Below are 1,153,433 nucleotides of genomic sequence, written 5' to 3'. Positions count from 1 at the left end.
TATGAAACTAAGTGGATTCATTGGCATGAAAAATACTATAGAATATAAACAACTTTTCTTAACACTGGAAGTCCTTTTGAAAAATCAAATGATTGCTGGATGTGGTGGCTCATACCTCTAACCCTAGTAACTTGGGAGGCTGAGGGAGGAAGATTGCTTAAGCTCAGAAATTTGAGACCAGCCTGGGCAACATAGCAAGACTCTATCAAACACACCCCAAAAATATCAAATTATTTCTTTCTGTGGCTCTGAGTTCATATGCATATCTAATGAAATGATTGAAAACCATACTCTGGCAACACAAAGGTTGGGCTGGGGAATGAAAGGTAGGGAAAAAGTGGGAGTATTTAGGATGTGAGAGAGGAAATGATACAAATATGATAGACTGTTAATTCCTGGGAAAAATACCAGAAACAACTGATCTGATTTCCAGAAGTAATCATAAAGATAGATAACGTTTATTGAATGTTGCAAGGCCTTTGCTAAGTATTTTATTTTTGTTATCTCATTTTACCCTGTATATTATCAGAGATATTAATGGGCTGGCTAATTTATATACCCAAAGAATGTGTAATGAACACTCATTAGCATTATAGATATGTTAATTTTAAAGTGTATCTGTGTCCTTTTAAAAATATTTCCTTTTAACTTTTTTATTCTTAATTGTATTTTAGGTTTTGGGGTACATGTGAAGAACATGCAAAATTGTTGCATAGGTACACACATGGCAGTGTGATTTGCTGCCTTCCTCCCCTTCACCTATATCTGGCATTTCTCCCCATGCTGTCTTTCCCCACCCCCTGCTGTCCCTCCCCTATTTCCCCCCAACAGACCCCAGTGTGTAGTGCTCCCCTCCCTGTGTCCGTGTGTTCTTATTGTTCAACACTCACCTATGAGTGAGAACATGCGGTGTTTGATTTTCTGTTCTTGTGTCAGTTTGCTGAGAATGTTGGTTTCCAGGTTCATCCATGTCCCCATAAAGGATGCAAACTCATTGTTTTTGATGGCTGCATAATATTCCATGGTGTATATGTGCCACATTTTCCCTGTCCAGTCTATCATCGATGGGCATTTGGGTTGGTTCCAGGTCTTTGCTATTGTAAACTGTGCTGCAAAGAACATTCGTGTGCATGTGTCCTTATAGTAGAACGATTTATAATCCTTTGGATATATACTGAGTAATGGGATTGCTGGGTCAAATGGAATTTCTATTTCTAGGTCCTTGAGGAATCGCCACACCGTCTTCCACAATGGTTGAACTAATTTACACTCCCACCAACAGTGTAAAAGTGTTCCTATTTCTCCACATCCTCTCCAGCATCTGTTGTCTCTAGATTTTTTAATGATCGCCATTGTAACTGGCGTGAGATGGTATCTCAATGTAGTTTTGATTTGCATTTTTCTAATGACCAGTGATGATGAGCATTTTTTCATGTTTGTTGGCCTCATGTATGTCTTCTTTTGTAAAGTGTCTGTTCATATCCTTCGCCCACTTTTGAATGGGCTTGTTGGTTTTTTTTCTTGTAAATCTGTTTTAGTTCTTTGTAAATTCTGGATATCAGCTCTTTGTCAGGTGGGTAAACTGCAAAAATTTTTTCCCATTCTTTTGGTTGCCAATTCACTCTAATGACTGTTTCTTTTGCCGTGCAGACGCTGTGGAGTTTGATTAGGTTCCATTTGTCTATTTTGGCTTTTGTTGCCAATGCTTTTGGTGTTTTGGTCATGAAGTCCTTGCCTATGCCTATGTCCTGAATGGTTTTGCCTAGATTTTCTTCTAGGGTTTTGCTGGTGATAGGTCTTATGTTTAAGTCTTTAATCCATCTGGAGTTAATTTTACTGTAAGGTGTCAGGAAGGGGTCCAGTTTCTGCTTTCTGCACATGGCTAGCCAGTTTTCCCAACACCATTTATTAAACAGGGAATCCTTTCCCCATTGCTTGTTTTTGTCAGGTTTGTCAAAGATCAGATGGTTATGGATATGTTGTGTTGCCTCCGAGGCCTCTGTTCTGTTCCATTGGTCTATATCTCTGTTTTGGTACCAGTACCATGCTGTTTTGATTACTGTAGCCTTGTAGTATAGTTTGATGTCTGGTAGTGATGCCTCCCACTTTGTTCTTTTTGCTTAGAATTGACTTGGCTATGCGGGCTCTCTTTTGGTTCCATATGAATTTTAAGGTGGTTTTTTCAGGTTCTGTGAAGAAGATCATTGTAGCTTGATGGGGATAGCGTTGAATCTGTAAATTACTTTGGGCAGTATGGCCATATTCATGATATTGATTCTTCCTAACCATGAACATGGAATGTTTCTCCATCTGTTTGTGTCCTCTTATTTCGTTGAGCAGTGGTTTGTAGTTCTCCTTGAAGAGGTCCTTTACGTTCCTTGTTAGTTGTATTCCTAGGTATTTTATTTTCTTTGTAACAATTGTGAATGGCAGTTCGTTCTCGATTTGGCTCTCTTTAAGTCTGTTATTGGTGTATAGGAATGCTTGTGATTTTTGCACATCGATTTTGTATCCTGAGACTTTGCTGAAGTTGCTTATCAGTTTCAGGAGATTTTGGGCTGAGATGATGGGGTCTTCTAGATATACAATCATGTCGTCTGCAAATAGAGACAATTTGACTTCCTCCTTTCCTATTTGAATACACTTTATTTCTTTTTCTTGCCTAATTGCTCTGGCTAGAACTTCCAGTACTGTATCAAATAGAAGTGGTGAGAGAGGGCATCCATGTCTAGCACCAGATTTCAAAGGGAATGCTTCCAGTTTTTGCCCATTCAGTATGATATTGACTGTTGGTTTGTCGTAAATAGCTTTTATTATTTTGAGATACGTTCTGTCAATACCTAGTTTATTGAGGGTTTTTAGTATAAAGGGCTGTTGAATTTTGTCAAAGGCCTTCTCTGCCTCAATTGAGATAATCATGTGGTTTTTGTCTTTGGTTCTGTTTATGTGGTGAATTACATTTATAGACTTGCGTATGTTGAACCAACCTTGCATCCCTGGGATGAATCCTGCTTGATCATGGTGGATAAGCTTTTTGATGTGCTGTTTCAATTGGCTTGCCAGTATTTTATTGAAGATATTTGCATCTATGTTCATCATGGATATTGGCCTGTAGTTTTCTTTTCTTGTTGAGTCTCTGCCAGGTTTTGGTATCAGGATGATATTGGTCTCATAAAATGATTTGAGAAGGATTCCCTCTTTTTGGATTATTTGGAATAGTTTCAGAAGGAATGGTACCAGCTCCTCTTTGTATGTCTGGTAGAATTAGGCTGTGAACCCATCTGGACCTGGGCTTTTTTTGAGTGGTAGGCTCTCAATTGCTGCCTCGACTTCAGACCTTGTTATTGGTCTATTCAGGGTTTCGACTTCTTCCTGGTTTAGGCTTGGGAGGAGGCAAGTGTCCAGGAATTTATCCATTTCTTCCAGGTTTCCTAGTTTATGTGCATAGAGTTGTTTGTAATAATTTCTGATGATGGTTTGAATTTCTGTGGAATCTGTGGTGATATCCCCTTTATCATTTTTTATTGCATCTATTTGGTTATTCTCTCTTTTCTTTTTTATTAATCTGGCTAGTGGTCTATTTTGTTGATCTTTTCGAAAAACCAGCTCCTGGATTTATTGATTTTTTTTGAAGGGTTTTTTGTGTCTCTGTCTCCTTCAGTTCTGCTCTGATCTTAGTTATTTCTTGTCTTCTGCTAGGTTTTGAGTTTTTTTTATCTTGCTCCTCTAGCTCTTTCAATTTTGACGATAGGGTGTCAATTTTAGATCTCTCCTTTCTTCTCATGTGGGCACTTATTGCTATATATTTTCCTCTAGAAACTGCTTTAAATGTGTCTCAGAGATTCTGGTATGTTGTGTCTTCATTCTCGTTGGTTTCGAAGAACATCTTTATTTCTGCCTTCATTTCATTGTTTATCCAGTCAACATTCAAGAGCCAGTTGTTCAGTTTCCATGAAGCTGTGCGGTTCTGAGTTGGTTTCTGAATTCTGAGTTCTAACTTGATTGCACTGTGGTCTGAGAGACTGTTTGTTATGGTTTCCATTCTTTTGCATTTGCTGAGGAGTGATTTCCAATTATGTGGTCAATTTTAGAGTAGGTGTGATGTGGTGCTGAGAAGAATATATATTCTGTGGATTTGGGGTAGAGAGTTCTGTAAATGGCTATTAGGTTTGCTTGTTCCAGGTCTGAGTTCAAGTCCTGGATATCCTTGTTAATTTTCTGTCTGATTGATCCATCTAATATTGACAATGGGGTGTTAAAGTCTCCCACTATTATTGTGTGGGAGTCTAAGTCTCTTTGTAAAAGTCATTAAGAACTTGCCTTATGTATCTGGGTGCTCCTGTATTGGTGCGTATATATTTAGGATTGTTAGCTCTTCTTGTTGCATTGATCCTTTTACCATTATGTAATGCCCTTCTTTGTCTCTTTCGATCTTTGTTGCCTTAAAGTCTATTTTGTCAGAGATGAGAATTGCAACTCCTACTTTTTTTTTTTTTTTGCTTTCCATTTGATTGGTAAATCTTCCTCCATCCCTTTATTTTGAGCCTTTGTGTATCCTTGCATGTGAGATGGGTTTCCTGGTTACAGCACACTGATGGGTTTTGGCTTTTTATCCAATTTGCCAGTCTGTGTCTTTTGATTGGGGCATTTAGTCCATTTATGTTTAGGGTTAATATTGTTATGTGTGAGTTTGATCCTGCCATTTTGATGCTAGCTGGCTGTTTTGCCCATTAGTTGATGCAGATTCTTCATTGTGTTGATGCTCTTTACCATTTGGTATGTTTTTGGAGTGGCTGGTACTGGTTGTTCCTTTCTATGTGTAGTGCCTCTTTCAGGAGCTCTTGTAAAGCGGGCCTGGTGGTGATGAAATCTCTGAGTACTTGTTTGTTCGCAAAGGATTTTATTTTTTCTTCACTTATGAAGCTTAGTTTGGCTGGATATGAAATCCTGGGTTGAAAGTTCTTTTCTTTAAGGATGTTGAATATTGGCCCCGACTCACTTCTGGCTTGTAGGGTTTCTGCTGAGAGATCTGCTGTGAGTCTGATGGGCTTCCCTTTGTGGGTAACCCGACCTTTCTCTCTGGCTGCCCTTAGCATTTTCTCCTTCATTTCAACTCTGGTGAATCTGAGGATTATGTGCCTTGGGGTTGCTCTTTTTGAGGAATATCTTTGTGGTGGTCTCTGTATTTCCTGGACTTGAACATTGGCCTGCCTTGTTAGGTTGGGGAAGTTTTCCTTGATAATATCCTGAAGAGTATTTTCCAGCTTGGATTCGTTCTCTTTGTCACATTCAGGTACACCTATCAAACATAGATTAGGTCTTTTCACATGGTCCTATATTTCTTGGAGACTTTGTTCATTCCTTTTTAGCCTTTTTTCTCTAATCTTGCCTTCTTGTTTTATTTCATTGAGTTGATCTTCGACCTCTGATATCCTTTCTTCTGCTTGGTCAATTTGACTGTTGAAACTTGTGCATGCTTCTCGAAGTTCTTGTGTTGTATTTTTCAGCTCCGTCAATTCACTTATATTCTCTAAGTTGTCCATTCTCATTAGCATTTCATCAAATCTTTTCTCAAGGTTCTTAGTTTCTTTGCATTAGGTTAGAACATGTTCTTTTAGCTCACGGAAGCTTTTTATTACCTACCTTCTGAAGCCTGATTCTGTCATTTCATCACATTCATTCTCCATCCAGCCTTGTCCCCTTGCTGGTGAGGAGTTGTGGTCCCTTGTAGGAGGAGGGGCGTTCTGGTTTCGGGTGTTTTCATCCTTTTTGCGCTGGTTTCTTCCCATCTTTGTGTATTTATCCACCTGTCATCTTTGTAGTTGCTGACTTTCAGATTGGGTCTCTGAGTGGACGTCCAGTTTGTTGATGATGAAGTTATTTCTGTTTCTTAGTTTTCCTTCTAACAGTCTGGCCCCTCTGCTGTAGGACTGCCGAGGTCTACTCCAGACCCTGCTTGCCTGGGCATCACCTGCAGCACCTGCAGAACAGTAAGGGTTGCTACCAGTTTCTTCTTCTGCTACCTTTGTCCCAGAAGGATACCTGCCAGCTGTCAGTCTGATCTCTCCTTTATGAGGTGACTCTTTGGATATACGGGGGTCAGAGAGCTGCTTGAGGAGACAGTATGTCCTTTATAGGAGCTTGAGTGCTGAGCTGTGAGCTCTGTTGTTCATTCAGAGCTGCTGGGCAGGTACATTTAAGTCTGCTACAGCAGAAGTCATAAACCCCTTTTTTTTCCCAGGTGTTCTGTTGTGGGGAGTTAGGGCTTTATTTATGAGTTTCTGTTGTGCTGCTGCCTTTTTTTCAGGGCTGCCCTGCCCAGTAAGGAGGCAGCCTAGTCACTGTCTGCCTGAAGAGGCTTTGCTGAGCTGCTGTGGGCTCCGCCCAGCTGCTGTGTGAACTTCCCTGCAGTCCTGTTTATATGGGTGTAGTTAGAACTGCCTTGGTAATGGTGGCCCACCTCTGTAATGGTGGACTCTCTCTGTAATGGCGGCTTGCCTTGGCAATGGCAGGCTGCCTCAGAAATGGCAGACTACCTCCGTAGTGGTGGAGTGCCTCGGTAATGGTGGACGCCTCTCCGTCACAGAGCTGGACCGTCCCGGGTTCAGCTGTGCTTGCTGTGAAACTCTCAACCCAGAGTGCTTTCAATTGCTGTTTTTTTTTTTTTTTGTTTTTTTTTTTTGGTGGGGGTGGGACCAGCCAAGTCTCATCACCTGGCTCCATGCCTCAGAGCCTTTTTTTTTTTTTTTTTTTTAGTTGAATGGTTGACTCTCTCCCAGGTGTTCCAGTCGCCTGTTGAAAAGTCACCGGGATCTGTGTGATTTCCCGTGCGCTGGGTGAAACAGCAATGCTGAGATTCGTGGTGCTTTTTTTGCCAGGGAATCTCCTGGTCTGGCTCCCTGTTTCAGTCCCCTTTTTTAATCAGCTGAATGGGTGACTGTGCCTTCCTGGAGCTCCTCTGGCCAGCTAAAACGGCACTCAGACCAGAGTATTTTGTATGGAGAACTGCAGCACTGGGGTGCTGGCACAACAGCCGCGCTGGCCAAAACAGCCATGCTGGCGACCTGTGGGGCTCTTCCACCTGGGAATCTCCTGGTCTGTGGGCAATAAAAATCCGTCTGGAAATGCGGCGTCCACTCACCCTCTGCGCTTTCACTGGGAGCTGCGGTCCTGAGCTGCTCCTAATCAGCCATCTTGGATCTTCTCTGGTTTCTATTTTTCTCCTTTTAACTTTTAAATGGAAAAGTCTAGGGAATAGTCCTAATCAATAAGGAGTTGCAGGAAACTATTGTGGATCCAGGTTGTAAAGAGAAAATAAGTTGGTTGATAAGAACTGTCACCTTTTCCATAAGATAATTTAAACACAAATGATTCCAACAATTTACATTTTTTTATTGTGGCCAATATAGTTGACTTGGTTTAGACAGGAGAGAAGAGAAAAATTTTTATTGATTAACTAGGTCTGAATTTCCTTTCTTAGGAAGAGGAAATTATGTAGTTAATTTATGTAATTCCTATCAAAAGAACAATGAACTTTTAAGCAGATTGACTGAGCAGAGAGAATACAGAGCAGGGTTAATGGCATCTTCATTAAAAAGAGTTTCTGGGCCGCGCGCGGTGGCTCACGCCTGTAATCCCAGCACTTTGGGAGGCCGAGGCGGGTGGATCACGAGGTCAAGAAATCGAGACCATCCTGGTCAACATGGTGAAACCCCGTCTCTACTAAAAATACAAAAAATTAGCTGGGCATGGTGGCGCGTGCCTGTAATCCCAGCTACTCGGGAGGCTGAGGCAGGAGAATTGCCTGAACCCAGGAGGCGAAGGTTGCGGTGAGCCGAGATCGCGCCATTGCACTCCAGCCTGGGTAACAAGAGCAAAACTCCGTCTCAAAAAAAAAAAAAAAAAAAAGAGTTTCTTCAGGTAAGCAGGTTTCTATGCTTTTATAAGACAGATTTTTTTTGTGGGGGCAGTGAGAATATAAAAACAAATTCAGGTATGAGAGGTTAATCAATAAAGAACCTGAATTGTGTTTCAGTCATCGAAACAGTGGCCTTTTATACGTTTTCATTTTTGTTTTCTGTAAAAAACCAGAGACCAGAAGATCAGACAAACACCATTTCAATTTCTCTGTTATAAAAATTATAATTCAATCCTGTAAAACTTTTCTAATGTTATGTCCTCTGTAAAACAGTTAGTAAAAATAAGTCAAACCATTTGGTACTTCCTCTGAATGTTCTGAACATTAAACAAATGGCTTTTGGCAAATATATACTAATTTAATTTTTTTTTCTTTTGAGATGAGTCTCTCTCTCTCGCTCAGGCTGGAGTGCAGTGGTGCAATCTCGGCTCACTGCAACCTTTGCCTCCTAGGTTCAAGCATCCTTCTGCCTCAGCCTCCTGAGTACCTAGGACTACAGGTGCATGCCACCATGCCCTGCTAATTTTTGTACTTTTAGTAGAGATGGAATTTCACCATGTTGCCCAGGCTGGTCTCGAACTCCTGACCACAGGTGATCTGCACACTTCAGCCTGCCAACGTTCTGGGATTACAGGCATGAGCCACCACTCCCAGACCATACTAATTTAATTTTAGGAATGTTGTTTTATAGCACATTCTGAACAAAATTATAAGAAGATTATTTTATGCCCATATGTGTGATAATCAAATTAGCTCAATGTAGATATTTGGTATCTTTTTAGAATACATTTGTTTAGATAAATCTTTTCTTTGGAAACATATTCCTAAACATTTAAGCCTAGTTATACCACACTCGAATATAAGGGGTTTATGAACTATGTGGGCTGATTTAGGAAATCTTTTTCACACTGATGTAAACGAGACTTTAATATTGTTATAGGAAGAAAAATGAGAAATTTGAAAATTTGTCTCTTTTATGAATCTTGATGCACCAATTTGTTTTCTGCTGATAGTCTGGTGTATGCATAATTGAGTTTTGTTTTCTAAGAATTTCTCTTTAAAAATAAAATAGCGGCTGGACACAGTGTTCATACCTGTAATCCCAGCACTTTGGGAAGCTGAGATAGGAGGATTGCTTCAGGCCAGGAGTTCAAGACCAGCCTGGGCAATGTAAGGAGACCCCATTTTTACAAAAAGTTAAAAATTAACCAGGCGTGGTTGTATGCACCTGTAGTCCTAGCTACTTGGGAGACTGAGGTGGGAGGATCCCTTGAGCCCAGGAGGTTGAGGCTGCAGTGAGCTATGATAGCACTGCTGTACTCTGGCCTTGGTGACAGAGCGAGACCATGTCTCAAAAAAAAAAAAAAAAAAATACTTTTCATCCTTGGAAAAATAAAACCTAAAATATTTAAGAAGAGCAACACAATGTTTTTCTTTTTTTGAAGTAATAGGGCTGACCAAAGCCATTTCTAGCCAAATAAATTATTTATTAATCAATGTTGTTACTACATTCTCTATGTACAAAAAGTATTCAAATCTTGAGGCCTGTGTTTTTTCAAACTTGAGAGTCATAAAATTGTCAGCTTTTTTGTAAGTAGTAGACAAATTGTAAGATATGCAAAACTAAAAATTACCTTCTGTTTTTCTTCCCCATAAGCTGCTGTTGAACAGTGAAGTGAATTCAGGGAGACAGGCCTGTTGTTATGGCACTGATTTACACTTTTACAGAAGGGAAATTTATGGTCCTTATCTCTTGAGGACTTTTATGAATGACTGGTATAAATCAAGAATTGAATGAATATTTTTCCCTTTGAGCATAAATCTTTGGTAACCCATTTAAATTGTCATCTACCAATTTTCTGTATTTTGGCATAAACTGAATAACTGAAATATAACTTTATACCAGCATGATAGATTTGTTTTTCATCTGTTAGATAGTCCAGAATTCATCTAGACTTCTCGTAGACCTTGATAAATAACTCAGTTATCAGTCAGAATGGAAGACAAATTTACATAGTGTAAATATCATTAATGGGAATGAACAATACAACTACATCCAAGTTTTAGGCAGGAGAAGGAAAATGATAGTATTTATGTTTATGTTTAATTTAAAAAATCTTACAAAATTTGATCATTAATTAGGGAAGATAAGTAGAAAAAGCCAGTCATTTCTGGAACATTTGAAGACTAAAAACCTTTTATTGAAAGTCCTAGAAAAGTATGTGAAAAATGGTAGCCATGATGATCTTTTACCTACACTTCTTAAGAGGCTTTCCCTCAGCAAGATGTGTCTTTCTAAAAACAAAAGATAAGAGACAATAGGAGCTCACACAGGATGGAAAACTAGAAATCAGGTGGGTTAAAAATAGTTTCATCTACACTATCGTCCCCTTCTCAAAAGATTTTTAATCTGTAAATGGCAACTTATATATGGAAGGGTGATAAAATATACAAAATTACTTTTTTATTTTCTTCTCAGATATATGGCCCATTCTTTATCTTCCCCTTGTTCCAAGCAACTGTATTACTTAAATCAGTAAACAACATGGAAGACCAGTTGGTCAGGAGATAAGCAGTTGATCCTGTGATTTTTGAAGAGAACTTTTATGATAGTAGGAAGAGAAGGACAGTGCTGGTCCTGCAGTGCAGTTGTGTAGTGGTGTTTACTGTGGGACAGAAGGAAGAAAAGCACACTGGCTGGAAGGGACTCCAGCACAGAAGGGCGTTAAGTGTATCACTGAGTGATGAGGGTGCTAAGTGCAGGATGGCCCACTGGACGGGTAGGGTGAGAGTGTGTTCTGGTTAGAGCTGTGGAACTGAACAGGCTGGCCTTGTTCTCACAGCATCATTTACTAGCTTTGCCACCCTAGGCAAGTCACCTTCTCTGCTCCTCATTTCCCTTCTCTCTAAATAGAATTAAAATAAGAGAAGCTATTGCCTGAGGTTGTTAGGATTAACTGAGCTGACACTTAGATGTAAAGCCCATAGGACAGTACCTATCACGTTGAATCCAACAAGTGTCAGCAAAATATTACCTTCGCCAGTCACCTGTATCCAGTCTCCAGTTAGTATCTGTCTCCAGTTAGTCACCACCTTTGGTCAATTCTACATTTAAATATTTCTTTAAGATGATTTATCTTCTCTGCCCTCATGGCCATAGCTTTAAAGACTTTTAAACTCTTATATAAATTAATTCAGTTTCTTCTTTTAGTCAAATTTTGTTAAAATCTATCGTGCATAATATGATCTGTTAATTTTCTAAAATGTAGATCTTGCCCTACCACTCTGCTTAAATCCCTGTCGTGGTTTTCTGTCATCCTTAAGGAATTTATAATTAATTTTCAGCATTAAAGGCATGCAGAGTTCTTCAGAAGTTAGCCCTTGATTGCCTTCCAACCTTATCTCTCAACAGATACTTTATGAACATCATATATTCTAATTCTTACTATACCTTTCCAAAAGGCAGTCCTCATTTTGCATAGTAGTGCAGAACCATAACAGTGATGGTGCAAGCTGAACTACTTAATAATAGTGGGAAAAACTCCAGTGTTTCCAGCATCTTTGTTTTTGTTAAAACATTAAAATCCCCTCTCAGTTATAAATGTGTAGGGAAATGAAAAAGTAGTAAAACTAGTAATGATTTAGTATATTGTAATGTAAAATATTAGAAGAACTGAGAAATAAAAACTTAAGAGTAGTTTGAACAGTGCCTGTCTTCATCTTGTCATACAATATAAGATGGGGCCTAGCATTTTTTCTATGCCTTGGTGAATTTTCAAATTCTTTTCCAAGTTTGGATCAGCTTCCCACATTTCATCCTTTGTGCTTTCAGTGAGTTCCATTAATGTGAAGATTTTTTGCTGGCATCACTTCTTTTGGGACATCATTCTTTTGCTAATTTATGTGAAGCTGCCTTTACCAAGTTCCTGTGGCTGCACATCCAGTGTCTCATAGATGATAGTGGTCTCTTAAATGTCATTAGTGTCTCTTAGATGTCATTCCCACAGTCAGCTATTTCTTCTCTAAACTTCATTTATGTTTGATTCAGATTTCACTTTGAGTTTACCAGTGTTTCATTGCCACACTTTAATCTTTGCTCCCCAGTTTCCTCTTTGGGTTATCCATTTTTGTAAAATGTCAAGTGGTTTTATCACTGTAAGACATGGAAGAAGCACAACTGTATGCTTTGCTGTGTGTATGAACTCAGATGCACAGTAACCAATCACTGATAGGCTTTGAAAGAAGTGACATGATTAGTCACGGATCATGATACACATCTGTTACTTACTCAGTGATTGGTGTGCTGAAGAACTAGTGAAGTTTCTTTTATGTAATTACTATTGATTAATTTACCATGGTAACTCACATTTGAGTCTTATTATTGGCAGAATGATGTTAATTCAACTGTGGTAACTGAAGTTTATGCATCTCAGAACTGTGCAAAGCAAGGACTGCAAGTATGTTATAACCAGTTTACAAAGTCTTAAAGGTTAAATGACCACATACATCACATAGTTAAAAAGTGGCAGAATTACATTAACATAACTTTTAAATATCTTTGATATTTATATTATAAGGAGGCACAATCTGTCTCTTGATGCTTCTGTCAAGTTAAATACTTATGGAGTTCAAATACAGATTGATTGTCTTCAGAAAAAAATATCAGCATATGTAATTAGGTCCATAGCCCTATATTCTGTCTATGCTTAGCTTGGCTGAGCATGTAAGATTGCCAAGATTTTCATAAAAATCCAGTTATTGTACAGACCTCTGGAAGCTGGCAACACACCTGACCTTATATGAGATTATTTTTTGGAGTGAATCAAGAGTCCACAGCTCTGAAGTGAAGAAGGGACCAGCCAGAACAAATAAAAAATCCCTGAAAAGGAAAGGAACATCCTGTAGTCAAGTGGAGAAAACTGGTCTAAATAGTTAGCAGTGGAAATAATCTGGTTAGGATAAGAGATCAGCAGCAGTGGGTAGGGATGTTAATGACTGGACCTTAAACTTCAGGGATTCAAGAATAAGTTCAGCATAGTCTCTGCTCAATTCATGTGGCCAGCTGGTAGTCAGAGTCCACATTAAGTAGTCAAATTTGAGTGAGTCTGTTGTAAGATACAATCCACCTTCCACAATAATGAGAGGGCTCAGTTTGGAGCATCTACAATTGTTCAGGGTACAAGAGGACTGTGATACAGAGATGGACTAAAATAATACTCAGTTGTGGATGGATGAAGGCTGAGAAAAAATATGATTAAAGAAAAAAAAAGGGGCATTTTAAAAAGTGCCTCTAAAATACCAGGTCTTATAGATTGCTTTTACTTACTACTGTTGTAATTCTTATAAAAATCTTGTTAGTAGGTGTTACAGTTGTTATTTAGAGAGAAATTTTCTGAGGTTATAGAGCTAGTAAGTAATACAGTTGGGGTTTTGTTGTTGTTTTTAATTGAGGCCCTTTTAAATACATCACTCTTAAGTGAAAGATACCAGACTCAAACGTTATGAAAAGAAAGATATTTGGGGAGTGCATCTCTCATTTTTGATCTTGCATATCATGTTGTGTGGACCTTGGAATATATTTTTCTGTAGAAATGTTTGACAATGTAATTTGATACCCAGCCCACACTGCAGAAGCCTATTGTTACTATTTTTGATGGGGCCTTGCTCTGTCACCCAGGCTGTAGGGCAGTGGCACAATCTCAGTTTACTGCAGCCTGGGCTCAAGCAATCCTCCCACCTCAGCCTCCTGAGTAGCTGGGATTACAGGCATGAGATACCATGTCTGGCTAATTATTATTATTTTTTTTTTTTGTAGAGACAGGTCTCACTATGTTGCCCAGGCTGGTCTCAAGCTCTGGGCTCAAGCAGTTCTCCTGCTTTGGCTTTCCAATAAGCTGGGATTACAGGCATGAGCAACCATGCCCGGCCCAAAAGCCTATTTCATATGTGTATCTGTCTGTGTCTCTTTATCTGTCTTTGCATCTTTTTCTGTACTATTTTAAATACATACAATCATTGTCTAACGTGTTACATTTCAAGTGCCAACTTGGGAATGGTGGAACTCTGCTTCTTACTTTGAGGACAGCTCTTCTTTGCAGCACAGTTGATGACTAGGGGTCAGTGGGCCTGTGTTTACATCTGTGTAGGAATGACATCTGCCTTTATCTCCGCATGCTCATAGAGAAGGAGCCATTTCAGAGAATCACTTCTCAGATATTCTACATTTGGTAATAAAAGGACTTGATGCACTCTAGGTGCAGTTTCTCTGATCTTATCAGTTGCTAATTTTTTTTGAGTTGGGGAACTGGGTCCTAATCAGTAATTAAGCCTATTTTGATAGCAAATATTAGAAAAATGCTAATTCTAAGGCTAAAAGGGTATTTCACATTCCAAATTTCAGGTCTCCCAAGGACCTGGTCTCCCAAGGGACCAGACACTGGAACTCCCCTAGATACTCAAGAGCTTCATCTGCCTCATCTCTGTCTCTACTTTTACCTCTATGACCTAGAGGTCTCTTGAAACAAGCTTCCTCCTGCTTATCAGCTTCGTTCACCTCTTTCTGATGACTGTCTTTCTCCAGCCATCTGAGCCTACTGTCCTACGTGACAATCTCTCAGCTCCTGATTTTATATCCCCTCAGTTTCAAGAGGGTGTCTGAGACCTGACTGTAGAATTTGAACAGGCAGAGTGATGTTGGCTGACCCACCTGGAACTAGGTATCCAGCACTAGTTAGGAATCCATGGCTTGTTAGGAAGCTATCACTAGTACAACTGTCTGCTGTCCTGAAGGCCGAATCCTGCCTGTGCACGACCTGCTAGGTCCCACTTCTCTGTTGGATGGAATGGAGTGAGGATGGGGGCTGCCTGCTGAGCTGTGTCACTCACTTGTATTCATTCAGCTTTCCTGCTTCTGGCTCTCTTTTACTACTTTTTGTTTGTTTGTGTTTTGAGACAGAATCTTGCTCTGTCGCTCAGGCTGGAGTGCAGTGGCACAATCTTGGCTTACTGTAACCTATGCCTCCTGGTTTCAAGTGATTCTCCTGCCTCAGCCTCCTGAGTAGCTGAGACTACAGGTGCGTGCCACCATGCCCGGCTAATTTTTGTATTTTTTGTAGAGATGGTGTTTCTTCATGTTGGCCAGGCTGGTCTTGAACTCCTGACCTCAAGTGATCCGCTTACCTGAGCATCCCAAAGTGTTGGAATTACAGGCATGAGGCACCACAACCTGGCCCTTTACTACTTTTAAACTAAGAAAACAATGATCACCACACATGCTCCGCTTCCAAACTATACTTTCACATTCAAAGTACCCCCAGAGGAAAGAGAAAGAGCTGTGATATGAAGAAAGACCAGGGGTAGACTTACTCTGTAAATGTGAAATTTTTTTTTTTTTTTGTACAAAAGCAAATTCATCTGTTTTACTTAATTAGAATCCTAATAGCCTGCTGATCTTTTTAGATTATTACTCTGAAAAGATATGCATTGGTGTGGTCTATGAGTAAGGCTCTGCCTTTTAGTCACATTCTCTGCTGCTTCATTGCAATGAAAAATACCAAAGGTGAATACCAAATCAATTTTTTTAAGTATTTTACTTGTAAAGGCAGTCCATGAAGTGGTAAATGGGAGAATCAAGCTCTTATGGTAATCTTTCATTGTAATCTATTTTCAGTTCAGAGAAGCAGCATAGCCTGGTGAACTAAGGGAGGATGGGGAATTTGGAGCTCTGAGATATGATCTGTTTTGCAACTGACTAGTTTTGTGACCTTGAGAAAGGACGTTAACATCTGTCTATGTCTTCATGTGTAAAATGGGGTCTTCCTGATAGAAATATAGGTGCATTCAGATTTGAGCAAACTGAATAAGATCTGACATAAATCAGTGATTTTTTTTTTAAATAGCAGAAGCCTGCAGTTGATAAAAAGATTCTTCCTAGAATTCCTTTAAGACCTAACTTTTCTCAAGTATTTAAACTGTGATTAACAAAAGTTAAATTTATACATCCCAATTTACAAAATATACCCGTTGGATGGAGACAAACACAACTCTTTGTCTCATAGAATTATGATAAGAACTCAGTGAGTCTTTATGAAATATTTCATAAACAGAGCTTTGGAGGCTACAGTAAAAAAGAAATCCACACATAACTGAAGATTTTGGGGTGAACTTTTTCCAGGATAAGAATGACATTAGTGCCAGTTGTGCTGTATTTTGGCTATCGTGATGACATCAGTATCATCAAATTGGTCGTGGCATTGTGTCACTGACACCATGTCATCCTGCTCCAGTCAGGAATGACTGTAGGCAGTTTCAGTTTATCTGTTGCTACTAGAAATTTTGATGTAGCAGTGTCAAAAGGTTGATTTATACTATGGCAATCTGATACCAAGATGTGAATTCTCCAGAGGGCAAAATATCCTAAAAACTAACATGTAAACAAGCTCAAAGAATTAAAGAAGTAGGAAGAAACAGTAGTTTGTTACATATTTATGTTGAATTTAGGTAACTATTTTAGTTATTTAAAATATTACTACCAAAGGGAAGAAATGTATTTTGTTAGATTTCACATATAAAAACCTGTGTCTGGTTAGAGACAGTACTTGAATTTTAATAAGAACCCAGGTTTGCTGTCTTTCCAGTGTAGACTATACCCTGCACTGTCCTAGGAGAGTGTTGGTTGATCTGGTTGTGAAATAGATGGATACCCACATTTAAGCTGCTTTTGAAAGAGTCAGTTGCCTTCCACAAATATGGCAACAATTTTTTTTAATAATCCACAAATAAAATTTTTTTCTATCTAGAAGAGATTTCTCCTAAGCCAGCCTGAAAAATTGCTAAGAGGAATACTGCCATGCCACCTTTTCTAGGAAGAATTTCATGGCTGAGCCTCATTCTTGTACAGATTCATAGCATGTTATTACTAACTTGTAAATATTCATTTACAGAAGAGAGTGACTAGAATCTTTGAATTCTTTTATATTGGTGTTGAGGTTTCTATCCAAGTTATGCAGTTTTTCATTCATTTTAGAGGAAGATTTTTCTCAAATAAGGATTCTTCATGATTGCAAAACCTATCCCCAGAGATTCCAGTCAACATAATTCAAACTGACCAGTGGATTCCAAGTGTGACAGCACAGTGTTCAGCAAGTCCAAGTGAAACCAGATGGAGGCCAGAGGCTATGCCTGGCTTCACCCATATTATCTGGTTAACTGCCACAACCCTCAGTTTCAACCAACCTCAAGTGAATGTTAAACTAGACTGTTGTAATCTACACTGCTTTCACACTTCAAAAGGTGTGTGCTAGTTGATGTTTGGTTTAGTAATTTCATCTCTTGAGAGGAGGGGTTGGTTGAAGTAGATTTCTGTTTTTATTTCTTTTCTCTAGAAGAGGTAAGGAAGGTTCTCGGATTATTGTATTTGATTGGTAAACTCTCCTCTCTCTATTTCTGTCTCTTTCTCTGTCTCCATCTCCGTCTTTTTCTATTTCCTGATTTCTTCTTCCTCTTCCTTAGGTTATATGAAATAGAAACAATTTTCCAGCACAATGACTAAGTGAATTGCAACATTAAAGACTGGCTGGCCAAGAAATAATTAATCTTTGTATAGCTGGCTTTAGGGACCAGCTATCAAATACACACATGTTAGAAATCTTTTTTGTCATGCCAGCTCAATAGATTCAGAAAAGTTTTAAGAGCAATAGTTAATACTTAGAAGAAAAAAGAATACTATTGTAAATTTGAGAAGCTCTCATCTTTAACATGGCTCTTGTATATCAGAAGCTGGACAGCCTTACAGAGTACATGCATGCTGTGGTTGACTTCAGAAATGTCTGTTTTAGACAAAATTTTACATTAAAGTCATTATATTGTAAATATAATGATTTATTAATAAGTTTAACTTTTGTTAGGTTACTTTGTGTATAACTACCACAATGCATTAAGAAGGAAGTGTTAAGAATTCTCATCCCACGTATCTGATGATTTAAAGTAGTGTTCCATTTGGGCAATCAATAGAAGGAAGTGCAATAATGGAACAGAAACAAGGCAAAAACTATCAATATGGGTCCATCTTATAACCTGTTCTTGCTGGTAATTTTGGCATATTTGCTGATGATTTTGTTTTTCCTTTCTGTTACAAGACTTAGTAGCCGTGCTACTCACTCCACCAGGTTAAAGAGCCAGCATGATGCAGAGATTAAGAAACCATGTTTTAAAATCCTTTTAATGCAGATGAACATGTCAACATGATTTTTCTTTCATCCATAACCTGTAAGAGGATTTCTGCCTCTTTATGTTGAATTTAGGTAACTATTTTAGATATTTAAAAGATTATTACCAAAGGGAAGAAATATATTTTGTTAGGTTTGCCTTGGTTTTGGCATATGGGGTGGAATTTTTACTTAAGTGCCCTCCTTGTTCATGTTTTGAGGATATTTGCCCTGGCTATGCCATTGTGGTTTACCTTGAGGAAGTTTGCATAGTTCAAGTGCCAACCACTTCTCTTGGAGAATACAGAGTGTCATAACTATAGCTAACATTTATTGAGGATCCTGCATGTTTTTCATTTTAATCCTCACAGCTCCTTATGTATTATCTCCATTTTGTAGATAGGGACATCTCTGGCTCTGGCTCAAAGATGTTAAGTAGCTCACCTAAGGTTATTTTGCCAGTTGAGGCACCAAGCTGAGTTTCCAGCCCAAGCTAACTTCATCCAGTGTGGATGATCTTAACCATTCTTTTGATTGCATACCTGTGAGATGTGAGTTGTTGCCACCATAACCCAGGCCCATCTGCTTTTGGGGTTCAGAGTTGGAACTATATGCAGGGAAGGGTAGATAGAATCATTGCGGGTGGTGGGGGGAAGGACAGAGCACACCCTAGTGGAGCTTCCCAAGACTCCTCACTGAGCCCGGAAAACTGAGATACAGGTTAGAATTGGCTAGTTTCATTGCAATGTTTATTTCATGTTTTCTCATCTCACAGGTGATATTTCTGGAGGAAAGATGATGAGCTAACATTTTACAACAATTTTTGAATACTTTTCCTAGTTGTCAAATCTCTGTCTTGAACCCATTAATAAGATACAAAGTTATATCCCAAAAGCATCAAATTATGTAATTCTTATTCTGATCAGTTCATTGCAACTTGTTCAGCTTCAAATAAATTAAAGATTTCTTAATTATCTTATGATTCTTAATAATTTTATAAAAGTCTCTTTATATTATTTTTGAAATAAATCTTTTCATTTTCTCATTTTTTATGGAAGACAGTCATTGGAAGAAAGCAAAATATTATTAGGCATTAAAACAGATTATACTGGAGATCTATTCCATTGTGATTACCAAATCCACCTATTTTGATACTTATGAAAGGGACTGCCTTTTAAAGTGGAAGTGAAGGGTAGCTCATCTCTGTCCTACTTTACATGCCCCATCGAAGTCCAACTCCCACTGCCTGTCTTCTAAGGGGTATCTTGTGGCTTGTTCTCTGCTTTCCTCATATTCAGTCTCTGCAGCCCTCATGCTTTCTCATGGATTTACGATTACTCTCAAACTTGTATTTCCAGCGCTAACCTCCTCTGTAATCATTTATTAAAAACAAGGTTGTGTTAAAGGAACCAACAAAGGTTTTTCTCTCTATTAGATGTAATTGAAAAAGCAGAACTGTTGCTCTTGCTTAAACACTAGCTTTGGAGAGGTCTAAATTATGTTTGGAATTTATAAATGAGCTTAATATCATGTAACTTGCATGATAACTTATTTTAAAGAGTTTAAATCCATAATTGTTCAAAATAAATGTCATTTTATTTTCAATCTAATATGGTTCTTAATTGTATGTAACACTAAGGAACGCTAAAGACATTTTTAAGATTCATTCATGTAAAGTGATTTGATGAAGTAAGGACATTTGATGGACTTAGTGGAAGTTTAGACCCAATTTACATTTCAGTGTTATTTTATGGCTGATTTTAGAAAACTTTTTAGATAGGATTTCTCGGTAAATTAAAGGATTTAGAGGGATGATTATGAAATAATTGATTAAAAAGTGTGCAATATTGGTTTTCATTGAACTTAAGCTTGTATGGGTTCAATTTAAAACCTAATTCAATACATTTTAGATTTTATATTTCCCTGAACCTCTTTTGCTATATTAATTTTGTCATGCTTGTCATTCTGATCTAATGATGATTTAATGTTCGCAAACCTGAATAAATTTGTATGCAAGGAGTTTTGTGTGTTTTTAATCAATGAAGATTGAAATTTGGCAACTGAGATGATAAAAAATGAAAAATTTTAAATAGAAAATCAAAATAATGATTATACTTTAGAAAGTACTCTTATTAATGTTTTTGGCTCTGAACCATGTAATATTTTTCTCTTCTTTTTATCGTGTAACATTTTGAAGGTGACTGAACCTTAGAAAAAGTAATTACCACTAAATCTTGAAGAATATTTAAATTAGAACAGATTCTTTGTCCTCATTCTCTTCCCGTTTCCCTGAAATCTGTAGCCTAGAGTTGTAAATAAGAACCAGAAGAATGTTAAACTGCTTTTTAAAAACTCATCTGCCCTCCCCAAGAAACTATATAGACAATAGAATGTTCTGTAATGAAAGTGTATCTTTACCTCATTATTTATTTATTTAATTGAACAAAAATGTAGAACATAGAATGTCTAATGGATTAGTCACAATAAAAAAAAAATTTCCTGGGTTATATATCTAAGGGGCAGCAGCCCCTCCTCCATCAGTCCAGGAGAGCCTGGTCTGATTTCACATTGCTTTTCTTTCCACATGATCTCATGACACTAAAAGACAATTAATACATCCTTTAAAAATCAATACAGGACATTTTATTATAGTCCTTCACCTTTATTGTTCAGTATGCTTCAGGGGTGAAAGGAGATATTCCAATGAAAAAAATATGTCTGGAAACCTGAGTGATAAGTAATAAAAGATCTTTTTCTTTTTTAAAAAGTATTATAACATTGTCATTTCCTAGATTTGAGGGGTTATTGTTACTCCACTTTAGGGCGGAATAAAAAATTAGTGTAACATTTGTAAGGACAATTATTTGTAAGGATGAAGTATGCTTTTTATAAAGAATGTTTTAGCATAATACCACAAATGTTTTGTAGTATATAGAAAGCAAACTTTAAAATGATGTGCAAATATCCTGTATTTCATGTGCCAGTAGTCAAAATTACATATGATTGGCTGGGTGTGGAGGCTCATATTTGTAATCTTAGAGCTTTGGGAAGCTGAGGTGGGAGGATTGCTTGAGGTCAAGAGTTTGAGATCAGCCAGGGTAACAGCAAGACCCCTTCTCTACAAAAAATAAAATTAGGTGGATGTGATGTTGTGTGCTGGTAGTCCCACCAATTTTATGGGGAAGGGGTAGGAATTTCAGGCTGCAATTAGCTGTGATCATGCCACTGCACTCCAGCCTGGGTGACAGAGCCGGGTCCTGTCTTTACCAAAATAGTAATAATAATAAATTACATATGATTAAGTATACCAAAAAATTATTCAGATAGCTTAGTAGAAGCTTTGGCTGAATAGAAGTTCCATCTTTTGTAGTACTGGAACCAAATGAAGGGAATACATAGTTGACATCTCTGTAAGAGAAAATGCAGTGATGATGAGAATACTCTCCCTACATTTGTGTATGAGCCTTGAGAGTTTCTTTTACATCCTCTAAGACCTGAGGCATTGCTGGGGCAAATGGAATTATTCTTCATTTTATAGAGGAAGAAATGGACTTGGAATAATTAAGTTATTTACAGCTAACCTGCACCCCAGATCTCTTGACCTAGTCCCCTGCACCCTGCCTTTGCCCCTGAGTGCTTTTAATGTGCTGCGTTGCATGGTCTTTTTATTCATTTTATTTTATGCATCATAGTTAACACTAAACTGAAAGTTTGCTGCTAAGACCTACATTATTTTATATTCCCAATGAATATGACTTCTGCATAAAAACATTTAACTAGGGTTATTTTATAGTATGTGTCTATCTTCCTGCTAAATGTATCATCTTTATGTAATGACAGAGGAAACAGAATATGCTGTGTATTCAAAATAATTTCTCCTTTACCATGATGTATTCTAGATTCTAACATTTATATATGAGTCTCCATAAACATTTATGTTTTCTGTTGCTGCTATTTCCCTCTCATCTGTGCTGTCTGCACATTGTGGACAGCTGCAGAGACACTGCCAGTCTCATGAAGTGTCGATTGTGAAGGCCCATGTGTCAGTGCTGCTGATATCATGAAAAGGTTGGTCAGTAGGATGGTTAAGAATATGGGCTCTGGAGTGGACAGTGTCTGACTTCCAATCCGGACCTGTCACTTAGTTGGTGTGGGACCTCTCATCTCTATCGCCAACTCAAGTTTTTGATTCTTTCCCAATTAAAACTCTTAATCTTTCTGTTCTTGGAATCTTTTCCTCTCACTTCAAACAACTCGTATGTCTTTATCCTGAAAAGTTTATCCTTTACTAAGTTCTCTCATTGGCAGCAACCCTGTTTTACCTTTTCTGTTGTTATTATTATTATTATTATTATTATTGAGACAGAGTTTCACTCTTGTCATCCAGGCTGGAGTGCAATGGCATGATCTCTGCAACCTCTGCCTCCTGGGGTTCATGTGATTCTCCTGCCTCAGCCTCCTGAGTAGCTGGGATTATAGTCACCTGCCATCACACCCTGCTCACTTTGGTATTTTTAGTAGAGATGGGGTTTTACCATGTTGGCCAGGCTGGTCTCGAACTCCTTACCTCTGGTGACTGTCCCACCTCAGCCTCCAAAAGTGCTGGGATTACAGGTGTGAGCCACCATACCCAGCCCCCCTTTAAATTATCCAGCATCTCAAATGTGTGGTGCATCACATTTTTGGGATGGTGGTTAGACGCAATATAGTTAACCTATTTAAATAAATAAACACTTTGTATTTCCCCTGAGTGAACATTTCATCCAAAACGTGTGCGGCTTTCTTGCTTAAAAACCTATAAAGCTAATGTTTCTCAAGTCATCATATATGAGTAGCATGCAAGCTCTGGACATAGCTGTTCTTCTAGAGACTACTGTTGCACTCCTTACAAGCCTGTAGAGCACTAGTGAAGAGTAATGTTAGATTGTTTTGGGGTTTGGTCAGCCTTTCCTAAGACTTTAACTCAATGGACAGCAATCAGTTAACGTGCCAAAAAGCATAAGCTAAATTCAGAATGCAACATAATACTCATTCAGAATCTGTATGGGAGTGCTGCTCTGAGTCAGTGTTGTGGGAATGTCCTGATGGCTTAGTTAATATTTTCCAGTGGGATTAAAAAAGTCAGTATATTTTTCCTTTTGAATTTGTTTCTTAATGATCTGATGCACTTTTGGATAAGATACAGCTTGTTTTATAGAACAGAAAAAGCATTGTCATTCATACATGATTTAGTTTTATTATCATGATTTAAAGCCACCAGCTTTGTGGGAGGAAGATCGTGAGAATGGCCATGACAGTTTTAACTACATCCATAAAGACCTCCTTAGGACACTTTTGCTGTCCTCAGATGCGTCTGAGGTGGGTCAGAATGGAATAATAATTGCATCAACTCCCAAACTACCCTGTGCCGGACTTTTTTTTTTTTTTTAAGTTACAGCTCTATGAAGCTATAATTGAAATACAATAAATGGGAAATATTTAAGATACATAATTTGATATGCTTTGACATATTCACAGTAGTCCCCTCTTATCTGCATACTCTTTTTTTGTAGTTTTGGTTACCTGCGGTCTGAAAACATTAAATGGAAATCCGGAAGTAAATAATTCCTAAGTTTTAAATTGTGCACCATTCTGAGTAGTGTGATGAAGTCTTGCACCATCCCTCTTGTCCCAACTTGCCCACGATGTGACTCACCCCTTCGTTCAGCGTATCCATGCTGTCTATGCTGCCTGCTAGTCAGTAGCCATCTTGGTAATATGAACAAAAGTTATTTGAAAAGGAATTTGGAGGAAACAGCCTTTATTTCAGTGAACAGTTTGCAAATTGGGGAGATGCAGCCATTGGTATAAAATGAAGGTGTGTTCTAGAGAACAAAAGAAGGATGGAGGTTTTAGAGAGAATCTTTCTGCCCAGGTTCCCATTCAGGTCCTTTTTTTTCAAATGAAGGAGTCAAACTTGCTTAGTTCAGGTTGTTCAGTGCAAGTGATTTCTGATTGGTTGATGCAGGCTATGGTCTGTTGGTTGGTTCAGGTGGCCTGAACAGAAAGAGTCAGCTGTGAAGGCTTGGAGTTAAGCAAATGTGTGGGTTTTCTGTGAACTCAGGGTACATGTGTGACCTCTAGTTAGCAAATGGCTACTTGGCTCTGTTGTAAACTTAGATCCAGTTAGCCACTCAGGATTCATCTTGAGGGATTTGCTCTTTCAAGTTCACAGGGATCAGATCAACTGTTGTGGTATCTTAGTGCTTGTGTTCAAGTAACCCTTGTTTTACTTAATAATGACCCCAAAGTATAAGAGTAGTGTTGCTGGCAATTTGGATGTGTTAACAGAACCTGGAAACTGCTTCCTTTACATGGAAAGGTGTAAGTTCTTGACTTAATAAGGAAAGAGAAAAATATGCTGAGGTTGCTAAGATTAAGAACAAGTCTATCCATGATATTGTGTAACAGTACAAATAAGTTTGTGCTGGTCTTGCTGTTGCACCTCAAACTGCAAAAGTTATGCATAATGCATATTAAGTGTTTCATTAGGTGGAAAGGTAAATTTGTGGGTGGAAGACATGAACCAAAAAGATGTTCCAATTGACAGCAACATGTTGTGCCAGAAATCATTGAGCCTATATGATAGCTTTAGCAAGGGATCCCTTGAAATAAGTCACACTAAGCCATTTACTGCAAGTAAGGGATAGTTACACAGATTCAAGAATACAGATAGTCAGTAGTGGCTTAACGCTGTGTCACAATGCATACGTCATTCACCCTACTCCATCTCATTTACATAGGCATTGTACCATGTCACATCATTACAAGGAGAAAGATGAGTATAGTACAGTAAAATATTTTGAGACACCCCACATTCACATAACTTTTATTACAGTATGTTATAATTCTATTATTGTTAATATTTTACTGTTTCTGATTTATACATTAAGCTGTATCATAGGTAAATATCAATAGGAAAAAACAGTATATATAGGATCCAGTACTATCTGTGGTTTCAGGCATTGACTGGGGCCTTTGAATGTATCTCTTGCAGATAAGGGGGACTTTTGTACATCATGAAATGTGTGGATCCAAAACATTTTTTTGTTTGTGTACATGGACATTGAATTGTTCCAGCACCATTTGCTGAAAAGGCTTCCCTTTCTTCACTGAATTGCCTATTCACTTTCTTGGAAATTACTTGTCCATGTATGTGTGGATCTATTTTTGAACTGTCTGTTTTGTTCCATTGATGTTGGTGTCTCTTTGCAACAGTACCATGCTATTTTGATTACTGTCACTTCATCATAATTCCTGAAGTTAGGTATCATTAGCCTTCCAACTTTGTTTTTCTTTGTAGAAACAGATTGTTAATTTCTACCAAAAGGTATCCTGAGATTTTGGTGGGATTGCATTGGATCTATAAATCAATTTGGGTAGAATAGGCATCTTAACAATGTTGAGTCATTTCTGAGTCTCTGACATGTAAAATCATTATCTGGGTTTAAAATGTAAGCCACTCAATGTCACTGATCAGAAAAGAAAGCAAAAGTAATACTTAGCGTACCTTGCAATTAGATTAAGCAGGACACTGGGAACTGGTCTTTTTGCTTGATTTGCCTGATTGATTCTTCACAAAATCTTCATTTAATATGATAGGTCTAAATAAGGGATGTCTTATCCAAAGCAGGAAACTGAAACTCTCCACAAGCATCCTCACCCCACAGATGCCAGTTGACCATTATGTGTACTCACCTAGGCTGTTGGTACCTGCTAGATGGTGGGCATTTTGGGTGAGATTATGGTGGATTTAAGCCAGAGGTTGAGGAATATTCAAATTCTCCAAAAAAGAAGATTAAGTCATTATTATTGGGAGCAGCCTAATTCTAGTTATGAAGGAAAGAGATCAGGGTGCCATATGTACTTAGATAGCCATGTTTTTTGTAGTGTATAGCCTTTCATGTTAAGGCTCTACATTTTTCTAAAGGAGTCTTGACTACCTACTGAGGAAGCCAAGGTTCAACTCAAGTATATGTCAGGTAGCTGGATCATTCATTACCACCACAGCTGACACCCATGGTTCTGTTTGATCCGTTACATAAAGACCACAAATGGAATGGTAACTGAGTCATTGCACATTAACCATTTTTGAAAGACATTTCAGGATATATTTATCCTTGAGAATGGGTCTGCACTATTTTAAGAGGAGAATATACATTTTGGAAACAAGGTTGTGTTGTGTTTAAGGGCATGAAGTCAACCTGCCTGAGTTCAAATCACCACTCTGCCATTTGCTAACTTGGCAAATTTAGGGATTCACTTAGTTTCTCTAAGCCTATTTTCTTTGAGAATATGGAAAATTGTTATAGTAACATGGAGAGATTAAAAGTAATTGTACAAGTTTAGTGCACTTAATACATTTTAACATATTTTCTCCATTTTTAATTTTTGCTTTTGTGTGTTCTTGCTGCCACTGACTACCTGTGAAATGTGAACTGTTCAGTGAACTGCTTTTGCTTGACTTTCTGTGAATTACCTGTTCTACTCACTATGTTCCATCTCTCCCTTTCCCTCCAAAGATTTTTGATCTTTTCTTTTTGCCCCAGTCTTCTCTCATTGAAAAGCTAATTTCTCCCAAGAAGCCTGCTCTATAAGTGATGTGTAGAGTTAATGAGGAATGAGAAGCATGTTTACTTATAAAGCAACACAAACACCCTATCCATATTCAGCCTGTAAAAATAAAAAGCCAAGTGTTTTTTTTTTTTAACTCCAAAGTAAAGAGAAAAGTTTCAGGGTTATATCCTTACCATGTAATTAAGAGAGTTCAAGGTATTTTATGTTCTATATAGCAATGCTGAGAATATTTAACAAGCATTAACACAAAAACTTAACCTTACGGTAGATAGCATTGTACCAATTAACAATTTATTTTATTTAGCTACAGAATGAACTATTCCAGAATGAGAGCTAACACTACTTATGTCTGACAATTTTAGAATAGGAATAAGCTAAAAATACTCAACAGAGATAATGGTAGCTTGCAAACCGTTTATGTCAAATATATTAAAATTTGAAATAGTTGAAGGCTGGAATCCAAATTCAGGAGTAATTAACCAAAATAGTTGACAGATGTCAGCCATGCTAATAAAATTTGTATACCCTGAATATTTTCCAGCTTGTAATTAACTGCACAGATGATGTGATCTGATTTTGTCACTAACTGCTTATTAATGAAGGAGATGATGACTAGTTACAAAATCCATAGTGCTAGCTGAATACCAAGTTTAAATGTTTCTCATACAGCTGGCATTAATAGAAGCCACACTAGCCTCAATGCTGGTTTGATTTGTGCTTACTTTCTTCATTTGTAATTGCCAAAGGGAAACTGAATTAGTTAAATTCAGCTCTGAGTGACCTTGAAGATAGTAAATCTATTTTTATTTGGTGGTCAGCAAGCATAATGGCTTTTATTTTTAGATTCTTTCTTATAAAATTATTGTCATCAGGCTAGTGATACCACCATTGGGAGTTGTATAATAAAGTGCAAACTGATTATTTCAAGTTCAACTAAGCCAAAGCAGAACATGATGTCAACATGACTGAAGACATGAACACAGAATGCTATTAACAAATGGTTTAATAACAAAAGAGCATTATTTATTTCTATTATATAATGTGGCACTTATGTTAATAGAGAAATACTTTTCAGATGGGTGATGAACTGCTAAGCATAAATAAGGTTGTTTCAGGTGTTTCTGACATCAGAACTTGTACTCACTAGTGATAATGAGTCCTTGTTCATGGTTCTATTAGTTTATTCTATCATTCTATCAACCACTACTTAGCAAGAGCTTACTAAAGGCTAGGCACTAAGCTAGGTACTGGAGATACAGTGATAAGCCAAATCATTTAGCTTCTCTAAACAAGTTATACTCTATAGTGAGGTATAGTCACACCAACACTTTTAATCGTGGTGGATGTTTCTGAGGGTAGAAACATTTTATTGTAACTGTTGCTGGAGGTCAAAAAAGGGTTCCTTGAGGATGTGGTGCTTAAATTGAGATCTGAAGCTGACTAGCTGAGCAGGGTTGCAAGAGTGTAAAGGCAAAGGGAATGGCAAGGGCCAAGTCCCTGTGTTGGGAGGGAACACAGTGGGTTTGGGCACTTAGAGAAGGCCAGTGAGGCTGGAGCAGGTGGATGGTGGTCAGGTGATTTGTTCTAGAGATTTAGGTAAGAGCCAGAACATACAGGGCCCTGGAAGCCAGTTTCAGGTGAGGTGTCTTTATGTTAAGAGTGCAGAGAAACCACTGGAGGGGTTAAAGAAAGGAGATAATATTATACAATTTTAGTTTTGAAAAACATCTCTTAGGCTGCCATTGGAAAATGTACCAAAGTGAGCCAAAGTAGATGTGGGCTTGAGCAGTTAGGAAGCAGCTGCAGTTGTCTTGGCCGTAAGCATGGAAACCTGACAAGAAGCAAAAGGATTCAAGAGATGTGGTTGTGCGGCTGTCCTGTCTGTGCCACCTCTCTCCCATACAGACTACCAAACTGCTCTTCTGTCTTCACAAAACCTTTACCCTATATTGCTGTTTCCCTTTTCACTACTTTCCCTGGAAAGGGCAGGTTTAGTTCTGTCTTTATATGTAAGACAGAGATAGTGGCTGCTTCCTGAGCCCGTCTCCCAGCTGTTTGCCTTCTTCCTTGGGTGGTCTCCCTGGCAGTGTGGTCTTAGAGTATTTACATCTGCCTGCTAGCTGGTTTTGCCTGTTTGACATCTCTTCTTGGATGTCTCACAGACATCCCCAACTTCCATATTCTTAGTGTCACTTTAGTTTTCTTTTCCCCAAACTAATTACTCTACCTTCTTTTCTTTTCTTTTCTCTATCTATCTATCTAATCTTGTATTTCTGTATTTAGGAGTGCTTAATAAATATTTGTTGAGTCAATGGGTGATTTAATGATACAATTACGGTAGTAGGTAGTACTAAACAGGAAATATTTTCTCCTTATTTAAGGACGTTTTATAAGAGAACTCTAGTTTTTCAAAATTCTGTTTAAAATGAGCCACCCAGAACTGGACACACTTTTCTATTGTTCACTAGTGTTCTCCTTAGATGGCCCCACCTCTCTGACCCCTCTTTCCAGCTATGTATATTTCTGTTCCACAGGCAGTTGTTAGATTGCTGCCCTTGATTGGTTTTCTGTTTTCAGCAGGCCAGTGCCCAGCTAAATTGGATGACCAACTTTGCTAGTGTCCAGTTTTATCTAAAGTGATGTTTCCTGTTTTTACAGATGACTTTTAAAACCTCCTGCAAATGTGATCATCGTTATAGCCCATACTTGCATGGTTTGAATATCCTCAGTAGCCAGTTTCACAAACAAAAAATGTAAGGTTTATATAATGTAGAGTAATAAGATAATGAAACTGTATTTTCCTACTTACTACTTTGAAAAATTTCAAAAGATGAGTTAAAAAATTTTAAAACATTGGCAATAGCAGCAGAGTAAGTATGCATATTTGTAGGATACTTAGTATAAATTTTGATATATTTTCTTAAAATGAATCACAGTAAAATCACATTATTATATCTTATAAAAATACCTTACTCTGTTGAAAAGAGAGATTTATATTAAAAACCTACTAGCTGCATTTATATTAAAATTGTTCACCTTATTAACAGGTCAAACAATATATTTTAATAATTCACATTCTAACACTTGGGTTTCAAATGATATAACTTGTATGCATTTGGGTATAATCTTAGATACCCATAAAGGAGCACTAAAACAAAAATGAGCTCAATAATAATGGAAGAGTGAGTATTTCAAAAAAACATAATTTACTGACTTTTAGTATGATTAGGTTAAGTTAGGTTAAACTGTAGAAGGAAATTGTGCTCTCTCTGCCCTGAAAAGTTTAAGAACAAATTATAGTCTTGAATGGTTTATTCACATGACTGAAGTTAGGAACCATTCCTTTTAACTTTTTCTTTTGAAATAATTATAGATGTATAAGGAGTTGCAAAGATAGTACAGAGAGCTCTCTGTGCTCCTTATCCAGTTGCTCCTAATGGATATTGCCTATATAATTTAGTACATATCAAAATCAGAAAACTGACATTGGTGCAATGTATGTGTGCAGTTATATGTCGTTTTATGAACATTCTTTGAAGTCTTCTTACCACACACTGTTTATAATTCTTAAATATTTCTTCTACACACATTAAGAATCACATTAGACAATGTTATTTTTAACCATCAAACATAATTTAGAAAAGAGAAGAAAGTCTGTTGTGTTTACTCGTAGTTTTGCATATGTTCTTTCTTCCTTCCTTTCCTTCCTGATGTTCTAATATTCTTTTATCAGTTTATTTTTGTTCTAATATTCTTTTATCAGTTTATTTTTGTTTTTTGAAATTTCTTTACATATTCTTTGTGGTAGGTCTACTTGAGATAAATTCTCTTTATTATTTCAGCTGAGAATGTCTTGATTTTTATTTTTATTTGCCAAGAATAATTTTGCTGGATATAGAATTTCCAGTTGACAGCTATTTTCTTTCTGCACTTGAAAAATGTTCTGTTATTCCCTTCTGGTTCTCTTTAGTTGCTGATGAGAAGTTCTGTCATTTGATTTGGTTTCCCTGTTAAGTAAGGTCTCATTTCTTTCTCAAGGCATGCCAATAAGCATAATATTAGTTATTGTAATTCATCATGCACCTACTATGTGCTTGGCATGGTATATGCTATCTCTAACCTTCTTGAAATCTCTGTTATCTGTATTTTGTGGATAAAGAATCTGAGACTCATGCAAGTACATTAACTTAGCTAAGGTCACAGAATTTAGAAATGTTTGAGTTAGGGTATGAACCAAGACTTGTGTAAATCTAAAATATTTGCACTTTGACTTTTTCATACAGTTGCAGAAAGTTGAAGACAATCATAGTTGGTAAGTTTTCTACCAGCTCCTTACAACAAAAATTACAATTTTTCTATTAGTCCTTTCTTTGACTTAAAGTAGAATCTTAAAAAGACACTGTGTAAGAGCTGCCAATTTTCCTTTCAGAATATCATGCTAAATGTTTTGGATCAGTTCAATTCAATTTAATAAGTCTCTGCTTTTAATTTCGTTTTCTGTATTCCTCGCAGTGTATTATAAAATAGCATTTTAGAAGAAATTAATAATAATTTTAAGCAATACCTATTTTCAAACAAGGCTAAACTATTAATATATTTGAATTCAATCCCTAACAAATAACTAGTATCAAATCAGTGGTACCACAAATAATGTAGTTAATATCCCAAGGTATTGTTTTAGTGGCAAATGTGTATGGATTACTGCATAGTCAAGAGGGTTTGCTTATGAGATTATTGCTTTCCCATGTATTCTCTTCAAAATTTTTTTTCAGCTGTGGCAGTTGCCTGGTTCATCTTTTTAGACACCATGCAATTCGCAGAACAACAGTCAAGAAAAAGGTTGAAAAAAATACAGATGAGTTCTATGGAGATTTAATGAAGCAGTCTGATATATCAGTGAATCATGATGTACAATATGTTTTAGGTTTCTGTTTTTGTGCAAGGGACTGATTATAGAGCTCTAAACTTGAAATCTTATTAAAATCTCTGAAGATGCAGATAGAATATATCTCATTTAAAAAGTATTCTCTACTTAAGAAATTTATAATTCAGCATTGTTTATATATGTCTTAGTATATTAGATATTATTCATCAACCCACATTAGAGGAAACAGCATTTTAATATTTTCTTTAGTTAAAAAAGTAAAATAACTTAATTATAACAATTGAAATGATTAATTAACATATTATGAGACAAAACTTAATCACCTTCACCGTAGTTGATTCTGTACCATCTCTTCTCAAATAATGTGACATTAATCCCCAACTAATGTTAACATTGTAGGGTGTATCTTTTCATACTCTTCCCCATGCTCAAGTACACACACACACAGACACACACATACACACACACACACTCTCTCTCTCTCGTGCTCTCTCTCTCTCTCCCCCTCAACATGTGTTGGACTTCAATAGTAACAAATGTATGCTTCCTAAATTGGACTGTTCTCTAATTTGCCTCCACCGCATTCTGCTAGGACAGTAGATATAGATCAGAATTATTTAAAATTAGCTATAGTATATTCTATACTATGAATGTATGAATGTATTCAGTTATTGCATATTGATGTACATTTGGATGGTTTCTTGTGAGATATTCTTTTTTGTTTCTCTTATAAACAATGAGATGATAAAATATCTTTGCTTATATATCTTTATTCTTATACAACAATGCTTTGATTTACAAAGGGTAGATTTCTGGTAATGGGACTGACAGTTCAAAGGATATATATACTTAACATTGTATAGATACTGCTATATTTTTTTCCTAAATGTTTACTGAAATTCATATTCCTGAAAGTATTATATAACGTGGTTCATTTTATCAATCTTTAACAGTACTCGGTGTTATCACTATTTATGCAAATGTGATTGGTGAAAACTGATATTTCATTGTTACTGTAAGTTGCATTTTCTGAATATTGGTGAAGTTGAATGGCTTTTTCTGTTTATTGGCCATTTTGGTTTTCTCTTGTGTGAATTTCTGTTCATAATATTTTGCCATTTTTCTATTGAGTTGCCTTTTACTTATCAATTTATGGGAGTACTTTCTATATTAGGGGTATTAACACTATGGTTATTTATTTTGGAAGTTTTCCCAGTCTGTGTGTTTTTGAAGTGGTTTAGAGTATGTTTTGCTATAGGATAAATTAAAATATATGTAATCACATTGATCTATCTTTTTTGTTTAAGTTTTCCATCTTAGTTCTACAAATACTCTCCAATTCTCTTATGAATGTTACTGTCTTATTTTTTATGTGAGTATCTTTAATTCATCTGGAATTTACTGTTATATGTGGTGAGATATGGGAGTTAAGCTTTGCCTTTTTGTAGATATCTAGCTATTTATTATGCTGATGCCATTTAGTAAATATAAAAATCACTCTTTCTCTCTGAATTTAAGTGCCATCAGTATTTTTAAAAAAATATTTAAATGATTACATTTCTTCCCCAGATTAACCCATTTTCAGTAAGGTAATGACTTTTTAAAAGCAGGATTTAGTAAATTGAAAAGGTTATTTCTCTTTGCTCAAATGTCAAATGCTACCTGATACACTTTACTGTTTCTGGCTAAAATTTACAAGCCCAGAAGGGATTATTGCTGTGAACAAATCCACTAATCCGGATGCAACTTAAAAATTTGAAGACCCTGGGAAAAAAAGGGAAAATTTAGGATATTTATTCAGTTCTTCTGTAAAAGCAATAATATGTAAACACTTTGAAAAAAGGCATTTATGGAATTAAGGAAAATTCTTTGCCTTTCAGATACAGAGAAATTAGTTAAGCCCAGGATTATGAAGACAAGTAGAATGGTAGCATAATAATTTGGATGAGAAATGTTTGGGGCACATAATAAAGTGGGATATAGGAGAAAGATTTTAAGAAGTAGCAGTGCTAAGATTTGGGGTATAAAGGAAGGGAAGGGGTCTAGGATGATACCTAGATTTCTAGTTTGGAACAAGTATACATGCAGGGATGTGGTTTATGAAAATGAGGTGAGGAATGAGTTTGGGAATGGGAAGCTAATGACTTCTGTTTTAGACTTAAACATTTGGAGGCTTTTAGGGATTTGTGGGGACAAATGAAGATCTTTATTGGGTGGCTGAATAGATCTGACTGTAGCTCATGAAAAGAGTTGGGGATTTGACATGATCAGTGTATATAGGTGGTATTTCAATTGTGGGAGCATATGAAATTGCATAGATGGAATAATTGCTTGAAGAGAGAAGAGGGATGAAGATGGAGGCATCTAAGATGTAGGCAAAGGATTGCAAGAAGACACGGAGAAGGAATGGCAGGAGACTCAGGAATAAAATAGGAAGAGAGGAGTTTTGTGGAAGCCAAAGGAGGAGAAAGTTTCCTAAAGGAAGCAGTAGTCATTGTAGTCAGATGGCACAGAGATTTCACATCGGCTAACCCTCAAACATGTTTCCTGGGTTTGGCAATAAAGAGGTTATCAGTGGTTCAGGGAAGAGAATAGGAGGTGAAGTGGGGATAAGTTTACTGTTGTTCTGTTTCAATAGATTGGCTGCTAAGTGGACAATACAGTAGCTGAGAGATGATGTAGGGCTGAGTGAGGGTGTGTATGTGTGTATAAGATGAACAGGATATGAGCAATGTGCTAAATCTAGGGATGGGGGAGAGGGTGAAAATATATGAGAAAGGGGTAATTGATATGAAGTTTCTAAAGAGACGAGCCTGGAGTTTCAGGAAAAATGGGGATACCTTTCCCACGGAGTCTGGAGAGAGGAAGGAAAGTTTTAAGATATAAGGCACAGGCAAGTTTGAGGCAGGGCAGAGTAGTCCAGGGAAGAATGAGAATCTCTGTGTTTTTGTTGGTGAATTAAAGGAAACATTCTGAGGAAAGGGAGGGAAGACAAAGGGTCAGGAGACTTGAGGGACATGGGGAAGGCAGCTGCCTTGCAGTAAGGCCTCTCCAAATGATCACAGCGCATCACTGTGATCAAAATGACGTTAGTGTTATCAGCAGTGGAATCATAAACAAATCGATTTCATCTAATTTCCATTATCTTTCAGTATGTGAGATGTTTTTATCCTGAGGATTTATGTGTAACATAGGACTGAGAGATTTACTAAAATTTAAGCTACAGTAAATATTTGATTAACAATACAGGTATGAAATTAAACAGCACTGTCAGCCACCAGGGGTTCTGTTCTGCCTGATCACTTTCCATTTTGCTCTGCTTCAAATGTTCACATTTTTTCCTCTTAGCCATAAACATTTAAAAACCAATGGTATTTGGCCAATCAAACCAGTGTACTAAGTAGAGATTTAGAGAAGTGCATGCAGGTGGTGTTGGGCAATTGCCAAAATGAGAGTGTTAGCATAGCATGCAGGCTTCTCTTCTTATGAGCTCTGACTCCAGTATTGACTCTTTTTTGTATATAGAAAATATAATTTGTTGAGAACTCATTACAGTGAAGGAACTTACATTTTAAAAACAGAGACAGAGAACTAAACTTTTATTGAGTTAAATTATATAAATTTTTAAAGGATTTCAAGGATAAGTTGACTTCACATGATTAAAATAACTAAGTTATGAACATTTTTGTTAGTTATCTGCTCAGTGTGTTTGGGGCCTTTGTCATGTCAGCTTTCTTTAAGACAGGCAGAATTTTATGTAACCTCTTCAGAGCAAGTGACTATTTTCTGAAGGACTCTAGGATGATGCTAGATACCCCAAATTCTCAGGTGCTGGCTATGTGTGTTGCCTTTGCTAAGCACTTGGTTGCTTTCTGCCATTCTTTGCAAGCAGGTGATTGATGCTAGAAACTGACAGGATGCTAGGTTGTGAGTGATGTACCCTTCCATTAAAAACAGAGATTTACTAATTTGCTTTTCAATTGTAGAGCGCTTCTTACTATAACATCCCTGTAATAACAGTAACCTTATAATTGTAATGTCAAAAAAGCAAGAAAGCTATGGTGAAAAAGCATTAATAACAAACCAAAACCTTTACTAATAAAATGTCACTTTGAGAGGACTTAATTTTGTGTACACTTTAATACTAATATATCATAAGGCACTCTTGATAATAGTGAAAAATGAAAATATTTACCAACTAGCTATGTTATAGAATAAATTCCTATAATATTGTTCTATATATGGTGATATTTAGAATTCAAGGAAATATACATAGTCACTGACTTTGTGTGGAATTTCCCTTCCCTTCTCCACTACCCTGTTAGAAATCCCTACTGTTGACTATTTCCAGAAGTCTTGCAGGGTGTTGTGATAAAAGTCCAATTCCTCTTCCTGTTCTTGCTTAGGTCATCTCTTTCTTTCCTCCGTCCTTTTGTTCTCCGATTCTTTCTGTTTTATTTCCCATCACAGAACATGGTTGATTATGCTGTCCCTGTTAAAGTCAGTTACCCTATTCCACCTGATTCATCCTTGAGAAAACTACATGTGGCCATCGTGGGTTTTAATGCCACTGGCATTTCTGTCCTGGCACTGCCTCCTCTTCTGTCCTGCCACCATGATAGAATGGACCCTGTGTCACAGCACCATTGGTACACATCCTGCCACTGGTGTCTAGAACTTTGAGCAGTTTAAACCCCCCAGCTTCTCTAACTCTTTCTCTTGCCAACTTGTGAAGCCCCCAAACTGGTATCTGAGTAGAGCCAGTGCCTCGCACTGTGGGAGTTTCCTGTCCTAATGCTTAAATGATGGCTCTAGAACTTGTCTGGTCATGAGGAACATTACTGGCTTATAATGAATGCAGAGCCCTGGTCCCCTGATTAAGTTGCTGTGATGGGCCAAATAATATTGTTCCTCACCTTTTCCCCTGCAGTAGGTATCCACATCAAATCCCTGGAACCTGTGAACATGGCCATTTGGACAAAGGGTCTTTGCAGATAGGATTAAATTCCGGATCTTGAGATGAATGGATTATTCTGGATTATCTGGGTGGACCCTAAATGCCAACACAAGTATCCCTATGAGAGAAACACACAGAGGGAGGAGAAGAAAGGAGAGGAGGCACTGTGACTGCAGGCAGAGATTGGAGTGGCAGCTACACAGGAAGGAATGCCAACAGCTGCCCACTGGAAGAGACAAAGAGCAGATTCCCCCTTAGAACCTCCAGAGGGAGAGCAGCCTGAAACTCCTGGGCTCAAAGCATCCTCTTGCTGCAGTCTCTCCACTCACTGGCACTACAGGCATGCCACCATTTCTGGCTAATTTTTTTACTTTTTGTAGAAACAGGGTCTTGCTATATTGCTCAGGCTGGTCTCAAGTGATCCTTCTGGTCTCAAGTGATCTCCTGGACTCAAGTGATCCTCCTGCCTTGGCAGTATTTTTTTAATGGCACTGAGAGTATTATTTCCTCCCAGTACATTTGGATTAACTGTTAAGTAATCACAGTCATTTCCTGATTTTGATACAATGTATGACTGATTTTTAGAAGAAAAAGAATTGGGAAGTTTTAGAAATTATAAGTTATGTGGGGTTTTTAAACACTGAGAACCTTGTCATTTTCATTCAAAGGCTTTTTCATTATAACTTATTTCCCATTTATAGTACATCACCAACAGCTTTTCTACTTACATAAACTTGGACCCAAGATTGATTGGTTGCCTATTTACTCATTCTATAAAAATGTGGAGGCACCATGCAATAAGAATACATAAGTATAATTTATGTAAAGGAAAATTAGGCCCACAAATAAAATCGATACAGCTAGATCATGAAAGTCAACTCACTTTCTAGAGTTTCGTCTTTATCATTCACTTTAATGTTATGTTTTTTCAATTTTTCTCTTTTAAAAATGAACTTCTATTTGTTAATGCATTTAGATTTTTTTTTGTGTGTTCCCAAAGATTTGTGTGTGTGTTGTGTGCATTTAAGTCTATGCAGTTTTATCACAGGTGTGGGTTTGTATTTCCACAGTCAAGGTACAAAATAGTTCCATTACTACAAGAGTCCCTTGGGTTGTCCTTTCATAACCATCCCTTCCCCAATCTGTAATCAGCTGCAGTGACAAATCTGTTTTCTGTTTCTATAATACAGTATGTAACCTTTTGGAATTTACTTCTTTACTCAGCATAATTCCCTTGGAATATCTGAGTTGTTGTGTTTATCAACAGTTAATTCATTTTTATTGCTCAGGAGTGTTTCATGATTTGGAATATACCATATTTTGACTGTTAGCCCACTGGAGGACATGTAGGTTACTTTCAGTTTTTGGCCATTACCAGAAAAGCTGCTGTGAACATTTACGTGCAGGTTTTTGTACAGACATAACTTTCCATCTTTCTAGAATCTATGCCCATGTGTGTAATTGCTGGGTTGTATAGTACCTGTGTGTTCAGTATTATAAGAAAATGCCAAACTATTTTCCAGAGTGACTGTACCATTTCACTATTTCACTAGCAGTGCTTGAATGATACAGTTTCTCTGCGTCCTTGCCTGTATTTTGTGTTATCCTTATTTTTTATTTTAGATATTCTGATAGGTATGCAGTGATATCTTGTGGTTTTAATTCACATTTTTCTAATGGCTATTGGTGTTGGATATCATATGATATCTGTTCATGTCATTTGTCCATTTTATAATTGGATTTTTGATTTTTTTACTGTTGAGTTTTTAAAAAATATATTCTAGATACTTGTTCTTTGTTGGATATGTGGGTTGCAGATATTTTATCTCAGTCTGTAGCTTGTCTCTTCATCCTCTTACAAGGGTCTTCACAGAGCAAAATTTTAAATTTTTATGGGTCCAATGTATCAATTTTTTCTATGTGGATTCACTTTTAGAGTCAAGTCTAAGAAGTCTTTACCTATCGTTAGCTCCTGAAGATTTCCTTTTTTTTCTAAAAGTTCTGTAGTTTTAAGCATTACATATAAGTGACTGATTTCAAGTTCATTTTCTATAAATGTGAGACCTGGGTTGAGATTATTTTTTCCTTTTGATTGGTCAATGGATATCCTATTATGCCAGCACAATATGTTGAAAAGACTATTCTTGCACTGAATTGCTTTTTCACCCATGTAAAAAATTAGCTGGGTATCTTAGTGTGCGTATATTTCTGGGTTCTCTACTCTGTTCCATTGATCTGTCTTTCTATTCCTCCACCAATACCACACAGTTTTGATTATTATAGTTATATGGTAGGCCTTAGTATGGGGTAGAGTCATTCTTCTCACTTTATTCTCTGTCAGGATTGTTTTAGCTAGTCTAGGTTCTTTGCCTTTTCATATAAATTTTTAAATAGTCTTGTCTATGTCTATAAAAAAAAACTTTGCAGAGATTTTGATAGGAATTGTGTTAAGCCAATAGATCAATTTGGCGAAGAGTTGACATTCTATAAGGAAAGGGTTTTCTAGTCACAAATTGTTTTAGTTTGTTTAGTTAGTTATTTTAGAATGTTTTTATTTCTTGTTCATTCCTTAAGGGTAATTTCATCGATGTAGAACTCATGGTTGACAGTCCTTTTCTTTCAGCACTTGAAAAATGTGTTGAAAACCTTCTGGCCTCCATGGTTTCTGTTGAGAAATCTGCTATTATTTGAATTGTTATTCCTCTATAAGTACAGTGTTGTTTATCTTTCACTGATTTCAAGATCTTTTTCTTTAGTTTTTATTAATTTGTCTTGCTATGTTTTTTCTTGGGTTTATTCTGTTTGAGCTTCATTCAGCTTCTTGAATCTGTAGTTTTATGCCTTTTGCTAAATTTGGGAAATACGTAGCCATTATTTCTTCAAATATTCTTTCAGCCTCAGCAACTTTCTCTTCTGCTTTTGAAGCTCTAGTGATATAAATGTTGGATCTTTTGCTTTTTATTACAGGCTCTGAGGTTCAGTCATTTGTCCCCCAGTCTCTTTCTCTCTCTTGTTGCTTGCTGGTCAATGCTGTTGTTCTATCTTCAGGTTCACTGATTTTATGCTTTGTTATCTGCATTCTCTTATTTAACTCATCCAGTGAGTTTATTTATTTTATTTTATTTTTTGAGTCAGAGTCTTGCTCTGTTGCCAGGCGCCAGGCTGGAGTGCAGTGGCACGATCTCGGCTCACTGCAACCTCTGCCTCCCAGGTTCAAGCAATTCTCCTGCCTCAGCCTCCTGAGTGGCTAGGACTACAGGTATGCACTACCACACCCAGCTAATTTTTGTATTTTTTAGTAGAGACAGGGTTTCACCATGTTGACCAGGATGATCTTGATCTCTTGACCTTGTGGTCCGCCTGCTGTAGCCTCCCAAAGTGCTGGGATTACAGACATGAGCCACTGCGCCCAGCCAGTGAGTTTATTTTTTTAGTTTGTTACTGTATTTTTCATTTATTTAACTTTCATTTGTTTTTTAAAAAATAACTTCTAGTTCTTTGCTGAGATTTTTTTTTCAAGAGAAAACTTAATTGCTTGCTGATGCATTTTTGTGATGGCTGTTTTAAAATCCCTGTCAGATAATTCCAACATATGTGTCATCTTGGTGCTGGCATCAGCTGCTAGCTTTTTCTCACACAAGTTGTGATTCCCATAGGTTTTGATATGATGTGTGATTTTTAAGGGTCTCTTTTACATTTTGGCTGTCATGTTAGGAGACTCTTGGTCCTATTTAAACCTGTTATTTTAGCTAACAGCCCCCAGATTTAGCACTCAGGTGCTGGTCTACTTTTGTGGGTGATTCCAATGAGATCTCAATTTTAGAGCATTTGTCTTGCTGTTTGGGTCTGTTTTGTTTTTCTGCTGCCCATAGGCCTCCCCCTGATCCCTGCAGGTACCTCTGGAAGGTGCAGAACTTGATTCCTTAGTCCTGGCTGCCTGGGAACTCTAATGGGGGAAGGGAGTCTGGAAAGGAAAGTGCTTCTCCTGGCCACTGTTATCAGTGTGGTTCTTTGTTGTCTGCCTTTGTGGTGGCACTGTGCTTATCTGGGCGCCATCTCTGGGATTCCTGTTTGATCTGGGCAAGGAATGAGCCTGCCTTAGCTACCTGCCTTGGTCGTTTGGAGATCAGGAAACAAAGGGCCTGGTTTGCTTTCCTCCCTTAGGTGGAGTTCATAAGATGCCTTGGCATTGTGTTGTCCCTTCAGTCTTGGCTTTCCTAACCAGTTTGTTTGCCTCTTTCCACCTTTCTTCTTGCAGGAAGAAAATTGAACTTTCTTCTCTGATTCTTGTGCCTTTCCCCAGCGGATCCCCACAGATACTATCCATAATGTCTTCTTACTTCCCTTTACCCTTCCAATCTTACAACTTATGATTAAATCAGAACTTGGTGCATACATCCTTTTATGACCTTTAATTATTGGTCATAGCTGGCCCATACAGCGTACGATGAGGATAGTTCCTTCTCAGGTTTCTGTTTGCCTGGTTGGATTCTATATATGTATGATTAGCTCATCTTTAAACAATATGAAATTTAGTTTAATATGGCCAAACTTGTTGGCTGGCTTATTATTTCCTTTTCCTTTTCTTCCTGGAGATCTTTTTCTAAGAGCCACACGTCAGTATGAGTTGGTTGTTCTCTGGGCCTTCCACACAGCTTTCATCTTGGCACCTTACACCACCACCTTCTACCTGTCTCCTCCTGTCTCCTTTGTTGTTACCCTAATTCCTTGGATTCCACGTCTCTCTCTCTGGTTTTGCTGCTTGTTTATTGGAGCATACCCTTGGGGAGTTTCCTGAGAATGGATGTGTAAGAAGTAAATGTTTAGACACTTTTGATCTTTGGAAATGTTTATATTTTACTCTTACACTTGTGTAGGTATACAGTTCTTGGTTAAAAACCATTTTCCTTGAGAATTTTATATTGCCCTTTGCCTTACAGCCTCCAGTGATTCTCTTGAGAATAGAAATGACACTCGGATTTTGACATGTGTTTTTCCTTGTCAGAATACTTTTAGATACTTTTCTTTTTCTTTGATGGTTTGAAATTTTGCATTGATATTCGTTGATGTGGCATGGTGGCATTGGTCTAGGTCTTGGTGGGTTATTTAATCTGAAAACTAATGTTTTTCCTTTGTGAGAAAATAATATATTTCCCCACAAAGAAACAATTATTTTTCTCCCCTGTTGTCTCTCTTTTCTCTTGTTGATATTCTGTTAGGATATAAGCTCTAAAAGTATAGGGATTTTTGTCTATCCTAAGTGCCTAGAGCAGGTACTCCATATAATAAGTATGTTGAATGAATAAATAAATGAACTCCTTCTCTTTGGCTGTTAAGTCTCCTGAATTTATCTTCAAATTTATTTTTCTTTTATTGATCAGTTCTTTTTCAGGCCCTCTGCCCCCTTTTTGTTTTCAGAATTTTTTTTTTGGTAGTTTTTTTTGAGACGGAGTCTTGCTCTGACTCCAGGCTGGAGTGCAGAGGTGCAGTCTCAGCTCACTGAAACCTCCACCTCCCCGTTCAAGTGATTCTTCCGCCTCAGCCTCCCGAGTAGCTGGGACTACAAGCGCGCACTGCCACACCTGGCTAATGTTTGTATTTTTTACTAGAGACAGGGTTTCACCATGTTGGTCAGGATGGTCTCAATCTCTTGACCCAGTGATCTGCTCGCCTTAGCCTCCCGAAGTGCTGGGATTACAGGTGTGAGCCACCGTGCCCAGCCCTTTTTGGCACATTTTTAAGATAAGAGTTGTGGCAAGAAGCAGAACCATCTACAAGTGTACAACCTATCTGGAATTGATTTTTACATAGGGTAGAAGGTGGAGATCAAGATTTATGTTTTCCCTATAAATGTCTATTTGACACAGCATCATTATAATTAACATGATCATCCTTTCTCCAGTGCAGTGTCACATTTGTCCTAAATTGAGTGACTTTGTATGTGTAGTACTCTTTCTACTTGTTCCAGCAAATACTGATTATGTTTCATTGGTCTGTTTTTGTCTACCTATGCACCATTATCACACTGTCTTAATTACCATAGTTTTATGAATAGTCTGTTTGGTAATGAAAGTCCTCTAAATTAGTTCTTCTTCAAGATTGTCTTGATCATTATTGACCTATTGTGTTTCCATGTAAACTTGTAGAATTAGTTGTCAAATTACATACACATAAACACAGACCAGAAAACTCTGCTCGGATTTCAAATGAGATTGCATTAAATGTGTAGATTGACTTGGAACAATTGACATCTTTAGAGTATTATATCTTCTAACCTATGATTTTTGTGTATTCTTTTTGTTGCAACTTTTGCATTTTATCTGAAAAAATTGCATGAGAGGTTATGTCTATTCCTTGAAGTAACTTCTTCATTTCATAGGAATTTGATATTATATTTGTAGTACATTTTTACACTCCTCTTTACATAAGGTATGCTTTTAGTTGTCATACTTTTTGAACGACTCATCACTTTTAAATGTTTTTGGTTTCAAATGACTTGAAACACACAAATCATTTGCTGTGTATGTATTAGTTTTTAACATTATCTGATTTGACAGATAGTCGATATAGTGCTGGATATAACCACTTCCCAGTGCCATCAAGAACCCAGTTTCTGTGTGTCTTTCTGCTTCTCCTTTCTAAATGCGTTAATTTTTGTTCTATGCTTTTGCCTTACAGTTGAGGCATCACTTTTCAGTTTCGAGAAGGACAATGGGATGAAGGAGATGCCTTTAGAGTGTATTTGCTCTCTTTTTTAAAGTCGGGGAAGAAAATGCTTTTCTAGGTCCCCACCCCATAAATTTCTTCAAGATGGGAAGACCTTGGTCACATAAACCTCTGGGTTAATCACGAATCGGGGTAGTGAGATGGCTCCAGTTGGTTTAGCCCAGTTGTGATCCATATCCTTGGCCTCAGGTACGGGCCTTCTTTTCCTCTCCGCTACTATTTGAACTGATTGGCATTCTTTGAACAGAAGAGGAGAGAGAAATGATATGTAGGTTAAAGAAGGCATCTGTCACATTTACTAAGGCTTTTCAATATATAATTTGCCTTTACTTTTTAGAAACTTGCCTGCCTCTTAGATAGCAAAGAAAGTAATTTTTATTTGTATTGGTTTTCCTTTGTTCAACATTTTTAAATTAAATAATTTGGGGATAAATGTTTATTTTGAAGTCTATTTTATTGTTTATTAAGATATGATATTTCAAGATGGTGTAATAAATGGCATTACTAGTTCCATAAACTGTTGCTTCCTGAAGTGTTTCAAGCAAAATAAACATTTATCTTTTTGATGGTAAAATGCTTTCTAAATTTCCCTCAGCCAAGTCATAGAATGGGGCCAACTGCAGTATGTGGGTCTCAACCTACTTGCCATAGTTGTATTTTGGGATGATTGATTAATTTATGCCTTTCATAAGAATGCTCTAAGATGGAAATGAGTATCTGAAAAGGTTTAATTAGTGAATTATTAATTTTTAGGAGCTCTACTTTGGAATATGAGTCAATAAATACTACAGACTATATGTGTTTATGCTATTGGAAATCTTAAGGATTGCCTTTGGTTATTTGACAACTCAAAAGATTTTATAACTTTTTGTGCAGTTCAAAAAGGAATTTAGAAATGTGCTTTTAGAAGAAGAGAAGGAATTCTGATAATTTATGTCAGTATGTCATAACAATTGATTTACACCAAAATCTTAATCACAGTTTTCAGATTTAATGACCTGAATCTTGCCATTTCTTTTCTTTAGGCATAGCCTTATTTTATAGGTTCAATTATCTGCCTAATGTCATAATTTGTAAGGAATTAGAAATAGTTTTGTGTGTGGTGTCAAGTGGGTTTGTTTAGTCATTGTGAATGAATCAATTAAAAACTTATTCTGGGACTAATGGTGGAGCTTTGCTGTAAATGCTGCCTCGGCCTACACCTTTTTCATGTGGTTTCTGCTTCTGTCATTCTATCAGAATTGTCCTGCAGAGGGTGATGAGTGACTTCAGCAAAACCAGGCCTAAAAGATGTTCTTCAGTTCACATCTCACTTCTCAGTAGCATTCTTTACCACTTGCTGCTCTATCTGTTTGAAATACTGTAACAAGCATGCTGCCTTGGTTTCCCTCCTAAATGACCTCTGATCTCCCTCCTCTCAATATCTCTGTCTTCCCCTCCTCCAGGTTGAGTATCATTGTAATAAACGTTGGCATATCCCAAAGCTAGACCTAGTTCTGTTCCATTCTCAACCTACGCTCTTTTCCTAAGCTATTTCATTCATGTGCATAGTTTGAATTGTCCTCTTATGTAATATTATAGATGATTCAAAAATGTATCTGAGCTCCCGTCACATCTACCTGTTAACTTGATATTTCTATTTGTATATTTCCAAGCCACCTCAAACTCAAGTCAAACTAGACCAAACTTACCTATCTACCTAGTCCAGCTGTGCCATAAACTTCGATGCCTTATCCTTAATGCCTCATCCACATTAACCCCACATATTACGTTATTTTCACCTCAAACGCCTCTGTAATCTCCTTCTCTCTCTATTGCTACCATCCTAATGCGAGCTGTCATCATCTCTTTCTTGGACAACTGTAGTAGATTTAGTCTCATCCATTGTGGTTCTTTTCTAGTCTGTTTGTCACTCACTGCCATCGTGCTTTTGAGAAACAGAAATGATAGCATGTTCCCCCCACCAGGTTATCCTTGTGTGCCTTCTCATTGCTGTTAGGATAAAGACCACAGTCTCTCCCTGGGCTACCCCATTTAGCAACTCCCCAGTGTGCTCTCCCTTCCTTTCCTCTAAGAGGTGAATTGTGCTTTGTTCCCTCCTGCTATGGGGCTTTGCACTTGTTTCTTACCCTTCCTTCACCAACTTGTTACCTAACTCCATCCTGTGCTTTAGATATTAATACAAGTGTCATTTTCTGGGGAAGGTTTCCCTGACTCCATGAAGATAGGGTCGAGATTTTTAGGCTTTGCTTATTCTTCACAGTCTTTTAGATGTGTAGGTTTATATTTAATTTTGCAGGGATTTGATTAATGTCTCAGTACCCGTGACAGCAAGGACAATATCCTTTTGTTTTCATTTGTTTTTTCACCATTTTAACTTGGGTGCTGCAAAACACTTGTCATATAGTTAGGACTCATATATTTGTGAACGAATGAATGAATGAAGGTAGGTTGGGTTTTGAATTCTGGACTTACATGTTCTTTTTGTGTGATCTTGGACAAGCTTTTATAGAGGTCAATTTTGCTAAAAGCCTTTCTTCATCGTCTGTTAAATACGGATAATAATTGTACACAATAGTATAATTGAATGAAAACTGCATAATTTAGTGCCAGCCCATGGGAAGTGCTACCAAATTATCATGGTATCATGGTTATCACTACTGGAGTATTTTTAACTTCTGTTTTTCTAAAGTAGGTGAGTTTTCTGTGCCTATTTAAACTACTTTATATCCCTCAGGAAAAATGGATTGAGCCAGGGCTTAGGTCTTGTGAGGAGCTTCATTCATTTCCCCCTCTCTGCCTATCTCACTCCTCAAATGCTCGTCTCTCCATACATATCTCTGCCTTAGTATCTGATGGCTTTTAACATGTTCCCTCCAGGACAGGCCATATGAGGAGGGTCTAATGTAATGGTGACTTTAGAACCCGAATTGGCTTCTTGGACACATTCCAGGCATATGGGTCCCAAAGTTCTTTTGTTTGGCCCTAGGCATTTGTAACCTCAGGGCTATTTTTCCCAGCTCTGGGGCTTCATTACCAAAGGACCAGGCAGATGTCAAATGTTCCTCTTACAGTTCATTTATCTTTCTCTGATAGCTTTAATCTAAAAATAATCAAAATTGTTGTAGTGTATTTTAACTGTGGCTTAACCAATTGTAAAAATTATTCTAAAATATGTTATGCATTTATTTCTGAGAATGATTACACTGGAACATCTTTCCTTGAGTGAAACTTATACATGCATATTTCAAGTATATGAAGCACTTTTTTGGGACAGAGTAACTTTTTTTCCTTCTGTTGACATAAGGTATTGGGCCAGGCGTGGTGGCTCATGCCTTTAATCCTAACACTTTGGGAGGCCAAGGTGGGAGCATTGTTTGAGGCCAGGAGTTTTAGATCAGCCTGAGCAACATAGCAAGACCCCATCTTTACAAAAATTTAAAAATTGGCCTAGTGTAGTGGCATGCTTGTAGCCCCAGCTACTCAGGAGACTGACGTGGAAGGACCACTTGAGTCCAAGAGCTCAAAGTTGTAGTTAGCTGTGATGTTGCACTCCAGTCTAGGTGATAGAGTGAGATCCTGTCTCTAAAAATACAAAGGTATTAAAGTTAACACTTGGAATGCCTTTCATTCTGTCAGTGGCCTTTTTTTTTTTTTTTTTTTTTTCAGAAAAGCTGTTTTTTGAAGCCAACATTTAAAACAAGGATAATAAATGAAGCATGAAGCAAATATGTATATATTGTTAACATTCATTGTATGTGTAGGTGTATATTTATACATACATATAAAGTACTTTGGCAGAAATATATTTCAATTTTTGACTTATTTTTCTGTTCAGTTTTTTAGGACAAATTTTTAAACAGTAAGTTGTGACTTAACAATATTATATATTAGTCTTTGGGAAACATATATGTTTATGTGATTTTCTTTTTCCTTTTTAGTATTTAACATCAAGCTATAGCTTCCATTGAGTATTTTTAAAATAATATACTTAGTGCTGCTAAGGCTAACATTGTTGTTAACTAGAGGAACCACAGAGGAAGAAGTCTAAAAGAGAAGGCACAAACTCTTACAGACATCAAGAGTCAGAATTGACATGTGGTAGGGCTAATCTGTAAGTGAGGCTACCGTTAGGAAGCTCCCCGATGCAAATCGGCACTGTGCCTGCACTTCAGTGTGACAAGTGGGATTCTCAGGGGGAGCCCTAGAGTGTGCTTTTTGATTTGTAGTATCCCTGGATTCTGGGCTCAAGCAGAGGGCCTCATGCCCAGTTGGTCAACTGTGACAATGAATGGTGTTGTCTAGAGATCGTCATAATTCTCCTCAGCATTTGCATAACACACAATACTTAAACCAAAAATAAAAATGAAAAGAAATAGGCATATTAAACATAATGAGTAACATCAGCATAATTTGAAATTTTGGCAATCAGAGACTGAAGTTGAGAAGCATTTCTGGTAGGGGTAGTCTGGTGTCCCTGACATGTTTGTCCGGTTATTTAATACCCACAGAAGCTTCCCTTTCTTCTTTGAATGGCTTTGCACTGCTCTCATTGCTAGGTTCATACACTGTTGGGTGGTGGGTGGGATCAAGCCCCCTGTGTGCTGTAAACACATGCATCCTGATTCACCACTTTACTGAGGATGGGAAATGATAAAGGATGGTCCTATGTTCTCTTGTCACCTCCGTATCTGATCATTCAGGCACATGGCTTGGAAGGTGTGAAGGAGTGTCACCTCAGCCAGTTTAGAGCACTGTGTTGGTGTTCTCTGAAGGCCTTTGCAGCTTAGGTTGGAGCACTTCAGGGAGTGAACTTTCGGGCTGGCCATCAGTCTAATACTTCTAGCAACCATAGGGACGTGCAGAGGATAGGTTCATATCAACCACACCCAAGGCATTTACATGTGGCCCAAGTCCTCTCTAAATAAAAAGTGTTGCTGTAATCTTCCACCATTCTTTTTTTTCTTTCTGGAGTGATAAAGATGGACACGGAACCCTTTGAATGGTGCTTCAGGAGGGGGTGGTTTTTCTCTTCTCAGATGGACAACTCAGCTAGGAGAGGTGAGGTTTTGTTACAGGATATGCCTTGACTTCTACTGCATAGAATGGGACTGCTGGACACATTACCAGCCATGACCAAGCACTTGAAAACCCCATGGGAAACTACCTATCTTTCATTCAGTTCTTGGAAGAAGCAGAGCCTTAGAGTCCTAAGGCAGATTTTCAGCTTTATATGCTAGTTCTGGAAGCCATGTTCTGCAGGCTCTGCCAGCAGACTTTTACCTCCCAAGTGAGATGTTCCATCCTGAAGTCCTGGATGCTGCTTCTCAAAACATTAATAGGAAGCACAGCATCAAGCCACGCTTGCTCTCTGAGATTGGAGAAATGATGCATGTTCACTTGGCTAACAAGGGGAACGTTATTCTGTCACCATGTTTTTATCTGGTTTGCATCCTAACCTCAGGAATTCAGCTAAGTTGTGTGTTGTCAGTTGGAGACATTAGCTTGGGCGGTAAGCTGAGCCTTGCACTGCTTCTGGCAGGTTTACTCGTCTTCATCCACTCTTATCTCGATATGAGGATATCTGTTTTTTAAGCATGTTCCATATCCATGTTTCATGTGAAATTGCTTGTCATTCTTGCTTATCACTTAAAATAATAACTGGCTCCCTTCTTTTGTAGCATTTGCTAATAGTGGCAGAACTATTCATACAATTATGATAATCTGTCAGAGGATTATGCAAAGTATGTCCCCCCATCCCTTCTCGAAAGCAGAGTTAAATTGAACATCATAAAGGACATTTTCATAACCAAGGAATTTTACTAATTATTTACGCTAGATTTAGATTGATGCTGAATGACTAAAGGCATTGAGTTCTTAAAATTGGGAATATTTACAAACCATCCATTTCTTTTTTGTTAGTATTTTCTCTCTAGTTACTTTGAAATCTCTCTTTTCTCTCCCTCTCTCTACACACAGACACACAGACACACACACACAGACACACACACACACACACACACACACACACAGAGTGATGTAAAAAATATACATAGACTTTAAGGAAAGACATCAAAAGGGTAAAAGTGGTTATACCTGGTTGGTTGAATTGAAGATATTTTATACTTCTTTATACTTGCTTTCTTCATAGGGAACATATAGTATTTTTATGATCAATAAAAATATTTCTCTGTAATATGTATGTACTACTTTTACAATATTAAAGTGCTTTCAAAATTTGCCAGTAATTAAGAACACAGTAAAATTTGCATATTGAGAAACATTTGGAGACATTTAAATGCCACTTATATTTCTCTACAAAAAGTAAAATACTTTTATTCATGTAATTAAGAGCCCCACTCGCGAGCATTTAAGAATTGTTGCCCACTGTACTTTTGGCATATGTAAAAATATAAAATATACCAAACATATATAATATAAAAATAAAAAACAAAAAGTAAAAATGTACCAATAACCCAGTAAAATAGGATTTTAGTTGGTATTTGGAGAAATGAGCTAGATGTTTCTTTATCTGAATAGATTTGTTTGCTTTTAGGTATTTAATAATTATCATAGTAAATTATTTTAAAGTTGGTATCTGTATCATCTGTACGATAGAAATTGGAATTTATCTTTTAGCTATTTTCTTAAGAACAGAATTTGTTTAGGCCGGGTGCGGTGGCTCACGCCTGTAATCCCAGCACATTTGGAGGCCAAGGCGGGAGGATCACGAGGTCAAGAGATCGAGACCATCCTGGTCAACATGGTGAAACCCCGTCTCTACTAAAAATACAAAAAATTATCTGGGCATGGTGGTGCATGCCTACTCAGGAGACTGAGGCAGGAGAATTGCCTGAACCCAGGAGGCAGAGGTTGTAGTGAGCCGAGATCGCGCCATTGCACTCCAGCCTGGGTAACAAGAGCGAAACTCCGTCTCAAAAAAAAAAAAAACTTGTTTAAACCTTAAAATCAGATTTCATTTGTGACTTCTTTCTATAGTTTTTTTGTATTACAAATTGAGATAATATTAAAGGTAAACTTAATTTTTTTAGTAAAGTATTTGACATTGGATGGTGTTTAATTAAAATTTGTTCTCTAAATGAAAATTTAGTCTTTTTCTCTTAGCATTAGACTTGATTAGCTTATTTGCTGAAACAATGCTTGGAGAAATCTGAAAATGCATCAGAAGTTTATTAGAGATCTTGCTTTTATATAATTTTAGGCTTTCTGGCTTTCTAATTGTTATATATAGTTGATGTAATCATTGTTGTCATGTTTCTTTAATGAAGATTTTAAGTCATTTTCCACTTCAGACATTTATAATGTCACATAATCTATCCAAGAAATGAATATTTGTCTCAGTATTTTAAAATGGAAAAATTAAAGCAGAAATCATAAAGCAGAGAAATCATTCATTTCAGTTGTGAAAAGTTCAGAGATATGTTTAACATTCCTTTAGTCTTACTGCATCTGTTATTCATGTTTTTCTAAATAAGTATACAATATTTTATTTTACTACTAATGAAATGTGATTTTCTCATGTCCAGTGATGTGTTTTCTGAAATTATATAAACAAAAAGTGGTTAATATGATTTTATTAACTGTGTTGGGACTCAGAATATCCCAAAATGAAGGCCTCAGAAGAAGCCTCAGAAGCAAGGCTTTCTCTGACCTCCTGCCTTCCTGTCTCAGTTTCATTCTCCCCAGAATCTACCCACAGAAACTAGAATCTGTCTTCCCCAAGGCAGGTCATAGAAACCAGAACCCCTTTCCTCATAGCCAGCCATAAAACCTAAAAGTATTACTGTGACTTTTCCTCTGCCTCTTTGTAAAAACTGGCCAGAAGGACATTGTCTAACCTATGGAGTTTGACTGTAGGGTATAACAACACCCTCATTCCAGAGTCCTGCCTTATACCCAGAAGGAAGGAGGAATACATGCCAGGGAGGCCGGGCAGAATCCTGCTGGGGTTCCCAACTTAGCCTATTAGCATTAGATCAGAGCATCTCTGTTCAATCATAGTTCTTCATGGTTGTCCATACTTTTTTAATCTGAAGCATCAAAATGGACAGTGTCCCCTTTATCTTTGGGTCTTCATTATAAAGGCCTCTATATACACATCAATAAATTGGTATGCCAGTTCTCCTGTTCTTCCTGTTGTCAGTGATTTTCAGCAAACCTTCAGAGGGTGAAGGGGGAAGTTTTCCCTTGATCCCTACAACTTTTAACACAATTTAGGCTTTTCCCTAATTGCTGAAGTTACCATATGAATATTCTTATTAATAACATGTTGTTAGGCTAAAGGTTGATTTTTTTTCTAGTCACATCATTATGTACAGGCTGTTTTTTTTTTTATTATTTTATATACTTTTAGAGACAAGATCTCTGTTGTGATTTGAAATTTGGAATTTTGTGTCAATTATGTGATTCCATCAGAAATACCTCAGAGGACACATCTATAATCCCAGCACCTTGGGAGACTGAGGTGGGAGAATTGCTTCAAACTAGAAGTTTGAGACCAGTCTGGGAAACATAGCAAGGCCCTTTCTCTATAAAAAACAAAACAAAACAGTAGTCAAGTGTGGTAGCACGCACCTGTGGTCCGAGATACTTGGGAAGCTGAGGCAGGAAGATTGCTTGAGCCCAGGAGTTCAAGGCTGAAGTGAGCTATGGTCGTGCCACTGTACTGCAGCCTGGGTGACAGCAAGACCTTGTCTCTTAAACATTAAAAAAAAAAAATTAAAAATTTCTGAGAAGAAATTAAGACCTACAGTAAATAGCAGTAGGTATGTACACTTCTTTGGTATTTTTTATTATTTGCAGAGAGCTTGTCTACTTAATTATGATGTAGTTTTCCAGTTAGGGCCTATTCCTAGGTTGTTTTTCCAAAGGAAGTTTTTGTGTATGTATGCCTTGCTTTTCCTTATCCATTGACCTTTGTAAAGACTTTGTATTCATCTAATGCCTAATTACTTAAGGATTCTCTGAGTAGTTTGCTTGAAGTCTGTTTTTCCTTCCTAGCCATTGACAGAAAACACATCTGCCTTAGTGAGGCCCCTTTGATCTTCAGAGAGCTTTATCTAAAGAGAGATTAAAAAGAAATCTGTCAGGCATTTTCCCAAAGAAATTGAAAATGCTTCCTAAGATTTCAGATCAGGTAGGTAAAGTGTTTTCTCTGAATTAAGACATAGGAAAATAAGTATGCCACTCAGTGATTTCATCCTAAGTCATAGATTGCGGAGATTTGCTTCTGATATGAAGGAATATTTTTTATTTCATCTGAGACACAAAATGCATGCAATAATATCAGTGGCCAGAAGCAACTGCTTTTTATTCATTTTTCCATAGTTAACAGTAACAGGGTCTGTGGAGAAGAGACTAGAGAGGGTCCATTTGTTCTCAGGCTTTTTTGGGGCCTAGCATCATAGGAAGAATTTTCAGCTGGTCTAGTTTGAATCTAGATACTAGAAATTTCCAAGATCCATATGCCCACCTCCTTTCTCCCTTCTTCCTTCCCTCCCTTTAAACAAATCTATATATAGAATGCTTATTTTCTGCCAAACTCTGATTTTGTACTATTTACTAGGAGCAAGATAGGTATAGGATCTGATACACTGTGTGCCTCCAAGGTAGTCAAGGTACTACACTCAAAGTGTGTACAACTATTTAAAGATCTCATGAACACCCTCAGTTTTAGAATAGAAATATAAAATCTGCAATTAAACTAAATTTAATTTCTGATATACTCTTTTGACCTTTTGAAGAGTTACAGCTAAGAACAGATAATGAGCTGTTAATTTAGAAAATAAAATGTATACAAAAGAGTGCTTTGAGGTTCTCTGTCAGTCAGTAAGAAAACCTTGGGGATAGAGGTTAAACTGGGTACACTGGAGACTTTTTATGACTTTGGTGGTATGAAAGGAGAGGAAACAAAAGGAGAGCCTTACAAAGGGTTATAGTCTGATTTCTAAAATGAATGTTTCCTTGAAAAGACACAGAAAATAAGGTGCCAAGAGGAGAATCAAGTTTTCCAAAGTCCTTTTCTGAAATCTCAGGCTTTTTATGAAATTTTGAGAGAATGGCTTAGCCTTATGTTCTTCCATTTTGAGCTGCTTAGAAGCAAATATCATAGAAATGCAAATTTCTGTTATTATCATTTATTCACCTTGTATTATGTGCTTCAAGAGTTGGAGAACCCAGAAACTGTTTAATATACAAGGCATTGCCTATAAAATATTTCTTTGTCACATAGTTTGTGTATTTGATAAACAACTAACTTTCTTTCCTCCTCCTTATAAACACCCCAAATTAGTTTCTGAGTTGACCAACAAGATCCTGTCAGCGTCTGGCAGTTATTATATCTGTTTGAGGACTATTGGTATATGCGACGTGAGTTGCTATTATTTGATAGTATTTTGATGTCCTTCATTTTGTTAATTAGTTTAGGAAAACTATTTGGATTTTATGTACAAGTGCCTGCTAATTACTTGAGTCATAAGAAGACTGAGTGAGGTCCAAGTGTCCTATTAATCCCTTTGAGTCTGAAAATTTTCTTATAATTGGTTTGGCAAGAGGAATAAGTGAGATTAGTTGCTAATGAGGAGATAAGTATATAATTTTAGCATGATATAAAGCTGTGACTGTCAGTAAGTGGTACTAGGAATCTAGATTATTTTTATTAGATCGTATTTCTTTCTGAAAAATCATTATCATCTCCTGATATTGTAAATTGGGTTATTTCACGCCATTATTTTTAATATGTGTTAATCCTCAAACTACAGGTATTTAAAACCTGCTAATTAAGGAGTCATTGATAAGTTAGCAATATGAGCAGTCAGTTTAGATTCTTCACATCATTTAGATGCAATTCATTTTTGCATATTTACACTATATTTTCAGTTTGGCTCAGGTGTTTGAAGTCAGTCAAGAATAAGAAATGTCAACTTCAGATCCATAGGGCAGCTTAGCTTGTTTTCAAGATGAAGGACTGATAACATTGTAAGGAAACAGATGAAATAATACTTTTCTCAGCCAAGAACAAAGTAAGCTTTGTTTGGTTTTACTTTTTATAGTCTGCTTGGCTTTTCTGTTCTTAAAACTTGCCTGTTTATGGTAGTTTAAAATACTCTTTGGGACTTGATCCATTGAACTTCAGTTGTAATGTGAACTTTCTCTGAAACAAATATTGCAGTGTTTTGTATTTGATTTTGAGGAAAGATTTATTTTCATCTTGAAAATAATCAAACTTGTTAAGTTATTCATAACCACAGTCACTTTTACTTGAAGCATGCATTATAGTCTTAAGTATTTTTCCACTTTTGTACTCTGTATGACCATCTTGAATTTTTGCTGATGAGACAGCTGTGCTGTGGGATTGTCTGCGTAGTTCCCTCGATTACTTTTTCTTGGCTGTAGGGATTGTAAATACTGTTTTGTATCTCAAGTTTTTCAGATGTCCACAGAATTCCATCTTTAGCCATAGTGCTTTTATTATTTTGTAACCCCTTTGACTAGATGGGGAGGGGTTACAGATAACAGGTTAGTTTCCACATATTACTCATTTTGTGCAATTTTATTGTGTTTCTGATATATGCCCAGTATGCTATTAACTGCTGTGAAGGAAATGGAAAAAAAAACAGTAATTTTTCCTGCCTGAAGAGGTTTACGATCTAATTAGAGAGACAAGGCTAACTAAAAATGTAGAAAACAATATATGATGAAGATAATATGTAAGTATGCTTTAAAAGAACGAATTTATGAGATTATTATGGGTATATCTTAATGGAATAATCATAACTGATAATGGCTGGTTCTACATTTAGGTAAAAATGATTGCTTCCCTATGTCAAGGCCTGAAATAAACAGAATGCTACATTTTGAATTTTAAAGAAAACAAAATCAGTATCTAATTAAACTTTATGGAATACCACGAAACTTTCAAAATTTAGAACTTTAACCTAGATTACAGAATTTGCATTTGAAGACACTGGAGCCGGTGACTTACCTGAGTTTCAAGTCTGGCTAACAGTACCAGCATTAGAACATGGTATAACAGCCAGGTGCTTTTGAGTTGTTGGCCACAGGAGGTAAAGCTAGTAAGCACTGCTAATGTAATAAAAGGCATTGCACACAGACCAGTGGTCTCTGTTATTTGACCCTTTCCTTTCCTCCATTTTACTTTTACTACTCTTCTTCTGCATCAGCATCAGCATCATGACATTTGCATGGCTCCTTATGGTTTTGAAATTGTTTTCACACCTTCACATTTACTGGAGCATCACAACAACCTTGTCAGGAAGGTCAACATTGACTCTGATTGAAGATGAGAAAACACACCTGCAAACCAGTGAACTAATTTACTAGAGTAAGTGGAGCAGGACCTCCAACCCAAATTTCCTACTCCAAGCCTTTCACTTTACACACTCCCTCTTAAAAAGCTGGTTCCACCCCAAATCCTTTCCCAAACAAGGGACTCAATTAGAAGAACATGTAGAAAACAAGGAGCGAAGTTGTGTTCAAATGCTTACAATAATTACTTGGCTTGTACCTTTTAAGATACTTTATAAATTTACTTCCTCAATAATCCTTGTAGATGTGTGTTTAGTGCATTGTTAGAAATTATATAGCGTTAACAAAAGTCAAGGCTGGTTTAAACCAGTAGCTTTGTGGAGCTTTTAAACCCTAAGAAACCAATCTCTAGATAGGACTCTTGCAGTAAGTGGGATGTTGGCTATCTTAAATGACCTCTAAAAAGGCCTTTTAAATTCTGCTCCTTGCTTCCATGTGCTTTATTCATGACTACTTTTTATTTCTGGGTACAGCTACTAATACATCTTGAATTATTGCTTTTTTTTCCCCATTTCATCTTTCTAGTTACCTTCCTTCTACTTCTTGCTGCTGCTTCCTAAACACAGAGCCCTAGCTCCCACAATAGGTTAATATATATGATAATGTTCAGGGAGTGTGATAAAAATGGGATGAAATTTTTAGACCACTGTATTGTCTGCCTGTGTTTTTCTAATTTCTTTTCCTCTCCAAATGTTCCTAGCTACCACAGCAGTCAAGGGTAGTGGAAGGAATGTGGACTTTGGAGCCAGAATAGTTTGGGCTGAAAGACAGCCGTGTGGTCTTAGACAAATGCCTTGATATTTTTGGGCATCCACCTTTAACCTGTAAAATGAGGGTAGCTGCTCGCCATGTGGTATTTTGTGAGTGTCCCTTTACCTGTCAACTTGACATCTCTACCAGGTGTTTTAAAGACACCTCACATCCTTCCTGTCCAGTACCAATCCCGATATCTCACCACTCAGTCTCTCCCTCCAGCCCCTTTGCCTACCCTTGACCTGGTCAGTGTTCTTTAATTCCTTTAACAAAACTGTCTTCTATCACATTGCACATTTGCCTCTCCTTCACACTTTGCGTCTTACCCATTACTGTCTTGCCACCTCTACTTCCTATATTTCTCTGTAACCCATCCATGTCTTTCCACCTCTAATGTCATCATATTAATTCAAACTATTGCCATTTTGCACATCTCGCATCATATTAATTCAAACTGTTGTCATCGTTTTCATTTTTATTTTTTGAGATAGGGTCTCTCTCTGTCACCCAGCCTGCAGTGCAGTGGCATGGTCATAGCTCACTGCAGCCTGGTACTGCTGGGGTCAAGCGATCCTCCCACCTCAACCTCTTCAGTGGTGGGGACTATATAGGTGGGCACCACCATACCTGGCTAATTTTTTAATTTTTGTAGAGACAGGGTTTCCTTATGTTGTCCAAGCTGATACTGGACTCCTGGGCTCAAGTGGGCCTTCCTCCTGGCCTCCTAAAATGCTGGGACTGCAGGTGTGAGCCACCGCACACGGCCCTAGGCCATTGTAGCATCTTAACTGATTTCCCAGCATTCACTTAGTACTCTCCAGACCGTTCTCCACATGGCAACCAGGATGATAATTTTAAAACACATTAAATCATAACATCCTCTTGCTTAAAACTCTTCAATTCCTTCCCATTGTCCCATTCTTTCCCTCTGTAAAAGCTGAGGCATAGTTAGTTCCAGGGTCTGGAACCTGAACTCTCTCTCCCTCCTGCTCTTGAGTGTCAGCTGCTTCCTGTTGTCTTCAAGGAGTGGCTCTTCCTGGGTACTTGTTCTCCCCTCTGTCTGGAAGTGCTGTTCCCTGCTCTCTGGCGCCCTCCCCAGCCCTGCACCTTTACTGCCTCACCTATTCGCCCTGGTTCACAGCGGCTCATTTTCCAGGCTTCTTCCTTTAAGCCCCCTCAGATGTGGGGCTCTTCAGAGCAGCATTTCCTCCCTCAGAGCATGTCTTTGTCACTCGGTGCTGTGATGACCTGATTTGGCAAAATTCAAGCAGGACGCAGGAGATGCTTCACGTACTAATTTTCTTTTCCCTCCAACTTCTTTTCTAATTGTGAAATTTATTTTGATTTATTTATTATTTATGTTTCATTGGAAAGAAATTATTTCTCTTTGATTATTTAAAAATCAAATGACATGATTATGTTAGGCCAGGTTTTCCCCCTCCAGATGAAAGTCCAGGGGAGAATTGTATTAAAAATAAGGACATTTACTTAACTCTCAAGTCAAGATTTATGAATCATTGATTCAAAAGAATGAAGTATATTATATTTGTACAAGATGATCTTCCACTGATGCACGATTTTATAGTGGATCTGCATTAAAAAATCACCTGAGCCGCCTCTGTGGCTCTCTATGGCATCATGCAGTGCTTCTTATTCATTGCTCCATGTGCTTTCTGCCCAAAACCATTAATTAACTCAAACATTTTGACTTTCCCTTTAAAATTCTATTAGCATTTAGTAGCTTTAATTTAGTTTTAAATGCTGTTTATACTTCCTGCTTATTCTGGCAATTAAAACGTTTCCTATTTGTCATCAAAAAGTCTATATTTTTAAAAAGCATATTTAAAAATTCAATTTAAAACTGATTTTCAAACAATTTCTCTCACTTTTAGATTAGGCGACTAATTTTATTTATATTCTGTTTCACTCATCAAAGGTTTTGGAGAGCGTCCTAAAAGGTATGATATGCATATGAAAACTGTTTCTGGGGTCTTATTGTTCTGATCTGCTTTCACCTTTTATCTTTTTTTTTAATGCCAGTGACTTGAACATTACACAGGATTCCATGATCCACAGCTGTTTGCTATTTATATGTAAGCAATATTCTTCAGTTGACATTACCTCTCCTGGTAGCATCCAACGTGATCAGGGCTATGTCTTCAACAAACGGCAAGTGGTAGTTCCAATATTTCTTTTCCTTTAAGCAGACGTTACTTTTTCCTAGATTATTATACTGTTCTCATTGTAATCTATACCAACATTTCTGCCAAATGATACGACTGAGTGAAATGTTCTAATACCTTATTACCAAAAAGTTTGGGGTCATATCGGACTTTACTATTATTTTGTTTCAGAATACATACGAGTTTTCTACCTATGCCGTTGTCCTTTGATTTTAATTATAGATTTATTTTATATGTTGAAATTTAGTATTTTTGTATAGTTAATTTTGTCAGTCATTTTGTAGTGAACTTTCCAACCTCTAATTTTTTTCTCTGTAACTATTGACTGAGGCTGCAGTTTGGTTTGGATGACCTCATCCCCAGGCCCAACGATTGACCCTAGTCATACACCGAGCAAGGTGGCTGGCTGGGGACTCAGGCCTCATCCAACTAGTGGGTGGTATTCGTGACTATTAAGAGATAGGTGTATGACTGGGACTTTCGGCAGTAGGTGGGGAAAGAGGAACTCTTTTCTAACTGGTAAGGCATGCAGGCCTAAGGACGCAGACTCTGTAGACATGATGGAAGCCATATGGCTGAAGAAGATGGCACGTGGCACGTATAAAAAGAGGGCAAATTTGAGAGAACAGCAGAGAAATGGAACAAGACTGATTAGATGAGTCTGATTGTGACCTTCCTCTGTACTTTGGAGTTACATGAGCCATTAAATTAGTTCCTTGTTTGAGCTAGTTGAGATTTTCTATTTGCAACGTGAAATATCCTAAGACTTCATTTTTGCTTTATGGTTTTCTTTTTTTTGAGTCAGAGACGCACTCTGTCGCCTAGGCTGGAGTGCAGTGGCACGATCTTTGCTTACTACAATCTCCGCCTCCTGGGTAAGCAATTCTCCTGCCTCAGCCTCCTGAGTAGCTGGAAGTAAAGGTGTGTGCCACCACACCTGGCTAATTTTTATATTTTTAGTAGATACGGGGTTTTACCGTGTTAGACAGGCTGATCTTGAATTCCTGACCTCAGGCGATCCACCTTGGCCTCCCAAAGTGCTAAAAGCCACTGTGCTCAGCCTACAATTTTCTTTGTTTGTTTCTTTTTTTTTTTTTTTAAGAGATGGGGTCTCACTCTGTCCACCAGGCTAGAGTGCAGTGGTGCAATCATAGCTTACTGCAACCTCAAACTCCTGAGCTTAAAGTGTCCTCCTGCCTCACCCTCCTTAGTAGCTAGGACTTCAGCATACACTACCATACCCAGCTAATTTTAAATTTTTTGTGGAGATGGCAGTCTCACTATGTTGTCCAGGCTGGTCCCAAACCTTTAGCCTCAAGTGATCCTCCTGCCTCAGACTCTCAAACACTGGGATTAGAGGCATGAGCTACCCATACCTGGCCTGCTTTATGGTTTTCATATATAAAGTGTATCATGGGAAGTTGGATGGAAATTTTATCTGTAATTCCTCTTACTCATTTGTTTATTTCACAAATGTTTGAATCCTTATGTATAGTGTTTAGTTGTATGGTGTGTGTTAGAGGTCTACCTTTACTTTTTTTCTTAAACAGTTTCCTATGTGTATTGAATTTTACCTTCCTATTAATTTGAAACATACTCCTCAGGAAACTTTAGGCTGTTTGTGAATTTTCTGTTTTGTTCCACTAATCTGTCTTTAAATCACTGCATCAGTAAAAAATTTTGAAGTATTATTGTTTTGTAATACATTTAAATGTTCTCAGGGAAAATATCCCTTGTTATTTTCCTAAAGTTTCTTGGCCATTACTTCTCATTTATTCTTTGGGATTAATTTGGGAGTTATTTTATGTTTTATGAAATACTTTCTTGGAGTTTTGATTAGAAATGTTTAAATTTTATAAATGATTTTGAGAGTGTTGACATCTTTTTTGAGATAGATTTACTCCATCCCTTTTAATGTGTTTTGGGTATTTTATGTTAATGCTATTATAAATGACATTTTCATTTTCTTATTTTTTAATTCAGGGAAAATTTTAAAAAACACAACTATGGTAATTATTAGAAAAATAACCTATGAGTATCGTATTTATATATTCTCTTTAAATATATTCAGCTTTAAAATAAAGTTTAAAAATAAAGTTGACTATTCAGTTATGAATTTTATGTGTATCTGTAAGTCTATTTGTATTTGTGTGGGCCCTTTTCTTTGTTCTTGATCAGTGTTGCTAGAGGTTTATCAATTTTATTACTTTCCAAAGATTCAAAGGTTTTATTGAATCTTTGTTAATTTATTTATTTTTGCTCTTTTATTATTTCCTTGATTATACATGATTCATGTTTATAATGTTGTTCCTCTCCTAATTGTTAAATTTGATGCTTAGCTTGTTCATTTTCAGCCTATATTTAAACATCTAAGTTTATACATTTTTTTCTAACCACTTGCTGCTTCTTAGTTCTGATATATGGTGTTTTTATTATTTTTCATGTGCGCTTTTCTGGGTTCCCGAGAGGCCAGCACGTCTGCCGGGGACTCTTGGCCAGCAACAGGGTTCCGACCTGAATAGGGGAGTGTGCAGAAAAAGAGAGGACAGAAAGTGGGGTCTGGAGGACTGAGTAAGCAATTGCTCAAACAGGAAATTTATTCTGCACACAGTTAGTATATATATCTTTGTCCTACTTCATTTGCAGGAACAGACACCATTATCTCACAAATCAAAGGGAACAGAAAGTCCTCGGGATACAAGCTTAGGCAGCAAATAACACAATAGTAAAATCAGATACATAATCAGATACAATCAAGTCGTCCAGGTGGGTCTCATTATCAGGTTGGGGAAACCTAAAGTTAAAAGTTAACTATCTATGCAAGGCACCAGAGAGGCAGTAAACCTGTTATCTATGCAAACAGCAGTCACAAGAACAGACACAGGACCTAGCAAATGGGTAAACAAAGTCATAAAATGCAGAAACAGAAAATAAACACAATGTCTTCTCAGACCACATAGGTATCACCTCATCGTCTAGCAAAGTTGTTTTTAGATATCCTTTGATCTCAGTTTAACTTTCCCAGATCTCGACTGCCTCCAACGGGAAACTGTGTCTGGGCTCAAGCTCACCATATGGTGAGGCCCAATTCCAAGGGGCTTCACATGGGAATGATTCCCACATGCTTTATGGTTTCTTCTTTGATCAGTGAGTTATTTAGAAATGTGTTTTTAAGTGAAAAATGTTATAATGTTTTTTGAAATACTGATTTCTAACTTAATTGCATTGTGCTTAAAGGACCTGAAGTGTATTAAACTGATTGTTTAGAACTTGTTGAGACTGACTTTATGGCCCAGTATGTGGTTGCTTTTCATAAATGTTTCACATTTGCATAAGAATATCTGTTGTCCAGTTGTTGGATGCAGGGCTCTAAAAATATCTGTTAATCAGCTTGTTAATTATATTGTCTAAATTGTCAGTATTTTTAATGATTGTTTTTGGTCTGATTAGCAATTACAAGATATGTTAAAATCATTTCACTAAAACTAGTGCGGTGGCTCACGCCTGTAATCCCAGCATTTTGGGAGGCCGAGGTGGGTGGATAACGAGGTCAGGAGTTTGAGACGTGGCCAACATAGTAAAACCTCATCTCTACTAAAAATACAGAATTAGCTGGGCATGTTGGCGCACACCTATTGTCCTAGCTACTCTGGAGGTTGAGACAGGAGAATCACTTGAAATCGGGAGGTGGAGGTTTCGGTGATCTGAGATTGTGCCACTGCACTCCAGCATAAGCAACAGAGTGAGACTGTCTCAAAAAAAAAAAAAAAAAAAAGATTATCTCCCTAAATGATAGACCTTCAATTTTCTCTGAGTTCTTTTAATGTTTTGTTTATATGCTTTGAAGCTATGTTATTAGATACTGTGGTAGGCAGAATAATGCTCCCCTCACCCATCCATGATTAAAATAAAATTGTCTACATCCTAACCCTCAGAACCTGTGAATGTGTACCTTACATGGCAAAGGGGAATTAAGATAGCAGAAGAAATTAAGCTTGCTAATCATTTCATCTCAAAATACGGAGCTAATCTTGGATTATCCAGTTGGGTCCAGTAAAATCATGAGTCCTTAATGTGAAAGAAGTGGGCAAAAGAAGAGGAATGATGTGACATGAGAAGGATTCAATCAGTCATTACTGGCTGTGAAGATGGAGGGGGGCTTGAAAGTTAGCCGTACCAAAATAGAATGACTTGTGAAAACCTAAGAATATGGAGCCTCCAGGCCATGAAGAAGGAGTCCTCGTGCACATACGCTCATGTAAGAACTGTTGCAAGAACTTTAGTATTTCGAGAAGTTGCTTGCCCAAGGACGCTTGCCTAATTCTAGCTCCTGCAGCAAGCCCCTGTAACCAGTGAACTTCGTTTCAAGACAGTTCATGTGGACTCCTCCTTTTTTCCTTTTAAAAGCTTCTCTTGTCTCAACCTGTTTGGTTGCAACCAATGTCTGCCGTAGCATGCATATGGATTGCAGTCCCCTGCTATTCCTGAATACACTGTTTTGGAAAGCCAGTCTCTCATTTATTTTACGTTGACAGGGGCTATGAGTCAAAGAATGCAGACAGCCTCTAGAAGCTTGAAAAGGCAAGGAAATGGATTCATTTCTAGAGCTTCTGGAAAGGAATGCAGCTTTGCTGATTGTAGATCAGTGGCACTGGCATCGAACTTCCAGTTAGTGTTTCTCTGGTACATCTTTCTTCCTTCTTTTAATCTTCTTTCTTTCTGTATCCTTGTATTTTAAATGTGTCTCTGGTAAGCATTATGTATGTGTGTTATGTATATAGATTTTGAATTTTTTTACCTATTCGACAATATTTGTTTTAAATTAGAAAATTTCAAACAATTATACTTACTATGATTACTAATTCATTTGGAATCATTTGAATTATTTTTACCATTTTATTTTGTTCTTTCACTTTTTAAAACTATTTTACTTAAAATTTAAAGAGGCAAATTTAAAAGTTGTTTTTGGGCAGTAATCCTTTACAATAGGTATTTTTATTCCACTTTGCAGTTGAGAAAACTAAGACACAGAGAGTTAAGTAACTTGTTCAGGATCACACAATTAGTGTGTGGCAGAAGCTGGGCTTGAACTCAGTACATCTGACTGTAGTAACCACCTATCATCCTGGTACAGTTTCATGTGTATATAGAGTTTGATAGATTAAAAAAAAAAAGTAGAATTGTGAATTGAGGATGTGCCAGATGTCTTCCATGTACCACTCTAGATATCCCTCTGTACTCTGTTCTGCGCTCACAGAACCTCTTTGGACTGTTGGCGAGCCTCCTGCCTTGTGGCTACTAACTGGGTCCAGCCAGTGAGACATGAGGGCAAAAAAATAGGTCAAGGTATTTATTCTGACCCTTGAACCACCCTTCCTCCCCACATGCAACCCCTCCTTTTATATAGGGTTACTGCAGGGCTCACTGTATCCCTTGGGAAAGGTCACAGCTCCTGTCAGGGGCCCTGTCAGTCCTCTCAGTATCTAGTTTCTGCTTCCCTGCTCTTATGCCTTAAGGCCTAGGGGTGGAAACAGCAGTTGTCATTTGCTCCAGGGCATGGCCTTATTCCTCTTGGTTTTACTCAACTGTCCTACCTTTTGTGAAATTCCTTTTATTAAATGCTTCCCAATTTATTCCTGTTTGATTGCACAGTCTGTTTTCTGCCAGGACTCTGACTGATACAGTGAGAAAGGAATGCTTAATCAAATCAGTCATCCTTTGTGGAAATAAATTATTAAAGTCCTCCCTCACATCAAAAAGCAAAGCTTGAAAAAATATAATAAAGGAGTAATAATCAAAATATATAAAAATGTCAAAACATCTATTAAAAAAAAGACAAGCCATGCAATAGTAAAGTGCAGGGACATATCCTACCAGACATCATAAAGCTATAGAAATAAAATAGGGTAATACTGGTGTGTAAAAAAGACATAGTTTTATGGTATATTGATCTATCAGGCACCTTAAACTACCTACCTACTAACAATTAAAAGTATTAGAGGAGAGATTTAAAAAACTAAAATGTATTTCTGACCAGGCAAGAGAATAAGGAATTGGCAGGATCAAAAAGGGAAAGCCGGACTCTAGGGAGGGCATTGAGCTCTTAGACTGCCTTCACCATCTTTCTGAACTCGGGCTTGGAGCATCTGGTTTGATGGCTGCATGGAACTCCAGAGATAGGCAGTAAAGCCTATGGTTTCTACAAAGTGGGAATCTCTAAAGAGGTTGCTGAATAAAGCTGGAACCGTAAAGTCCATAGTGTAAAAGGTGAATGAGAAAGAAATCTCTGTAGAAGAGAGAAGGAAACAATCCTAAACTCATTGGAGTAGTGAGGAAAGATCTTCTCTGAGGATTTATGACCACGAGAGGGCCTCCCACAGGTCTTCCCTCCACATTCCTGCTATCCTACTGGGGAGGTCCAAAACTACCTCCCGCAAAGAAGTTAATGTGGTCTTCAAGTGGTTGCATCGCCAGGCAACTGGAGAAACAAATACAGCTCCTCTTTGGAGGAAAGCAGCTTCACCCAGTATTCAAAGCATTACTGAAGGCAACCAAACAGGAAAACAGGTAAAGGATTATCAGGCAACTCACACGAGATAAAATGTGTTTCTTGGTTATGAACTCATCTATGTAATAAGCTTAGAAAATTGCCTGACACGTAATAAGTGCTAAGTAAGTGTTAGCTATGATGATGCTGATGACAATGATGATGATTTCAAGGCTTTTTAATTCTCTCCTATTAATTGATTTCTCTTGCTGTGGTAATATTACACTATTTTAATTCACATAAACTATGTTGTTCTCATATTGTAAACATTTAAAACTATTCAGATTCTTTCATTGTTCTTTTTAGAAGTTTTCTTACATATTTTATGTGAGTTTTAGGATTAGCTTGTTGAGTTCCTAAAAATTCATGTTTGAATTTTGATTGGGATCGGGGTAACCTTTATAGATTACTTTGTTAAAAACTGACATCTTTACAATATTAAGTCCTAGCATTTCTGAACAGAGTATATCTTTTCATTTATTCAGGCTTTTATGTCCTTTAGTAAAGTTTTATAGTTGTCTTCATGAAGATCTTGCCACTTTTTTTTTTTAGTTTTATACCCACTTTTCCGTTTATATTGCTTTTTCCTATTAAATTCTTAAATTGGCTATTTTGAAGGTGTAAGAAAGCTATTGATTTTTGTGTTCACCTTGTATGTTGTCCCCTTGCCAAAAATTCCTTATTTTTTTTGATTGCCTCTGATTTTCTAAGTGAATAATCATATTGTTTGTAAATTGTGATAATCATTTCCCTTTGAATATATCTATCTCTAAATTTTTGTTTATCTTATTGCAATGCCTGAACCACTACAATGTGGGATTTTGAAATAGAACAGATACCCTTTTTTTTCTTCATTTTAATGGATACTTCTAATATTTTACCATTACGTTTAATATTTTCTCTAAATTTTTGATATATACCTTTTATCAGAATTTGCTAACCGTTTTTGTTAGGAATGGGTGTTGAGTATTATTAGATGATTTATTTCAGTCTCTAATAGTCAAATGATGTTTATCCTTTAATACATTCCTATAGTAAATTCATTAGAACATTTCTTTTTTCTCCTCTTTATCATTAAAATGTTTATATACACCTTAAATTAACTCTACATGGCCACAATACTTGGGTAACATTTTAAAATTTATTTTTAATTTTTAACTGATACATAATAGTTGGACATATTTATGGGATACATGTGGTACTTTGATATATGCATATAATGTATAATAAATCAGGGTTATTGGGATATCTGTCACCTCAAACATTTATCATTTCTTTGTGTTGGAAAAACTCCAAATATTCTCTGACAGCTGTTTAAAAAATACAGTCTTACTTCAGTATATGTGAGGGGTTGTTTCCAGGGCCTCCTGTATACCAAAACTGAAGAATGCTCCAATATGCCGTTGGCTCTGCTGAACCTACAGATATAAAATTTGATCCTCTGTATCCATGAATTCACATCCCTCAAATACTGTACAGTTGTCTCAAACATCAGTTTGAACTGTGTGGGTCCATTTATACACACATTTTTTTTTTCAACCAGTCATGTATTGAAAATACGTATTCACTGGATGTGAAACCTACATACATATGGGGGCTAACTTGTTGAATATGAGGTTCTATGGGGCCGACTTCAGGACTTGAGTATGCAAGGGTTTCGTAAATATGAGGGTCCTGGAACCAGTTCCCCATGTATACCAAGGAATTCGGTATATTTTCAGTTTGGTTGGAAAAATATCTACATATAAGTGGACCCTGGTAGTTCAAACCAGTGTCATTAAGGGTTAACTGTACAATAGTTAACTATAGTCTCCTGCCAGTGCTATTGAACACTAGAACTGACTCCTTTTCTCTACTGTAATTTTGTACCCACTAACCAACCTCTCCTCACACTCCTCCTCCTCCCTGCCCTTTCTAGCCTCTGGGAAACACTGTTCCACTCACTGCCTCCACAAGATCAGTTTTTTAAGCTCCCACATATGCATGAGAACATGTGATATTTGTCTTTCTGTACCTGACTTACCTCACTTAATATAATGTCTTCCAGTTCTAAACATTGCTGCAAATGACAGGATTTCATTTTTTCAATGGCTGAATAGTATTCCTTTGTGGATATATGACATATTTTGTTTGTTCATCTGTTAATGAGCATTTAGTTTGACTCCATATCTTGGCTATTGTGAATGGAACTGTAGTAAACATGGGACTGTGCGTAATCTATTCAATAGACTAATTTCCTTTCTTTTGGGTATATATTCAGCAGTGGAATTGCTAGATCATCTGGCAGTTCTGTTTTCCATTTTTGGAGGAACCTTCATACTATTTTCGATGATGGTTCTACCAATTTACATTCTCACCAAGAGCGTATGAGCATTCTTTTTCTCTGCATCCTAGCTAGCATTTGTTATTTTGTCTTTTTGATAACAGCTATCCTATTTGGGGTGAGATGAAATTTTACTGTGGTTTTGATTTGCATTTCTTTTTTTAAGATTTTTTTTATTTTTTTGATTTGCATTTCTTAATGACTAATGATATTGAGCTTTTTTTCCCTAGACATGGTGGCCATTTGCAGATCTTCTTTTGAGAAATATCTCTTCAGATATTTTGCCCGTTTAAAAATCAGATTATTTGCTTATTTGCTATTGAGTTGTTTGAGTTCAGTGCTGGGTTCCACTGTGGCAGGGCTAGCACCGAGTTCCATTGTAGAGTCCCACACTCACTTTCTTCTCCCCTACCCAAGCATAGGGATTTTTCTCTCTAGGCTATGCTGTTGGGGGATGAGGTACCAGAGATATAGGTAATGTGAGACTGTCCTTCTTACCCCCTTAAATGCATCTTTTCTCATTATGCTAAAACCAGGTCCTGTGATCTCCCATTTGATTTTTAGCTGTTAGGAAAATGCTTGCTTGCGTGGATAATTGTTCATTTTGATGTTCGTGCTGTGGGGATGATCTTTAGAGGGTTTTTTTTTTTTTTAGCCATCTTGCTTCACCTTTCTCTCTGGTAATTTTTAAACTTTAAAATACTTTATTTAAAAATGTTCCATCTATATTCGTAAGTGCTATTCCCACCTAAGTGTCTTTTCTTCTTATATTTATAAATCCAACTATGGTGGCCTTCTGAAATGTGTTAGGTAGGTTTTTAGAAATCTTTTTCTTTGTCCTATTAGGACAGTTTATATAATACTGTTTTTATCTATTTCTTCAAGATTTGAAAAACTCCATTAAAACCATCTATGCTTAGTGCTTATTTTTTTCTGAGTTAAATTATTACCTGTAATTTTGGTTTCTCCTGTGGTTATTTGGTCTGTTTATGTTTTCTTTTTTCTTATGCAAATTTTAGAGCATTCTAGTATTTCATCTGTTTTTTTCTAGCTTTTAATATTAAAATTATATGGAGTTAAATTTTAAATCTCTTGTATCTGAAGTTATGTTTTCTTTTCCATTTCTATTGTACTTTATTTGGATCTTCTTTCTTTTTTCTTAGTCAGACTTGGCAAAACTTAGGCAGTTTTATAGGTCATTTCTAAGAACCTGGGTTTTAAATGTCCTAGTATTTTTGTTTTGTTTTCTAATTCATTTCTTCTTTTATCTCCAATAATTTATTCTACTTTTCTCTTTGGCATTGTTTTTCCCCCTTAATTTCCTAAGTTATAAACTAATTTTACTTATTTTCAATCTCTTGTGTTTTCTGATAAATGCATTTTATGCTATGATTTTTTTCTGACCCTGCTGTGGCTGTTTCTCAGTCTTCATTTTGTAAGCTTTAATTGTTATGTATGTGTTTTTCTATCATTTTTTTCCTCCCCAAAGCACAAGTAAGGTGTCAATAGATAGATAAATGTAGAGATAGTAGTTTTTTAGCCATGTTTTAATTTTATCCTATTACATTTATTTAAAAAGATTTGGAAGACTTGTATTTTTTGAGTTCGTAACTATATCCTTTTGTCCTAATACTTGGTCATTTTTATGAACATTCCACATGTTTGATAAGAGGGTGCATTGCTCTTGGCCTCTCAACTCTTATTCTCTACCAGTTTCTCTTTATCTCATATAAATATTAAAACTATTATTAAGTGCGTAAAGGTTATATTCACTTTGCTAAGATTATATTAGCTATATTTTTATGGTCTGGAACAGAGGTTGGCAATTTTTTCTTGTAAAGGGCCAGATAATATTTTAGGCTTTGTGAGCCAGATGGCTTTTGTCAAAACCACTCAACTCTGCCATTGTGTTGTGAAAGTAGGCCTTAGACAATATATAAATGCAAGTGCGGCTCTGTTCCAATAAAATTTTATTTATAAAAACATGTAGCAGGCCAGAATAGGCCCACTGGTCTTAGTCTGCCAGCTCCTGGTCAGCATAAGCCTTATGCTACTCTGAAATTCAGATACTAAGTTTATGTAATATCGTGTGTGTCTGTTAACCTTTTGGGTAGTAATTTGTTGAAAATCATACAGCTTTACCCATTGTTTTTGGTATTTCTGGGATTCTCCCTTTTTAATCATTATGAAAATCCTTATTTTTCTAAAAGATCATACTTAATATTAATGCTTGCATTCTCAACATGGACAATACTGTGAAAATCTGGATGGGGGGAGGCAAAAAAAATAATCTTAGAAATTACAATGACCGGGCATGGTGGCTCATTCTAGTAATCCCAGCACTTTAATAGGCCAAGGCGGGCAGATCACTTGAGTCCGGGAGTTTGAGACCAGCTTGGGCAACATGGCAAAGCCCTGTCACTACAAAAGAAAAAAACAAAAAAAAAAAAACAAAAAATTAGCTGGGCAAGGTGGCACACATCTGTAGTCCCAGCTGTTTGGAAGACTGTGAGGTGGGAGGATCAGTTGAGTCCAGGAGGTTGAGGCTGCAGTGAGCTGTTCTCATGCTGCATTGCAGCCCGGGCAGTAGAGCAAGACCGTCTCCAAAAAAAAAAAAAATTACAATGTCTTGGAGCTCTCCAAAGCTCAGCCCAACAAAATCATTCCTTAGCATTTATTTCCAAGCTCAGGGTATTGAGCAAGGCAGGTTCCTTTGGGGGTTGATAATGAAAAATAGGTAAGGTATTCAAGTTTATTAATGTAATGTTCTTTTAAGTGTTTGTAGCATCTGTGTCTGTGGTACTGTTGCTACACATTTTGCTTACTCCTACTTTTGCATGTTGTATTTTCTCTAATTTATTCTTATTAGACTAGCTGGAGGCTTGTCTCCCCCCACACCTTTCAAAGAACTCTCTTGGACTAATTTTTCAATTCAACACTTTTCCAGATTCATCTGCTTATCTTTTATCTTTACTTTGCTATTGCTGTGTGCTTTCTGATGCCTTTAATGGAATGACTAATTTGTTTTCTGCCTCCCATTCCCCCTGCCACCCCCGCAATTTTATGCTGTGTCTTTTCCTCTAATTGTAAATCTGGGTATATTTGCTTTTTTCTTTTCTTTTTCTGTGTTTTCTCTTTCTTTAACTTCTTTTCTTGATATGCTGTGTCCTTACTGTCATTATTTTCTAAAGATTTTGTAATTGTTTGGTTGGCCTCTTTGAGGCCATTAATGGAGGATTTTTAAAAATATTTCCCTTCTTTAGCTATTTTTCATTTATATTTTTGTCCTGAATTTCAGTTTTTATTGCATTATCTTCAGGGGCTGTGATCCTTATAATTTATCTTCTTTTGAATTGAGGCTTAGTTTGTGGCATGATATGTCATCAAGTTTTCTAAACGTTCCATGATCACAAAATGATTGTTTAAGTCCCTTACAATGCTCGTCAGTTAGGATGCTTTCAGCTTCAGGTAATGAAAAAATCAACTGAAAATGGCTTGAAGAGAAAGAACATTTATTATCTACGTAATAAGAAGTCCTGAAGTAGGGTAATTTTAGAGATTGTTGATTGGGGGCCTCAGTAGTATCATCAAAGACCTACATTTCTTCAGTTCTTCCCTTCTTAGTCTGACAGCTTGGACTTGTCCTTATAGACTGGCTGTCCTCAGGGTCTCAGGATGACACTCACATGAGAGGTTGCATGTCCCCTTTCTAGCACTTCTCTCTTTCCCTTCATTCCTTTGTGTGTGTATGTGTGTGTGTGTGTGTGTGTGTGTGTTTGTGGCCTTCACAGACATTTCTTTTAGATCCATAGCTCTTTGAGTGAGTGGCATAGTGTTATATGTCCATTTCTAAACCAGTTGTTGGGAGTGATATCACCATGGGTGGTAGAGTGTAATGTTGATTCATGGCTTGAGGGCCAGTCCAGGCTAGTGGTACAGAGTGGGTAATATTCTCTCCCTGCAGACTTAGCCCCTGGACCCAAGTGAACAGAATCAGAGTTCTCACTTAATTTAAGGCAAAGGGTGGGGCAGGCAGGTACAGGGAAGGCAGTTAGCCAGGCATTAGTGATATTATCTGCACAGTTGAATACTTTATCAGCCATAACAATGTGCAAACAATCCACGCGCTTCATTTGGGATGTGTATTCCTTCAGGTGTAACTTAACAAGCATCTTTTTTGACTCTAAACAATTGAGCTTATCATGGAAAGTTTCCAGTGATTTTTGTCTTTAATAAGTAATTGCCACAGTGCTGAGAAATGATTACTGTAAGGTTCTATTCCTGTTAGTATATCAGATATATATTTTACTGTTTTATTTATAATTCAGAATCTTAGGATTTTGAGCAGACATTGTGTCTTCATTATTGTTCATCCAGCACTGACTGAGCACTGAATTTCCACAAACGAATTATTGGTAATAATAAAAGTTGCATATCTGGAGATAGATTGAAGTGTAACTCAAGATGTGATTAGCTACCCAGTTTGTTTTTATTAAAATGTTATTTTTTCCTGCATATTTGTAATCCAGGGAAAGCTTCTAATATGAAAAATAAAGTAGCTTTTTTAAGACAATGTATAAAAAATAATTGGTGTAACAGCATTGTTTGAATACAGATGAGATGGTCCTATTAAAATTTGATCACAAAGTATATATGGTAAATGCAGTAAGATTTGTGCCAACTAATTACTAGCTCAAGTTTGGAGTAAAATGCTGAATTATGGGATGCTATAATGTTACTAAATGAGTCCTGTCATGAAGAAATGATATTGCCAATTACACATAAAATAGTCAAAGGCTAATACATTTGGAGAATTGTCAGGATGTTTTTTTTCCCCTCTCTCATACTTACTGGTTATTTGTTTGCATTCTTGTTGAGAGAATACACAGAAATGATCTACTGTTGCTTTCAAGCTGGAATTATTCTCTTCATGTTTTAGGCATAGGTACCAATTAAGTGAGAAGAAATCTGTCTTAAGTGAAATTATTACTACTAGTACAGTATGTCTTGTAACTGTTTAATCTTGTAACTGCTAGATCCTTTACTTTGTATCCAGGTAATATAATGTGAATGATGGATTATTAAGTTTTTTTCGTAGGAAATAGGCATATTTTAAGTTAATAGTCCTTATCACTGATACCAATTAGCAGAAGAGAAATGAATTCCCTGGATTTACATTTCTTAATAGTTCTTTCAGGATTGCTTTGTTACTCTTGGGGAAGGTGTATGCAGTTTGGCCTAGGCACTGTATCTGGTGTGAAATAAAAGTATTCATTCAGTAAGTATTTACTGAGTGCCCGTGATATGCCAGTCATTCCTGTGTTCTATATATCATTTTAAAGATTGCCATTCATTTTCTTCTGGTATTTCTTTAAATACCTTATTTTTTTGTGTTAAGAACTTACCATATAGAGTTTTGTGACTTCCCACCACTTCCATTTAGCTTTATATCAAGGATAGAATTCAGTGTGAACACATGAAGACCTGCATGCTTAAACAGACTAATTGAAATGGTTGAATGGGTAGGAAAATGCTCCCTTAAATCCACATCCTTAAATGAGGCCAGGCAGACTTGGAGGGGTCTGTGAGCCCCCGTGATCCCATCTTACAGTCTCAGTTTATTGCAGTGAGCCCCACTTCCCACATTTGGGTAGTTTCCCAGATTCTCCTTTTAGTATATACTCTCCCCTTTCTTGGATGTTCTTGGAACTCTGGTAGAAGACAGGAAGAGTGGTAGATTCTAGCTGCCCTCCACCCCCCTAGGCAAACTAGTTTCTGTTAGTCATTCACTCTGTGTAGCATTCACCCTGGGACCCCCAATTGCAGTGGTGATATAGCTACCATCAACAGACTGATCACTTTGCCTATGCCATGTGCCCTGTGCACATTTACTCCAGTCCTCACAGTAACTCCAGAGAGGCATTATCATCCCATTTTATAGATTACAGCAGAAAAAGGATAAGGATCTTGTCGTTGAACTTCCCAGTAGAAGTTGGAACATACGGTTTTGGAACCTGATTTTACAGAAGTATGTACCCTTTAGGGATCTATAGTTACATCCCCTCTAGGGTGTCTGGAATTGCTGAGGAGCCCATCTTTGGTTAAGCGTCTGTGCTGGGTGTTGTGTTGGAATCACCTGGGGGTACTTTAAAGACTACGAATAATACTCAGACTTTCTTCTCCAGCCACTTATTTCAGAACATCTGGGGGTGGAACCCAGGCATAAGTATTTTGCAAAGTTCCCAAACTATTTCAGCATGCAGCCAAATATGAGACCCACTGATTTAGAGCTGTAAACAGTGCAGTTGCTACTATTTTATGGTAGATGTTACAGAAATATGTTGTTGAATTGCCTATAAAATGAATTAAAGATTAGAGCATTTCTTTTTCCCCTATTCATAAACAATCGTGATAGCAGTCTTCTATAGAAATCACCTATTTTGCCTGATGAGATTTACTTGGAAACGGAAATAAACACATAGCTATATCTCTCCTGAAGTCTTTTTGCAGTTACTAATTAAGGCAGTACACACATTCTTAGTTGAGCTAGAACTTTAGCTATTGTCTCTTCGTTCCATTGAAAGTAACCTGACTGTTATGCTTTTTAAATGAGCCAGAACAATAAATTCAAGTGTTGTTGGCAAGACAAATACTTTTTTTCATATTCCAATGATTGTGTAATCAAAGTATAAAGTAGCCATTTAAAGATTCCTTGCTTTTGAAAATAATTTAAATTTAAAAATTAACAATAGTAATTCACATTGGTAACAGTATCTTGATGACCACTGTTTAGCTGATACAGTGAATACAGGTGTTCATATAAAACATCATTTAAAATCCTCTATCCATGTGGAACACATTAAGTTTTGTTTCAGTTTACATTGACTTCCTGCTGGTTTCTGACTACAACTCAAGGTGTTAATTTCATTTTCAAAGCCAGATGTTAGTAGTCAGGATAAAAATTAAATTTTCTCTAATAGATATTTTTAGGGACTTAAGATGCTAGGGAACTTAGTGCTTTTTAAAATCTACAGCATTTTCAAAAGTCCTTTCTGTTCAGTCTTTCTTCTCTGCTAAAATTGTTATGTGCTAGGGGAGATTTGTGAGTTTTAGAGTAATGTTTTTAATTAAGAAGCCTGACAGGTGTCAGTGAAGTTGGGGGACACTAAATAAAGCGTGGACAGCAGTGGCGGGGCAACAAGTAGTTCTTCATTTACGTTCCTGTTCCTCAGCACAGCCGACTTGGTCCTGTATCTCCACAGTTCACAGGTAACAAGTGCCCAGTTGCTTCCTGGGTGACTGATGCTCTGTTTGTTACATAATATCCTGACATCCTATTAAGGTTGTAATTATTGAACAAAGTCCCAACTCATTGGCAATAATGGCAAACAGAACAATGCACCTGTTTAGCTTGCTCTTCTTTTTTGAACACAGGACATAGTTTGGCTGTTAGTTGACTAATGACTAAAATTTTCATAAAGATAAGAAAACACTAAGCATTTGAGATTCATGTTATAAGTAGCTTATGCATGAACTGTATTCAAAGAGAAGATTTAAATATATGTCTGTCCATCTATCTCCTTATGTATCATTGGACTGTTCATTCAGGACATTTCTTCACGGCTAAACTCTGCCTCAGTTTTGAATCTTTAAATCCAGAATTCTGTCCATTGAGTTACTGTATTCATCAGATTTTAATGGATGCTTATAGTTTTGTTCTCAAAGAAAATTAAAAATATTCCTTCTAGTGTGGTGTGCTGTTCTCATTGCCGAGTATTGTTTCTTTTGTTTTTAATTTATGTATATTTGCTAGGTAATGGCCACACTGATAAAAGTCAGTATTAATCAAGAAATTTGACTTTCTTGGACTATTATTCAACTAAAGAAAAGCAGAATTATAGAAAAGAATGTTAGTAATGTTATCTTCATGAGTCAAGGCTTTTGCAGTGCTAGGACTTTTCAGTTTCAATTTCTCTCTTGCAAGGTTAAAAGAATTATTCTTGTGTTCGCTCACAAATACTGCATTTGATCATCCTTTCTCACTTATGACATAGCTTCTATGACTTATGGAACATTGCATTTGCTATAGTAGATCAGTCTGAATCTGTCTCTACATGGAATGACCAGATTGAATTGGCACCAAAGTTCCATTACAAATCCTTCATCCAGTCTTCCAGTTTGAATTGGAAATATCAATTCAAGCAGCTCACAAGTCATCAAATGTTTCAGTGGTTTCATATAGCCAGAACAAGCAGAAGAATACGTCCTGGTATAGACGGTTCACTGAAACAGTTCATTTTGTTTTATACCTAGGTGAGTTTTGAAAAGTCAGATTTTTTTTTTTAAATAAACTCTGATCTTATTTATTTAGAAGTGAGACATGTTGTTCCAAGAACCTAGGGGAAAGCAAAGTGAAACCTCCCTCCTCCCTCCTCCCCCAACATAGCTATTATAAAGCCATTTTTTAAAAATTGCATTGGGAAGACTTTTAGGAGCTTTTATTTTGAATTAGTGTTTCTATTTTACATTACAATTTTAATAACCTTTGTTTTATGTTGTTTTAATCCATATTAAAGATAGCAGTTTAGAGATGGGTAGATCAGGCCATTAGAAACGATAGGGACATCTACCTGGAACAGAGCGAAGAGATTGTAATTAGTCTTGGGACATTTAGAGTGGTGGCAAATAACTCTGCAGTGTCACAGTGCTTGAATATAATAATGACTTGTAAGGGTATCAACATTATGGGAAGACAGTGTTAGAAATTACAAATTTGTGAAAGAATATTTTTTTGTTTCTGTTTTTGAGAAATAATATACAATTATGGGTGCACAGTGATGTTATGTATAAAGTGTGGAATGACTGAATTAGCTCATTAACATATTCATCACCTTAAGTACTTACCATTTATTCTTCCTGTCTAACTGCAACTACCAACCTCTCCCCATCCCTCAATAATTATATTTTATATACTCTGTTAAAGAAGGCAGAGAATATATTGGGAAAAAGACTGAAGTCATTACAATTTTAACATTGTGTTTGAGAGCAAATGTTTGTAAGTTTCGGCTAATTAGGTCACCTCATTGGTTGATTATGCTGTGTAACTAAGGGATTTCTACACATGGTTTATTTATTAAAAACTTATCATGTGTAAGAAGTGATGGGAGGATGTCTTCACACTCCCGCTCACATGGTTTCAAATGTGTCTCCTTCTGTCTGTCTGCAACCATGACCTCCCTCGTGAGTTCCAAGTTTCTTATGGGTTAACAGTTAGTGCAGCTGTTATCTCCTGTAAGAACCATAAACCTGGTGTTGATTCCGTCATCTCATTTCTTCGATTCGTTTCTCTAAAGTGCTGTTACTCTGGGGGTATTCCCTGTTTTAGTTAATGACAGATGCCGCCATCGGTCAGTCTCTGAAGCTTGAAACTGCATCATAACAGCGCTTTTCTTAGTTTCACATCCTCCCGATCGTACATTTGTCGTGACTCCCTCAGAACTGTCATTTCAGTGAGCCCCTCTCCTGTTCTGAGCTGGAAAACATAATGGTTCTTTTTTTGTTGTTGTTAATGGAGTCTTACTTTGCCACCTAGGCTGGAGTGCAGTTGTGCGATCTTGGCTCCCTGCAGTCTCTGCTTCTTGGGCTCAGGTGATTCTCCTGCCGCAGCCTCCTGTGTAGCTGGGATTACAGGCATGTGCCACTACACTAGAGTAATTTTTGCATTTTTAGAAGAGATGGGGTTTTTCCATGTTGCCCAGGCAAGTCTTGAACACCCAGCCTCGAGAGATCCTCCTGCCTCAGCCTCCCAAAGTGCTGGGATTACAGGTGCAAGCCACTGCGCTGGACTGGAAAACATAATGGCTCTGATGGTTCTCCCTGTGTTTAGGCTCTCTGCCGCATTGCTGAAATTAGTCTTTTTAAAAACACAATAATGATGTCATGGTTCCCATAAAGACCATCAGCAACTACTCCGTGTGGTTCCTGCATCACTCTTCAGTGTTAGCTCTCTCCACTGCCTTCTCCACATGCCAGGAGGGGCAAGACAGCAAGCCCTCCTTTGTCCTTGTGGGCCAGGTTCTACCACAGCTCTGCCTTTGCACGAGCTGGTCCCGTGGCCTGGGTGCTCTTGCAAAATACTAGCACCAGGAAGAGAGGATGCCAGCTGTCCCCTGAATTAATATCGTGTTCTAACCTAGATCAGTTTTACACTTCTCAACTTCAAATTCCAGAAGAATTTTGCATTCAACTAGAACATATTTATCATATTTTCTCAGTGACCTGTCACTATAAAATTAAATATTAATTGTAAAATACACTTATGTGATAAACGTTTTCCCAGGAGACAGCTGATAACATTGTTTAAGAGCTTAGACCTTGAAAATGCATAGCATGGTCTTGAATTCCTGCTCTGGGGCTGAGCATCTGTATGCCTTTAACTTCTCTGTCACTGCTGCCTCCTCCTCACTGAAATGGGGCTAACAGTGGGAACTGTCTCATGGGATTGCTGGAGGGTCAGATAAGTTAGCGTATCTGAGGCTCTCAGGATAGTGTCTGGTGTGGAAGCATATGTTTGTTTTTGCTGTTGTTATTATCAACAATTTTGATTCCATGACAATAGCACTGTTTGGAATCTCACTGTATACTGTTTAACGGATTCTGAATAAAACCATTTTATCTTCTTTTTATTCTTTATAGGTGATAAATAAATACATGTTCTTACAATTCGAGGTACCATGCTGTGTTTTTAACTTTTTTTTAAAGCATTACTGAAAAAGTTGTATATGTATTTTATCTTATTTTGCTTTCTAATTATAAAATATAGGGAAAATCATGTTTTGCATGAACAAATGAGCTATTGGGAACAGATTGCTTGGTGAAAGTGAAAATTTGAAACAGGATTCAGTTCAAGTATAATATACTGGTTTACGTTTAACGAGTTCATAATGAATTTTCACATCTAATTTTTTTATGAAGAATATCTGTATCAGAATACTTTACTTCTCAGTTTGGTTTCGTTTGTTATATTCTGAAAGCATAAAACATGAGCCATTGGTTAATCAATTTAGTCTAGTGGAGGTACATAAATTCAAGCTAAATTTGGCTAACTTCTCCTGTAGGCCAGAAGATAAAATCCTTTTACCCCCTATAGTTAGGTTAGTAATGCTTGAGGTGATCAGACTCCTTTTCAGAGGTAATCTGGTTTAATTGTGGTTGTGAAGCAGCTAATCTGAATCCCCATATTTTAATTTCTGTCCCTCTACATTCTTGGCACAGAATAATTAAATGATTATAGTTTTTGCTCATGTCATTTTTCCAGTGAAAAATGTTTCCAATAAATATGTGACAGTTAAAATCGTTCTAGAGAGGAATGTTTATTAACACACAAGACAGTGCTCATTGCCACAGCATCATTTTAATCTAAGACTTAACTGGAAAGAGAAACCAGACCCAGAAGAACGCTCAACAAGGACTTTACCTCTATGAAGGCAGTAGTTACTCTTTATTTTTAAATCAGTTTGCCCTGAAGGTAGGCATCCCCAGGGCTAAAACTGTGAAATAAAATGTACGCAAGGGGACCGGTGCTTGTAGATTTGTGTGTATAAATGTAGTATTTGTGGGGAATGTCAAGTTACCTACTCTTTTTTACATTTTATTTTTTATTTTCTCATGGATGATGTTTACCACTCTTTTGCAGCTCCCTGCTGCAGACATCATTGCACCTTTATTATGAAAGTGCTATATGTAGCTTTTCAGTCATTGCTATTCTAGAGTGAGTTTCCGAAGCAGCAGGAGAGAGATGATTTTGTAAATTGCAGTATAATACCATATATGATCTTGTCTCAACCTGTAACACACATATCTTCACAGAAATAACATTTAATTATGATAATATCTTCCCTGATATCAGACACAGTATGGCACCTGTTAAGATTATATTGTTTGTAGTAAGATGAATAAAAGTGGTTTAAAAATGAAGGAATAAAATCATATACCTTGAAAAACCCCTTAGATGCTATTTAGGCCATAGAGAGCTTTTGATTTTTTTTCCTTTATTTCTTCCCAAAATAAAAACGTAAACAGTAATTTGACAAACACTGTCACACATTGTAACCCCATCTAATCCCCTCACTGCACAGCTTAATCCCTGATGGACTTTTCTCAGCTATATGGGCTATGAGGTTAGGGAGTTTCTGGATGTGATACTTCTTCCAAAGTCTCCCAGTGACAGATGCAGTGACCTTATCATGCAGACAGCTTTATGCAGTTTGACAGTCTGGCCATCTGGCTTGTATCGATCATAATTGATTTAAAGAAACTAGCACTCCAAAAGTTGGTCATTTAAAACCCTAAGGCTACATTTAATTTGAAGTTTCTAAACTTTATTCTTAAAACTAATTTGGGCATATTTGTAAAATTCAGCTAGCTTCTTGTCTGTGTGGGGTTTTGGAGTGAAAGCATTCAGAACCTGCCTTGAAAAAAGTAAACTTTTATGAGAACTAAAGACTATATATATACATGTGTATTCATAGACATAGATTTTATCTCTTCTTAGATTTTGCTAGAGTTTAAAACTTAGGTAGACTTGGGCTCTAGGACTTGGGAAAGTTTAGAAACTTTTAGGCTAGTTTATTTACCAGCTTTCTAGATGTGAGCTCATTACCTGACTTCTTTGAGTCTTGGTTTTCTCGTATATAAAATGAGTGATTGATAGTAACTTTCTCATTGCATTTTTTGGGAGTATTAAATGAAATACATGTTAAGTGCTTAACACACTGCTTACTATATTGTGGGTGATAAAGATTTATTTTACTAATGATTACCGTTACAAATTAGTAGCTACCATTGATAACTATTACTTCTTCCTTTCTTGAACTTTTCCATCTGTTGGCTTCCTCTTGCCTTGTTTTCCTCCAATATCAGAGACACAGTTGCTCAGTCTCGTATGTGTTTCTTCAGCTCTCTGCATATTTGTTATTGGAATATCTCAGAATTTTGCCTGTAGGCCTCATCTTTTCCTTTTCCTTTACTCTCTCCATAGATATTCTTATCCACAATCAAGACTGTATGCTGATGACTTCCACATGGTTATTTCCAACTGAAGTCTCTGTTTTTGGTTCCTCTGATAGGCACTTCTTATCCTGCTACATGACAGTTTAGGAGACCCAGTGGGCATAAGGGCAAGTAAACATCAATTTGGGAATGAATACCATTGATCTGGCACTAACTTTTATAGATTAATTGATAAGAATTTACGGAAATCTAAAGTTTAATTAAAATTTTGTTTTATACTTTGTGTTTTAAAATCTGATCTTGCATATCACACTGTAATACAAATGCATTTAGTAAAGTGTTCCCTTTCTACAACTCTTGATTTTGATGTAGCCTGTGGAATTATTTGTTTGGAAAAATCTGGCTTTCTGAATAGCTGAAATTTTACCTGTTTCAGCAATAATGGTGTCTTTAGGATGGACATCTTTCCAGATTTATTTTATTCAACAATTATTCATTTATGCAACAGTAACTTGCATACAATGCCTTCTCAGGCACTAACTTGCTATATTAAAATAGAATTTATGAACTGACCATTCCTTAATTACTTAGCCATTTTGTTTTTTGCTGTTTTTTTAATTGTTAGATGTCTGCTACATAAAGAATAGTATTAAGAATGTGTATTATGGTGTAAAGAATGCAAAATTGAACTCGAAACTACCCAACTTCCAGGTTAACAACATTACCAGTGTCTTAGAAGCCCCCATGTATCCCTCCATCGTTTTTTCCCTCTCACCAGAAGAGGTAAACACATCAGGTTTGCTTGCTCTTTGTAGACTAATGACACCATTGTTGCTTTGCATAAAGCAGTTTATTGTTTTTGAAAATGGAGTAACTTGTATACCCATTGCTGTGTAAGGGAAGGGCAGTGTTGCCACTGCAGGCTACTATAAGAAGAGAAACTGAGCTGAGTCTGGGTCATAGCCAGGCTTCTTTTTTCCTGGAGTTTACCAAAGTCCTGGTGAAGTTAGTGGCTGAGGGCAAGAACGAGTCCTGGGAAACACAGGGCTTAGCATAGCCAGAACAACTGGCAGGGCTGTTTTAAGGGTCATGTGTCAGATATCTGACAGAAATATGTTAAAAGGGGATGAGCACCTCCTTGTTTCCTGTTTCTAAGTTCACTATGAGTAGTTTAGAATGGACTATTGTAGGGTGAAAGGAATGTCCTCAGCTGATAATGACATCAAGGTGGGGCTGGAAGTTAATGGAGGATAGAGTAGGAACTACATTAACATGTGATTAGGGCAAATAGCCATAGGAATCCTGGTCATGCTGATTTGGGCATCTTGTCTTCAGGTTAAAAAGGTAGTTGGGTGAGTGAGTGGGGTTTAGGGTGGTTCTGGTGGCAGCCTTCAACTTGTCTATCTCTCGAGTCACATTGCTGAAATGTGTATCTGTTCTCATTGTTTAGCTCTGATCATATGATCCCCTTTCTCTGTGTTTTGAGGATTTCATTTGCTTCTTATTTGTAATGAGTCTCCTTTTCTATATCCCTTATTTTCTCCTTTTTAGATTACTCTTGTATTGGTGGAACATGTCATCTAGAACCTTTTAGATAAAACTTCATGAGAAATGTATTATTGAGATCTTATTAACTCAAAAATGTAGATATTTTCTACCCTCTTTCTTAGATTTACTGGACGGAGAATTCTTGGTTGGAAATCACTTTCCTCAGTTATTTGAAAGAATTGTTCAATTGACTGACTTCTTACTTCCAGTGTTACTTTTGAGAAGTTGAGTCATTCTGCTTTCTCTTTATTCTTATGTAATCTTGCTGTTTTTCTCTGATTATTTGTAAGAATTTTTGTTTTCTCTAATGTTTTGAAATTTCACAAAGATATGGCTAGTTGTAGATCTCATTTTCCCTTGTGCTAGGTGCTCAATGGATTCTTTAAACTTGGAAACAAATTTCTTTCATTTCTGAGAAGGCTTCTAGAGTCATTTCATTAATGATTTTCTTTAAATTTTTTCTTTCCTTTCTTTCTGAGATTCCTATTATTTGGAAGTTTTGCCTCCTATACTAGCCCTCTATTTTTTACCTTTTTTTTCTTTCATTTTTTGACATCTTACTTTCTGGGACATTTCTTTTACTTCATTTTCCAACTCATTATTTTCTTCTATCATGTTAATTATTAAGAATTATTTTTCTTTTTGCAGCATCCTGTTTATATCTGAGAATTTTAATGATAGATTTTTTGAAGTTTTCTTTTCTCTACATACTTTTTCTTTATTATTGTTTTGATTTCTGACTTCTCTGTTGAAGTATTTTCTTAGATGCAGTGCAAAGTGGCAGACTAAAACATTGAAAGTCTGAGCATTCAGATTAAAGATCTGGGCAATTGCTTCACTGCAGTGTGATCTGCTTGAGCTCTTTTCTTGGGGTAACTTTTGTTGGTATCTTTTGTTAGTGTCTTTAGAGAATTCCTCTTGGACTGAATAGATTCTCTAGGGAAGACTCCTTCCATTTTCTGCTTGGTTATTAACTGTTTTTACTATTTCTTCCTCTGTTTTCTCTAACTTACTATTTCCAACTTGCTGTGGGCTAGGGAATCAGGAAAAAGAAAAAAAAACTTATTAGGACAGTTTCAAAGTAGAACAATTAGGTTCTGAGTGACAGCCTAAGGGATTGGCCTGTGCATAAAATGCTTTAACATGTGGAACTTATGGCATTTATTTTGGTGACCCAGGAGCACGTTTTTTGTTGATTTTGTGCTCCTGACTGTGTTGTGGAAACGTGATTTATTCATACAACAGAATTCGAAGTAAAAGTATTAATGCAAATTGTTCTAGAGTATTTGTTTTTCCTAATCCATTTCAGTTGATCCACTGTGTGTACTTTTCCAGTTGATTATAAATTGATTTGTTGACTAATTTGTTCTAGTTACTGGTTCATAATTATAATAATCTTCTTTTCTTTTTTGAAGTATGTGCAGTATTTTGGACTTTTTCCAATTATGATGGACTACTAGTATGTACTTGCAAGTAATGGGAGACTATATTTTACAAATATTTCTTACTCTTGATGTTCTCTAAGATTCATATTATGAGCCCTTATTGACTTACAGACATTTGGAAATTTAATTATTTGATTCTTATCCTTATTCTTGCTTAATGTTTTACCTCCTAAACCAAAGGTGTTTATTCTTTAGACCTTCATATATTTAACAGTTGGATTTCCAATGACAGGCAAACTTTTAACAAAAATTGCAATTACATATAAGCTCACTGCCATTTGATTTCTATGATTAAAAATGCTAATGTTATAAGTAGAGTTTAGTCAATCACTATATTAGACAAACCTATGTGTTAGAAATTCAGGTGTACACAAGACTTATTAATTGGGGCTTCTTCAAAGAATTTTGACATTATTAGTAAAATACTTTTTCAAAATGTTTCCAAGGATGATTTTTAATAGCACCCCTAATGTTTTTAAAGCATGATTGCATGTACAAAATTGGAATTTATATACATTGTCAGAACCATATATTTTGCATAAGTATATAGTTATATTTTTAAATTTTAAAAATATTTAAAATTTTATTTTGACAATTTTATATGTTAATGGGTGCAGTGTGATATTTTGCTATGTGTTTACAATGTGGAATGATTATATCAGGCTAATTAACACATTTCTTACATGTGAGAGGGCTGTTTTTTAGAAATCGGTTCAGCTTTTGATTTTCTGAATGACCTTGACCAAATTGTTTACTTGTTCTGTAACATACTTTTCTTGGCCGTAAAGGTGAGATGAAAATGTTACTGCTGATCTAATCAAATGACTTTGATATTATAGGGATTAATTAACTGTTTGTCAAATATTTTGTTGTTCTTAGAGTTGGAATTACCTACATCCGTGATGTTATCATTAATATTATGTATTATGTTTTATGTTCACAGTGGACTAGACTAATGGTGGTATTGTATTAGTTGATGTTTTTGGTTTCTTTTAATTAAAATTGTATGGAGACATTGGTATACTTACTGCAATCTTGTCCTCCTCTGCAAATGGCAAGTGAGTATTATCACAAAATATTTAAATTATACATAATTTCAAGGTTCTTTTTTTTTTTCTTTTTTTTTTTTATTGCATTTTAGGTTTTGGGGTACATGTGAAAATCATGCAAGGTTGTTGCTTAGGTGCATACGTGGCAGTGTGATTTGCTGCCTTCCTCCCCTTCACCTATATCTGGCATTTCTCCCCATGCTATCCCTCTCCAACTCCCCACCCCACCATCCCCCAACTCCCCCCCAACAGACCCCAGTATATAGTGCTCCCCTCCCTGTGTCCATGTGTTCTCATTGTTCAACACCCACCTATGAGTGAGAACATGTGGTGTTTGATTTTGTGTTCTTGTGTCAGTTTGCTGAGAATGATGGTTTCCAGGTTCATCCATGTCCCTACAAAGGACGCGAACTCATCGTTTTTGATGGCTGCATAATATTCCATGGTGTATATGTGCCACATTTTTCCTGTCCAGTCTATCATCGGTGGGCATTTGGGTTGGTTCCAGGTCTTTGCTATTGTAAACTGTGCTGCAATGAACATTCGTGTGCATGTGTCCTTATAGTATAACGATTTGTAATCCTTTGGATATATACCGAGTAATGGGATTGCTGGGTCAAATGGAATTTCTATTTCTAGGTCCTTGAGGAATCGCCACACTGTTTTCCACAATGGTTGAACTAATTTACACTCCCACCAACAGTGTAAAAGTGTTCCTATTTCTCCACATCCTCTCCAGCATCTGTTGTCTCCAGATTTTTTAATGATTGCCATTCTAACTGGCGTGAGATGGTATCTCAATGTAGTTTTGATTTGCATTTCCCTAATGACCAGTGATGATGAGCATTTTTTCATATGCTTGTTGACCTCATGTATGTCTTCTTTTGTAAAATACCTGTTCATATCCTTCGCCCATTTTTTAATGGGCTTGTTTGTTTTTTTCTTGTAAATCTGTTTTAGCTCGTTGTAAATTCTGGATATCAGCCCTTTGTCAGACGGGTAGGCTGCAAAAATTTTTTCCTATTCTGTTGGTTGCCGATTCACTCTATTGACTGTTTCTTTCGCCGTGCAGAAGCTGTGGAGTTTGATCAGGTCCCATTTGTCTATTTTGGCTTTTGTAGCCAATGCTTTTGGTGTTTTGGTCATAAAGTGCTTGCCTACGCCTATGTCCTGAATGGTTTTGCCTAGGTTTTCTTCTAGGGTTTTTATGGTGTTAGGTCTTATGTTTAAGTCTTTAATCCATCTGGAGTCAATTTTAGTGTAAGGTGTCAGGAAAGGGTCGAGTTTCTGCTTTCTGCATATGGCTAGCCAGTTTTCCCAACACCACTTATTGAACAGGGATTCCTTTCCCCATTGCTTGTTTTTGTCGGGTTTGTCAAAGATCGGGTGGTTGTAGATATGTTGTGTCGCCTGCGACGCCTCTGTTCTGTTCCATTGGTCTATATCTCTGTTTTGGTACCAGTACCATGCTGTTTTGATTACTGTAGCCTTGTAGTATAGTTTGATATCCGGTAGTGTGATGCCTCCTGCTTTGTTCTTTTTGCTTAGAATTGACTTGGCTATGCGGGCTCTCTTTTGGTTCCATATGAAGTTTAAGGTGGTTTTTTCCAGTTCTGTGAAGAAGGTCATTGGTAGCTTGATGGGGATAGCGTTGAATCTGTAAATTACTTTGGGCAGTATGGCCATTTTCATGATATTGATTCTTCCTATCCATGAACATGGAATGTTTCTCCATCTGTTTGTGTCCTCTCTTATTTCGTTGAGCAGTGGTTTGTGGTTCTCCTTGAAGAGGTCCTTTATGTTCCTTGTTAGTTGTATTCCTAGATATTTTATTCTCTTTGTAGCAATTGTGAATGGCAGTTCGTTCTTGATTTGGCTCTCTTTAAGTCTGTTATTGGTGTATAGAAATGCTTGTGATTTTTGCACATTGATTTTGTATCCTGAGACTTTGCTGAAGTTGCTTACCAGTTTCAGGAGATTTTGGGCTGAGATGATGGGGTCTTCTAGATATACAATCATGTCGTCTGCAAATAGAGACAATTTGACTTCCTCCTTTCCTAATTGAATACCCTTTATTTCCTTTTCTTGCCTGATTGCTCTGGCTAGAACTTCCAGTACTATATTGAATAGGAGTGGTGACAGAGGGCATCCTTGTCTAGTGCCAGATTTCAAAGGGAATGCTTCCAGTTTTTGCCCATTCAGTATGATATTGGCTGTTGGTTTGTCATAAATAGCTTTTATTATTTTGAGATACATTCCATCGATACCTAGTTTATTGAGAGTTTTTAGCATAAAGGGCTGTTGGATTTTGTCGAAGGCCTTCTCTGCATCAATTGAGATAATCATGTGGTTTTTGTCTTTGGTTCTGTTTATGTGGTGAATTACATTTATAGACTTGTGTATATTGAACCATCCTTGCATCCCCGGGATGAATCCTACTTGATCATGGTGGATAAGCTTTTTGATGTGCTGTTGCAATCGGCTTGCCAGTATTTTATTGAAGATTTTTGCATCTATGTTCATCATGGATATTGGCCCGTAGTTTTCTTTTCTTGTTGAGCCTCTGCCGGGTTTTGGTATTAGGATGATGTTGGTCTCATAAAATGATTTGGGAAGGATTCCCTCTTTTTGGATTATTTGGAATAGTTTCAGTAGGAATGGTACCAGTTCCTCTTTGTATGTCTGGTAGAATTCTGCTGTGAACCCATCTGGACCTGGGCTTTTTTTGGGTGGTAGGCTCTTAATTGCTGCCTCCACTTCAGCCTTTGTTATTGGTCTATTCAGGGTTTCGACTTCTTCCTGGTTTAGGCTTGGGAGGAGGCAACTGTCCAGGAATTTATCCATTTCTTCCCGATTTTCTAGTTTATGTGCATAGAGTTGCTTGTAATAATCTCTGATGATGGTTTGAATTTCTGTGGAATCTGTGGTGATATCCCCTTTATCATTTTTTATTGCATCTATTCATGCTAATCTTCTCTGTATCGTTCCAATTTTAGTATATGTGCTGCCGAAGCGAGCACCATAATTTCAAGGTTCTTTAGAACTTGTCAACTCCATGGAAACAGAAGAAGTAAAAAATCAGTGATTAAAACTCAGGAATCTCTCAGCATTCCTATTTGGAAGAACTGGATTATTTGCTTATGGTATTTGTAATATTTCAAAAAGATTCCTTTTTAATCGGTGATAATTGAATCTTGTCAGGCACCATGCACAGTTGTGAACATTCCACAAGTTAAGAAAACAACTTCAGGTGGGGTGTGGTGGCTCATGCCTATAATGTCAACAGGTTGAGAGGCCAAGGCAGGAGGATCGCTTGAGCCCATGAGTTTGAGGCCAGTCTGGGCAACATAGTGAGACCCTTCCTCTACAAAAAATTTAAAAATTAGCCAGTCGTGATGGTGTTACTTATAGTCCTAGCTACTCAGTAGGCCAAGGTGAGAGGATCACTGGAGACCAGGGGTTTGAGGCTTTGGTGTGTTATGACCATGCCACCTGGGTTACAGAGTGAGACTTCATATCTTAAAAAAACAAAACAAAATGTATTTATAGTATCATTAATAAGAATTATATACTTAATAAATTTTTAAAATTTCAAGACTAGTACACTGAACATTTTAAAATATTGTTAAAAGAAATAGAAGAGCTAAGTAAATGGAAAGGTATGACATATGTATGGATTGGAAGACTTAATAATGTTAAAATATGTAGATCAAACACAATTCATATCGAAATCCCAGCTCGATTCTGTTGTTGTTGTTGCTGCAGAATTTGACCAGCTGATCCTAAAACCACATAATATTAATACAGGGGACCCAGAATGACCCAACAATATTGAAAAAGACGATCAAAGTTGGAGGACTCACACTTTCCAATTTCAAACTTATTTTAAAGCCACCGTAATCAAGATGCTGTGGTACTGGCATAAAGAAAGACATATACATTGGAATAGAATTGAGAGTCCAGAAATCTTTGCATTTATAGTCAATTGATTTTCAAGAATAATACTATTGAGACAGTTAAACTGGGTAAGAATAGTCTTGTCAGCAAATTGTGCTAGGACAACTGGTTATCTACAAGAAAAGCATGTTTAGATCCCTACCTCATACTATATGCAGAAATTAACTCAGAGTGCGTTATAGCTAAAACTATGAAACTCTCAGAGGAAAACATCTGAGTAAATTTTCATTACCTTGAATTTCTTAGCAGTGGTTTCTTAGACATTATACTAAAAGCACAAACAACAAAAGGAGAAAAAAAAATCTCATACTTGGCTGGGGGAATGTAAAATGGTACAGCCATTTTGGAAAACAGTTTGGCAGCTCCTCAAAATATTAAAATACAATTAACATATTACCTAGCAATTCTACTCCTAGTTATGTGCCCAAGAAAAATGAAAACATACATACCTGCAAAAACTAGTATACAAATGTAATGCAGATATGCAGTCAATAAATCAAATATATAAAATGTCCATTGCTGATACAACTCCTGATGTTTCATTTGGTTCTTTTTCTATATGGTAAGCCCCCTAGAGTATTGGAAAAAAAATCCTTAAAAAATATAGGTTGTATGTGCTTTGTCAGAATAAAGTAGGAATGTTTTATAATCTCTTTTGGGTCAGTGTACTGTTTTAAAGTATAACCTATGATATTTGTTTTTTCTTGATCTTTAATTTCTTTTTGATCTGGGGTTTACAATACACATCTATAATTTATTGTTCAACTGACTGAGACTGGATTTCACTCTGTCACCCAGTTTAGAGTGCAGTTGCATGATCAGAGGTAACTGCAGCCTCAAACCCTTTGGCTCAAGCAATCCAATCCTCCTGCCTCTGCCTCCCAAGTAGATAAGACTACAGGTGCATGTCACATCTGGTCAGTTTTTAAAATCTTTTTGCAGGGATGGGGTCTCACTCTGTTGCTTCAACTGGTTACAAACTCCTGGGCTCAATCAGACCTCTCGCCTAGGCCTTCCAAAGTGCTAATGAAGATAGGTGTGAGCCACTGCACTTGGCCTAAATAATATATCTCTTCACATAAAATAAAATATTATTAAAATAGGATATAGTTGGCCCTTGAAAACATGGGTTTGAACTGCATAGGTCCACTTATATGGTGATTTTTTTCAATAAATAAACTCAGCCCTCTTTGTGGGTTCTGCATCCACAACCAAAAGTGGCTCAAAAATACAGTATTTCTGAGATGCAAAACCTGCAGATGTGGAGGACTGACCTTTTGAGTATGCACATTCTGCAGGGCCAACTGCAAGGCTTGAGTATGCCTGGATTTAGTAGCCATGGAAGGTCCTGGAACCAATCCCCTGTGGATGCCAAGGGAAGACTGTTACTTTTATTTCTTTCTCCCTGCCCCTTGTGCAATTAGTCTTATGCATTTTATATTTATTTTTTGTTTGTTATAAGCTCTATAATACATTTTTATTTTTGCTTTTAACTGTCAGTTTTCTCTTAAGTTTAAAAATAAAAAATTTCATGTGTGTATACCCACATTTACCATTCATGGTGTTCTTTATTTCTTTTTGTAGTTGCAGGTTTTCATCTGACAACACTTTCTCTTTGCCAAAAGAATTTCTTGTAGTTTTTCTTGCAGTTCATATCTTCTGACAGCTAGTTCTCTCAGCTTTTGTTTGCTTGAAAAAAGTTTGGTTCTATTTTTGAATGATATTTTCATTGTATGTAGGCAGGGTGATAGTTTTATCTTTTCCTGAACTTTGAAGATGTTCTTCTATTGTATTCTGGCTTACATTGTATCTGATGAAAAATCAGTAATAACTCTTACCTTTTCCCCATGTAATTTGTACTTTTCTCCCTCTGACTGCTTCTATTTATCACTAGTTTTTAGGAATTTCATTATCATGTGTGTTGTTATATTTTCTTTGTTTTTATTCTCTTTTGGGTTTGATCTTTTAAATATATGGTTTTATGTTTTTGTAAAATATAGTTTGCCAAATTTTAAACATTCTATTTTCAAATGCTTTACTCTCTTGACTCTGATGACTGATGTACTCTGGTAACATGCATATTATATTGTTTGCTGTTTTCCCTGTTTACTGAGAGTGTTTATTTCTTACAGTCTTCCTCCCCCTGCTCCCTATGCTTCAGTTTTTGTAGTTGCTCTTGCAACTTGTCTTCAGATTTACTGATCTTTTCTTCCCCTATGTTCATATACATTTAAGTGTATCCAGGGACTATTCTAGTTTAGGTGTTGTGTTTTTCAACTCCAGGTGTTTGCCTTTTTCCTGTACTTTATTTAAATACATTGTATGTCTTGTTTTTGTTTAAATAAACATACAAATGTTTGTTCATTTGAATTCCTTCCTTATTAATTCCATCATCTCTATCATTGCTGTATTTTTTTTATATAGCCTGCTTTTTCTCTTGGTTAAGGGCTGCGTTTTCCTTTAGAAGGTATTTGTTTTTATTTTTGTGGAAGCTACCTTACAAGTCTATCAACTTGATCTCTTCAAGCCTGGGTTTTGAGTTTTGTTTGGTGGGTGAATTGTGTATTTTCATAGGGATTGTTTAGCCCTAATCCTGACACCTGGTCTTCTAGAGTTTCTATTGAATGCCATAGGTGTTTACTGAAGTTCCAGTGGGACTCTGATGTCTTCCAACACTGTGTGTACTTCAGCGGTTATCCAGCTTTGTTCTCTCTGGCAGTTGTTTGTGTTGTCTTTTGAAATCTCACCCTACACATGTGCCGCTTAGTATTCCGATAAAAAAACAAGGGGACCTGTATGTGGTTTTCTGGACCTCTTTCTCTGTAGAGCTCCTTCTGTTTTTGTATTCTCCCTTCAAATTGCTCTGATCTCTATGTACTCATCTAACAAGACCAGTGTGCTTTTTTGGGGTACCTATCCCCTACAGCATGGTCCAGTAAATGCTCAGGAATAACAGTCTAGTGTTTATCAACACTTGTTTCCCATATTCTTCTTTCCAGTTGTTGACTGCAGGAAGGCTGTTCTAGTGCTAGTTACTCCACAATGGCTGACAGTCCCCTTTATATTATTATTCAACCTATTATTTTTTAGTCCATTAATGCAGAAACGTTTCCATCCTGTATTCACATTCCAGAACAAAGCCTGACACATTGTAAGTGCTTAGTAACTATTTGCTGAGTGCTGTATGCAGTAGATTATCTCTCCCTTTCTCCTGCGTGGTCAATTTCTCCTTCAGTTCGGACTCCTTCCAATTAGCATTTAAATATGTATTAGTATCCACCTTGTATAAAACAGTCATATCTGGACTTGCCTTTATCTAATTCCCAACCTGCTTCAGTCTTGCTTTCATCTAGCAGTTCCATTGCAATGGCATTTTCAAGTGTTATTCATGACTCCCCTATGGCTTAGACCTATCTCAGTCTTAATCTCCCTTGATTCCTGCTGACATTTGACACTGCTGACTGTCCTGGAATTCTCTTTTCCCTGACTTTCCTGACACCATATCTTCTACTTATTTTCCTTCTGGCTGTCCCTTTGTCTGGCTTCTGTTTCTGTGACCAGGCATTAACGGCTGGTGATAATTAGGGTGTTGTCCATCGTCCGTGTCTGTTCTACCTACTGTTGCCTTGAAATCTCGTGCACTTTCAACCTTAGATTACCATCCAGAAGCTGGTGTTTTCCAAAAATATGTATTTTTTCTGGTTTGAGATTCATGTGGACAACTGGCCGTTGACTTCTCCATCCCTGAAGCTCTCAAAAGTATGCCCCAAATTAAGTTAATCATTACTCTCTGACATCATCATTCTTCTTCTTTTTTTTTTTAAGAGACAGACTCTTGCTCTGTTGCCCAGGCTGGAGTGTAGTGGTGTGATCTTGGCTCACTGCAATCTCAGCCTCCTGGGTTCAAGTGATTCTCCTGCCTCAGCCTCTTGAGTAGCTGGGATTATTGGCGCCCACCACCATGCCCAGATAATTTTTGTATTTTCGTAGAGACAGTGTTTCACCATGTTGGCCAGGCTGGTCTCAAACTCCTGACCTCAAGAGATTCATTTGCCTCGGCCTCCCAAAGTGCTGGGATTACAGGTGTGAGCCACCATGCCCGGCCCTACATGATCATTCTTGAGATTGCAATTTAGATAGCTCTAATTTCAAGAGACCTTTCCTGATTCTCCAAAGTGTTCTGTACATTTTCCATCTAAACACTTTTAGCCCTAGTATTGAAAGTGCCTTGTAGTGCATTGGTGTTGCCCTACACCTGCTTATTTCCCTCATTGGGCATGAAATTCTTTGAAGGCAGGAATGGCTGCTATTAGTAGGTGCTCAATAAGTATTTGTGGATGGATACATGAAGGAATGAATGAGGTTATAGGAAGTGACTATTTTATTCAATGTAGGATTTAGTTTGTTCTTCTACTCTTAAAGGATAAACGTATCTGCACTGTTTTATTAGAACGTTCTAGTAATATCTGTGGCAGTGATGGTGGATCACAGCAGGTAGGCAGCAGTTATGAACTCAGCATATCAGGGCAGCCTAAGGAAGGTATGGGGTGTGTGTGTCTGTTTGTGTATGTGTGTTACATGTCTGTAAGATACATACTTAGACACATAGATATCCATCCATCTTAAATAAGACATCAGCTTATTAAGTAAGATTAAGTCGTGTTAGACAATGGAATCTTGCCTAGTGACTTGACTCCCAGGATATCACCTCTGTTACAGATGCTTGAGGAGGGGTCCTCTGGTTTTCCTCTTTGTGCTGGATTTCTAATCATGATATGAGCTTCTCAACCTGATTGTGGAGCCAGAGCTGCTTGGGTTTGAATCCCAGCTCTGCCAACATGTGACTTCCAGCAAATATTGTTATCTTTCTGTGTATGTTTCCTCAGTTGTAAGACAGGGTAATGATAATACACACCTTCTCAAAGGGAATATCTGTAAAACACTTAAATCGTGCCTGGCACATGATAATTGCTATTTAAGAGTTTATTAAATACAACCACAATGTTTGGGGCTGTTCTGTTACCTCCATTTACAGATTGAAACGTTAGACCTGTTAAAAATGCACGCTTTGAATGAAGAGACCCCCCACCCCCAAACAGGCTTTGTGTGAACAACATGGCTGTTTATTCACTTGGGTGCAGGTGGGCTAAGGCTGAAAAGGGTGTTGATGAAGGGCAGTGGGATAGGAGTTAGTTTCATAGGTTTGGGGTGGGCAGTGGAAAGTTACAGAGTAAGATCAGTTACAGTGGTGGGGGTAGGGGCAAGGAGTATACATTACCATAAGTTCAGTTACAATGGCGGGATAAAAGTAGTTAAGATGGTAGGGTGGGGTGAGGAGTATCTACATTATCATTATAACAGTTAAGATGGCAGGGTGAGGTGAGGGGAAGCTTGTGTCCCAGGGGAGCTCCACTGGGCGATCAGAGATAATGGCAAATGCAGGCGGGGGTTGGGAGGTGATCAGCCACGGCAGGCAGGACTTTAGACTTTATGGGTCAGGGCTTGCTCATGGAGGCCTGACAAGACCCAAACTGCTGAGTATTACTAAGTGTCCTTCTAGTAGCAGAGCTGTTCTGTCTCTAGGCCCCTCTTCCTCAGCTGTGCTTACCTGCATCTTAACACTTAAACTCTGTTTAATGTCACAGGGCAGGCTCAGAGAACAGCTGCCAGACATGGGTGTTTTCTGCCTTCAGCCCTGCAGAGAATTTCTGTAAGAAAAGCAACATGACAGAGAAAGCCCCTGTCAGAGAAAGACACATAGAAAATGAGTGCTTGGAGTCTAAATTATAGAGAATAGAATGATTAAATCAGTGGTTCTCAGTTCAGACTGCACATTAGAATAACCTAATGGACTTTTAAAAAATACGGATGCCAGGGCTTCACCCCAGACTAATTAAATCAGGATCTCTAAGTTATGAATAGCACCAATGGGTGGGGGCCAAGGACTTTTCAGAGCTCCCCAAGTAGTTCAAATATGCAGCTATGGTGGACAACCATTGACTTAGAGCTGGGAGGGGGCTCACTTATTATCTTGTTCCTCCAGGTTTTCCTAAGCGTTGACCTTCTTAAAAGTAGATCTGACAGTGTGAACCCAGTGCCTGGACCTGGATATTTTTTTACTTAAGCTTTAATTCAAACCATTATGTGTTGCTAGTCACTGTGGTGTGGGAGGGGCAGTGCACAAGGTAATGAGGAAGCCAGCCTGCCTCAAGGAGTTTAACATTTCCTAGAAAAGCAGTATCTGAATACTTAGATTACTCTGTAATTGACTTGCACAGATGTTCTGCTGCTGCAGTAGGTATTACTGAATAATGTGGCTGCTCCAAGTTTTTGTTTTAGTTATGTTCCCTATAGTTGTGGGTTGGTGCCAAGGCACTCAATTTTCTAAAGGTTCTCTGAAAAATCATTGATGTGAGGCAGATTAATAGGCAAAAAGGCATATGATTTATCTAATGTATGTACATGTGAGCTCTCAGAATGAAGACCCAAACCCCAAATGAGGAATAGAAACATTTATCTCCTTCTCAGGTTACAGAAAGAATACAGGCTCAGAGCGTGGCCCAAAACAGGTTTTAGTGACAAGACAAGTAATGGGAGGGAAGGAGGAGCCTTGGCTAGCAAAGGTGGTCTTGTTATACAGATGAAGCCTCAGGAGTAGCTGCCCTCAGAAAGAATAGATGATAGATGTTTCTTTTCAGACCTTCAAAGGCTGCAGACTATCAGTCTCTCCTATATCCAAGAAACGCCTGGATACATTTATAGAGATTCTCTGTAGATGTAAATTACCCCAACAAAAGATGGCTTTCCAGAGGTACTTCTGTCTGCTGGCCCTGCAGCAGCCATTTCAAAATATGTCAAATTAAAATATTTTTATTTCCTTTCTTGGGAAGCCATCAGAACAAGAAGTGACAGGATCAAACAGCAAAGAATTGCTCTGGCTGCTGTCTGAAAGAATTTAGGGGAACAAGGGTGAAAATGGAGGCTGTCGCAGCAATCTAGATGAAAGGTGACAGTGGCTTGGGCCAGGGTGGCAGGGGCATCTTTGAGAGTAGAGCCAGCAGGATTAGGTTTCCATGGTCTGAGAAAGGAACCAAGGATGACTCCATGTTACTCTTGTTTCTGCTGAAGTTTACCTTAGTCTGTGTTAGTTAATAAGGTGATTTATAATTTTATATTTTCCTTCTTGGGCACTTACAACATAATTTAGTATATTCTGAAAACTTTTCTATAGTTAGATTATTTTTGCTTTCTTTTTAGATGCAGAATTATGTCTTTACCTATTTACATGTATTGAGATTTTGCATTTGATTTCAGTGCTAAAGATTTTAGATAAAACTCTAATTCAAAAATAACCTGAATTCTTTGAAGCTTAAATTATTTAAAGTTCAATAAGCAGATTATTTAGGTCATTTTACTTACTTTAGTGCTTTACATTAAAATTTTCCTGTTTAATGAACATTAACTAATTAGTAAAATTTACTAATCAAATTGTCAGACTATGTTAAATGGCTTGTCAAAATGTTTGTTTAGCAGTTATTCCTGTCTTCTTAATATCGTGGATCTCTCTAACCCTCTACTTCGGTTTTTTCCGGGTAATTGTGTTAATAAGTGGTACTATTTAGCAATTATTTTAAAAATTCTTTATTATGAAAATAAGTCAGTGTGGAAAGTCAGTAAAGCATAATAAGTTTAAAGAAGCAAAAAATAAGTATAAAAAAATCAACCATAATTTGACCATTCTTAGGTAGCCACTCTTTTTTAAAACTTTTTAGAGAAGTTTTCGGTTCACAGCAAAATTGAGTAGCAGGTACAGTGATTTCTCGTACACCTCCTGTCCCTGCACATGCACAGCCTTCCCATGTTCACCGTCCCCCACCAGAGTGGTACATTGCAACCATTGATGAGCCTATATTGACACAGCAGTATCACCTGAAGTCCACACTTTACATTAGAATTCACTCTTGATATTGTACATTCGCTGGGTTTGGGTAAATTTATGACATCTGTTCACCATTATAGTATCCTACAGAATTGTTTTACTGCCCTTAAAATCTTCTGTCCTCTGCCTAGTTATCTCTTTCTTCCCTCTAACCCCTGGCAACCACGAATCTTTTAACTGCCTCTGTAGTTTTGCCTTTTCCAGAATGTCATATCATTGGGATCATACAGAGTATAAAGACTGATATCTTTCGCTTAGTAATATTTATTGTTTCCTCTGTGTGTTTTCATAGCTCATTTGTTTGATAACTCATTTGTTTTCAGTGCTAATATTCCATCGTGTGGCTGTACCAGTTTGTGTATTCACCTAATGAAGAATATCTTGGTTGCTTCCAAGTTTTGGCAATTATGAATAAAGCTGCCATAAACATCTGTTTGCAGGTTTTTGTATGTGGAAATAAGTTTTCAGTTTCTTTGGGTAAATATCAAGGAGTGTGGCTCATATGGTTATGGGCATGTTTCGTGTTGTAAGAAACCACCAGGCTGTCCTGAGAAGTGACCGTAACATTTTACATCCCCACCAGCAACGAGTGAGAGTTTCCATTGCTCCACATCCTCCTTTGCATTTGGTGTTGTCTGTGTTCTGGATTTTGGCCATTCTAGTGGTATGTAGTGGTATGATGTTGTTCATGAAGTGCCTGTTAAGGTCTTCAGCCCATTTCTTAATTTGGTTGTTGGGAGCAACCATCTTTAATGGTATTATTTCCTTCCTATCTTTTTATTTTTATGCTTTTTTATGTGAGTGGTTGAGATTTGAGTAAATATTTCATCTTTTTTTTCTGTTTAACATCACAATGAAATCTTTTTCTGTTTCATTAAAAGGCATTATGTCATTGTAACAGCTATGTGATTATAGTGAGATTTGACATTCACCTATTCTTAGAAATTTTGGTTCTTTCTACCTTTGCAAAATTATAAGTATTATTGCCATTAAAATGATTGTACCTGAAAACCTCCCCTGTGTTTTGTGTTATTTTTTTTGAGCATATCCTAGAAGCTAAGTGTAAGGTTTGGAGAGCAGACATTTTTGAGGGTCTTTAAACATATTGTGATATTACTTTCTAATGGTTATATTAATAAAAATACTAGGCTGGCTGTGGTGTCTCATGCCTGTAATGTATGCACTTTGGGAGGCCGAGGCAGGCGGATCACCTGAGGTTGGGAGTTTGAGACCAGCCTGACCAACATGGAGGAAATCCTGTCTCTACTAAAAACACAAAATTAGCCGGCATCATTGCAGGCTTCTGTAATCCCAGCTACTTGGGAGGCTGAGGCAGGAGAATCGCTTGAATCTGGGAGGTGGAGGTTTCAGTGAGCTGAGATCGCGCCATTGCACTCTAGCCTGGGCAACAAGAGCGAAACTCTGTCTCAAAAACAATATATATATACTAGCAGCTAACAGTTATTGAGCTCTTTGTCTGTGCCATGCACTAGACTTAGTTTTTCAGATGTTTTACATTTCTCCCAGCCCTGCTGTGTGTGGACTTAGGACGTTTCTTGTTTTATGAGTGGAGAAACTGAAGCCTAGAAATAAAGTAAAAGTGGCCATTAAGAGACACTAATAATGACAAAGATTTGAATAAAGAGATATACTACCTATAGGAAGACTTTTTAAAATTTCACTTATTCCCAAATTGATTTACAGTGTTAACACAGTTTTAAACAAAATCCCTTAATTAAGGTAAAATATAGATGTTCATATTTATCAACTTTTTGGATGATGTTTCTAAATTTCAGTGCAATAGAATAAATCATATAAGATACAAAGAAGAACTAAGACTTATGTGGCCAACAGATGAAGGACTGGCAAACAATATAAAGAAAATATTCGGCCGGGCGTGGTGGCTCAAGCCTGTAATCCCAGCACTTTGGGAGGCTGAGGCGGGTGGATCACGAGGCCAAGAGATCGAGACCATCCTGGTTAACATGGTGAAACCCCATCTCTACTAATACAAAAAAATTAGGTGGGCATGGTGGCGCTTGCCTGTAATCCCAGCTACTCAGGAGGCTGAGGCAGGAGAATTGCCTGAACCCAGGAGGCGGAGGTTGCTGTGAGCTGAGATCGCACCATTGCACTCCAGCCTGGGTAACAAGAGCGAAACTCTGTCTCAAAAAAAAAAAAAAGAAAATATTCATATTTAAATTGTTTTAAAAACTGTACATTTTTATTCTATATGGTTTGTAATATTTTAAAAATAATTTCAGTTTTTATTTTATATTAAAGGTATACCGGTGCAAGTTTATTATGTGGGTATATTGTGTGATGCTGAAGTTTGGGTACAGATGATCCCATCACCCAGGTAGTGAGCAGGTGTTTTAATTTTTCAGCCTACTCCCACTGACCCTTAGTAGTCCCCAGTGTCTGTTCTTCCCATCTTTATATCCATGCATACTCAGTATTTAGCTCTCATTTATAAGTAAGGATATGCAGTGTTTGTTTTTCTGTTCCTGTGTTAATTTGCCTACAATAGTGGCCTCTAGTTGCAACCATGTTGCTGCAGAAGACAAGATTTCATTCTCATTTATGGCTGTGTAGTATTCCATGGTGTGTACCTACCACATTTTCTTTATTCAGTCTACCATTGATAGGCACCTAGGCTGATTCCATGTCTTTATTGTTGTGATGGAAAATAATCATATTTCAGAAGTGAGGAAAGAACAGAGCGACAAGACAGGTTATGAGTGTTTCAGAACAAATGTCTTTAGACTTACTGTCTCATGGAGTTTGTATGTTTTTAGTCTAAATCTCCAGTCTGATTTTTGTGTATAGGAAATTTGCAAGTGACATTTCTGCATTTTAGAAGTAGAATATGTTATACAGTCTCCTGTTATTTCTTGGGTGTGTCTTTATGTGTGAATTTGTGTTTTCTATTGATGAAACAAGGAAAAATATATACCTAAAACACCCAAATATATTGGTAGTTAATTTATGTATCAGTTAGATTAACTATTATTGCTTCTGATAGAAAATCCATGTGGCTTAAGCAAGGGAAAGGTTTGTTTCTCTCTTAAATTTAAAGAGGTAGATAGTCCAGTGTTGGTGAGGCAGTTCCACAGCCATTGGGACTTAAGCTTATTTGTCAGTCACTGCTCTGCCATTCATGTAGTGTGTCTCCTCACCGTCCTGGGTGGATGCTCTAGTCTGACTACAGTGCCTTTCAGCCTGTAAGAAGGAGGGGAGTAGTAGATGAAAATGAGTAGAGGTGAGAGCATATGCTTAGCATCTTTGAAGGAGGTTTCTGGATGTTGCCAAGTAGTAAGTACTTAGACCCCGTCTCCTTAGCCAGAACCGTAGGTCCGTGGAACAAGGCACATTCTTTTATGGACAGCTAAAAATCAGGATTTGTATTACTAAAGAAAAACAAAAGAATGGATATTGGGCTAGTAGAGTAGCAATCTTGGCCCCATCATACACACACACACACACACACACACACACACACACACACACACCTCTCTCTCTCTCTCTCTCTCTCTCTCTCTCGTTTATTTTAAATGTGATAAGAGCAAAGAAAACATTTCTAACACAAATCAGAACAATAATTCCTTAGGCCCTTTTCTCCACTGAATGTAAAGTTTTCATAATGAGGCATTATCAGGCTTGGAAGGTACCTTTGACACTATAGTTCCCTTGATATCATCCAGGGTGTTTTGTGGGTGGAAGGAGCAGGTGAGAGAAGCAGGGAGGCTGGTCTTGGTGAAGTGGAGACCAAACCTGCAGGTGCAGTGAACTCTCATTCTGCTGTTTTGAGCAACCTTCTGAAGATGAGCAGGGCTGTGCAACTGAGTACTGACTGAGTTGTGACCATCCTGAGAGAACATCTCTAGGAGGAAACAGTCCTGTATTTTAGAAAAAGAGGAAAATTCATTCTTCTTTTGTTGTGTCTGTATTAAATTCAGAAAGAGAAGTAAGTCTGGCCAGCAAGACTTGGGAGGGCGCAGATTACATCCTTCTGAATTGCTGAGCACAGGTCCATGTGATAGGTGCTTAGTAATTACTTTAATTACAGTGATATGATGGAGATAAAACTGTCAAAATTTCAATCTCTGTAATTTCATGAATGATTTTATTTAAAAACACATACTGTGCTCTTTAATTTATGCTTACATTATATTTGTGATCAAATCAAGTGCCCTCTATAATCTAGAATGTACTCTCAAAATAGTAGACTTTCCGTATTCCAAAATTTAAAACTGAAAGAACAAGTAACTTTCTTGTTTTAGTATTTGGAAGTCATTTCAGAATCATATAAGGAGGTTAGCCAAAGAGAAATGCTGATGTAAATTTTGCTTTGTACATTGTGTTCTGTTTTTCAACTCACTTGATTTTATTGCTGAAATTACACATGCATTATTTAAAAATCCTCCCAGTGGTACAGTCTCAGAGACATAAATCACCTTATTTTGGTTAGTTTTTGAAGATTGAAACAAAACTAATGAAAAATATTCTTCACTATGTAGAGGAGACTTAGCTGAAAGTTTTCTTTTTTGACCTCTGAAATGTTCATGTAGTATAATTAGGGCTTTCTGCACATGTCATTTCATTACTACTTGTTGTTCTGTACTTATAATTAATCAGATGAGAGCTAAAGTGTTAAATCTTCAATGCATGAAGTTGAAAATGTAAGAAAATTGTAGAACTCACCTTTGTTCCTATTCTTTAATTCAGAAGATATTTTCTTGTTTTTTGGTATACTCAAAAATATACATTTGCATGTATCTATATAAACGTGATGTATATATACATATACATGTACACACATATATGAATTATATATTATATATTACTAATACATAGTATGTATACTATACATTTATAATATACTTATATGTTATGTTTACTTATACAAGCACCTATAAATCATAGGATACACAGACAGACCCCAGGAATAGCAGCTACCTATGTCATACCATCCTGCTGGGTGATGCTTTTCATATTCTTTTAACCAAAAACTAACTTTTATAATATGAATTTATTTGTCACAGGCTAATTATTGAAAGTATAGGTGATTTTTAAGTCTTTTACTTAAAGAGCTTTTTTTAAAACTGAGAATATATTTTTAAAAATAATTGTCAAATCTTTTATGAAAGTATTCTCCTGATTACTAAAAGAAGTATTTTTAGAGTTTCCATGACTTCTTAAGCAATTTATTTTCTAGTGTGCTAACAATATTTTCACAAAGTGTTTTAAGCATACATTAATTAGGTTGTAATAATCTTTTGGATGAATTATGTGTTTGTATAAATTATATTTTGGAAGAGTTCATGGAAGTCTGGTGTGAAGAACTCTATTGTTTGACAACAGTTTGAAAGATACTGAGTATTAGACATTTTTACTTTAAAAGAAATGGAGACAAAATTATTCAAAGGAAAGCACTCAAGAATTCATTAACTATAATAGACTTTATCATGAGGTGATGAGTGTGTGTGCCTTTTATTGCATTATCTCAGAGGATTTGGGTTATAAGCAAACATTACTGATTTTTCTCTGTACCCTGTTGTTTTAAGACAGAGCCTCACTCTGTTGCCAAGCTGGAGTGCAGTGGCGTGATCCGGGCTCACTGCAACTTCCGTTTTCCAGTTTTAAGCAATTCTCCTGCCTCAGGCTCTCGAGTAGTTGGGACTACAGGCACGCACCACCACGCCCAGCTAATTTTTTTTTTTTTTTTTTGTATTTTTAGTAGAGACAGGGTTTCCCCATGTTGGCCAGGATGGTCTCGATCTCGACCTCGTGATCTGCCCACCTTGGCCTCCCGAAGTGCTGGGATTACAGGCGTGAGCCACCATGCCCAGCCACCCTGTGTTTTATACATCATTCATAAATGTATGAAAATCATTACTGAATCTAGTTACATTTTTAGTCTGAGGGATTTCTTAAGCTTTCTGAAAAAAAATAGCAGTGTGTGCTGTGATAGGAAATTGTATTAGGTTTATAAGAGTGCCCAGTAATTCACCCATGTTCATCATCATGTAACAATTTCAGTTACTCCCAATTTAGGCTTGAGTTTTGTAGAGCAGTAATGTTTAATCTATCTTCATGTGGAATTCATATCCTCTTCAGTATTTTAGCTGATTTTTGTCTAGTGTACTTCGTTTCCTCTTGGGTTGTATCTTTGTAAATTCTGTGGAGTATTAGAGATAGAGATGCATTGTGGTTCTACAGAAGAGGAAATCAAGTAGTGTTTTGTGTTTCTACTCTTCTTCTTGGTGATACTCAACACTTTTGCTTGCTTTCTCCAGGAACATATTGGCCTGTTTCATTAAGAAATAGCCCACAACAACTTAGGGAGCCAGGCACATGTCACTTTTCATGACTCACAGCTCAGAGCCTGTCACCCCTAGAGTAGGTGGAGGCATTATTTTGGATGTATTACCTGCAAGTTGTGCAGGTTTATGCCCACCATTGTTCTGATAAGGCTTTCAGCTGTTGTGTGTTGTGTAATCTATTTGCTTTGAATTCTATTGCCACCAGTGCTTCCTTGTCCCGACACATCTAAAGAGTTTCCTGTGCATTTTTCTCCTAGGTCATCATTACATAAGACCATTTTAATACTTGACACTACAGTTAAAATTGGTCTTTCTGGAAAACAAATTCCTTTTTATTATGGTATCTTTAGCCCATTCTCAGTGACTAAGTATTTTTTCTCAGTCTAATGGTAATGCATTTGGTATTTTTTGTGTTTGTTTTTGTGACTTCTCTTTCTGGTGGAGAAGCTTACCAGAAGTTAGAGTTTTAGGCCCTTATTTTGTCAAATTATTTATTTTTCAAAGTGTTTTAGTAAAATATTTATAGTTTTTTTTGTTTTGTTTTGTTTTTTTTTTTGCCTAGAAGATAGAATGAGCTTACATAGCATACCCAGTTTGAGTATGAGGCAGGAAAATACATTCTTTAGGGCTGAATAATTTATTTTGTACTATTCTTTCTGGAGATAAAATTAGTAATACATATTAAAAATTTTAAGTGTGAGCCTCTTCGCTTCAGGACATTGATCTGGGAAATGATTTTATGAATAAGATCTCAAAAACACAGGCAACAAAAATAAAAATAAACAAATGAGATTATTTCAAACTTGAAAGCTTCTGCACAGCAAAGGAAATAATCAACAGAATGAAAAGACAACCTACAGAATGGGAGAAAATATTTGCTAACTGTTCATCTCAAAGGGAACTCATATCCAGAATATACTAGGAACTTAAACATTTCAACAGTGAAAAAAAAAGATTCAATTAAAAAATGGGCAAATGATCTGCTGAACACACGTTTCTTAAAAGAATACATATACATGACCAACAAATATATGAAAAGTATGCCCAACATCACTAATCAGCAAGGAAATGCGAATCAAAAACCACAATAAGATATCATCTCATTCCCAATAGGATGGTTATTATTAAAAAGACAAAAATTTACATGCTGGCAATTATATGGAGAAAAGAGAACTCTAACACACTATGTGGAAATGTAAGGTAGTATGGTCACTGTGGAGAGCAGAATGGAAGTTCCACCAGCAATCCCACTACTGGGCATTTATCCAGAGGAAAGGAAATCAGTTTATCAAAGAGATATCTGCACTCCTGTGTTTTTTGTAGTACTATTCACAATATATAAGACATGGAATTAACCTATGTGTAACAACAGATGAATGGATAAAGAAAATGTACTATATATACACAATGGAATACGTTATTCAGTCTTAAAAAAAGAATGAAGTCCTGTCATTTGAGACAACAAGAATGGGAAATGGAGGACATTATGTTTCTTGAAATAAGCCAGGAACAGAAAATTAAACACCACATATGTTCTCATATCCAGAAGCTAAAAAAAGTTGATTTCATAGAAGTCAAATGTAGAACAGAGAATAGGAGGGTTGAAGGAAGAGTGGAGGATAGGGAGAGATTTGTTAAAGGATGCAGAACTCCATCCAGATAGGAAGAATAAGTAAGTTCAGGTGTTCCATAGCATTGTAGGATGGCTATCATTAACCATGATTGTAGTTTAAATATCTAGAAGGATATTGACTCTTCCCAACACAAAGAAGTGATAAATGTTTGAGATGATGAGTTATGCTAATTACCCATTACTATACATTGTAATGTATCAAAACATTACTATGTATCCCATAAGTATGTATGATTATTATATTTCAAATAAAAATAAAAGTGTGAGCCTTGCTACCCAATAATTATACTTTTGGGGATTTGTTGTATGAATTAAGAGTAACAACAACAATAGATAACATTTTTATATGGCTCGCTATGTTTTGGGCACTATTTAAAGCATTTGACGTGTATTAACTTACCTAACTCATTGAAATCCTGTTAAGTAGGTACTGTTATACCAATTTTATAGATAAATAAATTGAGGCACAGAAGATTAAGTAATTTGTCCAGTTTTATTCTGCTTCTGTTACATCCAGAGATATACATAAAAATATAGGTAGAGGATTAGAAATTTTAAATCCATTTATATTTCCACAAAGAGGTCATCATTAAATAAGAGGAGACTCATATAATAGAATTCTATGAGAAGATAAAAAAAAGGCAAATCTAGCCTTCTGTAATGCTAAACTTGTAAAAAGTATGATTCTATTTTAGTAAAATGGATGTCAATATATATATATTGAATGCAAGTATTGTATATATAAAATAGAAACCCATGCAACAGAATATTAATAGTAGTGATTAACTCTGGATATTGGGATTAGGGATGATTTTGTTTGTGCACGTGTTTTTCTATTTTCCAGTGCTTTCTCAGTGAGCACATTCTGCATTTGAGAAAGAAAGTTTATTTAAAATTGTTTATATTCAAGTTATTGCATTTAATTCTGTTTTTGTCAATTATGTCAGGCAAGTAAAAATGCTAGATATCAAGTTACCAGAATCTTCTCTGGAGCCCTTTCTCTGGGGGTTACATGTATATCCTGACTGTCTTTTGACCCAGTGATTTGTAAGTGGCATGGTGTAAGGATTTGGACCAACAAGTTAATAGTTTCACCCTGTGTTCTTCTAGAGCTCCTCGATAAACTCCATCTGGTTTCATTGATTTATCTATATTCAGTTTGTCAACTTAGGTAAGAACATCATGTGCAGTTCTCTGTTTGCTCTATTGAGTCCTTGCATGGTTATCTTGTTAGTATAGGGCTAATAATAACAGGCTGTGTGTAAAATCTCTCTGTACACAGCTGTCGAACTTTACTGTGTTTGGTGGTGTAGACTAAGAATTCTGTTAAAGAAAATCTATGAGATCATAAAAGGATGTGTGGAAGTTTTAATATAAATCTTATATCAAAAGCAATTGAAGCAAATAGACTTAAAATATACTAGAGTTCTAATATATCTGACCTGCATCCTTTACAATTCAGTTTTGCTATGGCTATCTCTCCAATCTTCTCCTTAGTAAAAACTGAAACATTAAGTCTGCTCTTTTACTTTAATCCCTGTTCAAGAGGGTATGTCGATACTTTAACCCGTTTACCAGCATTTAAAGAACCAGCTGTTGTTTGCATTGCGTGTCTGAAATTGCATTTTGTCCTGCCTACCTTTTTGTTAGACCTTGCAGAGCCATATTTGTGAGTGGATTAGTTACCTGTTGTTGCCAGAATAAATTACAACAAATAGATCAGTTTAAAACAACATTCATTTATCATTTCCTACTTTTGTAGGTCGGAAGTTTAGGTAAGGCATGGCTCTACTAAGCTTCTGCTTAGGCTAACAAGGCCAAAATCAAGGTGCTGGCAGGGCTGTCTATGTTGCTTTCCGGAAGCTCTGAGGGTGAATCTCCTTCCAAACTTACTTGAATTGTCTGAGTTCAGTTCCTTTGATTGTCAGATGGAAGCCTTTATTTTCTCCTGGCTCTTGGCCAGAGGCTGGTCTTTGCCCCTGGAGGCTGCTCACATCCTCAAATCCCTTCTCGTTTTCCATGTGACCCTCTCCAGCAACAGCAGCTCGAGTGCCATTCAAGAGACTCTCTTACTTCCCTTCTGCTACATCTTTCTGCTTTAAGAGATTATGTGATTAGACTGGGGCCGTCCAAGTAAACCAAAGTAAGTTCCCTATTACATTTGCGAAGTCCCTTTTGCTTTGTAAAGTAACAAATTCATGGGTTCCAGGGATCCAGAACATGGACATATTTTGGGGGCCACTCTGCCTACCACAGTGAGCCTGTTTGTTCTCATATATACAAACATACTCTGTCTATGTGTTTAGCATTACAGTGGATACCCAGACCATAAGCATCATAGTCCTGACACATGCTTATGGTCTGGGTATCCACTGTAAAAAACTAACTGGGAACTTGTGATAAGCACATGTGTTGGTATTTTAGGAGTTTAAAGGAAAGCAAAATTAGTGAAGATGGAAAATAGAGAAGGCCTCATAGAGGAGGAAGCACATGAGTTTTGCCCTTGAAAACTACTATGGATTGTATAGTCTAAGGATTGAGGAGCTAAAGAAATGGGGGAAGAACTTGATCAACTTGAACAAATATGATGTAGGATTGGGCCTGATGTGTTTAATGTGACAGCAGAGTGACTATATGGATTAGGAAGTAGTAAAAAATAATATATATATAGTTGTACAAGGTTTGGAGAAGCATGCAGTGGAATTTCAATCTGATTTCCTAAAAAGGGATTTTATTTCACTAAGTTTTGAGCAAGATAGTAATTAGGAAATAAGTGTTTCATAAAGATGAGTCTGGGAGTGATCTGCAGGATGGAGAGAAGGTGGAGTTAACCAGGCCAGCATGGGATACAGGGTTTGGGCCACCACCATCAAGCACCTTCTTGTTTAGATAATCTTAAATTTTGACTTCATAGGATTGTTACCATTTCAAAGCATAGGCTTTAAGTGGCTACTTCCTTAACTCCTTCATTAACAGTACTATCTTTTGGTTTTATTGTTTACAATAACTTTTTTTTGAGGCCCTGATGTTAATAAGAACAATACATCTTTCTCCGTTAGACTTTCAGTGCTTCACATATTTTTCAGATAGTAGTCTTCAGAACTCTTTCAGGATAGAAAGAACTGCTTTTTCTATATGAATACGAAGAGCTAAAATTCAGAAATCTGAAGTGATTGTATTAGGATCAACCAGCACTTCAGTGTCTCTAGTAGAAGCAAAATTCCCGTCTGTAATTTGGAGCCAATTCCCAACCCTTGTAGCTACTCTTAGAGACAATTTGAGATAATCTTCAGACACACCGCTTAAAATAACTTTGTAGGTGGCATAAAATAAATACTTGGAAGCTCCTTGGATGTGGGGTGTTTGTCTTGATTATCTTGGGTGTCTTGATTATCTTAGTATTTAGTAATTAGCTTATTATGGGTCCTGGCTCGAAGAAGGAACTCTGAGATGTTTATTAAATCAGTGATTGTTGATTGGGACCATCTGGGCTGACCTCTGAACGGCTTCTTGCTGCTTATACTCTTCAAAACTGCCAGAGGCTGGGAGGACAGTTGACAAACCTGGGGAGGTGCTATCCTAATCTGCAGAAATGCTATCCTAAATCACTGACAGATTCCAGCTTTAAGGTTCACAGAATCTTTTGAAAAACATGATCTTGTTTTAAAATTGTTTCCATGTTGATCCATTTTGCTGGGGGGTGAGATTTTCAAGAACTCACTTCAATGAGTATGGACACCCTTTGTCTACGGAGATCTGATTAGTTTGTTAAATTCAAAGTAGCATTTTAGACATGATTTCAGTAAAGGTTAGGGGCACTCTTTGGCTCTTAAATTGTATTTCAAAGTGAGAGTTCCCTACGGGTTACTTTGACTTATTTAATTAAAGTGTACAGGACTTGGATAATAGTTTTATAAAAACCCTCTTCAAGGCAAATTTGTAATTTAATACAAAATGGTAAATTGGTAAACTTTTAACATTTGTATCATGAAACAGGTGATGTAGCTCAAGATTAAATAAATGGAAAAAATTAGGTATCACCTTTGAATTGGAAATGGCAATATTTGTATATTTCTGACAAAGCTCGAAGGAGCAAAATCTCTTGCAAAACACTATATGCAATTGACCTGAATGATGTCGTGTTAAAGAGCCACTGCAAAAGCTTTGCAAATCATAAATTAAAGAGCTTATTTTATTCTCAGTTAACAGTTACAAATGTTTTCTATGTGCAGGGAAGTGTGCTAGGGACTGCATCCTAGAGCTGCAGTCTGTGCTGGCATAGGGCTTCTAACCTAGTGGAGGTGACACACACAGACACAGGATGTAGTTTCCAAAGTAGTCCACCACGGGACCAGCGAGAGCTTGCAGGCATCCTTAACACAGGGTAGGTTACCACTCAATGCTAGATTAGTGGATGAAAGTGACCCTTCTAACCCTCTCTGCCTGGTGAATGGCTTCAACGGTAACTAAAGCACCTAAGACTCCTGTGGAGAGTCTTTTTCGACCCCTTACAGCATTTATCCTCTAAGGCACTCAGTATGCACTGCTTTTCCAGCATTTATGACACCTCAGTGGGCATAGTATACCAGAATGAGTGCAGGATGGGGAAGTCTGGGACTCCTAGTCCCCAGGAGCAGGAGAAAAACTTGTAACTGTAGGAAATCAGAATTATTGATTAATAATAGCAAATATTAAGGTTAATTATTTTAATATTCTAGCCAGTTTAGTCTATTTGTTCTAATTTTATCTTCACCAAGCAGTCTTATGGTTGTACATTTGGTTTTCTACCATTTTATATGGCAAAAATATTACTGTGTTTGTGGATATATTCCCTGCTGTCAGCTCGAGACTTGATGTCTGTACAGTCTCCTTTGAGTCTGGGTCCTTGATTCTGGCCTGTGATTCCATGTCAGGAATTAGAAGCCTGCGGTGCCTGGCCTGAGTCAGCACATTAGCTTCATTGACAACGTTGGTTCATTCAACAAATAATTGCCTGAGAAGATGGCAATTTAAGCAAAGACGTGCAGGAAGGGAGGGAGTTAATTAAGTGGATATGTGGCGCAAGAATGTCCCAGAATGAAGAAACAGCAAAATGAATTGCTTGAGATATGAGAGGGGAGGTCAGGGGCACCAGTTTGTACAGGGCTTTCTAAAGCGTTATTTGGAGTGAGATGACAAGTCATAGAGGATGTTGAGTCAAGGTAGAAATAACAAAATCCTACTTAGGTTTTTAATAAAATTACTGTGATTGCAGTGTTGAGAGCAGTGTGAAGGTGGTAAGGATGGAAGCCGGGAGATCAATTAGGAGGCTATTTAAATGATCCAAACAAAAGATAACAAGATAATTGGATCAGGTGGTAGCAGTAGAGATGGCAGGAAGTATAGGATTTGGGAATATATTTTAAAGGCTGTGCCAATAGACTTTACTGACAGATGGGATTTGGAGTGTGTGTACATGTGCACATACATGTGTGTACATGTGCCTATAAAGGAGAGAAAGAACAGAGAAAGGATAACTCCAATGTTTTTAGCTGAGTTGTGTTTTCATACATTGAGGTGGGGAAACTGAGAGTAGCATGTTTGATGGACAACATGAGGAGCTTAGCTTTAGACATGTTCACTTTGAGAGATCTGTTAGCCAGAAGGAGCTGGTGCACAGGAATTTAGATGTACAAATCGGAGTTATACTCTGTAGAGGTCCAGATTAGAAATAAAATGGGAAGGTCATCACTCTAGCAAAAGGTTTAAAAACCATGGAAATGTGCTGGCTGTGGTGACTTACACCTGTAATCCCAGCATTTTGGAAGGGATCAGAGTGGAAGAGGAAGGATCACTTGAGGATAGGAGTTCGAGACCAGCATGGACAACGCACCAAAACCTCATCTCTACCCCCACCTTCCACCTGGACAAAAAAGCCCAGCATGGTTGCAGACACCAGGAGGCTGAGGTGGGAGAATCACTTGTGCCCATGAGTTTGAGGCTGCAGTGAGCTCTGATTGCATCACTGCACTCCAGCCTGGGTGACAGAATCCCTGTCTTAAACAAAAAACACCCAGTGGAATGGATGCAATCACTAAAGGAACATAGATAGAAAAGAGAAGAGGTCTTTTGACTGAAAACTGGCCCTCTCCAACATGTAGAGGTCTGGGTGATAAAGAGGAACAAGCAAAAAGCCTGCACTGGGTGGAACAGCCAGAGCTGTGGGGAAACCAGAAGAATATGGTGTCCTGGAAGCTGTGAGAAGAAAGATCTCTTGTGCTGATCATGGCTTCCCCCTCAGCCAGAGGATGCCTGAGACCCACATGCTAAATTTAACCATGTGGGTGTTATTGGTGCCACTAAAGAACAGCTTTGATGAAATGGTATTGATGAAAACCAGAGTAGATTCAGGAGGCAATGGAAAGAACGAAAAGGGGAGATTGCAAAGATAGACAATTCTTGTGTGGGGTTTTTTCTTTTGTTTTTTTGGTAAAGGAGGTAGAGAGAAAGTGACAGCTGGTGGAGGGAGAGAGGAGCTTTCAAGGGGCTTTAAAAAATGTAATAGAGTATTTGTGGACAGAGGGGGAAAATCAGCGGAGACAAAAGTTAGCAATAAGAAGAGGGAGGGTAGAATTGCCGGAATTATGTTCTTGACCTAGTGTTTAATGCATGCTTTGGCCTTCGATAGGAGCATGGCCAATTTATCTATAGCACAAGGAGAGAAGGCAGAACATCCAGTATGGAGGCAGGTAGGTGGGAAGATGAAGAGGTGAGTGCTTGAACAGGGACTCTTCTGATTGTATTTATTTTCCCAGGAGCAAGGTCATCAGCAGAAAGTGAGGAAGAGGGAGGAGACATGGGAGGCTTGCAAAAAGCAGTATGCAGTGCTAGGGCAGTGGGAATGTAAATGGACCATGCCAGGCAGCAAGAAGTGTCTGCTTGAGGCTGTGATTATGAATTCAGAGGAAGACCAGTCAGTATAATTTTGTATTTTTCTCCAGACACAGTCAGTTGCCTGGGAGCCAAAATAAAGATCACACCATAAGAGAGTCAGATTATAGTTGGCCCTCCATGTCTCAGGTTCCGCAAGCACAGATTCAACCAATTGTGGATCAAAATATTTGAAAGAAAATAACAATATAACAATAGAAATAATACAAATAAGAAAACATATGACAACTATTACATAGCATTTACGTTGTATTAGGTATTATAACTAATCTAGAGATGATTGAAAGTATACAGGAGGATGCGCATCGGTTATTTGTAAATACTACACTGTTTTCTGTCAGGGACTTGAGCATCTCAGGATATGGGTATTCTTGATGGGCCCTGGAACCAATGCCCATGGATCTTGAGGGATGACTGTATGTCTGGACATGATGATGGGCATCTCTCCATAGATTTAAGCCACCAGGAGTGGGTTTGGGGAGCATCAGCTCATTTTCTGTCCGTTTTTCTGGCAGATAGCGATTGGGTAGTTTTCTCACTGGCACCTAGGGAGAACCCTCTTTACTCCTGAGGTTGTTTTGACTCAGTGTCTCTCTTTTCTTGTGTCTGGGAGGTTGATGGCATAGTACGCTTACTCTCCAAGTAGTCTGTGAGTGTGGCACACAGTTTCAGTGTGCTATAATTATGTAAGTTCTATTATTAATGACACATTTCTGGTTTGGTCTGCTCTTGACAGTGTTAGTGGTCACTAGCCCTGCTATTTTGGCATTTATAGTGAGCACATATCTTATAATTATATTTCTGTTTTATAAAATGTTTTATATACACATTTCTTTTAATGTGTCAGTGTAGCAAATATTTTCCAAATGTCCACAACATCTGAGGCACTGTTGTAAGCAATGGAAATGCTATGGTAAATAAGATGCCATATACAAATTACATTCTGGTGTGGGAGAGAGACAGTCAGCAAGTGATAAAGACACTTGATAGAGCTGCAGATAGTGTTGAGTACCGTGAGGAACACGAAGCAGATTGTGAACATGGAGATAAAGGCATGTGCTGTGGTCATGGAAGGCCTTTCAAGGGAAGTGAATTTCAAGCAGAGACCTGATTGATATGATGCCATAAAGGGCAGTTTAGGGAAGGGAGCAACAAGTCAAGAGGCCCTGAGGCTGGAGTATCTCAGGGCTGGCAAGAAGGTCAGAGTGGCTTGATGATAGTTGGCTGGGGGGTGAGTGGTGCGAGGTGAGGTGGGATGATAGTCCGCTGCGGGGTGAGTGGTGGGAGGTGAGGTGGGATGATAGTCAGCTGTGGGGTGAGTGGTAGGAGGTGAGATGGGAGATAGTTGACTGGGGAGTGAGTGGTGGGAGGTGAGGTGAGTTGATAGTCGGCTGGGGGTTGAGTGGTGGGAGGTGAGGTGAGATGATAGTCGGCTGGGGGGTGAGTGGTGGGAGGTGAGGTGAGTTGGCTTGGGGTTGAGTGGTGGGAAGTGAGGTGAGATGATAGTCTGCGGGGGGGTGACTGGTGGGAGGTGAGGTGAGATAGTCGGCTAGGGGTGAGTTGTGGGAGGTGAGGTGAGATGATAGTCGGCTGGGAGTGAGGGGTGGGAGGTGATTTGGGATGACAGTCGGCTGCAGGGTGAGTGGTGGGAGGTGAGGTTGGATGATAGTCGGCTGTGGGGTGAGTGGTAGTGAGACTGGGTGTCTAGGATGAGTGAGGAAGGTGAGGCTGGAAAGGTAGCAGGGGTGATCCAGGAGCCTAGGGCATGGGAAAGTATTTAGATTTTATTGGTTTTAGGTGTAAGAGAAGGCCATGGAGGATTTATTTAAAAAAAAGATTACTCTGATTGCTGTCTGGAGAAATAGACCATAGGATTGCAAGGGAGGTAATGTAGGAGATTCTTTAACAATCTTTGTAAGTGATGAAGGCAGCTTGGACTATAGGATCACCCTGAAGATGGTGAGAAGTGACAGGACTTGGGTTTTATTTTGAAGGCAGAGTGCACAAGACTTGATAATGGGTTAGATCTGCAGAATGAGGGAAAGAGGTGAACCCTACATTTTGCCCTGAACAATGGGGTGAATTATGGTATTTATCAAAAAGTGCAAGACACAGAGAGAGGTAGGTTTGGGGCTGGAAATGAGGAATTCCATTTGGGCTTTTTATGGGCTTTTCCTGATCTCCTTTTCTCCACTTGCTTTTGAGGTATTACCAGCTACAGGGGCTGAAGAAGGAGCAATCAGGCTAGGGTTTAAAAGGGCACTGGGACTGAGCTAGGGAGGTAGCTAGCATGAGTGCTAAACTGGTTACATGCAGGGGATTGAGCAAATAAGTAAATATAATTGAGGGTAATGGGAATTAAGTTTATCATCAACAGATAATGGATTTATAAATGTGGAAAGGGGGAAGATTAAATAGAACCTTGAGGTGTTAGACTAGAATTGGAAGAATTAATGTAAACTCATGGTTTTGGAAACAGGTACATGTAGATGATAATGTAGATACTCACATACACACCCAGAAAGCCTAGGAGCAGTTGATCACCTATCAGCAGTGAGTTTGCCACGTGCCTCGATTCTGGTTTGTAAATTCCATTCTCTACTAAAAGGGAACCAAGGCTCCTTGAGAAATTGTTAATTCCAGGATAAGTACAAAATGACCTTGGAAAACATATTTGTGCTAGAAAGTAAGGAAACACTCAGCATGATGGGAGCATTTCCAGTTATAGGACCCAGCTTGAAGGGACTCTCACTGGCCAAATTTTGGACAATTTGAGCAAGAGACTAAATGATGGTGATGGCTATACATTAAATAAATGAGAGAGAGGGAAAGTTTTGTTGTTGTTGTTTACAGTAGGATGCCTGATAAATGAAGGAATGATGCAGTTAAAATTTCACCATTTGGCAACCACTGTGGTGGTGGTTGATTCAAGTGGGAGTTATTAATAGATGCTAATGTTGGTGTGGGGCTGTTTGATGAGAAACAGAGTATCGATGTAGTCTTGAGCTATCTCCCCCAAAATATATATTAATTACAGAGGGAAAGCTGATGACCAGGTGATTGAGTGGTGGGCTATGGTCACATCAAGTGCCTCTCAGGGAGAAATTCTGAGAAGAGCACCACATCCTTGCAGACAAAATTGTATTCCTAAGGACATCCCAGCCTGAGGCTGGATAAGAGGAGACACTGACAGATGCTGGTTGGGGGATGTGGTAGGGAGGGTCAGGTCTGGACTCTTATTATTATGTGATAAATAACTTTGTGGATGAAGTTCTGTATTTAAGAGTATTCCTTAGACTAGAGTTCTAAGAATGGAGTAACTTGATCAAATAAGTTTAAAGACTCTCAAAAAGTATAGTCAAATTATATTCCCAAAACCCAGCACCAATTTACATTCACGCTAGTTGTATATAAAAAGGACCCATTATATTAGCTCGAAATAGCAATCAGTTTGTTTGCATACATTTAAAAATAAAGATACAATAAACCAGAGAGTCTTAGAAATGACCCATTTCAACTTGCCTAAGAGCAGGAATTAGATATCTCTGATGCAAGAATATCTTCTGTGGCATCCTTCACAGCTGTTCATCACACCCCCGCATAAACATTTTCAATGAAAGTTTATGGATTTTATGTTTTTTTCACAATGGCTAAATGATTATTAAAATTTTAGGGCTTTCCAGATTACTAAAGGAAAATTTGTCTTTTATAATGTTATTAACCTATGCGATAACCTACAGAAAACATCTACTGATAATGGGTTCTCAAAGTATAAGGAATGAATAGAACTTAAAAGTTCACTAATGCTTTATAAAAGAAAAATATATTGATAGAATGAACAGAAGGAGTAAATAATAGTCCTGTTGTTTATTTGTGATAATATTAAGAATACTTTTCAAATAGATAGGCATGTGAAATATATTATGTGTTAATATTTCAAAATTACTTTGAATATGAAGTTAGCTTATGTACATAAATAAGGAAAATATAGACCAAGGTAGCTAAATGCGAACACAGAATATCAGCATTCATTTACCTCATGAGGAGTTACTCAGTGAGTCTTTGAATTCCCTCTGTGAAACAATTTGTGTGATAACATATTTTCTGAAAGAATTAATCACTTGTCTTATTATTTCCCTATGTACAAAAACATTGTCCACAGCTATCCATAGGTCAAGACTAAATATCATTAAAATTGGTTTTGCAATGAGAAGTCTTTATTGTATAGTTGGTAACGTCTGTTGAATTTTCATTGATTTGGAAATGATGTGGCTTGTGTTTGGAATTAAGCTATTAGAATATTCTACCAAAATAGCTCTGCTTCATATACTAGTGAATAAATCATCATTCAAGAGTCTAACAAGATTTGACTAATATGAACTCTACTTTGAATTTTGGATGTTCCTGATTGTCAGACCAAAATACTAACCCTCAAACTATGTAGGGTGTTCATTTGATATTCAGTATGGAACTTTTGATAAGTTCATGTTTTTACTTGATCACATTGAGCATATTTGGGGTTGATCTTTATCTGTGCCCTATTCTAATGCTTAATGTAAGTCCTTTATTTACCCATTGTTTTGTATTGAAATGTTCATGCTTATTTTGACTTAGGTGACTTAGTATTAAGAAATATGACAGACATTATCTTCATTTGAATAGTAAGCATTTGAAAATTTAATTTTTTTATTTTCTTAAAATTTGAATAACTGAATTTAAGCTAACTGCAATGTCCTTTGGACTTTTTTGCTGAGACCCCAATTTTCCCAGCCATATTCTGAGTCCAGCCAGTAGAGAATGTAATTTGGTTAGAACATTGTGTGTAAGTAATTAAATATGTGCCACTACCTAAGTATGTCTTAGATAGTAAAAAATAAGTGATTTAGTGTGTTCATTATTTGCTATCATCCATACTGTTTTCTCCATTAGTGTAGGTAATTGATTCCATTATCTATTTTTGTTGCCTCACCTAGGTAATGACGAAATGATACGTGGGAGAGTTTATTCTTAGAAAAAGAATGATTTTGGTTTACTATTTATGATGCTTATCTGAACAATGTAAAGTGTTACAGATTCCTATTTTAAATATACGATGAGTTCATAAGAAATACTCTGTGGTTCAGGTAAAAATAAGCTGTCTAAAATTTAAGTAGGCTTTTGTTTTAAACTTGATTCATTTATTTGCACTAAAGTAGCAGATTCAGTAATACCCCATTTATCTGGTTATTTTCCAGAATAAGATGGAATTTTCCAGGTAACTGATCATAAATTAGTTTTCTGGGTAACTGAATCTTAAACCTTCAAGGACTAAATCATATAAATTTAACTATTTTTGATGGAAATTTTTATAGAACATACTTTCTAACCTTTTTACTTTTCTGTATGTTTTAAATCAGAGGATACTCAATGTAATTTGATCTGTTTTCTGGCTTAGGACTCCTGTTTTTTCCACCTCCAGTACCTATTCTTTCTCCCTTGATGATTTTTGCCTTTTATTCCCCGTGGTTTGTGGACCCAAGGTTGTTAGAAATTATTGTTTATGGTAAATCAGAGTGAAGATGTAAGGAAGAAAGTGTGTTTTTTAGTGTGGTTCTTTTTTGTTAGTTGTGTCAGCCATTCACATCTTCCCACATGGCTTCTGGCTTTGGTGCTTTGCTCTGAAAGGTTGCTTAATGGGAGATCACTGACTCATGGCATATTAGGTCTCACCTGGGAGCTTTGCCTTCTTTTCATGGTTGAGTAAATTGAGCCCTAAGAGTATCATGGGAATCACTCAAGCTTACACACGCTAAGTGTTAGAACCTTGGGTTTAAGACTCAAGTCTTCTGTCTCCAAGTCTAGTGTTTTTCTAGTATAACTGTAATGTTAACTCCAAGTAGTTATTAGGAACACAGTAGTCTTGATAAATAATAAAGGCTCTGTTCTTTCTTAGCGGGATTCTTGCTACTCGCTTTCTTACCTGTGCTGAAAACTAGAGTCATCCTGACTCCTCTGCACTCTGCATTTAAAAAGGGTGACTAAAGCCTTGTCTAATTTACTGCAACCTCTAGCACTGTAGTACCTGTGCGTTCTTGTCACATTGCCTTGTTTCAGGCCCTTGTCATCTTTAGCCCTCCTTCTCTCCTTGTTCTGCTCCCTTCCTCTGAACTCATTCTCAAATACACCATGCATTTGGCCAACATCAGCACTCAGAAAAAATAGCAAAAATGTGGTAGTGGAGAGGGAGAGACTGTATAAACATGTACACCTGAAGGGCAGAGAGTAAGTACCAATGGGCAGAAAAATAAAAATAGTTCAATTATTCCATTGAACTATGCATGTATTAGATTGGAAGGAAAATGATTCCAGTATTATAGCCAACCTAAACCATGTGATGAAGGTAGAGTTTGATACAGCGAAAACCCTGAGTGCATGTGGTGTGGAACGTAGACATCTCTCTTACCACTCTCTGAAGATTAATGTCACTGCTGATAAGACTCTGATTAGAATCCTATTTCCAACACGCGGCAATACTAAATAAATAGTACTGACAAGGCTGAAGGATGTGAGCTCTACTAAGTGAACTGAAAAGTTGAATTAAAAGACCCATTGATAAAGATGAGAGGAAACTGATTACTCAGACTTGAAAAGGAACAATCAAGGGAGGACTTCCATTTGACTTCAAAATATATAAATTTTATTATTCCGAGGGTGCCACCAACATAAAGTCTGTGTTCTCTAGGCAGTAGGGGCTTATGTTTATAAGCAGTGTTTTAAATGTAAATATTTTTATTTTTATCAACTGAATATATTTATGATATGAAATCAGTTATCCCTTAAGTCTATAATGAAAAATGGTAGTAGTGAATACTCTATTTATCCTTAAAATGTGGAAATTCATGTTCGGGGAAATATTTTTGGTATTATTTCTTTGATAACTTTCTTCTCTTTTTGTCTTTTATCTTTTTTTCAGAACTCTTGCTAGTTTCCTGTTGAATTTGCTGGATTGATCTTCCTGTTTTCATCTATTTTTCTTTCATCCATCTCTTTGGCTGCTCTCTCCCCACCCCATTCCTTGTTTCACAGTATTTTTTTTCTTAGTTATGTGAAGATACTCAATTTATTTCCTTTTGCTTTCTTTGTTGCATGCTTCTTATAGCTTCCTTTTATTTAAAAAAACTTTTATTTTATTGTGATAAGGATACTTAACTTGAGATCTACCCTCTTAACATATTTTAGGTGTAGAATACAGTGTTGTGATTATAGGCACAATGTCGTACAGCAGATCTCTGAAACTTCCTCATCTTGCGTTATTGGAACTTTATACCTTTTCATTAGCAAATCTTTGCATTTGTCCTCCCTGCCCCACATTGTTCTGTTCTCTGCTTCTATGAGTTTGACTATTTTAGTTAGCTCATCTAAGTGAAATCATGCAGTATTTGTTCTCTTTGACTAGGTTATTTATCTCGCTTAGCATAATGTCTTTTAGCATAAGTCTCAACCATCTTGTCACATGTTGCAGGATTTCCCTCTTTTTTTAGATTAATATTCCATTTTATACACACACACACACACACACACACACACACACACACACACACACCATTTTCTTTATCCATTCATCTGTCATTGGACATTTAGGCTATTGTGGATAATGCTTCAGTGAACATGGGAGTCAAGATGTCTCTTTGACCTCTCAATTTCAGTTCCTTTCGGTGCATATCTGGAAGTGAGATTGCTAGCTCATATAGTGATTCTATTTTTAATTTTTTGAGAAAACTCCATACCATTTTTCATAAAGGTTGTACAGTTTTGCATTCCTTGAAACAATGTATAGAGTTCAAGTTTCTCCACATCCTCACCAGTGCTTGTCTTTCTTTTGGTGGTTCCATCCCAACAGATGTGAGGTGGTATTGCACTGTGGCTTTGCTTTGCATGTTCCTGCTTCCTTTTTTATTTCTCTTGGTCTCTGCCTTTCATACTGGAGGACTTCCTCAGTTGTCTGTGATACAGGAGTTAAGAAGAAATTACTTAGGCAGATAGTGAGGTTATGGAAGTCCTCAGTAAGGTTTTCCTTTTAATGAAAAGCAGCCCCAGTTCATTTTCCTTTCTAACAAAGAACAGCCAGTGAAATCAAGCCGCAGACATAGATGCTGGCAGTTGTGCCAATCATGGTCAAAATGGTAACCTCATCTTCCCTTCTCTTTATCAGCTACCTGTAAGTAAGGAGTAGACAAGATGGCACCAGTCAATGGAAAAGTTCATTTGCATAATAAGAATAGGATGGCATGGCCAGTCTTCCCTGTGGGCTTTTTAAATGTCATACCTGATTGAACCAATCTGTTAGCCCTATGTAAATCAGACACCACAGCCTCAAACCTGACTATAAAATCTGGGGCATCTGCCACCTGCTTGTCCTTTCTGCTTGGCGACCCGTCTCTCTATACAGAGAGCTGTTTCTCTTTCTCTTCTTTTCTGCCTACTAAACCTCTGCTCCTAAACTCCTCGTGTGTGTCCACGTCCTAAATTTTCCTGGCACAGATGAACTCCAAAGTATATACCCCAGACAACGTAGCCATTTCATCTGTTGGTAAGTTGTTGCCCCTTCATAAACTCCTTATACATGGATGTGACTGATAGGCCTTTTTGTAGAGTGATCCATCTTATTTCAGTGGAGTTCTTCAGCTGTAAGTGTATATAGTTATTTCCTGATATATTAGATTCTCCATATTTACCTGGCAAAACTAGGAATCTGTTTAAGAATGAGAAAGTCTTAAATTCTAGGAACATTAGACATTGCATTGAATTCTCATGGAATTGGAACTTCTGAAAGCTTATTAGTTACTTTTGTTTTTAACTATGAATGTTTCCTGTTTGTGATATTTTTGGTGTGGGAGATTTTGTTGGAGGAATTGGGACCAGAGTTCTTGTCCTTTTTGGGATGGGGAAAGTGTTGTTTCAAGGCATTAAATTTCCACTGCTCCCGAGTTCACCATAATTTAGGAGCTAAAGTGGTTTAAACCAACACATTACAGCCTATGCTCTTTTCTTAGAGTAGAATTACTAGCCACTTACGTGGTTGAGAACTACTAAGTGATATACTTCATTACTGTGATCCTTAATTAGGATGAAATAATGGGTCATTTTCTTTATTCTCATAAACTTAGTTGTTGGGAAACCATTTTATATAAAAATAATTTAAATGTCTTAAACTCAAGTAAAAAGTAGGCAGATATTGCAAAGAAAGTTCAATGTATTCATCGAAAGAACAGTGATGCATGTTTTCTCAAAATCATTTTAACAGTAGATGCTAAGGTCTTGTGAAGTGAGAAAAAATGCATTTAGCCTTATGGTTTAAATTCATAAAATGTGCCAGTTTATTTCAGAACTACCAAAGCTAATAAAATTAAAAAGCTTGCACATTACTTTTCATTAGTGTGATTGTATTAAGTGTGGTTAGTTTCTTTTATTACATTAAAACTAAAGAAAACTATTAGGCTACAAAGAGTCCGTTTATCTGTTTGCTTAATTTAAAAATAAAACATATATTATTCTAATTATATGCATTAATGTTGAATGTTACCTTCATAAGTCTATAGCTCATATTCCTAATGCCAACAACATCTGATTACTTTGCACCATATGGCTGCAGTGGGGTGTATGGAAAGAAAGCCATCTGGGGACCTAGCCAGGCTCAACCATACTGATCTTTAGTGGTGTGACCTTATGCAGGATTCTTAACTTCTTTGCTTGAAAATTTTCTCCGCTGTAAAGTGTGGGCCTTCTATACCATGGTTCCTTAGCATCCTTCTATTTGTAATATTCCCTCATTGTATGACAAATTATGTGTATATTGGTCATTCTTTTTCAGTTAGTAAATAATTCAGATGTTTTCTATGTATGTATATGCATATCTACATACATAATGTGGTTAAAAATACATAAACACATGTATTTAAAACACCACTCTCACTCAAAATAAATTTATAGAGCTACATTTGCTAATGGATCCTCGTAAGTTCTTGCAGATATTCTCATGCACGTGTCAATATTTGCAAGTAAATCATTATCCAGGTACTTTTCAGTTTTTTCTCACATCTTAAAAATACTTTTATGTAAACATATTCCTGAACGTATTTATTACTAGTCAATATCTGGTATTATAATTTATAAATTAATAAGAAATTTAAGTTTTTATTTTTTACCTTTTTTCTTAAATCTTAATCTCCCCCACCCCCACCCTGCCCCTCATGTTTGACTTGTGCTAGCAGGATAATTTTTTTAAAAAAAATCTATGCATAGGGCTGGGGTTAGTGTCTCATGCCTGTAATCCTAGCACTTTGAGAGACCAAGGTGGGCAGATCACTTGAGGCCAGGAGTCAAGACCAGCCTGGCCAACTTGGTGAAACTTTGTTTCTATTAAAAAACAGAACAAAAGCAAAAACAAAACAAAAAAATTAGCCTGGTGTGGTAGCTCACACCTGTGGTCCCAGCTACTTGGGAGGCTGAGGCATGAGAATTGCTTGAACCTGGGAGACCGAAATTACAGTGAGCTGAGATTGTGCCACTACACTCCAGCCTGGGCAACAGAATGGGACTCTGTCTCAAAAAAAAAAAAAAAAATCTATATGTAGAAAAATGTCTGGAAGTAGATAAAGCAAATGTTAACAATACTTGTATTGGTTGGTGAATTTGAAGTGCTTTTTCTGAGTATTTCATATTTTTAACAATTGATATTTTATTGGGAAAAATCCATTTTAATAAAAGTACCATGCTATTATAAAGTAATTATGAATCAGTAGTTGTTTAATTGAAATATAAAACCATATTCTATTTAGACTATTAAATCACACATCATTGAAAATATTTTTTTCTTCAATCTATTTTTAATTGAAGTATAATTTACACATAATAAAATACACAGATTTTACCTATACCCTCTGAGTCTTTTACCCACTGTACTTAAAATATAAAACATTCCGGTAATCTCATAAAATTCCCTCAAATCCCTGTTATCCCTCTTAAATCGTCTATTCCCTCTATGCAGACAACCACCGATCTGATACCTATCATCATGGATTAATGTTTTCTGTGTAGAACATTGAATAAATGGAACCCAACCCTATGTACTCTTTGTGTCTGACTCTCCCATTATCCATTTGATCACTGCTTACACATCTTCATCACTGTCTTAAAATAGCCATTACTCTTCTTTTCTTAATGTTTGGGTAACTTGCCCAAAGACACCCAGATGGTAAGTGCTAGAGCCAGGGCTGGGCCTCAGGTCTGTGTGTCCCTGAGCTCTTTCCCCTAATCTTGCATTTGCTGCTTTCCAAGGCCCCAGACAGAAAATCCACTTGCTGGGGAGGAGGAGGTTGGACTGTAAAGTACTTTGACTGTCACTCTAAGGAATTTATTTCGTACTTTTCATGTATGGATTCTCCATTGCAGTACTATGATGCTTGGGGGTTGTAAAGAATAACAAACTGCAAGCTTGTTTAAAAAATAATCCAGTTTTTCTTCAGTGAGTATTCATCAGGCAGCAACTGTGAGTCAGATACTCTTCTAAGCAGGCTGCTGACTGTGTCCTGTATGTGGGATGATCTGTCTGTACTGTGGAGTCCAGGAACTTGACTCTTGACATTGGAATTTTGAGGTATTTCCCCTTGAGCTGGTTAGATTCCCTAGAGAAGATTCTGCCTAGAAGGTGATAGACTGGCTGCCAGCATTCAGGAAGTAAAGTTGGGGTCTCTGTGCGCAAATCCACGTATCTCCCTGTTTTCAGTGAGTCATCCTGGCGCAGCAGATATCCCAGAGTCTCCCTCTGCGAGGAGGGAGTTTACTTTCTGAGAGTAAACCTCCAGTGCTCCTTCAGGATTGAGAGGGCAGTCACCTAGTTACATATGTGGGGAAAGGGATCCTGGTACTGATTTTTTTTTTTTTACCGCCTTTCATGGAATCTTTCTTATTTTGGCTCTACTGGGTGAGCAGACATGACAGACCATGTGGCCTTAGTCAGTTCCCACATTATAAGGAATAAAATACAGATTTCTTAGCATGACATCCAGGATGTCATGGGTGGGTGGGTGGGAAAGATTTTGCATTGGAAATTAGATTGGCCATTTGTTTGCCCCATTGCCAACTGGGGCTTCAGGCCTCTTCAGTTAGCTGTTGCACCCCCCACTATGTGATGTTGTCCAGCTGTCCACATTTTGTCTTCTCTTGTGTTTCTACCTTTAAAAGAAAATACCACTTTTTTTTTTTAATTTTGGAAGGTCTTAAAAAAATCAGTTCAGGTACAAATTTCTTTTCATTAATTTTGCCTTTTAATTAATGTGTTCTTTTAACTCTGAGGCAAGTTAAGAAATTTGAATTTCTTTATTTACTATAAATCAATGTCATTTCGACTCCAACACTTTCTGTTTTCCTGTCAGCAAATTATCCTTATTTATGCTTAAGGTAAGTCTCCCCGCTTACCTAGAAAGGCAGATGCTGTCAGTATCTTGGGTTCCATGGTAAGGAATTTGTATTTTATTCCTTCTAATGGGAGAACTGACCAAACCTACATGGTCCCCTTGTGTCTGCCCATCTGACTGCTTCTGTGCCAGGCTTAGGGCACAGGAATTTATACTCACTATGCAAACTCCAGAACTTCATGAACATGGAGTTGGGGCAGAAAAGTCCATTCAGGCCCAGATCAAGAGGAAAGCACTTTGGTGGCTGGATGACATTTTAAGGAATAGAGGAGGGCCAAAGAAAGCATTCCAAAAAGCACACTTATGCTGTTGGCGTGATGTTATGGTTGTCTGCACAAAGCTTTTTGCTGGATTCCTGTCCCATCCCCCAAATTGGCATGTGTCTTCAATGCAGTCAATAACTGGTGTGGCTTAGCACATAAGAAAAAGTGTCTGGTTGTTGTTTGTTGAATAGTGTCTATGACCCTTATGCAGGTAAGAAGACCAAAATCAGATGTGGTGTATTAGCTCTGTCTTCTTTCCTCATGCCACCTACTTGCCAGATTGGTCTTATTTTCTATCCACAAGTTAAGGCCTGTGACAGAGAGGTAGGCCAGGGGATCTTCTCAGTTGGACCTATCAAGGACTTGGAACATGGCTATAAATACTCTTTCCAGTTGGTGCTTAGTTTTTAGCAATTCCTTCAAAACTAGATAGATAGACAGACAGACAGATAGAGCTTTAAACAATTATTTGCAAGATTCCATGGGATTTTAATGGGAAAATGAGAGAGGAGATATTGAACCCTTGTTTTCATTACCTGGAGTACTCAGAAGAGGGTTTCTTGGGGAAGTTTTAGGCCAGAACAGCTGAGTTTTTGCCAGCCTTGAAAGTCCACTATGAGAGAGATCCCTGCTGTCTGGAGCTCAGCAAAGATGGATGGACTTCCCTGTCTCATTAAGAGCAGGGCCGTATCTCATTTGTCTTTGAAAACCTGGCATCTGGAATAATTCATGATGTGTAATAGGTGCTCAATGAAGGATTGTAGAGTGAATGACTAAATGAGACAGTGATCACCATGGCAATCATCCACATCAGGGTGAGTAGTGGGAATGAATGAGGTTAGGAAGAATTATTGCATTAATTTTTAGGGCTCACCAACTCAGTGCATACAGGATCCAAATGAAAGAATGAACACTGACCATTCTAGGATGATAAATGGCAGCTGAAATTTGGCCTCAAATTTCAGGACAGAGAGTATAGGGGCAGAGAGTGGCAGCCTGGAAGGCACACACCTCATCTGATGGGAGCTGTTGCCAGCTGTGGCCAGTAGGCATAATGACATACCTCCTAATTTTTTTTAGATTTAAGTAAAACTCTGGATGATAGCATAAAATGTCTTTACTTTTCAAAATTATGATATTTTGAGTCACAAATAAAACACACATATGGATCGCATTTGATTGAAGGCCTTCACATTGTCCTCACTGGTAAACCCAAAAGAAGAGGAAGGCTGGGTGCGGTGGCTCACACCTGTAGTCCTAGCACTTTGGGAGGCCGATGTGGGTGGATCACCGGAGGTCAGGAGTTCGAAACTAGCCTGGTCAACATGGCAAAACTCCACATGGCAAAACCCAGTCTCTACTAAAAATAAAAAAATTAGCTGGACATGGTGGCAGGCACCTGTAATTCCAGCTGTTTGGGAGGCTGAGGCAGGAGATTTGCTTGAACCTGGGAGGCAGAAGCTGCAGTGAGCCGAGATTGTACCTCTTCACTGAAGCCTGGGCAAAAGAATGAAGCTTCATCTCAAAAAAACAGGGGGAAAAAAAGGGCTTGGTTGCAGGAAACCTTCATTTAAGGGGCAAGTGGAAGAAAAAGAATCCTTCAACAAGATTGAAAAGGCGCATTGAAAGAGCCAGAGAAGTGACTCTGAATCTAGGAAGAGAACCTTAAGGAAATCTGGCCAAAGCTGATGGACATCTGCTATGATATGTGCTATGGGGAAGTCAGACAGAGAACACAGTGATTTGTTTATGAATGCAGGGAGAATGCATGTTAACATGCAGATATTTTGGGTCTGACATAAACATGGTGCAGTCTGTGACATTGGTATCACTTGGACCAAACTTGCTTTTAAAGTTGTTTCTATAAAGCTCTGTCAAGAAAAGAGTCCAAGTTCATATAAATTTTCATTTTGAAAGTCATCATTCATATATCTATAATTAAATACTTTAAAGGAGTATTTAAAATATTTCAAGGAATTTACATGAAACTATCAAGGAATCACCATTTTTATGTCTTCACCATGATGGGGTGGACCTTCGTTTTGTCTCTCAGGGGAAGTTATGACAGTAGATCCTATTCCAGGAAGTTTTATTTTACTGGAGGGAAGCCCAGTTAAAATCCCAGTGTTAATTTCCTGTCATGTTAACTACCAAAGAACAGATTTCCAAAGTGTCTCAAACATTTGACATAGTCATTTCCGTTTGCTAAACTTGATCTGTGTTTCTTGGGTGATACATGCATTCTGAGTCCAAATCGAACGAAGTATATTCTTAAGAATATACTATAACTATATCCTATAGTTATAACTGTATCATATCTAAGGCCTTGGACTAATGGAATATGTTTTCATTTTTATGTTAATTGTCGAGAGTTTATGAGTAATTGTAAATTAATAAGTGCTTTGTGTGAGTTAGAAATTGTCTAGTAGAGCAAAATCCATTTACTAAGCTCCTCCTGTATGCTTCCACATGCTCAGAGCCACACAGGCAACTTCTTATCATGATTCAGAGAAGGGTGTAATCCAAGCTATATGCTGATCATTGGGTGGACTTCCATGCCTCGATGCCTTTCTCATGTGTTTGCCTGTGCCTGTAATGTTCCACCCATACCCAACCTCTTGCCCTTTTCATCTTTCTTGCAAAGTCCTAATTATGCTTCAGGGATGGTTTAATATGTTAGTCCTTCTGTAGAGATCCCTAACACCTCCTTACCACTGTACCTATGACACTTTGTATGTACTATAGATGTGGCACTTTTCAAATAATGTATTTGGTATTTTTCTCTTCCACATGACTGTGTATATCCTAAAGTCCATGTCATTAATTTCTGCATCTAGGCATGTATCAGACACGGGAGCTTTTCAATAACTGATGGTTGAATTAGGTTGAATCCATCCAATAAGACATCACCCCAGTGGATGACTTAGGCAAATAAGTTATTAACCCAGTGTGATGTTGAAGAACCATTCAGCTTAACAGTGTGAAGGAACTAAATGTCCTCATACGTTTTGTTACATAATTTAAACAAAGAAACAGAAAATAAAATTATTTAAGAGAAGAAGGACTAGATATGTACTTAAGCCTTCGTAAACTAATTAATATAAACTTAATATGATTATATTTTAACATATTTCACATTGATTTAAAATTTAATTGTTGATAAGCCATTGGTGACAAACCCAAACTGTAGAATTTTTATTCCCAATGATAGATTTTTCTAATCTGCAGATTTCTTCTTATGTCGTGGCCTGATACACATAGCTTAGATATGCCTTGAGTAAAATCATGACTCTGAAATCTAGCGACTGTAGATGTTTTGCATATTAGAACTTAGGGCATAATTTTTCTCCCCAACACCAGTGTTGGAAAGGTAATTATGTTTCAAAAGGGTCCTTTCAGCCTGTGCTTTATAGGGATTTGGGGCATGACCCTTTGCTTTACACCTGTGTAGCCGGCATGGCCTTTTCTCCCCGGCTCCTGGGCTGGACCCTTCCTCTTTCAGAGAGAAGGACCCAGGGAAGAGGGGCTGAAATGGGACATCATTGTATGCCAAGCCCATAGGATCATGCCTGGCATTTGGTAAGTTAGCATTTAAAAGTGTTTATGCAACATTGCTTGATTAAAATTGCATTGATATTTTAATCAATAACATTATTAAAATAAAAATGTTTAAAAATGTTAAAGATATTTTAATATCTTTATAATAACTATTGGTTATGTCTTGCAGTACTATTGTCTCTCTTTAAACCTCTCTTAGAAACTGTGTGTTAGGTTTAATTTTATTCTTTGATTACTAGAAGTGCCTTTAAAGAAGGCATAGAGCTCTAAAAAGGGCCTCTTTCAAGTATAAAGGGAGAAATTAGAAAAAACATCAAAGACAAAGACTTCTAAGAAGGAAAATAAAAATTGATTTACCTTTGCTTTAGAAGCTTCCGAAAAGGGGAGACCGGGAAAAATAGAAGACCAGACCATACTGAAGATTTCCTTCCTTCCCACCGTTGCCCTGTCTCTTTCCCTGGTGCCAAGAGCCTCTTTGGGGAGATTAAACTTTATGGCAAGGTTGCATTTGTTGTTGGTTTGTTCTCATCTCCATCTGGGACAAGCTCAGGCAGAATTCCTATTTGTATTTCAAAGTTTCCTGCCAAGAACATGTTGAACTATGTCTCAAAGGAACAGACGTTATGCATCATTTCTACTCTAGTTTTGAAAATCGACAAACTAATGGTTCTACCACTAGCAAGAAAAATTGAGATGTTACCATAGAGAAATTGCTATTGAAATGGCATTAGTGATAGGATTTGACCTTTTGAAAAAATAGATCATTCTTCTTGACTTCCTGTTAAACTCTGTGCTTAATTTCTGTTTCATGGACATGATCATTACCTGTTGCAAGCGTGAGGGTGAAGCTGCAGACAGCTAGACTCTTATCCCATAGGGCAGCCATTCTTCCTAAAGAGATGGCTCTCAAGACCAAATGGAGCATGAGTAGAATGAGTGTCAGGTGGGTGGGAGAGATTGCCTTCCTCATGGTCTGCTCTTGGCTGGTAATATCCTTGCAGGGACCACCTCTAATAGTAGGGAAAAAGGATGGCATGGCTGCATAAAGGCAGGTCTGGAAACTTGAAGATATCCATCTGCCTACTTCTGAGGAAAAAGTTTGGAATGGCACACTCTGTGTTTCTCAGCAGACAGAGCACTGGGTTCGTTGAGTGAGACTGTGGTGCTTGTAGATACAGGCAGGAGTTACATGGACTTCACATTTTTAGTGCGTTTTAAATTCCATTGATGTTCATATGTTGTAAATTCCATTTTTGGTGTATTCTGTACAGAAGGATGATCTTTTCAGAGTATTTAATGAATTATTAGCTTTTATGTTACTTCAAAATATTCATTTATTGGTTACCCTATAGTGAAAACACCAACGGCCATCTGAGTTCTGTAAACTGTTTTTATCATTGAGATGAGCTTTTTTATTTTTGAAAAATGACCATTTCTCTATGCATAGATTATTATTACTAACCATCTATGCCTCTGCTCAACTTAATTCCTTCCTAAACCATAACAATTTTGTAGTTTTTATATTTGAATTATTTTCCTCATATATTGTTATCCTTGACTAAAGGCTTTTCTCTTTAGTAAATTCTTTTGACTATCTGGCCTTTATAGCATCAATTTCATTTTTAAATGCCTGTGGAGACATGCTTGACTGCATATAAATTTTCTAGTAGAGTTCTGTAAGAATTCTTCACTTCCCAAAGACCATATGTATCTGTCTTGGTTCCCAACAGTTTATAACTGCCAGAATAATTTAAAAGACATTTTCCCTTTGCAACTTAATTTAGAATAGAACACATTTTGTCAGAGAAAGTGGTGTGGAAACAGCTTGAATCAAGCAGCCATATATACCCATAGACCTCCAGCAACCTTGAAGGCAGTATGGGGCATGCAGAGAGCACTGCACTGGGAGTCTGATAATGTGGCCTAAGTCCCGGCTGTGCCCAAATGAGGGGCAAGGCCTTTCCCAGTCGTTTCCGGTTTCTTGGCTTAAGTTCCTTCAGATGGAAAATGAGTTGTTGGCCTAATGATGCCCCACAGTAGCATTTAGATTTTAAAAAGTCATTGATTCTAGATTTTAACATCTAGAAGTTCAACATGAACACTGACAACTCATTTAGTCTTAGTATTTCTCTTTGAACCAAAGAAGATTTTTTGATTGCATTCTGAAAACATCAGGAACACTAGGTTATGCTGCAGCACTTACCAACCATAAAATTTCAGTGGCTCAAAGCAAGTTTATTTCCTGCTTAGGGTGCAGAGTTAATGTCGATTGAGTGAGGTGTCACTGCTCATCACAGTTACCCAGGGACTCAGGCTGATGGAGCAGCCACCATCTTAAATGTTGCTGATAGCAGTCAAGGGGGAAAGTATGGTGGATTTATATAACTCACTGGCTCCTGAGCCTTTTACCTGCAACTGAGTCCCTAACTTCTGCTTGCCTTTCTTGGCTACAGCAAGTGACCATCACCAGTGCAGGAGCAGGACAGTCTGGTCCTACCAGGGCTGGTGCTATGTGGTGGGCGGCAGTATTGGCACCACATGTTATAGAGGGCTGCTTCCAACCAAAGCCAACTTTTGGAGAGAGTTTTAATTGACACTTAATGAACCTTTGCTGGGCATATTTCCATATTGTGCCCAAGGAGAATGATAGTAGGTATCAGAACTATGAGGAATGGGCAAAAGGCCTTAGGTAGAAAGCAGAGAAGAGTCATGGGACTGATGCAAGGGTCAGAAAAATGGTGTGGTGCACCAAATAAACATTTCGGCGGGAGGTCAAAAAGCCTAGTGTTAATGGCCAAATTTAGACCAAGATGATATTGTAAATTTTCATCTTTCACATTGAAAGACTAATGTGCAGTCACTTCCAGCATTGTGGGGATTGTGGTTTTCCTCATAGCTGTCCCCTTTAGAAGTCTCAGTTGCTCCTCATCCTTCAAGGCTTAATTCAAATATTATTTATCTACATGTATTTTCTTTTCCTACTGAAATGTGAATTTTTTCAGGACAAGGGGCCATTTCATCCTAGCACATAGTTTGCAGGCACTAAGTGAATACTGAATGATTGAAATAAAACCAGCTGACAATTTTCTCCCATGGTGCCCATGTGCCTGCCATCCTCTGGCTCAGCATTTTACCAGGCCAGAGCTGGGCATAGGATTGGTTTTATAGAAGCACCTAAAGCAAGATGGCATTTTTGAGATTTCCGGCTGCTGTTCTGTTAATTTTGGTGCTGTCAAGTGAAAGGGTAATAAAATAGTACTTTGAAATCTGAAAAGTGAAAAGAGAAAAGTAAATTTGTACCTAAAATATAATTTCTGTTTTGTATATTCTAGTTTCCTTCGAGTTGCTATACTTTAAGTGTAGTGGAATCAAGAATACCTAAATCAGTATAACCTAGTCATTGAAAGAAACACTTTAATAACTTATTGATAGTCCTGTCTTCATTATTTTATTATTATGAACTTGCTGAACATAATTACACAAATGATACAACTTTGAATCCTTGGGGCACAAAGCAGTGGTTCTCAAGCTTCTGAGTACCTCAGAGTTATGCGGAGGGCTTGCTAAGGCCCCATTCCCAGAGTGTGTATTTCAGGTGGTCTGGGGTGGGGCCTGGGAGTTAGCATTTCTGTGGCATTCCCTGAGGATGATGATTCTGCAGATCTGAGACCACACTGTGACAAGCAGTAATGTACAGTAAAGAGCACTGAAAACAGTGAAAAAAGCATGGGTGTGAATCTCCCATGCTACTTAATAACCATTTGACAGTAAGTCACTCAGCCCCTCTAATTGTATTTCCATCTTGTGGAACATGAAGGTCCTAGTTGACCTAACAGATGATCAGATGAGGTTGTACCCTGAAGCCATTTAAAAAAAATAAGTCTCTCCAAAGATATCTTCTTATAATATCCTACAGGTTGAGAATCATAGACACTTATTTTACATTCAAAGTATACACAGCTTTGAACCAGGTAGTAGAAAATAGGACATGGAAAGAAAAAGAGAACAAGAGAAACGTGGCACATGCCAAGCACCAAAATGAGTGACATGGATGTTAAGAATTAAGAGAAAGACAGGCTGTGGTGTGCTGCCCAGGGTGGACCTCTCCCAGCTTGACTGTGTAAAGACTGTCATTTCACAAGGAGACTCTGGCCACTCTTTGTTCCAGTATGGCTTACTGTACAGGCGGCGTCCTGAAATCTAGAAATCTGTCATATTGGTGCATTTTGGGTAGTTTATCCTTTCTTGGACTCAATCTCAGGTTACCTACCCCTTAGAGTTTGCGAAGTTAAGAGTATAAAGTGACTCATTTTGCAAGCATTTAAAAGTCATCATCTCAACAAGGAGACGTTACTGCAAATAAAAGTATCCGAAAGATCTATAAAGTCATCTATTCATACTTTTGATTTAACTAATTGAGGGAAGAGAGGAAAATCTCTGAGAAATCTTAAGGAGTTTTTAATCTTAAGATTAAAAAATATAGCCGATACATAGTTGACCTGCACTAGCATTTTTCTTTTAAGGTGTGTGACCTTTTCTATACCTAGAGTTTTAGATCATTTTTATTATGATTTAACCCTAATGTGTTTTAAAATTATACTTAATAGTAGGTTTAGAAATTAATGTCCTATGTAATATATTAACATTTTTACTCTATTTTAAGTGCTTTGATAGCCACATATTTAAGATAAAAATTGTAATTTACCAGTCATAATTATTATAATTGACTTGAATAAAAATATGAACTAATTATATAGGTCAAAGCAAGTTATGTGGTAAATAAAAATTATTTTTTATTTATTTAGTTTTTGAGACGGGAGTCTTGCTCTGTCACCCAGGCTGGAGTGCAATGCCATGATCTCGGCTCACTGCAATCTCCACCTCCCAGGTTCAAGTGATTCTCCTGCCTCAGCCTCCTGAGTAGCTGAGACTACAGGCATCTGCTACCACGCTGGCTAATTTTTTGTATTTTTAGTAGAGATGGGTTTCACTGTGTTGGCCAGGATGGTCTCCATCTCCTGACCTTGTGATCTGCCCACTTCAGCCTTCCAAAGTGCAGGCATTACAGGCGTGAGCCACTTCGCCTGGCCTAAAAATTATTTTTGACAATAAAATTGAGGTTTTGAAACTTATCCTGGGCAAAGACTGTATCTGGGCAATAGATTGAGCTCTAGATGGTGAAATGTACCTATGGATACTAGCTAGCATTATTATTAATATAACACATTGTTATACTTCAATTGTAATAACATTTTATGTTGTATTATTTTTCACCAATGAATGCTAAAAGGCCAGTTATCACTGTACAGGTTCTGTTTAAACTCTTGGCATTAAAAAAAGGAATCCTCACTCATAGTTGAAAAAGATTGGAAATCTCTGACCTAGTCCATGCTAGCCCATGGCCCTTCATCTTGACTGACTCTGTAGATCACTGTTAGTGTTGGTTTATGTATTTCTTACCTTTTTGGAGAGATACATTTTCTAAAGGAAGCAATGATGGAAAACTGACTGTTAGCTAGTTTGAGATGTGTGCACATTTCATCACCTTCTTAACAGGCAGTTACCTATCAGCCTTAAAGGATGACTTTTTGCCCCCTACTTTCCTGTCTGCCTGGCCATCTCCTTAGAATCTTCCCTGACTGTGTTGTATGTCCTAGTACCTTCTCATTGAAGAATGTATTAGCATTGTCAATGTCTTTTATCATTATTCTTCCTTCTATTCTTTTAGAGACAACTTTTATTGTTTATAAAGTACCAATGGAAAAATAAATCCAAGAATTTGCCCTTCCAATTTTTGAAAAATTGCCGTGTAGTGCGATTGTAAAACACATACTATGTACTATAAGTTTCCAGCCATTAAATCAGCATGAAGAGGTGTTGAAATGAATCAGTTGAATAAAGTAGAGATTCAAGTATATATGAAGATCTGATATGTGATAAACCTGGCAAAGCTCAGTTCAGAAAAGTTGGTTTATTCAATAAATGTTATTGATATACTGATTATACATCTGGAAAAAAATAATTTTAGGCACCCTTCTCACACTATATACAAAAATTAATTCTAGGTGAATTATTGTTCTAAATGTTCTAAAAATACACAAGTAATAGAGATAGGTCTTAAACCTAGGTCTTTCATACTCCAAAGCTACTGAGCCACATTTTAAATCCTAATAGATAATGCCAGATTACGTTTCCCAAAGATGAGAGGAGAGAAACATTTTCTTTTGCTAACATTTAGCTGTTTTAATTTTTTGTCGTAAACAATGCTGAGATGAACATCCTTACGTCTACATTGATAAGTGGATACATGATTATTTTCTTTTGAACGCATTCCTGGAAATGAAATAGCTGTGTTTGAGGGCACCAAGGCTTTTGAAATAAACTTTCAAATTGCTCTGCAGAAAGGCTGTGCTAATTTAGTGACTTTATTCTTTTGTCATGTTTAATGTCTCACTATTTTTCTCTTTAGAATAGACCTTTTTTTGTTATGAAGAAGTATTGTACTCTTATCTTCCTTTTATATTGGCAAGTTTCTAATTAACCTAGGGCTTCCTGTGAAAAAGGGAGAAGCTGATATTTTGTATCCTTTTATCATCTATATTAATAAACTCATAAAGAAAGTGTCACTTTGACCCCAGATACCTCTTTCACTAGCATTAATCAGAGACCTCTGTTAAGATCCAGCCACACAGAACAACAACAGTAGAATTTTACTCTCTCTATTCTCTATATATTAGCTGTGCTGGAGGTGAGGCCCCCCCTTCCTCCTGCAGCCAAGGGAGCTCCCTCCCTAGAAAGAACTTGCTCTGATATGACTTTCACCACTTGCCATTCAGGGTAAGTGCAGCATATTTCCAAACTCCATAAAAAATGTGCTGTACGAGGCTTCCTCCTATCTTTGTTATCTTTCGTGCAAACAGTTCTTTTTGATAGAATCTGGAATTTACTGAATTCATTCTGAAGCCTGTGAAATGTGATCTCTATGAGTTCTAGTCTTCCTGTGAGGATGCATTCTTTTTGTGGAAGGCACCATGGGGTTGACACAGTATTATTTATTTTTCTTCCACATACTTTTTGTACCTTCCTCTGTAACCAATATGAGGCTGTACTGAAGAGAAATAATCTTACCAAGTATTTGATATACATAGAATTCCTTGTGAGTTGCCATCTTTACTTAAAAACTTTAATTTAATTTGCTAAATATTATCCTTGTGCCAAAGGAAAACAAAGGTAAGTTCTTTTCAGAGCAGGGAGTTTTATGTCTTATAGTATTCAGTGTGAAATAGGATAGAGGTATGTCATCAATCATAGTGCACAGTGGACAGAATTTAGAGCATTTGCATCCTGTGATCAGAGTTACCTGGTCTCTCAGTGCAGAGAATATTTTGGTTTTGATTCTACTTTTTAGCATAGACTTAGACTTTTATAAATAAGCTGAAAACTATCATAGAAATTGTTGAAATTGGCTGTCAACAAGAATGTTTGATCTTTCTGTAAACAGCTTTATTAATGCATGTGAAGGGACTATTCTGTACCATTTCCTTCTACTTACAGCAGTGCAACTAATGTGTTAACAGAGATCTGAATCTTGATGTTTTTTTCCTTAGGCATAGGTCAGCTCTTTCCTTGAGCTAAAACTTAGCCAGAAAGGAAAAAAAAGTCTCATTTTGGTGCATGTGGTATGAAAATGAAACAATGCAGCTTCATTTTGGGTCTCCTTTAACCTACATCTTAAAAATATATTTTAAGACTGTAATGTGCCTGTTAAACATTAGCACAGTTATCAGAATAATGATATTTATAAAATCAATGTGAATATGTGAATTTGTAGCTTTATATACAAATAGTATATATAGGCATGCATGCATACATATTTCAATATTGATATATGTATATCTCAAATTTACATATGTATATCTTATATAATTGAGATAGCACAGATTATGAAGGATTTCTTTATTTTTTATTTTTACTTTTTTATTGCATCTTAGGTTTTGGGGTACATGTGAAGAACATGCAAGATTGTTGCATAGGTACACACATGGCAGTGTGATTTGCTGCCTTCCTCCCCATTACCTATATCTGGCATTTCTCTCCATGCTATCTCTCCCCAACTCCCCACCCCCCACTTATGAGTGAGAACATTGGGTATATAGCCAAAGGATTATAAATCCTTCTACTATAAGGACACATGCACACGAATATTCATTGCAGCACTGTTTACAATAGCAAAGACCTGGAACCAACCCAAATTCCCATCGATGATAGACTGGACAGGATTTCTTAAAGAGGATGCAAATTTAGGTATTTGTCATTAAATAATCCCATAATATTTCAGTGCCTGAAATCATTCTAGCCTTTATATTGTGTTTTCTTCCGTTTTCTAAATGTAGTCCTCAGATGAATTAATATACTTAACAATCAACATAAAACTGTGTGTATTACAAAAGTTCAAAGCTGTCCTGACACCCACTTGGCTAAGGCATGTGCCTCATATCCCCTTTGCCTTCAGCCTCTTCTGGGCTACTGCTTGGTGCTCATTGCTGTTCCTTCACTGATTTTCTTGCAGTGTGTGCACTGGAATACTTCTTTTCCTATGTATCATATCTTTGTTCCTCTCTATCCTTAATGCTGAACTTTTAGAGCATGTAGAACAAATCAGAAGTCTCTTGTGCTGATTATATCCTTTTGACAGATGTGTTCAGAAATTTTCTTACAGTCATTAAAATATAAAGTAAAAATTGAAATGCTTTATATGATATTAATATGGTGATTACTATGACATGTGATGGCTTAAAATGAAAAGATTTCTTTTAAGAACTCTTGTCATATTTCCTTCTATTTTCATGTTTTGATATTCCTAGAAAATGTTTTACTCTATTAAAGATAAAAGATATGTAATTTTTAACAATACTGCTCTGGAGCCTAGTTGATTTAGTGTATTACCGTAGTTTAAACTTCTTTCTTACTGTTTTTGATTGTTAAAAGAAAGAATTTCACTGCACAAAATCTTTAACAGTGTTGAGTAAACTCAACTAGCTTTTAACATATATTTTTTAGCAGGTTAGGGGAAAGAATAACCTATTTAAGGATATAACCTACTTTTTAAATCATGAAAACTATTTTTTTAATTTAAAAAATATTTTTCCTCTTCGTTTTTTTGTATTTTTCTATTGTAACAGTAGTTTTTCAGGAGTTATAACCTGGCCAGTGCTGGGGGCAAGGGGCCCGATACCCACATCTGTGTTTATAATGTAATATTTATTAATATATGTCATATAGCCTTAATATATCATCAGTACCTGATGGATATGTGAATTATCTAAAATGAGCATCTGGGTACTATTTTTTGATATTTGAAATAAACTGAATTTTTAATGTTCTTATGTTATACAATATGCCAAGATTATCCTGGTAAAGTTTTTAAATCCAAATGGGTAATCAGCAGCAATGTTTCTACCTCAGTTCGTGGGTCAAGGAAGCCTAAAGTTGGATACAATCTTTAAAATGAGCTAATTATGTGCATATTTGTATATCATTTTGTTAATAACTTGTGAGTCAGTTAAACTGAAAGCTTGCTTTGCTTGAATCATTGGCTTTTTTTTTTCCTGGAAAATGAAACTACTGAAAAATAAATCCAGAAACATCAATTTGGCTGACCTCACTTTCCACCTAAATTTAGTAGTTTTATACAGCGGACAACTTTTAAAGTTATTTATTTATAGACAGCATCTCACTGTGTCACCCAGGACACAGTGGAGTGCAGCAGCACGGTCACAGCTCACCACAGGCTTGAACTCCTGGGCTTGAGCAATCCTCCTACCTTGGCCTCTCAAAGAGTTGAGATTCCAGGCATGAGCCACTGCACCTGGCCTAAAAAGAAAAAATTTTTTTAAGGAACAATTTTCTGGACAGAATTATTAGAATTAGAAATTGTGAATCATGTTATCAAGCTTTTAAAAACTCTTAATTTAATTGAGAAAATTAAGTACTAATACTGTAGCCTAGATCATTCAGGTTGTAGTGTGATACAACTCCTAAACATGAGATCTTACTCTTTTGAACCCTTGGTTCCTAGAAGTTGAAGTCCTGACCTCAGTAGTTGCTTGTTGATTAAATGCTCACTCAGCCACTCTATTTGCTAGAGGCTACTAGTTTTTCACCTACGTCTTCTCCCCGCTCATCTAGGCTGACATACTCTGAAAGGAAGGCAGAGTTTGCTGATCTGTTCATTTATGATCCATATTTTTCCCTTGGAAATAATTATTTTCATTTTGCTGGACCACATTTTAGAGAGCCTCACTTCTGTTGATTTGATTCTGAGCAATGTTTCTGAGCTGGACTGACCACAGAGTTAAGATCTTACCTTTTTCATGGCTGTGAATCATATCGAACCATTTGTCTTAACTGTCATGCAATTTGTTAATTAGGTGATTCGAGGGGTTGAGGGAAATGAAAGACTTTGAAATAATCATTACATTCTCGGAACAAAGCAGCAGCAGTTAAATGCTTTTGCCTAGTCATTTTATTCTGATGTTTCATAAATTCAGAAGTAGAAGGTAAGTTAGGATCTTATTGTTGCATAATTATCCTTTCCTCTTTATCTGAAGATTGTGCAGAAGATATTTAAATCAGTGCTTTACATAGTTATAAGTTGTGTATTTCTATTTTGCTTATTCCATTTTTTTCATAAAACTAAAACCTATTAGTTGAAGAACATTTGAAAAATACAGAGAAATAGTAAATAAAAAATTTAAAAGTACCCCTCATCCTACCATTTAGTATAATTTTTTGATGGATTTCTTTCTAGTCTTTCCTATATATTTTTTTCATGAAATTTAATTACTGCCTTATATTGTACAACAATAGCTGACATTTTCTGAGTGCCTATTTCATAGCAGGCAGTGATCTAAGAGCTTTAAATGCATTATCTACTTAGTGTTCACAGCAATCTTGAGGTTGTTATTTTCCAATGATGAATCTGAAACTTAGATTTTGCTCTATGTCAGCAAATTAGAAATTTAAGACATCTAGCTTGGGCAAGATGGCACAGACCTGTTTCTCCTCTTCCTCCCAACTAAATGCAATGATAGACCCCAGAAATAATGTAAGAAACAGAAGAAGTCTAAAACTTGGTAGGAAGAAGTCAAGATGGTTTGGGGTCTTAGGACTAAAGGACTGAAACAATGGCAGAGCATCTCACATTCCCTCACCCATCAGGAGAGGCAGGCCTGGCCTTTCTTGATCTCTGAACTAGCAACTGAGGTAGCCTAGGGAGGCTGTTTCCTTTTTGGATTCAAATGGAAGCAAGCAAGCAGGCAGGGGAAATACTCCTCTTCCTTGCTGAGATACCTTTTCCCAGTGTAAGATACCTGGGCTTCTGGGAAGTACTTGTTAGAAGGATCCCACTGCAACAAATAGTCCGGCTGAGTAGCTTCTTTATCTTCGTGCACCTAAGACCGCCCTCTTCTGCCAAGAGATGAATAGGTGGTCAGGAAAGCCTCATCCAGTCTGTGGGCCTGAACATGACTATTCCTTCTACTGAGAGACACTGGGAATTAGGCCTGGGGACGTTCCCTTCACCCCCTCAGGCAGCACCAGCAGGGACCAGTGGGAGCCCCTGTCAGAACTAGACAAGTGAAGCAGACCTAAAGAATGCTGCAGAGGCTCTGAAAATTAAGCTGGCTCTGGAGCCATAGCCCACAAAAGTAGACCGGACCTGCATGCTAATCCTAAACAGGGTGACTGCCTAGACAGAAAATCAGCAAGGATGTACTTCTACATCCTATGTCTTAACAACATAATCAAGCAACAGGACTAAATTGGCATTTCTGGAATACTTCACCCAGAAAAAAACAATACATAGCCTTCCAAAGAATTCATGGGACATTCACCAAGATGGCACATATCCTGGGCCATAGAGCACTTTTGAACAACCAAACACATGCAGAGTGCACTCTCTGTTCGTATTGGAGTCTGTTAGGAATCAATAACAGAAAGACAACAGGAAAATCTGCAAACAGGTGAAAATGAAACAGCACACCATTAAATAATGCATGATTTAAAGAGGAAGTTTTAAAGGAAATAAAAATACTTAAAACTGAAAACAAAAACAGAACATATCAAAATATGTGGGATGCAGGTAAAGCAGTTCCGAGAGAGAAATTTGTGGCACTAAATTACTAAATTAAAAATGAGGAAAGGAGAGACAGAGAAAGATATTTCAGTGGAAGCCTCCAGTGATTGTTTCCACCCCTCCATAGGATCACCAAATTGAACAACTACCCACAGAGTAAAGCATCTTCATAGAACCAAAAATCAGGTGAGCAATCACAGTACCTGGTTTTAACATCACACTAAGGAAAGAGGCGCTGAGGAGAGTAGGAGAGATAGTCTTCGCTCACCTAGGCCACCTTTCCCTCATCCAAAACATATTATAACTGATAAACAAATTCATTATAGTTACAGTATACAAAAGTAACATCCAAAAAGTAGTAGCATTTCTCTATGCCAACAACAAACAAACTGAAAAAAAAAATCAAGAAACAAATCCCATTTACAATAGCTACAAATAAATACTAGGAATTAAGTTAACCCAAGAAGTGAAAAATCTCTATAATGAAAACTATAAAAATTTATGCAAGAAATCGAAGAGGACACAAAAAAATGGAAAAATATTGCATGTTTGTAGATTTGAAGAATCAGTATAGTTCAAGTATCCGTACTACCCGGGAAAATCTATAGATTCAGTGCAATCCCTATCAAAATAGCCATGACATTCTTCACAGAAATAGAAAAACAATCCTAAAATTTATATAGAACCACAAAAAGCCCAGAATAGCCAAAGCTATCCTAAGCAAAAAGAAGATAACATGAAGAATCACATTTACATGACTTGAAATTATACTACAGAGCTAGAGTAACCAGAATGGCATGATATGGGCATAAAAATTGACAAGTTGACCAGTGGGACAGAATAGAAAACCTAGAAATAAATCTGTACACCTGCAGTGAAGTCACTTTTGACAAAGGTGCCAAGAACATACATTGGGTAAAGGACACTCTCTTCAATAAATGGTGCTGGGAAAACTGGATATCTATATACAGAAGAATGAAACTAAACCTCTATGTCTCGTCATATACAAAAATCAAATCAAAATGGATTAAAAACTTTAAGATGTGAAGCCTACAAAACTACTAACAGAAAACATTGGGGAAACTCTCCAGGATATTGGATGGGGTAAGGATTTCTTGGGTAGTAATACCCTACAAGTTGGGCAAACAAAGCAAAAATGGACAAATAGATCACATAGAGTTAAAAAAGCTTCTGCACAGCAAAGAAAAGAATCAACAAAGCAAAGAGACAACTCACAGAGTGGGAGAAAATATTTGCAAACCATCCATCTGACAAGGAATTAATGACCAGAATATATAAGGAGTCCAAGCAACTCAAGAGGAAAATATTTAATAATCTGATTTAAAAATGGGCAAAAGATCTGAATAGACATTTCTCAAAAGAAGACATACAAATGGGAAACAGGTATATTAAACATCACTGATGATCAGAGAAATGCAAATCAAAATCAGCTCAAATGAGGTATCATCTTACCCCAGTTAAAATGGCTTTTGTTTTAAAGACAGGCAGTAACAAATGCTGGCAAGAATGTGGAAAGAAGGGAATCCTCATACACTATCGGTGGGGATATAAATTAGTGCAACCACCATGGAGAGCAGTTTGGAGGTTACTCAAAAAAGTAAAAATAAAACTACTGTACAATCCAGCAAACCCACTGCTAGGTATATACCTCAAAGAAACGCATCAGTATACGGAAGAGGTAGCTGTACTTCTAAGTTTTTTGCAGCACTGTTCACAATAGCCAACATTTGGAAACAACCTAAGTGTCTTTCAGCAGATGAATGGATAAAGAAACTGTGGTGTATACGTACAATGGAGTATATTCTGCCATAAAGAAAAATGAGATCCTGTCATTTGCAACAACATGGATGGAACTGGAGGTCATTTTTTTAAGTGGAATAAGTCAGGCACAGAAAGACAAACTTCATGTGTTTTCACTCATTTTTGAGAGCTAAAAAAAGTAAAACAATTGAACTCATGGAGTTAGAGGGTAGAATAGTTCCCTGAGGATGGAAAAGGGTAGGGGGATGGGGCAAGTGGGGATGGCTAATGGGTACAAAATATAGTTAAAATGAATAAGATCTAGTATTTCATAGTACAACAGGGTGACTAAAGTCAATGATTTATTGTATATTGAAAAATAACTAGAAGAGGCCAGGTGTGGTGGCTCACACCTGTAATCCCAGCACTCTGGGAGGCTGAGGCAGGCTGATTATCTGAAGTCAGGAGTTTGAGACCAGCCTGGCCAACATGGTGAAACCTCGTCTCTACTAAAAATACAAAAATTTAGTGAGGTGTGGTGGTGTACACCTGTAATCCCAACTACTCTGGAGGCTGAGGCAGGAGAATTGCTTGAACCTGGGAGGCGGAGGTTGCAGTGAGCCAAGATCACACCATTGCACTCCAGCCTGGGCAACAGAGTGAGACTCTGTCTTAAATAAATAAATAAAAATAAAATAGCTAGAGGAGTATAATTGATTGGATTGTTTGTAACACAAAGAAGACATTAGTGCTTGAGGTGATGGATACTCACACCTGTTTACCCTGATGTGATTATTACACATTGTATGTCTGCATCACAGTATCTCATGTATCCCATGAATATTTACACTTACTGTATACTCAAAAAATATTAAATCATGAGGAAAGGTGTGATCAGTAATCTAAGTTACTATCTCAAGACATTAGGAAAAGAAGAGAAAAATAAATCCAGAACAAGCAGAAAGAAAGATAATAAAAGCAAAAGTCAAAAAATTGAAAATAGGGAAACAGTAGAAAAAAATCAGTGTATAAAAAATCTGGTCCTTTAAAAAAATCTTTAATAAAATTGATAAATCTCTAACAAAACAGAGAGAAAAGGAGGACACAAATCTGTAATATCAAGAATGAAATAGGACAACAGTACAGATTCCAAAACCACTAAAGAACTAATAAAGGACAAGATTACACCCACACATTTTCCAACTAAGAAGAAATGAGGCCAGTTTGTCAAAAAGTGCAAATTATTAATACTCAACCAAGATGAAATAATCTGAAGAGTCCTGTAACCATCAGGGACATTGAGAGAAGGTAGTGACTATGGTCACAAAAGAGCAAGACCAGGGGTCCTTATGGCGATAGAAATGTTTAGTGTATTGGTGTGTTGATGGACACAGGAACCCACACATGTGTTGACATTTTATAGAATTTAAGTACACACACATACAAATAAATATCAGTCAAACTGGGAAATCTGAGCAAGATAATTGGATTATATCAATGTCCAAGAAGTCCTGGTCCCAGTATCGTACTAAGGCTTTCAAAATGTTGCCATTGGGGATAACTCAGCAAAGGGTACGTAGAATTTCTTTGTATTATATTCTATAACTTGTATGTGAACCTGTAATTATCTCAGTTAAATTTTCAATTAAAGAAAGCTAGCAGCTTGTTGCTTTAGGAGTTGAACCCTGACTGTGTGATTCCAGGGCCCTTGTTCTCATTCACACATCTGCACCTCCATGTTATCCTGAGACATTGCATTCCTAGTAGTTTTACATGATCACATGTAGATCATACTGTATGTAAATAGAAAAGTATGTTTGTATATAACTTTGTCTTTAACAGCAATTATCAGTATTAGACATAGAATAGTTTTGTTTTCTGGTCCCCACCCCCTCCCCCCAACGCCTCCACCCTGTTCCTGTCTCATAGTTTGAAGTTTCCCTGAAGTATTCACAGTTATAATCCCCAAAGACTATTTAGATTCCATGTGGCATAAAACCAACATATTCTACTATTGAAATGGCCGGTATAGTTGCCAAATCCGATGTTTTTAGCTTACAGAAATGGCAATTTCATATGCCATTTCTTTTCATATGTTCAAAGAAATTACTTGAGCAAAATGGGGGATTTCTGGTTTAGGTCATAGGATCGAAGGAGTTGCTGGAGGGCACAAGAGAGCTCTAGTATCTTCAGAGTTGGAAACCCAGGACACACACTTTTTATTTTCATTTCAAATTTACTTCTTCCTGAATTTTGGCACATACTGCCTGCAATGGAATCATTGGTGGTTTCCAGTATCATCTACCAGTCCTGCAGTCCAAAGGAAATAACTTCTCTGTTCCAGAATTTGTTTGAAAAGATCATAGGGAAGATTAGAATTTGCCTGTCTTGGATTACATGCTCGACACTTTTCAGTCAGTGGGCCAGGGGCAGTGATTGGCCTGGTACAGGCAATGTGGACAGGGAGGCAGAGGTTATTGCTCTGTGAAGGGAGAAAGAGCTGGGAGAGGACAGAGGGGCAACCCAGACAGAGCTGTTAGAGCAACTGCTGGGGGCAAGGAACTGCTGAATCCTGTGTCTGAGATTATCAAAGCAGAATATCTAAATGACAGTTAAATCATGAATAAAAAAATAATTTTCAAAGTATACTTAATTGTTTAGTTTTTGAATTCAGCAGATTTTTTCTCCTCTGCTGAGAACAAGGCATTCTATATTAGAGACTGTCAAAAATATTTTACAAGAAGCATTTAAACAAGGAATAATTTTTATAGACTTATATGCATTTTATTAGACAAATGTGTATTCTGCTACAAATTTATATAATCATTTTTTCCCCCACTGTACTAAAACTACTTAGATTTTTTGAAAGAAGGTTTTGGGTAATGGGTATTGGAAGGAATGGCTAATTGTTTTAATACGTCCTGTTGCATACAGGATGTATTTTTTTTGAAGAGTTAATAATGAAAATAGAAAGCAAGCATGTTCCCTCTGACTACATTACTTTCCTTGAAGCCATTAGTGTTTAAGTCAGATGTTGAACCTATGATATATAGATACTGTTATATATTATATGTTACTAAGTATTATATAATGTTACATATATACTTGAAAATAAAATTCTAAACAGAATAATGACTGTTGCATGGATTTATAATTGAGTAATTTACTATGATACAGTCTGACTTGATAGCACATCAACACAGTAAGCTTTTGTTTGAACAATGTGAAATGGTAGTTGAAAGTATTGTCCACTGTTACGCAGCATGGTGTTTATGAAGACCTGTGTGGACTCTGCTTGGGTCCATTTCTGGGAAAAATATTGTCTCTGCCAATGAACTTTTGTGTTTCTTTTGCCAGAAAATGAAAAAAAGATGCATGTTTCAAATTTTTGTTTAGTGCCAGGATACTTAGAAGAATCTCAGCTCAGTGCCCAGATGTAGTAATCAGCTTCCTCAGATGCAGTCATTCATTCATCCCCTTTTCTGATTCACTGCGAGTGTCTTACAAGAGCTTTCACTTGGTCCGCCTCCAGCCTTGTTGTAACAGTAGTGCAGACACAGCTCACCTGCGTCCATTTATAATTTCTAAGTAGTTTTTGAATCATAAATACTTGAGCCTCAAAGTAACCCTGTAAAGTATAACTAGAGATGACATTGTGTTTTTCCTTAAAAACAAACAAACAAAATGTAAACAGAAACAAGCCCAGATGAACTTAGTGTCAGTGTAGATTGTAGATTGTAGACTTCACGAGGGCTGGGCTGGGCTATGTTTTGTTAGCTGTATCCCTCGATACTTCTGTAGTGCTTGACAATAAATGTTTCAAGATGATTGATGTTGAATAAACTTGAAAAGTACTGAGCACCTCAGAACTTTGAAAAACATGGAAACACTTGTATTGGCAGAAGACAGAAATGTGCAACCCCAAGAGACTGAAGATAACTCAAAGCAACCTGTCAGGAGCACTTTTCTTTGAAGTCCGGTGTTTTATCTTAATAACCCATACAAATTTGAATTCTTCTTTATATTAGGAATGTTTGTTTTATCATAGAGATTGTTTTAAACGTGACTTATCATAAGATATTATGCTTTTGCCAAATACACTGTTTATCCTGAATGCCCTAGCATATCTTTAGAAGTATGTACTTGTATTGCTTTTGAGAAATACAAATGCTCAATTAATTACATTCTATTGATGTACTGTCTATATGCTGATGATATCCAAATTTATGTCTTTTATCTTTACTTCATCCCTGAATTTATCACATTAGTTAATGGCAACTGTTTTTCCAGTGGATTGAGGGAAAAAAAAGTTCTAAGTCATCCTTGGTTTTTTTTTTTTCTTTTATACTTTATACCAGTTTATTGGAAAATACCATTGCCTTTGACTTGAGACTATATTTGCAATTTGGTCATTTTTAACCATTCCTATGACTTTTACCAGTCTGCCACCATTGTCTCTTACCTGGATTCCTGCACTGGGCTTTTAGCTGGTCTGTGGATTTTCCCTTGACCCCCACAGCCCAGGCTTCACATAGCATTGGCGCGATCCTATAAACACGTCAGAGCATAGTGGCACCCCGCTCAGCACTCTCCAGTGGCCACCCATTTAAACAGAGTCAAGATTCATGTCTCCACTGGGCCTGGCAGAGCCCTGCAGAGCCCTCTCTGTATCCTCCTCTCCTACTGCCCCTCCCCAGCTCTGCTCTTCCAGCCTCTCTGTCCTCGCTGTTCCTCCAGCCTACCCTAGTTGCTGCTGCTTCAGGGCTCTAAATTTGCTCTTCCCACAGGTATCTAGATGGTTGTCTCCTATACTTTGAGTTTTTACTCAAAACATTTCAGTGAGGTCTTCCCCATTCATTCCACCTAAAATTTCACACCAGTTTCTCACATTTTTTTTTTTTTTTTTGGCACTTACCACATCTAACATACTATATGTTTTATGAGGTGAAGATATTTAATGTCTTTCCTTCCCTCCGCCCCCACCCCCACCCCCACCCCCAGTGCATCCCTAGGTTGTAAGCCTGATGAGGATAGGGGAGAAGGGCACCTGTTGTATAAGAGATCTGCCAGGAAATCTTTGCTTAATCCTGATCTGTCTCCAGAGTTCTATTAGAATCCTTCCTTTTAACTCTCCCTGTTTCTCAGCAAGGGCAGGGGGTTGATCCCTAACACCCTCAGAAGTCTGCCTCTTGGCTTTAGGATATTAGACCAACTTTTCATCAAAAACACATCTGAGCTGCTTTCCATGGTCATCAGGGATAGAGCTTTTATTGAAGAAAAGAAAGACACTGTCTCCTCTCTGGTCACTTGTTTATTCCTGGGTTTCATAGGTGCATTTCAGTGAGACTCAGAGATCTCTGAGAACATTAACTAACTTTCCTCCTCTCCTCTCCTCTCCCCCCCCCGTCTCCCCTCCCCCTTACCCCCTTTCCCCTTTCCTTTCCCCTTTCTTTTCCTATCCTTTTTCCTCTTTCCCCTTTCCTTTCCTTTCTTTCCCTCTTCCCCTTCCCCTCCTCCTTCCCCTTCCCCTTTCCCTTTCCTAACGGAATCTCATTCTGTAGCCCAGGCTGGAATGCAGTGACACAATCTTAGCTCACTTCAACCTCCACCTCCCAGGTCCTGGTTCAAGCAATTCTCCTGCTTCAGCCTCCCAAGTAGCTGGGATTATAGGCACATACCACCATGCCTAGCTAATTTTTGTACTTTTAGTAGATATGGGGTTTTACCATGTTGGCCAGGCTGGTCTTGAACTTCTGATCCCGTGATCTGCTTGCCTCGGCCTCCTAAAGTGCTGGGATTACAGGCATGAGCCACTGTGCCCAGCCCAGAACATAAACTTTCTCATAAACACTGTTTTTCCTGTGGATAGACCACCCCTAAGGTGGTGGTGGTAGTGGTTATTTCCCTAAATGGTACTTATGGGTCAGGTATGATTCCTGGCACATGGTAAATGCTCAGTAAGTAATTTCTGAATCAAGACTGGGTCCCCAAATTTTAATCTTATGACTTAGTTTCTCCTTACATGGGTTATACTTGGTCTTCCCATTTTTACATTCTGAAGCTGCAGGAGATATTATTAGAGGCCAAGCTCACGTTCCCTTCCACAATACACTGTTTCTAACAAGCAAGCTAAATAAATTTCTCTGAATCTGGATTTAAGCAAAATTTGTCATAAGGCTAGCCTTGTATCTGGAACGTGTTTTTATAAGGAACCTGTAAGTCATGAATATTTCACTTTCTTTTCTAAGTTTTCAAATGTACATTTGCTTTCATTTTCTTGTTAAAATGGATTGAGAAAGATTAACACAAATGCCAGTGGGGAAAAATACAGAGAAAATATGCCATTATAATAAATATTTTAGGCCTTGTTTTTCAACAACCCACAGCTATGTGTACATAGTTAATCTGGGACAGAATGCAATGCCTTGTCTCTACAATATGGTGCCTCAAAGCTAGTGTTCACCTGGGGAATAGAATTTGGATGTTTGGGAAACTGCATAGCACCCTAGTGAAAAATGCTTCCAAGTGCAAGACAGACTCTTACCTCTAAGGATTTCAGACCATATTCTATAGCTTCCAGAAATAACCAGTTATCATTAGCTTTGATCCCTACCTTTCAGATAACACTTTGTTTTCTATTTGTTCAAGTGAAACATGCTCATAGAAAGTACTTTGACCTATTCTTCTACAGGTTTTAAGTGTAAAAAGTTGTCTAGGCTTTTTTTATTCTCAGCCAAGATGGTCAACTAGCATAGACTACTGAGTTCCTAATACCATGTTAGCTATTGAGAAAGAATAAAAGCTAGAGGGACACATGGGTGCTAAGAACTAACAATGAAAACTCAAGAAGTCCCATGAGAGACTGAAGTAGGCTTCAGCTTCTGTAGAGTGGTGAAGTGAACGGCTGCAGCCTGTGGAGGAGGCAGCCAGAGGTGCCTGAAGAGTCTGGAGGAAACTGGTTTTTAAAACTTATTTTTTAAGTTACGATAAAGTATACATTACATAAAGCTTACCACTTTTAAGTGTACAGCTCAGTGGCACTAAGTACAATCACATTAAGTTCTGCTTTTGCCTCTTCTATTGCCTTCCTTGAATTTTATTTCCAGCCAAACTGTCACTCACAAGCAAAGGTATAATAAGTTTCTTCTGCTATGTAAGACCTCATAAAACTTTCCATATAAAGAGCCACACTGAAACATGCTGGGAGGAAATACTTAAATATGAAGGAAATAAATACATGAAAATAGGGGACATAAGGAGGATCAGATCTCCTGGCAAAATTCACTGATGTCTTGAAAAAGAAGGATAAGACAAAAGAAAACAGAAAATGCATGCAAGTAACCCAGTGGTAAAATTCTAGATGTTATCATCATGATTGGGTGGAGGGGAAACCACAGGGACCTGACAGTAGGGATGAAGAAACATACGATGGATATGCTGGGCAGAAATTGTGAAAATGAAAAACAAGAGGTGCAGTTTGTATGCCAGCATAAGAAAATTTGATCTAGCTAATCAAAAATAAGAAAGGGGAAGTGGGATTGAAATAATAAAACAAAAAGAAAATACAGTAAATAGAAAATATGTAAAAAAGCTGGAAAAGCTCAAGTATTGGAGTAATCACAATGTATGTTATGAATTATCCATTGTAAAGATAAATTCTCAGGTGGGATGGAAAAACGAGATATAAAAATAGGTTATCTATAAGAGACACACTTCAAAAGAAACGCAAAGAAAGGTTGGAAATAAAAGGATGAAAGAGAGAGTACATAAATATGAACCAACAGAAAGCAGTGGTAACTTAAATATATTATCAAAGACAAAGAGGAATGCTATATATTGATAAAGGGAATATGACAAGAAGATGTAACCATAAAAAAATGGTAATCTGAAGTGTAGCTTGAAAATGTATCAAGCAACATTTGACAGAATTGCAGAGAGATAAAAGCAACAGTTGCAGCTGAAATTTTTTAACACATTGCTCTCAGAAACTAGTAAATCCTACAGTCAAAAAGCAAACCGAAGTGGAGAAAACCTGAAAAATATAATTAATAAGCATGAGCTGTTAGGAATACACCTAAAACTATATACTTAAGAGGCAATGTGTAATTTTTGGCTCATTTAGAATGGTTATAAAAATAAACTATGTATTATGTCATATAAGAAGCCTCTATTTCTCAGAAATGAAAGTGATACAAATTAGGTTCACTTAGTATAATGCAATGAAATAAATTGCTAATAAAATGATAGTTCCTAACTCCCAAAAAACCCCTTGTGGTTACAAATTAAATAACGTATTTCTAAATAGCTATTGAATTAAAATGAAATTATGATATATTTAGGACAGAAAGACAGTGAAAATATAAAATTTCAGAATTGTAGGATACAGTTCAAGCAGTACTTAAAATGACTTTATATACATTTATTAGGAAACAAAGATTTAAAAAATGCCAAAAAGTTGGTAAAAAGAACAAAGCAAAATCCAAGGAAACAAGATAGAAAGATAAAGGGAAGTACAGAAAGCAATGAAATACAGAATAATAATAATAACACTTAATATGACATGATAGAGATGATTAAGAAAGTCAAAACTTGATTCTTCGGAAAATAAGATAGACCTCTGACAGACATAAAGAGGAAAAGAGAAGCTAAAAATAAAATACAGGACAGGACAATGACAAAAAGGGAAATAGCTGTAGACCAAATAAATTTTCAAATGAGTGTTTTGGAACAAATGTATTCTTAATAAATTTGGGGGAAAAGCTTAAATGAATAAATTCTCAGAAAAAATATAAAATGTAAAAGTTATTATTTTTTAGAAATATAGAACATGGTTACACCAATACATGGTAAAGAAATAGAGAAAGTAGTCAAAAACTTTCCTTCCAGAAAGCGCCTGGGAGAATTTTGGGTGAGTTCTACTACTGAACTTTTAAGAAAGTCTGTTCTTTTATGAATTAATCCAGAAAACAGTGAAGAGAAAGATGTTCAATAATTTTCTAAAGCTAATGAAACCTTGATTAGAGTACTTGTGAGTGTAATACTGTACATTAAAAGAGTGAAGGCAAAAATATGATTATGTTAAGCCGTCATTGTTTACTTTGGGAGGCAAATCTGGATTTCCAAGCAGAAGGAGATATAATATAGGGGATCAGGTACTTTAAAAGTTGTAAGTGTGGGAGAAGCCGGTTTGGGCTGTGGGGTCCATGGTAAGATCACATGACAATCCAGGAGTCAGGAAGTTGCTACTGCTGTCACTTTCATTACCTTTTTTTTTTTTTAAGCAGACTCCACGAGGGGATAACTAGACACTGGAATGTAGAGTTGGGTCCAGCAAACACATCTCTCCTGTCTTGCTTTCCTCCATCCACTGTAGCAGGAAAATGGCCTCTATTTTTCCTCCCTCTTCCAGATGGTATGAGAAAGCATCTAGTTGAAAGATCCTAAATTACATCCAGAACCTTAGCTACAAAGGAATCTGGGAAATGTGGTTTTTATCTGTCAGACCTATTCAATAGAAAGAGATTGGAATGGAGTTTGAGAGATTCAGTATAAAGTATGTACCACACGTGCTCATTATTCTCTGCTGCTACTTAATATAGCATTTGTATTTTATGTCCTGAGCAATGCTATCTAGGAAGAAAACCAAGAGGCATATGTATCGAAAGGAATAGATAAAATTGTCATTACTTATAGAAAGTATGGTCATCGTAACAGAATTTAATAAATGGATTACTAGAACTAAAGAATACAATGACATTACTGTATATAAACAGTCATATCTTGGTATCTGCAGGGGAGTGGTTCTGGAACCTTCCTCAGATACCGAAATTCACAGATGCTCAAATCCCTGACGTAAAATGCCTTAGTATTTGCATATAACTTGTGCATATCCTCCTGTGTACTTTAAATCACATCTAGATAACTTATACTACTTGATATAATGTAAATGCTGTGTAAGTAGTTATTATATTGTTTAGGGAATAATGACAAGAAAAGTCTGTACATATGCAGTACTAATGCAATTTTTTCTGAATATTTTCCATGCACAGTTGGTCAGATCCATAGATGTGGAACCCTCAGATACAGAGGATCAGCTGTACATATGATCAAACTATAAGAATCAATTTATCTATTCTAGTAATATCCAATTAAAAATAAATAAAAACATAAGATACCACTCATAGTAACAAAAGCTATATAGTATCTATGAGTTAATCAAGAATGCACAAGCTCTCTTCAGAGTAAAATTTAAAATGCTAATAAAAGACAAAGATTATGTGAGTAAATAGACTTTTTATTCTCTTGGAAGTAGTAGTAAAAAAGTGTCAGTTCTTCACAAAATCTTTAAACCCTAACATTTGTATTGTATGTTTTTGAGGAACTTGATAAACTTCTTAAAAACATAATAGGGGGAAATTGATCCGTTTGATTTTATCACAATTACAGATTTCTGTTCAATGAAGGTATCTGTAGACAGATGGACAGATGACAGAATGGAGAATGATGTATGCAATGTTCACAGCTTAGATTAACAGGAAATCTTTGTCTAGAACTGCAAGAAACTCCTGCCAAAAAAAAGAAGTGATTGAAATCCAAGTAGAAAAATAAGAAATATGACCATGCCCTTCATACAAAAGTAAACACAAAAGGCTAACCAGCATAGAAAGAAATCATGAAGCTCTAGCAAGAGTTCTTCGAGAATGGCTGATACTAGTGGGGATGTGTGAACCTAGGAATTGTCATGTACTGGTGGTGGGAATGTAGACTTGGCACCTATACTGGAGAACAGTCCAGAAGTTCTTAAATTAGGCACAGAAATACTGATCCTACATTTATTCCCTTGGGTACATATCCCAGGAACACTTTAGATAATTGCATAAGGGATGTGTATGAGGTATAGTATCATTATGGCAAGATGCCCTTCTTGGTAAGTATTTAAATTGTTAGGTTTTTTAAAAACACTGTAGTGAACATCTTTGCACTTACGATTTGGTCACTTTTCAGATTATCTACATAGGGAGAATATTGCTTTGCTGTTGATTAACTTTGCAACCTCAGGCAAGTATTTATCCTCTCTTTCTCAGCAGCTTCATGGGTTGTTGTGAGAATGAAATGGCTTGATACCTGTTACAGGATTAGAAGTGCTTGCAAGAGTAAATGCTTAGTCAGTAGTTGCTATTATTATCGAATTATTCCTAGAAACTGAAGCACTGGGTTGAATGGTATGGACTTTTCAAAGGCTCATCTTATTTTGAATATTTATTGTGTGCTACTATGTGTCTTGGCATTTAGATAAAGTGTTCAAAAATCCTTGTCCTGAATCCAAAAATCCTGTGTACTAAACTACCACAGTAAGCGGGAAAAAAAAGTAAACTAGGTTCACCGTAGTTAGTGCTACAGATGAAGCTGCAGGTGGAGTTAATGGTAAATGTGCGTAGCTTTTGGGTCATCTGATACCTTTTCATTCTTTGTATCACTCCAGAAGTATCAGGAGGAGATGGTAAACCTCTGAGGGTTTTCTTTGGTTCCTAACTGAGATAGGCAAGAGGGCTGTGCATTTGCTGGCTACATAACATTCTCCATGATTCTTTCTTTTTATTTTCTACATTATTTATCTTTATTTATTTTTTTCTTCAACAGAGACAGAGGCTTGCTCTGTTGCACAGGCTGTAGTGCATTGGTGTGATCATAGCTCACTGCAGCCTCGAACTCATGAGCTCAAGTGGGCTGATCTTCCCGCCTCAGCTTCCTGAGTAGCTGGGACCACAGGCATGTACTACCACACCCAGCTAACTTTTTGATTTGTTTTTTATTTTATTTTTTTTATTTTTTTATTTTTTAGTTTTTGAAAGAAAGAAAAAGAATAAAGAGGAGGAGGAAAAAGGAAGAAAGAGAGAGAGAGAATGGGAGTATTGCTTTCTTGCCCAGGCTAGAATGCAATTTAGTAATGGGTATTGAAAACCTCTTTTATACCAATAATTATACTTGATGTAAACAGGAAGGAATAAGGGAAGAAAATAACAAACGAGCAGCCAACCAATATTTCATTTAAACCTATGAAATGCTATGCAATTACTGAGGAGTGATTTACTTCCAATTATGTAGTCACTTATGGAATAGGTGTGAGGTGGTAATGTATGTTTTATATATTTGAAGTGGAGAGTTCTATAAATGTTTATTAAGTTTACTTGTTCCGGGTCTGAGTTCAAGTCCTGGATGTCCTTGTTAATTTTCTGTCTCGTTGATCTATAAAATCATTAGCTCTTCTTGTTACATTGATCCTTTTGCCATTATGTAATGTCCTTCTTTGCCTCTTTTGCTCTTTGTTACTTTAAAGTCTACTTTATCAGAGGCGAGAATTGCGTCTCCTGCTTTTTATTTGTTTATTTTTACTCTCCGATTGGTTGATAAATCTTCCTCCTTCCCTTTGTTTTGAGTCTTTGTGTATCGTTGCATGTGAGATGGGTCTGGATGCAGCATAGCAATGGGTTTTGGCTTTTTATCCAATTAGAATATATATAACTTTAATACTAGCATTTGATGCTAGCTGGCTGTTTTGCCCATTAGTTAGTGTGAATTTTTCGTTGTGTTAATGTTCTTTTCTTTTTGACATATTTTTGGAAAGACTGATATTGGTTGTTCCTTTATATGTATAGTGCTTCTTTCAGAAGCTCTTGTAAAGCAGGCCTGGTGGTGGTGAAGTCTCTAAGTACTTGTTTGTTCGCAAAGGATTTAATTTTTCCTTCGATTATAAAGCTTAGTTTGGCTGGATAGGAAATTCTGGGTTGAAAGTTCTTTTCTTTAAGGATGTTAAATATTGGTCCCCACTCTTTTCTGGCTTGTAGGGTTTCTGCTGAGAGATCTGCTGTAAGTCTGATAGGTTTCCCTTTATGGGTAACCTGACCTTTCTCTCTGGCTGCCCTTAGTATTTTCTCCTTCATTTCAACCCTAATAAATCTGGCAATTATGTGCCTTGGGGTTGGTCTTCTTGAAGAATATCTTTGTGGTGTTCTCTGTATTACCTGGAGTTGAATATTACCCTGCCTTGCCAGGTTGGGAAAATTTTCCTGAATGATATCCTGAAGAGTATTTTCCAACTTGGATTCATTCTCTTCATCACATTCAGGTACACCTATCAAACGTAAATTAGGTCTTTTCACATAGTCCCATATTTCCTGGAGACTTTGCTCATTCCTTTTCATCCTTTTTTCTGCATTCTTGTCTTCTCGTTTCATTTCACTGAGTTGGTTCTCGACTTCTGATGTCCTTTCTTCTACTTGATCAATTTGACTGTTTAAACTTGTGCATGCTTCGCGAAGTTCTCGTGTTGTGTTTTTCAGCTCCATCAATTCCCTTATATTCCTCTCTAAATTGTCCATTCTCGTTAACATTTCGTCAAACCTTTTTTCAAGGTTCTTAGTTTCTTTGCATTGGGTTAGAACAAGTTCTTTTAATTCACAGAAGTTTCTTATCACCCACGTTTTGAAGCCTGCTTCTGTTATTGGAACACTCTCGTAATCTATTAAGCCTTGTTCCGTTACTGATGAGGAATTGCGATCCCCTGTAGAGGGAGAGGCATTCTGATTTTGAGTATTCTCTGCCTTTTTACGCTGATTTCTTCCCTTCATTCTATATTTATCCGTCTGTTGTCTTTGTAATTACCGACTTTCTAACTAGGTCTCTGAGCAGACGTCCAACTTGTTGATTCCCAGCGCCGAAATCTGAGCAGTCCACTGCGCCAGCCAAAAGAGCGGTGTTAAGATTGATGGTGCTTTTCTGCCCGGGAATCTCCGGAATCTGCACCAAAAACTGGCACGCTAAGGCACCAGCAAAACCGCCACGCCGGCCACAAGAGTCGCCCTGGTGACACGTGGGGCTCCTCTGCTGGGAATCTCCTGGTCCGTGAGCAACAAATATTCGTCTGAAAGTGTGGCATCCTCTCGTTCTCTGCGCTTTCACTGGGAGCTAGGAGCTCGAGCTGCTAGTGATCAGCCATCTTGAATCAGTTCTATTTTTTATTTTTTGCAGAGATGAAGTCTCTTATGTTGCCCAAACGGTCTCAAACTCCTTAGCTCAAGCAATAGGAGCTCAAGCAATCATCCCACCTCATCCTCTCAAAGTGCTTGGATTATAGGCATGAACCACTGTGCCTGACCTCCATGGTTCTTTTAACAATGATCATTAAGAGATTTGTTGTTTGAACCAGTGTCGTTATTGATAATGGATGAATACACATAAGATGTTAATTGTAGTCAGCTACTTTAGATAACCCTGATCTATATCTAATGTCCCAGCCTCCCTCCAGATGAAACTAATATTCTTCTCAGTGTTCCCATAGCTCTTTGTGCCTCTGTTATAGCAATAATCACAGTTCTTCTTTATATTGTGCTATATGTATATATTTTTTCTCACTAGATTTTAGTTTCTTCTGGCCAGAGACCATGGGTGATTCACCTTTGAATCCCTAAAATGGTTAACATTCAAGAAGTTTTTGTCAAATTGTATTCTGTCCTTCCCCCTTGGTATCCTTTTTGCTCTCTTCTGGGGTATATTTAGAATGTCCCCAAAGTTATTGATCCCTAGATTTTAGAGGACCTCAGACATGCTTCTCACTAGCCACGTGTGGTAAAGAGCAGACCTGTGGCACACAGAGCCATTATAATTTATGACTCTTTCTTTGGTGACAGATAGATGTGGCCTTTGGCAGACTACCTGATTCAAAATGGTTTATTCTGAATTGATGTCATCTTTGGGAGTACCTATAATGGATCTGATCACCAGATCCCTTGAGGCACCACACGAATTCCAGCAAGTTTTGCCCCTCCCTGGGAGCATATATTTATTCAACATTGCTAATAAACAGTAAATATTTTCCTAAAGGAATTATAGGCAAATTGATTTAGTATCTTTATTCACTATACAAATAAACATTTATTTTTTAGTTTAAATTTTCTTAATTTATTGCCGAATATTTAGTGTGGTATATATTTTTTTCTGGTAACACATTACCATGAGTGGTTCTTTGAGCCTTAATTTTCTCATGTGAAAAATTAATGAGTGTATTTTTTTAAATATTTACTCATTTAAAATTTTTATCTTGCTTAGTTTTAAATGTTTTAAAATGTGTTTAAAGTTGGTGAAGAGAATAGAGAGAATACAAAAACAAATACTATATACAATAAATTAGAAGTGAGAAAAACAAGGAAAAACAGAAATGGGCCTTCAAAGTAGAAACAGAAGTAAGGCGAATAGAAAAACTCTGAGCGCCTGGTTCATCTTCCAGGACTGTGCATTATTTGAGTGATCTGCTGTCTAGCAACTAACAGAGAAAAGGAATCCCAGTCAGTCACCTGGTTCCCCAGGTTCATGAGATAAACTTTGAGAAGCACAACTAATCATGGTGCTGGGAGGAGAAGGATATTTCTCTTGAGAAGTCTGTGGAGGAGAACACTGTGATTGAATGAGCCCAGAGGGTCTGCCCTTCATGGTCCCTCAGGCCTGGCAGTATTTGGAGATTCTCTGCTGCTGAGGCCAGGGTGTCTGTGCTCACGGTTCATCACTGGTTTCTGCTTTGCACTTCTTCAAGGCAATTTTTACTGTCAGCGTGAACTACAGAAGTGTTTGCAAGAGTAGACCCTCAGGAAGTGGTAGCCATGACTGTAGAATTATTCCTAGAAATCAAAGCTCTGGGTTAATTGGTATGATTTTTTTTTAAGTCTCATCTTTGTTTGAGTATTTATTGAATGCTACTAATGTGTCTTGGCTTTTGTTAACTTTTGGAGAAAAAATTTGACCTCAAACTTGTTAGAGTCTGTCCTTCATGATATGCAGTTGGTACTTTGTTTACTATTATATGGTAAATGTGTCCACTTGGTGCAGCTGTGTGTGATAAACTCCGTCTTCTTTTCCTCTACCTCCCAGAGATTCAGAGTGTTTTTCTCTCACTTTGGCCTTGGGACCATTATTTTTTCTTACCCCTCTGTTTTTTTTTACAATCCTGAATCACACACAACAGCCCCATCATTTGAGAGAGGTGGGGACCCACTTCTCTGTGTTGCCACCAGCATCCAGTTGATTTGGGCTAAGCCCTGGACTGCATGTTTCCTGGCTTTTTAAGTATCCCTTAACTCAGTGGTTCCCTACCTTTTTGGCACCAGGACTGGTTTCATGGAAGATAATTTTTCCACAGCCTGAGGGGTAGGAAGGTGATGATTTTGGGATGAAACTGTTCAGATCATCAGGCATTAGTTAGATTCTCATAAGGAGTGTGCACTCTAGATCCTTGCATAGTTTAACAGTAGGGTTTGGGCTCCTATGAAAATCTAATGCTGCCTCTGACCTGACAGGAGGAGTTGCTCAGACAGTAATGCTTGCTTGTCCACTGCTCCCCTCCTGCTGTGCAGCCAGTTCCTAACAGGCTATGGACTGGTACCTGTCCACAACCTGGGAGTTGGTGACCCCTGCCTTAACAAATGGATCCCTTTCCCCCAACTCTTCTCTGCCTCTTGCCGGATGAGGAGGTTTCCCACTTACTCCATTGCTCTTTCGAGAAAGTCTCTAATTCTGTCTTATCTGGAAATGCTTCTTGTTTTCTAACGATAGGTTAATTTATAACAACATGATCATTAACTTATGTCACAATCACAGATGGCAGTGGCCCGGCCATAATCCCGCAGTCTCGTGTAACGAGGCATGGGAGAGCCGGTGCAATTTACTGCACTGATGGGTCCCTAAAGGCATTTCAAGCTTTGCTCCACAAAGTACTCTCTTTTAGCACAAATTAATGTTCTTTATTTTGTTCAGTGACTTTTGTCAATATATAAATGCTTAGAATTTATTATAATCACAGTTTGCTTGCTTACTTTTCATGCATGCTTCTTTAATCCAGGGTGATTTATGTGTTTACCATCTGTAGCATGAATTTTTCTGTCAGAATATGAACTGAGATGTTTGCATCTACAGTACACACATTTGTTTTACATCTTCTCAGAGACCTAATACTTTGTTTTCCCAAAATATATTTATATAATGAAATTAGGATCTTCACGTTGAGATGTTTATTTTTAAAAATTGACTTATGTTAACTAAGTCTATGTCATTTAATTTAATTTAGAGTTGACTTATTGAAGTTGATAATTTACTTAAATGTAATAGCTGGACTGTGTATATTTAAAAAGCTTATCCTAGATATTTGATATTACCAATCTATAAAATTTTGATTTTGATGTTGTTCTTATTTTCCATTATCTTTGTTGTTAAGAGAACAGGTTTTTAATTTTTACTTTCTTTTTGAGATGGGGTCTTACTCTGTCATACATGTGGGAGTGCAGCGGCACAATCATAGTTCACTGTAACCTCAAACTCCTGGGCTCAAGTGATCCTCCCGCCTCAGCTTCCCGAGTAGCTGGGACTACAGGCTCATACCACCCTGCCTAACTAATTAAATTTTTTTTTTTTTTTTGTACAGACAGGGTCTTGCTGTGTTGCCCAAGCTGGTCTTGAACTCCTGAGGTCAAGTGATCTTCCTGCCTTAACCTCCCAAAGTGTGAGATTACAGGGGTGAGCCACAGCATCTGGCCTGAAAGCAGCTTTTTGTTTTACAGTTTGTTCTAAGGGAATTCAAAACTCCATATCATTTAAAAATTATTACTATTTGATCTAAGACCTTTTTAAAGTAATCAACTTTGAGTAATGGGAGGAGCTCACTGAATACAACATTCTTGGTAATCAGAGAATGGGATTACATTTTTAACTTGGCTGAGCAGGTCTAGCATGAGTTATGAGAAAGTGTAAAGTGACCTGTTTTCTAAATGTTGAATTAAATCTGCTATCTGTATTTTAAAAGCTAATTGATATACTTCTACCTATCCCTTAAAAGACCATCAGTCATTCTCTCTTTCCATCCTATTTCTCTTACCTAAGTTACTCACTTGCTATCTTATTAGGAAATTTTTTAAAATCCATGTATTAAACATGTAAGTACACAGGATTACTTGGCTAACTACCAATGCCTAACCGTCAATGAAAGGACACCCTTTAAAATAAGGCTTTTAGATCGTCAAGAAATGACTAGTATATTTTATTCAACTCCACAAACATCTATTGGGCACTTATGTTCAAAGTACTGTGGGTGATAGAACTAATGAGTCAGTAGTTTCTACCTGGAAGTAACTCACATTCTTTTTAAAAATTTTTTGGTCTATTTCTTTGTCAGACCTTTCATTTGTTCAATGGAATGTCATGAATTTTGGTCAAGTAAGATATTGTTAATTAATGGAAATTCTAGGCAGAAACGCCTCAGTGAAGATGGAGAACCTCTTTGGGATCAGGATCATCTAGCCCCTCAGAGCAAAAGTATGGAAATCATATTCACAATGGGTCCCAAGACCTGGGCTTGGCATAGTCATCATGTCTGACTGGGGGAATTTCCTGTAAACTGCACAGACCAATGACCATAGAGGAGAGAGCTGGCATGTGCAAGAAAGAGCAAACATTAAGTGAGCCAAACATAAAAGTCCCTAGCAAATCACGTCACCATGTGTGAGTTCAATGAATGGTTGCTTCTATTATTATTATTATTTTATTCTGATGAACTTCACTCAGTCAAGATAGACAACTATTCATTCAATCATCTATTCATCAAGTGCCTGTAATGTGACAGGCGTGATACTAGGTATAGAGATTTAACTGTGAGCCAGGCTTTCCATCATTGCTGTCATAGGACTTTAACTTAGTGGGGGCTTCAGACAAGTATGTGAGCTAAATAGTTGAGTAAATGTAACCATGGTGAAGAATAGAGGGTGCTATTGAAATGTATTCCCCTGAAGAAGGGAAGAAGAGATTCACGGAAGAATTTCCAGTGGAAGAGTAAGTAGGAATTGATTAGAATAGGAGGTGGAGGGAAAGGTAAACAGTGTTCCAGGCAGACAGAGCATCTAGGGTGACCACCCAGAAGTGAGGGACAGTTCAAAGCCCCAGGAACTCCTTTATGCAGCTCAGGCCCAGTCAAGTGGGGCCTGGTGTGGGCTGTGCCCCTTAGCTTACTATGCAAAAGTCTGGGCTTTATCCCAGAGCAGCGGGGTGCTATAGTTGAGTTTTAAATAGGGCCCTGATCTCATGAAATACTTAGAAAGATGACCCTGGTCTCAGAGTGGTGACTGTGCTGGGAGGGTGGAGGAAGAGCAACAGAATCAAGGCATTGGTGGGACCATGGCTGGAACCGAGCAAGGGACTGAAACTTTGACCTGCACAGGCAAAAGAACACAAGTGATTCCACAGAGGCGGGTATGGTGGGGCCAGAGAGAGTCTCACGGGGCTGAGCAGAGGACTCTACTCTGCTGGGCCAGTTTTGGGCTGATTTATCAACAGAAAACTGGTTGTATCTGTTTGTTGAAGGGCACAGGGAAGACAGGCTTTGGGGAGCCACCATTGCAGGCTGAGGACAACAGATGCAGCTGTCCACTGGAAAACCACAGCCTCCACGTGCACAGCTTGGGAAGAAGTGAGTCACAGTCTTCTCAGTCACACCCAGCACCTGCTTAATGACCACTTCTTCCAGAGCCAGTCTTTGAATATGAAAAACAATAATCAAATGATCTTCTTCCCAGAAGTTGAGTCGGTAATCCTCATTAGCTCCAGGGCCAAAGCTAAAACTAGAAAGCTGGAAACTTTCTGGGAGCCAGGCTGCCTCCTGGCTGATGTGGCCACCTAACATTGTGATTTCCAGTCTTCCTTTTCTAAGGCATGCTGAGAACCCTTGAAGCCCCCTGCCATTCTTCTGCTTTCCATTCTCTCCTTCCAGTGCTCATAAAAAAGAAAAAAAAGAAACTGAATGTGTAATTAGGCCAAACCTAAGCACTATGTTTTGTGTCTTTTTCTGACAGGTTCATCAATTCTACAAGCATTTAGTGAATACTTACTAAAGGCAGGGCTATATTTTACATATCATTCTTTGTGAAGCTGCTGTTTTCACTTCGGTTCTGCAGAGAGGGTGTGTGTTGAAGAGTTCCTATAGTTTACTTTGATAATGTGGGTAGACTTCGCCTCTGCAGCTATCCTTCCAGAGCAGACTAGACACATACCTGATTTGACTCTGTGCTGTGAAGTGCCTATTTCTACTGTTGTTAACTGATATCAAAACCGGCATTTAAGGTAACCAGTGGGGCCAGTGTGCTTGTTGCTGAAGTATATGAATGTGAGAAAATCTCCTGGCCTCCTCACTATGACCTTGGCTCTGGTCAGTGTTGGGTACACGGTGCCTGCCATTTGCAAAACAACGTGTAATCCTACTCTGCATCACTACCCTCCACACACACCTTCCATGCAGCTAAAGTAGTGTATAAAGTAGCTGATGCAGGCTGGGTGTGGTGGCTCATGCCTATAATCCCAGCACTTTGGGAGGCTGAGGCGGGTGGATCACGAGGTCAGGAGATTGAGACCATCCTGGCCAACATGGTGAAACCCCGTCTCTACTAAAAATCCAAAAAAAATTAGCTGGGTGTGGTGGCACACGCCTGTAGTCTCAGCTACTCAGGAGACTGAGGCAGGAGAATTGCTTGAACCCAGGAGGCGGAGATTGCAGTGAGCCGAGATCATGCCACTGTACTACAGCCTGGGCAACAGTAATAGACTCCGTCTCAAAAAAAAAAAAAAAAAAAAAAAGCCGATGCAATACTGTACTGTTTGGCTTTGTGAAATTCAGAAAGAAAACATTTCATTTAAAGTTGCAAAACAACCACTGAACCAAAGGCAAGAATGAGGAAACACATGATAAAAGGTGACAGAAACTCTACTGAAATGAGCAAGTTAGCATTACAGGATTAAGAAGAGAAGTATCAATTTTACAAATTAATAACATGAAAGGCATTTTCTGTAAGTTGTAGAAAATGAGTGTGAGCTGTTGTGTGGAAGCCTTTTGGTAGCTGTGAAGTGCAGGGTAGCCATGTCCCGAGTTACCCTTTCCACCCTGCTTCGAGTTGCTGGAATCATCACAGCTTACATTCCTGTGAAGCCTAAACAATGCCTCCTTTACCTCTTAAAAGACAGATTCTTATGTTTAAGTTGACATCTGTCACCTGACGGCCATAATCAAATACCCTAGACTGGGTGGTTTAAGGCTGAGAATTCCAAGTGTCAGCTGGCCCACTTTCTAGTGAGGGCTCTCTTCTTGGCTTGTGGCTGCCTTCTTTCTGCATCCTCACATGGCCTTTGCTTGGTGCATGCAGTTGGGGAAAGAGAGAAAGCACGCACAAATTCTCTGATGTCTCTTCTTGTAAGGACATGAATGAATTCCGTCATGAGAGCCCCTCCCTTATGACCTCTTCTAACCCTAATTATAATGCCTCCCAAAGTCCCATCTCCAAAGACCATCACATGAGGGGTTAGGACATCAAACGGATGAATTTTGGGGGGACACAAACATCAGTCCTTAAGAACATTTAATTCGATACTTTCATTTAAGCTAAAAGAATACATTTTAACATTTTTTGGGTGGGGTAAGGGGGGCACCCACATTGGCTGTGGAGAGTGCTTTTGACTGGCTTTTGATTTTTCAGGATCAAGAACAATAGGTCTAGAGCAAAACAATACAGTTTTGTTAAGAACAAAGGGACTGTCTTTGTAAAGGCAGTAAGTCTGTTTAGAGAAAATTTGGGGGATCAGCTTACAAAGAACATTCAAATTCTTCATTTTCTTTGTTCTCCCAGATTTATGGGAATGAAGTAGAGGCAGGCTTCCCGGTCTATCGTGTATCATTGAAACCTAAAACACAATAGTGTTTGTCTTGTTACAAACCAGGAGGCTGTAAATCTATTATTTATTTTTCATTAAAGGTGCAAGTTCCAGAGTGAGGCTCGTGAATAGCCCAGAGAAATAGGAGATGAAGCCTTTCATCTCTGCTCTGTTCTTCCCCATGTGAGCTGGGTCACCAGTGATTCAATGGGCATCCTTCTCTTGTGAATATGTTTGTTTACCTGGACTATGTTCAAAAGGTAAAGAAAGGGAAAGATGAGGAAAATCACAAGCCTGGCTTTACATTTCAGATCCGGTTTCAAATTGTAATTAGAGAAAGCAACATTATTTTCAGCTCTCATCAAAGCTTTCCACTAAACCAGTTGTGCTTTGGATCTCTTACAGGACATTGTAAATAATGTAGAATAATAATGCTGTGCCATTCAGACTTCTGTTTCATGCTCATCTCCCCCAAATAGGCTCCTTGGGGGTCACCATTGTTTATGGAGTTCTGACAGTGGCCACACCCAGGTGAAAGCTTCTGAAGTTACACTAAAATATTCTGTGTGACTCTGAGCTAGGTAGGGCTATCTGCAGGTGAGATAAGCTGTATATTACTGGTTAGAGAAAGCCTGTGCCTTTCTTCGGGGGGACTCATGGGTGCTCAAAACATAGAGCAAAGAAGTCCCTGTTTGCAGCTGATGGCAGTGGTGCCAGTTAGAGATGTCTTGCTCCTTGTTACATTTGTCTTTTAAGAAACTGATTCAGTTCATAGATACCCAGAAAATAACTGATATTTTTGGCTGTACTGTAGTAAATCTGCCAGTATCTTTAATTTCCTAGAAAAATGAAAGTCATAATAGATTCTGTCATTTTTCTCCAGTGTAGGCAAATTACCGATATCCATGTGACTTATGCATGGTGTGTATTTGGCCGTGTTTTGCCTGTGTTGAGCCATGTGTACAAATCAAGAAGTGTTTCTTAGTTTCTAGAAACAGGAGCTTCAACATGTTGTTCCTGATGCTTCCTTGATTCAGGAGGAAGGTACTTACTTGTAAATTATATACAGTGCATAGTCTCTGCAAAGCAGAAGTCAGCTGCTATTTGCTGCAGCTGCTATTTGCTGGGACAGCTTAAAACCTGTCCTTGAGAGTAGCAGTTTAGTTTCCTTGTGGCTGGTCAGCACCTGAAGAAATAGTAGACTTTTGATGTATATCCTTTCCACTTCCCACTGTGGATGGGCTTCCATCATTTTTCATCGGTGCCCTTGCAGCCACATCCTGACATGACCTCTATGACCAATCCATGTTGCAAAAAGATGACAGCACACAAATCCCTCTGGAGCCTGGCCATGCTGGAGGATTTTACCTGTCTCTGGGCCCCATTCTAAATGAAATCCACACTCCTCCATCTGGAATCCCAGACTTAATGCAAGACCACGATAGCCCACCTTTTTATTCCCTTTCCTTACACTACTCTACAAATCATCACATGGTCCCAGTAACAATGAGAATAGCTAATAACAGCACTCTGAGACTGATTCTGTTATTTACACCAGTTTACAGACAAGATTTGAAACAGAGACTTGAAGAGATATGTATTTAGGCTGAGGTTTTATGGCCTGAGAGTCATAGCATCAGAGTGACCCAGGATGTCTGACTGGAGGTCTTCACCAAGACATGTTCCCTTTACTATTGCCTTGGACTTCATGGGCACCTGGAGGATTTCATACCCTACAGGAGGACTCCTTTCATGTTCTTCCCTCTTTCCTCATTGTGTCTGCTCCATCTCAATGGTAACCTTCTGTGCACTAGGTCCATCATGGAACTCATAGACCATCATGGAACCTCCCTCCAGGTAATCCTCATGGAACTCACTTTTGCTTCTGCTCTTTATTGAACCTGGTCTGTGTCAGACACTGTGCTAGGTGCTGTCCACGTCTGTTAGGTTAAATTACAAGGAAATAAACTGAGAACTGAGTCCTGGAAGCCGTGCTGTGAGGAAGGCATTCTCTGTGTTACTAACGAGGGCAGTGGCTTGCATTAAGCTTTTGTATGGTCATATTGTCCCTGAGCCATGTTAAAAGCTTCCTGAGGGCAGAAACTGTAACTTCCTCATCTCCTGCATTGCCTGGCAACTTCTGTAATGTCCATACAACTTAGAGGCATGCGGTGACTGCATTGCTGATTTGGTTTAAAGGAACCTGGAGCTCTTAGAGAAATGATCCAAAGGAGAAAGAGCTGAGAAACTGGTGAAATTTCTTTTTTCCACACAACTTAGAGTGGTGAGAGAGGTGGCAACATTTATTTCTTTTCCTCTTTTCTCCCTTTTTTTTGTATTCTTCTTATGTATTTTTTCTAATTTGCATTACTTTTCCTATAAAAAGGGGGCTTATGAAAGTAATGTCTCCTAATGAAACTATTCCAAAATTAAGGAGGGACTCCTCATGAACTCAGTTTATAAGGCAGCATCATCCTGATGCCCAAACCTGGCAGAGATGCACAAAAATAATCTTTAGGCCAATATCCTTGATGAGCATTGATGGAAATATCTTCAACAAAATACTTGCAAACCAAGTCCAGCAGCATATCAAAAAGAATCCACCATGATTAAGTAGGCTTTATCCCTGGGATGCAAGATTGATTCAACATATGCAAATCAGTAAATGTGATTCATTACATAAACAGAACTAAAGACAAAAATTACATGATTATCTCAATAGATGCAGAAAAGGCATTTGATAAAATTCAACATCTCTTCAAGTTAAAAACTCTCAACAAACTAGATATTAAAGGAACTTACCTCAAAATGATAAGAGCCATCGATGACAGACCCATAGCCAACATCATATTGAATGGGCAAAGCTGGAAGCATTCCCCTTGAAAAGTGGCAGAAGACAAAGATGCCCTCTCTCACCAATCCTATTCAACATAGTATTGGGAGTCCTGGCCAGTCCCAGTGATGGAGAAAAGGGAACACTTATACACTGTTGGTTGGAGTGTAAATTAGTTAAACCATTTGGAAAGCAGTGTGGCAATTTCCCAAAGAGCTAAAAACAGGCAAAAGAAAGGAAGGAAGGGAGGGAGGGAGGGAAGAAACAAAGAGACATCTAAATAGAAAGAGAGGACATCAGACTATCCTGTATTTGCAGATGACACGATTCTATATTTAAAAATGAAAAAAACTGGGTGAAATCTGCCACACCCAGAGGTGCCTTGGGTGAGCCATCATCGGCCCAAAACCTTCTTCAACTGATAAACAATTTCAGCAAAGTTTCAGGATACAAAAATCAGTGTGTAAAAATCATTAGCATTCCTATACACCAACAACAGCCAAGCCAAAAGCCAAATAAGGAATGCAATTCACAATGGCCACAAACATAATAAAAATAGCAAGAAATACAGCTAATGAGGGAGGTGAAAGATCTCTACAAGGAGAGTTACAAAACACTGTTCAGAGAAATCAGAGATGACACAAACAAATAGAAAAATATGGTTAGGAAGAATCAGTATCATTAAAATGGCCATACTACCCAAAGTAATATACAGATTCAATGCTATTCCTATCAAACTACCAAGGACATTCTTCACAAAACTAGAAATCACTATTTTAAAATTCACATGGAAACAAAAAAGAGCCTGAAAATCCAAGGCAATCCTAAACAAAAAGAATGAAGCTGGAGGCATCATGTTACCTGACTTCAAATTATACTACAGGGCTACAGTAACTAGAACAGTATGGTGTTTGTATAAAGACAGATGCTTAGACCAATGGAACAGAATACAGTACCCAGAAATAAGGCCATCACACCTATAACCATCTGGTCTTTGACAAAGCTGACAAAAACAAGAAATGGGGAAAAGATTCCCTATTCAATAAATGGTGCTGGCATAACTGGCTAGCCATATGCAGGAGACTTCCTTACACCATAAAAAAAAATCAACTCGATGGATTAAAGACTTAAATGTAAACCCCAAAACTATAAAAACCCTGGAAGACAATCCATGCAGTACCATTCTGGACTTAGAACTGGCGGTAATTGTATGATGAAGATGCTGAAAACAATTGGAACAAAAGCAAAAATTGACAAATAGCATCTAATTCAACTTAATAGCCTTTGCACAGCAAAAGAAGCTGTCAACAGAGTATGCAGACAACCAGCAGAATGGAAGAAAATATTTGCTAACTACATATCTGACAATGGTATATCAGGTATCTATAAGGAACTTAAATTTACAAGAAAAAAAATCCTATTAAATAGTGGGCAAAGGACATGAATAGAAACTTTTCAAAAGAAGACATATATGCAGCCAACAAGCATATGACAAAAAGCTCAATATCACTGATCATTAGGGAAATGCAAATCAAAACTACAATGAGATACCATCTCACATTAGTCAGAATACTAAAAGTCAAAAAATAACAAATGTGGGCCAGGTTGTGGAGAAAAGGAAACCCTTATACACTGTTGTGGTAAGTGTAAGTTAGTTAAACCATTGTGGAAAGCAATGTGGTGATTCGTCAAAGAGCTAAAAAAAATTACCATTCAACCCAGGAATCCCATTAATGGGTATATACCCAAAGGAATATAAATTGTTCTCCCATAAAGACACATGTACATATATGTTCATTGCAGCACTATTCACAATAGTAAAGGCATGGAATCAATGGTAGACTGGATAAAGAAAATGAGGTGCATATACACCATGGAATACTATGCAGCCATAACAAAGAATGAGATCATGTCCTTTGCAGGAACAGGGATGAGCTGGAGGCTATCATCCTTAGCAAAGTAACACAGGAACAGATAACCAAACACTGCATGTTCTCATAAGTGGGAGCTAAAGGATGAGAACACATGGACACATAGAGGGGAACAACACACACTGGGGCTTACTTGAGGATGGAAACCTCTCTCAGGTAGGCCTCCCTCAGGTAGGTCTCCCTGAAGTAGGCCCCAGTGTCTGTTGTGGAGGGTGGAGGGTGGGAGGAGGGAAATGATCAGAAAAATAACTATTGGGTACTAGGCTGTTCCTGAGTGACGATCTGTACAATGAACCCCGATTATATGAACTTATAATATAACAAACCTGCACATGTAGCCCTGAACCTAAACTGAAAGTAAAAAAAAAAAAAAAGAAAAAAAAAAGAAAGAAAAAAAGTACTATCAGGGCTAGTCTGAGACTCCAGGGACTTAATTCCTCATTCTAATTTTGTAAATAAAGGAAATAGAGTTCCCTTTCACGTTCTCCAGGTAGCCTTTTGCCTTCCCCAGCACTCTCTATCTCCCATATTTTCAACTTAGAATGTGACAACAGCTTTATCAGTAAGACTTTAGAGATGCTGAGTGGAAGAGAACTACGTATAGGAAAAGGGTTGGGGCAGATAACCAAGCAATTGCGTAAGTAGTGATCATGCATCTAGAACTCCGATGTGCTGCAGACTGCGTTCCCAAGGTCCTTCCTTCCTCCATGACCCAGGCCTAGTTCTAAATGCAGAGGGTGGGGGTAGGGATGGGAGTAAAAGCATCTGGACAAAGAAACTCATGTTGGAGACCGGAGGTGTTGGTGTAAACACTCTGCTGGCCTCTGGCTGGTTCCTGTGGGTGGGTGCTGGCTGTAGCTGTGCAGGCCATGTAGTAGCTCGACCTTGTTTACAGCTCTCAGGCTAATGAGGATTATCATTTATGCCTGAGAGTATGTAAATTTGACAGTTCCTGCTCTAAAATAACATTCTCCATCTTTCCGGGAGCAAACTGCTTTCTTAGTAAACAAATTTTCAGTTTATTATGTTATCATTTAGAAACTTTCCTCTTCTGGTGCCAAATATCTCTTAAAGGTGAGTGATTCATAAGGGATGTTTTATTTATCTTGAACTCAGCTTCTGTTTGGAACAGTATTAGAACACAAGGAACATCAGTAAACCATTGCTGGAAATGTGTGAGGAGCGAAGGCATTGGAATCCACTTCTGTATTTAGATCTTTAGAGGTTGCTTCTGTCCAGTTCACAGCACTGATTTCTGTATCATTCACTGAGTAACTATGAAGTACAGAGCCCTCTACTTGGGGAGTTCCTTGAGATACAGAAATGAATAACATATAATCAGTCTCTGGTATCTGTGCTTCTACACTTTGGAGAAGGAAATAAAGCAAGTATGAATGTAAGAGGCAAGAGTCCCAGGTGCCCTCTGAGAGGCATGGCATGGGCAGGAAGACCACGTCCACCTGCTTGCAGGGTCCTATGAATGCCACTGAGAGGACAGTGTCTGCAACATAGAATTTATTTAGCCATAGAAAGGTGGCAGGCATGTCAAGTGGAGGGAACAGTAAGCGCAGAAGAAAGCGTGGGACCCTTGTGGAGCAGAGAGGCTTAGTTTGCTTGGAGTGAAGGTCCTATATCAGCAGACCAGGAAGAAATAAGACTGGAGCCCGGTTTGGGGTCAGACTCCGTCCCCAGTCCATAACATTCCAGGAGGGAACTGAATGCCAATTAAGGTCTAGGGAGAAGTGTTTGAAGTTTGTGCAGCAAGGGAAAGAAATCAATCTGAATAATTTTTCCCAAATAGACAAACTTATTTTGGGGTATTAGGTTAAAAGTTTCTGTGCTTATATAAATTTGGAAATAAACAGGTCCTTGTTGTAAGACTTTATGGCCTTTAATATGCTTTGTGACTTTAGAAGAGGATATGTCATGCCATTTCCAAACATATTTGACCATGAAATCTAGATGAATACAAACCTAATGCACCTTTTAGGATTCCCTTGGCTGCTTCTTTCTTGCCTGGCATTCCCTGCCTAGTTTCACATCAAACCCCATCTGTTTACAGCCTCATATGACCCCTCATTCTGGGCTCTATTCTGATTGACTTTTCCCTTCGTTTCTGGACTTGGATAAAATGCTGCAATCAGGGTGGCTGAGCGGCCACCAGGGGCTCTGTGGCACCACCTGGCAGTCCCCTGTGGTGGCAGCTCCTTGAGAGGTAACCTTTATTGGTGGGAAACAGGAAGGAGCCTGGCCAGGTGGTTTCCCATTCTTTCTTGGTCCACGGATTGCTGCTTTCTTCTGAGAACTTTTCAGAGAAGTCACACATGCTTGGGCATGTCCACGGAGTGAGCTGGTGTGTTTTTGGGTCTGTGCTCTTGCTGAATTGGGGTGACCCATAACTTCACATTTTGAGGGATTCACTACCTCACATTTTTCCTTGCTTCCTTTGCCTGTTTCCCTACATCCTGCTGTCCTAGTTTTATAGTCCCCAAATAAAACGTCAGCATTTAATCCTTGCCTCAGCCTCTGCTTCCCGCAGGACCTGAGCAAAGATAGACTCTGACTGAGTGCTTGAGATGGGTGTTTCACAGACTCACTTTGGAAAATGGCTACGTAGGCTGAACTCAGACATCGAGCATTAAGAGTGGCCAGTTTTGTAATAGACCAGACAAGAAATAAAATAGGGAGAGAAACATCTAGTAGGCAGTTGATGAAGTGAATCAGAACTTGCAGTAAAGCTAGGGTAATGGATTTAAGAGTAGGTCTCATAGAGATAATTGATAAAAGAATGAACATATAGGCTGCATCAGTTGGGGGTATAGGTAGAAAAAATATACCAGATGGCAATATTTAAGCATGGAAAGAGAGAGGAGGAGGAGCTCTTGATAGAGAAAGGACTGATGATAGCTGGAGGCATGGAGTACCAGGGCACAGAACCGCAAGAACCCTGAAGAGGAAGAGTGTCACGAAGAAGAAATTGGTCAGGGCCCTGGATTCCTTAAGTACATGGTCACTGGTAATGGAGAACAGTGGGGCACATATGCTGAGGAGACTCTGAGAAAGTTTGGTAGGGGAGGGATGGGGCTGTGAAGGGCCGGGAGTCCGGTTGGAGAGGGAAGAAGGGTGATAGCTAGACAGTGTATCAGGGTTAAGCACAGTGTAAGAGATGAAACGGGGAAAAGTCTAAAAACAGGTATACCACTTTTGCCTCTAAAGGCGTGGTGTAATTTTTGTCAGTGAGGAAATCTGTTTCTCTCTTCCATTTCCTGAGAAGGGAGGGAAAGGGGTTAGAAGATTGACATCTCAGGGTCTCTACCATTTCTTTGTTGCTAAAGGAAACACAGTATGTGGCTCTTTGTTTTAGCAAAACACTAATGAGCTTTAGGATATGCAAATATGGGCTGCAGAGCTGATTGAGTGGAAGAGAGCTACATTTCTGTGCTAAATAAAGGAAGAGGAATTGCCTTTGCTGGTGATGCTGGCCTGTGAGAGAAGCAGGGAGGTGTGTAGAGTCATTGGGAGAGAGAGAGCTGAGGGCTTCACCATTGCCTCTCAGTGAAGTGTGCCACCCCAGAGGTGCCTTGGGTGGGAGGGAGGAAGAGAGAGGGAGGATTTAAGTCATACAAAAAGGGCTAAGTTACTGGGTCAACACCAACCTGCAAAAGAGCCCCCTCCAGGCCAGGAGTTGTGAGTGGGAGAAGTGCACCCAGTGAATGTGACCATGAGAATGTGTATCTTAGGAATTAACAGCAAATTGAGGAAGGCTTGAGACTCCCCATGATATATAGAAATAGAAGACTGAAGCAATTTTGTTACCATGTCTAAGGTCAGAATAACCTTAACGGTCATCTGGGTGTCATGTGGGATTTCTTCATGTTTTTGGGGCAAGGGGAAAGCAGTCACTGGAGACAGAAGCTGCCACTTCAGCCAAGAGGTGACAGTGCTGGAGCCGTTGTGAGAGCCAAAGTAATGAGTTGTGTAAGAGATTTTTTTGTAAGCATTGAGAGTGCATACGGAGTTAGCAGGCATTGTAGTGAAGCAGCAGCATAGTGCTAACTTTAGGAGGAGGAGGAAGGACCCTGGGCACAGTGCAGACATTTGGAGTTTGGACTGAGGGCCTATCAGGGAGTGATTCTTGGGTATGTGTAAAAAGCTTGTTGAAAGGGTCCAGAAACGGTGGCTAAATCCTAGCAGAGAATTCTGCTGTGGACCTAGGGAAAAGGGAAGAACTAAGAATTCAGCAGTCAAATTGAGGCCTAAGAGGAGAAATTGAGGGAGTGGAGAAAGAAGGTGGCAAGAAAGAGTGGTCAGAGGGGATTTAGAGAGTTTGAGATTTTAAGCATTTGCTGGCTTGTATTAGTCAAGGTTATCCAGAGAAGCAGAGAGTGTGTGTGTCTGTGTGTGTGCATGCACGTGTGCATGCATGTGTAGAGATTTATTAGAAGGTGTTGGCTTATGTGATTATGGAGGCTGAGAAGACCCATGATCTGTCAGCTGCAAAGTGGAGACATAGGCAATCTGGTGGTGTATTCAGGGGCCTGAGAGCCAGAGAGCCAAGGGTATAGATTCTAGTATGAATCTAAAGGCCTAAGAACCAGAAGTGCCAAGTGCAGAAAAAGATTGATGTCCCAGATCAAGCAATCAGGCAGTGAGAAGGCAGTGTGAATCCAACTTCCTCAGCTTTTTCAGTCCTCAATGGTTTGGACAATGCCTGCCAATGTTGAGGATGGCTGTCTGTTTTACTCAGCTCACCAATTCAAATGCTGATCTCTTCCAGAAATATCTTCACAGACACACCCAGAAATGATGTTTAGTTAAGTATCTGGGCACCCATGGCCCAGTCAAGTTGATGAATAAAAATACACTGCCCTTGGAATTTCTTGGGTGTTATCCAGTTTTCCATGTGTAGATATCAGCTCTCCACATCTAAATTGTAAGCTCCTTCAGGGCAGGGGCCAGATCTTCTCCTGTGTGTTATCAGTAGCTGATGCAATTGGCTTCCATGTACTAAATGTTCAGTAAAAATGTGTTGGATGGGTCATTGATCCAATAAACTTATGTCTATGCCAATACAGGCTTGCTCTTGAAAAGCTGTGGGTAAATCAATTCTTTGTAAATTGAATCTTATTTCCAATACAGTAGGGATGTTCAGCATTTCAGGGAACCCTAGATGAATCTTTTGTGAATTTAAGAGTCCTATATTCTGTCATTTTCATTTTACAGATAAGGAAGCTGAGTTACAGGGAAATTAAGTGACTTATTACAATCTGATTTATCAGTCAAATATAAGGTTTCTTCAAGCAAAGTATACCTGTTACTTAGGTTGAGAGGAATTTGGTGAAAAGCCTAGCTATGGAATTTCTAACATTAGATTCCTAACATCATATTTTCAGAAGCATTTATTTTTAATCTGTAGATATTCATTAAGTTTGTTTACAACATTCTTTGGTCATATACTAATGAGTAAATGCTGTGCTGAACTGTGTTGCGGTTTATGTCGGGTTAGAAACAAAAAATGAAAGAACAGACCCAGAAAGTTTCTGGTTAAGAAAATTCACTTCTGAAAGCCCCCTAGCTTGAAGCGTTTAGTTTTTCTTCTGTGAGGTGTCAGAGAGAGTGGTGATTGTGCCGGACAGGTGCCAGGTCCTGGGATCCTGTAGGGTGTGTTCCTAGATTCATTGTTGAGGTGATGAAGGTCTCTTCTGTCAGTAGCTTAATGTTAAGTGTGAGAAAGATGTTGGAAAAGATTTAGGGAGACCTTTTGGACACCTCACTCATGTAATTATTCATTTTAAATTGATCAGCTTTATCAGCATCTGTATTGGGTTGATTTAGTTTATCCTTGCTATGTTATAGAATAAAGTAATTTATTATATGTGAGAGAACTGAGAAAAGAGTGAAGGTATTTTGCATCACTACTTTGGATGATCCAAGTAAAAGAATCAAAGCATGCATTTGATTTGCTCTCCTTTCTCTTTGTAGTCATTTTTATGTGTTTGGGCTTATCAGAAATGAGATTGAAGTTGTTATTTACTACAAAAGAAGCTTCTTTTTCATTTAGGATTTTAGTATCTTGACATGGAGCAGTGAATCAGATGTGGGGACAGGAGATAATTTGTATTGATATTAGATCAAAATTAGCTAATAGCTGTTTTATGGACGTCAACTCAATTCTGCAACTCAGCTGGGAGAAATTATTACCCCAAATTATTACCCCTTTTTTAGAGATTTGGAAACTGATTTGACAGTTAACGTGGGCCTTTTGACATCAGGCACAGACTCTTCCTGCATACCAACACCACCTCCAGGACGCCTCCCCATGCCTTCTTTAGGTTTTACTTATATTACTGTTGGCTGTTCTGAGCACCATTGTGGAAAATGCATTAGTCCATTTCATACTGCATAAAGAAATACCCAAGACTGAGTAATTTATAAAGAAAAGAGGTTTAATGGACTCACAGTTCCACATGGCTGGGGAGACCTCAAAATCATGGTGGAAGGCAAAGGAGAAGCAAAGGCATGTCTTACATGGGGGCAGGCAAGAGAGTGTGTGCAGGGGAACTGCCCTTTATAAAACCATCAGATCTTTGAGGACTCAATATTATGAGAACAGCATGGGGTAAAAACCACCCCCATGATTCGATTAACTCCCACTGGGTCCCTCATGACACATGGGGATTATGGGAGCTAAAATTCAAGATGAGATTTGGGTGGCGACACAGCCAAACCATATCAGAAGTCAATTATATTATTTGCATAATACCCATACTGTTTGAGGAATAAGCAAAATAATAAGCAGTAAATGGAATCTTGAGGTTATGCAGAGTTTGTGCTGTGCATGTAACAGTCTACGCTTGACCGGAGTCATGTGCTTCCTGAACTCCTTACAGGATGCTTGGCCAGGATATACATGAAAGTTACAGTGATTGGAAAATTAGTTTTCCTATTAGCATAAATACAGATGTGTTAGGGGGTAGATGATACACTGTAACAGACTTAGAAAATTGAAAACTAAAATTGGAATGTAAAGCTTGTAGCAGGTAGCCTCAGGCTGTGCTCCTGAGCTGTTTGGGGCACGTGTTCAGTTTCTTTAGGTTTCTTCAGTTTTCTGTTATGGATACTGGACTAAAAGTTGAATTTTAGTGGATTTAAAGCAAAGAAATGGATAGATTTTGACTTTTTATTTCATTTCCTGTCCCCCCCTCCTTTTTTTTTTTGCTTTTCTTTGAAGTGTGAATGAATAATGCTATAGACAAAATATAATAGCAAAGGCAAATTATGGATAAATTGGAAAATCAAACCCTGCAGAACAAATGTATTTTATTTTTACATGATACAACAAATTTAATGACATAAACTGTACCAACAAGTGAATTGACAATTTAAGATATTTTGTTTAGCTTGTAAAAAGTGAATGCTAATAAGTTAGAGATCACTAAATCACAGTAATTCCTTGCTTTATGCAATGGAAATCTGTTAATTAAAAAGAAAAGCCTAAAGATATTTTGGGGAAGATTCCAAATGTTATAACTATGTGTGGTATCCTCCAGTTCCTTTTAATATAGTTCTCACCCTTAGCTGCCTGTTTAATTCACAAGGGAACCCTTAAAAATACTTATAATGGAGCCTCACTCCTGGACCTTCAGATTTAACTGGTCTGGAGTGAAGACTGGGTAGCTTTTTTTTTGAGACAGGGTCTTGCTCTGTCCCCCAGGCTGGAGTGCAGTGCAGTGGCATGATCACAGATCACTGTGGCTTTGACCTCCCAGGCTCAAGTGATCCTCCTGCTTCATCCTTCCAAGTAGCTGAGACTACAGGCATGTGTCACCACGTGTGGCTAATTTTTGTATTTTTTTTATAGCGATGGAGTTTTGCCATGTTGCCCAGGCTGGTACAGCATTTAAAAAAACTCCTCAGGAGATTCTAATGTGCAAAGTTAAGAACAACGGTTTATATTGTAGTCCTTTTTTAATCTTGTTTACTTAATTGTTTAAAGATAGATTCCTGTATTTTAACATTTTAACTTTAATGTTGTAATAGTCTGATGAAGGCAGCTCATATCAACCTGTAGGCAGTTCAAGGTGTTGACCTTTATCTTTAATGTTTTTACGTGTCAGATGGCAGTTACTATAAGGATTATGTTTTTCCTTTGCAGCGTTATAATACTGAGTGCCAGGACCTAAGTTTTTGAAATGTTGCAATAGCCCCTTTTTAAACTGCTCTGAGCCTGCCGGGCACAGCTTGACCTAGCTGTTAATTTAGTACTTTCATCTGATTGACCTGGGAAGGATCACTGGCCACCTAGGGGAGACCTTACAGTTATTAATTCCTGCCTGGATGTCCTTTACGTTTCTTCCCGGAGGTTTTGGCATTGGCCACATTGTGAAAGTCATAAAATTAAAGAAATATTTTGCACTGGCTGTTCACACTGACATTCAGCAAAACAAATTGCAGTAATTGCTGGCACTTCTTCTTTTGAAAGAACATGTGACTGGTGTCTTTCTGGTTTATATGTAGGTAGAATTTGCAGTGAGTCTTCTGTGCATTGATGGGTGGAAAGTGTTAATGGTCACTGTGGGACCATGGCTGCTGGAAGCTATTTATAATCTTTGCACTCATGTGGGGGATGTGTGTATACGTACAGAGGTGTTCATATATTGCTTTTGTTTGCATTTCAAACATGAAGCTCATTTTAAAAGTACTTGCAAAATTTATCCAAAGGGAGGAAAACCTTTAAATTAGTGATTCTCAAACTTTTTTGAGTGCATCAGGATTAGATATAGGAAACCTGGCTTGGTGTCTGATGTTTGAAAGGACTGGACTCAATAAATTTCCACAAAAGTTGACTTTTCTTAGATGCCCTGATACAGATGACAAACAAGGCTATTGCTAGTTCAATACAGAAACAAATGAATATATTTTTACCATTTGTGGAAATTACAGTTTTGAAACTAGGAAGCCCTATGTATCACTATCAGCTCTATTTTTGGAAGTAATGGAGGAAGTATTTCAACCTGATTACTGCCTGTGGAGTGAGGAATTTCTTAGTATTTGACTGACCACCTGCTGATACTTTATTTCTTTAGAGTTCCTCAAGTCATTATAAGAATCACCCAACAGTTTGAAATAAAAATGATGTCTGACTATAAAATATCAGCTATCTATCGTAAAAGATTATGTACCATTTAAAAATATAATTGCCGTTTCTCCCCTCTCCCCAACCTTACATTCAGATGTTTCAGAATAACAGAATCCCTGCAAAATAAGAAGAAATATTCAAGATTCTAGCCTGAGCAAATTTCAGAAACCTCCTTCTACTTTAAGTCTTTTAATAGTCCAGATAATTATCACTCTGCTCACTGCCCTTTTCTTTCTCTCTACCTCCTCATCGTTCTTGCGACATTTTAATGATACTGTTTGTGTATTGCTGCTGATGAATTCTGCCCAGCAAAGGTTATTTATTTATTTTTCCCTGAACTGGATTTTACCCTCTGTTTACTTATGTTGGTGTTCTGTTTCTTGTCCTGACTGCTACCAGACATTCCTTTCCATGCCTTTGTATAATGCACAGCAGGCTGATCAAGTGTGGGGACTTGTGCTGTGGGAACACTGCTTGGGTAAATGTCACCATTTTATATAAAGAACTTTGCTCCATCTTAGCAGCTCCAGAATCTGCTCAGATTGTGACACCTTAAACATATGATCCGATTATTAGGAAGTCTGTGTTGTGTTGTGAAACACTAATCGTTTTTAATGCATTGCTGATTAATATGTGAAAGTGAAAACCAGCCAGTGGATAACCTATAGTCCTTATCCCCCTGCCCTCTGCAGGCTTGCAAGGCACTAGGCAGCTGAGACGTGTACCTAGGACAAGATTACCCATCTGTGGAAACGCATTGTTGATGCATGGACAAAACGAGTGTTGCATGTGGAAATTAATGGAGGTGCAGATGGGAATCCTGCCAATGTACTACTAATGGGGAACATATTTAACTTGGTGCAGTATCTTCAGTAAACGAGGGTGTTAGGTACTATTTTAAGGAGTCTTATTCATTGTAAAGTTAATTTCTTGATATTGAGAACATATTTATGCAGTAACCCTTTTCTCAGCACCTCTGGAATTTTAAAAATTGGCCTTTTGTCTTATTTCTACATAGAAGCACTGTTCCTGTGCTGCTCTTTCTGGTGTAGGGCAGATGGGGCATTGGGGACAAAGTTGGCCATTCCTCAAATCTCTTGCCCCTCAGGTCTGGAAATGATGTGATGCAGTTGAGCTTCACCATGGGTCAGCTGCCCTATTCTCCGAACTTTGCTTTACTCAAAGACCTTGGTGGTTTGGAAGTGCTCAGCTCATCTTTGTAGACTTCTGATTGTTTTGGAACATCATTACTTTGAAGAAAACTTTGAAAACAACTTCCCAAGATGTTTGTCTTTCCTGTTCTCATACTGCATTGACTAGCCTCAGCTAAGGACCTGGTCTAAAAGAGGCACCCATACTTACTGGGGAACTCTCTAGGTTTTAAGAATATATACTCAGGCTTCAATCAACTGACGATTCCCCTCTAGTCTTCCTTCCTTTTCTCCCGTTCATTGGTCACTGGTGACACCTTCAAACAAAAAGCTGTGTATTCTCAAGAAGGCATATGGCACAGTGGGTGAGAGCATAAACTCTTAAGGCAGGTTTCAGGTTCTGGCTTTGCCGCTTTGCAGCTGTGTACTCTTCCTGAACCCCTCTATGCCTCTGTTTTCTCATTTGTAAAAGAATGAAGATAATAGCATTTACCATGCCTAGCATTAGCTGTTATTTCCTAAATATATCCTCTTAACAGCTTTATTGATATATAATTTACAGCCATAGGATTCACCTTTTTTAAGTGTATAATTCAAGGTTTTTAATATGTTTAAGGAGTTGTGCAACCATCACCATCATCTAATTTTAGAACATCTCCAAAAGAAACCATGTACCTACCAGGAGTCACTCCCTATCTTCTCCCTCCCTGCCCTGCTTCCCTATTTCCCAAGCCATCACTTATCTACTTTGTATGTATTTGCCTAGTAGGGACATTTTTATTAATGTTATCATACATAGATGGTTTTCGTCACTGACTTTTCTCACTTAACATAGTGTTTTCAAGGCTCATCCATGTTGTAACATGTATCAACATTTAATTCCTTTTTATTGCAGAATAATAAAGGGTGTGGATATACCACATTTTGCTTATCTATTCATCATTTGATAGATACTTGGATTGTTTCTACTTTTTGGCTATCATGAATAATGCTGCTATGAGCATGGATAATACAAGTTTTTGTGTGGATGGTATGTTTTCATTTCTCTTGAGTGTATATCTAAGGGTGGAATTACTGGGTCATATGGTAACTTGTTGACATTTTGAGCAACTACCAAACCATCTCCATTTTACACTGCCACCAGTCACGTATGAGGGTTTTGATTTCTCCACATCCTTGCCAACACTTGCTATTGTTTGTCTTTTGGATTGTAGGCAATCTACTGGGTGGTTTGGGTGGGTTATCTCATTAATTGTGATTTTGATTTTAATTTTCCCAGTGAATAATGATGTTGAACATTTTTCCTGTGCTTATTAACCTAAATATACTATTGATTATAAGAAAAATTGCTTACTGTTTTAGAGATAATACCGACATAAGAACTATCAGTCCCTGCTTTTACTAGAGTGGCAAGAGTGAGGATAGTTTTAAAATCAAGCATACTTAAAGAATCATACCTGCATCTTATTAAAAGAAAATGTTAGTTCTGGATAAAGCTAAATCATCATTAATATATAGGGTTTAATTGTTTTCCTAGTAGGTTTATGTGTAGAGAGCTCATTTTGTTTGGTTTGATCTCTATTTGCTATTGTGTTTTAATTTAACAAAAATAGGTGATTGGTAATATGGAAAATACCTTTGTTGCTGCCACAGTGAGTTCCAATTTGTTTTCAGCAACTCTTAGAAGATTGAAGTCAGATGCAGCCAATTTTCTCCCAATTGTGGTGTTTTTTTTTTCATCTTGCCTGAATAATGTGAGCTTTTCAGCTAGCTAATTAACAGCTTTTTCTGCTGTATTGGTGACTTTATGATATTTTGCTTTAAGAAGTTTTATATATATATTCTTTTTTATTCCTCTATTTACCTTATTCATTAAATGTTCCCTGTATGGAATATATATTAATAGCTACTGCATGGATTATCTTTGATTGCTTTTCTAATAATAATTATCTGGACTATGCTTGGTCTTGGGTAAGAGGCATATTTGTATGTGTATTTTCTCATTTTTGAAACAGAAACATAAACTGTTCCCTGTGATATATTTAACAATACCAGTACTACTGATAATATTTAATTATACAATAGTAATTCTACTTATTTTAGTTTACATTCTGAATGTTGGGGCAGTGAGACAGAGTGACATGGTTGTAGAAGTATTTAAACGACAGGAGTTTGACCTTGACTCTACTACTTACTGTGTGACTTTGAATGAGTTACCTAACCACTCTGGCTCAGTGTTTTAACCTGTCTAATGAGTATTTTTTTTTAAATGTAATACCATCTACCTGATGTGGTCATTGTGGGAACATTTCAGATAGTATTTATTAAAATATTTCCTCCTTGGTATGAAGTAGATGCTCAGTAATTATTAGATAGCACAGGTTAAGTATCCTTTATCCAAAAATCCAAACTCCAAAATGCTCCAATGAGCATTTTATTTGTTGGTTCTCAAAAAGTTCCACATTTTGGAGCATTTCAGTCTGTAGTGCTAGGAGTAGTAACAGAAGCTGTCATCTTGCTGGCTCTTCTGTCTGGTTGGGATGCATGAGAGTTAAATGGTAATAGGGGAATTGAAATTTCAGTAATAGGCAGTCTCTCTCCTTAGCACAATAATTGGTACAAGAGAATAAGTTTTTCAGTGCCAGTGACCCTTAGAATAGACCAGTCATTGCAATAAAGTTGCTGGAGGCAGTGACTGAGAAAGGTATGTCTCCATTTCTGCAACAATGGGTAGATGTCTGCTCTAAGAATTTTTAATTGAGGTAAAATTTACAGGAAGCTTAAAAAGGATTTCATAGATGTTAAATATATAAGCCAGTGAGTTTTGACAAATGCATAGACTTTGTAACCACCCCCTCATTCCAGATGGTGAACATCTCTATCACCCCTACAGGTTCCCTCATTAATCTCCAGTTAATCTTCCAATTAATCTCCATCCCTGTAAGCCATCCTTTTTCTGATTTCTTTTCAAATAGATAAATATTACCTGTGCTTGAATTTCATATGAAGGAAATCATACTATTAAAGGAAGAACTTCAGACAAAGTAAATTTAACAGAGTTTAATTGAGCAAAGACTAATTCTGGAATGAAAGGCCCACAGGGTAGCCTAGTTCAGAGTGACTAGACTGCCACACCATCAGACTACATTATTAACAGAGAAAGGAAAGTGTCATAGAAGACAGAAGTGAGGTACAGGTACAGAAACAGTGGAATTGGTTACAGCTTGGCATCTGCCTTACTTGAACACAGTTTGAACATTAGCCACCTGTGATGGGCCAAAATGGATTGGTATAGGAGTAGGTTACAGTTTGTTTACATATCTAGTTAGAGTACAGTTCACTATGTACTGGGAAAACTTTTGGCCTAACTTAACAATTCTCCCCTTTTGGTCAGCTTCTCAATATTGACATCACTCTCAGCAACATAAAGAGACTTAATTTGGTCTCAAACCCCACTGGGAAAAAGCAGAGCAGTGGGTTTTGTAAGGTGGAAAGGAAAATACCTATTGGTTACTTCAGGCTGCTTTTTCATAAGCCTTAGAGAGAACTACCTTATTATACTGGAGTCTCCCATTTTTAGGAGGAAAACAACTTGCTCTGTTCTGAGATCTAAATGCTTCCTTACAGTCTTAGTTTGATTAGGTCATATTTAGTTTAGTGACTTCATTTTGGTGTGGTCTGGTCTGTTGGGGCCTAGGGCAGGGGCTCAGTCCGGAGTAATGGCCTTCCATAGTTTTGTTCAACAATACAATATGGACAGTTTTGTTTTTGACTTTTTTCACTCATCAAAATGTCTGTGAGATTCTTCCATGGTGCTGAGGTTATCAGTTTGTTTTTTTCTTATTAATGTACATCTCTGTTGTTTACCATTTAGGGTACTATAAATAATACAACTTTGACTATTTATAAAAAATTACTAGTGTAGATATATGCTTATATGCTTTTTTCCTCTTTGGGGAAAATCCAGGCCTAGAATTTCTGTAGATATTTATTAATTTTATATAACTCTGGAATTGTGTAGATACTTAATTTTATAATAAATTGTCAAGCCTTTTTCTAAAGTTGTTGTACCATTTTTACATATTACCAGTAATGTATGAGTTGTGGTTGCTACACCTATTTGCCTACATTTAGTGTTGTTTGTATTTTTCACTTTAGCCACTTTCAGTTTCTGATGTCAAATGATGTTGAACACCTTCCCATGTGCCTATGGGGTATTTGTAGATCCTCCTTTAGGAAGTGTATGTTCAAGCCTTTTGCTCATTTTATTTATGTATTTCCATTTGTCTTTTCTATCATTAAGTAGGCATTGTTTATAGAATCTGGATATAAATTCTTACAAAAAATGCATTATCAGATCTCTTACTCTGTGGCTTTCTTATTCATCTCAACAGTGTATTTGTTCTAAATTAAGCTTTTTTAAAAAAAATTTTGGGATCATGGTAGACTCAAATGCAATTGTTAGAAGTAATACACAGAGATCCCATATACCCGTGTAGATTCTCCCAGTGGTAACATATTACAAGAGTATAATACAATATCACAGCCAGGACACCAGCATCAGGGCATTCAAGACCAGAACATTTCCATCAGCACAAGTCCCTGTGTTGCCCTTTAATTGTCATACCTACCTCATTTCCCTTGCCCCCATCCCTGGCCCTGGCAAACACTAATCCCTTCTCTATTTCTATACTTTTGTCATTTCAAGAATGTTATATAAAAGGAATCACACTATATGTGACCTTTTGGGATCACATTTTTGTCGCTCAGCAAAATTCACTGCAAATATATGGAGGTTATTGCAGGTATCAATAGTTGATTCCATTTTATTACTGAGTAGTAAACTGTGATGTGGACATATGACAATTTGTATACCATTCACCTTTTGAAGGACATCTGGGTTCTGTATTTAGCTTTTGGCTATCATGACTAAAGCAGTTATCTAGGAAGGTTTCCATGTGAACTTCATATGTCTTCATTTCTTTGGGATAAGTGCCCAAGAGTACAGTTGCTGGGTTGCATGGTAGTTGCATGCTTGCTTTTATCAGAAACTGCCAATCTTGTTTCCAGCCTGTCTGTAGTACTCTACATAGCCACCAGCAATGTGGGACTAATCCACTTTTTTTTTTTTTTTTTTTAACATCCTCACCAGCATCTGGTGTTCTTGCTGCTTTTTACTGTAGGCATTCCAATAGATGTGCAGTGATATCACATGGTGGTTTAATTTGTGATTCTTTAATGATTAATGATATTGAACATCTTTTCATGTGCTGATTTGCCATCTGTAGGTCCTCTTCAGTGAAATGTCTGCTTATATCTTCTGCCCATTTTCTATTTGCATTATTTGTTTTATACTACTGATTTGTGAGGATTCTTTGTATATTCTAGATGCTAGTTCTTTTTCAGATACTGTAGTTTGCCTGTATTTTCTCTTGATCCGTCCTTGTCTTTTCAGTCTCTCCATAGAGTGTTTTGAAGAGCAAAATTTTTTACTATTGATAAGGTTTAATTGGTCATTTTTCTTTTTTGCATCATGTTTTTGATGTCAGGACTAAGAGACTTAGCCTGGTCCTACATTACAAATATTTTCTCCCATTTTTTTTGAAATGTTTTATGGTTCTACATTTAAGTTCATGATCCATTTTGATGTAATTGATATAGAAGGTATGATGATTAGGTAAATGTTTAATTTTTTGCCTTCTAGATATTCAGTTGTGCAGCATCATTTGTTTAAAAGTCTGTCTCTCCTCCACTGAATTTGTTTTTCACTTTTCTCAAAAGTCAGTTGGCTGTCCTTCTGTTGTTTTCCAGCTCTCCATTTTATGTCTTTGATCCCTCTATGAATGCCATACTGTCTTTATTACTGTAGCTAGATAGTAACCTGGAAATCAAGAAGAGCAGTTCCTCATATTTTATTATTTTGTGAAATTGTTTTAGATATTCTAGTTCCTTTTTTCATATTATGTTTAGAATAATCTTATATATATCTATAATGAAATGTGCTGGTATTTGGACAACAATTACATTAAACCTGTGTGTCTGGTGGTATAGATTTTACATTTTTACTATGTTGAGTCTTTGATTCTATGGACATGGTATGTCTCCTCATTTAATTCTGTCTTTTTGATTTCTGTTACCAGCATTTTATAATTTTCAGCATACAGGTTATAATTTTTAAAGTTTATACCTAAGTATTTCATTTTCTTCGGAGTGATTGTGAATGGTATTACATATTTCACTTTGGTTTCCACATGGTTATTATTTATAGAAATATGATTGATTTTGTGTGTTGATCTTGTTTAACTCGTTAGTTCTAGAAGGTGTGTGTGTGTGTGTGTGTGTGTGTGTGTGTGTGTGTGTGCGCGCGCTTAGCTTCTTTGGGATTTCCTACATAGAAAATAACATCATCTGCAAATAATAACAATTTTAATTCTTTTCTTCCAGTATGTACATCTTTTACTTATTTTTATTCAGTGGTGAAGCCTTTTTATACTCTGTTGAATAAGAGTGATGAGAGCTGACATCCTTGATTCATTACCAAGTTTAGGGAAAAATTATTTTGGCTTTAACTGTTAAGTATGATATTATATGTAGTTTTTAAAAAACTTCTTAAATAACACTGAGAAAATTCCCCTCTATTCCTAGTTTGGGTGAGTGTTTTGTTTTGTTTTTTTTTTTTTTTTTTTTTTTTTTTTTGAGACGGAGTTTCGCTCTTGATACCCAGGCTGGAGCGCAATGGCGCGATCTCGGCTCACCGCAATCTCCGCCTCCTGGGTTCAGGCAATTCTCCTGCCTCAGCCTCCTGAGTAGCTGGGATTACAGGCACGCGCCACCGTGCCCAGCTAATTTTTTGTATTAGTAGAGACGGGGTTTCACCATGTTGACCAGGATGGTCTCGATCTCTTGACCTCGTGATCCACCCGCCTCGGCCTCCCAAAGTGCTGGGATTACAGTTGTTTTGTTTTTTAATCATGAATGTTGGATTTTTGTCAAATGTTTTTTCCGCCTCAGTTGATAGATCACCTAACTTTTTTCTTTATCCCATTGATATGGCAGATTACATTTATTTTTTTTCCTGAATGTTGAACCAGCCTTACATACCTAGAAGATATTCCACTTAGTTGTATATAAATTATCGTAATACATTACTGGATTTGATTTGCAAATATTTTGTTGAAGATTTTTGGGTCTAAATTTATGAGAGATATTGGTCTAAAGTTTACTTTTTTGTATTCTTTTTCAGGATTTTCTATCAGGGTAATAATAGCCTCCAAGAAATGAATTGGAAAATATTTCTTTCTTTTCTATTTTCTGGGCAAAATTGTGTACATTGGTGTTAAATCTTCTTTAATGTTTGGTAGAATTCACCAGTGAAATCATCTGGATCTGGAGAATTTTTATTGAGAACTTTTATTTTATAAATTCAGTTTCTTTAATTGGTTATGGGACTGTTCAGACTGTCTATTAATATTTTATTTTGGCTGAACGTTAGTAGTTTATAGTTCTCCAGGAATGGGTTTAGATATTTTAGGTTATTAGATTTGTGAGTTTAAAGTTGTTCACAGTATTATTTTTTTTAATCACTTCAAGATCTGCTATGATATCATTGTTGGTGTTGAAGATTTGCATCTTCTCTCTTTTTGTTTCTTTTAGTCTTGCTAGAGGTTTATCATTTTTTTCTCAAAGAACCAGCTTTCTTATCATTTTATTTTTTGTATTTTCTCTCTCTCTCTTTGATTCTTCTCTTACCTTTATTATTTTATATCTTTACATTTATTTTAATTTTCTTTTCCTTTTTTGAGGTAGGAAGGTGGGTTATTGATTTTACGCTTTTTCTCATTTCTAATGTAAGTATCTTAGTGCTATAAATTTTCCTCTCAACACTTCTTTAGCTGCATCTCGCACATACTTTGATATGTTATATTTTCATTTGTACTGTTTTATATATTTTTTATTTAATTTCAGACTTTTTCTTTGACTTGTGTATTTTTAAAAATTGTGTCGTTCAGTTTCCAGGTCTTTGGAGATTTTCCTGTTGTCTTTTGGTTTTGTTTTCTAGTTTTATTCTATTAGTAGTATGGCCAGAGGATATACTCTGTATAAATTTAAATTTTTTCAGGTTTGTTTACTAGTCCAGGATGTATTCTATCTTGATTAGTGGTCTGTAAGCACTTGAGGAAAAAAAATAAAATAAGACACGCACACACACAGACACACACACACACACACTAGGTGTGATGTCTACTGTATAATGTAATTTTTTTCCCACCTTGTGGTATTGGTATTTGAAAGAACAGTTAAATAATTCAAAGGGATATATTGTGGAATTTTAGACTGTCAGGAAAATTTACTGTAGAATTATGCCTGTAAGGAGAAAGCATACATAGCTCACTGCTTATAAGATTGTTTTATGCTTTGAAGAAATAATGTTACTTAAGGAAAAATATTCTCAAGGAAAAAATGCCCACAATCGTCAGTGAACTGTTCAGTCTCTTTAAGTAATTGCTCAGGCATGCAAGGCCTTCCTGTTTACTAATAATGTTTACTTTTCCTTCTTATTGGGAAGGAAACTAAAGTACAGCTTAATGGTTAAAAATTATGCACTTAGATTATTGATTCCATTATATATTTAGACAGTACATTTTTCTTTCTTGAATAATAGAAATGTCAGCCACTATTTAATTTACCTTTTTCCAGAGTAATTTTCACTGATCTGATTACATAATTAGATTTGACATACCAACTGGGTATACTTGATAAGAAAATGAGAATTAAACTGTTTCAGAGTAAAATTATTTAAGAGCTCTTGCAAATCTTTATTTTAGATAATCAAGATGATTTCTATTTTTGGCCTTGCTTTAAAAATAATCTACTGGGATATTTAAATTTTAACGTCTCATCAAATTAAGTTGTTTTAGTTTACTTAACCTGTACATTTCATGTCTTTGACAAAAGTTTATTTTTTTAATAAAATTTATGATTTGGAATTATCCAATTATCTAATTCCAGATGTTAATTTTGAAAGACATTAATTTCCAAAGTGTTAGTTTTGCACTTTTGTGAAAATTACATATACTGCATGAATCTTAACTGCTAATTTAACAGCTGCTCTATGTGGATGTCTAATGGATATTTCAAACATCGTAAGTTCAACACTGAGCTCTTGTTCTTTTCCTCTGAGCCAGCTCCTTCCATCATGAGTTACCATTTCAGGAAATGACAACTATGTCTTTCTATTTTTTCGGGCCAGAAATCTTGGTTTGGTCATTGATTCTTCTTTTTCTCTTATGCTTCACCTTATATCTATAAATTCTACCATAGACCCCAGGTCTCATCACCTATTGCCACCTTTACTGCAAACAACTTACCAAATGACCATCGTTTCTTATCTGGAATAACAAAATGACCTCCTGAGTGGTCTCCCAGCTTCAGCCCTTCCTTGTAGCCTAATCCCAGTGGAGTTGAGTGTGGAGTGAGCAATGGGCCAGTGAAGTCAGAACATATCACACTTTGCTCAACATTCTCCACTGGCTTTCCTTATAAGTCCAGAGTCCTTTAGACTTCTTCCTCTTACTTTTTACCCTCATCTATCCGCACCCCTCATTCACTGCACTTCATCCACCCTGGTCTCACTACTGGTCTTAGAACACACTGGACTGGCTCCCACATCAGTAACTTTGTACTTGCTTTTCTTGCTGTCAGGATGCCTGAGTGCATGACTCCCTTCCTCAGCTCCTTCCCTTTCTTACTCAGATGTTCCCTTCTCAATGAGGCCTTTTTTTTTCCTTTTTATTGTACTTTAGGTTATGGGGTACATGTGCAGATCATGCAGGATTGTTGCATAGGTACATAAATGGCAATGTGGTTTGTTGCCTCCATCCCCCTGTCACCTATATCTGGCATTTCTTCCCATGTTATCCCTCCTCCCTCCCCTGGCTCCACCGAACAGACCCAGTGTGTGATGCTCTCCTGCCTGTGTTCATGTGTTCTTATTGTTCAACACCCGCCTATGAGTGAGAATATGCAGTGTTTGATTTCTGTTCTTGTGTCAGTTTGCTGAGAATGATGGTTTCCACATTCATCCATGTCCCTACAAAGGACATGAACTTGTCATTTTTTATGGCTACATAATATTCCATGGTGTATCTGTGCCACATTTTCCTTGTCCAGTCTATCATCGATGGCATTTGGATTGGTTCCAGGTCTTTCTTACTGTAAACAGTGCTGCAATGCACATACCTGTGCATGTGTCTTTATAATAGAGTGATTTATAATCCTTTGGGTATATACCCAGTAATGGGATTGATAGGTCAAATGGAATTTCTATTTCTAGGTCCTTGAGGAAGCACCACACTGTCTTCCACAATGATTGAATTAATTTACACTCTCACCAACAGTGTAAAAGTGTTCCTATTTCTCCACATCCTTTCCAGCATCTGTTGTCTCCAGATTTTTTAATGATCGCCATTCTAACTGGCGTGAGGCGGTATCTCAATGTGGTTTTGATTTGCATTTCTCTAATAACCAGGGATGATGAGCATTTTTTCATATGTTTGTTGGCCTCATATACTTCTTCTTTTTTTTTTTTTATTGTATTTGGGCTCTGGCGTACATGTGCACGTCCTGCATCCTTCAGGATTGTTGCATAGATACATATATGCCATGGTAGTTTGCTGTCTTCATCCTCTCACCCCCCGCTGCCTACATCAGACATTTCTCCCAGTGTTATCCCTCCTCATCCTCCCCGCACCCCCCTCCCTGCTGTCCCTCCCCTCCCCTCCCCCCCACAACCTAGCCCTGTGAGTGTTGTTCCCTTCCCTCTGTCCAAGTGTTCTCATTGTTCATTACCCACCTATGAGTGAAAAAATGAGATGTTTGGTTTTCTATTCTTGTGTCAGTTTGCTGAGGATGATGGTTTCTAGGTTCATCCATGTCTCTACAAGGGACACGAACTCATTGTTTTTTATGGCTGCGTAGTATTCCATGGTATATATGTGCCACATTTTTTTTTGTTCAGTCTACCATCAGTGGGCATTTGGGTTGGTTCCAGGTCTTTGCTATTGTAAACAGCTCTTCTTGTTGCATTGATCATTTTACCATTATGTAATGCCCTTCTTTGTCTCTTTTGGTCTTTGTTGGTTTAAAGTCCATTTTATCAGAGACTAGGATTGCTATCCCTGCTTTTTTTTTGCTCTCCATTTACTTGGTAAATCTTCTTCCATCCCTTTATTTTGAGTGTATGTGAGTCTTTGCATGTGAGATGGGTCTCCTGAATACAGCACACTGATGGGTCTTGACTTTTTATCCAGTTTGCCAGTCTGTGTCTTTTAATTGGGGTGTTTAGGCCATTTAGGGCATTAGACAGTTAATATTGTTATGTTTGAATTTGATCCTGCCAATTTGTTACTGGCTGGTTGTTTTGCCCGTTAGTTGATGTGGCTTCTTCAATTCGTCATTGTTCTTTACCGTTTGGTATGTTTTTGCAGTGACTGGTACTGGTTGTTCCTTTCCCTGTTTAGTGTTTCCTTCAGTAGCTCTTGTAAGGCAAGTCTTGTAGTGATGAAATCTCTAAGCAATTGCTTGTCCGTAAAGGATTTTATTTCTCCTTAACTTATGAAGCTTAGTTTGGCCGGATATGAAATTCTGGGTTGAAAGTTATTTTCTTTAAGGATGTTGAATATTGGCCCCCATTCTCTTCTAGCTTGCAGGATTTCTGCGGAGAGATCTGCTGTAAGTCTGATGGTCTTTCCTTTGTAGGTGACTCAACCTTTCTGGCTGCCCTTAGGATTTTTTCCTTCATTTCAACCCTAGTGAATCTGACAACTATGTGCCTTGGGATTGCTCTTCTTGAGAAATATCTTTGTGGTGGTCTCTGTATTTCCTGGATTTGAATGTTGGCCTGCCTTGTTAGGTTGGGAAAGTTCTCTTGGATAATATCTTGAAGTGTGTTTTCCAACTTGGATTCATTCTCCCCGTCACATTCAGGTATACCGATCAAGCATAGATTAGGTCTTTTCACATAATCCCATAGTTCTTGGAGGCTTTGTTCATTTTTTTTTCACATTTTTTTTCTCTAATCTTGCCTTCTCCTTTTATTTCATTGATTTGATATTCTGTCTCTGATGTCCTTTCTTCTGCTTGATCGATTTGGCTGTTTAAACTTTTATATGCCTCGCGAAGTTCTCGTGCTGTGTTTTTCAGCTCCATTAAGTCGTTTATGTTCTTTTCTAAGCTGGTTATTCTAGTTAGCATTTAATCTAACCATTTCTCAAGGTTCTTAGTTTCTTTTCATTGGGTTAGAACATGGTCTTTTAACTCAGAGAAGTTTGTTATTACCCACCTTCTGAAGCCTGCTTCTGTCAATTCATCAGATTCATTCTCTTTTTTTGTTCCCTTGATGGTGAGGAGTTGTGATCCCTGGGAGGAGAAGAGGTGTTCTGTTCTTTGATGGTTTCATCCTTTTTGCACTGGCTTTTTCCCATTTTCATGGATTTATCTCCTTTTAATCTTTGAAGTTGATAATTTCAAGAAGAGTCTCTGAGTGGACTTTTTTTCTGTTGAGGTTCAAGATGCATCTTATTTGGCCTGTAGAGGCTGTTGCTGGGCTCTTTCGGGTTCAGTTAGGTTGTTGGGTGGGTGGTCCTTCCCTGGAGTTTGTTTGCAGCTGAGATTGGCCCCGCCTTCCCAATGGCGTCTCTCCTTCCCTAGCTGGATCTTCCTGGTTGGGGTCAAGTTGGTGTATTTGCTGCCAAGCTCTCTAGCGAGGGCTTCAGTTTGAGTTCCATGGCAGTGAGACCTGCCAGGCCTTATGGTCTGTTTCCCTGCTTTCAATGCTGCCTCCCTCTGTAGGATGGTCCATCATACTGGTGTTAGTCCAACCTCCCGCCCAGATCCCTGTGACAAATTGCCAAGTCCAGTGGTAGCGGCTGCTCAGATTTGCATCAACTACCCATGGCACCCCGCAGTCTGGCAGGGCTCTCATGGACCCTGGGTTGCAGGAGGGATGAGGTAAGCACAGGATCTGAATCAGAGCACCAAGGAGGTTAAGTCCTGCGACCCTCTGAGCCAGCTGCACATTTCAGGTGGGGATGCGCCCCACAACCCCCATGTTACTTTGCCCCCCAGGCGGCTCTCACCCTGCGGCTCCTTCCCCTGGCCTATTTTCAGTGCCCTATCAGTCCCACAGAAACGAACCTGGCACTAGACAGGTTTTTGCCCATTCAGTATGATATTGACTATAGGTTTGTTGTAAATAGCTTTTATTATAGTGAGATACCTAATAGACATCTACAGAAATCTCTACCCCAAATCCACAGAATATACATTCTTCTCAGCACCACATTGCACCTACTCTAAAATTGACCACATAATTGGAAGTAAATCACTCCTTAGCAAATGCAAAAGAACAGAAATCATAACAAACAGTCTCTCAGCCCACAAGGCAATCAAATTAGAGCTCAGGATTAAGAAACTAACTCAGAACCACACAACTTCATGGAAACTGAACAAGTGGCTCCTGAATGTCTACTGGATAAACAATGAAATGAAGGCAGAGATAAAGATGTTCTTTGAAACCAACGAGAATGAAGACACAACATACCAGAATCTCTGGGACACATTTAAAGCAGTGTCTTAAGGGAAGTTTATAGCAATAACTGCCCACATGAGAAACGAGGAAAGATCTAAAATCAACACTCTATCATCAAAATTGAAAGAGCTAGAGGAGCAAGATAAAAAAAAACCTCAAAAGCTAGCAGAAGACAAGAAATAACTAAGATCAGAGCAGAACTGAAGGAGATAGAGACACAAAAATCCCTTCAAAAAATGAGTAAATCCAGGAGCTGGTTTTTTGAAAAGATCAACAAAATACACAGAACACTAGCCAGAGTAATAGAAAAGGCATAAGAATCAAATAGATGCAATAAAAAAATGATAAAGGGGATATCACCAGATTCCACAGAAATACAAACTACCATCAGAGATTACTACAAACAACTCTAGGCACATAAAACAGTAAACCTGGAAGAAATTGATAAATTCCTGGACACTTGCACCCTCCCAAGCCTAAGCCATGAAGAAGTTGAAACCCTGAACAGAACAATAACAGGGGCTGAAGTTGAGGCAGCAATTAATAGCCTACTGACCAAAAAAAGTCCAGGTCCGGACGGATTCACAGCTGAATTCTACCAGACATACAAAGAGGAGCTACCGTTCCTGTTGAAACTATTCCAAACAATAGAAAAAGAAGTAATCTTTCCCAAATCATTTTATGAGACCAACATCCTCCTGATACCAAAACCCAGCAGAGACTCAACAAAAAAAGAAAACTTCAGGCCAATATCGATGATGAGCATAGATGCAAAAATCTTCAATAAAATACTGGCAAACCTATTGCAACAGCACATCAAAAAGCTTATCCATCAGGATCAAGTAGGCTTCATCCCAGGGATGCGAGGCTGGTTCAACATATGCAAATCTGTAAACGTAATCCACCACATAAACAGAACCAAAGACATAAACCACATGATTATCTCAATAGATGCAGAGAAGGCCTTTGACAAAATTCAACAGCCCCTTATGCTAAAAATTCTCAATAAACTAGGTATCGAAGGAAAGTATCTTAACAAGGCCTTTTAAAAAATCTTCCTTGTTGAAAATCGCCAGTTTTTCCCCAAATTTCTTTTTTTCCTCTTCTTTCTCTTATTTTTGTCTATAGTATTATCACTGCATTATATAGAAGTGTTTCTCTTATTATTCCACATGTGTGTTCCTGAAAAATTTTATGTTCCGTGAAATCATACTCCAGAATAACAGAACTTATGAAAAAAGCGTTAGGTACAAACCCTCAAAATCTGTGGAATTTTGCAATCAGGACACTAATAAAGATACAATACTCCTAGTAACTTTCTTCATTGATTTGCTGTTTTGATAAAAAGAGAAAGGGCTTCCAAGATGCACCTTCAGCTTCTCTGAGTAGTTTAATGTAGAAGGTGAAGTGGTTTGTGAAGCCCCTATGCTGGCCACTAGCCACTACTTGCACTACACAAAGGAAGGTCCTTTTGTTTTTTAGTTTTTTTAGTTTTTAAAGTTGTTATTTGTTGTGCTGCTGCTGCTAATAATTTCCTTTTATTTTAAGGCTCACTTTTTAGTTAAATATTAAAGCTTATTCATGATCACTACAACTGCTGTGTTATATAAATATCAGTTCCTATTTATCAACCACATATGAAGTAATTTGAATGAAAGAAATATGTGCATTAGTGAAACCGACTATGTTTTGTTTATTTACTGTTTATTTCTCTGAACTAGAAGATAAACTCCATGAAGGTGTGATTCTATTCTTTATTCCCTTTTTAAAATTCTCATTTATATTCTCATTTCATAGACGTTTAGTAAGTATTTAATATTTGTTGAATGACAGAATAAATAAATCAATATCTAGACTTCTCTAGAATTCTGAAGTAATTGAAAATATGAATATCTTTTCTTTAAATTGAACAACTTCTGTGGCTTAATAGTTATTGACATTTAAGACGGTAGCCTGATTTATGTGTGTTATTTAGAAAGCCAAAAGTAAATGTGTTGTGGATGAAGTTCAAGATTCAGCATTCTGTAGGAAGATGCAATGTCATTCTGTGACAACATGTTTTAATAGGAACTAACACATATATCGTGCTTTTCTAGCAGGTGCTGGCATAAGCATTCTGCACGCATTAAATAATTTAATCCTCAAGACAAGTCTAGAGCAGCAATTCTCAAAGTGTGGTCCAAGAACCTGTGGCGGACCCTGAACCCCTTTGGTGGAGGAGGCCACAAGGTCAAAAATATTTTAGCAGAATAGACCTTTGTACTTTCTCTCCTTGTTGAGCTTTTGGCAATGATTTAAAAGCAGTCATGAGAAAACTCTTGGCACTTTGAGCACGTATCCTGAGGCAATGGTGCCAAACTCTACCAGTTGGCGTATTACTCATGCTTGCCACACACCTATCAGTAAGAAATAAAATCTAGCGCTCTCAAAAATATCCTGAAAGTAGTAAAAATTATTAATTATATTAAGCTTTGACTCAAATAAATAAAATTTAAAAAATATTCTGTGTGGAAATGTGAATTACATCTAAACACTTCTGCTGTGCACCAAAATGTGATGGTTGTCTCAAGGCAAAGGCTTTGGGAGGTTGAGCTGAACTCGCTGCTTTTTTGCGTGGCATCCCATTTTTACTTGAAGGTAGTGACTGACAAAAAAACTATGGTAATTCAGTCTTGAGTATTTGGCAGGATTTTCTTGAAAATGAACAAAATAAGCCTGTTGCATCAAGGAAAACAACCGACAGTATTTGTGTCTAAAGATAAATATTGAGCTCATAAGTAAAAATTAGAATTTTGGAAATCTTGTATGTGCTACCATGAGCTTGATATTTTCCCATTATTTAAGGAGTTGTCTGATAAGATAGGTAGCTGTATTAATATGTGATTTTTTTACATTGTATAATGAAACGTGTCAGCGTTTGGAAGGTCTGCATAACTCAGTGAACCAGAAAAGCCATGTGTATGGAAAAGATCCATTCCAAGTGCAGGAGAGTCCAAAGGATTTTAATGTAACAAAGCACCAAAGTGTCGTTTATGGGGTTTCAGATTTCGCACTGCAACTAACCTTTATGAAAATGATACTTGTTTAGTTTTACTACAGTATTAACAAAAATATTCACAGCTATTTTAGAAAGCAATTAAAATACTCCTCTCATTTCCGACTATGTATCTGGGAGGCTGTATTTTATTAATATCCTTCAACTGAACATATTACAAGAGACTAAATGAAGAAGCCACGTATGAGAATCTAGATGTTCTTTATTAAACCAGACACTGGAACAATTTCAAAAACGTTTAAACAGTGCCACTCTGAAGAAGTTTAAGATTTCTTTTGGATAATATAGTTATTTTTCATAAATGTGTCTTTTGTATTAATAGTGTAATGACTGATTTTTTAAGGAATGAATAACTTTTTAAAGTTCACAGGTTTACTCTCTAACATGATAAATATGGAAAGAAATAAGTCACATAAACTAGAATTTAAGGGTCCTCAGTAATTTTTTTAAGTTTCAAAGGGATCCTGAGATGCAAAACCTTGAGAACTGCTGCTCTTGAAGAACTTGGTGCAATTACTTTGTTAATTGAGAAACCTAGACATGAGAAGTTAAGTAGGTTACCCAAGATCACAGAGCCAGTAAGGGGAGAGCTAGGATTTTTTTTTTTTTTTTTTTTTTTTTTTTTTTTTTTTTTTTTTGAGACTGTGTCTCTCTCTGTCACCCAGACTGGAGTGCAGTGGCAAAATCTCAGCTCACTGCAATCTCCACCTCTCAGGTTCAAGTGATTCTCCTGCCTCAGCCTCCTGAGTAGCTGGGACTACAGGTGCATGCCACCATGCCCGGCTAATTTTTTGTATTTTTAGTAGAGATGGGGTTTCACCATGTTAGCCAGGATGATCTTGGTCTCCTGACCTCGTGATCTGCCTACCTTGCCCTACCAAAGTGCTGGCATCTGTCTTTTTTTTTTGGAGACAGTCTCACTCCCACTCTCAGGCTGGAGTACAGTGGCATGATCTCAGCTCACTGCAACCTTAGCCTCCTGAGTTCAAGTGATTCTCCTGCCTTAGTCTCACAAGTAGCTGGGACCATAGGCATACACCACTGTGCCCAGCCAATTTTTGTGTTTTTAGTAGAGATGTGGGTCTTGTGATGTTGACCAGACTGGTCTCGAACTGCTGACCTCAGGTGATCCGCCCACCTCAGCTTCCCAAAGTGCTGGGATTACAGGCAGGAGCCAGTACCCGGCCTAGAGCTGGGCTTCGAACCAAGGGCTCCAAAGTCCTTGCTCTAAACTTGAATCACATATGAGTACTTCTTGAGAAACCTCTATGGTTTGTAACTTTGCTAAAATCAATAAGCTTTGGCTCAACTTAGATGTCCTTACAGTTTCTTTTCTCATGTAATTTATTGATGTAAAATTAAATCTTCACCGTGTAGATATGTTTTTCATCTCGGTTTTTATGGCAGTACATATTTGTCGTAAACTCACTAGCAAACGGCTAAGCAGGAGAAGGTAAATCATATTTGAGTTTCTTTTCTTGGAACTTTTGGCTTTTTATTTAATCAGAGTAGAATTTTAAAGATTATTTGAAAGAATTTTGAAAGAAATATTATGCCATATTCAAGACTAATGTTGGTTATTTCTGATGCCTTTCTTCTTATTTTGGTTGGTCATACTTTTTCACTACAAACTATAGAAATGAAAATTTAGTATACTTCTACTTTGAAGTAAAATATCGGAGGGCTAAAAGTTTATTTCAGTTTGGAGAAACAGGGGAATTGTATTTATCCCACTGTGTCTTATTATTAATTTATATACTGAAATAGATTAGCACAGCGCAAGATAAAACTAGTACATAAATATAGCCATTTATGTTTCTACCATCAGCTTCAACTATGGATTAATCTCACTGGAAGCTTGAATGGTTTCTTAGGGGAAAATATTGGAGGGGTAGGTTTACCCCAAGAGTTCTCTTAAACATGCTGTTAATTCACATTGATTTCAGAGAAAACAGAAATAATCAGTTTGACTTCCCGACTGACTGACTGCATAAGCAAACTGTTCACAGTGCTGTTCCATAGCAATCTCTGGGACCCTCCTGCTTTCTCTATTTTCATGTGCACTGACTCAAATATGGAGAGGATAGCAGTGAGAAATTACTGGGAGAAAATCCCACACTTGTTAGTCAAACTTTTGAATAAAATATGATGAATTTATGGTGAGATCAAGGAATATGCAACAAAAACTTTGACTTGCATTAATTTTTCTGATTGTTTGAAATAAGATACATATTTGTTCAGTTGTAGCTACCTTTCATCCTAAAATGCCTGATATTTATTTTACAAGGTAGTAGTAGAGAGACATAAGGTGAAATACAGAGAAGCTGGGTAATTTTTTTTTTTTTTAGATCCATAGACTATGATGGTACATCCAACTATATTTGAAAGTCTATCACTAGGAAGTATTTAAAAATATTTATGATAAGCTAAGAAAATGAAGCCTGGGAATTTGCTGTGACAATAGAGGGAGAATTATCTAGTTTGAGAATTAATATGTACCATTCGTTTATGTCCTTTTTCTCCTTTCTCCTCCTGCTCTTCCTCCTACTGCACCGCCTCCTCTGTTTCACATTTAAAGACCAAAGGATTTACATGGGTGGTGACAAGAAGTGCAACCTGAACTGCCTCATCCTAACTCAGATAGAGGACTTTGTCTTAACAGTCATAGGTATCTTTTTCTTCTAATGACTTCTTTTCCTCTGGGCAGATACCCAGTAGTGGGATTGCTGAATCAAATGGTAGTTCTACTTTTAGTTCTTTAGGGAATCTCCACACTGTTTCCTGTAGTGATTGTACTAGTTTACATTCCCAGCAGCAGTGTAAACGTGTTCCCTTTTCACCCTATCCCTGCCAACATCTATTTTTTTTTTTTTAATTATGGCTATTGATTAGAGAAATGCAAATCAAAACCACAATGCAATTCCACCTTACTCCTGCAAGAGTGGTCATAATGAAAAAATAAAAAAAAAACCAGATGTTGGTGGGGATGGAGTGAAAAGGGAACACTTTTACAGCTGGTGAGAATGTAAACTAGTACAACTGTGGAATACTTTTCAGCTATAAGAAGGAATGAAATGGGTCAGGCACAGTGGCTTACACCTGTAATCTCAGCACTTTGGGAGGCCAAGACGGGAGGGCAGATCACGAGGTCAGGAGTTTGAGACCAGTCTGACCAATATGGTGAAACCCTGTCTCTACTAAAAATACAAAAATTAGCTGGGTGTGGTGGTGTGCGCCTGTAATCCTAGCTACTCAGGAGGCTGAGGCAGATGAATTGCTTGAACCCAGGAGTCAGAAGTTGCAGTGAGCCAAGATCACGCCACTGTACTCCAGCCTGGACAACAGAGTGAAACTCTGTCACCAAAAAAAATAATAATAATAATGGCATTCACAGCTACCTGGATGGAGCTGGAGGCCATTATTCTGAGTCAAATAACTCAGGAATGGAAAACCAAGCATCGTATGTTCTCACTCATAACTGGAACCTAAGCTATGAGGATGCAAAGGCATAAGAATGACACAATGGACTTAGGGGACTTGTGGTAATGGGTGGGAGGGGATGAGGGATAAAAGACTACAAATTGGGTACAGTGTATACTGCTTGAGTGATGGTTGCACCAAAATCTCACAAATCACCACTAAATAACTTACTCATGTAACCAAACACCACCTTTCCCCCAAAACCTATGGAAATAAAAAAGTTAAGTCAAATTAAAAACAGTCAGTCATCGGATCCTCTTACAGCATCATACTGTGGGCCTGTCTATATTTGCATATTTAACTATAGTGGAACATATCTAGTTATATATTTAAACCTTACCCCAGAAATACACTTGAAAATAATAATTGTTGTCTTTAAAAAGATTGATATTACTATTATGAAGAAAGCACATTGCACTGTGAGATTAAATTCCTGGCTTCAATAGGTGTACATAATGAAGTGCCAGCAGCTGAAATTTGAATGACTACACTTACCAGAAAAGGATCTTCTACCCATATTTTTCAGAATAGTTGTTCACAAATAATACATTATGCCCTGTGCTTTTGTTTCTCACTGGAATTTGAAAAATAAAACTTTTCACTCATGGTAAATTCATAAGCTTGGGGCATGAAAATGTTTGAATTTGATATAAAAGAAGTTTTGAAAGGAAGATTAGTGGTTTAACCCAAAGATTAGTCACCCTGGGAAATTCAGCTGTGGCAAAAGCAGAGTTCGGTGATAAAGGACCTGCCCCAGCTGATTGCTCCATTCACGCTGGCATTCTGATCCTCTCGGCTGGACTCGCACCTGCTTGACGATGCTGATTACGATGGCTTAATACATGTCATCATCACTTTACCAGAACACGTGGACTTTGTAGGCTTCAGAGACCCACCCCCCACCCTTGTTTGTGGTACAGTTGATTCTTCCGCTATGTGGAGGTTGATTATTTCTTTATTCATCATCACTTTAAAATAGAGGAGAAAAGGGCAAATTATCAAATAGGTGATGATTATCCTAGTTGAAGCTCTCATGGGCAGAGTCAGAAGAACATGGAGTTTAAGTTTCTTGGTACATCATAGTTGATTCCTACCTATTTTGCCATTGAAGGGTTTCAGGTGATAAGACTTAATTTTAGCTGTTGTCGAGCAATGAAAATCCATGGCAAGACCCCCTTATTCATGTTAGGGAAGCAGGGAGATGAGACTCTGCCTCCACACTTCTTAGGCTGCAGCTGCTGCCCTTGGGAATGATTTTTCCTCTCCAGATAGATGGGTCATGGTCCCTTTGTAGATGAGTAGAAGATGATTCTCACGTTGGAAAGGTACCATTCATTAAGTACATTTACATTGAATCTGAAAACCTTAAAAGTTTACTTAGGGAAGTGTCACCTTCCTCATAAAATTATGATGTTGTATAAGCCTTCCTTTTTCTCCACTGCCTCCCCAGAATCTCTTTATTTTCTAATTTTTTAATTATAATCATTCTAACTGGTATCTCATTGTGGTTTTGATTTGCATTTCTCTAATGGCAGAGGGTAAATTAGTTCAGCCATCGTGGAAGACAATGTGATGATTCCTCAAAGACCTAAAGACAGAAATACCATTCGACCCAGCAATCCCATTACTGGGTATCTACCCAGAGGAATAGAGATCATTCTATTATAAAGACACATGTATGCATATGTTCCCAATAGCAATGACATGAAATCAACCCAAATACCCATCAATGATAGACTGGATAAAGCAAATGTGGTACATATACACCATGGAATACTATGCAGCCATAAAACTACTATGCAGATCATGTTCTTTGCTAGGGACATGGATGGAGCCGGAGGCCATGATACTTAGCAAACTAACACAGGAACAGAAAACCAAATACCGCATGTTTTCTCTTATGAGTGGGAGCTAAGTGATGAGAACACATGGACACAGAAAGGGGAAAGACACACACTGGTCCTATTGGAGCATGGAGGGTGAGAGGAAGGAGAGGATCAGGAAGAATAGCTAATGGATGCTCGGCCTAACACCTGGGTGATGAAATACTCTGTACAACAAACCCCCATGACACACGCTTACCTATGTAACAAACCTGCATGTCCTGCATATGTACCCCTGAACTTAAAAATTATGATATTGTCTTGAGAGAATGTTAAGTCCATTCCTGTCCTTTGGGCAGACCTTAAATCTATATTATCCAGACAAATGAGACTCTTTTTTCCATAGATGATTTATGTTCTAGTTTAAAAATAGAACATTTTCTATATGAAAATGGAAATTTCACTTTTAGTAATTTATTCTAGGGGTCTTCTAATGTTCATTGTTAGAATACAGAAGTATTCTTAACATCTGCTTATTTTACTGAGGAAGGAAATGTCTATTAGTTATTATTTGAAATATACACACACCCCTCAAAGATTATTACGTGGGCCATTGGCTTTTCCCCAGGTAAAAGTTCTGTAACTTTACCTTAGAGGCAATGCTATCATTTTCTTTATGAATCATTTCAGAATTTTCTCTGTCCCATTTAAAGTATGTAAAGATCAAATGCTTTTGCAGGGATCTGTGCAGACTTCAATACTGATCCTTCTTTCTCTCTTTCTGTCCCCCAAGTTTTTGTGTTTTGTTACCTTTATGCCCTCTTTTAACTTGATGACCTTCTGTAGGTATTTCAATGGTAAATAGTGCTGGGCACAGAGAAGTGCTTTTCCCTGCATTGGCTAATCTATGTCAGTATGTTTGTGGTTATGATTTTAGTTTGAATGCTTAAAATTCCAGAGCATCGACATATTTTCCCTCCCTTCTCCTTATAATGAATGTTAGTGTCTGTGCTAACCATAATTTTATGGTCATTTGGATCTCAAGATACTTGCTTGCCAACTGTATGAAACCATTCTTTATGAGCATTTTTTTCCCTACTAGAGCACAGTACCCAGCATTATAATTTGTACATAGTATAGGCATGTTTGGTTAACTATAAAGTCTATGAACAATTGAAGTATCATTTAAATTCAAAACCACTGTATACTGTATTAAATTGATGATGGTCTATCAATTGCAAAACTAAATTCAAATTTTCGAGCTTCTGTCTTGAAGCTTTTCCCTTTCAAAAAGATGTATTTTTTATGACTCATTCATGTAGGACACTGGAACCATATGAAGTGGCATTTCTTTTTCTATTGTTAAACAGAGTGCAAATGGCAAGACATTAATAAAGCCTCTAGCTCAGTAAATCCCACAGGATCAAAGCTACCTCCATTGAAGTTCAGCTTTATTAGACTGTTTGGGTCATAAGAGCAGATGATTTTAGCTGAAGAATATAGCAAAAAGGGAAATTGGACACAGGCTGACAATCAAATTTGGGAATGCACTTGAATTATAGCTTAGCACATGTCAGGCGCAGCAGAAGCAGGTGGATCTCTTGGAAAAGGACAAGGCTTGACTACTGACTTTGAGTTACATATGCTATCACAGCATCTAACACTTTATTATTTATATTCCTGCATCAGACCTAGATCGTAAACACTTAAGGGACAGTGACTGTGTCTTACTCTTTGTATTCCCAATGCTGATTTCAGAGGCTAGTACATAGAATCAGTGCATGTTTATTGAACAGGAAGTTGTACAAGACAGAGACCTAAGAATCCTACTTGACATCTCCCTCTCCTTCACATCCATAACCAATCTATCACTGAATCTTTTTTACCAAGTAACTATTGTTTTAAAGCCACTCATTTCTCTTCATCTCCTCCACCGCAGTTCCCACTATCACCTTGGCCCAACCCACTGTCACCTTTTAGGGCATTTTACCTAGATCATTGCAGTGGCCTCCAGACTGGTGTTCTCCCACTACTCTACTCCCTCTTTCATTCCTTCTTGTGTTACAGCCAGAATGTTCTTTTAACAACGCAACCACACCACCCCTTCAAAGGCTTTTTGCTGTCCTTTTTATTTTGAGACAGAGTCTTGCTCTGTCACCCAGGCTGCCAGGCTGGAGTGCAGTGGCACAATCACTACAGCCTTGACTTCGTAGACTCGAGTAATCCCTCCACTTCAGCCTCCTGAGTAGTTGGGACTGCATACCATCACACTGGCTAATTTTTAAAAAACTTTTTATGAAGATGGAATCTCACTGTGTTGCCCAGGATGGTCTTGAACTCTGGAGCTCTAGCAATTCTCCTGCCTCAGCTTCCCAAAGTTCTGGGATTATAGAAATGAGCCACCACAACTGTCTGTCCTTTTGTAATAATAGCTAATCATCATTATCATCATCGTAATCATTATCATATTGACAGTACTTTCTACAACTTTATAAATAGGGTATTCACATAAGTTGTTAATATTCAAACACTTTTGAATGTGAAGTGGGCACCCTGAATAATCATGCAAGGATGATATGGGAACCAGAATGAGTGCTTGCCCTACCTGCAGGGCCCTGCACTACCTGGCCCCTGCTCATCCCCCTTCCATTCACACTCTTTGTACCTGCAACAAGGCTTGTAGTTCAGCCCTTTCTACTTCCCAAGGCTACTCACCATGTTTGCTCCTACCAAAGGGCCTGTTTAAGTATTTTGACTGCTACTGACATATTTGTTCTCAGCCCCTACATCTCATCTCATTGATTAGGTTAAATCTCCTACTGTAAGTTCTTGTCATGCTCATAGATGAAATTTAACATTTATTTATTTGAATGAATAAATAAATAAATACTAGTAAGAGGTTGGTAATATTGTATTACCAATATACTGATTATTATGGATTATAGTGATCAAATGACAAAATAACCTGTATATTTATATTTAAAATATATATATTAGTTTATATGCTATAGTTTAATGTGTAACTACAGTCTCAATGTTAACATTTCTAATATGCTATTTGATGTTTATTAAATATACATTATAAGAACAGCTTAGTGTCACAAATAAATTATCAAAAATTTAAAGTTGAGTGTGAATTCTTGAAAAGAAATTTTCCTTATTGTGAAATACGTGATATTTGGACTCAAAATACATAGAATTGGTGGGTTCTAGAGCTAGATTACCTGGGTTTAAATCATGATTTCCCCACCTACTGGCCAGGTAGTGTTGAACAAGTTATTAAACTTCTTCATGCTTCTGTTTATTCATCCATAAAATGGGTATAGTGATTATGTCTATTTTGTAGGGCTTTTGTGAGAAATAATTTATATAAGACATTTAGAATGGTTTCCAGCACATAGTAAATAACAGATACTAGCTATTGCTGATATTTGTATTATATTTGTTCATTCAATAAATATTTATTAAATGTCTCCTTAGTTCCTGGCATTGTTCTAGGTGCAAGGAATTCAGAAGTGATCAAGGCTGATGTACTTCAGAGTAACCTACAAACACTTGAATTTCAGAATCTGATAAGTATTGTGAATGGAATAAACATAATGACTTGTCAGGGCATATTGTGTGGGAGGAGCTCTAGTTAACCTGAAGGATGAGAAAAGATCAGCATGCACAGAGCATCCTGAGTGGAGGAAAGACCAAGTGTGAAGGCCCCAGTGTAGGGGTATTAGTTCATTTTCTGCTGCTGTAACAGATTGGGTGATTCCTAAATGATGGAAGTGTATTTGACTCATGGTTCTAGAAGCTGGGAAGTTCAACAACATGGCAGTGTTTCTGGGGAAGCTCTTTGTACTATATCATCCTGTCATGGAAGTCAGAAGGGCAAGGGAGTGCATGAGACAGAGAGAGCATGGGGGCCTAACTTATTCTTTTTTTTGGACCCCACTGCCTTGATAACTAACCTCCTCCAACAATATCAGCATTAATCCATTCTTGAAGGTAGAGCCCTCATGACCTAATCATATCTTCAAGGTCCCACCTCTTATTACTGTTATAATGGCTGTCACATTTCAATATGAGTTTTGTATGGGACATTCCGACCATGACACTAGGAAAGAGCTTGGCTTGGGTTTAAATGTGAAATAAGTGAAATGTGCCTAGAGTGCTCTGTGTGAGCAGAGAGGGCAGGAGGTCTGAATGAATGTTAGACAGAAAGCAGATTATGCAGGTGGATCTTGGGGACTTTTGTAGAAAAATGAGGAGTCATATAATTCTGTTTATTTTGCTGATAAAGAAACAAACCTGTATGTCCTGATCAGGATCATGTAGCTAATTAGTGATGCTAGAGCTAGAAGCCATGCGTGCTGCATCCATATTAAAAAGAAAATATTATTGAAGCAGATCTACAAAAAATTAACAAGTCATATCTAGTATTCTGTACATTTTCACAAAGTAAATATACCTTTTAACCATATCAGGAAATAAATTTTGACCTGCTTTCCATAAGCCATTCCATTACCTTCACCCTCGTCGCTATCCCATCCCTCAGTGGTAACCCTTAACCTTAACCTCTAACACCATAGATTAGTTTTATCTTGTTCTGAATTTCTATGAGCTTTTGAATAGTAGCACATGCTATAAGCTTTTTTGAAAATTCTGTCTGGCTTCTTTCACCTGACATGACGTATGTGAGATTTACCCATGTTGCTCTGTGTAGCAATTGATGGTCCATTCTCGCTGCTGTGCGCTGTTCTGTTATGTGAATATACCATCAGTTTCTCATGTTGTATCCCATTGAAGGTCACCAAAAGAGACCATTTTCACGTGTGTATGAAAGGAAAGCTAGATTGTGATTCATGTCATTTATGTTTGTATGTTATTCTTGCTTATCTTTTTTTTTAAACCAATTGAAGGTTATACGAGGAAACTTCTCTTTTATAGCCTAATACGCTTGACTGTTATCTTGCAAATAGATTGCCTAGTTAAAACCAAAGGCTTGTATGTACAGGGATTGCCCCATATGCCCCTTTGATAAGCTATTAATCATAAGTGGAAAGAACTTAGAGGAACCTGTCAGATGCTTTCAAATGCGGGTATCACTGAGCTTTCAGCTTTTTGAAATATTATCTGGGTATTGCTTGTTTCTAAGGGGTAAACGAATATTTGCTTTTTAATTGGGCCAAATAGTCATCACCTTCATTTTAATATTAGATTTGTTTAAATAATCGATTTATTAATTAGATGAGTGCCACTTTCATGTGTACTTCAGTTTTTTTTGTTTTTTAATATTTTAGATGATGTTGCTCCATATTTTAAAACGGAGCCAGGCCTACCACAGATCCACCTGGAAGGGAACCGCCTTGTTCTTACCTGCCTTGCCGAAGGGAGCTGGCCTTTGGAGTTCAAGTGGATGCGCGATGACAGTGAGCTCACCACCTACAGCAGCGAATATAAGTAATTGATTACTTGAAAATAAGATCCCATTTCAGTTGATATGTTTGGAATACTTGCCTTATTGGCCATAATAACACAACGAGTGAAAATACTGGATTGAATTTCTAATGCATTAAAGATTAAAGGAATAGATTTGAATATGTAATTAGAATGTGATTTACTGTTCTCATATAGGTTGTGTTTACACCTAGGAAGTCTATCATTATATTTGTAAAAGTAAGCCCATTAGTGAAATAATCAGGCAACAAAAAGCTATGGTTACAGAGCAGTGTCAATAGTGCCAATAGTAGCTTTAGTATGATGCATTTACTTTTCAAGGGTAACAACCCCACCCACAAGTATTGTTTCTATCTAGGGAGCACAAATGTTTAAACAGATCTGTAGTTTGCTAGCTTCTGGAGCTCTGAGTAGTCATCAAAAATCTTTCCTAACTGTTTTCAAGTGAAGATAGGAATGGATGGAATCATGGAGAATGGGCATAAGTACAGCCTCTATATTCAGCAGCAAAAACCAGTAGATCTTGAAGTCCTGCCATGGGCTGAACCTGGGGCAGAGCCTGAGATCAGGATAAGATTGAGGTGTGGATTCACCTGGAAGCAGCAGCACTGCCTTTGGAGCCTCAGGGTCTTACCACACTTCAGAGCTTTTCAGGGCTGTACTTTGTGAGGACAATAAGGTTATTTGCTGCAGTTCTGAGCAGGACAGACAACTAGCAGTGCCGGAAAAGTCCAGGAGGCTCCAACATCAGCAGAATCAGCGAGGCCGTGTTCTTCCTCAGATGAAATAAGAAAGAATTGTCCATACAGAGGCATTTTAAGTGGAATGATAAGCTTCTCAAAATGGGGAATAGCCGACCCACTCACTCTCTTTACCTCTGAGGTTGTGATATGGTGGTCCGGGGAACCACAGTTAGCCTGCCCAGAATGTATGTGTGTGTCAATTGTGTGTGTGTGTATTTTAAAAATCATTTAAAAATATATTGGGAATGCTTACAGCATATTTTTTTACTGACTGCCAACATTTGACAGTTGTAAGATTTTCTGTAAAAACCTTGCTTCTCAGCCTCTGTAGACCAGTCAGAAGGCCTGGCTGCCTGGTCTGCAGCCCCACACAGGAGCAGGCGGCTGAGCAGAACTGCCCCCAGCAAAGGCATGGACACTCCCTGGTTCTCCTCGGTGCTCTCTGACACCCGCCTCCCTTGTAACACGTCACTTGCTCTGCCCATTCCCATCATCCTCCCACCCTTTAGACAAGAGAGTGTGTGACTGCTTATGTTATTGGGCCTACCCTGTCAGAGGATCTACACTGGGGAGCAGTTTATCATAGCAGATCACAGCACATTGATCTCAAACAGTACTGAATCCCAAGACTGGTGGAATCCAGCTCCACTGCATCTTAACGGTGTTATAACTTTAGGTGGTGGCCTGTACACATTTGCAAAATGGGAATGATCCTTCCTTATTTGGGATATTGTGAGCATTAAAGCTCTAATGAATATGGCACAGCATGTTTTTTGGCAAGTAAGCAATACTTTAAAAATTGTAGGCAGCAGTATACATTATTACCATGTGATACTGTAAGGCCTGGTTTGTTAGAAGGGGTGTAAGAAAGCAAAAACAAAATAGAATTGAGAACCATGCATGAGTGGTGGATGAGGACAGATGACTGGAGCTCAGGTACTTGCTATTCAACTTATCTATGTGACTTTGGACAAGTTATCTAACCATATTGATATTTTTCCATCTGTAAAATGCGTATAATAAAGCCCACCTCCCCCTCATGTTTATGTGGGTTCTCATAAAAATTAAATTACACAGTGCTTTGTGTGCCTCAGAAAGAAAGGAATGGGGTTTTAAAGAACCCAAATTGTTCTTCCCAATAAGAAGTATGTGTGATGTGGATAATATGTAACAGTGGCCTGGCAGCCAGGCTACACGCCTTAGATGGTGGGAAAGGAATTTTTTCCTAGATCTTCAGTTTCCACATAGATGTTTTCTGAAATTGAATTTCCTGAGAACATGCCTTTGTATAGGCACCAACCCATTTCTCTTTTCCGACTACCTGCAATAGTGATTTCTCCTCCATCAGAGAAGAAAGCACACCTCTCCCTTATCTGAGTCTTTCTGTGGAACTCTTGAGGGTGCGAGAGTAAGAAAAAATAATATCAAAGTTCAAACTATTAAAGAATTCTTTTCATTTTTAAATGGATAATATGGATCTAAAAGTATTATTTGCATTTTGCTGAAAAGACAGCTTGTCCCCAACTTAATGATGGTTCAACTCAACAAGTTTTTGACTTGACATAGGTGAGAAACCATTTTGTTTTTCACTTTAAGTATAGGATTTAATAAGTCATATGAGATATTCAATCCTTTATTATAAAGTAGGCTTTGTGTTAGATGATTTTGCCCATTTGTAGGCTAATATACGTGTTTGGAGCATGCTTAATGTAGGCGAGGCTAAGCCATGATGTCTGTGAGAGTAGGTATGTTCAATGCATTTTTGACCTTGGATATTTTTAATGTATGATAGGTTAATTGGGACATAATACTTTCATAAGGTAAGCAGCATCTCTATTTAAAACAACTGTTTAGGCCTGGCATAGTGGCTCACACCTGTAATCCCAGCACTTTGGGAGGCTGAGGCGGATGTATCATTTGAGGTCAGGAGTTCAAGACCAGCCTGGCTATTACGGTGAAATCCCGTCTCTACTAAAAATACAAAAATTTGCTGGGCGTGGTGGTGCATGCCTGCAATCCCAGCTACTCGAGAGGCTGAGGCAGGAGAATCACTTGAGCCTGAAAAGCGGAGGTTGCAGTGAGCCGAGATCATGCCACTGCACTCCAGCCTGGGTGACAGAGTGAGACTCTGTCTCCAAAAATAAAATTTTAAAAATTGTGTAACAGTTTTATTTTAAATGCCAAAATGTACAATATGCTATTATTATATATGCAGTCTTTAAAACTTATGATAAAATAATTTTCAGTCAACTTAAAACTACAGGAAGAGGTGGAACCCTATTTGCATGGCTTCTTCCCCTTGCAAATTTATTTGTTCATTGGAAACACAAGAAGACAAAACACTGTTGGTTGTATTGAAGCAAGATTGAAGGAGTGACTCATTGCATATGGACAGTTAAAATAAGCTAGGTGTTTCACTACTGTGACATGGGAAACATAAGAAATCGGTGATTCTGAAGCAAGAATTGTTTGGAGTGGATGTCATAAATTATACTACATTCAATGAGGGCCTCAGACACTGAGATGGGTTATCAGAAATCCATCATATTTTGCTATTTTTTTTTCAAGATATAAAACCTGCCTAAAAATCTCATGCTGTTTTTTCAAAGTACTCTTTCATCTAATTCCTTCCAGTAAGCACCTTTAGTTATCATGTTAGCCTTCATGAGACCTTTCTAAGTTTCAAATGAAAAAAAAAATGGATACTTTATGAAAATGGTAACTGTTTCCTGCCTTAACAGGGCTTTTATTTTTCTCCACTTTGGTGTCAGTTATGAAAATGCTCACCCTATGAAGAACAAATACTATACATTTATTTTTCCTAGCTGTGACTTAAAATAGCATTTTCTTTGCTGTGTGTGTTACACACTGCACAGTGAATTTCAAATGTTATATTTCTTTCTTTTTTTTAAGGCGGAATCTTGCTCTGTCTCCCAGGCTGGAGTGCAGTGGTGTGATTTCGACTCATTGCAACCTCCATCTCCTGGGCTTAAGCAATTCTTCTGCCTCAGCCTCCCGAGCAGCTGGGATCACAGGCATGCGTCACTACGCCTGGCTAATTTTTGTATTTTTAGTGGAGAGGGGGTTTCACCATGTTGGCCAGGCTGGTCTCGAATTCCTGACCTCAAATGATCTGCCTGTCTTGGCCTCCCAAAGTGCTGGGATTGTAGGCATGAGACACTGTGCCTGGCCTCAAATGTTGTATTTCATATTAATGCTCATGTCTACGTGTCTCATGTTTACATGCCTACATTTAGGCACAGGCGACTATATTGGCAAGTTGATCGTAGTTCAGCAATTACACCAAGTTTGCATTGATGTCTTAGGTGGATTTGTATTCTTTTCAGAAAGCATTTACTCTAAATTATTTTCTACTTTGGGATAAAAAAAAAGTCTGTTGTAATTACATTCATACACATACACATAAGCCAAGTATTTCTTAATGCTAGGCACAATATTTATTATTGTAACAGAAAGAATAATTGTATGCTCTAAACCCCTAAAAATTTTATAGTTTTCTTATGTAACCTGCCTCTGTGGTTCAATTTCAATGACAATATAAAAATAGAAATTTGATGGATGTTTATTCTTGCTTTGATACAGGGAAAATGGAAATGGTTAAGGGAAAAGTTAGTTTTTTCTTTTGTTTTATAAAAAGGCAAACACATTTCACAGTATCAATAAAAATTATGAAATACCTGGGAATAAGTTTTATAAGAAATGAGTAGAACCCACATGGAAATTTTGTAATGAGATATAAAAGAAAGATCCTTATGTAGGAAACCCAAATGCTGTAAAAATTACAGTTCCTCTGAAACCATCATAGAATTTTAGCGTAACATCAGTAGGATTTTTAAGAAACCTAATATCAATAGCTTATTTTACTTTATTGAGACCAGGTCTCACTCAGTTGCCCAGGCTGGAGTACAGTGTCATGATCATGGCTCACTTCAGACTTAGCCTCCTGGGCTCAATCAGGCCTCCTGCCTCAGTGTCTCAAGTAACTGGGACTACAAGAGCCACCACCACACCTGGCTAAGTTTTGTAATTTTTGTACAGGTGGGGTTTCGCTATGTTGCCTCGGCTGATCTCAAACTCCTGGCCTCAAGTGATCCACCAGCCTTGGCCTCTCAAAGTACTGGGATTACAGGTGTAAGCCACTGCACCTGCATATTTTAATAAAAATGCCAATGGGATTTTCTAGGGAAGTAACTTAACTGATGAAGTTTTTCTAAAGCTCATCTGGAAATATAAACAGAAGAATACCAACAAATTTTCAAAACCTTAAATGAATAATGGGGAGACATTTTTTTTCTAGGAGCTTAGACATATTAGAATGCCATAATAATTAAGTAACATGTTAATGGTATAAAATTTAAAAAATATATGCCAGAGGAGCATTTTGAGCCTGACTATTATATTTATAAAAAATATATCATCAAATGAGCTCTCAAACCAATGCTAAAAAAATGATTTTTTGGAAACAACATTCAAAACAAATCCTCATTAAACATCAAAATAATTTCAGATACATTGAAGAATTAAATATATATAAAAAAGGGAATGTTTGAATGATCTCAGACTATACAAGGACAAAGTGTAAAATTATTGAGAAAATTCACCAGAAACAGATCACAAATAAATTTACAAATATTTACAAGTTTTGTGTAAAATATACAACATTTTTATATGTCCATATGCTTAAATAATCCTTACAAGTTAAAAGGCAAGCAATAAACTGGGACAGTATTTGCAATGAATCAGACAGTTCTGTGTCTAATAACCTGGTGGGATCTTCTGGTGATAGTGGTAGAGACAAAGCTTGCCTCTCTTTCTTCCTTTGTGAATGTCATCCCAGGTAGCAAGTGTAAAAGCAGGGGAATGAAGCAGGGAGGAAGGAAGCACCAGTGCAGGGATGCCGTATCATATTGGCAATCACTGTAAGTGGCTGGAGCTCAATCTTTTTTGGAACTTCTATGGAGTCTTATGAAATGCACCTCAGAAGTGCCCACCCTAGAGGGTAAAAGAGGAAAATATTGATCAGCTCCTGTACTTGACTGATAAATGTGGGCCCCATGGTTATTAGCCTTTCATTTCTAATTAGCTCAAGCATTAGTATGCAACTAAACCTCCTAGCTGTGGTGCCAGAAAATCCCCAAGACAGGAATCGAGAAATATGAGGCATGGGTTGAGGCAAAGTGATGACAGCTGCACCACCATAAAGCCACTCAAGGCTGCCTGGAAGTGTTGACTATGGTAGCAGCTCAAGTAAAAGGTGGATCCAACAGGTCCCTCCCTCCTTCCCTCCCTCCCCCCCTCCCTCCCTCCCTGCTTCATTCCCTTCCTTCTCACTCTATCACCCAGGCTGGACTGCAGTGGTGTCATCCTAACTCATTGCAGCCTCTAACTCCTAGGCTCAAGTGATCCTTCTGCACCAGCCTCCCTAGTAGCTGGGATCACAGATGAGTGCCACCACAGCTAGCTGTTTTTCTTTTTAGACACAGGGTCTTGCTATGCTGTGCAGCCTGGTATTGAACTCTTGATCTCAAGCAGTCCTCCCACCTTGGTCTCCTAAAGTGCTGGGACTGCAGGTGTGAGCCACCATTTCCAGACTGAAAGGATTTTTAAAGTGGAGCACAAGAGGACAAAATTGAGTCTGTTCCTTAAATGCTCAGTTTTACTTGTAACTGTTATTCAGTATAATAGTTACAAGTAAAAGTGACTTGTATATGTTATTAAGTATAAATCATGAAAGAGTCCCTTCTAAGAAGATAGTCAGTTATAGTTTCTAACAAGAACTTGATTCAAGAGGGTTAGTGGAACAAGCTGTTTTTCTTACTAGACCAAGTCTCAAGGCTGTAATTGGTATTTATTTTTTCTCCTGCCCATTCTAGGTATATATAACTCTCAGCCTGCTCTTCAGCTAGTCGAATTTGCTTGGTACTAGGTGGCCCAGGTCCTCATCTCAGCTTTTAGTTGCCTTGCTTTTATTGGGCACTGGATGCTCTAATTGCAACTAGGCTTGCAAGCACTAAGAGATACCCCAGTAACTTCTTTCCTCCTCGCCTCTGCTGTATGGTACCAACCCTAGTGTTTTAGGGTAATTAGAGTAATTTACCTCCATCAGTGTAGTAACTCCTTTCTTTTTCACCAGCCCACTGGCACAAAGTGTACAAAGTGACTAGGATGAATTAGAGTCAAACTCTCTGGGTCCCTTTTTCTTCTGTGGGAAATCTTCCCCCTGAGAACTCAGATCTCTAATCCAAAAGAGCCTAACGTTGAGAAAAAACAAATAGATGGCCAGGATAGGGGCCAATCATATCTTGACCTCTTAGTTATGGCCACTGATTCAAAGCACACACACACACATGCACACACACATGCACACACACACGTATGCACACGCACACACACACACGTACGTATATTTTTTTTAAGACAGGATCTTGCTCTTTTGCCTATGCTGGAGTGCAGTGGCACAATCGTAGTTCACTGCAACCTCGACCTCCCAGGCTCAGTTGGTCCTCCCACCTCAACTTCCCAAGTCACTAGGAGTACAGGTGTACACCACCTGTATATGCTTATTCTTTTATTTTTTGTAGAGACAGGGTTTCACCATGTTGCCCAGGCTGATCTCAAACTCCTAGGCTCAAGTGATTCACCCAGCTTGGCTTCCCCAAGTGCCAAGATTAAAGACATGAGCAACCATGTCCAGCCAACACTACTAGGCATTGTTCCCAATCCTGTTAGTGTGGCTACTTCCAGGTGAGGCAATGTGTAACTAGGCCTACTGGATCCCCAGGAGAAAGTGCCTTTTTTCATACCTCCTTTAATAAGTACAATGAGTCCCTGATCTAGGACAATGCTGTGCAGGCTGCCATGCTTAAGTTTAGATATTCTGCAAGTCCCCAGATTGTGGTGCTGGCTGAGTCAATGAGCAGGGAAGGCAAATCCATATCCAGAGAAGATACTGAGTTTGATTAGGAAGAATCACTGCACGTTTGCATGGTAGAAAGGTCAGGTATAAGCAGCCAGTCACAAGTGGCCAGCTTGAAGAATCATGTTTCACTGAGGGTTCAGTGTCCGTCTCTGCTATTGCCAGGTTTGGCGTCTGGCATTGGCAAAAGCCAGATTAGCTTTGGTGAGGAGGAGCTGTTGCTATTGGATTCATTCATAGCCTCAGTCCTTGCCAACCTGATCAATTTATGCCTCATTTTATTCTTTGAAAAGAAATCTAAATGACACCCACAGTTGAGTCATCCTCTTCAATTGATTGATGAGTGCCTTATCTGAAGTGGATGCTCTCTAGTGATGTAAAAAATCCAAATATTGTAGCCTCCCCCATTGGGCTATTAACATATGACTTTCTTGTTTCTGAATTTCCAGTCATGTTTCTCCCAGGCCTCTTTCCCATCAGCCATGCCATTTGTTACTGCCCAAGTGTCTCTTTATATCCATTCTCATGCCATTTCTTTCTCAAATCTCTCCCTTTTCAAAGTTAAGTATCAAAGGTACTACTTACAACTCTGTCTACTTGGAAGGATATTCCTTCACTCTGCTCCCTTTGGCCACGCATGAGTAAGGCTGTGGTGTGGCATCTTCATTTTCCGGATCAAGGTGACCCTTGTATAATCCCAGGCCTGAGTGTTTAACTGTTCTATCAATTGGTGAGGCCTCTGTGTAACTGAGAGAGTAGTCTTACTCTTATAGTTACATAGTTCTGTCAATAATTCTGTCATTATGGTTATCTCCTGTTGCATATTTTATTTTTCTTTCAAGATAGAGTCTTGTTCTGTTGCTTAGGCTGGAGCGTGTATATGTATTTTGTAGAGATGGGATCTCACTATGTTCCCACACTGGCATGTTTTTTTGATATCTAAGGGGTCATAACCTCAGTTTGTACTAAGCACATCAGAAGTGACTCTGCAGTGTATGTAGTTCCCTTCTGCAGAAGGCATAATCTTATTCCAGGACATTACGGATGTGTGCTTGACTCTTCTTTGAGTCTACTAGAGCCTCCCCACAACATTGTTATTCACAACAGATATATCTGGCAGCATCCAGTATGGTGGGATATGTGGCTTAAGTGAAAGGGCAGCTTCTAGAACTGTTACCTCATTCTGTTGCTGAGTCCTCTCTTGCTCTTTGGCCCCCTAAAAATTGGCAACCTGGGCCGAGATAAAGTAACTGGGATCAGATTTACTTCCTCATTTGAAACAACTGTAAAACTGGACAAAAAATATGAACAGATTTCAAGACACTGGATATTAGACAGTGAAAGAATGTGATCCCTGAGAGAGGGAAGACAAACCAGGTGAGCCCCATGATTGCTCTCTGCTTACTACCTTGAGGGGATTTCTAGGCTGTGGCACAGAGAAGGAAAACCCAGGCAGAACCTAGAGGACTTTCTGAGTTCAAGAGAGCTGAGAGTTTGGCAAGATCAAAGCAGCTAGATTTCTAAGGACAGGGTACTGGAAAAGAGAGAGCTACATAGAGAAAGAATGCTGGAGATCTCCAGAGGAGCCCCCTTAAGGATTTGGCAGAATTTGTTCATCAGCACATTCATGTAAAAAAAACTTCCCCAGGTAAGGGAAAGGACTACCCAAGAAGATTTGATGTAATAGTTCCCTCTGCTTACACAGGATTGGATGGAGTGTCTGTTCTCACCAGCCAAACCATAAAACCTCATAAGTTTATCAGGTAGAGTTGTTTTGGGTCAGGAGAATTATTAGACCTAGACCAAATACTACTCTGGTCCTGCCTAACAAGTCTTGAAAAGCAAGACCCCAAAGTATCAAACTGTTGCTAAATATCTTTACAGTATCAGAAAACAAAGTTCATGAATATTTATAAGAAGGCAAAAATTTCCAGTACCCAACAAGGGAAAATTCAGTGTCTGGAATCTAATCAAACATCATCAGGCATATAGAGATGCAGGAAAGCATGACCCATATGAGGAGAAAAATCAGTTGATTGAAACCAAGCCAGAACTGATATGGTTATTAGAATTAGTAGAGAAAGACAATGAATCATTTATAACTGTATTGTATATGATCAAAGTAGAGACATCAAAAACACAAAAAAGGCAGAAATCAAACTTATAAAGATGAAAACTATAATGTGTGAAATAAACACTGGATGGGACTGTCAGGAGACTGGACATCACAGAAGAAGATATTAATAAAGATATAGCAATAGAACTATCTAAAATAAAAGGCAGATAGAAAAAAAAATCAAACACAATGAAAAGGGCATAAGTGAGTTGCAGGAAAGCTTCAGATGGCCTAATAGATGCATAATTAGAATCTCCAAAGGAAGCAGTGGGAGAACAAATATTTGAAGAAATAATTTTTCAAATTTGCAAATCCCAGTTACTGGAGTTACCAGCCAGTGCAATAAGGCAAGAAAAAGAAAAGGCATCCAGATTGTAAAGGAAGAAGTAAAACTGTATTTATTTTCAAATGACATGATCATCTATGTAGAAAATATGTTACATATTTTTAAAAAGCTGCTATGGCTGGGTGCGGTGGCTCACATCTGTAATCCCAGCACTTTGGGAGGTGAAGGTGGATGGATCATGAGATCAGGAGATGGAGACCATCCTGGCCAACATGGTGAAACTGTCTTTACTAAAAATACAAAAATTAGCTGGGCATGGTGGCATGCACTTGTAATCCCAGCTAATCAAGAGGCTGAAGCAGGAGAATTGCTTGAACCAGGGAATCAGAGGTTTCACTGAGCCAAGATCAAGCCACTGCACTCCAGCCTGGTGACACAGCGAGACTCTGTCTCAAAAAGAAATAAAAAAGCTGCTAATAAGTGAGTTTAGCAACATTACAAGATAGAAGAGCAACATATAAGAATCAATTATATCTCTGGTATACTAGCAAAAAATTTTTGAAATTATATATTTAAAATTTAAAGTAGGCTGGGCATGGTGGTGCATGCCTGTAATCCCAATTACTCAGTAGGCTGAAGCAGGAGAATTGCTTGAACTTGAGAGGCAGAGGTTGTAGTGAGCTGAGATTGTGCCATTGCACTCCAGCCTGGACAACAAGAGCAAAACTCTATCTCAAGAAGAAGAAAAAAAACCTTAAGATAGTACAAAAAGATCTTAAGGATAAATCTGACAAAGGGTCTGTAAGATCTTTACACTGAAAACTTCAAAACAATGTTGAGAGAAAGAAAAGGAATACCTAAATCAATGGTCAGATACACTGCATTTATATATCTGAAGACTTAATGTTATTAACAAGTTCATTTTTTTCCCAAACTTATGCCTTGGTGATATACCTTAAGCTTGAGACCCTGAGACAAATTATGTAACTAAAATTCATCACCAAGCTGTGGGGAAGATTTCTTGACATGATTCTTTTTTTTTTTTTTTGAGACAGGGTCTCGCTTTGTTGCCCAGGCTGGGGTGCAGTGGTGAGATTTCACTCCAATTTCTGCCATCCTGGCTCAAGTGATCTCCCTACCTAAGCCTCCCCAGTACCTGGGACTACAGGCCCACGCCACCACACCTGGTTAATTTTTGTATGTTTTGTAGAGAGGGTTTCACCGTGTTGCTCAAGCTGGTCTCAAACCTCCTGAGCTCAAGCGATCTACCCACTTTAGCCTCCCAAAGTGCTTGGGTTACAACAGGTGTGAGCCACCATGCTCAGGTTCTACATGCTTTTTGTTTTTGTTTTATTTTAATCTATTGAGCTCTCTCTCTACTTACCAAGAAGAATCTATTATATTTAATTGAGAACTGTTTTCTCAGTTGGTTTCCTCATCAGCCAACCTAATTGCGTGTGACTCCCATTTACGTCTTCCTGAAAATGGCTTAATTTTTCTAGTTGTCCATCTTGATGTTCAGCTTCCATTTTTCTAACCTTGGTTTATGTCAGCTCCCTTCTTCTAGTTAACTCCTCTTTGGGCCTATCCTCTATGAATTGCCTTGTTTACAACAACAAGAACAATATGTGCTATCTTATTTGATTTAGATCCATAATATTAACGTGGTGTGACGACGTGTTCATATTCTCCCCACAAAGTTGAGTACTATTTTTATTTGTTTCTGGCTTTAGTTTTGACTGCTTTTTTGAACTCTATATGGTCATAACAGATATGAATGTTTACGGAGAATCTCTGACACAGACTTAGCATTAGGCTTTTTTAAGTTCTCATTGGAAATGATTTGTATTTAGATAATTATTGGTTCTTTGTCTAGGGATCATTGTGGAAGCTAAGTGAAGATCTTTAACCAGGATGACCAAACAACTCTGTAACATCATGCATTGTTGACAAATACTCCCAAATAAGACAAGTGGAAGCTTTTAAAAGTTATGTTTTTAATTTGCACGTGCTTATATTATAATGCTTAATAGAGTGGTTTAGGTCCTTTTTCCATTGTGCCTTGGTATGTATTTTTTTTTTTTTTTTGACTATGTAGAAACTAACTTTTACCTTCATTCTTTAATTCTTGATGCAATGGTCCCAACTTTTATGTTCATAGAGAACCTGACATTATAAAGAATTAAGTCAACAGAAGTGCAATAAAAGACTTTTAGCCCTAAAAAAATCGTGTACTCTTTTCCGAAGGTTTTCTGAAATTCCTTTTTTACTGACTTGAGAGAGCATTTCATCCTCACAGGAGATTTGACAGACGGTTCTAGTATCTGTTCCTGCTTCACTAACTATGGATTGCACATTTTCTGCCACTGATTTAATAAGGAAAAGTAGGAATGAATGAAGAATGAATGATCCCCAAAGCGTTGTTTATGTTAGAGAAAATCACATAAACTGGAATCCCAGAGGAGGATTCTTGGGAACATTTCAACATTAATTCTTAAATCTTTGGATTGGCTTTCATAACTGTTAATGAAGATAAAGTTTAAATATAGTCATTCATGGTATGGCATCAATAAAAAGGTTGTGGAAGATTAACATCTAATTGATACCCGGAGAGCTTATATTCACCAGATTTATATTACTGAAACAAGTGCTACAAATTCCATAGAGCCTTCCACACAGGGACCTGTTTATTGCCCTTCTCAATTTAATATGAATTTTGACATAAATAAAATACAGATTAAATAACTTTTGCAAATAGTGTGTTCCCTTTGTATAACTTCCATTGTTACCATACTGTTTAATTTAACTTCTTATCGATTACTTCAATTCTTTTTTTTTTTTTTTTTTTTTTTTGAGACAGAGTTTCGCTCTTGATACCCAGGCTGGAGTGCAATGGCGCGATCTCGGCTCACCGCAACCTCTGCCTCCTGGGTTCAGGCAATTCTCCTGCCTCAGCCTCCTGAGTAACTGGGATTACAGGCACGCACCACCGTGCCCAGCTAATTTTTTTTTTGTATTAGTAGAGACGGGGTTTCACCATGTCGACCAGGATGGTCTCGATCTCTTGACCTCGTGATCCACCCGCCTCGGCCTCCCAAAGTGCTGGGATTACAGGCTTGAGCCACCGCGCCCGGCCAGTTCAATTCTTTTGAAAGAACTAAAAACTAAAGCTTGCCCGATGCCTAGGACCTGTTAGCGTGTTGTATATACCATCAAAGTTGCATATATATGTATCTCGTTCTTAACAAATTTCAGCTTGAATTTTTCTTTTGTTTTTCTTTTTCTAAGATAGCATGTTATGGCACAGTCTGGATTTTTCATTTCATTATTTTGCTTCAGGAGAAAATCTGCTATAGACTTATTCCACTTTGGATTTTTTAAATTTCATCAAAAAATTTGTAAAAATAAAATTGAAAACAATTATTTATCATGTCATTCCAAAGAAAAGAGAATTGATGTGTTTCCAAGAAGGACATAAATGGCCTACAGTTATTTTTACCTTAACCCTCTTTTTTTCACTTTAAGGATAAAAATAGGCTTTGGTCCAAGGTATAAAAGCTTATTATAGAACTTGGTTGCTTATTTTCTTGCAAAATAGATATTTTCATACCAGCATAAAAATTATAGTTGTGGAGAATAGTCTTATCTAAAGTGACATAAAATGGATATTCACAGTCCCCCCACCATTGAAAAAGAAAAATCTTACATCTAATTTTAATGAATATGCAGATATTTTCTTGTGACTCAAATTAGGTTCCCTGACCATATAGGGAAAGTATAAATTTTCCCCTCTGTGATGAAGCTGTGGTTTTGTAGTTGTGACAGGTAGACTCAGCCATAGCATCTGGCAGTGCCTGGAAAAGACTGCTGAACAGTAACTATTCTGAAGTGTAGTATTTTGTGAGAGGTTTTTTAAAATTTTAGTGGCTCATATTCAAGAGGACTTCTTATAACAGGTAAATGTGTCCCACTTTTGGGGGATTCTTTATCTTCTAATGATTTTTTGGTAGTAGCAGGAAGCCATGTTTTTCTTTTTCTCAAAGAAATGATTCTACGAGGTATTATTTAGGTTTTGCTGTGACCGTGGTGAACACCTAGTAACTTCAGAATATATTTCAGCCAAAATTATTTTGGCTGTGTTCTATGGCGTGAAGTTTTAAAGGGTTCTAAAGCCACAGAAACCAACTTTCTCTTGTGTGAGTTGTTGCATGGATATTAGGGTGCCCTTAGAATCAATCACTAGGTAGCCTGGAGATTGGGCAGGAACAGAGTGAGCCACAGTTACTCCAGAACTAGTCCCATGTGGGTTTTGCGGCTGGCCCCACCACACACTGGGCATCACTGCTTGAGCCACTGCCCCAGTTGGCACTGGACACTCCACTGCTCCTCTGGACTAGGGCTCCACTGTGCCCCCACTACTGCTGCTGTCAGTTGAGTTCTCCTTTAGCCTCTTCCTGGGTATGACCAGCCCCAGATTTAGAAATCCAGAGCACATGTGTCTAATTGGCCATGCTATGTCTCAGACCTGGTACCTGTAGAGTCTGCAGTCTGGGAATATCCAGATGTGGTCTTTTCAGCCTTTAATTTGAGTTAAGCTCTATCTCCACAAAAGTTCGTAGGGTGGAGAATTCTCCAGATATAGGGAAGTGGTTCAGATCCTAGGCAGACTGAAAATGTCAGATGTCTAGTGTAAGCATTTGTTCATGGGATGGACCATGAGATGGACCTGATGCTGCTTCCTAAAGAAATTCTAGGGGTTCTAGAGGTGTTCCCGTGGTCCACTCAGACTTGCAGGTCACAGCTGAGGCATTCTCCTGTTCGCAGAAAGGGACATTTAAGCCCTTGGTTTTTGTTTGGATTTTGTGTTTTATTTTCTTTGCCATTCCTGATGATGAACTGGCCCTGGAAAACGTTCTGTTAGTTGAGTAGAATTCTGCCTTGATACAGTGAATGCAAACATTCCCTGCTGTGTGGAGTTGAAATAGGAACAGGCGTTTTCTATATTTTAGTGGCATATGGTGCTAGGATTTTATCATACTTTCTTATAAAGAGCCAGGAAACTTTGCCTGCTTAAAAATGTGTGTTTATAAACAATAGACTTACAATGAATATTCCCATCTGTTAGGTGAACATAATTTGTGTAGGAATTCCCATAATAGGTAGAGGACTTTGCAACTTTTTTTCATATTTTTTCCCTGGTGAGACATTAGACTAAAGAGATGGTACAAAACAGCATATGCTTAATATTCAATTTTGTCTCTGTTTCTTCCTGGTATTTGAAAACAGTTCAATTTTTGTGCATTAGTACATAGAAATACTATAGAAATTCATAAGAATTTAAGACCTATTTAGCTACTGAAAAACAGGAAAAAGTAGAATGAACAGTCATATAAATATGGTTATGTTGCAGTGATAAAACTGTCTTTGTAGTGTTTCAAATATATACTGCAATGACTTGTGCTATTTCTTTCCAAAAACTTTTGTTGACTTTGTTTTAAGCTTATCAAAATTCCCCTCTACTGTAATCACAGCATATAGTAATCAAAACTGCACATAGTCCTGGTCTGGATTTGTAATTTAAATAAATGGCATCGGCTCATTGTGTTCAATTTGACATTATTGTAATCGTATTCACTAATTAATTTTGTTTTAGGTGAACCATTCCACATACAATAATAAAAATTTCAAGATGAAAATTCAGCAATATTTTTTCTTTATAAAAGATTTTATTAATCCTTCCCTAGGTGCTCAAGAAGATTATCGGAGGGGAAAACAGACTTTGATTAATATTTGCTTAATCTTGAATTGTGTTGTCCAAATGTTTTAATCACTTAAAATTATGCCTATCAGTTCCTTTTTCAGGTTGTCTAATTGTACATACTTGAATAAAAACATGAGCAATGAGTTGAATATAAGTGATTCAAGGTGTGCTTGGGAACTGAGCAAATACAGCATAGTGTGCACTTTGTCTTTTACTCGATTTTGGAAAGGTTTCTCTGATTATAGTTTGTAAAAGGAAATGCTTTTAAATTGTAGACAAGTATTACTGGAATATCTTTTTTGGGGGGGTAAAGAATACATCACTCTGTTTTCTCCCCTTTTTGGAAATTAGTCTATTTGAGCTTCTTTTTTTCCTTTTTCTTTTCTTTTCTTTTTTCTTTTTTTTTTTTCTTTTTTTTTGAGATAGGCTCTGGCTCTGTCGCGCAGGCTAGAGTGCAGTGGCACCATTTTGGCTCACTGCAACCTCCACCTCTCAGGTTCAGGCTATCTTCCTACCTCAGCCTTCCAAGTAGCTGGGATTACAGGCTCACGCCACCACACCTGGCTACTTTTTGTACTTTTTGTTGATAAAGGGTTCTGCCATGTTGCCCAGGCTGGTTTCTTTTCTTTCTTATGATAGACACCTTCCCATATGTGAAAAGTATCCAAGCCTCAAGACTTATTCTTTTGTTTTTTGTTCAAATATGATGTAACTTACTCAATTGCAACCTGCATACATTTGTTTTTATTTTTTAATATGATAAACTTAGAAAAAGCTGTACACATCTAATGTGTACAACTTGATGAGTTATGAGATAATTATACACCCATGAAACCTTCACCACCATATATGGCATAAATCTCTCCATCACCTCCAAAAGTTTCCTCCTGCCCTCTTTATTATTGTTTTTGTGTGATATAAACACATAAGACTTACTCTCTTAGCATACTTTAAAATATATAATACAGTATTCTTCCTGTAGACACTATGCTGTGGAGTAGCTCTGTAGGACTTACTCATCTCCTATAGCCGAAACTTCCTGCTCTTGGATTCCTTCCCATTTCCCCTCCCCTGTACCTGCTAGTGGCCACCATTTTACTCTCCACTTCTATGAACTTGACTATTTTAGATTCCTCTCATAAGTGGTATGAGGTAGGAGTTGTCCTTCTGTGTCTGGTTTGCTTCACTTAGATGAACCTGAAGATCTTATGCAATGTAGCAAATGCCAAGATTTCTTTCTTTTTAAGGCTGAATAATATTCCATTGTGTGTGTACACCACATTTTCTTTCTTCATTTCTCATCAGACACCTGAGTTGTTTCTATGTCTTGGCTGTTGTGGATAATGTTGCAGTGTGCATGGAGTGCGGACATCTGAGATCCTTATTTCAGTTCCTTTGAAAATATACCCAGAAGTGGGATTTGCTGGTCATATGGTCGTTGTATGTGTAATTTTTAAAGAAACCTCTATACTGTTTTCTGTAGTGGATACACCAATTTACATTCCCATGTTCCTTTTTCTCCACATTGTCAGCAACATTTATTTTTCATGTTTTTGATAGTAGCCATCCTAACAGGGGTAAGATGACGTCTCACTGTGGTTTGGGTTTGCATTTCCCTGATGACTAGGGACATTGAGCACGTTTTCATACATCTGTTGACCATGTGTATGGCTTTGGAGAAATGTCTATCTAGTGTCTTTGCCCAAATGTCTATCTAGTGTCTTTGCCCGTATTAAAAGTATTTCTTTTTAGCTATTTTTTCCTCATGTAGTGTATGTGTGCATGTGTGTTTTGAAACAGGATCTTGCTCTGTCCCCTGGCTGGAGTGCAGTGGTGTGATCTCAGCTCACTGCAACCTTCACCTCCCGGAGTCAAGTGATTTTCCTGTCTCAGCACCCCCAAGTAGCTGGGATTACAGGCATATACTACCACACTGGCTAATTTTTGTATTTTTAGTACAGACTGGGTTTCACCATGTTGACTAGGCTGGTCTTGAGCTCCTGGCCTCAAGTGATCTGCCTGCCTTGGCCTCCCAAAGTGCTGGGATTATAGGCATGAGCCACCACACCTCACTCCACATGTATTTTGGATATTAACTCTTTCTTAGCTATGTAGTTTGCTCACACGTTACTCTTAATTTGTTTGTGAACCTGGCCAAGAACTCAATTACTGTACCATCTTGGGCAGCTTAGGTGTAGGCTCAGGAGTTGTAAAACTCATTTCAAGTGATTGTTGGTTACATATCTTCACTTGCTCATGGATTTTAAAGCATTCTAAGTAACAAAACTAAGCAGTAAACCTAAAGCAAGGCTTTTATAGAAACTAAATCTTTTATTTATTTTTTCCCTTTGAAAATATACTAAAAAATACAGACAGGCATGGAATTGAAAGATGATTCCTTATAGTCACAGAAGTGGAAAATACAGATGAAATGACTTTTTTATCATCTGAAAAAAGTTTTTAAAGTTAACGTCAGGGCATACGTGGAGAAGTAAGGAAAGGAAGTGAATATGCTATGCTGAGATATGTTCACATTAGTGACTGGGGAGAGGCATCCTGATGGCATTGCTTTCTCTGCCTTGATGAACTCTGTATCTCATCCTGAAAGTGTTGTTTGCCCTTTCATTTAGAGAGATACCAGATATCGTGTTAAGACTATTGCCAGTTTTAGGAATAATCTTTGGAAATTCTGACATTCTATGGAGAGAGAATTATAAATGACTTTTTATTGACGACTAGTTTAAATGCAATGACTTTTAATTATTTAACCTTTCTCATTCCACCAGTTGTAATATCTCCTGTGTGTATGGCACTGTGCTAGACACCACAGTTACAATGATGAATCAGATAGAGTAGATCCTAGCTTTGGGTGATATTTACAGCCTTCTTGGGGAGACAGGTATCAGTGCAATAATCTCAGAAATAAATGGTAATTCTAGTTAGTGTCTTGGTTAGGGAAGGATTGCACAGATATTAGGTTACCAAAAATAAAGTATTTTTTGAGCATATACTAGAAGAGATGCCAGTACTGTTTGATAAAATAGCATCTGATGGTTAGATATGACTGTTAACACTGGATATAAGCACTAACACTTCTTTTGGGTATTCAACAGGTATATTATTCCATCTCTACAGAAGCTCGATGCTGGGTTTTACCGCTGTGTGGTGCGAAACAGAATGGGAGCACTCCTGCAAAGAAAATCAGAAGTTCACGTCGCATGTATGTGTACAGTAGGAAGATGTCCAAATGTTAAAGAACAAGTGTCACTGGGGAGTGAATCAGAATCACTTTTCGCCATTGTAGGAACTGAGATTTTTATCTTTGGTTCTATTTCTAGTAGAATAATTGCTAAATTCAGTGAGAGATAAGTAAGCAGCCAGTGTGGCTGGCCAGGCGAGGGGCCAATGAGGCAAAGGCCACTTTTCTTCATTTGAAAAGATTCAGGACCCTACAAGGCCCTGAGGAGGATTAAAAAGTGAATAGGATGCCTTCTGTTTTATGAATCAGCTGCTCTTAGCTTGTACTATGTTTGGATTCAAAATATTTTTAAAGTAAAAAGTTAAGTCCATTTAGGTCAAAGTTCATCTATTCATTGCCAGTTCTTTCCAACGATGATTCATTTAGAAATCTTTTTGCTGTAGCACAGAAAATACATGGATAGTAAGCATCCCAGATGATATTCATGTTATGGGGATTTATTAACTCTTTATTCAGCAGATTCATTTTGGAGAATGAAACTTTTAAACGTAAATGAAGGAGAAAGAATGCAGGAAGCTTACATTTTCCTGTAGTTTTGAGGAAAAACAGGAGAGTGAACTTGGCCTATGCAAAGTATTTAGTCCTTTTTCTAATTCAAAATCTATGAAGAATAAAAATGGACTGCCTACTTTATGTATTTATGTATGTAAAACAGACAGAATATAATTATATTTTATATATCAAATATATAGGTGATATATGTAATATGTATATAAATAAATATATATTTGAGACAGGATCTTTTTCTGTCTCCCAGGCTATAGTGCAGTGGCACAAACATAGCTCACTGCAAGCTTGAACCGGGCTCAAGTAATCCTCCCTCCTCAGCCTCCTGAGTAGTGGGAGCCATAGGTGTGTGCCACCATGCCTGGCTAATCTGGCTAATTTATTTTGGTTTGGGTAGGGGAGGGATCTCACTGTGTTGTCCAGGTTGGTCTCTAATGCCTGGCCTCAAGGGATCCTCCTGCTCCAGCCTCCCAAAGTGCTGGGATTACAGAGTGAGCCTGGCTTGTTTTATTATATCTTGATTGTACTACCAAAATTTCTCTTTGTTTAAATTACATTTTATATCATTATAAACTTTAGAGAACAAAAGAGCTCCTGAGTTGGGCTGCGTACTATTTGGTGATGACTATTTTCTCATTTGTCATTTTAACCCCAATTACGGCTTGTAGCTTTCCGTGTGACTAGATGAAATAAAATAATATCTAGTTATTCTACTATTCTGCCAGAAGCCTAGTGATTGAGTGAAGTGGTGATGCTATATATGTTTGACTGCTTTTTTAAATCACTAGGAAGGCTTAAGTTTTTCTAAATTGTGATGCCAAGAATTTTGCAGAATAATTGAGAACTTTATTCAATTGCATAATTGAAAATGTAATTAGTAGAGTGAAGATCAATACCTAAATGATATTTGAAGAAGAGCTTCAAAATTATTACGTTAAATTCTATATAATAAAATTGAATTTTGCTTAATTATGTTTTTGTTTCTATTCTATATCTCTAGCTTTTAGTTTTAGTTTTGTTTTGTTTGAGATAGTCTCACTCTGTTGCCCAGGCTGGAGTACAATGGTGCGATCTTGACTCACCAAAACCTCTGCCTTCCGGGTTCAAGCTATTCTCCTGCCTCAGCCTCCTGAGTAGTTGGGATTACAGGCACCCACAACCACGCCCAGCTAATTTTTATATTTTTAGTAGAGATAGGGTTTCACTATGTTGGCCAGGCTGGTCTCAAACTCCTGACCTCAGACTCCTGACCTCAAACTCCTGACCATGGCCAGGCTGGTCTCAAACTCCTGACCTCAAACTCCTCACCAACATGGCCTCCCAAAGTGCTGGGATTACAGATATGAGCCACTGCGCTCTGCCTTTAGATTTTTTTTAATCTTTCTTTTCTCCTTTGCTTTGATAACAAATTTCATTTTCTTTTAAAATAAGTATGAATATTTTTCTAATCTGATTTGTTGATTTGTTTCATCTTTTCCCTCAAATATTAGATACTGTCACATAGGAAATTTCTTTTGAATCAAGAAGACATTGATAGTAGAGCTTTTCTGTGGAATATTTCAAACTTATTTAACTATAAATAAAAATACACTATTTTGCCATATCTATTTGTGTATATATTTGTATCTGACCATAATATGGATTTTTTTCAAAAATTTCAAATGTTAACAATTTTAAAATTAGCCATTTACACCTACATTCTAATAGCTGTGTTTTTTCCTATGACTCCATTTTTGAAATGTTTTTACCAGTAGAACAAATACTGGACAAAAGCTGGTTGCGTCAAATTAAGTCAACTATATGGGAGTGGGAGAATGCTGTATAGACTTGTCAGTGGTTATGAAATAGTGCTCCCAAAAGATCTGTAAGGGAAACAGTGACCTCAAAAATGAAGAAAACAAGCTGAAGAGAGCAAGGGCTGGTGCTGGCTGGAACTAGTTTGAAAGATTTAGGAGCTAGATGTCCGGAACTATTTTGTGACGGTTTCTGAGAAACCTGTTTCATGTGGCTCTAGGATGGCTTCAGCATTTCATTTCAATATCACAGACAGTTGCAGACATTCCCTTGTGTTGTCAGGTAGGGCAAAGACCCATGTGGCTTTGCTGACGCCATGTGCAGCGTGGGCACTTGGGAGGCTCATGACTCGCCCTGTGCTATACTCACAACCAGATCCCTGTTCGTCAGCGCTTCGTTGCAGTCTCACTTGTCCTGTTGTTAGATGACTTTACTGTAACATGTACCCATTTCTATCTGTGACCTCTTCCTTCCCCAAAAAATGTTTTCTAGAACTGGAAAGCACTTATTTTTTCTCTGCAGATATGGGAAGTTTCATGGATACGGACCAGAGGAAAACAGTTTCTCAAGGACATGCAGCAATTCTAAACCTGCTATCCATCACCAGCTACCCCAGACCTCAAGTGACTTGGTTTAGAGAAGGGCACAAGATTATTCCAAGCAACAGAATGTAAGTTGCTCCAAACATTAAAGCTTCACATAAAATTTTCATGTCACTTATTGGCACCATTTACACATTAAGTGTATCAATTAAGGTTACCGATGATTTGAAAAGAGCAAACTAGTCTAGGAGGCCTATCCTAATCTTTAATAAACATCTATTTTAGGACTGGCTTGACTGTTTGTAAGCAGTTTAAGCAAATAGCTTTGTAATGTTACTTTTCAGTATGTTGTGTGCCCTAAAACTAGAGCACCCTTACCTAACTTCACAGTCCATTTTTTCTTTTATGAATGCACTTTTAAGATGTCATTGTCATCCCTGAGTTGTGTTTGCCTCCTAGTACTAATTTAATGAGTGCTGGTATTTACTTATAGAGCTGTGGGGTTTTTCCCCCCTCCTTTTATTAAGCCGTGTTTGATACTACTTTCTCTGACGATAAAACAGTAATTACTGCTTATTTCTCTTTATCCTTTTATCCTACCATGACAGTTTTATTTCTCTTCATCTAATTAGTGGTTCACCCATCTATTGCAGAATAGTTGCTTTGTGATTAGTTAAGCATTATTTCAAGGTGTTCTTGCCTATCTCACATTCAAGATATTTATCTAATGCCATACAGGTTTTCTTCACTTGGAGCTTTAAGTGATTAAAAAGAACGCTTGGTATATATTTCATAACTGGACATTTTATAACCTAATTTAAAGACAGTATTCTAAACATAAAGGTTTCAAGGATGAACATTTCCAGAAGAATCATGAAATGCCGTAAGCTTAGGCCAGAAGTCAGATATTTTATGCTGTTAGGTGGTTGCCCTCAGATAAAAATTCATCGGGAGAAAACACTCTTGTTTTGCTTTTTTCAAAAAGAATATTTGCGAGATAGTTTGCCAAATACATTTTAAATGTAATTATGAAAGTCACTGTGGGAAGCCACTTGCTCTCTCCCTTGCCTGAGCATCTGTGGAATTCCTTTCCTAAGCCTCGTGATTCTGGTCCCCCACCCCTACCTCAGCATCTGTGGAATGACTTCCCTAAGCCCCATGTCTCCAGTGTTCTACGTTTGGATTGGAATCCTGCTGGAATCTAAACTTTTTTTTTTTTTTTTTGAGACAGAGTGGCTGTCGCCTAGGCTGAAGAGCAATGGTATAATCTCAGCTTGGTACAACCTCTGCCTCCCAGGTTCAAGCAATTCTCCTGCCTCAGCGTTCCGAGTAGCTAGGACTACAGGAGCATGCCACCGCGCCTGGCTAATTTTTGTGTTTTTAGTAGAGAGGGAGTTTCACGATGTTGGCCAGGCTGGTCTCGAACTCTTGACCTCAAATGATCCACCAGCCTCAGCTTCCCAAAGTGCTGGGATTACAGGCGTGAGCCACCATGTAAACTTATTTCACAGATGTTTCTATTTTGGTTATTGGAAACAAAATTTATGTATACATATGCATGCCACATATTTTAAAATTCTAGTAAAATTATCAATTACCTTAGAAAATGGGTTTTGATGTATTTTTTTCTTTATTTGATTACAGGTTACTTAGGTATCCACCTTTATATTGATTCCAATCATAAAAGATGCCTCTTGAGTTTCGGTGAAACAAAGATGAAGGATCGATTTTTCATTCTTAGTAGACTGTTAGGCTTAAAAAGGCAGGTAAGGGCCGGGCATGGTGGCTTGTCCTGTAATCCCGGCACTTTAGGAGACGGATTGCTTGAGTTTAAAGTGATCCTGGAGTTTGAAAACAGCTGGGCAACATAGTGAAATCTTATCTCTACTAAAACTTAAAAAAAAAAATTAGCTGGGTGTGGGGTGGCACTCACCTGTAGTTCCAGCTATTTGCTACTCCTGAGGCTGAGGTGGGAAGATCGCTTGAGGTCAGGATTTGGAGGTTGCAGTGAGTTATGATGGTGCCATTGTACTCCAGCCTTGGTGACAGAGCAAGACCTTGTCTCAAAAAAAAAAGTTCAGGCAAGATACATTCTTGTATCTTGAAAAGAGCAAACTAGTCTAGGAGGCCTATCCAGCTCTCTCATAGGGTAGAATTGGTACCAGGGATGAGGAGGTAGATGGAATTAGGCTTTCTTCTCAAACACTGGAGCTTTTAATTAATGTCAGCTGCAGCAAAATTCATAGTGGAAGAATTCTTTTAACTTAGTAGCAAATAAGTCTGTCTTAATGCATCTGTTAACCTGTGTTCTAGCTACATTTATGAGACAACACTTATTCACGAGTGTGACAGTGTATAGAATGAAATAACTCTTAATTTCATAAATTTTTTAAACTTGCAAATGCATGCTAAAGCCGGTTTAATTCCTGGTGAGCTAATAAAGTAAAGATGCTAGTAGGGCTTTAACTTAGTGTAATATCAAACAAATGGTCTGCTTACAAGCATGAAGCTGTTGATAAATCTCTAATCTCAGGGAAATAATGCAGTATACCATTTTTTAAAGAGATGAGATGAGGCTGATTATGGATATTTACACTTTTGCAAGGCCCTTTAGTTTCATATTTTCCACCTCATCATCACCCCACATTTATTAAGTACCTGCTGTGCAAGATTACATAAATCAGTATGGGTGTGTTTTTCTCCACAAGTTTATACATCATTCAAAGAGATACAGCTTTCCTATCCCAAGTACACTTATTTGATCTTTACAAATTATATGAATGTATTAAATGATCACATGTACCCTGAAGCTATGTACATCCATTATGCATCAATAAAAAGTTTAAATTTTTTAAAATTAAAAAATCTAAATATGAAAAAAACCCAGATATATCACTTTCCATGTCTAGAAAACTATAGCTTTTGACTGAAGATGGGAGGGCATTCCTGCATTTCTCTCACCCACATGATTGCTAGCACAAGTCAGATGGTGTCAAATTTGTTATATACCCACAGAGATGCCATTTAAAAATTACAGCATTTGACTCAAGGTGCTTCACACATACTGAAATGCAAGTCAAGCTTCTGCACCTATTTATTTTTTTCTGAAATGGAGTCTGGCTTTGTTGCCCATGCTGGAGTGCAGTGGTGTGACCTCGGTTTACTGCAATCTCTGCCACCCAGGGTCAAGCAGTTCTCCTACCTCGGCCTCCTGAGTAGCTGAGATTACAGGCACACACCACCGTGCCCGGCTACTTTTTGTGTTTTTAGTAGAGATAGGGTTTCACCATGCTGACCAGGATGATCTCGAACTCCTGTCCTCATGATCTGCCTGCCTTGGCCTCCCAAAATGCTGGTATTACAGGCATGAGCCACTGTGCCCGGCCTCTCTGCACCTGTTTTTAACCTCCTTGTGTGAGTTCAGTTCCCTAATACATGTACCTTTGTCATGTGGTAAAGGAGGCTCATTTTCTCTCCCCACCTCCATTTTTAAACATTATCTCATTATCTGCCTTTAAAATGTGAGCTTTAGGCTTATAATTAAATGATTTTTTTTTCATTTTCAAGGGAAACAGTGAGTCTAATGTTTTTCTAACTTAAAAAATTAGTTGAATAGCCTATTAATAATCTTAACAGAAGCTATTATTTATTGAGTACCTACTTTAAATGTATCTTCTCTAATCCTCACAATTGCCTTTGGAGCCAGGTATAATTAGCTCTGTGTATAGTTATCAGAACCAAAGATGATAGATGTTAAACAGCTTACCCCGGGGCACACAGCTGATACACCAGGAGCCAGGGTTCAAACCCCAGTCTGCCTGACTTTCAGTCTCACACTTGCTTCTGTATCAGCCTGATTCTTTCCACTTTATTTGCTGATCATCTTTCAGCAAATTTTTGATTATTTTTTCCATACATTGCTCTAGTCTTTTTTCCTTATCTTTTAAAAGACCAGCTTTCAGCTGGATTAACCTAGGTTTGCATAGAGGGGTTGAAAAGTGTGTGATACTGATATGTTTTGAAAGTAGAATCAGTAGGATTTGCTGTTGAATTGGATGTGGGAAATTAGAGAAAGAATAACAATGGATAACTCTGTGACTTTTCTTGGCCTGAACAACTTGCAGAATGGAGATAGCATTTGCTGAAATAGAGAGATGATTTTGGGAGATGTGAATTTTGTCTATATAAGTGAAAGGTTTGGCAGTGGTGTCTGCATTTTGAGATGCATAGTGGATAGCCAAAAGGAGCCAATAGCTGATTCAAGATCAGCAAAGAGATCTAGGTTAAACTTGGTGTATTGATGGTATTTAAAGCTCTTTACAAACTTATGAAATAAATTAGCCAGTAGGTGTACCCCAAAGACTTCCATTGTATCAGTTAAAATGGTGATGGATGCCTATAATCCCAGCTACTTGGATGGCTGAAGTGGGAGGATCACTTGTGCCCAGAAGGTAGAGACCAGCCTAGGCAACATAGCAAGACTCTGCCTCCAAAACTAAGAAGAAGAAGATGCTCTTGGCTGCAAGTCACAGAGGTTGACTTTGGCTGTCTTATACAAAAAGAAAATGTGTTGAATATATAGAGAAATACAGAATCAAATCAATAGGAGAAAATTTCGTGATAATCAGGACTGCTCCTGAAGCCAGAGGAGCAGAGAACAAATCAACAGTGTAATGGCCTCCCAGGTCCTAATTCCTAGAACTTGTGAATATGTTAGGTTACATGGCAAAGGGGAAGTAAGGCTGCCAAAACAATAAGGAGCTGATATAGTTGAAATGATGGGGCAAAAGAAAAAGGCATCTTAGGACAAGTGAAGTTAAGATTTGTGTCTGTACCCTACAACTTGATACAAGCCCAAATGCTGGCAGAGCTGTCTCCCAACATCTCACCTTAGGGCTTTAATCTGTGACTCACACTTGCCAGAGGGCAGAGGTCTGATTCTCCCAAGCTTGATGAGTTCCACTGTGGGAGGGAGACAGGTTAATACTCCTCGTTTCATACATGGAGTAGTAGTAGCATTCCTTGTTTTATACATGTAGTAGTAGTAGTTTTGTGTTTTTTTAATTTAATTTATTTATTTAACTTTAGGTGCATACTGTATCTGGCATTTCTCCCCATGTTATCCCTTCCTACCCTTCCCTCCCTCCCCACCCCCCGCTGTCTCTTCCCTACCACCCCAACTGCCCCCAGTGTGTGATGCTCCCCTCCCTGAGTCCATGTGTTCTCATTGTTCAGCACCCACCTATGAGAGAACATGCGGTGTTTGGCTTTCTGTTCTTGTGTCAGTTTGCTGAGAATGATGGTTTCCAGATTCATCCAAGTCCCTACGAAGGACACGAACTCATCATTTTTTATGGCTGAGTAGTATTCCATGGTGTATATGTACCACATTTTCTTTGTCTAGTCTATCATTGATGGGCATTAGGGTTGGTTCCAGGTCTTTGCTGTTGTACACAGGGCTGCAGTGAACATACGTGTGCATATGCCTTTAGAGTAGAACGATTTATAGTTCTTTGGGTATGTGCCCAGTAATGGGATTGCTGGGTCAAATGGAATTTCTATTTCTAGATCCTTGAGAAATCGCCACACTGTCTTCCACAGTGGTTGAACTAATTTACACTCCAACCAACTGTGTAAGAGTGTTCCTATTTCTCCACATCCTCTCCAGCGTCTGTCTCCAGATTTTTTAATGATCACCATTGTAACTGGCATGAGATAATATCTCAATGTGGTTTTGATTTGCATTTCTCTAATGACCAGTGATGATGAGCATTTTTTCATGTTTGTTGGCCTCATATATGTCTTCTTTTGAAAAGTGTCTGTTCATATCCTTTGCCCACTTTTGAATGGGGTTGTTTGTTTTTTTCTTGTATATCTGTTTTAGTTATTTGTAGATTCTGGTTATTAGCCCTTTGTCAGATGGGTAGATTGCAAAGATTTTTTTCCATTCTGTTGGTTGCCGATTCACTCTAATGATGGTTTCTTTTGCTGTACAGAAGCTCTGAGTTTTAATTAGATCCCATTTGTCTATCTTAGCTTTTATTGCCATTGCTTTTAGTGTTTTAGTCATGAAATCCTTGCCTATGCCTAGGTGGATGGTTTTGCCTACATTTTCTCCTAGTGTTTTTATGGTGTTAGGTTTTATGTTTAAATCTTTAATCCATCTGGAGTTAATTTTCGTGTGAGTAGTAGTTTTATACATGCAATATACTTGGATTGTTTTGACCACCTCTTATCAAGTACTCTTTAGAATTCTTGGGATCTTAAAAACGCCATTGTCATAAGATGTATGGCTTCAGTCAAAACTCTGAAATGAGAAAAACTTAGTTAGCATCCTGCTATTTATCTTTTGAATTAACTGTTCACATTTGTACGATTCACGTTTGTACCCCAAGGGAGAGTAGAAAACTGTCTAAATAGACAAGACCTACAAATGTGAACAGTTTCAGGTGTTTTTTTGTTTGTTTGTTTTAAGATTTTTTTTTCCCCAGACTGGAGTAAAGTTAAAGTGGCATGATCTCAGCTCACTGCAACCTCGAACTTCAGGGCTCATGTGATTTTCGTGCTTTGGCCTCCAAAGTAGCTGGGATTACAGGTGTGTGCCACCACGTCTGGCTAATTTTTTGTATTTTTAGTAAAGACTTTGTTTCACGATGGTGCCTAGGCTGGTCTTGAACTCCTGACCTCAGGCAATCCACCTGCCTCTACCTCCCAAAGTGCTGAGATTACAGGCCACCATGCCTGGCCAGTTTTAAGTGGTTTTGACAACCTAAAATGTTTTTGTTTTCCACCTATATTTGGCCTCCTGGTATGCACAGGAGATACAGAGTGCTGGAATGGCTGGATGAATGAATGTGAAGAAAAGTCATGTAATGTCCACAGACTTCCTCAGCAGAAGGGGAAAACAAATAAGAACAAACCTCAAGGAAAAATGCTATTGATGAAGCAGAAAAAATATCTTGGAAGGCCAAACAATATTTTGAGAGAATTGAGAATCAGTTATATTCACAATTTTGAATAGGTAATTATAGATTTTATTTATCTGAGAAGTTGAAAACACATGTTTATTTTCCTGATTTACTGAATCCAAAGTTTGCTATCTTTGCAAATCAAAGATGAGCATGGCCTTGTTTTATAAATACAGTCTAATTTGATAATAAAATTGTTCTGTTTTATTTTGGTTTAGATATATTTTCATTGTTTCCATTGGTTTCTCAAAATATGAATGTGAATATTGATGTGCTGAATTTCTCTTACTTCCACGACGTAATTTATGTTGGTAGTTATCAGATTGCAACACAAAAATTTACTCTGTACAGTGCCATTCTTTTGCTTAATTGCAGGTTCTTGCGCTCAAATTGCATTGTGTAGCCTACCTGACAGGAATGTGCAAGCACAAGTATTCTTGAATGTTTTTCCCTGGAAATGCGAAGTTTCTATAAAGATTAAATGTTTCAAACCTTCAGTCAGCTTTGCAATAGATGACTTGCCAGTAATCCTCTGGATTGTGAAGTATGTGTAGTAAACAGTGTCCCAGGTGACTCAGAAACAGTCTGACTCATAATTATCCATGCTTAAATACTTGCACATCCTTTAACTTATTACTATTTGATTTCAGTTTCTTCAAGAAAGATTTGTTTAAATTAGCACTTGCATTGGAAGTCACAACTTAATGCTCAACTGAAGTAGATCTGGTTGTAATAATATTTTTATAGTTTACTAGGCTTTCAAAATAATGAGCTTTTAAAATTTTATATTTTATAGGCATTTCATGAATGTTTATAGAGTATATGTGTGAACTGAGCCATGTTTGGTATAAGTAAAACAGATGAGTAGATATGGGTTCCAGACCTGCTTTCACCATAACTCTGACCTTGGGAAAATTACTTATTCTCTCTTTGTCTCCATTTTCCTATGTCAAAAATGAAAAGGGTTTTCTAACCATGTCTACAGTCCTTTCAGGTGTTAACATTCAGTGCTACTGCTAAGGAAAGGGATGCCATGGCTGTTGTACCTCCCTTCCCTCTCTTCCTTCCTTCATGCATTCATGAACTTTTCCCAAGTACTTAGTGCCAGGCACTGTTCTGCTTGCTCGGGACAGAAAGGGGAATCGAGGCATCCCACGTGTGGCTCTCAGTGAGGTGTGTTCTGATATGGAAGCAGGTAATACACAGGACACTTTGGGGTGAGGGTTGTGCTGCCATGCTCTGAGGACATGGCTGGGTGGGAAGAGAGAGTCCCAAACTGGAGGGAGTTGAATTGAGTGGCTAAGGATAGGCCCTCTGTGGAGGTGACATTTTAAAAAACACTTTATAGAGTTATAATTTACGTATGACAAATGCACAGGTTTTTGTTCTTTGTTTTTTGTTTTTGAGACAGAGCCTCACTGTTTTGCCAGGCTGGAGTACAGTGGTATGATCTTGGCTCACTGCAACCTCCGCCTCCCGGGTTTAAGCGATTCTTCTGCCTCAGCCTCCCAAGTACCTGGGATTACAGGTGCCCAACACCACGCCTGGCTAATTTTTGTATTTTTAGTAGAGACGGGGTTGCACCATGTTGGCCAGGAGGGTCTCGATCTCTTGACTTCGTTATCCGCCCTCCTTGGCCTCCCAAAGTACTGGGATTACAAGCGTGAGCCACCACGCCTGGCCCAAAATGCACATTTTTAAGCACACAGTGTAAGAATTTCAATAAATATGTACACAGAAGAAATTACCATCCAAATCAAGAGAGTTCCTGGGCCCCTCCTGCAGTTAGTATGCATTCCTGCAACCCTGCCCTCCCACTCGTCTGATGTCTATTACCACAGGTTAGATTACCTGCTCAGAATTTCACAAAAAGGACATCGTTGAATATGAAATCCTTTGTCTAGCTTCATTCATGCACATAATTTCTGTGATATTCTCAATGTGATATTTAATAATAATAATTAATGATTTTTGAGTGCCAGCCACTGTTTTAAGGGTTTTATTTATAACTGTTCACGTAATCTTCACAGTAGCCCAGCGGTTTAGTAATGTTATTATTGTGGCTTTCCTGATGAGAACTAAGGCAGGGAGGGGCCAGCAGCTGGCCAGCATGGGAGCCATTTGACTCCCAAGGCCACACTGCTCCCCTCTGTATGAGGCTCTTCTCCTAGGTTCGTGTCTGCAAGATGGGAAGGAACCAGCCATATGCAGCTCCAGAGAGTGAATGTTCTAGGCACAGATGTCAGAAACAGAAAAGAGCTTGATTTATTAGCTAAACTGAAAGAGACTGTGGCCCTGTAGCCTCCGAATCTGGGAAGGAATCTGGATTTTATTCTGTACACAGTGGGAAGTCTTTGGAAGAGGTTGCTTTTTTTTTTTTTTTTTTTTGAAAAAATAAGTGTGGCAAAACATAATTAAAAAAAAAAAAAGAGATAGAGTCTCACTTTATCATCTAGGCTAGAGTGCCATGGCATGTTCATAGCTCACTGCAGCTTCAAGCTCCTGGGCTCAAGCCATCCTCCTGCTTTGGCCTCCCAGAGCGCTAGGATTACAGGTATGAGCCACCATCCCTGGCCTAAGATTTATTATTTTAACCACTTTTGAGTATAGTTAGTGGCACTAAGTGCATTCACATTGTTGTGCAATCATCACCAACATCCATCTTCAAGACATCTTTTCGTCTTGTGAAACTATACCCGTTAAACATAACTCCCCACTCCCTCCTACTCCCAGTCCCTGGCAACCACTGTTCTGCTTTCTGTTTCTATGAATTTGACTACTCTAATTATCTTGTGTAAGTGGAATCATATAGTATTTATCCTTTCCCACCTATTTTTAATTAAATATAGTATTTGAGATAATTGTAGATTTGCATACAGTCAAAAGAAATAATGAAGGGTGATTTTACGTACGGTGTAACCAGGTTCTTGAGTGTTGAGATTTTGTAAAACTGTAGTACAGTATTACAGCCAGGATATTGATATTGATACAGTCAAGAAACAGAACATTTCCATCCATACTAGGATTCTTCATGTTAATCTTTTATGGCCATAACTACTTTCCTCTTGCCCTCATCCCCTTCTTAAGACCTAATAATCACTAATCTGTTTTTCATTTGTATAGTTTTGTTATTTCAAGAACGTTGTGTAGACATTCTTGCAGATATACATGCAGTATGTGACCTTTGGGGATTGGCTTTTTTTACCTAGTACAATTCTCTGATTCATTTAGGTGATTGTCTGCAGCCTTGTTGGTTTCCTGTTGTTATTGTGTAGTGTTTCTTCGTGTGGCCATACTGTGAAGTTGATAATCATTCACCTGTTGAAAGACATCTGGATTGTATCTAGTTTTTGGCCATTATGAATAAAGCTGCTATAAACATTCATGTTCCTTTTTTCTGTGTATGAACATAAGACTTCATTGTGTTCACACACAAAAAATGCTCAGGAATGGAATGACTGGTCTGTATGGTAGTTGCACTTTTAGTTTAGTTTTTTTTTTTTTTAAGAAAATGCCAAACTTTTCCAGAGTGGCTATACCATTTTGTAATCCCACCAGCATTGTATGAATGATCATGTTTCCCTGCTTCCTCATAGCATTTGGTGTTGTCTCGATCTTTTATTTTAGTCATTCTGATCGGTGTGTAATGATATCTCATTGTGTTTTTAAATTTTCATTTCTCTTATAGCTAATGATGTTGAACATCTCTTAATGTACTGATTTTAAAAAGAATGAAATTAGAAAAAAACAAACTTCTTGCTGTGAAAAAGGTATTCATTTATTCGAAAAGTCAATTGAATGGGTGAAAGAGCAGAGAACATGCAGCTAAAGTGAGACTTATTGTTCTGATAGATCTGAAGAAATTACTTAGAATAAAACACAGAGGAAGAAAGATGGAAAATCTAGAAAAAGGCCAAGAGATATAGAGGACAGAGTAATCAATAGACAGCTAATGGAGAAAATGGGGGATAGATACTATGCAGAGAGATCATTGCTATGACATGGTGACTCTTCACAGTTAAGAAGCAGAATGGGCTCCAAGTAAGATAAATTAAATAAATCCAAATCTATACATATTTTAGTGTAACTGCAGAATATCAAAGACAAAGAAGAAACCTTAAGGCAACCATACATGTAATTCAGGTTGCCTCAGAGGAACAGCGATCGGAAGATAGCTGACAGCAGTAATAGAGAACAGAGGGGAATGATATCTTCCTAATGCCAAGGGATGGAACTGCTGTCTTAGAATTCCACATCATCTAAGCTAACAAGCCAAAGTGGAGGAGACATGATGGTACTTTCAGACAAGCCTGAGAATCTCTATTTCCGAGAACGTTGCTCAGAGATTTGTGAATGAGTTTGAGAAAGGATACTGAATCTAGAAGAAAATGCAAGGTTGAAAATGTTGACCTTCATTTTATTTTCTCTAGTTAGAAAATGTTTAGTGATTGGAATGTTTAAGTGTTTAGATATTAGATTAAGAATTGGAGAGACAGCACATTGAGATAACTCTTTTGGCATTTTTATTGTGAGCGAGTGGCTGCAGAGAAACCACGCAGTTTTCATAGTGAGGACATGAAGTCAAGGGAATTTTTTCTTACAGTGGGAAATACTAGCTATAATTCATGTGTTAATGGAAATTATCCAGTAGAGAAGGAGAATGTGAAGAGTCAAGAGAGAGTGAGTATGCCAGGGGAAACAAAGTCCTGGCAAATGTGGCCTGGATACGCACAGACTAGTATGGGAAGGAGGGCCCTGGAGTCATGTCACGGCCTTGATGGTGGCATGTGGTGGCTCCTCATGGCCTCACAGCTTCCACTCGAACAGGATGGAAGCCAGAATATGCATACAGGTGCATGTGGTTTGGTAAATGTGCTTGTGGAAAATTGAGAGATTTCTTGTGGGTTTTTATTTTCTCTATGAATATTGGGATGAACTTAGAACTTGAGAGTGAGGGTTGGTGCGAGAAGAGAAGCTATTAGCTAATCATTCAGACTGTCAGAAGCAAACCAGGAAACATGCCAGGTTTATGGGAACATATGAGAGCAAGTGCACAGTTGCAGTTTGTGGTGATGGATTTCTTCAGTAAAGTTTGGAAGTTCTGATGCAGCTATAGAGAAGGCAGCTAAGTGGGTTCACATAAGGTTGAAGTCTAGCCTAATTACCATGTGGAATTCATAAGCAAGGGGCACGTTGAGGGTGTCTGCAAGGGAGTGATGTGTCTCGGTTGTCTACAAGCTTTATAAGGGAGGAGTGAAGGATGTTCAAATAGGATAGAACCAGAAGATGGCAGGAGTCTATTGACTAGAAGAAAAATTGCAGTGGGCAAAGAAGTGGGTATACTGAGCACCTCAAGTCCTCTCATCTTCACTTTGGCTATTCCATTTGGTGCAAAAGGGCAGACTTCTCCCCCACGTTGAAGGAATCTCGTGATGCAAATGAGAAAAAGAACAGGCTTAAACTTTTGTGGGGTGACCTTGAATCCTTATGGAATCAGAGAATGGTTGTGTGCAGGTGCATCAGCAGATAGTTTACTAACACTGCCCCAGCTGACTCTTAGGTGAGACATAGCTTCATGCAGCATCTCTGAAGTCATCTTTTGGGTCACCTGCCCTTCCTCTGTGCTTTCCTCTTCCCTTCTCACTCCAGGGTCCACGTGTAAGCAGTTGTAGGGGTTCTGTTTCCTTGAAAAACTGGGCTGTCACGTGGGGTATTTGAAATCTAGACTTCAGAATGGAACTTTTGTTGGGATTGACAATGTTTAGGGAGTGACTGTGAGAATGGGGGCTGAGATGGCATGTAGGGGCAGGTCAGTGGTGGTGAGAGGTTTAAGACTTCAAGGCCACAGTGTTGAGTGGATGGCAACATGGATGTAAAACCACCAGGGAGGATGGCAGGAGAAGGTGATGGAGGAAGGTAGGGATTCAGGGGCTACAGTCCTTAGTAAGTGGAAAGGGAAGGAGGAATTAGAACCTCAGTAGGGAAGAGCTCTGAGAATAAACACATCCCAATCACATGGGCTTCAGAGGAACTGAGATTTAGAAGGAAGAAGAGGAGAAATGGGTTGGTAGTGCCATCTCACAGCTGTGATGAGGGTTTGTTCTAGGTAGACTAGACAAAGTGAAGGTCTCCTGGAGCTGCTCCTTTGGGTATTTGGCTGCTAGACTTTGCAGCTTGGAATCCCACCTAGGAGATGTCTGCCCTGATGTGCCTCAGCTTCACTTATGAAACAGAGAGGATGATCTCTTCCTCCTGGAGTAATTGTGAGACTCAACAGAAGAGAATGAGCAAGAAAGTAGTTTGCCAACTAATGTTCAGTTAAGTGATAGAGAGTATATGCTATATGCCACCCCTCAAAAAAGTTATGCAAGGATGCTCACCTTAAAAATGCTCATCTATCTGTGGTGTTCTGTGCACATAACTGTCTCTGTGACTTAGAGGAGACATGGGAGGAAGGACCCTGGTATAGGGAATATGCTGGAGCCATAGGCACAGCCCCTGTGCCCCAGTGTGCTCCTGTAAGTGCCACCCTGCTCCTCCAAGTGCTAGTTTGTAGAACCCTCAAAGTTATTTTTGTTGTTATCACCACATCCAGGAAGACAGGGCACAGTGGGAATCCCATTGTCTGAGCTGCTATTATCCTGGGGCAAATTAGTGTCCCTCAGAGTGGTTAAGAAGGTGGAAAGTGCCACATTGCTTTCATGAACAGCCTGCAGACTGCTGATGAGCTCCCTGTCACCACGCTTTATGCCAGAGCCTCACCATGCATAGTGAGAGGTGGACTCAAATGGTTGTGAGGATTTCCTGTTTTCCTTCAGATTGTCAGGCTGTGTGATGAAGGGTTAACTTATAAACAATATTAGATCAGGTTTATGGGCTCTTTTTGCAGTACATTTGATGTCTACACCATCACGTGATGCAGTTGGACTTAATGAAGGTCACTCAAGTGTCCTATCTTTGGTGATGCTTCTTGGGCACCTGTCTGCAGGTAGGTGACACTGTCCCTGCTGTTTTGGAAGAAAGGACACATCACAGAGAAGCATTTCTGTGGCAACTGAATAGCCCAAGGGCATGGCAGATGGGGATTGTAGAATTACTTGGTTCCATTAGAGTTGGCAATGTAGTATTTAATGACAAGAGTTTAATATTCTATGTACCAATTTTTCATTCGCAATAAAATACCACTTCATTTTACATGAGCAGATCTTGTGACAATAATGCATTTCTTTACAAATATTAGCCTATTATACATCTTAAGTCAGTTGCACATAATTGCATTTCACCAACTCTACATAATACTTTAATTAAAACTAGGATAATTAAAATACAGTTTTAATGAACAATAAATTCTGAAGTTGCCAAGCCTGGAATGTGTTAGTTGAATCATACCTTGCTCTTTTTTAGCTCTTAAATCTGTACCCACATTATGTTTTGAAATAGCAATGATCACGATCAAGAGGCATTTTAAATGCATATAGTAGTATGTACTAAAGGCCGGGTACGGTGGCTCATACCTGTAATCCCAGGACTTTGGGAGGCCGAGGTGGGCAGATCACCTGAGGTTGGGAGTTCAAGACCAGCCTGACCAACATGAAGAAACCCCATCTCTACTAAAAGTACAAAATTACCTGGGTGTGATGGTGCACGCCTATAAGCCCAGCTACTTGGGAGGCTGAGGCAGGAGAATTGCTTGAATCTGGAGGCGGAGGTTGCAGTGAGTTGAGATCGTGCCACTGCACTCCAGTCTGGGCAACAAGAATGAAACTCCATCTAATGATAATAATATACAGTAGTAAATCACATGTTTCCTTATGACTATCTTATATATCTGTCTATCCCTCTTACATGCATTTGGTTATTTGCTGCTAACTGTAATTCCAGAAATGAGGAAAAGGTTTTATCTTTGAAGGTCCAGCAACTTACAACAGTACCTGGTCATACTAAGTAGTGAGTATTTATTGAATGAATAGATAAGTGTTTCTTGAATGATTACGTAAATAAAAGCACATGGTTTATTCTGGGAAGATGGTGTGAGACAAAGTACACTAGACTGAGACTCAGAAAACAGGTTTCCACCTCGGCCCTGCCACGTGGTAGCTGTGTGACCTTAAGCAGGTGAGTTAACTATTCTCAAGGAAGTGGAGATAATGGTATATCTCAAATGGAAGTCATGCTGGCCACCTCGCCAGCATCTGGGGATGATGATTGGGTGCATTTATTTGATGAATTGAATATAGGAGTGGAAACCTTGTCTAACCCGTAACATGCACATAGTGTGGTGGGATTATGACCCCACCTCTGCTCATGGCGCTCTCCTCCTGTCTCCATGAGCACACATTAGGGTTCACAGTCAGCTGTTCCTCAGCTCATTTGGAACTTTGTATTTTTTAGGTAGTTTTTGCATAATAAATTTTCCTAATAAATATTCACATAATAAATTTTGGTTAGTGATACCTTATAAGTAGATATGCCCCCTCTGTCCTTCCCTTCTCCTTTTCTTCCATTCCAGTTATAATGTCCTTGGGAAACTCAAGTGAGTCCCAATGCTGGTGGATCATAGGAGAGACATTGGCATCTGCTAGATAGTTTGTTGCACAGTCAAATATAAGTACTTTTATTAGCTTTTCTTCTGCACTATTAGTGTCAGTGCTACTCTTCCCAAATACAGGCCATTTCTTTATCTAACAAATACCTCCTTGCACTGACATTATCTGTAAAAGTCATTTCCAAAGTGCAAAATTCCCTTGAAAGCAAATGTGCTTTGGACTCTAAGGGGATACTGCCAGAGTCAAAAATCAAGAAAACTTTGTAATACTGTTTAATTTGTAACCCAGACCCAGGGCAGGGTTCTTAAGAGTAGCTTCTGGTGACACTGCAGGATGCATCTCACCTGTACCTCTGTGGAGAGCCAAGGGTCAGTGGGATTCAACCCATACACGCTCCTTGGGAACACTCTCATGGCAAGCCTGGTCTTATCTCAGGGTCTTTAGGTGGAAATCTTGGCTGTCAAAGTTACCTTCTCCCCTACAAAGGAGGAGGGGGAAAGCTGTCCTCTAGAAGGAATTCCAGGGAAAAAGGAATGTGCTTGGAGGTTAAGGAGAGTCACAGGATGTATGTCCCACCCAGGGCATTCATGTACAACCATGATGAGGCTATCAACTGGAAAGATCAAGGCAGTGTGACAGAGAGAGAGCAAAACATGTTAAACAGGTAAGAGGTGGACACCTGAAGCTGGCTGGAGGTGCTGTCACAGTTGGCATCCAGTATCTCCAGGGTGGGTTCCCTCTTTGTGGGAAGGGAGGTAACATTCCTGGGTGGGACACAGCACACCCTGCCAAGTCCTGGAAAGAGGGTGCAGAGTGCCACTGTCTTGAAATTCAGGGTCCTATACAAATGTGTGTAGTGCTTAAAAACAAGATTTAAAGCAGGAAGAGAGACTGTGAGAGCCAGCTGTGCTCTGTTGTCCCTTTCCTACTGTGGGCATGCCTGACTAGTGTTTAGGGGACTCTGGTTTTTTTCCTACCTATGAAATGGGGTCAAGCCATCTGTTTGGACTCTGAGGAGGTGTGAAAGGAGCTGACTGTCCTTAGGAGGGCGACGTTCCTGGAGGCAGGGCCAGGCAGTATGCAGCCCATACAGATGACATGGAGGGGCATACATTTTTCTTATCTTTCTGCAAGACTGCTCTAAATCTTCATGGCATGCTAGTAAAGCAAGCAGAGGAAGTCTTATCACACCAATTTTGTGGATGACTGCATAGGGAAAGAAAGTGGCTAAATGATTTAAGGTCAAGTCATCTGTCAGGGATAGAGCTGAGGATGGAGCTCAGCATTTGAATGATACCTTTCTGATCATTTTCATGAATGTTTATGACAAAGTTGGTCTCAGCCTACCCATGAAGGTGGTGACATGGCCAAAGATCCTGCAGAGGCCTTGGGCCCCGTGATGCTTGGTGTGGCCAGGTGTCTAAAGGCAAGTCCTCAACTTCTGTGGGGCTTCTTTTCCTCATCTGTAAAGTGCAACTGATAATACCCTGGCCTCCCCACTTCTCAGGGCTTTTATTTTTGTGCATGAGAATCACATCCCATCACAGGTGTAAGAGCCCTTTTTGAATCATGAGCTGTCATCGCCGTGATGTGAAATTATTTTCTCATGAGGGCTCATTCTTTGCTGTAATGAGATCTGACCAAAGCCTCATTCTATCTAATTGCTACAGCATTTGCTTCCAAGTGATAGCCCCTAATATCAAGGTCATCCTTCATTTATTCATTCCTTCAGTCAGTCAGCACTGTGCTAGGCTCTGGGGATAAAAAAGATCAATACAACAATTCTGGCATCTGAAGGGATCACATTCTGCTGAGTGGGTTATAGCCATCTTTTAGTTCATCTCATGTAGTCTTTAAAAGAAAAACAAAACTTTATTGAGATGTAATTTGCTTACCGTAATGTTCACCTTTTTACAAAAGCATCTAGTTCAGTGGTTTTTAGTATATTCACAGGGTTGTGTACCTATCACTATTTGTTTTGTTTTGTTTTGTTTTGGGAGACAGAGTCTCACTCTGTTGCCCAGGCTGGAGTGCAGTGGCACAATCTTGGCTCACTGCAACCTCCGCCTCCCACATTCAAGCAATTCTTGTGCCTCAGCCTCCTGAGTAGCTGGGACTACAGATGTACCACCATGCCTGGTTAATTTTTTTGTATTTTTTATTAGAGATGTGGTTTCGCTGTGTTGGCCAGGTTGGTCTCAAACTCTGGACCTCAGGTAATCCGCCCACTTCAGCCTCCCAAAAGTGCTGGAATTACAGGTGTGAGCCACCACACCTGGCCGATCACCACTATCTAACAGAACTTTTCCATCACTCCAGAAGTCACTCCTCATTCTTCCCACTTCTCAGGCCTGGCAACCACTCATGTACTTCTTGTCTGTATGAATTTGCCTATTCTGGACATTTCATGTAAAAGGAACTATATAACGTGACTTTTTGACACCTTACGTAGTCTTTACCCAGTTGTCGTTTTCTTTTTCTTTTCCTCTTGTCCTTTACTAATAATGGTTAAACATTTCACTGCATTCTTTTTTTGGTGCCTTTCCTGGACCTTGTTCTGTGGGGATAAAGAAGGGACATTCCTTTGTTCCTTTAACAGAGGCTTCCTTCATGTCTGCTGCTCTGGTAGGTACTAGTATGATATCATATGGGTTCCTGTTTTCAGAATTTCCAGCCTAGTAAGAGTAAACTGAGTGGTCAGGTGCTGTGGCTCACGCCTGTAATCCCAGCACTTTTGGAAGCCGAGGCGGGTGGATCATGAGGTTAGGAGTTCGAGACCAGCCTGGCCAACATGGTGAAACCCCGTCTCTACTAAAAATATAAAATAGCCAGACATGGTGGCGGGTGCCTGTAATCACAGCTACTCAGGAGGCTGAGGCAGGAGAATCGCTTGAACCCAGGAGGTGGAGTTTGCAGTGAGCCGAGATTGTGTCAGTGCACTCGAGGAGAAAAAAAAAAAAGAGTAAACTGCCCAAAAAAATGGGCAAAACCCAAACACAGAAAGAACTGCTTATGGGCTGGAATCAGGTGATGAAGAAAGCCCTGTCCATGGATATAATATTTATACCAAAATTTGAAGAAAGGGAAGGAGCCAGCGACATGAAGAAATGAGGCTGGACATCTACGTATAGTGTTTGCTACTGAGCTCAGGTGGGAGGGAGCCTGCTGTTTTCTAAGGCTGGCAGGGGGCCTGTGAGGTACAGTGCTCTGAGAAGAATGCCCACAGTGAGGTCAGCAGGGACTAGACTGTGCTGGACTTTGTCTGTGGAAACAGGTTTGAATTTTCTCCGCATGCAGTGGGGGGATTTAAACCACGAGAGAGCCATGATCTGATTGGCTTTAAGAAAACCAGGTTACTTTGTGAAGAGTGGAGAGAAAGGGGCAGAAGGGGAAGCAGAGAGAATGTGTAGGAAGCTTCTGTAAATGCCTGGCAAGTGGGGCTGGCAGCCCGGATGAAGACAGGGCAGAAGATGTGGAGAAAAGTGGATGAATGAGAGTCTAGGTTAAAAGTAGAATCCACAGGGTGGAAAGAGGGATTTGGGATATAGTGGAGTTAGGCTTCTTGTTTCTGATTTGAACCATTGGGGGCATATTTTTACTGAAATGATGACAACTGGATTCAGATCGGGTGTGGGGCTTGTTACGTTTGAGAGGCCTGTGAAATAACTGGTGAAACGATTAACTAGGTGTTTGTATACACATAAGTCTGTAGCTTAAAGGGAAGATCAGACTAGAGATAGAATATTGGGGATCATTTGTATGTAGGTGATATTGAAGACCTTGGAAATGTGTGAGCTGTTGCCTGTAGAGAAATTTCAGACACAGCAAAGAAGAGAAGCAACTGCTGAGGAGCTCCGCCATGCAGAGAAGGGTAGAGAAATAAGACATCCATGAAAATATTGAAAGGGACAGCCAGAAAGGGAGGGGGCAGCCAGGAGGGCCCAGTGCCATGGGGCAACCAAGAAGAGAGCCTTTTTTTTTTTTTGAGATGGAATTTTGCTCTTGCTGCCCAGGCTGGAGTGCAATGGCACAATCTTGGCTCACCTCAACCTCTGCCTCCCGGGTTCAAGCAATTCTCCTGCCTCAGCCTCCCGAGTAGTTGGAACTACAGGCATGCACTGCCACGCCTGACTAATTTTGTATTTTTGGTACAGACAGGGTTTCTCCATTTTGATCAGGCTGATCTTGAACTCCTGACCTCAGGTGATCCACCCACCTTGGCCTCCCAAAGTGCTAGGATTACAGGCGTGAGCCACCGCGCCTGGCCAAGAAGAGAGCTTTTTACCTGATTCCAGCCCATAAGCAGTTCAACAAAAGTTTGAGCCAACAGGACTTGAATTCTAGCAATAAATAAATAAACAAGCAAACACATAAATAAGAGATCAAGAAAGCATAGAAAGAAAATGGGGGAAGAGGAGGGAGACAGAAGTAGAGAGAGAGAGAGAGATGGGGGAGCCTATCTTTCTATATCTTTTGTCACCTTTTGAATAAAACCTGGACATAATGGGCTCAGCTCCACAACCTGGTTAAGGTCCCATTTCACTCCCCAGCATAGCTATAAATTAGAAGGCCCTCTGAAAAAAATGTATTACGTACAGATTAGAAAGTTTAGGATCAAACAACCATAGCAGCACTAGTTCATGCTTCACCCAGGATGATTTTTCTTCGTGTTTTTGTGCCTGGTCTTTGTCATCACTGACGGAATTGCACTGTTTTACCTTGGAAGGTTATAAATGGGGAGGCATCCTTAGAACTTATTTATCTTTGACAGCATGAATCTTTCCTTCTTCAATCTAGACTTGCCCATTCATTATTAGATGAGGCAAATTATTATATCTGAGAGATAAATTCTGTCCTTTGTTGATATGTGTATACTTTATTTTTATAGTCAGGGTGTGTAGTTTAATGAATGAAGCAATTTTGAGAATTACTTCTGCTGAGTAATTTTTGGTATTTAGAAATTACTTATGTGAGGTCTGCCCGTGTTCATGGTCATTTTAACACATATCTCTCACTCTATAAAATCATTGAGAATCCATTATTGTCAACTCCAGTGATCTAGATGACCATTTGCCTGAGCTTTGTTGAGTTTAGTATTCCAGCTAAAAAACTGTATCACACCAAGTATTTTGAACAACTAATTCACTATACATAATTTTGTTAACTTTTTTCTTATATTTTTAAATAATGGTTATATGCAGAGAAACCAAAGTTTGCTTGGAAGCTGGTATATATGGATTAACATTGCTAGATTAAATTTTAGTTAAATTTAAGAATTTTGTCTGTGGAAACGTATGCAAAACGGTACTTGGATTAATTAGAGTTTGAGAGAAAGGGGACATTAGCAACCTGCCATTGGCTTACCTCTGATCCTCCGTTGTGAGTGGAATGTCTAGTTGTTTAGTGCCCGGCCTTCATCTGTCACACTCCATGTGAATTTAAATAAGTTGTAAATGCCCTGGATTTGATTTATTCATTTCTTTGATCTAGTGATGAAATAAGGAATTGTGGCTATCATTGAATTTTTGAAAAGCATCTACTGATTAAAAATTTTAAAAACTGTTTCTAAATTCTTCTTGTGAAATGCCCTTGGTTTAACATTTTCTATTATTTTGCTGTTTTTAACATCTTCAGGAATACATATTATTTGGAAAAATTCAATATAAAATGGTGGCTAAGAATGTAAACTCAGAAATCAGGCTGTCTGTGTTTAGATCCTGGATCTGATACCTAATAGTTGTGTGGCCTTGGGCAAGTCACTCAGTTTCTCTGCACCACACTTTCCTCTTGTGTAAAGCTGATGTAGTAATAATACCTGCCTCATAGCATGGCTGTGGGGGGGGTGGTTACCTGTTTAAGCACATGCAAACCTAGAGGGCTTAGACTGGTACCTGGGTCATACTTAGACCGTCATAACCATCAGTAGTTCTTACAATTCTAATTATTATTACCAGTTACTCAGATGTTCCAAATAGAGGAAGAGGCAATGGTTGTATTATTTTTTGTGTGTGGGGTAGGGGAGGGGATGTTAGTTCCCTTCAAGGAAATCTTGCAAAGCAAATTGCATTCTGTATATCTGATTACTTCCATACCATCTGGAGGCACAAAATTTATTTTCTTAATCCTTTTTGTGACCAAAAGTCCACATTCTCAATAACAACACGTAAAATGGAACTGATGGAACAGGAGTGAAATGGATCCTGTGGGGAAAGTTGTAACCAAGTTATGCAGTTTGAAAGGTATCATCTGAACATTTCACAATCCTCTTCAAAAAGACATCCTGTCTAGTTATAGAAAAGATGCAGCACCAGCATTTTTCACAGTACAGCACTTGGAGCCAGGGGCACACCTTTTCTTTGCCCCCTTTCCTTGCCTGATACATTAGTCCTGAAAGTAACAAACCTATGACTGTAGACAACTCTCCTAGATTCTGCTTGTCCACTGGAAGGCCCTACTTAGCAAGGCAGAGAAGTGTTGAGGACCCAGGCTGTCTTTCTGATGGTTCTGAGAAAAGAAGGTTGCTGATGGGCTGCTACAGAGAGGCTTGGGAGTTCACAGGCTTGGGGGCGGAGAAGTGGTTCCTCAATTAAGAGCACAACAGTTAACAACAAATGTTTAGGGTTCTTTGTCTTCTAAATGTGTCTCACAGATGTATGGTATTTGTGTACATACATAAAAGTTATATACAGGTTGATGATCTAAAATCCAAAAATCTGAAATTTCAAATGCTTCAAAATCTGAAGCTTTTTGAACATCCACATGATGCTTAAAGGAAATGCTCATTAAAGCATTTTGGATTCGGATTTCAGACTTTGGGATCTGGGATGTTTAACTAGTATGCATTCTACAGATATTTGAAATCTGAAAAAATCTGAAATTCAAAGCACTTCTGGTTTCAAGCATTTCGAATAACATATACTCAACCTGTAATATATATTATGTATATGCAAGTATGCATGCATGCGTAGGTGTGTGTGCATATATGTGTGTATATATCAGATAGTACACATATTTGATCTCATTTTGGACTTTGATGGAATGTATAATTATTTTGTTTCCATATTTGAAAACAAAATCTATTTTCAATGGTAAACTAAAAATTGTTGAAATATCTGTTAAAGTAGCAAAAGACTCTGACTCTTGTTCATGTTTGAAGTGAGTAAAACTGTGATACTAACTTTTAGAGTATGATTTGTAATGATAATAGTACAATGTCCTACATTAGAGAAATGAACATCCATGTTTTTGTCTTCAAGTGGGATAATTTTAGGTGGCATGTTAAAGACTGAAGCTCATTTGGTGCACACATAATATCTGTTCCCTTCTGGAGTTTGTAACTAAATGAAGTATTTAGGGAAGTGGGATTCATGCTTGTGACATATCTTCTTGACTTGGGGCTTGTTCTCATGGTTTTGTTTGCATTCTGTGATGTTGTCCTCTCAGAGATTTGTTCCTCAACTGAGGGATTTGAATACCACAATGATAGATAAGATGAGAAAGAGAGATTACTGTTTAGACCATGTGGCCAGAGAGAAAGGCAGTATGTGTGACAGGCAGGGTAATCATCTCATTCTGGTTTGTCCAGGACTGTCCCAGTTTTAGCACGGAGAGTCCCCTTAGTCCCTGGGCAAACCAAGATGGCTGGCCACCCTACTTGTTTATAGCTATGTGGGTATAAAACTTGCCATACTAGAATTATATCTTTACTACTGTCAAAGGCTCTACATCTAAAAGGAAGCATGGAAAGTAGAAAAATAAATTTAAGATTAGCTAACTATCCTGTAAAGGCTAAGCAAGGCAGAAATGTTTCATGCACAGAACTGAATTTATTTTCAGATCATTTTTCTCAGTAATGTATCATTTTCAATGTAAGAAGAACTTGATATGCTTCCATAGTATGCTAGGCTTATAAATTTGAAAAAAATTAACCACAAGATATTTCCAGACCCCTAACATCTCATTTTGGTCACATTGCACCTTCACTCTAGTGTATTTCCCCTTCGTTCTTTTTCTGAACAACATCAGTGCTTGTTGAAACACACTTGTAGGAATCAGCTCAGTTAGCATTTCCCAGTTTGCCACTGGGAGATATTTTTCTTTCTTCTTGGTGGAATGCTTGACAAAAGACACACATGCCTCGAAGAGAGTGTAAAGTGTGGGGCAAATCAGAAGGCTATCAAGGAGCTGTATCACTGGGAGGCTCTTGACGATGGCCATTGTTGTAATGAAAAACCCCTCAGGCTATTAATTGCCCCACAACTCAGGACAACTCCAGCTAAAATGCAGTTGCTCCGTGGAAAAGTATAACAAGAAAACCGAATGTGTGTAATTGGTCCCTGTATGTATATTTTCTTCTGGAATCTTACAGCCTTTTTTGTTGTGCTTATAAATTTGAGAACTAGCATCTGGGCTTGGTGGCTCACACCTGTAATCCCAGTACTTTGGGAGGCCGAGGTGGGTGGATCACTTGAGGTTAAAAGTTCGAGACCAGCCTGGCCAACATGGTGGAACCCTGTCTTTACTAAAAATACAAAAATTAGCCGGTTGTGGTGGTGGGCACCTATAATCCCAGCTAATGGGTACCTGTAATCTCAGCTACTGGGAGGCATGAGGCACGAGAATCACTTGACCCTGGGAGGCAGAGATTGCAGTGAGCCAAGATCGCACCACTGCACTCCAGCCCGGGTGACAGAGCAGGACTCCATCTCAAAAAAAAAAGAAAAAAAAATTGAGAATTAGCAATGGTCTTATAGAGCTTTCGGTCTGCTTTGAAATCTGCATGCATTCTGATAATCTGGCATCTTTATTTTGCCTCTCAGATGAAGAAACATTGCCTCCAAGAAACAGAAACTGTTACTTTCATATCTTCATATTTGAAAAATAGCAATGATTTTAGAGGACAGTCTGTCATTTTCAGGAAGAGCCCATATCCACAGCAGGATGATTCAGACCTTTATAGCTTTGAGTGGGTTCTTTTGACTAACTCAGAGATCCTTAAGTTTACCTGAAAGTAGAGAAATAAATTTATGATATAAGTCTCTAAGAAAGAGTGGACTCTCTGGCTGTTGTTTTCTGAAGCCTATTAAACCTTGTAAATGGGCCCTTCATATTTGAAGTAGGTCCCAGGTATAAATTCCCTCTGTGCTTCCTCAACAGAAGACCTGGGCATGGGGACCCATGCTGTACGCGCAGAGCAGTCCACCATCATCCCCACCATATAATCATGCCTTGAGGCCCTTCTTTCACCATATTTTTTTCTGTGACCTCACCTATGGGAACGGTTTGAGCAGATTCTGCAAGTCCTTAAGGTTAGAGAAAATGTGCATGAATCTACATATCAGTTAAAATAATGAATAATTCTTTCAGTCCTGCTCTGGCCTCTGCTACCTTAAATCAGATTGCAATTCCTTGAGGGCAGGGATTGATTTTTGTTCATCTTTGGATCTCTTTTATACAACATACCATAGCACACTACACATTTCGATGTTCAAGAAATATTTGTTTGTTGAATGCATGAAACTTTGTCTTGTGCCTGACCAGTTAATAAATATTCTTATGTTTGTTTCTTTGTCCCTCTCTTTTTTTTTGGCTTGTGGAGGGAAGGGCAGTGCTACAGCAAGAGGCAGCTAGAAGTAGTATTTCATGGTGACTGCAGGATATGGTGTGCTGTTCACTGAGGAGCGGCTCTTTCTCTCACGCAGATCCTGCAGCAATCTGCAGTCTTCGTTTATACTCCTTTTGCCCTCCAGAGTCGAGAGACAAAAGTGGTTAAGTTCATTCACATTTGGAGTATCCAGGGTTCCTGTGTTGCTTTTCTCTCTTTGTTGACAGATGTAGACTGACTTAGTGATGAAGATGTTTTCTCAGTTGGTTTCATTTATGAGGGGCAGGGAAACTCAGAACACCCATGATTTCTTGGTCAGCTCACCCTTTGTATTCCAGTTAGTCAGGAAGTTCACTCTTTCTCCCTGCCATTGCCTTTGTTGGGCCATTGGCATAATTCTGCTTAGATTCTTGCAAAAACTCTCAGCTGATCTCCAAGTCTCCAGCTTTGTCCTTTCTTCACATCCCAATCCAGTCTCTATGCCAGAAGTTAAGCAGATCTTTCTGACGGTGGCATATAACACCCCTACCCCCACCCACGTTTAAAACCCTTTTAGTGGTTTCCAGGCCTCGGGATGAAGCTGGAGCACTGGTCCTTCTGGCCTGGCGCCACCTGCCTCTGGCCTAGTCTGTCAGGCTTGTTTCTCCCTTTCCCTTAATAAGACAGCCATGCTCAGCCTTGTGTACTCTCCTGGCTCCCCCAGGTGTCTTGTCATGGGACTTTGCACATACTGTTCCCCTCCCTGAAATGCCATCACCATGCTGACTTTTACTTTTAGCTTCAGATTTTATCTCAGATTTCAGATCTAATCACTTTCTCTGAGACCATTTCCCAGACTACTTTTCTCACCCTGCTGCCCACACAGAGCAGGTTCAGGGGGATTTCCCTGGGGTCTGGCAGCACCTCTCCCTGTTGCAGGTCTTGTCTGCTATGTGCTGCCGTAGCTTGGGCGTTGGTTCTCTCTACATCATAAGCTCCTGAGGACAGACAGTGTATCTCAGGTCCTAAAATAGTGCTGGGTGCATAGTAGGCAATTGGTATTTTATTTGAATAAATTGATATTTATGCCTAATATTAATTTTCTGTTTATACTTACCTGTCAAAGTACATTTGTGGAAATAGAAAAAAAGATCAAAGAGAGACACATCCTTTAATGATGTCAGTGGCGAGATCAGGTGGTTCCTTCCTTTCCTATTTCGGGTCTTGCATGGTGGAAATGAGTGATAAATCCCTCACGTTTCCTCATGTCTGCATCTGCTTTTCGTCACAAGAGGTGCTGGCTGGCGCAGTCACATCACACTCTTCTAAACTCAGAATTGAAATGGGTTTTTTATTTACTTTTCTTTTTAAGGACTTGTGTTTTGTGCTTTTGGGTGTTCTTACAGTTTGGGAAATTTTATGGTAAGGACTTGCTCTTTCCACTAAGTGCTCCTAGAAGAATAATAAATGATAAAAGAAATAAAAATCCCAATGAATTGTGAGATATTGTAATATGTCTTGTGTGTATCTGTGTACCTTGGCAGATTATTCTGAATTAACTATAGCTAATTTTCATTTGAGAAATATATGTCCATGAACTTCATATAGTGTGTTCCAATGTAATTTTATTATAATGATATTATTATAAAAAACACTCATTTGTATAGGGAACACTGCAGCTTCTACTTATTCCATTATTAAAATGATAACATCATTTACTTTTTATGAGTCACTTGTAGAATGACATTTTGGCAGTAAGTCAATGACTTTATCATGGAAAAGTTTTCTTCTAACCTCTTACTACCACAAATCTTTTCTATTCAGGGGAAATATCTTTTTCACTCTCATTCTTAAGATTCAATGACAGAATTCACTCTTTTTAATATATAGCTTAATGAATTTTGACAAACATACAGTGGATCAACAGTGTTGATCCACTACCATGTTGATCCACTACCACAGTCAAGATATAAAATAGCCTTCTCTCAACCCCCAAATTCTCCATGCTCTGTTGTGATCACCTCTTCTCCCTACCAGTAGACCCCGGCAGTCACACATATGTTTTCTGTACCTATAGTTTTGCATTTTCTAAAATATAATATGAATGGGATCCTAAAGTAGTTAGTCTTTGACTCTGGCTTCTTTCACTTATCATAATGCATCTGGTACACATCTCCTTGTTGCACATATCAGTACTTTGTTCCTCTTTATTCATAAGTAGTATGTTATTGTGTGCATGTACCACAGCTTGTTATTCTCTTCACCAGGTCAAGGGCATTTGGGATTGTTCCAGTTTGGGCCAAATAAAGATGCTATAAACATTCACAAATATGTTTGCACATTAACATAAGCCTTCATTTTGTCCAGTTAAATGCCTGGAGTAGATTTTCCGGGTCTTATGTTAAGTGTATGTTTAACTTTATAAGAAACTTATACAATACTTCAATGTTCTCAGGGACAATAATCAGAAGCTTAACTTGCTATACCTAGCAAAACTATCAATCGAGGTAGGCGGCAGAGGGATAATGCCAGTTTTAGACATGAAAGATGTTCTCATTATCTTTTACTGCTTAATAAGCTGCCCTGAAACTCATCTTAAAATAAAATAATCATTTATTTTATACACAAATCTGCAATTTGGGCAGGAATGGGAAGGCTTGTCTTTGCTCCACATGATGTTAGCTAGGGTGGCTCCACAGATGGCAGTAGGTTCCTCTTCCAACACGATCCATTCACATGGCAAAAGTTTGTATTGACTGTTAACTGAGAGTTCATCAGACTTAAGGGCCAGAGACCTCAGTTCCTTTCTACATGGACCTCTTCATGTGGCATGGACTTCCTTGCAAGATTATATGCTGGGTTCCAAGGACAAACATCCAGAGAGAAAGTGTCACATAAAAACTATATTGCCTTTTATGATGAGCCTTGGGTGTCACAAAGTGTCATTTTTACCATCGTGTCACTAGCTGAAAGAGTCGCAAAGGTCTGTCCAGGCTCAAGAGAAGGAGACATAGCCCTGTCCCTGTGTGAGGTCATGTGAGATTCTGGAAGAGCATGTCAGGTAAGGGATGTTGTTGTAGCCCATATGGAAATTATAATCTGCCACGTAAAGGCTCATGAAGTTTACCACTTACCAAAGCTCTTTGAGAGAATCTAAAAAGGACATATCTTAAGGAGAAAAATATATCTGAGAAGAAGTAGAATATTAGGAGTGATAATGAACAAATAAGGTGGTAAAATAGTTAGTGTAAATTAATGTTGAATATTTTGAAAAGCAAAGAAATGTGGAACTAAAATCCCAAATTATAAGAGCATGGAGAGCAGTGTAGGAGCAGAGAGGATTAAAAACCTGTTAAAGTTCCATTTTGTCTCATAAACAAACATAGATACATATTAACTCCAGACCTTGTTGCAAAATTTTTGTATTTGGAACACGTTCAGGTTTTACAGCACCTCCTCACCCCCTTTTCACTCAGCTCTTGAAGATCTGCTTCTGCTCCCACCAAAACAGTCATCTTTCAGTTCTTATCCTCCTAGAACTTAGCTGGTATTGACTGTTCGGTTTACTTTCACCTTCTTAAAGCAATCTCTTCTTTTGAATTCAATATACAACACACTCCTGCTTGTTTTTTTCTGGCTCTCTTCTTAGACATCTTTGCCAACTCGTCTTCCTCCACCTGTCTTTAAACCTTGTACTGCCTCAATCCCTGATCCTAGCACTTCATTACCTCCCACCTTACTCTCCCTCCTTAGGTAAGTTCATCCAACTGTATCAGTTAACATACCAACTATAGTACTTGCAGATGACTCACAAATTTACATCTCCAGCCCACACCACTCCTTTGAGCTTCAAACCTATGTATTCAATGGCCTATTCATCATATTTTCCTAGAGTTTTTTCAAAGGCTCTTCATAATCAGTATGTTCAAAACAATTTTTTCCACATTGACCCTATCTTCCCTGGCATACTCCTGGCTCTCCTTTCTTAACATAAATGACACTGCCATCTGACAGTTGCCCAAGCCAGAACCAAGCAGTTATTCTTGATATGTCTTTTTCTCTTCCACCACATCCAGTCAATCACCAGTTCCTCTTATTGTGTCACCTATTATCCCACAAATCTACTCACATCATTCTATGTCCATCTCTGCCACCAGTCTTGACCAAACTCTTGCCTCTCTCACGAGTCTCTACCTTGTTTCCCTTTGTTTACTTTTGTCTTCTCTATCTATTCTCCATGCTGTGGTCAGAATGATTTATTAAAATGAACCTGATCTCGTTTCTTTGTTCCTTCAAATCTATTAGTATATTAGTCTGAATAACCAAATCCTTAATATAAGCAGCAGGGTTTGTGTAATTTGGTTCCTTCCCTGATCTGGCCTAATTATTGTACTTCATCTCTTTCACTCTGATGTCTGGCCACAGCCACTTTGTTATATTGGTTACATTCTTAGTTTCCAGGGTCAGATACTCGAGTTTGAATCTTAACTTTTCACTTACTAGGTACGATCTTGGACAAGTTCTTAAAAAAAAAAACAAACATCAATGGATAAGCTCTGGAACCTATGCATTAGTGTTCTCATCTCCGAAATGGAGTTATTACTGTCAGCTTCTTGGCGGGTTTATGTGAATTAAATGAGATGAAACATGTGCAGTGGTAGCACAGTGCCTGCCAGTTGATAAGCCCAGTAAATGTTAGATTATTTCCTTAACGAACCACCTCCCTTCTCATCTCTGGGAATTCCCGTTGCTCTCCCCCGTTATATGGGCTCTCTTCTCGTCTCTGGGAATTTCCATTGCTGTCCCCGTCATACAAGATGCCCACCCACCTGCTTAGTGCTGACTTATCCTTCTGCAGCAAAGGACCTTACATCCTAGCTGGCTCAAGACAGACACAGTTTATGTCTGTTGTAGATCAGTTCACACTTACTGTTTTGTTTTTTGTTTTTTTTAGTTTCTTATCTTATATTTTAAGATATACAACAAGTTATGGCCTTTCTTTTTTCTTTTTTTTTTTTTAAAGAAAGAAAGAAAAAGAATAAAGAAGAGGAGGAAAAAGGAAGAGAAAGAGAGAGAGAGAATGGGAGTATTGCTTTCTTGCCCAGGCTAGAATGCAATTTAGTAATGGGTATTGAAAGCCTCTTTTATACCAATAATTATACTTGATGTAAACAGGAAGGAAATGGGAAGAAAATAACAAACGAGCAGCCAAACAATATTTCCTTTAAACCTATGAAATGCTATGCAATTACTGAGGAGTGATTTACTTCCAATTATGTAGTCACTTTTGGAATAGGTGTGAGGTGGTAATGTATGTTTTATGTATTTGAAGTGGAGAGTTCTATAAATGTTTATTAAGTTTACTTGTTCCGGATCTGAGTTCAAGTCCTGGATGTCCTTGTTAATTTTCTGTCTCGTCGATCTATAAAATCGTTAGCTCTTCTTGTTACATTGATCCTTTTGCCATTATGTAATGTCCTTCTTTGCCTCTTTTGCTCTTTGTTACTTTAAAGTCTACTTTATCAGAGGCGAGAATTGCGTCTCCTGCTTTTTATTTGTTTATTTTTACTCTCTGATTGGTTGATAAATCTTCCTCCTTCCCTTTGTTTTGAGTCTTTGTGTATCGTTGCATGTGAGATGGGTCTGGATGCAGCATAGCAATGGGTTTTGGCTTTTTATCCAATTAGAATATATATAACTTTAATACTAGCATTTGATGCTAGCTGGCTGTTTTGCCCATTAGTTAGTGTGAATTTTTCGTTGTGTTAATGTTCTTTTCTTTTTGACATATTTTTGGAAAGACTGATATTGGTTGTTCCTTTATATGTATAGTGCTTCTTTCAGAAGCTCTTGTAAAGCAGGCCTGGTGGTGGTGAAGTCTCTAAGTACTTGTTTGTTCGCAAAGGATTTAATTTTTCCTTCGATTATAAAGCTTAGTTTGGCTGGATAGAAAATTCTGGGTTGAAAGTTCTTTTCTTTAAGGATGTTAAATATTGGTCCCCACTCTTTTCTGACTTGTAGGGTTTCTGCTGAGAGATCTGCTGTAAGTCTGATAGGTTTCCCTTTATGGGTAACCTGACCTTTCTCTCTGGCTGCCCTTAGTATTTTCTCCTTCATTTCAACCCTAATAAATCTGGCAATTATGTGCCTTGGGGTTGGTCTTCTTGAAGAATATCTTTGTGGTGTTCTCTGTATTACCTGGAGTTGAATATTACCCTGCCTTGTCAGGTTGGGAAAATTTTCCTGAATGATATCCTGAAGAGTATTTTCCAACTTGGATTCATTCTCTTCATCACATTCAGGTACACCTATCAAACGTAAATTAGGTCTTTTCACATAGTCCCATATTTCCTGGAGACTTTGCTCATTCCTTTTCATCCTTTTTTCACCAATCTTGTCTTCTCATTTCATTTCACTGAGTTGGTTCTCGACTTCCAATGTCCTTTCTTCTACTTGATCAATTTGACTGTTTAAACTTGTGCATGCTTCGCGAAGTTCTCGTGTTGTGTTTTTCAGCTCCATCAATTCCCTTATATTCCTCTCTAAATTGTCCATTCTCGTTAACATTTCGTCAAACCTTTTTTCAAGGTTCTTAGTTTCTTTGCATTGGGTTAGAACAAGTTCTTTTAATTCACAGAAGTTTCTTATCACCCACGTTTTCAAGCCTGCTTCTGTTATTGGAATACACTCGTAATCTATTAAGCCTTGTTCAGTTACTGATGAGGAATTGCGATCCCCTGTAGAGGGAGAGGCATTCTGATTTTGAGTATTCTCTGCCTTTTTACGCTGGTTTCTTCCCTTCATTATATATTTATCCATCTGTTGTCTTTGTAATTACCGACTTTCTAACTAGGTCTCTGAGCAGACGTCCAACTTGTTGATTCCCAGCGCTGAAATCTGAGCAGTCCACTGCGCCAGCCAAAATAGCGGTGTTAAGATTGATGGTGCTTTTCTGCCCGGGAATCTCCAGACTCTGCACCAAAAACTGGCACGCTAAGGCACCAGCAAAACCGCCGCACCAGCCACAAGAGTCACCCTGGCGACACGTGGGGCTCCTCTGCTGGGAATCTTGTGGTCCGTGAGCAACTAATATTTGTCTGAAAGTGTGGCGTCTTCTCGTCTGCGCTTTCACTGGGAGCTAGGAGCCCAAGCTGCTAGTGATCAGCCGCACACTTACTGTTTTTAAGTATCTCTTTTTACTACTGGTTTGTGAAATAAATTGCATGATCACCCTTTTGTGCTCAGTTCAAAAGTAACCTTTCTTAGGAAACCACCTCTGATTCCTACAAGGTCAGGTTGTCTATTATTCGTTCTTATAGCACATCCTGTAACTTTTTTTTTGTGAGAGTTACCACAATCATGGTTAAAAAAGGTCATTGCATTGCTAATTCCTCGAGGTTTGTTTCTTCTATTGGGCTCTAATCCCTTGGAGGACTGGGACCTTGGGGGCATCTTGCCTCACCTCTGAGTTCTTAGCATTGGTCTTATCCAAGCCATTACTGATTAAATACACTTAGAGGAGAGAAGAAGAACTGAACAGGATCCGGTCTGGGCTTCATTTCTGTTTCCGACTAAATGTCAAGTCATTTCCTCTCACTGGCCCTTCATTTCTTCATCTTGTTAATTTAGAAAATTAGGCTTAATATTCTCTAGAATTCCATTCGACTCTACATTGTGTAAGTCTAGCCCATCAGGGAAATTTTTTAAACCAATTTTTAACTATTTGGAGTCATAAATTTAAGAAAGATATGGAATCAATTTAGATCTCCCCAAAGATAGAGTAAAATACTTTGTTGCTCAGTGAATTAAGCTTTGGCCATTACCCTTTTTTCTTACTATGAATTCCTAATTTGTAAACTCTGATGTTATTCCTTCTTTCTCAATATATCTGAGACAAATATATAGTCTGTGTGATCATATAATTACTGTTATACCTATTTACAAGTTTAAGACTGAGTCAACAGAAAAAAATCCAAGTGAAGAATGTTTAAAATTAACTTGTCTTTCTCCAGGAAGTTAACTAATCAAACACTTTTTGTTGTTCATGTTGTCATTCAGAACAAAATAATCCCTGAGACAGTCTCATGAAAAACCTAACAGGTTTTTTGCTGAGTTTTATAATGAGATTAAGCAGAAATTAAGAGTAAGAAATGAAATTCATAACACCAGTGGGAAATCTTGAAACCATTTTATACTTTTTTTCCTTCTAATTTAATATGTCTGTGAGATTGGGCAGGTTTTTATTTGTTTGCTTGCTTATCATTTGTGTTTATAGTGTGGGGGAATCAGCTGAACCTAACTTGTCCCTTTACAACTGATACATGCCTATACAGTAGTTGCTTAGAGCTAAAAGCAGCAAGACCTGGACACTGGGGCATAGCTGCTCTGAAGTCATGGCGGCCTTTGGGAGGGTATATCCATGCTCTGGGATGCAGGATCTCCTGAGGTCTTGGAGGAGTTTTCCTAGTAACTCTGAGGAATGGTGGATCATGGTGCGGAGACCATTGATCTAACCTGAAGGATTATAGGAATGAGGAATTGTAGGGAGGTAGCCGATACTGCTGGTAAGGATGACATCCCCAGAGTGGCTTCTGTACCAGTCCTGAACACCCACCATGCATTATTCTGTCACAGGAAGCAGCTCATCTAACCTACTGTACCCCCAAGTCCTTGAAGTGTCTCTCTGTTTCTTGGCCTTACTGGAGGTAAGCCAACATGAAAAATGAAAGCTACATTTATACTTCTACTGAGAACTCTTGAGGAAAAAACAGAGGCATTGCCAAAAGTGATAGGACATACAGGGAAAGAAGAAAGATGAGCTGGAAACCAGAACCTTAAGTCCAGAAGCAATCTCAATTATAGAGCCCAGAGTGAGATTGCCTTGATAAAGTAGATGATGTGGAGAAACGAGAAAAATATAGAAAGCTCTAAGTATGCACAGATCACACTTTTGCCATAATAGGCACCTACAGTGAGGACCCCACCCCACCATTGAGGGTTTGGAGTGATTTTTGGGTGTAAGCTCTATTCTGACTCTTGAAATGATTAAACTTTTTCTAGCTCCATCTTTCAATATTACTTCCTCTTTTCTATTATTTTTAGAAAATAAACATCTTTCTTTTACTTCATTTAGCTATGAAGCAGCTCTTGCTGATAGTAAATAAATACTTAAATTATGAAGATACTTTCTTGTAACATTTGACCAATTTGTAAGGCAGTGGTTCCTCAATTTCAATGATGCACCAAGCTTTTCAGAAAATGAGTTCCAAAGGGAATTGATTTTTATCTGCAATACTCTCATCCTACAGACAGGATATTGACTGCACTTGATAGAATGGGAGTGTAAAACCAGAATGAAGCATTGCAGTAACAAATCCCATGGGAACAGTTCATGATCAAGAGAATCATTCATTGGATGGAAAGATCGGAGAGCTAGACAGTGTCAATGGAGACAAAAGGGGAGATAAAAGCATTAGTTTCCTGAGTCTTTCCCTGGAAGGTTTTGTTGACTAGCCCTTCCTGTTAGTATGCTGTCTATTCCTAGTTGTTCATCAGCTTATATAAGAACCTTAAAACTCATAATAAATTATAATCAATGTTTAAACATGGCAAAATAGAAGTGCATACCATAGGCCCCACTGGCCTGTTACTACATGAGTTCATTCACATTCACCGTGAGATGCCTTTGGTATAGTCTTACCCCTTTTGTTTCTGTCTCATGTGATTTTGGATATTCTACTTTCCTAATGCATTAGGTAGTTTCATCTTGCTCTGGAAAGACAGAACTCAGTCATTGACAAGGAGAGCCAGAAACTACTCCCCCTGTTGCCTTGTGTAATTGGTGGCTGGCATGGTCACTCCATTATGTGGCAGGCAGTATTTGCATTTCAAGGGCGGAAGACATACACATTGGTTTTGTTTGAGAATTATATCATAAAACTGAATTCTAAGTACTTCTTGAATATTGAGATTATTATTGAAGAACTGATTACAAATTATTCTTAAATATAAAACCAAAGCAAATTTTATTAAAACTAAATAGAAATTTGATTAAGAATACGGGATTATTTCTAATAACTTTTTGGTAGGTGACAGCAAGGAGATTTGTTTGATCATGGAGTTTTTAAAGCCTTTTGAAGTCTTGAAATTCATTAAGGCATAGAAGAGGTAACAGGAGAAAAAATATCTCTGAATGGCATAGACTGATCACATGTTGATTGAAGTCCTACCAATGTGTATATTGAAATTGTGGGTCAAGAGCTATATCACTAAAAAATAAGGGAAAGACAGCATCAGAAATTGACTACAACAACGAAGGTGTAGCGGGAAATAAAATTGGGCGATATGAGATTCAGTGTTCCAGATGGAGGCAATTTGAGAATAGATGAGTAGAGTGTTGTGAGCATGGTAATGAGGAGGAAGGATGGCACCTACCCCATGTCCAAGTCCAAAGGTGTGCAGGGTGGGAGAGAGCTAGAGAGGGCTGCTAGGGCATGAGTTTCAGCAGGGGAGAACCAGCCCTCCATTAGAGCAAGAGGAAGAAACATTCAGAGGAGAGGGTGACAATACAGGGACTTTTGCTGAGGCTGGACTTTGAGTCACAGAAGGCATAATGGAAGTGTTTAAGGAGTTTTGGTTGGTGAGGGATGCGGTGAGGAATAGGACCTCTTCATGGCTGACTGGGGATTCACATGCAGGAGATGAGGGATGAACTGAGGTTCTGAGACTTTGTTCTGTAAATAGGGACAAAGGGCAGTGATGTGTTGTTAAATGTTTGATAACTGGCTCTTGGCAGGGAAGAGCCCTGATTTCTAGCTTTTGCTGATTTTCATGGTGTGAATGCTTCCACCACAGTATATTCCAGGTGACCAACATGACATCATTCTATAAGGAGTTGGACAGAGAATCCCAAGATTGGCTCTGTGTTCAGCACACCTTGAAAAAAGGGCATGGCTGGATTAATGCTGGTAGACTCAAGCAGATAATTGGGCAAGGCTGTGAGTGGTAGGGAGTGGAGGGCATTTGGTATCCCTCTTGACCCCTGTGGCTAGAAGCACAGTGACCTGAGGATCAATAGTCTTCTTGGTGTGTGGACCATATAAAAACAGTCCTGTGTCAAATTTGGCATGTGGGCTATAGTTTGCTAGCCACTACTCTAAACCTTCTCATGCCTGTGAGACATCTCCGCATGTGCATCTAACAGGTATCTTCAATGTTGATCTCCCTCCATGCCCCAAACCTGCTCCACCCATAGTCCATATTGTATCATTTCATGGCAGCTTTATCTTTCAAATGGTTCAGGCCAAAAACTTGCTGTCATTCTTGACAGCTTTATCTATCTTTCACCTGTAGCCATATAAAAACCTGTTAGCTTTCCTTTCAAAAGTTATTAGAAATCTAATATTTAGCTATTTTCACTGCTACCACTTTGGACCAAGTGATGGTCATCTACAACTGGAATTATTATAACAACCTCTGATCTGCAATCTAGTCTTCCCACTTGCTCTCCTTCAACACTTAGGTAGTGATCTTTTTTAGAATATATGTTAGATCATGTCATTCTTCAAAATCAGAAATTTCCAGTTGCCTGTTTCATTCCACTTAAAAGCTGGAGTACTTACAATGGCCTACAAAAGTCTACATAATGTGCTCCCCATTATCTGTCTTCCTTTCTTTTTTTTTTCTTTTTTTTGTTGAAGAGATGAGATCTTGTTCTGTCACCCAGGCTGGAGTGTAGTGGCATGGTCATAGCTCACTGTGGCCTGGAACTCCTGGGCTCAAGCCATCTTCTTACCTCAGCCACTCCAGGCATTATTGTAGAAACTGAGTCTCACTGTATTGTCCAGGATGGTTATGAATTCCTGGCCTTAAGTGATCCTCCCACCTTGGCCACCCAAAGTGCTGGGATTACAGGTATGGCCAGTATGTCTTCTTTTGAGAAGTATCTGTTCATGCCCTTTGCCACTTTTTAATTGGGTTTTTTGCTTATTGATTTATCTAACTTAGTTTTATATATTCTTTTTATGTTCTGAATATTAGACCTTTGTTGGATGCATAGTTCTTGAATATTTTCTCCCATTCTCTAGGTTGTCTGCTTACTCTATTGAGAGTTTCTTTTTTTGTGGCACAATCACAGCTGACTGCAGCCACCAACTCCCAGGCTCAAGTGATTCTTCCACCTCAGCCTCCCAAGTAGCTGTGACTACAGATGCATGCCATCACAACTGGCTAAATTTTGTATTTTTTTGTAGAGACGGAGTCTCACTATGTTGCCCAGACTGGTCTCAAACTTCTAGGCTCAAGTTATCCTCCTGCCTTGGCCTCCCAAGTGCTGGAATTATAGACACCACACCTAGCCTCTTCCAGTATTTTTTAAGTTTGAGGTCTTACATTTAAGCCTTTAACCCATCTTGAGTTCGTTTTTATATATGATGATAGAAAGGAGTTCAATTTCATTCTTCTGAATATGGATATCCCATTATCCCAGCATCATTTATTGAATAGGGAGTCTTTACTTCATTGCTTATTTTTGTTGATGTTGTTGAAGATCAGATGGTTGTAGGTGTGTGACTTTATTTCTAGATTCTGCTCCACTGGTCTGTGTGTCTATTTTTGTATCCATACCATGCTATTTTAGTTTCTGTAGCCTTGTAGTATAGTTTGAAGTTGGGTAGTATGATGCCTTAACTTTGTTCTTTTTGCTTCTCTAACCTCATCTTTTACCTACTTCTGTTTCCTGAACATACCAAAGATTCCTGTATCTCTTGAACTCTGGGATGTTTTTTTCTTATGTCTTCTTCAAGAAATCTGGGTAGCTAATTCTGTACTTTTTTCAAGACTTTGTTCAAATATCCTCTTAGTGAAGACTTTTCTGGCCACACTAGTTAAACCCTTGGAATTTCCAACTCTCTCTTCCACAGAGATTCTGCTCTGTGTGTGTAGGGGGGTGTGTGTGTATGCATGTAGGTATGTATACTAGTTAACATACGATATGTATCTTTAGCCCTGGATTCTTCTTTTCTAGATGTTAATATTGTTGTATTTGTTTGTTCTCACATTGCTAGTAAAGACATACCTGAGACTGAGTAATTTATAAAGCAAAGAGGTTTAATGACGTCACAGTTCCACATGGCTAGGGAAGCCTCATAATTGTGGCTGAAGGCGAATGAAGAGCAAAGTCATGTCTTACGTGCTGGCAGACAAGATAGCTTGTGCAGGGGAACTCCATTTATAAAACCATCAGATCTTTATGAGACTTACTACCACAAGAATGGTATGGGGGAAACCACCCCATGATTCAGTTATCTCCACCTGGCCCTCCCCTTGACACATGGGGATTATTACAATTCAAGGTGAATAGCTCAGTAGATAGAGTAGTGAACCCAGAAATAGATTCACACATGGATAACCAGCTGATTTATTGACAAGGGTACAAAACTCCACAGAATTTAATTAGAGGCTGATGTCCAGAATATGTAAAGAACCCCTACAACTCAACAACAAAGAACAAACAAAATATTTCCCCAAAGAAGATATATAAAAGGTCAGTAGGCTCATGAAGAGATGCTCAGTGTCATTAGTCATTAGGGAAATGCAAGTCAAAGCCACAATGAGATATAACTTCACACTCCTTGGAATAACTAATATAAAAAGTAGGAAACTAACAAGTGTTGGTGAGGATGTGGAAACATTGGGGTCCTTGTGCATTGCTGGTGGAAATATAAAATGGTTCAGCCACTGTGGAAGATTGGTTGCTCAAAAAGTTAAAAATACAATTAACAGCAATTTTGCATCTAGATATATTCCCCAAATAATTGAAAGCAGAGACCTAAACAGATCTTGTACACCAATGTTTATAGCAGCATTATTCATGACAGCAAAAAGTTAGAAATAATCTAAGTGTCCATCAACAGATGAATGGATTAACAAAATGTGGTCTGTAGGTTCCATGGAGTATTATGTGCCCATAAAAGGAATGAGCTTTGAAAAATGCAACATCATATGGATGAACTTTTGAAAACATTATGCCAAATGAAAGAAGCCAAACATAAAAGAACACTCATTGTATGATTTCCCCTATATGAGGTATCTAGAATAGGCAAATTCATAGAGTCAGAAAGTGGAATAGAAGTCATCAGGGCCCCGGGGGGGGAAGGAGAGATGGGGAGTTATTGTGTCACAGGTACAGAGTTTCTATTTGGGATGGAGAAAAAGTTCTGGATAGAAATAGTGGTGATGTTTGCACAACATTGTGAATGTACTTAATTAACACTATGAAATTTTAGACTTAAAATTATCATTAAAATGATAAATTTCATGCATATTTTACCACAATTTTTAAAGAAGCAATTCAGAGGAGGAAAGATAATCTTTTCAACAAATGGTGCTGGAGCAATGACGTATCAGCAGGCAAAATAATGAACCTGACCTAGGTGAACCTCACATTTTATATCTTAAAAAAAAAAACTCAAATGAACAATAAAAAATGACAACTTAAAACATACTATAGATTTCAATGTAAAATGTAAGGTTATAAAACTTTTGGGAAAACATAGAAGGAAATCTTTAGGACCTAAGGATTAATAAAGAATTTTTAGCTATGGCATCAAAAGCATGATCCATACATGAAAAAAAATCAATAAATTGTATTTGATCAAAATTGAAAACTCTTGCTCTGTCAAAGATGCTGTTAAGAGAATGAAAAGACAAGCTACAAACTAGGGGAAAATATTTGCCAGCCACATGTCTTTCAAAGGACTTTTATCTGAAATCTATAAAGACCTCTTAAAATTCCATAGTAAAACAAAAAAAAAAATCCTAATAGAAAATGGGCAAAGGAGATGAATAGACATTTTATGGAAGAAAATATACAGATGTCAAATAGGTATATGAAAATATCTTTGCCATCATTGGCCATTAGGAAAGTACACATTCAAACCACAGTGAGATTTCACTTTGTACCTATCAGAACAGCTAATGTAAAGATAGAATAACAACATCAACTACTGTCAAGATATAAAGAAATGAAATCACTCCTGTATTGCTGGCTGCTGTGTAAACTGGCATAGCCACTCTGAGAAACGGTGTGGCAGTTTGTCTAAAAACATATGCTTACCATATGACCTATCAATCACAGTGAGCATTTATCCCACAGAAATGAAGATTTGTATTGACACACAAATACGCATGCAAATGTTCACAGAGGCTTTATTTGTAGTAGTCAGATTTTAGAAATTTATTTGTAATTAACAAAAAATTAGAAACAACCCAGATGTTCCTCAGTGGGTAAAAGAGTAAACAGACTGTGGTGCCTCCACAGCATGGAATCCTTTGCGGCAATAAAAGGAATGAATGAATGATGCAGGCAGTGACTTGGCTGGATCTCAGGGGCATCATGCTTAGGGAAAAATCCAAACTCAAAAGGCTTTAGAGTGTGTGAGTCCATTTATATTGCATTCTCAAAATGACTCACTTATGAAGATGGAGAAGATATTAATGGTTGCCGGGAGTTAGAAATGGAGGAGGGCTTGGCAGGGAAGGTGAGCGGAGAGAGATGGATGTGAATTTAGGTGGCCAGCACAGGGGATCTTTGTGGTGGTGGAACAGTTCTGTGCGTTTATTGTGGCGATGGTTATACAAATGCACATGTGATAAAACTACATAAAACTAAAAGATTGTCACACACAAATGAGTATATGTAAAAATGTTGAAATGTGAGGTCTGGGTATTGTACCAGTGACTATGCTGGTTTTGATATTGTCCCATAATTATATAAGGTTTTACTTTGGGGGAAATTAGGTAAAGAGTACGTAAGACCTTTCAGTACAATTTTGGCATTTTCCTATGAATTATTATTTAAAATCTATTACTGATTTTAAAATACAGTTTTGCAGCTTAATTATTATCAAGTCACTATTTGCATATGAATGTCAAGAAATGGAACCTTGTGGCATGGATACTTTGCTGTCTCCCAATGCAGCTCCTTTTCCTCTTAAAGGCAACAGCTATCCTGACTTCTGCGTTAGCCACTTTGTATTTCTTTATAGTTTTGCCATCTGAGTATGCCCCCAACTGCTATAGTTTAGTTTTTTGACTATATATAACTGAAATCTTATTGTCTGTGTCTTTTTGTTTCTAATTTCTTTGAACATAGTTTTTGTAACAGTTGTATTTGTTCTGGAAAGCATTCATTTTCATTGCTGTTTAATATTCCATTGTGGGTACACCCTAGTGTGTTAATTCTTTTTTTTTTTTTTTTTGAGACAGTCTCACACTATCGGCAGGCTGGAGTGCAGTGGCACAATCTCAGCTCACTGCAACCTCCGCCTCCCAGGTTCAAGCGATTCTTCCGTCTCAGCCTCCTGAGTAGCCGGGACTACAGGCGTGTGCCACCATGCCCAGCTAATTTTTGTATTGTTAGTAACGGAGTTTCACCATGTTGTCCAGGATGGTCTCAATCTCTTGACCTCGTGATCTGCCTGCCTCGGCCTCCCAAAGTGTTGGGATTACAGGCGTGAGCCACGGCACCTGGCCATGTTGATTCATTTTATTGTTAGACTTCTGAGTTACTTTCTGATTAGCTGATTATAAACTGCTGCTCTGACCCTCCTTGGACACATCCCTGGCATACTTGTGTACATCTTTCTGTTGGGTTCTACCTCAGAACTGAATTGTTGGGTCATAAAAGTAGGCATGTCTTCAAATTTATTTTTAAAAAAGATGACTATTTTTCAAAATGATTTTCTTAACTGCCCATTTCTTTGAATAACACTTAATGCCTTTTGACATATCATACTTATTTATAATGTTTATTTTATGTCTTCCATCACTAAAATATAAGCTCCAAAGATCATGTGATTTTTTTTCCCTATTTTTATCCCAAGTATTTAGAACAGAACATGGGATATAGTAGGCACATAGTAATTATTTGTTGAATAAATTGAATTGATGAATGCTGCAACAAAAAGATAGCTTTCTATTTACCGATTAACTCTCTTTTCACATGAATTACATTAAAACAAACAGAGATCTGACTTTTTTTTTTTCTGAAACTGCTGGGACCAGATATGTTTTAGAACTTTGAGTTTTTTATTTTTTATATTTTGGAAAGATAATACAGTTTCTATACTGTATATAGCCCAATACCACAAGAATGGTTTCTGAGAGTATAACATGATCAAATGTTTTAAAGTTCTGCAGTAAAAACTAAATGGGATAAGAACAGACTCTAAACAGCTTTTATCAGTTAAAGTAGTTGTTTAGTTGGTATAATTTTGAAGTATCTGCCTGTCAGACCACCAGTGAAGATTATGCTGCTAAATATTATACATCAGCATTTACAAAAATGGTTTACCTCTCACTACCACTTTGTGAGATGATAGGGAGCACAGGTATTATTATACCCATTGCACAGATGATATCATCAAGGCACCAGAAAGTGAGACTCTCACCCCATGGCTTCCTAAACAGCAGAGCTGACACACAAACCTTGTCTTTCAGTTCTGTCCACTGCTTTTTAAACCATGCCACAGTTGCTTCTTATTGATAAAAGTAGCAATTTTTGTGATTCGTAAATTAATATTTCCAGAGGGGAAGAAAACTCCTCTATAATGAAGCTGTCATAAATCATGCAGTGTTTTCCCAGGATTTGGAACAAAGCTAATGGCAGCATTCCCACCGAGGCGCTTGGATGCACTAGACTGTCCAGGGTCAGAATGCACGTGTCTGCCACAGAGACAGTGCTGAGCCCCCATGCACGGGAAAGTGGACCTTCAGCACAGCTGGCCTCTCCTTCCTGTATTCTTCATTTCTTGAGAATTCTTTTTCCTACATCAGCCTCATAGAGCTTCCTGTTATACTCCAGCCTGCTCTTCTCTCTCAGAAAGGGATCTCAAATCGACAATTTGTATTTATAAATTTTCTTTTTTTGAGATGGAGTTTTACTCTGTCAGGCTGGAATGCAGTGGTGCAATCTTGGCTCACTGCAACCTCTGCTTCCTGGGTTCAAGAGATTATCCTGCCTCAGCCTCCTGAGTAGCTGGGATTACAGATGGCCGCCACCATGCCTGACTAATCTTTGTATTTTTAGTGGAGACAGGGTTTCACCATGTTGTCCAGGCTGGTCTAGAACTCCTGACCTCAAGTGATCCACCCGCCTTGGCCTCCCAAAGTGCTGGGATTACAGGTGTGAGCCACCACACCCTGTCTGGATTTATAAAATAAATAGCAAATGTTTCTAAGAGTGATTTTCAGGCATGGTATTACCTAGCAAGGCATTTACACTGAGTGGATTGATTAGAAGAGGGAATGTAGTGTGCAGTCTCTTTTCTTATTATATTTACTGCTTTTTTGTCTATCTCCTCCACAGGCAAGTGGCATGAGTATGGCTTTTTATCTGTGTTCTCTGATGCTTCCCCAGTGTCTATAGGACCCAGCACATACTATGCACTTGCCAAATACTTGCTTAATAAATGAATAATTATTTAAGCCTTTTATCTTTAAGAGATAATGCCTTTCAGCTCTGTTAACCAAACCGTTTAGACAATGGGAAGCAGACCGGGAGAATTTTGAGGAGAGTAGGTAGTTTTAAACATGCCCTGTGAGAACACTCATTAGAGATTATTATAATGATTTTTATGTAATCTTCTAAGATTTTGTTCATTTCGTGAAGGCAAGAAACTCACGTATACCTGGCGCATAGTAGGTGTTCAAAAAGTATTTACTGAGCTCACATTCCATCCAGATAGTGTAACCCAGTTCCTCCCATGCCCTCCTTCTCACGGCTGACATTCCCTGTGCATAACACAGCAAGTGTAGAAGACTCTGGAGGGTGAAAGGAGAGGCAGCTGCCTGGGGATCTTGGGACCTGAGATGTGAGGTGCTCAGTTTCCCTGTTCCCTTAGACATGTGCATTAGATAGCACGTGTCCTTGACAAGAAGCTGTAGAAACCTCTAATATGGAACTACAACAGACACAGACACAAAATGCGCCAAGAAAAGTCTTGTTTCCTTTAGGCATAGGGCTGGGCAAAGTGTGACCAAGTAACAAAAAAATGTTTTGGCAACACCTGTCCCATTCCAGCCACACAGGAGTGGGAAAAGCACCTCCTTCATCACCTGGCCCTCTAGCTGGTTCCGGTGGGCAGAGTGAAAGATAATGTTACACCACCACTGCTGCTCCACTCATGTGCTCAGGTACTTCTGTTCCCCTGCCAGGTGGTGGTGGCAGACTTGAGTAGGGGCTATTCCTCCATTCCCTGCCCAGTAGTGACGGAGTGTGCTGATCCCCACAACTCCTGCAGTTTCAGCAGGTCTAGCGTGGAGCTGAGCCTCTACCCCAACTCAGCAGCAGATACTTCAGGAGGTTGAGAAAAGCTGTGCTAGTTGATTTAGCTTCACCCTACACACCCTTTTCCATCAGGTGCAGCAAGGAAGTGAGCTTCAGTCCCAAGCTAGAGCTACCAAGCAATGGGAGTCAGCCTCCCCTCCCACTTCCTGGTGGATATTGGGTGCATACAGAAGCTGATCTTCACCCCCCCACTGAGAGGCAATGAGTGGAGAAGAGTCAGTGCCATGGCAATGTAGGAGGAGCCCAGTACAAAGCTGAACATACATACCCAGGTGGCTCTTACGCTACACATAAACAATGGGTAAGTCCACTAAAAGGAGATTACATAGGATGCAAGGGTCTTATTATATCATACCCAAAATATCTAGGATATAATTGAAGATCATTTGTCATACTTAGAACCAGCAAAATCACGACTTAAATGAGAAAAGCCAATTATCAGGCACTAAATCAGAGGTAAATATGATGTTGGAATGACCTGGAAAAGATTTTAAAACAGCCAGTCATAAAAGTGCTTCAGTAAGTAATTTTGAATTCTCTTTAAATAAATGAAAAAATAGAAAATCTTAACAGAAATAAAAGATAAAAAGGAGCCAATGGCAAGCAGAGAACTGAAAAATACAATAACCAAAATAAAAGCTCACTAGATGGGCTCAATAGTAGAATAGAATTGACACAGAGGACTGAATCCATGAACTTGAGGACAGATCAATAATTTAGCCAATCTGAACTAAGAGAAAACCTATTGGAAACAACCACCACAGACCCATACGGACCTGTGGGATGAGAATGAGAGCTAACATTTGTATTATCAAAATTCATAAGGAGATGAGAAAGAAGGTTGGGCTAAAAAGTTTTTGAAAAAATAATGTTTGACAGCATCCCCGATTTGGTAAAAAACCTAAACCTGTAAATTCAAGAAGCTGAGCGAACCTCAAGCAGGATAAATGCAGAGAAATTTATACCAAGACACACCATAAATAAATTTGTGAACATTAAAAAGTCATAGAGAAATGAGGGATTACTTATAAGGGAATATGAAAATGACAGCAGTCATCTGAAACTGTGGAGACCGGGAGTAAGTGGCACAACACTTTTCAAGCACTGAAAGAAAATAACTGTCTACAGCAAATTTTATATCTGGCAATAACATCCTTCAAAAATGAAAGGAAAATCAAGGCATTCCTAAGCAGCAGAAAGGTAAGAAAAGTTGTTAGCAAACCTATCCTTAGAGAAGAGCTGCATAAAATTTTCTAAACAGAAATGATAGAATAAAATCCTGGAACTTCAAAAAGAAAAGATCATTGGAATGCATAAAAATAGGTGCAAATATAATAGACAGTCAAACTTCTGTTGAGGTTCATATCTGATGTTTGATGCAAAAATTATAACTTTATGTGGTGCTTAGTGAATGTAGAAGAAATATTTTAAAAATTACATTTTAGAAATAGAAAAGGAAAAGAACCTAAATGGAAGTAAGGTTTCTACACTTCCTTCAGAATGGTACATCACATATGTATATTGCAATACCCATATAACCACTAAGGTAATTATCCAAAATGAGACACAGAAAAACATTAGAAATAAATCACCATGGACTTCTAAAAAATATTCAAATAACCTATAGGAATTTAAGAAAAGAGAATAATAAGAATACAGGAAAATATGTAATAAAATGGCAGATTTCACATATCAATAATTATGTTAAATGTAGCAGATCTAAATATACCAATCAAAATATATAGATTTATAGAATGAATTAAAAAATGACCTAATAATATACTGTCTACAAGAAGTTCACTTAAAAGTGCAATGACATAAGAGGATGGAAAGTAAAAGACTAGAAAATGACATGTGAGGCAAACTTCTTTTTTTTTTGGAGATGGAGTCTCACTCTTGTCTCCTAGGCTGGAGTGCAATGGTGCAGTCTCAGCTCATTGCAACCTCTGCCTCTCAGGTTCAAGTGATTCTCTTGCCTCAGCCTCCCGAGTAGCTGGGATTACAGGCACTCACCACCAGGCCCAGCTTATTTTTGTATTTTTAGTAGAGATGGGGTTTCAACATATTGGTCACTGTGGTCTCGAACTCCTGACCTCAGATGATCCACCTGCCTCAGTCTGCTAAAGTGCTGGGATTACAGGCATGAGCCACCATGCCCAGCCAACGCAAACATTTCTTTTTTAAAAAAAGCAGGAGTGTCTATATTAACATCAAACAAAGCACAGTTGTATTAGGTGCCCAGGGCTGCAGTAAGAAAGTATGTAGCCATGAGCTGTATAAGGACACAGACGCCAATCACTCACTCACACATACATTGCCAGTGGAAATGGAAAACAGGACAGTCACTGTGGGAAAGAATTTGGCAGTTTTTCATAAATCTAAATATGCAAATTACTATATGCTGTGTTGTAAAATTGAAAGATTGGTTGGATGACAGGACACAGCATGCTGACCCAGAGTTAGACAGAAACTACCTCTTTGTTTCTTACAGCTCTGAAGGAGAAGGCCAGGCCACCAGCAGGGCCAAGGGGATTGGATAATGGCAGGCAGGAGCTGTAGGGGATCAGGTTATGTATGGAAGGCAGATAGTTAATTTTCTCAGGATCCCTGTGGATTCGAGAGTTTGACTAATTTCAGTAGGTTCCAGGGTTCTGGGGCTGTCCCTTGTTGTCTGGTGTGTGGCCCTGGAGCAGTTAGGATAGGCGGGTAGTGGCCCTGGAGTGTGAGTGCCCAATAAGGGAAGTGGTTGGATGGGAACTTGAACTTAATCCACAGCTCAAGAAAGGGGATTTCACTGGCCTCTAGCCAGGGCCTCCAAACTGAGTTGGGGCAGCATCAGCATACACACACACACACACACACACACACACACACCCCATCCTGTATCACTTGAGCATTGTTTCCAAGGCAAATGAGAAATTATGTTCACACAAAAGTCTGTACACAAATGTTCATAGCATTTTTATTCATAATACCCCATACTGAAAACATCCCAAATACCCTCAACTGGTAACAGATAATCAAACTGCAGTCCACCTGTAATGTGGGACATGGCTTCACCCTGAAAAGGAGCGAACTGTTGATGCACATGGCAACTTGGATGCATCTCCAAGAAATTGCGGTAATGGAAAAATTCAAACCCAAGAGATCGTGTATGGTATGGTTCCATTTATATGGCATTGTGGAAATGACAGAATTATCAGAGTGGAGAACAGACTAGAGATTTCCAGGGGTCAGCAAAGTAGGGGAGAGGATAGAGGTGGATGTGATTATCAGAAAGCATCACAGGAGGTCCTTGCGGTGATGGAAATGCCGTGTGTCTTGACTGTACTAAACTGGTCACGATGTTGTTCTGTAGTTTTACAAGCTGTCATTATTGCAGGAAACTGGGTAAAGGTACCCAGGATCTCTGTATTTTTCTCACAGCTGCATGTGAATCTGCGTTATCGCGAGAGCTTAGAGTAACGGAATGAGAGGAGAAACATGGCACCCTCCAAGATTATTAGAGAAGGTTTTATTTCCAAAGATTAGAGGATTTCCAAAGAGAAAACTACTCTAGAAAGGATTTTTAACTGCATTTAGGGAAGCCAGTGTAGTAAGAGCTGAGACAATCAGTGCTTATTGTGGAAATAATACAGCCACTTCCTAACTCCTTTCTGGGTGCTGTAAAGACAAAGTTAATTGTATCATTACTATTTCAAAACAACTGAGGCTTTTAAAGTGTTTCTTAGGAGTGTTACAAGCCTTTCTGAAGTCCTGGAGAGCAACTAAGTGTAGATACAGGAGGCTGTAATCAATACAGTCTGGTAGGTTGAGAGACCAGGCCCTGAAATCAAACCTGGGTCAAATTTTAGTTCTACCAGTTTCTAGTCTTATGCCCTTTGGCAAGTTAGTTTCTCTTTTTGGGGATTTAATTCTTATATGTAGTATGAAAACCGAGAAGTAATAATTGTATCTATATTGAAGGAGTGTTAGGAAGAATAAATGAGATAATTAACACAAAGCACTTCAAAAATGCTCTGCAAATGCCAGCTTTGCTGCCACTGTTATTATTATAATTAGAAGTAGGAGCAGTAGTGCTGCAAAGGAATCCAGAGACAGATTTTGTCTTTGTTTCTAACAGCATGATTTCTAGAAAGTCACTTAGCTTTGCAGACCTCAGTTGCCTCATAGTATGTTAGAGTAGATAGTATCTAAAGTATCTTCCATTGTTCACCTTCTTGGATGCTAAAGTGAACTTTTTACAGGGAAAATAATACAGCGGCTGAAAGCACAGGCTGAGGAGTCTTTCACTCCTCAGTTTGGATCCTGTGTCCGTTCTGAGGCATATACTACTCATGGCCAATCCATGTCCTGTGTCCTCTGTCTTCCTAACAGTTTGCCATTTTATTTATAACAGCACTGTGAGCTCCTTCCTACCTCTCCAACCCCATGCTGAATCATGATTGCTCTAAGACAGGTCAGCAACCTACTGCCCAACAGGCCAATCCATCCCAGTTCCCACCCTCTGCTATGCTTATGTTCCTGTAAATAAAGTTTTATGGGAACACACTACTGCCCAAGGGGCCAATGCATCCATGTTTCCACCCTCTGCTATGCTTGTGTTCCTATAAATAAAGTTTTATGGGAACACAGCCACCCATTCATTTATGTGTCACCTATGGTGGTTTTTCCAGTTCTACAGGTGGAGTTGAGTAGTTGTGATAGGGACGAACCATATGGCCTGCAAACCCTAACTATTTGCTATCTGGTCCTTTACAGAAAATGTTTGCCAACCTTTCCTAAGACCGTTATGATAACCCTGCCTTCCTTAGTTTTCCAGCTTCCTTTGTGCTGTAGGGACTTGATGACTCACCTCTTCCACAAAGATGTCAACCCAAGCCATTGGAGCCTGCTGCACTCCCTCCTCCCTGTTCCTGTTGGATTGTGTGCAGTTGTTTTTAGGTCTGGTGCTTATAGGTATACTTACCATTCTGCAGTTATGAGGCAGTAAACCTGGCATAAGCCAAGCAAGGTACAGCAAAGAGAAGGAAGAGCCCAGATTTTTTTTTTATTTTGAGATGGAGTCTCACTCTGTTGCCTAGGCTGGAGTGTAGTGGCACAACCTTGGCTCACTGCAACCTCTGCCTCCCGACTTTGAGCAATTCTCCTGCCTCAGACTCCCAAGTAGCTGGGATTATAGGCATGCGTCACGGTGTCTGGCCAATTTTTGTATTTTTTAGTAGAAACAGGGTTTCACCATGTTAGGCAGGCTGGTCTTCAACTTCTGGCCTCAGGTGATCCACCCACCTTGGCCTCCCAAAGTGCTGGGATTACAGGTGTGAGCCACTGCGTCCGGGCCTGGATTCATGACAGACATTATGGAGCTATTGTACTGGCTCTGGATTCCCTACCTGTAGTCTTTTTTATTACATGAGAAAATAAACTGTTTTTTCAAAAGACTTTTAAAATTGTTTATTGTGGCTGCCTGTAACTAAATGCAATCCACCTGTTACAGCCTTTTACTACTGGTGAAATTTTGAATAAATTATTTAATTTTCCTGGGCCTCAAATTTCCTCTCTGTTTCTCTAGTAATGAGGATTAGGTTAGATGAAAAGTACAAGGCTTTTGCTCAATTCCTACTACAGAGGAAGCAAATTGGAAGTTGTTATTTTTATTTTCCAATGAATCCATTCATAATTCTAAATTATTTTGAGTCTTTGTCTACACAGGCACATTTTTGCCCAATTACCTTTTGCAAAAAAAACCATGTTTTATTTAGAAATGCTTTGACAGCCAGAACATGTGTTTCTATTGCAAACAGAAATATTTCCAGTCTAGAAATACTTGTTTTGATCATCCGTGTGGAAATGAATGTTTTGTGTTTGAGTTGTTAAGCTACAAAATATATCCGCTAAATGTTTTTGCAAAAATATTCATCCATTTCTTAGAATATTGCCTTAGAGAAGCACCCAGTGGCAATTATGTTCTTAGGCTTGTTTATGACACGGAACAGATCAAACCTTTTGAAAAAATCTGGAATGGAAGCTGGGACTAACAGCCCAGTGACTACAGATGCAAGGCGTCACCTACCTCATCACATCTCTAACATTTCCAATGACTGCTAGTTGAACTTCCACATGACAATTAGCACAAATCCAGAACTAAATGACAGGTTATGCTTCTATCTCAAGCATCATATAATATTGATTTTTTTTTTTTTTACTGTAACTAGAAATCTTTTTCTTTGAGGGTCATGAGAAAAATTATTTTTTGACAAAAGTATAATTTACTTGAGACTTATTGTTCATGTTCAGTGATAGTGGCAGGGATTTATCCTTTTATAATTTTTATATTGTTTCTCTTTCAAATTTTACATGTAGGGAATATAATAATAAACCCACTGGATAGCTTATTCCCTTTGCTGGCATTTAAGATAAAGAGAAACCCAATAAATCATGCATCTAGTGGCCTCACTGATATTGAATTATAAGATCATACTATAGCTTTTACAGATAAATCACCAAGAGACATCACACAGTCAATGTTGTTTAGAAAGTATGAAAGCAGGTCTTCTTTTTTAAGATCCCATATTAATCTTAACCCCCTGTAACATTATACTAATTTGTTTTCAAGTTGATTATAACTCTCTACTACAAGATCAAAATAAACCTTGTGTTAATAAAAACTGTATGATTTGTCTTTAGAGAGCCAAGAAAATTTAATTTAAAAGTAATATTTTGCATCTATATAAGAACTTTCATAATATGTAGTCTCAAAACACTTCAGAAATAAAATATACCAATATTTTAGCCTGGCTATCTAGGCATTCACTGGGCTAATATTCTCTTCCAGAACTCTGTGACCTTCTAGAATTACTCAAATACAGTGTGTGTGTCCTCATTGGATGATTTTGTCTTTTAAGGAAAATTATTTGGAAGAAAAAAATTTCAACTTATTAGAGAAAAATACCCATTTCTCATTTTCTTATCATTTGACAGGAAGCTTACCAATTTCTTGTAGACAATTACACCAGTGTTTCATACCTTAGAATCACCTTTCAACATGAATTCAAATGTATATGAAAAGCGATAGAGACTTGTGAACTTCAGATTTGGAAGAAACAACAAAGCTCAAATTTTCGTAAGTTTTTATGATTACCACAGAGTAAAAATGCCATAGAATGAAAATGTTATGTTGATAGGAAGAGGTCAGGCTCTTACTCGAAGTACAAGATAAATCACAGGTTTACTTTTGGATCAGAGTGGACCCCTCCCTCCACTTCAGCTGTGGAAATACACAGAAAACAGTTGCATGGAAAAAACAATTGGAATTCAAGTAGCACTTTGCTTCCATTACAGGACTTGGAGCATGTTATAAATGGCCAAAAAGTAGGATACTCTCTTTTCAGGGATCTATGTAAGGAGGCAGTCATATTCAAAATACAAAACAGAAGATAAATGTTTTCTGCTGGCATGGTATTTTAAAAGGAAAAATATGATTATCTACCATGATGCATTGTAAACTGATGTTATTGATTTTCCTACCGTGACCTTGGTTGTACAGAACCAGCACAAATTCGTATCCCTTGCTGGTAGGTCTAGTTTCAGTTGTGAATCTGTAGATGTCAGAGAATTAAAAAATAGCGGGCTCGTAGTATTTGTTTTCGCCTTAATTAACAGTTAATATTTGGTTTGTCTACTTATTCATTCAGACAGCATGGGCTGAAAATGTATTATAAGGCAGGTAATGTGAGGTAATAGGGGTGTCTTTAAGAAGGTAACAGCTTCTCTGAGCCTTTGATCTTGCCAGATTCACCATGACCTTGCTTTTCCACTCCCCTCCTGTTTGGTCCTTTAGTCTGTCTTTATTTTTGCTTACTCATTCATCAATATTCATTAAACTCCTACAATATACCAGGCACTCAGAATATAGCTGTGAGCAAGATGGTTATGCTTCCTACTCTCATTTAGTGTATAATTGAGTTAGGAGACAGACATTAAGTAAATACTTATATTAATAATTTTTATTATAATTATAATTTCTGTTCAGAGATGCAATATAATTTCCAACTTCCATTTTTTCTTCTTAAAAAATTCTTTCTGATTCTAAAACTTCATAGACAACTAAGAATAAATGGGAATAAATCAGGAAGAAATAACCTAAGATATCCTACCAGCTCAAAATAACTTGTTACTGTTTAAAATACATTTTCTTGCACTTTTCTTTTATGTGTGAGTGTGAGTGTGGGTGTGTCTGTGTAGGCATCTGTGCCCATGTGTGTTTCTAGTTTGGGATCATACTGCATAGTCAGTTTATTCTCTTTAAATGATCATTAAATGGAGAAGATTTCTTATATTATTACATATTCTTTAATAACATATTTTAAGGTTGCTGAATGATTTTTATTTTAGTTATGTAGCATAAATTATTTAATTGTTTATTTGGGAACATTTCAGTTATGTCCTTCAATTTTTTTGTTAAACTGATGTGATAAAAATATAAACTTTTGTATACATTTTTTATTTAGTCTACTATAGAATCTAGAATTGGAATTACTTGGTCAAAGGGTATAAGTATTTTTGAGGTGCTTCATATATTTTATGAAACATGGAATATTTATGTTTTTGATCTATTATATGTAATATACAGTATGAAACATTCTCCTATATTCTAGAATTGCATTGATTTACACATGCATTCAAGCGGTATTTGTGTCTAGTTTACATATCTGTGGCACCATCAAGTATTGCACCATCAAATATTTTTATATTTTAATTATATATTGATATGACAGATAAAAGTAGCATCCTGGAATTTTAATTTAATATTTTTTACTTATATATCATCCAGTTGTATTTCACTTGTGCATACATGATATTTACCAGTTTTCTATTAAGATAATAGCCTTTTATGAAATATATGAACATATTTTAGACATAAAATTATAGATGTCATATATATTTATTAATATGACAATATCTTATGTAAGAGTAAAGGCATATTTCTTTTTTCTTCTTTTTTTATTGTACTTTAGGATCTGGGGTACATGTGCAGATCATATAGGATTGTTGCATAGGTACACACATGGCAATGTGGTTTGCTGCCTCCATACCCCCATCACCTACATCTGGCATTTCTCCCCATGTTATCCCTCCCTGACCTCCCCACAACCCCTCTGTCTCTCCCTTGGCCCCTCCCGACAGACCTCAGTGTGTGATCCACCCCTCTCTGTGTCCCTGTGTTCTCATTGTTCAACACCACCTATGAATGAAAACATGTGGTGTTTGATTTTCTGTTCTTGTGTCAGTTTGCTGACAATGATGGTTTCCAGATTGATCCATGTCCCTACAAAGGACATGAACTGATCGTTTTTTATGACTGAATAGTATTCCATGGTGTATATGTGCCATATTTTCCTTGTCCAGTATATCATCGATGGGCATTTGGGTTGGTTTCAGATCTTTGCTATTGTAAACAGTGCCGCTATGAACATAAATGTGCATGTGTCTTTATAATAGAGTGATTTATAATCCTTTGGGTATATACCCAGTAATGGGATTGCTAAGTCAAATGGAATTTCTGTTTCTAGGTCCTTGAGGAATTGCCACACTGTCTTCCACGATGGTTGAGCTAGTTTACACTCCCTCCAACAGTGTAAAAGTGTTCCTATTTCTCCACATCCTCTCCAGCATCTGTTGTCTCCAGATTTTTTAATGATCGCCATTCTAACTGGCGTGAGATGGTATCTCAATGTAGTTTTGATTTGCATTTCTGTAATAGTCAGTGATGATGAGCATTTTTTTCATATGTTTGTTGGCCTCATATATGTCTTCTTTTGAAAAGTATCTGTTCATATCCTTTGCCCACTTTTGGATGGGTTTGTTTGTTTGTTTGTGTCTTGTAAATCTGTTTTAGTTCTTTGTAGATTCTGGATATTAGCCCTTTGCCAGATGGATAGATTGCAAAAATTTTTTCCCATTCTGTTGGTTGCCTGTTCACTCTACTGATGGTTTCTTTGGCTGTGCAGAAGCTCTGGAGTTTAATTAGATCCCGTTTGTCTATTTTGGCTTTTGTTGCCAATGCTTTTGGTTTTAGTCATGAGGTCCTTGTCTATGCCTATGTCCTGAATGGTTTTGCCTAGGTTTTCTTCTAGGGTTTTTATGGTGTTAGGTCTTATGTTTAAGTCTTTGATCCATCTGGAGTTGATTTTAGTGTAAGGTGTCAGGAAGGGGTCCAGTTTCTGCTTTCTGCACACTGCTAGCCAGTTTTCCCAACACCATTTATTAAATAGAATCCTTTCCCCATTGCTTGTTTTTGTGAGGTTTGTCAAAGACCAGATGGTTGTAGATGTGTGATGTTGCCTCCAAGGCCTTTGTTCTGTTCCATTGGTCTATATCTCTGTTTTGGTACCAGTACCATGCGTTTTGATTACTGTAGCCTTGTAGTATGGTTTGAAATCAGGTAGTGTGATGTCTCTGGCTTTGTTCTTTTTGCTTAGCATTGTCATGGCTATGTGGGCTCTCTTTTGGTTCCATATGAAGTTTAAGGTGTTTTTTTTCCAGTTCTGTGAAGGTCATTGGTAGCTTGAAGGGGATAGCGTTGCATCTATAAATTACTTTGGGTAGTATGGCCATTTTCACGATATTGATTCTTTCTAACCATGAGCATGGAATGTTTCTCCATCTGTTTGTGTCCTCTCTTCCTTGAGCAGTGGTTTGTAGTTCAATTGAAGAGGTCCTTTACATCCTTTGTTAGTTGTATTCCTAAGTATTTTATTCTCTTTATAGCAATTGTGAATGGCAGTTCGCTCATGATTTGGCTCTCTGTTAGTCTGTTGTTGATGTATAGGAATGCTTGTGGTTTCTGCACATTGATTTTGTATCCTGAGACTGCTGAATTTGCTTATCAGTTTCAGGAGATTTTGGGCTGAAATGATAGGGTCTTCTAAATATACAAGCATATAATCTGTAAATAGACACAATTTGACTTCCTCCTTTCCTAATTGAATACCCTTTATTTTTTTTTCTTGCCTAATTGCTCTGGCTAGAACTTCCAATACTGTATTCAATAGGAGTGGTAAGAGAGGGCATCCTTGCCTAGCACCAGATTTCAAAGGGATTGCTTCCAGTTTTTGCCTGTTCAATATGATATTGGCTGTGGGTTTGTCATAAATAGCTTTTTATTATTTTGAGATACGTTCCATTGATACCTAGTTTATTAAGAGTTTTTAGCATAAAGGGCTGTTGAATTTTGTCAAAGGCCTTCTCTGCATCTATTTAGATAATCATGTGGTTTTGTCTTTGGTTCTGTTTATGTGGTGGATTATGTTTATAGACTTGCATATGTTGAACCAGCCTTGCATCCCCTGGATGAAGCCTACTTGATCATGATAGATAAACTTTTTGATGTGCCGTTGCAATCGGTTTGCCAATATTTTATTGAAGATTTTTGCATCTATGTTCATCATGGATATTGGCTTGAAGTTTTCTTTTCTTGTTGAATCTCTGCCGGGTTTTGGTATCAGGATGATGTTGGTCTCATAAAATGATTTGAGAAGGATTACCTCTTTTTGTATTGTTTGGAATAGTTTCAGAAGGAATGGTACCAGCTCCTCTTTGTGAGTCTGGTAGAATTTGACTGAACGCGTCTGGACATGGATTTTCTTTGGTTGGTAGGCTATTAATTGCTGCCTGAACTTCAGCCCTTGTTATTGGTCTGTTCAAGGTTTCAACTTCTTCTTGGTTTAGTCTTGGGAGGGGCAGGTGTCTAGGAATTTATCCATTTCTTCCAGGTTTACTGGTTTATGTGCATAGAGTTGTTTGTAGTAATCTTTGATGGTAGTTTGTATTTCTGTGGAATCAGTGGTGATGTCCCCTTTATCATTTTTTATTGCATTTATTTGATTCTTCTCCATTTTCTTTTTTTATTAATCTGGGTAGCGGTCTATTTGTTGATCTTTTCAAAAAACCAGCTCATTTATTTATTGATTTTTTGAAGAGTTTTTTGTGTCTCTATTTCCTTCAGTTCTGCTCTGATCTTAGTTGTTTCTTGTCTTCTGCTAGATTTTGAGTTTTTCTGATCTTGTTCCTCTAGCTCTTTCAATTTTGATGATAGGTTGTCGATTTTAGATCTTTCCTCACTTCTCATATGGGCATTTATTGCCATAAATTTCCCTTAAGACATTGCTTTAAATGTGTCCCAGAGATTCTGGTACATTGTGCCTTTGGTCTCGTTGGTTTCAAAGAACATCTTTATTTCTACCTTCATTTCATTGTTTATCCTGTTGATGTTCAGGAGGCAGTTGTTCAGTTTCCATCTAGTTGCGTGGTTCTTAATTAGTTTCTGAATCCTGAGTTCTAATTTGATTGCCCTGTGGTCTCAAGGACTGTTTGTTATGATTTCTGTTCTTTTGCATTTGCTGAGGAGTGATTTACTTCCAATTATGTGGTCAATTTTAGAGTAGGTGTTATGTGGTGCTGAGAAGAATGTATATTCTGTAGATTTGGGGTGGAGATTTCTGTAGATGTCTATTAGTTCTGCTTGGTCCAGATCTGTGGTCAAGTCCTGGTTATCGTTGTTAATTTTCTGTCTCATTGATCTGTCTGATATTGACAGGGGAGTGTTAATGTCTCCCACTATTATTGTGTGGGAGTCTAAGTCTCTTTGTAGGTCATTAAGAACTTGCTTTATGTATCTGGGTGCTCCTGTATTCGGTGCATAAATATTTAGGATCATTAGCTCTTCTTGTCACATTGATCCTTTACCATTATGTAATGCCCTTCTTTGTCTCTTTTGATCTTTGTTGGTTTAAAGTCCATTTTATCAGAGACTAGTATTGCAAATCCTGCTTTCTTTTGCTCTCCATTTGCTTGGTAAATCTTCCTCCATCCCTTTATTTTTGGCCTATGTGTGTCCTTGCACATGAGGTGGGTTTCCTGAATACAGTACACTGATGGGTCTTGATTTTTAATCTAATTTGCCAGTCTGTGTCTTTTGATTGGAGCATTTAGCCCATTTACATTTAGGGTTAATATTGTTATGTGTGAATTTCATCCTGCCATTTTGGTGCTAGCTAGATGATTTGCCCATTAGTTGATGCATTTTCTTCATTGTGTCAATGGTCTTTACCATTTGGTCCATTTTTGGAGTGGCTGGTACTGGTCGTTTCTTTCCTTGTTTAGTGCTTCTTTCAAGAGCTCTTGTAAGGCAGACCTGGTGGTGATGAAATCTCTCAGCAATTGCTTGTCCATAAAGGATTTTATTTCTCCTTTGCTTATGAAGCTTAGTTTGGCTGGATATGAAATTCTAGGTTGAAAGTTCTTTTCTTTAAGGATGTTGACTATTGGCCCCCACTGTCTTCTGGCTTGTAGAGTTTCTGTGGAGAGATGCACTGGGTGTCTGATGGGCTTCCCTTTGTGGGTAACCCATTCTTTCTCTCTGGCTGCCCTCAGCATATTTTCCTTCATTTCAACCCTGGTGAATCTGGTGATTATGTGCCTTGGGGTTGCTCTTCTTCAGGAATATCTTTGTGGTGTTCTCTGTATTTCCTGGACTTGTATCATGGCCTGTCTTGCTAGGTTGGGGAAGTTCTCCTGGACAATATCCTGAAGAGCGTTTTCCAGCTTGGATTCATTCTCTCCATCACATTCAAGTACACTTGTCAAATGTAGATTAGTTCTTTTCACATTATCCCGTATTTCTTGGAGACTTTGTTTATTTCTTTTCACTCTTTTTTTTTCTGTTGTTGCCTTCTCATTTTATTTCATTGAGTTGATCTTCAATCTCTGATATCCTTTCTTCTGCTTGGTCGATTCGGCTATTGAAACTTGTGTATGCTTCGCAACGTTCTCATGCTGTGTTTTTTGGCTCCATCAAATTATCTATATTCTTCTCTAACCTGTTTATTCTAGTTAGCATCTCATCTAATCTTTTTTTATAGGTTCTTAGTTTCTTTGCATTGGGTAAGCACATGTTCTTTTAGCTCTGAGAATTTTATTACCCACTTTCTGAAGCCTGTTTCTGTCAATTCATCAGATTTATTCTCCAGCCATCTTTGATCCCTAACTGGTGAGGGGTTTTGATCCCTTGGAGGAGGAGAGACGTTTTGGTTTTTGGTGTTTTCATTCTTTTTCCTGGTGTCTTCCCATCTTAGTGGCTTTATATACCTTTGGTCTTTGTAGTTGGTGACTTTCAGATGGGGTCTCTGAGTGGACGTCCTTTTTGTTGATGTTGAAACTATTTGTTTCTTTTTCTTAGTTTTCCTTCTAACAGACCCATCTGCTGCAGCACTGCGTCCAGACCCTGCTTGCCTGGGGATCACCCACAGGGGCTGCAGAACAGTAAGCGTTTCTGCTGGTTTCTTCTTCTATTATCTTTGTCCCAGAAGGGTTCCCACCAGATGTCAGCCTGAGATCTCCTTTATGAGGTGTCTCTTTGGGTATATGGGAGTTGGGGAGCTGTTTGAGGAGACAGTCTGTCCCTTATAGGAGCTCAAGTGCTGTGCTGGGAGCTCCATTGTTCCATGCAGAGCTGCTGGGCTTGTACCTTTAAGTCTGCTGCAGTGGAACTCATAACCGCCTCATTTCCCAGGTGCTCGACCTAGGAAGGTCGGCTTTATTTATAAGTTCCTGATGTGCTGCTGGTTTTTTTCAGAGATACCCTGCCCTGCATGGAAATAGTCTAGTCAGTCTGCCAGCAGAGGCATTGCTGAGCTGCCACAGGCTCTACCCAACTGCTGTGTGAACTGCCTTAATATTGGCATACTGCCTTGGTAGTGACAGACGCCCTTCCCCCCAACTGAGCTGTACCATCCTGGGTCCAGCTGCACTTGCTGCGAAACTCTCAATCCAGAGTGTTTCAGATTGCTTGTTTTGTGGGAGTGGTACCCGCTGAGCTAGATCACCTGGCTCCCTATTTCAGCCCCCTCCCTTTCAATTGAATAAGCGGCTCTGTCTCCCAGGCATTCCAGACACCAGTTGAACTGGCTGCTCAGATTTGTGTGAGTTTCTGTGTGCCAACCCATGGACCAGCCGTTCTGAAAACTCGTGGTGCTTTTCGGTCCAGGAATCTCCTGGTCTGTGAGCAGTGAAAACTTGTTTGGAAATGCAGTGAGCACTCACCCTCTGCACCATTCTTGCTGGGAACTGCACTCCAGAGCTGTTCCTGTTCGGCCATCTCGACCCTCCTAGACATATTTATTCAGAATATTAAAAATTTATCCAAAAAAAAATTTAAAAAAAATTTATTTTATTTTTTTTTACAAATAACAAAATGTTATATACTCATTTATAATCCTACTTTACTTTGATACTGTGTAGTTACATAAATACCAATTTTTTCCTCATTACCTCTGTTCTTTCATAAAGTTGCTTGTTTTTCTTTTACTAATTTCTCTTTTTACATAAACATGTCTTAATATTCATTATTGCAAGTACCTGTAATTTAATTTGCATTTTCATAGTGTTACTTTCCAATTCGTCAGTTTCAGAATTACAATGGACAGTTCAAGAAATATATTAAGGATTTTGATTGGAATTACATTAAAAGTATAAATCAATTTGAAGAGAACTGACATCCTTACAACATTGCCCCTTCTATTCCAGAGATATTATCTGTCCCTCAGCTGATCCATGCTTTTCTTTGTATCTTCCTGTGACCTTTGGTATTTTTTTTTCATAGATGCCATGCTTTTTATGTTGCTAGATCTTTTATATTTTTATTGTTATTATGAATCGTTTATTTTTATTTTTATTTTTTTCTGGCTATAATTGTTACCTTTCTCTCTTGGAGAACATCTTAAACTAAGTGCAAGGAAGTTGCAAGAGGTTTAGTTTCAGATCCATGGAATATCTGGGAATAGGTTATAGCCTCTAGATTCTGGCAATGGCCTATATTTTTTACCAGCCTAATCTCTGTTACCCCCCAGCTATATATATATATTGAAGCTGAAGTTAACACCTGGTCCCCACAGACATCTCATTTTCTCCTTCCTCCACATTTGTCTCCATCCCAACCCCAACCTCTGCCCCAGGACTGTACCCATGCTCTGCTACTCAGCTCCATGCTGCCTCGCTCACTCATTCATCCCACCTGCAGGTGACTGCCTCTTCTTCCAGACCTTCATGCCATTTTGTTTGTATTTTTCTTGGGAGTTTTGTCATAGTTCACCTTTCAGGATATATGAGTACACCTGTCTTACCCAAAAGTGTGCCAGAGTGGAAAGCAAATTGTAAAAGACTAAGCACTGTGATAGTGGGAAAGTAATTTAGATTGCTCTTTGACTCAGTTTCTAAACTTGTATAGGGGTACTAAGTTATGCCTTGCCCACCTCGTGAGACTTTGTGAAAGCTCTTCGAGATGTGAGAAATGAGAATCTAAGAGGTAGTGACTGGGAGGTCACTTCCCCTCCTTGGTTTGATGGTGCATGAAGGCAAGGCCTGGCTTTCACAGTACTTCCACGCAGATTTTGTTTAGTGCAGAGTTGTTCTCTCATAGACACTCACAGTTAGATTGAATCAGAGAGTGGCCACTCTTGGCAAGTCGGGAATAACAGCCAAGTTCTAGTGGACTTTGCAATGTACAGAGAAGGATGGATTCCAGGTAGTAAAATTAGAAATTACACACAAATCTGGGGACCTCTCATTACCTCTGGCACTTACATCAGTCTGGAAAGAGTGTATTTATGTGGAGGAAAAACAAAGCATCTGAAATTGAGAAAGTAGGTGAGATGATCCAATGGATGTTCTAAAACAGTGCTACTATCTTTTCATGTCTGATGTTCTGTGGGACATTTGAAACACACTAGTCTCTGGGCCACATCTCTTGAGTTTCTGATTCTATAGTTTGAGTGCAGGAACCTGCATTTTTCAAAGCATCCCTGGTAATTCCTATCACAAGTTTGTAAATCATTGCACTAGAACAGCAGGATTCTTAATAGTGATATGCAGGCCTTACTGAAAATCATTTGTTCTGTGAAATGAGAAACTAATAAACACAAGTATAAACACACAAGCATATTTCCTAGAATAGACATTTCTGTGCTCCAGAATTTTGCTGAGTGTGTTCTTACTGATCTACCAAACATTACACTACTTCTAGCATACAAATGTTTTCCCAGAAAGTAGATATAAAGGTGTTTCACTGGAAACTGTACATATTAGAAGCTAACAATTGTTATGATGTGAAATTTTTTTGTATTGCCACATGTCATACTTTGTTAATTACTAAAAATATTAGTACATGATCACAGAACTCTTACAAGGCAGCATGATCTACATTAGATGCCTCACACAGCAAATTAAATAGGTATTTCTCTCTAAGAATTTGTGTACTAAACACCTGCAGAAGGATAGGAAATTGATTCTGTCATTACAATAGGATTTAATTATTCCTTTCCACGATTTTAAGCATTATACAAAATACATGCTCATCATAGTATGAAAGTACTGAAGAATATGGGTGAGTAGATAAACTCACTCATAATCCTGTTTTATATAGGCACCCAGAAGCATGTTCTCATGTTTTCTCTTTCTCTTACATATGTTTTTTGTTATTGAGTTCCTACTTGATAAGCTGCTTTAGAAGATTTTAAAATTCAGATTATATCATAGATGTTTTTATTTATGAAAAACTTTGTAAAAAATCCTTTGAATGGATGCATAATAGTTTATTTTATTGGAGGTACCATATTTTGATATGAATATCCTTACAAAGTCAGAACTATAAAACATGCAGAATTACATTGCCAGTGCATTAAGCATTTCAACTAAACACAGTTAATTAAATGAGACATTTATATCATGTGTACATTTTCCTTCTAACATGTACTTATTATTCCGGTGACATAAATCTTTTAAAGTAAACAGAGAAGGGAAACACGAGATTGTTTTTGCAGTAGAGGACAGAGGAAGACCAGCAGTGTAACACTCAGAAATTACCTTATTTTATTCTGGTGTAACACCACCCCAATTACCTTATTTTATTCTGCAGTGATGGAACAATCAAAGCTAATGAGCACTTTCTACTTTTCACTTATTTTGTTTTTTGCAGCATTTGGAATTGCTAATGCTCTTTGGCCTCCTGGCATCTTCTCTTTTGCTTCCTCCACACCATTCTTCCCTGTTTCCTCCTTTGTTCCTCTCAGTCTCTACTACAAGTTCCACTTTTCCCATTTGTGCCTTGTTCTGATGCAATACTTTATCCTCTTTTCACTCTAAACTAGCTCCTGGCTGATTTCTTCTTGCTCCCATGTCTTCAACTCCCTCCTCGAGATGATACCCTGTCAACTTACATTGTATCGCCACTCTCGCTGCCATGAGACTCCTCTCACCTCCTACCACTCACTGTGGTCCTGGTTCAGATCCATGCTCTCCTGTGTGATCTTGGTCATCCTTCACTTGTTGGATCCCCCGGTCACATGATCTCTGCTTGTATACATTGCACCATACATGTTTGCTGTGCCCTGACTCCCAAGAGACATGTTGCACACGTGGAGAGCGGTGGCAATGAGTGATTGATTGATTGACCAGTAACTGACTGGATCACTAACTGTTATACATGAAAAATCCTCCCTTGCTAATTCCTATATAATCCTCATCTTTGCCCAGGATTTCGTGATGGTTCTCTGTAATACATAGTCCAACTTTCTCTTCCTCATAGAGCATACATTTCTTGGTTGTGTGTTATTATCTGTGTTTAAGGTTATTCAAAAAGCAACAATAATGATCTTATCTAATTATTGTCTAAATTTCTAATCCTTTGGTGCTAATTTCTGAAACGTTAACAAAAGTAATCATGAAATAAAATAATATATATTTAATTATTTTTGAGTTTTTTCAATTCTTATATTAAACAGTATATTGAACTTATGGACTAAAATGTAATTATAACAAAGCAATTCACTCTAAGGAAAGGGCATTTAGTTGTTTCTAATACTGTAGGGTGTCTAATAACTAGTAGATAGCAGACCTCTGGTGTTTACCGTAGCAGTTCCTTTAAAAAAGAAACTCATTAAGTAACATGGCTTATGGAATAAATTCAACTAGTTCATGGAATGGTAGGTGCTGAGTGGAACTTACATTTTAGAGATCCTTTGAAGATCTTGAATGAGATATACTCTCAGATTCTTAAACATAAAAATCAGAATATGAAAGACATCTTTTATTTTCTAGATTTACCTTCTTTAACGGTTTGACTAATTCTTATAGTAAAACTAGGGGGAATGAATAACGTTAAAGTCAGACATTCCTTGCTAGGTTTGTTTTTCTTACTTTTGGAAAATAATGATAATACTTCTGTGCAGGGCTGTGGTTTTTAATTTGCTTGTCTGCTAATTATGAGAAAAGCCAAGATACTGAAATTTGTGTAGATCTAATTACTCATCCCCTCCTGTCCCACTGCAATTTACAGTGTGTCTTCAGGGTGTCAATTGTCGATTTGGAGCTTCTGTCTCTGCTTTTTCTCAGTAATTAGGTCTCATCTTCAACTAATGGAATTGAGTGATGTTTAGTTAGTAATATGGGGAATCTCTCTTCAGCTCTGCTTCATTAGAAGTTGTTATGAGACCTTGAGAAAGGTTTCCTGTTTGTTGTTAAGGCAAAGTGATATTAACTTATCCTAATATCCCCTTTTTGAACCATTTTAGTCTCACTGTCTTCTTACCCCTTGCCCCACAAGAAGCTTTGACCATCTCCATCTCCAAGTCTGAATGTTGCCTTAAGCGAGATGCACAAAAAGTACTTGGTTTTACTTCTAAAATTGATGCACAGTTTATAATTTACTCATTTCCTCTCCCCACTTCACTCCTACAGTAGGTTTTACTGCTGTTATTGTTGTCTCCAGTATTTCTATGTGGTAATGATCCTTGAATCTTATTTTGCTGATCATCAATCTGTGGAAGAGAAAGACTATTAAAAGAGGCTTCTTAACTCACACTTTCAGGAAGATGAAGTATATGGACTTTTCCCTTTTTGTCCTGCTGAGTACAGCTAAAACCCTGAACATTATATAAAAAGCATAAGACAATTCTGAACAGTGGAGAAAAGAAGTCAGACTGAGGACCTTGGGACCTGATGAACAGCACAATGCTGGGATCTCTGAGCTTTCTATTTCTTTCACTTATCTTGCACTGGGTGTTGAGAAGCTAACAACCCAGTTGCCAGTGGGCACAAACAAGAAAAGTACCCCCAGACCCTCCCCTTTCTGCAGAAGGACCACAAAAGGGGCAGCTTACGATGACAGAAAACTTTTAGTCAATAACCACTCTGCTATAGCCAAAACTACAGAAGAAAACTGTGGCCATATTCACAAACCCCCAAGCAAAGGCTGAGTAGGGAGCTTAGACTTTCAGTGTGACCCCCATCAGAATGGTAAGAAAGAAGGATGGGTGTAGAGCCAAGGCTTATATTTCCTCAGTGTGGTAATGCCCTGCATTTCATGATACTGGAGGAGAGCATCTGAGGCACCTGGATTTCCACCTTACTTGGTGCTATCAGGGTGTCCCTTGTCCTCCCCACTGCGGTGATGTCAGAGGAGGCCTAGTAGAGAATCAGAATTTTTCCAATCATCTGGTTGGTAACAAGGGCCCTCCATACTCACAATGTCAGTAGAGGCGTATAAGGAGCAGTAACAGAACCCCTTCCACCTCTGTCTTAGCTCAGGCTGCCATAATAAAACACCACAGATGCCAGGGCTTAGACAGCAGATATCTATTTCCTCAAAGTTCTGGAGACTGGAAAGTTCAGGATCACACTGCTGGCCAGATAAATTCTTAGTATGGCTTTCTTCCTGGCTTGTAAACAACTACCTTCTCACTGTATCCTCACATGGCAGAAAGAGAGAACAAACTCTCTGGTGTCTCTTCATAAGGAAATCAGTTTCATCACAAGTGGCCCATGCTCATAACCTCATCCAATCCTAATTAGTTCCCAAATGTCCTATCTCTAAATGCCATCTCATTAGAGTTTAAGGCTTCAAGATATGAATCACTTGGGGTGGACACGAAAGATCAGTGTGTAATAACCTCCTATCCAGGAGAGGCATCAGCAGAGTCCCATGGCACAGCTGGAACTTCCACCCAAACCTGGAGGGTAACAAGGAGTCAGCTTCCCACTCCCAGGTGTCAAGAGAGGCCAAGTGGGACTCCTAGATGTCCACCTGCCACCTGGCAGAAATGAGGGGCAGCACTCCTCTTGGATCCCTACTAGTGCAGTCTCAGAAGAGGCCTGATAAAATAGAACTTCTCATGTTATGAGAAGTCACATACACAATCTCATAAGATGATACCCCTAAGGTCCAGTTTTCCTGCAAAAATCATTAATCTTAACAAGAATCAATAATATCTCAACTTGAATGAGGAAAGACAAGAGACATCAACAAGATGACACAGATGTTAGAGATGTCTGAACAGCATTTTAAAGCAAGTCATAAAAATGCAGTCAATGAGGAATTACAAACATTCTGGAAATAAATGAGAAAGAAAAAAAGACCATTTCGTGAAAGCAATAGAAAGTCTCTGCACAGAAATAGAAGAGATAATGGAATACTGAATGGAAATTTTAGAACTGGAAAATACAGTAACTTCAGCTAAAAATCTTGATGATGTACTCAACAGCAGAACAGAGAGGACAGGAAAAGGAATCCATGAACTTGAAGATAGAAAAATAGAAAATACTTGATCTGAACAACAGAGAAAATAGACTAAACAAACAAACAAAAACCTAAGAGCCTCAGAGACTTCTGGGACTACAATAAAATACTTAACATTTGTGTAGTCAATATCCAAGAATAAGAAGAAGAGGGTAGAGTTGAATTATTCAAAGAAATAATGGTTAAAGATTTTCTTAATATAGCATTTTAAAATACATAATCTTTCAAGAAGATGAGTAAACCCCAAGATCAAAGAAATGCACATCAAGAAACATAGTAAACTTCTAGAACTAAGGACCAAAAAAAAAAAAAAAAAAAAAAATTCTAAAAGCAGCCAAAGAAAACAGTACCTGACATATAGGGGTAAACAATTTGAGTGTCATCCGATTTCGCATCAGAAATCATAGTGACCACAAGAAGATGGCAAACGTTTTTCATGTACTGAAAGACAAGAACTGTGAACAGCTAATTTTACATCTGGTAAACCTATCTTTCAGGAATGAAGGGGAAATTCAGACATTCTCAGATGAAGGGAAACTAAGAGAATGTGTTTATATAGTACCTACCCTTAAGGAACAGCTAAAGGAAGCATTCCATAAACAAATGATTTAAAAAAGTTTTTTTTTTAAGATGAGAGTTATCTTGGGACATTAGGAAGAAAAAAAAAAACAGAAAGAACAGAAATTTGGAAAATAAAACAGACTTTTCTTTTCCTTTTGAGTTTTCTAAATTATGTTGGTTGATGCAAAAAGTATAACATTGTCAAATGTAGTTCACAATGATGTAGAGGAGATGTTTATGGCATTATACTTGGTGTAGGGTAAGGAACTTAAAGAAAGATAAGGTTTATGTACCTAAACTGGTAAATGTTGATACTAATGCACCATAAGTTTTGTGGATATAATGCAATAATTAAAGCAGCCACTAAAAAGCTATACAAAGAGACACAAATATACCATAGATATGTCAAAATAGAATTTCGATAAGATGTTCAAGTAACAGAAAAGCAATAAAAGAAATCAGAGAAACAAACAAAACACAGAGAATACAAGCAACAAACAAAAAGCAAATTGTGGACTTAAAGCCCAGAATATCTATAATTATAATAAGTGTAAATGGTTTAAATAAACCAATGAAAAGACAGAGACAATAGAGAAAAGTCTATTCATCTATGTTTTTGTACTTTTTGTTCTTCCTTCCTTCCTTCCTTCCTTCCAGGTGACCCCAAATACTTCTCACTTTTTTTTTCCCCTTATTTCTATTTTTTGGCGTGCTTCTGTCTGCTGTTCCTTAAAGGTGGGTATTATAGGAATACATTCTCTTAGGTTTTCTTCATTGGTAGGAGATTGGTAGAGTAGATTAAAAAAAAATCGTGACCCTGCTATACGTTCTCTACAAGAAACTAACTTCAGGAAAATCAAATAAGTATATTAAAAGTAGAGGATATAAAATATATGCATGTAAACATGAATCAAAAGAATTAAGGACTGATTATATTAATATCAGATAAAGTAGACTTCAGAGCGAAGAAAATAGAGACAAGGACATAATGAGAAAGGGTCAATCTATGAGGAGGATATACCAGTTTTAAATATATTCAAACAACAAAGCTGCAAAATATGTGAAGTAAAAACAATAGATCTGAAAAGAGAAATATACAAATTCAAAATTACAAAATATAAAAATTCAAAATGAGAGAGATTTAAATACCTCTCTCTCAATATTTGATACAATAACTAGACAGAAAATCAACAAGCATTTGAACAACTGAGCTATATTATCAAACCAAGAGAATCAGATAGACTATCTAACAAAAACTGTCAACTACTAATATTAATGGAAACTTCAACCAAAACAACAGAATATACATTCTCTTCAGCACTCCTTGAACCTATACCAAGATAAACATTATCATAGGCAATGCAAGAAACCTCACCAAATTTAAAAGAAGTGAAACCACACAGAATGTGTTCTCCAACCACAGTGGCATCAAATTAGACATTACTAACAGAAAGATAACAGGAAAATGTCAAAATATTTGAAAACAAACATCACATTTAAAAATAATTCATGGGTCAATGAAGAAATCCCAAAATAAATTTTAAATAATACTTTCAAAATTAAAATATGATATATTTATAGGACACAGCAAAAGCAGGGCTGAGAAGAAAATTTATGGTGTTAGAAAAAAAGTTTCAAATCAATAGGTTCCCACATTAAGATACTAGAAAAACAGGAATAAAAGAAACAAGAAGCAAGCAAAAGTGGGAAAATAACAAAGGTAAGCTGGAAAACAATGAAGTTGAAAACAAAAACAATAGAGAAAATCTGTGATTTAAAAGGTAATTTTTTAAGAACATCAATAAAATGAACAAATCTCTAATAGGACTGACAACAAAAAGGGAGAAGACATGAGTTATCAATATTTACTGCAGATACCTAAAGGAAAATAATATAATACTATGAACAACTCTACACATAAATTTGACTTAGGTGAAAAGACCAATTCTCCAACAAAGCACAAACTACTGCAACTTATTCAATAGGAAATAGATAATTTGAAGAGCTCTTTAAGTATCATAAAAATTGAACTCATAATTTTAAACCTTACTAAAAAAAGGCACAGATAATTTAACTGGAGAATTGTATCAAACTAATAAAATAAAATAAAATAAAATTCTGTCCAGTGTCTTCTAAATAATACAAGTGGAATGCTTTGCAATTTTATGAAGTCAATATTACTTTGATACTAAAACTAAAAAAATGTACAAACAAGCAAACTACAGACTAATATTCCTCATAAATATAAACAAGTAGCCATTAACCAATTATTAGCAAATAGAATTTAGCTATTTAGAATGTAGCAAATAGAATTCAGCTAAATAGAATAGAATATATATTAAAAAGAATTACACACTGCATTCACATGGAATTTGTTCCACTTGTGCAAGTCATGTTCAGTATTCAGAAATTAAGCAATGCAATCAAACATAACTAATGATCTAAAGAAGAAAAATTATGATCATATCAATTAATTCAGAATTATTTGACCGAATTCAATACCCATTCCTGATACTTTCAGAAATATCAGGAACCATCTTAACTTGTTAGGTGGCTTATACAGAAAGCTAACATTATACTTCATGGTAGAATACTGAATGCTTTTCCTTAAGCTTGGAAACAAGGCAAGAATGTGCACTGTCATCACTTTCTTCAACGTAAGTTGAGTTCTAGCCAACCCTAAAATGTAAGAAAAGAAAAGACATGCAGATAAGAAAGGAATAAAATAGCTGTTTCTGTTTGCAATTGATATGATTGCCTACCTAGAAAATTCTAGGGAATCTACCCAAAAAAAAAAAAGAAAGAAAAAAAACCTGATAGAATTAAGTTCAGCAAGGTCAACATACAAAAATCAATTGCATTCCTATACAATAACAGTAAGTGTGGAAATTGATAAAGAATACAATATTGTTTAACATTGCTTTTAAAAACACTTAGGTATACTACAAACCACTGCTCAAGGAAGTAAGAGAGGACACAAACAAATGGAAAAACATTCTATGCTTATGGTTAGGAAGAATCAATATCATGAAAATGGCCATACTGCCCAATGTAATCTATAGACTCAATGCTATCCCCATCAAGCTACCATTTACTTTCTTCACAGAATTGGAAAAAAATACCTTAAATTTCATATGGAACCAAAAAAGAGCCCACATAGCCAAGACAATTCTAAGCAAAACAAAACAAAAAAAACAAAGCTGGAGGCATCGCACTACCTGACTTCAAACTATACTACAAGGCTACAGTAATCAAAACAGTATAGTAGTGGTACAAAAACAGATATATAGACAAATGGAACAGAACAGAGGCCTCAGAAATAATGCCACACACCTACAACCATCTAATCTTTGACAAACCTCACAAAAACAAGCAATGGGGAAAGGATTCTCTATTTAATAAATGGTGTTGGGAAAACTGGCAAGCCATATTCAGGAAGCTGAAACTGAATCCCTTCCTTAAATCTTACACAAAAGTTAACTCAAAATGAATTAAAGATTTAAATGTAAGACCTAAAAACATAAAAACCCTAGAAGGAAACCTAGGCAATACCATTCAGGACATAGGCATGGGCAAAAACTTCGTGCCTAAAACACCAAAAGCAGTGGCAACAAAAGCCAAAATAGACAAATGGGATCTAATCAAACTAAAGAGCTTCTGCACAGCTAAAGAAACTATCAACATTGTGAACAGGCAACCTACAGAATGGGGGAAAATTTTTGCAGTCTACCCATCTGACAAAGGGCTAATATCCAGAATCTACAAAGAACTTAAACAAATTTACAGGGAAACAAACAAAAACATGAGAAAGTGGGTGAAAGATATGAACAGACATTTCTCAAAAGGAGATATTTATGCAGCCAACAAACGTGAAGAAAAGCGCACCATCACTGGTCATCAGAGAAATGCAAATTAAAACCACATTGAGATACCATCTCATGCCAGTTAGAATGGAGATCATTAAAAAGTCAGGAGACAACAGATGCTGGAGAGGATGTGGAAAAATAGGAATACTTTTACACTGTTGGTGGGAGTGTAAATTAGTTCAGCCATTGTGGAAGACAGTGTAGTGATTTCTTAAGGATCTAGAAATACTATTTGATCCAGCAATTCCATTTCTGGGTATATACCCACAGAATTATAAACCATTCTATTATAAAGACACATGCACACATATATTTATTGCAGCACTGTTGATGATAGCAAAGACTCGGAACCAACCCAAATGCCCATCAATGCTAGACTGGATAAAGAAAATGTGGCACATACATACCATGGAATACTATGCAGTCATAAAAAAAAGATGAGTTCATGTCCTTTGCAGGGACATTGATGAAGCTGGAAACCATCATTCTCAGCAAACTGACACAAGAATAGAAAATCAAACGTCGCATGTTCTCACTCATAAGTGGGAGCTGAACAATGAGAACACGTGGACACAGGGAGGGGAACATCACACACTGGGGCCTGTTGTGGGTGAGGGACTAGGGGAGGGATAGCATTAGGAGAAATATCTAATGTTGATGACAGGGTGATGGATACAGCCAACCACCATGGCACATGTATATCTATGTAACAAACCTGTATGTTCTGCACATCTACCCCAGAACTTAAAGTACAATAAAAAAAACTTCCAAAAAAACCCACTTAGGTGTAAATCCAACAAAACATGTACAGCACTTGATGTTGAAAACTACAATATACTGATGAGAGAAATCAAAGTGCTAAATCTATGGACAACATGCAATGTCCATGTAAGTGAGTTTTTCCCAAATGTATGCTTTCATGTAATTCATATCAAAATCCTAGTAAGACTTTGTGTAGGTGCAGAAAAGATTGTTCTAACTGGGAGTGGTAGCACATTCCTATAGTCCCAGCTACTTGGGAGCCTGAGGCAGGTGGATTGCTTGATTCCAGGAGTTGAGGTTGTAGTGAGCTATGATCATGCTACAGCACCCTAGCCTATGTGATAGAGTGAGACCTTGTCTCCAAAAAAACCCAAAATATAAAAGATTATTCTAAAATTTATGTGGTTAAGCATAAGAGCTGGAATTTTGAAAGAAAAGGATAAGGTACAAGGGATCACCCTAATCAATCTGAATTCTTACAATATAGGTAATGTAATAAAAACTGTGATTTGTTGTAGGGATAGACACATGGATCAATGGAACAGGATGGGGAACCCAGAAACAGGCCCATGCAAGTACAGCCAAGTGATTTTTGACAATAGCATAAAAGCAATTCAATGGAAGAAGAATAGTCTTTTCAACAAATGATACTAGAATGGTTGAACATTCATAAGCAAAAAAAAAAAAAAAAAGAAAAAAATATATCTTGACCTAGACCCTACTCTTTATACAAAAATGTATTTAAAATGTGTTGGATTGAGTGTGAAATATAAAACTATTAAACTTTCAGAAGAGTAAACCTCTGGGGTTTAGAACTTAGTGAAGTATTCTTAGACATGATATCAGAACACAGTCCATAAATATAACAATTCAATAAGTTGGAATTCCTTAAAATTTAAAACATCTGCTCTGCAAGGGGATGAAAAGAGAAGCTATAGACGGTAATAAACTATTTGCAAGCTACATATTTGAGAAAGTTCCCATATCTGGAATACATAAAGAATTCTCAAAATTGTACAATTAAAAAAATCGAATTATAAAATGGGCAAAAGATGTGAGACATTTCACTATTTTACATTTTCTTGTGGAAGTAAATTAATTTCTTTTAAAAGAAACTGTCTTTGTCAACTCATTTCTTGGAAATGATGATGGAAGTGTATCTTCATGGCCTCTGCGGAGATTTTAGCTGGACTATCCATACTGGAGGCAAAGAAGCCTCCCAGACCCACATTAGGGCCAGATAGCATTCATCACTCTCACCTGCTTAGTGTTCTGCCCAACACTGCTTCATTCCTACTTGCTTCTGGAACATTTTCTCGTACGCTGAACTCTACCACAGAAGCTGTTCTTTCTATGTTCTCCCTGAATTAGCAGTGATGAGATGCCTCATGACCCGAGAGACCTGGCCTTGGTTGTTCCCTGTGATAAACTAGTATTGGAGATCACATAGTTTATTGTTTCACTTGTCATTGACTAGAAAATAAATTACAAAGAAAGATGGTTCAAGTTCAGCATTTTTACCCATAGTACTCCTCGACTTCTGCCTGTTTTACAAAAGAGGATCTGTAGATGACAAGTAAACACAGTGAAAAAGACATTCAGCACCACTAGCCATTAAGGAAATGCAGATTAAAACCGGATTGAGAGATCACTAGCTATTAAAACAGCTAAAATAAAAAGTAGTGACAGTACCAAATACGAAGATCCAAAGAAACTGGATCTTTCATGCATTGCTGGTGGAGATATAAATTGGTGCAGCTAGAAAATGTTGTAAAATAGTTTAGTAGTTTCTTTAAAGCCTAAATGTATCCTGATGATACGACTTATTATAGCAATTGCATTCCTGAACGTTTATCCCAGATGAATGAAAACCTGTGTCTACACAAAGTATGCTTCTGGATATTCTAGAAGTGTTCACTGTAATGGCCACAAATTGGAAATAACCCATATATTCTTCAGTGAGTGCATAATTTTACAAAGGGTGATACATTCATATCATAGAACACTACTCTGCCTCATAGAGGAGTGAGCCATTCATAATGCTACACTTGGATGAATGAGTCTCAGAGGAATTATATTGAATTAAAAAAGCCTGACTTGAAAGGTCACATGTTGTATGATTACATTTATATAACATTCTCAAAATGACAAAATTATATACTTGAACTGATTAGTGGATGCCAGGTTGGGATGAATGGGAAGGTTGGATGTGTCTATAAGAGTAGCATGGGGGAGGTGTGTATGGTGATGCATAGTTTTGTGGCAGTGCTGTGGTTGTGGTGAAGTCAGCTACACGTGATAAAGTGACAGAGCTATACTCACACATTGCACTAATTTCAGTTTCTTGGTTTTTGATTGCATTGTATTTCCTTAAGCAGTATCCATTAGGAAAATCAGGGTAAAGAGTACCTGGTTTTCTCTGTTCTATTTTTCCAATTTCCTATGAATCTGTGATTATTTCAAAGTAAAGTACGGTTTTTTTTTCTTACAAAAGAGTATTTATCCATTGTCCTCCAAAAATATCTGTCATTGGCTTCCCAAGGTGTTTGATTTTTTTTCTTGTTTTATTGTGTTACTGTTTTGTGTTTGTTTGCATCAACAAACATTTTCCTATTTTTAAGACAGAGTCTCGCTCTATCACCAGGCTGGAGTGCAGTAATGCAATCTCGGCTCACTGCAACAGCCATCTCCTGGGTTCAAGTGATTCCCCTACCTCAGCCTCCTGAGTAGCTTGGACTACAGGCTCACACCACCACACCCAGCTAATTTTTGTATTTTTAGTAAAGACAGAGTTTCACCATGTTTACCAGGATGGTCTCGATCTCTTGACCTTGTGATCTACCCACCTCGGCCTCCCAAAGTGCTGAGATTACAGGCGTGAGCCACTGTGCCCAGCCTTCTATTTTTATATTTATTTTATTTCTCCACATTTTTGTTTATTTTTATTTTTTTTATTTCAATAGTTTTTGGAGTACAAGTGGCTATTGGTTACATGGATGAATTATATAGAGATGAAGTCTAAGATTTTAGTGCACCTGTCACCTGAGTAGAGTACATTGTACCCAGTATGCAGTTTTTTATTCCTCCCCTTTTTGAGTTTCCATAGTCCATTATATTGCTTTGTATGCCTTTGTGTATCCACAGCTTAGCTCCCACTTATAAGTGAGAACTTATGGTATTTGGTTTTCCATTCCTGAGTTATTTCACTTAGAATAATGGCCGCCAGCTCCAACCAAGTTTCTGCAAAAGACATTATTTTGTTCTTTTTTTGTGGATGAGTAGTATTCCATAGTGTATATATATCACATTTTCTTTATACACGCATTGTTCTATGGACACTTAGGTTGAGGATCAATGCCAGTATCGATTTTTCTATTTTACTTTTTAATAATGGCCATTCTTGCAGGAGTGAGGTGGCATCTCATTGTAGTTTTAATTTGCATTTCCATGATGATTAGTGATAGTAAGCATTTTTTCCTATGTCTCTTGGCCACTTATATATCTTTTTTTGAGAAATGTCTATTAATGATTTTTGTCCACTGTTTGAAGATGATATTTGTGTTTTTCTTACTTATTTATTTGAATTTTTTTGTATTTTCGGGACAGTGGTGCTTTGCCAGATGCATAATTTGCAAATATTTTTTCCCATTCTCTGGGTTGTCTGTTTACTCTGATGATTGTTTCTTTTGTGGTACAGAAGCTTTTTGGTTTAATTAGGTCCTATTTATTTATTTTCATTTTTGTTGCATTTGCTTTTGAGATCTCAGTCATGAATTCTTTGCCTAGGCCAGTGTCCAGAAGAGTTTTTCCTAGGATATCTAATAGAGTTTTTATGGTTTCAAGTCTTAGATTTAAGTCTTTCTCCATCTTCAGTTGCTTTTTGTATAAGGTAAGAGACAGGGATTCACTTTCATTCTTCTACATATGGCAAGCTGGTTTCCCCAATACCATTTATTAAATAGGGTGTGCTTTTTCCAATTTATGTTTTTGAGTGCTTTGTCAAAGATCAGTTGGTTCTAAGTATTTGGCTTTATTTCTAGGCTCTCTATTCTGTTCCATTGGTCTCTGTGTCTACTTTTATATTAGTCCCATGCTGTTTCGGTAACTGTAGTTTTGTAGTATAATTTGAAGTCTGGTAACATGATGCTTCCAGAATTGTTCTTTTTGCTTAAGATTGCTTTGGCTATTGGGACTCTGTTTTTGTTCCATGTAAATTTTAGTATTTTTTTTCTAATTTTGTTAAAAATGAGGTTGGTATTTTGGTAGGAATTGCATTGAATTTGTAGATTGCTTTGGGAAGTATGGTTGTTTTCATGATATTGATTTTTCCAATCCATGAGCATGGGATGTGTTTCCATTTGTTTGTCATCTATGATTTCTTGCAGCAGTGGTTCATAGTTTTCCCTGTAGAGATTTTTCACCTGCTTGATTAAGTATATTCGTAGGTATTTTATTTTATTATTTTATTTTTGCAGCTCTTGTAAAAGGGATTGAGTTTGTAATTTGATTCTCAGTTTGGTGGTTGTTGGTAAATAAGAGTGCTAATTGGTATACATTGATTTTTGTGACCTGAAACTTTACTGAATTCATTTATCAAATCAAGGAGTCTTTTAGAGGAGTCTTTAGGGTTTTCTAGTTATGTGACCGTAATATTAGCAAACAGCAGTAGTTTGACTCTCTCTTTTCCAATTTGGGTATCTTTTCTTTTTCTCTTGCCTGGTTGCTCTGACTAGGACTTCCAGTACTGTGTTGAATAGAAGTGGTGAAAGTGGGCTTCCTTGTCTTATTCCATTTCTCAGGGGAAATACTTTCATCTTTGTGCCATTCATGATGTTGGATGTGGGTTTGCCACATGTGGTTGAGGTAAGTCCCTTCGATGCCTAATTTGTTGAGCGTTTTTATAATAAAGGGATGCTAGATTTTATCTAATGTCTTTTCTGCATCTATTGAAATGATCAAATGGTTTTTGTTTTTAATTCTGTTTATGTGATATATCACATTTATTGATTCATGTATGTTAAGCCTCCTTGCATTTCTGGAATGAAACCCACTTGAGCATGGTATATTATTTTTTTGACGTGCCGTTGGATTCAGTTAGGTGATATTTTGTTGAGAATTTTTACATCTATGTTCATCAAGGATATTGGTCTGTAGTTTTTGTTGTTGTTGTTGTTATTTCCTGGCTTTGTATCAGGATGATACTGGCTTCATAGAATGAGTTAGGGAGGATTTTCTCTTTCTCAGTGTTTTGGAATAGTTTCAGTAGGATTGGCACAAATTCTTCTTTGAATGTCTAGCAGAATTCAACTGTGAATCCATCCGGTCCTAAGCTTTTTTGTTGGCATTTTTAAAAAAATTACTGATTCAGTCTCATTGCTTGTTATTGGTCTGTTTAGGGTTTCTATTTCTTCTTGATTTAATCTAGGAGGGTTGTATGTTTCCATGAATTTATTCATTTCCTCTAGATTTTCTAATTTTTGTGCACAGAGGTGTTTATAGTAGTCTCAAATGATCTTCTGTATTTCTATGCTGTCAGTTGTAATGTCTCTACTTTTATTTCTAATTGAGTTTGTTTGAATCTTTTCTTCTGTTGATTAATCTAGCTTATGATCTATAAATTTTGTTTGTCTTTTCAAAGAACAAGTTTTGATTGACATTTTGTGTGTGTGTGTGTGTGTGTTTTTTGTTTCAATTATATTTCATTTCATTCTGCTCTTGATCTTCGTTATTTATTTTCTTCTGCTAACTGAGTTTAGTTTGTTCTTGTTTCTCTGGTTCCCTTAGATGTGACGTTAGGTTGTCAATTTGTCATCTTTCAGACTTTTTTTGTGGAGGCATTTCATGCTATAAACTTTCCTCTTAGCATTACTTTTGCTGTATTCAAGAGGTTTCGGTAACTTGAGTCAATATTATTTATTTCAAAGGTTTTTGGTTTTTTCTGAGACAGGATCTCACTCTGTTGCCCAGACTGGAGTGTAGTGGTATGATCTCAGCTCACTGCAATGTCAGCCTCCTAGGCTCAAGTGATTCTCCTGCCTCAGCCTCCCAAGTAGCTGGGATTAGAGGCACATGCCACCACGCCCAGCTAATTTTTGTATTTTTAGTAAAGACAGGGTTTCACCATGTTGACCAGGCTGGTCTCGAACTGACCTCGTGATCCACCTGCCTCAGCCTCCCAAAGTATTGGGAATACGGGCATGAGCCACTGCACCCAGCCAGAATTTTTAAATTTCTGTCTTGATTTCACTGTTAACCCAAAAATCATTCAGGAGCAGATTGTTTGATCTACATATGTTTGTAGTTTTTAAGGTTCCTTTTGTAGTGGATTTCTCATTTTATTCTATTTTGATTTGAAGAAATACTTGATGTTATTTTGATTTTTAAAACATTTATTAAGACTTGTTTTGTAATCCATCATATGGTCTATCTTGGAGAGTGTTCCATGTGCAGATAAGAAGAATGTGTATCTGCAGTTCTTGGGTAGAATGTTCTGTAAATACCTGTTACGTCCATTTGTTCCAGAGTAGTTTAAGTCCATTGTTTCTTTGTTGACTTTCTGTCTTGATTTTCTGTCTAGTACTGTCAGTAGAGAGTTGAAGTCTCCCACTGTCATCGTGTTTCTGTCTATCTCATCTCTTAGATCTAATAGTAAATGTTTTATGAATCTGTGAGCTTTAGTGTTAAATGCATATAAATTTAGGATTGTAATATCTTCTCGTTGGATCGATCCTCTTATCATTACATAATGTCCCTCTTTGTCTCTCTTTTTTTTTTTTTAACTGTTGTTGCTTTAAAGTCCATTTTATGAGATGTAAGAATAGCTACTTCTGCTTACATTTGGTTTGCATTTGCATGAAATATCTTTTTCCATCCCTTTATCTTGAGTTTATGTGAATCTTCATGTATTAGTCTCTCATTGCTATAAAGAAATACCTGACACTGAGTAATTATTTTTTTAAAAAAAGTCATTTAGTTATCTCATGATACTCTAGGCTGTACAGGAAGCATGATGCTGCTGGGTTTCTGGGGAGACCTCAGGAAACTTACAGTCATGGTGGAAGGCAAAGCAGGAGGAGCAGGCATGTCTTACATGACAGCAACAGGAGCTAGAGAGAGAGGGGAGATGCCACACACTTTAAAATGACCAGGTCTCATGAGAACTCACTCACTATCACAAGGACAGTACCAAGAGGGGTGGTGCTAAACCATTCATGAGAAACCTACCTCCATGATCCAGTTACCTCCCATCAGGCCCTCTCTTCAACATTGAAAATTACAGTTTGACATGAGATTTGGGCAGGGATACATAGCCAAATTATATCACCTTATATGTTAAACGAGTCTCTTGAAGACATCAGTTATTTGATTTATGTTTTCTATCCATTTTGCCAATTTGTATCTTTTAAGTGGAGCATTTAGGCTATTTACATTTAGTGTTAATCTTTAAGTAAAGCAGTTAGGCCATTTACATTCGATATTAATACTATGTTCATGATACTATTCCAGCTGTCATGTTAATTGTTGCCTGGATACTTTGTTTTCTTCATTGTGTTACTGTTTTACAGGCCCTATTGCTTTTATACTTTCAAGAGGTTCTATTATGGTACATCCCAACCTGTTGTTTCAGAATTTAGAACTCCTTTTAGCATTTATTGTAGAGGTGGCCTGGTAGTGACAAATTCTCTCAGCATTTGTTTGTCTGAAAATTACTTTATTTCTCCTTCATTTATGAAACTTTGTTCTGCTGGATACAAAATTTTTGGCTGACAGTTATTCTGTTAAAGGAGCCTCAAGATAGGACTGCAAATCCTTGTGGCGTGTAAAATTTCTCCTGAGAAGTCTGCTGATAGCCTAGTAGGTTTTCCTTTACAGGTTATCTGCTGCTTTTGTTGTGCTGCTCTTGGAATTCTTTCCTTCATGTTGACTTTAGATAGCCTGATGACTGTACGCCTTGGTGAAGTCCTTTTTGTGATGAATCTCCCTGGATTTCTTTGAGCTTCTCGTATTTGGCTATCTGAATCTCTAGCAAGGACAGGGAAGTGTTCTTCAGTTATTTTATTAAATAAGTTTTCTAAGCTTTTTGCTTTCTCTTCTCCCCCAGGATCACTAATAACTCTTAGATTTGGGAATTTTATGTAATCCCATATTTCTTGAAGACCGTTCATTTCTTTTGATTCTTTTTTCTTTTTGTCTCATTGAATTAATTCAAAAGCCTTTTTTTGAGCTCTGAAATTCTTTCATCTATTTGTTTTAGTCTGTTGTTAAAACTTTCTACTGCATTTTGTAATTCCCTAAATATATCTTTCATTTCCAGAAGTTCTAATTTTTTTTTAAGTATCTATCTCTTTGGAAAATGTTTCATTCATATCCTGAATTATTTTTTATTTCTTTATGTTGGCTATCATCTTTCTCTTTTATCTCCTTGAGTGCTTACTAATAAGCCTTTTGAATTCTTTATCTGGTATTTCAAAGATTTCACCTTGGTTTAGATCTGTTTCTGGAGAGCTAGTGTGATCTTTTGGGGGGTGTTATAGAACCTTGTTTTATCATATTACCAGAATTATTTTTCTGGTTTCTTCTCATTTGAGTAGACTATTTCTTCTACTTATTATTATTGTTTTGAAACAGAGTCTCACTCTGCTGCCCTGGCTGGAGTGCAGTGGCGTGATCTCAGCTCACTGAACCTTCTGCCTCCCAAGTTCAAGTGATTCTCCTGCCTCAGCCTCCTGAGTAGCTGGGATTACAGGCACCCACCACCACACCTGGCTAATTTTTGTATTTTAGTAGAGATAGGGTTTCACCATGCTGGTCAGGCTGGTCTTGAACTCCTGACCTGAAGCAAGTTGACTGTCTTGGTCTCCCAAAGTGCTGGGATTACAGTGCCTGGCCTCCAGTTATTCTTGAGCCACTGTGAGCCACTGTGCCTGGCTTCCAGTTATTCTTGAATTTATTTTTTACTTTACTGTATTTTTTTTTACCTTTTCTCCCCCTTAAGGATGTGACTTTATAGTTTATTTTAGCCTAATTTGACTCTTGGTGCTTTCAGGGGTGAAGACTGTATGAATTCCTGGGTTATAGAGAGTCTTTGTCTGATGGTTTTCTCAGATACTGATTGTATTAGCAATGTGGTTGGTGTGTGAGCAAGTTCACTGTTTCCTATAGGGTTGAAATGGCTGCGGTCTCTTGAAACTTACCTCATTCTTCTACGTTGTGAACTTTTAAATTTATTTTCCCCTAAGTATTTTATTTACTGGTTTGAATAATTCAGGCTTCAGGCCAGAAGGGAAGTGTCCCTGGGTAGAAACTAGTTGTGGCTAAAGCAGATGGATAAATGCAATATGCAGTTGTGGGCAGAGGTCCCAGCCTTGACAGAGATGGCTGGGGCAACTTTCAGAGTCGTACTGAGGTCTTACCAGGAGAAGGGTTAGAGCCACCTTAGCTCCCCTGACAGACCAGCAGGAAAGTGGTGTACCTCCCAACCACAGTCCTGACCCAGTATTCCAGCTATTCAGATCAGAAAGACATCTCTTTTCATCTTCAGCAATGTTGATATTCCGAGTAGGGAGGAATTCTGACTCTACCTCTCGTGTAAGCCTGAGCCTAGAGGGTCCTCCTCCTGTGGGGATGTAGTCATCCTGAAGTGTTCCAGAAAGACTCTCTATAGGTGCAGCCACACTGAGCTCCCATGGGAGAAGCATAAGTTGTGTCTGGTCTGTGATGGTGGATGAAGGGGAAAGGAAGTCCAAGACACTTCCTGAGCACCAGGGCTGCCTATCTGTTGGGATAGAGCTACAAACTTTCCCTGCTGAACCCAACACTGCAACAGTGCCTCTGCTGACAAATTCCCACCAGTGGGAATATCTGGGACTCAAGGCCTGTCATTCATATTCTTTTGTCTCATGGTGTGCTCCTGATATGCTGCATTCCCCCATCTCCTAGCAGTAGGAGTCCCTGAGAGCCAGAATACTGTGAATGCTGCTGCTCCCCTGGGTCTGGCCACACATTAGGGCTGCCACTTTCCAGGCTGGATATTGGAGAATGTCTGCAAGGGATCCAGTAATGTGACCAGTCCTCAAGTCTCCCAGAAGTGGGTACCAGCACCTGCCATGATGGGGGTCACAGGGGAGTGACTTAGACTCAGATTCCTTGTTTATAAATAGCTTTAGTATATAGGCTTTCTCCAATGCTGGTTGTAGTAGTAATGAACTGATCATATGGACAGACTCAGGACCTCCTAGTTAGCCAGGGTGGTATAGGCAGTGATGATAGATGTGGTCATGCACAGGAGCACTAGCTGCAGTAGTAGCTAGCAGTGGGATTTGTGCTTGCCTTGTGTTACTCAGGTAAGTTACTCTGGTTTCTCAGGCAATGGGTGGAGCCATAGGGCTCCCAGACATTTCTTTCCTTTGTGTTAAGTTACCAGGACAGGTAGAGGGGCAAAACCATGTGAGGGCTAGGTCATGCAGGTACATTCTCTGACTTTCCACATGCAGGACAAGCAGAAGCCCCTGTGGGAGTTGGGGAGCAGTGTTCTCTTTCCACTGAGCTAATGTTCTAGGAAGGAACATGCTGCATAGAAGAGTTCACACAGGGAATGGGGAGTAGCAGGTAGCGGTAAGCCCCACTCAGCTCTGAGGCATTTGGCAAGGCAGATCTCATACCTGCCGTGTTCCCTAGCAGCAGCCAGCTAAATCCCATGCAATCTATGCTCAGAGTCAAAACTGCCCCAGGCCATAAGCCTTCCCCTTAGAGACAGGAACATTGGCTTTTAGGCCACCCCTCCCAGTCTAAACCAGGCCAGCAAAGCCAGGATGCCCAGCTTCTGCATCCATGGCTGCAGTGCATTTCCCATCCATGCCACACACCCCCTCCCCCCCTGCCCCGCCAAGTTCTGCCCAAGGGAATTTTTTCCCACTTGAGATTATATCACAGATATGAGTTGGGAACTTCTCTCAACCTGTGACCATGGCCTGAGTTAGCTGGCAGACTTCCCCGAGGTCCCCTGTGAGGCAGAATCAGGAATGGCTTCCCTCAGGCCATGCTGGAGAGTTGGCATGTATGCAAGGCCTTTCCTTCCACTGCTCCTACGTAATATTCCCCACCTCTCCCTGTATCAGGTTTGGCACTGGGTAAGATTAAGGCTTTCCTGCGTACTGGATTGCCAGGTTACCTGGAGGCAGTCTCTCCACTCTCACACTCTGGGAATTACAGTTCTTTACCTGGCTCATGGTATAGGCTACAGCCTCCTGCTTCTTTCAAAGGGTCTGTGGTTTCTTTCCATTTTCCTGTTAAGATCCTGCACTGATTCTTGGAAGAAAGTTCATGGTGTGTCTCTGCACACTATTTTGTCTTTCCAAGTGGGAAAGGCATGCTAACACTGCCTCTAATCCACCATATTGAAAAAAAGAAGTTTTCCTATTTTAAAGTAAAATGCTTATCCTGAAATTGGGCTTTTGAAACATTTGTTTAGCTACTTTGCAAGATGAACCAAACTTCTAACTAACATCAAAGGAGAACTTGGACCACCCAAGGGTAGAAACTGTAGGCTCTCTCCTCCTACTTTTTGCCATCAAGGCCCACACGGGGGTCCTGGCCCCGGCTGCAGGCTGGGCTTTGTGTGTATTCACAGGAGCAAAGCATGTGCCAGGTGGCTTGAGACTTAATGTTCTCTCTGCTTTTGTATCTTTTCATCATCTCACAGTATTTTTTAAATTATTTGATATATTATTTGACTCTAAAGGAAAAAAAATCAGAGATTTTATTAAAACTGTAAACATTCCTAAGGAAACTTTTCATGTTGCTCACAGACCTTTTACATTTTAAATTGCTTCATGACAGTTAGAGAATTGATTCTTCTCTCCTTTTTCAGTGACAGACCTGGTGGTACTTAAAGCCAGTAGCATGCAGCAGTGAATTATTCTGCTGCCTCACCTGTGTGCCTTTTTTTTTTTTTTGGCCTGGGTTTCTTATAAAGAGGGTTCATGTTACATTCCTCTGTATCCTTCAGAATGATTAGGTTGGTGTGAGATCCTCATATGATGAACACACACTTAGTAACTTGCTTGTTGACTGGTTATTCTTCTGTTTCATGTGTAATGAGGCTGGGGAAAGAGCCATTGCTCAAATCTGATTATTCTTTTTTTTTTTTTTTTTTTTTTTTTTTTGAGACAAGATCTCACTCTGTTGCCCAGGCTGGAGTACAGTGGCACACAATCTCAGCTCACTGCAACCTCCGCCTCCCAGGTTCAAGCAATTCTCCTGCCTTAGCCTCCCGAGTAGCTGGGATTACAGGCACTTGCCACCATGCCAGCTAATTTTTGTATTTTAAGTAGAGATGGGGGTTTCAACATGTTAGTCAGGCTGGTTTCAAACTTCGGACCTTGTGATCCACCCACCTCAGCCTCCCAAAGTGCTAGGATTACAGGTGGGAGCCACCACGTCCAGTCTGATTATTCTTTATTAAAGTTCTCATGTTGGAATTATTAAGGGCAGATGCCATTAGGGACATTTTTACTTTTGATATGGAAACAAACTGCTTAGGGAAAAATGTCCTGTTTTAGTGCTTGACAGTGTAGTTTCTCTTTGTTAAGAACACTCATAGGCGGGTGTTGAACAATGAGAACACAGGGAGGGGAGCACTATACACTGGGGTCTGTTGGGGGGGAGAAGGGGGGACAGCAGGGGGGTGGGGAGTTGGGGAGGGATAGCATGGGGAGAAATGCCAGATATAGGTGAAGGGGAGGAAGGCAGCAAATCACACTGCCACGTATGCACCTGTGCAACAACCTTGCATGTTTTTCACATGTACCCCAAAACCTAAAATGCAATAAAAATAAATAAATAAAATAAATAAATAAATAAATAAATCATACCCACTGGAAAAAAAAAAGAAGAGTCTTTATGCATTTACTGTTTTATCTCCTGTGCTAAAACAGAACAGTGAAATATAAGGCAAAGATTGCGCACATGCTTTGACACCCTCCTAAATTACCCTTGCCATTAACTTAACCACAGCTGTGTTATCACTTGACCTAAAGTGGCTCCTGGATGATTGAGAAACCAGGAAAGAAGCTCATGGGTCAACAGTCTCGGCAACCAACCTCCATGTACATTTTAGAAAATTCATTCAGAATGTTTGCTTTGGCATTTGATTGTTCCTATCTTCAGATTACCTTATTATGTAGTATTTTGAATGTTGCATCATTGATAAATACCTGGTTTATACCTTTATTACTGTGGCTTCAAGTAGTAATACAAAGATTTTTCTCTAAAATACAAAGTATATGTGAAAGCTTTTCTTTTACATGTATATCAATTTCAAACTTTAAAATTAAATTTTATTCCCAGGAAACTCTCAGGAGGTTCTTTTGTGTATTCATAAGGTATAATTTGTTACCAACTTATATTATTTTTCAGAAAGGAAAATGGTTTCATATCCAAAAGTTTGAATTGTGTCATTTAGGGAAGTTGATATACCTTCTCTTTAATCACAGAAATAAGTATGATTTGACTTTTCTAAACTATATAAAAGTATTTCTAAATATTTTTACAGATTTCTTCATTACATTAAAGTGAGAATGATCTCCTTTAATTTTGGAGACTGTGCTACCCATTATCTTTGCTATTAAGGATTAATTCTGTCACTAAATATGTGTTCAGTTCTGGGCTCACACTTCAGGGATACATCAGAGAGTAGACAAGTAAGGCCTCTGACCTTGTAAAGTTTGCCTGGGAGAGACAGGCAGTTACAAGCAAACAAATGAATAAACAAGATGATGATAGATGGCTGTGAATCATATGAAGGAAACAGTGATTCATGTCATGGAGGTGATAGTTTGCTTTGGTGGGAGATGGGGAAGGCTGCTCTAGGGAGGTGACATGTGCATAGCTTCCTAAGTATAAGAATGAGCCAGCCATGCTGCAGGTACCAGAGCTCAGAGCATTTCAGGCCATGGAATTGACATGCTCAAAGAGCCCAAAGCAGAAAAGCTGTTTGCTCAAGAAGCAGGAAAAAAATGAGTGTGGTTGGAGTATCATATGCCAGGCAAAGGGTCAAGGCAGGGAGGGAGAGTTAGGCAGGGACTAGATCCTGCAGGCCCTGGAGGCCATATAGGTTCTTCTCATTCTGAATACAGTGCATGCCTGGAAACTGGGGGCATTGTGATCTTCGATTTGACTGCTGGGAAACCAGGGAGCTGCCAAAGTGGACCTCCAGGGAAAATGTCTCTGTGGCTATTTTCCTATGTGAGCAAGTTACTTTGTCCAAAGCTCAGTTTCCACATTAGTAAACAAGACTAATGATAGCATCTACACAGTTGGGTTGGTATGACAGTTCTATAAGAACATGCATGTAAAAGGGTTAATCCAGTGCTTGGAGAAAAGCACGTGCTCTACAGCAGAGGTCTTCACCCCCTGGGTAGGAACCAGGCCAGTTTCTGGCCTGTTAGGAACCGGGCTGCACAGCAGGAAGCAAGGGGTGGGCAAGTTACAGCCACTCGCCATCACTTACATTCCTGCCTGAGTCCCGCCTCCTGTCAGATCAGGGACAGTATATGATTCTCACAGGACCTTGAACTCTGTCATAAACTGTGTGTGCAAGGGTCCTAGTTTACATGTTCCTTATGAGAATCTAATGCCTGATGCCCTGTCACTGTCTCCCATCACCCCCAGATGGGACTGTCTAGTTGCAAGAAAACAAGTTCAGAGCTCTCACTGATTCTACATGATGGTGAGTTGTAGAATTATTTCATCATATATTACAATGTAGTAGTAATAGAATTAAAGCACACAATAAATGGAATGCACTTGAATCATCCCGAAACTATCCCCCAACCCTCTGGTCTGTAGATAAATTGTTTTTCATGAAACTGGTCCCTGGTGCCAAAAAGGTGGGGAGTCCTGCTCTACAGTATTATAAAGATATTGTCATACTGTTTTAGAGACAGATAGGACATTTCACTGCCTTCCTGAAGCACATGGCAGTGGACATATGAACATTCACCGGGCAGTAGTTACCTTGTTAGAGAAATAGGTGCAAGAGTATACCTGGTCACCCAGGAAAGAAGTTCATTTTGGAGAAAGGGTCAGAAAAGGCTTCCTAAAGGAGCGGAGTCTAAATGTGGCTAAATAAACAACAAATGGCCCTGTGACTTGGGCTAGGCAGCACCACAATATTGACCCCTTGGACCTTCAGTGGTGCCATTGGATTCTCTCCTTTGGGTTAGCACATTGTTCCCCAAAAGCCTCTGTGAGCTGCAACCCCATGTGCTCAACACCCAGGAATGCTGATTGCTCTTGGCCACAAGCCTGTCTTAAGGGGATGGAAACAACCAAGGTGGTGCCCATGTGGCTGGGGCATGGCAGGGTGCCAGGAGGCAGGCACTGCATCCCTGGAGAAGCAGATCTTGCACAGTGAAGAGCAGCCTGAAGGCACTGGGAACCCTCTGCCAGCACAGCCCTGAGAAAAACACTTCCCTCAAAGCTGAGCCTGGCTGGTCAGCACATTGATGGATGATGAAGACATTGTCTTCCTCTGTTAGGGTAAGAAAGATAATGATCTTTCTCCTTCCAAGTCCTTTGGGAACTCAGGCTCTGTGTTGTGATGAAATACAATTGGGGTTGTTTGTCTTTCTATGCCTACAGAAATCCTATTCCTCAAGAAAAGAAATAAAAAGCCTACAAAGAGCTTAAGACTAAGAAAGGATTTTTAAAAAGAAAGGTGGAGAGAGGGGAAAAGATGACTGCTATGCATTTTCTCTTTGCTTCCCCACAGGAATTGCTTCATTCTTGCCTTCAGTTTCTTAGATATGCCTCTCCCCCACTGGCAACACTGCCTTTCTGTCTTTTACCATTGAATTAGGCCTGGTCTAGACTTCAGTATTTATACCTAAGAGTACAGAAAAGAATCTTTGCAAGAGTATGTCAGTTCTGTTAGAATTAGATCCCATCAGTCATCAGATACCTTTCAACAGCTTTCTGTCATGGTATTCGATCACTGATCATGGAACCAGGACTGGAGCTTGCATCTAGAGAATGTACTCACTTCGAAAGGAAAACCATTCAAGAATTTAATATTTAATTAATTAAATACGTGTAATTTGCTTATGTTAAGGTATTATAGTCACAGCCCCTCCCCTCACTTGTTGACAAGTCCTACATCAAGTAATCATTATGATTAAGAACAAAACCGAGAGCCAGGAATCAGCAAATCAGGCTTTCCATTGCCAAAATAAACATCATATTAATTCATGACTTCATTTAAAAGAGAGAATGCCTCAGACCCTAATTCAAAGACTGTTTCATCTCAGTCCACAAACACATTGAAATATCAGATGAGAAACATTTGAGTGGCAGGTGTGCAGACGGCAGCTAGTAGTGAGCCAGCCACCTGACAGCAAAGGAGGAAACATACAAAGTGCGGAGCCAGGAATTCAAAACAATGGCGCATTGATGCCATGGTGCACATCCATGGCAGCAGAATGAGCTCTGGACTTAGACTCAGAGGGACCAGAGAAACTCACAGACTACAGATAGACCAGGAGATATAGGCCTTGATCACTCCTTCTGTAACCAGACCCGTTGCTCAAAATCTCTGAACTTCAGCTTCCTTATTGTAAAATATGAAGGAAAATAATTATTATTCTTAGAATTAAATAAAATATTTGTGAAAGGGGCTTTGGAATGATAGAAGTACCATAGGGGTATGGTCTTATCTTTTTTACTCTCTTTTCAACCTGTTGATTACCTGTTTAGTTATGAACTAGTCATTTGCCCTTCCTGAGCCTCAGTTTCTTCTTACATTAAGAATAATAATTTTATCAAATTTCCCCATTTTATGCCAGTAAAACAATATTCTTTAATTGCTTTGCATTCTGTTACATCATGTGTAAGTGCTGATGTTATCATTACTAAATTGTAACACAGTATACAACATCTAAAAATGGTCCTGAGGCCTTAAAAGTTTAAATGTCATTTAATACACTTTACTGAACCAGGAACAGAACTGCTGTATAATTAATTTCAAGACATTTATTTTCTCTAAAAAGTGATTCTAAAACAAGGTTCCATGTTTGAAGCATTGAGCATCAAGTATCTGGGAGATTTGCTTTTGTAGGACAGTTTATTTCCCACTTGTGCCAGAATGAGTCATTTTGTGTATAAGTGTCAGGCTTGGAGAGGTTCTAATTAAGTGCAAATTACAATGAAATTAATAAATGGCACCAATTTTTAGATTTTAAAATGTGCTTTGAGAGAATGCAGTGTGGGCTTAGATTGATTGTAATTCTCATATTTTAAGTTGTGATTCAATATTATATAGCATTAGAACTCAATTAAATAAAAAATAAATGAAGACTCAAGTAGAGAGAGCACTCATCTCTCAGATGGCTCAACTTCTCCAATGATGACTTAAAATCTGTTAAATGCTAAGATTGTAATTGTCCTTATTGTTCACTATATTCCAAAATAATTGCACATATAATTAACATCAATTAGTGAGAGATATTAAATTACCCTAGTCACAGATATACTAGATTGTCATAAATTGTCCAAATGTAATTGCAAACTTAAAGTTTTATTTTACTTTTTACAGATGAGCTGCAGACTATAAATGAATTCATGTATGTAACTACTTACCAGAAATTATATTAAATCACAAAATATTTGACCCAGCATTTTCTGATCCATTTACAGTGACAGAGGCTGCATAGGCACTTGCCTCCCCAAGTGGCACTAGTCAAGACTGACAGAGCCACCAGCAACTGATAGCCCAAAGATATTCTCTCAGCCTATAGGACCAGACACCCCTCACCTTCTAACTAGTGACACAGGGAAACCCAGGGAAGTGCCTTCTGTCCCACAGAAGGCAATAGCAGGGATAGAACAGGATCCCCAGACCCTACAGAACAAAGGAGACCAGGACAGCTCTGAAAAATACATTGTCACTGGAACTACAGCCCAAAAAAGTAGGCAAAGTCCTTTACACTAAAACCATCAGGCAACTGCCTTCTAAAATAAAAGGTTTAAATAGGATAAGGAGTCTTAACATAATATTGAAAATATCCACACAGAATGGAAAATTACTCAGCATACAAGAACCAGGAAATATCACAAGTTGAATGAGAAGACACAATCAACTGAGGCCAAAATTGAAGTGAGTCAGCCATTGGAATTATCAGACAAGGACTTTAAAACAGCCATCATAAAAGTGCTTCAGCAGCAAACTGTTCATTCTCCTTAAACAAATGAAGAAATAGAAAAATCTCAGCAAATAAGAAATTTTTTAAAAAGCGAAAATGAGTGAATTGAAACAAACAATAACCAGAATTAAAAACTAGCAGGATTAGCTCAGTAGTAGAGTGGAGAAGACAAAGATAAATCAGTGAATATGAGGATAGATCAATAGAATTTGCTCAGTCTGACCAACAATGAAAAAAAGTAGACAAAAACAAAACAAAAAAAAAACACCAGAGGCTCTGTGAGGCTGTAACCGAAGATCTAACTCTCATATTATTGGAGTTCTAGTAGGAGATGAGAAAGAAAGTTGGGGCTGAAAAAGCATTAAAAGAAATAATAGGTGAAAACTTTCTAAATTGGGGGAAGAAAAGCTGAATGAATCACAATAAACCCTAAGAAATCAGTTTGAAGACACTTAAACTTCTGTGTTGAAAATAATTGATGTCTGAAAGCTAAGAAAAAATTATAACTCTGAAAAAATATCTGTCAATCATAAATTCTGTATTTGGCAAAAATGTTATTCAAGAATGGAGAGGCCATGTGTGACAGCCCAGACCTGTAATCCTACCACTCTGAGGGACATTGATGAGGGAGGATTGCCTGAGGCCAGGAGTTTGAGACCAGCCTGAGTAAGGTAGTGAGACCCCATTGCTACAAACATATTAAAAAATTAGCCGGGTATGGTGCACATCCCTGTAGTCCCAGCTACTGAAGAGGCTGAGGTGGAGAATTGCTTGAGCCCAGGAGGTCAAGGCTGCAGTGAGCTATGGTGCCACTGCACTTCAGCCTGTGTGACAAAGTGAGACCCTGTCTCACCAAAAAAAAAAAAAAAAAAAAAAAAAGAAAGAAAGAAAAATCAAACTAAGGAAAAACCAGATAACATATGTTGCTATAATATCTACTGTTAAACAATAACTAAAGGAGTTTCTCCAAATAGAAAGAAAATAATTAGAGAAGAAAGTTTGAAACTACAGAAAGGGAAGAAGAACAAATACATGGATAACATAGGGGTGAATAAAATACTCTACCTTTCACTTCATGAGTTTCATAAATTAGATTTGAAGTTTGAAGAAAAAAAAATTTTAATGTCACCTCAAGCAGTGTTAAATGTATGTAGCAGACATACTAAGACAATGAGATTTTAAAAGTGGGGAAGGGAAGAGTATTTCAGTCCTTCCCTTGAAGGAGTGGAATGAGAATACATATAGGCTGTGACAAATTATAGATACCTATTATAACACTTAGAGGGACTACAAGAAAACAGTACAAAGCAAGACATTAAAAAATACTATAAATAAATTAAGATGGAATTCCAAAAACTGTTCAACTAACCCATAGGAAGACAAAGAAAGATAACAGAAGAATAAGAAAGAGGGGGAATAAGCGACTCCAAATGTGCTAACTGAAAGATGGGCAGGAGATCCAAGATGGCCGCTTAGGAGGAACTCGGGAATGCAGCTCCGAGAGAAAGCACAGAGGGTGAGTGGACGCCGTATTTCCAGACTGATTTTTACTGCCCACAGAACAGGAGATTCACACGCAGAGAAGCCACACGGGTCGCCAGCGCCGCTGGCGCCGCTGGCTTGAACGGCGCAGCCGCTGGGCCGGCACCCTGAGGCAACGGCTCACTGTATAAAGTGAGAGAGTCTGAGTCCCCTATAAGCCAGCAAGGGGAGCTGAAACGGGGAGCCAGGCCAGCGCCACGAATCTCAGAGCCGCGGCTTTAGCCAACGCAGCGGCTCCGGAGGCAGATCGGATGAGACGGTGTCCCCTCTTACCCAGCAAGAAGACCTGAAACACAACTGAAACCGGGACGGTCCAGCTCTGTGGAGGAGGGGCGTTCTCCATAGGCACCCTGCTGTTCTGTACCAAGGCAATCCGCCACTACAGAGACTCCGTCACTACAGGGGCGGGCCAACATAGCGGAAGCAGTTCTAACTACACCCAGAAGTTCACACGGAAGCTGGGTGGAGCCCACAGCAGCTTAGCGAAGCCTCTGCAACCTGAGTGTGACTAGGCTGCCACCTTGTGGGCAGGGAAAACAGCAACCGCACAGGGGAACATCAGAAAACAGTAACTCCCTGGGACAGAACACCTCGGGGGAAGAGCAGGGGGTTTATGAGTTCTGCCACAGCAGACTTAAAATTACCAAAATCAGAAAGACAACAACTACAAAGTCAGCAGGTGGAAAAATCCACAAAGATGGGAAGAAACCAGCGCAAAAAGGATGAAAACACCCAAAACCAGAACACTTCTCCTCCTACAAGGGATCAAAACTCCCCACCAGCAAGGGAACAAGACTGGACGGAGAATGAGTGTGATGAAATGACAGAATCAGCTTTCAGAAAGTGGATAATAAGAAACTTCCGTGAGCTAAAAGAACATGTTCTAACCCAATGCAAAGAAACTAAGAACCTTGAAAAAAGACTTGACGAAATGCTAACAAGAATGGACAACTTAGAGAGGAATATGAGCGAATTGATGGAGCTGAAAAACACAACACGAGAACTTCGTGAAGCATGCACAAGTTTCAACAGCCGAATTGACCAAGCAGAAGAAAGGATATCAGAGGTCGAAGATCAACTCAATGAAATAAAACGAGAAGGCAAGATTAGAGAAAACAGGGTAAAAAGGAATGAACAAAGTCAACAAGAAATATGGGACTATGTGAAAAGACCTAATCTACGTTTGATAGGTGTACCTGAAAGTGACGAAGAGAATGCATCCAAGCTGGAAAATACTCTTCAGGATATTATCCAGGAAAACTTCCCCAACCTAACAAGGCAGGCCGAGATTCAAGTCCAGGAAATACAGAGAACACCACAAAGATACTCCTCTAGAAGAGCAACCCCAAGACACATAATCATCAGATTCACCAGGGTTGAAATGAAGGAGAAAATACTAAGGGCAGCCAGAGAGAAAGGTCGGGTTACCCACAAAGGGAAGCCCATCAGACTCACTGCAGATCTCTCAGCAGAAACCCTACAGGCCAGAAGAGAGTGGGGGCCGATATTCAACATCCTTAAGGAAAAGAACTTTCAACCCAGAATTTCGTATCCAGCCAAACTAAGCTTCATAAGTGAAGGAAAAATAAAATCCTTTGTGAACAAGCAAGAACTCAGAGAGTTCATCACCACCAGACCAGCTCTACAAGAGCTCCTGAAGGAGGCACTACACATAGAAAAGAACAACCAGTACCAGCCACTCCAAAAACACACGAAAAGGTAAAGAGCATCAACACAATGAAGAATCTGCATCAACCAAAGGGCAAAACAGCCACCTAGCACCAAAATGACAGGATTGAATTCACACATAACAATATTAACCCTAAATGTAAACGGACTAAATGCCCCAATCAAAAGACACAGACTGGCAAATTGGATAAAAAGCCAAAACCCATCAGTGTGCTGTATCCAGGAAACCCATCTCGCATGCAAGGATACACAAAGGCTCAAAATAAAGGGATGGAGGAAGATTTACCAAGCAAATGGAGAGCAAAAAAAAGCAGGAGTTGCAATTCTCATCTCTGATAAAATAGACTTTAAAGCAACAAAGATCAAAAGAGACAAAGAAGGACATTACATAATGGTAAAAGGATCAATGCAGCAAGAAGAGCTAACGATCCTAAATATATATGCACCTAATACAGGAGCACCCAGATACATAAGGCAAGTTCTTAAAGACTTACAAAGAGACTTAGACTCCCACACAATAATAGTGGGAGACTTCAACACACCACTGTCAATATTAGACAGATCAACGAGACAGAAAATTAACAAGGATATCCAGGACTTGAACTCAGACCTGGAACAAGCAAACCTAATAGACATTTACAGAACTCTCCACCCCAAATCCACAGAATATACATTCTTCTCAGCACCACATCACACCTACTCTAAAATTGACCACATAATTGGAAGTAAATCACTCCTCAGCAAATGCAAAAGAACGGAAACCATAACAAACAGTCTCTCAGACCACAGTGCAATCAAGTTAGAACTCAGAATTCAGAAACCAACCCAGAACCGCACAGCCTCATGGAAAATGAACAACTTTCTCCTGAATGTTGACTGGATAAACAATGAAATGAAGGCAGAAATAAAGACGTTCTTCGAAACCAACGAGAATGAAGACACCACATACCAGAATCTCTGGGACACATTTAAAGCAGTCTCTAGAGGAAAATATATAGCAATAAGTGCCCACATGAGAAGAAAGGAGAGATCTAAAATTGACACCCTATCGTCAAAATTGAAAGAGCTAGAGGAGCAAGATCAAAAAAACTCAAAACCTAGCAGAAGACAAGAAATAACTAAGATCAAAGCAGAATTGAAGGAGATAGAGACACGAAAAACCCTTCAAAAAATCAATAAATCCAGGAGCTGGTTTTTTGAAAAGATCAACAAAATAGACAGACCACTAGCCAGACTAATAAAAAAGAAAAGAGAGAATAACCAAATAGATGCAATAAAAAATGACAAAGGCGATATCACCACAGATTCCACAGAAATTCAAACCATCATCAGAGATTATTACAAACAACTCTATGCACATAAATTAGAAAACCTGGAGGAAATGGATAAATTCCTGGACAGCTGCCTCCTGCCAAGCCTAAACCAGGAAGAAGTCGAAACCCTGAATAGACCAATAACAAGGTCTGAAGTCGAGGCAGCAATTAAGAGCCTACCACCCAAAAAAAGCCCAGGCCCAGATGGGTTCACAGCCGAATTCTACCAGACATACAAAGAGGAACTGATACCATTCCTACTGAAACTATTCCAAATAATCCAAAAAGAGGGAATCCTTCCCAAATCATTTTATGAGACCAACATCATCCTAATACCAAAACCTGGCAGAGACTCAACAAGAAAAGAAAACTACAGGCCAATATCCATGATGAACATAGATGCAAAAATCTTCAATAAAATAATGGCAAGCCGATTACAACAGCACATCAAAAAGCTTATCCACCATGATCAAGTAGGATTCATCCCGGGGATGCAAGGCTGGTTCAATATACGCAAGTCTATAAATGTAATTCACCACATAAACAGAACCAAAGACAAAAACCACATGATTATCTCAATTGATGCAGAGAAGGCCTTCGACAAAATTCAACAGCCCTTTATGCTAAAAACCCTCAATAAACTAGGTATCGATGGAACGTATCTCAAAATAATAAAAGCTATTTACGACAAACCGACAGCCAATATCATACTGAACGGGCAAAAACTGGAAGCATTCCCTTTGAAATCTGGCACTAGACAAGGATGCCCTCTCTCACCACTCCTATTCAATATAGTACTGGAAGTTCTAGCCAGAGCAATCAGGCAAGAAAAAGAAATAAAGGGTATTCAATTAGGAAAGGAGGAAGTCAAATTGTCTCTATTTGCAGACGACATGATTGTATATCTAGAAGACCCCCTCATCTCAGCCCAAAAGCTCCTGAAACTGATAAGCAACTTCAGCAAAGTCTCAGGATACAAAATCAATGTGCAAAAATCACAAGCGTTCCTATACACCAATAACAGACTTAAAGAGAGCCAAATCAAGAACGAACTGCCATTCACAATCGCTACAAAGAGAATAAAATACCTAGGAATACAACTAACAAGGAATGTAAAGGACCTCTTCAAGGAGAACTACAAATCACTGCTCAACGAAATAAGAGAGGACACAAACAGATGGAGAAACATTCCATGTTCATGGTTAGGAAGAATTAATATCGTGAAAATGGCCATACTGCCCAAAGTAATATACAGATTCAATGCTATCCCCATCAAGCTACCAATGACCTTCTTCACAGAACTGGAAAAAACCACCTTAAACTTCATATGGAACCAAAAGAGAGCCCGCATAGCCAAGTCAATTCTAAGCAAAAAGAACAAAGCAGGAGGCATCACACTACCAGACATCAAACTCTACTACAAGGCTACAGTAATCAAAACAGCATGGTACTGGTACCAAAACAGAGATATAGACCAATGGAACAGAACAGAGGCATCGGAGGCAACACAACATATCTACAACCACCTGATCTTTGACAAACCTGATAAAAACAAGCAATGGGGAAAGGATTCCCTGTTCAATAAGTGGTGTTGGGAAAACTGGCTAGCCATATGCAGAAAGCAGAAAATGGACCCCTTCCTGACACCTTACACTAAAATTGACTCCAGATGGATTAAAGACTTAAACATAAGACCTAACACCATAAAAACACTAGAAGGAAACCTAGGCAAAACCATTCAGGACATAGGCGTAGGCAAGGACTTCATGACCAAAACACCAAAAGCATTGGCAACAAAAGCCAAAATAGACAAATGGGACCTAATCAAACTCCACAGCTTCTGCACAGCAAAAGAAACAGTCAATAGAGTGAATCGGCAACCAACAGAATGGGAAAAAATTTTTGCAGCCTACCCATCTGACAAAGGGCTGATATCCAGAATTTACAACGAGCTAAAAAAGATTTACAAGAAAAAAACAAACAAGCCCATTCAAAAGTGGGCGAAGGACATGAACAGATACTTTACAAAAGAAGACATACATGAGGCCAACAAGCATATGAAAAAATGCTCATCATCACTGGCCATTAGAGAAATGCAAATCAAAACTACATTGAGATACCATCTCACACCAGTTAGAATGGCAATCATTAAAAAATCTGGAGACAACAGATGCTGGAGAGGATGTGGAGAAATAGGAACACTTTTACACTGTTGGTGGGAGTGTAAATTAGTTCAACCATTGTGGAAAACAGTGTGGCGATTCCTCAAGGACCTAGAAATAGAAATTCCATTTGACCCAGCAATCCCATTACTGGGCATATATCCAAAGGATTATAAATCGTTCTACTATAAGGACACATGCACACGAATGTTCATTGCAGCACAGTTTACAATAGCAAAGACCTGGAACCAACCCAAATGCCCATCGATGATAGACTGGACAGGAAAAATGTGGCACATATACACCATGGAATATTATGCAGCCATTAAAAACGAGGAGTTCGCGTCCTTTGTAGGGACATGGATGAACCTGGAAAACATCATTCTCAGCAAACTGACACAAGAACACAAAATCAAACACCACATGTTCTCACTCATAGGCGGGTGTTGAACAAGGAGAACACATGGACACAGGGAGGGGAGCACTATACATGGGGGTCTGTTGTGGGGGAGTGGGGGGGACAGCGGGGGGGTGGGGAATTGGGGAGGGATAGCATGGGGAGAAATGCCAGATATGGGTGAAGGGGAGGAAGGCAGCAAATCACACTGCCACGTATGCACCTAAGCAACAACCTTGCATGTTTTTCACATGTACCCCAAAACCTAAAATGCAATAAAAAAATAAAAAAAAAAAAAAAAAAAAAAAAAAAGAAAGATGGGCAGAGTGGATTTAACAAAACTATAAAGCTTCCTTCAAATGGAATAGCATATATGGGCTGAAAATAAGAGGATGGAAAATTATACCAAGCATTCATTTTTTTCAAAGGACAGGACTGTCTATATTAATGTGACATAAAATTGACTTCAGAGCTAAGACAATTAATTACAAGAAGAAAAACAGGCATTACATAATGATGAAAGGCATGACTGCACCAAAACATACAAATCCTAAACGTGTATGCTCTGGATAACAGACCTTCCAAATACATGAAGTAGAAACTCATTGACCTGGAAAGAGACATAGAGAAATCACAATCATATTTGGGGACTCTTAGCAATTGATAGAACCAGTCGATAGCAAGAATATGGAAGGACTGAACAGCACATTGACCAATAGGATCTAATTGACATATTTATAGAATTCTACCCGGTAACAGTAAAATACATATTCTTTTAAAGCATCTGTGGAACAGTTTCCAAAATAGACAATATCCTGGTTATTAAAATCTCAATGAATTTTAAATAATAGAAATGCACAATATGTTCTGTAAACATAAAGGAATCAAACTAGAAATTAACAGATAATAGGAAAACTCTAAACACATGGACATTACACAACTTCTAAATAATTCATGTATCAAAGAAAAGATCTTAAAGGGAATAAAAGAAACACATAGAACTGAATGGAAATCAAAATGCAAAACACCAAAATTTGGCAGATGCAACTAAGGGCATGCCGAAAGGAAAATTTATAGCGTTAAATGTTTATGTTAGAAACAGAAAAGTCTCAAATCAATAATTTAAGCTCCCACCTAAGAACCTAGAAAAAACAGATAATAAGAGAAAAGACACAAATCAGTAACACTATAATTGAAATGAACTATCACTACAGTTACTTTAGCTATTAAAAGAATGATAAGGAAATACTACAGCAGGTTTATGCTCATAAAGTTGATGACTTATATTAACTGGACCAAATCCTTAAAAACTACAAAGTACCAAAATTCAACCCATATGGAAGAAATCAAAGACCTAAAATATCAGAGTGACTTTGTGGGTTAGAAAACCAAGCAAGGTTTTTTTTTTATATAGATATTAGACCTAGACAGTCTCATTCTAAAATGTATATGGGACCTATAATAACTAAAGCAACTCTGAAAAAGAAGAAAAAGTAGAAGGAATTAATCTATCCAATGTTAAGGCTTATTATATCCTGACAGTAATCATGACTGTATGGTATTGGCAAAGGAAAAGAGGCATAGGTCAGTAGGACAAGACAGAGAATGCAGAATCAGACCCACACGAATATGCCCAACTAATTTTTGACAAAAGTGCAGAAGTGAATCAGTGTGTAGCTGGAGCACTTGGACATTCAGGACAAAAGTGGGGAAAACCTTGGTCTAAACTTCATATTTCATTAAAAAGAAAACTCAAAAAAAGTATCACATAAAATAAAAACTTTAAAACTGTAGGAAAACTCAGAGTATCTTTGGGATCTAAGATGAAGAGAAGAGTTCTTAAATTCGATGATACCAATAGTATGATCTACAAAAATAAAATCTCATCACAATTAAAAACTTTTATGAATGACCTTATTAAGAGTATAAAAACCAGCTACTCGGGAGGCTGAGGCAGGGGAATTGCTTGAACCAAGGAAGTGGAGGTTGCAGTGAGCTGAGATTGCACCACTGCACTCCAGCCTGGGTGATAGAGTGAGACTCTGTCTCAATAAGTAAGTAAGTAAGTAAGTAAGTAAGTAAGTAAGTAAATAAATAAATAAATAAATAAATAAATGGTATAAAAAAAAACTGCAGACATGGAAAAAACTTTGTTAACCACCTTATCTGATGAAGAACTAAAACATACTAGGATACATTGAATATATAGACTACTCTCAGAACTCAACATTAAAAACCTATTAGAAAATTTGCAAAATACATACATGCACAGACATTTCACCAAAGAGGATATACAAACAGCAAATAACCATATATAAAGATATACAACTTTACTAACCACTAGGAAAATATAAACTGAAACCACAATGAGATATCACTACACACTTACCAGAATGGATAAAATTTAAAAAATATTGATAACACCAAATACTGGTGTGAGAATGCAGAGAAACTGGATCACTCATATGTCATTAGTGGAGATGTAACCTAACACAGCCACTCTGGAAAATAGGAAGTTGAGAATTTTTTCCCAATTTACTTACACTGTGACCCATGGGCACTTATTCTGACCCTTTTCAAGCAACTGCATTCTTGGGCATATCCTGGAGAGTGAAAACTACGTTCACACAAAAACCTGTATGTGAGTGTTCATAGCACCTTTGTAATAGCCCGAACCTAGAAAAGTTCAAATATCTTGCAATAGACAAAAATTTAAAACAAAGTGTACCGCTTCCATTCCATCACACTTTGCTCCTAATAAGAAGTGATGGACTTCTGATACAAACAACTGGGATAGACCTCAAGAGAATTACATTGAGTGAGAAAAGCCAATCTCAAATGGCCACATACTGCATGATTCCATTTAGATTCCATTTATATAAGATTTCTGAAGTTACACAATGATAGTGATGGAGAAGAGACCTTTTGTTACCAGGAGTTAGGCATTGGGATGGAGAGCAAGGGCATGAGCAGGGCTTAGAAAGGTAGCTGGAGGAAGCTTTGAGGTGATGGAACAGTTCCCTGTCTTGGTTGTGGTGGTAGTTACATAAAGCTACACATGGGATAAAATTGCATAGACTGTATTTACATCCATAGATGAGTGCAGGCACCGCTGGTAACATCTGAATACTCTCTATGGATTGTCCCTATGTCAATTTCCTGGTTTGATGTTGTTTAGTAACTGTAGTTACTCTGCAAGATGTCAGCACTGGGGCAGGCTGGGTGAAGGATAAATGGGGTTTCACTGTACATTTCTTTGCAACTCCTTGTAAATCTATTTCAAAATAAAATGAATTAAAGTGCAAACATGAATGTGCAAGCATCAATTAATAAAGCTTTCACAGTACAGAACAGACTTCTAAAGTTTGGGAGGAGGGCCTTAAGATGATTTAGTAACACCTCTATAGGTATGCCTCTCTGATGCAAATGGCCCTCTGCTGTCTGTTCTGCTCTAACCAGGTGACCTGGCCTTGTGGGTGTCTGGTGTTTCCAAAGGAGGGTAGGAGGAGATTATAGAGTGTATTGTGTGCTCCCTGGGGAAGGGGGAGGAATCATGATCTGTACCCAGGGATTAAAAGAGGAAGGGGAGCTATAGGACCCTAAGAAAAGGGAATCTAGAGCTGAGGGCTTGTAGGAGGAATGTCGGCTCCATTCTACTAGGGCTTAGACCAGCTGGCATAGCAACTTTGTGAACTGTCGACCACCCTTAAACTCTCTTTTAGGGCCAATTATCCCCTGATTTCCTCTTAATTATTAGGAATACATCTTTTTTTTTTTTTTTTTTTTTTTTTTTGGAGACAGAGTCTCTTTGTTACCCAGTCTGGAATATAGTGGCAACAAACCTGGCTCACTGCAGCATTTTTTTTTTTTTTTTTTTTGGTAGAGCCAGGGTTTCACCATGTTACCCAGGGTGGTCTCAGACTCCTGAGCTCTAGTGATCTGCCTGCCTTGGCCTCCCCAAAGTGCTGGAATTACAGACATGAGCCACCAGGCCAGCCCAGGTTAGCAGTAAATCTTGCTAAGAAGATTTGCCCATAAAGAACACTCTGGCTTGGTAGAGTTTATGGAAGAATGGGAGACTCGGAGACCATGTCCTATGCCCTAGCCACCGTTAGAGAGATAGGAACCCAGAGAACAGGAAGAGGAGTGGAGTTTAGGAAATAATCAGAACAATCTCCCTCCCCTAGTAAAGCAGCCCTAAGGAAGGGACACCCTGGGGAGTAAGCCCAGGGTAGAGAAGTGCATTTGGAGCCTTTAATCAGAGAAGCTTGCAGGGCTGCGGCACTCACCACAGGGAACAACACCGGGGGAAGGCGGGCAGGAGCCATTTGCCCTCCCACTTCTTCAGTCCCATATCTATGTCCCTGTGCTGCTCAGACCTGGGAGCTCCTCAGGGATGCACTATTTGTATGCTCCATAGCACGCTACACAATTCTGGACATACGGGGGTGTCCAGAATTATAAGCACAGAATACTGTGCTTATAAAGCACAGTAGTGTATTTAGCAGGATCCCACAGCTACCACATGGTGCCCAGATACCTGCAGGCTGAACTCAATTGCTCCACCCCTGGTGCAGAATCCTCAGATACAGGGACTCCGCCCAGCCTAGGTGGCTGTTCTTAGGTCATGCTCAGAGGCTGAAACTGGGTGGGCTTTCTGGCTCACAGGGCCATCCAGCCACACCCCTCTGGGCTATTCCCCTCCTCTCTCAGAACATAAACTTTCCCAAGATGGAGAGGAGAACCAGCCTGAATACTTGGTGTTTGTAAACTCCTTTCACCTTGTAATTGCTTTACAAATTTTAAACTTCATATTACTCTTTGGGATAAGAAAAGAAGTAACACGTAATATTCAATTTCACACTTGGGAAACAAACAGTAAAGTTAAGTAACTTTCATAATGTTGGATAACATATCTGTGTTAGGAGAAAATTTGTGACTACATATAAAATTCTGTCCTCAGACCTTTCTCAAGTGTATTCTAAAATAAAAGGCTTCTGTACTCAAAATTTAGCTTTGTCCCTGTTGAATAGTAAATTAAGAGTTCAAAATGAGACAGTAAATAAGTTAGACGAAATAAGTAAGCTGCCTTTGAGTATGGAAGTAGAGACATAAATTCGTATGATTACCATAGAAATCAGGCAGCACTTTCCTGAAAGAATAGCAATTTTTATATCTTGAAATATAAGCCTTTGAAAAATACAATATTTGTTGATAAAAGGAAACTTTCTAAGGGCTGCTACTCTATCTTGATGACTTAATAAGGGGATATACCTGGGGATGGGTCAGTTAAAAGAGATTATTTCTTCAGTTTTCTTTATTTGCACACTAGTAGCAAAATTAGAAAAATCAGTGAGAAAATCATATGTTTTGTTGATATAATAATCTTATGAACTTTTCATTATAAAATCTGAAATTCATATATATATATATATAGTTTAATGAATAAACAATTGGAAGAAGACAATTTGTAAATTTAGTGAGAGAGAGAGTGTGCGCGTGTGTGCACGTGTGTATGTGAATATATATATATATATATATATATATATATATATATATATATATATATATAGAGAGAGAGAGAGAGAGAGAGAGAGAGAGAGAGAGAGTCTCACTCTGTTGCCCAGGCTGGAGTGCAATGGTGTGATCTTGGCTCACTACAACCTCCACCTGCCAGGTTCAAGCAATTCTCCTGCCTCAGCCTCCTGAGGAGCTGGGATTACAGGCATGTGCCACCATGCCTAGCTAATTTTTTGTATTTTTAGTAGAAATGGGGTTTCACCATGTTGGCCAGGCTTATCTTGAACTCCTGACCTCAGGTGATCCACCTGCCTTGGCCTCTCAAAGTGCTGGGATTACAGGCATGAACCACCACACCCAGTCAAAAGTTGCTATATTGAATAGTTGTCAGTCACTTTGGGAGGCTGAGACAGGAGGATTGCTTGAGCCCAGGAGTTTGAGACCAGCCTGGGCAACATAGTGAGACCCTGTCTTTACAAAACATAAATAAAATAAAATAAATAGTTGTTATTTGATTGCACCATCACCTTAATATATCTGAGCAGTACTTATTTGTTGTAGGCTAAAGGGTGAGAAGAGAGAAAGAGAAAACTGTTCGTAAGCATGATTATGCCTTCCAAGGGGCCTAGTATTGAACTCTACTGGGTAAGTTATTAATAGACTCAAAAATGTATGAAAGTGCAAATACTATAGAAGTGGTTTTCATCCCCAGAAAAGCCCTGGGTAGGTTGCCTGGTCCTAGGGTTACTATCTTCCATGAGGTGATTCAGAGACACAGGCTCCTTAGGTCCTGCAGTTGTACTGTCCACCAGCTCACCTGCAGCCACCTTTCGGAAGGGAAAAGGAATGAGGAGGAAGCCCACCTACCTCTTGCAAGCCTGGACTGGCCTGGCCCAGAAGCAGCCCATGTCATTTCCACCAACCTTCCACTGAAGAGAGCTTGTCACATGGCAATATGGCCATGCCTACCTGGAAAGAGGGTTGGAAATATAATTTCTGGCTGGGGTTTAAATGTGTATTTTAGAAATAGAAAATGGATTTTGGTGGACAGCCAGTTCACCTGCCTCAGAGGCCTTCTTAAGCTGCATTAATTAGTATAGACTTTCTTATTTAACCACATCCTGATTCCCTGTGAATGGGCCTAGATGTTACTTTTTTTATTTTTATTTTTATTTTATTTTATTTTATTTATTTTATTTATTTATTTATTTATTTATTTATTTTTTTGACAGAGTTTTGCTCTTGTTACCCAGGCTGGAGTGCAATGGCGCGATCTTGGCTCACCACAACCTCCACCTCCTGGGTTCAGGCAATTCTCCTGCCTCAGCCTCCTGAGTAGCTGGGATTACAGGCATGCATCACCATGCCTAGCTAATTTTTTGTATTTTTAATAGAGACGGGGTTTCACCATGTTGACCAGGATGATCTCAATCTCTTGACCTCATGATCCACCTGCCTCGGCCTCCCAAAGTGCTGGGATTACAGGCGTGAGCCACCGCGCCCGGCCTACTTTTTTTATTTTTATTTTTATTTCTATTTTTGGGGGATGGAGTTTCACTCTTGTCGCCCAGGCTGGAGTGCAATGGTGTGATTTCAGCTCACTGCAAACCTCTGCTCCCAGGTTCAAGTGATTCTCCTGCCTCAGCCTCCTGAGTAGCTGGGACTACAGGTGCACGCCACCACACCTGGCTAATTTTTTTTTTTTAGAAGAGATGGGGTTTCACCATGTTGGCCAGGATAGTCTTGATCTCCTGACCTCATGATCTGCCTGCCTCGGCCTCCCAGAGTGCTGGGATTCCATGCCTGGCCAGATGTTGCTTGTAAGAGAAAGATCGTTCTAGAGAGCTGAATCCATTTTCAGTTGATACAGGAATTAACTTTCTGAGTACAGTTCAGTTAAGAAAGAAAACTTGCTAGGGATTTTCTTGCTATAAGCAAATCTGCCCTTGTTTGTACTAGAGACGTAAAAGAATGCAGTTTTAAAAAGACAGTCTTTCACATGTCACTGCCAGGAATCTCGTGAGAGCCAAAGCACATGTATCCTTGGACTTTGTGTAAGGAAGGAATTGTCCTCAAAGTGTTGCTACCTGATAAGGGTTGAAAGGGTTGAGGGGCTGGGCAGAGGGCCTGTTAAATGATTCTCTGGCCTGATCGCCTTAAAATCAGAACATTAAATAGGTTTGGTAAATTCCATGTTTTTCAAAAAAAATTCTCTAATCGTAGTTACAGAAGAAACTGTGATGAGATCCCCTTAAGAGAACATTAATACTATCAATACAGTTATTATTATTCCACCACCTTTAGCCCACTCTTGCCACTCTTTGGCACTCTACTTTTTGGGTATTTTTTTTTTTTTTTGAGACAAAATCTTGCTCTGTCACCCAGGCTGGAGTGCAGTGGTTCTGTCTGCCTCCCAGGTTCAAGTGATTCTCCTACCTCAGCCTCCTGAGTAGCTGGGATTACAGGTGCGTGCAACCATGCCCAGCTAATTTTTGTATTTTTAGTAGAGAAGGGGTTTCGCCGTGTCAGCCAGGATAGTCTCGATCTCCTGACCTCATGATCTGCCCACCTTGGCCTCCCAAAGTGTTGGGATTACAGGTGTGAGCTGCACCCAGCCAGCACTCTACTTTTTAATATAAACCATATGTAGAGAGACAGGAGCCCCAAGAACAGAGAGGCTGGCCAAGCTGGAGAAATAATCAAAGCATTCTCTGTCCCTGGAGCTCCAGCCATAAGTGAGCAAACTTCAGTTGCCCAAAACCAAGATCACTGGAGAGAAGAAAATTGCTAGTGCCAGTGCAGGAGTTATACTGTCATCTTCTCTTTTATAAGCATGGTCACAAATGACATGTGATTTGAAACCACAATTTACTACCATAATAAAGTTTCTAAAATTACTGCAGTTGGAATCCAATTGTATTGAACAGTCAATTGATTCTGGGTTAAAACATGCTTACATCACAAAATAATGACTGGTTTGAGAAAAATAAGGTTGTGTTCAGGAGCCAATATTTCAGTGCAAGAGGGACACTATTAAAATTCTTTAGGGGCAAATAAATTGCTGATTTGCTAAGTGTGCTTGAAGTAATATCACCTTACATCTGCCTAATGTTCTTTTCTTATAACCTCCCAGTGAAATAGGGAAAGCAGGAATTTCTACTTTGTAGAAAATGGATCTAGAGATGTGAGAATCCATCATGTAAGAACATTTTAGATGAGTACCGGAACCTGATTCATAAAACTCTTTATGCTACTCCAAGTAAAATATGGCAGCCAGTGGATTGACACACACTGTTTGTAAAGATCAGATTTAGAGGTATGCTCACTAAAATCTGTTAATTGTTAATTCTGATCAGTATGAAGAATAGTTAGTGTTTTTGGATATTAAGATAGTTGATATAGGCAAACAATGAAATTTAAAAGCAGTAACTGGACTGGACTGTAAGTATTTCTCTCTTGTAGGAAACCTTTTTTGCAGTCTTATGGCAAATTTTGAGGCCCAACTGTCAGCCTTTTGCGTGTTTTCCTTTAGGGAGTAAATGAATTCTTTGTTTTGTGTTTTGTTAGAACTTTCTAAAGTATTTGTTTTCATTTGCTTTTATCCATTGCAAGGCAGTTGTTTCTGATTTTATTCTTTGTCATTGAATCATCTCCAAGGTTATAAGTTAAATTAAAAAAAAAAAAAACTTAGCCTTGAATGATTCCAAAACTTTAAAAGGTGGGTAGTGGCCAAACATCAACCTCTTGTGTTCTCTCATATAATCAGGAGCTGGGAGCAATCACAGCAGATTTTGACAGTGTCCTTAGTACCAGCAGACCTTCTTGCAGAAGGGTGTCAAACTTTCTGGGCTTTGTTCTTCTATTGAATGTTCTACCAACTCCCCAACTCTTCTCTTTCCTTATCCCTTGACATGAAACACCTTTCTACTGTGTAGTCTATCAGGGTGTAAATCACACCAAACAATTTTTGCTCAACCACTTTGCTAGATAGATTGGAAAGAAACACCATTTATTACATGCTAATCAAACTATAATTGCCTGTCTCCCTGATAAATTGACCATGAATAAGGTAAGTCTCTTTGACTGACATTCTTGGGAATGTGCATTGCAGTCTTTATAGGCATGACATGCCTGTGTAAGAAAGCAGGCTTGCTGTTAGGAAACAATGTTTCCCTCTTTTGAAGGGACAGATTTTCAAAATTTTCACTTGCATCATGAATAGGTGTTAGCAAAAGTATCACTCACGGATTGTTTACATCGCAGATAGAGAAGCGAGTTACTTTTAGTTTAAAAAACAACCTCGTTGCCATATTGATTTAATCAGAGTTCTGTTTGTTTGTGTCTGCTCATCTAATGTGTAATCAGAATCCCTTAATAGGAAGTGGTTTCATTCCACTGCTCTGTATTCTGGAGAGAAAGTCTGATGTTGGATTTATCATTAACGTTTGCCATCAGCTTGTCACCACCGAAGCCCTCTGCATTATTTTCTGTGCTCTTTGTTAGGCTGGTTCTGCCCTGCCATCCTCTTTTTGCCAGGGAGAGAATTTTTTTTTTTTGAGATGGACCCTCACTCTGTCACTCAGGTTGGAGTGCAGTGGTGCCATCTTGGCTCACTGCAACCTCCATCTCCCGTGTTCAAGCAATTCTCCTGCCTCAGCCTCCCAAGTAACTGGGATTACAGGCTCATGCAACTGTGTCCAGCTAAATTTTGTATTTTTAATAAAGATGGGATTTCACCATGTTGGCTGTGCTGATCTTGAACTCCTGACCTCTGGTGATCTGCCCACCTCAGCCTCCCAAAGTGCTGGGATTACAGGTGTGAGTCACCGCACATGGCCAAGAAATTTTAAAATGAGTTACCAGGAGTAAAACATATTAACCGAGTGAGGTCCACGCTTTATTCAGATTTTCTTAGTTTTTACTTAATGCCTCTTTTCTGTCCAGGATCCCTTCCAGAATACCACATTACATTTAGTCACCATATCTCCTTTGGTTTTTCCAGTCTCTGGCAGTTTCTCAAACTTCCCTTGTTCATGATGACCTTGACAGTTTTAAGGGGCACTGGTCAGGTATGTTGTAATATGTTCTTCAGTTAGATGTTGCTGATGTTTTTCTCATGGTTAGAATGATTATGAGTTTGAGGAGGAAGACCACAGAAGTGAAGTGCCATTCTCATACCGTGTGAAGGGTCCATGCCATCACCATGGCGTGTCACTGTTGATGCTGAACTTGATCACTGCTGAAGTAGTACTTGTCAGCTATCTCCACTGTAAAGTTATTCTATTTCTCTTTGCTTTCATACTACTTCTACCTATTTTAACTCTACTGATCCTGCGAGGACTATCTCAGGGTTTACCTCCTTGGTATCTTAAATCTGACCAACTTAGTGGAATATTTCACCACAGGCATAATTTTAAATAGCCCAGTTATTGAGAACTGCATTAGGAAGGAAGGCAGGATGTGCTCACCACCTCTTAGCTGAGTGACCCCTGCTACGATTCCATCACACATCGAAACTCTAGTCTTTTACATGGGAGTAAAGCCCCAAAACGCCTCCCAGCATGGCTTTGTGGTCAACAGCAGAGAAAGGCCTTGTGACATTGAGAGGAGGAGATGACCCTGTAGTCATGTCATGAGTTAGCAAATTCCAGTGGCTATTTCTAAGAGACTCTCTCTCTAAAAAAAAAAAAAAATCACTAGAAAAACTTGTATTTAAAAATTATGAAGGCAACTTGAGGGAGAATACAAGATGGCAACCATGCCTCCTGACCTTAGCCTTTGAGATTAGGTGCTGATTGTGTGAAATCCCGCTTGATCATGTGGTTTAACTGTACTTGGTGACATTGTCCTTGCCTAGAGGATGTTTATTTTATCATGGCATCAAACTTTTTTGGATATTAATAAAGTTTAGATGTAAGATCTAATCAAATTAAGTGTTCTTTATCTTAGAAAAACATCATTTTGTTTCGCATTTAGAAGCAGAGTTAGGCCGGGCGTGGTGGCTCACGACTGTAATCCCAGCACTTTGGGAGGCCAAGGTGGGCAGATCACCAGGTCAGGATATTGAGACCATCCTGGCCAACATGAAGAAACCCATCTCTACTAAAATACAAAAAGTTAGCCGGGCGTGGTGGTGCACACCCGTAATCCCAGCTACTCGGGAGGCTGAGGCAGGGAAATTGCTTGAACCCGGGAGGCAGTGGTTGCAATGAGCTAAGATCACACCACTGCACTCTAGCCTGGCAAGAAGAGTTAGACTCTGTCTCAAAAAAAAAAAAAAAAGGAAGAAGCATATTTAACATTTAGATATTCAGGTGTGGGACTGTGAAGATCTGTTCTCATACTGGCCAATACATAATTCCATAGCTTAATGGCTGAGTTGTTGAAAGTGCTCACTCTAGTGCTATATTCCAACACAGTAGCCTAGATTATTGATTGAAGGGGAGTATTTATCCCCTTAGGGAACACTTGACAATTTCCGAAGACATTTGTGGCTGTCACAACTGGGTGGGAGCCACATCTGGCATCTTGTGAGTGAAGGCCAAGGATGCGGCTAAACATCCTGTAATTCACAACCCTCCACAGCAAAGAGTTATCTGACCCAAAATGCCAGCAGTGCTAGGTATGAGAAACTTAACTGGTTGACTACATTGCCTTCGCTTCTCTTCTGGGGCAGCCTTCCCTAGACCCTAAGATGTGTTGTGTATTTAGTTTTGTTAGATCACCCTGGAGAACATTTGTGGCCCTGGGCTCGCTTAAGAATGAATCTGACTTCTAGATCAGTGGTTTCCACCCAGCCTATGTGAACATGAGTAGGTGTTAGCAAAAAACCTTTTTTAATGACCAAAATTTTCAGTCTTATAATTTTTGAGCTCTTATTATTCTAGAACTGAGAAAATGCATAATAACACTAACATACATGCTATCTTACACATAATGACTGTGGATTTAGTAACATACCTCAGATAATTTTCATTTTATTGAGCACAACATTTGAAAAACAGTAGCGCATATATATGTGTGAGAAATCCATTATTTCATTATTCATTCTACAGATAGTACTTGAGTACACATGGATTTGATTGCCCCTAGCAAGAAACCTTTGTCCTCATAGGGAAAACGAGCCACAGATTAGGGACCATTGCTCATGAGGATCCCTTTGAGACAGAGATGATGTGGAGAACACTCAGTCTGTAGCTGAAACAAACAGTCTAGGAAATAGAGAAGGGCATCTTGGCCTCACAGTGCCCACTTACTAAGTTTCTGCATATGATGGGAGGGGCTCTGCTGTGGTTTTCATGCATAATCACCTGTTGTTAACGGAACCTGACAGCCGAGGCATCAGGCTGCTTTCTTCAGCTCTGGTGAGAGTAGGAGCTCTGGAGTGAAGCCAGTGGATAGAACTTTGCCAAGACTCTGAATCTTCTGGGACCATCTGTGTCTACTTTTTCAAAAAGCAGATTGTGTGAAATGACAGGCGGGTAAGACATGGAAGGTAATATAATAGAGATGTGAATGAGAAGACTCTAGGAAGAGAGAGAGTGAGGACGGGTGCCAGTGGGAAGAGCCCAGCGGAAGATTGAGTGTCCTGGCAACAAGACTGGGAGGATGAGGTGACAAATGGCTTTTTTCTCTGGGAAGGAAGCCAGTGGTGTGCGAGAGTTGTGGCTTGGGTTCCAGATCTTAGATCAGTTTTCCTTACACACAAGATTAAGGTTCATCTTCCTTCCAGGAAACTACCAAGAGTAAATGGATCAAGAGGCAGCCAACTGGAGGAGCCTCAGGCATAGCAAGAGAGTGGCGTGGAGGGAGGGGACATATGAACCGCTCTTTGGCAACTGTGCCTACCGCATTCTGGCCTTGAAGATTCTGCTTTGGCTCCCAGACTAGAGACTCTTTTGCATCTTTGCCATCAGTCTTTTGAAACACAGCGTCAGGCCTGAGGTCCCTGATGAACCTCAGGACAGCTTTTATTTTTGAAAATTTTGGTTCTAGTTCACATCCTCTCCCTTTCCATTGAGTGGTGTATCAGTTAGCTGTTGCTGTGTGACAAAACCACTCTCAAATTTAGTGATTTATTTAGAATAACTTTGTGTTATTTCTTCCAAGTGTCTGGGTTGGCGAGGTGATTCTGCTGATCTGGACTCACTCATGCATCCATGATCATAGTGGCAGGATAACAGAAGGATAGCTGATCAAGGACGGCCTCTGGTAGGTCTCTCATTTTCTTTCACCTCTTTACATCCTTCCATAAAGTTTACATGGGCATGTTTCCTGGCAGTGGGTCTAGGAGAGAAAGAAAAAACATACAAGTGCTTTTTCAAGCTGCTGCTTGTGTCAAGTTTGCGACTGAACCATTACCCTATCACCATGCCCTGAGTCAGCGTGGGAGGACACTGTGGACAGTGTGGAGCCACTGATCCCATCACCCTGCCATCGCTGGTGAAATACAAGGAAGCCAGCCGACAGCTTGATGATTTGCCAGACAACGTCTCTTCTGCTATTCTTTTATGTTTAGTAGTGTTGCTTTGTAGCAACACATTATATGTCTTAATCTGTTTTGTGCTTGAGATCCACCTGAGCAGGCATCTGGACTAGGTGTTTTAAGTAGATAATTTTTCTATCTCTTAGTCATTTTGTCATCTCACCCATGTGATGATAATAGAACCCCAGGAATACAAACACCATTCCAATACAGCGTGTTCAGAAGAACTGAATAAAAGAAGCATACAGATTTAGGAAGCAAGAGAAAAATAACCTCTCCATAGAGAAGGACCTCCTAGTAGTTTTATTTTTAAGATGGAAGAGTGAATGAAGGAATATTTGTTAGCAGTGACTACACAGAGCTCCAATGTGCTTTCTCTGTGTTCGAAGTAGATGGTCAGGTGTAGGGAACTGGTAACTCCAACTATTTTTTGTTTTGTCAGTAGGTCATGGGAAAATGGCTGATTTTCAAATTGTTGTGATCAGACGAATGCAGGGGTATTTATAAGCATATGTAAATAATAAGAATATATCTTTGTGCTCTGTCAGGAAGTAGCTATGCTATTTGGAGCTTTTTTAGGTAGAATAAAGTAGAACTTTCTAAAAGTCCAAGGAACGATAGAGGAAGATTTTTTAAAAACTTGACACAGTTCATTTCTGCTTTATCCAATTCGTATTTATAGCATTTCCATCAGTCATCTCTTTAATAGTTCAGTTCAGTCTGAGCTATTTGTTTCTTTCACATATTTCCTTTTTGTTCATTGCTAGTAATTATGCTTTTGTTCTCTTACTGGCAAAACATTGCTTTCTCCTCGGGAAGCATTCAAAGAGACTGAGCAACAAACACTAATTAATCCTTGCAGTGTGTCTCCTTCATTCGTTTAACTGAGGCACTGAAATGTCTAGCCACACATTCAATGAAATAAAATTCAGTGACAGAGAGGGTATGAAAACTTTAATTCAAGATGCCATTGCAGCTTCAATAAGCATCATATGGCCATGGTTGTGAGGCAGTTCAAGGCTTTAAATTTCCTTGCGATATAGGTGCAGCAACTAGAGTAGCTTTATGTGTTATTCTACCTTTCTGACTGCAGTCATCCTGACTTGCTGTGGAGAATGAGTTTATCTTGAATGGAAGTTACCCTGGAGTCTAGGGAGGCAACCTAGTTTATAGCAAGTGATCTTGGGAGTTACAGGTTTGTGTTTTGTTTCCATCGTTTGTCTACACATTGACAAGTGACTTCATTCCTGGGGATCGGTATCGTTTATCACCAATTAAACAAAATGGACATTAGGTAGTTCAGTGAGGAGCTTAAAAGACTTGGACAAGTTTCTTGGAAAGAACATGTTAGGTACCTATGAATGGCTCCCTGTGCAATGTCTTAGGTCTTTTTTTAATTTTTTTTGAGATGGTGTTTCACTCTTGTTGCCCAGGCTGGAGCTCAATGGCCTGATCTTGGCTTACTGCAACCTCCACCTCCCGGGTTCAAGCTATTCTCCTAGTTCAGCCTCCCAAGTAGCTGGAATTACAGGTGCATGCCACCAAGCCCAGCTAGTTTTTTACTTTCAGTAGAGACGGGGTTTCTCCATGTTGGTCAGGCTGTTCTTGAACTCCTGACCTCAGGTGATCCACCCGCCTCAGCCTCCCAAAGTGCTGGGATTACAGGTGTGAGCCACTGTGCCTGGCTTTCAATATCTTAAGTCTTTAAAGGATACTTTTTCACCTTATGTCCTTAAATAGGTCCCTTGAACCAAATTTAATATCCAAGAATATGCTTTGTGTGAAGAACTTATGAAAACAGGTACTATATTGGGAAGCCTCCTAAATATGTGTAGTTAGGCAGTGGTTATAAATTATCTGTAGTGTCTTATTCAATAAGTTAGTTTGTTTGATTGTTAGTTAGTTTGCATGATTGATTTGTAGAGACTGCAATTAATAAAAGTTCTGTCTTTGCTTTGGCGGATTCATATAGTCGTCTCTCCAGGCTGGAAGTTCTAAGTTTTCCTGCTCTGGAGGTCCGAGTGCTGAGCAGTGAGTGACTGTGGGTGTGTGGCAGGCATTCTTCCATCTTTGAATCCCCTGTTTACGGTCTGTGTTTACCTCTTGCCTGCAAGTTCCAAAAGCTATGCCTGTCTTGCTTGGCTTTGTTTTCGTAGCCCCTACTATAGTGACTAGTAATGAAGTAAGTGCTCGATACAGATGTACAAAATAAAGGGATGGATCAAAGGGCAAATAGGGTAACTACCAGTTGCTTCTCTCTCTTGTACTTAAGGCCTGTTGCTTTAGGGGCCTTCCCTGCACAAGGTTGTTAACACCCATAACACCTATTATGACTGTTATGAGAACAAATTTCTTCCAGACCTCAATCAGAATTGCACGTAAGAATCACCTAGGAAGCCTGTTCTGGAGTCTGCCCAGAACTACTGACCAGGGTATCCAAAGACTGGGCCCTGAAAGCTTTTTATTTTCAACAGGCTCCCAAGATGATTCAGATGCAACTACTGTGAGGATTCATGTTGGGAACTATTGATCCATACCTGCCATAATCCCTGGCTGTGTCCTGGACCCACAGCTCCTTTCCTTGCCTCCCCATGAGATGAAACATGGTGAAACACATCTCATCTTCTTCATGGCAGATAATTGGAATCAAAGAGCGATAGTTCTCTTACCTATAGTAACATGCTGAAAATTAACTATAGTCGTTCTTACATTTCTTTATATCATTAGGGACCCCATTGCTAGGCCTATTAGCAGAGACCTAATACAGAATATGTGTTCTATAAGCAATGGAAGGATAGATACATGAAATCTGTGTCTTACTTAAGAATGAGATCTACATTGACATACCTAAATCAAGAAGAATATTGAATTTGTCTTTACACAAATTAGCATAAGGAAATACTTCTACCCCAAATTAATAATAGGTCCTGAAATCCATTTTCAGATTTTAATTCACTTATAGATGATGTCAAGAATGATCCTTGAATAGGGATGTATTTTAGGATTTGTCTGTTGTGGAATTGCTCTTTAACTATCAAATCAGTACTTCAGGGTCAAACATTGCAGTTCAAGGTATTATCTAAGATTGGTTACCATCTGCAGCTTAAATAATGTGTCCCTTCCAAAAATCTATCAAATGAAACAACCATTAATTAAACACCCGTTCTTTTCCAGTTGGAGGAAGGCTGCAGGCCAAATTATTTTTGTGATGTATGGGACATTCATAATGAGTGCTGCCGATGTGCATCTGAAGCACTTCATCTCCACTGCATAGGGATGGAGCCATTGAACAGCCTCTGTCTTATAGACAGATTCTCATATTGTTCGGATTATTAACCTTCTTTTTGTTGGCAGTTTTTTTAATCTCATGTAGTCCGTGTTTTCCAAGTTCGGCACATAGCAAGCAAGTCCTGTTCTTGGCTGAATGTTGAAGTAGGCAATCTGCCTTGAGTGCCCTGTGTCGCTTGTTCTCCCCACATACACATCCCCTATGTGTCCCTCATTCTCCTCTTTTGGTCAGTTAAGGCCCCTGTAGTTGCAGGACACTCCCTCAAGCTACTTTGAGCCCAGTGGAGAATGTATCATTGGAATATAGAGGTATCTTCAGAATTATAGGGCAGGAGTCCAGTACCATTAATTGCTTTTACTACAGATCAGCTTGTTTCTTCTCAACTTTGTAAAAATGTTTAATTGTGGTAAAATATTCATAACATAACATTTACCATCATAACCATTTTATGTATAATTCGATAGCATTACATATATTCCCATTGTTGTGCAACCCATCTTTAGAACTTTGTCACCTTACAAAACTGAAAAACTGTACTTGTTAAGTAGTAGCTCTCTGATTCCCCTTCCCCTGCAGCCCCAGGCAGCTATCAATCTACGTTGTCTCTATGAGTTTGACTACTCTAGTTACCTCATATAAGTGAAATCATAGAGTATTTTGACTTTGTGTGACGGACTTACTTCACTTGGCATAATGTCTTCAAGGTTCACACATGTGATAGCATGTGTCAGAACTTTCTTCCTAACATTGAAGAATATTTCACTGGATGGATAGGCCACAGTGTGTTTACCTGTTTATCTGTCCACATACGCTAAGGTTGTTCCCAGCTTTTGGCTGTTGTGAATGATGCCATTATGAACATGGGTATACAAATATCTCTTTGAGACCCTGTCTTCAATTCTTTTAAATATATATTGAGAAGTGGTATTGTTAGATCATATGATAATTCTGTTTTTAGTTTTTTTCTTAAGAATGAAATGATGTATTGATTACACATGATAATGGATGATAGACAAGCTTCATTCTCATCTGTAATTTTATCTGGTACCATTATTCAATTTAGATATATTGCATAGGATGTGCCAACAATCAATTTTATAACCAGTAATTCCATGATTTTGCTTGGGTAATCCCTTTGAATGGTGAACTTCAGGTCACAGCAGTAACTATCAGTTCAACTACACCAAGGTTTCTGAAGACAATGGCTTCTCCACCCAAGCACTTTGTATATAAATTCCAAATAGAACCTGGCATCACCCGGAAGGAATTCTAACTTCACACTGTTGGGGAAATTTACCAAGATGGTTTCAGAGTACACAAACTTTACACAGCACATTAAAAAAAAAAAAAGACATTCATTCAGAGTCACAATTAGACTGTTACATTTAGCAATCAACAGCATGGGTGCAAAAAAAAAAAAAAACTACATTTAAACCTTTTGTTGGAATGCTTTATATTTTCCACAGAACAAAAATTGAAATAGCCTGTTAGACAATTAGTCACAAATACAGTCCTCAAGTTTTTTCCATACACGTGAGTATTTGTCTAAATCATGTCTTCTTTGTAGATGCTAGGCCCTGCCACCACTGTGCTTGGCTGAGTTCACAAATCTGTTGTAACCTGTAGCTTCCCTGTCACTTCTTTGGCTCTTCTTTCCTGGTAAGCTTTTTTTCCTAATTAAAATCTTCTGCCACTGCCATAGCTACTACTATTACTGGAACCACCATAGCCACCTTGATTTCGTGGTTTGGCAAAGTATTGAATGACAACTTTGGTCGTGGAGGAAACTGCAGTGGTCATGGTGGCTTTGGTGGCAGCTGTGGTGGTGGTGGATATGGTGGCAGTGGGAATGGCTACAATGGATTTGGTAATGATGGAAGCAATATTGAAGGTGGTGGAAACTACAATGATTTTGGCAATTACAACAATCAGTGTTCAAATTTTGGACCCATGAAGGAAGGAAACTTTGGAGGCAGAAGCTCTGGCCCTTGTGGTGGTGGTGGCCAATACTGCTTTTAATTTTTTAAGGAATATCCATACTGTTTTCTATAGTGGCTGCTCCATTTTACATTTTACATTCACACTAACAGTGCACAAGGTCTCCAGTTTCCCCATATCCATACCAACATTTGTTATTTTGTTTTGTTTTTTTTTTACAGTGGCCATCCTAATATGTGAAGATGAACCTACTATCTCATTGCGGTTTTAATTTTATTTCCTAATTATTAGTGCAACTGAGGATCTTCTCGTATGCTTTTTGTTCTTTTGTAGACCTTCTGTGGAGTAGTATCCATTCAAGTCCTTTGCCTGTTTTTTTTTTTAAATCAGTTATTGGTTTTTCAGTTTTTGAATTGTAGGAGTTCTTTGTGTATTGTGAGTATTAACCCCTTATAAAATATATAATTTGCCAATTTTTTTTCTTACTCTGTAGGTTTCATTTTGACCCTGTTAGTTTTTCCTTTGATGCACAGAATTTTTAAATTTTGACGTGGTCCAGTGTTTCTACTTTTTTTCTCACACTTAATTTACAATCTAGTTACTTCTTTTATTTTCTGTACTTTAAAAAATTTTATAATTAAACATTAGAGGTTCTTTTTAGCTGCTATCCTCAGTTTAATTTCGCTCTTCCCCACTACTGTGGGAGTTTTTCTAAGCTTTACTGAGGCACAATTATATATATATATATAATTATATGTTTAAGGTATACAGCATGATGCTTTGATATACATATGTATTGTGATATTATTATCACAATTAAGTTAGTTGGCACATTCATCACTTCACATAGTTACCATTCTTATGTGTGTCTGGTGAGAACCACTAAGATCGACTCTTTTAACAAACTTCAAATGTACAATACAGTATTATTAACTAATTATTAGTCACCATGCTTAGATCCTCAGAATTTCTCATCTTATAACTGGAAGTTTGCACCCTGTGACCAACATCTATGCCTCAGCTTTGGCAACCACCATTTTACACTCTGTTTCTATGAGTTGTCATTTTTAGATTTCACATATAGGTGAGATCATACAGTATTTGTCTCTGTCTGATTCCACTTAGGAGAATGCCCTCAGGATACATTCATATTGTCACAAATGGTGGGATGGCTTTCTTTCCTTATGGTGGAATAGTATTCTAGGTGTGCTCTGCAGCTTGGTGGGGCTGCAGGCAGTGCCCTGCAGTTGGGGACGGGATACTGACAGGACCCTCAGCTCGGCATGGCCATAGGCTGGGCTCCACAATTGGACAGGACTGCTGTCTGGGCTCTCTGGTCAGGTGGTCAGCGGGATTCCTGGCTGGTCTCCCTGCTTGGGAGTGGCTGCAGGTTGTCTCTGCCACCAGGCAGTGCTGTCGTCTGAGCTCTGTGCACTGGGTGGTGGTGGCAGGGAGCAGGGGGTCCACTGTGTTCCATAGCTGGTCAGAGTCTCTGGCTGATTTCAGGCTTTTCTGCTCTGCTGGGTGGGGTCTGGCTTTCTGCCTGAGGAGAGCTGTAGGCTGGGCTCCAGGGCTCAGTCAGACTGCTGACTAGGGACTGATGGCAGGCAGAGTTGCTGACTGCCCTCCCTGGCCAAATGGTGACACTGGTAAAGCTATGTGGCCGAAAGGCCACTGGCTCTGCCTTCTGGTCAGGCAACTCCACTGGCAGGGATTTGGTGTTCCCACTGAGATCCACAAGCTAATTGCTTTGAGCTCCATCATTCTCTGTTCCTAGCCAACCCCAGGTGGTCTAGCCCTGCTAATTTTCTCAGTGTTCCCTGTGAGACAAGACAGAAGGAGGCCTCCTGGGAAGTACCCCGGAATGCTATATGTCTACCTTAGGCTGTCTTTTCCCCACTGGAAAATATATAGCTTAGGGGAAACCTCTTTATCTGGTGCGCTGACAGATTGGGGGAGGGGCAGCATGACCAAACCAAAGTTCTCCACTCCTCTTACCCTTCTAATGAAACTTTTCTTGGTTTCTGTGGTCCAAGAGTGTGCTTCTGCCTGATTGCTTTATTCTGGGATTTCCACAAAAGTGTTTTGTCTATAGATAGTTGCGCTAGTTGGTTGTTCTGTGAGGTGACAAAAGCTGGGGACCTCCTCTTCTACTATCTTGCTTTTGTTGCCTGCCCTTTTGTTGTTACATCCAAGAAATCATTGCTAAATTCAACATCATGAATCTTCTTTCTTATGTTTCATTCTAAGTGCTTTCACTTTTAGGTCTTATGTTTAAATCTTTGTTTCATTTTGGGTTAATTTTTTAACTAGTGTAAGATAAGGGTCCACCTTCAATCTTTTGCATGTGGATATGCAATTTTCCCAATGCCATTTATTGAGAGACTGTCCTTTATCCATGGAATGGTCATGGATTTTTGAACCTTTGTTCAAAAATCATTTGATCCTATTTGCAAGGGTTTATTTCTGGGGTTTCTGTTCTATTACATTGTCTGTATGCCTCTCTCTATGCCACTACTACACTGTTTTGATTACTCTAGTTTTATAATACATTTTGACATCAGGAAGTGTGAAACTTCCAATTTTGTTCTTTTCCAAGATTGATTTTGCTTTTGAGGTACCTTTAAATTTCATGTTTTTTTTTTTTTTGCAAAATAAAATGCCATTAGGATTTTTATCAGGATTGCATTAAATCTGTAAATCATTGTGGGAAGTATTGACATTGTAATAATAAGTCATCTGATTTGTGACATGGGATGTCTTTCCATTTGTGTCTTCTTTTATTTCTTTCAGCAATGTTCGGTAGTTTTCATTGTATGAGTCTTTTGCCTCTGTTGTTAAGTTTATTTGTAAGTATTTTACTCTTTTTGATGCTATTGTAAATGAAATTGTTTTCTTAATTTCCTTTTCTTATTTGTTGTTAATGTGTAGAAACACAACTAATTTTCATTGTGTTTTTTGTTTTCTATCATTTTGCTAAATTTGTTTATTCTAACAGGTTTTTTTGTGGAATCTTTAGCGTCCTCTACATAAATGATCATTTATCTTATTTTTGTTTTTTTGTTTTTTAATATTTCCTTAATTTTCTTATATAGGATTATTTATCTAAGAATAGAGATAATTTTACTTCTTTCTTTTGAATGTACACACCTGGGTAGCTAATTCTTCAATGACTGTTTTTATTCCTGAACATTAAATAGATCATCCAATTGCCTTCTGGATTCCATAGTTTCTGATGAGAAGTCATTCATTTATCTTATTTGCTGCCCTTTTCTTGACAAGTAATTTTTTTCTTGCTGCTTTCAAGATTTTCTTCTTTGCCATCTAACAGTTTTACGTGGGTGCAGTTGGCTGTTGGTGTGTTTGCATTTATCCTTCTTAGAGTTTTTGAGCTGCTTACATATACAGACTGTTGTTTTACATTAAACTTGGGAAGTTTACTTCATTATTTCTTTAAATACTTTTCCAATAGTCTTTCTGTTACTTTCTCATCCTTTCTTCTGCTATTTCTATTAGTTGTGTGTTTTTTGGCATCTCATATTTTCTGAGACTATTCCTTTTATTTCTCTTTGTTCTTAGGATTGACTAATTGCTATTAGCCTGTCTTCAACTTCAATGATTCTTTTTCTGCAGGTTAAAATATACTATTGAGTCCCTCCAGTGAATTTATTTGTTATTTTACCCTTTAACCAAAAAACTGATACTTTTAAAATAATTTTCATCTTTTAATAATCTGTTTTTCTCATACTTTAATTTGTTAGAAATTATTTATCTTTAAAAATATAATTAGAGTAGCTAATTTAAAGGTTTTTATCTGTAAAGCCTAACATGCAAGCTTCCTTAGGGACAGTTTCTATTGATTGCTTTTTTTCCCATGTATGCTTCATACCTTCCTATTTCATTGCATATTTCATAAATGTATTTTAACAACTTGACATTTTAATGATACAATATGGCTACTTTGGAAATCAGACTTCCTACCCTATGCAGAATTTACTTTTTATATTGCTTCTATTTGTTGAGTGACCTTCCTAAGAAAATTCTGTAAGATATATATTCTTTGTATGTGTAGCTTCTGAAGTCTCTTGTCACTTAGCTTAGTGGTCATCTACTGACTGGATACAGGTTTCTTTAAATGATTTGAAGGATAAATATTCAAGCCTTTGGAAAGGGACTTGTGTGTTTATTGAAGCTTGCCTGCAATGTGCTGCCACTTGCTTGTGTAGAGCCAGAGGTCAACCAGAGGTGATGTACATTGTATGTCAAATTGTACATCAGTCTGTCATGCCAGAGGTGAGATATTAGGGCCTTTTCAATGCTTTTTCTGGACATGCACTTAGCGCCGTACATGTATGTGACCTTCTGAATTTCCAGGAATGAGTCAGAGTAGTTTGGAATCCCCTATGGCCATGTCATTCTCCAGTTTTTCCATTTAAGTTTTTTGGTCTTGTTGCTTATTAGCCCTAACTCGTTTTGCTGCCGTAGGGAACTGCAATATTGAGTATTTGTCACAGATTGTTTGCCCTAGGGATAGGGCTTTTTGCACAGATACAGGTCAGATTTAGGTCAGGTACAGGCAAGCCTAAGACTGGAGCTTTTCAAGGCAACTTCTTGACAGATACAATAGTAAGAATTCTCTCTTCTATCCCCCTTAGTTGCTTTAAGCCTATTGGTTTTCACAGCTCCTGTAGTTGTAAGACTTGGTTTTCAAGGGTTCTGTGGAACTAGGGGAATAGGGCAAGTTAAAACACTTATAGTTTGCTTGTTCTTAACAAGATTCATCTGTTTTTCTCGAATAAACACTCCTTAGGTGGTTGCAGGCCTTTGTTTAATTTTCAGAGTTTCAAAACTGTTGATTTCACAATTTTTGTCCAAGTTCTCATTGATTATATGGAGGAGCTGATTTTCAGAGACTTTTACTCTGCTGTTCCTGAGGTCCTTCTTTTCTCAGATGACTTTCTATGTTTCATAGAAACCATAGAGCCTTTCTATGGTTCATCAGGTGTGGACACAGGGAAGACTCATTTTGTATAGAAAGGCTATCAGGGACCTATCCTTGTGATTAATGTGCCTGTTGCCTCCCTCTGGAACCTCATGGAATGTGGTGTCTATGGATTATGGAAAACTTGGCTTCCTTGGCCACATCTCCTTGAAGAATCCACCCTTCCACCTCCTGTATACCAAGTGGATGTGCTGATTACTCTCTTAAGTGCTAAGAAATGTGTCAAAGGGCTTGCCATGATGGTCTTTCTCACTAACCATGGGACTGGCCAATGTGTTTTGAGTTTTTCCAGGTAATCTTTGGTGTAACCAAAACTTTAGGAAACCCTCACTGGAGCACTAAGCCAGAATCCCCAGGCCCCAGTTGTCCCAGCTTCCAGGGGATGGTCTTCATCTTTGCTCTGTGATCCTGCAGTGGTCTCCTTGTGTGGGAATCATGCACCCCGCTGGCCATGCCATATGTGTGTGAAGTTTATTTTAGCTGTCCTAATCAGGAAATGATTAAAACAATTGGTTTTTAAAACTGTTCTGTATTTTCTCTGTGTTATTCTTGAATATTAGATTTATTATATTAAATAGTAGTTTGCCCTAATTAACTTTAATATTACAGACTTGTGCTTTCTGAACTCAGCATGCAGATTTATGTAAATTGCATAAAGCTTTGAAGCTAGTAGTGTATCATTTACATTTACAACCCCATTTATCCCATGTCTCCATATCGCTGACCCTTCAAAGAAAGACAGGAACTATTGGGATGGGCGTACTTGATTATTTCACTTTCACTGCTGTGCAAACCAAAGAACAAGTAGTAAATGACTTTTCCATATATATACACACACACACCCCCACATACATTTACACCACACACATATATGGTTGTATGTGTATGCATGTGTTTGGACATATCTTTGGATGCACATACATGCACACTTAGAGAACCAAAACCAGGATCCATATCTCTTGACCATAAGAACAATACCCTGTCTATTTTCTTGAGCTGCAGTTTGTGTATCCATATTGTAGTGTGTATATATATGTATATATGTGTGTGTGTGTGTGTGTGTGTGTATATATGTGTTGTATTTTTTACTGACTTAGAATTAGTGCTCAAAATAGAAAACATAGAACACTAATTTTGGAAAGGGCAGTTTAAATTTTGTTTTTATATATCTGACTACATTAAATTCTCTGTCTCTCCTTTTTTTCCCCCTATTTCTTCTCCCTTCTTTCTTTCCTCCTCAATCTCTTCTATCTCTGTCAAAGTTCATGATATAAAAGGCAGTAAGAGATCAGATTATGTTACCCCAAACACACCGTTCTGGCATACGGATTATATTGAGCTGAAAACAATTAAGAAAAAGACACAGGATAAGCTCTCTGCCTTTTCCTGTCGGCCTGAAAACATCATATATTTTCCTTGGTAAAGATGTTCCTCCCAGCTCTACTTCTGGTAAGGAAAATTTCCCAGAAAAGGAGTGGCAGCCTCATTACTGGAGATGAGGGGACACCATCAAAGAGCCTACACAAACCAGCCCTAGGAGCCAGCCATCATCTGCCATTAGTTTCTCCATAGATTTGCATATTTGCCTTCGTATAATCTGCCACCCCTAGAAGCTCAAAGTCCATTTCCTTTGCCATGTCACTTCTCTTTAACATTTTTGTCTTTTCTCCAAATAGTATAAAAGCTTCCAAGCACAGCTGTTTCTATGAAGTCCTCCCTCTACCCATTTCTGAGTAAAACTTTTAACACCAAATAAAATTATGTGCTTTTAATTCCCTGTGAGTCTGCCTGTTGTCAGTTTATTTCAGACCCAGTCAGAGAATCGAAGAGGGTGGAGAAAAGCTCTTCCTTTCCTACAAGGTCTGTGTCCTTTTGGTTAGAGGACAAAGGGATTGGTTATTGGAAAAAAGACCCACAGAGAAATATGCTAGAAAGAAATTTTTGCAAGCAAAGAACCAAACAAACAAATAGCAGCAAATTGTACGTCATAAATGGAGACTGGTTTTCTACCAGATAAATGACCTTCATCAACGTGAGTAAGCCTGGATGCATATTCAGTACACGTGACACCTACTTATTGATAGGCATAAATTAGATTGTACCGAATTTTCCTGGAGCAGTGCACATGTTGTGTGTCAGGAAAGGCTCTGTTCAGGAATGTCACATGCCTTGGGTGCCTTGAATGGGAGAGTAATACTTATGCAGATGAACTGAGAGGAAAAGGCTCAATATAGAGGTAAGAGAGGGTCGGGGGAATCACGTGAGTGTTAGTTTAAAAGATGCCCTTTGTTAAGTTTCTGCGTGGATGTAATAACTGATGAATTTGAAGTTGGAAGAAGTTTCTTGACTTTCTAGGTGAGGTTTGAGACTCAGCTTCTGTAGCGGAATACTCTTGCTAAGTCACAGATTTTTGAACCCAAAACACTCAGCCCATTCTCCTTGTCACAGTTCCCTTACATCTTTCTCGTGTAGGCTTCTATATACAGAGCTAGAACTAGCAAATTAGAGTGGACCTTTTACTTTAATTATAGAGAGAGGACAAGCAGTCCCTGAGAAGATGAGAGTCTCTAACAAATCACACTTTTACCCTCCAGACCTGTTTACTTTACCAGAATGGATGTGCGGGGTAGCGAATATCCTAGTATCAGAAAATAAATTCAACTGCAAACAATTAAAATAGTAAGCACTTAAGGAACATTTACTGTGTGCCAGAAACTGTGCTTAGTGCTTGATACGTATTAGTCATTGTAAGTAGATGTTGGAGGAAGAGGAGGAAAAGGGTATATATCACCACTGTGTGTGTGAAAAAAGTGATATAAAGAGGTAAACCGAGTGGCATGATGAGAAAAACTTCTGCTTGGATATCATTGTATGAAAGGGCGATGCCTGGACCTTACTGGCCATGAGTTAGCAGCTATCTACCCCATGAATTGATCATAAAAGATGTCTTCCAACATGCTGACATCATTTAGCCGCAGCAGCAATGCCAGAAGAATTTCCTGTGGCCTTATCCTGCGTGATTAATCAAACACTATTAATCAACAGTTTGACTCAAAGATTCTGTGACTTGCATCCAAAGCCCACTACTGGATGTCTCCAATCTTTGCCATCTCTCACTTTATTTCAACAGCCTCCTATTAGTTCCTGCCTCTGGATCCTTCTGCTTGCTGTTCATCTGCCTTGAGTGCTGTTCCTAAGATTTTTCCATGACCTGGTGCATCACTTTATTTCGTTGTGTTCTCAAATGCCATCTCCCAAGAAATGTCCTCCTCATGCAAAATAGCTCCCCTCCCCTCATCTCTCCAATTACTGTTGAACTCCTTACTCTGCTTTGACTTTCTGCATAGCACATATCACTACATTTCTTTACATATGTATATTTAGCTTCTTTGTTTATTGTTTGTAATGTCTATTTCATTACAATCTAAGTCTTATCTTGGGCATAGACTTATCTGCCAAACATATACTAGGTATCCCGTAAATCCAATAAATGAATTAATACAGTATAACCTAGCAAGGAATATCATCAATGAAAAAAAAGACAAAAAACTAAAAGAAATAAGAAAACAATTTAAAAATAAAAAACAAACAAAAATATATAGTATATCCATAATAAAGAACCTGCCTTTTTTTTTATTGTTGTGCAATTCTTTTCACCTCATCATGGCCAAATCTCCTTGTGTGCTTCAATAGAAACCAGTGGCAAGAAAGAAGTAGCAGGTATCAGATTAAATGGGCCTTCATATTGTGATGATCTGTTAGCTTTATTATTGTCTTAAATGTGAACATCTCACAAAATGCTCACAGTTCCATATCATTGCTGAATATAATCTTTGGAATGTTTTCAACCTATGCATGAATTATATCAAATTTGCTTAGGGAAGGCCCTGTGGTATCTCAAAGTCACTTAGCTCAGTTTCTCTAGGTTTCATGGGAATATTACCCTTTAGGTATATAAATAATATACATCTCAAACCAAAATCGTAAGTGAAATCCTAAAGCATTGCTATTAAATGTCTAGGCTAAAATGAAGATACCTGCTTTTGCCACTACTATTTTGATATGTAGACTCACAAGAAGTTGTAAAAATAATACACAGAATCCTATAAAACCTTCACCGAACTTCTGCCAATGGTGAAATGTTGTATAACTGGAGTGTAGCATAAAGACCAAGAAACTGTCATTTATATAATACCGTTAGCTAGAATAGAAACACTACTCAGTTTTCAGTGGTTTTAATATGTCCTCATTTGCCTGTATGTTCTAAATTCATTCTAAATTCCATAAAATTTGATCCTATGCATAGATCCATTTAATCACCTTCACAATCAACATGTGCAACTGATCCATCACAACAGAGGAACTCCCTTAAGCGACCCCTATAAAACTCCCCTGTTGCACCCCCCCACCTCTCTCAGTGCCACTGCTGTTTAACATTGTTTTCGAATGTCTAGCCAATATAATTAGCCATGATAAGTAGTAGTAATACTATTGGCAAGGAAAAGTGAGAATGAAAACATATCATTATTTGCAAATGATATGTTTATCTCTTGAGAAAAATCCAAAATAATGGATTGAAACTATTAATTTGAGATTTTCTGTATAATTATGATTAAGAACATACATTCTAGAGCCTGCTATGTAGGTTTGGATCCCAGCTCCACCACAGACTAGCTGTCAGTCTTCTGGCAAATCACTTAACCTCTCTGTAGAAGTTTTCCTCATCTGTAAAGCAGGGATAATAATAGTACCTACCTTAATGAGTTGAGAGGATGAAAGAATGTAGGCATATCTCGAAGATACTGTGGTTTTGCTCCAGACTACCCCAATAAAGTGAATATTGCAATAAAGTGAGTCACATGAATTTTTTGGTTTCCAGTGCATATAAAAGTTATATTTATACTATAATTTATTAAGTGTACAAAATCATTATGTCTAAAAAAATTACATACCTTAATTTTAAAATACCTTATTGTAAAATACAGTAGCAATCACCTGAGCCTTCAGCAAGTCTTTTTGCTGGTAGACGGTCTTACCTTATTGGTAATGGCTGCTGACTGATCAGTGTGGTGGTTGCTGAAGGGTGGGGTGACTATGGCAATTTCTTAAAATAAGACAACAGTGAGGTTTGCCACATCAGTTGATCTCTTCCTTTCACAAAAGATTTCTCTATAACATGCACTGCTTGCTGCTCTTCTACCCATAGTAGAACATCTTCCACTTTTGGAGCCAATCCTCTCAAATCCTGCTGCTGCTTTATCAACTAAGAGTATGTAATATTCTAAATTGTGTGTTGTCAGTTCAACAAAGTTCAGAGCAGGAGTAGTTTGCATCTTAAGAAATCACTGTCTTTGCTTATCCATAAGAAATACCTCATCATTTGTTACAGTTTATTATGGGATTGTAGCAATTCAGGTACATCTTCAGACCCCACTGCTAATTCTAGTTCTCTTGCTGTTTCCACTACATCTGCAGTTACTTCCTCCAATGAAGTGCTGAACCCTCCAAACTCACCCATAAGGGTTGGAATCAACTTCTTCCAAACTCCTTTTAGTGTTTATATTTTGACCTCCGTTCATGAATCCTGAATGTTCTTGATGGTATCTAGAATGATGAACCCTTTTCAGAAGGTTTTTGATTGACTTTTCCAAGACTATCAGAGGAGTCATCATCTGTGGCAGCCTTAGACTTACAAAATGCATTTCTTAAATAGTAGGACTTGGAAGTCAAATTTAGTCCTTGATTCATATGCTGCAGAATGGATGCTGTGGCATGAGACCAACATTCATCTCCATTAAAACTCTTGGGTAACCAGCTGCATGATGTAATATAAAAATTAGGAATTTTTTTTTTTTTTTGAGATGGAGTCTCACTCTGTTGCCAGGCTGGAGTACACTGGTGGGATCTCAGCTCACTGCAACCTCTGCCTCCTGGGTTCGAGTGATTCTCCTGCCTCAGCCTCCTGAGTAGCTGGGACTACAGGCATGCACCACCATGCCCAATTAATTTTTTGTACTTTTAGTAGAGACAGGGTTTCACCATGTTGGCCAGGATGGTCTCCATCTCTTGACCTTGTGATCTGCCCGCCTTGGCCTCCCAAAGTTCTGGGATTACAGGCATGAGCCACCGTGCCCACCTACAATATTTATTGAAGACATTCAAAGCCTATGTAACTTTTGACAGTTATATTTTAAAAAATTCTGAGAATTGATCAGGTGTACTATGGCTTTTGTTTACTAAGATTTTATTTATAGTCATTCTTTTATTTAGCAAATGCTATTGTGGGCCTTGTCTATGGAAGACATCATGCTAAGTGCTAGGAATAGAGTAGTGATGAAAACAGGAAGACAAATATTAAATCAATAATGGAACAAAGGGAAATAATCACTAGTGTTGAAAATGGAAGTACTGTACTAGGTACATGAGGGTCTGTAACTGGAGGATTTAACTTAGCCTGGGGTGTGTGTTTGTGTATGGTGGGGGATTTTCACTGAAGAATTGAAGAACACTGCAACACAAAGGTGTGGTAAAAGGAAGGGAGGAGGGAAGGGGGGATTGAAGTGTGAGGTAACCAACAGCAGACCCTATTCAGGGAGGTTGGAGGCTGGAGCAGAGAGAGGACCTGAGGGGGCAAATGGTAACTCTGGGGAAGTAGGAAAGGGGCACAGCACCCTTTAGGAAAATCTAAGATTTCAGCCAGGAAACTGATACGAAAAATAATGTTTTCAAGGGAGATTTAATAATGCAATTGTAATGATAGAATATTAGTATATATTTGATTATATTATATATCACAATGACTATATATGTTATAGTATATATCATGATCAGGATTGCATCTATATAATTAAATGATATTACTTTAATGATAGATGATGACAGTAGTTAATGCTGTAATATTAAATGATGAAAGCAGGGTACAAAACAGCATGTTTAGTTTAATCCTAATTTTGAAAAGGAAAAATGATGTCTCTAACATACACTGAATCCTAAATTGTTTTTACGGTGATTTTTCTGTGTAGCAGGATAGAGGCTGCTTTTTATAGTTCCTTTATTTCCCATATTTTCTAAAAATGAATAGGTGCTACTGCTTAGTTAGAAAAATTGTACTGTTTGAGAAAAACAGGTTTAGTTTATCTTGGAACATTTAAATGAATAGCCTGTATATATTTGATACTGAACAATACCTATTAAATGGCAAGTAGTCTGGTCCAGTGCTGGCCTTTGTCCCTTTGAGGTCTCCTTCACTGTGTACATTTCCATTAAGGACCCTTAAGGTTCAAAGTTTTTATTGAAATATCTTTATTCAGTCATATGGATCTGGGAGAAAGACTGAAACCAGCTGGCCTTGGGCATTTGCTTCAGAAATTATAATACATGTTCAGTTTCTTCATTCTTCATGTATTGAACTGTAAAAAATTCTCTTTTGGTCACCATAGGACAATCACAGGGCAAATTAAATCTCATCTCTGTTTCATTTGACTGGAAACAAAAAACAAATCTTAAAATTTAAGAGTACTTGATACAACCGTATAATTACCATGCGTAAATCCAGGGTTTCAGGTACTGAATGCTTTTGTTTTCAGTATTACAGCATCACCATTGTTCAGGTGTATCTGACTCATCCTGTCCTGACAATGTTTTGTTGTTGTTCTCTAGAAATTCATTGACAGTAATCACATTCTGGCTTGTGGTAGGTTTCAGTATACTAGGGAAAAACATAAAACAAAAGATTAGCCCAACCCAAAGTTAGATGGAGACATACCAGTAATGTGAATACTTTCAACAGAGCATATTCTCATTATTCTTTGCTTTCAGAATTTAATCAGATGATTTAATAGATAAATACATGAAAGAAAGTTAAGGAGAACATTACCTCTTTTTTTGTTTGTGAGACGGAGTCTTTCTCTGTTGCCCAGGCTGGAGTGCAGTGGAACAATCTCAGCTCATTGCAACCCCCACCTCCCGGTTTCAAACGATTCTCCTGCCTCAGACTCCTGAGTAGCTGGGACTACAGGCGTTCGCCATGATGCCCAGCTAATCTTTTTTTTTTTTTTTTTTGATACGAAGTCTCCCCCTGTGGTTCAGGCTGGAAAGCAATGGCCTGATCTCAGCTCACTGCAACCTCCACCTCCCGGATTCAAGCAATTCTCCTGCCTCAGCCTCCCGAGTAGCTGGGCATGCCCGGCTAATTTTTTGTATCTTTAATAGAGACAGGATTTCACCATGTTAGCCAGGCTGGTCTCGAACTCCTGACCTCATGATCTGCCCACCTCAGCCTCCCAAAGTGCTGGGATTACAGGCATGAGCCACTGCACCTGGCCAAACATCACCTCTTAATCTTATATAAGAAAAGGAATCAAAGTTCTGATACAAGGATAGATGTGGCTCTGCTGCCTTTAGCCCCTTTCTGCTGCACCAGCTTACTCATAGTTAAACCTTGGTGCAGAGAGAGAGAAAGCACCTCATGGGCTGGCGTTCCAGTATTCTAATGGTAGTAATGGACCCTACAGTTCCCAAGGCAGGAGCTGTCCTGGTGTAAAATAGCAGCAATAAAGATTAATTTAGACTGAGTCAGTACTGTAAAGAATAAACAAAAATGAAAACAAAATCTCACCTTTCCCAGCTGTGTAAATCAATATAAATTGGTTGAACATGAGCTCTTGTTAGAATCCGGGCATTTTTCACATTTTTTAATACAAAGCTCACATAGACTTTATAGACGATGGTTAAAACATATGTATTAGGGACTAATAAGTGATATATTTGCCTAGCACAAAATTTACCTTATTTATTGAACAAAATTGGCAAAAATGTTTTACTCTGAATGTTTGGTTATTTTGACTGCTTCAGTTAAAAATCACTTCTTAGTATTTGTTTACCATTGCAAAGGAGGACTGGAGAGTTAGTAAGAACTCACACACATCTTTAAAAGAAGGTGCTTGATTTAAGTGGAAAAGTGACTAGTTGGAGAACAAGGACTGGGAAAGAGGTGTTAATTGCATTGGTGAAGAATGGCAAGGAAACCAAACCATTTAATTTTGAAGTTTACTATTGTGTACTCAGTTGTCAAACATGAAAAGTATTTAAATATATAATTTATATGCACTGCCTTCTATAAGTAATGTTAAGAAATAAATTATTCAGTGATACTTTTTAAAGACCAATAAGGAAGACTTTATTTCAGACCACTGCGGTAGATATAGGGACAACAGGATTTTGCAGTGGGAAAGAGAGATCGGGTTCAACTCCAGAAACAGTGTAGGCCAGTGGGAATTCATAGCCAAGGAGCAGCAGGTGGGTCAGCGGATGGAACATGACCAAGAGGAAACATCAGCACTCTGGCTAAACTGATATCACAGAGTTCTTTGCTAAAATTGGATTTTCCAAAAAGTATGCAGATAAGTCTAGGAGAAGGTTCAGAAGCCCAACTAAAGTTTGACCATGCAAGGAATCTTTGTCAGTAAATACTAATGAAATAAGTGAGATTTGATAGAGACAAATAGGATGAGATGAATTCTAATCCTGCTGTCTCTTTACACCTTTCTGTTTTGCTCCGATCCTGCTTCAATTGTGAAACTGTACTTGGATTTAGTGCTGGTAGCACAGAGAGGTATATTTCAAGGCTGTCCTCTTTATGTGACCATTTTACCTCCCTGCGGGTGCAGAATCTTTGCCTTTTGAGGATTGTCTTTTTCCTTCTCAAGAGTAGGCCTGTCCCCTACCAGCAATACCTTACAGCTCCCCCCTGCGCCGCTGTCACAGGGGAAGGCTGGGGACCTTCTTGCTGTTGTTGGTCCACACTCTTCCTCCGGTCCCTGTGCAGCTACCATCCCCAGGGCTCACACTCCTGGCATTACAGGACATTCAGGCACTCACTAAAATAAAACTTACATTTACCCTGTGGTTTTCATGAGTATTTCAGTCTTCTGAAGGTCCTTCTCAAGGTGTCAAATAAGAGGGCTAATAAAACTAGGATGATGCCCCTCTTTACTTCCTGTCCTGTAAACCTTGAAGTCAGCGCCTCCCTTCATAAATCTTTGCTGCTGCAGTTGCCCACTCCAAGATGCTGCCTATGGCAAACTAAATGTGAGAGACAAAAACAGAGGACAAGATAAAAGAACTTCGGGGATTGGGGAGGGAAGTGGGAGGAAGAGGGAATAGGAATAGCACTCTTGGAGAGTGGTCCAGTGCCTCCAATGCTTCAAAGCCTGGCCATCCCCTCATTGTCTAGTGAGGATGCTTTTCACAGGCCTGGATCATGGTCAGGGATGATTCTGACAGCCACACTGACTTTCTCTTCAAAGGTCCCTTTTCTCAAAAAGAAGCCATATAGCCTTTCATGGACTGCAGTACTGAGGTCTGTGATCCAGTGCAGCTGACAGGTGTGGGAAGGGGTTCCAGGCAAGGATGCTTCCTGCCAGCGCCCTGAGGTTGCCTTACCTGGTGATTGGCACCCTTGGGCTCCAGATAGCCCTCCTCCTCCTCCATTTACTCTGAGGACCACTCCCTTCTGAAAGCCCTGGGAAACTGGTTTTCTACTTCCTTTCTTTTTCTTGTTCAGTGATGAAATTTGTGTGGTTATATCAAATTTTTTGAAACATTGGAAACAATGGGGAAAAGACTCAAGATACTGTTTCATGGGAGGTGTATTTCAGATGGGCAGAAGACAAAATGAGCTTTCAACCAATGAGAAAAGTATTCCTTTGACCTTCGATGGTTTACATTTCATAACAAGCTTTTGGGAGAAAGTTAACCAATAAACACTTTCTAAGTCACTGCCTATATTATTGAACATATATTGCACTTTTTGTTTTCATCTTGCCCAACCTGATAGTTGAGCCTGAAATTGACTCTGTTAACTGTTCTCCATTAGCTTTTATTCACTGTTATTAGGGACTGCAGTCTATGTAATGAATTTATTAGATCAATTATTTTTATCTTAATGCATGTTTAGGACTTCAAAGACTCCTTTCTTTTGATTTTTTTCCTTGTTTAAATAGTTTTCTGAACATCACAGTTTGGGTGCCTTTGCTTTGATACATAATTACTATTCTGCAAAAGATCCTAATACTTTTAATGCCATCTGACCTTAAGATTTTAATAGAATTAAATGCAAACAAGATGAGGAGACAAGAGTCATGGGGAAACTTGATTTGTTACTGAGCTTTGGGAAAAGTTTTAAACCCTTGGTTAAAGTGATTTTGTGTTAAGAAATCAAAACGTGCCAGGAGGTGCCTTTAAAGACAACATTTATAGAAGTTACTTTTTTGAGAGTTTGATTTTAGTATTATAGCATGGATTTACATCATCTGATACTGGATAGTGTAGTCTTTTTTCTCCCATCTTCTAATCCTCAATTCTTAAAGCTCAATGAATCCATTTCTTTCTTTGCATTTTTATTATTATGAATCATGAGACTCATCTTCCAAGGCAAGAACCTTATTATTGGGAAACAATTGTGTAATAAATGCTTATTTGTTACCTCTTTCTATATAGTAAGTCTATTATCTTAACACAGTCTTGGAAATACCCACAGTATTTTGTAATAAACATATAATACATATATTGAATTTATTTTCTATCTAAATTTTGTTGTTATCTCAGTCTTAAATTCCATCTTTATTGAATCGCTGTTTCTCTACCCTAAAAGATAAAGGATAGCCCAAGTTGATACTACTTGGTGTCTATCTAAATCGCAGGAAGGCACTGAAATCTTGGAATTTACTGCTGTCACATCACTAAGATCTGTGAGGTGGGGATCAAAAATGTAGAGAACTAGGGTGGGGGCAATGTTTTCAGAAATGGTCATTGATAAGCTAGTTATGGATTGTCATATTTAAATTTTATGACTTTTTTATTTATGGAAATAAAAATTAGAAACTCTCCTTTAGTTGTGAACCTTATTTCTGGATTTCCCTGGAATCTATTGATGTTAAAGCCATTAATTCCTTAGATGTAAAATGTAATTCCTTTGACTGTAAAACGTTACCATCAAGAAAAAGCTAAAAACATCTCCATCAGTGTTAGAGATGCAAGCATGCAAGTTTCCTAAACTGAAGAGACAGTGCGACTGAATGAGCCTTTACAAAACAAGAGGAGATAATTTTTTAGCTTAATATTAGAACCAAAAATAGAAATGCAAGGCAGTAGCCCTTTGCAAGAAAGAAAACAGGAATGCACTTGGCCAGGTTGCAATCACCCCCAGATAGGAATATTCTTGCAGTTTATTGCAGTTAGCTCTGATTTCTCCCTCGGACGCTGGGAGCATCAGGGGTGAGCAGCCTACAACCAAGCCATGTTCTCCCAGCCATTCTGCAAACCTGTTTATCACAGGCAAATTTTTAGGTGTCTGACTATAGTGGAATTTTTATTATCAATGAAATGCATGAAGTGACAAGGCTTTGGTTGGTGTCGTGGCTTTTGTAGACTGAATATGACTGTAAGTATGTACCGCCAATAATACATTTTAAAAGGCATGTTTCCATGTAGCTAGAACTGGACACTTTGTATTTACTGTCTTTATTTTCTTCTTTTTACTGTATTTGATAAAATACATCCATGAGAATTCAGCATTATCTATAAAATAAAATTTTGAAGGAAAGTAAAATGAAATATAATTAATGATTTGATGAGGAAAATCTTTCTAAAAGAAATGTGATATTTCTAGGCAGATCCTCTTGGCTTTCCATTCAGGACTTCTGCCCAAACCATGAAAGCAAATGACGAGGCCATATGGAAATTGGTTGTAAAAGATGTTTTAGATTAGCCAGTCACTCCAGGAATCTTTGATGTTATGCAGGCTAATGAAGTTGGCTCTTGAAGAGGTTTTTATTCAACTGAACTGAAATTCTTTTTCTGAGAAATTCATATTACATTTTCATAAAATTGTCTTGGTTCATACCCCAGGGATTTATTAAATTATAATTGAATATTGTATTTTTAAGAAAGTTTCTTAATGTATTACACCCTTCAGCAAATTTTGCTGGGTGTTGTTTTGTCAGAATAATTTAATTTTACATTGGCTAATTTAGCCCATATTAATATTTCCCCTGAAATTCAGATAACTTGGCAAACTGTTACAGGTGGTGAGAAAGAAAAAAAAAACTCTATCATAGGAAGCATTAAAATGTTACATTGTTGTGAGGTGAAATCTTATAAGCCTTTGGAGATATTCTATTACTGACATTGTATCTGTTCAAGAAAAGTTAAGTTTCACTCCAAAAGCTGATTCTCCTTTCCTCGGTGTCTTGTTCCTGGCATTCTCCAGTGTTCCTCCTTCCTCCTATCTCCTCCTGTCCCAGTGAAGTTCTTACAGGATTGCGGACTGAAAAAACAGCTTGACCTGGTTTCTAAGTAACAGGGAGAAAAAAATTATTCCCTTGTCCATGGTAACAATATGCAGTGAATAATTCAGACATGATGAAAGAAAGTCTCATTTGAGGAGATAGTACCCATTTCACCAAACAGCTAGTGTGGAAATAATGATGGTGTTAGGGGAATACAAGAAGTTCAAAAGCGTTTTGGTGATTTTGAAAGGAAATCGCAGTGCAGGGGCCTTCGCCAGCTTCCCTTCTAATGTTCATTTGTTATTCCTTACATTTCTGATTGTGCCACACTTGGGTGATGTTTTATCTAATTTCTGATAAGGCTTTGTCTTATAAAGTGGGCTTGCCTCTGTGGAAATAAACAAAAACCAAAGGAGAACAAACAGAGGCTATTTATTGAGAGCTTGCTATATAGCAAGGGAACCATCCCTTGCTCTTGGCAGAGACTCAAAGACAGGCAGAGAGTTGGGAAAGCTTCCAAGGAAAGGAGGCTTCCAGCTTGCTCTGATTGGAGGCTGTTGGCCTGGGGAAGCCGGAAATGGGCTCACTAGAAAGGGGGCGTGTTGTGCAGTTGATTTGGGAAGCACATTTGGCTTCCTCTGGTTGGTCTTGAGTTGGAAAGGGTTGGGGGGCAAAAATAGGGCAATGACTGAGGTCATTGGCCAAGTGCTGACTGTTCGGTACCCATGGTTGCAGAGGTTGTGTTTGGCTTCCTGGGTTTATCACGCAGGCAGGAGTTGTGTTGTCAACCCCAGTCTGGCCATTGTCTGTCTGTGTAGTCAGCCTCTCACTGGATACTGAGAAATTTACCTAGCAATGTGTGAACTGAATATACTTGAGTAGAAAATCTAAAATTAAGAAGGATATTTGGACAATAGTTTATTTTAAATTCATACCCCATAAAATTTACTCTTTATGAGGAACATACAGTCTGATAACCACCTCCACAGCCAAAATACAGAACGTCACATCAAAAAAGTTATGTGTGTCATTCATTTGTAACCAACTCCTTTCCCCCAATTCCTCACCCCAAGCCACCACCGATGGGTTTGTTTGCCCCTGTAATTTTGCTGTTTCCAAAATGTCATATAAACAGCTACATGCAGTGTGGAATTTTTTGAATCTGACTCCTTTCACATGGCCTAGTGTGTATGACACATGCATATCACTGCATGTGTGTCGGTACCATCAAAAGTTTATTCCTTTTTAAAATAAATGCTCAACTTTATATTACATTTCAGCTGCTCCTAATGTCCTTTTCCATCCCAGGATCCGATCTAGGACCCCATATTGTGTGTAGTTATCCCGTCTTCTTGGTTTCCTCCAATCTGCGACCGTTTTTAGTTTTTCTATACTTTCCACAACTTTGACACTTTTAAAGAACACTGGTCAGGTGTCTTTGGGTAATGTTCCTACATCTGGGTTTATCTGTTGTTTCTTCATGCTTATACTGGGGTTATGGATTTTGGTGAATAATCCCACAGGGGTAAAAGGACTCTTTTGATGATATCTAATCAGGAAGCACTTGACATCACCATGACTTATTCCTGGTGATGTGAACCCTGTCTCCTTGGTGAAGTGGCGGCAGCCAGGATTTTCTACGGTAAAGTTACAGGTTTTTTTTCCTCATAAAAAGGTTTTCTTGTCACACTAACCAAATGTGTGATGTTTTTCATACTGATTCTCCAACTCTCTGACACCAACTGGGTGTCCTGCAATTCAATTTAATTCTAAGACCCCACACGTTGAGGGCTCAAAAGTATCCCCACTTCAGGTCCCGGGTGTCCCCTTATATGTCTGACAGACCTTGAATCAGGGATCCCAAAACCCCCTTCTTGGGCTCAGTAACTCACTAGAACAGCTTAAATAACTACTCAGGAAGTAACTTTACTTACTTAATTTATTTATTTATTTTTGAGACATTGAGACAAGGTCTCATTCTGTCACTCAACTCCTGAGCTCAAGCAATCCTCCCTTGTCAGTCTCCTGAGTAGCTGGGACCAAAGGTGCTACCATGGTTGGCTATTTTTTTTTTTTTGAATTATTTTTAATAGCGATGGGGTCTCACTATGTTGCCTAGGCTGCTCTCAAACTCCTGACCTCAAGCAGTCCTCCCTTTGGTCTCCCAAAGTGCTGAGATTACAGGTGTGAGCCACCAATTCTGGCCAGGAAGTCACTTTACTTTCTATGACCAATTTATTGTAAAGGATACAACCCAGGAAGAGCCAAATTGAAGAGGTGCCTAGGACAGGTGTTAGGCGGGGGGGTGCAATGCTTCCAAGCTCTCTCCAGGTGCCCCGTCCTCCCAGTGCCTCCATGTGTCCATCACCTCAGAGGCTCTTCCAACCCACTGCTGAAGGGTTTTCATGGAGGTTTCATTGTATAACCATGACTGATTAAATCACTGGCCCTAGGTGACTGAACTCGACCTTCAGCCCCTCTACCCTCCTGGGAGATTGGGGAGTGGGGCTGAAAGTTCCAAGTTTCTAATCAAGGCTTGGTCTTTCTGGTGACCAGCACCCATCCTGAAGCTGTCTAGGGGCCTGCCAAGAGTTGCCTTGTTAGAACAAAAGTCTTCTGTAACCCTTATCACTCGTGAAATTCCAAGAGTTTTGGTAGCTCTCTGCCAGGAGCTGGGCACAAAGACCAAATACGTCTTTCTCCTTATACCACAGTTCCTTTGAAGCTAGTCGCTAAGTCCAGGCCACGATCAAGCGGAGGGTGGTTAAGCTCCACTCTGCAGGGTAGAGTAGCAAAGGATTCGTGGGCGTATGTTAAAACCACCACAGTACTTAGTAAATATTCTGAGGCATACACTTTGAGGCAATGCAAATATCTGTTTTTCATAAACTCTCACCAACCCGTTATAGTATTTGGCAGTGGCTCTTGCTTGCAGCAGCCCTATGGTAATGTTCTAATGGTTATTTTCTCATTTCCTTCATTTTTCCTGCATTTGCTTTTTGGAATTTTTCTGTAAAGGAGATCTGTCCCATCTCCCATTTATGTAGTCAATCATTTATTTATATCATTATGGATACATGAGTATTTATGTTATTCTCTGAGTTATAATCTTCTACTTAGGTTGGTGCAAAAGTAATAGTGGTTTTTGTCATTAAAAGTAATGCAAAACCACAATTATTTTCGCACCAACCTAATATATTTAATTTGTAGCTCAAATAGCTCCTACTGTGGCCTTGGGAGCTTTCTCCAGTTGGCTGCTATGTTCGTTTGATGTGCTCTTATCTTTTTCTTTTCTTGGCACTTACTCTGGACTACGAGATCCTCCAGGTTTGTTCTGTATGTCACCTGCACCAGCCCAGGGTCAGCCATTTCTTTAAGAATCCCTGCTGCCTTTTATGGGGAAATAGGATTAAAAACTAAGACTGGGGTGTGGAATATGCCTGTAGCCACTGCACTGTCATGACCTCTAGGCCTCTCAGTGGACCCAGCTAGGAAACAGATGTATGTATTCCAACCTGTGCGTACACACAAGTCTCTGTTTCTTTCTGTATCCATCTGTATATATTTTAGAATAACCATGAGTTTCTATAAGTATTTCTGAGTCTAATACAGTATCATGGGGTTCATTCTGTTTTCCCCCCTTGGTTATTTGTAATTTATTTCTCTGACAGAGGGAAACCTGAGTCCCATTATCCACAATTTATTTAGGTGTTCAATGGTAGCATACGTGTAAACTACCTTTAGGATTGCTGATGCATACCCTGTGAGAAACAAATTTACCATCCAGTATACAGTTTTTACAAATTGCTCATTTTTCCTTTGGCTTGAAATAATCAGTCAAATCACTATTTCCCAAAGGGGTTTGGATCATAATTCCGAAAGACATAGTCAAAAATGCTGTACTTTCTGAAGTCTCAATCCCAAAAGATCAATCTCTAAATAGAAAGTGGAAAAGTTTAATAGAGAATGCTCATGTTGGTGGCCATCAAATCAGAAAAATGTTTAAAAGGGGAGTGCTCCATAGAATATAAATGTGTATGTATTTTCTGAGGAGAGCCATGTCCTATAAGAAGAATAGCAGCTATTCATCCTGATGTGTGACTTTAAAATATTAGTTAATGATGGTGAAAGCCAGCGGTTGTGGACTGTCTCCGTGCAGCTGCCCATAATCTGTCCTTGAAATATGCTTTTTCATATGTTGAATTTTCTTTTTAGTTTTCTCTGTATTTTTTTAAAGTGTTTTCCCCATTATTATTATTATTTTGAGGCAGAGTTTCGCTCTTGTTGCCCAGGCTGGAGTGCAGCCTCAGCTAACTGCAACCTCCGCCTCCTGGGTTCAAGTGATTCTCCTGCCTCAGCCTCCGGAGTAGCTGGAATTATAAGCACCTACCATCATGCTCAGTTAATGTTTTGTATTTTTAGTAGAGATGGGGTTTCACCATGTTGGTCAGGTTGGTCTTGAACTCCTTACCTCAAGTGATCCACCTGCCTTGGCCTCCCAGAGTGCTAGGATTACAGGCATGAGCCACTGCACCCTGCTTTTTCTCCATTATTTTAAGTTGTCTGCATTTTTTTGTTTGTTTTACAATTTGCTATGTGTTTCATTTTCACATCATTTTCGATACTGGAGGTGTAAATTTTTTAGAGACTTTGAGAGGGTTCTGATTTGTCTTATGAATTTTTTTTAATTTTGACTCCACAAAAGACCATTTTCATAACACTGATTGTGTACACATTGTGCATGTATGTAAAAATGTGGAAAATTCCTCTGTAAAGAGTTGTCCTTTTTGCCTATTTGCATTTGTGAAAGATACAATTTCTCAAGGTCTTGGCCATTTGGGTGGCTGCATATGCAGTGATGACCCAGTGCAGTTTTTGATTGATTTCATCAGAAGACTCAGGTTGTCTGTCACGGTGTTTCACATGACCACAGTTACAAAGCTGGGTGTGCGCAGTTACCAACCACAGTGATGTGCATGTGTACGTTCCCCTTGTTGACCTATTACCTGTTTCTTTATGAATATAAGTTGCTCATAGCTGTTACACTTGTGTGACTGTCATTAGTATAGCTGAATGTTTATGCATGCAAAAAATGTATGTTATTATTGTTCATTTTATTGCACAAAGTGGCCTATAAAGTGTTCGGTCACATTTTTATGTTTCTCAAATAAATCCTCTTTTATACGTGTGAATAAATATCTTTTAAGGAATTAAAACATTTTTCTGAAGAATAATAGTTTTGAAATTTTGATCTTTCAGGATTGTGATTTTTGGGATTTTTAGACTTTAGGGGTTTTGATATTTTGGGATTTCTGCATTTGGGATTATGGTGTTTGGGATTGTGTCTTTTGGGATGATAACCAGCTCCTGGCAACCACTGATCTGTTTTTACCTTTTTCAGTAGGACATATAATTAGGATCATACGACATGTAACCATTTGGGTCTTTCACTTAGCGGAAAGCATTTAAGATCTATTTATGCTGTTGTGTGAATCAACAGTTCATTCCTTTTAATGCTGAGTAGTGAAGTATTTCGTTGTCTGAATATATCACAATTTGTTTAACCCTTCATCTGTTGAATATTTTGGCTGTTGGGATGATTATGAATTAAGCTGCTGTGAACATTTGCCTACATGTAATTTTTTGGAAACTTACATTTTTGGTTCACTTGAATAGATACCTAGGAATGAGTCATATAAGTATATGTGTAATTTTTATGTAAACATTTGTAAGAATTTTGTTAATCTGTAACAGAATGAGTAGCATGTTTCCCAGGTGAGCATGTTGATGGCCAAGTTGCATATAGCTTTTTAAGTTGACTGATTTTCATTGAAAAATCTAGTAGTTTTTCTTTTAATCAAGCACTTTTTTTTTTTTTTTTGCCATTACCAATGATCTATTTAGTTATTGGGTGGCAACTCAAGTCAACAAAATGAATTCACATACCATTTCATCTTTTCTTGGCTTAAAAAATAGGCCTAATCATTATACAAGGATGATGATAGAAAAAAAAGAGAGAGGTGGTCACAAAGGCAGAAAAGATCTAGGATACTGGAGTGCAGAGAACTTAGGAATGACAAGTTTGATTAGGGAAAAACATGCAAGTACAGTGACTAAGTAACAGATTAAAGTTATGAAATCGTGCTCGACAAGAATGCTGAAATTAAATACAAACTGATAACAAAAATCATAAGAATAATATGTAAAAGCTAGTATGAAGCTTTTGTATTTGCTTGAGGCTTGTAGTTTGAATAGCAAAATGATCTTTCACTTCAGGCTCAGTGGTTTAAACCCAGCCCTAGGCAAAAATAAGCAAATGTTGTTTCCATATGACAAGCCTTTAGCTGCTAGTGAAATGCTTTCTTTGTAATGAACTATAGTCACAAACTATCAGCAGATGACTGTTTATCTGAGCCTATCTTTAACCACAGTTAGCTACAAATTATTTATAGAGGTTAAATAAATTTTTATATGGAATGATTTAGGAATGAGAGCATAACAGTGGTTTGGGGGAATATATTTCTGCTATTAAAATCTAAATGCTCCTAGTACAATCCTTTCAGCTTAGATCAGTGGTTTCTAGTTGAGGCAACACTGCCTCCTATGGGACATATTGGGTGTTTTGTGGGCATTTTTGGTGGTCCTGATGATGGCAGTAATTGAGAGGACAGAAGCCAGACCACACCTTCTGCAGCACTTGGATAGTCCTGCAGGATGGAGAGCCGCTCTGTGCCCTCATAGATCTCTTGCGTGACCCTTCAGATATTTATGTAGGTAAAAGCAAAACAAAACAACAAAAAACTATTCCTAGCACTTGATTTTTCTTATACACACATAGTATTTTTGTGGTATTTTAATTTTCACTGATATTTTCTACAAATGCAGTTACTAAGTAAATTGAGGGAAAATTGTGTTTTGTTCGGTTGGGTACTTTACCAGTAGCCATTCTGCATTTCAGCAATGCCCTTATGGTATTGGAGCTGCCAGTGCAACACATGTGAATCAGTCTTCATTTGTAGCTGTGGCATGCAAATATTTAACAGAGGGGATTTAAAATTCACTGTAATAGACGTAAAACCAAATATTTTTTAATTAGATGAAGACTGTGAAGTGTGAAGATACCACTGACTTTTACTAATAGTTTTTACAAACATCACTGTCATCTATGTAGTTTTGTTTCTATAGTATGACAATATGAATATGTTAGAAAACCACATATTTAAATAATTGATTTTTGAGGTTGCCTACAGTTCTTTAGTCTTATGCTGATGTGCCCGGAAGTCTACAGCATAACTGTGTTCTAGCCTCTTGCTTCTTTCCCTCTTTAGCATCAGAGACTGGATCTCTTGCTTGGCATGTGATAGGAATTCGAGATAGGAGAGCTTTTTTCTGGGATGCTTCATCAGTACCCTATCCTGTCAACATACGACATTATTTTGACACTTCACTTAAAAATAAGCCTTCTTATTCCTGAGAAGTTCATAGATTTCTTTTTCTTTAATAATGAGTGATTTGTCTTGGATAAACTGTCTTTAATAAAAATTAGTTTTTCCTCTTGTCATTTACATATAATCATAGTCTTAATTTTCTAATCTATTTTTGACTTTAATATTTCAGTTTTTTAAATCATGGCACGACTTATATGTAGCAGAATACACAAATCTTAAGCATACAACTCAATGATTTTTTCAACATTTTATGATGAACGTTTTCAAACATACAGAAAAGCCAAAATAACTGCAAAGTGAATATCCTTATACTCACCACCTAGATTCTACAATGAACATTTTCCTGTATTTACTTCATTGCAGCTATACATCTTCCCAACATTTTCAAATGTACAGAAAAGCTGAAAGAATTGTAAAGTGAACATCCTTATATTCACGACCTAGATTCTACAATGAACATTTTGCTGTATTTATTTCATTGCATCTAGACATCTTTGTTTCCCTCCATTCTTCTACCTGTCCATCTTATTTGATACATTTCAAAGCTGCAGACATCAGTACACATTGTCCCCAAACACTTTATGCATGTCATTGGAGTTTCGTATGTCTTCACCTGTTAAGGTAAAATTTGTGTACAATAAAATATGTAAATATTAAATCAAACATAAAATAATATATTTTATTCTTTCGTGATAAAATTCCTTTCACATGAGATTCATAGATGCCAGAATAACAGTTACCTTTTTAGGGGCAGTGGTAAGAATGCAAATATTTTATGTCTCTATCTAGATGTTGTTTTCACAGGTGTATAGTTTAAAATTCATTCTTGACGTATTTATACGGTGGAATATTATTTACTACTAATAAAGGACAAACATATAAATGCTCCTCACATATTTTTATGAATGCATATATCCGTGTCCTATATGCCCATCAAGGTATGAAATATCACTGTTACCTCAAACAGTTTTTCTCATATCCCTTCCCAGTCAAACCTAACCCTAACCCAAAAGGAAACCACAGTTCTGAAAATTTTTGCCATAGAAAATACAGCACTGGTATGGAGATTTGTGGGTGACCTGGAAACCATTTAGGGGATGATGGAGGTCAAAGCCATGAATGGCATTGTTATAATACTACTCCTGTTTTCATAATGCTACTTTGTTATTTTCCTTTTCTATCTCATTCTCTTTGAAAGGGGGTTTCCAGATGCTGCAGTAATTTCTTGCATTGTAGTACTATTGCTTCTAGGTTCTGTATTTAAGTGAGGATGATGAACTGAGGAAAGAATGAATACTTTGAAACATGATCTAAGGCAGCATTCTCCATCTTAGTGGACAAAATCTCCCCCCCCTTTTTTTTACAACAAATATTTAATCATGGCCCTATTATTCTCCCGCAATAAAATTCATAAATTAAAATAACCATCCTAGGCCAGATGAGGTGGGCGGATCACCCGAGGTCAGGAGTTCGAGACCAGCCTGGCCAACATAGTGAAATCCCACCTGCACTAATAATACAAAAATTAGCCAGGTGTGGTGGTGCTTGTAATCCTAGCTACTTGGGAGGCTGAGACACAGAGTCACTGGAATCCTGGAGGCACAGGTTGCAGTGAGCTGAGATTGCACTACCATACTCTAACCTGGGTGACAGAATGAAACTCTGTCTCAAAAAAATAAAAAAATAAATAAATAAGTAAAATAATCATCCCAAACATGTAATTTTTTAAAAAAATCAGTATAATGTTCTAGCTTTGATAAAAAGGAGAAATAAAAGTAATTCATAATGAATATCTATCTTAATATGTAAATTGAATTCAGAAACAGATATGAAAATCCAGCTGTCTTCTATTAAGCTGAACATTAAAGGCATTTTCAAAAATATGAAAATGCCATTCTTTTAATTCTTTTTGTTTTGGAAAGTATTATTTTTCATAAAACATGTTATATATTCTAATATGTAAGGTTTATTGTCATTTTTAACGAATTATGAATCTCTTAAGTATCTCAGTTTAAAATGTAATATGGTAAATGTAAATAGATATAACATAAAGCAAAACTTTTTGGAGGTTTTTAATAATATAGTTTTTCAACCGTATAAGGATACTGAGAGCAAAAAATTTAAGAATCACTGGCTTAGCTTGTACTAGAACAATATAAATGGATTATACAGAGAGTGTGAGGCTTTAAAAAATAAATCTGATGCTTATTTTACTCAGGATAATGTCTTTCAGATCCATCTATATATTAGCAGTTTGTTCCTTATTATCAATAAACAATATTCCATTGTATGAATATACCACCAATGAATTTTAAAATATATACCCATGAAAATACCATCTAGATAGGGAAGTAAAGTATTTGCATCCTTACCACACTGCCCCCAAAGGTGACTGTTATTCTTCATGTATGAATCTCATGTGCAAGGAAACAGAATATATTCTTTTATGTCTGACTTCCTTGACTCAGTGTTATATTGTAAGATTCACCTGTGCTGTTGTGAATGATTTGTTCTTTCTCCTTCCTTCTAACGCTAGTTCTTGTTCTAATGTCCACCTGTATCTGTGCTCTTTTGTTCCCCTGTATTTTCACATGGAATAGCTTTTTATCTTCTACTATTTCTACATTCAGACATACTCATTATACGAAGGTGGAAGCATCTAACAATTTCATTATGCTTTCAGTATAGTAAGCCTTCAGAATTTACATATTGAAATGCACAGTCATTATAAATTGCCTTCTTAGGTTTCTCCTTTACATCACTGTTAGGACATTATATTGATTTTTTAAAAATTCTATGAATAGGCTGGCTGTTTTATCTGAATTTTATTTCAGGGTATTAAAGGGGGCATTGTTAAATATTAACTGTTAAAAAGCAGGGGAACATTGAGTCCAACAGGATTCAAACTACCTCCTTAGATCATATTTTAAAGTATTTATACCCTTCTGATCTCATCATCCTCAATGAGTTACAGAACCTAGGAGCAATAACATTGTAATACAAAGAATTAATCATTTGCTTCACAAGAACATGCTTTTAATAAGTGTATCATTTATTTTACACATGGCATATTCCCAAGAGATGACATTTCTGGCCAGTTGACCAAAATTTTTAGTGAGGGGTAGAAACTTCGTGTTTGAGAACTGATGTCTTGGATTTTGTGCAAAATTTGAATATTAATTTATAGAGGACATTATTCTTGTATACAATCATATTTATCTCCACATTATCTCATTTGCATTAGTTAATATTAAATAAGCAAAGTAGTTGTCCATTTTTCTTAGTCTTAACACTTTCTAAATTCATACCTCAAGAAGTTCTTTTATTCTAGGAAAATGATCCAAGTGCCATTAATTGCAAGGTGTATCCACTTATTTTTCACTCTGGGGAAAAAGCAGAATGATAGCTAAAAATGAGGTCTCTGAAGTTAGACTGCCTTGATTTTAACCTGGCTCTACCATACCAGTCACTTCCCTGTCTGCCTTAGTTTTCTTATCTTTCAAATGGGGTAATCATACCTACTATTAACTGCGAATTGTAGCTGCTTAATATGGTTTTTGTAATTATTAGATGGAATAATATAATGTGAGATACTTAGAATAGTACTTTTAGTAAGCTTTTAGTAAGTGATCTGTAAAGAACAGCTTTTGGTTATTATTGGCTATTATGACTTCAGAAATAATAAATATAAAGCTAATCTTAATATTAGCTATTACAACTTTAGAAATATAAACAAATGACAAGATTAAGACTTATTCCTCTGAAATTTTTGAAATTCCTTTTCTTAGTAGTCAACAAGTATATATTGACTATCAGGTATGGATACTTTGGAATTAAAGATACAAATCAGTAATTAGTACTCCTTAGAGTGAGCTTGTGTCATTGTCACTTTAACCATATGCCTCAAAGTGGTTATATTTAAATTCCACACAAGAGAAGTAGTGATGTTATATAGAGCATTGGGTCTTTGATGTTATATAGAGCATTGGGTCTTCATAGCTATTTGGATTTAGAAATTAGGAGTGTATTAGTAATCTTAGTGGGACAAGCCAGAGGAAACAAGAGATAGGAAGGACATAGAGGGTGTGTATCCAGCTGAGGGAGTTTGAATGAGCGTGGACTAGAATGGGCATCCAGACAGTTACTTGCGAAGGCTGGGAGAGGAGAAGGTAGTGAACTGCACACACTGGAGGCCTGACTCCTGGAGGTGACTATGGAGGGAGGGGTAGGCACTCGGGTGGAGTCCGAAGACCAGTCGTGGCTACAGAGGGACACTTGGACGCTGGGGCTGCCTTTGGTGAGTTGACCCAGGGACCAAGGGGAGAAAGTTCAAAATTGTTGCTAAGGGGAATGAGAAAAGCAGCCTGGGAATATGTAAAAAACAACACACAAATAAACAAAAAAGTGCCGAGTAGTCCTGAAAGCCCATGGAAATGAGAAACTTTAGATTATGAAAATATGATAAGCCTTTAAAACAGTTTTTTTCCTTTTTCATATTTTTATTGCAATTGCTTATTTTAACACAAAATGAAATTCATGATAGCTAGCACTTACATAGACTTACTGTATGCCAGGCACTGATCTAGTGTGAATACTTTACATATGCCAGCTTGTTCTATTCTCCTACTGATTTTCAGAGGTAGGTAATATCCTTCTTATCACTTTACAGATGAGGAAACAAAAGCTCTGATAAGTTAGGTAATGTAACTGTGAAGGGAAAATAGGGTCTGAACCCAGGCAGTCTGAGTCCCAAGTCTGTGTTCTTAATTATCTAATGATGGTATTTTGCCTCAAATATCAAACAAAAAACCTTAGGAATCGTTTGGAAGGAAAGAAACAAACAAACAAACAAATAACACAACCAAGTATTCTGCAGATCATTGATTATCATAAAATGACTGTCTACCAAAGCAAGGAGAGATGATTATTGAACACTTATTTTGAGCCAGTTTCTATCTTAAGCCATTTACATTATCATCCCCATTTTAATCCTCATAACTCGAATAAGTAGGTGCTGTTACTTTCACCCCTGTTCACATATGTGGAAACCAGCAGTGCATTAATCTTCCTATGGCCACCCAGCAAATAAGAGGCAAAAGCATGGCACAACTCCAGGCTCTTGATTGTCACAGCAATGATCATTAAAGTGCCATTTATTCTTCTGGTTGGTAGTTTAGCAACCTGCTTTCAAATTACATTTACTATTCTCTTTAAAGCAGCTTTGAATATAATAGACAACAAACATACCTCTCCTCTACCACCTAAGTTTCAACAGAAAAAACTGTTGCTTTGAAGGACATGCAAGAGCATAGACATAGCTGGCATAAAGCAGAGAGTGAAGGTCCCCAAAACTCAAGGACAGTATTGTCATGGATAAATACAGCAGATTGAACATGGCAATGGAATGTTGCATTATCATCTTGAACCTTAAACTTGAAAAATAAATAAAAATCAGTTAACCTCGAAGAGCATTTCATTAAATAGACAAGTCTTTATTATTAACCCCTCAGTATTTCACGGCTCAGCAGCAGTTCCTGAGACTGTGTCTAATAATGTGAATGGATGGTGCAGGCATGTGCTTTACATTTTTGGAATGTCTTAGAATTGCCTCTTGGAAGCTCCAGTGCCACCAGCAGACTGTAGTAAATTATATGCATATTCTCACATAATGTCAGAAGTTTTCACACTGTGCATCGGGTACAGCCTAAAGCTTTGGCACACAGCTATACATACACATTTATGCTCAACACTGAGAAATTGCCCAGAAATAGTCACCAATGCTTCATATTTTCTAAAACCTCCGTATCTATTTTTCTGAAGTCCCTTTCTCATTCTACCCACTCCATGACCCAAATTGTCATTTTCCATTCAGTTTTCCCTCCCCACTCCTTTAGTTCCTGTTTGGTAGACTTACTGTAGGAATACAGAACAGTATGAAGCATTTTCTCATGAATTCATAAAGTGCTGATGATCTTGCTATGTTATGACCAAAGTCTATAGGTGTGCTGGGCAACATCTGTAAAACAGTTATAATCATGCTGCATTCTCTTGGTTTCCCTAACTAAAACCTTGATTAATTTTGTACAGTAGAGCTTTTTAAATAAGACTTTTTATTTGGAAATAATTGTTGAATTGCATGCACATTTAAGAAGTAATACGGAGAGATCCCACGTACCCCTTTACCCAGTTTCCCACAATGGTGATTGTCTTTGTCCATTTCCTATTGCTTAGAATACCTGAAACTGGGAAATGTATAAAGAAAAGAAATGTATTTCTTACAGCTGTGGAGGCTGAAAAGCCCAGAATCAAGGGGCTGCATTTGGTGAGAGGACTTTTTGTTGGTGGGGACCCTCTGCAGAGTCCTGAGGTAGTACAGGGCATTATATAGTGAGAGGTGCTGAGCCTGGCACCTCAGGGCTCTCTTCTTCTTACAAAGCCACGAGTCATACTCCTGTGATAATGCATTAATCCATCAACTCATTAATTTATTAATCCAAGAATAGATTAATCCACTCATGAGATCAGAGCCCTTGTGACCCAACTGCCTCTTAAAGGTCCCATTTCTCAATACTGCCACATTGGGTATTAGTTAAATTTCAACATGAGTTTTGGAGGGGACACATATTCAAACCATAGCAGTGACATCTTGCAAAACTGCACTTGAATATCATGACCAGGACATGGACATTGATAAAACCTACCAGACTTATTCAGATTTTTTTCAGTGTTGCTTGTACTTATTGTCTGTGTATATTTACACCTATGTAATTTTGCCACATGTGTAAGTTCACATAGCCCTAGAAAATAGTTTATTGGTTATGAAGGGCTGAGGGAGATGAAATGGGGCCCAAAGTGGTGAATGTATTTATAACAGGGCAACAGAAGGGATCCTTGTGATGATGGAACTATTCTGTATCTGGACTGTATCCATTTTATATGTCATTTCAAGAATATTATCTAAATGGAATCCTACAGTATGTAACCATTTGAGATTATTTTCCCCCATCAGTGTAATTCCCTTAAAGTCCATACAAATGGCTGCATGTCTTAATAACTCATTCAGTTTCATTACTAAGTAATATGTCGTGGTATGGATGTACCACAGTTTGTTTAATCATTCACCCATTGAAGGACATCTGGGATATTCACGGGTTTGGGGCTTCTGTAAACATTCATACACATATTTTTTACATAAACATAAGTTTTTGTTTATCTGAGATAAAAATTACAGAGTGTAGTTGCTGTATTGTGTGGTAGCTATATGTTTAGTTTCATAAGAAATTGTAAAATTGCTTTCCAGAGTGCCTGTACCATTTTACATTCTCACCACCAACGTGTGAGTGGAATAGAGAGGCTTCCCAGTCTGGGTGCTTGTGGAGAGATTCCCCCTTGCTGCAGCTGCCCAGCTGCCTTGTTTTTTGTGGCTGAGGAGGGGAGTCTCGTGCCTAGTGGGGAAGGAACATCCTTCTGTATACTGATTCTCAGTGGGCTCCCAGTTGGTTGATCCCTTGCCTATGCTGCCAGGCTTGCCTTCTGTTGTCGGTGGGACCCCTTTTCAACTCAGATAAGGGATAAGCCTGCCTGGACTACCTTCTGTTGTAGGTTAGGGTTTAGGAGATACCAGGCCTGGGTACTTTCTTCCATTAGTTAGGGAAGGAATGTACCATGCTATGTTGCTATCTTTCTCCAGTCCTGGGGTCCCTAACCGGTCTCCTTGCTTGTTCACAATAGGCATGTATTATTGCTCATGAGCCTTTGAGTTGGCTGGGTGTTTCTTCTCGTCCTGGCTTTGTTTGTCCCCTGCATTCATTGATGCTCAGCTGAAAGTCAGGTAGGTGGCTCTGCTGATCTGGACTGAGCTGCCTTACATGTTTGGGGATCAACTGGCTATGGGCTGATCTAGCATGGCCTCAGCTTGGACAGCCATGCTCGTCTCTGTGTGGTCTCCAATTCTTCAGCAAGCCCACCTGGACTTGTCCATGTGGTTGTTGCAGGGATCCAGGAGAGAGTGGAAGTGCACAAGCCATCTTGGAATTGGAGCTTGAAGTTGGCAAGTCATCACTTCAGCCGTATCATGTGAACCAAAGCAAGTCACAGGATCAGACCAGAGTCCAGAGGAGAGGAAAGGATGTGCTTCCTGATGGCTGGAATTTCACATTCATATTGCAAAGAGCATAGGTACAGAGGAGCATAAAGAATCGAGGCCATTTTTATGATAAACTTACTTCACCCTCGTTGTCACCCATATGTATGACTGAGTTCGTCTCTTGGGGTTCTGATGAATGCCTTTAACCTGTCTGGATGTTGGTTACAGGGACTGACATCTCAGTCATTTCTCTTTGATTCATAGGATGGATTTGATTTTTGAAGCCATCCATCGTGGAAAGAAACATGCTTCGTCTTCTCAGAAATTGGTATTTTGTTCCAGGTTATTTCTTGACATGTTTCTGCATTTTTCAAGTGTCCTTTTAAAAGTATGTAGCTTTGTTTTTGAATATTTTTTTACTGTGGTAAAATATAGATAATCAAAAATTTACTGTCTTAACCATATTTGAATGTATACCTCACTGCCATTGAGTACATTCATACTGTTGTACAACCATCACCCCCATCCATCTCCAGAGCTCTTTTCATCTTGCAAAACTGAAACTCTATATCCATTAAACAATAACTCCTCATTCCCTTCTTCTCTGAGCCCTTGGCTACCTCTTTCACTTAGCGTAATGTCCTCAAAATTCATTTTTACTGAAGCCTATGTCAGACTTTCCTTCCTTTTTAAGGCTGACTCATAAAGAGGGACCTGCTTCTGTCATTTTGCTGTTTTTTTCTTTTTCCTATGTCTTATAGCTTTTTTGGATCTCCATTTCCTGCATTAGTCTTTTTTTGTGTTTAGTTGGTTTTGTGTAGTGAAATGTTTGAATTTTTTTCATTTTTTTTTATATTCTACATCTGTTTTTCTTGTAGTTACTATGTAGATGACATTTACTATCTTAGAGTTATGTATTCTAATTTGGATTTATACCAGCTGAACTTCAATATTATACAAAATGCTGCTCCTTTATATCTTCATTCCACTGTTTTCGGTTGTTGATGTCACAAAATCACATACATGGTATATCTAAAAGCATCAATAATTTAAAAAACTACATTAGCCTTTTAAATGACATAGAAAGCAAAATGTGGGGTTAAAAACCATAGTTATAATGATACTAGCTTTTAGACTAATAATTGCTTTTTTTAAAAAAAGAACGTATTAGCATTTTAAATCACATAGAAAAAAGGTGGAGTTAAAATAATACCAGCTTTTACAATTGCTTACGTATTTACCTTTACTAAAATTTATATTTCTTCATACAGCTTCAAGTTACTATTCAGTGTCTTTTCATTTTAATCAGGACTCCTTTTAGGATTTTTTGCAGAGCAGGTCTATGGTAACAAACTCCCTCAGCTTTTGTCTATTTGGGAAGTCTTAATTCCACTTTGACATTTGAAGGCCCGTTTTCCTAGCTGTAGGATTCTTGATTACAGGGTTTTTTTTGAAAGTTTCTGATAAGAAATTTGCTGACAATTTTATTGAGGACCCATTGCATAAGGATGAGTCACTTCTGTTTCACTGCTTTCAAGATTCTCTGTTTCTATTTGGCTTTGGGAAATTTAATTACAATGTGTTTCAATGCGGATATCTTAAAATTCTTCCTATTTCGAGTTTGTTAAGCTTCTTAGATGTTTGTATTCACATCTTTCCTCAAATTTGGGAAGTTTTTAGCCATTTCTTCCAGTATTCTCTCTGTTCTTCTTTCTCTCTCTCTCCTTTTTCTAGGACTTCCATAATGAGCATATATTTGTTCTCTTTATTGTATCCCATAAGTCCCTTGTGCTCTGTTTACTTTTCTTCAATCTTTTTTCTTTCTATTCCTGAGAATATTTTTTCTGCCCTATCGTCACATTCACTGATTCTTTCTTTTACGTCATTAAAATTGTTTTTTAATCCCTCAAGTAAATTTATCACTTCAGTTTTACTTTTCTGCTACAGAATTTCTTTTTGGTTTCTTTATATGTTTTCTGTCTTTATTGGCATTTCCAATTTGTTCAAACATCATTTTCTTGGCTTTCTCCACATCTGCCTTTATTTCTTTGAGCATCTTCAAGACAGTTGTTTTTAAGTCTTTGTCTAGTATATCTCCCATCAGGTCTTTTTCAGGGACAGTTACTGTTGTTTTATTTTTTTTATGAGTGATACTTTCTTATTTCTTTGTATGCCTTGTGATTTTTTTGTTGTTGTTGAAAAGTGCACATTTGAATCTAATTAGGTAATCTGGAAATCAGATTTCCCCCTTATCCAAAGTTTGCTATTTTTTTTGTTTATTTTGCTAGTTTTTGTAGACTATTACTGTGCCATGGTTCAGCCTAAGGTGTATACTTAAGGTCTTCTCAGGTCTTTTCTGAGCCTCTGCCTTTTGTTGGACATGCACAGTCACTTCCTAATTTTCCTTATATATGCAGTTGCTTTTGAATGTTCTAGTCTTCAATGTCTGGTTCCCAAAAGACGGAAAAGAGAAAAATTAGGGAATACACAAATATTGACTTTTTAAATCTCATGGAAGTCACTTTAGGTAGTTGGTGGAGGCTTGCAACAGTGGGGGAAGGTTTGGCAACAATGGCCACTGGCCTCTTTGTATTTACCTCTGTGATCAGAAGCAGCAATCAGTGATAAGAACAGATGTCTGATTTTTGGAGGGCAGTGTCCTTTTTGCCTACCCTGGTTCCTGCAATCTGTATGCCAAGCTACTCCAGGAACATGTGCCCTGCTGCCTGCCATGGAGTTGGGGTGTGGGATAGGTAGCTCTATTATGACAAGAGCTGAAATTAACTGAAAACAACTTCAGTTTCCTGTCCAAGCCTTCTTCTGGAAATTGCAAGCCTTAAGTAGCCTCCAGAGTTCTAAAATAGTGGTATTGGACAGATTCTGCCAGTGCAATTGTTGTCCAGGTGAGAATACAGACTCCTGGTGCTCTGTACTCTTCCATCTTGCCAGAATCATCCTCCGTATCATTTTTATAATCTAAAAAAAATGGTTGTGGAATTTGGAGTTATTTTGCTAGGTTTTATGGTTTTCATCTGAATGTTACTCTTTGTCCAGCCTTTTAAAATTTGTGGTATTAGTATCCAGACAACTGTGATCCTCGAAGTCTGATGAATCATGATGGGACTACTTGTAAATGGGATTGTTAAATTATCACACTCATGCATTCCTGTGAGGGAAGCCTTTTGCTTCTGTGGTGGGTCCCGTGTGGAGGGTCCATCTGCCAAGGACTTGTGAAGGCTAGGCAGTGCCTCAGCGCTGGTCGGCGGCAGGGTCAGCTTTTTGGGAGCCCTGTCTGTGCTGTTCCACTCCTGTTTCTGGAGAAAATCACCTTCACAAAGTCCCAACTGGTGATTTGGGAATTACCTGGGTCGTTGTTCTGAATGTGCTGTTGGGTTTTAGTAAGTACAGGTCAAATCAGAGGTTTAGAAGTAGTTTAAGGTGTTTGGTTGTTTGAGCTCCGAATAGTCTCTCTTCACTGTTTTGGCCCTCTTGGTTTCTATTAAGTTCAACTGTATGTAATTGTCATGTTGTAAGTCAAAAGCAATGGAATAGTGGCAACTGCCTATGGTTCAACATAACCCTTTACATTTTACCTGAAGCAGATTGTGGCTTTGTTTGGTTCCTTCTCAACTTTCAAAAAAGCCTTTTTTTCTCCCCACTATTTGAAGGATTTTTCCCAGGTCAGACATATTATCTCCAGCTCTGACACATATGTGTTTGTCCTGGCCATTCACACTGATGTTTCTAAGTCAGTCTTCCATAACATTTTAATTTTATTATTACCTCTTTAAATGAAATAATTATTTAATAAAGTCTTGATTCTCTTTCCCACAAGTTGTCTGTGACCAGTATTTGCACTGATTCTCTAAATAAGTGAATCTTTACCAGTCCCTATCTGTTATCTTAATCACGTGTGATGTATTTCCCACTCTGTGTTGTTCACAGGAGTCTTCATTCATCACCTACCATGCATCAGGTAGAGTGCCAGACACTGGAGTCATAAATATGATAGCAACTCACATATGGTGTGTGATCAGTAACTGTCTGTTGAATGAATCCATTAGGGAGTGTGAGTTAATGAATGAACAAGTTGCATTTACTTTGGAGGAGCTGTCTGTCTTCAGGAGAGAGAAACTTATAAAGACAGTTTCAATTCAGTGTGCAAAGGACAATAATAGATGTGTATGCAGAGGGCCTTGGGAATGCTGCAGAGACGTTTGTTTTCATATGCACTGTACCCACATTCTGCTTCCCAATTACACACTGAAAATCTATTCTGTCAGATTTGTGTTTTGATCACTTAAGGCATCTGTTACTATCACCTAAACAAATTATGCAGATTTCTCAATCACGTTTGACATTTCTGGCTCAATATTATGAACCCAATCAGATCCCATTGTTGTGTAACATTTTTTGGATGTATGCCTTCCTCACCTATCTCACAGGTTTGTTGTGAGGCTTAAAGGAAAATAGTATGTGAATGTGTATAAACCACTATGCAGAAAACATACATGTTAAGCAGTCACTATGGGTGATAGTTTTTCATCATTGCCTACAGTGACTGACCTAAGAAACAACCACTAGGAAAAAGAAAAGAAGATATTTTGCTTTTTTGTTTTTTTCTGGAAGAAATACAGCAGATACTCAAATTGTGTGCCAGTAGAGTGGTTTCCTGGACAAGGATGAACCTAGAAAGCACATTTAACAGAAATTGACCTTGGTTTTGTTATAGTGGCCTGAGAATGTCAGGCAGTAGTCTTGCGTAACCACCATATAGTGAAACTTCTGAAAATCTCCATGGTAACATGCAGAGAACTGTGTCAAAGAACACGGTGTATACCTACACGGACTGCGATCCAGGAAGAGAGATCTGTTTCCACCCCCACACATACTTGATCATGTTCACCTCTGTTCTATCCCAGTGCCTTAGAGACCAACTTCCTCACTGCTAATTGTGATGATATTTTTCTCTGAAATCTACTTCATAACTCATTCTTTCTGATTTTACTCTCGACTCCCTTGGCACTTACATTGGATGAGATAAAGGTGTCACTGTAGGGCTGTAAACTTTGTGATGATGAAGACACTTGAGGCATGCAATATATGCTTTAACTGCAGACCTGTGCAGAACACAGGTTTGATCTTCAAGTGACTTTTGTTCCACCCTTTGTATTCAGATGCTGTGTGCTAATTTGCCCTTATTGGCATTCTGGTTAATAGATATTCCTAAGCCTTTTAACAAATAGTCGAATGTTTGAGTAAGACTTTATGGATGTCAAAGTGTTTATTCATATAATCCAGTTTGATCCTCACCTTGTGAGATAGTCAGAGCAGGTAGGATGGTTGTCATTTCACAGATGAGGAAACATTGTCTGATGGGAATTAGCCAACCCATGGCTGAGCTAGAACCAGAACCCAGGCCTGTGTCCTTGTCCTCAGGTTGCCACAGCATTCCTCCTGATATGCCCAGCAGCAGTCTTCTAAAGGGCCTATGCCCCCTCTGCCAACAGTGTCCCCTGTTATCTACTGGTGTGATATGTAGCTGTAAGTCCAGGGTGGGTATTCACATATCTGTGATTGACCACCAGCTTAAAACTTCCCATGCCTCACCTCAATGCACATCTATATATTATTTTGCAATAATTATCATAAGCTTAGGGACTTTACAGAAAATCATCCTTAAAGTGTTGCTAAAAATATATGGCAATTACAAAGGGAGACGTGGTCCTTTTCTTTTATCATCTCCCCTAATTATAAACAGTAAAAGCCACAGCTTCATGCTGAGAAAGGATCAGCAGGGAATGATGGACATTGTGATTTGGTAGCTGACGTTTTCTAACATGATTTTGTTTTATGTAAGTAGTTTGAAGGTTTTGTTGACTATTGTCTTGCCTTCCTTTCTGGCAAAGTAACATTTTTTGCCCATAAAAATCAAGTGGAACAATGCATTTCCCATGCCATTGTGTCTCTCATCTTGTAGCAAGTGTATAAAATGAAAGCCTTCCCACCTTTAAGCAAACTTTTGTTTTCTTTATTAAGAAAGAAGGTTAATCTGAAGCTGGAGTTGTGGAGTTGTTTTTTGTTTTTTGTTTTTTTTGACTAATGTTAGTCCATATTTTAATAGTAGTTTCCTAAAGAAAATATATCAGCATGAAAAAGCAAGGTGATACTATATTTTAGAAAATGCCCTCATGGCTTAGATTTTAAAACTAATACTTTTGTTAAATGTTTTGGCTTTGAACAAAAAGCCTCCTTGAGAAGCACTTTTTCCCATTGCAGTTTCTTAACAGGCTGGGTTAAAGTTCATATTCTTGATCTTTTTACACCTGGAAAATAGACCCAGAGAATGTTTTTGTTTCATATAACAGTTATATCTACAGTTCTGACCAGGCTGCCTGCACACATCTGTATTTTTGCATTGGCAACGTAAGTGTATATTTTGTATTTCATTGTAGTGAAGTACTTCACATATGCTTATAGTAGGCTGAAGTATTTTTAGATCAAACGTGAATCCACCATGATCTAAAAACTAAAATATATTTAATCTTAACAGAGTAGACTTGGCGTAATGGCTGACTTTAAACATAAGCTTAAACAAAAATGATGAGTTCATAATTATTTAATGTAAACTGAATAAGGTTGAAGGGCCCTGTGGGGTCGATTTCAAAGTGCTTCAATGATTACACATTATAGGCCGCCTTTCCAGTAAAACACTATTCAGGTGGGAGACTAGCTGGCAGCACTATAAAGTACCTAAATGGTTTCAGACTGAAGAATCTGTTAGTTTTGTAGGTTTAACATCCTTGACACTTAATAGGATTTGAGATTCCATTGTAGCAGCAGCTTTTATTGCATGACACTTTAATTGAATGCCTTAGAGTAAAATGAAATTAACAAAGACAGTATTAAATTATAGATGTTCCTTTTTTTATCATTTGGCTAAGAATTCTGCAGAGTTTCTTTACTGGTTATATTATTTTAAATTGATTGATATGAAAAAATAAACACCCTATCTTTAGGACTAGATATACCATCTGGTCCAAGAAATTCTGAATAGAATGCATGCAGAGTTGGAGTTGGCCAAGTTGTCTCTCCTAAGCTTCAGAAAGCAATTACATTAGGGCTAGAGTAGTTTAAAAATGGTCTGCAATAAATCCCCATTCTTGAGTGGGTAAGGGCAAGGCAGCTCTGTCTTCTATGTTGTAGCTACAAGAATGACAAAGTATTCTAAGACAAATGGGAGACATCAAACAGTAGTTGATTTTTGTGAAGTCATACTCTTTTTTAAATGTGGCAAAAAATAGTAAACTATATGTTTTAAAATCAAGGACAAAGTTAACCAAATCTGACCTGTTTATATTTAAACATCCATGACTGGAAAATAGTTTTTATATTTGGATATTGATGATCTTTATATTGCTCTCTTTTTCTTCAATACTGTTTAAAATAAAAAGAATCTGCAACTAAATCAAAATTTTGAAAAAAAATCACATAATTAAGATGGATGAGCATGATGTCAGCAAGACAGTAGAATCGGAAGCCTCAGTCTCTACTCCCCCAACCCTACATATGCAAAAAGTTGAACTTGCTGCTGTCCACAGACTAGAATATCTTTTTGAAAATGTCAACACTTGGAAACAAGCCTGAGATGCCTGTGTGGTCTGCATAATTGAATGAAATCCAAATTAGGAGGGTGAGAAGAATGGTCTCACTCTGACCACACTGCCCCTTCCCATCTACCAAGTTGGCACAGTGCCAGACTAAGGGGCTTTCCCTGGACTGACAGTTTCTGCAGCAAGGAAAGAGAACGAGAGGCAGTCATCTAGTGACCATAACATTCCAGGATGTTTCACAAGAAGCCCACTCTAGTCTCACCTCATAGGAAACACTAGGAGAAACAGCATGGCCAGAGTGCCCAGGGTCAGGTAGAAACAAAGAAAGGAGGCAGAGGTCATAGTGACCAGCACATGGATCTTAGAGGTACTTCCATGTTTCTGGCAGCTTTGGCTCCCAATTGCACATACCAGCCAACTTTATAGCCCACATGCAAAGCTGAGCTGGTTGCCATCATAAACATGGTGGGAGTTTCAACCTAGCCCGAGTTCCTGGAATGCTAGTCTCCTTGCCTAGCCCACCTCAGAGCGCACCTCAACAAGCTTGCTCAGGCAGGGAAACATTCACGTCCTCCCATTTAAGAGAAGCAAAGGGGCTAAACCAGCTTGACCCAAGACGTCAAGCTGTGGCTCTACGTAGCTAAAAAGCCCACCCAACAACCCTGTGCAGGCAGACTCCCACCTCGTGGTATTTTGGAGAAATGTAGGGGCTAGTCTTGCTTGATCCAGAAAGTCAAGCAACAGCTCTACTCAGCCAAAAAGTCACCCCAGTGACCCCACCCTAGCAGGGGGACTCCTACCTCCACAGATTTCAGAGAAGTGAAGGGGTTACATTGGCTTTACCTAGGAAGCCAGGCAGCAATTCCACTCAGCCAAAATCTCCACCCAATGATCCCATCTAGGCAGGGAGACTCCCACCTTCATGGATTTTAAAGAAGCGTAGAGGCTAGACCTGCTTCACCAGGAAGTCAAACAGCCACTCAACTCAGTCAGAAGCCCACCTCATAGCTCCACCTTGATGGGGAGAAAATCCTGAATCATGAATTTCCTAAGGAACATAGCCTCTGGTCTGCTTGTCCCAAGCAATGACTTCGCTAACCTCAGAAACCAGCTTATAGCCCTCCCGACTATAGATCTCAATAGTGGCCAAGGAATATATCCTGTAACTGGCTCAACCAGAAGTCATTGCAGTACCAGCCAGCAATCTCATCAAATGGGGAAGCCAGGCCCACACCCCACCTGACAGCAGAGCAAAAGCAGTAGCCCAACTAAGTTGTGAACTCACAACAAGCTCTGCCTGCCCAGCATTATCACCAGATGGCCCTTCCAGAATCGCAGTCTAGGTTAGATAGTGGAAATCTATTCCTGCCAAAGAACACCTGTAAAGGCCAGAAAAGGGGACTGTCTTCTCAAATGTGCAGATAACACAAGGATTACAGAGAATTAGGGAATTATGACACATGCAAAGAAAACAAATAAAACTTGAATAGTAGACCCTAAAGAAATAGAGATCTATAAAATGATTGACAAAGAATTTGGAGTTGTACTCATAAAGAAGTTCAGGGAACTACAAGAATCTATGGATTGAAATTGAATAAAATTTGGAAAGCAGTACCCAAAGCAAGAAACTCAACAAAAAATAGAAACAATAAAAAAGAACCAGATAGAAATCTTAGAGATGAAGAATACAGCTGCTGAATTGAAAAATTCAATAGAAAGCTTCAGCAGAAGACACTGTCAAGTAGAAGAAAGAATTAGTGAACTGGAAGACAGAACATTTGAAATTATCTGGAAGAGCAAAAAGACAAAAGAATGATAAAGAATGAAGAAAGCTTATGAGAGTTATGAACACCGTCAAGAGATTATACCTTCGTATAATACGAGTTAAGGACAACAGAGAGAAAAAGCACCAGAAAGCATATTTAAAGAAATAATAGCTGAAAACTTCTCTAATGTGGGGACAGATGCCAATACCCATGTTTTAGGCTGTTCTTGAATTGCTATAAAGAAATACCCAAGACTGGGTAATTTATGAAGAAAAGATGTTTCATGGGCTCATGGTTCTGCAGAAAGCACAAGAAGCATGCTGCCAGCATTTGCTTCTGGTGAGAGCCTCAGGAAGCTTACAATCATGGCAGAAGGCCAAGGAGAATCACTCGTCTCACATTGCTAGAGTGGGAACAAGAGGTGGTGGGAAAAGGTCTCCAACTCTTTCTAACAACCAGATCTCGCATGAACTCATTACTATGGGGAGGACAGCAAGCCACTTGTGAGGGATCTGTCCCCGTGACCCAAACACCTCCCACCAGACCTCATCTATAACACTGAAGAATCACAGTTTAGGATGGGATTTAGAGAGGACAAATATCAAATCATATCAACCCAAGTACAGGAAGCAGAGTTCTCCAATCAAATTTAGCCCATACAAGAGTTTACCAAGGCACGTAGTAAGAAAACTGTCAAAAATCAAAGACACAGAAAAAATTCTGAGAGCAGCGAGAGATGAGAAACACTTCATATGCAAAGGAGTACCAATACTACTATCAGTGGATTTCTAAGCAGAAGCCATGCAGACACAGAAAGAACAAGATATGTTCAAAGTGCTGAATTTATATTTTACAATAAAGCGTTGGATATCTCATACAAGGGTATCATACTGCATATCATTAGTTGAGGAAAAGATTAAAATTCAAAATTTGAATTTAATATGTATTGCTTTTGCATTATTGTAAAGTTGAAAAATTGTAAGTTGAACTCTTATAAGTCAGTAATTGTGTGTACTTCCAAAAATTTTTGTTTGTTTGTTTTTGTTTTGTTTTTTTGTTTTTGAGACGGAGTTTCGCTCTTGTTACCCAGGCTGGAGTGCAATGGCGCGATCTCGGCTCACTGCAACCTCCGCCTCCTGGGTTCAGGCAATTCTCCTGCCTCAGCCTCCTGAGTAGCTGGGGTTACAGGCACGCACCACCATGCCCAGCTAATTTTTTGTATTAGTAGAGATGGGGTTTCACCATGTTGACCAGGATGGTCTCGATCTGTTGACCTCGTGATCCACCCGCCTCGGCCTCCCAAAGTGCTGGGATTACAGGCTTGAGCCACCACGCCCGGCCCCAAAAATCTTTTTACAAGGCCAACATTACCTTGGCACCAAAGCCAAACAAGAACATTACAGGAAAGAGAGTTAAAGGCCAGTGTTCTTGATGAACATAGATGCAAATTTCTCAACAAAATACTAACAAACTGAATTCAACAACACATTAAACAGATCGTTCATCATGATCAAGTAGGATTTATTCTTCAATACAAGGATGGTTCACCATACACAAATCAATAAATGTGATATATCACATTAACAGGATGAAGGACAAAAGCCATGTGATCATCTTGTTAGATGCAGAAAAAGCATTTGACAAAAATTCAACATCCTTTTATAAAAGCTGCCAGCAAATTAGTTATAGAAGGAGTGGACCTCAACACAATAAAGGGCGTATGTGACAAGCCCACAAATAAAATTATACTCAATGGTGAAAAATGGAAAACCTTTCCTCCAACATCTGGAACAAGACAAACATGCCTATTCTTGCCACTTATATTTAACATAATATTGGAAGTTCTCAACAGAGCAGTTAGGCAAGAAAAAGAAATAAAAGGCATCCTGAAAGGAAAGGAAGAAGTGAAGCTGTCACTGTTTGCTGATAACATGATCTTATATATATAGAAAACACTACAGACCCCACCAAAAAAAAAAAAAGTAACTTTTTAGAACTGATAAATGAATATATTACAGTTGCAGGATACAAAATCAACACACAAAAATCAGTGGCATTTCTATATGTAACAATGAACTATCTTAAAGGAAATCAAGAGAACAATTTCATTTACAACAGCTACAAAAGAATACTTAGGAATAAATTCAAACAAAGAAGTGAAGACCTTTACACTGAAAACTATATAATTTTGATTAAAAAATTGAAGAAGATATAAATAAATGGAAAAATATTTTATGTTGATTGTTTGGAAGTATATTGTTAAATGTCCAAAAAGCAACCTACTAATTCAGTGCAGTTCTTATCAAAAGTACACCATTTTTCATAGGAATAAAAGAAACAATTTTAAAATTCATGTAGAAACACAAATACCCCCAAATAGCCAAGGCAATATGAGCAAAAGAACAAAGCTGAAGGCATCATACTACCTGGTTTCAAACTATACTACAGAGCTATAGTAATTAAAAACAGCATGGGACTGGCCAAAAGACACACCAACACATGAAACAGAATAGAGAGCCCAGAAATGAACCCATGCATATGAGTTAAATTTATTTTCTCTTTCTTCTTCTTTTTTATTGATAGAGAAAGGGTCTCCCTATGTTGCCCAGTCTGGCTCAAACTCCTGGCATCAATGGGCTCCTCCCTGAGCCTCTCAAAGTTCTGGTATTACAGGCATGACCGCATGCCTGGCCTGTTCAACTCATTTTCAACAAAAGTATTATACCAAGAATATGCAATAAGAAAAGGATATCCTCTTCAATAAATTACTTTGGGAAAACTGGATATCCATACACAAAAGAATGAAGTTGGATTCTCATTTCACACCATATAGTAATACAAAAATCAATTCAAAATAGATTAAAGGCTTAAATATAAGATGAGAAACTATAAAATTAACCTACAGAGTGAGAAAAAATATTTACAATCCATACATCTGATAAGGGTTAATATCCAAAATATATAAGGAGCTCAAACAACTCAATAGAAAGAATACAAAAATTGTAATTAAAAAATGGGCAAGGGCCTGGAATAGACAGTTCTCAAAAGAAGACATACAAATGGCTGACAGATATATGAAGAAATGGTCACATCACAAATCACTAAGGAAATGCAAATTGAAACCACAATGAGAAACCACATCTCATACCTGTCAGAATAGCTGTTTTCAAAAAGACAGTACAACAAGTGTTGGCCAGGATGTGAAGAAAAGGGAACCCTGTTGGTGGAAATGTAAATTAGTATAGTCATTGTGGAAAACTATGTGGAGATTCCTCAAAAAATGAAAAACAGAACTACTATATGATCTAGCAATCCCACCTCTGGGTATTTACCGAAAAGATTTAAAATCAGTTTGTTGAAGAGATGTCTGCATGCCCATGTTCGTTGCAGTGTTATTCAAAGTAGCCAAATTATGGAATCAACTGAGGAGTCCATCAGCAGATGACAGAGTAAAGAAAACATGGTATTTACACATAATGTAATACTGTCCACCCTTAAAAATGAAGGAAATGCTTTCATTTGCAGCAGCATGGATGGAATCAGAGAATGTTATCCTGAGTGAAATAAACCAGGCACAGAAAGACAAATACCACAGGATCTCACTCATCTGTGGAATCTAAAACAATAACTCCTAGCAGCAGAGAGTAAAATAATGGTTATCAAGGCTGGAGAGTGGGCGAAGTAGGGAGCTGGTGGTGGAAGAGTTAAAAAATCTCAGGCAAGAGGAATTATTTTAGTTCTGTTGCCGAGCATAGTGAATATAGTTAATAATAGAGAACTGTACACTTCAAAATGTCTGAGAGTAAATTTTAAATATTCTCACCATAAGAATCATTAAATATGTGAGCTGATGGCTATGTTAAGTAGATTCACTTAATTATTGCACATTTTATTCATCAATTGTAATATTACTCTGTACCCCATACGTTTATACAATTATGAATTGTCAATTTACAATTAAAAAGCTTTTCAAATATTTTAAAAATCAGAGGCCACACTGCTTAGGGCATGTGAAAACATAAGAGAAAATGTAGGAAAACATTACAAATTAAATAATTATTTTCTTAACAGACTATTTTGGTCTAAATGCTTTATAAGTAACTGTCAACTGGACGGAAAGGGGGAAGAAATTTGAACATATTTGGGAAATTAGTAAGTTTAGGCATTTAATTTAAAAAATACAGTTGCCCATGATTATAAGACTTCTAAGCTCAGTGTGTGAAGACTGTGAGGAAAGAGAAGACAGTCTCTTAAAAAGGCCCAAGCATGACAGATGCCGATCTTGGTTGAAAGTTGTTTCTTCTACTGTCAGTCACACCACCATCCTGCTGAACGTGAATTTATCTTTTTTCCCCATGCCAAATGGATAAATATTCCTTCAGCAAATGTGGTCTTTATTTCAAATGAACAGTTTTAGTGATTGCTTACTTTTATTAGGTCATAGATCTTGTTTTCTGGATTTGTCAAATAACGCAGTTGTGGTCACTTAGGTAACACACATGTGGTCTCTTTCAACACAGGAGAAGCTGAAATTGCAGTGAAGCAGAGAGAGAAGTGCTCTCCTTCAGGACTCCTGGTTTGTTCTTCTCTTTAGGGTTCTGCGTGTTAATTTCTCTCTTTTACTCTTTCCCTTCTTCCTTCCATCCTTGTAAAAAGCATTTACATACTGGACAGAAGCATGTCCAGGCTGACTTAAAGTCTCTATCAAATCCAGCCCTCTTTTATACCTGTCATCTGCGGGCAAAATCAGTCATCTGTTTTCCACTTGTTGTAGGGTTGAACACAGATTTCTAGGGAATCCTCACTCTAGAATAGAGGAATCTGTGATATTAATTGAAATAGACTTCCTGCCGGGCATTTTGTAGCTTTTCTCCCCTTTCTTACCTAAAAACATACCAGGACCTTAAATCCTGACCTAGCAATGGTTATACATTGTGAAACAAGGAGAGAGAAGGTTATAGCTAATACTCTTATAAGCCTCTCCATATACAAGGATACAGATAAAAATGCAGAGAACACCACTGGATGTCTTCTGATGAATCAAGTTGTTTCTGTGTCTCTGAGGATGGACTGAAATACAGTACAGCCTATTTGCCTTAATACCAATGAATTTTTATACAGTGAATACCTTCTCTGGTCTTTCTCTCTCTGATGAAGTGAATGTGTTAGGGCTAGAGGGAGGAAAGAGGCATGCTTTAACTGTTATCTGTGCCTGTGCTTTACAATTTTCCTTTTTAAAACTAGTTTTGGAGAATACACATAGGTAGTACTAGTCTACAGCTGGCAACCTACAACTCTCTTTGGCTCTTCCAGCTCCCCTACAACCCCACCAACACACTAATCCATATAATAATCATATTACTGGAACTCCACATCATCTTTTTAAGATATCAAAACAAATAGAAGAAATAGAATATAAACATCATTCTCTTCTTTTGCACAAACAGAATCGATAGACATCTTTCCCTATATACTTTAGTGGTGTTTGACATAAACATTGTTTTTGTTTTCAGGTTGCAAGTAGGAAATAAGACATGACAATATATTCTTATTATTAAAATTCTTTATTCTGGAAAAGACTTACTATTGAAATCACACACACACACACACACACACAATCCCATAAGGGAAACTTTCCTGCAGTAGACTGTTGCCCTTAATCTTCTTTCTCTTTTTTCCCACCTAATTACCTGGCATTGTTTGAATGATAATTATAATTGACAGATTTTTTTTTTTTTGAGACCGAGTTTCACTCTTTTTACCCAGGCTGGGGTGCAATGACGTGATCTCAGCTCACCACAACTTCCACCTCCCAGGTCCAAGCGATTTTCCTGCCTCAGCCCCCTGAGTAGCTGGGATTACAGGCATGCACCACTATACCCGGCTAACTTTTTCTATTTTTGGTAGAGCCGGGGTTTCTCCATGTTGGTCAGGCTGGTCTCAAACTCCTGACCTCAGGTGATCCACCTGCCTCGGCCTCCCAAAGTGCTGGGATTACAGGCATCAGCCATTGTGCCTGGCTGACAAAATTCTTTTTTCTGTACGTGAGCATCTAAATTCTGATTAACTCAGGAAAGCACAAAGAAAATACTTATTTCATTTGCAGAAAGGCGAAGGTGACAGAGCGTAGCAACATAATGAAACTTGTCACACTGGAGCTTTGTGCACAACCTGTGTTCCTCCCACTCTAGCTTACCCTAGAGATGAACCTATGTAAAAAGAAGTAAATAATGATAGGAATGGAGTGCAATTCTAGAAAAACTAATGGCATTGGTTAAAAAAAAAAAAAAAAGCCCTTCTCCTCAATTTCTGTATCTAAGTGATTCCTGCAATACCTTTTTATAAATACTAAGTATAATTCCTCTGGATGATCATTCCTTTTGGTTTTTTTCAGCTGGCCTGAGCCCTAGCTGTCCTTTCCTTATAGAATACTGGCCAGGTCACCACAAAACAGTTAACTCAGAGATGCTCTCTGAAAACCTCTCTGAAGTTGACCTGCATGGCAAAAGTGTAGCAGGTCAGCTCTCTCTGCTGTCCCTCACCTGTTCAGTAGCTTTGTGAAGTCCTGCATGAAAACATTTCAACATAAGACGTGGTTTCACTGGGCCCTTCTACTTCAGGATTGCTGGAGTTTGTGTGGCTATCTGTGTCACATGTGGATGGCACAGAAGCTGCTCTCAGAAGTCTGAAGAGAAAGGAACTGAGTAGGAGAGTTTGTTTCTTACAGAGCAAGTGTAGAGGGCAGGCAGGCCCTTGGGAGTGGCTCTGAGGGTAATGCCAAGGAGCCCATGTGCTCCAGGGAGTGGACAGTCTCAAAGTTGCGGCCCCACCTCCCAGCCCAGGACCTCACTCCCTCTGCTTCAATTAGAAGCAGGAAGACAGCTGTGTGCCCACTGGCTCCAGGAGAGAGTGCCCGGGCACCAGCTTCTACAGCAGCGTCCCCGCCTCTCCACACACGTGAAGTGGCCACTGCTGCTGACACCAGACACCCTCATATGTGCTCTTGTCGGAAGAACAACAGAAACCTGGTCTCCTCTTGCGTCTCCCTCCATAGCCCATAACAGCATGTGCGGTCAATGTGTGAAACTCTGAGAAATGCAGTCTTGTGCTTTCTAGATTCTGCCAGGCTGGAAGGTCTGTGAAGAGGGGATGAGGTGGGGAAGAGCAAGTCTGTCTGTGATATCTACCATCCAGTCTGCATTTGAAGTGCAATTATCTCCTGAAGGCAAAGAAATCACATTTTATATTTGAATTCTGCATGCTTTATGATTCTGATGCCATTATTTCTGTACCTTTTGGTCAGGGGTGTTCAATTTTTTTACTTCCCTGGGCCACGTTGGAAGAGGAATTGTCTTGGGCCCCACATAAAATACAGTAACATCCGATAGCTGATGAGGTAGAAAAAAAAATCTCAACAATGTTTTAAGAAAGCTAAGACTGGGCGCGGTGGCTCACACCTGTAATCCCAGCACTTTGGGAGGCCGAGGAGGGCAATTGCCTGAGGTCAGGAGTTCGAGATCAGCCTGACAAACATGGAGAGATCCAGTCTTTACTAAAAATACAAAATTAGCCAGACATGGTGGCACATGCCTGTAATCCTAGCTACTCGGGAGGCTGAGGCAGGAGAATCGCTTGAACCCTGGAGATGGAGGTTGCGGTGAGCTGAGATCATGCCATTGCATTCCAGCCTGGGCAACAAGAGAGAAACTCTGTCTCAGAAAAACAAAGTTTTTGAATTTGTGTTGGGCTGCATTCAACACAAATTCTGCAAATTGGACAAGCTTGATTTAGGTCATTTGTATGGTGTATCAAGCAGCATTACCCAAAGTTTCCTCAAAAAGCATCATTCGCCCTTGCCTCTCCCAGTGCCAAAAGAGGAGATGGAACTCAGGCCTGACCCTGTAGGCTGTGAGTCTCCTGCTTGGTCCCGGGAAGAAGACCTGGGTGTGGGGTGGGATTTAGACATAGAACAGAACTATTTTCAGGGGCTCCCCTCTGTTTCCTGAGCATGGGTTGTCATTGGTTGGCACAAGTGCCATGGCTGACGAACTGTTTTCTGAGGGAGCAGAGCTTGACCATATATAAGATATGGTTGTAGATGCTGATGTGGTTCCTGGTTTTCAAGGATAGAGCCTGAAAGAATGAAATAGATCGATCCTGGGGAAGTTCAGTAACTGGGAAAAGTAATTCCACTTGTAGCTGTGTTTACTACTGTACATATGTGAATTAGTGTTCCTAAGCAATCCTTCTTAAAATTAGTGATTTTAATGGGACTTTTTGTGTTAGGTTATTTTAGAAACATTGGTTGTGTGTATATACTTTGGGAATTAAAAAGGAAAAGTGGTGACAGGTTGAAAAACCTTATCACCTAACTTCTGATCAAACATGGAGCATTAACTGTACACTTGTTTCATCTCTTCCTCCTGAAACCTCATGAAAATGATAGAAAGAGGAGAAGATAAAGTATAAGGTTCGAGGGCAAAGGAACTGGAGAGGAGGCAGCAGTGGGTTGTAGATGAGATGGCTTGTAAGACCTTTGCAGGATAGAAAGCACTTGGAGGCACAGGAGCTGACTAGCAGAATGGAGACAGTTGCAGTCAGAGAGTCTGCAGATCGATTTGCTGGCACACCCTGGACTGGCTCAAGAACAGGCTGTGGAGTGGCAGGGCAAGGGGTAAGGTGAAGTGGCAGGAGTGGAGGGTAATTTACGTCCAGCACGGTCACCAACTAACTGCGCCATTTCCTGCCACCACCTCTCCTGCTTCTCTGGGACCAGTTCTTCATTGGAAAAGTTGAGAAACACCCCATACTCCAAATGCAGGGGTAGCAGAGTGGGAGGTGAGGACCTGAGAGGAGAAGTCTGCAGACTGAATGGTGGGACCACTGTCCTATTTTCTGCCATCCTTCCCCAGATACCAGCAACTGATGTTTATGTCACAGTTTAGAAGCCAGGGGGCTGTCTCTGAAGAAATGGAATAGGTTCAGAGAGAAGACTTTTAGATATTTATATCTGAAAACAGAAACCATACTAGGTATTTCAACAGAGGGATTTAACATACGGTATTGATTTCATAGGTGATGAAAGGCTGGAAGAGCAGAAAGGAGGTAACCAAAGCTACAAACTTCAGGAAGCAGTTACCCTCTCTAGGGCTGGAGGACAGAAGTGAAGAGGCTGAGACTCTTAAGACCACTCACTGGGAAGATGGCCTTCTGAGCTAGGCTCAGGTGTTTGAGCAGGTGGCACCACCTGGTGGCTGACAAAGGCTTTGAGGGGCACAGTTGACCTGTCCTGAGTGCAGAAGCAGTTGAGGGCTACAGGGCTGCTGCTCCTGGAGCCTAGTGTGGGCTGCAACAGTGGCAACAGGAGAAAGCCTCTTCTCCCTTCTTCCACCCTCCTGTCTCCCTGTGGCTGCTCATTGGTAGGTTCTAATGAGTAGCCAGCTGGCAAAGGGACCTGCAAAACCAGTCTGCAGAGAACAGTGTGTAGAAAGGTGGGTTTGGAGCTGAGAAATCAGAAGCGAATGGACCACACAGAGGTGAACACCAGATCACATGGTTAAAAAGTCTGACAGTCAGCCCGGTGTTAGAAAATGGGCAAAGCGGGCTAGGCATGGTGGCTTATGCCTGTAATCCCAGCACTTTGGGAGGCCCAGGCAGGTAGATCACTTGAGGTCAGGAGTTCGAGGCCAGCCTAACCAACATGGTGAAACCCTGTCTCACTAGAATACAAAATTAGCTGGGTATGGTGGCACATGCCTGTGATCCCAGCTACTTGGGAGGCTGAGGCAGCAGAATTGCTTGAACCTGGGAGGCAGAGGTTACAGTGAGGCGAGATCATGCCATTGCACTCCAGTCTGGGCAACAAGAGCAAAACTCCGTCTCAAAAAAAAAGTCTGATAGTACTTACTTTTGCTGTGGAACTTGGGGCTAGGGAGGTTGGGACAGGGGGATGCTAATTTTGTGGGCAGAAGCTAAAGTGTGTAGGAATTAACTTGACAGTGATCAGAGAGGCTTTGCTTCTGTAGCCACCTAGCTTGGTTTGAATCATTGCTCCATCACTTGTGCTGTGTGACTTGTGCTGTGTGACTACTTAATCTCTCTAAGCTTCAGTGTCCTCATTGGTAAATTGGGTCTAATAGCAGTGCCTAGTTCCTAGGGAGTCATGAAGATTATTTAATATTCTTAAAGGTCTTAAAACAGTGATTGGCATATAGTAAATATTATATAAGTGCTAGTTTTTAATTAAAAAAAAAAAAAAAACACCTGTACCATTACAGGCTGAGATGGTAGACAAAACCTGAGTTTAGGTGAACACGAGTGTAACCTAGCAATATTACGGTGGGGTAGATCAATCTGCCTGGTAGAACTACAGCAAGTGAGTAGGAAACAGATTTAATCCTTAGGAACTGTTTTGAATTATTTAGATATCAGGGCTCCATATTTTGCAAGAGGCTGAGGCAAAAGCCATGTCATATGGACCAGGTCATCATGGTATGGGCATAAGGAAAGACTTGACTTCGTGGCAGATGGCCATTCTAAGGCTCCCTCAGGATCATCAGTCATGAGCCCTAAATAGCATGATGCTGCAGAGGCTGCCATCCTGAGGGATGTGGCTGCCAGTGTGGTTCCTGCCTGGCCTTCATCCCCTCAGTATCCAGGCAGAGACTGAGTGGGATGGCCCCAGTTGCTCCCTTGGGTGGGGAGGATGACTGGAGAAGGATGAGTAGGCTCACAACAGGTGCCCACTCAGCTGCAGGAAGCCTCCAGTTTCCTGTCTCTGAAAGGAGAATCAGTTTGTGAAGCTGACCTTAATCAAGGGTGATCTGTCCAGAGAGTGCTCTAGGGATGCGATTCTTTTCTGGGTCTTTTGACCAGATATTGAACAAAGCTCCTCAGTACCTGGCATTTGCATGGAGTTGAGCGTGGTGGCTATGCCTGTAATCTCAGCACTTTGGGAGGGTGAAGTGGGAGGGTCACCTGAGTTCAGAAGTTTGAAACCAGCCTAGGCAACATAGGGAGAGTTTGTCTTTCTAAAAAAATTAAAAAATTAGCCAGATGTAGTGGTTCACACCTGTAGTCCCAGCTACTCAAGAGACTGAGGCAGGAGGATTGCTTGAACCCAGGAGTTCAAGGCTGCAGTGAGCTATGAATGCACCACTGCACTCCAGTCTGGGCAACAGGGCAAGACCCCCTTCCTAAAAAAAAAAATAACAAAAAAAATCCTTGCATTGACCTTAAACTGGGCCTCTGAGAACTTCCTGGCTCTAAACCATCCTGGGCCCCCACTTACAGGCCCTACCTTCAATGTCCAGATACTGACCTGCTACCGCCTGAGGCCACGGGTCCTGCACCCCTTCACTCCTTCACCACAGACTTGACTGCATGTGCCTTCCCTCCTCATTCCTTGCTTTCCTCTTCCCTTTCTTCTGCAATCATTTCTAGTGAGTGCTAGATAATTAATTTTGTCATTTTTCTTACCAAGATCTGTGTTCTTGAGGGCATGCGCTATGACTTACACAACTTTACATTGACTGTTCCCCTGCCCAAGCAGACCCAGCAAAAAACTAACCTGTGTCATTCATGTTAGGTGATGAATGAGTGAATTACACAAATCAGGCTTTTATGCTCTCACTCTCCAATCCACTGCCATCAGGTGCCTGAATATTGCCGCCTTCTCTCCCATCCATCCATCCATCCATCCATCCATTCCTTCATTCATCCATCCATCCATTTAACCACCACCCCCCACCTCCTTCTCTAGTCTCTCATCCACTCATTCATCCATCCCATTTGCTTCTCTGTACCTCTCACTCTTGAGTCTGTTGACTTAACATTAGGACCATTGATGGTTCCTGCCTACAGTTCCCATAACCTTGCTCCAGCACTGGCGTTTTAACATGGAAAGCTTAATGAATGCATTCAATTCTGCTTTGAAACAGTGAAATGTTAACATTGTAATAACTCAAGCCTTTCACGTAAGGGGGAGGAAAAGATTCTTTTCACAATAATACTGAGAATTGTGTGGGAGCTAATGGAAAAAAGGTCAAAGGATTCTTGAATCCTACAAATGGGATGATGACAAAAAATTAGTACTATTAAGAGGGATGTGCTGTTATGAAAAATATCTACTCAGATGTCCCTTTAAAAAGTTATATTTCCATGTAAGGGTTATAATTTTAATATTTTGGCCTGTTTCTGTAGAAGCAGAAATACATTTCTAAATTTGAAGGCAACCTTCCGATATTAAAAGATCCTGTCAATGATTCATTTACACAGCTTTAAATCTTGTCTTCCATTCCTCTTTGAAAAGACCTGATTATTATTAATAGAGTAATCAGTTGTACCTAAGTTGTATTCTTCATGGATAGAAAAGCTATATATTTGAAGATCTTTACGCTGTACAAGAAAAGCCTGCCCAGCGATTGACATGACAAACGCTGAATATTTCGATGCACAATGACGGTCGCTTTCAGCTCATGAAAGGCTTCCTTGTGCCTTAGATAGTCTTCAGGTTTCTTTCTTAGTGCAAACTTTTAAGTAGACCCGCGAGCCTCTGCCCTTTACAGCTTTTGCATCCTTCTTGCGTCGATTCTATAGCTATTGTCAGCAACTAAGCAATCTTGTTTTTTCTTTAGATGTGGGTAGCTGCACACTGTATCTTTCAAAACCTTCCACTCCTCTGCCACTTACTGAGCTATTGGAAGCAAGGTTTAAAGTATAAATGGAGTGTCCACATTCACAGTGTTGGATTCTTTAATGGCCGTGAATGTGGTTATTCTGGGATCACAAAAATGGAGTGGACTTATGTGGGAGTGGGGTGGGGAGCCACATTTTTGCACAATGGCAGTTACCTTGAAAGATGTAGTTGGATCTGCCTAAGCCTGATTAGGACCTCATTGGTGTCTGGGAGCAGGGTGCTCCCTGCCCTGCTCTGGGGAATATGAAAATCCTCTACTACTGAAGGCCTTTTGTTCTGAGGGCACCTCTAATCCCCACATCCTAGTAGTTAGCTGCCCTCAGACTTAGCACATGCCAAATATTTTTAAAGATTTTTATTTTTAAGAAACATGCTATCTTTATATAATTTATCTAATGCACTCTTTGAATTTATTTTACATTTTATGATTTTACCTTTTTTAAAAAATGCATCATTAAGTGTTTCAGGTACACAAAGCAAGTATGAAAGAGAATGGTGTGAATGTGGACATACCCAGCTGACCCCTTGAAGGTGTAAAAGATTATACCAATATGGCTGAATGCCCCTTGCCACTTCTGTGCCTCAAGACACAGACACGTACCTGAACTTGCTGTTTAACATTTCCCTTTTAGCTTCTTTTAAAATTTTTATAACGATTTTAAAAATAGGAAGAAAAAAAAGAAGGCATCAGTAGCAAGGGCATAGCTTTGGGATATGCTATAGTTTGAATGTTTATTCCCTCTGAATCTCATGTGGAAACCTAATCCCCAATGCGGCAGTATTGATATGTGGGGCTCTTAAGAAGTGACTGGGTCATGAAGGCTCATGGATTAATGGTTATCATGGGAGGGAGACTGGTAGCTCTGTAAGAAGGGGAAGAGGGACCTGAGCTCACACCCACAGCCCCATCGCCATGTCATACCCTGTACTGCCTGGATTCTACAGAGTCTCCTCAGCAAGAAGGCCCTCACCAGATGCAGTCTCTCAACCTTGAAATTCTCAGACTCCGTAACTGTAAGATACATGCATTCCTTTTCTTTATAGATCACCCAATTTCCGAAACAGAAAATGGTCCAAGACAGGATGCATCCATGCTCTACATTTCAGAGGTTGGACATCATCCTCTTTCCTCCATTTCATTGGCCCTGAAGACATCTATTCTAGTTCCTCTGTCTGTTGCCCTACATGAATTTTTGGACAGTAAACTTGGCCTTTAAGAAAATATTAATGAGCTTTTTATTAAAAAAAATGATTGCTACTGTTATTGTTGTTACTATTACAGTATTAAGGACAAACTCTGTGCCAGGCACTCTGCTAGAGACTTTGCAAGTGTAGCCTCCTCCACTTCTTGCAGGAGTCCTACAAGGCATCATTCTTCCTTTTCTCAGATAGGGTGACAGAACCTCAGTGAGGGCAGTTAGCTTGTCCAAGGTTAGTGGCACAACTGACTCTAAAATCTTTTAACCACATCAAGTTGCTCTAGCACACTAGATGAAATGTATTAGTGGGGACTCAGACACATCTGTTCTGCATGATACTTAGATGGGACCATGTGCTGTGGCTGTTATTTTTTAACCCCCTTAGAGGTATGTTGGATAGGGTGTCTTGTAAATTAACACCACTTGGCATTCCAGGCCCCAGGAGACTTGGCTCACAGTACACCCTGGCAACTCCTGCAGTGTTGCTGGAAGGGGTCTGACTTGGGCCTTATAGATCATTTTGTGAGTTTATCACAGAGAAATGAGTGCAAGGAGGTCTTGGAAGAAAATATAGAGTGCACAGAACTTCAGAAATGGCCCCTGAGAGGAATCTTGGTGACTTTAAAGAGCAAAGCAAGGAGGATTGGCTGCACTCATGGAAATTTTCCTTTCATCCCTCACCGTATCTGCCTGTTAAATGCCTGTCTTCCAGCCAGCATTCTCTTTCTTATTTATAGAGAAAAGTTAGATTATGTTAGATTGTAAAGTGACACTGATGTATTATAACCCATCACGTTAGATTGAGAACCGATACCTGACTTAAAATGTGCCCTTTCTGAAGCATCAACTCTGAAAGTATTTGGTGTTCTTCCCATATTATACAGTTATACAATAAAGTCACAAGAATGGGTTTGTACCCATTTGTATTCTACTCCGAGTCAAGTAGTAAAATCTGTGAAATTGACTGATTATACTCAGAATAATATCAGTTGGGGCAATAAATCTCAACTTTGGCTCTCATAAAATGTGTTTCTGGGAAGGTAATGATTCATGATCAGATGCACACACAGACATCATGAGAGTACTAAGAAATAGATTCATAACCTTTGGCTTTAAAAATCACAGACTGTTTTCTGAGCTCCACCAGGCTGCTCTGGAGTTCGACAATTCTATGCAGTCTTTCTCTTTCTTTGGCTCTCTTGATTTGCTTAGAGGCATAAGTTCAGCCTCTTGTGATGTGTGGAAGAGGAAGAAGTAATGATTAAATGATAGAAAACAGTTCTGTAAAATGAAAGGGAAAATCGAGTTTGTGTAGGTTAATAAAGGGAAGATTAATGTAATGAGGTCTTTAACTATAAGTGAAAGCCATGCTAAAGCATTCATACTCCTTGTCCACGGATGGTCAGAGAAGATGGAAGGGGCTTAATGGAAATGGAGAGGTTTCTTTGGCCATGAAAGAGAATTTCTTAATCAAGAAGGTAAAGGGCATAGCAGTGGATCTCAGAATGATACTCTGAAGCTGTTTTCTGTTGCTTCCCTTTGCTGGAAGCAGAGCTCCTTGAGGTCAGGGCTGCCCCTGCACACTCCCTGGCTGGAGTGGTACCGGCCCGTTTGTCTTTAACTCCCCTGTCTCCCCCATCGTACACCCAGTCCAGGACCGCACGTCCCAGCCCCACTTTCAATACATACCCAAGTGTAACCACTTCTTACAGTCTCCCCGTCTCCCTCATGACCACCGTGGTTCAAGCCAACATCTCTGGGCACTTGGGTGCCTTTGTACACCCCCAGGTTTGATAACAAAAGTAGCTTTCATTGTTTTTGTTTCTTTTGATTATTAATGAGGCTGAGCATTTTTCAAATTTGTATTACTCATTTTTAATTTTGAAATGAATGTTTTATTTGCTGTACACGTTTTTGCCCATTGGCTTTTCAGTTTTCTTATTTTTCAAAGAGACTCAAGTTATCAATGTTATGCAGTCAAGTTTATTACATAATTGTTATGTTTAGACAGTTCAAATTTAGCAATTAGGTATATACTTACCTAAGTTTTACTTTAGATATACATAAATGTGATGTTTGCCCCCTGCCCTTCCCTCCCCTCCCCTCCCCTCCCCGTTGACTCCCTCCCTCCCTCCCTCCCTCCCTCCCTTCCTTCCTTCCTTCCTTCCTTTTTGAGACAGGGTCTTGCTCTGGCTCCCAGGCTTTGGAGTGCAGTGGTGCAGTCATAATTCACTGCAGCCTCAACCTCCTGGCCTCAAGCGATCCTACTGCCTCAGTCTCCCAAGTACCTGGGACTACACATGTGTACCCTTGTGCCTGGCTGATTTTTAAATTTTGGTAGAGATGGCATCTCTAACCCTTGACCTCAAGTATTCCTCCAGCCTCGGCCTCCTAAAGTGCTGAGATTATAAGTGTGAGCCACCATACCTGTCCCATATACATCTTTTTAAAAGGTTCATTTTTTCCCCTTTCCCTTTTTGCTGCTTTCGCCTTTTCTTTTTTCTCTTTCCCTCCACATATATAAATGTGGAGGGAAATGTATATTTCCTAATGTATATTTTCTTATTTTTCTGTATAGTCATTTAGTTTCATACAGACATGTACATGTGCAAGGGTGAGGTATGTGTGTGTGTGCATGCACACACACCCACACACACGGTTTTTATTGCCACTGTTTTAAAAAATTAGATCGTATTTTATATGCTTTACTGTATCTTTTCATGCTTAATACCTACAAAAGAATCATGGAACCCCATTTATATAGATCTAATTTATACTTTTAAATACGTATCATATTCCATGCTGTGTATGTCATAATTGAAGTTTCTCCACAATTTCTTTTCCTTTGGAAAATCCCTCTGGAATTTTATTTTGCTGTATGGCATAAGTTAAGAGTCTAAACTTTTCTAAATGGCTAGTGAATATTTCCTTGGTGTTTTCTGAACTATCTTTCTTTCCTATTGATTTATAGCTCTTTATTATATATTAATCATTTATATCCACTATGGTCTGTCTTTAGGCTCACTTTTCTGTGAACCTAAAGATGTCAACTTTTTGTTGTTGCTTTTAAAATAATCTGAATCACTTTTTATGTTGAAATAACTAGACTTATAAAAGAGTTGCAAGAGAGTTCTGGTATTCCCTTCACCCAGATTTCCGTAATGTTCATCTTACATGACCCTAGTCCATTTATCAAAACTAAGAAATTTGCATTGGTGCAGTACCGTTTACTAGAGACATTTTCCCCATTTTCCCAATTCTTCTCCTACTGCTCTTTTCCTGTTCTGGGATTCTTTCCACACTCCTGTGTTTCATTGAGTCACTGTGTGTGTCTCTGTAGACTTCTCCAACCTGTGACCATTTCTTGATCTTCCCTTGTCTTTTTTGATCTTGATACTCTTGATGAGTGCTGACCCATTGCTTTTTAAAAGCCCATCGATTTGGGCTTGTCTGGTGGTTTCTCATGGTCAAGCTGACTCATCATCTCAGGGCTCATGGCATTAACATGACTTGTCACTGGCAGTGGCAGTGGCAGTGTGGTCACTTGGTTAAGGCAAAATCAGCCAGCATTGTTCCCTTTCCAGGTTCTGTTTTTAGAAACGAGTCTCTTAGCCTGGCCCACATGCAAGGGGAGAGTAGTTTAGCACCCCCCTGCCTACCAGAGGGAGAAGTATCAATGAGTTTGTAGACACACATTAAAATGGCTACAAAAAATTAATTAATATTTTGCATCAATACTTTGAGGTTATGCACATATTCTGCTTTTCTTTGAAGTTGTGCCCACTAATTTTAGCATTCATCAGTGGATCTTGCCTCTAGTAACTATTTCTGTGGATTTCTAATGGTCATTTTTCTCTTTCCCTCATTCTTCTACATTTATTAATTTGAATTCCCGTGTAAGGAAGATTTGTCTCTTCCCCCTCAATTATTTATTATTCAATCATTGTTTATAATAGTATGGATTTAATGTCATTGGATAACCAGTAGAATAAGTCCCTCATGTTTCTTCTTTTCAAAAAATCTTGGGGCTTTTTATTACTTTTCTGTTTCTTCTTATAAACTTCAAAATATTTATTTTTCATTTTCAAAACATTCATTTGGTACATACTTTAAAATTGTGTTAAATTTGGCAACTCAATCTGGAAAGAAGTAGTATCTTTATGATCCAATAATTCTTCTGTCTGAAATTGTGGCATGTCTCTCCATTTTCCCAGTTATTCACTTGAGACCCCTTCTGGCTTCTCTGTGCTGAAGGCATATGAGTATGTTAGATCCTGTTTATCCTAAAATTGACATACTGGACCCATGGCTTCTCTCTACCCTTGCCTGAGTGTACATGCACCTCCAAATGCTAAATTTGGCACTAGGTGCTTTTGATTTATGTATCTAAATTTACTGACTAAATTATTGTAAAGTGAATACTTAGTTCATGGGGTTTTTCTCTTATTTATTCTATGCTTTTCTTTCTTTGTCGCCTAGGTGAAGTTTGGGGTTCTTGTCTCCATGAGATGGAACAATATTCCTTTCTCAGAACTTTGTTACTGTTTAGATTACTACGCAGGTTTTATGATAACCTTGAAGTATACAAGATTTTAAACAATAGATGTTTTTGGTGAGATTGCAGCAGGGGTGTGGGTTCAGCTCCCAGTCCCCAGCCTTTCTGTTGGGCAGGTTTCACCGGAGCAGGGTTTGCATTTCATATCCTGGCATACTGTATTAGGAGGCTTCCAGCCTGTGTAATTATGAGGGAACACAACAGTTTCATTTCCTTATTTTTAAAAATCTTTTGTTCTCTCGATTCTTAGCCAGCTGGCATTGGAGTAATGGATGTAAGGATCTTAGTTCCCATTATTCATTGGTGAGCATTTCTACCTGGATTGATGTGTGCTCAGCTACACTACTTGCCATTTTTTAAAAATTTAATTTGATTTAATTTAATTTAATTTTATTTTATTTATTTGACTATAGGCATGAACCACCATGCTTGGCCAATTTTTTTTTTTTTTAAGACAGAGTTTCACTCTGTCCCCCAGGCTGGAGTGCAATGGCACAATCTCAGCTCACTGCAACCTCAGCCTCCTGGATTCGAGCGATTCTCCTGCCTCAGCCTCCCGAGTAGCTGGGATTATGGGTGCTTGCCACCATGCCAGGCTAATTTTTGTATTTTTAGTAAGAGACGGAGTCTCACCTTGTTGGCCAAGATGTTCTTGATCTCTTGACCTCATGATCCACCCACGTTGGCCTCCCAAAGTGCTGGGATTACAGGAGTGAGCCACCGCATCCAGTCACCATCTTTTATTTTTTTAAAGCCAAGTACTGTTTTCTCTGCCATCACATACCAAATGACTCAGAGTTTTTCATCCAAATCACTCCTAAATACACAAATACCTAATCCCTGAATCAAAAGAGAAAAGTCCTTCATACCCTTTGAGATATCTTACTGACCTGTAGAAACTGTGATGCATTGGAAGCCTGGGTATCCCAGCAGCCTGGCCCAGTTTTTGTCTTGGCCTAGGAGACTTGTCCTTGTCACAGTTCTTGGCTCTGGTTGAGCACCCTTTAACTTTCTTTTTACACTGACCCCTTTGTCTTTCCCACCCTAATAGAAATATCCTGAACTCAGGTGTCTGCAAAATGGAATGAAATTTTTGGCAAATTTATTTTATTTTCCTAATATATTCCAAAGTGCATTTAAACTAGCCAGACCAACCTGACAATTTTTGAGCAAGGGAAGACATAGATGTGGATGATTAAATAAGGCACATCACTATTTCATTTATAAGACATTATTGTGTAATTAACTATTTCTTATAACTGGATTTTAAAAATAGCTGAATGTAGTATTTCATCAACATAACATTTTCCCCCCTCCTTGTGGTTGGGTAAATGAAAACTTTTCTAATATGTCTTCACTTCTTTTTGGAGCATAGTGCATATAATTTATTCTCTTTTCAATGTCATTGCAAGGTTATAATTAAAAGCATGAATTCCTGTTTCATGACCCTAGAGTCTACTGAATGTTTAATCCTTTTTTAAAAAATTCACTAACTGACCTCAGCTGTGCATTCTGAGTTCCTATGGCTACATTTATATAATTTATTTATGTCCATTGTAGATTGTCAATGTGCTCTCTCTATTGTCCTCTCTCCTCAGCCCTAAGGGTTGAACAACCGAATCATCGGGTGTGATGAAAACAGGCAAGAGGGTCCGGGAGGGGTAAATTGATGATGAGTCCTTCTCATTGATAAGGACCCTGAGCAAGGCCTTGAGAATTCCAGATGCTGTGGCTGCTCCCAGCTCATATCTTCTCTGTCTCTCTGGTTCCTTCTCCTCTTGCCTCCTCGGCCTCCCTTGGCCCTTGAAACACGCCCAGCCTGTCCCATTGCAGGGCCTTGGCACTTTGAGCTCTCTGTCTGGGTTTTCTTACCTCTGTCTTCACGTGCTTCGCCCTGTTTTGTGATTCAGTTCTCAAACTCCAGCATTTGTGTCTCCCTGAAAACTCCAGCCAGAACTCTCTGCTGACCAGCTGGAGGATGAAATAGCTTATTAGTTTTAGTTTAGTCTTTCTGCTCTGATAGAGTAAGTTGGGGTATTCCTTTTTTCTTTTCTTTAGCAGAGTTGTTCTTTTATCTTTTTAACTTTTTACTCTGAAATTTACATAATTATACATTCACAGAAGGTTGCCAAATCTATTCAGAGAGGTCCCATGTACCATTCACCCAATGTTTATATTTTACATCACTATAGTACAATATCAAAACCAGGAGATTGACACTCTTACAACGTGTATGTGTAGTTCTGTATCATTTTACTTCATGTGCAGATGTGTGTAACTACCGCTACAACCATGATACAGAACTGGGCTGGTCTTGTGCCTTCAATCTCAGCACTTTGAGAGGCCAAGGCAGGAGGAACACTTGAGCCTGGAAGTTCAAGACCAGCCTGGACAACATAGCAAGACCTTCTTTCTACAAAAAAAATTAAAAATTAACCAGGCATGGTGGCACACACCTGTAGTCCCAGCTACTCAGCAGGCTGAGCTGGGAGGATCACTTGAGCCCAGGAGGCTCTAGAGGTCAAGACTGAAGTGAACTGTGATCATGCTGCTGCACTCCAACCTGGGGGACAGAAAGAGATCCTGCATGAAAAAAAAAAAAGATACAAAGCTATTCTATCAGCACGGACATCCATCCCCTTTGTGCTGCCCAGTAATGGTCAGACCTTCTTTCCCAGCAGCTTCCCAACCTGGCAACCGCTAATCTGTTTTACATCTCTACAATTTCCTCATCTTGAGAATGTTATGTAAGTGGAACTCTACGTTAGGTGATCTTTTGAAATTGGCTTTTTCCTCCCACTTAACGTAATCTTCTTGAGACCCATCCAAGTTGCATGTATCAATGGCTTTTTCCTTTTTACTGTGATGCAGGATTCTGCACAATGGAGGTAGCAATTTAACTCTTCACATTGAGGAACATTTGTTTTTGTGTATTTTTTTCCAAGGTTTTGGTTATTACAAATAAAGCTGCTATGAACATTTCTATACAGGCTTTGGCATAGATGTACATTTTCATTTCTCTGGGTTGAATGTTCAGGAGTAAAATCACTGGGTCAAATGGTAAGCGCATGTTTAGCTTTTTGGAAAACTACCAAAGTATTTTCTTCTGTGGCTATACCATTTTTCATTCCCTCCAGCAGCATATGAGAGATCCAGTTTCTCTGCATTACTATTTTTTTATGTTAGTCTTTTTAATAGTGTGGAGGGATGTGTCATCATGGTTTTAATTTGCATTTCCCTAATGGCTATGCGCTTATTTGCCATTTATATTTTCTCTTTGGTCAGATGCTTCTTCTTGTCCTTTGCCCATTTTCTTTCTCTTTCTTTCTTTCTTTCTTTTTCTCTTTCTTTCTTTCTCTTTTTTCTTTTTTCTTTTCTTTTTTTTTCTGAGACATAGTCTTACTCTATCACCTAGTCTGGAGTACAATGCTGTGATCTTGGCTCACTGCAACCTCCATCTCCTAGGTTCAAGCAATCCTCCCACCTCAGCCTCCCAAGTAGCTGGGACTACAAGTGCACACCACCACGCCTGACTAATTTTTGTATTTTTGGTAGAGATGGGGTTTCACCATGTGGGCCAGGCTGGTCTCAAACTCCTCATCTCAAGTGATCCGCCTGCCTCAGCCTCCCAAAGTGCTGGGGTTACAGACATGAGCCCCCACACCTGACCCGCTTTGTCCATTTTCTAATTGGATTTTTTAAAAATTGTTGACTTTTAAGAGTTCTTTATATATTCTAATTATGTATCTTTTATCAAATTTGTGTTTTGCAAATATTTTCTTTCAGTTTGCCACTTGTATTTTCCTCTTAATAGAGTCTTTCACAGAACAAAACATTTTAATGTTGATGAAGTCTAATTGACTGAATTTTTAAATTCATGAATTATGCTTTTGGTGTCATATCTAAAAACTCTGCAATTTCTCTGATATATTCCCCTAAAAATTTTACAGTTTTATAAATGTGTACATATGATCTATTATGAGTTTATTTTTGCATCAGTTCTGTGAGAGTTTGGCTGAGGTCAGTTTTCTTTTTTCTTATGAATCTCCAGTTGCTTCATTGTTGAAAAGACTTTCCTTCCTTCACTGACTGGTTTTTGCCCTTTGTAAAAAATCCATTGGCCATACTGTTATGGATCTCTTTCTGCGTTCTGTATTTTGCCTCATTGACCTATTTGTCTTGTCTTTTGCTAATACCACACTGTCTGAATATAGCTGTATATCTGGTAGACTTATTCCCCCCGCTTTTTTCTTTTCAAAATTGTTTTTGCTCTTCTAATTCTTTTACCTTTACATATTAATTTTAGGATAATATTTTCTATATCTATAGAAAAAGTCTTGCTGAACTGTGATAGGAATCACATTAAGCATATAGACCTGTTTGGGGAAAACCATTATCTTTACTTTGTTGTATTTTCTAATCCATGAACTCTTTCTCTCTCTTTCCATTTGTGTAGAACTTTGATTTCTTTCTTTAGTATTTTTGTAGTTTTCAGTGTACAAGTTCTGCACATATTTGCTAGATGTTCACCTATTTCTGTTGAGTGATTGTCAATGATACTATATTTTAGTTTTGGTTTTCACATGTTCATTGCTATTATATAGAAATATATAATATAATTATATAGAAATGAGATATTGGTCAAAGGACACAAAATTTTAGTTAGAAGGAATAAATTCAAGAAACCTGTTTCATGGCATGTTGACTATAGTTAATAATATAGAGTATACTTGAAAATTAATGAGAGAGTAGATTTTAAATGTTCTTACCACAAAAAGAATACATGAAGTAATGTGTGGGTTAATTAGCTTTATTTCACCATTTCACAATGTACTCATATATCATGTTGTACACCATAAGTACATAAAATTTTTATTCATTCATTAAAAAGAAATTTGTGCTATTTTATGCTACTAAAAGATATGATTGTTTTTTGTATGTGTATCTTGATTTCTGTAACCCTTGCTGAACTTACTTATTAGTTCAGTGAGTGTTGTTGTCATTTTTGCTTTGTAGATTCCTTCATATTTCCTGTGTAGATCACATCATTTGCAAATTGAGAGAGTTCATTTTTTCCTCTTTTACTTGAATGCCTTTGTATTGATGCTTAAACTGTCCCCTTCTAGGGTAGCAGGAGCCTCTTCAGGTTGACTCTTATGTTCTTGTGACATGACATAGTGTTTGCTTTCTTGCTATATGTTGTAAGATGTTCTGGGAACCTCTTGTACATTTTCTGCCCTGACCCATAATTAACCATTTCTCTAAAAAGCACTGGTTTCTTTCTGTGGCAAATGGTATTTAGAGATCATAGCAGTTCCCCTGCGGAGACTATAGACTGTAGAATTATAGACCCCTGATATTCTTTTATCTATTAGTAAATCCCCCAGTAAGTGCTCAATAATTGTTTCTTGGAAGAGTGAGTGAGTTAGTGAACACATGAATGAAACATATCTAGTGCTAGTCTTTGCTTGTTGGCAAAGCCAAAACAGGAAAGACATCATCCAAAGAAGAAATACTGTCAAAGCAATTCAGATCATCAGTGGTCTGTCAAAGAATGACCCAACTAATGGGAATGAAAAAACTTCTCTTTAAACCCTTTTTCTCCTTCCAAGTCACCTCCTTGTAGCAGGCCTGCCTTCTTTGCCCCCCTTCTTCTTTTATGGAGCTATTCTAGTTTTTGTGCTTCTCTTTTCAGTGTGAATTTTCAAGGCCCTCCTCCTTCTGTAGATCTCTATTGCTACCACAAACTGCATGCTAAGGCCGTAAGGTCAAAGACAAGGAAAGACTGCAAATGCTTGGCGCTTGGCTTGTAGCCCTCCCTCCATCTTCAAAGCTGGCAGCATAACCCTTCCCTCTGCCTCTGACTCTTCTAATTCCTCTCTCACTCCTAGGACCTTATCTCACATGGACCGACCCAAATACTCCAAGACAATCTTCCCATCTTAAGATCCTTAACTTTACCATATCTGCAAAGTCCATTTGCCATGTGAGTAACATTTCTCTAGGATGTGGATGTCCACATTAGGACATGGATGTCTTTGGGGGCCATTATTCTGCCCACCACGAGAAGGCTTATGTGCCCCAACAGATGGGTAAAGAGCTGGGCCCCAGAGCTCTGTGATGTTCATCTTTCCCTGCCTTCTCCACCCAGCAGAGACCACATTACCTGTGTAGACCCTGGCAAAGAACTTTCTTCAGCCTTGGTCCTGTGCAGAACTTCGCGCCTGTTTGTTTGAATCATTTTGGACCAGGATGCCCCATTACATACTGCTTGTGGCAAACCTAAAACACCTGTGGAAAAATGTGGCCGAGGACTAAGAGCAAACATATCACAACCTAACAAACCACATTGCAGTTCTCCAAGGAGATGAATGGAGCAGTTACGTTTTATGTTATTGTGTTGTGTTTGTCATGGAAATGAACTGCACGATCATTAACCATGGCAAGCAATGGACACAGTTGGGAGGAGTGGCTGCTGCCCTTTTTTTCTATTTTTATCCATTTTTTCCTGTTTCTATTTTTGTGTGGGGTTGTCTGGGAACTAAGAGTGATATTACCTAAATTTGCTTCCTGCCTGTATCTTACATGTGTATTCTTGTGGTTAATAATGTTTTCAATATACTTAGACTTTCTCAAAATGGCCCATTTTGAATTACTTATAGCTTATATTTCACCCAGGCAAATCTGAAGTTGCCATCTTATTTTCTCATTTTAGATACATCCTAATGTTCAAAACAAAGGGCTTTATAAAGCCTTACCTGGGAAAGTCCAAAGTTCATACCTCTTGAGAAGAAATCTACCCTATCCCCAAAAGAAACTGTTTTCCTTAGTCTTCATGGATGGCACTCTGGCCTCAGCTCTGCCTCTTGTTAGCTGGACTGACGGCTGCCTAGTGGAGAAGATAACCTCCAGAACAGTACCAAAGAAGGCTTGCCTAGGAGGGTTCTATCAGGATAGGAAGGGGAAGTGCTTAACGCCCACTTATGTAACTAGGTGGTGTGGGGGCTCCCCTGTTGAGACCCAGCATACTGTGATGTAGTTGCACTCCTGGTAGATGGTAATGCCAGGGGCTTCCTCAAGCTTAAACGTTTGTGGTGTCCACCCCTGCATTTGGTCACCAGTTTAATGATCCTTTCTACCATAGGCCAGGCCTGTCTTAGCCATTGGGGGGATCAGATGTGAGACTTAAGAGAAATGGGGAGACAGAGACAGGCAAAGTGACACAAAGACAGAGGCAGAGAGAGAGAGAGAGAGAGAGAGAGAGAGAGAAACAGAGAGAGGTGACCAAGGCATCACGACAAAGGTTTGCAGAGACTCCTCTCCCAAGCATGTGTCTAACTGGGTCTGTGGCCAGGGAGGTGACAGAGACAGCAGTTAAGGGACTTGATGAGAGAATACATTTGGATGGGCATGGGCTGGGGGGCTGGGTTACAGTCTTGATCCTTCACCTTCTTTAGCAAAATTATTTTAACTCTAGTAGCCTCTGTTTCCTGTCTGTAAAATGGAGATAATAACAGCAGCTAAGGATTTCCGAGTTTTAAGTGTATGCCAGCTGTATGTGCCAATCACCTTTTAATATCTCATTTAATTCTTCTACCAACACTAAGGGATGGATGCAATTATTATCCCCATCTGACCTGAGCATTAGTGCTGTCAGTCAAGCAGCTGGCCCATTGTCACAGTGTTACCTGGCTAGGAAGTGTCAGAGAAGGGACTTCCATGCAGTTGTCTCTGGATGCAAACCTTGGTGTTAACCCCTGGTTGCTGCTAGGGAATTTGAATGCATATGGGATTACTGTGAGGGCTAGGTGAGGTGGTGCGTGCAGAGCACACAGCAATTTCCAGACCCATGAAATGCGCCTTCCTCATTGTGACAGCAAGGAGGGCAGAGCAGAAGCTTTGTAGAGAAGAAGAGTTGACAGGGAGCATGGTGCCCCTTCTGAGTAGTGACAAGCAACTCCAGGTGGTGGCTGAGTGAGGAGCAGATGGAGATTCCGTCCCTAGGGAGGTATGTCCAAAGCCAGCAGGTTCACTCCCTCCGAAGTTCTCTGCAGAAAAATCTCAGAACGCTGAAAAGATGCCAGTGTCTGTACTGTGGCTAATGGTTCAGTGGGATTTGCTTACTGGCACCTTCTGAATAATTCCCAATACGGGTGTAAATAATGCAAGGCCTGGATCACAGCCTGACCTGCACAGTGAGGCAGCCCTTCTCTGGGAAGAGACATGTGGATCACAGTCAACCAAAGGTGAAGTAAACCCTCCTGAAAGCCCAGTTCAAGGGCCCAGGATTTTAAAGAGCTCCCAGCCTTGTTGATAAATCAGTTTCTACCTGATGGCTGTTTGACCATTTCCCTGCACTTGTTTGCCAGAGCAATGTCCATAGTCACAGAGAGTGATGGCACTGGTGGGCTGTCTGATAAAGCAGAGAGCCCAACAGACGTTCTGTTTACACACAAATGCCATACCTATTGTAGTAGCATTCAGAAAGAAGAAAAATCATTAAAGATTGCATTTTCTTGTTGATTTATTTTCATCTTCATTGTTGATGGAGTTTGTGCATGAGCATGAAGATCTATCCCTGTAGTTTGGGAATCAAGACTGGGTTACAATCTTGATCCTTCACCTTCTTTGGCAAAATTATTTTACCTCTAGTAGCCTCTGTTTTCTGTCTGTAAAATGGAGATAATAACAGCAGCTAAGGATTTCTGAGTTTTAAGTGTATGCCAGCTGTTTTGAGTAATGCACTGAGGATCCACCATCACTGAGGTATTAGGCTGTTCTTGCATTGCTATAAGGAAATACCTGAGACCAGGTAATTATAAAGAAAAGGGGTTGAATTGGCACATAGATCTGCAGGCTGTATAGGAAGCATGGTGGCATCTGCATCTAGGAAGGCCTCAGGAAGCTTCTAATCATGGTGGAAAGCAAAGGGGGAGAAGGCGCATCACATGGCAAGAACAGGAGCAAGAGGGACAAAGGGAAGGGGGAGGTGCCACACACTTTTAAACAGCCAGAGATCACAAGAAGTCACTGTCATGAGGACAGCACCAAGGGGATGGTGCTAAACATTCATGAGAAATCCACCCCAAAATTCTAATCCAGTCACCTCCCACCTGGCCCCACCTCCCAAACGGGATTACAGTTCAACATGAGATTTTGGAGGGTACACAAATCTAAACCATAGCCCTGAGATCAGCTGTGCTCGAGGTGCTGTGAGTCTGCTATAGTCATTGCAGGTGCTCCTGTCTCTACCGGGCACAGCTTTGTCACTCGGCAGTTGAAAAGAGTCTAACACGAGAGTGGAACCCCTTGGTAATAATTATGCTCCTTCAAAGAGGAACAAATGCAGTGATAGACTGGAAAGGTGGCTGGAAAGCATTTCAAAAAGCAATTCACTCTGCTTGCAATTTTCTAGTATTCCTCTGCTATTATTTGCTTTTAAAGGAGAGCCCTCTGCTTCCTAGCAGCTGCTGCTGCTGCTTGGTCCAGCCACGTAGACATAATCCTCTGTGGGCAGCATCACATGGAGCGAGGGTCAAGTCTTCTGCCCAGTGCCCCTTTATCTGCACAAGGGAAGAAAGACTCCTGAGTGCCTCGTTCTGAAGAAAGTGAGATACAGAAAGCATTTGACTTGTCAGAAGTGAGAATTACCAGCATCAGGCTTTCCCAGCTCAGTCCACAAAGTAGGAATGGCTGGGTCAGTGCTTCTAGGCAAAGGGTACAGGTGCGGATGCCAACAGCTGTGCACAGTCGTCCCAGGGATGGTCTTGTATCTGCTGTGTCTTGCTTAGCCATGACCAGATTTCTTTAATTTCTGACCGAATTAGTTATTGCATTTTATTCTATCACTATATAAACTGAGCTGACTTCAGAATTGTCTACTGTTTGCAGAGTATCTTGGGGAGAGGAGGGTTCCTCATGGTGTGCCCCTCATCTGGAGCAGCTTTAGTTGTTCTCATCTACTTTTTAGACACCTTTCTGTCATCACTCCTAATGGTTTCTAGTTTGAGTGGATTTTACACTCTTGATACGTTCCACTGTTTAAGAATCTAAAGACCTTAAAACATGTATTCCACACACTTTGCTTACATCGTGTTTCTTTTATTTTTCTAGAATTCTTATTTTAGCAGAAAAAGTCTTGACTGGAAATGTGCCTGCCTAAACCTGGGCTCTGTGTAAACTTTCCTCGTTCATGCCGTTCCTCTCCATATGACCACACCAGAAATTTGGCACGGCCATTTATTTTTGCCTAGCATTGAGACAATTAGTTAAAATAACAAAAAGGCCCCTGAATAAGTACAAATTGACTAAAGTGCTTTTGAAGATTAGCTAGGAAATTTAAGAAACACTGCTATAAATAAGAAATATATTTCTTCTGGGCAAAAGTCCCTGATGAAATAAATCCTTCACCAGTTACATCAATAGTTACCCTGTAATCTCTTCATTTCTTTTCTGTCCCTCCTACTAGACAGCATCTTTCCTAAAGGAAAAGAATCAATTTTATTTATGACACTTAAACACATGTTGAGAAAAGGCCAGGATTTTCCAGCATTAAAGTCTTGTAAAGCGGGTTTTAATGTTTGTGTCATCTGGGTGGAAGCGTCTGAAGATAAGTTATTTCTAGGCCTCTTTGCTAAATCATTATATGTAGGCTCTTGAGCAGATGGGCTTTGTTTTAGGTAGTAGATGGTTCTGGTTGTTTTATGACTCTAATCTGATACTTCAGTGACCTAGCTGTGTTTGTACAGAAGTCTGTTAACTTAAGCTCTAGGAAGTATTTGATATTTAGCCTCTGGAAGAGGACAGTTGATGACATTTACTGTTTTCTTACTTGCCAATCACATTCTACACCCTGATGAACCAGATTTAGACTTAGCAAACAAGGAATTTGTAGCTGCTGAGCCAGCCTCATTCACCTCATTACCCGATTTGCACTTTGTTAGTATCCTTTAACAAAAGAAATTGTTATCCCCATTTTACAGATAAGAAAGCCAAGTGATGAGCCCTCAGGAACAAAATCAGGCCCAGATGCAGTTCCAGTTCTATTGCCCCATCCAGGTCACAGTTGCCTGATTCCATTGAGGGCCTCTCTGTATTAAGACACAATATCATGGTGTTATTGATGGTGTTACATCCTGTCAAGTGGAATCATCTTGTTCTGGTGTAAAAATAAGGTGTCTTCTCTGCAGACCACCTTAGATTTTAACTTTAAGGGAGGTTCTACCCTACTTCTGGTTCCAGGTAGCTCAGGGAGCTGGGTCAGGAGAAGATGCAAGTGCCCTGAGCTCATGTCTTCTTTGGGCTTTAATTCAGAGACCGACAATGTGCACCCAGGCAGGTGTCCCTCTCTGCCTCTTTTCTTTTTTCTTTTCTTTTCTTTTTTGAGACAGAGTCTCAACCTGTCACACAGGCTGGAGTGCAATGCCATGATCTCGGCTCACTGCAACCTCCACCTCCTGGGTTCAAGTGATTCCCCTACCTCAGCCTCCTGAGTAGCTGGGATTACAGGCACGCACCACAACACCCAGCTATTTTTTATATCTTTAATAGAGATGGGGTTTCACCATGTTGGCCAGGTCAGTCTCGAACTCATGACCTCGTGATCCACCCACCTCTTCCTCCCAAAGTGCTGGGATTACAGGTGTGAGCCACTGCACCTGGCCTCTCTGCCTGTTTTCTAACCATCGACCAAAGCTCCTCTCTGCTGCTGCTGTTGGCCATGGTACTGGGAGCAGTCAGGGAAGCCCCAGGCCAGCTTGGCAGTCCAGGAGGGAGTTGGATGTGCCACCCTGCCATGCAGAAGCCCTTGGCTGGAGCTCCAGCGGAAGGAGCCTGGGTAGATGGGTCAGGAGGGATGGCGTTTCCTCCTACGTCACCTGCAGAAGCAGCCGTTCTGTTCCTGAGCTATTAATACCTTATAGGCTAGAGAACTGGGCATGTCTTGCTAATTTGATATCCCATCAGATTTTTACACTTTCAGAAGCTATCACTAGGGAAACAGATGTGATTGGACCTGCTTGTTTTGTAGTGACTTTGCTGCCTGTATGGCATATCTACTTTTCCTCTAAAACCTTGTAAAATGAACAGACTGGCTTCACACATTTGGCACTTCATGCTGCCATCATTTATCTCTTTACACCTTTACAGCTCTTGCCACTAACATATCCCCTTGTGTTCAACAATCATATTCTCCAGTGTGTCTTCCCTGGGCAGTGTTAATACACACAGTAGGCACTGCAAAGATATTTAGGAAATGGTTAAGTTACTCCTGTTTTTGCTTGGGTTCTAGGTACCTAAATGTGCAAGCTCAGAAAGGAATAGCCAGGTAAAAATGCAAATATGAATACTTGGATATTCCCTTCTTTTTCTTTGTTAATTTAACACACATTTATTGACTACACACTGTTCGGCTCTGTGATTGAATGCTGGAGGATCATTGTGTACAGGAAAAACAAAGGTGTATCTGAATGTATTTCAAATATAAAGGATTTTAAAGGAGTTACCATTTTAGAAAATCCACCCTGCAACTTACCACCACCTGGGTCTTTATTTAAGAGTTGACAACCAGTCAATATAGAGGAGTTGGATAGAAGGTGAATTCACATAAGTTCACGTGAATTTTTCCACATACTTACCATTTTGAGATTAAGAAATACTCTCATAGAAAAGGATCCCCGTGTAGACTAACTTGAAATGTTTTGCAAGGCCCAGGCCATTATCGTAAGGGAACTGGTGGAGGCTTGACTGGTCTCTAGTATCTTCCCTCTCTGATCACCTTTTGGTCTTTCTCCTACTGCAGAAGTATATCTTTTACCAAAGAGCCACCATTCTCAAGTTTAATGGCTGTCTTTCTCCTCCGAGCCTGCCTGCCTGTATGCAGTTGTGCTGTGCTGGAGTCCCATTTGCCCAGGACTTCTTGGTCTGTGCTAGGGATTCATGCATTGTGTTAATGAATACAACTCAACTACTGGTTTCTGTGGGTTTGAAATTATGAGAAACAGGTTTCCCAAATTCTTTCTTCTCTTGCTTTTAAAATGTTTTTCTTATACCCAGAGAAAATGGTCAGCAGCAAGTGTTTGCTCTTGATAGAATAAACATTTCACTCTGGCAACTTAACATGTATTGAGCATTCAGGAACTCATTATTGCCAAAGCTACTTGAAAGCAGTTTTAGTTCTTGTCATTATACAGCTAAGGAAAGTTCATCAGTTTCGAAGTTGTCTGCCTTGAACTTGCTTAAACTGTGAGGCATGAGATCCAGATTATACTCAGAACACTAAGCCTTAGAACCAACTCTTTTAAAAATTGTTTAATTAGAAAGGAGAATGTTTTAAGTGTTTTTGTTTTTTTAAGGTTTTACAAACTAGTATTCTGCATCTTCCTGCACACTGACCTTTTGTTAATGTACTTGAATGTCAATTGACACTAGTCAAATGTTACTTTAACGTTTGTAGTGGTAAAACTATAGACTCAAATTATTATTTTATGGGCCAAGTTTTTATTTTACTAAATATTTGACTGAATTTTCATCACAATATATAAATCAATGTGTTTATTACCACCCTAGTTTGTGGTAAGTGTTAAAGAACAAAATACTTACTGTTAACCAAAGACAATTTATATTTTCATGGAAACCAGTGGATGGGTTACATTGCAAGTTTTGGGAACACATCATGAAAATATTTCTGGACACCCCCTGGAACTCCTCCCTTTGGGCCCACGGATACTGTTAAGGGAAAGTTGTTAAAGTGCATCCCATTACTTCTTGCAGCTTCTGTACATCCAATCTGAGCTCATGGGACATGAACAGTGTGTCCTGGTTCAGGTTGCTGTCTCCTCCACTCTGAGCAGGGAGTGGGGCTTCCAGTAGTTCTGATTAAATAGTAAAACAGTTATTTGGTTCTGCTCCAATGGTGATCAGGGTGTATGTGTACTCTTACTCTTCCTTCCTGGTCTTCAGGCACCTATGTGGTGCCCAGTGGGCTGTTTTCACCAACCATAAATCCTGTGCTTCCAGGATTACGACGTCAGTGTCATGTCCCCAAAGGCAACTGATCTGCTGTGACATGGGGAAAACCACACCCCCTGGCCGTGCAAGCATAGCACGGAGCTTCCCAGTCGACACCCAGCAAAGTGACCTTCCCTCCCCCATGCCCAAGAGGTGGGTCTAGGCATTCACCTTAATGCTAGTGGTCAGAGACCCCCAGCTAGTTCCTCTCTGCCATGGGTTTCATCTTTTCTGAAATAGAGAACTGATTGTGCCCAGTTCCTCAGGAGAGTGTTGGAGAATCAAGTGAAGAATGGCCAGAAGCACCTAGCAAGTACCCACTGGAAATGATCTTCCTTTACTGAACCACACAGGTACTTTGCTCATCAGTCTCCTCAATGAAGGACAACAGATTGGTTGGTTTCTTGTGAAAACCCTTCCTGTGCTTATAGTTGGTACCTCAAGACCGGTTCTCTTGTTCTTCATGAATGCACCAGTCTTTTCTCCTGCACGGCAGCTCATCTCACCCATATTGGACTCCGTTATTTTTTCCCTCTTCTCTTTACTACTATCCCATGGAATTAGACCTTAAAATTATAAGGTTTCATTTTTAAATGTAGAAAGATGGGGGAAGACTAAGGAAGTAATTTGATATAAAGCCATATATACATTTGTTTCAATCAAGTTAAAGGAAAACCTCTCGGGTCAAATACAATTTTTCTATGAAGTCAGTGTAAGTTTTAAATGTGTAATCTGGAGTTATATTATAATAAAGTCAAGTAATTCCTATTATGGGCAAAGTATTCAACTTTGTTACCATAATGCCTAGCATGCCCCTGTGTTCTTTTTGTTACCTTCTGATGGCAAAAGTGATATTTATTGTGGACAAATTGGAAAATATTTTATTAAAATGTAGAATCAAAAGAAAATAGCTTGTAATTGTACCATTCAGACTAACCACTGTTAACATTTTATGTGCACGCACATATGTAGAAACAGGTATATAGGACTTATTTGCACTGCAGAGAACACATACTTAAAAAAATCCAAAAACGATGTTACTGCATGTCCTGTTGTGAATCTGTATCGGCATGTTTTGACTTCCAGTGATGGCAGTCCCAACTTATCAAGATGAAACAGGAAGTATCTGACCTCATGAACTAGGAAGTCTGCAGACAGGAGAGGCTGCAGGAGGGTTGGTTCATTGGCTCTGTGAGGTCATTAAAGACCCACATGCTTTCCATTCTGTCTGTTTTGCTATCACCATGATCAGCTTCATGCAAAAGTCTTTCCTCTCATGGTCATAAAATCACCACCATGAACACGTGGGGAAAAATCAAGACCCACACCTGATGCTCTCTCTTGTTGCATGGCTGGATTGCAGGGGGAAGGCATGGTTGCCATGACAAAATCAGGGCCACTAAGAAAGAAGACAGGATGGGCCCATGTCGCCTGCTTTACTGCTTTTAAACATAGTTTTCTTCTTAAGGTTTACAGCAGTTATCAGAATTCAAAATTAAGATGAATGGCTTTAGATGTTTTATATTCATTTGAAAAGTCATTCTCTTATAGAAATGGTCTGTTCAGAAAGATTTGGATAGGAACAAAGACTTGTTTTCTGGGAAATTAATCTTCATGTTCTCCAAAGATTTAGCATTTTGATGGTATCATTTTGGCAGTAGCAGTTTTTCTTCATGAATTTTGACATACACCTGTATAGAAATTAAAAACTAAAAGAAAAAAGCTTAAAGATAGATGGAAACTTTAATATTTTTATCTTTATATACTTTTTTATTTTCAATAATCTTGAAATAATGCCATAAATAATATAGAGAATTCATGGACATTCTATAAGGATAATTCTGAGAAATAATAGGCATATTTGAAATTACTATGATAAAAATCAGATGTTAAAGAAAAAGTTATATATTCAGTTTTTAAATTGTACTATTAAATGTGTAACTTCATGTGTAGTAAATATTCATATTTAATTTTAGCTGCCAGTGTAACATATACTAAAATAAAATGGAATAATTTCCATGGTTCTATAAAAGAATCTATAAAGGAGTCATAAATAATTATAATAAAACTCTTTTGAAATATTTTTATGGGACTAAAAATTGAAAACTTCCTAATAGGGAAATTTTCATAAATGAGACATGAAGTAAGTTAGTCATAGAGACCTCAAACAGTAATAGATCCTATGGGAACCCTGAATAAGCAATAACTGCTTAAGATAATTTTATGTAATGTATAAAAATCAAGAGTTTTTGAAAAAGCTCTGCAAAAGGTAGCAGGAAGAAAAAGGATTATTATAATGCTAAAATTCCTCATGAGAAGTTACTCATTTTGCTTGCTTTTAATGTTACCAGAATAAAGATGTTAGATTATCTGAATCTGAGAGTGCTGTTATGATTCCCTATAGAGTAACACAACTGTGGTGGGTAACAAAACTCACTCTAGAGTCCCAAGATGTTTCTCGTGTTTTTGAAATAAGAGCTTAGACTAAATGATATTTTGGTGCTCAGAATGCATCTTACCTTCTGTGCCAAATTTACTAGCCAAGGAATACTTTACTCACATTCATATTTTTTTAAACAAATTTTACCTCCCTCATTCACCTCTTTAACTGGCAAAAAGAGTACAGAATTATAGCATAAGTGAAGGATACCATAAGACATCCATTTCAAATGAAAGTTCTTTGGATGCATGGAAGTTGGATCTTTAATGTTTTTATTCTTTTAAAAAAATAATATAATGAGAGTCTTTCTATGGTATGATTAGATGAGTATTAATCTGCATGTGAGAAGACCTAGTCCTCCTCTGGTGTTAAGTTGCTGTGTTAGCTGGGACAAGCGACTTAACTTCTGTGAGCCTCAGTGGCTCAGAGAAAGGGCGGGTGCATTAAACAAGTCTCAGAGTGTCCTTTCCCACTAGAATCAGGATGAATTAAAAGGTCTTGGTCACGGTCAAGGAAACCGTTTACTTGTCCTTTGCACTTCTAAGACATGGGGAGATAATATAGGTGAAAATCACATGGCCTGGAGTTGATAATTATGGGAGAATTTAAGTTGAAGGTGGGCAGCACCATGCCCATTGACAACTTACCTTCTATGCACAAGCACAGACATCCGTACACAAAGGTTCTGATGAAGCTCCCCTAAGGTGGAGAAAACCACAATAAATTGACTTGCCCTGGGTCAGGGTTGTGGTGGTCCAGCCTTCTAATTGAAGGGATTTCTTCTAGCTGATCATGTTATGCATACTCAGAGGAACCTCTGAGTTTTAATAAAGTCTGGATGTATGTGTTCCAGAACATTGTCTTCTTCACAGCCAAGTGCTAGAATCAGGATGAATGAGAATCAAGATGAGTGGAGCACCAGTAGACTGAGACAGTGGGTCTGCAATGTGCCAACTGCATCAGAAGCGGCTCTCTCCGCCATTGTTGTGGTCTTAAAGTCAGCCTGTGTATTGTTTTTGCCCTTCCAGCTCTTCTTTTAAACTCCAGTCATTCCTTTAGAGTTGGCCTAATTAATTTTGTCTTACAAGTAAGTTCCCTGGAATAGCTTTGACACTGTCCTCCTCTTTTCTGAAACAGAGCCATCACGTTGGAGAATCAGCTGGTGATCCTTGCCACGACACCTAGTGACACTGGGGCATACTATGTGCAGGCTGTGAATGAGAAGAACGGAGAAAACAAGACAAGCCCATTCATTCATTTGAGCATAGCAAGTGAGTTTTGAAATCACAAATAGTAATTCTGAAAGCAATAAAATCTTGCTTTAATTAATAACCACTGCAATAAATTTTATCTCTCTAGCATAGTAGTTATGATTTAATATTGATCCAATGCCAATAGTTTGGAGAGCTTTAGGGCTGTTGTTTTCTTTGAAATGATATGCAGAAAAATGTGAATCTAACTGATACTTCTGAATGCCAGATCTTATTTGTTGTGGGAATTTAAAAAAAGTATTTGCTTTTTACACACAGTCAACACATATTGTTCCTAACAATAAAAAATCTTTCAATTTAAATGAATTGTATCCATGAACCTAAATTAGGACTAAATTAGGGACAGATTATATTCTTCTAGTCTAACAAGAAAATCCTTGAGAAATTCTACATATTAAGTTGTACCAAAGTTAGCAGTATTTAAGCATAATCGGTTGATCATTTTTTTCCACCTAATTTAACTAAAAGCCTGATTCTTGAAGAGAATACACAAAAATCATGGATATTCTTATATTTTATTTGAGGGGACATTTGTTTAAGCAAAATTAGTGTTACATGTTTGGCCTTTAAATTCTACCAGCAAGAGTTAATTGCTAAAGAAGGGAAGATCATCCAAAGCAAGAAGTCTGAATTAAACTAGATTCAGATATCTGTATCAGAAGGCTTGTCATCAAATGTTTGCAGCATGAAGCTTCGTGGTATGAAATGAAATTGTTATGTGGTTGAGAAAATAGGGTTGAAACTAGTCATGGCGGATGGTAAATTTCAAAATATAATGATCATATCATGTGAATTATATTGATTCGTTTGTATAGTAGTGGATTTCATCTTCTAAAAAACTATCTTAAAGGAATGATTTCCCCCTGCAAGTGGTTTAAAAAGTATGTGGGGCTGGGCATGATAGCTCACGCCTGTAATCCCAGGAATTTGGGAGACTAAGGCAGTTGGATCACCTGAGGTCAGGAGTTCGAGACCAGCCTGGCAAATATGGTGAAACCCCATCTCTACAAAAAATACAAAATAAGCTGGGCATGGTGGCATGTGCCTAAAATCCCAGCTATTCAGGAGACTGAGGCAGGAGAATTGCTTGAACCCAGGAGGCGGAGGTTGCAGTGAGCCAAGATCACGCCAGTGAAACTCCATCTCAAAAAAAAAAAAAGTATGTGGGATGGAGTGATAGTATTTGCTTCACATGGCCTTGGAGGGGTACAATTGCCTTAGGCCCAGTAGAATTTCCTGGGCAAATCTTTATAGCAAACTCTGGGTGTAGGCTTCTGTGGGAATTAACTGAGTGGGCTCTCACATGCCTACCTAATTGGTTCTAAGTGGCCATGATGTGCTGTCATCCTGCTTTTAGCTCCTTAATTTGAGGAATTGAATCTCGCTCTCCAGAACGTAGTCTATGACAGATTTAGGATGAGTGGGGCCTTTGTGATGCCATGGAGAATTATGCACATGGATTAGGTGTGGGGTTCACAAAATCCAGTGCATGCTGTACTGCGAGTAAAAGGACTGTCTGCATCAGGAATTACAGTAGAAATAAGGATGATTTATTAAGATTTTTTCCAATGGTGATGATAAAGAATGGAAATTGTATTATTAAATACATTGTTACTATTTTAATGCTTCCAAACTTTACAAGTAGAGTCATTTATCCTGTTTAGCAAATACGATTTTGTACTCAATTGTAATGTAACTACCAGGATAATAATGGGCCAAAGAGGGTGAAATTCTGCATCAGACACAAGGAAGTTGGCCTTCCTCTGTTAGAAAAGGGAAAAAAATTATTCCACAAAAACTGTGGTTAACATGACAAAGTTATAAAACAGTCCTTACCTAGTACTTGCCTACCTGCCTACTCTGTAAGGGCCAGCAGAAAATAAAGCGAATACAGTAAATTTGCAAACTGCCATACTAATGCAATACCATAGCTTTAGATAATTGGAATATGTAAATTTTTTTCAGTAATTTCAGTTTCTACCCTGACCAAAAAGTATATTGAAAGCTGCTCATAAATATTATAATTAACTGGCTTGCATTTTGTTCCTTTGTGTGTATATTTTTAACTTTTCATTGGCACCAGGTAAAATGTGTAAAAAGTGAGATATATGGACTTATTTTAAATCTTAGGAAAAAAACCTACATTTTGTTACTTTATGAATTATTTGTTTTTTATCAGGGCCAGGTAAAATGGGAGAAGTAAGGAGGTTGCAGAAACTGCCTTATTTTAATTCTTAGGAGAACGTTCCTGTTGACATATTGGATTTAGCTAAATGTTAAATGGCAACCAATTATGCTTTTTTTTTTTCTTTTTTGCTAAAAGTTTTATTTTGAAAACCTCTAAAAGTCAGAAGTCTGATTAATCTGTAGAAGCCCCCAGAATTGTTTAAATCGTGCTTCTTTCTGGAATGCAGTGAGTGGTCTAAGCAATGAACACTGCAGTTCAGGACCTGGCCACCCTACTCCTGGTGAGACTGTGAAGTATTGAAGGATGCAACTCCTCACCAGATTTATTATGAAATTAGATATTCTCAAGACCTATTCATACTGGTAGTAAGATAGAGTGTATTCTGCAGGCTTAGACATCTTTTTCTTCTGATGTAGGCTTTTGTGGAAACACCAAACAAGATTGATGAAAATTTTTAAAAACTTTCCAGCCAGCATTTCTGAAAAATCAGAAGATATTACTGCCAATTATCATTTAACGAAGATAAATTTTTCCTTGCTGTCAAGAGAATAAAGCAGAGAACCTTTATGTAGTGAACCCCATGGGGATGATCGGGTCCTGGTAATTAAATTCCTGGTGGATTGTGCTGTAATTAGTTTAAAATTGGAGTGTCATGCAGCCCCACCTCTTGTTTGCTGTTGTAGTAAGAATCCGTTTCTTCCTCAAGGACAGCACTGTGTTGGAGGGGAGCAGCTTCCAGGTCCAGCCCTGTCTCAAAACATCTAAATAAGTGATGCGCTGTCACCCAGCTAACAGGAGGACATATTACATTTTCATCAACAACCTTGTACTGGAGAGTTCAAAAACATCTTCACCTTTTCAATTACTAAATACTGTGGCTACACTTGAAGCTTATGGGAAGCAAAAGATAAAGAGGTTTTAGATTTAAATAAATATTTTTTGAAAAAAAGCATGACTGTTAGAAGTGAGATGCAGTCCCATAATGATACTGCCTGCTGTTTTGTGCATATTTAGTAGATGGCATTATTATCTCTTAACATATCTCCCCTTTTGCATGGTTAAGAAGATAAATTCCTGCATGTTCTGCACTGATATTCCTGTAGGGAAGGAGAGGACTTCTCTGAACTCTCCACCCCGCTTCCCTGGTGAGAGCTTGCTGCCATCCCAGGGGTGGATCCACTTTGAAGTTTTAATGTGATGTGAAACCAGCAGATGTTAAGGACATAGGTGGGACTGTTGAAGCGTCCTACATGAATTTTTCATAGCCAGCTCCCACAGCTCAGGTGCACACCAGAAAAAGAAGGGGCTGAGCATGGCTCAGAATAGACACGTCTGTTCTAAGGTCAGACCCAGGTAAGCTTTATGAACCTGTCAACCTATTTTTGGCTTTTGCTTTGAATATTTTACATTGCGTTAACCTTTGTGGAATAGAACTTCTGAACCAAATTAATATGTGAATAGGAGTTTCTTCCTTTAAAAAAAAAAGCATAGAGTTAGGAGATGAGATGAATTCTATACAGTGATGAATCAATCATTGTTTAAATGCCATTGTACATACCTTAGACACAGCATCAGTTCTGATCCAATATTCAAAATGTCCAGTGTAATGAGATTTTCTACTAGGGATGAAGCTTGGATTAAAAAAGGAATGATTGCCTCTCTCCTTACTGTTTTTTTCCCCCTCTTTCATCTTAATGTCTCCTCTTCAAACAACATTTGCAGATAGGATATCATTTCAGCTGATCCTCCTTCAGGCTGACAAACCCTTGCTTTTAATTCTGAAGACCACTTAACATTTTTTTGTCCTCTATAATGCTAATTTAACTGCAGACCTCATATAGGTTTAGTAGTTGAAAGTGGATTCCTGGGAATCATGTCTATGAACAGTCATTTGAAAGGACTGCCTTGTAAAACATGGCTTTTGTGTTCCCCGGACAAAACTCTCTCCTATTTTCCTTGTACCTTTAACATTAAAGGCAGAAGTCTTCCAGATGGACTCTAACATGGCTTGGGTTCCTAAAACAATAGAAACTGTTTGAAATATTAGTAAAAATCAGTCTGGGGCCTAGCCTTACATCACAAATGAGCAATTTAGAACCAAGCATAGTTTTATAGGTTGTATGATACTTTACTGCCAGAATTTACGGAAACATAAATAAAGAAGTATGTATTTTATAGTAAAATCATGAGTTTAATTATTTAGCCATGCACTGAACCTGCTGTACAGAGTGAAGCATGAGGCATACTCTGGCCCTGGGCCTCCTGAGCTGTGTTAGACATAACTAAGTCTAGGCCATGGTCCCTAACACTTCCGTAAACACACCATCAAGAAATAAGCCTTCAGCATTTCCCATGTTATATGTACATTTTCAGTGCTGCAAAAGAAGTAGCACTTGAATATAAATTTCCTCAGCAAGGTAAGGATACGTTTCACAGATGGAGCAATGGTGAGCTCAAACCTGGACAAGGGAGGGGAAGGGGTTCTTATTCCTGATGTAAGTAACCCCTACTGCCGTGTCGTTCTCCTGTTGACTAGGGTTAGGCTGCACAGTAAGCTAATTCCAATTGGCTATTTTAAAGAGAGCAGGGGTACCATCCAGAGTGGCAGGGTGGGTAGTTTGGCAGGAAGGATGGTTAGGAACAGGTCAGAGCAGGTGACCAGGGGTGACTCAGGTCAAAGCCGGTGATCAGGGGAAAAGATGTAAACTACTGATTAGAACTGGTGAGAAAGTTGTTTACTGAAACTAGAGGCAAGGGGGCGCAGAGAACCAGGAAGTTAAACCTTAAAATGGAGAATTAAAGAATAAGAGAACTGAACATACTGACGTACTGATTCTTTGAAAAGTAACTTGGAGTTCACTATATCTAACACCCCTTGCATGAACACCTAGTTACTTATCAATTCTAAGCACTAACCATCAGACAGAAGAGACGAAGGGAATCAGCAGTGCTTATCATGAAAGTTTCCTTCCATCTTTACTTGATGTCTGATGGTGCAATATGCACTTCATGAATGGAAATACATATTTTACTTGATTTTCTTGATATAATTTAGTTTTTTGGAAAACTTCTTATGACATCTGGTTACAGAGAATTGTTTTTCCTGGTGACGTGGCTTCTAACTACACAAGTGTACCCGCTGCCGTTTGTTGTCATCTGATTGTGCTGGTGTTGTGAGTGACTCAGATCTGTGGTTTCTTCCTAGGAATGCCTTTGTCTTCAGTTGTCCACTTTGTGAGAGTTAGTTTAGATAAAACTAAACACACAAGTACATAAATCTACCTCTCTAGGCAAAGGTGAACCATAGGGCATGCACAGCCTGTTAACTTCTCTGAAATGAGAATTTTCAGACCTCTCCTTGGGATAGCTTGTGTACAGAGTGTCATAGGGGGCCATCCCACTAACAGACTCAACCTGCATAAAAAATAGCATTTAAACTTGTCTCTTTCTTGTGCTCTTGGTGAGAAAACATAAGTAAAAATACCAGGTCTAATTGTTTCTGAGCCCCAAACGGATGGATTGGGGAATGAGTTTTAGAAGAGGAATGTAGCTGGTGACTGCCAGCAAGACTTCAGTAACCACAGCAAAGACATCATTCTCTCTCTCCTCACCCAACAAGGCAAAACTGGATCGTTTCTGTTACCCACTCATGCCTCCTTCACCATATTCCCATCTCTTCTCATCCCAAGGTGTCTTCTTTTCCCCTGTGAGATTTATTTCTACCTGATTTCACTGTTGCTAAATCTTAGGAAATCAGGTTAAGCTATGATCATTTGCCCTCAGCGTTTGAACAAACTTGGGGTAGCCCAATAGCCCCAGTTTCCCAAAGCAGTAATCACTGGTCTATGAGTATCACCCAGGACACATATAGATTTCCAAGGCATAGGCAGGCAGGTAAAATTTCCAGGGAACCTATTTTCAGTCCTTTCATATTCACATTCTAAAACTGGATCTGAGGATGCCTGAGGTCAAATTTTGCTTTTCACAACTGCTCCTTTCTTTCTGAATAAGATGGAAGGCTCATTTCTTACTCATCCTGAATCTTTAACATGGGCAATTATCTGAGGGTATAAATGCCCAGGTGCCAAACAAAGGGAGAATTCTAAACATCAATGGCAGAATTGAGAAAGTGAAAGACTCTAATATTTGGGAAATAAATCATTTTATAAATCAGGTGTTTTCAATCTTTTGCTGTCTGCAAAATGAGGTAGGTCCTATGTGTGTTGTCAGCTGACACTTCATTGCAAATAACTTAATCATTGCTAACTGTAACACAGTCCACATGTTCTTAGGACAGGAAGAGATTTCTAGCCCCTTTACAGGTGTGGGGCCATGTGAGTGGGATAAAGTATCGCTTTCAGGCCATATGTTTAAGAGCCAGCGTGTTACCTTCATGATCTCCCTTCCCCTTTGGGACAACCATGGCCAGGCCACATATTGAACCACAAGATGGAAGCTATCTGGATATTTTAATCAATATGTGGGAAGAATAGCCTAGGAGGGCCACCCAAGCAGAATTGGACTCATTATGAGTAAGAAACAAACCTTTGTATTGTTGGCACTGAGATTTCAGGGTTTGTTATTAGAATAAAACATGTCTGTCCTAACTTATAAATTACTATATGACAGTGGGGCACATTGGCTCATGCCTGTAATCCCAGAACTTTGGGAGGCCAAGGTGGACAGATCATCTGAGATCAGGAGTTTGAGACCAGCCTAACCAATATGGTGAAACCTCATCTCTACTAGAAATACAAAAATGAGCCAGGTGTGGTAGTGGGCGCCTGTAATCCCAGCTACTTGGGAGGCTGAGGCAGGAGAATCACTTGAACCTGGGAGGTGAAGCTGTAGTGAGCTGAGATTGCACCACTGCACTCCAGCCCAGGCAATGGAGCAAGACTCTGTCTCAAAAAAATAATAATAATAAAATAAATAAATGAATAAATTACTATATGACTTTTGGTATATAACTTAAAAAGAATGTAAAGAATTGAGAGATACTCTAATAAAATTTCTTTCATTTTTGTCTGTTGCTTTATATGAACAATATTTTATCTATGAAAAAGAAAAGATTAGAATTAAACTTTACTCTCTGTGTCATTGAGAGATGCATTTCTAGTTTTTTAAAATATAAAAACCTATTCATCAAAATTTGTAATGGTTAAAAAAATTTTTTTAAGAAATTTTTTGTTTTTTAGACACAGAGTTTCACTCTGTCACATAGACTGGAGTGCAGTGGTGAGATCATGGCTTGCTGCAGCCTCAAACTCCTGGCCTCACGCAGCCCTCCTGCCTCAGCCTCTTGAGTAGCTGAGACTACAGCTATGAACCATCATGCCTTGCTAATTATTTTTTTTTTGAGACAAAATCTCCCTCTGTTGCCCACACTGGAGTGCAGTGGTGCAATCTCAGCTCACTGCAGCCTTCACCTCCCAGGTTCAAGCGATTCTCCTGCCTCAGCCTCCCAAGTAGCTGGGACTATAGGCGCCCACCACCACACCCAGCTAATTTTTGTATTTTTAAAATAGAGACAGGGTTTCACTATATTGGCCAGGCTGGTCTCAAACTCCTGACCTTGTAATCCTCCTGCCTTGGCCTCCCAAAGTGCTGCGAGTACAGGCGTGAGCTACCACCCCCAACCCTAGCTAATTTTTTAATTTCTTTTTTTATAGAAATGGAATTTGACTGTGTTACCCAGGCTGGTCTCAAATTCTGGCCTTAAATAATCCTCCCCCCTTGGCCTTCTAAAGCACTGGGATTACAGGTGTGAGCTACTGAGCCCTATCAAAATTTAAATTTATATACATATATTTTCAGAGGCTATAAGGTAATTAATAAAATACTTTGACTCAATAAATGTAATGAATAAAGGATACAATTCTGTGGGGGTGTAAGATGGAAATACAAAGAAGAAAGAAAAGAAATGTAAAATTTCTTCCTATTAAAAATTAGAGCTTGTTAATGTGTTTTTTAAATGGGTGATGCTGTGTATCAAATCTTTAGATCTGCTTATCAAATATTTAGATTCCTTTGAATACATATAAATGTGTTGCAATAGTTTTATTAAAATATACTGAAATATTAAACATTAGAATATACTAGAAATTATATTCTCTTCAGTCCTTCAAATTTATTATGTAAAATAATAAAATAATGAAAAATTATAAATATATTTTTATAATTTTTCATTTTATAATTTTCATTATTTTCATAATGAAAAATAACTAAAATAATGAAAAATTTTAGATGTCAAGATGTGGGAAAGATACACAGTTTTACAAAATTCTTTTAGGTGATCTAGGAACAACAACTGTTTCAAGCTATATGCAGATCCGATAATAATTTATAAATAAGAGTACTGTTGATGATCCTCCAAGGACAGACATAGACAGAAGAAGGCCCTAACATTTCTTGAGACCTGACAGATGTTGTCACATATATTTTCCTTCTTAAATTCCATGACAGCCTTGTGGGTTAACAATCAACTCTGTTTCACAGCTGAAGACACTGAGGCTTTAAGAGGTGAGGTTATTGACCTCAAGAATAGTCAATGGGAAGTTGAGGATTCAAGCCAAAGTTTATTTGTCCCCTTCCAAAAACCCTTGTTTCTCCTATAAAAGCAGACCAGCATATACCATGGCGGCTGGGTGTGCCTGTGGTATCCAAATGTGTCCAAGAGAGAGAAGCCCAAGAAGGCAAAACTTGGAGGGAGGTGGCTGTCCAGCAGGGAACCTCTCTGCGAAGAGCTCTGTGCATGCAGACCTCAGAGGAGCCTGGTTCTGATTTTAAAAAAGGACGCCTTCTGTTCTGATACCCAAACCACTCCCAGTAAACATTCAATCCAGAGAATAGCAGTATGCTGTGGCCCAACAGTTTTGAGGCTGGCCCCCTCTTGCAACCCCAGTGAGGCACGCTTGGGTGGACAGCACACAGGTTTGGCTTAAGGATGCAGTGAGAGATGCCCTGGTGTCAGTGCTTATGAATGGAGCATCATAACAATAAGTCACAATTTCTCATAACAAAGTGGTTGTTTTGTTATCAGTAATGCATTAGACAGCACATAGGATATAAAGTAAGGCATGATCTGTCCCAGTGGATTTATAAGACTGATGTGCGTGATTACACTCACTAATTCCCAGATACTGATATCAAACTGTGGTGACAGATTTTGCAGTGAGTAAACTTTACCCAGGGAGTAAGGCAAGCACTTGGAGAATTAATTAACCAAGCAGAACTGACCAGTTGGATTCAGTAGAGGGACCATGAGTATTCATTTACTTCTCCCAATTATGCTGTGATTATTGAAAGACAAAAATTATCATTCAGTAGTGATTTGTCTAACCAGATTTTTTACAAACTCCTCTGTATAACTCAGCATTAGCAATTCCTCCAATCTGCCTTCCCTCTGTCCCCTTGTTAAATGTCTCAATTTAAATTATTATATTCAGATATTTAAGCATAAGAGTTCTTTAATTTTGGCAGTTTGGGGGCTAGAACTTAAAGTAAGCCCTTTTTTATTTATTTATTTATTTTGAGACACGGTCTTTTTCTGTTGCCAAGGCTGCAGTTCAGTGACACAGTCATGGCTCACTACAGTCTCAACTTTCTGGGCTAAAGTGATCCTCCCACCTCAGCCTCCCAAGTAGCTGGGACTACAGGTGTGCACCACCACACTTGGCTAATTTTTTTAAATGTTTTGTGGAGACAGGATCTCCCCATGTTGCCCATGCTGTTCTTGAACTCTGGGACTCAAGAGATCCTCCTTTCTCAGCCTCCCAAAGTGCTGGGATTACAGGAGTGAGCAACTGCACCTGGCTTAGTAACTTTTACCTTTGCCTTTGGGACCTAATTTCTTTTTTTTTTTTATCCAAAATGTGTTTATTGAGATGGTTTCCCACTCATCTTGATTCAGAGTGCTTTTAGTGCTGCTTCCTCCTGAAAGAACATCCTTCTGTAAGCCTTGCTTTTCCTCCTGTAGGCTGGCAGAGGACAGTGGAGCAGCCAACACACAAAACTACCATTTGTGCATGGCTGAAGACCGTGGTGATTTTATAGCATCCTGGGCATTTCACATCCATGAAGTAGGAATTGGGGCTCTGCACCAGGCATTTCTTCTTGTGTTTCCTCTTCTCCTCTTCTGGAGAGGGATGAAGGAGATCCTTTGCGAGAGGCATGTTCACGTGGGTAGGTTGTCACCGCCGGAAAGGCGGGACCTAATTTCTTAGACTTAGCCAGCAGCCAGTACCTGAATTCAGTTTATAGGGAATTGAAGATAATTTCCTTGTAGAATCATAGTATGTAAACATAACATTTCCAAGTATGTAATATATTGAGAATGACCCAAGATTATAACTTAGGAGTTTTCTTTCTAGCTCTGATCACTGTAGCTATTACAGTCATTGAAGTCTCCTCTCCTTGTCATTGTAATTAATATGGAAGACAAGGAGTTTTTGGAGGGCATAAACAAGGGAGATGGAAAATTGAATTTTTCCTGCAATCATTGTACAGTCTCTAACATACATCCATTACACAGCTTGTCTGCAGAAATCCTAAGCAAAGTAATCGTTATTGGCTGAGATAAGACCACACAGAACAAGTTGCTAGTTGTAAATGTAGTTTTCTTAGAAAAACTGTGTTTACGCAGTCGTTGAATATAGCGATGATTCTGGTGAATTTCCTAGGGTTCAGCTTTTAGTTACTTTCTAGACTAAATGGTTCTACTCGTACCTTCTCAGTACGATTTTTTCTTTCACAAATGTGCTCAGTATTCTGAAACTGCTAATTAAGAAACACCTGTTTAATTTCCCTTCCTTCAGAATTTTTAAGGTTTTCAAAATCCAGATTGTGTGAGTTGCTAAGCTAAATTGTCTTTTCATATCTCCTCTTTCATAAAAATGAGAATATATTATTTTCTGATTCAGAGGGAACATCTAGAGTGGAACCCATCTCTTCAGTAATAAAATGGTATTTGTGCTGAGGGTAGGCTGAGTAATTCATGGGTTAACTAAAATTTCCAACTTTAAAGACAGAAAGATGTGATTTGGTCCAAAGCATAATGAAGGTTTATTGTAGTAGTAGTAACAACAGCTGTTCATTGGATGTCTACCTATGCCCAGTATGTAAATATTATCTCTCATTTAAAAAAACAATCAGCCAGGCATGTTGGCTCATACCCAGTGCTCTGGGAAGCTGAGGCAGGAGCATTGCTTGAGCCCAGGAGTTCAAGACCAATCTGGGCAACACAGGGAGACTCTGTCTTTACCAAATATATATATATATATCTGCTAGGTGTGGTGGTGCATATCTGTGTTCCCAGCTGCTCAGAAGGATTGAGGTAGGAGGATCACTTGAGCCAGGGAGGTCAAGGCTACAGTGAGATGAGATTGCACCACTGTACTCCAGCCTGAGCAACAGAGCAATACCCTGTCTCTTAAAATACTAATATAATAATCATAATAACCACCATTTAAACACCATTTTTTAACAAACAAGAAGCCATAAGGTCAGTATTATCCCCATTTTGCAGATGAGGCAACAAATTATTTCCATAATCTTACGCAGTTGATTACGTGGGTTTGTTTTGAATCCAGGTTTGTCTTTTCCCCAAGGAGACTTTCACCATTTTACTTATTGAGATTACTTATATTGTAGAATGGTTTTTGATTTGTAAAATCATGTTGTAATTTCTTAATCTGGCTGCCGCTGTTGTGAATACAGCCTAACGATTGGTCACCTTTGATAACAGTTCTGTTCCATCTTTACCACTTAGTCATAATGTTTTATTACTGTTCATTGTAAATGATGTCCTTTTGGCTCTTATAGAAGGCAATTACAGCAGGTAATTAAAATTGTAGATCTTTACAATGTGTTTGAGAATATTAAATCAAGCCTGGAGAAAATCAGGCAGTGTCTGTTAAAGTGAAAGGCCACTTAACAATGCCAAAGGCCATTACCAAATCCAGAGTGCTGTATTCCCCACTTTTCCAAGAACACTTTGTATCTGAGATGTAAAGAAATGGAATTTATATCAGAAATAATAGAAACCAGAAATTTATCTGAAGATGTAGATTCTTTCTGTATGGGTTCTAATTAGTGAGTTCTTAGCAATAGTCTCTCCCTGTGACTCTTTGTTATTTCAGGTAATTATCCTGCCTGCACCCCTTCGCCTTTTATGATCTTGAAGAATATCCTCTTTAGCACAAAATTAGTTCCTTCAAGTCTAGTGTATCTCTATGTTTGTCTGAGAGGGTCTGAGGAAGGTCTAAGAAACCCTGTGACCTCTGCTTGTTAGTGTGAACTGTTATTTTGCCAAGGAATAACCAGCTAGCAAGTGCAGCTTTTTGAGGTGGATACTGAAGATAATATTTTATGTAGTTTTATAGAATCATAAAAATATGAGCTGGGAATTCCCTAGCTCACCTTGGTATTAGGCCTGCATGATCATCTGGGAAGTCGGAAAGCTGTAATGGTTTTGCGATTTTTTTCTAGGGAGCAAGATACAAACATCAAAACTGGAAGTGCAAAACTCTAGAGAAAATCGTGAAAGAATGAAGGCTTTTCCATTTTAGTTCCCAACTTGAATTTAAAGAGTAGGAGTCAGAGTTGACATAAGTCAGTAATGATGAACATTTGGCTAGCCCCATGAGGTTGTTAGCTGTTTCGCTGATGATGTATTTTGTTGAGGTGTGTCTCATCTGCTATTAAAGACCGTGTCTGGTATTAAATGCCCTTCACTTTCCTTGAAAGATTGTTGCACACTCTCTTTCCCCAACAGGATGTCACTCTGTGGTTTTATTAATTCAGACAGGGTTGAATTTCACAAAGGTTTGCTTCCATTTGGGAAAATTTTCAACATAAATGTACTCCAGAATTCAAACTTCTTCCTTTCTTTTTTTTTCTTTTTCTTTTGAGACGAAGTTTCGCTCTTGTTACCCAGTCTGGAGTGCACTCGGCTCACCGCAACCTCCACCTCCTGGGTTCAGGCAATTCTCCTGCCTCAGCCTGCTGAGTAACTGGGATTACAGGCACGCGCCACCATGCCCAGCTAATTTTTTGTATTTTTAGTAAAGATGGGGTTTCACCATGTTGACCAGGATGGTCTCGATCTCTGGACCTCATGATCCACCTGCCTCTGCCTCCCAAAGTGCTGGGATTACAGGTGTGAGCCACCGCTCCCAGCCTTCCTTTCTAATCCTTAAAACGTTGGGAAGCATCCTCATCAGTCAGAATGACGTAGGAGTGGAAACCATATGCATATGTTGCCCTTTGGTTATTGGTTTATTTCAGAAAGCTTAAGTAGTTTCATACTTCTTTAGTCTACTCAAGAAAATGTCACTTCTCTTAAATTGAGAAAATGGCAAGTGCAAAAATTGTACCATCACATTTGAAAATGTATGAAACGGATAGGCAGTATTTTGAGCCTTTGTTTCTTTGTTCATTTTAGTTATAGTATTTGTAAAAACCATGACAAAAAGCATGTTCTTGATGAAAATCTAGGAAGCAGTTCTACTTACCCGAACCCTAGCCTGGCATTAGATTACCTGGATCCTATCCACCTCTGCAGTTTGCACTTGACGGACAGATAAGCCATGTTGCCCCCACAGGCCTCCATGCTGATTGGCTAGTGACCCTGCCATGTTAGTCACTAAATATTTTGAATATCATCTCATCCTGGAAGGATACTCAGGGATCCAGAGGGAAACAGCTGGCATACTGGCATCAGCCTATACCATTTTCAGTGTCTATATAGAAGAATCAAGGGAAGGGTTGAATATGATTTTCTTTGGCTTTTAGAGTCTCTGTCTCACTTCTGTCTCTAAGTATATGATTCCCCCCTACTCCCTGCCTGTTAAACACTCAGACTTCAGTTCTGGTATTTCACTCAGAAAACGCTGAGCATCTGATGCTTATCAGACATTATGCTTAATGCTGAGGAAACTTGGTGAACACAACATGTGGTTCCTGCCTTCTCTGAGCTCACTTTGGCCAGGAGAGACTGGCATACCAACAGACAACAAGAACACAGTGTATTAAATGCCAGACGAGAGGGAGTTACATAGAAGCAGCTCTGGAAGCACAGGCAAGGGAGCAATTAATTCTGCTTCCGAGGCTGGAACAGCTTTGTTAGCAGAACTCTAAAAATCTTTTCTTTCACTTATGGAGAGATGCACCACCAGTGGGATGATTAGGAAAAGGAAGTTTGGAGTAGAACAGTGCTTTCTATGACTGGGAACTGCCATAACCACCGTCCTTTAGTTTACTCCCTTGTTTTAAATATCAGTGCCCCCCAGCAAGACTCTGCATTTAATACAAGCCCATTCCAAGAGAGTCCTTAGTTGTGTTGTCTTCATCTCCCATAAGTTCTGTGAGGATAAGGATTTTTGCTTATTTCCATAAGCAATGGGAAGAGTGCATGATGAATACTAAGGGCTCAGTAAATACTTGTCCAGTGAGTGCGTGAAAGCCTGTGCAGCGAGACCTTTTTACCTGCCGTTTCCTGGTCCCCTCCCCATCCCTGGCATCTGAGGATGCCTGCTCATCAGCTTGTTCTTCCTGTAGCTCCTTTTCTTTTGGTATTTATTGTTCCTTTTGGCTCTTCTCATCCCAAGATGTGAGGATTCTCCATCCTTTAGTCCTTCAGTGCAATGTTTTGCTTTGTCTTTGTGACTTTTCTTTTTCTTCTTGGAGTTTGCATTCACTCTTGTGACTTCACATGTCACAATCAATCAAATGTTATCTCCAGGCCTGAATGCCAGCCTGGGCCTTCAATCTTTGGTAAGGAGAAAGTAGGACAAATGACTTCAAGGTCACCCTGACTCTAAAATTTGATACTTCTGATGTGTGAACTTCTCTGTCTGACTTAGTAAGGTGCCCAAAGATGGAAGGCTTGTCCACATGCATTTCCTCCATTATTGACTCACATTTCTTCTGTTTTATGACTTCATTTGACCTGCTGGTTGTGGGCATCCCTCTTTGTCTCAGTGTTACTCATAAAATTAATTATGCTGCTTCTGGACAGGGTGGCTAAACCTTGCCCTGTTGAACCTACTATCTGGGACACTGTGCCCTGAGATGGGATTTACTATGTTGCTAGACATTTTCACTAGGAAATTAAATTAACTTGCCTCCATATACTTTCTATCCCTCAGCTGTTTTCTCTTCTAAGTTCCCTAGAAAGTTCTCTCACCCCCGCTTCTATGTTTTCAGCTCTTACCTATCCTGAACTCTTAGCTTAAGTCCCACTTCTGGAAGAATATTTATCTCTCTGTCCTTCTGTTCATTTAGAAATGCATTCATTAATTCATTGACTCAAGATGTATTTACTGAGTGTTCACTAAGCATCATGGGCATTGAGGATATTGTGACTGAGGCAGACTGGTTTCTACTATCAGAGCTTTTGTTGGTGGAAGCAAAAGACAAACAAGTACTATCAATACAGTTTGGGATGTTCTAAGTCAGAGAATAGTAATTTTCCTGAACATCCTGAGTTTCTGCCATTTACATTTTCAAACCTTTGCCTGTCATAAAGACAGGGTTGGTAAAGACAAGGTAAGGTCAAGACACACAAGATTGTAGGCTGAAGAAATGCTTCCTTGGAAAGATTCTTCACAATAGTTCTTATTTATATGAGTATTGGTATAGGCTTATATAGAGAAAATATGGGAGATTTCTCAGAGATGGACTGTGTTATAAATAGAACAAATCAGTAAAATTACAGCCTTCAAGCCACAGGCCTCATTAGTCTCATGAGCAAAGCCCTTTGTGAGCAAACTGAGTGAGCCACGCGGAATAACACTACTGTCCATGTTTTGCAAGCTCAACGTGTCAGACTGTAGTGTTAAAAATGAGTTACTTTAAATGAGCTATAAATATTAGTTCTGCATCTCCAAGCCATTCAATATGCAATTGTGAATATTGATATCCTTATAACTTATGTATAAGTCACATATATAACTTATATATATATATAACTTCAATGTATGAGTGAGTAAAAAGTACTGCATTAGTCAGCTTGGGTTGCCATAAAAGATATTCATTAATTCATTGACTCAAGATGTCTTTACTGAGTGTTCACTAAGCATCATGGGCATTGAGGATATCTTGATTGAGGCAAACTGGTTTCTACTATCAGAGCTTTTGTTGGTGGAAGCAAAAGACAAGCACTTTCAATATGGTTTGGGATGTTCTAAGTCAGGGAATATATAGAAGCAAAAGGCTAAGATTCAGAAACATCTCTTTCCAAATGGGACATTGTCTAACACAAACACCCAGCTTAAGAACAAAGAAGCAATCTGTCATCCAAAAACATCTGCCCCTCGTGTTGCTTTCAATATGCAATAACTCAAAATTCCACAAGGAGTATTTTCCCAAAACAAAGAATAGAGCCCTCCACAGGAAAACTCAAGTCTCTTCCTTAGGAGACTGGGTGGCTTAAACAACAGACATTGATTTTCTCACAGTTCTGGAAACTGAAAGTCCAAGATGAAACCAGCTTTGCCAGCCAGGTTGGTTTCTCATTGGGGCCTCCCTTCCTGGCTGTCAGAGAGCCATCTTTCTGCTGGTCCTCACATGGCCCTCTGTGCATTGGGGTTTCAGGAAAGGGAGCATTAGAGAGCTCTGTTGTCTCTTCCATTTCTTATAAGGACCCCTGTCCTATTGGATTAGAGATTTCCATATGATCTCATTTAACCTTAGTCACTTCCTTAAAGGTCCTGTTTCCAAATACAGTTACATTACACGTTAGGGCTTCAACATATTACTTTTTTTACAACTCAATCCATAACAACTACACATTTCTTGTTCCTATTGCATTTTCTTTCCTAAGGTACAATATTTCTCTAGATCAGAAGTCCTGACTAGACACTTGTGGTCTGGATTTGCTGCTTGTGTTTTATTTAGCTCACACAATACCTTGAAAATACATGAGCCAATATTTAACAGCTGGGAGAAAATTTTCCAGCTTCTCTTAAAATATCTGACCATGCTAGGACCCCTTTCCCAGTTTAAACAATCTGTGCCTTCTCCTAATGAAGAAACTTGAGTTTTCCTGTGGAGGACTATATTCTTTGTTTTGGGAAAATACTCATTGTGGAATTTTAAGTTATTGCATATTGAAAGCAACATGAGGGGCAGATGTTTTTGGATGACAGGTTGCCTCTTTGTTGAGGTAAGTTTGTGTTAGAAAACTTCCCATTTGGAGAGAAATGTTTCTGTATCTTAGCCTGTTGCTTCTACATTAGCCGACTCTGGAAGCATTTGAGGTGTGACCCATGATCCAATATTAGTTTCTGTGATGATGGAAATGTTCTCTATTTTTACGTGGAGCTATTGAATACTTGAAATGTTACTATTGTGACTGAGGAAGTGAATTTATAATTTAATTTCAACTATTTTTAATTCTAGTAACCTCATGTGGCTGGATGCTACCATGTTGAGCAGGACAGTTTTATAAAAATGCACAGCACTTTGCATACAAAAGGGATTCCCAGAGAAACTGCCCACATGACCCATCGTTGAGCTTTATTTGCTCCTTGTATGGTCCAGGAGTGATCTAGGAGTAGTAAGGGCTTGTCCTGACCAGCAAGACTTGGACTCCCAGGTCCCCTTGAGAGCTCTTGCTCATATGAGCAGGATACTTACCTCTATTTTATATACTGAAGATCTGTGGCTGGAGAGCCCTGTGTGCTGGGAGACACTCCCTTAACAAGTATAGACAGTCAGTTTGCTGGGCTGTTGCATTGCACACATTTGTGGTCTATAGTAGTCTGTATTAATGGTACCCCAAAGAAATGGTTGGTACATAGCCTGCATGGCTGTATACAGCAATCCTGATTAATTCATTCATTAGTTATTATGAGATATCTCTTGTACAGCAGGCCCAGTGCTACACATGGAAGTTAGGGAAGTCAAGGATGAGATGGTAATCTAAATGGGTGAGTAAAGCCAAAAGTACCTGAGCCATGGTTGAGAGAAGCACAGCTTGCTCTAGAAAACCCAGACATGTAAGTGGGAATTGGAAGATTTCCCCTGAGAGATGATATTTAACTGAGACCTAAAGGTTGAGTAAGAGGCATTCAGCTGAGGCTTTGGGAAGAGGCATCCTGGCAAAGGAGACCACAAGGCTAGAGTCAACAGGTGCCTTTCTGTTCACAGATTTGCAGCTCGTCCACTGCTGTAGATAGGAACAAAGCCCTGCCTAGCAGAGGGCTCAAACAGAACTGTCTACGACAGCCTCTGGAAGCTGGGAATTCCACATACACACTGATGGTCTTGTGTTGCCAGCTCCTGTCCCTGAACACAGCGATCTGCGGGAGCTGATGGGATGCTGCTACCAGGGCATCATCTCATCCTGCTTGGGTCTCAGCAGTTCCAAGCTGTGTCCCTCACCAGGAGACCATGCAGTGGCTGTTGATCAAAATGTTTGCACTCTTGTCTTCCTTGTAGTAGGGAAACCTTTTGCTATAACCAAGTCTCTATCAAAAACAGGGAAATATAAGTTAGACAAAGAAGGAGGAGAGTGTCTCTCACTGCCCCATCAAGTTATTAATGGTACCTATCTGCTTGGGCCCTGCAGGCATTAGTTTGGGCAGAGGCATGTCACGTCTGCTCCCCACTAATAGATGGTGTTAATCTGGAGTAGGAATCTTCACATCAGGGCTGAGTGACTCCAGAGGATAGTCAGTGGTGAATGGTTTTTAGAGAATCCACATCCTCAATTTCCATGCATACTCTTTCCCCACACAGATCTGCCTGAGAATGCACCTGCGGTCTTCCCTCCCAGCTCTCCTTTCATGCTTGCTTTTCTCCCTCCTTCCAAAGGAAAGGCATTCCTCCCAGCAAACCCTCCTCTTCCTTGATGCATTGTTCTGGCCTGTAGAACCCTCTGCTTTCCAGATAAAGGAGAATTTCAAGTATTAGGGTCAGTATTGAGAAAGTGGATGGCTTTAATAAGTGGGTAAGAAATCCCCTTGCAAGCCAGATAGCTTACAATTCTTGATTTTCAATGGAATTGAAGGAGAACAGCCAATAGATCATTAAAAATACTGTTTGATGATAAATCACTATGTGACTGTGGGCATAACAATCAGAGTGCTGTCAAGGAATTGGGTGAAATTGTTATAACAAAACTCCTTCCTTCCCATCTATTTATTTATGAAAATAAGTTTTTTCAAAATATACATTTATAAAAACAAAAAAATAGAAATAAAATTGGTGTTGAACACTTTTTCATTTTACCTAGAAGTAATATCCATCCCTGGATACATGAACTAATTTTAGAAAGAACATTCCCATTTATCTCATTAAAAGGTGTATTTCCAGTAAATTTTACTTTTCTTATTCAATAATTATTTGTCATAATTTATAATGGTGCATGATGGTTTGATTAATTATTAATAACAATTGTGATGGATAATCAATCCAATTTTTTATTATTATACTTTACTTTCTGGGATACATGTGTAGAACATGCAGGTTTGTTACACAGGTATACACATGCCATGGTGTCAACCTACTTTTTTAAACTTTAGAGTTTTAGGGTCACAGGAAATTTTTTTAAATTATTGTACTATCTTTCTGGTATAGAGAAGTGTAGTACAGTGATAAGGTTTTCAAGCTTAATATATATTACATTAAATAAAACTCTGTGTATGAATTGGAGAAAAGGAATGATGTAAAATATACATTTGTTAAAAAGGAGATTTTTCAAATGGTGGTTGGTAGGTACCAAATCACAATGGTATCCGTATACATAGAAAAGAGTAACCTAAAGTTTTATAGTCCACTAGAAATGAAAACACTTAAATGTAAACTTAAAATATGTGACAGGGACATTGTTTTTCAAAATGTTTATGGAGTACGTGACCAAAATATTTGAAGGCCATCCATGTTAAGTGAAAGTGGTAATAAGAGGCATATGTGTAGATTAAAACCGAAAATTTGAAACAGAGGGAAGGAGAGGAAGAGGAGGGGGAGAAGAGAATGTGTTGGGCCAATATATGTAACAAGAAGCATCAAGAAACAGGAAAAGACAAAATAAAACAAAAATCTTTTAAATATATAACACTATTTTTTCTGACTCTAGATGCCCATGAAAATCACCTGGGTTGGGTCAGGACTTTGTTTTGGTCCCCAGGTGATTTTAATACACAGCCAGGGTTATGAATTATTGGGCTCAACTCACAGAGTGGTCCTTTGGCTAGTACAATCAGCATCATCCTGGGAGCTTGTTAGAAATGCAGAATGTGGGGCTCCATCCCAGCCCACCTGAATCAAATCCTGCCTCTTAACAAGAAACTTAGGTGATTCATATGCACATTAAAGTTTTAAAAAACCAAGATTTCTAACAAGCTCCCAGGTGATGCTGATGCTACGGTTCACAGACTGCAGCTGGGTAGCAAAGTTCTCGAGTCATGGTACTCAAAAGGTTTATGGCAGAGCTACTTGCACTACGGTCCAAGAATCGCAAGCATCGCCTCACTTAGATGCATGTTAGACATGAAAAGTCTTAGAACCCATGCCAGACCTAGGGATCAGGATCTCTGGGAGTGGGGTCCAGGAATCTGTGTTTTATCAAGCTCTCCCTCACTAAAGTTTGAGAAGGACCGCCCTAGAGAGAATCCACTTCAACTGCAGATAGCTCTGAGCCTCTAGTTAATTTAGGGAGGTGACTAGGTGTGTGTTAATACCAAGAGGCCCCTCTTAATGAGAGAGCTGCTGTTGAAGCTGTCATCACAGCTTCACTTGTCTCCAAGCCCAGAGACGCCTGTTGGCAGTGGGTCCCGAATGTTTGACCAGTTTTACACCAGAGTGAGCTGATGGTGCCTTGCTTCTTTCCTCCTGCCATGTGCATGCACAGCCCTTGGTCACTGCCCCTACCCATGTATCTGGTGAGCCAGAAGCCTGTTAGTCTTGAGAGGGGCCCAGACTGTCCAGCAGATACAAAGACCACTTCCCAGCTGTTTGCATCATTCAATCCAGCAGAACTGATATGCTGGAGGCATCCTTTGGATAATGATTCTGTGTGAGTTGGTGCAAGCCCCCATTGGAGAGTTGCAGCTTGGGGCCCTGGAGTTCTGGAGCAAAACCATTTGCTCGGCAGCACAGAATTGCTCATTATTTGAGAAGGACCAACATCTTCCTCTAATGAGTAGACACTGAGCACCAACTGGCTAGAACCAGAACTACCCATCTTAGGTCAGGTATTATCAGATTCCTTTTCATTTTCTTTCTCTTTTTTTTTTTTTTTGAGACAAAGTCTGGCTCTGTTGCCCCAGCTAGAATGCGGTGGCATGATCTAGTCTCACTGCAACCTCTGCCATGCGGGTTCAAGCAATTCTCCTGCCTCAGCCTCCTGGGTAGCTGGGATTACAGGTGCCCGCCACCACTCCTGGCTAATTTTTGTATATTTAGTAGAGATGGTGTTTCACCATATTGGTCAGGCTGGTCTTGAACTCCTGGCCACAGATGATCTGCATGCCTCTGCCTCCCAAAGTGCCAGGATTACAGGAGTGTCCCACTGTACCTCATCCCAGGTATTATCAGATTCTCCAAGTCATAGGGCTAGCCAGTTGCAAGAGCAACCCTTGGTTGGTAGAAATAAGAAAGCAGGAACAAATTACATGGCAAGTAGCCTCAAACTCCCATGTCACCCACCTCTTTAGCACTGACACCTCTCCTTCACCTCACAGCTGTAGCCTCAATGATAAGGGATCCTTTCAACCAACTGGCAAAAAAGTAAAAAACTTGGGGCTAACTCACAGATTGGTCAGAATGATATGTTGGTGGCAGCTGAAAATGTAGTTGTTCAATATTCTCCTTTCCAGGGCTGGCCCGAATCACCAGGGGTAAAGGAAGTCCCTTCACTGGACAGAGCTGTGAGCGGTGGTACTTGTACCACCATCCCCACTGACCCAGTTCTGGAGTTATCCTTTCTCTCCCCAAACCTTAGGCTCTGCTGTGTTAGAGTCCTGCATCCTGGGAGATGATATCTCTGCTGGAGAATATCCAAGGGTGCCCTGGACCAATAGTCAAAGAACTCACTGTGGCATGGGTACTGAGTCACTGTACTGGCATGGGTAGTGGATCACTGTACTGATATGGGTACTGGGGCACTGCACTGGCAAAGGTACTGGGTCACTGTACTGGTGTGGGTAATGGATCACTGGCATGGTGAATTGGTGCCAGTGACCACAGGGTGCCTGGGTTGCTGCTATGCAATGGAGCAGGAGAAATCTGTCTGGAACCCAGGTGACTCACCAGGTGTCCTGTGTGCTTCCACACTGGTATACTGTCAGTGGACAGTTGTAACAAACAATGGTGAGTCCACTAAACACTTTAAGAATGGTTTGGGGTATCCCATGAGACCAGCACCCTAGACCAGCTAAAGTGCTGGCTGAAAGTGAGAGGTTGTGCTCCTTTTCTCTCTCACTTCTGCTTCATGGGAACTGTGCTTCCTGGTAACACTGAACCCAGGCTAGGGCAGAGCTGTCTGAATCTATATAGCAAAAAGAAGACAGTGTCCCCCAGAGTCAAGACATTTACCATGATATCTGTGGCTCCAGTGTACACCACAATGGTCTCTTTGGAAAAGGATTCCCAGAAGAACATGTATTGGCCAAGGAGAAGAAGGTGCCCCAGTGCACATTCTCATTTGGTGGAAGTGCACTGAATAACTAACTGCCTAACCCCTGCCAGTCAGCCTGGACTTATGAAAACATAGGTCTAATGAACAGCCTTTGGCCACTTAGCGTTAGAGGAATGTCAGTGGCTCAGTGCAGCATGGCTCTTTCCCAGGGCCTTGATTTACGGAACACTGGGCTTTGCTGAACTGACAGGCATGGGCACCAATCTTAAGTTGTAGCATGGAACCTGGTGGTAACTCAAAAGAGAAAACAAGAACCACTTTCCTCAACGTTTGATAACATATATTAGCTTCAGAATTCTGCATAACATAGACTCACATGGCTTTGTCTATGTGAGTTGAATTTAAAGACAAGTTGAATCTCCTGCCTTCAAATTCTCTATTTTATAACTACAGATGGGATATAATTTATTAACTTTGTCGCCAGCTATTTGAAAAAGGAGCTCTCATTGTGGAGAAGAAATTGTTAAAGTCCTATCACCTGCAAAATAGGACTTGACTCTTTCTTTCTCAAATTAACTAAAATTGACCTGTTTTCAATTGGTGATATTCCTTCATTAGTTTTAATTCATTTTTCAGCACATCTGATTTTTTAATTCATAATACTTTTGATGGAAATTAATTAGTTTCTTTTAGATCTAAAACAGTATTATCATCGGCACTCAGACATTGTTGCACAAAGGGACCTTGTTATGAAGCTGGTCTCAGGGTGAAAGCCTGGGTCTGTTTCATAGGAAACTCACCTGACAATGAAGCTGTCAAGATGCTGATGGTTTTTGGCTGCCTGGGTTTGAGCCTCAGTTTTCCCATCTGTGAAATGAGGAGCTTGAGCTGGATGAACTTTAAACTTTTGTTTTATGAACACAGCAAAATGAAATAAAATCTTAAAAAACAGATAAGTGAAGATGGATATAAAGGTTTAGGGAAGTATTATGTTGATCCCAGATTTTCTTAGCCCAATATAGAATGACGATATCCTACAACTTTGCAGAAATCCAATTTAATAATTTTATTTTCTTATTTATTTATTTATTTTTGAGACAGAGTCTCACTCTGTTGCCCAGGCTGGAGTGTAGTTGTGTGATCTCTGCTCACTGCAACCTCCACCTCCTGGATTTAAGCAATTCTCCTGCCTCAGCTTCCCAAGTAGCTGGGATTACAGGCACTCGCCACCAGACCCCACTAATTTTTGTATATTTAGTAGAGACGGGGTTTTACCACATTTGCCAGGCCACCTCAGGCTCTGAAAATGCTGGGATGACAGGCCATGAGCCACCATGCCTGGCCTAATTTAATAATTTTAGACCATATTCCCAATTAAAGGAGAAGGGTGAGTTTGTGCTTCTCTAGTTAGGGTTAGCTAAGGGCCTAGAGAAAAAGGGAATTGCTCACACAGACTGGTGAGGAGAAGGAGGAGGAGGAATGGACTTCATCAGACCCACCGTACATTGAATTATTAAGATTCAGAGGACCCTCAATAACCTGAAGGGGCCTTGGATGTGTTAGCCTGGCTCCCAGGGAACCATCAAGCTGGGCACCCACATCATGGCTGATCTTCCCCAGATGGACAGCTTCCTGTAATTTAATGTCTTTTGCAACAGGGCATTATGAAACTGAATTTTACTAAGCCGAAGAAAAACCTACTTCCCGAAGTATAATTTCAACAAGGAAGAGTTTAGAGAGAAAAATCACATTTAAAAAGTACCACTTAATGTAATACAGACAGCAGCTCTCCAGCCTGAGTGCCATACAGAGAACCTTGCTGTTTGCCCAAGGCCTTGGAGACAGAAGTCAGGCCTGTGAGCCTCTCATGCTGCTGATTCAGTCTGATTACACAAGAGCCCTCATTTTTATAAAATGTACAGTTTGCTATTCACAGTCCTTTATGAGTAGAACCTCCTGAATTAATCAAATGACCAGTTACCAAATAAATTTTTTTTTTCGAGAAGAGAGCTTCTGACATAATACTTTATGAGTTAGGATGTATGTTTCAGCAGAACATCCGTCATCACACAAGAGACAGGGCTACTTAAATCTAGGCTTAACTACCTGGAGCAGAGAGGCAAAGTGGGTCAGCTGTCCAAAGGTGCAGCTTCAGAGAGGGGAGGTCATGAGAGCCAGGTTGGTGGGGAGGGATGTTGGGTCCTGAGGCAGGGCCACTTCAGCCTTGAGGGTGAGGATAGAGTCAACACCTCATCTGTACATTGTTAACCAAACCCATTGAAAGAGTAGAGAAAAGAGCAAGATGTGGAGTGGCCAGACGGCCTGAAATTTGGGTATGTTAGGCAGGCCGGCGAGACTGGAAACCAGGTGACAAAAGTGCCCTTAAAAAGCCACTCTTGGCTCAGTGTCTCTTCAGCATTCAGAGAGAATTCTCTCCATGCACCATTTTTTTTTTTAAAACAAATGCAGCCTAGTCAATTAAAAAGAAATTCCATTTGCAGTGAGTGTTTATTTAACACTGAACAGGTTGCTTGCTGTATGAAACCAAAAATAATAAAAGTAAAATAACATTTGAGTGAATAAATTACTGGTACATTTAGAAAACGGATGAATTGGCAGCATAAACAGATTGAAATTGTGGTTTCTAGAATAAATTCAGTAGAAATGAAATTTTATTTGAGCTACTCCCCTACCTACAACTTTGCAGAAACCCATTTAATAATTTTAGACAGTATTCCCAATTATTTGAAGCAGAAGAGTGAGTTTGTATTTCTTGATAACACATATGTATTTCTGTTTGAAGTAAATGAGAGGAGTAACTTGCACATAGCAGGAGGAAAGTGCATCCCAGGAATTTTATTAACTATACATTTAGGTTGCTGAGAAATGACATTCTCTCTTAATTCATGAACTGAATAGTAAGAAACCTCACTGGGGGTGTGTACCCAAAACATACATGTACACACACACTCACACACACAGGAGAAGAAAACTGTGCTGGCATGTCCCTTTGGGTATACAGTTCATAGACTGTTTAAAGGGATCTCCATAAAGATTTCCTATAAATTATGTTTATTGCATTAAAATAAGTAGAGTCTAAGGTGTGCATTCTAAATGTGCTTGGGGAATTCCAGCCTTTGATTTTAAAAAGAGAAGGACATTTGTTTAAGTAATTTGATTGTCTACTGATAGGTCATTTCTGAAAAGAATATGGTGCATTCATCTTGGATCATGGTGGAGGCTTTCCTGTGAACTGCTTTCCCCAAGGCCCCGCTCCCTGCACACCTCACTCTCAGCAGGCTCCTGGTTCTTTGAGAAAAGGAAGCCATCCACCACTCTGTAAATTCTCTCTAAATGTATGTATGTAAACCTCCCTCCTATGCCAAAGAGTATGACTGCTTCCTTTGGAGCCTAAAACTTCTCTGACTTCTCTGAACTCATCTTTTCCACTAGCTTGGCTCTGTTCTTGCCTTTATCTGGAACTCTGTGAGGACACTCAGCATATTTTCCTGACAGCCATGTCTTTACCCCTGGTTCCTATCAGGAGACACCTCCAACTCCCTTCTCCTCCCACTACTAAGGGCAGTGGCAGCCCTGTCCCCTCTCCATGGTCCTCTTTAGTCTGGCTGCTGCTTGTCAGGTTTCTACTGGAACTGCCCCCAGCAGGTGAAAGGTAACTTGTCCATCTCCACCTCTAGAGGTCTGTGTTGGTCCTCATCATCTTGGCCCTCGGTGGGGTTGGCTGTCCCCTGGGCCACCCTGGTGTTCTCAGGTTTTCGAATCTCCAACAGCTGCCACTCAATGTAATCGTGCTTCTTTCTTTTCTGCCCTTCCATTAAGTGTTGTTCTCATGGACAGTAGCAGTGCCTCATAGCTCTTCTCTGTTCATGCCTCTCACTTACACCTGAAACCTCCAAACCTGCTTTTGCAATTTCAGCCTTTACTCCTGCAACTCACAGGTGTCCCCTGCTATCTAGATGTCCCAAGGACTCCTCAACTCACCATCTACTTCATCAAATTCATTATTTCTTGCCCAGACCAATTCCGCTGTTACTATCAATTTGGTCATCCTAAACCTAGAAGTCATGGGATGGTCTTAAATTCTTTACTTCTTCCATTAAATTCCCAGATTTTACTGATTCTATTTCTAAAAATAATTGTGGTTTTATTTAGTATTTACAGAGGCCTTTAACAAGCTATGCTGAGGCTGCTGTCTTATAGAGGAGACTGCTTATGACCATGGCCACAAGACTAGTAAGTGACAGAAGCAGGATTTGAAGCGAGCGTGTAGGACTGTAAAGCCCAGCCTTCCCCCTCCTGCATGCCTCTCACACTGGTCCTTGTTGACACTGTCATGCTTTCATTATCTCTCACTGGGATAATACTCTTAGATGTTTTTGCTACTGTTTATCCTAAAGGAATTTTTGAAAGCTCTGTGTCCCCTTGCACATTTTAAAAAGGACATTCTTTTCATACATGCAAATAGTTGGAAGGAATATTTATTGTAAGTATTGACATTTTAAAATAAAACCATTACATCATTCTTCTGAATGGATCAACTAGAATATCCATTAGATGACACCATTATCTATTTCAAAAGTATGTGGAAAACATTTTCTTTGATAGTTGGATGTGGTGCTGATACACTATTGCACTCCACTGCTCCCTCTCCCAAAATTAGATCCTAATATAATATTCTTTTATGCCTGACAAACTGTTATTGATCATACTTTCATATGTTCCTGCAACATGCATATCAAATCCACCCATATACATACATGTGCCTGTGTGCACAAGCACATACACACATACAAATAGCATTTGAAGCATGTTTATTTTCAGTGACCATAAACTCTTAAAAAATGAATTCCATATAGAGCTATTATGATGATAGTCTTTATGACACAGTTGATCAGAATTCCATAATATATTATATATTTCATAAATAATTATTAAACCTATAAAGTTTTAATTGGAAATGCATCTCTCAATGAGATGGATTCAGGGGCATTTATGTTTAGGTGTCCTGATGAAAGGAATTCAAGTTGTTTCTTTGTTTTGGTACCCAGGAGGATGTTATTTTAAAAATCCCTGTCAGAACTCTACAAGCATCTTCAGCACTTTTCCTGACAGTCCTGTCTTATTCAAGGTGCCCTTAAGTCCTTCAGCTACAGGATGGTAGAAGCCTTTCCTTGTTAAAGTAGGAGGAGGGCAATCCTGAAGGGGAAGGTAAGAGGGAGAAGCCAGAGTTGGGGAGGCCTCTTGAGTAGGCAGTAGGACACATGGAAGCTGGATATCTATGAATAGAAGTTGATCTCCTTAAAACTGCTGTGTTTGAAAAGTTCAATAGGTGCACACTTAGCCCCAGGGGAAAGGGGACCATAGTTAGAAGACCACCACCTTGGCCACTTTCCACAATGACAATGGAGTTCTCTTTCCTAAACATGCTGCATCCCTTCTTCTGGACTCCCTCGAGACCCAGCATATCAGATCTTCACTTCCTGGCCTGGTATTTAGGACTTTACATACCTGTCTGGTCTGTGTGTAGAGTTTCCATTTTGCATCCGAATTTTCCATGTCAAAGTTTCCCTTTTCTCTCCAAATTAATGTTCCCTTCCCCTGCTGGGCTGTTCTTGAACAAATCCCCTGGCCTGGAATGCCCTCATCCTAGCAATGCCTCACAGCTCTTCTCTGTTCATGTCTCTCACTTACACCTGAAACCTCCAAACCTGCTTTTGTGATTTCAGCCTTTACTCCTGCAACTCAGTTATCTCCTGCTGTCTAGATGTCCCATGGACTCCTCAACTCACCATCTACTTCATCAGATTTGTTATTTCTTGCCCAGACCAATTCCGCTGTCACTATCAACTTGGTCATCATAAACCTAGAAATCATGGGATGGTCTTAAATTCTTTACATCTTCCATTAAATTCCCAGATTTTACAGATTCTGTTTCTAAAAATAATTGTAGTTTTATTTAGCATTTACCGAGGCCTTTAACAAGCCATGCTGAGGCAGCTGTGTTATAGAGGAGACTGCTGTGGCCACGGCCACAAGACTAGTAAGTGACAGAAGCAGGCTATGAAGCAAGCCTTCCAGCAGGATTCGAAGCAAGCGTGTCTTCAGGATGGCCCCAGCATCACCTCTTCCCTGGAGCTGCATCCACTTCTGGCTCATTCACTCTCTTGATCTTCACCGCTCAGTGTTGGTGCTCCCGCCCGCCCTGCCTGGTGAGGTTTGAGCTCCTTTCCAGGCAACACCCCCTTTTGACCTTGTATCTTGAGTCCCACAAAGCCCAGGACACAGAGTTTAGAATGGAATTTTTATAGTTTCAAATGGCAAGAAATTAGACTTCCTGGACATTTGTGGGAACAGTGATTTACTAGTCTTTAGAAAGGTAATTTTTAAGGAACATTTGTTTAAACAGTTCAGTATATGTTCATTGGTTGGAGGGAAATTTTTGACTTCAGAGAATATTACAAGGAAATACCATGAATTTGGAAGATCCTTTGAATCTTATACTGACTAGTGAATTTTAATTTAGAGCAGGTGGGAGAATTCATTTTGTTGGATGATTCTTAGAGGACGGCATATTTTGATAATAGATTGGAATGTTGCTAATACTTGGTCATTGCCTGTTTTACAACAAATAAGTTTTTTGGGTAGCAGGATCATTTGTTTCTTTTCTTATTATTGTACCTATCTGTGTAACTTTCAAAAAATCATAAATAGATCTTTTTAAAAAAGCTGTTCTAAAGCTTGCATAGAGAGTTTGTGATAGAAAAGTTGACAGACCTTTAATTATGAAGGCAGCACTTGGCATCACAATAAAATATTAGCTTGACTAGAGAGAGAATTTAGAAGTTTGGAATAATAATATGTGTTTTTACAAGTTGAAATGACCAATAATTCACGATTTGAGAAAGGACTTAAGGCTCAGTAGAGTCTCTTGAGTTATGTAACATTAGTCAAAACTTGGAGGATATATCCTTCTATATTTATAAGTTATTTTCTTTCACATATTTATTTTCTAGCTGTCCTGTGACAAAAGCTAGGTAGGAGACATGGCACATTGTAGAGTGAAGAGCACTCACCCTAGGAATAGACTAACCTGCTTTGAGCCTGGCCCTGCCACTCATTGGTGCGCATGGCTTTGGCAAGCTAGGAAGCCTTCTCTGAATCTAATTCCTCATCTGTCAGAGGGGGTAGCAATCCTGTGTATCTCACAAGAACATTTTAACTACTATGTAAATATATGGAAAGCACGTATAATGGTGCTTGGCATGTAGTAAGGTGTTACTTATTTTACTATTTCCTAAAATGAAAATAAGACATCTTTTATTTCTAATCATCCTCTGAGTTCTTGACCAAACCTGATGGAGCAACTAAAAAAATCCCATGTGCGCATGATTAGTAATTCCAAATTATACACTACATGTTGGCATTTTTACTTATTGGAGTGAAAATTATCATTTTATTAAAATTCATTTAAAGCTTGTTAAAACCAGACAAAGATGCTATCTGCCCCGAATAATAAGCTTTTAGAGACAATGTCTTTCTTGAAGACATGATATAGTATTTTTTAATTGAATTATTTGATGTTATTAGCATTTTAATGAAGGAATTATTCTCTTTTCATATTTCTTAGAAACTGATATTTAATTTCTTCTTTATATTAATAATGTTTTAAGTATTTAGCATATTTAAAACCTGTTAAAACTAATTTATACTTATATTTTCATAAAGATAGAAACATAATATGCTTCTTTGTGTTATGTGTTTATGTTCCCCTTTCCGTAGCTATATTTTGAAAATACTAATCCCAAAGGAATAATAATTTAAATCAGTAATATCTTTGATGTAAAAACTTGCCAATCATGCTGGTGTTATGAGGATATGTATTTTTAAAAGGAGGCTTACTAAGTAAGATTTACTGGTGTTGGGTGGATTGGTATATGTGATTTATAGGAACGCCTTTTAGTGATTTTACACAGTTCACCAGAAAACCTTCCTCATAGATAGAAATGAGGTTGAGCCCAGAAGAAACGGCCTTTGGAAAAGAATTGGACATTGAAGCTAAGTGGGTAAAGAGCTTCAGACATCCCTAGAGGATAAAAATAAGATTTAAAGTGTTATTATTAAAGCATATGATCTATAAATAAAATAGCATATTCTCATACCCCTGACAGATTTTGACAAATAAGAGAAAAAGGTGTGTCTAATAAGACAAATGTGTTTGAAGTGTGTTTTACACCATTTAATGCTGCTGGTGCACTGAGAGGTTGCTGATGGACTTGATGTTGAGTTAATCTTGGTGAACAAATAGAGAAGGAATGGTTGCTTGGCACTGGAGGTCTGCTTTGCACAGAGCATCTTTGTTTACAGTCAAATTAGAGGATTGGCCTCAGTGCTAGTTCTCAGCACCTCATGGATAATGAGCTATGGATGAGAGTGTGGGTCTAGGCTTTGTTTTTTAATTTGGGATTCTTTAAATCATTTTGAAGTTTGATTTTAAAGTAGTTATGGCTAATACTCCATAGAAGTATAGAAAACTGGCCAGCTCAGAGTGACTGATGGCACCAAGCCTTTGGAGGGTAGCTTGTGTGTTTGGAAGTTGTGGCTGCATTGCTGTGGGTACTGTGCTGTCATCAGCCATCACCACTGCCAACACATCAGTTTCATGAGTCTTGCAAAAGCTGAGAGAGGTACCATGTATTTAAAAGGATATTTTTCCTGAAATTTCATTTTAAAACATACTATTTCAGGAAAGAAAAATGTGTTTCTTTAAGCTTTCAATTCCAGGTACCTTTGCCATAATAGTCACCCACCCCCAGAGTCTTTCTGAGAAAAACATCTCATATAGGTACAGAATGTTACCTGGGGTTAAACTAATTAGTTCTGTTTTCCTACCTGACCATGTGGATAAGGGAACATTTGTCATTTGGATGATGCCCAGTGTGTATAGTCATCCCTCCATTCCAGGACCCCTGCATGAACCAAATCTCACATGTAGGAAAAGTTAGTCCTCCACATACATGAGTTTCACATCTTGTGATTACTGCATTGTCAATCCACATTTGGTTGAAAAAAAAAAGTGCATAGATATGGACCTGTATTGTTCAAGGGTCGGCTGTACATTCACTTTCCATTGCAATGATGGAAAATAACTTACTGCTGAGCCTTATCTTGGAAATGGTTTGTAGTCCTAAGTGGATTCTGGAGTTTGTTCATTTAGTCAACAATTTTGGAGGGCATCTATTAAGTACCAGCTGCTGGGTATGTAGCCATATACTAACTGTCCTCAAGAATGTCACAGTCTAATCTGGCTATGTTTTAAAATTATTGTGTGTGTGTGTGTATATATGTATGTTTGTGTGTGTGTGTGTTTAATCAAGTGATTTTAATATTAAAAACTCTTAGAACATTTTATAATGAAATTTTATGTATATGCATGTATATGCATTAGTTTTACAGGTTGTATATCCCTTATTCAAAATTCTTGGGAATAGAAGTGTTTCTAGTTTCAGATTTTTTTGGATTTTGGAATATTTTCAGAATATATACCAGATGAGGACCCTTAATCTGAAAATTCAAAATCCCAAATCTGAGCTGTTCTAATGAGTAATTTCCTTTGAGCATCATGTTGGTGCTCAAAAAGTTTTGTATCTTGGCTGGTCGTGGTGACTCATGCCTATAATCCCAGCTCTTTGGGAGGCCAATGTAGGTGGATCACGAGGTCAAGAACTCAAGACCATCCTGGCTAACATGGCGAAACCCTGTCTCTACTAAAAATACAAAAATTAGCTGGGCATGGTGACAGTTGCCTGTAATCCCAGCTACTCAGGAAGCTGAGGCAGGAGAATTGGTTCAACCCGGGAAACAGAGGTTGCAGTGAGCTGAGATCATGCCACTGCACTCTGGCCTGGTGACAGAGAAAGACTCTGTCTAAAACAAAACAAAACAAAACATATTGTAGAGCATTTTGGATTTTAAGATTAGGAATGTTAAAGCTGTAATTTTTTTTTAAATAAAGCTTTACACATTTTTAAATTTGAGAATATGGAATAGGGGTTGTAACTTCTAGAGACAGAATACTTGAGAAGGGTATTGTAGATCTCACTTTCCTAGAAAACTTTTAGGAGCCAAACATTATGTATGATGTGGTTGAGAAACAGAGGTTTTTTTTGAAATCATCTGACTTCAGTTCACATCTCAACTCTATTCCTTCCTAGTTTTGTGACTAAGAGAAGAGTACCTAAGCTCTTCAGACCTTAGATGCCTCATCTGAAAATATAAATAATTAACATAACAGTACATACTTTATAGAGTATGTGTGCCAATGAAATCAGATAATATAACTCCTGGAACATGGTAGATGCTTGCTAAATGTTAAAGATTGCCCCTTCTCATTTCTGTACCTGAAATTTCAGTACTAATTACTGGTGTTCGCTGTTAACTGCTAAAGGTGATCTGATTGTTATAGGGTCGCTTAGCAACTATATTCCATAGTGTCAACAGAAAGATCTTTCAATGAGAATGGAATGCAATTTTTATATTTTTGTTCATGAAATTTTAGAGTCACACAACTACACTTGAATGCCTGTGTTTATGAGAAGACATAAAAGTGACAATTTACTGTTTCTCTGCAATATCTTCTGTAAACACTGGAAGAATATTTGAGGGATTTTAGATCAAATGTCACACTAAAGTACCTTCTATAGCCGTTCCTTCTCACTCTAAATAATAGAAACAACAAAAAAGATAGACAGATACATAGATAACAGAAAAGATGAGAAGGGGTGTATTATAAGGAATCCCTATAGAAAAAGAACAGACAAAGTTGGATTGAAAAGAAACCTGCAAAAGATGGAAGGAACACTAGAGTTAGGAGACACTGGGAGCAAAGTGAACCCAGGTGCACATGCAGAATGGCTCACTGAACTCTAACTGCTTTATCTACAGTATCCTCCAGACACTGTACTTCCTTAATCCACACCTGCTGTGGCCACAGATTTGCCTGCCCACAGCAGCTATCAGTATCAGGACTTAGGCCAAAGAGAGAGGTCAGTTTTCTAGTGAGCTGGGAGGACAGAAGGGCACTTAACTCCCAGAAGATTATCTAGATAAGATCCTCAACAGCACATCCAGCTCCTTCCCTCAATACAGGGGATAGACACAGCAGATATTCTCACCTGGAATCTCAAATAGAATGATGAGCACCACACCAAGAATCACTAGACAGCTGGGGAATGACAACACTGTGAAAGAGAGACACCCACTCAAAGAATGCTTATGAAAGGAAATGCTGAGTAGAACAAGCAGAAGAGAACTACAGAAAAGGTACATTTATTATTTTAGGAAAGATGCGTAACATATTGCATCCATTACAAACTGATGAATCTGTAAATTAAACATTGATAGTTGCAATAAAAATTAAACAGACTGAAGAAAAAAGTGAATTCAACTTGAGAACAAGCTTAGAAATTCTCCTAGGATGTATCAACAGAAGACTAGGAGAAGTAATATATGTGTAAAAAAAAAAAAAAAAGGAAAAAGTTAATGGATATAGAAGATAGAGCCAGCAGTGCCAGTATTCATCAAATGACAGGCATTTCATAATAAGAGAATGTAGGGGAAGTGATGTACAAAGAAGCCCTAGGCAATTTTCCATAGCTGCAGAAAGACAAAGAGGCCATTGGATGCCAATATAAGAGAAACAAAAAACTTCTAATACAATATCCTAAAAGATCCTGGGCTGGATGTGGGGGCTATTTTAGTCAAAGTTCTGAGAGGAAAACAAGAAAGTGGAAATCTGTGCTGCCTTTCAAGGGTCAAAATGAAATGAAGACTAAGACTTTTTTAGACATTCAGAGTCACTAAAACTTGAATTGATGAAGAGCAAAAGAATTAATAAATGGTGTACTCCAGCAGTAAGAAAGTTGCATACAAATGAAGTAATAATAAAGCATTTATTGAAATTTACTCTAAATCTAAATGTTTATTGTTGATAACATTAATACAAAACTAACATTTCAATAGTTATCAGCAACCAGAGCTATTGGAAGAGTGGGGAAAAGAAAGATGTAGAGTAGGGGAGGAATAAAGAAAAAGCATACTAATTTTCTTATTTTGTCAAGAGAAGGATATACCTATTGATTCAGTATAGATACAAGGAAAAAATAAGTTTCTATAAATTTTAAAAATTTAAGGGTAGCTAGTAGAAGAATAGAAACTAAATTCATGACTAACAAACTACTGGAGAAAAAAATAATGTAGTAAATCTGATCAATCCAAGAAAAGATAGGAAAGGAAGGTTCTAAAAAGTGAAATAACCCAGAATTATGGCAAAATAAATACATAAAATAGCAGGTAGTCCAGATAGATTAATAATCTCAGTAAATGTGACTAATTTTGATTAACAAGACTAATTTCAACCCATCTCTAAAAGACAGAGCCTTTCAGGTAGTGTTAAAAAAAACAACTATGTTATATGCTACTTATAGAATATAAATTTTTTAATTACATAGGTTGAAATAGAACACGTAAACACATGTCAAACATTAACCATGGTGATTAGGTTGGGCAATAGTAATCTAATAAAACTTAGAATTCAAAGTAAACAATATTAAAATGGGCAAAGAGGGATATTTCATCCTGGAAAGGAAGAATCTACCAAGAAATTACAAGTTATAATCAATATACCATAACCAAGTAGATTGAATCCCCAGAAATGTAAGGTTGGTTCAGAATTACACTATGAAAAAAATCAAGTCCTGTTCATTGAAAAAAGTTACTCTTAGCCACCTGGATATAGAGGAAAAACGTATCTAAATAGAGGGAATCTAACAAAAATCTACTGGAAACAGCATAATGATAAATTATTAGAAGCATTAAGTTTGGCAAAGATGTCTACTATTAACATTGTACTCAGGACACAGTGCAATAGGATAAAATGGAAAGGGAGGGAGGAGGAGAAAGGGGAAAAAAACTGAAAAGAAAAAGGTATAGATATTAGAAAAAGAACAAAATGTCATTATTTCAAGCAACCTGATTACTGGCATAGAAAACCTAAAATAGGCTGGGTATGATGGATTACACCTGTAATCCCAGCACTTTTCAAAGGCAATGCAGGAGGATTGCTTGTGCCCAGGATTTCAAGACCAGCCTTGGCAATATGGTGAGACCCCATTTCTACAAAAAATAAAAAAATAAAAATTAACCGGGTGTGGTGGTGCATGCCTATAGTACCAGATTCTCGAGAGGTAAAGGTGGGAGGATTGCTTGAGCCCAGAAGGTTGAGGCTGCAATGGCCTATGATGGCACCACTGCACTCCAGCCTGGCCAACATAGTAACACCCTGTCTCAAAAAAGAAAGAAGGGAAGGGAAGGGAAGAGGAGGGGAGGGGAGGGAAGGGGAGGGAAAAAGAAAAGAAAGCCTAAGATAGTAAAGTGAATATTAAGATTAATGAGAGACTTCTGAAGGATGGCTAGATATAAGATGCATATGGAAATTTTTTTTTCCTGTTCATCAGGAATAACGAAGAGAAATTTAATAGAAATACAGTAAAATAGGAACATACCATTCACCATAGCAAGCTAAGCTGTTAAATATTTTTAAATAAACTGAACAAGAAATAGTTAAGGATCTATAGAACTTTAATGAAGATTTTTGAAAGGAATAATGTGATATACCATGTACATGGATAGAAAGACTCAATTATGTAAAGCTATCACCTCTCTCCATATCTATGAATTCAATAAATCATGAAACTTGTCAAGATGATTCTAAAGTTAATATGGAAGCCTTAATAATGAATGGCTTAATAAACCATAGTATCTTCATACTATGGAGTACAATGAATTAGTTAAGGATAATGAGGTAAATTTGTACATATGAGAATGGCTATACCTCTGAAATACATTTTTGTTTGGGGGAAAAAAGAAAATTGCTAAACAGTACATATAATATGATATCATTTTTTAAAACACAAAACATAAGCCAGGCATAGTGGCACATGCCTGTAATCCCATTTCTCAGGAGGCCAAGGTGGGAGGATTACTGAGCCCAGGAGTTTGAAATCCCATCTCAAAACAACAAAACTACAAAACAGTGCTTTACATATTTTACTAGTACCTGTATATACATCTAAGTGAATTGAAAAATATCCAGAAAAAAAAATCACAACAAACTTAACTTTTTTTCTGGGAAGAAGGGATGAGGACTGAATGCAGAAATTTTTTCAAAAGGCTATTTCACCCACCTTTCCAAGTTACCTATGTTTTCTTTGCATATAAGACCCAGGGTTTTTTGTTGTACTTAGCAGGAGAAATAGGGAATGGTTTATCTATACCATCCCTCTAGGAAGCACAAGTCCCAAGACAAGCTTTAAAAGGAAGCAAAAAATAAAGGAAGAATTTCCCTATCAGGTGTCAAAGCATATTGTAAAGGTAAAGTAATAATTGTGTGATGCTAGAATTAAAATGAACAGTCGTGTTGTTTTTGGTTATCTAGTATAACAATTGTCCCAAAATTTAGTTGTTTAAAACAACCTCATATTTTCCTATTGCTCAAGATTTTGTGGGTTGTGAATTGGAAAAGGGTTCAGCAGGTGGTGGTGGGGTTCTCATCTTTGATCCACCTGCTTAGCTGGGAGGCTGGGCTGGCGGTCTCCTTCCAAGGTGGCTTCTCCTGGTGGCCTTGGCTTGTGGCTTGAGGCTGTCATTGCATGATGGCGTCAGGGTAGTTGCAGTTCTTTCATAGTGAAATCCACTTATCAGTTAGGCTCTTTGAACTTCAGTAACAGAAAACCTCAACTCACACTGTTTTTTTTCAGTAAGGTAATTAAAGGCAGGCTGTAGGTGCCCACTGTGGCTCGTTATATTGTAAGGACCTGGATTTTTTTGTCTTTCTGCTCTACCATTCTCAGCATTGGCTTCATCCCAAACCAAGATGGCAGCTGGTGGCAGTCTGAGCATTGTGCTTCCTGTCACATTAATAACCAACAAAGGAAGTCACGCCATAACAATTCCTTCTCTTTTGTCTTCTAAGGACAACTTTAGTTACAGATGCTCATTGGCTGAAAGTGATTTTCCGGGGTGAAGTCAACACTGGGTTATCACACTGCCCACCACACCTCTCTCACTCAGATCACAGTTATCCAGATCAATTCCAAACAGGTTAAACATATACATGCAAAACACAAAACTGTGCATCCTTAGAAAATAATGATTGTGTAGGGAAGACCTTTTTAGGAAACAAAATTTTAAAGCAACAAAAGAACTGATAGAAATATTTTATTGCATCAAAACTTAAGACCTCTATGTAACAAGGGCCCTGTGACAAAATTGAGACAAAAGACAGACTGGAAGAAAATATTTGCAGCATAGTCAATCTACAAAGGCTTTTTAGAGGTGATCAGTACGAAAAAAGACAACTCAATTAAAAAAAAGTGGGCACAGGATTTGACAAGAAGGTTGATAGCCAATGAATACATATTGCCAGTAAACGTATAAAAAGATGGTCAAGTTCACTTTTCATCTAGGAAATCCAAATTAAGGCAAGACATAAATTTTCACTCAAGTTGTCAAACATTTAAGAAGTTTGATAATATCAAGTGTTGAGGAGAGTAAAAAGATAATGGAATTTTCAAAATGCAATTGATGTGTAAATTAATAAAGCCATTTTTGGGAGCAATTTGGTGATATCTATTGAGGAAATAACTTTTATTTGAGGAATGTGAGTCCTTGCAAATTACCAGGCTCAGAGAGACATGAAAGTAACGTAGCAGTCATGTCCTCCTCCCCGCTTAGAGGCCTGTATCCGTCTCTTGAAACTGCTTGCTATTTTTTGCCACAAGTAGCTATATATTAACTTGAAACCAAGACTCATTTCCATACTATGGAGAACTTGAATGTCTTCACTAGAAGGGATGCCTGTTAACTTGGTTCTCATTCAGAACCTTATTTGGGGCTAACACTTCTTTATATGCCATTCCTGACACGGTAACCCACACCCTATAGTTTAACAATATATAACTAATCAATGTGATTCCTATAAACCAATGAGAATTGCTGACCAAAAAAAAAAAAACTTTATCAGCCCACTCCCTGTCCCCCCTTTTTGCCTTTAAAAACCTACTTACAACAAAGGCCTAATGAAGCTCACATTGAAAGTTACTATGGTCTGAGTCTTCCAGGCAGCTGTCCTCATTTTGGCTCAAGTAAACTCTTTAAATTATATTTTGTGCCTCAGCCTCTTCCTTTTAGGCTGACATGATTATAATGATAAATGTCCAAGGCTCTATAACCCTTCAATCTACTGCTGTGAGAAATAGTTGCTTGTGATCACAGGGAGACATGCGTAAGGGTGTTTGTCCTAGTGTCAACTGGAAACAGTCCTAATGTTCCTGAGAAGGATGATTAAAGACCCTATTATGTAGCTAGAATGCGATATTATAAGCAAAGGTCAATGTAGTGCTATGCGAAAGGATCAGCAAAGACAGTGTTCTCATTTTACTCTCCACTAGTTATTTCAGTCATCTACGTACTTGTTTAAGCAAAATTCTCTTGTAGTTCCATTTGCTGTCTTTGTCAAGTTGCAGCATCTTCTTACTTGATTGTCATGGTGCTTGCAAGAGGGTAGTAATCACTGTGCAGGCATTTTCGGGCTTGGAGAGTGCTTGTGTGCTTCAAACTGAACAGTTTGAGGTGACCCCCTGCTGCTTGGGTGCCACCAAAAAGAAATGGAATGAGTAATTTGAACACAAATGGGAGAAAGCAAGACTCATTTCCATACTGTGGAGAACTTGAATGTCTTCACCAGAAGGGATGCCTGTTAACTTGGTTCTCATTCAAAACCTTATTTGGGGCTAACACTTCTTTATAAGCTGCCTTCATGGGCCTGAAGTAATTCACAGAGATTGATTTGTAAAACATTCTGAATCAATTAAGGCTTTAATCAGCAAAGTAGCAAACTTCACATGGCTTGCGGACTAATTTTACCCTATCCCATCAATGTGAACCTAAGCTGAAAAAAAGAAAACAATTAAGAGGATGCAATTATCTGTCCTGATTACTGAATTAGAAGAGTTCGTGTTTATCTGTACCAATGTAAAGGTGGAAAACAATGCCAGCAGCTGTGGCATGCCAGAGCTCCTGCACGCAAACCTGCAGAGCATCCTGGAGACTCCAATGACTGCCTTAAGTGACCTGGCAGCAAACAAAGGCTGCCAAGTATTACTGTGGATAAGTGTTTCCCAGAGCGGAGGTTTGCAAAAGCTCCTTGCCATTGGTGGTGGGAGTTTCCTGCACAAACATCTCATTTGAATTACTACATCTACAGATCCATCTACTTACGCAATTGCTTAGGAAATTGGTTTCCTTTATTTAGACCAGCTCTCAGCAGTGGCTGCATATTTGAACCACTTGGGGGAGCTTTGGAAAGTCCCAGAACACACTCAGACCAATTACATCAGAATGTCTGGGGGAGGAAGCAGGGCGCTAGTACCTGTTAAAGTCCCCCAGGTAATTTCAGTCTGCAGCTGGGACTGACAGCTCCCGGGTTCAGACAGCATTTCCAGGCTGGTGCAGTCTCAGTCTGTGTTGTTGCGGCATGGCGACCAAATCTTTTGGGAATAGAATGATTTTTGACAATGTATTCTTTTTGGTAAAGGGTATGTGTTAATGCATAACATAACTAGGATAACTTTTGTAACTTTGTCAGACTTTTTAATGTTTCCACATCAGAAAGATTCCTTTCTCAGATAACGCTTCCTAATTTCTGAGTTGGAAAAAGTGGTTATCTGAATTATTTGTTAGGCAAAGCTTGAATCACCAGTGACTTTCACTTAGTCTCTTCCTTATTTTCACTTGAAGTGTCAGGCTTTTTAATATGATTGAGACTTTTTCTGAAAAAGATTTGAGTTTGAGTTACTAGTGGTTTATTCGGGACATCACTTAGTTCCATACTCCAGAGCTCCTTAGAGGAGCCATCCCCAACCATTTTGGCACCAGGGAGCAGTTTCATGAAAGATATAAAACATTTTTCCATGGTGGTTGGTGGTGATGGCTTCAGGATGATTAGGCATTAGTTAGATTGTCATAACGAGTGTGCAATCCACCTGAATCCCTGGCACGCACAGTTCACAACAGGGTTTGCGCTCCTCTGAGAATCTAATGCCACTGCTCATCTGAGGAGGAGCTCAGGAGGTCAAGCTTGCTCACCAGCGCCTCACCTGCTATGCAGCCTGGTTCCTAACTGGCCCCAGAACCCTACCAGGCTGCAGCCTGGGGGTTGAGGACCCCTGCCTTGGGGAATGGGCAGAGGACTGCTGGTACAAACCCTGAGCCTGGTTCCTGTCCTCCTAAGCCATTCCCTTCTGTTCCAAGCTGGAATATTCTACTCAGCAAGATGACACAGACTCCTTAAAGGAGCACAGGGAATGGATAGTGTTACCCCTGCTTGCCTCCTGGGCTCCTTACCCCTCCCACCGATTGAATTATCAGAGAACTTTCCTATGAGGGAAATTCTGCCTGAAACTTTTCTCCACTTGTCAGCTTTTCCACTGATGTCTTACTGCCCTTTTGAGATTGGCCCCGCACTGCCTGGCTGGCCCTTTTTATTTTAATTGTGGCAAAGTGTATATATTACATAAATGTTACCATTTTAACTATGTTTGCATGTACAATTCCATGTTATTAAGCACATTCACATTGTTGTACAACCATTACCACCATCCATTTCCAGAACTTTTGCATCATGCCAAACAGAAGCTCTGCACCCATTACACCATAACTCTTCATCATCCTCCCTCTCCCCATAACTTTTATTCTGCTTTCTGTCTCTGTGAATCTACCTACTCTATGAAGCTCATATAAGTGGAATCATACAGTATTAGTCCTTTTATTACTGGCTTATTTCACTCAACGCAATGTCCTCGAGGTTCATCCGTGTTAGCAGTTGTCAGAATTTCTTCCTTGTTCAGGCTGAAGAATATTCCATTGTACAGATGGACCCCATTTGTTTATCCACTTGTTTGTGGATGGACGCTTGGGTTGTTTCTGCCTTTTGGCTGTTGTGAAGCATGCTGCTATGAACATGGGTATGCAGATACTTGTTCGAGTCTGTTTTCAGTTCCTTTGGGTATATACCCTGGAGAGGAATCGCTGGGTCGCATAGTAACTTGGTGTTTAGCTTTTGGGGGACACATCATACTGTTTTCCACACCGACCACACCACGTCACATTCCCATCAACAGTGCACATGGGTTCCAATGGCTTCATATCCTTTCCAGCGCTTAATTTCTGTTTTTTGTTTGTTTGCTTGTTTGTTTTCATAATAAGTATTCTAATGAGTACAAAGAGGTGGGCTAGTCTATTTTTAATACACTGTGCCTGGAACTGGCTCACTTCTAATATTTTTACACATAGAAGAGAGATTGTTTTTATGTAAATTTGGGTAGTGATCAAGTTTACTTCTCCTTACATTTCCTATTCTGTTCACTTTGTTCTTATAGGTCAATCAGTTTTAAATATCTTTTGCTCTCATTTTAGTGGGGCTTTGGGTGGGAAAAAGAAGGTCAACATATATTGATTGTTGTTATGGGTTAAGAGATTCAGTAAACAGTACCTTCTCTTTCCTGCCTGACTTCTCCATCTGTTGAAGAATAAGACAAAAGGGTAAAGCAGATAGGAAGTTAAAATATTGTCTTGATACTAATATGCAGATATCAGAGACATTAATATCTGCAGGAAAGTGGATTTCCAGACAACAAAACCAGAGGTGAACTTGACCTCCCAGAACTGGTGTGCCTCCCAGGGTAGCCTGCTTAGTAACAGGAAAGAGGGAGGAGCCCCAGGGATACACCCTGTTTATTTCTCCCAAATTCACCAGTTAGCTCAGTCACACTTCTTTGCCCAGTGAGGGAAAGAATGAGGAGGCAGAGAAAGAGAGTGAGTGACACTAGTGAATTACTAATACCAGAAGTGATAATAGTATATTTTCTCCTTTTTTTGCAAAGAAGAAAAGAGATGTGAGTAAGAAGCATTTTCCCCCAGCACAAATCCTCCGTGTTTAACAGACTCTGTCCCATTTGAGCTTGCTCTGTGATCACTGGTGTCTCAGGGGTGCTAGCTTTGAGCACACTTCCTATATGTTTGTTCAGTCTCCCACCACTCAGTCTCTTGGCTGTGGCATGAGGTCCCCATGCCCTCCAGCATGTTCTGACAGGAGTGGAAAGGAAGGACATGTCATGCCCCTGTGTTGGGGAGTGCTGAATGTCCACAGAGATGAAATTCATAGGAAGCCCCATCGGAGCCACAGCAGAGTGGGCGGGAGGGCTGGAGGGGGTTGGAGGCTGTAGAAGCACGAAGTGTGGGAGGCCTGGTGATCCTCCTGAAGAAGTGAGAGCGGGTTGGCCTACAGGGTGAGTTGATGGGAGAAAGGAGAGAGTGCAGAAGGGCATTTTATCCTACTCCCTTCAGAGGAATGTGGGAATGTGGAGGAGTAAGACAACAGGCTCAAAATGTTTTGACATATGACATGCCATTTACAAATATGTCTGCCTGTAGGCAGAAATGAAAGAACAGCCACCAGATAGAAGCCAGGTGTCTATTTCACCTCAGTTCTTTTATTTTGTTTTATATTATTTTATTTTGGAGACAAGGTCTTATTCTGTTGCCCAGGCTGGAGTGCAGTGGTGTGATCACAGCTCTCTGCAGCTTCAAACTCCTAGGCTCAAGTGATCCACCCACCTCAGCCCCGCAAGTAGCTGGGACTACAGGTGTGTACCACCATTTCTGGCTAAGTTTTTTTTTTTAAGAAGTGAGGTCTCACTATGTTGCCCAGGTTGGTCTGAAACTCCTGGCCTCAAGCCTCCCAAAACGCTGGGATTACAGGCATGAACCACTGCATCTGGCTTCAACTCCATTCTTAACCCATTAGTTTTATGAATTTTTCTTCTAAATAACCCAAGATCACTAGCATGAACATCTTTTCAGAACTTATTTTGGGATCCACAGGGAAAAGAAGTCCTTGTAGTCATAAGTAAACACACTTTAAGTGTGCATTTGAAAAGCAGAGAGAGCAACAGTGAACCCAGTGGTACACAGATCTGAAAGGAGATTGGAAGGCAAAGGATGAGATGGGATTGAAAAGGAAAGGAGGCACAGTAATAGAAGACAGAATAAAACATTATGAATGTATTTTGTTAGTTGATTTTTTAGCTATTTTAGAATACATGACATAAAATTCTTTCAATTCTTGGGAGGCTGATTTCTCTCATCCACAACCACCAAATTGAGCCTTATTTAGGTCTCAGACCACACTGAAGAGCTGATTCACTCGTGCATTCATTACTTCAACAAATACCAATTGCACATCTCTTACTGGAGAGGCCCCATTCCAGGCTCAGGGAATTCTAGGGTGAGGAGAACAAAGATGACCCTGCTCTTCTGAGCTCCGATTCCAGTGGGGGAGGCAACAAGCAAGTCAACAAGCACATAACTGTGATCATTCTGGAGAGTGATCTGTGCTTTGAACGATGAAAGGGGCCAACTAATTCTCTCAGGAGAGAGAACAACTACAGAGGCCTTAGGAAGGCAGAACTTTGTTGTGTGTAGGGAAAGAAGGCCAGAATAGCTGGGTTACAGCTCCCAAGGAGAGTGCAGGATGAGATAGGAATTTTGAGGACAGGCTCTCCAGAACAGTGCATGCACGCACAATTTTTCATGCAATCCCAGGGAGGTCGTGGACTCCCCTGCCCCTGCCCCTGCCCAGAATCCATGGACCACAGAGTAATTGAAAAGAGAGATTGAGCATTGATTTTGAGGCAGACAGAAACCAGGCTGGTTAGAGTGGGGAAGCATACTGTTCCCAGGGCATAGGAATGGCTTGCTGTGTTTAGGGACAGTGATGGTGGAGGAACCATGTGAGGAGGGCTAAGGACAGACTGTGAGGACTTTGATGTTCAAGCTGAGGAGTTTGGCTTTGATCCCATTAGCCTTGGGAGCTGGGCTGCCGAGAGAATACGTGGCCTCCATCCACAGCCCTCAGCTCAGTCTCCTTGGTAGGCCTCAGGCTGGTGAGATACACCAGTTCCTTCATCCTCTGTCTTTCTGGGAGATTAACAACAAAGTGGCTCTCATGTGGAGATAAACATGGCTGGTGTGAGTGGGCACAGACCTTCATTCCCAGGGCTAATGGAAAAGCCATATTTTTTCCAAGTGATGCTGTAAAATCTAAGAAAAATTAAGCTTCAGTCAAACAGCTTTTGACTGAACTGGCCATATTTTTTTATTTGGCCAGTTTGAACTCATCTCAGATCAAAATTGGCAAAGGTCAATTTTAATTTCTTTTAAATCTAACTTAATAAAATCAATCAAAAAGCTTGATTTTATTAAGTTAGATTTAAAAGAAGTTAAAGTTGACCTTTGTGAATTTTGATCTGAGATGAGTTCAAACTGGCCAAATAAAACAATAGGCCCCTAACACAGGAGAGAAAAGAAGTGGACTCTTCATTAAAAGCATGTTTTTCTCAAGCACATGAAAAACCTAGAATTTGATTATTTTGGTGTGAGGGTGTATAAAAATGTAGCGCTTTTGATTAAGCTATTTTTAAAAACCTAATGTATTCCATTTTCACGCTGCTAATGAAGACATATTCGAGACTGGGAAGAAAAAGAGGCTCAATGGACTCACAGTTATAAATGGCTGGGGAGGCCTCACAATCATGGTGGAAGGCAAGGACCAGCAAGTCACTTACTACATGGATGGCAGCAGGCAAAAAGAGAGAGAGCTTGTGCAGGGGAACTTCTCTTTATAAAAACCATCAGATCCCGTGAGACTTACTATCATGAGAACAGCACGGGAAAAACCTGCCTCCATGATTCAATTACCCCCCACCAGAGCCCTCCTACAACACATGGAATTGAAGATGAGATTTGGTGGAGACAAAGCCAAACCACATCACCTAAAATATGGTTTTTGATCTCTGACTTATTTTCTGGCTTTGAGGTAGCATGTTTATTTCTTAATTCAGAATTTTCTTTAGAAATAACAATATGTTTTATTTCTTGCTATCATTCCTTGACTGCGCATGGTTCTCTGCTGCATGAACATGTTCTTTCTTTTCCTTTCATGGAAGAAATAAATATAATTTCCAGCAGACTGTGACTTAATCCTTTATATCTTTCTCGAGATGATGAGACTCCACAGATTGTGTAAAATTTCTTGGAAAAACCCTATTTCCTAACTTGAGAGTCATTTTGGTTTGAATGTTTAGTGAAATGTTAATCCTGGCATATTTGGCTGCCATCATGAAGGATTGCAGCTGTGTGGATTGGAAAGTTCAGAGGAAATGACCCAAAGGGATGAGTCATAGGTCAGCCTTATAAATTGGGAAGAAATATAATCAGGTAACCTGACATCACACACTAGGAGTGTTATTATTTATTCTTTATTGGTAAAAAATAAACACTGTCATCAATCATTGATTCTGAAAAATGTGCCACTTAGTTTATTCCAGCGATTGGTATATGAGCAGGGAGGATTTGTCTCAGGGAAGCACTGTAGTTATTAAATACCATCAAGCAGGCCCTAGATATAATGAGGTTAAAACTGTCTGTGCAGATAGGAAAAGAAAGCCACCTTATCAAAATTGGCTTTACAGACTAGGTGACATTTGGTTAATAAATTTGCTATTTTTGTTGAAAGCATAATTTACATTTCTGTTAGATAAAATAGATGGAGGTCTTTACAATCAGACAATGTAATCTGCTCTACTATTATGGTCCAGCCCTGTTCTTTCATCTATAATTTTCTTCCACAATAATTTACTACTATTTTAATACTGCATTCTACCCTGATAAACAGTCTAAACTTGCATCCCAATTTTAAACATCAGCATACATGTACATAGACGACCTTTATTGTATGTCTTCATCAACTAAGGGCACTTCCAGGGGCACATCTGTTACCTGTAATTTGCACACATAGGTCCCTATTCATGGGCTGCCGTTTATAAAAAGGGGTTTCACTGGCATCATGTCAGCCTTCAGAGTCAGAAACATCAACCCTGCTTGTTTTTGTTACCTAATATTCTGAGCTGAATAAATGATGTATACAGTATCATTGCTCTGTATAAGAAAATGTAAATTACTACATTACATTGTTGGAAGGCAATAATACAAAAGGGAAATATGAAGTGAGCTGACATTTCTCATTCAGGAAAAACAAAGCTGATTCTGGTGATTCTGTGTGGGAGATTGTACTAGGATGCAGAGCGTTGTCAATTTAAGATTTTTATTTTTTTCAAAAAAAGTGGAAACTAACACATGTTTTTTGGCACAGTTGTATTTTTCATTTCTCTTTTTTTTTTTTTTTTTTTTTTTTGAGAAAGGGTCTCACTCTGTTGCCCAGGCTGGAGAGCAGTGGTAGAATCTCAGCCCACTGCAATCTCTGCTCCTGGGTTCAAGTGATTTTCCTGCCTCAACCTTCCAAGTAGGTGGGATTACAGGCATCCATCTCCAGGCCCAGCTAATTTTTGTATTTTTAATAGAGATAAGGGTTCACCATGTTGGCCAGGCGGATCTCAAACTCCTGACCTCAAGTGATCTGGCTGTGTTGGCCTCCCAAAGTGCTGGGATTTCAGGTGTGAGCCACTACGCCCAGCTTGTGTTTTTCGTTTCTCTAAGATTTCAGTCAGGTGTGCAAGCCCAGAGGGATGCGGGATGGCTGGGCGTTGGGGTCTGCTCCAGGCTTTCTGTGCCCCCAGCCCACTGCCTCCTCTTCCCACCAGCTCCTCCTCTCCCTGCTTGCTCAGCACTCGGCTTCCACGGGCCACGTCTACTTTTCTTGCAAATTAGAAAATGTGGGTACTCTGTTTTTAACTTTTGAAATTGTAGATTTTGAGATCTCACCTGGAGGAGGACATTGGCGCTCTCAGACAGTCCACTGCACATAGAAATGTCTTACTGCTCAGCAAAAAGGAAGAAGGGGCTACAATGTACATTTAAATTAAAAACCAAACTAACACATCGCCTGCAACCTTTAACAAATAATACATTGGTTCCTTTGGTTCCCACAGGGTAGGAAAAGAAAATGCTGTTGAAATTATTTTATTTGAAAGAAATGCCATCTGATATTTATTGTTCCCTGAGTATTGCAACTTAAAAATTTCATGGATTTATTTAGGATCATCCATCTAAGTGTAGTGCAAAAGGTTCTGCATAAGTGGAGTTCTGTCATTGCATCATTAAAAGTAAAAATGATCAAAATAAGAAAGGGCATTTAAAACTGCATCATTCTTTGATACAAAGCCTTGGTCAGCACTCAGGGAAGTTTATGTAAAGCTATATAATATTTTGCTTTTAAGACTCCATAAAGATATTATTAACTAGGGGCCATAGTTTCCATGGATTTTTGATATATTCAACTTAATTCTTTCATTCTATAAATTTATTCTAGTATATAAAGTGATTGCTACCTCTCATTATTTTTACAGCTAGTTGGCCCCTTTTAAGCTGAGGGAACTGACTGTATGTGTCAATTTCCAGGGGAAGATGATGGCCATCAGGAGTAAAAGGAGTGCTCAATAAGGATATAGCTGTTACACTGAACAAGAAGGACTTTGAGGGTGTCATAATTTTAAAGCAAAAATGTTTGTATTTCTGTCTCCCACTGCTTCTTCAAGATGCTTTCCTTATACTAGTCCTTCCCTGACCTCTTGGGGGAAGCCTCTAGTAGGTATCATTTACCTTTTTGTAAATAAGAAAAAAAAAAGGAAAACTTTTAATTTTAAATAATTTTAGACTTACTGAAGAGTTGTGAAGTTAGCACAGAGTTCCCATATACCCTTCATCCAGTTTCCTGTAATATTAACATTTTATGTAACCATAATACATTTATCAAAATGAAGAAATTGACATTGGCACATTAGCATTAGCCAAACTACAGAGTTTGTTTAGATTTGACCCATTTTTCCACTAATGTTCTTTTGTCTGTTGCAGTATCCACTCCAAGGCATCATGTTGCATTTAGTTGTTATATGTTTAGTCTCCTCCAAAATATGTAGTAATAGTTTCTCATTCCTTCCTTGTTTTTTTATGATCTTGATAGTTTGGATGGGTACTGGTCAGTTATTTTGCAGAGATTATTTGATTGATATTGTATTAAACTGTAGATCAAATTGGACGAACTTGACATCTTCACATTGATCTGCCAATCCATGAACATGCTGTACCTCTCTGTTTATTTAGGTCGTCTGATTTTTTCATCAGCATTTTGTAGTGTTTAGCATATAGATCTTGCACATATATTGACAGATTTATACCTAAGTATTTCCTGTCTTTTTTTTTTTTTTTTTTTTGGTGCTAGTGTAAATGGTAGTTTTGGGGTTTTTAAGTTTTTCCCCCAAATTCCCATTGTTCATTGCTGGTATATAAGAATACAATTGATCTTTATATATTGACTTTTAATCTTGCCAGCTTGCCAAACTCCTCATTTATTATTGATAGAAGCTTTTTCACAGATTCTTTGGGAGTTTCTACATAGACAATTATTTTATCTGTGAATAGAGAGTTGTATTTCTTCTTTTGCAATTTGTATTGCCTTGTTGCGCTGGCTAGGACTAGAGTGTAGTATAGGGGGTATGTCTTAGTCCATTTGTGTTGCTATAAAGGAATACGTGAGGCTGGGTAATTTATAAAGGAAAGAGGTTTATTTGGCTCATGGTTCTATAGGCTGTGTAGGAAGCATGGTGCTAGGGTCTGCTCAGCTTTTGGAGAAGACCTCAAGCTGCTTCCATTCATTGTGGAAAGTAAAGGACAGCCTGTTTGCAGAGATCACAAGTCGAGAGCAGAAGCAAGTCGGGGAGGTGCCAGAACTCTTTTTTAACAGTCAGCCCTCCCAGAAACAAAGTAGAGTGAGTAGCCATGCCTTTCATGAGGGATCTGCCCACATAACCCAAACATCACCCACCAGGCTCCACCTCCAACACTGGGGATCAAATTACAACATGAGAGTTGGAGAGGACGAATATCCAAATTTTATCAGAGTGATTAGAAAAAAACACCTCTCCTTATTCCTGATCTTAACAAAAAAGCCATTATTTTTTACCATTAAATCTGATGTTAGCTATATGTATTTTGTGGATGTGCTGTATTTGGTTAAGGAAGTTCCCTTCAATTTCTCATTTTCTGTGAGTTTTTATTATGGACTTCATCAAATCTTTCCTTGCATCTGTTGAGATGATCATTTGTTTTGCTTTTTTCTTATTTAGTCTGTTAATTTGGTGAATTGCATAGATTGGTGAACTTAGCTTACAATCCTTAGATGAATCCCAGTTGGTAATAATATATTATTCTTTTGTATAGTTTTATATATTTCTGGATTCAATTTACTAACATTTTGGTGAGAATGTTTATATTCTACATTCATGAAAGTTATTCATCTGTAGTTATCTTTGCTTGTGATGTGTTTATCTACTTTGGCGTTAACATAAATGCTAGTCTCAAAAAATGAGTTGAGAAGTATTCCCTTCTCTTTTATTTTCTGTAAGACATTGTATAGAGTTGTTATGTTTGGAAGATTTAACCAGTGACACTGAGTCCGGAGTTTTATTTTGTTTTTAAAGATTTCAGCTATAAATACAATTTTGTTAATACATGTAAGACTATTCAGGTTATGTTTTCCTTCTTAAGTGAGTTTTTGTAGCTTTCTTTCCCAAGGAATTAGTTTACGTTATCTAAGTTGTTGAATTTATGGTCACAGGATTGTTTTTGGTATTTCCTTATTATTATTATTTTTTTACATATATGGTATCAGCAGTGATAACATATTTCACTTGAATATTGTTGTTGTGTTTTCTCTCTTTTTTCTTAATTAGCCGGTCTTAAAGTTTATTATTTTTATTGAAATTTTCAAAAAGTAGCTTTTGGTTTTACTACCTTTTTTCTGAAAACTTTCATCACGAATGCTATAGAATTTGCAGTATACATTTAAAAATCTGAATCTACCTTCACATGGTGCCATATTGCTTCACATGTAGTATAAGGACCTAACAGTATATTTCCAATTCCCATCTCCCATTCCTTCTACTATTATTGTCATATTGCTTCACATGTAGTATAAGGAACTTATACTACATTGTATGTATCATTGCAATTGCCATTGTATTATAATACATTGTATTATTGCCATATTGCTTCACATGTAGTATAAGGACCTTATAACAGTATATTTCCAATTCCCATCTCCCATTCCTTCTGCTATTATTGTCATATATTTTACTTTTATATATACTATCAACATGCCAGATATTGTTGCTGTTATAGCTTTAACCAGTCAGTAATCTTTTAGAGAACTTAAAAATAAATAAAACAAATTTAATTTACCTTCATTAATTCCACTTATGATGCTTTTCATTTCTTTTTATTTAGCCCAGTCTCTGACCTATATCATATTCCTTTTGCCTGAAGAATTTTCTTTAATGTTTCATGAAGAATATATCTACTGTCAGTAAATTCCACGCACTTTGTTTTTGTCTGAAAAGTCTTTCTTTCTCCTTCATTTTTAGGGGATATTTTTACTGGGTATAGAATTCTGTATTAAGATGTTTTTCTTTCAACATCTGATGTCATTCCACAGTTTTCTTGCTTGCATGATTTCTGCCAAGAAGTTTGCTATATTTCTTACCTTGCTTCTCTGTAGGCAATATGTTTCATTCCCCTTTGGCTTTCTTAAATATTTTTTTATTTGTCCCTTCTTTCTCAGTAGTTTGAATATGATGACTAGATGTAGAGTTTGTGTTTTGTTTTGTTTTGCTGCTTGATTTTCTCTAAGCTTTGATGGTTTGGTGTCTGTACCTAATTTTGGAAAATTCTAGACCATTATTTTTTCAGTCATTTCTTCTGTCCCTTCTCTTTTCTTTATGCTTTTGGAATTCCAGTTATGTATATGTTAAGCTGTTTGATATTCTTCCACAGTGCTTGCGTGCTCTGTTAATTTTATTTGCCCTTTTTTTCTCTTTGCATTTCAGTTTGGGTAATTTCTGTTGACCCATCTTCAAGTTCAACAGTCTTTTCTTGGTCCTTTCAAGTCTGCTCATGAGCCCATCAAAAGCATTTTTAATCCAAATACTGTTTTTCTGATTTCTATCATTTCTATTTAATTCTTTTTTTCACTTATTTTTATAGTTTCCATTTTTGTGTGAAATTACCCATCTGATCCTATATGTTATTTACTATTAGAGCCTTTAACATATATTAGCCATGGTTGTTTCAAATTCTTTATCTGACAGGTCCAAGATCCGTGTCTGCTTCTGACTATTGTCTTGACTCTTTATGGAGTATTTTTCCTTGCTTTTTTCCATATGCCTCATAATAGTTTTGTTGTTGTTGAAAGCCTAATATGTCATATAGGACAGTAGATACTGAGGTCAGTATTTTGTGTACTTGGAGATGAGCATGCCTTTTTTCCACTGGACCATTAATATGAGGATTTTTGTTCATTTGGTCAGAGATTTGGCTAGGTTTAAAGTTTAGCATTGCTGTGATTACTCTCATTGTCCTTGAGGCTTAAATTTCTCTAATGATACCATGTGTTTATAGCATGAGATAATTTTTCAGACTTGTCTCAGTGTCTGCTCCCCATTTATCTTTGAGTTTCCCTGACTTGACTTTGAGTCTTCTCTTTGCACTGGTCCCCTGAGGGAATCTGCTTCTTGCAGCTCTCCTGCTGTATCCTTCAATTATGTTTGCTTAGTGCTTTTGAGTGTGTGGGTCATGTGTGTGCAGGGATTGAGAGCATTCTTTTCTGTTCTGACTAAGTCTCAGTCTTAGGCAGGTCCCTGTGAACCTGGGGCCTGAGGCTGTAGTCCTTACAAGTGTTCCTGCTCCTTCTCTACCTGTCATGCTGGGCCTAGCATATATTCCCACCTCTCTTCCAGGCGTAGAACTCCTTCTCCACCCCGTTTTCCCTTCCCCTATCTGCAGTAGGATCCTACCACTGCCCTCATGCTACAGTTTTTGTTTTTGTTTTGTTTTGTTTTTGCTCTTTTTCCTGCATAGCAACGCTTTCATTCCATAGGGAAGATAGGGATGATGAGTGTGTGCAGAGTTTGGTGGTAGCTATCATTTCCTTCTCCTGACCACAGTAAGAGTCTACCAGTGCCTTAAAGCTGTAGTTTAGTTTTTTTTTGTTTTTTATTTTTTGTTCTTTACCCTACAGATTAGAGCTTTTGTTCTCCCAGGAACACAGGGGAGATGTGTCTGAAGAGAGTTTTAGCAGAGGTGCCTGTTCTTCCCCCACATCCAGCACCAAGTGGAGGAAGCTTTCTTAAGTTTCTCAATGATCTTCCCTGAGAGCACCCTTTAGGGTCAGGCACTAGTGTGCTGTTTCCCTCCAAATTGCCAGGGACATATCCAGACTCTCCCAGTGTCCTCCTGAAGCCCTGCACACTTGACTCGAAGTAAAATAGGGTTGGGGCTGAACTCCCAGCATTCTGGCAACTTTCTCCAAAGCGTTTCTCCTAATTTCCAGCTTTTTGGGTGTCATTTTCCCCAGTCTTCTTTGGGGTAGAAATGTGTGACCAGCTAAAGGCTGCAAAACAAGTTTTTGACATCCAATGTTGCAGGTCCTGTTTTGAGGCTCTTAGACCATGGGATGTAGAAAAAATCATCACGTAAATTTCTTAGGACCTTAATATAAATTAAGCCAGGAAGAATTCAATGTTTAAATCTTTTTATCAGTCCTCATTCTCCTAAAATAAATAGATGCTTTTAGAAACTGGTTCCAGGAAGTACTTTTTCTCTGGGTATTACTTTTATAATTTAAAAATGTAAAAACAGCTAGATGGCCATTGAGAACTCATAACATCATAAGATACTTAGAGTTTAAGATATTGAAAAGTACATTCCATATTTCAAAACTGAAAATACAGTACTATAGTAGACCTTAAGTGGCCAAATGAAAGATGTTTTTGGAGGGGAATGTATACTTACTATCTTTTCTTTTGACATAGTGACACTTTTAATCAAGATAAGTGACCGTGCTTCCATGTGAAGTCTCTAGAGCTAAGGTAGGAGATACTAGTTGGGCTGGATTCACCAGATCTTAGCATTTTAGCAAAGCTCTACCAGCCTTCCTCCAGTGTCCCCGATGTGAAATTGAATTATGTCAATTTTCATAGGGATTGTTTAAAAAATGAATTCTACTTTGTTCTTTTCTTAAGGCAAAGACTTTCATGCTAAGTTAAATAACTTCTCTCCTGCCCCCTCCCATTTGTCTTTTGTATAAATTTTCATTCTTAGATTCAGAGGTGAGGTGTGCATAGTTGAAAGGTCACAGTTAAAAACTCTAGCTTCAGAACCAGAGAGGCATGGATACAAATTCTGTCCAGGAACAGACCCCGGTCCATCAGAATGAACAAACAACTCATCAGAATGGCCACTTGGTCTATCAATCCCAAAACCCTCCTGGCCTATGGCAGCTGAGTGTAGCCCGTGTTTCATCCATGTGATGGAGAGTCAGCCTCTCTCAGCTGTGTTTCCTCCACGCTTGAGGCCAGTGATCTCCATCTTGCAGAGTTGTTGGGAGGATCAACTGAGGGATTAACTGAGGTTCCTTGCACATGGTAGACCCTCAGCAGAAAGTAGCTACTATGACATTGTTAAATGTTCCACATCTCAAAGAGAGATCAACCATGTTCCTTCTCCACCCCATAGTTCAGTGTGCCCAGCTTAGAACTCACATCTTTTTGGGGATTAGTTAATCGATTGGAGATATGAACTATATACAGCGGAGGTATGTCTTTATTTTCCAGAGAAAAATCTTCAGATGATTTATCCCTTTTAATTTTGGTTATAAAAGTATTAAAAATAAAAGAATACAGAAAAGTTCTGAAAAAGAAATATGAAATCATCTGTAATCCTATCACACAGAGTTGATCACTGTTAACTTTTAAAGCATTCTTTTCAAATTTTTTTTCTGGGAAAATATAGAGATACATATAAGACGAGGGAATCATCCTAAAGACAATGTGTTTAATCCCCTTTCACTCAGTGCTCTAGCACAGACATGTTTTCATGTCAGCAAATCACACCTTCATAGAATGCCATGATATGGATTTTCTAAATGTATTTAGCCATCAATGGAATTTAGATTACTTCCAGTGGACTACCTTTCACATAAATCTTTTAATACATACACAGTTATTTCCTTAGAATACATCCCTAGAAGTAAAGTTGCTGGAACAGAGGGAATGCCTATTTTAAATAATGAGACATATTACCACATTCACTTTGGAAGGCTGCTCTAAGTTCTACATACTCCCATTAAAGCATACGTAGTGTCCCTATCTTTACATTTAAAAGTTCTTGAATAAAACATTTTTATAGTCTTTGAAAAATGAGAGAATTTTCTCCCCAAAATCAAACCGTATCTTTTCAATACTTTTTTCATATTAAAGGAGAAAAACACAGTTGTTTAAAAAATAAAGGCTTTTAACCAGAAAGCAAGTCCATTTGTCATGACAACTATTAACACTGTATCTATGAGAATCAGTGAAATCTTAAATATCATCTTGTATAATCCTCTCTCTTCATAGGTAAGCGAGGTTAGGTCTGCACTCAGAATGGTTGAAGAGAAAGAGTCTCCTCTGTTTCTGTTATCTCTCTTCTTCTCACCCACCTTCTCATATTCAAATAATCACCTTTTATTATTCCTAGAGGAAATACTGTTTTTCTCCTAATATCAAGACAGCCCTGTGACATTTAAAATTCTTTCATTGGAAGTCCAACATTCATACAGGAAAGTATACAAATCTCAACTGAATGAATTATCACAAAGTAAATGCCTGTGTAATCACCACTCAGGTCAAGATTTTAAAAAATTTAATTAACATTTGCTAATACAGATGATCATAATGAAAAATGTAAAATTGTCGTGACAGTCTCTTCGACTACAGCTTCTATATCCAACAGTCAGTAATTTCTCTGGGAGAAGGTACCCAGTTGATCTCCCCTTCTTTATAATTATTATTCTCCGGGGATAATCTGTAATATTCTGTGTGCAGTAAACTAGCATGGTTTTAGAACAATTCACAACACTGAAAATTCTTACTATTTGTGAAGCCAAACCAAGCAGTTGTAAGGACAAAACATGGCAGCTGCAAGAGTGTGTGGTTGGAATGACACCACCGTGGCCTAAAACCAAATGGTTTGGTACAAGTCAAAAACAAGTTGGTATTAACCTTGCAGTTATTAGATGACAGTGGAGGCAAACGACTGCGCGCTCTGCATCTGGGAAGTTTGCAGAGAGTTACAAGTATTTGGTGCAGCCACTGAGCTGAGCCACTTGCCTCTGACCTCAGAACTCACTGGAGGTAGAGACCACAGCACTCCAACTCCTGGATCCCACACCCTTTCCAAGGGGCCAGGCTGTGCTTCAGAACCTTGGCAGAGAAGGTTCCGATTCTGTACCAGCTCCTAGCAGCCAGCTGCGCTCTCAGTACTCAGCCTCACTTAACCATTCGCCACGTGTCCAGGATGGACACCCGGTTTAATCTTGTTGTTCAGTCAATAGCTTTTGCATTATCTTTTCTTTTTGTGGTTAATGTACCATTTTTCTTCTCTTTTCTTCCCCTACACAAACACTGCCATGCCTGAAGTACTTCCCTGCTTGTAGAGAAGTTATAGCCTGGGCTCTAGCGGAACAGTGCTCTGATTAAAGTGATTAAAACTATATACAGCATGCATAATTAACCTTTGTGCAGCTGTCACAGCAGGCTGATGCATAGAGCTGATACCATATCTGTCTGTGGCAGCCGGCGTATGCTACATGACCATTTTTTTTTTCCTGCAGAATTTTAATCACTTGAGATAAAGAGCCAGGAGAGAGAGATCAAGGCTGTATTAATCCTCTCAATGGCTTTATAATTTCCCTTCTATTCTGCTGCTGGTAATCAAGAAAAATAATGCCACCTTAATCCTGGATGCCAAGGTCAATCATCTCTGTGCCCTTTGATAGTAAGGATGTCATTATGAAAGGATTTTTAATGAACATAATGTTCGCTGCACTCCTCAGGGAGACGGATACATTCCGCGATTTCGGGATGGCCAGGAGTGCCTTCATTGCTGACAAAAATGATTTTAAAACGTTAGGTCTATTAGAAATAAATCCCGAACAGCTGATTGAGGTTGCAGACCAGCCGTACCAAGTGGTGGCTGAGAAATTCAGGAATGAGCTGCAGCAGGTCAAGAGGTGAGAAGGGCCCAAGCCCTGATTAGCGGTTGGACAACACCATGAAGACCAGCGTGGGGCGGGGGCCATGGGCAGCCCCAGCAGCAGGAGCCTAGCCCCCTGCACAAACTCCAGTGCCTCTCTGGAGGGCTGCCAAGATCAAAATACAAGTGCAGTGATGCGCAGATGTGTGGTGACATTTTAAAATAATGCCCTGATCTTTTTTTTTTTTTTTTAAGAACATGCAGACAGGTGAAAAACAAAAATCCTTTCAGCTCAAATGCACCTGAACTAAATCCCAGAGGGCTGAGTGCTGCTGCTTCCACTCCTCCCCATCTTGGATTTCCCAAAAACACATTCCCCAGGTCAAGGTGATGCCTCTGACATAGCCTTCACTGACAGACAAACTGCACAGACTGAGATCAGCTGCCAGGGCTCCAGAGGCTGCAGCCCCCACAGCTTTGCTGGCAGTGGTTATGAACTACGATCTGACAGTGGAAGGCAGAGCTTGTTAGGAAATCTTTATGTAGCGTAGGTCACTTACCCTGGTGAAGAAAAGGTTCAGGGAGTCCTCGAGTCCAGACTTCAGATACACATGAGGTTCCTGGGATTAGGGGAAAGAAATGAGTAACTAGCCACTTATTCACCCTTGAGAACAAAAGAAAAGAGACCTTCATCTCTGGTAGACAGGATTTTAATAAGATTTGGTAAAAACACACAAACATTGTTTTTTGTTCATCTTCATTTTTTTTCTTCAACTTTTAAGTTCCGCAGTATATGTGCAGGAGGTTAGGTTTGTTACACAGGTAAACATGTGCCATGGTGGTTTGCTGCACAGATCAACCCATCACCTAGGTATGAAGCCCAGCATCCATCAGCTATTCTTCCTATGCTCTATCTTCCCCCACAACAGGCCCCCCAGTATGTGTTGTCCCCCCTGCTCATGTGTTCTCATCATTCAGCTCCCACTTATAAATGAGAACATACAGTGTCTGGTTTTCTGTTCCTGCATTAGTTTTCTGAATATAACGTCTTCCAGTTCCATCTATGTCCGTGCAAAGGACATGATCTCATTCCTTTTTTTGGCTGCATAGTATTCCATGGTGTATATGTACCACATTTTCTTTATCTAATCTATCATTGATGGACATTTGGGTTGATTCTTCGCTATTGTGACTAGTGCTGCAGTGAACATATGCATGCATATATCTTTATAACAGCATGATTTATATTCATTGGGGTATATAACCAGTAATGGGATTGCTGGGTCAAATGGTATTTCTGCTTCTAGATCTTTCAGGAATTACCACATTGTCGTCCATAATGGTTGAACTAATTTACATTCCCACCAACAGGAAAGCACAGAAACATTCTACAGTGAGCCCTCACACCGGAATGGTTTCTATAAATGGTTCTCATTTGTGTGTCTTTAAAAATGCATTTGATTTGGTTTTTCTGAAGTGGTTCATGTATAGCTTCCCTCCACATTGAGGGATGGGCTATGGAAGCTTGGAGTTCTGCTTCTGGGAGGCTCCTGAATTACCAGCTGTATTAGCCCATTTTCACACTGCTGATAAAAACATATGGGAGACTGGGAATTTATAAAGAAAAAGAGGTTTAATAGACTCATAGTTCTATGCAGCTGGAGAGGCCTCACAATCATGGTGGAAGGTGAAAGGCACTTCTTACATGGTGGTAGATGAGAGAATGAGAGTGAAGTGAAAGGGGAAACTCATATAAAATCATCAGATATCATGAGACTTATCCACTACCACAAGGACAATATGGGGAAAACTGCCCGCATGACTCAATTATCTCCCACCGGGTCCCTCCCATAATATGTGGGAATTATGGGAGCTACAGTTCAGAATGGGGTGGGGACACAGCCCAACTATGTCACCAGGTGGGGGTGGCTGTAGAGGCCCACCTGAGATGCCTTTGACTCCTGAGAACGCTGTAGGCAGGGTGACCTCAGATGGGCGAGTGAAGGTCAATACCACGTGGGACAGGAGACCCTGATACAAGAGGCCCCTCTTTCTCTTCAAGGCCTTTGCTCATTCTTCTCTCTTTTATAATCTGACCCCAAACACTGATTCTTTCCTTCCAGAATTTGTGTTTGGACTCAGTAAATATCTCCATTTGGATTCTACTCATTTAGAATTTATGATGATCTGACCTGGCCTGGGATGAAATTTACTCCTGCACCATCTTTGTGAAAACTGTGTGTGGAGCCAGTGTAGAATGTAAATAGCATTGTCGGAGCATGTTTCACCTCCATGAACAAACTGTTTTTAAGGACTTAGATACTACTGATGTCACTATTTACAAATCAGCCCTCTTTTTTGTTTTTATCAAAGCAGACTTGGCAGGGTCTCTCATGGAAACCACTTTGTTAGCAATTTGTTTAACCAGTTAAAGTGAATGAAACTGAATTATAAAAAATTCTATAATTTAGACATTCTCTGCTTCCTCTGAGTTACTGTATTGATGCAGAAAACAATTTAGTCGTGCATACCTAAGAGAGTGTTCTGGCTTTTTTCCCCTTCAAATGTAATTGAAGTAATGGAACATTTGCCTCGTTTCCATAGATCAGTAGAAGTGTTGGCTGGAAAGGCCACCCAGATGTGATCTTCATAAGAAACTGGAACATAGGAACTGCCACTCTGAGTTACTGGTGCAGTGTATGGAGCTCAGAGGTTTTCTGCTTGTTTCTACAGAGCACAGGGGTTCCAGGGAGGGGGTCTAGAGGTTTTCTAAGGGTAGCAGGAGATTCACGGGGCGGCCAGTGGGCAGAACCCTGTACATACAGCCTTCAAACAGAGCAGCCTGCTTTTCTGTTTTTTACATTGGGGTTCCTCCTAAGATTTATCTCGGGGGAAAAAGAGGCTTCTTAAAAGCAGAAGGCCTTGTATATAGCCCTTTGCTCTGTCTCAAGAGAATTTGTAAAGACAAAATTGATCTCCTTGATAAGTCTTAAGAGAAGAACATGTCTGAAAGGCCAAGTTCTTGTGGCAGCCATCATGAGCCTATCTGCAGCCTGTGAATCCAGATGTGTGTGTGTCTGAGTGTGTGCACATGCAGGTGTGTGTGTGTGTGCAGCTCTTCATTTTTTGAGGCTCCTGAAAAATGAAAATAATGTCATTGCGAAAATGAGTTCTAGAAATTCATCCAGTAACCAGGGTGCATGGGGTCCCATGGAAGACTCTAAGCTTAAACAGTCCTGGACCCAGATTGTGCAGGTCTTTGACCTCTGTTCTAAGAAATGGAAGTTATACCATGAAGACAGAACCAGAAAGCCAGAGTTGTCCTCTGGACCTCCCTCCCATCATCTAATGGAGGAGTCATCATTCTTCCTCCATGGTGGGTTTTGAATCTAGTCCTTCCTCCATTCCTATCACCGTAGTTCTAGTCTCATCATTTTGGCCTAAATGACTTGATATCTTAATTGTTCTATCTCCAACATTTTTTCCTTCATCAAACCTCCACATGGCCTCAATATTCCTACTTTTAAAACATCAATACATTGAAGTCACCACGCTTTAAAATAATCTTTAGTTGTTTCTCATTGCCAAAGGATGAAAGTCTGAAGTCCAATCCTCTTAACAAGACATTTAAAACTTTACACAGGCTCATTCTGAGAGTTGTTTTTTTTTTTCTTTTTTTTGAGACAGGGTCTCACTCTGTCACCCAGGATGGAGGGCAGTGACACAGTCATAGCTTGCTGCAGCCTCAACCTCCTGGACTGAAGCGATCCTTCTACCTCAGCCTCCAAAAGTGCGGGGATTACAGGCATGAGCCACTGCGCCTGGCCACCTCTTTCCTTGTAGCTTTTTGATGACTATGCATTACTTCATGTCCCACAAGACTGAGGCTCAGTGAGTGCCTCTTGCATTTGAAATCCTTGTGCATAGCATATAAAAGGAGTTCCATGGGTTTGAACTCAGTGTGCGGGAAGTTGTACTTTGTTATTTGATGCTGTTGGTTTGTGAGCATCATTGTGCGCCAGGCATCTGATGTTTGCCTCTTTCTAACTTCTCACAACTGCTTGAATCAGTGAGAGCAGTTAGTGCTGTTTCTCAGATGAGGACACTGAGTCTCAGAGAGATTAGGCACCTGGCCTAACTTTATTGTTACTTAGCATCCTTTGCATGCCCCATTTTTGAGCACATATTGTGTTCCAGGCTTGTTCTAGGTGCTAGGAACAGACTCACTAGAGGCTGAGGGCAGGCCCCACCTGGGCAAGTGCACAGGCCAGTGGGGAGACCAGCCCCTCCAGCTCCAACTCAGGGGAATCAGAGCTGTGGACGAACCCCATGAAGCAAGTGTGGTTACATCTCCATAAATTAGATGTGCCTATGGTGTGGCCCCTCCCAACTTGTGAGTCATTACTGAATTACAGATATGCCAGCGGGGGCTTCTTAGCTACAGAGTGGGCCTGGGCTTTAAGGCCTGGGACTAGGGGAGGTGGAAGCTTATCCCTTTCTTGCCTTGAGCGCTGTCACTCCAGAGTGGTGCTGGGCAAATTGGAAAGAAGATAGGAAGGTAATCTCCTTTGACCCTTGACCTCCTGGTGTGCCTCCCCCACATCCCCACCATCTCTGCACCAATAGCCCCTGGGGACTATGGGGAAGGGGTCAGGTGCACCTGAGCCTAAACCCACCCATACCTTAGGCTGTTCTGGTAATTCCAGAATGAGGGATGTACACAATGCGAGGAATGTGGGTCCCTGTCGCCTTCCCTACTGACTGTGGCAGTCTAGGTGGCTGGTTTTAAGTGAGTGCTGTAAGTGCACTGGCAGTTACTTGAGGCCAGCTGCTTTGGGAATAACATATGTAAACTGACCAATGCCCGGTGGCATCAGAGTTCCTTGAGTTTGGTAACTTGGGAGTGAGTTGCATGGGTTGTGGAATCTAAAGCCACCTATGATGCACACTAGTCAGATTCCATAGAGAATGCAGTGTAGCCCTCTCTGATGATGTCCCCGCTCTGTTATCTGTTTATTGTACGTTATTATCCCTGTGCTTTGGGTACACGTGTAACTTACTAAGAACCGACCATGGCTTTGTCCTATCAAGTCGGCCCTGTCTAGCGCCTCAGGCCTGGACCACCTGGCTGCGGCTCCCAGCCCTGCCCTCCTCCCTCTTGATGTTGAGAGAGAATTTTGTGTGCTTCTGTTTTCTCTCCTAAGCTGGTAAACGCTGTGGTATCAATTATCATATCTTTCAATAAATAGGATAGATGTTGCTTAATTATTTAGTTCATTCCTGGCCTACTTTATTTCCCACGACTCCACCATGCCAAGCTGAATTAGTTGTACAATTCCATTGAAGCCTTTCCCGTATCTTGTTTCCTCCCAAAGTTCAAAATAAATAACAATGGTGATGACAAATGCTAACACTTATTAAGCACTTTCTGGAGATGGGGCAGAAAAGCATGCATTCTGCTGTTGTTTTGTTGCGAATTCTCCCACTTACTCCTAAGTTGAGTTCTGAGTTTTGATGGTCTCAGAGGCATCCCCTGAGAAAAGTATTTCAATGTAAGGGGTTTATCTAGGAGGTGATCCTAGGAGGGGGTGCTATGCCACAGGGAAGGGAAGGCAGCAGATCGGAGGTTATTAGGCATGGTAACCCGCAGAGACCTGCAGCTCAGCCCCTTGGGAGTAAAGGGAGCTGGCATGAAACACAGGTGGTACAGTTACCCCACGTCAGGGATAAAGAGGGATCTGGGCCTTCTACACCAACTCCCAGCAGTCATTTGTTTGATGTTGCACATTGGGCATTCTAATTTTCTGGAACATCTGGTCACTGTGGACGAAGGCAGAGCAGGCTCTAGCCACCAGAGAAAGAAAGCTGTCAGGCAAAGAGATAGAGATGCTGGGTGTAGGAAGTCGGCCAGTGTGCACTATATGGTCAGAGAGGACACAGGCAGCAGCAGCATTACTGCACTAGGCCGAAGGGGCATTTTTAGTTTACAGTTAACCAAGCTGAATCTTAGAGGACTAAGTAGCCTGCCTCCGCTTTTGTGTTCTTTACTCTCTGTGAAAAATTCTGACAATACAAAATTTTTTTTTTTTTTTTGAGATGAAGTCTTGCTTTGTTGCCCAGGCTAGAGTGCAATGGCACGATCTCAGCTCACTGCAATCTCTGCCTCCCAGGTTCAAGCAATTCTCCTGCCTCAGCCTCCTAAGTAGCGAGGATTATAGGCACGCTCCACCATGCCTGGCTAATTTTTGTATTTTGGTAGAGAAGGGGTTTCACCATGTTGGTCAGGCTGGTCTCGAACTCCTGACCTTGTAATCTGCCTGCCTTGGCCTCCCAGAGTGGTGGGATTACAGGCATGAGCCCAGCTGAACTTGCAATTAAGTTCACCAGTTGTTTAGTGAGCTTGGTATCTGCCTATATCTGGGCTGTGTATCTTTTCCACCTGACCCTGCCTCAAAAGTTGGCTTTTGGCCAGACATGGTGGTAACACCTGTAGTCCCAGCACTTTAGGAGGCTCGGGGCAGAGGATTACATAAAGCTAAGAGTTTGAGACCAGCCTGGGAAACAAAGCAAGGCCCTGTCTCTACAAAAAAAAAAATGTTAAAAATTAGCTAAGCATGGTGGTATGCTCCTGTAGTTTCAACCACTTGGGAGGCTAAGGCAAAAGGATCACTTGAGCCCAGGAGTTTGAGGTTGCAGTGAGCTGTAATCACACTACTGCACTCCTGCCTGGGCAACAGAATGAGATCTCAGTTCAAAAACTTGGCTTTTGAAGTGCCAAGCCTACTTGTGTCCGTGAAAGAGTATGTTGCAGCCTACTCTGAAGAGAAACCAATGAGGCTAGGTAAATATATTTTGGAATGATATATTTTTAATTCAAACTCGGAGTAATTTATGGGCTAGATTATGTTGCCGTTGTAAACAACTAGGTAATCTCAGTGGTTTAACACAGGCTGGGTTCATTTCTCACCTATACAGAGTCCATGTGGGGTCCATGTGGGGATTCAGGGATCCAGGCTGCTTTTATCTTGTGGCTCTCCTATCTCAAGCTCAGTGGTAGCCCTGGCGAATGACAAGGATGACTGGACACTTGCTTGGATCTTTCACTAATTCACTCTGGAAATGATCATGACATTTCTATTTCCATGTCATTCGCCAAAAAATGGCCCCACCTAATTACAAGAAAGCTAAGAAGTACAATCCTCCTTGTGCCTAGAAAAGGCAGGGGGAACCACAGAATATTAGTGAACATGGGAAGCATCTTCCCCAGTAGAGAAGTAATAATAATTGAGCAATCATGATCAAGGCCCGCCTAGGGCATTTCCTGGGGATTTCTGAAAGGCTAGAAGAATTTTGCCTTGGGCTGTAAATGTCAATTGCTCATTAATTCCTCAGAAATACCCACAGCCAAGGTTGCTATTGCTAATAAAATACATTTTTTGGTTATTTAACAAAACAAAAAAGCCTGTTGTCATTTTCCCCTGGACCTGATGAGAATAACCATCCTGAAGCAGATGATTATTCTCTATTTTCTACATCATATTAGTTTGAAACATCTTTTTCTTTTCTACTTCTCCAAGTGGGTAGGGAATAAGAATCATTGGCCTGAAATATCATCATGGGTAGTAGTCAGCAGTTGTTCTCACAGCTGTGTTGAAATCTAAATAACCAAAAAATGGCATTTTATTGTTAATTTCATCAATTCTTTCCTCCTTAGCAACTGACATAAGATTTGCTGGTCTTGAGTTCTGCAAATTTTTATTTATATGTGGTGTCTTCTATTTCTTTTCTCTGTCTGATCGTTTTACAGAAAAAGTGACAAATATGTAGTTCTTGTCACCTTAACAATAAAGGTGCTTTCCAAGTGGTAGATATTTCTTTTAAATATGTTTCAGCCAAAAGGAGACCAAAAGAGTTAGCAAAGTGTTGGGTCTGCCGTCCTGAAATGAATGGTTGAAGTTTGACTTTCTTCTTTCATCGGTTCATAATAGATACCATGGTTTCTACCTGAGTCACACAGACTCCATTTGATGTAGGAGGACCTTGTACCCCTGTGGCTTTTCCCACATTGTCCTCACTCAGCTGTTTGTTGTGAAAACTGTGGAAATAATTCCATGTTCCATGTGAGAACAAGTCACTTACTTGATGCTGTTTTCATCATGTTGTCCCATCCCACGGTCTGGCCCACAGCGTCAGGAAGGAACTGGAAATGGTTCCTGCGGAGAGCAAAGCAGGACTCGAACCATACCCTGCCTCTGCAGGGCTTGTGCTGTTATTTGTCCTGATGCAGAGTGGATTCACAAAGGCCTTTGAGGACCCAAAGAGAAAATGTGTTCAATAAATCAGTGGTGATGCATTAATAGACTGCTACTGTATTCATTGTTCACAGAATGTAATTCCATGTTAATGACATTTTGTACAGTATATCATCACAAAACAATAGCAATATCACCACAATAGGAATGATTTTGATAAATTATACAAGAATAGGATCTTCAAATTTAGTACTGATTTAATTTAGGGTAAAAGTATTGGTGGAGAAGGAGATTGCATTTTTACATTTGTACAGAGGTACAAAAAAATCCTAAGAGAAAGAATTCACAAATATTGTGAGAAACCAGTACACATATTAAGTTATTGGTGCAGAATTCGCAAGGTTTTCACATCTTTTGACTCATTCTCTTATTCTGTATGTTATGCTATGTTCTTTTAATGTTTCATTTTACTGGACATTAATCCATGTGTATAAAAATTGTAAGAATGTTAAAAAGGAACTATAAATATTTTATTTTTAAAGTAGAGATCTAGGAATAGCATAATTCTCTTGCTATTCAGTTTTTAGCGAGACGTGTTGATATTCCTTGATAATATTTCAAGGATCCTGACATAATCAACCGTTGAGTCTTGCTTCCTCTGGGACCTCAAAGCTCAGCAAACCCACTAGCAGCTCTTAGCACTCCTAAGTCTGATAAAAATTGAGACTGAAGGTGATATCTAATCATTGCCTCTGAGATTCAATCAAATATTAAGATCCTTGAGGCTGGCAGCAAGTCCTGAGGGGAGGTCATTCTCCCTGTTCTGGCCCCTGGCATCTAGGAGTCAGGCCTGCAGTTGGGTTCTCCCAGGACACTGAGTGTAGGGCAGGTGGCAGAAAGACAAAAGCAGGGGCAAGTTTCTTCATAGTAGCTGTAGCTGCATTGGAATCTACCATGGTGGTGTCCAGAGATGGCATGCCCTACAACAGTGCCAGTGGCATCACAGCTAGACGATTTTTACTGGAAGGCAGAGGTTGTGTTTCAGAGGTAACTTGTCTCCTGCTGGTCCGTCTTCCAATGCTGGCCAGCCAGCCTCTTACAGATTTTGTGAACTCTTGAGAACCTTCCAGGAAACTCCCCACTCCAACTCCTCACTTTTGTATAAGTTAACCTGATCGTGTTTTATCATTTGCAACCAAGAACTTCTTACTGGTTCAGTGGTCAATATTGGTTCAACATTTCCTAAATCCTCACAGCAGACAGAGACTTGGGAGATGGTCTATCCCTCATTTTACAGGTGGATTTCAGACATGGCCCTAGCGCAGAGTCTTGCAGACAGTTGATAGCTGAAGAGGGACTAGAACTCTCTTCCTCTGATTGCAGATACAGTACTCTTTTCACTTGTGGCCATTCTAGTCAAGAGAATTACTCCACAGACCCATACTGCATGGTAGGCTGTAGCCACATGGAGTTGTTGAGCATTTAAAATGCAGTGCATCCAAATTCATATGTACCCTGTGTAAAATGCACAGCAGATTGCGAAGACTTTGTGCCAGGAAAAATGCCAATGAGCTCATGTGTATGTTTTTACGTGGATTGCATGTTGAAATTTTAGATATGTTGGGTGAGATAAACATCATTAATCTTGTTTTTTACCTTTTTCTTTGTACTTTATTCGGTATGGCTGTCAGAAAAATTGAAGTAGCATGTGTAACATAGACTATGTGCACACTGAACCAAGCTACTGTATGCAATTATAAGAAAAGATAACACTTGAGTCTTTATGGGTAGCATTGGGCCTGTGGTTATTGTGCTGGGATATTGTATTTGTTTTTGCTGTGGTTAAAAAAAAAAAGGTTGCAGCTGTGGTAGCTCACACCTGTAATCCCAGCACTTTGGGAGGCCAAGGTGGTCAGATCACCTGAGGTCAGGAGTTTGAGACCAGCCTTGGCAACGTGGTGAAACCCCATCTCTACTAAAAATACAAAAATTAGCCAGATGTGGTGGTGGGCGCCTATAATCCCAGCTACTTGGGAGGCTGAGACAGGAGACTCACTTGAACCTGGGAGGGGGAGATTGCAGTGAGCCAAGATTGTGCCACTGCACTCCAGCCTGGGTGACAGAGCAAGACTCCATCTCAAACCACCATTTATTTTTCACTGTGGGTCTACTGGTTGGCTGTGGCTTCACTGCGCTCAACCAGGTCAGGCTAACCTTAGCTGGGCTCCACGTGTTTTACATTTTGGGACCCAGGTTCTGGTGGAGCAGTCACTGTCTAGAGCACATTCTTCAAACACCAGAATAGAACCAGAAACACGGTCGAGATTCAAAGACAGGGTAAGCCCAGTGGTACTTCCACTGGGAAAGAAGATGAGGAGGCCCACAATAGTCCACAGCAGTCCCCTGCTGGGTGAATATTGGGCCTCTGTGGTGCTCCTGGGGAGGACTTCTTAGGCCATTGTTTGCGTGGCTCTAAATCTGCCTTCTGCCAGGTGCACTCTTCCATCATCCTCCGTGGCTACCTCTGAGAAAGGTGCTGGAAGACATGCCCTCCTTCACGGCTGAGCAGATTTCTTAACCCGCTTCCTGCCCATAGGAAGGATGAATCCCAAGGATCATTTTAGATCTCAAATGGCCACAGTCTGTTTTAATCCAGCCGAAAGTGTAGTTATGGATTCATCCCTTTTGAAGCCATCCTGTTTGTTTTTAATCTCTTTGATTTCTGCTCAACCCTATGTGCCTACAGTCACTTTCCATGCAGGTCCTCCTTTCTCTAAACTCAATTCCAAGTATGCTGAGTGAGTTGTGCTTCCAAAAGGCCAGATTCTGGGTCTCTTTCTCTAGACCATTTTGTGCAGTTGAAAGATTTCACTGGGGACCTTGGTAATCCAACTAGAGGTTTCGGGGCAGGGGCCAATGATCACATCTTTGATTTGGTCTTTACCCATAGGCTGTGCTTTCATGGCCAACCTTAATTTGGTGAGAAATTGCTTCACTTTCAAATCCTGAAAATTTTGGATTTTCTCTGTTCCCTTTCAATTGTATTTGCAAAGCAGTGAGTTCTTTGGGAGTGGGGCAAACTACATTTTGTTCCTGTAGCACTGTATCAAAGGCATTCTATGATACAGTTCACATAGGCAAGATTCTGTTTTAGAAAACAAGTTTAGCTAGGCCAATTTTCTACCTTCTAAGTTATCACAGGTGATTTCTTTTATCTTCTTTTTTGCTGATGTTTCAGCACTGCATACCTTGGGTTGCCATTTTTCCAACTCCCTTTAACAGCTTTCCAGCTTGCCATCACCTAAACCCAAAACCAGTGACCCATATTTTAGGTTTTTGTAATGGCAGCCCTACTTCTGTGTACCAATTTCTCTATTAGCTTTTGCTGCAGTAACTAGCAATTCTCAAATCTCCATGGCTTCCAACAACAAACATTTATTTTTCACTTAAGAATCCTGCGAGTCAGCTGCAGCTCTGCCGAGCTTGGCTGTGTTCTCCACATCTCCTCATGCCAGGTTGAGGCTGAATGAGCAGCTGCCATCTGGGCCCTGCTCTTCTCATGCTGGAGGGCAGGAGCTCCAGAGGGCAAGTGGGAACCCCCAGGACCTCATAAAGCCTCTGCTGGGACCTGGCAGCTGTCCCCTCCTCCCACAAGTCATATGGGAAGCCCAAGGTTAACGGGGTGAGCCACATACCCTTCGCTTCCTGGCAAGTCATGATAAAGGCAGGGTGGAGACAAATCATTTTGAACAAGTGATACAGTCTCTCACAGGCATAGATTCCAAAAAGAAACCCAGGAGAGAGTCACCATGCCTCAGATCAAGAACAGCCATGTTGTATTTCTATTGAGGCAGAAGCATAGATGTGACGATGAACCATGAGACCAGAGGCCCTCCAGCCTAGGTGGATGTCCAGCTGTGCAGCCAGCTCAGTGCAGCCAAAAGAATCTTGTGGGCAGGCAGGAAACTACCTGAGTTCCTCTTACCTGTATCTCCACAGCAAGCCACTTTCCCTCTGTGGATCTCAAGTTCCTCTTGAATATTAACCAAGAGTTAAGCATGATCGTGGGTTGCTTTCGAGGATGCTGTTCTGATCTCTGCCAGCGCACTTCACGTGGCAGGGAACAGGCTGCCTTCCCGGGAGGCCGAGCTGCAGCAGAAGGAGGATGAGTTTAGGAATCAGGACAGTTTGAGCCCAGGCTGCCATTTACCAGGTGTGGCTCCATCGTATACCGTCTGAGTCTGTTACCTTGTCTGTGAAACTAACATCATAGCACCTAACTCACAGAGCTGTGATTAGAGTAATTATTTTATACAGTGCCTTTTGCTAGAAAATTCTTTGTTGTGTTGAGTCCAAATCTGATGCCCTTACCAGTGAACTCCAGCCCCAGTTCTACATCTGCCTGGGGCAGCAAAACAGTGATCAGGAATATGGGCACAGGGATCAGCCCACTTGGGTCTGAATCACACTGTCAGCTCCTGGTCAGGATGGCTGGCAGGAGGATACTTCATGTCCCTGTGGTTGGCTTGCCATGCTTATCTGTAAATGAGGCACTGATAATATCAGCTTCACAGTTTTGTTGTAGGGATAAATGAGCCCATGCATGCAAACTCAAGTGGCTGTTATTACTTCAGCTGGCAGCTCTTCAAGCACCTGAGCCTGGTTTCCATACCTTCTGGGTCCTCCTGTATTTCTTCAGGCTAAGCAACCTCACATTTCTCCAGCCTTCTATAGATGTCAGATTTTCTGCAATCCTCCCCCATCTAGCTGTCCTCTTGAGAATCTCTTTCAGGAGCTCTGGTTAAGAGATAAAGAAACAGTGAGTGCATTTGCGTTCATTATCTCGGGCACGTTTGCATTCTAGATGTCTCCAGATATCTACACAGACACTCAGGATCTGTCCAGGGTCCCACGTCTCTCTCCTCTCCTGCAGCTCCCTCTGCTTTGGGTCTTGCCCTGCCTTCTCCAGATGATGGTGATTTCATGATCCCAGCCACCTGCCCCCACCCTCACCTTATCTGAGCCTGGCTCCTGGACCACCCACTTGTCACTTGGAATTTTTTTGTCTAAGTGTGATTTTCCTGAACCAGTATTAAGGATTTTACAGATTAACACTGGAATTGGAAGTTCATTTGAACTTCTAATTCCAGCAATACAACCATTTATTTATTCTTGCTTTAGGGAACATTTCTCATTTGCCAGTATTCTGTTTGAATGGCCTAGAATAGTTAATTTGCTAAGTGGATTCCTGAAAGTTAAGTTACTCAAACAGGGTAAGAAAAATTAACAATTTCCTGGCCTTTACAGGTAGAGGACAAAGGGAAAATATGTTACATTTCTAAAATCTATGAAATGGTCACTTATTTCCTCCTTCTATTTAAAGTAGAGATTGATCCACTTAGCATTTGATCCTGATAAATCAAGTCAAATAAGACTTTTCAAAAAATATCACCATCCTTTAGATATCAAGCAAGCCATATTAGCAATATGAATGAATATTGTTAGTTCCCACAGTTTTTATATTAAAAATCAGTCACCTTAAAGGAAGCATAGCATACTCTAGGTATACACAAGAGTTACACAAGCAGGGGTGTGAGAAGCAAATACTCTAAAGTACCGCCTGTGTCATGCTGCTGAAGAAATGAATTTTTTTTGAGACAGGGTCTCACTCTGTTGCCCAGGATGGAAGGCAGTGGTACAATCATGACTCACTGCACCCTGAAACCCCTGGGCTCAAGTGATCCTCCCATCTCAGTCTCCTGAGTAACTAAGACTACAGGCACGTGTCACCATGCCCAGCTAATTTATAAAAAAAATTATTGTAGAGAAAGGGTCTCACTATGTTGCCCAGGCTGGTCTTGAACTTCTGACCTCAAGTGATCCTCCCACCTCAGCCTTCCGAAGTGCTGGAATTTCAGGTGCGAGCCACTGCTCCTGGACAGACACCTTCTATCATGGCCTGCTTCCTCCCCTCTCAGCCTCCCTTAGCTTGACTGCCAGTCATGTCCCTGCTGGTTTCCCAATGGCCACACACTGCAGAGATATGTAAGATATGAGAAGAACGTCACCTAAAGACATGGGAAGTTTTGTAAGCCATGTCTCCTGAGATTCCCCATTCTAAATATGGTGAGGAGTGTTTTAAGTACTTCATGCTTGAAGCTTTTCATGCATTTCCATCATTACAGTTGGACCAGTTTTAAAATATATATATCATAAATAATCTTCAGAACATTTTAATATACTACCGATGGTATTAAAAGTCAAAGCTTTCACAAAATTTAATTTACTTCTCCCTGTAACTTAAGAACAGTCTTAAAATGTGCATGGCTCCTGCTAAATTTAACAGCTTCCCCTTTTGCTTTCTCGGCTGGGAGCTGGAACAACTTGAGCCAGGAAGCCTGGCGACTGCAGTGTCTGAGTGAAGCTGTGAGTTCTGTGTCTGTATTGAAGGCTCCTGACCGCCTTTGCAGGGCACTGGTGCCAGGCTTCCCAGGGTGGTGGGGAGTGGGGCTTCATTCTTATAAAGCCTCTAGGCTTTCCATGGTCAGGAAGAAGCTCCCCAGCTAGGGAGCTGAAAGCAACACTGAGCCTCTGTTTGCAGCCCAGAGATGCTCCAGGTCTACACCATTGCATCTTCCTGGAGAGCTACAATGTCAGAACATCAGATCCACAGAAAGTACATGTGCTTCCCTATTCACCAAATGTGTGTTGAAACTAAAACAGAATAATACTTTTTTTTTTTTTTTTTTTTTGAGATGGAGTCACACTCTGTCCCCCAGGATGGAGTGCAGTGGCGTGATCTGGGCTCACTGCAACCTCTGCCTCCCAGGTTCAAGCGATTCTTGTACTTCAGCCTTCCGAGTAGCTGAGATTGCAGGTGCTCACCACCAAGCCTGGCTACTCTTTGTGTTTTTTACTAGAGAAGGGTTTCATCATGTTAGCCAGGCTGGTCTTGAAACTCCTAACCTCAGGTGATCCACCCACCTTGGTCTCTTAAATTGCTGGGATTATAGGCATGAGCCACTGAGCCCAGCCAAGACCCTCTTTATTTCTTCTTGATTACAACCATGTTACTAATGTACATTTTGTTCACTCATTTCTCTAAAAGTATTGTTGCTTTTACTCAATATGGTAAAAGTTTCTATTATAGAGTAAGAAGAATAGCAGGCATGGGGGAAATCATTGCAGTTCAAGAAAGAAATCATGATAAGTAGTAATTAAGGGGCTTGGTATCCATAGATTCATCTCATAATCACTGTAAGAAATCATCCATGCATTTATTTATTGGAGACTGATGAAGTTACCTTACTTTTGTATGACTATCATGGCTTATTTGTGCTTCATCTTTATAGCAACACATTATGGTCTGACTGACTCAGGGCCCATTCCTTAGGCACTTCCAGCTAGACATCCATGTATCAAAGTTCTAGCCAATCAAAATGTAGTGGATGTCTGCTAAGTAGGGCTTCCGGAGATGTTTTCTGTTTTGAATAAAAAGGGGGAAATATGGCTAGCCACTATCCCTTCTTCTTCTGGAACATGAATGTAAAGCTGGAGATAGCGTAGCCATCTCGTGACCATGAAACAGTGATCAGGAGGACAGGAGCCAACTCACAGAAAGACCCATGCTCCCTCTCTGTTCCCACTCCACTGTCCTGAGGGTTCTTCTTCTTCTTTTTAAGTTGCATAAAGTGGATACTTAGATCACTGATTTCAGACCTCTCTTCTTTTCTAGTGCAATTGCTTGAGGCTGTCATTATCCCCAAGCACTGCTTTAAGTTCATCTCCCAATTTTTATGTAGGATCTTCATTTTCATTCATGACAAAATATTTTCTAATTCCCTTTGGATTTTCTCCTTTGACCCATGGCTTATTTATAATTGTGTTGTTAAGTTCTAACTCTTTGGTTTCCAGATAACTTTCTGTTATTGATTTCTGATTTAATTCTGTGGTGGCCAGAGAACATACTTTGCATGATTTCAGTCCTTTTAAATTTATTGAGATTTGTTTTATGGACCCAAATATCTTGGCAAATGTTCTGTGTGCACTTAAAAAGAATTTGTATTTTGCTGTTGTTGGGTGGAGTGTTCTGTAAATATCAATTAGGTCAAGCTGGTTGATAGCGCTGTTCAAGTCTTCTCTCTGTTTACTGATTTTCTAAGTTTTAAAGACATTTTTAAAAATGAAAAATGAAATGTTTATATACTTATTCACATATTGACCATTTCTGGTGTTCTTTATGCCCTGTGTACATTCAGCTTTTGGTCTGGCATCATCTTCCTTCTCCCTGAAGGCATGTCCTTAACACTTCCTGCAATGCCAGTCTGACGGTGATAAATTTTCCCCCAGTGCCCTGTGCGTGAGCGTTGGTGGGAGCACACACTCTTCCTGGCCTTGTATGGGCTGTCAGGATTATGTTGCCTCCTCCTGTTATGTCCTAGCCTTGGTAGTTTCCCTAGTAAGCACAGATCAGCACTCAGCAAAAGACCCTGAGGCTCCGTCTGCACAGCTGCCTCTTCTCTGCCATTTTGCTCCACTAGCTTTAGCCTCCTGGGCCTCCCTAGACTCTGAATTCTGGCTTGTCAACTCAACAAGCCCACTGGGATCTGTTTGGCTTCCCTCTCCCTGGGCCAGGAACTATTTCGAGGCAGGGAGCTGGACACCCTTTTGTTTTCCTTCACTCAGGAATCCCTGTCCTGTGCTGCCGGTGGTCCAGTGTCAGGAATCATTCTTCACATATTTCATCTGTTTTTCTAGTTGTTGAAGGTGGGGGAATAAATCTGATTCCTCTTCATCTACTTAAAAAAATTTTAATTGTAGCACAATACACATGTATTAGTCCCCATACTGCTATAAAGAACTACCTGAGACTGGGTAATTTATAAAGAGAAGAGGTTGAATTGACTCACAGTTTTGCGTGGCTGGGAAGGCCTCAGGAAAGTTACAATAATAGCGGAAGGCGAAGGGGAAGAAGGCATGTCTTACATGGCAGGAGGAGAGAGAGAGAGCAGAGGGGAAGAACTGCGCACTTATCAAACAACCAGATCTCGTGATAATTCTATCATGAGAGCAGCAAGAGGGAAGTTCACCACCATAATTCAATCACCTCCCACCAGGCCACTCCCACAACATATGGGGATTACAATTTGAGATAAGATTTGGGAGGGGATCAGAGCCAAACCATATCAATATGTAACATGAAATTTACCATCTTCGCCATTGTAAGTCTACCATTCCGTAAGAAGTATTATGCACATTCACATTGCCATATGCCCATCACCATCATATATTTCCAGAACGTTTCCATTTTGCCAACATAGAAACACTTTTCCCACCAAACAATAATTCTCTCATTTTCCATTCCCCAGCCCCCGGCACCCACCATTGTACTTCCTGTCTCTATGAATCCTGCTACTCTAGAGACCTCATGTAAGTGGACAGTGTTTACCCTTTTGTGTCTGACTTATCTCAGCGTAATGTCTTCAAGGCTATCCATATTGTAGTATGTGTTGGAATTTCTTTCCTTTTTAAGGCTAAATAATATGATCTTCATATGTATAGACCACATTTTGTGTTTCCATTCATGTGACGGACACTTGGGCTGCTCCCCCTTGTGGCTGTTGTGAACACTGCTGCCATTCAACATGTGCTTTTTAATGTTCAACAAATTGGTTAAAATTCTTTAAATGGTTATCTCACCATGTAGTTCTCGACTTGTTTTTACAGGTGTGTGTGTGTGAGTGTGTGTGAGATAATGGGAAGAAGATGAAATAAATGGTTATAGTTAATTAGGGAACTTTGATCAAATCCCTTTTCTTTGCCATATTCCTTTTCTTTTTCTTTCCTTAAATGTCTCATTTCTCGTCTTTTCTCCCTTCTTTTACTCTTCTTTTTTATCTTTCCTTTCCCTCATTCTTTGCTTCTCCTTTCCTTTTCTGCTCTTCTTTTTTTTCGTTCAAAATACTGATTTTATTTCCTTTGACCATATGCCTAGAAGTAGGATTGCCAGATCATATGGAAAATCTAGTTTTAATTTTTGGAGGAAACTCCATACAGTTTTCCATGATAAGCATTATATATATATATTTTATTGCACTTTAGGTTCTGGGGTACATGTGAGGAACTTGCAGGATTGTTGCATAGGTACACACGTGGCAATGTGGTTTGCTACCTCCATCCCCATCACCTATATCTGGCATTACTCCCCATGTTATCACTCCCCAACTTCCTACCCCCCACTGTCCCTCCCCAGTCCCCCACAACAGACTTCAGTGTGTGATGCTCCCCTCCCTGTGTCCATGTGTTCTCATTGTTCAGCACCTGCCTATGAGTGAGAACATGCAGTGTTTGATTTTCTGTTCTTGTGTCAGTTTGCTGAGAATGATGGTTTCCAGACTCATCCACGTCTCTAGAAAGGACACGAACTCATTGTTTTTTATGGCTGCATAGTATTCCATGGTGTATAGGTGCCACATTTTCCCTGTCCAGTCTATCATCAATGGGCATTTGGGTTGGTTCCAAGTCTTTGCTATTGTAAACAGTGCTGCGATGAACATACCTGTGCATGTGTCTTTATAATAGATCAATTCATAATCCTTTGGATATATACCTAGTAATGGGATTGCTGGGTCAAATGGAATTTCTATTTCTAGATCCTTGAAGAATCACCACACTGTCTTCCACAATGGTTGAACTAATTTGCACTCCCACCAACAGTGTAAAACTGTTCCTATTTCTTCACATCCTCTCCAGCATCTGTTGTCTCTAGATTTTTTAATGATCGCCATTCTAACTGGCGTGAGATGGTATCTCAATGTAGTTTTGATTTGTATTTCTCTAATGACCAGTGATGATGAGCATTTTTTCATATGTTTGTTGGCCTCATACATGTCTTTTGAAAAGTGTCTGTTCATATCCTTTGCCCACTTTTTAATGGGCTTGTTTGTTTTTTTCTTGTAAATCTGTTTTAGTTCTTTGTAGATTCTGGATATAAATCCTTTGTCAGATGGGTAGATGGCAAAATTTTTTTCCCATTCTGTTGGTTGCTGGTTTCCAACAGAATGGGGAAAAAATTTTGGTTTTTTTTTGCTGTGCAGAAGCTCTGGAGTTTAATTAGATCCCGTTTGTCTATTTCAGCTTTTGTTGCCAATGCTTTTGGTGTTTTAGTCATGAAGTCCTTGCCTATGCCTATATTTTGAATGGTTTTGCCTAGGTTTTCTTCTAGGGTTTTTATAGTGTTAGGTCTTATGTTTAAGTCTTTAATTCATCTGGAGTTAATTTTAGTGTGAGGTGTCAGGAAGGGGTCCAGTTTCTGCTTTGTTCACACTGCTAACCAGTTTTCCCAATGCCATTTATTAAACAGGGAGTCCTTTCCCCATTGCTTGTTTTTGTCAGCTTTGACAAAGATCAGATGGTTGTAGATGTGTGGCGTGGCCTCTGTTCTGTTCCATTGGTCTATATCTCTGTTTTGGTATCAGTACCATGCTGTTTTGATAACTGTAGCCTTGTAGTATAGTTTGAAGTCAGGTAGCGTGGTGCCTCCAGCTTTGTTCTTTTTGCCTAGAATTGACTTGGCTTTGTGGGCTCTCTTTTAGTTCCATATGAAGTTTAAGGTGGTTTTTTCCAGTTCTGTGAAGGTCATTGGTAGCTTGATGGGGATAGCATTGAATCTATAAATTACTTTGGGCAGTATGGCCACTTTCACGATATTGATTCTTCCTAACCGTGAGCATGGAATGTTTCTCCATCTGTTTGTGTCCTCTCTTATTTCCTTGAGCAGTGGTTTGTAGTTCTCCTTGAAGAGGTCCTTTACATCCTTTGTTAGTTGTATTCCTAGGTATTTTATTCTCAATTGTGAATGGCAGTTCGTTCTTGATCTCTTTAGGTCTGTTATTGGCCTATAGGAATGCTCGTGATTTCTGCACATTGATTTTGTATCCTGAGACTTTGCTGAAGTTGCTTATCAGTTTCAGGAGATTTGGGGCTGAGACAATGGGGTCCTCTAAATATAAAATTATGTTGTCTGCAAATAGAGACAATTTGACACCCTCCTTTCCTAAGTGAATACCCTGTATTTTTTTTTTCTTGCCTGATTGCTCTAGCTAGAGCTTCCAATACTATATTGAATAGGAGTGGTGAAAGAGGGCATCCTTGTCTAGTGCCAGATTCAAAGGGAATGCTTAGAGTTTTTGCCCATTCAGTATGATATTGGCTGTGGGTTTGTTGTAAATAGCTTTTATTATTTTGACATACGTTCTGTCGATAACTAGTTTATTGAGAGTTTTTAGCATAAAGGACTGTTGAATTTTGTCAAAGGCCTTCTCTGCATCTATTGAGATAATCATGTAATTTTTGTCTTTGGTTCTGTTTGTGTGATGAATTACGTTTATAGACTTGTGTATGTTGAGCCAGCCTTGCATCCCTGGGATGAAGCCTACTTGATCGTGATGGATAAGCTTTTTGATGTGCTGTTGCAATCAGTTTGCCAATATTTTATTGAAGATTTTTGCATCTATGTTCATCATGGATATTGGCCTGAAGTTTTCTTTTCTTATTGAGTCTCTGCCGGGTTTTGGTATCAGGATGATGTTGGTCTCATAAAATGATTTGGGAAGGATTCCCTCTTTTTGGATTGTTTGGAATAGTTTCAGAAGGAGTGGTACCAGCTCCTCTTTGTATGTCTGGTAGAATTTGACTGTGAACTCATCTGGACCTGGAATTTTTTTGGTTGGTAGGCTATTAATTGCTGCCTCAACTTCAGTCTTGTTATTGGTCTATTCAGGGTTTCGACTTCTTCCTGGTTTAGGCTTGGGAGGATACAAGTGTCCAGCAATTTATCCATTTCTTCTAGGTTTACTGGTTTGTGTTGATAGAGTTGTTTGTAGTAATCTCCGATGGTAGTTTGTATTTCTGTGGAATGTGTGGTAATATCCCCTTTATCATTTTTTATTGCATCTATTTGATTATTCTCTCTTTTCTTTATTATTAATCTGGCTAGTGGTCTGTCTATTTTGTTGATCTTTTCAAAAAACCAGCTCCTGGATTTATTGATTTTTTGAAGGGTTTTTTGTGTCTCTATCTTCTTTAGTTCTGCTCTTATCTTAGTTATTTCTTGTCTTCTGCTAGCTTTTGAGTTTTTTTGATCTTGCTTCTCTAGCTCTTTCAATTTTGATGATAGTCTTTCCTTCCTTCTCATGTGGGCATTTATTGCTATAAATTTTCCTCTAGACACTGCTTTAAATATATCCCAGAGATTCTGCTACGTTGTGTCTTCATTCTCATTGGTTTTGAAGAACATCTTTATTTCTGCCTTCATTTCATTGTTTATCCAGTCAACATTCAAGAGCCAATTGTTCAGTTTCCATGAAGTTGTGTGGTTCTGAGTTAGTTTCTGAATTCTGAGTTCTAATTTGATTGCACTGTGGTCTGAGAGACTGTTTGTTATGATTTTCATTCTTTTGCATTTGCTGAGGAGTGATTTACTTCCAATTATGTGGTCAATTTTAGAGTAGGTGTGATGTGGTGCTGAGAAGAGTGTATATTCTGTGGATTTGAGGTGGAGGGTTCTGTAGATGTCTATTAGGTTTGCTTGGTCCAGGTCTGAGTTGAAGTCCTGGATATCCTTGTTAATTTTCTCTCGTTGATCTATCTAATATTGACAGTGAAGTGTGAAAGTCTCCCACTATTATTGTGTGGGAGTCTAAGTCTCTTTGTAGGTCATTAAGAACTTGATTTATGTACCTGAGTGCTTCTGTACTGGGTGCGTATGTATTTAGGATCATTAGCTCTTCTTGTCACATTGATCCTTTTACCGTTATGTAATGCCCTTCATTGTCTCTTTTGATCTTTGTTGGTTTAAAGTCTATTTTATCAGAGACTAGGATTGCAACTCCTGGTTTTTTTTGCTCTCCATTTGTTTGGTAAATCTTCCTCCATCCCTTTATTTTGAGCCTGTGTGTATCCTTGCATCTGAGATGGGTTTCCTGAATACAGCACACCAATGGGTTTTGACTTTTTATCCAATTTGCCAGTCTGTGTCTTTTGATTGGGGCATTTAGCCTATCTACATTTAAGGTTAATATTGTTATGTGTGAATTTGATCCTGCCATTTTGATGCTAGCTGGTTGTTTTGCCCATTAGTTGACACGGTTTCTTCATTGTGTCAATGCTCTTTATCATTTGATATGTTTTTGGAGTGGCTGGTACTGGTTGTTCCTTTCTATGTTTAGTGCTTCTTTCAGGAGCTCTTGTAAAGCAAGGCCTGGTGGTGATGTCTCTGAGCAATTGCTTGTTTGTAAAGGTTTTATTTTTCCTTCATTTATGAAGCTTAGTTTGGCTGGATATGAAATTCTAGGTTGAAAGTTCTTTTCTTTAAGGGTGCTGAATATTGGCCCCCACTCTCTTCTAGCTTGTAGGGTTTCTGCTGAGAGATCTGCTCTGAGTCTGATGGGCTTCCCTTTGTGGGTAACATGACCTTTCTCTCTGGCTGCCATTAGCATTTTCTCCTTCATTTCAACCCTGGTGAATCTGACGATTATGTGCCTTGGGGTTGCTCTTCTTGAGGAATATCTTTGTGGTGGTCTCTGTATATCCTGAACTTGAATATTGGCCTGCCTTGCTAAGTTGGGGGAGTTCTCCTGGATAATATCCTGAAGAGTGTTTTCCAGCTTGGATTCTTTCTCTCCGTCACATTCAGGTACACCTATCAAACGTAGATTAGGTCTTTTCACATAGTCCCATATTTCTTGGAGGCTTTGTTCATTTCTTTTTACTTTTTTCTCTAATCTTGCCTTCTTGTTTTATTTCATTGAGTTGATCTTCGACCTCTGATATCCTTTCTTCTGCTTGGTCAATTCAGCTATTGAAACTTGTGTATGCTTCGCGAAGTTCTTGTGTTGTGTTTTTCAGCTCCATCAATTCACTTATATTCCTCTCTAAGTTGTTTATTCTCATTAGCATTTCGTCAAACCTTTTTTCAAGGTTCTTAATTTCTTTGCATTGTGTTAGAACATGTTCTTTTAACTCAGAGAATTTTGTTATTACCCACCTTCTGAAGCCTGTTTCTGTCAATTCATCAGACTCATTCTCCATCCAGCCTTGTTCCCTTGCTGGTGAGGAGTTGTGATCCCTTGGAAGAGGAGAGGCATTCTGATTTTGGGTGTTTTCATCCTCTTTGTGCTGGTTTCTTCCCATCTTTGTGGATTTATCTACCTGTGGTCTTTGTGGTTGGTGACTTTCAGATGGGGTCTGAGTGGACATCCTTTTTGTTGCTGATGAAGTTATTTCTTTCTGTTTCTTTGTTTTCCTTCTAACAGTCAGGCCCCTCTGCTGTAGGACTGCTGGAGGTCCACTCCAGACCCTGCTTGCCTGGGGATCACCAGCAGTGGCTGCAGAACAATAAGGTCTGCTGCCAGTTTCTTCTTCTGTTATCTTTGTCCCAGAAGGATACCCACCAGATGTCAGCCTGAGCTCTCCTTTATGAGGTATCTCTGGATATACAGGGGTCAGGGAGCTGCTTGAGGAGACAGTCTGTGCCTTATAGGAGCTCATGTGCTGAGATGTGAGCTCCATTGTTCCGTTCAGAACTGCCAGGCAGGTACATTTAAGTCTGCTGCAGTGGAACTCATAACTGCCTTTTCTTCCCACATGCTCTGTCCCAGGAAGGTGCGGCTTTATTTATAAGTTCCTGTCATGCTTCTGCCTTTTTTCAGAGATGCCCTGCCCAGTGAGGAGGTAGCCTAGTCATAGTCTAACAGCAGAGGTGTTGCTGAGCTGCCGTGGGCTCTGTCCAGCTGCTGTGTGAACTTCCTTGCGGTTTTGTTTATAGGGGTATAGTTAGAACTACCTCAGTAATGGTGGTCTGCCTCAATAATGGCAGACTGTCTCCGTAATGGCAGACTGCCAAAGTAATGGTGGACTGCCTCGGTAATGGTAGACTGCCTCAGTAATGGCGGACTGCCTCAGTAGTGATGGACTGCCTCGGTAATGGCAGACGCCCTTCCCCCCACAGAGCTGGACCATCCCGGGTCCAGCTGTGCTTGCTGTGAAACTCTCAATCCAGAGCACTTCAGATTGCTGGTCTTTGTGGGAGTCGGACCAGCCAAGCCAGATCACCTGGCTCCCTGTTTCAGCCCCCTTTTATTCAGTTGAACCGGCTACTCTGTCTCGCAGGCGTTCCAGTCGCCAGTTGAAATGGTGCCCTGATTTGTGTGAGTCTTTGTGCGGAGACCTGCTGCACTGGATCAAACAGCCACGCTGGAGACTCGTGGTGTTTTTTTGCCAAGGAATCTCCTGGTCTGTGGTCAGTAAAAATTCGTTTGGAAATGCGGTGATTACTCACCCTCTGCATTTTCGCTGGGACCTGCAATCAAGGCCTGTTCCTATTTGGCCATCTTGGATTGTCCTCCCATGATAAGCCCTTTTCTGCTCTTCTTAGTCCATTTCTTCCCCTCCTTTCCTTCCACTTGTGCACAGTACACTTACCCAGGAAGCTGCTGTATGCACACACACTTCAGTCAACATGACTGAGGTGCTGTGGAGTTGGTGTGAAGCAACTTACATTCTAGGGGTGGAGAGAAAACGTGAACATTCGTGACTGTAACCTGATTTGAAGTGGCCTGAGTAGAAGAACAGAAGTACAGATACAGTGCTTCAATTATTCAGCGACAGAGATTGTTTTTGGTTCGGGAGAATCTGGAAAGTCTTCATTGAGGGGCTGACAGTTGGCCTGAGACCTGAGAATCAGGCACAGTTACGCCTTCCAATGAGGGCAAAGATTTTCTAGGTTATAGAACCATGACAGCAAAGGCACAGACATGGGACAAGCCTGCTATCAAGTACAATGTCATGTCATGATGTCATTCAGACCTCGTTTCCCAAAGATTCTGCCTAACTAGCTTTTTTAAACTTCAAAATAATATACAGAAAACGATAAGTACAAGTGATAGTAAAAATGGAACAATAAAAGTAGTTCACTTTTCATGCACTTTTTTTTTTGATTGGTTTTAGATATTGTACATTGCAAATATTTTTCCAGTTTTATCATTTAACTTTTTGTATTTTAATTCCTATTGTTTTTAAGAAAATAATTGCAACAAAAGACCAGCATCTCAGGAATTCTCTAATGAAAATGAGTCATCTGAATTAGTAAAAAGTTTAAATGACTAATTTATTCATGGAATTTTGATTTTATTATGTTACACCCCTTGTGTCACCCTTAATTGCCAAACTAAGTCCTAGTAATTAGAGCTTTTGGAGAACATGTTTTAATAAATAGATGGTGATTGTTTCATTTTGAAGTGCAAACAAGTTCATTGTTTACTAGGTTAAATTTATCTCTAACATCTTACGTTGTTGATCAGTTTAGGGAAATATTTTATTTTTAAATAAATGTAGTATTTTAGCCTAATTTCTAAACAAATTATCATAAATTCTAAGTTAATGGTTTCCCAATTCTATAGTAATATAAAACAGTCCATATCTATCTCATTTTATTATCATAACAGCATAATTTTAGGCCTCCTTTTGGTTTCCATTTTAGTCATTAGAAATTTACTAAAATATTATATTTCCTGTAATCCTATCAGTTTTACTGGCGACTTTAAGTGAAACATTTTGTGAGAATTGTCTTTGGAAAGTTCACCCTCCTTGGTCTGGTGTTGAGGAACCTCCATGCTATTCTTAATGTTTTATTATATGTAACACAATCACTTTCAGTTTCCCTACAGAAATACTGTGCTTTAAAACTTTCACTTTTTCCGTGACACATCTGTTCTTGCACCTCCTTAGCTTCGAGTCCTTTCATGTCTCCCCATCACCTACAGGGTAAAGTTTGAGAGCAGAACTTTGTAGCCAAAAGCCCACTCAAATCCTACATCTACCACATGTGCTGCAACTTAAAGGAAATCACTCATTTTCTCTCGGCATCAGCTTCCTTGTCTAGGAAGAGGGAGCAGTGTGGTTGCTCTACAGCATTGTTGGGAAGACTAATGAGAAAAGACCTGTAAAGCCCTCAGCTGTCCCTGTGTGCAGAGTGGGCCCTCTGGAGATGGCACCACTGCCTTGATCTCCTGAGCGGTGCACAGTTTCCTCCTTCCTCCCAGGCCTGCTCAGCCAGGTCCGCGCTGCACCAGCTCCACAGGCACGCCTGCCATGCAGCCTCATGGAAGCACCTCCTCCGTTGGCCCTCAGCATGTTGACTATGCTGCTTCTCTCTCCTCAGATGTCCTTATCACCTTCAGACATCTCCCAATTGTCCCTGCAGGCCAACATTCCTCTAGGGGATGTTACCTGGCCCCCGCCACCCTAGGCACACCCAGAAGCGGTTTGTCCTTGCTTCCTGGACCTGGCACACATCTCTGCTGCAGGCATTGTCATGGAAATGGCAGTTCTTCCCTCACACACATTCCCTTGGCCATATGCATTTTAAAACTTATCACCTTCAGACATCTCCAAGTGTCCCTGCAGACCAACATTCCTCTAGGGGATGTTACCTGGCCCCCACCACCCTAGGCACACCCAGAAGTGGTTTGTCCCTGCTTCCTGGACCTGGCACACATCTCTGCTGCAGGCATTGTCATGGAAATGGCAGTTCTTCCCTCACACACATTCCCTTGGCCATATGCATTTTAAAACTTTGGAATTAATTTTTTAAAATTCTAACTGTGAAATGTTTCAGACAAGTGGAAAGCTGTAATTGGATACCAGTGTATGCCACTAAGATTTAACACATATGAACATTTTAAAGAGAAAACAGTTTTACAAAAAACCTAGCCCTCATCCCACTTTCCTCTTTGCTGGAGAAAACATTAACACGAAGTTGGTGCTACTCCTTCTAATCAGTGTCTTTATATTTTATTACATATTTTCATGCCCATAATTCTCTAGAATGTCATTTGTATGTTTTTAAAATTCGCATAAATATTTTCACCTTTAAAGTGGTTACCCTCAAATATTTAACACATGTAATTGACTGAACAGAGTCTAAAATTTACCAACATGTTCTGAATATGAACAGGCCTCACTTCTCTTACCATTGTTCGCTTTTGTGGTCTGCTGTGTGGGTTATACCTGGTTTTAATTTCCAGATTGGTTATAAGAAAAACACAAAGTCATTTTTTCCTGCTTCGTGCTGATTTAGCCTTTCAGTGTGTTTAACTCATCATCGCTTCTCTCGTCCTGCCCCTCCTTCTGGGTTTCATATCCTTATAGAAGTTTCTCCTTCAGAAATCACTTCCCATTGGAAGGCTGGAAATAGCTTTATTTTCCCCTCACTCTCTTTTTCTCCCAATTTTATTTTGGAAAATTTCAACCTACAGAAATGTAAGGTGGATTAACTGAGTACCTTACACCCTTCACCCAGATTCACCAAGCGTGAGCATTTTGCCACTTTGAGTCCCCTCTCTTCTCTCTTTTCCTCCCCTCTTTCCCTCTCTGCACTCTCTATCATACATACTCTTTTTAGATTGAAGTATTTGCAAATTTGTTGCAGACGCGCCTCCTTCATACTCCAGCATTCTCCAATGTAACCATCATAAAATTACCGCTCTTGAAAATTTAGCATTGATTTACGTGTAGTACTATTATCTAATATATCATTCAAATTTAAGTGTGCCTTATTATAGCAAAAAAAAAAAAAAGACCTTTATAGCTTTTTTTTTCAAATTCCAGCATCCAATTAAGGATTATTTACTGTATTTAGTTCTCATATCCCCTTCATCTTCTTACCCATAATCTAATTGTTCCCTGGCCTGTCGTAATATCCTTCAGTCTTAAATTTGGCTGTTTCTTATTTGTTAGACTCAAGTCTTAATGACCCCCACACCCTTCTCAGTGCACCACACCAGAGGCCACCTGATGTCAGTTTGTCCCATTATTGATTATTTTGAGTGTGATTATTAGGCTAAATGAAGACCAACAGATTTGTTCAAATGTAAAGGTACATTTTTCCTTTGTAATTTATTAGTAATCTGTGTAGCAATACTTTGAAACTATGAGACTATTCTATTTCTTAACACTCTTTACTCATTCACGGGTGACTCTTGCCTCAGTCAGATATTACCATGTTGTTTGTAACCTAACTTCTACCATCCTATCTGTTAGAAGACTAACCTTTATTTGGTTAGTCTTCTTCTGTAAAGAACTCCTTTTCCTTCTTCACATTCCCATTCCTTTTTTTTGGAAGGGACTTGTGTTGTTTGTGTTAATTCAGTGTGTTATAGTATTCCATTACTCATGTGGATGTTTACGTGGTTTCACATTTGGCTGCCGGGAGTGGCTTCAGAGTGTCTCCTGTACCTTTTCTGCATGTTCTCATCTGTCTTTGAGTATTTTTCATCTTCTAGCGTAACAAGGTGCTCCAGACTCACCTGTATTTTTCCTGCCCTAGCCCTGGAATCAGCCATTTCTCTGAGAAGCTTATGGTGTCTTTTGAGTGCAATATGGTATTTAGAAACCAAGATCTGGCAGCTGGATGTGCTTATTACTTCCACTGTATGCTTACTTCCAGGCCCTTCAGTGGCTAAGAATGAGTGTGTGTGTGTGTTTTAAATCATAAGTTTACATCGGCACCTCCAATTCCAGTTCAACATCACAGGGTTCTTTCTCTCCTTCGCCCATTCCATGTTTGTGTCTCCTTTCTCCCATAATAAGAACACTGATTCCCAATCACATTCACTTGATCCTGCAATTAACACAAAATTGTTTTAGAATTGCTATACCAATACTACTACTCACTACAAACTCATTAAGAGAAATTTAATATTTCCTTCAGTTCTTCTTGTGCCGAGATGTCTCATAAAGGGTTACAGTCAGATATTGGGTTCTAAACATTCTTCCCTTAATTATTTTTTCCTCTTTGTTATATTATCTATTTGATGTACAGTTAGGTTCATTTGTTTCTTTGTAGAAAAAATTTTCTGTGTCTTAATCAAATAATACATTCGTGGTTATATAAACTATGAGCATAGTTCAAAAGTCAAAACTACATGAAAGATGTGGTCAGAGATGCCTCATGGCCTTCCCTGTCTATACCTTGTACCCCATTCTCAACAAGGCTTTATAAACAGCTATTTTCATGAGTTTCTGGTATATTCTTTATATGTTTTATTGTTTGCTTGTTTTTGTTTGTTTTGCTAAAATAAGCATATAGCACCGAATGACAGAAAAAAATTTGCAAATTATATATCTGATAAGGGTCATTTTCCATAATACATAAAGAATTTTTACTAGTCAACAATAAAAAGGCAAATGGCCTAATTTTAAAATGATCAAAGGATTTTAATAGACAGTTTTCCAAAGAAGATAAACAAATGGCCAATAAACACATGAGAAAATGCTTAACATAATTAGCCATCAGGGAAATGCAAATCAGTATCACAGTGAGGTACCTGTTTATTCTCACTGGTATGACCATTTTTTAAAAAATGGGAAATAGGAAGTGTTGGTCAAAAGTGGAGAAATTTTAACCCTTATATATTGTTTATAGGAATGTAAAATGGTACAGCTACTATGGAAAAGAGTTTGGCACTTCCTCAAAAAGTTAAATATGGAGTTTTACCATATGACCTAGAGATTCCACTCCTAGGTATGTATGCAAGAGAACTGAAAGCATATGTTCACCCAAAAAATGGTACACACATGTTTTTACCAGGCTTATTCAGTAATAGCTAAAAGGCAGAAACAACCCAGATATCCATCAACAGATGAATGGGTAAACAGTGTGTGATATATCCATCCATGTAATAGAATATTGCTCTGCTATCAAAAGGAATGAAATACTACTAAGTGGTATGTGATGGTTTGGATGTTTGTCCCTTCCAAGCCTCATGTTGAAATTTGATCCCCAGGGTTGGAGGTGGGGCTTAATGGGAAGTGTCTATGTCATGGAGATGGGTCACTCATAAATAGATTAGTGCTCTCCCTTGGGAGTGAGTTCTTGCTCTGTTGGTTCCTGAGAGAGCTGGTTGTTAAAAAGAACCTGGCCCCTCCCAGACTCTCTCTTGCTTTCTCTCTGTCCATGTAATCTCTGCATTTGAGGCTCCCCATCCCCTTCCACCGTGAGTGGAAGCAGCCTGAGGCCCTCACCAGAGGCAGACGTCCAATCTTGAACTTCCCAGTCATCAGAATTGTGAGCCAAATACACCTCTTTTCTTTATAAACTATGCAGTCTCAGGTATTCTGTTATAGTAACACAAAACAGACTGAGATGTGGTACAACATAGATGAACCTTGAAAACATTATGCTGAGTGAAAGAAGCTAGACACAAATACCCACATGCTTTATGAATCAGTTTATATGAAAGGTGCAAAATAGACAAATCCATAGAGACAGAAGATAGAGTAGTAGTTGGCAGGGACTGTGGGGAAAGGGACAGTGGAAAGTCACTGCTGAAGAGTATAGGATTTCTTTTGAAGTGGTGAAAATACTCTGGAAGTAGGCAGTGGTACTCAACCTTGTGAATATGACATAATATGAATATTATGCAATAAAACTAGCCTGGTACAGTGGCTCATGCCTGTAATTCACTTTGAGAGGCCAAGGTGGGAGGATTGCTTAAGTCCAGGAACTCAAGAGCAGCCTGAGCAACATAGCAAGACCCTATCTCTACAAGAAATATATAAAAATTAACCAGACATGCTGGTGCACACTTGTAGTCACAGCTACTCAGAAGGCTGAGGTGGGAGGATGGCTTGAGCCCAGAATATCAAGGCTGCGGTGAATTATAGTCACATCACTTCACTCCAGCCTGGGAGACAGAGTGAGACCATGTATCTAAAAAAAAGTTAATAATAATAATAAAACCTACTCAACTGTGTGTTTTACAATGGTAGCTTTTATGATATATGAATTATATCTCAATAAAAATACAAGCATATTTTAAATATAATCATCAGCACCTTGTTTTTTTCCAATTAATATCCTGGAAATCAGCCCACATCAGTTCATAGATATCTTCACCATTCTTTTTTTTAATAGCTGCTACACATTGGTTATATTGTGATTTATTGTATCAGTCTCCTACATGGACATTTAAACTGCTTTCAGTATTTTTCTATTATAAGTAATGCTGCAATGAATATTTGTGCCTTATTTTTATATCATTAGAGGTAATCTTACCCTCATTCTTGAATGATAGTCTGGATGTATATAAAACTCTAGGTTGATATTTTACTTTCTTTCAATCCTTTGACATTATCGTTACATTTTCTTTTAGGCTCTATGTTTTTGATAAGATATTTGCTTTCAGAATAATTATTCTATTGTAGATAATCTTTCTCTACGGTTTTTAGAATTTTTTTTCCTCTTCTTTGTTTATCTACAATTTCACGAGGTATTTTCTCCTGTTTAAGAATCATTATGCTTCTTACTTCTTTAGAATTATGTTCTTTATTAATTCCAGAGTGGTTTTTTTTTTAGAATAAATGTCTTGCTCTGTTTTCCTGACTGGAGTTCAGTGGCACAATCATAGCTCACTGTAACCCCGAACTCCTGGGTTCAAGTAATCTTCTGGACTCAGCCTCCTGAGTAGCAAGGACCACAAACACATGCCACCATCCCTGGCTAATTCAAAATAAAAATGTTAGAGATAAGTGTCTTGCTATGTTGCTTAGGCTGGTCTTGAACTCCTGGCCTCAAGCAATGCTCCCACCTCGGCCTCCCAAAGTGCTGGGATTACAGGTATAAGCCACTGCACCTGGCCTGAGTTTCAATATTCTTAGCCTTATTTTTTCTCAATATTTCTTTTCTTTCATTTGTTTTAGTCTCTTTCTAAAACTTCTATTTAAGCACATTTTGCATCTTCTCATTTTTCCTTATTTTCTCTTAACTTCCCATTCATCATTTCTGTCTCTCTTTGCTACATTCTGGAAAATTTCCTCAATCTCTTTTTCATTCAGTTATTTTCTCGTTAGCTTGTCTTACCTGATGTTTATCCTCACCTTTGAGTTTTTAATTCCAATGACTATATTTTTCGTCTGTAGTTCCATTTGCTACTTTTCAAATCCACCTTTTTATTGTGTTCTAGTATTTTGTTAGAATTTTAATTCTTCTTTTATGTTTAATCATTTTAAACTTATTTATCTTATAATGCCTCCCAAATTATTATATTACCTACAGGGGTGACCATTCTTTTTTCGAAATGTACTAATCTTTACAATGTTGGCTGGGTATGTGTGAGAGAGGGAGGAGAGGGAGAGAGAAGAGAGAGCTCACTTCATTAATTGTTATATTCATGGAACTCTCATGCTCCCTGGATTGTGTCTTACCATGAAATGGTTTTACCTCTGCTTGTGCTATTGTCCTGCTGGTTTCAGTGGTTTAGAGCTGGTTTAAATTAAATTTTCAGATTAAGGAGCCCTCCAAAACACAGGTAGCATTTCTGTGTCTTTTTTTTTTTTTTGAAACAGAATCTTGCTCTGTCGCCCAGGCTGGAGTGCAGTGGCATGATCTTGACTCACTGTAACTTCTGCCTCCTGGGTTCAAGCAGTTCTCCTGCCTCAGACTCCTAAATAGCTGGTACTTTAGGTACAAGCCACTATGCCTGACTAATTTTTTTGTATTTTTTAGTACAGATGGGGTTTCATCCTGTTTCCCAGGCTGGTTGCAAACTCCTGAGTTCAGGCAATCCACCTGTCTCTGCCTCCCAGAGTTCTGAGATTACAGGGCCACCCTCTGTGTCTTTTTTGATCACCTTTCTAGCACATGCTCTCTTCTTTTTTCCATCAAGCTTACCTTTTCATTTAAAATTTCCATTTTAAATTTCACCTAGAATCTTATATGCTTATGGGAGGAATACGGTCTGTGACAGTGTATTCTGACATGTTGCTAAAATCAGATATATTTAAATATATATCTGAGATATTTCACGTATTTTGAATCGTGTATTTGTCCTTTTGTGTCTGGCTTCTTTTACTTAACATGTTTTTAAGGGTTGTCCATATTGTAGCATGTGTCAAAACCTCATTTCCTTTTATGGCTGAACACGATTGCATTATCTGACATACCACACTTTGTTTATCCACTCGCCTGTTGATGCGCATTTAGGTTGTTTCTACCTTTTGGCTATTGTGAATAATTCTGCAGTGAACATTCGTGTACAAGTATCTGTTTGACTCTCTATGTTCACTTCCTTGGGATGTATCTCTGGTAGTGGTATTACTGTGTCTTATAGCAACTTTGTGTTTTTAAAATAGACTCTTAGCAAAATGAAATAACTCACAAAGACACAGCACCCCAACAGCAGAGGTGGTGAGGGTCTTGTATCATCTCTCATCTATTTAGGTTAATATACATGGTATTCAAAGTTAAGAGCAAACTGTTTTGTTCCAGAACTGCCCAGTTCTTGTTTCCTATTGCTCTGCTGTGTACGCCATGTCCACCTAGTGTGAGTTTCAATGGAACTAAAATACTTTGATTGAGCAAGGGCTTGTGTGTGTATTGTTTACTTTTAAAATCATTGTTTCAGGAGGGATTTTTGTTGGCTTGGGGTTTAGAGGTGATACTGAACCACTACTCATTCCTGCTTCAATACATTGTTCCCCGGAGCCTTCTCATCCCTTCTATGCTGCTTAGCTTTCATTATTTAACACACATTTATTGAGTGCCCATAATGTGCTGGCTTCTGTGATACACATAGAGAAAATTGACCCTGGAGCAGCTTTGCCGAGGGCTGCTGTAGGGAAAGCACAGAATATTCAGGGAGTCATGTGCATAACTCAGATGAGCACTGTGTGTCCCATCCACTTTTCACATCGGGCTGCAAACAATAAACACTCACTTAAGTTCCAGAAAGGAATGCAAAATTCATTGCACAAGTGCAAGTGGGAACAGGGAAGGCAGGATTCTTGGGAATGTTGCCAGATCCAGGAGACAATCAGCTTGGTCTTGTTCCCTGCCACGAACCTCGTGTCCCGACAGCATTGACAGATCCCTTCATACACTGCTGGCCAGATGCTCCCTGCAGTCCACTCAACTGTGTCCCAGGATTGCTGGGTCACTTGAAAACTGCATAGAGATTCATAGGCAGCTTCCCCTGAAAGGGTGATATTCTGATGCTTACCCCATCTGGTACACCCACCATTCATCTCTTTCTTCCTTTAAATATTCCGGCAACTATTCATCTCAAACTCTTATCACACCTAAGCCTATGCTGATAATTGTGTTTTCCTCCAAATCCCCTTTAATATATTTTTCGTGTCAAGGGGGAAATCATCTTCTTTTATAAGAGAACACATAATAAATTTATTTTCCCTGTGTCTCCCAGGTGTCTAGAGCGGGAGTCAGGTAAAGGAAGCATTCTTTAGGGGTCTCAGGAGGAAATAACTCATTTTTTTTTGGTGGGGGTGGGTACCATAAAATACAGAGACAATGATCCACGTTTGAAAGGTATGGGTTGAACTCTCCTCCTTCCCTAGGTCTTCTTCCACCAGTGTGGGTGACACTGGATCCTGGGATGGGTCACCAGGAGATGAAGGTGAGGCCACTCCCGGATGGCTGTCCCCTGCTCAGGTGAGCGGGGGTGGGAGGAGATGAGGAGGACAGCCCCTCTGGCTGCGCCTTTTCACCTCTTTCTCTCAGTTGCCCTAAAAGTTATTTATTTCTGGAGTTGACTTTAGAAATAGATAGGAAGTATTTTGGCATAAGTCGGAGAAGGGTCCAGGGCAGACCATCTTCAGACGCAACGAGATACTCCATCAGACCTGTTTTCCACTACTGAGTTCTGCTGTCCTTTAGTTCAGCTCTGCTCTCCAGCAGGCTCTTGGGTAGTGACCAGATGGCCACCAATAACGCCAGGCGTAAATCCTGCGTGGTCTGTGGGGTGGATTCCTCATCTACTCTGCAGGCACTGCTGTTGGCCTTTGTGAGGAGCAGCTGTGGAGCAGGGGTGGATGGAGTGGCCTCTGCCCATCCTCAGGGGGCTCCTCTATCCTCCAGTTGTGGCCGCTGTTCAGGCTTCTGTGGCCACCCAGCAGCACTGTCTACCTTTTATACTTCTGCCAGTCCCTACCTCTCCCAAAGACAATAAGCTTGGGAAATGTAGGGGACAGGGACAGTGTTAATGACCCCACCACGCCCACTACAGCGTTGAGCACTCATCACATGTGTGTCCTTTGAGCTGGCCCATGTGTGCTCTCCAGTATGAGGCTATATTATGTCTGAGGATACACAAATACACAATTTTAAAGTAGGAATTTTTTAAATTTACTACAGAGAAGCTCAGGGATTAAAGAACCGTCCATCTTTTAATTCTCATGGTCAATGGCTTTATCTTTTCACATAGCATGCTTGCCTAAAGCGAGGCACCTCTTCATATATAAATCAGCCTTTTTTGAATAAAAGTTAAATACAACAGGATGGAAATGCAGCCTTGAAAACCTATAATGAGCAGGAGGGATTATTATGAATCTACACCCCAGGGAAGTGAATATTTCATGTTAGAAAAAGTAGAGGCCAAGGGCAAGGTTCATTTAAAATGTATAAAAATAATAAAAGCACTCATGGATGGAAAGGCCATCTGAAAGACTGTTCACTTTTTGGAGAGGCTGATGTGGAATCATTGTGTTTCTTTGCAGGGGGAAAAAAAGTCCTATGTGCGAATGGCCCCCTGCGTGGTGCTGCGTCAGCAGACAGGCGCATTATTTTCCCCTGGAATGTGCAGTGCTTGGTGCCTCTGTTCTCTCTGTAGTGCACAGAGCCAAGCAGAGGAGAAGCTGAGCGTTTCAAAGAGAGACGAAACAAAAACAGATTATTCTGCTGTGCTGCTGCATTGCCACAGCACAATACTCTGTTCAAAATTGTCTCTTGTCAGGCACATTTTTCAAACAGTATTATGTTTACAAAGGCTCTCTGTGTTGGAGAATTTGCATGTGTAGGGAAAATAGCTGCATGTTGCAGAATATTTCCTGAAGAGAACAGATTTTGTGTGTGTGTCCCGGGCATCTGTGTCCTTAGCATTTTGGAAGGTGCCTGAGCTTTTGGAGATCATCAAAAAGTACTGAGTCATTGTGCCATTCGGTTACCTTCAGTGCTGCCATCTTAGTCTGAAGCTTTTTTGTTTGTTTTTTCCTTTGAGACAGAGTCTCGCTCTGTCACCCAGGCTGGAGTGCAGTGCACGATACTGGCTCACTGCAACCTCCGCCTCCCGGGTTCAAGCAATTTTCCTGCCTCAGCCTCCCGAATAGCTGGGATTACAGGCACACACCACCACACCCAGCTAAATTTTTTGTATTTTTAGTAGAGACAGGGTTTCACCATGTTGGCCAGGCTGGTCTCAAACTCCTAGCCTCAAGTGAACTGCACATTGGCCTCCCAAAGTGCTGGGAAGCCAAGGTGCAGATATATAGGTGTGAGCCACCATGCCCAGCCAGTCTGAAGTTTCTACAGGCCTCTAAGGAGGTCTTCCTCAGACCCCAGTCTTGTTTTTTGCATAAGTATGCTGCCCATGCTCATGTGATTGAAAGGTGTAGAATGGGACATCTTTCTTTCCTATTCCCAAGGCATGGTAGTAGTCTTCAGTGTTAATTTCTGGAATTCAGGTCACCTGAAAGGCCAGTTTGGGGGTGTTTCTACCTGAATAGCTGATGATTCTTCTCCTTGCATCTATCATGACCAATTATCCAGAAAAATTGATTATTCAGATCGTTAAATCCCCAATTAGTCTGGATAGTCAGCATCTTGTTGTATTCCATAAACATGGCCCACGCTGTGGAGCAGGGTGGGCTTCTTCCTGGGGCCCTGGGTCTCCTCTCTCCCCAAGCTCAGGTGTGCTGCTCTGTCTCACACTGCCTGCTCTCTGGGCATTCTGTTCTCCTCCAGCGCTGCTGATGCACAGGGACTGTACAAGAGGATGGCCTGGCCTCTGGGCCAGCTGTCCATTTTGGGGGGACTAGGGCAGCCCAGCTGGAGACTTAAGCAGTCGTTCTTTTTAATTGGGACAAAAGTTGAAAGGACACACAAAAAATCACAGATCAATCTGAAGGCACATGTGCTCACATGACTGCTGTGGCTGTGGGATTGTTCCCTCTGCCTGTGGAATGGCTGGATTTCAAACCCATGCTTCTTTGTCCTCTAGCATCTGCACTCCCAATTTACTTAGGGCGGCAATCAGAATTAGGCAGCCTACTGTCTTTGTTGGGCTGCTGTAACAAAATGCCATAGACTGAGTGGCTTGTCAGCAATGGAAACTTACCACTCATCGTTCTGGAGGCTGTGAAGTCCAAGATCAAGGCACCAGCACATTTGGTGTCTGGTAAGGGCTCATTTCTTGGCTTGCTGTGTCCTGACCTGGCAGAAAGGACAGACAGACTCCATCAGGCCTCATGAGGAAGGGCACTAATCCCATTCACAAGGGCTCTGCCCTCATGATCCAATCTCCTCCCCAAAGCCCAACCTCTTAATGCTATCACATTGGGTAGCAGGTTTCAACATACGAATTTTGGGAGGACACATTCAGACCACATCACCTGCCCAAGGTTTTACAGCCAGTGGGTAGCCCAGACCAGCCAGCTCTTTACTGTATCCATTTTGTCTCTAGTTCTGTATTAGATGTTGGAGGAGGGAGGTCATACAGGTGTGAAAATGAGTCGGATGAACAAGGAGCAGGCTCTGCCCTAGAGGACCTTAAGGGGAAATCGTAAATTTCGCTCAGCATGCATTATGCTGTAATCTAGCACAGGGCGCAGATATGTGACCTGAGGGAGCTGGATAAAGCAATCACCTTGCTGTGGAGACATTTGACTTGCACCATGAAGGATGACTCAAAACAGAGATGTGGAGGTGGGGAGGACGTTCTAGAGAAGGGGCCAGCTCAAGCAAGAGCTTGTAGGTTCAGGGGCGTGCAGGCCAAGGAGCCCAGTTCACTTAAAACAAAGGGTCAGCAAAGCAAGTCTGGGAAACAAACCAAGCTACGGAGGAGCTTGAGCAGAGTTGATGTTTATTTTATGCCCTTGGTGAAGGTTTAAAGCCTAGGAGCTCTGTGATGAGCACTATGTTTTAGGAAGATGACCCCATAATAGAGAGAATGAGCCTGAGGATCCATTCTAAATGTGTTTCTTAGGCTATAGGAGGAGAAGCTTTCTTTATTTCTTCTAGAATTTGCTTTCAGATACTAATGCATGTACTGTGAGCTCTGAGAAGAGAGAGAGTTCCAAAGTGTGTTTGACCACAAAACCTCTTTTTCATGGTAACTGGTGCATGGTAGGCCCTCAGTGTTTTTGCGTGAACAAATGAGCAAGTACAATGCCAGCGTGCCACAGAGCGTGGTGCAAGAAACACTGCATTCTGTAAGGGGCTGAAGCAAGAAGAAAGGCCAGTGAGAGGCTCTGATATTTATCTGGGGACAAGGTATGGATTGCTCAAGCAATGAACTGAAGATAGGGAAGCCAGCTACGCATAACTCCTCCAGGCAACCTCCTCTCCCAGGCAGGCATGGTTGGGGCACCCGCTTCTGGGCTCTCCTGCCTCCTGGGCCCACCCCACCAATGGCTTTTCATGCATTCACTCATCATTTGCCTCTGGCAGAGACTGGCACTGTCTGGCCTGTGGAGACTCAAGACAGTTTACAGAAGGAAGAAGGAGATCTAAGAGACTTCGCAGCTGGGTGGAGAAGAAGACCCAACTTCTTTATTTATACATTGACTTACTTGAAAAATATTTCAGTCCTTAACCAAAAAGTGCAGTGACTTCTCCACTATAGCATCTGTTCCTATGAGATGCAAGTGGTGGTTTTCATGTAAGGGCTCAAAGAAATCATGGAGGGCAGAGGGCAAGCAAGACATGGATCATGCTCCTGTTTTTCTCTTCTGTTCCTTTTCCCTTCCCCTTCTAAAGTGAGGACTTGTGATTAAGGAGAGTTTAATGACAGGGAAAACAGTTAAAAAGAGGAAGGGATTGCCTGAAGGAAGCATTTGGGATGAGGATAGAGCGAGGGGCACTGGGGGCCTTGCCATGAAGCCTTCAGGGCATCGTGTGGAAACGCCTCCAGCTCCTGGTCTTCTAGCCTCCTGGGCCTTTCCTCTCCTTTCCTCTGACCTTTCTCTCTTACCTTATCTTTATTCCCCTCATCCATTATTTTCTCTGGAATATATCACTGCTCTAGTGTCATACTTTTCCTCATTAAACTCCCAACTCTCCTAAACCCTCATTGAGTAAGTTCACCGATGGTTTCTGGACTTTCATCCGTTCTTGTTCTCTCCAAGTATAGCAAAAATAAGAAAACTTATTTTGCGGTAGACAGATACTGATCTCTGACAATTTTTCTTCGATTTTCCTCCACATTTTCTCTTTATTTTATTTTTTTGTTGTTGTTAGTTTGTTTTACTAATCTCGAAGCCAGAGTAAATAAAAATGACTGGAGGTGACTGATTGGCCCCAGATTATACATCAGGTTAGTGGTGATACTAGCACCAAGGCCCAGGGTTGATTCTGCTATACCACACTCCCTTCCCTGACAGCACATGCTTTTCTGAAAGCTTCTTGCTTTATTATCAAGAAAGCAGCATCTACTCCAGATGTTGGAAAAAAGGTAAGGAGCAGTTCTGAAGGCCCAGCACTGGTGATAGACTGGGGATAGCTTAGCATTTTGCATTTAGTGCAAACCCATTTGCAGCTTTTCCTCATATTTGTTTGAAAGCATTTGCATTATACAGTTCATTTATGCCCTTATCATAACTAGGTGCAAGTTGCTGCTGCAGTATGCTTGTCTGCATTATTACCGTGCTTGCCTCTTTTCATTCCTGCTCGTCTTACATTATTGCGTCTTACTGGCTTCATGTCAAATCTTTTAAATGTTTATAATATTCTGCTTTCTGAAATCAGGAGGGGGTGAAGATCGTTATGTCAAAAATTCAGAGAAAATGAAGAAATGTGTGCACATGTGTACATATAGAGAGAAACTGCATGGAAATCACAGCAAGGTTGTGGCAGAAATGAGAAAACCTAAGATTAACGGCTTAGAGTGTTTTTATGCTCCTGGAACTCAGAAATGGTATGTTTGCAGTTGCTGCACAAACACAGTCTAATTGCTGATGCTATTTTTAAAAAGCACACTGAAACCATGTAGGCAGGGGAGTTCAAAGCCTTGCTCTTGCACGTGTGCAGTCATCTTTCCCAACTCTTATTGCAAAATGATTTTTTGCTGGAGGACAGAGTGTTGGGTATCTGTGACAGCCACAGTGACATGGGCTGGGAAGTGTCTCCAGAGCAGCTCCAGCACAGCCCTGATGGCCCATTGGGTAATTAAAAGGCAAATGGAATGTTGAAAAAATGTCCGTACAATTTGACCGGTTAATTTGCTTGCTTTTTTGAGAATTTAAAGGAAACCTTCAGAATCATTGGAACTTTTAAAAAGAAATCCTTTCAAAAGTCTTCAAAAGAAAGTATGTTTTATGTGTCGATGTGACTGGCAAGATTGAACTTATGTTAGGTGGGTGTTGATGATATGGATGCAACTGTCAAACTCGAATCATACACCATCCTTCAGCCAACTTTGTAAGACATATTCCTCTCGGAAATCTTACAATTGCTGATTATTCACTTGTATGGCCACAGAACCTAAGAGCTTTAAATTTGCCCCTAAGAGCACAAGAAGTTGAGGGTATTTTCCAAATCACAGGGTCTCCATGCAAATGACCTGGTAGAAGCAGGGGTAGGATGAGCCAGAGGAAGCTGGAGCCTGGCTTCTTTCTCGTTCTCTGGAGCTCACTTGCTGTAAAAAGCCAGTGGCTGGGGCAGTGGGGGAAAGGGCCTCGTTGGAACCAGGGGAGTCTTTGGTAGGTGACCCTGGGAGGGCATGTACCCTGATATTGTTTGGCTGTGTCCCCACCCAAATCTCATCTTGAATTGTAGCTCCCATAATTCCCACATGTTGTGGGAGGGTTCCGGTGAGAGATAATTGAATCCTGAGGGCAGTTTCCCCCATACTGTTCTCATGATAGTGAATAAGTCTTGTGAGATGGTTTTATCAGGGGTTTCCCCTTTTGCTTGGCTCTCATTCTGTCTTGCCTCCCTCCATGTAAGACGTTCCTTTGCTCTTCCTTCATCTTCCACCATGATTGTGAGGCCTCCCTAGTCATGTGGAACTGTGAGTCCATGAAGCTTCTTTTTCTTTATAAATTTTCCAGTCTTGGGTAGGCCTTTATTAGCAGCATGAGAAAGGACTAATACATACCCTAACCAACCACCCTCTGTGGCCAACTCCAAGTTGTCGTGGAAATTGATAAAGTACCCTTGAGAGCTTAGTACCAAGTCATGTACTGAATGACTGGGTTTTACACGCTCTAGCCTCCTTCCACCCAGACCACTCTATCTAAAACCTGGCCTGGCCAGGTCACATTTTGGATAACTATTCATTTCATAGATACTTTACTTTTTTATTTAGCAAACTACCGTTTATTTTATTATTCTTCATCACTTTATTAAGTGAAAGGAGACATTAATCTCTGAAAAGTCTGTCCTTTTACTTCTGTAAACCAAAAAGTGACTGGAACAGATCTCAATGGATTAGAAGTTTATTTTGTCTCAAGGTTGAGGAGACACCTGGGAAGAAGAAACACAAGTTGTAGTAGGATCTTGGCCTGTGCTTTTTCCAAAGAGTGTTTTGGGAACTTCAGAATTTAGAGAAAAGAACAAGCAGGAAGGGGAGAAACAGAGGGAGGGAGAGCAGGCAAGGAGGCCAGTGGTCACATTGCTGCGAGGCCCTGACCATCCCTCAGTGAATCTATGTTTTACATGTGAAGAGAGGGAGTGAGGGAAAGTCATTATGATTCCCTCTCTGCTTAGTAAACCTACACTTTACAGGAGATAAAGTAAACATGTGAGATCATAGCTGTCTCTTTTGGAACAAAAGGAAGGCAGTATTTTGCATGATTCAGTTCCCAGCCTTAACTTCCCCTTTGGCATGGTGAGTTTGGGATCCTGAGATTCTAGTTTCCTTGCATATTTCTTAGTGTTGTGATAGAAAAGAGGATTATTTGAACTCTTGCCACTTTTGTCTTAAAAGATGATGGAAAGTCGACTGCCTGTGCATGTTATAGGCAAATCAGTTGTTTCAAGCAATTCTTAGGTAAGATTTAACATGGCCTCAAATAGTCACTTAAGAGACCAGCTAGGAATTATTCCTGTTTGCCTGTATTACACATATTGCCTCTGTATGTGTGTGTGCATTGCATTCTAGGGAAAACATTGAATAGCAGTTTCTTTTCTGAATAATTATGTACTAGAAAAATTTAGCAATATTCTTCCCAAATTCTATATACTTCAAATTACCCTGCATTTTACCTTCCAGCTGATGGAAAAGGGAAAGTTGTGGATGGATGGATGGATGGATGGATGGATGGATAGATAGATAATAGAGGATTTTAGCTTCTACAGCAATTCCCACCTCAAACTCAATGGAAGATCCAGGGGTAGCATGGGCCACATGTCCTCCCTGTCAACACCGTGGTACCCTGGAGCAGGCCACAGACTGGTACTGGTCCATAGCCTGTTAGGAACCAGGCTGCAAAGCAGCAGGTGAGCAACTGAAGCTTCATCTGCATTTACAGCCACTCCCTATCCCTGGCATTACCACCAGAGCTCCGCCTCCTTTCAGATCACTGGCTACATTAGATTCTCAGAGGAGCACAAACCCTACTGTGGAGTGTGCATGCAAGTCATCTAGTTTACACACTCCTTAAGAGAATCTAATGCCTGATGATCTGTCACTGTCCCCCATCACCCCCAGATAGGACCATAGGAAACAAGCTCAGGGCTCCCACTGATTCTACATGATGGTGAGTTGTAGAATTATTTCATTCTATATTACAGTGTAATTATAATAGAAATAAAGTGCACAATAAAGGTAATACACTTGAATCATCCCAAAACCATCTCCCCAACATTGGTAGAAAAACAGTCTTCCATGAAACCAGTTCCTGGTGCCACAAACATTGGGGACCTGGAGCACTTCCCTGGAGCACTCAGGAGATGTCTGCATGCCACTCAGGTCTCTGCAGGAAATGACACTGGACAGGCAGTTCTTCCAAAAGCCTTCCTGTCTTAGTTGGCCTCATTTATCCTTGAACCGTTTCCCACATACATGGTTTCTCACACTCTATTCTTCTCATGAACATTTTCATTCCATTTGCAGCTCCATATTTCACTTTTCAGATTGATGTGTTACCGTAGAATTATTCTTCTATCTATTATTATTATAACATTCACTGTAATCATCATTAGCCCATTAACTCATAACTATTACTATCATTGCTAATATAATGACTATTAACTAAATATGAATAATTTATGCTATCACTAATATAATTACTACTATTAACTATATTCCATCTCACATAATCTATCTCAGCTGCTTCCTCTCCCTCTGCCTCTTTTTGCCTTCACCCTGCCTCATGTTACAAGTGAAACAACTTAGAGTACCTTGAATATTCCATGAGCCTGGCTTTCCCCCAGGCCATAATGAGGGTGTATCAGTGAGCAATGCACAATTAGTTCCTCTGCCAAGGCAAGACTTGGGGTGCATCGCCAGCTCTGCAGCCCATGTGGGTGCCCCAGTCATGCCTTTGCTGCTGCCATAGGAACTGTCTAATGCCACAGGTCAGGTATCAGAAACAAGTTGTGTGGTCCTGCCCTATGCCCATCAAGTGACCACAGATGACAGTTGGAGGGGAAGGAGAGGAGGTCAGAGGGGCTGGAGTTGTGCTCTTACTCTCCCTGATGAACTGAAAGAGCTCACAAACAAGATTCATCATGTGGAGGGATTGACCAAAATATCACATGTTTTATGCTCTATAGAATCTATTTCAACAGAGCACTGGTTCTTAGAGCGCTTAAAGATTCTGCTTTATTAACTGACTCCATGTTGCTCTACTGGGCCCTGTGGAGTAGTTAACAGCTGTTAGCTTGAAAGAATGTATCGTTTTGTTAGGGACTGTAAGGTGTAATTAATTCATTAGGACCTGCTACATGTCAGAGGCTGCGTGAGACACTGGGGTTGCACATACACCTCATGTCTTAGACACAGACTTGGACATTAGGGAAGTCACAACCCTCTGAGGGAGAGACCAGCAAAGCACCAGTCAGGTGTGATCAGTGGCACTGGCCACTAGAGTAAGCACATGGGCTCTGGGTTCACCGCAGAGGGGGCACCACCAGCTCTGGGAAGGCTTTAGAGAAGGGATGGCAATCAGCAGAACTTTCAGGATGAAAGGCGATGGTCAAGAGGACTGAGTAAGAGGGCAGCACCCAGAGGAAGCCACGTGCAGGGACACTGAGATGGCTCAGGAATGGCAGTGAGTTCACCTTGGGGGCCAGGTCGTGTTTGGGGAAATGATGGAGAGCGGCACTGAGGATCTGTAGGGGAAGATCATGCTATGTGTCCTGAGTGTTCTGGACTTCATGCCATGGGTTGGGGTGATTCATGGAAAGATCTTAAGCCTAGGTGTGTTTTAGGAAGATCGGGCAGCATGCAGCACGTAGACCAATTTGAACTAAGGATTTGCAGTCTTGCAGGTGAGATGTCATTAGGACTTGGACTGAGAGGGGAGTGGCTGTGAGGGTTACAGGAAGGGAACATACTTGGGAGTTTGAGGGGAAGGTAAAGTCAGCCAGATTTATGACATGGTAATCCACGGGGAGAAAGAACCGGGAGTACCGTCTAAGACTGTGTTTCTAGCTTGAGTGGCTAGAGAGGGGTGAGGGTGATCTTCTCAGAGCTCAGGAGTATATAAGGAACATATTTAGGTGGGAGGGCAGTAAAAAAGACAAAACAGTAAGTTCTGCTTGGATCCATTGCATTCTAGCTGCCAGCTGTGCAGCAGCGAGGCGGCACTTAAACCACAAGCTGGGGCTGCCGGTGGAGATCTAGGAGTCACTGTTTTAGGATTAATTTCTAATGACCTCAAATAAGATCACCTAGGGTAAAAGGAGAATATGCAGAGGGCTAAGCAGTGAGAGTGAAGAGGAGGATAAATAACAATCAGTGGCGCTGCAAGGGACATAAAGTGACCGCTCAGAGGTTATTTATGAGAAGACAGAGAGATCCCACAATTGAGTGCTCAAAGAAGGCATTTGGTAACAACTGGAGCCCCTTCTCTGTGCCAGGTGCTGGCACTATGGGGCACAGGTGACTAAATACCACCCCTGCTCTCAAATGAAAGCCATTGTGAAAACAGATAAACTAGATAGCAACTTTCCAATTCCTAGAGTTGAGATATAAACAAGATACTATGGGAGCACAGACCTCATTTATCTTTCTTATTAGAAGAGTAATAAGCGTTAACTGTAGAAAAATTAGAAAATACAGAGAAACAGAAAGAACATATATATAACTCATAATTCTACAACCCACACATGTGGCTCTTAACATTTTCATGCATGTTTCATACAAATAAAAAATACATTTGTTAGCAAAATGAGATCATATAGCACAAGGTTTTGTAAATGTTTTTACTTAATATTTTATCATTTATATAGTATTAACTATTTATGTTATCATTTTGAATAACTGCCTAGTTTTTTTTGTTAGTGAATGTATCATAATTTATTCACCTGGTTCTCCATCATTGGATATTTAGATTGAGTCCCGGCTTTCACCATGATAGATGGAATGGCAAATATTCTGGTATCTCCATCTATGCAAACATCAGCATTATTTCTTTACAATAAATTCCCAGAAATGGAATTGTTGTATTACAGGATATTCTAGTTAAGCTCTTTAGCTACAAGAACTAGACCTCTCTTCTCTATAAACTTCCTAGCTCCAGCATAAAAGTAGAGGGAGGGGATTTATATGAACAAAAGGAAATGAGGGAATCTAAAGGAACCAAGGTGCTGATTCCTGCAGGCTTGTTGAGAAACTAGAAATTAAAATTCCCTGGACCAGGCACAGTGGCTCATGCCTGTAATCCCAGCACTTTGGGAGGCCGAGGCAGGAGGATCACTTGAGCCCAAGAGCTCAAGACCAGCCTGGGCGACATAGACAGACCCCACATCTACAAAAATAAAAAAATTAGCTGGATATGGTGGTGTGCATCTGTGATCCCAGCTACTCGAGAGGCTGAGGTGGGAGGATCGTTTGATCTCAGGAGGTCAAGGCTGTGGTGAACCAAGATCACACCACTGCACTCCAGCCTGGGCAACAGAGTGAGACCCTGTCTCCAAAATAAGTAAGTAAATAAGCAAGCTCCCTGGATTCCAGCCCCTTCCCCTTTTACTCAGGAGCCGCAGGGCCTCTCACCCATACTCCTCTGTGCCTCTCTGCCACCCTCCTCTTCTTTATCAGCTTGGTTTGCTTACTTCTTTTGCCACAAGACTCAGTTTTACATCATGGCCTCTCAGCTTCAGTGGCTGACAGCAGTCTCTGCTTTTTAGTTAAGATGCTGGAGAAGGTGAGTCTGATTGGCAGAGTCCCACCAGTCCTGAGTCCTGGCCAGCTAACCTCAGGCAGCCATGGATTTGGGGGCTGGGAGCAGGAGTCCAATAGGGATGTGCAGGAGCCACTCACCCCAGCTAGTGATAACTGACCCTGGGCACCTCCTCCCAGCTCCAAGTTCAGTGACGCCATATTGGGAGCTTGAAATCTGCTGTGCCAGAAGTACTTACAGCAAGGAAACCAACAAGTGCTGAGTCAGGGCTGGTTGTGAGATGTTCATCCAAATACCACTGGGTGTCACATGGAACAAAACTCTCTCACATCTTGAGAAATGGGTATGGCCAGTGACTGACATCTTTAGAATACTTCTGAAATAATTTAATCTCATTAACATTCTGTAGATGTTACTTCATTCTATTCTTGTGTTTAATGTCCCAGAGAAGAAATCTAGTTTTAGGATTTTCATTACTTTTCTTTAGATTGATATGTTGTTTTATCTGTCTGCACTCTTGTCAGTTTGATTTGCTCACAAAGCAAGCACATTTTACTGGGCTGTGACTGTGGTGGTGCTCCCTTTGCTGGTTCTCAGTAAGCCTATTTTATTTGAAGATGCAAATCTTTTTCCAAGTCAGGGAAGTTTTTCCACGTTGTTAATTTGATTAATGTGTTTCTTTCACTTACTGTGTATTCACCTTCTGGAATTCCTACTATGCTTATATTTGATCTCTTGGATCAATCTTCCATTTTGCTTATCTTTTCCTCATCATAGCTCACTGAATCTATTTTGTCTGAATTCTGGAGAAAACTCTCGATTCTAGCCAGATTCACTGATGTGATTGTATGCACCATCCAGTCTGTTCTTCCGAGCTTCTATTGCATTATTAATTTTGGCAACTGTATTCTCATCTGCAAGTAGTCTTTTCTGATCTCAGATGATTCCATTTTCCTATTCACAGTATGTTACTGACTCCTCTCAATGAGTTCTTATTTGATTCAGATTCTCTGGGTCATCTCAAACAATGTGCTTCAGAAATTTACTAAATGTTCTGTTTCACAAGGGTGATGTTTCTTTATGTTCTTTAAATTGATCTTGTTATTACAGACTTTTTTTTTATTATGAGCTTTATTATCAGGGCTACTTCACTTTTATTTTGCCTCATTAATGAATGTGCAGGCTGTATTGAGAGCCTTCAGTTCACTGTAATTGAATGAAGGGAGGTCTGTTACAGGGCTAAAGGAATCTTTTCTCTGTTTGTGTTAATAATCTAGAAGTTGCCTGGGCTGCCTCTCACCAGCCCTTAGTATGCCCAAGAGGTTTTCACATTGGAGCCTGGGGCTGGCAGTGTAAGCATCCCCTGAGTGCCTGCTAGAAATGCCCACTGCAAGGCCAGGTGTGATAGCTCACACCTGTAATCGCAGTACTTTGGGAGGCTGAGATGGGCAGATCACCTGAGGTCCGGAGTTTGAGGACAGCCTGACCAACATGGATAAACCCCACCTCTACTAAAAATACAAAATTAGCCAAGCGTGGTGGCACATGCCTATAATCCCAGCTACTTGGGAGACTGAGGCAGGAGAATCACTTGAACTAAGGAGGCGGAGGTTGCGGTGAGCCAAGATTGCACCATTGTACCCCAACCTGGGCAACAAAAGTGAAACTCCATCTCAAAAAAAAAAAAAAATGCCTACTCCAGATGCGCCAGCTCAGAAACTCTGGAGTGGGGCCTGGGAATGTATGTCTTCACAAGTCTTCCAGGTGATGTTGGTGCCATCAAAGTTTGGGAAGTGCTTATTTGCTCACCATTTGGCTTCCATCCATAGCAAGTGTTAGCCAGGTCCAAGTTCACATTTAGTCCCCTCACACCAATATCTGTGCACTTTCACAAGTCATTTGCAGATGTGCCTAGCCTGTACCTTGGCCCTTGGGCTGCTCCTGCCCCGAATCCCAACCTTCGTGAAGTTTGTTTGGTTCCCCAGGGGTTCCTTTCACTTCATGTCCAGGTGGGCTTTTCCTTTGCAGGTGGGGAATTTCAGGTTAGGAAGCCCCTCCTTCAGGCAGGGCTTGCTCATACTGTCTTGCAAAAGCTCCCTTGTGGGTGGTCGTGATTTCGATTCTCAGCACAAATACAGACTATTTCCCTACTAATTTTTCTTTAGATATTTCTATAGAGATTTAGGAAGAGGTGTAGCATGGGGGAGTTCAAATCACCTGGAAGCAGAAGTTCCTTTTTTTTTTTGGATGACCCAAGGGAGATTTACAGAGTAGAAGGGAAGCTGTTGTAACCATCCAGGTGGGGGTGAGGAGGGTCTGGCACTGGGGACAGGGAGAAGGTGGTCTCCCAAGTCTTTCTGAGGTCCAGTGGAGCAGCCTGAGGAGCAGTTCTGTGGAAGGAGAGGATGGAGTTAGGGTGGCTCAGTTCATTCAATTACAGTGAATTGTAGGCTCTCACTTTCTAGCCTGGCTGCCCAGATGACTTTTGGAAGACCTCAAATTGTGTTTGGCTTGGGCAGAATGATGGTGCTGGATGAGTGGATGGGGTGGCCATTCCCAACCACACATGAGCACGTTGTGGTGATGGGGTATGATCTCCCCCGCCTCTGCCACACCCAGAGCCATCCTGGTCACGTGCACGTTCACTGTCAGATGACAACCAGGGAGAAGGACCGATGCTGCCGGCGGTTCTGTTCGGGTCTTGTACATTATCATCTGTTACCAGTGGTAGTAGTGTTCAGGACATTTCTCCAGCTTCCCTGAGAGACAGCCAAGGAGAAGCAGCCCTTTTCATCGGACTCTGGCACCTCCAGTCCATCCGTAGCTTTCCCACAACTATCCCTCAAAGAGTTTTGGCATTTTAATTTTCAAGTCTACCAAGTGGCATGAAAGATAATCATGAATTTCTTCACCCATCACCCTCCTCCTCACTATCATGGTTCTTCCCACTTAACATGTTTGTTTTCCTTATTGTATGTATGTGACAGATGTGAGGGGTCTGCTGCCTTCACGGTGGACAGCTCACTTGTCTGGTGCTTCAGGCCTGGGGTCTGCATTCCTAATGATGGCCACTGCCATTTTCCCCCAGCTGGAGACCTGAGGACATCAGCTTAAGCCTCTCAGGGTCTCTAGGACCCTAGGTGCAGCCTCTTAATGTGACTCTTAACAACTGATTTGTCAGCTCATATTCTCTTGTTCTCCATGTCCGGTTGTAGCTCAGAGTCAGTCTGCTTGTCCTGAGCATGTAATAAAGCGACCCTAGACAGCCCACTCCAAGAACCAGAGCCCTGGGGCTGTCCCACAGCCTAGTTTAGGACTGAAGCCTCCAATGGCCTCCTGCCATGGGAAACTATAAGAACACTGAACAGGAAGAAACACAGAGCACATCTTCTGAGAAGAACCTTTGATAAGCTGAGAACTCTTTGCCCTTTATTTAAAAATAAAAAGAAGCCAGGAGAAGAAGCCACATAGAAATGCCTGCCTTCTGAGTTTGCTTAGAGGAAAAAGCACATTCAAGTTTCTGTTTAGGAATTGTGGTCAGTGACACGTGCTTGGGTTCCCTGCTCAAGCTGTTAGGGCAAGAGCAATGGCGTTTCTACCCTCATTAGGAGAAACTGCCTCTATGAATCTCTTGTCACCAAACTAAGCAGTTTTAATCCAGATATAGAGTGGAGACAACTGAACGTGTGCAGGATGCATCTCCAGAGACGGCGTGTTCTTGCTGTTGTCTGCCATCTGGACAGGGTGCTCAGAGAGCAGCCCTGGGGCTGTTTGCAAGTGGGTGGGCAGCATGGGGCACTTGGATTCTTCCCTCTCTTTTCAGCTTAGGAAATGCTAAGGGTAAGTGTTGTAAAATTCAGAGCCATCTTGGAAGGAAAGTGAACTAATGATGTGCTGCAGAAGGGCTAGGCAGGTGCGTGCTCCAGTCTACTGAGAAGACATCCACGCAACCCTCCCACCTGAAAAATACAAGGTCAGCCATTGGCCACTACCCCTTTTCCCATGGATGAAATGGAAATTATCTTTTGGAATTGTGTTGTTAACAATACTCTGTGTCTCCACAAGTAGGATTTTGCAATACACTGAACAAACATGTTATACTTTTTCACATCCTAAAGTAAAAGAGGGGCTCAGGAGGGTGTAAGGGCAGCATATGAGAGTGTGGCCTGTGAGGAGGATGTTGAGTGACTTCAGGGAAATCAGTGCCACCTATGCCGAGTCACAAGCTAGCTTTTCTAGTCTTCCAGCACCCGAATAAATCCATTTTGTGAAACAAGCACTAATGGAGTCTACAGAAGCATGCGTTCTTGTGGGAAGAACATGACTATGGTACCATGCCTCTAGGTGGTGCAGCTGGTCATCAGGGGCCCCTTGGCCACTCATTTAAACCCTCAACCAGAAGGAATGAAATCCTTGGGGCTGTTTTGAGCAATGAAAATGACAATATACACTTTATAGACACTTAGCATAATGTCTGGCAAATAGTAGGTGCCCAACACATGTTCAGTCTATTACATTTTTGTCTATCCGCTGTTAAATTTGTTTCCATTGTCTTTTTCCAATCTTCTCTGAGATTGGTTAGAGTGAAACGTCATGAAATTGTTTTTATTTTATTTTAAAGACAGGGTCTCACTCTGTCACCCAGCCTGGAGTACAGTGATATGATCTCAGATCACTGCAGTCCTGACTTCTTTGGGCTCAGGTGATACTTCTGCCTCAGGCTTCCAAGCTGGTCTCAAACTCCTGGGCTCAAGCAATCTGCCTACCTTGGCCTTCTACGGTGCTGGGATTGCAGGTATGAGTCACTGTGCTGTCCTGTTTTGATTTTAGACTCATCCCTTAAAGCCCAGGCTGTCACATACCAGCCACCATTTTCTACAAGGCTGTAAGGCATGATGGTTCAGAACACAGGCTGTGGCTTCTGCAGACCTGAGTTTCTGTTCGGTCTCAACCACTTGGCAACTGTGTGACCCCAGCCACATTGCTTGACTTCACCATATGTCAGGCTTCCTAGCTGTAAAACAGGAACCACAAGCCTTTCACAGTTAGGGGAGAGGATGGACAGATGCCACATTTCCACCAGAACTCATGGGACTTGAACTTAATAAAAGTCTGCCTTAGTAGCCTGACCATCCTTAGGGCTTAACTTGGGGCCCCTCAATGCCTTCACTGGGCTCTTGGCCACAAAGAATTCCTGAACAGTCCACCAGTGGGTTTCGGTTATTTCTTGTGATGGGCAGGTAGGGCTGACACTCCGTTCCCATTCTCTAGCTTAGATTTCATAGTTTGGATTTGGGAAGCACAGAAATAGCCTGTGAGATCTTACTGAACCAGGTCTGACATCATCACGCTAAATGGAAGAAAAGTTAAGAACATGTTCGTATTCCAGAATTCTTTTAAAAAAAAAATAACGTTCCAAAGGAACCATATTGCTAATGGAAATAGAATTTTTTTTCCAGCAAATATTGGGTTCTTTAATTTCTCTCCTATTTTTAATTAGGTACTTTGGAGCATTTCATTTATTGAGCACCTACCGTGTGCTAGATGCTGTATTATATGCATCATACATGTTTTGTTCTCGCAATAACTCTGGAAAATAGGCATAACCCTTTTTCTCCTGTAAAGGGGAACTTGAGAGGAAAGAGAAGCTTGCCAGAGTCAGGTAGCTCATGGGCAGCCAAGGCATGAATTAGGCTTCACAGTCGGAGGCCTTGAAGCCTGTGCTTCTCCCGTGACACTGACATTTCAGAGGGTGTGTGGTCCACCATGGCTACAGACCAAATTCAGCCGATACCTGCTGCAGTCAAGAGTCAGTCTGTCTCATCTGCCGCTGTTATGTCCAACTCATTTGCCTGAACATACTTTGGCTACCTTATTCTGTTCAGAAGTAAAAATAGTATCGTCTAATTTCATAAATAGATAGGTTTTTGAGGTATATGTCTCTGCAGGAATCTAGCTCATTTACTGCCTTTAGATAATGGAAATTGTGGTCGAGGCTGAGGTTCTTTTCTAAGTTAACAAATGATTGTTCCTCACCACAGAACTATAGGAATGACCCTTACAAATGAACAGATTCTTTGTTTTGTCTTGATTGCTGGCAGCAGCTGCTGTGGGTGCTCAGTAGAGAAGTGTTTAGTGAGAGAAACTGAGCTGGTGTTGAAGCAGAAGAAAAAAATTAGGAAATTGATGAATTATCTTTCCATTTGCACCTTCAGAAATAGGTTAATTGTTTCAGTGACTGGCTCTGTCTTGATTAGGAAGCATTAATAGCAATTAATGATATAACTTCAAAAAAGGTATAGGAAAATTAATAGAATTCTCCGTTAACATAAATTATACTCATTATCTACTGTATCCAGAACCATCAGGCCTGCCAAGCTCGTTGATTAAAGTACAAGTCGAGTTTTTTTGGTCTGAATTCTCTAGATAGTTAAACAAATCTTTATTTTATTTATTTATTTATTTATTGCAGTATCAAATTCCCCACAGTGAGCCAGTAGTATTATTTAGCTTAAAATGGCTCAATTCTACAACTTAAAAACCTCTCATGAATTAATTTTATTAACATTCACACATTTTATCTACATGTACAAATATTATTTGATGGTAATGATGAACCTTTTTTAATTAAAAAAAAGAAACTAATAAAGCATGGTGAAGAAAGTTTCAGGTCAAAAAATATGAAATTGTAGGACTGATTTTATCTAGTTTTAATTCTACTCTGCAGGAGAAACAGAGGCTTTTTTTTGGAAATACCAATAATAAAGAATAGCGATAGTGACAATGATAGCAAGGGCAATAACCAACATCAGTGCACCCTTTGCCCGCCCCAGGACTGGGTTCAATACCTCACATGCATTCTTGCTCATCTTCAAACTTATAGGAATCTTTACCATAAAAGGTGTTACCCCGCTTTTTAAATGAGGAAACTAAACCAGAGGTGGTCAGGAACTGGCGCAAATTCAAACAGCAAAGTGGCAGAGGTGAGATTTATGCCCAGGTGGGGAAATTCCATGCGTGCATTCTGTCACTCAGCTGAACTGCGGCACAGCAGGGACTTATTTTAAGGATATAAAAGTTGTCTCACTGGACCCAACTCTCTGCCCTGTCCTTATTCTTTCTCAGTGTCACCAGAGGGCACATCAGAGACACAGTTATCCTTCCTGATGTCAACTCTAGACAGAGAGGAATGTTCCTCAAAAGAGTCTAGGCTGCCTCAGGATTTTATTATAGGTGGGAAACCAGTGCATTTGTCATTGCCCTTGGTTAAACAGCTATCTGAAGTTGGCTTATATTCGTCCACTTACTGTCCTTAATGGATGGCAAGCTTGCCACCAAATTCCATGACTGATTGTTTGACTTGATGAAATGTTCCTCCTGATCTTCTGACAGATTCCTCAGGGGGTTGTGGACTTGGATTGCTTTGCCAGCTGTAATTTGCCATCTTGAACACGATTGATCTTCATGCACCAGACACTCTCACCTGCCCAGTTGATGGGGTTGTTTATGTCTTTTTCACACCTTTTAGCTTGTTCTTTCTTTTCTGGAGATCCAACAACCAGAAAAGTTTTTATACCTTAACTTAGAAGGAACCTATAAATAGGGCTGCTGTGTTTCATTTCTTTTCCCCTAGAATGTGTTTGAAGGTTAATTTCAGGATTTTGTTGGCATCCTTAGATAAAGCGGTGGAACTGTTCTAAACTCCTTTGAACAAAATGTTGATTAAAGTGTTATCTTTTGTAATATACTCTGTAAGAGTTGTAAGGATTTGGAGGAAAGGTCAGAGTAATAGGACGCGTTTTGGAGGAGGTGAGATTTGATCCAGTCCTTGAAGGATGGTGGGATTTGTGGTGCTAGATGACTGATGAGGTCATTTGCAGATAGGTAAAGAGGTGTATTAGCCGATTTTGCATTGATGAAAAGGAATACCTGAGGCAGGTAGTTTATAAAGAAGTTGGCTCACAGTTATGCAGGCTGTACATGGTGCCAGCATCTGCTCAGCTTCTCTTGCAGTGTCAGGAAGCTTTTGCACATGGAGGGAGGTGAGGGGATCCGGCATGTCACATTCCTGAAAACATGGTGTTTTTATTATTTTATTTTACCTAATTGGTAAACAGGTGAATATAATCCTACTTGGGGACTGAGCTCACCTAGCACAGAACTTCTCACACTGAATGAAAAGTCACCGAGGTGATATATATGTTACCCAGCCAGCTTGTTAACATTTAGGTCCTGATTCGATGGGTCTGTTGAGACCCACCAAGACTTCACCTTTATAACCAGCTCCCAGGAGAGGTCTGTGGTGCTGGTTGATGCTTCACTTTGAGGAGCAAGATGTTGGTTGTCGTGTATTGAGTAACTCACCAGGTTCTGGGACACATGTCGTTTTCTTCGAATAACTCAGAACTCAGAAAGCATGGCCAGAGCCTGAGCTTCACCTGGGTATGGGGTGGAAATGTAGGGTCTTGGTTCCACCCCAGCCTTGCCTATGCAGAATCTGCACCTGAACTGGATCCCCAGGTGAATCATGTACACACACACAAGTTTGAGAAGCACTGGCATGGAAGATACAGGTGTCAAGAACACCAGTAAAGCCAGGTGTGGTTCCCAGTGCTCAGAGATGGAAATTCTGGCATCAGGTTAAGCTAATTAGTAAGTGGGTTGAAATGAATTAATCAGAAAGGTCAAAATACAAAAAAAAATAGCCAGGCGCGGTGGCGGGTGCCTATAATCCCAGCTACTTGGGAGGCTGAGGCAGGAGAATTGCTTGAACCTGGGAGGTGGAGGTTGCAGTGAGCCGAGATGGCACCACTGTACTCCAGACTGGGTGACACAGCAACACTTTGTCTCACCAAAAAAAAAAAAAGAAGAAGAAGAAAGAAAAGTCTTTCTGAGTAAAATAAGAGTTGTACTGGGTTTGGAAGAAGAAAAGGTATTTATAAATGCGTTTAAGATTTGTATTTTCAGCAGCAGTTAGAACATCTTATCTTTAGCCATTTCTTAGAAAAGTCTAGTTGTAAAGAACAATGATTTTTCCACATCCTGCTGAATTTTTATTTATATAAATAATAGCAGATGTGCATGTATAATCATTTCTAAATAAATATGAATAAAAATAAAGACATTGGAGAGTACTTCTAATCTGAGAGACATTATAAGAATTCAGCCAAAGACAGGTTTCTTGGGGCTTTGATTCCTAACCACAGGGGCACCCTACCCCATGGACCAATAGATCACCCCGTCTTAATTTTTTCATGTCTTAAGTAAAACCAGAGCTTCTCAAATGAGAAATTCACAACCAAACACTGAAACATGGTAGTACCCAGAATGCAAGAAATATTCTATCAGTCAGAGGCATTTTCTTTTCTCACATATTCCCACCATAAGTGCAAATGTTCATACAACTATATTGATGGACACTTCCTCTGCCATGGTTTTAGATGATCAATTTCTTATTTATTTCATCTTTGAGAATGACAGACTCTGAGGTTGAAAATCTTATGGGGTTTCTATCCTAACCAACATAAAGGAACTATGAGTATTCAATGTCCCAAAACAATAAACAGTAAGTAAACAACTGCATAGCTAACCAAGTCCCTCCTTTGTTCTTGAAGAATAATTTTGGTGAAAATCCTTGCTTTCTGTTCAGGCGTCTGGTGTATATCCTAAGTTCCTAAAACTCCTCACCATCTTCCTCAGTGAGTTTCACTCAGCATCCATAGATTGATTGGTCTATGCTGGTTACCAAGAGTGCCAAGTTTTGTTCTCTTTCCCCCTCCGCACTGACTTGTGCAGCATTTTACTTCTTATGTATGAGTTTTTCCATAAATTGAACAGAGACCAAGTGAATTTTTTTTTATTTTTTTATTTTTTGAGGCAGAGTTTCGCTCTTGTTACCCAGGCTGGAGTGCAATGGCGCAATCTCGGCTCACCACAACCTCTGCCTCCTGGGTTCAAGCAATTCTCCTGCCTCAGCCTTCCAGGTAGCTGGGACTACAGGTGTGCACCACCATACCCAGCTAATTTTTCTGTTTTCAGTAGAGACGGGGTTTCACCATGTTGACCAGGATGGTCTCGATCTCTTGACCTCATGATCCACCCGCCTCGGCCTCCCAAAGTGCTGGGATTATAGGCGTGAGCCACTGCGCCCAGCCCCAAGTGAAATTTTAAATCAACAAATGACACTCTCCTATTAGAAGCTTTGGAGAGGTTTGGTAGAAGTGCCTATTATAATTGACTCACCATAATTACTTTTTGGATTTTCTATAAATTTGCTATAAATCTGTTATTCATTCTGGCCATCGCCCTGCTTTAAAACAGCATGAACTGCTGGGTGCCTGAGCTGCTCGTACTGTTCATTGGTTTGGATTGATAGTTTACACAGTCCAGATTTGCTGAGTAATCATTGACCTTCCACATTTTTAATAGGCCCACACTGACCAGCTTGGTCCTTAATATATTTGAACAATCACCTAAATGGAATTAGGACTTCATTTTTTATTCACCTGCCTTCCAGTCTATGTGAACAGACTCCTTATGTTTCCAGCAGCAGTGGCTCCCCTCTCAATAATGCTTGTGAGAATGTGTCCATAAGTATCTTAGGAGGGATCTTAGCTGTGCTTTTGTGCACTTAACTCTACACACACAGTCCCTGCCTGGTGCTCTCTCCCTCTCTCTGTCGTCAACCTTAGATTTATTGTCAGTGTTGATTTTCAACCAAAATATAAATGAGATTGTGTTGACACTTAGAAAAAAAACCTTGCTTCATAGCAGATTGAGTAGAGAACCAGTTGGTTTAAATAGATAACCTTGGGTCATATCAGAAAATGCCTTGTTCTGGCAGAGTACTCTATTCTTGCACCGTGAGACTGACTTTATTCATTTAAAGGAAGCTGGGGAAGACAGGAAAGAAATATTTTCTTCTCTTAAGACTTCCTGATTTGTTTGTACCTCTGTTGTGACACCCTGGGTAATTCTGATATAGCGGCTTCCAACAAAACGAAAAGAGATGGGAAAACAGAAGGGAAAATTCCTCTACAGTTGTGAGTTATCGTTTTTCACTATCAAAGCATCCCTGTGCCCTCGCACATTCTGTGGCCTTGTTTCTTCTGCTCCTCATCCAAAACAATGACCCACCAATTCCCAGAGATGGACAGGAGAGAACAAGTATGTACACATGAGAGAGGGACAGAGAGACCCCCAAAAGAAGCCAACACCCTGCTTCTGTCTCACCTGTGAGTTCAGATAGGGTGTGGCACTGCTATATGGCCAATTGTGCTGAGCCTGATTATTTACTCCCCTCAGAATCAGGGCTCTCCAGTCAGGATAGTGAATCCCCAAAGAGGCTAAGCCCAGAACCTGCCCTGGGAAGAACCTGCCCTTCTCTGTGGGCAACTGGTCCTACTGTGCTGGTAGAGGACACAGCCCACCCAGGCCCACATGGAGATGAGGGTAGCACAGATCCTCTTTCCATCCTCCGGAGGGAAATGCTCCTGGATCCTGAATTTTTTTTTTTTTTTGAGACAGGCTGGAGTTCAGTGACATGATCATAGCTCACAGCCTTGATCTCTGGGCTTACATGATCCTCCAGTCTCAGCCTACTGAGTAGCTGGGACTATAGGCTTGCACCACCACTCCCAGCTAATTTTAAAAAATGTTTGCAGATAAAAGGTTTCACCATGTTGCCAAAGCTGGTCTCACACTCCTGGGCTCAAGCAGTCTTCTCGCCTTGGCCTCCCAAAGTGCTGAGATTACAGGTGTGAGCTGCCATGCCCAGCTGATGCTGATGCTGATGCTAGGACCTGGCATGCTGTTCCATTCCTGGAACCATTTTGGAATGAATGCAGTCAGAGGACTTGGTTAGCTTCAGTTGCTTATTGCTTCTTATCATTCTGGAACACTGAGTAGTCACAGTCACTTGATATTGTTTGGGATAGAAACTCTGCAAGAGTTTCTTCCTCAGAGTTCATGTACCTCAAAAATGAAATAAGTAAGATTATCTAAAAGCATGGCAGAGGAAGCGTTCCTTGGTATATTTGTATAAACCTTTGCTTTTAAGATGGGAATACATGAGAAAAGAAAATGCCCTATGACTGATAAAAATATTTCTTCTGGGCTGGGTGCAGTGGCTCACACCTATAATCTCAGCACTTTCAGGAGGCCAAGGCAGGCGGATCACAAGGTCAGGAGTTCAAGACCAGCCTGGCCGATATGGTAAAACCCCATCTGTACAAAAATAAAAAAACCAAACTAGCCGGGCATGGTGGTGAGCACCTGTAGTCTCAGCTACTCAGGAGGCTCAGGCATGAGAATCGCTTGAACCCAGGAGGCGGAAGTTGCAGGGAGCTGAGACTGTGCCACTGCACTCCAGCCTGGGCAACAGAGGGAGACTCCATCTCAAAAAAAGAGAAATATATACACACACACACACACACACACACACACACACACACGCATACACACATATATATTTCTGTATATTTCTTCTGTTCTGGATACTACTACCTTTCAGCATTTTGTTTTTTAATTTCTAACTTGAGAAGGTCTGGTTTTACTTAAGATATGAAAAAATAAAAAGGGAGTGACCTGTTGGTCCATGGGAAGCCCCAGGAAACCTATCAAAATGTTGGCCTTTGGCTCTGTATGGTTTTCCCATGGTGAGGGGAGGGTATGGAAGAGAGAGCTTTCCATCTGATGTTCCCATTAAGAAAGTCTTCACAATATAACAGCCCTGGGGCCATTCACCAGCAGCATGGCATCCAGGCAGGCTTCTTTATAACTAGACTATGAATTTACCTTCAACATCAATAGCCGTAATTTCTAGTCTGCGAGTAGAACAGAGATATCTGTAGCAAGAGAAAATAACTTCAATTTAGTCTGGTTTTCTAAAGATCTTTCTTGTATTTTAAGGAGGGGGCATAATGGTAAATTTCAAGACACATTCTCTGAACAGACTGTGACCCCTTCCCTCTTATTTATCTCCCTTTTTCTTTCTCTCATGTGTTCAAAGCATTTGTTAAGACAATTTTCTGTTTTCTCCAGGGACTTGGGATTGAATGTCTTTGTTCTTGGTTTATCTATTAAAGATACTTTTCTAGTTACAGATACTGTTTGTGAATCACATGCTATGCAAAGAACATCTGATTATTAGCGGACTGGAGCCCAATGGTCACAAACATCCCAGGGGCAGAGCTCTACTGCTTTTCTGAAAATGTGCATGCAAAATTCTTAATGTGAAGAAATTGTAGGAACAGGTGTTGATGTCTATTTGAAAAATGTAAAGTTAGACTCATGCAATGTTAGCAAACATCTATTAGGCACTTACTGTTTGCCAGATGCTCTGAAGCCTACAGGGGTCCACAAGTATCATGTGCCTTCCAGGAGTTTGCAAGGGGTGGGGCAGATAAGCACCTGTACAAATGTGCAAGGCTGAAAGAGCTGCCGCACTGAGCTGATCCTGGTGCTTATCCTACTTTCCCCAGAAGCAGAGACCGTGAGCTCAACAAAGATGTACCTGCAATAGTGCATTGAACTCTGACCCCAGGAAGTGTGAGTAGAGGAGTGTGCAAAAGAGACACAGTAGGGAAAGGTGCTGGTGAGCATTCATCGGTGAGCTCATCACTGTAGTGAGCAGTGAGGCTCAGCTCCGAGGAAACTCCAGGAAGACTGTGCAGAAGCCACTTGCCCCATTGCTTACCTGAGGAGGGGAGAAAGCCTGGGTGTTTATGCATCAAATCCCCTCCTGTACTGGCAAGAACAACTTTCAGAGAGCATTCTATTCTATCTGCCTCACCTTTGTAAGCTGGCCATATCTCTGGCCAGAGAATGGCCTTTGATAGGAAATGATGGGTGCTTGCAGAAGACCCCGGGCCTGTAGCTGAATGGTGAGTGCCAGGGACGATGGGCATGGCAAAGGCAGCACCTGCTACAAAGCCTTATTAACAGAGTATAGCAAGTGCACTGCACACCTGACACCATGTACAAAAATTAATGCAAAATGGGTCAACTACCTAAATGTGAGACCTAGAACTATAAAACTCCTAGAAGAAAACTTGATAACATTAGATTTAGCAATGATATTTATAACACTAAAAGCACAGGCAACAAAAGAAAAAATCTAAATTAGAAACTCTTCTGCAGCCCAGGCACAGTGGCTCACACGTGTAATCCCAGGACTTTGGGAGGCCAAGGCAGGCAGATCACGAGGTCAAGAGATCAAGACCATGCTGACCAACATGATGAAACCCTGTCTCTACTAAAAATATAGAAATTAGCTGGGCCTGGTGGCGGGCACCTGTAATTCCAGCTACTTGGGAGGCTTAGGCAGGAGAATCGCTTGAACCCAGGAGGTGGAGGTTGCAGTGAGCTGAGATGATGCCCCTGAGCTCCAGCCTGGCAACAGAGAGAGATGCTGTCTCAAAAAAATAAAACTCTTCTGCATCAAAGGACACTGTCAACAGAGTGAAAAGGCAACCCATGAAATGGGAGGAAATATTTGCAAATCACATATATAATAAGGAATTAAAATCCAGACTATACAAAGAATTCCTACAACTCAACAACAAAAAAATAAGCTGATTTATAAATGGGCAAAGAACTGGAATAGACATTTCTCCAAATAAGAGATGCAAATGACCGATAAGCACATGAAAAAATACTCAACATCACTAATCATGAGGGAAATGCAAATTAAAACCACAATGAAAGACCACCCCACTTCCTTTAGGATGGCTGTAATTAAAAACAGAAAGCAAAACAAATACAGTATAACAAGTGTTGGCAAGGATGTGGAAAAACCGGATCCCTTATGCACTGCTGGAGGAATGTATAATGAAGCAGACTTTGGAAAACAGCATGGTGGTTCCTCCAAAAATTAAACATCAGATTACCACATCGTCTAGCAATTCCACTTCTGGATATATACCCAAAAGAGCTGAAAGCAGATACCTGAATAGATGTCTGTACACCTGTTTATAGCAGCACTATTCATGCTAATTAAAAGGTGAGAGCAACCCGAGTGTTCATTGACACATCAGGGGATAAACTCAATGGAGTCCCTCCACACAGTGGAATGCTATTCATCCTTGAAAGGGAAGGGAATTCTGACACAGGCTGCAGCGGTGAACCTTGAGGACATTATGGTAAGTGAATTAAGGCAGTCACCAAAAGACAAGTACAGTATGATTCCACTTACATGAGGTATCCAGAATCAAGTTCATAGAGACAGAAAGTAGGATGGTGGGTGCCAGAGGCTGGGGAGGAGGAAGTGGGGAGTGAGTGTTTAATGGGGCGCAGAGTTTCAGTTTGGTAAGATAAAAACGTTTTGGAGATACATGGTGGTGATGGCTGCACCACAGCTTGAGCATGCTTAACACCGGTGAACTGTTCACTTAGAAATGATTAAGGTGGTATTTTATGTTTTGTGTATTTAACCCCAATGAGGAAAAAAAAAGGTATACCAACAGTACAAAGAGGAAAGGCCACTTTAATCAAGGGTCCTGGGAAGCCTGCGTGGAGGAGGCACTGTGTCCTCTGGGCCTTGCTGGATGGGTGGGATTTCAGGAGGTGGCAGTAGGGGTGGGGATGAGGTAGGAATGGCAAGAGCTGTTATAGATGGGGACACTCAGGTCAGAGGAGGGCAGAGGGGATGTTTCAGAGAATGCCGCGTGGTCAGGTGCAGCAGAAGCTCAGGAATGTTGGAGATGCTGTGAAACAGAAGCCCTGGCTGCCTGGCTGTGGTCATCGTGTGCCTGGTCTTCACTGGCATGTCAAGGAAGCTGCCCACATAATGGCTTGTGCCTCAAGAGCAGGGCAGTTCTCAAGAAGATTGCACTGTGATCTGAAGAGGCGCCCTCTCAGGTGTTTGACATTTGGCCATGCAGAGGTCTACCCCGGGAGGAGAGTCTTGTCCCAAGGACTCACTCTGTTCACTCAACAGATACTTATGAGGCCCCTCTTACATGTCAGGCACTGTGCTAGGCCCTGGGAATATGGGCAGAACAGAGCAGATGAAAATACCCGTGCTCGTGGTCCTGCATTCCAGTGGGGAGAGACAGACATGAACAAAACAAGCACAGCAAGTCATCCTTCAGATGGAGCTGAGAACCATGGGGAAGAACAAAAGCCTGCGACAGAATTACCCGGCCTGCAGAGGCAGGATCATCGGGACAGTGAGCTTGTGTCCTCACTGCTCTTCTTAAACATTGGGCTTCAAATGATGGTTTTGTGGATATTAAAAACAAAATTGAAGGTCGGTTTTGATCCCTCCATTCCAAGGTATTAAACACAATGGTGTTCCTTAGACAGATCTAGGAATATTAACCACTCTGCCTAGCAACCTCTCAATGTTTTGTGTCTCTCATTTCAACTTTGAAAAGAGCTTTGTGCCAAGGAGCTCCTGCAGTTTGGGTCAAGGAGGACCAAGGCTTCAAAGGCCCCTGCCTGCGTGTCTTGCAGGTTCCCATTGTCCGTGTTAATAGCCTCATATGGGCATCAGTTGCCCTGATGGGCTTGGGCTTCACGCCCAGGTTTGCATGCTTGGCAGAATTACTCAAGAGCGTATCTTTTTTTTTCTTTGAGACAGAGTCTCGTTCTGTCGCCCAGACTGGCGTGCATTCGCATGATCTCGGCTCACTGCAACCTCCGCCTCCCAGGTTCAAGCGATTCTCCTGCCTCAGCCTCCCGAGTTGCTAGGATTACAGGCAACCCATCACCACGCCCAGCTAATTTTTGTATGTTTAGTTGAGACAGGGTTTCACCATGTTGGCCAGGCTGGTCTTGAACTCCTGACCTCAGGTGATCCACCCACCTCAAACTCCGAAAGTGCTGGGATTACAGGCATAAGCCACTGTACCCGGCCTCCAGGCCATTTCTTATAGCAGCTAAAAGTGATCTATGACATCCCTGCTAACATTCTCAGCAACTTTAGAATTCCATTCAGAAGTGGACCTAATCTTGAGATAAATATCCTCTTACCCCTGGTCCACTGAAAAGGCCTACGGTCCCAGTCTTTCTACTGGGATGGTTCTTCTACTCAGTGGGAGATAATGCATTTATGTTTTTGGATAAAAAGCAGGTCCTCAGCTGTTGTCTCTTGAGTCAGATATTTGCATCACTCTAGTGTCCAATCATGCAGCTCCTAAATCCACACGCCTATTTTACGGTTTATCAATTTGTGCTTATCCTGAAATAAACAAATCTATGAGCCAACTGCAGCATTGTCTTTTATCACCTTCATTTTTCTCTGCCCAGTAAAAAGCTGAAGAAGATACATTCTTTGTTACCTTCCATTCATTTCCAAATGTGTAAGTTTTCAAATATGTTATAAATGAGAAGAAAAGAAACTGCTGGATTGTTCGTCAAAGTGTCATATTATTTTATTTATCATCTCTTGTCAGTAGAAAAGTCCAGAAGCAGTGTATTGAGATAAAAATGAAGGTGCATGTAAAGATAGAATTGGAAATGGGATATACTGCTGTATTTCCTCCCACTTTCCCTTTCCCTCCTCCTGCTGGGCAGGAAATGAGAAGAATCTAGTCAGCCGGGAACACCTGTCTCCAGGAAATTTTTCGGGATTAGAGCTTTTGGAGTTGGGTTTGTGCACACAGGAGCCTCCCCTGTCCCCACACATCTGATTCCTCTCACTGCATGATTGTAATGCCTTTCACATTCGTGATTGCCTTCTGGATGATGAACTATACAGGAGGCAGCTTCCAAAAAAACTAGAAAATGTCCTCCACGCACAACAAAATAACACTCAGGAATGTATAAACCAGCTTTACCAGTCCAGGGACTGGGTGAGTACAGATTAAGAAAGTGAATTTGGGGAAGGAAAGGGTGGGAAGAATTTTCTATTTAGTGAACATACTGTTTCCCATTAGGAGAGAAATCACAGTGTATTTCAGTTTTCACCATAAAGTACATCTCAAAATTGTCCAGGTTCTGCCACAAGAGATTGGCCTGTTGGTGGTCTGGGGAATGACCTGGATCTGCCTACTGGCTGCATGTCTTTCACTTTGAACATTTTAAGAAAAAAAATAATAACTTATCTGGGTTCTTGGAGAGATACATATATTTGTATGTATATCTCTTTATGAGACTTGTGTAAGTGTCTTTAAAAATATGTATCCCGGGGACAGAGTCACAGCCTGAGCTATCAAGACTCCTGCCCCCCTTGGTGGCAAGAGATCCGACACACCTGTTGCTCTGAGATGCTTTTGCGGACAGGCAAGCACTTAATTCCTTCACCAGGCCATTTTAACAGTGCGGAGAAAGGTGACAGTCTTCACATGGTTTCAAAGGCAATTGATAAGCAGAAAAGTCCACCTGATTTTAAGTGAAGTGTCATGAAGCTGTCTTCACCCATCACTTGAAAGACCACGATTATACCTTGCCATGCATGAGGAATGTCAAAAGCCAGGAAATACCAGTTACTATGCTTCTCATTATCAGAAAGCAGGTGGAGGATGGCTGGAGCCAACTGGCTGCAGAAACTGACCTATAGAACTGAACAGAATACTCATTCAAGTTGGTTAATGTTCCAAACGTGCTTTGTGGGGCAGTGAAACCCTGCTCAGTGGGGGTCAGGACTTCTGCTTCTCAATAGGTCTGCATTCCTTAGCCACTGTCCTACAAGGCAAATAAGATTCATCTTAAAACTCGAGCAGACATAGCCTTGGTTTTATACATGGAAGCTCCTGTTTATTTGGAAAAAACGATAGCCTCCTTCCTTTTTGTTTTATAGCTTCTTTCTCTTCCTTCATGGCTCTGGCCATCATTCTCACGTTCCTCAGTGGCCTCCCTGAACCTGCTCTTTAAAGGTCAGTGCTCGCTGGGCGTGGTGGCTCATGCCTATAATCCCAGCACTTTGTGAGGCTGAGGCCGGTAGATCACCTGAGGTCAGGAGTTCAAGACCAGCCTAGGCAACATGGTGAAACCAAAACTTAGCCAGGCGTGATGGCAGGCACCTGTAATCCCAGCTACTCGGGAGGCAGGGGCAGGAGAATCACTTGAACCTGGGAGGCAGAGGTCGCAATGACCTTAGATCATGCCACTGCACTCCATCCTGGGTGACAAAGCCAGACTCTGTCTCTAAGGTCAGTGCTCCCTCACTCCTCTGGAGGCCGTCTGCTGTGCTCACTCCTCACACTCTCATGGAGTGGCCTCTTGGTCTGCTACTTTTAGTCACCGCCCACGAAACCCCTGAACCTGCACACCTGGTACCCCACAGGCACTTCTTAGGAAGCTCAGGCGGCTTCTGCAGAACATATTCCCTTCTCCTCCCTCCTGACATGCCAGCATTGCCACTCCCAGCCCCTGTCTGTCTCCTGAACGTTCCCTCTTATAAGCTGCCCCGCCACCCACCCACCAAGCAGCTCAAGCCAGAGACCTGGAGAGAAGTGAGGGGCCTTGGACACCTGTGTCCTTCTCACCCGTCCCTTTGCCCCCTTCTGTCTGTCATACTCACCCCCATCTTTCTTCATCCTCTTAGCAACACCTTTGACCCACTGGGCTTCGCACCCTGTTCCCGAACCTTATGGTAGCCTTTGGCTGTGGCTCCCTGACAATGCTTCTTCCTGCTGTAGACAGTGTGCAAGTCTGGTTGTGGTTTTCATCCTTGAAGCCCTTCCCTGCCTGCCCATCCCCTGCTGGATCAAGTCAACACTCCTTAGTATGGTGCTCCTGCCTCCTCTGTGGCCTGCTGTGGCCACACCCATGCCCCAGCTACCCCTCAACCACCAAGAACTGCTTCCATTTTCCCAAATGGGCCAAATGGGTTCCCTCCCTTTCTTCTATTCCTGAAATGCCTTTCCTTCCATTGTCTGACTCGGGGATACCTATCCATCTTCCCTACTCAAGCCTCTCCCAATTTCCCCTGGAAGAATTGACCTCAGTGCTGCACCCACCATCCATGTCCTGCCAGATCCCTTCACTTTGGCTCTCATAGCCCTGCAACGATGCGCTTGCTCTGTTCATGTGGCTGTCATCCTCTCCCAAACTTGAACCTCTTTGATGACGTGGACATTAGCCAGTTCAACATTGTATCCCCAGCACCTGCCATAGTGCTCCTGAAATAAGAGGCAATTGTTACTGTTGTGGCCATCCTGTAGTGATCATGATCTGCTGGTGATAACCAGCCGTGGTGTATTTGGACAAGACTTCCTTCTTCTCTCAGCAAGTGCTCATAGTCAGACTGTTGTCATCTAGACACTCTGCTGGGTACAAAGATAACACATGTGTTCCTCCTTATTTCACATGGACCAGCCCACCAACAGGTAATGATTCTGCAGGGAGCAGTGTAAGAGGAGCGGGGGTCCCCGAGGCAGCGGTTTGAGAGGGATCCCTTCATCTTCTCTCCAGTTAAACCGTTGGTAAAATTTTAAGCATTAACTGTTTTCTGAACAACACAATCAATAAATACTGTGATAGGATATTGAACAAATATTTAAAATAAGCGAAAGAATGTATTGCTCAACATGGAGTTTTAAAGATAGAGTCTTTTTCTGTGTGCGTATGTGTTTTAAAAAATATTGTTTTCTTTTTTGTTTCTACAAATTTTAGACCAGTCATTTTTGGAGCAGGAAGATACTGAGTTTTCAAATGGTCCTATAGACCCCCTTACATGCTGGTTTTTTAATAGAATCCTGTTTTTACAAAAACAAAAACCCTATAGATATAGACACACTAAAAAGGAAAACCCTGGAGATTGTTTTTAATCTTAGAATTTGTGGCACTTGTACTACGGTTTTTCTCGTAACAAAGCCACTTCTTGTTGGAAACGTCTATTTATGTTGTTCATTTTGCCCATTTTCACTTGGAAGTTATGTGTGAGTCTCATGTCTCATGGAAAATATGACTCAGCATCTTTTGGTTGAAGGCAGCTTTGACCTCACTGTTTTCTGGCGTGGCTCAGGGAGCAGCCTGGTGGTGTTCGGGGGAACAGCCCGTGACCTGTCCCTGTTCAAGCTAGCTGCTGCGAGGTTTCAAGAGGCATATTGGCTAGGAGCACTCAGCTGTGAATTCAGACTCAGAAGACAGTGGTTTTAATAGAGTAAACCAAAACATGGGATTTTCTGTCTCAGATGTTTAGACTTTTCCTGAAAATAGAAGGCTGTGTTTTTTAATGAGGTGCTAAGATCTTTGTACAAAAGTGTAGGGGAACAACTGTGCTCAGAGCCCCAAGGGCAGGATATGCCCTCTGAGCTGTGGCCGGGCCTCCCACCTTCCCAGGAGGCTCAAGGTTTACCCGCTGCTTCCTCCTCCTCCTCCTCCCCCACTCCTTCTCTCTCTTCCCCTTCCTTCCTCCTTCCCCTCTTCTTTCTCCTCCCTCCCTCCCTTATTTCTCCTCCCTCCCACCTCCCTCCCCCTTCTCTCCCCCTTCACCCTCTTCCCTCTTCCTTTCTTCCCCTTCCCTCCTCCCTTCTTTCCTTCCGTCCTCCCTCTTCCTTCCTTCCATTCCCTCCTCCCCCTCCTCCTCCCTCCCTCATACCTTCCCCATCCTCCCCCTCCCCTTCCCCCTCCTTCCCCCTCCCCGCTCCTTCTCCCTCTCCTTTCTCCTCTTCCCCCTCCTCCCTTCCCCCTCCCCCTCCTCCCCTCCTTTTCTCCTCCTCCTCCCTCCTCTCCCCTCCTCCATGGGATCTTGCATTTTCTGTTCTCTCTGCTTGGAAGGCTGTGTGCCCAGCTGCCCACGGAGCTGCTTTCTTTCCTCACCTCCTTTAGGGCAGGGTCCATTCCCCTACCCCGCCCCTGCCTTCTGGTTGTGTTCCTAGCGCAGAGGCTTCATGACCTGCTGTTCCTCATTTGCCCGCTCTTCCACCTGGAGCACCTTGCGGGGCTGCCATGGAACGGGATGTTTTGCATTCATCCTACTTTATCTGTAGTAATTCCACAGCTTAGCAGTTCGGGTTAACTTTGAACTTTTATTTTTTTTCTATTTCAGAGACTTGATATTCTTTCAGTGTGCTTTTTAATTAAATGCGACCTAGACAGCTTCTCCCTCCTCAGCCTCTTCAGTGAGAAAAGAGGTTCTTGTGGGGGAAATTGACTAGGATTAGGCTCCATTTCCCTCTGCTACATGTACTTTATTCCTGTAACTACAAAGAGGCGTCATCTGAAGTGTTTGCCTTTCTGCCTCTGAAGCTACCTGGCGCCCGTTGGTTGCTGACTTCTGCAGAAATCCTCTTTTGATTCAGTGTCTTCACCTCCAGCCACCTAAAACCAGCCTGGGAAATATTCAGTTGAGAACTCTACTGTAAAGTCTCAATTAAGAAAATGCTTGGGGGAAGGAGTGTTCTAGTTAATTTAATTTTTGCTAAACAGAGCACAACCAGTGTTTTTGTTGGGAGGAGGCAGCATTATGTAAAAGTAAGATTATAAACTTTGGATGAAGACATTCCATGATTTAAAGCCTTTCTCTCACTTGAAACCATGTGACTTAGGGTCTCAATTTTCTCATCTGTAAAAAGGGTATAACAATTGTTATCTTACTGGGCTGTCATTGTATTAAATGGGCAACCTGTGTAAATCATTTAGCAAGATGTTTAGTGGCTACATGGGAGCTTGGCAAAACAGAATTCCTTTCTCTATTATTTTGTTTTTGTTCTCAGAACTGAGGCCTTATTCACTGGTATATGGCATTTTAAAAATGTTTTGTTAATATAGGATGTTGAAACAAAAGGTAATAGTTGTGGTAGCTCTTTATGTTAGACTATTTATAAATTAATCATTGAGTATTTATTGAATGTTTATTATAGCTCAGATATTATGCAAATAACTGAAATAAAGAGGTTTATTTCATTCTTTTAAAAATGCTTAGATATTCTTTGCATCTTCTAAAAATGGAACGTGGAAAAACTTTTGGTAGAAAAGCCATCATGGCAGGTAAAAAATGGCAGATGGAGCCCATCCATTAACCTCCTCTTGCCTACAAAAGGAGCAAAAGCCCACTCAAAAGCAGTAAAACAGGCAGAGACTGAGGTCCACAATGATAAAAAGGGAGAGGAGCCAGTATCAATGAAACATGAGAACAAACACCCAGAGAGCAGGTCTCAGAAGGAGGCATCACAACCACTGGGGCAGAAGGCCTCAGCCTGGGGACACTGGGAGCAGACTTGGTCCTGGAGGAGCTGGCTTTGACAGAGAGCTAAAAACAGGGGAGCCATTGGTAGTTTTTATAAAGAACAGTCTACTTTGCAATCCCAGCTACTCAGGAGGCTGAGGCAGGAGAATCGCTTGAGCATGGGAGGTGGAGGTTGCAGTGAGCCAAGATCGCACCACTGCACTCCAACCTGGGTGACAAAGTGAGACTCTGTCTCAAAAAAAAAAGGACAGTCTACTTGTTACCCCTTGAACTATAAGCAGAATACTTAAGCTAGAATAAAAAGGTATATGGACAGACAAACCTAAGGCTATGGAGAATGAATGGCCCCAGAGAAAAGGCATTCACATTCTGGGATGCAGGGTCCCTTCAGAATAATAGTGATTGTTTCATTTTTTTAAAGTGAAGTTGTCAATTGACATCTCCTGGTTCATTCATATGTATAAAAGGACACAGAGATCATTTGAAGAGAGTCCCTGCTGTGAAAGATATATCAAATTAACAAAAAGGGAGAAAAAAGATCCCAGAGGAACACAAAACAGAACTTCATGAAGTATTTATACCCTCTGAGACATTTAGAAATGTATTTCACCCATGAAACAAGAACAGGATGCTATGAAAAATGAACAATCAGAGGAGGAAAAAAACAGTCTTGGGAGTTACAATATGGTTACTGAAATAAAAATCCAAAAGACCAGTTAGAAGATAAAGTTGAGGCACTCTTTCCAAAATAAGAAAAAGGAAAATATTGGAAAAAAGTAAGAGCATATTGAATCAATCCAGAGTCCAAAAACCTAACTAATAAGAACCCTAGAAAGAAAAAACAGAAAGCAGAAGGGAGAAAATTGTGAAGGAACTGATGCTAATGGGTGTGCATCTCTAGAGTGAAAGGGCCTTTCAATTACCTAGCACAATGTATAACCCCTGCTACACTTAGACACATTTTATTTTATTTATTTTTTTCAGACAGGGTCTCACTCTGTTGCCCAGGCTAGAGTGCAGTGGTATAATCATAGCTCACTGCAGCCTCAGCCTCCTGGGCTCAAGCGATCCTCCCACCTCAGCTTCCCAAGTAGATGGGACCACAGGCACAGACCACCAAACCTGGCTAATAAAAAAATTATTTTTGTAGACATGAGGTTTCAATATGCTGCCCAGGCTGAATTCAAGGGATCCTTCCACCTCAGCCTGAATTCAAGGGATCCTTCCACCTCAGCCTCCTGAGCAGCTGGGATTACATGCATGTGCCACCACACCTGCTGATTGTTTTTTTGTTTTTTTTTTTTCGGTTATAGACAGGGTTTTGCCATGTTGCCTAGGCTGGTCTCAAACTCTTGGGCTCAAGAGAGCAACTCACCTTGGCCCCCTCAGAATGCTGGGATTACAGATGTGAGCCACTAAGCCTGGCCAAAAATCATTCTTTACTTCATTCAAGAACTTTGAAAATTTACCTTTTCTTAAGTTACTTAAGGTTGCTCAAGCAAAGTGAGAACATATGCCAAGAAGAAGAAGATAGTGAGGTCCAGGGAATGATGAGTATTACCCAAGAATTCAGTGGAAGACAGTCTCAGAGTGACGAGTCTGCAGTGAACAGGAAAGGGAATGTCTCTGTGTTCAAAGGGAGCTCGGGAGATTGCCTGCACGTGGGTAAAAGAGAACAGTACAAAAGGCTTTAAAGGAAGTGCAGCCGTTTTCCCCACTCTCATGCCAGAGGCATGCTCTTCTCCACATAGCCCTTTGTTCCAGTATTTAACTCCATCTTCTAATAATATGTGTCTATTGCTATTTCTTGATTTACCAGTTTTGGACATTATCTATTGACCTGCTGTGATGAGCTTTTTTAGCTCATGCCTCTTCACACATCCTTCTCAAAATATAGTCCAAACGGTATGTTTAGGCCTTTTGTTGTTTACCTTTGTAACTCTAAGGTATATACATGAGAATGCACGTGCACACACACACACACACACACACACATATTTCTTGTGCTACTGGAAACAGTAGCTTTTCGCTCCCTATTGTGTAATGGGAAGCCACACTTACCCTCAGTTCTCTTTGGCTCTTCCACTTCACTCTGTCTTCTACAGTTTTATATCACCAAGGTTAAAATATTCACATTCTATTTCCTAGGCACAATTACATCTGGCATTTTAGACTATAGATCAATTCTAAAGTTGAAATAAACATATAGTGTTTATATTATACTTATTATGTAAAGATTACTGCACCACTAGACAGTATAGAGAGATTATATTTCTTTCTTCTGCAGATTTTTTCCCCTTGGGATTTCTAATTACCTTTCCTTTAAAAAAGATATATTTGCATAAGTGCGTGTGTGTGTATATATATATATTTGTAGACATGGGGTTTCACTATGTGTATCTTTAAAAAATATATATCTATATATGTATGTCTATATCTCTATAACTATATATCCATGTATTATTTAAATTCACACACACACACACACACACACACACACATATATGTTACAAAGGTAAATAATTGAAGTAGTAAAAATCCTGTTTGAGAGTATTGTGAAGTGGTGGGAGCTAAAAGCTCATCTGTTGTAGCGGAGAGCCATTAGGTAATGTCTAAAATTGGCTAAAAACAAGACATAGCAATAGATGCATATAATTTAAAGACATAAAGCTAAAAACTAAGATAAGACATTAACAGATTTAGGAGAGATTGCCTTAGGGGGAAGGGGTATGGTTTTGTTTCATTTTAAGCTTCTCTGTACTGTTCTTTTTAATTTATGTGCACATACGAATTTGATTGAATTTAAAACAACTTTTATAAAAGGAAGAAAATACACCAGAATTGTATACTATAATGAGCACTATCCTTGCTATTGGGATATCTGGATTCTAGTCACTTAAGTAAAATTCTACTGAAATGTTTTTGCACAGTTTCAATAGAAAATGCACAGCTCTGCCATCAGAAGACGTACATAACCTTGATCTTGCTGTGACGGTTTCCATAAGTCAAATTTACCTTGGAGGTGACCTTGCATGTATATTACCATTGCTCTTCTAAGGCTCCATGCGAATCAACACAAAGGATGGCTTCCTCCTCCTGTGGTGGAACTGAAACCAGTGATGGAGGGGCGCATGCAGTGTCTGCTGCACTTGGCCCTAAGGGGCTGCAAACTCAGCCTTGGGGTCCACAGCACAGTCCCTTGGGGTCTGCCAGGAGGTGAGACCCACCAGTCTGGGGAGGAGGGGACTCAGTGGCCCGAGGACCATCCTCCTCAGGTGTTCTCCCCAGCCCTGAGCTGGGGCTTCCTCATCTGCCACTGTGGCTGAGCAGTGATTAATGCCAAATTAGCACCTTGATCAGTGACCTTTCAGCGTTAGCTACTGCCTTCCTTCACTTCTCATAACTATTTGCAAATATTAGCTTCTCCGGCCGTTTCTTCCTCATCAGCAACATTCACAGATGACAGGCAGGCCATTAGTCTGACTGGCATTCTGTTTATGTCCTTTGCCTCATCATAAGTGTGTCTGAACTCTGGCATCTTGTCAGAAATCTCCTAACCAGCCCAAGAATCTTGGCAATTTTACAAAGGAAAGGCATCAGCAGGAAGGTATCCGAAGAAGCTTGGAGGGTTGGCTAAGAGGCCGAGAGTCTGGGGAAGGGGCAGGCTGCCTCAGCCCCCCAGGGACCCAGGGGCTGAGTGAGAGTCAACTTCACATCATGCAAGCAACATACTGGTTTTAAAACATTAATTAGTTGGCTCTGTCTGCATCAAGCCTTTGTTTTTCTTTTAGAATTCACATGCACCTTTAATACAAAAATCACATACTGCTTAGGCAGTGCAAGCCAGAGCACAGAGCTGTGGGAAATCAGTGTTGATGAGAAGCTAGTCCTCTCTTTCCCATTGTTCTCTCTCAGTGGTCCTTATTCCACCACCCGCCGGCAGGCTAGAACCTTTCAGTTGCCAGAATCCTTCTCCACTGCTCACAATGGTGGCGGGTCCCTTCAGTGTGAAGCACAGATGAAGCATTTTGCATTTGTAGTTATTTAAATTTATTTTTATTTCCAGCCTCTTACATCTCCACCCTTTATTGAAATTCCTGTTCTAGAAGTGTTTGATTGGTCATTTTCCCTAAATAAACAGTAGTAAAATGTACTGAGGGTAGTTTAATTTTGATGTTAAATGTATTTAGGAGAAAAGAGGCAAAAATGTGTCCTATTTTTTTTCTCCCTTGTCACCAGAAGTATGAGCTAAATTATTTATAGTTTGATAGTCAAAAAACATAGATTCAGGATATTTACTTTACAGAAAGGAAAAAGGGATTGAAACTGCAGTAACAGAACTGAACACTTTGTTAATTGAATATATTGGCTCCAAGGAAGCACATTTGAACACGAGTAAGAAGGCCCACTGCTTTCCAGTGACACCGTGCCTGACATAGTGCCTGATACGTGAAATATTTGTGAAACTGAACACATTCCAAAATAGCAGGTAGACTAGGTAACTCAGTAAGCAAAGTCTTAAATCAATAAAAGAAAAAGCCAGCAAGCAGTTTGGAAAATGGCAAACAGTTTAAATAAAGCCCCTTAGCCACACAACACACAGAGCAGTGGCGTAAGGCACTGTGGATTCTGCCAGAGGACACTGGCTGTGCCTGGACGCCAGCTCCTGTGGTCTGAGAAAGGCCATCGGCAGTGACCCTGCCCTGGGGCTTCTCATGGGGGCTCAGGTAGGGCCATGAGATTTGGGTTTCCTGTTAGCATGGCTTGACAATATTCTCGTTTGTCATGCTCCAGTCATCCTATCTCCTGCCTGCCATTTCACTTTCCATGGTTTCTGTTACCCTCAGTCAACCATGGTCCAAAAATAGGAGAGTACAGTACAGTAAGATGTTTTGAGAGACAGGGAAGGGCCACATTCCTGTAACTCTCATTACCTTATGTTATAATTGTTCTGTTTCATTGTTAGTTGTAGTCAGACTCTTAGTGTGCCTCATTTACGCATGTATGATAGGTATGTACGCAGAGCAAAAACTTTTGAACACATTCTCCTCTACTCAGGATGGGCTTATGTTCCAGTAAACTCATCGGAAGTTGAAAATATCGAAAGTCAAAAATGCATTTTTGTAGCCCTGCTGTAAGTCGAGGAGTGGACTAAATGTGTGTGGCTTTCGCACCATTATAGAGTTGAAAACTCCTGAGTGGAACATCATACATCAGGGACATTGTGTATCTGTAGGGATTGGTACTCTCTTCAGTTTTAGGTATCCACCAGGGGTCCTGGAACATATCCCTTTCAAATAAGAGCAGGGTGCTCCTGTACTTTGAATTTTATGGATATTTCTCTTTCCTCTGCCACAGGAGATATTGGCACATCTGAAACCATGGCCCCCACCATTGTGGTTCCCCCAGGCAACAGAAGTGTGGTGGCTGGATCCAGTGAGACCACCTTGGAATGCATAGCCAGTGCCAGGTACAAGGGGTGTCTTCTATGAGAATCCTAGTAAATATTACACGACCTGTGATGAGCTGACGACAGAAGGAGACACTGGTACATGGGGTTCAGCCTTCTAGAGACAGTGGTCTTGTTTGTCCAGATGGGCCATGAACATGATATATGGGTAGATAAGGAAATGGACATGCTGATGTCTTCCAGACCCCCCACTGCAACAGGGCAGCACTTTCAGTGTAGCTCTGGGTGGTAGTGGGGCTCCTCTGAGACACTCTCTAGGCAAGAGGGAGGAGTGGAGGCAGAGGAAAAAGTTCATTGCTCTTCTCCCTGTCATCCAGGGTGTTCTCTGCCTCCTTAGTGGTCACTTCAGAATCAAGTTTGGACCATCCTGCCTTCCATGTAGCTGTATCCCCTCATAGTATTTATTTTAAACATCCTTTTCCTGAGCAAACAGAATCATTAACACTCATGGTCCATTGCTGCTGCAATTAGCTATCCTTGCTCAATAGCCCTTGAGCAGAATGCATCATTGATGCGTGCTGGGAGGGAGTAGAGTTATTTCTGGATTGATTTTTCAGTGTCCTTTGTTCAACCTGCCATGCTTCCTGGTAGACTTAGCTTTGTCAAGTCTGGTGCTGAGTGCCTGAGCCAATGATCGCTGCCTACATGAGTCCCAATCATCGTCACAAACGCCTTTCATTCCCACAGACCTGTGGAGGAGCTGAGTGTGACCTGGAAGAGGAATGGAGTGAGAATCACCAGTGGCCTCCACAGCTTTGGAAGACGCCTCACCATCAGCAACCCAACGTCTGCGGACACCGGGCTGTACATCTGCGAGGCGGCGCTACGCGGGAGTGCTTTTGAACCAGCCAGGGCGAAGGCCTTTCTTTTCATCATAGGTAATGCCCAGGCCACTAAGTGGTGTTGTCAACATCTCAGATAGCATCCAACACTGGCACTTCTGCAGAAACAAAATAGTGTATTTCAGTGACTCTATTTGTGAGTCGGTAAATGAAGGTGAGGTTGAGTTTATCTTCCAAATCCTTCCTAGTCTTCTTTCCCAAGAGTATAAGTCCATTAAATTCAAAGTGTTGATGTTCTGAATATTTTCAAGAAATGTCCTTCTGAATTCTCCAGTCATGAAGCTTGGAAAATAGATCAGTGAAGCCCCTGTCATATAGATCCCTCTCCTATTTTGGCTTTTAGGCCACTAAGCTGTTCTATAACTCTTACTTGGCTATCATGATCGGTGTTCAGAAATTATTCTCTTATTGCTGGCTGGGTGCAGTGGCCCTCATGCTTGTAATCCCAGCACTTTGGGAGGCCAAGGTGGGTGAATCACTTGAGGTCAAGAGTTTGAGACCAGCCTGGCCAACATGGTGAAACCCCGTTTCTACTTAAAGATACAAAAATTAGCCAGGTGTGGTGGCACGCATCTGTAATCCCAGCTACTTGGGAGGCTGAGGCAGGAGAATAACTTGAATCCAGGAGGTGGAAGTTGTAATGAGCCAAGATCGCAGCATTGCACTCCAGCCTGGGTGACAAGAGCAAAACACCATCTCAAAAAAAAAGAAGAAAGAAATTATTCTATTATTGCTATTTTTTTTTTTACCTAGGAGAAAGTTTAAAACTATTGGATGGTACCTTCTGTTAAACTAGAAAAAAAAAAAAAGGAGAACAGAGATGCTTCCTAAAACTGGGCAACATATTACTCCTGAACCAAAGAGAGGAAGGACATAAAATTCAGTCCATTGGACTTGCCCAGCTCTAAATGCTGGAAAATATTACCGTTTAGGGACTGTGCATTGTACAGTGGCTAAGGAAATACTAAAGTTATTTTCAGTTTATGATAAGATTAAATTGTGAAGCAAGTGCCTTTATTTCTCTCATTTCTCCAGCTACTGTCATGGGTTTATTCTTAAGTGGCTGTGATGACTATCATACTGGCCTGTCTTCTGCAGTAGCAGCCACTGTTGATAAGAGGGAGCTGTACAGGCCCCCTCTAGGAAGGAGAATCTCTACTTCGTCTCTCTTCTTTGAGAATAAGGGGAATTGAGAACAGGAAAAATCAAATAAGAAGAAAACCCACAGAGAGCCCCTTAAATAAAAAAAAATTGCCACTTTGCAAAATAAGAAAAAAAAAAAAGCTTGTATTTTCCTATAAAATTAGCAAGAGTATCAAGGAATACAACATAAAAGGCAGTTTGCCTTGATCACATTCCTCTAATCATTAGGAAATGGCTCTGTGCCCTAACTGAGACTCTTCTAAATACAGTGCTCTCTCTGAAAGAAGAAAAAGGCTGTTAAAAGCATCAGGGGAAGCCGGCTTTGAATCACCAGTCACTGTGGATTGTACATGAGGGGCCTAAGCTGGTACTGCTACCTTTCTCATCTGTGCTTCCACTGTAGATGTAAATATCACATCCTATTCTCTGTAAAGACTTTTTCATCAGGGTTGATCTATAGTTATATGAGCACAGCACATTATAGATTGAACCAAAATTAAAATTTGTGATGTGTAAATCTCTAGTAGACAGACTATGCTATGTTCAAACATTTTAAGGTAATTTAAGCAAGAGAAGAAATTTATCTCCCTGTAAAGTAGAATGTTTGTTTCGATCATAATTCCTTTTTAAAATAGTTAAATCTATCATATGAACTTTGGTTTTGCATTTACATCTGAATTCCAGAGCAGATTGTTTTTGTGTTCTCTGTAGTTAGCACCTCTCCGTGTTCTGACTTTTAAAGGTACAAGAACACACTTCACTTCTTTATGATGTTGATTTAAATCCCCTTTTATTCTTAAGAATTTGCTATGACAAGTAGGATTTTTGTGGTTGGCACATACTGCAAAAGCTCTGAAGAGAGTGTCTCTGTCAATTGCGAGGGATTTGGATGAGATTATAACCCCACGCCCTGCGGCCAGAGCATTACCGGTTTCACAGGGCTGTCACTGTGGACCTGTCAAAAGAGCCATCCGTAGGAGCACACAGAGGAAAGATAAAGAAACAAATTGGCTCCTATTACTTGTATTTTATACTGATGAGACAAGACAGGCTAAAAGTACTGTTTGCCCCACCTGCCCAGTCCCCTGCTGTGTTGCTTAATTTCTGTGGCTTAAATAGGGAGCACAGAGGTGGCTTCCATGCACCACCCTGCCATTGGCTGCCATGTCCTGTGGAGCAGTCCCTCTATGCCCTCCCTTCCCGCCTCCCCTCTACACCCTCTGCTCTCCCCTCCTGCTTCCCCTATATACCCTCCCCTCCTGCTTCCTCTCCATGCCCTCCACCCTGTCCTCCCACTTCCCCTCTATGCCCTCCCCTCCCCTCCCGCCTCCTTTCTAAACCCTCCCCTTCTTCTTCTCCTCTAAGCTCTCCTCTCCCTTCCCTTCCCACCTCCCCTCTACACCCTCCCCTCCTCTCCACTCCAGCTTCCACTTCCCTTCTATGCCCTCCCCTCCCTTTCTACCTCTTCTCTACACCCTCCCCTCCTGCCTCCCCTCTACTCCAACCTCTCCCACTTCCCCTCTACACCCTCTGCCCTCCCCTCTTGCTTCTCCTCTACACCTTCTGCCCTCTCCTTCTGCCTCCCCTCTACACCCTCTGCTATTCCCTCCTATTCCCCCACAGCGTGCATGCGCACGCGCGCGCGCGCACACACACACACACACACACACACACTCCATGCCACAGCTGTTCCCAGAACACAAGGAGGCTGCAGCCCAGCAGAGCCCCCACCTTTCCGGCCTCCATGTGTGACTCCCAACTGCAGGTGCCCCCCTGTCCTCCCTGGCAGCATTCTTGGCCCAGATCCAGCTTTGCCCTCTACAGCAGGTGGAAGTGCTAGGGGCCGACACCCCCAGGCACACCCTCAGGCACACCCTCAACCAGTGTCTGAGGGGAGCTGGTGGGTGGATACTTAGGCTCCTTAGCTACCCCTCCTCTACATTGGCTCCCAATGTCTCTGGGCATGAGGCTGCAGCCGCCCACCTGGGAGCTGCCGGATAACAGGCTCTTTGTAGCCAACCCCATACTCTCCCAGTGGTGTTTCCATCACCGCCCAGGAAACTACCAGCATCAAACCTGTCTCAGGGCCTGCTTCTTGGGGAGGCCAACCCAAGTCTGGGTCTGTTCCTGCAGACCCTGTGCACCTGTTCATGCCTGTGCCTAGGAGGAACGTGCTTCCGGCCCCAGTGCCATCTCCCCTGGCTGGCGAGGGCTGTGTGTCCATGACCCACCTGGTTAGTGGGGGCTGCGCGTCCATGGCTCCCCTGGTTGGTGAGGGCTCAGTGTCTATGACTCCCCTCAAGCAACCCCTCTGCTGTGCAGCCCTGGGATGCTTCACCCTGGGGGAGACTACTGCACTCTCAGCTAGGCCCTTGCAGCCTGGGGGACGTGCTGGGGCATGATGTAAAACTGTGGGCTCTGGGGACACAGTGGGGACAGCACAGCGTGACATAAAACTGTGGGCTCTGGAGACACAGCAGTGGCAGCATAGCATGATGTCAAACAGCACAGGCCCTGGGAACACAGCGGGGCCAGTGTAACACAACATCAAACAGTGCGGGCTCTGGAGAGAGAACCAGGGTCCACTTCTCACTGCACCATTCACTGGCCTGAATGAGTGTTGGCCTCAGTTTCCACATCCATGAAACAAAGGAGATGTAGAGGATGCCAGCTCATATTGTGAAGGTTAAATGCAATCGTGTCTGTCACGGAAGCACTGAATGGTGGCTTTATTTGCAGTTGGCGTAACTCCTCTATTATCACACACGTCCCATTGTACTAGCTATTTACCAGTAATCAGTTACATGACATACATTTTTCATGTTCACTGTCTCTGGAATCAAGATGTGTCTCACCACCTATGACACCATTTTTTTTCGTTGGGGTTAAGTAAGACAAGGATGTATCTGTGAGATACATCTTTCCCTCCAACACATGGCTTCCACATTGTCTCTTTATCACACACGAAGCCGGCAGCTCCCACACGCGCCCCGTTCCTGCAAGCATGAGATGCCAGCATGCCAGCTTGGGAACTCGGAGGGTGAGTTTTAACTGGGATAGACTCTTACCTGGTGGGGCATCTGCTGCCACCCCCTTCAAGTTGTTTATGGAATTCAGTGCGTGTGGCTGGAGGGCTGGCTGCTAGCCAGGAGTCCCGTCAGGTTCCAGAGGCTCCCACATCCCTGGCTCATCTCCAGAGCTGGCAACTGCAGCAGGGTTCTTGTCACACATCGAAGCTCTCTGCTCTCCCCTGTACCTCCAGATGCAGAAAGTCCTCTCCTTTTAGGGGCTCACATCATTACACTGGGCCCACCCAGCCAATTCCAGGCAGTCTCCCTATTTTGAAAGGTTGAATACCTAATCCCACTTGCACAGTCCCTCTTGGCCAAGTAACACAGCATAGTCATAGGTTCCAGGGAGGTGGGTGTGGACAACTCTGGGAGCCATTCTGCCCACCACAGTGGACTAGCATGCAGTGCAGGCCAGCCAAGGGCACACGTGGGACTTGGTGCTCCCAGAGAGGGGTGATCTGGAAGGAATGGGGAGGCAGCGCAGAGAACATCTTTGGTTCTCACAGTGATCCCTACACAGCACAGGAGAAGCCTTGCAACTCAGAGGCCAAAACCCAGCAGCATCGGGGGTAGGAGAGCAGGACAAATGTGTAGTGTTGGGGGGACCATCTCCCCCACAGCTGCCTCTATCACGCCTTAGCCTGCAGTTTGGCACACTGGCATTTTGGAGAGTGGGGTCATCTGATAGAGACCCTTGGTTTGGGGGCAGTCTAGGAGGTATACCCACCTCCCGTCCTAAGACTGGGGAGCTAGAAGCTTTTGCTGACCCTGGAGGCAGCTGCCATGGGCTCTGGGCCATGTGGAAGGCAAAAAGCCTGTGCTGGCCTTTTCCTAACATCCTGACTTCACATAGAGCATGAGAACCTTTCCCTGATGTCTTCATATTGTTTCAAAAGAGGGAGAAATGTTTGTTTCAATCCCCAGTGTTTTTGGCTACAGTCAGGATCAATTTTCTGAAGTCCAGGGTGGGCCCATGTTGGCAGAGTACCCTTTCTAGACAGAGTTGCTGCTGATTAGCTAAGACATGCCCTCACCCTCTTGCCCTTTGAAGAGTAAGTGGTTGAGAGTCTATGCACAGAATGACTAATTCTGTGTCATTCTGTGAAATCTGAAACTACAGATTTTCCCCACTGTTTAACTCACAGCCTTTTCATGGTCAATAGGCTTAGGGATTTCTCCACATTTTTTCCTTAGAGCAGACTATGTGTAAAAATGTAGCTGGAAATGGGGAGAAACCCCAAATAATAGGAAGGGTTGGCAGGGCGAGAAGTCGTAACCTCACACAGTGGGGAAGTACCGAGGGGAGTTCTGAGGCTGTGCAGGGCGTGGGCAGCTCCACGCCTGCTCCCTGTGCACAGCTCCCTGGAAGTCTTTCCAGAACAGGGTAAGAACATCCACAATAAATAGCCAGATGTTTTCCACCCATGCCTAGCACTGAGCTACTAAAACTGCCCAGGACTTTGACCCCTGCAAGCAGTGGCAGGCTGCCCCCCAGACCTCACCCAGGCCACAGTACGATGGAGAGTGTGGAGTGGGGTAAGTTTTCCCACCAGGTGGCATGCTGTGTGCCAAGCATAGGTGGTCACTGGCTGGGGTAGAGACTAGCCTGGTCTGGGCCTAGAGGTCCCCAGAGCAATGCATTTGCTCAGCCAAGCCAGCTTCTGGTCATTGTGTGGAGTGCCCTTCTCCCTGACCCCAGCGAGGTCTCTTCCTGGTGCTCGAGGGAAGCCTCAGGGTACTGTACCAGGGGACATGGGTAATCAGTACCTCAGGGAAGGTACCCTGGGCCCATAGGCCCTGACCATTTGTATATATGGATCTTGTACCACCAAAGCACAGGTCATCTTGGGTTAATCTCAAGGGAACCATGAAGATTGAAAAAAACAGTTCTAAATGTTACACTGGATGACCTCCTTTCTGTAATATTTTTGAAATGACAGCACTACAGAAACAGAGAACGGATTAGTGCTTGCGCAGGCTGGGAGCTTGGGGTGTTTGTGGTCCTGGAAGACAGCATCCTTGTGCTGATGGACATGTGGACCTACACACAGGATAATGTTGCATGGAATGTGCATGTGACTCTTCCACACACACACTTGAGCGCAGGAACCACTGGCAAGAGCTGGATAAACAAGGCTGATTGTATCCATAGCAATATCCTGGTCATGATGTTATACTGTCTTTTTGCAAGATGTTACCATTGGGGAAAGCCAGGTAAAGGGTCTATGAGCTCTTTCAGTGTTACTTCTCACAACCACACAGGACTCTACAGTTTTCTAAAAAGAAAGTGTTCAACTAAGAAGGGGAAAACTGTAATTAATCATAAGCAGATGTTGATACTGAACTTATACTTTTTCCTTTTTCCCTCACATCCTTTTGATCAGATCGTGACGGTCGATAATGACTTAGCTTTCCTGATGAATACGGGTCAGGACCTGCACACAAGGGCCCTGACAGCAGGCTGCTACTGCATAGTTAGAATATAAATAATGCTGCCTTCATTATTATTGATTGAGAAAGGGTGACCAAATGGAAGATGTATGAGTTGTGCAATGAAGACGAGCTTGAAAAAGGTAGACGTTAAATGTTTGCAGTATTTCTTCAGGCTTGGTCTATATACATGAAAACCTAGGTAGAGGAGTCTGCTTCCTTCTAATGAATTTACAGTCATCTCAGCCAGGCTGGTTAATTCAGGCAGATTCTTTCTGCCTGAGTGGTCCAGGTAATCGCAGAAGTGAAACCTCACTTTACCTCCATTCAGAAACCTTCAGCAGTTCCCCTTAATCAATTCTTTGAAATGCTAAGTTTTCGTTTCTCTTCTCCCTCCTTTAGGTCCTACCTTGTTTTAAAGATACAGTCAATCTAGGAGGGCATGCCAAGCTATATTATCCACATTCAACACAATCATAATGAGAATAAACCAACTCCGGAAGGCAGTTCCCAGAAATTAATTATCACACAGAAAGTGAACACAACAGCCTTTTGTTATTGTGATAATGAAATCGCTACCACCTTAATACTTGACAAACTTGGCCATGCCTCTGTTGAATTTCTGCTGAATAAACTGGAAAAATACTGCAGTTGACTCTCCAAGGAAATTCATTGTTTAATTCAACCACTATTTTTTTGCGGAACAGGCGAGTGGAGTATCTAGAGGTGTGAGTGCCCAAGAGTTGCCTTCACTACTAAAGATAGATGAGCGCTCCCCTATTTTTTTCTCTTAGTTATTATTTTGCATTCCATTGAAGTATTAAATCTATATTTTGGAGAAGAACTGCTAAGAATTTTAAAAATAAGTTAATAGACAGCACTGTTCCTCGATGCAGGCTGCATACCTTCCTCAGGCGCTTGACAAGCTTCCTGAGTTCGTGTTTAGATACTGAAGCAAACTAGCCCATAAAATACACTGCTGTAAATATAAACCTTTATGAACCTCTTGGGGTAGTCCTTCTAAAATGTGAATTAAGATATTCTATGATTCAAGCCCATAAACTGAAAAGTAGCCATCACCCTGAGTAGTAATTTGCTTTCTGAAACCCCGGACTATAAATTGCCTTTGGCCTGTGCTGAGTTCTGAGTTTGTATGCACGATGTTAACTAATGATAAAGCTTTAAAGAATAGTTTTTAAGAGGAGCCCAAACTATTTTAGGTTATATAGTCTCGACATATCCTCCTTTGGCTTAGGGGCTTTTTTTTTTTCTTGTTTGAAGAGCCACCATATTTTACTGCTGAGCCTGAGAGTCGGATTTCAGGGGAAGTAGAAGAAACCGTGGACGTCGGATGTCAAGCCATGGGTGAGTGCGGAGTGGCTGCTGAACAAAGAGCCATGAATGGGAGGAAGGAAAACAACCTTTTTCCGTAGCAGAATTGCCATCATTCTAGGGAGACACTGAGTGTGACAGTGAAGAGCAGACTTTAGAGGGTAGAACAGTATTGGGGCGGTGACCGTGAGTAAAGCGTTTGACTTTGCCAGGCTTCTGCTTCCTCTCTTGCAAAACAGAGATAATAATATTTACCAAGCAGAGCAAAAAAGGAAACCCCCAACCACCCCAGATAGAGAGGGGACTCTATCACGTCCCATGGATTCCTCTTCAATTCTTTCTCATCCATGGGCTGATTGGGACTGGTAACCAGATCCTCTCTGTAGAAAGGGAGAGTGGTATACATTTATTTGTGTAGATGTATGGAGTACAAGGTAATTTTGTTACATTGTTGTATTGCACAGTGGTGAAGTCAGAGCTTTGAGTGTGTCTATCACTGGAGTGGCTAATTTCTGATCACTGTTAAGTAATTTCTCATCACCCACCCACACCCTTTTGAGCTTCTATGGTCTGTCCTTCTGCACTCTGCATCCATGTGCATATGTGACTTGGCACTCACTTATTAGTGAAAACATGCAGTATTTGTCTTTCTGTGTCTGAGTTCTGTCACGTAACTTCACGACCTCCAGTTCCTTCCAAGTTGCTGCAGAAGGCACGATTTTATTCTTTTTTTGTGGCTGAATAGTATTTGAATAGGAAATGTTACTGTTTTTTTGCCTTTTCAGCTCTAGGTCAACTTTTCCTTTGCAGTTCAGGTAATTCCAGCCTTCGTCCCCATGCGTCATTTATGATCTACCCACTGTCACCATCTCATGTCGGGCAACACAGGTGATCTTCTAGCAGAGACAGGCTTTTCAAGGCAATTTCGTTAACAAAACCTGTGTCTGTATTCTGGCAACTATCAAGAAATGAAAAGGGTCTTTTCTCTTTTATTTGTACCCATCCGTCCTAAGGATGGTATTTTCTCCTACTCCCTAAGAGCTCGAGGGTAAGGATGACTACCAGTTTTGTGAATCTTCACAACAGCTCCATAAGAGAGAGACAGTTATCTCTCTGTACCATAGAAAAACCAAGCCCTAGAAAGCATGGTTAAGTAATGGGCCCAAGGCACTAAGCCACGGCACTGAAATGGGATGCTTCTTTTGTGAAGTTATTGCCCAGTGTGTGACCTGTAGGAGTTGCTCATTAAATGCTAGGTGAATAACTTACCTAGGGCCACGCGATAATGGAGACAAGACCCAAACAAATCCGTCAGCCACCAAAACAGCCACCAGGCTCTTGCCGGGACACTGGATTCCCCCAGGACCTGAAGCCCTGGACTTAGAACAAATCCTATTTGTCCATACCTGCAACTATGTGGATGCCTTTCATCCCCACGGGCCCCCCTGCCCTGACCCAGAACAGAGTCTTGCTCTGTTGCCCAGACTAGAATGCAGTGGTGCGATCTCGGCTCACTGCAACCTCCGCCCCACGGGTTCAAGCGATCCTCCTGCCTCCCCCTACCAAGTAGCACCACCACACCTGGCTACTTTTTGTATTTTTAGTAGAGAACAGGTTTTACAATGTTGGCCAGGCTGGTCTCAAACTCTTGACATTGTGATCTACCCGCCTTGGCCTCCCAAAGTGCTGGGATTACAGATGTGAGCCACTGCGCCCAGTCCACCATTTTTTATTCCTGAAAATGAGTGGTGTGTCACCCTTCCAGTGCTGGTGGTGGAGGGAGAGATCAGCCTTGGCCCAGAGACCCCCTCCTGACCCTCTGTGCTTTATACCCACTGCTCCCAGCCCGGGGCTTGGTTGAGTAGGAGTTCTGGTTCTCAGCTCCTGACCAGCTCACAGTGGCTGCTGTCCACGGATCTGTACTATTTCTGTTCTTCTCTGTTCTTGCTCTACTGATTCAGCATAGGGGAGGGGGAGAAAAGAGTGAGAGAAGAGTAAGATGAATTTTACATGGAATTATTTTTCTTATGGTGGTTGTATTGTTCTTTCTTGTGTAAGTGCCAGCTTCTTAAGGCCAACAACTGAATGTGAAGCTATAAAATATTTAGAGAGCTTATATTTCAGAAATAAGAGTATACAGTCCTACGGGGGAGAAGATTTCTGTTATGACATTAAATTGCCCCAAAATAGAAATGCTCCTAGTTCCCTCTGTACTAACAATTATTTTTCAATAAATGACAATCTTAAACTCCCTTTGACAAGAGAATGCTCTTTTTTTGCATGACTTCGGCAGGGTAAACTGCTTGTTAAGTGTAGACTTATAAATATAGAGAGAACAGATCTTCCAACACTGCACTACCATCATTTAATTTACTGCTTTCCTTTAATTTTGACAATGAAACTATAGCAGCATGCGAAGTGGTTATTCCTTATGAAAACGACATCATGTAACTGCTATTATGAGATTTTACATGAATTGGTTTTGCTTTTACCTTGAAATGGATTTTTTTAAATTTCCTGACTTAATGAAAAGTGACAGGAAGTATAATTAAGGCAAAGAAGAAAATCTGAGAAGACATTATCTTGAGATATTCCGTGACATTAACTTTATTTATTAAAGTCGACATCTCTCACCTACCTACACAGCACCTTAAATCAAGGGGTTTTTGTGTGCTTTGCACTAAAGCATGTCAAGATGTGTTTTTTATTTAAATCCATTTTCTATTTAGGGAAACTGAGGTACAGAGTCATCTAGAGCTAAGTCTAGATATGCCTCATGGAGCAAAGCATCTTTTCCTGTACCCACAGTGTAATACCTCTCGTGCCTCCTCGACCCTTAACAAGATTACTTAACCTAATAAATCGCTCCTCCGAGACAGAAGAGCTCCATGAAGGCCCATGGTATCCAACCCTTTTGATAGCAGGTGTTTAAAAGATGGCACTCATTTTCATTGTTAGCTGTCAGGATGAATAGTGATACTGCCCACTGAGCACTCACCAGGTGCCAGGCATAAGAGTTTTATATATACTTGTATAAATGTACACACATGCATGTATATGCACAAACTCAGACACACATACACGCACACACATATAAACACATACACACATAAATACAAATGTACATACACGCACACAGATGTACATACACACATATGCATACACACATGCACATGTATACACATGCATATATACATACACATAAACACAGCACATGCACACCCATGCACACATGTAAGCATGCACACATATGCACATATATACACACATACACATGTGCACAAACACACACGTACACACACACACACGTACACACACACAAGCACATCCAATCTTCAAACCTTCTGAAGTTGAAGTCATGATTATCATTCGCTTACCTGCACGTGGGGAAATGGAGACAAAGAAAGGGGCAGGTAACGTTCTCTGCCCAAGGTGACACTGTCCACAAGGTGCGGACTTGGGATGTGGCCTGCATCCTGCCCTCTGCCCCTATGACCCTGTGCCCAAGCCCTCCCACAGTGGCTGAGTAGGGCACTGCAGAGCAGAGAGGGCTTCATCTCATCTGAACCTTATGATCAGTCTCAGCTGGAATCTCCTTCTTTCCAAACAAGAGCATGAACCTGTGTGGGTTCAGAGCAGAGCTGGAAGGAGCCATGGCCGGGACAGCCAGAGTTTGCACCCACTTTTCCTCTCAATGCTCCTCTGTGTGGATTGCTTCATCTGCGATGAGAAAAATAGCTCCTTACAGGGTGGTTGAAAGCATGAATAGACAAGAAAATTCCTATTAAAATATTGCCATTCTAGCCATTGAAACAGATGTGCCTCAGTCCTCACGTCAAGAATTATTTTTTAAATGCTATTTATCCCCATTCCTACGCAGGGGTCCCCCTTCCCACCCTCCAGTGGTACAAGGATGCCGTCTCTATCAGCAAGCTCCAGAATCCTCGATACAAAGTCCTCGCCAGTGGAGGCCTGCGCATCCAGAAGCTGCATCCAGAGGACTCCGGAATCTTCCAGTGCTTTGCCAGTAATGAAGGAGGGGAGATCCAGACCCACACCTACCTGGATGTAACCAGTGAGTACACCCAGGCCTGCAGCTATCTGACCTGGATGAATCTAGTGAGTACACTGAGGCCCACAGCTACCTGGATATATCCAGTGGGTACACCCAGGCCCACAGCTACCTGAACATATCCGGTGGGTACACCCAGGCCCACAGCTACCTGGATATATCCGGTGGGTACACCCAGGCCCACAGCTACCTGGATATATCCAGTGGGTACACCCAGGCCGACAGCTACCTGGATATATCTGGTGGGTACACCTATCAGCACAGCCAGACCTACTAGACCAGGCCTTCAAGGTAGAGCTACCCAAAGATTGCCCTGTATGACACACACAGAAAATGGTAGTATCTGTTCATCCCCCTGAGGTAAATGGAAGGGGTGATATGGCCAGACCAGGAGAGCCACCTCTCAAGCACACCTGAAGTCTTGGTAGGTCCTGTGTAGAAACTGCTGAGGCCCAGGAGCAGCACAGATGCCCAGTCACTCCCCAGCCCTAGTGCCCTCCTGTTCTCAGGTCAGCCTTGCTTCTTCCCGCCCTAAACCATCCTCTTTCTTGAGCAGAAGTAGAAAAAAATTCCCCATATTTTCTGGACAGAAATGAAAGGACTACTGAGTGAATAGCTCAGTCGTAATCTTTTTCTTTTGATCTTTTTTCTATTTTTTACATTCATTCTCTATTTTATTTTTATTGAACAATTATAATTCTTTTGTGAGTTTCTTTTATTATCCCATTAACAGAAATACCCTGGTACCTGTCTTTGAAAAATAAAATCAAGGTAAAGGTTTTCATTGTATCTGTGGGTTTTCTTTTTAATCTCCCATGGTTGTATAATATTGTTCTTCTAAAATGAAGTAGAATCTAGTGATTATAGAATTATACCTTTCATGTTTGCCCTTTTGGGAGCAAAATGCTGATATCCTCAAGAGTGAGAGCTGTTGGAGAAAGCAAATCAATGCCACTGTGTGCATAGCCGAGGGCTCTTCCCACCCAGAGCCTGAGAAGAGACTGACAAGGTGTGTAGAGAGCCATACAGGTGTTTTGGTAAACTAGGGGACCCTTCCTTGAATCTTGCCCACGGGTCAAATTTGTCTTTCATTTTGGAGCTTAGGAAACCAATATTGCTTCAAGCACTAGAAATAATACTGGATGTTCAAGTCAGAAGATGAGTCTTAATCGATTAGAATTATTTGAAGCCTGTCTTGCAATCCTGGGCCAGGATATTCTGGGGCAAGGATCAACAAACTTCTGTGAAGGACCTAATGGTAGATATTTTTGGCCTTTGAAGAATGTGGCATACTCAGCCCTGCTGTAGTAACCTAAAAGCAGCCACAATTCTTAATACATGTGAGTGGCTGTGTTCCAATAAAACTTTATTTACAAACTCAGGGTGCAAGCTGAATTTGGCCCCCAGGTTGTAGTTTGCCCATCTCCATTCCAGTGAGAGACTTAGGAATGAGAATAAGGGAGAACCCAGAGAACACGGCTGGGTTTCTCTCAGCCTCAGTTTTCTCATCTGTTAAAATGGAGCTAACCAACCCCAGATTATAGAATTCTCAAGGGCCACTTAAGCTGTTACCATGGCAATCTGTGAGTCAACAAACAAATAAATGATTCTAATAATGTTATCTGCTTTGTAGTAAGAGGTTTTTTGCAAAATGAATTTTTTAATTAAAATATCCTTAATGAAAGGAAAATGTGTTTTTAAAAAATCAATATTGATTTGCTCATTTAGCAAGCAGCTATTGAGTATCTATGTTGGGCCCTCTGGATAAGGCTTTGGGGACACAGCTATGAGGAAGACAGGTGAGGTTCCCATGCTTCCAGGACAGAGGGTCTGTGGAGAGGAGAAAGGCAGTGAAGGACGAGATGACTAGCCAGGGGTACTGCAGAAAAGGGGAGTGAGTGTGGCGGCAGAGTGAGCCGGGGGCCTTCCCCGGACGGTGTGGTTGGGGGGCTTCTCTAGGAGAAATTTAGAAGGAGCAGGAGTGTGAACTCTTGGGGACATGCGCGTTGCATGAGCTAAAGAGGGTAGCAAGTGCCTTGGAGGAATAAGCTCAGCATGTGAGCAGGTGAAGGGAAGCAGATAGGATGGGGCTCAGTGACACGCGGGGTGGCCGTGACGGGCCAGAGGGCAGAGGAATAGGCAGGGGCAGAGGCCGAGAACAGGAGGAGCCTCTAGAGCTGTGAGCAGGGAAGGAGCATGAAGGCCTTTGTAGCTTTCAAAGGGCAGCCCAAGCTGGCTGCCTCAGGAACCTTGACACAGGCGCAGAAGTGTTGAGACCAGTTAGAGGGCTGCAGCATCTGGCAAGACCCCAGACCCAGGTGGTTGCATGTGAGGTGGAGAGACAAGGTCAGCTTCAGGAAAGGCCTTGGCAGTGAAGCTGCTGGGACTTGCCATGGTCCATGGGGATTTCAGCAGTTGCAGGAAGAGGCAGTAGCTGTGCCCTGGGTTCTGTGAGGTCTGCTCACTTCTTTGCTTGAGGGGTATCAGCCCAGGGACCCCCACAGAAGACTTGAGAGACGCAGATCACTGTTGTATGAGGAGTTCCGGTTAATTGTTATTGGGTAACACAGAGTCAGGTGAGCCCTGCTGAAACCAACAGGAATTCTTGTCGTTCCTGGGTCTGACTCGGGGCTGCTGAAGGCCCTGGCCATCCCCCGTGAACGAGAGGAAAGCCAGCACTGGGGGCTCATGACACCTTCCAAAAATTTATCTTTATGGAGGTCTTTAAAACCTGGTTATTTTAACTCTCAGAACAGATCCTAGGAAGTATCATCTTGTGGATGACATTTTATATTCAATAATTAGCTTTTATTGTTTTTGTTTTTGAGATAAGGTCTCACTCTGTCATCTAGGCTTTGGTACAGTGGCACAATCATAGTTCACTGCAGCCACGACCTCCTGGGCTCAAGCAATCCTCCTGCCTCCACCTCCCAAGTATCTGGGACTACAGGCGTGCACCACCATGCCTGGCTAATTTTTAATTTTTGGTAGAGACAGGGATCTCACTGTGTTTCCCAGGGTGGTCTCAAATTCCTGAGCAATTCTCTTGCCTCTGCCTCCCAAAGTGCTGGGATTAGAGGTGTGGGCTACCTTTCATTTAAAGAACAAAGCAGTCTTTTGGCTGATCTAAATAAACACCTCTCCTCTCTTTAATGTTCATCTAAAACTGTTCTTCCTGGGCCCCTGCACATTCCCACTTGTATATCTGTTACACTCCAGGTTGTAAACGAAGATAGGTAGCTCCTAGGAGACAGATAATGGAGGGCCACAGCCCTCCTGAGTGGCTTTCCTTTTGTATTGCTACAGTTATCTCTGCAATTGGTTTCTATAAAGCCTGTGCAGGATACTCTGCCAGGGGCACAAAGCCCTGATCATTTCATTAACTCCTCTTCTCAGATATCGCTCCAGTGTTCACCCAGAGGCCAGCAGACACCACGGTGACCGACGGGATGACAGCCATTCTAAGGTGTGAGGTGTCTGGGGCTCCCAAACCTGCCATCACCTGGAAAAGAGGTGGGTAGTGTCTGCCACCCGCCACAGCATGGCTCATGTGGAACATAACCTATTGGGCAGTGCTTACTTCTTATCCCCTCTCTGGTTTATTCATTTGTGCGTTCATTCAAGGAAGATTAAATAACCCTTTATGGCAGCAGTCCCCAACCTTTTTGGCACCAGGGACCGGTTTCTTGGAAGACAATTTCTCCATGGACTGGGGAGGGCTGCTGGTTTCAGGATGAAACTGTTCCATCTCAGATCATTAGATTCTTATAAGGAGTATGCAGCGTAGATTCTTGGCATGCACAGTTCACAGTAGGGTTTGCGGTTCTGTGAGACTCTAATTCCTCTGCTGAGCCGACAGGAGGAGGAGCTCAGGCAGGAATGCTTGGTGGTTCACTGCTCACCTCCTGCTGCATGACCCTGTTCCTAACAGGTCTGTGGCCCAGGGGCTGGGGACCCCTGATTTTCAACATCCTACCAGGCCAGGTGCAAGATACCAGGGGCACAAGGATAAATAGGACAGATAAGATGACTGCCCTCTAGAAAGGGAAACAGACATTAAAGAGAAAAGGCCTGGGTGCGGTGGCTCACGCCTATAATCCCAGCACTTTGGGAGGCCGAGGTAGGTGGATCACCTGAGGTCAGGAGTTTGAGACCAGCCTGACCAACATGGAGAAACACCATCTCTACTAAAAATGCAAAATTATCCAGGCATGATGGCAGATGCCTGTAATCCCAGCTATTTGGGAGGTGAGTCAGGAGAATCATTGGAACCCAGGAGGCAGAGGTTGCGATGAGCCATGATCATGCCATTGCACTCCAGCCTGGGAAACAAGAGCGAAACTCTGTCTCAATAAAAAAGAGAGAAGAATTCTGCAAATGTCACTCTCCTCTACCTAAGCCCTTCATAGAGTGTCTTAGGCCTCCTAAGGCCTTAAAATGTTAAGCATTGGATGTGAAGTCACTCTGCTAGCACTCACTTTTCCCATTGTTAAGTGGAGCTCTTCTTTATAACATTCAGAATTAAGGATCCCAGCCTTTGTTTTGTTGAAGAAAGATGCCTCCAGCACTGCATGATTCCATGCCCTCCCCAGTCAACCCAGGACACTTCATCCCACTGTGGCTCAGTTCCTGGGAAGGCTGCCTTTGCAGTTCCCATAGCCCCTTCCACAGGGGCCACTGAAGGAGCAGCACACAGGGTCCATCCTGAACAAATCTGTGCTGAGTCTTGTTGATTCATACGGATGAGCTCCTCACACTTGGTGGGCTGTGTCGGGCTGACATGCCAAAAGCCTTATCTTTCCCTTCCTGCTGGAAAACCACATGGCAGCTTCTCAAGTCTTGGAGGTACAGTCCTTGCACTCAGACATGGCTCGTAAAGATCTGGGGCACTACAGATCAACAAGAGGGCTGGGCTCTTATTTTCTTGTGTTTTCCTTCCTAATTTTGAACATAATGGCTTTATATAAAAATGTTTCCAATACATGCAAATATAAAGAAAACTAAAAACCGATCACCCAAATATAGCAATCACATTCACGGATCATAATTTGTGTAACTGTATCTCTCAATATTGGTCAATTAGGATGTTCTTGGTTTTTGTTATTCTGAACAGTGCTAGCAGATACTGCTTCAGTTATTTCTTTGCATACAATTTTCACTTTATTCTGATTATTTCCATAAATTATTTCCTTGTTGTATTGGTCTGCTCTCACACTGCTATAAAGACATACCTGAGACTGGGCAATTTACAAAGAAAAGAGGTTTAATTGACTCACAGTTCCGAATAGCTGGGGAGGCCTCAGGAAATCATGGTGGAAGGTGAACAGGAAGCACGCACATCTCACGTGGCTGCAGGAGAGAGAAAGTGCAAACAGGGAAGTGCCAAAAACTTTTAAACCATCAGATCTCATGAGAACTGCCTCACTATCAGGAGAACATCATGGGGAAACCACCCTCAGGATCCAATCACCTCCCACCTAGTTTGTCCCCCAACACGTGGGGATTACAATTTGAGATGAGACTTGGGTGGGGATGGCTCTAACCACTATCTTCATTTCTTTCAAGTGTTACGACAGTAACATGCCTCTTTTTCTCTACTGTTCTTTAGAAAACCACATTCTGGCCAGTGGCTCTGTCCGGATTCCTAGGTTCATGCTTCTTGAATCTGGGGGTCTGCAGATCACACCCGTCTTCATCCAGGATGCTGGCAACTACACCTGCTATGCAGCCAACACAGAGGGCTCCCTGAACGCGTCGGCCATGCTCACCGTGTGGAGTAAGGAGCAGCCCACGTCAGCCTTCTATTAGCCATGCTTTAATCATCGTGTCATCATGGGCTTCAGGGATGTCAACATGCCCTTGGACTTCCTAATTTAATCAAAAGAGAATGATTATTTTTACAACTAATTTATAGAAATCTGTTGAGTAATTAAATTTTCAGTTTCTAAAAGCATAATTAGAAAATGAATTCGGAGATTGAATAGGGGCATTGCAGGAGAGATAGAAGATTAACTTCTTAAAGTTAGTGGAGATACTGTACTAAACTAGCTCAAATAACAAAGTTGACATGTTGATTAATTTGATAAGCATTTTGTAAGAAAATTAAGAATTAAAATCCTAAAGAAGGAATATTTTGCTATACAATTATTAGGATCAACTAAAATACTTCTAATCTATTACCTATCAATGTTTCTTGTGCATTAGGAGTGAACTGAAAGGAGAATCTTCATTGTTTCTCCAGTTTTGCCATTCTTTTTTTAATCAATAATACATGTTTTGGAAATGTAGAATAGTTTTCTAGAGCTTAAGGATTGGACCAAATATCCCCCCATTGCCACTTGTTAGCTTGCTAATATACTTTCTCCTCTCTGTTTCATCTCAATCTGTACTACTAAAACCTCATTATTCAAGAAGCAAAAGAATACTCACTCACAGGTTACTATAAAGCTATCTAATAAGGAGAGGAAGTTTTAACTTGCTTGAGGGAGTAATTTGTTAAAATGCCATTCTTAAAGAAAAACTAAATCATTGTGCTTTATTTCATATTTGTCTGACATTTTCTATCATATAGTTGGTGTCCACTTTGACAAATCACTCTTTCTAATTTGTTAGGTGTTCTAAAATGATCATGAGTTTAAAAGAAATTAATCCAAATTCCCACTATACTGTCAAGTAGTAAAAAGAAGCTTTTGTTCCATTTAGTGGATGACTCTGTCAACCACTTCGTTCATTACACATCCCTAAGTAATAACCATACATTTAACCCATTTATGCCTTAGGCTGCAGTTTTTTGAATTTTTGCAATCAGACTTCAGCAATGACCTTGAGCAGTAGGATATTGAAAAGCTATGAAAAAGTGGTATCTGAATCTCTGTAGATCGTTCACCAGAAAATTTTGTGGATCTGCTAAAATTCAATGTTATAACAACAATAGCATGACTGGGATAACACTTTGGTGGCTTACAGAACATGTTCACACACTTTGCCCACTTTAATCTGTACACATATTAGTGATACTAGCATTCTCTTCCATAGCCAGGAAAACAAAGATACAGAGATGTTTTTCTGGACTCACCATTAGCAGGGTCAGTTGGCCTCGAACTTAGCTGTCTAACTCCCAAGTTCTGGGCCCTGTTCCTGGAAGCAGAACAGAGCAGCTCCCCATTAGAGGTAGGGGCACTACAGTGACCCATCACACTGGCAAGCTGCAAGTCCCCACCCCGTACTGGCTTGGGGGAGGTGGGCAAGTCACTGCCTCTCTGAGCATCCATTTTCCTTCCTGAAAACTGGGAGGAGTAATAGTATAGTCCTCATGAGATTGTCTTGAGAAATAAATAAAACAATTTAAGCAAAAGCACTTGGCAGACTCACAAAGTGTCATGCAGACACGAGAAATGACTAGAATGATGGTCATCTTGGAAAAGAATCTAGATTTTATGTAAGAGCCTAGAGCCTCATTCACATCTGCATGTGATTGCACATGTTCATTTACTTCCATGGTGTTTAAGGTTAAAGACGGGTGGGTAGGCTGACTTACTTTGCTGCAACGGTTGACTTATTTGCTTGTTTTTAACTCCCCTAGCATTTCTGAGAGCTTACATTTAACTCATTCTGCCAAGATGAGAGAAAACTTGGGAGGTTGTGATGTCAGATGACTGGTGCATCATCTCCCTGCAGGCAGAAACTCTCAAACTTGTCATTTCATCTGATTTGTGACTTGTGTTTTCTTCAGATCGAACGTCCATCATCCACCCTCCTGAGGACCACGTGGTGATCAAGGGGACCACGGCCACCCTGCGCTGTGGAGCCATGCATGACCCCCGGGTTTCGATCCGGTCAGCACAATCAGTTATAGTGCTTTGGGGCTTGTTGATATTCTGTGTGCTTCTAAAGTGAAGTTGAGATGAGAAGGAAGAATTGGGGGAACTTGGATTTCAGCTGCAGGTCCCTGATTACGGCATCTTCTAGTTGAGGGCACCATCATTAATCACGCAAATCCCATTTTCCACTCCAGCCTTATGTATTATTTACAGTGAGCTATGTTCTACTTCATGACTTCAGTGCCGCTTTTCATGATTTTTCCTGCCAAGGTTAATACGCTATCTGTAAAACGTACTTGTCAGAGGCTGATACTTAATGAGAGAAGAATCCAGAGGGATCAACTAGGATTCAGCAGTGTTTACACAAGGGCCATGCCGCTCTCAGGGGGGAGTTCTTTACTCTCGGGATAGTTTCATTGTGAACTGGGAGAGGGAGGCCTGTGCATGGGAGAAAGGCAGCCACAGCACCCAGTGTACTCACAGGAAGGTACGTGAGGAGGAGACCAGGCATGAGGGTTCTCTAAAGGAATGCTGACATCCCGTCTTTGTTTGAATTCAGGCCAGGAAAGTAACTGTGCAAAATATGAGACTCCAGGTGAAGGTGTGGCAGCAGACAGATGGGCGTCCCTGGGGAGCTGTTCCTTGAAGAGCAGCTACCTTCAGGCAGGATAGTTGTAAATTTTTGGAATCAGCCTTGAAAATAAAAAAGAAAAATCCAGTCATCAGTATTTTCACTCTGGCCTTAGCCCAGAAGGGGCGCAGTGCGTGAGTCAAATGGGCAACTCAAGATGTCCTCCTGCTTTCCGGGGCCTCTGACTCTGAGCAGACGGGACGGCTGGGGGCACACAGTCAGCAGCGGGATGCAGAGACTCGGCTATTCCCTTGTGCTTCTTGAGTGGGTGTTTGGCAAATTGTAAATTTCTATGTTTCCACCTGACTCCCCTGAGTTTCCCAGGGCTCAGAATCCAAGTTTGGTTTAGGTACAAGGGTGCTGAATGCAAAACAAAACAAACAAAAACTAGCAAGTGAAAGATGACCTAGAGCCCCGCTGGTGGCTGCCCTAGTGGTGGGAAAAAATTCCTTCCAAAATGGTTTGGAGTTTGATTTCAAGGAAGTCTGCTTTTCTGCTACTCTGACAGCTCAAAAAGAACCCCCTCCGATCTCTTTGGCTTCCCCGTTGCTTGTTATATGAGATTAAATAGGAGGCCCCCCTCCTAAGATGGAACTGGATTACTCACTCTCAGGGTGCCCCTCATCCCAGGATTGCTCTGCTCTGAGGAGCACCAGGCCCTAAGTGACCATGCCAGACGGATGCAGTGCCCAGGAGCGAGCAACCTGTCCATCTCCCTCTTGTGGAATCAGTCCTGTTCTATCTCAGGGTAATTGCTGAGAATTAGTTTGTAAATGTCTGTGCTTATGAATATGAAGGCTTTAAAGAACTGGGCACATTTTGAAAATCCGATCAAATGATTGTGGAAAAGAAAAGTAGCACTTTCATTCCATATAGCAGTGAGTACTGCCCCTGCCCATGGTCATCTAAAGACTGGGCAGGCTCTCAATTGATTCTGTATTTGAAAAGAAAAATGTGCCAAAATTGCTACAGATAGATTAAATGAGAAAGAAATGCAATTTTAAGGACCATCTGCCAGAATGGTCAAATTTTAAGAAAATATGTTTTCGAAGTGTGATTTTTTTTTCATGAGATGGGCAATTCCAGTCTGTGGATTTTTTTAAACAATTTTTGCTTACTGTCCAGACAATACTCTTGTCCTCTGGGAACATTACTGGGCCAGGAATGTTAGGTGCAGTTTTCACAGGTGACAGATATGCAGATGGTTCTACAGAGTCTCATCTCCAAAACACAAGGTCCGACAGGCAGGGCCAGTCATTTTCATTGTCCTGTTTTTAACCTCAGTATCCATTTTTGTATTATGACCAAGGTATCTGGTTGCTTTTCTTTTCATTTTTATTTTTTGGTTTAATTCATATGCCATAAAATTCTCTCTTTTTAGACCAAGTGCGGTGTCTCAGGCCTGTAATCCCAGCATGTTGGGAGGCTCAGGCGGGTGGATCACTTGAGGCCAGGAGTTCAAGACCAGCCTTGGCCACGTGATAAAACCCCGTCTCTACTAAAAATACAAAAAATTAGCCAGGTGTGGTGGCGCATACCTGTGGTCCCAGCTCCTTGAGAGGTTGAGGCACAATAATCACTTGAACCCAGGAGGTAGAGGCTGCAGTGAGCTGAGCTTGTGTCATTGTACTCCAGCCTGGGCCACAGAGCAAGATTGTGTCTCCAAAACAAAAGAGAGAGAGATAGAGAGACAGAGGACGGAATTCACTCTTTCAACAAGTAGGGTTCAGTGGTTTGTAAAGTCCATTCACAAAGTTGTCAGCTGCTTGCTTTTTAAGAGACAAGGAAGGACCAATGATTCTGTCCTTGTGGGTTTGTAACTCAAGTCCCTTTGCTTGGCCCACAGCTATGTTTGGAAGAAGGACAACGTGGTTCTGACTCCATCGAGCACATCTAGGATCGTGGTGGAGAAGGACGGCTCCCTCCTCATCAGCCAGACGTGGTCGGGTGACATCGGCGACTACACCTGCGATATTGTTTCTGAAGGAGGGAACGATTCCAGGATGGCCCGGCTGGAAGTGATGTGAGTACTGAGACTCTTGGTATTAGCCAGTTCCCAGCTATCTCCGTTCCTGTGCTCCAGTGTGTCACTGCCCCTTCACACGTGTGACACCCACCTTGTGTCCCAAGTCAGCGGTCAGAGGCCAATGCATCATGCTAAATAGCTATGTATCTGGATGAGGCTTTTTGTGGTTTTGTTCAACTTCAAAATTGAAGTTTCCTTTTTGGTGTAGATGGTGTGATCGTTGGTTTTTGTCTCCACTGATCCTTTTTGTCATATTTTTCCCATGGACACCTTATCCTGATAGGCCCTGTTGACCACCCTGTGCTTAAGCAGCAAGTTCAATTTTCTACATCCTTGAGAGCTTCCAATCTGTGAGAAATGCCAGGGTAGGCCCACTGAGGTGAGGTCGTTCCCGTGAAAGCCACCTGCACTTGGGGCTTCATTCAGTCCCAGCAGCCTCTTCATGGGTAAATAGAGACTTTCCACTCAGTCTTTTGAAATCCTGGAAACAGACAGTGGCTGCCCATTACTTCCAATCTGGACCTTCCTGCGGGGTCTGAAGAGCCCAGGTGGGAAACCATCGATCTCTTCCGTCTCCTGTGTCTCTTCTCCTCCACTCCCCTCTCTATTCGTGGACCGGGAAACCAAAATGCCTGCTGACAAATTTTATTTTTCTCACATGTCTTTATTTGCTTTTCAAAAGTTGTGCCCTCTTAATATTTCCTGAGTGCATGAGTACAGAAATAAAACCTGAAAATAAAGAATCCCAACTGGGCACTCATCAGGGCAGCGGCCAGCTCTGGGGGTATCCCCAGCCTGTCCATCCCTGGCCACCGTTTGATGTGCTGGGCCATTTGACAAAGGCAATCTTGAGAGATTTGCCTCCTTGGACCCTGCCCGCTTTGATCCAGGAAAGATTCTGTATACAAAACCATTCCCTAAGAATAGAATTTGAACACTCCAAGTATAGGAGCCGTGTCTCATTGATCCCTGAATCCCGAGACTCTGGCCGAGGGGATTAAAAATGGAAAGAATGCTTGCTAAGTGCTAAGCACATTGCTTCTGTGTCTGCCACATGCATGTGTAAACTAGTGAACTAACAAACAGCTTTCCTCTAGCCCCTGCTTATGGATATAAAAGGTTCATGATGTGTAGCAGCCAGTCTGGAAAGCCCTGTGGTGCCTTCACTATCTGAAAAAAATCCCATCCCACCTCCTGCTCTGTCTCCTTCCAGGATGACCCCTTGTTCTCTTAGACAACAGAGGTCATTCTGGTTAGTCATGAAGTGGCAGGAGTCCCCATGGCCCTATGGAATCAGCCGGCAGGAGTTGGGTTGGGTTCCTGGTGCTGCCATTGCAAGGCCGTCACAAAGAGGGTCCTCCAGAGAATCAACAGGGGTGCTGGTGCTGCAGCTGTAAGGCTGCCACACAGGGGGTCCTCCAGAGAATCACTGGGGGTCCTGGTGATGTGGCTGGAAGGCTGTCACACAGAGTCCTCCAGCTTTTGTGTATGCATGGGGCAGCCAGGTCTCCCACAGCCCCTGCCTTCAGGCATTGGAGCTGACAACCCTGGAATCTGTCTGCCCTTCATGCCCTCGCCCTCCATGCAGTGAACCTCAGCCATCTGCTATCTCTGCAGCTGGGCTCCTGTCATCCGTAGGCTTCCCCTGAGGTTTCCTGCTCATGCAGCCCTTAGCACTCAGCCACAGTAGCACTTGCTGCCATTCAGTTACCAGGATTCCACCTGCAGCTCTTCCCTGCCCACAGCTGATCCTCCTGGAAGCAATGACCATGCTGTAGAGGACAAGCATGTCTTCGTGGCACCCTCTCCTCCTGGCGCATAAGTGCCTTCGTGGCACTGTTTTGAATTTTGAGTACCTGACATAGTGTTTGGTATATAACAGGTGTTCAGTCAATATATGTGGTTGGTTGGTGCCTGCATGCATGCATGAAGGAATGAATGAATGTGTGTATGTCAGCCCATTGGCAGGCCTCCTTCTGTTCCCCATTCATACCTTGATGCTTACGTGCCCTGGTTTCCCCACCATGGGTAAACAAGCAAGCTCAGGTCGCTCCACCAAAACCCAAACAGCCAGTGCCCAAAGCCCTGGCCCAGCCCTGCTCCCACCTCTTTCCTCCTTCCTTTTGGGTCTCAGGCTGAGGATTTGTTTTTCATTCTGATCATATTGGAGGATATGACCAGTGAGTTCCTAGGAGCTGTTGTACTATGCACATTTTTAAAGCTACCTTTGAGAACCTTAAATCATCCATCATTAGTATCAAATAAATAAGTGTTAGCAGTTCATAAAGACTCTGTCAGCAGAAGCCAAATTGCATACTTCCAATATAGCCCATTCTTTTTATTCTGCACAATTTTATGTTCTGCTGATTTACATATCTTCCCTACTATTTGCTTATTTTATTTCCTCTAAGTAAAATACATTTTTCAGCAAATGTTGCTGTATGTATAAAATAATAGGCTTTCTGTAATGGTAAAACACCTCATCTCTAAATATAGAAATCTCTGCAAATTTGTGATGCAAACCAATTTAAGTACAAACTGGTTACAGAACTTATTAGGAAGACAGTTGTTCCTCATGAATTGTTAATGCAGTGAATGCTCCTCTATCCCAAATCTGGACGAATTGGGAAGGGTGTTCCCTCGTGGTGTGTCTTTAGATTCAACAGGGCTTGACTCTACAACAATAATGACAATAGAATGATAATAATAATGACCCACAATGGCAGGACATTTTGTCCTTCTTAGGTAACTTTCAAACTGAGCCCTGTAATGTTTCCATCATTTACTCAGATAACCAAAAGAAAAAGCAAGAAAAAAATCTCTCATTGCAGAAGGGAAGGGACTGAGAGTTACTTATGGCTAAACAGTGTCCTTCAAAGGAGACTGAAAGCCTGTTTTCTCTTTGCCTCTCCACTTCAATTCAAAGCTGCTTTGTTAAATATAGAAATTAGGAGCATTAGAAGTGAGCTTTTCAAAAATAGACCATCCGTTGGCCTCATCTCACGTCTGTTTGCCCCGTGTTTTGCACTTCAGCACTAAGCTTCGCCTCATTAAGCCTGAATGGAGGGGCAGCCCCCACACCCACCTCGCACCCACCACAGTCCTAGTGGGGCTGCTGGCCACAGTGGGCTGATAGGAGTGAGGCCTGCGCGGGAGGCCCTGCCTGCCTCTCTCTAGTCATGTGACTTTGGACAAGTCACCTCACTTCTCAGCCTCAGCCTCTCACCTTTTAGACTGGGCGTGATATCATTCGTCTCAAAGGATGGCTGTGAGGATGGCACCCACCCAGGTTTGTAACATCCTGGTGTGGGAGCCAGCTGAGGAGGGATATGTAAGTCCCAGCTCTTCCTGCTTTCTTACCATCTCATACAAGAATGTTGTTCCCCCTTTCCCAGCAGCACCCTGCCTCCTGGCACTAGGAACTTTCTAGCCCTTTACCTGGCATTATTCTGACCACATTCTGTGACCTTCTGACACTAGACTCCAGATGTGTCTGTTTGCTGTGGAGCCCTCAATGCCTGGACCAGTACCAGATATACAGTAGGAACCTAATAGATGTCTGGGTAAGCCTCACTCCACTTACTGAGCTGAAATGAGACGGTGTCTTTTGCCCTACTGAAGGGGACTCCCTAATTCATCCTCCTTAATTTGGGAGGGCTCTGCCTTCATCCCCTGCCTGAGAGAAGAGGCTTCTAAAACTCCAGATGGTTCCATGAGGCAGCCTGTAAATTACAACACAAGTCATCATTAAATGCTGCTCACCCCTTGTTTTAGTAGCATCTTTGCTCTAGTTTGCTAGTGTCATGGGGACAGGAGCAGTTTCCGGGATGACTTCATATTCCCCAAAGCATCTTCCTGTATTGAGCACACCAGAGGGACCAGGCTCCTAAGGCTTTATGGATTGATTAATTGTTAAATCATTTAAAGATCCAATTAGCATTTCATCTCTTCTCCTGAAATCAGAGACTGATTCTCATGAGCCTGGAGTATAGAGAAAACCCAATTTTCGGAACTGACTTGAAGACCCCGAGGCAGTGGGAGAGGTTTCTCTCTATAAAACCACTTCTGACAAAGCCATCACAAGGAGTGAAGAATTTAATACTGTTTCCCCAGAGTTATCAAGCCCCATCATCTTCATCCTCAGAGTGAAGTCAAAGAAAATGGGTTTGACCAAGCCATCATTTGTGCATTAAAGGGCCAATGCTTTTTATATAGAAAAAGTATTTATCTGATCCTCTTCTGCCAGAGCAATTCCCCCCTACAGCCACAATTTCACCAATTGCTTTCTTTTGAGTCTTTTTTTAAAACTGTTTTTCTCACACACACCTCGCTTAATCTCCCTCCCGTACAGTTGGGTTTCTGTTGTTGTTAATTTCTGATATTCCTGTGGTGTCCTGTGCCAGACAGTGATTTTTCCCCTATTCTCTTTGAATTACAAAGTGACTCAGCACTGGGCTTCGCTTCCATTGTTCTCTGAGACCTCTTCCATTTATCAGCCTGTGTGCTTATCACTGTCTGTGAGTCACTCTGCTGATCATTTATCTCCTTTCAAAGTTGGCAGAGTAATGCCTCAACGCAATCTATCCCCATTAGATAAGATTTTCTGAAATGGATTCAGAATATATTAAAGCCTCATTTATCTGTTATTGATGGGTTAGTCAAGGATCTCACAAGCTTCATTTTCTAAATAACCAAAACTTATAATTTAAAGAAATAGTGGCCACGCACGGTGGCTCACTCCTGTAATCCCAGTACTTTGGGAGGCCGAGGCAGGTGGATCATGAGGTCAGTAATTCAAGACCAACCTGGTCAAGATGGTGAAACACCATCTCTACTGAAAATATAAAAATTAGCCAGATGTGGTGGGTGTGTGCCTGTAATCCATGCTACTCTGGAGGCTGAGGCAGAGAATTGCTTGAATCCAGGAAGCAGAGGTTGCAGTGAACCAAGATCACACCACTGCACTCCAGCCTGAGCGACAGAGGGAGACTCTGTCTCAGAAAAGGAAAGGAAAGAAAAAAAGAAAAGAAAAGAGTTTATATTTCCAGAATAAGGCATGCCTTCTTTTATTGAACATCTCATATATTGCATGTTTTTTACCAATTTTTTTGTTTTGTTTTGTTTTATTTTTCTCCAATTGGAGGTTTGCAGCAACCCTTTGGTAAGCAAATCTATTGGTGCAATTTTTCCAATAGCATATGCTCACTGTGTCACATTTTGGGAATTCTCACAGTGCTTCAAACTTTGTCACTATTATTGTATCTGTGATGGTGATCCCTGATCAGTGATCTTTAATGTTACTACTGTAATTGATTTGGGACACCATGAACCGTGCCCAAGTGAGATGGCAAACTTAATCTATAAATGTCGTGTGTGTTCTGACTACACCACCAACTGGCCATTCCCTGTCTGTCTCCCTCTCCTTGGGCCCCCGTATTCCTGGAGACACACAATGTGAAATTTGGCCAGTTAATAACGCTACAAAGGCCTCTAAGTGTCCAAGACAGCTGCACATCTCTCATTATAAAACAGACTAGAATAGATGAAGCTTAGTGAGGAAGGTATGTTGGAAGCCAAGACAAGACAAAAGTTAGGCCTCTTGCCCCAAACAGCCAAGCTGTGAATGTGAAGGAAAAGTTATTGAAGAAAATTTAAAGTGCACCAGTGAACACACAAATGATGAGAAAGTGAAACAGTCTTAGCTGATGTGGAGAAAGTTGGAGTGGTCTGGAGAGAAAATCAAACCAGCCTCAACATTCCCTTAAGCCAAAGCCTAACCAAGAGCAAAGCCATAGCTCTCTTCAGTCCTATGAAGACCAAGAGAGGTGAGGAAGCTACAGAAGAAAAATTGGAAGCTAGGACGGATTTCTTTGTGAAATTTTAGGAAAAATGCTGTCCCTATAACATAAAAGTACAAGATAAAGCAGCAGGTGCTGATGGAGAAACTCGGTAAGTTATTCAGAAGACCTAGCTAGGAACAGTGACGAGAGTGGCTACACTAACAAGAAATTTACACTGTAGACAAAACAGCCTTCTACTGGAAGAAGATGCCATCTAGGACTTTCTTAGCTACAGAGAAGTCAGTGTCTGGTTTCAAAACTTCAAAGGGCAGGCTGACTCTCTTGTTAGGGGCTAATGCAGCTGGGGACTTTAAGTTGAACTCAGTGTTCATTCACCATGCTAAAAGTCTTAGGACTCTTAAGAATGATGCTAAATCTGCTTTGCCTGTGCTCTGTAAATGGAACAGCAAAGCCTGGATGGCAGCTTATCTGTTTACAGCATGTTTTACTGAATATTTCAAGCCTACTTTTGAGACCTAAAGCTTAGAAAAGAAAAATTCCTTTCCAAATTGCTTTTGGACAATGTACCTTGTCACCCAAGAGCTTTGATGGAGATGTACAAGGAGATGATATTGTTTTCATGCCTGCTAGCACAATGTCCATTCTGCAGCCCATGGATCAAGGTGTAATTTTGACTGTCAAGTCTCATTAATTTAAGGAATATATTTCATAAGATTATAGTTGCCATAGATGATAATTCCTCTGAAAGATCTGGGCAAAGTAAATGGAAAACTTTCTGGAAAGGATTCACCATTCTGGATGCCATTAAGAATGTTTATGTTTCATGGCAAGGGGTCAAAATATCAATATTAATAGGAGTTTGGAAGAAGTTGATTCCAACCCTCATGGATGAGGGTAGAGGGGTTCAAGGCTTCCATGGAAGATGTTGCTTCAGATGTGGTGGAAACAGAAGGAGAACTAGAGTTAGAAGTGGAGCCTGAAGGCCGGGCGCGGTGGCTTACGCCTGTAATCCCAGAACTTTTGGAGGCTGAGGCGGGCAGATCAAGAGATCGAGACCATCCTGGCCAACATAGTGAAACCGCATCTCTACTAAAATACAAAAATTAGCAGGGTGTGGTGGTGCACACCTGTAGTCCTAGCTACTTGGGAGATTGAGGCAGGAGAATTGCTTGAACCCGGGAAGCGGATGTTGTAGTGAGCCAAGATTGTGCCACTGCACTCCAGCCTGGTGCCTGGTGACAGAGCAAGACTCTGTCTCAAAAAAAAAAAAAAAAAAAAGAAGTGGAGCCTGAAGATGTGGCTGAATTGCTGCAATCTCATGATCAAACTTGTACAGATGAGGAGTTGCTTCTTACAGATGAACAAAGCAAGTGGTTTGAGATGGCATCGACTCTTGGTGAAGATGCCGTGAACATTGTTGAAATGACAATAAGGATTTAGAATATTGCATGAATTTAGCTGGTAAAGCAGTGGCAGGGTTCAAGAGGATTGACTCCAATTTTGAAAGAAGTTCTGTAAAATGCTATCAAACAGCATTGCATGCTACACAGAAATCTTTCTTGAGAAGAAGAGTCCATGGATGCAGCAGGCTTCACTGCTATCTCATTTGAAGAAATTGCCACAGTCACCCCAGCCTTTAGCATCCACCACTCCAGTCAGTCCACAGCCGTCGGCATCCAAGCAGGACCCTCCACCAGCAAAAAGATTGCAACCCACTGAAGCCTCAGATGATTCTTCACATTTTTTAGCATAAGGTATTTTGTTTGTTTGTTTGTTTTTGAGACAGAGTTTCGCTCTTGTTACCCAGGCTGGAGTGCAATGGCACGATCTCGGCTCACGGCAACCTCCGCCTCCTGGGTTCAGGCAATTCTCCTGCCTCATCCTCCGGAGTAGCTGGGATTACAGGCACGCGCCACCATGCTCAGCTAATTTTTTGTATGTTTAGTAGAGACGGGGTTTCACCATGTTGACCAGGATGGTCTCGATCTCTTGACCTCGTGATCCACCCGCCTCGGCCTCCCAAAGTGCTCGGATTATAGGCGTGAGCCACCGCACCCGGCCGCATAAGGTATTTTTATATTAAGATGTGTACATGTTTTTTAGACATAATGCTATTGCACACTTAATAGACTGCAATATAGTGTAAACATAACTTTTATATGCACTGAGAAACCAAAATGTGTGTGACTCGCTAAATTGCAATATTCACTTTATCACGATGGTCAGGAACTGACCCTGCTATATATCTGAGACATACCTCTCTATGACAAGGCCCTTTACATTATGAAACAGGTAATACTGAACACAAAAGATATTATAGAGGGATTTTCATAGAGGGTAGAAGCTGGAACTGGGAAACATCTGTATCTCCTTCCAATGCTTGAGTCCTGTGATGTATGGAAAAACCACATTTTGCATTGGGCCATCACACCAAGTGTGACTTTGAGCCAATGGAGCGACTTCGTGGGACAGTAGCAGAGAAGGCTGAGTGCTCCTCTGCACATCATGGGCACTCAGGTCCTCGGCACTGCTGGGCAGGTAGCTCTTGGCACCTACACTAAGCCTCAAGACTAGTTTGCTTTTTCAGTTCTTAAGTATTTGTTTTTAATCTTTTAAAAAATCTTTTTACATCCCTCAATCTCAGGCTCTTGTGACCGTTTTTGCTCTTCGGTGTGCCTGCCTCTAGTAGATCCTTCTCATCCACTGCTCGTGGTCTGCTGGCAGGAGGGAAAGCAGAAACCACTCCGACCAGAATCACCTCCTAGCTGAGAAAGAGCAGCTATGAGAGGCGGCAGAAGGACAGAGGGACACGTGTGAGCATATTCCAGGGACCATGGGAGCTGGCCCCAGGAGGGCAGAAGCTGCCCAGTGAGTGGCCTACATTTAAGTGAGTGTCGCAAAGCACTCCAGCCCCAAGAGAAAGGCAGTCCACCCACCTGGAAGATGGGTCATTTCTGTGTGCACTCTCACCTTGGGCTAAGAGAAGCATGATTTGAAATCAAGCACAAGAACCCCATGTTTTCACCACTATAGGAAAGACACTTTTATAATTTAGAATTCGATAAAATTTAACACCCTTGAGGCCATCAGATAAAGTGTGTAGAGTCAGGGCAGCTTGTCAGGGGCCACAGGTCACTCTTCCTATTGTCTCCTAGGAGCCTGTCCACATCTTAGAGCATGGTCACCTGGGCTGAGAATGTCTGTTCTGCAAGGTTTATCCTGAGCTTGTTTTACACCCCCTCCTGCCCCAGCTTCTCCTCAACTCCTGCTGTGTATCTGCAAAGCTGCCTGGCTCCTTGAGCCTCTAACCCACCCTTAGTCTCATGGTCTGTCTTTCATCCTGACTATTACAGATTATCATCTGACATTTTGTCCAATCTGTCAGAACTGCTTCTGGTGAGCTGCCCTTGGGGTTCAAGAGTCAATGTCAAAAAGGCATCCCAGAAATGGTGAACATAAGCTCGTTCTTGGTCTCTCTGTGCAGACCAGCACATTTTCCCTTGACCCTGTCTGGCCTCTCTGTGACCCAGGGCAAATCCTGCATTCCTACCACCCTCATGGTCCCCAAGTCTCCCAGAGTTGAATCATGAGCTGCATGATTGAACCAGCCTCCTCCACTCCCCAGAGACCTGAAGGCTGGGCTGCCATCACTGGCTCAAATCCCCAACCATCTAATCCTATGGTTGGCCTTCCCAGCATGGCCAGACCTATCCTCGAAGGACCTAGGGGACTATCATGAGTCCCCCCCGAAGCATAAGCTCAGCTGTGTTCTGAGAGGTGCACTGTGGTGACAAAAACCATCCCAGTCACTCAGGAAACTTCAGGGTTTAGAAGCTCCATTCCAGATCAGATACATTCTTTATGATAAACCATTTTATTTAGCTTTATCTATCAGGTTTATTTGTATTTTCTTTTCAAGTGGGACTCTTTCAACAACTTTGGTTTGGTTTCATACCAAACCAATTCAGGATTGGGGATGGGGGAAATAGGAAATGGGGCTTAGGAGAAGTAGAAGTGCTGTTTCTATCATGACATTTCCACCTCTAATGGAGATTTGATTACGGAGAACTCAAATAGAAATGACAGCTCTGCCCAGGTGCAGTGGCTTATGCTTATAATCCCAGCACTTTGAGAGGCCAAGGTGGGAGGATTGCCTGAGGCCAGGAGTTTGAGACCAACCAGCCTGGGCCACATAGTGAGGCCCCATTTATACAAAAAATAAATAAAAGAAATGAAGAATTCCTTTTCTGATTTAAAACATTTCACAATTAAAGAAAAAACAAGACAAGATTCTGGGCTCACATTTATTCTCTATCTCACTAATGTACAATATAGTTGCAGTCTACATTAGAAATATTAGTCTGCTTATAAATGGTGTGCATGGATTGGAGAGAGTTGTGTTTCTTGGGTAGCTGAAAGCACAAAACAGCTTAATAAATTTCAAAATGTAATGAGTAGATTTTTAAAATTAAAAGTATCGAGTATAATTATGGCTTTTTGTTCTGACCTGTGTGGTTCAGCAGTAGTTGACGCCTAAGAGACCAAAAACTAGTTAGCGGGTGAGCCGGGTCACACTCAGCATCCCCTCTGTTTGGCACTACCTGGAGCTTTTATGGAGGGGCAGCCATCCAGAACAGCCCCATAATGGGGTCCTGCTCCAGATTCAGGAGACGTGAAAGTTAAGTACAGGGCCCAGGCAGCTCATGGTTTTAAGGTTATAGAGTCAGCATTGGTAGAAACCACGCAGTAGGGTTTCGCAGCTTTGTCACCAGTAAATGCCAGTAAAAACTTTTTTTTTACTAGTAACTTTTTTAAAGAATTTATTTGCTTTAATTGCATTTCCATTTTATAGCCTTGCTGATGTGTTATTTGCCATTTCCATGGGATTTTAGTTAGTGATTTTCACCACATTTCCTTTTCAGTGCTTCCCCCAAATCCCCGTAACTTCAACAGAAGATATGATGACAATCAAACCTCATGCTGTCAATAAATGCAGCAACTATGTTGTCTAAGGATACATATGGGCACTTTTGCTCATAACTCCAAATGGCTAGGGTTGGAAACTTTCACATTAAATTTACCAGGCCTTTTCCTGTGTATATGGTGTTTCCATTACTGACTGCTAGTTGTAAAAACAAGTCATTGACCAAGTTTTCTCAATTAAATAACATGTGCAAACGTCTGCGTCACCTCTCCCCATTTACATGACAGCATCCATCCTTGTTTTGGTACCTAGTAAAGGGATTCAATCAAATTATAATCAGAAAACAACACTGTGAATGGTGAAGTTGGGTTTTGTTTGTCCTTTTTGCGGGGAAGAGAGTTAACATTTGTGCTTGGGACATGTTTTATGTTCTTCATTTCTAAAACATGACACACCAGGACTGTCTGACATAAGAACTGAGGCTAACCGTGGATTCTGATGTCTGTTTTCTTCTTTTTCCTTTTTATCCCGTTTGATTCAAGTGAACTGCCTCATTCACCTCAGAACCTCCTGGCCAGCCCTAATTCTTCCCACAGCCATGCCGTGGTGCTCTCTTGGGTCCGGCCCTTTGATGGAAACAGTCCTATTCTTTATTACATCGTGGAGCTGTCTGAAAACAGTAAGTAGCAAAATGAAACTGTCACCATGGATGATAATCAGATTTTCATGTGTGCGCCTAATGTCCTTAACCTTTACTTCTGGGTCAGACCCAAAAAACTAGTAAAATGGTGTAATGCTTTACGGGGTTTCAAAGACGGCCTGCCCTTCAGGAAAGAGAAAATGCCATGCAGGGCCTGGGAGAGGGAAGGGAAGAAGTTCTTAGTTAGAGGGGCTCTCCGGGGAGAGTAGATTTGGGGCCCCATGGGATGGCCGTGCACACTGGGCTGCCCTGAGCAAGCTCTGCATAGTGTCACTCCCAGGGTGAGCTGGAAGTGGGTTAACAATGCCTGCCCCTGTGACTTGAGAGTTCACCACTGCCACCACAGCTCACGTCTGTGGAAAGTTTTCTCAGGTGTAGATGTGGTGCCAAGTGTTCAGTACCCTTTTCCCGACTCACCTTCCAGGACCCCTCTGTCCCTTTAGCGCCGTCCTTGGAACTCTTCTGCATGAAACATGTTCCTTCCGTGGGCTGCTCACAGCCCTGGCTTTCCTCCAGCCGACAAGCCCCTCTTCCTTTCTCTTCTTGGCTGGCTAGGTGACGTGTCCCCCACTGTGCTCACCCACTCACACCTCTCTGCTCTGCCTCGAATCTCTTCCTAGGAAATCGCATGCATTCCTGTGATTTTAAATGGCCTATTTCCCTTGATGACTCAAATATTTATATCCTTCACCCAGGCCTCCAGGATCACTTATGGGGCCCAGTGACTTGACATCTGTATTGGGTCGTCTCACAGACCTCTCCAACTTACTTTCTTTCCACTGTATCTTTTTAATGTTTTTTTTTTTTTTTCACCTCACTCTTGCAGCCACCCTAATCTCCGCTCCCAGCACCCTGCATTTCTATATTCCTCTGCCGGAAGCCTAGGAATAGTCTCCAGTTCCTTTCCATGGACCCCAGCACCCCCAACCACACACCCCCTGAACCAGCAGTCCTCTCAGTCTATTAACTAGGATTCTGATTCTTTCCTCTCTGCCTCGGACCACCGGTACCTCTCGCCAGGACAACTGCACCAGCCTTCCAGCTGGCCCCGTTTCCTTTTCCAAACCATTTACCTACCAGCAGCAACACTGATCTTCCTAAGATATACCCAGACCAGGCCAGTTCCCTGTACAAGTCCTGGAGGGCTTCCTGCTGCATGCAATATAGAAGCCAAACACCTCCCTCCCTCTGCAGCCTCGGCTCACCCTGGGCTACTGTGCTCTTTCTCCACACCGGTCAGCCACATGGGTCACATAAAAATCAACATGGGTTTGATGTAGACTCCCTCAATGGGCCAAGCATCTCATCTCCCAGCCTTTTCCTTCCCCTGGAAACCCACAGGGCTAGATTGTTACCCTTCATGGTAGATAACCCATTACCTCCACAAAGATGCTCTCCAGCACACCAGCCCAATTTAACCTTCTAATACCTAAGCTGGAGGCCACCCTCTGTTATCCCATCAGTATTAGTCCCTTTTCACACTGCTGATAAAGACATACCCGAGACTAGACAGTTTACAAAGGAAAGAGGTTTAATTGAGAACTCACAGTTCCACATGGTCAGGGAAGCCTCACAATCATGGTGGAAAGTGAAAGGCACATCTCACATGGTGGCAGACAAGAGAAGAGAGCTTGTGCAGGAAAACTCCCCCTTACAGTAATCTTCAGACCTCATGAGACTTACTATCAGGAGAACAGCACAGGAGAGACCTGCCACCATGATTCAATTACCTCCCACTGGGTCCCTCCCACAACTCATGGGAATTCAAGATGAGATCTGGGTGGGGACACGGCCAACCCACATCACCCATCCTTTATTCCAGATGAGGCTCTCCTTCCCTGGGCCTCCCCCAGGGCAGAGCCAGATGCAGGTATCGTGGCTCTTACCATGATCAACTTTATTTGGCCTGTAGTTGTCTCCTGATGGCACTGGTGTTCTAAACAGGACCCTGTTTTCAGGTCAGCTAGGAGTGGTGCACTTTCAGGTACCGTCCCCTGAAACCCAGCTCCCTGTGGGTCCCTGGTGCTGCTTACTTCTGTGGGCAGGTTTAGTCTGGGTTCTGCTGTGGCTCTTCCCAGCTCACACCAGCCTGGACACACCTCCTGCAATTATGGACAAAACTCACTTTATTTCTCCTAATTACCTTTTATACACCCTTGCCCTCTCCTGGTAGAGGTTCCCTTCTGTTGATACTGCATGCTCACACCACAGTCACACCATTTGATTCACATTTTATAGCGAAGGGAGTGGATATGCAGAGACTGTAAGTCACTGTCACTGCCCAGGGCCACATGGCGATGGGAGGGGAAGATGGGATCTCTGTGCTGCCTGACTCCAGAGCTGGTGCTCATCATGAGTGTCAGGCATCCACAGAGGAGTTTTGGGGAGCCAAGTGTCCCATTCTACACTGCAGTGGGGCTTCGTGGGGAGGCCACACCTGGGCATCAATCTGTGTGGATGTGGAGGAAGCTATGCTGTGAATCTGAAGAACCATTATTTGAGTTGGGCACCACGCAAGCCAGTTCACCAAGGGAGGACCCAGAGGCAGTATGTTATTCCATGTCTTGGGCTTCTAAGGTTACACCCTCCAGTCCTGGGCACCACCTAGAAATGGGGCCAGAGTCCAGGCCCTTCTCCACCTTGCCAGGGCATCTCTGAGGCTGGAGTCTGGGCTCTTCTTTTCCTTGTGGGGGCACCTCTGAGGCTGAAGTCCGGGCCCTCCTTCCCTTGCCAAGGCCTCTCTGAGGCCGGGGTCCAGGCTCTTCTTTCCTTGCAGGGACACCTCTGAGGCTGGAGTCCAGGCCCTCCTTCCCTTGCCAGGGCCTCTCTGAGGCTGCAGTCCAGACCCTTGTTCCCTTGCGGGGGCATCTCTGGGGCTGAAGTCCAGGCCCCTCTTTCCTTGCAGGGGCCTCTCTCAGGCTGGAGTCCAGGCCCTCCTTCTGTTGCGGGGCCTCTCCGACTCCCACTCTGGACTCCTTCCTCCCAGAGATGGGGCAGGACAGAAACCAGCCTGCATGCAGGTGGCTATCTTAGCTTCCACTCAATGGCTCTGACCAAAGGGGGAAGGCCAGGGTGTTACTGATTCAGATAACCTCTGAGAGGAGAGAAGAGTTTCCTGAGGATGTCATGGCTGTGCTGCCTTCACGTAAAACAGGACTCGACAGTGATCTGGATGGAGAGAGCAGGACAGGAGCAGAGCTAGTGTCATCTGAATTCTGGTTCGCATCCACCCTAAAGACAGCCCCTATCGGGCACTGTGGCCTTGGGCTTCAGAACTGTGTCTCCTTTGTCTTGGTGTCCCTCATCCCTTGCACTTAGTAGGTACTCAGCAAACGAAGTGAAATCAATCTCTCCAGTAGAGTCCCCTCGTGGTGGACTGAAAATTATAGTCATGGACCGTCTTCCAAAACAGAGGCATTCTACCTTCCTCAGTTTCTGTGAAAGAAGGCATTGCTTCAGAATGCCCTGGCAGCACTCTTCTCAGCTCGTAGCATGAGTGGCTTCTCCAGCCAGACCTTTTGCCTCAGTGAGAAGCAGGTTTCATGTCTAACTATCCAGCCAACCGTTAAAATGGTGAATCTGGGTTGGGCATCTGCTCTGCACCCTTCTGGGTGCTGGGTGCTGGGTGCAGAGCTGACATGGTCAGTCTCCACTGTGAACAGCAAGGAGATGGTCAGAAGCTCTGATGCAGCCCCCACATAACACATTTCCTGGCGAGGTACGTACATAGTAATGTGACTGGATAGAAAGCAAGTCAGAGAAAGTCTTCAAAGAAGATGTGACGTGAGACCTGGGCCAGGCTGGCAAAGAGGGACAGCATCAGCAAGGGCCCCTCAGAGCCAGGACTCAAGGCTCGGAAGGAAATAACTGCTCATGAGATGGGGCTGGGGCATTGCTGGTGGTGTGTAAGGGTGTTACCTGGGAAAGTTCTTACTCATTCTTGGTGGCTCAGATCGAATATCACTTCTGCATGTCCCATTACACCCAGGCAGATACAGTTTTGCCCTCCTCAGGGCTCCCATACCGTTAGACACACTTCCCTTTCAGCATGTGCATCACAGTTCCTGGCTGGTGTCTGTCTTCTGGCAAGACCATGAACCCCTTCAGCGGGGGCAGGGTCCATGTGTCAGACTCTGTGCCCTGTGCTATGACACCAGCAGAGTGCCTGGCACACACAGGATGGCTCTGTAGGTGTCCAGCTGCTTTATTTCACTCAGAAGGAGACAGAGAACATCAGTCGCCCCTGTTAGCCTCTGGCTTTCCTGACGGGGCCTGTCCTGGAACTGGCTGACATTCCCAGCTCTCTTTCCTTCAGAGCCCGAAATGTGGGTATCGTGGCATGCAGCATCTAGAGTGGGTACCATGGTTGCCTCCTGCCTGTTCTGATTTCCACTGTGTAAAGGAGGCCTGTGACCTTGGTTGAAGCAGCCTGTGCTGCTACCGGCTGGTTGGTCCACGTCTTCCTGCCATGGCAAATAGGAAGAGCAGCACCCTCATCTGGGCCAATGGTCTGGTTTTTATTTTTATTAGCAACAAATGCCCTGAAAAAGCAGCTGAACATGCTGGCTCATTAGAGCCAGAAAGAACAGCTTAGCAGCAAGTGCACTAAAATGGAAATTGCACTTGGCCTACACTCAGCATGTGCAAGTGGTCAGCACTAAATAACGCCATCTACTAGGTCTATCCCTCTGGCTACTCAGGAGACCCTCCACAGCCAGCTCCTCCTGGCAGGCTGACTGGGATGCCATTCTCCTGGAAGCCAGGGATCCTGCAGGGGCCAAACTCACGTAGTTTAGTGGGTGAGGCAGACATTTGATAGCCTCTGCCCTAACCACATTTCTGCCACTGCAGAGGGGGCTCTTCTGAGCTCTATGGAGCAGAGCCTGGGGCTTAAACTGGACCTGCATCCATGCACTGGACTCAGGGTGCATCTCTGGATAGAAGATACACATGGCCCTCTGCAGGCATCCCAGGGATTGCCTCTCTGAGAACTTTGGTTGTTCTTCTGCCCCAGGTGCCTGGGGCTCAAAGAGGGATAGTAGTGTCCTTGGGCCTGCATCAAGGTACCCACCTGGTGGATTGAGGAGGGCAGAGGGTCAGACCAGGTGGCAGATGAGGGAAGCCTGAGGGATCCCTGCATTGAGAGAGAGTACAGGGATTCTTGATAGCTTGACAGTGAGGACCCTGTGACCAGGCTGAGAATTCTGTTGAATAATAAAAGCATTTGGCCCACTGTCTAAAATGCTTACTGAGTGTGATCAAGAATGATCTTTTTTGAGATGATGATCCCATGGAGGGAGACTGTCAGGTAAAAATTGTGAAAGACTTTACACTGGGCCATGAAAAGGATTATTAGGTGTCTCACCTGGCACTCCTCAGGACTATCTGATTCGATAGGGACCCGCACTTTCCATTGTCTTTGGTCTACTTATCTCTGTAAATTGTAGAAATCTTATAGTAAGGCACTTTGAGTAATGCAAATTTCTTTTCCACAGAAATGCAAATAAATGCAAATTTTGCCCTGTAGAATATAACTGGCTATTGCTCTGCAGATACTGACCAGTTTTGCATCTATTTATAAATTCATTTTAGCACTATCACTATGTTGTGTGCTGTTTGCTTTCTCTTTTGATATGGTTGAAACATCTTACTGGTTCCCTCATAAATTAATGAGTTAACTAAAATTCTTTGATACATGTTTATTCTCCATTTGTATTAGAGCCATTATTTTGCCTTCTTAAAAATTTATTCTTTAACATGAGTGAATCGACATTGCATCATGGAATTAGAAATGCAGATACTCTTTAATGCAACAGTTGCCACCAGTTTCCATGGTAACCTTGATATTTGGGAGGGGCCATCCTGGTTCTCAAACTGAACTCCCCGTGTGTTTTCCACAGGGTTGGGCAAAGGCATCCCACTGCTGAAATAGAAGGATGGTGGCCTTTTGCCAGTTATTAAGAAAAATTAAGTATTTTTCTTATGACTTTTTTTCAACCTTAACACCTGCTGTTGTGTGTCTTGTGGTACATGGCTTGTAGGTAACAAACATACTTATATTAAAAATTTAGAATCCTTCATTCTACTCAGTCCTACTGTTAGTTTTTTAATAGGATGAGTATTCATAATTGTGATTTTGTATTATACCTTGTAATATTTAACTTTAATTAAAATGTAAAATACATTTGTACTTTTTATTACTCAAGTTATGCATGCTCATTAGTAAAAATTTAGAAATTCCTTAAAGCACAAAGAATAAAAACAATCACTACAATCCTGCATATGTCAAAAGCCAGCCCTGCACTCAAGCCCTTGGTCCCTCCCCCAGCCCTTCCTCTGGGACTTGGCTCCATATTTATTCCCTCTCTACACTCTGTCTCAAAGCTCTCTCTCTCTCCTGGCTTCTTCTGCCTCAAAGGAGTGAGCTCTGCACCTCCTCGCCTCTCACTTGTTCCATCTCCTCTCCTCTCCTGAGGCCATATTGTCATTGTTCTAAAGGACACAGCCAGTGAGCGCAGCTCAGTCCTCACCCCCTCAGTTTCTCTGCAAGCGATGCTCTTGGTCACTCCCCCATACAGACCTCTTCGTTCCTGGCGCTTGGCTTAAGTCTTTCTCCTCATTCTTCCTTCTTATTCTCTCTTCTCTTGTCCATTTTCTCTGACTCACTGAAGACTCTACTTCCCCTCCTGCCCCTAAAAGGTTGGCATTCCTTGCTTTGTCTCACTCATTTGCTGGTCTTCTTATCACACATACCTTTCCTAGAGATCTTGTGTTCATCCATGGTTTACTTTTGACCCACATGTCGTAAGTCCCTAATGTGTGTTCCAACCTAGACGTCTTCCCTGAGCCTCAGATTCTTGTAACCAAATGTTTTCCAGACATCTGCACCTCCATGTCCCATGGGCTTATCAGACTCCAACTCTCTAAAATAGAACTCATCATCTGCCCCCAAAGTTGTTCCTCTTCCAAGTTAGAAATACTGTCAAGGCTGGGTACAGTGGCTCACACCTGTGTTTTCAACACTTTGGGAGGCCGAGTCAGGAGGATCACTTGAGCCCAGGAGTTTGAGACCAGCCTCAGCAATATAGCAAGGCCCCATATCTACAAAAAAATTCAAAAATTAGCCAGCTATGGTGGCTCAGGCCTATAATCCCAGCTACTCAGGAGGCTAAGGTGGGAGGATTGCTTGAACCCACGAGTTCAAGGCTGCAGTGAGCTACGATTGCACCAAGGCACTCCAGCCTGGGCGACAGAGTGAGACCTTGTCTCAAAAAAAAAAGAGACAAACATAAGGTAATTCTTGACTCCTTCACTGTTAATTCTCCCCCAACAAATCAATCAATCAATTTTCTGGGATTTACCTCATGCATTTTTATCAGATCCACTGCCCTGCCCTTCTTCGTTCCTGCCACAACTGAGCCTAACAGGCTGCTGCCTCATCCATGTGATCCACAGATCTAGGATCCTCAAATCCATCCTCCCTTGAGCCACCAAAGTGAGCTCAGTAATGCAGGAACCTGACCAAGCGATCTCCCCTGCCTAAAGCCTTCCAGAGGATCTTCAGAGGAGCTGCCACTGGAGCTGGGCAGAAAGACTTCCCCACACCAGCTGGTACTGCAGACATGGCCCAAAGCCTCGTCCCCACCCATGTCCTCCCAGGTTGCCAGCCCTACTCCCTCTGTATAGACGTTCTTGTTCCCTGAAGAGGGGATTCTAGGCTTCTTAGCATGGTAGCAGCACTGTTTACTCTCTGACAACCCCCTGCCTCTCCGATTTATTTCTAGCCACTCACCACTCTGCTTTTCTTGCTTCAGCAACAAAGCATTACACCAGATTCCCTGAGGACACCAGATATTTAGTGCTACTGCACCTTCGCTCAGCGAGTCTGGGAATTCTCGCCCTGATCCTGCCGGCTCTGCCTTTGCCTGGTCAGCTCCTACTCAGCATCTCCTTTTGTCCATGGTTTTCCTTTGACCCACCAGACCCCAGCTATTGACTCTGGTCTCAAAGTGCTACCCCATCTTCTTCCCCTTGGGGCACCACACCCCCACCCCCTCTCCTGGGGGTGCTGTCCCCATGTCTTCCTCTGCTTGTGTTGTCCCCATCCGCTCCCCTAGGGGGGCCGTTCCCATTTCCTTCCTTGAGGGTGCTGACCCCAACACCTCCCTCCTGAGTTGCCTCAGCAGTGCTGAATCAACCAATAGGCAGACAGCCTTCAGGGCACCAGCACAGGCAAAACAGCAACACTAATGCAAGTATCTAGAAGGAAATTATTTGAATAATCTTTCTACTCCAACTCTGCGATATTCTCCTGTGTCTTCATTCAGAATGTTGAGGGTTCTGAGTTTCAGGTCTTCTGATAATGGTTGTAGTTTGTGTTTTGATTGCTATATTGTTGAACCCATTCTGCATTGGCTTTGTGCACTTTCTCTGCTATAGTCTGTTCATTTCCTTTGCCCCATTTATCTATCCAAGGCCTTAGGGTTTTTTTTTTTCTGTCATTTGTGACAAGGATTTTTTCAGTTTGCTTTTATCATTAATTTTTGAACATTACTTTTTAGCATACAGAAGTGTTTGATTTTTATGTAGTTAAATCTATCGATAGTTTCCTTTGTCACTTCATTCATTACTTTTGTGTTTGGGTATTTTAACACTCTCAAGCCTTAAATGAGTGTTCTTACAGGTTTTTGCCTTGTTTTTAAAGGTTTAGTTTTTAATGTATTTAACTCTTTAATTTTTCTGGAATCTAGGTGTGTTATATACTCCAGTATTTGACTTTTCCTTTCTTTCAGGTGATCCATTTTCCCAACATGATTTATTGAATAATCCATTTATTTATGGTGTTTCCTTCTTTGTATATTCAGAGGACTCATTTATACAAAAATCTGCTCTGCTTGTGGATTATTTAGTTCCACTGATTCATTATCTCTTTTTCTGCCAGTTATATAGTATTTTCATTGCTTTACTTCCAGAATGTGTTTTAATAACTGATAAAGCAAGTCTCTTCAACTTTTCAGAATTTTGTTATTACTTGTCATAATTTATTCTTCCAGAAAAAAACTGAAATTATTTTGTTTCTAAAGTAGTCCCATTGAAGTTTTAATCATGTTAAACCTATGAATTGTTTTATGAGAAGTGACTTCTTAGTAATTCTGTTTTTCCATCCAGAAAATAATGTGTCCCTATTTATTCAGCTGTTTAGTGAGGTTTGCAAGTTTATAACCAAAGGCTCTATACTTTTTTTTGTCAAGGTTGTACTAAGATTTTGTCTCATTGCTACTATGAATAGGAATTTTTTCCCCATTTCATCTTCTAATTAGTTATTGTCAGAACATAGGAAAACTACTGATGTTTAGGTATTTATTTTCCATTCAGCCACATTCCATATTCTTTTATTATTCTAATGATTTTTCCATTGCTCTTCTTTGCTTTCAAGGTAGACAATCGTATCTTTTCCAAATAATAAAAAAAGTATCGTTTTCTTTTTGTTTTTCCTATCTCACTGAGTTGGTCAGAATAATTTTAAATAATTGGCATAGCAATGTCTCTTGTTTTTTTTTCCTGATCTCAATGGGATGTCTACTAGGATTTTACTGCTATGTGTGATATTGATTGTTTTTTATTGAGACATAATTGAATATAACAAAATGCAGAGATCTTAAGGGGGTTTTGACAAATATATACAACCATACAGCCCACACCTCAAACAAAATTCAAGTCATTTACAACATGCCAGAAGGTTCTGTGTGGCCTTTCCAGTCAGTCTAACCCCTTCGTCTGACCTCTGTCACCGTAGATTAGTTTTGCCTGTTTTTAAACATATAGGGAATTGTTACAGGATCTTTAGGGTGTCTCTTTTCTAGCCAGAAACCTCTGGCTGGTGGCACTTTTGTCTGAGTTCTTGTCCTGCATCCAGGAAGAATGAAGTACACAGACAAATGGAGGGTGAGCAAGATGAAGAGGAGCTTTATTGAGTGTCAGGACAGCCCAGAGGAGACCCTCAGTGGGTAGCTGCTCTGTGTAGGAAGGTCGTCCCATCGCCTCTGCAGCTCTCAGCAGAGAGGAGGCCTGGAGTGGGCGACTCCTCTCTGCCGGCAGGTCATCCCAAGTGTAGCTCTCAGAAGAGAGAAAGCCCTGGAGAGGGTAGTAGCTTCTCTCTGCAGCTTTTTGTCCTAGTGTCTGCAGCTCTCAGTGGAGAGGAAGCCCTGGAGAGGTTGTTTCGACGTCTGCAGCTCCCAGCAGGGAGGGTAGCTCCTCTTTACAGCTGGTCCACCTGTCGTCCGCTCAGCTCTGGTTGAGCCCAGGGTTTTTATGGTCTTAAGAGGGGACAAAGTGTGTGCTGATTGGTCACTGGGTAACCATGAGTGGGCCCGGAAAAGGCACTACAAGTTCCCACTCCATTCAAGGGGACTGTCTGCCCTGCCCCCAGCCTTCAGGCCCTCAGTGGTCTGAAGGTAAGGCCTCATCGGAGACCTGCCTTCTTCTGCCCAGGAATCTGTTTACCTCTTACTGCCATTCATGGCACTCATGCTCGCCCTGACTTTGCTTCCAGATCAGAGCAGTGCCAACAGCAGGGAGAAGCCGGGTAGTGAAAGCCAGCACTTCCGATCCTGCAAGTGTAGAGGGGCCTTCCTGGGCCCCAGAGAGTAAAAGAATGCCTGCATCTGCAGCCACGGGTTTTGGCAGCTGCAGCTGCGCCCAAGAGGGCAGGGATCCTTCCTGCTTCCAGCCCCGCAAGAGTACAAGGAGGCTCAGATCTGCAGCCACAACTTGAGTGGGAGGCCCAGATCTGCAACCACGGTTTGGACGGCTGCAGGGGCACCTAGGGAGCTCCTACCCCACCTCAGAAGAGGCAGAGCTCCCAGGTGTCCTCTGCTCCTGCTGGCTTCTTGGAGCGCACAGCCCCGGGAGCTCCTCACTGCAGCAGCTGGCATGATGGCAACAGCAGGCTGTCTAGAACAGCTGGCTGCTGTCATCAAAATGAACAGGATACTGACCTGAATGAACAGTTTTGTTTATCGTGTAATACATTCCTTCCATTCCTACTTCTTGGATTTTTTTAAAAATTATGTAGGGAAATTTTTTATTTCTGAGCAAATTATTCTTAAAATAACAAAATATGACATTTAGGAATACCCCTACATTTATATGAGAGAATTCAGTTTATGAATAAGCTTCAGGCTCTGGCATGAACTCCCAAGGCCCTGCCCCTAGGACAGGTTTCAGAGCTGGTGCCCTGAGGGACGTGGTCTTCATCTATGACTCGGGGTTCCCAAGACTCAAACCTGAAATAATGTACTTTTCCTTAACTCAGAAAACAACACTGTTTTCTATGAATTAGGAGTTCATCCCATATCTTCATGTTTTCTAGCAATGTGCAGGAGGAACGACGCCTCTGTATCTTCTGCATCACTCACTGTCTTCCACTTGGAGTTCTACGCAGTTGGTGCCTCCCCTGCCTAGGGAATACTTGTTTCTCTGGATGAACATGGGAGCTTCCTTTTGCAAGTCTGCCATCCATGTGCCCCTTTATACCTTGGCTGCCAGGAAGCCCAAAGCTACCCTGAGTGCCTAATTGAAGTACCTAAGTCATTCCATCTGCTTAGAACATCTCTTTGCATTTGTCTCCCTTATGAGTTTGAATTTGTTTTTGTTTTTGTTTATATTTATTTCATGTATCACCCATTTTTATGCAGATTTTTACTTTAGAAGATCCTTAAGCTCTCTTTAAAAACAGGAGATATCAGGCCAGGCATGGTGGCTCACGCATGTAATCCCAGCACTTTGGGAGGCCGAGGCAGGTGTATCACCTGAGGTGGGGAGTTCAAGACAAGCCTGGCCAACGTGGATAAATCCTGTCTCTACTAAAAATACAAACTTAGTTGGGTGTGGTGTCATATACCTATAATCCCAGCTACTTGGGAGTCTGAGGCAGGAGAATCACTTGAACCCCAGGAGGCAAAGATTATGGTGAGCCAAGATCACATCATTGCATTCCAGCCTGGGCAACAAGAGTGAAACTCCATCTCAGAAAACAAGCAAACAAACAAACAGAGATCTCTCCCCAAACAGACATACACACACATACATACACATGCACACATATGTATCATGTGACCCTCCTTTAAGGGCAGGCTCTTGTGAAATGAGCCATCAACCTTCTTTCTCTCCTTTATTTTCTCTCTCACCATTCCCTTGGGTACAGAGCACAATAACTTCAGGCAAGTCTGCAAATCATGCATCCACTCCCACCTGACAGTATTAGACACCAGGAGATGCCTGGAAGAGCATGAGGTCAATTTGCGAGGCAAAGAACACTCGCAAAATTAAATCACACATCGAAGAACACACGAGGGGGCATAGGGTAGTATGTGCTTACTTGCCAGGAAAGTGGAACTGAGAATCAGGACCCTTAGGGAAGGGGGGTTCCCTGTGGGCAGGCGTGGACATGGAAGCCCTTCAAGGTGGGCCTTGAGCAGAATGTTGGAATGGACAGGATTCAGATGCCCTGGTACCTTTGAGGAGACAGTGGCCAAGGACTCCGAGGCTAGGATGCAGGGCGGCAAAATGGGAGTTCAGGAAATCTCCCAGTGAGTGAATTAGTGAGAGCAGAAAGATCTTTGAGCAGGAGAAGCTGGAGGCTGAAATGGACTGCTTTTTAAAAAACCATTTTCTAAATAATAATGTATTTTTAAGTACAAAGTAATACATGCTCATCGAAGCTGGAGAAATAGTACACAGTGTATAAAGGAAGAGTTTTTATCTCCCCCCACCATGAGGGAGCATTGCTAGCAGCCTAGCCTGCATCGTTCCTTGCTGAAAAGGGACTCCTGCGAGGAACAGAGAGGGACCAAATGATGCCAGACCCGAGTCTTGTACAACAAAGAGCTGCATAAAGCTGGGAGCTAGGGAAGAGGGTGTGAAAGCAAGTTTTTAGCAAGATTAACCTGGCAGTGGCCTACAGGGAGCTGTTGTGTGAGGCTCAGGGAGTGGAGGTGAGCAGGAGGCCGAGGGCCTGGAACAGGGAGGTGGTCATTCCCAAATTGCTGATGAGGTTTCCCTGGGAAGGGACCTAGAATCCCAGGCCTGACCTGGAAGCAGGAGGCCCGCTGAGGTACACCGGTCTGGGAAGAGCATCCATGAGCTTGACTGGACCATGCTGATTCTGAGACGATGATTTTGGGTTCAGATTGCAGTATCCTCCAGGCAGCTTGTCCCTTCTCCAGCATGGAACGTTGTGGTGCCCACAGTGGTCTGCGGCTTTTTTTGTGCCTCTCTGCCTCCGCTTCCTGAAGCACAGCTTGTTTTTGTCAGCTGCTGGTCCTAGACTAGCTTTTGGAGCATGTTCTCCGAGGCCCAGTGCCTCTCCCGAGCCTTTGGGGGAGGGGTTCTTCCTCCACAAAGAGAGTCTCTGTGCTGCGTGGCTTGGTTGGTTCTGTCTCTGCCACAGGTGCCTTTTCATGTAGGGAACCCATCGGCTGTCTCCGCCCCACTCTCCATGAAAGCTGTTCCTGGCTGTCACTCCACAATCTGTTAAACATCTCCATCTCCTGTTGCTATTATGGACTTAAAAGCTGATGGGCTTTGTGCTGTTTTGCTTGCCAAAATGGCAAAGAGACTTTGTTCTTCATGCTTCAAATCATTTTAATGCTGTCTTTGAAACACACCTCACACAGGCATTTTCTAATGGCCTCAGACTTGTTGGAGAGAATTTCATATTTTAGCTCATCTTTCTTTGGGCTTTTGCATATAAAGCCTCGCATGCATAGCATTTGTCTCCATTTTAATAAATGCATATCTGGGGAGACAGTATCTGTTATAGGTGTTTATGAAGTGGGGAACCATGGCTATGTTGGGAGCCCACAGGGACTGAGGTCTGCTTCTGAGTTCACTTCCCCTTAGCTTCATGCCCTCAGGCAAGATGAGGTGAGGTCAGAGAGCCCAGGGTAGCTTCCACATCCTTGGTTGTTCCTTACCTTCTGGAAACCTCTGGCCTAGGCTGTCCCACGTGATGGCGTAACTTCCTGCACAAGTGAGCCTATGGTGACCGTGCGGTGCAGAATACAGCAGGGTTCTCATAGCTTGAGCTCCCAGAGGCCAGGCCAGCTTCCATCCAGAGAGGGCCCCCTGCTCCACCCACTGCCCGCTCACCATCTCCAGCCTGTCACACGGGTTTGCTACCATCAGAATGGATCTCCCGCCCAAGGCCGAGTTCCCCAAGCTTCCAGATGTGTCCAGTCACCATTTCCGACTTTCTTCCCCTTCTCTGGAAGCAATGGCTTTTCCAGCACATTGGCCCACACCTCCAGGTGAGCATATCTTTCCCCTTGGGTCCAGGCCAAAGTTTTGCCTCGATGAGCCACCTTTGGTGTCTTGACCTGAGGCTCTGGAGGCAATAGTGCCCTGGATGTGAACAGTCTATGGCCTCAAAGCCTGTTCTGGGATCATTTTGGCTGTGTCCCTTAGCTGGGGGTTTCATGTATTTCTAAATATCTCAGCTCTTTAGTTCTTAACTTTTAAGGCAAAAACTTGGTACATTTTAATCCTGACCTTGCAGATCTTTATGGTTTCTCTAAAGACATACAACAGAGAAAGCCTTCCCAAAGGGAAGGTTATCAAAATGTATTCATACTGTGCGCTCTTTGGTGTCTTGTTTCAGGTAGAAAATATCCATCTACTTCCTACTTTTTCTTCCCCCTGTTCTATGAAGTCTTTGCCTGGCCTAAGCCCCTTTCTTTCTCAGGTATCCTTAGTGGTTTATCCCTGTCACTCCTGTGGCCTTCATCTTATCTTCCAGGGTTGCCATGAACAGGTCTGTTTCACTATCTTCTTTTCAAATTGTGTTTGTCTTAGATATGTTTCATGCCTTGATAGAGTCGCGTTCATCTGGGGGCCCTACCAGTCTCCTTATAGGAGTATAGTCTACTCTACAAATGTATTTACCAGCTTAAGCTTGGAATTCTACAGTGCCACTAAAACTTGTGTTCCTTTTGTCATTGTAATAGTTTTTAACTAGAATCCTGGAGAAAACTTTTTATATAACCTTAGCATAACTAGTTATTGTCTATGCTCCTCTCTTAGTGCCCAGATGAGCTCTGACTAGACCAAGAGAAGCTTTTTCTTAGACCTGGCTATGCCCGTCTCTGAGCCCGGGCTCCAGCCTGGTGGGGTGAGTGGATTCTGAAGCCTCACCGCAAGCAGTTTAACTGCATGGAGGCTGAAGTTCTTTGTTGTCTGGGCTTTCAAACTGTGTTATTTCTGTTCATGTGACGACAGTAATTTAAGAGCACTTTAATATAGAGGAGGAAATGTCATTCCTGCCACCAAACTAATCTCAGTAACTCACTGAGCTGAACACTGAGATACAGGTCAGAGTCTCCAAAAACATGAAAGTAATTACCCAAAGCATTGAGCAACTATGAGAATAGTTTAAAAAACAAGAACCACAATATGGACCTATGCTTGTTTATTTCATTTCCTTCTCATACTGTATTTTCCAAAAATTTTAAGTGAACTTGTATTATGGTTTATGGTATATATAATGTACATACACCATATGTATATATGATGTATATATAATGTACATATACCATATATATATGATATATATATATATAATGTACATATACCATCACACACACACACACACACACACACACACACACACACACACACACATGAATCTGCTTTTCTCTTGCAAAACACATGACCTTCCACTGCAGGTTCCACACAGGGCCTCCTCACTCGCCCCTCCCCTGCCTGGCTCTGGACCAACCATTCATGATAGGTCTTTCTTTTTTCTTACTAAACTTTGTATGTTAGAGCAGTTTGGGGTTTATAGAATTGTTGCAAAGAATGGACCCCCCACCCCAGTTTCTCCTGTGACACTAGTATGGTACATTTGTCACAGTCAGTGAGCCCACAGTGACACCTTATTATTCACTGCAGTCCCTGCTCCCTTCCAAGCTCCACAGTCTCTCCCTGATGACGTCTTTCCCGATCTGCTGCAAGATCTCATACAGGATCTGTTTTGTAGAGCATCACTCAATCAGGATTTGTCTGATGTTCTTCTCTTAGCTAGACCAGGGTTATGGGGCTTTGGGAAGAAGACCAGGGAGGTAAAGTGCCTTTCTCATCATATCACATCATGAGTAGACCCTGTCAACATGACTCATCACTGCTGATGCTCGATAGACCTTCCAGACATGAGGAATTTAACTTGATCTATGCCTAGGGTTAGACTCTCAGCAACACCTGCCTTGAGTGTGCAGTGCCACCCTAAGGAATTCAGCCTGCTTATACTCAGTGCCTAGAGAGACACTCTGGTGTGGTGGAAGGGAGTCTCTGAGTAGCACAAGGCCTCCCCTCTCAGTTCCATGGCAAGGGGCCTTGCAGGTGTTGCTCCAAGATAAGCTCATCTTCTCCTTCATCTCTGTGGCCAAGCCTGTAACTTCCCAGCTTTAAATCCTAGGCACCAGTGAGACGTGGAAAAACCACGGTGAAGTTTGCACAGGGAGGATTAATGGTGAGTGGAGACACTGTGAGCCTTCACTCCATCCATTTCTCATGTGGAAATGAAGATCATCATCTCTCCCTCAAGGCTACTGTGAAGGTTGACCATGTACAACACATACAGGCATTAACAATAGCTCCAACAGAGTGGGTGCTTTTGTTCGATAAATATATATTAAGCTCCTACTGTGTGTCAGGCACTCTTCTAGTTGCTGAGGACCAAACAGGGAATAAAATAGATCCCAAGGGAGCTTAGCCAGTAAATAACTCTTTAAATGGATAATCATTATTATTATATGCTAATACTTCTATTTCAGGAAATTCAATATGCAGACTGTTGTAACCAAAACAGTAGTAGAATTAGAATTAGAAAAATAATAAATTTGCAACTAATTTTTCCACTTAACTCTGTAACCTGGGGGAACAATCCTTGTTTTAATGAAAGCATGTTCATTCTCATTCATATAAAAATGCAAAGTGAAGCATCAACCAAATTACATTTTTCACCCACCAATAAACAATCACAACAGTTATAAAATGCGCCATGCTGGCAATACTGTGACAAAAATAGTCACTTTCTAAAAACTTTTTATTATTAAAAGTACTAAATAAACACAAAAATGTAGCTTCAACAACCAGTAACATTTCAACCATATTTATTTCATCTGTTTCTCACTTTTCTTTTGCTAGAGTGTTTTAAAGGAAATTCCAGAAATTATGTCATTTCATCCCTATGTGATCAGTAAGCAGCTCACAAAGTTGATTACACCTAATAAAATTAATAGCATTCCTTAATATCACCTGCTATTCAGTTTATATTTAATTTTCCCTAAATGTCTTAAAAAAAAAAAAAGTCCTTTGACACTTGAATCAGGATCCATACGAGGTCCATTCATTGTATTGGTTGTGTCTTGTGTCTCTTAATCCAAAAAACTTCCACCTCCCTCCCCGATTCCTGACTGGGCAGAAACCATGACAGTTGTCCTAAAGAAGCTCCCAGGTCCCAGATGAGGATTTTTGGTATTTAATTGGTTCCTGCACCTTCTTTATTGCTTGGAGACTGGATTTGAGCTGCCCTCCGTTTCTGATTGGTTTCGTTTCTTATGTGACAGTGTGTGTGTGTGAATACTTCTTGTATATTGTGGGTACTTCCTGCTGTGGAACCCAAGGAGGCACATGAGACCAGCCGCCCCACTTCTGGTGATGTTGAAATAAAGCCACTCTAGGTAGCCACCACCTGTGAAGGTCAGAAGTTATTTAAACTTCCCTGAGTCTTGATTTCCTAGAGAGAAAATCCTCCCCAAGTGGGTTTCTGTGGCTTCAGACCTGAAAGCACTTCCAGGCTGCAAACTGCCATCAAAATACTATGTATTAATCATATAACGATGCTTTTGGCAATTAAGGAAAATCTTCTGACTGGGCATGGTGGTTCACTCCTGTAATCTCAACACTTTGGGAGGCCAGGGCAGACAGATTGCTTGAGTCCAGGTGTTCAAGATAAGCCTGAGCAACATGGTGAAATCCCATCTCTACAAAAAATACAAAAATTAGCTGGGCATAGTGGCGCACACCTGTGGCCCCAGACTGGGGGTAGAATGCAGGTTGTGAGGGGAGGGGTAGAATGGGACAAGACTGAGGCAGGAGAATCGCTTGAACCCATGAGGTGGAGGTAGCAATAAGCCGAGATCACACCACCGCACTCCAGCCTGGGTGACAAAACGGGACCCTATCCTTCCCCCCACCCTGCCAAAAAAAAAAAAAGAAAAATCTTCTTTTAGAAAACATTTTCCTCCTTCAGATACCTTTAGTTGAGAAAATGGTAATGCTCTTTTTTATTGGAAAAAACTTCCGGAACATTTTCAAAAATTGGAAACCACCTGCTTTTTAACCAATAGCTGAAGTGGGGTAGTGATTAATTCCTCAAGATTCTGGGCCTTACTGCTAAACAAACAAAAGTTTAGTGATGCCCTCGATAGAACGGAGCCTGGCTAGGGAAGTGTACAATCCCTCAGTCTTCTAGGTCAGAGAGTCCCTGAAGGGGAAGAAAAAAACAGGTATTAAACTTTTATGGGATGGTTTCCTTTATCAAAAGAGTCTTCTACCCCTGAGCCTCCAAGACAAGCACCCTGTGGCCTTCCTCTGTAAGGACCGGCTGGGAGAGGACCCTTTTAAAGGGATGTTGCTTACTGATTGTCAGGAACAGACTTGCTATTTAAATTTTAACAGTTCTCAGCAAGCTTGCACTTCCAGAGCTTGTGAATGAGCAAATCTTTCCCAAACCAATTTTTTTCTTTTTCTTGGTACAAATCAGGATGCCCAGAGATGGATCGGGTTCATTTGTATTAGTCTTCAGTTTAATTTCTCTTCCTGCCAGACCTTTTATCTTCTAGTGGGAAAGGAAAAAGAAGAAATAAAGAATCCTATAGTTGCAGCAGGACTGAGCAGAGCCGGGAGGTGCAGAGGAGATTAATAGGCTCTGTTATCAAATCAAACCGGGCAGCAGACTCTGGACATAACCGAGGCTGGGGTTATGGACTTTCAGGAGCTGTTTACACTCTGAGTGAACAAACAGCCAGGATCAGGAAGGGCCAGGCTGGCGGGATGGGGCCGAGGGCGGGAAGGCGGTATCCTCTGCTGCGGTCTGATTAGTCGCCTCAGTCACCTGGTTATGACCATTGTCCTCCTGACTGTCTCTGTCTGAAACTACATTTGTTCACTGCGCATGACCAAGTGGGTGAATGGTTCACTTCTAGACACTGTGACATCTGAAGGAAGAAAGGGGTGGAAGAAGAGCTTTACTGAGTCCAGTATTAGTCAAGGTTCCTGCAGGGAAAAGATGGCATTCCTGAATTAGAGCAATCAAGGAGGAAGTTTTAGAAGGGGAATGTTTGCAGAGGTGTGGGTGGAGGGAAACAACTGTTACCTGGGACTGCAAGCCTCAGAGCTGATTTCACCCTTAAGTTAAAAAGCCCAAGGCAGATGCAGAACCCCAGAAGGAGAGATTGCATAGGGTGCCCACTTGGAAAAGAGGAGTACCCTTTGGATGAAGGACCCAGGTAGCCCCAGGCAGCCTCCCAGTGAGGAAGGAAGAGCCTTAAATTTGCTCCCTTTATCTACGGGAAGCCTCAGGGCAGGAGCCTCCAGGGCAGAGCTGGGTAGGGAGGGTGGAACTTGGATCTAGGGAGAGGGAGCTATCCAGCACCCTGGCAAGCTTACAGCTAGATGCTTTCGATGTATGTTATTTCATACTCAGGGAGTCTTGGGGGTTATATGTTATCCCCCATCTTTTTTTCATCATTTGTTTTAATTTTTAATTGTAGTAAAATACACATAAAAAATTCACCCTGTTCACCATTTATAAGTGCACAGTTCAGTGGCATTAAACATATTCACATTGTGGTAAAATCATCACCACCATCCTTCTCTAGAACTCTTTCATATGGCAAAACTTCTGCACCACCAAAAATAACTCCCCATTTCTCCTTCCCCAACTCCTCCTACTTTCTGCGTCTGTGAATTTGACTATTCTAGATGTCTCATAGAAGTGGAATCATACAGTATGCACCTTTTTGTTACTTATTTTGCTTAGTATAATGTCCTCAAGGTTCATCCATGTGGTGGCATGTGTCCAAATGTCCTTCCTTTAAAAAGCTGAGTAGTAGGCATTTTATGGGCAGACCACATTTCGTTTACCCATTCAACCATCAGCGGCAGGCAGTTGGGTTGCTTCTACCTGTTGACTACTGTGAATAAAGCTGCTGTGAACACAGGTGTACAAATAGCTCTTCAAACCTCTCCTTTTCATTCCTTTGGGTGTATACTCAGAAGCGGAATTGCTGGATCATATGGTAATTCTGTCTTCATTTTTGGAGGAACCCCCATACTGTTTTCTGTAGCAGCTACACCATTTTACATTCGAAACAACAGTGCAATAGGGTGGAATTTCTCCACATCCTCCCCAACACCTGTTATTTTCTGTTTGAGTTTTTTTTTTTAATAGTACCCACCCTAGTGGGTATTAGATGCAGTATCATTGTGGTTCTGAATTGTCCACTGTTTTTACAGAAATTCAAACAAAATCGAACACCCATAAGTGGGAGAGCTTATAGTCAGCGGTGGGCTCCTCGCTTCTTTCTTCTACATACCAGTTATCTTCAGAATGAGAACAATATTTTCATGGAAGCTGGACTTGGCACGAAGGGGCCCTGCTTCCAACCAACCGAGTCCGCTTGCCCTGATGTGGGGAAGGGCCTTTCGTCTTCCACATTGACAGATGGCTGTATTCTCGAAGGGAAACTGCTTAGCAAACCAGATCACCCTGAGCTGAGTGATGCAAGTAGAAGGGTTTCAGGCTCCCAGAGAGACAAGAGAAGTTGCTGTGAGTTCTTCCGTAGGTAACTGGGAATGCACACATTTTGTTTTTAAAGGAGACACACAGAGAGGGGATCCTATTCAGCTGCCCATTATCCATGTCACTGGAAATCAGAAGCCAAGAACACTGAAATGCCCAGCTGGTGGCAAAGACTGCATTCCCAGAAAGCCATTTTTGGAAGCAGCTTTATTTGAAATAATTAGAAAGATTCCATCTTCATAGCCAACTGGCGTCATGCTTCAGAGCAGTTTAACTTTGTGTTAAGGAATCCAGTGAGCAGATTCTGAATTAGTGATAGACATCTCTGTGTGAGGCAACAAAAGTTGCCTTTGAGACTCTCATTTTCATTTTAGAGCAATTTATGGCCACTGCTTAGTGATCTGTAAGGAGCCAGAGTGCATTTCTGATGAACTCATAGCACAGACTTGCGGATTCCCGTGGTTCGGGCTGTAGGTTTTTGGAGAAGCGGCTGGGATTTTATGTGTGGATGTTGACATGCAGCTGGTGCTGTCTGCAGGCTCTGCCCAGCCCGGCACCATGGCAGAAAGCATGTGCCACCTCTTTCTGACCATCTGTAATGTGGGCGAAAGGGACTTAGCACCACTTGAGGTCAGCAAGACAGCTCGATTTCCAGGAGAATTTCCCCCACCCAGGTTTTACTTCACTAATAACCTGAAAATTCAGTTCAAGCATCCTCGAAATTCAGGATGAGAACTGACGGCAGATGCTGGAAGTCACTGCCAGACTTTGTTCATTCCAGGGCATCACTCTACAAGTTGACTGGGCTGAAACGCATGTTTAAACTCTGCAAAAAGCCACACAAGGGTGTAGGATCTCCAGCAGAACCCTCGGAAGCCTTGCTGGAGAAAGCGCATTTGGCTGGCAGAGTTGCTCTTCCACACCTGCTGGAAAGCTGGGTGGGAAGATATTCTAAACTCACTGTGAATTTCATTACGTCTCTCTCCAGCCAAAGCCACTCAGGGGTGTGGTGGTGTAATGGGCCTGCCACGCAGATGGGCTGCGAAATACACAGCCCATCTGTCTTTATCATGCTCATTTCCTCTTTTATTAAAATGTTAATGAATATAGTTTTTATTTATCATTCAGTGACATGTGCAGCATCCTTTTCTGGGAGACAAATCTGCAATCTGCCCAACCATGTGAGCCGACAGAGAACTTTCTCCACTTACATACTGAACACAGGAATTAGGGACATTCTGGTTCCTTTTAAACCGCCATATGCAGGTTGTACACACAAAAAATCCCTTTGCTCGTTGATAGCAGCATGGGGGTAAGTTTCCTTTCTGGCTTGCTAGTTACTAGCCACAGGGCTGGAGCCTCAGCCTCCCATCTGCTAAATGGGATAAACATTCTTTCTCCTAGAGCCGGCCTGCTAAGCAAATGAGATGTTTCCTGAGAAGGCCTTTGCACTCACCTCTTATTATTCAGACACGCACTTCTGTGGGTTTGAATTCATTTTCTTCACTCTTTCAGACTCTCCGTGGAAAGTGCATCTGTCAAACATTGGCCCCGAGATGACAGGCGTCACCGTGAGCGGCCTGACTCCGGCTCGCACCTATCAATTCCGAGTATGCGCAGTGAATGAAGTGGGCAGGGGCCAGTACAGCTCTGAGACAAGCAGGTGTGTGAATCCCACCCCAGGTAGGGGCATGGAACAGTCAGGGCCTGAACGCCAAACAGCAGCATCATATTAGGTGGAGGAATTGAACACAGCAACCCGACGGCCTCCCTCAGGGAGACTGGCCAAAATGTGAGCCCAAAACCCTGCCACAAAGAGGGAAACACAGTCCCATGTAGGCTTAGCTGGGCCTTCCTTCATTGCTGTGAGGCAGGTTTCTCAGATTTTTCCTGTGGTGATCTGGCTGTGCCTACATAAATCACTCCTCACAGCACAGCCCTCTCTATACAGGAAATTGGAACTTACACATTTTCCATGTCCTTTGCCACCCCACTGCCGGGTGGAAGCTGGCGCCACAGTCTTGACAAGTGAACACCTAGTGGGGTGCTGTAAGGGAAAGACTCTGCTGTCTCTGCAGAGGTGTCGTGTTCCTGAGTGGTCTTGCTCTGCCATCCCTGCAAGGGCTGCCTCTGAAAAAGCTCATTCGGAGGTGACGTGGGAAAATGGCTTCATCACATGTCAGCACGCCCTCCACAACCAACCTGAGCTTTCAGTGGGCTTGACTTGTAGAACAGCTGAGCTCTAAATGCCTGTTTTTCAAGATGTGGGAGTTTGAGATGAGAAATGTTGAAAGAGCCAAAGGAAACAATTTAGGAGGAGTCTGAGATGGCAGGCGCACGAGCATACACATTCAGGCTTGCATTCCTTCTAAAGAGCTCAGGCGCTGGGGTTATTCACATGGAACAAAGTCGCCTCCATGCCTTCCCCATTGCTTGGTTAACTGATTTTCTATTATGTTGATTTGTTGTAACTGTTTCTCATGTCCTTTCAGTTTCATCAGCGGTGTGTTTTGCTTTTCTCAAAACCCGAATCTCATGAATAGTCAGGCTCAAGATTCAGCAAGATAGATGAAATGCAAATGGGCCCCCTCTATTTCTGGTACTCATCTCTCTTTTTTCTGTCTTTTATTTTTAGGTTGATGCTACCTGAAGAACCACCCAGTGCTCCCCCCAAAAATATAGTAGCCAGTGGGCGCACCAACCAGTCCATTATGGTCCAGTGGCAGCCGCCCCCAGAAACAGAGCACAACGGGGTGCTGCGTGGATACATCCTCAGGCAAGTAGCCAGTGACTGGCCATCTTTAGGCCACCATTAGAGCCAAGCATCGATTCACTGAGGTTGCAAACTCTAATGTCTATAAAAGCCAAACAGGAACCAAATAATCAGTCCAGGTGTGAGACTTTAGGGAGCTGTAGAGACTGCAATCTGGAGTACACAGGCCAATGTGGGCAGCCTTGCACAGACATTCTGTGCATATCTAACCGTGAAGGACACACACACAAAACTGATGTCTGGGTAGCATTTTGTTAGGAGAATGATGGGGTATTATGGGTTGGAAACCAGGTATATTATTCATTGTGAGGCTTTGTATTTTTTACTTTTTTTGAGATAGAGTTTCACTTTTGCCACCCAGGCTAGAGTGCAGTGGCATGACCTCGGCTCACTGCAACCTCTGCCTCCTGCGTTCAAGTGATTCTCCTGCTTCAGCCTCTGGAGTAGCCGGGATAACAGGCATGTGCCACCACACCTGGCTAATTTTTTGTATTTTTAGTAGAGACAGAGTTTTACTATGTTGGCCAGGCTGGTGTCAAACTTCTAACTTCAGGTGATCCGTCCGCCTCAGCCTCCCAAAGTGCTGAGATTACAGGTGTGAGCCACCACATCCAGCCTCATTGTGAGTCTTTTGATTCCATTTAAGTTTTCAACCAGGGGCATGTGTTGTTCAATACAGTAATTTTAAATTAAGAATAATTAATTTGATATAATTGTTAGCCAGTTGTCACCATGCTGATATGTTGCTCACTATTGCCAGATCTTCTAGTATTTCCAGAAATCCAAAAATCTAGCTTTCTACCTGAAACCTCACAACTTTTAGATGTTGGAAATAAAATCAATATATCTGGAAACAAAGGGCAGGGCTAATGCACACTTCTGCAGGCCAGGTGTGGCTGAAGGGTGGCCAGTGTGCTATCTTTGCTTTATAAAGGACAGTTGGGCTTCTAGGAGTACTGGGGACATTGTATCAGAACTTGTCTGTGTTTGAGAGAAGAAATCTCCTTTGCCAAAACTACTGCTAATTTAAAAATTCCACTGAACGTGATAATTGCAATGGCCTGTTGATACAAGTAAGAAAAAGTAAAGCAGAATTCCATGATGATTGTTAAATCTCTTCTAATAGATTGCAGCACTGTGGATATATTTGTTAATTTTACCACTGTTATTGGGACAAGCATGGTGGGTATCCATTATTCCCATCCTGGGCTTGTTCTAAATGTGTGATCAGTAAATAGTGGCTAACAAAGGTCTTAAGTAGACAAATTTAATTTCTTAGATAAATGTAAGAAATTGTGAAATGTTGCATCTTCAACTCCATTATCCTTGCATATGAAGGGCAACGCCTTCCCTATATATATTTGTATAGTCATCCATTCATCATTTAATATGTGTTTTTCTATATGCCTTGAATATCTGCCTGTCGAAACCAATTTGCCACGGTTTTCAAGTTTTTCCTCCAGTGCAGGGATTCTCTTCTAAATGTAAGCCAGACCGTGACCCACCTGAAGTGGTTTAAATGGGCCATGCCCAGGGGTACACAGAGAGTTCCAATCAATAGCAAGGCCCCTTTTGTCTTGAGGCTCCAACTGTCCTTCCTCATTTCAAAGAAGGGCAAGAGGAGCTTGCAGTTCTGTCCCCCCAGGGTGGGGGCCGCAGGCTCTGGTTCCTGTTGATCCCCTGGGACAGTTCCTAATTGCTTGACCTTCTCCGCTCTGGAAAACAGCCCCATGCTCCCTGCTGCCTGTGGCCAAGGGCTCCTGTGGCACTGCTGCTCTGGCCCCTGCCTTAGCCGTTACCTTCGTTCTGCACCCCTCGACTAATGAGAATAATTAGCCGCCCTCTCTACTCAGCCGCACGGGCCTGTCGCCTCTCTTCAGCCCAGGCAGGAAAAGTTTCCTTAGGCTGAAGCTGCCAAGTAAAGACTTTAAAAGTCATCCCACAGAAGCAGGCTTGGGGCACAGAGTTTAATAATAAAATCTCTCTGATGTTACGAGGCTGCGCTGCGGACTGCACATTTCTCTGTTTTGGGGGATTACTAGTGTTAAAAGGATCTTCTGTGATGGGGTCAGTAGAATTGGGTGCTGGAGATGAGGGCATCTGTATTTGCAGGGGCTTAAATCCTGAAAGCCCGAAAATGAGGGTGCACTACCCTAGGCCTGTGAATATCAAAGTTTTCAGAAATTAAAGAGCCATGCCAAAATGAATTTGCTTGGAAACATTTCCACATGATCCTCTGGTCTGCACATCAGCTCTCTGCGAGTGTGTATCCTCCAGGGCACAGTCTCTGTGTCAGATCTGAGGCACAATGCAAGGAAAGCAAAGAAAAATAAATCACTTTCGTGGCTCCAGCCATAAGAAGTAGTTAGGATGCGTGTGCAGTAATAAAATATTTATAATAATAGGCAGGGTGTTTCTTTGAGAGGAGCATAGGGGTTATGTCCTTTAAAAACATTCTCCTGTTTATTTCTGTATAAAAAATCATCTTGTTCTGGCTGAGATGGTCTCCTGGGCAACATATCCTACCAGTACGAGGAGGCTGCCCTGCACTTCCGTTATTAATTGTGACCTTCTTAGACATCCTGTGACTATTACAAAAGCACCCAGAGCCACTGGTCAGAATGGGCCAGCGTGCCTGTTCCAGAGGGGAGCACAGGCTCTTTTGAAGATGTGAATTCTGCAGTTTGTTTTTCACAGTGGTATAAAGAGTGGGCCCCAGAGAAGATGGGTGGCTTATGCAGGCATAGTTCCTTATAACTCATAATTATCTTTTCCATGCTTCTCAATAGAAGAGTGGTGTTTAAAAAAAATATTTAGGGAGTGCTTTACACCTTCACATCTTTTACATTCATTGTCTCCTTTGACTGTTGCAACAAGCATGGAAATGCTATTATCATTCCCACCTTAAAGAGGCAGCAACCAAGGCTTGGAGAAGTTTGGAATTTTCCCAAGACCACCCAGCTCCTCAGTGGCTATTGAGCAAAGTCTTCTGATGCTGGCTCCTCTGTTCTTCCCTGGAATGTGCGTTGTGTAGCATTGGGTCCACAGGAGGAATCCTTCTTAAGGGCCATGCTCATTCTGTGGTATTGATTACGGATGGTGCTTGGTGCCAGTATGCCCAGGCTACTCAGGTGCATGGTGTAGGCACAGAGCCAGTTTCTACCTTTTCCCAAATGGCTGTCTAACTGTCTCAGTGCCATTTATTTTAAGAGTTTATCTTTTGTAGATGGTGAATGTAAGTGGAAATGTCCATCACACAGGTGAATCCATGCCAAGACTCTCTCTCTGAGGGCCACTGCCTTGAGGACCATCATACTACATAAATAATCTGAACACCCCCTGGGAATTGCACATGTACTTGCTTGGAGTGGGTCGTTCAGTAAAGGAGTCAGAGGTGGACACACTAGGAAGCAACAATGTGGTTTGATAACTTGACTTTCACTTTTTTTTTTTTGAGACAGAGTCTCGCTCTGTCACCCAAGCTGGAGTACAGTGGCTTGATCTCTGGTCACCACAACCTCTGCCACCTGGATTCAAGCGATTCTCCTGCCTCAGGTCCAGAGTAGTTGGGATTATAGGCGTGCACCACCAGATGAGGCTAATTTTTTTTATTTTTAGTAGAGACAGGGTTTCACCATGTTGGCCAGGCTGGTCTCAAACTCCTGACCTCGTGGTCTGCCCGTCTCGGCCTCCCAAAATTCTAGGATTACAGGTGTGAGCCACCATGCCCAGCCTGACTTTCATTTTTGCCCATCACAGAATAGCACTGTCCCTTCCCTGAGTCTCCCACCAGGTGAGCCCAGTGGCCTCTTGCTCCTTTCAGGCAAGAGACAGGAGACCAGGTACATTCTTGCTCTTCAAGGGCCATCTGCTTTTGATCATTTGTTTCCTATCAAACAGGCCCCACCACGCAAATGGTCTGCAGCAAGAGGGGACAAGAGAACGCTCTCAGAAACTCCTGATTTTTATGAAGAACCTTGTATGACCATTTCTCTATTTCTTCACTTCATTTTCAAACCATCCTTCTCTTGGGAAAGTTGTTTTACATTTTAAGGCCTGAATTTCTGGGTTTCTTTTTTGCTCCGACATCGGCAGCCTTACTGATGTTCCTGTCCCTGCGTGTCTGTCTCAGATCCTTCACCTTCGTGCTCAGGTGCCCTGCCCCCCTGGGACTGCCCAGGTAATGGACATGGAATCCACAGAGCCACAGAGCTCAGAGCTCAGTGTCCTGGAGGAGCCAGGACACTGATTTTCACACACCATGAAAAGCCAACAGATTTGCTGCCACTCAAGTGTGGGACTGTGAGGCAGGAGCCACTTCCAGGGTAGAAATTAGAGGCTTTTGGAAGCTGCAGGATGACGAGGCAGTCACTCCTACTGGGGCATGCCCCTGGCTTTACCCAGAGGGGCTGATCCATGAAAGTTCAGTAAATTACCTGAGTTGGTTCAGTGTGTGAACAACAACAACAACTACTACTACTACTACTACTACTACTGCTACTTCTTCTTCCTCTTCTTCCTCTTCTTCTTCTTTTTTTGAGATGGAATCTCACTCTGTTGCCTAGGCTGGAGTGCAATGGTGCCATCATTGCAACCTCCACCTCCCGGTTCAAGCAATTCTCCTGCCTCAGCCTCCTGAGTAGCTGGGACTATAGGCGTGTGCCACCATGTCTGGCTAATTTTTTGTATTTTTAGTAGAGACGGGCTTTCACTGTGTTAGCCAAGACGGTCTTGCTCTCCTGACCGCATGTTCCATCCGCCTCTGCCTTCTAAAGTGCTGGGATTACAGGCATGAGCCATCACCGCACCCAGCCTCAGTGCATTAACTTCTATAGACCGAATCATGGAGAAACATTTGCTCATCAAAAGAATACTGTGAAAATCTTCTCACAGTACACACAGCAATTTCCTAATTTGTACATTCTAAGTCCTGAGTTGTGTACATTATCTTTTTCATAAACACAACTTCAAATTTCCACCTAAAAACGTACTACACAAGCAACCACAGAGGTCTTCTACAAAGCAATTTGTCATCCTTTGCATTGGACTGGTATTTTGGAAGTTTCAACACCTTTTCAAAGACACTCATTCCAATTCTGGGATACACTTGGACACACCTGCAATTTGTAAATGGAGCTCCATCCCTGGAGACCACGAGGCTGTGTGCTGCCTGCTTCTGGAAGTCTCCCCACGTTTCAGACTCACAAGAGGAAAATGTTTTCCAAACTGATTTACAGCAGCTCCCCGATGGAAATCATGTCTGGAATTGTTGGTACTAAGTCACTGTGGTTTCCAGGCGAGTTACACATAAAAAGTTATAACTTTTTCTTAACCATAATGCAGTTGAAATGTCAGTTCCATTTTGCCTTGAGCTTATAATCACTGTGAGATTAGAGCACACTTTTAAAAATCGAGTTAGGAAATGGCATTGTTTAAGGCTGACCTCTCAGCTCTGCTCTTGTTTATTTACTTCCATTTCCCCCTAACCCTGCAGAATAGTGTAAACGCAGTTTCAAGGTCCAGTTATTTCTTTACCATGATGGGCTTCCTTCGTGGCAGGTACCGCCTGGCCGGCCTTCCCGGAGAGTACCAGCAGCGGAACATCACCAGCCCGGAGGTGAACTACTGCCTGGTGACGGACCTGATCATCTGGACACAGTACGAGATACAGGTGGCAGCGTACAACGGGGCCGGCCTGGGCATCTTCAGCAGGGCCGTCACCGAGTACACCTTGCAAGGAGGTAAGCTTGTCTCTAAAACCACGAGCTGGCGGAATCTTCGCCAGGGAGTGGGATTTGCAAAGTTGGACTGGAGTGTGTTAGAGAGAAAAACAGAGAATTCAGTCCCCCAGGGAGCGTTTAGAAGAAAATTCATCACATATTTAATGGGATCTCTCCAGCTATTCCTCAACTAAAGCAGTACAGTAGACGGGAGACAAATAATATTCCAGCTCCTTTTTTCAGTGACTAAGGAAAGGACGTTTCGGTACACACTCGTTAGCGGGTACATCTATTCTTGAAAAGTCTGCAGAGCTGGATTTTTTTAAATGGAATGATTGTAGGTTTTTGCAGGAAAGCTGGCTGTGGAGTTCTGTGTGATACTGTGAGTGTTTTTCAAAGAGCATGATTATTCTTCACAGTATTTTTAAAGATATAACATGATTATTGGTCATAGAATTTGCAACTTGGTACTTTTCTTTGGTTGCCTTTTTCAGTTACACAAGCAGACAATCTACTAGATCAATAAAAACTGCCCCCACCCCTGGAAAAAATTGACCAGACGTAAATGTCATAGAACCAGTGGTTCTAAAATATATGTGGTGAGACCTGGGCATGGCATTGCAGGCTCTCCACCACATCTGGTTCCTCCACTATTTTTGAAGGATGCAGGTGTCAGCCCCAGGAGGTGCGAGGGTTAGAAACCCCCTCCGCATCTGCATCTCACTGTTACTGTTCTTAGCAGGAATAAACAGACCCTCTCCCAAGGCAGCCTCATTTGTCCTACAGCAGCCCAAATCCTTGCCCAGGGATAGCTGGGACTATAGGCGTGTGCCACCATGTCTGGCTAATTTTTTGTATTTTTAGTAGAGACGGGCTTTCACTGTGTTAGCCAAGACGGTCTTGCTCTCCTGACCGCATGTTCCATCCGCCTCTGCCTTCTAAAGTGCTGGGATTACAGGCATGAGCCATCACCGCACCCAGCCTCAGTGCATTAACTTCTATAGACCGAATCATGGAGAAACATTTGCTCATCAAAAGAATACTGTGAAAATCTTCTCACAGTACACACAGCAATTTCCTAATTTGTACATTCTAAGTCCTGAGTTGTGTACATTATCTTTTTCATAAACACAACTTCAAATTTCCACCTAAAAACGTACTACACAAGCAACCACAGAGGTCTTCTACAAAGCAATTTGTCATCCTTTGCATTGGACTGGTATTTTGGAAGTTTCAACACCTTTTCAAAGACACTCATTCCAATTCTGGGATACACTTGGACACACCTGCAATTTGTAAATGGAGCTCCATCCCTGGAGACCACGAGGCTGTGTGCTGCCTGCTTCTGGAAGTCTCCCCACGTTTCAGACTCACAAGAGGAAAATGTTTTCCAAACTGATTTACAGCAGCTCCCCGATGGAAATCATGTCTGGAATTGTTGGTACTAAGTCACTGTGGTTTCCAGGCGAGTTACACATAAAAAGTTATAACTTTTTCTTAACCATAATGCAGTTGAAATGTCAGTTCCATTTTGCCTTGAGCTTATAATCACTGTGAGATTAGAGCACACTTTTAAAAATCGAGTTAGGAAATGGCATTGTTTAAGGCTGACCTCTCAGCTCTGCTCTTGTTTATTTACTTCCATTTCCCCCTAACCCTGCAGAATAGTGTAAACGCAGTTTACACTATTTTTCTACAAAGAAAAAACGCATTTTTCTACAAAGTCTAAAATCCTTTTTCGCTCTGAGATTTATGCTCTCGCCTGATTCACAGGTGTGATTTTATTTGCTTAGGCATTTTTATTGCTAGCAGACCTTGACCTTTTTCAAATGATAAGGTTTCTAACTGCCCACTTCTCTCCCCAAATCATGCCTGAGACCTAATGTTCCTTGATATTACATGCTGTTATTATCATCCCTTATTGATTGGCTGTCTGTTGTCATCTGTAAGTCCATAAATCCTCTTTTATAAATTAAGTGCAGTCAGTTCTGCCTGCACAGTAACTAGCAGAAATATTTAAAACGCAGGACAGCCAGGAAGGACCTGTCCATCTGCAAGTGATTCTTGATTACTCATTTGAAAAGGAAAATGGCTGAAAACCTGGACAGTTAGCATTTGCTTTAATTAGGGTATTTAATAAAGTAACAGTAAACTTAGAAACATTTAAAAGACTCATATTGCTATTAGTAATCCCTTATTACTATTAATCATGACTGTTTCATTTTCTTGACAGTGCATTTGAGTTCTGCATGGGGCAGAGGGAAGTGGATCTCCACCTAATTGAGAAGGGCTTTGAGGCTTTGGACTCTGGCTTTTATTCAGTTGGCATTGGGGAACCATTAAAGGCTTAAGAGCTGTGAGTGACATGAGCAACATGCTGCATTAGGAGGAGTAATCTGTGCATGGGAAGGTGGGAGGCAGGGAGCAGAGAAGGGCAGCAGGGACTCCAGAGACAAAAAAATGAAGTAATGCATGTCCCCCAGCTCCGAAGGCTGGCAACGAGAAGGGATAGGAATGTAAGTCTTGGTGGGATGCCATCGTTTTCAAAACAGCTCACATGGATTCCAGGGTTGTGCCTTCCAGCAACTCTGTAAACAAATGCAGTTTCTGCTCCACAAGCACCTCCCAGTGCCTCCTGTACAATGGGGCTGGGTATAAAAACAGGAACAGGCTCAGCACCTCCTGTGCAATGGGACTGGGTATAAAAACAGGAACAGGGCCTGGACCCTTCATCAAAGTGCGGACAATTTATAAGATAGAGCAGGGCAAGTTTCATATTCAGGCACTTGTTCATAAGGAAGCTGAATATTAGCTAGCTGGAATTTAGTTGGTCTGAAATCACATGGCCACAAAGGCAGAACCAGCACTGATATCCAGGCTTCCGAGACAAGACCGCTGTTCTCTGAGCAATAATGGCTGCCTCTGATGTCACTAGGACTTGAGAGGAGATTTCAGGCTAGTTGGTGAGGGACTGCACTTAGACTAGTGGGCTGGGGCACAGGGTTCCCCCTAAGATGGTGGCTCAATGGGTGGTTTCCCACCTCCATATCCAAGCAGTCTTCTGGATGGGGAAATTATTAAATTATGCTTTGCTCTGGGAACGAACTTTTTCCCACATATGATGAGAACCTGACTTGGATTGTTCCACATCTGGTTCATCATATCTGCTTTAAAAAAAACCCCACTATTCATGAGTGAGTAATGCTGCACATGCAGTTTCCCATCTGCAGCTTGACTCTTTAGCAGCACCATCCTTCCCTTGCTTGGGTGTTTGATATTGGTGGTCAGCACACAGAGTCCCTCATGGGTCTCCGGACACCCAGCAGACACGGTCATAATTCCTGTCTTGTTGTCTTCCACTTTGGCACTCCCTGGAACACCTTTGTATGGACGTGGATGGTCCTCTTTTGTTCCCTACTAAGCCCAGTGTGGAAACACAGGTGGCTCTGTCTTCCCTGTGAGGGACTCAGCCCTCCCTCTCTGCATGTTTCGGACTCCCGTGTGCTTGGTAGAATGGTAATTGCCCCTGGGGAATCTCCCTGGAGCTTGCTGGGATTGGGCAGGTCATGTCATGCTTTTCTTCCAGACCCTGACTCCAACCCTATACCCATTCCTGGGTCACTAGGCAGAACATTTCAGGCTTGTGACAGCTTCAAGATGCCAGGCATCACCCATCTGACCCTTCTTTGTTCAAGGGGCATGCTTGAGTCCCAGAACAAATTGGGGGTGATAATGCTTACTGACCAAAGCATTAGGACACTGTCCTTTGGATGTGGCTGGTGTCAGGCATGTGGCAGGCTGCAGGAGGAGGTGGCCCGTGGCCTGGGGTACATGGCTGGCTACACAGCCTTGATGCCTTGGTATAGTCAACTGCACTTATCCCTCTGAGCTATTCAAGGACCTCCCAGTCAGCCATGCCACCACGGAACAGAATGAAGCGAGCATATGAATTCTGTCCCAAATCCACATTCCCCTCCGTGACAGGACACAGCTAGGAGAGGACATCAGACCACCAGTTTGGAAAGAGCTGGGAAGGGGAAGGGAAGACGGGCGATGCTTGCCTGGCTTTGGAGAGGAAGACGTAATGAACAGGACAGAGAAGGATCTGCCTAGAAGGTGACATATGAGGAAGCAGAGTGACAAGAGGGACCGTGAATGCTTCAGGGGGACCATGATGGCAGCTGGGTGAGCACGACAGGTTTCACACACACATATATTTTACACATCTTTCTGGATGCGTGAATCCCAAAAGAGCCCTTCCTGGGAGTCTATCCAGGCCTCACTCTCCGCATTTACTACTAATGTGCCTTCAAGAAGCACCTGTACCCGTTCCAAGCCTCTGGTTTCCATTTGTAGAACTGTCCTGACTCCAAGGGTGCTGTGAAAAGAAGATGAGATACTACATGTGAAAAGACTTTGAAGACGAGACATCTCACACATGCCAGCAGTGGTGCTTTGTCTGTATTCCTTTTTCCACTGTGACAAGTGTCTGCTACAGTCTTTGAATGCTTCCATAGGGGCCATTGCACAGGAAGAGATCTGGGGGCAATCTTGCTGACAGTAAAATCAAACAGACTCAAGAATTGATGTGAGGGCCTGTGGCATGCACGGAGTTGTTGGACGAGCCCTGATTCCGAGGGTAGGAAAGATACCTGGCATGTCATCATCCTTGGGGACCTGCAGTCTGGCCCCGAAGGTGAGACTGAAATTCATGAAATATGAGCAGGAAGTCGAAGAGATCAGCCTCACTCATGCATGGTCACCCCTCATCTATCCGCAGATCAAGGTGCTGGGCGTGCTTCAAAGAGTCCTCAGTCAGCACCCAGAAAACGTACTGTGCACTTGAGGGCCGTGGCTAAAGAGGCACTCACTGTGATCCACGTTGCGGGGGCACCTGAGAGTTTGCAGCTGTCTGTGTTGCTTAGGAATGGTGTCTCACTGCTAGAAACAAGCCCACAGTGACAGGAGCTTAACAAGATGGAGCAGTGTTTTTAGTTTTCTCACATCAGGGGGTTGGGCAGTGGGCAGTGGGTGGGGCAGAGTCATAGCGGCAGCTCCAGGGTCATCAGAGATTCAGGGTTCTTTGTCTTTTTGCCTGCCACTTCGGCACGTGCCTCAAGTTGCACACCTGCTGCTGCAGTGTCAGCCGTTGCATCCCCACTCAAGAAGGCAAGGAGGAGGAAGGCTCAGGGCTGTGCCTCAGGGACAAGTATGCCCACCTTTAAGGAACTTCCTTAGAAGTCCCATTTGTTGCTGACTCTGCTTACAATTCCTGGAATTCTCTCTATGTGGGAGAGGCTGGCAGTGTGGCCTTTCAGCCGGACACATCTCTGTCCCTTGTTAAGGAAGGAAAGGGGAATGGATATGGGAGGGGAAGCTCAGCTTCTGCCTCACTGTCTAAGTGAGATGAAATTTCCTGACAATGGGCTCACACTGAGTGAAAACTGTAAATGCACAGGTCCTCCAGGCCATGGCGGCTCACCCATACCCTGAGGCTCCCCACCCATCCCCCGAGGGCCCCTCAGCCTCAGGCCCCCCATTCCCCTGAAGGCCTCTCAACTTCAGGCCCCAGCTCCGTGGAGCTGTTTGGGCATGAAGTGCTCAGTGCTTATTTGCGGCCGGGAGCCCCACTTAGGGGCCTGAAGTACACCCCCCAGCTATTAGCACTGATTGTCAAGGCAGCCTAGAGGCCTGAGTAGGTCCTTGAAGCTGAAAAGGGAGTAATTAAAACGCCTTTATACTGAAAGGGAAAGCATAACTCATAAAATTAATTATTTGTCAGCATAATTTGGGAAATTATTGTAATGTCTACAAACAGAATTTGACAGTGTGTCAGAGAGCATGCAGAAGGCAGGAGATGCCCAGCCAGGAGGGGAAGGAAGCCCTAGGCCAGCCAGCCTCATTTTTCCTCCTCCCTTCAGCGAATGGCAGCTTGATGCATCCAGGGAAATGAGAAGTAATTCATCTTGACTTTAACAAGGGCCTTGGACTGAGTGCCTTCTGAGAAAGTATCAGAACACCAGGGAAAGATGGGGCCCCGTGCGCTATCATGAGGCGGATGTGGAACTTGCTAGGCTGTCCATCTCGAAGAGAACTTAGCAGTGATGCAACATTTGCTGGGCTGAGGGAGGGGAGGGCATGCAGGCTGCCCTCATTGGCACCAGCAGCAGGCACGGAACAATAGAAAAGCTGTTTGCTGCGGAGGGGAGGTAGCAGCTCATTCTTTTAGAGCATGATTTTTGGTCTCAAATGTGTTTCCTTCAAGGCAGATCCTTAAGGAAGATCAGCAGCAGGTAGTCAGCACAGTACGATGTTGACCCCTGAAGCCATTTGAACCTAGTACTCACTGGTCACGCCTCATTTTCCTTTTCAATCCCATTTATGGCTGAGATATATTTAAAATGCATGGTTTGTCAACTCCAGTTCTGTACAAGTTCTCAGCATGGGCTAGCACCTTGGACACATGGGGATTACTTAATATAAACCCTCTAACTTTCCTGGCTTTTCTTATACCCCTCCATCTACCATCCACCATTATCTTGTCTGCCAATCGCATTTAATAGATTTTATTAAAAGCGCCTCCATAACCTTTTCAGCTCAAGGCATTTTAAAATGGGACATATTAACTTACAAATTGAGCAGCAAAGCTCTAATACAGTTTCAGCTAAGTGAACTTTCCGAGGGGTGAGAGGAAAGGTTGGTTCTGTCACAGAAGCTGTGACCTGAAACTCCAGCAGACTCAGTTCCACATGTCAGATTTCCATGATGATTACCCACAATGAAATGGAAAATAAATTTACTCCAGAATTTTAAATTCAAATAACTTAAATTTACTCAGAAATCAATACGCTGTTGGTTTCGAGTGGAAAAAATCCGTAGAGTGTAAGTCGTGTATAACTAAGTGCCCAGTATAATTAGAAACATTTTTCTTACTGCCAGTGTTGACTTCAGCAACTTTCTAATAATGTAGCTTGGAAGGGAGAGTGCTGTAGTCATTTGCAGCAATCAGTAGTTCACATTCGATGCGGATTCGCTGTTGGGCTCACAAATTCAGTTTTTTTTAGAAATTGTTCAAATAGGAATGAAAGACACAGAAATAACATGGCTGTGAAGTTTTCAGGTGAACCTGAGTGTGGAAAACTAGACCTGGCCAGGATAGAAAGTGTCATCGATTACAGTTTTGTCCTAAAATAAGTCTGTATGTATATGCAGACTCCTTCTATCCATTTTTTGAAATTCATCCATTAAGATGCAGATGTTGGTTTTTCTATAAGGGGTCCAAAGACAAATTATGCTATAAATAATCGTTCTGAGAACACCAAGATTTTACCTTCTTTTTTCCTGGCTTTATTTCTTTATCATTTTTCTTCTTATAACAGCTATATGTGTGCTATGATGATTTATTCTGGTTTCAGAACATTACCTTATAATGAAAGAGAAATATTTCATATTTTAAAAGAAATGGAAAAAACATTTGGTTATTCACATTTCTAAAACATTCGTAAAGGCTCCTAAATGTTCACTTGGACTGTGAAAGGTTTTCTAAAGCAAGGATTATAAATGGGCACTCTGTTTGCAAGCCCCATTCTTATCTCCTCTTGGGAAATTCTCAATGTGGCATTAAGTGACATTGCACGAAAGATTTGTTTCTCAATCCCTCCAACTTTCTAGACCTCAGGCTGTACCTGCAGAATAGGATAATGTTCCAGATTCTCCCAGCATTACCTAAAACACTAAGTAAAAGCTGAACAAAATAGATATGGGCTGTTCCATTAGGCATGGGCTTTATTTGGTCTTGCAGAACCTGAAGGAAAGGAAAGAGCAGGAAGCTCGCGCTTTAGGGGAAGCCACTGTATGTCAGCCTTCACCATGCTGCGCTGCGCCCTTACACTCACTGTCTTATTCCATGCATCCCTGGTGGTCATGCAAGATAAGCATCAAAGCCCTATTTGACAGAGGCAAAAATGGAATCTCAGAGAGGCAACTCACTTTCCCAAAGTGACATAGCTAGACAATGCTGAGAAATGCCAGAACCAAAACCTGGGTCTGCTGGGCTCCCAAGCCCAGGCTATCATCTGCCGTCACTACAATTTACCTTTATTTTTTTTCATCCTAAATGTATCACGCATGGTGAAGAATTACTTCCAGATTCCCCCTGCCGTGACTATGTGGAGTAGAAAAGGCATAAGTGCTCCTCTCACTCTGCTGCCATGGAGGGCAGGCTTGCAGTGGTCTCTGGATACTTTGGACCACAGTGCACAATGAGAACTCTATTTTGCATTGAAACCCAACACATACAGACACTGATACAGCGTTCATGGAACAATAGCAACTCTCTCAGTGTATGATGTACTTTGGTATTTTCTGTTCTATTCCATTCTGTTTCATTCTTTAAAAAGCTGTGACCACTGAATTGATTTCCCTATCCGTGAGTGTATTTGTGACCTACAGTTTGAAGAATACTGAGTTCCAGCAATACAGGCTGTTTGGTTTGACTGACTCTTACCTCCCTTTCAGAAAAAGCCTCTATCAAACCGAGAATTCTTCAGGTCTGGGCTGTGAAGCCTGTCTTGTTCCTCCAACTGTAAAGACAGACAGGGTCTGAGCGAGGGCGTGAGCAGGGCCGCCAGCCAAAGCACAGAGTGGAGGCCTGGGATGGAGCAGGGAGGGTGGGGTATAGCATTCGTATCCCTGAAGATCACCTCTGTGTACACAGGGAAGGGGTTCCTGGGACTTGCCCTTCACCTGCTACTAGAGGACATGTGGAAAGGTAAACCAGTCTAAGTTACTATGAGCATCGCCTTATTTTGTGATTCGCAGGACTGTCTTTCCTACTAGCCTAGGAACCCCGTGAGGGCAGGGGCTGTTTCGGATTTGTCTTTTCATATCTGTATCCCCATATCCAAGCACAATGCCTGACCCTTAAGTAAACACAGCATAAATAGATGTCTGATTAAAAACACAGGGCTTATCATTCCTGTTTCAATTCCCAAAGCTGCGCCAGTTTAATCTCCATCTTCAGCACCACACCCTGCCTTCTGCCCCAACTCTTGCTGTCTCGAAATCTCGGAAGAAAGCAGCCCCGAGCCCTGTCATATGTGGGTTAGGCCTTCCTGTCTTTCTGCATTGTGACGTCCAACAGCAATCCTTCCTGGGTGCTGCCCATGCTGAGCCTGGCTTTGCTCAGGAGCCTAAATGCAGACTCTTTCCTCCCCCTCCCCTGCTGGAAATGCTGAATCTGGACTGCAGCCTAGAAGGTGCATGGGGAAATGATGTCCATGAACGTGTCCCCAGCCAACGTTGGGGAGGTATGCCGCTCAGCACCCTGGACACACCAGGCCGCAGCACTCACCCTCAGGGCCTCAGTCCCTGTACTGTGTGGAAAGGCTGCTTGACCCATAGCTGGAGAGGAGAGCTGATCGTGGGAAGAACAGAAGAGAAACCACAGACATGCAATGTTCAGATGTGGAAAATGCATGCAGACAGGTGCATGGGAAACGAGGGTCAGGAGAGGAAGAGGAGGAGACACCAAGTGGGCCGGAGCCCAAGCAAGCAGCTAGAGCTTCCACCGACTCGAGGCGGCCTTGGGCCTGTGTTTTGTAAGCTTGATGTTTGGTGCAAGTGAAGATGTATTTTAGGAATGAAAATGGTATTTCATGAATAGAAATATCGTCTTGTTCCCAACTGGCTTCAGAGTCAGAGGACTGGGTTCACAAGGGCTCAGTGTGCAGACAGCCTGCCAGGGCCTGCGGGCTCTCCCCATCTGCTGTGCCCCCGACCCCAGCCTAAACACTGGCCCCAAATGGTTCTCCTCAATGCCAGGCATATAAAGATTTGGAAACAAAATAAGTTCAGAAAGGGACACACAACACGTTTTTAAGTGTTAAAGTATTTTCTTCTCAAGGCCATCAGAAAAGATACTCGAGCCTATTCGTCAAATGTTTGTTAACCTAATAATGCGATAGAAATGTTTAATGCATTGAGAACCTTCAGGTGTATCAGAACTGCAAGAACCATAACAACGCAAGAGCTCAGCCGTGGCCCAGAACAATCTGGAATTAACGATAACACCCAGCACACAAATTGTAATATATACACCCACCCAGTGGTGTTCGGCCAGTAATTCTTCCAGGTAATAAGCTCACTGCTCCCTGGTTTGAAAGGTGTATACGTTTAATTCTATGAGGTAACCTGGAGAAATGGACACCTGCGAACCCCCAGTAAGTTCTGGATAAATGTATCAGTCCCTCATATTTGAAACTGTATACATTTGGGATCATGAAAAACGGGGTGTGCCGTTGTGGCAAGGACATGAAGATTCATGCTTCTTGCATGGAGTAGAAGCAGCTGCCCTGACTGGCCGCTGGGCTCCCAGCCCCTGGCCTGCTAGAGGAGATGGGAGCCAGCAGATGGGCCCTGAATAGTCCAGTGAAGGCTGCCCAGCACCCAGGAGAACTGATATTGCACCTGAGGGTCATGGACGGTGAAATTTCACTGTGTTAAGACACTGAGATTTCATGGCTTATCTGTAACAAGTAAGGTAGTGTTGCTTTAGTAAATTCAACTGGGCATGTTAGAATATCGGACAGTGCACTCTAATTTCCTTCTGTGCTAAATTTAGCTGATTTTACAGCATTCTCAGTGGGCTCCTTAGCATGTTTAGGTGGGGTTTGCACAGTCCCATAAAGATGCTAAGTAGGATGTAGAAATCACTCATTTCTTACCACAGAGGCCTGGATAGTCACTTTCACCTGGCCCAAGAAGGCCCATGAATTGCTATCCCAGCACCTCCTAATATAACTTTATTAATTTTATTTGACATGTTGCAAATCTCCAAAACATCCTGTAGCTCCGTGGTCAGCACAGGTTTCCTCTGATTAACCATATTTTCAACTGTTTCTCCATTTACGTAGATGAAAGGGAAGATGAATAGTAACTATCTTTACTCAGGGGTATTGCAAATAAGCTTTAATTTCATCACATTATTTGACTTAAATATAGAAAATAAAAATGTGTGTCTCTCTTTTCAGTGGCAGGGAAAATTCCTGCTGGACATAGTCACAGACTCTGGGGGCTATAACCAGCAGCACACAGTCCTGGTAGAGGAGAGGAGAAAAGCCTTGTGGGGATGAGAGTAGGGGGTTTCTATCAACCAATTAATTAGGATCTAGATATATTCAAAGCAACAACCAAGGGAAGAATGGAGGAAGGGAGGGAGAGAGAGAGAGGAAAGAAAGAAAGCAGACAGGAAGGTAGAAAATTAGGTAGATTAAAAGGGAAGGAGGATGGGAGGGAGGAGAAAATAATTAGAATAGGAAATTTACAGCAGTGGTTCTCAAAGATGTTCTATGGACCAACAGGATTCACATCTCCTAGTTAAGGAGCTTGTTAGAAATACAAATTCTCGGGCCTCACCCCAGACCCACTGAGTCAGAACTTTCATATGTGTTTCAACATGTCCTCCAGGTGATTCTAATGCACACTCTAATTTGGGAACCTTCTTTAGGCATTGATAGGTAGAAGAATGTAACACCTGGGACTTATAAACATGAGCCCTGCCAGCTGTCCAACAGTGCATTTAAAACAGTAGATCGTATTCAAGTAGGATTTATTCCAAGAATACAGTTTTGACATTTGCCAATATTCAACACCCATCTGGAGTACAAACATATAATAAAATAGAAATGTATTGACATTTATTCAATATGGTAAACTGTGCATGTACCTCCAGCCCCTGGATCTGTGTTCTCCATCTGCTTGATTGGGAAACCCTACAGGCATCCCTGCTGAAGCCAGAAGCATAAGGATGCCCACAGCCTTCTCTGCTCTTAAAATTGAACTGGACATGTTTGCCACAGCTGTAGACAAGAGAAAGCAAGGAGAGGTATAAGGCCCAAAAAGGAAGTGATGAAACTATCTTTACTTGCAGATAATAAGATCTGATATCTGGAAACTGCTATGAACAATAAAGAATTTAGTAAACTAGCAAGCTATAAAATCAGCATGCAAAAACAAACCGACTTCATATGCACAAGCAAAACACAGCTTGAAGTTATAATCAAAGATAAGATCCCATTTACAGTAACAGAATAACATTAGAAAAGAAAAGAAAGCTGGGGATAAACTTAACAAGAAATACCCAACATAGATGAAGAAAACTGCAAATGCTCCTGAAAGTCACTAGAGTAGGTGTAAACAAATGGACCATGTTCTTGAACAGGAAGACTCAACATCACAGTGAAGTTAGTGTTCCCTGTGTGAATTTAGAATTGTCGCATGATCCCCAATAAAATAAGATTTTTTTTCTAGAGCTAGAAAATTTAAAATTTATTCATAAAAACAAATGAGCAAAAATAGCCAGGAAACTCCTGAAATAAAAGTAATGAGGGTGGACTAGTTTCCTTTAGGTATTAAAACATATTATAAAGCTCTATAACTAAAATGGTGTGTCTGTTGGTGGAAGACTAAAAGATACATGGAACAGAACAGAAAACCCAGAAATGGACCCCATTAGATATGCAAATTTAATGTATAATCGAAGGGCTTCCTGAATAACTGAATAAAATAGACTTTTTAATAAGCATTATTGAAATAAGTGAATACCTATATGGAAAAAATACAAAACTGTATCCATTCCCTATTCCCATATACAAGGATACATTACAAGTGGATCAGAGATATCAATATTAAAACCAATATTAAAAATATGAAACTGTACAAGTACTAGAATAAAACAGTTGCTTTAGTCTCTCTAACCTGGAAGTGGAAAAAACTTGTCTAACAATGACTCAAAATCTAGAAGAATAAATGAAAAGATTGATGAATTGACTATTTACAAGTTTTAAAAAGCCAAAATATTCTATATGCAAAAAATACAATAAGCAAGTTTAAGACAAATGGCAAATTGGGGGAAATATTTTCCGTTTATATCTCAGAGAAATGGTTAATATCTCTATATTAAGAGCTTCTAAAACACAGAAGAAAAAGAATTAAAAGAAAAATGGGCAAGCAGTGTGAAACAAGAGTTAACAGAAGTGCAAATGGCCTGTAACCACAAGAAAACATGCTCAACCTTGTCAAAGTAGCACACATAAAAAGTGATGTTACACAGAGTCACTATCTCTCACGGATCAGTGTGATACAAATTCAAAAGTTTGACAATACTCTGATGAGGCTCAGGGGAGGGGGAAGAGGCACCATCATTCATTGCTACTAGAAATGCAATGATAGAACCCCTAATTAATTCAATCCAAACACATCATTGGGTGCTAGAATTAGTGGGAGAAGTTTGATGAGGAATGAGATATACTCCTCACAAAATATGTATATATCACAAAGAAAAAAGAAGAGAATAACTTGATGCTGGAGAAATCTGGCAGTTAACATCACCAATAATGGGACAATTCAGAATTGTGTACCACTGGATAGGATACAATGAAAAGAGCACAGCCTCCACTCTGTGCTATTCCTACATATAATACAAGCCTGAATCTAGTTAAAAAGAAACCTCAGATGGACTCAAACTAGGAACATATTGCACATGACATCGGACTGCAGCCTCCAAAAATGACAAGGTCATGAAAGTCAAGAACTACTCCAGATTGAAGAAGATGAAAGAGACGTGATACCTAAATGCAACATATGATCGAAATTGGATTCTGTTGCTACAGAAGACATGGTGGGGAAAACAGGAGAAATCGTAGATTAGATGGCAGTGATGTGTCAATGCCGATGTCCTAGTTTTGATGGCTGTATTGTGGTTACCTGGTGAGTGTCCATACTCCAGTATTTGGGGGCAATGGGGCTCATGCTAGCAGCTCACCCTCAAACAATTTTTTTATGTTTTTATACAATTCGAAATTATTTGTACATTTGAAATATTTCAAAATGAAAATTATCTTTAGCATTTAAAAATGTTTCTAATTCTTAGGCCAGTCATGGTGACTCACACCTTGGGAGGCAAGGAGGGTGGATCACCTGAGGTCAGGAATTCAAGACCAGACTGGCTAACATCGTGAAACCCCATCTCTACTAAAAATACAAAAAAAAAAAAAAAAAAAAAAAAAAAAAGCCAGGTGTGGTGGTGGGCACCTGTAATCCCAGCTACTCTAGAGGCTGAGGCAGGAGAATCGCTTGAACCCGGGAGGCGCAGGTTGCAGTGAGCCGAGATTGCACCACTGTACTCCAGCCTTAGCAGCAGAGCAACATTCCATTTAAAAAAAAAGAAAACTAGGTTTCTAATTCTTTTTCATTTAAAACACAAACTGATACAGTCCTTAATGGAAGACAATAATAGTAATAACTGGTTAACCTGTATATTCCATTCTCACTCACCAACTGTGGTTTTAGGAGTTTGTTCCAGAAATGAACTTGCAAACAAATGAAAAGACACAGGTACAAGACTATTCACTGCAACACCATTTGTTATAGCAAAAGACTAGACTCTACCAAAATGCCCATCATTAAGAGTCAGACTGAATAGACCATGGTATATCCACACAATGGGGTATTACTACATGTCATAACAAAGAAAGAGGAAGAGTTTGAGAACTAGAGCTGTGGGGAAAAAGAAGGCATGGAAACAGAAATCGGGCTTCTCTGAATACATTTGCTTATAGAATTGGCTTTGAAAGAATGTAAATATATTTTATCTACTCATAGCACTAAATTAACCTTTTTTTTTTTTTTTTTGAGATGAAGTCTCACTCTGTCACCCAGGCTGGAGTATAATGGCACATTCTCAGCCCACTGCAACCTTCACCTTCCAGGTTCGAGCAATTCTCCTGCCTCAGCCTCCAGAGTAGCTGGAATTACAGGCACCTGCCACCACGCCCAGCTAATTTTTTTTTTTTTTTGTATCTTTAGTAGAGACAGGGTTTTACCGTGTTAGTCAGGCTGGTCTTGAACTCCTGACCTCAAGCAATCCAACCGCCTTGGCCTCCCAGAGTTCTGGGATTATAGACATGAGCCACCATGCCTGGCCAGCACTAAATTAATATTTTAAAAACCTTGGAAAAGAAATTCTAAAATGTTGTAAGCAAAGTTAAGCAAAGGGACAGAACTGTGTACTGAGCTGGTGGCATAACAATAAGGAAAGTATTTCAAGTAACTTTGAAAGATGAAAATTTGTACATCCTAGTGGGATGTACTCTAAGGATAAAAAAAAAGGTCTTCATCTGTTTTCAGCTGTCAGAGTGTTGGTGGGAGTGGCATGGCAGATTTCTGTCTTTAAGACCGTTATGTAACTAAGCATGGTGGCTCATGCTATAATAATTCCAGCACTTTGGGAGGCCGAGGTGGGAGGATCGAAAGGTCAGGAGTTTGAGACCTGACTGGACAGTATAATGAAACCTTGTCTCTACTAAAAATGCAAAAATTAGCTGGGCTTGGTGGTGCATGCCTATAGTCCCAGCTACTCGGGAGGCTGAGTCAGAAGAATCACTTGAACCCGGGAGGCAGTGGTTGCAGTGAGCTGAGATTGAACCACTACACTCCAACCTGGGCAACAAAGCAAGACTCAGTCTCAAATATATGTGTGTGTGTGTGTGTGTGTGTATATATACATATATATATGTAATTATATATGTAAATATATATAAATATATATATTAAAATTATAGTCTCAAATATATATATACGTGTATATAAAATCATTGTATGAGTGTTGTGGGGCTAAAGCAACTGAGTGATTATGTTGATGTCTTTGGGAACTGAGATTTTCACCCCAGTCAAAACTTTAAATCTGAATTGGGACTATAGTGATTTTACCTTTTAAAAAAAGAGGATTTCTTCTACAAAAAAGCCTAGAAATAAGACTTAACTAGTGGCATTGAGCTTCCTAGCACTAGAAAAATAAGCAAGCTTCTTAGATAAATACATGATTGCAGGTCAGATGCAGGTAATGTGTAAGATGAGCTTGGAACATCTCATCATTCCAAAAAGCAAAGAGGCTACACTGTCAGCTATCAACGTGGGCTTGTCAAAAAGACTCTTAGGCTGACTTAAAGAGGCTCCTGCTAGACAAAGATGGGAAAATCTACAAATCAATAATAATAATAATAATAACCTTAATGGGCTGAAATGCTTCAAGTATGTTTCAGTCCATACTATTAAATGCTGAATTTGTATGAAACTTCCAAATCAAAAATCTCTTTTAAGGTTTTTAGTGGGAAACTTGAGCTTGATTGGTGAACATAACATTTTCTACACCTGGTTTTATTCTTGTGATGACTTCCTTCAAGACTGTTAATGATAACCTCTTCAAATATTTGAAAGCCACAATTGTTAAGAAAGCCTTTGCCCAAGTAGGAGGTCACAATTGCCAGGAGATTATTTACTGCTTTTTCTTAAGTTTAGAGAAACTTTGTTCTTGCCATTAACTAGAATTCAGATAATTAAGTCTCTTTAAATTATCCTATAAGGGTAGAGTGTTTCTTTAGGTTAACAGCTCTTCCTTTTATTTCTTTGACAAAAGTAATAAATGGTTTTGTGATAATGTGAATAGATTTAGAATCTGATCAAATGTTTTTAATATTAAGTATTTCAAAATAATGGGCATTTCCATAGACCTACATGGATCCCACTCTATCAGTCTTAATTATTTTTCTTTAGGGCTTAAACACTGACTTCTTTATTATATCTCACAGTTTTTAACTCCATAATGTAGTTGAAATTTTGCTTTGAATCCATACATTTTACACATTCATGTTAGTATATGCCATGGTCTGACTATCACTGTACCTTCAGAATTTATGTTAAAATGGTAGCCCCCAAGTGATAGTATTAGGAGATAGGGCCTTTGAGGAGGACGATTAGATTATGAGGGCTGGTTGGGATTAGTGCTCTTATGAAAGAGACCTCTGAGAGCTAGCTAGTCCCTTCTGTCATATGAGATTACAGTTAGAAGGCACCATCTATAAGAACATAGGCCCTCACCAGCCACAAAATCTGCCTCGATCTTGGACATCCCAGCTTGCAGAACTGTGACAAATAAATGTTTGTTGTTTATAAGCTACACAGTCTGTGATATTTTTGTTATAGCAGCCTGAACTAAGATGGTATACTTTCACACAGAGTCTTGCAGCTATCTATTCCATTCACTCACATGCTCAAAAATGTCATTTAAGAGGCCATTTTTGATACTAGTAACCTCTGCTATAACCAATCTTCAAAGTGTGACCCCTTCACCAAAAATATTAACAACAATGATGATGATAATGATGCTTTGTTCACAGATTCTTGCAAAACTCTTTGTTTGGACAGCCAATGCATGTCAATTTGAAATTGCAATAGGAAATTTAAGGTTCCCCTTTTGAATAGTATTGTTTGAAGATGCATGGATGTCATGTCAGATGACCAGAGACAAACCTAATCTAGAAGATCATTAAATTGCACACTGGGAGGACTGATGTTAGTAACAACACTTGATGGGCATCATGAGTCTGACTCTCTCAAAAGGAATTCTTGGGCCAGGCATGGTGGCTCATTACCTGTAATCCCAACACTTTGGGAGGATGAGGTGGGAGGATTGCCTGAAGCCAGGGGCTTGAGACCAGCCTGGGCCACATAGCAAGACCCATCTTCACAAAAAAATACAAAAACTTAGCTGAGTATGATGATTCACCTGTAGTTGCAGCTACTCGGGAGGCTGAGTTGGGAGGATTGCCTGAGCCTGGGAGGTTGAGGCTGCAGTGGACCATGATTGAACCATTGCATCCAAGCCTAGGCAAAGAGCAAGAAAAATGAATGGACGGACGAACGAAAGAAAGAAAGAGAAAGAAAATAAACAACTTTTGTTAAAAGTGGTATTCCGATTCCATATTTTTCACAAAGCAAAAAGCAATTGGGACCATAGCATCTTGGATTTCATTCTGATAACATCACTTAATGAGGAATACAGCTCTATAGGCCTAGAGACCTTCTCTGTGAATACAACAGTGGATTTCTTGATTCCCAGGCTTTTCAGATTGAATTTTGCTATAAAGTGTTTATACCTTTCTATTGGCATTGGTATCCAAAACTTTTAATTTTTTATCTATTATATATTCCAAAGTGTTTATGTAAGCTTTGACCCTTTCATCCCCAGCAGCTTGTCTGGTATGCGGTAGATACTGCACTGCTGCCACCCAGGTCAGTTCTTTAGGGTGACACAGCTATCCTACAGCTGGCACATGGGCTGCCAGGTTTGCAGCTGTGACCTCCTCTGGGAACTGCCTGACCAAGTTGACACCCCTCCCATGGATCATCCTGTGGCTAATGGCTGGCTCCCATGGCCATAGGAAAGCCCAATCCCCTTGTGTCAGTTGAGGACAACTTAAGACACCTCTATTTCAGAGCTTCCCATAGGATCCACTGAGGCCTCAACTACTGCTGGAGTGTGGGGGCAACTTCTTCTTCTGCCCATCCCTGGCCTCCCCACTTCCTCGCAGATATCTGTATTGAGGCCCAGTGAAACTCAAACTCTGAACTCTTCATGGCCAGAGTCTATGACCAGGGCAAACAATCAAAAACAGGTAGTATTTTTTGTACTATAAATAATGTTCAAAGCATTTATTTTGAGGGATTCAGACTCATGGTATACACCAGGTGCCATTACTAACATCAGCACTTATCAATCTGCAGTAGAAGCTTGTTTGATTTAATAATCTTCTACACTGGGTTGTCTCTGGGTCATTTGGCCTGTCACCCACACACCTTCTAATGGTATTATTCGAAAGTGGTACCTCTCTTCTTTCCTGTGCTTCACTGGTCTCAAACATGTTACTGACAGTTTGTAATGCAGCCTGGCAAAATGAGGGATTCTGCAATTGCAGAAGGAATTTTGGCTTTTGGCTGTTAAATGCAGGATATTGTAACTAGCTTCTTGTATTCAGTCTGACACAGTTGTGGCCCACTCATAAATACTCCTGCTTCTTATTGTGTAACTCCAGACAATTTTTCTAGTTCTCATCTTTTTCTGTGTGAGATCAATGCTTAGGGAAGGGTGCCGGCATCATTTGCCTGATGTCATTGCATCTTCTGATTCCTTTTTCATTAACTACAACGTCTGAGACAGAGGAAGACAGGATTATTGGAAAATGCAAATCTGAATTTGAGATCATTTTCATTATATTTCCTGAGTAGAAACTTTTTTTACTACTCTACTTGGCACATTTGATGACTTTTCTTTAATTAAAAAATGTCTTTTATTTATGATGGGAAAATATGTCTCTACACATATATAATAGTATTAAAAAGATCAACAAAAATAATTTTACCAAATATGTATATATTTAAATATAAAAGTATATAAAGTGGCCTGTAGGCCTCAATGGCTTCAAAAATTAACTTTTAAAAAAGTTTTGATTGCATAAATCCTCAAGAATGTTTTGAAATAAATCAAGTAAAAAAAATTAAAAAAACAAAGCCTGCATTAAGCAAAATAGGCAATAATGACATTCCTTTTTTCGATTGGACAATTAAAGTTCTGAAAAACTCATGAATATAAATGTCAATTATGTCATCTCTGATCCAAAATATTTTGAAAAGTCAATTATTTGAAGCTGTAAAACCCCACAGTCCTCTTTACTGAGTTGATTTAATTATGCAACTTACTGTAACATTTTTAAAAAGTTATAAAAACAGTATTTTGAGATTCCATCAAAAATCAGATCTTGCTGAATTTACACATCAGTAGCCAGGAAAGAAGGGGAGGATCTGGGTGAGAAGAAAATTTTATAAATCATTTTTATTTTAATAAGGAACACCTAATGCCAGATAATAATTATAAACATAATCATACATTTTATTTAGTCATATAGGTAAAAATACTAGCCAACTACTTGAATAAAAAATGCCCTCACATGCTGAGCCTGTTACTGAACTAAACTGGGTTCGTCTGCCCCTGCAAGACAGGAAGACACTGAAGTGCTAGGTTTTTGCAGCAAGAAAGTTTTACTGCAAGTCAACTGGTGAGGAGAAGGAGGAAAGACTCAAATCTGTCTCCCCAGGCTGCGGGCTGTGCCGGGCTTTATACGTATAGGGTAATGAGGCATGATCGAATTGGATGTTGCAATGGGGTAATGCCAGAGCTTGATCTGATTGAATCCTGGCTCCAGCTTTGCAGTGTCCATTTCTTAACTCAGTCCCTGCTCCTCTGCCTGAGCTCTTAGGTTCCTCCCGTGGTTACATGCTTGGTTCATCTGGGTGTGCTTAGGGTATGTGGCCTTCAACCTGGGGGTCCGTACAGCTCACAACTTCCTTACACACAAGTCGAGCCACATTGTGACGCAGCATCGTTGTCTAGGGTAATACCCAAGGTTTGTTGTCTCACGCCAAGAAAGTCAAGGACGTGGACACACAAGGAGTGAGGTTTAGAGTGCAGGTTTAATAGGCGAAAGAGAGAAGAGCTCTCTCCTGCAGAGGGGTCGCGAGCGGGTTTTTCCAGTTAGCAGCAAAACGCAAAGGGTTTTACAGATGAGCTGGAGGACGCAATGTCTGATTTACATAGGGCACGAAAGATTGGTCAGAGCAGGTGTGCAATTTGCATAAGGCACGAAAAACTGGTTAGGACTAGATGTGCCATTTGCATAGTGTGGGAAAATGTGGCCACCCTCACCCTAATCTTTTATTGTGCAGATGGGTTCTCTGCCTGGCTGGCACCATGTTGCCTGTGTTTTTACTGTACACATAGTGACAAAGAAAAGGGAAGACAGGGCCTCCGTGTTGAACATGCCTGGCCCTCAGGTAGCCCTTTTCTACTGGCACAGCTGCCAACATTCACCTGTGCAAACTTCTAGCTTGCTTATCTATGTCTGCAGCTCGATTTTTCAGGCTGATCTTTGTTAGAAAAGAAATGATTTGGGAGCTGCTTTTTGTTAAAAGGGAAGCCTTGCCAAGGACTTTTACCCTTACTATCTGCCTAAATAATTCCTTTCTAGCTCCTGTATCAGTTGGTCCTATGCCTGGTACAGACAAATTCGCATATAAGAAACAACCTGCAACTGAAATAAAACAGCTTGATAACGAGGAGTCCGTGGGGGTGTCAGGAAAGTGCCACCTGGCTCAGCCACCTTGTGCCTCTCTGCAGTAGATCCTCCAGAGAGAGTAATTGGTTTTAGAAAGATTACAGGAACCACATGCATAGCTTCTTTTTACTTTTTTTTTTTTTTTTTGTAGTTTCAGATTCACAAAACAATTGAGTAGAAGGTTCAAAGAGTTTTGATATACTCTTTGTCCAACATGTACACAGCCTGTTCCTCTATTGGCATCCCCCACTAGAGCAGTACCTTTCTTACGATCGGTGAACCTACCTTGACACATCATTACCCAAAATCCATGGTTTACGTTAGGGTTCACGCTTGGCCCTGTGCATTCTGTGGGCTTTGAGAAGTGTATAGTGACATGTATCCACCGTTAGAGACTACAGAAGACTTTTCCTTGCCCGAGAAATTCCCGTGCTCTTCCTGTTCATCCCTCCTGACTGCCAGCCCCTGGCAGTCACTGGTCTTTTTGCTGTCTCCATAGTTTGACCTTTTCCAAAATGCCATATATAGTTGGAATCACACAACACGTGCCTTTTCCAGAGTGGCTTCTTTCACTAAGCAATGTGCAATGTGTGTGTGTAGTGAAAACACAGCATTTGTATAGTGAAAACAGCATGAAATGTAATTTCAACAGTTGCAAATTTTTGAATGACTGTAAACCATGGTTTATGGCTCTGAAAACTAACAGACATCAGTGTCTTGGCCCCTTTGTAACCCATCCGAGGTACAGTGAGAGACTACTGCACTGTCCCGCCTCCATCTTCCCCGCCCACTCCCAGAAATCCCCTCTCCAAGTAGGAGAAACTGCTACTATCTGATTCAGGTTGCACATTTCCATGACAAATAAAACCCCTAGTGCCTGAAACTGCTTTTCCGGTTTCTCCTTTCACCTGTGATTATTCCCTGAGTGTTGGGGGCTTCAGGACAGAACACCTTGTCATTGGCTGTGAGCATCAAGACCGTGTTGAATGGGTTTAGGCTGTGAACCTGCTCAGGTGTGTGCCTTCGTAGGGGGAATTATCCAATGAAAAGATATTTTTCTGCTCAATGAAAACCAGAAAGGAGCATAACACCTGTCACGTCACCAGGCTGCCTCCAGGCCTGGCATTGGAGGCACAGCAAGAGCCTAATGCTAATCATCCAGGGAGGAAGTGTCCCTGGAAGCTTAGTCTGAGCAGCAGGAGGCCACCCTGCATGGCTGAAACCCCTTTTGCCTTCACTTTTCTGTGGCATAGTGGGACTAAGCCCTTGTCTTTGGCTTAAGAAGGGGTAGAGTTATGTAACCCTCATAATTAAGACCTTCCCAACCATAACCGCTCTTTTATTTTCAACACTGTCAAGAAGGATTTGCTGGCTGTAACTCTTTCTTGCTTGAGGGCATTTTTAATTCCATTGTCAACAAATTTCTGAGTCACTTCTGATGGCAATAATTAGGACAAAGAGAAGCTGAGGACCTGGGAATAAAAGCAGGCTTGGAGATTTTTTGAATTAAGCTTAGGGTATTGAGAGAGAGGAAACAGGCTTTAGAATGTCCCTTGTCCTGTGACTGGGAAAGGAGAATGTGTGCCCACAGGTCAGGCTCTGAATCTGACACCAGGGGCTCAGGTAGAATGGGTGTCACAGGAACAGGTAGAGTGGGTGTCACAGCCAGGGACTAGGTAGAGTGGGTGTCACAGCCAGGGACTAGGTAGAGTGGGTGTCATGGGGACAAGTAGAGTGGGTGTCACAGTCAGGGGCTCAGGTAGAGAGGGTGTCACAGCCAGGGACTAGGTAGAGTGGGTTTCACAGCCAGGGACTAGGTAGAGTGGGTGTCACAGCCAGGGACTAGGTAGAGTGTGTATCACAGTCAGGGGCTCAGGTAGAGAGGGTGTCACAGCCAGGGACTAGGTAGAGTGGGTGTCATGGGGACAGGTAGAGTGTTTGTCACAGCCAGGGACTAGGTAGAATGGGTGTTATGGGGACAGGTAGGCTGGGTGTCACAGCCAGGGACTAGGTAAAGTGGGTGTCATGGGGACAGGTAGAATGGGTGTCACAGCCAGGAGCCCAGGTAGAGTAAGTGTAAGAGCTGGTGGTTTTAGGTAGCCCACATAATGAGAAGGTAGGGGAAATGCCTTGTTACACGGGCCAGCTCAGTTAGGAATTTGTTTCTGTGTAACCATGGTGTGCCCGAGAGGCACTGCTTCCAGGATGCAGGACCAGAACTTGATGTGAGGATTGTGCTGCAGTCAAGCAAAGATACAGACATCCTCTTGAATCTTCAGAAAACAACTACTTATTTAAATTATGCAAATTTTTTTTCTTGCATATGATCTGTGTAGCCTTATTTTAGAGAATTTAACGATGTTTGATATTTGGTATTCTGGCATTCCAGAGTCAGTAATTGGGCTTCATGAAACCCTGGAGCTAAACCTAATGAGAACGAGATGCCTTCCTCAACCCCAGAGGTTGTGGGTTCTAAGGGAAAACGTCACAACAATTGTTGGTCTTTTCCCAATAGCTCCTGGTGTTTATTCTTTCCTTTCCCTTTTCTTCCTTTTTCTCCTTCCCCTCTTTTGTTTTTTTTCCTTTTAGCAGAGATTGTTCTGGTCATCTATTGCTGCCTAACTGACTACCCCAAAACCTGGAGGTTAAAAGCAACACCTGTGATATGTCATGATTTTGTGAGTCAGGAGTTGGATCAGGGTTTGGATATGTGACTGTTTGTGCCACTCATTCAGTTGGGAAGATGTCTTGTGCACACATTGGCACTGTGGCTAGGAAGGCAGGAAGGCTGGTTCCCTGCACTGTCCACTGGGGCAGCTACCCCTGGCCTCGCCAGCCTGCAGTCTCAGGATCCTCACCCTCCTATGGCTGCTCCAATGAGAAGTTGCTAGCTTATAGGACCTGGGTCATCTTCTATTGGTCAAGCAGTCTCAGAGCCTACATCGAAGGGTTTCAGACATAGACACCACCTCTTCGTGGGAAAAGTATCAAAGAATGTGCAGCATTTTGCTTTGTCTTATTTTTTTTAGAGACAAGGCCCCATTCTGTTACCTGGAGTGCAATGGCAGGATCATAGCTCACTGTAACCTCAAACTCCTGGGCTCAAACCGTCCTGCCACTTCAACCTCCCAAGTGGCTAGGACTACAGGTGCACGCCACCATGCCTGGCTAATTTTTTATGTTTTATAGAGTCAGGGTCTCACTCTGTTGCCCAGGGTGGTCTCAAACTCTCACCTCAAACTATCCTCCCACCTCGGCCTCCCAAATTGTTGGGATTACTGGTGTCAGTCACCATGCCCTGCCTGGAGCATGTTTTAAAAGTGAGATTTATTGTGGTATCAATTTACATACAGTAAAATTCACCCTTTCTGGTGTACAGTTACATATACATTTTGACAAACATCGTTAGCCCACATTCACTATTGTGATGGAGATATGACGATTTCTATTACCTCCTCCAAACACCTTTGTGCTTCTATAATTACCCCTCCACCCTGCCCCAGCTTTTGGCAAGCACTGCTGTTTTCTCTTCTCAATACTTTGCCTGTTTCAGAACATCATATAAGTGGAGCGTGCAGTGTGCAGTCTTTGGAATCTGGCTTCTTTCCCTTAGTGTCATGCATTTGAGATTCGCCTATGTGTTCACGTGTATATGTATTTTGTTCCCTTCTGCTACTGAGTAGCGTCCCATTCCATGGATGCACCACAATTTTGTTTCCCATCCATTTGTTTAAAAACTTAGAGTGTTTGCAATTTGGGATAATTATTAAAGCTGCTATGAATATCGCATATAGATTTTATTTATATGTGTACATATTTATTTATTTAGAGACAGGGTCTCACTCGGTTGCCCAGGTTGGAGTGCAGTGGTGCAATCACAGCTCACTACAGCCTCAACCTCTCAAGCTCTCGTGATCCCCCCACCTCAGCCTCTCAACTAGCTGGGACCACAGGTGTGCACCATCACGCCCAGCTAATTTTTAAATTATTTTTTTGTGGAGACGGGAATCTTGCTGTGTTACCCAGACTGGTCTCAACCTCCTGGGCTCAAGCAATCCTCCCACCTCGGCCTCCCAAAATACTGGGATTATAAGTGTGAGCCACTATGCCCTGCTTCATATAGATTTTTATGTAAACGTTCACATCTCCTGTGCACAGTCACCCAGGGGCAGGATTGCCAGGTCACGTGGCTTGCGCATGTTTAACTTCTTAAGAAAGGACCAAACGGTCCCACCACGTGGCCGTGTCATGGGCATCTCCCTCTCATGCCACGAGGACCTCAGGCCTTCCACATCTTCACCGACACTGGTTGTTATTGCTGTTGGTTTGTGTAGTTTGAGTTCTCCTAATAAGGGTCCAGGGCATCCCATCATGGTAAATTTCCCTAGTGACCAGTGATAGGAAGGTGAGGTTCTCTTCACTTGTGGATTTCCTATCATTCTATTGGCTTTGGTGAAGTAACTATTCATTCTTTTTGCTCACATTTTTGGTTTTCTTATAGTTGAATTTTGAAAATTCTTTATATTTTCTGAAAAATGGGCTTTTATTCTTTTATTTTTTTAAGAGACAGGAGTCTTATTTGGCTGCTCACTGCAGACTCACACTCCTGGGCTCAAGGGGTCCTCCTGCCTCAGCCTCCCAAGTAGCAGGGTCTACAGGCATGCACTACCACACCCTAATTTTCTTTTAGGTAATTCTTTTTTTTTGAGGCAGGTCTTGCTCTGTCACCCAGGCTAGAGTGCAGTTGCATGATCTCGGCTCACTGCAACGTCCACCACCCAGGTTCAAGTGATTCTCCTGCCTCAGCCTCCTGGGTAGCTGGGATTACAAGTACCCACCACCATGCCCAGCTAATTTTTGTATTTTTAGTAGAGATGGGGTTTCACCATGTTATCCAGGCAGGTCTCGAACTCCTGACCTCGGGTGATCCACCCGCCACAGCCTCCCAAAATGCTGAGATTACAGACGTGAGCCACAGCACCCAGCCTTTTGTAATTCTTTGTAGCGATGGGGTTTCACTATGTTGCCCAAGCTTGTCTCAAAACTCCTGGCCTCAGGCAATCCTCCTGCCTCAACCTCCCAAAGTTCTGGCATTATAGCCATAAGCCATGAGCCACAGCACCCGACCTGGGTATAAGTTCTTCACTGGAAATCTGTCTTGCACTTGTTGTCTTCCAGTCTGTGTCCCATACAATTCCTATTTATATCTAATTTTCTTAACAGATGTCTGTCATAAAGTCAGCTTTATTCATTTTTTTTCCTTTTATGGATTATGTCCTTGGTATTGTATCTGAAAAATTTTTGCCTAACGCAATGTCACAACTATTTTTTCCTAGAAGTATTATAATTATAGGTTTACATTTAAGCCTTTGACCCATTTTGAGTTAGATTTTATAAATGGTATGAGGTATAGATCCAGATTTTGTCTTATTTTGTGAATGAATGTCTAATATTTCCAGTACATTTGTTGAAATTACTATCTTTTCTTTTTGTTTTTATTGAAAACCAGTGATATATGTGTGAGTAATTTCTTGCCCATATTCTCTATCACTGATCAATGTGTCCACCCCTTCTCCAGTAACACCCTGTTTTAATTTCTATTGATTTATAGTTAGTCTTGAAATCAGGTAGTAAAGGTTGTCCAATTTTTTTTAAAACTTGCTTTGGCTATTCTAGTTACCTTGCTTTTCCATATCAATTTTAGAATCACCTTTTCAATGTCTAAGAAACATCTAGCTGATTTTTTTTTTTTTTTCTTTTTGATACAGGGTCTTGCTCTGTCACCCAGGCTGCAGTGCAGTGTAGCTGTGATTTTGATTGGGACTGGAGTCACTGTATTGATCAGTTTGGGGAGAACTGACCTCTTTACTGTGTTTTCTTCCAATCCATTAATGTGATATGATTCTGTATTGATTAGGTATTTGGTTTCCTTCATTTGTGTTTTGTAGTTTTCAGTCTACAGATATTGCACATAGTTTGTTAAACTTATATCTATTTTGTGTTTTTATTGCCTAAATAAGATGTTAGCTTTAGGTGTTTTATAGGTGCCCTTTTTAAAGTTTAAAATTTTTTCTAAATTCCTGCTTTGCTGAGAGGTTTTTTCTTTTTTAAAATATCACAATTGGTTATTATATTTTGCCAAATGCTTTTCCTAAATCTATTAAGATGTTCATATGTTTTTCGTCTTTATTCTGTTGATGTGAGGAATTACTTTGATTGTTATTCACATCTTGAGCCAACCTTGCTTATATAAGATACACCTCACTTGAACAGGCTAGATTGTGACTGTTACATATGGTTGAATTTTATTTTCTAATATTTTGTTGAGGATTTTTTGAACTTGTGTTCTTGAGGGATATTTGTCTATAGTTTTCCTTCAGTGGCTGTTTCTGATTTTGCTATCAGGGTAATGCTTTAGAATTGGTTTAATTTATCCCTCAAATGCTTGGTGGAAATCACCCATGAAATACACGTAGTCCTCGTCTTTGTTCCTCCAGATGCTGTGTGTCTGCAGCTCCCAAAGATTCTGTCCTCTCTTATAGCTCACATTCACCCCTTCAGTCATTCACTGAGGATTTGGGGTGAATTTCCATTGTCTCCTCCTCCTGTGCTTTGTGACCAGTGAGTGAGACCCATCCTGACTCCTTGGAGAGGCCCATCTTTCCTTGTATTTCTCAACACTTGGCTGGTGTACAACTGAAGCTGTCTTGTGGGCTCAGGAAAAGTTATTGTTTTGCGCTTCTTTCAGTCTTGTTCTTAGGTGGATGTGATGTTCTTTGCAATACTCAGCATCCCAGGCACAGCAAGCCCTGTGTCCATTTTTAACCCACACATTTTACTGGATGGCAAGTAGGGCAGTTTCCTGGTGACTTAGAGAGGGGAGTGAGGGGCATCACAGTAGTGGATGGGGACAGAGGACCCTCCTGCACACCTGGGAAGAGAAGACTTGAGGAGCTTGGTGAAGTTTATGTTTGTCTCATCTCTGCCTGAGATGGGCTTTTGAGGAAGGGAGCCCAGAAAAATGTAGTGATTTTTACCAGGATCACATGGAATCACGTGTTCTGGGCCAAGAAGACAATTGTTTTTGTTTCTCTACCTGGATCCACTGGATCCCTTGGGCTTCTGTGCCTCACTTTTAGAACAAGCACCTGAAGAGCGAGGACCTTCCTTCTACCCAGTAGAAGCCTTGATGGTGCAGCGGGGGCTTGGCCCCTCTCTGCAGGCCCCTGGGGTTCCCATCCTGAAGAAGGTAGCCCTGCCCACTGCCCTTTCCAGAAGGCCTGCAGTTCCTTATTGCCTTATGTATAAGTGATCAGTCATGCAGCTGAGTGTGATAGGCAATCCCAGCGAGACTCGTGCACCGCCGGCACCCCGCTTCCCCCTACCCCACATCCAGTGGTGCTCTCCATGTGCCCATCTTCGCCAGGCTCCTTGGCAGCACTTTGCCTTTGCCCATGGCTCCCCTAGCTGAGAGTGCCCTTCTCAAGACCCTACCCCTCACAGGCCACCCTTCCTCCCAAACACAGTCCAAATGAGGCCCTCCAGCCCTCCAGCCCTCCCAGGCCAAAGGCAGGCACCTGCCCTTTGTGAGTTTACTGCTCTGCAGAGCATCTCACTCTTACAGTTACATGAGCATGTCCCCCGGAAAGGGCACTCCTTGAAGGCAATCATTTGGCAGGTATATAATTGGGTTCAATAGCTGTTCTATAAAAGAGAGAAAAAAGCCATGGAAAATCCAAAAATGATTGTCCCCATTGACAGACAAAGAGAAATTTAGCCTCCAAATGGATAAATAACAGTGTATATGGGAGGAGGGTAATGATTTTGTTTGCTTGTTTTTTTTTTTCCACGTAATGAACAATTTAGCTGGAAACATAGTGATATATATTTAGGGAGGATCTCTAGATGAAAGCTTGCCTTGATCTCAAATATCAGATCATTGAAAAAGAAATTAGAGCTTTGCTTGCTGTCCATCTTGGAGCTACAGGAAAGGCTCATCTGTGGAATGAGAGGATGCTCTTGTCCACTTTTCTGCCTATACCTTAAAGAATTCTGCAAGAGAAAATGAAAAATAGCCCCATTCTCTTTCTTTGTAATGCCACGGTAAGCTTCCCAAAACATTCATCACACTTCCTTGGTCTCAGTGCAGTTTCGCTTGTGAGCGTGAGTGGCAGCTAAGGGTTTCCTTTCCTTCTCTCCTCTCCATGCTGCTGCCTGCCATTTGTTCTGCTGTCGTCAATGACTGCCATGCCACAGTGCCCACCGCGCCCCCGCAGAACGTGCAGACGGAAGCTGTGAACTCCACCACCATTCAGTTCCTGTGGAACCCTCCACCTCAGCAGTTCATCAACGGCATCAACCAGGGATACAAGGTATGTGGCCTGGGTTCATGGCCTGTGGGCGGCTGTCGTTGTCTGGATCCACTGTGCAACGCAGCTGGAGGCGGCCCCTCCTGCGCTTCAAGAGCTGGCTGCGTCAGGATACGGAGCATCTTGACCTTGGCGAGATCACCATTTATCCAAACTCTTGGCATCAGCTCTACAGGTTCAGAAACTCAAATTCTTAGTTATCAAGAAGATGGTTCATACATAAGTGAGCAATTTCTTATGAGAAAGGCCATTCATTTTTAAATGGCCAGTCAGAGTCCTGTCTCAGTGATTAGAATCAACATTTGCACACATCACTTCTTCCCAGAAGCAGGTCCTCTCAGGAGAACACAGGCCCCCAGCAAAGGGATATTTCCATCGAAAGAAGATATTTTCTTCTCCTCCCTTGCTACTTCAGGGAGAGCTCTGTCTAAAGAACTGAGACCAGTTGTTTCCAGCTACCCACCCAGACTGAATTAGACACATAGACACATTTCCATCATCCGACTTCTTATTGTCTTAATCACCAGAGTGCATTAACTTCATTGATGTGCCAGGATACATCTTCCAAAAGCACAGCTGATCTTCCCTTTCAGATCAACTTCTCCTGATTGGATATGGGAGCCCACCTTGATTTAGCTGCAATACATCCACTAATCTTTAATAGCCAGTAAACCGGGGAAGCTCTTTACGTGAAGGGATTCCATCTCATTTGCTTTCATACCTGGTTATTTCACATTCAGAGGGTGTGCTTCCTCAGGCACATGGTTCATTTTTTTCCCCCAATTTGATTCAACTTGCTGAAATGCTTATTCATCTGACAGAAAGGCAGGAGTAGCTGGAAATTTGCCCTGTCTTTTGTTTCTCCTCAGAAGTATTCAGAGCCAGAAGCTTTTTTGAAAGAAAATTATATTGCTCACCCAGATGCTTTTGCCTTCTTGCCTCTCCTGTCAAGTCTCATCGGTGAGGCTGCGGTGCTCGTGTGATGACTTCGTTGTCAGTTTGATCTGTGTAAATACGCTTGGCATCCCACAGCACGTCAACTTTCAGACCCAATTAATCCTAGAAATGTTTGACGTCAAAGGAATTAAAACACACACACATACGTAATGCTGCCAAAACATTAAAACAGCTTTCCTTAGGATGTGTATATATACTTTATTTCTTTAAAATTGTAACCAATTTTCTAAAATCCTTTTCACAAAACTAGTATGATATAAATTATAAATAATTAAGATTATTCCTGTTGAATTATGGATGCCTTTTTTGAGACAGAGTAGGTGCTTTGTAGAAAAATGTTTGTGTTTGTTTCATTGTTGCATTGTTTCAGCTGAATTAACAGATGGTTTCATTTTTATTATTAACTGTTAAAATGTTATATATAGTATATATGTATATATAACATATAGTATATATGTATGTAATACATATGTATGGCGGGGCGTGGTGGCTCACACCGGTTATTCCAGCACTTTGGGAGGCCAAGGCAGGCAGATCATGAGTTTAGGAGATCGAGACCATCCTGGCTAACATGGTGAAACCCCATCTCTACTAAAAATAGAAAAAATTAGCCAGGCGTGGTGGCACACACCGGTAGTTTCAGCTACTCAGGAGGCTGAGGCAAGAGAATCGCTTGAACCCAGGAGGCGGAGGTTGCGATGAGCCGAGAACGCGCCACTGCACTCCAGACTGGGTGACAGGGTGAGACTCCATCACAAGAAAATATATATATACGTATATATGTATGTATATATAAAATATATATATGTATATATACAAATATGTATATATACAGATATATAGATATATAGACATATATGGTATATATTATATGTGTGTATATATAATATATACATATGTATTATATATGTGTGTGTATATATATAGTATATATTATATATATTTTTAACCTTCTTAAGTGAAGAGAGGGTGAAGATTTGAAGGAGTGTCCATTATTCCAATATGAGTTAAGTAGCTATTTTATTTATATATACAAGTATAAAATACATGTGAATATATATGTTTGTATACAAAAACCTATAAACTATACTTTTATCTCAACTTTTTTGAAGTGTGATTATAAGATGTAGGATTTGTGGCCTTTCTTAATTATGACTTTATGTTTGACAAGACATACTCGTTGCAAAATAAAATTCTGCTACTGAAGTGTATGTGGAGAAATGCCACAGAAAAAGGGATGTCTTTTTCACCCTGTTCCATCTCAGCTTCTAGCATGGCCAGCAGATGCCCCTGAGGCTGTCACTGTCGTCACCATTGCCCCAGATTTCCACGGAGTCCACCACGGGCACATAACAAACCTGAAGAAGTTCACTGCCTATTTCACTTCGGTTCTGTGCTTCACCACCCCTGGGGATGGGCCTCCAAGCACACCTCAGCTCGTCTGGACTCATGAAGACAGTGAGTATTCCTTTCTGCATGTCTCGTAAGTCAGTTGTCAAAGAGGTGTGCACTGCTGTGACTTCCAGAATCAGGCAAGGGCAGGGGTGGGTCACAAGGAAGCCCTGTATTCTTAGAGTGCTTGCAGTCAGCTCAACCAAGGAGATCGGTCATCAGAAAGTACTGGTAATGCCTTGCAGAGGATGGCTGTGGCCTTCCAATCTTTTTACCATTGGATCCTTTCCCTCCATCTACAAATGTGTTCAGGTCTTCCTCACTCAAAATCGGCAGCTCCCTGACGGGATGGCCCCCAACTTCCTTTCAGTCTAACCACTGCTTTGACCTTGAACCCCTTATGTTCTCCTTGACCCTTGGCAGCCTAGCTTTCTCCTCGCCACTCTCCTGGAACGATCTCACCATTGACTCAAGTCTGTGTCAAATGAGTGATGTGGGAGGAATAGAACATGGCTTTTTTGACCTGGGGACAGAGGTGGAGAGTCTAGTTCCAGATGTGCAGCCACACCTTTGGTCTTGCTGAACTTGCTCTTCACCTAAACCTCAATTTCTAATTCCCTCACCTCCTTCCATGATCCTCCTGATGCCTCCCAGCCCATTCTTCCCTGACCCTTGCTCTTAGGATCCTTTTCCCCCATGCCCTTCTAAGCTCCATGAGTTTGCATGATCTCCATCTGGTCAGTTTGAACCCATGCCTTCTCTGCTTGCAGGCCAGCTGACACATCTGGAAAACATTAGCTAATGAAGTTACCCCAAGAAAATAATCACAGATGCACACAAAGATTTATATACAAGGCAGCTTGTTACAGTTATTTGTAGTCAGAAAAAAATGTGAAAAGCATTCAAATGTTCCAGATGGGGAGGATTGGAAAAAAGCATAGAATGGCAATATAAGAAATATTTTGTAGTTGTTGAAAAAACAAAACTTTGAAGATCAAAAATTGTGAGTGAAAATGGCCATGATAGTACACTGTGAAATAATAGTATACAAAACTATGAGATCCAAATTTTATCAAAAGACACCACAGGAAAATGATATGAACGGAGAAAAGTCCATGGAAGAAATATGCCACACACATTTAATACTTGCTATCCCTATGTGGTATGATTATGAGTCGTTTTTACAGATTACTTTGTATTTTTCTGTATTTTCTATTTTCTACCATGAGTCTGTACTCCCTCTATAGTGAAAGTTAAAACGAGGATGATTATTTTTTTAAGTCACCCAGAGCTGCTGCTTGTCTCTCCCCCAGTGCTGGATGGGCTCAGCCTTCTGAACTTGTCTCTACTGGAGTTCGGGGGTCACCAGCTCTATCCTGTGCTGCTCCACCCCATTCTTGGACTCCTAGCCTTACTGTACTCCCAGCAGGTGACATTAGCAGAGTCCAAGGCCACCAGGATGAACTCCTCACCTTCCCACCTCACCCACCGTTTCCATGTCCTTGCCCTTGCCTCTCTCCCCTTTCCTCTCAAACGATGAAGTCTGGCCTCTCCAAGCGTCCTCCATCATCCTGTTCCCTTCTTCCCCTGTCCCTTTTCATGGCTCTATTCTTCGATCGTTTTACTATTGAATCCTTTCCCTCTGCCCACAAATGTGTTCAGGTCTTCCTCACTCAAAATCGGCAGCTCCCGACTGTGCTGCCCCTGGAGCTGCCGGGATAGCCCCCAATCCTTTCAGGGTAACCATTGCTTTGACCCTGAACACCTTATGTTCTCCTTGACCCTTGGCAGCCTAGCTTTCTTCTTGCCACACTCCTGGAACGATCTCACCATTGACTCAAGGTCTGTCACATGAGTGACATGGGAGGAATAAAACATGAATTTCTTGACCTTCTGAGACCAACAACCCCTCCTCACCAAGAAAGATAAAATGAAAAGCAGCCATGCTGCTGCTGTGAATTGATCCCAGAAGTTCCTCCCATATTCTGCCTTTCTGCCTTTTCTCTGCTCTCTGCTTTTGTTTAACTGAGGTTTTTTTGTTGTTTTTGTTTTTTGTTTTTGAGACAGTCTTGCTCTATTCCTCAGGCTGGAGTACAATGGCGGGATCTCGGCTCACTGCAACCTCCACCTCCCGAGTTCAAGCAATTCTCATGCCTCACCCTCCCAAGTAGCTGGGACTACAGGTGCCAGCCACCATGCCTGGCTAATTTTTTGCATTTTTAATAGAGATGGGGTTTTGCCATATTGGCCAGGCTGGTCTCAAACTCAGATGATCCACTCACCTCGGCCTCTCATAGTGCTGGGATTACAGGCATGAGCCACCACGCTCAGCCATGTTTAACTGAAATTTTTATTGAGACCATTACAGATTCACATGCAATTATATGCAATAGTATTTAAACCATGTAATTTTAGCCCAGTTTCTGCCAAGCCGACATTTCCAAAACTATAGTATTGTATCATGTCCAGGATATTGACACTGGTACAATTCACAGATCTGATTTGGGTTTCTCCAGTTTTGTTTGCGCATATGTGTGTGTTTAGTCTTGTACAATTTGTCACATGTGTAGGTTTGTGTATATACCATGATAATCAAGATGTTGAATGTTTCCAAGGTCACAAAAATCATCCGGGTTCCTTTATAGCCACATCCACCTTCCTCCGGCTCTTCTTTTCTAACCTGTATGTGTTTCATTTCCTTTTCTTGCATCATTTGCAGTGTCTAGAATTTCTAGTACTATGCTGAATAAGTGATAAGACCAGACTTGCCTTCTCTTCACCTGAGAGGGAAAACACTCAGTTGTTCACTGTTAAGGATGATTTTTTTTAAATCAAGTTGAAGTTATTCCTCACTATTACTAATTAGTTGAGAGTTTTTGACATGAATAAATGTTAAATTTTTTTCTCGTGCTTTTACTGCATCATTTGATGTGATCATCTGGTTTTTCTTGTTAGCTTGTTGATACGTTAAATTACATTGACTGATTTGCAAATGTCAAACCAGCTTTGTGTACTTACATTCCATTAGGTCACAGTGTATAATTCTATTCATATGCTATTGGTTTCACTTTGCTAGTACTTGATGGAGGGCTTTTGGATGTAAGTTCATGAGAGATATTAATCCGTAGTTTTCTTTTTTTGTGTTATCTTTGTATGGTATTGGAATCAGAGTAATACGGTCTCATAAGATATGTTTGACATTTTGGGAGGCCGAGGTGGGCGGATCATGAGGTCAGGAAATCAAGGCCATCCTGGCCAACATGACGAAACCCCATCTCTACTAAAAATACAAAAATTAGCTGGACGTGGTGGTTCATTTTGCTAGTACTTGGTGGAGGGCTTTTGCATGTAAGTAGTCACAGCTATTCAGGAGGCTGAGACAGGAGAATTGCTTGACAGGAGGCAAGGGTTGCAGTGAGCCAAGATCAGGCCACTGCACTCCGGCCTGGTGACAGAGTGAGACTCCATCTCAAACAATCAAACAAAAAATAGTTTGGAAGTATTCCCACTTCTTCTATGTTCTAGAAGAGACTGTGTAAAATTGGTGTAAATTTCTCTTTAAATGTTTAGTAGAATTTTCCAGTGAAACTCTCTGGAACTGAAGAATTCTTAAGATTTTTAATATAAATTCAATTTATAAATGGTTTTAGGACTATCCAGGTGTCTGTTTCATCTTGACTGAGTTTTGGTAGTTGGTGATTTTCAGATTTGTGAAATGAAAATGTTTGCAGCACTACCTTTTTAATGGCTACAGGATCTGTAGTGATGTCCTGTTTTATTCCTGATATTGATGATTGGTATCTTCTGTCTTTTTAACGTTGTCATTCTTCCTAAAGGTTCACCAACTTTATGCTTGTTTGTTTGTTTGTTTTGTGTTTGCTTTGTTTTGTTTTTTAAGAACCAGCCTCTTGCTCCAGGTCTTCTTCTCTTCTTCATGGTCTCCTTCATTTTCAACCTTATTGATTTCTGCTCTTTATTATTTCTTTCCTCTGCTTGGTTTGAGTGTATTTTGCTCTCACTTTTCTGATTTCTTGAGGTAAGCATGTTGGTTTTCGGTTGGAGGCCTTTCTTCATTTCCACTGTGAACGTTCAGTGCTGTACGTTTCTGCTTCCTTGCTGCTTTAGCTGCATCCCATGTTCTGATACCCTGTGCTTTCATTTTCATCCAGTTCTCTGTATTTTTATTTCCTTTGAGATATTCTCTTTGACCCATGAATTAGTTGGAAGTCTGCTATTCAATTTCCATGTGTTTGGAGATTCTATTGTCTTTTTGCCATTGATATCTAATTTGATTCCATTATGATCAGAGAACACACTTTGTATAATTTTAGTTATTTTATATTTGTTGAAGTTTGTTTAATGGCCCAGGATATGGTTGATCTTGGTGAATGTTCAATGAATGATTTTTTTTGAAAAATGTCTATTTATGCTTTTCAGTTGTAAATTTTATGTCTCATCAGAGAAAACTGGAAATAATATCAATTTTTTTTAGAATTTTCTAACTGAATCATGTTTTGATAGGCAGGGAGCCTGTTTATCCTATTTAGGATAATAGCCCGTCTATTATCAGATATCACATTAAAAGACTGAAAGGTAAAGTTGAAGTCAGCTCTGGGGGTGTAGCTTTTAAAAGGAAAGTTTGGAGCCTAGAAGAAGAGGGGCTTCAGGGGCCAGCTGATCACAGTCACCTGGTACTGGCCTCCTTCATAAAGAAGAACCAAAACAGCAAGTAGGTAACCACACTTCAAATAGATCTAAGAGAGAACCTGGAATTCAATAGAGAAGTGACAGGAAGCACCTATGGCAAGGAGGGAGGTAAGGCGAGGCAGCTCTACCAGGACTGGGATCGGCTGGGAACCCAGAGACGTTCCCCACTGTGGGAAAAGGAAAAGTGAGAGACCCCAGTGGTCCACGTTTCTACCACAGATTCCTGCAATCTGAGCCACAGAAAAGCCCCTCAAAACTCATAGGCCCCAAGACTCACTTAGAGGGAGACTCACACAGGGAAACAGTGTGATGTCCTGCTCCAGAGAGGGAGCCCACACTGAGCCCCACATGCCCAAGCCCTAAGCAGCTACTGCGTCTTGCTGCTATGGGAGCCCAGCCCCACCAGACCATTCTGCCTTGGGTCCCGGCAACCTCTGCATCTCCATATCCTGGAGCCCCACTGACATCCCCTGCCCACAGCTACCACCACTGCTGGCTGCTGCCACCAGAGGCAAAGTGCAAGCCATTGGCAGTGACCCCATCACCCCCAATGGTGGGGTTGCTGGGCATTTTCACTTACCCTGAGTACAGACTCCACTTCCAAGCACCCTGAAGTCAGGCTCTCCCACCCATAGCTGCCACCTGGGTCTGAAGTACACCTCCCTAGCAGCAGGGCCACAGTGCAGCCACTTCCATCCCTACCAAGTGTTCTGCCAGGAGACTCAGGGTCACCCCACCCCTGCTGACCACAACCAGCACCTGCACACACCACCAGGGGTCGTGAGGACAGGCCTGCCCAGCTTGCTCTGCCTCCCTCAGTATGAGCAACATTATCCAGGGCCCTGGGTTCACCCTGCCCTGCCCACCACTATCAGCACCTGAGTACTCCTCCTGGGGACCTGAGATGGGTCCACCCAACCTGCTGCACCATCACAGCAGGCAGCCTGCAGCATGCCTGCTGTCCAGGGCCCTGAAGACCCACCCACCTGGTTGGCCCCCTGCAGCCACTGCCAGCACCTGAACAACCCACCTAGAATGGCAAGAATGAGCCTGTCTGGACCTGCTAACACCAGGGCCTGTGTAGACCACCCTGGGACCCAAGGACAGGCACACTCAGCCCACTGCTGCCACTACTGGGGCCCAAGGATTGGCTCACCTGGTGTCCCTGTCCCCAGTAAAACTTTACCACAGCCTCTACTAACAACCACACCTTAAGCTGCTAAGGAAGTCACAGACTCCACTGATGCTGTTTACAGCCAAATAAATTATATGCAAACTACACTACTGCTTCATGCAGAATCAAAGCCAAAGTGCCCTACCCAATCAACACCATAGATACATCTTCAGGAAAAAGCCCTCCTTTATGAAAGCAAATCCAAAAAATTAGAAGAAGCAACTGTTATACCAGATGTGCAGATATCAACATAAGGACACAAGAAATATGAAAATGCAAGGAAGTATAACAGCTCCAAAGGAACATGGTAATTCTCCAGCAACAGATTCCAGTGAAAAAGAAATTATGAAATCCCAGAAAAAAATCAAAATAATGATATTAGAGAAACTCAGATAAAAGAGAACACAGATAAAAAAATACAAAATAATCCAAAAAAAATTCAATACATGAATGAGAAATTTACCAAAGGGATAAGTATTATAAAAAAAAAAAAAGAACCAAACAGATATCCAGGAACTAATTAATTCATTGACTGAAATTTGAAAATACAGTCATAAGCTTCAGCAATGGACTAGATAAGACAGCAGAAGAAATTTCAGAATCTGAAGATGAACAAAGGCTACATGACATATGAGTCACCATAAAGCAATGAATATTTGAATTTTTGATGTCCCAGAAGGTGAAAAGAAAACCAAAGGGATAGAAACCTGATTTAACAAAATAATGGCTGTAAACTTCCCAAGTATAGCAAGAGATTTAGACATCTAGATACAGGAGGCTCAGAGATCCACAAATAAATAGATAGAATTCAAACAGGTCCTTTCCATGGCACATTATAGTCAAGTTATCAAAAGTTAAAGACAGAATTCCAAAATCACCAAAAGAAAAGCATCTAGCCACTTATAAGAGGACTCCCATCAGACTAACAGTAGATTTAAGTGAGATGATATATTCAAAGTACTGGGAAAAAAATAACTTATCAGCCAAGGGTACTATACTCATCAAAGGTACCCTTTATAAGTGAAAGAGAAGTAAAGTATTTCCTAGATAAGTAAAAGCTGAGGGCATTCATCTCCACTGGACTGGCCCTACAAGAAATGCTTAATGAATTCCCTCACCTGAAGTGAAAGAACAATATCTACCATCATGAAAATGTACAAAAGTATAAAACCCATTGGTAGAGCAAACACACAAATAAGGAAGAGAAAAAACCTAAATGTTACCACTACAGAAAACCACCAAATCTCAAAGATAAACAATACGAAGAGAACAAAGGATATACAAACCAACCAGAAATCATAATAATGACTAGAATAAGCCCTCACATATCAATAATAACCTTGAATTTAAATGGACTAAAGTATCCAAAAAGATAGGCTGGCTTGAATGGATAAAAACAAAAACCAACCATCACCTAACTATATGCTGTGTACAAGAAACTCAACTCACTTGTAAAGACACATGTAGACTGAAAGTAAAGAGATGGAAAAAGATATTTTGTGCAAACAGAAACCAAAAGTGAACAGGAGTAGCTACACTTATATCAGATAAAATACGTTAAGTAGAAAACAGTAAAAAGAGACAAAGCAAGTTATCAGATAATGATAAAGTTATCACTTCAGCAAGAGGATATAACAATTCTAAACATATATGCACCCAACACTGGAGTACTCAGATATATAAAGCAAATATTATTAGATCTACAGGGAGAGACAACAATACAATAATAGTTGGAGACTTTAACATCACTGTCTCATCATTAGACAGGTCATCTTGACAGAAAAATAACAAAGAAACATTGGATTTAAACTGCACTTTAGACTAAATGGGCCTAACAGACATTTACAGAACATTTCATCTAATAGCTACAGAATGCACATTCTTTTCATCAGTACATGGAACATTCTCCAATATAGACCATATGTTAGGACACAAAACAAATCTCAACAACTTTTAAAAGGCTGAAATTATATCAATATATTCTTAGACCACAACGGAATAAAACTGAAAATCAATAATGAGGAACTTTGGAATCTGTACAAATACATGGAAATTAAATAACATGCTCCTGGGTCAAGAAAGAAATTAAGGAGAAAATTAAAAAATTTCTTGAAACAAATGAAAATTGAAATACAACATACAAAAACCTATGGGATACAGCAAAAGCAGTGCTAAGAGGCTACAATAAATGCCTGCATTAGAAAAAAAGTAGAAAGATTTTAAACAGCCTAGTGATACACCTCAAGGAACTAGAAAATCAAGGACAAACCAAACCCAAAATTAGTACAAGGAAAGAAATAATAAAGATCAGAGCAGAACTAAATGAAACAGAGACCTAAAAACAATACAAATGACTAAACAAAACTGAGTTTTAGGGAAGATAAACAAAATCAATAAACTAATAGCTAAACTTAAGAAGAATAAAAGACAGATGGCCTAAGTAAATGAAATCGGAAATGCAAAAAGAGACATTATAACTGATACCACAGAAATAGAAAACACCATCTGAGACTCTTATAAACAACTATACACCAACAAATTGGAAAACCTAGAGGAAATGGATAAATTCCTGAACACATACAACCAAACTTGAATCAGAAAGAAACATAAAATCTGTACAGACTAATAATGGGTAATGAGATTGAATCAGTAATTAAAAAGTCTCCCAACAAAGAAAAACCCAAGGCTGAACGGTTTCACTGACAAATTCTACCAAACTTTCAAGGAAGAACTAATGCCAATTCTCCTCAAACTAGTCCGAAAAAATTGAAGAGGAAGTTCTTTCTAACGCATTCTGTGAGGCCAGTGTTGCCCAGATGCCAAAACCAGACAAAGACACAACAACAAAAAAAGACAGGCCATTATCCCTGATGAACACAGATGCAAAAATCCTCAGCAAAAATACTAGCAAACTGAATCCAACAGCACATCAGAAAGATAATACATCATGCTCATGTGAGATTTATCCCAGGGATGCAAGGATGGCTCAACATACACAAATCCATAAATGTGATACATCACTCCAACAGAATAAAGGACAAAAACCATATGATCATCTCAACAGATGCATAAAAAGCATATAATAAAATTCAACATCCCTTTGTAATAAAAACTCTCAACAAACTAGGCATAGAAGGGACATACATCAACATGATAAAGTCTATATATGAAAAACTCACAGCTAACATCACACTGAATGGGGAAAAGCTAAAATCCTTTCCTCTGAGAACTGGAACAAGACAAAGATGCCCACTTTCATCTCACCTATTCATGGTACTGGAAGTCCTAGCCAGAGCAGTCAGGCAAAACAAAGGAATAAAGGCATCTAAATTGGAAAAGAGGAAGTCAGATTGTTCTCTTTGCAGATTTCATGATCTTGTATCTAGACAAACCTAGACCCCACCAAAAAACGCCTAGATCTGATAAATTCAGTAAAGTTGCAGGATACAAAAGCAGCATACAAAAATCAGTAGCATTTCTATACACCAATCATGAAGTAGCTGAGAAAGAAATCAAGAAGTTGATTCCATTTACAATAGCTATAAAAGAAAAACATATATAGGAATTAATTTAAGCAAGGAGGTGAAAGATCTCTACAAAGAAAACTACAAAACGTTGATGAAAGAAACTGAAGAACACACAAATAAATGGAAAGACATCATTGAAATAACTATACTGCCCAAATGAATCTAATGACTCAATGCAATCTCTATCAAAATACCAATGTCATTTTTCACAGAAATAGCAAGAAAAAAAATACCCTAAAATTCTTGTGGAACCCAAAAAGAGCCCAAATAGCCAAAGCAGTCCATAGCAAAAATTACAAAACTGGAGGCATCACACTACCTGTCTTTGAAATATATGACAAGTCTATAATAACCAAAACAGCATGGTATTGGCATTAAAAACAGACACATAGACCAATGGAACAGAATAGAGCACCTAGAAATATATCCATATATTTACAGCCAACTGATCTTCAATAAAGGTGCCAGGACACCCTCTTCAATAATTGGTGCTGGGAAAATTGTATATCCATATGCAGAAGATTGAAACTAGACTCCTATCTCTCACCATATAAAAAAATTAACTCAAGACGGATTAAAAACTTAAATGTAACACTTGAAACCATAAAACTACTAAAAGAAAACACAGGGGAAATACTTCAGGACATTAGTGTAGGTAAAGATTTTATGGCTAAGTTCTCAAAAGCACAGGCAACAAAGCCAAAAATAGACAAATGAGACTATATCAAACTAAAAAACATCTGTACAGCAAAGGGAAAAGTCAACAGAGTGAAGAGACAGCCTGTTGAATGGGAGAAAATATTTGCAAACTATTCATCTGGTAAGAGATTAATATCTAAAATATACAAAGAACTCAGCTCAACAGTTAAAAAAAAATCCCATTTAAAAAGGGGCAAGGGACATGAATAAACATTTGTCAAAAGCAGACATACAAATGGTCAACATGTCTATGAAAAAATACTCAACATCACTAATCATCAAGGAAATGCTCATCCAAACCACAGTGAGATATCATTTTATCCCAGTTAGAATTAAAAAGACAAAAAAATGCTGGCAATCATGTGGAGAACAGGGAACTCTAATACATTTGGTGATTATGTAAGTTAGTACAGCCACAACAGAACATCACATGGACCATAGAAATGTGTACAGATATTATGTATCAATAAAAAAGAAAGTAAAGGAAGCTTTGGACTCTTGGGTACTGGAGAAATGGCCTCCATTTATCTCTAGCTGATGGTACTATAGTTAGTTCCACACCCAGCCCGCCTTCTTTTCTAAAGTTCCAAGGAAATGAGAAGTTGTTGGGGAAGGGTGGCAGTAAAGAGGAAATGGAATATAAATTTTAAGCCGAGACATTGCCAGCTGGTTCCAGCAGAGCTAGAGGACAGCATCTTTGGGCAGGATCCAGGAAGCAGAAACACTGAGAATATAAAAGGAGCAAAAAGCTTTCTTCCTTTCTCCATCAATTGGAAAAAAAAAAAAAAAAAAGTCAGTTCAAAAATCAGTCAGAATGTCTTTCTGGAAGCTCACAATTGTAGGAGGACGAGATGGTCTTGACAGCCATTCTATTTTACCATCTTCCACACTAGAAAAGTGAAATTTGTCAGAGCGTTTGAGCTTATCCGTGAAAAGTCTTTTCAAAGTTTCATACAGATGAGTGGTTTTTTTTTCCCCTTGAGGCTGTTACCATTTTTTGAACATTACAACTTGTGTTAGAAGGCTTTGTCCAAGTACCAACTGAGTGCTCAGTATGGAATTCACCCTAAAAATCTAATGTTTGTGCAAATGAGGTTAGCAATAGGTTAGCAATAGCCATAACAGGGACTTTGCAGGGGTGAGACTTCTCTGTAGGAATCCCAGAAACTCTATCAGACAACTGACACCCTTGACTTCATGCTCTCCTATTTTAAGCTGAAAGGCTTGCATTTTTTATCACTAAAAAGATCTGAGTGTGGCGCCATCCAGCAGGTTCAGTAGGGGAGTCATGTGGCGTGGAGCTTTCAGTAGGAACCAGTGTTCCCTGCCTGGCATGGAGAGTGTACGTAACTGATAGGTGCAGAAACGGACGGAGTTCTCATCTCTTCTCCATTCTTCTTTTCCTCCCTTGTCTCCAGTTCTGCCTTCAAACCACCCTTTCCTCCTGCCCTTTTATCCTCCCTGACTTTGTCATTTATGTTTCTTCTGAATGGGTATCTGGAGGAATAAGCGTGGGTGCATTGTCAGAGAGGAGGTGGGGCTCTGAACAGCAGGCGGAGAAGCAAAGCCAACCTGGGCAGCTGTGTTTGTGTTTGCTGCTGAGAGCAATGGACGGAGGGGCAGTTTCAGGCACCGCAAAGGTGCCTGGCTTAGGGAATGGGAGTGCACTGTCTGCCTTCCCGTCACCCCTTCCTTCCATTTGGTTGTAAGATGCCAGCCTCCCCAAAAGTGCTTCCTTTCCATCTGCTCCTCATGCCCTGCACAGCAGCTATGGCTATAGAGAGACTACAGCAGGCTGGGGGCACACAGCAGGGCTTGAGAGTAACAGCATCCAGGAGAACACTGCCTTCACCACATCTACCTGTCTCTTCCAGATTGCTAGGCATCCTCTCCTCCGTCCCCATCACCACACAGTGTGGGCTGGCCCTGTGGAACCTGCTATGGGAGCAGTTAAAGGGCTCTAAACCTCGGTGAGCTGGTGCAAGAGATGGGAGTCAGAACCACCGAATGCCCCTGCTGTCCCTGAGTCACAAATGGGGTCCATCTGCCTGTGGGGCAGAGCTCTGCACCTGTGGCCGCACATCCTCAAGCAGTTTGCTTTGCTGACCTGAGCCTGTGTCTTGGATTTTTAACTAACATTTTAGACTCTCAGGTCTTTTCTCTGGGGTGGCCACCATGTAATCCTAGGAATGACTATGTTCTGATGAGAGGTTCATCATGATGACAGCGGCTGATGGTCATGGAGCATTTTCACGGTGCCCAGGACATGTTTTCATGCCTTATACATTTTATTCTCACAATTGCCTCACCGAGTTATCTTTATTTTCCCCATTTCACAGATGAACAGACTAAGGCTTTGAGAGTGTCATTGCATAGCCAGCGAGCAGCTCAGCCAGGTCTGACCCCCAGCTCGGACTCCAGTGTTCAAGCGTAACTCTGCAGCTCTGCCCACCCATGTTAGCAAGGGGGCCACAGGGCACAGAAACTCCCGGGAAAGGAATTTGTTTTTGCTGGGACTTACTCAGGCCACTGCCTTGCCCCTCTGGAATCCTTCAGGGCTGTGAGTGGGGTTTGGAGCCTGGAGTTCTGGACCAGGTTGGCAGGTGAGCCTGCCCCTGGGCCCAGGGTCTTGTTCTGGCCTGCACAAGGTTCCTGATGGTACCCGCACAAGCCAGACACAGGGCTGCATGCACCGTGGAGGAACACTCAGAGGAGGCAGTTGCTCTTGAGGATCCAGCAGTCAGATTGTTCTAATCAGATCAGATCAAGGAGAAAGAAAGAATGATTTGTGTATAAATTCCTTGCCGCCAATAGCTTCAGTGCCCTGCATGGCTAGGATGAGGCTGGAGAAAATAATGTATATGATGATGGCCAGGGTGCCTCGAATGCCCTCCTTCCTTCTGCATTTCACTGATGTCTCCTGCAGGGTTCTGTAGCCCCAGCCCACCACTTTCCTTCCATAGTTAGAACCTTCCCCACACCTCTGATCAAAAGAAAACTGGGGCTGTTGTATTAACAGATGACTTTGCTTTTAATTGGTAGAGCCAGGAGCTGTGGGACATCTGAGTTTCACGGAGATTCTGGACACATCTCTCAAGGTCAGCTGGCAGGAGCCCCTGGAGAAAAATGGCATCATTACAGGTAAGTAGCCCCACCTTCCAAACAAGAAAAAGATAAGTTTGTCCTCACAAAAAGAGGTGGATATAGTGTCAAACCAAACTGCTGACAGCAGGGACTCGTGCCCACGGCCTTCCCGAGAGTGACTGAAATGTCTTCCTGGACACGTGGCAGAGTCCCAGCACTGGGACTGCCCCAGCAAGAGCCCACCTGGTCCAGGGGCCTGTCACTGTGTGGACAGCAGCTATAGTTTGAGATCTATTCTTGCGTGATTTTGCAAGGCCTCCAAAGTCTCTAACCAATGAGAGTCAGTCATGTTATGACATGTGTGTTCACATGTACACGTCTCACTTAATTCTCATAGCAGCATGGTAAGATCAATATTAATATTATGACCATTTTACAGATGAGGAAACTGAGGCCCTGAGAGGTTAGGTGACCTTTCCTTCATTCAGCAGATGGCATTGAGAGCTCCTGTGCGTAGCCAGCCTTCTCAGACACAGCCAGGAGGCTTGACCATGAAGCTCCCATGCCCATGTTTCAGCCCACATTCCACAGCTGTGAGCTGCAAAGCCAAGATGAGATCTGGGTCTTCTGATTCCAGATCCCATGTTGGGTCCCCTCCCCAGCCTGCCCTCCAGTGAGAGCCCTGAGGAGACCATGAAGCAGGTACCTCGGAGGAGGTTCTCAGCTATGCGTGGGGTGGGGACTGAGCCTTAGAGGCCCCTGGGTGGTGAAACCTCCTCTCCTGGTTTAAAGGGTCTCTGTGGGAGACAGATCACCATTTTTTGGGTTTTTAATGATTTTATTTATTTATGTATTTATTTTTTGAGATGGAGTCTCACTCTGTCACCCAGGCTGGAGTGTAGTGGCGCAATCTTGGCTCACTGCAACCTCCGCCTCACCGGTTCAAGCAATTCTCCTGTCTCAGCCTCCTGAGTAGCTGGGATGACAGGTGCCCATCACCACACCTGGCTAACTTTTGTATTTTTAGTAGAGATGGGGTTTCACTATGTTGGCCAGGCTGGTCTTGAACTCCTGACCTCAAGTGATCCACCTGCTTTGGCCTCCCAAATTGCTGGGATTACAGGCCACTGCACCAGGCCAAATTTTTATAGATATCTCTGAAAAACCCTTTTGGTTAAAGCTTAATTTACATCTTAGTTCAGAAAAAATTCTTGGTTTGACAAAAGCAGCATGGGCTTTAGCCTCAGATGAGTTGGGCAGGGCCCCCTGTTCTGCTGTTTTAGTCACCATAAGAGCCTCAGCCGACCTCTGAGATCCTCAGTTTTGACTGGGGCTGTCGGGAGGATGAGTTGAGAGAAGTTATGTCTGTGGCTACCCACTGCCTGGTCCAGAGCCGCTTGGCCTCCAATAGGCATCCTTTTTTTAAAAAAAAAAATAAACATTACTGGAGATTTCTAGGAAGCCACTTAATCTTCTTCTTGGTCAGCCATGTACGGGACGCCTCTACCTCATCCTTCTCTGGGGGCTTCGCCTGTGGCATCTCATGCCTCAACAGGGCCTCCTGCCTGGGTATTTTGCAGCTGCTCCCTGAGGCTGAGTTGCCCGTCTTCATGGCATCACCTCTCTGTGGCGGCCGTGTTCTCAGCTGTCTGTGAGAGCCACGGAATTCCAGTGCCTGATTGTTCTGTGAAGCAAGCTCATGCTCTCTGGGTGTGTCCAAGAAGCCTGTGCTGGGTTTGGGCTGCCCAGAGACCACGAGCCTGCAGGGGGGCTGTCCCTGCTGCCCGGTTGCAGAGTTGGGGGCCGTTTCTTCCTGGCACTGGTGGCCTGGATGACAGCGGCAAGGACCCTGGCCACTTCCCCTGTGCCTGGAACCTTAGTCTTGCAGGATCTTGTTTTGCTTTCTCAGTAACCACACCAGGGGTATCTTATAATCCAGGCCTGGCGATGACAAGGGTGAGGTTTAGGGCGGTGGTGTCCCACGATCACAGCCCACAGGTGTGTGCGCGCTCTCTCCTCTGCAGCATTGTATACTGGGGTGAGGTTTGAACCATGGTCCGAACACCACGGCAGAGGATGCTCACCTTCCCCATCCACAGTCCTCTTAGTATCTCAGAAGTTTCTCAAAGCACTCCAAGGCCAAGAAATGCCTAACGGTTCTGTTTATTAAGTATTTAGGTCCAAACAACTGAAGTGTGTATATGCTAATAACATATTTTAATTGATTATAATTGCCATTTAAAAAGTATTACGTGGTAGTTGAAAGAAATAATACTTGCGTTTCTTTTTCCAGTGGCCACAGTTGGTTCTTAATGGGATGTCTGCACCTATCTGGCACTGCCTAGCTTCTCCACCTTCATTTCCCAGTTCATGTTGGTTTCCGTGTGGTACTTGTTTCCTTATCGCGGCATCCACCAAAAACTTTACTTTGCAAAGATAGGCTATATCCAAGGGCTCATGGCATGCTCTGACCTTGAAACGGAGCCACCTCCAGCTGGAGGCTCACACTGAGTGTCCTGAGGTTTCCTGCAGTGCTCCTGGGAGGTCACTGCAGCATCCCAGATGCCCCGGGGCACAGTGGGCAGTGGGAAACTGTGTTCCTACAGTGACCCATTTCTACACAGAACTCCTGCTATGCAGCAAACCCCATGCCAATCCCACCACTACTAATTGGTAGAATCTCTTGTAATCATCTGTGCCAACCAGATCCCCGATAGAGTGATGTGTCCAGAGCCCATACACGGGGTCACCTTGGAGCCAATACCACATGTCACCTTAACTTTCTTTTTTTTTTAAGACAGAGTCTCACTCTGTCGCCCAGGTTGGAGTGCAGTGGCTCGATCTTGGCTCACTGCAACCTCCGCCTCCCATCAAGCGATTCTCCTGCCTCAGCCTCCCAAGTAGCTGGGACTACAGGTGCATGCCACCACACGCAGCTGATTTTTTGCATTTTTAGTAGAGACAGGGTTTCACCATGTTGGTCAGACTGGTCTTGAACTTCTGACCTAAGTTGATCCCCTCACCTCGGCCTCCCAAAGCACTGTAATTACAGACATGAGCCACTGCACTCGGCCTCACCTTAACTTTAAAAAAAAAGTAAATCTATTAATCTGGCTCTGCCTTTCAGAAGCTTGTCTTTTGAAATGCCCACTTTAAACAGTGTGAAAACTCCAGGAATGGGCAAAGTTACTACCAGAATTGGGTCTGTTGTCTAAGTAAATAGTCACAAGTGCTGAGTATGTACAATTAAAAGGGTCTCCTGTTGCCTGGAGTCAAGGAATTAAGCAAAGGCAGGGTGAAGTGAGCTGGGGAGGCCACTCTAGATGGCAAGAACCTTGTTTAGTTTAATCTTGTTTTAAAGCATTCAAAGGAAGGAAAAATGAACTAGTGGGAGGCAGGATATTTAAAAGCTGAACTGGAGGTTACCATTTGGAAGAAAAAGACTTTCCAGTTCAGACCCTTCAGGGACCAATTCAGAGGCTGGAATTAGAGCTCTGCTCACCACTGACCCCAGAAACGGGGCTACCTGGGTGGGAAAGAAAGAATTCAGCTCTGCTCAGTCACCTTTCAGGTCCACTCTCGGCCATGTTCTGGAAATCTGGCAGAGACTCCTTGGTAGACAGTCTCCACACAGAAGGAATTCCCTTTTTACAGATACACACATCGGCCTCTGCCCTGCCCTTTGTGAACACAGCACACACCTCATTGCTGTTCTAAAGCTGAAAGAAAAAAATCCATGGGCATAATAATTCGCATTGAGCCAACATTTCACGGCTAAGCAGTGGCTGCCAATACTTCCAATTTATGATTGTCTGTTTCACCAGCTAATGGGGCTTCATGAACTCATTTTCGTATTTTATTTAAATAAATACCTGTAGTTGCAAACAGCAGTCTATTGTTTATGGTAGAACTTGACTTTGAAGCTCAAGCTTTCCCGGGCTGGGTATAGGCAGAGGCTGTGTTAGGAGATGCCTGTGCCGTGGTGGGCAGCAAAATTCCAGTGGGAGCACCAGGCAGACTCCCTGCAGTCTCCTCTTGGTGGCCACATTGTCCCCTTCTCCCTTCGTGTGGCTGTGTATTCTCCATTCCTGCTCACACGGTAATGTGCACCTTGTATCACCAGAAGCTGCAGTGGACGCCTGCAGCTCTTTGGAAGAGAAGGTCCTAGAGGAGGTGAGATGAGATGTTATCACCTCACCAACCCAACATCACCCTGTCACCCCCAGTGATGCCCAAATCAGGGAAGCTCACCCCAGCACCCACCAAATAGACACAGACTTCCAGTGGAATGTGCTGGCAGCACCATGAAATTCTATTCTGTGCTAAATGCAGAGTGTTTCATTAAGGACAGCAAAAAAAAAAAAAAAAAACACGTTTGTGGGCAAACCTGGCCAACAAAAGCCAGTTTCTGGAAGGATTGGTGCAGTGCCACCATCCTCTCGAAGGCTTCCTGCAAAGGCTGCACCTGCTATTAAAGGCAGCTGCAGGAGCCCAGGATGGCTGACGGCTTGGGCCTGCGCTCGGCGCTGCTTTACCGGCTAGAGGCGCTGTTGGAAACGGTGGTTTATTAGCGCTGGTTGCTGCTGAGCAACCCCTAGCCTTTATTTTAATTCGAGGCCTGGAATGAGAGGGAAATGTGGAGCAGGGGGCAGCTGCGCCCACCCGAGTAAATTGCCCATTGCACACTCATTGTAAATTTCAGCGTCCTCTACTCTCCGTCTGTAAACTCTGATTTATGAGGGCCAGGATGCAGACAGACAGTTTGTGATTGGATGCACTGCTCTCTTGTAGAGAATTTACTTCAGATCAACAGAAAATTATTTCTGAAGCTCCTCTGGCCATTAGTCTCAGTTAGCAGCCATTGGGAGCAGGTAGGACGCCAAGCAGGAGGTACCCCTGCTCTGGATTCCGGGTGCCTCTTTCCTCTCTCCTCTGGGAGCTGGAAGCAGAGAACGCATCCCCTGGCCAGTGCTGCCCAAGCCCTCCACACACGTCCCCCAAAAGCTGTTGTTCGTAAATTCGAGGATATCTTTCCTACCTCATGCCCACCACTCCGTCCATCTGTGCTCACAGGCATCACATGTCCCAAGCCTGCACCGTCTCTCCTGGTGTTTTTCTGCAGATCGGCCTCTCTAACTGTCCATTTGGTTTTTGTTTGTATCCATAACCATTTGAGCACACCATGTTATCAATATTGATCCTAATAAATCCTAGCAACACTGCCCTTTTTTGCTGGAATTGCCAGGTTTTAGCTCTGGGTTGACGTGATGAACGTGATGCTGTGTTTTAGTAAATTCTGATGAAGAACAGCTTTTAAACCAAGAAAATTTTCTGGCAGACAAGGTTGTAACATTGAGCAAAGGCTCCTCTTCCCATAGGTTCAGAGTAGACCCCGAGGATCAAATTATTTAGTGATTGACCAGGTGTGACCCACCAAGGTTAGGGATGCCTTTTGGTTCCCTCACACACATCAGGAGGAGGTGCTGGAGGAAAAAGCTCTTCAAGAGGCAGGGTCTCATCCACTGTTAGAAACAAACCAGGCTGGGCACAGTGGCTCACACCTGTAATCCCAGCACTTCGGGAGGCCAAAGCGGGCAGATCACCTGAGGTCGGGAGTTCAAGACCAGCCTGACCAACATGGAAAAACCCCATCTCTACTAAAAAAAACAAAATTAGCCAGGTGTAGTGATACACGCTTGTAATCCCAGCTACTCGGGAGGCTGAGACAGGAGAATTGCTTGAACCCGGGAGGCGGAGGTTGCTGTGAGCCGAGATCACACCATTGCACTCCAGCCTGGGCAACAAGAGCGAAACTTCGTCTCAAAAGAAAAAAGAAACAAACTCACCCGTCCAAACCCAAAGAATGGACTTAGAGACCCAGAGAACAGCAAAAGCGAGACTTTTAATGACAATCTTGCAAGATTGGGCGTCTGATGGGCAGGCACACCCAGCATGGTCACAGCAAGCAATTTATCCACTTGTGCTCAGGCCCCTCCCCCATTTCCCCATAGGCTGGGTACTGTGGGGCCACAATCTTCCCAGACGTTGCCTATTGGTTGTTGGGTATGGGCTTTAGGTTTTTTTTTAGGGTTGTCTTGCTGCATTTTGTTGTCACACACAAGGCATTGCAATCCTAGTCCGCTCAGGGGCTCTTCAAGTATTTGCCTTATGACCTAAGTGGCTGGGCAGGCTGATAAGAACAAAGAAAATGAGCTATTCGGCAGGGTAGTAAACTTTCATCTTAGACTAAACTTCTTTGGTTCAGGTGGGGGCGACTAAGGTGGAGGGAGGCTGACAAGCAGGCATTGGTGATTCAAGCAGGTGTGTAGTACATCCTGTTTCTTCTGTAGTTTGCTGACCTAAGCGATTCAAAGTGTTTTGTCTTGGAAATGGACCACTGTATTATTTCCTTGATCCACTGAGGACTGTCTGGGGTTCCAGCAAGTCCATGAAGCTTTCTCTGTTTTGGTTCCTTCCTTTGTGAAATAGGATAACAATGGTTCTAATTTCAAAGGTGTGTTGTGAGGGTTACAGGAATGAATGGGGCAGGCTAGAAGTCTTCAATGTCAGGATGGGCAGATGAGGGAAATGCTAAGATCTAAAGCTACAGCAGGGCCAGGCGGGAGCAGTGGCTGATGCTTGTAATCTCAACATTTTGGGAGGCCACATGGGAGGATCTCTTGATGCTAGGAGTTTGAGATCAGCCTGGGGAGCATAGTGAGACCCCCATCTCTACAAAAAATTTTAAAACTTGGCTGGGCGTGGTGGCAGGTGCCTATAATACCAGTTACTTGAGAGGCTGAGCTGGGAGGATCACTTGAGTTGAGGGGTTTGAGGCTGCAGTGATCCGTGATTGCCCCACTGCACTCTAGCCGGGGCAACGGAGCAAGACTTTCTCTCTCTCTCTCTATATATATATGGACACATATATATATTTTACTAAAGTTAGGAAGGAAGTGGGGAGAAGGTGATGGTGAGTGGTCAGCCTGGATAGCCTTCTCCCCTCTCCCTGTGAGGAGGAAAAGGAGACCAGGGCTTGAGAAGCAGCCAGGCGCCTTGGATGAAGCTACCATGGAGGATGGTTTAGTGACCCGCCTGGGCCCGGGCAGAGACCCTGAAGGCAGGCGGGGAGCACCACTCGGTGATGGCTCATGGGATGGCAGGCGCTCCGAGTGCTCTGGAGACACCCAGCGTCCAGGGTGCCCCTCGGTGGCCCTTGTTCCTTGGAGCTCCCCCTGCATCAGCCCGCATGGGAGTCCCCGCTGCCCGCGCACAGAAGCTGCAGAGCTGTATGGGGTCTGTGAGACGACCACGGGGAGCTGGTTACAATATTAACTTTTTTTTCAAAATAGTAAAGTCTCCAGATGATGTGCAGTAAATCCTTGTTTACCTGCAAGTGCAACTTCTAGCTTTATTTATTGCTTTCATCAGAATGAGGAGGAAGTTGCAGGTGCATCCTAGTACTTCTATATCCCTGAGGTTATTGACTAAAAATAGGGAAGAGCAAGCATTTTCAGCTGTTTTCTTCTGCCTGTGGATCCATGAGCTCTTTCTATCACTGTCTCCCTCTTTAAAAGACACTTTTAAGTGTTCCCTAATCACATAAACTCCTCTCCACAGGGGTTTATTGATTCAGGAGCTAGTTGGGTCTTTTCTCTCTCTCTCTTTTTTTTTCTTTTTTGAGACAGTCTTTCTCTGTTGCTCAGGCTGAGTGCAGTGGCGTAATCTTGGCTCACTGCAACCTCCACCTCCTGGATTCAAGTGATTTTCGTGCCTCAGCCTCCCGAGTAGCTGGGATTACAGACGTCTGCCACTATGCCTAGCTAATTTTTGTATTTTAGTAGAGACGGGGTTTCACCTTGTTGGCCAGGCTGGTCTCAAACTCCTGAAGTCAGGTGATCCACCCACCTCAGCCTCCCAAAGTGCTGGGATTACAGGTGTAATGCACCATGCCCGGTGGGTCTTTTTTATCTAAGCCCCAAGTCATGGTGGAATCCCAGGTTGAATAAATTTTGATCATGAGGCTCCACTGGACTAAAGAGAGTATAGGGGGAAATCAAATTTATTAGAAAACAGATTTAAAAAGGGGAGAGACAGAGCTAGAAGTAAAACTCACACACTCAGGTGAAAAGAAACTTTTCCAGGCAAAGCACTTTGCAAAACGGAAGGGTGGTCTATCGGTCATTTTGTAAAGGAAAATGTAGAAGTGTTTCCATGAATTAATTGCAACCCAAGACCAAGCCATTGATTTAAAATACTGCATAATGAAAATATCAGTTTCCAAAAATGAAATGATTAGCTGGGTGCAGTGGCTGTAATCCCAACACTTAAGGAGGCCGAGGCAGGAGGATCCCTTGAGCCCAGGAGTTCCAGACCAGCCTGGGCAACAGGGGAAGGCCCATCTCCACAAAAAATTAGCCAGCCATGGTGATACACGCCTTTGGTTCCAGCTACTCAGGAAGCTGAGGTGGAAGGATGGCTTGAGCCCAGGAGGTTGAGGCTGCAGTGAGCTATGATTGCACCATTGCGCTTCAGCCTGGGCCACAGAGTCAAAAATAAATAAATAGATATGTACATACACATGTACAAAATTTTTAATGGAATTATTGGTTAAATGCATTCATAATTTGACAAGAGAAGGTCGAATTGGACACAGCAGGCTGGAAGCTATCATATTTTTCAATCCATGCACCTGGTGCTGAGGTTACCAGAGCATCCAGTAGGCCCCGTCCTTGTGAAGCTCGCCCTGGTAGGGAGGGATGGTCCCCCATGGTGGGATCATCACTCCCATAAGCAGACTTATGAGATCTCAATGGATGCACGGAGGAAGGAGCCTTGATCTGTGCTTCATTTCAGTAGCACAGTGGCTCTAAAGCGCCTTTGGCATACCCAACTGAACTCTCCATAGCTCCAAGCCTGTAAAGATGGTGCTGTGGCATCCAGGTCAGCCCAGGCCTTCAGGAGACCAATGCTGGTCTGGTCCTGTTCCTTTCCAGGCTACCAGATCTCCTGGGAGGTGTATGGCAGGAACGACTCTCGTCTCATGCACACCCTGAATAGCACAACACATGAGTACAAGATCCAAGGCCTCTCATCTCTCACCACCTACACCATCGATGTGGCCGCTGTGACTGCCGTGGGCGCTGGCCTGGTGACGTCGTCCACCATTTCTTCTGGAGTGCCCCCAGGTCAGTAAAATCATGTGCGGTCCTCCTGCTGTCGCCTTTCCCTTGAAGATTCCTGAGGCTAAACATTGATTGGCACTTCTGTGTGGAAGCCACTGAGTGCATTGAAAAGTAGTGGCCTCCTGCCAAGATGCTGGAGGATAAATGGATGTTGACTCTATGTCAGCCTCATTCTCCAGAGCTGAAATTCCAACACGCACTCACATCTCTTCTATCTTCTCCTGCTGCTTTGGCCTCCCAAAGCTCTGGGGTTACAGAAGTGAGCCACCACTCCCAGCCACGAAATCAGTATTATTTTAAAATGTATTTACAAAATAATGATAAAATGTAGTATTGTAAAGACAGAAGTCTTTGATTTATAGAAGAATTCAGTTTTTTCATTTATTTTTAAACAAATAGCCAGTACCCAGAACACACGTTGAAAGTGTTTAAAGCCAGTTCCCAATGCATATCTAAAATACGCATACTTTCAAAACAGTAGGGATGATCGTATTAGTCCATTTTCATGCTACTGATAAAGACATACTCTAGACTGGGCCCTTTACAAAAGAAAGGTTTAATGGACTTACAATTCCATATGGGGAGGCCTCACAATCATAGTGGAAGGCAAGGAGGAGCAAGTCATGTCTTACATGATAGCAGCAGGCAAAGAGAGAGCTCGTGCAGGGAAACTCCCATTTTTAAAACCAATAGATCTCGTGAGACTTACTATCACAAGAACAGCACAGGAAAGACCTGCCCTTATGATTTAATTACCTCCCACTGGTTCCTCCCATGACATGTGGGAATTGTGGGAGTTACAGTTCAAGGTGAGATTTGAGTGAGGACACAGCCAAATCATATCAACAAAATGGCATGTGGTTTAATTGGTTAAAAATGGGTACATACATGACTGAGGGTAACCCTGGAAGCACATCTGTGTGCAAGTTGCCAGGATTTTCCTGGGATGTCTTGGATATTGTGCATCCAAGGCAGAAAAATGGGTTAGCTGACCTCTGAAAGGCTGTGCTTCCAGGAACACTATGATCCATACTACATCTGGAGCCACACAGCAGAGTGTTAGAGGGGAAACTGAGGCCTGGCTGCTTTGGCCAAACCCCTGATAACCAATGTGCAGGAGGCGCTGGAGTTGCCCTTCCTTCATTGCCAAGGCTGAATGCTTGTAGCTGGAGAGGGGTCCTAAGCTTTGCCCACTCATCCTGAGTAATGGCTGGAAGCGAATCAGATGGCGAGGACTGCTTTGGGGATGCTGTGTTCTGTTTACTGTTCTTGAAGTTTATCGCCATTAATGATTGAAGAACCATTTAAAAATCTAGAGAGCTAAGAAATAGAAAGGAAAGAGTCCACTTGTCCTTCGATTTAAACATTTTTCTATTTCAAATTCATTAAAAACTAGATGTGGAAAGGACCCTTGAGATCCTACAGACCCTGCCTGTGCCGATAATGAATTGATCACCAAAACAGTTTCATTGTCCCTGTACAAGACCTGGTTTCAAACACCCCAAGCAACGGCAAATGAGGAAAGCATTCCTCAGAGATAGTACAGTCTGAAAACTGCACTGGCCTTGCATTTTTCCCCCATTTTATCCCTTTGTCTTTCTCTAGAGTGTTTTGCATTGCACAGTAATATAAAAGCTCTCACTTTGAACTCACAGTGCTACACTTCTGAGTGGGAGACACTCTTTGGGGAGAGCATACTGAAGGGTATCTCATCTAGGAGTAGGCTTGAGCCACAGGCACCCTCAATGGCAGGCTCATTCAGAACCTACCTTCCACCTTATCCAGTTACCCGAGCAACTGAATACAGGCAGAGTGAGATTTCTGCACTTTCACTGGAATTTGGTCGTCTTGGAAACTAGACCCAAGAAGCCTAAGGCTCAAGACCTGATACTGACCAGGTGTCATGCTGCCTGGCTGCAGTCATAGGCTTGTGCTCTCTTCCCTCCATCCCTCCAAGGCTGCAGTGGTTATGAAAGGAAGCACGGCCATTTGTTCTTTGTATTGTTTCAGTAGCCAGGAAGAATTACATTCATTCATCCCTTCCTCATTCAGGGAGCATCTGTTAATTACCTACAGTGTACAGAGATGCCTAAGACATGGCATGTGCCTTCCAAGTTTCTCATCTACGAGGCCACGTTAGCCACGTGTTGCTAAACTCACTGGGTCATCCTATTAAAGTAAAAATGATGCATGGATCATGTCCCTGGGGAAGCTGTGCTGCTTCTCACTTTCATGCTTTTGAAAACAAATCTTTTTGGTATAGCATCATTTCAAAACTGTTTACTTCTGAAGCTGACGCATTGGATACCTTTCCTAAGCTGTGGTGGAGTGTAAATCTCTCCTCTTCCGCCCTGGTTCCTCTCCAGACCTTCCCGGTGCTCCATCCAACCTGGTCATTTCCAACATCAGCCCTCGCTCTGCCACCCTTCAGTTCCGGCCGGGCTATGATGGGAAAACGTCCATCTCCAGGTGGATTGTCGAGGGCCAGGTACGTGTGTCGCAAACCGGGAGCTGGCATTTCCCAAGAGCAGTCTTGGGGCCTGTGTGTGAGTGGTGCCCCTGCAGATGATGTCGTGGGGTGTGGAGGAGAGGGGCATACTTGGAGGGGGAGCACCAGAGGTTGAAGATAGCCCAAATAGCAGGGCAGAATGTAGGAAGACAAGGAACAAGATGTCAGTCTGGGGTCCTACCAGGTGATACGACAAGGATAAGAAGGGTTAAAATGAAAGTTGTGATGCAAAATAGGTACCCAAAATTGGATAGCATCGTTGATTGAGTTTTTAAAAATTCTATATCACAATTAGCTACTAAATATACTAATAGGATTAATTGCTTGGTACAGCTTGTGTGTCATTAACTATGCATTCATTCAACAATATTTTTAGAGACGATTGTTCTGTCTGCAGGCACTATTCTGGGCATGGGGGCTCTTGCAGTAGACAAAGCTGGCTGAGTTTCTGCTGTCGAGGAGAAAAGTGCTGTCTGGGAAAGAAAGACCTCCAGCTGTGGGAAGGCTGTTATATTTGAGGGGCAGCAGGGAGGCCGGGTGCTGCAGGGAGGAGAGCAAGCCTTGGCATGACAGGGAGTGAGTCTGGGGAGACCCAGGGGACGGGTCCACAGGACCTGAGAGAGTGGGCCCCCCAAGAGACTTCCGGTCCGGCTCCAGGTGTGCTAGCAAGCACAGGAGCATGTAGGGTCCAGGACAGCACCTGGCTTGAATAGGATCACGCTGGCATGAGCGAAGCCATGCAATCCACCAGTTCCATGTTCCAATAAAAGTAGGAGGAAAAAGATAAAGGGCCAAATTATAAGGAGTAGTAAAGTTTCAAAATAGTTATTATCTGTAATAAAATCCTAGTGGTTTTCATGACTGTACTTGTACTATATCGCAAGATGATCCACTCCTGGAAATTGGCCATAAATTAGGGAACAAATCCTATCTACCTCTTCAAAAGTTCCACTAAGCAAACATTTCTGAAAACCTAAGGAGGATCCTGAAGGTGCAAGCCATCTGGATGGGTCTGACCCACAGATGGGGCTGGAACAATTATTTACTTAGGAAAAATAGCAGTAGAGCCCTACCTCACATCAGATGAAGAAAATCAAACCCCAGCAAATGAAGACTAAATTAATGAAAGCAAACTTTAAAATGCGTAAGATTAAATATAGGACAAGAATCACAATGTCTGGTGAAAACCAATTCTAGTATTAAAATCCATCGGCTGGGTGCAGTGGCTCACACCTTTAATCTCAGCACTTTGGGAGGCTGAGGCAGGTGGATCACTTGAGTCCAGGAGTTCAAGGCCAGCCTGGCCAACATGGTGAAAACCCATCTCTACTAAAAATACAAAAATTAGCCAGGCATGGTGGTGTATGCCTGTAGTCCCAGCTACACGGGAGGCTGAGGTAGGAGAATTGCTTGAACCCGGGAGGTAGAGGTGGCGGTTGCAGTGAGCCAAGATTGCGCCACTGCACTCCAGCCTGGGCAACAGAGCGAGACTCTGTCTCAAACAAACAAACAAAAATCCATCAGCAGAAGTAGCCAGGCAATACTTTTAGGCCCACAGAAGCACGTGCTGTGGTCTTTGGTGTCTGACAGTGCCACATAGCTGAGGCCAGGAGGCAATGCTCTCTGCGGGATTTAGCATGTGGTATCACACTAGGCTAGGCAGGCCACAGCGACAGAAATGCCAGCATCATGGGGCTCAATATACGAGAGCTCATTTGTGCATCCAGACAGGCCTGAGAGTGGATGATGCTCCTTTAGCCCACATTCTGTTTCCCAGAACTTGGTTGTGTGGCTGGGTGTCGCCGCAGGAGAGTCTGGGAGTGTTGTTTCAACTCACCTAGGAGTTGAAAGATATGGAGTGATGTGGGGACTCTCCACACAGTTTCTTGGCCACAGCATCCTGGCTTTATGTCCTACAACCTATTTGTTTACATTTTTAATGTAAAAGGAGGGAGAATAATATATTAAAGCCCCTTATATCCATCAGCAGAAGTCAGTGATCCTCAAGATTTCGCCACATCCATCCATCTCCAGTTTTTTATTGGCGTATTTGGAAGCATATTTCAGACCACATGTCACTTCGCCCCCATACACTTCACACGTGTCTAAAATACCTGTTCACATGCCAATATGGATGAATTTCACAGGCATAATGTTTAGCAAAAGAAAAACCAGACCCCTACTTGGAGCATATGCTGTGTGATTCCATTTAAACAGGAAGAAGTAATCTTTGGTGTTGGAATACAGGTTCCCCTGGGAGCCTTGCGGTTACTTACCATGGGGGTGACAGTGACTGAGAGGGGTCCACCTGAGGAGGGGCATCTGAAATAACAGGAGTGCTGTTTCTTGATCTGCATCTGGGTTAGATGCGTGTGCTTATTTTATGTATACACCAGTGATCTGTGAGCTTGCCTGCGTGTCTTACTTGAATGAAAACTGGCCAGGTATGGTGGCTCACACCTGAGCCACCACTTTGGGAGGCCGAGGCAGGCGGATCACTTGAGGTTGGGAGTTTGAGGCCAGCCTGGCCAACATGTGAAACCCCATCTCTACTAAAAATACAAAAATTACCTGGGCGTGGTGGTGGGTGCCTGTAATCCCAGCTACTTGGGAGGCCGAGGCAGGAGAATTGCTTGAACTGGGAGGCAGAAGTTGCACTGAGCCAAGATCATGCCACTGTACTCCAGCCTAGAAGACAGAGCAAGACTTCATCTCAAAAAAAAAAAAATTTTTTTTAAGGAAAACTTTACATGAAAATATGGATATCTTCTCTCATGTTACCATTGTCACACCTGAAAAAATTACTGTTACTATTTTGTTGAGATAGGATCTCACTCTGTCACCCAGGCAGGAATGAAGTGGTACGATCTCAGCTCACTACAATCTCTGCCTCCCGGGCTCAAGCAGTCCTCCCCTTCAACCTCCTGAGTAGCTGGGACCACAGGCATGTGCCACCACGCCGGCTAACTTTTTATATTTTTGGTAGAGACAGGGTTTTGCCATGTTGCCCAGGCTGGTCTTGAACTCTTGAGTTCAGGCAATCTGTCAGCCTCAGCCATCCAAAGTGCTGGGATTACAGGCATGAGCCACCGTGCCTTGCAATTTGAACATTTTAATATCATCTCATAATCAGTTCACACTCATATTTCCCCAAAGTCTCCAAAACACCTCTTTACTGTGGTTTTGATAAAAGTAGGATTCAAACAAGGTTTACTCTATTTTGTTGTCATGTCTCTCAAATTGTTAAAAAAAAAAAAAAAGTAAACAGCTTTATTGAGTTGTAATTGACGTACAGTAAACTGGACAGTTTGACAACTTTTGACTCAGCTACACATATACACACACCTGGGAAGCTGTGACCACAGTCGAGATAATGAACATGTTCCTCACCCTGAAAGGTGTCCTTGCAGCCATCAGTATCCCTCCCTACCAAGCCTCCCCATCCCCACAACCACTCATCTGCTTCCAGTCACTGTAAGTTACATCTCTTAATCTAGAGGAATACCCCACCCTTTCTCCCCAGTGCAGTTACCTCCTTGAGAAAACCCAGCCAGTTGTCCCATGGGACATCTGCATTGGAGATGCACCTGGTAACATCCTTGTGGGGTTACTTGACCTGTTCCTCTACCCCCCATTTTCCCTGCAAACTGGAAGTTCATTGCAAAGGCCTGGTAGATTCCATTTCCACTCCTCCCTCCCTTCCTTCTTTCCTTCCTCCCTCCCTTCCTTCTTTCCTTCCTCCCTTCCTCCCTCCCTCTTGTCTTTCCTTCCTCCCTCCCTCCCTCTCATCTTTCCTTCCTCTCTCCTTCCCTTCTTTCCCTCCATCCCTTCTTTCCTTCTTCCCTCCCTCATTTCCTCCTTCCCTCCCTCCCTTCTTTCCTCCCTCCCTCCCTCCCTTCTTTCTTCCCTCCCTCCCTCTTTCCCTCCCTCCCTAAGACTGCTTCCCAGTTACTGCAGTAGATTGGAGGCACATAGGTCTAGTTGCCCCACTCAAGGATGCTAACTCGGGCAGCACAGTGTAGCAGACTGATCCCTACCTTGTGAATTTCTCCATCAGCTTTATATCTAATGGTCTCATCCATCCATGATCTTTGCCTGAATTAATTATGTTCTTAGGACATTCGAGATGATAGTTTTCTACTTCTATCAATCTTTCTTCATTTAGCTGTTGGAACTCTGAAAAGAAGCATCTCCCCTCATCCCTCAGACTATTTAGTGATCCTCAAATACAAGAAGGCAGAATAAATGCTTAATTCTTTTCCCTTAATTAGCAATTTTAAGGATGAAGAATTGGTACCCTGCTAACTTCCAATGTTAAATGAATTTTTCTTTCTTTTTTTGTCCTGTGATCTCTTTTGCTGAGTATCATTATGAAAGCATAGGTTCTTACATGTTCAGTAGGTTTCAGCCACCTGTAGTCATCATTCTTTTTGAACCTAGAATTGGTCTGGCTTTGGCCTAGGGAGACTTTCATATCCTGGGGCTCTCGCATGAGTCTGCGCTCTTTGATGACTTCTTGCCTCAAGCTGAGATGGAGCCGCCTACGTGGCCTTGGTTTCATGAGTGTCAAATGCTATTTAAAGATGATAACCTGAGCACCAAGGTGGGTGCTCATGGCTCCCAGCTGATTGCTGCTGCTACACCTTCCGAGTAGACAGAACAATCTTTTGAAGCATCATGAGTTCATACTGACATAAATGTATATTTTAAATATGTTTTCCCTTACACTGAAACTGTGCTTTTTAGGACTCCTAAATGATTATTTTCTTTATCCTACTATTGTATTAAGAGTTTCAAAATTGCATAGACGTGTGGTCTGTGAATTTGCCTGTGTATCTTACTTATATGAAACCTTTGTGTTAAAACACAAATACTATTTTAGGAGTTTCAAAATTATAATCTCAGTGGTATGACTAACAGAGACTAGTGAATGAAATTTAAGTATTTGTCCTTAGAATATGTTATACCATGGAAGTATAATAGATTCAGTTTATACTTACAGTTTATATTCCGTCTATAATATATTTAGTTTATACTTACAGTACACAAGTACAGTTGAAATACCGTGTTCTGAGGCCACAGCATTCTTTTCTCTCTGTGGTTTTTAAGTTCATTCATTTCAGGACTTTGTTTTGTTCTTTTTTTTTTTTTTTGAGACGGAGTTTCGCTCTTGTTACCTAGGCTGAAGTACAATGGCACAATCTCGGCTCACCACAACCTCTGCCTCCTGGGTTCAGGCGATTCTCCTGCCTCAGCCTCCTGAGTAGCTGGGATTACAGGCACGCACCACCATGCCCAGCTAATTTTTTGTATTTTTAGTAGAGACGGGGTTTCACCATGTTGACCAGGATGGTCTCGATCTCTTGACCTCATGATCCTCCCGCCTCAGCCTCCCAAAGTGCTGGGATTACAGGCGTGAGCTACCGCGCCTGGCTAATTTTTGTATTTTTAGTAGAGATGGGGTTTCACCATGTTAGTCAGGCCAGTCTCAAATTCCTGACCTCAAGTGATCCACCTGCCTCGGCCTCCCAAAGTGCTGGGATTACAGGCGTGAGCTACTGCGCCTGGCTAATTTTTGTATTTTTAGTAGAGATGGGGTTTCACCATGTTAGTCAGGCCAGTCTCAAATTCCTGACCTCAAGGCCAATTCTTGGCCTCCCAGAGTGCTGGGATTACAGGCGTGAGCCACCATGCTTAACTCATTTTACATTTTAAAAAATTGTTGGAGGATTTTAAATTAATTTTTGAGGATATAACCCATTTACATGATCTCAAAGTCAAAACCATTTAAAAAGAGATATATAGAGAACTTGCTTTTCATTTGTTCCCTTACCCGGTTTCTGCCCTGTAGATACCCATATTTATTAGGCTTTTGGTTTATCCTTTTTTTGGCAACATAAGCAACTCTACGTATTTGTGTACTTCCTCTTCCTTCCACAGAAGGTGACGTATTGCACCTTGCTGTCTTCCTGTGACAGTGCACCCTGAACACACCTGGGCATCGGGCATGCACTTGGCCTTTCTTCTCACGCTTGCTCAGGTCTCCTGGTGTGCATGAACTCAGGTCTCCCGGTGTGCATGTTTCTGTAGCTAGTCCTCTGCTGACGGGCATTGGGATGTGTATCAGTTTTATATCACTGCTATAATAAATGACCAAAAACTTAGTGGCTTATACAATATGAATGTGTTGTCTTCTAGTTCTGTAGGTCAGAAGTCCAACATGGGTCTCACTGGCTACAATCAGGGAGGCTCCAGGGCCGTGTTTCTTCTGGAAGCTCTGGAGATGAGTCAGCTTCCAGGCTCATTCAGGTTGCAGCAGAATCCAGTCCTTGTGGTTGTAGGACTGAGGTCCCCATACTGTGCTGTCACCCATGGTTGTTCCCGGCTCCTGGAGGTCACCATGGTCTGCAGCTCAGGATCCCCTTCCTTCATCTTCAGAGCAGCCAGGGCAGGTTGAGTTTTCTCAGACTCTAGCTTTTTCCTCATCCTTCCTTCTCATCTCACTGGCCCACTCTTCAGCCTCCCACTTCCACTTTTAAGGACTCGTGATTACCTTGTGTTCAACTGGATCACCTCCCTGATTTTAGGCTCTTACCCTTAATCACATCTGCAGAGCCTCTCTTGCCACGTAAGGCAGCATACTCATGGGTTCCAGGAATTAGGGTGTGGCATCTCCAGGGGGCCCCATTCAGCCTCAAGCTTGTTTTCAGCCTTTTACATAGTCACTTTGTATTTTTGCCACTGTATCTTTGGAGTAGATTTCCAGGCATGGGTTGGCTGGATTACAAGGCAAACGCACATGTAAACTTCCCAGACATTGCCATATCCCTCTTCTGCAGGTGGTAACATGTTGCATTCCCATCAGCAACATGTGTATATTTTTTGCCATCCAAAAAAAAAAATGGAAGTCTAATTTATGACACCTTTCTTGCATGCCTCTGGCTTTTGAATCATAAGCAGAAAGGTTTTCCCCACTTTCAGGTTCTAAAGGAACCCAACCAATTTTCTGCTACCAATTTTCTGGTTTCATTTTTACATTTGGAACTCCATCCATTTGGAACTGGTTCTTGTATATGGAGTGAGGTATGAATCTATTTTCATCATTTCACAAATAGCTATGTAATTGCCTCAGTGCCATTTATTATTATGACCATTTTTTTCCTGATTTGTGACATTAAATTCCCATATGCATTTAGGTCTGTTTCTGAACTTTTCATTCTCTTCTATTAGTCTGGTTGTTCATGCACTCATTCCATATTGTTTACTTAGAGAGGGTTTAAACTATGTTTTAACATCTGGTGAGGCCTCCTTCCCCCCAACCAATGCATGCGTGCATGCGCAGGCACGCGCGCGCGCACACACACACACAGACACACGCATTGCTTGACTTCCTTAGGATTTTCCTGGCCACTCTTGTGCACATCTGATGGTGTTGCTAAAAAAGAGGAACAGGTCTGTCTGATCCAAAGCCCGTATTCTTAACATTACAGCTTTTGAGGTGCGTTGATTGCCCTTGTTTTCCTGCCTTTCTGTGAGCAGGTGAAGGCAGGACTAGACAGCCCAGTGCTTTGCCAAAAAGAAATCAGCTGATAAAAGTAGATTTAAACAAGTGAAAAGAGATAGCACGTTCCAGGAAAACATGCTATGTACAACGTTGTCATGAGGATGAACTCACGTGTGCATATTTTAAATATTTTCTACCTGTGTTGTTGGCATAGAGGAACACAATTGATTTTTAAATGTTTTTGTTTCTTTAATGAACTCTTCTATATTCTAAGTGCTTTCACAACTATTAACACATTTAATTCTTGTAATGCCTCTCTGGTTGCCATTATCACCCTGTGTCACAGATGAGATATGAGGAATTGGGTTACCTGCCCAGGTCACACAGCCAAGCCATGAAGCCGGATTTGAACCTGCAAACCTGGGCAGTCTGTGGCTGCTCAGCCTGGTGTATTCATGTTATAACCAGAAACTTTGGGAATTCTCTTGTTAGTTAGTTAGTTTTACTGTAATTTCCTATAGAGAATTCATATCATCTGTTAATAGCGACAGTTTTTATTTCTTCCTTTGAATTTTTTATATTCTTTCTTTCTGTTTTTTGTTTCTTTTTTTTTTTTTTTTTTTTTTTTTTGAGAGGGAGTTTCACTCTTGTTGCCCAGGCTGGAGTGCAATGGCACAGCCTTGGCTTACTTTTACCACAACCTCTGCATCCCGAGTTCAAGCGATTCTCCTGCCTCATCCTCCCAAGTAGCTGGGATTACAGGCATGCACTGCCATGAGTGGCTAATTTTGTATTTTTAGTAGAGATGGGGTTTCTCCATGTTGGTCAGGCTGGTCTGGAACTCCTGACCTCAGGTGATCCGCCTGCCTCAGCCTCCCAAAGTGCTAGGATTATAGGCATGAGCCATTGCACCCAGCCTATTTCTTCTTATTTGAGTATTTTGTAATCTTACTGGGAGGTATAGGACCTCTTCTATCATATTGAATTGGGATAGTGATAAAAGGCAATCTTTGTTTTATTACTCACCTTAAATAATTATTTTTAGATTTTATCATCAGATATGACATTTACACCACTGAAGTAGGCTATATATTTTTTAATATCCAGCCTGTATTGGGTTAAGATGATTCTTTTCTAATCCTGGTTTGTTAGGAGTTGGGGTTTTTAATTTTTTTTTAAGTATAAATAAATGTAATTGCCTCAGAGTATTTTTTCATCTATTGAGCTGCTTGTATGGTTTTTCTGATTTCGTCTGTTGATAAGGTGATTCATGTTGCCCTTCTATTTCACCATTCCAGAGCTCCTGAGACAGAAGCAATTTGGTCACAATGTTTGTTTTGTTTGGGGTTAAGATTGTTGTATCCATTTTCAAAGTGAACTTGGCCTTTTCTGACTGTTGGTTTGGCTTGGGTTGTTTGTTTATTTGTTTGTTTGAGACAGAGTCTCGCTCTGTCACCAGGCTAGAGTGCAGTGGCACGAACTCAGCTCACTGCAACCTCCCGCCTCCCGAGTTCAAGCAATTCTCCTGCCTCAGCCTCCCAAGTAGCTGGGATTACAGGCACGTACCACCACACCCAGCTAAGTTTTGTATTTTTAGTAGAGACAGGGTTTCACCACGTGGGCCAGGTTGGTCTCAATCTCTTGACCTCATGATCTGCCTGCCTCCGCCTCCCAAAGTACTAGGATTACAGGTGTGAGCCACCACATCCAGCCTGGCGTGGATTTTAAGATCAATAGTTTATTTTCTCACCAGTTTTCATAAACAGAGATTGGATTGAGCTTGTGTTCCTTAGCCCTCAGGTGGAGGACCCTCGTGGGCATCTGCACCATGAGGTACCTCAAGTGGAGGTGAGACCCTCCCTCAGGGTCTTCCCCTTCCCGGGCATCTGCACAGGGTGCCCAGTGCCTCCCAATCGTGCCACATATAGTGGGCAGGGAGGCGCCCAGACCCACAAGTCAGTTCATCAGAACCCCTGGGACAGTGGCTGCCTTACTCTTCCATCTGTGAGACTTGGAAATGAGAGATCTGCATCTCCAGTGTGGGTCCCACCACCTCAAGGGGCCTCTGTGCTGGGCCTTGGTGGTGGGATGTGCTTAGGCAGCCTCTCCTGGGCTGCTCTTACCCAGCAGTTCAGAGGTTTTGGTGCCCCAAGGAAGAATGAACCAGGCAAGCTTCCTGCCTTCCCCATAGTGGCCTTGCCCTTTCCCCAGGCCTGTGTTGGTAGCATACCCCCTGGTCTGTTGCTGAGTGTCTGGGGCAGGGAAGCTCCATAGCATAGAGCCCATGTGCCATGAATCCCTGGGGCTTCCTGACTCCTGGGCCAGCTCACAGCCTGCAGCCAGTGGTTAAACATTTTACCTGAAATTTCCAATTCCCTTGAAGGGTACTCTTTCCCTTTCATTTCAAAAGTATTTTAAAAACTACAGACAAGCCTTAAGAATCCTACAGAGAACACCCCTTCACCCAAAGTCCCCATCCATGTTTTACCAGTTGGCCCCAAAAGCCCTTGATAACAAAAGGATCCACCCAGGACATGGGCTGCACCCAGTGGTCTCCCGCCATCTCCATTGTTTCTTGGCATCTGTGACCCTGACATTAAGACTACAGGCCAGTTATTTCTTTATCCTAGTGTCTTTAGGAGTAGTCCTCAGTGGTGCATTTTTGGCCAGAATGTGGGGGAAGTGATGCTGGGCTCCTCCTGCTATGCCTTGTTGGGTTTGACCTGGCCTTGGCATGTCCTGTTGTTGGTCCAGTTATTTTGCTCACTTGACTAAGATTTCTCCACTCTAAAATTACCCCCACCTCCATACCACCCGCTTTAATTAATCAGCATTTTGTGAGAAGATACTTTGAGATTCTATAAAAACCCCATTTCCCTTTCCAGTCTCATCCACCAGTTTGTCATCCATTAATATTTCTTGCTGGAATTAATTAGGTCAATGAGAGCACCAGTGATTTTTTAAAAAGTTCAGTCATTTCTTCTACATTTATCTATGAGCTTATTCCTGAAAGCAAAAGCTTTCTTTTCATTTATTTTTCCATGAAATACCATCAGTGTAGACTCATGACTTGTATTTTGTTTAACAGATTTCAACCATTGCTGTTATTACTAATTTTGATGCTCAGACTTCCCTCCATTTGGCCAGTGGGAGCAGGGGCACTTCCAGCTGGCTTCGGTATTCTTTTGATGTCTTCATCATTCTTTGAGCACTTCCTTATCTTCTGGTACAAGATGTTCCCAACTCATCTTGTTCTTTCTCTCTTCTGTCCCAGCCATTTCTCCAGGGAATGTTGGGTTATTGCAGTGGAGAGTGGGATTTAGGAGCCAAGATCCAGGTAGTAGTGTGCTCATTGCCACTGAGGCATCACTACTCCCAGCTAGAAATGTACGTATGTCTATAGCTAGGTCAGTTTCCATATCTAGCCACATATTCTGATAAGCATTATTTCACATCATCACCTCCAAATACAATGCAAAACCCTCAGTTTATGTAAACCGCCCCCTTTCCACATCTGTGCCAGCCTTTCTCTGGCTCCCAGTATCCTCAATATATTTATTTTTTGCTGAATTTTACTGTATGTGGCCAGTCTCATGACCAAAGTGGGCTGCCACTCTGCTTGGACACCTTCTTTGCCAAGATCCTGACTCCTGACTGGATTCTTTCACACCCTGCTCTGAGAAGGAGAAGATGATAGCTACCCTTAAAAATTTTGCATGTAAACTTAAGTTATCAAAGCCTAACATTACTGCACTATCTTCCTTCCAGTGGTATGGGACTTAAAAATCCCTGAAGTCCAGTGAAGTCATACTCATTATATGTCTATTTCTCCACATTTACCATTTTCTTTCTCTTTTTTTCTTTTTGAAATGGAATCTCACTCTGTCGCCCAGGCTGGAGTGCAGTAGCATGATCTGGGCTTACTGCAACCTCCGCCTCCTGGGTTCAAGTGATTCTTGTGCCTCAGCCTCCTGAGTAGCTGGGATTACAGGTGCACACCACCACCCCTGGCTAATTTTTGTATTTTTAGTGGAGAGAAGGTTTCACCATGTTGGCCAGGCTGGTCTGGAACTCCTGACCTCAAGTGATCCACCTGCCTGAGCCTCCCAAAGTGCCGGGATTACAGGTGTGGGCTACCAGGCCTGGCTCACATTTGCTATTTTTATTTTTTTTGCTCATCCTTTCTTCCCAAGTCTTTGTTCCAGGTTCAATTTTTTTTTTTCCTTCAAGTATGTCTTTTAGTTGTTTTCCATATGCAAGTTAGCGGATGTTACATTTTCTCACGGTGGGCACTGGGCAATCTGGAAATACCTTTACCCCAGTGCCTTTCTCCAAATGATAGTTTAACATTCTAATTGTAGTCGTTCTTAAAAGTTTAAAGTTAACATCTCATCTTTTTTCTTGCTCCTGTTGTTGATTTTGAAGCTTGCTTCCCAGCCAGTTTTTATTGCTTTGTAGATAATCTAGCGTTTTCATACCGCTTGGTCATTTGTGTTCTGGAGCTTTAGTGTATGTGAGGTGGGGAGCAATGGGCAAGGGATCTCTTTTAAAATTCTGTTCAGGATTTGTTAAGCATTTGAATCTGAGAATTTATGTGTCCTAGAAAATTCTTAGTCATGATTGTTTTGAATACAACCTCTCTACTCTCCCTCTGGAATTCAAATTAGATACAGGAGACCACTCCTCACTCCTTCCTCTGTGCTTCTTAGCACCTGTTTCATGTGTCTTGTCCTTTCATCTCTGTGTGTGACTTTCTAAGTGATTTCCTCAGATCCAGCTGTCAGTACATTAATTCTCTGTTGACCTGTGTTTAATTTGTTTTTAGTCTAGTCATTCAGTTTTGAATTTCAATGGCATTTTTTTCACTTTTACACAGCTCTGTTACTTACTTCTTCAGATTTTCCTTTTTTTTTTTTTAGTAAATAATGGCTTATTCTGTACTATCAATTTGTTCTTTTATGTAATACTCTGTCTTTTTAATTATTTTTATGCATTTAAGCCTCTGTCCTTGCCGCCATGAAAGATATAGCTGTTTTCTAAAAACATCTGGTCATAGTCTTACCTCTTTCTTATTTCAAAAGAATGCTACTCTGGTTTTACATTATGTTAATTTTCTTTCAGTTTAACAATTGATTTGGATTTCAGTTGTATACTAAATTATCCCAAGAAAATATCATGATCTGATGTGGCAGAGGTTAGCACAAGTATCCATTTGTTGGCCAAACCAATCCTGCTTTTATTTGAGACCTGTTCCTGCTATTACAGCAGGGTATGCTTTTTGTTTTGTTTTGTGTTGTGTTTTTAGAGACAGAGTCTCACTCTTGTTTCCCAGGCTGGAGTGCAGTGGCGCCATATCAGCTCATTGCAACCTCTACCTTTCAGGTACAAGTGATTCTCCTGAGTAGCTGGGATTACAGGTGCCCACCATCACACCCAGCTAATTTTTGTATTTTTAGTATAGGCAGGGTTTCACTATGTTGCCCAGGCTGGTCTGGAACTCTTGACCTTAGGTGATCCACCCGCATTGGCCTCCCAAAGTGCTGGGATTACAGGCATGAGACACTGTGCCAGGCCAACACAGGGTGTGCTTTTAACAGTGATGAATGAACAGGCATCTCTTTAAACACCTTCGTAGGGTGTTTCACTGGCAGGCTAGTGTAGATAAGAGCCGCTGTTCAGCCTTCTACAGACCCAGAATACACTCCAACCCTCCACATCATCACCCAACACCTTTACGGCTCCGTCCAGGGAAAGAACAATTGTGCAGCCCCCTCTTCTCATTCTTACTGCCAGGACTCTGGCCACACGATCTTTTGGGGAACTCCACGCTGCTTCTTTCCACGTGCCATCTTCCAAGATTTCATCACATTCCATGGGTCATCTCTCTGACTCATCCCCCAGGAAAGATGCCGTGTCATGCAGTGAGCAGCAGAAAACCGTCGGGAATGTGGACACAAGCAGCACAGGCTTTGGGATCAGAGCAAGCCGGCCCTGAATCTCAGCTCTGCTGCTTTCTAGCTGTGTGGCTTTAGGGAAGTCTTTTAGGTCATGTACGTTAGCTGTAAAGCTCAAATAACAATGCCTGTCTCACTGAGACTGAGAGAACTAGAACATGGTGTTACACTGACTTATCTGAGGTGACACGCTTCCACGTTCTGTAGAACTTGAGATATTTTACGAATGCATCTCCTCTGAGAAACCTGGCAGCCCCTGAGACCATCTGTGGCTCTGTCCCAGCCTCCCTCTGTGCTCGTCCACCCCATCCTGTGGTCCTCCCAGGACACCTGGCTCTCATTCCCTACCCACTTCTCTGAGAATGTCCCATGGGCTCCCTGGTCCAGGCAGGCTTTAGAGGCACCCATGAAGCCTAGCTGCCCTAAATTCCAGGCAGCGGGACCCTTGAGGCTGTAGCTAGTGTAGATCAGGCCTCTGGGACCTCCGATGCCTCATCTCCTTTAAATGGGATGCAAGACAAACCCGGGCTTTCTCTGCTACAGGAAGACTCCAGGGCTCCCTCTCACAGCCTCTTGCTGGGGAAGTGGTGGTTGACTCCTAGTCTGTGCCTGGCCCTGGGCTGAAATTTGGAGAAAGACTCTAGAGCACGTGGTCTAGTTGCAAAATCATTAATCATATAGAAGTCAGGGAAGTGATGTCAGAGAGGTCTGCTGGGCTGCCAGGAGATCACTGAGGAAGGAACAACAGAACCCATCAGGTGGGTGTGGAGGGCCCAGGAAGGTGGACAGCAGCTGAGCCCCGTCTCAAGGCTCTGTGAACATGAGCCTAGGCAGAGACCAGCAGAGCGGGGCAGGGACAAAGGCCTCCCACCACAACACTGTGCCAGAAGAGTGTTCATGCTTCTTCCCTTTGATCCACTTTTCAACCATATCTTCTTTGCAGAAAAGTCTCCCTTAGATGCTAACCATTTTTAAAAGTGCACCAAGAAGGTTTTATTACTTAGAGTTATATCTTCAGTGAATTATGGAATGAAGGATCCTAATCATTGGAGGAGCCCATTGAAAGGCCCTATAATAAGCTGATGCTCAGATGTCGGTTGCAAAAAAAAAAAAAAAAGCAGCTTTTATAGATTTCTAGCTCAGTAATGCTTTGCTTAATTAGTAACCTTTGACTGTAGAGTGAGCAAAACATCTCTTCCCACATTTTTATGGTGCACCATAAAAGGGAGAATGCAAATGTTATATGTTTTCATTTGCCACTCCTGTTTGTCTGCTCTGTTACCTTTGTAAACCCCTGCCATTCACGGCCATTTGCTGTGCTCTAATAGCCAAAATAACATCTAGTCTCCTCAAAAGCCTGCTCTGAGCAGAGTTTTCTGTAATGAAGATGCTAGTGGTAACACTTTAGGTACAGCTAAAACTGTTTTCATTCTGAAAATGGAAAGAAAAAAAACCTCCCACTTAGTGCTTATTTGTGCATAATAGTAGCCATTTTCTTAGAAGAAACAGTCTGAGAGAGTGTTATGGGCTAATAAAATAAAGCACAAATCTGTTTAGTGCTGGTCTCTCTGTAACTAAAGAGTAGTGGAGACGGAGCAGCCGGGCGCCCAGGCGTCCCCAGGTAGGACACTTAGAGACGCCGAGGCTGCCGGCGGCGTCGACAGCGACAGTGTTTGGAATGACGCATGCCTTGGTGAAGGCGGGGGCATGAAGAAACACTGTCTATCTCCTCAGCACACACCGTGCCGAGGGACTGGATGCCGGGCTGATGGATGGGAGGCCATGGGATGTGTTTCATTTTGCTGTTTGCTGAGGCACTCACTTGCGAGGACATCCTGCAGGATGTATGGGGTTTTCTGTTTCCCTAGCATGCCCTTGATCCAAAGCCTCTTGCAATACATTTCTCCCAGAGGTGAATCCTGGCGAAATGTCGTCTTAGCAGATGAGTGTATCTGCTTTCCCTTTTCAGAAGTTGAAGCCTGTACAACCCAGGGGGCAGTCCCCTTTTTTGCCTAAATGACCAGGGTTTTCTTTCTTTTTTCTCTTTCTCTCTCTTTTTTTTTTTTTTTTTTTTTTTGAGATGGCATTTTACTCTGTTGCCCAGACTGGAGTGCAGTGATACAATCTCAGATCACTGAAACCTCTACCTCCTGAGTTCAAGTGATTCTCCTGCCTCAGCCTCCCTAGTAGAGTAGCTGGGATTACAAGCACATGCCACCACGCCCGGCTAGTTTTTGTATTTTTACAAAATTTTATTTTAGTAGAGAAGGGGTTTCACCATGTTGTCCAGGCTGGTCTCGAACTCCTGACCTCAAATGATCTGCCCACCTTGGCCTCCCAAAGTACTGGGGTTATAGGCGTGAGCCTCCGTGCCCAGCCCGGCCAGGGGTTTTAAAGCCAAATGGATTGACCAGGAATCCCGGGGTGGGATTTTCATTCCACAGAACTTGCCTCTGTTCCACTGGCCCCTCCAGTCCCCATGTGCTAACACTTGCTGTGTTCCAGTTCTGTGCTAGATGCAGGGGCCTCAGAGGCAAATACCAAGAGAACCTGCCTTCAGTGAGTAGGAAAGAGAGACTCAGGAAAGAAACAAGATCCCAAGACCTCATGACAGGTGGCCGTGCCTCAGAGGGAGAAGCAAAGGCCGGGGGGCCTCAGAGGAGGTTTCATTTATTGTTATCGAACTTAACTTGTGCACCTGCCTTGGACAGCAAGCCAAACCACTGACATTGGGATTGCAGTGAGAGAAGGTGAGGTATTTATTTCACGGTACCTGACCAGGAGAATCGGGTCACTCATGCCTAAGACCTGACCTCTCCTATGGCTTAGTCAAGATCTGTAAAAGCAGAGAGGCAGAGGCTTCAGGCAAAGCTGTGCATCAGTACATAGAGGCGACACATTGGTTTGACCTAAAAGGACGTCTTGAAGCAGGGACCCACAGGTTATAGGTAAATTCAAAGATTTTCTGATTTGTGATTGGTTAAGGGGGTGAAGCTTTGTCTAAAAATTTTGGATCAGCAGAAAAGAACATTAGCTCTGGCCTGTGGGTGTGACTTCCTTCAGACCTCTCAGGAAGAAATTTAGAACAAAGAACAGAGGTTAGAGTTCGGTCCTCAGCTTCCCCATGTCTGAGGTCTACATGTAGCGGACCTGCCATAGCACACCTATTCGGTAGGAGTCTGGGTTTCTGAAAAACAACTCAGGGCCATATGGTTAAGATGTCACTTTAGCTTATATTGGAAACCAAACATCTTCTGACTCTAGCGTCCTTGGCTATTGTTTTAAGCTACTTTTACCTTCTTGCTTGGCTTGTCAAGTTGCTCATTTACTTTTTTTTTTTTTTTTTTTTTTGAGACAGAGTCTCTCTGTTGCCCAGGCTGGAGTGTAGTGGCACGATCTTGCCTCACTGCAACCTCTGCCTCCTGGGTGCAAACGATTCTCCTACCTCAGCCTCCTGAGTAACTGGGATTATAGGCACCCATCACCACTCCCAGCTAATTTTTTGTATTTTTAGTAGAGACGGGGTTTCACCATGTTGTTTTGAGACAGGCTGGTCTCGAACTCCTGACCTCAGGTGATCCACCTGCCTCGGTCTCGCAAAGTGCTGGGATTACAGGTGTGAGCCACCGTGCCCAGACTTGCTCATTTACTTCTCGGGGCTAGGTAGATGCCTGGCATTTCCCTTGAAGAAACTCAAGATTTTCCTTTATTTCCATGTTTTGGGGGTCCCACTGGTCCCTAAGAGGGGTCCCTGCCCCATCTCATTATGAGGACCTTCCTTTCTAAAATAGGCGGCGTGGACATGTCGGAAGAGACCTGTCCTGAGATGTAGCTGTAAAGCGTCCACTTTCCCGTGCGTCTTTTCTGTGATTTGCTCTCCTGTCTTCAAAAGTCTACAGTGTTTAGGAGCACATCAGGCAATGTCAAGGCTTAGAAATCCCAGAGGCTCCTGGAATAAGACACTCAGATCTCCTCACTCTACCTTAAATGCTGCCAGCATTCTGTCTGGAACCAGGCCTAGCTGTGGCAGGACAGAGCCAGCTGGGACCTGCTTGGATTTGTGTGGCCACAGTCAAGGCCAGGGGAAGGCGAGGTTACCCGGTAAAGTCAGCACCAGAGAGGAACTTCAGGCACCTCAGCAATGAACCACCCTCCCAGCAATGGTTGTTAGGGGTGTGGGGGACGGTGCCTGAGAGCTGGCTGGTTGGCAGACGGTGGAGAACAGGGTCTGGGAGCCAGCCAAACTGGGATTGGTTGTGGAACCTCTGTGAACCTCAGTTTCTTCATCATAAAATTCGGAGACTAACAATTCATTTAACACTGTAGCATGGGACTAGCACATAGTAGACATTTAATAAATGGAAGTTCCTAATAATAAAAATAATGAAGTCAAGGCAAGTGTTTAGCATCCAAGAAGGCTGCTTGAGACACTGTGAGCTTTGGAGGGAAGACCGCCTTCTTCAGAGGGAAGCCTGTGGAGTGAATGCAGGGCCACATCCTAGAAAATACCGGGGAAACCAAGCAGGCCAGTGGAGCAGGCTCAGGCAGGATGAGCTTCACAGGAGCTGCGAATCGGGGGCAGGGGACACTGAAATCCCCATGTGGGTCGCTATGATTAGAGAACCCAGGCCTGCTAAGTCCCCAGTGACTGTATCTGTAACCCAGGAAAAGATCAGCCTGGGCTTGAACACCCACAGTAGCAGCGGAGAGTCAAGCTGGTGGTACTCACAGTACACTCAAGCAGAACTATGAACTCCCACAGCTTGAAAATGTCAAATCCAGCAATCCCCGTCCCCTCTTCCCGGTAGAAACTGACTTTCTCACCCAGCACACTGGTCTCCAAGGCTTCACCCAGCTGGGCAGAGGGTCAGGAGCTACCCGTCTCTGCAGAGGCATTGGCCTGTTCCTGCCCCACTCCACCTCGTAGCAAACAAAGATGGCAAAATGGCCTAGGCTGGCTGTAGGTGAGGGGCTCACCTGGGTCATGAAGCAGAGAGCTCCAGTATGGCCAGGGGCTCTCAGGTTGCTCTGTTTGGTACAGTAACATCCTGTATTTATTTATTACGTGGCTACCATCTTTGTCCTCCCAAAAACACAAGCTCAGTGAGAGCAGGGACCTTGTCTGTGCAGTGCAGGATCTCCCCTGGGCACGTAGAACAGGGCCTGCTGTATAGAAGGCAGGCATCATGCCAGGAAGTGCCTGTGAGCAGGTGGACAGGGCACGGCACACACCAGCCAGGACAGACATAGCCCAGCCACCCAAGGCCCAATCAAGTTTCCATCCTTTATTGACTTAACTGTCCACTTGGCTACCCACGACCTCTGGAGGGAGAAATTCTAGTGTGCTCCGTCTCCTGCAGGTTCATAAGCCAAATGTTTTTATGTCATCACTTCAAGTTCTGGGGCTGGGCCTTTCTCATCACTGCTTGTGTCTCCTCCTTCCCTCATTATGGATGGATGTGAGACCTGTCCGTGGCCCTTTGGATAAGTATCTGTCAGCATTTCGGCTGTAATAAACCCTGACTGTAGTTGGATTTCTTTTTCATAATAGGAGGAACAAAAGTGACATTATTTCTGAATAGTCAGTCGCATATGCACAGGAGAGCTGTCATTGGCCCTAATGGGGCCTTCAATAATACCACGGTCATCTGGGTAAATTTGCCGAGACGGGCCTCATTTTTTGTTCTGGTGTAATGTCTCTGCCTAAGCATTTAGGTACTGCGGAGACAGGTGACAATGACATACATACTCAGAAATTTCAGGATGTTTATTGGTTGCTTGATTGTCCATAATAACACCCTCACAATGACTTTTCTCTCTTATTTCTCAACCGGCATAGAAAATCCGTGTGAGATGAATGGTGTAAAGTGGCCTTTTTGTTCATTAGTCTATCAGATCCGTTTAGGTCCTATTTCGGGACCTTTAAAACTACCACGGGAGAGGAAAATACTGCAGCGTAAGTGACAACTCAAGTGGGACCCAAGGAAGTGTTTTACCACAAATGTCATTTTCGAGAAATAGAGGTCAACGTATATATAAATCACAACTGTCAAACCAAATTAAATTTTATGAGACTCATATTTCCCCGTTCTTTCTGAGGACCGTTCCGTGCTCTGATTCCTTCATCCTAATTCTCTTGTTGGATTTTTAGATTTGCCTGTGTGTTTCATTTTTCCAGCCATTAGGTTTTATATTTCTTTCCTTCATTCGTCCATTCACCCAGCAAACATTTATTAAGCACCTACTGTTTTATAGATTTTATTGTTTCAGATATCACGCTACATATTAGATTACTAAGGTGAAAACCTTTTAATTTCTCCCTCCAAGAATTCACAATTTTCGGTAGGAGGGATGTGGGAGGGAGGATGGAAATTTTTTTTTTTTTTTTTTTTTGAGACAGGGTCTTGCTCTGTCACCGAGGCTGGAGTGCAGTGGTGCTATTTTGGCTCACTGCAGTCTCAACTTCCCGGGCTCAAGTGATTCTCCCACCTCAGCCTCCTGAGTAGCTGGGATTACAGTAGTATACCACCACACTCCCCTTTTTTTTTCTTTTTTGGTAGAGACAGGGTCTCCCTATGTTGCCCTGGCTGGTCTCAAATTCCTGAGCTCAAGTGATCCTCCAGCCTCAGCCTCCCAAAGTGCTGGGATTACAGGTGTGAGCCACTGTGCCCAGCCAGAAATGTAGTGTAAATGTTGGTACACGTGAGACTTGTGAGAATTATTGGAATGAACTGTTGCCAGGGGAGTATGTGAAAGCAAGTGAGTGGGCAGGGTCAGCCAGGAGGGCTCTGCAGAGGAGGTGAGACTCAGGTGGGAAAGGAGACACAGTCTTTCGATGGGAAGGACAACATCCTAAGTAGAGAGAAGAGAGAAATGAAAGTCTCAGAGTTAGAAAGTTGCACAGCACCCATTGTTTTAACGTATAGATCTTATTTTTATTCGGGAAATGTGAAGCCAACAGATCAGGAGACAAATGGCACTGGAAAGATAGCTTGTTGCTGACAGATCCCAAGGGGAGGGGGCAGGGCCAATGGGGAAGCACAGGTGGGTCAGGAGGCAGAGGAGGAGGGGACTATGGCAGGAGCCTCTGCTGTGGCTTCCAAGGGATGGGCTGGGCCAGGCAAGGTTAAGACTGGCTGGTGTCACAGTCTCAGCAGGCTCAAGGCCTGGGGGCTGTTCCTGCTGTTGGATCCCCGCCCCAGTGACAGGACAGGAACACAAAGCCCTGAGTGTAAGCGCTCACAGAGGAAGAGGTGGGACTGGGCTCTAGGTATGATAGGTACCCTCCAGATGAGCTGTTTGCTCTCTCCGGGAACTGGCTCACCCTGGGAGGGCCATCTCTCCAGGGCCAACCAGGCCCAGGTGTGCCACGTCCAGTAGAAGTGGTGGCTAACACACCATGGGCAGGGCCTGGTGGGCACAGAATGGGCTGTGTGTGAGCGGGACATGATGGGAGATGGCCCGAGGGGAGGTGCAGCTGGCGGGAAAAGCTGTGCTTGGGGGCTGGCTTGTTTTTGTCTAATAGTGTCCCTAAAAAACTGTGGCTGCTGGTCACTGAGCTTGCTGGCATGGGCCATAGTGTCCTCATCCCATTGGGGGCTCTTGACAACCCTTCGGGGTGACCACTGTGGTCCTCGCTATGTGGACAAGAAGGCCGACGAGCTCAGTGTCTCTCAGGCCAGGCCTCGCACCCCAGAGCTTCTGGCTGCGGAGCCTGCGCTGCCACTCTCCTCACTCCCTTTCCTGGGCAATGGAGCAGAAGTCCTCGCCGGCCTTTCAGGAATTTAGGAACGTTAGTGGGGAGTCACAGCGTGTGGCGCAGGGAGCAATAGCGTCCCTGTTTCACCTTGAGAGGGGTCGGATCTGATGGGGGAGGGACAGATACGGACGGGAGCTGCCGGTGGAGAGATTGCAGGGTTCAGCTCAGAAAGGGCCCAGGGCTCTCAGGGCAGGGGCCATCGCAGGCAGAGATGACCTCCAGGAGAAGGGCGTTATGGAGGAGCTGGTTCCTTCAGGGCGTGGGGTCAGGAGGGAAGGCTGTTTCAGGGGACACACTTGGGAGATGTGAACAAACTGGCCGGAATGCAGGGAGCACGGAGGAGCTAAGACAGGCGCCAGGTGCTGTGGACCAAGTGTGCCCCCAGTTCCTGTGCTGAAATCCTCACCCCCAAGGTAAGGGTGTCAGAAGGTCTTTAGGAAAGAATGGGGTCAGGGAGTGGAACCCTTAACGATGGGATGAGTGCCCCTCTCCTTCCACCACGTGAGGATACAGAGGCATTTGGTCATCCCCAACCTGGGAGGGAGTCCTCACTGGGACCCACCCAGGCTGGCCCCCTGGTCCCTTCACCCCCAGTGCTGTGAGGAAATGAACTCCCATTGCTTGTAAGCCGCCTGGTCTGTGGCAGGTCATCACAGCAACTGGACCCACTATAACAGTGGGGAAGGTGGGGCAGAAGGGCACCAGGCACCCCTGGCCCTGGAGAGGGAAGCTGGACCACTCTGTACAGCAAGAGCCGTGAATCAGAGTCGGGTGAGACGGATGAGCTGGGGGCTTGTCGTTTAACAGGGGTCCCAGGCTCATCTCCTGCCCCTCCCTTCCTGTGGCTGTGAGCCCCAAGGCCCAGAACGTCCTGAGGCCTGCCCCAGCGGAACCCTGCGGGGTGCGTGACCATGGGGAGGGAGGTCTACGTGGAGGTGCACTTAGGGGTCTCCTTTAGCCTTTGTTCTCCACACTGCTTGCCAGAGAAGCTGCCTTGCCTGGGCCCCAAAAACCAACAGCTGTGCAGCCCTGACCCTACGGTTTGTTTTAAGGTAGCATTGACACTTGCATTTTTTAAAACTCACTAATCTATCAAAATAGTTCAAGCAAGAGGTTGGGAACTTCTGAATCAGGGTCCTGCCACTGAAATCAAGCACATGTAAGAGAGGCTGTGGAGGAGACCCCACCACGTACAGCAGGAGCGGGGGACAGAAGCAGCATTGACCCTCCATGACAGAGGACAATGTTGTCGTGACCGGAAATAGGGCCTTCCACAGGTGGAGCCCATCTTGGGAGGAAGATCGAGGTTCTGGGGTGAGGCTGACATGTGTGAGCTGCTGGTGCTCAGAAGCGTCTGCCTGTGGTCAGCAGGAAGGGGGCCCCACACCCAGGTCTCTGTCTCCTTGTGGAGGGACAGGAAGGGCTCCAGGAAGGAGACCTTGCAAGAGAAAGAGGAGGAAAGAGGAGGCAAGGAGAAGCTCAAGAGAGGCTCCATTTGAGGCTGCTGGGGCAGAGAAGGGGCTAGATGGGGAGTGGAGGCAGAGTGAGGGAGCCAGCGCCCCGGGAGCCCAAGCATGGAGCTCAGGAGCAGGGAAAAAACCTCATCAGTCCACAGCCCTTCTGCCTCTGAAGATCGAAAGAATATTAAGCAGTAACAAAACAATGACACCTCAGAAAGACAGAAGTCCCAAGGGAAGGACTGGGAATCCAGCGCTGGGCTGGATCAAAGCCTAAAACCTCCTTGGGAGTGAAGATAAATAGTGCAGCGTCGAGTCACGTTGCCTGCCAGCTCATCAGGTGTGCAAACTCTGCAGATTTGTTTAGGGGAACTGGCCTCTGGGCTTCACTGGGCCTTCCTGATTTCCTGTGCCTTTGCTGGAAGCCCCCATCTGTCCCTCCCTCTGCAGTGGCCCCCCCAGCTGCCTCCTCTTGGGAGGCTTCATCTGGCTGGGGTGGGCTCGGGGAGCGGCCCTCAGAAGCAGAGGTACTCGGTGTCTGCAGAAGTTGCTAGACGTGCAAGTTTTCCTGCTGACACCAGAGTTTCAGCCAGGCAGGGTGGGTCTGGCTTGGCAGGTTTCCATGGAAGGGGATCTGGAGCATCTTCTTAGCTCTGAATGGAGGGGACTGCCTCCTTGCATCCTTCCGCGCCTCCCCACACACAGCTGCGCCTTGTCTGCTTCCCCTCCATGCACAGAATTACCTTCGGGATGAGGTTAATGACTGTCCTCTGAGCAGCCATTGACCCTGGACTCTGGAGTGCTGAGCTCATCATGGCCACCAGAGCCTCCCCACGGGTCCTGCCAGGCCCACTGATTTCCACCAGTTTTCCCTGAGACCCGACCTTATGTGCACAAACAGACCCAGTCTCCTGGCCTACTGGCACCAAACCTCTGGCTAGAACTGGGGGCGGGCAGGCAAAGCTGTGGGTGCGTGGTGGGCAGCAGCATCCCTGTGGGTTTAACAGACAGATGGTGTTCCTAATGGGCCTGAAGGGCCATCCCCGCTGGGTGGCGTTAGAAACAGGTGGCATTTCTGCCTTTGTCCTAAGTATTGTAAAGTGCTGTTTATTAGCCTTAAAAAAAAGTTAAAGAGCAGAAATGCCTTTCAAAATTCCAGCTTCCTGACGGAGCTTTGATTTGTTTTATCTTTAAAGAAGTCAGCACATAGTTGGTGAGCACCTACTTGCTTCTAGAACACTCTGTCTTGATGGCCTTGAAATCTAACGAGAGAGCAGAGGAGCCCAGCAAGGATTAAAGAACTCCTGCCTCTCACAAAAAAGAGTCCTAGCCTCTTCAGACAAAAATGTAAACCTTTGATTATAGAAATTTCTGTTTCTCCCCTAGAGGTCTCTAAGTAAAGTTACATTTTTGATTATCATTTGTTTTGGAGCTCTGTGTAAAGCAACCCATTTTCAGTACTGATTTTTACATCATTCACATGTTCATTTGTAGATTTGTTCATGGGTTAAACAAACACCAAGTTGAGGCTGGACCCTGGAAGAGATGCTGGAGGTGCAGGGATGGGTGAGACCCTGGACTTGCCTCTGGGCGAGTCCACAAGCAGGCCAAAGTGATGTCACAGCGTGGTGCGAGGACTCAGAAGCCAAGGAGAAGGAGTCAGTGCCACGGGGGTGGTACACTCCAGCAGGGCTTGCCACACTTTTTCTACAAAGGGCCGGATAGTAAATACTTTAGGCGTTCCAGGTCAGATGCTCTCCATTACAGCTCTGCAGTTCTGCTGTGAAAGCATGAAAGTAGCCATCAGCCACACACACCAGTGAGTGTGGCTGTGTTGCAATAAAACTTTATTTATAAAAACAAGAAGTGGGCCAGATTCAGTCCCTGGGCTAGAGTTTGCTGACTGCAGTACTAGAGCCCTGCTTGTTTGTGTTTGAGTTGGGATCTCTCTCTGTGGCCCGTGCTGGAGTGTGGTTGTGTAATCACTGCTCACTGCAGCCTAGACCTCCAGAGCTCAAGCGGTCCTCCTGCCTCAGCCTCCAGAGGAGCTGGGAATACAGGCATACACCACCACACCTAGCTAGTCTTTGTATTTTTTGTAGAGATGGGATCTCGCCATGTTGCCCAGGCTGGTCTTGAACTCCTGGACTCAAGCAGGTCTCCCATTTTGGCTTCCTAAAGTGCTGGGATTATAGGTGTGAGCCACTGAACCTGGCCTAGAGCCTGCTTTAATAAACCTGATAGGAGTCATCACATTAGGGAAGGTAATTGTGTTTGACTTACTGTTTTTTGATTTGCCCCAGACTCTGTGAAGTTAGATGCTACCTGGTAGAAGATTGTAAGTTGCAAAGCCAGAGGTCACAGTTATATTGCCCTCATAGCCAGTTTTGTTTCTAACTTTTTTATCTTATTTGAGCATTCTTTCTTTCATTCACTCTACGTACTTTGATGTATATTTCCCTCTGAACCAGTTTTACATCCTGCTATTTCCTGATTAATGAGCCAAACAAATCTTTCAAACACACTCTGTGTAAGAATTGTGGGTTTTTTATTCATTTATTTTTGAGGCAGGATGTCGCTCTGTCATCCAGGCTGGAGCGCAGTGGTGTGATCACAACTCACTGCTGCCTTGACATCCTGGGCTCTAATGATCCTCCTGCGTCAGCTTCCTGAGTGGCTGGAACTATGGGCTATGCCACCATGCCTGGCTAATTTTTTTTAAAATTATTTTGTAGAGGTGGAGTCTTCCTATGTTGCCCAGGCTGGTTTTGAACTCCCAGGGTCAAGAGCTCCTCCTGTTATGTCTCCCAGGAGTTGTGTTTTTATTTATTTATACTTTTGAGATGGAGTCTCATTCTGTCACCCAGACTGGAGTGCAGTGGTGCAATCTCAGTTCACAGCAACCTCTGCCTCCCAAGTTCAAGTGATTCTCCTGCTTCAGCCTCCTGAGTAGTTGGGATTACAGGCACCTGCCACCATGCTCAGCTAATTTCTTTGTATTTTTAGTAGAGACAGAGGTTTCACCATGTTGGCCAGGCTGGTCTTGAATGCCTGACCTCAAGTGATCCACTTGCCTCAGCCTCCCAAAGTGCAGAGATTACAGGTGTGAGCCACAGCGTCTGGCCAGGAATTGTGTTTTTAAATGAACGCTTTGACAACGATCATCTGTACTGTGCCGGGGGTACATTGAAGAGGATGTGCAAGCACAGAATAAGGACATAGATTCTGGCAGCCTGGCAGGGGCAGTGAGAGGCTGAGAGAGATGCTGTTTAGAGGCTTCCCAAAGGCCCAGACGCTCTCCAGTTTCCAAAGGAGTCAGCCAGTTGCAGAGAGAAGGGGCGGAAGGAGCAGACACACTCAGAGGAAAGAGCGGTGCGGGGGACAGGTGTTGGAGACTGCGTGATGCCTCCAGGTAATGACAAACCACGGCTGCTGGAGGAAGTGCAGGCAGAGTCTAATGGAGCCATGTGGCACCTGCCTGGGCTCGCCAATCATTTGGCACCTGTTCCAGTCGACATCTTTCAAAAAGGGAGACCAGGCACTGGGCAGGAAGGGCAAGGGAATTTGACCTTGGCTGCCACCTTCAGTGGCCCGCCCGTGTCCCAATCTGTTGAACCTGGCCCTGAAACTGTTTTATGTTTGGCAAAACAACAGCCCTGTAGATAACCAGACACTCCCTGCTCAGAAGGCAGGCAAGGGGTCACCTCATGGAGAATGGCCACAGGCCCTAGAAAATGCTTCCCTCCTCGGGCTTTCCTGGCGGGGAGGATGTAGCTGCCCCGCTGGCCCCTGTTTCTGGCCTTGCAGCCATTTCCCAGCATCTCTGCAGAGGGAGCCGCAGGCCCAGCATTCTCAGAGAAACCTGATGAGCCTGGAGGCCTCTTGCTGCGTTTTCCCTCACTCTCCTGGTTTCTCAATGCAGTGCATGCCTTTCTCTCCCAGGCAGCCTCCCAGCCCTTAACCACTTCTCTTCTGTTCGTCTTGGTCACAGGGGTAGAACAGCCCTAAACCCCAGAGTCGCTGCCCTGACCAGCACTGACCCTGAAGTAGCCCCTGTGGCCAAGAGCATGCCCCTGAGTGCCCAGTGCCTGACGGGATGAGAGAGCCCACAGGATCAGGAAGCCCCCAGGCCTCAGGTGAATGCTTCTGCAGCCAGGAAAGCAGCCAGACAGACTGAACCCATACCTGCTGGGGATCCAGGCCAGAGGAAGGCAGGGAGCTCCAGGCAGAGTCCCCTTGCAGGACACCAACATTCCTCAGTCTTTTATTTCTCTCTCAGGTAGCCCAAAACACATTCAGGGTGGGAAGGATGGGACAGCAGGGGCAGACCAGAGGAAGGAGACAGGGAATCGCTTAGCAAAGGTGAATGAGCATCCGCAGAGCTGCTGGGGGTCTTGAAGAGTCAGGTGAACTGCCAGGTATCTGTTTCCCCCTCACACATGCACAGATCAGCCAAGGACCTGGAAGACAGGAAGCTGCCGGGCAAAGCTCCCACCGGTCACTTGGCGCCATGATCTACGCACGTGAGCCAGGGGCGCCCTGACTGCCAGCTCTTTCCTTAGCGCTTATGTGTGATTGATTGATAAATAAAACGTCCTGAATTGATGACCTGAAACTGAAGTCATCCCTTTTTCTTATTTTCTTCCTTTTTTTAAAAAATTATTTTCCACAAAATTGCCCAGTGCTTTGGTTTAATACCCAAAGGCTTGGTTTCACTAGGAGGACCCCACCTAAGTCACCAAGGACTCTGAAACCGCTAAACCATGCCACAGGATCCGCATTCAACAGGGAGGCCCTTTGCACCCAGTAAAATCCAACTGAAAAAATGCTGAGCTCGGTCCTCCCCACTCCCTAGTATCTAGTCCCAGCCCGCCCACCACCCCCATCTCTTCCCCTGAGACACTGCCTGGGCAGCCAGGGGCCTCCCCCGGAAGCCTGAACAGCTCGTTGCTTGCCCTTCCCTCTGCCGTGATGCATGTTTTCCATTAACTGGAGGCCTGTAAGGTGTGGTGAGCTGTGCTGATCTATAACAAACACTTGGTGACCTTGAATGTGTCACTCTTTTTCTGGGCCTCAGCTTCTTTCAGTGTAACTTAGGCTGGAACAATATCCTCCAGCTTCCTGGCTTATTGGTTGGTCCATTCACCCATCAATTGCACAGATAAATATTGCATGGCCCCTCTCCACTAGACACTGTGCCGGGGCCAGAGCTCTCGAGCCGACTTGAGTGAGCTCCCCTCAGATCCCTGGGTCCTGAAGTTTGTTCTGTTTTGCGTGTTAGGATTGGGTGGCTCCAATCTCAGCATTCTGCTCCCGGGTCCCTTCCCTCTTCACAGATGCGATGGAAGGAGGCAGTGGCTGCCATTGGCCCTGACAAGGGGATAGGGAGGCCTTGGTCTTGTCTAACTCAAGAGCTAGTCCAACTCCAGCTTCACCTAGACCCCTCCCTTCTCCAAGATGAGTGTTTTGTGGAAACTTCATCTATCCACATGACTCTTGTGTCTTGTGTCTCCAAAGTGAGGATTTGAAGGTTTCAGTGGCTACCCCAGTGCGAAGAGCTGGCCCACTTTGGTGCCAGGGGACTTGCCCCCTTCCCCTCTGGCTGCACAAGCTGCAGAGTCTTTTCCTGATTACACCTCCCTGTGGTTTTGCTGACTTCCAGGCTATTCATTACCTATGCTGACCTCCAGCTTGTTCTCTACCAAATGTTTTTGGAGTCATTCTACATTTCATTTTAATGTTTCTTTTTTTAATTGAGGTGAAATTCACCTCACATAAAAGTAACCATTTTCAAGAGTACCATTCACAACTTAGTAGATTCCCAATGCTGTGCAACCAGCATGTCTGTCTCATTCCAAAACATCTTTATCACGCCACAAAGAGACCTCATACCCAACAGCAGTCACTTCCCATCCACTACTCTCCCCATTCTCTGGCAGCCACCAACCTGCCTTCTGTCTCAATGGATTGACAGATCCTGGACATTTCATAAAATGGAATCGCATGGTGCGTGGACTTCAGTCAGGCTTCCTTCACTTTGCATCAATCATGTTTTGAGATTCATCCATGTGATAGCAGGTGCGGGTGCTTTGTTCCTTTTTATGGCTGAATCCTGTTCTATGGTGCAGAGTCCTTTTGTGTACCCACTCAGTGCTCGGCATTTTGCTTTGTTCGTGGCTTTTGGCTGTTGTGACTAGTGCACTAGGAGCATGTGCCTGCAGGTATCTGTTAAGACACCTGTTGTCTGTTCTCTTGAGTCAGTGCCTGGGAGCAGAATTGCTGGGTCATGCGGTGGCTCTGTGTGTAACGTTTGGAGGAGCCACTGACCATGTGGATGTTTTCAGCTGAGAGCACTGAGAGCTTTGAGCTTTGCCTTTCGAGTTTCTCTAGGAAGCAAGCCACCAGCACGCCTGCTTACGCAGTCTCCTCTGCATCCATGTTTCCAGTTTACCAAGGTCATTTGGAATTTTCCTGCCACCCTCCCAAGACTTGGCCACCTGCCAGCTTGGTTTCCTATCCTGTCATTTAAGCCACTTATGAAGCGTTAAATGCACCAGGCCCCAGACCGATCCCGCTCTGGCAACCTATTTGTCCTGACACGCTCTCCATGCTTGCAGCCAGCCTTCTCAGTGTCCCTTGAGTCCCCCAGAGCCACACAGCCACACAAGACCAGAGTGTGCTTTTGATGGGGCTGCAGAGATCTCCAAAGAAGAGCTCCAGGGCTCTCCTGGTGAACACGAGGCCGTGGCTGTCTCCCCCATGGTCCCTTCCTGGCGTGGCTTATGTGGCACTGTCAAAGGGGAGAGATGGACGTGGTCAGCTTGGTGCAGCAGCAGTAGAAGCGGCGCTGGCACTCGGGTTTCTGAAAAGCACAAGGATGAGTGAGAGGTGGGGCTCAGGGTCAGATTAGGGGAAATGAAAATTCTACTGAGCAGGCTGATGGTGTGGAGCTCCTAGACAGGGAGTAAAATCAGCACAAGACAGACCATGGGGCAGGAGCAAAGACTCAGGAGAGGCAGAAGCTGGGGAACTTGGACGGCACCCCATGGGCCTTGCCAGCAGACTCCGAAAAGGCAAGTGTCTGTTGAAGGGAGTGGCTCTTCCCTCATCAGTGCTGCCACAAGGTTTCTTTAAACCCCTTAAGGTTTCTTTAAATCTTAAGGGGACTGTGCCTGCCAGTCTGACTTCCAGGGCAGAAGCCCCATCCTTCTCTGTCTAAGGACCTTTCTTATGCCATGGCCTAGAATGGTGTCTGTTTGGTGTGTGTTTGAGGCAGAAGGGGTTGGGGTAGGCTCAGGAGAGACTAAGCCCCTGGCCAGCCTGTGGTAGAAATGATGCTGGACCCCCAGCCTGTGCCCACAACTCTGTCACTGCTCACTGTCGTCCTGGCCAAGTCTTTCTCTCCAGGCTCTCTCTGAGCCCTCACTTGTCAAACAGGAGGAAGGATGAAATGGTGTGGAAAGTCCTCTCCATCACTGATGGCCTCCAAGCCCTCAGAGGCTTGTTCCCAGGGGGCTCACCCTTCACTACCAGTCGTCCTGTGGCCCAGTCTTGACTGTGAGCTTTTGACTAAAACTCACCCAGACTTGATGGTGGGCATAGCAAGAGCCTGTATCTCCAAGGCACAAGAAGAGATTGTGCAGGACTCAACTTGTCCCAGGTGTGGGGACACCTTGCGGCCCTGCCCAGCTCACCAGGTACCAGCGGGTGCATGTGGTCTACCAGGCAGCCTCAGTCCCTACGATGTGTCCAGCCCATCTCAGTGTCTCCCTCTGCACAGGTGGGAGCTATCGGCGACGAGGAGGAATGGGTCACCCTCTATGAAGAAGAGAATGAGCCTGATGCCCAGACGCTGGAGATCCCAAACCTCACACCCTATACTCACTACAGGTGAGAACAGCAGTGGTAAGCTGCTACAGGAGGAAACGCTGACAGCCTACACAGGTGGCTTCTGTTGGCAGTAGTAAAACCCAGTTGTACATATGTAAATGAGATGTTTCTAAGTGGCAATAACAGTACATCAAAGCATTAAGGAGCAGGCAGGATGCATAGCTGGGTGTTATTACAGGGGAGATGATAGGCATATGTTAAACTCATGAGGTTCCTTCCATCAGGACCAGCCGGCAAAACACCTCATAGAAATGGCCCACTATTATATTAGGCCGAATAACCAAGAACCGCAGGCAGCGGAGACGTGGCACTTTACCAAACTCCACAACCTCTTGGGACTATTAGCATGCTGTGTGCAAACAAAGCAGATGACCGAGGAAGATCCTTCTGCTCCCCTTCCCAGGCAGGGCCCAGGAGCTGCTAGTCTCACTCATCAAGCACTTAATATGCCATTTAACCTTTAGCTTCTTGATCCCCGAAACGGGTCTGGACAGTAAATCCTTGGCCTTAACAAAGGGCAGGGTGATCATGAGCTGTTAGTGCTGTGATCCCTTCCCGTAAGACCACTGAAGGAGATGAAATTTCCAGTTATCACCAAATGTTGAGTTTGATTATGTCATTGTTCTGCCAGGATGGATACATTTCGTAAGATTGGAGAATGAAAGAATAGGAATTACTAATTCAGGGAGTAAAAGGTGAAATTACATCTTTGTGAATAATTTTTTTCCAGAACAAAACCAAAGTTAGAGTTTCAAAAAAAACAAAAGAACCAATGAGAGATGCCATTTAGCTTCTATTCATTTTAACATCCTTCAGAAGCTTAGAACAGACAAATCAAGACACAATACACTGGTTTTTAAAGAAAAACGTTTAGGTTAAAATGAGCTGTTGGGATTCCAGATTTACCATGTGTGAAATTAACTGAAGCTATATAATTGTTTCAAAGATCAGAAACCATAATTAGAGATCAGTGTCCCTGTCTGAAATTCAGGTACATTTGGGGAACCGCTATAGTAAATGTGTGTATGTATGCAAACTTGGGATTTTTTTCTTGTGTGTAAACTGAATTTAAATAATTGTTTATATATGAATAAAGAAGAGATAGAACTGAAAGCATTCCTGTAGGTTTTAAAGAACATTTGACTTCCCCCTCATTTTGTAGTTAAGGAAACGGAGATAATCTGATTTGCTGAAGGTCTAACAGTTACTTATTGGATTAGAATCACAGAGTGTGGTGTGAACCCTGAAAATTTGAAACAGGTCTCAATTACTCTAGAAAGTTTATTTTGGCTGGACGCGGTGGCTCACTCCTGTAATCCCAGCACTTTGGAAGGCTGAGGTGGGCAGATCACAAGGTCAGGAGATCCAGACCATCCTGGCCAACATGGTGAAACACTGTCTCTACTAAAAATACAAAAATTAGCTGGGCGTGGTAACATGCACCTGTAGTCCCAGCTACTCAAGAGGCTGAGGCAAGAGAATCACTTGAACCCAGGAGGCAGAAGCTGCAGTGAGCCAAGATTGTGCTACTGCACTCCAGCTTGGGAAACAGAGCGAGACTCTGTCTCCAAAAAAAAAAAAAAGTTTATTTTGCCACAGTTGAGGACGTGCCTGTGACACAGCTTCAGGAAGTCCTGCCAACATGTACACAAGGTAGTCAGGGCACAGCTTGGTTTTATACATTTTGGAGAGATGTGAGACATCAATCAACATAAGCAAGAAGGACATTGGTTCAGTCTTGAAAAGTGGGACAAGCAAAGGCAGGGAGACTCAAAGCAGGGAGGGGGCTTCCAGGGAACAGATAGGTGAGAGACAAATGGTTGCATTCTTCTGGGTTTCTGATGAGCCTTTCCAAAGGAGGCAATCAGATATGCATTTATCTCAGTGAGCAGAGATAACTTTGAATAGAGAGAAGCAGATTTGCCTTAAGCAGTTTCCAGCTTGAGTTTTTTTTTTTTTAGCTTCATGATTTTGGGGACCCAAGATATTTTCCTTTCACAATAGGTTCTGGGGCCCCTTGTTCTTCTCCTGAACCAACAGAAAAAGAGGTACAGGGTGTCATTGGTCATTTAAAAGGCTGGACTTTAAAACTGCCAATTGGTAGTAACATCCCGACATTCTAATTCTGGTACCATAGCTACTTGCTCTTTAACCCCTTGAGGTTATCTTAAATTTGAATCAGCCGATGGCAACTGGTAATATCGATTTCTGGACACCCAACCCATCCAACTACGTTTCACTTGCAGATATAAAATTGTTACATTGCAATTGATGTACCTGTACCATTCTTTGAAGGCTTTTAGGGAAAAAAAAGGTCACATATGCAATTTGCTTTTTTTTTTTTTTTTTTTGTGAGACAGAGTCTTACTCTGTCACCCAGACTGGAGTACAGTGGCATGATCTTGGCTCACTGCAACCTCTGCCTCCCAGGTTCAGGTGATTTTCCTGCCTCAGCCTCCTGAGTAGCTGGGATTACAGGCATGTGCGGCCATGCCCAGCTAATTTTTGTATTTTTAGTAGAGACAGGATTTCGCCATGTTGGCCTGGCTACTCTGACCTCAGGTGATCCCCCACTGCTGCCCGCCTTGGTCTCTCTAAGTATAGGTGTAAGCCACTGCCCCCAGCCGCAATTTGCACTTTTAATGAAACCAAGTGAAAAGAGGGTGTTCTTAAGCAATGGCCTTTATGATATGGGTAGACACTTTTCTGAGCCTTCCCTTGAGAAATGGTCAGGGCCTTGTGATTTTGTTTTTTTTTTTTCCTTCTGACTTTTGCTTTGCCATAACTCTCATCAGTGGTTTTGCCTTTAGATTTCGAATGAAGCAAGTGAACATTGTTGGGCCCAGCCCCTACAGTCAGTCTTCCCGCGTCATCCAGACCCTGCAGGCCCCACCCGATGTGGCTCCAGCCAGCGTCACAGTCCGGACTGCCAGTGAGACCAGTCTTCGGCTTCGCTGGGTGGTGAGTGGGAGTGACAAGGGAGGCTAGAGGCTCACGGGTCCTGAGTTAGCAGGGGCCCACAAAATCCAGGGCTTATGAGTTTCTTAGTCATGCCTTTGTCCTAGTGAAAACTAATCTCATCGTTAAACCAAAAAGTATTGCATTTTACAATTAGTGTTGGATCTCAGGCCAGCCCAGGAGATCCGATTAATTAGTAGCATTGTTTACTCTCTTCTTGGAACTGAGGACTATTCTTTGGGGCAGGAAAGCTGATGGTGCCGTGGGCCGGACCTCTAAGTCCTTAAGCTAGGTCAACATGGAACCAATACTCAGTATTTGTAAGAGAGTCAGCCTGATATTTAATCAGAACATTTGCCCACAAAATTAAGCCAAAATGTATTAAAAGAAATTATATGCAGCCAAAGTTACTGACAGGGTTTCATTTAATTCACAGAAGAAAAGTTTCAGGGAAAAATTAAGTAGATGTTCTAAGACTATTTACCCCAGGAAAGCCTCTTCCATGGAGTTGGCCTCACCCGTGAGGGTGGCAGTTCTGAAATGTCAGCTCATCACGCCCCCTCGTTCATTCCTAGCCCCTGCCCGATTCTCAGTACAACGGGAACCCTGAGTCCGTGGGCTACAGGATTAAGTATTGGCGCTCAGACGTCCAGTCTTCAGCACTGGCCCAAGTCGTCAGTGACCGGCTGGAGAGGGAGTTCACCATCGAGGAGCTGGAGGAATGGATGGAATACGAGCTGCAGATGCAGGCCTTCAATGCCGTCGGGGCCGGGCCATGGAGCGAGGTGGTGCGGGGCCGGACGCGGGAGTCAGGTGAGGGAAAGGTGATTCCTGTCCTGAAGACACCTTATTAGAGATAGGGCTGAGTGCCCCTGAGCCTCCATATCCCAGCCCAGTGGTGTCTCATTGGCCTATCGCACTTGTGTCTGTCTTGGAGCTTTCCTAATCCATGATTAGGCCAAAACTCGGCAGGAATTTCCATCCGACTTCATTAGGGCCCCAAGCCATTCATTGGAGACTGGTGGTGATTTCCACCACCAGTGGAAATCGACTCACATTACTGTTTTATAAATTAGGGATCGTTTTCACTACCGATGACGAAAAGCAAGCGTGTGTAAAGATCCGATGGGGAATCTTTAAAATACAAGGGATTCAGGACCTTCTTGTCACAAATTAATAGGGGTAGTATAGTAAGTAATCCAGCCTGTAGTAATAACTAGACCTCCAAAAGTTTAATTGCTTGAACATAATAGGAGTTGATTTCCCACTTATATTGGGGTCTGAGGTGGGTGTTCTTATTTGGTGAGTGGGTCTCTTCCATGGGTGATTCAGGGACCCAGGCTTTACTGTTCTGTGGGACTAATCTCCTTCTGCACCCAGCTGCCAGCAGGGAAAAGAAGGCAAAGAATGGGCCCCTTCAAACCTACTCAGAAGTGGAACATCACTCTGTTCATCTTCTTTGGGTTCAGTCATGGGGTTCTGCCAGTTGCAAGAAAGAAATGGAGAAGTGTTTTTGGCCAACCTTGAGTAGACCTCTGCTGCACTGTGCTAATGCTGAAAGTAGGGCCACCTAATTTTTTAGGCTTTGTGGACTAACTTCCACTGGCCAACTGTGGGTTGGAGGAGCTTTTCTTGCCTCCCTTGAATTTTTAGAAACCCAGGGAAGGAGAGCAGTTACCGCTCATTAAGGACTCACTGTCACCTGCCCCTGGTCCCTTTAGTCTGATCTGAATTACTGAGGTTCTGTCTGGAGAAGGAATGAACCAGCTGTACCTCTGCCCAGGCTTCTTGGATGAAAGCCACGGCATGTGCTTGATAGAGGGAGGGGCTGTTAATTCTGGACTAACATAGGCTGTTGGAAATACGACTTAGATTCCTGACCTTAGTTTGGACATGGGATGAAGAGGAGGCCTACAGGGTTGAGATGGTGAACCAGGCCAGTGGTCAGAGGAAAAGGACAAGACTCCCTGGCTCCTTCCCCCAGGGGGCATTGATCCGTTTTGCTTATTGATGTCAAACCCTCTTATTTGCTCTCTTTTCCTCTCTTCACCGACTCTCTGTGTTAATGAGCATATTTGGCTCCATTGTTTCCGCTGTCGTAGACATGGTTCTGTTTCCTGGAGACAGCTCCTGAGCCCAGTGTGAGTCCTCCTTTCCTTGCGGCTCCCAGGGGACAGAATCATCCTTGAAGCTGGGGAGTCAAGAGGTGGCCAGCGCCCACCTACAGCTGTTTCCACCCCAGAGTCCTCAGAAATGCCCAGTGCCTGCCCTCTCTCCTACCCAGAGCCTCCCTGCTTCTGTCCCTGTGCTATGATGCCATGCAAAGAGACAGTTCCCCTGTTGTTGTTTTCAATAGAAAAATTAATTAACTTATTAGATTCTGGAAACTGCCTTAGGAGACACAGTTGGAACTCAGAGTGGCTTTGATGGGAAATGGACAAAAGAATGAACTAGGAAGGCAAGTGCATGGCAGGCATCGGAGAAAAGCCTCACGCAGTCAGCAAGAGGAGGCGGAGGACACTGGGGCACAGGGCCTGTTGGCATGGCTGGAGGTGGCTTTGGGGGCCGCAGTCTTCAGGATGGAGGAGTTTAAAAGGGAGAAAGGTACAGACACTTGGGGTGCCCAGGCCTCCCAGGGCTGGCCTGTCTGCTCCGAAGATCAAGAGGGAAACATGGAAGGTGGCGCCGAGGTGGGAGGGCGGCCTCTGAGGACGGCTGGAATGAGGAAGCAGATCAGCTCCCAGCAATGAGGAAGGGGGCCCTGGAGCCCCGGGAAGTGCCAGCCCCTCATCTCTTCCTAACGCTCATCTTAACCCTGCGAGGTACTGCAATGGGTGCAGGTGTGCCCCACACCACCTCTCCACCCTTGAGGCTGCCAGGCCAGGGTAAGGAGCCTGCACCCTGGGCTTGGGCCCAGCAGTGCCTGACAACCTGAGGGCACCAGTGCGGGCCCAGTTATCTGCAGCTTCCACCCACTCTATGTGCTATGGCATGGAACGGCCTGGGAAGCTCTGGAAAAAGGCTCCTCTCATCCTTTCTTGCTCATTCCCCGGCTCCCACCAGTGACAGGTCTGAACCTGCTGCTGCCCATGTATGTTGCTGTAATGCACAGTGGGATGTGTCACAAACAGACCCCTGGGTTTCCTCAACGCTCTTCTGCTGTTGGTCACCAGCTCCAGGCAAAAGCTCCTGTGCCGCTTGGTGGTTTTATTTCTTCCTACTCTTCTCAGAGGACGGGAGGTGAGGGTAGATGGGAAGACTCTTACTCAGTAGTAGGGAAAAGCGGAGCCATTGCCACGTAGGAATGCTCTCAGGGTGTGGTATGAACCCTGGAGCCCACTAATGGGAGCCCTGGAAGAGCAGCCGTGGTGACAACCAGTATGCTTCTAGAGGACCAGTGTTTAAGGAGGGAACCACCCAAGCAGCAGAGTTGGGCCCGGTGTCCCTCGGCTCTCCTTTAGATTGCAGCTGTAATTATGTTCCAGAGGAAAGGTGGAGACACACCGACACTCAGCCTGGGATCATGATCACACGGATTTTGAAAAGCTCTGTTATCGTCACTGTCTGAATGTTTGTGACAAAGAAGAGAACTTGAGAACTTCAGAGGGACAGTTCTCAATCCAGTAAAAGGCAGGCCATGAAAATATTTTTTCAAAATTAAAACTTCTGCTATAACCAACAAAAAGTTATGGCTAAATATAAGTTTTTGAAATCTTAAATGTATTGGCTGGGCACGGTGGCTCACACTCATAATCCCAGCACTTTGGGAAGCTGAGTCAGGAGGATCGCTTGAGTCCAGGAGTTCAAGACCAGCCTGAGCAACATAGTGAGACCCCATCTCTACAAAAAATACAAAATTAGCCAGGCTGAGCAACATAGTGAGACCCTATCTCTACAAAAAATACAAAATTAGCCAGGCTGAGCAACATAGTGAGACCCTATCTCTACAAAAAATACAAAATTAGCCAGGCTGAGCAACATAGTGAGACCCCATCTCTACAAAAAATACAAAATTAGCCAGGCATGCACCTGTAGTCCTGTTGTAACCGAACGAGTTAGAAGGAACACACCATGCTCTGAGTTCCAAATTAAGAGTCCTTTATTGATTTGCCGGTGACCGAGAGACGGGTAATGCTCAAAATTCTCTTGGTCCTAAGGAAGGGGCTTGATTAACTTTTATACCTTCATTGAGGTAAGGGAGGAGGAGCCTAGCTGAAGCAGAATTTTATAGAAGCAGAAAAGCAGGTTAGAGGAAGGGGCTGTGGACACAGGTGGTTTTCATACAATTACCAAGAAGGGGGGCAATCAGGCTCCTTCTACACAATGATCAAAGGGAAACTTTTTTCTTACAATAGCATGGGGGAGGTATGTCAAGCAGGATGCAGTTACAATGGTTACAAGTGTTAGGAACAGTAGCTTCAATGCTTCTAAGTGCAGTATGACCCAGTTATGCACTCAGAGGGGCTGTGGTAGGAAGGGGGAAGGCAGGTTGGAGTTTACAGCTAAGATGGAGTCAGTGGTGGTGAGCCGAGATCAGCCATTACACTCCAGCCTGGGTAAGGAGCAAAACTCCATCTCAAAAAAAAAAAAAAAAAAAGGAGTCAGTGATGCTAGCCCTGGGTAAGTTATTATAGTCCCAGCTACTTGGGAGGCTGAGGTGGGAAGATGACTTGGGCCTGGGAGTTTGAGGCCGCAGTGAGCTGTGATCATGCCACTGCACTCTAGTCTGACCAACAGAGCAGGATTGTGCCTCAGAAAAATAAGTAAATAAGTTAATAAGTAAATTCATCAACGCATTCATAAGAAAAACAGAAAATCCTCACTAGAAAGAGTTCAGCAGGAAGTCCTGGGCTGGTGTCACAACTGCCCTGCGTGGGGTGGGGATCAGGCTGGTTCTTTCCTGGTGGTTTCAGGACCTGGGATTTGATGGCCATGCAGGAACAGGAGAGTCAGCTATGAATCTGTGTAAGGTGAGAGTTAGGGCCTAAACTCCTGCACTTCAGACGTGGCTCTTGAAGGCCATTCCCTCCTTCCTAGGAAAGACTGAAACTCTCTGCCTGTAGAGGTTTGACCATATGTCTACCTGGAGACAGAGTAGAGAATGAAAAGTCACTCTGAGTCCTGTGCCCAACTCGATATTAGGTTTTGAATTTTCATTATATGAATGGCCCAGGAACTCCCAGAACAGAAATTAACGTGACATTTGGTTCCAGAAACCAAAAGCACAAGCAACTAAAGAAAAAGTAGATACATTAGACCTCATCAGAATGAAAACCTTTTTAACATGCTTCAAAGAATGTTATAAAGGAAATGAAAAAACTCCCCAAATGGAAGAAAATATTTGCAAATTATATATCTCACAAGGGATTTATAGCTAGAATATATAAAGACCCCTTACAGCTTCACAACAAAAAGACAAATGACTTGATTAAAAACTGGGCAAAGGATCGCCATAGACATTTCTCCAAAGGAGATTTACAAATGGCCAGCAAGCACTTGAAAAGATGCTCAACATCATTAACTGTCAGGGAAAGGCAAATCTAAGCCATAACGAGATATCACTTCACACTCCTAAAATAAGATGGCTAAAATAAGAAAAGGTGGACAATAACAGGTATTGGTGGGCATAGAGAAATTGGAACCCTTGTATGTTGCTGGTAGGAATGTAAAATGATGCAGAAACATTGAGAAACAGTTGGCATTCCTCAAAAGGTTGAGCAGGGAGTCACCATGCAACAAAGCTATTCCACTCCTAGGTATATACCCAAGAGAATAGAAATCATATGATTGCACAAAATCTTGTGCATGAATGTTCATAGCAGCTTTATTCACAGTAGCCAAAAAGTGGAAACAACCCAAATGTCTGTCAGTTGACAAATGGATAAATAAAATGTGGTCTATGTGTGCAATGGATGATTCAGCAATAAAAACGGATGGAATTCTGATACATGCAGCAGTGTGGATGAACCTTGAAAATATTAGGCTAAGTGAAAGACACCAGTCACAAGAGATTACATATTGTGTGATTCTATTGGTATGAAACATCTGGAATAGGCAAATCTAGAGACGCAGAAAGTGAATTCCTGGTTTCCTAGACCAGGGGAGAGCATTTGAGAGGAATGGGAAGTGATTGGTAATGTAAATGGAGCTTCCTTTGGGGATGATGAGATGTTCCAGAGTTCATTATGATGATGGTTACACAGCTCGGAATTTGCTAAAAAACATTGAATTGTACAATTTAGGGGAATTTTATGATATATCAATCATCTCATAATAAGGCTTTTTAAAAAAAAAAAAAAAAAAAAAGCTCAGCCTTCCTGTGATTAATTTTATACAGATAAAATGTCATTAAAATAAGTATGGGCTGGGGGCCATGATTCATACCTGCAATCCCAACAGTTAGGGAGGCAGAGGCAGGAGGATTATCAGGAGTTTGAGACCAGCCTGGGGAACATAGCAAGACCCCATCTCTACAAAATAAAAATTAAAACTACAGAAAATTAGCTAGGCATGGTGGCACATGCCTGTAGTCCTAGCTACTTGGGAGGCTGAGGGAGGAGGACCACTTCAGCCCAGGAGGTCTAGCCTGCCATGAGCTATGATCACACCCCTGCACTCCAGCCTGGGTGACAGAGCAAGATCCTGTCTCTAAAAAAAAATAGTAAGTATGGCTCATAGATTGCACACTTTGCCTATGGTTGGAAGGCCTTGAAAATGTGTGTATAGTATCTTCTTACCCTCAGGGAAAAGAGTGATCAACCCTTCCTGAAATAGTTACATATTATACTCCAATAAAGGATTTACTCTCCTCCAAAAATAAAATAAAAAGAAATACACAAAAAACTAAAGAAACATGGTTTCAGGCCAGACCATCTGGGCAACCAAAAGAAGAAAAAAATGACTGCTCTCTAGAGAGATATTGCCAACACCAAATTATCCAAAATGAAAATTAAGCCTTTTTAAAGATGAATCACAATTGTCAAGCACACAGGCAATAATTTGCCATGACTAAAAATGACCAGCTTTTAAAAAAGCAAGAAAGAAAGATAGAGGGCTTTGATTGCATTAAAATGCATACAAGTCTGAGATAAAATATATGACTACGTTTAAAATGATTAAAGTCTTAGTAAGAAAGATTAAGATACCATTTCTTAAAGCAGATTTTTTTAAAGAAAAAAACAAATGGGACACAATCATTGAAAATGAAAGCAGTTTAGACACAGTTTCTTCATGTTGGTCAGGCTGGTCCAAAAAGAGAATTACCAAATTAGAAGCTAGATTTAAGTAAATAACTCTAAAAACAACATAAAGACGTAAGATTGAAAATATGACAGACAGATTAAAAGACATGAAGAACAGATTGAGAAGATCTACCACATAGCTAATCAGACTCAAAAGGGAATGAAAGAGGAAGAAAATGAGAGTGACAAAATATACAAAGATAATAGCGGAGAAATTCCAAGGTTGATGGAAAGCATTATTTACAAGACTGAAGAAACACAAATCCTTAGTGGAGTAAATAAAACTAAATTCATACCAAAATGTATTTGGTACAACTGTAAAATGCCAAAGAGAAAATCTTAAAAACAGTTGGAGTGAAAGGCAGATAATCACAAAGGTAAGGCCATTTGACTGAAGTGACTGCTCAAGAACAACAGAGGCCAGAAGACAGTGGTATAATAATCTTGAAGGAGCTAAAAGAAAATAATTGTCAACTTCAAATTTTATACCCAGCTAAACTAATCTTCCAGGATTTTATTCAGAAAACAGACTAAATGTAATATAAAAATGAAGGCAATTTAATCAAAATAGAAATATCATTTTTATAATTTTTCAAAGAATACTCTTTTTTTTTTTTTGAAATGGAGTCTCACTCTGTCACCTAGACTGGAGTGCAGTGGCATGATCTTGGCTCACTGCAATCTATGCCTCCTGGGTACAAGTGATTCTCCTGCCTCAGCCTCCCAAGTAGCTGGGATTACAGGTGCCTGCCACCATGACTGGTTAATTTTGTATTTTTAGAAGAGATGGGGTTTCACCATGTTGGCCAGTGAACTCTTGACCTAAAGTGATCTGCCCATCTTGGCCTCCCAAGGTGCTGAGATTACAGGCATGAGCCACCACACCTGGCCAAGAATACTCCTTTAAAAAAAAAAAAAAAAGGAAACCTGTGGCAAAACTGCTGATTTGAGACTCTATTTTTTTTTATAAACATTTCCAGCTGTTGGAAATGTATCTTTATAGTAGTCAAGAAGAGAATGCAGAGGATAATATTTTATGTGCAAATGCATTCCAGATTTTTTCTTCTGACTTTTGTTCTTTTCAGACAATCTTGTATCATCTTTTGCACAAGAACCCCGAAGAGACTTTCTCTAGCAATGTTATTTATTTTTATAGACACTACTATGTTTTAATTAATATTGAGATATAGATTTTGTATCAAAAGAAGCAAGTGGATTTGTCTTTGTCCTAGCAGATTGCATCATGTATGGTGATATGGTTTGGCTCCGTGTCCCTACCCAATCTCATCTCAAATTGTAATCTCCATGTGTCAAGGGAGGGACCTGATGGGAGGTGATTGGATCATGGGGGAAATTTCCCTCATGTTTTTCTCATGATAGTGAGTTCTCACAAGATCTGATGGTTTTATAAGGGGCTCTTCCCTCTTTGCTTTCTCTACTCTCTCCTGCTGCCATGTGAAGAAGGCCCTTGCTTCTCCTTTCCCTTCCACCATCATTGTAAGCTTCCTGAGGCCTCCCAAGCCATGTGTAACTGTGAGTCAGTTAAACCTCTTTCCTTTATAAATTACCCAGTCTCTAGTATTTCTTTATTGCAGTGTGAAAATGGACTGATACATATGGCTAGACAGAAATCACATAGAGCCCTCACAGAATCAGCTGTATCAGTCTCACTGTTTTTCTGTTCATAGTTCATATTCTGTTCACTTGTTGGGAAGATTTTGATCAAGAATAGGAATTGTTCTTGCAACTGAAGCTTTGTTTTGTCAGTTATTACATTTTTTTTTTTGAGATTTATAACTTATAGAAGGGTAGTTTTTAGTTTTTAACTGAATTTGTGTTTAATTAGAAACTTTGGTACAACAGATATCACTCTGGAAAGAAAATAGTTTTAGTTCACTTATTTTCATCAAAAAAATTATAACTGGGTTATTGATCTTCATTTCAAGATGTGGATGATTCAGATTCTGGACATGTTTAATGATGGAATAACAAACTCCCAGGGACCCCTCTTGGACCACTCTGTGGTCTGTGCTGGTTCTCTGTCTCAGCTCCTCCTCCCACCTGGGGATTCTCAGGTGCCCAGATGCTCCAGGACTTCAGTTTCCCCACCTTGTTAGCTCATCAGAATGGAGCTTTCACAGCCTACTCTGGGAACCTCCCCACCTCTGACTGGCAAGGCCTTCCCAGGTCCAGCAGTTTGTTTTTTTTTTAATTGCATTTTAGGTTTTGGGGTACATGTGAAGAACATGCAAGATTGTTGCATAGGTGCATACATGGCGGTGTGATTTGCTGCCTTCCTCCCCTTCACCTATATGTGGCATTTCTCCCCATGCTATCTCTCCCCAACTCCCCACCCGCCGCTGTCACTCCACTATTTCCCCCCAACAGATGTCCAGCAGTTTTGACTTTTTGCCTTCCCTGGCTCTACTGACATCTGACACTTACCCTCCCCAGCAGTGAACTTTTTTGAGATGCAGGGAGGCAGGGAGGAGATAGGGAGGTGAAGGGGTTGTCAGAGCTGAATGGTAAAGTGAACCCAATGGAGAGGGAGAGGGATTGGAGAGAGAATAAAACCACTACTCTTTTTCTGAAAAAAGTCTCCCCTCAATGGAGATAGCAGCTCCTAGGTGCTTAGGAATGGTGCAGTGTGCAGGAGTGCTAAAAACATGCAAGGAACACAGAGCAGAACACTTGGAGCCACATATCAGTGATGTTTACAGTTTTCAAGTGCAGTTTAACAGATTCTTTGACATGTTATGATATATTATGATATATTCTAACGACAAATGAGGCCTTAAAAACCAAGAGAGACCACATAAGGAGTAATAACAAACAGCATAGTGTAAAATCCTATAGAGGGAAAAAAAATGAAGGAGAAAATAAGCCATGGAATGGCTTTGTTTTTAATGAAAGGGGAATTCCTAAGAGCATCTCAAAACATAAGATGTAAGGTTAGAAAAGGAGTTGCATCTACCTCAAAATAGATGATGGGTAAGAGGTTTCTTTTTCAATTCTTGAAAACTTTCCAACTCCAGGACTGATGTTGTCCTGGAGAATTGGAATTTGCTGAAATTTTTATCCTGAACTCTGCCATTTTCTCTGCTTTAGCCACCTCACTTCCCTGTCTCCACGTAAGAAATTCAGCCACATTCAAAGCCCAGTAGGTGTCTGAGTTGCTGCAATCCCCAAGTTTCCCTCGTTCTTCAAGGGCACAGTTGACTCTCCAGTAACTAGATGCACATCCTGCCACATCTTAGGAAAACAGCTGAGATTTGTAGGTCTATAGGGAGAATTGGGCACTTACAGTTTCAAAGAGTGACCCACAGGAAGCAGTTAAAGATTACAGAAGTGGAACATATATGTTGCTGTGGAAATGGCCTCTCTTTTTACAGACAGCGACAGAGGTTTTAGGACCTAGTACTGACATCTTGGGCATACAGTGTGTTTGGTATTCTTATTTTATTCTAAATAAAGTCAGATACATTATAAATTTACCTTTTTTTATGTTAATGCCCCCTTTAGCTCATAGTTTATTCAGGGTTTATCAATTTTGTTTGTTTGTTTGTTTTCGAGAAAGAGTTTCACTCTTGTTGCCCAGGCTGGAGTGCAATGGCACAATCTCAGCTCACCGCAATCTCTGCCTCCCAGGTATAAGTGATTCTCCTGCCTTAGCCTCCTGAGTCGCTGAGATTACAGGCCACTATACCCAGCTAATTTTGTATTTTTAGTAGAGACAGGGTTTCTCCATGTTGGTCAGGCTGGTCTCAAACTCTTGACCTCAGGCGATCTGCCCACCTCAGCCTCACAAAGTGCTGGGATTATAGGCGTGAGCCACCAGGCCCGGCCTATCAATCTATTTTATAATATGAGCAATGTGCAACCATTTCCTGGTAACAGCCATGGTGGTATTTAAAACATCCTGTGGGAGCTCTGTGCAGGCCTAGGGAGCAGGAGTAAGCCAGGTGGAGCCATAGCTGGAAGGCACCAGGAACCCAGGGCTGCATCTGTGACAAGCCCTCTTCTTCTTTGGAGAATGGAGCAAACTCAACATTGCAAGTATTCCATTTCTGTGACAGCTCTCTGCTCAAATAAATTGATATTGTTTCATTAACGCACTGAATAACTGAATGAATGACTCAACTGACATATTTGGGAAGATTGGACTGATGACATCTCCCTCCAGAAATACAAGGGGGCTCACTGTGATTTTATAGTCAGGCATAACTGGGAGTTTTCTATTTTGTGGACACACTCACTGACCTATACTTGACAGTCGATCTAATACCTATACAGGGAAGGTGCCCAGCATGGTAGGGAGAGAAGAGTTCGGGAGAGATGCTGACTCCCAGGGCTCTCAGGACCAGGGAACGTGCCTCTCCCTTGGGAAAGGCATCTCAGGCCTTTACTCTTCAGGCTCCTCTGTGATTTCTCCTCTGGGTAGACCCCACAGGGTGTGGTGAGGGTGTGGTGTGATCACTGACCCCCCATCCTAAGGCTTAGTCATCTTCAGCCGCTGGCCCTGTTAGGCTATGGCCTGCTATGGGGCCGCCCTTTCTTGCCCCTCTCTTGTCTAGAAAAACGCCTGTTTGGTGGTGAGGGGAGAAGCTTGCTATACAGCATGAAAACAGCTCTTCCAGGATGCAAACCAACACTGGCATTGTCTTAAAAACTGTGTTTGTGTCATAGCAGAATACCCCGAACAGGGTAGCTTAAATGGCAGAAATGTATCCTGTTACCATTCTGGAAGGTGGAATCTGAGCTGGAGGTGTCAGCAGAGCCATGATCCCCCTGAAGCCTTTGGAAGGATCTGTCCTCAGACCCTCTCCAGCGTCTGGTAGTTCCATGGCCCGGGCAGCCTCTCTCCCATGTCCCCACGGTGTTCTCCCTGTGTGTTGTGTCTGTCTCCTCCCATGGCACTCTCCCTATGTGTGTGTCTGTGTCCAAATTCCTTTTTTTATGGACACTAGTCATGCTGGATTGGGGGCCCACCCTATGCAGTGTGACAATCAAATGTTACAGTTTGCATTATTGTGCAATCCCCCCCGCCATGTTAGACTAAATAACATTGCTACCCTCTCAGTCTCTGTGTAATGAGGAGGAAGTCTGAATGTCTGAAGGAATGGATAAGTGAATGAATGGATGGATAGGTGATGGGTGAGTGGATGGATGGATGGTAGATGAATGAATGAGTGGATGGGTGGATGGAAGGATGAATGGATAGATGGGTGGGTGGATTCATAGATGAATGAATGGGTGGGTGGATGGATGGATAGATGGATGGGTAGATGGATGGATGGATGGATGGGTGGATGGATGGATGAGTGAATGGATAGATGGGTGAGTGGATGGATGAATGAATAGAGGGATGGATGAGTGATGGGTGAGTGGGTAGATGGATGGATGGATAGATGGGTGGATGAGTGGATGGATGGATGGATTGATTGATTTATGGATGAATGGATGGATGGATCAATTTATGGATGGGTCGGTGGGAGGGTGGATGGATGGATAGATGGATAGATGGATAGATGGATAGATGGATGGATGGATGGATAAGTCTAAGAAAGAGCAGAGCAAGTCCTGCGAGTGTTCCTGCTACAGAGGTGCATGTGTGCATCCTGCCATTCTTGGAGTCCTAGTAGGCTTGCAAATGGGAAGGAAACAGATGCTTCCACTCACCTCTGTGTGCCAGCACCCTACCAGGCACTTCTCAGAGTTTGCTTTCATTCTCACTCTATAGGCTAGGACTAGTCATAGCATCTCCTTTCACTGTCTTCAAAACAACTAGCTATTGATCACCTGTTGACCAACAAGTGCTGGCCACCAAGAGGGGAGAGGGAGAAGACTTGAAAAGTCTGCAGTCTCTACAAGTTAATACAGCCTTTCACAAATAGGACAATTGAGACACAGGTGACCAGAGCAGCATCCCTGGCTTCCACCGAGTCTGGCCTTACTCCGTCACCCCAGGCTACTTACCTGGGTATCCCGGAGACCACCCAAGTTCAAAAGGAGACTTTGCCACCAAGCAATAACCTCCCAGAGCCTCCATTGCTCTGGGGCTCCCATGGGATCCCTCTCCCATAGGACATGTTGGACTTGAAATGTCTCTTCTTTTTCAACCATGGTAGCCCTGAAGTGTGGTGGGATCTTCAGGCCCAACTGAGAGCAACTCCTCTGTGCTGTTTATCAACAGTGCCTTTTCTGACTGCTGGAGGCTAGCTCAGGTCCAGGTTTTCTTATCTGAATGGTGTTTGAAGTTTAAATGGGTCCACAAGAAAATTAACAAAGCAAATGGAGATTATCTAGAATATAATGCCCTTACTTTTAAAGTTTCACTGCTTTTATACACATTATATCTGAATCATTGCAAACCTATCAAGACAAATTAGTTCATTGATAGTGCAGACAGAAGAGAGATTGCATGAAAGTAAGAAAATGATCTGACATGTGGACCGGGCATGGTGGCTTACACCTGTAATCCCAGCACTTTAGAAGGCCAAAGTGGGCAGATCACTTGAGGTCACGAGTTCAAGACCAGCCTGGCCAATGTGGTGAAACCGTGTATCTACTAAAAATACAAAAATTAGCCAGGTATGGTGTAAGCTAGGTATGCCTGTAATCCCACCTACTTTTAAGGCTGAGGCAGGAGAATTGCTTGAACCCAGGAGGTGGAGGTTACAGTGAGCCGAGATCACAACACTGCACTCCAGTCTCAAAAAAAAAGAAAATTATCTTACATGTGCGTGGGTCAAGAAGGGCATGGCTGGCCTCTGCTGCCCATCTCCTTGTAGAAAAGCATTCATTAAAATGGATGAATGCAATTTTCTCAGCTTTAGTTTTCTCACTGGTAGAAAAGGGGTAATGATACCTACTTCACTGGGATCATTGTGAGATTAGATGCAATTACGTAACTGAAGGCAGTTGGCACAGACAGGTACCGGATAAGCACCTAGTCAACCTGCCCTCCCTTTCCCTTCTTCTATGTAAATCCTCATGTCCCCTCCTCTCTTCAGCCTTTCCTGTCCCTGTCAAGGAATACCATGTTTAGAGCTGTCAGTGAACTGGTGTGTGTCTGAAAGTGAGGATTTCCCATTTGAGATAAAAGTCTGCAGTTTCTACAAGTTAATACAGCAAACAGACAAAGCATCTTCTTTGTTTTTCTTGCTGGGTGGACTCAGGTAAAATTGAGCTGCTAAATACCCAGGATTTATGGAATTTGTTGCTAATATTAAAGAGATTTACATGTCTGTTATACTCCTGCAGGTTTAATCTGATCACTACAGAATGCTCAGAATATGTTGCTATTTCAAGGACAACTTGATTATTTGGGTGAAAACTGGATCTTTATTTGTAGAAGCTTTAAACTTTGGATGCCAATCTACTTCACTGGTTCTTTGCAGTTCCTTCAGCCGCCCCTGAAAACGTGTCAGCTGAGGCTGTCAGCTCAACCCAGATTTTACTGACGTGGGCTTCCGTGCCAGAGCAGGACCAGAATGGACTCATACTGGGCTACAAGGTGTGTGATGGGGTGACTTCCCTTTGTATAAAGAGTGGGCTGGGGAAATGCAACCATGTGCCATTCCCCCAAAGCAATGAGCCTTCTATTCCCCCACAGATCTGCAGCACCAGCCAGTTTGTGATTTGTATTAATACATCCTGTTGTCGGCTGGACATGGTTGCTCACTCCTATAATTTCAGCACTTTGGAAGGTGAAGGCGGGTGGATCACAAAGTCAGGAGTTCAAGACCATCCTGACCAACATGGTGAAACCCCGTCTGTACTAAAAATACAAAAAAAATTAGCAGGGTGTGGTGGCACGCATCTGTAATACCAGCTACTCAGGAGGCTGAGGCAGGAGGCTGAGGCAGGAGAATTGCTTGAACCTGGGAGGCAAAGGTTGCAATGAGCCAAGATCATGCCACTGCACTCCAGCCTGGGTGACAGAGACTCATCTCAAAAAAAAAAAATGCATCCAGTTGTCTTATCTAAGCCTCATTGCTGTCTGGGAATTAGGCATTAGTATAACCACATCACAAATGCCAAAACAGGGTGCCTGAAGGAAAGCACAGCAGGAGAGGAACTGACCTCCAGGCCTGTGCCTGGCTCTGCCCTTGCTGGCCCCGGTGCTGCAGGCCAGTTACTGAAACCCTGTGCCTGTGTCTCCCTACTTGTAAAATGGGAAAAACAATGGTAGCTTCATCCCAGGGTTGGTGTGAAAATTCAGTGGGTCTTTTATACAGCACACCTTGCTCATGTGAAGGGCTGGGGGAGGTGGATCGCTATGTACATATTTCTATGTGTGTCCTCACAGTCCCAGCAATGGCATCAGCTGGAAGGGCTGGGTCTGTCCCAGCTTCTCTGGGGCACCATTTCTGGGTTCCATCTTCCATGCATCCACCCCAGCCCTGTAAAACCCCCTTCTGTTCCTCAGGGGCAACAGGCTCTGTCTCCCCATTTGCTCCTTGGCTCAGCAATGCCAGCCATCAGAATGAGCGTTTCTGGACCCAGCCAGCAAGGCCATGCTTGTCACATTGCTGCTCCCTGGGTTTTGAGCGTGTCTCCTCTGCCTTTCCATACTTCACATCCCTATTCTTTGCTTCTCTCACCTGCTCTCCTATGCCTTCCCCCTTACCTGGATATTCTAAGTGCTCCCTACTGTCTCCATGACACATGGCAGTCCCATTGAGTGGGTTCAGTGACCAAAATTCCACACTACCTTCCTGGGGCCCACAGAAACATGCTTGCTGTGCTATTTTCAAATGCCTCTTTGATGACTCTGTCCTTTATGGCCTTCCAGGTCCCTGATCTCAGGGAGTAGTTCAGAGAGGGTGGGTGTTGAGTGAGGACTTAGCAGGAGGCTCTGGAGCAGAGCAGCTTGGGGTGGGGTGCCCTGGAGGAGAATAGCTTGGGGTGGTGTGCCCTGGAGCAGAGCAGCTTTGGGTGGGGTCCCCTGGAGGAGAGCAGCTTGGGGTGGGGTGCCCTGGAGCAGAGCGGCTTTGGGTGGGGTCCCCTGGAGCAGAGCAGCTTTGGGTGGGGTGCCCTGGAGGAGAGCGGCCTGGGGTGGGGTGCCCTGGAGGAGAGCGGCCTGGGGTGGGGTGCCCTGGAGGAGAGCGGCCTGGGGTGGGGTGCCCTGGAGGAGAGCAGCCTGGGGTGGGGTCCCCTGGAGGAGAGCAGCTTGGGATGGGGTCCCCTGGAGGAGAGCGGCCTGGGGTGGGGTGCCCTGGAGGAGAGCGGCCTGGGGTGGGTAGGGTACCCTTGAGCAGAGCGGCCTGGGGTGGGGTGCCCTGGAGGTGGGGTGCCCTGGAGCAGAGCGGCTTGGGGTGGGGTCCCCTGGAGGAGAGCGGCTTGGGGTGGGGTCCCCTGGAGGAGAGCAGCTTGGGGTGGGGTCCCCTGGAGGAGAGCGGCCTGGGGTGGGGTGCCCTGGAGGAGAGCGGCCTGGGGTGGGTAGGGTACCCTTGAGCAGAGCGGCCTGGGGTGGGGTGCCCTGGAGGTGGGGTGCCCTGGAGCAGAGCGGCTTGGGGTGGGGTCCCCTGGAGGAGAGCGGCTTGGGGTGGGGTCCCCTGGAGGAGAGCGGCCTGGGGTGGGGTGCCCTGGAGCAGAGCGGCCTGGGGTGGGGTGTCCTGGAGCAGAGCAACCTGGGGTGGGGTGCCCTCGAGCAGAGCAGCCTGGGGTGGGGTGCCCTCGAGCAGAGCGGCCTGCGGTGGGGTGCCCTGGAGCAGAGCGGCTTTGGGTGGGGTGCCCTGGAGCAAAGCGGCTTGGGGTGGGGTCTCCTGGAGCAGAGCGGCTTGGGGTGGGGTCCCCTGGAGGAGAGCGGCCTGGGGTGGGGTGCCCTGGAGGAGAGCGGCCTGGGGTGGGGTGCCCTGGAGGAGAGCGGCTTGGGGTGGGGTGCCCTGGAGCAGAGCGGCTTGGGGTGGGGTCCCCTGGAGGAGAGCGGCTTGGGGTGGGGTCCCCTGGAGGAGAGCAGCTTGGGGTGGGGTGCCCTGGAGGAGAGCAGCTTTGGGTGGAGTCCCCTGGAGGAGAGCGGCCTGGGGTGGGGTGCCCTGGAGGAGAGCAGCCTGGGGTGGGGTGCAGAGAAGCCTGGGGTGGGGTGCCTACAGCTTGTGCAGCTGCAGATGGCCCAAGGAGGCCGGAGCTCCCGTCTGTGTGAGGACAGCAGGTCTTCTGGGGCAGGAACCCAGCTTCCATGGCTGGGAAACCCAGTGGGCTGCTGGCTCCTGTGGCAGGAAGCAGAATGTGTCTGTATCCATCATCGAGTCCTTTGTTTTAGTGGCTGTGGTTGGCATGGCTGCAGTTGGGCGCTCAGACCATGCAAATTATGACCAGGCAGCAGACTCACCAAGCCGTGGACGCTAACTCAAGATCCCCTGGAGCATAGTCACTCTACAACCACCTTCCTCCCCCAACGCCAGTGGGTACAGATTAGCCTTGCAGGCAGCTGTCCTCAGGGACAAAGTACAGCTGGCTAGGCCTTGATTCATGACGGTGGCCTGCCCTATGCCACAGAGGTCCCTCCCGGCACCCGCCGCCTCATAACCCTCGTGCTGTGTCGATGCCGCAGATTCTGTTCCGGGCCAAAGACCTGGATGCGGAGCCCAGGAGTCACGTGGTGCGAGGGAACCACACGCAGTCGGCGCTGCTGGCAGGCCTGCGCAAGTTTGTGCTCTATGAGCTCCAGGTGCTGGCGTTCACCCGCATTGGGAACGGGGTCCCCAGCACGCCCCTCATCCTGGAGCGCACCAAGGATGACGGTATGTCCAGGCTTCGTGCCTTCGGGGGCCTCGCAGCCTCCCAGCTTGGCGTTTCCAATGCAAACAGTTTGGGTTGTTGTCACTTTTAACTTAATTTTCAAACCACTTTTCTTTTGCAGTTGAGGGAAACAAAACAAAATTGTTTTTCACTCGCTGAGCATTTATATGGCCAATTTCAGCCTGGAGTGGATTTTTACAGCCTAATTATGAACCTGTGCAGAGTTTTCCTCATAACTGCTGTGGGCAGTGCTGGGAACAGGCAGTAAAGGCTGGGGCCAGGCTGAGCTGTGGATGTGAGCTGTGGATGCTCCTCTCGGCCGGGGCTACACACACCCAGTGTAGTGCCCCCTTATCCAGCAACACAGCCCAGGACCCCTAGGGGATGCCTGAACTGCAGACAAGAGGGGACAACTATAGTTTAAAAAATCCACGGTGGGCCTCATGCCTTAATTCTCTTGGCACCGCCCCGGTCTCACCGTTTGCACTGCGAGAGATAATTAGAAGTTGTAGAAAACCCCGTGTTTGACGCCCCAAGGTCCCCAGATCCCCGTGTTTCCAGACCTGAATAACAAGCACGTCTTGCCAGCTTTGTTTTTATGGAAATCTAAATCATCCATAAATATGTTTTCCCGCTTTGCAGATGTCAAAGAGGTAAAGGTTAGCGCCGTTACATTTTCATTATTAAACAGACTGTAATGAATACGTCAGGGGGAGAAATACTGATCTCCCCCCGCAAAACACCCACCTTGGGGATCATCAGAAGCAGCTGAAAAAGTGAAACGATTGTAGGTTTCCTTAAGCATCTTTGCTAAGTAACTAACTTAGTCTGGAAATTCTCTTAACTGCTGAGTGGAAAGCACTCTCTCCAGGTGACTCAGAGAGCGCCATACCTGAGCTGAGCCCACCCTTGGGGAGAGAAAGGAGCCCTATGGAAGGTCTTGTCCATCCTTCCCTGACACAGGGTCTCAGGCTAGAGGGGGATCCAGGAGAGGAAGGGAATGTGGATGTTGTTTCTTTGCAAAGCGATCTGCAGCTCCAGTGCGGTGCATTCCAGGTTTCCCAAATGAAAGTAAAAAGGGGCATATTGGAAACTATGTCTAACACCAGGCCCGCTGCAGCTGCCCGTCTTGATGCACGCGTTGGTGAGTCCTGGAGTGCTGTTTCTTCCTCTCTCACAGCCCTCCTGTAGACTCGCCTTTCCTCCTCCTCATTCCAGTGTAATCCCAATAAACAGCCCAGGAGAGGGCTCAGGGGAGCGACGCTACTTAAGGCTGAGTCAATGTTTGCATATCTGTGACCTAGTCCTATTTGCAAGAGCCTGTGGCCTCCTTCAGATGTTTATTTCACCCCAGAATAGGTGTCATAACACACGTTCAAAATTCAAAATACTGTTTCCAGCTTCATAGCCAGGGGCAGAACTCAGAGGCCTAGAATGATGAACACACAGCCTTTTATTTTTGTATTGGTTGTCTCATACCCATTGCCTCTTATCTGGGAATCAATCAGTTATTAATTCCAACAAGAAGCTCTCATACTGGCCACACTTACTTGCCTGTACATTTAAGTAAATGTATTTTATGAGAGCTCTGACCCTATTATTGAGCAGCTCCACCACACCTAACTGCTTTTTGAATTATCGGTGCACCGAACCACATGCAAGAATTATTATATGCATTTGTGCACATCAACTCTTAATTTTCTAGGACGATGCGGGAGAGAGGTGGCATGCCTACAGGAAGAGTGATTGAGGATAAAGTCGTTGTTTCATCAGAAATTGTAACCTCTGTTAGAGTTGGGAGGAACTTCAGGCCACCTTATCTACCACCTGCTTTGCAGATGTCAAACCCAGTAAGGGGATCTGAGCTCAGATGAGGGAAATCTTCTCTCTCAACCTGATGTTTGCTCTCAGAGTCATTCAGCGACTGGTATGCTTGTTTCCCAGTATGCTGGTTACACTCACACTGTTCCTGGCATAGTTCAGGAGCCCTGCTTTTGAGTCATAGAAAGCAGACGGGCAGGGTTTAAAGTGAAGTGTTTTCTCAAGATCCTGAGGGAGCCATACTAGCCATGAGGTTCCAAAAGTTATTGGTCCAAAACTTCAGAGGGTTCTAAACCAACGACAGTATAGTCTGTGGTAGTTACTGTACACAGCTGGCCCTCACAATCCTGTATAACCTGTCACACACCCAAGAAACATGGTCTTGACATCTGAATCACTGTGGTTTTCCCTTCAGCCCCAGGCCCACCAGTGAGGCTCGTGTTCCCTGAAGTGAGACTCACCTCGGTGCGGATCGTGTGGCAACCTCCGGAGGAACCCAACGGCATTATCCTGGGTAAGGGAGCGGCGGTGGCCAGGAGTGGTGGCTCATGCCTGTAATCCCAGCATCTTGGGAGACTGAGGCAGGTGGATTGCTTGAGCCCAGGAGTTCAAGACCAACCTGGGCAACATTGTGAGACCCCATCTCTACCAAAAAAAAAAAAAAAAACCACTAAAAATATTAGCCAGCCATGGTGGCATGTGCCTGTAGTCCCAGCTACTTGGGAGGCTGAGGTGGGAGGATCAATTGAGCCCAGGAAGTTGAGGCTGCAGTGAGCCAAGATTGCATCACTGCACTCCAGCCTGAGAGAGAGTGCAAGACCCTATTCCCCAAAAAAGAAAAAGAAAAAGGAGTAATGGTGTTTGAAAGGAGAGAAACAACAGTCAGAATGATGTCTTCCCTGTTGGTTAGATATTTATGAGGTTAAAAGAAGGCTGTCTCCAGCAGCCTAGAGTTTTCTGAACTGAGGTGATCGTGGGCCTCTTGACTGTTTTCTGAGCTAGGTACTAAGGGTTTTTGGTATGGAATGAAATTTATGTTTTGTCAACCCGGAATTTCTTCCCTTCATTTGCGGTTCATGGCAATACCCTTTGTAATCAACCTTCCTTTCCTCTCTGAAGTACCCCGCTATTTTGATGTGTGTTTGGGAAATAGGCTAGTTTTTCATAGAAGATGCAGACTTGGAAACATCTTTCTCCCATGTTCCTGGAAACATCTTTCTGCTACAGCACTTGCACCCAGTCCTTGTAAGAAGCCGCTGAGATGAAGCACATGCCTTGGGTCCCAGGAAATTTGTTTACATTACAGCCAGCATACCAGCTCTGCTAACACTGATGAAAAGCCTTAATTTTTCCCAGTTCCCCAAAGCAGCAAATTATATTTTAAAATATCCCCAGTTCCTTTACTCATTCACCCTTTCACAGAGACAAATTAAGGACTTTGTGCTGGTGTGGTACACACAGTAGGGGGAGAGCAATGAATGAGGGCACACCTGTCCTCAAAATGCCCATGGTCCCGTAAGGGAGAAACATGGTGAGAATACAGTGAGATAAACAACCTGGAAAAGGTTTCATTCAATGCCTTACATACAGCTCCTTCTCTGTGGGGTCTTTGTGGGTGGAAGGCTCCTTTTGAGTGGGATATGGAGATAGGTGGTGGCCTTGGAAGAAGGGAAGAGGGGTGTCCACTCAGCCAAGACCGAGTGCTTTTAGCCTATGGGAGCATTGACAGCTCCAAGGGTAGAGATGGACGCTGGGCCAGGTCTTGAGCTGCTGTGAGTTCCCTGCTGTGCCCTGGAGAATGTGACCCTGGGACCTGGACATTTTAAACTGGCCTACTAGAGGCAAGGGCGGCAGGCACAGAACATTGCCCCAGCCCCAGGTTAGCTTTCAGGATATTGACCAAATTTTGACACACAGGAGACCCCTGATTCTGCTAGCCTGTGTTCTGGGTGATTTACGGTAAAGTTATAAACCCAAACTTACAAACAGGTGGTAAAACTCACCACTTTTGCCTGCATTTGATCTTGGGATTCTAATAGTTAGTTTGAAGAAAAACTTTCACATCTCTAAAAAAAAGTTTGGAGGCCTGTATTGAACGGCAGCAGGAATTCATCCAAGGACTTTGAGTGGGAAAGCAGCGCGATCAGATTTGCCTTTTAGGTAATAACTCTGGCAGCCTGAGAAGGGTGGACACAGAGTGAAATATTTATTGAGCTCTTGCTTCCCTGAGAGGGGGCCTGGAGCTTCCTAAGTCTTCTGCACAAAAAGGCTGTGGCCTATTTTCACTTTGCCTCTTCCTTTATGTGATTTCTGGAGTTGCTAGATAGAAGTGTTTGGCTCTGAGTACAGCATTTCTGAATTAGGTGACCTTTGGAATTGTGGGTTCCTGCTACTAAAATCTCAGATCAGCAGCCACAGCAGCCACTCTGGAGGTGAGCGTTTCAGGACCTGGACCAGCGGAGAGGGAGCTCCCAGCCACATCTGGTGCCTGCATCATGAGCCCAGTCTTGGGGTAGGAAATTGTCTGCCCAGCAGACAGCTGTGGTGAAGAGATTTGCAGGAGTCCCACCCAGGCAGGCCTCCACCTCAGCACAGCACCCAGGCTTCAGCCTTTTCTGGCACAAGCAGGGCTAATATCTGATTACGCGGGATCTGAACCCTGCATGCTGTAAAACAAGAAACATTGACAGAGGCACAGGAGTCCACAAGAACAGTGTTCCCCATGAAGAAGTAGGCTTGCCCCAGCTCCACCTCCACCTTGGCAGGGCCCCTGGCTCCCACTGCCAGCCTTGGTAGACCCTCCTGGCAAGTCCTCACTCTGTGGTCATCTCCGTCCACTCACTCTCACCTTACCAGGCTGCCACAAATCAGTTCTGGAGTGTGAAGGTGTGGGAGAGGTGCAGGAACAAAGCATGCGCTTCATCTGTGCTTCTCTCTTGCCATAGACTGACCTGTGCTCAGATTCTAGTGCTGTGATTTTGACCAAGCGCTTCCTTGCACATGTTGGGAGGCTCTGGCCTCAGCCGGCTCTAGGCCCAGCCCTCTGCCTGACACTCCTGCTTCTCCAGGGCCTCTGCTCTTCCTGAGGACTCATGCGGCTATCCTCTGTAGGCCCAGGTCCTCACTGTCCATCTTCCTACACGTGTCCACCTGGTCAGGCTTGTCCTCAGCACTCCCGCAGGCACAGCATGGGGCCTGCTGTCCAGTGAGCCGGTTAGCTGATTTTATCATCTGTCATTTACTTTTCAGAGTGTGTCTGACATTTGTTTTTCTGATGGCAAGAGTACTGTAAAATAATAATTGAAGCAACAATGAAATCCCATTTCACATTAACCATATTTGGAACCATAAGAAACTGTGATAATGCCAAGTTTACATGAGGATGTGGAGAAACAAGACCCGTACACTCTTGCTAGGAATGGGAGTTGGTGCGACCACTTTGGGGAGCGCTCTGGCAATACCCAGGAAAGGTGAGCGCGTTCACACTGCAACTCAGCAGCTCTGCACTTCCAGGCCTTCACCCTAGAAAAATTCTTGCCTGTGTGCACAAGGAGAAATGCACAAGGATATTCATTACAGCTTCATTTAAACAGCAGGAAAGAAAGCAGCTGTAGTCTGCAGTTAGATGGCATGAACCTTGGGGCTGCCTGCTTCTCTTTTCCCCTGTGTTTTAAACAGTGCATCGCTGGCAAGCAGGCTGGCAGCATGGGTAAGGATCTGACTGAGATCTCAGCCTGTGCTTATTAGCTGGGTGAATGTATGTGTGTTTCTTAGCTTTCCCATGCCTCAGTTTCCCCCTCCCTCACTGGTGAAATGAGTGGTACTTGGAACAGTGCCTGCCACATAGTAAATGCTGAGTAATGTTAGCTTCCATATCACATTGAATATTTCATCGTTTCCCTGGCACCAGCAGAGGCTAGAGGCTCTTTTAACTTGGGAGCTATTCATGTGCCTCCTGGATCACTGTGGGCTCAGCCTGGTCCTAGTGTTTACGTTGCATGCACCAGTGGTGTGCTGCTTTGATTTATTCTCTGTGACTCTGGTTGCTGAAGCAGATGGTTCTTGCTGACAAGAGAAAGAAAACTTAGAAGGCTGTTTGGGTTCTAGAGAGTTCCAAATGTGCGTAGAGAGGTGTGGACTTTGATTTGTGGTCATTGAAAGCACTGAAGCCCAGGTAAGGAGAAGGTGATCATTTAAATACTCTGAGCGCTCCAACCATGGCAGAACATTGCAGAATCACACAGCACCGTGTCTACCTGTGAGGCAGACAACCTCACGGCCCAGCCTCCTTTGCCTGTTGTGCAGCATTGGGTTGTAATTGTCATGCGTGTTGTCCGGGTATCCTGTCACCCGTGTGTCATTCCAGCCGGCACACTGAACCTCGGAGGCTGCAGGAAAGACGGGAAGACACTTCCTGCAAATTCAGATTGGTGTTCACGGGGGAGAAAGGAAACATCTTTTCACCTGACTCACTTTACATCCAGAGACCTTGAATCGGTGTTCCCACTCTGGCAGCTCAGCCTTCTGAGTACATAAACACCTCTGCCGCTCGAGCTTTTGTGATCTATATCAAAACATGTTCTTGCATTTCCAAAAGAGATTAACAGCATGAACCACCAGCAGGCGCCTAGAGGAGAAAACACTTGCTTATTTGCGTAAATATTTTACTGTGGAGCGCTTTTAGCATTTAGAACCTTTCTTGGGGAGGGTGGGGTTGGAGCCGCCTAAGTACAGACATCCCTCCCTCACCCACCAGCTGACTCCTCATGCCCTTGACTGCTATTACGCTAACATGATGATGTGTGAGCTCTTCAGATCCATGCGGGCCTGCCCTGGCCAGACACATGGGATGCTACACTGTCAGTGGGCCTCCTGCCCACAAGGGCCTAACATTTACCTTTAGCTTATTAGGAAGGGTGTGCGGGAATTCCACTGAGAATCAGGAGCTCTAGCGAGTATGATCCCTCTTTGGAAATTCAGCGTTTTGATCCCCATCTCTTGGATGGATAAGCTGTAAAACCCACGGGCCATGGCATCTAGGCTCGGCTAGTATGGGCCTCCTGGGGCAATTCAGCGGCATGTGGGTTCTCTGACCCATTCATGGGTGTTGGAGGGGGTGTCTTCCCAACTCACCCACTGACAGCAGCTGCAGAGAGATCAGCAGCACGAGCCCCTGATGGCCATGCTTTGAGGTCCTGAGCACTGGGGCCCCAGTGATGTCTCACTGAACAGCAACTCTCAGATTATGCCTTTTGTTTCCCAGGGAAATGCACAATTTATAAACGGTTTGCAATTAGCTGGGCACAGTGGCATGCACCTGTAATCCTGGTTACTCAGGAGGCTGAGCCATAAGAATCACTTGAACCCAGGAGGCAGAGTTTGCAGTGAGCCAAGATCGCACCACTGCACTCTAGCCCAGGCAACAGAGCAAGACTCTATCTCAAAGGCTTTGCAGCCACCTAAAACATTCAGACAGATGTCTGCACATTGCTCTGTGTGTAGTTCTATGGCATCAGTCTTCAGACTGGCCCGGAGCTGAGATGCCTGCGGGCTTCCAGTAACCAATCTCATCTCCTTAGTGTCTTGAGCACGAATGAGCACCTTCTTCTGTCTCGAGCAGTGGACAGTTCTGGAACTCATCTCATGCCTGTGGCTCAGTCCCTTTCTGGATTCTGATTGTCTAAATGTGTAGCACCTCCACTGTCTTCCAGGTGTATTCAGAAACCCACTCAGGCCTCTCACTTGATGTTTTTAATCTTCCATTTGGATCAACATGTCTCGTACTTGGCCTTGCTCCTTTTAATGCCTGTATTATCATAATTCAACCATAACCTTAAAAATAGGGCTATTTTACTGCTGCTATTGATTCAGCCTGTTCATTCTTCCCTCTCACATACCACTGTTCTGGCCTTGCATCACTAAAATTCAGCACGTAGGTGTTTCTGATCTCGCTGTAACTGTAATTACATAACTAGCCTTTTCCACGGAAACTCTCTTATCTCTGAACACCATCTATCATTATTCTCTAAAAATGCAAGGACTATTACTCAGCTGCTCCTTTGTGCCATTAATGTACAGGAATAAAAAGCTGTCTTCTTTTGTCCATCGAGTCTAGGACTTTTTAAACGTGTCGAGGTAAGATATAGCCATTCATCTTTATGTTCAGCAAACTGTGATGTGGGGACCAGATGATATTATCTTTATTTTAGGGCAAATAATAGGAAGGTACAAATAGAACCCAGAAGCCAAGGAATTTTCTTCCAGTGCCTAGGGAACCAGATCAGAGAGAAAAGAAGAACCCAGATTTCTGCAATTAGCAGTGGATGGTGTTGTGCGTTGCAATCTGCATATGTTATCTCACGGGGGCTTTGCCAGGGCTGCATCCTAAAGATCAGGGGAGGGGAGGGAAGGGCGACCCCACTGCAAACTCCCTGCTTCCTGCTTAGGCCTGGCAGCACCACTACACAGTGCACTATTTTTTTTTTAATATATTTTTTTGAGACAGAATTTCACTCTCTTGTTGCCCAGGCTAGAGTGCAATGGCGTGATCTTGGCTCACCACAACCTCCACCTCTCAGGTTCAAGCGATTCTCCTGTCTTGCCTCCCGAGTAGCTGAGATTACAGGCATGTGCCACCATGCCCAGCTAATTTTATGTTTTTAGTAGAGACAAAGTTTCACCATGTTGGTCAGGCTGGTCTCAAACTCCTGACCTCAAGTGATCCACCTGTCTTGACCTCCCAAAGTGCTGGTATTACGGCTGTGAGTCACCGCACCGGGCCACAGTTATTAAAACTCATGTTTCTAAAGGGAAAACATGTTTTGCCGTGTTGTGCACAAATCACAGAACGAAAAACCCATATTGAGTGTGGAAATCTGGGTTTGTTGAATACTCATTGCATAGCAAAATGATTACCAAAGGTTGGACACAGTGGCTCACGCCTGTAATCCCAGCACTTTGGGAGGCCAAGGCAGGCGGATCACCAGAGATCAGGAGTTTGAGACCAGCCTGACCAACATCGTGAAACCCTGTCTCTACTAAAAATACAAAAATTAGCTGGGCATGGTGATGAGTGCCTGTAATCCCAGCTACTTAGGAGGCTGAGGTAGGAGAATCGTTTGAACCCGGGAGGCAGAGATTGCAATGAGCTGAGATCGCACCATTACACTCCAGCCTGGGTGACAGAATGAGACTCAGTCTCAAAAAAAAAAGGAAAGAAAAAACTGATTGCAAAAAAAAAAGTCCCACACAGTTATCTCTGAGTGGTGGCATGGCCCTGCTGTGGATCAGCATGCTGCCACCCCAGCTTCCAGGCCACTACCTGGGACTCCGGCCAAGGGCTTTCTGTCACTGCCGGAGCCTGCTGGGTTTCAAGGACTGGGCCATACATTCAAGGGGTACCCCCAACAACCCTCAACGTACAGCTGAGAGATGGAGTGTGCACACTACAGCTCTCCCCTGTGTCATATGTCAGGGACGAGGCTAACAGGTCCTCCACCAGCCCCCCAGTGGGAGGAGCCCGGCCCCACAGCTCCTGCCCTGATACACACACATTCATCAGCTTCCTTCTTCTCCATCTCACTTCTCTACCCACCTCCTCTTTCCTGGGGTGACCCCCCAAACCATCACTTGCACTCCCGTCCTGGCCTCCGGGTATGCTCCTGGGGCACCTACCGTAGGGCCAAAGGAGATTTCATGGGGCTTTGTTTTTTCCTGCTTTTTTGGATGGCTTTTATAAAAAGGAAACAATTATGTGTGTGTATATATGTGTGTATGTGTATACAGCCACAACTATATGTATGTATGTATATATATGTATGTACATATGTGTATGTATTTATATATGATATGTATGTGTGTTTGTATATATTTTTCAAGATATATATATTTTTTTCAGATATATATAAAATCTTGAAAAGCTGAAGCTCTAGGAGTGCTACGGGACTGAGGGGCTGAGAGAGCTTTAGCACCACATCACAGGGCCTCACCCCACACGGTCTAGGCTGTCTTGGAGCTGGGTGGAGCCCTTGGGACTCATGCAGAAAGAGTCCATCAATGAAAAGGATCTTGTACTGGGGCAGGGCCCCAGGCCTCTCTGAAAAGCAAGCCCCGCCGTCCTGCCATGAGCCTATTCATCGTGCACCTCAAGGCCAGCTCTGCAAACAGTGACCCCCACCAGTTCCACGGAAGTGTGACATCCAGAGTGCCTTGTCCCCTTGCCACCACTTCCCTGGGAGCACACGGGTTCCCTTCCTTGTGCTCCAGCTGCTGCAGACAGCAGCACTGCTTCTGCGGGTCCTCTCTGCGGCTCCGTTCCACCCCAGCCTGCACCTGGCAGGTTGCTTGTCCCCCTCTCAGATCTGGTGGTTTTGCCTCCGGTGCCCGCTACATAGGGCTCTCCTTGGCCCACCTTGACCAACCTCTTACTTGATGCTACTTCCCAAGGCTTTTCCAGAGGGCTCCATTTATTTGACATTTTCTGAAACAATCCGCCTTCCCAGATGGCCACCACATGCTGGAGGTACGGCTCTATGGCTGGGCCCAAGGGGTCCCCTGACCCCACGATGCGGGGCTGATTTTAGTTGTTGTGCCATTTCCCCCACCCTGTGACAGGCACCTTCAGAATATCCTGCTGAGTGACTTTCTCTGAATTGCTTTCTATTTTTTCTCTCTTTTCTTTAATCATCAGAATCCTATCATATCGCAGCAGTAGGGAGCTGAGGCCAACAGCAGGGTATCCTGGGAAGAGCTGGGGCTCAATGCTGAAGGACCCCAGCCCTGCCCTGTTCACTATGTGCTCAGGGGCACCCCAGCCCCTCCTTGCCTGCAGATGTGAAGTGGAAACAGAAATATCTACCTGGGGAATGTCATGAAGTCTTAATATGGTAGCTATAAAGTGCCTGGAATATAGAGGCCCCTAATAAGCTGTGGCTCCATTTTTAAAAATGAAGGCTGGTTGCAATAGCTCATGCCTATAATCCCAGCACTTTTGGAGACCAAGGCAGGCGGATCACCTGAGGTTGGGAGTTCGAGACCAGCCTGACCAACATAGAGAAACCCCATCTCTACTAAAAATACAAAATTAGCCAGTCATGGTGGCAGGTGCCTGTAATCCCAGCTACTCAGGCAGCTGAGGCAGGAGAATCCCTTCAACCTAGGAGGCAGAGGTTATGATGAACAAGATGGAGCCATTGCACTCCAGCCTGGGCAACAAGACCAAAACTCTGTCTCAAAAAAAAAAAAACATTAATAGAGATCAGACACAGTGGGTCACACCTGCAACCCCAGCACTTAGGGAGGCCGAGGCAGAAGGATTGCTTGAGCCCAGGAGTTTGAGACCAGCCTGGGCAACATAGGGAGACCCCATCTCTGTTTTGAATTTTAAAAAATGATTAATAGCAAGACATGAGAACTGAGAGGCAGAGGTTAGAACTTGCCTGAGGGCTGGGTCAGAACTCAGGTCTCCTGGCTCCCTGCTGTCCAGTCAGGAGCTTCTGAGACAGAGGCAACAACCACACATGAGAACCTACAAATCCAAGGCAGTGTATCCTCCAAGGTAGGGGAGGTGAGGCCTACTCGGGCAGTAAAGGGGTGAGTGATGACCACGTGATGGAAGCCAGTGTAGTCTGTGACATGGCCAAGGGCAAGGCTCACCCTAGGGAGGATGGAAGAGTCAGGTGGGGTGATTGATAGAAAGGAGGGTCTGTAAGCAGACCTCAGACAGCTTGGCAGGAAGAAACCAGTTCCCACATAATCCCCAAATCCTATGATCCACAAGACGTGCTTTTGAACAACATCTTCATTTCATCTCAGGATTACTACCTCTAGCAATGGAATAATCTTAGCAGAGATAAAACATGGTAAAACAGTAAAGATTAAACAGTAATGAAAACACATCTGTAACCATGTCCTGCTCCTAAAAGTAAATAATAACCTCATTAATTCAGACATAGTCACTGAAAGGTAATTTGGATTTTGAATGAGAAGTCTTAATCACACCCAACTCTCCAACATGTTAAGTAACAAATTAAGGGAACTTAGGCAGGCTGGTGGAATCTGCAGGAAAGGTGCGTTCCTGGCCATCAGGGACGCCAGGTAATTCCCTTGTTAATCGTATAGCAGGGCCAGGCCTCCAAGCGTCTTCCATCTGGGGCTTTCTCCTTGCTATTAGGGATAGGCATGTTTTTTTACACTGCAAAAAAGAAATCTGTTCAGCCGCTGTGCAAAATCAGTCCACCTCATCAGTGTGGATGGAGGGAGCTGACTGAAACCCACACATACATACTTCAGTCTGTTTTTAACAAAAATGGTTTCTGCTGCTTTAGGGAAAGATTCATATCTCTTCAACTCTAGGAACGAGGTTCAAATGCCTGGACTTACGCCAGGCTGCACATCATTCTTCATGTTTTTAGTTTGGGGTTTTTTTGTTGTTTGTTTTTCCTGGAGACAGAGTCTTGCTCTGTCACCCAGGCTGGAGTGCAGTGACGTGATCTCAGCTCACTGCAACCTCCACCTCTGGAGTTCATGCAATTCTCCTGCCCCAGCCTCCTGACGGGGTTTCACCACATTGCCCAGGCTAGTCTTGAACTCCTGACCTCAAGTGATCTACCCACCTCGGCCTCCCAAAGTGCTGGTAATACAGGCATGAGCCACCACGCCTGGCCCATTCTTGATGTTTTTCAAGTGTTGTGTTTGATCAGATTCTTATTGGCAATTCTTATTGCCAGTGTGGTCTTTTGTTTTATTATAAAGTGTGGCTTGACTTTGCAAAGTATCTTTCTTTAGTTTAAAACTATGCACGGGATGGTGGCATTGGACCGAGATCACCTGCTTTCTCGGCCAGAAATTCTGAGCCCATTCTTCTGGCCTTAGAATGCTTTGGCCTCTGTATGTGCCCTGAAATCCTGGTGGCAGCACTGCCAGATGCAGAGGTCAGCTGTGTCCCCAGCCTTGATCTCCCTGTGTGCCCCTTTACCCACTACTGAAATGGGCCTTGCTCTTCACCCACAGCCCCTGGTTACACAGTGAAGTGCAAACACTCCATGTCACAACAACATACAAATAATGAAATGACTCACAAAGCCAGGGTGCATCTATGGGGAAGGTCTGAGGTCATGTGAACATTGCTTTACATATCTCTTATAGCAGTGGGCGAGTGTCAAAAGGTATCATTCAGCATTAGTTCATAAATCAGATAATAACAATATAAATGTATTTAAAAGTGTAAAGGTTAGAGCCAGGCACAGTGGCTCAGACGTGTGGTCCCATCTACTCAGGAGGCTGAGGCAGGAGGATCGCTTGAGCCCAAGACTAGCTGCTACAAGTGAGCTGTGATCATGCCACCACACTCCAGCCTGGGCAATGGAGCAAGACCCTATCTCAAAAAACAAACAAACAAAAAACTATAAATGTAACTACTAGGAGAAAGAAAAACAATAACATAACCAAAACTGTGTGACAGGCAGAGTCTGGGTGAGAGAGCATGGTAGTCCCTAGCAAGGCTGCAATAGCTACTGTCCACAGAAGCCAAGGCTTGAGTAAATTGCATACATAGAAACTTTAAGGGAAGTATTAGAAGAACCAAAACCATGAGAAATCTTCCAAAGGATCCAAGAGGAGAGCAGGCATCCTCACAGGTGGGCACCGACCGGGGAGGAGTCCGTGAGAAAAGCCAAGGGCAGGATGGGAGGCCTGGGATGCCAAAGTGTGGTTTCTCTTTGCAAAGTATCTTTCTTTAGTTTAAAAATATGCACGGATGGTGGCATTGGACCGAGATCACCTGCTTTTTGTGCCAGTCGCAGACTGACTTTTCCCTGGTGGTTGTGGGGAAGTAGGAGTCATTTCCAACTTCCCAAACAGGGATGTTTCCATATCCTTAACTCTCCTTCAGAAATAATGCAAGAAACCAGTGATCGCACCTGTTTACAAGAGACAGGCTGGAGGGACACATGCTTTGCACTCTCTTTATTTTTATTTTATTTATTTATTTATTTATTTATTTATTTTTGAGACAGAGTCTCACTCTTGTTGCCCAGGCTGGAGTGCAGTGGCGTGATTTCAGCTTACTGCAACCTCCACCTCCCAGGTTCAAGCAATTCTCCTGCTTCAGCCTCTCAAGTAGCTGGGATTACAGGTCCTTGCCACTATGCCTGGCTAATTTTTTTTTCTTTTTTTTATTTCTTTTTTTTGAGATGGAGTCTTGCTCTGTCACCCAGGGTGGAGTCCAGTGGTGCAATCTTGGCTCACCACAACCTCCGCCTTCCAGGTTCAAGTGATTCTCCTGCCTCAGCCTCTTGAGTAGCTGGGATTACAGGCACGTGCCACCACGCCCAGCTAATTCCTGTATTTTTATGAGAGATGGGTTTTCACCATGTTGGTCAGGCTGGTCTCAAACTCCTAACCTCGTGATCTGCCCACCTCAGCCTCTCAAAGTGCTGGAATTACAGGAGGAGTGAGCCACCATGCCCAGCTAATTTTTGTATTTTTAGCACAGGCAGGGTTTCACCATGTTGGCCAGACTGGTCTTGAACTCCTGACCTCAAGTGATTCATCCTCCTCAGCCTCCCAAAGTGCTGGGATTACAGCCATGAGCCACTGCACCCGGCCACTTTGCACTCTTTACTCGACACTTTTGCATGATTTTTGAGCCATGTGAATATTATCCAACTCAAGAAATCATAACAGAATATTGAATGCCTTTAAACAATATGTAACTTAAGCCTAGAAGGCTTCCAATATGAATATTGATTCTGTGGCAAGAGGTGCTGTTTCCAGGCAGAAGGCAGCTGCCAGAGGCCTTAGAATTAGGGTTGTTCTCCTGGCTCTGAGGATGCAGAACACTGTTGGGGAATTTTTGCTTCAAGGGGGAACTCCAGCCCAGGGGCTCCTGCTCTGTGGCCTGCTCAGTGCTGAGCATGCACCGTAGGTAGCTAACTCCATCAGGCATTGCAAAGTTGGGGGTGTTGCTCCTGTGTGATGACCAGTCCTGGTCCCCCTCTTCAGGGCTGGGCTGGAGGCTTGGCCATGTCTGTTCTGTGCCCCTGTGCTGCCTCTGGTGGGTGTTCACCAACCTGTTCTGGAACTGCAGGGCCTACAGCGCCAACCCCGCATCGGTGCCTGTGGACAGGTCCTGGGAACAAAATTCCATGGAGGCTGTGTGAGGAATGATAGCTCTGTGGTCATACCGGCCGCCACAGGGCGATGGACCGCTAGGGAAGGTGTCCTGCTGGCTGGAGGAGAAGTAGTGACTGCGATTATTTTTTAATAACATTAAAGCCAGGAGCAACCAGGCATGGCTGTGCCAGCCAGGTCATCACCATCATGAGCCCCCAGAGCACTGCCGGCCTCCCGTGAGGCACCCTGTAGTCCAGCAAACAGGCTTGGAGAGGTCACATTGCTGGTCCTTGGTCACACAGTGAATGATTCGCAGAGCGGGATTCCAGCCCAGAGGTGCTCCCCCAAAGATGTGTCCTCCCTTTGAGGGGCCACTGGCTTCTGTTGGAGAGGACACTTCTGTGTGGTGGGCCCTGGGGTGTGTGGGCCCGAGGAACTGAGACCTGGCGAGGGGATGCTCTCCCTTTGCCCACAGATCAGCGTGGGTGTTTACTTCTCCCAGGAAGAGTAGGCTTGTGGGGCTTCAGCCCAGCTCCCTCATCACTTTCTCACGGGGGATCCCTCTCTGAGCTTCACAGCCTCGTCCTCATTGTATGCTTCCCGACAAGCCTGCGGTGAGGTCTGGCATGGGAAACGCTGCAGGGATACAGCAGGGTCCCTGCCTGGATGTGCCCGGCAGTGTAGCTGCTGTAGCAATGCTCTCCTCAGCATCAGGGTGCAGGGCAGCCAGGATCCTGGAAGCCTCAGACTGGGCTCCCATTGTGTGCACATGGCAGACTCCCTACTCTCACTTCGAAGGGGTGGGGTGCAGGTGGGGGGAAGGGAGGCCTGGGGGAAGAGCTGGCCCTCTCCCTACTTTCACTACACAGGGGTGGGGGGAAGGGAAGGCCTGGGGGAAGAGCTGGCCCTCTTCCCTACTCTCACTATGCAGGGGTTGGGGGAAGGGGAGGCCTGGGGGAAGAGCTGGCCCTCTCCCTACTCTCACTATACAGGGGTGGGGGGAAGGGAAGGCCTGGGGGAAGAGCTGGCCCTCTCCCTACTCTCACTACGCAGGGGTGGGGGGAAGGGGAGGCCTAGGGGAAGAGCTGGCCCTCTCCCTACTCTCACTACACAGGGGTGAGGGGAAGGGAAGGCCTGAGGGAAGAGCTGGCCCTCTCCCTACTCTCACTACGCAGGGGTTGGGGGAAGGGGAGGCCTGGGGGAAGAGCTGGCCCTCTCCCTACTCTCACTACACAGGGGTGGGGGGAAGGGAAGGCCTGGGGGAAGAGCTGGCCCTCTCCCTACTCTCACTACACAGGGGTTGGGGGAAGGGAAGGCCTGGGGGAAGAGCTGGCCCTCTCCCTACTCTCACTACACAGGGGTGAAGGGAAGGGAAGGCCTGGGGGAAGAGCTGGCCCTCTCCCTACTCTCACTACACAGGGGTGGGGGAAATGGGAGGCCTGGGGGAAGAGCTGGCCCTCTCCCTACTCTCACTACACAGGGGTGGGGGAAATGGGAGGCCTGGGGGAAGAGCTGGCCCTCTCCCTACTGTCACTATACAGAGGTGGGGAGAAGGGGAGGCCTAGGGGAAGAGCTGGCCGCCATCTCTATGCTGCCTTCGGTATTTCAGTGACTGGGAAGGAACAGCGTTCTAGCAGGGATACCCTTGCCAGAGGCCTAAGGCCAGCAGGGCCACATCCAGGAAGTCTCAGGACACCTGGTCCCCATTGTGGAGGAGGACAGCCTGTCTGTTGGAGGCGAGGCAGTGGCTGTGATGGCCACTCTGGGGACCTAAGTTCAGGGTCCTGCAGACACCTGGGCTTGGGCCTAGAGGTGGCGGCACCATGGACAGGACAGGGCGTGTGTCCCCGGTCTGTGTGGTGGTGATTAGGATGCTGATGGTGACTGGTGATGCCTGGGGCCTGATGCGAGGATGCACTTGAAGTCTGACCTCCCAGATGGCGGGCTGGGGAGGGGCTCATTAAACCCTTGGATGAGTAACAAGGTGCAGGAGCTGGGAGGATGCCCTTGAGCTCAGTCACCCACAAGCCAGAGACCCAAGAGCAGGAAGAACAGAGAGGGAAGGGTTCACCCAAGCAGAGGCCAAGAGGAAGAGCAGAGAGAGGGAGGGTTCACCCGGAGCAGAGGCCAAGAGTGGGGTTTACCTGGAGTAGAAGCCAAGAACAGGGTTCACCCAGAGCAGAGGCCAAGATCATGGTTCACCCGAGCAGAGGCTGACAGGAAGAGCAGAGAGAGGGCAGGGTCCACCCCAAGCAGAGGCCAGGAGCTGGGTTCACCAGAGCAGAGGCCAAGAGCAGGGGCCAAGAGCGGCAGGCAAGTGGTGTGGGGTTGCCCCGCAACTCCTCCCCATACAGGGTGAGCCTCCTACGCAGAGGCCGCTCCACAAAGACGCAGCCCTGCCGAGGCCAGAGTGTGGCTCTGTTCCCTGAGGCGTCCTCTTTTGTTTAACTCCAACAGTTGGGCTGTCATTAATTTTGTTGGAAGCCACAGCACCCCATCCGTTCTGGTTTTAATCAGCACAGGAGCTCAGTCGCCGGACCGCATGTTGTCTGTGAGCCAGGGACGGTGTGGACAAGGCCTGTCCAGACACCAGTCGGGGAGGCCTGGGACGGCCAGTGGAGAGGGGTGATCATTAATAAGGAATGTCTGGTCAACCCCAAGCCCATCCTAATTGAGAAACTTAGGGAGCCAGGAGCCTTCCCTCAACTAGGAAGCATGGGGGATTCTGTAAGCAGAGCTGCCCTGGCAGGGCTGCTCAGGAGGGGTGGGAACACAGAAGAGGCTGAATGGCTGCTGGGCTCCCAGGAGGAAGCTGGGGGTCAGAGGTGCAGGTAGACAGGGAAGAGGAAGGAGGGAAGGAGGAGTGGCAGGTGTGGGGCTGCTGTCCTGTCTGCACAGGCCATGCTGCCATTGGCAAGAATTAAAGGACTTCCTAAGAGAACGAGGGGGAGGGCCAGCCTGCAGGAGGGAGGAAGAGGCAGGGACTGAGAAGCCACAGCCCTCTGCAGCTCCATGGGGAGCAGGGTGGGACCAGGTCCTTGTGGCATGCTCGCCAAGTGCTAGTATCCTCAGGAAAGATGAACCCATGTTCACACCTTGTTCCTGTGAAGGATGGAGCGGGAAACAAGCTTCATGGGAAATTCCACGCAGGACCCACCATTCATCATGGCCATGAGACTGCCCTTTCCGTGCACAGGCAGTGACCTCCAGCAACAGAGAAGAGACAGATGGCCTTGCCAGGGTTTCTACTCCAGGGGCCAGCGTGGGGTGCGGGCACAGGATGTCCTTGTACCATGGGTGAGTGACTCAGTGGCTGTCTTCTGTGCCACCTGCCTGCAGGGTACCAGATCGCCTACCGCCTGGCCAGCAGCAGCCCCCACACCTTCACCACTGTGGAGGTCGGCGCCACAGTGAGGCAGTTCACAGCCACTGACTTGGCCCCGGAGTCCGCATACATCTTCAGGCTGTCTGCCAAGACGAGGCAGGGCTGGGGGGAGCCACTGGAGGCCACCGTCATCACCACCGAGAAGAGAGGTAAGACCTGTGGGGACCCAGGGATGCTGCGGACGTGGCAGGTGCTGCTTCCTCAGTCAGACCCTCTGGGGTCTTTGGGTACTTGGGAGCCTTCGGCCTTCCCTTCAGAGAAAGAGAAGGGACATGAGCATTTACGAAACACCCCCTAGCCCAAGACGGAGCTGGATACACTGTCCAACAGCATTATATGTCACACCTTCAGCCTCACGCTTGCTCTCTTGGACACGTGAGCTTTGCAGTGACACCTTCAGCCTCACACCTCTCTCAGACATGTGAGATGGTCTCAGGTTTAAGGAGAGCACCGTTGCTCACAGAGGCTGAGTACCTGGGGCAAGGCTGCACAGTCACCATGTTTGAGGATGAGCTCCCTGAAGGCAGCCCCTGGTCTCTGATATTAAACCCGTATCTCCCATTGAGCAGGTGCTCAGTAAGTTTTCCAAATAGCTGAATTCCTGCTGAGAACTGCCAGGTGAACAGCGCTCTGGTCCACACACAGGGTGGCAGGGGGGCAGGTGTTCCGTGCACTGCACTTGGCTTATCCTCCCTGGAGCCCAGGGAGCAGTGTGGCTTTAGCTCTGTTTTTTACCAAAGATGAGATGGAGGAATCTAAGAGAGTGTTACTAATTTGCCCAGACACACAGCTGTGGAGCTGAGATCTGGACCCTCCTCTGACACCGTGAGGCCAGCTCTTCCCATGAAAGTCTATAGCAGGCACCCTTCTCAGTGGGCTTCGCGCCTGTCCTCAGACCTTGCATCGTCCAGGGTTGATGCCACAGAACCCTCACCTCAGCAGCCCTGGCTCCCATTCCAGGTCCTGATGTCATGGCCAGACCCAGGGACCGTGTGGGAATGAGGACAGGACGGGGGAGCTTCCAGGCTCCCCTGCAGGGACACTTGGAGCACAGAGCTCTGGCCTCGCTCCTATTCTTGTTTTTTTTATTTTTGAAACAAGGTCTTGCTCTGTCGCCCAGGCTGGAGTGCAGCGATGTGATCGTAGGTCACTGCAGCCTGGAATGCCTGGGCTCAAGCAGTGCTCCCACCCCAGCGCCCCTAGTAGCTGGGACTACAGGCACACATCACCATGCCTTGCTAACTATGTTCTGCAGAGACAGTCTTGCTGTGATACCCATCTTGGCCTCCCAAAGTGCTGGGGTTACAAATGTGAGCCACCATACGAGGCTAATTATTTTAATTTTTGTGGAGATGGGGGAGTCTTACTACGTTGCCCAGGCTGGTCTCCAGCTCCTGGGCTCAAGCAATCCTCCAGCCTCAGCCTCCCGAAGCTCTGCAATTGAAGGCCTGAGCCCCCAAATTCAGTCCCCCTACAGCATTCAATGAAAGCACATCCCCTCTATAACCGTTACCACTATCATTATTATTATTAATTATTAATGCTATTAGTTGGAGGGATGGAAGCCCTCAGTCACCACAGACACCAAAGCTGCTTTTGCAGCATGAAGCACATGGAAGAGATGCCCCATGAAGGGGCGCTCCCATTTTCCTGCTGTCACCCCGGGTATCAGCACTCAGGGCTGTCGGCATCTCAGGAAGATGGTAATGACTCTCCCAAGCAGACATTCTGACTTCATTTTCCAATGTACTCATGGTTTTATGGTTCATTTTTCTTAAGCATTGACTGTGCCCCTCCCATGAGCCAGGCATGTGTGCAGGTGCATCACAGATGCGGTCTCACAGCTGGTCCCCTTATTTCCCCGTGTCCCACTCCACAGCCCCACCCTACATCATGGCACCTGATTATCGGGCCCAGAGATTTCAGAGATTTTCCACCAGGGCCCCCATCCTCTGTCCTCGTGGCTCAGGGAGAGGGAATCCAAGAGACTTGCTAGTTACTGCTGAGTCCAGGAGGGGGCCTTTGAAACAGGAGACCCTGGGCCACCATCCCGGAGGCCAGGAGAAATCACACGGCCAGGGTGTGTGCTTGCAGGGGCAAGTGCTGATGAAGTGAGATGGAAGCACTCCTCCCACGCCTGCCACCGCGGGCTGACAATCAATTGCCGCTTTACACACGCCACACATTCTAATCAGAATCAATAATCTTCATGATAAACAATTAAACAATTATTCCTTCTGCTGCGGAACTTCTCTGCTGAAATCGATGGGGTGCAGAGGCACAGCGGCGCCAGATGATGGGCAGCCCAGGCAGAGCCTGGCCCTGGGCACCCCGCGTCCCCCGTCCAAGCTACTGCAGACAGCAGAGGCAGTGACAGCCCAGAGCATCACTGAGTAGAGGCTGCAGATGCTTTAGCCTCTGGGTGACTGCGAGGGGGAGAAAATTCAGCGTTAAAGGTAGACTGAGCCCAACTGCTTGGAGCAGCCCCCAAGCCCCTGCAACCCCACCTGTCATCACAGACGCAGTGCCTGGTGGTCTGGTGGCCCCAGGATTCCTGTGTGGCTTTGCTCCTGTGTGTCGGTCTCTGCAAGTAGCATGTTCAGAGTCAGCCTAAAGAGAGCCTCTCATCTCTCTGACCCAATGAAGGGACTGGCTTCAGACTGTCCTATGCATTCAGGCAGCTCTTGTGGGCAGGCAGTCAGCCCTGTACAGCGGTGTAGCCTCCTGGGGATCCTCCTTGGGAAGGGCAGCCTCTCACATGCCCCTGGTCTGTCCTCGTTTGGTTGCAGAGCGGCCGGCGCCCCCCAGAGAGCTGCTGGTGCCCCAGGCGGAAGTGACCGCGCGCAGCCTCCAGCTCCAGTGGGTTCCGGGCAGCGATGGGGCCTCCCCCATCCGGTATTTCACCGTGCAGGTGCGAGAGCTGCCCCGGGGGGAGTGGCAGACCTTCTCCTCGTCCATCAGCCACGAGGCCACAGCCTGTGTCGTCGAAAGGTACTGAGAAGGCAGGAGGACCTCACTGGGGAACCAGGTCCTGGCCACTTCCAGCCAGCTCCTTTCCAGATAGTGGGGAGTCTGTGTGGGGCAAGCAGGCACACCCCTGAGGGCACAGGCCCCCTTTTACTTTGACACTGCCCATGCTGGGAACCTCAGAACTCCCAGGTCCTGGAGCCACTTCCAAGGACCCACTTCCAGCCCCTTCCAGGAGTCTCCTCTTCCAGCAGTGCAGGGCTGGTTTGAACACCCCAGGACCCAGGGATTGGTGAGGCAGAGGTGATGGGGGGCTGGATGTAGGGGCTCAAGTCTTAGCCCCTTCCAAGGCTGGCACTGGGGAGGGGAGCATGTGGAGGAGGGCAGGGCCGGCCTTGGGTGTTCCAGGTCAGAGGGACGTTGCTTCCCTTTGCATTCTCAAAAGCAGCAGGGAGATGAATGGTGCCATGAGTGCTGTGCTTCCTTCGTGATGGCTGATGGGGAGATAGGAGGGCGTGCCTGGGACAAGACAAGAGTCTGTCCACTCACCCAGTTCCCAGTTATTTAGTGGACCGCTGGGCTCAGCACGGGAGAGGGTTGTGCTGATGGTAGCAGTGGCATCCTGAGGGTCCCCCAGGGTCCTCATGGCTGCAGTTACAGGCTCACCCACTCTTTACAACCAAAGAAACTGCCGTCATTGCACAAACAGTTGTCCTAGGGCTCGGAAGCCACCCCAGGAGTCCCGCACCCTTGCTGTGTGCCCTGCCCAGGCTCTCCTGGGGCGTGTCGGGTTTATAGGCCCTGCCTGAGCAAGGCCACCCGGGACACCTGTCTCGTGCTTCTCACCTACCTGGAGTTTTGTCACTTGTCACTGAGCTCACACTTCAGGCTGAGGAGCAGGGCTCTTGGCGTGAGTCCAGTGTCCAAGAGCTCTGGAGCCTGCATCAGCGCCTAAGAAGGTGGAGGGGCCGAGACGGTGGTCTCCAGGCTGGCTGAGCTTCTTCTTTCTCTCTGGTGGTCACATAGGTCAGCTTTACAACCCTGCAGTCACCCAGCAAGGGGAGACCATGACCTACTCTACAGAGGAAAACCAAGGCCAGAAAAGTTTGTCGCTTGCACGTAGTCCCCACCCAGCCTCCGTGGCACCCAGCTGGCCTCATCTTCGAGGCTGCCTGGCTCAGCCCCGCCCGCCTGAACCTGAACATAGGGAGGGAGGCATGTCCCAGCTGAAGCCCCTGGCAGCTCCTCTTAATACCACCCTTGCCCTATCCCACTCTGCCCTAGGGACAAAATTCAGGCTTTGGAGTGAGGGCTGATTGGAGTTAGGTGTCACTAGTCCTAGATGTGACAATGGTGGGGTTCAAAGAGAAGAGAAGCCCCCCAAAACTCCCATCCCAGGCTTAAGGACCTAGCCCCTCCCAAGGCTGACATTGGAAAGGATGGAGGCGAAACACTTGTTCAGGTGGGGTGACCCAGTGGGCGTGTCGGGACAGGGCTGGAACTGTGCAGACTCAGCCTGGCTTCTGCCACTTGCCGTTGAGTGATCTGGGACAGGTGATGGGTTCTTAGGTATCTCTGGCTCCCTGGAGTTTGAGTTGTGAGGTTTGGAGATGATGATAAGGCCCTCTGGATGGTCATGGCCATGGATGCCAATATCACCTTTGCCACCCCCACACGGTGTTCCCAAGAGGTGCGGCTGGGTGTCAAACGGAAATCCTGACCAGAGTCCCTGAGCAGCCCAAGGCAGGTCACATGGAACCTCAGGAACTCATGCTGCAGCTCCCAGGCCCCCACTGGAGATCACAGACCAAGAAGGAAGCCAGCACTCCAGTGCACAGCTCAGCCCTCTGCAGCCCCAAAGGACCCACCCTGGCACCCTCTCCAGTCTCATGGTCCTAGCAGTCCTCTGCTCTCCTGAAAACTGAGGTGGAATGGTCCCTACGCACAGAGCTTGTTTCCAGCAGGTCACTGCCTGGCCTCCCACGTGCAGGGCACAGCATCTGGTGAGGTCCATATGGAGGCAGGTTGAAATTTAGCAAAGCTGTTCCATCCCCATGACTGTAGTTATGCCCCTCATGTTCGGAAAGCGAGGCTGCAGCAGCTCCAGCTGGATGTCCTCTCTGAGGTGTTTTCTTTCCCTTGTGATCTAGTCACTTAGCTTCCAGAAGGTTAATGCTTTGAGAGGACTTCACCACCACCACCACCGTCATCCTCATCGCCATCATCATTGCCAGGATGTCATTTTCAATACCACTTCCATATGTCATTTCATACGATGTTCGTAACCACCACGTGGACATACAGACCAGACTTCTCACTATCCCCATTTTATACACGCAGACATTGAGGCAGAGATATCTTAAGTAATGCATATGCTGGTGCCTCAACTTCTCTAAATGGAAGGGATATTTCCTGAGGTGTTTGTAGCTATCACATTCCATGAGCCAGAAATCAAGGCTTCATAGACACAAGCCATGTTCTGCATTTAATTTACAAGGGTCTGCAATATCTGAAAACCCGTGTGTGTGCATCTGAACACCAAGCTCTCCACAGTCAGTCTCCCTTAGTAGCCACATGGCCTTGGAAAAGTCCAGCCCTTGGCTGCCTGCTGGGACTTTGTCTTCTCATCTGTGAAAGGCAGGGCTGGAGCAGAGATCCTGCTGTTCCTTCCATCTCTGCAAGTCCAAGGTTTGCCTCATTACTGACCGCCAGCAAACTGGCAGCCAAGAAATAAGGCAACCGGAATAGTCAGACTGTCCGCCAGCATCCCACTTACTCTTCGAGCAACAGCAATGTACCTCAAGAAGTACAGCCCTCGTCCCTCCAGAGGAAAGCACTCCTAGTTGCAGATAGCATCCTCCCAGAGTCCTAGAATTCTCCTGGCAGAGCCCCGAGGGTCAGGGGAGTGTGGTTGGGTGCGCCCAGCCTGACTTAATAAACCATACTGGATGCTTAGCTTAATTGGCAGTGTGCTCACAGATATAAATAACCTCATCCTTTGTGTAACCACCTGAAAGAAGGAAAAAAATATCCGGTCACTTTTCCTGAAGGCTTCTGAAACCAAACAGACTAATTGTGTGCCTGGGACTTCATGTTGGAAAGGAGAGGTCCATGTTTCAGGACCGACAGTTTAATTTCGTATAGGAGAGACCGCTGTCAATTTCCTAATGGGCCAGAACTAGGACAAATGCTTCTTCTGCCTATCAATAGAGAACATGTCACAGGAGAATCCCAGGAAAGTGGTATTTTGTACACTGCCACAGTATAATCTCCCTTCCTGTTTAATAATCCTGACAGCTACATTTACTTTCACCTGTTGCATAAAATCTGCTAGTATCCAAAAAACATAAAGAGTTTAACTGTCTAAATTTGGTGACCATGACTGCATCCAGGGAATATGGGTCTACACCCCCAGGAAGAGGGGTTGGGTTTGAGACGTGTTCAGGCATTGCCAGTGCCTAATTGGTAGTTGAAGTTGTGAGATGGGGTAGCCTCCCACAGAAGTGCAATAGAGAGGAAGAAGAGAGGGATTCTGAGCCCAGTGTGACTTGAAGGTTCTGGATGTCACTTTAGGACAGAGCAGTGGCCGCATGGGCTCAGTGGGTGGCTGTGCATCTGGGTAGTGATGGGCTTGGCCCCTCCTCTGAGCCCTCCCATGGGATAGGTGCAGTGGGTCCAAACAGAAAAACCCAGAGGGAATTAGCACAGAAAACAAGTAGGGATTAAATGACTGTCAGCACGCCAGCACTAGCTCCATTGAGGTGACTTGTTTTTTTCTTTTTCCATATAGTGTGATTTTAAAAAGTACCAGTATTTAAGAATCAGATGAGCTGGGCACCATTGCTCACACCTGTAATCCCAGCACTTACAGAGGCCAAGGTGGGTGGATCACCTGAGATCAGGAGTTCCAGATCAGCCTGACTAATATGGCGAAACCCCATCTCTATAAAAACACAAAAATCAGCCGGGTGTGGTGACATGCACCTGTAGTCCCAGCTACTTGGGAGGCTGAGACAGGAGAATTGCTGGAACCTGGGCAGCGGAGGTTGCAGTGAGCCGAGATCATGCCACTGTACTCCAGCCTGGGCAACAGAGCAAGATTCCATCTCCAAAAAAAAAAAAAAAAGAATCAGATGAACTTGGGCAAGAATATTGTACATGAGCTTGATATTCTTTGTAATGCAGTAGTGATGTCTGAGTCTTTTTGTTCATTTATTTGGTTGGTTGTTTTGTTTTTGTCTGTCACCTGGGCTGGAGTACAATAGCTGGGTCATTGCTCACTGCAGCCTCCAACTCCCGGGCTCAAGACACCCTCCTGTTTCAGCCTCCTGGGCAGCCAGGACTACATGCATATGCTATCATGCCCAGCTAATGCTTTAATTTTTTTATTTCTTTATTTTAATTTTTTTAGAGATAAGGTCTCACTATGTTGCCCAAGCTGGTCTCAAACTCCTAGCCTCAAGTGATATTCTCACCTCCACTTCCCAAAGTACTGGAATTACAGGCATGAGCTACCATGCCTGGCCCATAGCAAATTCTTAATAAACATTTTTAGTGCTTTCCAGATAAGTAAATAAAGACAGCAGTGAATCGCTTTAAAAAGATGCTCAGCACTCATCCATTTTATGTTAGAACCAAAATGAATGAATGGAGCTCCTCCTATTTAAGACTCTGTGGCTGGGCATGGTGGCTCACACCTGTAATCCCAGTAGTTTGGGAGGCTGAGGTGGGTGGATCATGAGGTCAAAAGATAGAGACCATCCTGGCCAACATGGTGAAACCCTGTCTCTACTAAAATACAAAAATTAGTCAGGTGTGGTGATGCATGCCTGTAATCCCAGCTACTCGGGAGACTGAGGCAGAAGAATCACTTGAACCCAAAAGGCAAAGGTTGCAGTGAGTCAAGATTGCACCACTGCACTCCAGCCTGGTGACAGAGCGAGACTCCATCTCAAAAAAAAAAAAAAAAAAGAAGAAGACTCTGCATTTAGCTCTGAGGGAGGAACATGGAACTTAAGCTACATCCTTCCCCAACACCCATTCCAGAACACTTTGGCTCTGGAGGTCAAGTTCGTATGTATGATTAGCCATCCCAGGCAGTATGTGTACAAACTGGCTTTCTAAATATATTGATCATTGATTTGGGGTAGCAACAGTGAGGATCCTGTGTTATCCAAATTATTTATTTCCTGAGTTTGGGGTGATTAGAAGAAAGAGGTTAGATGGCAGATGTGATCTCAAATATATCCCTTCGTCTATCCAGTTTCTGAGTTTGTACGTGGAGACTTGGGAGGCGAGGCATAGGGAAAAGCAGAGGCCCGGGGAGGTAGCAGGCAGCATTGATGGGTTCCTGGGTACAAAGGAGGGCTCCAGGGTGTGGGAGCCAGAGAAATCCTTTGGGAAGACAGGAAAAAGCACATCACATGTATTCATTGCCTGCTGTGTGCCATGATCCTTCCGACTCCATGAGGATGGGTGGTGTGATGACATTTTCACCACAGTTCTGGAAGCCCGGGTGCTGCTGTCTCCATTTCCATAGCCAAATACAGCTTGGCTCTGAGAAACTGACTTGCTCCAGTGAGTAGTGGCAGAGCCAGCGCTGGAATTCTGCTTGGCCTACTCCAAAGCAGAGGTTTGAGCTGGCCTGACAGCGTGAACAGAGTGCAGAATTGGGGGGAATTAGAAGGGTTGCAGGAAGGTGTCTGCATCCTGTGTGCATTTGTTCTTTTATTGTGGAGTCACCAAAGTCCTGCTCTGCCACAGTAGGGAGCATGGCGGGAGCAGTGGAGGTAAGGGTCTCAAGGATCAGACATCTGGGCTGAGAGGTGGACCAGTCGTCCACAGGAGCAGTGCTGCAGGGAGATAAAGAGGCAGGTTAGGGTGAATGCACAGAGGATGCTACCATCTGGGATCACAAAGCCAGGAGAGGGGATGATAGTGCTGCCCTCTGTGTGTCTCATTTGGGTGGTGGGGCTGCTGCTCCCTTAGCTGCTGGAGCTGCTTTCTGCCTGGTTTCGGGGCACTGGCATCACTTCTGCCGAGAGGGTTAACTCACGCAGATCTGCACTTTGTGTTCCCTGCAGCTCCCAGAGACACTTCATCAATCCTCATTGAATGAAGTGAGCCCAGCAAAACACAGGCCTCACGCTAGGCACTCTGCTCTCTGTCCTCCTGCGCACGCAACCCCATTTGTCTGGGAGCCGGGCTGATTTGTCCAGCCACCTGACACGCACTTATAGCACACCGCGTGTGCCCCGCTCAGCGCCAGACCCAGGCAGGACAGCGGAGAAAGAGGGGCTTCAAGGAGCTTGCAGTGTGGCTCCAAACCCCCAAATTGTAGCAAAGTGTGAAATACTAAACGGTGTGGTGCTGAATATAACTGCAAATTAGTGCCAGAGGTCAGCGAGAAAAATAAACATAATTGCAAATAAATAAACAAGTAAACAAATCATTTCTGCAACACCTACTGTGTGCCAGATATGATGTTAGTATTTACATGTCCTCATAGGCACCCCTCCCCCTGCCATGCTGAGAAACTTCGGAGATGGGGAACAGCATACTCATCCAGATCTGCCTTCTGCAGATCTGCCGAGCACCTCTCTTGGCTCTTGGAGTACAGCAGAAAAGGAGGCTGACTCGGTCCCTGTCCTTGTGGATGTCCCTGTTCACCTCGCAGGTGGACAAGGCAGGGAGGTCAGATCCTCATGGATGTCCTGTAAAGACAGACAGACAGTTGTCAAGGAAATGTCACCCACTGTGATGCAGAAGATGAAGGGAAGGAACAAGGTGCAGGGCACAGGAGGCAGGGCTGTCTAAGCAGATATTTATGGATCCATAGGAACAGCTGATCCTTAGCGAGCTTGCACCACGTGCCTGACTCTGCTGAGTGCTTCACCTGAGTTTAAGCCTCACATCGGTTTCACGATGCCTGTGCTATTATCAGCCCAGATAAAGAAACTGAGGCAAAGTATGCTGTCCAAGGTTAACTGGGAGGTAGAAGCCAGGTGGTTTGACTTCATGGTCCACGTTCCTAATGATCACTCTGCTGCCTCCTGGTACAGGAGGAGAAGGAGCCAGTGGGGCTACAGTAGGTGGTGCAGGTGGATGAGGCTGGGAGGCCACAGGAGGCCACATAACATGTGGTTATCACCCACACAAGACAAAATAACCTCTAGGATGTAGGAGCAGAGGGGAAATTGTTTTAACTTAGCAACGGCTGTCTCCCAGAAACCTGGAGCAAAGGTCATTTTTATGGCTGGACTTCAGAAGTATCTCCATTAAAGCTGGGACCAAGGCCAGCTGCCTCCTGGGGCTGTTTTTCCTGTTGTGGATGCTAAGTGCAGACGACCTGAGACATGCCTGCAGTCAGGGACTGGGAAGTAGCAAGACCAGACCAGGTTCTGGAGAGCTGCAGCGGAAGGGCATGCCTTGAGGTGTGAGCTGGTAGAGAAACACTGTAATCTGGTCTTAAGCAGGACGGTGACATGAAAGCAGCAATAGAATCTGATCATGATTTCCAAAAATGGTTTTCAGTTTTCTAAAAAGCAGAATCCTTCCCTTAAACCAAATATGACCCAGGCCGAATACATAAACCCAATGAGCGTAGAGATGCTGCTAGCTGATGCGGGCTGTGTGGGGCTCAGGACTTTAGAGGGCTTCAGAGTCCTGAGGGTCCACAGGGCTCCTTTTGAAAGCCACTGGTTTACAGATTCCATTGGGAGGGAGGACGGAAGATTGGTTTTCAGGTGATGAGGGCTTTGGCTTAGAGGGATCATTGAGGAGATTTTAGATGTGGGGTATGGGGGTTGAGAGTCCTGAAGCACCCCAAGTTTCCTGGAAACTGAGAGGAGGGTGGAGCCCTCACCTGATGCAGAGCCACTGCCTGCCAGGGAAAATAAGGGAGCAGCTTTCTCACTTGCTCATTCTGAAGTCACATGAAGGGCATCTGAGAGAAGCCAGCCAGCCAGTGACTGAGCACGCACGGGCTGTAGGGTGGGTCCGTGACCGACTGGGGCTTGACCAAGATCCCAGCATCATGTGCACAGAAGAGTGTGGCTGAAGGCTTAGTCTAAGGAATGGCATGGGACTTGGCACAGGAGACCCATTGCATGTAGAATGGCTGGACGGAGGGAGGGAGGGAAGGAAGGGAGGGATGGAGGGAAGGGAGGGAAAGAGGGAAGGGAGGGAGGGAGGGGAGGGGAGAAGGAAGGAAGAAAGGAAGGAAGGAAGAGAAGGAAAAGGAAGGAGGGAAGGGAGGAAAAAGGGAGAGAAAGAAGAAAGGGAAGGGAGGAGTGAAGAAAGGAAGGAAGGAGAAAGAGAAGGAAGGTGGAAGGGAGAGGAGGAAGGAGGGAAGGGAAGAAGAAAGGAAGGAAAGAGGGAAGGGAGACATACAAGGAAGGAAGGAGGGGAGGGAGGAATGAAGAAAGGAAGGAGAGAAGGAGGGAAGGGAAGAAAAGGAAGGAAGGAAAGTGGGAAGGGAGGAATAAGGGAGAGAAGGAAGGAGGGAGGGAGGGAGGGAAGAAGAAAGGACAGAAGGAAGGTGGGTGGGCAGATGGAAGTAGGCCTGAAGTGATAACACCAAAAGGCACCTCAGGGAAGCCTTAGTGCTGTTGACATCTTCGAAGTTCGGGGGGCATTTTTCACTTGGATGGTTGCCAGGGATGTGGTCTTATGTAAAGTGACATGTGAATGTTGCCATTTACTATCCCTCTAGCAGTGGGCCTCAGTTTTATCATCCTCAAAATGGGAATAATGATGCCTCCTTTCACAGAGCTCACACGGGTTGAAAGGGGTTGTGCTTGCCATGTGCCTGGCACCATGTCAGCCCCAGTGAACAGCAGGGATATGGGGCTGGTGGGTCTTTGCCTGCAGCCAGACAGGTGGTGGACCTTGGAGAGGCCTTCAAGGCTGGGCCTGGCCAGTAAAGAGCTCCAGGAGGACGAACCATGAGAATCAGACGGAAACTCACTTTATACTCCAGATCAGCACAAGGGCCCCAGAAGTCAACTCTTCCTGAGAAATTCCTGACATTCCTTGGGGAGCAGCGATGTGCTGACTGGAGTGCCAGGGCAGCTCCAGTGAGGGGTTCGCAGTGCCTCCCCAAGGAGCCCTGAGCAGAATCTCCCCCCGGCCAGGATGCCCTGCACTCACTGCCCTCTGTGCAGCTCCTTTCCCCCTGAGGATTACGGTGGCCCAGGTGTTCAAGGGATTCTCCCAGGACAGATTCAGGGTCCCCTTGAAGCCCCTGTTCACCGCACCTGGGAAGTGACTGGGTCTGAGTCAAGAACAGCCTCCCTGCTAACCTGTCTCAGACTCGCACAGGAGCCTAGAGTCTCAGGGCAGGGGAGGGATTTGCCCCTCTTCCCAAGGCTTCACCAGAGGTGCCCGAGGGCAGGGCAGGGTGGCAGGGCCCCAGCAGTCATGGTCTCTTCCACATTGCAGGCTGAGGCCCTTCACCTCCTACAAGCTGCGCCTGAAAGCCACCAATGACATTGGGGACAGTGACTTCAGTTCGGAGACAGAGGCGGTGACCACGCTGCAGGATGGTGAGCAACCTAGGGCACAGACCATGTTCCTGGACACTGCCCCTGGACCCTAGGACACTGAGGCCCCACTTTCGTCTTGAGCCAGGAAGGGGTCACCAGGGAGCGGTGGCAAGCGGTAGAATTCCATTAGTGACAGGCAGCTTGGAGGGTTTCTGCACAGCCTGTGATTGTAAATCAAGGCTCCGAGGGCTTCCAAATGGAATGGAAGTTTCTTTGATTGGCTTCCAAAGCCCCTACTATCCATTAGCATCCCAGAAATTGAATAATTGATAGGGTCATTAAAAATAAATGTCAGCGGGTAGCTGGGTTTTAAGAGATTTTCCCAATTTTTCTCATTCGCGAGCCACTCTTTGGCAACAGTGCAGGTAAGTGATAGGAAGTGAGGTCTCCCCCGAGCTCCAGGTGGCGTTTTCACCCGCTCCATCCTACCTCTGTGACATTGGGCCTGAAGATGGATTGTCCTTCTGTGTGGCCCAGGCCTGTGGTGAGCCCAGGAGGCAGCTCTATCACCCACATCCAGCAATGATCACAGGACGGGTGGGATGGAAAAGAATGGATGGTGGGTAATAGCTCAGCTCCCAGTCTGGAAACCAAGCACTTAGTTCACCCAGCAGTGCTTCATCATCATTCCCTCAGCATACCCCCAAAGCACTGTCTTTACCATTTAACGCTCCAGTGGAAGAATTCTCCAATACATCAGTTTCCAACTGGCTCTCTCTGTGACCCCACATCTTCAGTTCTGCTCTCTCGATGACCTGGAAGTGTGGTTTCTCCCACACAGGCCTCCCTGGACCTCAGGGACCAGCAAAGGGGTTGAGCAAACCATTCCCAGCTTCCCAACAACTCACAGAGGCTGTTTTGTTGCAAACCCTGCACTCCCAGCAGACCAGAACCTGCAAGGGACTCCAACAGGCCCCAGCTGTGCTCCCAGGAAAAGCGCACCTGCCCCTAGAGAAATACTGGCTGGCTTTTACGGCTCCTGCCTCTCACCCAACTCTTTGCTGAGCCTGAATCCTGGGAATTTGTTGGAGCCTTAGGGGAAGCCAGTGAGGAAGAAAGGAGCCACTCTGGATATATGGGGTGGTCCAGGGCCTTAGTGAATGGGCCCTGGGGAGCTGGGATCAACCCCAGGAGCTCACTGCCCAAGAGTCCCACAGCCTTGAAATGTTGAGAAAAAACAAAAGTAAAAATACAAATTAAAGAAGTACAATGTAACAACTCTGTATTTGTTTGGAGAGTATTATGACATTGTACAATTTATAGGTTACTCAAGAGAGCTACAATTATAACAATTACAAATACATAACATTGTACAAATGTATAACATTTGTTACAACTGTGTAACATTGTTATATAACAGTGTTACAAATTATAACATTATAGGAGGTCTTATGAGTAACCTAGAAAGGATTTAAAGTATTCAGGAGGATGTATGCAGGTTACATGCAAATTCTGCACCACCTTATAGTAGCAAACCTGGACCAAGGCTACTTGTTTCCAGTTAATCTGCTTAAAGTGGGGACCAATTTCACACTAAACCACAAGGGAAAGGCTTTGCAGGAACTAAATAACAAAACAAAAACTATATAAATGCATTCATATTAACCTTACCTTTAACACAATTGAGGTAATGTTTGCAACTAAGCACTAAATCTTAGAATCAAGAACAAAAACCCACACTAGCTGATATTATTGTGGAAACCTCTCTGACAGATTGTGTGAGAGCGAAATGCAGCAGCCTCCTTTGACCTCCAGGGCGCCATCCAAAAGGATCATTTATGAAAACAAGGACCATTTATGAAAAACATATTCAAGAGGCCTTTCTTATCCTTTGATATTCAGATCAAGCTTTGATATGCCTATCTTGTCATTGCCTTGCCTGGGATGTGCAGTTTCTCTTTGCAATGGATTTGCATTGTATTTGTGTTGTATTGTCTTACACTATCTAGAGATTGACAGGCACAGACTCTCTCCAGAGGTTGGGGAACCCTTCGTAAGATAGGGAGAGTCCTCTGAGTACGTGGACAGTTTACTGATGAACAGTTTCTTTGTACAGTGATTTCTATTTCCCTGCACAACCTCACAACTCGAGGACATTGAGAACTCCCTATAATGGTACTGCTATGTCACCAGGGCTGTCAGGAAACTGGCTAGAGGGCCCACCCTTAAGCTGGAACCACATGAGCTTGAGGGGAGCTGGAGGGAGACCCGTCCCTAAAGCAGAATGGAGAGGGTGGAGGTGTGACTGATACAGGCACTGCCAGGCCCAGAAAAGAATCACAGAGTAGGTGATTCTCTGTGCTGAGTGGAGAGGTGTCTGCTAGATGCACAAGTGGACTTATGGGAAGAACATCCTCATTCAGTTCAAGTAAATATGGACTGGACACAGAATGTGTGTCAGGCTTCTGCTGGGCCTCAGGGATCTTACAGCTGGGGAGGCATAAGAGTTCAGTTCAATATGCCCAGATAGGACCACATAGATTTGGAGGGAGTAGAGGAGACAGGAAAGAAGGGCACAGAAGACCTCCTGGATGTGGCTGATGACAAGAAGTTTAGTTTGGCCAGAGTGCAGGGCATGGCCATGGACAGAGGTCAAACCAACCTTGTCCCTCCAGAGAGCAGAGCAGATCCATGGCAGATCCCCTTCACTCTGCTGTCCCAGCCATTTGCAGCCTCACCAGAAATTGACCCCCTTTCCTGACAGCCCTTTAGCGTTTCAAACCAAGTGACCTGGCGTGATCATGTGTCCTATTCAGGAAAAGTAGCTCTCACCTAGATATCTTAAAAAAAAAAAAAAAATGTTTCCCCCACTCCCAGAAGATCCAAACCCTGCAGGGAGGGTCTCCAGCCAGACAGCTCCACAATGCCGTCACTGGAGAGGTGCCTCTAGGAACGTCCACCATGGGGAGAGCCCAGTCTGGGTCTGTTTCTCAGGGCCATTGTTAGGGTTCAGTCCCTCCTATCCCAGGCACAGGCTTTGAAGGAGGAGCTCCGGGAATCCCTGAGGAAGGGCAGGAGAAGGGGACCCCTGGAGAAAGAAGGAGGCAGGGCTCATCAGCTTCCCACGTTCCCTGGGGGTGGCCCCGGGAAGGGCAGCGAAACATAACCACCACCCTGACACCCGCTTTCCCCTCCTGTGTTTTCAGTTCCAGGAGAGCCCCCGGGATCTGTATCAGCCACGCCACACACCACATCCTCTGTCCTGATACAGTGGCAGGTAAGAACGAGGGGAATCATGTGTGTTTTGTCAAATGTGTTCTCGTTTTCCTGCGCATTCAGCCATGATGGCTAGACATGAACTGCAAGCCCAGCCCCGAGCTAAGCGTTTGAGAGTAGAACCGAGCAGACACCCCCTCAGACTCACAAACGCAAGTGGGAAATGGTGTCAGTCATCATCTCGGTGTAGTTTCCAAAACATTAGGAGCAGGACTGTGATGCACATAGGGAATGAACTTGACACTCCTTATTGAGGAGGGACCGGCAGGATGGGGAGGCCAGTCTGAGAGCATTGGAGGAACTGAGTATGTCTCTCTCTGCATTTGACCAAGGACACTGGAGCAAGGCTTTTATGTATACACAAATTGGTTATCACCCTCCAGAGGAGCAGTAAAACTGCAGCCTCTGGAGTTAGCTTTACTAGAGAACTCATCTGCAACCAGACAAAATATCTGCTGGATTGTACGTATTTTCCCATAGTCTGGGTCTGTATTTATTATTAGTATTATTTTGAGACAGAGCCTCACTCTGTCGCCCAGGCTGGAGTGCAGTGGCACAATCTTGGCTCACTGCAACCTCTGCCACCCAGGTTCAAACAATTCTCCTACCTCAGCCTCCCAGGTAGCTAGGATTATAGGCACACACCACTATACCCAACTAATTTTTGTATTTTTAGTAAAGATGGTATTTCATCATTTTGACCAGGCTGGTCTCTAACTCCTGATCTCAAGTGATCCACCCACCTCAGCCTCCCAAAATGCTGGTATTTTAGACAAGCCATCACGCCTGGCTAAGTCTGAGTCTGTAATCTCCAGCATGCAGTGAGTCAACCAAAGGCATATTCTTCCAGATAATAACAGAATCCTTGGTGGGGCCTGTTCAGCAATGCTCCAGTAAGGCATTGAAGGACACGCTGCTGTCTCTTTCCCTTAGTTTCAATTTTGGGCAATGTTTACTAACAAATGCATTGATGGCGAAAATAGCAGAGGGACAAAACTGCCTGAGGAAGGGCTGTAGGCCCCAGGGAGATCCCAGCTGACGAGTGGGGTGGGAATCTGCATGGAGGACTCGGCCCAGAGCTCACGTGGCATGGGTCTGGGGCAGGCAGATGTTGAGTTTCCTCAGGGCTGGAGGTTGGCCTGGCAGCAGACACAACAGACAGATGGGCAGGGGGCCAAGCATGAGGGCAGAGTCAAAGCTTCTGGCCCACAGGGAAGTTCCCGAGGCCAGAGTGGGGGCTGCCTTGCTGGGGAGCTGGGAACACAGTGGGATGGGGCTGGCACGGGGCCAGGTCAACCTAGGAGTGGCTCCTGGGAGCTAGGGTCGGGAGGGTGGTCTGGTGGGCGTGAGATTCTTCCTTGGAGCTGATGCTGTCCTCAAGGACAATGGCAGGGTCCCTCAGGCAGCAGGTGGGAACGATGGTTCAGGCAGTCAGGAGAAAAGCAGGAGGGGAAAAATGGTCTGGACATGACCTTGGAGAGCATGGGGGTATCCTGGCCACATGCACTCCACTGGCATGGGGGAGGCAGCACGGGGTTCTGTGGAAAGGAGAGGGCTGCGGGAAAGGGCAGGGATGCTGGGAAACCTAGCCGAGGCCACAAGGGGATGTCTCAGACAGAGCATCTCCTAGGGCCCTGCAGAAGGGCGACTCCAAGGGGAGTGGCCTCACTCTATAGCACGGAGGGCAATGGCCAGGGCCAGGCTAGGATAGGAGGTGCCAGAGATGCCTGCTGGGCCAGGAGAGAGACGTGCTGAGTGAGCAGTGTCAGCCGCCTTCCTGGGCGTGCGCTTGAGTTGTGTGGTGCTAGAGATGCTGGAGAGGAACCCAATGAGAAGAGCCTGGCTGGGCTGTGGATGGGGCCGGCTGGAGGGATCTTGGGAGGGGCTCCGCTTCCCCCTCTTGCTGTATGATCCTATGAAATAGGATCATGTTTGAGGTATGAAAGTGGCAATTTATGTGATTCAATCCCATTTCACTTGCTACTACCACTTGTTTGAGGGCTGAAGCGTGGGCGTGTAACAAGCTGGGTTCTGTGGAGAGCACGTAGTCTCCCTCATGTGTCCATGGAGGTGTGCAGGACTGCTTCCTGGCCACCTTTCTCCTGCTAAGGGGTCCAGCTTCTCCAGATAAGATAGGAACCTTTCTAGGGGATCAGAGAATGTCCCAGTGTCTCCTGGTGGAACTGGAAGAGTACTACTGTGGCACTCGGCCCTGCTGAGTTTACCAGAGCTTAAGGGGCCAGAGTGGGACCAAGAAAACAGCCTGGGCCAACCCCTGCCCCTGGGAAATCACAGCTTCTGATCTGTGTGGGAGCCACTGGCAAAGTGAGGAAGGACTTCCCACTGTGTTTCCCAGGCTGGTCTTAAACTCCTGGATTCAAACAATCCTCCTGCCTCGGCCTCCCAAAGTGCTGGGAGTACAGGTATGAGCCACTGTGCCCAGCCTGCAAGTGGGTTTTGAGGCTGTGCCAAACATGGCCCCAGCCCGGTGGCTGATGGACATTGTGCCTGTTGGGGGAAGGGGATTGGCCTCTTCTCCTTATACCTCTAAATTGTCCCATCTGCCTTGGCTAGAAGTATCTGTGAGTCCAAGCTCAGTAACCCTCAGCCCCTTCCCCTCCATCTTCCAGCCCCAGAGACTGGGAAACCACACTTGGTCCCCAGGGAGAACAGTTTTATTTTCCAGCCTCCTTTCTGCTTAGTTGATAGTTTTGGTGAAATGAATCCAGTCCTCCCCATCCCACACAAGCTTCCCTCCTCCCCCAAAAGAAATAGCTCTCTCTGTAATCCTATCTCATCTGTGTGTCTGCAGAGCTGGCTGGAGGCCTCTGCAGTCTTCCTGCTGAGGTCTCAGTGCCTGGAGCTGCCACGGGTCTAATCTGGGGTGAGAGGGAGGCTTTGAAGGTGACCTCAGGGTGAGATTGCTTGGCTGGTACTTACATTGCCCCAGCTACAAGCTTTTGATCTGTCTGCTTGCCTCTTCATCCTGCTGATTGAGTCAGTCCAGAGCGCAGAAATGGAAGCTGAGGGTTTTCATCTTCACTGCCCAGACTCCAGCCATTCCCACCATGCCACCAGTGTGAGCAGCAAGGACAGGACTCCCAGCAGGACTGCCTAGGACCATCTGGGTGGACCAGGAGCCTTGGGCAAAAAGAGCAGGCTCTCTGGGTGCACAGCCGTGTGCTGGGTGCACAGCCGTGTGCTGGGTGAAAGCCTTTAGTGGGGAAGTGTTGCTGTGTCAGGGGCCCAGGAAAGAAAAGTCAGAAGCCCCCAGGGTCTTGGAAATCACTGCCATCTGTCATTCAGCAAAGGACTCCTGTCTCTGCATTTTTACAAGACTGGTTGTTACCAGGAGTAGCAGTAGCCCACAGGACCCACCAAACCCATCCATGGCTCCAGTGGATTGGAGGAAGCTCCATTCTGGCCAGTCTCCTTCTGGGGAGCCCTCCTGAGTGGGGAATGACTCAGGACCTGGGCTAGTCCTGGCTCAGGCCCCAGGAACAATACCTGTAGCCTGGCTTCTGCTCCTAGACCCATGTAGACCTGCCCCTGTCCTTCATGCCCCTCACTCGCATCTTGTGGGGCTACACCAGGCACTGTGCCCACCTTGCAAAGAGCCAACCACTCTTCCCTCATCAAATGCCTCCTCCTCCTCCAAGGGCAGGTCAAAAGCCATTCCCTGCTGTTATCCTCCAGTTCTTCCCAGCAGTGGGCTCACCCTCTCTGAGGCTTCAGAGCCATCTTCCTCAATCACTCCCTGGCACCTGGTGCATAATAGCTCAGGAGCTCTCCTAGACACAATGAGATGGCAAGACATATCCCGAGGGGCAGAGTTCAGTGTTCGTACAGATTTCCCCAGTAAGATGCCCTGAGCTCTTGGTGAGCAGTGTCAGGAGACAGTTGCAGATTTTCAAGGAGCCAGAGCACCAGGCCTTCCTGTTGGCTCTGGGCACTGCCATCCCTCTCTGTGGGAGGGCTCAAGGGCACAGCGCTCTCCTGCCTCCCTTAGAGCCACATCTGTGCAGTGGCCTGAGTCACACGGGACAGATGTCCTGTGCTCTTTAGGGCTGACATAGTCAGCAAAATGACCTTGGAAAGCAAACGACCTCCTCTCTCTGAAATCCAGATGGCCTGTGAAGAGTCACCTCTCTTCATTCTTACATACTGACTTTTCCAACTTTTGCATCCATTGTATTTCCTCTAAGAAAGAGGTTCAGTAAACCTTCTATCTCAGTGTGGCTAACAGTTATGTTTGAAAAATGATGCCCTACAGAATGAGGGTTTTAATTTCGGTCTCAGCTGTGACCCACAAGATAACCAGGGCTAGAGTATGAAGGAGTGAACTGCAGGATTGCTTAAGCCCAGGACTTTGAGACCAGCCTGGGCAATGTGGTGAGACCCTATCTCTACAGAAAATTTAAAAATTAGCTGGGTGTGGTGGTGTATGCCTGTAGTCCCGCTACTCAGGAGGCTGAGGCAGGAGAATTGCTTGAACCCAGGAGATGGAGGTTGTAGTGAGCTGAGATTGCACCACTGCACCGCTGCACTCCAGCCTGGGCAACGGAGCAAGACTCTGTCTCAAAAAAAAAAAAAAAAAGCTGCTCTGAATGTGATTCCATAGACTCCACAGGGAGGAAACCAAAAACAAACCCCATCAGCACCCCCAGTTTTTAGGAAACCATATGACATGCCAAGCCCTAGGGGTGCAGACCAGGACTGGGGGCCCGGGATAGGTGAGCTGGAGGAGGAACCAATGAGAAGCCCAGGACACCTGTGAGTGACTGTTGCTGGCTTCCCAAACGCTGTTTTGTCATCAAAATTGTAGAAAAGAAAAAGAGCATTTAATGAAGTCAGCAGACACTGTAGCCTCTCCCGCCTTTTCCCCCATCCAGCCTCTGGATTGGGCCACCAATTCTCACTTCTTCCTTTTCTGCCAGCTCTCAGCTTCCCGAGCTCAGAGCTCCCTGGTCAGGTTTGGGTTTTATTTTGTTTTCCTGGCAAACTGAGCAGTGCTGGGAGCCCCTTGAACCAGTGAGGAAGGACTCCCTGCTGGAGAAAGTCATCAGTGGCCACAGGGCGTGGACAGATGGGGTGGCCACGTGCCCCAGGGACCCTACTGTGCCCTGCTGATGGTCTGCCACTGCCTCAGGTACCCTGCACCCTGGAGAGACCATCATCTGTGCTGGCTCAGTTTCTATATTGTTTCTCTAGCTCTATTACTGGAGGTGCTTTTAAAAGCGTTTCCATCTGTAGGTTGTCCTGATGGAAGGCAAGCGGCACAGGGGCTGGAGTGGGTATCCAGAGAAAACCTGGGATGCCCAGTTCCATCTGAATTCCAGAACAAGAATTTTCAGATTCAGATTTAGCTGGGTGTCTTGTATTTTTATAGCTTAAAAAAAAAAGCAAAAAACAAGAGACCTCACTTGACATTGAAGTCCCTGGGCTCTGGGTCGGTGGTTCTGGCCTGGTGTCTGAACCGAGCACACCCCGGCCCTGTGAAGGCAGCCAGCCGGGGCCAGAGCAGAGGAGCTGGAGCAGAACCAGCAGCAGGGTCCCCTCAGCTGTTAGTGATGGCCAATGAAGGATGAAGAGAGAAAAGGAAAAGCCAGCGGGATTATCCCTCCCAGATAATTGCCAACTCCACTGTCCATTTGAGAAGTTGGAGCCAAATGCCTGGCAGGGCTGTTTCCCCCTCTCTGGTCTGTGGTGGGCAGCAGGAGTCTTCGGAGCTGGGGCTGCAGCCCACGGGATGGATGCGTGACCCTTGTAACTTTCTGTAAAATTGAGAGGGCTGTGGGGCATTGACAAGCACACTGTGACGGGGACACGGGGGACTCAGACGCATCCCCCTGGACAACAGCTCTCTCAGCCCCTGGGTTTGCACATGGGCCAGAAGTGGAACTGTGTCCAGGCTGGAGTGGTGTCTGATGGTGTGGGTTTGCAGGGCCCCTCGGACATGGATCGCAAAGACCCAGCAAGTCCATTTAGGTATTCCTGTTATGCTTTTCTGCATCTGACGGGGGGAGTACTCGTGCTGTTCCTGATTTGGGAGCATTGCAGGGGAGTCAGAAAGTCCCAGAGAGGGACAGCTGTCAGCAGCCCTGTGTGGCAGTGTCCTGGGGATGCCTGAGCTAACGTGGTAGCAGGCCTCACTTTGGAAAACGTCCTGAGACCGCCGGGTACACACTGTGCCTCTGGTGCATGCGCGTCACGTGATGCACACATGAGTGCTGTTCCTCATTGCTGCCGCTGTGCGAGTGCCCCTCACTATCCTCGCTATTCTCGCAGAGAGCCTGGGGAGCAAAGAACACCACTTCCTCCACATGTGGGTTTTGCATCATGAGTGGCAAGAGTCTAAAGAGAAAGTATTTATCTAAACATCCAACACTTTTTGGTGCCTGGGTTCAGATAGTGACGATTGGAGAGAGTTTGGATTACAAGGATGTGTTTTGTGTTACTGCAGAACAAGTTACCACATGTTAAGTGGTTCAAAAGGGCAGAAACTTATTCTCTCACAGCTCTGGAGGCCAAGAGTCCAAACTCAAGGCGTCAGCAGGGTCCTGCTCGCAGGGTCCTGCTCCTCCTGAAGGGTCCAGGGAGGATCCTTCCTGCTTCTTCCAGCTTCTGGTGGCCGGGGACAACTCTTGGCATTTTTCACTTATAGATGCATTACTCCAGTCTCTGTCCCCGTCTTCACCAGGTGTTCCCCCTGTGTGTCCTGTGTCCTAACTTCCCTCTTCTCATAATTTCCCTCCACTCATCAAACTAGGACCCTCCCTAATCCAGTATGACCTTGTCATAATGAATTGCATGTGCAAAGACTATTTCCAAATAAGGTCAGGTTCACAGGTGTCAGGGTGGTGAGAGGGAGGGTGGGGTCAGCTGGTGGGTGGTTCAGAGCAGGCCGCCTCCCAAGATTCCACCCTTCTCTGGGCTCACCACACAGCATTCAGCCTTAAGCATGTCTTTCAGGGGGACACAGTTCAACCCACAGCAAAGGGGCTCTCGTACAGCAAAACCATGGCTCTGCCCGGGGAGCAGATGGTGCTGCGGTACGTGTGGGTGCCTCTCAGTGAGCGGGACACCAGAAGTTCCATGCACATCCGTCCTCGGACGAGGCTTCATGGCCGCGTCTTCAGCCATCTTCTGGTCACAGCTTGGTAGGTTCCTGTTCCTTATCCCTCATCTGAGTATCCCAAGAAGAGAGACCAGATGCTCAGAGGCTCAGCACCCAGATGAGCGGGAAGGTTGCCGAGGCTTTACAGGGTGTCCGCCTTGAGTAGGAGGACTCTTCTCAGTCTCAGATTTGTCTCCTATGTGGAAACATCCTCCCTACACTTACGTATCAACAGAAACAGACTGAAGGAAGAGGCAAGCCTTGCGCTGGGTCTGGAGTGGCGAACAGACACATCTTAAAGTAGATGGCAGGTCTTGGGGTCTCACGATCCCGTGTTTAGATTGCAGCAAGACCTGAACTGCCACCTCCTTGTCTGCCTATCCTCCCTGTTTCACTGAATCCTTACATGGGTCTCATGAGCGCCTGGCCGTGGCTTGGTAAGAATTGCGGGATCAGAGCTGGATGGCAAAAGTGTATCTGTTGCTTAGGCAGCTGAAACATCACTGCACCGCAATAGGCCAGGCAGCCATCCTACTTGGGGCCATGGGGATTCCAGCCTGAGGCGTGAGTCAAGCACAGTAGGGGTGGCCTAGTATGGGAGGCATCAGTGAGGGGCACAGTGAGGCTGCCGCAGCCTGGGTGGCGGAAGGTGAGAAGGAGGGTGGGGTCAGCTGATGTCTGGTTCATGCTCTGGGCTCACCACACAGCATGCAGCCTGCTCACTGCCTGCGTCTGTCTCCACCCTCCTGCCCCGGCCTTGGTGCTCATTTGAGGATTTGAGCTGGGCAGGGGACAAAATGGCCGTGTCCCCACACACATGCACACAAAAACCAGGGTTCTGAGAGTGGCTCTGCAGCTCAGTGCTGTGCCCTGGGAGCTGCCTGCATTCCTCATGACGAATCTGACTCCTGTCGCTGGAACCTACAACTTCTTTCTGTGCAGCTGGCTAGCTAAACGGGGTGGAGATGAGCCCTGCTGCAGGCCGGCTGGGTTGACTCCTGCAGCGTGGCTGAGTTGGTGTGATGTCTTTGCAGCCTCCAAGGGACGAAAGCCTGAATGGCCTTCTTCAGGGATACAGAATCTACTACCGAGAGCTGGAGTACGAGGCTGGGTCAGGCACCGAGGCCAAGACGCTCAAAAGCCCTATAGCTTTACGCACTGAGCTCACAGGTGAGACTGTCCCCTCTGTCCTGACACAGGGAAGGAGGTTCCCAGGGGACCCTCAGCATCTGCTCAGTGCACATCATGGTGGGAAATGCCGCAGAGGAGGCTGAGAGGAGAGGCAGCCCTGCCCTTGGGAACAGGAAGCAGGTGGGTTTACCCACCAGGGGCATGCAGAGTGTAGGTGTGCAGCAGGTGGGTGCAGCTGCGGAGGCGCAGGGGCCTTGTCTACCACAGACTGTGTTAAGGGGAGAGCAGTTGCCAGGCCTCCAGGGAGTGCACGCTCCCAGCTTCAGTGGGAGAGGGCTTTGGGGCCTGAGAGGGAGGCAGGGAGCCAGGGGAAACCTGTTGTAAAACCCACCAAATCCAGGGACAGGCCCCACCTGTCTGTACCAGGCACAGCCTCAGCATGGAGCCCACAGTGCTCACCCCCAGGCTGATCCCAGCTCAGCCTGTACTGTGCCATGATCGTGGCTCTGATGATGGCCCAGCTGCCTTCAAGGCAACTTCTGGAACCCTGGGAAGGACGACTGCCTACTCTCACCTCTCCTCTCTTGGATGGAGGTGTGAGGGGGTTCATTTCCTGGCACCCACCAAATGGTGTCACAAAAATACTCTTTGTCCCTTGACATCCTCGTGCTGGGGACAGAGTGAGGGAACAGCTTCAGAACATGCCACATGGATGGCGCCCTACCACTTTCTGCCATCCCCATCAGGGCTGCCTGGCTCACTTGCCATCGCCAGCCGCAGGGCCTTCCACACACCCGGTTCCCTCCATGAGGCCCCGCCTGCAGATGGCAGCTCCTGTGCTGACACAGCTTGCCCCCAGCACAGGCCAGGTGTGGTGCTGGTGAATGTTGAAGACGGGAAAGTGCACCGCTGTGGTCTGCACTCTGGGCACACGCCGAAGGTGGCCCTTGATGACCACCAGACAGTTAGCATCTCCCTGGTCTTTGTTGCAAAATTAAAACACAGCACAATAGAAGGCCCCGGGATGCGGCTGGGCTTATGCACCTGGTCACAAAGCTCTCTCTGTGGTGGTTTGCTGGGCTCGTCCAGCTGACCAGGAGAAAAGGCGTCCTGCCGCTTGGCGCTAAGTTGTGCCGAAAACTAGCATGTTTCATGGAATCAGAGTGGTGAATGCACCCCTCCTGTCTGGGACTGGGGTGCCCTGTTGTTTATGAGGAGGTGCAGCCCCATCGGGAGCGGGTGGAAAGCTTGGGTGGCAGCAGGGTCTTTATTGCCCTGGGAGGTGCAGTGTGAAAGCTGGCTGGCATCCCAGTGAGACACCCGTCTCCCCTGTTCCCCCCGCACATCCCCTGTAATGACCACGTCCCTGCGTGCTAACCACCTTTCTGCTTTGCTTACCCCAATAGCCCAAAGCAGCTTCAAGACAGTGAACAGCAGCTCCACATCGACGATGTGTGAACTAACACGTAAGTGTGCGCTCCCCGCGGAAGCCCGCGCCACAAAGTGCACACACTTCGCCCAGAGCGCACACACTGGCCTCTCAGTACAAGGGAAAGCCAGTCTGGATTAATGGCTCCAAGTTTCTGGAATCGACTCTCAAATGCTGCATCTCCACATACCAAACCACCAGGAAGACAGGAAAGGAAGCCTCTAGAAACAGAGGCTAGGGAAATTTACTAATATCTGGTCTTCAAGTTTGAGACAGAGAAGAAAGCCAGCTAGAACAAGATCTCCTCTCCAGCTGCTTCTTCCTCTTAAAACAAACAAACAAACAAACAAACAAATGCTCTTTTTTTTTCTTTTTTAAGAGACAGAGTTGCCCAGGCTGGAGTACAGTGGTGTGATCACGGCTCACTGCAGCCTTGAACTCACGGCTCACTGAAGCCTTGAATTCCCGGCTCAAGTGATCCTCCTGCTTCAGCCCCGCTTAAGTAGCTGGAACTACAGGCTCGTGCCACCATGCCTGGCTAATTTTTATTTTTTTGAGACAGGATCTTGCTGTGTTGTACAGGCTGGTCTTGAACGCCTGGACTCAAGCAATCCTCTTGTCTCAGCCTCCCAAGATGCTAGGGTTATAGGCATGAGCCACTGCACCCACCCAGCCTCTTTCTTTTCTTATTGTGCTAAAATACACATAGCAGAAAACACACTCTCTTAACCATTTGTAAGTATACAGTTCAGTGACATTAAGCACATTCACACCGTTATGCAGCCATCACCATCATTCTCCAGAACTTTCTTATCTTCCCAAACCGTAACTCTGTCCCCATTAAATACTAACTCCTTACAGCCCCTCCCCACCGGCATCCACCATTCAACTTTCTGGCTCAATGGATTTGACAACTTGGGGACCCCATATGGAATCATGTCATATTTGTCTTTTTGTGGCTGGCATATTTCAAGAGCATAACATCTTCAGGGTCCAGGCATGTCAGAGCAGATGTCAGAATTTCCTTCCTTTTCAAGAATATTTGAATATTATTCAAATATTCACTTGAATGATAGACCACATTTTGTTAATCCGCTCAACCTCCCTTCGCCTTTAAACAAACCATGTTGTTTCTTCTTTGATTCCTAGCTAGGGAGGAGTTTCAAAATCCAACTGCAGGGCTAGATGTGGAGCCATAATGTTATTCACTAAAACACAGGGAACTTGGCTGATTTGGGAAGTGGAGGAGACAGGAGGGAGAGGCTGACCCTCCCTGAGCCCCTGCTGTGTTCAGGCAGTCTGCAGGAGTGGGGATGCTTTGCAGGGCAGCACAGCTCCAGCATGCTGAGATACTTACTCTGCATCATGGGCAGACCCCGTAAGCATCTCTTTGAAGGCAGCACTCCACGGACGGGGGCCTGAGTCACAGAAGCTCTGCTGGGCTGGTCACTGGCAGGAGGCATGATTTGCAGGCCCAAGCATACTGCCATCCACACCAGCACACAGGTGCCAGGCACACGCGCAGTGCCTCAGAAAAGCCAAGCCACCCACAATGCAGTGTTCACCACTGGAAGAACCTTCCAGAATGTTTTGGCTTAAAGGTCAGTTACTCTCCCACTGTCACCTAGTGCAGAGCTGGTGCTTGACCACCTGCCCTGAGTAGTTCTCCGTGTGTAGCAGCCCACACCCTTTCTTTCCCAGGACATGGCCACTAAGGTCTCAGAGGCCTTTTGTTACCAATGTCTTTGTACACTCTATTTTACATGCCAGAGTTTTACTCCATCTGTTCATAATTTCAAGGAGAGATTCTGAACCAAAAGGCAGGCCCAGGTTATGTTTTTTATTCTAAATCAAGGGTCTCCAGGCTGGGCGTGGTGGCTCACACCTGTAATCTCAGCACTTTGAGCGGCTGAGGCAGGTGAATCACGAGGTCAAGAGATCGAGACCATCCTGTCCAACATGGTGAAAGCCCTTCTCTACTAAAATACAAAAAAAAATTAGCTAGGTGTGGTGGTACGCGTTTGTGGTCCCAGCTACTTGGGAGGCTGAGGCAAGAGAATTGCTTGAACCCGGGAGGTGGAGGTTGCAGTGACCTGAGATCGCACCACTGCACTTCAGCCTGGCGACAGAGTGAGACTCCTTCTCAAAAAATATCAGGGGTCCCAACCATTTTGACACCAGGGACTGGTTTTGTGGAAGACAGCAGACCAACTGGTGGGGGAATGGTTCGGGGATGATTCAAGTGTATTACATTTATTGTGCACTGTATTTCTATTATTATTATATTGTAATATGTAATGAAATAATTCCACAACTCACCATCATGTACAATCAGTGGGATTCCTGAGCCTGTTTTCCTGCAACTAGACAGTCCCATCTGGGGGCAGTGGAAGACAGTGACAGCTCATCAGGCATTAGATTCTCATGAGAGTGCAAACCCTATTGTGAATTGTACATTCGAGGGATCTAGATTGTGCAAGGCATAAGGAGTGCACAACCCAGATCCCTCACATGTGCAGTTCCCAATAGGGTTGACACTCCTGTGAGAATCTAATGCCTCTGCTGATCTGACAGGAGGCGGAGCTCAGGCAGTAATTCAAGGGATAGGGAGCAGTTGTAAATACAGATGAAGCTTTTCTTACTCACCCGCCGCCACTCACCTCCAGCTTTGCAACCTGGTTCTTAACAGGTCATGGTTAGTGACCCCTGTTCTAAATCCTTTACTTTAGAAGAGGGAGCTCCGTGCTGCTTTTTTTTTTTTTTTTTTTTTTTTGAGATAGAGTTTCACTCTTGTTGCCCAGGCTGGAGTGCAATGGTGTGATCTTGGCTCACTGCAACCTCCACCTCCTGGGTTTAAGCAATTGTCCTGCCTCAGCCTCCCAAGTAGCTAGGATTAAGGCACCTGCCGCCACACCCACCTAATTTTTTGCATTTTTAGTAGAGACGGAGTTTCTCCATGTTGGTCAGGCTGGTCTCAAACTCCTGAACTCAGGTGATCCACCTGCCTCAGCCTCCCAGAATGCTGGGATTACAGGCGTGAGCCTCTGAGCCCAGCCTCCATTCTGCCTTTTACCTGAACACAGGATAGAATGGGTGTATCTTTTGCTTAATGGTGGTGGGTGCTTCATTAATAGGGAGGAAGGGAGGAGAGTGCCGATCACAGAGGATGCAGGCATTTCACAGACTTCCAACAATCCCCCTCCTCTCCTTGGAGGGTGCTGCTTCCTTCAGTGTGGTTCATAGAGAAAGCTTTCTGGGAACAGAAGGTGGTCCTGGTGGAAGCTGATCCCCATTTCCTTTAACCCTGCAGATTTAAAGAAGTACCGGCGTTATGAAGTGATAATGACTGCTTATAACATCATCGGTGAGAGCCCAGCCAGCGCACCCGTGGAGGTCTTTGTTGGCGAGGCCGGTAAGCTCCGTGCACCCCCAACCCCTCTGCCAGCAAGGGTCATAGCAGTGGGGACAGCCAGGTGTGCTGTGGCCAAGCCCCTCCGATGCCCAGCAGCGTTCTTCCTCCTTGAGCACATTGCTCCTGGGGCCGAGGTCTCCATGCCACTGACTGGAAAAGATGGGCTCCGCTGCAAGCTGGAATGTCCTGACAGCTTAAGGGAATGGTCAAGTCTTGCTTTTGAGACCCAAAGGGTTTGTTCAATAACTGGGGCCATCATATTTAGTGTGGCTTTGCTCTACGAGAGCAGTATTAACTCAGTGGGGATCTGGGTGTGTGGGAAATGGAACCTCGTTATCTGGAGGGGCAGATGTCTGTCTCAGTCCTTCCGTGGGCTTTGGCAGGGGCCTGGTGACCAGAACCAGCCTGATACCCTGGTGACAGCCCATTCTCTAGGTCTCGGAAAGTCCAGTGGACCACTGTCTCCACCCCTTTTAGATAAGATGTGACTCTTAGGTCTGATTCAAGGGACCCTGCCTTCTGTAGGGCTCACAGTGAGAAGCAACATCGTTTTTAGATCTCATTCTGATTATCCCTGTTCGGGCCCAGAGTGCCTCAGGTAATGAGAGCAACACCCTCCCTTCTGACAAGGAGACCACAGAACCTCCCCCTCCTCACTGGCTGGTGATTTTAAAGAGTTCCCTGACTTCACGTAGAGCCTGGTGTTTCTGCTCAGTGCTGCTGGTGCAGATTTAGAAGGGTGTTGCTTCAGGCCTGGGATAATTGGAGTGACCCTGAGGCTTAGCTTTGCAGAAGCTGCTGTACAGCAGGAGCGGTCAGGGAGCAGCTCGGACTTGGGGGGACAGAGGAGGGAAACACATCAGGTGACCTTTTGCAATAGGGAAAGGATATTGTTATAAACCAATCAATAGCACTAAGGGTCTAGCCCAGAGGATTTTTTCTGGAATGGTCAAGCAGCATTTGCATACAAATGAGGATGCAGTCGCAGTGGGGCACCAGGAGCATACGGCATTTCTGCCTCTCCCTGCACAAAGATTGTTCAAGGGGTCACTACGAGCCACTGAGGTGTGGCTAGGCATTTCCTCAGGGAGGGGCCTGACTATAGAAGAGCCCGTTGAGGACCATGGGGGGGCCGCTGAGGGTTCTATCAGGGAGAGGCATCAGGGTGTCGTCAGTAAAGGGTGGGGGCCACGGCGGACAGTGGCCACAGCAGATTCTGTGCTCTTTGCTCGTATTCAGGTGACTGGGCCCCAGGTGGCCCCCGAGGTCAGGAGGATGGGTAGGTCAGCCTGTGGCCCCGGGGGGAGCACAGGACAGGAGGGCCAGGAGCCTCAGTGTCTGAACAGCAAGCAGCAGGTGCGGGTGTTGACGCTCTGCCTGAGGGTCTGCCTGCGCCTGAGGGTGGGATGCCAGGATCCAGGGGGCTCAGGGCACCTGCGCAGGCCCTGAGTGTCAGGGACCAAGGCAGAAGCCCAGAGAAAGAGCTTCAGCAAGTGGCGGGGAAACCAGGGGTGGTACGGGAAACTCAGGAGTTGTGCCGGGGGCAAGCCAAGCCGCAGTGGGACAGGGGCTTGGCTCCAGGTCTGAGGTTTGCACTGTTTGTGTCTTACTTCCTTCTCGTACCACTGTAAAGCGACTGGGTAATTTATAAGAAAAGACATTTACTTGGCTCACAGTTCTGCAGGCTGAACCGGAAGCATCGTGGCTTCTGCTTCTGGGGAGACCTCAGGAAGCTTCCAATCAGGGTGGAAGCTGAAGAGGGAGCAGGCGTCTCACATGGTGAAAACAGGAGCAAGAGAGAGCGGTGTAGGGGGTGCTAGACACGTTGAAATGACTAGATCTCACGAAAACTCAGCCATTCATGAGAAACCAACCCCTGTGTCCCCGTCACCACCTGCCAGGCCCCACCTCCATGTTGGAGATTATAGCTCAACATGAGATTTGGGCAGGGACACATCCAGGCCATATGAGTGTCATCGTGGAAAGATGCGTATAACATTTAAACCGTTCTACGTGTACAGTTCAGCCACATTCAGAATGTTGAGAAGCCATCGCCAACGTCCGTCTCTGGAGCTACCTCTTCTTCCCAAACAGAAATCCCATGTCTATTAAGCAGGCCCCCTTTTCCCTCTTTTCCCATCCTGGGCAACCTCTCACTTACTCTCTGTCACTGCAAGTTCACCTGTTCCAGATACTTCCTACAAATGGAGTAATGCGATGCTTGTCTTTTTGTGTCTAAATCCTTGCACTCAGTGTGAGGTTTTTGAGGTTCACCCACGTTGTAGCAGGTGTCGGAATTTCCTTCCTTTTCATGGCTGAGTAATATTCCATTGCATGCATTTGCCACATTTGGTGTGTCCACTCCTCCATGGATGGACACTCAGGGGGCTTCCCTCTTTTGGACTTTTGAATGTGCTACTGTGAGTATGGGGGAGTGAGGGACTTTTCAGCAGTGCAGAGCTGAGACAGCCCAGGTGTGGGAGACAGCTGCAGAGGCTGTAGGTGGGCCTGGCCTCTGAGGTTGGCATAACAGTGTGATGTGGCTTCTCCCTCCCCTCCCCACATGGGCATCCCTGCTCCAGCCCTCGCTTCCAGAGGCCTGTCCTCCTTTTCCACCTCCTCCTCAACACACCCATGCCCTCCACATGACTCACCTCTGCCTGGAGGCCTGAGCTCTGCCACCTGCACCCTCTGGAGTCCCACAGAAAGGTAAGGAAAGCCTACTTGCTGTGCCCAGGCCACCAAGGCCTTTTCCATGCACACACAAACTCCACGTGGCCACACTGCGCTGCTCACAGAGCTTGAAGGCAGGTGCTGAGAGTAATAGCAGAGCTGGTGCCTACAGCGTCACACCCGCCCAGAGTGCCCTGTGCAGCCTCTCCAGTTTAACCTGACTGAGGCCTGAAGCACCCTTTATGCATTTATCCCCTGAGGAGCAGCTGCTGTTGCCCCAGGATGCCCTCTAGGGCTTCCTCTCTTGGGAGCCCTCCCTGTGCCTGTCTGTCTAGGCAGGGCCCAGATTTCTCCTCTGCACTTCTATCCTGGGTGTCTTGTGCACATCTCTGCCTTATCCCCAGCAGTGGGGCTGTCTTCTCTCTAGTGCTGCTCCTCCCTATTAGACCATGCCTGCTTCATCCCAAACAGCTCCTTGCCCCCAGGGTTATTGCCAGAGGGGCTCAAAAATACCTTTGTCATTTGGGCAAATTGAGGTTCCCAGACTTCTACATTAGGATACAGGGCAGGAGTGCAGCCAGGGAAAGCCTGTGCCCAGGGACATGCCCTGGAGACAGGGCCTCTCGAATGCACTGAGATGAAGGAAGGTAGAATCAGTGTCTCATAGCAGGGCTGCAGGGAAGGCTTTCAGAAGCTCCTCATCCTGAGGAAGGGGAGGGAGAAGGAATGGGTGGCCTCTGTTCCCATAATGGCCAATGACACTGTCACCATCTGCTGCATAGGCAGTCATGTCCTGGGCTGCTCTTTCCATGAGGCTCCTTCTGGAGGCTCCTGGCAGTGGGGAGGGAGAGGCAGAGCTGGTAAGGGTGCACAGGCTGGTGGAGGTTGCCACCACCCTGGGAGAGGAGGCAGAAGCACGGCTGGTGAGGGTGCACAGGCTGGCAGAGGCTGTGAGGCCACTTTATAGCCCTGGCATGTGGGAGGAGAGGCAGGGCTGGTGAGGGTACACAGGCCGGCAGAGGCTGTGCAGCTACTTTAGCACCCTGGCATGGGGGAGCAGTGCTAGGAGCTGGGGTTTACACAAGGGGATGTAACCACCCAGTGGGTTCCTCCTACCTGTCACACAGACAAAACCCATTCACTGAGCCCATGGTATTGCAGTAAAGAGAGAGTGTAATTAGGGCCCAGCCACGTGGGGGAACCAGAGTTATCACTGGAGTTGGTCTCCCTGAAGGCTCAGAGGTTAGTTATTTCCAGGATAGTTTGATGGGCAGGGGGCTAGGGCATAGGTGCTGCTGATTGGCTGAGGGTGACATCATGGGGCATGGAAAATGGTCCTCATGTGCTGAGTCAGCCTCTGAGTGGTGTGCTGAGTCAGCCTCTGAGTGGGGCCACAGGATTGCTTGAGTCGTGAGTGCAGGTGGGGTTAGTCCATTTTCAGAATGCCAGAGTCTGAAAAGCATCTCCAAAGATCAACCTTAGTTTCTATAATAGTGATGTTATCTATAGGAGCAACTGGGGAAGCCACAAATTGTGTGACTTCTGGTCATGTGACTCCTAAGCAGTGAGGGATTATAGAAACTACACTTAGGGGCCAGGCTTGGTGGCTTACGGCTGTAATCCCAGCACTGTGGGAGGCCAAGGTGGGTGGATCACAAGGTCAGGAGTTCAAGACCAGCGTGGCCAACATGGGTGAAACCTCGTCTCTACTAAAAATGCAAAAAATTAGCCGGGCATGGTGGTGCACACCTGTAATCCCAGCTACTGGGAAGGCGAGGCAGGAGAATTGCTTAAACCGGGACCCAGGAGGCAGAGGTTGCAGTGAGCCAAGATCACACCACTGCACTCCAGCCTGGGCTACAGAGTGAGACTCTGTCTCAAAAAAAAAAAAAAAAAAAAGAAACTATGCTTACATTTTAGCAGAGTTCAGGCTTCTCCCATACTCTTAATCTCACGGCCTTTTATTAGTTTTACAAAGGCAGTTTCCACCCCCAAAGGAGGAGGGAGATTGGCTTTAGGGAAGGACCATTATCAGCCTTGCTTTAAGTTAAACTAAAAACTAAATTCCTAGACGCAGCCCCTTCACCCAGGTCTCTCTGCTCCAGCCCACCCATGTGACACGGCTTGGCTCGCACGTGTCCTGCGCTGGGCCTGGCAGTGCCGTCCCTGCAGGCAGACATCTCAGCTGTTGTTCAGCCTCAGCACAGTTCTCCAGGCTCTGTGTTTACACTGCAGAGAGTTTTCTGGAACGGGAAAGCCAGTTCGTCATTCGCTTTCTAGCCTCTGCTTCTCACAGCCCAAGTACCCACCTTGTGATAACCATAATCCGCTGAGGAGAGGCACTGCTAACACATTGATTTAGAGCAGGTAGGCCTTCAGAAAAGGAAATTAAATAGGGCAAACTTCCGTCCCCTCAGCTGGAAGCTTCAGAGCACCACAAATTCCTGGGCCCAAAATGCTCAAGGGCTTTTATGAGAACTAAGACTTTGCCATGGCCCCATAGGTAAGTGTGCATGTCCAAGCGTTGGCTCTGCTGTTTACTGCCTGTGTGACCATGGGCAAGTCACTTAACCCCTCCGAGTCTAGCTTTGAGACCTCGTGCTGCTGTGGGGAGAGCTGTGAGTGAAGAGATTCAGGTTCTGGCTTCATTGCTGCCACTAACGTGCCAGTCCTGCTCATAAGATGAATGTGCAGAATGTGCCTGGCCCAGGGTCAGCCCCCAGTCAGTATTTGATGAATGAGGGGGACCCTGGGTGGAGTGACTCAGTTTGTCTGGCCTCATCATTTCTTCTCTAAAATGAAGAAATGTTCAGAGTAGATGATTGCTGGGTACCCACAGTTCAAATATGCGTTACTTAAATCTGTTTAACCTCAGAGAGAAAGGGCAATTTTTAGATTCTTAGTTGAGATTGATGTACAAGTCCAGGCATTACAAATTGGCAAAAATAATACAACAGTAAGGACTCCAGTATGCAGGAGGTAGGACCCAATGCAAACAAGCTTAAGCTGAAAGAACCATTATTAACTCCTGCACCGGAAGAGTTGCGGAGCCTGGGACAGCTTCAGGCATGGCTGCATCCAGCACCCCAGCGAGCTGCTCCATGTGGCCTCTTGGATCCACTTTCCTCTGAGTTGGCTCCTTCCTTAATCAGGCCCTTCATCAAGGTGCATACAGCCCCTGGCACAGACAGCTTCCTTCTTCTGCAGTAGAAGTCCACTGGCTGTTTTCAGCCTGCCTTTAGTTGCTTATGTATCCCAGAACTAGTTGCTACAGCCACCGTCCTGAGGTGCCCAAAGGCAGAGAGATGTCATCTCTACCTGGACCACATGGGCCAACTGTGAGGCGAGAGGGTCCCTAGAGGAGACCCAGTGCTGCTGTCAGAAGAAGGGAACCGGGAATTCACCACAGCTGTCCTGCAGCGCTAATGTGCAGAGTCTGACTAGGTGGCCAGAACTTTTTCTGGTGGAGGTATGGGCAGTGTCTGTGGGTTCCTCGGCAGGAGAGCTGTTCAGGTGACTCCCAGTCAGAGTTCTGGGCCCAGTTCCACATTCTGCAGTGTTCTGGGCACTGTGGGGTAAAAAGAAACCATGCTTCAGCCTTCAAGACACTCACTATTCATGGATGGGCCCTGGTCTCAGGAGAAGCCTGCACTCCTGCCCAGACCCCAGGCAGGCATCTCAGCCCCTGCCTGTATTTCCAGACCCCCCAGTCTTGCCCCCCTTCAGCATGTGCCCTTCACCCATACCAAGCTGTGTCCACCTAGAATGACTGCTCCCCACTCGTGTCCCTTGGGGGACACACAGTCCTCCCTCCCGTGCAGCCCAGCATCCATGCCAGCCCTTGGAGGGGCGGCTGTCTTCTCTCTCCCCTGGCGGAACTAGCTGTTTCTTCCTCTGCCCCAGAACATGCCACACACACAGCTCTTTGCATACCCACCTGAGGATGGTTCCTTTCTCTCTGAGTTCCACAAGGGCACGGACCCCTCTTATTCATTCCCAGAGCCTTAGCATAAACCTGGAACACAGAACACGTTCTGAAGATGTTGGGGGAAGGGAGGGAGGAGGAGAGAGAACACGTTTAGACAGGAATGAAGGAGGGAGAAGAACAGCTAGCATAGCCCAGGCCACCAGTCCAGAAGCACAAGTGATGGAGTGACCCCTGAACTCTAAAGGGGGATAGAGAGGCCCCAGGGCCCAGGGGCCTCAGGGAGGTCCTAAAGTAAGGCCTCCTGTCCACAGGTGCCTGGCCCAGCTCTCCTGTTTGCCCTGCAGCGATTGTCCTTTCAAAAAGGGAGGCTCTAAAAACTCCCAGGAGCTCTGAAACCATTAGAGCTTCAAAACAAAACAGCAAGGCTGGCCGCAGACGCCAAACAAAGCCCATGGTTTTCTGTTCTTTCTGAATCCATACTGACCAAAAACTGATCCAGCCCCATATGTGTTGTGGGGACAGTGGGGGCAGGCAGGTTCTACCCACTCTGCCATGGGGGTCCTAGCACAGACAAGCATGGCTCCCAGCCCAGCTCCCAGGGACTGCAAGAGCGAGGCCTCCTCACCTAGAGCAGGGCCCCCTGACACCCACACTGGCCACTGGGACCCCTCGCGCACCCTTGCTATCCCCAGGGGCTCTCTTTAGCCAGAGCTAGTGGCAGCTGCCCAAGGACAGAGCCTCCAAATAAAAGGAGGTGCGGTGTTCCCACACAGACCATCTTCTTGGAGCCTGCGGCCTCGTAATTCCCTTGACCCTTAGCTCATTCCCGGAGCCAGCTCACTTCCCTGCCTGCTGAGCCCTGCTGCTGATGGTTGGGGTCACTTGGCAGTCCTGGGGGCTTCTGGGACCTGCAGCTGGGAAGCTGGATCAGGGTGAATCAGGAGGAAGGGCTGCTATTGATTGATGAGTAAAGCCCCTGGCTGTTCCAGCTTCCTGGGAAGAGACCAGAAGCCCCCAGCCCACCCCACCAAGCCCTCAAATGCTCTGCACACCTGCTCTCTGCCCAGCCAGTCCAAGAGGTGCCTTGGAATCTCCTGGGCTCCTGTAGACAGTGCGGGCCAGGCACAGCCCTTCCATGGGAAGAAAGGTGCCCTTCCCAGGCTTCTTCTCCACAGGCTTTCTCCAGATCTTGCCCTGTGGTTTGGGGTCTAGTGGTAGCCAGACCTAGAATCGCCACCCCTGGCATCTGTAGCCTCCTTCTGGGGGCTGGAAGTAGTGGGGGCTCCAGCATGTCTATGTGGGAGGGGCTCAAGAGCCACATTTAGGTTCAGAGTGGGGCTTGGGACTCATCTTGACTGTGTTTGCAGCCCAGGTTGTGTGCACATCAGGTGTGTTATGTCTGTGTGAGGGAGCATGGGAGGGGACAGGCAGGCTCGCTGCTACATGAGACATGAGGCCCAAGGCCAGGGATGAGGCAGGGGGCACCTGATGGAATGGGCAGGGCTGGGTCCGAGGTGGGGGTAAACTTCCTACAACCCACAGGGTTATTACCATTATTTTCCATCATCTAGTACATTTGTACAGGGCCATGGGTCTAGCATCTTGCTATTAGAAATAAAGCTACTCTGAACACTATTTCAAATTTCTCTGATGCCTTCCTTGGGATAAAACGCTAGAAGCAGAATTTTTTGTTCAATGACATGAACATTTTTCACTTTTGAAATACTTCAACTAATTGACACCCTGCAGTGGTGACCAGTTACAGGTCTCAGGGTGCATTCCTCTTTCATCCTGCTTCTAAATCTTTCCTAATGTATTAGGCAAAAATGTATCTCATTATTATTTTACTAGATGGGCTTTTAAATTACTGGTCTGTGATTAAATGCCTGTGGCGCTCATGGCCATTTTTCTCATGGGGGTCTGTTAAAAGGCAAACTGAGACACAAAATGTTAGAAGAGTTTATTTGAGCAAACAGCAATTCATGAATCGGGCAGCACCAGTTCCAAGGTGGTTTGGGGTTCCATGGAGGGAGCACAAGGAGAAGGTTTTTATGGTGTGAGTGTGGGAGATGGACAAAGAAAATATTTGACTTAAGAGTATGTTGTTGCCTTACTTGGTCTAAACTGTTAGAAAATCCCGAGTTGTTTTCGTTGGTTTTCATGCTGCTGATAAAGATGTACCCAAGACTGAGTAATTTATGAAGCAAAAGAGGTCGAATGGACTCATAGTTCCACATGGCTGGGGAGGCCTCACAGTCATGGTAGAAAGTGAAAGGCACATCTTCTATGGCAGCAGGCAAGAGAGAATGAGAGCCAAGTGAAGTGGGAAACCCCTTATAAAATCGTCAGATCTCGTGAGACTTATTCACTACCATGAGAACAGTATGGGGGAAACCACCCCCATGATTCAGTTTTCTCTCACAAGGCCCCTTCCGCAACATGTGGGAATTATGGGAGCTATAGTTCAAGATGAGATTTGGGTGGGTACACAGCCAAACCATATCACTAGTTGTATAATTATAAGTAAGCTGGCAACTTCTGATTGATTAGGCTTAAGTTTTATTTTTCTTTAATGTAGGCATAGCCCAGGTTAAGTTTTGTTTATGTTTGCAGAACCAGCAAGGTCAAGATTGTCTCCACAGCTTAATGGACTTTGGTCAGGGGATTCTCAAGCCTGGTCTCCATCTTAAAAAGTGTTTTGTGCTGATTTCTTAGAGCATCTTATAGATTAAGGTTATCATGTTTGATCATGTTTATGGCAAATAGTTTTCCCTTTCTGTTGCCTTCAGTTTATTGTGTTTAAATGGTCATGTGCTCAAACCTTTAGATCTGAGGCATCACTCCTTCCCATTTTGAGGCCACGTAAATATTCACCCAAATTCTTTCTGAATTTGTATCGTTTTATATTTTCCATTAAACTCTTTCATTCTACTGGAATCAATTCTGGAACCTGGCATGAAGTGAACTTCTAAATAGATCATTTGTTTCCGGAGAAGTTTTTCCCTCAAAACCATCTATTGATTTTTAATTTCTTTGTGATGCATCTTAATCATGTTTTAAATTCTTACAGTCAAGTCTGTCTGAGGACTTTCCTTCATTCCACAGATATCTTTCCTGTTGCCCTGGTACCTCTAAACCTTTCATTTATATCAGTTTATGACACGTTTTCATATTTAAGAGAGCTTGTCTTATTCCTCTTTGTTTTCTAAAATTTCTCAGCCATTCTATGAATTTTACAATCATCTTGGCAAGATCTCAAAAAAGGCAAATGCTCCTGGGATTTTGATGTAAAGGTATTAAATTGTAAAGGGATTTGGAAATCTTCGCCGTCCTCCTATTCATCTGTTCGTGCTTGCTCCTCAGGAGCTGGCCGTCCCTCCAGCACCGTGCTGCTGGGCTGGCAGCGATCCTGGTGCAGGTCCTGCTGCTGCTTGTTAAGTCATTCCTGGCAGTTTTATTGCAGTGGTTGCTGTGAGCCTGGGTATTGTAATGGCTTGTCCCTGCCCTGCCCATCGCCAATCTCAGCTTAAGGCTGAGGCTCACATGGTTCCTCAGGCATGTTAAATATTAGTCCAGCAAAAAGAGCAACATAGGTTTTCCGAAAAAAAGGGAGCCAGAACTTACCTTTTTTCTACACTCAATAGGGAGTGACTGCCAAGCTCAGGTCAGAGCCGAGTGTCCAGCACTGTGGCCTTTAGCCCCACAATTTTCACCAAAAAAGAAAAGACAGGCAGACACCCACATCCAGCATTTAAAATCACTCGGTGGGCCAGGAGCGGTGGCCCATGCCTGTAATCCTAGCACTTTGGGAGGCAGGCTGAGGCGGGTGGATCACTTGAGGACAGGAGTTTGAGACCAGCATGGTGAAACCAGATCTCTACTAAAAATACAAAAATTAGCCGGAAATCGCTTGAACCTGGGAGGCAGAGGCTGCAGTGAGCCGAGATTGTGCCACTGCACTCCAGCCTGGAGTGAGACTCCATCTCAAAAAATAAACAAAATAACTCAGTGACTTTAGGTGGTGTTTGGTTGCTCTCGGTGTACATGTGGTTGTGGAAGACAGAAAAGTATCTTGAAAATATTTGCTCTTTTTTTTTGTAAGAATGAAAACCTTATACAATGTGGGTCCTACCTTTCTTCTAAGTGCTCCAGGTTTTTAATTACTGTTGGTTGGAATGAGAGAAAAAAAAATAACAAAGCTTCTCGCTGTTTCAGCTCCCCCTAGTGACAAATAAAGCCAGTCCTAGTGCCTATTAAGTGAAATTAAAAGGATTCAATGTTGTTAGTTTGAAAACGTGTTTGTAGCGAAGTGTGAATGGCACTTGTTTACAGGGTAATTAACGTCGCAATCCCACACTTCCCAGGCTGCAATACCTCAGCATCGACGTGCAGAGGGCTCCCTGGGTAATTATTAACATCACACGGTAATGACATTGTGCAAACCACAGGCCGCCCTGTCATTTCTGTGGCCACACTCTCCAGTGAATGCCGAGGGTCTGTGCTGTGTGCAGTGCTGTCGACGTGGTCCTGGATGATGGATGAACATCTTGCCGAGAGCCTACTGTGTGCTGGGCACAAATCGTCACAATCTCCTGGGTGGGAATCAGTGCTCCGTTTGCATTGATGAGTGATGAGTCACCTTTATCCAGGCTCTGCAGGGGGCAGAGGGCTCCTTGGGCTCCGTCCCACCCTCTGGGCTGCAGCTCATGTTTTTTCAGATGTTCCCTTCATGCACAAACGAATCTAAGACACCCTTGCCAAGGAGTGCAGAGTGGAGAGGTTCTGGGATGCAGGTGCCTCCACTAGGGGGATTCTCCAGGGCACTGCACCCAGCCCACAGCAGCCGTGCACAGGTGTTGATGAGTGACTCAGAGGTTGCCCCGCCCCTTCCCCATGCCAGGGAGATTTCGGGACTCACTGCTACCTTCAGGCTCTCTGCAGCATACCCTGTCCCGGACACCCTCTTGCTGAGGCCTGTGGGGGGCCTGAGGCCAGGAACCGACACCCCGAAAGCACCATGGGGATGGGATGTCAAGAAGAGTAGGCGGAAGAACTATGGAGGGTGGGTGACAGGAGCTGCTGCTCAGAAAGCTCGGGTGCTCCCAGGACAGAGCTGTGGTGCCCGAGGCAGACGAAGCCCTGGGGGAGGATGGCCCTGAGAGCAGCCTCATCAATGCTGAGTCGGAAATCGCTTGAACCTGGGAGGCGGAGGTTGCAGTGAGGGGAGGGTGGGGAGGTGCCATGCCCCCCGGGTGTGAGCCTAACTCCCCCTCTCTGGTGGAGGCTCTCAGGGAAGCCTCTGGGGCCAGTGTCCACACATCCTCTACACTTCTGCTGGGATAACCCTTGTGAAATCCCATCCCCTCACTTTTTGTTTCCACCCTTCAGGGGATCCTCATGGTGTATGGGGGAAAAATTAAATCCACTCCTGAGACTGGCCCCAGGAACCCTGAGGTCCTGCCAGGCCCACCCACACTGTGGTCACAATGGGTGTCCTTCTGGCCCCCAGGCCGGGGGGATGTGCTCAGGCTTCACTTGCTGCTCCCTCAGCCCAGCAGATGCCGGTACCCAGGAGACTGAGGTGGCGGGATGGTGTTATTACTAAGCTGAATCCGTAACTGTAGACAAAGGCTGTGGAGCATCTTCCCGTGCCCAGGGCTGCATTTGGAAAGGCCCTTAGCCGGCTTCTCTGGGATCCCTCCAGTCGCCACACTAGCAGCCAGCGGAGGCCTCTTTCTTTAGCACCCACTTGCTCAGCCACTTGCTGGCAAGAAAGGGAGCAAGAAAGCCCCGAGGTGTGGGCCCGCCCTTCAGCTGTTCAGCCAGGGAGAGGGAGGATCACCAGCCTGGGCCTTCGTGACCTTCTCTGGGGTCCAGCCTGCAAGGGTTGGGGCCTCCCATGAGTGGCAGAGCTCAGGGCAAACTGGGGGCTACAGGTGGGCTCTGCACCATAGGAGAAGCTGGCCCATCCTCCTAGAGGAGGGAAGCGCTGTCTCCATGGGTGTGGCCGGGCAGACCACCCCTCCCAGGGGCTTGAATCTCCCATAGAAGTGGGGTTCACACCCAACCCACTGTTGGGAGTGTACCTGGGACACCAGATTTGAAAGGGCTTTGATGGCAGTTTTTCACGCCACCCCCAGGCTTCTCTCAATCCCTGGCCCTGCTTCTCCTCCCCAGCCACACTCTCCCTGAGAGAACTCGCCCCCCTTTGCCTGTGTTTCTGCTGTTCAGCTTCTAGTTGGGTTAATCTCAAGCATGCACAGAAGTAGATAGACGAGTGCAAGCATATCACTCTCCTTGAATTTGGCCTTAGTGTGCTCCGTAGATACTGCGTTGTTTACAGATGGAAGGTTGGGGGGCAGCCCTGCTGCAGGTGCCATTTCCCCAACAGCACATGCTCACTCTGTGTCACTCTGTCTCTGTGACAGCACTGTTTCTGCAGGAAAGTATTTTTTAATTGAGGCATGTACAGTATTTTTTTTCAGACATAATGCTATTGCACACTGACCAGACTGGTATAGGAGTAGGATAGCTTTTATATTCACTGGGAAACCAAAAAAGGTATGTGACTCCCCTTTTCAAAGATCTGGAACCAAACTCACAGTATCTCCACAGCCCGGCTGTGTCAAGAACACTCCTGCACTCGCCACCCAGCTCAACTGCAAGGCACCATGGCCAGTCCTGTTTCATCCATACACCCACCCGCTCCCCTCCCATACCATCCTGAAGCAGCTCTCAGACTTCATATGCAGTCTACAACATCATATCATTTTATTCACAAATACTGTCAGCATGTATCCCTACAAGAACCCTTCAACACACGTATTAGTCAGGGTTCTCTAGAGGGACAGAACCAATAGCCTCTATATAAATATATATTATATCTATATATTATATGTGTATATAGAATATATATTAATAGCTATATATCATGTGTTTATATGAATATATTTATATTAATATATAATATATACTATATATAAATCTAAAAATACAAATATAAAATATATAAATATTTATATATACATATATTATGTATATACATTAAAGGAGAGTTCATTGAATATTAACTTACACAATCACAAGGTCCCACAATGGGCTGGGATGTTGCCACTACTGGGGACAGGAAAGCTGTTCCTTCTGGCAAAAAAGGTTCATCAGAGTTTACAGACTCAGTGATCCCAGCTTCAACGGGGTCCTCCCACACATCCCCATTCCAAGTTGCAGGGTCCCAGTCTTGTTCAGTCAGTGCCCTCAGTTTAACAGTAGACACCTGGGGAGGCTGCACGTGCACCTTTCGTTGCAGGTCAGCCGCTCACATGATGAGAGCTTGTGTCTGTTTTGCCACAATTTCAGCTCTTTCTCTACAGGAGAGGAGACTGTCACTCAAGGCAATCTTAGCAGATTTGAGACTCAGTATCTCCTTCTGAAGCCAGGAGACAGAATCCCTGAGTTCATCATTTTCTTTCATTACTTAGTCCACTGAACTGAGGAGCAACCAACCAGCTTCATTACATTTCTTGGTTCTCCACATATGGCCAAAGGTATTATGTATAGAGTCACTAAACTTGCCTCTCATGAGTGGTGAATCAGGAGTGTCAAATGCTGTTTTGAATAACTCTCTAAACAGTTCATGTCAAGGGTTATCAGCATCACAATCACAGTATATATATATATATGTAATATGTATATTATGCATATATATTTGATAAACTCCGATATATATAGTGTATATGGGAGTTTATATATATATATTAATATATATATTTATATACATATAGTTAATATTTTTTTTTATATTTAATAAACTTCCTTATATGTTTAGGTATTTATTAGGTATAAACTTACACAATCACAAGGTCCCACAATAGGCTATCTGCAAGCTTGAGGAGCAAGAAGAGCCAGTCTGAGTCTCAAAACTGAACTTGGAGTCTGATGTTCAAGGGCAGGAAGCATCCAGCATGGGAGAAAGATGTAGGCTGGGAAGCTAGGCCAGTCTCTCTCATTTCACTTTTTTCCTGCCTGCTTTACATTTGCTGGCAGCTGATTAGATGGTGGCCACCAGATTAAGGGTGGGTCTGCCTTCCCCAGCCCACTGACTCAAATGTTCATCTATTTTGCTAACACCCTCACAGACATACCTAGGATTCATACTTTGAATCCTTCAATCCAATGAAGTTGGATTGAACACTCAGTATTAAACATCGCAGTGTATAACTACAAAGTCATTCTTATACCCAGGAAAATTAACAATAATGCCTTAGTGTAATCAAATATCCAGTCCACATTCGAATTCCCATGGAATTTTCTGTTCTGACAGCCCACAGTCCTGTCCTTCCAGACTTGTCAGCCCCAACCCATGCCATTGAAACCATGATGCATATGTATGAGCTTCTTTAAAAAAATTGTATTTTTATTTGACAAATAATAATCATATACATTTATGGGGCACAAAGTAACATTTACGGTGTGGAATGATTAAATCAGGCTAATTAGCATATGCATCACATCACATACTGTTATATTTTTGTGGTGAAAACATTTAAAACCTACTCTTCTAGCAACTCTGAAATAGTGCACTGTGATTTCTTGTAGTCACGTGATTCACTGCTTGTTGCAAAGTCTAGTGGCTGCTTGTGTCCCTAGTCTTGCCCTGGCCTTTGATTTGAGGAATGGCTTCCAGAGCCTGGTTTCCAGAGCACTCTGCCCTGGCCGCCCCAGCTCCACTTCTCTCTGGGGTTACTTGGGGTTCAGCTTTCCCCCGTCCCTCCCCCACATCACTCCCCATCCTCAGCTGCCTCTGGAGTCACAACTCCCATATGAGTCCCCTCCCATCTGGAAGACTCTGGTAGAACCCAGGCCTGCAAGTCCGACTGTCTGCCTGTCATCTCTGCCGGGGGACCCACAAACTCCTTAACACAACTTGTCCAAAATGGCATTTCTGTGTAATAGCCAAGAGCAGGCACTTAGAAGCCAGAAGGCCTAGGTCTGGCTCCTGGCTCTGTTCCCATAATCCTGGACAAATTACTCCGCCTCCCTGGGGCTCAGTCTCCTCACCTGCAGGGCTGCATAGGGGACCAGATCCTTAGAGGGGCCCTCGGAGCAGTGCTGCAGGAGCTCTGCCTGGGAGTGAAGCCATCGCTGTCCCTCTCCAGCCTCTTGGCAGCAGCAGCAACGGTGGCAACAAGCCTGCTCACATATTGCCCTGGGAAGAGTGCGTCCACCCACCCCAAAAATCCATGACGGAAACCCCAGCCTCAGCCCAAGTCTCTCCACCACACCCAGGCATTACATATTGTCAGAAGCTGCTTTTGCCACAGGAAAGCAGAGTTCAAGAGTTTCAGTAAAGCCCTTCTGTCCCTCAAAGCTTAGTACCCTTACTATCTGGACCTTTATCAAAAGTTTCGAAAGTCCCAGCCTAGAAAAGCAGCATAGACCTTCAAGCAAGGCAGATTGAGGTGCAAATCTAGCCCATTATGGGGGATGTGACTTAACCCCTCGAGGCCTCTGCTCATGTGGTTCCCTGGTCACTGCGACTGGTGGATTCCAGGCCCTTTCTAGCAGGTCCACCTCTGTCACTCTTCTCCGTGTCACAGCCCCGCCCTTGCTCAGACTGCCCTCTGTAGCCTGCGTCCTTGCAGAAGCTCCTCCAGGCTGGGTCCCCTCATCCTGTGCACTTCCCAGCTACAGCCAAAGCCACCTTTCTCATGTACAGCTTTGACTGTATCACTCTCCGCTTTCAAACCTTCGCAGAGAAACCTCTGATCTCTAAAGCCGTTCAGTCCCCCAGACATGCTGCGCCCTCTCGCTGGAGCCTTTGAACAGGCAGCCCGCTCCACCTCAGCTGCTGTCCCCTCCCTGCCCCTTACTCTCCATGTGTAACTCTCCTTTCCACTCCTCAAGTCTCTCCTAGATGCGCCTGGCCTGGGGAGCCCTCCTCAGCCCAGGCACTGCCCAGGGAGCCCTGCTGCTCACCCCAACAGTGCTCTGGGCTCATCCCCAGCACAGAGCCCATCCCTAGGGCTAGAATGGCCTGCTCACCTGCCCTTGGGCTGCTCTAGACTGTGCACCATGTGAGGACAAGTGCCCCGTGCCATCCCAGACACACAGATCCTCCCTCAGGAGCCAGTGCCTCTCACGGTACCTAGTGGAGAAGTGTTCGGAGAGGACTTAGCAGATGGATGTTGCTTCCTGGCTAACAAGGGCTTCCTCTGTCCTTCCCCAGACTCTTTAGGACAAGGCCAGAGGTGCTAGGGCCATAGCTAGGAAAGTCAGGCTCTGCAATGAGACCATCTAGACTGGAATTCCAGTCTTGCTTCTTCTTGGAGCATGCTATTTAACTTTTCATCTTATTAAACAGAAATAACGAGATTGGCCTGCAGCAATCCGCCTTGCAGATCACACGGGTAAACATGAGATCTTGGCCCTCTCTCCCGCCTGGGGTTAGAGCAGCGGGGCGGCCCAGGCTGGCCAGGACGGAGACTGGTGGTACTTTGCCCCCGTTAAGAGTTCTCAGGGCCAGCTGTGATGGCTTATGCCTGTAATCCCAGCACTTTGGGAGGCCGAGGTGGGAGGATCGCTTGAGCTCCAGATATGAGACCAGCCTGAGCAACGTAGCAAAACCTCTTCTCTACCAAAAAAAAAAAAAAAGAAGCAATTAGGCATGGTGATGCATGCTGTAGTTCCAGCTACTCAGGTCCTGTAGGACCTCAGGAGCCCCGAAGGTCGAGGCTGCAGTGAGCTGTGATCATGCCACTGCACTCCGGTCTGGGAGACAGAGCAAGACACCATTTCAGGGGGAAAAAAAAAAAAAAAAAGAAGTTATTTGAAAACATTCTTCTGCAAGGATAAAAAGGATGGATGTTTTGCGGTCAAGGCCTAATGGCCAGCCAGGCCGGCCTCGTATGAGGCTGTAAAACCCCATTCGTAGCTTCTGCGGTGGTGTACGGGGGAGCGGAATGCCTGCTGCCGGCCTTGGGCTTGCTTTCCTGAGTTGGTCAGTTTGTCCTGCTGCTCTTTGTTGGCCTGGCCTGTTTCTTCCACCCTCGTTTGCCCCCGGTTCTTGTAAACAGTGTTCCTTTGACCTTCCCCTAGAGGACCAGAGATCACCTGGTATCTGGCACAGCAGCTCCAGGCCTTCAGATGTGGGAGGACTGTAGGAATCTCAGGAGGACCCCCACCCTCTGCCTGCGGTGGTCTCCTTTGTCATACACGACAGGTACTGGCCACATGCAAGCAGATGCAGGGCTTAAAGATTATCCTCATTTCACAGGTGAGAAAAAGCAAAGTGCAGATGCTTTCAGAGGGTTCTGCAGGAATGCTCAGCTGGTCAGTGGGACCAAGACGCACAGCCCTGACCACTGTATCTAAGGCAGCAAGGCCCTGTGGAATCCAATCACAACTGAGAGAGAGGGCTTCAGGATGTGGGCACTGAGGGCGTGAAGCCAGCTTGTGCCCTCCTTCCAGCCTCACTTGCCCCGTGGGGCCTCTCATGTCACGTCAGCTGCCTCCATGGAAATATCATATAGCTCCTGTTGTCTGCAGGCTGTCACAGAAGTGCCACCTTCTGCTAGCGGCCCACGCCCATCACACACACACCCCTCACAAGGGTCCCAGAGTGGCCAGAACTTGCTGCCAGTACACACTGCGCTCCTGACAGCTCTGGGGTTAAAGGATGGGGACAAGATCACAAGGGTGGGTCACCTGGGCCAGGTGCCTTGAATTCTGCCCCAGGGCTCTGCACTTGACGCACCAACTCACAGTCTAACCTCTGCTCTCGTCCCAGCCCTTCTGAACTTCCCTCCCTTTGCCTCAGAACAGGATCTGCAGATAGCTCAGGGGTCATGTCTAGCCCATGACCTGTTCTTATAAATAAAGTTTTATTAGAACATTGCCACATCCATGCTTGTTGTTGGTGGCTGCTTTTGCCATAAGAAGGTGGAGTTGAATAGTTGCAACAAAGCCCTTATGTCCCTCAAAGCTTGACATCCTTACTACCTCTTTACCTAAAGTTTTGCAACTCCCACCTTAGAGAAGCAGCTTGGACCTTAGAGTTAGGCAGATCCAAGTTCAGATCTAGCTCATTCTGAGGCCTGTGACTTAACCCCTCAAAGCCTCAGGTTTGTTTTTGTTTTCGTTTTTTTTTTTTTTTTTTTTTTTTTTTTTTTCGTGTGTGTGTGTGTGTGTGTGTGTGTGTTGAGACAGAGTCTTGCTTTGTCACCCAGGCTGGAGTCCAGTGACATGATCTCGGCTCACTGCAACCTCTGCCTCCCAGGTTGGAGCACTTCTCTTGCCACAGCCTCCCAAGTAACTGAGATTATAGATGCACACCACCATGCCCAGCCAATTTTTGTATTTCTAGTAGAGACGGGCTTTCACCATGTTGGTTAGGGTGGTGTTGAACTCCTGACTTCAGGTGATCATCCCACCTCAGCCTCCCAAAGTGCTAGGATTACAGATGTGAGCCACCTCACCCAGCCTTAGTTTTCTCAAAGGGGAATAAAGTCTTTCTCCAATAGGTTGAGTTTTGTGAGTACAAACTGCATATAATGCAATTGATGAGTTAGGAGCTGTGGATTGCAGCATGGAGGAACACCACTGGTTGTGATGCCGCCATGATCTGTGAGGACCCGGATCTTGCGTGATGGGGGCTCACTCTGCGGGCCAGGAAGCAAGCACAGTCCTCAAGCAACAGAGCTGGCTGGCTCGAGTGGCTTTTAACTTCGTTTATGTTAACAGTGGACGATGATGGCGACTGAGCTGATAAGCAGGTGTAAGCGCTATTTCCTGATGATGGGAAGCAAAGATCATTACTGGATGAAATCAAATGCCAGGTTTGTCTCAGTATTGAGGGTTTGGAGTTAACCATTTAAATGGAAATGTCTATAAGACAGATACGTTTGTTATCATGAGTCTGAAGCTCTCTGGCCTCAACCTCCTTTTCCTATGGAGACAACTTTTTAAAACCCAGTCTTTAAAGCCACTCCATTTGTTAGGATTGCAGCTGCCATGTCACAGCAGAGCAGACTAAGGCCTGCCCCCCAGCGCTGTGGAAGGAGAGTGTCCCCTGCCCCAGCCGCCACACCTGTGCTGCTCTCAGCCCCTCACCTGGAGTGCCCTGCCTTTCTCTCCACACATCCTGTGCTCAGTTGGAACTTAGAGCACGCAGCAACTCAGTCCTCGTCTGTGTTCTCAAGTCACCTGTACTCAGAGTCACTCAAATTAACCCATGCACAGTTCTACAATTTGTCATCCTCACTGACACACCTGCCAGTAAAAACCCCACCTCAACTAAAACTACAAAAATTAGGCAGGTGTGGTGGCAGGCACCTGTAATCCCAGCTACTTGGGAGGCTTGAGTTCAATTGCTTGAACCCAAGAGGCAGAGGTTGCAGTGAGCCGAGATCACACCACTGCACTCCAGTCTAGGTGACAGAGCGAGACTCCGTCTCAAAAAAAAACAAAAAAAGTCAGGAGCATCTCTTACATTTCTTCTGCATGGTGCCTGTAGTGCCCTGCCCAGAGCTGGGTCTAGCTGTGTGTAAAAACACATGGCCCTGCACACCCACATCATGAAATCCAACATTGATGGCAAGGGCTGCACCAAACTCCAGCCAGTCTTGGAGACCTCAGAACGTGCAGAGGCTAGGCAGAGGCTGACACCTTCCTAGAGGAGCTGGAGCTACAGCAGGGATGTATCAGTCATCTGTTACCACGTAACAAATGATCCCAGCATAGCAACCTAAAACAACACACATCTCCTACCTTGGTTTCCGTCGGCCAGAAATCTGGGCACACTTAGCTAGGTCCTCACTTTAGGATCTCTGGCACAGTAACACCCAGGCCTGTGGTCTTCTCTGAAAGTTGAACCGGGGAAGGATGCATTTCCAGGCTCACCCATGCAGTTGCTAGTGGGATTTCATTTCTCGTAGGCTACTAGACTTGAGTTCTTTGCCATGAAGGGCCTCTGCATGGGGCCTCTCACAATATGGCAGCTGGCTTCATTAGCAAGGGCTGGCCAGAATGCAAGAGCATGCAAGCAGGAGAGAAGGTACAGGCTCTTGTTGCTGAGTTACAGTGGTACCACGTTCTACTCCTTAGAAGCAAGCCACATATCCAGCCCACATTCAAGGGAAGGAGATTCCCAAGGACGTGAGTACCAGGAGGTAGATCTGCAAACAGCTCAGGGGTCAGACCCAGCCCATTACCTGTTCTTGTAAAGTTTTATTGGAGCACCACCACACCCATGCATTATGAACTGTTAGAGGCTGCTTTCGCCATAGGAAGACAGAGTTGAATAGTTGCGAAAAAGCCCTTACATCCCTCAGCTCATGTAGGGACCTGAAGCTCCTGGTGGGCAGGGTGGATGGCTGCTCAGCTGGCTGGGGTGCACCAGGCATCATGTCCTTTTTTCCTGGTGCTGTGCACTTGCCCATATCTGGGGCTCTGCATTTCCTGGGTTGCCTGCTCAGGCTCTGCCCCTTGCTTTTTACACTTCTGCCTTGAGTCATTGCTCTCTGCCTCCAATTCTCACTTATCCCCACCTGAGTAGAATCCCTTTAAACCTCCTGATGCATTGAGAAGGCCTCTGGAGCTGCAGAATCATCCAGACCTGGAACCTGTCTCCAAGTTCCCCCTGCTCTGGGGAGCAGATCACTGGCAAGGTTTGCAGAAAAAGGTATATTAGATCAGAGAATCCTATTTCCCATAGTTCCACAGGGAATCAGAAAGAGTATCTCACCAGGAAAATGTTATCATTAAAGCAAACTGAGGAATATAAAATTTTTTTTAAATCATGTAAACAATTATTTCATTATATTAACACATTAACATTGATTGTTAAATTATCCATTTAAACCTTGCTTTACCCAAACAGTAAATCAATGAGCTACAAAAGCTGAAAGTAGAGATCTAGTGTGACCTATTATGGTTTAATGCCACTCTAGCCACAGCAGGTGCCTGACATGGCACAGGGCAGCTCCGGTGACAGGAGGTGTGGCACAGGGTGGCTATAGTGACAGCAGACACCCAGCATGGCACAGGGTGGCTTTGGCAACAAAAGATGCCCAGAATGGCACAGGGTGGCTTTGGCAAAAACAGATACCTGGCATGGCACAGTGTGGCTTTGACAACAGCAGATGCCCGGCATTGGCACAGCATGGTTCTGGCAACAGTAGACACCCAGTGTGGCACAGGGTGGATTAGCAGTAGGATGACCAGCTCTCTGGTGTGAACCCAACAGGCATCCCCATGTTCCCACCTCTCTCCTCTTTCTCCTTCCATCTCTACAGTGCCCTTGTAGTGCCCTTGTTCCCTGGCCCACTGTCACGTGTCAAATCCTCCCTGTTATTTAAGGACCAGCCTGATGTTCTGCTTTCCCAGAAATATCCATGTCCCCAACTGGAGAGTGCTCTCTCTAGGGCCCTGACCATGTTCTCACACTCCCCCTGGCACCATGATTATTGTGATGTGTGCCTCTCTGGTGAAACTTGTCTTAGACATCTGGTGTTGAAGTCCCAGGCTTAGGCCCTGGTTAATATTTGGGAAGATTTTGGCAGGGTTAGACTGGGACAACAAACAACCTCCAAACCTCAGTGGCTAGTCCCTCCCACTGCTGCCCTCCGAGTGCTGGCGTCATCTCTTCTTCCTGCTGTTTTTGTCCCAAGACTCTGACTAGGGGTGCAGCCCCCACGTGACTGGCCAGCCTCAAGGCTGCAGGAAGAGAAGGTTGCAGGCCGTGTGACCCTCTGGAAAGTGAGCCATTTGGTCGCATAGGGCCAGAGGATGAAATGTGCAGCCCTCCCTCAGCTGGGGCTACCGCCAGTCCCAGGGCCATGTCACTGTCCCCAGATCAGATGAACAACCCTTGGTCTGGAGGACGGTGAATGTTTTGAATGAGTAAGTGGAGCCTGAATGAATGAGCATCATTCTCCCTGCAGTTAATTCCTACAGCTCTGAAAAGTTTCCCTCACTCTCTGAAGCCTCCACTGCTCCACCAACTGCCATATAGGACCTTTTTTCTTTTTCTCCTGAGGTTTGAGCCACACCAGTGCCTGTCCAGCTGCCTCACCTTGTAGCAGAGGTTCCTAAGCCCTGAAATGAGGGACCTGCAGCCCAGGGCTGCCGTGCAGGGCCCAGGTTTGCCCTGGGTCTGGTGGAACACGGAGTTAGAACCATGAGCTGAGGTGACGCTCTCCACCTACCAGCAAATTCAGACTGAGTCAGGGACAGCCACTGCATCCTAGCTGCTGCTCTTGATCCAACTGAAGCTAGCTGGCCACATAGGGATGGCAAGCCCAGGGAGGTTGGGCGAGGTGACAGAACACTGTCCTCGCTGCTATGTGGGGCTTACCTGTAGTGTCCAGTCCACCCCTTCCTGCAGAGGCAGGAGGCCCCAGGAGAGCCACACCACAGCCCGGCTTATCCCCCAACACCAACTGTGCAAGGTCATCCAAGCAGCCAGCCAGAATTCCAGAACATTTCAGAAATGTCAGGAATTCAAAAATGGCTGTCAGGTGAGGGTCCCTCCAGAAGTCCTGGAACCTTCTTTCTCATTGCCTCAGTGTTATATGTAAATTTTCAGTACCGCAAAAGAAGTAGCACTCAAATATCAATTTTCTCTCAGCAAGGCAACTTTACTTTCTGCAGAAAGGGTGCTACTCACCAGCAGCCCTGCCACAAGAGCACACCGAACAGTGGAGGCAGGGCCATTTATGTCTAATGCATCCACCTACTGCTGTGTCCTGATTCCATTGGCTGGAAGTGGACCTCACAGTCTAGGCTGCACCCAGGTGGCTAACAACTTAAAACTTTCCTAAATAGGTAAAGGCAGAGGAGAACAACGGAAAAGAGGAAGTAACTTGAAGAACGCTTACTAGAGAGGCAAAACTACTTCCACATAAGGAAGAGGAATAAGCTATGATCTAAGACTTGCCTGGGCTTGTCCAGACATGCCAGTGCAAATATCTAGGTTAAAGTTTAAGAACTAAGAACACTGGATACACTTATTTCTTTATTATGACTAACAGCAACTCAGGAGTATTTGCAAAGGGTCTAGAACTTTTAAAGAAGCTATTATATATAATGAACTAAGAGAAAAGCTTTGAAGAGGAACTTTTATTTATTTTTATTTTCTACACTTGGCAAGATCCCTCTCCAAGGCCACAGAGGCCCCCTGGCAAGGGTATAAGACCCATCCCACCAAGGACCTGGGTCACTCAGCTCTGCAATGGCATTGCAGCCTGAGTGTGCGCCCCCAGAGAAAACCCCCGCTTTGCACCTTACCCTTTAAATACGAGTTGCAGGCAATCTACCTATCAGCAGACACCAGCCATTGCTGGTCTAAAATGCTTTTTAAAAACAATTTCACTCATTTTTTTTTTTAATAAAAAGCTTCCAAGCTGATATGTATGTCTTCCTTACAGTGGGAAAACAAAAAGCAAACGACAGTCAGATGCTCCCTGGCTCCCAAACCGCACACGCTTTACGAAGAGTGAGAGTTGCACCTGGGCTTGTCAACAGCAGTGCCTTCATGAAAGGCATTCTGCTGTCAGGGTGGAGACCCAGCGGCTTTCAGCAGCCAAAAACTAAATCTCCAAACCAGTATGCTTTGCTCAGTGTTGACATATATTTCTCTCTTCCCTGCTGATGTCCACAAAAAAATGCTTTGGTGCCTGCAGTATTTTTATGGTCCAGAAGCACCTCGATGCAGCATTGGTGGGTGTGGCTCAGCTGCCTGAGACAGGCCCGGGGACCTTTGCCCAGCTCGTGTCCACCCTAGAGAAGGGGGCATATGGGCCTCTGATTTCTGAGGATTCACCTGCAGCTCACACAGGTGGATATCCAGCACTGAATTGGGCTGTCTTTGGAAAGAAACCCTGGGGGTGTCACAGTGGGGTGAGGGCAGTGTCTCACCGACTACCAGGTAATGGCCGCACTCAATTTTGCCTTTCACATTTTAATTGTACAACAGTAATTTTGCAATGGAGTTGCCGATGGCAAACATGCAGAAGACATTAACTTTATTTATGTTTTGGATTATTAATGTGGCTGTTAAAATCCCTCCAGTTAGTTTTGATTGAATTGTTTTTTGTGTGATTCTGTTGTTTAATGGAGCGGTAAATAAGAATTTCTGATAATGAGGCTGAGCATCTGTCACAACAACCTGGTGTGGGTTATTAACATTTCCATTAACGGCAGGGTGGGCAGTGATAATATGGAAACCACACAGTTAGAACAAAATAAATAGTTGGTGTCAGGCTGAGTGGGTGTTAATTACTATCATATTCTGCACTGGGGGGAGAGAGCAGAAAGTGGGGAGGGGTTGACAGGGAAGGGGCGAGTCCTGAGGTCAGTCTCTCCCAAGAAGGCCTCTCCAGAGAGCTGGGTTGCTGGGCCGTCTCCCTCGGACAGCGACTGTTTATCGTCTCCATCAATGGTCTGTAAAGAGACTTGGTCAAAAGGCTGCACTCCTGGGCCACAGCCCCAGCTGCAGGTAAAGAGGAGGGCTTGGCTCGGCCTCCCAGAGACAGGCCCCCTGCACAGCTGCCCTGGAGCTTCCCAGGGCCTAGCTCATGGACAGCCAGGAGATCCCCAGTGGGAGGAGGGAGTAGCAGAGTACAGGCCGTCAAGAGAAAGTGCACAGCATGGAATTTGAAGACGGCGTGAAGCTGGCACGGTGCAGACAGGATGGAGTCGTTCTGCAACGCAGGTGTGTACTCTCTGTAGAGCTCTCAACTCCCTGATGGCTGTGTGGTGAGGTGTGGAGGTGCAGCCACACCCTCCTCATGTGTCTTTGGTTTTTGCATGTACCACTTAGCCCTGCAGACTCAGACAACACCCCGGTGAGCTCCTCCCAGCGGGGAGCAAGGGAGTTGGAGGCAAAGACTAGATCTTCAGAATTTGAAGCCAGAGCTGGCCTCAGAGAGCAAGGTGCAACAATATTCTCAGACATCGGATTCCCTGTCCCCCTTGGAGGGACAGCTCTTTGTGTCCAGACGAGCTTCGTCCACATCAGGGCTATGTAGCCAGGGATGCCTGAACCTGTGATGGGAACACAGCCGATTTTCTCTCATCTCAATCAGAAATATCAGTGACAAAAATCACGGCAGTCAGAAATCCTGTGACTCCCTCACCAACAGAGCCGCGGTGACCTTGTCATGTCCCAGGCATTTCTGGGACCTCAAGTTAACATCCTTAGGACCCAAAAATGCTTTGCCCTCACAGCAGCCATCAGACCAGCCCCTAAGCCTGGTCAGGTACTAACCAAGAAGCACATAGATTAGGATTTCATACCTTTTGTTTCAAATACTCTGCTAACTGTATCTCGGTATAATCGTTTTTCTTTGCAATTCTATATATTTTACTTTATACATTTGAGAACATTGTATGGGACAGGTTTGCAGTCTTCCCTGGCATAAAAGGGCTGAGAGCTCTCACAGGGACACAAAGCCATGGATCCCAGTATTTGATTGTGTCCAAGGCCTCCCAAGCCCAGTTGACGGCCCAGGGCAGAATTGCTCATGTGGCTCCCAGTGGAATTAGGGTACACTCGAGCCCCATGGGCATGTGGGCGAGGGGCCCAGCCAGCTCTGAATGGACATCTCAGCTTCTCTCCATGTTGCTCTTTCCTCAGCCCCTGCCATGGCCCCACAGAACGTGCAGGTGACCCCACTCACGGCCAGCCAGCTGGAGGTCACGTGGGACCCACCACCCCCGGAGAGCCAGAACGGGAACATCCAAGGCTACAAGGCAAGGCCCTTCTGCACGGTCACCTCCCCCCGCTCACTCGTGCACCTCTGGTTCACGGGGTCCTGCCCACTGTGATGCCAGCAGCAGACCCCACAGGCACTCCACCTGGAGAACTGGGGCCCAAGCGTCCAAGCTTGGCTGGGCCTGGCCTCTCAGCTGTGGTCACAGATCTGCTTGTGGGTGGGACCCACCACAAAACAACCCAGGTGGGGGCCCCTGTTCATCCAGTGGCTTCTCCCCACTCTGTCCCCATGGCCTGGCTGGGGAACCCTTCCACTTCTGGGGCCCACCCTGGAGCCCCCAGTACATTGGCTGGCAGTAAAAGAACATGGGGTGCCTGGAAGAGACCGGGTTCCCCATCCTAGCCCCGCCCTTGGGTCACAGTTGGACACTGAGCGATTCCCTTGATTCAGTTGGCCCAGGATAGGGCCCACCGATTGCATTCCTCACAAGGTCACAGATGTGAGGTCCCTGGGATCCCCACTTTGAGAACTGCCACACTCATACATGAGAAGCCCATAGTCCCTGGATTCTCTAGAGATGGGGAAAAAGAAAGGCAGCAGGCCATGGAGTAAAGCGTCAAGTGAGGAATCATGACACAGGCCTGGGTTATCCAGGGGGCAGGAAGCGCCTGGCCGCGTCCCATCCCTGAGGCCTGGCCCACTTAGAGAGTACAGGAGCCTGTACACATCCCAGGTCTGTGCCACAGAAATGCCCCCATCCTTCTCTGGAATAAATTCCCCTGTCTGGTCTGCTGGGGCCCTAGTCAATCAGTCATCAGATTCTGGGGCCTAGCCTGCCCTAATGACTAGTGGGCCAATTAAATGTCCATTTAAAGATGATTTTTGCAGGTATTTTATGAAAATTAATCCCATCCTCCGTGGCAGGGCTGTTACAGTGATGAATGAGCTCATGGAAAGCCCCATGAGCTTCCAGGCACCACGCTATTTATGTGTGACCAAAATATGTTTTCTAATTTTTGTATTGATAGACACTGAACTTGGGTATAGACCTCAAGTTAGCAAGCCTTGGGCGAGTGGAAGATCTCAGATGGCCAGTTCAGTGAGCAGAAGCCCGGCTGCATCCTGCGGGTGGAAATGAGCGATGCTTACCTGCCAGGCCCTGCCTGGCACAAGCGAGGTGGGCGGGTGTGCAAGGCAGGAGTACCAACCCCGGAGCACTCCGGCTGCCTCCCTGAAGCCTCCATGCTGCCTTTTCACATGGCCAAGCCACTCTAATAGCCTGGCTCTGGTTTAGGCCCACAGAGCCAAGACTGGTCTTCTGATTGGTGTTGTCTTTGGGCAGCGCGGCTGGCACTGGCCAGAGGCAGCGGTGCTTTCCGTACAGCTGTCTAGGGAGGCAGTTCTGGCAACCTCTTTAAACCTTTGTGCTTGGCCATCAAGTTCAACTACAAGCACATAAAAGCTAGACAAGAGGAAATGGCACCCCAGAGGAATGAGGCCTTCCCGGCTGCCCTGAGCCCAACATGGTTCTCTGCCTGTTGTTTTTGATTGCTATAATCTCCAAAGTACGTTGCCATATTGATGAATACTTTGATGTCGGCTCTGAACAAAATGTGGGAACGCATCATAGGAGTTGGGGGGTTTGTTCTCTCCACAGCTCGGAGCAGGGGGTGGACACGGGGTGGCTTCCCTTCTCTCTAGAAGATGAGGGAAGGAGAGAGGCCAAAAATCAAAACACCGACAGAACTAGGTCTTCAGGGAAAGGCACGTCGCTGGCAGCTAAAGGGAAGCTTCCCTTGCGTCCTCAGACCTCATCTTCAACAGTACTTTGTTTAATGAGGCAAGGCTCATACTCTAGATGAGTAACAGGGAAATGTTCAACGTCATCTCCCAAACAATATTAGCAGCCAGGGGTCCCCATACATGCACAGTAGCCTCAGCTTCTCCCCGATTCCTCTGAGAGGGAGCCTTTCCACCTTCTCACCCAGGCACAGCTCACCCCAGAACTCAGCTCCCCCCAGCCTCACTCTGACCTTACCCTCAGTGGTCACCCTTCCCAGAAGGTTTCCCCAGGGCCCACCCCAACCTCTTGCTCTTCCTAACAGATTTACTACTGGGAGGCAGACAGCCAGAACGAAACAGAGAAAATGAAGGTCCTGTTCCTCCCCGAGCCCGTGGTGAGGCTGAAGAACCTGACCAGCCACACCAAGTACCTGGTCAGCATATCAGCCTTCAACGCTGCTGGAGATGGGCCCAGGAGTGACCCCCGACAGGGGCGCACCCACCAGGCCGGTAGGAGGAAGGCGGGTTTCCTTTGGGCAGGCCTCCTTGGATATGTATTTTGAGAGCACCAGCTCAGGTCACCTTGCACGGTGGTTTCTGACCCTCCCAGACATAAGGCAACACCTTTTGTGTAGCTGGGAGTTTCTGGAGGTGCAGGACTGGGTTTGGCTCATGTGTTCTCCATGTGCCTGGCCTCAGACTGGTACACAGTGGCACAGATGTTAGGGGGGTTGGAGCAATGCATGTTTTTTTCCAGAGCCCTGGAGGATCAGAGGGGAGGAAGGGCTTTGAGTCTGCATCAAGGCCTCGTTCATAGCTGATGGGATCCATTCCAGTTCCTCCAGGAGACAGAACTTCTCATCAAGGTCATCTTACAGTGTGTGCAGATCCCTGAGGGTGGGCTCCTTGGGCAGCAAGGCCAGGCCACGGTGACAGGCATTCCCTGGGTTTCAGGGCCACAGACCACCCCTGGAAACTGCTCACTACACGCACACCACAGGCCAGTCCCGAGGGCTTGGACGGGCGCCGCACTGCTGTGGCCTCCTCGCCACACACAGGGTGTGGCGTGGGTTCTGAGCAGACCCCTCTTCCAGCGCATCTTAGTTTCCCAGCGGCCTGGAGTATGCTGTGAAGCTGCTTGGCCTTGGGCTCCCGGGAGCTCTCCGAGGCCCTCTGTAGGATTCTGGAAGTCCGAGACCGGGAGAGTGAGGTCTAGAAGCCATGGGCAGAGACGCAGGGCTCAGGGCTTTCCGACATCCCGTGGGCTCAGCCACCCTACAGACGATGGACTCTGGGAATCAGAGCCCCTCGGCATCACACTCCCACATGCTGACCACAACCAGATTGTAAGGGCCACTTCCTTTGGGCTTCATCTAGTGCCCACATCTGAGCTGGAAGGACACAGGCAACCTATGGGCAGAGATGGAGGTAGGGCCACCTTGAGCGCTGCTGGCCTGGCAGGTCACAGCTATGGGCCAGAGACTGGAGGGAGGGCAGAGAGGGAGCAGGGGGCTGCCGCTTCACAGGCATTTCTGAGCAGCAAGGGCGCTGGGGCGAGGAGATGAGGTCCCCCATCTAGGCCGTCTGGTAGGGACAGCCCCGCTACATGCCCACCTTACACAGTGCCTGAGCAGAGGGCGAGCTGCCACCAGACTCCACATCACCCTGGCCACACCCCTGGCCTTCTGTAGTTCTAGGTATTCCCGTCAGCCCCCTCCCTCCTCCGGACCCAGGGGGACGCTCACAGCTGGGAGAGTATCATGGGAGATTTCATGTGCAAGAGCTGAGGGTGTCCTCCGAAACCCCCAGACCTCTGAGAGAGAGGCAAGGAGGGTTCAAGAGAGGCTTCATCCATCACAGAGCTCCGTCTCTCCCGCCAAGAGCAGGACGAGGGCCTCTGGAATCCTCCAGCAGTTGCTAGAAAATGGAACTCTCTGCGTTTCATTTTCTGTTTCCATCTATTATTCATTTTTATCCCTTTGCCGTTTTGTCTCTCAAGCCCCTTTGTGTTTAAGCACTGTCATTTTCTCTGCTCTTCTCGGGAGGGTCTGTGTTTCTGATTGATCCTCGGAAGTTCTGAGGTGATCAATAAATCTTTTCATTTTATGGCATTTAGACTTGTACTGAGTTGAAAATAACATCTAATAACATTTTTTATTCTATACGGAGGCACAGACATGTATGTATATGATCTATAAAGGAGCCTTCGTAAAAGTCTCTTTGTGTTCTCTTCTCCCAGCCCCTGGAGCCCCCAGCTTTCTGGCGTTCTCAGAAATAACCTCCACCACACTCAACGTCTCCTGGGGCGAGCCTGCGGCAGCCAACGGCATCCTGCAGGGCTATCGGGTGGTGTACGAGCCGTTGGCCCCTGTCCAAGGTAAGACCCGGGGTTGGGGAGATGGGAGCGTGGGCCTCGTCATGCCCAGCCATCCACAGTCTACACAGCAAGCCGCGCCTGACCTCCTCCGCGAGCCAGGAGTCTCCTGGTGCCTGAAGCAGGGGGTTTTGGAATCTGAGCTGGTGGGGGCTGGAGCTGAGTGTGTGGGGAGCGGGGACTCACTGGGAGAGGCCTGTGAGGAAAAGCCGAGCCAAGACCAGACCTCTGTGTTCTGAGACCAGAACGGCACTCTCCCTGCGGAGCCGTGTCATGTAGACCCTTGACCTTGTCTCTGTCACACCCAAGACATTCCCCTCCTGTTCCTCCCAAGATGTTTGTCTTGTGGTCACCGACAGAGACCATCTGAGGTTCCACTTGAAGCCACGTCTTGCAATATGGGCCTTAGGGTACCCTCAGCATCCTCGGAGGGGCGCTGACATCCTCATGTCTTAGACAACGCCCTGGTGCCACCCTCCGCCCATCCACGCACTCGGCGGACATCTATGAAGCACCTGCTCTAGATGCTGGAATTGAAGGACCCGGGAAAGCCAGAATCTTGACTGGTTTGTTTATCAAGACCCTGGCTTTCCTGAGTCCAGGGAGTTCCTATTCCAGGGCAGATGTAACACACAGGTAATTAAAGCGACAACAGCCTGAGTGTGATTAATGCGTTGAAGAAAAGAGAGGAGGGCTAACACTAGAGGCTTAGGGAAGAGACTGGAGTGACAAAGGCCTGGACACACAAGAATCCTGGGGAAGGGCTTCCGACTGGAGGATCAGCCAATCCAGGGCCCCACAGTGGGCAGAGCTTGAGTGGTGCCAGTGGCCAGAGCTTGGTGAGTGGGGTGCATGCGCTGCAAGCCACAGCACGCGGGGCTGTGGTGGATCCCACTGGAGAGTGAGACAGGAGCAGGAGGACCTGACCTCCCCAAGACCAGGATCCCCCGGGCCAAATGCCCTGTCTCAATGCCACAGATGGAAAGAAGGTATTGATCATCTCGGCACTTCCTAGATCAACAGGAAACAGAGCCTCCAGAGAAGAGCAGGGAAAGTGTTTCCATCACAGAGGAGTTTGAGAGAGGAAATGACGGGCTTGAAAATGAGTGACAGGTGAAGACGGAAGGTGGAACGCAGATGGCTCAGGGGAGAATGGGCGGCAGAGATTCCGTAGAGCTGGGAGTGAGGAGGCCGACCGGGGCTGTAGCAGCATCCTCCAGGGGAAGGGTGCGGGGCAGGGGAGGAATGACCAGATCAGGGGTGCGTGTTGAAGGTAGAGCCAGTGGGGTATTGATTGTGAAGCCACAGAATGGGGATTGGGGGCAAGTGGCTCTGCCCTGCTGTGCATGTGGCCATTACTCTACACCTGCTGGGTCAGGTATTATTCTAATGCCTTCTGTGTCCATCTCTCCTGTCACGTAGACACCAGTGTGTCCACTGAAGATTCCAGCTCGTAAGACATTTCTTTCTCACCACACTGTGGGCGGGAATACAAGTCCAGCCGCCTCTGCCTTATAATCCAGGGGAAGTTTCCACCTGTAATATATACAGACAGATGTAAAAATTATAGATTATTTAATGTCTAGGAGGAAAAAATACAACCAGCACATCAATGAATATCGGCACTCCATTTAAAGCAGTGATAAAAGTTTCCTTTTAAAATAAGCACGTTTAGATGAAACAGGAAGTTGATGTGATGAAGAAAATTTAAGCACTAGATTTTTATTTCACCGAATCTCAGATGCCGTTCACTACAAGATTCATCGTTATTTTATGAAGTGCTCAGAAAGAAAAAATGCTCCCAATAAACTAGGGCCCAATACTTTTGTATCATCAATTCTGAGCTGCAACCCAAATCAGAGATGCAAAAATCTGCGCAGAAGCACGTCTTAGACAACTGATGGACTTTGGTAAATAACAGTAGAGGTGAGATATGGGTATGGTTTTTGAAATGGCAGAGAGGCCACGGGAGGGACGTGGATTTAGTGTGGCTGCTTCAAGGGCGGAGGGCAGCCAGGTTCTGTTGTGTCCTTCCTAGAACCCAGCACCTGCCTGGGAGCCAGGGAGTCTGGACATGGCTGCCCATAGCAGCTGCACAGAAGCAGGCACGCCCATCACTCTTGCTCAGTCTGCAGGGAGAAATGGTAGGGAATTTTGGAGACACACACAGGTTCCATGAGCCTGTGTTACAAATGCCTTTTCAAGGTAATAACCAACTAGAACCTTTCAAATGAGAAATGATTGTGAAAGCATCATAGTTCTGATTGACCTACAAGGCCTTCTTAATCAAAGACAGCTCAAGTTTCCCACTCTTCCTCAAATAAGTGACTGGTTCCGCTCCCCAGTCTTCTGTGTTAATGGCTGTGCAGAATCTCCCCGGAAACTCCATGGTGTGTGCCTCTGGCTTCTCTCCTGGGCTGCTGCTCTTCGTCTTGCAAGAAAGTACTTCATTCCAGGCAAGGCCGTTCCATGGGTCGTTACTCGGTCAGAAGTGCCGCACAGGGGCCCTGGATTTGTTGTGGTCCCTTTCTCTCTGCACTTGCACGCCAGAATCACTTCTGGGCTTCCACCAAACCTTTCTCCCAACCCAGTCTTCCAGGGACAAGACCCGGCACATCTGGCTCCCTTGTGTTTCCGTCGTCACTGCTTCTTGTTTGTTTCATGACAGTTTTTGCATCACTGGGAAAGTCAAAGCATTCGGAAGATTTTTAGACAATCATTTAAGTGTGTTCCACTCACACGGGCATTCCGTGTTCTCACTATACACAAGGCACCCCCAAGCATAATAATAGAGATAAGCAATGTTTGTTGAGCTTGAATTGGGCACTGTGCTAAGCACTTAGTATCCATTATCTCCAAATCCTCATAACAGCGCTACATTATGGCTGCAGCTTTTATTCTCCTCTTGCAGACAAAGAAATCGGGCTTAGAGCCATGAAGACATTTGCCCAAGGCCTGCGTTTCAAAAGTGATGAAGAGAGGTGGGAGTTGAACCCAGGTGTTCTGATTCCAGAGCCAAGGCCTAAACTGCTCCATAATGGGCAGAAAGTGTCTGGAGCACTCACGTTTCTGAAAGTAAATGTGAAGATGAACTTCAGAGATGGGACGTGAGGAGGATTCACTAAAGCATTTTATATTCCAGACAAATCACTGGCTGCACAGCTGAGTAAGGGGCTTGCCACTCCCCTGGATGACAACAGGTGGAGTCGCTTTTGTCACAACCATTTTCACCTCTTTTCACAGATAACAAGACCATCCATCACCAGCCTTGTCTCTTTTGTCTGTTGTGAAGGGCTGGTTCCTTCAGCCTGGATTTTCCTGGCTTTGCAACAAAGGTAGTGTGCTCTGAGATTAGAGCTTTAAGGGAACAGCGCTGTCTTGCTTCGCAACTCCCTCCTTGGCTCTGGAGGGTGAGGGGTGGCCAGGATCTCAGCAGAAACAGCTTCATCAGGCCTCCCCAGGTGTTGGGAAAAACAAGCCATGCAGACTCCCGTGTTTGGGCTTGTTGGGGAGGGCACTTTCCAGACCTTCGATTCTTGCACATTAGTCAAGCGGCAGATCCAGGTGTGGGCTGCCAAGCGGTGATGCTGACATGAAGTGTCCAGCCCCTGCCCAATGGCCTTGTGGAGCTGCCTCTAGACACAGCACCAGGCTCTGACTAAGCCAGGGGGTCCCCACTAGGGTCTTTCCTGCCTCAACGCCGTCAGGCTGCAGGCACTATCAGCCATGGTCTGATTCTAGCTGGGATGAGTCTGAGTCTGGCTGTAGGCTTCAGACCCCTCTTGGCTTCTCCCTCAGGCAGGACTCAGCAATCCTGCTTCCTGGTTCCACCCAGGTGGACCTCATGGCTGCTCAGGGAAGGTCCTGCTCACCACAAATGGCAGCCGAGCCTCAGGACCCTGGCACTCCCCTGCCTATCCTGATGGTGTTGGCCAGAACCCTGGCTCAGTGAGACACTAACCCCAGGGCTGTCTGACAAGCCACATCCCACAGCCACACAGGCCAAAAGAAGAATGTGGACCAAGATGGCAGATCAGACTCACTGAGTCAGCTTATATCCCATCCGGGGGCCAGAGCGGTGGCCTCTGATGAAGATTCCTGATTGGTGGGTGGAGAAGGTGGAAGGGGAAGAGGCAGGGGCCCATTGCTCACTCCTTCTGAGTCCAGGCCTGTGGGTGGAGTCCCCCAACACAGACTCTGCGCTGGGCCACGGGACTCGCTTTAGCCAGCGGGACAATAGCTTTCATGAAGCAAGCAGATTCAAAAGCATTTGCACCTGGGAGGCACCCTGGCCCTCCTGCCACCCTTGGAACCCAGCCACCACGTCAACACACCTGGGCTGGCCTGGGGTGACAGCCACCCATGGCCCGGCAGGAGAGAGGGGCCAACTGGGCCAGCCAACCCCCAGTGAGACTCACTGTGTGACCACAGATACACGCTGAGTCTGGCGCAGGTCAGCCCGGCCGAAGGACTGCCCCGCAGGACCGGGAGCTGGTTCAGTGGCGGTGGTGTTGAGCCACTCGGTTTTGGAGTGGTTTGGTTCGCAGCCGTGCATGAGAGGTACAGCAGGTCGGGAGTCCATGTTGATTACAGAGCACCTGTTACTTGATGCATTCTTAGACAATAGATTCAGGGTCCCGACCTTCGGCTGGGCATTCCTATTCATCCCCCCAACTCCTCACCATGGTCCTATGAGGTAAGCGCCACCAATTTCAGAGCAGAGGGAGAAACCAAGGACTCCGCAGAGACCACATGCCCTGCCCAGCGTCACGCGGAGAGCAAGCAGAGGGCTTCAGACTCATTCCTATCCCCGTTTTCTTCATTCTCTCTTCCTCCCAGCTGACTCTGCAGATTTCACAATCAGCCTTGGCAGGAAGGTAGTTCAGGAAGCACTCATCCTGGCGGCTGCTCTCTGCCTGCAGGAGTTTCTGAGCGTCTTGGCTTGCCAGGGCTGGGGAAGGGAGGAGGTGAACTCTCTGTTGAATGTGGGAGGATGCCGGGATAGCCTGGAAAGGACCACAGTGCTGCACGGTGGAGTGTGGCCAAGGGTAGGGTGGTTGAACAGAAGGCAATGATTGGGAAAAAGCAGAGCAGCTTCCTGCGCCCCATGGAGGTCCCACCATCCAGCATGCCAGCCGGCTTGTCCAGCCCTCGCTGCCCTGCACCTCCAGGCCCTGACCAGCCTTGCCCCATGGCCACTGCTCCTTCTCTCACCCGGAGGGACTGCCCTCCTGTCTGCTCCTCCCCAAGACCTCCAGGGGACAGCTGTGCCTGTACAGGAGCCTCTTCTGAAAAATCTAGACCCTCACCCCTTCACTATTGCATCAGGATATCCAACGGGGAACCACAAAGCAGTAACCGGACCTCCTTGCAACTTTCAATATTTTATATGCCTCGTGGAGTGTGCCCATGTCCCCGAAAAACGGTTGCAAATGCAATGGAACATCAGGTGTCCTTGTTTTGGACTGGAATTATATTCACTTGCTATGGTCATAGAGGTTCTCTTATAAAGACTACCATGAAATGATCCATATATTTATGTGTGTGTGTGTGTGTGTGTGTGTGTGTGTGTGTGTGTGTGTGTGTGAATTGCTACCTGCTTGAAGTATATTGTGAGGACAGAATATTTTAAAATGTGGTAAAGATAGTAGTTACAACGTAAACAGTGATCTCACCTAGTAGGGGTCTGTGGGGTCCTCTGACCTCTTTCCATGCCTCCTACCCAGAACCAGGGCATGCCTGGGGCAGACATCTGCAAACTCCTGGTCAGGCATTCACCAGTCAGGCCAGGGGAAGTAGAGGGCACAGCATTTACCAGGTATGGGCAGCTCCTCTAGTCACTCCACTGGGAACACAGTCGTGGCTCATACTATGTGCTGGGCAGAGCCCAGGGTCATCCCTCACCATCACTGTCACTGTAGGGAACACTCCTAGAAGACCCCTGGGGCATCACATTGTCCAGAACACCAGTCCACCTGGAGCAGCACACCACCCTGAGCGCCAGTCCACCTGGAGCGCCACACCACCCTGAGCGCCAGTCCACCTGGAGCGCCACACCACCCTGAGCGCCAGTCCACCTGGAGCGCCACACCACCCTGAGCACCAGTCCACCCAGAGCGCCAGTCCATCTGGAGCACCACACCACCCTGAGCGCCAGTCCACCCGGAGCGCCAGTCCACTCGGAGCGCCAGTCCATCCGGAGCACCACACCACCCTGAGCTCCAGTCCACCCTGAGAGCCAGTCCATCCGGAGCACCACACCACCCTGAGCTCCAGTCCACCCGGAGCGACAGTCCACTCGGAGCGCCAGGCCACTTGAGCACTGAACCATGTGCTTAGGAATCCAATTTTATGGCAGACCTATTTTTGCATTTTTTTTAAAATGTCTTAAATGGTGGTATTTTATGGGAGTGTATCCTGAGGTTTCGTAGTGCAGGGCATGGTTTAAAAATTGATGAAACAAATGCAATTCTGACCCACCTGAGAAGGAGAGAAGGCCAGGCTACCTCTGCCTCCTATTGGGATAGAATTTACAAAACTTGTACATGGGTTTGTTTTTGCTCCAGGGAGAATGAAGACATTTTTAACAACACTGAAAAAAAAAACAAACAGTTGTTTTCTAGAATCACTTTACATTGGACAGGTTTGTGTGCTGGTGACAGTCACTGTGTGCACAAACTGTCATCCTCATTACCCCTCTGAGAAATGGAAGGTCAGGGTCAGGCTCTGGGCAGAAATGCCCTGTTGCTCTAAAGGAAAACCCAGATTTGGAGGGTCACTCAAAAGTAGCCAAAATTGGCCAGGTGTGGTGGCTCACGCCTGTAATCCCAGCACTTTGGGAGACTGAGGCAGGTGGATCACGAGATCAGGAGTTCAAGACCAGCCTGGCCAACATGGTGAAATCCCGTCTCTACTAAAAATAAATTACCCAGGCATGGTGGTGCACACCTGTAATCCTAGCTACTCAGGAGGCCAAGGCAGGAGAATCACTTGAACTCAGGAGGTGGAGGTTGCAGTGAGCTGAGATCACGCCATTGCACTCCAGCCTGGGCAACAGAGCAAAAACTCTGTCTCAAAACAAACAAAACCAAAAAACGAAAAGAGGAGCCAAAATTTCTCTGAAATAATTTGGAAGAAAATTATTTAGCTGAATAAATGTTTGTTTGATAAATGGCGTAATAAGAAAACACTGAACCAGCTAGAAGGTATTTTGGAGATTTTTAGGATAAGAGAAGTCTGCTTTGATGGCTTTGAAAGATGGACCCGTTTCGTAGTAAGAAGGCACTATGTTCTGTCCTGAAGTCAAAGTGACTGGGGTATTCCAGGTGCTGACTAGCAGCACGCGGCCCTCCCGCACCAAGGGCCGCTGTTTCTCGGGGCTGACAGTGGGAGGGCAGTGCTGGTCAGGTGGACGCAGGACGGTGGGCACCACTCACCAAGTGCAGCCCTTCTCACGGATGCTGCTTGGAAAATGAGTTCTGCCAATCACTACATCTCAGAAGTGCTACATCTTGGTATCCTCCTCCAAGAGCTGCCTGGTGGATATTAATCTACTGAAAGTTCTGAGAATTCCTGCAGTTGAGAACTTATCTAACTTTTTTTTTAATGCATCATTTTCAAACTTGTTTCACCAAAGAACTTTATTTTTCCTTCTGGAAAATGCTGCGTTTGTGTAATTTTCAGTATTTATCCTCTCCCCCAAAATGTCAAATCTCAATTTTCTATTTCTAGATAATAACAACCAGCAAGACTTTTGCATTATCACTTGCTTATAATATCACATAGGTTTGAGGACTTTTGTCTCTATGTTGCCATCATCCTCTGATTAGAGGTATCAATACTGGTAGTGAAAAATTAATTTTTCAAATCCTTGCTTCCACGTCCACAGATGAAGTTCTGATGACTTGTTTGAGACCCATAGGCCACAAGTTGGCCAACCCAGGCAGGCTGCAGTCTCCTCATGGGTTCTGACTAGATGGAGTATCTTCCTGCGTCTTTTATACTCTCCCTGTATTAATCTGTTCTCACACTGTGAATAAAGACATACCCGAGACTGGGTAATTTATAAAGGATAGAGGTTTAATGGACTCACAGTTCCACATGGCTGGGGAGGCCTCACAATCATAGTGGAAGGCAAAGGAGAAGCAAAGTCACGTCTTAATGGCAGCAGGCAAGAGAGTGTGTGCGGGGAACCTCCCATGTCTAAAACCATCAGATCTCATGAGACTTATTCACTACCATGAGAACAGTGTAGGAGAAACTGTCCCTATGATCCAATTAACTCCACCTGGCCCCACCCTTGACACAGGGGGATTATTACAATTCAAGATGAGGTTTGGGTGGGGACACAGGAAAACCATATTACCTCCCTCACTCGTGACTGTGTCAGGAAGCTTGCAGTCACCATGGAAGTGATGCCAGACTTTGCACAGCTCAGAGCCAAGTGGGAAAGGACATTCCCTGAAGTGTCCAACCTGGAGACGGGCAGGACCATCACTCCCTCCCCTGCTCCTCCCTGGCATCATTCCTCAGATGGCAGCCTCCCTCTTTTGTGTTGTAAGCCTCAGTTCTTTTGTCAGCACCCACTTATCAAGCTTAAGCTCTAATTACACTTATCTGTGCTGAAAATTGGCTATTATCACCACATAAACTCCTCCTAATTGTAAGAAATACTTCCTTAGCAAACTGCGGGGACCGCGTGCCCTGTTATCACAACGGAACAGACGGTGCATGGTTGCTTCTCCAAGCTGAGCCCCTTTCTTTCCTTTGCTTCTGGCGGCTGCAGGGGTGAGCAAGGTGGTGACCGTGGAAGTGAGAGGGAACTGGCAGCGCTGGCTGAAGGTGCGGGACCTCACCAAGGGGGTGACCTATTTCTTCCATGTCCAAGCTCGGACCATCACCTACGGGCCTGAGCTCCAAGCCAATGTCACAGCTGGGCCGGCCGAGGGTAAGTGGGACTCCAGGGGCAGACGGTGTCAATTGCAACTTTAGCTTCCCACCTCCTGCTTCACTGAGCTGGGATCTGTCTACATGCTCAGTAAGGCAGTGCTGGTGGCTGAGAGCTGGCATAAACTCAGGGACGTCTGGGCAACTGGAAGTCTTCAAAAGCACATGTCAACATGGACTTTGCAGGTGGAAAGAGAGGTTGGGCATGACGCATGTAGGGTGCCCTGCACTGTGCCCACCTGTCTCAGCCTCCCAAAGTGCTGGGATGGCAGGCATGAGCCACCAGGCCTGGCCTTGCCTCCCTGTTTTTAAGATGAAAAACCATGGCTGTGTGAGGTTAAGTAACCTGTCCAGACGCTCTGCAGCCTTGACCGATCTGGCCCCCACTGTGAAATCTCTCACAGTGGGATGTGAGCCCCCCCAAGGCTGGTGCCTAACCTCTCTTGTTACATATATGAGCAAATTCTTAAATATTAAGCATGTGAAGTTTTTGTTTTTTGGAGAAAAGAGGAAAATAACTGAGTTTGCTATCAGAAATAAATCAGAAAACGTTAAAGTTTTCCAGGTCACGGAGAAGAACCATGTAACCTCCCCCTTACCCAACTGTTCTGCCCGTTGTTTAAAGACACGAAGGCGTGGGCAGCAAAACCGGCGTCCAGGGAGTGCCACTGAGTCGCGGGCACAGTGTGGGGCACCCTGCATGCGTCAGCTCTTTCACGCCCTTTTCAGGTTTTGTTGTTGTTTGTTTTTTGAGACAGGGTCTCACTCTGTCACCCAGGCTGAAGAACAGTGGCACTATCTGATCTTAGCTCACCGCAGCCTCAGCCTCCCCAGACTCAAACAATCCCCCCACCTTAGCTTCCCGAGTAACTTGGCTACAGGCATGCACCACCACACCTGGCTAATTTTTTTTTTACTTTGTAGAGATGGGTTTTCACCATTTTACCCAGGCTGGTCTCAAACTCCTGGGCTCAAGTGATCCACCTGTCTCAGCCTCCCAAAGTGCTGGGATTACATGCATGAGCCACCATGCCCTGCCTTGCCTCTCTGTTTCTGTTTGTTTGCTTGCTTGCTTTTGAGATGGAGTTTCACTCTTGTTGCCCAGGCTGGAGTGCAATGGCACGATCTCGGCTCACTGCAATCTCTGCCTCCTGGGTTCAAGTGATTCTCCTGCCTCAGCCTCCTAAGTAGCTGGGATTATAGGCATGCACCACCATGCCCAGCTAATTTTGTATTTTTAGTAGAGACAGGGTTTCTCCATATTGGTCAGGGTGGTCTCAAACTCCCGACCTCAGGTGATCCACCCACCTTGGCCTCCCAGAGTGCTGGGATTACAGGTGTGAGCCACTATGCCCGACCTTGCCTCCCTGATTTTAAGTTGGAAAACCATGGCTGCATGAGGTTAAGTAATCTGCCCAGACGCTCTGCAGCCTCGACCAATCTGATCGCCACTGAAATCTCACATGGTGGGATGTGAGCCCCCCACCGCAGGGCTGATGCCTAACCTCTTCTTTATCCCTCAGGGTCCCCGGGGTCCCCTAGAGATGTCCTAGTCACCAAGTCTGCCTCTGAGCTGACCTTGCAATGGACAGAGGGACATGCCGGCGACACACCCACCACAGGCTACGTCATCGAGGCCCGGCCCTCAGGTAAGGGTGACGGGCCCTATAAACGGGGTCTCAGCCCAGCTGACAGTGATGCTTCTGAAATTGTCGGGGGCTTCCATCCCTTTCTCTTTCAGCATTTTCTCCAATAAAGCTGAGAGAAAGAGGGCGGTTTTGGCGAAGGAAGATGATCATTTCTCACTCAACTCCTTCCTGTTTTTGTAGTCACAGCTGTGCTGATAACCTTAAGGGCACTCGATTTGGGATGTTTTAGCCCCAGGACACTTACTTAGGATGATAATGGTTATTCCTAGAAATAGGTGAATGAGAACTTAGGGACATGAAAGGCTTTTTCTAACTCATCCATGAGTGTTTTCAGGGACTAATCTCAGGGTTCTAAATGCTTGCAGCTGAGATGGAAAGAGTCATGCTTGTTTCTGATAATATGAAGATTCTTATTAATAGTGAAACCGACACATCATTGGCTTCATTTTTTAGGCTTCCGAAAATGAGGTCTAAGATCCATTTCCAACCCTATTCACCTGAAGGGTTTTTTTTCACCCTTCCTTCCATTTGACTTTAATAACTAAGGATAGGCATTATTGGAAAATGAGTTTCTGATCGGTTGCGTCGGATATTACTGCTTGGAGCTAGAGGGTATCACCTAACACAGAGAGCACAGAACAGCTTCAATATGACCTTCAGAGTTGCGCAGTTAATCATGAACATCTGAGCATGAAAATATGTGATGTGTCAGGGATGCTATTCAGGAAGCGAACCATCAAACCCCGCCCACCAAAGGGACCACAGTGCTAGGAACTGCTTTAGTCTAATATTTAAAGAGGCCATTAGACCACGAGGAAAGACCCCAAAGTTACATCTGTCACTGTGTAAGGACAGACTTTCCCACCTCCCCCACCAAATTGCTTTTGAAAGATGATTAGTTACAAGTGCCTTCTAGAAACTTCTTTTTTTTTTTTTGAGACGGTGTCTTGCTTTGTCACCCAGGCTAGAGGGCAGTGGCACGATCTCAGATCCCTGCAAACCTTGGCCTCCCAGGTTCAAGCAGTTCTCCTGCCTCAGCCTCCTGAGTAGCTGGGATTATAGGCCCCCACCATCACGCCTGGCTGATTTTTATATTTTTAGTAGAGAGGGGGTTTCACCATGTTGGCCAGGCTGGTCTCAAACTCCTGACCTCAAGTGATCCACCTGCCTAGGCCTCCCAAAGTGCTGGGATTACAGACATGAGCCACCGAGCCCACCCGCCTTCTAGAAACTTCTAAGGAGAAACGTAGTGCATAAGCATGAAAAGTCTCTACTCAAAGGCAACATAAACATTTCTTTGGCTCAATAATTAAGAAATCCAGACGTGCTCACCTGGCAGATCCTGAGAATATCTTTTGAGCACGGCGCCTGTCTTGTTGTGGGAGCAGAGGGTCTCGAGTTGGTGAAGGATGTGAGTTTGGCAGGGGCCTCCTGTGGTCACTACCTGTGAAAGCCCATGGCCCCTAGCACAGTCAGCTGGCCCTTTGCTCTTTGATTCAAGAGCACTTTCGGAGATTGACAAGAGCTGAGAAGTGTGGGGTCTGGGGCCAAGTTGAGGCCAAGGGGGAGCAGGCCAGTGGCATGGAGCAGCCCAGACTTAAGAAACCATTTCAGCCAGGTGCAGTGGCTCACGCCTGTAATCCCAGCACTTGGGAGGGCAAGGCAGGTGGATCATGAGGTCAAGAGGTCGAGACCATCCTGGCCAACATAATGAAAGCCTGTCTCTACTAAAAATCAAAAATTCACTGGGTGTGGTGGTGCATACCTGTAGTCCCAGCTGCTCGGGAGGCTGAGGCAGGAGAACTGCTTGAGCCCAGGAGGTGAAGGTTGCGGTGAGCTGAGATCGTGCCACTGCACTGTAGCCTGGTGACAGAGTGAGACTCTGTCTCCCAAAAAAAAAAGAAACCATTTCAGACACTTTCCTCCCCACATCCAGGGAAAGCACTGATTTCTTCATCAACTCTTCCAGCCCATCAAGGGGTTCATCAATAGAACTCAGCAGATCCATGAGCATAGATGGGGAAAATAACACATTTTATTTTCACTGACCTCTAACTGGATTTGGCATTTCCTTTAATTGTGTAGGCTCTTTCACTTGCCCGGGCTGCTGTAGCAAAGTCCCACAAACTAGGTGGCCTCAATGACAGACATGGGTTGACTGACAGTTCTGGAGGCCAGAAGTCCACAGTCAAGGTGGCAGCAGGGCGGGTTCCTCCTCCTGAGGCTGTGAGGGAGGATCTGTTTCCTATTACCTCTCCCCCAGCTTCTGGTGGTTACAAGCCATCCTGGGCGATCCTGGGCTGACAGGTGCTTCACCCATCTCTGGTGTCACCGTCCCATGGTGATCTCCCTGTATGTGTGTCTGTGTCTCGGGTTTAGCTTTTATGAGAACCCCAGTCATACTAGACTAGGGACCCACATACTCCAGCAGGATGTCATCCTAACTAATTACATCTGCAGCTACCCTGTTTGCAAATAAGGTCATTCATAGGTACTGGAGGTCAGGACTTCAACATATGAATTTGCAGTGGGGGGCAGGGACAGAATTCAACGCATACTAGTAGCTAAGAAACTACATAACTAATAGCAGGACCTGTGAGACTCCCAGCAATACTTTCATATAACTTCCCAGCCATTGCAGCTATTTCACGATGCTGTTTAGACGTGTCATTACGTTGAAATCGCAGTCATTTGTAGACTGTCTGCTGGACCTTGTCAGCTAATGAGTCGATGAAGTGTAGATTTTTGAGTTGCGCTGGGATAACGGTGCCGCAAGTCACCTAAACCCAGCTCTTCACGCGTCTTCCAAGGAACGATGTTGCCCAACAAGTAGCGTAAAGAAAACCACCCGTAATCCATGCCTCCAGCATTACCTGGAGACACGGGCTACCAGGAACCTGCAGGTGCCTTCAGTTGATTGTAGGCATTACCAGGCGTATGACTCCTCGCATTGCCGTAAAGAAATGTCTGAGACTGAGTAATTTATAAAGAAAAGGAGTTTAAATTGGCTCACAGTTCTGCAGGCTTTACAGGAGGCATGGTGGCTTCTGCTTCCGGAGAGGCCCCAGGAAGCTTCCTGTCGTGCTAGAAGGTGAACGGGGAGCCAGCATGCCACATGGCCAAGGCAGGAGGAAGAGAGTGGACGGGGGAGGTGCCACACACTTTTAAACAGCCAGGTCTCCTGAGAAGTCACTTCCTGTTATGAGAACAGCACCAAAGGGATGGTCCTTAACCATTCGTGAGAAACCCACCCCCAGGGTCCAAGCACCTCCCACCAGGACCCTCCACCAACCCTGGGGGTCACAATTCAACGTGAGATTTTGGTGGGGACACGAAACAAACCGTATCACCAGTACAATTAGTTTCCTTTTCAGCTTTTCTTTATGCATCTCAACCATTCTGAGAAAGTACCCTTGAGCCAACAGATCACCACAGGGACCCATGGTGCCAGGAGCAGATTAACACACCTGTAATCAATCCCGGCACTTTGGGAGGCCGAGGCGGGTGGATCACTTGAGTTCAGGAGTTCCAGACCAGCCTGACCAACATGGTGATACCCCGTCTCTACTACAAAATACAAAACAATTAGCCGGGCATGGTGGCGCGCACCTGTAGTCTGAGCTACTCAGGAGGCTGAGGCGGGAGGATCACTTGAACCCAAGAGGCAGAGGTTGTGATGAGCCAAGATCACACCACTGCGCTCCAGCCTGGGTGACAGAGCAAGACTCTGCCTCAAAGAAAAAGACACCTGCACCAGAAAAACCACAGAAGGGCCTGGCTCGCAACTTCCTCCCCGCTGAACGCCTGCCTCCCCGAGTAGAGATGAAGGATCCCAGCAGATGTGTGACTGTCACAGGGCCACAGAAGGAACATCGTGCATCTCGTCTGCACCCCTGCCCATGTCCCAGTTGTGAGATGGCAGCACAGTTCTGCAGGAAGTTACCATTGGGGGAAATGGGGTGAAGGACACGTGGACTTACTCTCTGTTTTTTCTTACAACCACATGGGACTCTTCAACTACCTCAAAATCATATGTTTAGCTTAAAGTAATCATTTAAAAAGCCATGGATGCCCATCCCCAGCCTGCTCCGTCAAGCACACCAATGTGTCTTTGAGCACTCTTGTGTGGGAGACTAGCCTGTGAGATGGGGCAGCACCAGCCAGACATAGGTGCCTGGGCTTAGCCTCTTAACACTATGAACACATCTCGGCATTTTCCAAGAAGCGATAAGTCTTTGGTTCTCATGCTTGCTGGGGGAGCCCTTTACTTTCTCCTCTGGTGCTCATGTGCTGCTCCACTTGCCATCACAAAAGGAACAGGATGCCTGTTGGTTACTGGTGCAGCCCAGGGAGTCTGGCAGGCTGTGTGAATAAGAAGTAATTGGCGTGTCATCCAGGCAGGGCTTCACGCTGAGTTCACGGCTTGGAGGGGCCTGCCTGAACATGGAGAAGCTTCTGAAGTCAGCTGAGTCTGAGCTCAGCAGGGTCGGAGCCAGAGTGTCAAAACTGACCTTTGGGGGACCAAGACATGACAATAGACTGACCAGGAAGACGCTGGCTTTTTCAGCAAGGCAGAGACCTTGCACTTACTTCTGCCTGGCTACCAGACATTCAAAAGCAGATCGCCAACAGTCTCCCTTTCAGATCATGAAGGGAACCCAAGTGGGCCGTTGGACCCGTGGTCTTTCATGGGAGGTTACGAAAGACACCCCCTCCCTTCCATGACTAAGGCCAGCAGCAGCTCAGGCAAATGAAACGCTTTATGGATTGTCAATATTTAAACACCTTGCTGGTACCTAAGGGCTTTGGATCTCAGCTGTCAACTATTACAGGCCTCATTACACAAAACATTAAATGCTGTATCATCTCATTTTCCCCACCGAAGCTCCCTGGCAAGACGTTCTCCAGGCAGGGAGTGGTTTGCTTGAGGTGCAGTGAATGGACCCTGGTTTGTATTGGGAGGGGCCATGCAGGAGTCTCACCACTGGGTATCTGGGAGATGAGCACTCAGTGCCAGGCAGACCCTGTGACCAACGTGGTCGGCTCGGCCTGATGTCTCTGTATCTAGCTGAGTCTCTGCCTTGCCCCTGGGAGACAAGCCACTCATCAGCTTTGTTGCTGCTTTGGAGAAAGCCTGGGCAGTCTGGGCAGATGGTAGTGCAGCGTCCTGGCCTCCCACCCCCATCCTTCCTTCCACCCCTGCAGGTCTTACTGCATAGCCCTTGTTGCTGTGGTCATGTGGCGAGGCAGAACCGAGCAGCAGCTAATGAAATTAGCACCAGGCTAGAGCACAGATCACCTCTTACTCCTGGAGAGGGCGCTCCGTGAGTGTGGGCCCAAGGACATTGCCATCAGTGTCCGCCAGCACGGCCTGGCTGACACGTTCATTTCTCTGGCTGTATGTAAGTTTCCTCCAAATCAGTGTTGCAAAGCTCCCTGGGAGGCACTGGAAACGATGCACTGGGCATATGCAGATGATTTATTTACACAGATTATTCTAAGGCATTTTACTGTGTAGATCATGAAGCCTCATTTACATATTTACACAATAGACTAGAATGACACTAAAGGAACTATAAATATATTTTCCTCTCCAAAGCAGCCATTAAATACATATTTAGAAAGTACCCAATGCAGGCAGACATTGTATTGCTTTTTTTTTCTCGAATAACGTATTTATCCCAGATACGAGGGCTGGTGGCTGGAGGACAGGCCCCGTGCCTGATGGGGACACCCCCCAGCCGGAGGCCTGGACCACTGTCTACTGGTAGTCCCCCTGGGGAATTCCCAGTTCCCTCTCCATTGATTTTGTTCAATTTCAGTCTTTGGCGACGGGAGTTTTCAAGTGTATAAGGAAGAAAATCAGTATTTCTCTGAAGGTTTGACATCCATAGAAGTTCCAAGTCAGCAGTTTCAGCAAGAGGGGCCGCTGCCATGGCTCTGATGGCACCGCAGTCCCCTCATTCACTGCTTGTCTTTTTCATAAGCACATTTCTGACAGCTTGTCAGCTCTGCTTCCCACTCCTTCCTGGGGTCAGCCCCCATCACCAGCTGTCTTTCTTCCTCATCTTAACATGCAATGCATTTTGTCTCCTGCCTTGAATGAGCATTGGATGGAAGGTAACTTTCTTTTTTTTTTTCTAAATCAGATATATTTAGCCTCTTGTTTAAGCCCCACCTGCTTCAGTAAAATTTGTAACCTGGATTGACCATTTATACAAAGAGAAATGGCGGTATTTAAGAATAAACAGCTGACAGGCTTGCATTTGCTCTGAGCTGCAGGCTGACAGTCAAGCGGTTGGTTGTGTGAGTCGGTGGAACCAGCAATCTTGGGCAGTGAATGACAGTTTCATTCAGCATGGAGACCCTGTTTAATTGTCCATGAAATCAAACTTTTGTATTGGCATGACGTCGGCCCTAATACCTGCAGCACACAGCTCTGTTCTGGGCGTTGGAGGGATAAATTGAGTGCAGACCCTTGGACGTGCTGCACTGGGCTCTGGCTCAATTCAGAAAGAGGTGATCATGTTTCCGGGTGTATTAGGACATTGTCTGGGAACAGATGTGCCTTCTACCGTTTGGGCGGGGGAGATGCTGGCACCAGAAGCTAACAGCTGACTCATTCTGTCAGCTGGAGACAAGCATGAGTGGATAGCAAAACCTATTTCTATGGAAAAGATTTCTTTTTCAAGTTTCTCCAATATTAGCCACTTCCCTTGTTTAAGTGGACAAATAACACTGTAAAAAATGAAGATTAATAGTTTATATTCTTTAAAGAACAGCAGCCTCAATGGGGAGCTGAACTGGCTCTTGCTTTTCCCCACTCATCCTTCCTTCTGAGGTGGACAGGATTTGAGGTTGTGGTGACAGCATGGCTTCTTTAGGACTATTTTGCAAAGTCCCTGTCTCAGTGGTTTCCTGCTTTCTTAGTGGTATCTCTCCCATGGTGTTTCAGTGGCAAGAGTCCAGGAAAGTGTTCTTTCAGGCAGCCAGGAAGGAAGGGCCAAGCCCCATAGACAGGTGTGATTTGCAGTCACCCACCACCACCTGGCACCTCCTCCCTCCTCAGACATCAGGTGGTAGGTCCAGCCAGAGGTGGACGTTACCCACAGGAAGTTCAAAGCCTGGGCCCCAGTCATTTTGGGGGATTGATCATCCGGGGATGCGGCTTTTCAGGGGTCGTAACTATGCTCTTCCAGCCGTGCATTGCTTTTCCTATGATGGCGACACAGCTTGTTCAGCAGGGAAGAGAAGCCAGGCTGGCTCTTCCGGACATCCCAGTGGGTTGATTGACAAGCAACTGACTGTGTGCCCAGAATTGCCTTTCAGAAGGATAAGGCCCTGCTGTCCTTTGCAGTGTAGACTGAGATGGAAATCCAGGGAAAAATCGGTTGCACCAATCTCATTTTTGCTAATAGTTCTGTAATGTTATTTTCCTTCTAATTTGTAGCGATACTTTTTTCCATCATTGATTTATTGAGATATTTAACAGCATAATACAAATTAGAAAAACAATCCACAGTTGAGAAACAGAGTGGATGCCTTACCAGCTGCCAAATTTTCTCTTCCCCACTCGTGATCACGATGTAAATATTAGTATGGGATAAGTAGCCCGGTGAATCATAGCTGGAGTGGAAAATATGCTAATTTGGGAAAGGCAGAATTAAGCAGAATAAAAATGGGGACATTTTCTTCTGTTGATTCAGAAGGAAATTCTCCCGGTATGACATTTCCCCTCCCCCAACATTTTTTAGTGTAAATGGACTGCTAAATAAATCGTTCCACGTTAAGATTCTGTATCAATATTTTAAAATGTTATTATAAAAAATGCACACAATTCCTGGAGCTATGACAGAGCGCTTAAAATAAAATGTGGCCTTTAGGTGATGGTAAAGGAAGGAAAAATCATTTTTTTCCTCAGAAGCAGGAAAGCATTACAGAAACATTAATGCAAAAGACATTCAGAGAATCCACTCAGAGGTGTTCAGACCTTCTCAGAACAGTCTGAAGAAACCTTTCACTTTCTTAGTCTCTTAATTTCAGTGGCTTTAAGCAACATCCAGTTTATAAGAGTCTGTATTTGGTCTTTATTGTCTATTACAACATAAAATTGTCTATGGTTTTAGAGGAAAAATATAATTCATTCCATATTTAAAGCCCTTAAAATAGTGACTTGCTCACAGTAAGCAGTAAATAAAATAGTGGTGGTTATTATGTATTGAAAGCCAGCTTGTACTGGGCCCTGAGAAGAGCCATGGTATACAAAGAGGAATGAATGGGGTTTGCGGGGGATGGGTGGTTGGTTAATTGGAAGGAAGGAAGTGTGGGTGGGCAGATGGATGGGTAGGTATATTAGTCAGTGGGTGGTGGGTGGGTGGATGGAAGGAAGGAAGGTTGGGTGGATGGATGGGTAGGTAGATGAGTGGGTGGGTGGATGAAGGGATATATGGTTGGATAGATGGATGGGTGAATGAGTAGATAAATGCATGAATGGATGGGTGGGTGGATGAATGAATGGATGAAAGGAAGGAAGGGTGAATGGATGGATGGATGGATGGATGGATGAGTGAATGGCTAGAGGGAAAGGAAGGGGAGGGGAGAAGAGGGAGGGAGGGAGGGGAGGGAAAGGAGTTACATGGATAAATGGAAGGAAGGATGGATGGATAGATGGATGGAGAGAAGGAAGGAAGAATGGATGGGTAATGGATGGATGGATGGATAGATAGATGGTTACATGGGTAGATGGATCATATAAGGATGGATGGATAGATGATAGTTGGAGGGATGGGAAGAAGATTGGAATGGGTAGATGGTTACATGGATGGATGAATGGATGGGTATATGGATGGATGGATGATGGATGGATGGTTGGTTGGATGGATCGATGGATGAATGATGCTAAGCCTGATGGTGTGAGCAGGCAAGTAAATATGCTGATGTGCTTTAGAAGCCCATTGGCAGAAGCAGTCATTCCTTCCTGGAACGTGGGGTGGGGTCAAGTTTGGCCTCAAAAAGATGAGTCTGAAAGGGCAAAAGGACTCTTGATTTTCCTCCATCCCCTGTCCACAGGCTATGAATGGCTCACTGAGAAAAGCAGTCTCATCTGATTCCCTGATGGATAGCACAGGGCCTGGCCAAAGAGTGGACAGCATTTGTGGTTGAATAAGGGAGTGAGGCAGGGGAGGAGGGACGACAGGTTCTCCAGGGCAAGAGGAGGCCTGCACAGAGTAAATGCACAAGTCTTCCCTAACCATTCTGACGCCAAACTCACATACGACAATATAAACCACATACAGCCAGCATTCTGTGTGTGAGCCTCAGCATCCCAGGAGGAAGAAGAGAAGCTTAGATTCTGGCTTGCCATTCTGATGTTACTAGTGCTGATGAGTATCTTGGTGAGAAATGGCTGTAAATGAGAATATTTAGAAATAACAGCCAGACATAGTGGCTCATGCCTATAATTCCAGCACTTTGGGAGGCTGAGGCAGGCAGATGGCTTGAGCCTGGAACTTCGAGCCCAGCCTAGGCAACATGAGGAGACTCTGTCACTGAAAAAAAAAAATTGACAACTTAGCCAGTCATGGTGGCAGACACCTATAGTCCCAGCTATTCAGGCTGAGGCAGGAAGATTGCTTGAGCCCAGTAGTTTGAGGCTGCAGTGAGCTATGATTACACCACTGCACTCCAGCCTGTGTGGACAGAGCAAGGCTCTGTATGAAAAAAAAAAAAAAGGAAAAGAGGAAGAGAGGAGAAGCAAGAAAGAGCGAGAGAGAAAGCAAGCAGAGAGGAAGGCAGGGAGGGAAGATCAATATTATACTACCTTTCTGCCGGTACAGAGATTTGTACCTTTAAAATCTCATTCACATCTATTCCTCATTAACCTGTGACTGTAAGGACTTAGTTGGTGCAAAGTCTAAATCCTCTGCAAATACAGACGGATGCAATAGCAATTTTCTTCCTGTTTACTATTGGGCTAATCCATCTGAGTGTACCTGGTGATTCCAGGTGTGTGATAAGGTTGGTTTCCAGAGCAGTCTCAGTGCCCATGAGGCAGTCAGCACGGGTGCACACATATTCAAATGGGTTTTCCCTCACCAGATTTCCTGCTTTTGTGCCTATAAAAGCAAATACAATTCATGAAGGATTGCTACTTCAAATGAATGTTTTGGGCTCTGAGCCCACTTTTTTACCAAACAGCCTTCTTAGAAGTGAATTTATATTTTATTTGACAAACACACGTGCAGCACTTACTATGTGTGAGGCACTGTTCTGAACACTTTATAAAGATTAGCTTATTTAATACTAGAAGCAAATCTATGATGAAGATGCCTTTGTTATCACCATTCTACAGACAAGGCTCAGAGAAGTTCCATTTTTTGTGTAAAGTCACACAGCTAATTGAATTGGTGAGGCCAGACTTTGCAAAGAGGCTGTCTGGCCCCAGGCTCCAGCAGCCCTTCCACCCTGACGCTAGAGTGCCATAGGCTCGCTTTTTCTTTCTTTTCTTTCTTTCTCTTTCTTTCTCTCTCTCTCTCTCTCTCTCTTTCTTTCTTTTTTGTCATAATGTAAAGTCATAAAAATTGTGAAGTTCTTTTTTTGTTTGTTTTTTGAGATAGGGTCTCACTCTCTTGCCCAGGCTGCAGTGGCACAATCTCAGCTCACTGCAAGCTCAGCCTCCCAGGCTCAAGTAGTCCTCCTGCTTCTGCCTCCTGAGTAACACAGGTGCACACCGCCATGCCTGGTTAATTTTTTGTATAGATGATGTCTCCCTATATTGCCCAGGCTGATCTCCAGCTCCTGGGCTCAAGCACTCCTATAACCTCAGCCTCCCAAAGTATTGGGATAACAGACATGAGCCACTGTGCCTGGCCCATCATGGTTTTTTTTAATCACAGATTTCACCGATCACATTTTTTTTTTTTTTTTTCTCTGTGGCTAGAGAGATGCCTCAGAACCCAACTCATATGCTTCTAGCTTTCCATGTCAGTTTTCTGGCTTTAATTTCAAGTTTGTTAATGTTTTCCTATCTATGAGGTTTATAACAAATCATACACATATATATATTTACTGCAGTAAGATACGCATAACCTGACATCTCCCACTGTGACCATTTCAACTGTACAGTTCAGTGGCATTGAGCACACTGACATTGTTCTGCAGCCATCCCACCATTTGTCCCCATAGCGCTCTTCAACTTGGAAAACTGAAACTTCATCCCCATTCAGCACTCACTTCAAATCCAGTGCTCCCAATGCTTCATCAGGGCTGCCTCGAGCCGACCCACCAGGCAGGTGCATGGGGCTTGCACCTGGGAGCTCACCCTTCTAACCTCTGCCCTTGCCTCCCTATCCTCTTACAGATGAAGGCTTATGGGACATGTTTGTGAAGGACATCCCTCGGAGTGCCACATCCTACACCCTCAGCCTGGATAAGCTCCGGCAAGGAGTGACTTACGAGTTCCGGGTGGTGGCTGTGAACGAGGCAGGCTACGGGGAGCCCAGTAGCCCCTCCACGGCCGTGTCAGGTAGGCCCTTCCAGGGAGGTCTCTCTTCTTCTGAAGGACCAGAAGGAGAAATGGATTTAAGGGGGACAAAAGGGACCCCCGCACCTGCTGCTTTAGGTGTCTCCAGCTTAGTTGAGGGTTCTGCCCAAAGAACCTGCCAGTAGAGAGGGCATTGTCAGTCTCTGGGCACCTCTCTAGTGCCACCCATCCTCCTGGACACTTCCCCAGTGCCACCCATCCTCCTGGACACTTCCCCAATGCCACCCATCCTCCTGGGCAGCTCCCCGGTGCCACCCATCCTCCTGGGTACCTCCCTGGTGCCACCCATCCTCCTGGGCAGCTCTGCAGTGCCACCCATCCTCCTGGGCAGCTCCCCGGTACCACCCATCCTCCTGGGTACCTCCCTGGTGCCACCCATCCTCCTGGGCAGCTCCCCAGTGCCACCCATCCTCCTGGGCAGTTCTCCAGTGCCACCCATCCTCCTGGGCAGCTCCCCGGTACCACCCATCCTCCTGGGTACCTCCCTGGTGCCACCCATCCTCCTGGGCAGCTCCCCAGTGCCACCCATCCTCCTGGGCAGTTCTCCAGTGCCACCCATCCTCCTGGGCAGCTCTCTGCCCCCCTCTGGCAGGACCCCAGGCCCCGGAGCTTCCCCTACCCCCATCAGCAAGGCCCCTTCTGGGCTCTGTGTCCACGCTGTGCTCCAGCAATTCCTCATGTGTTTTGTCATAGGTTTTAAAATCAGAGACACATGCAAGTGTCAGAGGCATGAGCCTGAGCCACACAGCATCTCCTCTGTGGCAAAGACATTCCCAAGCAAAGCAGAGCCCCGAGCCCCTGTGTTAGCTGATGCATCCTTGCCGGGGAGCATGTGTGAAATTTGGAGGGGCAAGAACCACCCCAGCAGCAATGGGGGAGCCCACAAGTACCTGACAAGAGGTCATGTCTTCCCGGGGCCTCCCTGAGAGCCAGCAGAGGGGCCAGGGACAGTAGCTGCTCTGGGCGTGAGGCAAGCAGTGTCACCGTCCCTGAGGTGCAGGTGGAGGTACTGCCACTCCCAGGCTGGGCATTTCTCTGCTTGCTCATCACTGTGAGGTGCTACAGGCTCCAGAGGCTGCTGTGGGTGCAGGTCTGCTCTGGGGGGAAGTGGTAGAGAAAGCCAGGGCAAGGCTTCCTCCCCTGGAGCACACGTGTTAGGTGACAGACGTGTCTGCAGTCAGCAGCCATGGCAGGAGTTATGACACACAGGGCAGGGGCGGTGACATCACCTGGGAATCAGGAAGGTGCCCAAAGCCTCCCACAGGGGACGGAAAACCTGCAGGAGGCAAAGCGTGGCAGAGAAAAAGTCCTGGACACTGAAGAGCCATGGTGAGGGAGCGGGGCAGGGACGGGTGGCAAAGCTGGTCCCTGGTCATGCCCCACCCCCAATCCCCCATGTGCCTGGGAGGGTCTCAAACCAGGCTGCAATTTAGGGTTACTTGAGAAGTAACCCACCTTCACTGGGCCCTCACCCTAGACAGTGACTTCCATGGCTCCGGGCATGACTTTCTTCACCCTGCAGTGATTCTGTTGTGCAGACCAGCTGCAAGTCAGGATGCTGGGGGCTAAGAGAGGGTTGGGCTGTGTTTGAGGAGAGGGGCTCTCAGCAGCACGAAGGGCAGAGGGGCCTTGAGGTCAGGGCGGCAGAGCCTCGGCCAGAAGCCCCAGGCAGGGCTAGCTCCGTTGGTCCTCTTCCTGGGACCAGGAAGAAGCTGTTCCTCTCTTCTGCGTTAGAGCTGCCTGAGCTACTGACCACACTTGTTGAAATGGAACATAACCTTTGGCCTTAGTGTGCTAAGAGTTTGGAGGAAGGACCAAGTACTGTGCTTGCCTGTGGGTGAGCGTGGGCCTTAAGCCCGGTACCCTGGCCTGGGAACATGCTTGAATTCTGGGGTCACTCTGTAAGAGGGGCTATGAGAAGGGACCCAGAGGACCACCTGATTTTTTTTTTTTTTTTTTTTTGTTTTTGTTTTGAGATGGAGTCTCATTCCGTCACCCAGGATGGAGTGCAATGGCATGATCTCGGCTCACTGCAACCTCTACCTCCTGGGTTCAAGTGATTTCTCCTGCCTCAGCTCCCAAGCAGCTGGGATTACAATCATGTGCCACCACACCCGACTTATTTTTGTATTTTTAGTAGAGACAGGGGTTCACCATGTTTGCCAGGCTGGTCTCGAACTCCTGACCTCAAATGATCTGTCCGCTTCAGCCTCTCAAAGTGCTGGGATTATAGGAGTGAGTCACCACACCTGGCTGACCACTGATTTTTTAATGATTAAGATTTAGAAAAAGTACAGATTTCTCATTTCCCTAATTTTAATTATGAATATTTTAAACATACCTCAAAGTAGAATAAGGAACCCCTAGCACCCCTCATCCTAATTCAGTGATTCAAGATTTGCTGCATGAGTTTTATCCGTGCAAAACTGATACAGAGCAATTCCACATGCACACAAAGCAAGTTCCTCACGTGGAACACACACCCTGGCCCCACTTCCCGGGGCCTGTGGCTCAGGCGTCTCTGAAACTCTGTCGCGCACAGAGCTGGCCTTGCCGTGACTGCACTGAGCTCACCACATCCTTCAGGGAAGCCGGCAGCCATCATCTGCTGGCGTCAGGACCAGGCCAGACCCGGCAGCCAGGGTGTCCCACCTGACGTAAGAGTCCTCCAGAACAGCCGGCCTTTCTTTCCTGCCAGGTGCTAGGGTCAGGCCCACTCCAGGCCACTTGGCTGGTGGTCAGTGTAGCATCTGTCAGACTTGCTGTATGGAGTACTGAATGCGTGGCCCGCAAACCCACTTCTGTCTTTTGGATTGAAAGCACCATCATCTCCTAAGGATCCCTGTAAACCTACGTTGGCCAAAGCCAATTCCCTGCTTTTCTTCCCAGTGTGCATATGCCCTCTTTCATGAGATATAGAAGCTTCTGGGTGGCTGTGTTTGGAAGGGTTCTGGTGGCTGGGGGGCAATGCTTGGGCTTTGCCTGTGAGAGGCTTTGTGTTCTGGGGGGCTTCCAGTGCCACAGAACCCATTCCCCTGCAGAGGCCCTGGAAGGCCCTGAATGGGATGCCAGGACTACCCAGCACCCCAAGAAACAATTTCCCACTCTTCTGTTCTTAGCGAGCAGAACAAGACAGAAGGAAGAAGAGTGTCCTTCAAAGCCTCCTTTAAATGCATTTTTTTCTATTCATTTCTCAAAAACATCTAAAGATGGGGCTAGTCATTCAGCTTGTTTTTTTGCTAGAGGCAGAAAATATAATAAAACACAGCCCCAGACTTTGTGGGTTCCTGGTCCGTAGAGGGGCCAACAGTTGGAGAAAATCACACAGTGCGTGTTTGTGGCGGGGGTTTCTACACACATACAGGTGGTAGGGGCAGGTCCTCGGGGGCCTTGTGGGCTCAGGGTTTAACCCTGTGGCTGATGGGAACCACCGAAGGATTTTAGGTAGGGGGAAGACTGATTTCTATCTGAGGAAGATCTCTCTTGGGTGATGTAAAGCATGGATCTGAGTGAGACAGGAGGAGGCATAACAGGTGGAAAGTGAGTGCTGTGGCACAGGCAGGAGGTGGTGACAGAGAAGGCAGGGGACCTGGAGCTGTCTCAGGGGATGTCTTAGCACCAGGAGAGAGAAGAAAGTCTGGGCGCTTTGTTCCATCCTTACTTGAACCCAGACAATGTTTTTGTTTGCTAGCTTGCTTATTTTGTAAAGACAGGGTCTTGCTCTGTCACCCAGGCTAGAGAGCAGTGGTGTGATCATGGCTCACTGCAGCCTCAACCTCCTGGGCTCAATCAGTCCTCCCATCTCAGCCTCCTGAGTAGCTGGGACTACAGGTGCACCACCACAACTGTTAAATGTCTTGTAGAGAAAGGGGTCTGGCTATGTTGCCCAGGCTGGTCTTGAACTCCTGGGCTTAAGCAGTCCTCCCACCTCAGCCTTCCACAGCGCTGGGACTTTAGGCACATGCCACTGTGCCTGGCTGTGTGTGTGTTTGTTTTTTTTTTAGAGATGGGATCTCTCTTCATTGTACCAGATCAGACAGTGTTTTTAAATAGATGAAATTCAGAGAAAGCAAGCAGGAAGGGCGGTTTTGATGGGCAAGGTCAGGGCAAGGGCAAAGATGAGAAGTCTCCAGGGCATGGGGCAGCTTGGGGGACAGAGGAGCCTGGAGCCTGATTCCACAGAAAAGGTGGAAAATGGGGACTGCTGAATTCCCAAAGCCTGCTGAAGACCCATGGTACCTCCTGAGCTTGTCCCATGGGAAAAGTCCACCTGCCACGCTGGACAGTGGTTTCATCTCACCTGTAACTGGGAGTTATCTGCCCCAGCCTTCCCCTCCACCCACCTGGCTCTTGGGAGGTGACTGCACCTGGAGTGTCTGCCCCACATCACTGTGTATCTGTGTCTTTTGCACTCTGCAGCTCAAGTGGAAGCCCCATTCTACGAGGAGTGGTGGTTCCTCCTGGTGATGGCTCTGTCCAGCCTGATCGTCATCCTGCTGGTGGTGTTCGCCCTCGTCCTGCATGGGCAGAATAAGAAGTACAAGAGCTGCAGCACAGGTGCGGTGTCGGCCCCTCCCTCCCCTCCCTCCCCTCCCTCCCCTTCCTCCCCTTCCTCCCGTGTCCCACTGTGCCACTCGGCCAGAAAGTGACATTCATTCTTCTCTGGTGCGTCTGCCAGGCCAGCATACACTTTTCCATTTCATTTGCCTGTAGGTGCTGAGAGAGATGCAATAGCTTTTCTTTCTGGGGGCAGCCAGGTACAGCCCAGCAAGCCCTCGAGGCCTCAGTACCCAGATGCTGACCCTGCCTGCACTCAGATTAGCCATGTGTCTTGGATAAAGGCGTTTGTGTCATCCAGCCTCAGAGATCCCCACTTCGTACATTTACTCAAATGCAATTGCTTTTTTTTTTTTTTTTTTAAATTAAGACAGAGTCTCAGTCTGTCACCCACGTTGGAGTGCAGTTGCACAATTTTGGCTCACTGTAACCTCTACCTCCTGGATTCAAGCAATTCTCCTGCCTCAGCCTCCTGAGTAGCTTGGATTATAGGCACCTGCCACCATGCCCAGCTAATTTTCTTGTATTTTTAGTAGATACAGTGTTTCACTATGTTGGCCAGGCTAGTCTGGAATTCCTAACCTCAGGTGATCCACCCGCCTTGGCCTCCCAAAGTGCAGGGATTACAGATGTGAGCCACCATGCCCGGCCTAATCGCATTTTATAATACAATTAGAAAGTATGAGATGTGGCTGGGCATGGTGGCTTATGCCTGTAATCCTTTGGGAGGCTGTGGCACTTTGGGAGGCTGAGGCTAAGGATCACCTGAGCCTGTGAGCCATGATCACACCACTGTACTACAGCCTGGGCACCAAAGCGAGAGCCTGTCTTTTACAAAAAAAGTGTAAAGTGTTAAACAGGAGGCATCTTATACTAGGTAATATAAAAACAGTGAACTGGGGCACACCTCAGATGTTGATGTTTTGCTGTGGCTCACAGACTGTCATAGAAACATCTCCATGGCATAGCTCTTCTCTCCCACTGCAGCTTGAACCTTGCCTTGGGTCTGTGCTCCAGCTCTAAGCCAGGTCACTACTGTGTTTCCAGCACAAGCTCCACACCAGACATAGAGCAGACATTCTGTCAATAAGCATTTATTGCAGAATGAATCACTGTCATTAGAGAAAGGAACAAATGAACGCAGGGTAAAGCCAGCCACAGAGAACACAGACCTCGTGACTCCATATACACGAAGGCCAGGAACACCCACAGTAAATGGAAGTTTCCAGAAGGCAGAATCGTGTTTGCCTCTTGGTGGAGAGGTATAAACAGGGAAGGTACATGAGAGAGCGTCACAGGTGCTGAACGTGCTCTATCTCTCTGCGTAGTTGGTGGTGACATTCACAACCACAAAACATCATTCTGAACACTCAAGATTAGCGCAGCCTGTACATTTGATTACCCTCAATTTAACAAACCTCACAATTACCAGTGAGACCACTTCTTTGGATAACGAGTATGTAACTGAGCTCTAGACCGAAGCCTGTTTTTGTTTTTTAAATAGAGGTGGGGTTTTGCCACATTGGCGAGGCTGGTCTTGAACTCCAGGGCTCAAGTGACCCTCCCACCTTAGCCTTCCAAAGTGCTGGGATTACAGGCATGAGCTACGGACCCTGGCCTGTTTTGATCCCACGGAGCCTCCAACAGAGCTGTAACTGAGCCCAGGAACACGGTCACTTCTATGATATCACCACACCTGCTGGGCCGGACCTCTTCCTGAACCCAGCTCATTGGTTGGAGGGTTTCCCATCAACTGGGTCTTCTCTTTTTGGAAAGGCGGATCCCTGATGAGCTGTTCTTAAAAAGAGGAGCTGGATACATTAGCCCTCTGGGCCAAGTAGCTGGACAGAGTAGGTTCTTGACCCCAGCTACCAAGTCCCACCGTCCTTGTGCCAGAGGGGTTAAAAAAACCAGTCCCCTAAAATGCCTCTGTATTTGCTTCTATAATGTTAAGCAATTCATCCCTCAAAGAAAGGATTTATTTTTTTCTGTATAAATTCACTTCTAACAAGTGTTCATAAATCTGATTTTATTCCTGTGGGATTTACAATGTATGAATCGCATGTCATTTTCCCGAGTTAATGCTATTACAGAATCCTGTGTCTGGTGCATAGAAAATCTCCCTGCCTTTCACTCTCCTCCTCCATCTGGAAAACAGACTTGAAAAGGCAGATCTGACCTGCAGCTTCTCATGCTCAGCCTCACCCTCGAGTATTAATTTAACATCATAATTGAAGCCTGGAAAAAATAATACTTATCTTGTAGAATGTCTCCCGTCCTGACCAGGAGACATGCAAAACTTAAACCTCTGCTGTTACAGCCTCCCTTGACACCCCTTCCTGTGTTCACTTCTTAGTCTCCCATCCATGTCTGAATTCCTTTCTGATCTTGGTTTCCACCTGCTCACCTCCCATCATCCCAAATCCCCTCTCTCAGACAAGCCCATCTTTCATTTTCTGCTCTGTGTTCTTCCGTTACACACAAATAGAGCATTAAGATTTAAGGCCCATCAAAGGGGGGCTAGGTCCCAGCTGAGAGGAGCCTCTTGGAGTTTAGAAATGTCAACACACTTAGCAAATACCTGCTAAGCCCCTGGTATGTGTGTAGGTGCTGACTTGGGGGCGGATGGGGGCACTGGGGAGCGTGATAGACTTAAGTCTGCACCTCGAAGAGCAAATATATACATGGGCGTGAGAAACAGAGGTCACTCTGTATGGTCAGGGAGGACCCCCCTGTTCTCAGGGCGTTTGAGCTGTGCTCTGCAGGAAGGGATAAGAAACCCGGAAAATACTGGGAGAAGGAGCTTCCAGCAAGAGGGAGATCCCCGAGGGAGAAACCTGTGTTAGGGAGGGGCTGAGGGCTGGAAGGTGACATAGGGGTAGGCGGGGTGGACAGACCAGGCCAAGCTTGGGAGCAACTTGGAGGCCATGGACTTTCCTGCACAATGAGATGAGAAAAGCCAGTGGAATTTCTTTTAGGTTGTTTTGATTTTTCAAAACTTTATTTTTATTTGTTTGATCTGTTAATGTATTTTAGAATATGTTTTGCTATGTATTTGTAAACTTTGTAAATTTACTTTTTTTGGGGGGGTGGGACAGAGTCTTGCTCTGTTGCCCAGGCTGGAGTATAGTGACGCAATCTTGGCTCACTGCAACCTTCACCTCCCAGGTTCAAGTGATTCTTACGTCTCAGCCTTCCAAGTAGCTGGGATTACAGGCGCACACCACCATGCCTGGCTAATTTTTTGTATTTTTAGTGGAGATGGTGTTTCTCTGTGTTCCCCAGGCTGGTCTCAAACTCCTGAGCTCAGCAATCCACCTGCCTTGGCCTCCTAAAGTGCTAGGATTACAGGCGTGAGCCCCCGCACGCAGCCAATTTACTCTTTTTTAAAGGGTACGGTTCAGTAGGGAATGCACAGATACGTGCAACCATGACCACAGTCAATTCTAGAACATTTGTATCACCTCAGAAGGAAGCCCTGTACTTTCTTTAGCTGTCACACTGTCATACATTTGTATTTAATTCCTGTTTTGTTAAATGGTTGTGAACTTTTATTGTAAAATTTATTAAATATTTAACTTCTCTGACTTTTAAAAAGCATATGCATTCTTGGCCAGGTGCAGTGAATCACGCCTGCAATTCCAGAACTTTCGGAGGCCAAGGCAGAAGGATCACTTGAGGCCAGGAGTTCAAAACCAGCCTGGGCAACATAGTGAGACCCCCATCTCTGCCAAAACAAAACAAAAAATCAAAAAAAGTTCATGTGTTCTGAGTATATTTTCATAAAACACTGGCAAGAATGCTGGTATTTTAGGGTCAGGCAGAACAAACTGAAATGCTAAAATTGTCACTTTGCTCCAACACTGTGATCAATACCTAGCTTTTTTCCCCAGCTCGGCCCTAAGGGCCTTGGAGGCTGAAGCAGGTGTCCCCAGCTCTGGGCTCTGCATGCAGCAGGACTCAGGAGCTGCCTCGCTGGCCAGCTCTGGCTTGGCACAGCTACAGTGGCCACACCAGTAACATGCCTCTCTTGCTCTCCTACTGGGCTTTAGGGAAGGGCATCTCCACCATGGAGGAGTCTGTGACCTTGGACAATGGAGGATTTGCTGCCCTGGAGCTCAGCAGTCGCCACCTCAATGTCAAGAGCACCTTCTCCAAGAAGAACGGGACCAGGTAGGCAGGCAGTGCTGTGACCCAGTATCCCACACACCCCCGGGGACCTGAACTGCACAGCCAGGGTGCCACCATTGACAGCCCATACCCACTGGCGCCTCCTGCATCCCCCATCCTGCCCCCACCCAGCCATGGTTCCAGGAAGCAAAACCTAACCCACTGGCAGGTGAGATCCCAAGCCCACCAGGGGCAGCCCTGAGTCTAGGAGAGACAGGGTTGGCAGAGTGGCTGGAAGTGTTTTCAGGGCATCTCTGGAGATTTAGAAAGAAGATGGGGCCTCAGGTGTGTGAGAAGGACCTGGAACACCCATTGGCTGCCAGGCTGGCCTTCTGTGTCAACCGTGGGCACCTCGGATCAGAGCGTCCTAGTTCACGGAGGTGTTACCTGAGCTGCCGCAGGCCCAAGCGGGTGTCCTCGCATGCAAGCCTGGTGCTTGTTGCTGATTTCATTGTTCTGTGTATTCCAAAGTTTTCTGTGCTGATTCACATTGCCATTCCACACATGGATGTGAGTGTGGGCGAGAAGGATTTTCACTACCAAAGCCTCTTAGCTTTTAATCCTTTTCCTAAATCCAGCAGGAAACAGGGTTTCTCCCAGAAGAGAGGGGATGACCTGAGCTTGCCTTTTTGATGTGCAGAGCGCCATCCTCTGGTTTGAGTATCCTTGACCAAGGAGAAGGGCCGGGACTGGGGAGGGGTCTTGAGCGTCTAGAAGGAAAACCTCAAACAACTGAGGACGCTTCACCTGGAGAACAGACAGTCGAGGCCTTCCCAGGGTGCCCCAGCATCGGGGTGGAGAGAGCTCTTCTCCTTTGGCCAGACTCACCTTGGATTACACTTAGTTGCAAGAGCATGGAAATCACACATCCTCCAGACCCAGAGAGACCCCAGGGTTTCCTTTTCCCTTCATTGTCTATAAAGCTGCAGGGGCCGGCAGTGCCTGGAGAGTCCCTATGCCGCCCCCGCCCTCCACTGCAGTTTGGGAATCTCAGATCACTCGGATGCTGCCGAGGCATGAGGGGGCCGTCTCCCAGCTGCTGACCCTCTGCCAGCCCCACAGGTGCCAGTCCAGAGCACCACAGGCCGCCACCCGACAAGGCCTTCCCTAGGGCTGGAGGTAGATGCTGGTGGTGACATCTGATCACATCTTTCCTTTCATTTGTCTACTGGGAGGCAGGTTTTTCCTGCCATGTAACAGAAACATGAAAAAGCAACCACAGGTAGTTTCAAGGCCAAGAGTAACTTGTCACAGAGAATTTAAAAATATTATATGCCCTGCTCCCTTGCTGCAAATCTGTCTTCTGAGTTCTGAGAAGAGACACTCATAGCCTTCAAGCACATTGCCCAAGAATAGACATTCGTTCGGTTTGTTAAGTCCATCTGCTTCCTAGGAAAAAGAAACATCATTTGATGGTGAGGTTGGAGGTTCCCAGCCCACAAAGACATTTCCCAGAGGGGGCCGCAGTACAGGAAGGAACCTCGTATCTTCAGAACTAGTCTGCATGTGGCTCCCGGGGAAGGGGTTGTGAGCATGGTCTTACCCAGTGTTACGGGGAGGCAATCCGAGAAACCCCTTTCTAAAGAAGAGCTCTTGGGTAGGTGGGGACCAAGAGCCTTCCCCGAGGCAGGAGGTGTTTGAGATGCTCCAGGGTGGCCATGGAGGGGCGTGAGCAGGTCAGGGTGGAAGATGGAAGATGCTCTGCCTACATGGCTCCATCTCTGAGGCTCCCCAGCCCAGCTCATGACCTGAGGAGCTGTGTGAGTCTGCAGGGGCCACTGGGCCTGGAAGGGTTTTGCCCCTGCCCTCAGGCATTCCACCCTTGATCATTTATAAGTGGCCGTCTCTACAGCTCTAAGTTACAGCTCTCAATATGCATTCATGTATGCAGAACCCACTGCTGCCTTATCACTTCCAGCTGATGGGAGCACAGAGCGCAGGCCAAGACCTCTGCGCGGTCTGATGCCAGCTGGGAGTTTGCTTCCCTGCTCTGCAAGTTGCACACTGCCCAGGGAGAGGGGCTCTTTGGTTTGATTTGTCCATCCAGGTCAGTGGCTCCAGTTAAGCCCTGAACTTCCCAGTAGGGCCTGTTACAAACTCTCCTAAACCTGCTGAGACCCAAGGACAAAATAAAATTAAGATGGAAAAGGAAATAGACCCTTCCCTTCAGTTTTTAAATAAGCCGTCACCTTTTCAGTCCTAGCAATAGGACTCTGTATTAGTCTGTCCTCACACTGCTAATAAAGACATACCCAAGACTGAGTAACTTATAAAGGAAAGAGGTTTAATGGACTCACAGTTCCATGTGGCTGGGGAGACCTCACAATCATGGCAAAAGGCAAGGAGCAAAGTCACACCTCACATGGCGGCAGGCAAAGAGGGAGCTTGTGTAGGAGAACTCCCCTTTATAAAACCATCAGATCATGTGAGACTTATTCACTATCATGAGAACAGCATGGGAAAGACCCGCCCCCATGATTCAAATACCTCCCACTGGGTCCCTCCCACGACACGTGGGAATGATGGGAGCCACAATTCAAGATGAGATTTGGGTGAGGACACAGCCAAACCATTTCAGACCCCAAATGTGACTGAAGGAAAGGATTATCTGCTGGGAGGGGGAGGATCTGGGCAGGGATACCTGAGATTGGTCCTGTAGTGTCATCCCCAAAATATCTTCAAAATATGGGCAGAGTTGATTTCTGTCTCTCCAATACACGTGTTGTGCTTCCAGTTTCTTTGTGGGGAAGACACCATTTTAGCTCCTTAGATAAAAAGAGGCGCCCAAGTGTTTAGATGAGACATTGCATCTTTCACAAAATAAATTACCTTTGAAATAGAGAAAGAAAGGCCCTTGAGCCATCACTGGGCCTTTCCAGGAGAAACTGAGGCACACCCCAAGGGAGACAACACCCACTACACAAAACCAGAGGTCTCCATCCCCTCCAGCCTTCCAGCAGTCTCCAGCCAAGGCCTGGTTTCCTGGCCAGTAGCCTCTCCTTGCTTGATCACCCAGGGTTACTGCTCCCATTGAGGGATGAGAAGACACTCCCTCTGCAGCCACCACTCAGCTCTGCACTCACTCCTTGCAGCATGAAGCGGGGCTTGCTGGGGCTGCTGGAGGTCCTGGACGTGGTCCCTTTGAGTGCACAGCTGCCTGTCTGACTGCTCACAGGCTGCTCTCACTATCAAGTCCCTGCACGCCCTTCAGAGGACAGGAAGCAGTCAGTCCGCCTGGTTTGAAAATTCAGCAATGTTGTGCTCAGAGTTTTCCCCCAAATTCTAAGTTCTCCATCTGAAAAAATAGAAGCTGGGCTTTTACTCAGCTCAGATAGTCTCCCCTCTCAAGAGAATATTCATTTTCTGTTGCTGTATGACAAATGACCATAAGTTTAGTAGCTTAAACCAACACCCATGTAGCACCACACAGTCTCCCTGAGGCAGGAGTCTGGGGACAGCTCAGCTAGTTCCTCTGCTCAGGGCCTCACATGGCTATAATCCAGGTGTAGTTGGGCTGTATTCTCATCTGGAGGCTCAACCGGGCAAGAATCCTCTCCCAAGCTCATTGAGCCTGCTGGCAGCCTGCATTTCCTTGTGACTGCATGACCAAGGGCCCCAGCTTCCTCCTGGTCCTCCTCGAGAGGTCTCCTTCATGTCCTGGAGGCAGCTCATGGTGCCCTGCCATGAGGTCCTCTCCAGGGGCTATTCACAATATGCTGTTTTCTTCTGCAAGACCAGCAAGAGCATCTGTCTCCAGCCGGCCAAGATGGAGTCTCCTATAATGTCATGTGATCATGGGAGTGATGGGAGTAGTAGTTCTTCACCCATTCCGTTTAATGTAACCAAGTCTTCTTTCTGCCATGTTCCACTGATTAGAGGCACGTCACAGGCCCTTCCCACACTCAAAGGATGGGATGATGGGGTGGAGGCAGTGATGGAGCCATCTTAGAATTCCATCAGCCAGAGAAGATGAACACTCCCCAACCAGACAAGGAGATCAGACCTGATGCAAACTTCCCTGGTTCTCTCTTATCTGTAGGAGACAATTCCCACTCCTTAGTCTGGCAAATCAGACCCTTCCTCACAACTTCATCCTCATCTCTCTCCACCACACTCCCCTGCCTACAGCTGGTGGGCACCCAAGCTCCCCAGCCTCCTATCAGTCCCGACCTCAGGGTGGTCTTTGTACGTGAGTGTCCCACTGCCCCTCCTGGCACAGACCAGCTCTTCCCCCGTGCCTGCAGGCCTAGCACAGTCCCCACAACTGACAGGCACTGGTACACGGGGGCTGTTGACTCACCAGATAGCCAGTGCTCAGCAGTTTTGGCATCAGTTGCCAAAGTGCTGTCAAAGGCTGTGGGTTTCCTCTTAGTCTAGCACAATAAAGCCCAGGTGCCAGGTTAGGAGGCCTCTGAGGGAGGGCGTCTTTTGCCCAGAGGGTAATTGCGGCATGGGTCCTCACCCTAGGTCCCCACCCCGACCGAGCCCCGGCGGCCTGCACTACTCAGACGAGGACATCTGCAACAAGTACAATGGCGCCGCACTGACCGAGAGCGTGAGCCTCAAGGAGAAGTCGGCGGATGTGTCAGAATCCGAGGTCAGTGTCAGTGCATACTTCCGGGCAGTGACCGTGCACCCCTACTTCTGCAGGGAGACTTCTACCTTCTCAGGCCATCTTGTCCTATTTGAGTCTCACAGCATCCTCACAGGCAGAGTCAAGGACAAAGGACTGTATTTTGCAGATGAGAAAAACATAAGGGAGCCCAAGGTCAACCCCACAGCCTGATCTGGGCCCCGCAGGGCTCACACAGCCTCAAGCAGTCTAGACAGTCCAAGGCCAGTTTATGGAGGAGCAGGTTCAGATCCCCAAGTCTTGGGGTCTGCTCTAGGCCCCACAAGACACACACAGCCTCAAGCAGTCTACACTCCAAGGCTAGTTCGTGGAGGAGCAGGTTCCGATTCCCAAGTCCCAGAGTCTGCGCTGGGCTCCTCAGGGTTCACATGGCCTCAAGCAGTCTAGACGGTCTAAGGCCGGTTCATGGAGGAGCAGGTTCCAATTCCCAAGTCCCAAAGTCTGCAGTGAGATAGACAAGGCTGGTGCCTTCCATGAGGGGTGCATTGCAGAGCAGAGTGTGGGTGTTGCCTGGGCACCAGCAGACGGTGTCGGTTGGTTGCTGTCACATGCTCCATCTCATGTAGTCCTGGGGATAACTGGGTCTAGACCACCGCTTACGGATGGAGCCAATGGGGCTCAGGGAAGATCAGTAACTTGCCCAGTGTGGACTCCTGCCCTGGAAGCCCATTCTTTCTCCATTTCACTTTCAGAGATAAACATAGGTTGGTAGTCCCTAAACCCTGGTTAGAGTGGCAGCAGGTCTGATCCTGCAGGACAGATAGAAAATGTGAAACCTTCACCAGATAGGAGCTTCCTGCTCACCCCTGAACCTTCGCTTCCCCGCATACCCTGCCAGCCTCCCACCTGCCCAGGAAGCTTCTGTTCTAGCTCCCTCCCTTGTGCTGAAGAAGAGGGATTTGCTCACGGCAGTTCCGGGTAAGGTATTGGGCTCAGGGTGAGATCAAATTCAGGATGTATTTCTCTCCTCACCAAGCAGCTGGACCAGGGAGATGGCTTCCCTAAGAGAGTGTCAGCCTCCATGTGCTCCCTCCAGGACCCCAGGGCCTACCTGAGTCAGGCCTTCCCTGCGGCAGTTCAGAAGTGGAGTGTGTCGCCTGTGCGAAGTCTTGGTGTCACCCAAAGGGTCTTTAACCAACAAGGCAGCCATGAGGGGGCTCCAAGGAGGTGCTCAGCACCCCTTCCCCACAGGTGCACCATCTGCATTCCTGACATTTACCAGCAAAGATGGCTGAAGCAGCAATTGGAGAGGTTGCCCCATCAGTCCTGGACTTCTTTCTTTCAGACATGCCAGGTCTGGAGAGGGATGAAAACCAGCCACCATTTGCTGGACACGTAGGCCTGCCCCACTTCCTGGCACTCATGTTCTAAATCAATATTTAATCTAAAACAAATCTCACCTTCATTTTAACCTAAATTCAGGCCTTATTGAACCCCAGGGCTCTATCAAATGGCTTCTTTTCAATTGTGGGTTGTAGATGAACTCCCCGCGGGAAGAGCCAGCAGGTGGGTGTGGCAAGGCCGGCTCTGCTTTCCTACATGTGTTGTGTTTACAGAGGACAACGGGTTCACTGTCGGCCGTAGCCTTGGGCTTGGCAAAAACAGCAGGTGGCAATGCAGATGCTCGGAAAGGGACATTTGTCTAAAACTGAGGGGCTGTCAAGTGAAATCCTGCAAAACTGACCTGCCTTTTTGTGATAAGGAAAAAGCTTATCACGAGCTAGCTGCCTGTACAAAAGCAGCACGTGGGGTGGAGCAGGGTAGCCTTTGAACAGGACAGTCTCCATCACCAAAGAGCCGCATCCCACAGCACCAGTCCTGGGCCTGTCCCTGCTGCCAGGCTGCTGCTTTTTAGAGAATCCGGGCACTGTGGAGGTGTCAGAGCTGTGGGTGGTTCCTGTGTGCTGCACACTTGCTGCTGTGTTTTCTGCACTCACTGTGAGCCAGGCCCAGGGTGAATGTGCACTCCTGTGCGGCCCACCCCAGCCCCATGAGGTGGGGCCAGCCTCCTTTTTGGTCAGAGTCTGAGGTCATCCAGCAGGCAGCTATTGAAGCTAACTCCCAGCGAGGCCCCTGTGTCTCCAGAGCTCAGTGTACCCCTCCCCTCCCCAGCGTTCTCCTCCAGCCCCGCACCAGAGGAGGGGAGGGAGGCATCCATGGAGGTGTGTCCTAGAGCAGGCGGGCAGGATTGGATCCACGAACTCTGAATTACTACTTCCTAAAAGCATTTTTCGCATGAGCTAATGGAATGCATTGGTCTGTTTCTCCTCTATCATGTGTGGTGTGTTTGGAGATTTAACATCGGCAAATTTTTATGGAAGGTTATTGAGCACACCCATGAACTGAGCTAAGCATACATATTCATGCATGCAAATGCACGCACATATACATACATGTGTACACATACACACATGCACATACATATACCTACACACCTGAATACATGCACACACATGCATACACACATGCATACCTAAATACACACACAGCACATGCACATACCTGAATATACACACTTGCATACATGCACACATATGTACACGTACAAACGTGCAAACATATACATATACCTATACACCTAAATACACGCACACACATGCATACACACATGCATACCTAAATACATGCAACACACGCACATGCCTACATACACACACATACACATGCACACAGGTACACACCACACACATATACCACGTGCAAGTACACATGCGCAGATACACAGGCATACATACCTAAATACAAGTACAAACACACATGCACACAAGCATATGTGCATACACATATATACATACATGCACAACACATATATACCTAAATACACACATGCACACACATACATACACACCTGCACATATGCACACACACATATACATCTAAATACAGACACACAGAGGTGGCAAGAGGGAGGGAGGTGAGTGTGGGGAGGGGGGAGAAAGGGAAGAGGGCAGTACATGGAACCCACACTAAATGGAATTCTGCACAGAGGGTGTTATCATCCCCATGTAACAGGCAGAAAGCTGAGGCTAAGAGTTTTTGAATGTCTTCCCCCAGACACGCACTGATGAGCTGGACTGAAGAGGCAGACCTCAGCATCTAAGTGGAAATCCCATTTTCCCACCAGTCCTGCTCTCAGAACGAAGTCTCAGGCAGCATGGCTGGGGTGGCGAGGGTCCCAGGAGCCAGGTCACACTGTTCCCATGTGGCAAGCCCTGTGCTGAAGGAAAGCATTCTCGCAAACGCACCTCATGGTTCCTAGTGCCTTTTGGGTCACAGGCTGCTTCTGGAAGCTGATGAAACGTGCATACACTCTCTCCACTTTCAGGCAGAATTTCACCAAGGACCTGGGGGCCCAAGGCACCCCAGAAGTCTCTATAGACCCCTCCACCTAGTGTTGCATGGAGTCCCAGCTAAGAATCCCCACACCTGGACCATCTTGTGCTCCCCAGGTTCTTGGGCGGATAAAGCGTGGCCTCCCTTGTCTGTAGAGCTCTTTGCTGTGTAATCTTGCTGCATCCTGCTTTTGAAGCTTATGAATTTAGGGATTTGAAGGCACTCAATATTCATGGGATCCCAACAGAGGGAACTGGGGACTTAGATCATTTTGGAAGTGCCAGCTCACATGCTAAAGTTCACTTTGAACCACTATTTGAAACAGCTGGATTGAGACATAATTCACATATCATACAATTCACCCATTTGAAGTACACAATTCAGTGGTTTTTAGTCCATTCACAAAGGTGTGCAGCCATTACCACAGTCAAATGTAGAACATTTCCATCAGCCCCCAAAACACCCTGTACTGATTTCAGCAGTCACTCCATCCACAGAAACCTGCAGCCAACCCCATCTCTTGGCAACCACTAAACTACTTTCTACCTCTCTAGGTGTGCCCTGTGGGCATCTCATTTAAATAAATCATACAGTATGTTGTCTTTCGTGACTAGCTTTTTTCACTTGCATACTGATTTCAATGCATCTGAACCACTTTTACTAAGTCATCAATTTGTATGTTCCATCAGTTCTCTTTCACATTGTTTTTAAATCTGACTTCAGTTCAGAACTTCTCCCTTCACAGAAAACAAACATGTTATATTTTCCTTGACATATTTACCCATATGCTTTCTTGGAACAGAAGTGTATTTTTTTGGTTGGGGGGACAACGTCTCGCTCTGTAGCCCAGGCCTGGAGTGCAGTGGCGCCATCTCAGCTCACTCCAACCTCAGCCTCCTGGGTTCAAGCGATTCTCATGCCTCAGCCTCCCAAGTAGCTGGGATTACAGGTGTCTGCTACTGTGTCTGGCTGATTTTTTGTATTTTTAGTAGAGACAAGGTTCCACCATATTGGCCAGGCTGGTCTCAAACTCTTGACCTCAAGTGATCTGCCCACCTCAGCCTCCCAAAGTGCTGGGATTACAGACGTGAGCCACCACACCCAGCTGGGAAGTGTATCTTTCTTTGTAGGGTCTAACAGAACACAGGCCAAGTGTCGCAGGGCGATTTGAAAAGGCTGCCATCTGACAATTAGTCCCTCCTAGTCCCAAACCCTACTCTAGTCAGGATCTTCTTTTTAAAAAATGCTTTATTGAGTTATAATTCACATACCATATACTTTGCCCATTTAGAATATACAATTCAATTGTTTTTAGTAGTTTCAGAGTTTTGCAATCATCTCCACAAATTCGGAACTTTTTTTATCATTCTGAAAAGAAACCCCATAACTCTACCAGTCGCCTCCCATTCCCTTCTCCCTCCAAACTCTGGCAACCACTTTCTGTCTCTATAGATTTGCCTGTTCTGAGCATTTCATATAACAGACCCCTGCAATGTGTGGTTTTGTGATTGGCTTATTTCACTCAGCAAAACGTTTTCAGGGTTCAACAGGGTTCACTGATATATGTTGTAACACATCAGTACTTCATTTCTTTATATGGGGAAATTTTCATTGTATGGATACAACATATTTAAAAATCTGTTCATCAGTTGATGAACATTTGGGTTTATTGTGTCTGGAATCCCCAAGAACACTCCCAAGTTCAGTTATTCACTAGAAGGACTCACAGAATTCAGCACACATCGTCATTACTAAGGTTTATTACAGCAAAAGAATATGGAGCAAAATCAGCAAAGGGAAAATATGCACAGAGGAGACCAGTTCATGCTTCCAAGAAGCATGTGTCCTCTTCTATAGAGGCACACAGGACACACTTAATCCTCTACCAGGGAGTTGTGAGGACACATGTGAATTGTTGTCTACCACAGCTTTACCGTAGCCTTGCACTTAGAGCAAACTGCACCTGCAGGGTAGGTACTGATGACTAGAAACTCAGTGCCCAGGGTTTTTATTAGCAGCTGGTCACATAGGCATCCTCTGCCAAGCATGTAGCAAAACTCCAGACTTCAGAAAGAAAGCAAATGTTTAGCATAAACCACATTATTTGTGCAGTTTAGCCACGGCACTCGTATAATTTAGGGAAAATGTTTTATCAATGAAAGGAACTTTTTACCAGTCAAGTTCCCAGATGCCAACCAAGGGTAATCTTTGAAAGCAGGACATTCTTAGGCTTGTTGTGTTAGGCCTGCTCTATTAACTTTTTGTGTTTTTTTTGTTGTTGTTGTTGTTGTTTTGAGACAGAATCTCACTCCGTCACCAGGCGCCAGGCTGGAGTGCAGTGGCGTGACCTCAGCTCACTGCAACCTCCGCCACCCAGGTTCAAGCAATTCTCCTGCCTCAGCCTCCCTAGTAGCTGGGACTACAGGCACGCGCCACCACACCCAGCTAATTTTTTTGTATTTTTAGTAGAGACGGGGTTTCACCATGTTGGCCAGGATGGTCTCGATCTCTTGACCTCGTGATCCGCCCTCCTCGGCCTCCCAAAGTTCTGGGATTACAGGCGTGAGCCACCTCACCCGGCCCTCTATTAACTTTTTTCCACTTCAGATTATTTCTACTTTTATGCCCTTTATCTGGTTGAGTTTGGTGAATGTTTTTATTATCAAAAGGTTTGGAGTTTTGTCAGATGGTTTCTCTGTGTCTGGTTGGTTTTTGTCCTTTATTCTATTTATATGGCACATTACATTAACTAATGTTTGGATGTTAAACCTTGCATTCCTGCAGCAAATGCCCTGTGTTTATATTGTATAAGCCTTTCTATATGTTGCTGGATTCAGTTTGCAATATTGCTGAGCATTTTTATATCTATACTTATAAGGGATATAGGTCTGTAGTTTATTTGTCTTACATATCTTTATGTAATTTTTATATTAGCGTAACATTGGCCTTATTGAATGGTTTGGGAAGTATTACTTCCAAAGCTGGTATTAATTATTTAAATGTTTGGCAGATTTCTTCAGTGAAGTCCTCTGGTCTTAGGCTTTTGTTTGTGGGAAGTTGTTAATTACAAGTTTCGTCTCTTTATTGCCTATAGTTCTATTCCTTTGTTAAGTCAGTGTCACTCATTTGTGTCTTTCTAAGGATTTTTAATGTTATCTCATTAATGTAATTTGTTAAGATACAGTTGCCTATAGTTGTATACAGTTGTTTATAATCCTTCATTTCTATAAAGGCATTGTTAATTAATATCCCTAATTCATTCCTGATTTTAATAATTTGAGTCTTCTTTCTCTTATTTCTGTTTAAAGTTTTGTCAATTTTCTTAATCTTTGCAGAGAACTAACTGTAGTTTCATTGATTTTCTCTTTTATTTTTCTACTTTCTATTTTATTTATTTCTACTCTAATCTTTATGATTTTCTTTTTTCTGCCTGCTTTGGAGTTAGTTTGCTCTTCTTTTTTCAATTTCCTAAGTTGGAAATTTAGGTTGTTGATTTGAGATCTTTCTTTTTTTTTGTAAATGCAGGACTTTATGGCTAAAAATTTCCCTCTAAGAACTGTGTTAGCTGAATCTCGTAAGTTTTAATATGTTGTGGTTTTGTTTTCACTTATCTCAAAGTGTTTTTTAAATTTTCTCTGTAATTTCTTCTTTGACACAATAGTTTTATTTAGGGCTATGTTTTACATTTTCTCATATTTGTGAATTTCCCACATTTTCTTCTGTTATTTATTTCTAATTGTATCCTATTTTGGTCAGAGAAACCTATTTTATATATTTATTTTCAGTTCTTTAAAATTCACTGGGTCTTGTTTTAAGGCCTGGCACATGGTCTATACTGGAGAATGTTTCCTAACCACTTGAGAAAATGTGTTATTCTACTGCTTTTGGGTGGAGTGTTCTGTATGTGTCTGTAGATCAAGTTGATTTATAATGTTGTTTCCATCTTCTATGTGTGTGATCTTCTCCTCAGTTCTTCCATTTGCTAATTCATTGAAATATCTATTTGTATTGAATTGTCTGTTTCTCTCTGCACATCTCTTCATTTAATTTCATGTATTTTGAGGCTCTGTTGTTAGGTGTATGTATATTTATAATTGTTATATCCTCTTGATATATTTACCCTTTTATCAGGTATTTGCTTTCTAATAAAGATATGTCTCATATCTTTATTCTCTATTTTCCATTATCAGCTTCTTTTTGTTAAATGAATTTTCCAAATATATCATTTTGACTTCCTTATTTTTGCTTTTGCTGTATTTATTTGGTTATTTTTGTTAGTGGCTTACTCTAGTTTTAGTATCTACTTAAGATTTATAGTAAATTTTGGTGACTTAGGGGAACTTTACTCCTATAGCTGTATTTTTTTCCTTTTCTTTTTGTGCTATTATTATACATATTTTGCCTGTAGATTAATGCTTTTTATCAAATTTGGGAAACTTTAAGTCATTATTACTTTGAGGTTTTTTTTTGTTTGTTTTTGCTTTTTTCTCTTTCTCCTCTCATTCTGATATTCTTATGACACGTATGTTGGTGCTCTTAGTGCTGTCTCAGATTTATCAGAGGCTCTGTCAATTTTTAAGTCTTTTTTCAGAGTGCATAATCTCTATCAATCTATCTTCAAGTGCACTGATTCTTTCCTCTGCCAGCTCAAGTCTACTGTTGAGCCTATCTAATGAATTTTAAATTTCAGTTATTATATTTTTCAACTCAAGAACTTCCCACTTGTGTTTAAATAATTTCTATCACTTTATTGATATTCTTCAATTGTGATCATACGTTTCATTCATTTCATAAACATGGTCTCCTTTAGTTATTTGAACATAATTATAATAGCTACCTTTGAAGTCTTTGCCTGCTTAGTCTAATGTTTAGGCACCCTCAGAGGCTACCTTCTTTTTATTGTTTTCCTGTGTATGCATTATACTTTCCTGGGTTTTTTTGCAAACAGATCATATTTTATAATATATTGTAATAATTCTGAATAATGATATTCATGCCTCCTTGAGGGTTATTGTTGCTTGCTTATTTGCTTGTTTTTTCAGTGATTTGGCTGGATTCGCTCAGTAAAGTCCATTTCCCCTGCATTGTGTATGTTCTGATGTTGCTCCTCAGTCTTGGGCAATGCATAGCATCTTCCTGCCTCCCAGGGATGACTGTGGTTTTAGCTGGGCTCCCTTTGCCTGTCCCCATTAAGATTCTGGATGGTTTACCACTATTGGTATCACACCCAGCAGTCCACCTCCACTACTTGCTAGCTCTGGTTTTTTCAGCAATGCCTTAGTGCATAAATTGCTCTGCACCTCTGATCCAGTTGAAGTCCAGCTTTTCTGCAGTTACCAGATGCTGTCAGTCTTTGAAGCTTGCACTGACACTAAGAGGCCTCTTCTTAGCTTCAGAAGTCTCTTTTCCTGGTTCTCTCTGTTAAACTTCCATTGTTGCTGACATGGAACTACCAGCTTCCTCTTCATCCCTTACCCCTAAAGGCTCCACAGTGTTCCACAATGTCCTTAGGTATGCTGTTCCAAATAAAGTCATTTTCCTCAGGTGGAGCTGGAAGCTCTCTGTTCTTATAGACTAACTGTCCACCCTATGCAGGACCTCTGTGTCACTGCACCAAAGCTGGAGGTGAGGACAATAGCCTCCTTCTTCCATAGTGACATACCTGCCACACAAGTGGGGCACTGGGTTGAGAGGGCAGTCCCTGGTCTTCTGGGCTTGCTGCTCCCAGTGTGGGACTTCTTCCTACAAACAGGCTGGGATGGGGGCAATCAGGGCCCGGTATTCTTGGCCTGCCACACCTGGTATAGAGTCCCAGCTTCCTAGCGAAGGCTGCATGAGGGACAGGATCCCCAGTACTCTTGGCCATCTCTGCCTAGAATAGAGCTTCTTCAACATGGAGCTGGGTTGGGGGAAAGGGGAAGCTGGGTAAGAGATGCCAGAACTTTCCTCTCCAAGTTAAATTCCTAGACCAGGAGACCTGACACGTTGCCATATCTGCCCAGAGTAGAGTTTCTGTCACACTGGGCTGGGGGCATTGGGTAGGGAGAGCAGGTCATGGCTCAGGCACCACAGACTCTCATTGTTAAGTGAGATTTAGCAGATTTTCTTGTATAAATCTTTCTCCATTTGCTATCTACTTTTAGCACCATTGCCCAAGACTTTTTTTTTTTTTTTTTTGAGAGGAGACTCGCTCTGTCACCCAGGCTGGAGTACAGTGGCATGATCTTGGCTCACTGCAACCTCCACCTGCCAGGTTCAAGTGATTCTCCCACCTCAGTCTCCCAAGTAGTTGGGATTGCAGGTGTGCAGCCCCATGCCTGACTATTTTTTGTATTTTTAGTACAGACGGGGTTTTGCCATGTTGGCCAGACTGTTCTCTAACTCCTGACCTCAGGTGATCCACCCTCCTGGGCCTCCCAAAGTGCTGGGATTACAGGCATGAACCACTGCACCCAGCCTTCGAAGATTTTAGATGGTTGTTTATAAAATACTTTTCACCTGTTAAATGAAACTGAGGAGAGGGTCTGCTGACTTCCTCACATTGCCACTCCAGAAATAGCCTTGCCTTCATGACTAGTAACTCTGATATTTAGAGGGGATTGGGAAGAAATATGGGCTTTGACCTGGTCCCTTAACACCAAATTTACAGAGACAGAATCAAGTCACAGAACTGTAGAAAAGGCTGTTAGAGAGAGAAGAAAGGATTGCAGGGCAAACAGTCAGAGAGCTGCTCAGTAATGGAATAAACCCAAAAGCTGCAATGCTGTTTTTCAAATAGGACTATCTAAAAAGTGGCTTGGATTTAGATGAAGGTTTAAGACGTTTATCCTCTCTACTGGAGGCAGCTTATAGATTTGAATATATTATAAACCGAGATGTTAGGAATAAAGAGTAATGTACGCCCTTGGCCCTGGCTTCAAGCCAGTGTTTTGATACAGCATGTTTGCTGGTTAGAACCACGGGCAGAGGCAGGCTTCTCCTGCCCACCTTCTTCTCCCGCCCACCTTCTTCTCCCAGGGCCCAGGGTATAAGAGTGAGAAGCTGTATGCGATCTCTGCTAGAAAAACTGTCTTGAGAAGCTAAGATCTCACTAAGAAAACAGGGATGCCATCCTTTTATCCCCAGGGCATTTTTAAACCATTCTCAGAACTATTGCTAAAGTGAAAATCCTGTGAATCAGTTCCCAGGTGCACAGGAGCCTGCCTGATCCGAGGTGCTGCTCTGAATTATACCATAAGTGTCACACAACACATGCTGTGGCTATTCCTGTTTTTCTGTTTAGAAACTGGAGGGTTTGTCATGGTTTTATCACAGGGCTGCTTATGAATGATATCTGCTGTTCCAATCACATGTTAAAAATTGTTTTTGAAATCCAAAGAAACTGTCTTTAAAATCCCTCCTGCTCCGACCAACTTAGACCAACCCCATCGTACCTAATTAATTCCTTAATAATATTTGAGTCTTTCATCTTGCCAATATAATACCCAAAGTGTCGAGATTATCTTTATTAGCTGCTTTCCAGGCAGCTCTGCACCTTTAGAAACTCTCACAGTCAGTCTGACACCACATCCAATCACATTCTGTCCTTCCAGGGTTTCCCGGGAAACCGACACACGTTGCTACTTCACATCACACAGGAAACTTACCAAAAAAGGACCCTGCAGCATTTCTTTTTTGTCAGTAATTGTAACTCACTAAAATACATCCCCATTAAAAAATAATAATGTCATATAAATAATAAACAGAGCAGGCAGCAGGAGGAAGAATGGCATTTTAAGATTGTGCTTTCTCAAAGAGGCAGTGACAGGGGCTGAGCAGGAGCCAGGAAGCTCAGCTTTTAGCTCCAGCTCTGCCTGGCATTTATCTGTCATGTGGCCCTGGGTGTATTCTCACTTCTCCTCCCTAAATAGAGAGCGAGAAGGAAGAGAAACCTCTTGGAGCCTCTTGTCTCTGCTTCTTTCTGCGCAATGGTTTTGTTCTCTCTGATTGGCTGTTATTATAGATCACTTGGCTGGGTCTGTGGGCATTGGCCACTCAGAACTTACCGCCTCTCAGCTTTTCTCCCCAGAACAAAGCACTCTTCCCTTCCAGCTGCAGTGTGGAAAAAAGAAAAAAATCCCAGGGCAAGACTCTGATTTGCTGAGCTGAAGTCATATGCCCAGCTATCAGCAAATCACAGTTTTCTGAGAGACAGTCTAGCCCGTCCATGTGGTGTGGAAGAACTGCTTCCTTCAAAGAAGGGGTTGAGGCCCAGATGCAAATGACAGGAATCACTGAGAGCTGGACAACCATGTACTCCCAATTTGTGTCTCCTGCCAGGCCCCCTTGGCACCCACATGTGTCACAGACTCTTCTCTTGAAACTATAGGACTTTTAGATCTTTGGCTGAGGAAACACATCATAATAACATAGCAACATACATACAAGCCGTGAAGGAAATGGTATAAACACGCAGATGGGTGTGGGCCGTGTGTCATGTTCATTCTCTAAGGAGTTCTGGACATGCTCTTGGAAATGTAGACTCTAGCAAGAGTTCAGCAGTCCCTTCTGGACCACCCCTAGGCCCCACCTGACATGAACCCTGCTTCCCTACAGCCTGGCAGGGGTGTGCAGGGGGCAGAGAGATGCCCAAAGGGTCACCAAGTGGGTGCAAGAGAGACTAACTGAAACAGAATTCATGGCACGCCCTCCCACTGCAATTGATGATTTCTCCACCATGCAGAGACAACTTTAATATAAGGCTCACCCATATAAATAGTGTTTCTCTATCTTTTCTAGAACTGGGGTTGAAGGTTTCTCCTCCCTGCTACCAGAAAGACTTTATTTCTGCCACCTTTGGCTAAGAAACCAGGCTGGTTCTGGCCCCAGTCTGGCCCTGGCCAGTATGACCCAAAGAAGGTCACTTGCATTTGGGGATGTTGATTCTTTCAGACACGAGACGAAGAAATTGAATCCAGTCACCATTTCTCTTGTTTTTCCACACCAGGATCCCTTGTGGTAGGGAAGTTGAACGGGGAAGACCCCTGGGACCTGGGAATATAGTCAAAAGAGGGTGAAAGTCTTGAACCTCATACTTGACCTTCAAATGATAATGAACCCTAACCCCAGTGTATGAAACCTAGCACTAAATTTCTGTCATTCGTTCCTAACCATTCTGCGAATTTCTCACGAGAAAAGTGATACCTTCACTGCATTTCAATACGTGTGATTTTCCCTAAGCTTCAGGAAGTTTCAATTCCAAGTTGGTCTCTAAAGAAGTAACAAATCCAGTTCAGGGGCGAATCGTGGAGATTCCTTTGACTTCTTTCGAATGATCTTTGTTCTGTTTTCGTCTGTTTGAGTTTACACAGAGCTTTCCCCTATAAGCCACCTCAAGGCCTTTAGACAACAGATGAAGAATAAATCTTAAACAGGCTGGGCATGGTGGCTCGTGTCTGTAATCCCAGCACTTTGGGAGGCTAAGGCAGGCAGATCACCTGAGGTCAGGAGTTCGAGACCAGCCCGGCCAACATGGTAAAGCCCCATCTCCACTAAAATTAGCCAGGTGTGGTAGTGGACACCTGTAATCCCAGCTACTCAGGAGGCTGAGGCCGGAGACTCACTTGAACCCAGGAAGCAGAGGTTGCAGTGAGCCAAGATAGTGCCACTGCACTCCAGCCTGGGCTACAGGAGTGAAACTCCATTAACTAACTAAATAAATAAATCTTAAACAGCCACAAATACAGATCCCTGATCTCTTAGCTAAAAACCTTGAGGCCAGATATATTTAAGAATTCTGTGTTTTTCAAGTTTGGGAGTACATTGTATGTTAAGGAACAGCTCCAGTAGGGTCAGGCCAGCACTTTGTGATCAAACACATTAGTCTGCTTGTAGCAAAACATGAGAATATTCACACTGAATGGCCCTACATCAGTTCAGCTGGGGGTAGGCTGCCAAGTTAGCTCGAGTCAGCTCAGCCTTCACCACCAAATGAGTTATTAAAAAGCCTTTTGAGTTTCAGAGCATTGTGGGTTTTGGAATTTGGAATAGGGGGTTGTAGAACCTGTTCAGAAGATCCAAGAGGATTCAAGGCTGGAGCTGGGAGGAAGTTGCAGGATCTGCGGAGGTGGGTGAGCCCTCGGGGGTTGGGAGTTCAGGTGCAGGCTCCCACCCAGCCTCTCCTGCCGAGCCTTGCTTCTTTATTGATAAAATGGAATAATAACATCTGCATCATAAAATCCTCAGCCAGTTGCAAAGATCATGGCGGGGCATTAATCTGGTATGTAATCGGTGTTCTCGAAAAAGGAGCCACTGCCACGTTTATCATCCTCTCCCGACGAAGGAGAAGCTGGCTGATCCGGAGTCCTGGTGTGTATGGGAAGACGTGTCTTACCTCTGCAATTGTCCTAAATGCAGAGGAGCCACAGATGGATTCAGCTGTTCTGTTTATTGTACCATAAACCAAACAGTTTATACTTAATATTCAGAAAAGTCCCAAATCTGTGACTCACTGTTACTTTCACGTAAATATTCCAGTTAGAGCTAGATTTTCAGTCTGTGTCCCCAAATCCCAGGAGTCTGGCTCCCTGCTACGCCTCCATGGGGTTTCTGCACAGCCTGGAGGCTGACTGCTCTCACAGGCTTCCGGGACGGACGCACATCCCCTGGTGCGGGATAGTGTCAGCTCACGGATCAGATCTTCCTGCCCGGGTGCTGATGTGGGTAATTCACTCTCCGACTGTCAGATGAGAGAGCAGGTGGCAGGAACATCGCACCCAGGGATGCTTCTGTTTTTCTGGGTCTCGGTGTGGACTCCCTGAAAAATTAGGGAAGCTGGCAGCTCTCTCATCCCCTGCCCCCGCCTCCCCACCAGCTGCAAAGACGCTGCTCATACACCCTAGGGGGAACTGGATTTGCAACTTTCCTTCTAGAATGTTTACTTCTGAAAGAGCTACTGTGGCTGGCAATGGGGCCCACATCTGGAGCCACAGCTCCCCATCTTACCACCCACAAGGCACAGCTCCCACCCTGACCGCTGATCAGAGTCCTCAGGGGGCCTCTAAATGCACATTCCCAGGCCTCCCCCAGACCCACAGAGTGAGGATCGCTGGAGCCACACCCAGGAATCTGCTACCTCAACACACAGCTGATAATTCTCAGATGGCATTCCGAGGCGGCTCACTCTTTTACTGCCTCCCCAGTTCCCTTGATACCCTCTGGGGAGAGAGAAAGGGCAGCTCCGCCTGACCCCTGTGAGAGACGGGCCCTGATAAGTATCTTAGTGTTGGTTCCACAGCAGAGCCTCAGTCTCTGTGTCGGCAGGTGGATCCCCTAGGAACTCAGGAAGCTCCCAGGACACACAGGTGAGGGTCCCGTGATGATTCCGTGCATCTGGGAGGATGTGGCACTCACCAGCAAAACTGAGACCTTCACCTTCTTGGGGAAAAAAAAATACCCATTTCAGCCTCTACTTTCTCTCTCTTTTTTTGTGGGGGGGAGACAGATTCTTGCTCTGTTGCCCAGGCTGGAGTGCAGTGGTGCAATCTCAGCTCACTGCAACCTCTGCCTCCCAGGTTCAAGGGATTCTCCTGCCTCAGCCTCCCAAGTAGCTGGGATTACAGGCACCCGCCACCACACTAGCAAATTTTTGTATTTTTAGTAAAGATGGGGTTTCACCATGTTGGCCAGGCTGGTCACGATCTCTTGACCTTGTGATCTGCCTGCCTTAGCCTCCCAAAGTCTGCTTTCTCCTTTAACAGTCCTTCCAATGACTTTACATCATAGAAAACATGTGGGGTCCATGTTTTTAATGGAATCTGCTGATTTACTTTATAAAAAGGGGGAAAAAAACCTCAAAGGGACTGATTTTCAAACATCAGTGGGAGGCCCCAGGCCACTTTTCCAGGTGTTTGAGGGACCCAGCCATTGAGTACCTGGTGGGGAGAGACATATGAGACACCTGGCTTCTTATGGACAACCTGGTCACTTGCAAGGGGAGGATGCACCCCTCCGGCCCCCGCCCCTCCCCTCCCTTCCCCACTCTTCTCCTCTGCCTCATCACCTCCAGAATCCTTTCACTTTGGCCTGTAGCAGCCCACGTCTTAGTCTCAGGCAAGCCAAAGACCCGGATCTTCCCACAGCCCTGGGGCTCTTCTGTGTTACGATCCATGGGGCAGACAGAGTCCCCTCACGTCTGTGTGCGGAGGCCACATAGACCTTTGCTGGGATAGGGAGGTTGTGTAGACTTCTCTTGGGGTGGGAAGCCTGTGTAGACCTCTCCTGAGTGAGGAGGCCGTGTAGACCTCTCCTGGAATGGGGAGGCGGTGTAGACCTCTTCTGAGTGAGGAGGCCGTGTAGACCTCTCCTGGAGTGGGGAGGTGGTGTAGACCTCTTCTGAGTGAGGAGGCCGTGTAGACCTCTCCTGGAGTGGGGAGGCGGTGTAGACCTCTCCTGAGGAAAGGAGGCCATGTAGACCTCTCCTGGGTAGAGGCCCAGCTCTTCTCAGAGACCATCTGGTGCAGAGTGAGCGGGCTGCACGCAGCTGAGATAGCAGTGTTGGCCAGGCCTGGATCAGAGAGGGAGACCTGTCGGGGCTGCCTGCTCTCCCGTGTAGAGGGGTAGAGGGCTTGAGACCGCGACACGGCCCCCCCACCGGGTGAGGTGCTCCCAGCGCGCTCCAGCCCGCAGTGGCCACACCCTGCCCTACTCTCACACCACCTCTCTCCTGCCCCGCAGGCTACCGACTCCGACTACGAGGAGGCACTGCCCAAGCACTCGTTCGTGAACCACTACATGAGCGACCCCACCTACTACAACTCGTGGAAGCGCCGGGCCCAGGGCCGCGCACCTGCGCCACACAGGTACGAGGCGGTGGCTGGCGCCGAGGCAGGCTCGCAGCTGCACCCGGTCATCACCACGCAGAGCGCGGGCGGCGTCTACACCCCAGCTGGCCCCGGCGCGCGGACTCCGCTCACTGGCTTCTCCTCCTTCGTGTGAGCGCAGTGCCGCACCTCCCTCAGGGCAGAACGGAGGTGAACTTTGCGGAGTCTATTTTTGTTAAGACAATCAACTCCAATAACTGAGCTGAAGTTTTTGTTTAAAAAAAAATTCTGATAAGTGATGATTTTACCTACTTGTGGACACTAGATTTCAATTAGGAAGGTTTTTTTAAATGGCTTTTTGTAACATCGCTGCAGGAAGCAGGTTTCTTTCTTTTTCTTTTCTTTTTAAGAGAAGGTGTATCTCACTGGTGCAATGGCTTGGCACCTCCAGGGCCTGGGAGGTCCTCAGACCTCCCCAGCCCTGGGTTTCTCGTCTTCAAGACCAACTAGGAAGGCTCAAGCAGGGAAAGGGAGTGGAGAGTCAGGTGACATCTCAGAGCTGCCCCGGCTGGTCCCTGTCTCTTTCTACCTCCTCTTCCAGAGAACCAGCGGCTCACACCCTTCTCAACACAGGACATCCTGGCTCGCAGCTCACTCCTGGGGTCTGAAAAGCAAACGTTTTTCCCTGGGCTCAGCGCTTTTTGTCCCGACTTCATCCGTTTCTGAAATGTTCTCACTCAGCAGTTTCTAGGCAAGGAGTCAGCTTTCAGGTTCCTGACGGCCAGGCAGGGATGTTCAGATGTGACCCAGCTGTCACCATCTGCGTCACTGCCATGGTGCGGTCTTGAGGCTCTTCTGCCTGTCCTTCCTCTTTCCTTCCCACCTGACAGTGTGGGAGTGGGAGGCCTCGCCACACCGGCCCTCTCCTCCCCACAACACAGCACATGGCCAACTCCGCGGGACACGAGGACACGGGACAGCGTCTCCAGGATTGCTTGTTACGTAGGAAGCGTGCATTGTTAACCAGAGTATTTTTTAAATCTTTTTATCTTTTTTTAAACGATGTCACATGAAATGGATTCGTCTTTGCTGTCTCCAGGTGCCTTTTTCTTCATTGTTCAGCTTTGTATGTGGGAAAGATGAAAAGCAACAGTGTCTGCAAATAAAGCAAAACAGCTCTGAGAACACACGCTCCCGACTTGCCTCGTGCACGCCAGGCCGCCCCCTCCCTCTGTCCTGCCTCCCTCGGCTGCCTCTGCTTCTCCACCGCTGGTGCTGCCGCTGCCCCCTCTCCCAGTCTGAGGCCAGCTTTTAGCCTTAACAGGTTTTCCGGAAACATTTTTTTTTCTTTAATCATCCTTGTTTGGTTTAAATCTTTTGGCCAGATGAAAAATAGTATGAACTGCTTTGGAAAACTTAACAATCCAGGCATGGCCGTGCCTCCAGCCCCTCAACGTCATTTTTGCAACAGATGTCTGGGCTGCTATGGTCCACCCCTCAGCCTGGGGCCCGGATCTGGATGGAATGGGTGCCCTACTGGTGCTCATGGGCATGTGTGCCCCAGGTCCCTGTAAGTGCCCCCAAGTGCCCCCATACCAGCAGAAGCGTGACACACACAAGATTCAAGATCACTCTGTCAATGCCCCACTGTGCACTGTGAATGGCAGGTGCTGTTCCCCCAGCGACCTGAGGTTAGGGGACAGCTGAGCAGTATCTGGCCAGTGCCACCAGGGGCCATTCTCCTGGCCACGTGCAGACAGTGTGTCCTCTGCTTGCCCAGATGCCTTGTGCACCTCTGTGGGCAGAGGGTATGGATATTGTCTGGATTCTCTGCTGTCAGCATTGCTGGGTGTGGCCCCAGGAGACTAAGGAGTGTTGTGTGGGGTGGAAACCCCTTTCAGTCCTTTCAAAATTAGACGGCATGCAAAGTTTCCTTTTTCTCTCTCTCCTCTCCTCCTTCCTTTCCTTCCTGTCCTTTACCCTTCCTTTCCTTCCTCCCTCTCTCTCTTCTTTCCTTCCTCCCTCCCTTCCTCCTTTCCTTCCTCCCTCCCTCTCTTCTTTCCTTCCTCCCTCCCTTCCTCCTTTCCTTCCTCCCTCCCTTCCTCCTTTCCTTCCTCCCTCCCTCTCTTCTTTCCTTCCTCCCTCTCTTCCTCCCCCACTTCTGCCCTCCCTCCCTTCCTCCTTTACTTCCTCCCTCCATCCCTCTTTTCTTTCCTTCCTCCCTGCCTTCTTCCATCCCTTCCTCCCTCCCCATTCCTTCTTCCTTTTCTCCTCCTTTTTCTGAGTGGAGGGGGAAATATTCTAAACCAAAAATCCTAGATGCTCTGCCCAAAGCCACTTCTGCGTGGGAATTGCAGCCCACAGTTCTCTGGATGGGACTCGCCTCAGTGGACAGAGCTGCGTCCTTCTCAGCCCCGGAGAGGGCGTAGTGGGCAGGAAGCCAGGATGCAAGCACTGGAATTTCTCAGAAGAGAAGCTATAAATGGAGAGCAAGGACAGTGCTGCCTTCTGTGCGCTCCGACTGCTCCCTTCAGCCGTAAGGATGTGGCTTCAAATGCCCGGGAGAGAGGTTGAGGATGACCAGGTTCAAGGTGTGTTTCGCTCTTGGGTTTTCAATGCAACATCATGACACTTTCGTTTCAAGCTCCTGTTTTCTGTCTCCCTCCACTCTTAGTAAACGTTGATTTGCACGGGGTGTACCGTCCGAGGCTGCACTGGCCTCCTGGCTGCTGCTGGACTGTGCTTGGGATGATGCTCGTGCCCATCACTCAAAGGGACTCTGTCCCATGAGAACCACCTGTGCAAAGGACCAGAGTTGGGTGTTTCCAGGTCGATTTCAGCCTTTTAGAGCAATATGGGCTTGAGAAGCATCTATTCCTAACTACTCATCTTCAGGGAAGGGAAAGAAAATCACATCCTAGGAAGATGGATATTGTATTTTAATCTCGGTTTTGAAAAGAGGACGAGCAAAATGTCTCTAAGACAGCCTAGGCGGACCATGCTCCCGCTCTCTTCTGCTGTGCCGAAAGACACACCTTGCAGGTGCTTTGTGATGGCAGTGGCTGAGTCTCCCTACCCCCCACACCTACCCCCCAATCCCACCCCACTCCCCCAATCCCACCCACTCCCCCACCCCTGATGTAGTTCATTTCAGATTGTTTGGCCCTGTGAGGATGTGGTTACGGAGGGCCAAGGAGGCTCCGTGTGAGCCACAGGGATGGGTGTGCAGCGCTCCCTCCTCCTCGGGCGCCAGGACACAGGTTCCAGGCAGGTGAGCTGAGAGCCGCTAGGCCGTGTCCCCTTGGCCTCTTGCTCGGCCACCTTCTGGGTGAATTGGTCCAGCCCAAGCCCCTCTCCCTAGCCTCCCCTTCAGCTTCTCTCCCTACCTGCTTTTATAAGGCACACTTCATTCAATGCCATAGCAAAATAATGAGGGACCCCGGGGAGAGGAGGCACAGACGGCCACTGCGCGGAAGGCGCCTCCACAGCCCCGGGAGGTGGCTCACTCTGTACGGTTCTCCGGAGGCCGTGATTGTATCTGACTGTGACTGAGCTGAAGCATGGTGTTTGCGTAACGGCTAGTAGCATGGTTTTTATTTCTTACGCATTCATGGCACACAGTGTAGCTATTCTCCCGATGAGCAACCCGTCTGTGTTCCTAAGTGTGGCTCCCTGTCAGTCCGTGTCCCTGTAGCATGGATCCAGTCTGAAAGGTGAGGACAAGTGGAAACCCCTGAGCTGAGCTCACCCGCTGGGACACGTCTCCTTCCCGCGTCACCTTCTGGTTTAGGGAGTGCCCCGGTCAGCCCTGAAGTGTTCCCTACAACATTTTCTGAAATTGTGCAGAAAACCAGATCTCACTAAAAAAAAGAAAAAGAAAAAAATAAACAACTTGTAGGAAGACAGAGAGGTGCTATGGGTACAATTTTTAATAAAAACATTATTTTCTTCCTTAAGCGCTTGTGGTTTTCTTCAATTGTGGATAGAGTGACTTGGGAGGCCTTAGGAACTTTCTCAAATTCTAAGGTTGTAAATATGAACCACTGGGACTTCACCCGAAGATGAACCACTTCCTTCACCCCAGTGCTGTACTGGACCCCTCTGCCTTCCCCCCCCCCCACACCCTTACCTTTATCAGAGCCCATCCTGTTGACGTGCAGGTGTGTACAGGCAGTGAGCATCCCCCCGACTGAAGCTGAGGTCGGAGTGAAAACCACTTCACACCCTTGCAGGGTGGCCTGAGGCAGGCAGCACAGAGTCTGAGCCAGGGAGACCTTCTGCCTGAACCAGCAGCATTCCCAGGGCCAGCCCAACTCCACCCACCACCTGGCTGGACCACCAGAGACTTCACAGGTGCCCGGAAGGGGAAGAACAGCTCAGAGCCAAACTTTGCCTTGGGTGGGGGAAGCGGAGCTGTGAGCAAGATAGCCTACCCCTCCCAAGGGGTCTGGCCACACCATAGTTTGTCAGGCTCCAGGTGTGCTCTGGGAATGAGATGAGGCCATTTCCCTTCCCTTTCGGAAGTGGAATTTTCCTTGATTCTTTCCTTTTAAGAGACAGGATCTCACCCTATTTCCCAGGATGGAGTGCAACAGTATAATCATAGCTCACTGCAGTGCTAATCTCCTGGGCTTGAGTGATCCTCCTGCCTCAGCCTCCCTAAGTGCTGGGACTTCAGGGCGCCTGCAGCGGAATTTTCAAAGGCATCTGCCAATCACTGAGGGAACCCTGGGCTTCTGTGAAACATAGGGCCCCTGCGGCTGCAGTGCCGGGGCCACCAGGAAGAAGCATGGCTGCCCCCTTATCACCCACAGGCTTTAGGGTCTCAGTGGCCCAGGAACATTAGAAATCTCAGTGTCCAGGCCACACCCAGGCCAGTTAAATCAGAGTCTCTGGGGATTGGGTGCAGACGTCCGATTTGTTTTGAAAGCTCCCCAAGTGATTCCAATGCAGCAAGGAAGCCATGCTGCCTGGAGGAGGGGCTAAGGAGGGTCCAGGGTTCTGACCCTGAAGAAAGGGCTGGGGTTCTGACCTTGCCAACATTGCCCTTTTGCTCCGGAAGCAGTCGCTGCCACTGATAAGCCTCAGGTAAGAACACTTTCATTTTCTCACCATGGCCAGCCTACATCCTACCACAAATCTGCACATTTTCCACTATCTCCAATATTTCAGAAGTTGCAGCTGCTGTGGGGAAGGTTGACATTTACTGAATGCATACCATGTGCCAGACGCATTCTGTGCTCTTGTTAGTCCACAGAACTCCCTCCAGGACCCTGTGAGGTAGATACAGTGGGGATCCCATTTTGTAGATGAGGAAACGCACCCAGAGTGGTGAAGCCATCTACCCAGGGGTAGCCAGCTGGCCAGGGCAGCTGGCAGCTCCAGAGCCTGGTCCCTAGGTCTGACCACTGCACAGCACTGCCTCCTAAGAGGCTGTCTGCGGTCACCCTCAGATCCGTGTGCTATTATCCTGGGAGGAGGCAGGCACCTCTCCCTACAGCTCGCAGCCTGGCGTCATTACTGCGACTTCTCGGGCTGAACACACATGCTGCTCAGAAGATTTTATTTTCCCCACATCATCCTCAAGGCATAAGGATAAGTTATGCAAAGCCCGTCATTACTAATATTGTTGAAAAGTTCATGGGAGAAAGTTTTAAATGCAACTAGTTAGCCCAGAGAAAAGAACCTCCTTGTCTTGTTGGATGAAGATTAGATAAGAATACCTCCACAAGGCCGGGCACGGTGGCTCACGCCTGTAATCCCAGCACTTTAGGAAGCCGAGGCAGGCGGATCATGAGGTCAGGAGATTGAGACCATCCTGGCCAACATGGTGAAACCTTATCTCTACTAAAATACAGGACAGGACTCTCCTGTGTACCCTGGTTTATACAACAGCCAGGCAAGACCCACAGTGCCAAAAAAATGGCAGACCAAGACATGGCTGTGAGGTGGGCAATGAGGTCTTTCCATACTTCCCAAGAAAATCAAAATTCCGCACAGTTCGGCCAGTGTCTGTTAAATACACCATTAGGTTTTAGAGATTTGGTCTTTGTCAGGAAGTGCAACCACATGCAGAAACTTTATTTGGGAGCCACAGAAGCCTTTGCAAACCTTCCGATGAGGCAGCCTGTTTTTCTGAAATGGTTGGCTCACCGGATGCTTATTTTAAAAGGATTTGAGCACGTCTATGGATTTGCACAAGTACCTCAGGATTTGCCAGAAATTCTTTCCCTTTAATGGCTCAAGTCAATTAACAGCCAGCATGGGTGAAAATTCCAAGCTGTGAATTCCGGACTCTGTGGTCTTAAAATGTCCTGCTTCTCCTCAGATAAGACAATATTCTGCAGTCATTAAGCAAACCACTATTTTATGGGGCTAAATTGCATCCAGACTCAAATATTTTAATTACAGAAAAAGTCATATTTCTGAGGCATTTTGAAAATGCATCCGTGTCTGTGGGATTCTCCAACTGCCACTGATAGATTTGGCCTGCAGACCTGGTGGGTCCAGAAAGCCCCATGGGGTCCCTAAAGGGAGGCCAAGAAGCAAATCCCATCCCCCTGGTGGAGTCCCAGGTTTGCAGGGATGGGTCCCTCTCCTCTCTCTGTCTTAGGGAACATTTTGCAAGGATGTTGAGTGCCAGAGAATTGGAGAATCTGGGACTCGCTTGCCGCAGAGGTGAGGTATGGCGGAAACTTGGTGGAGATCCAGCAAGTCCCTCGGAAGGTCTCCGAAGTCCTCTCTCAGAGACAGGGGCCACTCAGCCTCCCAATGGGCCCCCTGCAGAGCCCCCAGCACAGGTGTGGCCTGGCCTGGGCTCCCTCACTGCACCCTCTCCCACCCATTGCTCCTACCTTCTCCACCAGTGATGTCTTTCCCTACTCTGCACTTCCTGCTCAGCCCATGCTCAGTCCCTTCCTCAGGAATCACCCCTTCCCACCCTCAACGGTTCCAGCCAGCCTGGTCCCCCACCATCCCCAACCACCCACTGTCTCAGGAAGACCACACCCTGGGATCCTCCCCATGACCAGGCCATGAGTCCCGTGAGGTTACAGTTTGTCCTTTCTTCCTTGTTTGCATATCCCAATACCAACTCTGACGTACAATCCCCACATGCTAGGTGCTTCAGGGAGATGGCAGCACATCGGTTGCTACCTGCCTTGCAGCCTGCCTGTAACCAAACTCGGCCCATGGTAGGGGCACAGCAATCTCCAAGTCATACCATTAAGTGCAAAATAAGCATGCTTCCATTTGTGTGTGAGTGTATGTATATGTGTATGTGGGTTGTATATGTGTATACACCATGCGTGCAGGGTGGACACAGATGTGCACCCCCTAAACCCCTGTCAAGAAAGGGCATAATACCACGTTGCAGAGAAGGCCTCCAGTGCCTTCAGGATTTCCCTCAGCTACAGAGAGTTGCCTTACCCAAGGACTCATTCTTTCAGGAGCATCCACATCTCTGGCTGATGGAAGTGGGCATATCAATGAAGGCCTGGCCATTTTAGCTGGACAGGGAATAACTCTGGTGGGACACATTTACCCTGAAGCTCCCAGGGAGTTGGGCCAAGGCTCTGCCAGGCCCACAGCATGGCTGAACTCTGCCCAATACTGTCCTTCCTCCCTCCATAAGTGTGGACCCTGATGCAAACCCTGCATGCCACATTCCCTCTGAGGGCCACTTTTAGAGACCTGCTCTGTAACTCATGGAAAGGGCTGCCTTAGAACCAGGCCAGTCACTTTCAGGGAACTCCTCTTCCCTGGACTTGCCTGACCTACCAGTGAAGCCAGTATCCCTGGATTTTGGGTATCTGCTGAAATATCTGTCACATGTGCAAAGTCATATGAGAAAGGAAATGTCTTCATAGTACACTACATGACTCAGTTGTGGGTGGTATTTAAGTAGCCATTATATGTTGAACTGTGTGTATTGATTTGTTCACAAATTATGATATAACTCTGTTGGGAAGTGAGGGAGGGCAATGTTTGTAATGTTTGTGAACAGGGTGAGGGCTAAGACTTACAATTCCTGACTGAGGAGTCATAAACTGTGAAAAAAAATGATCAAAAATTATCAAAGTCACAGCACAAGCACAGTACTTAGAAAGATGAGGGCCAGGCACGGTGGCTCACACCTGTAATCCCAGCACTTTGAGAGGCCCAGGTGGGCAGATCATGAGGTCAGGAGTTTGAGACCAGCCTGGCCAACATGGTGAAACCCCATTTCTACTAAAAACACAAAAATTACCCAGGCGTGATGGCACATGCCTATAGTCCCAGCCACTGTGGAGGCTGAGGCAGGAGAATTGCTTAAACCCAGGGGACAGAGGTTGCAGTGAGCCAAGATGGTGCCACTGCACTCTAGCCTGGGTGATAGAGCAAGACTCCATCTCAGAAAAAGAAAGAAAGAAAGAAAGAAGAAAGAAAGATGAGGATAAATACAAGATTGAGTAGTTAAAGGAATTGGAAGTGACAGCGTAGGATGCAGAGTCAGGGCTACAGGGCTGTGGCAGGGTAAGCAGACCTGGAGCAGAGACCACACAAGCGACCGTCAGCTTTTATGACATGTTTTCTTATACTGTTTGACTTTCACATATGTTACTTCCATTTAAAAAATAATTAAAAGGGAAATAAAGCAGGCATTGTGTTGTTTTTCCTTATGTAAGACTTGAAACAACCTAAATGTCCATCTGAAGGGGATTTAGAAAATGAATTATGCTACTCCACACATGGGAACCCATGCAGCTGTTTAATAGAATGAGACGGGCCAGGCGCAGTGGCTCACACCTGCAATCCCAGCACTTTGGGAGGCCGAGGCGGACGGATCACCTGAGGTCAGGAGATCAAGACCATCCTGGTTAACATGGTGAAACCCCATCTCTACTAAAAATATAAAAAATTAGCCAGGCATGGTGGCACACACCTGTAGTCCCAGCTGCTCGGGAAAAGGAAGGAGAATCACTTGAACCCCGGAGGCAGAAGTTGCGGTGAGCCAAGATTGTACCACTGCACTCCAGCCTGGGTGACAGAGTGAGACTCCATCTCAAAAAAAAAAGGAATGAAATGCGATTACATGCATGAAGACAGCCATCTCCTTATGTGTGTGTAAACACACATACATATGCTAGAAAGAGTAGAAACTATCTCTGGAAAGGTGGACAAGAAATTGGTAACAAGGGTTGCCTCTAGAAAGAAGAAGGAAAGGAAAGGAACTAGAGTGGAGACTAGCCTTCACACTGCTTGCATTTCCCACCGTGGACATGTGTTATTCTTCCCGATAAAAAGGAGAAAACCTGAGATGCCCAGGCATCCAGGCTGAGGGGCCCACCCTCACCAGTACTCAGTGTCTGTCTTCTCTTGACTCCTAGGCAACGGGCACAGTCCTCTGCTGAAGAGAACAAGCCACTTCCTAGCTGTGTGGTCTTGAGAAAAATCCCATCCCTCTCTAATTATTTTCTTTTCCATAATATAACACTAGGTTTTTTAAATTTTATTTTATTATTATTATACTTTAAGTTCTGAGATATCTGTGCAGAATGTGCAGGTTTGTTACATAGGTATACACGTGCCATGGTGGTTAGCTGCACCCATCAACCCATCGTCAACATTAGGTGTTTCTCTTCATGTTATCCTTCCCCTGCACCCCCCACAGTAGGCCCCCGTATATGTTCCTCTCCTCCTCACTGTGTTCATGTGTTCTCATTGTTCAACTCCCACTCATGAGTGAGAATATGCAGTACTTGGTTTTCTGTTCCTGTGTTAGTTTGCTAAGAATGATGGTTTCCAGCTTCATCGATTTCCCTGCAAAGGACATGAACTCATCCTTTCTATGGCTGTATAGTATTCCATGGTGTATCTGTGCCACATTTTCTTTATCCAGTCTATCATTGATGGGCATTTGGGTTGGTTCCAAGTCTTTGCTATTGTGAACAGTGCTGCAATAAACATGTGCATGTGTCTATATAATAGAATGATTTATAATCCTTTGGGTATATAACCAGTAATGGGATTGCTAGGTCAAATGGTATTTCTGGTTCTAGATTCTTCAGGAATTGCCACACTGTCTTCCACAATGGCTGAACTAATTTACACTCCCACCAACAGCGTAAAAGCGTTCCTATTTCTCCACATCTTCTCCAGCATCTGTTTCCTGACTTTTTAACGATCGCCATTCTAACTGGCATGAGATGGTATCTCATTGTGGTTTTGATTTGCATTTCTCTACTGACCAGTGATGATAAGATTTTTTCATGTTTGTTGGCCACATAAATGTTTTCTTTTCATTTTGAGGCTTACATGGAAAGTTAGTGGGAAAGCAGTGTGAAGACGCCAAAGATATATTAGCGTGTGTTAGTTTATTCCTGTTGTCACCATTGCTTCCACCACCACCATCTCAGGGAACTTCAGGTAAGAAACAGGGTCCACCAGTCAGTGTGTGAACTGTCCCACCCTAGCCTCCCAGGTGTTCACGGGAAAACCAGAGGCAAAAGACCAGGACACCTGACGTCACAAGTAGGTCAGAGATGACCCAACCCAACCACTCCAAGATTTCACCGCCAACCCACTCATACAGGTGGGGTTTTAAGTGAATGAAAAAAATAGCCCCTCTTAAAACAAAATTTATAACCCATCTTTCTGAACTTCCAGGTCCTGAGTCAGAGACACCTGGTGAGAGACGGTGGAAGGGACGAACACTTCGGGACTTAGTGCTTAAGTATCCAGAGAGTCACTAGCCCAGGATCTTTGGAGGACTCTTGGAGAGTGATGCAAGAAGTGAATCCCCCAAACCAGCACCAGACTGGGGCTCCCAGAGACCATTTCATAGGTTTGATGACATATGGCCTGTGGACCCCATCCTAGAACCAGAGAGGACAATGATCTTTTTTCCCGGGTTGCCCAGGAGGGTCTTGGCTCGGTTCTACAGCCCCAGCCTAAATCCTATTTCAAGAGCATCTCTGTGACCAAGATCACTAAGCCAGATGGGAGAGTGGAGGAGCGCGGGACTGCAGTGGATGGTGAGGGCCAGACAGAGGCCACGATAACCCAACATGAAGCAGATAGCAGTCCTAGGGTGATCCAGAATCACCAGGACCTCCAGCCCTGGATGATGCCTTCTCCATCCTGGACTTATTCCTAGGACGTTGGTTCCAGTCCCGGTAGCCTTGTTAACCCTCTGAGGCCTTCAGGTCCTTTCCACCTCCCACCCATTGCCCACCATCAATAAGCTTAGCTTCTCCTCTTGCCACCTCAGGGGCTTGGATATGTGGAATAGTGAATGGGGGGTATGTCAGTTTGTCACTCACCCAAACTGACCAATAAAACCTTTATTTATGCCAAAAAAAAAAAAAAAAAAAAAAAAAAAAAAACGTGCCGGGTGCATGGCCCCGGAGTCAGCACGCTGGAGGAGCCCACTGCGCGGCCGCTGTCAGGGAAGCGAGGGTTCGTTCCCGATTCCGCCTCCCTCCTAAGTGAAGATTTCTGTCCCTGGAGAGGAGGCGGCGCCCTGTATTGACTTTAACCATTCCACACTGAAGATGGACTACAGTCAGCATTTCATTTGGGGGCAACTTAGGATCTTTTGGATAAGAAATTGTACCTTGGGTCAGTCTCATCTTCCATTCAGAATGATCTGTACTGGAAAGTGTCATGCATTTAAAAAATATATTTTGTCGTTTCAGAAATATTTATTTATTTATAATCTTTATAAATGTATTTATTAATTTATAATATTTATAATGCTTGACTTAAAAGCTTAGCCAGCTAAAGCCCACTCTTCCACACCTGCACGCTGCATCCCATCTTCTGTGTTTTCCCTTTCTGAGTAGCCTCTAATTCTGATTGTCTTTTGTCACATCCAGGACAATCCCCACTAAATCTGGCTCTGGATGTTCTGTTGCCTTCCGAATGAATCAGATTCCAGCTCAGACTAAAACTGGAAACCTGCTGGAATCTCAATTAGACCACAAAGAATCTTGGTGGCTCTTAGCAGAGATTATTGCAAAACATGATTAACGGCATGAGGAAGCACGTGTTAGCGGAGATGGAGGTTGAGGTGGTCAGCGCGTTCACCCAATGCCCGTCTGCTGTCAGGGAGGTTGTTTAACCAAATCTACCACCAGCCAATTTGTCTGCCCTCTGTTGACAAGCTGCTCCCATCTAGCCAATGGGCAGAGAAATTCATCCCCATGGCTGGGCTGACGAAATAGCCAGTTGAGCCAGGTTGAGCCAGAGGCAATTAAACCAAAGACACTACAGGATGTCAGGGATCAAGAGGGTTGTGTGACTGTGACTGTGTCCCCTAGAAGCAGGCTGTGAAAGGCTGTCTTCCCAGTGTGTGTGCAGGAAGCTCAATTCTGCATCAGATGTTGTCAAAACCCTGCGTCTTCTCTCACTTGCACTAGCTGATGATGTGTTGTGTGCAGTACTCACGTAGATGACCTATTTACATTTTTCTAAATCAAAATGCACCTGTTGGTTTCTGCTTCCTGGAGTCTTATACTCTGTTTCCATGAGCATCTTACAACCCGGCCGGCCCATTCCCCTGGAGGGTTCCCTTAGCCTGTGCCACAGGCTGTGGCTCTTTGTAAAAAATAAAGTCTCCTTTCCAAATTTCTGGATCTTGTGATTTTTAACACTTGCCTGCTGCAGGGTGGTGTGGGGGGCAGGTGGTTCCCACCTCCATCAGGGGATTAATTGGAGATGGGAAGGAACGGAGCTTCCCCTGGGATCTGGGGGCCAGGGATGCTGGATGGGGTGAGGACAAGGGGTGGGAAAGAAGCAGCTGCTGTAGGAAGAGGAGGAATCTCAGGGCCTGGAGACAGCACAAACCTGGGCTCTGGGTGTGGCGGGGGGGATCTGCAGCTGCCCCCTATACCAACCGAGCCACCAGGGGCCCAGCAGCTGACTTGAATTCCCCACACAGGGCCAAGCCTCGGGCAACATCAGGAAGGCATTCAGGAAGTTTCCCTGCCCGTCCCATCCCTGAGTCCCTGGACTCACCAGGCCACCGCCAGGGGGTTGCAGAGAAGGGTAAGACAAGGCTTGACCTGGCAGAATACACAGAGAAAAGTTCCAGATGCCAAGTGACGCCTTGACCACATCACAGCTGTAGATGCAAGTGCCTCAGATGCACGTGCATGCCTGCACAGTCCTGGCTGCTTTTAATAGTTCCACAGACACGTAGCTCACGCCTGTAATCCCAGCACTTTGGGAGGCCAAGGCAGGTGGGTAACTTGAGGTCAGGAGTTCGAGACCAGCCTGACTAACATGGCAAAAACCCGTCTCTACTAAAAATACAAAAATTAGCCAGGCATGGTGGCACATGCCTGTCATCCCAGCTAACTGGGAGACTGAGGCAGGAGAATTGCTTGAACCCGGGGGGCAGAGGTTGTAGTGAGCTGAGATCACGCCACTGCATTCCAGCCTGGACAACAAGAGCGAGACTCAGTCTCAATAAAATAATAAAAATAAATAAATAAAAATAGTTCCACAGACGTTAGCTCCTTCCTGCTGCTGCCACTGCTGCTGTTTTAAGTGTCCAGGGCCAGCAGGGCTCACAGCAGGCAGGAGGAAGCTGGGGATGCCTTATGATGGGGGAAGAATCAACAGATCCTGAGACAGAGGGGCGGGACAATCTGGGGACAGATAAAAAATGGAAAGGGAGGAAACAGAGCTTTCCAATCATTGGAAATAAGGCAGAAAGTGCCCAGCCAGAGGCGACCAGACCCAGCTATCCCTGCCATCAAGGAGTCTCCGAGGAAGGACTTTCTTAACAAGTGAAAGTCATTGAGTGGCTGGGAGTCTTGTCCCGTCTTGCTATTCACTGGGGGTGGCAGGAAAATATAACAGAAAATATTCAGGGAAGGTTATAGATTATAGACTCAACCCTTTTGCAAGGCCGAAAGGTTTTATTGGGGCAGGCTGAAGGTGGCCAGCCGGTCCATTAAGTTAGGGAGAAAATAGGGAGGAGGATTTTCCCAGTTTAAGTGTGCTTACCCCACACCCACTTGTCTCCACTCTGTGTACTCATGTTAACTTTTGTGCTGGGTGGCCCTCTCCAGGGAAGAACAAAGGGGAATTACCTGTTAATAGCATTTACTCCGGTCCCCGGAACCTAAAGCTTTTATCAGTCTTAAAACTATTCTCTTAACCGTGTTAATTATCCACAAGGGTGTTGACTTAGAACCTCTGTTATGAATAAAAGTGTGGATGGACAGAGGGTCTGGGTCGATCGGTTGCATTTCGGCCACTGAAAGCAGCCAATGGCCATTGCTAGCCCACTCGACTCACTGTAACGGTGTGAGAGCGCATCCATTCATCCGTCGTTGAGTCAGGTCCGCGGGTCAGACCTCCACAGACGGAGACTCACGTCTCACCGTCTCTCGAGAGTGACTGCAGAACTCGCACCCAAACCTGACCTGTGTTTAAATACAATGGCTACAACTTGAGGACAGACAGCCTTCTGGATCTCTATGATGTAACCCTGTGGGGGTGGGGATCTTAAGCTGTCTGGGACCTTCCCCAGGGTCTGCCAGGAGTTGAGCCACCTCTACGTGCTGGGGACAGATAAGACAGACAAGGTAATTGTCTTCACTCACGGAGCTGATGTTCTGAGTAGGGGGAGGACAGAAAATAAGTAAGGTCATTTCAAATAAGGTTCCTGCCACACAGAACGGGATTCAGCAATGGGGAGGCCTGTGCTGAAGACTGGTCTCTTCCCTGCAAGGAGCTCAGATCACGCACCAAGGAACTGGCTGTGGGAAGTAGAAAAGTTCCTTTTTAAAGTTTCCTTTCCATTAAAGAATAAGTGTGCTTATTGTAAGGTTTAAATGAGAGGCAACGGAGGCCAATTATTGGAATGAAGAAATTTAATCAGCTCCTGGGCGAGGTTCGGGTCCGACTGGAGGGACTGGAGAAGTCACGCGGACTCCTCTCAGACGTGGGGTTTTATAGGGAGTGGAGGTGTTTTGATTGGTTGTGGGGAAGCAGGACATGGGTAGGGGCAAGCTGCCATTGGCAGGTAGGCAGGATTTCCGGTGAGCTGGCTGCCCAGGGGAAGTGGGACCTGGACGGGGCAAAATGCTATTGGGCAGGTTTTGGTGGGGCTTCTTTTAAATTTTGGTGGGATTCTTCAACGGCTGGCTAGGTGCTGAGTGCAGAGCCTAGTGCCGAGTGCAGAAGTGGGCGCGGGATGATGACGTGGTTTCTAGGTGCAGAGGAGGGGGTGGGCATGTCCGAGCTCCCGGCGAGGCAACCAGCCTTACACTAATAACTTTGTTAAGCCGTATCCTATGCAGCTGTTACAGGCACGCAATACACTCTATGTCCTTGTACTTTAACCAAGATATCTGTGCTGGATGGGCTCACAGGCATGTCCCAACTCTCCACTGTTCTTACCTGTTTAGAAAAGTTTTAAGTTGTTAGCCAATCGGGTTTTGGTTTAAATTGTGGGGTCTCGCTGCAGCCAATGGAGATCAGACACAGCAGTAAGGACGACCCCAAATGTGTAAGGGATAAATTTGCGTGTTTTCCTTTGTTCACTGTACTCTCATGGCAAGATGGCTAGTGAGGGTACCCTTCCTGCAGCTCAGCAAGTAAAAATTGGGTTACTGAAAGATCTTTTGTCTCAGTGCTAATTTTTCTTTGTGGCGTGGAGCATCTGTTTCCCACATCCATTTCCAACATTGGCCCAGCAAGACATGAACACCGGTCACTCAGAGGCCACGGTAAGCCTTAGGCTTTGCATCTTAGTTTTTCCTCCGTCACATCATCAAAGATATGACTGAACCTTAGCCCGCTGCAGTCCTCCCTGCCCTATATGCAGCTGCTGCACCATCCTGTGGAAAAACCATCATAACCAGTTACTGCCAGGATCTCAGGAAGGAGCACAGAGATAAAAAGAGACCCTTTGCTTCCACGGCAACTGTGTTTGGTCCAGACTCAAAAGTTCAGCCTCAATTTGTACAAAATTGCACAAAAGGAGAAAGGCTTTCCTGGTCTAGAGAGCTTCAAGATCTTCCAACCAACTCTGCATAAAAAAAAAGATTCTATCTGAGGCTGGGTGCGGTGGCTCACACCTGTAATCCAAGCACTTTGGGAGGCCAAGGTGGGCAGATCACCTGAAGTCAGGAGTTCAAGACCAGCCTGGCTAATATGGTGAAACCCCATCTCTACAAAAATACAAAAATTAGACAGCATGATCACAAGTGTCTGTAATCTCAGCTACTCGGGAGGCTGACACAGGAGAATCACTTGAACCCAGGAGGCAGAGGTTGCAGTGAGCTGAGATCGTGCCACTGCACTCCAGCCTGGGTGATAGAGCGAGACTCCATCTTTGAGGGAAAAAAAAGAGAGAGATATTCTATCTGACACATTGGCCTGGATTCAGACAAATCCAGAAATTGGATTTGTCTGAATACATTAAATGGCTGCATTAAACATATTAATTCATTAAATGCATTAAGTTGCTGCATAGATTGCCCCAGTTTCATTATTACACAGTTTATACAGTTTCCTCCAAATGGACAATTAAAAGCTATTGGCTCTTACAGGCAAGGGAAGGTCACCCAGGGGACTCTCATGGTCCTCATTTGTGCCCTTCACTCAACTACAGTTCAAGAGAAAACCCAGAAAGCTCAGATGAGTACAGTTGGTATCTCGTGTGTCTAGAGTTCTATGCCATTTTACCACTGCTGCAGATTCACATAAAACCTATTGTCATTAAGATACAGAACTGTCCACCCCCAGAAAGGTCACTAAGCTGTCCCCTCTATGGTCACACCCACCTGCCTCATCTGTGACATCCCTACCTGGCAATCACTCATCTGTTTTCCTTCACTACAATTTTGTCATTTTGAGAATCTTATGTAGATGTGACTTTCAGAGATTGGCATTTTTTTCTTTTTCTTTCTTTCTTTCTTTTTTTTTTTTTTTTTTGAGACAGCGTCTCTCTATCACCCAAACTGGAGTGCAATGGCATGATCTCGTCTCACTGCAACCTCCGCCTCCTGGGTTCAAGCAATTCTCCTGCCTCAGCCTCCAGAGTAGATGGGATTACAGGTGTGTGCCACCATGTCCTGATAATTTTTGTATTTTTAGTAGAGATGGGGTTGCACCATGTTGGCCAGGCTGGTCTCGAACTCCTGACCTCGTGATCTACCTGCCTTGACCTCGCAAAGTGTTAGGATTACAGATGTGAGCCACCGCACCTGGTCAGCATTTTTTTTTTTTCCAATGCATAGTACGGAGGTAGGACTGTTTATTTCACCTTTCCCCTATTGGAGGATAATCAGTTGTTTCCAGGTTTTGGTTTATATACATGAAGCTGCTGTGAACATTTGCATGTAGGCTTTTGTGCCTACATTAAGTTTTCCTTCCAGAGGGAGAAATGCCCAGGAACCTGTTTGCTAGGTTATTCGGTGAAGTGTGTTTCTTTTTGTCAGAAACTGCCAGACTATTTTTTAGAGCAATTGTACCATTTTTACATCCCACCAGCAATGTGGGAGGAAACCATTTTCTGCACCTCCTCAACAGCATTTAGTCCTGTCCCTAGTTTTTATTTTCACCAGCTTGACAGGTGTGTGGCAATGTCTCACTGTGGTTTGAATCTGCATTTCCCTGCTAGGTAGTGACGCTGAACATCTTTTCAGGGGCACATTTGCCATCCTATATCCTTTTCAGTAAAATGTCTTGTCCTTGACCCATTTTCTAATTGGATTATTTGCTTTTTTCAGCAGTTCAGTTTAAGAATTCTTTATATATTCTGGGTGAGTACTTCGTTAGAAGCATGGTTTGCAAATATTTGCTCACAGTCTGTAGCTTGCCTTTCTCTTCTCTTCACAGGGTCTTTCACAGAGCAAATACTTTTAGTTTTGATGAAGTTCAATTTATTGATCTTTTTTCTTGTATAGATCATACTTTGGCTTCATGCCTAAGAATGCGTTACCAAGCCCCACATCCTGAAGATTTTCTATGTTTTTCTTTCCTTTTTTTTTTAAGACAGAGTCTCAGTCTGTTGACCAGGCTAGAGTGCAGTGGCACAAACTCAGCTCATAGCAACCTCTGCCTCTTGGGTTCAAGTGATTCTCCTGCCTCAGCCTCTCAAGTAGCTGAAGATTTTCTGTTTTTCTTTTCTTTTCTTTTCTTTTTTTTTTGAGACAGAATCTCACTCTGTTGCCCAGGCTGGGGTGCAGTGGCACAATCTCAGCTCACAGCAACCTCTGTCTCTTGGGTTCAAGGGATTCTTCTGCCTCAGCCTCCCAAGTAGCTGGGACTACAGGTGTGCACCACCACGCCTGGTTAATTTTGTATTTTTAGTAGAGATGGATCTCACCATGTTGGCCAGGCTGGTCTCGAACTCCTGACCTCAGGTGATCCACCCACCTTGGCCTCTGAAAGTGTTGGGATGACTGGTGTGAGCCACCACACCTGGCTTGTTTTTTCTAAGTTTTAGTTTTATGTTTTACATTAAGTCCATGATCACTTTGGGGTTAGTTTTTGTGTTAGTAAAAGATTTAGATGGAGGTTGATATTTTAGCCTATGGATATTGAATTGCTAGGGAAATCACATGGCAATTCAATACCCATTTTTGTTTTTTTGTTTTTAATTTGTTAACAATTTGTTTTCAATTTGTTATTTGTTGAAAAGGCTTTCTCTCCTCCATTGGATGGCTTTCACACTTTTGTCAAAAAGCAGTTGGCCATACACGTGTGGGGCTATTTCTGGGTTTTCTATGTGGTTCTTTAATCTAGTCTCTCGCCCTCTGCCAATAGCACACAGTCTTGATTACTCTAGCTCGGTCAGTCTTGATATCAGATAGATTATTCCCACTTCACTCTTCTTGTACAGAATTGTTTTTAACTATTCTGGCTTCTTTACCTTCCCACTTCCCATGTAAATTTTAGAATAATCTTGCCCATATCTACACATAAAAAAAGTTGTTGCTGGCATTTTGATAGGGATTGTGTTAAGTCCAAAATTCTTGGGGGAGAGTCAACATCTTTCCTTTGATAGCCTTATCCATGAACATGGAATATCGCTCCTTTTTTTTTTAAGTGCTTCTTTTATTTATTTAGTAACCATTTTGTAGCTTTCAGCATGCAAGTCAGGTGCATATTTTGTTAAATTTTCACCTAAATAATTCTTCTTTTTTTTAGTGATTGTAGATGGTATTGTATTTTTAATTTTGGTTTCTGTGTGTCCATGGATAGAATAGAGAAAAAAATAATTCTTGAATCCTCCTCTTATGTACTGCACTTTACTGAATTCACTTGAGTTCTATGAGGTATTTTGTGTAATTCCCTAGGATTTTCTAAATAGACAATTATGCCATCTGCATGTAGAGACAGTTTTATTTCTTCATTTCTGATCCACATGTCTTTCATTTCCTTTTCTTTACTTTTCATGCTGGCTGGAACTTGTAATACTATGTTGAATGGCAGTAGTGAAGGTAGACATCCTCTCCTTGTGCCTTATTTTAGGGGAAAAGCAGTCAGTCTTTTGCCATTAAGTATGATTGCATTTTAATAGATTTCATAGTCACCCCTCCTCTCACCATTAACTCAGTATTACAAACATTACATGGTGCCAAAACATGTTGGACGTCGATTTTTGGGAAAGTTTCTTTCCTCCTTTTTTTCAGTTTATTGTTAGTGGCAAATGCCCCAGACCCGGTCTCTGGTCCCAGTTTTGACTTAAATCAGCCACGTGGCCCTGGCAAATCACAGGCCCTTCAGGTACCTGAGTGTCTTCACATTTGGGAGAGGGTCAGGAGAGGTCTATCCATTCTTCAGGTGAGGTATTGACAGTCTTTTCTCAGCCTGAAAAAGGTAATAGGTCTGAAATATTCATGCCTAATTCTTTCCCCAATTAAACTCCCAGCAAAGACATAGTTCACTAGTTCTTCAGAGGAACCTCCTTTGAGACCCCCACACTAGTGATAGAGGTGGTCCTGCCCCAGGAGTGGTTTCCAGGGTTAGCTCTCTGCTTATGGCTCCCAAATCTGCCAAAACGTCACCCCCTTCCCGCCCCCACAGTCTACCTAGGCATCACACTCCTTCTGAATGCCCTAGGAAGAAGGCAATGTCACATATGATCTGATTCCTTTAAAAAAGAAATCTTTTTGGCAGTGTATCAATCTAATCCTTCCTTGGAGAAACTCCCAAGCTACACTCTGTAACCCAGGCTGTACCTGCTCCCATTCACTTGATCTGATTAAGAAATTGGGTTGAAACAGAATTTTGGAATCGGGCCTTATCATCACTGTGTATGAGAAATGGAAACGGCTCAGATCTGTCATCTCCCCTGCCTTCCCCAGCGGAGAGTTCCAGGTTGGTTGGCGAGCCAGTCCCAAGGGCAGGCAGGGAGGAAGCTGGGCCCTCCAGCTCAGAGGCCCTACCTGCAGGGCAGGAAGATGTCTGAGCTGGAGGGAGGTGGCAGATCTTGGGGCCTGAAGTCTTTCCATCTTCATAGTTGGTTTTTCTTCCTCCTTCCCTCTTCTTTCCTCCCGCCCTTCCTTCCTCTCTCCCTTTCCTTCTCTCTCCCTCCTTCTCCCTGTCTCCCTTCCTTTATTCCTTCCTCTCACTTTCTCCCTCTCCCATCCTTCCTTTCCTTCGTCAATACAGATTTTCTGGGCTCCAGTCACCGAGAGTCAAGTGGTGCCATAACCCTGCTCCCTTGCATCCTAGGGGCAGAGACAGACATTCATCTATGAATCTGGTTTTTGTGTGTGTGTGTGTGTGTGTTTGTTTTTTGAGACTGAGTTTCGTTTTTGTTGCCCAGGCTGGAGTGCAATGGTGCAATCTGGGCTCACCACAACCTCTGCCTTCTGGGTTCAAGCGATTCTCCCCGCTCAGCCTCCCCAGTAGCTGGGATTATAGGCATGCACCACCACGCCCAGCTAATTTTGTACTTTTAGTAGAGACGGGTTTCTCCAGGTTCTTCAGGCTGGTCTCAAACTTCCAACCTCAGGTGATCTGCCCACTTTGGCCTCCCAAAGTGCTGGGATTACAGGCGTGAGCCACTTTGCCCCACACTAATCTATGAATCTGTTGGCATCTGAGGGCGCTAAAGGAAAGACACCCAATTCCAAGAGTGCATGTAACCAAGGAGGCCAACCTGGATTGGGGTCCACGGCCCCCTGAGGATGGACACAGCCTCTTCCCAATTTCTCTCAGCAGGAGCAGCTAAATATCTGAGAATATCTCCATCTGGCATGAATTCTTGCATTATAGGTAAATTCGAGCATTATCTTTGTATCAATAATATGTGTAACAAAATAGCGGAGCCATACCTAAATCAGCATTTCATTTTTTTAGAGACAGGGTCTCACGGTGTTACCCAGACTGGAGTGCAGTGGTGCGATCATAGCTCACTGCAGCCTCAAGCTCCTGGGCACCAAACCATCCTCCTGCTTGAGTCTCCCAAGTAGCTGGGACTACAGGCATATGCCATAATAGCTGGATGATTTTTAAAGTTTTCTTTGTAGTGACAGGGACTTGCTATATTGCCCAGGCTGGTCTTGAACTCCTGGGCTCAAGTGATCCTCCTGCCTTGGCTTCCACAGTAGCTGGGACTACAGGTGCATGCCACCATTCCTGGCTAATTTTTTAATTTTTGGTAGAGACAGAATCTTGCTATGTTGCCCAGGCTGTAAGTCATTATTCTTAAGAAGCAAGAGGGTGGGAGATGAGGGAGGATGCAGGCTTCAAATTGTTAAACCGAGATGTAGCAACAGCACGCTCTCTCCTGTGAGTCTCTCCTGCCCCCTCCCTCCCAGTGAGCTGGGGAAGGTTCATCTTGAGATCCCTACGTGTAGGTCCCAGTGACATAGAGCTGCCCTCCTCTTTGCCTGGAGCTGGGGAGGAGGGGGCTTTTTGGACCTCACCACACTGGGATGAAGTCTTCTGTGCTAGGTTCATGGGTTCCCACTTCATGGGAAGTACCTCAGAGCTCAGTTCCCCTCATGAGAAAGGAGTTAAAGTGGAAACAGAGGAAAAAGAGGGCTTCTCAACTAGGGTGTTGGAAATAGATGTTCAGTGTCGCAAAGAAAAATTAGCACTAAGACAAAGGATCTTTCAGCAACACAATTTTTACTTTCTGGACTGCAGGAAGGGTACTCTTGCCAGCCATCTTGCTACTAGAATGCAATGAACAAAGGAAAAACAGACAAATGTATCCCTTATGCATTTGGGGTCATCCTTACTGCTTGTGTCTGATCTCCGTTGGCTGGAGCCAGACCTCACAATCTAAACTAAAACCCGATTGGCTAACAACTTAAAACTTTTCTAAACAGGTAAAAGCAATGGTGAGCTGGGACATACCTGTGAGCACATCCAGCACAGATATCTTGGTTAAAGTACAAGGACATAGAATGTACTACATGCCTGTAAGCATGGCATGTCTAACAGCTACATAGGATAGGACTTAACAAAGTTATTAGCTCACTTATTCTTTAACAAGAAAAGAAACTTTAAAGAGGAACTTTTTTACTTCCCACACTGGATAATAAACAGAATGCTTCTCAAGGAAGAGTTGTGGGGCTGAATGCAAGTGACCTTCTCAGGTCCAAACCAGTCTCAAGGCAGAGAAACTGAAACCTCAAACCCCACAGTTAGCTTTGCCAGACTAGTATCTATTAAAACAATATCTTGGCTGGGCGCCATGGCTCATGCCTGTAATCCCAGCACTTTGGGAGACCAAGGTGGGAGGATCGCTTGAGCCCAAGAGTTCAAAACCAACCTAGGCAATGTAGCAAGACCTTTTCTCTACAAAAAATAAAATTAACCAGGCATGGTGGTGCATGCCTGTGGTCCCAGCTATGTGGGAAGCTGAGGTGGGAGGAGGCTGCAGTGAGCCGTAATCACACCACTGCACTCCAGCATGGGCAACAGAGTGAGATTCTGTCTCAAAACAAAGTAATCAAATTTAAAAATAATAACATCTTGAAGAAAAGGACAGAGCTTATATTGCCAGAAATTTTCATTAACCAGCAAGGAACTCAAAGCCTCAATTTGGCCAGATTTTCTTTTTTTTTTTTCTTTTTTCTTTTTTTTTCGACAGTTTTGCTCTTGTCACCCAGGCTGTAGTCCATTGGCACGATCTCACTGCAACCTCTGCCTCCCAGGTTCAAGTGATTCTCCTGTCTCAGCCTCCCAAGTAGCTGGGATTACAGGCATGCACACCATCCCCAGCTAATTTTTGTATTTTTGGAGAGACGGGGTTTTGCCATCTTGGCCAGGCTGGTCTTGAATGCCTGACTTCAAGTGATCCACCCACCTCAGCCTCCCAAAGTGCTGGGATTACAAGTGTGAGCCAGCGTGCCCAGCCAGTTTGGCCAGATTTTCTATCCGCATTTGACATATAGGCACAGGGAGCCAGATGATAGCAGAGTAAAGTTGTAGGTAGAATGGGAAAAAAATTAAAAAGACACAAGTCTGCAGCTGGGAGAGACATACCTGGCGGTGAGCTGGAGCCTGCACCTGCTACATGTGAGTGCCTATTCTGCACGTTTCGTCCCAACTTCACGTTCAAGGGCGTGGCTGCGGTAGCCTGAAGTTGGTCTTGGTAGCAGTGTTTACCCCGCAGGCATTCCTAAAGACGGGTGCTTGTTCTCTGGGCCAGCTGGTTGTTGAACACTGACACACATTGCACCAATATCCCTCCATCTAGAATTCGGGCCAGTGTCCTCTCCTGCTTGGGGATTGCTCACACAAACACAATGCTTAAGTCTCAGAGAGACTGATTTGCAGAGACTGGACTTCTCAGAAGCAGGCAACTCAATTCAAGCTTCAAACGTTTAAAAAATCATCATGTTTTCACTAACCTGATGCATTTAAAAAGGATGAAATAAAAGTCTTTTTCTTGCTCAAGCCTGTTAATCAGAGCCTCTCATTCCCCCTTCTTTTTTTTTTTTTAAGACAGGGTTTCACTCTTTCACCCAGGCTGGAGTGCAGTGGCACCATCATAGTTCACTGCAGCCTCCAACTTTTGGGCTCAAGTGATCCTCCCACCTCAGCTTCCCATGTAGCTGGGACTACAGGTGTGTACCACCATGCCTGGCTATTTTACATGTTTTGTAGAAATCAATCTCGCTGTGAGCCCAAAGTCCTGGGCTCAAACCATCCTCCCGCCTCAGCCTCTCAAAGTGCTGGGATTACAGGTGTGAACCACCGGACCCAGCCAGCCCTTAATTCTCTTTAATGAATCTGATTCCCCCTTGGTTTCAGCAATTCTGGCTAACGGAGGTTTCACAGGAGACTGGCGCTGACCCACCCAAGTGTCTTTCTCGGCACTGGTGACCTGTGGGTATGCCCAGGACAAAATGCTGAACTGCTATCATCGTGCTCCGGCTGTTTCCCTCCTCAGACTTCACGGAGACGTTCTGGTGCAAAACATTGGCGAGAACGTGAAGGAGCAAGTGTGACTGTCGGGGAGGGGCAAGCCGAGGAGCAGCTGGCTCTTTACAGCGTCTGGGAATTAAAGTCGAGGGGAGGTGGGTCACAGCCCTGAAGCCCAGCCGTGAACATTTAGGATTCTCTCCCTCCCTTTTATAGCTAGCTGATGGGACGAAGCGAGACAAGCCCCAGGTGGCTTTCCCGGCCCTGCACTTTATTGGCATGGGCTAAAAGGCCCAGAGCACAAATGAATTTAGAACAGGTATTTAAAAATGTGAAGATTTTACTAGAGTTAGAAATTACGAGCTGAGGCCTCGGTCACTGCCTGGCCCCTGTGGTCCAGGCTGGGCAGCATGCAGGCAGATCTGTCTGTGTCAGTGTGAATCCTGTGCACCTTGCAGGGCTGAGGGCCTCAAGGGGCCTAGAAGTTCAGGCACCAGCTCCAGCCTGGGTCCCTGCTTTTTTTTTTTTTTTTTTTTTTGAGACAGTCTTGCTCTATAGCTCAGGCCGGAGTGCAGTGGCGCGATCTCGGCTCACTGTAGCCTCCGCCTCCTGGGTTCAAGTTATTCTCCTGCCTCAGCCACCTGAGTAGCTGGGATGACAGCTGTGCTGTACCACCAGGCCTAATTATTATTATTATTATTATATTTTAGTGGAGACAGGGTTTCACCATGTTGGCCAGGCTGGTCTCAAATTCCTGACCTCAGGTGATCCGCCCACCTCAGCCTCCCAAAGTGCTGGGATGACAGGCGTGAGCCAAGGCTCCCGCCCCTGCCTGGGCCCTTCTAATCCATGGTGTCTTTGCTCTTCTGTGCGAACCATCCCAGCACCAGGAAAGAGCCAGCCTGGCCCCCGACTTTGGCCCTCTCAGTGGGAAACCATCGGGCCTGTCTCTCTGCCCACACAGGCTCTGCAGATACCTGACGGGTGTGGAGCACCTCTGTCCACGGTTTTCTGGGTATTAAAACAGCTGTAAACGTTTCCCTGGGCAGGCTGGCTTGGTGGCCCCCAAGCAGAGGGTGTTGCTTTTAGAAGGTAAATAAATCTAAATATATTCAATCTCCAAAACACATCCTGCTCAATGAAGCTTCAAGAATAGGACAATTTTGCTTTGGAATACAGATGCATTTCACACCGTTTCTCCCTGCAGGCCAGGACAGATGAGCATGTTACAGCCTTTAACGGTGGGAAAACGGGTGGGGGAACGGGTGGGGGGTGAGGCAGGTGATAAGAACTTGGACAAATGTTTTTGCAGAGATGTACATTTCTGCTTCAGGAAGCTGGTATAAGGATAAGAATGACTCAAAGGATAAGACTTTGTTCCTTTAAACAGATGGAAGCAGTTTCCTCTGTGAATTACTAGAACCTAGTTCTGTTCATTACCTGAATTGTCCTTTTTTTTCTGTTTCATAGTAGTTTTGGGTTGTTTTTTTACGAACCACTTTTAGGTGGCATGCATGTCTAATCCTAGCACTTCGAGAGACCAAGGCAGGAGGATCCCTTGAGTCCAGGAGTTTGAGACCAGACTGGGCAACATTGCAGGACCCTATCTCTGCACACACAAAATATATTTTTTAATTAACTAATTGTGGTGGTGCATACCTACAGTACCAGCAACTCAGGAGGCTGAGGTGAGAGACTGCTTGAGTCCAGAAGGTTGAGACTGCAGTGAACCATGATTGTGCCACTGTATTCCAGCCTGGGCAACAGAGCAAGATCTCATCTCTAAAAAAAAAAAAAAAAAAAAAAAAAAAAAAATCCACACTTTTATTGAGCTATTCCTTATACACAGTAAACCACACATCTTAAATGTACAATTCGGTGCCTTTTTCCATGTATCCCTACCTGTGTGCCATCAACCAAGTCACAATGTAGACTATTCCCAGCTTCCAGAAGGTTCTCCCATGCTCCTCCTTACTTCTTCCTCCCCCTGCCTCGCCCTGCTGGGTGACCACTCCTCAACCTCTCTCACCATAGGGAAGTCTGGCCTGTTCTTGAGCTTTATGTGAATGGAATGGTATACCAGTTGTCTTGTTTCCAGCCTGCTTTACTCCATGTCATGGACATTCACTCATGCTGTATGGATGAATTCATTCATTCATCTTCATTACTATAGTTCTTTTTTTTTTTTTGAGACATCTCAGTTCACTGCAATCTCCGCCTCCCAGGTTCAGGCGATTCTCCTGCCTCAGCCTCCCGAGTAGCTGGGATTACAGGTGAGCACCACCACGCCCAGCTAATTTTGTTTTGTTTTGTTGTGTTTTTGAGATGGAGTCTCACTCTGTTGCCAGGCTAGAGTGCAGTGGTTCGATCTCAGCTCATTGCAACCTCCGTCTCCCAGGTTCAAGCAATTCTCCTGCCTCAGCCTCCTGAGTTGCTGGGATTATAGGCATGCTCCACCATACCCAGCTAATTTTTTGTATTTGTAGTAAAGACAGGTTTTCGCCATGTTGGCCAGGCTGGTCTCGAACTCCTGACCTCGTGATCCGCCCGCCTCGGCCTCCCAAAGTGCTGGGATTACAGGCACGAGCCACTGCTCCCCGCCCATCGCTATATTTCATTCTATGGATATAACAGAATTTATGTACCCATTCTGCTGTCGATGAATATTTGGGAAAATCCAAGTTGGGGACTGTTATGATGAAAGTTGCTACAAACATTCATTGTGTATCAGGAGTTCGAGACCAGCCTGGTCAACATGGTGAAACCCTGTCTCTACTAGAAATACAAAAATTAGCCAGGGGTGATGGCAGGTGCCTGTAATCCGAGCTACTGGAGAGGCTGAGGCAGGAAAATTGCTTAAACCCGGGAGGGAGAGGTTGCAGTGAGCTGAGATCATACCACCGCCCTCTAGCCTGGGCACCAGAGCGAGACTCCATCTCAAAAAAAACAAAAAAAAGAAAAGAAATACCAGAACTGAACCATACCACCTGGAAAACTTCCCCACACATCACAATGTCCTTTGCAGGAGTGGATTAAAATTAAGCAAACCTGGCCAGGTGCAGTGGCTCACACCTGTAATCCCAATACTTTAGGAGGCTGAGGAGAGTGATCACAGGTCAGGAGTTCAAGAACAGCCTGGCCAAGATAGTGAAACCTCGTCTCGACTAAAAATACAAAAATCAGCTGGGCGTGGTGGCAGGTGCCTGTAATCCCAGCTACTCGGGAGGCTGAGGTAGGAGAATCGCTTGAACCTGGGAGGCGGAAGTTTCGGTGAGCCAAGATCAGGCCACTGCATTCCAGCCTGGGCGACAGAGCAAGACTACATCTCAAAAAATAAATAAATAAATAAGAAATACCGGAGATGAACTACATCCCGTGGAAAACTTCTCCATGCATCGAATGTCCTTTGCAGAGTAGATTAAGATTAAGCAAACCCTTCACACTCGAGCCTAGTGTATGTCCCCACGGGACCTCCAGAGAGGATCTGCAAGACAGCAACAGAGCTACCCAGAGGATGAGCCCATCTGTGCTCTGCACCGTGATCCCAAGCCTGGCCCAAGCCAAAGGCGTTCTGTCCTGCACCACGAGAGCACCGGAGGCTCTAAGCTCTGGTCACATTCAGGGTTGTGTCGTCTTGGGACTTTTTTCTTTCAAGATAATGTTTGCAGAGTGAAATGCCCAGGTTATCGGTGCTCGGTTGCGTGAGCTTTAATAAACAAATCTACCAGTGCAAACCCTGCATCTGTCAAGGAATTTTCACACGTCTCTTCCTCCCAGGAAGGTCCCTGCACTCCTGCCCAGCCAGTTTTCACTGCACCACAGGGAACCACTGTTCCGATTTCCGCTGTGAGAGATTAGTCTTGCTGGTTGCTGAACTTCATAAAATGGAGTCATCCAGTATGTGATTTTTGTGGCATGTTTTCTTTTTTATTGCTGAGCGGTGGTCCGCTGTGGAGATGTACCGAAGTCTGCTTATCCACGCTCCGGGTGACAGATACCTGGGTGGCCTCCACTTTCCAGCTAAGACCAATAATGCCGCTATGATCATTCTTGTGTAAGCCTTTTATGAACATATGTCTTCATTTCTCTTGGATAGACATCTATGGAAGCATTATAGGATTTTTATTTGTTATTTATTCCTTTTAGAGATGAGGTCTCATTCTGTTGCCCAGGCTGGAGTGCAGTGGCATGATCACGGCTTACTGCAGGCTCGACCTCCTGGGCTTAAGTGATCCTCCCACCTCAGCCTCCCAAATAGCTGAGACTGCGGTCATGTGGTACTATTGGAAATAGATGCTCGGTGCCACAAAAATAGAATAAAATAAAAAATCAGCACTGAGACAAAGGATCTTTAAGCAAGGCAATTTTTACTTCCTAGACTGCAGGAAGGGTACTCTTATTAGCCATCTTGCCATGAGAGTACAGTGAACAAAGGAAAACACACAAATTTATTCCTCACACAATTTGGGGTCATCCTTACTGCTATGTCTGATCTCCATTGCCTGGAGCCAGACGTGACAATCTAAACTAAAATCAGATTGGCTAACAACTTAAAACTTTTCTAAACAGGTAAAAGCAATGGAGAGCTGGGACATGCCTGTGAGCATTTCCAGTACAGACATCTTGGTTAGGGTACAAGGACATAGAATATACTGCATGCCTGATAAGCATGGCATGTCTAACAGCTACATAGGATAGGGCTTAACAAAGATATTAGCACACTTATTCTTTAACGAGAAAGGAAACTTTAAAAAGGAACTTTTCTACTTCCCACAGGTACCACACCTAGCTAATTTTTTAAAATTTTTGTAGAGATGAGGTCTTGCTATGTTGCCCAGGCTGGTCTTGAACTCCTGGGCTCAAGGGATCCTCTCCTCCCTCCTCAGCCTCCCAACGTGCTGGGATTGCAGGCGTGAGCTATTGCACCCAGTCTATAGTAGGACTTTCAAAAGGATCTTGGAAGAGCCACCTCCCACCCAATCCCAAATGGCCTTCTCCCGTCCTATGTCAATGCCACCGTAAACAGAAATCCAAATATGTGCCCAGATGCTGGTCAAGAGCGTCCAACACCCTCTCTCCGGCCAAGGAGTTTTATAATCTCCATTCATGCACTATGCTCAGAATTTAATTAACTCTGTGGAGGAACGTGACATCAGGACCAGATTATAGCTGCTGTAACATTGAGGGGTTTATGGCCAGATATTAACAGCAAAGCCATAGGGAGACGGGCTTGGAGCCAGGCAAATCAGCAGCAACGAGGATAAAGAGGTGTTGAAAATAAAATTTAATTTTCCAGCCGCGGTTATGAGCAAGTCATATTCCAGCTTCACTGAGGGGTCACAGCCTAACAAATGAGGCACGCCCGGAGGATGGCGTCAGAAACCCGGGCGAGCAGCGGGCCGGGGACGCTCCGGCCGCCCCACGCAGGGGCTGGAGCCGTCACAAGAGCAACCTCAATGAAGGGTTTTAAGTTCGCGTCCTTTTCTGCATAAATCCTCATGGCTGCAATCAAAGGAATCACCTGGAACCTATTTAACTAAATCGCTTTTCACAGCAGGTCAAGCACAGCAGTTCCCTCCTGCATTTGCCTGGAGTGAGAGAGGCACAACTGGGCCAGGCCCCGCCGCTGGGGCACTACCTGTTCCCCTGAGAGCCACCTGCAGTTGGATACGTGGCGCCCACCAGTCCCAAGTTGACCACTCCGTCTAGGTTCCCGGGTTTGTCCTTCCTCCCCTTGTCTCTGCAGCCTGGACCTGTGTGTCTTTCCAGCTGTGCCCTCGCCGCACGCCTCTCCCGCTTTCCACCTGCAGAAACGCCTCCATCCTGGAGGGCACCTCAGACGCCAGCTCTTGCAGGCATGCTTGCTGACGTGCCCGGCGTGCCCACTGCTCCTTCTCCCTGCACCAGCACTGACAGATCCAGCCCTCCGTGCCCTCTCTGTTCCCCATCGTGTTGCTGTGGGAGGCCTCACACAAGAGGGTGTGATCCTCTCTCTGCTCTATAGATCCAGGTGCCTGCAGGGTGTGCTCCCTCTGAAGGCACAGGGAAGGAATCTGTCCAGGGTGCCTCTCCAGCTTCTGGTGGTCCCCCGGCTGGTGGTAGCTTCCTCTGTCTCTTCTTCCCATGGGGTCTTTTCATAAGGACACCGGTCCTATTGAGTTGGGGGACCAGCCTCCTCCAGTTTAACCTCATTTTAACTTAATTCCATCTGCAATGTCCCTAGTTCCAAATAAGGTCACAGTCTAAAGTCCTAGGGATTAAGACTTCAACCGGTGAATTCAAGAGGATGGGGACACAATTCAATCCATAAAACCTACAACAGCACTTTATCCACCATAATGCCAGGCCATGAGGAGGAAGTGAATAAAGAACCCTATGAATTTCTTTTTTTGAGACAGGGTCTTACTCTATCACCCAGACTGGAGTGCACTGGTGCGATCATAGCTCACTGCAGCCTCAAACTCCCAGGCTAAAGCGATGCTCCTGCCTCAGCCTCCCCAGTAGCTGGGACACGGCGCATGCCGCTGCCATACTCAGCTAATATTTTTTCATTTTTTGTAGAGACAGGGATCTCATTATGTTACCCTGGCTGGTCTGAAACTCCTGACCTCAAGCCTTCCTTAAATCACTTGGATTCACGTCAGTGTCCAAAAACAAAGATGCCATCATGTTTTTATCTCTCTAATCATCTCCTGGTTGGTAATTAGGCTCGGGAAAGGCAGTGGGAAGTCTCTGGGCTCCCGTGTTCTCCTTCCCTCTGCTCCAGGCCTCTGCTCCGTGTTGCAACGAGGTTTGCTCTCTTCTCTCTGAAGTCACCTCTGCCAGGCTCCAGCAGCATTTCCCTACAGAGACTTGCAAAGAGACCCCGGTGAGACAGCACTCTCTCTACTTTCAGTCCAATTTATTTGATTCGGAAGTCTCTGTGGTCTTTGGGTTGCGTCTGCAAGAAGCCAGGCTAGCTGGGAGATGCCGTGTTCAGGACCGCCCTCCCTTTTGACACCGATTGCGAGTTCAGAGGTCCTCGAGACCACCCTTAGGTTCGATGATTTGGGGGAAAGACTCAGAACTCACTGGAAGCTGTGATAGTCCCAGCTATGGTTTATCACAGGGAAAAGACACAGATTAAAATCAGCATGCAGGAATGCAGAGGCAGAGCCCACGAGGGTTCCACACACGGAGCATCTGTTGTCCTCTCCCGTGGAGTTGCGGACAGCGTTACCCCCCTGACAATGTGCGATCACACACACAAAGTACAGTCAACCAGCAAGGTTCCTCCACCCCAGGGCTTTCCTGTGGCCCCATCCCATAGGCAGGGCTGACTCCCCACATGGCTGAGTGTGGGAAGTAGAAAAGTCCTTTTTAGAAGTTTCCTTTCTTGTTAAAGAATAAGTGTGCTCTAAATAACTTTGTTAAGCCCTATCCTATGTAGCTGTTAGACATGCCATGCTTACAGGCACGTAGTACATTCTATGTCCTTGTACTTTAACCAAGATATCTGTGCTGGACGTGCTCACAGGCATGTCCCAGCTCTCCATTGCTTTTACCTGTTTAGAAAAGTTATTAGCCAATTGGGTTTTAGTTTAGATTGTGAGGTCTGACTCCAGCCAACAGAGATCAGACACAGCAGTAAGGACGACCCAAATGTGTAAGGGATAAATTTGTGTGTTTTCCTTTGTTCACTCTCTCTCGTGGCAAGATAGCTAATAAGAGTACCATTCCTGCAGCCCAGGAAGTAAAAACTGCATTGCTGAAAAATCCTTGGTCTCAGTGCTAATTTTTCTTTGCAGCACTGAGCATCTGTTTCCAACACTGAGCTCAGCCCCCAGCCCATCCAGAGGTTGAGCTGATACTGGGCTGCCCACAGCTCCTACCCTAAATCACGTGGTTAGAAGAGTTGGTGAGACCTGAGGCCCCCAGGAAAACAAAAACACTCCTATTAGTCAGGACATTCCAAGGGCTTAGAGGTCACCTCCTGAAATGAAGGCCAACGGTTGAACCTCTCCTTGGGCCCAGGTGAAATTTTTCACTGCACTGTGAAGGATTCATAGATGTTTCCACCAGGAATTCACCTGGAGGACTCCTGTTTTATACTCTGCATTGCAGAGTAGACCTGCTATAACATGCGGTCTGGAAACTGCAGACATCATGCCCCTAATCATAGGACTTTGAAGTAAAGTTGGGGAGAACCTCAGAAACCTTTTGTGTTTGTTTTTTGAGACAGGGTCTGGTTCTGTCGCCCAGGTTGGAGTGCAATGGTGCAATCATAGCTCTCACTGAAGCCTTGATCTCCTGGGCTCAAGCAATCCTCCCACCTCAGCCTCCCGAGTAGCTGGGACTACAGGCATGCACCACCACACCCAGCTAATTTTTTGTATTATTTTGTAGAGATAGGGTCTTGCTATGTTGCCCAGGCTGGTCTTGAACTCCTGGACTCAAGCAATCAGCCTGCCTCAGCCTCCCAAAGTGCTGGGATTAAGGGCATGAACCACTACACCTGGCCTAGAAATGGTTTTGATGGAGGCTGAGGGCAGGGAGGAGGGAATTGAGACTTGCTTAAAACCCCAACTGCTTCTGCTTTTCCAAGGAAGAGGCCTTGTAGACCTAATTGAGAGGACGGGGAGCGGGCTTGTTTCCTGATTTATATACAGACTGAGTGCTGGACACATTGCAGTTCTGAACCACGTGCAACCCTTTTAATCTTCCTCAGAGTCTTCTCTGCTTTTCTCTGCAGATCCCCTTAGCAGTGGGAGACAGGAGCTTTCTACTGCTCAGGAAATCACACTGAAACTGAGGCCCAGGGTGATAGTGGAGACTCGGGAGTGAAAAGCAAGAATCCATGTCATAGGAAGTTCCATACCCCTCATGCTGCACCCTGGGAATTAGCTTTGGGTAATTACAAGGGAATTCGGAACATTGGATCCCAGGAAGAAACGTGCACTGTGCTTGGTGCCTGGATGGCCCCACCTCCCTTTACAACCACATGCGAAGAACGTGTAATCTGAGGTCAGGCGTGGTGGCTCACACCTGTAATCCCAGTACTTTGGGAGGCTGAGGTGGGCAGATCATGAGGTCAGGAGATGGAGACCATTCTGGCTAACACAGTGAAACCCATCTCTACTAAAACTATAAGAAATTAGCTGGGTGTGGTGGCACTCGCCTGTAGTCTCAGCTACTTGGGAGGCTGAGTCAGAATTGCTTGAACCCAGGAGGCAGAGGTTACAGTGAGCCGAGATCATGCCACTGCATTCCAGCTTAGGTGACAGAGCGAGACCCAGTCTCAAGAAAAAAAAAAAAAAAAAAAGGAAAGGAAAGCGTGATCTGAAATTCCAAAGCTTTGTTCCTTTACAATCAGGCACTCTGCCTCCCACCCCAGCACATGTCATGTGAAAACCCAATCGACCCGTCAGCACGTTCTGGTTTCACATCCCTTCTTGTTGACCTGGTGGTTGGGGCCTTCTGCAGGCTGAGTGGCTTGGGAGATGAAACCCTTAGTAATCACCCAAAGCTAATTCTCACCGCAATGATCTGTGTAATCTTTGCCCAACTGAGGTCCGGATGCCATGGCTATGAGGGTTAATTTTAGGAAACTAACTAGACCGGCCTGAGGGATGCAGAGACTGCAGGTGAAGGAAGCAGCGTTTCCGGGGGTGTCTGTGATTTTAGGAAAGTAACTAGAGCGGCCTGAGGGATGCAGAGACTGCAGGTGAAGGAAGCAGCGTTTCCGCGGGTGTCTGTGATTTTAGGAAAGTAACTAGAGAGGCCTGAGGGATGCAGAGATGGCAGGTGAAGGAAGCAGCGTCTCCGGGCGTGTCTGTGACCAAGCCTGCTGTGCTTTGGATCTGCATCCCGCCCAAATCTCATGTTGAACTATAATCCCCAGCATTGGAGGTGGAGCCTGCTGGGAGGTGACTGGATCATGGGGGTGGATTCCCCATAAATGGTTTAGCACCAGGAATCCTCTGGGCGTTGTTGTCCAGGTAGTGAGTTCTCTCAAGATCTGGTCATTTAAAAGTGTATGGCACCTCCTCCCCGCCCCCAGCTCCAGCTCTGGCCATGTGATGACGTACCTGCTTCCCCTTCACCTTCTGCCATGATTTGAAGCTTCCTGAGGCCTCCCCAGAAGCTGAGCAGGTGCCAGCACTATGCTTCTTGTACAGCCTGCAGAACCGTGAGCCAATTAACCCTTTTTTCTTTGTAAGCTACCTAGTCTCAGGAATTTCTTTATAGCAATGCAAGAACAGCCTAAAACAGGGCCCCTTGAGAATTCCATACCCGACATCCCTTGTCCATACAATACCATTATAAACTGAGAATGTGCTGTTTCTTTGTCAAGGGTTCAAGTGATCCTCCCACCTCAGCCTCCCAAATAGCTGGGATTACAGGCAGGCACCTTCATGCCCAGCTAATTTTTTGGCATTTCTAGTAGAGATGGGGGTTTCACTATGTTGCCAAGGCTGGGGATAACTTCGGGGGTCACAAAAAAAATTGCAGAAAGAATGACTGCCTTTGAGGACATTGTAACCAGCTGCTGACGCTCAGAACCCTGATTGCTGCAGGTGTTGTTATATGAGACTAAAGAAACACAGATGTTTCCCCTCAGTTCTCTGAAATCTCCCTCCCTTGCTCCCTAGCTGCATAAAAACTCCAGGGTGTGGTGGCTCACGCCTGTAATCCCAGCACTTTGGGAGGCTGAGGTGGGCAGATCATGAGGTCAGGAGTTCAAGACCAGCCTGGCCAACATGATGTAAACCCCGTCTCTACTAAAAACACAAAAATTAGCTGGGCATGGTGGCACATGCCTGTAATCCCAGCTACTCAGGAGGCTGAGGCAGGAGAACTGCTTGAACCTGGGAGGCGGAGTTTGCAGTGAGCTGAGAGTGTGCCACTGCACTCCAGCCTGGGCGACAGAACATGACTCTGTCTCAAAATATATATATATAAATAAAATAATAATAATAATAAAACCAAAAAAACTCCCTGCTTCGTCTTTTCGATAAGACACATTGGAGAGATCCTGTTCTCCCACCTTCTTGCTTTGGCCAAATCAAATAAACCTTTCTCTGTCTCCACACACCAGTGTCTCAGTATCAGCTCCACCTGCACATCAAGTACAGAAGCCTGAATTGGGGGTTTTGCAACAATTCCAAATGAGATTCACCTGTGAAGCAGGGCACTGGGAGAGGAAGACCCACCCTCAATTCGAGCAGTGCCAGCCAATTATTGGAGACAGGGCTAGAACAAAGCAAGGGGAAGAAGGGGTACATTCAGCTTGCCTTCTGTATTAGTCTGTTTCATGCTTGTGAGAAACAAACTCACCCGTCCAAACCCAAAGAATGGACTTAGAGGCCCAGAGAATATCAAACATGCAGCTTTTAATCACAGTCTTCCAGGATCGGGTGTCTGGCATGCAGGCACACCCAGCCCGGTTTCAACAAGCAATTGATTCCCTAGTGTACAGGTCCCTCCCCCAGTTCCTCATAGGCTGAGTACTGTGGGGTCACGATCTTCCCGGATGTTGCCTATTGATTGTTAGGCAGGGGCTTCAGGTGTGTTCTTTAGGGTCTTGCTCCTGCATTTTATTGCAGCCCACAATGCATTACAAGTGTCATCAGAGTTCAAACAGATTTGACACAAGTAAAAATATTGGTGCTGTGGTGAGGGCTCCTGACTTCACTTTGCAGAAGGAAGGAGGGAAGGAGGGAAGGAGGGAGGGAAAGAAGGAAGGAAGGAGGGAGGGAGGGAAGGAAGGAAGGAGGGAGGGAGGGAAGGAAGGAAGGAGGGAGGGAGGGAAGGAAGGAGGCAGGGAGGGAGGGAAGGAAGGAAGGAGGGAGAAAGAAAAAGAGGCAACAGACACAAAAAAATTGAACTAATATGATGTTTAAATTTGAAAAAAATGAATAAAGTACAAGTAGGAAGACCAGCACAACAAAAAAGTGAGAAGACAAATTAGAAAGAAATGCATATAAAAGATGATGGCTTTGAAAGCAAGCTCTAAAGCTAGAAAAATAAATATCTAGCCAATATGTAAAATATTGAACTTCTTAATAGTCAAAAATATGATAGTCAAAAATAAGGCAAAGTGAAGTATTAAAGAATCAAGGCTGTAAAAAAAAAAAAAAAAAGGTAGCGCATGGTGTGAGTACAAGTCCTGTGAAATGGCATTCCCATTCATTGCTCATAGAAGAGAGAATCCCAGAAGATTTCAGAAGCACCATTTGGAAACATGCCTCCAAAGTTTGCAGAAAGCTCCTACTTTTGACTAAGGAATCCTGTTTTGCAATTCACCTTCAAATAGCAATTCAATAAACACACAAAGATTTATATGCAGACATGAATTTATATCAGCCAGAAATGAGAAAGCTCCTAAATATGTAAGAATAAGTAAACAGTTAAACAAACTCTAACAGATTTACATAACAAATTATACATACCAATTAAAAAGCTATTGATTGGCATTAGGAAGTGCAGGGAATAAAACGTTAGGGAAGAAAAGCAGGATACAAAAAAGAAAAGAAAGTGGATCCTCATTCTGAAATAACTAAATACCTAGATATATACCCATGAAAATACTGGAAAGAACGCTGCTTGACATCTACCGGGCACTCAGTAACACCATGGAGTGTCTGAAGATGAGACTGGAAGGCAAACACCAACATATGAACGCTGGCTGGCTTTTGGGAGGTGTGATCTGGGATATATGTTTTGTCTATGATTGTGTGCATTTTTTAGTTTTTCTACAGTCAACAAATTATCTTTATTATCAGGAAAAAATGTAATTAAATTTTAAAAGGCTATAGCTACGTCAAAAAAAAAAAAAAAGACTGAAAACTGCCCATCATATTAAACAAGTAGGTGAAAACTATCAGATAAAAATTTGAATGAAATGAAAGCAGGACAGATAGGTTTGGGAAGGCTGACCACAAACTCAAACTCTGTATCTTTACCCTTTAGAGTTACAACAAATGCGTGTGGAGCTGATTTTCAGTTCCTTGTCCCTGGGTTAAATAAAATCCACAACAGTTAAACAACGAAAACATTGTCATGGTTTTCTTTATTTTTTCATTCGCAGTCAATAATTTACTATCCCTTTTATCAGAGCCTATTACCACAGCTGGCTCAGAACAGGTGGAAAATGGCAGCTGCTTTATGAAAAATCACAAGAACAATTCGGAGGGGAGCATGGGATGGGTGTTGGTTTTCCAAAGCCCCTTGTCTTCGACAGAATCCCCTCTTCCCCACATTACCATGTGGCTGTGCAGAATCCTGGGTTACTTTTTACCCCTTGGCCACTAGCAGCATCCTGGGCAATGAACATGGGCAGTGAACGTCCTTAATAACACACAAAATGACCCAAATTTCTGGAGAATGGAGACATAAAAATGTAACACTGAAACCTTAAAACCCTAAACCTGGCTCTTGGTTAGGACAGGCAGACTGTCTCATCATCTACCCATAAGAGTAGCTACAATGTTTCTGGAGAGCAGCTGAGGCACAGATAATAAAGAAGATTTGGGACCATCTCTGAGCCAGACACAGTAATGTGATTCATATTAACCAGCTGCATTATAGACCCAGAGTCATTCTACCTGGTTTATCCCAATACCTACTCCAGAAGAGGTTCCCCTCCCTCTGCCGCCACTCAGATTTATGTTTATGATCCTAAAACTCGGGTTCCAAATTTTCAATACTTGGAGAAATGTAAAATAGTGTAACAACCCTAGCAGTCTTCCTAAGAGGGCTGTGTAAAAGTTAAGCTGCAAAGAGGTGGTTGATGAAATACAATTAGCACCAGCATTTCACCACCCCGGAAAACCCCCTTTGTCACTCCCACAGCAGCTGGCTCTTGGGCAGTGACTCCTTTGCAAAGTCTCATTTTCCCACCTCTGCAAATGTCTGTTGGTGCTCCTGGAGCTCAGGACCCGAAGCCAGATTTGACACAAATAAAAATATTGGTGCTGCGGTGGGGGTTCCCGATTTCACTTTGCAACCAAGACATCTCCAAGACATGACTTATCCTTCAGCTCCCCAGCTCCCTCATCTCATATCTGGACCACTTTACACATTGACATCCCTTGTCCACCTGAAATCTTTCGTGGGAGACGCATACTAGAGACCGGACATCACTCACACGATGGGAAACGTATTCAGTATGTCCCAAGGTCTCCGTGCTTCCTAAAGATGAAGAGGTTTCACGCAGCGGCCATGAGTACTGCGGGTTGACAGTCGCCCGACGATGCAGCTATCATAAATTTGGAAAGGCTTCATGAGCTTAATGATAGTCTCCTGTATCCCTTTTCTCAATTTGGAGTGACCACAGGAATATCAGGGATAAATAAACAGCCCCCAATTGCAATTGTTCACTATGAGAATGTGTGGATACCATGTGAGCTCTGCACCTTGCATGACTCCAGGTGGAATTATTCATGCAGGAAGCCATCCTCTGCAGAGATCACAGTGCAGACAGCGCTCCCTGGAGTTGTGCACTAAGACAGCCGTAACATGGGACTTTATCCTAGAGTGGGCGTTGTTCCCATGGACCCCACTAATCAGGGCAGAATTGGGGATTCCTCAGGGGCTTCTCCATATGTGGCATAGACCTACTGGCTCTAACTCAAACATACTGAGGTTTCCATTACAATGAAGACATTGGGCAAAATCCAACATCACATCTGTCAAAATATGAGCAAATACAACCAATAAGACCTCACCCCTGAATATCACAACCTTTCCAAACTGTAACCTGGCACCTGTGTGTTCTTATTTTTCACAGCAATGTCCTTTGACTCATATCAGATACTGTTGTACACAAGATGTCAAAGATGACAGCAGTGAAGTGATTACGTGAACCAGCCAGAATCATTTTCCAATATTGTAATATCGTCTGACCTCATTGCTTCATTTACAGCTTTATTGAGATATAACTACGTGCCATTCAATTCACCATTTAGAGTATATAGAGCATACAAGTCAATGGTTTGTAGTATGTTCACACAGTTTTGCAACCATCTGCTGATAAACTCTTATTTTAGAACAGTTTCATCACCAAGAAAGAACAGCTTGTCTCCAATTAAGTATCACTCCCCATTTTGCTCCCACCCTCAGCCCTAGGAAACTACCCACCTCTACTTTCTGTCTCTACAGATTTGCTTGTTTTAGGCATTTCATATTAATGGAATCCTACAATATGTGATCCTTTGTGATGAGGTTTTTTCCTTTACCACAATGTTTTTGAGGCTCATTCATACTGTAGGATGTTTCAGTATTGCATTCCATTTTATTGCTGACAAGTTTTCTGTTGCAGGAATAGACTACATAGTAACATTTCATTAGCTGACATACATTTGGGTTGCTTCCACTTTCTAGCTGTTACCAGTAATGCTGCTATGAGCATTCACGTACAAGTTTTTAATGTTTCCATTTCTACTGGCTATATATCTAGGAGTAGAAGGGCTGGGCCAGTGAAAATTCTATGTTTAGCATTTTGAGAAACTGTTAAAATGTTTTCCAAAGTGGCTGACCATTGTATGGTCCCACCAGCCATGCACAAAGGTTTCCATTTCTTCTTGTTATCGTCTGTCTTTCTCATCGCAGTCATCTTAGAGGGTGGGAAGTGATATCTCATCGTGGTTTTAATTTACACTTCCCTGATGGTAATGATGTTAAAACATTTTTCATGTACTTCTTTGCCATTTTTTAGACATTTCTTTGGAGAAATGCCTATTAGATCTTTGCCCATTTTTTCACATTATTTTTAAAAGTATTATTATTGAGTCATAAGAGTTTTTATGTATCTGGATACAAGTTCCTCTTATTAGGTATACATTTGCAAACATTTTCTCCCAGTTAATGAGTTGTAGTTTCACTTGCTTCATGGTTTTATTTCAAGCATAAAAATAATTTTTTTGAGAAAGAATCTCAGTCTGTCACTCAAGCTGGAGTGCAGTAATGTGATCATGACTCACTGCAGCCTCAACCTCTTGGGCTCAAGTGATCCTCCCACCTCAGCCTCCTGAGTAGCTGGGACTACAGGCGTGCACCACCATTTCCAGCTAAATTTTTTTATTTGTAGAGACAGGGTCTCACTATGTTGTCCAGGCTGGTCTCAAATTCCCTGGTTCAAGTGATCCTCTGGGATTAAAAGTGTGAGCCAAAAGTTTTTAATTTCGATGAAGTCAAATTGTTCTTTTTTTTTCCATCGATTGTGCTTTTTTGGTGTCATATGTAAGAAAACATTGCGGAACCTAAGGCCATGAAGATTTATTCCTGGATCATACACCTAAATGTAATAACTAAAGCTATAATGAACTTCTAAAAGTGTCATTTAATTCAAATGAATCATACACCTAAATGTAAGAGCTAAAACTGTAATGATACTCTTAGAAGAGTTAATTAATTAATTCAAATAATCCACTTGAATTAATTTTTGAGTATGATGTGAGGAAGGGGTCCACTTCAGTCTTTCATATGTGGCCATTCGGTTGTCCCAGCATGATTTATGAAAAAGACTATTCTTTACCATCCAATTGTCTTGCCACCCTCTTCAAATATTGATTGACCATAAATATAAGGTTTTATTTCTAGATTCTCAATTTTATTTCATTGACCTGTATGTCTGTGTTTATACTGATACAACATTGCCTTGATTATTGTAGCTTGGTAGTAAGTTTTGAAATCAGAAAGTGTTATTACTTTTTTTTTTTAGATGGAGTCTCACTCTGTCACCCAGGCTGTATAGTACAATGGCATGGTCTCAACTCACTGCATCCTCTGCCTCCCAGGTTCAAGTGGTTATCCTGCCTCAGCCTTCTGAGTAGTTGAGATTACAGGTGTACACCATCATCCCTGGCTAATTTTTGTATTTTTAGTAGAGGCAGGGTTTCACCATGTGGCCAGGTTGCTCTTGAACTCCTGACCTCAGGTGATTTGCCTGCCTCAGCTTCCCAAAGTGCTGGGATTACAGGCGTGAGCCACCATGCCCCGCCTTATTTTTATTACTCTCTTTTAAGTGTGTTTTGGTTATTATGGGTCCTTGCGGTTCCATATGAAGTTTAGGATCAAAATAAGGTGTCGGGATTTTGGTAGGGATTGCATTTCCTCTGTAGAGCAATATGAGGAGTATCCTTGTCTTGTTACTGACTCTCGGGGGTAATCATTCAATTTTTCATCAAGTACGATGCTAGCTATGAGTTTTTCACAGATGTTCTTCAGCAGGTTGGAAACATTCCTTCACACTCCTACTTTTGTTGAGCATCTTTTATCATGAAAGGTGTTGGATTTTGTCAAATGCTTTTTCTATGTCTATTAGAGATGATCCTATGGTTTATGTCCTTTATTCTGTTAATATTTCTATTCTATTGATTTAGTTTCAGAGGTTAAAACAACCTCACATTTATGGAATAAATCCCAGTTGATCGTGGTGTATTTTTTTTCATATGTTGCTGACTTTATTTATTATTAGCAATATTTTGCTGAGGATTTTTGCGTCTCCAACCAGAATAGAGATACTGGTCTGTGATGTTGGGGTATGTTTCTTTTTGTGATGTCCTTTCCTCATTTCAGTATCAGGGTAATATTGGCCTCACAGAATGAGTTAGTAAGTACCCTTCCTCTTCCTCTTTCTGTAGCGTTTGTGAAGCACTGGTGTTCTTTCAATGTTTGATAGAATTGCTTGGCATAACTATTTTATTATGGGATTTTCTTCATGGGAAGTTGTTTGGTTGCTAATTCAATCTCTTTACATGTTAGAGGTCTATTCAGATTTCCTGTCTCTCCCTGAGGCAGTTTTGCAGTTTGTGTCTTCACAAATACAGCCACTTCATCTATGTTGTTATCTATATAATTGTTCATAGTATGTTCTCATATATTTATTTCTTATTTCTGTAAGGTCAGTGGTTATGTCTCCTCTCTCATTCTTGATTTTAGTAATTTGACTCTTCTCTCTTTTTACCATGGTCAGTCTAGCTAAAGATTTTTCAGTTCTGTTGACGTGGGCTCCGTGTTTACCAATGAGAAATCTGGAGTCATTTAAATCCTTGCTCTCTACAGGTAGTGCATTGTTTTGGTTATTTTTTTTTTTTCCTAGCTACTTTCTTTTTCTTTTCTTTCTTTCTTTTTTTGACTCTGTCTGTCTGTCAGAGACTCTCTCTCTCTTTTTTTTTTTTTTTTTTGAGACTCTATCTGTCTGACAGAGATACTCTCTGTCACCCAGGCTGGAGTGCAATGACGCGGTCTCGGCTCATGCAACCTCCGCCTCCTGAGTTCAAGCGATTCTCCTTCCTCAGCCTCCTGAATAGCTGGGATTACAGGCACCCACCACCATGCCTGGCTAATTTTTATATTTTTAGTAGGGTTTCATCATGTTGACCAGGCTGGTCTCGAACTCCTGACCTCAAGTGATCCACCCACCTCAGCCTCCAAAATGCTGTGATTACAGGCGTGAGCCACTGCACCCGGCCTTTCCTAGCTGCTTTCAATATATTTTATTTCTTTTTATTTTCAGCCTTTTAGTTACGATGTGTGCAAATTTCTTCAGGTTTATCCTGTCTGGGGCTCACTTAGCTTTTTGAATTGATAGGTTTTGTCTTTATCCAACCTTGGGAAGTTTTCAACCATTATTCTCTTGAGAATTTTTTCAGCATTAGCTTCCTTCTCATTTTCTTCTGGGACTCACGTGACCAGAAAGTTAGAACTTAGATACTGTCCCACAGGCCCCTGAGGCCATGTTGTTGGTTTTTTATTTTCATTCTTTTTTTCTCATTATTTTTCAGTGTAGGTTATTTCTCTTGATCTTTCTTCAGTCAGTTTGTGAACTCTTCCCTCTGTCTTCTCCATCCTGCTAATGGAACCCACTGAAATTTTTTATTTCAATTATTATAATTTTTAAATTTCTAAAATTTCAATTAAAAAATACCTTCTGCCAGCCTCAGTGGCTCACACCTGTAATCCCAGCACTTTGGGAAGCTGAGGTGGGTGGATTCTTTAAAGTCAGGAGTTCAAAACCAGCCTGGCCAACATGGTGAAACCTTGTCTCCATTAAAAACACAAAAATTAACCAAGCGTGGTGGCACATGGCTGTAATCCCAGCTACTCAGGAGATGAGGCAGGAGGATCACTTGAGCCTGGAAGCTCAAGGCAGAAGTCAGCTATGATGGCCCCACTGCACTCCAGCCTGGATGACAGGGCAAGACCTTGTCTCAAATACAAACCAAAAAAAGCTCAGCATGGTGGCTCATACCTGTAATCCCTGCATTTTGTGAGGCTGAGGAGAGTGGATCACTTGAGGTCAGGAGTTCGAGATAAACCTGACCAAAATGATGAAACTCCATCTCTACTAAAAACACAAAAAATTAGCTGGGCATGATGGTGCGCACCTGTAGTCCCAGCTACTCGGGAGGCTGAGGCAGGAGAATCGCTTGACAGGGAAGTGGAGGTTGCAGTGAGCCGAGATCACATCACTGCACTCCAGCCTGGGCAGCAGAGCAAGACTCCATCTCACAAAAAAACAACTTCTATTTCTTAGTAAAAAAATTTATTTTAATATATGCTCCAAGACTGTTTGCAATTGCTCACTTGGGCACAGTGGTTCATGTCTGTAATCCCAGCACTCTGAAAGGCTGAGATGGGTGGATCACTTGAGGTCAGACGTTTGAGACCAGCCTGACCAGCATGGTGAAACCCCATCTCTACTAACATTACAAAAATTGTACAGGCATGATGGCACACACCTGTAGTCCCAGCTACTAAGGAGGCTGAGGCAGGAGAATCACTTGAACCTGAAAGGGGAATATTGAGTGAGCCCAGATCGTGCCACTGCCCCAGGCTGGGCAACAGAGAAAGACTCCATTTCAAAAATAAATAAATAAATAGTGGTAAAATGCACATCACATAATATGTACCATCTTAGCTATTTTAAGTGTATAGTTAAGTGTACAGTACATTCATATTCTTGTTCATCCAATCTCTAGAACTCTTTTCATCTTGCAAAACAGAAACTCTATACCCATTAAACAATAACTGAATTCCTCTGGCCCCAGTCTCTGATGATCACCATTCTACTTTCCATTCCCACACCTTTGGCTCCTCTAGATACCTGGTATATGTGGCATCACACAGGATTTGTCTTTTTGCGTCTGTTATATTTCACTCAGCATAATGCCCCTGAAGTTCATCCATGTTGTAGCGTGTGTCAGAATTTCCTTCCTTTTTGAGGTTGATAATATATTCCCTTTGTGTACGCCATATTTTGTCTATTTATTTGTCAATGGACACTTGGATTGCTGCCACCTTTTGGCTATTGTGAGTAATGCAGCCATTAACATGGGTGTACAAATACCTGCTCAAGACCATACTTTCAATTCTTTCGGACATGTACCTACAAGTGGAGTTGCTGGACCGTAAGATAACTCTATCTGTCTTTAATTTTTTGAGAGACCATCATAGCAGCTGCAGTTGTTCATATTCCCACCAGTGATGCACAAGGGTTTCAATTTCCCCAAATCCTTGACAACACTTTTTTTTCAAGAGTAGCCATCCTAATGGGTGTATCATTTGAACATTGTTATAAGAGTTTTTTTACAGCAAAATCTATGCCAGATAATTGTGATGTTGGTGTCACAGGAGTTGAACTTTTTGTGGTTTGGATTACATCCTGGATATTTACAGTGGGAGCTTTAGGATGCTCAAAGACGCCGGGTCTTATTTAAATCTGATGGAGAGTGTTGATATTTTTGCTCAGTGAACAATTAACCTTGGTAGGTTCAAGTCACAAGTTCTGTGGGCCATGGTGCCAACCTCAGCTCAGTTTTCACAATCTTTGTGGTACCCTTTTTTGTTTTAATGTACAATTAACAGAAATTTTTTTGTCACAGTTATGAAGGCTGTGAAGTCCAAGATCAAGGTGTCAGCATCTGTCAAGAGCCCTTTTGCTCTGTCATCCCATGGCTGAAGGCAAAAAGGCAAGAGAAAGAGCCCATTCCCAGAGGCCCCTTTTTTTGTGACAAAAACAAATCAAATGTTTTATTCCTAGGGTTTTCTCTCTTTTTCTGAGACAGAGGCTGGCTCTGTTGCCCAGGCTGGAATGCAGTGGCATAATCCGGCTCACTGCAACCTCTGCCTCCCAGATTCAAGTGATTCTCCTGCCTCAGCCTCCCGAATAGCTAGGACTACAGGTCCATGCCACCACGCCCAGCTAATATTTTGTAGTTTTAGTAGAGACAGGGTTTCTCCGTGTTAGTCAGAATGGTCTCAATCTCCTGGCCTCAAGTAATCTGCCCACCTAGGCCTCCCAAAGTGCTGGGATTACAGGCATGAGTGACCGCACTCAGCCCCCTAGGGTTCTTTCAAATAAATCTGTTATATATCTTCTCTACTCTTTGTAACAGCTGAGGCAATTTAACAGTTAAGCAAATGAAAAAAGATACAGTGTAACTTAACTAGTAATTTTCAAGTTATATTCAAGGTATAGACATCTACAGAATCTTCACATCTCTCCTGGGCATGTGCCAGCCACTGGTCCATCTTGGACCTGAGAAGTAGTTTCTCCAACAGTTCATCTCTGAAGTTCTTTGCTATGCTTGGGAGCGAGCACTGGAATTCATAAGGAACTTGACGGAGCCTTTCCTGAGCTCCTCTCTCTCCATGATCTCCCTGCTGCATCCCAATTCCCTGGGCCCAAGTGGTGGAAGACACAGAGAGAACAGAGACCTCAGCATTGGTGCCAACTTTTAAGATCCCTACTGCTCTAAAGGCAGACGCAGCAACCTCTGCTCCAGAGAGCATGGCTTCTGCTGGCCCTCGCTGCCACACCTCTGCAGGACTGCCTGAGGGCTGGGTCATAAGAGGCAAAAACAAAGAGAAAAGAAAGAAAACCTGAAAAGGGGGGTTTCTGTTCTCCCTCTGTACATTAAGGGTCTTTTTTTTTCCTCCCAGAGCCGAAACATCCCGTAGTCACAGGATGCCCTCACCCACTCCACACTGTCTTTCTGAGCCTCTCTGCCTTGGCGCCAGGGCTCACCGCTGGATTTCCAGATGCATTATTTCCAACTGGGAATACTGGAAGGGAAAATTGCCACTCACCACCCACTTGGTGGTTCTTTGAATTCTGGTCTTCTTCCCTGATCTGCCTGCTATGATTTATTTAATTTCTAGAGTCCTCAGGTAGCTGCCCTGTGCATTCTGTCCAGGTTTTATAATTATATACGGCAGAAAAAATGGCAGTGTGCTTATTCCATCTTACCCAGAACTGGAACTTGAATTGGATTTGAGAAACTAAAACCAAAAGACTAACACAGATGAGCACAAGTGCATTCTATTTACTGGAAAGATAATTAAACCCAGTCTCCTGGTGACAGGGTAGTGACATCATCTTCACCTACAAAGGACAGCTTCATTACCATCGTCTAAATTTCATGCCCTAGGCGTATCTTTATCTAATTTTGCTTTATTTGAAGGGATTCTTCATTGACATTTCCAGCTGCTACTGGACGAGGTTGCATAAATGAATATATGACTCTTAGGGACGTTACCACTTTCTAATGCTGTTTTATAACCCGCATACTCCAGGGTTTGCTGATTTCTACAGCTGGACGTCTGCAGGGATCATCTCAGCTCGCAGTTTTGAATACTGACCTCTATTATATTAATAGATGAGAAAGTCGATGGCAATCCCAACTCCAGAAACATGAATTAAAAGATACCAGATGCATCTGCATCGTATTCCCTGGTGATTAAGAGTTTATCAGAAGACACAAGCAGAAGCCGGTCCGGAGGTGCACAGTCCTCGACTTGTTCAAATGCAGAGTTCTCACAGTGGAAAGGCATGGGTCTCCCAGTGAAAACATCAGAGTATTGTTTGAGATACTACTCTTGTCTGAATGTCTGAGTCCTCTCCCGCCACCAAATTTATATTGAAATCCCCACCTCCAAGGTATTAAGAGGTGGAGCCGGCTGGGTGCCGTGGCTCACACCTGTAGTCCCAGCACTCTGAGAGCCTGAGGCAGGAAGATCGCTTGAGCCCAGGAGTTCAAGACCGGGCTGGGCAACATGGTGAAACCCCATCTCTACAAAAAAAAATTGTAAAATTAGCCGGGCATGGCAGCATGCACCTGTAGTCCCAGCTACTCAGGAGGCTGAGGTTGGAGGATCACTTGAGCCCAGGAGTTCAAGGCTACGGTGAGCCATGATTGCACCACTGTACTCCGGCCTGGGCAGCAGAGTGAGCTCCTGACTCTACAAAAAAATTAAACAATGATCCCAGCATGGTGGTTCATGCCTATAGTCCCAGCTCTGGGGACTATCAAAAAAAAAAAAAAAAGAGATGGAGGCTTGGGAGGTGATTAGGTCATGAGGGTGGCCCTTTCATGAAATCCCTTATCAAAGGGATTCCAGAGAGACCCCCTTATCTCTTCCACTGAGCGACACACTGGGAGAAAGTGCCGACTGTAAATCAGGAAGCAGCCCTCGCAGACACGGAATCTACGGGCACCTTGATTCCAGACTTCCCAGACTCCAAAACTGTGAGGATTAAATTAATTAATTAATTTATTTATTTATTTATTTATTTATTGAGGCGGAGTTTTGCTCTTGTAGTCCAGGCTGGTGGGTAGTGGCGCAATCTCGACTCACTGCAACCTCCACCTTCTGGGTTCAAGCGATTCTCCTGCCTCTGTCTCCCCCGGAGTAGCTGGGATGACAGGCATGAGCCACCATGCCCGGCTCGTTTTGTATTTTTAGTGGAGACAAGCTTTCTCTGTTTCGATCAGGCTGGTCTCAAACTCCTGCCCTCAGGTGATCCACCCACCTAGGCCTCCCAAAGTGCTGGGATTACAGGCATGAGCCACTATGCCTGGCCAAATTTATTTTCATTTATTTTTTTTTTCATTTATTACTTATTTATAGGTAAGGTCTTGCTCTGTCACTCAGGCTGAGGTGCGGTCGCATAATCACAGCTCACTATTTTCTCAAACACCAGGGCTCAAGCAATCTTCCCACCTCAGCCTCTCCAGCAAGTAGCTGGGACTACAGGCACGCACCACCACGCCCAGCTATTTTTTACTTTTTTTTTTTTTTTTAATAGGGACAGGGTCTCACTATGTTGCTCAGGTTGGTCTCAAGCTCCTGGCTTCCAGTGATTCTCGCACCTCAGCCTCCCAAAGTGCTCTGACTGCAGGTGTGAGCCACCGCGTTTCAACCAGAAATAAATGTCTGCTGTTTATAAGGTACCTAGTTCATGGTATTTTTGTTATTCCAGCCAAAATGGACGTAGACAGACAGCCGGACTTGTTTTCCCCCTGCACTTACCTGTTTCCTCCCCTGTTGAAGCTGTCAGCCTCTGAAGATTTGGAGCAGAAAGAAAGACAGGAAGTGCTTGCCAGATACTTTCTCTCTCTATCTGGTCAATATTCAAAACCTTAAGCTCATTGAGAAAACAGAATGTGAAGACAGAAGTGAGTTTCTGAGGAAAACATGGAAACAGAGGGGGAGTTTGTTTCAGATAAAAAGGACTTTGTCGGCTGGGCGCAGTGGTTCACACCTATAATCCCAGCACTTTGGGAGGCTGAGGCGGGTGGATCAGGAGGTCAGGAGTTTGAGACCAGTCTGACCAACATGGTGAAACCCTGTCTCTCTCTGCTAAAAATACAAAAATTAACCGGGGGTGGTGTGTGCCTGTAATCCCAGCTACTCAGGAGGCTGAGGCAGGAGAATTGCCTGAACCCAGGAGGCGGAGGTTGCGGTGAGCCGAGATCACGCCATTGCACTCCAGCCGGAGTAACAAGAGCGAAACTCTGTCTCAAATAAAAAAAAAAAAAAACAGGGATTTCTCTTGACTGCAAGGAGCTGAGGGCTACAGTTCCCCTCAACAGCCAACACCTGTGCCAGACCTTTACCTATGCCCCAAGGTGGTGCTGGGACCTCAGAGACAATAGCCACCTGATGTCCCACGGGGGGAGAAGAGGTGGCCCAGACTCAGCCTCACCAAAGGTTCTAGGACCTCAAAACTACATCAGAATCAGCAAAGAGCGCTTTAGACACGGAGGGTCCACAGGTACTGGTGACAGCTGTCTCTGTCCACATCCAAAACATCTGAGGTTATATTTCCATCAGGAAAGCAGGTCAGGGACTCAAAGACAAAATTAAGTTGATTTATAGACACTGAAGGTATAGGATGTTTCTGGCACACCCAAGTCTCGCCAACACCCCCAAACCCCCCATCCAGCCACAGGTGCACCATCATAAATAGAAATCAGAGGCCGGGCACGGTGGCTCACACCTGTAATCCCAGCACTTTGGGAGGCCGAGGCAGGTGGATCACCTGAGGTCAGGAGTTCGAGACCAGCCTGGCTAACATGGTAAAACTCTGTCTCTACTAAAAATGCAAAAAATCATCTGGGCATGGTGGCAGGTGCCTGTAATCCCAGCTAGTACAGAGGCTGAGGCAGGGGAATCGCTTGAACCTGGGAGGTGGAGGTTGCAGTGAGCTGAGGTCATGCCATTGCACTCCAGCCCAGGCAACAAGAGCAAAACTCCGTCTCAAAAAAACCACAAAACAGAATTAGTAATCAGACATAACCCTTATGGTTACGGATAGAGGGATTTCTACCAAATATACGAGGCTGCCAAAACCAGGGAGTCTCATTCAGCCAAATGATTACAGCTTGAGTTTTATTTCTAAGTGTCTTTTTAGCATTATGTTGTCACCTATAATAAGTAGCGCTTCTTGTCCAAGTGGTAGCAGATCCTAATTGGCCCTAGTGAAAGGATTTTTCATACATTTCAGGAGGCAAGGGATGAGCAGCAGATGCAGTTACACTAATGGTTTCATTTTTTAAGACTCTGAGCATTGTTTATGTGCTGTCCTTATCTTATTCTATTGTGCACAGATTAACAATCGCTCGTCCCGGATGGGGAGCCAAGTCTGGGAGGGTGCATCTCACCCACCGGCTGCTACAAGCCTCCTTGATTGCTTTTTCTCTCCCCTGCTGAGGTCAATAACCAGTGCTGATATTTCTGCTGAATAAGTTTGCTGGGATTTGTCTTGTCCTTCTGACCCGTGTTAATTATATATTCAAACGAGTGCTGGGCTAAAACACAGAGCTTCTTTCTTTCTTTTATTTTTTTTACTTTTAAGTTCAGGGGTACATGTGCAGGCTTGTTCCATAGGTAAATGTGTGTCTTGGGGGTTTGCTGTACAGATTATTTCATCACTCAGGTATTAAGCCTAGTGCCCATTAGTTATTTTTCCTGATCCTCTCCCTCCTCCCAACCTCCTTCTTTCAAAAGCCCCCAATGTGTGCTCCTCCCCTCTATGTGTCCATGTGTTCTCATCATTCAGCTCCCATTTATAAGTGAGAACATGCAGTGTTTGGTTTTCTGTTCCTGTGTTAGTCTGCTGAGAATGATGGCTTCCAGTTCCATCCACGTCCCTGCAAAGGACATGATCTTGTTCTTTTTTACGGCTGCATAGTATTCCATGGTGTATATGTACCTCATTTTCCTCATCCAGTTTGTCACTGATGGGCATTTAGGTTGTTTTCATGTCTTTGCTGTTGTGAATAGTGCTGCAATGAACATAACACTTACACACTGTTGGTGGGAGTGTACATTACCTCAGCCATCATGGTGGACAGTTTGGTGATTCCTCAAAGACCTAAAGACAGACATACTATTTGACCCAGCAATCCCATCACTGGATATACAACCGAAGGAATGTAAATTGTTCTATTATAAACATAGGGCTTATTTCAATAGTAGGAAAATGTATTTCTCCTTATTTGATGGACCTTCACTTTGATTTTTAGCTCCATCCCCATCTTGCCATGGTCCATAATCAATAGTCACGTGGTTCAGGTTCCTTATCTGGGAGACACAGGGAGGCCTTGAAGGTGCCTTCTTCTTGAACCTCAGAATCCAGAGTAAATGCAGGGATAAAAGGACTTCCTTCTCCTTCCTTTCCAGGGAAATGCACTCTCAGCCCCTTATCTTAAAATAGTCCATCCTACTAGAAATCTGACAAATCTCTCTCTTCTGTCTTCTGGAAATTTAGATGGTTCATCTTGTGGAAAGATAGCTCTGCCTCTGGATGATCAAAAGTAAAAGCCAAGTTCAAACAAATAACATAAAAAGAAAACCATGTTCTCAAAGAGGAATTTATTTTGTCCAATTTATTTATTTATTATTTATTTATTTTTCAAAGACAGGCTTTCACTCTGTTGGCAAGGCTGAAGTGCAGTGGAGCGATCACAGCTCACTGCAGCCTCAAACTCCTGGGCTCAAGATATTCTCCTGCCTCAGTCCCCTGGAGTAGCTGGGACTATAGGCACATGCCACCATGCCCAGCAATTTGTTCAATTTTTCTGTAGACATGCACCTTGCCATATTGACCAGGCTGATCTCAAACTCCTGGGCTCAAGTGATTCTCTCACCTCAGCTTCCCAAAGTGCTGGGATTTGAGGTGTGAGCCACCACACCTGGCCTTTTGGTCCAATTGAGAATGTTGACTAGATGCCGGATACCTCTGCCTTTCCAGAACTCTGGACATTCATTCCACAAATCTGTTACATGGAGCTGTGGCTCTTAGTGATATAGAAATAAAGACATTCTATGCCCTATCCTGGCACAAGCTATAGTCTCTATTAATGCTCATTAGTATAATTCAAAGGCCATTGGTTGAGTCGAAAATGCTGACAATGGAGTCTAGACTACGTGGAAATGAAGGTAAGTCATCATCTTGTCAGAGGTGTTTGAACCAGAGCAACTCCATCTTGAATACCGGCTAGGTCAAATAAGGCTAAGACCTGCTGGGCTGTATTCCCAGTAAATTAAGGCATTCTTAGTCACAGGATGAGATAGGAGGGCAGCACAAGATACAAGTCATAAAGACCTTGCTGATGAAACAGGTTGCAGTAAAGAAGCCAGCCAAAACCAAGATGGTGATGAGAGTGACCTCTGGTGGTCCTCACTGCTACACTCCCACCAGCGCCAAGACAGTTTACACATGCCATGGCAACATCAGGAAGTTACCCTATATGGTCTATAAAGGGGAGGCATGGATAATCCATCCCTTGTTTAGCGTATTATCAAGAAATAACCAGAAAAATGGGCAAGCAGTAGCCCATGCTGCTCTCTCTATGGAGTAGCCAATCTTTTATTCCTTTACTTTCTTTCTTTCTTTCTTTCTTTCTTTTGAGACAGAGTCTCAGTCTGTCACCCAGGCTGAAGTACAGTAGCACCATCTCAGCTCACTGCAACCTCTGCCTCCCAGGTTCAAGCAATTCTCTCATCTCAGCCCTTTGAGTAGCTGGGACTATAGGCATGCACCACCATGCCCTGCTAATTTTTTGTACTTTTAGTCGAGACGGGGTTTCACCATGCTGGCCAGGCTGGTCTCGAACTCCTGACCTCATGATCCACCCACCTCGGCCTCCCAAAGTGCTGGGATTACAGGTGTGAGCCACCACACCTGGCTCTTTTATTCCTTTACTTTCTTAATAAAATCTTAGGGAGACATGAGACATCAATCGTTACCTGTAAGATGGACAATTGCTTTCATTTCACTCTTCAAACTTGCCCTGAATACTTTCTTGGGTGAAATCCAAGAACCTTCTCATGGGGTCTGGATCAGACCTCTTTCCTTTGAAAATCTCTGTTGTCAGGACAATGCAGAAAAGACAAATTGATAAAAATCTGCATGTACACAAACTACTGTCTTCACAGCATGAGTGTTCAAGACATATTTCTTTATCCCTTTTAGAGTCATATTTGCATCTTTTCTTTTTTTTTTTGAGACAGGGTCTCACTTTGTCACCCAGGCTGGAGTGCAGTAGTCTCGGCTCACTGCAGCCTGAACTTACTGGGCTCAAGCGATCCTTCTGCCTCAGCCCTCCAAGTAGCTTGGACTGGGATACAGGTGTGTACCACCATGTTCAGGTAATTTTTGTATTTTTAGGGAGACACGGTTTGGCCTGCTGCCCAGGCTGGATTCAAACTCTTGAGCTCAAGCAATCTGCCTGCCTCAGCCTCCCAAAGTGCTAGGATTACAGGCATGAGCCACCATGTCCAGCCATATTTGCATTTTGGGGGGCCAACATTAGATAAACTGTTAAGTAGGAGCACCCCTTATGTATCATGAAACCTGTCATTGTAATGTCTGACTCCCTAAAAGTATCTATAGTCAGTTCTCATTATTTCTAGTCATTACATTCTATAAAGTCACTGCTGTTGGAATTAAAAACGCAGAGTCACAAAGAGAATAAACACTCAAATGAAGGATTTCTCAGCAAGGCAAATTTACTTCTGCAGAAGGGTGCTGTTCACAGATCTGGCCACCATGAGAGCACACAGAACAAAGGAGAGTAGGGGGTTTTATTCCTAATGCGGCTTCTGCCTCTGTGTCTTTCCCCCATTTGCTGGGGTTAGACCACACAATCTCAACTAGTTCCGATTGGCTAAACATTAAAACTTCCTTAGATAAGGTAGGCTCATGATGGAGGAGAAAGGGAGAGGAGGAAGGGGTCGTCTATGCGGGACTAGAAACCTATTCTCACGTAAGGAAAGGAATATGGGCTGGGGCTGGGGCTGGGGCATGCCTAGGCATATTTCGGCAACTTAAGGTGCAGCAAAGGTTGGGGAGGGGTACTTGGAATTGAAGAATAAAGAACAGGGGAACTGGGTACACTGTTTGGAGAGGAACTCAACTATATCTAACACTGCAAAACTGAATTATTGAATTCTGAGCCACTGCTCTAGGAAAACACAGAATTAGGTTCCTGTGGCCTCTGGTTGCAATATTTTTATCAACTCATCAACACATAGCCTTGTTTCATGTGTGTTTCTATTTAAACACATTTTATCTGATATACATGATTGACTCATTAACACTGGCCTCCCAGCCAACAGTGCTGTAATTCACCCCTGCATGAAGTACATCTAACAGACATTTCTTCACCATGGGGCAAATCACTGCCTTGTTGTTCTTTGGACATCGGACAGCACTCAGCACCTCACATGAGGTGGCAGGCATTGTAAACAGCAAAATCACCCACCAAAAAAACACACAAAAATGTGATAAACATGGCACTAGATAGACACTGAAAAGGCCACTCGTTACTGTAGGAAAGCTGAAGAAGCTTAGCTGGTGTGAACTCAAAAGTATCTGAGACAGGTCTCAATCAATGTAGAAAGTTTAGCTGGGTGCAGTGGCTCACGCCTGTAATCCAAGCACTTTGGGAGGCTGAGACAGGTGGATCACCTGAGGTCAGGAATTCAAAACCAGACTGACCAACGTGGAGAAATCCTGTATCTACTTAAAATACGAAATTGGCCAGGTGTGGTGGTGCATGCCTGTAACCCTGGCTACTCGGGAGGCTAAGGCAGGAGAATTGCTCGAACCCAGGAGGTGGAGTTTGCGGTGAGCTGAGATCGTACCATTGCTTACACTCCAGCCTAGGCAAGAAGAGTGAAAGTCTGCGCAGTGGCTCACGCCTATAATCCCAGCACTTTGGGAAGCCGAGGCGGGTGGATCACGAGGTCAAGAGATCGAGACCATCCTGGTCAACAAGGTGAAACCCTGTCTCTACTAAAACAAAAATACAAAAATTAGGGGGGCATGGTGGTGCATGCCTGTAGTCCCAGCTACTCGGGAGGCTGAGGCAGGAGAGAGAATTGCTTGAACCCGGGAGACGGAGGTTGCGGTGAGCCGAGATTGCGCCATTGCACTCCAGCCTGGGTAAAAAGAGCGAAACTCAGTCTAAAAAAAAAAAAAAAAAAAAAGTCTGCCCAAAAAAAAAAAAAGAAAAGACAGTTTCTTTTGCCAAGGCTAAGGACAGACCTGTGACACAGCCTCGGGAGGTCTGGACGACATTTGCCCAGGTGGTCGGGGCACAGCTTGCTTTTACACATCTTAGGGAGACATGAGACATCAATCGTTACCCGTAAGATGGACAATGGTTCCATCTGGAAAGGAGGGACAACTTACAGTTGAGGCTTCCAGGCTGTAAGTAGATTTAAACATTTTCGGATTGGCCATCCATTGAAAGAGTTAAGTTGTTGTCTAAAGACCTGAAATCAATAGAAAGGAATGTCTGGGTTATGATAAAGGGTTGTGGGGACCAAGGTTTTATCATGCAGATGAAGCCTCCAGGTAACAGGCTTCCGAGAGAACTGATTGTAAATGTATCTTATCAGAGTTAAGGTCTGTGTTGATGTTATTGCTGGTTGGCTTTTCCTGAATTCCACAATGAAGGAGGTTGTAGGAGGCCTGTATGACTCCTGAAGCAGTTTTTCGGGCTAACTTCCAAATGCCCTTGGCAGAGAGGAGAGGTTCATTCAGATGGCTGGGGGCGGTGGCGGGGGGGCGCCTTAGAATGTTATTTTTGGTTTACACTGGGAACGTGTACATCAGGTGATTCGACTCTTTCACTACTCTGTGTATGTCTGCGAACCACTGTAAAAGCCCCAAATTAGTACTCAATCCAGTCTTTAGGACCGGGAGCAACCTTGGGCAGAAATGACTTGGGCGTGTTATGTATAAAATTTTTCTTTTTGCTATCGCAAAGAAAAAATAGTACTGGGACAAAGGATCTCTCAGCAAAGCAATTCTTTTTACTTCCTGCGGAAAGGGCACTCCCACTAGTGATCTTGCCATGAGAGTACAACGAACAAAGGAAGGCAGACATATTTATCCCTTACGCATTTGGGGTCGTCCTTACTGCTGTGTCTGATGTCTGTTGGCTGGAGCCAGACCTCACAATCTAAACAAAAACCCAATTGGCTAATAACTTGAAACTTTCCTAAACAGGTAAAAGCAATGGAGAGCAAAAAAAAAAAAAAAGGAAGTCCAATAAGGAAGGGACATAGGCTGCGAGCTGGGACATGCCTGTGAGCACATCCAGCACAGATATCTTGGTTAAAGTACAAGGACATAGAATGTACTACGCGCCTATAAGCACGGCTAAAGGCTGCATAGGACAGGGCTTCTAGCAAAACGGCAAGAAGGCTTTTGAAGAAAGTGTTTAAAACAAACGATTATAAATTTTTTTAAACAAGAAAGGAAACTGTGAAGAGGAACTTTTTTACTTCCCACAGGTGTGACACCAGCCCAGCAACTCGAGACTCAGGGTCACACTTTTCGCCCGTTAAGCCTGACCTTGTTTCATGGCATTTTTGCTGTGTTCCCTTGGATTTGGGGAACTCGCCTGAGAATCTTTTGCCAAGGAGCTATCATGATAGTAGAGTAGATACTTCAAGGACCTCAGAGTCAAACAGCACGGAAATAGCAAGAAGCAAGTTCACGAATGTAGAATCCACCAAGGATGAGGACAGACTCCACATTCTAAATTGCTTCGTCCCTGACTCGCAAAACCTCTCCTTCCTGCGTCCCTGTGTTAGTTTGCTCAGCTGCCGTAGCAAAGGACCACAGGCTGCGCCGTTTAACCAACAGAAATTTATTTTCTCGCAGTTCTGGGGGCTCAAAATCTGAGATCAAGGCAGGGGCAGGGCTGGTGCCGCCTGAGGTCTCTCTTGGCCGGCAGGTGGCGTCTTCTCCCTGCATCCTCACCTGGCCGTTTCTCGGTGTGTTGATCTCTTCTTAGAAGGACCCCAGTCCTACTGAATGAGGGCCCACCGATCTGACTTCACTTTACCTTAATCACCTCTTCAAAAGTCTTATCTCCAAACACAATCACATTCTGAGATGCTGGGTGTGTGATACTTCATTATGGCAGACTTAGCAAACTAATACGCCAGCAAACTAATACAACAGCAAAGGAGAAGTCCACCCCCATGATCCAATCACCTCCCACCAGGTACCTCCAGAGGCCGGGAACAGAAGGATCCAGGCCCGCAGACCCCTTGTCATGTGGTTTGGCTGTGTCCCCACACAAATCTCATCTTGAATTTCACCCAGACAGATTGCTTTTAAATCTGCTGTCTTCTCCCCTCTGCTTAAAACCCACCATCAGTCAGGATAAAATTCACCTCCGTACCATGGCCAACAAGCCCTGCAGAGCCTGGTCTTTGCTGACATCTCACCCCGCCCTGTTTTGTTTTGTTTTTTTTTTTTTTTCCTCTTCCTGAAATTCAATAAATTCCAGAATTTCGTGTCCAGTCGTATCAGACCTGGTCCTACCTCCTGGCGTTTGTTTCAGCTCTCCTCTTCATCTGCACTCTGTTCTTCCTGTTCTTCCTAAGTATTTTTGTCATTTCAGTTTCGGTAAAAACAGCGCCTCCCTGCCCCGCCCCACTGAGAGGTGTTCACAACCACTTCATCCAAAGCAGTGCCCCTGTAACTCCAGACCTGTCCTATTCCTTATTCTGTTTTTTGTTTCTTGCTTAGAACTATCATGATCTGAGATTATTTTTGGAGAAAAAAATAATTGAAAAGAAACATGCCAAAATGGAAAAATGGTGATATCCCTGCTAAGACTGCACATGGCACGGCATGATTTCTGCTTTTTAGAGTTTCTTCAATTAACATGCATCATTTTCTTTTCTCTCTCTCTCTTTTTTTTTTTTTTTTTTTTTTTTTTTTTTTTGACATGGAGTCTTGCTCTGTCACCAGGCTGGAGTGCAGCGGCACGATCTTGGCTCACTGCAACTTCTGCCTCCCAGGTTCAAGAGATTCTCCTGTCTCAGCCTCCTGAGTAGCTGGGATTACAGACACACACTACCACGCCCGGCTAATTTTTGTATTTTTAGTAGAGACAGGGTTTCACCATGTTGGACAGGCTAGTCTCGATCTCTTGACCTCGTGATCCGACCACCTTGGCCTCCCAAAGTGCTGGGATTACAGGCGTGAGCCACCGCACCCTGCCAACATGCATCATTTTCTAATCGGAAAAGAGTCAATAGCGTCTCAAAAAGAAACAGTTAGGAATTTACTTCCTAACCGTAATGGCATCAGCACTTTCTGCGCAATCCCAGTGGCTGGCAGGACACTCCTCTTCCAGGTGGTCTTCTGGCTTGATTTCACTGTAGCTTGTGCTGCATTTACAGCAGGGTGATACACTCAGGGATAACTGGAATTAAGAAACTAAACACGGCCAGGTCCAGTGGGTAGCTCACACCTGTAATCCCAGCCTGTAAGCACAGCCTTCCAGTTCTTCGACTCTGTCTACTCCAGGTGAGACTGGACTGGCCTCAGTAACTCACTTGTAGCCAATAGAATAAAGCATAAGTGATAGGCTAGGTAGAGAAAGTTCCTCCTCTTTGCACGCTTGCCCTGAAAACACAACTGCTCTAAGATTGCCACGTAAGAGAGGCCCCAGACACCAGCTCCAGCAGCCAGGCTTCTGAGTGAGCTTGTGAGTGTGCCATCCGGGATGGCCAGCCCAGCTGTCATCAAACAATGGAACCTCAGCCACCATCTGACAGCAACAGCATGAAAGAGGCCCCAAGTGAGAACAGCCCAACTTATCCCTTCCCAAATTCTTTTTTTCTTTTTTTTGGAGACAAGGTCTGTATTAGTCAGGGTTCTCTAGAGGGACAGAACTAATAGTATAGATGTGTGTATAAAGGGGAGTTGATTAAGGAGTATTGACTCACACGATCACAAGGTGAGGTCCCGCAACAGGCTGTCTGCAAGCTGAGGAACAAGGAAGCCAGTCCGGGTCCCAAAACCTCAAAAGTAGAGAAGCTGACGGTGCAGGAGTCCCAAAGCTGAACAACTTGGAGTCTGATGCTTGAAGCATTCAGCACAGGAGAAAGATGGAGGCCAGAAGACTCGGCCAGTCTAGTCTTTCCATGTTCCTCCACCAGCTTTTACCTTAGCTGAGCTGGCAGCTGATTAGATGGTGCCCACCCAGACTGAGGGTGCATCTGCCTCTCCCAGCCCACTGACTCAAATGTTCATCTCCTTTGGCAACACCCTCACAGACACTCCCAGGAACAATACTTCGCATCCTTCAAACCAATCAGGTTGATACTCAGTATTAATTATCACAAGGTCTCACTGTGCTGCCCAGGCTGGTCTCGAACTCCTGGGTTCCAGAGACCTCCCACCTTGGCCTCCCAAAGCTCTGGAATTATAGGCATGAGCCACAGTGGCCTCCCAAAGCTGTGAAATTACAGGCGTGAGCCACAGAGCCCAGCCATTCCTGCATTCTCAACCCATAAAATCATGAGCAAAAGGAAATGACTGTTGTTTCACATCACTAAGTTTAGGGTAATTTTTTTGCAGACACTGGAACAGTGGTTCCCCACAGGAAAATGAGAATGATTTTCTAGTGGTTTAAAGGACCTGGCAGTGACTTGCTCAGCATTCACAGCAGGGTAATACACTCAGGGAAGACTGGAATTAAGAAATTAAACATGGCCAGGCCGAGTGGGTGACTCACGCCTGTCACCCCAGCACTTTGTGAGGCCGAGGCAGGAGGATCACTTGAGCCAAAGAGTTCGAGATCAGCCTGGGCAACATAGTGAGACCTCATCTCTATAAAAAAACAAAAACAAAAATCAGCAGGGTGTGGTGGCACACACCTCTAGTACCTGCTACTCTGGAGGCTGAGGCGGGAGGATCGCTTGAGCCCAGGAGGTAGAGGCTGCAGTGAGCTATGATCGCACTACTGCACTCTAGCCTGGGCATGCAAACAAACTAACAAGAAACTAAATACTCCCTTACAATAAGGCAAGTCCCTGGGGGAGATTCGGTCCTGATGATTCCCAGTCTCACCATATTTGCTCTGTGGATGTGCAGAAGGAAAATAAAATAAAATAAAAATAAAATAAAAATAAAAAAGACAGATTTGAAATAGAATGAGTAATAGTTAACATTAGGGCTAGGTCATTAAGAAAAATCATAGTAAGCAAAATTAGGTAACCCCTCCCAGCTTAGCCCAACTAACTGCAGCTGCAAACTTATCTCACAGCCCACATTCCAGGCTGTATTTAGAGAAAGTAGAGGCAAAGCAGACCTGGTACCACCCTCTCTCTACATTTTCATTTGCTTTTGTAAAAAAAGAAAGAAAGGAAGAAAGAAGGAAAAGATGTGGCTGGCACTGTTCCTCACACTTCCTTCCTTCTCACTACCTGGTAGAGATGTGATAGCTGGTGCTGCTGCAACCATCTTGTAACCATGAGGCAAGGAAAGAAAGAAAGAGAGAGAGAGAAAGAAAAAAGAAAGAAAGAAAGAAGGGAGGGAGGGAGGGAGGGAGGAAGGAGGGAAGGAAGGAAGGAAGGAAGGAAGGAAGGAAGGAAGGAAGGAAGGAAGGAAGGAAGGAAGGAAGGAAGCAAGCACCATCTGCGGCCCACACATACTTCTGCATTGACTGCTCTTCTGATCTCCCTGGGTCTCCTCCCCAACCTTTCGACCCCTACCTAAGCTGCAAGGTTATACAGTTAAATCACAACGAAGCCCAAGATTGTAAAACTTAATTGACCGTCTTTGTCTGAAACCCGTTTTGTGCCTTGTTTTCCCACTTCAAACACCATTTAAGCTAAACTGCCTTCTTTGTTAGGGTCAGCGGCCATTTTACGCATGAGCCTGCTGAAGGCCCCAGCACCCCATTTAAAGTTCTCTTCCGTCTCCATTGGTCTCTTTGTCTTCTTTGGCTGGAGTTTTGCTGCAACACATGTAACCACACCCTCCCACACACCTCAAACCACACACAAGTGCAGCCCCAGCCTCAACCCCATCTTTAGGACCGAGAGCAACCTTGGGCAGAAAGAACTTAGGTGACTCCAGCCCAGCAGCATGAGGCTCAGGGGCGCACGTTTTGCCCCTTAAGCCTGACCTTGTTTCATGGCATTTTTGCTGTGTGTCCTTGGATTTGGGGAACTCGCCTGAGACTCTTTTGCCCAGGAACTATCATGGTAGTAGAGTGGGTACTAAAAGGACTTTGGAGTCAAACGGCTCTGAAAACGTTCTATCTCTGCTCTGCCATATTATTGGGCATGCATTTGGCTGCAATTCAGAGAAAACTTGAATAACATGGGTTTAAAAAACAGTGTGTTATTTTTCTCACAGAAATCTACAGATAGGTAGTTGCTGACATTGTTTCAGCTGCTTTAATAATGTCATTCCAAAACCAGGCTATGTTCACTTTGAGTTTCCTTCCTTCTTTCCTTCCTTCCTTCCTTCCTTTTTTTTTTTTTTTTTGCCTCATGGTTGCAAGATGGTTGCAGCAGCACCAGATATCACATCTGCTTCCAAGCAGTGAGAAGGGAGGAAGGGTGAGGAACAGTACTAGCCACATCTTTTTTTTCTTTCTTCCTTCCTTTCTTTTATTTTTAAAAAAAACAAATGAAAACACCAGTAACTTTTCCAGAGCTCCCTGTAGCAGTCCTTTCCTTAGGCCTCACGGGTCAGGACTAGACCACATGACTTCCCCTAGCTGCCACAGAGTCTGGGGAATGGAGAAATAGCTTCATCATGATTGTCTTAGACAATCATCAGTCATCACCTGGGGCCGAGCACATTGCAGCTCTTCACAAGGAAGAGGGAGGTGATGAGTTTCAGGGACCCAGTTAGCAACAATAGCCACCCTAGCCACTCAACTAGCAGAATGTCTTAGTGACTTTGAGCTCTCCACTAGAGTCCTGTGTGGCTCAGTTATATATATATATATGTATATAATTTTTTTGAGATGGAGTTTCATTCTTGTTGCCCAGGCTGGAGTGCAATGGTGCTATCTCAGCTCACCGCAATGTCTGCCTCCCAGGTTCAAGAGATTCTCTTGCCTCAGCTTCCTGAGTAGCTGAGATTGCAGGCATGTGCCACCATGCCAGGCTAATTTTTTGTATTTTCAGTAGAGACTGGGTTTTGCCATGTTGGCCAGGCTGGTCTCGAACACCCGACCTCAGGTGATCCGCCCACCTCGGCCTCCCAAAGTGCTGGGGTTACAGGTGTGAGCCACCTCACCCGGCCGCCTTAGTTGTATTATCAGTATAACAGAACAACACTGTATCCTCACCTAGCAGTGTGTCTGGCTCACAGCGCATGTGCTGAAAAAAAGGAATTCCCAGCAGAAAGCTGGGCTGCTTCCCCTATCTAAATGCATTGCAAAATGCCTATCCTGAGCCTGGTGGTGGGTTACATCATGAGAACACAGAAATATTCACATCTCTGGCTCGGAGTCCAGCAATATGCTTTCAGAAGGAAAAAAAAAAACACCAAAGTGGATGTTCTAGAAAAAAATGTGTGTGCTGCAAGTCATAATCGCTCACATGTGAGCTGCAGTTTCTCTGTCTTTTTTCAGGCTGGAGACAGCAGCTAGAGTCAGAGTTACGGCCCTTGAAGCACCATCAGGCCTCGGTTCTGGCTTCATTTACGACCCATGGTTGCTGTGCCTGGTAGGAAATGCAGGTGCGCTGGGGAATGCCCTCTTTGCATTTACTTCGTGGCTCTTACGCATTCATTTCTTGGAGGCTCTACTTTTTTTTTTGTAGGATCATTACCTGTCTCCAAGGTATGTCTCAGCCAATTTCAGTCATAGAAAACTGGCTTATGTTTTGCCCAGGGCAGTATCACCAGGGCTGTTCTGGGATGGCAGACAATAAGACATCGCTTTCATCCTTAGACCAGATGCATTCCCTCCTCCTCGCCTGATCTTGTTGTCGTTAATCAAGCTGATTTTCTGTCACGGCCTAAATTGGTACTTGCTGCAGTCTCTTTGCCCTACAGAGAAATTCCTTTTACCATCCGGTCCCAAGAGGCCAAGTCCTTGGCTCCTTCTAACCAGAATAAAGTGACTCGTTAAACTATTCCATTGGCTTTGTAATGAGCATGGCTGCATAAGAACATTTTTCTACATCTCCTCTGGAAATCATACATAAGGAGCAAGGAGAATTTAAAAACCGCATCAACTCCATTTTCAAGGAAGCCGGAAAAGGCACAGATAGAGTCCACAGACTTCGAAGTGCGTGTCCAGACTTAGAAAACAGCTGGGTTGGAGCAGAACTGGAGAGGAAGGGAAAAAGTGGGGGGACCCCAGCTGCAGCTGAGGGGTGCACCAACTCAAGGCACCTCCCAAAAGTCAGGGGTTCACCTTGAAGCTCAGCAGCTGCACCTGCTGCCTACGACACCAGCTAGCATGGAACCCGGGGAGAGAGGCATGAGAGAAGCTCTTGTGGACCTGGTTGAGTTCAGAGATGCAGAGAGCTGTAGAGAGGGAAGCCATATGTACCAGTAGTCGCCTAACTCTGTGATGGGAGAGAAGAAAAATACTTGTGGTTGTGAAGACAGCTCCGATGCACTTCCTTCCACTGTTTCTCAAAAGCTTCCCATGAGAGGCCCATTCACAAGATTGTTGCTGGATGTCTTCCCAAATTCTTTTTTTCCTTTTTTTCATGTCTATGGAGTTTTAACTGGGCACTTGGCCAACCACCTGGAAACTACATCTCCCAGCCTCTCTTTCAGCCAGATATGGTCATGGGGCCAACTGGGGCCAATGGGATGTAAGCAGAGGGTAAGTAGACAGTTTCTGATTGAAAGAAAACCATGTGTTTTGGACTCTGCCCTTTTGTCTTCATTCATCTGGAAAGCAGATGCAGTCAGGATGCAGCTCCCAGCATGCTGGATTTGGACAGGAATCTAGGTGATGAAGGAGCAACGATGTGGAAAGAACCTGGATCCCAGAGTGACTTCATGGAGTGCAGAGTGTTCCCAACTGCCTGGACTGAGAATCCCAGGATTGTTAGGAGCTGCTTCGAGAGGGAAACAAGTTTCTCTCTTGTGTAAACTGCTGTTTTCTATGGCTTTAACCTGTGCCCTATATTTTAAATTCTTAACATAGATTTGCATCTGGAAATGTGAACATAACAAAAGCTTGAAACTGTGTCATTAGCTTAGTTGCCCTTGAAGGGCTCCTTGGAAAAGGACTGAGCCTGAGTCCTTACTTCACCTCTTTGCTAAGTAAATCATCCTCTCCAGGGGCCAGAGAAACCAGGTGTCTTCAAGATCCTGATTATGTCCTCCTCTCTGTAGAGTTAAGTAAATCTCTCTCGATTTCTCTCACTGTCTATGCAGTTGCCAATTAACTTGCAAAGCTTGTTCTTAGTCCAGGACCTGAAACTTGAGTAAAATTGGTTCAGAAAACCCCAACTGTGCAGAAACCCAATAATATTTCCTCTGCAATGCCGCAGTAAACATATTGCACACATCTTCCAGCTCTAATCCTTTTCCCTTTCCTATTTCACAGAGCTCAGGGAGAGCTTATCAGGCTTTCTGGGCATTCTGCAAGACATAAGCTCTCTAGAAGGACTGCATCAAATGTACCTGGAATGAATGGCAAGGGCTCTTGATGAGTGTCTTCAACCCATCTTGTCAGTTAGACCATGAATCACCGCAGGTAGTGTCTTGTCTTGAGGTCGGCAGAAGCTTCCAGATTTTAACACACTTCTTGGCCCACACTGGGCAGCAAAATGTTTGTTTGTTGACTTTCTTAAAAACTCAAAACTCTTGACTACGAGACAGCTTCTAGGTGGAGTATGGGCTCCATTCAGAAAACAACCACTCCTGCATGCACCTGACCCATTCCCATTCCACCGTTCTTCAAATGTTGTTTAGTAGAAGAAACTTTTCTTTTTCTTTGGTCCTCAAACAAAATCGTATCCAAAGCACCCATATATAAAAAGAGACAAGAGTCTGATCGTGGTAGGTTTGGAGGGTTCAATGGATCCATCTTCTGGGCTCCTCTCAACCCCATTCCTTCTTTCTCAGTCACTCTCAGTGATCAGAACGAACTTTCCATTCGTTCAAACGAAAGCGATGAATTTCACAGCCTGTCTGTGATCCTCCGTGTGCCTCACTTTATCCTGTGGCATTGAATAGAAATCACAGACTCACGACCAATGCATGTACCAGCAAGGATGAACCTCACATGCAATTTGCTGAGTGAAAGAAACCAGACACAGAAAAGTACAGCGCAACATGCTCTTTTATTCCATTGATATGAAATTCCAGAATAGACAAAATACATCTATAGCGACAGCAGATTCGTGATTGTTTCTGGGGGACGGGGGGCAGGAGGGCAGGGCAGAGATTTATTAGGGAGGGGCAGGAGAGAATGATCTCGGGTGATAGGTGTTCACTCTTGTCAACACATCAACTCCCACGTGAGATGTGCATTTCATTATATGTAAATTTCACCTATATATAATCACAAACATGAGCTCTAGCTCATGAGATGCATGCTGAAGTGTTCAGGGGTGAAGTGCACTGATGTTGCTACTTCCTTTGAAATGCATCAAAAATCAGAAAGATTGATGGATGGATGGAGAGATAAACACGATGGAACAAATACAGCCAAATGTTCATCATGAAATCTAGAGGGTGCTGTATAGCTGTTGATCGTACAATTCATTAAACTGTGTTTGAAGACATCCATCATTAAACATGAGGGGGAAATATTTATAAGAATTCCATAGTGTTGAAGGCAGAGAAGAAATAGCCAACCTCGTTTCCTGTTGCAGAAAAGAATTTTTTTTTTTTTTGAGACGGAGTCTCTCTCTGTCACCCAGGCTGGAGTGCAGTGGTGTGGCCATAGCTCACTGCAGACTTGAATTCCGGTCTCCAGAGATCACCCTCATTAGCCTCCCAAGTCACTGCAGCTACAGAGGCATGATACCATGCTCAGCCTCACTTTCTTTTTTTATTATTGTTATTATACTTTAAGTTCTGGGGCACATGTGCAGATCTTGCAGGATTGTTGCATAGGTACACACATGCCATGGTGATTTGCTGCCTCCATCCCCCAGTGACCTACATCAGGCATTTCTCCTAATGTTATCCCTCCCCAACCTCCCCACACACCCCTACTATCCCTCCTGTAGCCCCCCACCCCCCAACAGATCCCTTACTTTCTTTTTTTTTTTTTTTTTTTTTTGGGAAAGAAACTCTCACTCTTTGCATTTACTGTCTGCTGGGAAACAAAGTCTCCAAGCTTAGGAAAATTACATGTGAACGACACCAACTAGGTACCTGTGAAGGCCTGAGGGCTGTTCCATGGGATTTGGTTCTTGGGCCTTCCAGTAACTGGCCTCACGCCTGATGAGTCTTTCGTTTACTTAGAATTCTGGAATGCCTTTGCTTGTTGGTTAGATGCTGTGTCCTTAAGGCTGTGGCAGAAATGAGAAATCTCCATGGTGACACTTCTGTTACACAAGTTTTTGGTTTTTTGTTTTTTTATTAAGAGATGAGTTCTTGCTCTGTCACCCAGGCTGGAGTGCAGTGGTATAATCATAGCTCACTGTAACCTCCAATTCCTGGGCTTGAGTGATCCTTCTGCCTCAGCCTCCTAAGTATCTGAGACCAGAGGTGCGCACCACCACACCAGCCTAATTACTTTTTGTAGAGATGGGGTCTCACTATGTTGCCCAGACCGGTCTTGTACTCCTGGCCTCAAATGATTCTCCAGCGTCAGCCTCCTCAGTTGCCAGGATTCAGTATGGAGCCTTTTGAACTGGAAGTTTTCCACTCTCCACAGTGCATTTGAAATCTACTCATGCTACCGCCTGTATCTATCATTCATTCCTTTTTTCCGATTGTTTTATTTTGGTAAAATAAACACAAAACATAAAATTTACCATCTTAACCTTTTGTAAGTGCACTGTTCAGTGGTACTAGACATATTCACAATGCTGTGTAACCATCACCCCCATCCACCTTCAGGCTTGTTTTCATCTTGTAAAACCGAAACTCCACGCCCGTTAACCAATAACGGCCCATTCTACTCTCCCCACAGCCGCTAGCAATCACCAGGCCACCTTGTGTCTCTCTAATTTTGACTATGCTAAGTGTCTCTTGTAAGTGAAATCACAGTGTTTGCCTTATTTCACTGAGCCTAATGTCTTCAAGTTTGACCCATGCTGTAGCAAACATCAGAATGTCCTCTTTTTTGTTTGTTTGAGATGGATTTTCACTCTTGTTGCCTAGGCTGGAGTGCAATGGCGAAATCTTGGTTCGCTGCAACCTCCGCCTCCCGGGTTCAAGTGATTCTCCTGCCTCATCCTCCCAACTAGCTGGGATTACAGGCACCTGCCACCAAGCCTGGCTAATTTTGTGTGTTTTTAGTAGGGACGTTCACCATGTTAGCCAGGCTGGTCTCAAACTCCTGACCTCAAATGATCCACCCACCTTGGCCTCCCAAAGTGCTGGGATTACAGGCATGACCACTGCACCCGGCCAGACTCAGTTTTTACTATACGTCTCTTCCAGCAAATACTTACATGACCTATTTAAGAATTATAATTTAATATAATTTTTAAAAAACAATGAAGTCAGGCCAGGCACAGTGGCTCATGCCTGTAATACCAGCATTTTGGAATCTGGTGGTGGGCGGATCACTTGAGGTCAGGAGTTCGAGATCAGCCTGGCCATCATGGTGAAACCCAGACTCTACTAAAAATATGAAAATTCGCTGGGCATGGTGGTGGGCACCTGCAGCTACTCGGGAGCTGAGATTGCACCACTGCACTCCAGCCTGGGTGACAGAGCGAGACTCTGTCTAAAATAATTAATAATAATAATTATAATGAAGTCAAGTCAGCCTGAAGAACTGAAGAGTTCTTTGTAAAGATTTAAGAATGCAGTGACAAAATTAAAACAGTGATGGTGAAGCACTTTACAGAACTATAAAGCAGGTCCACATCTTTCTGATTTTCAAGAGAGTGCTATTTTCAGAGAAAATCTTGATAAATATTTTTTTAAATCAAAAACCAACAACTACAAATCTCAGTTGAAAAAAAAAAAAAAACTTGATATAACTAGAGCACCCACAGATGGATTTCTCTCTTTCAGTTATACTATGTTTAAAAACTATATACATAGAGGAAGAAGGTCAACATTATGAAGCACTTATTATAGGTGAAACATTTTACGTATTTCATTGAATCATCAAAAGCATCTGAAAGCTTAAAAGCATTATCCTCAGGGCTTGGGCAAAGTAAGTAATTTTCCCAAAAAAACTTTGCTAAGTAGAGATAAGCCAGCACTGTCTGGTTTCAAAAGCTGAGTTGTTTCCAATATACGGGTGGGCTTTATTTTATAAAAATAAAGTGGAATTGCAGCAGGGAAAGAAGGAAACTAAGTTTTAGAATATAGTGCTGTGAATAAGGAAATGTGCTTTTTATAAGTGGCTTAAAAATGGCTGTTTCCCGAAGGACTCTTATTCCTAAATTATCATATTGATTGTCAGTGACATCATATTTTGTCATTTTTCAAGAAACTTGGAATTACCTGTGACTTGATTCTATCTTTTTTTTTTTTTCTTGAGACGGAGGAGTCTTGCTCTGTTGCCCAAGCTGGAGTGCAGTGGTGTGATCTCGGTTCACTGCAAACTCTGCCTCCCGGGTTCAAGTGATTCTCCTGCCTCAGCCTCCCAAGTAGTGAGATTACAGGCACGTGCCACCATGCCCAGCTAATTTTTGTATTTTCAGTAGAGACAGGGTTTCACCATGTTGACCAGGATGGTCTCGATCTCTTGATCTCATGATCCACCCACGTCGGCCTCCCAAAGTTCTGGGATTACAGACATGAGCTACCATGCCTGCCCAACCTCTTTTCTTTATAAATTACCTGGTCTCAAGTATTTCTTTATAGCAATGCAAGAATGGCCAAATATACCTGCCATGCTGAAATTTTTCTCCGCAGCATTTAAAAATATTCGATATTATATATACATATATTTTTTATCAATGTGAAATCCATGTCACACAAAATATCCATTTTAAAATGAACAATTCAATGGCATTTAGAATATCCACAATGTTGTGAAACTCCCAGCTACAATGGAATATTATTCAACCATAAAAAAAAAAAATGAAATTCCAAAAAATTTTCGTGACCCCAAAAGGAAGCCGTGTGCCTGTTAAACAGTCACTCCCTATTCTCTCTTAACTCTCTGCCCCAGGTAAGCACCAATCAATGCTCTGCCTCTAAGGCTCTACCAGTGCTGGATAGTTTGCATTAAAGGAATCATGCAACATATGATCCTTGCTGCCTGACTTCTCTCACTTAGCATCATGCTTTTGAGTTTCATTCACATTGTAGCATATATCAGTACTGGCTATGGCTGAATTATGTTCCCCCAAAATACATATATTGAAGTCCTAACCCCCAGTACCTCAGAAGATGACTGCATTTTAATATAGGGTCTTTAAAGAGATAATTAAGGTTAAGGCCGGGCGCGGTGGCTCAAGCCTGTAATCCCAGCACTTTGGGAGGCCGAGGCGGGTGGATCACGAGGTCAAGAGATCGAGACCATCCTGGTCAACATGGTGAAACCCCGTCTCTACTAATACAAAAAAAAATTAGCTGGGCACGGTGGCGCGTGCCTGTAATCCCAGCTACTCAGGAGGCTGAGGCAGGAGAATTGCCTGAACCCAGGAGGCGGAGGTTGCGGTGAGCCGAGATCGTGCCATTGCACTCCAGCCTGGGTATCAAGAGCGAAACTCCGTGTCAAAAAAAAAAAAAAAAAAAAAGAGATAATTAAGGTTAAATGAGGAAACTGATGTGGGCCCTAATCCAATCTGACTGGTGTCCTTATAAGAAGAGAAGATTAGGACACAGACACATACAGAGGGATGACCAAATGAAGACATGGGGAGGTGGTGGTGATGGTGTCTGCAAGCCAAGGAGAGAGGCATCAGGAGAAATGAACCTTGCTGACACCTGATCTCAGACTTCCAGTCTCCAGACTGTGAGAGAATAAATTTCTGTAGTGTAAGCCACCCAATCTATAGTACTTTACTATGGCAGCTGTAGAAAACTAACACAGCACTTCATTCCTTTTTACAGCTGAGTAGTATTCCATTGTATGTTTCATTGATGCATGCACCATATTGTTTACCCATTCATCCATTGATGGACATTTGGGTGTTTTCCACCTGCTGATTGTTGTGAATAATGCTGCTATGAACATATTGTGGGAAGTAAAAGTTCCTCTTTAAAGTTTCCTTTCTTGTTAAAGAATAAATCATAAGTGTGCTAATAACTCTTTGTTAAGCCCTATCCTATGTAGCTGTTAGACATGCCAAGCTTACAGGCACGTAGTACATTCTGTGTTCTTGTACTTTAACCAAGATGTCTGTGCTGGACATGCTCACAGGCATGTCCCAGCTCACCATTGCTTTTACCTGTTTAGAAAAGTTTTAAGTTGTTAGCCAATCGGGTTTCAGTTTAAATTGTAAGGTCTGGCTCCAGGCAGCGAAGATCAAACACAGCAGTAAGGACGACCCCAAATGCATAAGGGATACATATGTCTGCTTTTCCCTTGTTCGTTGTACTCTTGTGGCAAAATGGCTAGCAAGGGTACCCTTAAACTGCAGTCTAGGAAGTGAAAATTGCTTGCTGAGAAATCCTTTGTCTCAGTGCTAATTATTCTTTGCGGCCCCGAGCATCTGTTTCCAACACATATGCATACGTGTGCCTGTTTGAGTATTTGTTTCCACTTCTTTTGAGTACAGACCTAGTCGTGGAATCACTGGGTCACATGAGATGTCTGTGTTTAACTTGTTAAGGAGCTGCAAATAGTTTCCCACAGAGACTGGAACACAATTTTCCATTCCCACCAGCAAAGCATGAGGGTTCCAGTGTCTTCACAACCTTGCCAACATTGGTGATTTTCCATGTTTTAAATTACAGTCATCTTGTTGAGTGTGAGGTGGAATCTGATACTACATTTTATACATATGTTTGTTGATTTGTTTGCCATTATCTCTTTTTTCTAGAATGTATGTCCCACAAGGACGGGGACTTATTCCTCACTAATAGAGTGTCCATAGAGGTGCTCGCTAAAAATTTCTTCAGTGAATGAATGAATGAACATTTAGCTGAATCTTAAGTGGGAATGCAGGGGCAGGAGTGCCTGATTTCAACTCAAGAGATCAGAGGCAGTTTCATCATGGAGGAAATATTTTGTCTGAACCTGAGAAGATGGGCTGGTGCTGATGAGACGATGACCAAACTTTGTTTTGCCACTAAACAGGATGCACTGAAAGTCTCAGTGTATAAACATGGCATCACCAAAATTATATTTTAGGAAGATAGTTATTTTGTTGTAACTTCAAGTGGGCACATCACAGATTCTTGCTGTGAACGTTGTTAATTCTGGACAGTGTGCACCTGTGCCTCCTTCCTTTCTATGTTTGGGGGCTCTGCCCTTTTTCAGACAGGGCTGACTCTGTCATCAAAGACAGGCTGAAAAATGCCAGCTCCTTGCTTTCCAGACTCCTAGGGAGCTGGGCACATGCTCATGACCGGGGCTTCAGTCTGACTATTCATTCCTACAGACTAGTTTTAAAATCGCAGACAGTGAGGCAAGGGAAAAGGAACTCCCGGGTCTCTTCCAGCCAGGAGTGGCCACAGCAGAGCAGCTGTGCCCAGTGTCCAAAGCCAGCAGTAGACACAGCTGCTGTGTTTGGGATGGAGGGGACAGGCAAGCAGTTCTCTCAGAGAACCATGGTGGGGGCTGCAGCATCTTCACCAATGTGACTTGGGGACATCGCTAATGTCAAAGGCAGCCTCCAAGCCTGCTTCTTAGACCTCATGGGGACTCCATGAGGTCCCTAAAATCCTCTTAACAAATTCCTTTTCTGCTTTAATTAACCACATCCAGTTTCTGTTGCTTGTAAACAAACCCTAACTAATAATATGTTTCTGCTTCACATGTTAATTCCTCACGTTTGAGTCCGCAGTAGCATAGATCTCATGAAGACATTTAGAATTTAAAATGTGGTCTGGGCGCGGTGGCTCAAGCCTGTAATCCCAGCACTTTGGGAGGCCGAGGCGGATGGATCACGAGGTCAAGAGATCGAGACCATCCTGGTCAACACGGTGAAACCCCGTCTCTACTAATATAAAAAAAAAAAATTAGCTGGTCATGGTGGTGCATGCCTGTAATCCCAGCTACTCAGGAGGCTGAGGCAGGAGAATTGCCTGAACCCAGGAGGCGGAGGTTGCGGTGAGCCGAGATCGCACCATTGCACTCCAGCCTGGGTAACAAGAGCAAAACTCCGTCTCAAAAAATAATAATAATAATAATAATAATAATAAAAATGTGAAGCCACAGCAGCAACAGTTCTCCTTTAAAAATAAAATACACATTTCAGGGTGGATATGGTGATATGCACCTGTAATCCCAGCTACCCAAGAGGCAGAGATGGGAGGATCACTTGAGCCCAGGAAGTTGAGGCTGTGGTGAGCTATGATCGCATCACTGCTCTGCAGCCTGGGCAACAGAGTGAGACCCTGTCTCCAAAAAATACTAGGAATAAGAATTTTAAAATTAAAAAAATAAAAATATTCATATCAGAAATGATTCAAGAACGCTCTGCCTAAGGTTGTAACTTGTAAGTACGGGGGGCGGACACAGTTTCCTCCAAGGAGAACCCTAGGTCAGGAAAACTGGAGTGCAGGTGACCCCAAGATAATCAAGCTTGAGAGAGAGGAACCTGGGGTGGAATCATAGCGTGGAGAGAGTTGAAATGGGGGAAACAGGCTGAAATGAGGTGTATAGGGGTGGAGGGGAGAAAAGAGGAGTCAATCAGAAGAAAGAGTAAAACATACAGTTACAATTTCAAGAGCCTATGTCTTCTTTGCTACTTTAGGGACCAGAGATTGCTCTGCAGGGACAAAGGATTCCCAGGACCCTTGAGGCAGGGAGAGACCTTTCAGCTTACTGATGCCCAGGAAGTCATGGCAGAGACGTCAAGAGGATGTGGGTGGGGATCTGAAGCCCGGCCCTCCCATTAGTGTACTGCGTCGCTGTAATTATCCTAGTTTAATGTCTCTGGGATGCCTCGGCCTAATAACGTAAGAAGTGTAGCAAATGATCTGAGACTCTCATTCAGCCCTGAAGGCACAATAATATGCGTAACTAAAAGGTATTATCCAATATTATTTGATGTTTCCACTTGGATGAGTGCACTGGGTCGAGTGGGGATGACATTTTCTCTCTGCTGCAGCCCTGATACAGATGAAGTTTGGGGGCCACTGGGAGGAGCCATATCCAACCAAGAGTTCCCTTGGTGAATGAAGCATGGGTTGTCAATTGCTGGCTTTCTCTTTTGCTTCTCTTCCACGCCTCCCCTCCAAGACCTTGACATAGGGAAGGGAGGTCAGGAGATTCATCTTGCCCCTGTGAGGCTGTCTCAGTCTCTATGCACTTACCTTAATGATTAGGACCGAGACTGGAGGATTTCTGCTCAGGCACACAGGCTGTCATGCAGTGAAGAACTTCACTGCTTGATTCAGGAGCTTCTTCAAGTTCAATTATCTGAACCCGACACTGCTTGGACAGTGTTGGAAATAGACGGTCAGTGCCACAAAGAAAAATTAGCATTGAGACAAAGGATCTTTCAGCAAGGCAATTTTTACTTCCTGGACTCCAGGAAGGGTACTCTTGCTAGCCATCTTGCCACAAAAGTACAATGAACAAAGGAAAATACACAAATTTATCCCTTAAGTATTTGAGGTCATCCTTACTGCTGTGTTTGATCTCTGTTGGCTGGAGCCAGACCTCATAATCTAAACTAAAACCTGATTGGCTAACAACTTAAAACTTTTTTAAACAGAGAAAAGCAATGGAGAGCTGGGACATGCCTGTGAGCACGTCCAGCACAGATATCTTGGTTAAAGTACAAGGACATAGAATATACTATGTGCCTGTAAGCATGGCATGTCTAACAGATACATAGGATAGGGCTTAACAAAGTTATTAGCACACTTACTCTTTAACAAGAAAGGAAACTTTAAAAAGGAACTTTTCTACTTCCCACAGACAGACACCTTTCAGGACATGAGATCACTCAACAGGGCAAAGCATTTGCTTATTAAGCAATTACATATGTATTAAAATTCACTTTTAGTTCCTCACCTCACTATGCCCCCAAAGCCTAAACTATTATATCAAGAACTTCACCCAGCTCCTATGAGACGATCTGTTAACCCCTCAATGGGTAGGCTCAGTCACTTGGTAGGTATCAACCCAATGACCACAACCAGGGAGGATTAAACAAGGGGGATTTTATTACAGGAGAGCACTGAGGATAGCTCCCCAAAGCCACCCCGGCTGAGTGGGGTTTTATAAGCATAGGGTAATGAGGTGTGATCTGATTGGATCCCTCAATGAGGTGATGTCAAGACACATGATCTGACTGGACACTGTCATGGGGTGACACCAGAGCTTGCTCTGATTGGATCCCGGATCCTGCCATGAGGTGTCTGCTTCTTAATTCAGTCCCCAATCCTCAGCCGAGCACTTAGGTTCTCCTTGTGCTTGCATGCTTGGCTCATCTGGGCACGCTCAGGTTACGTGTCCATAACCACGGCAACTAACAACAATTCTCAACTTTGTTACATGAAAGTTGAAGAACTAGATTCGGTCTGATGTGACTACACATCCATTGAGAGACTGACCTTCCACAGCAGTCCCTAACCCTTTTGGCACCAGGGACTGCTTTAATGGAAGACAATTTTCCAAATTCAGGGGTGAAGGGATGGTTTCAGGATGACTCAAGCACATCCATTTACTGTGCACTTTATTTCTATTCTTATTACATTGCAATAATAATAGATGTAGATTCTACCATCATCCATCATGTAGAATCAGTGGGAGCCCTGAGCTTGTTTTCCTGCAACTAGATGGTCCCATCTGGGGATGATGGGAGACAGTGACAGATCATCAGGCATTAGATTCTCATAAGGAGCGCACAACCTAGATCCTTCACATGCACAGTTCACAATAAGGTTTGTGCTCCCATGAGAATAGAATGCTGCGGCTGATCTGACAGGAGGTAGAGCTCAGGCAGTAATGCAAGTGATGGAAAGTGGCTGTAAATACAGATGAAGCTTTGCTCACTTGCTGGCCACTCACCTTCTGCTGTGTGGTCCAGTTCCCAATGGACCAGTACTGGTCTGTGGCCCCGGGAGTTGGAAACCTCTATCTTAAACCACTAAAGACTTGTAACGGGCTGAAAGGTGCCCCATTCCATAAAAGATACATCCACATCCAAATCCTGGTGAGCTGTCAAGGTGATTATTTGGGAAAGAGTCTTCGTAGATGTGATTTTAAGGATTTTGAAATGAGAAGATCCTGAATTATCCATTTAGGCTCTAAATCCAGCAGTGAGTCCTTGTGAAAGACACACAAACAAAAGGAGGGGAACCATGGGTTCATTTGTTACTGCAGCATAACCTCGCCATTCCTGGTGGCTGGGTTTGCAGTGATGCATCCTCGCAACCGGGAATGCCGGTAGCTACTGCAAGCTGGAAAAGGCAAGAATAGATTCTTCCTGGATCCCCCAGAGGGAGCATGGTCTTGCCAGATTCCAGACTTCTGGCTCCCAGGACTGTGAGAGAACAAACTGTGTTGTTTTCAGCCACCCCATTTGCAGTTTGGTTCTGGCAGTGTTTGGTTCATTGAGTGACATGAACTCAATGGCTCAAGTCATCTCACACCTGGCATGACCAGCACTGAGCTCCTGGTCTGCCTCCCAAGGCTGCTGCGCTCAGGCTCTTCCCATTTAAGCTGAAATCTCCATCCTTCCCCCTGCTTAGGCTAAAACCTTGGAGACACCCTTGCCTCTCCTCTCTCTCTCACATGTTGCAGTCAAACCACAGCAAGATCTGCTGGCATTCTCCTTGAAAACATGAACCCAGAATCTGGGCAGCCTCCTTCACCCGCCTCTGCTCTGGGTGCCAGAAGACTGTGGGGTCTTCTAAGTGGTCTCCCTGTTCCTTCCACGGTCTTTGCAACTTCTCTCCATACAGCAGGGAAAGCGATCCCATTAAAACATTAGGTCAGGCGGATGGCTCATGCCTGCAGTCCAAGTGCTTTGGAAGGCCAAGGCAGGAGGATTGCTTGAGGCCAGGACTTTGAACCCAGGCTGGGCAACATAGTGAGACCCTGTCTCTACAAAAAGAAAAATTTTAAGTAGCCATATAGCTACTCGGGAGACCAAGGCAGGAGGATTACTTGAGGCCAGGACTTTGAGCCCAGCCTGGGCAATATAGTGAGACCCTGTCTCTACAAAAAATTTTCAAAATTAGCCATGTAGTTACTTGGGAGCCCAATGTGGGAGGATCACTCGAGCCAAGGAGCTGGAGGCTGCAGTGAGCCAAGATTGCCCCATTGCACACCAGCCTGGGTCACAGAGCGAGGCCCAAAGCAAAAAGAAACAGATCATGTCACTTCTTGGCTCTCAATTTTTCTTTGAGAAATTGGCTCTGTATTCATTTGTCTCTCAGTATCTTCTGTCTCTGTGTCACCTGCACGGCACGCCACACACATCTTCTCTCTCCCCTCTCCACTCTCTCTCTCGGTCTCATTGCATTCAGCCACACTGATCTCCTTGCTGTTCCTGTAAGACCTCAGGACCTTTGCACAGGTGATCTGATTTCTGTAGAACATACTTTCTCTGATATTTACATGACGTGCCCTCTCTCTTCCTCCTTCAATTTTTTCCCCAAATGTCACTTTCTCAGTAAGTTCTCTCTAGGCCATTCATTCGACATAGCAACACCTCCCCAGCCTTCCTCATCTTTCTTACCCTGCGTTTTTTTGATTATTATAACTTTATTTTAAACTTATCACCTTCTATCATGCTGTGCCCATTATTTACAGACTACATTTGCCATTTGTTGCCTGTGTCTCCCTAGAATGTAAACTCTAGGCCAACAGGAATTTTTACTTCCTTCATTCCCTGATATATCACCCAGAAAAGTGCCAGATGCAGAGTGGGTGCTCAATAAATATTTGTTGAATAAATACACGAGATAAAAAAGCGCCGGTGGTTTCTTTCATAATATAGTGTATGTGTTGACGTCCCAAAATAAATGAAATCGTACGGTCATCAAAACTTATTGTCTGTGGTGGAGCGTTGTGAAATATGAAGGTATTTAGCTTTGCTAAAATGGTTGTCATTTTTGTGTGTCTTATCAGCTACATTTAGAAGCCGTCCCACTTTGCAGAACGCAGCTGATCACTTACTGCTGAGAACAGCAGCATTTTTCTTCCCAGTCTGGACCAAGATAATCATTGCCAAAGGCCACTCTGAGAACATTTGTAACCTACACACTCCCAGGAATAGGCAAGGTTATGCTTCAGTAACAAATGACCCTAAGATTTCAGTGGCTTAACAATGTCCATCTTGCATGTATTGATTACTGTCTTACATGTCACTACATGTCAATACATCTTACATGTCCTGATTCATGTCATGACATAATGATACATTTATGCCTCCCTAAATGCATAAAGCCAAGTTGTAGCCTGATCACCTTGGGCCCATGTCATCCTGAGGCTGTGTCATGGACATGTCCTTAACCTTGGTAAAATAAACCTAACTGATTGAAACTTGCTGTGAGAGATGGGAAAGTTCTTCTTCAAAGTTTATATCTTAGACTACTATTGGAAATAGATGCTTGGTGCCACAAAGAACAACTAGTGCTGAGACAAAGGATCTTGCAGCAACGCAATTTTTATTTCCTGGATTGCAGGAAGGGTGCCCTCGCTAGCCATGAGAGTACAATGAACAAAGGAAAACACACATATTTATTTCTTACGTATTTGAGGTCGTCCTTACTGCTGTGTCTGATCTCTGTTGGCTGGAGCCAGACCTCGCAATATAAACTAAAACCTGATTGGCTAATAACTTGAAACTTTTCTAAACAGATAAAAGCAGTGGCAAGCTGGGACATGCCTGTGAGCACGTCCAGTACAGATATGTTGGTTAAAGTACAAGGACGTAAAGAACAAGGACATAGAATGCCATGCGTACAGGCTACGTGCCTATAAGCACGGCATGTCTAATAGCTACATAGGCTAGGGCTTAACAAATTATTAACACATTTCTTCTTTTTTTTTTTTTTTTTTTTTTGAGACAGAGCTTTGCTCTGTCACCAGGCACTAGGCTGGAATGCAGTGGCGTGATCTCAGCTCACTGTAACCTCCGCCTCCTGGGTTCAAGCAATTCTCCTCCCTCAGCCTCCCAACTAGCTGGGACTACAGGTGCGCGCCACCACACTCAACTAATTTTTGTATTTTTGTAGAGACGGGGTTTCACCATGTTGGCCAGGATGGTCTCAATCTCTTGACCTCACAATCTGCCTGCCTCAGCCTCCCGAAGTGCTGGGATTGCAGGCGTGAGCCATCGTGCCCGGCCAGCACACTTATTTCTTAACAAGAAAGGAAACTTTAAAGAGGAACTTTTTACTTCCCACAACCACATTATAAGGAGTTACAATCTCTTACTCTATGGCCATTATCCGCTATTAGCGTAAACATATACCCACATATATACATTCTCTAAATCAGCATCTTAAATCAGCTGTCTTGACTCGCTCCGGCACGTCTGAACAGAACTGGGCAAGCTCCACACCCTGGTGCATGCCATTCTTTATTTGGAAACCCTCCTGACCTTCTCCTGACTAGTTTCCCCTCTTCCTTGTCTTCTTTCCCCCTATCTATTCAGGAAATTTCCAGGTTTTTAGCCAATCAGGTCAAGCACGGAATGTGAGGTCCTGTTCTGGCCAATGGAAACGACACAGCAGTAGGATGATTGCTTCAGGTTATGAAAGTTATAAATGTCCCTGTCTCCCTGTTCAGGTGTGCTCTAGTGGCAAGACTGCCGGCAAGTTGCACCTTTTCTGCAGGAAGTAAACTAGTCTTGCTGAGTGATCCATTGTCTCGGGTGTGGATTTTTCCCAATGTTATAAACCTTTTCCAACACTTGCCTCAGGCACCCTTTGGTTTACAATGTCAATATTAGTTTCATCAACTGTAAACAACATACCACAATGATGTGTGATGTCAACAATAGGGGAAACTGAGGGAAGAAAGAGGAGAGAGGATAGGTGAGAACTCTCCACTTTCTACTTAAACCTAAACCTCTCTTTAAAAGGTGCCAGGAAGGGCCATGCACAGTGGCTCATGCCTGTCATCCCAGCACTTTGGGAGGTCGAGGCAGGAGGATCACTTGAGGCCAGGAGTTCGAAACCAGCCTGGCCAATATGGTGAAACCCTGTCTGTACTGAAAATACAATAATTAGCCAAGCGTGGTGGTGCACACCTATAATCCTAGCTACTACTTCGGAGGCTGAGGTGGGAGCATCTCTTGAATCCAGGAGGTGGAGGTTGCAGTGAGCAGAGATCACACAACTGCATTCCAGCCTGGGTGACAGAGCAAGACTCCATCTTAAAAAAAAAAAAAAAAAGTGCCAGGAAGTCTGCAGAGAAGACAGACGAGGCATTTGAGAGTGGTGGGCTCTGTAAGGGAGCTGGGGGATCTTCAGGGCACAGACAGAGGGTCAGGCCTCCTCCTGGAGTAGACTCCCCCCCACCCACTACTGCTCCCCCCACCTTCCACTCTGGTACAGCAAGAGAAAAGAAGGAGGGTAGCCCAGATGCAAGGAGGGTAGCCCAGATGCAAGGAGACTGCAGAACATGAATGAAAATTGGGAAGTTGAAGGAATTTCAGATCCCCAGTGGCTTCCCTTTTCTCAATAACAAAAGATGCAAAGTAGTTTTCTTAAAATGAGGGTGGAAGGTGGGGTGGGGGTTGGGTAGGAGGTTTGAGAAGTGGTTCAAAATAGTCAGGGTCATTGGAATCCCAGCACTTTGGGAGGCCGAGGTGGGCAGATCACCTGAGGTCAAGAGTTCAAGAACAGCCTGGCCAACAGGGCGAAATCCCACCTTTACTAAAAATAAAAATAAAAAAATTACCTGGGCGTGGTGGCACACACCTGTAATTCCAGCTACTCGGGAGGCTGAGGCAGGAGAATCACTTGAACTGAGGAGGCAGAGGTTGCAGTGAACTGAGATCGTGCCACTGCACTCCAGCCTGGGCGACAGAGCTAGACTCTGTGTCAAAAAAAAGAAGAAAAGAAAAAGAGAAAAGAAAACCAAAGATGTCTTCAGGGTCTCTCCTGCTGAGCCCCTTCCTGCCCCCACAGAGGTCATCCTATGAGGTTCACCCATTGAACCTCAGGCCTGTCCTGGAGATCTTCTCCTGTTCGGAGTTAAGCATTTCTATCTTTGTGCTTTCCCTAAACATTTATCAATTATTTATTTTTGTGACTGTTTCTCCTCCTAGCGGCCTAGAGGGCTGGGTCCATGCCTTCATATTTTTCTACCTCGCGTTAGGCACAGTTGAATTTTTCCCTTAGCATTTTGCAGGCATCCAAGTATTTGACTTTCATTAATTAACAGGGTCAAAATTTTCCCACATCTTTGACAACAAACACACACTTTGGAGAAGGTTCACTCTTAGGTCTGGTGTTACGGAAGGGTAATATCTGAACAAATAGATTTTTGTTGTCCCCAGAGTCCATTCTAGTTAGTTCTGAGAATAAGCAGTTGCCCTACTTTAAAAAAAAAAAAAGTCTTTCATGAATTGAAATTCACATGATGTAGAATTAACTATTCCAAGATGAACAATTCAGTAGCATTTAGTCCATTCACAATGTTGTATGACCACCCCCTCTAGAATGTTTTCATCACCCCAAAAGGAGATCCCAGACCCATTACGCAGCCAATCCCGATGCATAACTCCAACCTGCTCCACCCGCAACCATCAATCTGCCTTTAAGAATTTACCTATGTGGGACATTTCCTATAAAGTGGAATCATGCAATATATGGCCCTATGTGTCCAACGTCTTTTACTTTGAGTCACGTTTTCAAGGTTCATCGATGTTGCACCATGTATTAATCCGTTTTCACACAGCTATAAAGAACTGCCCTGGCTGGGCATGGTGGTTCACGCCTGTAATCCCAGCTACTCGGAAGGCTGAGGCAGGAGAATCACTTGAACCAGGAGGCAGAAGTTGCAGTGAGCTGAGATGGTGACATTGCACTCCAGCCTGGGCAACAAGAGCAAACTCTGTCACAAAAAAAAAAAAAAAAAAAAAAAAAAAAGAACTGCCCAAGACTGGGTAGGTAATTTATAAAGGAAAGAGGTTTCATTGATTCACCGTTCAGCATGACTAGGGAGGCCTCAGGAAGTTTACATTCATGGTGGAAGGCAAAGGGGAAACCAAGACCTTCTTCACAAGGTGGCAGGAAGGAGAATGACCACAGGAGGAGCTACCAAACACTGATGAAACCATCAGATCTCCTGAGAGCTCACTATCACTACAACAGCATGGGGGAAACCGCCCCTGCGATTCAATTATGTCCACCTGGTCTCTCCTTTGACACGTGGGGACTATGGCGATTACAATTCAAGACGAGATTTTGGGTGGGTGTGAAGAGAAGAGGTTCAAAATAGTCATGGACTAATATACAGCATGTGTCGGTATTTGTCAGTATTTTGTCTTTTTTTAAATTTTTTATTTTTTGAGACATAGTCTTGCTCTGTCACCCAGCCTGGAGTGCAGTGGCACAATCTTGGCTCACTGCAACCTCTGTGTTCCGGGTTCAAGCAATTCTCCTGCTTCAGCCTCCCCAGTAGCTGGGACTACAGGTGTGCACCACCACACCTGGCCAATTTTTGCATTTTTAGTAGAGATGGAGTTTCACCATATTGGCCAGGCTGGTCTTGAACTCCTGACCTCAGGTAATCTGCCTGCCTCAGCCTCCCAAATTGCTGGGCTTACAGGCACAAGCCACCACACCCAGCCTTTTGTCCTTTTTATGCCTGCATTATATTCCACTGGGTGTCTGCACCACGTTTTCTTTATCCACCTACCCAGTGATGGACACTTGAGCTGTTCCCACCTTTTGGCTGTGATGACCTGTGCTGCTATGAACACAGTGTGTGACACTCTGATTTGAACAAACCTTGGACCATAATCTGTCCATCCCCATAGACAGCACTCCCACTCCTCTTCCCCCAGAGCCGTCCTCCCTCTGCTTCTTAATTGTTTGCTGTGGCTGTGAAAGTCAGAGCTTGCAACCTCCCCGGTCAACTTTACCCCCACCTCCCATCTCTCTGCCTTTTTCCCCAGACTCCCAGGCCATTTACCACCAATGCCTCACCAGGACCTTAGGAGAAGGAAACAGCTGTCTCCAAAACTATTGGTAGTCTGTAAACAGGAATCCATAGAGCAAGGTCTGCAGAGATTTTCTGAGAGTACAGGGCTACTGTGACTTAAGTTTCTTACATGCAACTTAAGAAAATAGTCTGTGTGTGTGAGAGGGCAACATAAATGAAGTTACTCTGTACACTTCATCTGTGATTTGCTTCTCAATTTCCTTTTTTAGGGGGGTGGGGGACGGAGTCTCGCTCTTTCACCAGGCTGGAGTTCAGTGGTACGCTCTGAGCTCACTGCAACCTCCACTCCTGGGTTCAAGCAATCCTCCTGCCTTAGCTTCCCAAGTGGTTCTGTGCACATTAGTATGCACAGACAAACCTATTTATTTTCGGCTGCTGCAAAGCAGTCTGGACCACCAGTGACCACTGCTTAACGCTTACAGGGTTTTCCATCATTCACGATGATCTACCAAGTAATTTTGCAATGAGCATCATTTAAATGTTTCCTTGTAGAAAAGTGTCACTACTTCCCCTGGGTTGATCCCAAGAAGCGGTTTCTGTCCTTGGATATGAGCATTTTTAGTTTTAATAGAAACTACCTATTGCTCCCCAAAATAGCTTGTGCAATACTGCACAAAATACTGCACAAAAACAGCCAGGTGAGGTGGCTCACACCTTAATCCCAGCACTTTGGGAGGCTGAGGTGGGAGGATCACTTGAGCTCAGGAGTTCAAGGCCAGCAATGGCCAACATGGTGAAACCCCCGTCTCTACTAAAAATACAAAAAATTAGCTGGGCTTGGTGGCTCATGTCTGTAGTCCCGGCTAATCAGGAGGCTGAGATAGGAGAATTACTTGAACCTGGGAGGAGGAGCTTGCAGTGAGCTGAGATTGTGCCACCATACTCCAGCCTGGGCGACAGAGTGAGACTCCGTCTCAAAAAAAAAAAACTTCACAAAATAACTTGTGATACGACTCACTAGAACAACCTGTTTCCCTCCATTTTTGCCAACACCTTGCTCTACCCAACTTTACAATTTTTCAATGTGATAGGAGAAATTGTAATTAATTCTGGCTCTGATTTGCATATTTCCAATTACCAGCCACCTCATTGTTTTTAGATTAGATTAAAGCAGTGGTTGTCAACTAGGCCCAATTTTTTTCCCTCACAGGACAATTATTTTTTTCCCCTTTGAGGGACAATGCCTCAAAGGGGGAAAAAAAATGTTATTGTCACATGGATGGACAATACTTCTGGCATCCCCTGGGTAGAGGCCACAGATGCCACTAAATAAGACAGCCTCCACAGTGAAGAAAGTCCACAGGGCCCAGGTGAAGAAACCCTGCACCCAGGAAACGTGTTTTATCAACCCCATTGTTGTCTCTGTACCAGGGTGGTGAGACATGATGCACTCAAATAATCGATGTGGTTTTTATAGAAAATGATGGTAATGAGACATTTCTCAGCAAAGCCTCATCTTGAGGGAATAAAACCTTTCAGGTCAGCAGGGTACTTCAACCATATCAGGAGGCTGTGTCCGAAATTTCAGTTAGCAACTGGAAGTTACCGTTCAACCGAGTTCTGATGCTGCCTGCAGGTTCAATAGAAACTAGGAAACAAACAACCACCAGATAGAAAAATTGGGTGACTCACAGTCATAAGCCCTCTCCCCACACGGGACTAGGGGGCAAGCACTCAGCAACTCAGAATTACTTGGGGATATAAGCCCAGGCAGCCCTGACCAACAATGGCAACCCCCTCGGGTCCCCTTGCAGGCTGTGGAAGCTTTATCTTCGCTTGCTCAATAAACTGCATTGCTGCCCACTCTCTGGGTCTGAGAACTCTTGTTTGGAGCTGGAGCACTCACCGTGGGGTTAAGGCTGTCCACTCGATTCCTCAAGCAAGGGAAACCAAGAACCTGAGCTCGGAGTCCAATCTGGGCACACAGAAAGGGCGTTTTTAGGGCCATACTTGGACCCGGCAACTGTATTTCTGGCAACACTCTTTTTAAGGGATATGGCCCTCTGAAACTTTGAACTTGGCCATATGTCGTGCACATAAGCTAGACTGACTAAGAAGACCCCTGTCAATGGGAATTAGCAATATGATTGTGCACTTGGACGTTTTCAACTCTAGTTCCAAGTGACAAGGATCAGTGTTTTGCAGCTCACCATCATACATTGACTCAAAATGCCTCTTTTTTTTCTTAAGACAGAGTCTCGCTCTGTCTAACCCAGGCTAGAGTGCAGTGGTGTGATCTCGGCTCACTGCAGCCTCCGCCTCCTGGGTTCAGGCGATTCTCCTGTCTCAGCCTCTGGAGTAGCTGGGACTGCAGGCGTGTGCCACCACACTTAGCTAATTTTGTATTTTTAGTAGAGACAGGGTTTCACCATGTTGGCCAGGTTGGTCTTGAACTCCTGAACTCAGGTGATCCACCCGCCTTGACCTCCCAAAGTGCTGGGATTACAGATGTGAGCGACTGCAACCAGCCAAAATGCCTTTTTCCTATTTCCTATCCTCACCTGTTCTCCCACACTGGGCAGATTTCCCTATCTAAGCAAAATCAAACAGCACCCCACTGCTTATGCACCTCACCTTTATTTCATGGGCAGGTATTCTAAAATTCTGACTCAACCAATCAACACTTCCTGCTACATAATGAAAATTTATTCCTCTCAAATTTCCCAAATCATTTTTAAGAGTAAGAATTAACTATTCAGCAAATAAATATTTATGCATATTCCTCCCAACCTCTGCCTCTCTATAAATTATGGAGGGAAATGCCGCAACAACTTGGAAAAAAAATAAACTTTATAAACAAATTTCATGGCATAAAAATCACTGAAATAAACATTGACAGGCAAGATAGAAGGGGCTGTTCTTCCTCGGTTTCTTTTAATAGAATTTAACAAATAATCAAAAGAACAAACAGTAATGAAACAAAAATGAGTCAAAAGAGTTGTTCTTTAGTAACTCCCATATCCCAAAACTCATCTCACGGTGATGGACTAATAAAATAAGATGATTTTTTTCTCTCTTGTTTTTTAAGACAAGATCTTGCTCTGTTGCTCAGGCTGGAGTTCAGTGGTGCAATCATAGCTCACTAAAGTCTTAAACTTCTGGGCTCAAGTTATCCTCCTGCCTCAGTCTCCCGTGTAGCTGGGACTATAGGTGTGCACCACTACGCCCAGATAATTTATTTTTTAGAGATGGGATCTTGGTATACTGCCTAGGTTGAATTTGAACTCTTGAATTGAAGAAATATCCCTGCCTCTGCCCCTCAGAATGCTGGGATTAGAGATGTGAGCCACTGAGCCTGGCCCCTACAAAAATTTGATATGGAAGTCCACCGCTTTGGTGCACACTTGTAGTCCCAGCTGAGAGGCCAAGGAAGGAGGACTGCTCGAGCTCAGGAGTTTGAGTTCAGCCTAGACAACAAAGCAGGACCCCACCTGTAATAAATAAAGACAAATTAAATGACTGTAATATGGTTTCAGCCTCTTCTTTTTGATGTGTGAGTGAAGCATTGCTAGAGAAAGCAGCAATGGGGGCTGGAGTGTGGTTTACCCAGATGGTGCTGTGTTCTATCACCCCACGATGCAACTGCACCACCCCAGGGGAGGGTGGCATCAGTTAAGCCAGTGCTTCTGGGGCTGGGGGGTGTGAGTCTTGGGGACACACTTGAACAGCCTCCCAAAGTTTGGTCTCACACGACTGTAAATTTGCAGTTGTTAATTTTTATGCAATGAATGAGGAATTTTCCCGAGTCTCTCAACTATTTCCTATCGGTTGGTTGCATGAATGTTTAAGCACCTTGGGAAAGACTGAATTATTGGTGTGAATTCTTCACTCCCTTGTGGTCATCTTGCCCATCTACACCCTGGTCACAGCTCCACAAAGGGCCAGGCATTTCTCCAGCATTTGACTTGGAGCTTGACCATATGTTGTGCTTTGGCTAATGGGATGTTAGCAGGTGAGATGCAAAGGTTTAACATGTCTTCATCCAGCTGGGCTAGTGCCCTCACACTTAGGCCATCACCATGGGAAGAACATGCCTCAGGTATCCAGCTGACCCCAGAAGAATAACAGGCACAGACAGAAGATGTGAACTGAACCCAGGCCTGGAGACAGGCTCAACCAAGCGCAGGCTCCATCAGCCACGTTCCAGCCAACCAGCGGATGTGAACACTAGAAACATGCCTGTTATTGCCTGCTAGTGTGTTTGGGGGTGACTTGTTACACAGCATAATTGCAGCACTAGCTGACAAATACACATCTATCCTGTGCTCAAACAAGAGGTGTAAAGGTGAAAAAGTTTAATAAAAGAAGTTTCCACTTTCTAAAGAGCTCATAGTTGAGTCAAGAGACAGACATGCAAATAAATGAAAAACACTGAGATAAGTGTTACAAATGTATGAGTCCAGGGCAGTGGCAACTCCAAGGCAGAGTGGTGTGGTCTGCTCCTCCTGGGACCCAGGAACCCCTCTTGGGAAAGGTGTCTTTAACTGAGAATGAAGAGATTCATCAGGCAGTTACAGAGGTGGGGGGATTATAAGCAGAGGAAAAACGTGTGTGCAATGTTCAGAATCTTCTAGTCATTCAGTCTGACTGGAGCACAGGGCATCAGGGGGAGGTCAACTGAGAAATGGAGCCCAAACTGAGGGCTTGCATCACCCTGCACCTAATTGCAACTAAAACAGCAACCCTCCAAACTTCCCATGGAAAAACCTGATGGGAAAAAAAAAAAACTGAAAAATGATTAGAGGGACTTTGAAGTAGTGGAAGAAAAATTCAACCTGAAAGCAGTGTAATATATAAAATCACAACCTTAGAAAATGCCAGGACCATCAGAAGAGACTTGATTTTTAGGCTCTGCCTGAGATAGAATGAGGGTGGAGGAAGAAGATAACGTCACCTAGACTGACAGAATCTGAACGTCAACAAAGAATGGAAGGTGGGGGAACCGTCAGAAGAATAAAAAGCTTGCAAGTGGGCTGAGATCTCTGAGATAGAAGAAAATGAAACTTTCAGCTGATGAAACTTCAGAATCTGTACTCTGGGCAAAGAGTCTCATCAACTACAGGAGAAAGCATCTGAAATACTCCTGGGCTCAGGAGGCAGACCATGTACTGAGGGGCACTGCTACCTTAGCAGCATTGCCTGGGAAGGACCTGGGCAGTAAACTCTAACGCCCCCAGCAGCCAGCAGGCAGCATAAACACAGGCAGTGGGGTGAGGGTAAGACAATAGGGAGTGGAGGGGACTGGGACTAACTGCCGTTGCTCAGGCCCATTCACTTCTTGGTGAGTAGGCTTCAGGACCCAATCATGTTGCATGTTCTGATTGCTTTTGGTGAGGTCAGAATCAGGATTTTAATGAGAAATTATTCAATGTGTAAAAAAAGTTGACTGATGGGCCAGATGCAGTGGCTTGCGCCTGTAATCCCAGCACTTTGGGAGGCCAAAGATGGTGGATCACTTGCGGCCAGGAGTTTGAGACCAGCATGGTCAATGTGGTGAGAGCCCATCTCTACTAAAAACATACAAAAATTAGACAGGCGTGGTGGTGATGGTGCACCTGTAATTCCAGGTACTAGGGAGGCTGAGGCAGGAGAATCACTTGAACCTGGGAGGTGGAGGCTGCTGTGAGCTGAGATCACACCACTGCACTCCAGCCTGCGCAACAGAACAAGACTCTATCTCAAGAAAATAAAAAAGTTGTCAGGCCGAGCACGGTGGCTCACGCCTGTAATCCCAGCACTTTGGGAGGCCGAGGTGGGTGGATCACAAGGTCAGGAGATCTAGACCATCCTGGCCAACATGGTGAAACCCCGTCTCTACTAAAAATACAAAAATCTTACCCGGCTGTGGTGGCACACACCTGTGGTCCCAGCTACTCGGGAGGCTGAGGTAGAAGAATCTCTTGAACCCAGGAGGCAGAGGTTGCAGTAAACCGAGATTACACCACTGCACTCTAATCTGGCGACAGAGCAAGTCTCTGTCTCAAAAAAAAAAAAAATTGTCAACTAATTCAAGTTTATTATGAATGTATTGATTGTTGAGACAGGGTCTTGCTCTGTGTCCTAGGCTGGAGTGTAATGGCACGATCACCCCTCACTGCAGCCTTAATCTCCTGGGCTCAAGCAATCCTCCCATCTCAGCCTCCCCAGTGGCGGGGAATACAGGTGCACACCACCATGACTGGCAAATTTTTTAAGTTTTTTTGTAGAGCTGGGCTCTCACTATGTTGCCCAAGCTATTCCCAAACTCCTAGACTCAAGCGATCCTTCTGTCTCTGCCTCCCAAAGTGCTGTGATTATAGGCATGAGCCGCCATCCCCAGCCCTCATTCAATTTTAAAACAAATAAACCAGAAACATAACTCATATGTCAAATTCAAGGTCTAGACAGATGAAACTTATCTCCTGGCCAGCAGTGGGAAACCTCTGATTTAAATCCTAAGGAGAATGTAAGTGATTGCCTACAGGCTAAGATTCTAAAAACAGTCAGATTTTACCCAGAATCCAAAAGTCTCCATTGCCTTAAGGATCAGACCAGAACAGTTTCTGAAACTGTGGGAGGAGGCACGCAAAAGGCTAGTGAAGTAAACTTTAGCAAGCTTCAAAGTCTTTGGGAAGCCTCTATGCTAAGTCCAAAGAATAAAATACAGATACAGTAGTCATAGTTTCCTTCAAATTTGGGTTTATGGAATTGGGGGTTTGCAGGCTTTGGGGGATTTTTGAGAGGAAAAAAAAAATCATGCAGTGAAACAGAAATGAAATTGCATTTAGGTCTTCATTTACCTGAGGGTTTTCCAATGTGTCTGAAGTCATAAACCCCTTTCATAGTCATATGTAATCGTAGGACCCATCTAAGGAATTTTAACAATTTTGCAACTTTTTTCTTGGTATATCTGTCAATGTTCAACTGCATGTGGAGTGAGTGGGAGGTGCCCAGAAGCAAAACTGCTATGAGTATTACAGGCGAAGGGATTTATTATAGATGTGAGGTGTGGGGATTCACCAAGCATGGTGGCAAAAATATTAAGGGAAATATATTAGAGAAAGTTACAGAATATAGTCTCAAACCCTTTTGGAAGGCCTATGGGTTTTTTAGTAGTTCTTGGCTGAAGGTAGCCTTGTCCCTTCAGTTAAATGAATTAGAGTAGAAACAAAGGAATGTAGGGGGTTTACCTAACTAACTTGTTTACTCATTAACCTTTGATCATTCTGGATGGCTCCTCTGGGGGTGGGGGTTGACCAGGGATATTACCCACTAATGGTGTTTGCTTTAGGCATTGGAACTTGTCTTTAATCTTCACTCTAGTGGTGTTGACTCAAAGCTTTTGTCATTTCATGTGTACTGAATAAAGGCTGGAGAGGCCCGCATGTGGGGGCTGGCAGTTGCAACTGTTTACAGCACTCTCCAGGGAGTCTGTAAGCAGCCACAGACACCCGGCCCGCTCATTCACTCTATTTTGTGCATGAATGAATTTATTCATCCGTCGCTGAGTCAGGGTCTTCAGGACGGACCCCCCCCAGGTGGTGACCCTGATAATTAGGTTGTGGGTGGGCTGTGAAAATGAAGAATTGGAAGGCAGAACTGAGGGGGTTAAAGAAAATTAACTGAGCAGCCCCCCCGAAGCATAGGCTGCATGGGCAAGTTGGCTCCTGCAGGGAAATTCAGGAAGCCAAGCCCTGACTGGAGTGCAGCAGGCCATGGAGGGGACTGTGGGGCTGCAGTCCATGTGGTGGCTGTGCCTCTGGGCCCACAGCCAAGGCTCTGCATGTGGAGTGAGTTGCGGGGGCCGTCAACAGAGCCCAAGGCCTGTGCAACCCCAGATGGAGTGAAGATGGGCAGAGGTGGCTGGACCCACAAGCACCTTGGGTCTGTTCTTTCCTTCACCAGACCAGAATGCTCAGGGAACAGTGGCTGCTCCTTCCCCTTCCAAATCCCCCAGGAATTCCTCTTTCCAGAAACTCTTATAACGGAATGCTTGTGGGGCAGGGGCCTCTGGGACATGCAATTCTGGATCTCAGTGACATTGCTCAGACAATCCCGCACATCAATGAATGACAAAGGAGGGCTTCTTTTCTTTTTTTTTTTTTTTGAGATGGAGTTTCCCTCTGTTGCCCGGGCTGGAGTGCAGTGTCACAGTCTCGGCTCACTGTAACCTCCACCTTCCAGATTCAAGTAATTCATTTGCTCAGCATCCTGAGTAGCTGGGATTACATTCATGCACCACCATGCCCAGCTAATTATTGTATTTTTAGTAGAGTCAGGGTTTCACCATATTGGCCAGGCTGGTCTCAAACTACTAATCTTCTGATCAGCCCACCTCAGCCTCCCAAAGTGCTGGGATTACAGTCGTGAGCCACTGCACTCAGCCAAGGAAGGCTTTTAAGTTAAAATGCATCACTTTAGGTCAGTGTCATTTTGAAATCATATGTGACATATTATATAAATATTTATTTCATGAGATATATGAAAAATGCTGGGGTTTCCCCATTAACTCTGTGTGAAAAGTTTGATTCGTTAACAAAAAAACTTAAAACTAAAAAATGAATATTGAAATATAATTGAAATTCAGCTCTCTGTTATTGTTTAAAGATGGACAAAAATTGCCTTGATGTTTGAGATTCTTGAATCTCTAATGTCAAATCAATCCATTGACTTATTTTTTTGGCTGTAAAGTTTTTTAAATAAAATGTTGAGAGTTCCAGATTGGGGAAGTTTTTCTCTACTGTGATAAAATATTATAACAAAATTTACCATTTTAATGATTGTTAATTACACAGTTCAGGGTCTAAGCACACGCGACTCACACTGTTGTGCAACCATCACCGCCATCATCTGCAGAACATTTTCGTCTTGCAAAACTAAAATTCTGTCCCCACTAAATACTAACCATCATCCCTCCCCCGGCCCCCAGCACCCACTCATCTACTTTCTCTCTCTATTTTGACAACTCTAGGTTCCTCTTATAAGTGGAATCATACAGTGCTGGTTCTTTCATGGCTGACTTATTTCACTCAGCACAACATTCATCCCCAAGGCTCATCTGTAATGGAGCATGTATCAGCATGTCCAAATAAGATTCCGTTTTGTTTACATACTATGTTTTGTCCATCCATGCATTCGCTGATGGACACCTGGGTTGCTTCCCTTTTGGCTCTCGTGAATAACGCTGCTTTGAACATGGGAGTGTACATATCTGTTGGTGTCTCTGATTTCAATTCTTTCTTTTTTCTTTTTTTTCATTGCTCAGGCTAGAGTGCAGTGCAATCTCAGGTCACTGCAATCTCCGCCTCCAGGGTTCAAGTAATTCTTCTGCCTCAGCCTCCTGAGTAGCTAGGATTACAGGCACCCACTACCACACCCGACTAATTTTTGTATTTTTCGCGGAGACGGGGTTTCACCATCTTGGCCAGGCTAGTCTCGAACTCCTGTCCTTGTGATCCACCCGGCTCAGCCACCCAAAGTGCTGAGATTGCAGGCGTGAGCCACCACACCCAGCCTCAATCCTTTTGAGTATACAGTCAGAAGGGGAATTGCTGGATCACATGGTAGTTCTATTTCTAAGTTTTTGAGGAATCACCAAAAAAGCAGGGGGCATGCACCTGCAGTCCCAGCTCAGTCCCTATGAACTCAGTTCCAGCTCAGTCCCAGCTCATAGTGGCTGCATCATTTTACATTTCTATCAGCAGTGAATGACCAACTGGTTATTTTTTAAAAATAAGTGCTGTGTTTTATCTTTAAGTGAAAAGATGAGGGACGGTTTCAAGTTACTCTTTGGTAGCAAATCTTCCCAAATAGCACATGGCAGAGACAGTGGGAATAAAGCCTGCATTTGAAAAAATGGAAAGTCAAATTAGGAGATTCCCTCAATGTCCTTCCTTCTTATAACACTAGCTATTAAAATATAAAGAAATGTCGGCAAGCCGTTTTTTATACAATGACTGTAATTTAGGGATCTAGTAAAGGGCTGTGGAGAATCATCTGGAGACAAAGTTGAAAAATCCTTATCTCTTTTTATTCTCCTATTATTTAACTTATATTTCAAATTCAAAGTTTCATATGCTTTCCATCTTTGAACAGTAGCGTATTCTATACAAGTGCTAAAGCAATTGCTAAAGAAGGCGGCCATTTAAAAGCAGACAACTAAAGACAATTTGAAACTACATAATGGGCAAATACATGCCTTGGTGGCCTGAATCAGTCCAAGAGTGAGAATGCATGGGGGAGAGCCAGCCACGTTCCACCCACCAGTGGCGGGCTCACCGGATATACACGTGGAGGCTGCTTTGAAATGGTTCTAATTAAAGTAATAAAAACATGTAAACAACAAGCTTGATATCGGTTTTTTTTTAACTGAAAAGGAAATATGGGCAATAATCATTTTTAGCCATTTCAATAACCCCAGGACATATATGTGAACACCTGTGGGTTTATGGAAACTAGGTTGGAAATGCTGATTTAATCTCAAAGCCTGGTCCATAAAAATCATTCTGAGACTGCTCTGGAACAATCCTTACACTTAGAACATTCTTTCTTTTACAGAATCAGGTGAAAGAAAAGGTTGGGAGGACCTCCTGTTCTCAGGAAGGGTTGGACGGGAGGGTGTTTTGAAGACTCTGAAAGGGTGTCTGGCCCCAGCAGGCAGAGAGCATGAGGGAGACCCTTGCATGCCCCAGGAGGTCTCAAAAAGAGAAGCACAGGCCATGGACCCAGAAGGTGTTTTCTGAGCAGAAAAAGTGATGGAGTGATCTGTCTTGTCGTTTTAGGTAATGCAAAAGCATTTTGCATTACTCATTTGAGTAATGAGCTAAACCCAATTTCAAAATGAGCTAAACCCACTTTCCAGTGGGGGAAAACAGTCTGTGAATTCCCTGCTTCCTTGCACCATGCTGGGATAGCTACGGTGTAGAAAGGAGGCCTGGAGCATCTCATGATCATCTTGGCTGACCTGAAAGTCAAGCTCTGGCACACATTGCCTATGAGTTAACTCAACAGATGCTTCTGAGCCACTCCACCTCTGTCTCCACTCTAGAGGCTAAAACATGCTCCATTTCCCAGACTCCTTTGCAGCTAGGATTTGCCCTGGATTACAGTTTTTGCCAAAGAGAGGCAAGCAAACCCTACTCTAAGCTTCTGGTAAAGGTCTTTTATTCGTTTGGAGACTCACTTTGTCACCAGGCTGGAGTGATAAAAACAAGGAAAAAACCTTGTTTTCCTGCATTGAAAAAAAAAGATATATATATATATACATATGTACCTGACAATCTTTCTTCTTCTTTTTTTCTTTTTTTCTTTTTTGTAGAGACAGAGTCTCACTGTGTTGCTCAAGCTGGTCTTGAACTCCTGGCCTCACCTGTCTCCCAGGTAGCTTGGACTACAGGTATGCATGACCAGGCCCAGCTAGCTTTTGTAATCTATGTAGAGATGAGGTTGCCCAGGCTGTCTCCTCTTTTTATGAAGACACCAGTCAGACTTGATTAGGGTCCACCCACTCTCACAGACTCAATTGAATTTAGTCACCTTTTTAAATGCCCTGTCTCCAGTCTGAGGTACTGGGATGGGAGTGGGGGATTAGGGCTTCAACATAGGAATTTGAGTGGGGCAGAATTCAGTCCGTCACAGTCTCCCAGCACACAGGTTCCTCGTTGAGGTTGAACAAGGTCTTCTGTCCCACCTTCTGTCCCAGCTCTCCTACTGTAAACAGTGTCCTTTCTAAGATCTAGTTGGTGCCCTGCTTTTAACATTTTTGTGCTTTTTGCTACTGATTTTGCTGTAAATTTTGCTGTTTAAAATGACCCAAAGTATAGTGCTGAAGGCTGCCTGGTGTTTTTGAGGACAAAAGGCTGTGACGTGCCTTATGGATAAAATACATGTATCACAGAAGCTTCTTCAAGCAGGAGTGATAGTCCCATTGGACATAAGCTTAATGTGCATCAAAAATATATACAAAATAAGGTGTCTTTAAACAGAAACACACATAAAGAAGTAATGCATTATAGCTGGGACTGGTGAATCATGCCTGGAATCCCAGCACCTTGGGAGGCCGAGGTGAGCAGATCACTTGAGTTCAGGAGTTTGAGACCAGCCTGAGCAACATCCCTCTACTAAAATTACAAAAATTATCCAGGCATGGTGGTGCACCTGTAGTCCCAACTACTTGGGGGCCTAAAGGCAGGAGGATTGCTTGAGCCCAGGAAGTCAAGGCTGCAGTGAGCTGAGACCACACCACTGCACTCCAGGCTGGGTGGCAAAGTGAGTCTCCAAACAAATAAAAGAAAAAAAAGTAATGTATTGATTGGTTTACCAAAATGTAACCAGAGGTTCACAGGAACCTAACCTTATATGTCCTCCAGGAGTGACAACTCAGTATTCACCAATTCAGTGTCTGCAATGACTTCATAGAACATGGTTACTGCAAATTAGGAGAATTAACTGTAACATGATCCCCATTCAGTCTGGAGGGGAAGCTTGAGTTTCAGCTTGTTAATTTTATTGTTTCCTTTCTCCTCAAGGTCATCCTCTTCCTCACTGGGTAGCCTGGGTGTCCAAATGTTTTCATAACAATTTAATGGAGTTTGCAAAACTTTCTCTAAAGTCATGAATGTACAGGCTGTTTCTTCAAAAGAGAGACCACCAAATAAAGAAAGGATTTGATTTTGGACAACTTGAAAATTGTTTCTTGAACTCATTCTATCCATACATCAACTTGTCATTAAAATTAAAATATTCTCCATGCATATAGTCCTTTTTTCAAACGAAAGAAATACAAAGCACCTAATATAGTTTGGGCAAAAAAAAAGAAAGAAAAAGAAATACTGTGTTCTATTAAATAATCCATAACCAAGCCCTGCTTTGCATGAAGCACTCCTGAGTAAGATTTTTCAGAGTCATAGCACTTTTGCCTCTGCACCCTCATTGTAAGACTCATCAATTTAACAGGACAACAATCCAGGAAAGTAGTTATTATTACTTCTGTCTTGAGTGGTCCCTAAAGCAAATATTGAGACAGGGTTTAGGTGCAAGTATTTTATTCACGAGTGTTCCCAGCAAGGAAATGAAGTGAGATGAGAAAGGAAGGAAATGAATAAAAGGTGTGCTTGTGTAAAGGTTACCATGATGGGCAACCAGGGCTTAATCTCATTGAAAACTCTGAGACACTGTGTGGAGCACTCAGAATTTCCTTCGCCATAAGAAGTGAGGGAGCGGGGGGTATTTCTCCATCAGCTCCCTTTCTGTGTTGGTTGCGGGGTCTCTTCTGGGCCATTCACTCCCTGGAGCTTCTAGTCTGGACCATGTGCATAGGCTAAGGATGTTCATATAGACCAGAGAACAAACTCAGGCAGAGGCACAGGAAGTTGCAGGGGTCTAAGAACCCCCTGCAGGTGAACTCTGGGAGGGGCCAAGGTGTAAGAGGCATTTGAACCAAAGAGGTTTCACCTTAAATAGGGGCTGGGTAAAATAAGGCTGGGACCTCCTGGGCTGCATTCCCAGGAGGCTAGACATTCTTAGTCACAGGATGAGATAGGAGGTCAACACAAGGTACAGGTCACAAAACCCTTGCTGACAAAACAGAACTCAGTAAAGAAGCTGGCCAAACCCCACCAAAACCAAGATGGCAATGATCGTCTTCACTGCTCATTATATGCTAATTATAATGCATTAGTGACATGGTTTCTCTCTGTATCCCCACCCAAATCTCATCTTGTAGCTCCCATAATTCCTACCTGTTGTGGGAGAGACCCCATGGGAGATGATTGAATTATAGGGGTGGGTCTTTCCTGTGCTGTTCTTGTGACAGTGAATAAGTCTCAGGAGATCTGATGGTAAAATGGGCATTTTCCCAAACAAGCTCTCTCTTTGCCTGCTGCCATCCATGCAAGACATGACTTGCTTCTCCTTGCCTTCTGCCGTGATTGCGAGCCCTCCCCAGCCATGTGGAGCTGTAAGTCCATTAAACCTCTAGCTTTAGTAAATTGCCCAGTCTCGGGCACATCTTTATCAGAAACATGAAAACGGACTAATAGAATTAGCATGTTAAAAGACACTCCCACCAGCACCATGACAGTTTACAAATGCCATGGCAACATCAAGAAGTTACCCTATGTGGTCTAAAAAGGGGAGGAACCCTCGATTCTGGGAATTGCCCACCCCTTTCCCGGAAAACTCATGAATAATCCACTCCTTGTTTAGCATATAATCAAGAAATAACCATAAAAATGGGCTAGCAGCAGCCCATGCTGCTCTGTCTATGGAGTAGCCATTCCTTCATTCCTTTACTTTTTTTTTTTTTTTGAGACAGTCTTGCTCTGTCACCAGGCACCAGGCTGGTGTGCAGTGGCACGATCTCGGCTCACTGCAACTCTGCCTCCCAGGTTCAAGTGATTCTCCTGCCTCAGCATCCCAAGTAGCTGGGACTACAGGCACGCACCACCACGCCCAGCTAATTTTCGTATTTTTTAGTAGAGACGGGGTTTCACAATGTTAGCCAGGATGGTCTCTATCTCTTGACCTCATGATCCACCCACCTCAGCTTCCCAAAGTGCTGGGATTACAGGCATGAGCCACCACACCCAACCCATTCCTTTACTTTCTTAATAAACTTGCTTTCACTTTACGGACTTGTCTCAAATTCTTTCTTGCGTGAGATCCGAGAACCCTCTCATGGGGTCTGGACTGGGACCTCTTTCCAATAGCAAAGGGATGGGTTGAGCAAGGATTGCTATAGACCTCATTTTATAGATGAAACAAAGGAAGCAATGTGCACAAGGTGACTCAGCATTAACTGGGAGAGATGATGTCATCAATTCCTTTGCCATGCAGCAGACTATCCCAAAACCTAGCATCTTCAGGCATTTATTATCTCACACAGATTCTACAGATCAGGAATCTGGGAGCAGTTTTGCTGGAAATTCTGGGTTGGGGTCTCTCATGAATCTCAGTCAAGTAGTCAGTAAGGTCTAAGATCATTCCGAAGGTTTGACTGCATTGAAGATTGGCTTGCAAGCCCACACCTGTGACTGCTGTTCTTTACCAGGTGGGCCTCTCCAAAAATCTGTTCATAGCCCAGCAGGGTGGCATGAACCTGTAGACCCAGCTACTTGGAAAGCTGAGGCAGGAGGATGGCTGGAGCCCAGGAGTTCGAGGCTGCAGGGAGCTATGATTGCATCACTGCACTCTCTCCTGGGTGAGAGAGTGAGACCTTGTCTCTAAAAGTAATAATAATTATAAAAGAGCTGTTTACGGCACTGCAGCTGGCTTTCCCCAGAAGGACTGATCTGAAAGAAAGGCAGAGTAAGATAGAATCGGCAGTGTCTTTTACAGCCTAATCTCAAAAGTGACCTATGATCAACGCTGCTGTGTTCTACCGGTCACACAGACCACCTCTAGTATATTATGTGGGAGGGACAAAACAAGGGTGTGGACACCAGCAGGGAATTGATGGGGCTGACGTCTTGGAGGCTGGCTGCTACACATAGAATATTTTGTTTTGGTAGACAGAATTTGAACCCAAATTTTCCTGACTTCATTGACCATATTCTTTTTGTTACACATCACTCATATTCATTCCTGTTTTGCAGAGTCCTCTTTCCTTTCCACCTCCCCCACTGACCCTAACTAGCTGGACTCACCTGTGAAACTGGAGTACTCAGTGGATGTAGTATCTGAGTCTAGCAGGAGTACTCAGTGGATTTAGTATCTGAGTCCAACAGGAATACTTACTTAGTGGTTGTAGTATCTGAGTCCAACAGGAGTACTCAGTGGATGTAGCATCTGAGTCCAACAGGAATACGTAGTGGTTGTGGTATCTGAGTCCAACAGGAATACTCAGTGGTTGCAATATCTGAGTCCAACAGGAGTACTCAGTAGAGGTAGTATCTGAATCCAACAGGAGTACTTACTTAGTGGTTGTAGTATCTGAGTCCAACAGGAGTACTTACTTAGGGGATGTAGTAACTGAGTCCAGCAGGAATACTCAGTGGTTGTAGTAGCTGAGCCCAACTGGAGTACTCGGTGGATGTAGTATCTGAGTGCAGCAGGAGCACTCAGTGGTTGTAGTATCTAAGCCCAATAGAAATACTCAGTGAATTTAGTATCTGAGTCCAACAGGAGTACCCACTGGTTGTAGTATCTGAGTCCAAAATCTATGACTTTCCACTTGCATCACTCCACTATTTCTTGAACAGATGGATAATTTTCACAGTTAACTGGAGCCTAATCCTACTTCCCAATCTTCAAAGTATACCACAGACTCTGACCAAAAGACAGAATGTTTACAATCAGGCCTGTCATTTAAAACCTGAGGCATTTAGGTGTCCTGCTGATCCTTGTCAATACTAATACAAAAGCGGGTCTTTAAGCATCCATGTTGAATGTTATTAAATGTGAGTTTTCTTCCCTTTCTATGTATTTTTAACCATGCTGTAATTCTCCTATTGTTTGAAATCACTGCTATTAGCAGGAACTGGCTCCATCCTGGGCAGAGCATCAATACTAATACAGTAGTAGGTCATTATGTCTCTGTAATACACATTTTAGATGTAAATGTTCTACCCACTTAATCTATTCTATTTAAGTATTCTCCACTCTACATGCTACCAACTATTTTCTTCATATTACCTCTAGCTTCCCAAGGGTCTTGGTAAAATAGCATGTAGATCAAAAAAGATCTAGTAAATGAGAAAAGAATGGACAAATGAATTAATTCATTCATTTTCTAAATGGACATGCCTCAGGAAAAATGCAATAGATTCCAAGAAGAGAACCTTTATAAGAAGGAGCATTATCTCAGTGTGACCCACAAGTCCTCTCTCTCTCTCTGTTCTCTCTCTCTCTCATTTATATACATACACTATATATGCACACTTGTGTGTATGTATATATGTCTGTGTGTGTGTATAAATATGGATATAGATAGGTATCTCTCAGAGGTTCTCTCTCTGTTCTCTCTCTCATTTATACACATATACTATATATACACACTAGTGTGTATGTACATATGTCTTTGTGTGTGTATATATATATATAAATATAGATAGGTAGACAGATAGATAAATAGATATATGAGAGAAAGAGAAAGAGTGAGAGATTTTTACATGATTGAGCCTTTTCTTTGTAGAGCCCTGGGAGTCAATGCAACACAGTGGTTAAGAGTAAGGGTCTAAGAGAAGGGAAGAAAGTTACTGACTGTCAACTCCCCAGAAGACCCCCAGAATAACGTGCTGGCCAAGCAAAGCTGAGTTAATCACCCACTGCAGTTGGATGTAGTCCCACCTCAATGGAATCTTAGCAGTGTCTCAGAAGAGGGGTTAAGAGGTAAGATGTATCAGGTTTTGGGGTCTAGGTTTCCATTCGTTTCCTGGGGCTTCTGTCATGCATTAATGCAAACTGGTGGCTTAAATAAACTAAAATTTCTTCTCTCAAAGTTCTGGAGGCTGGAAGTCCAAAACGAAAATGCTGATAAGGGCATGCTCCCTCCAAAGGCTCTGGGACAGAATCCATTATTTGGATTGTCTAGACTAAGGGATAGTTTGCACCACCAGGATGATTGACAGAGCATCGACAGACCATGTAGGCAACTATTACCAATGATCCCTTGGATACTAATTCCAGGGGATGTTGGGTGTTTTCCAGTAAGAAGCTTACTATTACTATCTATTTATATTCTTTAGAGACAGGATCTCACTCTGTTGCCCAGGCTGGAGTGCAGTGGTGTGATCTCGGCTCACCACAGCCTTAACTTCCGGGACTCTAGTGATCCTCCCACCTCAGCCTCCTGAGTAGCTGAGGCTACAGGCATACACTACCATGCCCAGCTAATTAAAAAAAAAAATTTGTAGAGATAGGGGGTCTCACTACCTTGCCCAGGCTGGTCTTGATCTCCTGGCCTCAAGTGATCCTCCCACCTTGGCCTCCCAAAGAGCTGAGATTACAGGCATAAGCCACTGTGCCTGACCAGGAAACTTATTTCACATATGTAACATGTTCTCCTGAACACTTATTTCATCTCAGATTTTTCTTTTCTTTTTTTCTAGGATATCCAATATCCTCAGAATAGTTAGAAAACTGGTTAACTAGAGCAAGAAGAAAAACGATCCAAGCCCCAAACCTGGGAAACATCGATGCCTGAGAGATGAACTGAAGAGGAAGAACCCATGGAGCCATGAGAAGAAGGAGCAACAGAAATAACAGAAGATGCAACTGGAAGATGACACTGAGAAGCCCCCAGACAGGGGAGCTTTTGGGTTGCCCAAACTCACCACACACAGTGTTCTACTGAGGCTATAGATGACCTGTTGAGCAGTTCATCCGTACTTCTCCAGGGGTTCTGAAAGACACCCTCCTCTTGTTGGGAAGACAAAAAGTCTGCCCATCTCTGCTCCTGGGTGCCTGAGCCTATGTGCTTCTCCTCCTCTGTCCATTCACTTCCAGCTCTGTCTTGTCCACATGTCCCTAGAAGGTCTCTGTCTTTATCACCTCAGATGTTTAAGATTCAGCTCGAAGATGCCATCTGTCTTCGAACCATCAGATCTTTGCTGACCCTCTGTTGGAAACAGATGCTTGGTGCTGTAAAGAAAAATCAGCAGAGACAAAGGATCTCTCAGCCAGGCAATTTTACTTTCTGCAGAAAGGGTACTACTTGCTAGCAGTCTTGCTACAAGAGTAAAATGAATAAAGGAAAGGCAGAAATATGTATTCCTTATGCATTAGGTCCTTACTGCTGTGTCTGATCTCTGTTGGTTGGAGCCGGACTTCACAATCTAAACTGAACTTAATTAGCTAACAACTTAAAACTTTTCTAAATAAGTAAAGGCAATGGAGAATAAAGGAAAAGAGGAAGTCTAAATAAGGAAAGGAGAGGAAGTTACTTGTGAATGCACTTAGAAAAGTAATAACATAAATATTTTAGTTAAAGTACAAAGACATAGAATGTACTATGTGCCTGTGAGCGCATCCAGCACAAATATCTTAGTTAAAGTACAAGGATATAGAATGTGCTTATTCCTTTATATCTAAAAACTACATAGGATAGGGCTTAACAAAGAGTTACTAGCAGAAAGCAAGAAGGCTTTGAAGAAAGTTAGTCTTTAAAAGAGACTATTATTTCTGACATTTATTATTATCATTCCTTAACAAGAAAAAAACTGAAGAAGAACTTTTTACTTTCTACACCCTTTCATATCAGTTTTCCCTGCCTCACCAATGGAAGGGCATCTTTTTGGAAATGTCAGTTGGCATCAGCCCTGCCCCCTTAGCCTTCTCCTGAGACATGGACTCTGGGGAATCACTGATCGATACTGGAGAGCAGAGGGCGAAAGAACAGAATTGGTGGCACCCTTTGATTTCAGGGTCCAAAGCCAGAGTGCTTTTGCCTCTTCACTAAGTCGGTGCTTAAACATGAGGTCACGCTCTGCTCCTGAATCACAACCACATACTTCATGTCTCCCAAAAGCAGTGTTCAGTAGGAAAAGCAAAACAAATGCATTATCTCCCTGACCACTCACTGATGTCACTGAGAAATGCAAAATAATGACAGTCCACCGAAGCACTATTTATGGGCACAGTCCTTGTGGGATTCTCTAAGGGAGGGGAGAGATCCCAACAGTCAGCAGTTTGGGCTCCCACAGGTCTCAGAGGCTTCAGATGCTCCTGCAACTTCATTTATCCTCCCCTGGTTACTCTGCACTGTGATGGCAGCTGGAGCCCTAGGTGGGTCCTCATTGGATTTTTCTGACAGCTGCACTGAATCATTTTTGCAAGTCACTCATTCTTCCTGAAAATGTGTTTCGTCTCCTGGCAGGTGGAGGGTGCAGCAGAACATTCTCGCCGTCACTTGAGTTCTATATCTTGAGATGCTCTTGTCTGTACTGTGGGGTCTCAGCAGGGACAAATGCTTCATTTCCTTGTCTGAAGTAACTGTAGGTTCCCACCTAGATTCACAGGTCCTGGAGTTAACAACCTCTTGGTGGTGATGAGTTTACCACTATGTGGCTTTGCTCATAGTAATGAATTGTCCCTTCAGAGGCCACCAAAAGGAACAGCACTGAACTCCAGGCATCACATGCATCAGGATTTGAAGAACAGTTATCTCACCAGTCAGGGGCACAGTGATCCCTGCTTCTTTTTTTCTTTTCTTTTCTCTCTCTCTTTTTTTTTTTTTTTTTTTGAGACAGAGTCTCACTCTGTTTCCCAGCCTGGAGCGCAATAGTGTGATTTTGGCTCACTGCAACCTCCGCCTCCCCAGTACAAGTGATTCTCCTCTCAGCCTCCCAAGAAGCTAGGATTACAGATGCCCACCACCACGCCTGACTAATTTTTTGTATTTTTAGTAGAGACAGGCTTTCATCATGTTTCACCATGTTGGCCAGGCTGGTCTCGAACTCCTGAATTCAGGTGATCCGCCCGTGTCAGCCTCCCAAGTGCTGGGATTACAGGTGTAAGCCACTGCACTTGGCCAGCAATCCCTGATTCTGAATATAACACTGTCATTCAGAATGCTAAGCCATCTCCCTCTCATTATGGCAGAACAGAGCCATGCAAAATATGGCAATTTAGACACCAAGGATGTCTCCTCTCCCTCTTTCCCAAGGCCCAATTAAGATGATCATAAGGGAATATTTTAAAATCTAAACTTACACTGATACAGTGACTATGAAAGGGAGCATCAGTGGGCGAGACTGAACTGCATGGGAAGTGGAAAGTGACAGGGAGATGGAGAGGTGAGCACTCTTGCAGACTGGAGGAGTCAGAGCTTGGAGAGCTTTGAGAAGAAGAACGGGAGAAGAACAGAGGCAGTGTGTTCCCGTGGAATTTGAGATAAATGAGACTTCTGGTTCCCGAATATGACACAAGTAAAATAAGATCTGAGAACAGGGCCAGGCACAGTGGCTCACACCTGTAACCCCAACACGTTGGAAGGCCAAGGCGGGCAGATCTCGAGTTCAGGAGTTCGACACCAGCCTGACCAACATGGTGAAACCCCATCTCTACCAAAAATACAAAAATTAGCTGGGTGTGGTGGCTTGCACCTGTATTCCCAGCTACTCAAGAGGCTGAGACAGGAGAATTCCTTGAACCCGGGAGGCAGAGGTTGCAGGGAGCCAAGATCACGCCACTGCACTCCAGCCTGGGCAATAGAGTGAGACTCTGTCTCAAAAAAAAAAAATCTGAGAACAGGGTCTTAAATGATTGTCTGTGATGGGGCCACAGACCGTATTTCCTATCCCCCTACCCTCCATACAGAAACTGACAGCCAGGTGTCCAATGTCGAATGAGAGATAGGAACTTTACCAAACAGCACGTGTTCTCACTCATAAGTGGGAGCTAAGCTAAATGCAAAGGCATAAGAATGACACAACAGATTTTGAGGACTTAGGGGAAAGGGTGGGAAGAGTATGAGGGATAAAAGACTACAAATTGTATGCAGTGTATACTGCTCAGGTGATGGTTGCACCAAAATCTCACAAATCACCACTAAATAACTCATGTAACCAAACACCACCTGTTCCCCAATAACCTATGGAAATAATTTTTTTAAAAAAAATAGGAAGGCACTTTGGGAGACCGACATGGGTGGATCATGAGGTCAAGAGGTAGTGACCATCCTGGCCAACATGGTGAAACCCCATCTCTACTAAAAATACAAAAATTAGCCGGGCATGGTGGTGGGCACCTGTAATCCCAGCTACTCGGGAGGCTGAGGCAGAAGAATCAGTTGAACCCGGGAGATGGAGGTTGCGGTGAGCCAAGATCACACCACAGCACTTCAGCCTGGTGATAAAGCGAGGCTCCATCTCAAAAAAGATAGGAAGTTTGTTCTCTGGAGAAATGCAGCCCCGGGAGAAGGGGTCTAATCTAGCGCATTGGAATCTCTCAGCAGGATTCCCACCCAATTTTCTGCCTTAACACTTCCTTAATAAGCATCTGTCATGTTTCAGGCAAGTTCTCAGTTTTTGGGGCCCAGGAGGGAAGAGAACCATTGACCGGGTTCCTATCCTCATGTGTATTAGTCCGTTGTCACACTGCTGATAAAGACATATCCAAGACTAGGAAGAAAAATAGGCTGAATGGACTCAGTTCCACGTGGCTGGTGGGGCCTCACAATCATGCTGGGAGGCAAAAGGTACATCTTACATGGTGTCAGCAAGAGACAATGAGAAAGAAGCAAAAGCCCTTATAAAACCATCCAATCTCATGAGACTCACTCACTACCATGAGAACAGTATGGGGAAACCGCCTCCATGATTCAATTATTTCCCACTGGGCTGGCCTCTCCCACAACAAGTGGGAATTATGGAAGTACAATTCAACATGAGATCTGGGCGGGGACACAGCCAAACCGTATCACCATGCATGCCAGCTAAGGGAGCTGTTACTCGTATTCGTTCATTCCATAAATGTTTATTCAGCACCTCCTGCGTGTCAGGCAGTGTTCCAGGCCCTGAGGATACAGCAGAGAACAAAGCCAAGAAATATGCCTCCTCTCCAGCATAGTTCAGTGAGATGGTAGAAAGAGACGCTAAACAAGTAAAACATACACTGGTTTTTTAAAAAAAATGCTTCTTCTTAGCTTTTTTTTCTTTTAATTGAGATAGAGTCTCGCTCTGTCACAAGGCTGTATAGTGGTGCTATCTCGACTCACTGCAGCCTCTGCCTCTCAGGTTCAAGCAATTCCCCTGCCTCAGCCTCCAGAGTAGCTGGGACCACAGGCACGCACCGCCACGCCCAGCTAATTTTTGGATTTTTTAGTACAGATGGGGTTTCACCGTGTTGGCCAGGATGGTCTTGATTTCTTGACCTCATGATCTGCCCACCTCAACCTCCCAAAGTGCTGGGATTACAGGCTTGAGCCACCAAAAAATAGGCATCAACCTATTTTTCTTCCTAGACTTGGGTAAAAAATGAGCTAGGCCCAGCCACTAGCTCATTTTTGCTTTGCAATTTTTAGCTGTTTTTCTTCATTCTTGCCAAGGAATAAGATTTCTTTTGTAATATTCCAGTAAAACTGCTTTTTCTTGTGTACCAAAGAATTTCTTCTCTACAAAAAAATTACCAGTGTCAGCTGGACTTTGCTGGTGTCATGATATAAAGAGATAAGAAACAGAATCAACCAAGGAGATCAAACATCCAGCTCCTAGGAGTTTCACAAAGAGAGAGCTGGGAATATGAGAAAAGAAGCATACAATTAAAGAAGCAATCTGTCACCAAGCACGGGGGCTTATGCCTGTAATCCCACTATTTTGGGAGGCCAAGGCAGGAGAATCACTTGAGTCCAGGAGTTCAAGACCAGCCTGGGCAACATAGCAAGACCCTGTCTCTATAAAAAAATTAAAATATTACCTGGCAATTGTGGCACACACCTGTAGTCCTAGCTACTCAGGAGGCTGATTGTTTGGGCCTGGGAGTTTGAGGCTGCAGTGAGCTCTGATTGTACCACTGCACTCCATCCAGCCAGGGTGACTGAATGAGACCTTGTCTCAAAAAAAAAAAAAAAAAAAAAAGCAAAGCAATCTGTGAGCATATCTAGCAATGGAGACAGGTCATAACTCACCCACTATTGTAGGGTATCATGCCAGAACCCTTTGTATCAGAGAAGCTCCCAGAAGGAAAGAAAAACAAAACCAGGTCACTTATGCAGAACAGAGAATTGTAATGGTGTCTTACCCCCTAACAATGCCAGAGGTTAGAACATAATGTTGGATTTTATAAAATGTCCAAGGGAACATGATTTTCAGCTTAGAATTCTTTACCACGAAAAACTAACCATCCAGTGGAGTGACAAATGAAAACAGATAAAATTATAAGCCCCCCACAGATTGAACAGAGGACTAAAGGCCCCTTCCCCCTGAGAAATTTTAAAAACTTGGTTTGTGGCTGTAATCCTAGCATTTTGGGAGGCTCAGGCAGGTGGATTGCTTGAGCCCAAGACTTCGAGACCAGCCTGGGCAACACGGTGAGATTTTATGTCTACAAAAAATACAAAATTGAGCCAGGCACGGTGGCCTGTGCCTGTAGTCCCAGCTACAGGCAGAAGGATCACTTGAGCCCAGGAGGTCAAGGCTGCAGTGAGCCATGATTGTGCCATTGCACTCCAGCCTGTACAACAGAGCAGGACCCTATCTCAAAAAATAAAAGCCGAGCTCCCAGCCATGATGGAATGGGAGGTTGGACACACCTCGGTATACTCCTTCCTTATTAATCTCTAAGTGGAATTCTTCCCCAAGGAGGAAGCAGAAACAAAGGCTCCAGAAAACAAGAAGCAGATGACACATTCCTTTATTGCCTTTAGACAATTGTCTGAGGCCGGGACTGGACGCTTCCTCCTCCTTCACGGTTTTGACATAAGAGGTCACCCGTTTCACAATGCATTTCTTCCTGACAAGAGACCACCAACTGTGGAGGAATTCTGGCCAGGCCACAAAGACTATGCAGTGAAGGATTTCTAGCGCTGCTTCACCTTCGGATGTCAGAGAGCCCAAAACTGTACCCCCGGATCATGCTAATGCCATCATTTTTTAAATATGCACAAATTTTTTCTCTTTTTAAAATTTTTATTTATTTATTTTTAAATTTGATTTTAAGTTCCAGGATCCACGTGCAGAATGTGCATGTTCGTTCCATAGGTAAACCCGTGCCATGGTGGTTTGCTGCAGCTATCAACCCATCACCTAGGTATTAAGCCCCACATGCATTAGCTATTTAGCCTAATGCTCTCCCTCTCCTCACCCTGTCAACACCCTGTGTTGTTCCCCTGTTTGTGTCCATGTGTTCTCATTGTTCAGCTCCCACTTATGAGTGAGAACATGTGGTGTTTGGTCTTCTGTGCCTGTGTTAATTTGCTGAGGATGATGGTTCATCCATGTCCCTTCAAAGGATGTGATCTCATTCTTTTTTATGGCTGCGTAGTATTCCATGGTGTATATGCACCACATTTTCTTTAACCAGTCTATCATTGGTGACCATTTGGGTTGATTCCATGTTTATGCTATTGTAAATAGTGCTGCAATAAACATATGTGTGCATGTAATAGAATGATTTTGTAACAGGATGATTTCTATTCCTTCCAGTATATACCCAGTAATGGGATTGCTGGATCAAATGGTATTTCTGGCTCTAGATCCTTGAGGAATCACCACACTGTCTTTCACAATAGTTGAACTAATTTACATTCCCGCCAACAAAGTAAAAGTGTTTCTATTTCTCCACAACCTTGCCAGCATCTGTTGTTTCTTGACTTTTTTTTGAGATGGAGTCTTGCTTTGTCACCCAGGCTGGAGTGCAGTGGCACGATCTCGGCTCGCTGCAACCTCTGCCTCCTGGGTTCAAGTGATTATCCTGCCTCAGCCTCCCAAGTGGCTGGGACTACAGGAGCCCACCATCATGCCAGCTAATTTTTGTATTTTTAGTAGAGACAAGATTTCACCATGTTGGGCAGGCTGGTCTTGAACTCCTGGCCTCAAGTGATCCTCCCACCTCGGCCTCCCAAAGTACTGGAATTACAGGTGTGAGCCACTGCACCTGGCCTTTCTGAGCGGTGTGAGATGGTATCTCATTGTGGTTTTGATTTGCATTTCTCTAATGATCAGTGATGTTGAGCTTCTTTTCGTATGTTTGGTCACATAAATGTCTTCTTTTGAAAAGTATCTGTTCATGTCCTTCACCCACTTTTTGATTTTTTTTTCTTGTAAATTTGTTTAGGTTCCTTATAAATTCTGAATATGAGACCTTTGTCAGATGGGTAGATTGCAAAAATTTTCTCCCAGCTCTGTAGGTTACCTGTTTGCTCTGATGATAGTTATCTTTGGCTACATGCAACCTTTTTTTTTTTTTGAGAAAGAGTTTCAGTCTTGTTACCCAGGCTGGAGTGCAATGGTACAATCTCAGCTCACCATAACCTCCACCTCCAGGGTTCAAGCAATTCTTCTGCCTCAGCCTCCTGAGTAGCTGGGATTACAGGCATCTGCCACTACACCCGGTTAATTTTTTTTTTTTTTTTTTTTTTTTGAGATAGAGTCTCACTCTGTCACCAGGCTGGAGTGTAGTGGCATGATCTCAGCTCACTGCAACATCCACCTGCCAGGTTCAAGCAATTCTCTTGCCTCAGCCTCCTGAGTAGCTGGGACTACAGGCACGGACCACCACGCCCAGTTAATTTTTGTATTTTTTAGTAGAGACGGGGTTTCACCATGTTGGCCAGGCTGGTCTCAAACTCCGGACCTCAGGTGATCTGCCGACCTTGGCCTCCCAAAGTGCTGGGATTACAGGTGTGAGCCACTGTGTCCAGCCCATGCAGCCATTTTTTAAACATGCAACCCATGAAGAAACATGAAGCACAGTTGCACACGTGCACGTTTCTCCTTTCATAAGCATCCATGACTCTGCCTGTGCTCATTGAATATGTACACATAGCCAACCTGTTTAGCATGCATTTCAATCTTAATGCTTTCCTCTCCCGAAGGGCTTACTCTCAGCTTGTGCAGAAGGCTATACCTCCCAGCCTGCAAGATAGCCAGGCTGTGGGCTGCAAACTTTTATGAGAAATAAAGCTCTCTCTTCCAAATTTATGAACGTGGGATTCTTCAAGTGACAGGGAGTTTAGAAAAAAGACATTATTGGCTGGACACAGTGGCTCACTCCTGTAATCCCAACACTTTGGGAGGCTGAGGCAGGCGGATCACTTGAGGTCAAGAGTTCAAGACCAGCCTGGCCAACATGGTGAAACCCCATCTCTACTAAAAATTCAAAAATTAGTCAGGCATGGTGGTGCGTGCCTGTAATCCCAGCTACTCAGGAGGCTGGGGCAGAAGAATTGTTTGAACGTTGGGGGTGGAGGTTGCAGTGAGCAGAGATCATATGACTGCACACCAGCCTGAATGACAAAGCAAGACTCTGTCTAAAAAAAGAAAAGAAAGAAAAAGGAAAAAACATTATCAGACAGGCAAGAACTCTGAAAAAAAAGTGTGTGCATGGCCTTCTTTGAAAGCTCTTGATGAAGTGCTCCCGCAAAATAAGAGATCACACAGGGAGAGGGGAAGGTGTAGTTTATCAGACTGACCACAGATGGTTCCAATAAAGAAACATCAATGGGGGATGACTCAGGTTTTTTGTTAGTTAAGGAGACAAAAGAGAACACAGGAAATGGAGAGACCCAGAGACTAGCAGCTGTTTCCATCCTTTGGGATGAAGAGACAATCGGATGAAACAGCTTCCCTGGGCACAGTGGATGTTATATGTAAATTTTCAGTGCTGCAAAGAAAAGTCATCACTGGGACAAAGGATCTCTCAGAAAGTCAGTCTTTACTTTCTGCAGAAAGGGTACACTCGCCAGCAGTCTTGCCACGAGAGTACAACGAACAAAGGAAAAGCAGACATATTTATACCTTACGTATTTGGGCTTGTCCTTAGTGCTGTGTCTGATTTCCATTGGTTGGAGCCAGACCTCACAGTCTAAAGCTGAACCCAATTGGCTAATAACTTAAATTTTCTTCAGTAGGTAAAAGCAATGGAAAACAAAAGGAAAAGTGGAAGCCCACATAAGGAAGGGACAGGCAGTTGCTTGTGAAAGGACTTAGAAAAGTAATAGCATAAATATCTTGGTTAAAGTACAAGAACACAGAATGTACTACATACCTGTGTGCATGTCTAACAGCTATGTAGGATAAGGCTTAACAAAGAGTTATTAGCAAAAAGCAAAAAGGCTTTGAAGAAGGTCTTTAAAACAAACTATTATTTCTGACACTTATGATTATTCTTTAACAAGAAAGGAAACTTTGAAGAGGAACTTTTCTACTTCCTACAGTGGGGTTGAGAATCAAAGGCTCCCAGGAAGGGACTGTCACTGTGGAAAGAACGTGTGAGTAGAGGGTGATGTTGGGCTCTGCAGTGAACATCCAATCATGCCAATTCCATGTATTCATTTAACTCAAAATATTGGGAGACTGAGGAAGTATGGGGGGTGTAGATACAAGAGCAAAGTCTTCATCTGTTGGAGCAGAGACTTAACAGAGGCCTCAAATTTAAAAATAAAAGCATTGTTAGATTGGCATATCATTTAGAGTTTTGCAAGAGATTTACTTGAAAAAAAAAAGAAAAAGAAAAAACTGCCAAAAGTTAAGTGGTTCTGGGGGCTGGGCACAGTGGCTTACATGTGTAATCCCGGCACTTTGGGAGGGCGAGGTGGGTGTATCACTTGAGCTCAGGAATTTGAGACCAGTCTAACCAACATGGTGAACACCCCGCCTCCCTGCCCCCATCTCTACTTAAAATACAAAAATTAACTGGGTGTGGTGGCACACACCTGTCATCCCAGCTACTCGGGAGGCTGAGGCAGGAGAATCATGTGAACATGGGAGGTGGAGGCTGCAGTGAGCTGAGATGGCGCCACTGCACTCCAGCCTAGGTGATGGAGGGAGACCTTGTCTCAAAAAAAAAAAAAAAGAATTATACCAAAGTGATTCTGTGTATATAACACAAAAGTGAAAGCAGGGACTCTACCAGCTCTTTACACCACCACGTTCATAGCAGCCATATTCACTATAGCCAAAAGGAGGAAGCAACTCAGGTGTTCATGAATGGATGAGTAGATAAACAAATAAGCTCTTTCCATCCAATGGAGTTTTATTCAGCTTAAAAAATGAGGGAAATCTGACCCACACTCAACTACATGAATAAATCTTGAGGACAGGCTAAGTGGCATAAGTCACACACAAAAAGACAAATACTATGTGATTCCACTTATGTGATTACTAGAGGAGTCAGACTCACATAGACACAAAGTAGAATGGTGGGTGCCCGGGGCTGAGGAGGGGGCTGAGGACTGAATGTTTCATGGGGACACAGTTTCCATTTGGGAAGATGAAAAGGTTCTGGAGATAATGGTGGTGATGGCTGCACAATACTGTGAATGTGCTCAGTGCCACTCAACTGTGCACTTAAACATGATGAAAATATTAAATGTTATGTTATGTATATTTTATCACAAGAAAAACAAGTTAAAAGCGGTTTTCTGTGAAAAGTAGGACTTGGGGATAGGGAGGATTGATTTTCATTATGAACATATGATACTATTTGATTTTTAAACTATGTATACATAATACTATGATAAACATTTTTAAATTAAAAATCAAACACAGTAAGTGATGCCTTTCCACGGGAAGAAAAGGAAATCTGTATAAGAATATAAACTGTCACACCCTCTCCCTGCCTTTCATCTTGCTGGAATATGAAATAATGTATTTTTTTCCCCTGGTAGAACTGGCAGAAATGCAGATGCAGTTTAGAACAGCTGAGATGTCACGTTGAAGGTTTTCTCCCTATGAAAAGAGGAGGACTTTAGATCACGTTTTTCAAAGCATGCTCACAGACACCACCTTATTTCATATCATACCTTTGTACGATGAGTTGAAAGTACCTTTTTTTCTCCTCCTTTTAAAAATAAGGGAGCTGAAACTCAGAGAGATTATTGGTAAGTTCCTAGTGTAGAAGACTTCTCAGTACATGGTAAAACCACACTTGTGTTCGACATTTCACAAAAGAGTAAATGTGCCAAATATTAATGATTAACTGAAGCACAATTGGCTCCAAAATTGACTATTAGCAAAATTATTGTAGGCTCTGTCGATCAATCATCTGTCTGTATCTATCAGCTGTCTATATCATCTATCATCTATTTATCATCTAACATCTACATCTATCTATCATCTATATCTTCTATCCATATCATCTATCTACATCATCTACTTACCTATATGATCTATCTATATCATCTGTCTCTCATTTATATCTATCATCTATTGATGTATTTTTCTATCTACATAATCTATCCATCTATATCATCTATCTATATCTTATCCATCATCTATCATTTATCTATCATCTATCTCTCTATCTCTGTTTACCTACCTACTTCTCTATCGGCAATCTGTGTATAAATCTATCGATTCATCCATTTATTCATCTATCATCTATTTACCTATCTATGATCTATCACCTATTATTTATTTATTTATTATTTAGCCATCACTTCTCTACCTATCATCTATCTACCAATCATCTATCATTTACCTGCTGATCTATTTGTCTATCTACCTATCTGCCTATCATCATTAAGATGACCGAACTTCTTGACACAGCTGAGACAGTATCACTTTACCCCTATTGTCCCAGGTTAGCTTCTGTCACTCTTATTTTGAGTTCTCATTTCTAACAACACACTGTTATAAATAGGATAAGACCAGATGGGCCTCCACTTTGTGTACCGGAAGCTCCTGCCATCATCTTATCTGGTCGTGTGTGAGACATGTGTGCAGGGAATGGAGTTCCCATGCTCATATATGGCAAAATCTGAAAGCTGATTTATCATAATCTGTCCCCTGTTTCCCAACTATTCCCAGCACCAACTGACATTTCTCTTTTAAGGAGAGCATGTAGGGGACTTACTGATAAAATAAAGTTGTCTGGCTAATAAAATGAAGTGAACTTGGACAGAAGAGGCTAGGGACAGCTCATCCCACGCAGTCCTGTGTAGCAGTGATGATATTCAGAATAGCTGCCCCTGTCAGTACCCACAGGGTGGACAGTTGGATAAACAGAGCTTCTGCTGTACCTTCTGATAAGGCTTGGCTCTGTGTCCCCACCCAAATCTTGTCTCCAATTGTAATCCCCATGTGTCAAGGAAGGGACGTGATTGGATGATGGGGGTCATTTCCCCCATGCTGTTCTCATGATAGTGAGTGAGTTCTCATGAGATCTGATGGTTTTATTAATGGCAGTTTTCCCTGTGCTCTCACTTCTCTTTCCTGCTGCCATTGTGAAGAAGGTCCTTGCTTCCCCTTCACCTTCCATCATGATTGTAAGTTTCCTGAGGCCTGCCCAACCATGGGGAACTGTGAGTCAATTAAACCTCTTTCCTTTATAAATCACCCAGTCTTAGGCAGTTCTTTATAGCAGTGTGAGAACAGACTAATACACCCTCTTACTGAGAAACACAGTAAGACATAGGTGGGTACATCAGAAGTTTATGTGGGAAATTCTTTGCTGTAAAATCTGTTAGAATAATCTGAATGCTCTTGCCAGAGTAGCATGAATGTTTAGTGCATGAAGCAAACCTACAACTAAGTTTGTGTTTTATAGTTTGGTAATGTCTTTTTAAATTTTGCAACAAACCCTTAAGGTAGTACTAAACTAAGAAAGAAAAGCAAAAGTGTGTGCTTCATGAAAATTTGAGTTTTCATTTCTCAAGAAAGTTGATTACAAATGCATAATTGACACAAAAAGCTTGCTCACATACCAGAGGGACCACAGTGAAAGTAATCCTCACATAAAAAAAAAACAGAGAAAGAAAAAACCTGCCTGCTGAAGAAGCTTCAGTATCTCCTTCAAGAGCTAATTGACATTTTAAGAAGACTGTGCTCAAAGATGACAATTCACGATGAGCACCTGTGGAAGTTTGTTTAGGTAGCACTCCATGAAGCATGAGTTTTCCTTTAGATCAAGTGACTTTTCTTCCAAATTAATATTGCTCATTTTCACTCCAACTTTTCCTGCATATGTACAAAGGGTGAGCAATAGCTTTACCTTCCTATGTGTCGTCTTTGTTAGCAGAGGAATTTCAGGAACAATTAAGTGATGCTAGTTTCGTATCAAGGTCAAAAGATGTTTCAAATGGAAAATCAGATCATTCCAAATCCAGTTTGATTTTTTTCATCCAATTCATGTGATCAAAATAAAGCCCTTTAAAATTCATCATGTTGAAGGTGAATCACCTAACATTATCATAAATGCTACTGAAAATTCAGTTAAGTTCAACAATTGAAGATAAAATAATTTTTCGACTGTGATGATGACAGATTTTAACGGAGTACAGTGTCAAGATAAAAACACCATTCTTACCAAATTACACAACCTAAGGAACAAAAAATGTATTTGGAGCAGGTTGTGCTACATATATAATTATTCCCAAATATGCAGCAAGTATTCCATCAATAGAAACAGAAACTATGCCTGCTGCAACTTCAAACTATTTTATTTAAGAATGACTAAACTACAAGATTATTTAAATGATGTTTATGATAATTCGTTTTTTGTTTTTGAGACTGAGTCCTGCTCTGTTGCCAGGCATGACCTTGGCTCACCGCACCTCTGCCTCCTGAGTTTAAGCAATTTTTCTGCCTCAGCCTCCCAAGCAGCTGGGACCACAGGTGTGCACCACCACACCCAGCTAATTTTTGTATTTTTAGTGCAGACGGGGCTTCACCTTATTGGCCAGGCTGGTCTTGAACTCCTGATGTCAGGTGATCCACCCACCTCAGCTTCCCAAAGTGCTGGGATTACAGGCATGAGTCACTATGCCAGCCAGAAAAATTTTTTTTAATTAAACACTTTCCTTGCTTTTCATCTTCAATGTATTTTAGAAACGTTTGAGCCTTTAAGCAATTTAAAATAGAACTCTATTTAAATAAATCTCCTACAATGACTGTGACTATTATTTTTGTAAATGAGTCTTCCAAATTTTGGATGAATTTTTCTTTCAAGTCAGTTGGAAATTTTTAATTAAAGTAATCATGGCATACCAAAAGATCTCCAACACTTGAAGATCTTAGCAAAATGCAATTATTGGAAATAAAGTGTGCAATCAGGAAGATATTGAAATTTGTCCCCACAAAAGCAAGCCTGGAAGTAAACAACTTAATTGATGTGAGCTCAAACCACGTACAAGATTTAATTTTAAACTTCTAAAATTGTGTTTGGGAGTGATTTAGATGTGCAGAGAAAAAAATCTTTCAATGCAGCTCCTATTTATAATTTGATAAATTGATACTCAGTACCTATCATTTCCCAGCAGCTCTGATTAGCAAAACACTCAGAAGAATCAAAACTAAAGGAAATTATTTCACAAATTTTGATTTATAAGAATATTTGTCAACAGAGGTATTCTGAATGGAAGCAAAAAGACAAGATCTGTTAAAAATTAGACTGAAATATTTACGCATTTTAACACAAAATATTAAAATTGATAACTTCCATGTATCTGAATGGCTCTGAGATTACCAAAAACCTCAGCATCTGTAGAGAGAAGCATGTTTACAATTTAAAATATTATGATTGACTGAGAAGAATCATTTGAAAATGTGTCAACATTTTCAAATTCATTAACAGTAAAAGCCACTTTGAAGAAGATTGCCGGTAACTTTATGAAAAATAACATTTAAAAAATTGAAAAATTTTATTTTTCAGAAAAATGCCAGTAATGTGATATTGGAAGTAAATATGGCTAAGAGAGAGAAATATGTGAATGACTAGCAAGCATATTCTTCATATTTTAACATTTAATGTCAGATCATTAATATAACAAATTTAAGATTATTTTTCCCTTAAGATAGTGATAAACTGCATATAGATTTATGCAGATAATAAATGCTTATACATTTCAGTTATTTATTTTAAAGATTTACCTTTTAAAAAACAGCTTTTGAAAGGAATTATTTTATAGATCCATTAATATAATGAAACCAATTTGTTAGCCAATAAAGATATTTTCAAAACTATTTCCATTTTTGCATCCCTTCCCAATCTCAAGAGTTTCTTTGTTTGGACAGAAAAAAAATAAATATTTACTTCATCTAGAGCTCTTCTTGTTCCGGAAGAGATTTAAAGAAACATAAAAAGATGTAGGACCTCCCAGCTTTGAACCTCACTAAATCAGATTCTTGAGGTTTAGAATCCCTTTTCAGGATTTGTCCTGCTTTTAGTTAAAGTGACCAGTTTCTAACTAGGATAATTTTAATATTAATAAAATTAGAGTTATTAAATAGTTTTTATTTTGCTTCATAATTATTCTAATTCATCTGGCTCCAACTCACTCCTGAGAAGCATATTAGATATGGTATCTTCAGGTACTCATAGTAGACTATTTGTACACATTTTTAATTTGAAAGTCATCATCAACAGTTAATGGGTACCCCTTCCCAATCCGTGGTGTGGCACGACCTTCTCAAATATGATAGTGAGGGAAGACAACTGGATAATAAAGTTCTTTATCAAAAGATAAGAGAAAAAAAATCTCTGATTGGTTCAAAGGTATCTAAAGTCTGACGGTAGAGATGAGACTACTGTCCCTCTGTGTTCTCTGGTGTGCAGATGTGTGATCAAGACAGCAGGACCTGGCTGGGTATGGTGGTTCATACCTGTAATCCCCATACCTTAGGAGACCTAGGCAGGTGGATTGCTTGAGCTCAGGAGTTTGAGACCAGGCTGGGTGACATGGCGAGACCTCATCTCTACAAAAAAAAAAAAAATTATCCGGCTGTGGTGGTGCACAGCTGTAGTCCCAGCTACTCAGGAGGCCGAGGTGGGAGGATCACTTGAGCCCAGGAGGTCGAGGCTGAAGTGAGCCGAGATTGTACCACTGCATTCCAGCCTGGATGACAGAGTGAAACCCCATCTCAAAAAAAAACAAAAACAAAAAAAGACAGTAGGACCTACAGAGATTTAACAGATGCATTTTCTGGGGAAAGTACTTTCTTCAGGTGGGCATAGAGTGTGTGAGTAGGTGAGAGGAGCTGTCAGAGAATATTGATGGCAGTGTGGGAAGGAGTCAGTCTATGAGACTCATAGACATGAAAACCATATCCCAGAGATCAGAGCCTTCCTGCTCTTATAGGGTACAAAGATGAGGGCACAGGGGAGTCAGCTGAGAGAAACGGGTGAATTATAGAGACAATGAATGCTTCTTGCTATGAATGGAGGTATGGCGGACCTGTGGGAGCCTTTACCAAAAATTGCTGAGAAACAGATTTTGAGGGAATGTTCCCAAACGGAGCTTCTTGTGAGTCAGGTGTTAGCCTGGGTTTTCCCAAAAGCCGACCCTGAGACAAAGATTCGAGCACCAGGTTGTTTATTAGAAGGTGATCCAAGGAGGAGGCAAAGGGAAATTAGATGGGAAGAGAAAGCAACCAATCAACAGAGTGTAGTTTCACAGGTTGTCTTGGTGCACCAGCGGAGTCTCCGTCTGACTCTGTTCTCCAAGAACTCTTGGAAAACAGGAAGAACAGGTGTTGGAGGAAGGGTGGCCCCAGGCTTATTTATCCACCAACTTCCACCAGCCATTGTTTGAAGACTGTTGGGGAGGAGGGGGGTTGAGCAAAGGTTAATTAGGTTCCCGTGATCAGAGAAAGTACCCACAATCAAAAAGCCACAAGCACTAGTGGTCAAGAGCTTTAAGATGTACACTGTCAGACCCCAAAGATATTCCTTGGTGTGGCTGTACCACTGTGAGCCACCCAAACTCCTAAAGATAGAGAATTTGTTATTTCCGTCATTTTCCCATTTGCATACAATGCAGCTACGAACCTTCTCAAAGCATCTTCGTGAATGTACATGCATGATTTTCTCTAGGATCTGGACCTGGGATTGCAATCAGGATTTGATGGAGTCGGGGGTGAGGGTGGGGTGTTGCCAACGCCAGATATTGCCAAATGGACTCCCATGGTCATTGCATCAATTTTCACCATCTCTGGTAAAATACAAATAATCCTATTGACTCATGTTCTCACCAATATTTCCTAGAGTCAGCCTTCCTAAATGTTGCTAGCCTGGTAAGTGTGGCTTTAATCTGCATTTCCATGGAGGCTGATCATCATTTTATGTACTTACTGCTGATTACATACCTTAAAAAAAAAGTCTGGTGTTGAGTGTTTAATTCCATAGGCCCATGTGTGGCTCAGGAAGGAGTGTGTGTGTGTGTGTGTGTGTGTGTGTGTGTGTTCATTTTGAGGATTGTTGTTAAGTATAGCTCTTTATAATACCTTGGGAAGGTATTTGTAACAGTTAATAAATAATGCTTTCTTTGGAGACTCCAATAAGGATTTGAACCACTATAATTCTCAAGTATGAATAATAACATCTTGAGAAAAATAAAGTCATATTCCCCAATAAAATCATCATAATTCCATTACATTTACTGATCTTTCATTGTATTATTAGCCTACCCTTGTATTCATTAACTCACACAAGTGCCCAGGGAATCTAAACAGTACCAGTTATATTAGGTTCTGTTGAATCCTGAATAGCTATTTATCCTTTGATCACAATTCCAGATTTTTGAGTTCTATTTAGCTGGCATTCCTTGTTGACCTATCTATTTTCTTGACTATGAGCACATCAGGAAGAGCATTACCATTTTCTGCCATAAATAAATCCTTCATTAGTTTCTTAATCAGATTCAAGAGCAAGATGAGAGAAGTGGCTGTGCAGGAGGTACTGTAAAGACACTCTTCATCTCTCATCTTCACGCTGGGCTGAGCTTCAAGTCAGTGTCAGGGATGACACAGAAATTTAAAGCACAGTTGATGAGCTTAAGTAACCAGTGGTGAAAAGGGACCTGTGCAGTAAAGGATTAACTCAGCAGGTTAGCTGTCCGAACCCTGCACATTAAAAGTCTGATCCTTAACTGGCTCCTGGGAAGTAACCTCTAAGCCCTTATGTGGCAAGATAGGCAGCCCCCAAAACTGGGGTTAGAACAAGAGCCTTCATTGGCTTCATTCAGGAAAGAATTCAAGGGCAAGCCAGTGGTGTTGGACAACAATCTTCTTTGAATGGTACTGCTCCTTGTGGAGCAAGACACAAGCTATGGGCTCTTGGCAACGGTATTTATACTCACGTAAAGTCACTTTTAATTACCTGCAAATTAAGGGGTAGGTCAATGCAAACTGAGGATGCCGGTGAGAGTGTCTTACGCCAATGAGCAAGGAGGGCAGCTGGGGATCACTTTCTTCACCACCTGCTGGTTCCTGAGAGTTTGTTTTTTTCATTTTGTTTTTCACTTCATTCTGTCTGGAACAGATCTTGTTTTGGTTAGCAGAGCTGTGAGTAGAAGACAAGTCCTGCCAGGCTCCTACCTCATGTGAAATACTTTATTCACCCGTTCTCATACTGCTATGAAGACATACTCAGGACTGGGTTTTTATTTTATTTTATTTTTTTGAGACGGTGTCTCACTCTGTCGCCCAGGCTGGAGTGCAACGGCGTGATCTTTGCATCCGTGATGCAACTTCCGCCTCCCTAGTTGAAGCAATTCTCCTGCCTCAGCCCCTTGAGTTGCTGGGACTACAGACACACACCACCATGCCTGGCTAATTTTTGTATCTTTAGTAGAGATGAGGTTTCACCATCTTGGCCAGGCTGGTCTCAAATTCCTGACCTCATGATCTGCCCGCCTCGGCCTCCCAAGGTACTGGGATTGCAGGCATAAGCCACTGCATCCGGCCGTCTCTTCTTATAATGGCACAAATTCCATTCCTGAGGGCTCCACCCTCAGGACCTAATTACCTCCAATGGGTCCCATCACTGAGGACCATTACAGTGGGGATTAGGGCTTCAACAGGTGAATTCGGTGCAGACATAAACATTCAGTACGCAGAAACCAGTAACCGTTGATATCCCCCATCCCAACCCAAATGTCAGGGCTCCACCCATAGGAGCTGGCCAAAATTTTCCAAATTTTAACAGAGTCCCTGGAGACGACATCTACTATAAACAAACTGTCTTTGATTTCCATCAGCCGAGTTCATAATCCTTGGTTCCCATTTTAGAGTGTTGTTTATTAGGCTGGTGTAAAAGTAATTCCAGTTTTTTGCCATTACTTTTCCAAATGGCAAAAACCACAAATACTTTTGTGCTGACCTAATAGAATTGACCCAGCCACAGAGATAGCATCCTGTAGAAACACATATTGTCAATTATTTTTCTTGCTGAACTATTTAAATCCTTTAATTAATGACATCTTTTCAGGTAATGTATTTGTAGCCTGCACCCCTGACACAAGAATCCACAACTTGAAACGTTTCAATAAGCAAATAACATAAAACAGCATTGATGATTCGTCCTGTTTTTCTCAGGGCAAGTTAGAAAGTTCATTTGACTTAGAATAAAATAAAACATATTTTAAGTGAGAGAAACAGATCACAGGACTATATATGTCATGTAATCCTAGTTTTGCAAAATCTGCACATGTATTTGCATAGAAATAAATGTAGAAGAAAAAACTTTAAGATGTTAACATCAGGCTCTCAGTAGAGGAATGGAATTACGGGAAACTTTCCTTTTTTATCTTTTTGTTGAGTTTATTGTTTGATTTTTCTGCAACCAATATGGATTAATTGAGAAAGTAAGGAAGAAATATTGATAGATGGATTCATTATCTCTACGATTCTAGTCTGTTTTCTTATCTGCTCTTCTTTACATGTTCTGAAGGAAACATCCTGCAGCAGAAACGATAGGGTATTTAGTGCTCTCGGGAGCCCATGGAATTGCAATAGAGATTATGGGGCCAATACCAGAGGGGAGGCAGGTGTGGCGGGACCTAGAATCTCAGCTCCACGAGGCCGGGGATGGGTCTCTGTATCCCCATGGCCTGGCGGGCACCTGCACATAGCAGGTTTGTGAATTGAATGAAGGGTTCTCTTCATTTTCTTTACCAAACTTGGTTTGAGAATTGAGGGAAGAAAGAAGGAGGAGAAGGAGAAAAAGGAGGAGAGTGAGGAGGAGGAAGAGAAGGCAATGTAGCTTGGATCTGTGTCCCTGCCCAAATCTCATATTGAATTGTAATCCCCAGTGTCAGAGGTGGGGCCTGGTGGGAGGTGACTGGATCATGGAGATCATTCATTCTCGTGAATGTTTAGCACCTTCCTCCTTGGTACTGTCCTTATGTGATAAAGTATTAGTCTGTTCTCGTGCTACTAATAAAGACATACCCAAGACTGAGTAATTTATAAAGGAAAGCAGCTTAATGGATTCACAGTTCCACATGGCTGGGGAGGCCTCACAATCATGGCAGAAGGCAAAGGAGAAGCAAAGTCACTCTTACATGGTGGCAAGCAAGAGAGCATGTGCAGGGAAACTCCCATTTATAAAACCAACAGCTCTCATGAGACTTATTCACTATCATGAGACCAGCACAGGAAATACCCACTCCCATGATTAAATTACCTCCCTCTGAGTCCCTCCCATGATACATGGGAATGATTACAATCCACGATGAGATTTGGGTGGGGACACAGGCAAACCGCATCAGAGAGTGAGTGAGTTATCACGAGATCTGGTTGAAAGTGTGCAGCACCTCCCCGTCTCAGTTCCTGCTCCTGCTCTCGCCACATGATGACGTGCCTGCTCCACCTTCACCTTCTACCATGATTGGAAGTGTCCTGAGGCCTCCCTAGAAGCTGAGCAAACGCCAGCATCATGCTTGCTGTACAGCCTGCACAATAATAAGCCAATTAAACCTCTTTTCTTTATAAATTACTCAGTCACAGGTATTTCTTTATAGCAACACAATAATGGCCTAATACAGGAGGAGAATGAAGAGGATGAGTAAGGGGAGGAGGAGGAAATTTAGGAGGAGGAGGAGAAGAGGGAAGATGATGATGATGAGGAGGATAAGGAGGAAAATTAGGAGGAGGAGGAAGAGGAAGGAGGAGGAATAGTGTAAATAAGTGCATTCCATTGGCAAACCACGTCCTAATTCTCCTGCCTCAGTCTACTGAGTAGCTGGGATTATAGGCATGCTTCACCACACCTGTCTAATTTTTACATTTTTAGTACAGACAGGGTTTCACCATATTGGCCAGGCTGGTCTTGAACTCCTGACCTCAAGTGATCAGCTGCCTCAACCTCCCAAAGTGCTGGCATTACAGGAATGAGCCATTGTGCCCAGCCTATTGTACCCAAATTTATGGCCGTGTGCATTAAATGCTTAGCTTCCACTTATAAGTGAGAACATATGGTATGCAGGAATTATTAACAAACAAAAAATTAGCTACAAAGGCATAGCTATAATCGATCTGAACTCTCTCTCCTGTCAATAAAATTTGACTCCAAATCGACAGCTTCATTTAACTCTACTTTTTACTTTACTTTTTTTTACTCATTTTCATTCCACACGACTGTTTTTCTAATGGCCAAATAGGCTGCATCTTAGAGAAAAGGAGATCAAACACATTCGCTTTTATTGCCCAAGAAACACCTTGGTCATAGCAGCTGTCTTCCTATTTATAAAATATATGTGATTTTTATTCCACCCAAGTTTAAATTTATGTACATTTCTATTATTGTCCAAAAGTCACCAAAAAAAAAATCACTTGGAAACTTTTTTAGTGGCAAATAGGGAACAAAAAATGAAACAGAGACAAATGAGCTTGCAAGGCCGCCCGCTGGAACAAGTCAAGTGTATTAGCTGGTTCTCACATTACTATAAAGAAATGCCTGACGGCCAGGTGCAGTGACTCACACCTGTAATCCCAGCACTTTGGGAGGCCGAGGTGGGCAGATCACAAGGTCAGGAGATCAAGACCATCCTGGCAAAGGTGGTGAAACCCTATCTCTACTAAAAATACAAAAATTAGCAGGGTATGGTGGCCCACGCCTATAGTATGAGCAACTCAGGAGGCTGAGACAGGAAGATCACTTGAACCCAGGAGGCAGAGGCCGCAGTGAGCCAAGATTACGCCAGTGCACTCCAGCCTGGGCAACAGAGCAAGACTTTGTCTCAAAAAAAGAAAAAAGAAAGAAGGAAAAAAAATAAATACATGAGGCTGGGCATGGTGGCTCATGCCTGTAATCCTAGCACAGGCATGAGGAGGAGGCAGAGGTGGGCAGATCACCTGAAGTCAGGAGTTAGAGACCAGCCTGGCCAACATGGTGAAACCTTGTCTCTACTGAAAAACAAACAAACAAATTAGCGAAGCATGGTGCCATGCACCTGTAATCCCAGCTACTCGGGAGGCTGAGGCAGGAGAATCACTTTAACCTGGGAGATGGAGGTTGCAGTGAGCCAAGATCATGCCACTGCACTCCAGCCAGGGCAACAGAGCGAGACTCTCTCTCTCAAAAAAAAGAAATACCTGAGAACCTGAGATAGGATCATTTATAAAGAAAAGAGATTTAATTGGCTCACAGTTCTGCAGGCTGTGCAGGAAGCATAGTGGCTTCTGCTTTTGGGGAGGCCTTGGGAAGCTTCCAATCATGGCAAAAGGCAGAGGGGAAGCAGGTGTCTTACACGGCAGAAGCGGGAGCAAGAGAAAGGGAGGGGAGAGGTGCATGTCCTTTTAAACAGCCCAATCTCAGGAGAACTCACTCATTATCACAAGAGAAGCACTGTGATAAATCATTCAAGGGAAATCTTCCCCTGTGATCCAATCACATCCACTGGGTCCACCTCCAACATGGAGAATTACAACTGCACATGAGATCTGGGCAAGACACAGATCCAAACCATAGCAGCCAGTATGCAAAGTTCCCAGGCATTTGGCATCCAATAAGAGGATGTTTCACACAGGAGCAAGGCAGTAACCCATGCAAGTAATTCCTGCCCCCTCTGATTCCCTTATAATGCAAGGCAGCAGAGAACAGGATCTTCTTCCAGGTCCATGCCCGTGTGCATTCAGCTGTGTCTGATCCCCCCTGCCTTTCTGTGGGGTTCCAGATACCATTGCTATACAACAAGCCACCCCAAAACTTGGAGACATGAAGCAATTGTTTTATCACGCTCACATGCTCTGTTTGTCAGGAATTCAGACATAGATCTTCAGGAACAGCTTGTCACTGCTCCTCCACCACATCTGGGGTGTCTACTGCAAAGACTTCAAAGCTGGGGGGTGATACAAAAGCTGGGCCCTGGAAACATCTAGAACAGTACCATCCAATGCAGCAGCCACTGGCCACATGTGACCTTTGAGCACGTGAAATGTGGCTAGTGCTACTGAAGAACTGAATTTGGAACTGTATTTTAACTTCAATTAGTTTAAATTTAAATAGCAATCTATGGCCAATGGCTATCATATGGGACTGTGTAGGTCTGGAGTCAGCCTCGCTTTTGTGTCTGAAAGTCGGTGCAACCTGGACTGCAGCTTGGCTGGTGGCTGTTGCACCTACATGTGACCTCTCCCTAGATTCTCTTTGCATGGGATAGCTGGGCTTCCTCACAGCATGGCAGCTGGGTTCCAAGAGTGAGCATCTCCAGAGACCCAAGGAGAAGCTATTAACCTTTTATAACCCAACTTTGGGATTCCTATAGCATCATTTATGCCAGGATCACAAGCCTACCAAGGTTTGAGCTGAGTGAATACAGATCCTATCACTTGATGGAGGACTCTCTACATCAAATTGTAAGAAGAGTAAGTAGACTGGAAGATGTCGCTGTGGGAAGAGGTCAGTAATATTAAAATCGGTTATTGACCAGGCGTGGCAGCCCACGTCCATAATCCTAGCACTTTGGGAGGATGAAGAAGGAGGATTGCTTAAAGCCAGGAGTTCAGGACCATCCTGGGCAACATAATGAGATCCTGTCTCTACAATAAAAATTTAAAAATAAAAAATTAGCCAGACATGGTAGCACATGCCTGTAGTCCCAGGAGCTCAAGGCTGCAGTGAACTATTATCATACCACTGCACTCCAGTCTGGACAACAGAGCAAGACCCCGTCTCTAAAATAAATTAATAAAGTAACAAAATCAGTTCTTCATTCCTGTGCAATAAACCACCCAAAACCTGGCAACTTTGCAACAATTATTGATTTTGCTCACAATCTCCAGGTTTCAAAAAGGACAACCCACCTCTGCTCCAAACAGCATCACCTACAGCAGTTTATCCAGGTACTGAAGAATCCACTTTCAAGATGGCACATTGACATGTCTGGCAGGTTGGTGCTGGCTGTCATCCAGCACCTCAGCTGGGGCTGTGTTTCAGGGGTCTGCATTTCTCTCCTCGTGGGCCTGTCTGTGGACTGCTTGGGCTTCCTCACGGCATGGTGGCTGGGTTCCATAAGTGGGGTTCCAGGAGGGTAAGGCATTTTTATGGGCATTTTAATTTATTTTTATTTAAATAAAGGCATTTTTATTTAAAATAAATAAAATTTATTTAAAATTTTAAATTAAAAATTTATTTTCAAATTTTCATTTGAAAGTCACATTGCATTGTTTCCATTGCACTCTACTGGTGGAGGCAGTACCAAGGGCTGCCCAGGTCCTAGGCCAGGAGACAAAGATTAGGTCAGAAGGGCAAAAATAACACACCACAAGGGAGGTCCATGGGGTGGAAGACATGGAGATTATCTTCAGAAAATGCAGTGTGCTATAACCAAGTTCAGACTCACTCTGCTCGCTGAACAATGGCCAATAAGTTGAGAGACAGGAGCAGGAGAGCAAGGAACGTGACTTTATTTGGAGAGCCAGCAAAGCAAGAAGATGACAGACTAGTGTCCTAAGAAACCATCTTAAGTCAGTAAAAATTTCAGCCTCCTTTGACGTTAAGAGCAGGGGAAGAGGAAGGGATTGGGATAAAGAGGTGACGGATAAGTGCAGACATCTGGACGCCAGCAAAGATCTGAGAAGGTCAGCTCACAGGGCTCCTGCAAATCTTTAACAAAACCCCGTTAGCTGTTTACACGCTTTTCCTTTCATCCCAGAGTTAGTTTAAAAAACCACTGATTGCTGTTTTGCACTATGATTATTATATTTTGAGAAGGAGTCTTGCTCTGTCACCCACGTGGAGTGCAGTGGTGCGATCTTGGCTCACCATAACCTCCGTCTCCTGGGTTCAAGCGATTCTTCTGCCTCAGCCTCCTGAGCAGCTGAGACTACAGGTGCCCGCCACCATGCCCAGCTAATTTTTGTATTTTTAGTAGAGACGGGGTTTCACCATATTGGCCAGGCTGGTCTCGACTTCCTGACCCCGCGATCTACCTGCCTTGGCCTCCCAAAGTGCTGAGATTACAGGCATGAGCCACCTACCCGGCCTGTTTTTGCATTATTATCTCAGTGCTCTAACATTATCCTAGCCTACGTGCAGGGTAAAGGCTCCTTAAACAAAAATGGAGTGAGTTACACTAGTTCTTTTGCTGTTTCATGTTACAGTACTACACACGGGAAGGTGAGAGTCTGGGGTACCCTGCTGGTTCTGTGCCTAAAAGGTTTTTTGAGCCTGCAATGCGTATTAATGGTCTTTGTCTTTCCCAACACACATTCACCTCTATTCTTACTATTCTCTTTTCATCAGCATCCTAGAAGCTATAGTCACAGTTTACCCTTGTGTCTCCTATTTCTGATCCTGTGTCCAGTATTAGCTAACTTCATTTTTCCTATGGAATACAGGCATAACCATTTTTTTTTTTTTTTTTGAGACAGGGTTCCGCTCTGCCACCCAGGCTGGAGTGTAGTGTCACAATCACAGCTCACTGCAGCCTCAACCTCCTTGGCTCAATCGATCCTCCTGCCTCAGCCTCCTGAGTAGCTGGAATGACAGGCATACCCCACCATGCTCAGCTATTTATTATTATTATTGTTTTTAGTAGAGACTGAGTTTCACCATGTTGTCCAGGCTTGTCTCAAACTCCTGGGCTCAAGCGAGCCAGCCACCTTGGCCTCCCAAAGTTCTAGGATGACAGGCATGAGCCACCACACCTGGCCCACATCCATCTCAAATAGAAGAGTTTGGCTCATTTGAGCTGCTGCCAGAAATATAAATCAAATGGGGAAACTGGTAAAGATTTTCATACACAGGTCCCAGGGGAAAGAAGAGAGTGACAGTTTGCATCAGTTAAAAACTGCCTGTGGGGTTTTAATGACTGCTCTTTCCAACCACTGCTCATTGCCTTGTCTGGCCAGAAACCTGTGGTGGGATTTAAGAAGTCCTTCTGTTGCAGGGGCAGATGAGCCCCAAAATCGGGGCTCCACCCAGGAAGATAGTTGGCTTCACCCAAGAAGAAATTCAAGGGTGAGACAGAGCTGGAATAACAGCGCTTTACTGGCCAGGCAAGGTGATTCACGCCTATAGTCCCAGCACTTTGGGAGGCCCAAGTGGGAAGATCACTCAAGCCCAGGAGTTTGAAACCAGCCTGGGCAACATAGTGAAAACCCCGTCTGTAAAAAAAAAAAAAAAAAGAAAGAAAGAAAGAAAGAAAAGAAAAGAAAAATTAGCTGGGCATGGAGGTGCATGCCTGTAGTCCCAGCCACTAGGGAGGCTGAGGTAGGAGGATCACCTGAGCCCAGAGAGGTTGAGGCTGCAGTGAGTCATGATCCCGCAACTACATTCCTGCCTGGGTGACAGAGTGAGACACTGTCTCAAAAAAGAAAAGAAAGAAAGAAAAGAAAACAGCTTGTTTGAAGCAGCAGTGTATAGCCGGGTGACTTTCTGCAGAGTTAGGGTTACCCCCGTAGGCAGTGTGCAGAGAACAGCAGCGCCAAGGCAATTCTGCCATGGTATTTATTCTCATGTTTAATTACATACAAATTAAGGGGTTCTTCAGAAATTTCTAGAAAAACGGTGGTAACTTCCAGGTGTTACCATGGCAATGGTGAACTGTCATGGCACCAGTGGGCATGTCTTGTGAGATGAAAGAGGCTGTTTCATCTTTCTCTTTCCTATTTCTGCCAGTCTTCAATGTGGTCCAGAGTCAAGTCAAGCCCCGTCTCCTACCTCATTTCCATGTGCACTTATTCTTCTGACACACTATCAGCTTCCAGAACATTCCAGAAGTCTTTACATGTGCATTGACCTGTGCCTGGAATGTTCTTCCTTTTCCTGTCTTTCCCACCTCTTTTTTTTTTTTTTTTTTTTTTTTTGAGATGGAGTCTCACTCTGTTGCCCAGGCTGGAGTCCAGTGGTATGATCTCAGCTCACTGCAACATCCACCTCCCAGGTTCAAGCAATTCTCCTGCCTCAGCTTCCCAAGTAGCTGAGACTACAGGCACCCACCACCACATCCGGCTAATTTTTGTATTTTTAGTAGAGATAGGGCTTCACCACATTGGCCAGGCTGGTCTCAAACTCCTGACCTCAAGTGATCCGCCCACCTTGGCCTCCCAAAGTGCTAGGATTACGGGCATCAGCCAGCACACCCTGCCTCTCCCACCTCTTTACATCATCCTTTTCTGAAAGCACTCCTCTCCTCTCGTGCTGGGCAGGGTTGGTCTGACTTGTGTCTGACTGGTCACGGGACATGAGTTGCTATTGCTGCAATTGTTGGCTGTGTATCAAGATGTATGAGAAAGATGCAGGATTGCTTTCCGTTACTTTAGTTCCTGAAGTAGCCCCTCTGAGGACTGAGTTTGAAGTTTGAAAAAATGAATCCTCTGACACATAAATCTTTTAGAAGGTGAAGTTTTCTGTGATGAGCTCAAAGGACACATTCTCAACAAACCCGGTCAGAAGACATCGAGCTGTGGGATTTGAGGTGAGCGCCGCCTTTCGTACCTTCCCTGTGCCCCTCAGGAGAGAACCTGGATTGGTGGCTTCCCTGTGCAGGGTGTGGTCGCGTGGGGATATCGGGAGCTTTCCAAGCCTCTTAGATACCCAATTATATCACCATGAAATGCCAGCATAAATGCCTCATAGACTTTCCCAGGCTTGCTCCTTGATCCTTGCTGTATTTCCAGCACCCCACACTGCCTCTAAGTGGGTAGAGAAGCTTGTATGTGACTGAGACCCAATGGATTGTAACACAGCATAGCTGCCTTCTGCATGCATTGACCTTTGTACGGTGGGTGCTGTCAACTATGAGAGAATGCAAATGTGTCCCAGATCAGGAAAGAGAGAGAGAGGAGTGATGCCACATTTCGGCTCCACACTGGCTCATGCTCCCACACGAGCAGGAGGTTGGAGCTAGAATCTGCCTTTGCTTCAGCTGGCCCCGTTCCGGGTGCCTCTCATGATGCAGCCCCATGCTACGTGTGATGTTCACGGTTAGAGACCCATATGTTTTAGACAACATAGTCTGTACACTCAGACTTACCATGTAATGTATAGAAATATGGTACCATATATAAATATTTATGTAGGCATATGTAATATATGTTATATATTAATATCATACACAATATAATGAAGATAACAAATATATATCACAAATAATATACAAATTATATCACATATATTCTATTGATGACATTTACATTTATGTATACAGTAATCATAATTGTATATATATATATATTCATCAAAAGAATTATTTTAAGGAATTTGTACATACGATTGTGGGGGCTGCTAAGTCCAAAATCTGTAAGGCAAGCCAGCAGACTGGAAACTTCGGGAAGCATTGCTGCTGCTGCTGCTGTCTTGAACCTTAAGGCAGAATTTCTTCTTCAGAAAGGCTCCATTTTTGCTCTGAAGGCCTGCTACTGATTGAATAGGGCCAGAAAAATTGCTGAGGGTAATCTCTTTTATTTAAAGTCAGCAGATTGGAGATGTTAATCCATCTACAGAGTGCCTTGGCAGCAACACCTAGATTAGTGCTTGTTTAAATAACTGGGCACTCTACCCCAGTCAAGTTGACACATAAAACTAACTGATCACACTACACAAGAAATTTTCGAGGATAATATTGACTGAACTTGACTTTTTCCCCATACATGCTGACTCTAAAATCAAACACCAATATACATGCACAACTACATTGTATGCTCCTGTGTAACAACAATGTCCCAGGGATTCGGATGTGGATACCTTTCAAGGGGTCATTATTTATCCGAGTAAATAAATCAGCAAGTGATTAAGAGCAAGGGATAAAGTATGTGCACAGTTTCTGCTTTTAAAAAACACTGTGTATCTACACATCCATACCTCACTTAACAATCTTCATTTACTTCTGAAACCCCTACGACTGAGACCGCTGAGTAAAAAGCTATTAAACAAAAACATTTTTTCATTGTTTCATAGGAAAAACTATGATGCACTGTGATGTGTTCCATCCCAACCCAAGCTATCTAAACCATTTTCACAGATAAAATACATAGCAATGGAACAATGAAAACAAGGCTGTAAAAGGAACACTTCTAAAGTAAATAAATACAATTTGTCCATAAAATATAATGTAATAAAGTTTTACTATACTTCTTTTTTTTTCTTTTCTCTGTGGTTTCCTCAGCAATTTTTCAACCTTTTGAAGACTCTTGGCTACTCAAAGCATTCTCTCTCCCTTTCTTTCCTTCCTTCCTTCCTTCCTCTCTCTCTCTTTCCTTCCTTCCTTCCTCTCTCTCTTTCCTTCCTTCCTCTCTCTCTTTCTTTCCTTCCTCTCTCTCTTTCCTTCCTTCGTCTCTCTCTCTCTCTCTGTCTCTCTCTCTCTCTCTCTCATCTTTCTCTCTCTTTCTTTCTCTGGCAGGATCTGACTCTTTGACCCAGGCTGGAGTGCAGTGGTATGATCATAGTTCATGGCAACCTCTGCCTCCTGGGCTCAAGGAATCTTCCTTCCTCAGCCTCCCAAGCAGTTGGGACTCCTCAGCCTCCCGAGTGGCTGGGACTACAGGCAAGCACCACGACACCCAGCTAATTTTTGTATTTTTTGTAGAGATAAGATCTCGCTATGTTGCCCAGGCTGGTCTCAAACTACTGAGCTCAAGTGATCTACCCATCTTGGCCTCCCAAAGTGCTGGGATTACAGGTGTGAGGGATACAAGACTACGAATAAGGTGCAGTGTATACTGCTCAGGTGATGGATGCTCCAAAATCTCACAAAGCACTGCTAAAGAACTTAATTATGTAACCAATGCCACCTGTACCCCAATAACCTATGAAAAAAATTTTTTAAATACCTACCTCAAAAGTATTCTAACAATTAAATGAGTATAATTGTGGGGTCTTCTGTTTTGTTTTGTTTTTTGAGATGAAGTCTCGCTCTTGTCTCCCAGGCTGGAGTGCAATGGTGCAATCTCAGTTCACTGCAACCTCCACCTCCTGGGTTCAAGCAATTCTCCTGCCTCAGCCCCCTGAGTACCTGGGATTACAGGCACACGGCACCACGCTCAGCTACTTTTTGTATTTTTAGTAGAAACGAGGTTTCAGCATGTTGGCCAGGCTGGTCTCAAACTCCTGACCCCATGATCCACTTGCCTCGGCCTCCCAGAATGCTGGGATTACAGGCGTGAGCCACCGTGCCCAGCCAAGTATAGTTGTTAAAGATGCCTCACAAACATTCTGCTTCTATCCGTGCTACCACAGCTCTTTCTGCATGCCTTCATTATAGACAATTGGTTGTTACCTTTTTTTAGGATTCCATCTTCTCTCTCTTTCATGCCCCAGCCCTCTCATCCCCACCATCACAACCACAGGAAATGTGATTTATCTGCATTTATATTTCCAGTGTTTGCTTCTTCATCTTTGAGATATAGGCTTTTGGATCTCACACTTGTTGCCTCATGGGCACATGATGGGCTACTGCAGCTCCGGCCATTATGACCTAATTCAAAAGCAAGAAGCCATGGGGCAGTGGCTAAAGGTCATTTCCTGGAATGTTTCTCTCCTAGTAACAAAGAAGGAAAAGTGTTTATTGAAGCCTCTCTGCAAATGTTCCCTTAAGTCTCACTGGCCAAAAGTGTGATATGTGGCAATCCCTTGTGGCAAAAAAATAAAATAGTAAAATAAATCCAGAAAAGCAATATCTGACCATTTGTAATTATCTAAAGTGGAAGATAAATAAAAGAAAAGGGAAATGAGGATGATTGTGGTCTGACAGTGAGCATTTATTTTGATGAGGGTCTGTCTCAGAGCCACACCTACTCTCAACATCAGAAAAGCAGATTGGTGTCATAGGCTGAAACACATTAAACCAGATTTAGAAAACAAATTCATATTGGACATCTACGAAATGCCGAGTCATAGATAGGTCATGGAACTTACATTTTAGGGAGGGTACAGGGACAATAGACATGTGCAGTTAAGTGCATATGCTCATTTTAAATTGGGATATATGTTTTAAGGAAAATAAAAGTGCATACTAGGGCCAGGCACAGTGGCTCATGTCTGTAATCCCAGCAGTTTGGGAGGCTGTAGCAAGAGAATTGCTTGAGCCCAGGAGTTCAAGACTAACCTGGGCAACATAGTGAGACCCCATCTCTACAAAAAACTTAAAAATTAGCCAGGCGTAATGGCACACACCTGTAGTCCCAGCTACTCAGGAGACTGAAATGGGAGGCTCACTTGAGTTGGGGAGGTTGAGACTGCAGTAAGCTATAATTGCAACTCTGCACTCCAGCCTGGGCAACAGAGTGAGACCATACCTCGAAAACGAAATTTTCTTAAGTACCTAATGAGGTCAAAAGTAATGCCAGAAATGTGAATAACTCTAGCCAAAATCTAAAATAATATTTGAGAAAAGCTACACCGAGCTGTACTGAACACTGAGGATTTTCTTCAAAAATCAAGTTACCTTCTAATTGAAAGTGAGAGCATGACTTGCCTTGCCTCCTGAGGGTGCCCTTATGCACTACTCAAAATATTCCTTTCATTTAAACAAAGTTTTCGAGGTCCTTTGTACTCTGCATGTGAACACCAAGTGCAGCCTGATTCAGGAATGAGTTTCATTCTCATTATTCATTAAAGAACATTTGTTTCCTCTCCACTGGGGAGCTCTGTCGACTGTGCAGGCATCTTTTTGACAATTTTCTTTCAATTCTCCGTATTGATCCAATGAAGAATCCCGGTACTTCTCTGGGAGTTGGTTTACATTCCACATTTTAAGACAAGGAGCCGGGAATGTAAGTACAACTGTAAAAAGGAAAAGAACACACAGTGGAAACGGAGGTCTACAGTAGGAGCATCCTTCTGCCTCGCCGTTATCTCCAGGGCAAGGTGCATTTGCTCCCTGGGGTTCTATGACCACAATAACTGACTTTCATAAAACCCATGGCAAAGTGAATGATAGAATCTCGGAGCTGTAAATGGCCTAATAAATCATCACATTCAAACGTCCACAGGCTGCAGCTATCCCTACCGCAATGTTCCTGATAAACACGCATCCAGTTTCTGTTGGGCCAGGTCCAATGTCGCTAAGACTTCACTATGGCGGATCCACATGCCTGGAGCTTTTCCTCTGACACATCACCCGCTGATCCTGATCTTGCCTCTGTACTGCCTGCCGGCACCCTGCCTACCAAGCTGACTCCAATCAGCACCCTCAAGCTGACTCCAATCAGGCCTTTAAAGCTACCATTCCAACTCAATCACCCTTTATCAATTTCATCAATGCTCAGTCTTCAGCTCTCATCTGATTTGTTCTATTGGCAGCATTTGACACGGCTGATCGCTTCCTTCTCTTTTTTTTTATTTTTTTATTTTTTATTTTATTTTACTTTAGGTTCTGGGGTACATGTGCAGGTCACGCAGGGTTGTTGCATAGGTGCATACTATATCCGGCATTTCTCTCCATGTTATTCCTCCCCACCCTTCCCACCCCTCCGTCTCTCTCCAACCGTCCCCAGTGTGTGATGCTCCTCTCCCTGAGTCCACGTGTCCTCATTGTTCAACACCCACCTATGAGTGGGAACATGCGGCGTTTGGTTTTCTGTTCTTGTGTCAGTTTGCTGAATGGTTTCCAGATTCATCCAAGTCCCTACAAAGGACACTAACTTATCATGTTTTATGGCTGCATAGTATTCCATGGTGTATATGTGTCACATTTTCTTTGTCCAGTCTATCATTGATGGGCATTTGGGTTGGTTCCAGGTCTTTGCTATTGTAAACAGGGCTGCAAAGAACATACGTGTGCATGTGTCCTTATAGTAGAACAATTTATAGTTCTTTGGGTATATACCCAGTAACGGGATTGCTGGGTCAAATGGAATTTCTATTTCTCGATCCTTGAGAAATTGCCACACTGTCTTCCACAATGGTTGAACTAATTTACGCTCCCACCAACTGTGTAAGAGTGTTCCTATTTCTCCACATCCTCTCCAGCATCTGTTGTCTCCAGATTTTTTAATGATTGCCATTCTAACTGGCATGAGATGGTATCTCAATGTGGTTTTGATTTGCATTTCTCTAATGACCAATGATGATGAGCATTTTTTCATATGTTTGTTGGCCTCATATATGTCTTCTTTTGAAAAGTGTCTGTTCATATCCTTCACCCACTTTTGAATGGGGTTGTTTTTTTCTTGTATGTCTTTGTTCCTTGTAGATTCTGGATATTAGTCCTTTGTCAGATGAGTAGACTGCAAAAAAATTTTCCCATTCTGTTGGTTGCCAGTTTGCTCTAATGATGGTTTCTTTTGCTGTACAGAAGCTCTGAATTTTAATTAGAAGGTGGATCACTCCTGACCTCAGGTGATCCATCTGCCTCGGCCTCCCAAAGTGCTGGGATTACAGGCATGAGCCACTGTGCCTGGCTTTCATTTTTGTATTTTTAGGAGAGACAGGGTTTTGCCATGTTGGCCAGGCTGGTCTCGAACTCCTGACCTCATGATCCACCTGTCTCGGCCTCCCAAAGTGCTGAGATTACAGGCATGAGCCATGGCGGCCAGTTCTTGCAATTTCATGGCATAAATTTGCAATTACCCAAAACAAAACATTTCACCCAAATGAAAAAAACTAATCCTGATAAATTCACTGGAAAATATTTCCAGACTTCCAAGAACAACTACTACCTCCACCACCCCACACCCCACCAAAATAAAATTCCCACATTCACATGAACTATTTTGAAATCTGAAGATATATTATGGAACTCATATTGTGAGACAGTGCTTTTCCAGTTTCAATGTTGAGTGTGTACTAGGTTTCAGGTACTCTTCTAAGCGTTTTAGTTATTATCTCATTTGATACTTTCAGAAACCATAGGCATTAGACACTCTTTAAAATATTTTTTTTTAAATAATTATAGATTCACAAGATGTTGAAAAGGGAGTGCAGAGAAGCCTCATGAAAACATCAACCAGGCTGGTGCGGTGGCTCATGCCTGTAATCCCAGAACTTTGGGAGGCCGAGGCAGGTGGATTACTGGGTCAAGAGATCGAGACAGTCCTGGCCAATATGGTGAAACCCCGTTTCTACTAAAAATACAAAAATTAGCTGGGCATGATGGTGCACACCTGTAGTTCCAGCTACTTAGGAGGTTGAGGCAGGAGAATCGCCTGAACCCAGGAGGTGGAGGTTGCAATGAGCAGAGATCATGCCACTGCACTCCAGCCTGGTGACAGAGAAAGACTCTGTCTCAAAAAAAAAAAAAAAAAAGAAAAGAAAAGAAAAGAAAAAAAGGAAAGAAAAGAAAACATCACCAGTTTCCACAAATGGTGGCATCTTAATTATAGCAGAATGTAGAAAAACAGGAGTTGACATTGGCATGACATGTGCATGCACTTTTGTGTCACTTTATCACATGTAGGTTTGTATAACCACCACCGTAATCGAGACACAGAATGGTTCCATCCCGGCAAAGAGACACGTCTCATTCTACTCCTTTCCAGCCAATCCTCAGCCTCCAATATCCCTTATGCCAGCAACCACTAACTTATTCTCCATCTTTATAATTTTGGTATTTTGAGAATATTATAGAAATGGAGTTATATAGGATGTGATGTTTTGGGATTGACTTTTTCACATCAGCTGCCCATGAGATCCAGCTAAGTTGTTGCCTGTGTCAATGGTTCATTTCTGGCTGGGCGCAGTGGCTCATGCCTGTCGTCCCAGCACTTTGGGAGGCTGAGACAGGTGGATCACCTGAAGTCAGGAGTTCGAGACCAGCCTGACCAGCATGGTGAAACCATGTCTCTACCAAAAATACAAAAATTAGCTGGGTGTGGTTGTGGGCATCTGTAGTCCCAGCTACTCAGGAGGCTGAGACAGAAGAATTCGCTTGAACCCAGGAAGCAGAGGTTGCAGTAAGCTGAGATTGCGCTATTGCACTCCAGCCTGGGCAACAAGAGTGAAACTCCATCTCAAAAAAAAAAAAAAAAAGTTCATTTCTTCTTAGTAGGGAGCAGTAGTCCATGGATGGATGTACTGCAAAACACCAATTAACCATTAACCTATTGAGGGACATTTTGGTTGCTTCTAGTTTGGGGCTTGATAGAGTTTAGATATTTGTCCCCACCAAATCTCATATTGAATTGTAATTCCCAATTCTGGAGGTGGGGTCTAGTGGGAGGGGATTGGATCATGAGAGTGGATCCCTCATGGTTTGGTACTATCTTTGTGATAGTGAATTCTCACTAGATCTGGTCATTGAAAAGCATGTGACACTTCCCCCCAATTCTCTCTCTCTTGCTCTGACCATGTGACATGCCTGCTCTCCCTTTATTGCCCACCATGATTGGAAGCTTCCTGAGGCCTCCCCAGAAGCTGAGCAGATGCCAGTGCCATGCTTCCTGTACAGCCTGCAGAACCATGAGCCAAGTAAACTTCTTTTCTTTATAAATTGCCCAGTCTCAGGTTTTTCTTAAAACAATGCAAGAATGGCCTAATACAGGACTATTACAAATAATGCTGCTATGAACATCTGTATACAAGCTTTGAGTAGACACAGGTTTTCATTTTTCTGGGATAAATGCCCAGGAGTACAACTACTGAACCATACAGTAAGCATATGTTTAGTTTTCCAAGAAACTGCCAATTTTCCAGAGTGCCTGTACCGTTTTACAGGTATCCACACGGTAGGTTGCCTGATAACGGACCCTGTATTGGCTGTATTTCCTTCTCCTTCCCTCTCACTGTTTTCCCAAATAAACTTGACCTTACCTTAGGATATACCTCTGGGGAAAGCCCAACTGTAATATATTTATGTTGGGAACATCTAGGAGTATTTCAATGAGTTTACAAATGAGCAAATATCCCACATCCTGCCTCATTCTGGGAAAGTATAAGACACCCCAGCACTCACTCCTCCATTCACTATTTCCTTGATAGTTCTCTTGTTCACGCCTCTCTGTGCCTACTCTCCGTGGCATCTGACTGTGTAGCAGGGATTCTGCCATATGTCCTTTGGGTAAAAACTTAAGTTGACTGTCACAGATGCCAGTGGCCTTTATGCCTGTCATCATCTCCAACGTGCAGTGGAGTCAGGATATTTGCGTTGGTTTTCCTGCATATCTGCTTTGGCTCTTAGTTCCCTTATCTTTGTTTTTTTTGTTTGCTTGGTTGGTTGGTTTTGCTGTTGAGGCAGATTCTTGCTCTGTCTCCCCAGCTGGAGTGCAGTGGTGAGACCTCAGCTCACTGCAACCTCTACCTCCCGGTTCAAGCAATTCTCCTGCCTCAGCCTCTGGAGCAGCTGGGATCACAGGTGTGCACCACCACACCCAGCTAATTTTTGTATTTTTAGTAGAGATGGGGTTTCGCCATGTTGACCAGGCCAGTCTTGAACTCCTGACCTCAGGTGATCTACCCACCTCAGCCTCCCAAAGTGCTGGGATTACAGAAGTGAGCCACTGCACCCGGCCAGTTCCCTTATCTTTGCATCAGAGATATTAATAATAGTGATTATGTGCACTGACACTTATGGAAGTGCTCAGTACAGTGTCTGCACATGCTCAGCAACTAGCTGATCTGTAACAAATGTTGCCTTTCTTCCTCTGCAACAGCAAGGCAGTAATTTCTTTTCTTCTCTTTTCTTTTCTTTCTTTTCTTTTTCTGAGACGAAGTCTTGCTCTGTTGCCAGGCTGGAGTGCAGTGGCTCGACCTAGGCTCACTGCAATCTCCACCTCCCAGGTTCAATGGATTCCCCTGCCTCAGCCTCCTGAGTAGCTGGGACTATAGGCATGCACCACCACGCCCAGCTAATTTTTTTTTTTTATTTTAGAAGAGATGGGTTTTCACCATGTTGGCTAGGATGGTCTCAATCTCCTGACCTCGTGATTTGCCCGCCTCGGCCTCCGAAATTGCTGGGATTACAGGCTTGAGCCACGGCGCCCGGTCCACAAGGCAGTAATTTCTAAGAACCCCATTTCTAAGATCAGTTTTATAAGAATAACTAACATATGAATAAGTTTGTCATCCAATTGCATGGATTACTCAAGGAATCGACATTTACATCTAATCATGCACTGGTCATTATATTTCTGCTACAGGCACCACAGGTTTTGGTAAGAGGAAAAACATCACCACTTTCCTTTCTTTTTTTTTAGGCTCTACACAATTCCATCTCATACATTGAGTAGCCTGATCTGAATTCATGATCAAGTAGAGCTTGAGCGAAGGCTTAGGATTTTCAGCGTCATATTTCAAACTGGATTTTCGAAGTGTGAGTAGATGCCAACTATGTGTGTCTGAAAGTTCTCATTTCCATACCAGCGACAGTTCAGGAAAATTTATGAACTTGGAACTTGCTTACTAGGAGAAATAAAAGCAGTTCCGTGTATCCTACAACCCAGCCAGGAGTCTTGAAATGCCATCAATGACATATAGTTTTCTCTAGGGGGCAACCTGGTGAATTCTCACTCTTTTACCAAAAATGACTCACTCTTTTTCCTACTGGGCATTGTTGCACCAGCTGCTTAATCTAATGCTTTATGATGGGAAACATCTACGGTCGTTACTCTTCAATACTGTGAGAGAAGATAAGATTTCATCAGCTTAACTGCTTCTTGACAACAAAGACAAAACTTCCTCATTACATTACAGCAGTCAAGTTCACCTCCCAGGGAGATTAAGACGGGGATACCAAGGACTCTTAGAAAATAGATTGGCTATGCTCACAGAGCATTCTTCTAGTTTCTTCTTTCTTAAATGTTTTTTACTCCCTTGGTTTTTTTACTGGTGTGCATTGTGAGAACACACAAAATCCTAATTGTTCCTCATCAATGATGGCATAGAGGAAGTGAGTCCCAGAGGAGTAAAGTTCTGGGAAGCAGAATTACAACCCAGCTTCAGCTTTTTACCAGTTAGTGAATTTTTTCAAAATCGTAGAACATCTACTTGATGATTATGTAGGAAACACAGATTCTTGATATAAGATAAGGGATTACCGAAGGAATGTGCTGCAGGAAATATACAAGCCAACCCACATTTCTATTTTCTAATTAGATACCATCCTATTGATAATGTGCCCCCTAGTGTAATTATGTAAGAAGTCCCTCTGTACACATAAATGATGAGTATATATCTAGATGTTATCTCTGACTTCTCAAACTTCCAAAGCATGGATAGCTCTTGCATAACAATTGTTCCATACCACTTTGTATGATAGTTATTTGTGGGTGTGACTTATCTTCCCTAGTAACACACAAAGTCCTTGAAAATAGAGTTTGTCTTACACAACATACGCAACTCACATGGTACAATTCAAAATAAGGCCCCATAAGTATTTTCTAAATAAATGGTTCTGAGTCTTACCAGTAAGGACTCACTTTTAGACAAGGGTACCCATTCTCATCACTTATACTCAATATAGTACCAACAGTTCTAGCCAGAGCAATTAGGCAAGAAAAAGAAATAAAAGACATCCCATCCAGGAGGAAGAAGTAAAATGATCTGTGTTTTCAGATGACATAATTTAATATGTAGAAAACCCTACAAACTCTATAGAAAAAATATCCTGTTAGAACAAATAAATGAATTCAGTAAAGTCGGAGGATATGATAATAATACAAACTCAGCATACAAAATCAAATGCAATCAGTTTTATTTTTACATACCAACAAACAACTATATGGAAAGTAAATTATGCAACAATCCCACTTACAATAGCACCAAAAATAATAAAATACTTGGAAATAAATTTCACCAAAGAGGAAAGGGTCATACAACAAAAACTATAAAATATGAATTAAAGAAAATAGAGCAGACACAAATAAATGAAATGACATCTCATGTTCATGAAGTAGCAGAATGAACAATGTTAAAATATCTATATTACCCAAAGCAATCATCTACAGATTCAACACAATCCTAATCAAAATCTCAATGGCATATTTTACAGAAATAGAAAAAGCAATCCTGAAATTCATAAGGAACCACAAAAAAACTCCAAATAGCCAAAGCAATTTTGAATAAGAAGAACAAAGCTGGAGGTATCACACTTTCTGATCTCAAAATATATTACAAAGCTGTAGTAATCAAAACGGTGTTGAGAAAACTGGATGACCACACACAAAAGAATAAAACTGGACCCGTGTCTTACATAATACAGAAAAAATAACTCAAAATGGATTAAAGACTTAAAAGTAAGAGCTGAAACCATAATACTTCTAGAAGAAAACACAGGAGAAAGCTTCTTGGCATTCTTGGACATGACACCAAAAACAAGGCAACAGAAACAAAAATGAACAAGTGGGACTATATTAAACTAAAAAGCTGCTGTACAGCTAAGGAAACCATCAACAGAGTAAAATGGTAACCTATGGAATGGGAGAAAACACTTGCAAACCATACACATAATAAGGGGCTGATTTCCAAAATGTATAAGGAGCTTCTCCAACTCAATAGCAAAGAAATATGTAAATGAATGTATACATACTGAGATGGTTTGGCTGTGTCCCCATCCAAATCCCATCTTGAATCCCCACGTGTTGTGGGAGAGCCCCAGGGAGAGGGGATTGAATTATTGGGGTGGGTATTTCCTGCATTGTTCTGGTGATAGTGAACAAGTCTCAGGAGATCTGATGGCTTTGTAAGGCAGAGTTACCCTGCACATGCCCTTTTTTTGCCTGCCACCATCCATGTTAGATGTGACTTGCTCCTCCTTGCCTTCCGACATGATTGTGAGGCCTCTCCAGCCATGTGAAACTGTAAATCCAATTAAACCTCTTTCTTTTGTACATGGCCCAGCCTTGGTTATATCTTTACCAGCAGTGCGAAAACAGACTAATACACATACATACACATTATATATAACCCAATGTATAAACGGGTAAGTGAGCTGAACAGACATTTCTCCAAGAGGGCATGGAAGTGGCCAAAAGCACATGAGAAGGTGCCGAACATCATGAATTATCAGGGAAATGAAAATCAAACCTGCAGTTTGATATTGTCTCACACCTGTCAGGATGACTATTAACAAAAAGCAAAAGATGACAAGTGTTGGTGAGGTTTGAAGAATTAGAACCCTTGTACGTTGTTGATGGGGACTGGAAATTGATGCAGCTGCTATGCCAAACAATATGAAGCTTCCTCAAAAAAAATTAAAATAGAATAAGCAGATAATTCAGCAATCTCACTTCTGGGTATACAACAGTAACTTTTATCCATGGTTTTGTTTTCTGGGGTTTTTTGTTTGTTTGTTTGTTTGTTTGCCTTTTTTTTTTTTTTTTTTTTAGATGGCATCTTGCTCTGTTACCCAGGCTGGAGTGCAATGGTGCAATCTCGGCTCACTGCAACCTCCGCCTCAGCCTCCTGAGTAGCTGGGATTACAGGCTCGCGCCACCAAGCCCAGCTAATTTTTGTATTTTTAGTAGAGACGGGGTTTCACCATGTGGATCAGGCTGGTCTCGAACTCCTGATCTCGTGATCTGTCCACCTTGACCTGCCAAAGTGCTGGTATTACAGGCATGAGCCATCGTGCCCGGCCGTGGTTTTGTTTTCTGCAGTTTCAGTTACCTATGGTCAATGGTAGTCTGAAAATATAAAATTGAAAATTCCAGAAATAAATCGTTCATAAATTGTAAATTGCACACTGTTCTGAGTAGCGTAATGAAATCTTGAGCTGCCCCACTCTGTCCCTTTCAGGATGTGACTGATCCACACCATGGATCCACACTGTACACATTGAGTCTCTATTCTTGCACTTTCTGGACAATATGAAAAGCTTCTTGGCTTTTCTTTTACTTCATATTGTCCCAAAAGTGCAAGAATAGAGATGCTGGTGATTCAGATTTGCCAAAGAGAAGCGATAAAGCACTTCCTTTAAGTCAAGAAGTGAAAGTTCTCAACTTAATAAGGAAAGAAAAAGAAATATATGTTGAGGCTGGTAAGATTTACAGTAAGAACGAATCTTTCGTCTATGGAATTGTAAAGAAGGAGGCAAAAAGGTGTGTTGGGTTTGTTGTCACCTCTCAGGCTGCAAAAGTTATGGCCACAGAGTGTGATGAGTGCTTAGTGTAGATAGAAAAGTGCTTAAATATATGGGTGGAAGACATGAATGGAAACTGTGTTTGGACGGACAGCAATTGAGTTTGGTGCTATCCGTGGTTGCAAGCAGCCACTGAGAGTCTAACAGATAAGCAGGAATTACCATATATCCAAAAGAACTGAAATCAGGATAGGCTGGGCACGATGGCTCATGCCTATAATCCCAGTATGTTAGGAGGCCAAGGTGGGCGGATCACGAGGTCAGAAGTTCAAGACCAGGCTGGCAAACACAGTGAAACCCCATCTCTACTGAAAATACAAAAATTAGCCAGGTGTGGTGGCACATGCCAGTAATCCCAGCTACTCAGCAGGCTGAGGTGGGAGAATCACTTGAACCTGGGAGGTAGAGGTTGCAGTAAGCTGAGACCTCGCCATTGATCTCCAGCCCAGGTGACAGTGAGCCTCTGTCTCAAAAAAAAAAAAAAAAAAAAGAAAAGAAATCAGGTAGGTAGAGACTGAGGTAGAAGGATTAATCCTGGAAGATTGAGGCTGCAGTGAGCTGTGATTGCACCACTGCACTCCAGCCTGGGCGACAGAGTGAGACCATCTCAAAATAAACAAAATAAATTGTTAACAGTGTAGATCTTACGTTAAATGTTCTTAACACACAGACCACAGCGGGACACAAAGAAGCTTTTGGTTAAGATGGATATATTTTTTATCCTGAAATTTTAAATAAAAAGAAAAAACTTGGTCTTAAATGTGAATACTTACAAGTCGCTTGTCGAGGGTCCTGTCAGTTTTCATGAGCTCTGTTTGGAGGAGGGCTGGATGTATGATCACCATCCTAAGTTCCATGAAGAAAGAATGTATGGGTGGCTCATGCCTTTAATGCCAGCACTTTGGGAGGCCAAGGTGGGTGGATCATGGGGTCAGGAGTTTAAGACCAGCCTGGTCAATGTGGTGAAACCCCGTGTCTGCTAAAAATAAATTAGCCTGGCATGGTGGCGGGTGCCTGTAATCCCAGCTACTCGGGAGGCTGAAGCAGGAGAATCACTTGAACCCTGGAGGCATGGGTTACAACGAGCCGAGATCACATCATTACACTCCAGCATGGGTGACAAAGCAAGACTCCATCTCAAAAAAAAAAGAGAGAGAGAGAATGTATGTAGCCAAGAAGTCCCATGTTGACTCAGAAGTTGGTTATAGAGTTCACAAACACCATTTTCTTTCTTTCTTTTTTTAGTAGCAACAAGGTCTCACTATGTTGCCATTTTCTTTTTCTTTCTTTCTTTCTTTCTTTCTTTTTTCTTTCTTTCTTTTTAGTAGCAGCAAGGTCTCACTATGTTGCCCAGGCTGGCACAAACTCCTGGCATCAAGCAATCCTCTCACCTCGGTCTCCCAAAGTGCCATGCTTACCACGTGAGCCACCACACAAAGCCACAAACCCCATGTTCTAAGTCATTCTCTGTGAGCCTATCCCAGCCTCAGCAGGAACATTTCTCGTTGGAGAAACAGCAGAATAAACATCAGCAGTATTTGAGCAAAATTTAAACTTTATCACAAAGCCTTTTAAAGATCAGTTTCTCAAAGAGTTTCAGATGGCTCAGTTAATCTCCAGGAAAGAAAACTAGAAACGTCCAGACTTCCATTCTGTAATTTTTTTTCTTTTAAATGAATTTAAACTTTTTTTAAAATCAGGGACCATCTTAATTTCCATCTTCCTCCATCAATTGGTGGATCCTTCGATGTTAAAAGCTACTTAATCATCAATATGCTTAGGGAACTAATGATCATATTACATATTCTCAGTAGATGCTGTTTTTCCGGAGCTGTATCAAAAGTTGAATTTGTACAATATGGATTTGTTTTTTAACACTTCGCTACGGACACAGAGAGAATCAGTGGGCTTTTCTCAAAAGGAGAAAGCTGAACAGGTTATGCCCTAGTTCACAAGCAAACTGTCCAGAAAACATTCTAATTGGAGAAAACAGCCATGAGGGTGTAATGCTCCCAGCACAAAGCTGCCCTGACAGCTGACCCCTTTTTTTCCCCTTCCTGTACTGACACTTGGTGAGGAATTAAACTGGAGCTAAGAGCACGGAAGTTGAAAAGGCAAAAGGCAAGCGTTCTTCTGGGTGGTCAGAGCCTCGTCCTAGGAAGGACGCTGTTTGTGAAGGTAAAATCTCTAATTGGGGAGATATGGGCCCAGCTCATGGGCTGTTGAGAGCAGGTGAAGACCTGGATCCCAGAAGCACAGCACGGTCAGTGCCTACTGCGGCAGCAGCAAAGCCAGAAGGCGCACAAAGAAGGCCAGGATGCTTCTCTGTTTATCGGTTTGTTGCTCTTCCTATTCTTTTATTTTCAGAAGCTACAATGTTAGTTCTAAAAATTACAATTGTGCATGATTCGTAAGAAAGGTCCTGAGTTGAACTTTAGACTTGGTTTTCTTTAAAAGTTTGAGCATCTTCTGAAATAGTACATTTGAGTCAAGTTGAAGCCATACCTACAGCTTGAGGGGAGCCGTGAGTTCTCATCTACAGGCTGGAAGAGATGGGTGACTCTTGCATTTGCAAAATAAATGTTTAATTTCACTTAAGCTTTTTTTGTACTTCCTGAAAAACCCATGTAAGATTTATGAAAGGAGCTGGTCTCTGGGTAGCAAACACAAAGCTCCATCCTTCTTCTTGCCTATGGACTCTTCAATCCCATTTTCTTGGCTAGTTTTTCTTAGCCCTTAATGAAATTTCAGACAGATCACATAGATTTTTTCATTTCCTCCAGAAAAATAAGTAAATAGTATCTCTTTCAGGGATCAAAACACTCTAATACTAAAACTCCCTGATTATATTAAACCTAAGACTCTCCTCCACTAATTTGGGCTGGCAACTAGGATTGCAAATCTCGAGTGGGAGGGAGAATGGTCCTTTGAACCTAAGCTACACACAGCCCTCTGATTCTCTGGGAAAATAAAACAAACCATCGAAGGGAAACAGATGTTCTTGGAGGGCTTCTTTAGAGTAACTCTGGAAGAGAGAATACAGCTGTACTGGACATGGAGTTGTGGGATGGAATCTCATTCAAGGAAGGCTTTGCTGCCCAACTCAGAGAGTGTGGCCAGTGTGTGCCCTCAGCCACCAGCTCCTGAAGGTGAGCCTCAGTGGCAGAGAGCCACCCTGCCCAAGGTCACCACTGCCTGGGTGGCCTGCATCTGGTGGCTGAGCAAGGAAGGAGTGCAAAGGCAGGCTCTGCTGTTACAGAACCAACAGGTTCCTGTGCCCCCTGCAGAGTAACAGACCAATGCACTGAGACAGCAGAGTTTGCAGCAAAGAAAGTTTAGTGATAACAGGACCCCGAGCAGAGAGATGGCAGGAAACCAAATCCATCTCTCTGAGGAATTCGGGGTTTTTTAAGGGGATTATGGAGGATGAGGGGCTGGGAAATTGGGGTTGTTCATTGGTGGGGTCAGGGGAATGAAATCATCAGAATGTAAAAACTGCATTCTTTGGTACGAGTCAGCATCTGTGGGGTCCTTCAGACCAGCTGGCATCAGCAGAGTCTTTCAGATCAAACAAGTTGTTACTTTCATGAGTATGCAAGACTTGAAGGAATATCTCAAAGGGAAAACGTAACATTTCATAAGGCTCAAGCTGTTATCTGCAGAACAGGTGTGGGAGCTATAATCTTGTAACAGGGTCTACATGATTCTAGGTCAATAAACACCAAACAGCCATGAGGAAGCAGGTCAGAGAAAGCAGACTGCATGATGGATGCTGGATGTGCCGCAAGCTTGGTTTATTTTCATTTCTCCCCACTTCTTTCATGATTAATTTTATAAAGATAATAGGGATGGTTTCACAACCATCTCAGTCCAGGGAGGGGTGCTCTCATGGAGATGTTCACTCTAGCGCCCCCATTGCATTGCTGAGCCTGTTTGGAGATTCAGTTTATTTCCTCTGTCCAATCCTGGTAGTTTCTCCCGTTTTCTTTTCTTTCTTTCTTTCTTTTTTTTTTTTCCAACCAGATGCAAATCTCACACCTCCTGTTTTCTAACCAGGTGCTGAGCCTTAAGGATGGTCCTTCACACTTACCTCCATCTCTGCACCTGCTCCGCGAGTACTCATGCCGTTCACCTGGATGTGAGACGGAGCGTTTATTCCTTTTATCTCAAGTAGTTCATCAGAGATCCAAGGTCTAACTCAGGGGTTCTTGACTATTTTTCGGTCACAGACACTTTTGAGAAAATGAGCAAGGTTATATTTCCCCCCAGGAAAAAAAAAATACTTGGGACTTACCATTTTTGCCTGCAGTTTCATAGAGTTCGAAGAATCTCTGACACTTCTTAGAGACATTGACCCTGGTGTTAACCTCCCCGCCCTAATCTTCCCTGAATAATGTTCTTGTAAATTCCTTGAAGTCTAGGTGTTATTTGACTTAGGTGGTGGTAAAACTGGATTTGTCGCCTAAGGTAAATATTTGAGGGGTTGAGATAAACCGTGAGTTCTCGTCTAGAGCCTAGAAGAGATGAGGACTCTTGCATTAGGAAAGTGAATTATTAACTTGGCTTAAGCTTTCCTGAAAAACCCATGTAAGATTTATCAAAGGAGCAGGCCTCTTGGTAGCAAACAAAAAGCTCTGTCTTTCTGGCTACGGACTTTTCAAACTCACTTTCTTGGCTAGTTTTTCTTAGCCCTTAATGAAATTTCAGGCAGATCGCATAGATGTTTGGGTTGCTTCGAAAAACGCATAAATAAATAGTATCTCTTTCAGGTATTAAAACACTAGAATTCCCTGATTGTATTAAACCTGAAACTCTCCTCCACTGTCTTGGGCCAGCTTTAGGATTAGGAACCTCCAGTGGGAGAGAGAAGGCTCCTTTAATGCAGCCTCCTTCCACACTCCTAGCTGTTGTCATCAGCTCCTAGAGCCAGGCACCATGGGGAGGAAGCTGAACGGTTGGTGCAGTGGTGCTCTAGCGTGGAGCACTCTGAATGCTGCAGAAGCTCTAAGGGGTGTCTTTAGGGCTCCCCTCTATGTTACCCAGCTGAGAACTCCAACTACATTTCCCTTGTTATAAGTAGTGCCTCCTCCATCGGACTGCTTTCAACAACCATGGCTTTCTTGCAGTCCACCACCCATCTGCAGAGTCACTTTGCCCTCGAGGACACCTTTGTACGTTGGAAGTCACTTTCACAATAGCTCACTGCCTTGAATCTACATCTAGCCATTCCTCCACCCCCACTCCTACCCCACATTGGAACCCCCATTGCCGTTGTGGGAAGAGCAGGTGCCTGCAGCCCTCTTTCTTTGTCCCTGCCACTAGGGTGCCTCACAGCCCCACAGCCCCACAGCCTTTACTGCTCCCAGGAGGGAGTCTGACACCCACTCCTGGGTCCCTCACACACCACCAGGCTCATGTCAGCCTCTCTCAAAGGCACACCAATACATTTGCACACCAAAGAAACCCTTTCCAATTTCCACAGTCCACACAATAAATTCTCTACCTTCTTTTTGGTGGCCTGCTGGGAGACGGTGGGCTGATCCCGGCAGAATCACTAGACTCGGTCTACCTATCCTGACAAGGCTGAGGCAGAAAACTTTCCATTTCAACATCCTGAACACCAATCAATTAGTCTTTAGGATAAAGTCCATCTGTATCCTTCACTTCCCTCTAAATTGTGAGCTATATTAAATGAGGACAAGGATTCCTCTGTATTAGAAATACTAGCCTATAGAACTATGTAGCCATGAGCATCTATTAACTGTGTTCGGCTGGCTGGGAATACTTTGTAATCATAAAGGAATTTTTCCATCGGTGCCACGACCCCAACAAGAACATACATTAAGAAAATATCCATTCAAAGGGTAGAAATGACCAAAGCAATGTGAAGATTCTTTCTTTGAAATAAGCCTACATCCCGAAGAAGCTGTCATGACTCTGAAAGGCAGCTGCAGTGAACCTATTTTTGGAAAGCCTAAAATCATAGAATTTCAAATTTCCAAAGGAAGCCTGAGTTATTGAAAGCAGATGTTTTAGGGAAAGGAATAGAAACTTTTACTCCCTAACTTTTTAATAAACCATAATAGTTCAAAGAGTGTCGGAAGGACACAGCCTGGAGATATTCACCTTTGAAAAGTCCCAGATGGCAAGGTCACATTCCTACAAATAAAGAAAAGCCCAAGAAGAGAAAGATTTTGTAAAAATACCAAAACTGATCATATTTGTAACTCGCAACCTGATGCCTTCTTGATCTAGAAGGTCATTTGAAGATAAAATTCCAGATTCCATGGACGATGCAGCAGAAACTCAATCCTCTGGACTGATTAGAAAGAAAGTCAGGTCCTAAAGCAGTGGGAAGGGTCATTTTGAGATATTTGGGAAGCAGTATAGTTTTATTAACCTGATATACATTTAGAAATCAACTATTAGCAAAGAGGTCTCACTGAACTCCATTTACAAAGAGATAAAAATTATTTGTAATGTATATTTATATTTAAATCCATGTTTACAAGAGTAAAGCTAGAAGATAGATAAGTAGATAGATAGATGGATAAGCTAGATAGGTGACTGATAGATAAATAAATGATAGTAAACTAGATAGATAGATAATGGATACATAAAGTTATATATTTTAATAAATAACACATAGCTGAATTTTGGTTTTGTATTTATTCTGACAATGTCTTTTAGCTGGAGACGTCAAACTATTTATATTTCTAGTAAATATGGGTTTATTTGGATTTCTTTATAGTATCATTCATTCATCAACAAATATTCATTGTGCACCTGCTATGAGCCAACTTCTGTTTTAGACACTGGAGAAACAAGATAAACAAAACAGACAATGCCCCCACCCTGATGGGGCTAATGAGAGAAGGCTGTGATAAATATTTTCTGTCTGATAAGTGCGGTGGATAAAAGTGAGGTAGGATAAGGGAGTTAGAAAGTGCTGGAATGGTGGGAACAGAGAATCTTGTTATTTTGTAGAGGAAAGCCTCCCTAGTAAGGTGACATTTAAGCTGAATCATGAAAGTAATGACAGAATAAACTGCAGCCTTCTAGAGGAAGAGCCTTCCAGGAAGAGAGGACTTCAAAGTGGAAGCCTGCCTGGTATTTCAGGGATCAGCAAGGTGGCCAGTGTGGCTGGGGCAAGGGGAAGGGTTGGAAGATAGGACCAGAAAGAAAACCAGAATCAGATTACATGGCATTATAATGTAAACATACGTAATTCAAAATCTAAGCTGTTAGAACTTTAAAACACTTTGAGCCTTAAGGAAATGTGATCATGAGACCTGAGTCACATAAACAGGCAACTGTAACCTTTGTTACTCTGGTTATAGATTAGCCTATTTTTCCTACCTACATTGTTTTGGAAAAAAATTTTAAAAGTGAGAGGGAGGACACCAGGGAGGACCCCTTCCCTCTTCATTGTTGATCTTCATTGTAAATTAACTTTCCTCTTTCCTCTCTGACACGAAGACTCCATGACTATTACAGTACCTAAGACGGAATGTTAAATATACTCTTTTAAATTGGAAAGAAATTGGAAACAAGCTATAAAGAAAAGAAAATAAGCTGTACAAAAAAGAAAAGAAAATGTAACAATTACATGGTAGCTTTTAAGACAGACTTGTATGGAAAATGTTATAATCTTACTAAATTTCTTTGTCTTCTGCCAATATAAGCAAGATCTTAGCTTTTAACTTCAGAGCGCTGACTCTATTCCTTTGGCGTCTGCGTCACCTGAATGGCAAGTCTCAGCTTTTCACTTGAATAAACTACTTCAAACTGTGTTCTAATCCTTTCAATTACTTTGGGTTGCAAGCGAGTAAGACCTTTCGCCTTTATTCTCAATAAGAAGGGGGATCACTGCAGAGATTTGAACACAAGAGTGATGTCATCTGAATTGTGTTATAGAAGGATTCATCTGGCTGCTATTTTGGAAATAGACGATGGAGAGGTGGGGCTGAGAGATTGATAAGGAAACCACTGACATCATCTGAGTGAGAAGTGAGTATAGCTTCCACCGTGGCGGGACTGGAGGAAATGGTAAAATAAGGCCAGACTTTGCAGGTTTTCTGGAGGTAGAACCAATGGAACTTAAGTCGAATTGGACATGGGTTATGAGGGAACGAGAGGGCATGGGAAAGATGGAGCTGGCATTTACAGATGTGGGAAGGGCTGAGAGAGGAACAAGTCTGTGGTGAGAAGAGCAGGACTTCACTTTGGACAGGAGAGTGTTCAGATATGTCCAGGTACATAGAGTTGGTCAATGTCAGCATCTGGGGCTCAGGAGAGAAATCTAGCCCAGAGACATAAGCTGAGAGGCACCAGCATCAGGATGCTGTTTCCAGCCAAGAGCCGGGGGATGAGATGATGTGGGCAACTCAGACACATGAAAGGGAGCCCCAGAGACTTGACCCTGGGCACAGCAACACTGAAATCTGAGAAAGTGAGGAGGAACCAGAAAGCCATGCTGAGGAGTGGCCAGCGAGGTAGGAGGAGAGAAACAGATGTTTGAGAAGTCAAATAAATATATATATATATTGGCCGGAAGCAGTGGCTCATGCCTGTAATCCCAGCACTTTGGGAGGCCAAGACAGGTGGATCACCTGAAGTCAGGAGTTCGAGACCAGCCTGGCCAACATGGTGAAACCCCATCTCTACTAAAAATACAAAAATTAGCCGGGTGTAGTGGCGGGCACCTGTAATCCCAGCTTCTCGGGAGGCTGAGGCAGGGGAATTGCTTGAACCCTGGAGGTGGAGTTTGCGATGAGCCAAGATCTCACCATTGCACTCCAGCCTGGGCAACAAGCATGAAACTCCATCTCAAAAAAAAATTATATACATATATATATATATATGTACACATACATACATATATATATTTGAAGCAGGAGAAAATAAGTAACTTCCAAGCCCAGCTGACAGGACTAGAAGAGGGGGAGGAAGGATGGTGGTTGCTCATGGGAGTGAGCCATGTGGACACAGACACACACACATACACAAACACATAACACACAGAGAGACATATGCACAACATACACACATACATATGCACAGATGTGCACACACATACACATGTGTGCACATGCACACATGTGCATATGCACGCATAATACACACATGCACACATATACACACATGCACACACATATGTACACATACATATGCACACACATACACACATAATATATGCACACACATAAACATATGCACACATACACAAATACACACATACATATATGTGCACATGCATACACACATACATGTGCACACACAATACACACATGCACACATACATAAACACATATACACACATACACAAATACGCACCATGCATATATATGCACATGCATGCACACATATATGTGCACACACAATACACATGCACAGACAATACATATGCACACATAGGCACACACATACATACATACACATACACATGCCACATTTGTTCTATAATGTACAGGTGCAAGAAAATCACCTTGATTTATTTCTCTAAAGCATAAAAACCTGACTCCCAATGCCCTTTTCAAGGTGATGAAAATTCAATCTCAGCCACCCCTTGGGATGTTCCTCTCTCCCCCAAAAAATAACAGTAATGAGAATAGAGAGATCTTAAAGGGAGGACAAAGGATGGGGGAAAACCAATTTACTTTCTTAACCCAAATGATTGTGTACATTTTTATTAATACATTATTTTAGTAGCTGACACAGGACCAGCTGTTGTGATAAGCTCTTTCCTGCATCAACCCAGAGTTCAGCAAACTTTTGCCAGCCACGTGATTCCTGTGGCAGCTGCCAAACCCTACACTGACACACAGAGGCAGCCATTGACGACATGGAAATGATGAGCATGGATGTCCCAATGAAACCTTATTAACAGACAGGGAAATTGAATTTCATTTAATTTACACATGTCACAAAATATTATCCTCTTATTCCTCACCCCACAAGTGTTTTAAAATGTAGAAAACCATTCTTAGCTCACAGGCTGTACAGAAACAAACGGCAGGTCAGATTCAGCCCACAGTCCCCATTATCTCATATAATGGCAACCACATTTCCTACAAGGTGGGTAATAGTAAAAGCTTCCCTTTATGAATGAAGAAACTGAGGCATGGTGGTATTCACTTTTTAGGGTCACACCGCCAAGAAGGATGGAGCAGAGATGGGAAGAGGTGTAGACATTCTGGAGCCCACCCTCCCAATGCCACAGTTGATCCTCTCTGGCTACTTCAAATACGGTGGGACTGTCCCTTGATTCACCACCATGGCCCATGGTTAGTTACATGATATCTCTTCCCGGGCTTTCTTTCCATCTCTTATTATTGAATGAGTTAATGATAAAAATAGCGGTTTTCGGCCAAACCTATGGCCCAATAACAGTCAATACTTCATTTTTACCCACCCCAGGTTCAGAAGACATTATCATTGTTAATTACACTTTTTGTCCATGAGGCATTTTATTTGTAAGTATATGTGTTAAATCCCTAGAAAAAGAATCCCAGGATTTTCCCTCCTGTGTGTTTTTGTCTTGCTTCTTCATGGTCCATGATGCCAGCTGAGGTTGTCAGTACAATGAAACCAAACTGGCGGGACGGAAGCAGATTATTCTGCCGTTTTCTAGATCTTTGCGTTTCACATCAAATCTGGGGCCGATCACTCCACACTTGCTTAGCCTGCCTGTGAAATTCACAACAATTTTCCCAGCTCTGTGATCGTCAATGATTTCAAATTTGCCAACGTAACCATGGTTCATCATCACAGTGAGAAACCGGACGATGACTTTGGAGCACGGCCTAATAAGCACCTGGCGTTTGCCTTTGTTATCGGCATTGTTGATGCTCTTGAGAGCATCACCCAGGACATTCATGCACACCATTGTGGAGGCGTGGAAAGATGGCGGAAAGAGGACGGGACGGCAGAGTGCTCAGAGTTATATGTCATTGTTAATTACTTACTTACTCATTCACATTCTTCACAATGTACCTAAAAGGTAATGAAGAGTACTGTGGACCTCATCCATGAACAAAGAAGTTACAAATGAGTGATGATAAATCTTGAAATATAAACCATAAGATGCAGGGCATGCTCCTGGAAGCCTACTCATTTGATTTTGTTCTTTTTCCAAGACCGAAACAAGAAAAATAATTCGCCAGTGAAAAAAAGCCAAAGGTGGCTTGTCAGCCTTTCCAGTCATGCACCTCTAGTTTCTGACAATGTGTTGACAACTCCGTTCCACAAATACTTTGTAATCATCACACTGTGTTCTTCTTGCTATAGCAAATTATTTGAGAAATTAAAAAAAAAAAAAAAAAAGGTTACTGGACCCAGTCCTTACCTTCTGAGAACTTACAACCACTGAAGAAATCAGTTCTAGGAGAATCCATTATTTAAGAGTTGTCACTGCAGCTGTGTGTGCTCCTGTCTTTAGTTTTTGGAATCCATCCTTTGGTGATCTGCCTTGAGACCTTTGCAGGGGCATGAACTTCCCAGCTGAGAACAAGCTTTTCTTTTGCAAGGCCGGCTCCTTCTCAGCCTCCAAGCCTTGGCTTGTGAGCTCTCCCAGACCACTTACATAAGGAGTTTTGCTTTCATTGCTCTCTTTCACCGTGTTCTGTGTTCCTCAAAGCCCTAATCACAAGCTGTAATTATGACTTATGATTACAATATATATATATTTTTTGAGTCGAAGTCTCACTCTGTTGCCCAGGCTGGAGTGCAGTGGCACAATCTGGGTTCACTGCAACCTTTGCCTCCCAGGTTCAAGCCATTCTTCTGCCTCAGCCTCCTGAGTAGCTGAGACAACAGGTGCCCACCACCACACCTGGCAATGGCGTTTCACCATATTGGCTAGGATGGTCTCAAACTCCTGACCTTGTGATCTGCACATCTTGGCCTCCCAAAGTGCTGGGATTACAGGTGTGAGCCACCGCGCCTGGCCACAATTGATTATTTTAATATATGATTTGTTTGCGGTTTACAACATCTTTCTAGGGCTCCTTCTCTAAGCTAGAAGCTTTAAGAAGACTGCTGTTTTCCTGTTGCTTTGCGCAGGGGGCTGGCGCATAGTAGACACTCAATAAATACCCATGAAATGAACACGATTGAGTGAATGAATGATGGACATGAGGCTGGAGGGGAGCCAAGGGGGTCAGCTTCAGCACCAGCACCCCCCTCCCTTCAGCCCCAACCAGAGCACAACAGGGTTCAGTAGTTTAACATTTGCACTCCGGTGGCTCATGCCTGTAATTGCAGCACTTTGGGAAGACAAGGCGAGTGGATCATCAGGTCAGGAGTTCAAGACCAGCCTGGTCAAGATAGTAGAAGCCCTGTCTCTACTAAAAATACAAAAAAATTAGCATATACATGTAATCCCAGCTACTCAGGAGGCTGAGACAGAAGAATGGCTTGAACCTGGGAGGCAGAGGTTGCAGTGAACCAAGATCATGCCACTGCACTCCAGCCTAGGAGACAGAGCAAGACTCTGTCTCAAAAAAAAAAAATTGCACTCAAGTCATTTTTCACTTTGATTTCTAAACACAAAAACAAAAAAGCAAATAAACAGGCAAACATTTAAAAAGCTAGTCTCACTAAACTAGAGAGTTTATTCTGCAAAATTCTGAGAGACAAGGTTGGCTGGTTAAAGTAAGAACAGAATATAGACTTTCACTAAAGCTATAGCAAGGATTTCAGCATGCTATTGACACAAAGACAGATAAAGAGACCAGGGAAGCTGAGCCCAGAGTCCTGACTCAGACCCACACATGAACGGTCACTTCATCAACAACAGCACCACTGCCATTCTGAAGGGAAGAGGGGGTCTTTTCAAAAATGATGCTGGAGTCTTTAGACATCCACATGGAAAGAAAAATAGGAATCCTGACGCCTTCCATCCCGAAAAAAAAAAAAAAAAAGATGTATTTGCTATAAGCCATAGATCCAAATGTGAGAAGACAAAATAGCTTCCAGAAGAAAACATGGTATACAATTATCAGGACATCAGAGTATGAACCAAATTCTTATGAAGAATACAGAGGGGGCTGGGTGCAGTGGCTCACACCTGTAATCCCAGCACTTTGGGAGGCCAAGGTGGGCAGATAATGAGGCCAAGAGATCAAGACCATCCTGGCCAACATGGTGAAACCTGGTCTCTACTGAAAATACAAAAAATTAGCTGGGCATGGTGGCACATGCCTGTAGTCCCAGCTACTCAGGAGTCTGAGGCGGAAGAATCGCTTGAACCTGGGAGGCGGAGGTTGCAGATCACGCCACTGCACTCCAGCCTGCTGACAGAGCAAGACTCTATCAAAAAAAAAGAAGAACACAGAAGGAACTCACCATAAAAGAGAAGACTCAGCCAGGCGCAGTAGCTCATGCCTGTAATCCCAGCACTTTGGGAGGTCGAGGTGGGGGGATCACCTGAGGTCAGGAATTTAAGACCAGCCTGGCTAATATGGTGAAACCCTGTCTCTACTAAAAACACAAAAATTAGCTGGCCATGGTGGCAGGTGCCTGTAATCCCAGCTACTCAGGAGGCTGAGGCAGGAGAATCACTTGAACCTGGGAGGTGGAGGTTGCAGTGAACTGAGATCGTGCCACTGCACTCCAGCCTGGGTGACAGAGTGAGATGCTATCTCAAAACAAAAAAGAGAGAGAGAGAGAGAAGTCTCAAACATTACACTTGATGCTAAAAAATTCCGTTCATCAGAAAACATTATGAAGGACAGGAAAAGAAAATTCACACACATGGATAAGATATTCACAACAGAGAGCTCTGACAAAGAATCATACTAAGTACGTAAAGAGGATAAACATAACCTAATTACAAGGTGGGGAACAGATCTGAGCAAATATTTCACAAAAAACACAGCCTAGCCAAATATTTATTTATTATTATGTATTTATTTTTAGAGTCGAGGTATCATTCTGTTGCCCAGACTGGAATACAGTGGCACTGTCATGGCTCACTGCAGTCTCGAACTCCTGAGCTCAAGTGATCCTCCCACCTCAGCCTCCCAAGTAGCTGGGACTACAGGTGCACACTACCATGCCCCGCTAATTTTTCTGTGTTTCGTTTTACAGATGAGGCCTCACTGTGTTGCCCAGGCTGGTCTTGAACTCCTGGACTCAAGTGATCCTCCCATCCCAGCCTCCCAAACCTGTGGGATTATAGGTGTGAGCAACCACTGTGCCCAGCTTGAATATTTAATAAGCATATAAAAAGGTGCTCAGTAGAGAAGAGCAAACTAAAACCACAATGATATACAGCTATATATCCATCAGAATGGCTAAAATTAAAAAAAAAAAAAAAAAAAAGACTGTGATGTTGTAACACGTGCTAGTCCATCCTGTGAAGCGGCTGGAACTGCCTTCTATCACAGTGAAAGAGTGAACTGAGTGAACCGGTACAACCCCCTTTGGTAAATTGTTGAGCAACATCTACTAAAGCTAAATATGTCTGTATTCATCATGTCTTGAATTTTCTGTGTCTTACCATGTTTACATTTTGAAAATCTTGCTGGCCAGAGAGAGACTGCCCTTCCCAAGAGCTCACTGACTTCTAAAGATGGAGAGCAACTGAACTTCGGACATGCATCTCCCAGCCAAGCTGACCCCCTCCTTTATCTAACTCCCACACACCAAACCACTGTTTCCCCTGCCCTCAATCACCCAGGACCAGGTACCAGCTAACTATCTACCCCATCACATTTGTAATCCCAGCACTTTGGGAGGCCAAGGTAGGTGGATCACTTGAGCCCAGGAGTTCGAGACCAGCTTGGCCAACATTGTGAAACCCTGTCTCTACTAAAAATACAAAAATTAGCCAATCATGGTGGTGGGTGCCTGTAATCCCAGCTACTTGGGAGGCTGAGGCAGGACAATCACTTGAACCCAGGAGGCAAAGTTTGCAGTGAGCCAACCTCATGCCACTGCACTCCAGCCTGGATGACACAGTGAGACTCTGTCTCAAAAAAAAAAAAAAATTAATGGATACATAAATTATGACATATTAGACAACTGAATATTATAGATCGATAAAAAAGAATGCTACCACAATGAGATACCATCTCACACCAGTTAAGATGGCAATCATTAAAAAGTCAGGAAACAACAGATGCTGGAGAGGATGTGGAGAAATAGGAACATATTTACACTGTTGGTGGGAGTGTAAATTAGTTCAACCATTGTGGAAGACAATGTGGCAATTCCTCAAGGATCTAGAACCAGAAATACCATTTGACCCAACAGTCCCATTACTGGGTATATACCCAAAGAAATATAAATCATTCTACTGTAAAGACACATCCACATGTATGTTTATTGCAGCACTGTTTACAATAGCAAAGATTTAGAACCAACCCAAATACCCATCAATGATAGACTGGATAAAGAAAATGTGGCTCATATACACCACATTTTACTACAAAGCCATAAAAAAGGATGAGTTCATGTCCTTTGCAGTGACATGAATGAAGCTGGAAACCATCATTCTCAGCAAACTAACACAAGACCAGAAACCAAACACCACCTATTCTTACTCATAAGTAGGAGTTGAACAATGGGAACAATGGGACACAGGGAGGGGAACATCATGCACTGGAGCCTCTCGGGGGTGGAGGGTTAGGAGGTGGAGAGCATTAGGAGAAATACCTAATATAGATGAGGGAGTGATGGATGCAGCAAACCACCATGGCATGTGTATACTATGTAACAAACCTGCACGTTCTGCACATGTATCCCAGAACTTAAAGTTAATAATTTTAAAAAAGAATGCTATAAGCAGTATCATGCATGAATCTTACAGGTCAATATTCTGTTGACTGGACACAAAACAATGCAGAGTGTGAGGTTTCATTCCTGTGAAATGTGAGACAGGCGAGCTGATCTGTGTTGGTGCGAATCACATTAGTAGCCACCTCTAGGTTCAGGTATTGACAGGGTGGAAGTCAAGGGAGACTCACTTCTGGGATCATGGGGATGTTCTAAACTTTTTAGTGGGTAATAGTTACACACACACATGCACATACAATGTACACTTTCTCTAGTACATTTCGGTGGGTGTCTGTCTTGTACCTTAAAAGATTTTTTTTTTTTTTTTTTGAGACTGAGTTTCGCTCTTGTTACCTGGGCTGGAGTGCAATGGCGCAATCTCGGCTCACTGCAACCTCCGCCTCCTGGGTTCAGGCAATTCTCCTGCCTCAGCCTCCTGAGTAGCTGGGATTACAGGCACACGCCACCATGCCCAGCTAATTTTTTGTATTTTTAGTAAAGACAGGGTTTCACCATGTTGACCGGGATGGTCTCGATCTCTTGACCTCGTGATCCACCCGCCTCAGCCTCCCAAAGTGCTGGGATTACAGATGTGATCCACCATGCCTGGCCTCAAGAAAGATTTTAAAAATAAAAGTTATGGGCCAGGCGCAGTGGCTCACACCTGTAATCCCAGCACTTTGGGAGGCCAAGGCAGGCGGATCACTTGAAGTCAGGAGTTCAAGACCAGCCTGGTCAACATGGTGAAACCCCATCTCTACTAAAAATACAAAAATTAGACAGGTGTGGTGGCGGGCACCTGTAATCCAAGCTACTCAGGAGGCTGAGGGAGGAGAACTGCTTAAACTCAGGAGTTGGAAGTTGCAGTGATCCAAGATCATGCCCCTGCACTCCAGCCTGGGTGACAAGAGCGAGACTCCATCTCAAAAAATAAAATAAAACTTACGTTCTTGGATGACTGAATACACAAGTCAACAGATAGGAGAAGAGGAGTTTCAAAGCCCTATGACTGAGAATAGTGGTACCCTTGATGGAAATAGATAAAAAATAGTAAATGGACTGGGAAACTCATTCCATTGTTTGAGACATTTTGAGTTTGAGACAAGGGAAGGGCCCCTAAGTAGGAATGCCTTGCAAATGGGCGGAGATCCATGATGGGGACTTAGTCACTACTGGGGCTGCAGACTTCCAAGGCTTCAACGTGCAGTAGGTAAAGTCTGAAGGCCAGGCGCGGTGGCCCACGTCTGTAATCCCAGCACTTTGGTAGGTTGAGGCAGGAAGATCACTTGAGGCCAGGGGTTCGAGACCAGCCTGGCCAACATGGTAAAATCCCATTTCTACAAAAGATACAAAAAATTAGTTGGGCGTGGTGGTGCACACCTGTAGTCCCAGCTACTCAGGAGGCTGAGGTGAGAGAATTGCTTGAACCTGGGAGGCAGAGGTTGCAGGTTGCAGTAAGCCAAGATCACACCACTGCACTCCAGCCTGAGTGACCTGAGTGACAGAGCGAGACCCTGTCTCAAAAAAGAAAGTTCTCTCTGGCCAGGCACAGTGGATCACGCCTGTAATCCCAGCACTTTGGGAGGCCAAGGCAGATGGGTCACTTGAGCTCAGGAGTTTGAGACCAACCTGGCCAACATGGTGAAACCCGGTGTCTAATAACAATACAAAAATCAGCTGGGCATGGTGACTCTAAGCCTGTAGTCTCAGCTACTTGGGAGGCTGAGGCAGGAGGATCACTTGAGCACGGGAGACAGAGGCTGTAGTGAGCTGAAATTGCACCGCTGCACTGCAGTCTGGGCAACAGAGCAAGACCCTGATTCAAAGAAAAAAAAAAAGTCTTAAGAACACCAGAGGTCTTCAAGGAAAAGAAGATTATCAAAAGTACTCACATTGATGCCTTCATGCCAAGATTGGTCCTTGGATAATGTTCACAATCGGGAAAGGTAAGGAATGGGGGCCTCAGAGGGGAGGCGATGTTTCCAGAAGGCAATAGAATCTTACACAGAGGCAGAAACGGACGACGATGCTGACAAGGGAGGCCTTGACTTTCTTTCTTCCTTCTCTCTTTTGTGACACTTTCGTGGATTCTTCATTCCTTTTTACCATGTATCAAAGTCCTCGTCTCTAGGAAATGTTGGTGTAAAAGTTTCCCTGAGAACATTCAACTCCTGTTATGTATAAAATTTTTCTTTTTGGTGCCACAAGAAAAATTAGCACTGGTACAAAAGATCTCTCAGCAAAGCAATTCTTTTTACATCCTACAGAAAGGGTGCTCCCGTTAGTAATCTTGCCAGGAGAGTACAACGAACAAAGGAAGGCAGACATATTTATTTCTTATGCATTTGGGGTTGTCCTTACTGCTGTGTTTGATCTCCATTGGCTGGAGCCAGACCTCACAATCTAAACTGAAACCCAATTGGCTAACAACTTGAAACTTTTCTAAACAGGTAAAAGCAATGGAGAGCAAAGAAAAGGAAGTCCAAATAAGGAAGGGGCATAGGCTGTGAGCTGGGACATGCCTGTGAGCACATCCAGCACAGATATCTTGGTTAAAGTACAAGGACATAGAATGTACTACGTACCTGTGAGCATGGCTAACAGCTACATAAGATAGGGCTTCTAGCAAAAAGGCAAGAAGGCTTTTGAAGAAAGTGTTTAAAACGAACTATTATTTTTCTTAGACGAGAAAGGAAAATTTGAAGAGGAACTTTTCTACTTCCCACAGCTCCTAAGCCCCTGCCTCACCCAGGCCCCCAGCTGTCTCCATCTACTATCTACTACTCCCTGTCAGTTCTGAGTTCCCTTCCTTCAAACGGAATTCAGACACAAAAGGTTTTTTTAAGTGGATTGGGGAATATCGTCACTCTTCTATACTAGTCCAGAGATGGGCTGAGAGGTCATTTCGAATAATTATCACCTTATAATAGAGCAGATGGTAGTCACCAAATCAGGCAGCCCCTACCCATCAGCATCTCTGCAGCTAATTCACCTTCATGCCTGGACAATTTGTTCTAACTAGATTGCATTTCATGATAGCCACTTACGTTCTCTGCTTTTCAAGGTGCCCAAGAAACTGCATTTCAAAGGATTTTTATTCCACAAGAAGCTGTTCCTACCAAAGCTATGACAACTGGCGCAGATTCATATACCTAACACTGACCGATTGAGACATCATCATTGTCCTCAGTCATGGGTTTGTTTGCTTTTTTTCATTTTTACCTCTGTCTCTCTGCTTGAGCTTTGCCTCTCACCTACAACCTCCTTCTCGCCTATGCCCTTCAAGTCCTCTCTGACAGTACAGTGTATATGCAGAGAGAGAGGGAGAGACAGGTCTCAACATCCCTGACCTTATGCGATAGACAGACAGATACATACATACATATGTACATACATAGAGAGAGATCTCAACACCCCTGACCTATGCCATAAGTACACAGATACAGAGAAAGAGAGAGAGAGAGATTTCAATAACCCCGCCTTTATGCCATAAATAGATAGATATATAGAGATCTCAATGGCTCTGACCTTATGCCATAGATAGATAGATAATAGATAGATAGATATGTACATACATAGATAGATACATAGAGAGAGACAGATCTCAATAGCCCTGACCTTATGCCACAGATAGATAGATAGAGATAGTACATGCATACATAGATACAGAGAGATAGATCTCAACACCCCTCACCTGTGCCATAGATAGATAGATAGATAGATAGATAGATAGATATCTCAGTAGCCCTGACCTTATGCCATAGATAGATAGATAGATAGATAGATAGATAGATAGATAGATAGATAGAGATGATGCTGCCATGGTAGTAGAACTCTACATAGAGTAGATGTTCAATCACTCTCCATTTTTTAATGAATAAAATCCAGCAAAGAGAAAAGCAACTCGATTACAGACACCACTTTTCCTGCTTTATCATCCTGGCAACCATTCCTGTTATCTCTCTCTCCCCTTCAGTTGGTCCTTTTAATAAGAATTCTAAGGGAACTGCCTACACTATGAAAACCCACCTCTCCCCAGGAAGCCAGTCGCCCAGGATGGCACGTGTTACCTCTGTGAATGGATCATTACTTTTAGGAGGGGAAGTGAATAGACCATTTACTTGCAAGAAATTAGAGGAGAGTATGGAGGTAACAACATATGATCACTTAATTTGGAGCAGACCTAGGCCTGAATCTAAGCACCTTTGATTTAAAGGGAGAAAGCAATTAAAGGCAGCTGGCCGAATGTTCTTTCGAATCAATGAAGTCATTCAATAAGTCCATAAAAAAATGACTAGCTTCTGAAAGTATAATTTAATTCTAAATTGAGGCTAGAAAAAAAATGCAAAGATTGACATACATTTATAGCAAACACAATCCAAACAATAGATCATTTTGGAATTTCCACGATTTCATTGGTTTTCTAGCTCCATTTTGTTTTACCATCATTCTGCTTCTCCAACACATCAGCCAACATGTCATTCATCCTACATGCCCAGTATCTTAACCCCTCTTAGCATTTGACAAGTTCTCACCTTCTTGGGGAGTGGGGGGAGGGGGTCCACAGGGATGGGTGCAGACCGCCCCCATGACCAGGACTGAAAATGCTACACCTCATTTTCCCAGCCTCCTTTGCAGCTCAGACTGGGACACGTGACCTGCCCTCTCCAATGAGAACACACCAGGTGTTGACCCCTGAGCCAGTGATATAGGAGGCTGGGGACAGGGAGCTCTGTCATTCCAGTGTCCTCACCAGAACCAGAATCAGAAATGTAGGGGAATGTCTCCAACATGAGAATACTAGATATCTAGGAAAGGGGACATCAGTCAAAAAGAGAAGATCATGGAAAGGGTCAGAAAGACATCAACATCATAGAAGTGGCACAATTTTACTGGGAGGTGAATGAGTTCAACTTATAACAGATGAGGCCCCAGATAGAGTCAGACCTAGGAAAAATGAGAAATTTGCTTTTGATTTTTCTGGCTTATTCTGGAACTCTCCCTTCCTTCTTCTGTCATCTCCCCAAACGTTCCTCAATGCCTAATATATACTTAGCGACAAGATGCCCATTAAGAGCTGCCCACCTGAGCCCCCAAGCCTCCACAGTTTTATAGGATTTTTCTTCTCCTACTGTACAAAGTCAAGCCCTCTGGTTTTCATGTTACAATTAGAAGCCAAGGTGTGTTATCTGAAACCCCTGGGGCCAGATGTGTTTCGGAATTCAGCATTTTTCAGCTTTCAAAAAGATAATATGTTGCATCTGCAGCTGCTCTATTTTGAGTTAAAACCCCTGAAGGATCCACATGCAGCACCCCATCATCAAAACCATTAATATTTCTGCAGCAAAATATGTGAATATTCAGAGAAGGTGGGGAAAATAATGATTATAAATAGTCCCTCATCAGCTCAGGTCAGGTTTTGCAGCCAACAGAGCTCCAAAAACTTTCAGTTAGCAGAACTTTTGAATTTTGGAGTTGCATGTAAGGACTGTGGACCTGTATTGACACATCTTTCTACTCTACCCGGCTTAGCTGGCTCCCTATCTATCCATAGAATCCAAGGTCTCAGTACAATGTCTGACTAAATAAATGATGAATAAAGTGAAAAAGGAAGTGTGGAAAAATCAAAATGAATCCCATATTTTTTTTCCTCCAAAGTGCTGCCCTCCTAGGGGCAACTGGCTGATCTGATCAATGAATGCAGAAGTGGGTAAACTTTTTCAGTAAAAGGCCAGACAGTAGTTTTCAGCTCCACAGGTCAGACAGTCTCAGTTGTAACTACTTACCTCTGTCACCGTGGTGCAAAAGTAAGTTAACAGGCGTGGCTGTGTTTCAATAAAACTTTGTTTACAATAACAAGAGGAGGGCTGGAAGTTGTCCCACAAGTCACATTTTCTGATCCCTGGACTAATCCATGCAAATGTCTTATTGGATGATCAGGATTCATTCAGGAAACAGTTACAAGGCTTCTCCCCAAGTCCTGGGCATTGTGCTTGTACTGGAAATTCAGCAGTGAAACACCGAGTTTCTGCTTTCATAAAGCTTACACTTTTGTTGGGTGTAGTGGCTCACACCTATAATCCTAACACTTTGGGAAGCTGATGCATGAGGATCACTTGAGGCCAGGAGTTTGAGGCCAACCTGAGCAACAAAGCGAGAGCCCATCTCCACAAAAAAAGTTTTAAAATAAGCCAAGCTCAGTGGCTCATGCCTGTAGTCCTGGCTACTGGGGAGACTGAGGCAGGAAGATCACCTGAGTCCAGCAGAACTTATTTTTGTAAAAAGAATGTGGTCAAAATCCAATGTCCTATCATATTTGTAAAAATAGCTTGTCTATTTGCCTGAAATGATATGGTAAATAATCCAGTTTTTGCCTGTGGTTTGAAAGCTAACGCCATGTCATCACTCACAGGTTCCCATGGGTACTTGAACCTATTCCTGAGTACTCAAGTCTATTCCATGGCGTTTTTCTCTTCCTGCTCCAGAACTTTAGCCATCTCCACGAGCACAGCTCTGTCATATGTCTGAGTGTCTGCTGAGGCTAATGCTCCTTTTTTCTGAGGGCTGTGACATTAGGGGTGCCTCCCAACCTGAGATATCCGCCCCTCTCTCCATGAGAGTTGGAAATTGTAAGATGCCAAATTGGGGAAAATAAGAGACAGGCTCCACCTGTATGAGTTAGAGTTTGCTCGGGAAAATAGAGACCAATTTAGACATTTCCAGCTCAAAGAGACTTAATAAAAAAATTATAGATTTAACAATAATAGCATGAACAGGGAAGAGGAAGGGTTGGTGCTGGCTCAGGAAGTTGGCAAAGGCTGCCCACGGTCTCAGCTGTTTTCACTTCCCTGTTGTGGGAAGTACAGGAGTGTGCGCTCCAGCCCGCACAACTGCAGGAGGGCAGGGAGGTAGGCATCGGCCCCTGACCTTGCAGAGATGCCTCCTCTGGACCCTCGGTGGAGAAGCTGTGTGAGTGAGAAATGACCTCTTGTGGGATTAAGCACCTCAGAATTGGGGCTGTTACCAAATCTATGTGACAGTACAGCCTTTCCTCACTCACATAGTATGTTAGATTTTGAGTTTAAAAGGGAGGGATTCTCTCTCTCTCTCTCATTCTTTCAACTCTCCTCTCTCTCTTTCAAATCAGCAACTAATTACAGATGGTTACCTACAGGGCCAGGGAGGGATGGGTGGAGGGAACAGAGATGGAATTCCAACTTCCTTGAATATTGTGTGTTACATGGTTTTGACATTGGAGCCATGTAATTCCTTAAAATACCTTTCTTTAAAAATAAAATTAAATCAAAACAAAGTAAGAAAACCAGGCTCTGTGACTCATGCCTGTAATCCCAGCACTTTGGGAGACTGAGGTGGGAGGATCTCTTGAGCCTTGGAGTTCAAGATCAGCCTGGACAACATAGCAAGATCTTGTCTCTGTTCAAAAATGTGAAAGGTTAGCCGAGTGTGGTGGCACATGCCTGTAGTTTCAGCTACTCAGGAGGCTGAGGCAGAAGGATAACTTGAGCCCAGGAGGTCGAGGCTGCAGTGAGCCAAGATCATCTTGCCACAGCACTCCAGCCTGGGAAAGGGAAAGAGAGGAAGAGAGAGAGGAAGGAAGAGAGGGAGGGAGGGAGGGAAATAAACAAAACAAAATAAGTAAATCCCTAAAAATTTGAACCAAATTGAAATGAATGGGCCTAATGGTGCATAAAATTGATAGCATAAGCACATAAAGAGTATTAAGAAATATTTCACACAACTTTAGAATATGGGACTTAGAGCATACTTTCTTGGACATATTTTGAGAACTAAAACAAAATAAAACTGCAAAAGCTCTCCAGCCATTTTTGTTTTGCTTTACTGTTGAGTAATATTGATATCGTTATTTTGAAACAAGCCAAGTTAGATCATAGGTGAGACAAGATTTTCACTATAAAAGAAAGGAAATGCAAATGTAAAATTTAGGAAGTTTCTATTTCCTGGATTTTGTTTTTAAATAGTATTAAGTTTTAAACATTTAAATTAAATAAATTTATTTTTTAAATTAAACCAATATTTAAATTTAACTTTAAGTTTAAATGTTCAATATTAACATTAAAATATCAGCTATTGAATATTGACACTTGAATTCTCAGAATGAACTTGTAATCTTATAAAAATTACAAGTTCATTCTGAGAATTCAAGTGTCAGTATTCAATAGTTGATATTTTAATGTTAATATTTGTAGAAGCAAAGATAAGCCAGGGTGTCCTAGGTATACCATTACAGGGACAGTGAGCACCTTTGCACTTGTATTTTGGTATCTAAATACCATTCTCCTCTAACAGGAACCAACACTCCTTGTAGAAATAGCTGACCCAAGGTCTGAGACCAAAGGGCACATGACAAGCCTGGGACATTTTGTTTTATTTTCTCTTAGTACTCAAAAAGCAAGGTCATTGTCAGAGAGTCGTATGGTGACCTTAAAAGGACGAAGGTTCCAGTTTGAAAGGATGCCCACTGCATGCCTTTTGGCTCTTTTTCAACTTGCATTAAGATTTCTTCTCAGTCAGGCATGGTGGCTCATGCCTGTAATCCCAGCACTTTGGGAGGCCAAGGCGGGTGGATCACAAAGTCAAGAGATCAAGACCATCCTGGCCAACATGGTGAAACCTCATCTCTACTAAAAATACAAAAATTAGCTGGGCGTGGTGGCATGCACCTGTAGTCCCAGCTACTTGGGAGGCTGAGGCAGGAGAATCTCGTGAACCCAGGAGGTGGAAGTTTCAGTGAGCTGAGATCATGCCACGGCACTCCAGCCTGGCAACAGAGTAAGACTCCGTCTCAAAACAAAACAAAAAAATTCTTCTCTCACCTACAAATTATTTAGCAGTGTGTTTTTAAATTCCCAACTAATGAGCATTTAAAAAATATACCTTTTTGTATTAACTTTTAACTTGACCAGACACCAGTGGTTCACACCTGTAATCCCAGCACTTTGGGAGGCCAAAGCAAGAGGATCACTTTAGGCCAGGAGTTTGAGACCAGCCTGAGCAATATAACAAGACTTCGTCTCTTAAAAAAAAAAAAAAAATTAGCCAGGTATAGTGGCAAGCACCAATGGCCCTAGCTGTTTGGGAGGCTGGGGCAGGGAGGATCACTTGAGCCCAGTAGGTCAAGGCTGCCATCAGCTATGATTGCACCACTGCACTCCAGCCTGGATGTCAGACCGAGAAGTTTCTTACTTCATAGCGATGTAATCAGAGAACAAAGACTATGAAGCCTATTCTGTAAGATTTATGGAGGCTACTGTGTGGCCTAGCGTTTGTACGATTAGTGTCTGCAGGTGATCAGGGCTCTCTACGTCTCTAGCACTGAAGGCAGAATTCCGTGTGGATCAAGGTTGTGGTTTGTGTGGATTGCCCATATCGTTGCTCATTGATCATGTGATTGGCTTATCAATAATTGAAAGAATGGCAAGGGTGGATTTATCAATTTCCCCTTCAGTTCTGTCCATTTTTTGTTTCATCTGTCTAGGGATATTTTACCCAGTGTATCCCTGTATAGAATGTCTGTATCTTCTTGCTAAATAGAACATACTGCCATTATGCAGAGACCAGCTCTATGCCTTCTAATGCTTTTTATCTTCAAGTCCATTTCGTCTGTTATTTATCTAAGTACCACAGTCTTTTGGGTAGTATATTATGGACATATCTTTTTCTCCATCCTTTTATTTTCAACCTTTGAGTGCCCTATGCTTTAGATGTATCTCTTAAAACAAAAGACAGGGGTGGAAAGAGTAGTTAGGATAATAGCCTCCTCCCTCCTCCTCCAGAGAAAGCTGTAAAATCGCTGACTTCTGCAGACATGGCTTGGATTTAAGGGAGGGGCTCATTCCAGCCGCTGTCCATCTTCTGGTTCCCTAGATGGAGTCAGAGAAACCAGATGGGGAAAGAGCAATTTCCATGTAGAAGAACCCAAGGAATCCGCGTGTCTCTGGAAATGTAAAGAATGCAGGCACCCTCCGTTTTCTTTCCTCCTTTGCTTTTGCTGTATTTGGTGTTTGTTTTTGTTGCTTTTTGACTCTCCATGAGGTCAGACACAGAACTTGGGGACCAGAAACTGAAAGAGCCTGCAGGGAAAAGAAGAACTCAGTAAAAAGAGACCCAGTGAAAAGCCACCCCACTAGGGCAGGAAGTTCCCCTTCCTGGGTCTGTTAATTCCACACTGCTCTATGAAAGAGAGTGCACATTTAAGTTTGTTATGAGCTCCTTCCTTATGTGCAATATCCTTTTCTGCTAAATCAAAAGATCATTGATTTACAGCAAAACTTGTATACCCAGAGAAGCAAAGCAAGGGCAGCATGTGGGTGAAGCGCCCAGCCTTAACCATCAGGGAGCAGCGGGGAATTTGGTGAGTGAGGCAGTACTGGTCCCATCTGCCGGCAATCAGTTTTCAGATCCATGGAAACTTTGGAGCAGTTCGGAAGTGTCCCATGATGGAGAGAGTGCCTGGTTGATTGAAAGCAGTCACTGCTGTGGGGATGGTGAGCTGGGAGGAAAAACAGAAGGCAGAGTGAGCTAGAGTCAAAGTCTTAGGAGTGATGCTATCGCACCTTCTGTCCCATTTTCTTTTTCTGCACATGTATACCTGATCCTCTGGTGAACTAGAGAGAAAGAAGGGACTTAGGGACATTGAGTAGAAAGGAGCAAAATTTGGGCCAGGCGCAGTAGCTGACATCTGTAATCCCAGCACTTTGGGAAGCCAAAGTGGGTGGATTGCCTGAGGTCAGGAGTTCGAGACTGGCCTGGTCAACATAGTGAAACCCTGTCTCTACTAAAAATACAAAAAATTATCTGGGCATGGTGGTGGGTGCCTGTAAGTCCAGCTATTCAGGAGGCTAAGGCAGGAGAATCGCTTGAACCCGGGAGGCAGAGGTTGCAGTGAGCCAAGATCACTCCATTGCACTGTAGTCTGGGCAACAAGAGTGAAACTCAGTCTCAAAAAAAAAAAAGAAAAATGGAGCAAAATTCAAAGTTTTAAATCGAGTTGCAAGTACATCAGGCTTTTCAAACCAACTTATCAACTTGAGAAAGATAGCCTTTGACTTCAAGAGACAGACTAAAAGTCATGACTTTTTTTTTTTTAACCCAGGCTGGAGTACAGTGGTGCAATCTCAGCTCACTGCAACCTCTGCTTCCTGGGTTCAAACAATTCTCCTGCCTCAGCCTCCCCAGTAGCTGGGACTACAAGCGCATGCCACAATGCTCAGCTAATTTTTGTATTTTTAGTAGAGACAGTGTTTCTCCATGTTGGCCAGGCTGGTCTCGAACTCCTGACCTCAGGTGATCCACCCTCCTTGGCCTCCCAAAGTGCTGGGATTACAGGCGTGAGTCACTGCACCTGACCTCACGACATGTTTCGATTGAGACATGTTTCAGTTTCATCTACTCAAAATAATTATTTTTTTAGAGAAGACATTTAAAATGGAACCTTTGGAAGTCAGTTTACCCACATGGATCAAACACTTTCTAGAAATACCACACACTTGACCTAAAAATTTCACTCAGCCCATACGGCAGGACAGGATCCCCCCCGCCCTCAACAAAGTCCAGCAGACTGAAAAAGACTCTCACGCCAGAGTTTCGCACCTATACAGCGACCAGGAACAATCCAGCCCGGCTGGGGCAGGGGCAGCCGCCATTGCAGAAGCCAGCCTAACTTTCCTTAGTGAATAAAACACGCAGCAGCTCCACTGAACCTGTGGCAGCCCAGCAGCACCTCTGCAGGCAGACAAAGGAAAGGCCACCTCCCCAAGCAGGTACCTGAGATCAAAACTATATAAATCCAATGAGATGGGAAAAAACCAGTGCAAGAAGAATGAAACCATCAAAAAGCAGAACACCTCTCCCCACCATGAGATCACAACTCCTCACCAGCAAGGGAACAAAGCTGGACAGAGAACGAATTCAAAGAATTAACGGAAGCAGGCTTCAGAAGGTGGATAATAACAAACTTCTCTGAGTTAAAGGAACATGCTCTAACCCAAAGCAAAGAAACTAAAAACGTTGAAAAAAGATTAGGTGAAATGTTAACTAGAATAACTAGCTTAGAGAAGAAAATAAACGACTTGATGGAACTGAAAAATACAGCACAAAAACATCATGAAGCATATACAAGTTTCAATAGCCAAATAGATCAAGCAGAAGAAAGGATGTCAGAGATTGAAGATCAACTCAATGAAACAAAACAAGAAGGAAAGAAAAGAGAATAAAGAGGGAAAAGAAATGAATGAAGCCTTCAAGAAATATGGGATATGTGAAAAGACCTAATCTACACTTGATTGATGTACCAGAAGATGATGGGGAGAATGAATCCAAGCTGGAAAACACTCTTCAGGATAATATCCAGGAGAACTTCCCCAACCTTGCAAGGCAGGCCAACATTCAAATACAGGAAATACAGAGAAAACCATAATGGTATTCCTCTAGAAGAGCAACCCCAAGGCACATAATTGTCAGATTCATCAGGGCTAAAACACAGGAAAAAATACTAAGGGCAGCCAGAGAGAAAGGTCAGCTCACTCACAAAGGGAAGCACTTCAGACTCACAGCAGATCTCTCAGCAGAAACCCTACAAGCCAGAAGAGAGTGGGGGCCAATATTCAACATCCTTAAAGAAAAGAACTTTCAACCCAGAATTTCACAACCAGCCAAACTGAGCTTCATAAGTGATGGAGAAATAAAATCCTTTATGGACAAGCAATTGCTGAGAGATTTTGTCACTACCAGACCTGCCCTACAAGAGCTCCTGAGGGAAGCACTAAACACAGAACCAGTACCAGCCACTGGAAAAAAAAAAAAAAACAAATAGTAAAGACCAATGAGGCAATGAAGATATTACACCAACAAAAGGGCAAAACAACCAACCAGTAATAAAACAGCAGGATCAGATTCACACATAACAATATTAACATTAAATGTAAAGGGACTAAATGCCCCAATCAAAAGACACAGACTGGCAAATTGGATAAAAAGCCAAGAACCATCAGTGTGCTGTATTCAGGCAACCCATCTCATGTGCAAAGACACACATAGACTTAAGATAAAGGGATGGAAGAAGATTTACCAAGCAAATGGAGAGCAAAAAAAAGCAGGGGTGACAATCCTAGTCTCTGATAAAATGGACTTTAAACCAACAAAGATCAAAAGAGACAAAGAAGGGCATTACATAATGGTAAAAGCATCACTACAACAAGAAGAACTAACTCCTAAATATAAAGGAGGACCTAGATACCTAAAGCAAGTCCTTAACGACCTACAAAGAGACTTAGACTCCCACACAATAATAGTGGGAGACTTTAACACTCTACAGGAGCACCTAGATACCTAAAGCAAGTCCTTAACGACCTACAAAGAGACTTAGACTCCCACACAATAATAGTGGGAGACTTTAACACTCTACTGTGGAAAAGCAATATGATACCATTTTGCTTCTTTTTTTTTTTTTTGGAGATAGAGTTTCACTCTTGTTGCTCAGGCTGGAGTGTAATGGTGTGATCTCGGCTTACCACATCCTCTGCCTCCTGGGTTAGAGCGATTCTTCTGCCTCAGCCTCCCAAGTAGCTGGGATTACAGGAATGTACCACCATGCTGGCTACTTTTGTATTTTTAGTAGAGATGGGGTTTCAGCATGTTGGCCAGGCTGGTCTCAAACTCTCGACCTCAGGTGATCCTCCCACCTTAACCTCCCAAAGTGCTGGGATTACAGGTGTGAGCTGCCATGCCAGGCCCATTTTGCTGTTAAAAAGAAACATGTGTACAAAAATATGCATACCTTGAAAAATATCTGAAAATTATTCATCACAATGTTAACAATGCCTATCTGAATGTTAGCATTATTGGCAACCCATTTTTTCTTTGTGCTTTTTTATATTTTGTAAGTTACTTGAAAGAAATACAAATTATAATAATGTATACAAATTAAGTTATTGGCCGGGCATGGTGGCTCACGCCTGTAATCCCAACACTTTGGGAGGCCGAGGGAGGCAGATCGATTGAGGCCAGGAGTTCGAGACCAGCCTGGCCAACATAGTGAAACCCTGTCTCTACTAAAAATAAAAAGTAAATTAGCTGAGCATGGTGGCAGGTGCCTGTAATCCAGCTACTCAGGAGGCTGAGGCAAGAGAATCACTTGAACCTGGGAGGCAGAAGTTGCAGTGAGCCAAGATTGCACCACTGCCCTCCAACCTGGGCAACAGAGCAAGACTCCATCTCAAAAAAAAAAAAATTAAGCTATTAAAGAATCCATTGGTAAAATTCTTTCAACATTTAAATGAATAATTGATCTGTTTCTGACTCATGTTTACTGTAAATTATAAGTTCTCAAAGAGTAGGGAGCACATTTTACTTCTTAAATTCTCTCTGCAGCTCCATATGCAACACTGCATGTAGTAAGAACTCTGTAATAGCTGTTGATTGACTGGGTATTTAGATGTCAAACACTGAGCAGATATTAGCAAAAATAGCTAAGAACTAAATTGCATGGCTGGGCCTTTGGCACTAGAATCTTAATAATTGAAAACTAAAACCTTCAAGTCATTTATTTTTATTATAAATGAACCCACCTCTCACAATCCCCCTTCAGTTTTGAAATCCTGCCAAAGTGTTTGCTCTGATCCCATCCCTTGGCTAATGTGAAAGTTTTAAAAGCTGCTTAGTGACATCATTATCCTGCAAACCATCGTGAAGGAGATAAAAATGAATCAGGTTTTCGGTAAAGCTGTGCATGAACCTGTGATTTCTGATATGGGGACAGAGATTGTCTAGGCAACTTTGAGGAGGTGATAACGTCTTCTCTGGCAATCCCAACTTCCTCACCAGCATCTTTGACCTCTGTATGTCAGTCAGCTATTGCTGTGTAACAAACAGACCAAAAAAAAATTCAGTGGCATGTGTTTTTTTTTAACTAAACTGGACTCATCTGGGAGTCTCTGCTTCTTCAAGCTACAAGTCTGGTTGGCCCCACTCCTTCCACCTCTATGATTTTAACTTCAGTCTGCATCAAGTGTACTCATTATAGGGTCCACTTTAAAGGGGCAGAAATTATTCAGGAGAAGCTCTTCTCATGTCAATAACAGAAGGGCAAGAGTACCTTCCCAACAGTGTAAGCATACAGCAAATCTCTGCTTGGATCATCTATGCTCACATCCTTTTGGCCAAAGCAAATGTCCAACATCAGCACAGCAAGAAAATAGATTCTGCCTCTGTAAGACTACACAGCGAGCATGCGTGATAGAAAAACAAGAATTCAATCTACCACACCCTGCACTTCAGCAAATCTCATTCACCACTTCTTCTCCTACTGAGCCATTCAGTGTCTTCATGCAGTCCCTGGCTTCTTCACAATACGGAGGTATTGTGAATGGAATGAGAGGAAGTGAAATTTGCATTATTAGGAAGAGTATCATGTGGGACCATTACTGAACCCCAGGAAATGAACTGTAGGATTTCAGGCAAAACAGTCCTCCAAGACACTTCTGGATAATCATCTATTCTGCCCAAAGGAAAAGCCAGTCTGGCCTAGAATGGTAAACTGCACATTCCTTTTTTATCTTTTTCTTTTTTTTTTCTTTTGAGATGGAGTCTCACTCTGTCGCCCAGGCTGGAGTGCAGTGTTGCTATCCCAGCTCACTGCAACCTCCACCTCCTGGGTTCAAGCAATTCTCCTGCCTCCCGAGTAGCTGGGATTACAGGCACCCACCACCACATCCAGCTAATGTTTTTGGTATTTTTAGTAGAGACGGGGTTTCACCATGTTGGCTAGGTTCATCTCAAACTCCTGACTTCAGGTGATCCACCTGCCTCGGCCTACCAAAGTGCTGGGATTGTAGGTTTGAGCCACCACGCCCGGCCTGCACATTCCTTTTGAGTAAATAAAGGCTGATGTGATGTTTTGTTGGCCAAGTTCTTCTTTTCTTTGAAGATTCTTTAGAGAGGAAAAACTCTTCCCCAGTGGAAGTGGGTGCAGGGTGTGGTAGATTGAATTTTTGCTTTTCTTGCTGCTGTGTCATTTTGTATGCTTGCTGTGTCATCTTACAGAGGCAGAATCTATTTTCCTGCTGTGCCGATGTTGGGCATTTGCTCTGGCCAAACGGATGTGAGCGTAAATGACACAAGCAGAGATTTGCTGTATGCTTGCACGGTTTTCATCTCTCTTGGTCCTCTTGTAACCAGGGAAAAGAGCACAGGGCAGAGGCACAGAGAGAATTGTGCTAGGCATGCAAGGAGAATGCTTACAAGCGGAGGGAAGAATAGAGTCCACTTTGCCTCCATTTGAGAAGATACACGGTGAGTGCCGCCACAGCGTGGGGCAGGCAGGAGGTTGCCTCCATCGCCCGTTGTAATTGGCACCATCTGAGGAAGAGCATTTAGATTTCCTTCAAATTGCAACAGCATTTACGCTAATGACTCCTTGCTTTAACTCTCTAGGGGAAGCGTGTGAAATTTTCCGTTCTAAAGTTGTAAATGAGGCTGCATTTTGGGGGGGACCGTGGTGAGGTGTGCGGATAAATGGGAACCCTATTAGGAAGGTTGAAAGGAGGGAAGTCATGGGTTAAAGAGGACTTCTGCACCTTTAGTGACTAACAGACTACCTAGAGGCTTTTAGCTTTTTCGCTCCTAATCTAGATGCTCATTGGCAATGTTCATGTCTATTGTGTTCTGAATGAGAAAGGGCATCTGTAGCTCTCAGGGGCTTGAACGTGGCTGAGATGAGAGGAATATAGAGCAGTCTCATCTCTAATACAAGGCAGTCCATGGTGAGACCTAGAGATGACCAAAAAAGAGGATGACTTGAAAACAGGATGGTTGGGCCAGGTGGTACAATGGTTCACGCCGGTAATCCCAGCACTTTGGGAGGCTAAGGTAGGTGGATCACTTGAGGTCAAGAGCTCGAGGACAACTTGGCCAACATGGATGGAGAGACCCCGTCTCTACTAAAAATAAAAAATAAAAAAAATAGTCAGGTGTGGTGGCACACACCTGTAATCCCAGCTACTCAGGAGGGTGAGGCAGGAGAATCGCTTGAGCCTGGGAGGCAGAGGTTGTAGTGAGTCGAGATTATGCCACTGCACTCCAGCCTGAGTGACTAAGTGAGACTCTGTCTCAGAAAGAAAGAAAAGAAAGAAAAAGAAAGAAAGAAAGTGAGAGAGAAAGGAAGGAAGGAAAGAAGGAAGAAAGAAAAAGAGAAAGAAAGAAAGGAGAAAGAAAGAAGAAGAAAAGAGGATGGATTGAGGGAGGGGGTCCTAAAAGCATGGCTCTCAGACTGGCAGCTTCACCATCACCAGGGAACTTTTTAGAAATGCCAGTTCTTGGGTCCTACCCCAAGCCTACTGAATCAGAAACCCTGAGGGTGGAACCCAGCAACCGTGAGCTTGAGACGTGCCCCAGCCATCTCAAGCTCCTTGACCAACCATCTAAACTAGGGAGAGAAATCAGGATCAGGCCTCCATGGTCAAGCATTCTATTCCAACCAGAGAACAGTAGCAATACTAGTCAGTAGCAGTGTTCGTGTTGAGTAAGTTCACTGAAAGCCGATCAGAGTGAGTGAACAGGAATAGGAGTCTGAGAACGTGAGAATATAAGGAAACCAGCCTCCTCTTGGAGGCAAGTGGAGCTAAGAGAATACAGAATCTAGGCACATGTGGCTCATATCTGTAATCCCAGTGCTTTGGAAAAAGCACTGGGATTCCTAGGCATGACCGCCTCAGGCCTCTTACTGGCAATGGAGTTTAACCTCATCACTAATAACCTTAAACTAAAGCACCCGTTACAGACATTCAACTTCTCTAAGATACTACATTTTTATCCAGCCATAATTCACCATTCAACTTCCCACTCAAGCCTGTCCACAAGGCAAACTCTGGCTTCACTTCTACTAGAACCTAATTTGACTATAAAAGTCTATACCAAAAACCATTTCACACACCCAAGTTTCAGCCTCCATTACCATATCTACTCAAAAAGGCCTAATGAAAGTCTATTTCCTCTCTTTTTTTATCCCATCCATTCTAATCCTACTATTAATTATCTAATCTGTTACCCTGAGTAAGTTCAATTGCAACGTAAATACTAACACCTCTTCCGGCTGAGACAAGAGGATCACTTGAGCCCAGGAGTTTGAGACCAGCCTGGGCAACACAGTGAGACCCCATCCCTACAAAAAACTTAAAAATTAGCCAGATGTGCTATCACATGCTTGTAGTCCCAGCTACTTGGGAGGTTGAGGTAGGAGGATTGCTTAAGCCCAGGTGTTCAAGGCTGCAATGAGCTATGATTGCACCACTGCACTCCAGCCTGGACAACAGAGTGAGACCCCATCTCTCCAGCTGACATCATTTGAATGCCTAAAGCCAGGCCTATCCCTGGACTTTGCAATTGCATGAACCAATACATTTCCTTTTCCTCAAAGTCATTCTGAATTGTGTTTTTTCTGTCCCGTGAAATTTAAAAACCTCTAACAGACACAGATGGCTTAATGTCTAAAAGTCAAAGGTACTGCTGACTTCATTACAGCACACACAAAAAAATGGAACCACTGGAGTCAAGATGTGAGGCTGCTCTTGGTTGGAGTGGACCAGCCTGGAGACTTCAGGCACATGCCACCATGGCTAATTATTGTATCTTATTTTTTTGTAGAGATGGGACCTTGCTATGTTGCCAAGGCTGGTCTTGAACTCCTAAGCTCAAGTGATCCTCCCAGCTCAGCCTTCCAGAGTGCTGGGATTACAGGCATGAGCCACCATGCTCAGCCAGGTTACAGTTATATTGTATAGATTTTACTTTGAAGTATACTGGGCATTAGACAATTCTTTTTTTTTTTTTTTGAGATGGAGTCTCACTCTGTCACTCTGGCTGGAGTGCAACCTCCGCTTCCCAGGTTCAAGTGATTCTCCTGCCTCAGACTCCTGAGTAGCTGGGACTACAGGCTCACACCACCATGCCCAGCTAATTTTTGTATTTTTAGTAGAGACGGGGTTTTGCCATGTTGGCCTGGCTATTCTAGAACTGGTGGCCTCATTGATCCACCTCTCTCGGCCTCCCAAAGTGCTGGGATTACAGGTGTGAGCCACTGCACCCTTCCCTAGAAAGTATTTTTTATGAATGTGTGTTTATCAAACTGCATGAATGTAATACTATAGAATATTAAGACAAAATATGTGCTTTGAATGATGGTATTACACTAACCATGACCATCAGCGTTATGAACAAAAGTTGCTGAGTAGTGACTGAGTAGTGACTCAGTGCTTAACTTTATACATTTCCAATTCACTGAGTGTCCAGAATAGCTCACTGGATACTTGGCTGATACCAAAAAACATTCCTTAGAAATGAAGACAGCTGAAAGGGCATCAGAAATCTCCTAACAGTTCATCTGCTACAGAAAGTAAATTCTGTCTTCCTTCCTGAATGTCAAAGTGATTTTTTTTCCTGACTTCCTCTGTGATTAAAAAAAATGACTACTTGCAAGGCTTTTGGAAGTTTGTTTTCATTTCTGGTCATTGTTCATGGCACAACTTCAGGGTAACAGGCACCCAAGGGATAAGAATAGCATGGGTGCTACTTTGCAGTGTGAGATCAGCCACAGTAAAGACGAATGAATAAAGAAAAATGACCAGAGCTTGTTTTTAAAAAATACAGAGCTGATGGTCTCGATCTCTTGACCTCGTGATCCACCCGCCTCGGCATCCCAAAGTACTGGGATTACAGACAAGAGCCACTATGCCCAACTGAGATTTGTTAAAGGACAAAATTACAGCTAGATAAAAGGAATAAGTTCTGGATAGGGAGCCCTGCTGGTTGTGCTAATCGAGGATTGATCACCAGTGTTGTGGTTGCAGCAGAAAGAGTTCATAGGCGTGTGCACGGGGGTTAAAACAAGCCCTGTTGTTCATTGGCATGGAAAATGTCTTCAGTTTGGTCCAGAGGGGACCTAGGGTCAGTCCAAGTCAGTGGCCACTGGCTCAGGCCAGATGTGATGGAACACAAGGGGCAGTTGTGATGTGTCTTAGACAGGTACTGCTGTGGTGGAAACTTTTACATGCAACTCTAATTCACTTAGTCAGCACTGATGGACCCTCTGATATTGATCACTTCATTCTGATCTTTGCTCCCATGTCATGAGTTTGGAGAGGATTTTCTTGTCCTAAAATTGCATCGCCCCTCCACCCCGACTCTAGTTCACATTTCTGCATCACTCTTGTCCCTGCCTGTCATCCTGTGACAAGGAGTGCAGTTATTAGACCCTGGCGTCTTTCATCCACTTCTAGTGGAAGCTCCACAAGGAAAGGGCTTTGCTTGCGTCCCGCTATGCGTCCGCCTCACTTTTCAGCACCTAGGACAGTGCCTGACACCCAGTAAGTACTTGGTAAATGTTTCTGAGTAAAAAGTAAGGCGTCAGGCCAGGCACCGAGGCTCACCCCTGTAATCCTAATCCCAGCACTTTGAGGGTCAGAGGCGGGCAGATCACCCGAGGTCAGAGGTTCAAGACCAGCCTGGCCAACACGGTGAAACCCCGTCTCTACTAAAAAATACAAAAATTAGCTGGGCGTGGTGGCTCGCACCTGTAATTCCAGCTACTCGGGAAGCTGAGACAGGAGAATCACTTGAACCCAGGAGACAGAGGTTGCATTTAGTGGATGTTGCACCATTGCACTCCAGCCTGGGTGATGAGAGTGAAACTCCATCTCAAAAAAAAAAAAGCCATGCATCAAAAGAAGGGAATAGGGAGAGATTTCTGGGTTTGGGGTTTGTTTTATAAGAGTTAGAGTCTCGCTCTGTCACCCAGGCTGGAGTGCAGTGGCACAATCTTAGCTCACTACAGCCTTGAACTTCTGGGCTCACACCATCCTCCTGCCTCAGCCTCCAGAGTAGCTGGGACTATAGGTGAATGCCATCATGCCTAGCTAGTGTTTTTCTGTTTATGTTGAGACAGGGTCTTGCTATGTTACCCAGGCTGGTCTTGAACTCCTGGGCTCAAGAAATCCTCCCGTCTCAGTCTCCCAAAGCACTGGGATTACAGATAAGAGCCACTATGACCCACCTAGATTTGTTAAAGGACACAAAATTGCGGCTAGATAGGATGTGAATAAGTTCTAGTGTTTATAGCACTGCAGAATGGCCACAGTTAACAATAATACATTATGTGGTTTCAGATTGCTAGAAGGAGTATACTGAATGCTCCCAACATAAAGAAATCATAAATGTTCAAGATGATGAATGTGCTAATTACTCTGATCTGAGCACTATAAATTATATGTATTGCAATATCATTATGTACCCCATAAATATGTACAATTATCATATGCTAATTTAATTTTTTAATGCAATGCATCAGGTATTAGACAAAACTAGAGGTTTTTTTTTCTTTTTTGAGACAGATTTCAGTCTGTTGCCTAGGCTGGAGTGCAGTGGTGTGACACAGAGAGATCCGTCTTGGTTCACTCAACCTCTACCTCCAGGGTTCGAGTGATTTTCCTGCCTCGGCCTCTCAAGTAGCTAGGATTACAGGCCCATGCCACCGCACCTGGCTAATTTTTGTATTTTTAGTAGATGGGATTTCACTATGTTGGCTAGGCTGATCTTGAGCTCCTGACCTCGGGTGATCTGCCTACCTCATCCTCCCAAAGTGCTGGGATTACAGGCATGAGCCACAGTGCCTGGCCAAAATTAGAGTTTTTTAAATAAAAACACTGTATAATAAAACATAAGTCAGACACTGAATACTTCAGTTAAAATGTTTCTCAAATCCTATGTTAAAAATCACAGGGGCCAGATGCAGTGGCTTACACTTTTGGTCCCAGCACTTTGGGATGCTAACACAGACAATTGCTTGAGTCCAGGAATTCAAGACCAGCCTGGGCAACATAGCAAGATCGTGTCTCAATAACAAAAAAAAATAAATAAGATAAAATAATTAGCTATCATGGCACGTGCCTGTAGTCTCAGCTACTCAGGAGACTGAGGTGGGAGGATCGCTTGAGCCCAAGAGGTTGAGGCTGCAGTGAGCTGTGATCGCACCACTAGACTCCAGTCTGGGTGACAGAGCAAAATCCTATTTCAAATTTTAAAAAAAAATGCAAAGGGAGATGGGAACACTCATACTCTGCTTTGGAAGGCAATTTATCAGCATCTGTGAAAATAGCAAATTCTCTTACCCTTCCAAGCAAGAGTTCTCCCTCTCTGGCTCTACACCAGCCCCTGTACATAAGGAGGCCAGAGCACGGACGTTCACAGCAGCCTTGTTTGTGAAAAACTGAAAACAAATCACAGTCTCTCTCGGCTGCTTGCGTCCCATGGGCCTCATCAGAGCACACAGCAGGCGCCCAGCAAATGCAGTTCTCATTGTCCTGCAGGACGTCTGCCCCTCCTCTCCCACGGCCAGTGCCGGGCCATCTGCGTGAGTGACCCAGTCTGCTCCACCAGCGACCACCATCTGTTTCCACAGTTCCCACTCCCAACAGGCTGTCGTGCATCTACCATGGTCCGGCAGCCTGAGCTCCACCTGCTAAGTGCCCGTAGCTGCTGCAGGTTCTGCATGGCAGAGACCGGATGGCTGGTGCAGATGCCGCTGGGATGCAGCTCAGCAAGACTCAAGCATTCAGGGGAATCTTTGTGAACAAAAGGCCCCAAAAGAGCTGGTCACTTGGGCTTTGCTTCAGGAAGCAGAAAGGGAGACACAGTGTGTCCCACAGGGAGAGCTGCCACTTTGTCACAGGAGGCTGAGCTGCCTCTGGGGCCCGGCCAATGGGGGTCTTCAATGCCCCTCGTCCATCGGACAGGGAAGGATTTGCGGGCCCTTCTGCCTTGTCCGGCCTGGAGTTCAGGCCTAGAACTCCTTGACCCATCACCTAAACTAGGTGTGCCAAGCAGAGAAACAGGGGTCCGGCCTCCACGGGTCAGCCATTCCATTTCAACCAGGGCTCAAAGCTCAGTAGCAATACCAGTCAGTAGCAGAATTTGTGTTGAACGAGCTCACTGGAAGCTGATCGCAGTGAATGAAGAGATAAGCACTTACATGCAGCACTGAGGAATTTCACAACAACAGGGATCAAGAGGCAGTCGCAAAAGATTCCAAAACACAGAGAGAGAGAGACAGAGAGAGGCAAAGAGAGAGAAGAGAGTCAGAGAGAAGACAGAGAGGGAGAGAGAGAGAAGAGAGGAGAAGAGAGGAGAAGGAAGGGGAGAGGAGGAGAGGGGAGGATGGGGGAGGAGAGGAGAGGGAAGGAGAGGGAAGAGGAGGGGAGGAGAGGAGAAGGGAGGACAGGAGAGGAGAGGAGAGGGGAAGGGAGGAGAGGAGAGGGGAAGGGAGGAGAGGGAAGGGGAGGGGAGGGGAGGAGGGAGAGAGAGGAGAGAGAAAAGACAAAGAAAAAGAGAAGAGAGAGAGGAGAAAGGAGAGGGAGAGGAGAGAGAGAAGGAAAGAAGAGAGAGAGGGAGAGAAGGAGGGAAAAGAGAGAGAAAGGAAAGGCAGAGAGAAAGAAAACACCTGCCCACAGAGGAAGGAAAATCAAATTGGGTTCCGCCTTCTCACTGGCATAGCTGCTTTTGGAAAGTACTGCATCTATCTAGCAGCTGTGTTGAAACCCCAGCCCAGTCCCCCAGAGGGTAACTCCTGGTGGAGGCTGCCTCCCTTCAGAGGCCAGAGGCTCCCACTGGCAAAACTGTGGACCTGGTTCTGCCTCCAGTATCTGAAGAGTGTCATCAAATGCCCGGCCACCCACATGGAGCACAGAGGAAGAGTCTAGCTCCTGAATCATGCCCTGAGTAGTAGGAAGCTTATTTTAACTCAAAGAGGCTAGAAAGCATTAGAATTCACGCTAAGCCCTGACCTATCTGTGGTGGTGAACAGCAGCGAGCTTGTCCCACGGCATGCAGCTGTGGTGGGACCAGCGTGAGCCTCGGCATCACTAACGAGAACGGGCACTAAGAGCATTCCACACACACACACACTCTCGGGATGCATCCAGGCGGAGAAGCAGCAGGAACAGGGCATTGAATTGGTCCAAAGGCCACACCCACTAGGCTACCCTAACTTTAAAAAACTCAATTGCCGGCGGGGCACAGTGGCTCATGCCTGTAATCCCAGCACTTTGGGAGGCTGAGGCGGGTGGATCACGAGGTCAGGAGTTCGAGACCCAGCCTGGCCAATATGGTGAAATCCCATCTCTACTAAAATACAAAAATTAGCCAGGCATGGTGGCGGTCGCCTATAACCCCAGCTACTCAGGAGGCTGAGGCAGGAGAATTGCTTGAACCAGGGAGGTGGAGGTTGCAGTGAGCCGAGACCTCACCATTGCACTCCACCCTGGTGACAGAAAGAGACTCCGTCTCAAAACAAAAAAAATCACTTTAATTCTGGCTCTCTCTTTTTCTTTCTCTCTCTCTATATCTTATGTATATATTTCTCTCTCTTTTTTCTCTTTCTCTCTCAGTCTCTTTCTTTCTGTCTCTCTCTCTCCTTTTTTTCTTTTTGGTTGAGACAGGGTCTCGCTCTGTTGCCCAGGCTGGAGTGTAGTGGTGTGATCTTGGCTCACTGCAACCACTGCCTCCCAGGCTGAAGCAATCCTCCTTCCTCAGCCTTCCTAGCAGCGGGGACCATAGGCCCATATCACCACCGTTGACTAATTTTTTTCTTTTTTTGTGGGGTAGAGATGAGGTCTCACTATGTTGCCCAGGCTGGTCTTGAACTCCTGGGCTCAAGCCATCTTCCCATCTCAGCTTCCTGAAGTGCTGGGATTACAGGCATGAGCCACCGTACCCAGCCTCTCTTTCTTTCTTTCTCTTTCTCTTTTTTCTTTCTTTCTCTATTTCTCTTAATAATGTAATCTTTTAAAAGTTATCTCATGTGGCAAAACTTAGGCTTTACAAAGCAAACAAGCAAAAAAAAAAAAAAAAAAAACTCCCCCATAAAAAGTATCCCGGTTCATTACCACCTTTTTTCATGTTTTCCTGTTTTCAAGTGCGTGTTACATATGCGTCATCGTCATGGTAGCACGTGTATAATTTTACGTCCTGTTTGTCATGCAGCCTCCTATCAACACCTCCCATCTTGCCCCTGAGTCTCTGTAGCTGTCATTTTTGATGTCTACATAATATTCTCTGATTGCGTACACACCGTGATTCATTTTCTTCTCTCCTGCTTTTGGCCACTTAGGTTGTTTCCAATTTGTGCCTTTATAAATAACACTGCAATTAACGGCTTTTATTTCCTCAATACATTTGCATCCGTTTTATGAATTAAAAGCAGCTGAACTGACTTCTGTGTCATTCCTGTTTGAACAAAAATGGAATGTCCTGGTTTCGTAACAAGGGACAATCTAAATTTAGACTCACTGACAGAGCTGTGTGACAAGGGGAACAGCAGAGTAGAGGTTGTAAAGCTTTTCAGAAAACGTCTGTTTAGTTCGTTTGTCCCACTTTGGGGAGAAGAGGAAGTCCTGTGTTGCTCTGGTTCAAAGTGAGTTTCAAGACTGGTAACTTTATCCTTGACAGGAGTTTTTTAAAAAAAAAAAAAAAAAAAAAAAAAAAACACATTATCACGGCGGAGCGCGGTGACTCACACCTGTAATCCCAGCACTTTGGGAGGCCAAGGTGGGTGAATCACCTGAGGTCAGGAGTTCAAGACCAGACTGGCCAAAATGGTGAAATCCTGTCTCTACTAAGAATATAAAATTAGCCAATTGTGGTGGCGCACACCTGTAGTCCCACCTACTCGAGAGGCTGAGGCAGGAGAATCGCTTGAACCCAGGAGGTGGAGGCTGCAGTGAGCTGAGATTGCACCACTGCACTCCAGCCTGGGTGAGAGAGCGAGACTCTGTCTCAAAACAAACAAACACAAAAACAGTATCACTACTTACAGTTTTGTTCCCTTCTTCTGACCTTGCTGTACATGACCGAGGTGAAGGCCAACTGTGAACGCGTGATGTTCAAGTTCTCTGTAATACTGGATAATACCGAGAAGGTTTCTGTTTTTTGTATATTTTGTCTCCATAGGTAAAGCAATGCCTGGTGAGAGGACAGCACGGATGTTTGTGTGAAGGGTAATGAATAAAGAAAAGTGACCCACGTGGACCCTCAGAAATCTAAGATGATAGTTCCAACACGGAGCTCAACAGACCAGGTGAGGAGGAGATCAACACAGCTGAACATTAATTATGGCCCCAATAATCGAGCCGCTCCAAGAGGCATCTCATGTGAATTTCTTCTGTGGAGGATTGAGAGACCAGAAGAGAAAAAAAATTAACAATGAAATAAAACTACCCAGAGATAAATGAAGACACAGATATTTGTGTTGAATGAGTTCATTAGAAGGTGATCACAGTGAGTGAAACAGGTCAGTGCTTACAGGCAGCACTGGGAAATTTCACAACAGAGATGAAGAGGAAGTTGCAACAGATTTCAAAGCCGGGATGGGGGGTGCAGGGGAAAGAGAGAGGAGAGAGAGGGGAGAGGGAGGAGAGAGAAAAGAGGGGAGAGGGAGGGGAGAAGAATCAAAAAAGAGGAAGAGACAACAGAGAGAGAGAAGGAGGGAGAAGAGAGAGAAAGGAAAGGGAAAGAGAAAGAGAACAACTTTCCGGGTGGGCACGGTGGCTCACGCCTGTAATCCCAGCACTTTGGGAGGCTGAGACGGGCGGATCACTTGAAGTCAGGAGTTCGAGACCAACCTGGCCAACATGGTGAAACCCTGTCTCTACTAAAAATGCAAAAATTAGCCAGGAATGGTGGCATGCATCAGGAGGCTGAGGCAGGAAAATCGCTTGAACCCAGGAGGTAGAAGTTTAGAGAAAAGAAGAGAAAAAACTTCCCTACAAAGGAACAAAACTTAAATTGGGTCTCGCCTCCTCACTGGGAACAATGGATGCCAAAAGACAACGGAGCAGTAACCTCAAAAGTTTTGGAGACAAAAATTATTTTGAACTTAGCATTTTAGGCCAGGTGCAGTGGCTCATGCCTGCAATCCCAGCACTTTGGGAGGCTGAGGCAGGTGGATTACTTCAGGTCAGGAGTTCAAGACCAGCCTGGCCAATATGACAAAACCCCGTCTCTACTGAAAATACAAAAATTAGCCAGATGTGGTGGCAGGCGCCTGTAATTCCAGCTACTCAGGAGGCTGAGGCAGGAGAATTGCTGGAACCCGGGAGACAGAGGTTGCAGCGAGCCAAAGATTGCACCACTGCACTCCGGCCTGGCAGCAGAGCAAGACACTCTCTCAAATAAATAAATACCACTTGGCATTTTATACACAGTCAAAAGCTACTCTTTAAGTACGACTTAAGTATGAGATCAAAATAAAGACAATTTCAGATATACCAGGACTCAAAGAGTTCACCATTCATAAACCTTTTTCAAATGAATTAGTTAAGGATTTACTTCAATGAAACAAAAAAAATTAATGAATTTAAGAAAATAAAGGCAAGGTGCAGCGACTCATGCCTATAATCCTAGTATTTTAAAAGGCCAAGGCAGGAAGATCGGTTGAGCTCACAAGTTTAAGACCAGCCTGGGCAACATAGAGAAACTCCACCTCTACAAAAAATAAAATAAAAATTAGCCAGGTATGGTGGCAGGCACCGGTGGCCTCAGCTACTCAGGGGGCTGAGGCGGGAAGATGGCTTGAGCCTGGGAGGTTGAGGCTGCAGTGAGCTGTGATTGTGCCACTGGACTCCAGCCTGGGTGACAGAGTGAAACCCTGTCTCAAAAAAAAAAAAAGAAAAGAAAAGAAAAGAAAATAGACAACATAAGATGTAAGGAACCATAGTGAGTGAAAACAACCAACAAAATCAAACCACACCACAGTCATCTCATGATATAGAAAATGGGTAGAAAATTGAAATGGAGGAGAGAATAAATCATCTGTCTAAATAATTATTCATGCTTCATATTTTTAAATGTGCTGTTGAAAACTGCAAGCTAAAAACATTTCAAAAGATTTCAACTTGGGATGGAGACGGTTTAGTGTGAAGGGAGCAGGAAGGCTGGCTGAAAATGAGAGAAGTTGAACTATGCTAAAAGCCCTGTCTTATTCAGGAGAAAATTAAAATACTGATTAATTCTAGATATTGTTTAAAAAAATTTAAGGGTAGTTACTAGAAAAAAACAGATGTATAACTTCTTAATCTGTTAAAGGGTAGTTACTAGAAAAATAGAAACAGATGTATAACTTCTTTAATCTGTTTTTAAACTACTAGAGGAACAAAAATAAAATAACAAAATAACCAGTCCTCAAAGGACAAGAAATAAAGCATGATACCATACCTGGCTGGGCATGGTGGCGCACACCTGTAATCCCAGCTACTTGGGAGGCTAAGGCATGAGAATCGCTTGAATCCAGAAGGTGGAGGTTGCAGTGAGGCAAGATTGCACCACTGCACTCCAGCCTGATTGACAGAGTGAGAAAGAGAGAAAGAGAGAAAGATAGAGAGGGAGAGAGGGCGAGAGGAGGGGAGAGAAGGGGAGGGAAGGGGAGGGGATGGGAGGGGAGCGGAGGGGACAGGAGGGGAGGGGAAGGGAAGGAAAAAGAAAACAAAGAAAGAAGGATGGAAGGAAGGAAAGAAAAAGAAGAGAGAGAAAGAAGAAAAGGAGAGCGAGAGAAAGAAAGAAAGAAAAGAAGAAAGAAAGAAAGAAAGAAAGAAAGAAAGAAAGAAAGAAAGAAAGAAAGAAAAAGAAAGAAAGAAAAGAAAAGAAAGAAAGAAAAAGAGAGAGAAAGGAAGAAAGAATATGTCAGTGTCATACCAGTTGAGAGTTCAGACAACGTGATTCCCTATGGCTTACAGAAAGAAACGACTTTACTTTCTCATGTTACGGGAAAGTTCAGATATGCCTGGCAGCAGATAAGGCTTGGGTCAGGGGTTAAACAGTGCTCATGGGACTGAGTCTGTCCTTGTGTGGAGCGTGCTCTCCTCCACGCTGGTCTCATCCTTGGGCCCTACATGGAAGCAGGTGACTTCCATCAGCTCCACTTCTGTCTTCCCAGTTCTAGCCCAGTAGAAAAGTGATGGTCACCCTTCTACTAACAGTCCCACCAAATGCTCATTGTCCCTCATCAGCCTGATAGGCTTATGTGTGCAGGGGAACACATGTGATTAGCCAAGCCCTGAGTCACCTGCCCGCCCTAGAGACAGGAAGGAAGCAGGAGCTGAGAATGGTTTAAGAAGAAGCCTAGTGGCCAGGTGTGATGGTTCATGCCTGTAATTCTAGCACTTTGGGAGGCTGAGACAGACAGATCACTTGAGGTCAGAAGTTCAAGACCAGCCTGGCCAGCACGGCAAAACTCCACATTTACTGAAAATATAAAAATTAGCCAGATGTGGTGGCATGTGCCTGTAATTCCAGCTACTTGGGAGGCTGAGCCTGGGAGGCAGAGTTGCAATGAGCCGAGATCGTGCCACTGCACTGCAGCCTGGGCAAGAGAGCAAGACTCCATTTAAAAAAAATTGAGCCTGGACTTAATTACATTTTAAAATTACTTAAAGAGTGTAACTGGATTGTTTATAATTCAAATGATAAATGCTTGAGGGGATGAATACCCACCCCCCCCCATGATGGGTTTATTTCACATTGTATGCCTGCATCAAAATATCTCATGTACCCCATAAACATATACACTTACTATGTACCCACAAAAATTAAGTTAAAACTAAAAAAAAAAAAGAATGAGCCTGACCAAGCACGGGGGCTCACATCTGTAATCCCAGCACTTTGGGAGGCCAAGGCAGGAGGATCACTTGAGACCAGGAGTTTAAGACAAGCCTGAGTAACACAGCAAAATCCCCTCTTTACAAAAAATACAAAAATTAACTGGGCATGGTGATACACACCTGTAGTCCCACCTACTCGGGACTGAGTGACATTGTCTAGACATCGTCTGAGCCCTCTGTGATCCTCTCTCCACCAGGAGTTCCCTTGCTCGCCTCCTTCTGGGAAGTAGCTCCATCCCATAGCCTCTGAACTTTGCATGCCATGAGGGACTTCTCCCTCCAGCAAATCTGTCAAGGCTTTGACCAAAGAAAATTTGTGCATTCTACTGCCATCTTGTGGTCATCTCTTTTTCTTTGCTCAGCCTCCAAATCCCTCAAAAACTCTACAATTACCTCCTGTGCTTATTGAGGAATAGGAGGACCAGAGACATGGGTGTTACTCCTCAGGCCACACAGCTAGTCAGGGTGGTGCTAGGACTAGAGCTTTACTCTCTTGACTCAGTGGCATTTTACTTTCATCCGCAGGTCATCGCTGGACTTCCTGGTTTCACTAGACCAGGGGTCAGCAAACCACAGCCCATGGGCTGAATCTGGCCCACTATTCATTTTGTCAATAAAGTTTTATTGCTATACAGCCACACTCGCTGGTTTATATATTGACTGTGTCAGCTTTCTTGCTACAGCAGCACTGTTGAATAGTTGCAACAAAGCCACAGAGCCAGCAAACGCTGAAATATTAGCACTCTAGCCCTTTACAGACCAGGTTTACAGACCCCTGCCTCAGCAGTGGCCCCTTCTAGTCCTGAAGATGGATTCCAGTTTATAGAATCTCAGTTTGACATGGCAAAATGGAGTGAGATATAGCCAAACACCAACCGCTTTTAAATTGTTGAAATAGTTGAAAATCCTTCCTCTCCATTTTTAACTCTGGGTTGGCTCTGGGTTACAGAGGCATGAGTTTTTAGTGCTGCAATAGATGCTTCTTTAAATTCACTACCTGACGCCCGCCTCTTGAGGAGATCAGAAAAGCAAGCCTAGTTGCTCTTATTAGAAAAGAAAACAGGCCGGGCGCAGTGGCTCATGCCTGTAATCCCAGAACTTTGGGAGGCCGAGGCGGGCAGATCACCTGAGGTCAGGAGTTTGAGACCAACCGTGGTCAACGTGGTGAAACCCTGTCTCTACTAAAAATTTAAAACTTAGCCAGGCATCATGGTGGATGCCTGTAATCCCAGCTATTCAGGAGGCTGAGGCAGGAGAATCGCTTGAATCCAGGAGACGGAGGTCACAGTGAGCCAAGATAGTGCCACTGCACTCCAGCCTGGATGACAGAGCAAGACTGTCTCAAAAAAAAGAAGGAAAGGAAAGAATGACCAGCTCCAGTGTGTGTTGTTCCCATCTTTGTGTCCATGTGTTCTCATCATTCAGCTCCCGCTTATAAGTAAGAACATGCAGTATTTGGTTTTCTGTTCCTGCTTTAGTTTGCTAAGGATAACGGCGGAACAGAAGAGCCACTTCCCTGCCTCACAGGGGCACATTTTCTTTTTAGGATTATCTTATGCAGAGCAGCTGTCTAAGATAAAATTGAAGCAGATGGGCCAGGCACAGTGGCTCATGCCTGGAATCCCAGCATTTTGGGAGGCTGAGGCAAAAGGATCACTTGAGTCCAGAAGTTCGAGACCAGCCTGGGCAAACACAGTGAGACCCCTGTCACCTTTTCTTTTCTTTTTTTTTTTTTTCTTTTTGAGATGGAGTCTCACTCTGTTGCCCAAGCTGGAGTGCAATGGCAGGATCTTGGCTCACTGCAGCCTCCACCTCCCGCGTTCAGGTGATTCTCCTGCTTCAACCTCCCAAGCTGGGATTACAGGCGCCTGCCACCACACCTGGCTATTTTTTGTAATTTTAGTAGAGACAGGGTTTCACCATGTTGGCCAGGCTGGTCTCAAACTCCTGACCTCAGGTGATCCACCCACCTTGGCCTCCCAAAGTGCTGAGATTACAGATATGAGCCACCACACCTGGCCTTCCTGTCTCTATTTCTAAAAATAATAATAAATAAACAAATAAAGGGGACAGACTTCTCTCTCCATTGCTTAAAAATGTCCATATATAGCTGGAAAGTAGCAAATTATAGGAAAGCAAGAGGAAATGCCCTAGGGGGAGGAAACTCAGCAATTCCTAAGACATGTGATGTGTCCTGAACCCCAGCTGGTAGACTTATGTGCCTGAGGAGTCTGAGACATGACTATCTGGATCTCTGGGCATAAGTGTCAGTCCCTGGGACACCTCTCAGAGCCCAGCTGCCTAAAGAGGCCACCTGTGGGCGCTTGATCCACAGCCCAGCTGAGCCCTCCACATGCACCACCTTGGACGTCCAGCCCCTTGCAGCCTGGAGATGCTGTAGCCCCAGCAGAGAGAGAAGAGAGAGAGGATGAAGAGAGAGGAGAGAGAGAGGGGAGAGAGAGAAGGGAGAGAGAAGGAAGAGAGAGGAGAGAGAGAGGGGAGAGAGACAGAGGAGGAAGAGACAGGAGGGAGAAAGAGGAGAGAGAGGAGGGAGAAAGAAAAGGGGAGGAGGAAGAAAGAGGAGAGAGAGAAAGGGGGAATGAGGAGGGAGAGAGGGGGGAAGAGAGAAAGGGAGAGAGGAGGGAGGTGAGAAAGACAGAGGGAGAGGGAAAAAGATTGGGGATAGACAGGAAAGGGGAAATGTGAGGGAAGGGAGAGAAGAGAGAGAAAGGGGAGGGGGAGAGAAAGGAGGAGAGAGGAGGGAGAGAGAAAGGGAGAGAGAGAGAGAAGGTGGGGAGAGAGAAAAAGGGTAGAGAGAAAGAAGAAGAGGGGGCATCTGCACATCTGATCTCCAGGTTCAGAGAGGACAGTCAGCTGACAACATCCACAGTGACGTTTTGCCCTTTCCCTCCTCTCTCTAAGCTGCAGACGGCAGGGAGGAAGCAGGACAGAGGACAGAAGACACCAGCCAGGTCTCCCCTTGCCCTCCACAGGCTTCCAGCCCAAAGCAGCCCAGACTAGAAGGGGGATTTAATGCTGAATCCAACGTGGAGCTTTAATTAACCTCTCAAATTAGACAAGCTGTTCAGTGTCTCTCAACTGGCTTGAGGCTGCTTTTGCTTCTGAAACTGACCTGGGACTGTCCTTCGCATAAGAATGAACCAAAAAACCACGGTCAATCCAGCCTTGATTTGGAGAATGGACAAAAGTTACAAGTGGAAGTAGGAGAAAAAAAGCCGGCCAGGCGTGGTGGCTCACGCTTGTAATCCCAACACTTTCGGAGGCTGAGGTGGGCAGAGCACGAGGTCAGGAGTTTGAGACCATCCTGGCCAACATGGTGAAACCCCCGTCTCTACTAATAATACAAAAATTAGCCATGCGCAGTAGTATGCGCCTGTAATCCCAGCTACTTGGGAGGCTGAGGCAGGAGAATCGCTTGAACCCGGGAGGCAGAGGTTGCAGTGAGCCAAGATTGCGCCACTGCACTCCAGCCTGGGCAACAGAGCAAGACTCCATCTAAAAAAAAAAAAAAAGGAAGCTGCATTTTGATTGTGTGTCTTTGACACAGCGAGGCGGCTCCTTTAAAATTCAGCATGTTTTCATCTCACGTGTTGATTTCTAGACACTGGATCCTCTCATCTGATTACACTTCAGGTTTATCTGGGCTTTTTTCTCTTAAAATAGAATATTTTTACAGACTTATGTCTAGAATTGCAGCTTTTCAAATCTGTTTGTTTGTTTGTTTGTTTTTTGAGATAGTTTTCACTCTTGTTACCCAGGCCAGAGTGCAGTGGTGCAATCTCAGCTCACTGCAACCTCCTCCGCCTCGCAGATTCAAGCAATTCATCTGCCTAAGTCTCCTGAGTAGCTGGGATTACGGGCACGTGCCACCACGCCCAGCTAATTTTTTTGTATTTTTAGCAGAGATGGGGTTTCACCATGTTGGCCAGGCTGGTCTCGAACTTCTGACCTCAGGTGATCCGCCACCTCGGATTACCGTGCCCAGCCTCTCTAAGTCTTTTTTTGAGTGTTTGTTTAGAGAAAGGGTCTCTGTCACCCGGGCTGGACTGCAGTGGTGTGATCATTGCTCACTGCAGCACTCCTGGGCTCAAGTGATCTTGTAGAAATTCCTACGCTCAAGTAACCCCCTGGCTGCAGCCCCTCCAGTGGCTGGGACTACAGGCACGTGCCATCATGCTGGGGTTTTTTGTTGTTTTGTTTTGTTTTGTTTTGTTTTGTTTTGTTTTGTTTTGTTTTGTTTTGAGACAGGACCTCACTCTGTTGCCCAGGCTGGAGTGCAGTGGTGTGATCATGGCTTACTGCAGCCTCAGACTCCTGGCCTCAAGCAATCCTCCCGCCTCGGCCTCTGGAAGTGCTGGGATTACAGGCATAAGCTGCCGCAACCAACATCCCTGAGTCTTTCTCTACATTGTTGCCCAGCCGTGGACTTTCTGCCCCCACCACGGCCAGCACTTTGGAAGCATTTAAGTCACCAGAAGGTGGGGATAGTGACCACACCCATAGGGCGATGGCTTTACAGGTCCCAGGAAGAACACAGTTCCACACTCACACAGGTGTTCATGCTTACACCAAAATCAGACACTCCCTGAAGCAGTTCGGTGTTGCTCAGAAACACCCTCAAGAGATCACTGGTGGGTGTGATTCCTCCCTGCTCACACCGGGTTCTCATTCCCATCAGGCCCATAATGCAAACCCCCTGAGCAAGCACAGCCGGTGGGGAGAGGCCCCTCTGTCAGCAGAAGCAACACAGGCCTGCACCGCCAGCTCTTCAGGCTTCCACATCTTTCCCAAAATGTCAGAAACCTCCAGGCTCAGTGGCTTATGCCTGTAATCCTAGCACTTTGGGAGGACAAGGTGGGCGGATCACCTGAGGTCAGGAGTTCAACAGCAGCCTGGCCAACATAGTGAAACCCTGCCTCTACTAAAAATGCAAAAAAAACTAGCCAGGCATGGTGGCGCCTGCCTATAATCCCAGCTATTCAGAAGGCTGAGGCAGGAGAATCGCTTGAACCCAGGAGCGGAGTTTGCAGGGAGCCGAGATCACACCACTGCTCTACAGCCTGGGTGACAGAGCCAGACTCCATCTCAAAAAAAAAAAAAAAAAATGTCAGAAACCTGGATTTTTAAATTTTATTTATCTTTCAGTAACTCTCCTGATTTCTCTATGCTGACAACAAAATAAAAATAGTTTTAAAACGTTCAACAAGCCAAGCAAAACAAATATATGCACCTGATTCCAAACCGGCTTACAACCTCTGATTTACAGTGCGGGCTCCTCGGTCATAAATCACAAGGGCGATGATGACATTACCTGCATCAGAGCTGGATTCAGCAGAGGAGAGGAGCTGGGACTGAGAAGAGGAGAGTCACAACCGTCTCTTTGCCATGGAAACCCCAGGGGAGGAGGCTTATTTTTTTTTTCTGTATGAAGAGATCAATGAGAGATTAATAATAATCCTATACATTGATGTACCACTTCAAACCTGAGTGCTTGCCCATCTATAATCTCATTTGATCCCTAGAACGGTCCTATGAGCTTGTCAAGAAAACCTGACACTCTAAGCTGATAAAGAGAGATAAAGACCCAGGCAATTTCACACACAGAAAGAAAGAAGGCGAGGAAAGGTAATAGGAGGACCCAGGTTTAGTGGAAGGACTCAGAAAGAGTTCATTTTTGTTTACTTTTATCTGATCTCTCTCTCTCTCTCTCTCTCTCTCTCTCTCTCTCTCTCTCTCTCTCTCTTTCTCTCTCTTTCAGAGACAAGGTCTTGCTCTGTTGCCCGGCTGGAATGCTGTAATGAAATCACAGCTCACCTCAGCCTCAACATCCTAGGCTCTAGTGATCCTCTGACCTCAGCCTCCTGAGTAGCTGGGACTACAGGCTAATTCTACAATTTTTTTTTTTTTTTTTTTTTTTTGAGACAGAGTCTCGATCTGTCACCCAGGCTGGAGTGCAATGGCATGATCTCAGCTCACTGTAACCTCTGCTTCCTGGGTTCAAGCAATTCTCCTTCCTCAGCCTGCTGAGTAGCTGGGATTACAGGCGTACACCACCGCTCTCAGCTAATTTTTGTATTTTTAGTAGAGACGGGATTTCACCATGTTGGCCAGGCTGGTCTCAAACTCCTGACCTTAGGTGATCCGCTCACCTTGGCCTCCCAGAGTATTGGGATTACAGGTGTGAGACACCGTGCCCAGCCTAATTCTTTAATTTTTTGTAGAGATGGGATCTCACTATGTTGGTCAGGCTGGTCTCAAACTCATGGCCTCAAGTAATCCTCCCATCTCTGCCTCCCAGTGCTGGGGTTACAGACGTGAGCCATTGAGCCCGGCCTGTCTGCTCTGTCTTGTGCCCTCTACCTGTGATAGACGATTTTGTTTTGCAGTTGCAGAAGGCAGGAGACAAGAGTTCCTGCTGTGAGAGGAATGGAAGCAGCAGGAGTGAGAACACCAGCTGGCAACACAAGACACAGCAGGTGAGATTTGCAAAGAAAATACAGCCTGGTGGTTGAGGATCCAGAGATGACCTTCACTGACTTGTCAATGTCCCAAGCGTCAAACCTGGCCCAATCTCAGGGGAGTCCATTCACATAAAAATCATTAACTGGAGCCAGTCTTCACAATCTGATAAATGTTCTTTTTATCAAAGGTGGAGTAAACATACCCATTAGGATGGTTAGTCTAAAAGAAGATAACAGAGAATTACAAGTATTGGTGGGAATGTGGAGGCATCGGAACCCTTGTGCACCGTTAGTAGGCATGTGAAAGGTCTCTACTAGGCTGCAGTGAGCTGAGATTGCACCACTGCACTCCAGCCTAGGCAACAGAGCAAGACTCCATCTCAAAAAAAGAAAAAGAAAAGAAAATTAAACATAGAGTTGTTACCCTATGACCCAGTAATTCCACGTCTGGGTATATACCCAAAAGAATTGAATGCACACATACGTTTATTGCAGTACTGTTCACAATAGCAAAGACCTGGAACCAAATGCCCATCAAGGATAGACTGGTTAAAGAAAATGTGGCTCATATACACCATGAAATACTATGCAGCCATAAAAAAGGATGAGTTCACATCCTTTGCAGGGACATGGATGAAGCTGAAAACCATCATTCTCAGCAAACTAACACAGGAACAGAAAACCAAACACTGCATATTCTCACTCATAAGTGGGTGTTGAACAATGAGAACACATGGACACAGGGAAGGGAACATCACACACTGGGGCCTGTCGGGGGGTGGGGGGCTAGGAGATGGAGAACATTAGGAGAAATACATAATGTAGATGACGGGTTGATGGGTGCAGCAAACCACCATGGCACGTGTATACCTATGTAACAAACCTGCACATTCTGCACATGTATCCCAGAACTTAAAGTATAATAATAAAAAAAATTGAAAGCACCATCTCAAAAGAAGATTTGCACACCCACGTTTATAGCAGCGTTATTCACAAGAGTCAAAAGGTAGATGGGACCCAAGTGCCCATGAACAGACGGATGAATGAACAAAATGTGGCCTGTCATACAATGGAATATTATTCAGCCTTTAAAAGGAGATCAATTCTGACACCTGCTCCAACGTGGATGGACCCTGAAGACATTATGCTGTGTGACAAGCCATTCGCCGAAAGACAAACACAATACGATTCCACTCATAGGAGGTTCCTAGAGTCATCAAACTCATAGAGACAGAAAGTAAAACGCTGGTTGCCAGGAAGGAGGGAGAATGGAGAGTGTTTAATGGGGACAGAGTTTCAGGATCACAAGATGAACAAGTTCTGGAGATGACTGGATGGCTGCACAACGATGTGAATTAACACTCCTGAATGCTACACTCAAAAACGGTTAAGATGGCCGGGCGCGGTGTAATCCCAGCACTTTGGGAGGCCAAGACAGGCGGATCACGAGGTCAGGAGTTCGAGACCAGCCTGACCAACATGGTGGAACCCTGTCTCTACTAAAAATACAAAAATTAGCTGGACGTGGTGGCGCTTGCCTGTAGTCCCAGCTACCTGGGAGGCTGAGACAGAATTGCTTGAACCCAGGAGGCAGAGGTTGCAGTGAGCTGAGATGGTGCCACTGCACTCCAGCCTGGGCAACAGACCAGGACTCCATCTCAAGAAAAAAAAAAAAAAAAAAAAAAAAGATGGGACCAGGCACATGCCTGTAACCATAGCACTTTGGGAGGCTGAGACAAGTGGATCACCTGAGGTCAGGAGTTTGAGGCCAGCCTGACCAACACGGTGAAACCCCGTCTCTACTAAAAATACAAAAATTAGCTGAGTGAGGTGGCGCACTCCTGTAATCCCAGCCACTAGAGAGGCTGAGGCAGGAAAATCGCTTGAACCCAGGAAGCGGAGGTTGCAGTGAGCCGAGATCACATTGCTGCACTCCAGCCTGGGCAAGATAGAGTGAGATTCCATCTCGAAAAAAAGGTGGTAAATTTTGTGTTATATGTATTCTCCACAATTTTTTTAAAAAATTTAAATGACCAGATGCAGTAGCTAATGCCTATAATCCCAGCCATTTGGGAAGCTGAGGCAGGAGGATCACTTGAGTCCAGGAGTTCAAGAACAGCCTGGACAACATAGTGAGACCCCATAGCTACAAAAAAATTAAAAATTACCAGGCTTGATGGTGCACACCTGTAGTCCTGGCTACTCCGGAGGCCGGGGCAGGATGAGGGCTAGAGCCCAGGAGTTTAAGGCTGCAGTGAGCTATGATCGTGCCACCGCACTTCAGCCTGGGCTACAGAGCAAAACTTTGTCTTTAAAAATTAATTCTTTATATTACTAATTAATTAATTAATTTTTTAAAAAATTAAGGTAAAATCCCAAGAACAGATTCATTCCCTTGAACCCCAGCCTCCCTTTGCTCCCAGCTTTGGCTTCAACAATTTCACCCTCATTCCAAACTCCTCCATTACACTCTGCTGGTCTAAACCTGGATAGGTTTGCCAGATTCTGCTTCCTCTGCCTGGAATCCTCTTGCCTCCTTTATCTTATGTTTTGGCCAAACCCAGCTCAAACATCAGGTTTTGGAAGCCTTTTCCATCCTGACTACCCACAACCTGTCCTGAACATCACTGACTCTCTCACTGGGCCACGGCTTTGCCTAGACTGTATTTCCATTAGCCTCCTTTCACAGAGCACTTACAGCTGCTTGTGCACATGTGTGTCTCCCCTATTAGCCATGGGGGGTGTTTTGGGGAAGGTGCATGAAGGATTGGCGGGAACCAGGCCTTGTCTCACCCACCCAGGACAGAGAGGAAAGACGCAAATATTAGGTCGGGCATGGTGACTCACATCTGTAATCCCAGCACTTTGGGAGGCTGAGGCAGGCAGATCTCCTGAGGTTAGGGGTTCAAGACCAGCCTTGCCAACATGATGAATCCCCGTCTCTACTAAAAATATGGAAAAATTAGATGGGCGTAGTGGTGAGTGCCTGTAATTCCAGTTACTAGGGAGGCTGAGGCGAGAGAATCTCTTGAATCTGGGAAGCAAAGGTTGCAGTGAGCCAAGATCACACTACTGCACTCCAGCCTGGGCAAGAAGAGTGAAACTCCATCTCAAAAAAAAAAAAAAAAAAAAAAAAAGATCCAAATACTTGGAGATTGAATTTAATTAAAATGGAGTTGTAATGGCCTTAACACGCATGCTCATGAACTCGTGGTGAATCTTCTACCTCTCTAGATTGTAAGCATGGCATAGGTTCCTAAGCTGGCATTGCTGCAATTTGGGGGCATCTCTAGGGACCATGAGGGCCCCATGAGTCTCATGGAACAGAGAAAACCCATGGGAGATGGGTTGGGTTTCCAGCCTGGTCCCAGGCTTACGATTCCTCAGGGGACTGTGCCCAGCAGGGGAGATGCCCGTAGTTAAAGAAATGTGCCTAGTGACACAGGAGACCTGGGAAATTGGCACGGGGAGGTACTGAATAATGAAAACACTTTCAAAAGATAACCTTGGACACCTTTGTGCACTTAACCTAACCCAACCCTACAGGGGACTTGGGCCAGATTCCCAAAAAAAGATGATTATAATGAAACAGTAAAAGAGATCAATAATTTTTCAAAGGGCTCTGCCTCCTGGGATATGTAAAAGACTTCTGAAAGGCTAGAAGTAAGGATGGCAGGAAGAAATGAGAATCTAGAAATCGACACACACATATATTGTCAATTGATTTATTACAAAGGTGCCAAGGCCATTGGAAGGAAAAGGGATAGTCTCTTCAACAAGTGGTGCTGGAACCATTGAATATTCTTATGCAATATATAATAAGAAACGTCAACCCTGACCTCACACTGTGTAAAATATTAACTCAAAATGGATCATAGACCTAAATGTAAGACTGAATCCATAAAGCATCCAGAAAAAAAGCAGTGGAGAACATCTTTGTGACCTTTGGTTAGGCAGAAATTTCTTAGATATGACACCAAAAGCACAGTTTATATTAGAAAAAAGGGATAAATTGGACTTCATCCGAATTTAAAATATTTGCTTCTCAAAAACACCATTAAGAAAACAGAAAGTCCGGGTGCAGTGGCTCAGGCCTGTAATCCCAGCACTTTGGGAGGCTGAGGCGGGAGGATGGCTTGAGCCCAGGAGTTTGAGACCAGCCTGGGTAATGAGATCTCACCTCTACAAAAAAAAACAAAGAAAGGAAATGGGGGGATCGCTTGAGGGTAGGAGGTCGAGAGGCTGCAGTGAGCCGCGAGTGACAAGAGTGAGATCCTGTCTCTCCCAACAACAACAACTACAACAAAAATAGACAAATCACGGACTGAGAAAGATATTTGCAAATCACGTATGTGATAAAGAACTTGTATCGAGAATATATAAGGAACTTCTACAGTTCAAAAATAGAAAGACAAACAACCCAATTTAAAAAAAAAAAAAAAAGTCAAGTGCCAGGCACCGTGGCTCATGCCTATAATTCCTAGCAATCTGGGAGCCCAGAGTGGGCAGATCTGTTGAGCCCAGGAGTTCAAGTCCAAAGCAATGTGGCAAAATCCCATCTCTTCAAAAAATATGAAAATTATCTGGGCATGATGGCACATGCATGTGGTTCCAGCTACTCAGGAGGCTGAGGTAAGAGGATTGCTTCAGCCTGGGAGGCAGAGGTTGCAGTAAGTCAAAATCATGCTACTGCACTCCAGTGTGGGTGACAGAGTAAGACCCTGACTCAAAAAAAGAAAAAACATAATTAAAATATGTGAATAGACATTCCATCAAAAAGTTATATAGGTAGCTAATATATGCAATGTATTATTAGTCATTAGTTGGATGCTAGTTAAAACCACTCTGAGATATCATTAACATCTATTAGAAGAGCTATAATCAAAAAGATTGTCAATTTGCAAGGATATGGAGAAACTAAAACTCTCAAATATCATTGGTGGGAATATAAAACTGAAAAGCAGTTTGGCAATTTCTTTAAATGTTAAGTATACACTTATCACATAAACCTTGTCATACGAATCAGTAATTCCGCTCCTGGGTATCTACCCAAGAGAAATAAAAATGTGTGCACACAAAGAGATGTACACAAATGTTCATAGCAGCTTTGTTCACAAGAGCCTCAAACTGAATACAATGCCACTATCCATCAACTTATGAACAGACAAACAGATTGTGATATAGATATACAGTACACTGTACTCAATAATAAAAAGGAATGAACTACTGAGACCTAGTATTAGTCTGTTCCTGCATTGTTATGAAGAAATCCCTGAGAGTGGGTAATGTTTAAAGAGAAGAGATTTAACCATGTCACAGTTCCTCCGGCTGTATGGTACACATGGCTTGGGAGGTCCCAGGAAACTTACAATCATGGCAGAAGGCAAAGGAGAAGCAGGCACATCTTACATGGTCAGAGCAGAAGGAAGAGAGAGGGGGGAGGTGCTGCACACTTTTTTTTTTTTTTTTGAGATGGAGTCTTGGCTAGAGTGCAATGGTGCAGTCTCAGCAAACTGCAACCTCCACCTCCTGGAGTCAAGTGATTCTCCTGCCTCAGCCTCCTGAGTAGCTGGGATTACAGGTGCATGCCACCATGCCCAGCTAATTTTTATAATTTTAGTAGAGATGAGGTTTTACCATGTTGACCAGGCTGGTCTCGAACTCCTGACCTCATGATCTGCCCACCTTGGCCTCCCAAAGTGCTGGGATTACAGGCATGAGCCACCAAGCCTAGCCGATGAACACTTTTAAACAACCAGATCTCGTGAGAACTCTATCACAAGAACAGCACCAACAGGGGAATTCTGCCCCCATGATCCAATCACCTCCAACCAGGCCCCACTTCCCACATTGGAGATTACAATGGACAGGAGATTTGAGCAGGGACACAAGTCCAGACCCATCAGACATTAAACACTATGAATGAAACTCAAAAAAACAATGCTAAGTAAAAGAAGATGAACACGAAAGTCTGCATATTGGACAATTTCCTTCATATGATAAATTTCCAGAAAGGGCAGAATTTCAAAGATAGGAAACAGATCAATAATTGTCTGAGTTTGGGGTTGGAGATAGGCACAGTGAAATTTTGAGGGTAGTGGATGTGCTCTAAAGCTGGATAGTGGTCATGTTGCAGAGCCATGTCAATTTACTAAAAATCATTTAATTGTACACTTAAAATAGTTGCATGTTATGGCATGTAAATTATACTTCAATAAAGATATTTTCTAATCTCCTACACGCTACTGACAAATTCTACCCCCAAGAACCTATCCTAAATATATGTTAGTAAAATACAAAATGACCCGTGCATTAGTCTATTTATTATAACATTTTTGTACAAACAAAAGGCTGAAAACAACCCAAATGTTCATTGATAGGGGACTGATTGCATCTGTAGTAGATCCACTAAATGGAGTACTCTGCACCTATAAAAAACATAAAGTATGGCCAGTCTCCGTGGCTCACACCTGTAATCCCAGCACATTGGGAGGCCGAAGCAGGGAGATCACGAGGTCAAGAGATTGAGACTATCCTGGCCAAAATGGTGAAACCCCATGTCTATTAAAAATACAAAAATTGCCAGACTCAGTGGTTCATGCCTGTAATGCCAGCACTTTGGGAGGCCAAGACACACAGATCAGGAGGTCAGGAGTTCAAGACCAGCCTGGCCAACTTAGCAAAACCCCATCTCTAAAAAAAAAATACAAAAAAATTAACTGGGTGTGGGAGTCACAGTGGCTCAGGCCAGTTGTCCTGGTGCTTGAGGAAGTGAGGCTATGTTTTTAAGGTCAGCCTGGGCAACATAAGAACCTCCCATTCATTTAAAAAATTTTTCAAAAAAAAAGGCTGGACACGGTGGCTCATGCCTCTAATCCCAGCACTTTGGGAGGCCGAGGCAAGTGGATCACCTGAGGTTGGGAGTTCAAGATCACCCTGACCAACATCAAGAAACCCCATCTCTACTAAACATAAAATTACAAAATTAGCCAGGCGTGGTGGTGCATGCCTGTAATCCCAGCTACTCACGAGGCTGAGACAGGAGAATCGCTTGAACCCAGGAGGCAGAGGTTGCAGTGAGCTGAGATTGTGCCATTGCACTCCAACCTGGGCAACAAGAGTGAAACTCCATCTCAAAACAAAACAAAACAAAAATTACTTGGGCATGTTGGCACACACCTATAGTCCCAGCTACTCAGGAAGCTGAGGCAGGAAAATCGCTTGAACCCAGGAGGTGGAAGTTGCATTGAACCAAGATCACACCACTGCACTACAATCTGGTGACAGAGAGTGACTCCGTCTCAGAAAAATAAATAAATAAAATAAAATAAAGTAGATTACAACATACATTATACAATAAATTCCAGAAAATATTGTTAAATGAAAAAAATAAACCTGCAGAAGAGTTCCTTTAGTGAAAAGGAGTTTTTAAAAAGAATATAAGGCCAGGTACAATGCCTCATGCCTGTAATCCCAGCATTTGGGAGGCTGGAGCAGGATTGATTGAGCCCAGGAGTTCAAGACCAGCCTGGGCAACACAGTGAGACCTTATCTTCACAGAAGTTTAAAAATTGGCTAGGTGTGGTGGTACACATCTTTAGTCCCAGATACTCAGAAGGCCAAGATAGGAGGATTTTTTGAGCCAGGGAGTTCAAGGCTGTAGTGAGCTGTGATTGCATCACTGCACTCCAAAAAAAATATTGAAGGTTTTGGGGGAGGTGTTTTGTTTTATGTTTTTTTTTTAAATTTTGCTTACCAGTGATTCTCTTACCTGTACCTGCTTCATGTGGAACAGTAATGTAGCTAAGGCCTTGTTGAGCTACATCAACAGTTGGCACAACTCCACTTGTTACAACTTTCAGCCACAAACAGGACTTTCATCCATCTGGTAACCTTGGAGTCAGGTGAGATGAGTTCCTGGGAAGAAGGTGGACTGAGGAAGTCCAATGAGTTGGCCATGGTGAGTTGGTAAACACTTAGCAACTGGCTCTCCAAGGGAAAACCCAGTTTGTAGTGTTTGCCAATTCCCATGGTGTAAATACTCCCACCACGGCCAATTTCAGACTAACCTTGTGAAGTTGCTGAACCCAGACTTGGAATGCGATGCACACAACCTGCTGTCCCATGCAGTTCCAGCACACAGCTGCCAGTGAGGTACCATTTCATTGCCAGACTTCCTGGCAGCTCAGAAAGTCTGACAAAACCAGATGTTTAATAAAAAGAGGCATTAAAATGTGATAGAAATGTCAGCTGGTACAATCCCTTTGGAGAACCAAATGGTATAATCTGGTGTTGCACGCATCCAACAGCCTAAAATTGTTTGCTATTTTCCATCAGTGTATGTTATATGCAGTGCTTATTGCAGAATTGTTGGTAAAAGCAAAAAACAAGGAAAGAAAAGAAAGAAAACAACCAAAATGTCCATCAGTGGGAAAATGTATAGACTAACTCTGAAAGAGTCAACTGAAAATGTTCTACAGCATTTAAATTAATAAGTTAATAAATATATCAAAATGGCTAGATCTTGAAATCATAATGATGAGTTAAAAGATAAGCTTTAAGATGCTATGCTATGCTATGCATATCATAGGACTTCTATAAACATTTAAAATGCATAAAATGGGCCAGGTGTGGTGGCTCACACCTGTAAGAACTTTGGGAGGCTGAGGCAGGCAGATCACCTGAGTTCAAGACCAGCCTGACACGGAGAAACCCTGTCTCTACTAAAAATACAAAGTTAGCCAGGCATGGGTGGTGCATGCCTGTAATCCCAGCTGCCCGGGAGGCTGAGGCAGGAGAATCACTTGAACCAGTGAGGCGGAGATTGCAGTGAGCTGAGATCGCGCCATTGCACTCCAGGCTGGGCAACAAGAGTGAAACTCTGTCTCAAAATAAATAAATAAATAAAATGCATAAAATTATATTCCGCAATATCATATAGAGACATATTCACTGAAGCACGTGATAAAATCATTTTAAATAGAGTAAACAAAACACATACCAAATTTATGATAATGGTGCCTCTGGAAAAGAAAAGAAGAGACTAAAACTGGAGAGAGATGGAAAAGGTAAATCACCCTTGTTATATTATTCTAACTCCTTTAAATATTAAAATTTTATCTGAAATATTAATGGTTTAAATTCAAGATCTGAGGAGTAGGGTATGCATGGTGGTTACCTTATTATTTATGGTTTTCTGCATTTCAAAAACTCCTTCAAAACATGAAACACAATCCTTTATAATAATGTAAGGCCGATTGCCTCGCCGGGAGCTCGGACACACACCCCCACCCCCACCCCCTTTTCTCCCCCCGAAAGCTCGGACAAGCTCGGGCATGTTTCCTTTTCCCCTTCTCGCACAGCCTGGCTTTCCCTTAAAGAACCCAGTATGCAAGCAGGGTCTTGTGACTCTAGCCAATAAGCAGCCGGGTCTTTCTAGCCAATAAGCAGCCGAGTCTTTCTAGCCAATAAGCAACCGAGTCTTTCTAGCCAATAGCAGCCGAGTAATTCTAACCAATAGCAGCCAAGTCCCATATGCAAACAAAGGCTTGTAACCTTACCCAATAGTAGTCCTGCTCTCCCACAACCAATCGAGCTCCTTCACTCCCTATAAAACCCCACGTCTGAGAGGAGTCTGTGTGACTTCTCCGGCCCCTCCTGTCAGACTGCAGAACGTCGCCCGGGAGCCTGAATAAATTCCTTCATATTGGATCTTCTTGTGTTGGTCTCAGTTTCTTCCTTTTAAACTTGGCAAGAACAAACCTTACAAATAAGAGTTTTATTATTTTAATTTTTGAATTTTTTAGAGACAGAGTCTTGCTGTTACCCAGACTGGAGTGCAGTGGTGTGATCACAGCTCACTGTAGCTTCAGCCTCCTGGGCTCAAGCCATCCTCCCACCTCAGCCTCCTGAGTAGCTGGGACTACAGGCATGCGCCACCACACCCAGCTAATTTTTATAATTTTTTGTAGAGACGAGGTCTTGCTATGTTGCCCAGGCTGGCCTTGAACTCCTAGCCTCAAGTGATCCTCCCACCTTGGCTTCCCAAAGCACTGGGATTTATAAGCATGAGCCACTGTGCTCAGTCTAAATGTTTTTATTAAATCTTCCACTGTTCACTGGCAAATTCCACAATTTGCCCAATATTCAGGCAGAGAAGTGCCATTAGAATATGACTATGTGGGCACTTTCCACTTAGGTGTCCTGGGGCTGAATGAGGTTCAGTTTAACATGCCCTTTTTTGGGAAGCCTCCCCTGACTCCCTCCTCTTACACACGTTCCAGTGGCATTTCATGAACGTACCCATGGCGACGGTTGTCATACTGTATGTACAATAATTATGCTCTGTCTCATCCATTAAACTATGAGATCATCCGGGTAGGAAGCATAATTTATTCATTTCTACAGTCCTGGGGCCTAAGAGTGCTATAGCGGGCAAGGCAACTTTTGAATGAATACGTGAACGGAGAAATCACTTTCATTTTTCACAACCACCTGTAAATGAAGTCAGCTGAATAGTGCAAGGTCACATCGCTTTGTAAACAGACCAGTTAATTAGTCCTTAGTGTTGCTATGCCCAATCCTTAGGACAGAGCACAAAGGGTCTTGGAGCACAGACAGTGATGTAAGCCACTTACAAGACACTGGTAGAGGGAGGGTTGAGCACTGGGCCAGATGGCTACAGGGCCATGGGGTGATTGATACCTGGGATAGTCTCCTTTAAGCCCAGCGCCTGCTACAGGCACTTTACTTCCCCGATATCAGGTTGAGAAAAGTCCATTCACCAAAGCTGTAAGACATCTGAGACCTGGGATACCCCATTCCTGCCATTTCTCTGCCAGAGATGGAGACAGAAATCCATTTCTCTGCCAGAAAGGAAACAGTAAAGTGAGTTTATGGAAAAGCCAATCAAAGTGCGCCATAGAATGGGAACAGTAGCAGGCAAAGAATGGGGCAATGCGGGAGGATGAGACACATGTCAGGGCACGGCTTCAGTCCAGAAATAAAAATAGTTTAGTGTGTTTACTATTTCATCCCAAAGGCCCAACTCCCTGTGAGCGCGGAGGGAACACCCAGCCCGCTGGTGTAGTTTTCAGCCTCTATGTCCCAGTCTCCTTTTAAATACAAATGCCCTTTGCAGTAAGAAACCTATTCTTCTAGTGGAATAGACAGAAACAAGACCTGGCACCTCCTCCAGGGCTGTGCAGAGTGGAAAGGGAGTGGTGGCCAGGCATGGTGGCTCACTCCTGTGATCCCAGCACTTTGGGAGGCCAAGGCGGGTGGATCACTTGAGGTCAGGAGTTCAAGACCAGCCTGGCCAACGTAGTGAAACCCAGTCTCTACTAACAATACAAAAAAATTAGCTGGGTGTGGTGGCATGCGCCTGTAATCCCAGCTACTACAGAGAATAGCTTGAACTCAGGAGGCAGAGATTGCAGTGAGCAGAGATCGACAGAGCCAGACTCCATCAAAGAAAGATCAAAGAAGGAAGGAAGGGAGGAAAGGAGGAAGGGAGGGAGGGAAGAAGGGAAGAAGGGAGGAAGGAATGGAGGGCAGGCCAGGTTCACGTCTGTAATCCTAACAGTTTTGGGAGGACGAGGCAGGCAGATCACATGAGCCCAGGAATTCAAGCCTGGGCAACAAGGTGAAATCCTGTCTCTACAAAAAGAAAATACAAACATTAGCCAGGTGTAGTGGCACATACATGTAGTCCCAGCTACTCGGGAGGCTGAGGTGGGAGGATTACTTGCGCCCAGGAGGCCAGGCTGCAATGAACCATGATTGTGCCACTGCACTCAAGGCCGGGCAACATAGTGAGACCCTGTCTCAATTTTAAAAATAGATAAAAGAATAGCAAGAGGGAGCCCTGGGGTGATGGAATAGTTCTGTATCTTGATTGTGATGGTTGTTGCACAAATCTACACGTGACAAATTTGCACAGAGATGCACACACATACATGTACAAACACACACACACATACAAGAGTGCACATAAAATGGATAAAATCTGAATAAGCTCTGTGGATTGCACCAATGCCAATTTCCTGGTTTGATACCATACTATAGTTATGCAGGACATTACCACCGGGGGGCATGGGATGAAGAGTACATGGGACTTACCTGTACAATTTCCCCAACTTCCTGTGAATCTATCATTATTTCAAAGTAAAATTTTAAGTAAATAAATACATTTTTAAAACTTTTTAAGTGGATGCCTGCCCACCAGTTTGTAAAGATAGCACACTGTTTTTTCACTGGTGCTCTTGGATCATGTCAGGATCTGTGACAGCCAGTGCAGACTGCGGACCACCATACAATCTCTGATGGGAAAACACAGCTATTAAACCTCATAAGCCTGATTCTGCAGCTGGAGTCACACCCAGGAGCCCAGACTTTCATCCTAACATTTCATCATCCATACCCCTGCTGTACAATACACAGCAATGTTAACTTCCAGGTCAAGTTAGGGGATGACACAGCAAGGCTCTGACCACAGAAGCCACTTGAGTCTTCATAAAAGGAATGAGGACATGTCAAACGGGTAAGAGATAAAAGACAAAATAGCCCTTCAAAGAGATGGTTAGAAATAACAGAACATTTGTTTAAGTCTAGGTGATGCATACATGAATATTTCCTATACCATTCTTTGTCATTTTTTATGGGTTTAAAATATTTCATTATCCAAAAAGGACATTAGGTTAGTGAAAAATTGAGGGCAACCAAATTATCTGAGAGCAGAAAATTAATTAAGGAGAGTCCATGTGCTCAGTCATTAGAAATTATAATTTTAAGGATATGTCAGAAACATGAAAAATTGATCTGACATAATATGAGATGAAAAGTGGAGACACGCTGATCCCAAATTCATAAAAATGTGTGTGCAAATGGAAAAAGACTTGGGATGCTCAAAAGTGAGAATGAGATGATGAATCATTTCTTTGTCCTATTTTTCCAAAATTTTCTACTTTACAATTTTTAAAAGACAATATTGTTTTAACTATTCAAGAGAGATCTTTGGTAATATTAAGGGTAGAAAAATTTGAAACCAAAGGACAAAGTCTATAAAGGAGTACAAAGGAGCACGTATCATTTATTTTTAATTGCTTTTCATTATTTACATTCATTCCTAGATATGGGTGTTGACCTCTTACCAGGCAGGCAAGCCCATTTTTGACACACAAAACTGAGTCTTTGTATGTGATATATACCAACAGCGCCTGCTTCCCTGCTGTCGGGATTCCAGTTCATGGCAATAGACCATTAGAATATTTATTTTCAGTTGAATTACTATGTCTGGTATTTTGTGCTCCATTCTAAATTACTTGCACTTGCCAGGACAGATTGGAAGATTTTCTACAAGTCACCTCTTCCTTGACTTCACGGAAGAATGTTAAATAGTTTTATGATCGTATATAAAAATGGATGAGAGACTGGCTGTGGTGGCTCATGCCTGTAATCCCAACTAATCGGGAGGTTGAGGCAGGAAAATCGCTTGAACCCAGGAGGTGGAGGTTGCGGTGAGCCAAGATCACACCACTGCACTCCGGCCTGAGCGACAGAGTGAGATTCCATCTCAAAAAATAAAATGGATGAGAGGTGCTACACATATGCTGCCCACTTCCAAAAATATTCTAAAGCTTAGAAGGCTTAAGTGGGTACCAAGCAGATTTAGTGTTGGACTACTGACGTAAGTTATGGGGGTGGCACTTAGCTCCCATCCTCCATCAGACTGATCGTATTTCTTGGATGATTCTTCCACATATTTTTTTCAAAAATTTCTGGGTGGAAAAGGTACAGTGTGATATTATGGGTAACAACAGTGACAAGTTGACTCTGGTAGCGTCTGCATTATTTTTCTCCTCAGATTGCCTGGACATGTCTCTTTATATTCATGATCTCACACTAACCCCAGGATTTCTTTAATCCCTGGTTAAAATTCAGATTCCTGGGTGCCACCCCAGATGCCTCCAGATTCAGTCTTGCTTGGGAGTGGATCCCAAGAATCTGCATTTTTAACAACCTTTCTTGGGTAGCCCTTATGTCCACCCAAGATTAAGAGCCATTTTCTAAAGAAGGAACTGGGGGCCGGGAGTGGTGGCTCACGCCTGTCATCCCAGCACTTTGGGAGGCAGAGGCAGGTGGATCATCTGAAGTCAGAAGTTCAAGACCAGCCTGGTCAAAATGGTGAAACCCTGTCTCTACTAAAATTACAAAAATCAGCCGGGTGTGGTGGCACGCACCTATAATCCTAGCTACTCAGGAGGCTAAGGCAGGAAAATCGCCTGAATCCGGAAGGCAGAGGTTGCGGTGAGCCAAGATAGACAGAGGCTCGTGGTACACATGAGGACTACATGTTGCTGGGACAGGTAGACTCAGGCCCAGGGAGATCCAGCTCTACTTTTTCGTTTGTTTGTTTGAGACGGAGTTTTGCTCTTGTCGCCCAAACTGGAGTGTAATGGCACAATCTGCTCACTGCAACCTCTGCCTCCCAGGTTGAAGAGATTCTCCTGCCTCATCAACCTCCCAAGTAGCTGGGATTACAGGTGCACACCATCACATTCAGCTAATTTTTTGTATTTTTAGTAGAGATAGTGTTTCACCACGTTGGGCAGGCTGGTCTCGAACTCCTGGCCTAAGGTGATCCGCCCGCCTCAGCCACCCAAAGTGCTGGGATTACAGGTGTGAGCCACCACGTCCAGCCTGTTGGCTCTTTCTAATCAGTCGAATCACCTAATAGGCTGTGCCAAACTCAGCAGCACCCCCAAGCCAGCACTGTGGTTTCCGAGGGGTCAATAAGAGAGGATGAAGAGGCATGAACATGCAAAGCCTACTCCCACTTACTTGCAGCTTACAAACACCCTGTACACCTCTTCCGCTGCTCTTGCCAAACCTCCAGCCCCTCCAAAAGGGAACAGCTGCTGCAATTGGCTGAGGTCACCCTACTTTAAAATCAAGTCCATCAGCCCACCAGGGAACACAGTGGTTTAACCATACCCACCTCTCCTCTTCAGTCAGCAGAATGGAGTAGACAGAGAAATACTTGTATATGTTTCTACTGAAAAGTCTTGGCTAAAAATTCTTTTTTAATTAAAAAACTCCACATTTGCAGAGAAAGTAAAACCAAAGCAGAGCATAAATGCCTTCCCACCTTCCCGATCTGTTTACCTGTATCCCCAGCCCTCCTTTCGAAAGCACATATTAAATCCAAATTTTAAATACATGATTTTTGGCTTTTAATTAAAAGTGACTCCATCTGGGAAGGAGATAATGCCATGTATCTATGAGTACATATTAGAAGCAAATAAGGTATTTCATGGTATTACACGGGATCTAAGGAAGGAAAAATGAAGAAGAGAGGAATAGTCAGATGCTAGGAAGAAAGTGACCCTAGGCGTCCCTGGGCCATCAGAGCCTACAGAAAAGTGGTAACTTACAATGTTCTCAGCCTAATTCAGATAATACATGTTGGAAACAGATGCTTGGTGTCGAAAAGAAAAATTAGCACTCACTGAGTCAAAGGATCTCTCAGCAAGCAATTTTTACTTCCTGGACTGCAGGAAGGGTACCCTCGCTAGCCATCTTGCCACGAGAGTACAGAGAACAAAGGAAAAGCAAACATATTTATTCCTCATGCGTTTGGGGTAGTCCTTACTGCTGTGTCTGATCTCCGTTGGCTGGAGCCAGACCTCACAATTTAAACTAAAACCCGATTGGCTACTAACTTAAAACTTTTTTAAACAGGTAAAAGCAATGGTGAGTTGGGACATGCCTGTGAGCACGTCCAGCACAGATATTTTGGTTAAAGTACAAGGACATTGAATGTGCTACGTGCCTGTAAGCATGGCATGTCTAACAGCTACATAGGATAGGGCTTAACAAAGAGTTATTAGCACACTTATGACTTATTCTTTAACAAGAAAGGAAACTTTAAAGAGGAACTTTTCTACTTCCCACAATAGATTTCCACGCCTGGTGACATATGGCAATCTTGGTAGGACAAGCCTTCAAAAGCTTTATGATGGATAGCTTTATCCCAAAAGGCTGGGCTGAGACCATCTTCCATGCCCAGAGGTACTTCATTATAGCAACAAGTCTACCCAATGGAAGTTTCTGGAATACGCACCCCCATATTTTCCCATACTTCTACGGACACACTTCCATTCTATGTCAGCATCCCAAAACACTGGGAAGAAAAACAATGTAAAATTTAACTATTATGTCCTGAACCCTACCTCTAATTGGGAAAAAAAAAAATTTGAGCCTGAAAAAATCAGTCTTGCTCTCTTTCACCAGAAGTTAGAGGGAAGTTTATTCCGAGACGTCTTAGGGAAAAGAGGGAAAACAGAGGAAATATTTGAAATGGAGAATTTCAAGTCACTCTTGAATTTTCTCCGAGTATCATAGACACTGAGCAACTCACCTTTGTCAATGTAACCTAAGTAACTGCTCGTCTTTCTGAAGTGGCGTTGCATGTATCCTCTCTAAAATCTCATAACTCTCTGAATTATCACCTCCAGGGACACATGGGGAAACTGAGGCTGAGGGAAAGCGAGCAAGTGACACCAGGAATACACAATATCTTATCTCCTCATTCAACATCCTTTTCATTTATCTCGTGAGTACTCTCTAAAATTCTAGTGGAATTAGGAAGTTAATGACACAAGGGACCTCTTTTAGTCTAGCAGATTTACATACATCTAAGTCACATTGTTGAGTGGGAAAATGAAGAGTGAGCAAATGGCAAAGTGGACTTGCTTTACAGTTTCCAGTTCCACACGGAAGAAGTCAGGAAATGTCACCTCTACACATACACGCGGGACATGGCGAATTAAAATACTTGCTCTGCACTATTCACAATAGCAAAGACACAGAAGCAACCTAAATACCCATCCATGGTAGACTTGATAAAGAAAATGTGGCACGTGGCCGGGCGCAGTGGCTCAAACCTGTAATCCCAGCACTTTGGAAAGCAGAGGCGGGTGGATCACCTGAGGTCAGGAGTTCGAGACCACCCTGACCAATATGGTGAAAGCCTGTCTCTACTGAAAAAAAAAAATACAAAAATTATCCGGGCATGGTGGCAGGTGCCTGTAGTCCCAGCTACTCGGGAGGCTGAGGCAGGAGAATTGCTTAAACCCAGGAAGCAGTGATTGCAGAGAGCTGAGATTGTGCCACTGCACTCCAGCCTGGGCAACAGAGCAAGACTCCGTCTCAAAAAAAATAAAAAAATAAAAATAAATCGCCAGGTATGGTGGCAGCATGTGCCTGTAATCCCAGCTACTCGGGAGGCTGAGGTAGGAGAATTGCTTGAACCTAGGAGGCGGAGATTGCGGTGAGCCAAGATCATTCCACTGCAGTCCAGCCTGGGTGACAGAGCAAGACTCTGTCTCAAGAAAACAAAAACTGTGGTACCTGTACACCATGGAATACTATGTAGCTAAAAAATGGAATGAGATCAAGTTCTTTGCAGGGACATAGATAGAGCTGAAGGCCATCATCCTTAGCAAACTAACACAGGAGCAGAAAACCAAATACCACACGTTCTCACTTATAAGTGGGAGCTAAATGATGGGAACACATGGACCCATAGAGGGGAACAACACACTGGGAACTATCACTTATCGCCACCTATTGGAGGGTGAAGGGTAGGCGGAGGAAGAGGAACAGAAAAAATAACTAATGGGCACTAGGCTTAATACCTGGGTGATGAAATAATCTGTACAAGAAACCCTCATGACACACGTGTACCTATGTAACAAACCTGCAATATACCGCTAAACTTAAAAATTAAAGAAAAAAAAACTAATACTTGCTCTAAGTTTACACTTCTAAAACACAAAAGTGGCTGGGTGCAGTGGCTCATGCCTGTAATCCCAGCATTTTGGGAAGCCGAGGTGGGCAGATCACTTGAGGTCAGGAGTTCAAGACCAGCCTGACTAACATGGTGAAACCCTGTCTCTACTAAAAATGCAAAAATTAGCCAGGTGTGGTGGCAGACTCCCATAATCCCAGCTGCTCAGGAGGCTGAGGCAGGAGAATCCCTTGAACCTGGGAGGTGGAGGCTGCAGTGAGCCAAGAACATGTCCAGCCTGGACAACAGAGCAAGACTCCATCTCAAAAATAAACAAATAAATAATAAAATAAAGCCTAAAAGTAAATCTTCCTGTTGCTAAGTTTTGACTATAATGCTTTAATTATGCAAAAGAAAGTCCCAGAAATGTGGATCCTGGGGTATACCTACTAAAGAGTTGATCTGGGAAGGGCTGAGAAGAAATGATTGCTTTTTTTTTTAATTAATGAAATAGAGAGATGGAGTCTCGCTATGTTGCCCAGGCTGGTCTTGAACTCCTAACCTCAAGCAATTCCCCCACCTCAGTCTCCCAAAGTGCTGAGATTACAGGTGTGAGCCACCATGGCTGACCAGATTGCTTTTTTCAGAAGGAAAAAAGTATGGAATTTTTAGGCAAGTAATTAGGCAAGAGAGGCCTCAGTCTGAAACAAGCCTTGGGTCTGAGGGAAAGGAAATCCAGGCTAGAGCGTGCCTGTACAGAGTTTTTGCTGCCGGCCTTGTGGACATGCGCTTGACTGGCTGTGGACAAAGCACCAGACCACATTAGCCACAAAGGCTGGGCCAAAATTCACAGTCAATGTGGCACATATGACATTTAAGTTAAATTGACTGTTTGGTAATTTTATCAAACAAGTGATGGGTATACACAATTCTGCCATTGTTTTAAAAAAAACAAAACTCATGGCTGGGCATGGTGGCTCACGCCTGTAATCCCAGCTCTTTTAGGAGGCCGAGGTGGGAGGATCTCGAGGTCAGGAGTTCGAGACTAACCTGGCCAACATGGTAAAACCCCGTCTCTACTAAAAAAACTACAAAAATTCACCAGGTGTGGTGGTGGGTGCCTGTAACCCCAGCTACTCAGGAGGCTGAGAGAGGAGAATCACTTGAAACCAGAAGGTGGAGATCTTAAAGAAAAAAAACTCATTTCATGGTTAAATATCTGAAGTCAATAGAAAGGCACCATCTTGTCTGTTATATTCATTCTCTGCTCAGACTCACCCATAGGGTGCTGCCTTTGAAGAAAGAGAAGTAAAACAGAACCCTCTTGTTCTTTCTCGAAAATCCTCAAAGGATGTCATAGGGAGCAAAAGCTGGGGTGCAGCCATGGGAATATCCACAGGGAATTTACCAGTTATTGAGAGAATTCAAGTAAGTGCAAGTTACCTGGTGGTAAATACTTGGGCTGCCTAATAAACAAGTTTCAAAGCTATTCAGGAGGGAGGGGATGGTGGCAGGGAAGATTACCAAGAGCTCATGCTACAAACTGGAAAGTCTGAATCTCATGCACACAGCTAATGAGCCCCTCCTGAGTCCTCCCTGCTTTTCTCTTAGTGCTAAGTACCTCTGTGCCTTCCCAGGATTTTGCTCCAGGCAAAAATAAAATCCTCTTTGTGGCACTCATAAAGTCTGAATATCAAGTCCTGAATGTTGGGTGCTGATCTGCCAGAGATCTGGACTGTTCAACTGAGACACACCTGAGATTGGTGGAAGTGGACAAGACAGCCCTGGATAAACCTGGCCCTGCTCTCTGTGGGGCCTACACACTATCTCTGAAAGTATACATCCTCGTAACTTCCTGCTGATGGGGGGGCATTTTACTGATGGAACTAAGCTGGTGTTTGCAGCCTTATGAAGCAAAAGAGGGAGCTCAAACAATTCACTTTACGTTAGGACAAAACAGTTCTCCAAAAGGCAGAAGAGTCAGCCCAGGAATTGCCAGCTTCTTAAAAAGACCATGTGAACGGGTCCCATATCAATAAAGTGAAAGAGTAACCAGATCACAGGAATTGTGACTTTATAGACATGAAGGCTGGTGAGTCTCTGGCTTAAGAACTGGAACAGTCAAGAAAGAGAGGTAACATGTAGGTGATAAATAACATCAGCAACTCCAACGGCAATAATTACATTCACTCATCAGGTCCTTTCCCTCTTCCACTGTGAGATCGTCTTAAAGTAATGGTGATTAGCTAAAAGCAGCTGAAGGCTTCATGGTCCCAATCCTAGAGTTAACACTTAATAACCGTTTCCAAACTTAAGTGCTCCTGAGGGGTTCTAGCTGGAATTCTTCCAGGATATTTCATTCACTTATGTTTACTTAGTAAGTCAACTCTACCATGACTTGGGGATTCTCACGCTAGGTAAAAACATGGACTATCTGCTCCTGTAATAGTTAATTTTATCACATAGATAAAATTATGTCAACATGGCCAGGCCATGCTACCTAATTTTTTGTCAAACCTAGTTTTTGGTCAAACACCAATACAGATGTTGCAATGAAGGTAGTTTTCAGAAGGAATTAAGATTTAAATCGGAAGACTTTGAGTAAAGCAGATTACTCTCACAAGGTCAGTTGAGGCCTTAAGAGAAAAGACTAAGTTCCCCCAAGGAAGAAGGAATTCTGCCTCCAGACTGCCTTCGGATTCAAGACTGCAACATCAACTCTTCCTGGAGTCTCCAGCCTGCTGGCCTGGCCTGCAAATTTCAGACTTGCCAGCCCCCACAATCACGAGTCAATTTCTTAAAATAAATCTCTCTCTCTCGCTCTCAACACACATATGCATTGTATTGTAGGTTCTGCTTCTCTGAAGAACCCTGAGAATACAATTCCAATAATGAGATTTTGTCAAAGTGCATCCCCTCAATCACAGAGGGTCACCAAGATCCTATCGTGACATTATTTTCACAGTTTGCTGTCTCTTATGCTGCTTCTTTCCTCTATGCCTGGACCTCATTTTAGGATCTGGCCCTTCCTCACTCTGCCTTCACAGAGAGGCCTCAGAGAAGCCAGTGTTCTTACTCATATAGAATGAGAACCATGTTTGAGGATTCCACTGGCCTCATAGAAATGTGAGCACCTATCAGCTATAGCCAAGTCTCCATGGTCGGGTGATCTTAGGTTTCCATCTCAGCCTCATCACACAGTTCTGCAGGCACAGAGAGAGCCTACCACAATTTAAAAACCAAAAGCAATACAAATTTGAGCAATAAGAGATTTGAGCTATAGGTAAGGATGATTGATCTGTACATTCTCTGAATGCCACTATGCAGAGGAACCAGTGACTAAAATATCCACTTCCAGGCCTCTCCTCCCCTTGTGGAATCTGGCCCTCCGACAGGTGATACTCAACCTGATAAGCACAGTGGCAGGCAAGCTCATTTCTTTCTAAGTGGTCAATCACAAAGCAGTTAGTTATTGCATCTGTACATCAATTATCTCTGTAGGAAAACCCATTAAGGCTGGTGCTCCCAATAGCAGGCCTGCCTGCAATTCATCTTTGATGGGTCACGTGTGGACTCCACCAACTGGGGGTTCTGGACCCTTGCAGACCTTCCCACTCTGGTGTTACTGAGGGATAGAAGATGGGAGGAAGAAGAGATGCTTAGGCAAGATACTGCTAGCCACTGATCAACCATGAAGCTGATAGTCCCACAAGGTTGGCCCCACAGAGGCAAATTAGGAAAGTGTGGTTGAAAAGTATGATGTGCTGGCTGGGCACGGTGGCTCATGCTTGTGATCTTAGCATTTTGGGAGGCCCAGGCAAGCAGATCATGAGGTCAGGAGTTCGAGACCAGCCTGGCCAACACGGTGAAACCCCGTCTCTACTAAAAACACAAAAATTAGATGGGCATAGTGGTGGGCGCCTAAAATCCCAGCTATTCAGGAGGCCGAGGCAGGAGAATTGCTTGAACCCAGGAGGCAGAGATTGTGGTGAGCCAAGATCACGCCACTGCACTCTGGGCAACAGAGCTAGACTCTGACTCAAAAAAAAAAAGTATGATGTGCTTTCAGCTAAAAGACAGGGGCCTTCCAACATTCAGGTACCTTCCTGTTGATAGCAAAATATGCATTATGCTAAATAACATAAGTAACTGTAACCACAGAATGTTCCAAACAGTTGAAGTAAGATCTTCTCTCCTCTTCTTTGGTGATTAGCCTCAATATGGATTCTAAATAGTCTGCACAAATCCAGTAAATCTCATCATATGTGATAAAATAAAACTGAAAAAGTGCACAGAGGAACATGTTCTTGAAGGACCCAGCAGAGGCACCCTGGCCAGGCCCAGCTGGGCACTTGGATTCCTCCCCCAGAACAGTTGGTAGAGGTGTGTGCCCCTGCTGTTAAAACTAGGGTGGCTTTGGTTGCTTCCCCTCCAGTTCCATAGTTTGCCTTTGCAATTGTGGCTTATTAGTCAGCTTGGGTTCCTATAACAAGATACTACACACTTGGTGACTTAAACTGCAAAAAATCGTTTTCTTTTAGTTCTGGAGGCTGAGAAATCAAAGTGCTGGCTGACTTGGTTCCTGGTGAGGGCTCTCTTTCTCACTTGCAGACGGCCACCTTCTTGCTGTGTCTTCACGTGGTAGAAGGAGAGAGAGCAATCAAGTGCTCCCTGGGGTCTCTTCTAATAAGGGTGCTAATCCTATCAGAACAGAGCTCCACCCTTATGACCTCATTTTACCTTAATTTCTTCCTTATTCCAAGTATAGTCACATACAGGGTTAGAGCGTCAGTAATTACCTTAAATATAAATGGATTAAACTGTCTAATAAAATACATTGGAAAATTGATTTTTAAGTATGATTCAACTATATACTATCTACAAGAGACTCACTTTATGTTTGAAGAAACAAATCGATTGAAAGTTGGAGGATGAAAAAGCATATTCCATGCAAATTATAACTGAAAGAGAGCAGGGGTGACTGTAGTAATATCATACAACATATACTTTAAACCAAGAAGGTTACAAAAGACAAAGAGGGACATTATAGACTAATAAAAGTTTTCATCTAATAAATATATAACAATTAGAAACACTTATACACCTAGTGACAGACCATCAAAATACATGAAGTAAAAACTGAGAAGACTGAAGGGAGAAATAGTTCTACAATAATAGTTAAAGAGTTTAATACTTCATTCTCAGTAATGGATAGAAGAAACAGGCAGAAAGCAGTGAGAAAATGGAGGACTTAAGCAACACAATAAGCCAACCTGACCTAACAAATGTATATGGACTAATACCTAACAACAATAGCATATACATTTTCCAGGATAAACCAGATTTAGGACAAAAATTAAGTCTCAACAGATTTAATTTATTTCATTTTATTTTTTGAGACAGCATCTTGCTCCATCTCTAAAAAAAAAATCAAAAAAAAAAAAAAACAGAATAGCCAGGCATGGTGCAGGCACCTATGGTCCCGTACTCAGGAGTCTGAAGTGGGAGAATTACTTAAGCCCAGGAGGTAGACGCTGCAGTGAGCCGTGCTTGCACCACTGCACTCCACCCTGGGTGACAGAGCGAGATTCCATCTCAAAACAAAACAACAAAATTAAAGAAGCTTCTCCTCCAAGAGACCCTTCCATGCAGCCAGGGGTGAGAATTGCTGATGGAGATTTGGCACACATTGCATGGATTTTCTCCTTGAAAGCAGGGAGATTGCCTTGTTTTGAATCCCTGGCCCCAGCACCCAGCATGGCATATTACAGACACTTACTAAACATTCATTAAATGAACGAAAGACTGAATGAATGAATAAGGGTTAAGGTATGATGATTGATGACAGTCAAGAGGAGGCTAGCAAGGAATAGCCTTGGAACACCCAAATAATAATACATAGCAGCAAGCCAGAGAGTGAACATCCCCCAAGATGAAACTACATAGTAAGCTAGTAATTAGGGAGATAAATTTGGGATATGGCCAAGTGACGAGAGCAGTGACCAACAAGAATCTGACTGATTGCATGAATAAGCCAACCAATTCACGGTAAAATAAATATAAATCTCACTTAGGGAAGCCTGCTCATTTAATGGACTTCTCACTTGATCCAGAGACAAGAGAAGCCAAATAGCTTCCAATATAAAAATAGACTTGGCATCACTGTGACTCGAGAATCTCAGGAGACCTCTGTTGACACTACTGCCCAGTAAGCCAGACTCAACAGGAACTCAGTGAAGAAGGTGGAAGGCATGGCTGGTTCCAATCCCAGACACATCTGAGAGAAGCCAACAGCTCTCAGGTCTCATTAGGAGGAAAATGCTCCTAGAGGTAATGACCATTTTCATGAAATATTGATATTTTTAACCCTATCATAACAACTATGCAATACACTACTAAGCAAAATATGTGACTATGACATGTGACTTGGAATGTAATTCCACTAGCCACACATGGTGACTCACGTCTGTAATCCCAGCACTGTGGGAGGCCAAGGCAGGAAGATCACTTGAGGCCAGAAGTTCAAAACCAGCCTGGGCAATATCGTGAGACCTCATCTCTACAAAAAATTAAAAACTAGCCTGGCATGGTGACACACAACTGTGGTCCCAGATACTGAGGAGGCTAAGGCAGGAGAAATACTTGAGCCCAGGAGTTAGAGGCTGCAGTGAGCTAGGATCACACTGCTGCACTCCAGCCTGGGCAACAAAACTAAGAATGAACTCAAAAGAGCTCAAGGTACCCAAATAATACTGAGAAGCTGTTAAATTAACAAATGTAGTCATGAGTGGGCATGAGTGGGCATGAGTCTCCACAAGACTCCACCTCAGAAAAAAATTTACCTCAGGATTACATGAAAATGCATGGAGACACAGAATATTGAAATAATATCATAAAGAGTATATTTGGCCTCAAACAATAAACAAAATAATTATGGATTAAGCAGCAGCTGAAAATATTTATTTCTCACAATAACAAGACTGGGAGTGCCAAGGTTGGTGCAATGATGTCTTTAAATACAAAATTCCTTTAATCTCTCAGCTCTTGCATCCTAGGAGTAGCTCTGCTCATGGTTGCAAGATGGCTGCTGCAGCTCCAAGCACCGTATCGTCACATGAGGGTAAAAGGGATTCTGTCCTCACATACTTCTCTCTTCTCATGGATGAAACTGTTTCCAGGAGGCCCCAGAAAGATTTCCCTTTTATCAAGTTGGCTAAAACTGGATCACATGTTCACCCAAAACCAATAATTGGCCAAGAGGAATGGGATGATGGCAACATGTGCATTAAACTAGTGATGATCGGCCAGGCATGGTGGCTCACGCCTGGCTTCCCAGCACTTTGGGAGGTCCGGATCATGAGGTCAAGAGTTCAAGACCAGCCTGACCAAGATGGTGAAACCCCATCTCTACTAAAAATACAAAAATTAGCTGGGCATGGTGGTGAGTGCCTGTAATCCCAGCTACTGGGGAGGCTGAGGCAGAGAATTGCTTAACCTGGAAGGCAGAGGTTGCAGTGAGCTGAGATCGTGCCACTGCACTCCAGCCTGAGCAACAGAGCAAGACTCCATCTCAAAAACAAAAACAAAAAAAAACTGCTGATGATCTATCCCCTGTGGTTGGCCATCTTGCCACTGAAATAAAATCGGGACGCTGCTAGAAAAGAAGGGGAAAATGACCACTGAGTAAGCAATAAACAGCATCTTCCACAATCATCTCAGCAGTCATGAAATCATTGAAATGTCACGCTGAATAAGCCACCTGGCTTCTCACTGGTTCTGCTTCCTCTGTGACCACGTCTACTCCTACCACTGCCTTTACCAAGCCTCCCTGTGTCTTTCCTGGACAGGTGCCCCAAGAAAAATGTCAGTCACTGCTGTGAGTTAAGTTGTGTTCCCCAAAAGGATAATTTGAAGTTGAAAGCCCTGGTACCTATGAATGCGACCATATTTTGAAGTAGGGTATTGACAGATGTAATTAAGATGTAAGTTAAGATGAGGCAATACTCGAGTAGGATGGACCCTCAGTCCAATATGGCTTGTGTGCTTGCAAGAAGAGGAAAAGAGATGGAGACAGGTACACACAGAGGAGAGAAGTCATGTGAAGACATAGTCACAGAGGGGGAAAGTCCTGCAATGAAGGAGGTCAAGATTGGAGGGCTGCAGCTCCAAGCCAAGTATTGCTGGTCACCACCAGAAGCTGGGAGATTGGCATGGAGAAGATTCTTCTTCTGAGCCCCTAAGAAGGAGGCAACCCTGCTAACAACTTGATTTTGGACTTTTGGCCTCAAGAACTATGAGAAAATGAATTTCTTTCTTTTTTTCTTTTTTTTTTTTTTTTTTTTTTTGAGGGCTGTCTTCCTAGTATGCAGATGGGTGCCTTCTTGCTGTGTGCTCACATGGCGGGTGGGTGGGGGGAGAGAGGGAGAGAGAGAGAGAGAGAAAAGATGAAGAGAGAGGGAAGAGAGAGGAGAGAGATGGAGAGAGAGGGATGAGAAGGATAGAGAGAAAAAATGCAGAGGGAGAAAAGAGGGAGAGAGAAAAAGATGGAGAGAGAGAAGAAAGGGAGACAGAGATGAAAGAGACAGGAGAGAGAAAGGAGAGAGAGGGAGAGAGACAGATGAGAGAGATAAGAGAGGGGAGAGAGAGACAAAGAGAGAGAGCAAGAGAGACAGAGAGGAGCTAGAGAGAGAGATCTAGAGAGAGAGAGAATGAGAGAGAGAGCACTGTTGTTTTTCTTCCTCTTCTTTTTTTTTTTTTTTTTTTTTTTTTTTTAGAGAAAGAGAGAGAGAGAATAGGAAGGAGGAAAAAGGAAGAGAAAGAGAGAGAGAGAATGGGGAGGAGGGAGAAGGAAAAGAAAGAGGGAGAGAGAATGGGAGTATTGCTTTCTTGCCCAGGCTAGAATGCAATTTAGTAATGGGTATTGAAAACCTCTTTTATACTGATAATTATACTTAATGATGTAGTCAGGAAGGAATAAGGGAAGAAGATAACAAACAAACAGCCAACCAATATTTCATTTAAACCTATGAAATGCTATACGATTACTGAGGAGTGATTTACTTCCAATTATATAGTCACCTTTGGAATAGGTGTGAGGTGGTAATGTATGTTTTGTGTATTTGAAGTGGAGAGTTCTATAAATGTTTATTAAGTTTACTTGTTCCGGGTCTGAGTTCAAGTTCTGAATATCCTTGTTAATTTTCTATCTCGTTGATCTATAGAATCGTTAGCTCTTCTTGATGCATTGATCCTTTTGCCATTATGTAATGTCATTCCTCGCCTCTTTTGATCTTTGTTGCTTTAAAGTCTACTTTATCAGAGGCAAGAATTGCATCTCCTGCTTTTTGTTTATTAGTTTATTTTTACTCTCTGTTTGATTGGTAAATCTTCCTCCTTCTCTCTGAGTCTTTGTGTATTGTTGCATGTAAGATGGGCCCGGATGCAGCATACCGATGGGTTTTGGCTTTTTATCCAATTAAAATATATATAAGTTTAATACCGGCATTTGATGCTAGCTGGCTGTTTTGCCCATTAGTTGATGTGAATTTTTTATTGTGTTAAAGTTCTTTGCTTTTTGATATATTTTTGGAAAGGCTGATATTGGTTGTTCCTTTATATGTATAGTGCTTCTTTCAGAAGCTCTTGTAAAGCAGGCCTGGTGGTGGTGAACTCTCTAAGTACTTGTTTGTTCGCAAAAGATTTAATTTTTCCTTCGCTCATAAAGCTTAGTTTGGCTGGATAGGAAATTCTGGGTTGAAAGTTCTTTTCTTTAAGGATGTTAAATATTGGTCCCCACTCTTTTCTGGCTTGTAGGGTTTCTGCTGAGAGATCTGCTGTAAGCCTGATAGGTTTCCCTTTATGGGTAACCTGACCTTTCTCTCTGGCTGCCCTTAGTATTTTCTCCTTCATTTCAACCCTAATAAATCTGGCGATATGTGCCTTGGGGTTGGTCTTCTTGAAGAATATCTTTGTGGTGTTCTCTGTATTACCTGGAGTTGAATATTACCCTGCCTTGCCAGGTTGGGAAAATTTTCCTGAATGATATCCTGAAGAGTATTTTCCAACTTGGATTCATTCTCTTCATCACATTCAGGTACACCTATCAAACGTAAATTAGGTCTTTTCACATAGTCCCATATTTCCTGGAGACTTTGCTCATTCCTTTTCATCCTTTTTTCTCCAATCTTGTCCTCTCGTTTCATTTCACTGAGCTGGTCCTCGACTTCTGATATCCTTCCTTCCGCTTGATCAATTCGACTGTTTAAACTTGTGCATGCTTCGCGAAGTTCTCGTGTTGTGTTTTTCAGCTCCATCAATTCACTTATATTCTTCTCTAAATTGTCCATTCTCGTTAACAGTTCGTCAAACCTTTTTTCAAGGTTCTTAGTTTCTTTGCATTGGGTTAGAACAAGTTCTTTTAATTCACAGAAGTTTCTTATCACCCACGTTTTGAAACCTGCTTCTGTTATTGGAACACACGTGTAATCTATTAAGCCTTGTTCCGTTACTGATGAGGAATTGCAATCCCCTGTAGAGGGAGAGGCATTCTGATTTTGAGTATTCTCTACCTTTTTACGCTGGTTTCTTCCCTTCATTATATATTTGTCCGTCTGTCGTCTTTATAATTACTGACTTTCTAACTGGGTCTCTGACGTCCAACTTGTTGATTCCCTGCGCCGAAATCTGAGCAATCCACTGAGCCAGCCAAAACAGCGGTGTTAAGATTGATGGTGCTTTTCTGCCCGGGAATCTCCGGACTCTGCACCAAGAACTGGCGTGCTAAGGCACCAGCAAAACCGCCACGCCGGCCACAAGAGTCGCCCTGGCGACCCGTGGAGCTCCTCCACTGGGAATCTCCTGGTCCGTGAGCAACTAATATTCGTCTGAAAGTGTGGCGTCCTCTCGTTCTTTGTGCTTTCACTGGGAGGTACGTGCCCGAGCTGCTAATCATCAGCCATCTTGGATCTCTCTCCGTTCTTCCTCTCTCTTTTTTTTTTTTTTGAGATGGAGTCTTGGTCTGTTACCCAGGCTGGAGTGCAGTGGCGTGATCTCGGCTCACTGCAACCTCCGCCTCCCAGGTTGAAGCAATTCTCCTGCCTCCGCCCCCTGAGTAGCTTAGATTACAGGTATGCACCACCACACCCAGCTAATTTTGCATTTTTAGTAGAGACAGGGTTTCACCATGTTGGCCAGGCTCATCTTGAACTCCTGACCTCAGGTGATCCGCCTGCCTCGGCCTCCCAAAGTGCTGGGATTAAGGTGTGAGCCACTGCACCCAGCCTAAATTTCTATTTTTCAAGTCACCCAGTTTGTGGTACTTTGTTACGGCAGCCTTAGGGAGCTAATGCAGGTACCACTCAACTCAGACACATCATGGACCCCTGATCTCCTATAACATGAAGATCAAAACAGCAGGACACATTCCTTATAAGGCTATTGTTAAGATTAATTAAGAAAAGGCATGGCCAAGACTATCACAAATTAAGCTCTCAACAAAGATAAGCAGAAAGGTTGGCTGACATTGCCAACATCATGATCATCATCATTTTTTATCATTTCCTTTGGCCAAGTAGTGATTTGGGGTCCTAGCAGTGCAACCCAGGGTTGCAAGATTCCTTGACACAAAGCAAGATGGTGTATGTGGAAAAAACGCCCTGCTGCTACCACTTTTCCATAGAAAGTTCATGAGCTTATTTTATTATCAGGGACCCAGAGTGGCTTTAAGAAGCAATTGACCTAGAATTCAACACAAGCAGTGTAAACAGCACAGCAAAACCTCTGCCATCACCAGCATCCATGTAAGGCCTTGGTTGATACTGTCCAACAAAAACATAGTCAGTCCTGGTCCTTCCACTCAGAAAGCCAACTTGTTCAGTCCCAGGGGACTGAACTAAGTTACACAGGTGGATCCCCCAGGTTCCTGTGAGAGAGAGAAGCAGAAACTTTTTTTTTTTTTTCCGAGATGGAGTTGTGCTCTGTTGCCCAGGCTGGAGTGTGGAGTGTAGTGGTCCAATCTTGGCTCACTGCAACCTCCACCTCCCAAGTTCAAGCAATTCTCATGCCTCAGCCTCCCAAGTAGCTGGGATTACAGGCGCCTGCCACCATGTCCAGGTAATTTTTGTATTTTTAGTAGAGACAGGGTTTCATCATGTTGACCAGGCTGGTTTCGAACTCCCAACCTCAGATGATCCACCCACCTTGGCCTCTCAAAGTGCTGGGATTACAGGCACAAGCCACCATGCCCAGCCCAGAAATCTTTTAGGTCAAAATAATCTCTGCCTTGTGGATTGTCTTGCTCAGCATCCCTTGTATGATACCCATCTGGAAAATTCCTTTTATAGTTAAAAACCAGAAAAGGTCCCTAATGACAAATGGACCAGTTCTGTTCTCTATTAAATAAAGTGACTTATGCAATGTTGTTGTTTCTCTTATTGCCCAGCCCAATAGGAATCTCAGTGCCAAATTTAAAATTTAATTAGAGTAACTCAGTCCTTGAGGGAGCACATTTAGTCCTTTTCATGGCTTTGATTCATTTTTCTCATCCAATAATCTCATTGTATGTGTCTTTTATCCTAAGTGGCCTTAATTCTCTTTGGAAATTACCAAGCCTGGTCCATGAATGCTTCACAACAAATGGCTTTTGAGGCCAGTTAGTAAAATTACGAGAAAGAGAGAGTAGTCAAGCTGTGTCTAGAAAAGTGGATTTACAAGTCTTACCTTCAGGGAAAGAGGAAAAGGAAGGAAAAAAAAAGTTCACAGCGTTAATAGCTGGAGCAGAGAGACACAAGCCCAAATAAACAAAAATGATTCCAGAATAAAACCAAGAATAGGAGGCCATGATATGAGAAAGGGGAATAAGAGAAGAGAGGCGAAGAGGAGGGAAGGAAGGAAGGAAGGAGGGAGGGAAGGAAGGAAGGAGGGAGGGAAGGAAGGAGGGAGGGAAGGAAGGAGGGAGGGAAGGAAGGAGGGAAGGAAGGAAGGAGGGAAGGAAGGAAGGAGGGAAAGAAGGAAGGAGGGAAGGAAGGAAGGAAGGAGGGAAGGAAGGAAGAAAGGAAGGAAGGAGGGAAGGAAGGAAGGAGGGAAGGAGAGAAGGAAGGAAGGAGGGAAGGAAAATAGAGGGAAAAGGGATGGAAAAGGGAGGGAAAGAGGGAGGGGAGGGAAAAGAGTGAAAACCATTTTTGAGATATGTCTATGTAATTCTAACATATCTAAGAAATAATTGAACATTTGTGATCTCTGAGGGAAATGGGAAGAGATTGCCTGGAGATGGAAAAATAATAATAAATATGTATAGTCCTTTGATATAAAGAATGTAGTGTTTTCATACTAAGCATATTTTTAGATTTATTATCTGAAAAATGTTCCGCCGAGTCTGAGGTTTACATATAGCCTTGCTTGGAATTGCAAAAACAGACAACGGGCTTGCTCAAGGTCACTGCCTTTGAATAAGAAGTAATACCTGAATTTGATTTTTGATGAAGAATTTGAGAACTTTGATGCAGACCCTTGGGGCTGAGAGCGGGGATTAGCAACCCACACTCTTTGGCCCTGTATCTCACAATAAATTAAAGCTAAAAGAGGCAGAACCAGGTTGCCTAGGACCTGTCCAGTCTTCTGACTTCTGAATAAAATGCCAGGGGGACAAATTTCTTCTATTTTTTTTTTTTTAGAGTGAATCTCGCTCTGTCAACCAGGCTAGAGTGTGCAGTGGCGCGATCTCAGCTCACTGTAACCTCTAACTCCTGGGTTCAAGTAATTCTCCTGCCTCAGCCTCCCAAGTAGCTGGGATTTCAGGCACCCACCACCACGCCCAGCTAATTTTTTGTATTTTTAGTAGAGACGGGGTTTCACCATGTTGGCCAGGCTGGTCTCAAACTCGTGACCTCAGGGGATCCACCCACCTCAGCCTCCCAAAGTGCTGGGATTACAGGCATGAGCCACCTCGCCCAGCCCAATTCTACTGCTTTAAGCCACCCAGCTATAATTTGCCGCAGCAACCTGGGACACTAACGTAAGTGAAATCCAAGCCTGCTCTTTCCTAAACAGCCCTGAGGACTTTCAGGTAAAATAATCATCGGAAAAATAGTTTTTCCTGATTAGAATTCAAAATCTAGTTAGGGCCAGTCACAGTAGCTCACGGTATGGGGGAAACAGCCCCATGATTTAATTATCTCCCACTGCATCCCTTCCACAATATGTGAGGATAATGGGAGCTACAAGTCAAGGTGAGATGAGGGTGGGGACACAGCCAAACCGTATCAAGAATCATACAATATCTGTCCTTCTGTGTCTGGCTTATTTCACTTAGGATAGCGTCCTCGATGTTTATCCATGTTTTGGCACATATCAGAATATCATTTCCTTTTATGGCCGAGAAATCTTCCATTGCCTGGATACACCACGTTTTGTTTATACATTCATTCATCATAGTAGGGCGGACTCCACCTTTTGGTTACTATGAATAATGCTACTATGAACATTCGCATACAGGTATCTCTTTAAGCTCTTTAAGTTCCTGCTTTCATTCTTCTGGATATATACTGAAGAGTGCAATTGCTGTTTGAAGACGTACCAAACATCCACAGCAGCTGCACCATTTCCCATTCCCACCAGCAATTCGCAAAGGTTCCAATTTCTCCACATCCCTGCCAACGCTTGTTATGTCCCGTTGTGTTCAATCACAGCCAGGAGGTGGGTAGGCAGGGGTATCTCATTGTGGTTTTGATTTGCATCTCCCTCGTGAATAACGACGTTTAGCATCTTTTCATCTGCACATTGGCCATTTGTATGACTTCAGAGAAATATCTCTTCGAGTCCTTGGCCCATTTTTTAATTGAGTTGTCCTTCTGTTTTTGTTGCTTTGTAAGAGCTCTTTATATACTCTGAGTATTACTTGTCCATCAGATAGATGATTTGAAAATATTTTCTCCAATTCTATAGGCTGTCTTTTCATTCTCTTGATAGTGGTCTTTGATGCACAAAAGTTTTTAACTTTGGTGAAGTCCAATTTATCAATTTTTTCTTTTTATGCTTGTGTCATATCCAAGAAATCATTGCCTCTAAGCACTTTGGGAGGTAAAGGTGGGCGGATCACCTGAAGTAAGGAGTTTGAGACCAGCCTGGCCAACATAGTGAAACCCCATCTCTACTGAAAATACAAAAATTAGCTGGGCGTGGTGGCACGCACTTGTGATCCCAGCTACTTGGGAAGCTGAAGCAGGAGAATCGGAGGTTGCAGTGAGCCGAGATCATGCCACTGCATTCCAGCCTAGGTGACAGGGTGAGACTCCATCTCAAAAAAAAAAAAAAAAAAAAAAAAAAAAGAAATCATTGCTAAATCCAACATAGTGAAGATTTACTCCCACGTTTTTGATACAGAAACTAGAAATAAATTATTTAGGCAGATAGTGAGGGTAAGAGAGTGCTTGGTAAAGTTTCCTTTTAATAAAAAGCAGCTCCCAATTCATTTCTTTTCTAACAAAAAGCAGCCTGAAAAATCAAGCTGCAAGCATAGATAAACAAGCTAAAAGCTTGCATAGGTAAATGCCAACAGCTATGTCAATAGAAAAGGGATACCTGGAAACCAGGTATATTCAACATGGAGGTTCCCTCTTCCTTTTTCTTCATCACCATGTGTTCAGTAAAAGTCAGGCAACATGGCTGGGCCAATGGCTCACACCTGTAATCCCAGCTCTTTGGGAGGCCAAGGTGGGTGGATCATGACGTCAGGAGTTTGAGACCAGCCTAGCCAAGATGGTGAAATCCCATCTCTACTAAAAATACAAAAATTAGCCAGGCGCAGTGGCGGGTGCCTATAACCCCAGCTACTTGGGAGGCTGAGGCTGGAGAATTGCTTGAACCCAGGAGGCAGAGGTTGCAGTGAGCCAAGATCGTGCCACTGCACTCTAGCCTGGGTGACAAAGCAAATCTGTTTCAACAACAAAAACAAAAAAAATCAGGCAACATGGCCCCAGTCAGGTAGAAGCCTCATCTGCATAATAAAAGATTAGAGTGGGATGACTAGCTTCTTCATGCATTATGCAAACAGCACATCTGGTCCGTCCAATCTCTTGTGCCCTATGTAAATCAGACACCACCTTCCCAAGCTCATCTATAAAACCCATGCATTTCACCACCGAACTGGAAACCCCACTGGAGAGCCCCTCTCTCTCTCTGCAGGAGAAAGAACTTTTCTCTTTTCTCTTTCTTTAACCTACAAAACCTCTGCTTTTAGACTCACCTCTTGTGCGTCTGCATCCTTGATTCCCTTGGCGTGAGACAACGAGCCCCAGGTATTTACCCCAGACCATGACATCGCTTCATTTTCTTCCAAGAGTTGTATAGTTTTAGCTCTTAAGTTTATGTAGAAGTTTTTCCCCTTTAAATACTATCTTAAACTATTTTAAACATTTGTAAAAACTATCACAGCTCTGGGTCTAAGGAAACAAGGGTTACACTCATAATTGTTAAGGAGACACAGCTGAGGGCAGTGGCTCATGCCTGTATCCCAGCACTTTGGGAGGCTGAGGCGGGCGGATCACCTGAGGTCAGGAGTTCAAGGCTAATTTGGCCAACAGGGTGAAACCCTGTCTCTACTAAAAATACAAAAATTAGCCGGGTGTGGTGGTGCTCCCCTATAATCCCAGCTACTCAGGAGGCTGAGGCAGGAGAATCGCTTGAACCTGGGAGGCAGAGGTTGCAATGAACCGAGACCGTGCCACTGCACTCCAGCCTGGGCGACAGAGTGAGACGCCATCTCAAAAAAAAAAAAAAAAGGACACACTCAGATTAGATAGGGGAGCTTCCAAGGGGAAAGGACATACATAAAATCAGGGGTGCTGAGGCTTTGCCAAGACAACTGACTTGATTTGGAGCTATTAAAGACTGGAAGGAGGCTGGGCAAGATGGCTCACGCCTGTAATCCCAGTACTTTGGGAGGCTAAGATGGGTGGATCACCTGAGGTCAGGAGTTCAAAACCAGCCTGGTCAACATGGTGAAACCCCATCTTTACTAAAAATACAAAAAAATTAGCCAGGCACGGTGGCGCATGCCTGTAGTCGCAGCTACTCAGGAGGCTGAAGCAGGAGAATCACTTGAACCCTGGAGGCAGAGGTTGCAGTGAGCCGAGATCATGTCACTGCACTCCAGCCTGGGCAACAAAGCAAGACTCCATCTCAAAAAAAAAAAAGACTGGAAGGAGGCCAGGCACAATGGTTCATGCCTGTAATCCCAGCTCTTGGGGCCAGGGTTTGAAACCAGTCTGGACAACATAGCACAAAACACCTGTCTCTACAAAAAAAACAAAAAACTTAAATTGGTTGGGTGTGGTGGCACGTGCCTGTAGTCCCAGCTACTCGGGAGGCTGAGGTGGGAGGATCACTGGAGCCCAGGAGTAGGAGGCTGCAATGAGCTATGATCACACCATTGCACTCCAGCCGAGGTGATGATGAAAAAAAAAAAGACTGGAAGGATAGCGGAGAGAAGCAAAACAAGTCAAGGAGACTTGGTGTCAGACTAGAAAACATCTGCAACTGGAAACCATCGCTGAACAATTATTGAAGACGACCCTTCTTAAATAAAAGACAATCTGCAATAGAACCCTAGAGACCCACCCTAAGGCAGATAAATATCAAGTTAGAGGACTAGAGACAGAGACAGAGACAGATTTCTACTAAATTCCAAGAAAAAAAAAAGAAGGGAAAAGATGTGAGGAGTAATTATGACCTCTGTCACCCGCCGGGCTCTGCAGGAGAGAAAGGCTTTGGAGAAAAATTCTGCATTAGTTTAGTAAAACAGAGATTATCCCTGGATCCTCCCTGAAGACAAAGGGGGCCCACATTAATTGTTGGGTGATCTGGAACATTTCTTCAACAGAATCTCATGGCTCCAAGATTATTACAAAACAATGAAGAGCTGAGAACCAAGAAAATTGAGAAAAAAAGAATGGTCTTAGTCCATTTTCTGTTGCTTATAACAGAACAAATGAAATGAGTAATTTATTTTATTTTTTGTTTGTTTGTTTTTGAGACGGAGTCTCACTCTGTTGCCCAGGCTGGAGTGCAGTGGCACGATCTCGGCTCCCTGCAACCTCTACCTCCCAGTTTCAAGCCATTCTCCTGTCTCAACCTCCTTAATAGCCAGGTTTTCAGGTGTGCACCACCATGTCCAGCTATTTTTGTATTTTTGGTGAAGACAGGGTTTCACCATGCTGACCAGACTGGTCTCGAACTCCTGACCTCAAATGATCCACCCACCCCAGCCTCTCAAAGTGCTGGGATTACAGATGTGAACCACCATGCCTAGCTGAGTAATTTATTTTAAAAGTAAATGTATTTCCTACAGTTATAGAAGCTGAGAGGTCCAGGGTGGAAGGGGTACATCTGGTGAGGGTCTTCTGGCTGTGGGGATTCGTGTGGTTTGGCTGTGTCTCCTCCCAAATCTCATCTTGAACACACACATGTTATGGGAGGGACCTGGTGGAAGGTAGTTGAATCATGGAGGCAAGTCTTTCCCATGCTGTACTCATGATAGTAAGTCTCACGACATCTGATGGATTTCTAAAGGGGAATTTCCCTGCGCAACTCTTCTCTTTTCTGCTGCCACGCGAGACTTGCCTTTCACCTTCCACCATGATTGTGAGGCCTCCCCAGCCACATGGAACTGTGAGTTCATTAAACCTCTTTCTTTTGTAAATTGCCCCATGGCAGGCATGTCTTTATCAGCAGTGTAAAGCGGACTAACATGCAGACTCTCTGCAGAGCTCCCAGACGGCACAGAGAATCACACAGGGAGGTTGAGTGTGCTAACTCAGGTCTCTCTTCCTCTTCTTAAAAAGCCACCAGTCCCATTCCTGTGCTAGCCTATTAATCCATGAATCTGTGAATGGATTAATCTATTCACAAGGGCAGTGCCCTCCTGACCCGATTACCTCTTAAAGGCCACCTCTCAATACTGCCACACTGGGAATTAAGTTTCAACACGCGTTTCGGAGGAGATAAACATTCAAATCATAGCTGAAATCCAAAGAGATTTGAGGAACAGAAGTTGATTCAAAGGTTAACAAAGGCCCATATTGATTGTTTCAGAGAATAATCAATCTGAAAGTTAAGCAACGCGTCGCCAGAGCTGTGAGGAACGGACGAAGAATTTCAAAAAGGCTTTAGGATGATAAAGACACATGAGCAGCTCTCAAGTGCTGTATGCAATGCCATCCTGGAAACGTGTGTATAAGTGAAACACACAAAGGGCAAATCAGGCACTTTCTTTTTCTTTCTTTTTTTTTTTTTTTTTTTTTTGAGACAGAGTTTTACCCTTTTCGCCCAGGCTGGAGTCCAGTGGTTCAATCTTGGCTCACTGCAACCTGCAACCTCCAGGTTCAAGCAATTCTCCTGCCTCAGCTTCCTGAGTAGCTGAGATTACAGGTGCCCACCACCACATCCGGCTAATTTTTGTATTTTTTGTAGAGACAAGGTTTCACCACGTTGGCCAGGCTGGTCTTGAACTCCTGACCTCAGGTGATCTGCCCTCCTCGGCCTTCCAAGGTGCTGGGATTACAGGCGTGAGCCACCGTGCCCAGCCAAACCAGCCACTTTCTGCCATCACTGGGGTTCTGCTCCTAGAGGGCCCAACAGAGCCACAAAATCTCCAATTAAAGGGGAAAGCCCTTTAGCGACATTTGTCAGAACAGATCACCCCACCCATTTGCATGTTCTATTTTCTTTTCCTTCCCAGTTGAATCCGCCTGCCGTCAAGACTCACCACTTCCCACCCATACACTGCTGTCTGTCCTCATGTCAAGTGAATCACCTTGCCCTCTTCTTATACCAAGTAATGTATGCAAATATAATTGTGAATTACTAGGGCAACTTGCAATAGGATATTCAAATAGTTGGGCAAACATGATCGGATGCAATGACTCACACCTGTAATCCCAGCACTTTGGGAAGCCAAGGAGGGAAGATTGCTTGAAGCCAAGAGTTTGAGACCAGCCTGGGCAACATAGCAAGCCCCTGGCTCTATTTTTTAAGAAAAAAATTTTTTTTTTTAATGTTCTGCTGGTCAGAAAATGAAGAGGGCCCTACCTATACTGACTAGACTAGAAAATGCCTGAAACTAGAAACCATCATTGGGCAATTATTAAAGACAAAATTTCTTAAATAAAAGACAATCCAATCCAAGACAACACAATACAATTTGAAAGACCCATCCCAGCTGGACGGGGTGCCTCATGCCTGTAATCCCAGTATTGAGGAGGCCAAGCCAGGAGGATCGCTGGAGTTCAAGAGCTCAAGACCAGCCTGGGCAACATAGCAAGACCTCCTCTTTACTAAAATTTTTAAAAAATTAGCTGGGCCTAGTGGCTCGTACCTGTAGTCTCAGCTACTTGTAAGGCTAAGGTAGGAGGACCACTTGAGCCTGGGAGGTCGAGGCTGCAGTAAGCCATGATTATGCCACTGCACTCCAGCCTGACTGACAGAGCAAGACCCTATCTCAAAATATAATAATTAATAAATAAATAATAAAGACCCATCCCAAATAGATAAATGTCAACTTATAAGGCTTTAAAGACAAAGACAGACTTCTACTGGGTTCCAGGAGAATTTGGGAGAACAAGAGTTATCCCTGGGTCCTCCCTGAAGTCAAAGGGAGCCTATTATCATTGCTGGGTGATCTGAAACTCCCTTGGCAGAGGGCACCAGCCAATGTTCTTTTTTTTTTTTTTTTTTTTCAGACAGTTTCTCTCTTGTCACCCAGACTGGAGTGCAGTGGTACGATCTCAGCTAACTACAACCTCCACCTCCCAAGTTCAACTGATTCTTCTGCCTCAGCCTCCTAAGTAGCTGGGATGACAGGCACCCACCACCATGCCTGGCTAATTTTTGTATTTTTAGTAAGATGGGGTTTCACCATGTTGGCCAAGTTGGTCTTGAACTCCTGACCTCAGGTGATCCACCCGCCTCAGCCTGCCAAAGTGCTGGGATTACAGGCATGAGCCACCACGCCTGGCCAAAATGTTCTTTTATTGCTTAACAGATGGACATGTGGCTTCTTGTAAGAGACAGAGGTCATTAGGAATGCCACTGAGTTGTGTGCAAAAGTGCAGGTACCACAAAAGGCAAACATAGGCAAATGTCAGGAGGAATGAGAAGTAGAGTGTCATAGACACAGGTCAGCCAGCTCCCTGCTCTGGTCCAGCTAGGTAACCTACCCTATCTTCCTTGGGAAGGTCTCTGGCTGCAGATGCTCTGGCCACGGATTTGAGGCACCCCTGGGTCATGCACCTTGGTCCATGCCAGCCCCTTGGGTTCTGGCAGGATTCCACACATGGAGATTGACTCTCGCTGCCAGGGAGTCAATGAACTGTCCCGTAGGTAAGAGATAGGAAAATTGGGCCAGGCACGGTGGCTCACACCTGTAATCCTAGTACTTTGGGAGGCCGAGCCAGGTGGATCATGAGGTCAAGAGATCAAGACCATCCTGGCCAACATGGTGAAAACCCATCTCTACTAAAAATACAAAAAATTATCTAGGTGTGGTGGCACGTGCCTGTAGTCCCAGCTACTCAGGAGGCTGAGTCAGGAGAATGGCTTGAAACCAGGAGAGAGGTGGAGGTCGCAGTGAGCCGAGATTGCGTCACTGCACTCCAAGCTGGCAACAGAGCAAGACTTCATCTCAAAGAGAGAGAGAGAAAGAGAGAGAAACTAGCTCTTTCTTTCTCTCCCACCAGCTCAGGCTGACTTGGTTCTGTGACAAGGCAGCAAGTTAGAGGTGTTCACTTCCTCACACGGGCTGAAAGAAACCGCCAGAATTCTACTGCCCGCTAAGGCTTCTGGAGTCCCCAGGGCACTGATGGCTGTACAGCATCAGCCTCAGCTTCCGAGAAATGTTTATCTCTGACCCCATCAGTAATGACCATCAAAATCTTCTACAATCCAATACAATACAATTGGAAAAACCCATCCCAGCTGAGCAGGGTGGCTCACACCTGCAATTCCAGTATTAAGGAGGCCAAGGTGGGAGGATCGCTTGAGTTCAAGAGTTCAACACCAGCCTCAGAAGCATAGCAAGACCTCCTCTTTACTATAAATTTTTAAAAATAGCCAGGCATGGTGGCTCACATCATTGGTCATTAGAGAAATGCAAATCAAAACCACATTGAAATACCACCTCACACTAGTTAGAATGGCGATCATTAAAAAAATCTGAGGACAACAGATGCTGGAGAGGATGTGGAGAAAAAGGAACATTTTTACACTGTTGGGAGTGTAAATTAGTTCAACCATTATGGAAGACAGTGTGGCAGTTCCTCAAGGATCTAGAAATTCCATTTGACCCAGCAATCCCATTACTGAATATATACCCAAAGGATTATAAATCGTTCTATTATAAAGACACATGCACACGTATGTTCATTGCAGCGCTGTTTACGATAGCAAAGACCTGGAACCAACCCAAATGCCCATCGATGATAGACTGGACAAAGAAAATGTGGCAAATATTCACCATGAAATACTATGCAGCCATAAAAAAAGACAAGTTTGTGTCCTTTGTAGGACATGGATGAATCTGAAAACCATCATTCTCAGCAAACTGACACAAGAACAGAAAACCAAATACCAAATGTTTTCACTCATAAGTGGGTGATGAACAATGAGAACACTTGGGCACAGGGAAGAGAACAACATTCACTGGGCTAGGTGGGGGTGAGTGGAGGAAGGGAAGGGGAGGGACAGCGGGGGTGGGGGAGGATGGGGAGGGATAACACCTGGAGAAATGCCTGATGTAGGCGACAGGGGAGGGGGATGGAGACAGCAAACCACCATGGCATGTATATACCTATGCAACAATCCTGCAGGATGCAGGACGTGCACATGCACCCCAGAGCCCAAAGTACAATAAAAATAAAATAAAATAAACAAAAAAAAGAATTTAATAAAGCATGTTCAAAAATCAAAAAAAGAAAGAAAGAAAAGAAAAAAAAAGAAAAAGATTCTACATCCAAAGAGCCCAGATAAGTTTCTGCAAGGCATCTCTCCATTCATTCAGCAAATGTTTTCCCGGTCTTTCCTGGGTGGTGACTGCTTCATTAAACACCACTAGAGAATCTCGAAGAATCTGAGAACTAGAATGGTGCAGAAAAGGTATGACTCCATCTTAAATCCAAAGAAGTTTTTGGATTTTAAATATTGATATCCTTCATTCAATTATTCATTAAATAATCATTCATTGAGTACTGTGCACTCTATTCAAAGCTGGGTCTACTGGGTGCAAAACAAAAAGCAGTAAAGTTTCTTTCCCTGCAAGAGCTAATGAGTGAATTAATACTAATAATTACAGCTGCAAAGCTTGCAGCTACTGGGTCGACTATTAAACACCCTTCACCTCAGCACATCCTCACCGAGATAGGGGATTTTATTATTCCCAATTCACTAATAAAGAAACTGAAGCACAAAGAATTTAAGTCTCTGTGACTCCCAGAAGTATTTTTTGGTTGGTGATTAATTTTCTAACATTTGGAAACATTTTGGAATATGGTGATTTCCGATTACCCTCATTCTTTCTCGGATGTTTCTCCACTGGCATTGACATTTTCTCAGGTGAGAGTTCATAAGACATTAAAGCTTAAATGTAGAAGATTGGATGATAGTCACACATTTCCTCCCGGGCTGCTGATAACAAATGAGCAATTTTTTTAAATTAAAAATCTTGCCAAGGTCACACAACTCCTAAGTGACGGAGCCCCGCCTGAGACCCAAGCCAGTCTGATCCACAGCATGTCCTCTTGACCATGACATTTTCTAAATTAGTCACATAAAGGCAGTTTGCCGTAGCCAGAAACCAGAGTTCATTCCAATTAGCGAGGACAGAATCAAAGGTGCCAATGTCATCCTCTCCACCTGGCTCCTAGATTATGTGATAATGCTGTGGAATAACATTTTTAAAATTATTAACTGACGCTTCTTTTTCCTTTTTTATTTAATTGAGGTGAAATTCACATAACAAAAAATAAATTGTTTTAAGTGTACAATTAAATGACATTTAGGGCTGGGCGTGGTGGCTCAGGCCTGAAATCCCAACACTTTGGGAGGCCAAGACAGGCAGATCACCTGAGATCAGGAGTTCGAGACCAGCCTGACCAATATGGAGAAACCCATCTCTACTAAAAATACAAAATTAGCCGGGTGTGATGATGCATACCTGTAATCCCAGTTACTTGAGAGGCTGAGGCAGGAGAATCGCTTGAACCAGGGAGGCAGAGGTTGCAGTAAGCCAAGATCGCACCACTGAACTCCAGCCTGGGCAACAGAGTGAGATGCCATCTAAACAACAACAAAAAAAGTACATCTTCATCATATGTAAATTTTGCATAAACAACCATAAACAAACACTCTAGTTAATGATGTGCAAGACGTATTTAGAAAGAAGCATACCAATGTTTGCCGTTTGTTTGAAATGCACCCAGGCATAAGATGGATTGGGATGGAGAGATGGTTAGATTTGTGATAAAGTCAGCAGAGTCAAACATTCATTGTAGACTCTAGGTGCTGGGTGTATGGTTGTTCACCGTAACGTTCTTTCAGCTTTGCTACTTGTTTTAAATTCTTTACAATGAAATTTGGGGGAAACAAAGCGCTTCTCTGGCAGACCCAGCTGGGTAGGGCACATCTTAGCAAGTCAGGGGCTACCTGGATTTTGGATCCATCTGTCCCTTTAGCTGGGGGCTTTGTGCAGCCAAGAATGAGCCCAGCCATCCAGGGCGACCCCTCTCATCGTCTGCATGAGCCATTCAATCCTCTCCCACATTCTTCTTAACATTGCAGACATTTTCGTTTCCTGCAGAGATCAACATTTCTAGCTCAAGGCTTTTGTTTTTCGTTTAAAAGCCTTTTCAGCCTTTGCCTGTCACCTCCAAGCTATTTCCACACCATCTTCATTACTCCATCTTTATAGGAGGTCTTGGGAATTGGTCTTTGTTAGCAGTTCAGAGCTTTCTTCTCCTCCTCCTTCCTTGTTTTCCTTCTTCAATGTTGTCTTCACCATTCTTGGCCCCAGCTGTGGTTAGGCTGTGTCTCCACCCAAATCTCATCTTGAATTGTAGCTCCCACAATTCCCAAGTGTCGTGGGAGGGACTCCGTGGGAGATGATTGAATTATAGAGACAGGTTTCCCCATACTCTTCTCTTAGTAGTGAACAAGTCTTGCAAGATCTGATGGTTTTATAAGGGGAAACTCCTTTCTCTTGGTTCTCACCCTCTCTTTGCTTGCTGCCATGTAAGACGTGCCTTTTACCCTTCTGCCATGATTGTGAGGCCTCCCCAGCCACATGGAACTATGAGTCCATTAAACCTCTTTTTCTTTACAGATCACTCAGTCTCGGCTATGTCTTTATCAGCAGCATGAAAATGAACTAATACAACCTGTTTCCATTTTTGTATGACTTTTAGTATAATTACTTGAGGAACTTTTTTTTTTTTAAGATGGATTCTCACTCTGTTGCCCAGGCTGGAGTGCAGTGGTGTGATCTTGGCTCACTGCAACTTCTACCTCCTGGGTTCAAGCGATTCTTCTGCCTCAGCCTCCTGAGTAGCTGGGACTACAGGTGCAGGCCACCAAACCTGGCTAGTTTTTGTATTTTTAGTAGAAATGGGGTTTCACCATATTGGCCAGGTTGGTCTCAAACTCCTGACCTCGTGATCTGCCTGCCTTGGACTTCCAAAGTATGAAACTCTTTTTTAATTGAGACAGAGTCTTGCTCTGTTGCCCAGGCTGGAGAGCCATGGTGCAACCATAGCTCACTGCAGCCTCGACCTCCTGGGCTCAAACTTTCCTCCCATCTCAGCCTCCCAAGTAGCTGGGACTACAGGTGTACACCACCATGCCCAGCTGATTTTTTTCCTTGACATTTGGGGAAGCATCAGAATCACATCCTGGAGGAGACCTTGATGAGAAACAATCACCTCCACAAAAAGAACATCAGCTTGGTTAAGCAGAGCAGCCTCTGTCCAACAGAGCCAGGTGGGACTGTAAACCTTTGTCTACGGTTCAATTTTAATTTCACTTCTCCTCTCAGTTGACTTTGCTTCTCAGATCAATTTCCTTATGTTTCTAATTAATTTAGAGCTCAATTAGTTTGATTTTTAAAGGGCATGCAATGGCTCCAAAAAGTCTCTTGGGATCAGAACAAATGAAGGCTCAACCTAATAAAATTAAGCCATTTATAGCAACTGTCCTCACATGCTCCTTCTCCCCAGAGAATGAAATGGAAGAGACAGGCCTTTATTAGGAAGACCAGAGGGCCAGGGATCTGCCAGAAACAAGAAAAAAGGCATCCCAGAAGGCCCTGACCCCTCAATTGAGAGACTTTCATTCAGCTCATAGATTCTGTGAGCTTGGAATTAGGACCAGGCATAGTCAGAATGGCTTCTCACTGCTCCACCATGTCTGAGGCCTCAGCGGGGGTACTGGGGGTCGAGTCCTCTAGAGATGCCTTCTCTCACATGCCTGTGGTTGATGCTGTGCATGGGCTCAGACCTCAGCAGGCTGTCAGCCAGAATGCCTACATATGGATGACATCTCCATGTGGTCTCTGCATGGCTGCTTGGGCTTCCTCAGAGCATGGTGGCTGCACTCCAAGAGCAAGTGTCCCACAAGAACAAAGTCCAAGTGTACCACGTTATTATGACCTAGACTCAGAAGTCAAATAGCATCACTTTTGCTGTACTCCGTGGGTCAAAGCTGTCACTGAGCTCTGTCCAGGTTTGAGGAAAAGAGACCTCAATGGCAGGAGACGGGGTTCTAGAAAAACACACAGGACAGGAGACATTGTCATGGCCATCTTGGAAAACACAATCTGCCACACCAGCTTCTACTGAAGGGTCAACTTGGCCAACCTCAGCATCCCTGAAGGAACCTGTCTCTCATCATCAAGACCACTTCTCCACAAGCGACCTGGTGGTGACTCTGGGAGGCTTAACCTCAGGCTCCCTCCTGCCCAGCCTGCTGGCTCACAGCCTGTGACGTGAAGGAGAGATAAACTTGATTACAGTAGCTGCTGAGTCTGCGACTCATCTGTTCCAGCAGCTAGCAGAGCTTATGCTGATGAATAAAACTGTCTAAAGATGTGGCCGTCCACCAAGTCTAAAGAGAAAATACTCACTCCTATGAGATGTACACCTGAAGGCACTCCTCTATTTCTCATAATAACCAATGTATTCATTGTTTGGTTTCACCATTTACAAAGCACTTTCATCACCTTCTTTCTCTTAATCCAGGTAACCATGCCCAATCCAAGACCTGCAGGTTTCTCCCCCTTGATACCTCCTAACTCCATCTACGTCTCTTCACCTCCACAGCCACATCTAGTCCAGACTCTTTTCCTCTCTCACCTGGCCCGTGGCCAGAGCCTCCTCACTGGTCTCTGCACACATATTTTGTATCCATTCCCATCCTCTCACTCCCCTGTGAAAACTATCCATGGCTTCCAAGGGATTTTGGTGTTTGAGGAGGGGTGTGTGTGTTTGTGTGTGTGTGTGTGTGTGTATTTATTTTAGAGACAGGGCCTTACGTTGTTGCCCAGGCTGGAGTGTAGTGGTGTGATCATAGCTCACTGCAGCCTCAAACTCCTGGACTCTGGCGATCCTCCCACCTCAGCCTCTTGAGTAACTAGGACTACAGGTGCATGCCATCATGCCCAGCTGATTTTTTATTTTTTGTACAGATGAGGTCTCCCTAATGATTAGTGATATTGAGTATCTTTTCACATACCTGTTGGCCATATGTATGTTTTTTATGTCTATTCAACGTCTATTCATTGAAATGTCTATTCAACTCCTTTGCCCATTTGCTAATCAAGTTCTGAGGGTGTTTGCTATTGAGTTGTATATTCCATATATATTTCAGATATTAACCTCTTATCACATATTCTTTCTCTATCTCTTCATTTTCAGCCTATGTGTGTTTTTCAATCTAAAGTGGGTCTTTTGGGCCAGGAGTGGTGGCTCACTTCTGTAGTCCCAGCACTTTGAGAGGCCGAGGCAGGCAGATCTCCTGAGGTCAGGAGTTTTAGAACAGCTGGCCAACATGGTGAAACCCCATCTCTACTAAAAGTACAAAAATTAGCCAGCTGTGGTGGTGCACACCTGTAGTCCCACTACTCAGGAGGCTGAGGCAAGAGAATCACTTGAACCCAGGAGGCAGAGGTTGCAGTGAGCCGAGATCACGCCATTGCATTCCAAACTGAGCAACAGAGCGAAACTCTATCTAAAATAAACAAATAAATAAAGTGGGTCTTTTCTAGACAACATGCAGTTGGGTGTTGTTTTTTGTATTCATTCAGTCACTCTATGTCTTTTGACAGCAGAGTTTAATCTACTTACATCTAAAGTAATTATTGATATGGTTGGATGTATGCTATGGTTTGAATGTGCCCACCAAAGTTCATGTGCTGGAAATTTGATCCCCAATGCAGAAGTATCGGAAGATGAGATCTTTAAGAGGTGCTGGATTCATGCTGCAATTCTGGCAAGAGTGGGTTCATCCTTATGGGAGTGGATTCCTCATAAAAGCATGAGTTCAGCCCCTTTTCTCTCCCTCCTCCTACCTCTCTCTCCTTGACTCTCTTTTCCTCTTCCCATCCCATCCCTCACTTTGCCCTTCCACCATGGAATGACACAACAAGAAGGTTCTCACCAGATGCTGACACCTTGATCTTGGACTTCCCAGACTCCAAAACCACAACAAACAAATGTCTATTGTTTATAAATGACTCTGTCTCAGATATTCTATTATAGCAGCAAAAATGGACTAAGGCAATTTCCTATTGCTATTTTGTTCATTGTTTTTTGTCTTGCAGCTTTTCTCTCTCTTTTCCTTTCTTGCTGTCTCTTTGTGTTTTGCTGATTTTTTGTGGTGACATGCTTTAATTCCTTTCTCATTTTCTTTTAAGCATTTTCTATAGGTATTTTCTTTGTGGTCAGCATGAGGCCTACATAAAACATGTTATAGGTGGCTGGGCACGGTGGCTCACGCCTGTAATCCCAACACTTTGGGAGGCTGAGGTGGGCGGTTCACCTGAGGTCAGGAGTTCAAGACCAGCCTGGCCAACATGGTGAAACCCCATCTCTACTAAAAATACAAAAATTAGCCAGGCATGGTGGCAGAGGCCTGTAATCCCAGCTCCTCAGGAGGCTGATGCAAGAGAATCACTGGAACCTGGGAGGCAGAGGCTGCGGTGAACCAAGTTCACACCACTGCACTCTCAGCCTGGGTGACAGAGTGAGACTCCACCTCAAAAAAAGAAAAGAAAGAAAGTTATGGTTATAATTCATTTTAAGCTGATAACAACTTAGATTCAATCACATACAAAACCTCTACACTTTTACTTCTTCCCCCCAATTTGTGTTGCCAATGTCACAAATTATGTCTTTTTATATTGTGTATCCATTAACATTTTTATAGTTAGAGTTACTTTTATACGTTTGTCTTTTAACTTCTATACCAGAATTAATGGTGATGTATGTATCACCATTACAGTATACATTATTCTGTATTTGTCTATATATTTTACTTCCCAGCAAACTTTATACTTTTGTATGCCTGAGTTTAATGCCCTTCCATCTTTCTTTCTTTTTTTTTCTTTTTTTTTTTCTTTTTTGAGTTTCACTCTTGTTGCCCAGGCTGGAGTGCAATGGTGTGATCTCAGCTCACCGCAACCTCCGCCTCCCGGGTTCAAGTAATTCTCCTGACTCAGCCTCCCAAGTAGCTGGGATTACAGGCATGTGCCATCACGTCAGGCTAAATTTTTGTATTTTTAGTAGAGATGGGGTTTCTCCATGTTAATCAGGCTGGTCTCGAACTCCCGACCTTAGGTGATCCACCCACCTCGGCCTCCCAAAGTGCTGGGACTGCGCCCGACCCCTTCCATCTTTCAATACTGTCCACCTCACCAGCCCAGCCTCAGACTCCTTCCCCTTCCACCACACCAAGCTGACCTATTTACAAATCCCACAGTGCACTTGGCTTTCTCTGACCTCTGAGTCTTTTCATGGGCTATTCCTCCGTCCTGGAATACCCTTTCCCATCCCCTTTTGTCAGGCTAACTGCTTCAGGACTTTGCTCAGTCATCGCTTCTCTATAGAAGCAGCCTGCTCTCTAGGCTGGGCTAGGGGACCCTATTCTCTGTGCCCAGCGCCTGGTGCCCCCTCCCCTGGCAGTGAACACACTGGACCCTCATCTGCTCTTTTACCCCATCTCCCTCATCAGCCTGGGAGCTCCCTGAGGACAAGGATTGTGTTTTAATTGTCTCTACGCCCCTGCACTTAACACCATGCCTGGCATGCAGTAGGTGCTCAATGCATGCTTTTTTTTTTTTTGAGATGGAGTCTTGCTCTGCCATCCAGGCTGGAGTGCAATGGTGCAATCTTGGCTCACTGCAACTTCCACCTACCTGGTTCAAATGATTCTCCTGCCTCAGCCTCCCAAGTAGCTGTGGTTACAGGCACCTACCACCTGCTCAGCTAATTTTTGTATTTTTAGTAGAGATGGGGTTTCACCATGTTGGCCAGACTGGTCTCGAATTTCTGACCTTGTGATCTGCCCGCCTCGGTCTCCCAAAGGATTACAGGCGTGAGCCACCACGCCCGGCCTCAGCCACTGCATCTGGCTTGCTTACTTATTTATTTATTTTGAAACGGAGTCTCACTCTGTCACCCAGCCTGGAGTGCAGTGGCGCAATCTCAGCTCACTGCAACCTCTGCTCCTGGGTTCAAGTGATTCTCCTGCCTCAGCCTGCCGAGTAACCGGAACTACCCGCCACCACGCCCAGCTAATTTTTGTATTTATAGTAGAGACGGGGTTTCACCATATTGGCCAGGCTGGCCTCGAATGCCTGACCTTGTGATCCACCCCTCTTGGCCTCCCAAAGTACTGGGATTACAGGCATGAGCCACCTCAACCGGCCAATTTTTTTATTTTTAGTAGAGCTGGGGTTTCACCATGTTGACCAGGCTGATCTCAAACTCCTGACCTCAGGTGATCTGCTTGCCTTGGCCTCCCAAAGTGCTAGGATTACAGGCGCGAGCCACCGTGCCTAGCCAATGCATGCTCATAATAAATGAATAAATGCAGAGAATACTAACTTTTTAAGAGCGCTTACTCTCTGCAGGGAGTATGGGATTGGTTGGGAAGAGGAAACTTGTAGCCACTGAGTGCCTACTTATTGCTAAGTGCTTTGTTAACTAGTTTACAGTCACAGAAGGGGCAGGGAGGTTAAGTTACTTGCCCAGGGTTATAGAGGGAGGATGTAGAGCAGGATACCAGCCTCTCCCTCACTCTCATATTCCGTCATTTGCTGTATCCAAACCCTGTCATTTTTTTATCTCCAAGATAGGTCCTGCATCTCCACAGCTGTTTCCAAGGCCACCATGGTAACCAAGGGCACCATCCTCTCGCTCCTGGGAAACTGTAACAGCTTCCCCTCTGACTTCCTTCCAACCTGCTCTTTACATAGCAGTGTCACTCCAATTTTGTCAGGGGCTCCTATGAGGATTAATCCCAACTCCTTACTAAGAGCCACAGGTCTTGCATGGTCTGACCCACGCCAGCCTCCCCAGGTTAATTAGTGTCACTCTTCTCCTCCTCCCCTCCTCATTCGCGCATCAATTTCTCTAGCATGCCAGCTCCTGACAGCCCCAGGGCCTTCGCACACGCAGCTCTCTGTCTCTAGAATGATCCCCCACAGAACACCATGGGGCTCACTCCCTAATACCACCCAGGGCTTGGCTCAAACTTCATCCTCTCAGGTGACATTTCAGTTCCCCTGGGGTCACTCTCTAAACCTGCACCATCCCCTTAGTTCATGGAAGTGGTGATGAGCCTGGCCTGCCGTACATAGCACCTGCCACCCATTCCAGGCCTCCTGCCTCTTGCAGCTTCCAGATACTTGCAGGAAACCTGTTACCTAACCCATGTGTGGCAGCAGCAGCAACCGAGGCACAGAGCAGAGTATGCTTGAGGACTGACTCTGGACCCCCCAGTGGCTCACACCCATAATCCCAACACTTGGGGAAGCCAAGGCAGGAGGATTGCTTGAGCCCAGGAGCCTAAAATCAGCCAGGGCAACATAGCAAGAACCTGTCTCTACAAATATATATATATATATATATATATATATATATGTAAAACTTAGCTGGACACGGTGGTGGTGTCTATAGTCCCAGCTGCTTGGGATGCCAAGGTGGGAGGATCCCTTGAGCCTGGGAGGTCGAGGCTGCAGGGAGCTATGATGAAGCCACTGCACTCTAGTCTGGGCAACAGAGTGAGATCCTGTTTCAAGAAAAGAAAAGACAGAGAAGAAAGGAAGGAAGGAAGGAGAGAGGGAGGGAAAGAGAGAAAGAAAAAGAAGAAAGAAAGAAAGAGGGAGGGAGGAAGGAAAGGAAGGAAGGAGAGAGAAAGAGAGAGGGAGTGAGGGAGAGGGAGGAAGAGAGAGAGAGGGAAGGAGAAGAAGAGGAAGAAGAAGGAGGAGAAGGAGAGGAGGAGGAGGAAGAAGGAGGAAGAGGGAGGAGGGAGAAGGAAGGAAGGAAGCGGGGGAGGGAGGGAGGGAGGGAGGAATGGAGGGAGGGAAAAAAAAAGAAGTGCCCCTGTCCAGCCCAGCCTGCGAAGTGTTGTGGCTATAGTAGTCAGGGTCCTGTATGTGGCACAGTGCCCAGCCTGGGCTGGAATGGCAACTGACCCATGCTGCGGGGAGGTTTGCCTAGATAAGAAAGCCCAGTGTCTGCCTTCCAGGCAGTTCACAGGCTTATTCGCAGCGAGGATAATGAGTAAATAAACAGTCACATCAGGACATGGTTGGAGATGCCAAAGATCTAAGAGTGCAGAGGAGGAGCTGGAGCCAGCTGGAGGTCATGGCAGCTGCCTGGAGTTGGCACAGCTGAGTCCTGAAGACCAGTGGGCTTAGCCAGGCTAAGCAAAGTCAGACAGGCAGTGTCCTGGGCAGAAAGGAGGGCATGGGGTAAGTGTAAACGCCCATCACAGCATGTCTGGGACACCAAGGGGTTCTGTGTGCCTGAAAGAATATTGGGGAGGGGGGAAAGGATGAGGTGAAATGGAGAAGGAGGAGGGAGAACGAGTTCGGACCTCTTCCAAAGGCCACCAGGAGACACAGGGAGTCTCTGAACTGAAGAGTGGCCAGATCCCAGCCCTCTCCAGCTCTCCAGGGCCTCCAGAAGGAGGGGCTTTCCTCCAGCTTTCACAGTCCTGCAGGGCCCAGACCAGACTCTCGCCCTCTTACCTGCCATTTCCCATCCACAGGGGCCACTCACTTAAGCCAAGTTCTTTCTGATCAACGGGAATGACTTTGGCCTTCATCACAGACTTGACCCAGTGCTCAAAAGTGCTCTGCAACTATTCCCAGTTGCACAGTCGGCCAGGCACGGTGGCTCACGCCTGTAATCCCAGCACTTTTGGAGGCCAATGTGGGCAGATCACAGGGTCAGGAGTTCAAGACAAGCCTGGCCAACATGGTGAAACCTCATCTCTACTAAAAATGCAAAAATTAGCTGGGCATAGTGGTGCATTCCTATAATCCCAGCTACTCGGGAGGATGAGGCAGGAGAATTACTTGAACTGGAACCCAGGAGGTGGAGGTGGCAATGAGCTGAGATCACGCCACTGCACTCCAGCCCGGGCTACAGAGCAAGACGCCACCTCAAAAAAAAATAAAAAACAAAGCAAAAAACCACAATTGCAAAGTCATGGAATCCACCCAGGTGCCCATCAACAGTGGACTGGATAAATAAAATGTGGCACATATACACCATGGAATACCATGCAGCACATAGACACCATGGAATACTATGCAACCATAAAAAAGAACACAGTCATATCCTTTGCAGCAACGTGGACGCAGCTGGAGACCATTATGCTAAATGAATTAATGCAGAAACAGAAAACCAAATACTTCATATTCTCACTTATAAGTGGGAGCTAAACATTGGGTAAACATGGGCACAAAGATGGAAATAACAAACACTGAGGACTCCAAAAGCGGGGAGAGAGGAGAGGGACAAGGACTGGAAAACTATCTATTAAGTATTATGTTCAATGTTTGGGTGACAGTTTTGATAGAAGCCTCTGCATTACTAATAAATCCATGTGACAAACCTGCACACACAGCCCGGAATCTAAAATTTGTTTAAGTGCTCTGCAAACCTCAAGCAACTAGAGAGCATGAGGCTTGTCACGGCTGCTCCTATCACATGCTGGTGATTCCCCTCATTAGCCTCTAATGGGAAGAAGATCGTCTGCAAATTCCTGCCTTATTCCTAGCTAAGAGCAGGATCTTGAAAGGTGGAGAAGGTGGAGGACGGAGAAAAGAAATGAGGTGTGTTAGTCAGGAATCACCAGAGAAACAGCACTAACAGGCTGCATACGCAAACAGAGAGATTTATTTTAAGGAATTGGCTCATGTCATTGCGGGAGCTGACAAATACGAAATCTGCAGGGCAGTCCGGCAGGTTTGAGTCCCAGGGAAGAGTTGATACTGAAGCTCAAGTACAAAGTCCGGAAACTTAGGACAGAATTTCTATGGTGCAGTCTGAAGGCAGAATTCCTTCTTCCTTGAGGGAATAGCCGAGGAAACTAATACAGCATTGAACTGCAGGCAGAGAGGGAACATTCTAGAAGATAGCTCCTCAGTGGTCACCAAAAGGTTCAACACTAGGTGATAGAAATGCCAAGAACGGGCAGGGTAGGGTCCCCATCCAGAAGAAACTCAGACCTCAAGCAGGATCTGTGGCTTTGAACAGGGGTTCAGAGCACAGAAACATCCACTTTTGAAGGTGGTGAAATATGTCTAAGGAGACCCTGTTAAAAGGCTCTGTTGATCCCAGGCCCTGAGCAGGTGACTTCTAGTTCATTGCAGTCAGGAATTGGACTTCTATTTATCATTTTGTCTTAAGTGCATAGTAGCTATGCCTGGCACGCAGTAGGAACTCAGTAAATATTTGTTAAATGAATAAGTTTATCTGCCCCTCTTCTGCAAATTGAAGATGGAATTATCCCCAGGCGAGCTTAGAGACTCTCCTCATGAGTCAGACTCCCACCTCCAGTTAAGAAACTTTTTTGATTCTTATGATGTCACCTTGATGGCTTCAAATCAACCATAGTGGGAATGTTTACACCATGGGAATTAGCAAATGCTACAAATCAGGATATTTCCCCAACAAACCAGTTGTTAAGCATTTTCCAGGACACCACTATAGGATTGTCACTGCCTACATCGCCCAGCCTAAGGATTGCTTTCACAGTAACTGCCATGAAATGCAGAAGGATATTAAGCAAGAAATATGGGGAAAGCAACTTGTGTGTCACCTTCAGCAGTGGCCTTTCATCCTGAGCCCTGGTAACATATTTTAATTTTTAAAAAAAAAAGATTTTAACAGCTCAAGGTACTGAAGGCAGCCACTAAGCTTGAGGCAGTCATAATTTCCTCATCAGTCCTAAAAGGACACATTCCACCTATGAACTCATTAAACAGGGAGATCAGCATTTCCCAAAGCATGAACTGTGGAATCTTGCCTCAGTGTCATCTGGAACACTGTTTAAAATGAGGATTAATGCTTGAGCTGAGGAGTTCAAGGCTGCAGTGAGCTATGATCACACCACTGCACTCCAGTCTGGATGACAAAGCAGGACACTGCTTCAAGAATAAATAAAATAAAACGCAGATTAGTCTTCCAGAAACCCAATCTTCAAGCCAACTGACCCACTGCATGCATGTGCCCCTGGCTTGAGAACCAGCTTAATGAGCCCACCCTCAGCAAAGCTGCACCACCGTTGCCACAAACTCCCACCACCTAGGCCACTGAGGCACTTGCAAACATCACTAAGTGGATTCCAGCTGAAGAAACTGCCCAGAGACTACACTACTGTGTCCATCAGGAATCACAGCGAACACACCCTACACAACTGACACTCTGCAGGACCCATCTACAAGAATAAGTCTTTCCCTATGGAAGCTACTCCCTAAAATTGAAAGAGGCAACTGTTTCACCATATATGCAGATATCAACATAGGGACACAGAAACATGAAAACACAAGCAAATGTAACACCTCTTAAGGAGCATAATTCTAATAGACACAAAAGGAAAAAAAAAGTGTATGAAATGCCAGAAAAGGAATTCAAAATAATGATCTTAAGGAAACTGTGAGATACAAGAGAATGTAGACAGACAATTCAACAAACTCAGGAAAACAATTAATTATCTGAGTGAGAAATTCAACAAAGAGATACATATCATAAAAAAGAACTGAACAGAAACTTGGAGCTACAGAATTAAAAGGATGAAATAAAAAAATACAAGTGGGAGCTTCAACAGCAGAATAGATCAAGCAGAAGAAAAAATTTATGAACTTGAAGATAGATCTTTAAAAAAAAAAACAAGCAGAACAAAAAGAATTCAAAAAATAAAGCCTATAGGACTTATAGGACACCATGAACTGAACAAGTATTTGCATTTCCGGAGTTCAGAAGAAGAGATGACAAAACACATCTGATATTTAATAAAATAATAGTGGAAAATTTTCCAAGTCTTGGGAGAGATATGAACATCCAGAAGCTCAAAAATTCCCAAAAAGATTTAACTCTAAAGGATCCTTTTTGAAGAACATCGTGGTCATATTGTCAAAAAGTTGGAAACAATGCGTAGAGGAACCTCAGGAGAAATGTCAGGAGCCAAAAGTCTTGCAGAATGCAGTGTTAGCTGCAGGCAAGAAAAGAGAAGTCTTCCACCCAAATGTCAGCTCTGGTTCACAGGCACCTTGGGTGGCGTTTTGTGAAATAAAGGAACATATCCATACTTCTAGATCTCCTGCCCTTTCATCCCAACCTCTGTAGCAGGGAGGGGACTTCTTCTGCAGGGTATCCTAATGAAGTGACTATAAAATGCATGACTAGGACTGGGCACGGTGGCTCACGCCTATAATCCCAACACTTTGGGAGGCCAAGGCAGGCAGATCATGAAGTTAGGAGTTTGAGACCAACCTGGCCAACATGGTGAAACCCCGTCTCTACTAAAAATACAAAAATTAGCTGGGCATGGTGGACAGTGCCTGTAATCCCAGTTACTCAGGAGGCTGAGGCAGAAGAATTGTTTGCACCTAGGAGGCGGAGGTTGCAGTGAGCCAAGATCACACCAGTGCACTCTAGCCTGGGTGACAGGACAAGACTGTGTCTCAAAAAAAAAAAAATGTATGACCAAAAGAACCTGTATTAATCAGGGTTCACTGGAGGAACAGGACTTATCATATATAGAGAGATTTATTATAAGGAATAGGCTCATGGGATTATGGAAGCCAGTAAGTCCCAATATTTACATGATGAGTCAGCAAGCTAGAGATTCTGGAGAGCTGATGATGTAGTTTCAGTTTGGGTCTGAAGGTCTGGGAACCAGGACAACTGATGGTATAATTTCTCTCTGAAGGCTAACAGTATATCCTAACCCAGGAAGATCTCGTATTTCAAGTCCAAGGATAGGAGGAAAGCCCATATCCCAGCTCAAAGGCAGTCAGGCAGGAAGAAATTCCTCTTACTCAGGGAAAAATCAGCTTTTTTGTTGTCTCGGCCTTTGACTGATTGGATGAGGCCCATCCACATCAGGGAGCGCAATCTGCTTTACTTAGTCCACATATTCAAATGTTAATCTCATCTACAAACACCCTCACAGACACACCTAGAAGACTGTTTGACTAAATAGCTGGGCACCCCATGGCCCAATTTGAGGCATGAAATTGACTATTGCAGAGCTCACAGTACAACTGGAACAGCCCCAGTGAGAAATTCTAATTCCTTGCATTACTTGTGTAGCCCTCTCCAGTGTGCAAAGCACTTTGCATGTACTTTATGTCATATCCAGGTCTTAGTTTCCCCACAGCACTCTGCTCACATTTTCTTTTATTCTTTTTTTAACTTTAAGTTCAGAGATACATGTGCAGAATATGCAGATTAGTTACATGTGTATATGTGTGCCGTGGTGGTTTGCTGCACCTGTCAACCTGTCACCTAGGTTTTAAGCCCTGCATGGCTTCACTATTTATCCTGATGCTCTCCCTCCCCTCACCACCCCTGACAGGCCCAGGTGTGTGATGTTCTCCTCCCTGTGTCCATGTGTTCTCATTGTTCAACTCCCACTTATGAGTGAGAACATGCAGTGTTTGATTTTCTATTCCTGTGTTAGTTTGCTGAGGATGATGGCTTCCAGCTTCATCCATGTCCCTGCAAAGGACACGGTCTCCTTCCCTTTTGTGGCTACATAGTATTCCATGGTGTATATGTGCCACATTTTCTTTAGCCAGTCTATCATTGATGGGAATTTTGGTTGGTTCCACATCTTTGCTATTGTGAACAGTGCTGCAGTAAACACATGCATGCATGTATTTTTTATAATAGAGTGATTTATATTCCTTTGGGTATATACTCAGTAATGGGATTGCTGGGTCAAATGGTGTTTTGGGTTCTAGATCCTTGAGGAATTGCCCCACTGTCTTCCACAATGGTTGAACTAATTTACATTCCCACCAACAATGTAAATGCATTCCTATTTCTCCACAGCCTCGCCAGCATCTGTTGTTTCTTGACATTTTAGTACTCACCATTCTGACTGATGTGAGATGGTTTCTCATTGTGGTTTTGATTTGCATTTCTCTAATAATCAGTGATGTTAAGCTTTTCTTCAATATCTGTCGGCCACATAAATGTCTTCTTTTAAGAAGTATCTGTTCGATTTACAAGAAAAAAACAAACAAGCCCATTCAAAAATGGGCGAAGGATATGAACAGGTACTTTACAAAAGAAGACATACATGAGGCCAACAAGCATATGAAAAAATGCTCATCATCACTGGTCATTAGGGAAATGCAAATCAAAACTACATTGAGATACCATCTCACGCCAGTTAGAATGGCGATCATTAAAAAATCTGGAGACAACAGATGCTGGAGAGGATGTGGAGAAATAGGAACACTTTTACACTGTTGGTGGGAGTGTAAATTAGTTCAACCATTGTGGAAAACAGTGTGGCAATTCCTCAAGGACCTAGAAATAGAAATTCCATTTGACCCAGCAATCCCATTACTGGGTATATATCCAAAGGATTATAAATCGTTCTACTATAAGGACACATGCACACGAATGTTCATTGCAACACAGTTTACAATAGCAAAGACCTGGAACCAACTCAAATGCCCATCAATGATAGACTGGACAGGAAAAATGTGGCACATATACACCATGGAATATTATGCAGCCATCAAAAACGATGAGTTCGCGTCCTTTGTAGGGACATGGATGAACCTGGAAACCATCATTCTCAGCAAACTGACACAAGAACACAAAATCAAACACCACATGTTCTCACTCATAGGTGGGTGTTGAACAATGAGAACACATGGACACAGGGAGGGGAGCACTATACACTGGGGTCTGTTGGGGGAGTGGGGGGGACAAAGGGGGGGTGGGGAGTTGGGGAGGGATAGCATGGGGAGAAATGCCAGATATAGGTGAAGGGGAGGAAGGCAGCAAATCACACTGCCATGTATGCACCTATGCAACAACCTTGCATGATTTTCACATGTACCCCAAAACCTAAAATGCAATTAAAAAAAAAAGAAGTGTCTGTTCATATCCTTTGCCCACTTTTTGATGGAGTCGTTTGTTTATTTTCATGTAAGTTTGTTTAAGTTCCTTGTAAATTCTGGATATTAGACCTTTGTTAGATAGGTAGATTCCAAAAATTTTCTCCCATTCTGTAGGTTGCCTGTTCGCTCTGATGATAGTTTCTTCTGCTGTGTAGAAACTCTTTAGTTTAATTAGCTCTCATTTGTCAATTTTAGCTTTTGTTGCAATTGCTTTTGGTGATTTCATCATAAAATCTTTGCCCATGCCTATGTCTTGAATGGTACTGCCTAGGTTTTCTTCTAAGGTTCTGATGGTTTGGGGTTTTACATTTAAGTCTTTAATCCATCTTGAGTTAATTTTTGTATGAGGTGTAAGAAAGGGGTCCAGTTTCAGTTTTCTGCATGTTAGCAGTTTTCCCAGTACCATTTATTAAATAGGAAATCCTTTCCCCATTGCTTGTTTTTGTCAGGTTTGTCAAAGACCAGATGGTTGTAGATGTGTGGTCTTATTTCTGAGGTCTCTATTCTGTACCATTGGTCTATATGTCTGTTTTGGTACCAATGCCATGCTGTTTTGGTTACTGCAGCCCTGTAGTGTAGTTTGAATTGGAGTCAGGTATCATGATGCCTTCAGCTTTGTTCTTTTTGCTTAGGATTGTCTTGGACATGTGGGCTCTTTTTTGGTTCTATATGAATTTTAAAGTAGTTCTTTTCTAATTCTGTGAAGAATGTTAATGGTAGTTTTATGGAAATATCATTGAATCTATAAATTACTTTGGGCAATATGGCCATTTTCACAATATTGATTCTTCCTATCCATGAGGATGGAATGTTTTTCCATTTCTTTGTGTCCTCTCTTATTTCCTCAAGCAGTGGAATTTTATTCTTTTTGCAGTAATTGTGAATGGGAGGTATTTTATTCTTTTTGCAGTAATTGTGAATGAGAGTTCAATCATGATTTGACTCCTTGCTTGTCTATTGTTGGTTTATAGGAATGCTTGTGATTTTTGAACATTGATTTTGTATCCTGAGACTTTGCTGAAGTTGCTTAGCAGTTTAAGGAGTTTTGGGGCTGAGACAATGGGGCTTTCTAAGTATAGGATCATGTCATCTGCAGAGACATTTGACTTCCTCTCTTCCTATTTGCATTATTTTATTTCTTTATTTTTTTATTTCTATAACTTTATAAGAAATTACTTTATTTCTTTCTCTTGCCTGATTACCCTAGCCAGAACTTCCAATACTACATTGAATAGGAGTGGTGAAAGACGGCATCCTTGTCTTATGCTGGTTTTCAAAGGGAATGCTTCCAGCTTTTCCCCATTCAGTATAATATTGGCTGTGGGTTTGTCATAAATAGCTCCTATTATTTTGAGATATGTTCCATCAATACTTAGTTTATTGAGAGTTTTGAACATGAAGTGATGCTGAATTTTATCGAAGACCTTTTCTGCATTTATTGAGATAATCGTGTGGTTTTTATCATTGGTTCTGTCTATGTGATGGTTTACATTTATTTATTTGTGTATGTTGAACCAGTCTTGCATCCCAGGGATGAAGCCTAACTTCGTGGTGAATAAGCTTTTTGATGTGCTGCTGGATTCAGTTTGCCAGTATTTTATTGAGGATTTTCGCATCAACGTTCATCAGGGATATTGGCCTGAAGTTTTCTTTTTTTGCTCTGTCTCTGCCCAGGTTTTAGTATCAGGATGATGCTGGCCTCATAAAATGAGCATTCTGCCCACATTTTCTTTCTTTCTCTCTTTTGCGCAGTTGGTGGGCCACCAGGCACACACCCACTGTCTGGCATCTTCTTCTGTTTCCTGTAACAACACAGCTTGGGAGGTGACTTCTGTGACTTCTGATCAGCCACATAAAGCTATCTCCTTTGTTGAAGAATTTGGTCTACAGAACGTTTTGAATCCCTCTGAGCAGGTGGAAATATGATCTCTGGGCATGACTGGAGTCATAAGGGAGTATTACAGTTATTTACACCATATTCTCCTTTCCCGATATTATAATAATAACTGACACTTACTGCCTGCTCATCCTAGCTGGTTTGCGTATATTATCTCTAATGTTTACAAGATTCCTGCAAGGGAAGGAACATCATTTGCATTTTACTGAAGAAGAAACTGAAGTTCCGAGGGTTGAATCATTGGCTGTGAGCCTCAGGTCTGTCTGTCCAACGTCCATCCTCTCTCAACTGTTTCCTCCCTAACATGGAGATCAGAACCACAGTGCCTGACACGTCACCAGCCCCTCTGGGGAGAAACTGCCCTCTCTGAAGCCCTCGCTGAAGTGAGCCCCCTACAGACCACCAGACCCAGTCCCCGCTGACCCACCAAGGGGCCACCCAAGCCACAGCAGCATGAAATAGGCTCCTGGTCTCCAGAGCCTCAGTGTGAAATAATGGAGAGACTGTCCACGTAAAATCACAGTGGCATCAGATGCCAGGAGGTGGAGTTTGAGTCTCAATAAGCACAGTTGGGAAGAAGCAGAAGCCACAAGTAAGTTGAGCTGCTAAGTAGATAAAACGATCGGCTGGCTGGGTGCGGTGGATCACTCCTGTAATCCCAACACTTTGGGAGGCCGAAGTGGGTGAATCACCTGAGGTCAGGAGTTCGAGACCAGCCTGACCAACAAGGTGAAACCCCATCTCAACAAAAAATACAAAAATTAGCCAGGCGTGGTGGCACACACTTGTAATCCCAGCTACTCAGGAGGCTGAGGCAGGAGAATTGCTTGAATCAGGGAGGCGGAAGTTGCAGTGAGCCGAGATCACGCCACTGTACTCCAGCCTGAGTGACAGAGTGAGACTCCGTCTCAAAACATAAAAATAAAAAAAATCAGCTGAGTGCAGGTGAACATAAATCCGGAGCACAGGCATGGAAAGTGTGGAGTAATGAACCAGGAAACTGCCCTCGGGGTTGGGATGTGGCCAAGACAGGATCTGGAACCTATTGGGACTCCATGGAGCCACTACATGGCTTCACCCTTTTTTCTTTGAAACAGGGCCTCACTCTGTCCCCAAGACTGGGGTGCAGTGGTGCAATCATAGTTCACTGCAGTCTCGAACTCCTGGGCTCAAACAACCCTCCCATCTCAGCCTCCCAAGTAGCAGGGACCACAGGTGTGTGCCACCACGCCCCACTAATCTTTGCATATTTTGTAGAGATGGGGTCTCACTATGTTGCCCAAGTTGGTCTCAAACTCCTGGCCTCAAGCAATCCTCCTGTCTCAGTCACCCCTTCTTAAAAAAAAGAGTAATTTTGTGCTTCTGTTTAAATAACACATCCGGAAGAGATGAGCCCATAGAGACAGAAAGCAGGTGGCATTGCCAGGGGTGGAGAGAGGAAATGGGGAGAGAGTGCCGTGGGAACGGGCTTTTCTTCTGGGGTGATGGAAACATACCGGAACTAACAGAGGTGGCCATTGCACAGCATTGTGAGACATTGTTCCACTGAACTGTTCAACTTAAAATGACTAATTTTAGCCGGGCGTGGTGGTTCACGCCTGTAATCCAAGCACTTTGGAGGCCAAGGCGGGCGAATCACCTGAGGTCAGGAGTTCAAGACCAGCCTGACCAACATGGTGAAACCCCATCTTTAAAGAAAAAAAAAATGACTAATTTTATGTTACATGAATTTAACCTTAATAACAACCACAATAATAATAATAATAATTTTAAAACAGGACAACCACCTCCCCCACAGACGAAAAGTTCCCGTCTCTGCCAGGCCAATACAGGGAGTTCTTACACCAGGGTGCGCCTGTGGCACCCGAGGCTCCAAGGAACAAAGCTTGAGAACCACACATGAAATCACTACAACACACAAAGCTTCCTTATGTAGTACTTTCCAGCATCATTTGCATATAACCTGTGCCTGAAAGTCTGAAGAGATTTCTCAGACTCTTCAAACTTATTAAAATACCATTTTAGAAGTGAAAACAGCCTTAAAGATAACTTTCAGAGAATTTCCATTTATTCGTGAGTTCATGGCAGCTGGGATATAGTAAAAGAGCATGTTGGGCAAAGGACCTGAGTATAGATTCTAACTCCACGTACAAGAAGCAGCTTCTCGGAGCCTGTGTTAGCCGTATTTCCTACAAAGTGGTAACAAGACTGCCTTAACAGTCACATGAGAACCAGATGAGACAGGATGTCAGGGCAGTGGCTTACATCTGTAATCTAGCATTTTAGGAGGTATGGCAGTGAGGATCATTTGAGTCCAGGAGTTTGAGACATACCTGAGCAACATAGTAAAACCCCATCTCTACAAAAATTAAAAACTTAGCCGGGCATGATGGTGCACACCTGTAGCCCCAGCTACTCAGAAGGTGAGGTGGGAAGATCATTTAAGCCTGGGAGGTTGAGGTTGCAGTGAGTTGTGATCATACCACTGCATTTCAGCCTGGGTGACAGAGTTAGACTCTGCCTCAAAAAAAAAAAAAAAAAAAGAACTAAATGAGATAAGAATTGGAAACAAGCCCAAGGACATAAAGAATGCACATGAAGCTGGGCACAGTGGCTCACACCTGTAATCCCAGCACTTTGTGAGGCCGAGGCAGGTGGATCACCTGAGGTCAAGAGTTCAAGATCAGCCTGGCCAACATGGTGAAACCCTGTCTCTACTAAAAATACAAAAATTTGCTGGGCATGGTGGCATGCCTGTAATCCCAGGTATTCGAGAGGCTGAGGCAAGAGAATCACTTCAACCCGGGAGGCGGAGGTTGCAGTGAGCTAAGATCATGCCATTGCACTCCCAGCCTGGGTGAAAAGAGCGAAACCCCATCTAAAACAAACAAACAAAAAAATGCACATGAAATTTTTCCCTTACAAGAAAAAGAAGGGCAATTCATGCAATAGGTGCGGCTATAAAAAAATAAAAAGTTGATGTTGAAGAAAAGCATCTATTCATACGAAAAGATTCATAAAATATTTCAGAGTGAAAAAATATATAGCAGACCTCAAAATATCCCGCTGAATGCACCATTAATTTTGTAAATATGTATGTCTTGTCATCTTATACAAATATATAATTTTATAAATATATAGAATTTGGTAATTATTCATCAATAATTTGCAGTATGTATAATTTATGGGTGTACACACACATTTAAAACCTTAAGATCATTTTCAAAATATTAGGAGTGGTTATTCCTGGGTAGCAGGATATAAGAGAGATGTTGAATTTTTGTGTTTACTCTGGGCTTTTTTTTTTTTTCAAGCTCTTTGCATTGAGTATGAATTGTTTGTAATAGAAGGTAAAGGAGAGTTACCCAGTGGGTACACCTGCAATTATTTCAGATGACTGGCAGTATTCTTGAATCTATGCAACCGATTTTATAGTTTAGCATTTTGAATTTTATATAAACAGAACCATCTGGAAAGTGTTTATGTATTAGATTATTCAGCTGTGAAAACTGGCTAACGTAAAACAGACATACCTTAACATGCATATGTACAAGGAAGGTTATGCTGTCAAGGTGCGATTTAGAGACATTTGCTTTGCTTGGGTTTTTGGTTTGGTTTAGTTCAGCTCAACCTGGTTTTTTTGGTTTGGTGTCTTTTTTTTTTTTTTTTAAGAGATGAGGTCTCAATCTGGAGCACAGTGGCACAATCATAGCTCACTGCAGCCTCAGCCTCCTGGGCTCAAGAGATTCCCCCACCTCAGACTCCCAAGTAGCTGGAACTACAGGTAGACACCACCCTGCCGAGTTAATTTTGCTATTTTTTTGTAGAGATGGGGTCTCACTATGTTGCCCAGGCTGTGTAAGGCATCTTGAGGCAATGATTTCAAGGACTTTTTCTGTAGAAAGAAGGTGAGAAATCAGTTGGTAGTTAGGGAAGAAAGTGAAGTCTAAAAAGGGTGTTTTCCCTTCTATTTTAAGAGGAATTCGAGACACACTTTTGTCATGGGCGTATTTTGAATTTTTTTAATTTTTGTAGGTACAGAGTAGTTGTATATATGTATGGGGTAGCGTCTCTATTTATGGAGTAGTCATGAGTGTATTTTGGAGACACCTCTGGATGTAATAAGATTCTGATATTAGTGACTGGTTTTCTCTCTTACTGTGCTCCTCATTATATGTCCCAGGGAAGGGGCAAAGTGTTATGGGTTAAATCACATCCCTCCAAAAATTCATAGGTTCTAACCCCCAGGACCTGAGAAGATGACCGTATTTGGAAACAGGTTCTTTGCAGATGTAATTAGTAAGGTGAGGTCGCATGGGAGGAGGGTGGGCCCTAATTCAATGTGACTGGTGACCTTATAAAAAGAGGGACGAAGCCTGTAATCCCAGCTCTTTGGGAGGCCGAGGCGGGTGGATCACGAGGTCAAGAGATCGAGACCATCCCGGTCAACATGGTGAAACCCCGTCTCTACTAATACAAAAAATTAGCTGGGCATGGTGGCGCGTGCCTGTAATCCCAGCTACTCAGGAGGCTGAGGCAGGAGAATTGCCTGAACCCAGGAGGCGGAGGTTGCGGTGAGCCGAGATCGCGCCATTGCACTCCAGCCTGGGTAACGAGCGAAACTCCGTCTCAAAAAAAAAGAAAAAGAAAAAGAGGGACGATGCTAGGCACAGTGGCTCACGCCTGCAATCCCAGCACTTTGGGAGGCCAAGGCAGCCAGATCACCTGAGGCCAGGAGTTCAAGACCAGCCTGGCCAACATGACAAAACCCTGTCTCTGCTAAAAATACAAACTTATCCACACATAGTGGTGGGCGCCTGTAATCCCAGCTACTCAGGAGGCTAAGGCAGGAGAATTGCTTGAACCCAGGAGACAGAGGCTGCAGTGAGCCGAAATCGCACCATTGCACTCCAGCCTGGGCAACAAAGTGAGACTCCATCTCAAAAAAAAGAAAAGAAAAAAAAAGTAACAAGGTAGTCACTGGCAAACCAGGACAACTGTTCTCCCTACTTAGAAGGCAAGACCTGTTGAGAATCCAAATTAAAACATGGGTGGACACAGAAGCCCTCCTGCACCAGGACTGGCTCCAGAAGCCAGAGGGGAGGCTGCCTCAAGCGGCTCTATTTTGAACCCTTTGTGGTAATAACAGAGGAGGGCGCCCTTGAGACACAAAGCTTCTTCGGAAGGCTACCTTTGCCCACTCCTTCCTCTAGCGGAATCTCTGGTCATTTTCCAGAAAAACCATCCCATTCGACAATGAATAACAGCAAAGGAATAGGCTTGACCTCCACACAAAGGTGCCATAACAAAAAGGACACGGAAGAGCGACTTAACTTTCCAGCAGACAAGAGAACATCCCAGGCAAATGAAGCGTGCCACAGATGAAAGCCGAGACCCAGTATTTCAACGTGAGCTAAAACAAATTAAGAAAATAATTGAATTTTTGAAAGAACAACACAAACATGAAATATAAGAGCTCAGAGATTATGAAAAAGAAATTGGCAGTGCTCAGAGAAAAAATTGGAAATCGTTTGAGAAACAAAGGGCAAATTACAGGGAAGACACAAGAGAACAGACAACGGGGAAAGCTGAGCAGGTGTTTCATGAAGAAAGAAAAAGGGCAAACAATGAAATAGATGAAGACAAAGTTTTGTTGTTGTTGTTGTTGTTTTTTAGAGGTGGCCTCACTCTGTTGCCCAGGCTGGAGATCAGTGGTGTGATCATAGCTCCCTGCAGCGTCAAGGCTCAAGCCATCCTGCAGCCCCAGCCTCCCAAGCAGCTAGGACTACAGGCATGCACCACCGTGCCTGGCTAAGTGTTTTAAGTTTTTGTAGAGATGGGGGTCTCACTATGTTGTCCAGGCTGGTCTCAAACTCCTGGTTTTAAGCCATCCTCCTGCCTAGATCTCAATTTTTTTTTTCATTTTGTTTTGAGGCAGGGTCTAACTCTGTCACCCAGGCTGGAGTGCGGTGGTGCAATGTCAGCTCACTGCAACCTCCACCTCTCAGGTTCAAGTGATGGCCCTGCCTCAGCCTCCTGAGTAGCTGGGATTACAGGCGTGCACCACCATGCATGGCTAATTTTCTTTTTCTTTAAAAGTAATGGAGTCTCACTCTGTCGCCCATGCTAAAGTGCAGCGGTGTGATCTCAGCTCACTACAGCCTCTGCCTACTGGGTTCAGGTTATTCTCCTGCCTCGGCCTTCTGAGTAACTGGGACTACAGGTGTGTGCCATCATAACCGGCTAATTTTTGTATTTTTTTGTAGAGACAGGGTTTTGCCTTGTTGCTCAGGCTAGTCTCCAACTCCTGGGCTCAAGCAGTCAGCCCACCTTGGCCTCCCAAAGTGCTGGAATTACAGGCAGGACCCACTGTGCCCCTTACCTAAGACATTTTTAAGTAGTTGAGAATAGGAGATTTGCAATTCAGAGAAGATGGTGTAGACTCAACTCTCCCTCTCCTTCCCACAAAACACAACTAAGTCCCAGACACAAAACAGCAGTCTGTAAGTGGACTCTGGAAAGTGGAAAGAGGAAGGCAGACTGCCTAGGGATCTCAGGACTGAAGGAACAAGCAAGTGTCCCCACATCTCACAATGCCCTGCCCAGTGACAGATGGCAACTCAGACGTGATGTATCCCCTAAGCCCCAACATAACGGCAGAAGATCAACTAAGCAGACACATTTCTCCCCTGAATCAAAAGGAAGTCCTGGCCGGTTATGGAGGCTCACACCTGTAATCCCAGCACTTCGGAAGGCCAAGAAGGGCGGATCATCTGAGGTCAGGCATTTCAGACCAGCCTGGCCAACATGGTGAAACCCCGTCTCTAATAAAAATACAAAAAAATTAGCTGGGCATGGTGGTGGGCACCTGTAATCCCAGCTACTCTGGAGGCTGAAGCAGAAGAATCACTTGAATCTGCGAGGTGGAGGTTTCAGTGAGCCAAGATCACACCACTACACTCCAGTCTGGCCAACTGAGCAAGCCTCCACCTCAAAAAAAAAAAGAAGTCACCAGGTCATCCTAGCACCAACAGGGGGATCCTACCTACTAGAAACCACCCAGCCTGGGAAGTGATCTTTATCCCAGTGGAGGCCCCCCTTCTCGCACTTATGACACCAAACAGTCCAGTCAAGAAATTATCATCCGTCCCTGCACACGCTCTTCCTACACATAAAGATAGCTTATGTGCCAATGGCCCCAGCAGGGTTGGGAGCCTGTCAACAACAAAAGATGAGCTGGAGGGGTGCCCTTCACCCCTACTGGGCCAGAGAGCTCCTTCACCCATAGAGAGGTGCCAGGTAACTCAACCAGGGAAAGTGCCTTCCACTCCCACATGTGGCACCAGCAGAGATCAGTGGGAGCCCCCATAGCAGCAGATGAGCCAAGCAGGCCAAATAGCACGGCATGGACTCTGAAAACTAAATTGTCACTGGGCAGTGTAGCCCAAAGTAGGCTAAATCTAAAGAGGTTGACTGTCTACTAAAATAGTAAATTCAAACAGAACCCAGTGCTTCTTAATATAACAGACAAACTTTCCAGGGTAAAAATTTTTAAGTTATTTATTATCCCGAGAACCAGGAAGATCACAATAAGAATAAGAAAAGTTGTCAACACTAACATGAATCCGATGTTGAAATTATCTGGTTTTAAAGATGCTGTCATTAAAAAGCTATGACAAGCTGTTACAAATGTCCGTCAAACAAATGAAAAAAAAAAAAATGAAGCAAGGCCCGGTACAGTGGCTCACGCCTATAATCCCAGCACTTTGAGAGGTCAAGGCGGCAGATAACTTGAGGTCAGAAGTTCAAGATCAGACTGGCCAACATAGTGAAACCCTATCTCTACTAAAAATACAAAAATTAGCCAGGCATAGTGGTGCACGCTTGTTATCTAAGTTACCTGGGAGGCTGAGGTGGGAGGATCACTTGAACCTGGGAGGCAGAGGTTGCAGTGAGCCCAGATCACACTACTGCACTCCAGTCTGGGCAACAGAGAGAGATTCAATCTCAAAAATAATAACAATCATAATAATGAAACAATTAAGAAAAATATATTTTAAGTAGTTAAGAATCGGAGATTTACAGTGCAGACAAGATAGTATAGAAAATCTTACCAAATAGAAGATATTTTTTAAAGTAGAAATTATATAACTGAAAACTATAACAAACAAAATTTTAAAACTCACTAGAGAGGCTCGGTAGCAGAATGTATATAACAGAGTGAAAAAATCCATGAACTTGATGATAGAACAATAGATATTACCCAATCTGAAACACAGAGAGAAAATGGACTGAAGGAAAATGAACAAACCTTCACAGATCTGTAGGGTGACACAAAAGATTCAAAATTCATGTTATCAGTGTCCCAGAAATAGAGGAGAAGCAGAGGGGGTTGAAAAAATATTTGAAGAACCAATGACTAAAAATTCCCCACATGTGTCAAAAGACATAAACCTACAAATTTCATAAGCTGAGCAAACAACAAAAGGGATAAGCCCCCCAAAAAAAATCCACACTAAGACAGATTATAACCAAACTCCTGAAAACTATAGACAAAGAAAAACGTCTTGAAGAAAACCAGAAAGAATGATGTGTTACCAACAGAGGAAACCCTTATGCAAATAAGAACAAATCTCTCATCAGAATCCATGGAAGTGAGAGGAAAACAGCTCATTTTTCAAATACTGAAAGAGGAGGACTGTCATTCCTGAATTCCATACCCAACAAAAATGTCCTTCAGGAATGAGGAGAAAAAAGAAAATTCTCAAACAATGGCCAAGCATGGTGGCTCATGCTTGTAATTTCAGTACTTTGGGAGGCCAAGGCAGGAGAATCTCTTGAGGCCAGGAGTTGGAGGTCAGCCTGAGCAACATAGCAAGACCCCATCGCTATAAAAATTTTTTAAATTTGCCAGATATGGAGTTAGGCATCTATAGTTCCAGATACTTAAGAGGCTGAGGTGTGAGGGTCACTTGAGCCCAGGAGTTCAAGGCAGCAGTGATCTGTGATTATACCACTGGGCACCCCATTATTGCACTCCAGCCTGGGCAATAGAGCAAAACTGTGTCTCAAAAAAAAATTCTCCAACAAAGGAAAACTATGACAATTTTTCACCAGCAGACCTACCCTTAAAGAATAAGTAAAAGGAGTTTTCCCAACAGGAAGAAAATGGTATTAGAAAAAGTCTTGGAACTTCAGAAAAGAAGGAAGAATAATTGAATGGGTAACAATCATGGCATATTTAATAGACTATTCTTCTCCTCATAAGATTTTAAAATTATATTTGGTGATCAAAGCAAAAATTATAATACCAGCTGATGTAGTGTCTAACATGGATAGCAGAAGAGGTCAAGTTGTGCTTTTAGACTGAGAAAAGTTGAGAGACACAGACAGAACTTTTTACACTTCGGCCAGGCATGGTGGCTCATGCCTGTAATCCCAGCACTGTGGGAGGCTGAGGCAGGTGGATCACAAGGTCAGGAGTTCAAGACCAGCCTGGCCAACATGGTAAAACCCTGTCTCTTCAAAAAATACAAAAATTAGCCCGGGTGCAGCAGCTCATGCCTGTAATCCTAGCACTTTGGGAGGCCCAGGCGGGAGGATCACAAGGTCAGGAGATTGAGACCATCCTGGCCAACATGGTGAAACCCCATCTCTCCTAAAAATACAAAAAATTAGCTGGGTGTGGTAGCATGCACCTGTATTTCCAGCCACTCAGGAGGCTGAAGCAGGAGAATCGCTTGAACCCAGGAGGTAGAAGTTGCAGTGATAAATACACGATTATAGTCAGGAACTTCAACACCAACTACCCTCTCAACAATTGACAGACCCAAGAGATAGAAAATCGGCGAGATTGCAGGAGAATTGAACAATACAAGCAACCAACAGAATCTAATTGGCACGTATGGAACATTCTACCCAACAACAGAATACACACATTTTCAAACACAGATACAGAGCCCACCGAAATAGGCCATATCCTGACCTGTGTCACAGAACAAACCTCAACAATTTTTTTTGAGATGGAGTCTTGCTCTGTAGCCCAGGCTGGAGTGCAGTGGCACAATCTTGGCTCACTGCAACTTCTGCCTCCTGGGTTCAAGCAATTCTCCTGCCTCAGTCTCCTGAGTCGCTGGGATTACAGGCACCCACCACCATGCCCACCTAATTTTTGTATTTTCAGTAGAGACAGGATTTCACTGTGTTGGTCAGACTGCTCTCGAATTCCTAATCTCGTGATCCGCCCACCTCAGCCTCCCAAAGTGCTGGGATTACAGATGTGAGCCACCGCGCCCAGCCAGACCTCAACAAACTGAAGAGTGTGATACCAAGTATGTTCTCCAACTCACAGTGAACTCAAACTAGAAATCAGTAATAGAAAGGTAACAGGAAAATCTCCAAACACTTGGAAATTAAATAACATGCGTCTAAATAATCCATGTGTCAAAGAGAAAGTCCCAAAGGAAATAAAAAATAGAGCTGAATGAAAATGAAAATGCAACATAGCAAAATATGTGAGATACAGTTAAAGCAGTGCCCAGAGGAAGCCCTCTGCAGAAGGTCACAGGTGCAAGCTTTTACAAGACAAGCGACGCGGATCTGGGGGGGTGCACCCCATCTGTGATAGGGACCCCAGGAAACTGGGTAGAGCACCGACAGCATCCACTGAAGCCTCTGAGATGCTTTCCCTCCGCCTCCCCTGAAGATGTACACTGCCCTTGGGCTGGACGTATTTACTTACAGACACTCTGTGTCTCTAACATCTTATCAAAGTACCGTAAGAGCAGCGGAGGGAGAATGCAATGCCCAGGAGACATAGAGTCCTAGTCCAAAAAGGCCTGGAGCTGTATCTTTAAAACAAGTGAAACTGCCCATTCTAATCTATGTTCTGTATGTAGGTATTTGCATATAAAACTCTCTTCTAATGTACTTTGCCATCAGGTCAAGCTGAAGCTCCCAAGAAGATATGCCATATTTGCTCTGGGGCTCCCTGACACAGTGTCACGCAGGACTGCTATTGCAGACTGAGAAACGCTCAGATAGAACAGGTCAGACACCCTCCAATCCTGCCATCCTGGAACAATGTGGAGCCCTGATGGTGACCTTGATTATCTCTGCTCCAGCCCATCTCTTGCCCTTAAGGGTGATACACTCCCTCATCAAAAGGAAGTCTCAGCAGGGGACGGTGGCTCACACCTATAATCCCAGTGCTTTGGGAGGCCGAGGCGGAGGATCACCAGGAGTTCAAGACAAGCCTGGGCAACATAGTGAGACCCCCATCTCTACAAATAAATAAAATATTAGCCAGGCATGGTGGTGCACAGCTGTAGTCCCAGCTACTTGGGAGGCTGAGGCAGGAGGATCGCTTGAGCCCAGGAGTTTAAGGCTGCAGTGAGCCGTGACTGCACCACTGCACTCCAGCCTGAGTGACAGCTGGATCCTGTCTCAAAAAGAAAAAAAAAAAAAAACAGACAATCCCATTGCTCTTATTTTCTAGTTCTTCAAAGGTGAACACCTCCCGATAGCCCCAAATACCTATAGCACCTCTGTAGGTCAGTGTGATATTCTGTGTTATTGAATGATTCTGTATGTCAGTATTGTTATCCCACACTGATGATACTGCCTCTGTGGAGAGCCATTAACATAGGAGGCTAGGCCGGGCACAGTGGCTCACGCCTGTAATCTCAGCACTTTGGGAGGCTGAGGCAGGCAGATCATGAGGTCAGGAGTTTGATGAGACCAGGCTGACCAACATGGTGAAACCCCATCTCTACTAAAAATATAAAAATTAGCCAGGCATTGTGGTGTGCACCTGTAATCCCAGCTACTCAGGAGGCTGAGGCAGGAGAATTGCTTGAACCTGGGAGGTGGAGGTTGCAGTGAGCAGAGATCACACCACTGCACTCCAGCCTGGGCGACAGAGCAAGACTCCGTCTCAAGAGAAAAAAAAATAGGAGGCTAGTTCCTATTAATGTTTCTACTCTATAGTTGCCTGATTCTCAATAAAGTTGCCACCTACAAATGCTTTCTGAACTTTTCTTTTGTTTTTTTTTTTGTTTGTTTGTTTGAAACAAAATTTGACTTTTGTCACCCAAGCTGGAGTGCAATGGTGCAATCTCGGCTCACTGCAGCCTCACTCCTGGGTTCAAGTGATGCTCCTACCTCAGCCTCCAGAGTAGTTGAGATTACAGGCACCCACCACCACACCTGGCTGGCTAATTGTTGTATTTTTAGCAGAGACAGGGTTTCACCATGTTGGCCAGGCTGGTCTCAAACTCCTGGCCTCAGGTGATCCACCTGCCTCAGCCTCCCAAAGTGCTGAGATTACAGGCATGAGCCACCAAGACTGGTCGAGCTTTTTTTTTTTTTTTTTTTTTTTAATGATTATGAACAAGGTCTTACTCTGTTGCCCAGGCTGGAGTGCAGTGGTGCTACGATAGCTCATTGAAGCCTCGACTTCCCAGACTTGGGCAATCCTTCTGCCTCAGCTTCCTGAGCAGCTGAGACTATAGGCATGCATCATCATGCTAATTTTTCCTCTTTTTATTTTGATTTGGCTTTGATTTTGGTTTTGAGACAGGGTCTCCCTCTGTCGCCCATGCTGGAGTACAGTGGCATAATCCTAGCTCACGTCAGTCTTGACCTTCTGACTCAAGCAATTCTCCTGCCTCTGCCCTCCAAGTAGCTGGGACTACAGGCACATACCACCACACCCAACTAATGTTTCTTTTTTTTTTTTTTGAGACAGAGTCTTGCTCTGTTGCCCAGGCTGGAGTGCAGTGGTGCAATCTCGGCTCACTGCAACCTCTGCCTCCCAGGTTCAAGCAATTCTCTGCCTCAGCCTCCCGAGTAGCTGGGATTACAGGCACCCACCATTACACATGACTAATTTTTGTATTTTTAGTACAGATGGGGTTTCACCATCTTGGCCAGGCTGGTCTTGAACTCCTGACCTCGTGATCCACCCGCCTCAGCCTCCCAAAGTGCTGAGATTACAGGCGTGAGCCACCGTGACCAGCTATGTTTCTATTTTTTTGTAGAGATGGAGTTTGACTATGTTACCCAAACTGATCTTGAACCCCTGGACTCAAGCTATCCTCCTGCCTGGGCCTCTCAAAGTGCTGGGATTACAGGCATGAACCACTTCACCTGCCTCCTTTCTGAGCTTTATAGTCAAGATACCACCATGATCTCCCACCCACAGCCCTCCAGCACGCCCCTCACATCCATTTGTCTTTCCATATCAGAATGTGTCTTCACACTACATTTCACAGTTCCACTTTCCTAGTAGATTTAGCACTAACGCCAGATGCTGTGGAAGGATTGTTTTTTGCCTCTCAGATACTATAGAAGAAAAACAGATCTTCCAGATGCAGGAGTTCTCCTGACAGCTGAAGAAGTGATGGATGAGCTGGGGTCTCCATTCATCAGCACATCAAGGTAGGAGGCTGGCGTCTGCCACTCTCTCTTCTCACCTGAGTCACTCCGACGTGTAAGATCACACTCTGCTTTGGAAGCAGAAAACACTATAAGTCTTCTTGTCAAAGCTGGATGCACAGGTCCACTCATCCAAAGGCGGCACGAAAGGGTGCAGATGGGATGGTGAATTGGGCTATTTGCTCAAGGTGAACTTGAACAGGAAACCAAAGAGGCTGTAGACAGGTGCACATGAAAATTAAAGTCTCATTCTTGCTTTTTGTGGTGGAAAAAAAAAAATCCAGGTAGGCACTGCAGATGTGACATTTCATCTTCTTATTTCTTGTCACCTGCAGTTACCCTGGCACGTACCCTGAAGCACCATTTGTAGTACCTCCTACTTGGTCCCTACCTCCTCCCTGCCCGTGTGAATGCTAACAGGTAGCTAAGAGCGCCTGGGACTCAGCAGGTCAGAGTTCTCATCCAAGCTCAGGTTCCAGCTCCCTGGGTCCTGGGAACATCACAGTCATTCGTAAATTCAGTGCAACCCCAATCAAATTTCCAGCTGGATTTATTTAAGCAACTGTATGATTTATTTAAAATTTATTTGTGGAGTAACAGGTCACAAAAATCTAAGTTAAATTTAAGAAAGAGGGGTAAACCAGGCACAGTGGTTCACACCTATAACCCCAGCACTTTGGGAAGCCAAAGTGGGCAGATCACTTGAGTCCAGGAGTTCGAGACCAGCCTGGGCAACATGGTGAAACCCTGTGTCTCCAAAATATTCAAGAAACAGCCAGACATAGCAGCACACGCCTGTTGTCCCACCTACTCCAGAGGCTGAGGTAGGAGGACTGCTTGAGCTGGGGATGCAGAGGTTGCAGTGAGTCTAGATCGTGATCACACACTTGTGATGGTTAACACTGAGTGTCAACTTGACTGGATTGGAGGATGCAAAGCATGGATCCTGGGTGCGTCTGTGAGGGTGTTGCCAAAGGAGACGAACATTTGAGTCAGTGGCCTGGGAGAGGCAGACCCACCCTCAATCTGGGTGGGCATCATCTAATCAGCTGCCAGTGCAGCTAGAATATAAAACAGGCAGAAAAATTTGAAAAGACTAGACGGGCCTCACCTCCCAGCCTCCATCTTTCTCCCGTGCTGGGTGCTTCCTGCCCTCAGACATCGGGCTCCAAGTTCTTCAGTTTTGGGACTCAGACTGTCTCTCTCTGCTCCTCAGCCTGCAGACAGCCTATTGTAGGACCTTGTGATTGTGTGAGTTAATACTTAATAAACTCCCCTTTATATATATATATATATCCTCTTATTTCTGTCCCTCTAGAGAACCCTGACTAATACACACCACTGTACTCCAGCCTGGGTGACAGAGCAAGACCTTGACCTCAAAATTGAAAAAAAAAGGTTAAAGAAGGGAATGTTCCTTAGCAGACATTAAGGCCATTGTAATTTTTTAAAATTCTATTGATGCACTGGGAGTGGTGGTACACACCTGTAATCCCAGCACTTTGGGAGGCCTAGGTGGGCGAATCACTGAGGTCAGGAGTTCAAGACCAGCCTGGCCAACATGGTGAAACCCACCTCTACTAAAAATACAAAAAATAGCCAGACGTGGTGATGCGCACCTGTAATCCTAGCTACTTGGGAGGCCGAGACAGGAGAATCGTTGGAACCCGGGAAGTGGAGGTTGCAGTGAGCCAAGATCGTGCCATTGCACTCCAGCCTGGGTGAAAAAGTCCAAAAAAAAAAAAAAAACCCTCTATTGGTGCAAGATCAGAATAATAGACCAGTGAAGCAGAAAAGAAACTCAGGAGTCATGTCTAAGACCATATTCTATCTTAATGCACCCTTCAGGGTTCGTTAGGCCATTCCTGTGTTGCTGTAAAGGAATGCCTGAGACTGGGTAATTTATAAAGGAAAGAGGTTTAATTGGCTCACAGTTCTGCAGACTGTACAGGAAGCATGGTGCCAGCCTCTGCTCAGCTACAAGGGAGGCCTCAGGGAGCTTTCAATCATAGTAGAAGGCAAAATGGGAGCAGGCATCACACATGGCAAAAACAGGAGCAAGAATGCAGCAAGATGCCACATGCTTTTAAACAACCAGATCTGGTGAGAACCCACCCACTATCACGAGGACAGCACCAAGCCCTGAGGAATCTGTCCCCATGATGCAAACACCTCCCACCAGGCCCCAATTCCAACATTGGGAATTACAATCTCAACATGAGATTTGGAGGGGACAATGTCCAGATTATTAACATATCCAAGGGACCTTCCCACCAATCAATGTGAGGAGGGCTGGCTATTTAGTATATGGCATTGGGGGCCAGGCGTGGTGACTCACTCCTGTAATCCTGGCACTTTGGGGGCCGAGGTAGACGGATTACTTGAGGCCAGGAGTTTGAGACCAGCCCAGCCAACATGGCGAAACCCTGTCTCTACTAAAAATACAAAAATTAGCCGGATATGGTGGTGTGTGGCTGTAATTCCAGCTACTCAGGAGGCTGAGGCAGGAGAATTGCTTGCCCCAGGAGGCAGAGGTTGCAGTGAGTCGAGATCATGCCATTGCACTCCAGCCTGGGAGACAGAGTGAGACTCCGTCTCAAAAAACAAATATATATATATACACAAATTTAAAATAAATTATTTTTATTCAGCAATGGCCACTTTCCTTTCCAAGCAACTCTTTTTCATTCTACACGTGACATTTCAGATGCCACTAATATAAAAGATGACAAGCATAAATATTTCTTTCCTGCTGTACTTTCCACTTTCTCTGTTCACCAATTCTCTTCTTTTTTTCTTTTCTTTTCTTTTTTTTTTTAAATGGAGTCTCACTCTGTCACCCAGGCTGGGGTGCAGTGGACTGATCTCAGCTCACTGCAACCTCTGCTTCCCAGGTTCAAGCGATTCTCCTACCTCAGCCTCCTGAATAGCTGGGACTACAGGTGCGTGCCACCACACCAAGCTAATGTTTGCATTGTTGTAGAAACAGGGTTTCTGTATGTTGTCCAGTCTTGTCTCGAACTCCTGACCTCAGGTGATCCATTCACCTCAGCCTCCCAAAGTGCTGGGATTACAGGCATGAGCTACTGTACCCAGCCCAATTTTCTTCTCATCTTCCCCCCAGCATAGCTTTGCCTCTCATCCCTGAATAGTCTTGGTTCTATAATTATTCTGCTCTGATAATTATTTTATCACATATGTTTTATTTCTATAATATTCACTACCATGACTGTTCCATAAAGCCTTTATTCTCAATTCCCTGATCACCATTTTTACAATTGTACAGTCTTCTATTTTGGTAGTGCCTTTTTTCTGATGAACAAAAAGTACTTTGCAGGCATTTTATATCCCTGCCAGGTAGTTAGGAAAGGAAAAGGGATTTTACAGATAGAAAAAAATATATAGACACAATGTGTTGGCAATTTGGGTGGAAAATGACCAAAAATGAAAATGTCATGAACATGCAATGTTTACCTGGATGACGAGATTTCTCTAATTCAGAGTCTGACTTTGCTAAATCCCCTGAGTACGATGTATAAGCCTGCAGCACAACCTGCCCAGGGGCAGGTCCCAAGCTGACACCAACCCCACCAGGTCATCCTCCAGCAGCAGGTGTTCCTCCAGCCACCACCCCAGATAGCTCACTGAGTCCAAGGCAGAAAATGGGGCACATTCCCTCAACAAACATTGGGTTTCAGGGTTGTTGGGCTTTCCCAGACTTTTCTCCTTCATGGCAACACCCTTCTGCAGAATCTGCCCACTGTGGCCCAGCACCCAGTCAGTTCCAGACGGCAGCAACCCTTATAGCAAGGTGGGCACATCATGCACAGAGCCTATGCGCGATTGTTAAGATGTGCAGAGGGGTTTGCAGCAGACTTGACCAAATGCAACTAGCCGTGTTGAGTAACGGGCATGCTGACCACCACGCTGCAAGCGTGCATCACACTTGCCAGCTTGTTATGAAGGGGAAAAGCTCACTTTGGGAGTTCCTGAATAAGCTGGGATTTGAACCAGGAGCCATGCCCCTTCTTCTGTGGGCTTTCCTTTCTATAAATCGATCACATGGGCCCTTGGTGAAATTGGCAGAGGATTCCCCCAAATCCCTTGTCTCACTAGCCACTACCCCTCTCCTATCTCACGGCAGCTCATGTTTCCCAAAAGCAGCCACAGCCGTATCTCCCATCCCACCCACTCTTCTTAAAGTAAAGCCACAGGGGCTGCATCTTCTCCCCTTGAAACTGGGCTGGCCTCTGTGACAGCCTTGACCAGTAGAGCAAGGCAGAAGTGACGTTGTGTGACTTCTGAGGCTGGGTCAAAACCCACAAATGCCACGGATATGATGTGTGATATGGCTCGGCTCTGTGTCCCCACCCAAATCTGATGCTGAATGGTAATCATCCGAGTTGGAGATGGAGCCTGCTGGGAGGCGAATGGCTCACAAGGCAGTTTCTAGTGGTTTAGCACCATCCGCCTAGTGCTGTCTAGTGACAGATTGTTTAAAAGTGTGTGGCTTTCACTTGCTCCTGGCATGCAAGATGTGCCTGCTTCCCCATCACCTTTCCGCCATTATTGTAAGTTTCCTGAGGCCTCCCCAGAAGCAGATGCCTGTGCACCTCACAGAACTATGAGACAAAGAAAACTCTTTTCTAGCTGCCTGCAGTGGCTCACACCTGTAATCCCAGCACTTCGAGAGGCCAAGGCGAGCAGATCGCTTGAGGCCAGGAGTTCGAGACCAGCCTGGCCAACATGGTGAAACCCTGTCTCTACTAAAAATACAAAAAATTAGCTGGGCATCGTGGCAGGCACCTGTAATCCCAGCTACTTGGGAGGCTGAGACAGGTGAATCGCTTGAACCTGGGAGGCAGAGGTTGCAGCAAGCCAAGATCGTGCCACTGCACTCCAGCCCGGAAGACAGAGTGAGACTCCGTCTCAAAAAAAAAATTAAATAAATAAATAAATAAATAACCTCTTTTCTTATAAATTGCCCAGTTTCAGGTATTTATTTATAGCAATGTGAGAAGAGACTAATACACACACCCTCATGCACACGCACATATGTCCAGCAGATGATCACTTTCACACTAGCTCTGTGGTCTGACTACACTGGTCCCCTTCATCATCATCACTGTGGTCCGCTGTGTCTTGCCTGGGTGCCCACAGCACCCTCTTCCCTGGCCTCCCTGCCTCCAGTCCAGCCTCCCCACGCCAACCAGAACAACTCTCCTCAAAATGAGGCATGGCCAGGCAGACAGATCACCTGAGGTCAGGGTTTCGAGACCAGCCTGACCGACATGGTGAAGCTCCATCTCTACTTAAAGTACAAAAACATTAGCCAACCATGGTGGCAGCCACCTGCAATTGCAGCTATTCAAGAGGCTGAGGCACAAGAACCATTTGGACCCGGGAGGCAGACTTTGCAGTGAACTGAGATTTTGCCACTGCACTCCAGCCTGGGTGACAGAGCAAGACTCTATCTCCAAAAAGAAATCAGTGAGGTAGAGTACAGGCTGACCACGTCACTCTGCTGAAAACTCCCTTTAGAGTGGTGGTGAGTTGGCAGAGGCTGGACCAAACACACAGTGAGGAAAGCCACGATCTCATGGACGTAAACAGATTTTATTGATATCCAACAGACCGACTGTGCACAGTGTAAGGCACTTTGTAGTTTTCACTTGCTACATCTTGAAGACTGTTCCAAATTAGTACATATATCCCACCTCCTTCTTTTTGCTGGAGGTGTAATACTCCACCATGTGAATGCGAATCACTTTCTTTTTACTTTTTTGTTTTTTACTTTTTTCCCAAGGTCCAGCTTTGACTTTATGTGAATGCAAGTCCCTAAGAACTTTTTCAAGCAATGTCATCAAAGCATAATTACACACAATAAGTGTGCCAATTTTGAGTGAACAGTTTAATGAGCTTTGGAAAATGTATACACCCATATGATACTCTATTGTTACTATAACATGCAGTGCCCAGCCCAGCACCTGCTGCAGAGTAGGCATGAAGTTAAATGTCTATTGAATGAATAAATGAATTGAGGGAGAAAGGAGTGAATAGTGGGCAGCTTCAGAGGCTTGTGTGTGAGTTACATGTATGGATCGAGCTGCTGAATTTTACTTGCTCTGGTATGTCAAATCCCTGAGCTGCACCTTAAGGCGGTTTCTAGGAGCTAACAGCTTAACCCTCTGCCCAATTACAACAGAAAAACCAGTGATAGAGGGTAATATGGGCTGGGTGAAGTGGTTCTCACCTGTAATCCCAGTGCTTTGGGGGGCTGAGGCGGGCAGATCACTGGAGCCCAGGAGTCCAAGATCAGCCTGGACAACATGGCAAGACCCTGCCTCTACCAAAAAAAAAATACAAAAATTAGCCAGGTGTTGTGGTGCGCACCTGTAGTCCTAGCTACTCAGGAGGCTGAGGTGGGAGGGTTGCTTGAACCTGGGAGGTAGAGGTTGCAGTGACCCACGATGCTGTGGCTGCACTCCAGTCTGGGCAACAGAGCAGGACCCGATCAAAAAAAATAGGGGCTAATATGGCTGATAATTGTATTATTCTTATAACTTTTCTGCAGAGAATTAATTTTTCCCAAAACAAAAAAACATTAGGGGGAAATTTGGGTGGCTGTTTCTTGGATCTGCCTGCTTTTAGGAGAATGTGCAGCCCTGAGGCCAGCACTTTCAGATCCTGACCCAAGCCCTTCTGGATTTTCAACAGCACATTTTCCATGAGCACCTTGGTTGCTCAGCCCACAATAGCACCACACCTGTTGTCAGGTAGCCACTCAATAAATATTTGTTCGATGAACAGACGAATGAGTCATGGGTAAATGAATGAATGAGTAAATGAATCAGGAGGACTGGGGAGTTTGGGTCATAACCCCAAAAGCTACAATCCTAAATGCTGTAATTCCCAATGCTGAAATCAAAAAAAGAATAACATCCCTACAGTCTAAAATCCCAAAAATCACGAAACCAAAAGATCAAAACCTCGAAAAAAGAATTCTGGAAAAGACCATCTTTTAAAAAGTCTTTAAAAGACATTTGTTTAGCCAGGTGCAGTGGCTCATACCTGTAAGCCCAGTTCTTTGGGAGACCAAGGTGGGAGCATCACTTGGGGCCAGAAGCTTGAGACCACCTTGGACAACGTAGTGAGACCCCATCTCTACAAAAATGTGAACCACGCATGATGACTCACACCTGTAATCCCAGCACTTTGGGAGGCTGAAGCAGGCAGATCATGAGGTCCAGAGCTCGAGATCAGCCTGGCCAATATGGTGAAACCCCATCTCTACTAAAAATACAAAAATTAGCCAGGTGTGGTGGCAAGGGCCTATAATCCCAGCTACTCAGGAGGCTGAGGCAGGAGAATTGCTTAAACCCAGGAGGTGGAGATTGCAGTGAGCCAAGATCATGCCACTGACTCCAGCCTGGGCAACAGAGCGAGACTCCATCCCAAAAAAAAAAAAAATAGAAAGAAATACAAAAGTTAGCCAGGCGTGGTGGTGCTCACCTCTAGTCCCAGAGTCCGGGAGGTCAATGCTGCCGTGAGCTATGATTGTGCCACTGCACTCCAGCCTGGGTGACAAAGTGTAACCCTATATTGAAAAGAAAAAAATAAACTTGTTTACATTTTTAAAGAGGACTTATTTGAGAAACACACAAAAACACCATAGGCACTTCATCGGCCACTCCACACAATAAAATAGACAATAGTAACATGCATATTTTTGCAAGCAGAAACACTCAGTTATAGTAATGACAGTCACACGGGTCAACAGTTATGAACAGATGAACTGTATTCATAAAGAAATAGATCAAAAAGCAAAACGTATGAATGCATATCTCTCTGGTTTGTAATTGTGTGCACCCAGCTGTATCACTGTGGTCATCTGAAACACTGTGATAGACAACCTAAGTCTTTTGATGAGATCCATTAAAAACCACAATGGGGGCCAGGTGTGGTGGCTCATGCCTGTAATCCCAGCGCTTTGGGGGGCCGAGGTAGGTGGATCACGAGTTCAGGAGTTCAAGACCAGCCTGGCCAACATAGTGAAACTCCGTCTCTACTAAAAATACAAAGATTAGCTGGGCGTGTGGCACACACCTGTAATCTCAGCTACTTGGGAGACTGAGGCAGGAGAATCGCTTGAACCAGGACCCAGGAAGTGGAGGTTGCAATGAGCTGAGATCGTGCCACTGCCCTCCAGCCTGGGCGACAGAGCGAGACGTCATCTCAAAAAAAAAAAAAAGAAAACCACAATGGGTCAGCGCTACATATACAGTGGCCCAAAGAGTCACAACCTCCAGAAAGTTTCTTTCACAAATTCAGGTATACTAAAAGAACATCTCTTCATGTATCGAGGAAGGCTCGACGTTTTGATGTACACACACAATGCTTACCCAGGAAGTCACTGTGATCATGCACTTTCCTGGAGTTAACTTGCCCCAGAAACTGCAGAAAATGAATTAGAGCTCTCTAGAAGTCTTTCCATGATTTATACCTCTAGTATTGGAAATGACGCCAAGGCGAAATACAGAGCATAGTGAATTGGTGGCACTGTGTTGGGGGCAGAAGTTGTACATGATGGAGTAATTTGGCAGGGGAGATTTCTTGTATTTTATTTTTCACCTGTGTTTTCATTTCTTCTGTAATCTTCGAAACACTTGCTGTGGGCTGCTAATTCTGTATGTGCTGACCATTTCAAAGTCAGGTTATTGCTTGGCCATTGCAATCAAGTGATTTTCTGCTTTTGAAGCACCAATAATAATTAGGCTTTAAACTTTTATCTTTCACCATTAAGTAGCTTCAGACATATAATACGGCCTTTTTTTCAAGGGGACAGTTTCACAGATCTCTTCCTCTGTGCCATAAGGAATACAGTAAGAAGGAATGATATTTGGCTTCCCCAATACCAAATCTGTATTAATCAGGGTTCTCCAGTATGGGAAGTAGAAAAGTTCCACTTCCAAGTTTCCTTTCTTGTTAAAGAATAATAATAATAAATGTTAGAAATAACAGTCTCTTTTAAACACTTTCTTCAAAGCCTTCTTGCTTTTTGCTAGTAGCTGTTTGTTAAGCCCTATCCTATGTAGCTGTTAGACACGCTCACAGGCACGTAGTACATTCTATGTCCTTGTGCTTTAACCAAGACATCCGTGCTGGACGTGCTCACAGGCATGTCCCAGCTCGAAGCCTATGCCCCTTCCTTATTTGGACTTCCTTTTTGTTCTCCATTGCTCTTACCTGTTTAGAAAAGTTTTAAGTTATTAGCCAGTTGGGTTCAGTTTTCGATTGTGAGGCTTCGCTCCAGCCAATGGAGATCAGACACAACAGTAAGAATGACTCCCAATGCATAAGGGATAAATATGTCTGCTTTTCCCGTATTCACTGTACTCTCGTAGCAGGATGGCTAACAGGAGCACCCTTTCTGCAGAAAGTAAAGACTGACTTGCTGAGAGATCCTTTGTCTCAGAGCTAATTTTTCTTTGCAGCACCAAGCATCTGTTTCCAACATCCAGGTAGACAGAACCAACAGAATATGGATATGGATAGATGAGAGGGAATTTGTTAGCAGGGTTGGCTTACGTGATTATAGGGGCTCAGAAGCCTTATGATAGACCATCTGCAAGCTGGAGACCCTGGGGTGATGGTAGCTTTGTGGTTCAGTTCAAGTCTGAAGGTCTCAGAACCAGGGTAGTTGATGGCGTAACTCTCAGTACAAAGCTAAATGCCTCAGGACCCGGGGAGCCGCTGGCGTACGTCCTGGAGCCCAGATCAGTGAGGCTGGAGTGGATCTGATGTCCAAGATAGCAGCAGAAAAGTCTGTCCCAGCTCTCAGAGAGACCAATTTCCCTCCTAAATTTGTTCTCTCTGGGCTCCTGGCTGATTGGATGGTGCCCACCAACACTGAGGGCACATCTTCCCCACCCAGTGCACTCAGGCCCACACACTCATCTCCTCTGGAAACACCTTTATGGGCACACCTCTAAAAATATATAATGCTTTTTTTTTTTTTTCTCCGAGATAGAGTCTTGCTCTGTCACCCAGGCTAGAGTGCAATCTTGGCTCACTGCAACCTCCACCTCCCAGGTTCAAGTGATCATCCTGCCTCAGCCTCCTGAATAGCTAAGATTACAGGTGCCTGCCACCATGCCCAGCTAATTTATTTTATTTTTTTTTTTTTTGTATTTTTAGTAGAGACGGGTTTTCACCATGTTGGTCTCGAACTCCTGACCTCATGATCCACCCACCTTGGCATCCCAAAGTGCTGAGATTACAGGCGTGAGCCACCGTGTCTGGCCAAAATAATGCTTTTTATAATAATAATAACCTTGGTATGGCTTCTAGATATTCCTTAATTCAGCCAAGTTGGCCCACAAAATTAAGTCCATAAATCTACCCCGTTCAACTTGGCACTTATGGGAATCTGCTTAAATCATACTTAATTTTCGAATAAAGCCAGTAACAAGATAATAGGTCCATCTGACATGATGCAACTATCATGCTATAATCAAAAATGTACAAAGTCCTTCCCTAGAATTAGGCTTTCAGGACTTCAACATTGGAAATTTTAAGCTTTTGGGACCGTGATGGGGGATTTTAGATATCAGGTGGATCACCTGACGTCAGGAGTTCAAGACCAACCAGCCTGACCAAAATGGTGAAACCTTGTCTCTAGTAAAAATAAAAAATTAGCCCAGCTTCTTGGGAAGCTGAGGCAGGAGAATCGCTTGAACCAGGGAGGCAGAGGTTGCAGTGAGCTGAGACTGTGCCACTGCACTCCAGCCTGAGTGACAGAGTGAGACTCCATCTCAAAAAAACAAAATAAAAATAAAAATAAAGTCCAGTGTTACTCTTTAATCCTTACATATAGCCTGGGTCAGTCAGAGTGGCCAAGTCATTTCCACTCGCTCGTCTGTTTGTTTGTTTGTTTAATGCATGCCAGCCCTTTCCTTTAAAAAAAATCATCTATTAAATCATATTCCAACACGGTAAAGCTTCAAGCCCACAAGGAGCTTGGGAAATGGGCCATGTTGAGTCATTGTGTTTCTAGTTGACAGGAAGTGGAACTGAAGCCATTCTGCTCTGACCCTGGGTGTTGTAAAGCTTTCTACCCTCCAGACTTAGTGAGTGTCAGCTAATAAACATAGCTGAATCCCATTTTGATGACAAGACACTTTGAGCACCTGGAGGCCACCATTTCCATACTAAGCAGGACTTCTTTGGTTTTAAGTTACAACCAAACCAGAGAGGATTTTTATAATATGAGTACAAAAGTGATGAGTGTAGGTTCAAGAATGGACTGAAACCAGGAACCAGAGCAGGGGATCCAGGCACTCTGCCATCACTGCCGCCTGGCCTTGTAGGAGAAGACGACCTTCCCAGCAGGACACAGGGTTTCTCTTTAGAGGCCCGCAAGGCCTCTGCTCAACTCCAACCGACCTGGAGTCTCTTAGTGCCAATGCTGCATTCCTCAGAAAAGGTCTCTGGTTGGACCAGTTGTGATCAGAAGCCACCTTCAGAGCAAAGGACCACACCAGTGGTACATGCTGAACAATCGGCAGCTCCCAACGAGACCACAGATAAAATTTGGGCCATGGGGCCAGGCCTGGTGGCTCACACCTGTAATTCCAGCATTTTGGGAAGCCGAGGTGGAAGGATCACCTAAACCCAAGAGTTCGAGATCAGCCTGGGCAACATGGTGAAACTCTATCTCTACTTTAAAAATATGAAGAAAAAAAATAGCTGGGTGTGGTGGTGTGTACCTGTAGTCCTAGCTATTTGGGAGGCTAAGGTGTGAGAATCACCTGAGCCCAGGATAAGGCTGCAGTGAGCTGTGATTGCACCACTGCACTCCAGCCTGGGCAAAGGGAGCAGGACCCTGTCTAAAAAAAAAAAAAAAATGGGGGCACAGGCTAGAGAGAAGGGAAAATCTCCAAAAATGGAAGCCTGAGTAGATAAAATTATAGACATCCACTGCATTTTATTTATTTTATTTTGTTTTATTTTTTGAGATGGAGTCTCGCTCTGTCACCCAGGCTGGAATGCAGTGATGTTACCACGGCTCACTGCAACCTCTGCCTCCCAGGTTCAACTCCCGCCTCCACCTCAGCCTCCCAAGTAGCTGGGATTACAGATGTGCACCACCACGCCTGGCTAATTTTTGTATTTTTAGTAGAGATGGAGTTTCACCATGTTAGCCAGGCTGGTCTGGAACTCCTGACCTCAAATGATCTGCCCACCTTGGGCTCTCAAAGTGCTGGAATTACAGGAGCGAGCCACTGCGTGCGCCTGGTCAACATATGCTGCATTTTAAAAACTTATGTTTGACATACAACCCCAGACCTGAAGGCAGCCTGGAGACATGATTATCACTAAAGCCTTGATGTTGTATATTTTCTTGTCATCACCACTGTCTGTTTAGTTGGCGATTGTAGAGGGCCGTTTTAATCTGAGTTAGCCCAGCAGCAGCACTGAGATGCTGATCGATGTGCAGGGAGTCTATCTGGGAGTTAATCCCAGGACCCAGTAGGAGAGAGGAGGGGTGACACAGGGACAAGAAGGAAAGACAAGAAACAGCATGTTAACGTGGTAACTTGTCTGCAAAGACAGAACCCAGAGAATCACGTGTCCTGGTATTCACGCTGTGTTTTGTGCTCCCATTCTAATCTAAGCTGTCTATGGGCCTAGCTTTTATTTTTTCTTAATTGACATGGTGTCTTGCTCTGTCACCCAGGCTGGAGTGCAGTGGCATGGTATCAGCTCACTGCAATCTCTGCCACCCAGGTTCAAGCAATTCTTGTGCCTAAGCCTCCCGAGTAGCTGGGACTACTGGCGCATCACCACACCCGGCTAATTTTTTTGTATTTTTAGTAGAGATGAGGTTTCACCATGTTGGCCAGGCTGGTCTCAAACTCCTGACCTCAGGTGATCTGCCCACCTCAGCCTCCCAAAGAGCTGGGATTACAAACGTGAGCCATTGCGCCCGGCCTCTCTGTAGCTAGCTTTAACCACTAGGATGCAGCCAAAGGGATGTTCTGCCAGCCGCAGCCACAGCATTCAGAAGACCTAGAAGATTCTGCCTTTGCACTCAGGGAAGGCAGCTGCCATACAAGAAGTCCAGCCACTTTGCAGGAGAGCCCTCAAGGAAAATTCACATGCAGAGAACAAATCTCTGAGGCTAAAGAGAAAGGCTCAGCTGTCCCCACCACCCCCCAAACCACCACCAAAAAAATTAGCTGAGTTCAACCTTTTAATGATTCAGTACCAGACATCTTACACATTCTGGTCCCAAACTGACCACACATACATAAGAGACCCCAAGCAAGATCAACAGGAGACTTGCCCAGTCAACCTGCAGAACCAAGAGAAATGAGAAAGTGCTGTCATTTTAAGTCATTAAGGTTTTGACATGGTTTGTTACCCTGGAATAGGTAACTGCAATGGTTGATAAGGAGGTCACCACTGTGGGTGCCAGGAACCTCTGGAGAAAGGAACAGAACCTGAGTCCAGAGAGCAGAAAGAATCTATCTGTACCACCAGGAGTCATCTCACCCAAGGAGGAGGAGGCTGAGAACTTATCCTCCAATTACCACTGTTACATTGTCTGAGGCTGCTGGGGGCGGGGGATGCATGCATGTCAAACTCTGATTTCTAGCTAGCTGGGCGTGGTGGCTCACATCTGTAATCCCAGCGCTTCAAGAGGCCGAGGTGGGTGGATTGTATGAGCCCAGCAACTCGAGACCAGCCTGGACAACATGGTGAAAACTTGTCACTACCAAAAACACAAAAACTAGCCCTCAGGCCAGGCGCAGTGGCTCACTCCCGTAATGCCAGCACTTTCAGAAGCTAAGGCAGGCAGATCACTTAAGCTCAGGAGTTCGAGACCAGCTTGGCCAATATGACAAAAATCTGTCTCTATTAAAAATTCAAAAATTAGGGCCAGGCACAGTGGCTCATGCCTGTAATCCCAGCACTTTGGAAGGCCAAGGCAGGCAGATCACCTGAGGTCAGGAGATCAAGACCATCTTGGCCAACAAAAATACAAAAAAATTAGCTGGACGTGGTGGCACATGCCTGTAGTCCCAGCTACTAGGGAGGCTGAGACAGGAGAATCACTTGAACCCAGGAGGCGGAGATTGCAGTGAGCCAAGATCGCGCCACTGCACTCCAGCCTGGGCAACAGTGCAACACTCCGTCTCAGGGAAAGAAAAAAAAGCAAGAAAGACACCTGCACCCGTATGTTTATCACAGCACAGTTTACACAGCAAAGTCATGGAATCAATAGGTTCATGCACAAAGAACCTATCCCAGAGTATGTTCAATGTTGATGTGGATGTGGAGAAAAGGAAACACTTACACACTGTTGGTGGGACTGGAAATTACTCTAACCTCTGAGGAAAACAGGATGGAGACTCCTCAGAGAACTGAAGCTAGAACTGCCTTTCCACCCAGCAACCCCGCTAAAAAAAAAAAAAAAAAAAAGAATGAAATCATGACTTTTGCAGCAACGTGGCTGGAACTGCAGGCCATCCTCTTAAGCAAATTGAGGCAGAAACAGAAAAACAAATACTGCATGTACTCACTTGTAAGTGGGAGTTAAATACTGGGAACATGCAGACATAAAGATGGAAACACTTAACATCCCAAAGCTGGGATGAAGGGAAGGGCACAAGGATTGAAAAATTATCTATTGAGTACTGTGTTCACTGGGTGACAAGATCAACAGAAACCCAGTCGTCACCATCATGCAGTATCCTCACACATAAATCCCCCAGAATCTAAAATTTTTTAAAGAAACAACTCAGAAACAAAATCAAATACGGCATGTTCTTATTTATAAGTGGAAGCTAAATCACGTGTACACATGGGCATAGAGTGTGGAGTAATAGACAATGGAGACTCTGAAGGGTGGGGGCAGGGGGAGAAGGGGAGAAGAAATTACTTAATGGGTACAATGTATACTACTCAAGTGATGGTTTCACTAAAAGCCCAGACTTCACCACTGTGCAATCCATCTATATAACAAAACAAAACAAAATGTATCCTTGTAACAAAACTGCACTGTATCCTTTAAATTAATGGAAATAAACTACAAGAAACAAAACATATCCCTGTAACAAAACTGCACTGCAGGATGGGTGGCTAACGGTTGTAATCCCAACACTTTGGGAGACCAAGGCCAATGGATCACCTGAGGTCAGGAGTTCGAGACCAGCCTGACCAACATGGTGAAACCCCATCTCTACTAAAAATACAAAAATTAGCCGGGCATGGTGGAGCACGCCTGTAGTCCCAGCACTTTGGGAGGCCAAGTTGGGCAGATCGCTTGAGGTCAGGAGTTCGAGACCAGCCTGGCCAAAATGGCAAAACCCCGTCTCTACTAAAAATACAAAAATTAGCCGAGTGTGGTGGCAGGTACCTGTAATTTCAGCTACTCAGAAGGCTGAGGCAGGAGAACTACTTGAGCCTGGGAGGCAGAGGTTGCAGTGAGCAGAGATTGTGCCACTACACTCTAGCCTAGGCAACAGAGTGAGACTCCGTCTCAAAAAAAAAGCACAAGATAGAATGTATATGTATCGCGTTGTACATGCTCATGTGGTTTATAGCAGTTTCACTCTTATAAATGTAGATATATTGTTTGCAAATGCTTTAGATGCGAAATTAAATGTATGTTCACAAGTTAAAAAAAATTGGAGAAAAAAACAATTTAGCCAGTAACGTGGGGGACCACTGAGGATGTGTACCTCTTCACTGCAATCCACAACACAACTTGCTGCCCTGCAGCTTCTAGAATATTCAGCATGCAGATAAAATTATGCAGTCTCTAAAATCCCTTTGACACATACAGGATTTTATCTGGAGATGGAAGGCACTCCCAGAAAAAGAAATCATGTCTTTTCTGCAAATAAGAGTGAGAATACGGTGTGTGTCAGCATGTGCAAACCCAAATCATCCATCTTCAAGTCTTAGGGCAGTAAATCACTTACTGTAACTTTCTTTGAAAAACACCAAACCTGTGGATTAGAAGCAGTGCTGGAATTTGTTATTCATGGTGTATCTTTCTTTCTTTCTTTTTTATTTTCCATACCTAAGGCTTAGAGTTGCAGACGTTTTGATGCACACTGCCAACCTGCCCGCCCTCCTGGTCTGATCCATTCAAACTCCCTGGGAAACAGACAGTGACTGTTGTATCCGCTCTCTGGTCCCTTGTCCTCATTTCCTACTGGTTGTCTGGCCTGAGATTCTAGTCCTGACCCAACCCTTGCTTCTCCACCTTGCCTTATTTGGCCTCAGGAAGCAAGTGTCTCAGGCACTAGGCTCTCCACAGAATACCCAAGACAAGGTCCCAATAGGAGGCACAGCTGAGCCGTGGCACTCCCCTGCCCCATGCTGACCCAGCTTCCTGCACCTGTGTGGCCCCAGCATTCCCTGCAAAGCCTTCCCCACGAGGCAGGCGAGGCCTGGACCCCCGCTCAGCCTCCCAAGTCCCACATCTTTGGGCCTCCTCCTGTCAACACAGCACTTCCTCCCTGATGAGTCTCCTGGCCCACCTCCTGGCATGCCCAGCCCAGCGTCCACCATGCTGCAGTCACTTTTTTTTTTTTTTGAGATGGAGTCTCACTCTGTCACCTGGCTGGAGTGCAGTGGCACGATCTCAGCTCACTGCAACATCCACCTCCAGGGTTCAAGTGATTCTTCTGCCTCAGCCTCCCAAATAGCTGGGACTACAGGCATGCACCACCACATCCAGCTAATTTTTGTATGTTTAGTAGAGACGGACTTTCACCATGTTGGCCAGGATGGTCTCAATCTCTTGACGTCATGATCTACCCGCCTTGGCCTCCCAAAGTGCTGGGATTACAGGTGTGAGCCACTGCGCCTGGCCACTACAGTCACCTTCTAGCAGCCCCAGCCACAGTGTCCACTGCCTGCCCTAAAACTCCAGAGCTCCCCACATCTGCAAAGATCAGATGCCATGTTTGAAATTCAAAGTTGTTTCCCTTGATCAGGTCCCAACTACCAGCCAGCCTTGTCTCCCTTCACACACTGCACAACACACACACATGCATGTGCACATACCACACACACGTATATGCACACCACACACAAGTACACATATAGACAGCACACATGTGCTGACATACATACGACAAGTACACATGTACACAATATACACATACATCACACACACATATGCATATACACAACACACATGCATGTGTGCACATACATACATTCTCACATCTAAGCACACACATGTGCACACATGCACGTATGCACATACCACACATGTACATATATACACATGCACACGTCACATCCCTGTGTGTGCATACATGCATGCATACAACACATAAGCACACACATAAAACACATAACACATGCACACACCACACATGTACACACATACACCACTCACACAGGTACACACATACCACACACATAAGCATATACAAATACATGCGCATACACACAATCACACACACACACAAGCACACATCACTCTCACACATTCGCCCACACCCACCACCCTTTGCACCAACCCTGCAGGCAGCCTCCCCTCCTAAGACGCCCCCCACCTTGCCCCTCTTCTCTGTTGTCCAAAACTCTACTCATTTGTCAAGCCCTAGGTCAAATGCCACAGCTTCCCTGGAAACCTCCTCACTCTCCCCAGCTTGCCCTGTGCCCTAGGAGGAATAAACCCTCAAGTCACGATCATTTGTCCTGGACATGGCTGTGCAGGGCCTTCAAAAGACCTTCCCATGGCTGCAAGGATTTCTCCCCTTGGAAGCCAGGACTCAGCCTCCCAGACACGCTTGAGAGCCGGTATTTGGCTCAGCCGCCGCCCATCAGATATATCTCCACAAGGCCCCCACCCAAACAAGAGCACCCTGAGGAAGGCCACCACCCTATGAAAAACGACATGGAATTGAGAGGCAGCCATGACAGAGCCCTGGTGAGGCATCCCCCACGCGGGGGGCCGTGGAGAGAAAATGGTTGGAAGAGTGTCTCCAGGGGTGGCCTGTGGGGTCATATGGGTGTTACACTGGCTGAAGTGATCCTCTCACCTCAACCTCCCAAGTAGCTTGGACTACAGGCACACACTACCGTGCCCAGCTAATTTCTGAAAATTTTTTGTAGAAATGAGGTCTCACTATGTTGCCCAGGCTGGTCTTGAACTCCTGGGCTGAAGCAATCCTCCTGCCTCAGCTTCCCAAAGTGCCAAGGCTACAGGCTTGAGCCACTGTGCCCAGCCCATAGCCTCCAATTCTGATCTCTGTCCCAACCCCTTCCCACCCAGCATGTCTGAAAGCTACCTAAACGCCTTTCAATCCAGGGTGGCCTATGTTGTTTGCAGCTATGAATCCTCCCAAAAACACCTGCTCCCCTCTGGGTTCCAACTTGTGCCTCAGCTACAGTGTCCTCCTTTCGTGCGCCATACATTGTATCAGGGTTGTGTCTGTGCATTCTCAGCCACGCTGCATGTGTTTCAAAGAGAGCCTGTCTTCATCTGCCAGTTCTGCTTTTCTCCACCTACCTTCCCTTTCTTACCTGATGCATCAGTAAGGCAAGCCGCTGTAACAAACAAGCCTGAAACACTCAACAGCTTAAATGCCAAGCGTGGCTGTTCATACCTGTCATCCCAGCACTGTGGGGGGCCAAGGTGGGAGGATCACTTGAAGCCAGGAGCTCGAGACCAGCCTGGGCACTATATAGCAAGATCCCATCTCTACAAAAAAAAAATAAAAATTTATTATTTAAAAAATGTATTATTTCTTCCTCTGGAGTTGGTGAATAATGGTGGCATGTGTTAGTAGCCCCAGCTACCCAGGAGGCTGAAGGAGGAGAATTGCTTAAGCCCAGGAGGTTAAGGCTACAGTGAGCCACGATCACACCACTGTATTGCAGCCTTGGCAGCAGAGTGGGATCCTGTCTCTAAAATTTTAAATAAAACAAAAATGTACTTCTCACTCACAGAACAGGCCAAGGTGGGGGTGCTCTGCTCCACTCGGTCATGCAGGGATCCAGGCTCCTTCAAGTCCACATCTTAGAAGCTTGTCTGCTGTGTATGTGTGTGGGTGTCCCACGCCTCCCCGCTGGCCATGGGGAGGTTCATGGGACTGCAGGACACAGGGCAAGCATGTATGCTGTGACTCTGAGCATGTGGGGATGCCTCTGGCAATGGGAAAACAGGTCCCTCAGAGAAAGACACGCGTGCTAGCAGTGAATTTTAGCTCAGCCTGCCAATCAGAAGAGCTACCCTCCTTCCGAAAGGACAAGAGAGAGTCCCCCTTTAATAGTATTTTTCCTCTCCTGAAGACGGATAGCCCCGTTTTAATGAAAATAGAAGGAGCTGCAAGGTCCCCCTGCAGTGTCAGAGGCTCTCACAGCCCAATTTCAGCTCCTGTTCCCCAAGTGCCTGATGCTCCACCTGCTCTAGGCCATCCCTCATACCCCAAAACCCCCTGCGGTTTCCAGCCTCTGAGCCTTTACATGTACCGTTCCATCGCCATAAATGCCTATTCCTTCCTTGTCTAACTGGAAAATTCATACGAACCCTTTCAGACCCAGTGCAGGCCAGGCGTGCTGGCTCACGCCTGTAATCCCAGCATTCTGGGAGGCCAAGGTGGGCAGATCATGAGGTCAAGAGTTCGAGACCAGCCTGGCCAACATGGTGAAACCCCGTCCCTACTAAAAATATAAAAATTAGCTGGGCATGGTGGCGTGTACCTGTAATCCCAGCTACTCAGGAGGCTGAGATAGGAGAATTGCTGGGGAGGCAGAGGTTGCAGTGAGCTGAGATTGTGCCACTGCACTCCAGCCCGGCAACAGAGTGAGACTCCACCTCAAAAAGAAAAAAAAAGACCCAGTGCAAATGTTACCTCATCTCCAGAACATTCCCTGACACCCAACTCCCCAGAAGCATTGATTTTTCCCACATCTGTGCCCCCACAGGACTTCATCAGCCATGTGGGTATCCATTTCTGCCTACATGCTGGACTCTAGAGTCTGGGGCACAGGACAAGGTGTGTATTCCGTAAATGATTCTTTAATGAGGAAATAGAAGAATGAACACGTCCAGCCTGTTTTGACTTCCACACTCTGGAAAGATTTCACGCCCATAACCACCCCTGCACATCACAAACCCCCTCCCTTCGAAAGGCGTCGCCCTCCCCGTGAGTCGTGGCATTGACAGACTCCAGGCAGCCTCCCTTTATTTTCCTCTGAAGAGGGAAATTTCTCATTCTCATGGATGATTACTCCCACATAATGCAAATAATCACCTTTCCATGGCCTAAGAAAAGCTTTATTTAATCTAGCTGGCAGATGTCTTCAATGGAAAGACTCAGTGCAAATAAAAGTGCGGAACTGAAATGTCAGAAAATGGAGCCACTCCCTGATCTAGCATGCGCCTGACCCGGGAGCCCCCATTCTTAAGCCCCCACGGCGGCATGAGAAGCAGGGAGCCTTCCACCGTGGGACCAACTCCAGAGGAAGAAATCAAAAGCCCTCCCATCCACCGCCTCCTCCTCTTGCTTCTCCTCCGCTGTAACCATCATGCTCTGTATGTGCCCAGCATTTTCTCTTTCTCTAGACACTTTCATGTGCAGTTCACATAGAATCCTCACCATACCCCTGCGCAGGTGTAGTGCAGGGCTGCTTACCCCACAATAGCCTGGTTAAGCCCTCTCAGCGACGGCAAGACTGAACTCATTCCAGCGAGAGTGCAGGAGCCATGGCCTCTGTGCTGTGGCTGGAATCAAAGCTGAACCGCGCTCCCTGCAAGCAAGAGGATGACTTCAAAACCTCAGGCATGAATCAAGGCTGCTGACACCTGCCAATCTGAGAAAGGTCTCTCCAGGAGAGGGGGGCAGCCACATTCAGCTAGGCGACATGGAAACTGGCTCAGCTTTTCTAACAGCAATGAGATCTGACACCTCCCAGATCTGGGAACTCTGAGACCCAATGGTGGGTGGAGAAAATCCACGAGTGGGGACACAGACTTCCAGCCCGCCTCAGATGGGCCACTGTATGGCCTTGTGGAAACATCAGGTCACTCTGGAGACCCCTGGAAGATGATGGAGGACTTCCGTGGTTTTCAGCGTTTAGGGTCTGAAAGCATGTAACATCAAAGACCAAAAACACCCACATTTCCAAGAAAGATGTTACACGTTTAGCGGTACGACACTGACACCTGGGATATTACAAATCACAGGTGTCCAATCTAGATTGTACCCGGTGCTACCATTAAGGGGCTCTGCTTCTAAACCAGATGATATCTGGGCAGAAGAGCAGAAAGATCCAAGAGAGTCCTGCAGTTAGCGTGATCTTGGTCCAACTGTGCAACCTCTGTAGGCTTCCATTTGCTTATCTGTAAAAATACATCTATAAACATGGGGTGCTATGGCTCACACCTGTAATCCCAGCACTTTGGGAGGCCAAGGAGGGCAGATCACCTGAGGTCAGGAGTTCAAGACCAGCCTGACTAACATGGAGAAACCACATCTCTACTAAAAATACAAAAAAAAAAAAAAAAATTAGCCACATATGGTGGCACACACCTGTAATCCCAGCTACTCAGGAAGCTGAGGCAGGAGAATCACTTGAATCTGGGAGGCGGAGGTTGTGGTGAGCCAAGCATTGCACTTCAGTATGGGCAACAAGATCAACAACTCCATCTAACAAACAAAAATACTTCTATAACTAATAATAGTGTCTACATTAGGGCAGATAGTCTTTGTGAAGATTAAATTAGATGATATAGCACTTGCCATATAGTAGCTACCCAATATACACTGGGATTATTATTAATAGAATCATTCTCTCTTTTATTTTGAGATGGAGTCTCACTCTGTCACCCAGGCTGGAGTGCAGTGGCTTGATGGTTCGCTGCAACCTCTACCTCCTGGGTTCAAGCGATTCTCCTGCCTCAGCCTCCCGAGTAGCTGGGACTACAACCACACATCACCACACCCAGCTAATTTTTGTATTTTTAGTAGAGACAAGGTTTTGTTACGTTGGACAGGCTGGTCTCGAACTCCCAAGCTCAGGTGATCCTCCTGCCTCAGCCTCCCAAAGTGCTGGGAGTACAGGCATGAGCCACCATGCCCAGCCTGATCATTCTCGTTTAATAATAATGATAAATGGCCAAGCATGGTGGCTCACGCCTATAATCCCAGCACTTTGAGAGGCTGAGGAGGGAGGATTGCTTGAGGCCAGGAGTTGGAGACCAGCCTGGGCAACATAACGAGACTCTGTCTCTCCAAAAATTAAAAAAATTAGCCAGACATGCCAGCACATAATTATAGTCCCAGCTACTTGGGAGGCTAAGGCAGAAGGATGGCTTGAGCCAAAGAGATGGAGGCTGCAGTGAGCCATGATGGGGCCACTGCAGTCCAGCCTGGGCCACAGAGCGAGGCTCTGTCTCAAAAACAAATAATAATAAATAGAAATAAAAAAATGTAGAAATGAAATTATCCTAGCCTACATGCAAGGATGAGTAAAGGTCCCTTAAATAAAAACAGAGTGTTATGTCTGTTCTTCTGCTGTTCCACTGTTGCACTTCCACGGACTCTCATCAGGCGAATGTTTCACTCCAGTACAAAACAGGCAGCAGTTACTTTATTTTGCAGTTGAATGATCGCTTTGAGTTGTTTTTTGTCGGTTTGTTTTGGATTTGTTTTTGTTTTTGTCCCTGATCAGTGTCAAGACTGGTGATCAGAACATTCAAGCCGATGGAGCAAGGCCAGTACCACCGACAGGTTAGGACACTGCAGCGGGGAAGTGGGGGGGTGTCTGCTGCTGCACTGTGCTCATGTACTTTTGCTACTGTTCTTGACAGAGGTGTTGGGGATGGGAGACAATAGGGAGTGGTGGAGACTGAGGCTAATGGGGACACATATGCAGATCAGGCTCTGTGTTTTAATATGGGGGTGGGACACAGTGGCTCATGCCTCTAATCCCAGCACTTTGGGAGGCTGAGGCAGGAGGATCACTTGAGGTCAGGCATTTGAGACCAGCCTGGCAGCATAACGAGACCTCATCTCTACCAAAAATAATTTTGTAATTAGCCAGTCGGCCAGACGCAGTGGTTCATGCCTGTAATTGCAGCACTTTGGGAGGCTGAGGTGGGAGGATCACTTGAGGCCAGGAGTTTGAGACCAGCCTGAGCAACATGCTGAAATCTTATCTCTACTAAAAATAAAAAATTTAGCTAGGCATGGTGGTATACTTCTGTAATCCCAGCTATTTGGGAGGCTGAGACATGAGAATCACTTGAACCCGGGACACGGAGGTTGCAGTGAGCCCAGATTGCATCACTGCCCTCCAGCCTGGGTAACAGAGTGAGACGCCATCTCAAAAAAAAAAAAAGAAGAAGAAAAAGAAGAAGGGCAGGGCACAGCGGCTCACATCTGTAATCCCATCGCTTTGGGAGGCCAAGGTGGGAGGATCACAAGGTCAGAAAATCGAGACTTTCCTGGCTAACATGGTGAAACCCTGTCTCTACTAAAAATACAAAAAATTAGCCAAGTGTGGTGGCTTGCGCCTGTAATCCCAGCTACTCAGGAGGCTGAGGCAGAAGAATCGCTTGAACCCAGGAGGCGGAGGTTGCAGTGAGCAGAAAGGTTGCACCACTGCACTCCAGCCTGGGCGACAGAGTGAGACTCTGTCTCAAAAAGGAAAAAAGAAGAATGAAAGTGGCATTTAGAAGCCAAAACCAGAAGGAGGAGGAGGAAGAGGAAGAGGAGGAAGAGGAGGAGGAGGAGAAGAATTATTACTAGCTGAGTGTGGTGGTGCGCACCTGTGGTCCCAGCTACTCACAAGGCTGAGGCAGGAGAATCACTTAAGCCCAGAAGGTCGAGGCTCCAGTGAGCTCTGATTGCACCACTGCACTCCAGCCTGACAGAGCAAGACCCTGTCTCAAAACATTAAAAATATAAAATATACATAATTAAAAATATGTGTGTGTGTGTGTGTGTGTGTGTGTGTGTGTGTGTATATATATATATATAATTTAAAGACACTCAATTTCTTTAGTTCTGCCTCTGGTTTTTCTGATTTTTCTATATTTTTAGGCAACCACCCTCCCCAGTTTTAAAATATTGGCCCAATTTTTTTTGTTAACACTGTGGGTCAAATAAAACATACTGCAGGCCTGATTCAACCCTGGACCAGCATTCTGTGAACTGGGCTTGCTCTGCTGCAGTCCTCACCGTTACCTCCCGTATGTGTTGACAGGAGTGGAGAACGACCGGGGACACGTTGCATGGTTGTCTAGGGTGTCTACTGCCCAAGGGCACCACACCAAAGAAGATGCCATTTCTAACACAGGCATCTAAGATTTGTACGAAGAATTTCTACAATCTTCCAGCAGAGGGCAGTCACATGTCATGCTCCAACGAAATCACAGAAATTTTCATTGGGTGGAAAGTCTGTAATTTCCAACCGATTACAGAAGGTTGTCCTGTAATCCACACAAAGGTGTTATAAGAACTAGCAGCAGATCAAGTGTGGTAGCTCACACGTGTAATCCCAGCACTTTGGGAGGCCAAGGCAGGAAGATCACTTGAGTTCAAGAGTTCAAGACTGGCCTGGGCAATATAGTGAGACCGTCTCTAAAAAAATTTTAGAAATTAGGCAGCCATGGTAGTGCATACCTGTGATCCCAGCTACTCAAGAGGCTGAGGCAGGAAAATCACTTGAGCTCAGGAGATGGAGGCTGCAGTGAGCTATGACCATGCCACTGCACTCCAGCCTGAACAACAGAGCAAGACTCTATCTCAAAAAAAAATTTTTGTTTAATGTTCTTTTTTTTTTTAAGACAGAGTCTCACTCTGTCGCCCAGGCTGGAGGGCAGTGGCACAATCTCGGCTCACTGCAACCTCCACCTCCCGGGTTCAAGCAATTCTTCTGCCTCAGTGTCCCAAGTAACTGGGACTACAGGCGTGCACCACCACACTTTGCTAATTTTTGTATTTTTAGTAGAGACGGAGTTTCACCATATTGGCCAGGCTGGTCTCGAACTCCTGACCTCATGATCCGCCCTCCTCAGCCTCCCAAAGTGCTGGGATTACAGGCAGGAGCCACTGCACCCAGCCAAAAAAAAAAAAATTAAACCTAGCAGCAGCCCTGAGGGTGGAGAATATTGAAATTAATGATCCTACTATTTCTGATTGAGTTGTAAAATGAAAGTTCCAAACACCAAGTGTTGGTGAGGTTAGAGAAGAACTGGGGTCCCCACATTGCTGGTAGAAGTTAAATGGGTACACCTCCATTTGAAAGTTGTTTGGCAGCCCCTAAGCAAGTTGAACATACAAATACCCATGACCCAGCAATTCCACTCAGTGTACATCCAACAGCATCCATACTGGGTGCATCCAAAACGTGTTCCGGACCGTTGACAGGCACACTGTCCATAACGGCCCACACCGCAACGAGCTCCACTGTCCATCAATAACGGAAAGGGTAATTTGTGCTATATTCACATGGGAAAGAGATTCCACTGTGCACATGTGCCAACTGCTACCAGGCATCGTAATATATGAGGACAAATCTCATAAAAGTCACCTTAAGTCAGCAAAGAGAACATCCCATGTGATTTTGTTTCTGTAAAGTGTAAACAGCAGGCAAAGCTAATCTCTGTTGTTTGATGTTGGGATAGTGGTTTCCCTTAGAGGTAAATGGGTAGTGGCTGAAAAGAGACACAATGGGCTGGGTGCAGTGGCTCACGCTTGTAATCCCAGCACTTTGAGAGGCTGAGGCAGGCAGATCACCTAAGGTCAGGAGTTCGAGGCCAGCCTGGCCAACATGGCAAAACCCCATCTCTACTAAAAATATAAAAAAAAAAAAAAAAAATTAGCCAGGCATGGTGATGCATGCCCGTAATCCCAGCTACTTGGGAGGCTGAGGGAGGAGAATCATTTGAACCTGGGAGGCAGAGGTTGCAGTGAACCAAGATGATACCACTGCACTCTAGCCTGGGCAACAGAGCGAGACTCCATCTCAAAAAAAAAAGAGAGAGGGAGAGAGAGACAAGGGAATCTGCTAAGGCAACCCCTGGTACCAAAGCCTGAAGTTCAGCAGGAAGTGAGCATCAGGCAGGAGAGTGAAGCTCATCTGTATTTGCAGCCTCTCCACATCACTCCCATTACTGCCTGAGCTCCACCTCCCATCAGATCAGCCGCACAAACCCTACTGTGAACTGCGCATGCGAGGGATCTAGGTTGCTCACTCCTTATGAGAATCTAAAGTCTGATGATCAGTCACTGTCTCCCATCACCCCCAGACAGTACTGTCTAGTTGCAGGAATACAGGCTCAGGGTTCTCACTGAGTGAGTTCAGTTTCATCCTTTCATACTTCTTCTTTGCACGTTTTGCTGTCTGCATGCTAGACTCCAGCAAACATCTCAAGACAAGCACATATGTGTGTGTCAGGCAGAAAGGGGGAAAGAAGGGAGAGAAAACCACTGCATTCATCGATCACCACCTGTAGGTGTAAGTTTCCTTCCAGGACTGCCTGGAATTGACGACTTTGCATTCCTGCAAAGGAAACCAACTTCCTTTGATTGCCTGTGTTCTGAGACCGACTTCCCCAGATCTGCCAACCAGAAATCCTTCCTTGCGGCCACCCCTGTAACAACGTGGCTGGCATTTGCAATTTGAAAGTGTCTTTGGCCCTGGTTTTCCAAGGAAATGAAAACGCTATGCGTTATCAGCATATCATCCAACAATTTATCACCATGTTGGCACCTGACAATGTTGATTTATGATTCCAGCAAGAAGAGCAGCGCCCCCAGCCCCCCAGTTGAGAAATGGGGACATCAAGGAGTCCCAAGCAACAGTCAGGAGAGGCCGTGAGGTTACCGCAGACTCCGTGTCCACAAGTGCTGGTGAGAATGGTTATGCAGACTGTGTTCCCTGCAGATCTCACGACTCTTTTTCTCCTCCCCTTGCTCCTGGGTGCTTTGTCTCTCACTCCTGGCTCCAGTGGAGCTGCTCTGCCTATGCATGCAGAAACTGAGAGGTGCCTGGGGTTCCTGTCCTCCCCCCGCCACCCGCCCCCCAGAGCCAGCTCTTAGCCAATGGCAGACAGACTCCAGAATGTGAAAGCCCAGCTCCCTTTGCCAGAGTCTGGACAGACCCTGGGGCAGAACTTACACTGCAGAGCCTTCCTGCAGATCGGGCCAAAGCCACCCCAGGGGGATTTTGCCAAAGGACCTTGCCCTGGCTCGGCCTAGGTACCCCTCCTCCTGCTCCCTTCCAGACTTCCCCAGACCACAGCCTTCCTACATGACTTGCACACAATTCCTCGCCACAGGGTGTGCTTCTGCAGAACCCAACCTAAAACCGAGGAGAAAATGGATTCTAGCATTTTTCAGATTCAGAAACTGGAGACCCAAATGGCCCGGGCCTCCCGCCTCCCACCTCTCACCTCCCACCTCCCACCTCCCGCACACCGGCCTGTGTATCAGGTTTCTGCAAACACAAGCAAGTGGCTTGCAACACGTTTGCAAGCAGCCGTCATCATTTCCAGGATTTGCTATGACTCGGGTTGCAATGTTTTATTTCAGTTCAGTTCACAGACAGACATGAGCTACACTCCAGGGCTCATGCCCACATCCGTGGCTTGGAACTCGAAACGCACTGTCCAGGATGGCCAGCATTAGGACGGCACCCATCAGGTGACAATCCCGTTCCGAGAACAGCATTTTTTTATTATTTTGTTTGTTTGTTTGTTTGTTTGTTTATTTATTTATTTATTTATTGAGACAGGGTCTTGCTCTGTGGCCCAGGCCACAGTGCCAGTGGTGCAATCAGCTGGTGCAACCATTGCCCAGTGGTGCAATCATAGCTCACTGCAGCCTCGACCTCCCAAGCTCAAGTGATGCTCCCACCTCAGCCCCCCAGCCCCAGTAGCGTGGGACCACAGGCATGTACCACCACACCTGGCTAATTGTTTTTTTTTTTTTTTTTTTGTAGAGACTAGGTTTCACCATCTTGCCCAGGCTGGTCTTGAACTCCTGGACTCAAGTTATTCACCTGTCTCAGCCTCCTGAAGTTCTGGAATTATAGACATGAGCCACTACACCCAACCAGAAAAATTTTCTTAACCCATGTGTTACCAAACCTTGATTTTGTTTTATTTTATTTTATTTTATTTTATTTTATTTTATTTTATTTTATTGTTGTTTTTGAGACAGAGTCTCACTCTGTTGCCCAGGCTGGAGTGCAGCGGCATGATCTCATCTCACTGCAATCTCCACCTCCTGTGTTCAAGTGATTCAAGTATTCTCCTGTCTCAGCCTCCCAAGTAGCTGGAATTATAGGCGCACGCCGCCACACTAGGCTAATTTTTGTATTTTAGTAGAGACGAGGTTTCACTATATTGGCCAGGATGTCTCAAACTTCTGACCTCAGGTGATCCACTGGCATTGGCCTCCCCAGTTGCTGGAATTACAGGCATGAGCCACCGCGCCCGGCCTGAACCTTGATTTTAAATAAGTTAACCCGAGTTCCAGTGGTCTTACCCCAATTTGAGGTGTAAGATAACTTTTCCTCTCCTGGAATCAAGTCTGCTATTCAGTACGGCAAGTAGGAGCTCTGGGAGCTCAAAGACCTGGGAGCGGCCGGGCACGGTGGCTCACGCCTGTAATCCCAGCACTTTGGGAGGCCAATACTGGTGAATCACCTGAGGTCAGGTGTTCGAGACCAGCCTAGTCAACATGGTGAAACCCTGTCTCTACTAAAAATAAAAATAAAAATAATTAGCTGGTTGTGGTGGTGGGCATCTGTAGTCCCAGCTACTCCAGAGGCTGAGGCAGGAGAATTGCTTGAACCTGGGAGGAGTAATTGCAGTGAGCCGAGATCGTGCCACTGCACTCCAGGCTAGGTGACAGAGAGTGAGACTCTGTCTCAAAAAAAAAGCCCGAGAGCTCTGCCACTCACATGCTCTGGGATAGGCCACTGGCCCTCTGTGCCCTCCAAATGTCCCCATCTGTGCAATGGATACAACAACACCAACCTCTCAGGACTAGAGTGAGAATTGTTCAATAATGTTAGGCCAGGTGCGGGGCTCACACCTGTAATGACAGCACTTTGGGAGGCCTAGGCGGGTTCACTTGAGGTCAGAAGTTTAAGATCAGCCTGACCAGTATGGTGAGACCCTACGTCTACTGAAAATACAAAAATTAGCTGGGCATGGTGGCACACGCTTGTAGTCCCAGCTACTTGGGAGTCTGAGGTAGGAGAATCGCTTGTACCCAGGAGGTGGAGGTTGCAGTGAGCCGAAATCAGGCCTCTGCACTTCAGCCTGAGTGACAGAGTGAGACTGTCTCAAAAATAATGAAAGTAATAATATTATTATTACTAAATGGAGCTGAGCATGGTGGCTCACCTGTAACCCCAGCACTTTGTTGAGGACTCCACCAGGAGGATCACCTGTGGGAAGTAGAAAAGTTTCTTCTTAAAGTTTTCTTTCTCGTTAAAGTGTGCTAATAACTTTAAGCCCTATCCTATGTAACTGTTAGACATGCCATGCTTACAGGCATGCAGTACACTCTATGTACTTGTACTTTAACCTAGATATCTGTGCTGGATGTGCTCACAACCACGTCCCAGCTCTCCATTGCTTTTACCTGTTTGGAAAAGTTTTAAGTTGTTAGCCAGTCGGGTTTTAGTTTAGATTGTGAGGTCTGGCTCCAGCCAACAGAGATCAGACACAGCAGTAAGGATGACCCCAAATGCGTAAGGGATAAATTTGTGTGTTTTCCTTTGTTTGTTGTACTCTAGTGGCAAGATGGCTAGTGAGGGTACCCTTCCTGCAGCCCAGGAAGTAAAAATTGCATCGCTGAAAGATCCTTCATCTCAATGCTACTTTTTCTTTGCGGCACCGAGCATTTATTTCCAGCGTCTATTTCCAACATCACTTGAGACTAGGAGTTCGAGACCAGCCTAAGCAACATAACAAGACCCTGTCTCTATAGGGAAAAAAAAAAAATTGTAATTAGCTGGGCATGGTGGCACACACCTGTGGTCGCAACTACTCTGGTGGCTGAGATGGAGGATGGCTTGAGCCCAGAAGGTAGAGGCTGCAGTGAGCTATGATTGCACCACTGCACTCCAGCCTAGAAAACAGAATGAGACTCTCTCTCTCAAAAAAAATTAGAGATGCATGGCTTCACAGTTCTGGAGGCTAGATGCCTGAAA

General features: G+C 42.8%; 2 protein-coding genes, 1 long non-coding RNA gene, 1 other non-coding gene and 2 pseudogenes across 4 annotated transcripts; 2 read left to right on the top strand and 4 right to left on the bottom strand.

Moving 5' to 3' along the window:
• Positions 1-87,431: 87,431 nt before the first annotated feature.
• On the bottom strand, positions 87,432-87,534 carry LOC135275132 (U6 spliceosomal RNA). Its single transcript, XR_010342849.1, has one exon. It is a non-coding gene; the product is annotated as a U6 spliceosomal RNA (small nuclear RNA).
• A 117,988-nt stretch (positions 87,535-205,522) lies between these two features.
• SDK1 (sidekick cell adhesion molecule 1) lies at positions 205,523-857,592 on the top strand. Its single transcript, XM_021675988.2, has 44 exons — positions 205,523-205,652; positions 224,606-224,712; positions 227,575-227,722; positions 422,628-422,761; positions 554,794-554,905; positions 555,593-555,783; positions 563,673-563,756; positions 567,604-567,798; positions 571,192-571,308; positions 573,404-573,571; positions 575,528-575,630; positions 578,093-578,269; positions 589,540-589,676; positions 612,076-612,223; positions 613,196-613,336; positions 618,893-619,074; positions 648,315-648,430; positions 650,650-650,842; positions 663,926-664,024; positions 672,964-673,155; positions 675,519-675,640; positions 706,116-706,225; positions 709,036-709,186; positions 709,759-709,996; positions 723,825-723,940; positions 726,983-727,172; positions 729,407-729,505; positions 745,444-745,638; positions 748,279-748,480; positions 757,898-758,001; positions 761,148-761,218; positions 769,369-769,504; positions 770,872-770,931; positions 774,205-774,306; positions 800,541-800,656; positions 802,725-802,911; positions 804,641-804,778; positions 813,561-813,722; positions 815,245-815,370; positions 826,730-826,894; positions 831,332-831,469; positions 835,522-835,642; positions 840,107-840,236; positions 856,320-857,592. The coding sequence occupies exons 1-44, from the start codon at positions 205,609-205,611 to the stop codon at positions 856,578-856,580; spliced, it is 6,228 nt and encodes a 2,075-aa protein (XP_021531663.2). The 5' UTR covers positions 205,523-205,608; the 3' UTR covers positions 856,581-857,592.
• LOC105719500 (small ribosomal subunit protein eS27-like) lies at positions 432,811-433,123 on the bottom strand. The gene has a single exon (XM_012455590.3). The coding sequence runs from the start codon at positions 433,121-433,123 to the stop codon at positions 432,869-432,871; it is 255 nt and encodes an 84-aa protein (XP_012311013.2). The 3' UTR covers positions 432,811-432,868.
• Positions 857,593-863,034: 5,442 nt separating the features above from the next.
• LOC135275087 (HCLS1-associated protein X-1-like) lies at positions 863,035-867,685 on the top strand (annotated as a pseudogene).
• Positions 867,686-997,705: 130,020 nt separating this feature from the next.
• Positions 997,706-1,002,747, bottom strand: LOC135275091 (uncharacterized). The gene is made up of 3 exons (XR_010342797.1): positions 1,002,702-1,002,747; positions 999,181-999,253; positions 997,706-997,952 (listed from the first exon to the last, which is right to left on the bottom strand). It is a non-coding gene; the product is annotated as an uncharacterized LOC135275091 (long non-coding RNA).
• Positions 1,002,748-1,008,903: 6,156 nt separating this feature from the next.
• Positions 1,008,904-1,009,295, bottom strand: LOC105719485 (small ribosomal subunit protein uS8-like; annotated as a pseudogene).
• Positions 1,009,296-1,153,433: the final 144,138 nt, after the last annotated feature.

This window comes from Aotus nancymaae, unplaced genomic scaffold (genome assembly GCF_030222135.1).
Source record: "Aotus nancymaae isolate 86718 unplaced genomic scaffold, 86718_ANA_hifiasm-v0.15.2.pri h1tg000015l_0, whole genome shotgun sequence".
In the NCBI taxonomy this organism is placed as follows: domain Eukaryota; kingdom Metazoa; phylum Chordata; class Mammalia; order Primates; family Aotidae; genus Aotus; species Aotus nancymaae.
The sequence above is the reverse complement of the archived record's forward strand: the minus strand, read 5'-3'. Positions and strand labels throughout refer to the sequence as shown.

Bases quoted from the DNA above. Each gene is read 5' to 3' on its own strand.
- SDK1 (XM_021675988.2), top strand. From the start codon at position 205,609: ATGCGCGATGACAGTGAGCTCACCACCTACAGCAGCGAATATAA. The intron at 567,799-571,191 runs GTGAGTACACCC...TCCTCTTCTCAG, and splicing joins CACCTACCTGGATGTAACCA to ATATCGCTCCAGTGTTCACC. The intron at 573,572-575,527 runs GTAAGGAGCAGC...TGTTTTCTTCAG, and splicing joins GGCCATGCTCACCGTGTGGA to ATCGAACGTCCATCATCCAC.
- LOC105719500 (XM_012455590.3), bottom strand. From the start codon at position 433,123: ATGCCTCTCGCAAAGGATCTCCTTCATCCCTCTCCAGAAGAGGAGAAG.